Below are 1,153,433 nucleotides of genomic sequence, written 5' to 3'. Positions count from 1 at the left end.
ATGCAAGTCAATGAAAAATATGGGCAGAGAGCCTGCGGAGTTTCACATCCATACTCGAATTCAGCATGCCTCCCAGAGAAGCACATGCACTTCCCAGGCTCGACCTAAAAACAATGAAATAAAGAAAAGAGCAAACCAGAGTCCAGCAAACCCTGAACCAGGAGAATGCTAGGAAAAATAATTTACAACTGTGAAATAATAAAATGTAAATAACCGGGCCAAGTCGTGTGACTAGCATAGGAGCCAGGCACCTCCTGAAGGGGACACACAGATCTCAGTGGCGTAACGAAAGTTGAAGGAGCCCCCCCTGCAAGGTACACAGAGGGGCCCCGCTCCGGATTTAATCGGAGATATCAGGCCTCAGTATTGTGTGCCGCTCAGGGGCCCCCCCGCACCGCGGGGATTGCGGGGGCCTTTGTTACACCCCTGATGGGTCTCATACAAGGAATACAAACATTGCAAGTAGAGCAGGTAAGCTGACACACTGACACTCCTTTTATATAACTCTGGTCTGAAAGGCGCACATGTGCTTCAATTCCTGAAAATTATATGAAAGCGAACAGAAGAAGAAAACAGTGCCAGATAGGAAATGGCTGTGCTTACATGGGGGCTTGCATTTCTATAAATACCAGAACAGGTCTAGAAAAATGGTGCCACATTGCAACCTGCACTTATCTTCAGCTTTGTTGTGCTCGTAACTGCAAATGAATACTTTTCACATCATCTTCACATTCATTGAAAATGCACATGGGGATGTACGATTCTGTATAATTTCAGAAGGTCCCAGAAAGCTAACCAGGAAATATATGCAAGGGAACAGCGTGAAGTATTGCTCAAGTCAAACACGTTTTATTTCTAATAAGTAACATTTTACATCTGATAAAGGACAACGAAATCCCTTATACCCACTACTCCAGCAGAGGCCAACAGCGACCTCAAGGCTCACGTATCTTTATTTACACACAGCAGATCTGTGTAAATAAAGTTAGCTGGCGAAGGGCTCAGCTTTGTCACACACTCCCAGGCGCTGGAATGGCAGCAGTAAGGTGAGTCAAGTGCCCGGCCCAGTGTTACCTTCCAAGAGAAGTTTACTTGTTGTTTTAAGAGTCTCCAAATGCCTGGACATGAAACCAAACAGAACTGAAAATAAATCTTATTTATTAGTTTGTAACATGCCATTTCTGTACTTGTTTACTTTAATTTATCGTCATGTATCATCGCTAGAACACATTTAAAATTGCTTTCAATTTATATTTGTTTTTTGAAGTATTTGCAGATAAAAAGACAGCCGCGGTCGGTAGTAGGAGTAACTGCAGGGTGGTGACGTGGGGAGGGGGAGGGGCAGGGTGGGGGGTAGTAAACTATGGATTACGGAGGTTTACAGGTAAGTTAACATATAAATTATTAAAGCGAATTTCGTTGCGTGCACTGCATCGCATTTGGGGATGCATTGCACGCAACGAAATTCGTTTGATTAATTTATATGTTAACTTACCTGTAAATCTCAGTAATCCATAGTTAACTACCCCCCACCCTGCCCCTCCCCCTCCCCACGTCACTGCCCTGCAGTTACTCCTACTACCGACAGTGGCTGTAAAAAGATATGTTTACCAGCTTTAGGTGATTTTTTTTGTACCTGCTGTAACAACAAAATATCTACCCTCTGTACATTTCATCTTTTTAGCATTTGATTACCTGTTGGGGTGCAATAAAGTGCAATGGCATGGGATGTGAGACGTTTTATGCAGTGGCGGCCGGCGTGGGTAAGAGTGGTGGCACGGGGTTGGGGTCCGGTAAGACGACATACGAAGGGAGAAGTAAATTATTATTTTTTTTAAACCACTGACCTTGTACACACCACATCGGCGATAGCGGCGAGCACAAGGTAAGTGGTTTTATTTATTTTTAATTTAATTTTACTTTTCCCGACGTATGTCAACTTACCTGACCCCCAGCCTCACCGCTGTTACCTGTGCCGGCAGCTACTGGTTTTATGAAGATGTATTTACTTTTATATCTTCTGGGGAGAAAATAGTTTTGTATCAGTGTTTTAGCCTTCCATTTCAAGTGTTTTGAAGCAGTTTCAAGATAGTTTAGGGCTTCTCGTTGCTCAAATGGGTGTAATTTCTGATATATATGTGTTTCCCTCGTCTTCGTTGCTTGATTTTGCTCGCGAGAAGGTGTCACTCATAGTAGTTGAATGTCACTCATAATTACACTGAAATTATGAAAATGTCACACATAAGCAATCAGCATGCACTCTGCAGGGTGCGGGCCACTGTCCTGAGACCAGCATGCACTCTGCGGGTTGCACGCGCAGACTTGATATACTCGCACGCAGCACGCGCTCCGCAGGGTGTACGTCGCCTTTAAGAAGGGGATCCCAGCCTAGCAGCCAGCCTCGGCCAGGGCGCATCACATGACTGCAGTCTTGTGACTACCTCAGCAGCAAAGCACGGCCGTTTCTTCCGCTGCTGGGAGTTTACTGTGAGTTTGTGGCTGCCGTGGAGCCGGGCAGGGAGCAGCAGGTGAGGGCCGGGCGGTGCTTTGGGGGGAACAGACGGGAGGGAGATGGCTGTAAAGTTGTAGTTGGGTGGATGTGGTGAGTTGCCCCCCTGAGCTTCACGCCCTCTTTGTGTCTCCCTCCCCCGCAGGATCAGCAGGTAGTGCCCGGGGAGGCAGCAGGACGGAGCTGCTGAGAGGAGCATGGACAACAAGCCCCTGCTGGAGCAGCGACCACCCGCCTACAGCCCTGCGGTGCAGGAGGGCTACGGGCAGCACAGCTACGGGACCATTAACCCGCCGCCGCCTGGCTTCCAGCCAGCCCAGGCGGGCTTCCAGCCGCCGCCTCCGTACCCCTACCCCAACGCCGCCGCTTCAGGTGGGTATGTGGGCAGCCTCCAGTCTCGTCAGGGGGAAACTCCTTCCTCAGCACTGAACTCCCGCTCTGCCCCCACGCAGGGAATTGCGGGCAGCCTGCGAGGAACTCCTGCCTCAGTCCGCCCCCACAGAGGGACGCTGTCCACTATATCCTTGCTTACCTGTTACCCCTCCTCCCTCGTGAAAACAAGCCCCAGATCTCTGCTCGTTTGCAGCTGTCTCTGCCAGCAGTGCCCCTTTCTTTACAATATTCGGTCCCCCTCCTCTTCACTAGTTATAACCCTCCCACCCGCAAGAAAACCCTTCACTTATTTTTCGTTCCCTCTTTCTCTACTTTTCGACTTACAGAATTTTGACTTGCCTCACGTTATCGTCCAATAGGGAACGCCCTCTTTTCTGCTCCCAGGTTGGAACAACCTCGTTTCCACTCAGTGGGGAAACTCTTGTTCCTTATCTTCTACCTTGTCTGCAGCCCTGGACTGTGAATACGTGCATAAGAGACGCAGTACTGGCACAAGTTTGTTTGTCATGTGGGTTTGTGTGTGTGGTTGGCATGTAGTGTTTGCCCTGCTGTGTTTGTTGCCGTTTCCCAGGACAGATGGATGAGTTGGTCTTCCAGTTGATCCTGCCTCTTTTTAGTATTTGATTCATACACCACTAGTGTTGCTCTTACCTTACTGTATTTGAGGCGTGAACCTGAAGTTATGTTAGGATAAAGTGTTTGGTAAAGTGCCGCAGATACCCCTGAAGGCGTCCAGGCACTAGGGGAGGTCTGAAAGCAGGACAAGTCCAATTAAGTTTGTTTTCAAGACATTCAGAAATGCTTGCTGTCAGAAAATCCACAATCCGCATATGGCACTGTGTAACAAACGACGATCTATTTATGCTGCATGTAAAGTCAAATAATGTGCCACAGTCTGTGGCCGTAATATTTTATCATTTTAGTATCTATTACTGTAGTAGTAAAAGATATGCCTTATTTCTGCCAATTTAACACCTGAAAGCAACAACCGGTGATTATAGGTTCAATCAGGGGTTTGTAAAGCACACTACTCGCCCTCTTAGGATCTCATGGTGGTGGTGGTGGTGGTGGTGGTGGGGGGGGGGGGGGGCAGGGGTGGTTGGAGGAGCTCAGTTGGGAGTCATCTGAAGAGCCAGGTCTTCAGGTATTTTCTTAATTGGCGCAGAGTCAGGCTTTGCTGGAGGTGGAGGTCGTTCCAGGTCTTGGCTGTGAGGTAGGAGAAGGCCTTTCTACCCGCTATGTTCCTGTAGAATTGTGGGACAGTGGCTAGGGAGAGGTCGGCTGAACGGTGTCCCTCTTGGGAGGGTGACCGGCGAACCTTTGTGAATGCTCTGCAACTGTACAGCACCATGTGTGGTGATTTTTAAGTTACCTTTTATCCATTTGACTTAAATTGTATATAAAAAAAAAGTAAATCTGCAAATGGTTGATTGTGTGGAGAAAAATCTGTAACTATATAGACAATACCACTGGCGCAAAATCGCATGATTACAGTGGCCTTGTTTATAATTAAGTAACCTGCCTACTGTTCCTTGAAGAGAACACTAGGCGATGTTGCTGGTATCATGAGCAGTGACCTTTCTGGGTACGTCTGACTTTGATGTGATCAAGCCATAACTCAATTAGGAAGTTTTGAGACTTCATTTCACAACTGATTCAACAATAGGTTTGCTGATGAAGGAGAAGGCCACCTTATCGTTGCTTCTGTAGCAGGGAGTGAGCCAGAACTCTGAGATGGCGGACCTTGTGGCCCGGGTTGTGTGCGATAATGATAGACCCATGACAATGAAACTCAAGACCATGAGGATGACATTAATTCAAGGAATTTGTTAAATGTGAATTGCGGAGTTTGTTGTAATCAGCTTTTACTCTTAGCAGTGTCTCCTAATTGGGCATGAAATTGGTGTGTGAGCAGGAATTGGTGTTTTAAAAATCTAGTTCTCACATTCTGTTCCCAAGAGTTGCTGCATTTTGTGGGTATTTGTAAATGTTGACAATTTGAGGAATGGGTAAAACATCCGGTTGGAATTACAGAGGTTAAGTTTACTTATGCATTCGCTGCAGTGAACTGTGTAGACCTATGGTCACAGGTTTGAATCTTGGTTTAACTCTGCACTTCTTGGACTCTTAAAAGAGTACCATTGAGTTGGGTAACAGGAAATACCTGTTATGTACGAGTGGCTCTAAGACACCTTACTGGTTAATGCAGTTGACAAAAATGCCTGTTATGTTAAAATTAGTCGTTTCTGATGCTGTGATTAGTAGAAAATCCACACAAGAGAGCAAATGTATTTTTTCTAAATAGTTTGCAAATAACGAATTATTTTTATTTCTCCTGGCAATTTTTTATGAGTAGCTTGTAATCTAAACCAACTTTATGATTCAGTGGAGTATATTTTTTGAGGTGGGTGGGAGGAAGGAGAGTGATATTGATCCCTTAGCAGAGAATTGTTTATGAATATCAAGTGTTCACTATGTAGGTGTATATGTATGTATATGTATATGTATATATATATATATATATATATTTAACATAATTTGAACCTTCTATAAATGAAATGATATATTTCCGATCGTTGGATCACAGTAACATGCCCCGGGCCACAACTAAAGCCTAGACTGTAAGTTATAAAGGCGTCACCAGTGTGAGTATGAATAAACGGTTTTGAAAGTGAATACCCGAGCGTGCAGGAGCTTGTTTTTATTCTACAAACAGTTATTTGTGGGGTGTGTGTTTTTTTTCTTCTTTTTTATATATATAAATCTATTCAGTTCCCAAGATGCTGCTGTACAAGAAATAATCTCTACCGAATCCCAGCAGCAATGGTAGCATAAAACCAGGATATACAAGCTTCTCATGTTCAGCTTGTTGCCTATGTTGTTTTGGTATACTACATTGCAAAGTCATAATCTTTAAAGAAATTGTATAACACATGGGATTCTGTAATAATAATCAACTTGTGACGCATCCAGCCGCTGATTATCAAGAAATGACGTCGGAACTCCACTGTAATAACTTATTGCAGTTGAGTTCTTACCTCAGTGCTGCTGCCAGCAGCTTAGGGGAAATGCAGGTCGTCATAGAGCATAATTAAAGCAGCAGTTTAAAGAATGAAAAGGAAGCGTTGCTTTTTTTTTTTTCTCCTGCTCGGTTTTTCTTGCTGTGCATTGACAAGAAAGGAAATATTTGTGGCAACATGTTTATTTTTTTGCATTCCATAGGTTATTGTAGAAGAGTGAGAATCTTTATGCTTGTTTCTACACATTACGAGCTACAGCACTTTTTATTTTTTTTACCTGACTTGTATTAAGCTGCTTCTAATATCTTCTGGCAAAAAATTTCGAACAGCTTTTTTGATACATTTTACACTAGATTCTATTTTATTCTTCATGTTTACAAACATGCTCTCTTTCGTATGAAAGAGCTACCCACCAAGGTTTTAAGTGGTTTGTTGTAAAGGTGATGTGACCATGCATTATAAGGGATAAAGTACCCCCTGCCTTATATAACTATACTGCAAGTCACCTTGAAGTTACATAACCTTAGAAAGGAAATGTGCCTTTGGCCTCGTTCCTACTTTATGGTCATGGAACTCCTTATTGACTTGCAATAACCTTATAAATAGGCAGGGCGGCCATATTAGACCTTGAGCTGGGTATGGCGCACACACGACCATGCATCGGGGCATTAAAATGTAGCAATTCTAAATTGATTATAGACTAGCATACCAACAGAATACCCATCTATACATCGAGGTATAGATGCACATTACAGAAAAATAGCCTATAGTCTTTTGAATAGCTTCCCATAATAAGGGTGCCTGCTTATTTTAGAAGCATGCTCAATATTTGGTTTGAAACTCGTCCTTCCACTGTTGAAGTATACCTCGTTTTATAGAAGAAACATGCTTGACAGTTCCAAGGACCATCATCCTATTCACAATATTTTACTCTTTACATCAAGGATGATGAACCTATGAGTGTCTAAGTGAGACACCTGTAACTGAGTTTGAGCTGACTGCCTTTTTTGCATCTAGCCCATGGATTGTCTGTGGAGGGGCAGATCACCAGATGCTATTTCTCCTATGACATGCAAACCGCATATTAAATCGGATGACCGAGTCAGGATTGGAGACCCATTTTTATCGGTCTTTATAGTTGTGTTGCACTAGCCACTTTAGAGCTCCATGAGCTTTTAAGTGGACAAGCGTGCAATTGAAAACTAATTTTGAACGTGTGTTTACACTGTTACACTAGCTGCTTTAGAGCTGTAAGATAATTAACCTGCTAAATGTGTAAATGAAAATGGATTAGGATTTGAGTTGTCCTTTCGTCTGGCTTTATAGCCTTGTTGCACTGGCCACTTTAGAGCTATGATATTTTAATTGGGGAAATAAGCCAATGAAAATGAACTCCCCTTGGCACGGATGTTTAAACTATTGCACTAGTTTCTTTAGAGACTTTAAAACCTTTTAGCTGGGCTAAGGAGTAATAGAAAATGAATCTTTTTTTGGTGTGTGTGTGTGTGTGTATGTATATGTGTATATATATATATATATATATATATATATATATATATAGATCATAACTGCCATGATGTATTTACAACTACTATGTAGTGACAGTATTCTTTTTGTATTAGAGTTTTTAAAGTCGGCTGTTAAATATAGAAAATGCCTGGATTTATAAGTATGTACCGCCTAAAATTCCTTCTAACTCAGTACTGATGTATCCTAAGGATGAATTTATTCCCAATATTTACTCTTATTGTGTTGTACTTGTGTGTGCTTTTATGGTTTGTTTTAACAAAACCGAAAGTTTTTTTTATTGATTGATATATATATATATATAGATCAATCATCTCTACACACTGTAAAGATGCCCTCTCCTCCCTATCTGACATGTCTGAGGTTCAGGTACTCACCGACTTCTACAACTCTTCTATATCTAGCATCATGGATTCCATTGCACCACTCCAACAAAAAAATGCCTCGTCAAAAATATCAAAATTTTGGTTCATCGACCATTTTAACTCAGAACGCTGCAACCTTAGGGCAATTGAACGATCTTGGAGATCCAAACCCTCCCCGGATCAGCTTAAACTCCTTAGAGAGGTTAGAAATTCCTACAACCAACTAATCAAGAGCGCTAAGGCAGACTACTTCAGATCCCAACTTGATCAAGCCGCTAATCGCCCCAAGAAAACTTTTGAACTGGTTAAACAGCAATCAGTGGAAGCCCCAAACTGCTATGACTCTGGAGTCAGTCCACCCTCATGCGACTAACTGGCTGCCTTTTTTACTGAGAAAGCAAGACTCATCAATATTGAACTTGCTTCCAAGAAGGCTCTATTGCCATCCTATGTGTCCGTGCCACCTCCTGCCGTCCTAAAGAAGTTCAAACCAATCAGCCTGAACACCAAGAACAATGCCGCTTGGGGCAACTTAACCCATCTAATCACTTTAGTGACCTGTTACCACCTTCCATTTTCAAAGAAATAAAGGACGTTGTCATCCCCATCTGGACAAAGATCATCAACCGTTCACTGTCTCAAGGCTTGATCTCAGATTGCCTAATGCCTCGGGTATCACCTATACTAAAAAACCTAATGCAGCTAGTGCTGACCTTAACAACTTCCGCCCTAGCTCTAACATCCCCCACCTTAGCCAAACTCCTAGAAAAATGCATCCAATCACAACTCTGTGCTCACATCGATCACTTCAAACTCTTGGACCAGCATCAATCTGGCTTTCCGAGTGGGCACATCACTGAATCGGCTCTGATGCTTTTTATGGATGACATTTTAAAAATGCTTGACCAAAATCAATCTGGCCTACTAATCCTCCTTGACCTTTCCTCTGTGTTTGACACTGTAAATCATGATAACCTCCTATGCATTTTGAAGAACAGGATAGGCCTCTCTGGTCAGGTGTTGCAGTGGTTCTCGTCCTTCCTCCACCACAGATCACAAAGAATCAAGGCAAACCGCTCTCTCTCCCAGCCCTCTCCAGTATCCACGGGGGTCCCCCAAGGGTCCGCCCGATCTATACTCTTCAACTTGTTCTTGGTACCTTTAGCTAATGCACTAAATTCCACGAACATTCTTTTCCATATGTATGTGGATGATACCCCACTCTCTGAAAATATCCTCTCTGGATAACCTCATATCACTCAACACTACTCTAACCTCTACTCTGAACTGGTTAACCGAGAACCACCTCCTGCTCAACACCTCCAAAACAGAATTCCTTAATTCTCCTCCAAATCAGAGCCCCAATTTAGACCTTTGGATGTACCACTGCTGCAGTGTGGAGTACAAAATCCCTCCCTCTGTCAGACCAAAGATCTCACAAACGCACACAACCAATACATTCGCCGGTGGGGCCCATAACGCCAACATTCACTCACCATCAATCTGTGTTTCTCGGGTGATGATTACTCCAAACGCCGACATGAAAGGAAATACCTCTTTTACCCTAATGAGAAACAAATCTACGTAACCTTCTGAAACTCATTAGGTCCTGAATTTCACCTTTTAGTATTCCTCTCATATATTGGGATGAATCAGTTAGTTGCTGGTTTAAGTTAATTTCTAATTCTTTTGCGGTTGACTTTGGTTGTCACATCCCAATATGTTTCCAACTCCACCTCTGCCACGGGTTCCCATCATATTTCTAATTCTCTATTTACCTTTTGAATCAATACATTTTCGATAAATAAACAAACCAACTCATTTTGTAATTAATCAATTCAATCTTTATCTAATTAATGTAAATTAAATCATTTGTTTATTCAAGCCGCCAATCGTCCTATTTACCTAGTCTGGCTAATCGCCGTCCTCTAAATCAAATCCAGTAGTCTCACAAATCTATGCCTGTCAAATTTAGTAATTTCAGTTCATCAGGAGATTGGGCATTAGTTCAGTCCATCAAAGATTCAGGGAAACCGCTGTCCTGCAGCGTCACTGTCCTATCCGTCAGCATAACGTCAGGAAAATGAGAAAAGCCATACAACCTCTCTATTCTACCATAATTTATAGTAAAATAATTGTCAAAGTATCAAATATTGGTTTTCAGCTCTTCTGATTGGACAATCGGAGATCGTCCAATAGAGTTCACATGGAATAATGTCTCTTAGGTCATGAGTCTTGCTTGTTCCGGTTTTAAGAGGCATCTTATTGTTCTGAATAGCTGGCTTGCTTCCCAGGACGACCTTGGTGGGTACAGTCTGGTTAGGGTCACGACGAGGCCACTGTTGCTGGCGTTAGCGAAGGCGCACTTCACCCAAAACCTCGTGTAACGTCGTCAGTCAAGTCAGGTACCGGAGGCAGCCATTTTGTGGCAGGCCCAAATGGTCAACTTAAGCAAAAGAAACACAAAACGCAATTAATACATAGAAATGGCTAAATAAATGTTATTCCCTCACTAATACCCATATGTGTGTATTTATCTAGCAAAAAGCAACACTCAAGCGGTTTATACTTACTGAATAAAACACAAATCACAAATGCATCACAAAAACAACATATATCATGCAATATTCTAATTGTCTACCATTAGTATGCGTACATAATTTAGTTTACGTATTCAGTCATGCAAATGCAATCCCACGTGTATTTCAGTTATTAATAAGATTGGTCAATTTTCACTTCATTCCATTAGTTCGAAATTAATTAGTATAAACATGCAGAAATGGGGAGGTTATACAACATTTTTGCATTACCTGCTCCAGCAACCCCCCTTTGGTGATTTTATCACCATACCAACCAAAAATTTTGTTCTGTCTTTTATGGAATCTTAAAGGTTTTCTTGCTCTTAATCATAATTCAGTTTCACCCACATCTCCTCCTCTTTTTGCTGATTCATACATACACTCCTTCCAATTCTATCTCCTCAAATTCTCTTTCTTGTTTCTTGTCTTTTCTTCTCAACTTTTCTCTTTTTAATCTTTTCTTGTTCTTATTATTTTTACAACAGATACAACCTAATCTTATCACTAATTATGAAAATCACACCTGTTAATGGAAACAATATTTTACCTATAAATGTACTACCTAGCTTTACTAAGACCTTTTTAATAGCAGCTATTTTCTTTCCGATCTTTTGCCAAACACCTTCAACCTCCAGTGGTGCAATTTCATCATGCAATTCTGTAATATTCCTAATATAAATTTTCAGATCTTTACTTTCGTCAGGAATGTAAGTACAACAATGTTGAACCTTAAGCATTCCACAGACTCCACCTTCTTTTGCCAATAATATATCCAGGGCAAGTTGATTTTGCATTACCATAGCACGCATGGCAACCATTTCAGTGTCTACCAATAAAAATCCTCCAGTGGTGCTTGTTGACAAGCGATCCACTACTGTTGATAATTTTCTAATTTTATTTGCATTTAAAGATATTCCCACTGCTGGTATCAATGCTCCAAAAATATAACCTACAATTTCTGTCCAAGATTCTCTCTTACTACATACTAAATGATTACTTAAACTATGTACACCATCTTCTCCTCTATCCATATGAAAATTTTTCGGAAAAACCAGGCCTATGTAACATGTGCCATACCAATGGTCTGGCAAGCGATAATATGCCCTGTTCCCACAAATAAAATATAATCCAGGAAAGACTGGATCTTTTCCGCCTTTAAATCCCCATCCACCCAAGATTCGGTATGTATCATGGCACTCACTATTACCTAGAAAATAGTTATCATACAGTTTGATTCCTTCGAATGCAAAACTTCCCTTTCTGAGGCCAATCTAAAGCTATAGTTGGACTAGCTTCTCCTTTCAAATGTTTTTCCCTTTCTACATCCCAGACTGTTTTCTCCACTTTTCCTTCTGCTACCTTTCTTTGCATTTTCATTCTTCTTTCTTCAACCTTGTCTAAGAATGTCTTTTCATCTTTCTTCAAACTGCAAGTCAAATTGTTTCTAAAAATATATTCTAATGTTAGTTCTTTAGTTTCTAAGGAAAATTCACCTAATACATTAGCAGGTTTTACCTTGTTTAGTTTGTTAATGGCAGGCACTTGTGCAAAAATGTTATCTACATCTGAAAAATAATATTCTAATTTTCCTGTCTGATAAAATAAACTAGCTATTACACTACATGTTATTCCATACATTGCTGGAAGGTGATAAGTCACTCCTTCGGAAACAGAGCCAGGTAATTGCATGCATACGTAGCAGTCCCTTACATCCATTGTCTTTACATATTCGTACAATAATTTTAAAAAAAACACATTATTAGAAAAATCAGTTATAGACCTGTCTTTTTGTAAATAATTATCTATTCTAGTCGGAACTACCATTTGAATCTTCCCTATATTAGTTTTATTCTCACTATGTCCTTCTAATGTATCTATAATGACTTTAAAAGAGATCAGAAGAGCAAGTATGCTCCATAGAAGCATTAATAATCCTGTACGACAACACATTTTACACCATCTTTTCATGAATGTACATCTACCTTTGTTACTATCTATGTTAGCCATCTTCGTTAAAATGGACCGTGTCTTTTGACATAGCCTCTTTCACTTCACAACTCGTTTTCTAACCTATGGCTCTAATCACCTATTTGGTTCTACCAGTATCTATCTTTTGACTGGATTTCTTATTTTCTTCATCAACGGCTTTCTTGATCTATTCAATTTGGCATCTCATCGTTCTTCACTTTCGTCTCATCATCCAAATACAGAATTTCCTGAACTTCCGTTTCTTCTTCTCCAATGTTGGACAAGAAAACTCTCAGGATTTCCGATTCTTCCTCTTCTTCAACCACTTTCAGTACAGCCTCCTCTGGATTTCCTTGACTATCTGCCTCTTCTCCCTTTTCAGGCAGAGCCACGTACGTCCATTCCGGTGACTTGTACTTCTGGTTAGGTTTCCTTGTTCTTTTACTTTATTTATTCTCAATTGTTTTTTTCTTCTTTTGATTTTTCTTGACTTGTCACTTCATTCACCTGCTCGGCTCTTGGCGAATTCACTCGTGTCAGTCTATCTTAATTTCTTTATTTTATTGGGCCAAAATTCATCCTTTGCAACTCTCTTTACCTTACTTCCTTTGTCGTTCTTTTCATTCCTCCAAGCTCTTTCTTAGACCTCGACCTTCAGGTATTTCATTTTCAAAAATCCAGGTAAAGTTACAGCTACTGGATCAAGCATTGATGAAAAATATGCAATTGGTCTCAGTTTTCCATGCTTCTGTATCAACACAGAGAGTGCACATCCATTTCTCTCACTCCAATACAACTCAAACTCTTTCTCATAGTCAGGCATACCGAATGCAGGTGCTTCACACAAACCATCTCTCAATTTTCTAAATGCTGCCAATTCCTCCTTGTTCAACTCAATGGGATCTTTCACATCACTTCTCGTCAGTCGTACCAAAGGTTTTGCAATCAAAGAGAAATTGCTGATCCACTGACGACAGTATCCAACCATTCCCAAGAACATTCTCATCTCTCTGAGTCATGGGAGCTCTCATTCCTTTTATAATTCTGATTCTGTCTATTGTTATTTCTCTTAGTCCTTTCTCAATGTTGTATTCCTAAATACCGTACTTCCTTTTTACCAAATTGTAACTTTGATGGTGACACTTTAAGTCCTCCATTTGCCAAATGATTCAGCAAAGCTATCGTGTCTACCTCACAGGCTTCACGTGTTTTTGACGCCACCAAAAGGTGGTCAATTTATTGAACTAACACTGAATTCTCTACCATTCTGCATCATGGGGAATCTGATATAAGATCACTGATAGATTTGGTACAATGGGGCAACATGATACCACAATTTTGTTCACCTTTCTCAGATCTTGCACTATTCTGAATTTCCCATTAGGCTTCTTCAGTCCCATTATTGGTGAATTACATGGACTACTCATTATTTCTCTCAAGATCCCTTGCCTGATCATTTTCTCTATCACAGGAGTTACTCCTTCAATTATCTCAGGTGTCAATTTATATTGCGGGACATTTGGGTATGTTACTCCTTCCTTTACTGTTATTTTTATTGGATCTACATTTCTCATTAGTCCTAAATCTTCAGTGAAATCCCAAACTTCTGCTTTTACAGACTGTTTCAATTCTTTAGGTAATTCATCAGGGTTGAATACAGCATATGTTTCAGTAACCTCATTTTCTCTGGTAGCTATGGTCATCTTATACAGTACATCATCATCTGGTGTTTCAAAAGCTATTCCATCTGGAGTACAGAATATAGTGCAATTTATTTTGCACAACAGGTCCCTACCTAATAAATTCACAGGACTGGTGTCGCACACAACCAAGCGGTGCATTTCTGAAAATTTCCCTATGCTAACTTTCACTGGATCTGTAAGGTACGTTTTAATCTGTCTGTTGGATACACCAACTACTTGGATCGTGTCATCCGAGAGAGGAAGATTCTTAATGTCAGCTGATCTAACAGTTGATCGAGTAGCACCAGTATCCACTAGGAAAGTAATATTTTCATCATTAACCTTCCCTTCTACAAATGGTCCTGTCTGGTCTACTTCTAGAGTTGCGCCAAGTACGCACTCTCCTTCCTCCCTTCGGCACAGTCAATAGCTTTCTTCTGAGTCACTTTCATCGCGTTGCAGCCAATACTGCGAAACAGCGCTAGTGCGTGGCAGCTTATTTACCTGTTCTTCATTGTAGAATCCCGATTCACTACTATACTTCTGTGAGTTTCTGCTCTGTGGAAAAGGCGGTTTTGGCACCTGATTTTGTGGGGGTAATAACTTGCTGCGGTTGACCACTCACCTCATGCTGCACCTGTGGGTTCAATGATGGATTTTCATTGTTAGTACTTGGGGGAAATTTACACTCTGATTTCCAATGCCCTCTCCTACCGCAATTATGGCATGGGAACTTCTTTTTAGCTTCTTCTATATTGCCCTTTCCTTTCCCAGGACCAAATTCCTCTCTTGTTCCTGTGTTACTTGCTTGTTCCACTATCTGAGCTTCCTGTCTTTCCGCTACCTTTACCTGTGCCCACATAGCCTTTTCTTTCAGTTTTCGCTGTTTTGCCTCAATCTCACCACTAAAGTATTTAGCGTGCCTCAGTACTTCATCTATTTTCTTATTTTGCCAATCAACAGTATGCTGTTTAATCATTTCACCAATTTCTGGACGTAAACCATATACAAAATGACTCCAATCCTTTTCACTCAAATTCTCATCTCCACTAAACTGCTTAAAAGCTAGTATTAGTCTCATAATATGCATTTACTGACTCTTTACTTTCTTAGTGTGTTCGATCAATTTTTACCCAATCTGTCTCTTTAGGAGGCACTTTATTTTTCAAAAATACCATAACTTGTTCATATTTCTTCATTACCTTGGGGTCTGGAGCTCCTGTTTTAGGATCCCTAGGATATTCCCGAGTTGGCCAATTTATCATGAGCTTGCACTCTGTCCATAAATCTGCTGGTACTATTATGTCAAATAGACTATTCAAATCAATCCATAGTACTTTAGACAATTTTACAAATCTGTCTACCTGCCTGTACCACTCGACGGGCTTCTCACGCAGTCGAGGGAAATCATTCGTAAAAGACAAAATATCCTGTCTTGTCCATGGGACATGTACATATCCTCCTCCTGGAATCTCTCTCATAGGGCATTCTGTCACTACCTTTTCCTTTTCTCTTACAGGAAATGCTGAAAATGTCTTATCTGAGGCATCGTCACGTTTTCTATACCACCTGCTTTATCCACATCTCCCCATTTTCTCAATAAAATGATTGTCCTTAATCTGACCTATTCGTCCTGTGGTGTTCATGTTTTCAATATCTTTTTCGGTGAAATCTACTCGATATGGTTTCTGTAAGGCTTTTACCTTTTCAATATCAATACCCATCTCATTTGCCACTTCTTCTAACCTTTCATGTAGGTTTTTCGCTCTCCATGTCACACTTTTGCACAAAAATAGTAATTCTTCATCCTGACAAGTTTTCAATTTTTCATTTATTAATTCTTCCAATACAATTCGTAACTTAGCCACATCAATTGATTGGGATTCTTTGTCTTTTCTCTGCAAGCTTCTTAAGTGAATGGTTAACTAGTCTGTTGATGGTCCTACTGGCTTCTCTACCTTTCCTTGTCCAAAATCTTAGTGTTTCTGATATCGTCTCTATCATTGTCATACGTTTCTCTGCACAGTTCTGACCTACAAACGGGTTATTTGAAAAATTTGGTTCAATTATACTCATAGTCTGTCTCCATGGATTCTCACTCTGACTCACTCTTGGTTGTTCAACCGGTTTATTACTTTTATATGGAACTGTCAAACAAAGTTCACTGTCTTTCTGCTTGTCAAAAATAGGCGTTACTGCACCTATCGTTACTGGAACAGTTACCGCTTCTAGATTCTTAGTCAATTCTCTTATTTTCTCGGTTAATTTTAGGGTCGTTTTTGCTAATTCTGCAGAATTTTCTCCATCTTTTTTCCTTTCAGACTTCTTTTCTACCTCTCTAATGGCATTGTTTTTACCCAAACTTTGGAACTCTGGTTCCGATTTTATAATTCTTACTGTTTCTTTCATTGGGGCACATTATGCCTTTTTTCTATGCACTTTCGTCCTTCATTCTCTCCTGCAGTTCTTGCAGGGAACAAACCCTCAGTCATACTCTCATTCCGCCATCTTCTCATTCGATCATCGTGCATTTCATGTCCATATGATCTGCCAAACGGGTACCTATATCCTCTACCATTTCTTTGTCTCTCTCGTTCATGCATTTCGTCTTCCTATTCCGTCAAAGCCTCAAACTGCGTCGGTCTAGGTCTAGGTTCTAAATTCATCATTTTCTCTCTCAAATTTCTCAAAACAGCCAAATTAAATGAACCATGTTCTGGAAAAGCTAATACTCTGTCCTCCTTTGTGTATCTCACCCAATTGTCTAACCAAATAGAAGTATGATATCCATATTTCGCGATCATAAAGGATGCGGGGGTTTTCGGTGGAGGAAGTAACTGTCCTTCCCTAGTTTTGACCGGTTTGTCCTTCTTAAACCACTTCTTAATTTTTCCGAACCATGACTTTTTCTCTTTTTCTGGTGGATCGTAATACATTGTCCTGTCTTCCGTGTATCACTAGTCTCTTTACAATTGTACCGCTATTCTGTCCAATCGCAGCGCAACTCACACTAACGCACCAATTCGGAGCGTCTACGTCACCCTGTATTGCTCCACTCCTAGCGCGGCGTACACTAACGCACCAATCTGGAACGTTTTACAGTTCTGACCGACTGTCCAATCCCAGCGCGGTCGTTCTGACGTCAGCAGCCGCTGCGGCAGCTCCTGCTCCTGTCTACCCCTCCTTTACAAATATGCTCAGTAAGTTTTTGTTTCAATTTCTACGCTTCTGTTAGTAACAACATAGAAAACGTCTCCATTGTCCGCTTCGCTAACCAAAGAATAGCAAAAGACCTTTCTCACGAGAATTCCATCTTTCCCGAGAGCAGTGCTTACCTCTGCCCTACTAATGAATCGTTACTTCCGTTGATAAAGTAGCACATCCCTCTACCTTACCCTTCTAGCAAGCATCAACCAACCACTTCTCTAGAATTAAGACACCTAGTTGGAGACCCAATGCTCCTGAGAAATAAAACTAGATTTTCGCAATTAATCGAAATGCCTTTTCATACACACACTGTCATACAGAAAAATGTAGTGCATTAACACAGAATCCGGTCTTTCCCGAGAACAGCGAACAGTCTGTCCTACTACAGAATTATGACATACGTTAACAAAGCAGCGCTTCCCTCTACTTTGTCCTTCTAGCAAGCTCAGAGAATACCTATTACCTTTCCAGTGATAAGCGTTATCGGAATGCCATTTGGATCCCTGGTACCTAAGACCAGAACTTCACAGGTAACCTTCGCTATCATACACTCTTCTCTCACACTGTAAATGTCTCTAATGGCAACACACGACGATGCTACCGAATCGAACCCAGACAATGCGTCATGCAACTTCAATCGTTACACGTTTCCCCTGTGTACCTACAGGGCAACAACAATTCAGTCTTTCCCGAGAGCAGCGCTTACCTCTGCTACGGAACCGTTACAAACTTCTGACTTCCTACACCCCAGAAGCCGTGCTAACCACATAGAACTCGACGCATCTCAACATAAAGTGTTAGTACATAAATCCATACCAATCAATAAGCTATGTACAAGCAATAATCGGCAAACCAAAACAATAACAACCATCCTCTGCTACCAGGAAAAACTGCTGCGTGTGGAGTACAAAATCCCTCCCTCCGTCACAGACCAAAGATCTCACAAACACGCACAACCAATAAATTCGCTGGTGGGGCCCATAACATCAACATTCACTCACCATCCATCTGTGTTTCTCGGGTGATGATCACTCCAAACGCTGACATGAAAGGAAATACCTCTTTTACCCTAATGAGTAACAAATCTACGTAACCTTCTGAAACTCATTCGGTCCTGAGTTTCACCTTTTAGTATTCCTCTCATAAATTGGGATGAATCAGTTAGTTGCTGGTTTAAGTTTAAGTTAATTTCTAATTCTCTATTTACCTTTGAATCCATACATTTTCGATGAATAAACAACCCAACTCATTTTGTAATTAATCAATTCAATCTTTATCTAATTAATGTAAATTAAATCATTTGTTTATTCAAGCCGCCAATCGTCATATTTACCTATTCTGGCTAATCGCCGTCCTCTAAATAAAATCCAGTAGTCTCTCAAATCTATGCCTGTCAAATTTAGTAATTTCAGTTCATCAGGAGATTGGGCATTAGTTCAGTCCATCAAAGATTCAGGAAAACAGCTGTCCTGCATCGTCGCCGTCCTCTCCGTCAGCATAATGTCAGGAAAACAAGAAAAGCCATACAACCTCTCTATTCTACCATAATCTATAGTAAACTCATTGTCAAAAAGTATCAAATATTGGTTTTCAGCTCTTCTGATTGGACAATCCGAGATCGTCCGACAGAGTTCACATGGAATAATGTCTCTTAGGTCATGAGTCTTGCTTGTTCCGGTTTTAAGAGGCATCTTATTGTTCTTCTGAAAAGCTGGCTTGCTTCCCAGGGCGACCTTGGTGGGTACAGTCTGGTTAGGGTCACGACGAGGCCACTGTTGCTGGCGTTAGCGCAGGCGCACTTCACCCAAAACCTTGTGTAACGTCGTCAGTCAAGTCCGGTACCGGAGGCAGCCATTTTGTGGCAGGCCCAAATGGTCACCTTAAGCAAAAGAAACACAAAATGCAATTAATACATAGAAATATCTAAATAAATGTTATTCCCTCACTAATACCCATATGTGTGTATTTATCTAGCAGAAAGCAACACTCAAGCGGTTTATACTTACTGAATAAAGCGCAAATCGCAAATACATCACAAAAGCAACATATATCATGCAATATTCTAATTGTCTCATTAGTATGCGTACATAATTTAGTTTGCGTATTAAGTCATGCAATTGCAATCCCACGTGTATTTCAGTTATTAATACGATTGGTTAATAATTTTCACTTCATTCCATTAGTTCGATTATAATAAATTAATCTAATTAGTATAAACATACAGAAATGGGGAGGGTATACAAAATTTTTGCATTACCCACTCCAGCACCACCTCACTGTCTTCAATTGCTCCCATATCATTGACTCAGCCAAATCTCTCGGAATCACACTGGGCAAGCATCTGAACATGAAGAATCAGATCAGCAATGTGTGCAAGTGAGCTAATCACCTGATGAGGATACTCAGGAGCATCAAAGCTTTCCTTCCTCAAGTTTATTTCAAGCTGGTAGTCCAAGCGCTTGTTTTGCCGAGACTCGATTATGTCAGTGGCCTCCCCAAATATACCTTGGGCCCACTAAGGGCTTCACTAAACTGTGCTGTCAGATTGGTTACGAGTACCAAAAGAAATGAGCTCTCATCTTCAGTACTAAAATCCCTTAAGTGGTTGCCCAATGAAGCACAAATTCAGCTAAAGATTGCTTGCCTGGCTCACAAAGCCCTCCATTTCAAAGCCCCCGTTATCTAGTGCAAAAGCTAGAACTATCCGGAGGTGGCAGACACTCAAGAAGTGCTAACTATCTCCTCCTGAAACCTCAGATCCTTGGCAAAAAGAGAACATGCCATCAAGCATTCTCAGGTGCTGCCCCGAAGATCTGTAACTATCTTCCACCAGAAGTACACAGAATCCCCTCCATGGTTGCTTTCAAATTGGAAGCTTAAAGATTCTTTATGAACTAGTTCTTACCTTAAATAACTTTGGATCATCTGCTCTAAGCCTTTGGACTTTCAAACTGACAACTTGCACTGAGTGCTACTCTTCTTTTAACCTATCATTTGCTCCCCGCTTGGCTCGCCATGTACCATTTATTGTTTTACTCTTTATTGACCCAGTGTGTGTTGTATCTGTTTAGTTTGTTATTCATATTTGATGCCAGTACTGCAACTTATTTCCTTCCTTCCTATTGTAAAGCGCTCTGATATGCTTCGGTAACCTGTTTGTGCTATATAAAACTTTATAAACATATTCCCCTTTTTATAATATTTGCTTTCCTGCTGCATTGGTCTCTTTTGAGATGTTGTATGATCCCACAATTGGGAAAGTGTGCATTGCAAAATATTTTCTGACCGTTTACATTCGGTCATTGTTTTATAATTGTTGTATTTGATTTGACACATCTTTAGTCTTGAGATGTGAACCAGACTCTATGTATAATATTCCCTAGTGCTTTGACTTTTGTGCAAAAGCCATACTTGGCATTTAACAATTCTACAGTTTTTATCCATGTCTTTCACTTTTTGCGTTTTATGACGCTAGTCAATGGTGGCTGGTGACTAGTGGTTTTCCCCTATATTGGGTAATGTGTATTTGATTTTTCTTTTAAACTGCTGTTTTTACAATGCTTTTTGACTTGCATTATACTAGCACTTAAGATTTGGTCTTAATCCTAAGATTAAGACAAAAATAAAGTAATTTTGATGATTATCCAGTATTTTTACAGATGTTTTGACATTTTGATAATTTGACAGAATGTTGTCTAATGTTTCCATGAGGACATATTATTCCCAACATTTTCTTTAACAGACTATCACTGAAAGTTGCTAATTCCCGATACTTTATGAGGGGAACTGCCTCCTAAATTCTCCTAATCTATCCGAGTATTCTGCGTCTTACATCTAACCCAGATATAAGATTTCAACCTGAATCCACTGCTTATGTGGCATGTTGGTATGTTTCAGAGGTGGAGGGAGAGATCAGGTGTTGCCAAGTATCAGTGACTTTCCACCCAGAACAAGATTCATAAGATAGATCTATTTCCAAAGATCATTTCTGACTTTAAATTGCTCCAGGGATCTCCTCCAAATTAGTAAACACCTGTTGTGCATCCAAAATTGTTGCACCACTGCTTATAAACTTTTTTTTAAAATTTCATAGCCTTTCGTTATTAGTGATCCTCCACTTATCACACTCCACGAATCCCTCTCTTGCCATCTAGTTAGAGTGAAGGCTAGTAACCAGCAATACTGGTCTTCTCTTTCCCAGACTGATTGTTACAGCCCTAAAGAGTGAAAATTCTGCTCACGTTGAGGTGGAAATCCTATTTTTTTTTGTAATTTTTTTTTTAAAAATCCCAGCCTTCCCATAATTAGACATTTAAGAACCCAAAGAAGAACGTTTAGTTTCCAAAGAGTTTATTTGCCCCTTTGGTGTAGTGATTTCATCTTTATCTAGATTGTATTGTTATTGTTTAACTGTACATGCTACAAGCACCTCTTTGAGTTGAGTTTGTCACGGATTATCGTCCTCTGCAACACTACACTCCGTCTCCTTCAAAAAACGTTTTCACACCTTTATGCAGAGCCTGTCTAAAATATTTAAACACAAAGGGTTTTAATCTTTACTTCGACAATTTGGTAGGGTCCGTCTCCAGAGACCACCATAAAATGCATTAACATTAAAGAATATTTTCACAGAATGTAAATTGTTCCTAAATGGGCGTACATCCGTTTACTGTCTTCAATGCCAGGCTGCATCTGGGACCCAAACCCTCCTTTTTAGGTCTCGCCTGAGCCAGCGCATGCGCTGCTCTGGGAAGACATTTAGTGAGTGGGCTTCAAAAAGCCGACCACAGCTTTTTGTGTGGCCTAGAGCGTGCGGTTACGCGCACAATTATGAGCAGAGGCGCCATCTGGCTTTCCTCTCTCATCATGGCTCATTCAGTGCATCGCTCGCGGGCACCCTTGCAGCCCGCGATTGCGATCACTTTCATGGCCGCGCGGACAATGCTTGTTCCTCTTTCTGTTCTCAGTTCACATACTTTGCAATATCTCAAGTACAGTTTCATGCACTGTTGTATGAACTGCAGTGCAAACACATGCAAGTGCCTGTGCATCCTGGGCAGAGAGCTTTAAAATGGTGGTTGTGATTGTCGCTTACTCTAAGTTCATTAAGATCCCACCACACCTCAGTGTAAATCTTACAGCAGGTACTGAGTTTTTGGGGCATGAAGCTGCTCCATTTCCCAGCAGAATATATACTGAAAACAAGCCAGTGTGTATCTAAAAAGTTTATAATCATGGAGGCCTTCGATCTGTGCGTTTAAATGTTATTGCCATCTACTGGGTGAATGTAGTTGTGGCAGGGACAGTCTCCTGTACATTATCAAACCAAGTTCACAGTTGCGTATGTAGGTCAAACTAAGGCTTAAACATCGATAAATTGGCCAGTGTTCATTCAGTTGAGACCTGGCATGCGTTGCTGCTCACAACTTGCCGCCTTCAACCGCCGTCGCCAAGTTTATTTCTTGTGTATGTAGTTTAGCTTCTAAGCGTGGAACTCCTATTGGTGGCATTCTGTTCACACAATACATTTCAAGATGGCAGCAGTCTATAAATTGTCGCACGAAATATGTTCTATTGAATTTGGATACCATGGAACTAACGTGGATGGATTCATGATTTTCTTTATTTCATGCATGCTAGCAGACGCCCGGTTCTTCCTTCAGTGTATAGAGGCACGAATCTGTACTTTTCCCACAATACATTCTGTTCGTTATCATTAAAGCTGCTCAGCGGGAGTTGCTTCTGATGTGGTAAAATACATGCCTGGTCCCCTCACGCCTTTTGGCCAGTACACCTGTGACATTGTTCATTGATACGCTCCTGATTACTTTCGCGTACATAACCATATCATAGAGTCTCACGACCCAGAACAAAGGATGATTTAAGTGTTACACTTTGACTGATAATGCCTGCTTGGCAGATGCAGTATTTACAGGCATCCATGCCTTTCCACCTTGCTGCTTGGTAAAGTAAGATTCAAAACTATGCATCTCATCTGACTTGATGCCGGTTGTGCATCCAATGCCCTGGTTGGTCAGATCTTTTCTGCACTTTCCTGACACCGTTTGCTCCAGTGGCCACAACCTCTGAATAACTTTTCTTTGCAGTATAGGACTTGGTTCCCCTTCATTATAGCTTCGTAGATTGCGCTTAAGTGAATGACTGGGTAGTTATGTCCCCGTCATGGAGTTCTTATTGGGTTTCTTCTTGTGGCCAGTCAGGATGTTGGTGTAGACACACGTCATTGGAGTTACACAGTAAAGTGACTGAACAAAGAGACATAGCTTTCATTAGTGAAGCAGGTATGGTAGCACTGGGGGATAGAGTACATATATTGAAATCAAGGGAAGAGCTGTATCCACCCACAAGACTGAGTGGGTCCAGTATGTTTGAGGCTCCCACACATTATGGCATTTTAGGCAAATATTTACCAAGCCCCCATGGTTCACTACCATGCAACGTCACACTGTGTGCAGATATCAAGTATTTCTAGATAATGTACTCCACAGGTAAACTGTACTGGTAAACTGTACTTTTTCTATATATGTAAAGCCTATTATGTATGCATGGGATAACCAATTCTTTATATATTTGAATAAACCTCTCTTTGAAGACTTGCACAGCAGTGACCTCCCTACTTATGTTTTTTTTCTTTCTTACAGATTCAGACACCCAGCAAAATATCACTATTTTCCACAGCATTGCTGGACCAGGTGTAGACCAGTATCCTACTGGTATTTTGTTCATAGTGCCACAAACTGGAAGATCACAGCTACACCCACTCATACCCACTCATACACCCATTTAGCTACTCTCCCATTAACTCTCAGACCCACACAGCCACTCGCAAGCACAGTCACTCTCACACCCACTAAACCATGAACACACCCACTCACAGACCCATACACCCACTCACACACCCATGTAAGCACACACCCTCTCATAGACCTTCAGAGCCACTTACACACCCAATCATACACCCACAAAACCACTATCACCCACAGATCCATGTGGCCACTCACACACCCACTTGCAAACTCATACAGCCACTCGTACACTGACACTCTCTCACACCCACCCTGCTACTCTCATACCCACTCACAGACCCATACAGGCATTCATACATCCACTGACAGACCCACAAAATCACTCACACCCACTCAAAGACCCATACAGTGACCCATATACCCACTCACAGACCCATATACCCACTCACAGACCCATATACCCACTCACCGACCTATACAGCCACTCACACACCCATTCTCAAAGGTTACAGGTTACAGTTAGGAAATACAATTTAAAAAAAACCTTTGAAATTCACAAAAAAAAAAGGTTACCAGGACGTAATAGTTGGGAAATAACATTTAAAATAGTTTAGTTCAATCCTGGGCAGCTTATGCGCTGCTCTGCGAGGCATGCTGTATTTAGGTATAGACTTTAAGCTCTGCCCACTCTCAGTCCTATTTTCAATTGGCTGCTGTGACTGTCCTTTGTAAAGTTGGCTTTTAATTTGTTAATAGGCTTATTAAACCCACCTTTGTGCCTCCGTCTTTTGCTTTGTATCCTCACATCAAAACTGGACCTTTTACTGTGTCCTTACTGTATAGCTTGCATTAGCCCTTCGGGAGAACTCTTTGCTTAATTAATATAAAGTGTATTAGAAGACCAGGGCGCCCTAATATTAGTACCTGGGAAGTCAATAATATTAGGAAAGACAGTGATTCATAGGGGTGCAACTGGTCCTTAGCAAGATGAACAAAATTTTGAGGCAGTATTAATCTATTAGCCTATGGTATGAAGCATATTATTGAATGAATGCAGGAGGGGAGCAACAGTAGTTGGACTAAGAGTGTGCAATGGGACACAGGATGAGAATTGACATAATAGGGCATTTATTATTATATCAAAAAACTTTATAGCATATAGTTCACGTGTTCACAAAAAAGTGAAAGGTGCATGGTGTGAAGGTGACATTTAAAATATATACATCTCATTGACAACCAGATAAAAAACTCTTGGCATAAATTTTAACAATAGAGGAGTTTTTTGTTGTACATAGGGTCGACCGTGTTTCGATCTCAACTCAAGATCCTCATCCGTACGAGAAATAGTGAGCATGAGTAATTGAATTAATGAAAGAATGATGGTCAGTCAGAGCGAAGTAGCGGCCACTAATGTGTGGGGGCCGGGGGATCGATTCGTGGGTCGATAACACTGTTCATAGATCTCTTGGAGCCATGTATTCTGGTAGTACAGGGAAAGAGCTGGTGCTCAGGAGTAAAGGCAAGCAGCACCGCGAAGGCGGTCTTGGAGAAAGTACCGCGTTGGACCACACCGTCGGCGTGGTATGTGTTAATTAAAAAAAAAAAAAAGAAGAAACTTTCGTCGGTTCATGCAGGGAGATGGGCAGCCGCTCCGTCTTGTGGCACTTCTCCATTGCCACAAGACGGAGCGGCTGACTTTACTCCTCAGCACCCGCTCTCTTCCTGTACTACCAGAATCAGATCCTCATGCCTTCACACACCTGTTGGGGTGACATGCTTCATCCCATCATTGAGTGCTCCTCGTCTGGCTGACGCTGCAATGCCTGACGAGCCTGGGAGCTCTTTGCCAGAGATCGTTTGATCCGAATACGCTGTTTAGGTGAATGCATGAGAGGGGACAGTGCAGATGTGTTTCTGGTGAAAAGTGAAGTGTGTCTAAAATAGAATCCGGCACCCCAAAACAACTCTTTATGCGGTAGGGGTGCTATCCTTCAGTCAGAATGTACTTGGACAGCTATCAAAGTGAGGTCGACATGTTTCATGCTCTTTTAAAAACTCTCCAAAACATGGAGGCAACATGTGTTGATGCCTGAAGCTCTCAAGTCGGAATAAAGATTGGCGCAGGACAGCCATCGGACATATTCAGGTGGTGCATTTTATATAAATGCCCACAACTCTTTTTATAAACTTACCCCAAGGTGAGCAGGAAATAGCCTCTTAGGCAAGGCCGAGGGTCTAGGTGAAACTACAGGAAATCTTAACGGGAGAGAAAGGAGGCAAACACTGCCGTGTATTTGAGGATTCGTAGATAAACTCATAAACGTGTGCTTGGGGATTATGAAAACCCTCTGTTGCCAAGACTCGCAACCCAACAATGTACATTAGTGGAGCTTGCATGCACTCGCTTAGCGAGGTCCGGGACATTGTCGTACATTAACGCATCCAGACGTGTACTTGAGGATTTTAAATGTGCCCCACTGCTAGGAATCGCAGCCCAAGAATGCACATTAGTGAAGCTGGTGCGCACTTATTTAGCGGGGTCAGGGACATTGTCGTAAATAAACACAAACGTTTACTTGAGGATTAGGAACAACACCCGTTGCCGAGACGGACAGCCCAAGAATGCACATTAGTAAAGCCGGCACACACGTGGTAGAGTCCGGGACATTGCCACGCGACCTACCCTCCTCCGAACTGCCTGTAAACGCCAGGGCAGCGCGAGTCTGCATATAATGTAGAGCCGGTCTCAAAGTTCACATGACTTCATGTAGACGGGTACTCGTAAAGGTCAAAATGGTGCGAGCCGCGGAATGTCGCTACTGCTCAAAAGGCTCTGGACCATATTGGTGGCCATATTGAGTGGGTGTGATTAAGTAAACGGGCCCCGTTCAGACAAACCGATCAGTCTTGCTTTACACTCGCAATCTGTGTTGAATGTAATGGGCCACTAGTAAGACAAGTCGGAATAGACAAGTGTGAGAGGAAATTAGTTTTTTACAGAAAGTAGGGCGGTACTTCAAAAATGGGGAGAAGGGCAAGTCCTCATTGTTAAGTGTGTAATGGGGCACCAGAAATAGGTGTATCGCAAGTACTCCAAGATCTCATTTGGTGAGAGGGAGTAAAATGCTGAAATCTCATATGGTGTATGAGGTACATAGTCCTGCACTCGCTGTAAAGCTGGTTAAGCTGTGTCATTGCAGTCCACATACCAGACAAGTCCAGTGTTAATGTGTATGTCGTAATAGGGGACTTCCAGATGGTAAATGGAAGACCTCTGTGCAGAAAAATATTATCAGATGTTGTTTTGCTGTTCAGTTCATGCAATGGAGTTTCGTCGTTCAAGTCATTGGTCTGTGTAGAAAGACAAAAGAGCCAACATTGCTTCATTTCAAACAGTTTTCTTTTGTGCCATGAGGTGTTGGTTTCCAGGACTGTCCAACTCGTGTCATCTGGGATATGATGGTGTTCGATGAAGTGTGTGCTCATTTTGGTTGTATTTCTTTGGTGCCGAATGTTGCTACAGCGTCGATTTATCCATGTTTTGACCGGTCTCGTAGTCATGCTAATTTATCCAAGTTGGCACAGACATTCAATGAGATGTATGCGATTTCTTGTAATGCGGTTTGCATGGATTCTCAGAGTCCATATCTGGTGGTTGTTCAGGGTAACTTCTTTAGAAGGTTTCGCCAAGTGGCATGCGCTACACTGGCCACTAGGACAGGTGTCCTATTCCATAATGTTCTCTGGGATGGCCTGAGATTGGCTGCCAGATGTGTATGAATCAACATGTCATGGAGGTTGCTAGTACGCTGGCCGATGATGATTCTATCACTATTAAACCAGCCAATAAAGGGGTTGCCATTGTGATTCTCAAGACAACAGACTACAACAACGAATGCCTACGCCAACTGTCTGAATATAGATACTAAAGACTCCTTGCTATTGATCCAACTGACACACTTTCGACCAGGATAAAGTCCCTTGTGAATTCGGCTGACTCAGAGTTGGATATATTCAAACAAAGCGGAATTCCTGATCAACATGGATCTGAGGGTTCCGTACTTGTACATCTTACCCAAAATTTATAAGCGGATCCAACCGCCTCCTGGACGACCCATTGTTTCAGGCATAGGATCTCTCTTGGAACTCCTGAGCAAACAGTGTCCACTTCCTTCAACCACTCATGAAGAAAATTCCATCCTATCTACAGGACATGAGAGATGTTCTGAATTTGATCGCCGCCAGACAGGAACAACAAGATTACCCATCTGATCGCTTTACATGTGGAGGCTTTATACACCAACATCCCCTAGGAAGCAACTTTAACTGTAGTGGAGACATGCCTGTTGGCTGAAAACTGGCCCTCACAAACCCCTGTGAGTTTTATTATGGAATGTGCCACAATAGCAATGCCAGAACGTTTCTTCCGACTTCAGAATACCCGCTACTACCAGATCCAGGTGACTTTTAAGGGCAGTACCTTTGCCCTAAGCCTGGCATGTCTTTATATGGCTGAATTTGAACACCTCCACATCTATACCAACCCATATATGACCAACATCAAGACATGGCGTTGTTACATCGATGCAGAAAACATCAATGAGGATGCACTCCTTCCCTTTAAGTTAGTAAATGTCGAGTTACAATGTTCGAAATAAGTGCGTGCGATCAGTGACTGTGAAACGCCTCCAATCACAGTGAATACTGAAGTAAACATGAACAGGAGCGTTTTGATTGCGCTCCAAACTGTCGCACTGCTGATATGGGAAAAGCCCTCCGATGTAGAAGTTAATCCAGGTAATCCATACTTGACACGCTTTACCAAATTTTTACGCTTGTTTCTTCAAGACTTATGCACTCTTCTATAAATCACTGCGGAGACAGCATGATTTCGTTCAAACTCTTTATTCAAAATCTTCTCATGCGTTGTGCGCCCATCCAGGCTTCGTACAACTACACGTTACAGTTGAAGTCAATCATTTCATGGAAAAGACGTGTATATTAATATCCAATGCATTTCGAGCCTATGTGGCTCTTCGTCAGGGATCTATACAATAAAGTGAAAGAAACCATTGAGCCAACAAATCCATGAGACAATCTGCAAGCGTAACGAAAATTCGTTTTCTACTTTCCAACCCCTTCTTAACTTAGTTCACGAGGGGGTATTTAACCCCTTGCATGCCCGCCCCTTTCCCCGCCCAGTGCCGCGCCTTTCATTAGCGGGCGGAGTTCATGACGAGCTGGACTCGTCATGGGCACAGCGCCACCGCAGCCCATGACGAGTCCAGCTCGTCATGGGCACTGAAGGGGTTAATCAGCATAGCGCACGTTAGCGAAGGATGATCATATCAGCAGTGCGACAGTTTGGAGCGCAATCAAAACGCTCCTGTTCACGTTGTTACATCGATGACATCGTCCTCTTTTGGCATGGAGATGAGGTGACCTGTGACTCCTACGAATGGATTAATTCACTCAACACATTCCTGAAGTTTACACGCACTGTTTTGGACTAAGATCAATTTCCTAGACCTGACAATCTTACTGAGGAGCGGCCAACTTGGAACCACCATGTTTAAGAAACCTACAGATTGCAACAACTTTCTGCACTACGACAGCCCACATCCTAAGGCCCTTCGAGATAACCTACCCTTCGGCCAGTTTTTACGCCTACGCAGGAATTGCAGCTCACTATCTAACTTTGACAAAGAGGCCGAACTACTCAGCAGGAGCCTGGAGGCCCGAAACTATCCAACAGCTGTTATTAAAAAGTTGCGTAAGAGGGCCAGAAATAACAATAGAGGTTTTTCTCAAAATGAGAACCAAAGAAAAGGAAGACCTGATTACCTGCATCACGACATTCACTCCCAACTCCAATCGGATCTAGGAGGTGATGGGTAAACACTGGTGGATTGTGCAATCTGGAACCCTGAACATCCCTATGCCATGATTTGCTTTCAAGCGTACTAGCAACCTCCGTGACATTTTGGTTCATACATGCCCAGCAGCCAAACTCTGACCACCCCAGAGAACATTATGGAAAATGACACCCATCACAGAACACTTTCCTTGTGGCCAGCGTGACGTATGCCACTTGACTAAACCTTCTAAAGAAGTTACCCTGAACAACCACCAGATATGGATTCTGAGTCCATAAAAACTGCAATACAAGAAATCACATGTATCTCATTGAATGTCTGTGCCAACTTGGATACATTAGCATGACTACGAGACCGGTCACAACACGGATAGGCGACACTGTAGCAACATTCGGCACCAGAGAAATTCAACCAAAATGAGGGCACACTTCATCAAACACCATACCCCAGATGACAGTTGGACGTCGTGGAAACCAGCACCTTGGGGCACAAAAGATAACTGTTTGAAATGGAGCAACGTTTGATCTTTCATCTTTCTACACAGACCAATGGGTTGAACAACGAAATTCCGTGGCATGAACTGAACCAGTAAAATAACACATCTGATGATGACCTTTTTGCACAGGTGTCTTCCATTTACCATCTGGAAGTTTCCTTTTGTGACATTCCGTTTAAAACTGGACTTGTCTGGTATGTGGACTGCAGTGACACCGCTCAGCAAGTGCTTTTAGCGAGTGCCCGGCTAGAACTTGGAGTACTTACAATACAACTATTTCTGGTGCTCCATTACACACGGAGCAATGATGACTTTCTCTTCTTTTTTTTTTTTTACCTTATTTCCTCTCTGACACTTGCCTATTCCGACTTCACCAGTGTGCATTCTTGGGCAGCGATTCCTAGCAATGGTGCACGTTTGAAATCCTCAAGTACAAGTCTGTGTGTTTATCTACTGCAATGTCCTGGACCCCTCTGCGAGTGTGCGCCAGCTCCACTAGTGTGCACCTGTGGGCTGTGAGTCTTGGCAACAGGGGCTGTTTATTATCCCCATGTAAACATCTGTGTGTGTTTATCTACGACTCCATGTTTGCCTCTTTCTTTCTCTCCTGTTAAGATGTCCTGTAGTTTCTCCTAGACCCTCAGCCTTGCCTAAGAGGTTATTTCCTGCTCACCTTGGGGTGAGCATGAAGATCTCTGTCTACATGAACTGTAAAACCCACCAAACAGATATACGCATTTGCCAGTAGGATAAGAAAGAACCGGCTACACCTGTGATTGAATAATGCCATTGCCCATATGTCTTGTAGGGGACAATAGACATTGGAACGCCTAAAGAGGGAATGAGGTGCGGCACCTCGCATGTAACTGTAACATCATTCACCTATTGCCATATAATTTTGCTGTTTGATTAAAGTTCTTTATTTTTAACTAAAGTTAAGTGCTGGGCGAGACATTTCATTATTAGGTCTGTTGAATGACTGCTGAGCTCTCCTCTTCTCCCCCCCCCCCCCCCCCCCACTAATTTCCTGAGAAGCAAGTGACTGCTTGTCCTCACGACCCTGGGAGTCAAGTAACAAAGGGTGCACTTAGCCTAGTTTGCAAAGTCGTGCTTGGAAGCAAACCACTCCAACCCCCACAGTTGCGTCCAGTAACCTCTGTTCGCCCTGTGCCCACAGATTGGGCTACGGAAATCAGCCGTAATCTTTGTGCCCACCCACAACAGCTAAACTATCTGTATTTTGCTCAGCTGCTATAAGAATCTCTCATTAAAACACTGTGCGCAAATACATCTATTTAGTTCAATGCTTCTTCGACGTGTTAGGCTTTTATTCCGATTGACAGGAATTTGTTCGAAAAAGCTTTTTTTTTTTTTTTTTTTTTTTTTAATTTGTCTCGTCGACTGCTCTTTTTGCTTCATTTTCCTAAACTTTTTAGAAAGTTATTGAAAAATATATTTCTACACGTAAAATCATGTCTATTTGGGAGAATTTTAGAAAACTACAGTAAAGTCTTGACTGGGTAGCATCCTTGTTCTTTTGTCACATTTTTATACCCCTTTTCAAGGGTGACATTCTTTTTCTCAGGGCGGCTAGACCACCTGGCAGGAAGCTCAAGAAGACCCCATCCCCAAGCTTTGTGTGTCTTGCACTTGAAAATGTCATTTAAAGCATAAGCTAATAGTGGTTTGCTTTGCCCGTTGTCCAGAAGTATTTGTTGTCAACTAGTCCTCATTGTCCATCTTTAAGCCCTCCTGAAGCAGTCCTTGAACTGAACCTGCAGAGGGATAGAATAGCATGTTTCTCAAAATGCCTGAGTTGAGCCTCCACTCTGTGAAACTGTCCTCCAGAGTTTGCAGCGACCTTCTCGCCAAGTGCAGTTCACACATCCGATGGCTTTGAAGGCTAGAATTGTCTACTTGCCCCAGCTCCGTGGAACATCTTGTTTTACTCTGAAACCGTTTATTGTGCGGAGAGTGGTGCTCCCATGTATTGTAGTCCGTGTTCAATTGGCGGGCAGTTCTGGAATCCAACCAACTACTGTTTAGTTGAAAATGACTTAACTTCTTTATAAACGTTTGGAGAAGTGATTGTGCACGGAAACTTTTTTTTTTTTTTTTTACCCACTTCCTGTTTTTGGAGCAAAAAAGGGCGGATCTGCGAGTGAGTTAACGCTACTATTTGAGTTCAAAGCACACAATAAAAGGCAGTGCTCTGAGTTGTGCTCCTGTACTGGAGTTGGGAATGTTTTTAGGCTGGTCGGAGTTTAGATAAAGTAATCGACCAGCTTCTAGATTGACACAGAGGATAATTTTTCAACTATGCAAATTACCTTTTGAGCTGACATCCATTCAAATAGTAAGATAGTGTCACTTTGATTCGACATCCCAAACCATCTTTGTATATTAAATTCTAGTAGCATTTTTTTAAGCAAATATTTTAGGGAACAAAAGACATGCTTTCCTTTAAAGCTGCAGACTTCACTTTCATGGTTCTCTATAGCAGCAATACTGCTGTTGCTTGAAACTCAACTAGGATGGTGTCCCACTTGTACGCTACTGACAGAATTAACCACAGAGCACAGCCGGCTTTAGTCCCGTCCACACTATATTACAAAAACATGCACCATTCCCTGCATCCTACTGACAACCTTTCATTGCTAGACTCGCAGCATCAACATCTGTAAACCCTTGTTTAGCCTACAAACTCCGCCGATGTCCCACGATCTGCCTAAACCCTAAGAGCTAGTAGAAAGCTGTTTACAGATAGTAATGTTTAAACGTGTTTGGAAATGGTATGTTATTTTTTTTTTTTTTGTAAATGTTTTAAAATGGAATCTTAAACCAAATAAGTGGTGTAGTCAGTGTTTCATGGGCTATACTGTAAGTAAGGAAATGGGCTCCTTTTTGGTGCACGGTGCCACTTCACCATCTGCCCAAAAGAGGCTGAAACTCATTGAGTATCGCTGCATTTCCAAGGAGGTGAGGAAGGTTGAGAGGCATGTTTGGGGTTGGCTGGGCTAAGGAAAACTTACCTTGCTCGGTGGGTTTGTAGTAAATATCAGAAACATAGCATACTTTTTATTTTGGGCTGCGTTTGACGGGTAGGCAGCATGGAGTGTGATTGGTTTGGTTCAGGAGTTGACAAACGGTGAAAATAAAGTCCAGAAACCTAAACCGCACGTGAATGTTGATAATGGATGCAGTGGTGGCTAAAAGAACATGAATGGAGATTTGTGGGTGAGAATTTAGAGAAAAGCAATGGCCAGGATTAGGGGTTGTTTACAAATAACACAGATGACAAAAAGTGCCACATGCCTGGGTCTATCAGAAGCATGTGGGAGACCATAAAGCAGAGCACAGCGGTGGGGGGAGGAGGGGATGGGACGGGCATGTTTGGAAGCACGCAAGGGAGACATTTAAAAACATTTAATCGTACGACAAAGGCCGGGGGGGGGGGAGAAATTCAGTGAACTACAAAGGAGGGGGCTGCTTCAGGATGACCGTTTTGAAATAGCATAGCTTGTAGTGCTCCAGATCAGGGCATATAAATTCTCCCTACTTCCACGGATAGAGTAAATTCACAGTTACACGCACATACACTCACCATACACTTGGGCCCATTTTACTAACATACACTCAATTACTCTATTGTCACTGAACCTGTGGAGAGAAAACCTTCTAAACACCCTGCATCTGCACTAAGGTCGATAAGACCAAATTGACACTGTCTTGAGTCATGATTTAAACAACAATCTAAACAACAATAATCAAAATAAAGTACTCAATAACTGACAAGAAATAACCACCAACACGGTTTTAAAATAACGATAATTTATCTAAAAATTAGTCCAAATGGAAAATCAATTCAAAAGCAAAATCATTATTCTCATAGTTACCTATTCTAGCTAAATGTCATAAATGGGTCAGGACAGGTCTCTTGATAGAAGTCTCTCAAGTCGCCGTCCTCACAGCATCGATCCTCACCAACGCAAGTTTGGGAAGAAGTGGCCTCAAAATTCAAAACTCAAAGACACAGACCCTCTCTAGTCTAGTATATTTATAATAAATTTAACAAAAGAAAGCAACATAAAATGTTTTAGATATCCGCTGAGCAGAGCGAGCAGGAAAGGATATAGCATCGCTACATTTGGAAAAATCTCCGCTCAGAAAAATCACAAAAATAAAAAGACGGAAGAAGGAAACTCGAATTTGCAAATGTTTCTTTTTAGGTTCATATTTCCTCGGAACCAGCATTGTGATCACAAAGTTCATTGTGGCTCCCTTGTCCTCCAAGGACACTTGGACTTTCGCCCAGAACTGCTGTCCTCATGGAAACTTTTTAAACCAGGCGAAGACTGTGGTCAGATGACTCTCGACCAGGTTCAGCAAGGCCCTCTCATCAAAATTTCATCACTCGAATGTAGGCTTTAAACAGCAGCCATTTTTCGATAGGCCAAAACAGACCATCTTAATTAAAAGAGACAAAAACAACGTTACCACAGCATAGTGATTAGACAGTGTTAACCCCACTAATACCCTTATGTGTAAGTAATTATCTAGCCTTTGCAACACAGAAAAGCATTAGTACATGTTATTTCAAAAGCGTTTTTGTACTTTAAAACAAACAACACTTAGCAATATCCATTTAATAAAACCTGCACATTATTATTAAGCACATGAATGCATTCCCACGTGTAGTTTTCTCTTATTAGTTCGTATTGGTTAATTAGAATTTCACACAAAACAAATAATTAGAGATTATAATTAATAATTTTATTTCACAACATCTAGACAAACTGGAGCTTCAAAACCCGATAAATTTTCAACAGAAAACTCTGCTCCAGCAGTAGCTCAAACAGAGACTAGTATAAAAACCTATGAAAGTAAGCAGAGTGGTATATGGTGTGCTGTGGGCCCAAGTGCGAGAAAGGGAAGGGGCTCATTGGTTCCTGTCTAGTGTTAAATAAAAAAAATTATCTGAGTTTAATGGATCCCTAAGGCCTGTGTGTCCTGGAGCCACTGCACATGCTGCATGAACGGAAAGCAAAGGCTTTAAGAGTTGGCCGAAACTAAGAGTATTCCGTCTGACCTCCAATATGGGTTCCGTCCTGGGGTCGGTACAAGAGAGCAGGGACTCAATCTGAGTATGTTGCTGGTAAAATATACTAAGATTAAGGGAGGTAACTTCTATTTGGGATTTGTAGACCTGTCTTCTGCTTTCGACTGTGTCAGTCACACCAAGTTATGGACAATGATGTCCGATATGAGAGTGGAGACACAGATTACCTTTTTGAGAGACCTGTATACAGGCACAAAAGCGAGGGTCAGATACAAGATTTCGGGAGCATGTTCACAGCCTTTCAATGTGGAGAGAGGGGTGAGGCAGGGCTGTGTCCCAGCACCTTTTCTTTTTTCAGTATACATAAATAACTTTGGCTGAGCTCTGACTTTACACCCCAAAGATTTGGCCTTGGTGGCCACCGCCCCGCTGACTTTCTCTACTCTGACTTTGCGGTTTTATTGGCCCGCACCCCTCTTGCCCTACAGTCTGTACTCAATGACTTTTTGGACTTCAAGCAGGATCTTAATTTACTTGTAAATCAAGCGAACATTTATAATGAAGTGCGGTTGGAATACTGGCATCTGCCGTGATATTAAAATTTTGGACACCGCTATAGAATTTACAAGTACCTTTTCATATCTGGGAGTCCTATTTGATAAAGCAGGCACATGGAATCAAGCTATCTCGACCAGGGCACTATTTAGAAGTGCTTGTGTGGCCCTATGAAATGTTTCCATCTGGTTGGGTACAAATCCCTTCAATAGATCTCTTGTGATTTATAAGGGCAAATGTATTGGCATAAGCATTATACGGGGCAGGTATATGGGGGCAGGCAAAATGCACAGCGCTACAACTGGTGGAAAATGAGATCTTGAGGTATCTGCTTGCCACACCCAAAAGCACTTCTACTTTTGTTTGCCATGCAGAGTTGGGAGCCTTGTTTCTTATTGACCTAATTAGGATCCAACCTATTTGACTTTGGCACAAAGTCTGGACTTCAGACCACACTACCTTAAACCGTGCTATTATAGGGGACTGTTTAAAATCAACTTTGCATACACGTATGCCATGGCTGACATACATGCAACGTTTTTGTCGAGTTTTAGGTCATACAGACTATTTTAACCCAGAGTCTTTAGTAAAAATCAGCAGGAAAGATCTAAAAAAAAAAACGAATGCATCATGCATTTAGAGAATGCTGAATTATTAAAGCCCCCGGTTTTAAGAAATCAGCTTATTTTAATTAGTTATGACATACAGCCATATCTGAAAGTTGTATCCAACTCCAGGCACAGATTTGTCCGGACATGTTTTAAAATGGATATTTTTCACCGGATGGTTAGCTTCCCTGAACTGACTGGTCCTCAAACCTAGGTAATTGTCCATGTGATAATATAACGATACAGAGCACTATGCATGTCTTACTTTTTTGTAAATATCTATAAAAAAAATGGAGGAAACACTATCTCACGCCTCCTAAAGCCTTTAAAGCTCACTCAATGCCACCTGGCGTATATTTTTCTACAAACATTGGCCACCTATGATATCTGTTGTAGAATGTCTATGGGCCGCTTTTTATGCTAGAAAGAACATTTTGATAGATGATGGGATTAATTCTGAATGATAGTGGAAAAGTGATTTGTTTTATGACGTTTTAATGACTGGTTATCACTTTTATTTTGTGATATGTATCAAAATGTGTTAAACAAATTTAATTATGTTACTATGATTTTATAATAAGATTTGAATAGGAATTTATGGTAGACACTGATTTAAGGTTTTTACACTACTTAATTTCTTCTTTTTGTAGGTTTTAAACTGAATGTATAAAATGTTAATCAGGGCTGAGACAAATGGGGATCAATGTGATCGACAAATACTTACATTTTTAAAATAAATTCATTTAATTTATTGTAGTCAATGACGTGGAATTGTTTACTGTATTTTATGTAATTCTTCTGGTGTGATTTTTATGGTTCAAATTTTTTAGATTGAATAAAGCTGGTATTTTACGAGCGGCCAGCCATAGAAGAGCAGTGAGCTGTGGTTGGTGTTCAGAAGGATATGTTCGCATACTTTGTAGGTGACCGCACAAGTCACCACAAAATGTTTTTAAATACACAGTGGCCTAGTCAGTGTGTCATGGGCTGTTGTACAGGGAAGGAAATGGGCACCTGTCCCCCTGCTTGAATTATGAAATGAAGCAGTAATCTGGATTCAGTGGATTTTTGGTGCACAGGGCCACTGCTGCATATAAGGAAGGTACGGCCCAGGAAGTGTAGCTGAATAGGTTAATATTGGGAAAGGGAAACCCAGAATCATGTTTGGGGTGGGAAGGCTGAGAACAACATATATCTTGCATGCTGATGTAAGAAAAGGACACAGCTGTGAAAGAACATACTTGGTAATTTAGAACCGGTTGGAAGGGCATGCAGGATGGACTGTAATTGCTATAGTTAGTACATGATTCAACAAACTGTGAAAATAAAGCCCAGGAAGAAAAACAGCATGTGAATGTCCATTTAAAATGTAATTGCAGTTGTGGTCAAAGGATTAGAAAACGCGAAGGGAGATTGTGAAGCTTACAATTGGTGGTGTGTGGGGAGCAAGCGGGATAGAGATAGAAGAGATGGGGAGATATATATTTATTCTGTGACGACCCCCCCCCCCCCTGGATAAAGACAGCAGACTTTCCATTATTGAGTGAAGAGCCAAGTTTTAAGGGCTTTCCTAAGGGCTGCGTGGCTTTTCAGACTGGTAATCTGATGGGTTGGGAGTTCCATAGTTTGGCGATGGCCAACGAGAATGCTCTACCTCCCATCTCGCTTTCTGGAATTTGGGGACCACCACCAAATCCTGAGTCGCAGAGCGGTCTGGTTAGATACTAATAAAACATGGTTCTGATTGCTCTGGGACCTGAGCTATGTAAGGCCTTGTGTGCAGTGCACAAGGTCTTAAACATGATACGCTTTTTCACTAGCAGCCAGTGAAGCTTTTTTTATACCCGCCGAGATTGGTTTGAAGTTTGGGATATCTAATATCCATCTTACTGCTGCATTTTGACAGTTTGTAACTTGATCAGGCCTGACTTATTGATATAAGTATCAGGACTTGTTTGCGTCCTGATACTGGGATGTAGGGGAAGACTTTGCAAAGAATTCTTATAGAGCATTTTGAGACTGTGCGATTTAACCTGTAGGTCTAACGCAAGATTTTTTTGTCCACAGTCGCACCCAGATTGTTTGCTGAGTAGGTGGGGGTAGGCGTCATATCTGGCCACTTATTATACCATATGGAGGGTTGTCTTTCACAGATAACTCAGTCTTGTCTGCATTTAATTTCAGAAAATTAGTTTTCACCCAGTTAGCAACTGCTATCATACAATTGTTGAAGTTGGCAGTATGGACTCTGTCATCTGTGATTAACACAATTATAAGTGTCATCAGCGTATGTGAGCGCCTGTAGCCCAAATGACCGAATCTGTTTAGCTAGTGGGGATACGTATAGATTGAATAATGTTGGCTCTGGGAAGATCACTGAAGCACCTCACACGTCAGGGCAAAAGAGTCTGACTTGAAATGGTTATAGGTCACAATCTGAGATCTGAGAAGAGATTTTAAATGTTCCTGGTCCCAGTCTTTTATACCTAGTTAATATAATCGACATGTCAGAAGGGTCGTAGAGATGGTATCAAAGGCTGAGGACCAAGCCAATTGGATCAATGCCGCAGCCTGTCCCACATTGGCAAGCGATCTAATGTTGTCTACTGCTGACAACAAGGCAGCATGTGTGCCATGGTTGCCCCTGAATCCAAATTGAGAAGTGTTCAGCAATCCCTGTTCCTCAATATAGGACATAGGCTGCACATTAGATGTTTTTCCAGAATTTTTTGCGGGTATCTTGTAAGTTTCTGGAAGTCTAGGTTAGGTTTTTTCAACAAATGCCTAACTGCAGTTTCTTTCCAAGGGCATGGGTAGCATCCTGCACTAATAGCTGTGCTCATAATTGAGGTATGGGGCGCTTCAATTGTGCTGGCAACTAGTATTGTTTTGGGAGGGAATGGCTCAAACTGGGACCCCTACTTTACGTTAAATAGATAGGAATCTAAGTTATATGCGTTAAGGAAGACAGCTACTTCATGCTCCATAGTTCCTTCTCTGCTTTCTGAAGCATTTGGCTTGGACCTTGAGTCGAGCTGTGTAGGATTCTGCCTCTCATAAATAAATGAATCCAAACGCTGCACAGATAGTGGGATTTTTTGATTGAATGAAGTTGGCCAAATTATGACGGAATTTTTGGGATCCCTCTATGTTGGTATGGCCTTTAGGTAACAGAAGATTTACCACATTAAATGGCTCTGGTGGAATTAGTGGAGTTGATTTTATTAGTGTAAATGTTCGATTTCTCCTCTCTAATTTCTAATTTGTAGTCCCTAATATGGGCTTTGTGCAGTCTTTTTCTGGATATCATAGTTTTTTTTCTCCAGGCTCGTTCATTCCGACGACCAGATTGTCTAAGCTGTCTGAGCCGATCAGAAAACCATGGAGCTGTTGGCAGCTGCCTCTGCTTTTGGGTTTTGTTTAAGAGGGGCAACCAAATCCAAATCAGAACTGAGCCAGAATGAGAACTCCACTGTGGCCAGAGCAACATCCGCATGGTCCGTCCTATTACTGGCTCTAACAGCAGCAGAGACGATTTACCCAAATCCCTTCCAATTCCTCTTGCGTACTCCTCTATTAGCATAACTCGAGTCCTCTTGCTTAAGACTCCAAGAGAGTGTAAATCCCACTGCATAGTGGTCCGACCAGCTGAGTTGGAGCACTTCACTGAGTTGTAGCCGGGAGTCATTAGAAAACATTCCATCCATTGTGTGCCCTGCACTGTGTAGGGGCATCAACCAGCCTGGAGAGATCGAAGCAGGACCTAGTGTCCGGAAATGACATTGAGTCTTTACACGTGACATACTCTAAATAAAGATTAAAATCTCACTGAATTGTAAAATTATCTTTTTTCTAAGAAGGGTTCAATTACTTGGGCTAATTCTGGAATAAAGACCGATCTGGGTCCTGAAAGGAGGGGGGGGGGGTAGAGCTCTGTATAAGTTCCATATGGCAATGATACTTTGCCTTCTGTATAGTTGCTAGATCTCCACCTAGTCTGTTTTTCAGATCGTATGTAAGAAAGGTGTCCCCTGGGGGAATGGCTTACACCAAGTCTGGGCCTGACTAGTCATGAGCCCACGTTTCGATGACAAAACTCCAGTGAGGGTCGTGTGCCACTGTTAATTCAGCACATTCTATTTCCCTTTCAACTAGGGATCTGCCATTAATCAGGAAGCCTCTATTTCTCCTCTCTGGAGCTCGTTTCCTCCTTTAAGGAACCACTCTTTAATGTGTTATGGGATTTATTAGGCGTGCTGGGTAAGGTAGGAGAAGTGCCAGTCATGAGCCCGCATGATATGCAAGTTCGGCCTTCTCCCAGATAAAGCTCATTGAACCCAAATGGGGAGCAGCTCGGTGTCTTAACATAGTTTATTGACCTCCAGAGTTGTTCCTGGTAGTAAGATAATTGTGGGGCCTGATAGCATAAAAGAGACCGCTGCATGCTCGGATGCTGTACACCTACAGTGGCCCATTGGGTTGAGTGGAAAGAGATCCTCTGCGCACTCGTAAAAATGCTCATTCTTTAATAAAGCTCACTTAAATTCTTTTTATACTTATTGTAGTACTACATATAAGCACACTTTTGTGCAGTCAATCTCAGACCTCTGCCAAAAATACAGAAGGTGATCTGAAATAAAATAGCTGATCTGAGAGTCTACCTTTTTTTGAAATCGCATGACATTCTGATTTGAAGCAAATCTATTTCCTGCGAGAAATTTTCCTTCAAGCTCAAATGCTAAAAGTTATCTCCTTCAGACTTGTTACGGCTTGTTGTGGTTTAAAATTACCAGGCCTTCTCATTGTGCCAGACAGAAAAATGTAAGACAGGATGGATGTTGTGGCACATTCCTCCCATTATTGGCATGCCTGGAGAACCCATTTGTGCAGAACTACTCATTCTTTCAGGGTAAGTAAGGGTGTAGCAAAAATAAACTGAGGGCTTGACAAGAAGGGAGCCTAGAACCCATCGGGTCTCCAGAGATGTCCGCTCATTATTGATCAAATGTGTGAATTTGATCCGAAGGACTGTTCAGAAAACCGAAATTTGTAAAGCAGTAGTCAGACAAGATATCACTGAGTCAGGTCTTCCGTCACTGTAGGAGTGATTTATTTTTGTTTGTTTTTGTACTGGTTTTGTGAAATTGGGTTAGAAGTCCTACTTAACACTAGGTGCAGCTGAAGAAAAGTTTCTAGATTCTTGGATAAAGTGCAAGGAGCAGTGCCACAGACTCCGAGGTTGTAAGCAGCTTGGTAGTCTAATGTATGTTTTCGGTGCTTTCCTTAAGTGAAATACGAGGAGGTTCAAATATAAGGTTCTTTATCAGTTCAGGATGAGATCATTCCATGGCTGTCCCCTGGATGTGGATTTCGGTTTTTGACTGCCTGATTGGACTAGCAGCCCAAGTTCAGAGGAGAACACTCTGAATGGGGGTCAGTGAAGTGCAAAATTACAAACTTACTAAGCACATGAGTAGTAGTGAAGAATACATCAATGAATTGAGTCGTATATAAAGAACCTGATTATGGAAACAGTTGGCAATAAATCTATCTTTGTTGCGAATATTCACAATTGAAAGCTGATATAGAATCTTCACTCCTAGACCACCTTCAAGCACTCCACCCAAGCCCATCCACTCGCAATTACTAAGCTACTTGATTGTTCCATCATTCTATGTGTGTGATTGGATAGAAACACATTTTATATCTGGGTGCTAGAATCTTCTTCTACCCTGCCTTTATGCTCACTGCCCAGGCAACAAGCAGGGAGTACAGTGGCATCAAATGCATACGCTGTGCTCTTGGCATACAACACGCAACGTTGTACCCTGCGAGTCTGAGGAGCCTGTGGAACGTAAAAACAATTATACTTTTTTCATGCCGGAGAAAGCCAACCGGTTCCTCAAACAAAATGTCAAACAGAAAATCCTTTGCAGGGCCATGAAAAAAAAGACCATTTAATGGCTATAAACCCTCGACTTGCTCAAAGGAATAGTGCAAATGCTGCTAGGTAGGACTAAGAAGTTCGGTTCAGTTCTCAACTGAAGTCTGCTCCTCCTTTCTCCGTAACCTGCCACCAGCACTGGACCCCCTGGAGCATGTGGGACATCAGGAAAGTCCGTCAATATGGCCAGTCCATCAAACACTAACGATCCTACTTGGCATCCTTTCTTCAGGCAGACTTATTCATAATGTCCGCAGTGTCCGAACAGGAACACTGCTGGGCTTCAAGGGAGAAAGGTCCTCGACAGCCTTCTCTCCATGCAACAATGCTGCAGAGACTGGGGCAGGTAAGTCAATGTGCCGAAGCATCCCGAAGTCTTCACTGGTCCACCATAAGGAGCTTGACTTCAGCTAGTGCTGTAATAGTCTGGATGGCACTTTTGCGCGGGTGCTCGTCCAGGCTCAGTTGCCTGCACTTTAACAGGATCACACACACTTCCAGTGACCTGTCATTTTGTTTGAGTGTTTGTCCATGAAAGGCTGCAAAACCATACAAAGTTACCCATTTTATGGCAAGTTACCCCTAATGGCTGCTCTATAGTAGCTTAAACTTAGTGCGGAAATGAGATTCTGTAAATGAAGCCGGACTGATCACAGCTAAGTGTTTGAGATGACCGCCATATGAATATACCTAGTGGTTGTGATGCTGCAGTAGCACGGTACATTATACACCGAATGGCCACCTCCTATTCCCAAGAGAATCTGTGTACAGGCACACATAGTGGATTGTTGTAATTTATTTGAGCTAATTATCATTGACATTTCATTTGTTGTTTTCAGCAGAAGTCTTAACAATGCAAGCAATAAAATAATCTTAAAAGGCAATTTCAAAAAATGTACTTAATTATTGAAGTCCTTAACCATTGCAGTAAATAGTCAATCGACTTCACTAGATTGCAGACAAATAAACAATACTCCGCTCATCCTAGTAAAAAATTCAATAACTGATTATTTTTAAGGAGCTCTTGGATCGTACCCCGAGCTATAACTCTTTCAAGAAAATAGCCAAGGAGTCCATGCAGAGAATTTAATTAATGGAGACTGTAGTAGTTTTCAAAGTTGAAAACAAGATTTGTTGCCCCCCATTCATAATTTACTAAAGGCTAAGTTATGTAATGAATTTGGATATAGCGGCAAAAAAGCAATTAATGTAACTGAAATTCCATCTCTTGGTGCTGAGCAATAGGAGCGAATTAGAATTCACAATAGGGAAACTCCATGCAAATGCTGCAGAGGATGCAACTACAAGAGCGAGTCCCTATCTCACATTGTGCATATGCCCTTACTAATCCAGCCCAAGAGGAACTGGGGATCCGAACAGTCGGGGAGGCAAGCACTGCCTGCATCATGGGTCAGGATGGACAGCTCCTTTGCAGAGCAGTCCAATTCCTCGAGGTGGCACTGGGAACCCTTGAAGTCATCTGTTCATGATAAAGGCTGTAGGGAATGCAGTCAAATGGAATAAGGCAAACTGATGCCCACTAGGGCTCTTGAGTAGATCAATTGAACCAGTGAGTCATTGGACTGCACATCAGCTGTGATTTGCATTGAAAATGCTTTTAACTTTAATCTTGTATAGCAGCTTTGTTGCACACCTAGCATTGATTGAGTGGGTCGAAAGTTTATTTTTAATCACTATTTTACATGGTAGTGTGTGTGTATAATTCTTATTGAATTGGATGATTAAGCTCCTGAAATTTGTAGTCCCTATACATATTCTCGCCTTGTGAATTATTTTTTGTCCTATACAGGCTCACAATCCTATAATAAGCAATGTGGTTTTGTCATTCATAAGGATTTAAATGTTTGCCTTCAGAGTGTGTGTGTGTTAAAAAAATAATACTGCTTGGTTGCATTTTGGTACTATTCAGTTCGTCATCTTTTGTATTATTGATGATTTTATTTAATGAAGGCAGTAGCGGATTTAACTACTCTTGTACGGGAATAGGTATTGGGGTTAAGTGCAGATCTAGTACCAGTTCAGTGGTTATAGGTGATTTAGCTGAGGTGACCCCTTGAAGCAAGTGTGACTACAGGCTCTCTTAGCCACCGGTGGACCTTTTTGAAGCAAAAGTTTTGCTTCATTTTTGTTAAGCAGTAACCCCAAGTAGGTGTTAACTTTTTATTAGCATTCAGAGTGTGCAGTCACTTTATGTCAAATCTACTTATTTCGGAGTGGTATCGGGGAGGCGGATCCTTGGTTCTGAAGAAAAGCCATGGGGATTGGCTTGTAACATGTAGACCTATAGAAAGGAAGGGACATTGTAACCTATCTTTCTACTTCTCTCCCCATTTTTTTAAACCTACCAGCTGGAGGACGGATTAAAGCATTGCTCATATGCAGGTGTTTTTAACCTTTACATCCCCCTACTCCTGTTCATCACTAAGAGCATACCATTCAGTGCTCTTTTGAAACTCACAGGTTGCAGCACGCCCCGTTCGCAGCGGATCGGGAGGAGCCCTATGATGAAGCATGCCACCAAGTCTAAAGCTTTTTCTCCACTGTGCAGGGGGTTAGCACACATCAAACGGACAGGCTTTCTTTTTCTTGAGGTTCACATGTTACACCGTCCATACGCAGACTGTGGTGAGCACCAGTTATTATCTGTTGTAGTGATGGACTGGTGTTAAAGGAAGCAAATACCTTGACGTTTCCGGGTATGCTGGGATTCAGTCTGCCTCAAGTGTGAATCTTGCATATGAGGTTGAAGGTGGCCCTTGGAGTATGGTCTGCATGACTGATTGTTGTGTGTTATGAAAATGGTGGGGAAAAAAACCCAACTGCATCCAATCACTCCCATCTGTCTATTGTCCTATGACCTGGATATCATGCATCCTCATTGCAGAGAGGATCAGAACCTGTAAACTTCTCATTTTCCAAATCAAAGGAGAAAGTGGACTCGTGTAATTGTACAGAGGAAGGCATTAACTTCCCATTAACTTCCCGTACCAGACAAAAACGTATTTTTTTCTGAATAGGTTTTCTGGGTTGTTTCTTTTGCTTCTGATGCACTTTTAGTTTTTAAGTTTGGCAGTACTTTGTTTTTTTCCGTGAAATCATAATGTGTAAAAGTTGTTGCCCTGCTCCAGAAAGTTACAAATTCTCCTGATTCCTTGTTTGGCATTTTGTTAGGACTGTACATTTTGCATTTAGGTTAGTCAAAACGGCATTTAATTTGTAAAACTACCAGCGCCCATTTTCTCAAACCTCCACCACCAGCAGCACGGCAACATTATAAAAACCCCTTGCACAGGTTGGTTGCCTCTCCCAGTAAATCTGTGCAGAAATTAACAAGCACTTGCAATGCAATAGGTTTTGCATGTTTGAGCTATTGGCATTGTTAATGACTGCCTTTTATTTACCTGTTTTGAGAATTAACACCTAAATAAAAGGCATTGTCATTTATAATTCCAATAGCTCAAACTTTTAAATACGAGACCTATTGCATTTCAAGGCTCCCGGCTGCTTGGAAAGTGAAAGCGCACATGGCATGCTGAATGTTGCAGTAAAGCATGTCATGCCTTCAGTAGGAGAAACTAATTAAAGTAAATAGTGCTTACAGACTAAATAACACATACCATGTAACAACCGAAGTGAAAGGGCCAGTCCTCATGGGATGTTACAAATGAGTACCAGGCGGCACTAATGAGGGACTAACAAGCCTATTAACAATTCAGAAGTGAGCATTTACGAAGGACCATGACACAAGCCAAGACAAATGTGGGTAGAGGGTGGGCTGGGCTTCAAGTCCATACTCTAATACAGCATGCCTCGCAGAGCAGCACATGCACTGTCCAGGCTCCACCTAAAAAGGAATTACTCTATAAAACAGCAAATGATTTTTGCTTTTAGCGACCGTACCATGTGTGCTGTTTACTAGAGCCTATGTCATTAACGCACGCAAACTCATTGGGACAGCTCCCATCAGCTACTGCCTTGTTTGTGCCCACATCCTTATGCCGTGGTTTTTTTTTTTTTTCTTTCCCATATCAAATCTTGAATCCTCCAATAGGAGTATTATTCAGTGATACATTTTACAGGGATGTTTTTGCCTTCTTGATTGGCCAAAATCTTGTTTGACTCTACTGCCTTTAAGTTGACTACTGCATCAGCGTGATGATAGTGTCCATCTTGCATAACCATCCTGTGTTTGAACCTGTACCTTCCCAAAGCTACTGCTGTAATGGCACATACTGGTTGTTGAGGTGTTGTACTGTTTTATCCTGGTCAAAATCTTCTCCAAAGATACGTTTTTAGTTTCTACTTTTACCTAACCATAGCTTCTTAACTTTTGCACTGCTTAAATTAAAATCTGGCTTTTGGTATATTTTGTTATCCACCAAAAAAGGTTATTTTTAGGTCAGGCCGTCAAGAAGGCACATGTCTGGTTGCAAAATACATGTTGTGTGCTTACCAAGAACATACAGGAGCTTGGAGCCCACCCATTGCTTACCATTAGTTTCTTTAATTGTCATTTTTTTAGTCCTCTTTCTTTGGCTGGCTCCTGTGCCCCCTCTGCTTGTTTTTAAGGAGCTACTTTTTAGGTCTCGTGAGCCAAAGGCTCGAAGAGACATTTATATGTGGGTTTTTCAAAGTGCTACCCAGTCTTTTGGCTGGCCTAAACCTTGAGTGCACGAGATCACATGCACGTGCACAGCTGCTCCTCTGCTCATTGCATTCCCCCTCCCTTCTCACCCAGCCCTTTGAGGCTCTGCTCCATTACTTTCACTTTCGCTGCTTTGACCCTTGCATTCCCCCCTCCCTTCTCACCCAGCCCTTTGATGCTCTGCTCGCATCTCCCTCCTCCCTGGGCGTGAAGGGAGACAGAGCCATCCTGCTTGATTAATGGCTTTTTTTTTTTGTCTTCCAGTCAATGCGACAATCTTCACCGCTGAGTGCACTTTGGTGCTTGAGTCAATCAGACTTGGTGTGAATTGTGCCCTTTCATCCCTGCTGTCAATACAGCCCCGGGGGATCCGGACTCGCAGGCTCAATGTTAAATTCAATTATCACTCTTATGTTTTGCACAGGATGTGGTTTCATCCAGTCTCAATATCTCGCATTTTTTTTTTATTTCTACGTCGTCGGAGCGCGCGCTTTGAGGAGACCTCCCTGCTCTGGAGCAAGCCCAGCCTCCGGATGCATTCACTTTCCCGATGACGTTTTTTTGTGTTTTTTCCCCCCACGCGTGAATCACATGCACCGCTGCCCCAGTTACAACGTGAGCACCAACAGGTACTCCTGTGGGAGATGTGTAATGCGGGCTCTGGTGCTTTTTACAGAAAAAAACGACAAGCAATTCCGCCATAGTGATAATACAAAACTGGTCTTTATTCAGGAGAATTCACGTGGGGCAGCAGGTGTCTGCTTAATCAGAAAAAGGCTACAAATACGCATAAATAAACGTTGTGTACTATGCTGTTTGATTGGTGTCTGCAGGATACTTCTGTTCGGCTTAATGATTTCATGAGACTGAAAAAAACTTTAAAAACTGCGAACATTGTACAGAAGGATTTTTTTTTCCTTTTATTTTTCATTAACGACCTGATCGGACTACCAAAGAGTCAGATGTCCGTGCTCCAAGGGGTAAAACAGCAGATGCCGTTGGCATCCGGTGTCTTGCAAAGGCAAGCATGTCAGAAAGATTATGAATGAAAAGTGTATTTCCTGAACTCCAGAATTGGAGAGCTGATTCTCCACGCGGGATCTCCGTGGGACCTTGACATTGAGACATTCATGCGCTCCGGAGTGCCGCAGGACCCGAAAATATTAGAGGTGGGCAAGCCAGCAAGTTAACAGGCAGTGCTGAGCCACAGCAGAGCAAAGAGTCTCTTTGTTCTAAGAGCCTGAGAACGGGCTGTACCATCCAACTACCTGGCATGTGCATCGTGCGAGAACGGCAAGGCTAAAAATATGATAACTCTTTAAAAAAAAAATATATATCATTTTACTTTTAGTACATTAGAATATTACTAGTAAAGGACATATATTAGAAATAATAGTTTCTAGGAAAAAATGTAGACAAGGCATGGGCGAACTGGGCCCAGGGCCAGGCCTGTCTGCATTATATCCCCCGCATTAGGCCCACTCCAACCTGTACATGCATGTCATAACTTGCATAATTTTTTTAATAAAGTTAAATCAGATGTGTGTATGTTTTTCTTGAGATAAATCTTAGTCGGGGTTTGTATTTAACATGTATGATATACTTTGCGTCATGCCTTCATAACTCACAATGGCCAGTCATAAATCATTAGGACAGGCCCATAAATCATTTTGCAGGCCATAAATAACTTCGGACAATGTCAGACCATATGCATGACAGGTCATAAATCACCTTTGCCATATATCAATCCAGTCCTGTCATATTTATGACTCCTTTAGTTGTTGAGGCAATAATACATGCCGATTTTGGGGTCATAAAGTTTCTTGCGGATTTTTGTCTGATCGCGCTGGGGGTAGACTCATCACTGTTCGGCCCAACTCACTACCTTGTCAGTCCATTTTATGCCCTTCCGTCTGGAGAGTCTGGGCTGCGAGTGCCATGCTCTGCTTACTCCCCCTGTTGGTATATGCACCCTGCTGTAAGGAATCCCCAGGTAAGTGGCCAGTGGTGACATTTGAAAGTGGTGGCGTAAAATTGTCGTACTGCACCGCGGCGAGTGAGCAAAAAAGTAGCGCACAAATTGTGCATTTTCAAGCATTATTAAAGTTTGAGCTATTGGTGTTGCATTATTTAGCAATGCCAATAGCTCAAACTTCAATAATGCGAGACCTATTGCATTGCAAATGCTTGTTTCTTTTTGTTTAAGCACTCCATTAGAGAGCATGCGATTTTCAGAGGTCTTCCTTGCCAGCTTTTATCCCCGCCACTCAGTCCACTTGCTTCTCTCATACCACCCACACTTGTGTTGCTCTCTCGCCCTTGTGCTTCTGCAATCCCCCCACTCCATGCTGCTCTCCTCTGCCCATTTTCTCTCCCACTTGTTGCTTTCCCCCATCTGCCATGTTGGTTCAGCACCACCCATCCCAACCAGAAAGTCAGTTTTTTGTTTTTTAAAAGGAGCTTTGAGCTCCATTTTAAAACTACCCCTTTGCGCTAGTTTAAAAAAAAAAGAAAAATGTAAACCTACTTATCTATCTCAAATTGGTAAATAAAACGGTGCGTTTTGTAAGTGGGTGCATTTCTGTTGAATACATACGTGTGTGTGCCTACAAACTGATGCAACAGTCAGGTTGTGTATTTGGGGCGGTGGGGGGGGGGGGGGGGTCATATTGTGTGTGGCAGCCACAACGCTGTTCAACATGATTAAAAACATTAACAAAGCTAATAGGCTGTAGACCAGCTGGGTGTAACAATATGGGCACTAGGAATTGTGTGTGAAGCTGTGGAATTCAGTGTGGTGAGGGAAGCAACCATGCAAAGCCTGAGGAAGCTTGAAAAAGCATAAGCTGTGAATGGGTTTATCTCCCATGCTTTCAAAGCTTCTTGCTTCAGCCTACTTCAGCTCTTATCATTGAATTTGTGTGTGTTCTTTGTGTCCATGTTGTCTGCCCATTTCTATTGGCATTTTTGACCAGTGAGAAAATGAGTCCAATTCCCCGGGCTACCAAAAATAATCCTCATTCTGCCCATCACTTGGAGCCTCATTTCGCTTGCGGTCAGACAAGCGTCCGACTGCCATCTTATCTGGATGGAGACTAGCCGACAAGTAGTCGGTAGTTCCACCCTTCATATTAAGATGAGACCACCGTGTAGGCAGTCATAAACATGCCTTTTATTATTGCGGCTTGTGCTGCGGGCCAGAAGAGGGCCGTTGCACAAGCCGCAATGGTGCATGGATGTTTTTTTGGGGGGAGGGAGGGGGGGGGGAGGGGGGAGGGGGGTGCACCGTATGTGTTCACCCCCCCGCCTCATAGCAGAGGCCCACGGTGGGCTGGGTCCCTGCTAGGGGCCCTCATAGTCCCTTTTTTTGGGAAATGGACATTGTAATCCCTACCGCTGAGCCTGCACAGGCCCCGCCTTCGTTGTAGGGATTACTGTCCGAATGCCGCCCAACATGCTCCTTGAGCCTGTCTGAGGCGGCGGTCTTTTCGCCCCGCCCGCTGCACTCTGATCGCTGGTATCTTAATCCAGCAGTCGGACCGTTGCCCTGGATGTCAGGCAGACCACTGTCACGGACGCCCTGTTGGCGCTCTGCCTAACATCCAAATGATGCCCTTGGTGTCAGTTAATGAGCTTTACTCTTTTTGATCCGGTATTTAATTTTGTGTGAGGAAGTGATTCTTCATGATTAGGTTGATTAAAACAAACCTTAGAGTATGTACAATATTTTGATTCCTAAGGTAGATGTAAGTTGATTGGCATGCAACTGAGAGCTTTTTTACGCAATGTTGTGAAGAAGTGTCAAATTACCTGCAGTACTATATAAATCTGATAAGCTGGACTTATTCCGTGTATATATAGTAATTCTATAGCGCAAACCTAGCAAAAAGGCAGGCGAGCGCTTTACATGGTCAAAGACTAGAATAAAGTTGACAAGTAATATGAGGGGTTCTGGACATTTAATGCATTGTGGTGTACTTCAAAGAGGCAAGGCCTCAACTCTTTCCTGAATTAGAGCAGTGTCTGGGGCCTGATGGATACAGTGGTGTTCCCGATGTGTTTTTTTTTTTTTTTTTTTTGTGTGTGTCTCTCACATTAGGCAGATAAATATCTCTGACAAAGTTTCATCAATGTGTTATGTTTTTGTCAATCGAAATAATGTTTTTACCTTTATTTGGTGAAATGTGCGTAGTCTAACATTTGGTAACTGGCTTGATATATATTGTGGCCTGATTGAAAGTGAAATAAAATGCACATCGGCCTGCAAATTATTTTGACTATGTATAAGCATGGTTGTTCAGTGTTTGTATTTCAACATTTTTTATTGCGCTTACTAGCCCCAAGTGGTCATTGAAGCGCTTACCTACATGTGTAGCAAGCTGCACCATGCCAGCCGCGTGGTTGAAAGGGTTTTTGCTTTGTTATCCGATGTGTTAAAATGAAGATTGTCTCGTAGACAGGTCACATAGAACAAGTTGTAGGTTTATTTGTTAAGTTACAAAGTTCATATAATGCCCCACCAGGAGCAGCCTCCTTGCTGCTCAGCCCATCTCTTCCAACTGACATCTCCTCAAGTCCCACACACTCAACATTCCAAATGACATCATTAATGGCTGAGCAGCAAGGGACAGAACAGGAATAAGGAAGATGCACCAACTAGCAACAATTAGGTTATAGCAACGATGTAGGCAGTGTTTGTGTCGTGATCGAGGACCACGGAGGTGTGCTTATCTTGTTGTGGGACACAGTTCATAGCAGTGTGGTGGATGATTAGGTGTGTGGGACAAACATGCGGTATATGGTTTTTCAGTGTACTGGCAGCTTTGAACATCTCTGCAGGTCCCTTTGTGGTATTTATTATATAGTCTTTATCTGGTTACAGCACTGGGCTGTCCAATCTGAGTTACTAGAGTACTGTGATGGTAAATTAGAGTTTAAAACGTGATGGTGTAGGGTTTTTGTTCGTATGACTACACATATTTTGAAAATTAAAACTACACTGGGTTGCAGGCCATTTTGGATGTAAAATTATCCGTAGTACGGAACAACTAGACTTTCGTTGTCCACATCATTTGTGCTCGTTCAGAAAAATTGCCTAACCGGAGTTAAGATTCAGACTTGGGTTAGAATATTCCCACAATGTAGTGCTAGAGTTGCATTCCTTAACATTTAATTGGAATTTGCCTTTCTTGCTGGCAGTGTACTATACTATCCAGGTACTTACAAGTGTCTGTCTCTCCCTCCCTCTCTTTCAGGGTATGCTACTCCACTCCCACACCCGCCATATCCAAGCACATATACGATCATTCAGCAGCCGACTACTACCACCTCCGTTGTTGTAGTTGGCGGATGCCCTGCATGCAGGTACATACTTTTTCCTGTTAAGTATTTTATAAAATCTATTATGTTTGACATTCAAATTTCTCATGTATCTATGGCTAGTTGGGGTATTTTTTTGGGGGGGTATTTTTTTTTGCTAATTTTTTTTGCTTGTTTTTGTCAGATGACCGGCTTGAATGCACTGTTTCTGATTAGTTGCAGTTAACAGAAATGATTTTTGGTTGAATGTTGAATTCTCCAATAATAGGCCAGGAGTATTTCTGGGGCATTTTAATCCATTAGCCGTTGCTATACTGAGATGACTGCTAATGCAAAGTGAACTTGGTAACTGCATTTTGAAATGTTGCATCTAATCTAGATGATTCTCCCATGTAGTAGCTGCGTCTAGGACTATTGTTAGAAACCATGTTTTATTTTGGTTTTCACAATGGGGCAGAGTCCGTATAACTCCCCAGGAAGAATCCCACACCTCAGCAATATGTATTGGCCATTTCCATTAATTTTTGTACTTGTGAGTTAGATGCGAGACATTGCAATCTGGATTAATAGTCTAACTCGGTGCTTCCCAAACCTTTTAGAACCACAACCTATTTTTTTTGTAAAACATTTTGGACTCCGCTAGCTTTACTGGTCAGAAGACAGTATTTTTTTGTTTTTTTGTTTTTGTATAACTAAAGTATCGTGTGATAGTGCAATGTTATTTACAGACATGTTTTCCTTTTAAATGGCCATTAAATTTATACAGACGTATAGTTTCACTGACACAACTGTGTTGTACAGAATTAATGTGTAGATATTGGGTTTCAATGAATATTTGTCATTTGCACATCACCAAGTAAAGTGTCTTGATTTGTTTTGCTCCCATCAAAACCTTTGTTTCCATCACGATCAAGATTTATTTTTTTATATGTTCTTCATTTGTGCTTTCCTAACTGCTGATTGTGTACAGTTCAATTACAGCTATGTACATTTTGTTGTGTGTTACAAACAAATGACATCCTAGGGCCTTTCCTTTCAAACTCCTTGTACCCCCGCAAGATTGTCACATATGTCACTTTGCTTTTCTTTCTCTGACTGCAAAGTGAGAGCAGTTTGTATAACCCCAATTACCATGTTAAAAAAACATAAGCAGCAATTTGTCAGAACACATAGCCGGACCTTTGAAGCATGGCAAATATGACAAGGTAAAGCAGTATTTAAAGGCCCCTTAATTTATTGTTTGAACTTTTGTGACCCACCAAAAATCTGATCACAACCCACCAATGGATTGGGACCCACTGTTTGGGAAACACTGGAAATCAAACTCTAGACAGAAGTCTTCAGCCACAGGAGATTACTGTTTTGCGAATCCAAGTTTGGAGTAAGTTTTCTCAGAAGCCTTTTGCCACCATTTTGGGGTTATAGTTTATGGAGAGCCTGTCTTTAAATTGTATCCAAATTGTCCATAAATTATGCAGCTCCTAAGGAGCACTGGGGCTTGCAACTTAAGCCCATGACCATAAGTTTGAAGGTTGTGTAACATGCTGTTTTTTCTTCCCTCCCTTTGAAGAGCATGATTGAGGTGACATTGAAGGTACCAAAGAGGGAACCATTTCATGAATCCGATGTCTGGTTCACCCCATCAGATAATATAGTAGATCCCCCAACCAACGTAAAAAATAAATTTGGTAGACTTTGAAATTGACAGAAGCATGCAGTGCCTCTGAATAAAACAAAATGGAGGTTCATGATATAAAAATATCAATAATCGAGAAATGTACTGAAAAGTCAGTTAATTCAGAGTCAAAACAAACACACCAACATGGTTTAAAGAGCTATACTTGTTCTACTTTGAATGATTATTGAGATTAAAACTCAAGTCTCAACTCCTTCCTACACATAAGAATACGCTGATATCCTCCAAGTTTGAAAAGGCATTGAAATTGTCATTTTGTCTCCAATAGAGGAGCTTTGCTCAAAGTTTGCTTAAGCATTCAGTGTAGTCAAGATGCCTATTCAAACTGGTTATTTGAAACATGGGGAACAAACAAACCGGGTAGGGGTGAAAATACAGGTAGATAATCACACCTGCATGTGCATTACATTGAGGGCATGATGAAGCAAAGGGGCAAATGGTAGCAGCCAAACTCAGCACAGTGAAACTGAGCTGCTGGGCAAGATGAGGCCATCATATGGCAAAATATTAAAATTGATCGCCCACCTTAGGAGATGGAACCATGTCCATCCATTCCGTTGGCACCAGTTAATCTGGCAGTTTTATTGTGTTGTATTTTTACGGTTTAAATCTTTTATTGGCATTTCAAAAAAACATACAAAGAGGCTCCAACCGCTCTTGCGGCGAACTCCGTGCTTAGTCTCTGAGCGGTGGATGGACCCCACCTATCCCGGCCGCGGTCGGGATCAATCGTGGGTTGGATTGGGGAGTTCGACGTGATTCCTGGTAGCTTTCGTGGAGCAAACTTTATGTTGAAGGTAAAACACCCCCCTCCCCTACCCCACCCCTTCCCCCCCGTTCCACGTCCATCTATCCTCCCGCCTCCCGAAGCTCAGTCACTCTCCAGCCCTACCCCTCTGTCTGGTCCTCGGGTAGTCGCAGCAGCCGCAGATAGCGGGGACAAGTAACCTCCCTGAACTCGGAGGACAACGGTGCTAGAAAGGGCCTCCAATTCCCCAAACCTAGAACCCTCCCCGGCCAATGTCAAAGAGTTTCTCCATACCCAGGACATGCCACAACCGGTAGAGCCAGCCTGTAAACGTCGGTATGGTGGGAGTGCGCCAGTGAGTAACTATATTCTGCACCACTGACCCCAACGCTATCGCGATCTGTCGTCCCCTGCGCAATTTGAGCGGATATGCTAAAGGATTAGGGAGGCCTAAGAGTGTACGCTGGGAAGCGCGGGATCGCAGTGTCGAAATGTTTGTCCACCTCTTCAAGCACCTGGGTCCAGTAAGCCTGAACTCTCTCACACTCCCATAGCAGATGAGTTAGGGTTCCAATCTGTCCGCACCCCCTCCAGCAGTGTGCATCTCGCCGCCCACCCATTGCGTGTAAGCGCTCTGGGGTGTAGTACCAATAGGTCGTGATCTTCGTGAGGGTGTCTGTGGCCCATGTGATAAGCAGAATGTCTGGCTCTGTAAGCTATGCCCCCCCCCCCCCCACTCTTCCCGCGTCAAATTCCGGCCAAGCTCTCTTTCCCAGCGTGTCCGTCCTGCATTATACGTATGCACGAATTGCAGTTGAAGCATTCTGTACAGGTCAGAGATGAGTTGCTTATCGGACGATCGCGTTACTAGCCACCGCTCGTACTGGGAGCCGCCGGTCAGCAACCGGGTGGACCCACCCGTCAAGCGCCCAATGTCTGACCTGGAGATAGCGGATCCTCTCCTCCTCCGGCAGCCCGTACTCCTGGCGAAATTGCTGGAACGGGTACACCCCCTCCGCATCATACATATGACACAGGAAACGGCAGCCAGCTGGCTTCCACCCGCTGAAGGCCGCCGAGTCCATTCCAGGAGCGAATTCCGGGTTGTCAAACAGGGGCGTAAGCGGGGACGGAAAGGTAGTGAGTTCATTAGGAGCGTTAGTCCGGTCCCATATTTCGAGAGGGACCCGAGTGATGTGTGAGGCATAAAGGTTGGGGGGCCGGTGTTTACGCAAGAAGGGGATCTCTTGTAGGGGCCGGGCAGCCACCGCCTGATCCCGACTCCCAGCGGCTCCACTCCACCAGATAACGCAGCTGTGTGGCCCAGAAGTAGATCCGAAGATCAGGGATCCCGAGTCCCCCGTCTTCAGGTGCGAGAGTGGACAGTGACCCCTTCATGCGCGGTTTCCGGCCGTTCCTAATGAATCGGGACAGCTCTGCTTGAGTCTGTTGGAGCCACCCAGCTGGCGGGTAGAGCGGGATGGTGCGGAAGAGATGGAGGATCTGGGGTAGTACCGTCATCTTGACTGCCGCGACCCTGTCTAGCCATGAGAGGGGGTAATGCTTCCATCGCCCCAGCTCTCTGCGAATCTTCCGGCGCAAAGCGGCGTAGTTAAGGGCCACCACTCGTGGGAGCGTAGGCGGCAACTGAATCCCCAAATATGGGACAGATTCCTCTGCCCACTGAAACGGGAGGGAGCTCTGCAAGTGCTCTCGGGTGGAAGGAGTCAGAGAGGCTGAGGGCCACTGACTTGTCCGTGTTCACTTTGAACCCCGCTACCCGCGCAAAGGCGTCCTATTCTGCTACGCACACCGGCAACGCCTCCCGCGGATTCGACAGCGACCGCAACACGTCTTCCGCATAGAGGCTGATGGTATGGGTATACCCCCCCGAACTTAATGCCGGAGATTCCCGTATTTTGTCTGATCCTCTGGGCGAGGGGTTCCATATACGCCACAAAAAGCAGCGGCGACAGTGGGCACCCCTGTCGCGTGCCCCTCGTTATGGCGAAGCTAGTGGACGTGTGACCGTTTACCCAGACCACTGCCGACGGGAATTTGTAGCAATTAAAAATATGGGTGCGAAATTTCTCGCCCAGCCCCATCCGCTGCAACACCTGCTCCAGGTAGGGCCAGTGGACGCAGTCAAACGCCTTTTCGGCGTCGACCGTGAGCGACATATATTCACCCGTTGTACGAGAGGCTTTCTCGACCAAATGCAGGACGCGTTACGTGTTGTCAGTGGCCTGACGTTCTGGGATGAACCCCACCTGATCCGGGTCAATGAGGCCCGGCATACTAGATGCTGGCCAGGATGCCAGAGTAAAGCTTAAGATCGACGTTCAGCAACGAGAGAGGGCAGTAGGCCCCGCAGCGCGTCCGGTCTTTCCCTGGTTTGGGGATGACTACAATGTGGGCCCCCAACAGGCCCGGAGGGATGGCTCCCGCGACCAAGAAGGAATTGAAGAGACTGGTGAGGAGGGGCGCCAACTGGGTGCAGAACTTCTTATAAAAGATGGCGGTGAAGCCATCTGGCCCCAGAGCTTTCGCCAGTTTCAACCGGGAAATCGCCGCAATCACTACTTCCGGGCGGATGTCCCCATCGAGCCGATCAGCCTGGGCCTGTGTCAGGCCGAGAGCGTGACCGAATCCAGAAAGGCAGTCCCCTCGTCGGCGGCTAGCCGAGAGTCCGAATACAGGTCAGCATAATATGCCTGGAAGGCATCAGCTATGTCCCCGTCGTCAGTAACTCTCCTTCCGTCCTCCCGGCAGGTCTCTTGGACCCCTTGACGTTTCCGGACCTCCCGAAGCTTGTGCGCGAGAAGGCGTCCGCACCTATCCCCGCCCGTGTAATAAGCGTGCTTTAAACGAAGGGCCGCGTATTCCGCTCGGTCCTGGTCCAGCGCTGCTAGCTGCTGGCGTGTGGCCCTCAGCTGCCGCCACACCCTCGGGCCCCTGTCCTCTGGTGCATCTGCTCCAGCTCCCTGGTTTTTTGCGTTAGCTCTTCCTGCTTTTGCCGCCGCTCTAGGTTGTCGGCTGTCGAGATAGCAATGAACTCTCCCCTAAGGACTGCCTTCATCGCAGCCCATTGTGTCGCTAGGGTAGTGTCAGTATTGGCGTTATGCGCCAGAAAATCTGTGATCGATCCGCGAATCTGCCCCAGCACGTCTTCCCGGTGTAGCAGGGTGTCTCTAAGGTGCCAAATCCTATACGGGCGCACCACCGGCGGCAATGACAAACTCGCAAACACCGGGGCGTGATCCGAAAGCGAGGCTACCCCTATCTCAACAGCCGTTGTCATTGCTCTGACCGCCGATGAAACCAGAAGGTAGTCCAGCCACGCATTTTGTGTGCATGCGAGTAGTAAGAACTCCCGGCCCTGTGGGTGGAACGCGCGCCACTAATCATCAAGCCCCAGTTCTCGAAGACGGGCAAAGCCCGCCGCTGAAAGGGCGCCCGTCTGATGCGTGCATTGGCAAGACCTATCCTGTATGTTGTCAAATACGAGATTCAGATCTGCCCCCCCCCCCAGGATGACATGGCGGTCACTCGTCACCGTGACCTCCGTGAGGGCGGACTGCAAAAAGCGTTCCTGACCCTCATTGGGAGCGTAGAGCGAGCCGATGGTGAAGGTTATGCCTCCCAGTGCGAGCCTATAAATCGGCAGCCTCCCTCTGATTTCCGCCTCCTTCTGCAATACTTCCCCTTTGAACCGCTGGGCCACTAGGATCGCTACCCCCGCTGTCTTGGTGGGGCTAGAAGAGAAGAGCTGTATTGGGAATTTGAGCCGGTGACAGTCCTGTGCTAGTAGATGGGTCTCCAGGAGGAGGGTAATATCTGCCTGGGAGTTCTCCAGGCAGGACAGCACGGCCCTGTGTTTCACTGGGTTGTTGAGACCCCGAACATTAAGGGTCAATATTGTAAGTGCGTGAGGCGCCATTCACCCCGTCGGGTTCCCTCCTGAACATGCCATGTGGACTGCGCAGGCCGCGCGGGAGCCGTGCCACAGGGGTAAGTGGTGAGTGTGCCCTGTGTGCGTGCAACTGTCCTGACTCTTCCCCCTGATGGACGTGGAACCCCCTTCCCTGCCCCGCTCCCCCCAACCCCGACCCAAACCTCCCAACCAACCCCCCCCCTCTCCAACCCCCCCCAACATGGAACAACAAAAGTCCAGAACCATTGTCCTCCACGTTCCAGTGGATGGTGAAGTAGGGACGCCAGGTGCAACGATACAGTGAGAAGGCACCCCTCCCGCAGGCGACACATTCAATGAGCCAGAGGTACCATCAGCCAGTTCCATCACTCAGCTGCATCGGTCGAGGCACTCCGCAGAGATCTAGTGCCGCCTGCTGTCCTCGAAGGATCTCCGCTGCCGGAGCTTTCTTAGCACGTCTACGGCGGCCCTGGCGGCGCCAGCCAGGCCCGGTCGTCGCCGCACCCGTTGAGCCGTCCTCTGCCTCACTATCGTCCTGTGGGAGATCCACCCCCAACAGCTTAGCCGCCTCCGACAGGGACCGCAGCTGACAATGCGAAACACCAAGCGAAAAGGGTGGCCCCAGCTAAACTGAATGTTGCGTTGTCGGAGGTGCGTTGTGATCGGCTTTAAAAAGTCTGCGTTTGTGAAGCGTGAGCGCCGAGAGGTCTTGATACAGTACCGGCGCATGGTCTCAAAATTTCCCAGGGTGCTGCTGACTGGCTTTGAGTAGTATCTCCTCTTTGGTGCGGTAGTCCTGTATGCATACCAGGATATCGGGCAGATTGGCTGCCGCGGGGGCCCCACCCTGTGCGCTCTGTCGATTCGCGAGTCCGGCGGGCGCTCCAGGATATGATTGAAAAGTTCCCTCGTGAAAGCGAAGAGGTCCTTAGAATCGTCAGTACTCTGCACCCCTCGAATGCGTATGTTATGGTGCCGGGACCGGTTTTCCAGGTCCTCTACATGTGACTGTAGATCCACCTGTTGGTCGTGGAGCCGCAGGAGTTCCTGTTGCAGCGCCGCCAGCTCCGTGTCTCGGCCGTCCCCCTTATCCTCCAACGTGGCAACGCGCTCCCCAATGCTGTCCACATCCCTACGAACCTCCTTGAACTCCGCTGCGAAATCCTTCTGTAGATTCTGGATGTCGGTTCGCAGACCTGTGAACATGGATTCTAAGAAGGACTTCGTGATGGGTTCAGAACCCTCCGGCTGCACAGGCGGGAGGCCTGCCGCCCCCGTCGCCATACCACCGTCTGCAGGCCCCACCCGTGGTTTCGCGAATAACTCCTTCAATGTCTTGTCTCTGCGGCCTTTCGGAGGGACCATAACGTGCCGTAGGTTCCGCCATCGCACCCTTCAGAGGGCTTGGAGCCTCGCGCCAACCATCCAATGCCGGCCCGCTACCCGCCTCCTTCAACTCCGCCACATGCACTGCCGAGTCCACGCCGGGCAGCACCCTCCGTGACCCCCTCGTGGTCACTCCATATTGCTCAGGTGCCTACCGGGCTCTCCGCGCCACTCCTCCGCCTCACTGCTATGGCGTCTGCCAGAATCCGACCACTGCACGGTTGTAGGGGAGACTGGGCCCAAGTTTCACCCCCTCGCCGCGACTGTCTCCTTCAGGGCCCCTCGCCAGGCCACCGCGTCCCCGATTGCCTCGCACCACAGATCCAGCGGGCCTCCTCTGCTCCTCCTCGTGCGGCAGACACCCCTCTGCAGGCTCGCCTCCAGCCAATTGCCCCTGGACTCCTCCCGAGGCAGCGCGCTCCTAGCCAGAGGGCTACCCCTCCACCAGCACCAGCACCAGTATGCAGACTGCCGACTCCGGCCTATGCTCCAGTCCCATGGCCCCTCAGTCGGCACTCCGGGACGCCGCCCGCTGCTCCTCCGTGTGGCTGCCCCCACCAGAGTGGGCCCCTGGTCTCTACCACCAGTGTCTTTGCCTCACAGGCGCGCCGCCGAGCTCCGCGCCTCGAAGATGGCACCGATAGGCTCCCGCCAGGGGCCCCCACTTGCCTGCCCCAGGTCCCCGGCCGCCGGCGCTAGCAGCGCGATCACCTGCCTGGGCGTCGCTGTGATCTCGCCGGGTCCCCAAGGCTCCGCTCCGGTCCACGTCTCGCGACTCCTCCGGGCAGCCGACCGCCGTCCCTCCGCTCCGGGACCACCGTCCCCACTCCGCATGGGCCGGGAACGCCGCTCCGTGGCTCCTCACGCCGCTCGCAGGCCGATCTGCCCCTCCGCTCTCTGAGGCAAGGGCACCAATCTGGTTCACGCTGGGCCAGCCAGGATCCTCCACAGACGCGCTGGCGTCTCCTAGTGCCTCCCGGGCCCTCGTCCGACTGCCATCCGGCCTAGGATGCCGCCGCTGACTCGTCCAGGCCGCTCCTCCGTGCGCCAGGCCTCAACCACGCCACGCCCCTCTCTCACCCGATGTCGCGGGTCTCCGGGATCGCACCGGCGGGCGGCAACCACGCTCCTGGCTCTGCCGCTGCGGTCGGCACACCCTGGGCTATTTACACCGATGTCAGCCAGCTGGAAACAGCCGAACACTGGGCTTTCCGTGGGCCACCTGTGGGAGAGGCGAAACTGCACGTCCGCCTAAGCCGCCATCTTAACCACGCCCCCTTGTGTTGTATTTTTGAGAGCATCTAAAAGAGCAACAAGGGTTCTCCTGGAGAGGTGGAATCCTTTACAAAAGAGCAGTTTCTCTACTTTGCCTTCTGTGTTAAACCTCAAAACTGAAGCTACTTCCAAAGCACTGGTACCTGGAAGTGTAAAAAAAAAAAGAAAAAAGAAAAACCACAATCTGCACAAGATCCGTTACATAGTCGAAATTGATAAAGGGCAGACTCTATATTAAAAAAAAAAAAAAGGGGGGGGCTACAGCACTGAAGAGACCAAACTCCATCATCCGGGCCTCCTAGTGATGTCAAAATTTAGAATTAAAGTTGCAAGAGAAGCTGTCATCCTTTCAATTCTGAGCAAAAATAGTAAGCCAGACCTCCATAGCGAGTACGCAATCTAAAAAAATTATTTCGTTCGTCTGTTCCAAGTAGCTTAACATCAAATGGGTGGGTACACTGAAGAATTACATGAAGTAATGGCATGCATTCACCTCCAACAAGTGGATATTAAGCATTATTAGATTTAGCTGCCAAATAGAGTTGGTGAAGAAACCACCTGCTGTAAAACTAAGACATTAAACCTAACAGATCACATTCCTCTCCTACTGTAGGAGATACAAATACTATTGCTCAGAGGAGGCATAGAAAAAGTACAACACAAGGAAAAACACTGCGTTGTATACTTCTCAATCCAAAAGCATGACTCGTCATGACAACCTATTTGAGATTTGCATTTTTGAACAACTTAGTCAAGACAGTCTTTAAATGACAACTGTGCAACAAGCTATCCACCCTCCTGATCAGCCTACATAGGCGTCAAATATGCCTACATATGGATTCCGATGGATGGAAAACACCGAATACATTGCAGGTTTGTGATGGGGTTATTCATAAGATCACTTAGTGTTGTGGGGTAAAATCAGCTTTGGAAGTGTTTACAAATCACTTGGCACTGACGACTGTACGTCTAAGGTGAGAAACTACACACGTGTGTATCCACACGTGTCCATATCTGAATAACTGGCTGACGAAGGGAAACTTGTTCCTGCAATGTCAGAACAGTATCAGTCAGGTGATTAATCACTGGTACCAAGCCGGGTTAAGAGGAATCCTGAACAGTTTGACACCCACTTCATTAAAATGTTCTTATGCGTAGTTGAATAGGGCACAGCAATGGTCATACCATCAAGCATGAGGGTGCTTTGATTTCAGTAGCCGTTTTTCCACTACTGGACACCTCCACCTTGGACATTGAGATCTGTGATGAAGTTTGGAATGCTTGCAAGATTGCAAATGCAACCCACAAAAGAAAGGGTGACAAACCTTCGGTCAGACACTGGGTGGCTGGAAGGATATAGTGGTCGTCACAAGCAAGGTTTGGCAAAATCTAAAATGACAAAGTTTAAAGAAGCAGTGCCCACATTTAAAATGACAAATGATTCACACATGGTGTGGATGTGTTAGTCTCAAAAGCCTACAACTTGGGTGTCGGGCTAACCAGACAACATGATCAAACCTAGAACTGTTCTAGAACTTAACGTTTTATTTCTGCATCTAATAACTTTCCAATGCTCGATTCATGGCCCACTAGTCCAGAATGTATACAGACCACACCACAGCAATGTTTCATATAATCAAGAAATGAAAACTAAAGTCCTACACACGCGCAAGATTGACTCAAGACATTTAACACCAGATTTAATTTGTGCCAATACATGCCAGGCAAACCAAGAGTAAAGGCAGGAAGACTAAGCCAACGGATAGGCACTTCCTATGAATGACAACCATATTAGAAAGTTGGTAACGCCCCCCCCCCCCCCCCACCTTAATTGTTTGCTTCCAGAGACCAAATAAAATATTTTTTATCCAATTACAGACGTCCAGAATTTCAGTGGAATATACGGTCAGGGAAATGGTATAGAACATTTGATTACTTATTTTTACTGGTAGTACTAATACTCCTGGCCATCAACCGGTGCAGAGACACTTATTGTACTACATTGGGTATACCAGCCATGGTACTCGCACCTTATGAACAGGCGTCAACACAAGATTAAGCAGTTGCCATTCTTCCCAACCCTGCGGACACAGCCCTGCTGCTAAATTCAGGCCCTTGTATTAGGTCCTCCATGAATTCCCACACTTTGCATTACCACAATGGTGCAAATGTCATAGGGAAGCTGCAAGGTCCGCAGCAGTGTTTTGTGCCAAAATGGATGTTCTTTATAAGGTGGGGTTAGGAACGGTGTCTTCAAAACTTAAGGAGGATGAGTTAACATTCATTAAGTTTAAACAATCAATTTCTTTCTTCGATTTTACCAAAGAAAGACTAGTCAATTTGAAACAAAATACAAAAATTGACATCCACATAATTTACACTTGCTTTAGAACGCCAATGAGATAACGTAATAGAAAGAAAACATACTGTAGGTTTTTTAAAACTGTTAATACAGCAGGGCCGACCTAACTTGAGTAAACTTCAATGGTTTTAAAAGTGGTTGCAAAAACGTGTCGTAAGTTATTATGTTTTATACAGTTCATGACAATATGTAATGTATCATTGACTGAGACGTTGCCACAATCACATAGGAGCAACTTCGAATCCTTAAAGCAACCATGATTAGAAGAAACTAATCATGGGAACAAGTTTAACGTAAAATATATCAGTAGGCGTCGCTGATTGATTACGTTGTATACTTACTAAACGGCTAACCATATTTTGTATCACGTATGAGAACACCTACCTGCGATTGCCTGTACATAAAAGATGTCACAGGGAGTGACTGTAAGGCCCGTTATTCGAGATTTCTTGAAAGGAGCAAACTAATTGTTCCTCCTCTTCCCTTGTAGTTTCTACTTTAACTCCAAGTATTATTATTTTTGAGACCCTAGGTATTGCTATCTTGAGACCACTTTTAAATTGATGTATAAAGCAAGTCTAAAAAAAACAATTTAAAGACTGCATTTCTAATTGCCTTCACATGATTACAACGGGTTAGTGTAATTCATAAACTCTCAGCACAACATCCTTAAATTCACAAGTTCAATGGGGTTACCGAACAGAATGTGAAATTAATTTCTATGGTTGTATCCAATTTTCATATGAATCCAGCAATTCATTTACCTCTTTTCCAGCTTCCAAGTACTCCAGCTGTAAACGTAGTACTTAATATTAGTGTCACCAGGGCTGTCACCTGTTGCATGCAGAAAATGAGGAAAAATGCAGTGTTTTATTTTTTTTTGTATGTGCGCCTCTGGTTAGACGAAAACATGTTGCATGTTAGGTTAAGTGTTTATACAATCCATCTATGTTACAAAGGAAACAGTAGCTAGATGGATTGTACAAAATTAAGCTACTCTCTGGTCGGGCTGTAGAAATGAAAGCCCCATGACCTGGAAGATGGGGGTATTATTGACATATATTGGAAACTTCTCCATTAATGGTTTGTTTAGTACAAGGTTGGGCCTCTATAAGCCGGTTCACAAAGCACTGTCTGCTGTGCATACAATCTCAAAGGGGGGCTCAGTAAAGTAGTTCAGACGGTTTTAAAATATTTTTTTGGTACTGCTAGCAATTTTCTCCCATCACCATGGAGAAAATGCAGTGGTATTGTCTTTGCATAGCATATAAATCTAGACCAGGTTTGCCGCAAAAGAAACCAGCTAATTACCTCTGCTAGTAGTTTCGTAACTTGAAACTGCTAGATTCATGTGATCCATTTTGGTGAAAGAAGGAAGTCGGTGGACAAAAAAGGAAACCAGAGTTAAAATAAATAGTACAGAATCGGGACATACCCACACAAAACAAAAGAGAAGGCAGATGCCCACTGGATCACTGTGGACCTCTGGTCAGGGTCATAGCGGGTCATGCTGACTCCGCATATAGTCAATATAGTGTGTGTGTATAGATCTACAAAGGTTACAGGGATGTTATAGTTGGGCTCAGATTTCACTCCTACAAAACCAGTGAAATTCAGCAGTTCTAGTTACCTCAGCTAACTGTAACTTACGTCCCTGCAAAGCACTGCTTATGACCATATTACATCACTCATGACATGGGCAGTGACATCACTGTCACTGACCACGGACTGTTGCAGTGATATTATCAATGATGTCATAAAAGGTGTTGTGTGATGTAATGTGGGGTAATTAGCAGTGCATGGCAAGGGCAGGAGTAATAGTTTCTTTAGGGCACAAGTTAAAGTTACTTGAGATAACTATAACTGCTAAATTCCTTTGGTCTTGTGTGTAAAATCTGAACCCAACTATAATGTCCCTGAACCTTTGTGGGTTTTTATCACCGACGTTCTATGTTGTGTTTTTTTTTTTTTTTTTTAATGCTAGTTCCTAACTAGAACGTCCCTGTAACCTGGGGGTGTGAGCAGTTGTGTAAATGGGGGTGTTTTTTTTTTTTTATGGGTGTGTCACTGCATGCTATAGGCTGTGTGGGTCTGTGGGCATGCGAGTGGCTGTGAATGAGTGGGTATGAGAGTGGTTTTCTGGGTCTGAGAGGGTGTGTGAGTGGTTGTGAGTGAGTTACTGGGTCTATGAGTGGGTGTGTGAGTAGTCTGACACACTTGGTGTAATTCCGGTTTCTGCCGAAGTGGTGTTTAAAATCCCTATGGTAAATTGCATGGGGGAATACTGGTCACCCCCCCCCCCCCCCTTCCCTTTTTCTTGGCCCCCGCTTGATGAATAACCCTGAAACTTTCCAGGCAGCAGCTGAAGTGACTGGCAAACTTGTGTGTGTGTGTGTTTTTATTACCTACTGAAAGTTGCTATGTAGGTAGTTATAGTTAGGACCTAGCTTCCATAGGAAAAGGATTTTTTGAGTTGCATATAACTTTGTAGTCGTTTCACCAATCTTCATGACATTTTCCCAAAAAAGTGGGTGACAGAATCTGTGTGTGTGTGTGGGTGGATATGTCGGTGGCTGCATCAGTGAGTGGGTTGTATGGGTGTGTGTGTAGATCAATGGTGCAAATCTGTTCAGTATTTTTTTAGCAATTTAGGCGGAACAATATAGTAATATCTCTGGACGCAGATATTTCGCTGTGAATCGCAAATGCACGCACCAACAGGAATGCCGTCTGGCTGAACTGAACCTGAACAAAGTTGTGGCTGCCATTTTATCGATTAGGAATGGTATCCGGGGCTGAACATTTCTGTGAAAGCTAACCTAAGGGATCAGGGTGGAGATACTCTGACCCCATGTTTGAGAAATAGGGGTGTTAGTGGCACAAGTTATGTGTCTAAAATGGATTTTTTAAATCGCGCACAATATTCACGATGAAGTCCTGACCGCCAGCGGGGTCCTCTGTCTACTGTCGCGGGGAAGTCTCGAATATTGGTGGAAATGTAAAACAAAGTATCTATATACATGCTGCCGCTGGTCAGTCACACTCGTGTACCTACTCGCATATCCACTCACCCACCTACTCGCAGACCCAATCACTCATCCACCCATTCACTCATCCACCCATTCACAGATCCACGCTGACACTTGTGCGCTGACCCACAGACCCACTGAGATGCTCATGTTTACAATCGCACACCCATTTATAGCCAGACCCACTCAGTTATGTACCCACTCATAGAACCAGTCGCAGACTCTTATACCCATTCACATACCCACGCCGTTATGTACCTACTGAAGGACTCATTTAGCCAGTCACAGGCCCACTTGGAGACTAATGTACCCGCTCACATAACCCACATCAATACACACTGTTATAGAGTTATCGAGAGACAGATTATTTTTTTATTTTTTTTATAGGTTTTGGTAGTGATTGATCTAGTGTGATGGTTAGAATGAATTTTATATAGTTATTTTTGAAAGTGGTGGTGGCTATTGAATTCCTACTTTTGCTTTGAGTTTTCACAACCTCTTCGCGATCGTCACAGGTACCGATGTCGGAGTCCCGGTGTCACTGCAAAAATGATAAATAGGTTTGTATATGAAAATAGGTTTGTATATGAAAATAATGTAATGTGTTTTACACTTTATTAATAAGGCGTGATAGTCCCGTTTACCGACGTTATTGCGACGTCTGGTGTCGCCGCAAACCGGGAAAATGTTTTTGATGTAGTTTTTTGACCAATGAATACAAAGTGTAAAGTTCAATCAATACCTTACTAAACAGCTAGACTCAAACTTTAAGTAAAACATGTCTATCTATATATATATATAATATTTTACAGGGTTTTTTTTTTTTTTTTTTTAATGCACTGTAGTCACAACGACCGACATCACGCATTCCGGTATCGCCATGAACAAGTGAAAAATGCATTTTAGGTGTCAATTTTTCAGAAAATTGATACAAATGGGAAAGGTAAATTAATATCTTACTAAACAACTAGAGTGAAGCTTTATGTAAAATATGTCTCCTATATAATTTGTTTACACTTTCGTAAACATGCGGTATTTGCTGTATCCTCGGCGATCAAGACATCGCGAAAACTAAAAATATCTTGAAATAAGATGATTAAAGTAATTTTTAAATAAATAGATGACTAATACAACAAGTGATGCACCATGCAGGTGTAATGTTCAATATCTAATTATAAAAAAAATGGCATCCACAAAATCACTATCGCACTCCCATCCCCTTGGAACCTTTCCTACACCCCCTCAACCATTCACAAACATTACCAATACTTACACACCCACGGATACATAGATGTACACATACATATCTACTCCCTCACCCATACAGCCTCTCATACAACCCACGCACTAATACAGCTACTGACATCCACACACCCACTCACACACTGATTTCAGTCACCCATAGAGCTACTCACACACTCACCAATACAGTTAATCACATAGCCACTCACCCATACAGCTACACACATACTTACTCCTACAGATACTAACACATACTCACTCACCTAAACAGTCACTTACATAAGCAGACACCCATACAGCTACTCTCATTCACTCACTTAACCCATCACTCAAATCTACTGCCTTTCACATACCTAGTTACCCATACTCTTTCTCTTCTCAGCCACCACGTGACATATGTGAGGTCATAAGCATTGCATTGCCAAGGAATGAGTTCTAGTTAGCACAGCTAACTATAACTGCTGAGTTTCTCTAGGTTTGTATGAGAGAAATGTCAGCCTACCTATAATGTCCCTGTACGTTTTTTTTTTTTTCTTCCAGTGACAAAAGAATATATATATTTGTCCAAGACTTGTTCACTCACACCTCACTGTAAATATTGCTTTGCCGTATGGCTCGGTATGACCTTTGCCTCGGATTTAATAATCTACCGTCTGAGGGTAAGCGTCCTCTCTCAGTTGAACCTTCTCTCTGCCATTGACACCTGTGTACTTTGGGCCAGATCACTATGAGCTGCTTTATCTTCGTTAAGTCTTTTATCCACTGGACACTAATCTGGAGCAGAACTTATTCAACTGCACACACTCCCTGTCCTCTTGGACATGTCTATTATTCTCACTGTTTTTCAGTATAATCCTCTCTAACATTCTGCATCATTTCCTTCGGGGTGCTTTCTCACTCTGTGCAGCAGAGACTCAATCTAACTTTTACAGCTCCACTTTCCGCCCGCTCCATCTGTTGGATGTCATCCATATACAATGGTGTAGGGGACCGTATGTTTCAGGAGAAGGAAGGAAGGGAGGATGGATGGATGGATGATTGGGTGGGTAAGTAGGTAGGTGGGGTGAGTGTGGGTACTGTCAAACTTGGCGACTGCAGAGTCGGAGCCCTGATTTGGCTCTGACTGCCAAAGCTCGAGTTGAGCCATCAAAAGATGTAAATCGGGCAACAAATATCATACAAAATATGTTCACTTTAAAATCAAATTAAAATGTAGTTCAACATTTTTCGGTGTGTCAGTTATATAATTTTTTTTTTTAAATAACCTTCATGAATACCTATGCCGACAACTTTGCCACAAGTCACATAAAATGTTTTCCATTTTCTTCATTTATGTAGCCTATATTGTCGTCAAAGATGACAGATGGTTTTATTTTCACCGTATAAAAGTGAAGTCTTTGTAGAGCTCCAACCATGTACTGTATTTCAATGTGCTCTCAAACTGGATGGTTCAGGAAATAATACGTAGTTAAACTATAGGCTGCGGATTACACGTTTTGGTCAAGTGGCAAAGCAGAGATTGGAGTCCAGGATTGCAGAGGTCAGTGCTTTGTGCTCTATTATTCAATTAGTATTAGTTTATTAGTATATGGAGTTCAGTCAGAGGTGATGAGCCGCTCCTAAATCTGTATTTTCTCAAATCAACCGAGCCAGAAGTAACATTACTATAAAATAGTTACTTCTCTTACTCTGTTGGTTTGACAAACAGATCGAGTTTACGAGACGCTAAAAACCTGAATGGCTGCAACTAAATAATTGACAAAACAAAGCGGTCTTAGAGGCAACACAGAGTTTGTTCCTTTGGGTGCAGTGCTTCAAGGAGACTTAGTGCAGCATGGCTTCACTGAGAGGTCTGTCACTATTCAAAATCAGTTTCTACTTAAAAATCAGTGATAGGGGATAATGTTTCCAGCACCCTCCTCCAAATTATCGATATATATTGCCTGTCTCCCATGGTTCCTACACTCGTGTCCCAATAGTGGCTGCTTATTAATGCTGCTGTACAACTCCAATGGCTACAACACATTGATAAAACTAAATCTCTTCTAGGCGAGACATATTCTATTTGCCAATGCGCATGTACTATCGCCAGGCTGTACCTTTTTTCTCTTTGAAGGAAGTTTGCAGTGCAGTATTACAAAGTACTTGTCCTGTGTAAGGGAAGCTTGCACAGTGCGACTGAAGAGCTGCACCTGTTGTGTTGGCTTTACCGCATTTATATATATGTGTCTGTGTGTGTGTGTGTGTGTGTGTGTGTGTGTGTGTGTGTGTGTATATATTATAACCGCTCCAATTTCTCATACGACTCGGATACCCACACCAGGTGTGACACCACACTAAATGTCTTTATTACGCTTCGTTTTTATTCCTCTGTAAAGCATTTCGGCATAATGCCTTAATCGCACATCAAGCGTTTTTCACCAAAGTTACTTAAAAACCATCGGAAACTTCCGGTCACGTGCGTCGTATCACCCATAACAACTGAAGAAAGACTTTGCTTCACAACAGTGTCGACATAAACACATCTAATAGTGCTGTTATTTGTTATTAGATCCCAATGTGTTTCTAATAACAGGAATAATTCATTTTATTTGCCACAATTACGTTGATTAATCAGTCATTAATTCTTATGCAAATATTTTTTGGGTAAGTCATGTTTATTATTAGGATTCAATTCGAACGAAGATTAAATTCATTATCAGAATAAAGTGCACTGTGAATATATCTACCTTTTTAGACCTCTTACTTGCTCAATATCCAGCGATAAATAGAAATGCAATTGATCATCCTATTCAAGCCAGCGCCTAATTACATTATCAATTTAATTTTCCCTGGATCTTGGCCTTAGTATTGTTTCACCCTTCTACAATATTACTACTGATACTTGAATTCATCTATCACCAAACCTATACCAACACAGTGTCATCCCTGTGACCGTTAACTATACTTGTATATTATGAGCAATTGCAATATTGACTGCTATCAGCATTGGATTACTTGCTAATCGTAACAGCCCACCATCATATCTTACTTCGTGACCTCTGATTCCACTGGCAAGTTAAAAGCATCTAAACTAGGTGGCTATTCTCTGGACTGTCTAGATTCTTAAGTGCACAGCAAAGTCTTCATCTGAGTTCAGCCTAACCGGGATTTTGGTGTTAAAGAGTAAGATGTATTTTGATTCCAGTTGAGACAATCGTCGTTCCTGATTGCCACCTCTCCTACTCTTAGTAACCTGGTCCACCACATAATAAACCAAAGCATGAATGTTACCGCCATGTATCTCATTCACATGTCTTGCCACGGGGTAGCTCTTGTCCGTATTAATGACAGCCCTCCTATGCTGCAGTATTCGTATATATGCGCCATATCAATGGTACTGCCTACATATAACTTGGGGCATGAGCATTGCAACATAAACAACGTGCTCGCTTCTGCAAGTAAGGTGGGTTCTTATGATCCATGGGCTTTTCACAAGGGGAGATGTAATCTGCTTCATATTCTGCCCTATTGTACAAGCTTTACATTTGTGGAATCCTGTACCAGCCCACAACCACCCTTCTGCTCCCTTCAACTCAGGGCTACTGTTGACCAGGTTATATCGCATTGACCGTGCTCTTCTAAACGTGACTGTTTCCGAGAAACCAATTATCTCAGTATGGTGGTCCCTCCTTGCCAGATACCAATGCCTATTTAAGCAGACTTTCACCCTGCTGTGGTAAGCGTTGTAGGTGGTAATCATGCGTGTCTAATTGTTATTTTTACTTGTCTTGCTCTGTTTGTTTAATTCGGATGTAATAAACTTGGTCTACTCAGTGTATTAACTTTGGACAGTACCTAATCAAGTACTGACGGGTTGTAGCCGCTCTGCATAAATCGTTGTGTTAATTATTTTTGTGCAATCTCCAAAGCAGATGTTTCACTGCACTTCCTCTTTATTCTCACATGTTCACCATAAGGGATGCTGTTTTTTTTGTTTTTGGGGGTGATTACTTGTGGCGTATAGGATACTGTTGCCCTCGGTTGGCTTCCTGTAAACATGTGTGTAAAGTGCTATTTTCAACATAGACCTCCAGGTCCAGGAAGCAAACTTGTGTGTTACTGATGTTAGTAAAGGCAAGATTCAAGGAATTATTGTTTCGTTTTTTGACACATCTGCGGTATCCATTGTACCGTCCCACACCACAAAAAGATCTATGAACCTAGTCCATCGGGTTAAATTGGTATCCCATTCTTCAGCATATTGCACCCTGAGCACCTGCTCCTTCCACCAGCCCATATGCAAATTTGCATAGCTGGGGGCCAAGCAGGTGCCCATTGCTGGCCCTCGCATCTGCCTGTGTCAGTACCATACATGAAAAGATCATTTTCAAGACAGACTGCCCATTTTCACCAGCATGCCCGTGTGCTGGTAAAGTTTAATGGTTCTCTTACTGAGGTAATCTCAATCGCTCCTAAGCCATCTTCATGATGTATAATCGTGTATATTGATGACACATCGAATGTTAAAAGAAATGTGTCCTTCCATCTGATCTTTTCTATTCTTCTAAGGAAGTCCCTACTGTCCTGAATATAGGCTGGCAATTCCCTCCCAAATTCTTGCAAAAAGAAATCCGAGAATCTAGATGTTGGCTCAAGCAGACTGCCTATGGCTGATATTATCGGTCTGCCTTGGGACCTTCTTTTTTTTTTTTTATTGCATCTTCGGGATAAGATATAATCTTGGTGTCACTGGGTTGTCCACTTTTAGAAATGTGTATTCGTCTTGGGAAATCAAGCCCAGCCCTCTCCACCTGGCTAGGTCTTTGTGTAATTTAATCTTTATTTCTGACAAATCACTGTTTGGTACATTTTGATAACAATTGCTGTCCCTTAATTGAAGCCTAGCTTGTTCATTATCCTTGTCCAGTGGCCACAAAACAACATTGTGTCAGGTTGGAGCTCCTCAGGGTCCGGTTGATGTTAAATATGTCCACCTCCCGATATCCCCGGACTCCAACCAAAAGGTCACGGAGCTCAGAGGCGATCAGGCGAGGGAAGGAAAGGGGAAGGGTCAGCAGGGAAAGGGTTCTGAAATGACAAAGCAAATGAATACAAACCAAACACAATACAGTCTACTCTCAGTAGGTCTCACTAACGAGAGGTGTTTACTATGTCCCACACCTTCAAACATAAACAACCAAGAAATCAGCCTAACCAGGCCATAACAACCACAGTGCTTTTGAACGCCCTATCCATGTCTCAAACTAAAGCACACATCTGCTAGCGGATTATAGGCAATACCGGCTTCCACGGTGAAAGCACCGACGCCAAGGAGTCCGGCGTTGTAGCGCTCCTTCACACAGTGAATATCAACACGCTAGGGTTCTACTCGTCACACCTAGCCTTCATACCCACGTAAGTCCCAAAGTCTCGCTATTACTTATGGTAAAGCTCCTCCGAGATTATGATATAGTTGCGCCTCCTTGGGCGCTGACAAAACGCAAGTGAGCTCCTCCGAGCTCGTAGGTTTGGATACTATCCAAACTCTGACAGCACGACTAAGCCAAGCCGCTGTCTGGCTAGAAAGGTCAGAAACGCAGGAGTGCCGCGGTAACGATATGGGGGCGGAGGGTATGTGAGCTCAGCCGAGCTCGGCCCACCGCGCTCACCTGCTACCCCTGGCTTCGCTCTGACTCCTCCTCCAACTCCCGCCGGGACGCCTAGCTCCGAACGACGGGGGCTGGACAAGGTCGTCGCGTCTCTCTCCTCTTTCCTCGGAAGGCACCTCCCGCCTGGACGCCAAGCTCCGATGGACGGGGGATGCAGATTCGGATTCAAAATAACGCACGCCTTCTGCCGTGCGCGACGTCCTCTATATAGACGCCTACTTCCTGGTGCTAGGGCTGCTGGGATTCGTAGTTTTTAGACGCTAGGCAGGCACCAGGGTCCGCGATTCCTCACACATTGCCCCCCTTATCGGACTGGCGTACCACTATATCTTTCCAAATTATTTTTAATTTTTCACAATCATTCCATATTCTTTGCTCTTTGTCCATTTCCTCGCAAGAAACCTTCACTGAATTGAATAGGTAGTACTTGCAAATCTTTAACAACTGAGTCCGTAAATGCATCAATTGAGCCCTTTGGTGTTATGGAGACAAAGTTCGATTTAGGTTTAAATGGAGTTTTTTTGCTATTCAGAATGGCCAGGCCCATCCTCTCATCTGTTTCTTGCACAGACCCTGGTTGTGCCATCCCTTCACAGTCCATCTCTAGCGAGTGCAATTGATGTAGGAAATTCAGATCTTCGGCTTCAAGTGACACCTCCTGTCACCTCTGGTTGAAAGAATTTGTTTAATTTTAAGTTCCTCGCAAATTTATAGAAGTCTGCGTCTGAGCATAGTTAAAATTTGTCCTGTTACAAAATGATAGTCCCAATGAGAGTTTTTTTTCTTTCATCCTCCATGAGCATTAAATTGGACAAATTTATAACTGTTGTAGTGTTTTCCATTTCTTTTGGCACTTGTCCTTGATTCTGGCCCCTGAACGTAGCTCCATACCCTCCCCTTCCTTTCTTACGGTCCGTTGTTTTTATTTATTTTATTTTTTTAATTATAGTATTGTTCCCCCCCCCCCCCACCCCCCTCCCCATTGTGGTTATTGTTGTGTATTGTGAGTCTTGTCCAAGCGTAAAACACTCAATTCGTCTATAACTGATGGGGGATCTTGAGATTCCTTGTTCTTTCCTTTATTTGCTGTACTACTGTCTGATTCTGTATCCACTTCTGAGCTCACATTGGTACTCGCTTTTGAGCTCATATCTGTGATAGGTGGTTGCTCTCTTGGCTTTCTGCCCTGGCCCATGCTGCCGGATAATCTTTGACGACGCAGGTTATAGAAACTGCGGGCGAAAGTGGAAAATTATTATCCCTTATAAACTTTGTGGCCTTCCTCTCCCTGATAGTTTGTTCACCATCTCATTACTTTCCTTTTCAATTTCCATAAGTTCCTTCCGGTTTCACAACTTTTACCAATGTCTTTTTTTTTAATTTTTTTATACTAATTCCTCCTAGATTTTATCCCTGTCACGAATGGCGTTTTTGACAAATACCCTTATCATTTTATTAGATGACTCCGCATTGTTTGCTGCCCATTCCTGGAGCATATCAGGGTCAGGATTTTGGAACTTGGGGGGCTATCCAGATTCTCAAGCCCCTTCGCAATCTTCCCACTGCTAAATAACTCTCCAGTGATTTTACCTCCCACCACTTTGAGACTTCAGTTCGCTTTAATTTATCCAATTTCCTCAACTGTGTTTGTAGATTAAATTCTTGTGTAGGTGTATCGGACCTCTTGCTTCGCACACTTGTGTTTACAGCTTTTTCATTGAACACGGCATTCGCAGCCTCCTCCCTCTCTTTAATCCAGACGTCCATGTTGGCTCCCTTCAATAACAAAATTTCACCAATCGCTTGCCAGAAAATTCAGCTTTTGATAGCGCTATAGGTGTCTTCGCACCGGATTGTAATCTCCGGAACCTCTCCCAGCAGCGCGTTTTGAATAGGATATCAGCCTCACTCGGTGAAGCGCTTAACCGTTTACAGGCGTCCTCCGACACACTGCTCCTGGTCACTCTCCACCTCGCGGTCTCCTCCCAATTTCTCCTCAATCTTACGGGGGTCTTCTCGGTATGTTGCTCATAGATTTGGCCAGATTGCCGGACTCAAGAGGCTCCTGAACAAGGGCATGTAGGTTTGGCCGCTCTCCGACTTGCAGCTGCTTAACATACCATACCAGCTCCAATTTCTCATATGAATCGGATACCCACACCAGGTATTACACCACATCAAATGTCTTTATTGCGCTTTGATTTTATTCCGCTGTAATGCTTGTCGGCATCGCTGCCTTGATCACACCAAGCATTTGTTTCACCAAAGTTACTTAACCATCGGAAACTTCCGGTCACGTGGGTCCAATCAACCATAACAACTGAAGAAAGACTTTGCTTCACAACAGTGTCGACATAAACACATCTAATAATGCTGTTATTTAATATTAGATCCCAATGTGTTTCTAATAACAGGAATGATTCATTTTGGTATTTGCCACAAAATTACATTAATTAATCAGTCATTTATTCTTATGCAAAAAATAAATTTTGAAGTTATGCTTATTATGATTCAATTCAAATGAAGATTACATTTATTATCAGAATAAAGTGTGTGTGTATATATATATATATATGTGTATGTATGTATGTATATGTATATGTATATGTATATGTATATATATATATATATATATATATATATATATATGACCTACTGGCGGTCGCCAGTAGGTAGTTGTAGTTAGGACCGATTTTCCATAGGAAATCCGCAATATTCTATTCCCAATAAGTCTGGCGCCGGTTGACAAATGCTTGCAAAATTTTCCAAACTTTTGGCCAGCTCCGCTCCGCTCCTACCCTGAAAGTTTTGTGGTGATTCGTGAAGCGGGGGCCGAGAAAGGGGGGTCCCAAAACGTGTTTTCCCCATGCAATTTCCCATAGGATCTGTTGTCGCAGCTACAGCCCGAACCACTGAACGGAATGACACCAAATTTGGCAAAGAGGTTGTCCTCAGTTCAGACTCGTGCCTTTTGCATAAATGGTGTGAATCCGTTCAGTAGTTCCTGAGAAAATTAGAGTTAAAAGTACATAAATATCGATGGCCGGGCAGGATCCGCAGACCCTACCCGCACCGTAAGCGCACCCTCCCCGAACCGAGCACGCACCCTCCCGATCGCGCGCTGAATGCTAATTGGCTGTCGAGTGTCTGTCTACATTCGAAACCAGGAACTATTGGCGGCCATTTTCTGCCTCGGTAGAAGCGAGGCTGAAGAAGCAAGGGGAATAAGTGTGTAAAACATATAAAGGGGGCAGATTGGAAATACTCTGACCCTCTAGAGGTGATTAGGGGGTCCTAGAAGGCCCCCTTTTTTTTTTTTCAAACTGCGAAATGCGCGCATCCCACCGCGTTGGGTGCACGGCTTCTCTCGCGTTGGGTGCGCGGATCCACGGAAATGTTTTTTGAAAAAAGATAAATCCTTGGTTGTATGACTACTTTCTACACTGAAAGGTAGGGTGCATATTTCCTTTTTTTTTTTTTTTTTTTAAGTTATGATTCTTATTGGTTAACAAACAGATTGTAAGGAACATTATTGTTGAAAAGTCAAGCACACTTCCTGTCTTGTTTAGTAAGATTGTGTGCTGAACTTGTGACCTGTGAGCTCCGTGCAGTGTTCCATGACCTGTTTCTATGGTAACAGGCAGAAGGCAGATCGGGGGAAGTGTTGAAATGTATTTCAGTTGGAAAGGGTTGAAATGTTTAACCAATAGAAATGTGTGTTTGCTTTTAAGTTTGTGTGAAGGATTGTGATTTGATGTTTACATGTATATGTGTGGAAAATGAAAGGGAAACTTTTCCATTCTTTGTTTTTGCTGAGAGGTGCACAGTGCAGAGATTCTGTAAAAGAAAATATGGTGAGTGACTGATACTTCTTAATCTATAAAACAACTTGAAAGGTGAGTTATTTAATTGTGAGGGGATGTATGTAGACTATTTTGATTTTAATCAGACTAATGTATTTCTCCTGCTAAAGTGTAGGGAGTACCTTTTTTGTCTACAATCTTATGGACAGTGTGTGTGCATGTAGAAACAATTCTGTGATTTTTTTTGTGTTTTTCATGTGTTTACAGACCGATAACTGTGCTGTTTTTATATTTTGGTAGAATTAGAAACCAGTCATTGTTTATGAATTTGTGAAATGAGTTATGTTTCTATTCTAAAATGTAGTACTCCTAGATGAAGAATGTGTTTTGTTATAGTGCAAGGGATAGTGTTTGGCTAGAATCACACAGTGAGTCTGTGTGCATTTGGTAACCACTGTGAGAGAAGCATTTGGTAACATTGTGTATTTGCTGACAGATAACTGTTTTAAAACCTGTCTTAAGTTTTAGTAGCATTAGAAGGCAGTTTTTGCTTATGCTTTGATTAAATGAGTCCGGCTTTGACACTAAAGTGCAGTCGTGAAATATGTAGATTGTGTGTAGTCCCCTTACCACTTCCACTGTAGTGAATGAGTTTTGGTAAACTCCTAGGGACAGTGGTGCTTGTCTAGAATCGCACTGTGAGTCTGTGTACATTTGGGTAAGGATTGTGAGAAGCATTTGGTAACATCGTGTATTTTTTAGCAGATAACTCTTTTAAAAGGTGTCATGTTTTAGTAGCTTTAGAAGCTATTCTTTGCTTATGCATTGATAAAATGAGTCGGGGTTTGACACTAAAGTGCAGTACCATGTACTATTCTCTTCACTGTGCCAGAACTGAAAATGTAAAAGTTTTACCCAGGCACTAACGTAGCAGTAGTCTGATTTAGTCAGTTTGCAAGTACTCATGTTGTGAACCATACATTACCACATAGATTGTTTCAAATGTCTATGCAGTATTCATGCAGTCTTCTAACATACTATACACTTGTCTTTCACATTTTCAATTCGCTAGTCCATATCCATACACTTCCAGGAAACGCCCTTCAACTCCCTTTGCAGTCCTCTAGTGACCCATTCAGCACCATGTACTTATCCATTCACTGTGCCAAAACCCAAACACTTATAAATTCACCAAGATACTATCTTTGCAGTACTCTAATCATTCAGTCAGTGCCTAAGTATTCATACACTGAGCCAGGCCTTAGCACATGGACTGCTTCAAACCCCTATCCACTATGTAAGCAGTCTTCTAACCACCTAGACACTGGTCTTTCACACTTTCAATTCCCTAGTCAGTATCCATACAATCCAGCAAACATCCTGTCACTCCCTTTGCACTCCTCTAGTGACCCATTCAGTACCAAGTACTAATCCATTCCCTGTGCGAAAAGCCTAGCACTTATAAATTCACCTAGGCACTCTCCTTGCTGTACTCTAATCATTCAGTCAGTACCCAAGTAGTCATGCAGTGAGCCAGGCCTTAGCACATGGACTGCTTTAAATGCCTATGCAGTATGGATGCAGTCCTCTAATCACCTACACAGTTGTCTTTCACACCTTCAATTCCCTAGTTAATATTCATACACTTCTAGCAAACACCCTGTCACTCACCCAGTGTGTCTCCTTATAGTACTGTAATCATTTAGTCAGTTAGCATGTAGTGTTTAAGTGAGGTAGGCTTTAGGGCATGAACTGCTTCAAAGTAGTATGCACTATGCATGTAGTGTTTTAACGATCGTCACACTTGTGGTTCAGGGCTATAGTTTCTTAGTCAGTTTTTATATAAAATGTGTTTGTACAGTAAGGAATAGTATAAATTTGAAAGTTATTAATATACATTTATTTGTGATTCTTTTTTTACAGATACAGAACAGGAGTGTTTCTCATCTGTTTGCACTCTTCTCGTGCAAGATTGTTTGGATGAAGGGTCCTTAGGTGTTTCATCATACTTGCTGTGCTGCACGAGTATTTTTTGTTAGGATCCCCTCGTAACAGAACTCTTTGGCAAATCTTGCGCGTGACGAAGGTGGCATTGGTCTTTGCCCCTCGAGGAAAAGTTGAAATTTTCCACACCACTGAAGGAAAACGTTGTGGGCGTGGTGCATCCTCCAAAAATTAATCTTTAGATTTGGTGAATATTTTAAAGCGACATTTACAGTTTTTGTAAGTTAAACTTATAAAATGTTGTTAGCTGTGTGCATTTTATATATCTTTGATTTGTATCTTTTTTTTTTTTTTTTTTTTTTTGAAAATGACATGTATTTTTTTTTTTAACAATCTTTGAGATTGTTTTTTTTTTTTGCCCGCTGTGAAGTGATGAGTATGATTGAAATCACTATTTTTTGTGAAATTTAATATATTCGGAGAACAGCAAAAAAGGCAAAAAAATTACTTTATGTAAATTATGCTGTGTAAAAATGTATTGCATGTTATAATTTTTCCTTTTCTTTCACAGATCTACATTTTAAAATAAGCAATTTTTATGAATTTACATTGGAGTGAAAATATGTGTACCATTTTTTTTATTCCTATTACTGTGAAGGTAAGTTTAACTAAGTCTCAATATGCAGAATGAGGAGGTCTGCAAGAAGCTACAAAGTTGAAACATGTATCTGAAAACACTGTTTATACCTATGCAGTTTTGAAATCTGACCATAATCAGATATCCTGTGATTTGAGGGGTTCATAATATTTCCTATTTTAGCTATTGAAGGACCGCAATTATTTCAATCATTCTTCTTTGAACATCTTTGCAGACAAAACTCTGTGCTTAACTTTTATCATTCGCAAGGAATTTTAAATACCGAAACGGTATTTAAAGCGCTGACCACGAGCGCGGCAAATACACCTGACAGACCTCCTGAGGCGGAAGCCGGGAGCGCGAACTGCTGTTCATTTTAAAAATTGTTGAATATCTTGTGTGCTTTTAACCCACTTATCCTCTCCCCTTCCTTCACTATCTCTGGGCACTTGCCTGCTTGTGAAGACACCGCGCAGCCGACATTAACGCTGCCGCGGGCAAACACAGAAGTAAATATTGCCGCCATTCCCTGCTCACTCGCGGAGGCCACGCCCCCTTTTGAGGCCACGCCCACCCCCTGAACGCTGGCTACAGCTTTATAATAATGTGCTCCTCTAGGAAGCGCAGCGGACGAGCGCAGCGGGCGCGCCGAAGGCGCGCCTAAGGCAAGCCCGTCTGCGCCCGTCCGCGCCAAGACCGCGCCAGGTGCAGGAACCCCTGCCCAACATCCTCTAACCATCAGGTATGTTCCCAACGACCTTCTTAAACTTCGAGGCAGTTCTGACTGCCCCTGCAAGCTTGATCTTTCTAAAGTATTCGGCTCCACCAGTTGCAACAAATGTCGTTGGTCACTCAACTTCGTCTCCAAGCAGATAATATCCTTCAAACGACCTCACTTTTCAGGAGGTCTGATAAATGCCAGGTCGATGTGCAAACATAGTCAGGATATCCACGATCTCATTATCGAACATGATCTGGACTGTCTCATGATCACCGAGACATGGCTCACTGAAGACAGTAACCCTGACATAGCCATCGCCCTCCCCCCAGGCTACTCCTTTCACAGACAGGACAGACAGAAAGGTAGAGGAGGAGGCGTTGCCTTAATCTTGAGGAATTCTTTTACCTGTCACACCTTCTGCCTCGATCCCCTCACCGATGCAGAGGACTAGGTTTCTCTATCAAACTTAGTCAAACCCTCTCTTTCTCAGGCGGTCTGATCTACCGTCCACCCGGTAATGCCACGAAATTCCTTGGCGCCCTTAATGACGCACTCGGACACTTCCTACTCCGCTACCCTCATTTCACCCTTTTGGGCGACTTTAACTTGCATCTCGATACACCTATTGACCCCTTCACCAAAAACTTTCAGCAGACGCTGGATATCTTCAATCTACAACAAAGCGTCAAACTGCCTACTCACTCCATTGGCCACACCCTCGATGGTGTCTGTTCCAATTTCCCGTCCATCTCCACCTTGTCTCCCATTCCCCAAATCTGGACCGATCACAGTCTGATCCCTTTCCATATCCTTAACGATCCCCCTCTGAAATGCAAAAAACCTACTCGTCAACATATCCACCACATTAATTGGAAAACTGTCCAGAAAAATCTTACTACTCATCCTTTGTCCTTTACCAATGCCCCCTCTTCCTCTGGTAACATCGATCAAGATGCAATCTCTCTCGACAACTGGCTCTCTCTAGAAATCTCCAAACGATGCCCTCCAAATAAAAAAGCCAACACCCAAAAAAAAAAAAAACTAAAGCCCCTTGGTATACGCCTGACCTAACAGCCGCTCACCTACTCTGCAGGAAAGCAGAACGCATATGGCGTAGATCCTACGACAACTACGACCGTAACAACTACATCCTACAGAGAAAAAATTATCTCTCAACCATTAAATTAGCAAAAAGAACTTACTTCGTGAACGCCATCAAAGAGGCCAAGCAAAAACAACAAACCCTCTTTTCCATAGTAAAATCGTTCACCAAACCAAAAGCACTCCAACCAGAAATCCCCCCCTCCCTAGAACTATGTAGTAAGATCTCTGACTACTTCGAGGAAAAAATCAGCTCTATCCACCAAACCTTCCCCCCCCCCCCCCCCCCCCCCTCCGGTGTACTCAATCATGGAGCGAGACCAATCTCGTCCGACCGCTAACAGTCTCGAACACTTTACCCCGGTGACCCTGACCCAGACCAGAGAAGCGATTCTCTCATGCAAATCTGGCTCACCTTCTGACCCCTGTCCCCCCAAGATCCTCCACACTATCATTGATGAAATTAACCCCATCATCAATGAAATAGTCAACCTCTCCCTCAAAACTGGCTCTGTTCCTCTTTCTTGGAAAAAGGGTGTGGTGAAACCCCTTATGAAAAAGGCAAACAAACCCCCCTCTGATTTAACCAACCTTCGTCCCATCACCCTGTTACCTGCACTGGGCAAAATAACAGAACAACTAGTCCACAAGGAGCTCAAGTCCTTTCTTGATACCCACAACCTACTCCACCCCCAGCAATCCGGTTTCCGGTCTAAACATTCTACCGAGACCGCCCTGATCGAGCTGACCGATACCATCAAAGGTCTCCAAGATCAAAGGAAGAAGGCCATTTTGATCCTTCTTGACCTCACGGCGGCCTTCGATACTATTTCCCACTCCATTCTGCTTAACAGGCTTATGGACATCGGCGTAACCAACTCTGCCCTTGCCTGGATCAGTTCCTTCCTCAGTGACAGGTTCCAAACTGTTTCACTGGGCCCTTTCCAATCGAAAGTGAAAAAGATCTTCTGTGGAGTTCCCCTGGGCTCCATTCTTAGTCCCCTTCTTTTTAATATATATCTCATCCCCCTGCTTACTCTCATAGAATCGTTCGGCATAACTGTCACGTCTTATGCCGACGATACTCAGCTTGTCATCCCTCTCGACGACAATTCAAACACGGCCGAACTTAATCTCAAGCACTGCCTTACAGCGGTCTTTCAATGGATGGACGCCAACCACCTCCGCTGCAACTCCAATAAAACCGAAATCTTGCCCATTGGAAAGAATGCTTCTTTTATTCCAGCCCTGTGGTGGCCCGAAAACTCTGCCGCCCCACCGCAGACAGTATCATCGGCCAGAAACCTCGGAGTCATTTTCGACTCCGATCTCTCTTTTGACTCCCACGTCGCAACCGTAGCAGGTAAATGCTTCGGAATTATTAAGTCCATGCGAAAGTTCTTTGACTTTCTCCCGCTCGATTCTAGAAAGACCATTGCGGTAGCTCTCATACTCTCCCGAGTAGACTACTGTAATGGCCTCCTGGCAGGGACCAAAAAATCCACCCGACTGAAACTACAGAGTGTCCTGCACACTGCTGCTCGGCTCGTCCTCAAACTGCCACGCAAATCTTCTATTTCGGCTGCCCTCAAATCCTTACATTGGCTCCCCTTGCACAAGAGAATACTCTTCAAAATTCTCATTGTTGCCTTCCGAGCCTTCAACAAATCCGGCCCAGCCTACCTGTCGAGACGCTTCCCTCACTATTCCCCGGGTCGCACTCTCAGATCCTCGCAAGAAAATCTCATGACTCCCCCCAAATTCAACCTGAAGACTAAGGGTGGAAAAACACTCAGTTTCCTTGCCATCAGAGCCTGGAACAGTATGCCAAGGCATCTTAGACTTCAGACGCAGGAGAAGCCTTTCAGGAAGCTCCTCAAAACGTGGATTTTCAACCTCTCCGATGACTGGACTAAAGCAGCGATCTAGTCCTCCAACTCCCCCCCGGTGATCTGGTCCTAGGTTTTACAGCGCCAAGATGCTCCCTTGGGAGCGAACGTTAGCGCTCTATAAATACCTATCCAATATCCAATATCCAAAAACGTAAATATGTCACTTTTTGTAACATAGTTATTGTGTAAGATACTCTTTCATATTTACAAAGAGGAAAAGGCACTGTGCAGTTATTATACTCCATGTAAATACAAGCTCATCATGCAGACCACTTTGTGTTGAAAGGGTGTTCTATAAGTGTTGTTGTGCATGATTGCACTGAATACTCCTAGAACAAGACACATGTCTAGATTTATCATAAATCTCGATGTGTGTGAATGGTGCACCATTCTAAAATTGGTGTAGGAAAGCACAGCAAGGAGAATTGTCTTAATTTCTCCACATTTGTATATCTTCAATGCATGCTGAAATGTTCAGCATACATTGAAGGAGAAAAATGCATTTTCTCATTGTTTTTGTGCAGGAAGGTGTCTTCCTGTGGAAAAACAAACAGCACATGACACAGATATCCTTGCACTATGGTGCAAGGGTGCCTTTGTCACCACATGGCTGCAGTTTAAGCAGCCGTGCAGACAGAAGCATAGATTTTTAACATATTTATGTACATATGTTGCATCCCTGTGCTTCGGAAGTACTACAGCACACTGTAGTTTAAGAGGTTACTGTGTGATGCTGCAGCACTTCCTCATAGTTCTGCACTTATATATTCACCATACGCTACTAATGCATTCATTCAGTCAATTACGTACTACACATTCATTCATCTAAAGTAACACTAACAAATTTAGCTCCTTTTATTTATTTTTTTAAACCAGGAAAGTTAGTTCTTACAAGAAATTTTTTCTTCTTTCTTCTTTTATAATTTTTTGGGGGTTTTCTGAACAATTTAAATTTTTTGTTGGTATTTCTGCAAAAATAAAAAAACAGGAGAAAGCAAACCATGAACTTCAGGGAACAATAAAAAAAAAACTAGCAAATGTGACTTTCTTGCCGGCGGCAAATCAGATCGATCGACTGCTCACCATAGCACAAAGTCTTATTGCACTTAGTGCAGAGCACTTTTAAAAATTGAAATTGAGGACGGATGTCCAAGGTTTGGGCTGATGGATGCACTCTTGATGTGCTCGGCTGCGATGAGGTGGAAGGCGCAGGAGTGTTTCTCATACGTCGGCACTCTTCTCGTGCAAGATTATTTGGATGAAGGGTCCTCATGTGCTTCATCATACTTGCCGTACCGTACGTGTATTTCTTGTTAGGATCCCCTTGCCACAGGACTCTTTTGCAAATCTTGCACGTGACCAAGGTGGCATTGGTCTTATTCTGCCCCTCGGGAAAAGTAAAAAATTTCCACACCACTGAAGAAAAAGGTTCTTTGGGTGGTGCCTCCTCCAAAAATTCATCCTCAGAAATATGAGGAGATGCAGGTAATGCCTGCTGCCCTGAAGCCATTTTTAGTTGAAAAAGGTTAGAGCCAAGTGTAAACTTAGCCTAAAAAATCTTCTTCTCTCCAAAGAGATGGTTCTCCAAAGAAGGTCAAACAAGAATGATTGAAATGCGTGGGGTCTTTCAATAGTTAGAACAGGAAGTGTAATGAAACAGGAAGTGTAATGAACCAATCAAATCTTTTTTGTGCAGGTCACATGGGATCCGCGCACCCTGCGCTTATGCAGCACGCACCCAGCGCGCATCCGCGAAATTGAATTAAAGTTATAGGATTAGATGTAAAAATATATTACAAGACTAGTTTAGAGTTTGTCTTCAATTAATATTCACATGAAATACATAGATTTTTTTAAAATGTTAAATATTTTGCGGGATCATAGCCGCAATGACGCATCGCGCAAGCGCGTAAACGTCGCGTTACGTACAACGAACGTGTCGCGTATAGGCTGGGAGTTGCGTACTGGTCGCATTGCGCCGATGCTATCGCGTAGGGATCGGGAACTGTGCGCTTAGGGTGCGCGGATCCAAAAACATTGAGAAAAATATATAAAATTTAAGTTTTGCACATATAGTTATATAAAAAAAAGTTTAAAAAACCCAGTAAGTTCAAATAATAATTTTTCATTTTTAAGAGAATTAATTGAAAAAATAAGTTTAAACAATGGTGATAAAGTATTTTTTTTAAAATGTAAGTAATAAAATTGACACAATGAATTTGAAAAATATACAAATCTATAAACATATCTTCAGAGATGTTATAGATAGGAATTAGCATTTAAAAAACCTTTGAAATTCACTGAAAAAACCATAGGGTTTCATGCACGTTATAGTTGAGAATTGGCATTTAAAAAACCTTTGAAATTCACTGAAAAAACCATAGGTTTCAGGGGTGTTCTAGTTAGCTGGACATTTCCCTCGTACAAAACCCTAGAAATTCCCCCGTTATAGTTGGTTCAGCTAACTATAACTCGCGCCCCCGCAATGCACTGTTGATGACGTCACATAGTACATCACTCATGATCTGGTCAGTGACATCACTGATGACATCTCAGATGACCTCTCAAATGACATCACTGATGACATCATCCAGTGACTGTGTTTCTGTAAAGTTTAAATATGTTTTATATATTTAGAGTGAAAGGCCTGTAGAATAATGAGTGGGTGTGAGTCATTAAATGTATCTTACTGCAGACTAGTGACTAAACTGTGTGAATGTGTATGTCTGTTAGTGTATAAGTGGCTGCATGGTTTTGTGAATAGCTATATGAGTGTCTATATGGGTTATTGATTGGTTGTCTGAGTATCTGTATGGGTGCCTGAGTGTGTGGGTAGGCTGTGTGTGACTCTGTGCATAGATGTGAGTGGGTGATTCTATGGGTGCATGGTTTTAAGAGTGCAACTGTGATGGACTGTATGGTTGGGCCACTGTATGTAAGGGTGTGTTACTGATTGAATGTACATCTCAGTTGTACGTGTCAGTAACTACATATGTGAAACGCAGTGTATATGTGTGTAAGAGTATATAACTATGAGAGTGTGATTGCGGGAGTGGCTGTATGGATGAGCGTGTGCTTGTATCAGTAATTGTATAAGAGCGTCAGAATTTGTTAGTATTTTTATGAGTAAGTGAACTTGTGTGTTTAACTGTTTAGGTGAGTAAATTGGACTGTGATTAATTATTTGCATGACTGACTAGGTGTGTCAGTACCTCAATGGATGATTGGTGGTGTGTGTCTCTATATGTGTATAAATGCATATGATAGTCCTGTACGGAGTGACTGTGTATAAGTGACTGTACAGGTCCGTGAGTGGAGATGTATGTAGACCTAAGAGTCAATGAGTGGGTGTGTAGTTATTGGTATTGGAATATCTATGGTTTTCAAAATGGCCGTCTGAAATTTTGAGTCGGTGTATCAAAGGTTCTATTAGGGTGTGAGAAGATGCACTAATTTATCACATGCATGATGTCATCAGTGATGTCACTGACCATGTCATGAGTGATGTAATATGTGACGTCATCAGCAGTGCATTGCGGGGGCGCGAGTTATAGTTAGCAGAACTAACTATAACGGGGGAATTATACAAATAGGGTTTTGTACGAGGGAAATGTCCAGCCAACTATAACGCCCCTGAAACCTTTGTTCTTTTCAGTGAATATATAATATATATATATATATATATATATATATATACACAGGTTTCAGGAACATTAGTTATTTGGACATTTCACTCATACAAAACTAGAGCAATTTGGCCGTTCTAGTTAGTTGAGCTCCAACTATAACTCTCGCCCCCGCAATGCACTACTGATGACGTCACATATTACATCATTCATGACATGGTCAGTAACATCACTGACCTCTCAGTTGACATCAGTGATAACATCATCCAGTGACTGTGCTTCTGTACAGTTTAAATATGATATATATATACACACATGCATGCCAAGGTGTATTGAAGAATGAGTGGGTGTAGGAGTTTCTGAATGGCTGATTTAGTAGCTGCGTGAGTGAGTGACTAAACGTCTCACTGAATGTATGGGTCAGTGACTAAACTGTGTGAATGTATATCAGTCTGTTAGTTGGTGTGTAAGTGGCTGCATGGGTTGGTGAGTAGCTACATGAGTGTCTGTGTTATTGATTGGTTGTCTGAGTATCTGTATGGGTGCCTGAGTGTTTGTGTATGTGTGTGACTTTGTACATATATGCGTGTGGGAGATTCCCTGGGTGTATGGGTTCAAGCATGCTTGTGTGAAGGGCTGTATGGGTGGGTGGGTGAGTGTATGGTTGTGTTGGTGAGTGAATAGATGTCTCAGTGGTACATGCATGAGTAACTACATATGTGAAAGACATGTGAGTGTTGGAGTATATAAATTACAATATGTGAGTGTGTGAGTGGCTGTATAGATGTGTGTGCTTGTATACGTTATTGCATAAGAGCGTATGTGTTAGTATCTGTATGAATAAGTGAGGTGGTGTTTGTGTGTGTGTGTAACTGTATAGGTGAGTAAATGGCAGTGTGACTGATTCTTTGCATGGCTGTGTAGGTGTGTGAGTAACTCTATGGATGAGTGGCAGTGTGTGAGTGTCTGTATAGGTATAAGTGCATATGATAGTGCTGTATTGAGGAGTGACTGCATGTATGAGTCACTGTATTGGTGGATGTGTGTAGACCTAGGAATCAGTGAGTTGGTATGTGGTAACTGGTATTGGAGTGCCTATGGTTTCAAAAATGGTAGTCTCTATTTTAGAGTGGGTGTATCAAAGGTAATATTAGGGTGTGAGGAAGTGCATCAGATCATTACGAGGATGATGTCATCAGTGATGTCACTGACCATGTCATGAATGATGTACTATGTGACGTCATCAGCTTTGCATTACGGGGTGCGAGTTATAGTTGGAGCTCAACTAACTATCGGCCGAATTTCTCTGGTTTTGTTTGAGTGAAATGTCCAACTAACTAGAACGTTCCTGAAACCTGTTTTTTTTTTTAGGTTTTTATTTTTTCTGTTTTTTTTCTGTGAATTTCTAAGGTTTTTTTAAATGCTAATTTCTAACTATGCCTACATAGGTGGGACATGTGCAGAAAGAATAAAAGGTGCAGAAAGAAGCAAGAGAGATGCAGAAAGAGGCCTTTTTGCAAAGTCATCCTGTGCCCCCAACTTTTTCATAACTGGTACTGGTGGTAACTGTCTCTGACTAACCAGGCTCGGAGCCAGTGCGATGCTGAAAGACACATAGAATACAGTGAAACCCCTACATACACTAGGGTACACTATGGGTTGGGGTACCCCTGTGATTGGTATGACCTCCCCTGTAAGGCCCTAGTACATAATAGAGCAGGGGGGATTACAACTACCTCTAACTCGGAGGTGCAGAAAGAGGCAAGAGAAGTGCAGAAAAATGCTAGAAGTAAAGAAACAAGCAAGATAAGAGCAGAAAGAGGCAAGTGAGGTACAGAAAGAATCAACAGAGGTGCAAAAAGAGGCAAGAGGGGTGCAGAAAAGGGTAGGAGAGGTGCACAAAGAGGCAAGAGGTTCAGAAAGGGGCAGGAGGGGTGCAGAGAGAAGGAAGAGAAGTGCAGAAAGAAAGCAGCAGCAGAGGTGCTGGAAGAGGCGCAAAGGGTACAGAAAGAGGAAGAGAAGTGCATAAAGAAGCAACAGAGGTACAGAAAGAGGCAAGAGCGATGCAGAAAAGGTACAGAAGGAGGGAACAGGGGTGCAGAAAGAAGAAAATGAGGTGCAGAAAGAGGCAACGGAGTTGCTGAGAGAGGCTCCAAGGGTACAGAAAGAGGGAACCAGGGTGCAGAAAGACGTGAGAGGTGCAGAAAGAAGCAGAGGTGTAGAAAGGTGCAGAAAGAGGCAACAGAAGTGTGAGAGGGGAGGGTGCCTGTGTGTGAGAGGGGAGGGTGCCTGTGTGTGAGAGGGGAGGGTGCCTGTGTGTGAGAGGGGAGGGTGCCTGTGTGTGAGAGGGGAGGGTGCCTGTGTGTGAGAGGGGAGGGTGCCTGTGTGTGAGAGGGGAGGGTGCCAGTGTGTGAGAGGGGAGGGTGCCTGTGTGTGAGAGGGGAGGGTGCCTGTGTGTGAGAGGGGAGGGTGCCTGTGTGTGAGAGGGGAGGGTGCCTGTGTTTGAGAGGGGAGGGTGCCTGTGTGTGAGAGGGGAGGGTGCCTGTGTGTGAGAGGGGAGGGTGCCTGTGTGTGAGAGGGGAGGGTGCCTGTGTGTGAGAGGGGAGGGTGCCTGTGTGTGAGAGGGGAGGGTGCCTGTGTGTGAGAGGGGAGGGTGCCTGTGTGTGTGTGTGTGGGAGCCCATGTGTTTGTGAGGGGAGCGTGCCTGCATGAGAGTGGAGGTGTGCTGCTGTGAAACCTGAAGGTGGTCTCAAAGACACGTAGCTAGAGCTCTGAGGCCCTGTCTCTGTCCCGGTACCCACCCCGCGGTGTCATACCTGAGCATCACTGACGTGGGCTAACACCTACTGCTTGGAATGATCATAGAACTGATCTACCTGAACACTCTCCGCCACATCAACGGTTTATTTTCATTGATTAAAAAGATTTCCACCAGTGCTGAGAAGCATTACAGTGGCACATATGTGACCATCGGACAGATTTATGGATCGCCCACAAATATTCTATGCTTAGAAGAAATACCGGATGCCTAGCAGATCTTTTTTTCTGTCGCAGGAAAAAAACATTGTTAATCTCGAATTAAAAGAAAAATCACAAATTCTGTGCCCGCATACAAAACCCATGTGCTAGGGATGCATCCTGAGAGGTTTGTGCCAGAGAAAATGCAAGCATGGCTCCAGCACCAGCCAGTGTCCCGGCAGCTTCAAGAATGCATGGCCTTCAATTATGTGGCATGGTTCAAGCCCCTGATCACAGGGACAGCGGTGACCAAGGGGTAAAGCCGTAAAAGCCTTTGCCATAATTTGTGACATGGTTCAAGCCAGTAATTTGCCATCAATTTATGTGGCATAGTTCAAGCGGGTGACGAGGGGTACAGCCTTTGTTCGCCAATATTTGGCAGGGTATGCTCAGACGTGAGTCCCTTGCTCACTTTGCCACTGGATTCAAGCAAGCCTGGCTGAAGACTGCTGAAATGCCAGAAACCGGTCCTAGGAAGCTTGTTTCCGCTCCAGGGAAGGCATGGCTTGGCAGTTCGGGCTGGACTGTTCCCATGAGGCACAGGGTCAGACTGATTTGCATATGGCCATGTCTGAACTGGGGTGGCAGAGTGGGCTAAAGAACGGTGATGGATCAAACCCAGATCTGTTGACTGGGTGTGAGTGTTTGATTGGTTCTGATGCTCCGTCCATCACCACCCCCTTTTGTACCGAGGGGTACAGCCTTACCAGGCTCCCATTTATGTGGCATGGCTCAAGCTGGTAATCGGGGGTACAGCAGTTGAAGCTTTGTCTTCATTTGTGTGGCACGGTTCAAGCCCGTGACCAGGGATACAGCCTTTAAAAGGCTTTGCCATTGTTTATGCGGCCTGTTTCAAGCCTGTGATTAGGGGTACAGTCATTAAAAAGGCTTTGCCACCATTTATGTGGCAAGGTTCAAGTCTGTGATGTGGGGTACAGCCACTATCAGACTTTGAAGTCCTGTCTGTTGTATGATTCAAACCTGTGACCGCCGTTACCAGACTGTTCCATCATTTGTGGTTTGGTTCAAGCCAAGGGCGAGGGGTTCAGCCAGTATCAGACTTTGACATCATTTAAGTGGCATGGTTCAAACCCGTTACTATGGGTACACCAATACCAGGTTTCTCCATAATTTGAGGCATTCTAAAAGTCCATGAAGTGGCGTACAGCCAGTATTAGACTTTGCAGTACGAGGGTGTGTCCAAGTGCCCAAGATGGTGGATGGAGGATTCCAGTGCTCCCGGACTCGTAACACTCCTGAATCTGGCTGGCCTGGCTGGCATCCGCAAACCCCTGCGGTGCACAAGGACTCCCGAACACCCACCGACTGCCTCCATGGTCGGTGGCAGGATGAGACGAAGCTTAGTTGCAAGAACCCGGCTTGGGAGTGAGCCACAGCAGGGCTGCAGTTGCCTTGGGCCAGCACCTGTGGATTGGAGGCAGGCCCTGGGGGAATCTGGAGTCCCCTTTGCACAGTGCCTGCGTTGTCTGCCGTTGCAGCAATGATAATCCAGCTTCTGGTGCTGCTGCTGCGGCTCCGTCGACGCGGTTTCAGGCCTACCTGCCGGTCTGCTCGTCCATCTGCCATGTCCGACGGCTGCCAAAGCCCTCATACACCTGAGACGATAAGGGACGCCAGCCAGTAAATTTGCTGTGTCTTCCACCACCCCCCCCCCCCCCCCCCCATCTCCCCCTCCAGCACCTCAGCTGGAGGGGTGTCGTGCAAGTCTAGGTCCCCAGGGGGCCACATAGCCCCCCACATACAATAATAATATAAGTCCCGGGGAGGTGGCGGGCTGCGGGGTCCCAGCAGGCCCCCACTAATGAATTTGCGAGTGCCCCCGGGACCTGGCCCACCTGGGGGCTTTTTCAAAACGAAGCGCGGGAGTCTGCGCTTCGTGGTTTTTTTTTTGGGGGAGGGGGTTTTTTGGTTTTTTTTTTTTTCGCGACCCCATCTCGCTTTCTGCCGAAATTTTATTTAAAAAAAAAAAAAAAATGCTTTTAGTAGGCCTAGGGGGTCAGGGTGTTTCTACCCTGCCCCCTTCATGTTTTTTAACCTTATATTTTACTGTTTCCTTGTGACTATGTTCTACCGAGTCACAAGATGGCTGCCAACACTTCCTGGTTTGGAGTGTTGGCAGCCAATTAGAATGAAGCTCGTGGTAGGGAGAGGTCGCGAACCCACCGCGGCCATAGATATCGAAACTTTTATTTTTTTAAGTTCTCAGCAACTACTGAACGGATTTACACCATCAAAAAATAAAATGGTCTCTTTCTGAACCAAGCGCTACCCTTTTGCCAAATTTGGTGTAATTCTGTTCAGCAGTTCGGGTTGTAGCCTTGGCCAAAGTTTCCTCTTGACCTTAACATGGAGAAAACACTTTGTGGGACCCCCCTTTTTTCTCTGCCCCCGCTTGATGAATCACCCCCAAACTTTCACGATAGGAGATGACCTGGATAGACCTTATTTGGGAGAGTTTCGCGAAGATTTGTCAAACAACGCCAAAGTTATAAGCAAATCAAAAAACAAATTTCCCATGGAAACTAGGTCCTAACTATAACTACCTACTGGCGACCAGTTGTGTGTGTGTTAGTTATTCTTTGCCACTCCAAAGCGAGAGTTGCGTCGTCGATTTAGACTCCTCGGGGTGAGTCATATTAATATTCCAAAAAACTATGACGACGCCATGTGCGGTATAAACATTTATTTTTCTGCTGCCACAAAACGTGTTTCGACTGCCAAGCAGTCTTGCTCACTGGTACAAGTAATGTAAAAACGCGGCCATTTTTTAAAGTGCAACACGTGCCAAATGTTACTACAACTATAAATGACAAAAAACAGACTCGTAGTTTTTAACAACATAACCACAGAATGTTTTTTAAGACATAAGTCTTTGGTTGTGCAATTTTTTTGCTTAATTCCACATGTTCACACATAGGCAATTAAATTGCCTATCGCTACTGCGTGTGTTAAATTCAAACTCTGAGCTTTATTTATACAGCGTGCAGAACGACAAACGTTATCATTTAGACGAACGAGAGCCTGTGTTCATTACTTAAATTTGTATAATCTAGGATCAACAAATCACTACTCAGTACATTCCTAAATAAAGCTCAGAGCTTCGTTAGTACAGCATGTTATATCATCATTTAGCTCAAGTGAGCTTAAAGCTGCCACATAATTTGAAGAAACCTCGGCTCAACAAATTGACTTAAATACAAATAATTCATTGCCTAAAATTCATGCCCAAGTGGGCTTAAATCAAATAACTATTGACAACCATTCCGTACTGTTCATATCTGGTGATTACTTTGTCAAGTTTCTCTCTCTCTATCCTTGATTAAAACAACACTTCTCAAAGGCAACGCTTGACTGTTACAAATTATAAATGAGTGTGTAAATCTTCCTCCATGTTCAAGCCTTCTGGTTGTTTGGAATTCAACTCGGATATAGCGAGACTCAAGTCTCCGCAATTTCTTTACTCTATTGCCTCTCCTTACATCTGCTTTTACAGAGTCGATCACATAGTAAGTTAGCCCTTTGGTATCTTGATTATGGACTTGCTCAAAGTGCCGGGCTACTGGGTATGACCTGTCCCCATTCTTGATTGCCCTCAAATGCTGCAAGACCCGCTTGTGTACTTCAAGAATGGTGCTGCCCACGTAACGCAGGCCACAAGGGCACTGCAGTACGTAGATTGCATGATCTGTTTTGCAGGTATATCTGCCTTTGATCTTCCTCATCACATTTGTAAGGCCTACTTTATATTGTGACATGTTAATTCCATATGTACAAGCCTTGCATTTAGTGCACTTGATGAAACCTTGCTTGTTCTTTAACCAAGTTGTTTTGACTGGCTGCTTTCTCATTGTGCTACTTACTAGTGCCTGTTTGAAGGATTTTGCCTTTCGGAAAGTGATCTGCGGTCTCTTAGTAACTAGTTTGCCCAGCAGAGGATCATTTCTTATGTGCCAATGTTTGTTCAAAATTCTTCTCACATCATCATGCTGCCTGCTAAAAGTAGTGATGAACCTACCTTGATTTTCATTCTTTGTGCTAGTCTTATTATTGGCATCAAACAGGATTTCAATGATTTGTTCACACCATTATCTATCCAAACATCTGGATAACCTCTACTTTTAAATCTCTTAGTCAAAGTGTCTAATTCCTTGCTGCATATAATGCATTGGAGTCGGTTCATTGACGACCTATTTCTGGTGTGGAAGGGCACTGAAGAAGAAGTCAAATTGTTTATAGCCCAAATTCAAAGAAATGATCTAAATCTCAACTTTACAAGTGAAATTAGTAACGCAAGTGTAAATTTCCTTGATTTAACAGTTTATATCGAAAATGGGAAAGTTGAGACTAAACTGTTCAGGAAACCTACCTCCGGTAATACCCTGTTGCACGCTCATAGCTTCCATCCTGTTAATTTAAAAAGGAGTATTCCTTATGGAGAGAGCTTAAGAGTTAGGCACAACTGCAGTGCACCAGAAGAATGCAGGAAGGAATTAGACACTTTGACTAAGATTTAAAAGTAGAGGTTATCCAGATGTTTGGATAGATAATGGTGTGAACAAATCATTGAAGAGGAGAGAGGAAATCCTGTTTGATGCTAATAAGAAGACTAGCACAAAGACTGATAATCAATGTAGGTTCATCACTACTTTTAGCAGGCAGCATGATGATGTGAGAAGAATTTTGAACAAACATTGGCACATAATAAGAAATGATCCTCTGCTGGGCAAACTAGTTGCTAAGAGACCGCAGATCACTTTCCGAAAGGCAAAATCCTTCAAACCGGCACTAGTAAGTAGCACAATGAGAAAGCAGCCAGTCAAAACAACCTGGTTAAAGAACAAGCAAGGTTTCATCAAGTGCACTAAATGCAAGGCTTGTACATATGGAATTAACATGTCACAATATAAAGTAGGCCTTACAAATTTGATGAGGAAGATCAAAGGCAGATATACCTGCAAAACAGATCATGCAATCTACGTACTGCAGTGCCCTTGTGGCCTGCGTTACGTGGGCAGCACGATTCTTGAAGTTCACAAGCGGGTCTTTCAGCATTTGAGGGCGATCAAGAATGGGGACAGGTTATACCCAGTAGCCCGGCACTTTGAGCAAGTCCATAATCAAGATACCAAAGGGCTAACTTACTATGTGATCGATTCTGTAAAAGCAGATGTAAGGAGAGGCAATAGAGTAAAGAAATTGCGGAGACTTGAGTCTCGCTATATCATAGAGTTGAATTCCAAACAACCAGAAGACTTGAACATGGAGGAAGATTTACACACTCATTTATAATTTGTAACAGTCAAGCGTTGCCTTTGAGAAGTGTTGTTTTAATCAAGGAGAGAGAAACTTGACAGACTCAAAGTAACCACCAGATATGAACAGTACGGAATGGTTATCAATAGTTATTTGATTTAAGCCCACTTGGGCATGAATTTTAGGCAATGAATTATTTGTATTTAAGTCAATTTGTTGAGCCGAGGTTTCTTCAAACTATGTGGCAGCTTCAAGCTCACTTGAGCTAAATGATGATATAACATGCTGTACTAACGAAGCTCACTTGAGCTTTATTTAGGAATGTACTGAGTAGCGATTTGTTGATCCTAGATTATACAAATTTAAGTAATGAACACAGGCTCTCGTTAGTCTAAATGACGTTTGTCGTTCTGCACGCTGTATAAATAAAGCTCACCAGAGTTTGAATTTTTAACACCCGCAGTAGCGATGACATTGTGAATACGATAATTAAATTGCCTATGTGATAACATGTGGAATTAAGCAAAAAAATTGCTCATTACAAAAATTGTACAACCAAAGACTTGTCTTAGAAAACATTCTGTGGTTATGGTGTTAAAAACTATGAGTTTTTTATGTCATTTATAGTTGTAGTAACATTTGCCACAGGTTGCACTTTAAAAAATGGCTGCGCTTTTACATTACTTGTACCAGTGAGCAAGACTGCTTGGCAGTCGAAACGCGTTTGGTGGCGGCAGAAAAATAAATGTTTAAACCGCACATGGCGTCATCGTTTTTTTGAATATATATATATATATATATATACGTTGGCGGTCGAAACGCATTACTATTTGCCACATTAAACCACTGAACTCAACCCGGGCGTGTCCTGTTTGTGGAGGAGGAATGGGATGTTGAGGTAGGTAGGTGTATGTCATAATATCTTTTTTTTTTTCTTTATCTTGTCGGAATAACTCTCTCCAAACCACCTTGGGGAAGGTGAGTTCCCTTGTGTTGTGCTCTTGGTGCAATTCCTATATATGGATTTTAGCGTCCGTTTTAAAATCCACCAGACACCACTTCATTCCTGATGATTAGGTCTTGTGCTGTCCTGGGTATGAATGTGTCTGCCTCTTTGGCTCAGTTTAACAAGAACTCTGTGTGACCTTAGGCACACTACTCCCCTTAAACGGGTCTCAAATTAAACCTGTCTGAGGTTGCACCTCTGTGAGTTATTCTTGATGTGCTACACACCGTGTGATGCGAGAAGAGTAAATATTGGACAATACCTACGCCGGAGGGATTTGGAGAATGGTGTGTGGTATTCGATGCAGAGTTGTGCCTTGTAGGAAACTGGGTTACTGGTTTAAGGTGGTGAAACCCTACTCTAGCAGCAACCACAATTGAAGACACAAGAAACAACAAATTAACCTGTACTTAACCCTCTGGCAGCTTGGCACAAAAGCAGTCAGGCTTAACTTCGAAGCAATGTGTAAAGTATTTATGTAGCACTTCAAACAGTAATGGAGTGGGAACACAACACAAGATCCCACACCAATTAAATAAGTGTAGGAAAATATAACGATTTGACAACAAAACAATAATAATCAAATCAGTAGAGCCAGCGATGTATAATTTTAAAGATTTAAGTTAAAATGGTGTATAAAGACACAATGTGCCAATTATGGTTATCTGGCTGCACTAGACCGGGACAAAGTCACAAGTTCAAGCCGATCGTGATGGAGCATGGACCGGATACAAGAACCAATTTAGGTCTGCTGAACAAAGTTCCTTATATTCTGGTTTGTGGAGCATTGGGAGACCCCGCATAGAGGATGCGTTGCACAGAGGCGGTTCCAAGGAAACTTCAGGGCTGCGATGCAGAGTCTTGTCATTGGCGAGGGTGGCGTCGATGAGAGGTTTGTGATGTGAAGTCCTGCGTCAAAGATGCTTTCACCAGTCGTTCCGTAGAAATTGTGGTGCTACAATGCGACATCCTGCTTCATCGTAAATGAAGGCCTTGCAATATGAAGGCCTGCATCGAGGATGCATTGTTTAGTTGTGGTTTTAAGAAGATGGCAGGCTGCGCTGCAAGGTCCAGCATTGGGGATGCGTTGCGCTAAGTCTGTTCCAAAGTGGAGACTGTGAGGAGTGTGAGATGTGTTGCGCTGCATTGTTCTTACCACTGCTGGGCTGGCTTGAGCATCTTCATTCACTTCTAAGGGTCCAGGACTGGGGTGGCACCATATAGATGGTAGGACTTGCAGCAGACAAGAGTCCAGGTGCTGGGTTGAAGGTGGTTGGAGCCTTTTCTGTTCCCGAGGTTCTGATCAGGAGGGCAGCCAAATAGCCATTGAAGGCCTTTTCACTTAGGGAGCAGAGTAGCAGTCCTTGTAGATCAGCACAGTACTCCTTCTTGCAGAGTCACAAGAAAACAGTAAAATAAAAAACAAAGGTTAAACATGAAAAGGGGGCAGGGTAGAAACTTTTTAAAAGCGAAGCGTGGCCTCCCGTGCTTAGTTTTGAAAGCCCCCGGGTGGGCCAGGACACTGGGGCAATCGCAAATTCATTAGCGGGGGCCCACAGCCCCGGGGGCCGCCACCTCCCCGGGGCTGGTCAATAACCTAGACCTGCATGTCGTCCGGGCAATCGGCTGAGGTGCTGGTGGGGGATGGGGTGGCACAACAAATTTACAGGCAATGTCTCTGGCCGGCGTCCCTTACCGCCTCAGATGGGCTTCGGCAGCCGTCGGACATAGCAGACGGATGAGCCGGCAGGTGGGCATGAACCAGCATCGACGGGGCTGAAGCAGCGCCAGGAGCTGGATCATCATCGCCGCATTGGCAGACACCGCAGGCACTGTGCAAAGGGGACTCTCGATTCCCCCAGGGCCTGCCTCCAATCAATAGGTGCTGGCCCTAGGCAACTGCAGCCCTGCCGTGGCTCACACTCCCGAGCCGGGTTTTTGCAACTAAGCTTTGTCTCATCCTGCCACTGACCCCGAAGGCAGTCTGTGGGTGTTTGGGAGTCCTTCTGCACTGCAGGGGTTTGCGGATGCCAGCCATAAGTGCCAGATTCAAGAGTGTTACAAGTCTGGGAGCACTGGAATCCTGCATCCACCATCTTGGGCACACCCCCGTACTGCAAAGCCTAATACCGGCTGTACTCCACTTAATGGACTGTTAGTATGCCTCATAAATTATGGAGAAACCTGGTATTGGTGTACCCATGGTAACGGGCTTGAACCATGCCATATAAATGATGGTAAAAATCGGGAAATATCTGCAGGTCCAGTCATGGGCTTGAAACATGCCACATAAATGATGGAAAAGTCTGGTAACAGAGGCCGCCGGTCACAGGTTTGAATCATACAACAGACATGACTGCAAAGTCTGATGGTGGCTGTACCCCACATCACGGATTTAAACCATGCCACATAAACTATGGCAAAGCCTTTTAAAGGCTGTATCCCTGGTCACGGGCTTGAACCGTGCCACACAAATGAAGACAAAGCCTCTTAACTGCTGTACCCGTATTTACTAGCTTGAGCCATGCCAAATAAATGATGGGAGAGCCTGGTAAGGCTGTACCCCTCATCACACGCTTGAACTATGCCACATAAATTGATGGCAAATTACTGGCTTGAACCATGTCACATAAAGGATGGCAAAGGCTTTCACCGCTGTCCCCCTGATCACCGCTGTCCCCATGATCAGAGGCTTGAACCATGCCACATAATTGACAGCTGTGCATTCTGGAAGCTGCCGGGACACTGGCTGGTGCTGGAGCGAAGCTTGCATTTTCTCTTGCACAAACCTCTCAGGATGCATCCCCAGCACATGGGTTTTGTCTGCGGGCACAGGATCTGTGATTTTTCTTTTACTTCGAGATTAACGATGTTTTTTCCTGCGACAGAAAAAAGATCGGCTAGGCGTCCAGTATTTTTTCTAAGCATAGAATAGTTGTGGGCGATCCATAAATCTGTCCGATGGTAACATATGTGCCACTGTAATGCTTCTCAGCACTGGTGGAAATCCTTTTTAATCAATGAAAATAAACTGTTGATGTGGCGGAGAGTGTTCAGGTAGATCAGTTGCCTGTTCTATGATCATTCCAAGCAGCAGGTGTTAGCCCCACGTCAGTGATGCTCATGTATGACACCACGGGGTGGGTACCGGGACAGATACAGGGCCTCTGAGCTCTGGCCACGTGTCTTTGAGACGACCTTCTACACTCATGCAGGCACGCTCCCCTCTCACACACGGGCTCCCTCCCTCCCCCCCCCCCCCCCCACACACACACACACAGGCACCCCCTCTCACACAGGCACCCTTCTCTCTAAAACACAGGCTACTTCCCCTGTCACACAAAGGCACCCTCCCACTCACATACCCCCCCCACAGGCAGGCTACCTCTCTCTCCCCCCTAAACCCCCCCCCCCACACGCGGGCTACCCCCCCTCACACGCGGGCTACCCCCCCTCACACGCGGGCTACCTCCCCCCCTCACACGCGGGCTACCCCCCCTCACACGCGGGCTACCCCCCCCACACGCGGGGAGCCCCCTCACATGCGGGCTACCTCCCCCCCCTCCCCCCTTCACACATGGGCTACCTCCCCCCTTCACACGTGGGCTACCTCCCCCTCCCCCTTCATACGTGGGCTACCTCCCCCTCCCCCTTCATACGTGGGCTACCTCCCCCCTTCACACGCGGGCTACCTGCCCTCTCCCCCCCCCCCCTCTCACACGCGGGCTCCCTTCCCTCCCCCCCCCCCCCCTCACACGCGGGCTCCCTTCCCTCCCCTCCCCCCCCCCCCCTCACACGCGGGCTCCCTTCCCTCCCCTCCCCCCCCCCCCCTCACACGCGGGCTCCCTTCCCTCCCCCCCCCCCCTCTCTCACGCGGGCTCCCTTCCCTCCCCCCTCACATGCGGGCTCCCTTCCCTCCCCCCCTCACATGTGGGCTCCCTTCCCTCCCCCCCCTCTCACACGTGGGCTCCCTTCCCTCCCCCCCCTCTCACACGTGGGCTCCCCCCCCACACGTGGGCTCCCCCCCCCCACGTGGGCTCCCCCCCCCCCTTGCCTCTCTCAGCTATGTATTTTACTTACATTTTTTTTAATAGTTTTTATAGAGCGCGCGAACCAGACCCGTGAGGGTATCGGAGTGCTTTACAGGATTGAGGGTGGTATACAAAAGAATTAGGAGGGGAGGGAACCAATTGGGTAAACTAGGTAGATCCATTATAAAGAAAAAGCATGCAGTTTGAAGTCCCAGATACAATTGGGACAAAAAATAGGTAGATGCATTATAAAAGAAGGCACGCAGTCAACTCTTGGGTGGCAATGCCCAGGAGTGCAGGGTAGGTATCATCCGTAAAGCCATGGATAATGCGGAGGTGGTGGGTTGAACATGTCTGAGGTGATCGTAAAGTGATAGTTATGCGGGGAATTTGCCCACTAGGAAAGTTTTGGTCTCCTTTTTAAAGCATGCCAGGCACGGAAGTCTTCTGATGGCGGGAGAGTTCCAGATTCTTGGAGCGGCCCCAGAGAAGGCCAGATTGTAGGTTTTTATTTTCTTCCATAAGCGTGCTGGTTAGCGTGCTGGTTGAAGCAAAATGCCTCTGGTAGATCAGGAGTTTCTGGCTCCTCCGGATATCACTAGTTTCTGGGCGAGAAATGCAGGAGATTTGTAGTAAAGAGCTTTGTGAGTAATGCAGCCCAGTTTAAGTTGGATTCTGGCCTCTAGGGAAAGCCAGTTAAGAGCTTTGAGGTGAGGAGAGATGTGGTCGCATTTTTTTTGAGCCAGTTAGGAATGTGGCGGGTAGGCTTTCAATGGGGCCAGAAAGTCCTTGGGTAGCCCTGCGAGAGTAGAACATCCATATTCTAGTCTAGAAATGACTAGTGCCTGGATTGCTGTTTTTTAGGTCGAAAGCGTCGAGGAAGGCTTTCAGGTTTCTTGGGTAACTCGGGTGGAATCTGGCAGTTTTGGCCATTGAATTGATATGGCCCGCATGTTCAGGCTGCCGTCAAGGGTTATTCCAAGGGACTTCGCAGAGTCAGCAATGGTAGGAGGGCAGTTTAGTGCTGTGATAGCCTTTAACCATTCAAGGATGGTGCCATCCAAACCCATCCTGAGTTTGAGGTGTTTAAGGACCGTTTCGTGGTTAACTGTTTTGAATGCCGAAGATAGGTCTAAGTCGATTAGGAGACATGTTTTGCATTGGTCGAGGGCTTGGAGGGCATCCTCCACAATGTGGAGGGTGGCTTCAGTGCTGTGTCCAGGTCTGAACCCGGATTGGAAGTCATCTAGAAGGTGGCAGTTGGTGATGTGTAAGCTCAGCTGCTGTTGCACACATTTTTCCAGAACTTTGGCTAGGAGTGGAATGTTAAATATGGGTCTATAGTTGTCGGCGTAAGCAGGATCCAGCATAGGTGTTTTAAGGTGGGAACGACTTGGGCAGCCTTAAGAGAATCGGGTATTGAGCCCTGTAGGAGGGAAGCGTTTATTATTGCAGTCCATGAAATGATGATGGCCTGAGAGGCGGTAGCTTGGTAATTTGAGGGGAGAGGATCATTGAAGTGATTGTTCTGGTTTAAGGAGGCTAGGATTCTCGAGATAGTGTTCGTCATAGACTTTAAAGTTGGACCAGTGCGCTTGGTTTTTGAGTGAAGTTTGGGAGGACAGCGCGGAGAGAAGGGAAAGAGCTGACAGATTTTGGTGGCGAGTTACAGACTTAAGTTTCTTTCCTAGGGCAGAGATTTTGTCGCAAAAGGAGGATGAAAACTTCGCATGATATTAGGGGTTTAGGCGTTTCTATGGAGGTTTTTGCTCGTTTGTTGGATTGGTGTTTGACCAAATCAAATGGCTTGCGAGGTCTATTCTTGGCGTTCTCAAGTTCTGTTCTGAATTCTTTTTTAGAGTTGAGGATTTTCTTATTATAGGCATTTCTGGCCTGGTGAAGTTTTAGATGGGCTGCTGACAGGTGCTGTTTCCAGTTTCGTTCGGTCTGTCAAAGGGATCGCCTCTCCTTGTTTAGGGATCCATTGAACCAGGGATTCCTGTCTTTGATCTGGGTTCTTTTTAGTTTTAGTGGAGCAAGGTCATCAAGAATGTCGGATATAGTTGAGGAATAATAATCCGCGAGGTTGTTGACCGAAGTGCACTGGGGGGGTGGCGGGAGGTCGGTCTCACAGTGCGCAGCCAGTTTCCTGTGATTAAGGTTCTTGGTGTCTAACCCATGTTTTGGGAATCACGGGTTGCGGTGTCCATGTCTTGTGGGTGTTGAGCAGGAGGAAGGTGATAGCGTGGTGGTCAGACCAATCACATGGGTCCATAGAGAAGTTTGACCGCTGCTTTCTTAGCGATGATCCAGTCTAGGGAGGCGGCTTTCTCATGAGTAGGGAGAGCGCAGGCTTGGGGTAAGGGTTTGATCGGCCAAGAGGTCTCTGATGGCTTTGACCTGAGGGTCCTTGGGATCGTTCCAATGCAAGTTGAAGTCGCCATGGAAAATGTCATTAGAGTTAGGGGAAACCTTGGTTGTGATGATTTCCATGAGTTGGTCGGTGAAGGTGTCATTCTTGCCTGGGGGGTGGTAAAAGATGTGTAGTCTGCACAGTTGGGAGGTGTTGTTGCAAATGGAGAGTGCAAGGTATTCGCAGGAGTCTGTAGGGTCCGCCGGAAGTTCAGTAATCAGCAGGCAGTGTCCCCTTTTTTTCTTGTGAGTGCCTATCCAGTCTTACGATGTTGTAATTGGGCGGGACTAAGAGGTCTAGGTAGGGCGATTAGGATTCCTTGAGCCAAAATTCAGTGAAGACTAAGTCCAATTTTTGGTTCAGGATGAGATCGGTGACATCAGAGGCCCGCTTTTAATTGATTGACAGTGTTTTTACTTGCCCTATTTTGCACTAATTTAGGATATTTTGCACTAGTTAGGACTTTGCTGGCATCCTACTCTCACCTTCGCACTGGTGTTCAGGGTAATCCCGGGGGCCTGCAGCAGACGGGCGCGGCCGCCATCTTAGGTGTGGGCAGGGTTGTGGGCTAGTCTCCACCCACCACACCGGAAGAAGGGATTTAACGCTTGTTGGCGCGAGCGTGCCGATGGTGCGCGCAGCGGGCGTGCCTAAGGCAAGCCCGTCTGCGCCCGAACGGGTCCAGGGGCCAGGACCCATGTATCTTCCACGCAGGATCAAATTAAGTACACTAGTGCACAGCTCCACCAGCTCAATAAGGCACCTACAGCCAAATGCTGCCATCAGATGCGGGGTGACAAACTGGTTAAGAGCTGCTCATACTGTTCTTTTACATCTCCCCCCCCCCCCCCCCCCCCCCTACTCCTAGTCCCACCGCATGTACAGCCCACTACAAAATGTATCTACTTAATTGCAGATCTATGTCTAAACATTGCACTGAGATTTCTATGTTGCTCCAGGAACTCGCCCCAGATGTTACATTTCTAACTGAAACCTGCCTGAACTCCAGCTCAGATCCAGACATGGTGGAGGCACTCCCTCAGGGATATCTTAATACAGAGGGTGGACAGTTCTAGGCAAGGGCGGAGGTATCTCGATTCTCTATAAAGAGGGTCTCACCTGTCATCTACTCGGTAACCCTCTTATAGACTGTGAGAATACGCATTTCTCAATTGAATTCTCACCCCCCCCCCCCCCTCCCCCACTCTCAGTTTCTGGCATTTTGATTTATCGTCCTCCAGGAGCGGAAGGTTCCTTTTGTAAAGTTTTGGTAGAGACTCCTATCAACTTAGCCAGCATGTCTGCCAACTTTATCCTCCTAGGCGATTTTAATCTACACTTTGACGACCCAAAAGCGGTAACTGTTGTCGAATTGGTAGCAGATCTTGCGACCTTGCAGCTTCCGCAAAAGGTCTCAACGGCCACGCACATGAAAGGACACTGCCTTGACTCTGTGTTCTCCAACCTGGAGAACCTCACAGGAGATGATCCTATTACTGTCCCTTGGTCCGACCACTTCCTTATTCCCCTTTCTTGGTGTCCCAGGAGCCGTAACCCGCAAGTCCAACCTTCAATGACCATGAGTCGACCCTGGTCCAAGCTCAATCCCGATAATTGGATCCAGGTATTGGAGAAGACTAGACCTGTACCGGATCCCTGTCCAATTGTAGCGGATAGGGACTTCTGCATCTGGATTGAAGACTCATTAAATCAGGTCTTACCCAAAACTTTGATTTAAGAAAAAAAAACGGCTCCTATAAATCCCCTTGGTACTCCGCGGAACTGTGGGCTCTCAAACAATGTTGCAAAGTACATGAAAGAAGGTGGAGGAAAGATATCTCTGCCAGTAAGAAAAATGATTATATAATAGCCATCTTTAAATACAGAGCAGAAATAAAGAAGGCTCAAGCATCTTTTTATGAGGAAAAAATTCTCTTGGCATCTAATTCCCCTAGAGAAACCTTTCTGATCATTAAGAAACTTATTAAAACCCCTGTCCCCCCTATCGCCCCTGATATGTCAGGGAAACGATGTAATAAAAAGGTGTAATTTTTTAGCACAAAAAATTAATATATTGCAATTGATGCCCTATGCGAAGGACGTACGCGATGATCAAGGTGCCTATCCCACTAGTCATTTGTTGGATGCCTTCCCCCCCCCCCCCCCCCTCCCTCCCTCTAGAAACACTTTTGACCCTATTCTCTCAGGTGAAAGTGGCCCATGAACATCTTGGAAAAAGCGGTATCTACAGTCGCCCCTGTTGTTGTAGATGTGATCAATTCTTCACTTAACACCGGAGTAGTGACCCCGAAGTGGAAATGGGCAATGGTGAAGTAAAAAAAAAAGTTGTGGAATCTCAGTGTTTTGCATCCCTCTCAGACCGGATTTCATCCACGACAGAGCACGGAGACCGCTCTGGTAGCTGTAGTGGAGGAAGGTAGAAAGATTGTGGATGTTGGAGGGTCGGCAGCCATTATTCTTCTCGACCTCCGCGCCGCATTCGATACGGTAAACCATCGTACTCTTATCCACCACCTCAAAAAAATAGGACTAGCTGGTACGGCCCTGAAATGGCTTTGTTCCTTTTTAGAGGGTCGTTTCTTCCAGGTCTTTGAGGGAGACGTGAACTCTCTACCTCAACCTCTGCAATGTGGCGCCCCCCCCCCCCCCCCCCCCCCCCCCGCCCAGGGATCTTCATTAAGCCCGACTCTTTTTAATTTATATATACATATATATATATATATGGCCCCCTTGGCAGCAATCATAGCGCCATTTGGAATTCAAATGGTAACCTACGCTGATGACACTCAATTAGTCGTGGCTCCTAACCAAGCTACCCACCAGACCAAGGCCCTTTTCTTTTGTTTAACTGAGGTTTTTAAATGGATGACTGCCTCCCAGCTGAAGCTGAATGGGGATAAGACAGAGATTATGATCTTGGGCAACCCCCCCTGCTATACTGGAGTCCTTGTGGCCAGTATGCATGGGCCCTCTTCCAGTCCTTAGAACTGAAATAAAGAGCCTGGGCATTTGGCTCGACCAGGATCTGTTGTTCAAGGTGCAGGCAAGAAAGACAGTGGCCACCTGTTTCGGCCTGCTTAGAATAGCTAGGAAAGTGCTTCCTCTCCTTCCTCCTCTAGCCAAGAAAGTCCTGGTCCAGTCCTTGATAATTTCAAGGATTGACTATGGCAATACCCTTTTTTTTAGGTGCCCCAGCAGCGGTCATGACTAAACTACAAAAGATCCAAAACTGTGCAGCCAGACTGCTGCTGAGCGTATCCAATCGTACCTCAGCTAAACCATTTATTCGTTCACTGCATTGGCTGCCCGTGAAGGATAGGGTACATTTTAAAGCCCTTTGTATTGTGCATAAATCCCTTCAAGGAAATGGTCCTCCTTTGTTGGCACCTATGATTCGCCCACATAAAGCTAACGGGAATCTCCGATCCAATGACCTTCATTTGGTATCGGCCCCTAAAGTTAAGAGGGCCAGAAGTGGCAGCCGTCTCTTTTCTCTTAATGCGGCCAAACTATGGAATGCCCTGCCCCTCCAGTTACGGAGGGAACCCAACCACTTAGTTTTCCGAAGACAATTGAAAACCTTCCGGTTTCCCTAATCCTCCTCAGCCCTATCCGATCAGTCTCATTCAGCGCTGGGAGGCCTCCGGGTAGCCATGCGCTATACAAATGCCCATTCATTCATTCATGATTTACTGCTGAGCGGCAGCTAGAGAGGAGTCTGAGTGTCCAGGGTAGATACAGAGATGGGCACTCTCGCTAGGTTGCTATTGACCACTCCTCTGACGCGGAGGGTAACACATCTGTTTGGGTTGGTTGCAACCGTGCAGATTGGGTGTTCGTCCCTCAGAGCTGAGGGGCATGGGGTTGTCAAGACAGAATCGTAGCTGATGATGTCTGCCACTTCTCCCTCCATGAGGTCTAAAGGGGTAGGCGTGCCGGGGGAAGGTTTGTAGGTATGGAGGAGGGCAAGAACTTCCTCCTCCGAGAGGTGGCAGGGTTGCTTGCGTGGGCGCACCCCTCCTGCCTCTTTCTACACCCCTCCTGCCTCTTTCTGCGCCTCTTGCTCTTTCTGTACCCTTCGCTCCTCTTTCAGCACCTCTGTTGCTTTTCTTTCTGTACTTCTCTTTTCTCTCTGCACCCTTCCTGCCTCTTTCTGTACCTCTCTTGCCTCTTTGTGCACCTGTTGGTTCTTTCTGCATCGCTCTTTCCTCTTTCAGTACTTCTATTGCTTCTTCCTACACCTCTGTTGCTTCTTTCAGCAATTCTCTTGCATCTTTCTGCACCTCTGTTGCTTCTTTCAGCAATTCTCTTGCATATTTCTGCACCTCTGAGTTAGAGGTAGTTTTATTCCCCCTGCCCTATTATGTACTATGACCTTACCCATAGTGTACCCTAGTGTATGTAGGGGTTTTCACTGTATTCTAAGTGTCTTTCAGCATCGCATGGGCTCTGGGCCTGGTTAGTCCGTGTCAGTTACCACCAGTACCAGTCAGCAAAAAGTTGGGGGCACAGGATGACTTTGCAAAAAGGCCTCTTTCTGCCCCCTCTCCTTCTTTCTGCACCTTTCTGTCTTTCTGGACTTCTGTTTCTGCATTTCTCTTGCTTCTTTTTGCGCCTTCCTTACTCTTTCTGCACATGTCCCACCTATGTAGGCATAGTTAGAAATTAGCATTTAAAAAAACCTTTGAAATTCACTGAAAAGGGGGCGTGGCCGGGCAAGATGGCCAATCGGACGTAGCCCGTCTCGGCTCCCGGTCCACGCGCTGTCTCGGTGCGAAAAGGAGCGGCTGCGGAAACCTAGAAACGCCGCACACGGAGCCTACCAGCGTGGGACGATCTGAGGCATCAGAGGAGATCATTTGTACACCTCGGAGGGGGAAGACACTGCAGGCTAAAATGGTGGCATGAGTCCTGCGGCGACGGGAGCCTTTCCTGAATTTCTATTGGCCGTGCAGGCGCAGAAACCCCCATATGAGGAGCAGAACCCAGTTTAAGGTAGCTGTTGGCTCTGGGGCAGTAGCGGCGGCAAGCTTAGTTACCGAACTCTGCTGAACTTCACCTCCCCAGCGCGTGCCGGACTCCAACATGGCGGCCGCGCTGCCCTAAATGGCGGCGATCACCATCACTCTCCACTTGATGCCTAGAGCCGCCTGCAGTCTCCGCACCGGAGGGCTCGTCAAGTACTGCAATTAGTACCTACACCTCAACAGACACCGCAGAGCTGACGCCAAGATGCAAATGCCCTGATGGATTGAGATGCTGCTACTCTCCAATGCTTGATGTCTCCATGCTTGCACACCACCCCCTTACTGTGATACCCACCATTGTGAGCTAACCACTGCTAACGAACCCCGCATTGGCAACCTTGGACGCCAGCCTGGCACCTTGCTGCCCCCACTGCTGTTCCTCATAACTGGTTCCTTCCGATTGAGGGAGCGATACCTCAAGGCTCTCTTCATTACCAAGGGCATTAACGCGCACCTGATAGTCGTGCTCCCACATGGCGACATTGGCCTCCCCCATGCGCTGGATGACTGAATAGCTGAATCCCTGAGAAAGTCCTCCGTTCGTTTCAAGGTACGAGGTCTTACAGCACAGGGATCAGCACTCCAAGCACCACCTCATGACGCTCCCCAGTCGGAACCCTGCCGCCTAAGAAGACAACGAGCAAGACACCAAATAAGGTCTCGGACTTCTTCTCGACCTCAGAAAAACAATCCACGCTACAGGGAGACGCAAGCTCTGCAGCAATGGCTCTCACGAAGGTGGAACTCCTAACCATGTTCAAAGACTTCAAATCTGAACTACGCAGTGACATCAGCCAAGACATCAAATCTTCCATGGGCCAACTGCGATCAGACTTGACAGAACGTTTATCCTCCTTGTAACAAGATGTGAACTCTGTAGGCACTAGAGTCCTTGACCTCGAGACACACCACCAGGAACGAGCAACTCTCCACTGAGCTCCGGGATGATGTTCGATTACTCCAGGATCAGCTCCATCAGTCACAACTAAAGACGGAGGACCTCGAACAGAGTACAGAGGGAGAACATAGAAATCAGGGACCTGGAGGAGGGCGCCGAGGGGCCCAACTTGGAGGCCTTTATAGTAGGTCTCTTCTTGGAGATTCTGACCCCACAGACTCTTAAAATAAAATTGGACAGAGTTCACTGAGTGGGGACTCTACAGCACGGCGAGAAGAAACGGCCCGTCACATCCTGGCAAAATTCCACTCCTATAAAGTTAAGTAGGCGGTTCTCCAAGCAGCCAGGACGAAGGACTCCGTCGCATTTCAAGGCCACTCCTGCACCATCTATCAGGGTGTAGCACCGTCTACTCTGGCACGGAGACAACTGCTCAGACCCGTTACCACTAAGTTGCGGGACTACAAGATCAGGTACAGGTGGACCTACCCATTTGGCTCAGCTTTGAAATTCAGAACAAGCGACGCCATATCACCGATCTACAGGAAGGCTTGGATCTTCTGGGCCTTCCCTCTGGAGAGGCTGCCCCCTCCCAAGGCAAAACTGGAGAATCTACCCGAGGAGCTACGTCAACCTCAGCATCGTCTTTTGGGACACGCAGGGGGCGCCGATCACCTGTCTGCGCCGTGGGCTGAACCGCCGTCTCCTACATACCTGCCACGACAGCCAACGTCTCTAGAAGCATTTGGTGTTACACAACAGGGACTGGCTCATACCAGGAATGTTCCACTCTTGAGCCCCACTACTGCCCCTGTTCCTGAGGCTTCGGGCAGTTCAGGATGAGGAGAGATCATGGACATTGTGGACTTTATACATAAGAGCGATGTTGCTTCCTTTTTTCTATAGTACAGTGGGTCTAAAAGTCGAGGATATTATTTATTTTAGATACATGCTGTTATTCAAGATGTTGCTTAATTGTTTTATTTGCCAATGCAGATAACTTACCGATACGGTTATCTAGGCATGGACTTTTATTAAGGCTTGCCTTCTCTTTTTTTTTTTTCTTAGCCGCACAAATATGCTTTCGATTGAATTTTCCACTGGGATGGGTGTGGACGAGGTCCTTGGACCTGCTGTCCTCCCTGATCCCTGGGGGGGGGTCGTATCGGCCCCACGGGGGGGGTCCAACAGTAGTGTTTGTATTGTATGTTTGTTCTCATTTCTTTAAGGGTTACAGGGTGGGTCTGGGAGGGATGTGGGAGGGATGTGGTGGCAGCTTTTTAACAGTTGCTTTTGAGGGGATCTCTGATTTCTGGGAAGGCACAGTCGGTGTGATCTGGTACTACACTGCCCCAGGGGGACAGATTAGGATCGGGGACATGATGGGGCTCTTGGAGCTTTGGGAGAGCTGTAGGTTTTTCCCTGTAACATAATGCCGAACTTGGCATGTTAAAGGTCTTAATTCTCTCCCCCCCCCCCCCCCAAACAAAACACCACAAAGTATGGAAGTACATTATTGACCATCACCTCGACATAGTAGCTTTACAAGAGACTCACTTAGCTAGAGCCGAGGACACATGCCTCAGACACAAACATTTTACACTAATTTATAGGTCCTCTGCCCACACGAAACACAGGGGGTTGGCAATTATGTTTCGCTCTTCCATACAACTTCAACCACTGGGAGTTCAGAGTGATAGAGATGGTCGCTGGGTTATGATCAAAGGGCGCTTGAGAGGAAAAATATGCACTTTTGCAGCAGTATATGCCCCCAACACTGGTCAGACGGTTTTCCTACACACATTTGTGAGGATATTAACACGTTGTAGAGGATCCACTGATCCTCATGGGTGATTTTAATTTGATATGGCAGAAAGACTTGAACAGTACGCACACACAGCGTTCGGACATGGGCTCCTTTTCCGTGGAAACACAACGGCGCATACATGACTTGGGCCTTCTAGACGCCTGGCGCACTCTTTTCCCGCAGACCCGAGACTACACGTTCTATTCACATGTCCATCGTACATACTCTAGGCTCGATTACATTTTTATTAGTCCATCCCTGCAAGGTGCTTTACAGGGCGCCGAGATATTCTACCCCCCCGCCCCCCCCCCGCCCCCCCCCCGGTGGTACTTTCCCCCGTCGCTTATCCTAGAAAAGGAATCCTGTACCAAATTAAGAGAAAATCTTATTGAGTTCTTCGCAACTAACATACCACCTGGAATACACTTAAGGGTGTTATTGGGGGGTGGGGGGGGGGGGAGAAATGTATTGCCCTCAATGCGGCACTGAATAGGCAGCGCGCGCGAGAGCTACTGGAAACTGAGCTGACTTCTCTTGAACGCACCTATAAATTGAGCCCCACAAGGCAAACTCGACGCAATCTCACGGCGCTCCGAGGTAAACTCAGTGCCATTTATAATAACAGGGCAGAATTTACACTTTTCAAACTACGGCACCTATCATACACCCAGGGCAATACAATTGGTAAATATCTTGCCAGACTTTTAAAACATAAAAGGGAGAGAATACATAGGTGGTATTTGGGGTCCTTCGGGGGAACTTCTACATAAAGACGAGGACAAGGCTGAGCGCATTGACTCTTTCTATGAAAACCTATACTCTGGGGAATCCTTAGATTCGAACACCCAACGGGACTATCTGCAGTAATTGTCCCTACCCCAGGTGTCTGCTGCATGCTCACCGCTCATATTACCATAGACTATGTTACCGCGGCCATTAAAGGCCTGAAGCCCCACAAAGCGCCCGGGCCGGACAGCTATACCGCCCTTTTTTATAAGACATTTGCCTCCGACATTAGGTCCTACCTTGCACGTCTTTTTAACAAAATGGCAGAGGAAGACGCGACCTCCGGCACCATGTCCGAGGCCGTGATCTCGGTGATACCCAAACCGGGGAAAGATACCCAGTGCTGCGCCTTTTATATGCCGATTGCCCTATTAAATCTTGATGCAAAACTGTATTCCTCAATTATAGCCAAACGCCTCAATGACCTCATGCCAGACCTCATACACCCGGACCAGTCGGGATTCATCAAAGGACGTCAAACACACTATTACCCGGCGAATTATACACCTGATAGAAAAGGCCAACAGAAGCCACATCCCTGCGGTCTTAGTAGGATTGGACGCTGAGAAAGCCTTCGACAGGGTTGATTGGGTATTCCTATTCCACACACTTGCAGCATTCGGATGTTCGCCTAAAATTCTCAATATGATTAGAGCTAATTACCTCCACCCCCGCTCTAAGGTGGTGATTAACGGGGTACAATCATCCTCCTTCCGCCACTCTAGAGGCACCTGACGGGGTGTCCCCTTTCACCCTTACTTTTTGCTCTCAGCATAGAACCGTTCGCATTAGCGATCAGGGCTAACCCCGGTATCCAGGGGTTACCATTCGCAGGGGAGTCCCATTAAAATGTCCCTGTTCGCGGACGATGTCCTTGTCTGAGCCCGCTACGTCCCTCCCGCACTTAGTCAGAACTTGAACGTTTTGAAGTAGTGTCAGGGTTTAAAATAAATTTAGACAAATCGTATATACTCAACCTTACCCTCCCGGGGCGCCTCCTCCTTGGCCTTCCGGGGGGGATTCTGGTGGTGGGGGGGGATTTCAATGCGGTGGTTTCCGGGACTGTGGATCGTCACCCCCCTAGGGACCTCCCCCGGGCCCAAGCGTGGCTCTCTGGTCTATTGGACACTTTGGGATTGGTGGATTGCTGGCGTTTAAAGCATCCCACGCAGTTACAGTATACCTTCCATTCGGGGGCCCATGGTAGTCTCTCACGACTGGATTATGTCCTGGTCCCGGCGGCCTATGTTGGGAGGGTGGGAGAGGTGCGCCATTTGGCACGGGGTATCTCGGACCACTCCCCGCTCCTGTTACACCTGGACCTTTTTCCGAGGGGTGAGAGTAGGGTGGTCCCGATCAATCCCTGGTACTTGCGCGACCCCACTATTCGCGCTGAATTGATTAAATCCCTCCAGCGCTACTTTGACGAGAATGTGGGGTCCGTGCCTTCGGCTGCCTCACTGTGGGAGGCATTCAAGACAGTACTACGAGGAGAGGCCCTGTCCCTCATTTCCCACACCCGGAGGCGCGAGCGGGAGGAGGTGACCCGGGTGGAAGCTGAGATAGCCGAGTTGGAGGGTAATCTAGAAAGTGGGGTGACGGATGCCGTATTGCATGTCCTCCAACTCAAGCAAGCGGCCTATAGGGCCCTCGTCACGGAGGCAGCCAGGGGCCTCAGTAGAGAGCAACAGGGGAGATTGTATGATGTGGGTGATAAGGCTGCTAAATTGATTGCGTGGCTGGACAAAAAGGAGAGAGCGAGTCGTGTAGTCCCGCTGATTGAGAAAACAGGCTGTGTGTGTTACTGAGCCGGAAGAAATTGTCTCCTGCTTCGCCGACTATTTCCGTGGGGTGTATTCCCCGATGTCTTCCTGCTCTGAAGAGGATTCCCGTACCCTGCTCAGGGATATCGCGCTGCCTTCCCTTTCGGAGGAGGACAGAGTGTCGTTGGACGCCGCTCCAACCTCCGACGAAATCGCCCTCGCCATACGTTCGGTCGCTTCCGGCAAGGCCATGGGTCCTAATGGTCTCCCCATCGAGTTGTACAAATTGAGACCGGATACGCTGGCACCACATCTCCGATCGATGTTCCTGGAGGCCCATTCGGTGGGCTCCCTCCCGCTGGACCAGCGTCTGGCTACAATCGTGGTTATCCACAAGGAGGGGAGACCTCGGGACCGGGTTACATCCTATCGGCCCATTTCGCTACTGAACGCGGAGCCTAAAATTCTCGCCAAGGTCCTGGCCAATCGGCTGGTCGGCGTGGTGGGCGAACTGGTTCACCAGGATCAGTCCGGCTTTATTCCCCATCGTAACACAGCTCTTAACTTGCGGCGTTTGCATGGGGTGCTTGCACGTGTTCAGTACATACGGGAGCCGGACATTTTGGCATCCCTGGACGCCACCATGGCGTTTGATACGCTTGAATGGCCATACATCTGGGCGATGCTTGCGAAGTTTGGCTTTGGCGCAGGGTTCATCAGTTGGGTCAAATTGTTGTATTTGGGCCCATTGGCGCAGGTGGTGGTGGACGGTAGAGTATCGGCTCCGTTTGAGCTGGGCCGGGGCACGCGGCAGGGCTGCCCCTTATCGCCGCTCCTTTTTGCGCTTGCCTTGGAGCCCCTGGCGGAGTGGCTGCGGTGGGAGCCTTCCATCCGTGGTCTCCGTTGGACCCCCGAGCATGAGGACCGCGTATCCCTATACGCCGATGACATCCTCTTGTACCTAGCTTCCCCACGTAACTCACTTATAGTACTGGTTGATGTTTTGCATTCATTTGGTCGTAACTCCGGCCTTGTCATCAACTGGGCTAAATCGTGCGTGTATGTTCCCCCCTGGGGAGGCGCCCATTCTCCCGCGGGGCTGTCCGATCCAGATCGCCCCGCAGGGATTTCGGTACCTGGGTGTCTTCATTACTCTGGACCCGGAGGCCCGGTATGATCGGAACTTGCTTCCCCCCCCTCCAGCGCCTGAAGGAAGATGTCACGCGCTGGCGGCGCTTGCCGCTCTCGCCGCTCGGCCGGGCGGCATTGTTTAAGATGTCTCTGCCGCGCTTCCTCTACGCTTTGCAGAATACTATGGACCCCGTCCCAGCGCGCTACTTCCGTGAGGTGGAGAGTTTGCAGCGCCGCCTGTTCTGGGACGGGAGGCCGCGTATCGCCCTGGCGAAGCTGACGCTCCCATGGTATGACGGCGGGATTGCCCTCCCGGATATCAAACGATACTATTGGGCCTCCCAGCTGGCTGCGATTAATCACGGCCTGTATGGGCCCGCTTTAAACCCGGCATTCGAAATGGATAAGATGCTACTCCCGGGTGGGGACTATAATCGAGCGCTCTACTCCAGCACGCCCGACGCTCGGCTGACCGGCCCCACGCCTGTCATGGTGTGAGTGTGGCACGCGGCTAATGTGGCGATGGGGTGGAAGGATCGTCTGACCCGGGCGTCACCACTATACGCGTCCGAGCAGTTGGGCTCCCTGTGGACCTCAAAGGGCTTCGAGAAGTGGGACATGATAGGCATTAGCAAGGTGGGGGATCTCTGGACGAGGGGAGGATTTAAAACGTTCGAGATGCTGCAGACGGAGTTCCACTTGCTTGGCAGGGAGTACTTTCGGTATTTGCAGATTCGTCATGCACTGGGCTCCGTCTTCCCGGACGTTGCATCCATCCCGGAGTGTTCCCCCCCCTTGAGGATGGAGTGCTGGATGGACACGTTCCGGACAGCACGATCTCACTGATCTACAAAAAACTGATCAATGACCGCACGGGATTGCTGATTGCCCTTCGTGAGGCTTGGGTTGCCGATGGACTGGAGCTGGACGACGAGGACTGGACCCTTGCGGTGGCCTCCCCGAAAGAGGTGGCCATACCGGCCCGCCTTCGCTTCGTCCAGCTCAAGATACTCCACAGAGTCTACATGACGGGGCCGAGGCTTCTGCGTATGGGCTATGCTGTGGACGGGTTGTGTAAGCGTGGGTGTGGCGCTTTGGGGACCTTTCTGCATATATTGTGGGAATGCCCGGAGGTGGAGCGATTCTGGCGTGGTGTGCATGAGGTCCTGCGTGTGGTTACGCATGTGGTGCTGCTACCCGAAGCGAGGAGATGCCTGTTGAATGTGTGGGAACCTACTGACTACTCGGCGCCACAGACGTGGTGGGTGACTCTGGGATATATGGTGGCCAAGCGTGATATTGCTCAACTGTGGGGATCTTAGAGGTCCCCGACTGTCTCGGCCTGGAAGGAACATATGGATTGGTGCATGTTTCGGGAAAAGGTGGTGTATGTTGCGAGAGGTAAGCCTGGGACATGGGTGAAAGTCTGGGGCCCCTGGAACGCCTACCGCGGGGGAATCTGTACTCCACCGTTATTGCCCGATCCGTCGCCTGCCCCATCCCCGTAGCCGACCCATCTTCCCTGTTCCGGGCATTGAGTTTTACCCAGCCCCAATCCTGATCTCTTCCCCTTCTTGATACTCCTATGGATTGGTAGGGTCCCCCTCTCAGGGGAGCACATGCTGCTATTTCTGATTGTAGATTGCCTTGTGGTTTTTGTTTTTTCTGGTTGTTATTTCAGTTTAAAATGAAACCGTACAGTGGGGTCCGGATGGTGTGGCTATCGACGCTGCTAACTCCTGTGCATCTTCCTTAGCCGCAACGCGCGCTCTACAATGTGTATCATATGCTCCTTTTGTTTACTAGCGGCCGGCCGGAAGGTTGTAGGCCCATCTTTGTATATTTTTTGAGTTTTGTAATAAACGGTTTAAAAAAAAAACCAAAAAAAAAAAAAACCTTACCCTCCCGCCAGCAGAAGTCCTCAGACTTCAGTCCCTTACTCCACTACCATGGGCTACCTCTTCCAGTCAATATTTGGGGGTGCAACTAATGCCAAGAATTGAGGTGCTCTATGCTGCCAACCCCCCCCCCCCCCAATCCTTGCACGCATTCAAACAGAACTCACAAAATGGAACCCTCTTTTCCTGTCATGGTTAGGCCGAATACACACAGTGAAAATGACTCTTCTGCCTAAGCTCCTCGTATTTATTTCAGGCCCTACCCATTGAGTTGGAGAGTGACTTTTTCCGAAGAGCAAAGGCCTTGATCCTACGCTTTATTTGGCATGGGGGGGTGCTTGCTTCTCCTACTCTCTACTGCGCCGCTCTCGCAAAGACGGGGGAGTTGGACTCCCAGACTTTCTCTTGTACTACAAAGCAGCGCAGCTGAGAGTCTTGGTTGAATGGTCAAAACAGGAATCCGAGATACATTGGTTACATATGGACCGCAGCGTGACTGGGAGGACTATTTGGGATTCGGCTTGGTGCCCTAGAAAGGACAGACCTAAGAATACATACATTAGCACCCCCACACGCACCACCCTAAGAGTGTGGGTGATGATAGGTGGACTTCATTCCCCTCTCCATTTACACTGCTCCACTTCAACCCAGCATTCCCCCCAGGCCCTACATGAGGGACCCTTTGACGCCTGGAGAAAGGGAGGTTGCCTAGCCCTGACACACCTGTTCCATAACTTTGATCCTCTCACTTTTGAAGATTGTAAATGGGGCTATGGAATAGGGAACACAGAAAGATACCACTATACTCAAATTGATGCATTGGGCCCTTACTCCTCCGGTACGGGAGGCAGCCACCCGCCTCTCACAAAATTTGAAGCCTTCCTCACCAAGACTACTTCTATGAAAGGGGTGATTTTGTTTATCTATAGCTTCCTGCTTAAAACCGCCCTATCCCCACGGCCACGAGATATGTCCATGTGGGAAGACTTGATACACCATCCTATTTCTGATTAGGAATGGAAGCACCAGTGGTCCGATATCACACGATTCAATCACTCCACGGAGCTCAGGGAAGCGCACCTGAAGACCATGATGGACTGGTACCTGCATCCATCCAAGCTTAGGCAGATTTTCCCCACTACCTGTGATAGATGTTAGAGAGGGTGCTTATTACTTGTGGACTTTCAACACATATGGTGGGATTGCCAGACTATCTGTCCCTTCTGGGAAGAAATTCTGGCACATATAAAAGACATGCTGGGTTATCCCATCCCCACTACCATGGTAGGTGTCCTTTTTGGGCTTCGTGACTCTACCCTAGAAGCTGATAAAATGATTATGTGGCTTTGCATTGGAGCAGCTAAGATTACTTTGGCAGCCACCTGGAAGAGCAAGGAGGCTCCGGCTATCTCCCTTTTTGCACTCTCGCCTATGGAAATTGCATAGCCTAGAGCGTATGTCTTACATTTTCAGGGATAACTATAAGAACTTTGAATTTAAATGGGGCCCCCTAGTCTCCTTCCTTTCACGAGGCCTCCCGTCGGCTGTTTGCCCTTCCACCATAAGAACCCTTCATCTCTTTCAATTTTGATTGGAGCTCTAGTGTCATACGACTCCCTCACTGTATGATTGTTGCCACCACCACAGGAAGGGTGGGGGTGGGTACAAGGGGGGGTTATTTTGCCTTTTATTTACATTATTTCGCGTTTGGGATAAGTTTGTATATGATTTATGTTCATTCCATGTAGCACATTCCATTTGGAAGACATAAGGAAGTTACCGTTGCTGAAGGAAGATGAAATCTCTGTAGAACTGCTTGCTCGCATCTTGTCCCAGAAAGGACTCACTTCAAGCTCCATTATGTTTAGAAACTGTTTCCGCCAATCGGGCCACTCAACAAGGAAAGGAGCTGGATTTATATTGGGTAATGCACCTTGTTCAGCTATTATAATTTTGCTGAATTATTCTGCTCCCCTTCGTGGGATGATGTGATCGTACTCCGATTATATGCTGTAAAAAATATAATAAAATATCTTTGACTAAATTCACTGAAAAAAACACAGGCTTCAGGTACGTTATAGTTAGAAATTAGTATCTAAAAAAAAACTAAAAAATTCACTGCAAAAAACAGGTTTCACAAACGTTAGTTAGTTGGACATTTCACTCGTTCAAAACCAGAGAAATTCGGCCGTTATAGTTAATTGAGCTCGAACTATAACTCAAGCCCCTGTAATGCACTACTGATGCCATCATCCACTTGATAATCTGATATACCTCCTCACACCCTAATATAACCTTTGATACACCCACTCTAAAATACATACTACAATTTTTGAAACCATACACACCAATACCAGTTACCACATACCCACTCACTGATTCCTATGTCTACACACACATCCACTCATTCACCAATATAGTGACTTAAACATGCAGTCACTCATCAATACAGCACTATCCTATGCATTCATACACCTATACAGGCACTCGCACACTGTCACATATCCCGAGTTACTCACACACCTAGTCAGTCATGCAAAGAATCAGTCACACTCCCATATACTCACCTGTACAGTTATACACACACCACCTCACTTATTCATACAGATACTAACACATACTCTCATATAATCACTGATATAAGCAGACACACATCTGTACAGCCACACAATCGCTCGCTCATATTGTCATTTATATACTCCAACAATCACATATACTGCCTTTCACATATGTAGTTATTCACATATGTACCACTGAGACATCCATTTACACACCAACACCCACCCACAAGCATGCGTGAACCCATACACCCAGGGAATCACCCACTCACACATCTATGCAGTCACACACTCCCCACCTACCTACACAGATACTCAGGCGCCCAAACAGACACTCAACCAATCAATAACCCATATAGACACTCGTGTAGCTACTCACCAGCCCATGCAGCCGCTTACACACCAACTAACAGACTGATACAGACATTCACAGTTTAGTCACTAACCCATGCATTCAGTAAGACTTAAGTCACTCACGCACCTACGAAATCTTCCATTCAGACATTCATACACCCACTCATTCTTCAATACACCTTGGCATATATAAATATATATAAAACTTATTTAAACTTTACAGAAGCACACTCACTGAATGATGTCATCAGTTATGTCATTTGAGATTTCATCAGTGATGTCACTGACCATGTCATGAATGATGTAATATGTGACGTCGTCAGCAGTGCTTTACGGGGACGCGAGTTATAGTTAGAGCTCAACTAACTATAACGGACGAATTTCTCTAGTTTTGATATATATCTCGAAGAGTTGCCCTAAATGAGGAAGCCACACACACTCTGGATGATTATGGCAAAACTACAGTGACCAACATTCTCAGTGCACACGCCCACATGGGCGGTATATTTAAACAGTGCGCAGGTGGTTCCGCTTCGTTGCTGCTCCCTACTGCCAGTGAACAAGGGCTGGAGAATGCCCGAAATGCGTCTGGCGCTGTGACTTGTGTTTGGGGCACCAGGTGATATGCTCATACATTCTGCAAATATAAGGATTAGGCTTGTTTGCGTGTGACTTCCTCATTTGGGGCAACTCTTCGTTTTATATATATATATATATATATATATATATATATATATATATATATATCGCACTCAAACGTTTGGCAGTAATTGATTATAACAAACGGAGCCGACTTCACATGCGATTTTCATTTGATTTATTTTGCATGTTAGCCATTATGCGTTTTAGCCGACACGGCGGCCTTGATCACACACTGTGTGTATATATGTATGTATGTGTATATATAATATATACACATACACCCACGTCAGTGAGATTTATTCAATTTACATTAGATTATTGGTATAGGTTACAGGGACGTTCTAGTTAGATTGACATTTCACTCGTACAAAACCAGAGGAATTCAGCAGTTCTAATTAGCTGAGCTAACTATCACTTAAGCCCCCGAAATACACTGCTTATGACCGGACATATTACATCACTCATGACCTGGTCAGTGACATCTGTGAACAAATTATTTCAGGTATGTGTTGACTAGAAGTGGTGTGAAAGTAAATCCTTGTGGCATACCCATGACAGAAGTGAACTGAGAGAAGGCGGTTTGAGGGAGTTTAATTATCTGTCAAGCAAGATGAGATCCTCCATTAAGCAATACACAGGATTCCAAGATTACTCGATCTCATTAATAAGTTCAGTAAGTGAGCAGTATGAAAGACAGAGGAGGTCCAGTAGCAGAAGGGCAGTGGCTTAGTTCACGTCAGCAATGGGCTTGAGTTCATCCCCAATGGCTAATGAAAATTCCATGTCCTAGCAAGTTCAAAATCCAGTTTGGTGGTCTAAGAGTAGGTATTCTTCGGAGATAGAGAGCAGAATTGGAGGCTAAACTAGGAGCGGTCTGCTGGAGATCAGCCTGAAGTCAGCTGAGTCAATCCAGCCTTGATTCTTGAGGAGGGGTTTGATACCTTGATGTGACATGGAAAGGAGTCGCGTGTAAGGGGGAAGTTTGATGTTCTTTCTGTCCAGTTGGGCAATCTGTATTGAGAGATGGATTTCCTCAAAGATTTTTCTAGTAAAGGGTCCACCAAAGAGTCAGCTGTACCCTTTGCTTTCAGCTTGTTGAGGTTGTTCATAGTGAACAACTCAAAGAAGAGGAATTTGGCTGGTATACCAGTTTGGATGTTGGATCTAGTGTTTGTTTTTCAAGCTATGTGTCTGGTGTCAGCGGTCCAAGGCTTTGGGTGGTGAGGTAGGCTGCCAGAGAATTGCCAGAGGGTTCGAGACTAGATGTTACTTAGCTAGGGCATTCGGGAAGGTAATTTTTTTTTTTTTATGGATGGATTTGTGTCTGGACAGGTTGTGTTGGCGAGGTGTTTTATATACAGAAACGTCCTTGATTTTTGTGAAGGAGGCCATATAATGGCTGCTGTGGTGTTGGTGGCCCAGTGCGTCATTCCTTTTGTTGGTCTTCTTCCTGGTTCTTTCTAGAGCCCTCTTTCCAGTTTTTGCTGCTTTTTTGTCCTCAGAGAAGATGTTGCGCTGGTTTCTGTTTCCCGGGCAGTTGACCGTGTTCGAAGTGTCAGATAGCCTTGTGCTATACTGTTGTGTAAATTGGTGTTAGAAATTGGGTTATTGGTTCAGGGGGGAGTTAACCCTTGTCAAGCAATAACCACAATCCTAGTCTGGAAGAACCACAAAAGTCTCTAAAATCAGGCTGTGCTTAACCCTCTAGTAGCTTGGCACAAAAGTACTCTGGTCTAACTTACAGGCACTGTGTTTAGTATTTAGCAGCACACAAACAATAATGAAGTGAAAGCACAACACAAGAAAAATCCCACACCTATTTAAAATGTAATAAATGTGAGACCAAAACGACAAAATTCCAGTCAGTAGAGAACCGGAGAGATGACTTTTCAAAGCTTAACGTGAATAATGGCGCCAAAAAAATCCAAAGCTCCAACCGGAATTAAATGGTCACGCAAGACCAGGGCAAAATTGAGGCTGACAGTGATGGAGCACAGTTTGACTACATGGAGTGTGGTGGGCCCGTCTCTGCTTAATTTCAGACTTAGACTTTTTATCTCTTCAAACCTTTCTTGTGAGAAGGTAAAGTTCCACGAGGCAAGGCAGCTGCCGGTGTCTGAGAAGGAGGCATCAACATTTAGACTTTGGGGTGTTCGAAGTCTCCTGGGGGACGAAGCTGCAGATTGTTGCAAGATAGGGCTCCTCAAGGCTGGATACCATTCCAGAGAGGCGCTGTCGAACAGGAGTTGCTGGTGAGGAGAAAAACGTTTCTGAAGCTACAGCAAAATCAGGCTCACTGGTGATGCACCTCAGGCGGATCTGCGAGCAGGTAGGTAGCTGCCTTCTGTCAGTTCTCTGACTGCTTTTTAGTGTAAAAATCCCATGTTTTGGTATTTGGGCACCTGTAGCACCACCTCCAAGGATCCAGGACTGGGTGGTCACCACTTTGAGAGCGGGACTCACTTCAGGAGAGGTTCAGGGTTCAAGTGATTGGAGCTTTTTGTGTCCCTGTAGCTCAGAACAGAAGGCCAGCCAACAAGCCCTTGGAGTTCCTCTGATAATCCCGGGTTCAAGCAGCAAGGCAGGCTTCAAAGTACTACCCCGTTGCTGCCGGAGGACTGTCCTGCTTGCAGTATAAAGCATGCCTCAAGCAGGAGGTCAGTCCTCTGAAATACAAGGCAGTGCTTAGGCGTGTCCTCTGTAGTTCCAGTAGTGAAATGAAGAGGTGGTCTGAGGGTCCATTATTTATACCTGGTGCCAGCCTCCGAAGTGGGAGAAACTACTAGACTACTATTGTCTGGTTCTGGGAATTCAAATCCCCCCCCCCTCCCCCTACCCGGGCTCCAAGAGGTCTAGGGTGAGAAATTGATGGTGTCGCATGCTTTGTAAGTGTGCTGGAGGCTGCTCCTTTGAAGTGTAAGTGAGGCGGAGAGCAACTCCACCCCTTCCATCCTGCCGAAACCTTGTCTCCCTGTGCCTTGCTGTCGGAGGAATACACAAAGGCGAGCAAACAACTACACTTAGTCATGTGACCCAGGATACAGCCAGCAGGCATCAAATGGTCATGGCAAGAAAATAACTTTCTAAAAGGGCATTTGCAGAATTGTGACTTAAAATCTGACTCTGCCATTAAATTATTTTATATCATAATTTGAGACCAAATATGACTGTCCTACCTTTTCCAGATTAAAAATGAGCACTTAACATTGGGTTACCTTATTACATTTATTATCGTATGGGAGTGGTAGGTCGTGCAGTGGTGAAAAACGAATGAGTTTTTCACTACCAGGTCATGTAAAACTTGAAAATACATGTCCAATTTCTTAAATACAGTGCACACTGCCCTATGGGCTGTTTAGGCCCTACCTTAGGGGTGACTTTTCAATGGACTAAAAAGGAAGGGCTAGACTTGGAATCATTTATCCTGACAAATTGAATTGGCAGTTAAAAACTGTTCACCTGCTGCAATGGCAGGCCTGAGATGTGTTTTGAGGGGCTACCCAAGCGGCTGGCACAAGAAGTGCTGCAGGCCCACTAGTAGCTTTTAATTTGCGGGCCCTGGGTACCTGAAGAATACCACTCTACTAGGAACTTAAAAATAAATTAAATGTGCCAATTCGGTTTAAGCCAATTTTAACATGTTTTAAGTGAGCACCAGTACTGTAGCACTGGTTAGCAGTGGTAAAATGCAGAGTCTCAAGGCCAACAAAAAAATTATTTCAGCAAAGAGGATGGGAGAAGGCAAACCGTTTGGGGGAAGACCACCAAAGGCTGATGGGGAGAGTATGTGGCCTTACGGCTAGAGCGGTCGACCTCGAAGATGAGGAACCGGATTAGAGTCTCCGCAACTACGCTAAACATCCAGTGATTCTGGGCATATGACTTAATCTCCCCGCGCCTAACAAAAATGAATGTGTCCTTCTGTAACTAAACTGGTGCTCATGTAAAGTGCTCTGATACTCGATTCGGGTCTAGTTTGCGCTATATAGAAACTCTATTTAAAAAAATAAATTAAAAAAAACGGGTATTTTGAAATTCAAATAGAAAAATGCACATGCTAATTGCGGCTTGGGTTTTATTTTATTCAATTTCAATGCAAACGTTTCCCTGGAGCATAAAGATAGCTGTCAGAAAACACTATCTGGGTCTGTGGTCATCCTGCTGCTCGTGACAAGAAGCATGACTCCTCGTGATGCCTTACAGATCTTCACGCAGCGTTGAACTTGAGAAATCCTGGTCTCGGGGCTGTCGGTTCACTGTCCTTGTTATGCTAGAGGTGACTGCCTGTCAAAATGGCAGCGGTGACGTCAGTCTGTGCTTAATTCAGCTTTGGCTGTTTTGTGCGTCTGCCTGTTTTCGAGAAGAAGGTTGCTAAGGAAGTGTAAGGTCGTTGAGGAAGTTAATTACTTCTAGAACAAAACCCCCAGTCTTGGGCTTTGGTTTTGCTTAATCCACGTTTCTTTTAAAGTGCATGTCGATTTCCCTGCCAACAAAATTGTATCCTTGTTTGTGGGGAATTTTTCAGATTCAGCCTTACGCACACTTGATTTTTTCTTTTCTTTGTTTCTTTTCCACGCAAGCAATGACCATAATGTAACTTGTTAAACTTCCTAAAAGTTTAGGTTAAACTTCCCTAAAAGTTTAGCTAGCTGCACGTGCTTATTTTATTTTTTTAACTCTTATTGACCGGCTCTTTCTCTGTCTATCTTCCCTTTGTTACATAGGCTTTTATTTCAGCGTTTGATCTTTTTTTTTTTTTTTTGCTCTGTCCCTGCTCCTTTGAGAATATGAAATCAATATTTTGTTTAAGTCTCGGGCACAGAACTTCTAGTTATTAGTCCAGATCTTTCTTCTCAATATTATTCTCTTGAGTTCTCCACTGTCTTCTTACCACTTTATTCTTGCTGTCCCCATGACTTTTTTTTTAATTTATTTTTTAACGTTGCTTTTTTTTGGCATGCTTTCTCATTCTTAGGCGGCTTTTTTTTAATTTGGCGCTTTATCCATTGGTTTTAACATGGGGGTTCAGGAGTGTATCTATAAAAAAATATATATATATATTTTAATTATTTATTTTCTCTTTGCAAATGTGTTAAGTGCATTATATGAGAACAGTTGAAGTATGTTGCCCATGAGCACAGAGCTGACTACTCTTGCATTGTATATGCCGTAAACTCGCCTCCTATTTTTTCTTTGATCATAGTAAATCTAATGTCTATGCTCGGCTGTGTCACTGTCGGAGATAGTTTTCCTTTCTTAATCTGAAAGCTGGATTTTCTCCTCCATCTTTTTGGATGTAGGCCAGTCTACTCATCTGCATCTCTTTTAGGGGATCCGCTGTTAGATTTAGTAGCTCCATGTAGAGGCCAATGAGCTAACAGACTTACCGGGCAGCTGAGCAACCAGACTGAGCCAAGGGTCTCGCTTGGCTATTGAGGCCAGTGCCGGAGCCGAGCCCTGAAAATGTTTGCCACCTAAATTGTGCAAAAATGATGTAAAACCAGGGCCGGACTGGGAACCCAGAGCAGCCCTGGCAAATTTTGTCAGATCAGCCCCTGTAGGGTGCATAGCTAGTGAGCCGGTCCACTACGAAAGAGGGGTTTGGGGGTGTTCTACCCCCAAGAAAACTTGGGGAAGAATGGTGCATTCTACAATACATTTGTTATTATATATTCAATTGGCTTAGCGTTTGAAGCATAGTAAATAAGGACCTTGTAGTGAACCAGGATATGAAATTTGTTGCCGCTTTTCAATGATTTTTTTTTTTTTTCTTTCTCTTTTTGTTTTATATAGTGCAAACGAGACCCGAAGATATCGGGTATCAGAGCGCTTTACATGAGCACCAGTTTCGTTCTAGATGGACACCTTCATTTTTGTTAGGCACGGGGAGATTAAGTGATTTGCCCATTATCAGAACATAACAGTGGTTGGGGTTGATTTTAAATAAGAATTTATTTTTACCCACACAAAGCTTTTTTTTTAGCAGCATCAGGATAATGAGACGGGGGGGGGGGGGGGCAACTTTCTAACCTGTACTATTTAGCTCTCTAATGGCAGTTCATTGCTCAGTGTTTTAACAGTTGTAATTTATAAACTGCACAGTAACCAAATAATCTGATAAAAGCAGTAAACCTCGAAGCTATGCACATAATATACTGTTGTGATCTGCATAGTACACGTTCTTTGCAGCAGACCTATTAACCCTCTGTTCTACTTTAGATGAGTTAAAACTGACACTAAACAAAACTTCCATCTCTCTCCAGCAGGTACATTAATCCCGAGTCAATTTGACACTTATTGTTGCCCAAAAACTGCTGAATATTCAAGAAACTTTGCAGTGCTTTTAAAACTGCTGCACTGCTACAAAACTGGCCGCCACTATCAACAAGCATTTGCAATGCAATAGGTCTCGCATTTATAAGAGTTTGAGCTATTGGCATTGTAAAATTACAATGCCTTTTATTTATGTTTTGGTTTTAAAACAAATAAAAGGCATTGTCATTTACAATGTCAGTAGCATAAACTCGCATAAAAGCAGTGTGCGGCGTGCAGCAGTGTGCGGCGTGCAGCAGTGTGCGGCGTGCAGCAGTGTGCGGCGTGCAGCAGTGTGCGGCGTGCAGCAGTGTGCGGCGTGCAGCAGTGTGCGGCGTGCAGCAGTGTGCGGCGTGCAGCAGTGTACGGCGTGCAGCAGTGTGCGGCGTGCAGCACGCAGCGTCCTGCGTGCAGCAGTGTCGTGCAGCATGCAGCAGTGAGTAGTGCAGTAGTGTGTGGCATGCAGCAGTGTGTGGCATGCAGCAGTGTGCGGCGTGCAGCAGTGTGCGGCGTGCAGCAGTGTGTAGTGAGTGAATATAATCGCAGCGTGAAGCACAAGGAAGGGGAGTGAGGAGAAGAGCAGCGTGAGGCCCAAGGAAGGAAAGTGAGGATAATCGCAGCGCGAGGCAGAAGGAAGGAGAGTAAGGAGAAGAGCAGCATGTGGAAGAAGGACGGAGAGTGAGGAGAAGAGCAGCTCAAGGGCGGAGAGAGATTACAAGAGCAGTGTGAGGCACAAGGATGGAGAGTGAGGAGAAGAGCAGTGTGAGGCACAAGGAGAGTGAGAAGAGCAGCGTGAGGTAGAAGGACGGAGAGTGAGGAGAAGAGCATTGTGAGGCACAAGGATGGAGCGTGTGGAGGAGAAGAGCAACATGAGGCACAAGGGCGGAGAGTGATGAGAAGAGCAGCGTGAGGCACAAGGACGGAGAGTGAGGAGGAGAGAAGTGTGAGGCAGAAGGAAGAAGAGTGAGGGGAAAAGCAAGGCAGTGTATATATACTCCAGCAAAGGACCTCAGGTAAAAGAAGCTTCACATTGAAATGCATACAAATACAAAATAGCATAAAATGTATAAGTAAGTAAAGCAACTATCTCCAGACATATACAATAAAGAAAAAACTCCATATTTGTTCTCTTTAAAAAAGTAAGAAAAAGAAAACAATATTCAACAGTCATTGAAGAAGGCAGCCCTTCACGTTTCCCTGTTTGCTTGTTTTTTATTTAAATTACGACCCCCCTCTTTCTTTAAAAGACAAAGGTAGGACCGGAAAACGACTTTGTAACAAACTTTTAACAGCAGCATAAGAAGCAAGTACCAGACAGCTTTGAGTATTTCTGTTCAGTGTTCTGGCAGATCTGAAAGGAATGCTGTCAAACAGAAATCACGTTATCTCTTCAGTTACGGCAGCAATAAAGATGCTGACATCGAGCCAAAATGACAGCTCTGCTTGAGCTTGCAAAAAAAGAGTTTTACATAATGCTAGCAGTATAAGGTACTTGCAACATAAAGATGCCCATACAAAATGCACATGCACAGGATGGCTCCTCTCGGCATCTGAATGGCGATCACTCAACTCGCAAAAGCCATAGCTGACAGTTATTGAGTGGGACACTTGACAATTATGGAGTGGTTCACTTCTAGAAAACGCATTTATTGATACTAGTTGTACAGATTACAGTTGTACAGATTTAGTTGTACAGTGGGTTTTTTGTTTTAAATGATGTTGTGTCCTTTATTCACAGTCTGGTCTTTGCATTCGAGGGATACTAACATACCACACAGCACTGCGTTGAAGAAGAAAAAACAAGCAGGAAATGTGGGTAGCCCGTCCCCCAGTAAATGCGAGACCTATTGCATTGCAAATGCTTTTTTTTCTTTACTGATCCTACGTGATTAGGTGGAGGGAAGAAACCAGTTGTGGAAAGCAAAAGAGGGGTGGAATCTGAGAGAGCGGGTAAGCAACACAAAGGGCAGGCAGAAAGAAGCACCACTGGGGTGTGCAGGGGGAAGCAGCCTGGAAGGCACAGGTGGCGGACGCAAACTGACAGAGCAACATGGGGAGCTGGAAGTGAACGAACAAGAGTGCAACGTGGAGAGTAAGGGCACATTATGGAGGCTTAACGTGCAAATCTCCATCAAAGTGACCGCTTAAGACAAAGTGCTGGAAAATATTTTGTTTATAATTCTAGGGAGCGAAATGTGCTGTGAGAAGTGGGAAAACGCAAAGCATGGGGGAAACACATGCACTCTCATGGAGGGCTTTTAGAAAAAGAAGAAAGTCCCCGAAAATCCGACACTTGCAGAATATTTAAATGCGTCGGAGAGATAACTAGGCTAGGAGCAAGGACAGGCTAACACAAATAAAAACCATCGAAGATGGGGCCAAAAATAAGAGTGTCAAACAAAAAGCTAGTGGAAAGCAATGTGTTGCTATCGGCAAGGCGGGAGGGGGAGGGGAGGAGACAGGCAGTACAGAGAGCTAGAGGGTTACGGGCAGGCGGGTTTGGGTGGACAGGGAGGGCGAAGGAACGGGGCGGGCAGGGCTGGGATGAAAGCACAGCTGAAGGCAGGGCCGGGGACTATCAGGTCTATATGGACAGGCAGAGATGAAAGCACGTAACTGGGTGAAGGCAGAGGCAGGATGGCGAGGCACGCGGGGCAGGCAGGGCTGGGGACAAGCAGGTCGACTTAGACAGGCGGGACTGTTTGGACGGACAGGGATGTAGGCGCGGCCGAGCCCGGCGATGAAGGACTGGCTCTGAAATGGTTTTGCAGTGAGGGGTCTCTGCGGGTTAATGAGCTGACATCATGATTAAAGCTGACCATTTGTAATGTGTCTGGACCCCTGTGCACAGCCCGGAAAAGGTTAATGTGCTAAAGACGACTGCCCCTGACTCCCACCCCTGCACCTGCTCTCTCACGGGAGAAGGGAGAGCGAGGGAAGAGGGTGGAGAGGGAGAGACCGAGGGTGGAGAGGGAGTGGGCGAGGGGAGAATGAAGGGGCGAGAAATGACTGGGAAGAAGCGACGAGCAGAAGGAAGGGGAGGGAAAGGTTCGACAGAAAGGGAGCGAAGCGGCGACGGCAGAAGAGTGCAGGAGGGCAAAGCGTGGTGGAGCGGGGAAGGAAAGAAAACGACAAAACGAAAACAGAGGCGGATGGGAGGGGAGACGCCGGTGAGGCAGAGACCACAACGGAGAGTAAGTTCGAGACAGGGAGAATAAGAAGCAGAAGGTGTACAGACAGGAAGAGTAAAGAGATCGGACGACAGAGAGAATGGTAAAGAAAGAGGGGGCGAGAGGCTGTTAGATGGAGGGGTGCGTAACGACGGCGTGAGGGGGCAGAGGTTGATAAAATCACGACCCTCCGTCATTAAACTGGACACCATAATTAAAACCGAGATTAGTGCGTGGAGAGTCATGAAACTGTAGATAAAATCGGAACTGACTAATGATGAAACCAAACAAAGTTACGAGCTGTTCTTACAGAATCAGGAATTGCAGAGCTCAAGAGGTTGCCTTGGTATCGGTCTGGCCTCGACTGCATAGAACCTCCCTGGTGGGATGTTAATTGTTTACTCGAAGATCGTTCACGCTGTAAGAAATCCCTGAATGTGGCCTTAATACATACACAAGCTTTGGCAATGATGCGGCCGCGAAAGTGAAAGTAATCGAGATTACGATCACGTGCGACGGAGGAAAGACACATGGCGCTGCGCGCGTGCATGTTCACGTGCACTGAAGCTTTAGGCCACGGCAGCACTTTGAAAAGCCTGTATACAAAATGTCTCGGCCAGATCAGCGCAAGCGCTGAATCAGACGAGACCTAAAAACCAGCCCTTCCAGCCTCCCGGGGAAACTCCTAATGCCCCGTACAGCCAGTTCGGCATTGTATGAAGCAATGATGGTCTCCTCAAAATACAAAAAAGTGCATTTCACGAACATGTGGCATTATTTACATTAGTAAATAAAATTATAGCCCTGCACTGAAGTACTTATTGAACATGATAGATTTTAAACATGAACTTCGAACCATTCCTGCCCTGGCGATAGTGCCATTGGTGTATTTGGAGAGAAGACCTTTGTCATGTGAACCCAGGATGTGACCCAGATTCTTATAGCTAGAGCAACATCTATCAAACACAATAGTTTTTTTTTTTTTTACCCCTGGGGAGTCTGAACTTACCTAGTTTTCTTTATGATAATGAAGAAAAGAGGGTTGGTAAATTAAAGTAATTGCCTAAGATCACAAAATTATGCTAAGTGGGGAAGCTGCAATTAATCCAGGTTTTATGGTTTCACTTTGTACAAATCCGCCACTAAATGGTTATCAATTTGTATCTCATTTTGACCTCGAATGTTAATGCTTCGTTTTTACCTCTTAGTGGATGACGGTAGAGCGGGAGTGGCAGACAGAATCCACATGAAAGCATGGCTCGTTATGGTCTCCTGGTTCCAAGGGGACTTCAAGCTGTGCCAGGCTTCAGGTTGAAGCCGGGCCTGAGCTTCCAGTGTCTTACTCGCCTCTAGCTCCATATGACTGATCTCAACTACAGAGCCTGCCTAATGCGTGGATTACTAGACCAAGGTCGTCATCGGTTTACTCGACCTTCAGTAGATCTAGCCAGTGGATTGCCTAGCAGCCACAGATCAGCGGTCCAGTTCCAAATGTGATTTTCAGTTATTGGACACGCCGGCTGGGTAAGAATGTGATCGTGTACGCAGAACTTGAATGTGCAAAAGATAAGGACTTTGGATACAAAGTTGCCTTCAGAAATAGTTGGCTCTGACCATGCTTAACACCCAGAAGCAGAACGTGTCAAAACTTTAAAATTATTAAATTGCAAACCTGGAGGAATATGGGCCTCAGGTGTCCGTGGAGCCTTCTAAAATGGATCCTTCTCCTGTTTCGCAAGTCTCCTTGTTAAACCATGTTCTAATGCAGCAGGAATGACCAGATCGATTGCACAAACCATCACTAATTATTGGTAGCATTGTGACAGGGGTGGTTGGTATAGGTAGGGCTGATATGAAAATCCCAAAAACTCTTGAGGGTAGAAAAAAGTCTATTTAAAGAGCATGGATTTGGTTACATTTTGAGACGCTGGTTATAAACGCTAAAGGCACAAGAGCGAATGTATTCTATACAGTATCTAATGCCCCCAGACAATGTGTGTACCCGAGATGAAGATTGTTATTTCTAATTTTTTTTCTGGTTGGATCTGGCTCAAATAATTGGAGTGCCCTACATCTGACACAACGCAAATTCATCAAAAATAGCTTTGCTTTTCCTGTACTTAAGGAGCTATGTGTAGTAAGTATTCATTATTGGAAAGGGGATTATCTAGTTAACCCTGTTTGAGGAAAGTCGTTTTTAAGTTTCCTCTAGAACCAGGGTGGGGTGGCGATTCTGATACCAGCAGTGTTCCTGAGTGTTGGTGCTCGGAATGTGGGTGTCTGATTTCCGTTTTTGACTTTTTAAGCTTGGTTATATCTATCCTGGTGCTGTGGTACTATCTGCGATTACTCTTTATTGTGGCAATGAGTCAGCTGGTTACACCCTGTGCCTAGTAAAATGAACAAATACGGTGCATGGATAAACATGCATAGAATGCATCACCGTAGTTTAAAATATTGTGTGTAAACTTGGGATTTTAACAAGGCGTTTAAAGAAGTGGTGGTGTGCCCTTCTAACGGAGGGAGACGTGTATTACCCTTAAGCATCATTACTAACTGGTATAATTTTAGATAAACTGTCAACTTTTTGGTTATGGTTTCATCTAGTATGAATCCGGGCCTCAGCGCAGCGTACATGAGAGACTTGGCAGAATTAAGGAGTTTAGAGTAAAATGCGTGTAGACCAATTCACTTGCATGTAGATCAGAACTTGAAAGTTTGCTTCCAAGGAAATGGTTGGATGTATAGCGTAATCTGCATAAAAACTATGTAGTTGTAGAAAAGGAAGACATGAGAAATGTAGAGAAGAACCTTAATTTCTCTCCTGGGGAAATGTAATTTTGCATCTTTGAACTTTTGAAGTTTTTCCTAACTTTCCACAAACTTTTGGAAAGTAGAATGGGGCAGATTATTAAGTGTAGGTGTGGTTTGGATGATCTCCTAGGGCCAAGTTTACAGACCACCTTTTATTTTTTTTGTATTTTTTTTTAACCACATTGGTGTAAGCTCTTTCTAAATGTTAACCCGCATCTTGAGTCCTAGAAGCGGAGAGAACTCCTTTTCCATTCGTAGGGTGCACTTACGAATGCATGCATTATGGAAGTATAGTGGAATTGCTGTATTTGTTATTTTTTGGGCTAGTGGAGGGATTGTGCACTTCTGGTTGGGGAACTTTGAAGAAGTCGGTTAGTATGTGGGCATTCACATAGCTCTTACCAGTAGTTTCACACCATGGCAAAGGCAACGTATATGTTCTAGTACACTTTTAAACATGCTGAATTTTTCATGTGGTAGAAATTAGACATGCGTTCTATTTTTATTTTGGGGCATGAGTACAGCTGGAAATCCACAAGCGCAATATTCACTTTAAATGAGATTTATTGCCATTGTTGAGTTTGAGAGCGGCTAGGACTCGTGATTATGTCCCACCCCTCCTTCAACAATGGCAATAAATATCATATACACACTGTGCATGTGTATATGTGGTTTATGCTATGGCTTTTTTTCACATGTTTGCTTCAACCCTTTAACTACAGGGCTGTTCGCACACTTCTGTTCTGGAGTTTGTTTTTAGGAATTCAGCAGTAGCTTACTTGGACGCGTGTCTCGCTCAGTCTCTGGAAAATGGTGTACCAGATACATATGGGTTGTCTATGGGCTCAGGGTGCCCTAAATCAATAAACTGAATGCAATGCATTTGGGAAGCAACTGAAAGTGAAATGCTGCTTCAGCCTACTGGTCTTTGCTAAAATACAGTGTTGTTGGCTCTTTGCCGTGGCACTAACAGTTATTTGGCAAGCTAGTAATGTCTTGTATGCTGTTGTGCAAATTGCAGAGCTAACTATCTTGCAAATTGTGTACGTGTCTGTGTGTGTTGAAAGAAAATATATATATTTTTTTTCCTTCGTTCCAAAGAATAGACTGGCACTCCAGAGGTTTGTTCCACTCGAAGCTTTTTATTTAGGTGATGGCATATCTACGCGTTTCGGCTGCAGCCTTGGTCACAATATTACGCCATGTTTGTTTCATTATTTAAATGCATACACCTTTCCCCAAAAAAGGAGGAGGGGAAAGGGCAGGAATTTACCCTAAACCGAAGACATTCTCCTTTGTATATGTGAGGCATTTGGGTTAAAATATTTAGACGCCATCTTGCAACATATTTATATTGCTTACAATGCTTATATAAATCAATCAATCAGTGACACTTGTAGAGCGCGCTACATACCCGTAGGGTCTCAAGGCGCTGGGGGAGGGGGGGTGCCGCTACTGCTCGAACAGCCAGGTCTTCAACTTCTTCCTGAAGGAGAGGTGGTCTTGGGTCAGGCGCAGGTTGGCCGGGAGGGAGTTCCAGGTCTTGGCGGCCAGGTAGGAGAAGGACCTTCCTCCTGTAGTCGCTCTTCGGATGCGGGGGACGGCGGCGAGGGCGTGGTTGGCTGATCGGAGGTGGCGTTTGGGAGCGTAGAAGTTGATCCGGCTGTTGAGGTAGCTCGGGCCTTGGTCGTGTAGGGCTTTGTGTGCGTGTGTGAGGAGGCGGAAGGTGATTCTTTTGTTGACGGGGAGCCAGTGAAGGTCTCTCAGATGTCCGGAGATGTGGCTGGTTCGTGGGATGTCGAGGATGAGTCTGGCTGAGGCGTTCTGGATCCGCTGGAGTCTCTTCTGGAGCTTGGCGGTGGTACCGGCGTAGAGGGCGTTGCCGTAGTCCAGTCGGCTGGTGACGAGGGCCTGGGTGACGGTCTTCCTGGTCTCGGTGGGGATCCACCAGAAGATCTTCCGTAGCATGCGTAGGATGTTGAAGCACGCCGAGGAGACGTTGTTGACTTGCCTGGTCATGGAGAGGGAGGAGTCCAGGATGAAGCCCAGGTTGCGTGCATGGTCTGTCGGTTTGGGTGCGGTGCCCAGGGCGGGAGGCCACCAGGAGTCGTCCCAGGCGGAGGGTGAAGAGCCCAGGATGAGGACCTCCGTCTTGTCAGAGTTCAGTTTCAGGCGGCTGGTCGTCATCCACTCTGCTACCTCTTTCATCCCTTCGTGTAGGTTGGCTCTGGCGGTGGCGGGGTCGTTGGTCAGGGAGAGGATCAGCTGGGTGTCGTCGGCGTAGGAGATTATGCTGAGGTTGTGTTGGCGTGCGATGGCCGCGAGGGGGCTCATGTAGACGTTGAAGAGGGTGGGGCTCAGAGATGATCCTTGAGGGACGCCGCAGATGACTTCGGAGGCCTCTGACTTGTACGGTGGTAGGCGGACTCTCTGAGTTCTTCCGTCGAGGAAGGAGATGATCCATTCCAGCGCCTTGTCCTGGATTCCGATGTTGCTGAGGCGCTGTACTAGAGTGCGGTGGCAGACAGTGTCGAATGCCGCGGAGAGGTCTAGGAGGATGAGGGCCGCTGTTTCTCCGTTGTCCATCAGTGCTCGGATGTCATCGGTGGCGGCGATGAGGGCGGTCTCGGTGCTGTGATTGGCTCGGAAGCCGGACTGTGAGGGGTCGAGGGATCCACTCGTCTCGAGGAAGGCGGCCATCTGCTTGTGGACGGTCTTCTCGATGACTTTGGCTGGAAACGGGAGGAGCGAGATGGGGCGGTAGTTCTTGAGTTCGGTGGGGTCTGCTTTTGGTTTTTTGAGTAGAGCGCTGAGTTCGGCGTGCTTCCAGCTCTCAGGGAAGGTGGCGGTGTCGAAGGATGTGTTGATGATGTCTCGCAGGTGGGGTGCGATGACAGCGTCGGCCTTGTTGAAGACGTGGTGAGGGCAGGGGTCGGTTGGTGATCCGGAGTGGATGGAGTTCATCGTGCGGATGGTGTCTTCGGTGCTGATCGGGGTAAATGTAAATGTAAATGTAAATTGATACTTGTATAGCGCACTACTCACCCGCAAGGGTCTCAAGGCGCTTGTACGAATACCGCTGTGGAACCCATCCTGGCTTTCCCTGTGAGGCGTCCACTCCTGGGCACCCCCAAGGTGGAGGCCAGGCATCCTTAGCGTTGTGGGGGCCGTTGTGGAGATTAAGCAAGCTATTGCCCAGAGTTGCAGAGTGGGACTCCATGATTGGAATGGCACCGAGGCGAGAATTATCAGGTCCGTGGAATTTTTGAGCCCAAGACCCGCCGAGACGGGGAATTGAACCCTGGTCCCGGGCTAGAACTCTGCATCAGGGTCTGCCGCTCTAATCATTGAGCCACACTTCTCCACGCGGGGTCCAGGCGTGGAGGGTGGTGGTGGGGGGTGGTTGTTCGGTCATGGTGTGCGTTGGTTGGTTGTTGAAGCTGTTGTGTATGTCCGCGATCTTGTTGTGGAAGTATGAAGCGAGGGAGTTGCAGAGGTCTTGCGACGGGGTGATGTCGTTGTTTCCTGCGCTGGGGTTGGATAGCTCTTTCACGATGTTGAAGAGTTCCTTGCTGTTGTGTGCGTTGTTGTCCAGCCGGTCCTTGAATGCAGTTTTCTTGGCGGCGCGGATCAGCTGGTGGTGCTTCCGAGTGGCCCGCTTGAGGGTGGTCCTGTTGTCCGGTGTAGGTTCCCTTCTCCAGACTTTCTCGAGGGCTCGGCAGTTCTTCTTGGAGCTCTTGAGTTCGTCGGTGAACCACGGGGCTTTCTTGCTGCCGGGTCTGCTGGGCGGGGTCCTCAGCGGGGCGAGCTCGTCCGCGCAGTTGCTGATCCACTTCGTGAGGTTGTCGGCGGCCTGGCTGGGGTTCGCTGAGCTGGCAGGAGGGTGCTGGCTCAGGGAGGTGGCGAGCTGGTCTGCTGTGATCTTGTTCCAGCTTCTGCGGGCGGCCTGTTGCTGTTGCTGGTGGTGGTGGGTCGTCGTTCTCTTGAAGGTGAAGTGGACGCAGCTGTGGTCCGTCCATTGAAGCTCTGTGGCGTGGCTGAAGTTGATGTCTGTGCTGGAGGAGAAGACTGCGTCGAGTGTGTGTCCGGCGAGGTGGGTGGGGGTGGACACCAGCTGCTTGAGTCCAAGATTGGCGAGGTTGTCGAGCAGGGTGCTGGTGTTGCGGTCGTTGTTGTTCTCCAGATGGAAGTTGAGGTCTCCCAGGAGGATGTAGTCAGCGGAGGGGAGGGCATGCGGGCTGACGAAGTCGGCGATGTCCTCGCTGAATGGGGTGCGTGGTCCCGGGGGTCGGTAGATCAGGGTGCCTCTGAGGGTGGTGTTCGGGTTGGTGTGGATCTGGAAATGCAGGTGTTCGGCGCTGGTCAGGGTGTTGTCGGTGCTGGTCGTGAGACGGATGGTGTTCCTGTGGATGATGGCGATGCCTCCTCCCATCTGGTTGGCGTTGCGGTCCCTCCGGACGATCTTGTAGCCCTCTGGGATGGCGATGGCGATGTCGGGAGCTGAAGAGGCGTTCATCCAGGTCTCCGTGAGGAAGGCAACGTCAGGGGCTGTGGCGTCTAGGAGGTTCCAGAGTTCGATGGCGTGTCTGTGGACGGAGCGGGTGTTGAGCAGGATGCACTTGAGGTGGGTGCTGCTGGTGTTTGACTTGGCGGGTGCTGGTGCGAGGCAGGTCCGGATGCAGGTGAATTTGCAGGCGTGGCAGCTGAAAGGTCCGTGGGTGCGTCGTGGTGTGGCTTGGTGGCATTCTGGGAGTCGGCCGGTGTTGAGTGCGATGAGGTTGCGGCGGAGTACGTCAGGCGGGTAGGTCGGGGTCTTCGTGGGCCAGGGGTCCTGGCGCTGGGCGCGGTCCGGTCGCGGACGGGCGCAGACTGGCTTACCTTTGGCGCGCCTTCGGCGCACAATCGGCGCGCCCGCTGCGCGTGACCGCTGCACGGTCGCCATTTAAGGCGAAGTGCGCGGGTGGGCGGAGCAGCTGGGAGGCGGGAGCGGGGAGGGAACAGAAGAGAAAAGGGGCGGGGCAAATGGCGGTAGCGGGAAGCGGGGATGGAGAGCGGAGGGCGGCGAGGTAGGCGGGCAAACAGGAAGGAAACAAACACGGTACAGAGATTACATTAAATGAAACAGGTACAAATGGAGGGCAAAATAAATGGCAAAAACAGGAAGGAAAACGATGTCGCGGCACAAAAAATACAAGCACAAATGGAGGGCAAAACAATGGCGAAAACGGCAAGAGAAACGATCACACGGCACAAAAAATACAAGCACAAATGTAGGGCAAAACAAATGGCGAAAACCAATGGGGAGCGACCAAGGCGGCAGCGAGGCCGGCGGCGAGGCAGTAAGGCAGGCAATGGGGCACACGCAGCAGCTGGTGGCCGTGCGGCGCGGGGGTGTCCCACAAGTATAATATGGGATACTTTCACATTTCATTCCAATTCTTTTAAAACTATTTACAAAGAATTCCTTCTTCCCATGATTTGTAAAAAGATTTCAGTAAGACGTATACAAATTTCATTATTAATATATTATTATGCAAAACTAATTTAGAGCTCATAAATCAATAGTTTGCAATGGGAAAGTATCCCGATCTATAAAGTGCTTCAGGTTAGACGTAGGAAATGGCACATTTATTTAAAACGTTTATTCTATTTGCTCTCACCTCTGTCTAATACATTCACTCTTGTCTATTCCAGTGTATTAGAAAAAATCAGAAGTATCTACTTGTAATTCAAAGAAAGAAAACGTCTCAAATCCCATTATTAATAATAAAGTGCATTGTGCTAGATGTTCCTCGGGCTGCCGTTTTTTACACTTTATTTCTCCAAGTGTTAACCACAATTTCATACCTCTTGCATATAAGTGCTAGTGACTAAATAATTGTATTTACTTCATACACTTATCTTATTTCATTTTTTACTTTATTTAGTAATAAGCACTAGCACTTTAACAGAAATTAAAGTGCTAATATTAATAAAGTACTAGTGCAAATACCCTCCTCCACAATAAGAAAATTGCTTTGAAATCTAAAATATGGCTTTCTTGAATGTGAAGTTCTTACAGCTTATTTAATAAAGATGTGTGAACAAATCCTCATCCACATTTAATTCATTAGGATCCTTACTGTCTAGTTCCAAAATATTATAAGTTTCCATTTTACGTAGGTCTTTCTCTCTATTGCCCCCTCTTCTCCTTTTAGGTTCTTCTGCTATACAGCTGTAACGCATAAATGCTGGATCACTATCTTTTCATAGTGCCTCGCCACAGGGTAGCTTCAATCATTGTTGCTTATGGCACGCCTGTGTTGCAGGATCCTTTTGTGAGCTGGCAAGGTTGTGCTGCCTACATATAGGTTTTCACACTGGCACTTTCAAAATATAAACTACAAAACTTGACTTGCAGGTTAGAAATCCTTATTTTTACAGTTTTATTAAAACCGCCTGACAATTTGAAAGATTTTCCCCATGTTGGCAGGCTTTACATTTTGAAAACTTTTTTAAAACCTTCTCTCTATTGTAGCCAGGTTTGTCGTCCAGTATTTTCACTATATTAATTTGTCACCATATGGTATTTCAGGGACTTGATTTTTTTGTTGTTGTTTCTGGATACTTTTAATCTGTGATCCGATTACAGGGTCACACCTAATATAGTGCAAGTGCTTTTTTAAAATTAACCTCATCTCCATGTTTTGTATTGTACGTTGTTATGAACCTGTGTATGTTTTCTCCTTGTCTGTATTTATTATTATTCTCAGCTGTTTTTGATGGCTCAAATCATTTCTTTCTACTTAACATCCTTGCTTTTTAGAGGCATTTTCCAAGATTTTAATGGTATAACCTCTGTGAAAACAGATTCTTCATTTCTTGCTCCACAATTTCATACTCATCCACTGTGCTACATGTCCTTCTAGCCCTGTAGAATTCTCCAAACTGGATGTGTGAACTGGCCGCACAGAGTATTGTATTACCGGCAGTCTCTTTTCTAAAAACCGTAGTGTCCAACTTATCTCCCCTCACTCTTACATCTACGAAATCTATGGTACTTTTACTATAGGGGTGGGTGTGTGTGTGTGTGTGTGTGTGTGTGTGTGTGTGTGTGTGTGTGGTTTTTTTAATTAGAAAAATATAAAGGTTACAGGGACGTTCTAGTTGGGATCAGATTTCACTTGTACAAAACCAGTGAAATTCAGCAGTAATATTTACCTAAGCGAACTATAACTTGCGTGCCTTGCAGTGCACGGCTTATGAGCTCACATATGACATTCTTACGCATGCACGCGCCTTGTGGCGTTTGCCATCACAGCCTTTTACACATCTCATAAACGAGAAGAAGCCAGTAGCCCAGAAAGATGTGCAGCGGCAGCCAGGACTTCGCTGTTGCGATGGTCCGTGAGCCTGGAGCAGGATGCACCTCACTGAGCCAGAAGGTGGACAAAGGTGAAAGTACAGCCACAGATGAAACTGATCAGAATTGGATTTTTGGCCTACTAACATATGCCCCTTTAACTTAAAGTAACAAACTCCATGCCTGTGTGGGTATATATATATATATATATTCCACAAAGCAATAAAGACGCGCTCTCAGGACTCAAAGGAGGATATTTATTGCAGGTACAGGTTACGCGTAACCTGTACCTGCAATAAATATCCTCCTTGGAGTCCTGAGAGCGCGTCTTTATTGCTTTGTGGACCTCATCTGAAATTGCCAGCTGTGCCTTACTGGCTTCACGCGCCACCGATCCACGGGCGGAGCTTCCAGGAAAGGCGAAACTCATTATTTATATATATATATATATATATATATATATACACACACACTTTTGCTGAGATTCATGACTGCGTTGTGTGTGTGTGTGTGTGTGTGTGTATATATATATATATTCAGTGAAAAAACCATAGGTTTAACACATGTTATAGTTAGCTGGACATTTTACTCGTAAAAAACCAATGAAATTGCCCCGTTATAGTTAGTTCAGCTAACTATAACTCGCGCGCCCGCAATGCACTGCTGATGACGTCACATATTACATCACTCATGACATGGTCAGTGACATCACTCATGACATCACTGATGACATCTCAAATGACATCACTGATGACATCACTGATGACATCATCCAGTGAATGTGTGTTTTTCTGAAAATTAAAATGTTTTATATATGTATATCTCAAGGTCGATGGAAGAATAAATGGGTATATAAGTGTCTAAATGGATGATTTGTTTTTGAAAAATTGATTGTGTAACTGACTGATTAAGTGTATCTCTCACTTTGTGTATAAGTGGCTGCATGGGTTGGTGAGTAGCTACATGGGTGTCTATATAGGTTATTAGTTGTTTTTTTGAGTATCAGTCTGAGTGTCTGTATGGTTCGGTGGGGGGTATTACGTAGTGCATAGGTGCATGAATGAGTGACTCACTGTTTGTATGTGTTGAAGACAGCATGTGTGCAGGACTGTATGGGTGGATGAGTGTGTGTATGGGTGTGTTAGTGAGTGAATGACTTTCCCAATAGTGTCTTCAGGAGTAACTACATATGTTTTAAACTAGTATATGTGACTATTGGTGTATATATGTGAGAGGGAGAGATTGAAAGAGTTCCTGTATGAATAAGTATGTGTTTCTATAAGTGATTGTTTAAAAGACTAAGTATGTGTAAGTTTCCGTAGAAGTAAGTGTGGTGGTGTGTGTATAACTGTATATGCAGGTGAATGTATGTTTGATTCTTTATTAGCATGAGTGACTATGTGTGTGAGTAACTCTATGGATGAGTGGCATTATGTAACAGGATGTATAGGTGTATTAGTACATATGATGAGTGAGTACATGTATGAGTGACTGTATAGGACTGTTGGTGAATGAGTGGATGTGTATGTGGATCTTAGAATTACTGAAGAGGTTGTTGTAACTGGTATTGGTATGTCCATTGTTTTGAAATTTTTAGTCTCTATATTTGAATGTGTGTATCAAAGCTTATATTAAGGTGAGAGGAGGTCTGCCACTCTATCACAAGGATGATGTCATCAGTGATGTCATCAGTGATGTCATTTGAGATGTCATCAGTGATGTCATGAGTGATGTCACGGACCATGTCATGAGTGATGTAATATGTGACGTCATCAGCAGTGCATTGCGGGCGCGCGAGTTATAGTTAGCTGAACTAACTATAACGGGGCAATTTCATTGGTTTTTTACGAGTAAAATGTCCAGCTAACTATAACATGTGTGAAACCTATGGTTTTTTCACTGAATTTCTAAGGTTTTTTAAATGCTAATTCTTAACTATAACGTGTGTGAAACCCATGGTTTTTTCAGTGAATTTGCAAGGTTTTTTAAATGCTAATTCCTAACTATAACGTGTGTGAAACCCATGGTTTTTTCAGTGAATTTGCAAGGTTTTTTAAATGCTATTTTTTTTTTTTTATTCTTCATTTTTTTCAAACATATTTTTAATTTAATTTTCTTACCTTTTATAAAGACTATGCTTAAATTTTTAAAATCCTTAAATATTTTTTTTATATATATTTTTTAAAATAAACATGTAAAATTTATTTCCAGATTTTTTTTTTTTTTTTTTATAGTACGCGTACCGTAAGCTCACGGTAAGCGTACGGTTTACGCAACGTCCGTAATCTATCTACGCTGCTTGCGTATAGTTACGTACTTTGCGTAGCCGCGCGTACTGCGCGTGGGTCGCGTGCGCGCTTACGCCACACGCGCACGTTACGCGGAAGTGCCGGGGAGTGACTGTTATGCGCGTGCGCGCAAGCGCGTGTCTTTTTTACGCGCATGCGTACTTTTTGCCGTAAGCGTACCGTAAGCGTACCGTAAGCGTACGGTAGGTCATGTGATCTTGAAACACAACTTTTGATTGGTTGAAAGTACTTTCAGTTCTAGAACTCTCCTACACCACACCCATTCCCCTCATTTCTGCTTGTGATCCCTTGGGAGAAGGAGCTGGTTTGTCTTTGGGATACGATGGCAGAACAGCAGAGCTCTTCTGAGAGTGAGGCTAGCACCAGCAGCACTGTCTTGAGGCAGAGAGCGAGGAAAGTAAAGCCTTCTTATGTTTGGGATTATTTTACTTTTCCAGAAGGCCAGCAAAAGGTGAATGCACCCTTAGTTACTTGCAAGCTGTGTCAGCGTGTACTTTCTAGAGGTAATCCTAACAGGAAGTATTCCTTTGGGAATCACACCATGAAGAGACACCTCCAGGATGTACACAGAAGGACACATGGTCATCTTTTTGGAGGTAACTCTTCAGAAAGACGAGCCAGTACATCCACAGCAGCTCAGCCTGGACCATCACCTGCAGGGCTTACTCCTTCTTCTGCAGGTCAGGTTAGCCCTTCATCTGTGGGGGGAGAATCTCCTTTTGCTGGCCCTCTGGAAATGAACCCTCGATTTCGGAAGGTTGATATTCATTGCACATTTTGTAAAGGTCTAATTTGTCATAGGGAGACCAGTGTTTCCCTAGTGAACAACAAAATAGATCAGCACATTTGTAGCTTTGAATGATTTTCCCATGCTTCCTTTCCTTTGTCCCTGCATTAACACAACGGTTCTTTTAAGAGCCAACCTTATCTTTCATCTTTTTTTTACATATGTTTTTTAAAACCTTTTTTTTTTTTTTTTACCGTACGCGTACGGTGCGCGTACCTTTTTTTTATTTTTTAAAAAAAACACTAAAAATCAATTATCATATTACAAGGTCCTTGAGAGACTACAATTATTATTATTGACTTACCATACTCACTCAAAAAAATATTTATTCATTTGTTTTTTTAAAAAATAGTTTTAAAAATGGTTGTAGTTTTCGAAAATTTTCTATATCGATCTGAAAAAAAAGAAAAAAGTATTAATATTTTTTTAACAATTTATAATACAGTATACATATTTACATTTTTTTCAAGCTGTTTTTTTTTCAGACCACCACCATGTGCATTCTCTGTGACTGCCTACACTCCAGCAAGGGCAACCAGCCTTAGTGATGCTGAATGTATTTGCATTACAGACTTAAACCTGAAAACCCCACTGGCTTGTAAATACTGTGCATGACTATACACGGCAAGGACATGGGTGTGTGCTAAGCCTCTGCTTCTTCCCCCAATAATTCGCTCCCCCTTTCCATCTAATGCAACTGTGAAATCGCCAGAGCAAGACGCAATAAATCTGTCTATAATTCTTCTATGCACACAGAGTCATGTTTTCACATTAGTCCCAAAACGAAATTTCTTTGCCAATTTGAAAGCACACTTACTGCTCTTTTTTTTTCGGGCCAAGTGAAAATCTCTTTTTACAATTTGAAATCACTTTTACAGACTGACACATTATGAAACCACTATTTTTGATTTATTTAATTGCACGTGTCCAAGCTGTTTTTTTTTCAGACCACCACCATGTGCATTCTCTGTGACTGCCTACACTCCAGCAAGGGCAACCAGCCTTAGTGATGCTGAATGTATTTGCATTACAGACTTAAACCTGAAAACCCCACTGGCTTGTAAATACTGTGCATGACTATACACGGCAAGGACATGGGTGTGTGCTAAGTCTCTGCTTCTTCCCCCAATAATTTGCTCCCCCTTTCCATCTAATGCAACTGTGAAATCACCAGAGCAAGACGCAATAAATCTCTGCCTATAATTCTTCTATGCACACAGAGTCATGTTTTCACATTAGTCCCAAAACGAAATTTCTTTGCCAATTTGAAAGCACACTTACTGCTCTTTTTTTTTTTCGGGGCAAGTGTAAATCACTTTTACACACTGACACATTATGAAACCACCATGTGTAACTACAACAAAAACGATTCCCATTTCTATTATTCATTTCTTAAGTTACCACATACATCCCCTCTCAAACTGTAAACTCACCTTTAAAATTAGTTAGTTGTGAAAGAAATGTGACACTCAAACAGCAGATTATCAGAGCCAGGATCTCTGTTGTGTTCACCTCTCTCCTCTCAGCAGAACCAGATAATGGCAAACTTTCCCTCTATTTTTCCACACATATACATGTAAGTTTCAAATCTCAGTGCTTCCCCCTTTTTTTCACATGTATTCACACATTTCTATTGGTTGAAAACGAACCCTTTTCCAAAAGTACCCTTCCCCCAACTTGACTTCTGCCTAGTACCCTTCCCCCAACTTGACTTCTGCCTGCTACCATAGCAACAGCTCATGGAACACTGCTGTGTGCAGTTAGGTCAGAAGTTCGACACACAATGTTTCAATTCCACAGAGCAAGAGTGCTTGACTTTTCAAACCTAACAGCAAATCCATAGTACTGTTCTTTGGTTACACATTTTTTTGTACCAATACAAAACATGCTTCTATTAATTTTCACATACAGCCTAGTTTTTATTCTGGAATGGTATGAAACAGCCAATCAGTTCTTTTTGTTTTAAAAAAATATGTATGCCTCCATTTCCAAACTGTCTTTCTTTTCATATTGCCATTCTACTGAAAGACACCTCCTGAGTGCATCCAGTTCTCCTTTGAAGATGTTCACAGTGTGGATTGTAGGGCACAGCTATGTCTTCTGGAGTGAAAAGTTTGCAGAGAAAACAGATATGGTGAGAGACCTTGCTTTGCCAAATGTAGACATTAAATGGATTGGTCAGAGAGGGTTAAAGTGGCACCAATTGATGCCATTGGTGAAATCCTTCATTCAAATCCAACACCCTGACCTCATAATAGTGCACTGTGGTGGCAATGACCTAGGCACTTTGACTGGGGTAGGTCTGGAAATGCTTATGAAGGACACCTTTGCACAACTGTTTACACTTTTCCCTAAAACTGCCTTTGTGTTTTCCAACATATGCCAAAGGCAAAAATGGAACTGGTCCAATCATTTCTGTCCACAGATTGACAAAGCAAGAAAGCACGTCAACAAATCTGTTTCTGCTTTCCTCCGTGACTATGGTATGGGTGCCATTTACCACAACAACTTGCGTTATGACATGCAAGACATTTATAGAGGAGATGGTGTGCACTTCAATGATGAAGGGAACAGAGTCTTCCTCTTGAACCTTAGACTCTGCATCGGTACTTACTTGTAGGTACCACTAAAAAAATGACTTCATAAACACAACAGCTCTTTTTAGAGCTCCCTAATTTCTAAACTCTTAAATCTGCTTTTCATTTATTTTTTTTTATTTTTTTTACCGTACGCTTACCGTAAGCTTACCGTACGCGTACCCCGTGATTTTTTTTAAAATCAATAAATGTTTTTTTTGTACTTTTCTGTCCTTCTTTGACCCCCTTACAATTGTTAGGGGGTCTGTAACTCTCCTCATTGCCCCCTTTCCTTGTTTTCACTCTTTTTTTTCAGAGTGAAATACACAAAATGGCGGCCGCCGCTTCCTGGTTTCGGCCGATTCGAATGTTTACTAAGATCTAAGAGCCAATCAGAATCGCGCTCGCGCACGCCACCGTACGCTTGCGGTAAGCGTACGGTAAGCGTACCGTAAGGGGGCTCAGATATATATATATTGATTTAAAGGCTATTTTCTCAGAATCTACTGAACAGATTTACACCAAACCTACAAAAGGCACTTCCTTGACCTAGGGACTACCTCTCTGCCAAATTTCTAGTAATTCTGTTCAGCCGTTCGGGCTGTAGCTCGTTCTAAAGGTCCTATGGAAAAATGCATGGGAAAAACGCGTTTTGGGACCCCCCTTTTATCTCAGCCCCCGCTTGACGGATCCCCCCGAGACTTTCAGGGTAGGAGCGGAGCGTAGCGCCCCACCTATTTTGAGAAATTCGCGAGGATTCGTCGACCGGCGCCAAAGTTATTCAAAATAGAATGTTGAGGTTTTCCTATGGAAACGTGGTCCTAACTATAACTACCTACTGGCGACCGCCAGTAGGTAATATATATATATATATATATATATATATATATATATATATATATATATATATATACACACACACACAACGGAGTCATGAATCTCAGCAAAAGTGTGTGTGTGTATATATATATAATTACCTACTGGCGGTCGCCAGTATGTAGTTATAGTTAGGACCCTGTTTCCATAGGAAAACCGCAACATTCTATTTTGAATAACTTTGGCGCCGGTCGACGAATCCTCGCGAAATTTTCAAAATAGGTGGGGCGCTGCGCTCCGCTCCTACCCTGAAAGTCTCGGGGGGGATTCGTCAAGCGGGGGCTGAGATAAAAGGGGGGTCCCAAAACGCGTTTTTCCCATGCATTTTTCCATAGGACCTTTAGACACAGCTACAGCCCGAACGGCTGAACAGAGTTCCTTGAAATTTGGCAGAGAGGTAGTATACAGGTCAAGGAAGTGCCTTTTGTAGGTTTGGTGTAAATCTGTTCAGTAGATTCTGAGAAAATAGCCTTTAAATCAATATATATATCTGAGCCAGCTTACGGTGCGCTTACCGTACGCGTACGGTGACGTGCGCGAACGCGTTTCTGATTGGCTGTTCGATCTAAGTAAACATTCGAATCGGTCGAAACCAGGAAGCGGCGGCCGCCATTTTCTCTCTCGCACTCTGAGGGGGGCAGCATTAACAATGTAAAAAAACATCTAAAGGGGCAGTATATTCAGTTCTTAACCACCCAGCATCGATATAGGTGTCCCCCAACAACCCCCAAGGCCAAAAAAACAATTTTAATTTTTTTCGAAAAATCGCCGATTACGCTTACCGTACGCGTACGGTTAAAATTAATAAAAATAAAAAAATTATCCACACTTTCCCCACCCCGTGTGCAAATGGTGCCCGAAGTGCACCATTTGTGCATGGCAAATTTATAATTGAAAACTACAAAGGAATACCTTTCACAACGAAGCGCATAATATGTCCCCCATGTGCGCACGGTGCGTGAAGCGCATCGTGCGTACATGGCCCATCCCGCGTAACGTGGGCACGCGGTGCGCGCAGCGCACCGCGTGACCACCGTGCGTGCACGGCACTAACTGCGTAAAGTGGGCGCGCGGTGCGCGAAGCGCACCGCGCACGGAACAAACTGCGTTAACTGGGCGCGCACGCCACGAATGGCGTAAAGTAACTTAGCATTTAAAACGTACAAATTCACTGAAAAAAACATAGGTTTCACACACGTTATAGTTAGGAATTAGCATTTAAAAAACCTTGCAAATTCACTGAAAAAACCATAGGTTTCACACAAGTTATAGTTAGCTGTACATTTCACTCGTAAAAAACCAATGAAATTCACCCGTTATAGTTAGTGCAGGCAACTATAACTCACGCGACCGCAATCCTCTGCTGATGACATATGTGTCTTTATGAAAAAAAAATATTTGTAATATATGTATAGCTAAAATTTAATGGAAGAAGACCTGGGCAAATAAGTGTCTAAATACAGTATTAGCATCAGCAGAGGATTGCGGTCGCGTGAGTTATAGTTGCCTGCACTAACTATAACTGGTGAATTTCATTGGTTTTTTACGAGTGAAATGTACAGCTAACTATAACTTGTGTGAAACCTATGGTTTTTTCAGTGAAAATATATATATATATATACACACTTTTGCTGAGATTCGTGTCTCCGTTGTGATTTTGCGGCGACATTTAAAAAAAAAAATGCTTTTTGTCCTGGAAGGGTACCTGGGGCACACCAGCACGAGAGCTGCAGGGTTCAGGGTATTACCACCCTACCCTCCTTCCCCTTGTATTTAAAAAAAAAAAAAAAAAAAAAATGTTTTAATGTGGCAGAGTTCCAAGATGGCTGCCAAGACTTCCTGTTTAACGTTGAAGTGGTGGCAGCCAATCAGATCTCAGCACAATATCAGGAGGGTTTGCAAAGCCTTCACATCCCTAGATATACAAATTTTGTTTTTTCTGGGATATCTTCCAAACTATTGAACTGATTTACACCAAATTGCAAAGCACTCTTCGGGAGCAAGAGCTACCTTCTGCCAAATTTGGTGTCATTCCGTCCAGTGGTTCAGGTTGTAGTTGTGTTAAAAATCCCTATAGGAATTAACATTTGAAAAACACTTTATGAACCCACATCCCTTTTTTATTGGCCCCTGCTTGACCGAGATGTATATATTATTCTATCAAGCACAATCCTGATGCAACAACACCCTTTCTCCTCCCTTAGAGAAGCGCGACCAGGAACAGACCACCGAAAACAGCAAGTATTTTCAAATTTCGTGCTTTATTCCAGAATCAGCAGACATGACTCGTTTCGACCGGAAATCTGGTCTTGATCACATGATGTATATGATAGATATAGATATATATATATATATTCACTTAAAAAAACCATAGGTTTCACGCACGTTATAGTTAGGAATTAGCATTTAAAAAACCTTGCAAATTTACTTAAACCATAGGTTTCACACAGGTTATAGTTAGGTGGACATTTCACTCGTAAAAAACCAATGAAATTCCCCCGTTATAGTTAGTTCAGATAACTATAACGCGCACGCCCGCAATCCACTGCTCATGACGTCACACATTACATCACTCATGACATGGTCAATGGCATCACTGATGACATTATCCTTGTGATAGAGTGGCGGTCGCGCGAGTTATAGTTATCTGAACTAACTAGAACGGGGGAATTTCATTGGTTTTTTACGAGTGAAATGTCCACCTAACTATAACCTGTGTGAAATCTATGGTTTTTTAAGTGAATTTGCAAGGTTTTTTAAATGCTAATTCCTAATTATAACGTGTGTGAAACCTATGGTTTTTTTAAGTGAATTTGTACGGTTTTTTAAATGCTAAGTTATGTATTTATTTATTTATCAAGGTTTTTCACCGTGCGCGCACCCCGCGATTTTTTTCAAAAATAATAAAATGTTTTTTTCACGCTTGGGGTTCCTCCTGTGACCCCCTGACAAACGCTAGGGGGTCAGGAACTCTCTTCCCTGCCCCCTTTTCACGTTTTTCACCTTTTGTCCACCTTTCCTTTTCAGTGCGACATACAAAATGGCGGCCGACACTTCCTGATTTCGACCGATTCGAATGTTTACTGAAATCTATCAACCAATCAGAATTTCACTCTCGCACGGCACCGTGCGCGCACCGTGCGCGCGTATAGATATTTATATGCTTTTAAATGCTATTTTTTCAGGAAATACTGAACAGATTGACACCAGACCTGCAAAAGGCTCTTCCCTGACCTGAGGACTACCTCTCTGCCAAATTCCAAGTAATTCTGTTCAGCCGTTCGGGCTGTACCTTCGACTAAAGGTCCTATGGAAAAATGCATGGGGAAAACGCGTTTTGGGACCCCCCCTTTTTTCTCGGCCCCCCCTTGACGAATCACCCCGAGACTTAAAGGGTAGGAGCTGAGCGGAGCGCCCCATTAGTTTTGAAAATTTCGCGAGGATTCGTCAACCGGCGCCAAAGTTATTCAATATAGAATTTTCAGATTTCCTATGGAAACACGGTCCTAACTATAACTATCTACTGGCGACCGCCAGTAGATAATATATAAAATCTGGAGTCCCTTTGCATTCTTTTTACGGCGAAAGTCACGGCACCACAGCAAGGGTAATGATTTTAAGGAAGATTTATTTTACGCACCATAGTGCAAACTAACAAAACAGGACGGTCTATGTGTTTCGGCTTCTACTGGACCATAGAGTCCTTCGCGTCTAGACTGTATTTCTAAAGTGCTTAGTGCTTAACCCCTTGTTTTTGTTTACCATTTTTCAACCACTAGACTGCTGATCCTCTTTAACAAACATGGGTTGATTCATCCACCATTCTAACATTATTTGTAAAGTACATTGTGTCAAAGAAAAGTGCAAGTGCAGGATTAAAAGTTCAGAAATGTACATTTAAAACTCAGTCGACATTTCATTTCATATTAGAAACCCCTTAGTGGCTGGAAAATTTTTGTTCCATCGTTGTTCTAATCCATGTCCCCATGTTTGTTCAGTGCACTTGTGGTCACATTTTCACTTCTACAAATATGGCCTACATCAAGATTCACTATTGTATTGTATTTCATCAATTCATGTAGTGATTAATGATTCCATCAGAATTAAATAGGATCTATAAAATGTGAAGTACAAGTTAAGGTCAGTTATTTTAAAACTTCATTGATGTAGCCTTTTGTTTATAGTTAATTAGTAAGATCTATACAATGTAAAGTACAAATTAAGATCAAGATCAATTTAAAACTTCATTGATGTAGCCCTCTATGTAGATCTGATATTCATGAGTCCACCAGTTGCTGAAAGTAGGGGACTGTGGTACATCGTACCTCTCCTGATCTTATTCTGTGGACTTACGAGTCAACTCTGGTTAAAACCTATTGTATGGTCTGTAGCGAGCATATGAGTGATAATTGTGTATTCAAATATATTAAAGAGTGTAAAATGACGAAAATCTGGTGAAGATACAAAAATCTGTGAAAGCATATACATGGGAATCAAGGAAACATGATAAATTCTGCTTAGCAATTGTCCTTTTGGCAATGTCAATATTTACAAATGAACATGTAGTAAAGCATCCTGATTGTGTCCATATGGATATTCAGTGCCAATCGCAAGGATGAGTCTGGATTCTGTTCTATGTAACTTCAAAGTTCTGTCTCTGCCTCTTTCTGTACATCTTACAATTTTTATCCCAGAATATTTCAGTTGTTTGCAGTCACTTGAATGGAATTCATGAAAGTGTTTTGCTATGTGATAACTACAGTCCTTGTTCTTTGTCACGTAGATGTTGTAGGATTCTCAGTTTTAATTTGTTTATTGTGCTTTCTACATAATGTTTTTAGCAAGGACAAGTTAATCTGTAGACCACATATTTAGATTCACATGTAATGTGTTCAAGGATGCTTTCTGTGCTCCCGTTCTGAAGTTGGTAGATCGTAAGGTTCAAGCCATGTTCACAAGCTGGACATTTAGCACATTTCCAGAACCCCGGGGTATTAAGCCACAGTGACCTCTCTCAAGGTAAAAAAAAAAAAAAAAATATTGCTGTGAAATCACGGATGGATATCCAGATTCCTCGCGCTTCTTTTCAAGGAAGCCCCCAGGTGGCCCAAAATTCAGAGGCATGCTGGCATTAGAAACCCACAAGAGTGGGTGGATGGGGCCCACCTCCAAAGTTTCGTTAATCCCCGGGGCCGCCACCTCCCTGGGGAAATTGTTTTTAATCATGCAGTGTTCCTGCACGACATGCCTGCATGACATCCCCGCTCCCAGGTGACTGCCACCACCCCGGGGCTAGTAGTAATAAAATCAAGGGAAAATCAAGGGAAGGGAATCTCGCGGGCACCCCAAGGACCACCACCTCCCCAGGGCGGTTTAATATTCAAATATTGGGGGGGGGGGAAGGGGTCTCATGAGCCCCTGGGGCCACCCCTTCCCCGGGGCCAAAATCAGTTTGACCCCAGCATCCAAGGGGACTTCATCCCCCAACCAGTAGTGCGCCAGGAGGAGAGTGGTGGAGAAAGGGGGTGTGGCCTCTGAAGATCTCTCAGCAATTGAGCTGTATGGGACTTACTGGAGGTAACAGGAGGGCTTGTTGGCCACTAAGGGCCCTCAGCAGCCAAGGGGACTTTATACCCCAACTAGCAATGCACCAGGATGCGCATTTGCAGAGTGGTGGTGAAAGGGGAGGGGGCCTTCGTCAAATTGCTGAGGTCTGCTTTTCTTTGGTTTTTATTAGGGAAGGAAGGCCGAATTGCCCCCCTTTCCTGAGCTCATTTTGGCCCAGGGGACCTCCTTTCCCGTGGCCCAGCCTTTTTGGAACTGATTGTTGTGGCTTGGTCCTGAGACCCGCATCACCCCCTGCAAGGGTGTAACGCTACTCGACCTGCACGTTACTGATCGTCACTGGCGGTTTTTTGCCATTGACTGCAGTATTATCTTTTCCATGCATTTTATTGCACTGATTTTAATATTGCTTCAAGAAATCAATAACTCCGGTTTCATGTGCGATTATCCGTTCCTTTTCTTGTCTACATTAAGATAAAAATACTCCATTATAAACTGGTGTTAGATTTCTATCAAGTTGTCAATTACTTATAAACCATAATGGTACTGTAAAATGCTTAACAGTGACACCTGTTCCTCGCTTAAAGCCCAACAGCTCAATCCTGGTAGAGGGACAAAGAGCAAAGCATTTATTAATGTGACTCCAAAGACCATCTTTGGGGTGTTCTGATATTACGTGCTAAGGCTACTCAACCATGTCACATAACATTCCACATTGCCCCAGTAGCTCTGCTCCAAGAAACAACAACAATTTGTTTCAAATTATATTTGCTTTTTTTTTTCCTTTCCTGGCTCATGCAGAGTTTCTGCTATACTTGATGGGTGACTGCCCCTACACTCAGAGCAGAAATTTGAACAGCCAGTAATCTGCAAGGAAATGTTAAATGTATATATTTGTGTTTTTCCATGTGCAACCTGACTAAGATGCACAGCATATGTAGTGTGACCTGGTTGTTAGACGTCCGTGTGTGCTCTTTCCTGTTTAAAAAGAAATAGCCCTGTTTCTCTGTTCACCCGATTTCTTGGAAACGGCACTGTTGAATGTCATGTGATCTTTTAAAAAATATATATATTAAAGGTACAGTTGATTTGTTCCAAAAGACCTTTTCATCGGTCAAGTTATCGTTATATGGAATGATGAAAAACTAAGGTGTATCATATTTTAGATTCAAAATACACAAGTTAAGATTTTTTTTAATGTATAATCCGCATTTGTTTAACACTCCACTTAAGTAGTTGTCTGCTACGTTTACAGTTTTGCTTTACTTGAACATTCAGAAGTGTAATGTTGTCAATAGACCCGAAAATGTTATTTCATGGTAGCCATGCACCAAAGAGTATTCCTTTCCTGCCTGATGTGGTACAGATACAGAGAGAATCAGCCCTGTAAATGACATTCGCTCATAACATGCAACTATTTTTTTTTTACTGTTTTGCTGGCTTGTTAAAAAGTTCACCGTGCCAAAAGTACACGTGATAGATATTCTGTTCGTAGCTTAACAAGAGAACCGGAAGTAAAGTAAAGCCACACGAGGTCCGTCCTAGCAGAATTATGAAAGTGCGTTAAAAATGAGCTCAATTTTGTAAATATGTATTCTGTACTTGTATCACCTTAATATTGCCGCCTTACATCTTTATAATTGCGGTTGTATATGTAACTTGTTAATATGTAAATGTCATCACGAATACCTAAAGTAACTTACTTCGTTATATTGTATTTAATTGTAGTGGGTTCTGATCAGTGTGTGTTTCTGCCGAGGTAATCAACGTGAGCGGTGTACACAGTGCTTGAAATGGAAAAAGTGCAGGTACACTTTACCAGAGTAAACTGTTTGTTTCTGAGAAGTGCTGGTACTCTCCAATTAAATGTATTGCATTTCTCTTGAAGTGCCAGTACTCCCCCTCTCAAAATAAAGTGCTGGTACTCTGTACCGGCCCATTTAAAGCACTGGGTGTACAGGATATTGTTAGGAGTACAGTCAAATCGATCTATTCGGACATGTAATCTGTGCGCATGAGTAGAAAGAGTATGTCAGTGTGCTGGAGGTGGCTGTGGTACAGAGCAATGTCGGGAAGTAGCGGTCAAACTCCATATTGAGAACACTGTTAAAATCACTGCCCAGTAACCAGGGTATTCCACTCCAGTGCGCCAGGACGGTGGACCGTGCATTTAATGAATGGAGCCTGTTCTGTATTGAGCGCATAGACTACTCCGAGGAACCCTTGGTTGCTGTCTAGGCGGCATTCCACCAAAACGTAGCAGCCCTCTGGGTCTATGACCTTGTGTGCAGCAATGAAAACGGACCCCTACTTTGATCCATATTCACACACCCCTCCTGCCCCAGGCGTTGGCGGAATACACTTACCTCTAGCTCTGTAGTATTGGATTCGTGCAGATATGCTATGTACGACATAGGTATGAGCACACAACGTATCGCCGGGAGGGGGTGTGCATAGCCTGAACATTCATGTTAAAGTATTAGGTCGCAGTCATCACGCAAAGTTCTGAGGAGGAGGGTGGGGGGGGGGCAACCTGCCCCATCTGGACTGCACCAGTCCCACCCTTTACAATAGGTGAGCGAGTGCAGGTTCTAACAACAAGCAAACAAATTACTTTTAAAAAAAAAACACAAATCTCCAAACAGTCATTGCAAGTTACCAGAAACTCCAAGACATCTTCAGAGTAGCTCACAGCCTTGAGTTCATTTTTAAGTCTCGCCTAGCATTGCTGCGCACATGCGTAGCTCGCTCGGCGAGATTTATTGCAGATGAGTACTTTGTGAAAAGGGCTTGAAGCCCCCCCCCCCCCCTTATTCCCATTGGCTCGCGTCATCGTTTATGTCAAACGGTGGGCTGTCATTGGGAATAAGGTTTCTAGGGTGCCTCCTTTTTGCTTTTTTGCCTGGCCCATCCGGACTGGATCGCCTGCATTATGGCTGTCGTGGCGAAGTTTCTAATCGGACTCTTCGTCGCGTTGCCTTGCACGCGCCAGTCCGGCTCTCTGATTGGGACGGACAAAAAAGACATGGCGCCGCTTGTTTTGTTTTTGCAGCTAGCGCTTGTTTACATTGCGCCGTGCCGCCATTACTTAAGGTAATCGCCATCCAGCGCTTAATTGTTTTGCTATTGGGGTAAATGTTTAATTAAACAACGTGGCAAAATAACATTCTCCCAAAACAGTTGAGAAAGATCCTGACTACCGAAGGCATCAGATTCTGCCTCTGTTTCTAATTGACGTCACGTTGCTAAGGAATTTTCCTAAGTGACGCTTCCAAACTCAACTGTCTCTTTAGCGCACCCGTTCACGTCTGACCAATCATGTCAGATTCAATCCCTGCATGTTCAGCAGAGGACTACTATTGGTGAAAGTATATCTCATTAACGAATCCGATGCGAGCAAGCTGATTTCTTGCCAGGTCCTATGGTTTTGACCAATCACATAACTCGTCTTTTAGCATCCCGGCAGCTCAGAACTCTGTGAACAGCGTCCATCAGTGCGGTTCCCTGAACTTATTGGCAGCTTTATCGGTTTGTCATGCAAGAGGCGGGAGATAGGCAATATTTTCCCCCGGTGGTTGGCAGCACAGAACCTTACCTTCTAGCAAGTTCTTTTACTCTCGTTCGTAGATGAAGGCATGCTATTGGTGTATTTCTTGTTCTGTCTTAAAGCCTCTTGTATTTGATTTGTTGTAGTTCCTCGTCCGACCTAGCGGGAGGGTCTCCCAGGCCTGCTTCTACACAGGGTCGGTTGCACGGTGTGGAGTGTCAGCCCGGCCGCTGACTTGTGTTCAGCCGGAGGTGGGGAGCGTCCGTCTGTCGCGGAAGGGAGTCTTGGGCCCCCCCCCCCCCCCTGGTCCGCAGAACCAGGCCTTTCACCCTTGACATTGGGACCTCACGCCCCCAGTGCTGATAGGCAGCATCCCCAGCTCCTCTACACCCACTCTGCTGCTGTCTTTGCCACTGTCCATATAGAGAGGCTGCCTACTATTGCCTCCATACATCTCCTACTCGCTTCGCATTCTCTGCCGTAAACCAGCTTTCTCCTCCTGCAGACAGACATCTCTCTTCTCCTTAACTGCCTTACATATTGCCCCCCTCTAATACTCTCCACGTTGTAGGCAGCAGACCCTTTAAATTGAGGCCCCCACTGCCCGGGCACCTGCAGCCCCCTAACCGACCAGCAGCTTCATTGATCAGTACCTCCTAGACAGACCACTTTTTTTCAGCCCATCCCATGCTTCTTCCTATATTTACATTTTAGAGCCAGCCGCCCATTCGTCCCTAAAGTATCCTGACCACCTCCCACTGCACGGCCCTGAGCGCCCCACATGCTTGTGGTCGCCCTTCACCCTCTGCTGACTTAGTGCTTTGAGGTCAACCCTCTTCACCTCGCTTACAAGCAGCACGGTACAATACCAAAACCACTACCACCAACAGTACCATATCACCACTACAACCACCAGTCCGACTACCACTAACGCAACAAATACCAACACCAATACAACCAATTCTACCACCGCCAGTACCACCAACACCAGTACCATAACCACCACTACCACCAACAATAACACCACCACCAGTACAACCACCACTACCACCCACATCACTAACACAACCAGTATCACCACCACTACAAACAATACCACCACTACCACCACCACCACCACCACTACCACCACCACCACCACTACAACCACCACAAGTACAATAACCACCACTACAATTATTACTATTACTACTCTGTGGTGATAGTAATATTAGTGGTAGTTATGGTACTGTTGGAAAATTACTATTATAAGTTACAATACCTTTTTAATTTTTCAAAAGGCATTGCCATTTACAATACCAATAGCTCTAAAACTCGCAGTTGCGAGACCTATTGCATTGTAAATGCTTGTTTAAATAAGCACAAGGTCCTATTTTCCCTTTAAAGATTATTTAAAATAAACACAGCCTTCCCTTATCAGGCTGCAGTTAGCAAGGCCTGATAATGAGCAGTGTACTATTGGATTTATGACCCAGGCTTGGGTTGTGGCACAGAGGGAAACAACTAAAGCACTAAGGTATTTAACTCTTAAATAAAATTCCTTGTCCGCTCAATATTGGAGCTGTGAAAAATTGTTTCTTAAGCTTTTAAATGGGAGACAATGAAAAAATTACATTAAAGATGAAGTTAACTCTTCATTTTAATTTTTTCCCATTTCAAAGTGTCACATTTACAAACACCAGCCCTCTTGCTTCCAGTGGCCAGTAGACACTGTGCTATAAGTATAACTGAAAAATACAGCCATTTTCAGGGTCGAGCCTACAAGCGCGTGTGATAGCGAACCCCTCTTGAATCCAAAAAGGACTTGGAGCCTGCTTGTTGCTCGCCATTTGTTTTCTTGTGTGGCACTCTTCTTTACAGAATCGTAATTCCTCCAGGCAGCCTTATTTAATTTGTTCCTCTCTGTGGAGCAGGGACCACGTACTGATTCAATTTTTTTAAACTCCTTTTATTGCATTCCCAATAAGCATATATTGTGTTGCTTATTCATCATAATGGCATTTCATATTTATGAGATACAAATACTATCTATAAAATAGTGATAGATACCAGCCACTTGATGTGTGACCTACTGTACATATTCAAGAGATAAAATGGCATTAATAGGAGTAAAACAATCCCCCCCCCCCCCCCACCCAACTTCCCTTCCCTCTAATTAAGTAAACTTGAAAGGTCATGGAATATGTAAATTTACATTGGGGGTGGTGTGTGTGTTATATATAATCTCTCTCTACTGGCGGTCGCCAGTAGATAGTTATAGTTAGGACCGTGTTTCCATAGGAAATCCGCAACATCCTATTTGGAATAACTTTGGCGCCGGTTGACGAATCCTCGCGAAATTTTCAAAATAGGTGGGGCGCTCCGCTCGTACCCTAAAAGTCTCGGGGGGGGGGGGGGGGGGGATTCGTCAAGTGGGGGCCGAGAAAAACGGGGGGTCCCAAAACGCGTTTTTCCCATGCATTTTTCCTTAGGGACCTTTTAGTCCAAGGTACAGCCCGAACGGCTGAACAGAATTATTTGAAATTTGGCAGAGAGAAAGTTCTCAGGTCAGGGATGTGCCTTTTGCATATCTGGAGTCAATCTGTTCAGTAGTTCCTGAGAAAATTGCAGTTAAAAGTACATACATATCTATAGCCGCGCACCGTACGCATACCGTACGCGCACGCTGCCGTGCGCGAGCGTAATTCTGATTGGTGGTTACATGTTAGTCAACGTTCGAATCGGTCGAAATCAGGAAGTGTCGGCCGCCATTTTGTTTGTTTTCAGTGCGAGAGTGAAAAAGGAAGGTGGCGAACGTGAAAAGGGGGCAGGGTAGAGAGTTCCTGACCCCCTAGCCTTTGTCCCTGAAGGACCCCGAAGGCAGAAATGTTTTTTTAATAATTTTTTTTGTAAATTGCGGGGGTGCGCGCACCGTGAAACCAAAAAAATAATAATTTTTAATATGTAGTTTATTGTAAAATAAATATATTTAAAAAAATACATAAATAAATTGGCATTTAAAAAACCGTACAAATTCACTGAAAAAACCATAGGTTTCACACACGTTATAGTTAGGAATTTCGATTTAAAAAACCTTGCAAATTCACTTAAACCATAGGTTTCACACATGTTATAGTTAGGTGGATATTTCACTCGTAAAAAACCAATGAAATTTCCCGTTATAGTTAGTTCAGATAACTATAATTCGCGCGACCGCCACTCTATCACAAGGATGATGTCATCAGTGATGTCATGAGTGATGCCACTGGCCATGTCATGAGTGATGTAATATGTGACGTCATGAACAGTGGATTGCGGGCGCGCGAGTTAGTTATCTGAACTAACTATAACGGGGGAACTTCATTGGTTTTTTACGAGTGAAATATCCACCCAACTATAACGTGTGAAACCTATGGTTTTTTAAGTGAATAAATATATATATATATATATATATATATATATATATATATATATATATATATATATATACTGAAAAAACCATAGGTTTCACACATGTTATAGTTGGGTGGACATTTCACTCGTAAAAAAACAATGAAATTCCCGCGTTATAGTTAGTGCAGGCAACTATAACTCACGCGACCGCAATCCTCTGCTGATGCTAATACTGTATTTCGACACTTATTTGCCCATGTCTTCTTCCATTAAATTTTAGCTATACATATATTACAAATATTTTTTTTTCATAAAGACACATATGTCATCAGCAGAAGATTGCGGTCGCGTGAGTTATAGTTGCCTGCACTAACTATAACGCGGGAATTTCATTGGTTTTTTACGAGTGAAATGTACAGCTAACTATAACATGTGTGAAACCTATGGTTTTTTCAGTGAATTTGCAAGGTTTTTTTAATGCTAATTCCTAACTATAACGTGTGTGAAACCTATGGTGTTTTTTCAGTGAATTTGTACGGTTTTTTAAATGCTAAGTTACTTTACGCCATTCGTGGCGTGCGCGCCCAGTTAACGCAGTTCATTCCGTGCACGCACGGTGCGCTTCGCGCACCGTGCGCGCACAGTGAGCACGCGTTTGGCCTTGGGGTGGTTTGGGGACTCCTGTATCAATGCTGGGTGGTTAGGATCTAATGAAACTGCCTCTTTACATATTTTTGGGGTTCGTTTTTGTTGCCCAACTCAGGGAGCGAGAGAGAAAATGGCGGCCGCCGCTTCCTGGTTTCGGTCGATTCGAATGTTTACTAAGATCTAAGAGCCAATCAGAATCGCGCACGCCACCGTACGCGTACGGTAAGCGCACCGTAAGCGCACCGTAAGCTGGCTCAGATATATATATTGATTTAAAGGCTATTTTCTCAGAATCTACTGAACAGATTTACACCAAACCTACAAAAGGCACTTCCTTGATCTGGGGACTACCTCTCTGCCAAATTTCATTAAATTCTGTTCAGCCGTTCGGGCTGTAGCCCTGTCTAAAGGTCCTATGGAAAAATGCATGGGAAAAACGTGTTTTGGGACCCCCCTTTTATCTCAGCCCCCGCTTGACGAATCCCCCCGAGACTTTCAGGGTAGGAGCGGAGCGTAGCGCCCCACCTATTTTGAAAAATTCGCGCGGATTCGTCGACCGGCGCCAAAGTTATTCAAAATAGAATGTTGCGGATTTCCGAAGGAAACGTGGTCCTAACTATAACTACCTACTGGCGACCGCCAGCAGGTAATATATATATATATATATATATATATATATATATATATATATATATATATATATATATATATATATATATATATATATATACATACACAATCTCCCGGTGTATGATCCCAAATATGTGATTCCCTCACAGAGGGGTGATTAAAATAGAGAAAGAGTAACCTGGAAGTGAGGCTGGGGCAATATTTCTATACGGATATGCAGTACCAGCCGTGTTCCACACAGCCCAACTGACTCGCCAGTGTCTAACACTGCATTGGCTCATGAGTAGGGAAGCTGACAGCCCAGCAGAGGATGTTGCTCGGATGACTGGATCGCGGAGCTCTTTAAATCCGCATCCACCATCTTGATCTCCATGGCCACGAACCTTTTAGGTGCCGCATACATAATTTTTCACAAAACAGAATCTGCTCAACTGGGGAAACTGGGTTTTGACCTACTTTACGCAAGACTTAATATGACAGACTTTCTCTCCTCTGTTTGGAACCTAAACATTGTGTTCGTTGTGTATAATGTTTATTTACATTATTATTAAAGTTCTTACAAAGCCTAAATACAATAACAAGATGGCCTAGTATGAACCTACTGTTGCCAAACTGCCTTAATTGATCATTCAAATATTTTATCAATAATGTGTGTATATATATATATATATATATATATATATATATATATATATATATATTCCACCTTCAAAGTTAATGTTTCTTTGAATAGCATAACCATGCTCAAAGCTTTATAAGCATGTAATCCTCCCCTTCTCTTTTCCACCCATCTCACAGGGTTGGCGTTTTAGAGGATGACTTCACCTGCTGCGGGATCCTGTGTGCGATAATATTCTTCCCTATTGGGATTCTCTTTTGCCTGGCGTTAAGGCAGAGACGATGCCCCAACTGTGGTGCAACCTTTGGGTAGGGAGAGTGGACAGACCAGATCTCTGCGGCCATTACTGCTGATGTACTTTTGTTCCCCATCCGATATAAATGTCCAGTTCTGTGTTCACTATTAATTGATTAAAGAGATTTCTATTGGAAAGTGTGATTTGATAGTTAAAGCATGCGGATCCATTTGTTTCACCAGAGCAGGTGTGACACACACACACAAGCAACGCTGGTGCTACCACTCATAAATTGTGCCTTTCACTTGGCTTGTGAGGAAAGGAGGGTGGATAAAAAGCTGGATCTGCTGATTGCAGCTCAGCCCCCTGAATTTCCATAGGATGGTTTTTAGAATTAAATTGTGGCATTTCTCTTTGGGGTTTGCAAAATTGAAAGTTTGCCTGATTGAAGTCCCTTTACAACATGGATAAAATGTACAGTATGAATTTTTTTACGAAGTAAACCTTTTTCAGATGTTAATGATATTTCGATATTAACGTATGTTTATGTTCACTGTGATTTGACTAAAGTTGAGTAAAGAAATTGTTGATTGGTAACTGGTGTTACGGATTTCACGACCTGCCTATGAAATAGGACGTGTGTAATAGGAATATTTTATTTCTTTTTCTGCATTTTGAGACTGTTTCTTATGCCTGTGCACTTGGCCAACCTGGGGGCAGCGATCACTAAATGTGACTCTAGTAAGAACCAATAGCAGATGGCGCAAATAAATTTTGTAGCATCCAAAATGATTTTCTAATATTGACTGCAAACGAAATTTATGAGCAGTAATCATTTCATAAAACTATTCAATGAATGTGAGCTTGCACTTTTATTTTTTAAACACCACAAATGGTTTGCTTAGTTGCGTTATAAATGTCAAATTTTATAAGAATGTTTAATAAACATTTCAAACACTACATTTGCGTTTTATTTTCAGCCCAGAACGGTTCTTTGTATGGGTGTAAATACTCTGGTCGGTGGAAGACCAGTGTTCAGTTATTTGTAACGCAGCAGAATCGTTACAAACTAGTATCTCTTAAATGTATTTTTGAACAAAAATGTTTTTTTTAAAAAATGTTTACATTTTTTTACTTGCCTCTACAAATGTCTATAAAGAACATGCACTCTCAAAAGGCTGCTTTAATTTATCCAGCTGAACTACTATGAATCGGCATGTCTAGCCAATGGTCTGTGCAGTTGACACCATTCCTTTTAATGTGTTCTTCTTTCGGTTAAAAACTACAGCGACTGTTTCTCTCTTCGTGCCTGTCCTATACCTCATTTTCTTCATCACTAATTTTTTGGTCCTTTCCTTCTTACCTTTCTTTCGCTGTCAAAATATAGACCGAAGGGGCTAGCTATAAACACCAATGTATAAACGACTACTATTCATGCGATGCTAACCCTGTAACAGCGGTTGCGATTGTATTCTTTATAATAAAAAATAAAAAAATAAACTCTATACAGATTAGTCTCAAGTAGCTCAAACTACAGGACATTCTCTCATAACAGGTGAGTAAGAAGTGTACTACGCAAAACGGCAATCTTTTTGTAAGGTATATATGAATGGAAACACCACAGATATCCAATTTACAGTGCCTCAAAAAATGTCAAGATGTGTCCAACAGGCAATTCAAAAATGTGTAAGGAGTTCTCTTGTACACCTGCTTCATTCTTGAGCCTCCTTGTTTGCCAAGAATTATTATGGTGGATGGGCTTCCTGTGTGGGTAGATAGCACTTGGAAGAGGAAATAAGGGAGAGGGGATCCAACACAGTGAAGTAGAAATGGCCTAGGTGTCTCAAGTATCCCTATCGCTCTGGCGAGTTCCTCGGGGCGGGTAAAAAGTAAGATAGTCGTTGCATCAGAGGGTAATTACTCCTGCATCATTTTGTTCTATAGGTGCGTTTGTCAGGATCCCTTGTTTTTGAAACTTTGTCCTCCTATTCATTCAAACAGTCCTACTGTTTCACAAATATTTGCACATATAAATCACTCTTCTTTCCCAGGAATTACCTATTCTCCTCCAGTGTGTGTCCACTACATCTTGCAAACCTACATCTCTCTACATATATATATATATATATATATATATCAATCAATCAATCAATCCGTCGTCGTCGTCAAGAAAAGGGTGATTTAAGTGCGTGATTTATAGGTGCACACATTTGTGAAACCGTATGCCTTTTGTTTGAATGACTCATGGCAGCTGGGCAGGTGTGAGTGCTCTCCATACCAATTTTTAATGAAAATGCATCCATAAATTCGCTTTTTGAAAAATATAAATCATTTTACCTGTTAGACAGGTAAACACTTGTTGAAATAAGTCTGTAAATTCAAATTAGTGACACGTTTCTTTTTCATACAGTTTCAAGCCAAGGAATACAATCAGCTACTTTCTAAAAGTGCACTTTAAATTGAGTTTGTAGGAAATGTCTGAAAAGTCCATTGTACCAAATCTCCGTGACCTTGACCGAGCTAATTATCAAATTGAACACCTGGCCTATTTGATTTATTATGTGAACTGCCTATGTGAGGAAATCCTTCTTTGTACAGTGTGCCCCATTTCCACTCTGCCCCCAATGTTTCCCAGTTTACACCAATGTTATTTAATCTCTCTAATCTGAAGTCTGCTTATCCAGGTCATTGTTAAATGCTTCCTGTCCAAAAGGACAGTGGTTTAGTTCATGGGTGTACAACGTAGGCCTAAAAGGGACAGATCATGTTCGATTTTCAGGAAATTATTGGAATATACATGTACATAAAATAATTTTCAATTGAACCTACTTACATTGTCCATAGTTGTCTTAACCCTGGTATGGACCCGGTGTTTTGGAGATATCCACCATCACTGTTCCAGTCTAAATTTACAGACCTCTCACTTTTGCAAATCAACATAGGGTTCACAATGGAGTGAGTTAAGGAAAAATATTCTCACTTACATGGTAAAATGTGTTTTTAGAAGGGCATAGTTTCCACAAGGTTACATAAACACTTTTCAATGTACAACATTAATTAAAACTTTTTCTTCAACTTCTGATGCTAAAGTTTTATCAAAACTAAATTCACACCGCATGTGTAATCCAGCATGAAAATACCATTGAATGTGGCTGCTTTATGTTGAACATTTTAACAATCATTAAAGAGTTTGTTTAAGCATAGCTGCAATGTTGAGCACAAAGAAATTCGCATCCTTGGTTGGCACCGGTCATTCATGACCTTTTAGGTCTTGCCTAGGCATCGCATGCGCTAACCCCGAGACATGCTGTATTTACTCAGTGGTCTTCAAGCATGCCCATCACTTTTCATTCATTCCTGTTAGTGCCGTTCATAAATGCGTGCTTTTCTTCAGTGAATCTGTTTTATTAGTCCCTCCCTTTGGTGTTTGGGTCCCTCTCATGGAGCTTGCCCCTGTTACATGTGGTCCTACTCTTTTGGTTATTTGTTATTTTGTGCGCACCAATTTTTAGGTCTTGCGCCTAGCAGTGGACTGGGTGGCAGTGCTCGCGCAGCGCGAGGCATATTGTAGGAGAAAAACGGGGAATCTAAGGTGACCTAGGAATCGCACACGCTTGTGCGTTTCCTTTTCAGCTACCCCATTGGCCTTAGCGTGCGTCTTTTAATGAAAGACTGCACGCTATTGGCCAAAGGCGGGCGCATTGCTCCTCCCACGGCCTATTGGTGTCTATTACACGCACCAAGCGCGTAATAGACACCAATAGGCCGTGGGAGGAGCAATGATCATGCCCAGACACGGGCGTGATACTTAATCACATGCTTGGCTGTGGCGCGCGCACCACTCGCGGCCGTGTTTTGTACATTTCCCCTGCGGCTTCGAAACTAGGAGATTTCTTAGTGCCTCCTCATGTCTTTCAGGCTCTTGCATTCCCTGGTGGCTGTGAGTAGTAATTCATTTATCTCGGAAACAAACAATATAAAGTGCCTCAAGTCACTGTATGCTGCCTTTCTCGTGGTTACATCATGTTAACATAGTTCAGTTCGGAGATCACACTCACTTTTCAGATGATAAAAGTTGTCGGGTCAGTGGTGCCACAGTTCACCTGCGTGTCACTATATCAGTGCATTGTAGCAGTTCACCAGTAGCCTGTGTTTGAAATCATTTTGAGTTAAGCACTCAATCTTCCAGAGACCGGCTTCGGCAGCTTCTTGGTCTGGGGTGCAGCTAGGCGGGGTAATCCTGAGTGAAGGAGCGGTGCATCGATCAGAGCAGGCTCCAAGGGATGGTGCCACAGCAAGGGGTGAGGGGCAAAAGTCCACCCATGCCCACACAACAGGAGAGACTGGGCCGCGAGACCTCAAAAGGAAGCCTAATGGCGTGTCAGAGCAGGGGTGTGGGGGGTCCTGACTGTGTTCACCACATAGCAGGTAGAGGCGCACAGCAGCGCCATAAGCGCCATTTTAAAGGGCCATCCAGTGAAAAGAAAAAATCTTCCATGCTTCCCCAAAATACATCATTAACAATCACAAATGCAAGGTGCTTTAAGGGTTTTTAACAATCCATTGTTCAGCAGCCAATGAATAAACAGTCCGCAGTCACATCAGCAACTCAGTTTGAGATGAAGCCCCACACTAGGTTGTGCAGCGGGAGTCCAGGAACGACAGCAGAAGAATGCTGACGTGACAGAACAGGTTGTGCAAATGTGTGAGCGGCACGGGGAGAGAGCTCAGAGAACTAACTACCCTTTCAAAGGGCAGTCTGCGCTGACCAACGTTGGAAGCTGGAGAATGCTGTGTATTTATCGGTTAGGCATGGAGAAGGGCGCTGAGAGCGCGGGGAAGAAGGTGTGCAATATGGGTTTTTTTTTTCTAGCAAGCACTGGAATATTTAAAATATTTTCAAGCGCGAATAAGAGCGCAAGGCCTCGTGAGGGATTACGGTCTACGGCCGCAGAGAAATTTAGCTGGACGGTACGGACTTCAAGGGACTACATCCCTCTCTAAAAAGAACAGTGGTCGGTTCATGGCGTACTAGACATTCATAAGAGCACCGAGACTGCTCTTGAATGTGCATCGTGACCACCGCGGAGACTTGGATCAAGGGCATAAAGGCGCCCCCCTGAAATTAATGCACGCGTCATGGTGGAGGGGGCGCTTTCAGGCCAAAGACCTATGAGTATTTGTGCAATATGCGAGTCTCGGGGGAACTTTGTCACATTGGTTGGGAGGCCCCATCATTACGCGCTACGTCATTGGCTGTGTATCTATTTAAAAGTAACACGGACTGGGTGTTCATTTAAAAGTGCCAGTGCCATCTTACGAGCGTTCTGAAAAAGAAAGCCAGCGTTAGGGTCACCACAACAGAGACAAGAGGTCTTTAGGAAACACTGACTCATGTCTATTTAACCTGTTACTATGTGCACTTAGTTTACAAATGTTTTTTTTTTCTGGCAGGGGGTGTCTGGCAACACCCCTCCACGAGGATGAGGCCCCGTGCATGCATGAATCCTGTTGCATCTCCAACAGTGTTTCTACTGTTGCTTACATGTGCCATCTTGTGGTCAGTGAGCGCAAGCGTGTATCTTCTGCACCCTCTCTTTACTAGTATGTGCAGCTGAAGTTTTATTTATTTAATTTATTTTTTGGGCTTTACATGGCACAAACTGGACCAGCTGGGTGTCCGAGCACTACAATCCAAAAACTGTGTAGTTCTATTACATTAGATTTTGTTACCATAGATTACAAATTGGAAGTTCCAAACGGGAAGAATCATCATTTAAATAAGGCACTTGCTGTGCTAGGTGCCATATCTTCCCTTCCATTCTTGTGACTCATTGTTGGACCTGGCTCCGGGCCAGATTATCAAGGGGCCTAAGAATAATGGGACAAAAACTGGAGGAGATGTAAAAACAAAACACGGGCCTACTTAGCGTAAGGGACATTGAAACAAAATTCATCTAGCGATGAAACCTTCTCAGTTGTTCCAGAAGCCATCTTGGTGATGCCTTTCTTCTAGGTGTGTCTATGCACTTTCTCTGAGAGTCAGTCTGGTGATGACTTATCTTTTCTATCGCCCCGGAGTTATTTCCACTGTATTCCCAGAAACTAGAACCCAGAGTTGTTGAAGAGCAGCATATCAGCAATGTCACACGACTGGAGTCCATTATTGGCCACCTTGATTCAACTCTTGGGAGCACACATTTGAAGAAGTCTTTTCCTTCATGCCACAGCCTAAAGAGTCTTTCAGTGATGAAAGCATTATCCACATCCTAAGACTCTCCTGTAGTGGGTATGTCTAATGGACAGGCTATCTCTCCTCCTGTCTACATCCCATTGGTCCATACAAAACTTTGCCATGCACCATAAGTTTTTGGCTCAGTATACAATATATTCTGAAACCGTGAAGGGGAAGTTGTTGGGTAGACGATAGTTAAGGATGGGATTGTGGGAAGCGAATGATGGAAGTGTCTCATGAGGTCTCGCGCCTAGGGTTTCAGTCCTCAGGATTTTACCACACCGGGTTCACAATGTTATTACTTTTTTCACCTTAAAACAATCTGTTGTGTTAACCCCTTCTGCGTTTCATTAGTGGGCGGGTTTCATGACGAGAGTCTCGTCATGGGCACAGCGCGACCGTGCTCCATGACGAGACTATGGGCACAGAAGAGGTTAATGGGGCGCCTTACTAAAGGTGAAATGTTTCCAGTCGTCTACCTTTGATTTTCCTTTCTTTCTAAAGCTACTTTACCTCGAAAGTGTTTGTCGGAGAATTGGGGTGAGGGGAGGGGGGGAATGGGATAGTCTGGTGAAAAGGATGCCTAAGTTTACTCTACACTCCCCTTTGATGTCAATCCAGACTTGTGTGTTTTGGGTGCAGGCAGCAGTGGGTTGTCGTTAACTAGGAGGTGTGGGGTAGAGGGCCCTGCCTTCTATCGAGGCTGGGGCGGGTTCATCCTGCATGGAAGCATTGTCTTCCGGCACCAGGGTCGTGCTTGATTGGTCTCCTGCAGGTGTCGCTTGTGCGCGTTGGTGGTTAGCAGAGGTGAAATCTCTTCTGTCATATTGTGCTCTCACCAGGTCTCCCATCTCTGCATTGATGGCGGGGTCTGTAGCCCCTTGTCTTGCAAAAGATCACAAAACACAGCTATACTGGGTTTACCTGAGACAGAGACCCCCTCCCCCTGCTCATCTCCTCAATCTGTCTCTTAGTTGTTTCTGTAATTGGGAATCTTTGCAGATCTCTCCAATAAAAGCTCAATCGCGGATTTGCAAGTGGCGATGTGCAAAATTATCGACATGTGTTCTCTTGGTGATGTATTTCTTGAGGGTTAGTTTGTGTGAATTTGATGGCTTGTGGCGTTTGTAATCCCTTCTCACTCCTAGATTTCAAAGGTTACCTGCTGAGAAGCAGCGCATCGTGCAAAAATTACTTTGTACGGCTGGTGGTTCTAGTCTCTTCAAATAATGTCTGATTTTCAGGCTAGACGGATCGAACATTATATTCTCTTCTGCATTGTAGACATTAACATGGGGGACATCAACTGTGGAAGTACGCAACATCCTTGTTAATGTGCTCCATGAGTGTGCATGTTCTAGCACGCAGTCTCCCCTCCTCCCCGTCCTGACTTCCTCCTGCCTCCCACACCACTCCCACGTCGAGGCTGCTTCCACTCTCCCACTGCCCCGTCAGAACACTTCAAATGCTTCTTTGTATTGTTATAGAGCTTTAGCTTTTTTTTCTTTTTTTTTTGATCTTTGGCAATTAATTACCAGATGTGCACTGAGGTCATTTTATTGTATTTCAGGGCTGCGTCTAGCTCTAGAGTTACTTCCATGTGATATAATCTTACATTTCTGAATGCATCCTGCGTAGATTGCCAAGATTTATATCGCTTGCTTGACACTGTCCTCTTTATTGAATCTAATCTTTATATTTTTCTTGTTTAAATAAACATTGGCCAGGGCAATATATTCATCCATTCCACCCAATCCTTTCTATTTGCATGGAATCTAAAAGAATGAGCGTTTTGTGTAGCGCCGATAAATGTCAACCTTGAAGCATGGAAAGACAAGCATTTGCAATGCAATAGGTCTCGCATTATTAAACTTTGAGCTATTGGCATTGCTAAATCATGCTACACCAATAGCTCAAACTTTAATAATGCCAGACGTATTGCATTGCAAATGCTTGTTTTGTTTGCCTCTGTTCGTGTTGAGGTTTGTAGTTCTTTTGCCTGTCCGACTCAAACATGCTTATGTTGTGTGTTTTTCCTTTTGGGGGGGGGGGGGGGTCGTTTTGTCATGCTTGTTTTGTTGCCTTTTCCACGATTTTCGTTCTCCTTGGCTCGTATTTTGCCTTTGACTAAAATGGGCTTATCTGGTTTTCGTTTGCCTCTGCTTGTGTTTTAGGTTTGTAGCTGGCATGGCTAGCCATTTTGTTTTCCCTTAGAAGTGGCTTCTCCATGAGGCATTTCAGGCTGTCTGAGTTCAATTCTGTCAGCCCCATATCCCGTAATTAAATTGTCAGTGTATTCTGAATGGTAGATCATTTATGCAAAAACAATGTGCAGAAAAAAGTCAAGCTTACAATTCACAAACAGTCTCTAAAGTTCATCAACACACACATCTGTTGAACTTTCCCTTGTTCTTTCACTCTTCATTTATCAGTCGGAGGGTGTTTGACTTGTCATAGAGCGCCTTCATATTTAGAACCCCGTGACTTTTGACACTATTTGTGTTATTACAAGAACGAAGGTGAAATACTATTAGAAGATGAAGCTGCAGCATCCCCTAGTGTTATATAAGGCGTTTTGTTTAAATTCAGCCGAAAACCCTGCATGGTGGCTCTTCTCTGATGTGCAAGTTCTCTTTGTGTTATTTTTGTATGTGCATGTTGTGCTGCATTTCAACCTCCGTTTTCCTTTTCCTCCAGTTAATTATTATTTATATCAGTTTTTTAAAAGTCGTGTAAATAAGGAACCCATCAAATGCCCCCTCTATTTCTGAAGCTATTTAAATTAATTTACAAGCAGACGGACCTAATCAAATGGAGACAAAAAAAAATACACTTGTGACACGTGTCATTAATCCGCTCATTTGGTAATATCATGCAATACAAAAGCAAAATGTCAAAACATTTCAAAATTCATGATTTTACTTTTCTGAATGTGACCGTCCATAGGGACACAACCATTCCTGTATTAGAGCGTTTCTAAACTACTACCGGATGACACACATCCATAAATGTATCATTTGTTGATGCTTCCAAAAAGACATGCACTCTTTTAGGGACATCATAGTGATGCACCGTGCTCTGGCAGTACTTTGGCAGGATGACTTTCCTTTTAAAATATCATTATTTGGAGAAGCTGAAAAAAGTCAGTGTTTCATCACATTGCACATTAAGGGAGGTTTTCCACTAGATGTAGCATTTTTATTCCAGCAAATTGTTTCATTCACAAATTCATTTTTTTACACCATTTTCTTTCCTGAAAAATGTATTTGTTTTAATGAATTCGTGTTTTGTACGAGCGGATTCATAGTTCGCCAGTTTTTCATGATCACAATTTAAGATGGTATAAGGGTATTCGCAATTCACTGAAAAGTTATGGTGGGCCTAAATTCGCCCCAATTCATTTTTGCCATAAACTCACGCTGTTGTAGTTAGTTTCTCATTATGTACAGATTGCACCTTCCACTCATCCCATACAAAATATAACACGGAGGGAAGCACACGTGAGTCCCAAAACTCAAGAAAGGAATGCCAATTTTTCTTTTTTTTTTTTTACTGTACACGTAATATTCTCAAATTTCTTTCGGATGCTATGGTTGCTAAAAAGGGGAATATTAATCTAATTTATATCCTTAATGCCATATAATTGAATCATTCTTAGCACTGCTCATGTACCTAATTTTCTTTAAATAAATGATCGAATGTGTGTCTCTTCAAATGCAGCATGCCTTCTAAGTAAAATGGCTCCCCTTCTCAATCTCGGACTGATGTTCAAGGTAAAGCAAATGCATATAAAAATGTTATAACTTCTTATGTGCTCTGATAGGATTGGTCTTCTGGTGCCTGTTGCAAACAACTCCCTTATGTATGCATATATGCTTCTAAGTGTCAATATAAGGAGGCCAAACCCTCTACCGCATGGCGTGGCAAGCGTCTTCATTGGGTCTGATCGTACTACACCCTTCACCTCATTCAGCCTACACTGCCACAATCTGCCCCCCCCCCGCCACACACACACCCTCTACATTGACACCTTGCACCGCCTATGTGGCCTCCAAGCCAACAGCATAAATCCCTAGCTTACAGCATCATATGTACCCTACACCAATGTAACTACCAGCACCATTTTAGGACTATGGTACAACACATACACTCAAATGCGCAAAAGGTGATGGGAGGAATGCTTGCAAATAGTCGAATTACTGGCAATTGATCGGGTATCATTCGTACCCCATAATTTGTTGGTTTTTTTTGCCCACCATGCCACCTCAGCTTAAACCCAGCCATATAAAAATCAGTCTTGGTCTTGCTTCAATAAGAACTGTCCAACATGAATTGCCAAGCCAGGTCCTCTCTGATCCAGAATATAAGTAACCCAAGACTGGTGTCAGCCTATTTTGGTCTCTTCAGTTAGGTGCAGCATTTGTGCGTTTGGCCACATATACCCATAGAACTTGCACCGCCACAATAAGTCAACCCCTGTGCAACATTTTCCACCACAATCTGCATACAAAACTTATCAAATATCTATCAGAAAGAAGCTTAATAACTACCAAGAACAATCACAAAACATTACATTCCGAACAACTCGCACAAAACTTGAATCAAAAAATAATTTACACTACATACTAACAAAGATACATCAGATAAACAGCAATTATTGAATATTGTTGGATTAACACAAGCCATAAACACTTAATGTCCTCTTAACTACAGTTAAACAAAAAAGAATGCTGTGGCAAAGGCTTTGCCAATGCTTTTTAATACCTATGGCTGGAGAGCTAGTGGTCGAACGGAAAAGCAAAAATCACACAATAGGCCTAGGACCTGCGGGAAGCTTAGCCCCCAGGTCTTCAAGAGAAAATCGGCTTGGGTATAGTCCTCGAACACGCTATGCTTTTGAGGTGAGGGAACATCATCAGAATTTGCAATGCAAAAGCCATACAGCAACTGAAACCAATTGAAGCTTGGAGGTTGATATTCCCTTAGTTTACTAGGCGTAACCTTACTGGCATATTGTGGTGCTCTGTAATTTGTCAAGCCCAACGCAAGGAAAGGATAACCTCAACATTTTGGGTTTCTGTGGTGAAAGGATTTATAGGATACATATTACATAAAAGCATATCCACTGAACAGGCACTTTATACATTGATACAAGGTGTGTGAGTTGGAAATCTCTTGATTTTTATCACTATCTGTTTAGTGATCATCCGCAATCGCTGACCAGTTTTACCATATTAACATGCCTTGCTTAATCCACTGCCAGAAGAAAGCAGACCAGTAATGGCAAAGGAAAGAAGGCAACCCTAATTGCTGAACTCAAGAATTCCTGACTGCTTAACAGCGACTAGTGGACATTGTTCTAAAGTTAATGGTGCTATCCTCTTGATGGAGAAATTCAGGTAGCAGACACTTGCTCTTGTGGTACTTGTTCCCTGTGGTTGAAGAGTGCAGAATATGCAGAAATCGGGAATCTGTGGTCACCTGGAGGAAACAAAAATGACCCATTATTGCTGGGTATTTCATTGGTCTGCTTATGTGAAAGTTTGCTTCTTTGTCTGGAGGAGTGTAAAAGGTACAATAGACAAAAAAAGCTGGTACTGCTGCAGATACATTTCAGGACTTAGTGCTGCAGACCTGAACTTGATACTTCTAACCACAGAATCCTCACCTTTAGAATATATTGCACTGGCAATTGGTGGTGTGCAACTCCCTGTTGAATCCATGTTACTCTGGAATCGAGTCTGTGCTAATGCCAGGGCTTTTCTTTGAACACTTTCTAATGCTATTCAACAGCTCTGCTCCCAACTTTGTCAGTCTTCGGACTCCAAAACACTGTTCATATTAAGGCAAAGCTGTACATTGCCAAACATAAGTCATCGCAGTCTTCACAGTTCCTTCAAGTCCCGGGCCTGTTTAGTCACAAGGCCATTCCTGTGTCTACTCCACTTCTTGCTCAAAATCTTCAGGTAAGTTGAAGTATGATTCAAAACACAAGCTGGACTCTATCCTATCCCGCTACTCTGGTTCCAAAGAGAAGGCACAAGGGTGTCAATAAGTCACGCCTCTTTGAGGTCAGTGGCTGCAAAACTAATAACCTTGATCTGCAGCTGAACTTCTGGTGTGCCAGGAATTCAGTAGGTTGTCAAACAACCTAGCAGCAAATCTAGGCCTCCAACAAGACCATGCAAATCTCGTGTTTCTGGAATGCTTTGGGGCCCATGAACAGGGGACTGCAGGCACCCCGCCATTGACAATCTGTCTTCCAAGAAACCCTTTACAGGGCCTTAAGTGACTGGTACAGAATTCCCCCAGTGACCAGAAATCCACACCCATTCCCTGGCGCCAATACCAAACTCCAGTGGTGCTGTTAGATGGCTTTTCTCGGTACCCATGTTGAATGCAGCGCTTGACTGGCATTGGTCTACACGAAAGCGAAACTGGTTATTATGTAGCCAAACTCTAAGCCAGTGCTTCCATATAGTACACAGGCCAGAAGGGGCACCAGTCCTCCAGCTGCTCTTTTCCCTGCTACACCTCTTAATCTTCAGCAGCTCATATGTGACTTGTGGGAGGCAGGATTCCTCCCATGTTGGCAATCTATCATGACTCGCAGATGGTTCTTACAGATGATATCTAACAGAGCTACACCCTGCATTTCATTTCCTCTGCATCCCACTATTGTCATGCACCAGAACAAAATTTGGAAGGACATCTAACTATTCAGAGGTATTCATCGTACTCTGTAAGGGTGCTCTGTAACTGCTATAGGACTCTTAGAAAGGTGAGTGTTATTTGTTACTTCCACCTCACAAAAAGGACCAGAGACTCTGGCCTATACTGTCCCTTTAACCATTGACTTTCTTTCTGAAGAAAGACAAATTCAAATAGCTAGGGATGGCCCGGGGAGACTGGACGGTGTCCTTGGACTTGCAGAAAGCTTAATTTAGTATACTTTTCCTCCGGTTCCATGGGCGTTACTTGCTGTTTAAGTTGAGCGAGGACCATTCATTTTTTTGGGCCTCACTCTTACTCCTCTGGTGTTCACAAAAGAGATGGTAGTAGTCACGGCCTTTCTTCGAAGGTTGGGAGATTGTCTTCTCATACCTCGATAACTAACTGTTTAAAGGGGTCGCACTGCAGTTTGTGGTAGACTGCATAAACAAGCATAAGCTCAACCAGCTTCCCAAATAGAGACTTCCATTCATTGGGGATGATCCTGGGTATGGTGTGGTTTAGGGCTCTGCCTCCGCTGCAGTGAGACCAAGACAGTCATGCTATGATTCCGCTGTTTTGGGCCTGATCCTGTATATCAGTGAGGGGGCTCTGCGGCTTCTTGGCCTCATTCATCCTCTGTCAGCAATGCCATGTGGCTCATGTGAGCCCTGCAATGGAACCTGAAATCTCTCTGGGCCAGGATCCAGGTTGCCTTTCTGACCCCATCCATGTATTGAATGAGACAGCCCAATATCCACAGTGGTGGCTGAGCAATTACCGTTTGTCATGTGCCAGAAGCTCTCTATCCCCTACCCAGGAATCATTGCTTCTGGATTGGAAGTGTCGTCTGGGGAATGTGGAGGTGAGAGGCCTCCAGCTGTAAATCAACCTGCCAGAGCTATGGGCCATTTCTTTGTCCCAGAATGCTTACGTGCTGTCCACCAAAGGGAGGCTGTTGCAGGTTCCCAAGAAAAACACCCCGTCATGTGCTGCATAAATGAGTATGTAGTTTGGTCTTGGGGCCTTTGAAAACTGGGTTTGTGTCGCTGGAGGTGGATAGAGCAGCAGAACATCTTTTGAGTCGACAACCACTTGGCAAGGTCCGTGCAGCAGACTATTGGAGCAGGTTTTGTCTTTCATATCACGAGTAGCATTTGCATCCCAAAGAGGCTCAGGGTGTTTTTGAGCAGAGGGCAAAGCCAAGACTAAATCTTGTTGGCACTGTCTAGAATGCACAGTGACAAAGGTTTTGCATGTTGGAGTTTCTGGGAGTGCAATAGTCAGGGCACGCATTCCTTCTGGAATGGGAAAAAGGGACTCCTGTAAAACATTTTGCTGCTAATTTTCCAGGCACGAGTGCCGAAGTTTATGGAGAACAACTGACCCAAGTCAATCTAATTACCCTGGAGTGGGCCTGGCTAGTGTGGTACCCAGCACTCCTGAGTATGAATATCTGTCCTCCGATCAGTCTGCCACTTGGGGAGGTCCTCCTGACTCCACAACAGGAGGGTATCTTCATCCAAAACTCTACAACTCCCACTTCCATGCAATGACATTGAGCAGTGGCAATTGACTGATTGAGATGGTGGACGTTGTCCTTGCTGCCAGACACCCTTCCACAAAACCCATCTATGTTGGGCACTTGTTATCCTGGTTTGGTGTCTGGGTCACTGACCCTTTACTAGTGAAACTGATGTACTCCTGTTTGTTCTGTCTTTACGCCAGCAAGGCCATGCAGTGTAAAAGGGTACTTGTCAGCCCTTTTAGCCTTTCTACATTAGCTGGACAGACCATCCTTGTTTAAATCATCAGTTTTGAGGTGGTTTATTGAATGTTTGACGTACATTTTCCTTCCAAAACCATTTGTGCTGCCCCAGTGGGATCTTGATCTATCTTATGTGTACACTCTTTGAGCCTATGCTTACTTGTGGACTGTGTTTCTTGATTGTGAACACTGTCTTCCTCACTGTGAGTAAGTTGGCTAATTGTGTGAGCGAACTGGAGGGACTTTTCAGTGAAACTGCCCTACTCAATCTTCTGATCAGACAAACCAGTGCTGAGCACGATGGTGTCTTTTTCTTTTTTCTTTTAAGCCCAATGATGTGACTCGCTTCTATCAGTTTGAACTCCAAAGGGCTCTAAGTTTTTATACGGATCGTGCCAAGGTCCATCGAGTGGACAATCGGCTCTTTGTGAGATTTTGTGGAGTGAAGAAAGGGAAGGCTGTGCAGAAGAGAACCGTATCGAGGTGGATCGTCTTCTGCATTAAGATCCTCTCTGCACTGGCCATGAAGCAGCCCCTTCGGTCTGTCCTTGATATCTGCCAGGCTGCGATGTGGGCACTGATGCACACCTTCACGAAGCCCTACTGATATGACAGTCTGGTCTGGCGAGATGGACTATTAGGCCTGTTGGTTCTTAAGGACTTTTTGATTGAGTTTGGTATCCATTCTATAGGCAAGACATCCAGGGTTAGAAGTATTCATCAAAAGAACAATCTAGTTACTTTTGGTAACGGTCTTTGTTGACTAGTCTATCTAACCACAGAATCGTCACAGCCCTTACACATCAACGTTCTGTGGCGTGTCCTCAGTTTAATATCTGAAAGGGCCCAAGTTAAAGATCAGCACACTGTCTCCAGCAGTTCTTTTATGGTCCACAGATGGAGGGCATGGAAAGGCGAAATAAACTGACATCGATGTGCAGGGTTGGTGCTTTATATATGGCTGTAGTCCGTCACCTCTGAAGTGGTATGGAGCCAACGCAGAGCAGTATGACTTGTGGGAGCTTTGCTGAAAAAGTCTTCTGATGCCCCTGGGGATTTCTAAAGCTGATTAATCTGTGGCTGGATGGAGTATACACCAGACAGAGTGTAAGAAGGTAAGTAATTTCTTCATCTACAGCATCAAGAATACTTTGTCAATAGGTAAAACCTTTTTCTGTGATGAGCGACTAACTTTTACCCAGCCTCAATCTAAGCAGTGGCAGCTGTGAAAGGTACCTAGATCCCCACTTTACCATACCTCATAGAATAACATTTGATTTTCACTTTTATGTTTTTAAAGGGCTTTGATTTCTAGATATGTTTTTTTTGTGCCAACTAACTTTTGTTTTATGTACCTAAATTGGCATGTAAATTTGGAAAGTCTTTTTATTGGGTAACTGTATAGCTGTTTTTTTTTTTTGTCATGCATTTACTGCATATATTTTTTTATGATCCCCAGCAAGGAAAACTTTTCTGGGATAAATACTACCAAAGATGAGCAAGACATTCTTCAGTGAAGCAAGTTTCCCCCTTAGCAGGAAAAGTTTGGGGTACAGTGGCAATTCACATTGAGGCTGTGGCTTTTCCACCAAGGTTTAACAGTGTAATTTCCTATTCGGTGCAGAACTGCTGGTAGTCTAACACCCATCTTTATTTAACCAGTACTCAAATGTCATCATCCCATACAGTAACCATTGGTTCGTCAAATTAGATATCAATGCTTGTTAATCAATTGCAAATAAGAATGTGGATATATTGGGTAATATTACCAAAATCACTTTTGTTGATTAGTATCTTAAAGATTTCCCCCCCCCCCCCCCCCCCACCTTGGTTTTAAGATCTAGATGAACTTTATTGAACTAATATAATTCCAATCAAGCAATCCTAGTATCCATAAACCTTTGAGTCAGCTAACCATCTTAGTCCGCAAGCTGGTGATCTGGTGAAATAACTACAGTATTTGCATCCTTCAAGGTCACACTTAAAGTACCCTAAACCAAGCCTGGTACAGCTGCCCTAGTACTGGCCACGATCCTGTTAAAATATTTTGAAGATGTAGGATTGTCACCAAGTATTGCTTTCTTATAGGCAGCATAATTACCGAAGCCATCTTTCTCGATGGAAGAAGACTGCCAAACAAGTACACAAAAGTCAAGGTAGTGGTAATCCAAACTGTATAAATATTGCTCCCTAGAATAATTCCAAATATTAAATCAATACAGCTGTAGGAAACCTTTCACTGTGAAGGTTTTGGCAGCTGATTGTGAGCTAGCTGTACCTAGGATGCTGATTGGTCCCACAAATATCTAAACTGCCCTATTTCAAGTTATGATTATTTTCTAACATGGTAAGGAGATTGTTGCCATAAATTCTGTATTTTGTAAGCAGAAACTTTAAACTATGCCCATAGTGAAAGAAGAGTTGAATATACGGAATCATTTTGAATACTTCTTTTGTCAAAAGCATTTTTTTCCATTTAAAACTATTAATGAAAGTGAAAGGTCTTTTTTTCCAGGGTTTGTGGAAGCCAGCGATTACTAGAGGTAACCAAGAAGGGGTACTGTTGATTACCATTAAAGTCCTGAGAGTATTTCCCTGGGTACTGCCCTATGCATTCAATAATTAGTCCTTCTAAAGAAAACTATGTCAGTGCATCTTCTGAAGCTGTGATAGGGCCCTACAGGTTCTGCTGCATCCACCTTCCGTTGCTAACTACTAGTTTCGATGAAGGTAAGGGCAAAACTATGGGAAGGTATCACAAAGGCTTCAGCAGTGTTTGCATCCCCTCCTTTGCAGGTTTAGGTTCCTGTGCTATAGTGAAAGGAGTGGATCTGTCAGGTAAACTACCGCACATCGCAAAGGGCTGTGTTAAACGTTGTCATCAAAGCTTCAAGATGCCATAAAAAGAGGAAAAACCTACAGTTGTTACTGGATGAGCAGCAACAGCTAATGCTGTCAGACTTTTAAAGCCTTCTTCTGTTTACACTGATCAGCATGTCTGCCGAGTGATGGAAGTAGACATGCGGACAGAATTCAAAATGCTAAATGTGCAAATAAAGATTCCTATAAAGTTCTCACAGAATTTCGTTAACCAAACTGCCTGAAATTAGCTCAACAATTCGCAGACAGACTGGCAAATCATTACACAACCCATGCAGACACGTTGGAATCTATTTAAAACAAAGAAAAACCACCAGCTCTGACCCTTTTCCAAAAAAAAAAAAACCTTTAAAAGTAGGCTAACTTTGCCTCTGCATTCCTTCCAACAAATATTACACAATGAATTTATAGACCTCGTCTAAGCAAGCAGGCCTGCCAGTAGCCCTTCTGACACATGTCTGCCACAAACCTTCAAGACAGTTCTTCTAAATACCTCTGCTGCCACACCCAAAAGAAGAATTATCAACAGTTCCTTAGCTATGGGAATATTTCCAGAACAGCTAAAAAAAAAAAAAAAGCCATACATACCACCATTATTAAAGAAAACCAACCTGGACCCGCTTAACTCTGACAACTACAGACCAATTACAAATAAACCTTTCTTGGGCAAACTGATAGAGCAGCATTTGCCCAGATGTCACAATTCATAGAAGATAATGTATACTTTCAGACTTCCAAGCGGGACTCTGTCGAGGAAGAGGCACAGAATCTGCCCTCATTGCCATCTGGGAAGACCTTAAGAAGACAGTTAACCGGAACGGGGTTGCTGCACTACTCTTTGACCTCTCAGCTGCCTTAGACACAGTTGACTATGCCACTGTCATACAAAGACACGATGAAGCTGGCATACAAGGGACTGTTCTCTACTGGATCACATCCTGCCAAAAAAACAGAACTAATATCATCCATAGCCCCCCTTTCTCATCCAAACTGTACTTCACAAAAACAGGGGTCCCTCAAAGCTCTATCATCTCATCTAAGCTTTTCAACAACTACATGAAGTAGTTACCAGATTTGATCAATGAATTTCACCTCACATGATCGAACTATGCAGATGATGACACCATTTCTCCTTAAACTGGAAAACCCAAAGACATTGGAAACCCAAACATTTTCAGTTGCCTCAGAGCCGTTGATCAGTGGATGACGTGGAGCGATCTCCAGTTGAATGCTTCCAAAACAAATGCTCACATGTGGTGATTGGAAACATTATGACCTGCTTGGCTTGACTATCTGGGAACAACCGCCTAAAGTATCTAAGGAAGTAAGAAACCTCGGAATTACCATGGACTCCAAGCCATCAATGAATGCCCAAGTGGACACACTAGCAAGATAAGCTTCATTACTATAAAAACTCTGAGGCATCTTTCCCCACAAGGTCCAGGCAACTAGAGCTATTGTTCTGTGTAAACTCAATTACACCAATAGCCTCTACTATAGATCATCTTTAATAACTATGAAAAGACTACAATAGATACAGAACTCTGCTGCCAAGCTACTTTTACATGTAAAGCCCCAAGCCCACATTTCCCCCGCCTTGAAGGCCTTGCATTGGTTACTGGCTGTCAGAAGGTCCACATTCAAGCTGCTTTGTATCACCCACAAAGCAATACATATAGAATAGGGCCACTCTTCATCAGGAATAAAATTACCAAATACTTTTAACAAAGGAACTTCACTGTAGATTGGCACCGTGCCTCAAAATCCCACCATACATGACAAAAAAAATAGGTGGCACATCCTTCTTTGTTCAAGCAGCCAAACTATGGAACTCTTTACCCCAAACATAAGATCCACAGAAAAATATCTCAACTTCAGAAGACTACTAAAGAGTTGACTTTTCCCCACATAACCAACATACTCAAACATGCAGTTATTTGGATGATGTATGTTCCTACATGTGTATTCCTTTCACTCAAACAGTGCTTGTTGAGCGTCTTGAGATCCTTCCTGAATTGCATCAGACGGGGAGAGCCTGAGGTGGAGAGGCATGGCGTTCCAGGATTTAGCGGCGAGGTAGGAGAAGGATCTTGTGCCGGTCCTGCGGATCAGAGGGACCAGTTGGGTGAAGCGAAGGTGTCTGGTGGGTGTGTGGAATGAGAGGTGGCGGTTGAGGTATGCTAGTCTGGTGTTGTGGAGAGCTTTGTAGGTGTGTGTGAGGAGTTTGAAGGGGACCCTTTGTATTAATGTGTATAATAATCATAAATAATATATAGATATTTGTTAATTCTGCTATATTATTTTATGTTTAACATGTATATAGGTCATTGCATAAATAAGTACATTTTTATCATAACTATCATCTACAATTGCTTTATTATTGATTTTATATTTATAAAAACAGATAAATTAGCTTAAAGTACAGCAACACTTGAAAGTCTGAGTTTATTAAATACAACTTCAATCTAGATATATTACCTTACTTGCACTTATATACCTCCCATGTACTTATGTATCTTTATATTTCTTACTTTACTCCTAATTTAGGATCTCCAGTGCACCACCCTAGATCTCTCTCAATATATCATCTACCTCCACTCATCTCAAACCTCAATCTACTACTCTTCCCCAATCTACTACCCTATTTTTCACTCTGCACCTCTCTCAATATATCATTTTCCTCCACTCATTGTAAACCCCATTCTACTACTATGGTCCCCAAAATAACCCTTTCTAGACTCTTCCCTCCTCTACTTCTCTTTGCATCATCCTAAACCCCTTTTACTATTCAGATCTCCCAAACGAGTCTTTCTAAACCCTTCCCTCTGACTTTCTCCCCTCCATCCGCCTGCTGCTATGGTCTCCCAATTAGCACTTTCTAGACCCTTCCCTCTTCTATCCCTCCACTATCCTTTACAATTCAACTAATAGACTTGCATGCCCACTGTTCAAAATAATTTCATATTTCCCTATACTAATTCACCAATATGCCTTTTTGGGTTCCGGATTAGCGTGTTACTCACTGTAAAGCACTTCAATGCCTCGTATGGGGTAGTAAGCGCTATATAAATGCTAATTACTGCTATAAAATGCTAATCAAAAATCTAGGAGTGTAAATCTCCACCTCTTATCTTTTCTATAGGGAGATCCTCTCCTATGTTTACAACTTATTAATAACTGTAGGAGGGACCAGAGGGAATGGCAGGAGAAAGGGGGGCATAATTACTAGTAAATGGGAGGGGTTTAGGATAAGACATGCATATACCCACTCAAGAGTAAGTCAATTGCTAGCCGCAAATTGCACTTATAAAGGTAATAAAGCCAAAAAGGGACCCAAAACAGTAGTAAATTACTCCGGCTCAGAACTGAAGTCAGTGGACCAGCAGACATGGCCACCCAAAAAATATAAATATCATTTCATATTTGAAAAAGATCTAAAAATAAAACCTTTATTATTTATAAAATTTAGAACCTAGATCTTTTTAAATTTATAACATTCGGGGTGGAGATCTCCCTACGGAAAAAGCTGGTAAAATATTTTAATGGTACATATTAATGGACTTTCGCTTTACCTATTAAATGTAGAACAAAAGTAAAAAGGCTACAGCACTAACCCATTTTTTTAAATAAAATCTTTAAATATAGGAAATTTAAAATTACTTTCTAAAGTTTAAATTAAAAAATAAATTCTCATCTAAAGCACAATGTTTATGCATTAATAATTAATAAAACGTGCAAAATTGTTATTTAATTATATTTTAATAGGGTTACGTTAACTTTCAAATTAAATGGTAAAATATTTTAATTGTATTTATTTATATATGTTTAAACATTAAATTATATTAATTTTTAACTAATTTATATAATTTAACATTCGCATGGGGGTTTAATTTAAGTCCCTTCCTTGATTATTTTCTATGGGAGGGGGTTGCAGTTTCAGTGGTTGGTGATGTGTTGTGCTGGACTTACTATTGGGCTCGTACATGTTGTTGAGCCCTCATGGTTGGGTAGGCATTATTTAGGCCAGTAGTCTACTTTGTGTCAGTGTTCATATTGGTGATTTCTAGACCTATCTGCTTTAGCATGTAAGACACGACTGGAGATATCGGGAAAGTGATTTGCATATATGCTTAATGTTCACGTATCTTTGGAGCAGAAGTACAGTCCTAATTGAGAAACTCTGTATGGATGTAAGACCTGCCTTTTACTAAAAAGTCAATAAACTTTGTTGACAAAAAAAAAGGCAAAACAAGCATTGTATGTTGGTTGCCTAATATCGTTTGAAAAGGGCTCGACAGAAGTATGAATGTAGTGTATACATTGTCCTTACATGAAGTTTTACTCTTTTGAAGAGCTTGCTTCGGCAGAAATACCCGAGTTGTGAAACTCAGCTTGTAACGCAGGGATGCCATGCTTGGGTCGCTTCTGCCATCTAGTGGACACACTGTACGGTGTTTAATCCAGTTCTCAAATTAGCGCTCTGTAGTTGCTAGAGAATTGTAAAGTATTGCGCTGAAGCCAGTTTGAATACGATGATGATTTGTATGCATTTATATTTGCTTTCAAATTCCAGTAAAATGCATTAATTTATTATGCCTCAATTGTTTGCACAGACTATTTTGTAATCTGCAATTAGCACTGACTGAGGCCGTGGCTAGGACAAGAAGGTGACTCTATATTAAACAGGATAAAGAAACACTAATAACTGAAAGAAACACGAATAACTGGCAGATGAGGAGGGGGATAAAGTAAGACACACAAACAGTACCTAAATTAGAACGGGATTAGCACAGGGGCACTAATTAAAACGAATACATCTGCGGTTCGGCTATGCACCCCAGACGACACAGGAAGTGACTCCAAGCCACAACCTGGCCAAGTAGGAGACAGTGAGAAGAGAAAAAGCAAGCATTTGCAATGCAATAGGTTTCGAATTTATCAGAGTTTAAGCTATTGGCATTGTAAATGACTGCCTTTTATTTATGTTTTTTTTTTTTTTTAAATTAACACATAAATAAAAAGCATTTTCCAAACTCTTGTAAATGCGAGACCCATTTCCTTTCAATGAAGCGACCACCATTTTCCCAGGCTGATTGGAAAGTAAAAGCATGCATAGCACATTGAATGTCGCAGGAAAGCATGTCATGCAACGTGTTGACAACAGAGTTTTAATATAAGGAGTGAAATACGTGAAGTTCCTGCCCAAGGGTCATCATGTGTTTTGTGCCAGCGTCCCCTTGGGACCTTATAAGTGTTTAGCCAGAGCTATTGGCTCTGCGAATGCCCAATTGTGGTCACAGAAAGGTTATGTTCCAACAACAAAAAGGCATGTATTAGGAGACTGGCACTGCATTCCATTTTTGTTAGATTCAGTTAATCTAACTCTTTAGTGAATGCAGCATTTCCCCACCAACCCCTGTTCCCGTAAATGCTTTTAGGGCTCTTTCTAATTTTCACTACCAATTACCCCTGGTTTCAGTCATTTTCAAGAAATCATCCAGGTACTCCTAACACACATCAGAAATCTTGAACATTCACGAAAAGTACTGCAAGCCACATGCTCCCATAGAATTTTGAAATTATGAAAATGTCTCACGTAAGCAATCTGAAACCTTAGCAACTGACGTTCAGATGTACTAGAAAAAAAAATCCGCCCTGCACCTGTTATAATAAGCATAGTGGGCATTGGTTATAGAGCACTGTGCAGCATAAAACACGCTGCAGTGAAGAGTATTAGTCACACAAAGCAAGCATACTGCAGAGTAATTCATTAGGCGCAAAGCTTGCTCCAGTGAGTGCACAGAGCACTGCAGCGAAAAGCATAGGGACTGAATACACTGCAGTCAAGTACACCAGACGAACAAGTTACTTACCTTCGGTAACACTTTTTCTGGTGGATACAGTATCTGCCTGTGGATTTCTCACCTTGTGAATATCCCCTGCGCCAGCATTCCACGGAATTTTTCTTCCCCAGCACTCCACGTCGACGTGGGCGACGTCATAATACATTGGCTCCGCTCGCGACTCCGTATGACGTCACCGAAGCCATAAGAGGCCCACGTCAGCGTGATGACATCAGTTCCACCCATTTTTTTCCGTGCCTTCGAGGCGAACAGGTGAACCAACGACAAAAGTATACACAGTATACAGTATACCAACACATATACACCGTATACAAAGGAAAAGGATGCTAAATAAACAAGCATTTCCAACAAATGGACAAGCATTTCAAACCAGACCTATTTCACGGTATACAAAGGTGGACAACGGGGAGGCGGGTGGGCCAGTGAGGAATCCAAAGGCAGATACTGTATCCACCAGAAAAAGCGTTACCGAAGGGAAGTAACTTGTTCTTCTGATGGATACATCTGCCAGTGGATTCCTCACCTTGTGAATAGATTCCCACAGCAGTCCCCACTCCCGGAGGAGGGTGTCCACCTTCCTATACCAGAAAGTCTTGCAACACAGAATGCGCGAAGTGGCCCTCCCTCCTCATCTCGTAGTCAAGCAATAATGCTTTGCGAAAGTATGGAGGGAGGCCCAAGTCGCAGCTTTACAAATATCTGCCACAGGAACACCCCAGGCCAAAGCAGATGTAGATGATTTTGCTCTAGTTGAATGAGCTCTAATGCCCTCAGGAGGAGTCTTACCAGCCAGGGCGTAGCAGATCTTGATGGCAAGGATGATCCATCTCGACAGTGTGCGCTTGTGCACTGCTCTACCCTTCGAATGACCAATGTAGCCATTGAAGAGTTGATCATCTAGACAAAAGTCTTTAGTCCTGTCCAGATAAAAGCTCACAGCCCTCTTCGGGTCCAGGCGATGGAGCCTCTTTGGAAGGATGAGGAGGTGGATAAAAAACAGGGAGAGTAATAGACTGCCCCAAATGGAACGGAGTAAAAATTTTTGGCAGGAAGGCAGCCCTGGTCCTAAGAACCATCCTTTCAGCATGTAATGTAAGAAAAGGGGGTCTAGAACTAAGAGCTTGGAGCTCACTCACCCTCCTTGCCGAGGTTATGGCTACAAGAAAAACCACCTTAAAGGACAACAGCCTCAAAGGACAGCTATGTAGAGGCTCTAATGGGGACCCCATCAGAAAGGTTAAAACAAGATTAAGGTCCCACTGTGGCATTACAAAAGGAGTGGGAGGAAAGATGTTTGTAAGGCCCTTGATAAACCTCAGTACAACCGGAGATTTAAACAGTGACGGCTGATCCGGAAGGCATAGAAAAGCCGATAAGGCCGAAAGATAGCCCTTGACCGTGGCCACAGCACAGCCCTGCTGAGCCAAGGAAAGAGCAAACTGGAGCACATTAGAAAGATGGGCTTTTAAAGGGTCAATAGACCTCTCTCCACACCACTTTACAAATTTAGACCACCTGTAGGAGTAAATGGACTTGGTGGAGTGTCGCCTGGCCGATAAAATAACGTCCACCACATCAGGTGGGAGAGAGAAAGAACTCAGGTTGCCCCGTTCAATTTCCAGGCATGAAGGTGTAAGCTCTGGAGGTGGGGGTGTAGAACCTGCCCCTCCGACTGCGAGAGGAGGTCTGCCCTCAGAGGGAGACAGAGCGGAGGGCACGAGGAGAGGTGGAGGAAATCTGTATACCACACCCTTCTTGGCCAATCCGGGGCGACCAATATGACTTGGGCCCGGTCTTGGCGAATCTTCCTCAGAACCGGAGGAATCAAGGGTATGGGAGGAAACGCGTAAAGGAGTTGTGAGCCCCAATTCAACTGAAACGCGTCCCCCAACGCCCCCTGCATCGGAAACTGGAGACTGTAGAATGACGGGCAGTGCGCGTTCTCGCGGGTGGCAAACAGGTCCACCCGAGGTGTCCCCCACGTGCAAAAGACGTGACGAACCACCTCCGGATGGAGCCTCCACTCGTGGTCGGCGGAGAACTGCCGACTGAGACTGTCTGCAAGTACGTTCAACACCCCGGCCAGATGATTTGCCATCAGACAAATCTGATGGTCCTGAGCCCAGGACCATAGACGTAAGGCCTCTCTGCATAGACCAAGAGACCCCACTCCTCCCTGCTTGTTGACATACCACATCGCGGTAGTGTTGTCTGTCAGGACTTGAACCGACTGACCGCGAAGGGAAGGGAGGAAGGCCTTGAGCGCCAAACGAATCGCCCGCAACTCCAGAAGGTTGATGTGAAGCTGTCAGGCGCGGATCTAGGGCGCCTACCGCATGTACAGTCAAAGGAGGACTTCATCCACCAGAATCCCCGGCTGTAAGGAGGCGTGGCCAAGAAAGGGTAAATACGAGCGAAGCGAGCCAATCGAGGCGCGTAATACTGGAAGGTGGTTTTGATGCTGATCAGGAGGATCATTGGAGAGAAGGAAGACGCGGGTGTTCGCGTCTAATACCATTGGGGAAGCAAGTACCTGGCCGTGGCAGGGGTTAGCCGCGAGGTACGCGGCTTCGGGAAAACAGGCCCGACTTCACGCGGGACGCTGACGTAAGCGTCGCCGCGCTTCTCAGTCGCTGGAGAGCAACGAGGTTAGGAGCAGGAGTGTTCCTTCGAACGGCAAAGGAGACGCATTGGAAACCAAGAAGGAATCAGGTATCTCTGGAACCCGGGAAGGGAGTCTCCTAGCAGGACAGTATTGTTTGGCCAGAGGAGCCAGGAAGAAATATGGAATAGGATTAGGATTGCGAGACATTTGTTTCTCTGTTACTTACGATCAGTCGAGAGCAGGGGAAGCCCATCTACGACTCTACAGGAACTCAATAGTGGAGTAGTGACATTGGGATAGAGCTCAGGTGTATATCACATTGGCGCTTAGTAGCGTTACGGGGAAGCTGATAAGGGAACGAAGGGGAGAGAGAACGGTCCGACTGGGCTTGTTGGTATGTGAGAGGGCTGGTCCTCTCGAGTCTGAGGTTAAGGCTCCTGAAATACAGAGTGCGTGGTGTGCATGAAGAGACACTTGGTTCAAACACTTAGTGAGACTTAACTGAGAGTAGGTTACCTTGTGATGGTTGTATTTTCTCTCATGTATTACTTTGCAGGACTCCCACCAAATCAGCTGTACCCCTTATAGTCCTAGTCCCTCGCCTGATTGCCCTGGAACTCTGTGTGTGTTTCGAACCAGAGCCGGGGACGTCGGGGGGTGGAACCCTTGTGCTTCATTCGAGTCTGCCGGAGCCACAGTGGAACGTGACAGAATTACGCGCCCAAGAAAACACTCCGGTGGGTTCGAATAAGGCACAAGCATGGCGTCGTTAGACGACGTGTTGCAGGCTCTCTTGTTAGTGCAACAGGAATTGGCCGCCTCAAAAGCAGAAACGGCCGCCCTAAGAGACAGGGTGGATCGTCAGGGTAGAAATCCGTTTGACGCCACTCTGTCTTCATCACCTATACAGGTGAACGTGTCTCCTCCTATACCCCTGGCTAGCCCGGAGAGGTTCTCGGGGGATCCCCTCAAGATCCAAACCTTTCTGACGCAAATAGCCTTGCATTTCTCTTGCAAACCCGCTTCCTTTCCTTCTAACCATTCACGAGTGGCTTTTGCGATTTCGTATATGACGGGGGACGCCGCCAATTGGGCGGTGCCCTTGGTCAAATACGATGACCCTCTGTTATCGGATTGGAACGCATTCCGTAGCGAGTTCGAGCGGGTGTTTGATCGAAGGGCTACCACTTTCTCGGCGGACCGAGAATTGTTAACTCTCCGCCAGGGTAAACTAGAGTTGGTATCTTATCTGACCCAGTTTAATCGGCTCATAGCTGAAACCGCATGGCCCGAGGAAAAAAGGATGTCCCTCTATTACCAAGGCTTGTGCGATGACATGAAGGACGTGGTGGCTCAGATAGATCCGCAGCCCTCCACGTTCACGGATTTGATGAATCTCACGTTGCGTCTAGATCATAGACTGGCGGAACGAAGGGGAGAGAGAGTATATGCTCACGTAGAGAGACCAGAGAAGGGCAACAGACACGCTGGAACCCCTTCTGAGGTCCAGCCGGAACCCATGGAGGTGGGGGCTATCCGGGCCCCATTATCTAGGGCAGAAAGAGAATCACGCAGACTAGCAGGGTTATGCATGTACTGCGGCAAGAAGGGACACTATGTCAGGGACTGCCCCATAAAACCCAAGAAGAGCGGGTTCGCGGGTATGAAGAAAGTGGCGGTGACCACGATGCATACCTCCCTCTCAGACGCTCTGGCTCCAGAACAGAGCGTACAGGTATCCGAACCCAGGACGTTACAGTTGCCTTCTTTGGCGGTCATAGAATCAGTCGCTTCTGAATCCCACGTTCTGTTAGCCATGCGATTGTCGGTGGGAACGCAAGACCATGAGGTCAGAGTGATGGTTGACTCAGGGGCCACCGGGAATTTCGTGGATAGCGGGTTGGTGAAGAGGCTGGGGTTGAGGCGCATCCCGAGAATTAGTCCCGAAACGGTATGGGCGGTTGATGGGAAGCCTCTCATTTCTGGGCCTATCACGGAGGTTACAGAAGCACTGACACTGACCAAACCGGGACCTCTTTGGGATCATGTGGAAGAAGTAGCCCTGAATATCATCGAGGCTCCCCAGTATGAGGTGATTTTAGGGATGCCTTGGTTAACAACTCATAATCCCAAGATAGATTGGAAGAGAAAAACAGTGGACTTCGAAACAGAGTTTTGTAAAGGGGAATGCGCTAACGCGCACCGAACCCATCTCCTTGCCCTCACCCAGGGGTATCACGTTCTCACGGCAGCTGAGAAGGAGACAGAACTTCCCGCCGTATATTCCCAGTTTAGAGACGTATTCAGCGAGAGTAAGGCGGAAGACTTGCCACCACACCGCATTTACGACTGCCAAATAGAGCTAATCCCTGGGGCGCTCCTGCCCTCGTGTAGAGTGTATGCTTTATCAGAGCCAGAAACAGAACATCTGCGCAAGTACTTAGAACACTTTGTAGAAATAGGGTTTATTAGACCTTCCCGCTCCCCTGCAGCGTCGCCTCTTTTCTTTATCAAGAAGGCTAATGGCGACTTGAGGACGTGCATCGATTATCGCGTCTTGAATAAAAACACGGTTCGCAACCGTTACCCTCTTCCACTCATCCCGGTCTTGCTGGACCAGGTGAAGGAGGCAACCATTTATACAAGATTGGACTTGAGGGGGGCCTATCACCTGGTCCGGATACGGGAGGGGGATGAGTGGAAGACGGCGTTCAAGACGCGATACGGTCTCTTTGAGTATAGAGTAATGCCGTTTGGGCTGTGTAACGCCCCGGCGGCATTCCAATTCTTTCTCGATGACGTTCTCAAGGAGTATATCGACAAAACCGCAGTGGTATACATAGACGATATACTGATATATTCCACAGAACGAAGAACCCATAGCACACATGTTTCACAGATACTACAGAAGTTGAGAGAGAACAATCTGTTTTGCAAGTTGAGCAAATGCGAATTTCATGTTGAGAAAGTGGAGTTCCTGGGAGTGATCCTGAGTCCTGCAGGATTGAGTATGGCTGAGAGGAAGGTGTCCGCTGTACAGGAGTGGCCTATACCAAAGACAGTGAGAGATGTACAGTGTTTCCTGGGCTTTTCTAACTATTACCGGCGATTTATCTCTCACTTCTCACAGCTCGTCTCTCCTCTTACCCGGTTGCTCCGAAAAGGTCACCAGTTTTCATGGACTCAAGAGGCTATGCAGGCGTTCTGTGAGCTAAAACACGCATTCACCACCGCACCGATTCTACAGCATCCCAGATCCGATTCACCGTTCATAGTAGAAGCGGACGCTTCTGACATAGCAGTGGGGGCGGTTCTTTCGCAACGGGAAGTGCTGTCCGGCCAGCTGCACCCCATAGCATTTCTGTCTCGGAAGCTGTCCCCGGCTGAAACACACTACACGATCGCCGAGAAGGAGTTGCTAGCGGTGAGAAAGGCGTTTCAGGAATGGAGGCACTACCTGTGGGGAGCTAGGCACCCAGTAACGGTGTATACGGACCATCGCAATTTGCAATATCTGAAAACAGCCCGGCACCTCACGCAAAGGCAGATGCGGTGGATGCTGTTTTTTGCAGGGTTTGACTTTGTCATCACTTTCAGACCGGGTTCGGAGAACCGAAAAGCTGATTCGTTATCTCGACAAAATGGGGACCATCCGGCTTGTAGAGAAGTCCTAGAGGCCATCATTCCCCCAGAAAAGGTGATATGTGGGATCAGAGCGGACACGTTCTTGAACACCGTAAGAAAACAACGTACCCTGGTGCAATGGCTACATTGGGAGGAACAAGGTTCGGATCGGCGAATGAAGGGGGGATTGCCTTTTGTTCGAGACCGATTATTTATTCCGTCTGTGGCGCTACAGCACCAGGCTTTCGAATGGTGCCATGAGTCGCTGATAGCAGGTCATCCAGGGTGTACGAAGACTCTTCATCTCCTACAACGTTACTTCTGGTGGGAACACATGAACGAGGACGTCCGACGGTGGATACAACAGTGCGACGTGTGCGCCCGAGCCAAGGGCGACCGCTCGAAAGCCAAGGGCAAGTTGGTTCCCATGCCAACTCCAGCAGGGCCCTGGCAGCACATCAGTATCGACTTCGTCGTGGGGCTACCGATGGACCAGGGATGCAATGCGATTATGGTGGTGGTGGACAGCCTCACCAAGCTGGGTCATTTCGTGCCGTGCAAAAACCTACCCTCGGCCAGTCAAACAGCGCAGTTATTGCTGTCACAAGTGGTGAGACTGCATGGAGTCCCGGGGGTCATAGTTTCGGACAGAGGCCCGCAGTTCATTGCACGCTTCTGGAAAACATGGTGTACGGCCCTGCAGGTGGAGGTAGCCACGTCGACCAGCTTCCACCCACAGACGGATGGCCAGACCGAGCGTCTTAATCAAACACTCAAGACGTATCTCCGTTGCTTCTCCAAAGAAGCAAGCGCTTCATGGGTATCGCTCCTCTGGTTGGCTGAACTCTCCTACAATAATGCGTGGCATAGCTCCATCAAGGAATCGCCCTTTAGGGCTACCTACGGTTATCACGCCAGGGTTCTTCCGTTGTCTTTCCCAGCGGAGGTGCGGGACCGGCCCGCTCTGGCTGCCCAGCTGCGGGTTCTGGGGAACTTGCATAGACACCTCAAGAAGAATCTGGTGAGAGCGAAGGGCCTTTATAAGGCCTGGGCTGACCGCCGTCGACAGGACGGCCCGTCCTATCTACCGGGCGACAAAGTGTGGTTATCCACGAAATACCTCCGCTTCAAAATGCGCAGCGTCTTTCATCCTCGCTTCATAGGCCCATACCCTGTGGTTCGTCGTGTGGGTTTAGTGGCGTATCGATTGGCTTTACCTGTCTCTTTGCGCATCCACCCGGTGTTCCACTGCAGCTTGCTGAAGCCGGCGGTGGGGGCCAGGAGGGTGGCAGCCCCGCCGATATTTCGGGATGGCCAGTTGGAGTACGAGGTCCGGAAGGTGTTGGATTCCAAATTGAGGAGGGGTCGTCTGTGGTATCTTCTGTCCTGGAAGGGGTACTCGGCGGAGGAGGATTCCTGGGTCCCGGCCTCGGACATACACGCTCCGGAGGCGGTCCGTTCCTTTCACGCCCGCTGCCCGGGCAAGCCTGGTCATAGGAGGCGCCCGGCGAGGGGGGCATACTGTCAGGCGCGGATCTAGGGCGCCTACCGCATGTACAGTCAAAGGAGGACTTCATCCACCAGAATCCCCGGCTGTAAGGAGGCGTGGCCAAGAAAGGGTAAATACGAGCGAAGCGAGCCAATCGAGGCGCGTAATACTGGAAGGTGGTTTTGATGCTGATCAGGAGGATCATTGGAGAGAAGGAAGACGCGGGTGTTCGCGTCTAATACCATTGGGGAAGCAAGTACCTGGCCGTGGCAGGGGTTAGCCGCGAGGTACGCGGCTTCGGGAAAACAGGCCCGACTTCACGCGGGACGCTGACGTAAGCGTCGCCGCGCTTCTCAGTCGCTGGAGAGCAACGAGGTTAGGAGCAGGAGTGTTCCTTCGAACGGCAAAGGAGACGCATTGGAAACCAAGAAGGAATCCGGTATCTCTGGAACCCGGGAAGGGAGTCTCCTAGCAGGACAGTATTGTTTGGCCAGAGGAGCCAGGAAGAAATATGGAATAGGATTAGGATTGCGAGACATTTGTTTCTCTGTTACTTACGATCAGTCGAGAGCAGGGGAAGCCCATCTACGACTCTACAGGAACTCAATAGTGGAGTAGTGACATTGGGATAGAGCTCAGGTGTATATCACATTGGCGCTTAGTAGCGTTACGGGGAAGCTGATAAGGGAACGAAGGGGAGAGAGAACGGTCCGACTGGGCTTGTTGGTATGTGAGAGGGCTGGTCCTCTCGAGTCTGAGGTTAAGGCTCCTGAAATACAGAGTGCGTGGTGTGCATGAAGAGACACTTGGTTCAAACACTTAGTGAGACTTAACTGAGAGTAGGTTACCTTGTGATGGTTGTATTTTCTCTCATGTATTACTTTGCAGGACTCCCACCAAATCAGCTGTACCCCTTATAGTCCTAGTCCTAGTCCCTCGCCTGATTGCCCTGGAACTCTGTGTGTGTTTCGAACCAGAGCCGGGGACGTCGGGGGGTGGAACCCTTGTGCTTCATTCGAGTCTGCCGGAGCCACAGTGGAACGTGACCGAAGCAACCTTTCCTCTGGAGACCAAAGACCCTTGATCTCCAGATCCCCCAGATGAGCACCCCACCCTAAAGTGGAGGCATCCGTTATCACTGTGGCCACCGATGGAGGCAGATGGAAGGGCTTTCCTTGTGACAGATTGCCCTCCACGCTCCACCAAGATAGATCCGCTGCAGCTTCTCTGGAGATCTTGATCGACTCCCTGAGATACCCGTTCTGCTGATACCACTGCTTGCGGAGGCACCACTGGAGCGCCCTCATGTGCCAGCGTGCATGGTTGACCAACAGAATGCAGGAAGCGAACAGACCGAGCAGGCGAAGGACCTTCAGTACTGGAACAACCGCTCCATTGTGGAATAAAGGGACCATCTCCTGAATGTCGAATTCTTTGTGGAGGAGGAAATGCTCGACACACAGTAGTGTCCAGTACAGCCCCTATAAACAGGTTGCGTTGAGAGGGCACCAGGTGAGATTTGGGCACATTGATCGAAAAACCCAAGTCGAATAACAGCTGAGATGTTACCTGCAGATGATGCTGCACCATCTCTGGGGACTCTGCCTTCAGAAGTCGTCCAGGTAGGGGAAAACTGGAATCCCCGATCTCCTGAGATGAGCAGCCACCACTGCCATCACCTTTGTGAAGACTCTAGGTGCGGTAGTAAGACCAAACGGGAGGACCACAAACTGGTAATGTTGCGACCCAACCGTAAAACGGAGATACTTTCTGTGCGACTTCAGGATTGGGACATGGAAGTACGCGTCCTGTAAGTCGAGCGACACCATCCAGTCTCCTTGCTGCAACGCTTGAAGAACCTGTGCAAGGGTCAGCATCTTGAATTTCTCCTGTTTCAGGTAAAAGTTCAAGATTCTGAGGTCCAGGATTGGACGCAATCTGCCGTCCTTTTTGGGAATCAGGAAATACCGGGAGTAGTATCCCTGACCCCTTTCCTGCTCTGGAACCACCTCTATTGCACCCTTTAGAAGCAAGGCTAGAACCTCTTTCTGAAGGAGAAGCAGATGGTCCTCTGAGCAGTAACATTGGCAAGGAGGGTAAGGGGGAGGAAACTCCCGATAGGGAAGGGCGTACCCAGTCTCTACGAGGTTCTAAACCCAAAGGTCTGTCGTAACAGATTTCCAACCCCGTAGAAAGTAGGACACCCGACCCCCCACAGGTCTTACATGATCCGGGATGGGGGATCTAGGGCTGCTTCCCTGATGCCTCATTGGGAGCAGAGGAGGAGGAAGAAGAAGAGGGGTTGCGTCCAGAACCTCTCCGACCTCTTTGTCTCCCTCTATAGGATTTATAGAGGGGATTGTGCTGTTGCTGCTGCTGCTGAGGCTGTCGGTAGGAGCGAAAAGATGACCTTCCAAAGCCCCTAAATTTCCTAAAAACAGAACCCTTTGCAGGAGCTTGCAGACCCAAAGACTTTGCTGTTAATCTGCTGTCTTTAAATCTTTGTAGAGCAGAATCTGCCTTTTCACCAAACAACTTCTGCTCATCAAATGGCAAATCCACTAATGTGGCTTGAACATCCGCGGAGAATCCCGACGAACTGAGCCATGCCTGCCTTCTTGCAGCTATGGACGAGCCCATAATCCTTGCCACCGAATCCACCGTATCCAATCCCGACTGGATCACCTGTCTGGCAGCGGCCTGAGTGTCTGTAACCACCTCCAAGAAGGACGCCTTATCGCTCTCCGGCAGCTTAGGGGCCAAAGTCTTCATTGAGTCCATCAATGCGTGCACGTAACGCCCAAGCAAGCACGTGGCATTGGAAGACTTTAATGCCATAATCCTCGAAGAGAAAGTCTTTTTAGCAGCCTGGTCCACCTTTTTAGACTCCCTATCTGCGGGAGACTGAGGGAAAGCCCCCGAAGCATGCTTCGAGCAGGATGCCTGCACAACTAGGCTCTCTGGAGACGGGTGTATAGATAGAAAATCCGGATCCCCAGGCGCCACCCTATACCTTCACGCCACCTGTCTGGAAACCGCCGGAGAAGAAAGTGGTTTCCGCCATACCTCCAAAACAGGCTCCAAGATGGCCTCATTAAAGGGCAGTAAAGGCTCTGAAGTGGAAGTAGGAGAGTGCAGAACCTCTGTCAACAAGTTCGATTTATACTCTGCTGAGGGCAACTGTAAATCTAACGGCTCTGCAGCCTTTTTGATAACAGTATGGTAGGGAGCCAGTTCTTGTGGTGGAGAGGATCTTGCCGATGTGTGCTCCCATTCTGGGGTGGTGTCTAGGCCACTAGCCTCTTGTATGCCCTCAAAATCATCAGAGGATGTGTCTACCTCACCTTCTTCTACCTCTTCTCTGTACCTTCCTTCTTCTAATACCCTTTGGGCCTCCCTTCTCGATCGAATCCGGGGAGCCGGCGTCAACGACTTCGTACACGGCGTCGGTGGAGCCAGAGGTGTTGGCGTCGGCGGCACCATAGACGGAGTCGGCGGCGCCGGACGCGGCGCCGATGGAGTCGGCAGCGGCGTCGAGGAAGGCTCTGAAGCAGGTTGATCCATCCGAAGTCGTAACGGATCCCCAGATGGCGCCGGAAACTGCCACGAAGGCGCCATCGGCAGAAAGGGCATGAAGGGGGACTGAGCATAATGCTGCGGCACCCCCAACGTATAAGCCATGGGACCCACGGGACCAGTTGGTGCTCCGGATGGGAAGGCCGCCCTATTAAAAATACCATACATGGCATTTAAGAACTGAGTAGAATCAGTACCTGGAGCAGGAAACTGAGGATAAGGCACTGAACCTGCATCCCTCTGCGGAGTATTTGGCTGCGGCGCCGTAGTGTCCTCCACCGGAGCCATAGATTCTTCAAGTGCCGGAGTCGGTTCTTCCTCCCGTTCCTGATCCGAAACATGCGACTCCACCCGATCCGGAGACGACGCCGGGGACTGCGCCGGGGACCGCGCCGGTGAACGCTCTGGAGCCCGCTTCGTAGACGGAGAACCTCCCGGAGTCTTAGAGGGAGAAGGAGAAGGTGAAATGTCCTTACACCGATGACGCCGAGGTGAAGTCGACCTCGACTTCCTGCTCTTCGAGGACCGGCGTCGTGAAGAGTGTTTTCTTTTTTTATGATGTCTCCTTGACTTTGACGACGCCGCCCTCGATTTCTCTTTCTTTCTCCCTCTCTTCTCCTTACCGATCTTCGCCATAAACAGCTTGGCCTTTCTTTCCTTTAATACTTTAGGATTCATCCTCCTACAGCATGCACAGTCTTCGACATCGTGGTCCGACGAAAGGCACCACAAACAGTCCTCATGTGGGTCCGTCATGGACATATGTCCGCCACATTCTCTACAGGGCTTAAAGCCCGACTTCCTCGTCGCAGACATTACAGAATTTTGCAACAGAAACACCTTACAACTACAAAGTAGCAGGAGTACTGGAAAAAAAACGTTGCGCGTCGACGGCGCGGAAAAAACGGAACTGACGAGCGGAGCCGATGTATTATGACGTCGCCCACGTCGACGTGGAGTGCTGGGGAAGAAAAAGTCCGTGGAATGCTGGCGCAGGGGATATTCACAAGGTGAGGAATCCACTGGCAGATGTATCCATCAGAAACAATGAACACTGCAGTCAAGTAGATTAGACACCGCACACACTGCTGCGAAGTACAGAAGTCCTACTACAGTGGAGTACATTGGTAACCAGGCACACTGCAGTGAATTAAATCAGAGAATTCACTGTGAACAGATAACAGGGACAGAAACATTGCAGATAAACACCAATCACAGCACCAACAGAAGTCACGTTTTCCTCAATCTTCTACAAGTAAATCAAATGAATAGAATCTCCTATATTTCAATGCTTAAGACAAACAACTGCAAAATAGAAGTTAGCAGAGTGGCACATGAAAGAGAATGAAGCGCCGTACCTCTATTTTGATTTCCAGAAATGCAATTTGGGAAAATTATTTGTTGAAAGGATGTGGGATGCTGGGCTATAAGTGGGATAAGATTCTGTTCCTCTTTGACGCCAACTACCTACCATTTCCCAGTGTGTAGTAGAAGCACTAATGACTCGTTGTCTTTAAGGTTCATACCATATTTTCTGACATCAAGAGCATGCTAAAATAACCTTTCACAGCAGTGCTTAATTTGTAAAATAATAAGTGCCAGGGCCCTGACCAGGAGGCCACTGCAGCTTGCACCACCCATAACCCCTGTCATCGCTGACAAAACAACTACTAACCATCTCTCTCTTACTTCAGGTGCAACAGTTCAGATTATTCCAGGTCCCCAGAGATAAAGGATTGGCTGAGGAGGCAGATATTAGTCATTTTAATGAATATTGTATTCATAAACAGCCATTGTTCTACTCCGCTCTAAATTAGATGAGCAGCGCAGCCATATGGCAGACTGTCCTAAGTGTGGTGTTATCAATTAAGTGCTGGTGCCGAGCACCATATACCAATAAAGTGGCGGCGCTGAGCACCGGAAACCGCAGGCTCAAATTAAGCACTGCACAGCACCCGCTTGCTGTTTATTAAGGATTGGAGCCTTCCAAGGTTCACAAGTCATGGATGGGAAGAAGTGTGTTGCAAGAGCTGTAATCCTAGGTCCCTCAGCTGAAAGGGGCAACAGTGACAAAACCTCATTCCCCCATTTCTGCTCAGTGCAACATTTCCTAGAACGTGTCTGCACTTTACTGTTCAGGGGTTAGCAAGTGAGGCTTGTCAGCTTCTCCCAGCTAAGGCTTGATTCAAGACACTTCTGTCCTCTTGCGGCCTGTGTCTGGTTTGAACATTTTTGGTATTGACGATTTTGCTTTCAAGTTCGGCCCCGAACGTGCTATTCTAGTATGCAGAATTCTGCTATGAAAAGTGGTGCCTCCAGAATTTCTGTACCATAAACACATGTTAAACCCAAACCTGAAGACAGGTTTTAGAATGTAAGCGGGATGGCTGAATAAATGAGGCACCCCTTAAATTTGCAGTAAACATGTAAATGTAGGCTTGTTTTCCACCAAGTGCCTTCTTGCATAGGATTTGCACTATCTGTCGCACTCCAGAGGTAGAATGCACACTATTGAGCAGTGTTTCTGCGCCTGCACAAAAGCCTACATTGCTAATTGTTGGTGAGTTATATTGCGAATAAGCTCTTCTAGATGTGAATGGTTGTTGTAATAAACCGATGTGTCAGTCTGTGAAGAACTGAAAATAGTGTAACAATAATATGACATTATACATTGCGTAGTTTGCCCTTAATCACATAATATGCTGCACAGTTTGGTTTTCTTTCCTACTCAAATGCCTTTCTTGTCACATAACTTTGTCAACCTACAGAAGAGGTTGGGGCTTCCATTGGCCCAGTGGGCCCGTGTACAGGGCAGGTGATGGCTGAGAAGGCTACATTCTGGTGGAAGCTGTTTCAAGATTGTGTCCAAACAGCAGCAGCCAACCACAGACTTCTCCCAACCACCAATGCAGGTCACAGTCTCCCGCATAGGAGCAACATGCTATGCTACCTCTAGCACACATGTTCTAAAGCTGTTTGTGCTTCTTAGGTGCTAATATATACCAATACTTCTAACATAATCTGTAGCCAGCATTAGAAACTCATTTACCCTGCTTTAAATATCCTGCAACATGCTTTACTGCAACCACGTATTTATTTTTACGCCGCGCGGACGTGCTTTCACTTATGTTATGTTTTTTGATTAAAGAATGATGGCCGCGCTATTAACGCTGCTCATGCCATAATATATTCTCTTTAAAGCACCTTCATTTTAAGACACGCTTTGTGTTAATTTTTCAAGCACAAGGCATGTGTCAGGTTCCAGAATGGCGGCTGCGCATTTCTTTTGTTATGTGCAGCTCGCCCAAATCAATCAACAATGGAGCCCCCTGCTTGCAGCCCCTCATCCCTGTCTCGACCCGGGCACCACGCTTTACATATACTTCATGTACGTCGAGGGCAGACTGGGCGGAAAATCGCTGACTCATTCAGAGTCCACTGAACAGCCACCAAGGCAATGCTAGACTCAGGTATGCGCAATGACAGTGCTCTGTGACATGGCTACCTCAGGTACGGTGAAGTGAGTACCTGAGCGGGTCTGTCCAGGCTGCCCCATGTGTGCGTTATTTATCTGCGTGCACCTGAGAATGCGTGGAAGAGCGGCAAACAGGACCCTGGCGGCATGTCTGCACACTTGTGTTCTTCCCCTGTCTCTCCCATGTGTTAACTTCAGATGTCTGCTCAAGTGCATGAGTGCATGCATGTCTGTGTGAGTAACTGCACCTTCATGCGTGTACTCATTAGGAAAGCAATCAATGCATATATGGAATATGCCTTTGCTAATGCTCACATGGTATTTGGAGTCGTCCATAAAAGTATGTATGTCGCTACAGATCTCTGGTTACTTTGGTCTTAGCTAGTACATTGTCATGTCATCACATGTATTTGAGTTGGTGCTGTTGTGCACAGATGTCGGTGCCTCAGAACTAGTATCTGACAATCTAACTTGCTCTTTGTGCTTGTTCAAGAGGACTCTGAAAACTTACCTATCTGCATGTTCCGTCTTGCGCCGGGGAAGCAAGAAAAAATAATGCTTCATGCGCAGGAGCGTCTGTTTAGCGTCTGCTGGACGACACATGCGCTACCTAGCCAGATGGACAGGTCAGGCAAAATAAAGTGCGCGACCCAGCCAGCCAATCAGACGAGAAAACAAGCATTTCTAAATTCAATAGGACTCGTATTACGCGAGCCCTATTGCATTATAAACAAAAGTGTGTGACTCCAAGACGGCATGATCGGGGGGGGGGGGGGCAGAGAAGTTACAGACTGCAGGAGGGAAGTGGGGGGGCAGAGAAACAAAAGAGTTTGCAAAGTAAAAGGGCTGATAGCCATGTAAGGATTAAAATGACGACATGGCCATCAGGAGGAGGGACAAACAAGCCAGAAACAAATCAGAATGCAGCATTTCTGATTAAAGCCAATGAAAAACATGGGCGGAAAGGGGGCAGAGCTTCTCCCACTATACTGTATCCAGCATCTCACGACGAGACAGCGCATGCGCTGCCTAGTCCGAGACCTAAAAAGAGTGACAAAGGGGCCAACGAACGGGAATCAGTGGGCGGGATGCAAGCCCCTTACCGAATGAACACAACAGCCTCTCGAGCGCTGCTCATCCAGGCTCCACCCCAAAGACTACCGATAGTAGGCTTCTAGAAGAAAACGCAAGCGCTGCTCATCCAGGCTCCACCCCAAAGACTACCGATAGTAGGCTTCTAGAAGAAAACGCAAGCTTACTTGAAGAAAACATTCCACTACTTGACACCCTATCAGGAGCAGTATTGACACCATAGCAACACATCCTAAAAAGTTTATCAACTGTCACCAATCCAATCGAATCCATAACGCAACATCACAGAAGTCTACAGGCATCACACTTACCACTAAAATATTAACATTACCAAGAAGAATACAGACCAAAGGGTAGGGTATACAAACTGCTGCACTTTTACCTTTTCTCCCAAAAAACATACTCGTGGTGCACCCTATAAATGACGCTCAAACTCTGCAGCTCATCTCTACTAAATAAACTTCATTACTGTCTTAATTCCCATATTACCACAAAACATATTAATCGACCCAACCAGACCAACATTCTCCCACTACAGATAGATTCTACTGGTAGAAACCTCATGAAGGAGAACTGCGGGAACACGCCCATCTAGAATGAATGGATGGATGCTAGAATTCTGTACAATGCCACAGAGGGAAATCAAAAAACTCAAACCAACTCCACGGTAAAGCAAGATGCAAATGTAATTCAGCAAGAAGGCCATCCCACACTCATATTTAGTTGATCAGGACGAGCACCAGAGAGCCCTGAAAATAAAATAAGTATGCCATCCTAATACTGGACAGCCAACATATCTGAAAAGTGAAGAAAGCACGTGTCATTTGTGGAAATCATAATGTAAATCTAGAAGGGACGTTGTGGAAATACTATAGAAAAGAAATAAGTTACTTACCTGTAACTGTAGTTCTCCAGTACTGGAAGCTTTCATAGATTCACATGCTTGAATCATTCCCCGTCGTCATGATGGGAATCCCCGGTACTTAAAATAGTAGTATTAGGCTTAATAGAAGTCATAGTACACCCATAGGTTACAGACTAGCAAGGCCTAATCCTCTTAGTTTATTAATCTGCCACAGTCATTATTAAAAAAATAAACCAAAGTTTAAATTTATTATGCTGAGATAAACAAGGTGAGCTTCCCCAGGGGAGGAGGGTGGGTCCCATGTGAATCTGTGAAAGCTTCCCAGCATGTAGCTTCTGTCTCCTTCCGCGTTAGTTGCCTTGCTGACCGCGCCGGGACGCCCCTTTGCTGGGGAAGCTGTTGCGCTATACAAATGGCAGTAACATAACATACTGGAGAACTACAGTTACAGGTAAGTAACTTATTTCTTACTCCAGTATTGGAACTTTCATAGCTTCATATACTTGAATCAGACTAGGAAGCAGTTGGTAGCACATTTACCATAGCCTCGAAAGCTTAACAGTAATATACAACCTGCAAGCATTCACCAAACGCTATAATAGACAACCATAACAGTAAAGGAAATTCCTTTAAGCATTAAAGATAGTAAATTGTTTACCAGATGGAAAGAGGTAGGGGGGTAGACAGGGGTGGCTCACCCTAATGGAACAGATGCCGAAGTACTGCTTGACAAACTGCTGTGTTATTTAGGACTGCTGAGTACAGGCAGTAGTGTCTGGTAAACGTGTGTCTATTCTTGCACGCTGCTGCACGGCAAACTCCGGAAGTGACACCCCCGCAAATAAAGCTGCAGATGACAACACAGCCCTCGCGCAATGGGCTCGGACTCGTGTAGACAGGGGGCTGCTTACTTTGTGATAACACTGTATGGCACTTGCAATCCATCTAGAAATACTCTGGAGAGTGGGAAACCTTTCCTTGGTGCACTGTATGCAACAAATAATTGAGAAGTCTTGCGGAACGGTTGTGTCTTATGTAGATAAAACATTAGGCAACGCTTAACATCTAATAAGTGCAGAGCCCTCTCTGCCGATGTAGTTGGATTCGGCAAGAAAGTCTTTAGTACCACCGGTTCATTCAGGTGGAAATCGAATGGAACCTTGGGAATGAATTTTAGATTTGTGCGGAGTAGAATTCCATCCGTTTTGAATTGCAAGAAAGGTCCCACTATTCCAAAAGCCTGAATTTCACTGACCTTTCTGGCTGAGGCCAGGGCAAGAAGTAAAGCCAACTTCAATGACAGGAACTTGATCTAAGCTGTGTGAATTGGTTTGAAAGGGTGTTTCATTAATTGTGAAAACAGTGTTTAAATGCTAGGCTGGAGGTGGAGGCCTTACAGGCAGAAACACTCTAAACAGCCCTTTGAGGAACTCTTAATTACTCTAGAGGACCACAGAGGTGGAGAGGAAAGTGATCATCTGTAACGGGAGATGGCCGCTAAGTGACTCTTTATAGAACTATGCGTAAAGCCAGACTTCTTTAGCTGCAAGAGGTAAGGTAAGACCTGCTCTGAAGAGGACGATAGTGGATGTAAACCCTGTGGATGGCACCAGATGCAGAAACGCTTCCATTTGAGGTGGTATGTTTTGTTGGTTCTGTCCGCCCTAGCTCTTGCTAAGATATGTTGACATTTGTTGGAAATTTTCAGGTGCTGGAACTCATTGTACGCAAGAGCCATGCCAACAAATGCAGGTTCCTGAGATCCGGATGAAGTATCTGCCCCTGGTTCATGGACAGAAGATTGGTAAACACTGGAAGTCGGAAGTGTGGGACCTGCGATAGAAGAAGCAGTTCTGTGCAGTTCTGTGTTCCAGTGTTGACACAGCCACACCGGAGCAATGAAGATCAGTTTGCATGGTTCGGTCTTCAAACTTTCCCGGGACTCTTAGGAGAAGAGGAATGGGAGGAAAGGCATATGGCCCATTTCCACAACTTCTGTGCTTCCCCAGAGAGATGGCGAGATCTTGTGCTGCCCTGTTTGTTTATATAGTGCATCGTTTTGGTATTGTCCGTCCGGACTAGCACTGACGAATCTCGTATTCTGGGAAGAAAAGTCTGGGGGGCCAGATGCACCGCCTTCAGTTCCAGTAAATTTATGTGGGATTGAGTTTGAGCCTGATGCCACCTGCTACTTACCTGCAGCTCCTGGAGTTAAGTGCCCCATCCCTAATGGGGCGGCCTCTTGCTGCAAGAACAGCCCTACTGACAGATGGCGTTTCTCTATCCACCACCCAAGGGCTTTCACCAAGCGTGAAGTTAACTTGATGATGTCGTCGAAGGTGCCTGCTAATTGTGCCCACTGCTTGTCCAGCTCCTCCTGAATTGGGTGCATTTTGAGGCGACAGAAAGGGATCAGTGGTTTGCATGACAACCTCATTCCCAAATGGTATTTGTAAAGTCGAACCTAAAGAGACGTTAGTCTTTTAATAGAATTTTCCAGACTGAGGAGCTGCCACTGGCGTTCCTCTGCAGGATATGCTTTTTAGCAGACCGGGTCTAACTGAGCTCCTAGGAAGACAATCTTTTGTGCCGGATTCTGATTGGATTTTAGCTGGGTGATAGTAAGACCCAATCTCCTGAAGAGAGTTGTACAGGCCATTGTGGACTTTCTCGCTGCTGTCTCGGATGGAGCCTTGATCTGCCAGTTGTCCAGATATGGGAAGACTTGATGTTGCTGTTGTCTGAGAAATGCTGGGACCGGAGTCAGGCCAGCCAGGTCTGGGCGCAGACTTCAGACCTAAGGGAAGCACTCAATTGGTAGTGGTGTGCGGCTACCACAAATCTCAGGTATTTTCTGTGTCTTGGGTGAATAGGTATATGGAGATATGCATCTTGGAGGTCCAGGGTTGTCATGAAGTCACGCTGGTTTAGGAGCTTCAGTACCTCCTGCAATGTTATCATTTGGAATGATTGTTTCTTCACGTACAGATTGAGGTTCCGGAGGTATAAAATCGGTCGCAACTGCCTTAACGTATTTCTGATCAAGAAGATCCAGGAGTAGAAACCTGTGCCCCTGCTGGACAATGGGACCTTCTCTATAGCCCCTTTTTTGAAGCATGTTTCTGACCTCTTGCTGAAGAGCCTTGAGATGCCTTTGGGGGAAGGCTTGGGGAGGGGTTGTAGGCAGTTGTTGAGTACATATTCTAGTGTATGTCCAAATTGTAATAGGTGTAGGACCCCTTGGTCTGTAGTACTGGTTTGCCATTGGTGGAGGTAAAAGGAAATGTTGCCTCCCAGGCGGATGGGATGAGTTTGAAACGAACGAGCTGAACTCGGGGAAGGAAGAGCCTGAGCTATATCATTGTCGGTGGCTAGTATCCTTGCCACAGCGTGGTGTCTTTTTCCTCTATTTGCTGTGATGTAGGATGTCTGAGGTGGTTGTCTCTGCTGGAATTGAGGCAGATATCTTACTGGGATGTCAAAGAATATGCTGGGTATCGGTATTGTTGAACTCCTCCTCTGTATGACGGCTGTCCTCTTCCCTTAGAACCTCGAAAAGGAGCTTTTATGAACTGCAACGTCTCCAAAGACTTGGCAGTATCTGTGTCCACCTTGATGGTTTTGAGGGCTTCCTCTATATGGCTGCCAAAAAGAGCTTCTCCATCATATGGAAGGTCCAATATCTTATTCTGAACCTCTGGACAGAATGAAGTGGGTTTGAGCCATCCTTGTCTTCGCAAGACAGCTGCTCCGGCTAGTTGTCTAAACGCTATCAAAGCAACATCCATGGCTGAATCTATTATCTCATTGGATGCTCTCTTCCCTTCATTCCAGATCTTTTTTGCTTCTTCCTTAACATCTTCCAGCAGTTGGTCAATATATGAGGGAATGTCTGACCACATTTGGCGATCATAGCGCCCTAAGATCGCCAGGGAGTTCGCTACCTTTACTGTTAGTGCTGACATCGCAGAAAATCTTTTACCAATGTAATCTAGACGTCTGCCTTCTCTGTCCGGAGGCGCAGAAAGAGGTGCCGCAGGATTTTTTGAGCAGTCTGCATCACCACTCAGTTCGGTTTTGAGTGACCTGTGAGGCATGCTGGGGCGTCATCTGTGGTTTTATATTTTTTATCCAGACGTGGGAGCACCATTGGTATAGAGGCTAGATTTTTCATGATTCTAATACCTTCATCCCATATGTAATCAATTATGGGAATAGCTCTGACAGACTTATAAAATGGTTCTTTAAAATCATATAAAAAAAGTCAGCTTGCTTAGAAGGCATTGGTATAGCAAATCTTTTCACTGCACGCTCCAATAAACTGTGAAATCCCCCAATATCCTCTGGTGGGGAATCTACCTGAGGAGGTGTTGGCAAGGCGGGTGACGACATCCTGTAATCGTCTTATTCTGAGGCCATATCATGAAGTTCTCCCTCTTCATCCAAAAGAGACCGGTTCCAGGTGAGGAACAGACTGCGAAGTATTCGGTACAGAAAGTATGACAGGAGTATTCAGTCATTCTAGTGATGCCACCAAAGGTGGTGGAGCTCTACTAGCTGGCTCTGAAAGTGGGAAGCGTTGTCAGTAATCTTGTAGCATGAATTGCAGATCCGATAGTAATTCAGAGGGCATCGTTACCTTTTCTTCATGATACTGCTGATGCCCTTGTTCAGGCGGAACAAAATAGGCTTGACTATAGTATTGCTGGTCATCATCATCATCTAGTTGAAACTTAATGTGCAACTCTGACGGGCTATTAGCATCCCCAAAAGGGCCTTTCTCTTCTTCGGAATCTCCTTCCTCCAGAAGATGAGTGGGTAAGAGAGATGTAATCTTACTGGGTGAGGTATGCTCTGGTGTAATTTCCGTTGTCTTTGATGGTGAAATTAACGTCACTGATACCATCTTCGTCAAAGACGATGACTTTCCTTCAACTACCTTTAATTTAGTCATCAATGGTGATGTCGTCGACGAATGAGACTTCATTGACGGCAAAGATTTAGTAGACGCCGGTGACTGCACTCTCGTTGACGGTAGTGTCTTCGTCGACGGTGGCTTGTTCAACGACGTGACTTCCTCGTCAACTTCTGCAGCCTTTGTCTGCAGCCTTTGTCGTTGACGACAGCAACCTCGTCTACAGTACTTTCCTCAACAACGGTGTTGTCATCAACTTCAAGGGTGACGACGAGGGCTTCGTCGATGTTGGGTTCCCCTCCTTAGATGACGATGTTAGAGGAATGGTTGGCAAAATCAGACCTTGCGTCAACTATTTTTAGGACATCATCGACGATCCATAGAGCAAGTAGTCAACGTGTCTGAACTGCGGCCTCTAGTCAGAATTGAAACACTTATCTTCGCTGACTGAGAGGTCGCGGACTTTGTCATTTTTTTTAATGTTAACTTGAGCTCCGTAGATGGCGTTTTTGGCGCAGAAACAGTCTTAGATGGCTGTTTTTTTGTGTGAAAACCTTTAATGCGCTCAGAGGAAGATTCGTAAGAGGACTTCTTGGAGCATTTCCTGACAGGCTCTTTATCGCATTGTGGAGAATCCCTGACCCTCTTTGCAGAAATTTTAGAAACTTTTGAAGAGGTAGACTGCTCACTCTTAGAGTCTGATACAGGGTCAGGCCTGGTTTTCAATTTCTGAAGCCAGATAAGATGACGTCCTTCCCGGTCTCAAAGGGAGATGTTAGAAAAAGTATGACAAATCTTACATACTGATGCCTTATGAGATGGTACAAACAATAAATGCAGTCCTTATGAGGGTCCTCTATATACAGCCTCTTCTTCAAGCAAGTGGCACATTCCCTGAAGAGAGCCTTTTTAGCCTTGTCAGCCATAATCCAGTCAGATTTGGTAACCCACATACAGGAAGATTAGATATCTGTTCTGATGTTATAAGCATGTTCAGTATTATAGAGTTTTAAAATGGTTCCAATTCTAGTTTTGATGTTGCAGCTGTGTTTTGAGAGCAATAAAGGATTCTGCATAATATTGGCTTCTGGTCCTTGCCATAAAATCAAAAGGATGTTCTTTCCTGAAGGAAGAAATCGTAAATTGTTCTTTAGATGGAGACACCCTTAGCACAACGTGTAGTAGAAAAACTGAGCTGCTCACAAGAACGTTCTAGGGGGTGATTGATGCTGATTGGCTGGGGCATAACGTTGGTTCCTTTTTCAATAAGGTCTATGATAGGTTAATAAACTAAGAGGCCTAGGCCTTTCTAGTCTATACCTATCGGAGCACTATGACTACTATTAAGTTTAATCTACTATTTTAAGTACTGGGTACTCCCATCATCACAACGGTGAATGATTCAAGCATGTGAATCTATGAAAGTGCCAATACTGGATTAAACACAGTCTTGTTTCAGTGCAAAATAATTGTGAAAGAATGAAAAAACTATTGTTTAATTAACATTCACCAAGTCACAGTCATTCAAGAGTACAACAAAAAAAAGAAAGAAAATTGGTTGTCAGATCAAAGACACATTGGGGCATATTTACAATAAAATGTTGAAGCGAGGAGCCAAATTTGGCAGCACTGCGCTCCAACATTTTGAAAACGCAGGGATGCTCCGTACGGTAGATCCCTGTTTTTCCCCTAGCGCTGCTGCAAAAAAAAGCTGCCTAGCGCCAGCGCAGGCACCCTGCCACCATGTTGTCCAGCTGTCTGCACTGCAGGGCCGATTATTTATGTGCAGGAAGGGACACCTTCCTGCACATAAACAATCAATTATGGTGATTTGCACCTTCTATGAGTGCTGCAGAATGCAGCACACATAGAAAGAGCAGAAATTATTTCCCCTCGTATCGTCATTCTATTGGCTGGTATTCCATGGGGTTAGTTTTTGCCGCTGCCTCAGCTTTGTAAATTTGGGGCAGCATCTAAAAACAATGGCTGTTGAGATGGAACGCTCACAGCAACACCAACTGCACGGCCCTTTGGGGCAGAGGATTGTGGTGGAAAGGGACATATTTACAAGGTGGCGTTAAGCGACGCAAAATGGCTTAGCGCCACCTTGTAAATATGGAAAATGGCGCTGAGCCACTGGACGGTCAAAAAAAGTGACGTGGCGATGAGAGCTTGTAAATATACACCATGGTGCCCTGATAGAAAAAAAACGCTAAAGGGGTAAGTTCCGATAACAGTCTTCCCTGCAAATGTTAACGATTTTTTCCTATTTCCCATGGACCTTGTTTGGTCACTAAAAACCACACAAACTGCTTATATGTAATGAATTTGGGTGTTTTTCTGGTAGCCTTGTGTTTCTCTGTAGGCAAGTTTGAATAAGCAGTCGTGAAGCCAATAAATCTGGCCTTTATGAGTGTGCCATGGTTGCTTGTGAACCATTATTTAATACAAAAACCTCTAAATAAAATAAATAAATAAATATTCCAAATACTAGAAGAAAAGCAAACCTACCTTAAGGCATCCTGGAACTGTACACTGAATTCACTATTTTCAAGCTTTACAAAAAGCATAGTTTATAGTTCAAATACTTTTCACTCAGGAAACTCCGAATAGAATTTAAAAAGGATCGGACGTTTACACACTTACCAAGGGCTAATTTACTTTCCACAAGACTCAGAGCTGAAACATGCTCCAGCCATTTAGTTCTCTGTAGTGGTCTAGGGTGCATATTTATGGGCCTCCAGGAGAAGAGACATCCCCTTTTCAGTCATGCTAATTACACCTTTTGCCTCAATCACCAGCTTAGTGAGTGCAGCAGCTAGGCTGTCACCAGCACCGTAAAAACCTGTGTGCGCCAAGCCCTGGGCTTTGGTGGAGTAAGTGGAAAGCAGGAGATAAAACATAAACTACCTTAAAGTCTGCTCTTTAGTGATCCCCTGGAAAAGTAGACCTGTTGCTGGGTGTTTACAGACAAGCTGGCAGGGGTGGGGAGCAACACATAGTGCGAGAGGGCTAGTATTTTAGGGGGAGCGGGAAGCTTCACACTAGGAAGATATACAAGAAAACAAATGCACTCTCATGAAGTGTTCCATTGAAAAAGAACTTCACTAACTGTGAACAGTGGAAGGATACAAGTCTACAATCAAAATAATGGTAAAAAGGCTATGCTCTGGGGGAGGGACAAACACAAGAAAAGGAAGACAAGTCATGGAATGAGGAGCAAGCAAATGAGTGACAATAAATTTAACTCATGGTAAGTGATGGGCAGGCAATAAGCCCTCTCACCTTGTTTTTGTTATGGGCCACAAGAGGCTTTCGCTAATAGACCGCTAAACGGAGAGACCTAAAAAAAGAACAGGTTTCACCTATTTGCAAAATAGTTTTGTCTTGCATTAATCCCTGGTAGAGCAATTTAAGTGGGAAACACATTAATAGCTGATACCATAGAACATGTGGTCAGCAAACACTGATCAAGGTAAATTCCTTCTGCACATACTAGACATCACGCCAAAAACACTGCAGTCTGTGAAGTCATGCATGCCGTTCCCCAGAGCTTCAGGCAGGGCTTCTTTAGAGCTGGTGGCGGCCAGCGTGACAATATTTGTTGGTGTCCCCCCATATGACCTCCTCCTTGGATTCCCTTGCTAACACCCTGCAAAAGTGCCCCTCATCTCTCCATAGCCCCTCTACCAAATACATTTCACTTATTTTGAAGCGCTGGTAAAAGCTGGCTTTACTAATCCACTCAGTTATCCACATAAAGTACAGAGCTGTTCTCTGCAGCAGACATATTAACCCTCTGCGCTACTTTCTGGCAAGTCAACACTGCCACTAGACAAAACTCTGATCTCTTTCTCGCAGGAACATTAATCACAAGAATTATCTTGGCATTTTTATTGCTGCCGGAAAGCTGGACACACAAGGAACACTGCAGCAGGTGCTGTTAAGTCCTACACTATTGCTAAACACAAAGCCCCCCCGAAGTCTTGGTCCATTCGTTATTCTTTTGTCCTCATTACAAGTCCCTGGGGAACAAGTGCATAATCCCCCCTGTGTAAGCTAATTGGTCCTGGCATCAACCTCAATGTTTTGAGAATTGTATCCACTAATACTTGCAGGACAATAGTCTTTGACTTGGACAAATATTGGCATGCATTATTTATTTTTTTAAACAGATTTTATTGGCATTTAATATCAAGCCGAATCATTTTACATCATGAAACACAAATTCTGAACTGATTTAAAGGCCAAATACCGTATGGCCCAGCTCGTGGTCCCTTCCGTCAGTCCATTTTTCTGTCGTCTCCTCTCGGTGCCTAAATGTGGACCACTAGATATGCCCCTTTTACCCCTCCTCCTCACCCCACCCACCCAAACGATTAACTGTGTCCCCCCCCTCCCTAACCCGCACTGCTGTCTTCAGTATAGTTCTAGAACTCGGAAGGATCCCTCCTTGTGACAGACCGTGTGAGAAATTCTGCCGCAGGTATCCCCTGGTCAGTAGCTACCCGTATTGGCATGCATTATGGATGAAACGTTCTAAATATATTGTATGAATTCCTTTTATGGAAACTTTTAACGTGTATCTATGGAAGAATTGTCACCTTTTTACCTTGGAGTTTGTTTTATCCATCGTAATCTGTGCTTTCTTTTTTCTTAATGTACTTTTTAAGATCTCTGTGATCAAAAGAAAGATATAGGATGAAGATAACCCTTTCAGTTGGCTTTGTACTTGGATTGGTTTGCCCTTGATAGAAGCCAGAAAGGCCTTTTGTACCAACCGGATAGCTTGCAGCTACAGAATGTTTACATTACCCTGCGCCACCTGGGATCCAAGACCTCTGGTTTCTTCCTCTTCCTAGAGACCTTCCAAACTCAGAGATGATTCATCAGTCACTAGTGTTAGCTCCGAGGCAGCAAGGAAAATGGTCTGCTGTGCGTTGGATTGGGAAGGCCTTCAGGGCGGATGTGGGACAGAAGTCCTCAATAAAAGGAATCCTCTGCACTAGTCAGATTTGGGCATGTTGCTGGAGAACACCAGCGTTCACTCAGCAGCTAGTCGTTGACAAACAGAAATGAATGTAAGCCTGACCTTAAAGAACAAGTTACTTGCCTTTGGTAACCCTCTTTCTGGTAGAGACTATCTAGCTTCAGATTCCTCACCTCGTGAATATTCAACAGCAGTAAAACTTGATCCAGAAACTTTTCAGACGTACCTCTGCATGTGGCTCAGCAAAGACACCCTTCCTCTTTTGAAGTGATGTTCGGAGTTTATATAGGCACCACTCCTGCGCAGACTTGAGTTGCTTTCAAGACTGTCCATGCCTCAAGATGTGGAGCCCCAAAAGCAAATAGATAGACCAGTGTTCATATTCCTAGTCTTGCTAAAAATGGACGATGATGTTCCCTCCCCAGCAACATAGTGCTTCGCCTGTGCCTGGTTGAAATGCGGGAGGACCTTAAGTTTGGCCATGGGGGCGATTACTTTATCACTGCCGTGGCCAAACTTCTCAGGCAACCTAACAGAATAAGGGCAGTTGGAGAAATGGATATATGTCACTCCGCCCAATTATGATGGGAAGACATATAGCCGTTTTTCTACTGCCTGCCACCGCCAGGCAAACCCTGGTGGTAAGGGGCAGTAAAAACCTGCCTGGTGGTCATTTCATTTTGTAAATATGGCAGATGGTACATCCATCCGAGCACCAGAGTAATTTAGTCTGTTGCCGTGGTGGAAAAATGGGTCGTCCACCAGAATATAAATCTGGCCCATTGCCTCTACCATAAAGAGCATTATTGAAGGTAAGTAACTTGTTGTTTTCATAGAGACTTTTAGCCAAAGATTCCTCACCTTTTGAATAGATATAAAGCAGTACCTACTGGAGGAGGGTCTGTGAATTGACTAAAACCAGAAATTCCTGCAGGACCAAGTAGGCAAAGTGCCTAATTTGGCATACTTCGCTATCCAGACAATAGTGCTCTGTTAACGTATGGCGGGATGCCCACATAGTTGTGTGGCAGATGTCTAGGACAGGGACTCCAAGTGCCAACACACTTGGAGCAGCTTTTTCCTTGGTGGAATTTGCTCGAAGGCCTTCTGAGGGCCGCTTCTTTGCCAAAGTTTTGCAGAACTTAATGCAGAGCATGATCCAGCATGAGATGGTATGCCTTAGCACAGCCTTGCCCTTCTACTCTCTGGCGAACGCACCCAATGAGATTTGGTATGGTCGCCATTTTGCACTATTTTGGGGACCAAACTATGGAGTCTCTCCACTTCCTTTGACGGGTGAGATCATGCATTGAATGTCAACAGAGTGATGGTTTTGCTGACGTGGAATGGCGTCACAACATTTAGAAGAGAGAGGCTCTGGTATGCAGAACCAGCTTGTCTGGGAGGAATGTGTTATACCGAGGATGGACACATAGCGCCTGAAGTTCACTCACCTCTGTGATGAGGTGATAGCAACATGGAGCACAGTCTTTAGAGTGAGGAGCTGTAGGGAACAACTGCAAAGGCTTGAAAGAAGCACATCAGAAATGTCAATACTAAATTCAGGTTCCATTTTGAGCCTCTCAAAGGGTAAAGGGAAAAACAGATGCTGGAGCCCTATCAAAAACCGCTTCACAACTGGGAATTTAAAAAGGGAGGACTGAGCAAAGCCTTGTTGGGCGAGAGAAGAAGCAAAGAGCAGGAAATTAGACAATTTGGCAAGAATTGGGTCAACTTGGTGGTTGTTGCACCAAACCACAAATTTGTCCCAATGGCAGGCATATACGATCTTTGATGATGGATGGTTAGATGCCAAAATAACATCAACACCTCCGTGGGAAGGTCAACGTTCAATCGCTATGCATGAAGATGGAGAGTGCACAGGCCAGGGTGGAGTTCCTGACCTCAGCTCTATGCAGTCAAGGAGGAGGGGTCCAGCGCTGAACCAATGGCGGTGCAGCAACCACCACTGCAGATCTTTTGCAGTCTACTCTGAAATCTGCACCAGGTCAGAGAGGTCCCCTTAGTGTTGAGTGCACTGGGACTTCACATCCCACTGCAAAGTCTGCATATGCCACATCGCATGCTCGACCTGCAGGATGAAGGAAGCTATCAATCCAAGCAGCCTCAGAGTCAACCTCACTGAAATTCAGGACAGAGATTGAAAAATTAGGATCATAGAATGAATGTCCTGGACTCTCCTTTCTGGGGAAAAGGCATGAAAGCGAACCATGACAAGAATAGCTCATATGATGGGATGTAATATAAAAGGGAGTGTCTGAGGAATAAGGTGTGACTTTGGCACCTGTATAGTGAACCCCAAAGATGACAGGAGGTTCGCTGAGGTCTGGAGCTGGTTGGTGACTGCTTGGGGCATGCTCGCGTTCAACAGTCAGTTGTTAAGGTATAGGAAGACTGACCCCCTGAACTCTGAAGGTGTGCTGCCACCCCCACCATCACTTTCGTGGCCCAAGTGAGGGGCATTGGTGAGACCAAAGGTGAGCACAGCAAACTGGAAATGCTCCGCACCCACCATGAACCGCATGTAGCACCGATGGGCCTGCAGGACGGGTATAAGAAATATGCGTCCTGCAGGTCCAAAGCCCCCATCCAGTCTTCAGGGATGAGGGCAGACGAGACCTGGGGTAGGGTGCACATCTTCAATTTCTCCTTCCAGAGGAAAACACTGAGAGGGTGCAGGTCTAGAATCGGCCTGAAGGATCCATCCTTCTTGGGGACCAGAAACTAGCGAGAACAACACCCACGCCCCACTTCTGTCCCTGGCACCATCTTGATAGCTTCCTTGGCCAAAAGGGCTTGCACTTGCTGTTGTAAAATGGAGAGATGGTCCCTCATCAGATGTTGGGTGTATAGCAGAAGGAGCGACAGGGAAGTAATGAAAGGCAGTGCATAACCACGCCTGTCGATCTGCAGGACCCACCTGTTGGATATAATCTTTTGCCAACTCTGATATCAGTGGCTTCTGCCTCCCACTGAGTGGCTGTGGGGTAGGGGCATAGGACTGTGCGGCACGCTGACCTACCTTGGCTGTGGTGAGAACCTCTGCCTCTCCCACGGAATGGCTGGGTCCCTTGCTGGGGCTGGATCGGCCGATTGTAGGAATGCCTCAGCCAAAGCCTGGAAAGGAACGATGGATGTGTTCGGTCTGGCGAGGCTGGGAAGAAAGACCCCTTGAGCGAGTTTTAGACTGTTCAAGACATGAGTCAAGCTTGTCTCCAAACAGGTTAGTCCCATACAATGGCATGTCCATCTAGCAGGACTGGACTTCGCCCGAGTACTCAGTCGATCATAGCAACACATGGCGACGAATGGAAACACCGGTGCCTATGATGTGCCCAGTTGAGTCGGTGGCGACCAAGTCACAATAAAAAGTGAACTTGGTCATATCACGACCATCCTGGATCATCTGCGACGGAATCAAGAGAAGGTCCTCTGCAACACCAAGGAGGACTTGGGCCACCGAATCCCAAAGGGCAGGGGTGCATCAGTCCAATAATCAGAAGACATTAATGAAACTTAGGGCCAAAGTGGCAGAGGAAAAGAGATGCTTCCCAAAGGTCTCCACACATTTAGATTCCTTGCTAGGGGAGTGGTTGTGAAGTTATTTGGGATGGGCTGGCTAGTACAGGCTTACAGCGCAAGGCTCTCTGAAGAAGTCTGCTAAGACAAAAACGCTGGTCGCCAGGAATGGGGCGATGGCGCACAGCAATCAGCTGTTTGACTGGTGGCCCAAGACCGAATATGAATATTTGTGCAGGCCTCACTGAAGGCTCGCGTTTTTTCATGTGCTACTTTTTTTCTTTTTGTTTAAGCACTTCACAAAAGTGAGGGTTTTCCATCTGTCTTGCTTGTGTACTTCTTCCTGCCTAAGTGCTCCTTCCCATTTCCCTCCTGCGCATCCTGGGGAACAAGTTACTTACCTTCGGTAACGCTTTTTCTGGTGGATACAGTATCTGCCTGAGGATTCTTCACATTATGAATATCCCCTGCGCCAGCATTCTGCTGAATTTTTTTCCTTGCTCTCCACGCCGACAAGGGCGTCACAATGCCACGGCTCCGCTCGAGACTCCGCATGACGTCACCGGGGCCATAAGAGAGCCTCGTCGGCGTGATGACGTCAGTTCCACCCATTTTTTCCGTGCATCCAAGGTGAACAGGTGGACCGACAACAGATTCAAAGTATACACAGTACAAAATATTCAAACAAATACACACAGTGTAAAATCCAAAAGAAAGCCAAAGAATTTAGGCATTTCCTATAAATGTACCAGATAGATAGAATACAATGTTAAACAACATATCAAACAAAGTAACCTTTAGGGTATACAAGAGTGGACACCGAGGAGGAGGGTGGGACAGTGAGGAATCCACAGGCAGATACTGTATCCACCAGAAAAAGCGTTACCGAAGGTAAGTAACTTGTTCTTCAGATGGATACATCTGCCTGTGGATTCCTCACCTTAGGAATAGATTCCCACAGCAGTCCCACTCCCAGAGGAGGGTGTCCACCCTTCTATACCAGAAAGTCCTGCAGGACAGAGTGCGCAAAGTGGCCCTCCCTCCTCATTTCGGAATACAAGCAATAATGCTTTTCGAAAGTGTGGAGGGAGGCCCAAGTCGCTGCCTTACAAATGTCCACTACATGAACACCTCTGGCCAAAGCAGAGGTGGATGACTTGGCTCTAGTTGAATGAGCTCTAATACCCTCAGGTGGTTCCTTACCAGCAAGGGCGTAGCAGATCTTGATGCACAAGATGATCCATCTGGATAGAGTGCGCTTGTGCACAGCCTTGCCCTTCATGCGTCCAACGTAGCCCACAAAGAGCTGATTGTCCAATCGCAATTCCTTAGTCCTGTCCCAATAAAAGCTCACCGCTCTTTTAGGATCCAAGCGGTGAAGTCTCTCCTCCTCCTTGGAAGGGTGAGGGGGAGGATAGAACACAGGAAGAGTAATGGACTGCCCTAGATGGAAGGGAGTAACTACCTTAGACAGAAAAGCAGCCCTGGTCCTGAGGACCATCCTTTCAGCATGTATGGTCAAAAACGGGGGTTTTGAACAGAGCCTGAAGCTCGCTCACCCTCCTTGCTGATGTGATAGCCACAAGAAAGACCGTTTTAAAAGACAAGAGTCTCAAAGGACAACTATGTAAGGGTTCAAACTGGGAACCCATCAAGAAAGTCCAAACAAGATTTAAATCCCATTGAGGCATAACAAAGGGAGTAGGCGGAAACCTATTGGTAAGGCGCTTAATAAATCTCAAAACAACAGGAGATTTAAATAAAGACAGCTGATCCGGCAAACAAAGAAATGCAGATAAAGCCGACAAATAGCCCTTAACAGTGGCCACAGCACAACCCTGCTGGGCCAAGAAAAGTGAAAACTGAAGAACATCTGACAAGTGGGCCTTTAAAGGATCAATGGACCTCTCTCCACACCATTTAACAAACCTAGACCATCTAGAGGAGTAAATAGACTTAGTGGAGTGTCGCCTGGACAATAAGATAACATCCACCACATCCGGCAGGAGAGAGAAGGAACTCAAGTTGCCCCGTTCAATCACCAGGCATGAAGGTGCAGGCTCTGGACGTGGGGGTGTAAAACCTGCCCCTGTAACTGCGAGAGGAGGTCTGCCCTGAGAGGGAGACGGAACGGAGGGTGCGATGAGAGGTGAAGTAGATCTGTGTACCACACCCTTCTTCGCCAATCCGGGGCGATCATAATAACTTGGGCCCGGTCTTGGCGAATTTTCCTCAGAACCCAAGGAATGAAGGGTTTGGGAGGAAACGTGTAAAGGCGTTGTGAGCTCCAATCCATCTGAAACGCGTCTCCCAACACTCCCTGCATCGGATACTGGAGACTGCAGAACAACGGGCAGTGCGCGTTCTTGTGAGTGGCAAATAGGTCCAACCGGGGAGACCCCCCACATCTGGAAGATGTGATGGACCACCTCTGGATGAAGCCGCCACTCGTGATCGGCCGAGTAATGCAGACGGAGACTGTCCGCACGAACATTCAGCACACCGGCTACATGATTTGCAAACACACAAATCTGATGGTTCTGAGCCCAGGACCAGAGTCTCAGAGCCTCCCGACAGAGACGATACAACCCTGCACCTCCCCGTTTGTTGATGTACCACATCGCGGTAGTGTTGTCCGTAGGACTTGAACCAACTGACCGCGAAGGGAAGGAAGGAAAGCCTGTAGTGCCAAACGAATCGCCCGCAATTCCAGAAGGTTGATGTGAAGCAATCTTTCCTCTGGAGACCAAAGACCTTTGACCTCCAGAACCCCCAAGTGAGCATCAACGATCAACACCATCCAGTCCTCTTGCTGCAGCACCAGAAGAACGTGAGCAAGGGTCAGCATCTTGAATTTCTCCTGCTTCAGGTAAAAATTCAAGACCCTTGGGTCCAGAATTGGACATAACCTGCCATCCTTTTTGGGGATCAGGAAATACCGAGAGTAGCATCCCTGACCCCTTTCCTGCACCGGAACCACCTCTATCGCACCTTCTTGTAGCAAGGCAAGGACCTCCATCTGTAGAAGAAGCAAATGGTCCTATGAACAAAAACCTAGGCAAGGAGGGTAAGGAGGAGGAAATTACCGAAAGAGAAGGGCGTACCCAATCTCCACAAGGTTTAAAACCCAAAGGTCTGACGTGACAAATTTCCAACCCTGTAGAAAGCGAGACAACCAACCCCCTACAGGACCCACATGATCCAGGATGGGGGAGCAGGGGAGGAAGAAGAGGAGGAGGAGAGATTGCGGGCAGAACCACGTTGGTGACCTCTGGCTCTTCCTCTATAATACTTATAGAGCTGATTTTCCTCCTGCTGCTGCAGAGGTTGCCGCAAGCCACGAAAGGAAGACCTTCCAAAACCACGATACTTTTTTAAACCAAACCCCCTTGACTGGGTTTGCAATCCCAAGGATTTTGCCGTAGCGCTGCAATCTTTAAACCTTTGAAGTGCAGAATCAGCCTTCTCCCCGAAAAGCTTTGAACCATCAAAGGGCAAATCAAGAAGGGTAGCCTGAACATCCGGGGAAAATCCAGAGGATCTAAACCAAGCTTGTCTCCTGGTAACTATGGAGGACCCCATAAATCTGGCCACTGAATCAGCCGTATCCAGGCCGGATTGAATAACCTGTCTAGCTGCAGCCTGAGCATCTGACAGAGCCTCCATAAAATTTCCCCGCTCCTCATCAGGCAACTTTGGTGCCAATTGCTTCACCAAATCCATCGAAGCCTGTATATAACGGCCCAACCAACAGGTAGCATTGGTAGATTTTAGCCGATTGCTCCAGTTTCTTAGAGTCCCTGTTGGCTGGAGCCTGAGGAAAAGTGCCTGAAGATTGTTTATCCTCAAGGTTTATTTTTTTTGTGTTTACATATTACACCCAATACCTTGGGGTTGAGTGGGTTGCCCTATTGTTAAATCAGTGAAGATTGTTTAGAGCAGGACGCCTGTACCACCAAACTTTCTGGAGACGGATGAGAAGAAAGAAAAAGAGGATCTCCTGGAGCAGTTCTATATCTTCTTGCCACAGATTTAGACACAGCAGGAGAAGAGAGAGGTTTACGCCACACTTCCACGATAGGCTCAGTTAAAGCCTCATTAAAGGGCAATAAGGGCTCAACTATTGAAGAAGGCGAATGTAAAACTTCAGTGAGCAAATTCAGCCTATACTCAGCAGTAGGTAATTGCAAGTCTAAAAGCTCAGCAGCCTTTCTTCTGACAGTTTGCTAAGGAGCTACTTCTTGAGGTGGAGAAGCCCTTGACGAAGAAAGCTCCCACTCAGCAGAGGTGTCCAGTCCACTTGCCTCCTGAATTCCTTCGAATTCATCCACAGATTCATCTATCTCACCCTCTTCAACCTCCTCTCTCTGATACTGTTCCTCCTCCAACAGTCTCTGTGCCTCTTTCCTTGAACGAAACCTTGGTTGTGGAGTCGGCGGCGCCACATATGGCGCGACAGTTCCGGAGCCGGCGTCGAAGGAGGATCCGAAGGTGGAATCGGTGCCGTACGAGGCTGAGAGGAAGGCCCTCCAGACGGAGGCAATCCCTCCGAATCCGGCGAACCCCTCAGCGCCGGAGACTGCGCCGGAGTGCCTTTTGGAGAAGGAGATCTCTCGGAGTCACTTGAGGAGATGGCGAAGGTGAAGGCGACACAAAGTATTTTTGACGACGTCGAGGAGCCGGCGAAGGCAACCTCGAAGCCTTACCCTTCGACGAATGGCGCCGAGACCCAGGTCTCCTCTTCTACTTGCGTTTCCTCAAATTCGACTTGGCTCTTTTACGCTCTCTTCCTTTTTCCTTCTTTGCCATAAACAGCTTGGCCTCCCGTACCTTTTTCCTTCTTTGCCATAAACAGCTTGGCCTCCCGTTCTTTAAGAGCCGTTGGGTTCATCTTCCTGCAACTGGAACAGTCCTCCACGTCGTGATCCGACGAAAAACACCATAAGCATTCTTCATGGGGGTCAGTGATGGACATGTGACCCCCACACTCACTACAGGGCTTAAACCCTGACTTCCTCGAAGACGACATCTCAACAGCAACAGTTAAAGATGAAGGAACAACAAAGTATCTCAACAAAATATGGAGAGTGCTAGAAAACCATTACCCGTCGACGGCACGGAAAAAGGGTAACTGACGTCATCACGCCGACGAGGCTCTCTTATGGCTCTGGTAACGTCATGCAGAGTCACGAGCGGAGCTGTGGCATTGTGACATCCTCGTCTGCGTGGAGAGCCAGAAAAAAAATTCTGCAGAATGCTGGCGCAGGGGATATTCATAAGGTGAGGAATCCACAGGGAGATGTATCCATCAGAATTGCCCATACGCTGCTCAGCCCCTCTTAGCCACCCTCCATTGTCCATGTACTTACCTAGGCCCTATCGCCCACCCTCCTGAGCCCCTCCCACCCACACTCTAGTGCCCATGTGCTTGCCCATCCTCAATTTTCCATATGGTTGCAGCAGCTCATCCCCTTCAACCTCTGATGCCCCTGTGTTTGCTGAAGCCCCTCCCGCCCACGCTCTGTCTGTGTGTGTGCCAAAAGCCCACCTTCCCAACCTCTGTTGTCTGTGTACTTTTCACAGCCCTTCCTGCCCACCCACTGTTGTCCAAGTGCTTGGCCCAACCCCTTTCACCCACAACCATTCTTCATGTGCTTGCCACAGTCCTTCCCACCCCACCCATCCTCCGTTGTCCAGATGCTCTCCATGCCTCCTTGCCTATCCTCTTCCTCAATCTGCATCCTTCTCTCCCACCTTCTCTTCCCCCATTTTACTTCGTCCCCAAACTCACTACACAGTTGGTTTGTTTTGTAACAACAAACATGGAAGTGGGTTGGGGGACATGGGTGGGGTGGAGTGGAAAGGAAAGAAGAGATGGGGAGCACCCGGCTACAAATTAAAAAAAACACTGACACGGCCAGCACTGATGCATTTTTTAAAGAAAATGTATATTCCAGCTGGTCGAGTCACATCACTTTCTAAAATGTGTTTTAGCCATGCTGCACAGCAGTCACTCTGCTGTACAGCATGGCAACAAATCCTTGCCAAAGGCAAGGCCTATTAAAACTTTGGCAATGCTGGTTTAGGAAAGAATTCAAGAACCAGAATTGGTCTCAGCCCACCTCTGTCTTTATTAGGAATCAGATGGTACTGAAAGGAAGCAACCATCTCTACACCATGGAAATTAGTTTGATCAACTCATTGGCAAGCAACTTCAAGCACTTTTTTCCACAGAATATTATTGAAATCCTCTGACGTTTGTATATAAACTGGGGAACATGTGAAGGAATATCCAAAAGTGGAGGAGTTAGCCAAACTTGACAATATAGAGGGCTCTTATGTTGGCCGTGATGGAGTGCCAGTAACGCTGTACTGGATCCTGCTACCTACTGGCCTTAAGAGATTGCTGAAGTGCAAACTACAGAGGTTTGGAAGTGGTGCAGGAGAAGAGAAGGATAAGGAGTGCTACTACTATTGTTAAACTGGCCTGTTGGCAGCACTCCTACCCCGATGAAGTCTCTGTGAGTTGCTGCACAGGCTGAGAGGGTTGTTGCTGATATGAAAGACCCCTCTAGTATCCTCTTTATTGTTTGGCTGGAACTGGTGAAGGGGGAAAGAAACCCCAATAAACAAGCTGTTCTACTCGCTTTAAACCTAAGGCTGCATCAGCTTTCTGGCCAAAAAACAAAGATCCACTAAAGAGCAGGTCTACTGAAGAGGTCTTGACATCCCACAGAAACCAGTGGGGCGATCGAAGCATGTTTCCAATAAGGACACTGGTGCAAATTGCACAGGCATCAAATATTTAATGTCCAAGCCAGAATGCAGACTATACTAGCTGCATCCTGTCCATCTTGTGCTGTACTGTCTGAACAATGGTTTTTCTCAAATCCTCTGCCAAGGCCGGCAACACCTCATGATCCTTGTCCCTTGGGGGACAAAGATGTGGAACATATTGGAAACCTTGAATGGCATCCAAATCAGATCCCAAAAATGTTGCCATCTTCAGTAAGTTCTGCTGCCTAGGCAGAGAGAGTTGAGATCTGCCCAGCACTGGTGGAAGAATGAGCTAACTTCATCTTGGGTCACTCGTTGCTGGGGTAGGACCCGCAAGCGGAGGTTAGACTTTATGAGCAATGTGGCACTGGTGGCCAAAAGGCATGCTTGAAGGACGCAAGACCATTTTGAAGATCTGCAGCCTGGCCTCCTTCAAGGTCTATTTATTGCAGAGGCGACGATGGCCCAGGAATGCAGACTGTATTATCTCTCTCAGAATTAGGAGTGTCTATACACTGATGAGCTCTGGACACACTTTTTGTACTTCTATTTTGTGTCTTCTTTCAGCTTAATTTTTTGACGTACCTGATGAGGCAGACCTCAACTGATATTGTCCCATTTCCAAAGTCCCACAATGTAGAGCTTGGCCACCCATTCCATGATGACTTTCGGGTGAATGATGGAGCACTTCAAGCAGGACTTGGAGTCATATCTGGACCCAGCATCGTATGGGTCTGTTATCTGCTTCTGACACGTGTGGCATGGCTTGAATGCTGTTGCCTTTGGGGGTCGACATCCCTGTACACTGGCAAAACGAAATTCTAAGAATTTCAGTAAAAAAAAATATTGTTTGGAGAAGAGTTTTGGATATGACTCTTCAGGCACGGAAGCAGAGGAACGAATATCAGTGCACTATGCGGCACCATTATGTGGCTTTGTGAGATCATGTCTGAGATTCTGCTATTTTGAGGAAAATGGAACCAAAAACCATGTTTTTATAACCTCTAATAGAAACACGGGTAAATGGAAATACTCTTTCAGATTACCGATTATGATTTACTTATACATTGATTGAATACATAGGCGTTCCTATCTGTTAATCTTAGATCCTTTAATTAAAATTGTTTTGGCGTTATCGTATGCACCATGTGCCGGCCAATTTAGAACCCCAAAACGCCATAGAAAAGTTCAGAATTCTGGGTTTATATGTATTTATTTGCAATGTTTAAATATTAACTTATCAAAGTGATTTTAAACAATTTTCTTCCACCTGATCCCAAAAACACATGCAAATAATTGTGCATTTTCAACAGAATAAATATTTATTGCTGTTTTCATCATAATACATAATTTACTTCAACAAATGACACCAGCCACACAGTAACAGTTTAGGCATGAAACTCAAGACATTAATTTCTGAATATTTGGTATAATGAAGCATCATAACCATATGGCCTGACCCCTGATTTGCAAAATGGCATTTCAAAACGGAAATTGTGGAATAAATCCACGAATCTGCTTTACAATAGTTAAAGAAGGAGTTTAAAAATAGGACCGCTAATATTACAGAATTTTTAAGTTTTCTATACAGTATATCTGCTAATTTTCTAGAAAAACAGATCGTAAAATTATACAGAAGTATTAACTAAATCTAATGGCTTAGCTCAATTTGAAGACAGTAGATTAACTGAGAGAGAATACTCTCCTAACATTCTATTACTGTACAATCATGTAAACATAATTTAAAAAAAACAATCCTCTGTTGCATATCGAAGCAGCAAAAAAATCGCATTTAGACTAGCTTCTGAACTTGGGCAAAACATTTCAGTCAAATTAAACTGTATTGGCATATTAATGTGATACACCATTAAGCAAAGCAAAAATATATCTTTATTCCTGTACAGGTTCTTCTTTAAAAAAAATATATCCAATTCCTTAATGGATACTGACAGGATTTGGGGCAATAAGAACATGCGCTATGTTACATGATGTAAATGTTGTACTCCTGGAAGAGCTCACTCATGCATGCAAGCAGTGCATGCACCGTTTCCATTTGCAATCATTAACCCCTTCCCCGCTCATGACGGAGCCGCTCCGTCATAAGCCACGGTTGCCGTGTGCTCATGACGGAACGGTTCCGTCATGTCACGGCCGTTGGCGGCCGCTCCGCCTATGCGGCGCTGTTTCTGTGCGGGGGGACAACGCAAATGGGCGGAGTCATGACGGAACCGTTCCGTCATGAGCACAGCTCAACCGTGGCTCATGACGGAGCGGCTCCGTCATGAGCACAGCGCCACCGCGCTGCCCCCCGCACACCCCAGTGCTGCGGCGGAATTCCCGCCGCAGCGAAAGGGTTAATATGTATATGCATACACATTAGTAACTGGAAGGCTTGTATAAAACACCAATTTCCAAAACGCATACTAGATGTAACATCAAACAATCTGCAAACACGATTCTGGGAAACTGGAATGTAATAACTTACTGGGCTGCTCTTTAGAATGTTACCGACTGGCACGAACAGTTCAATTAATAAAAGTGCAAATTGACTATTTACAAATCAAAATCCAAACCTACTCCACGAGCACCCAGGCCATGATAGGGAATGGTATACCAGTTTTGTCTGAATTGGAATGAGGAAGAAGGTATGTCACTAAACAATACAACGGATAACATAGCTCCAAAGTCATACTAAGAGTAATTGGGATTTGCCAGCTCAGATTCCTTGCCCACATAAAGGCAAAGGGCAAACAATCCCATGTGTCTATGTGGGGGCTTTGGATATTTTTTTCCTATTTATATATGGATTAAAAAAACTTTAGGGTCAATTTTTTTCATCGGATGATTGGAGCTGATCTATCATTCGTCACTGTGGGTCGAAGCTTCACTGTAGCAAAAGGATTTTCTCCACTGTGAAAATAAAAATGAAATCTCAAATTAGTGACAAATATACTAACGAACAATATATCAAATAATAATCACAGTGCAAAAAACATGTATAAACTACAAAAAAAATCTTAATTGAGGTCTGTCCTGCTGCTATATTTTCTTTGCTTGCCTAATTTACATTAAGAAATATAAAAAAATAGACATTTTCACGTCATAAGACTATTCTTTACTATGGCGCTGGTCGATACCTCTTGGACCTTCTCAGCCAGAAACACTAGAACACAGAGACAATTAATAAAGAGCATCTGACCAACTGCAAAGTTAATTCAGATAGCTACCAGAACATTAACGTGTCACCTTTTTCCTTTTCAGCACCCGGTTTTCACTCTCTCTTGAATGCACTTCTTCAAATCTCCTTCACTTCACCACCCCCGAACACAAAATGCACACACAAATGTAAGATCTACATTTCTTTTAATTCTCCTTGTCAATATTTGTGACCACTGAATAACTCCTTCTCACACATTTGCACTGAATCAGTATTGCTACTGGAATGCTTGACAATTGGTCTTGTGTGCTCTGCAGACAGGCCAAGGATTGGATGACCATGTATTCTGAACATCTTTCTGACCCACTGCATTTTTCCTTCTTTTTCATACACTTTCACACCTTTCCTGTTCATCAGATGCTTGAATGCAGGCTTAAAAACTATTAATTAAGGTTCATCAGTATCTCCAGGAAAACATTTAACCCCTGATGGGCTATTGCAGGGTGTTGCTCATCATAAGGACAGATGGACCCAGACACTCTGTGCGACATTTCGATGGACAAAATACATCTATGAAAAGTGCTTCAGGGTTCACGCATGCAGTGGGAAATTATTCTAGCATTTATGACCATCAATGAAGATCCTTCGATGCAGAACCCACTGTTTCACCAGAGACACTGGACCGCTCCATCACCATACATGCTACACAACCAAGGCAACATGGCACAAGTTCACACTGGAGAAACTAAACCCAACATCTGTGAAGGCAGCTCCAGAATGTCAATCTAAGGTACGGTCCCACTGCACATGTATGGAGGGAGCAATCTTATCATCAATGCTCCTGCTTTTTCATTTGCACTACAGTAGGGGGCACCAGTGGCATAACAAAACCTGTAGGGGGCACACCACACTCCGGATCCTGCCAGAATGTCAATCTAAGGTACGATCCCACTGCACATGTATGGAGGGAGCAATCTTATCATCAATGCTCCTGCTTTTTCATTTGCACTACAGTAGGGGGCACCAGTGGCATAACAAAACCTGTAGGGGGCACACCACACTCCGGATCCAGCCTGAGACTCTCAGGCTGTGGACCTGCCAGAGGGGGGCATCCAGAGCTCGCCCTCTCCCCCTTATAGCGGGGGCCTTTATTGCGCCACTGAGGGGCACACCGCTAATTTTCTCAACGAAGAACTGAAAGAGCACTCCCTCATCACCCAAACATGAAAAATCTGCATTGAACACCCCTTCAAGCTATCATCTTCAAAACCTGCTGCACCATCTTCAAAGAGCGAAAGGGTGTGCAACATCCCAGCCATAAAACGTAACATCAGGCGACCAAGCAACACAAAAATACAAGATATCACTGGATTGGACATAAACAAGTAGAGAATGGACAAAGCAGAAGTCAAGCTGTGCACATAGGATATGGAACATCCAGCCCACATCTCACTGGCATTTTCACTTGTGCTGTTCAGAAAGAACTGATGACCCACCTCTTCTCGAAACACCATATAAATATTCAATATGGTGCATTCACTCTTACAAAACATTTTTTTAAAACACCCCTCCCTCCCTCCCTCTCAAACTATTGTACACAACTTGAATTGTCCGTCTGTCCCAGGACTCGGGCGCTTTTTCTATTGCCATTGCTCCCTAGTTCAGCTCAAGCAGCACATTAATACATTATGGTTTTCTTCGAGTGTACGCATATACCTCAAAAAAGGTGGTTTCATGAGTCCATTTGCGTTCGGTTGCTGAAAAAGAACAAATAATGACATGTATTAAATTACTGGAAGACACATCATCCAAACATTCTCACAAGAGCGCGCAGGGTTCCATGTGTATACACTTTGAGTGTACAGCAAGCCTCACCGGCACATAAGGGTGCTCAGTAATGACCACGGTGGCTTGGACTCTATACTTGCCTCCTGACTCTTCTTCCTAGCGATGAAATGTAAAGTCTCTTTCAGGATCTGTGCGCCCTACCTCTGCATGCCAGTCAGGCAGGTATAGGTTATCTCATTGAGATGACAGTACACAGAGTTCAAGAAAAGCCCTGATAACTACTCCCCAAGCACAAGATATAGAGGATCAGATGCTGAAATCAGTGGACAGCATGACACATATGTCTTAAACCGAGGGTACCAAAAAATAAGGTACTTAATCTAAAACAAGGAAGGAAGAAAGGAAAACGGAACATCAAGCAAAACACTCAATTAGGACACAGGAACAGGAGCTAGGCCTCTACAGGAATCCTCCTGCCCAAACTGAAAGCACCTTACAAGGGCAAGCAAAAGCAGTGGGCTAGGGTGTGGTACATGGATGCATGCACACATGTACGAGGTTTAAACAGCTGTAAAAGTAGTCTCAAGTCCTGCAAAAAGGCAGCAGGGACACAGACAGGCAGCGATTGGGAAAGAGCGAGGACTCGAGAGTGCACTGCCTTACTGTAGTGCATTACTGTTAATGCATTGGCAAACCGGTTCAGAGGGTAGGGTATTAGAGACCACATGAAGATAGGTTTGAAAGCATGCAACGCTTAAAGGTCATACAAGTAAAAGAGTCCGCCTCTTCACACCCTATGAACATTAACTATGTTCAGTTTCCTTTGTTAATAGTGTTCAGGTGTGAATGAGATGTCACCTTTACATTGGTTTATATGTGCTTTCTTTGTCCTTAATATTTACAGGTGCAAGGACACCCCTTGTGTCTTTCTTCGTCCTCATTCATCTTTCCTCAAACCCCCACCTGGAATGATCTCCTTGTGGCTACCCCTACCTAGAATGATCTCCTAGTGGACACCCCCAGCTGGAATGATCTCCTAGTGGCCATCCCCACCTGGAATGATCTCCTAGCAGCCACCCCCACCTAGAGTAATATCCTTGTGGCTACCCCACCTGGAATGATCTCCTAGCGGCCACCCACACTTGGGATAATCTCCTTGTGGCTACCCACACCTGGAATGATCTCCTAGTGGCCATCCCCACCTACAATGATCTCCTAGTCACCACCCCCACCTGGAATAATCTCCTTGGGGCTACACCCACCTGGAATGATCTCCTAGTGGCCATCCCTACCTACAATGATCTCCTAGTCGCCACCCCCACCTGGAATAATCTCCTTGGGGCTAACCCCTACCTGGAATGATCTCCTAGTGTGCCAACCTCACTAACTTGAACATTCCGAAAAAAGGGCAGCCTCAGATGCAGCGTTGGATCAGTGGATAGAGATTTGTTCAACCTGGAAGAAGTCTTTGGGCCGTGTGATAACATGTAATGAAGCAAGAAACTATCAACCTGGATATGGAATGGCCGCACTGGTAAGGAGGAGTCAAGCTAGGTGTATAAGCATTTGGCAAAACCAGATTCTCTAGGCCAGAGTGTCCTCGTTGCTACTCTCTGCCCAGCAAAACATAATTTGTGTTACTATAAATCTTGATTGAGTGTTAGAACATGCAGGAAGAGAATACCAGATCTATTAACTGCATTACGCCGGAGTCAACATCGAAGGTGTGCAATAATCTACAAAACAGTGTTCTTCTGAACATCGCAGGAGGTAAAGAGGATAATACATCAGCATTTTCCTTTAATCATATAGAAGACAGAGAAAAAGAATAACCATTGAGACAAACCTATTCCCATTATGTTGCGCAAGATGCACCTGAGTTCTAATTGCATGTAAGAGTATATTAGCAAGGCAGTGACTTGGCAAAAAAGTTACCAATTAGCAGAATAATTTTCCATAAAACCCATAACAGTAAAGCACCATTTCAAAGGAGGGAGTTGGGTGGGGGTGGGATTTGTTATCATTATTTCTTAGTTCAATAAAGGCTAATACTAGTTCAACTCACCGAAGTGCAACTGGTGTTTAAATAGACACCTGCTATGCAAGGTAGCACTTCAAACATCAGCCCAGTCGATCACATTATTCCTCTATCTTTGTAGGGTATTGGGGAAGAGAGGGTGCCTTGGAACCTTCCAATGAAGTGCCATTACGTTTTAGCAGCTGGTGACACAAGGTCAGCACATTTAGGACGCACTATATCTTTCTTAGGTCTTTCAAACAGTCCCATTATACAAGACTAGAAATGAGCCAAACCTGTTATACTGGAAGCATAAGTTAACATGTTTGGAATTACCCACAAGGAGGCTAACTTGGGGCGATCCCACAAGATATGCTTGAAGGCAGAACTATCATTGTGAGATCTGGGGGATACTGCGGGGGAATTAAGATACACCTCTGTTATTTTACTTAGGGATAATATGTAGAATGAAAAACTGAACAGGTGTAAAGTGAGTGTGCTAAATCTCAGAGGTTTTACTTTATTTTATTTTTTACTAAGAACCGTATGCATTTTAACCGAGTGTTCTGGGGGCATTGAAGTATTTTCTCCCACTCTATCACTGAACACTCTACATACATACAGTTCACATTTACAGGGACAACATTGAATGTTCAAGAAAAATTAAATGGAGCAAACCTATCTGTGTCCTTCACCCATAGTATATGGGGAATTTACTAAAATGAGCGCACACTCGTACTTTTACATATTTGCAATCAAAATGATGATGCATGCTTTGCGTTTTCGGCTTAAGTTTCCCTGCTGCATTTAATTTATTTATGTCTTTGACTGCACAGTACTCACTTATAAATGCCTTTAATTTAGTATCAATTGTAAAAATTCATCATATAATGTTTGCTTTATTATAGATTACATAGTGCACCAATTGCTCATATATCACTATGAATAATAGATAGCAGATTTTATTAACTATGCAACAGACGGGCACATTAATTATTGCATTTACAACATTAATCACAAGGTCTAGTCTTTTCATAATACCCAGAAGAACAACTTACTTACCTTTGTTAATGTTCTTCCAGGTGCATAATCAAACTGCACATTTGTCACCTTAGAATACCCCGAAGAGGCAGACTAGACAACATCGACACGGAGCAGAACGATGGCACGCAGGGATATTATTTCATAATTTAGTAATATCGATAGCAAAAATATCAATGTTACTAATATCGATATTTATAATAATGTTATGTATTTTATTATGCATTTTATATGTTTGTGTTTATATTTTTTGTTAATTATTGTATTAGTTTTAGAATATATGTATACATTTTTTAGAAGTTAGTCATTTTTAAAAAAAGTAAATTATGCGTTTTAGTACCGTAGCAGGTTGTGGGTTTATAGGGGAATAGGGTGGGAAGTAATTAAATTAAATTAAATTAATGTAAACATTTTTGTAATTAGTAATTATTAAATAATTTGTGCGCTTTAGTTCTGTAGCGGGTTGTGGGTTTTAGGGGAATAGGGTTGGAAGTAATTTAATTGTAATTAAGTTATTATTTTTATTTATTGGGATTGATAAATTATGTTAATTATTAATAGATAATTATTTAATTGGTAATTAATTTTATTAATTGGCAATTACTTTTATTAATTGATTAATTGCTAATTATATTAAGTGTATTAATGTATTACTGAAGTGTGTTGTGAGTTTATAGGGCTATAGGGTGGGAAGTATTTTAATTGTAATTAAGTAATTATTTATTTTATTGTTGAGCATTGATAATTTATTGTTTATTATTATTGTTAACTTTTTAATAATGAATATTTTTATGTTTTGGAAATTAAATTATTGTTCATTAATAGCTGATAATTAATTGTGATTAATTATTATTTATTGGTATTTATCAATAATGTATTGTTAATTATTAATTGCTAAATATTTCTAATAATTATTGTTTTTTGTATTAAAAATGAATGATTTATTTAATTATTTGGTAAATAATTGTTAATTATTATTTAATTGTGTTTATCATCAATTTAATTGTTAATTATTAAATGGTGATTATTTTAAGTATTTATTGATATTGTTAATTAATTTATTGTTATTTAATAATTAAATTATTATTTATTTAAAAGAAATTATTTTTATTATTAGTAAGTTATTTTTACCCCTACGCTATCCAACACTTTCCCTAATGTTGCACTCTCTGGAGTTGGAATAGTAATTTTTACCCCTACGCTATCCAACACTTTCCTACTGTTGCACACTCTGGAGTTGGAATGGTAATTTTAACCTCTATGCTATCCAACACTTTCCCTACTGTTGCACTCTCTGGAGTTGGAATAGTAATTTTTACCCCTAGGCTATCAAACACTTTCCCTATTTTTGCACTCTCTGGAGTGGGAATAGTAATTTTTGCCCCTACGCTATCCAATGTTTACTGTTTTAGTTAATATAGTGTATAATTTATTTAACAATTTTTTTTTTATTTGTTATATATATTTTTTATATTTTTATTTATATCATTGTTGTATGTATTTATAATTTATAAAATGTTTTTTTACAATTTATAAGTTATAATAATTAATTGTAAATATTAAGTATATATATTATATTTTAATATGTATATGTTTATTTATTTTTTACATTATATGTATTACTTATAATTTTAAACATATTTTTAACTATGGTTATATTAAATATATGTATTTACTTTATTTTACATTATTTTTTAACATTTAAAAAAAACAATATTTTTAATAATGCTATTTTTGGCAACAATATTTTTGTACTTACCATAATGTAGATAGGACTTCAATATTCTTGACATCGATATTTCGGCTCCGATATTTTTGATGTCGATATTTTTTACTTCTACTTCGAAATTCTGTCAGTGATTCTGTAGCGGTTTGCTTTCAGCCTATTCTCACTTCAGCAATTCTCCATGCCAGGCCGTTACGGCGGGGGTCGCCGTAGATTTCGAGCAGATTGTCATTCGCCCTTTTTGACAACAGCAATGGTAGGTGAAAATCTCTTGCGTATGGGAGAGCGTTGGAATATCCCCAGTATCCAATGTTCCCAGAAAGGTGCAATGTGTACAACGCTGCAGTGTGTCACAGTCTGGAAGACCAGAGTCCAGAACACCGTTTGGGAATACCCAGAGCGTGTGGTATCGGTCCGCCGCAGGAAAAGTATGATTGAGCCAGGCTGGAGAGTGGTATTCTCAGTGGAGCACATAGACATGGATTCATTGAAACTGCGCTTTGCAGAAGATGGTGAGTGGGTATTTAAGGGCGGCGGTCCATTCTTTATTGTTTGACCCAAGTTGGAATCCGGTTGCCCATGTCTCTCGGGCACGTTGGAGAGGGGGTTGTGAGCTGGACTTTTGTGATCTACAGAGTCAAGTTACATAGTGTCCAGTAATGTCTATGTATAGGATGTGAGTCGGTTGGTGTGTGGTTGGCTCTTCAGCATCAATCGCCCATATGAGTGTGAGTCGGAGGTTAGCATACATTAAGAATTGGCCTTCGGCAAGTAAGTAGTTTAGGGTAAGGTCTTGGAAAGATGGTAGTTGGCTCTTTTCAAATAATTCACCAACCGTGTTTATTCCTACTTCTGTCCAGCGCAGCAGATGTCTAAGTGTGTTTGTTGATGTGGGAGCCCCAGAAGTGGAATGTTGAGGGCATATAGGGTTTTAGATTTTGGAAGGGTACAGAGCAGCGTCGGAGAGTTGAAGACCACATCGACCGATCGGGAAAGACCCCCAGGGATATACAGAACCAGGAAAGTGAGGTTATATATTGTAGCCTGGGTCAACAACAGAAGAGGAGTTCCAGTTTCCTCCAGGCCCTGTCCCGTGAACAATCTGTAGAGCTACTGGAGTTGGGCTGCCACATAGCAGGCTTCACAGTGGGAGGGCTGGGACATCCCAGGCGTCGCTCTCGGTTCCTCCCACGCCTTTGAAAGGGCTTCATTCATCTGATGTCTAACAGTGGCGGCACTGCAGTGCAAGAGACGAGAGCCGGGCCCACTAGCGAGCAGAGGAGGCCGCCACTACTTGTCTGGGAGAGACCTCACACAGCCAAGCTGCAGGAATTCATGGATTCCACTGAAAGACACCATCCGTGCCCCCATCCCGCACACGCCCAGCCCACAACTGAACATTCCAGCCCCTAGCAACGCCCACCGAGACAACAAATGAACTCGTTTCGGTGCCCCTAGCCAAGGGCATGGCAAAATATGTCAAAGGCATCAAGAATAGGACCACTGGCGATGTTGTCTGGCAAGCCATAGCCACACCCCACGAATCGGCCCAGTCCCATGCCGCTGCTGGGTCCGTGAAGAAATATGATTTCTGGTTGCGAATAATTTTGAGGCAGGCGAGGAATAGCAAAGAGTACTGCAGGCCATGCTCTACGAGATGCTTCTTAACCCCCAAGAAAGAAACCATCTGGCTTTGGAGAGCTATTCTATAATCCAGGAATAGCATCAGCCGAGAGATTCTTTCCTCAGTGGAGCAGCCCGACACGCTGCCCGCAAGACCCTATCATGGTTTTGATAGTGACAGATACAGGCGCCCAAGGGGTGCGGTGGGCCCTAGGATACGGGGAGGCAAGGGTGTGTAAAGGCTGGCACCAGGTAGACACTCGATGGAGAAGAAAGTAGAGAGGGTCGTCTGTGGTATCAACTCCCAAAACCATCCCTCGAGGAATGCCACTGCATCCAAGCCCTCAGTTCCTTCAAGCATTCCTATAATTCAAACATGATTGTGGCAAGAGTGTCTGCCCCTCTGCATCTTCAGCCGTGTGTTCTAGGACCTAAACTTTCTCCTTATAGGAGTGGAGTTGACGGGTAATTTCCCTTGTTACGGGTTGGATTCGTGCAAACTCCTTTTTGGTCTGGGAGAGTCTGTCCGTCAACTTCCGGCGATCATCCCAAATAAGGTTAATGTCAGTGGTGATATCCTCTATTTACGATTCCCGGAGCATTTTTGATGTTTCAGTGACAAGCTTGATTTGGTTCAGTTTGTCATGCTCCGTTGGAGGGGTTATCAGAGAGTCCAAACTGGACGGGACATGGAGCTTCGGTCTAGTGAGACCTATTTTTCAAGGGTTGTTAAGTAAGTACTAGGTTGAAGTCCAGGAGAGAGGTCTCAGAGACTCTGGAGAACCACCTGCCCACCTGGGGTGGAGGGCCAGCACAAGCAAGTAGAGCCAACGATGATTATGGATGTTTGATTTGATATCTCGAGGAGGATGAAAGGGTAGGATCAGTCAGTCCAGTGATGGACATGTGTTGTAGTGATTCCGGTCCCACTTGCTCCCCCGCATGGTTAGCTGGGGGAAGCACAGGCAGTCCCCAGTGTTCCCAGGCACAGCGGTACAGGTGATTCGGTGGGAGCTCATTCAGTATCGTCAGTATGAGTAGTGTGGACCTGGAATACTGGTGTGGGCCTCTGGCTGCATGCCCTATGGTCATGAAGGAAATTAGGAAGTAACATATCAGGCTAGCGATGGGCCCAGCCAGTGCCAACCATAAACCCGCTTGCCGCCACCCCTCCAGCATTCAGTGAAAAGAGCAGTCTACAGTTCTTTTAGACTCAGAAAAAAGAGTTGTCTAGTTGCAGCTCTAATAGTGTCCGCAGGGAGTGAACCATGCATAGTAAGCTGCCCTTGGCCACGCATGGGGAACGAGAATTGCAAATGTGCATCCAGGGGTTTGTGGGGGCATTGGGGGGCCAATGAGGGACCTGGCCAGTGACAGACTCTGTTTGCCACACCAGGTGTTTTGCGTGAAAGGGCACGAGCAGTCCACAGTCCCTCCAACAGCAGCAATGTTGATCCCAACCCTACACCTGGGAAGGCACCAGGGGTGAAATGGGAGTAGGGAATTGTCCAGGGCACCAGTGAGCAGTAGGGGACAGACAATCCCGGGGCTTACTTGGCACCCAGTTGCCACAGTTCCCCCTCTCAGGGCACAGTTGGTGGCGGAGAGGTCTCCAGAGCCCCACCCCATGCCAGGAGATGGCTGGCTGGCCAACAATCACATACCCTCAGCACTCCAGGGGCAGAGAAGGGGTCCAAGCCCCACCCAGTTGGGGGGGGGGCAGTCATCAAGTGCACCCTGCAGCAAATGCAGACCATTGAGATTAAGAGGGTCCACAAAATGTATTCTTGCCTCCATAAATCAATGATGTCAAGAGCTAAAATCTCAATTGTTAGACTTGGCATCTTTGGTGTGGTTGCCCCTGACTTTTTGCCTCTACCCCCTGTATTTTTTATGCTGTGCTGGATTTTGTTTTTGCTGGCTTAGATGCTTTGGGCAATTTGCTACTGCTGATCAGTGTTTAAATTGTCATTACAATGGGTTCTCCCTGATTGGCATATTTGATTTTCTGGTAAGTCCCTAGTAAAGTGCACTGAGTGTGCTAGGGCCAGTAAATCAAATGCTACTAGTGGGCCTGAAGTCTCTGAGTCAGAATTAAATGGTCCACCGTGTCGAACGCCACCGATAAATCCAGGAGCACCAGCATCGCTGATGCTCCTGAATCCACTGACATTCTCACTGACTCTGCCACCTCTAATAGAGCCGTCTCAGTGCTAAAACCGGACCGGAAGCCGGATTGGGTATCATGCAAAATGTCATGACTCTCGATGAAGTTAGCCAGTTGTCGCTGCACCACTTTTTCCAGCATTTTTGCTGGAGCTGGTAACAATGAAATTGGTTGGTAATTATTTAATTCCCCTGGATCCACATTAGTTTTTTTTCTAAGGGGGAGGAGTGTGGCGTGTTTCCATGTGTCGGGAAAAATGCCAGATTTAAGAGATGTATTCCGTATGTGAGTCAGCCCATAGACCAGAGAGTGAGCCAGCTCTTTCCACAAGTTAGGGGGGCAGGGGTCCTCCAGGAAACCTGACTTACATCTCAGGATCTCTGCCAGTGCTTCCTGCTGAGGGATGGGGAAGAATTCCGTGAAGGAGAGCTCGGGCTTACTACTCCTGTTCTCATCTGTTTTATCAGTCCCTGCTACAGTTGTAAAAGAGTTATAGACTTTCTGAATTTTACTATTGAAGGGGTCTGAGATTTTTGCACACAGCGAAAGGGAGGGTTGCACTTCGATCTCTAATTCTCTCGGTTTCAAGAAGGAGTTAATAACCCTAAATATTTCTTTGCTTAAATTATCTGCATTATTGATACGCTTCGCAAAATAGTCCCTCCTTGCCTCTCTCATCAGTTTATGGAGGAGCTCTTTTAATGCTTTCTTATATGCCACCCTAGCAGGAACACTATAATCTACCCTCCATTGACGTTCCAGGCGTTTTGCACCTACTTTTATTTATCCTAAGAGTCTCTGAAAACCAAGGGGCCGAGGGGGATTTCCTCATAGCCTTGGTGACTCTGGCTGGGGCAGTGGACTCCACAGCGGCGGAAATCCACTTATTTAAAGCAAGTGTATCCGCATTTGGATCCTTCGATAGTAGTGGTTGACTATCCTCCATAACTGGACCTAAGACTTCGGCGGTCAGCTTCTTTCAATTTCTTTTTAAAAAAATGGCAGGTTCCCCTGTACTGACTGGGTTTTTCCAAACTGAAAGAAAATTGAATTAAACATCGGTCAGTCCAAACCAGTTGGCCTGGGGACTCAGTTAGCCAGGACAGGATATTAGAGAACAAAAGGTCTAGGATGTGCCCTGCCTTGTGAGTGGGTAGTTTCACATGCTGAGTCAAGTTGGCTCCGAAGAGAGACATGACAAACTGTGTTGCTTGCACACAGCTTGGGTCATTCACATGTAGGTTAAAATCCCTCAACACAGTAAAATTGGAATACATTAAAGATTTCTGGGCAATATAGTTGCAAAATTCAGGAATTATACTTGCCGTGCAGTCCGGGGGGCTATAAATCAAAAGACCTGCAAAAGAGGTTGTAGGGCAAGTCTTAATACAAAAGTTTAGCCCTTCTATCACATCTATATTATGCATCACTGAAGACGCGATTTACCAGGAATCCTTTAAGATGATGGCTAAAAAGTTGCCTTTAGCCTGACTAAAGCTTCTAGAAGCCCATTTGCCTTAGCTTCCAACTGTCACTCAAGAGTTGAATAACCCCTTGAGTAGGTGTAAATTGACTTTCAGAGCTGAGACAAAGGCCTTTGGTGTGGGAGAGAGTTTGACATTCCTTAGACAGTATGGTCATATAGGCTGTGCCCAGGAACGCAATTAATTTCAAAGGATGCCTACCCTGTCACTGGCATCCAGCCTTGCCTCGTTAGAGGAATTGAGCTCCAAAAAAGTGACTACGTCTAAAGTAGAAATCTATACACAGCAAAAGCGCTAAAAGTATCCGGCCCGCGAGGGGCCTTCCTTGGGCACAAATTCAGAATTTTCCCCACTTTGAGCTTTCCAACCGAAAGTCAATGGCTCCCCCAGGACTTGTCTGATGGCTCTCCAGCCTAGTGGAACCTATCTCGGCCACAGCCTCCTGTCTTGCCCTGCTAAGGATTTTTGACTTCCATTTCATAGACTAAGCAAGAAGGTAAAACTTCAAATTAATCCGAACCTGGTCTCTATATCTGACCCATGTTTCATTACGGTAGGTTTTAACTTGCACCTAGGTACTAGTCAGGCACAACTAGATGACCACTATCAGCTTAACGTTTTTTGGTGCAATTTTCATATAAAGCTTTAAAAATTAATTCTACTGGTTCCCCTTATTGATCTGTGTTTTGATGTCATTTTGTTCATTAAAATATTTGCTGTTTGTATAAATTGGGATTTTTAGAGTGTTGTGTGTCCAACATATTAACTATTCTGGTACTTTAAAATGCTTTACACAATTTCTTAAGTTAAGTCTGTCTACTCTATGATGTAGGTACCAGTGGTTGAGCTCAGGTTTAGGTTACTGAAGCCTTTACAGGAAAGAACAAGAATAGTGCAATTATTATTTGTGGTAGACTACCATCCACCCCAACTATTACTCCATTTTCTCACAAAATTGACTTCATATCTTTTGAAAGAAAGACTAAAGCACTGCCTGCTCACAGTATTTTAAGATTTCCTGTAGAGTTTTAAACAAAGGGTCAGAAGAATGATAGGTGAGCAGAGTTCAGATGATTCTTTTCTCCCTGATGCCAAGCAGTCTATGAATGTTTTTCCTTTTGTTTTCAGTGTCAATTGCGGTACTGAAATAGAGGTTTGTTAATGTGGACTAACTAGTGAGAGCTCCAAGCCTGATGTCAGAGAAGAGTTCAAGCATGTACATTTATTAAAGATCCAGTGTTAGACAAACAGGGCTAAAACGGTTATCCTCAAAATAAATTAATGGAATATGGCTGACCTACAAACGCATCAGAAACACTGATGTTGGGTTTAAATTTCTAGGGATGGCGGCAACTAGAAACAAGACAGCCTATCTTAAACATAAAAGAGGTAAAAAGGGCTGCCACAATGACACTAAATGCTGGCAAGCACCACTGTTAAGTGCAATTGGCAAGGCTGAAAAAGATAAGCTTCCTCAAATTGTTGTAGTTATAGAATTATCCAAAAGACTACAAGGGTATTTGCACTCCTTGCAGTGGTATGGGGGCCCTCACTAATTTCAGCAACAGTATTATATAAGATAGTACACCTGGGATGAATATCACTTTTAAACATACAACAACATTATTGGGACTCACAAACACTTTTCCTAAATGTCTGAGTGCACACCTAAAAAAAGAAATGCTCAATATACTGAAGCAGACTGGTATTTAAAGACGAAGCATACTCCCACGTTCTGTAAGGAGGAAAGGATATGAACGCACTGTTGCTGGTGACACAAGCTATTATTGAAGCTTGGTGCAAGACAACAACTGCTTGGGGCGGAACATGATGCAATATTATCAGCATCACCAAAATAGGGGAGAAAACAGTAATCAGGAGAGACATGAAGACACTGGGTTAATGCAGAGAGAAATACGATCTAGTCTCCAAACAAATGTATTTACTTAGAAATGCAGCAAAATGGTTACTGGACTGGTTAACCTTAACTGGTGTAGTCCGCCTAGAATGCATGGAAATTATAGAACTGCTAGCCAAAGCAGCCATTTTATGGGATTTAATAATAATTAAACACGCAACTGCTTACATCACCTCAGACGTTCGTGGAACAAGGATCTAGGGAAATTTGATTACTCTTCAGAAGCAGCTTTGATGCACCCACAGGGAATAGTAATACAGCAAGCTTGGGAATCTAGCTGAAGACACTGCACAAAGTCTACTATAATAGGAGTTGGCTATGTAAGATGGGCCTAGCAATGGATGGCAAGTGCTTGAAATGTGGAGCAGATGTAGGTATTTTCTTACATATACTTTGGACATGTAGGGTTATCCACACTTTCTAGAAGGAGGTTGTTTATAAGTTATCCGAAACAGTGGAGGCTATGGTTCCACTGATAAAAGAAACGCGTTACTTACCTGTAACAGCAGTTATCCAGTATTGGTGTCTTTCATAGATTCACATGCCTGAATCATTCCCCGTCGTCGAGACGGGAGCCTCCGGTACATAAAAAAGTAATGTCCTATAGACATACATAGAGAAAAAAATAGGCCTAAGGGCCTCCCCTTAGCAGCCTATCCTAGTCCTTATGTAAAAAGGACCAAACTCTTAGAGTCAGCCAATCAGCTGTCACCTCCCTCTAGAACCTTCCTGGCAGGAGCCTCAGTCCCTCAGATTTTCGTACGCACCAAGCTAGGTAGGCGTAATATAGTTAGAGAGAGGCGTGAGTCCTTCCAGGGGAGGCGGGAGGGTTGCATGTGAATCTATGAAAGACACCAATACTGGATAACTGCTGTTACAGGTAAGTAACGCGTTTCTTATCCAGTATTAGGGGTGTCTTTCATAGATTCACATGCCTGAATCAGAGTAGTTAGCAATACATTATGCACATTTCTGATGTAACATGCCATAAAGGTATTTGAGATAATACACTATTATCATAACAGTTCGAAACATTGGCATACATCAAAACAGTAAATCAGTAAAGAATGTGCATACCAGGATGGCGGGATGTTGGAAGGCTCACCTCACTGGAATAGATGGCGAAGCACTGCCTGGCCCACTGCCGCATCCTTCGTAAGTTCGGCATCCAGGCAGTAGTGTCTGGAGAAGGTATGCGGTGACTTCCACGTCGCCGCTCTACAGATGTCCAAAATCGGCACTCCAGCGAACAGCGCTGCTGATGTGGACATCGCTCTGGTGGAGTGTGCTTCCACCCTGTCTCGCAAAGGCCGTCCGGCCCCTTCATGGCAGAATGCTATTGCAGAAGAGATCCACCTTGAAATGCTCTGTTTTGTTAGAGGCATACCCAGCCTTGGCCTGCTGTAGGCCACAAATAACTGCGATGACTTTCTGAAGGTTTTTGTCTTGTCTATATAGAACTTAAGACACCGTTTGAGATCCAGAGAGTGTAGCGTCCTTTCTGCTGCCGTGGTAGGGTTAGCGAAGAAGGAACGTAGGACCACCGGCTCGTTGAGGTGAAAGTCTGAAGGCACTTTCGGGATGAACTTGGGATTTGTCCTCAGCACCACCCTGTCCTGTTTGAACTGCATGAAGGGCTCCTGAATGGAGAGAGCTTGCAACTCGCTGACTCTCCTGGCAGATGTTAGAGCGAGTAACAGAGCCGTTTTCCATGAGATGTACTTGATGGAAGCTCGGTGAATGGGCTCAAAGGGGTGCTTCATGAGTTGGTTAAGGACCAAGTTTAGGTGCCATGTCGGTGGGACCCGTCGAGGTCTTGGAAAGGACCTATAAAGACCCTTAAGGAACTGTTTAATAGGTCTACTGGACCAGAGGGACGGGCCTTTGAAAGTCCTGGTAAAACGTGAAATTGCCGCCAGATGCACCTTTATGGATGCATGCGCTAATCCGGACTGTGCCAAGAGCAGGAGATATGGCAATATCTGTTCAGGCGTGATATGAAGTGGTCTCAGGCCCTTCTCCGAACACCATACGCAGAAGCGTTTCCATTTGAGAGAGTAGGTTTTTTTGGTACTGTCCGCCCTTGCTCTTGCTAGCACGTCCCTGCATTCCTGCGGGATGTTCAAATGGCAGAACTCTCTGTGCTCAGGAGCCAGGCCGATAACCTGAGCGATTGCAGGTTCGGGAATTGCACCTGCCCATTGGACATTGTCAGCAGGTTCGGGTGCTGTGTTAGACGAATCGGTGTCCTGATGGAGAGGCGATGAAGGTCCGAGAACCAGTGCTGCCTCGGCCAGTACGGGGCAATCAGGATTAGGGTACAGGGCTCCGCCTTCATCTTCCTGAGGACCCTGGGAATCATCGGGAACGGTGGAAAAGCGTACGCAAATACGCTGAACCAGCCTATGGAAAAGGCATTTCCGAGCGACTCCGGTTGGGGATGCCAGCTTGCGTAGCTTGGGCATTTGGCGTTCTCCCTGGTGGCGAACAGGTCGATTCCTGGGACCCCCCATTCCGAGAATACGTGTGTTAGTGCACTCTCGTTGAGCTCCCATTCGTGGGAGAGGGATTTCTGCCTGCTTAGGGCGTCCGCAATGGTGTTGTCCTTTCCCGGGACGTAGTCCGCCCTGAGGGTGATCCCCTGGAGAACAAGCCAGTTCCAGATCTTCTGCGATTCGCGCGATAGAGTGAGCGAACGCGTTCCTCCCTGTTTGTTTAGATAGTGCATCGTCGTGGTGTTGTCCGTTCTGACGAGCACCTGGGAGTTCTGGATGCGTGGTAAAAAGGCTTGCAGCGCTAGGTACACAGCCCTCAACTCCAGCAGATTGATATGGAGGCGTTGCTCCTGATCTGACCATTTGCCACTTACTCTGAGGTCCTGAAGGACAGCTCCCCAGCCCGCTAGAGATGCATCGGTGGTGATCCCAAGTGGCGCTGCTGGAAGCAGGAACGGCAGTCCCCTCGACAGGTTTCTGCAATCCTTCCACCACTCGAGGCTCTTGGATATTCGCGGTGTTATGCTCATAATGTCCTCGAACGAACCTGTGCTCTGAGTCCACTGGTTCGTGAGAGCTTCCTGCAATGGACGCATCCGCAGCCTGCAGTGAGGGATGAGTAGTATACAAGAAGACATCATTCCCAGGAGTGATTTGAAGGTGCGAACTCTTAGGGACTTCCTTGATGCCACCGCCGTGGCCAGCGATATGATCCTGTTCTTTCTTTCGTCTGAAGGAAATGCCCTTGCGCATTCCGTATTCAAGGTCGCCCCGAGGAAGGTGATGCTTCTTGTTGGGGACATATGTGATTTCTGAAGATTGAGAGTCAATCCTAGATGTTGGAAAAGATTGGTACAAGCGTTGGAGGATTTGGTTGCGCCTACAGCCGTGGGCGCCTTGACCAGCCAGTCGTCTAGGTAGGGGAAAACTTGGTGACCCATTTGACGTAGGAAAGCTGCAACAGGAGAAAGGCACTTGGTGAAAATCCGCGGAGCGGATTTGAGGCCAAACAGAAGGACCTTGAATTGGTAGTGCTGTCCTGCCACCTCGAAACGTAGAAACTTTCTGTGCCCCCTGAGTATCGGGATGTGATAGTAGGCATCCTGAAGATCCAAGGATGTCATGAAATCTCCTTCCTCTAGAATGCCTAGGATTTCTTGGAGCGTCACCATCCTGAACGACTGACTCTTTAGGAAAGAGTTGAGTGCCCTGAGATCTAGAATGGGCCTCCACTTCTTTTCTTTTTTGCGTATCAGAAAGAAGCGGGAGTAGAATCCTTTCTCCCTCTGAGCCGATGGAACTCGCTCGATCGCTCCTTTCCTCAACATCTCCGATATTTCCCGGAGCAGCAGCCGCAGATGCCTGTGTGGAAACCTGCGGGGAGGGGTTGCAGGCGGGATGGTGGTAAATTCTAGGGAATGGCCGAATCTGAGGAGTTGGAGCACCCAACGATCTGAGGTGATGATGCGCCAATTTTTCAGGAAATGGGGTCAATTTTCCTCCAATTTGTGAAGAAGGAGATGGTAGCTGGACTGGCTGGAGTAAGTGGTCACTGGCGTCCGCCGGTGCCCCTCTTTTGGTTCTTACCCCTAAAGTTAGATCTTCCATAAGATGATTGTCGACCCTGTTGTTGCTTTTGCTGGTACTGGGTCTTATTGAAAGGAATACGAGGACCTATTCTGGAAGGATCCTCTGTAGAAGGACTGGCCTCTAGATTTGTTGCCCCGAAAGGACTGATTCCTTGCCTGCAAGGTTCCAAGCGCTCTAGCCGTGTCCGTGTCCTTCTTAATGGCTTGGAGCGCTTCGTCAATTTTATCTCCAAATAGATGCTGTCCGTCGAAGGGCATATCCAGCACCTTCGTCTGCACTTCCTGCCGGAACGATGTCACCTTCAGCCATCCTTGGCGGCGCAGGACCGCAGCACCAGCCAGTTGACGGAAGCCCGTCATGGCCACGTCTATGGCGCAGTCGATGATCTCGGCAGCAGAGGTCTGGCCCTCGGAAAGTAGTGCCTTCACCTCCTCCTGAACCGTGCTCGGAAGTTCTGCTAAATATGGGGCTATATCCTCCCAAAGTTGGCGGTTATAACGCCCTAAAAGGGCTATGGAATTGGCCACCTTGATGGTCATTGCCGAAGTGGTCGAAAACCTTTTGCCAATTGTGTCTAATTTTCTGCCCTCCTTGTCCGGTGGTGCTGACAGAGGCGAGGAGGGATTTCGAGAATTTTTCTGGGCCGCTTGGGTCACGACCGAATCCGGTTTCGGGTGGCCGGTCAGGCAAGCTGGTGCCGTGGACGGAGCCTTATACTTCTTATCCAGGCGTGGGACAACCGCAGGAACAGAAGCCGGCGTCAGCATTAGCTTCTTTCCCTGGTCCCAGAGAAAGTCGATGATAGGGATCGATTTGGTCGTCTTCTTCGTCTGCTCCTTAAAGTCATGCAGGAAGCACTCCGTCTCCGCCGACTCCATGACCATATGGAACCGCGCCGCGGCCCGTTCAACTACCTTATGAAAACCACCAATGTCCACTGGCGGTGAATCAGCTTGGCGCGGTTGCGGGGAAGGTGGTGAGGATGCTACATACTCCTCCTCCTCATCATGGTCCGCCTGGTCTCCCTGGACCTCTCCTTCCTCCATCTCCTCAGCCTCCTCATCCGATGACTATCACCTGAGGTGGCGGTTTCTCGTGGCAGACCTGCGTAACCGGCCGTGATTGCCTTGGGGCTGTCGTTGGTTGGTTTGTAGTTGGCACTGGGACCCCTGCATCCAGCCTCGGTGGTTCCGGGAAACGTTGTTTATAGTCCCTGATAAGGAACTTGAGGTCCTGAACTATTGCCAGAGGAAGGCATACCATCGGGGTGACCTCCGTGCGAACCTGTTCCTGGACGGGGCGCTCCTGCGCGCTTGTATCTTCCTGCTCCTCGTCCGTGCTTTGACATTTGACATACAGTTCAGAAGGGGAAGTAGCCTGCTCAAAGAGCTCCTCTTCAGACTCTTCACTCTGCAGAATCTCCATAGGCAGATTGGTTTGAACCTTGCTTGGAGATGTCGTTTCCGGTGTAATCTGTGGTTTGGACAGTTTGCCAGTGGCAGATCCTTGCACAGAAACCTCCGCGGTTTTCCGTCCCATGGACGACGACGACGCTCCCGTCGACGGCTCCGTCGTCGACGGTATGGCTGTCACCAACGGTGTCCCTATCGACGATATTTTCCTCGTCGACGATGTCTTCGTCGACGATGCGGTCGTAGACGATTCAGTCGTCGACGCCTTCGTCGTCGATGCCTTCGACGTCGATGCCTTCGTCGTCGACGCCTTCGACGTCGATGCCTTCGTCGTCGACGCCTTCGACGTCGATGCCTTCGTCGTCGACGCCTTCGCCGACGATGCCTTCGTCGTCGACGCGCTCGTCATCGACATCCTCGTCATCGACTCTTCCGTCGACGGTGGGCTCCTCATCGACGAGGTCGTCGTCGACGGGACCATCTTCATCGTCGACGATGACTTAGACGACGGTTTTAACAGTATAATAGACGAGATAGGGGTACCTGCTGACGACGATGAAGGGGTCGTCGTCGTCGACGAGAGGACCGACGCCGCTGTGGATGTGGACACGGTCGTCGTCGCTGTGGAGACATGTCCTGCTGGCCTTTTGTGCGCCGAGGATGGTGTCGCAATTTTTGTGGCCGACAGAGTAGGCTTCTTGAAAGTGAGAGAGACCTTGTCAGACACTGAAGATTTTGAAGATCTTGCCTCTGAAGACTTCTTGTGTGTCTTCATAGGAGGAGCGTCTGAGGGGCCAGGAGATGTCACTCTCGGCCTCTTCAGGGAGACTTCAGAGGTTCCTGAAAAGCTCGCCTCTGAGGACACCACACTCTCTCTGTCCTTGAGCCTGTCCAACCAGATAAGCAGGCGGCCCTCCCTGTCTCTCAAGGTCTTATGTGGGAAAGACCTACAGATTTTACAGTCCTTAGGGACGTGGTCCGGATAAAGGCAATACAAGCATAGTTCATGCTTGTCGTCCACATGAAGCCTCTTCTTCCCACATGAAGAGCAAGCCCTGAAAAGGGCTTTCTTCTGTGATTCAGACCTGCCAGGAGTTGTAGATTAATTAAACACTCACTGCAGCAATAAGAGGCCTGAAGTAGTCAGCGTTGAAATCCTTGAAGAAGAAAGTCACCAAAAACGTGAACAATCTGGCTTGAAAGAGATCCTGAGGAGAACTCAGGTTGGAGACTCCCTAGCACAACGTGCGGTAGAAAATCTGAGGGACTGAGGCTCCTGCCAGGAAGGTTCTAGAGGGAGGTGACAGCTGATTGGCTGACTCTAAGAGTTTGGTCCTTTTTACATAAGGACTAGGATAGGCTGCTAAGGGGAGGCCCTTAGGCCTATTTTTTTCTCTATGTATGTCTATAGGACATTACTTTTTTATGTACCGGAGGCTCCCGTCTCGACGACGGGGAATGATTCAGGCATGTGAATCTATGAAAGACACCCCTAATACTGGATAACAGCTCATGATCTTTGGGTTCTCTAACCATGTTTATGTGCCAATAAGTAAACTTGATCTCTCTTTCATTAGGGTCGTCAACTTCTAAAAGGGTTCTGAGGAGTGTTTAGCTCCTTTTTCTTTTTTTGAGCTCTGGGTGTCCTGGGAAGGTTTATGATGTTTCCTATCTTCTCCTGAGGAACGGTCTTTAGATCTGTCCCTATTATGAGATGTGGAGGATCTCTCACTCTCCTCCTTCGAAGAAGGTTTCTGGTGCTTCATGGTTTGAGGCCACAGCAACAACTTTCCCTCTCTATCCTTGAGGGTTTTAGATGAAAAGGTGCGGAAAATGTTTCATTTTCTCACCTCATTCCTTGGGTAAAGGCAGTAAATACACTCCTTATGTGGATCATCCACATGGACTCTTTTCTTGCCACAGGTCTTACATGGACAGAAAAGGCCTTTCTTGTCAGACATGATGCCAAGATTTGTAAAAGTTGTAGAGAAACTGAGTAGCACTCAGGGCGACTCACTTCCACACAACGTGCGGTGAAAATCTGAGAGAATCTGCCTCTGCGGAGAGTGCTCTAGAGGGTGCTGGCAGCTGATTGGCTGGGTTACAACATTAGGGCCTTTTTTAAAAAGGACATGGATAGGCTACTATTGACATGGCTTAGGGCCATTATAGCCTATGACATTTTTGAAGCACTGCTTGAATATTTTACCGTTGGACTCCCATTTCGACGAAGGGGATTGATTCAGGTTTGTGAATCTATGAAAGATACCCCAATGCTGGATAAATACAAAATACTTAAAAATAACAAAGGTAATTGCTTGCTTTGCATTGACACCACCACACAAACTTTTCTGGAGTGGGAAAAGAGTGTTCATAACAACCAATTGGTGGTGTTTTTCTTCAGAATTTATTTAGACGGGTGAGCTTATGTGTATGGGGTTGTGTGCATGAACTAGTCACTAAAAGCAGTGGTGATGTGAGTATTTGTGGATGGATAAATGGGTGAGTGACTGGGTGCAAGGCTGGATGAATGGGTGAGTAAGCAGCAGTGGTAGCAGAGTGGAGAATAGATCTTGCTATTAGCAGAACTATGAACGTCCATAAACTCCATCCATTCATCCACTCATTCCAGTTTATGTTTATTTACTCTCATACTCATCCATTCATATAGGCACACTTCCATCACTGATGAATACATCCATGCAGTTATTCTTTAACCCCTTTTTGCATTCACTCATTGAACATTCTGCAAAACGATAAAGCAAACTGGGACCATAGAAATACTTTAAAAAAAAAAAGAAAAAATTTTCCGGCTTTGCCAGTGCCTGTTTTTTAATTGAATTGGAGTCACAGCCTTTTCTTGCAATGGATATGTACTTCTTGCTCCATAGGGTCTAGGCAGAACTGATGCAGGAGGGGCCTTGACCTTGATGGCATTATGGTAAATACTCAGGACTCACTGACAGATTGAACTATTTACTCTGCTGAAGTATCAACCTCGGGAGGGGAAGAAAGAGGCATTGCTGACTATTGCCTACCTACGTTTCCCTCAAAGGCTGACTACTGTTGACACACCTGCCTTCTTTCAGATTGTTCTTTGAGCTTCTAAGGCTGACTCTGCTGCTATTGTAGCTTTAAAGAAAGGGATGAATCCTTGTGATGAGAATATCTATTCCAGACTACCAGTAGTTGTCCCTATAACACAACCCGGGAGCTCCCCTTAATTGACACTAATATTTTTACTTCACTCTTGGTTACTTCCATGTGTCACGTGAGCAAAGTTCTTCTTACATTAATTCACAATTCCCACAAGGGGGAGGGGTTCTATGTTTGCTAGTGCAGGGTGCATCATGGTTGCCTGCCTACTCTGTCACTGCTGTATGCAAGTCCACCAATGCTAGTTATTAAGTTGCTGCTTTCTAAGTTCACGCACCAGCATTATTATACTTGGAGTGTTTGAGAGCCTATAGGTTCACGGTAATTATTCCGCAGATGATGAATATGGCAAAGGTCGCTTGATGGGCAAACACTAAACACTCTTTTTCATATGAATCTCAATGCAGACTGAATTCTGCCTTAAAGTCACCTTTCTGTGCAATTTGACCTAAAGCCAAGCACCAAGTAACTCATTGCTTGGTAGGTCGTTCTCATTAAATCACAATGTGCACTTATGAATTCAAAATCTGTACAGGATACTTGAAGGGCATGTGGTCAAAAGAACCATCGGGTGACATTAGTTTAGATGATTTTGTCTGAAAAGTATTTTACTTTTTGGAGAACAACACATACCCGTGGCCGATATTTTGTTCAAGGAAGGCAGTCTTTGTGATAACATATATTTTGTGGTAATTCATGTTCTTTCACTTCCCATTCATATAATACAGATTTCTAAAGCATGCCTTTCATATACAAGATCTAATCCTATGAAAGAAAGTAACTGCAATAATGAACAAGAAGCACAGTCACAAACGTTTGCACTGTATAATAATGTCAGTAGTACTATGTGTTTCCTTTCCTGGTTTAACTCACTTGAGGCAAGCTGCTAGGTAGTGGTGGGGGTGTTGCTTTGTCAATCGTCCTGTCAATAGATGCTCTTGGACTGTCAGTAGAAGCTCTTGTTGACTGCTGATCCAGGTAATCGGGTGGAGGGAGCACAACATTGCTTTTATCGGTCAGGTTTATGGTACTGACGCTTCGGATTGCTGAAGGACTAGATAGGAAACCGATAAAGATACAAAATGTTAAAATCAATTAGGTTGGTTTAGCAGTAATGCGACACCTAAATGAAAAACAAAGTGCAAAAATATTAAATAAGAAAAGATTACCAAAGCGGTTTCTTGCCCTAAAATGGCTTTCTGCTAAACCAAGCCTTGAACGGATAGCCGGAACAATGGATTCCAACCACCCTTGGTTTAAGGGGTCCCGGACAGGTGTGGGAAGTTTGCTAAAACTGCAATCACACTCTGAAGGAGGCAATGACAACACTTGCTACTTGATGGTTACCAACCACCCTTGGTTTTTAGGAGTCCCGGACAGGTGTGGGAAGCTTGCTAAAACTACGATCAGCCTCTGAAGGAGGCAATGACATGTGCTGCTTGATAGATACCAACCACCCTTGGTTTGAGGAGTCCCAGACAGGTGTGGGAAGCTTGCTACAACTGCACTCACACTCTGAAGGAGGCAATAACAACACTTGCTGCTCAAACACTCTTTACCTACTGACCTGGCTCTCGCCATATACTCCTCCCTCCAGAGAGGTGCTGAGGGAAGGGGGGAGTAGAGTGGTGCAGCCAGGAGCTTCGGAATGGAATTTACAGACAAATCGCGTGCTAAGATGGGTGGCAAAAAGAAACATGCAGTATAGGAGCAGCACACATCCATAAATGTACTGCCAGTATACCATTATTCCACTCCTCCCGATGGTTTTAGTTTGTGGGCCGCCGAGCTGGCAGCTTGTCCATTGCAAGTGTCAGGAGGGAAACCACTCTTCTACAGACAGAAGGAGCAGGCATGCTGACTGGCTGCTACAGCAAGGCTAGGGATCCCAGCCACATGGGTAAGGTCTGTAATGCAGGACCCTCCAGCCTGCACTTTATGTAGCAAGGAAGCGCAGGCTAGAGGGCCTCAAGTGCCAGTACTACTTCCAACCTCGGTAATGCTAGGGATAATTTAATGTAGTTCTAGTAATACCAGTGCTTAAAATATAGTTGTTCAAACAAGATTCTGACAAACATTGGTGATTATGTATTGCCTATTACACCTCTTTTAGCTGTATGGTTGCCAAAGGCCTTTTGTTGGCTATACCATGAACCAACAGTGGGCTTAGTGCAAAACCATTGCTTCAATTGGTTGGCTTTATTGTCACCCTTATTCCTGTGCTTCTTATTCAATGGCTCTTCTACCTCTTCTAGTGTTTGCCGCTCCAGTGGAACACATCCTCTTTACCATCCTTTTGACTGGCAGACTTGTATCCGTGCAATGCTCACTTTGAGGGAACTACTTATTTCTTTTTGTTAAAGAACTCCATTAGAGAGCATATGTTTTCAGGATCTCTCCCTTATGTACTGCTTCCTCTCCCCCCAAATCCCTGCACTGCCTTCCCCGAGTGGTGTGTTACTCCCTCACACCCAGACTTACTTTGACTGGTATCCTGCTTTTTATGCCACCCAGACAACGCTCTACGTGTTTTGCAAGAGGAATATCGTTTCCTTGGGCGGGGTTCCAGCTTATGAAGAGATGCAGGGGGAGGTGACCCCATCCAATGTGCAAAAATAATTTAGCAATTTCCCCCAATGATAAGCTTATTAGAGAGATGACCGACAAGTAGGCGTTCCCTAGGTTTTCTCACTGTCACGTTTTCAAGAAAGAAATGCTAGAAAAGTGCACAATAGACCCATGAAAAAGAGGAATGCAAGTAAAGGCATTGAATCATATTATAGAATGGCACGGGATATTAACGGCCAATAGCAAAAAATTATTTTCGGGAGGGTAAAAGGAGAGCTAAGAAGGGGAGTTATGGACTAACAGAACAATTGCAAGAAGGCAAAAGTGGGTATGGGTTCTTTAATGAATCTGTAAATGATAATGATATTCTGCTAACACAAGATCATGCATTCAATACTGTGACAAAAAGGGAAGGGCGTTAAAACCTCTACTATTCAAACCAATTTCGTAAACCACAAAATCAAACACGATTTCAGCCCTGCATGGAAGTCCAAGTTGGTGAAAAAGGCTTATCACATTATATTTTAACTACACAGTGGGTTAATAATAATAACAACACATTGATTTGTATATGGCGCTTCTGCTGCCTCTAACCACTGTAAGTATGTTACAATAATCTAATTTAATGGACCTTAAATTACATACCTCTGAAGGGTGGCTGCATTACCAGGATTATAACACACGTCGTGCGGATCGCGACATATCTCAGTGCCAAGTTTATTTTGCACTGAGCCTCCCTTCAGATGTCTTGTGAAGTGTGATAGACTTTGAAGAATCAGTATAGATGTTACATTCCAACTCCAGCCAGAAAAACCATGTCTTTTTTAGAGCCAAGCCATTGCGCTCTCTACCACGATGAGCATTGCCACAGCTATTGCGCATATGTTGAATTGTTCTGGCACATGTGGTGGACGTGCTCATTGAGAGAGGTGACCAAGATTTATTTGATTTGCCAGATGAGTACTGGTGTATGTTACTATAACCAGAAAATCTAGTCCAAGGCTAGTAAATGAATGCACAATTTACGTAATTGGGTCATGACAGGGAGTAATGTGAGAGATGAATAGGTACACGATGGACAAGGAGGAGGCATACTGAACATAATAGATTTCCCTTCTGACAAATTTCCCCCCCGTGAAAAATAAACTGTCATAATACTAGTGCTCTTTTTTAATGACATGTATTTTAATGCTGTCTCACTAGATAACCTTGACCACCAGACTATCAACTTATCTTCCTTAAGTGTGGAAACTATCACAATTGATTTTAGAGGTAATAATATATCTGATACTGTAACCATTATGGTTATCCCATAACCTGTGAGAGGATATTTTTCAATGTTTGTTGTTTTACCATGCACTTAAACAATGCAGACATTTAAAAGATATTCCCTTGCAAAAAGCATGTATGCCCTTTACAAAACAAATATGCCATTTCGAAGGGGGTTGAATACAGAAGTTGTCGTTCTGCCAGCAGATTACAGTCTCCAGAGAAAGCGCACTCTATTTAGGAACTAGGTGAAACAGCATCTGTATGTGGTGTCGGACTGAATCATCCAAAGAGCACTGGCTATTTTAATGTTAACATATTTAATAATAGGTCTAGTCTGGAAAATAGTTCCACTGGTAAAGAGGAAATAGCTCAGGTACTGATTCTCATGTCAAAAGATTGCCCTGGTAGATTGTTTGATCTTGTCATTGATGGTCCGAGTGAGCCCAATTAATTAATGCTGGCATTCTGAGCAGATACTTTTTGAAAAAGGCTTACATTTTGTTAAAAACCTAAGCTTGGAATCCTTAAAAAATGAAGACCAGTGAAGAAGGCACTCAAACATTTAGTTAAAAACTATAGCTTTATGGTTATTTGGCCAAACCGGCACAGGACGGAATTATGTATTATTCAAAGCAATTTAAAAAAAGTCATCCCTTACATATTTTGTGGTTTCAAAAGGCTCATTATACTCAAGTCCGAATGTTTTTTCACTTAATTATCATAATTATCTATTGTTAGTAATTTTAGTGTGAACTAAAGAGGTCCAAAAACTAGAGTAACTACTTCGATTATTCTCAGGTTACCTCCAAAAAGTTAAATTGATATGAGACAGGCAACTGAAGAATTCTTTAAGTAGAATTTTGAAAAAACTCCTTGAAGAATCTTTAGTTATGATAGTAGGGAAATAGTTTTACTAAAAGTAATATAGGGAACTAAAGCAAATACAGTGTTGGAAGAAAAAGTGCACTGATGTAGTAAACCACACATAGTAACTGCAGGATCAAAATAGTCACAACTAGGTCTCATTATGGTTTAAAATGGATACATTCATTAAAGGAAACTATAATTTACATATATAAGAGCTCTGGGGAATAATGAATGGTGTGGAAAAAGACGAGACTGGCTCTGGTACTACTGGTATGAAAAAAGAGAAAATAGGATCAGCATCATAAAGTATCCCCAAACATAACAAATATTTAATGATTCGGAAAAGACTGCTAAATTATTCTTTTGGCATAATAATAAATTATACCCAGAAAACATGACCAAAAATAACTTGACAGGAGACTGATGCAAGTTAAGAATTCTTTTGCTAAATCACACTTGTGAAAAATACTTGGAGAGATAAAGCTAGGGTGGCAATGTATCAAATGCAAACAACATGTTGGGAGAAGAGCGCATTACAATCTTGGGGCCTGATTCCCAAAGAGCCTCTGCACTTATGGAAGAGGCCCCGCAGTCTCGCAGGAATCTCTGCACTCGGGCGATATCTCCGCAATGAGAATTGTCATTGTGGAGATTTAGCCCCAAGTATGGAGACTCCCCAATGACTGCGGGGCCTCAGCCATGAATGCAGAGGCCCTTTATGTATCAGGCCCAAAGTTTATACGAATCTGAAGGCAAAACGATACCTTAGTTATTGACAAGGACTAATCATAAAAAAGAAACGTGGAATTTCCTAAAACTCCAGGCATGGGGTGACAATAGTCTGAAGCCCAGGAAGCCAAAATCAATGTGGTTCATAAACACAGATTGTGAAACACTGGTCAAAATAATAGCTACTTGCTTGGTACAACTTATTTACTTGTCCTTACACGAAAGTCAAATTGGGTTCCTACCATTCAATCTATGTTAAACAACAGCAAATCTATCACTAAGACTATTCATTAGGCTCAAATGGAAAAAAGTTCAGGTGTAATACAGTAACTATCCAAACAACAGAAATGCAGGATTAGATTTAAAACTACGTAAAGTATGACATTTTCATCCCAGCTCAACAAGGGGATCACCTCGCTTTATTGTAAATCAGAGGATGAAACTTTGCCTGTTGTGGCGGGGGATATCAAGAGCACCCAAATTTCATGCAAAGAAGTTAAATGTCGTCTATCCTGCGAGTTATTTATCGAGTCTTCTTTGAATAAACTTACCTCTGCAACTGAAATTTAAAACATAGTCAAATAAGGAAAGGTTACTTACATGTGACATGAGTGCTTCTTATGGGAAATCTACATTGAAGTCAAGAGAATTGAAGAGCTCTGTTCGCACAAAGAAACCCTGACCATATTTCTTTTGAATATATATATATATATATATATATATATATATATTCACTGAAAAAACCATAGGTTTCACACATGTTATAGTTAGTGGAAATTTTACTGATAAAAAACCAATGAAATTGCCCCGTTATAGTTAGCGCAGGCAACTATAACTCACGCGACCACAATCCTCTGCTGATGCTAATACTGTATTTAGACACTTATTTGCCCATGTCTTCTTCCATACATTTTTAGCTATACATATATTACAAATATTTTTTTTTCATAAAGACACATATGTCATCAGCAGAGGATTGCGGTCGCGTGAGTTATAGTTGCCTGCGCTAACTATAACGGGGCAATTTCATTGGTTTTTTATCAGTAAAATTTCCACTAACTATAACATGTGTGAAACCTATGGTTTTTTCAGTGAATTTGCAAGGTTTTTTAAATGCTAATTCCTAACTATAACGTGTGTGAAACCTATGGTTTTTTCAGTGAATTAGTACGGTTTTTTAAATGCTAAGTTTTTTTCCCTTATAATAAGCCCTGTACATTTGGTGGCCTACGGCCACCAAAAGCACAGGGGGTGGGGTAAGTGTGGATAGTGTTTTTTTCCATTGTAATAAGCCCAGCACATTTGGTGGCCTTCGGCCACCAAAAGCACAGGGGGTGGGGTAAGTGTGGATAGTGTTTTTTTTATTTTTATTTTTTTACCGTACGCTTACCGTAAGCGTACGGTAAGCGTACCCCGCGAAATTGCCGAAAAAAAAATAAAACCGTTTTTGCACTTGGGGGATGTTTGGGGACTCCCTCAACATGACTATGTGGGAGGGAGTTGTCAAAACAGCCCCTTTACATGTTTTTGGGCTTCCGATTTTAAAAATCTCTCTCAGTGCGAGAGACAAAATGGCGGCCGCCGCTTCCTGGTTTCGGCCGATTCGAATGTTTACTAAGATCTAAGAGCCAATCAGAATCGCGCTCGCGCACGCCACCGTACGCTTACCGTAAGCGTACGGTAAGCGTACCGTAAGCTGGCTCAGATATATATATTGATTTAAAGGCTATTTTCTCAGAATCTACTGAACAGATTTACACCAAACCTACAAAAGGCACTTCCTTGACCTAGGGACTACCTCTCTGCCAAATTTTGAGTAATTCTGTTCAGCCATTCGGGCTGTAGCTCGTTCTAAAGGTCCTATGGAAAAATGCATGGGAAAAACGCGTTTTGGGACCCCCCTTTTATCTCAGCCCCCGCTTGACGAATCCCCCCGAGACTTTCAGGGTAGGAGCGGAGCGTAGCGCCCCACCTATTTTGAGAAATTCGCGAGGATTCGTCGACCGGCGCCAAAGTTATTCAAAATAGAATGTTGAGGTTTTCCTATGGAAACGTGGTCCTAACTATAACTACCTACTGGCTATCGCCAGTAGGTAATATATATATATATATATATATATATATATATATATATATATATATATATATATATATATATATATATATATATATATATTCACTTAAAAAACCATAGGTTTCACACATGTTATAGTTAGCTGGACATTTCACTCGTGAAAAACCATTGAAATTCCCCCGTTATAGTTAGTGCAGGCAAATATAACTCACGCGACCGCAATCCTCTGCTGATGACGTCAGATATTACATCACTGTATTTAGACACTTATTTACCCATGTCTTCTTCCATTAATTTTTAGCTATACATATATTACAAATATTTTTTTTTCAGAAAGACACATATGTCATCAGTGATGTAATATCTGACGTCATCAGCAGAGGATTGCGGTCGGTTTTTCACGAGTGAAATGTCCAGCTAACTATAACATGTGTGAAACCTATGGTTTTTTAAGTTAATTTGCAAGGTTTTTTAAATGCTAATTCCTAACTATAACGTGTGTGAAACCTATGGTTTTTTCAGTGAATTTGTACGGTTTTTTAAATGCTAAGTTATGGGGTTTTTTTTAAGGTTTTTCACCGTGCGCGTACCGTACGCGCACGTTACGCAGTTCGTGGAATTTTTCCGTTTCTACCGTACGCGCACGCTACGCGTACTCAGCGATTTTTCGCAAAAAAATTAAAGGAAATTTTGGCCCTTGGGGGTCCTTCTGGGACCCCCTGACAAAGGCTAGGGGGTCAGGAACTGTCCACCCTGCCCCCTTTTCACGTTCTCCACCTTTGTTTTTCACCCCCTCAGACTGCGAGAGACAAAATGGCGGCCGACACTTCCTGGTTTCGACCGATTTAAACGTTTACTAAGATCTAACAACCAATCAGAATCGCGCTCGCGCACGGCAGCGTGCGCGTACGGTAAGTTTTACCGTACGCGCACTGAGCGCGCCTATAGATATATATATGCTTTTAAATGTTATTTTCTCAGGAAATACTGAACAGATTTACACCAGACCTGCAAAAGGCACATCCCTGACCTGAGGACTACCTCTCTGCCAAATTTCAAGTAATTCTGTTCAGCCGTTCGGGCTGTAGCTTGGACTAAAGGTCCTATGGAAAAATGCATGGGGAAAGCGCGTTTTGGGACCCCTCTTTTTCTCAGCCCCCGCTTGACAAATCCCCCCAAGACTTTCAGGGAAGGAGCGGAGCGCCCCACCTATTTTGAAAATTTTGCGAGGATTCGTCAATCGGCGCCAAAGTTATTCCAAATAGAATGTTGCGGATTTCCTATGGAAACACGATCCTAACTATAACTATCTACTGGCGATCGCCAGTAGATAATATATATATATATAAAATATTTTAGACAGGCCATTATTAAAATAAAATATAGAGCTGGTCTTCTATCTGCATTCTATATTGTCCATGTTTCTATCAATGACTAAGAAAACTATTTCACAACACTTTTTAAAGTAAAACAATGGAGATTCCCCTAAGAGAGATCTGGGATTACAGGTAAGAAACCATGCCTTCTCTCTTAGGGAATCTCCATTGATAGTCATAAGCACTGAAGATAGTAGCAAGCCAATACCCACCAAGAGTGATGGAAAAGGCAGAGGAATGACTAAACAAACAAATTAAGCAAATCTATTTCTAAGGGAGGCCTATCCTACATGAGCAGCTGTTCTAGCATCCAAGTCCAAACAACAGTGTTTGGTGAACATGTAAACAGATCGCCTTGTAGCTGCTTTGCAAATTTCAGCTATAGGGACATTTCTCATCAAGGCAGTAGCAGCTTTGCTACTAGTAGAATGAGCTTTAGTTCTAGCTGATAAAGTCTTGGTGGCTTTTTGGTAGCATAAACGGATGCAAGACACTATCCAGCAGGAGATGGATAGCTTGGAAGTAGCTAGACCTGTAGGGACCAGACCGTTACTTACAAATAATTGGTCCTATCTGCGCAAGTTGCATGTTTTGTCTAGATAAAACTTTACGACTTACCTCACATCAAGGGAATGGAGAGTTCTTCCAGCCGTAGTGGAAGGATGCCTAAAAAGATTGATAAATAAATCGTCTAATTGACGTGAAAATCCAAAATGACCTTCGGAAGAAATTCCGGGTGTGTCCTCATCACTTCCTTATTCGAGTGGAAACCGGACCCAACGCCTGGATTTGCTAACCCTACGCACTGATGTGATCGCTACGAGGAAAGCAGTTTTCTATGAAAGATGTTGCAAGGACGATTTGGGAATGGGTTCAAAAGGATCCTGCATGAGATGTGAGAGAACTATGTTGAGCACCCAGGGAGGAGAAGGGCCGCAATGGGAGGGAAAACATTTTTCAACCCTTCTAAAAAGTCTTTGATAACAAGGATTTTGAAAGAAGGATATTTTCTGTAGGCAGCAAGAGCTACCAAATGAAACTTTATGGAAGAGAATTGAAGACCAGATTTGGCCAAATAGAGTAAGTGTGGAAGAATTACATCTTCCGGGCAGGTTGTTGGGTCCACGTTCTTGTTAGAACACCAAATGCAAAATCTCTTCCATTTGAAGGAATAGGCTGAATGAGTTGACAGCCGTTTAGCCTTCTTGAGAGTGTTCATACAGTTTTTCGGTCTGTTTCAAGTGTCCATACTGATCTAGCTCAGGAGCGATGCCGCCAAAGTCAAGGAGGAGCAACTGGGTTGAACCATCTGGCCTCCGAATTTTATTAGAAAATCCAGTCTGCATGGGAGCTTTAGATGAACAAGTTACTTACCTTCGGTAATGCTTTTTCTGGTGGATACAATATCTGCCTGTGTATTCCTCACTTTTTGAATACCCCCGGAGCCAGCATTCCATGGGAAAATTCTTTCCTAGCTCTCTCACGTTGACGAGGACACCACAATGGAACGGCTCCACTCGCGGCACCGAATGACGTCATCGAAGCCACAAAAGGACTTCCCCGGCGTGCTGACGTCAGTTCCATCCATTTTTTCCGTGCCACCGAGGAAAACGGGCGGACTGACACATTTTCAAATGCAAACATAGTATACCAAATATATACATGTATATAAATTCACAAATGCATAATCAATAAAGGTATAGAGATATAGCAATAGAATAAGCAATTCTAATTATCTAAATACAAATATGATTAAGAAATATTAAATAAAATAATTTTTTGGTAGAAACAGGTGGACAACGGAGAGGCGGGTGGGAGCGTGGGGAATCCACAGGCAGATATTGTATCCAGAAAAAGCGTTACCGAAGGTAAGTAACATGTTCTTCTGATGGATACTTCTGCCTGCGGATTCCTCACCTTTTGAATAGATTCCCAAAGCTGTATCTCTCCCGGAGGAGGCTGTCCACCTGACTAGACTAAAACATCCTGCAATACAGAGCGAGCAAAATGGCCATCCCTCCTAACCTCAGAGTCCAAGCAGTAATGCTTTGCAAAGGTGTGGAGGGAGGCCCTAGTGGAGAATCTAGAACTGCTTTCCTGATGTACCAACGGTGGCGGGAGGGGAGGTAGAGGAAGAGGAGGAGGTCTGTGGTCGATTTGCACCCTGAGGCCTCTCTTATTCTTCCCTCTGTATGATTTGTACAAGGGATTCTGCTGTTGTTGGCCCTGCTGAAATTGTTGGCGGCCACGAAAGGAAGCAGATCTCCCAAAGCCCCGATATCTTTTGTACCCATAACCTCAAGACTGCACCTGGAGGCCTAAAGATCTTGCGGTAGCTCTACTGTCCTTGAAACGTTCCAAAGCTGAATCTGCCTTTGAACCATAGAGCCTTGACCCATCAAAGGGCAAATCCAACAAAGTCGCCTGTACATCAGTCGAAAAACCAGAAGACTTGAGCCGTGCCTGTCTCCTTGAAGCCACAGAAGACCCCATAACACGAGCCAGAGTCACCAGTGTACATGCCTGACTGAATTACTTGACATGCTGCGGCCTGCGAATCCGAAAGGACTTCCAAGAAGTTGGCAGATCTTCCTCAGGCAACTTAGGAGCCAATTGAACAACAGAGTCCATCAATGCATGAATATATCGTCCAAGAAGGCAAGTTGCATTAGTTGATTTTAAAGCCATACTAGCAGAAGAAAACACCTTCACAGCTTGCTCCATCTTTGAGTCTCTATCACCCAAAATGGTAGGAAAAGCACTAGAAGATTGTTTTGAGCAAGAAGCTTGGACAACTAGACTCTTCGGTGTCGGATGCGATGACAAAAAAGAAGGATCACCAGGGGCAGGCTTGTACCTTCTCGAGATAGAACGAAATACAGCCGGAGCAGACAAAGGCTTCTGCCACACCTCCGGAATTGGATCTGTTAAGGCATCTGTGAAGGAAAGTAGAGGCTCAGAAGTTGACGAAGAAGTATTTAAAACTTCTGTCAGTATATTGGACTTTATATCCGCAGAGGGAAGTTTAAGGCCCAATAAATCAGCCGCCTTCTTTATGACAACATGGTAAGGTTGAACATCCTGCACAACACATCCACTTGCAGAAGGTAAGTAATACTCAGGGGAAGTATCTAGGTCACTAGCTTCCTGAAGGCCTTCAAACTCATCCACAGAGTCCACAATTTCTCCTTCCTCCTGATCTTGCAAATACTCCTCCTCCTCAAGCAATCTCTGAGCCTCTCTTCTGGAGCGTTGCTTAGGCAACGGCATCGGTGGAGCCACATGCGGCGCCAGAGAAGACACCAGCGGCGTCGATGGAGGAGCCTCGACATCGAACCTCGACATCGATCGAATTCGAGGTGGAGCCGACTCCGCAGCTGAAGGAGTCCGGGGAGCCGGAGTGGCCGATCTTGGCACCGGGAAATGCCAAACCGGAGTCGAGGGCATGAAAGGTGCCCGGGGATAGAACTGAGGCACACCCAGGTTGAAAGCCAAAGGATCCACGGGGCCTGAAGGCACGCCGGATGGAGTCGAGGCTCTTGTAAATAAACCAAACATCGCATTGAGAAAATGCGAAGAGTCTGCTCCAGGAGCAGGAAAAGGAGGATATGTATCTGTACCTTCCTGTAGGGGAGCCACCTGAGGTCGCACTGGAGCCTGCGGAGCCAGGGACGGTGCCCGCACAGGTGAAGCCACACAGCCTGGAGAGGACCCTCCCAGCGCCTGTGACGTCGCTGGAGCTGGTGATTCTTCATGAAGCGAAGAAGCCTCTGAAATCGGTGACGCCGCAGCCGGAGATGGTACTGGCGTCGCTTGAGGAGAAGGAGTTGGAGAGATTAAGTCCCTTCTCCGAGGTCTCTCAGCCGGAGTCGGCGACCTCGATCTCGACCTCGAGACCCTGGCCTTCGAAGAACGATGACGAGAGGTATGTCTTCACTTGGATTTTTTGTGCTTCTTCGACCTCGAAGTGTGAGAAGACGAAGACTACGCCCTCTTCCTACCTCTTTTTTCCTTCGTGGCTTTCGCCATAAACAACTTGGCTTCACGTTCTTGGATAGCCTTCAGATTGATTTTCCTGCAGCTCCTGCATACCTCAATGTCGTGGTCCGAGGATAAACACCGCAGGTAGTCATCATGTGGATCTGTGATAGACATGTGCCCGCCACACTCTCTGCAGGGTTTGAATCCGGTCTTCCTAGAAGTAGCCATTCTGACAAACTACGAGATATAATGTTTTCCCACTATGAAAATGGAGAGCCCTGAAATAAAACGTTAAGCGCCGACGGCGCGGAAAAAAGGGAACGGACGAGGTCCTTTTGTGGCTCCGATGACGTCATTCGGTGCCGTGAGCGGAGCTGTTCCATTGTGACGTCCTCGTCGACGTGGGAGAGCTAGGAAAGAATTTTCCCGTGGAATGCTGGCGCAGGGGGTATTCAAAAGGTGAGGAATCCACAGGCAGAAGTATCCATCAGAAATTAATGTTCTGACTGGGGAAGAAGTTCCATGAACCACCATTAACGTGGCCACTCCATAGCAATCAAGATCATTCTGGTCTCGAGTAGGCTAGCTTGATGAGGATCAACGGGATCAGGGAGATTGACGAAAAGGCGTAGAGAAACTGGCCGGACCACTCGATCCATAGGGCATTCCTCAGAGTCCCTGGTTGGAAGAGCCTCCAGGCTAAGCCTGGGTATTGTTTTGTTTTCTGCGTTGGCGAACAAGCTGACGATGTTTTGTACGACGTTGTTGTGAAGGGCTCATTCGTGGTTTTCTTGCAGAACTCTGATCAGGAAATCTACTTGAACATTTTACACACCTGGGAAATGTCTCGCCGTGATCTGTAGGTTTCTGGCTATCAGCCATTTCTGTCTGGGCTTCGTGGGATAAAGCTCTAGACCTCGTTCCCCCCTGCTTGTTGAGGTAGTACATGGTTGTTGTATTGTCTGCCTGAACAAGCCGGGATTGGGTCTTGAATGATGGGCGAAAAGCTTTCAGTGCCAGGTGAACTGCATGGAGCTTGAGGAGATTTATGTGAAAAGTCATCTCTCTTGGAGACCATGTTCCTTGGATTTGGAGATTAATACATGTTGCTCTCCATCCTAGTATAGAAGCATCTGTCGCTATGGTCCAGTAGGGAATAACTTGATGAAACGGCATCCATTGAAGCAGGTTAGTCGCAGACCACCACCATTTCAGACTCTGTGTTGCAATGGGGGGAAAGGAAGATCCTGTCCTCCCAATTGCCAGTAAGTTGGTCTCACTGATCCTCGAGACATTCCTGAAGAGGACGCATTTGGAGTTGGGCATTAGGAGTCAGAAAGATACAAGAGGCCATCATGTTGAGGAGAGTTAACACTGTTCTCACTGTGGGGTGAGAGAATTTCATGAAAGAGTGACACTTCAGATGGATTGTAATAGTCTCTCCTCCAAAGGGGACACTCTTGCCTGAATGGAGTGACTGAACAGGAGTAGACGTTGACTTGCTGTGATTGATATTTAGCCCTAGTTTTTGAAGGACATCGCAAGTCCACTGTTAATAAAGCTGGTCTTCTTGAAAAGCCAAGGCCTTGATGAACTAATCGTGTAGGTAGAGGTAGACAAAGACTCAATGTTTCCTGCCTACTACTGCCATGCACTTCGAGAAAGTTATAGGGGCTGACTTGAGGCCAAATGGAAGTACTCAGTACTGATAATGATCTTGTCCCACAATGAACCTCAAGAACTTCCGATGCTTCTTGGCTATTGGTACATGAAAATACACATGTTGAAGGTCTATACAGCATAGCCAGGCTCCCCGGTGCAACAGGGGATAGATCTGATGCGGTGCCAGCATCAAAAACTTTCCACATTGAATCCTATTGTAGGCCAACTTCAAGTCAAGAATTGGTTTGAACTACTTTCTGGGGCCTTTTTTCTTCACCGAAAAGTATCTGGAGTAAGTGACTGTTCCTTTTTGTTTGGGTGGAATGGTCTCCACCACATATTTCTGCAGAAGGATGTTGACTTCCGATCGTAGCATCTGCAGTTGGTGATTGGACGGTTTTGGTGGAATATTCGGTAGAGGACATGTGAACCTGAGACAATACATCTACATGCTCCCCAAAATTCATAAAAATGCCACTAAACCACCGTTCAGACCAATTGTTTCCACCATCAACTCATTCCATGAACCAGTTGGGAGATATTTGGACAAACACCTACAGGCATCAGTTCAAACCATGACTACATACATAAAGGACACCACCGATTTTCTTAACATCTTAGAATCGATCCGAAATTTGATTACACCAGACACCATTCTTTGTACGATAGATGTTAAATCTCTTTACACCTCAATACCGCATGACAAAGGCATTGAAGCTATTGAATCCTTTCTGATAAACACAGATAAACCCAATAACCTCAAATTGTTTTTGATGGAACTTATTCATTTCACACTTTACCACAGCTACTTTGAATGGTCAGGAACATTTTACATCCAATTCCCTGGTCCTTCTATGGGCAAATGTGCCGCTCCAATATATGCGAACCTTTACATGCACCGATTCGAATTGGACAACATTCTAACTAATCAAGATTGGGTTGAAAATTTGATCCTTTATAAAAGGTATATTGATGACATTTTCATTTTATGGAAAGGCTCAACAAATCTCCTTGAATCTCTTATCAGAACTCTCAATACAGTAGACCAACGTATTGAATTCACCCATTCCAAAGTAAGGAGTCTATAACATTTCTGGACACTCTCATAACAATCAACCAAGGAAACTTAATTACACAAGTATACACCAAACCCACTGATCGCAATAATCTATTACATTTCCACAGTTTCCATCAACCATCACTCAAGAATCATCTTCCATACTCTCAACTATTAAGATTGAAAAGGATTTCAAGCACCAAGGACCTTTATGAATCCAGCAAATTAACATGCATCTCAAAATTCCAACAACGGAAGTACCCCAGTGAGGTACTTGAGAACGTCATTTCCAAGGCAGATAAACCCACACGACAAATGTTGCTCCAACCCAAACCGTTGAAAACGCCAGAAGAAAGAACGGCATTTGTGTCCAAATTTTCTACACAAACCTTTTTCATTAAGAAAATCATCCTCAGATATTGGCCAATGCTAAGTACTGAAGCGGACTTCAAAAATATTTTTGAGTTACCACCTAGATTCGCTTACCAAAGATCACAGAATTTCAAGCAAATCTTATCTAAAACCAGAGACCTTTCTACATGCACCTACAAGGGGACTTTACTTTGTTTAAATTGTGGGAATTGCAATTCGATCATCAAGGGTACCATGATTCAACATCCATTACATGGTTATCCGATTAAACTAAAGGTAACAGCCACATGTAACACTCAGAATGTAATCTACATGTTAAAATGCCCATGTGGCTTGGTCTATGTGGGTAAAACAGAAAGGAAAATGCGCATAAGAATCAATGAACATAAAAGTAACATTCAAACACGACAGGCGAAGTCTCCAATTGCCAATCATTTTCACGACAATCACCATAACATCTGTCAATTACATTTTCTATTTCTAGAACAAATCCCCTTTCTTAGGGGACGGGACAACAACAAATATTTGTTGGAAAGAGAAATCTTTTGGATACACAAACTGAACTCTACCCATCCAAAAGGTCTGAATGAACGTTATGACCTGGGCTGTTTTTTGTAAATGAGTCTCCCACCAGTGAAATTATTTAATTCAGCAAGAACTTGCCCTTTTTGGGAACCTAATCTCCTTGAACCACCGATATTGCGAACTCATCATACAATTGTTTAATTGTTCAATCGTTTGTGCACATTCATTTTCATTTATTGATCCACGTTTCATCTTTATGTTTGCAAAATACCAGGACCCCCTGAATATTCATGACACTCCGCCTGAGTGTTCTTGTTCTTTTATCCCTTTTCACCTTTTATTACGATTTTCTAATTGAATGAACAATTTGATACGTCTATTACAGAGATACATTGATATGCACTTGAAATTATTGTCTCCATCGACATGGCACCCCTTTGCCGATGTTTATACATACACGATTGGGTTGGCTTTTTTACATTGAGTTCATGACTACACTTTGTTGACTTTCACTAGTCTGTTTTCTTTTCACCCCTTTAACTGCCTTGTGAACCACGAGTCTATCTTCTATGTAGTTCTCGTCTATCTACCTTCTAATACACTCGCGAGTTTCATTGTCACATGACCGCTACTCGTCGAACTTACACACTCGGAGTGTTTTGAAGCGTACCACGCACTGCGAAGTTATTTGAATCTTTATGCCTAACAGTAAGTTTATTTTTTTACAATCACAAGTGTATTTTTTCAATCACAAGTTTTTTGTTTGGTTTTCACGTCGTTAACCTCACGCATCTCTCACCAGCCTTGATTTTATTTTAACAACCATGGATAACTATTCACGACTCCTCAAGTCGGTAACACTCGGTTTTCCTTTCCTTTTTTTATAAAAAACATTCGGGTTAAGACTTCCATGCACGTTCTGTTCCTGGTTCTTTCATGGGATACACCGCGACTTTCACGAAATGCGCGACTTTCATGCTATGAGCAACGTATCAATCACTCACTATCGAGTTCACCGAGCAGAAGTTAAACCATCTTTTCCTTTTTTTCTCTTTACGTATTGATTCACCCTGGATTCACATCTCGAGACCTCTTTGCTCAGCTTTGTGCCACTTATATGCTTTAAATCAGTTGCATTGTTTTAGTTTAAAGATTTAAACTGACTCCTGGCTTTATCCTTACAGAGTGCCGCCCCTGATGAAGGGCTCAATAGCCCGAAATGCATTGGGCAATTGTTATATTGGGCAAATGTTACACTGAGCAAGTAGAATGCTTATAATTCTACAGCATCATTCGAAGAAAATGGTTTAATAAATTGAATGACCTCAGAATAAGCTGTGTTTAATCTACTTCATTGAAAAGGACAAACCATTTTTTATTCAGAGGGCAACACGAGTGACACTTTCCTACTCAGGAGCGTGCTGACTCACCCGAACCTGAGACAATACCCATTCTGAACAATATTTAGTACACAGGTAAAGAGGGGGAAGGAACGATTCATGGCTTGGAGACTGCTGAAGGCTTCCCTCCTTGAGCAGACTGTTGGGTGGTTCTCACTCTAGGCTGTCTTTGCTGTTGTTGCCATTGGGATTGCTGGCAACCTTAGTACCAGTGAGCGGTTGGAAGGGCACGAAACTGATGGATGTGGAAATTAATCCCAGCACTGATTTGCAGGTGCTGACTGGGACTGTTTCTTGGAAAATAAGTTCATCATCAATGGTTGAAGGTTTGCAACTCGCTCTGCTGAGGAAAATGCTTTTCTGAGGTGTATGTCTTGGATCGCTTCTAGAAACTGAAGCTTTGCTGCAGGACAGATGGAAAACATTTGTACATTCAGTGTTAGGCCCGACTGATGGAAGGAGTTGGGACAAGAGGCTGTGGAAGGATGGCATCTTCATCTGATGATGACTTGACAACCTAGTTGTAAAAGTATGTTTTTTTCTTTTGTCCTTGAGTGCCATAAAGAGGTGGCACCGGTGGCCACGCACTTCATGAATATGCAGGAAACTGACTTTAGTGTAAAAGAAGTGCTTTCAATCGGTAGTGCTGCCCTGCCAAATGGAAACGGAGATATTGCCTGTGATTTGGGTATTTTGGGACATGGAAATAAGCGTCCGGATGATCCAGGGAACAACTACCCTTCCTTGAAGCACCAGAAGGACTTCCTGCATAGTGACCTTCCAGAAGGATTGCTTCTTAATAAACCTGCTCAATTCTCAAATACCTAGGACTGGTCTTCTTTGCTCTGCAGCCCAGAAAAAACTAGGAATAGAAACCCAGTTTACTATTTTGATGATTTATCCTTTGAGAAAGAGGAGAAAAACTTTCTGTTACAGTTCTCGCAAATTTATCTGGTACTCCATCTTGGGTGTAAGACAGAGGGTTTTCTAGAAATTCCAGGGTGTGCTCAGATGGATTAGTTACTTACCTGTAATCCTAGTTCTCTTCCAGGGGTATCCTCATCAAAGTCATAAGCACTAGAATATTCCCTCCCATGCGCGGGACCCTGGAAACATACTCATATATGTGACAAACATATATGTCTCTGTGTGTCCGTGTGTGTCCGTCCGTGTCCGTCCGTGTCCGTCCGTGTGTGTCCATCCGTCCGTGTCCGTCCGTGTGTGTCCGTGTGTGTGTGTGTCCGTCCGTGTGTGTCCGTGTGTGTGTCTGTGTGTGTCTGTGTGTGTCCGTGTGTGTCTGTGTGTGTCCGTGTGTGTCCGTGTGTGTGTGTGTGTCCGTGTGTGTCCGTGTGTGTCCGTGTGTGTCCGTGTGTGTCTGTGTGTGTCTGTGTGTGTCTGTGTGTGTCTGTGTGTGTCTGTGTGTGTCCGTGTGTGTCAGTAGATAGTTATAGTTAGGACCGTGTTTCCATAGGAAATCCGCAACATTCTATTTGGAATAACTTTGGCGCCGATTGACGAATCCTCGCGAAATTTTCAAAATAGGTGGGGCGCTCCGCTCCGCTTCTTTCCTGAAAGTCTCGGGGGGATTCGTCAAGCGGGGCTGAGAAAAAGGGGGGGGTCCCAAAACGCGTTTTCCCTATGCATTTTTCCATAGGACCTTTAGTCCAAGCTACAGCCCAAACCGCTGAACAGAATTACTTGAAATTTGGCAGAGAGGTAGTCCTCAGGTCAGGGATGTGCCTTTTGCAGGTCTGGTGTAAATCTGTTCAGTATTTCCTGAGAAAATAGCATTTAAAAGCATATATATATCTATAAGCGCGCTCTGTGCGCGTACGGTACGCGCACGGTGAAAAACCTTAAAAAAAATTAAAAAATAAATACATAACTTAGCATTTAAAAAACCTTGCAAATTCACTTAAAAAACCATAGGTTTAACACATGTTATAGTTAGCTGGACATTTCACTCGTGAAAAACCATTGAAATTCCCCCGTTATAGTTAGTGCAGGCAACTATAACTCACGCGACCGCAATCCTCAGATATTACATCACTGATGATATATGTGTCTTTCTGAAAAAAAAATATTTGTAATATATGTATAGCTAAAAATTAATGGAAGAAGACATGGGTAAATAAGTGTCTAAATACAGTGATGTAATATCTGACGTCATCAGCAGAGGATTGCGGTCGCGTGAGTTATAGTTGCCTGCACTAACTATAACGGGGGAATTTCAATGGTTTTTCACGAGTGAAATGTCCAGCTAACTATAACATGTGTGAAACCTATGGTTTTTTAAGTGAATTTGCAAGGTTTTTTAAATGCTAATTTCTAACTATAACGTGTGTGAAACCTATGGTTTTTTCAGTGAAATATCTCTATATATATATCTATCTATATATATATATATATATATATATACATACACACATACAAACAAAATCCTCCGAACTGCAGAGCCCCGACCCTTCACGGCGGCCTCAAGACAATGGGCACGGAGCAGCCCATCAAATCACCACTGTGAACGAAGCAAAAACTGAGGCCCAATACTGGAAACAAACCTTTATTCAGCGTCCAGCAGCACAGCATGCTTCCATTTCCTAACGTTTCGGCACTATCGGCCTTGATCACAGGTGGAAGTGAAACACTCAAATTGCAAAGTGCGCTTGTGCGTGCTTTAAAAATAGTCAGTCACATGATTTTGCTGTTAAAAATACAACTCCCATAGTGCAATGTTCAATCTTTACAAATAAGTGAATTGGAAGTCCTCATTACTTTTTCATATTTAATGTAAATTCTTACTTGATAATTGCACTGATGTTGGTGTGGAATATTTCAAAGTCAATCAGGTGAGTTCATATTTCTGATTAGTGCTGTCGTTCTATGATTGGCCTGAATAAAGTTAGTTCACCAGCACAATCGATGCAGGACGTGCTCCTACTCTAATCCCTTCCACACGCACACATTTTTCGCTCCATTGGCATCTCCTTTTTAGGTTGTGCGCGTGAGTGGGTCACTATAATTTATATATATATATATATATATATATATATATATATATATATATATATATATATATATATATATATATATATATATATATCAAATGCAGCCTTTCATAACCAGAGCTGAATAATGCTGTAAGGACTCCCCTATATATATCATAAACAATACATTAAAAACCAGGAAAAACAACAGCAAAGCATGTTTGAAAACTGTGTTAATGCTTAGCACTTAGCACAATCTCTCAGATAGGACTGAAAGCATTGACAGCTCACAGACTGCACTGCAGAAAACAGCCTAGAAAAGCTGAAAAGTTAACTCATAGCAGAATAGACATAAACTGGCACCGTGCCTTTAAGGCAGCCATGACCCCTAGCTTCCCATCATGCCTCAGGGGTGACAGTTAGGTCAGCGGTGACTCAAAAGCCATGACACAAATAGTTGACAATTCCTTAAAAACAAGGTTCCTTTGCCCGGGGAGGCAGGAGGGTTACTTATGACTTTGATGAGGATACCCCTGGAAGAGAACTAGGATTACAGTTAAGTAACTAATCCTCCTCTTCCAGGGGATCCTTATCAATAGTCATGAGCACTAGAATAGAATAGCGAGCCTCACCTCTTCCACCTGCGGGCAAAGGAAAAAGTCATTAATAATCAAGCTCAGATAGCTAAACTTGAAAACCCAGATATCTTATTATTTGAATAGATTCCTCAAGGAGGCTTGGCCTACTTGAGTATCCGTTCTGGAGTCGGATTCAAGACAATAATGCCTTGTGAAAGTGTGTACCGATCTCCAGATTGCTGCCTTGCAAATCTCTGCCATTGGAACATCATGCAAGAAAGCTATTGTAGCCACTTTCCCCCTAGTGGAGTGTGCTTTAGGCGACAACAATAGGGTTTTATTTGCCAACTGGTAAGTCAATTTTATACAGGACAGTATCCATCTCGAAATGGACCTTTTGGAAGCTGGAAAGCCTGTCCTCATGGAACCATAATTTAAAACCAATTGATCTGATTTTCTTATGCATTTTGTTCCCTCCAAATAGAACCTGAGCACTCTCTTAAGGTCTAAGGAGTGGAGTGACCTCTCCGCAAGAGTTGCGGGATTGGGAAAAAAGGATGGTATGAAAATCAGATACCACTTTGGCAAAAAAGCAGGGCGAGTCCTTAACACTACCCTGTTGTGGTGAAAAATAGTATATGGCTCTTTGGCAGACAGCGCTTGGTTTTCACTTACTCTGCGCGCTGATGTTATCGCCACTAAGAAGGCGGTCTTCCATGTCAAATGCTGCAACGTGGCCTTATGGATGGGCTCAAAAGGAGGACCCATCAATCTAGAGAGGACTAGATTCAACTCCCAAGGAGGAGAAGGAGGCCGAACAGGGGGATGCACTTTCTTCAACCCCTGTAGGAAATCCTTGACCACCTGTAGTTGAAAAAAGGAAGGCTGGTTTGGAGACTTTCTGTAGGCCGTAATGGCTGATAAGTATACCCTGATCGAGGAATACTTTAAACCTGATTTGGCTAAAAACAGGAGGTAAGGAAGAATTACCTCCTCCTGCCCTGTAGTAGGATTAAAATGATTACGAGTGCACCACAAGTAGAATCTTTTCCACTTAAAGGAGTATGACGCCCTTGTGGAAGGTCTCTTTGCCTCTTTTAGGATGTGCATACAGTCCTGCGGTAAATTCAAGTGTCCATATTGGAGAACCTCAGGAGCCATGCTGCCAAGTTCAGTGAGGGAAGGTTGGGATGTAGAATCTTCCCGTCCATCTTGGTCAGCAGGTCCGATCTGTAAGGTAGTCTCCTGTGGGGGAGCACCGACAACTGTAACAGGTCTGGGTACCACCACTGACGAGGCCAGTCCGGAGCTATCAAGATCATCGTCATGCTGGATCGGATGAGTTTGGACCCCACCTTCGGGATTAGAGACAGGGGAGGAAAGGCGTATGCAAATTTTCCAGACCAATCCATCAAAAGAGCATTCCCCCTCGTCCCTGGACGGTGGAACCTGGATGCGAAGGCGTGGCATTTTTTGTTTTGGTCGTATGCAAACAAATCTATGGAAAGTTGCCCCCACTGGTGGAAAATATCTGCCACTACCTCGTCGTTTAGCACCCTGTCTGGCTGATCTTCGAAGTGCCGACTGAGTGCGTCCGCTCGCACGTTCCGCTCCCCTGGAAGATGCACCGCTGTGATGGAGAGGCCTTGGGCTAGAAGCCAGTGCCATATCGTTTGAGCTTCCAGGGAGTGCGGGCGAGAGCGCGTACCACCCTGTTTGTTGAGGTAATACATGGTGGTCGTGTTGTCTGTGAATCAGGATTGAGTTGGACGTGATTGAGGGCTGAAAAGCTTTCAGAGCTAGGTGGACTGCTCGCAGTTCCAACATGTGTATATGGTAGGATTGTTCCTTGATGGACCACCGTCCCTGCATCTGCAGGCAATCCATATGCGCTCCCCACCCTTGTAGAGATGCATCCGTTACCAAGGACTGTGTCGGAACTGGTTGATGGAAGGGGTCTCCCACTAAGAGGTTCTTTGGTCGACTCCACCATAGAATGGACGACTTTGCTGCTTGCGAAAGCACAATTTGGTCTTCCCAGTGACCCGATGCTTGGTCCCACTTGTCCTCTAAGTCCTGTTGCAAAGGTCTCATTCACAGCCTGGCGTTGGGAATGAGAAATATGCAAGAAGCCATCGATCCTAGCAGAGATGCCACTTGCCGGACCGTTGGACGAGCTGCCCGGAGAAGAGTTACACACTTCTGTTGCATTGAAGAAAGTCTTTCCTCCGAAGGAAACGCTCTTCCTAAGTTTGTATCCAGAGTGGAGCCCAAATAATGGATCGCCTGGGTAGGCCGGTGAACCGATTTCTCCATGTTCCCATGCAGACCACGCCTGCGGAGTAGATTTAGACAGACTTGAAAATCGCTCCTTACTTGCTGAGGGGATGGCCCTTTCAGGAGCCAATCGTCCAAGTACGGGTAAACAAACAGACCCCTTCTGTGTCGAGCCGCCGCCACCACCGCCATGCACTTGGTAAAGACCCGTGGGGCAGATTTCAGCCCGATGTGCAACACCTTGAACTGGTAGTGTTTGCAACCGATCACGAATCATAGGTATTTGCGATGACGGGGAATGATAGGTATGTGGAAGTACGCACCTTGGAGGTCCATCAAACACATCCAATCTCCTGTTTGCAGATGTGGACATATTTGATGAAGCGCCAACATGCGAAACCTCTCCTTCAAGATGACTTTGTTCAGCGATCGAAGGTCCAGGATAGGTCTGAATTTGTGCTCTTGATCTGTTTTTGGCACAAGAAAGTATCTGGAATAAACTCCCTTCCCCCGCTGAGAAGGAGGAACCTCTTCTATAGCCTTTTTCTGCAGAAGCGTTACCACTTCCTGTCACAGTAACTTTAGCTGGTGAGGACGAGATCTTTTCAGAGGAATGTCCTTTGGAGACACACGAAAACGTAGTGCGTATCCATTACGTAGTATACTGAGCACCCAATGATCTTTTGTTATGTTGCACCACTCAGATGATGTGAAACACTTCCTCCCACTGGAGTGGGTAACGGCGCCAGAGGACGCTCTTGCTCATTGCTTCCCTGCTGATCTAGCCGTGGTAGAGGACTGCTGCTGATGACCTCCTCTACCCTGGTTTGACTTACGGCTTTGGAACTGTTTCCGTTGATTTTTGTTTTGGGACCACTGAGGGGTTTGAACCCTCTGTTGGTAGCCCTTGCGCTGGTTGGGTCTGTATCTCCGCTTGAACTCTTTTTTCTTTACTAATCCCACCGCCTTCAGTGTCTAACTCGGCTTTCATCCTAGCCATCTCCTCCTCGGTATGAGTGCCAAATAGTGAGGAGCCAGAAAAAGGCAGGTTAAGGATTCTCTGTTGAGCATCTGGCTTGAGAGCTGTTAGCCTTAACCAAGAGGACCTCCTAGCGCAAATCCCATGCGCATAAGAATGCGCCGACAGCGTGGCACCATCCGCTGCCGTGCTAATCACATTGTTGGCTACAAGGGATCCTTCTTTGATAACCTCTTCAAAGACCCTTTGATCTTCCTTTGGCAGCTTTTCCTTGAAAAGGTCCAAGGAGTCCTATAAGGCTCTGTCGTAGCGGCCTAATAAGGCTGCTGCACTAGATACTTTTAGTGATGATGCTGCAGACCCGCAAACCTTCCACCCCCAAGAATCCTGGGACCTACTTTCTTTGTCAGGGGGGACCAACGAAGTTGCAGTCACTGCGTGCGTTTTTCTTGCCGCCGCGACGATAACAGAATACGCAGGCGGATCTGATTTCAAGAATACCGGGTCTGCATCAGCTGGCTTGCATTTTTTCTGAATCCTAGCCAGTGCGGCTTTAATTGTAGAGGGAGCTAGGAAAATGTCCATCACCGGTTCCAGATGCCCAGGAACCAGAGGCAGCAACGGACGAGACACAGATCTCTGATGTAGTGTCACAAAAATTACCGTTGTTGCCACTTGAGGAGTCGACATCTCGATGTTCAGCTTCTGAGCCCCTCTCTGAAGCACTTCATGATACGTATTTATATCATCTATCGGAGACACTCTCAATTGAGGACTATCCAATAGGGTGGGTGAATAGTCCCTTTTAGTGGATCAGGTGGAGGAAGAAGACCATGTAGGAGACCTTCCCCTTTTGTGATGGGAAGTAGAAGTTCTGCGCTCCCGCGATCTGCCAGTACGGACCGGACGTGTAGCTGAAGGCGATCTATCCACCTCTTGCACCAACCTTTGCAGAGGAGATCTGTGGATCGGACTGGCGTATTCCTCCTCTCTTCGTGATGCTCCTGTCAGATTCTTACTCCAGTGATGGATGGGAAGAAGCCACCTTGGAGATAAGCGAACAGAAGGAGAAGCCCTTCTGTGATGTGAAAGAGATCTTTGACGCGACATCCCCGAATGTCGCTCTGGGGACGCAGATGGCAAATGCGTTGAAGGGTGTCTCGAGGAATGGGAGGATGAGTGCTGTGACGCTGATTCTGTCACTAAAACTACTGAACCTTCTCCAGACCTCACTGATTTGGGTCTCGACATAGAGCGTATGACTTGCTCTGACGGAGCCCTTCTCGGCGTTGAATTTCGGCCAGATGTTGGAATCGATTTCGACGTCGACTCTCTGTTCTTCAACATCGAATGCCTCGCCGACGACGGAGTACTACTGCGCCTTGACGCCGATCGTCGTCGGGTCGACGGCGGCGAAGGACTTCTGCGCCTCAATGCCGATCGTCGCCAGGTTGACGACGGCGGAGGGCGTCCGATCCTAAACGCCGATCGTCGCCGGGTTGACGATGGCGGAGGGCTTCTGATCCTCGATGCCGATTGTCGCTGGGTTGACGACGGCAGAGGACTCTCGCCCCTCAACGCAGATCGTCGTTGGATTGACGACGGCGGAGGGCTCCCAGCCTTCGACGCCGAACGTAGAGTTGACGACGGCGGAGGACTTCTGATCCTTGACGCCGATCGTAGCCGAGTTGATGATGGCGGAGGACTTCTGCTCTTCGACGCCGTTCGTCGCCGGGTTGGCGATGGCAGAGGTTCACGATTCTTCGACGTCGACAGCGAATGAAGTGACGTACCTGTATGTCGGCGTTCTCTCGACGGCGAGCCCGCCTTCGAAGGTCTTTTCTTGGACGTATGTCCCACCGGTGGTAGTTTTCTCAGCGCCAAGCCTGACGCTGATGGAATCTTGCTTCTAGAAGAGGATCTGGCCCACTTAGAGCCCTTTCTCACCGGTGATCTGCCTCTGGAAGATGATGTATCCTTTTCTGCCAGCCCATAAACACGGATACGCTCCCTGTCTTTTAGAGTTCTATTAGATAAGGACTGGCAATGAGGACAAGCCTTGGGACATGGTCCTTAGGTAGACAGAGAATACAGACTTCATGAGAGTCTGACCTGGCCTTCTTTTTTCCACAAGAAGGGCAGGGGTCAAAAAGAGATGGCATTTTGAGTAGAAAAAATGCCAAAATCAGCCAGAAAAAGCTAGCACCTTACTTAACAAGTTGAAAAACGTTGAAGTAAGATACCTTTTTCCAGAAAACTGAAGATTATTTCTGACTAAAATCAGAAAGAAGTGGAGCTGTGTAACAGGGGCCTGCCTGAAGGAGCCGGAAAGAACAACTGTCACTAACTGTCACCCCTGAGGCATGATGGGAAGCTAGGGGTCATGGCTGCCTAAAAGGCACAGTGGCAGTTTATTTCTATGTTGCTATGAGTTGGCTTTTCAGCTTTTCTAGGCTATGTTTTCTGCAATGCAGCCTGTGAGCGGTCAATGCTTTCAGTCCTATCTGAGAGATTGTGCTAAGTGCTAAGCATTAAAACAGTTTTCAAACATGCTTTGCTGTTGTTTTTCCCTTTTAATTTATTGTTTATGATACAGACCCCCCAGGATATAGCGGCATGGATTCGCAAATTTAGCGGCACAAATATGGAAATTTAGCGGCACAAATATGGAAATTTAGCGGCATTTTTGCAGGACTTTATTTTACTCATAATCATTCATTTTCAGCCTTAAATCAATGGAAACTCTTTTAGCAGAGTATTCCACTTTGAATAGGCAACCTGGAATATGGAACAGAGGAAGCAGCTCACAGGTGAAGGCTGTTATCCTTTGGAAATGCAATTCTCCATTCCTGGTCCCATCAGCCCCTCGGACAGACTCCCATCTCATGTTATGAGAGCAGCGCGGAGATTAGCCTGAGCGGGCTGGAAAGACGCTCCGCTCAGACCAGGGAGTCTGTGGGATTTCTCCAGCCTGGCTGTTCAAGGCAACTGGGCTGGAGATACCCAAGAACGCATGTGTGTTTGGCCGGCCTGAGACTGCCAGCCAAACACATATGCTCACTTAGGGAGTGCACATAGCGCTCCTCCTCCCCCTCCCATGCCTCGGCCCTGCCCCTTCCTACAGCTCTGGCTCAGAGCCTGCAAATGAAAAATAAAACTATGCTAGAACATAGTTTTATTTTTCATTTGCAGGCTCTGAGCCAGACAGTGGGGCGACGCTCTTCTGCCATTTCGGAGGAGCCACCGCTGAAGTGCAATTATTGTGATAGGCTGCACTGTCCGTTCTGCACCTGGAGCACCCAGTTAAAAGTGTGCCAAACACAGATGAGGTCAGGGTGCCCGTTCAGCGATATGGGCACTGATTTACTGTACAAAGGGCAGAATGGGCTGCTCACTCTTCTGTTCACTTGCATTTTTTATGAATAAGTGTTTTGGTAAGAAGCGCTAATCACAGGATGTGCACATGCTCTTGAGTGATATGCTGGAAGTAGTCACATAGACCATACATTAAAACTGAACGAGGTGACTAGTGACTATTCCATCAATATGCCAATGAAACTCAGGTGTATCTTAAGCTGGATTTGCTTGAATCTATTGTCAAGCTGAAAACCACACTTCAGCACTTCCACAAATGGAGCAAAAGGATCTCATATGTAATGTGCTGAGAAATGAATTTCTCCTCCATCACGCCACAGTGCTGATTTGAATCTCTAAAATTATTGATATTCCTCACACAGCTGGCCACCTCTGCTAAGTGTTTGACTTTGTTTCTAGATTCCAACCTCAAACTTAAAAAAATCACATGCAGCCCATGGGTTGTACATTTCCGATTTTGCACGCACTTTTGTAAAAATGACGGCATTTTTACAAAAGTGCCGATTTCGCGGGCACTTTAGTAAAAATCGCGGCATTTTTACAAAAGTGCTGATTTCGCGGCAAACCGCGAAATCCTGGAGGGTCTGCATAGGGGAGCCCTTACAGCATTATTCAGCTCTGGTTATGAAAGGCTGCATTTGCTTTTTTATTATATATATATATATATATATATATATATATATATATATATATATATATATATATATATATATATATATATATATATATATATATATCTTATCTACTGGCGGTCGCCAGTAGATAGTTATAGTTAGGTCCGTGTTTCCATAGGAAATCTGAAAATTCTATTTTGAATAACTTTGGCGCCGGTTGACGAATCCTCGCGAAATTTTCAAAACTAATGGGGCGCTCCGTTCAGCTCCTACCCTTAAAGTCTGAGTGATTCGTCAAGCGGGGGACGAGATAAAAGGGGGGTCCCAAAACACGTTTTCCCCATGCATTTTCCCATAGGACGTTTAGTCGAAGGTACAGCCCGAACGGCTGAACAGAATTACTTGAAATTTGGCAGAGAGGTAGTGCTCAGGTCAGGGAAGTGCCTTTTGCATGTATGGAGTCAATCTGTTCAGTATTTCCTGAGAAAATTGCAGTTAAAAGCACATAAATATCTATAGCTGCGCACCATGCACGCACGGTGCGCGCACCCTAACGTGCGCGAGCGTAATTCTGATTGGTGGTTACATGTCAGTCAACGTTCGAATCGGTCGAAATCAGAAAGTGTCGGCCGCCATTTTGTTTGTTGTGGGTGCGAGAGTGAAAAAGAGAGGTGGCGAACGTGAAAAGGGGGCAGGGTAGAGAGTTGCTGACCCCCTAGCCTTTGTCAGGGGGTCCCTAAAGGACCCTGAAGGGTGAAAAAACATTTTATTTTTTTTTCAAAAAATCGCGGGGTGCGCGCACGTTGCGCGCACGTCGAAAAACATAAAAAAAAAAAATAATAATAATACATACATAACTTACCATTTAAAAAAACCGTACAAATTCACATAAAAAACCATAGGTTTCACACACGTTATAGTTAGGAATTAGCATTTAAAAAACCTTGCAAATTCACTTAAAAAACCATAGGTTTCACACATGTTATAGTTAGGTGGACATTTCACTCATAAAAAACCAATGATATTCCACCGTTATAGTTAGTTCAGATAACTATATCTCGCGTGACCGCCACTCTATCACAAGGAAGATGTCATCAGTGATGTCATGAGTGATGCCACTGAACATGGCATGAGTGATGTAATATGTGACGTCATGAGCACTGGATTGTGGGCGCGCGAGTTATAGTTATCTGAACTAACTATAACGGTGGAATTTCATTGGTTTTTTACGAGTGAAATGTCCACCTAACTATAACATGTGTGAAACCTATGGTTTTTTAAGTGAATATATATATGTATAAGTCTCTTTAAGTGGTAATATGATGCGGTTAGTTAAGCAAACGTATCTATTCATAGGGGACAGATTAATATCAGCTAAATCTATGCGATGATATTTTATCTCCTTTTGGTGTGCACAATCCATTAATGCCATGGCATTTAAGCTATTTAGTGTTTTATCATCATTTTGAATGTAAAATGCAAATATGGATTTTTAACTGACTTATTTATATATTTATATATGGTCTAGTATTTTAAACAGCGCATTTTGCACATATCTATGCACGACAACTATTTATATTGTTTTGACATATATGTTCGGTTTAAACCAACTTTTGCTTATGTTGCACAATCAGCATTGAGGCTACATTGAAGTGTTTTGTTTATGTCTATGGTCATTTTGATCACATGATCTCAGGCTGAACTTTGAACTCTTACCATCACTATTTATTGGGTCATTTAAACTACTCACGTTGTCATGTGAACAAGGCTCATGGGAGCCGAAACGTCAAGACGACACTGCAAATAAAATAAAAGCAGCACTTAACTGAAGGTCCGTGTCCGCTTGGTCTTTGGAGTCGAGGCATTTTACTGTCATCTTCAATCGTCTCAGCGGTATTTGGATATATATGTATATATATATATATATGGAGATACATATATGTTTGTCACATATATGATTGTGTTTCCGGGGTCCCGCGCATGGGCGGGAATATTCTAGTGCTTATGACTATTGATGAGGATCCCCTGGAAGAGAAGGATTAGTTACTTACCTGTAATCCTAGTTCTCATCCAGGGGTATACTCATCAAAATCATAATCTATGAATAATCCCCACCCATGTGCGGGATCCCGGAGCATATAGAAAAAAACATATATATATACGTATATATGCATATGTGAAAACATATACATGCAGCCTAAAATGTTTCAAACATGGTAATGCTGTAAACTACATAGGTTTGCATAGCAGTGCCCCCTAACCCATAAGGAAAAAAGGAAGCACCAAGCCAATTGTAACACAGCACTGCTTTATTGTCATAAAGCAAACTTGTAATTGTAGGCATTCGCCTGTAGCCTGCAGTAGAGTATAAAGAAACAAGAAAAACTGACACCTTGCCTTTAAGGCATTAGAGTAGGGGGACCGTGCCTTTAAGGCCTGCAGGAGACCCCCTGCTCCCATGATGCACTACAGGTGGCAGTTGGGCCAGTTCTTTTTGGCGGTGCATTTGCACCTGAACATATCTGGATTCCAGAAAACAATACCTTAAGGAGAACAATGCTCGTCCGGGGAGGTGGGTGGGTCGCTTATGACTTTGAGGAGTATACCCCTGGATGAGAACTAGGATTACAGGTAAGTAACTAATCCTTCTCATCCAGGGGATACTCATCAATAGTCATAATCTATGAATAGAGTAGCAAGCCCATACCCAAAGTCTCGCGGACGAGCATCATAGTATTTAAGACTTGCAGTCACATAACGTAACCGTCATGCAAACAAGTTCTAGGCAATAATGGCGCGTGAAAGTATGTACTGAGCGCCATGTAGCCGCTTTGCCAATCTCAGACATGGGAACGTTGCGAAGGAGAGCTACAGTCGAAGCCTTCCCTCGAGTAGAGTGTGCTCTAGGTCTACCCTGCAAAACCTTATGGGATAGTTGGTAAGCCAAGGCTATACAGGAGACAATCCATCGAGAAATGGACCTCTTGGAAGCAGCCAGCCCTGTGTTAGTGGGCCCGTAATTAACAAAAAGCCTGTCGGACTTTCTAAGTGAGAGAGTCTTAGCCAGATAAAATTTCAACACCCTCCGGAGATCAAAAGAATGTAAGGCTCTCTCCGGGGGAGTGGTTGGCTGCGGGAAAAAAGTGGGCAACGTGATCACCTGGTTAATGTGGAAGTCCGAGACCACCTTGGGCAGAAAACTCGGATGAGTACGGAGCACCACTCTATTAGCATGGAAAACCGTGTAAGGTTCCTGCAGCAGAGGGCCTGAATCTCGCTCACCCTGCGGGCAGAAGTGATGGCCACCAAGAAGGCAGCCTTCCAGGTCAGGTGTTGCAAGGATGCCTTATGGATAGGTTCGAAAGGAGACCCCATCAGCTTAGAGAGTACAATGTTGAGTTCCCAGGAGGGGGAAGGAGCCCTCACTGGTGGAAATACTTTCTTAAGCCCCTCTAAGAAATCCTTAACCACTGGCATCTGGAAGAATGAGGTCTGGGTAGGAGATTTCCTATAAGCTGTGATCGCAGCTAAATGGACTCTGATGGAAGAATATTTTAACCCAGACTTCGCCAAGTACAGTAAGTAGGGGAGGATAACCTGTTCTTGACCCCGGATCGGATCAAGGGCGTTATCCCTACACCAAATACAGAATCTCTTCCACTTGAAGCCATAAGACTTCCTGGTAGAGGGTCTTTTCGCTTCACGGAGGATGTTCATACAGTCCGGTGGCAGATCTAAATGTCCATACTGGACGAATTCAGGAGCCATGCTGTCAACCGGAGGGAGGGGAGGTTGGGATGGGACACTCTCCCCTTGACCTTGGTCAACAAGTCCGGAAGGCAAGGCAACCTCCGGTGTGGCACCTCCGACAGCTGGAGTAGGTCCGGGTACCACCATTGGCGGGGCCACTCCGGGGCTATTAGGATCATCCGAGTCCCGGCCCTGTAGAACTTCTGTATCACAGCTGGGATGAGGGGGAGAGGAGGAAAAGCGTATAGCAATGTCCTGGACCAGCTGATCAAAAGAGTGTTCCCCTGAGATCCCTGTTGGGGGAACCTGGAGGCGAAGACGGGGTATTTTGTGTTTGTCGTGTCTGCAAAGAGATCGATGTCCGGTACAACCCACAGCCGGAAGATCTCTTGAGCGACGCCTTCGTTGAGCACCCAGTCGTGCGCTTCGACGAAGTCTCTGCTGAGGCCGTCTGCCTGCACGTTCAGGGTCCCTGGCAGGTGGACGGCGACGATCGACAGGCCTCTCGCCAGAAGCCATCTCCAGATGGACTGAGCCTCCAGCGACAGCACTCGAGATCTGGTGCCTCCTTGCTTGTTCAGATAGAACATAGTCGTGGTGTTGTCTGTCTGAACCTGCACATGGTTGGTGTGGAGGGATGGGTACAGGGATTTGAACGCGAGATGAACCGCTCGGAGCTCCAAGAAGTTGATGTGATAACTCTGCTCGATCTCGGACCAGAGACCTTGTACTTGAAGCTGGCCCATATGAGCACCCCAGCCCTGCATGGAGGCATCCGTTACCACTGTCTGTGTCGGAGGAGCTTGATGGAAAGGAACGCCGTGAAGTAGATGGGAGCGTTTCATCCACCACCTGATGGAGTCTTTGGCTGCTTGGTGAAGGGAAAGAAGATCGTCCCATCGGCCAGACCTCTGTGACCACTGATCCTCTAGGTCTTGTTGCAGAGGTCGCATGTGAAGACGTGCATTGGGTACAATGTAAATGCACAAAGCCATCGACCCCAGAAGAGAAGACACTTGCCTGGCTGTGGGAAATGCGGTGTTGAGAAGCTTGCGGCATTTCTGAAGCATGGATGATAACCTCTCCTCCGAAGGACACACGCTTGCCTTTGCGGAGTCCAGAGAGGCGCCCAGGTAGTGAATCCGCTGAGTGGGATTGAGGACCGACTTCTTGTAATTGACCTGTAGACCCAGTGATCGTAGCAGCCGGAGGCAAAATGATAGATGACTCCAGAGACGAGCCGGCGTTGAACTTTTCAGGAGCCAGTCGTCCAGATAAGGGTAGACGAATATCTTCCGCTTGCGGAGGAAGGCAGCCACCACCGCCATACACTTTGAGAATGTTCGTGGAGCGGATTTGAGACCGAATGGCAGGACTCTGTACTGATAGTGCCGACGAGAGACCTGAAATCTGAGAAATTTTCGATGCTTAGCTGATACAGGGATATGAAAGTAAGCATCCTGAAGGTCGATGGCGCACATCTAGTCCCCCTGGTGGAGATGCGGGAAGATCTGGTGCAGGGCCAGCATTCGGAATTTCTCTTTTCTGACAAATCCGTTCAGGAGCCGGAGATCGAGAATGGGTCTGTACTCCGTGACCACTCCTCGTTTTGGAACTAGAAACACTCCTTGATTTCTCTGCCCGGGTGGAACTTCCTCTATGGCGTGCTTGGAAAGGAGTGTGGCCACTTCGTCCTGTAAAAGTTGTTTTTGGATTTGAGGGAGTGCCTGCCTCCGTGGTGGTATCTGCGGAGGGGGAGACTTGAACCGCAGCAAGTAGCCATGCTGCACAATATTCAGCACCAATCTGTCTTTTGTAATTGCTTCCCACTCTGCCAGGTGAACACTGATACTTCCTCCTACCGGAGTGGCGAACGAGCGCGGAGGAAGTAAGACCTCACTGCTTCGGAGGCTGCTTGGTGGAGGACTGCTGCTGTTTTGCATGTCCCCTTCCTCTGCCGCGGCCCCTTTTCTGGAACTGGGACCTCTGTTGATTTTGGGAGGACCATTGGGGTGTTTGAACGCGCTGATGGAATGCACGTTTGTCGCCCTGATGAAAGCGCTTACGAAACTCCTTCCGCTTTTCCAGCCCCACAGCCTTAACCGTATCCAACTCCGCCTTCATCTTGCTCATCTGGTCGTCTGCGTGCGCCCCAAACAAAGACGACCCGTTAAAGGGGAGATTGAGAATCCTCTTCTGCGCATCCGGTTTGAGGCCCGTTAGCCTCAGCCAGGCCGATCGCCGTGAACAGACGCCCTGCGAGTAGCCATGCGCGGCGAGATCTGAGGCATCGGCAGCCGCGCTGATGATTTGGTTGGCTACCAGCCCGCCTTCCTGGAGAATTTCTGTGAAATCCTGCTGGTCCTCTCTCAGCAATTTTTCAGCGAACCTTGTAAGGGAATCCCACAAAGAACGATCATATCGCCCTAGCAGGGCTGAAGCGCTCGTCACCTTAATGTGCGAGGCAGAGGTGCTGCACATTCTTCTGCCGTAAGAGTCCATCAGCTTGCTGTCTTTCTCAGGAGGGACAGAAGACACTGAGGCCGAGTGAGCTTTCATGGCCGCCGCCACGATCACCGAGTCCGCTGGCGGGTCCGCCCTCAAGAACAAGGGATCCTCCACAGGGGCCTTGTACTTCTTCGCTATTCGGGACGGCACCGCGCCCACCGTAGCCGGAGTAAGGAACGTGGCCATGGCAGGTTCCAACAATCCTGGCACCAAAGGTAGCAGAGGTCTCGGTGCTGACCGGTGGTGCAATGTATCAAAGATGACTGAAGTGGGTGCCAGAGGGGCGTGCAATGTGATGTTCAGTTTTTGCGCACCTCTACCCAGAACGTCGGAGAAAGTGGTGATGTCATCCACCGGGGAAACTCTAGAAGGAGGTGTAGAGAAGGTCGGAGAGTAGTCCCGGAACGAGGACCTTGTAGATGAAGAGCCAGTATACGATTTGCTGCGTCGCCTCTTGTGGGGGCGGTCGCTGTGGTGAGCCCTGGACCGTGACCTTTGCTTTGACGGAGATCTTGGCCGTTTGTGCGTGGATCGACGGTCCCTGGAACGAGACCGACGTGGGGGAGGAGGCCTCGGACTCCCTCGAGGAGACTTACTCCGACGCGGAGTGAAGCGGGATGGAGAATATGTGCGGGAGTATTCCGATCCCGGACTCCTACATGTGCCAGCGCCCACATCCTCCAGCCAGCGAGGTGACAGTCCGAACCTCTCTTGAGCCTTAGGCGAGTTCTCCGGAGAGATCTGCACGATGTGCAGTCCTGGAGACGATGACCGCTCCTCTGAAGTGACTCGTCTCTCCGCGGGCACTGCGCCTTTATCCTTCGACGTCGACCCCCTCGACATCGACGACGTTTGCGTCACCATAGGTGCCAAGTGTTGAGTCTGGTGTTCAGACCTCGACGGCGGTCTCGACGCTGAACGCCGACGGCGTTGCGGAGACATAGACGCTGATCGCCTTCGCCTCGGTACCGGACGTCTACCGTCCCTGACGTCGACCTGGTGACTTTGACGGCGACCTCCCTCGATGTCGACTGGGCGACTTCGACCTTCCATGATGCCGACCTGGGGACTTCGACGGCGACCTTCTACGACGTCGACCTGGTGACCTCGACGTCGACCTGCCATGGCGCCGAGTGGGGGTTTGTCTGGATGTAGAGCGACCCACTCGCGGCGAAACGTACGTCGCCGCCTCTCTCGACGCCGAACCCCTCGAGGGCGGCGGAGAGTGTCTCGACGTCGACGGAAGCCTCGACGTCGACGGAGACAGTCCAGATCTCACCGGACTAGCAGCCTTCGAGCCCGAAGGACTGCGCCTCGACGCCGACTTACTTTTACGCGGCGGAGAATCTCGACGGTGAGATGACCCTCTTGATGCCGAAGTCGTCCTCTCGTGTGTTGACGGTACCGTCGACGACGAATGACGTGCAACCTTGGTCTTCCTGGAGTCAGGAGAGGTGGTATGTCGCCGTTTTTGAGCCTGGGTAGCTGAAGAAGGTGGTCTAGAAGAAGAATGATCGTCCTCCCGACGGCTTCTTTCCTTCTCCAGCTGGGCATGTAACTTGATGCGCTCTCTATCCCTCAGAGTGCGCTTGGAGAACTTCTGGCAGTGGGGGCACCGGTCAGGAGTGTGTTTAGATGGCAAACACACGATACAGACCGAGTGTGGGTCTGCCAGCGCCATCTTATTTCCACAAGAAGGGCATTTCCTAAATAAAGGAGGCATACTGACTGGAAAAATTTCGAAATTTTACAGTACACCAGTAGAAAATGCCTTCAGGAACCAGAAGCTGTCGAAATTTTTGAGAAAAAATCAAATCTTCAAAACTTTCAGTCAAAGACTGAAGAGCTCAAGCTCCAGGATCCTCACAGAAGGAGCCGGAAAAAGGAGCCGGAAAAACTGACACCTTGCCTTAAAGGCAAGGTGTCAGTTTTTCTTGTTTCTTTATACTCTACTGCAGCCTACAGGCGAATGCCTACAATTACAAGTTTTCTTTATGGCAATAAAGCAGTGCTGTGTTACAATTGGCTTGGTGCTTCCTTTTTTCCTTATGGGTTAGGGGGCACTGCTATGCAAACCTATGTAATTTACAGCATTACCATGATTGAAACATTTTAGGCTGCATGTATATTGTGAGAAGTTGGCCTGATGTATGATGTCACTAGTTATAGTGTACACCTTATATCAGTCCAAATACCCTTATGGTGATTGGTTGTAAAGTCAACCTTATAGACCAGCTATCCTAGTGGTAGCATGGACAAGAGCAGTCTTAGGCTAAACTCTGAATGGCATGTGAAGCCAGCTGTGATACCATATATAATCCCTTGAATACCAAATGAAAGGACACCACAACAGATATATATATAAAATAAAGTGTATTTATTCTAAGCAAACCCTCAGCACTCTTTATGAGTTTAGAGGTAAGTACAACACAGTCTTATTAATGCATACAGTAAGTCACACAGGTAAGTAATACAGTTAGGCCCTAGGGGCCACGCAAACCATATACTAAATAAGTGGTATAAGAACCACTGTCACGGAAATAGAATAGGCCTAGGCCTAGGGAATCGCTGGGGCTACACTACACTAGCGTTAGTTAGGAAGTGGGAGGCCCACGGGATTCGTGTGCAGAGTGGAAACACTCACGCGTAATGCGTAAAAGTCAATAGCAATGTTACAGTTTAGAAATAGATAGATTTAGGACACTTCCGGAGTAGCTAGGAAGTTGAGACTTGAAAACTAGACACTAGGATAGTCACTATCCTGATGAGCACCGGAGTACCCAAGTTACCTAGCCCACAGGCTGCGGGTGCATAGGGGTGAAGATGCGTCGTTTTCGTCGTCGACTCCTATGGATGCCTGAAGAAAGATGCTGACAGGCAGTCAGTGAAGAGTGTCCGGTGGATCCCAAGGCTGGGATCAAGAAGAGAAGAAACCTGCAAGCAGAGGGGACAGAGTCAAGGTCACTAGCCAGTGACCACGTGGAACCAGGAAGGACCCAGGCGATGTCGTGAAGAGTTGCAGGTGAAGGTGAAGCTTGTCGCTGCAGCCAGGAGGACCAGGAAGCGTCGAGGACGACCAGGACCAGGAGGCGAGCTGTCCCACGAAGGCTCTTGCTGTCGGCGGCGTCGAAGTTGGACTAGGACTCACCAAGCCTTGGCAAGCGGAACCCACGAAGAACAAGGGACTTGCTTCTGGTGCAGACCAGGAAGGTCTGGGGTACTTCTTCTTTGCAGAGAAGCGGGAGCCAGTCTGGAGGAGCCAAACCAGCGCAGAAGATTTCAGGGAGCGTCGTCACAAAGGCCACTAGCCAGCGGGCAAGCAACCGGACAGACGCGGCAAGCAGGAAAATGCTGAAGGGCCCCACGCAGGACTCGTGGAGTGTGGGGGGCTGGTCTTCGGTGCAGATGGTGCTTGGGGTTGGGGCTTCTCAATCCCCGGTGCATAACTTCGAGGGTACCTCAGAAGCTGCGCTGTAAGTTACTAGCCACTTTTCCCAGGTAGCCGGTCCCACGTCGCTCGTCGCCTCCACGGATCTCAGCTCTGCTGCAGATGTGGATGAGGGTCGGAGAAGTCTGGAAATCAAGGCTCTGGTCGGGCTCTGCAGTCGGTTCCTCGTCGAACGTTTCACAAAGCAAAGGGTAGTCACTTGAGGGTGCCTGTTTGCACAGGGTAGCCACTCCTTGGCTACAAGGGAGATTCTTCAGTCTTCTTCTTTCGTCGAATGTCGAAGGTCCAGAGTTTCTGTTCAGTTTTGCAGGTTCAGGATAATCTAAAGTCTTGAGGCCCAACTCCCACTCTTATACTAATCTGGGGGGCTGGGATACCTGCTAGGTCACGCCTTATGGGTGGGACCTGGGAGGGGGTGGTTACACCCACTTCCCTTTGTCCAGTTTCGCGCCAGAGCTGGGGCTGGAGTGCCCCAGCGCCGGTTTGAACTGGACTATGCAAGGAACACCTTGTGTGCCCCAGGCATGTCTCATTCCTTTCAGCCCACCCTGCCCCAATACACTAAAGGCTGTCTGGGGAGGTGCTAGCACCTCCCCAAGCAGGAAACCTATTGTCCAGGCCTCCCTGGCTGGGATCACTCCCAGCAGCAGGAGGTCAGACTTGTGTCTGTGGCAGCAGCATCCATTTTGTGATGCTGAGGCTTTGGTCAGAGGCTAACAGTTGAAGTATGATTTTAACATGTCTTTCCCTCTAGAAGGGGGGAATAATATTCTCATGTCCAGAAATGGCATGGGGGTATTATTCCCGAGTGTTAGACACCTTACACGACATGTTTTGATAAAGCCAAACCATAGTTACCATAACCGTCTAAGATTATAAGGCACTTTAAGAGTATATGGTAGGCTATATCATAGAACAGCTATAAGGACATGGTTCCGAAAGCTGCAGACAGGCTCAGCTCATGCTAGAGCACCATCTCACATGTTACCAAGCACTCTGCCTCCAGGATTGTTAAGGCCTGCCATAGGAGTGACTGATAGGTACACATGTGTCTATATATAAGGTAGGTATAGGAATACTACACCTAAGCAAGGGGTGATTACACGACCTTGCCCCAGCTGAGTGATCAGCCAGTTGTGTCTGATTGGAAGGCCAGACCAGGGGTGGCATAATACATGCTGCAGCCCCTGGGAGGCCTAGGGTACACCTATGCCCTGGGTACCTAGGGTACACTATACAGGGTCCAATAAGGTGATCCTTACCAATTGGTTATGTACCTAGGGTACATGGAGTCCATTTTACAGAGAGAGCAGACAGCCTGAGACCCTGAATGGCAGGATCTCAGGCCAACTAAGTCGAAAAACCAGCTAGACACTAGGCAAAAAGTTGGGGGTAACCATAGTCAGATATCCACCTTCCTACATATATGTTTTCACATATGCATATATACGTATATATATATGGTTTTTTCTATATGCTCCGGGATCACGCACATGGGCGGGGATTATTCATAGATTATGACTATTGATGAGTATCCCCTGGATGAGAAGTTCAAGTTACTTATCTTTGCTAATGCTGCTTCTGCTAGAGACTATCTAACAGCAGATTCCTCACCTTTTGAATATCCTGCAGACATCAGATCGGATTTGGAAACTTTTGAGCAATACCTCTGTGCGCTGGTAGGTTCTGCTGTGCGGCTCTGCGTGGACTATGCTCAACTCTGGAAATGACATGAGAAGCCTATATAGACATCAATACCATGCAGTGATGCCAGTTGCTTTCAAAGATGTCCTTGCCCCCAGAGCCACTGGCTTTGACTTGGGATCTTATTAATGGATGGAGACCAAATCATAGAACATGGAGGATGGGCAGATAGGGATCTGCGGTTAGATAGTCTCTACCTGAAAGTGTTACTGAAGATAAGTAGTCTTTTCTTCTGATACAGACTTCTAACTGCAGATTATCCACCTTTAGAAAAGATTTCACAGCAGTACCTATTAGCAGGAAGATCTGTGAATTGGCTCAAACTGAAAATTCCTGTAGGACTGAGCAGGCAAAATACCCTTCTTAGCAAGCATTGCTATCCAGACAATAGTGCGTCAAGAATGTATGGAGGGTCACCAAGGTAGCCGTCTGGCAGATGTCAGAACAGGAACTCCCTTTGCCATCCCAATGGTAGCAGCTTTGGCCCTAGTGGAATTACCATAATCAAGCAGTGTTGGCCTTAGAAGAACCACACTGGTGTCCATTTCAGCAATATTAGACAATGGTGCTCAAACTCCTACAGTCCCACTGCTCGGAAACTGTCAGAATTTGTACAAAACCTTATTTGAAGATTGAACACTCAAATTCACACAGTTTCATCCTTCTATACAATTTCAAGAAAATACAGTGCAGCATTTCCAGCTTCTGTTCAAAATACGAGGACAACGCGAGTACTCGGTTGGACAGATCCCACAGGCCAGAGACTTCTTGTGTACGTGCACATAGATACATAGGCGCTCAGAATACGAGACCACTGCTAGGTACTCTATTTTTAGCCAGTCGAGCTGTGGAAAGAACCATTTGAGCTGCTGTTCCTGAATTGTGTTAGTTGTTGCCCTGCTTTTGAATCTTTAACTTGCTCGCTTGCACATGTTCATCTAACGCCATATTTGCACATCTTTTAAATCGTTTTTAACCTTTTAACTGTGGTTACCTTTGATTGCTATACTTCTGCTGACTGCTGCATCGCCTGTTCCACTGCCCCTGACCCCGTTCCGCCACGGCTTGTGCCGATTGAGCGGAGGGTCGGCGGGGCTAGTACTCACTTCCGGCTGCACCGGGCACTGCAGGTCAGCGCTCTAGCGTTGCACGCCTAGCACGCTCCCTTCACTACTTAATTGGCCTGAGGGCACGGACGCGCGCAGCGGCGCGCCAAAGGCAAGCCCGTCTGCGCCCGTCCGCGCCAAGTACGTTGCACGCTGCCAGTCTCCCTGTGCCTTCAGTTGCTACTATGCCAACATACACACGTGAAGGGCTTCTCTCCCTTTGGGACCACTCAATCTGCACCCCCCACCTCTTCTACCCTGGCTCACCTATGGTACAATGCCCTCATTGTGGCTACACCACTTCGGAGACCTTCTTACCCCCTGACAAGTTAACACACCTCAAGGTGTTCAGTTTGAACTGTAGGTCCCTGGTTAGTCACTATGAGGATATTTATGATCTTCTGGCCGACCAAACACCTGACATTTTGTTTCTTACGGAAACATGGCTAACTAACGATACTTTAGCCATTCCGACTTTGTCCCTTCCACCAGATTACTTAATACAAATTCAGAACAGACCTGTAAAGAGAGGGGGAGGTCTAGCAGTGATTTTTAAATCCTCCTTTTCCTGCTCGCTCTCCCCGGCTAATATTGCGGATTGTGAGAGCTCTCTTTTCAAAATCAAGATCCTGGACACCTTCACTCTAACCGGGCTTCTGATTTACCGCCCACCTGGCCCTGTTAGGTCATTTCAGGAATCCCTGGTGGCCACTATCTCCACTATGACTTTGAACTCCGCTAATTTTAACCTATTGGGAGACTTAAACCTTCATTTTGATTGCAGTGAGACCTCGACGGTGAAAGGTCTCCTAGATGATCTAGACGCATGTCAACTCACACAATTTATTAAAGGGCCCTCCCACGCAGCTGGCCACTTATTGGACCCAGTGTTCTCAAATATTCCGGGCATTATTGCCTTTCCTCCAAGCCCCCTCAGCTGGACAGACCATTATTTGATCCATATTTCCATCCGGATAGCTAATAACTTTCAAAGACAGCTTCCCCCTCCTATCCCAAGACGCCCATGGCACAAACTAGACAGTAGTCTGCTCATAGACAACCTGAAAACCACGTGCCCTGTTTGGCCGGTGAATCTGGAGGAAGCAGATGTCGCATATAGAGAGTGGATTAATAAATCGCTAGACCAGCTGATTCCCGCAACACTGTCCAAGTCCAAACGTGGGCAACCTCATCCCTGGTATTCAGAGACACTTGCTGAACAAAAAAAGCAATGTAAGCTGTTCGAACGCGCCTGGAGAAAATCCTATGACCCCCAGGTCAAAATTACATTCAGGTCTGCAACCAAAATGTACCATAAACTAATAAAAAAAGCTAAGGCCAGCTATTACACTGACAGGATTTTGTCAAGTGCTAATCAACCTAAAACAATATTCGCTATGGTGAAAGATATGACTAAGTTACCAGAAGGTCCCAACAATACGATCACTTCCAATGCTCATTGTGATGAGATTGCCACCTTCTTTATAAATAAAGTACAGGGTATTTATAAGTCCTTTCCCTCGAATGCTGTAAGCCCCGAGTCTACCAAAGCCGAGACTCTACAAGATCTTCCACATTCTCTTTGCACTCTTCCACCTATTTCGGCGGATCAGATGGACAGGCTGACTGCAAAAATTAAATCCGGATCCCCTGAGGACCCTGTAAAACCAGAAATGGCGCGACTTCATAAGGATCCCATTTTGTCAGAAGGTCATAATCTGATTAATAAAACCCTGGAATTAACTATTATACCTAGATCCTGGAAGCATGCCAAGGTCGTCCCTCTATTAAAAAAAACCTACCTTGGATCCCTCTAAGCCGGAAAATTTCCGACCGATATCCTTGTTGCCTTATTTATCCAAGATAGTGGAATCTCATGTAAATTCCACTCTGATCAACTATCTAGAGGTCAATAGAATTTTAGATGACTCCCAAAACGGTTTTCGGGCGAATCATAGTACTGAATCGGCCCTATTAGCCGTTACAGAGCAACTGAGGGAGACACAGGACCAAGGTGGTACAGCGGCACTGGTCCTGTTGGAACTAAGTGCAGCGTTCGACACGGTCTCCCATGAGATCCTCTTAAGAAGACTGTGGGAGATCGGAGTCCGAGACGGAGCACTAGAGTGGTTTGCTTCATTTCTGACAGACCGCTCTTTTCAGGTCCATGCTCCACCGTATAAATCAGGAAGGTTCCCGCTGTGCTGTGGCGTTCCCCAGGGATCCGCACTTAGCCCCACGTTATTTAATGTATACGTCCGCCCCCTGGCCGTATTGGCCAGAGCTCGTAACATCAAATTAACATCTTATGCGGACGATACACAGTTCATTTTTTCCTTCTCCAGTGATACAGAGGAAGATAAAACTAAATTTCAGGAAGATCTATCGGCTATTGCAAACTGGATGACTGAAAATCGCCTCCAGCTTAATTCATCTAAGACGGAAGTATTACTGGTCGGAAAGGAGCCTCAAAAATGGAACGATCAGTGGTGGCCGTCTGCATTGGGCCCTGCACCCACCCCTAAGAAGGAAGTCAAAAACTTGGGTATTATGGTCGATAACCGCCTAGACCTTGACTCCCACGCCAAAAAGGTGTCAGGCACGTGCTATGGCCGACTACGGTCTCTGAGACCCATATTGGGTTTTTTTGAACCCCAAGTCCGTCAGATGATCATCCAGGCCACGGTGCTGTCAAATATTGACTACTGCAATGTCCTCATGCTGGGCTCCAATCAATCCACAATTTACAGACTTCAAAGAGCGCAGAATGCGGCCGCACGCAGTCTGTTCGGTCTGCCTAAAAACTGTCATATCTCCCCCATCCTCTATCGTCTGCATTGGTTGCCTGCAAAGCAACGCATTCAATTTAAGGCACTTTGCCTTATCCATAAAATTCTCTACTCCTCGGGCCCTAAAATTCTGCAAAATCTAAGTTCTCTATATGTCCCTACTCGGGCTCTCCGTTCTGCAGATCTGCTTTTGGCCCACATTCCTAAGATCCGGAGGAGTAGAGCAGGAGGTCGATCCTTTAGATATCTGGCCCCGAAACTATGGAACACAATCCCGCTCGAAGCTCGTGCTATCACGAATCATTTGTTTTTCAGGAAGAGAATTAAGACCTGGCTATTTGCCACTCTATAGCCCGACTCTGCGGCTCTTCCTACCTTTGGCCTGGTTGCTGAGTATCTAGTCCGTCTGCAAAGCGCTGGGACGCCCCGTTGCTGGGGTAGCCATGCGCTATATAAGCTACCGTAACAGAACATAACATAACATACTGATTAGATTTGGACTGCCAAATACCTTTATATTAATTGCCACAAGGGTTTCCCAGTCATAGCAACTGGCCTGATATGGACCATTACACTCACTTTTGCTAACACTGATCAAGTTCTTGACACTATTTAATGTGTTGGCTTGTCTGTTTAAAGTTTACAGTATTGATGGAAATTAATAAATATGTTATTTTTTGAAAAATCCAATCTCTGCTACCTCCTCCTATGTGGAACAGAAGCTAGAAATGTTGCAGTGATTTTTTCTGAAATTTTATAGAAGGATAAAACTGTGTGACATTGAGTGTTCCTTCTTCAAATAAGGCTCCGGTTGCATGACCTTGCAGCCCTTTTTCAGAACCGGCAGGGTATAGCGGCAAAAAATAGGGAAATTTGCAGCAGCATTTAGAGACATTTTGTGGCACACTATGATGTTTTTAGGAGCGTAGTTCAGACACTTCATTTTAAGGACCTGTAATAACTATACATACCTCTGGTTTGATTTCAGTTTGAAGCATGAACCATTTTGATGGCTGATATCTGATTAGTCGCTAATCTATATAGCTGTCAAATCTCATGTGAGACACTTTCTGATAAACAGAGGTGGTTTAGCAACATGCACTTTATATGCTGTGATTTCGAGCCTGTATTTTCAATTTTAATAGTGAAAATATAGATCAAAATGCCCCGGCTAGGAGTGTCACATAACATGAGGCCACTTGGAAACTATTGTTTGCCTTTATGTGAATGGAGGTTTGCTGGCCACAACTGGATGCAACTGGATGAAATAATTCAAATGAGACTTCCCTGTGTAAATTAAAAGCAAAAGTTGTCAAACACCTTAACATAAGCGTACACATGTGGCCACTAAGGTGACAGTATTTCATTTTGGTTCTGGAACAGCTCCCTCTCGAAGGTCTGGCACTGGAGGGGGGATCTCAGAAGGGGGAATTGGATTCTCTACTTGTTGCACTGATGCTTGAATTGGTCCTGAATAATTGGAGAACTATCTTCCTGGTCTGCACAGAGGCTGTCTGCATGGTGGTGCTACGACTGTGGGCTAATGTGCGACAAACAGACATTTTTTAGTAAGAGGGGCTGAGGCATTACTATCCAGCATACAAACAGCATGGGTGATTCCTCAACACCAAACAGCGTGGCAATAAGGAGAGATAGGAGAACTGAACAGCCAATGGAGGGTACTATCACCAGTGACTGAGAACAGGCTGTGATACAGGGGCAGCAATCAGACAAGCTTTGGGCTCAGGATGGCCTTTCTCCTTTTCCATCCAGTGTTAAATCCCCCTGGTGCTGGATATGTTGCAGAAGGAAAATAAACCGCGGAATAGAAAAAAACAGGACTTATTTGCATATGATCCACATTAAAGGGGGCACATGAAAAGGTTCAAGAGGGATCCTGACCCTGCTGATTAGGTATTTCACAAGGTTGAAAAAATGAGGATGGTGGTACAGATGGACCTTCAGTCCCCCAGCTGATGGAGGTGGAAATAACATCTATGCAGGATATGATGAAGTTCAAAGGCTGCATGCTGAAGAACAAACAATATGTGGAACCACTGGACAAGTAAGTTTCTAAGTTTTGAGACAGAGAAGAGGGGAGTCAGGACACCGAAATGCTTTTGTATAATGTGACACTTTTAGAATGGTGCGGGTGTTAAGTTATATGAGGTAGTAATTAAACCTGAATGAACTGCCATATTTTTTTCTTCTTTATTCTTAATAAATGTGCGGGAACCCTACAAAACAAGTTACTTACCTTTGGTAACGCCTTATCTGGTAGAGACTATCTAGCTGCATATTCCTTACCTTAGAATTACCCCCAGGCATCAGACGGGATCCAGATTTTTTTTGTGAGCAGTACCCCTGCACACCAGTAGGTGACGTTGTTCGCTCTGCATATTACCAATACACAAGGGCCTCCCCAACCATAGATCAAGCATAAAATATTTGCCCTCAAGAAGTCCTTTTTATTGACTCTGAGTTTCATCAATAATTATTCTTTCTGTTTTTTATCTAGTTTTCCCATGTTTTTGAATTTTAAAACATGCACCTCGGTGTCATTTTTAATATTTACACAGAACAATGTGAACAAACAACACATTATTTACATGACATACTAAATACATTATATTGTTTACATAACGTACAAGGCCGGAGTCTGATATTTGAAAGCAAATGCGGCCACTATAGTATTAATCATAATACATGAACCAAACAAGAAAAGACTCTTCTGTCCTACAATATTTTAAATAATGCCGGGACCTACTCTATTTCAATCCTCATTGCTGTGTATTTTCTAGGTCCTACAGGGGTCAGAGTACTGGTCAAAAACTCTATGTCTGTGCTTATCTAATGAAGCCCAAACATTACAAACATATGTGTATTGATTCCTTTTAAAGCGTTTCAACCTTCAAACAGGGACCAAAGGAAACTTTTTAGGTGAAGGTCTTCATCAGGGTGAAGAAGAGTTCATGTAGGATGCTGCAAGGTTCCGGATGTCGCTGTCTTAATGGAGCAACAAAGGCATGAGCCATGAGGTGTGGTCAAACACCTTCAACAAATGAATATATTCTTTGCACTTTGAGTAGTCTCAAGGGTCGTGATGTCTTGATGCTGGCGGGAATGTCTTAATTTCGTTAGTCTCGATGTATCCTCCGGGGCGTGGAGTGGCTCCGTGTTCAGCTGCTCGCTCCGCATGGCAAGGTCTGTATAGGAAGTGATGTGCACGTTGATTATATAGGCTCCACCCCAAAGTGCTGACATCAGTTTCTTTTTGCAACTTTCCTCTCCAGAAGCGCAGAGCCACAAATAACACTGACCACTGGTGCATGAAATTAGGCTCTTAAAAGGGAAACATCCTTTCACCCTTAATTTGTTCGCAGAGGGAAGAGGATGGGTGGGTCAGTTAGGAATCTGTAGCTAGTTAGTCTCTACCAGATCAGGCGTTAACGAAGGTATGTAATGTCTTTATCTGAAAGAGACTTCTAGCCACAAATGACTTACCTTAGAATAGATACCAAAGCAATACCTCCCTGCAGGTGGGACTGCGACACGGATTATACTAGAAAGTCCTGTGTGACCAAATGGGCAAAATGCCCATCTCAACAGACCCGAATGTCAAAGCAGTAGTGCTTCGTAAACGTGTGCAAGGAAGCCCACACTGCTGCCTGCCAGATTCTCTGCGAGCTAACGCAGAGGTCTCAGCCTTGGCTCTGGTATAGCGATGTTTGCAAACCTTGAGGAGGTTTCTTTTTGCCCAATGCATAGCAGAGGTTGCTGCAGAGCACTATCCATCTTGAGATGGTCTGTTTCTGCACCATCTTTCATATTTTGGCTCCAACATACCCCACTAAGAGTTGATCGTCCACCCAGAACTCTTGTGTGGTCAGAATGACAACACTCTTTTTGGGTACAGATGAAGGAGTCTCTCCTCTTCTTTAAAGGGGTGAGGCAAAGTGTAAGAAGTAGGCAAGGTGATGGACTGGCCTACATTAAAGGGAGTGAACACCTTTGGTATAAAGGATTCCCTAGTCTGAAGTAGCAGCTTGTCTGGGTAGATGGTACGGTACAGAGGTTGAGATGAAAAAGCCTGTAGCTCACTGACCCTCCAGGCAGATGTTTTTGCCACTAGAAAGGTTGTTTATATAGTGAGGAACCCTGATAGGGCAGTTGTGTAACAGCTCCAAAGGAGTGGACATGAGAAATTTTAGGACTAAATAAAGGTCTCACTGAGGTATAATGAAGAGTGATCTACGTACAATAGGGGATTTCAACAGGGATGGCTGATCTTGTGCAGAAATACAGAGATGGCAGAAAGATAGCCTTTTGAGGTGCTCAGAGCAGAGCCCTACTGGGCTAGAGTAAGAATAAACAGAGGAACCTGGGAAAGGGGTGCAGACAGTGGGTCAACTTGCTTATCTGTACAGAATGTCGTAAACTTGCTCCAGGCCTATACAGTCTTGGTGGAGGGATGCCTGGCTGCTAAGATAACGTTGCGGATTTTGGGTGTAAGGTCGAAAGCTGTCAACTGTCACTTCTCAATCTCCATGCATCAAGGCAAAGCATTGTCAGGTTTGGGTGCAGAACCCTGACCTGTTGCTGCAACAGAAAATCCTCCAGAAGAGGCAGCTTGATTGGAGGACCCATGCACATGCTCTACAGCTCATGATACCAGACTCTCCCTGCCCAATCTGATGCCACCAGAATGACTTGGACCAGGTCATTCCTGATCTTCTTGAGAACTCTGGGCACGAGTGGTATTGGTGGAAAGGCGTACAGGAGGGCCCGAGTTCCACTTGAAATAAAAAGGATATCAGAGTTAGACCACCTTGACAACTCTAATACCAAAACTGCTGACATTGTGCATTCTTGATTGAGGTGAACAGATCCAACCAACACTCTACCCATTCTTGGAAGAGACCCTGCTCCACCTCTGGATGGAGATGCCACTTGGGATTGGCTGAGCATCGACAGCTGAGTTTGCCCACCCTGGCATTTAGAGAGCCTGCCGGGTGTAAAACCACCAGGGATTTGCCCTGATGTTCCAGCCATGTCCAGAGCTGTAGAGACTCTTGACAAAGGGTCCACGGTCCGACCCCACCCTGTTTGTTGCAGTACCACATGGCAGGGGTGTTGTCTGAGAAGCCTTCCCATGATGAAAGGATGGTTTTAAATGCCAATCCGATTGCTCAAAGGTTGATGTGGAGTCTGGGTCCCTTCGGAGACCAGGGTCCTCTGATCTCCACCTCTTTCTGATGGCCGCCCCAATCCAGAAGTGAGGCATCTGTTTCCATAGTCGGCTCTGGGTGGGGAAGGGACAGGGGTCTGCACTGACCCATCTGCGGTTCATTACCCACCACTGCAGGTCTTTAGCGGTTCCCTCTGAGATCTGGACCATGTTGGAGAGACTCTCCTGATGCTGTGCCCACTGAAACTTCTGGTCCCATTGCAGAGCCCTCACAACCCAGTGAGAATATGCCACAAGAAGGATACAGGAGGCCATAAGGCGCAACAGCCTCAAAGTCAATCTCACCGAAATACAGACTGAAACATTGATATCATAGCCTGAATATCCTGTACTCACCGCTTGAGAGGATAGGCCCAAAACTTCACTGTATCCAGAACAGATCAGATGAAAAGCAGCATTTGAGAGGGACTCTGGTGTGACTTTGGGACATTGATAGTGAACCCCAGCGAGTGCAGAAGGTTCACCATAGTCCGGAGGTGGGAGATGACTGCCTGGGGTGAACCTGCCTAGAGCAGCCAATTGTCAGGGCAGCCTCCGGATGTTTTGCAGAGGGATCTAACAAAGATTTTACAATGGAAATGATCTATCTGGCTGTATTGGAAGCACCATCGATTTTGGTGGCAAAGGAGGCAATACATGACTTCTAATAGTATTATGGTAAATCTTCATGGCCTCTATGCAATTCTTTCCACCCCTGGCATCATAGTTTTTACACCCTTCTCTTTCCAGAACTTTACATCCTTTTTATAGTCGCCAAGATGTGACTCAAACCAGGATGTAGGAAATGTATTGTTGTTGTTATTTTTTTTTTTGGTCTGCATAAAAAGGGGTACAGATAGAGATACACTGATGTACATATGTTAGTAGGAAATTTAACAGTGCATGTAGGACAGGCGGGGTGGGGCCAGCATGTTTAAGGAAGTCAAGATCCAATCTTTAATGTTGAAATCAAGTTCAGCTACTAACTGGCCAAGATCAAGTTTGGTAGATAATAACATCAAGCAAAGTTCTGAAGGATTACACCTAGGCCATACTTTTGAGGTGTTCGTCAGAATGGCCATGAATAAAGATGGACAGTGGAGAGTTACAATGATAGGCACAGCAGAATGATCGGTCCATATAAGGGGGCACAGGAAGATCAACTTTCAGCTAAGACAAATTTGAAAATACTGGATCTAACATATGCACAGACACATGTGTGGACGTCTTCACTAACTGCTTCAGCTGAATAGTTTCTAAGTCCTGAAATAGGTTAAATTACAAAGAGCAGTGTGTTAGCTTAGGATGAAGATTCAGATCACCAAGAACCATGAAATGAATTAAGAGTCTGTATTGCCAATAACCAAGGCAAAGCTTGTAAAAAAAACGCAGTGGAACTGGAGAGGCAGTATTATCAGAGCACCAGAAAATGATAAGATTGATGAAAATTTCAAGGAGAAAACTATTCCCTCACAGTTGATTGCTGAAAATTCTGCTGTGTCACATTTTATGGTTGATTTATAAATGATGGTACTACCGCAACCTTCCTTATCAATGCCTAACGGCTAGAGTGATCGACTTTGGAGCTGGGTTCAAGTCTCGGTAGGGACGCTCAACAGCCTGTGATTCTGGGTAAATCACTTAATTTTCCCGTGCCTTACAAAAATGAATGTGTCCGTCTGTAACGCAACTGGTACTCATGTAAAGCGCTCTGATACCTTCGGGTCTAGTTCACGCTATATAAAACTCAAAATAAAAAAAAACATTTATACAATACCCCTCCGGAATGCTACAACAACATCCGGCAATGATCTATCATTTACCCATGTTTCTATTAAAAATAGGGCATTAGGTCAATGGTCCTCAATAAATCTCAGAATGCCAAGCTAGTGTTTCACCACAGAGCGGCAAGTAATAGAAAGGAACCAGCTTTTTAACTTATGGGCTGGATTTTTGGGTATTTGCACATAGGGTAACTGAGAGGAAACAATATTTACAGGACGACCAGGAGTCTTTGACATTTAAAGAATGCATGCAGACGCTTTAACAGCTCACCCTAAGAGCCAGCTTGTCTATGATGAGTAAGATAAATCGTTCTTGGTTTGACCAGGCTTCATGACCTCCGGCACCGGTCAGCCTGAGCCAGGCAGTAATGGCAGCTGCCTGAGGTGCAGCCAGCGCCTCTGTCCAGTCCTCATTCTCGAGAGTCCCCACGTCTGTTTCCCATGTAGCCTGAAGAACTGAAAAGGTGTCCGGGTCGTTTGATGCAAGTGTTTGGTCAACCTTGGCAACTCTATGGTCTCCCAGGTCACCAATAAGGAGTTTGCCCTCTAACAGCTGCTTCAGGTTTAATGACAGATCATACAAACACCCACAATTACGACAATAAATATGTTCAATGTATGGTATTCAGCATAGCGGTTAAAATCTAAATAACCTCTAACTCTTGCTTTTAACCGAATAAAATCGAAATTATATAATGATGATAAAGTCAGAAGAGTGATTCAAAATCACAGGATAGAATAGTATTTTAAAGAAAGGAAAATAGGCTGCCAGTAGGATTTTGTTTAACATACACAACCTCATTTGAGCAATCCAAATATTTTACCTTGGCACATGCACTGGTTCTTGAGTTGGTTCGGTCAACATCCGTGTGTATGATGAAGGAAACCAACCTCTCCTGTGAAAGATAAAAAGCAAGTGAAATATTTCACGTGTTCAATTTCTTTAAAAGGTCTTCAGAAAATAATCACATTAATTGGTCAAACATACCAGTGCATGTTTTACTTTGTTATGTAGAATATTTTATATTGTGATTTGATCCTTTAATGTCTGTAAACTAGCAATGACTTATAGTACAAGTTACTTGCGCTCTGTAAAGTGCTTTCTTGTGGAAACTCTACCTAATGGCATATTCCTCACTTTTTCAATCTTCCCACGCATCAAACTTGATTCGTAACTATTTTATAACAGCTTCTGCACACCAGCAGGTTATGTGTTTGTTGGATTAGGCTTGGACCTCGCTCCAACTCTGGAAGTGACAGTGAGAGCTGTATATATTCTCCAACCCAGAGCATTTATGTCAGTATATATTGGAAGTCTTTCTCGCCCTCAGATAAGAACCACCCATGAGAAAATGTGAGACTGACAGTGTGAGAACTAAGAAATAAGTTACTTATCTGTAACTGCAGTTATCCAGTATTGGTATATTTCATAGATTCACATGCCTGAATCATTCCCCGTCGTAGTGGGAGTCACACGGTACAAATAACATAGCAGTAATCAGTGAAAAACCATAGGCCTAATGAATGCAAACATGCATTGCATAGCCTATTCGTCTCCTTTTGCAAAAGAGACCAGACTAAAAAAAACAACCAATCAGCTCCCAGCACCCTGTACAACCTTCCCAAGAGAGGCTGAGTCTATCAGATTTTCCAGCACAAGTGATGCAAGTACCATAGTCTAGAAACAGCCTCTCCGGGGAGGAGGGTGGGTGCATGTGAATCTATGAAAGATACCAATACTGGATAACTGCAGTTACAGGTAAGTAACTTATTTCTTATCCAATATTGGGGTATCTTTCACAGATTCACATGCCTGAATCAGAATAGCAAGCAGTGTGCATATGGATAATAACCACTTATCCATATATAAATACGCACGCATATTAGTTGGTAAGCACTATAGTGGATGGTGGGTAGTGCCAAAATATCGCTTATCAACCTTCTAAACATGAAAGAAGATAGAGTGCAAAGAAAACATATTCCATTACCAAGAGAAAAAACATTCAAAGATGCTTCATATACCATAGTAGAACTAGACATAGTCATATTAGTGCAAATAACATTCACCAGTACATAGTAAAACAAAAGCGGTCTCTACCTTAGTGAAACAGGTTTCGTAGTACTGCCTGTCTAACAGCTGCGTCCGCTCTGTGCGAAGACTCCAGGCAGTAATGCTGTGCGAACGTGTGTGTTGTCTTCCACGTTACCGCTCTACAGGATCGCCTCCAGTGGCACTCCTGCAAAGAGAGCAGCAGAGACTTGCTCTAGTGGAATGTGCTCGTACAATCTGTGATAAAGGCTTGCCAGCTTTGTCATGGCAAAATTGTATCGCATTTGCTACCCATCTAGCTATGGTAGCTCGGGTGACTGCAGTTCCTTGGCAGTTTTGGCCGTAAGCTACAAACAACTGATTTGATTTGCGTGTTTCTTTTGTCCGTTGCAAGTAGAACTTGAGAAATCTTTTTATGTCCAGAGTGTGTAAAGGTTTTTCAGCCGGAGTGGCAGGGTTAGGGAAAAAAGTCCTGAGGACCACTAGTTCATTCAAATGGAACTGAGAAGGTACCTTCGGGATGAACTTAGGGTTTGTTCCTAACATTACTGCATCATTGGTAAAACGCAGGAAAGGGTGAGATATAGTGAACGCTTGTATTTCACTAAATCTTCTTGCAGAGGTGAGAGCCATGAGAAGGGCGGCTTTCCAGGTTAAGAATTTTAATTCCGCCTTGTGAATAGGTTCAAATGGTCTCCTCATCAGTTGAGACAGTACTACGTTTAACTGCCACTCAGGAGGTAAAGCCTTGACCTTTGGAAAAGTTTGAAACAGGCCTTTCATGAATTCTTTCACCAATCTTGATGACCATAACGATGGACAGTTAGGCACTCGCCTGTATCTCAAAATAGCAGCCAGGTGAACCCTAACCGAAGAATGTGTGAGACCAGATTTCGCCAAGAAGAGTAAATAGGGTAGTATTTCCTCAGCAGCAGAATTAAAAGGATTTATGACCTTACGTCTGCACAAATACAGAAACGCTTCCACTTGAGTTTGTATGTCCTGATGGTGCTGTCAGCCATTGACCTAGCTATGACTTCTTTACAATCTTGTGCAATGTTCAGGTCTTTAAATTTAAAGAATTCAGGAGCCAAGCATGTAACTGCAGTGAAGCTGGTTCCGGGTGACACACTTGACCCTTGCTCTTGGTCAATAGAGTTGGCATCGCTTCTGACGACAGGAGAAGTTCTGAATACCAATGCTGCCTGGGCCATCTGGAGGCTATGAGCAGAATGTGACAGCCTTCATTTTCGTGAGGACTTTGGGAATCAGTGGTATGGGGGGAAAAGCGTACGCATAGATCCCTGACCAGTGCATTGAAAGCGCATTCCCCAGAGACCCAGGCAGAGGGAATCTGCTCGCGTAGAATCGGCATTTGGAATTGGCCTGGGTTGCAAAGAGATCCAGCTCTGGCTTTCCCCATATTGCAAATATCCTGTCCAGTTGTGATTGTTCCAGCTCCCACTCGTGACAGCCGTTGTTTACTCTGCTCAGGGCATCCGCTAGGCTATTTTTTAAACCTGGAACATGCTCCGCTGTTAAGGAGATCTTGTGGAACGTTAACCAATCCCAAAGGTGTTGGGCATCCTGAGACAGGGAAAGGGACTTGGTTCCTCCCTGCTTGTTGACATAGAATATGCTCGTGGTATTGTCCGTGCGAACTACAACCGAGGATCCCTGAATTCGTGGGTGGAAAGCCTGGAGTGAAAGAGATTTTGCCTTCAACTCCAATCTATTTATATGCATTTTGCGTTGAGCTGAGGACCACTTCCCTTGAACTTGAAGTTCCTGCAAGTGTCCTCCCCAACCTTCCATGCAAGCATCTGTTGTAACAACGCAGTCTGGAAACACTGGGAGGAAAGAGAGACCCTTGGATAGATTTGTGTGCTGAGCCCACCAAAGGAAAGATTGTTAGAGTGATATCTACCACGTCGTCGAACGAGCCTTTGGTCTGTATTTACTGGCATTGCAGTTCCTCCTGAAGAGGTCTCATATGTAGCCGAGTAATTGGCACCAGGTCTATTGCCGATGAAAGCATTCCCAGCAGAGACTTGAACACCCTTACAGAAATGCACTTTTTTCTGGAAAGTTTTAGTGCTAGTCTCTGTAATCGTTGCTGTCTTTCCTGAGAAAGGAAGGCCTTGTTCTGAATTGTGTCCTGAATTGCTCCCAGAAAAACCAATCTCTGGCTTGGAATGAGAGAGGGTTTGTGATAGTTTAACGATAGGCTTAATCGCTGGAATAGAGAAATGCAATCTCTCGTTGACGCTTCCACTAGACTGACTGATGGCGCTTTCAGAAGCCAATCGTCGAGGTATGGGAATACCTGATAACCACTGTCCCTTAATGCAGCTGCTACTGGAGCCATGAATTTTGTGAAAGTTCACGGAGCGGATTTTAGGCCAAAGGGAAGGACTCGGAATTGGTAGTGGGTACCAGCCAGTGTGAACCTGAGAAGTTTCCTGTGCTTTGGGTGAGTGGGGATATGGAAATATGCATCTTCGAGGACCAAAGAAGTCATGAAGTCGCCACTGTTGAGGCGGCGCAGGATGTCTGCTAGAGTGACCATCCTAAATGTTTGAGACGTCAAGAATTTGTTTAACTTTCTGAGGTCTAGGATAGGTCATCACTCTCCTGATATCTTGCGAATGAGGAAAAAACGTGAGTAGAAACCTTTCCTCCTCTGCGAAAAAGGGACCTTCTCTATTCCTCCTTTTTGAAGCACGATCTTCACTTCTTTTTTGAGAAGATGCAGACGAGGGGGGTTCGATCCCCTGGGGGGGTATTGGGTGGTATCTGGGTAAACTCCAAGGTGTGGCCGTGGGATACAAGATCTAGAACCCACTTGTCTGAGGTAATGTTGCGCCACTTGTGAAAAGGCTTGGAGAGTTTTGCACCTTTTAGGGGGGGGAAGGAGAATTCGCTGGTACCCAACTGAACTCATTGTTTGCGGCCAGAGTCACGGCCTTGGGATGCTGTTTTCCGTCTTGAGCCCTGACGAGAGAAACCAGTCGTAGATGGTTGACGGTTATATTGCTGTTGGTATTCCTGTCGATACTGTGGTTGGTAAGACTGATAGGTCTGTGAACGCTGGTAATTGACCCAGTGGCTTGAAAACCCTCGGCCTCGGGCGCCTCGGAATGGAACCTTGCGGTACTGTAGGGTACCCAAAGCTCTGGCAGTATCCATATCTTTTTTTATTGTAGTCAAAGCCTCATCAATGTGACTACCAAAAAGGCTATCTCCATCAAAGGCCATGTCAAGAATTTTTGACTGCACTTCAGGGCGAAAACTGGTTGCTTTCAGCCAACCTTGATGCCGCAGGACGGCAGCTCCCGCTAACTGCCTAAAACTGGTAATGGCAATGTCCATAGCAATGTCAATCAGCTCAGACGCTGCTCTTTCTCCTTCAGCGATGATCTTAGCAAACTCCTCTTTATTTTCTTCCGGGAGGAAGGATTTCATCTCCCCTACATCAGACTATAGCTGTCGATCATATCTGCTCAAGATTGCTAGAACGTTTGCCGCTCTTACAGAAATCGCTGCCATAGATGAAAATGTCTTCCCGATTGCATCCAGATGCCTACCATCTTTATCCTGAGGAGAGGTAACAGGAGCAGACGGATTTTTGGAGCGCCTTTGAGCCGCCTGAGAAATTACTGAGACCGCCTTGGGATGACCAGTTAGACAGGCAGGAGAATCCTCAGGGGCTCTATACTTTTTGTCAAGTCTCGGTAGCACAGGGACTACAGAGGCTGGCGCCTTCATCACTTTCACCCCCTCCTGCCAAATGAGATCAATAATAGATATGGACCTCACACTTTTCCCGGATTGCTCCTTAGAGTCATACAAAAAGCAGTCTTCTTGATGTACGACAGGTGGCAAGTGGAACCTACTAGGAGCCCTCTCCATAATATTATGGAAACCTCCTATGTCTTCAGGAGGTGAATTCGAAGGGCGGGGAGGTGGCGTCATGGTGTTGGTATCACGTAATCATCCCAGTCATCTGCGGGTGTCGTAGGATCAGGAATCTCACCCTCTTCCGGCTCTTCGTCGGAGGTAGCAGGGTCCTCTTGGAGGCATAGGGATGGTAGGATTTGGCATTACAGGAGGCGGCAGTGGTGGTAAAACTGCTGGTTATGGTGGTGGAGGCACTATAACTTCCTGTTCTTGAGGAGGAAATATTTTCCTATAATCCTGCAGCATACTTTGGAGGTCTAATAGTAATGCTGGTGGAAATTGGGAAGGTGGTTGCACAGGCTGCTCAAAGTATCTATATTGCCGGTAATGAGGAGGAGGGGCTTCATACTGTTGGTAAAATTGTTCCTCTTCAGCATAGTTGTCGTCCTCCTGACATTTAACATTTAGTTGTGAGGGGCTACAAGCTGCTCCAAATTGACCCTCCTCATCATCTGTATCTTCCACGTCCAGAAGATTACTGGGCGGTAAAGGTGAAATCTTTGGAGTTTTAAACTCCATGCGTGCCCTCTGCAAAACCGGCGTCGAAAAAAACCAGTATAAATCACTGCTGGTGAAATTCTGGTCGTCGACGGGTACATCGTCGACGCTGGTGTTCTTGTCGACGATGGTGTCGTCGTCGACGATGACGTCGACGATGGTGTCGTTGTCGACGCTGCCGTTGACGCAGTTGTTGTCGACGATGGTGTCGTCGCTGATAATGGTCCTGTCGTCGGCGATGGTTTTCTCGACGACGAATGGCTCGTCGACGGCGCAGTCGACGTCGAAGCCTTTGATTTTGAAGCTTTCGACAACGGAGGTGTCGTCAACGAGAAAGGCAATGTTGAAGTAATAGATCCCTTGAGACTCACCGTCGACGAGGTGATCGTTGCTGAAGGCTTAGAAGACGACATCGATTGTGACAGTTGACGAGGTAACAGGCAAGGTTAAGGTGGTTTTCTTCCCAGATTTCAAAGGAATTCCTGCTGGCTGAGGGGATGAAATCCCTGCGGGGACTTTTTATTTTTTCTCCTGATTAAGGGATTCTTTCGCCATGAGAGAGGTTTTAGGCGGTTTCCTTTTCTCCTCCTTTGCCTCTTATGAGACCTGGAGGAAGTATCACTCTCCGCATCTGAAGTTGCTTCATTCTTATTTTTAAGCCACAATAAAAGCCGCCCCTCTCAATCCTTTAGAGTTTTAGATGGGAAAGTACAGCAAATCTAACAGTGCCTTGCTTCATGCTTTGGATAAAGGTAATAAATACAGTCTTGGTGGGCATCATCAATGTGAACATTTTTCTTCCCACAGGACTGGCAAGGCCTGAATAGACCTTTAGAATCTGACATAATCCTGATAAAGTATAAGATATACACTTATCTGAAGCTGTAGAAACTGAGCCAGGCTCAGGGAGACTCCCTTACACAACGAAGTGCGGTGAAAATCTGACAGACTCAGCCTCTCTTGGGAAGGTTCTACAGGGTGCTGGTAGCTGATCTCTTTTACAAAAGGAGACTAATAGGCTATGCAATGCATGTTTGCATTCATTAGGCCTATGTTTTTTAACTATTTACTGCTATGTTATTTATACCGCGGGACTCCCACTACGACGACGGGGAATGATTCAGGCATCTGAATCTATGAAAGATACCCCAATACTGGATAACTGTTGTTCTCCAGTATTTTCGTAGATTCACATGCTTGAATCATTCCCTGTCGTCATCATGGGAGTCCCCGGTACTTTAAAATAGTATTAGTAGTAGTAGTAATAGTAATAGTATACTGATAGGTATAGACTAGAAAAGGCCTAGGCCTCTTAGCTTATCAACCTATCGGACAAGTTACTTACCTTCAGTAACTATATATCTGTAAGAAACATTAGTTAGTTATAGATTCCTTACCTTAGAATTATCCCCAGGCGTCAGACTGGATCCAGAAAGATTTTTCGTCAGCAGTACCTCTGCGCGTTGGAAGGTGGCATCGGTTGGCTCTGCGTTCGTCACCGGCGTGGTCGACGGGATGACGTCGTGGCAGCTACTTAGATGCCGCCCTCGCGCGCTGACGTCAGTTCTGTACACAAAACTATGGCCCTGAAAGGATGTCCTTAAACCTAGAAATCAGTTCGCAGAATGGGGAGGATAGGTGGGGCGGTAAGGAATCTATAACAAACTAATGTTTCTTACAGAAATATCGTTACCTCAGGTAAGTAACTTGTGCATCTGAAAGAAACACGTTAGTGATAGATTCGTACCAGCAATACCAACCCCGGTGGTGGGTCTGCGAACCAAGATCACACCAGGAAGTCCCAGAGTACAGAACGGCCAAAGAAGCCATCTCTCCGGACTTGGCTGTCCAGGCAATAGTGCTTAGTAAAAGTATGCAGCGCGGCCCACGTAGCTGCCTGGCAGATGTCTTGTAAGGGGACACCACGTCCCAATGCCGTAGTGGCAGCCGTCGCCCTGGAGGAATGGGTGCGCAGCCCCACCAGAGGCTCCTTTTTTGCCAGAGAATAACAGGCTTTAATACACAAGACGACCCATCGGGAGATAGTCCGCTTGTGTACGGCCCGACCTTTTTTGGTGCCTACGTAGCAAACAAAGAGCTGGTCATCCACACGGAACTGTTGTGTGCAAGTCAGGTAAAATGAGAGCGCACGTTTTGGGTCCAGACGGTGGAGCCTCTCTTCCTCCCTGGAAGGATGCGGAAAGAAGGTGGGCAAGGTGATGGTCTGACCGATGTTAAAGGCAGTGACAACCTTTGGTAGAAAGGATGGACGTGTTCTGAGCACAACCTTGTCCGGATGGACAGACAGAAAAGGATGTTTGCAAGAAAGAGCCTGGAGCTCACTCACTCTCCTAGCAGAGGTGATGGCAACCAGGAAAGCAGTCTTCAAAGTTAACAGACGAAGAGGACATTTGTGAAGAGGCTCAAAGGGAGCGCACATTAAATATGTGAGTACCCGGTTCAAGTCCCACTGTGGCATTACGAAAGGAGTAGGAGGGAAAAGATGAGTAATACCTTTGATGAATCTATTTACAACAAGGAACTTGAAAAGAGAGGGCTGATCAGGAAGCCTAAGAAAGGCTGAAATAGCAGAAAGGTAGCCCTTGATAGTGCCCAGAGCAGAACCCTGCTGGGCCAAAGAAAGAAGGAATAGAAGGACTTCTGAAAGAGGGGCAGAAAGGGGATCCACAGTCTTTGCTGTGCACCATTCCACAAACTTGTTCCCCCTGCAGGCGTATACCAACTTAGTGGAGGGACGCCTGGCTGCCAGAATGGCATCACAGACGTCAGGAGGCAAGTCGAAAGCAATCAACTGCCGCCGCTCAATCTCCACGCAAGGAGGTGGACACTGGACAGGTTCAGGCGGAAGACCGTCCCCTGCTGCTGCGACAGAAGATCCTCCCGAAGAGGCAGTCGGATCGATGGTCATACTGAGTAGCTCAGGATACCAAACTCTTCGAGCCCAGTCCGGAGCCACAAGACTGACTTGGGCCCGGTAGCGCCTGATCTTCTTCAGCACTCTGGGCAGAAGTGTTATAGGCGGAAAGGCGTACAACAGACCACAACTCCACTCGCGACAAAAAGCGTTGCCTAGCGAGTGCCGCCTTGGAAATTCCAATGCGCAGAACTACTGACATTGCACGTTCTCTATTCCGTGGCGAATAGATCTAACCAAGGCTCTCCCCGCTTTTGAATGAGACCTTGCACCACCTCAGAGTGAAGACGCCTTTCGTGATCCATCATGCACATGCGGTTGAGTTTACCCGCCCTGGCATTCAGTGAACCTGCCAGGTGTTGAACCACCAGGGAAATGCGCTGATGTTCCAGCCATGTCCAGAGGCGCAGAGCCTCCTGACATAGGGTCCACAACCCCACCCGCCCTGTTTCAGTACCACATGGCGGTGGTGTTGTCTGTGAACACCTGCACTACTCTTCCCTTGACAGAGGGAAGGAATGCCTTCAGTGCAAGTCGGATCGCCCGAAGCTCCAAAAGGTTGATATGGAGCCTGGACTCCACCGGAGACCAGAGGGCTCTGATCTCCGCCTCTCCCATGTGGGGAAGGGAGAGGGTTCTGCCATTGACCCAATGAGGGTTCGTGAGCCACCACTGCAATTGCTGTGCAGTGCTCTCCGAGATCTGAATGTAATCAGACAGGTTCCCCTGATGCTGCGCCCACTGGAACTTCAGGTCCCACTGCAGAGCCCGCATATGCCATCTGGCTTGATCGACAGGCAGGATGCAGGAGGCCATGAGGCCCAGCAGCTTCAGGGTCATCCTTACCGAAACCCAGGATAGAGCCTGAAAGATCGGAATCAGAGCCTGAATATCCTGGACACGCAGTTTGGGAGGATAGACCCAAAAGTGTGTCGTATCCAGAACCGCTCCGATGATGAGGAGCTTCTGAGAGAGAATCAGGATGCGACTTTGGCACATTGATGGAGAACCCCAGCAAATGCCGTAGGTCGGCCGTAGTCTAGAGGTGGGAGACGACTGTCCGGGGCGAGTCCAATTCAACAGCCAGTCGTCGAGATAGGGGAAGACTAGAACCCCTGACCTGCGCAGATGAGCAGCGACCACCACCATCACGTTCGTGAACACCCGAGGGGCGCTGGTAAGGCCAAAGGGGAGCACTGTAAACTGAAAGTGCTTGTGGCCTACCGTACACCGCAGGTAACGCTGGTGGGACGGCAGGACGGGAATGTGGAAATATGCGTCCTACAGGTCCAACGCTACCATCCAGTCTCCAGGGTCGAGGGCACACAAGACCTGAGCCAGAGTTAACATCTTGAACTTCTCCTTCTGGAGGAAGCGATTGACGTCCTTGAAGTCCAAGATAGGACGCAGGCCCTTGTCCTTCTTGGGCACCAGAATGTAGTAGGTGTAACAACCACGTCCTACTTCTGGCGCAGGAATGCACTCGATGACCCCCTTGGCCAAGAGGGCCGCGACTTCCTGTTGAAGAAGTGCCAAGTGATCCCCCGACATGCGGTGGTACTGGGGTGGCATGGCTGGAGGGGTAGTCTCGAAGAGGAGTAGCCCCTTCGGACTATTTGTAAAACCCATCCGTTCGAAGTGATAGAGTGCCAGTGCGGGAGGCGATGGCAAATCCTGCCGCCCACTGGCGTTTGATGGGCCTGAAAAACCGTACTAGGAAGGTTTGGAGGCAGGGGTGGAGTTGGACTGACCCACCCGCTGGCCCCCAGACCCGGCTCGGCGGGTCCCATGTCCGCGCTGAGACTGTTGCTGCACAGGCTTGTGGCTCTGAAACGAACGTGTTGGAGCGCCCCTTCCATGGCCACGAAAGGAGCGAAATGCAGAAGGACGGAGGAGGTCACGTGGCGGAAAGGCTCAGGGACTTAAAGCGCTCCAATGCACTATCTGCTTTGTTGCCGAAAAGGCGTTAGCCATCAAAGGGCATGTCCATCAAAGAGTTCAGGACATCCCCAGAAAATACAGTTGTCCTCAGCCAGGCGTGGCAACGGAGCACCACCGTCGTGGAAATTGCCCTGCCCAGCAAGTTTGCGGTGTCCAGGCCACAACAAATAGTTAACTTGGCTGCATCCCTCCCTTCAGCAATAGCTTGAGAGAGCACTGCCCGGGCCTCCTCCGGACATTGAGGCAGCACGCGCGCCACCGTATCCCACACAGAGTGGGAATAATGGCCCAAGAGGCATGCGGTGTTCACAGCCCGCAACCCTGAACTGGCGGAAGAAAAAATCTTCTTACCAAATTGCTCCAGTTTCTTGGATTCCCTGTCCGGTGGTGTGGTAGGGAATGAGCTCAGGGACGCAGAGCCTTGGACAACCAAGCTCTCGGGGGTGGGGTGGGGTGTTGGGAAAGGGGAAGGGGGGGTGCGCGGGGCTCGGCGATGGCATCGGGCCACGTTCCTAACCACAGGAGCCCTGGTGTTGGGCCTGGACCAGGTGCCCAAAAGAACGTAAGTGCATCGTTAAAAGGCAGCAGTGGCTCTGAAGAGGGAGCCGTCGGCTAAAGCACTTCTGTCAGGAGGTTTGTCCTGACGGCCACTGTAGGGAGCTCGAGGTGGAGGGCCTCGGCCGCCCTACTTAACACCACTGCGCAACTTGCACCCTCCTCCGTAGCCATGGTAGGAGGAGACAGCATGCCAAGGTCAGGACAGGCATCAAGATCACTGGCATCCCCCAACTCCTATGCCCAGTCCGGGTCAAACTCACATTGTGCTGTGAGAGGGTCCTCAGACCCTTCCTAGTTCTCCCCTTCCTCCGAAGGCTGATAAACAGGCCAAAAATAAGGAGGATGGACACAGGGATAGAAATCCACCATCGGCGTCAGAATCGGAATCGAGGTGGTGCCGATGGAGGTGTCACAGGGTCAACCGGCGACTACCGGGATCCATCGATTCCGATTCTGCTCAGAACAGAAGTGATGGTGCGCCAGTGGGGGAGGTGTTGGCAAATCCTGCTGCACACTGGCATTTGTTAGGCCTGAAAGGATGGACTAGGAGGGTTTGGAGGCTTCTGCAGGGGGGGGGGGGGGGGGGGGGGGTTGGTGGACTGGCCCGTCTGCTGGCCCCCTGAACCACGACGTTGGTTCCTACATCCCCAGCCGCACGCAGGTTGGGTAACTTGCTGCGGCCTGTGGCCCTGGGTGGGCCGTAGCGGGCACCCCTTCCGTAGCAACGAAAGGGGCCAAAAGCAGACTGCGCCGGACCGGAGGAGAGGCCCAAGGACTTGGCTGTAGCCTGTGAGTCCTTGAATCGCTCTAGGGCGCTGTCTGCTTTGTCGCTGAAGAGCCGACGGCCATCAAAGGGCATGTCCATCAAGGTGTTCTGGACATCCCATGAAAAGCCAGTGGATCTCATTCAGGCGTAGCGTCGGAGTGCTACCGATGTTGAAATGGTCCTGCCCAGAGAGTCGGCGGTGTCCAGTCCACAACGGATTGTAAACTTAGCTGCGTCTCTCACTGGCGCTAGACTGGGAGAGAACAACCTGGGCCGCCTCCGGACACTGAGGCAGCACTTGCGCAACCGTATCCCACACAGAGTGCGAATAACATCCTAAGAGACATGCGGTGTTTACGGACCACAGTCCTAAGCTGGTGGAAGAAAAACATATCTTGCCAAGATGGTCCAGCTTCTTGGATGCCCTTTCCGGGAGAGCGGTAGGGAAGGCGCTTTTGGAGGTTGAGGCTTGGACTACCAAGCTCTTCGGGGTAGGGTGTTGGGAGAGAAAAGTGGGGTCGCCCGGAATCAGGCGGTGGGCGATCATCCTATCCATGGGAGCCCCCGTGTTGGGCCTGGACCACGTGCCCAAAAGGACGTCAGTGAGGGCCTCATTAAACGGAAGCAGGGGCTCCGAAGAGCTCGCCGCCGGTTGAAGCACCTCAGTCAGGAGTTTAGTCCTGACAGCCACCGTAGGAAGCTCGAGGTTGAGAGCCTCGGCCGCCCTACGCAACACCACAGTGTATGACGCTCCCTACTCCGTAGCCATGGTAGGAGGAGACAACATGCCAAGGTCGGGTGAAGTGTCAGGACCACTGGCATCCCCCAGTTCCTCTCTCCAGTCCTGATCTTGCTCAAGCTGGTCAGCTAAAGGGTCCCCTGACAACTTCCAGTCCTCCTCAGGGTGCCACTGTGGGTCGAAAGAGGCCCCAGAAGTGAACAGGGGCGCGAAAACCCCAACCGGCGCAGGATTCGGCATCGGTCGACGTCGGTCCAGCTCCGTGTCCACGTCAGGAAGGAGGCTGAGGTTGACGCCGGCCGAGGGACCGACCGGCGTCGGGCACGGTAATGGGGCCGTCGGAAGCGTCGCCGGTGGAGGTGTAATGGGGTCAACCGGCACCGATCCGGATCCAGGCCTGGATCCAAGGGGGGGCTTTGGTGCTGGGGCCGGAGCCGCCGGCAGCGAAGACCTAGGCACCCCAACCGAGTCCCCGGGCCCCGAAGGCGCGCCGGCGAGGTCGGTCTGCCCAAAGATGGCGTGCATCACCTCGTAGAACGTACAAAGCTGGACGGGGGACGCTCTGGGTCCCGGAAAGGGAGGGAAGCTTGGAGTCGACCCTTCAGGCTCCGCGTGTGGAGCCGCGGGAGTGACACCACCCGCGCGCCTCGTCGAATCAGCCGATCGACGAGGAGAAGTGCTTCTTCGACTTCTTATGCTTTGACTTACCCGACCCCGAGTGTGAAGACTTGAATCACTTTGAGCCGGAATGACAATGGCTCCGCAACCGGTACCTCGACCTCCCTCTGGACCGGGACCTCGATCGGCGCGAAGCCGACTGCCGGTGTTCGAGCAGCTTTTGGGTCTGCTCCAGCAAAGCCTTCAGCGTCAACAACTGGCAGTCAGAGCACGACTTGGGGTCATGGTCACGCTCCAGGCAGAAATGACACATGCGGTGCGGATCTGTCACCAACATGCGATGGAAGGACCCGCTGGCGTTAAAACCGTGCATCCCTCGTGCACCATACGGAGTGGAAGACTCAAAAAGACGTCGACAAAAGTCGAGAAAGAGGTAGTCAAAAAATGACTGAGGTGCCGCTCTTCCCGCATCTGCGCTGGCTGGCACGGAAAAAGAAAGAACTGACATCACTGCACGAGGGCGGCGTCTAAGTAGCTGTTGCGACGTCATCCCAGTGACCACAACGCAGACGACTAATGCAGTGCTGACCGACGCCACCTTCCGACGCGCAGAGGTACTGCTGACGAAAAATCTTTCCAGATCCAGTCTGACACCTGGGGGTAATTCTAAGGTAAGGAATCCATAACTAACATGATTCTTTCAGATATAATCATTATTAAAAAAAGGGACCAACGTTTTGCCTTAACCAATCAGCATGAATCACCCTCTAGAACACTCAAAAAAGAAGCTCAGAAAGTCAGTTTTTTTAGCACTAGTGCTAAAGTTAATGTGCTGAGATAAATCATGTGAGCTTACCCCAGGGAGGAGGGTAGGTCGCATGTGAATCTATGAAAGCTTCCAATACTGGAGAACTACAGTTACAGGTAAGTAACTTATTTCTTACTCCAGTATTGGAACTTTCATAGATTTACTTGCTTGAATCAGATTAGCAAGCAGCTGAGTAGCACATTTACCTTAGCCTTGAAAAGCTTAACAGGAATATGCATCAGTACAACCTGTAAGCAGTCACTAAACAATTTAAAAACCATAACCATATCAATGACAATTAAGGAAAATTCCTTTAAGCATTAAACATAGCAAATGGCATACTGTATGGAAATGCGATACAACTAAAGCGGTAGGGGGCTAGACAGGGGTGGCTCACCTTAATGGAACAGGTGCGAAGTACTGCTTGACCCATTGCTGTGTCGTTTAGGACTGCTGAGTCCAGGCAGTAGTGTTGGGTAAATATGTGTCTATTCTCCCACATTGCTGCACGGCAAATCTCAGTGAATGACACTCCCGCAAATAAAGCTGCAGACGTAGACACAGCCCTCGTGGAATGGGCTTGGACTCGAGAAGTAAGAGGTCTGCCTGCTTTGTGATGGCAAAATTATATGGCACTTGTGATCCATCTAGAAAGACTCTGCTTGGAGAGCAGGAAACCTTTCCTGTGTGAACTGTATGCAACAAATAATTGAGAAGTCTTGCGAAAAGCTTGTGCTTTATGCAGATAAAACTTTAGGCAAAGCTTGACATCCAATGAGTGAAGAGCCCTCTCTGCAGATGTCGTTGGATTCAGGAAGAAAGTCTTTAGTACCACAGGCTCATAAAGGTGGAAATCAGATGGAACTTTGGGTATGAATTTTGGATTTGTGCGGAGTAGAATTCCGTCCGTTTTGAATTGTAAGAAAGGTTCCTCTATAACAGAATCCTGAATTTCACTGACCCGTCTGGCTGAGTTCAAGGCAAGAAGTAAGGCCAACTTCCATGACAGGAACTTGATCTCCGCTGTGTGAATTGGTTCGAAAGGCAGTTTCATCAATTGTGAAAGAGCAGTGTTCAACTGCTAGGCTAGAGGTGGAGGCCTATAGGAGGAGACACACTAAACATCCCTTTGAGGAGCTCTTTGATTATTCTAGAAGACCACAAAGGTGGAGAGCAAAGTGATCTTCTGTAACAGGAAATGGCCGTAAGTGAGCCTTTATTGAGCTATGCATCAAGCCTGATTTCGCTAGCTGCAAAAGGTAAGGTAAGACCTGCTCCGGAGAGGACAGTGGGTGTATACCCGCTTGATGGCACCAGATGCAAAAACGGTTCCATTTGAGGCAGCACGTCTTGTTGGTACTGTCCGCCCTAGCTCTGGCTAAAATATCTCGACATTCCCTGAATTCAGGAGCCATGCCGACAAGTGTAAGTTCCTGGGATCTGGGTGTAGGATCTGCCCCTGGTTCAAAGTCAGAAGATTGGGCAACACTGGAAGTTGGAAGTGTGGGACCTGTGATAGAAGAAGTAATTCTGTGTACCAGTGTTGACATGGCCACGCTGGAGCAATGAGGATCAGTTTGCATGGTTCGATCTTCATCTTTCTCAGGACTCTTGGAAGAAGAGGAATGGGAGGAAAAGCATAAGCACTGATGCTGGACCATGCAATTGAAAAGGCATTCCCCCATGACCCCTGTTGGGTGATGCCAACTTGCATAGTACTGGCATTTGAGGTTCTGGGGAGTTGCGAACAGGTCCAATTCTGGTGGGCCCCAGCGTAGGAATATAATGGGCAGGGTTTGCTGGAGCAGCTCCCATTCGTGGCATGATGTCGTGAGCCTGCTGAGTGTGCCTGCAATTGTGTTCTGACGTCCTGCAACGTGTTCTGCTCGGAGGCAGAATCTGTGACTTATGAACCATTCCCACAACTTCTGTGCTTCCCTAGACAGATTGAGAGATCTTGTGCCGCCCTGTTGGTTTATATAGTGCATCGTTGTAGTATTGTCCGTACGGACTAACACTGATGAATCTCAAATTCTGAGAAGAAAAGCCTGGAGGACCAGCTGCACTGCCTTCAGTTCCAGCAAATTTATGTGGGATTGAGTCTGAGCCTGATGCCACTTGCCGCTTACTTGGAGCTCATGGAGGTAAGTTCCCCATCCTTCTAAGGATGCATCCTTTGCAATTACTAGAAGTGCTGCGTCTTGCTGCAGGGTTAGCCCTACTGACAGATGGCTTTTGTCTATCCACCACTCCAGGGCTTTCACCATGTGTGGAGTTACTCTGATGATATTGTCTAAGGAGCCAATGGATTGTATCCACTGCTTGTCCAACTCCTCCTGAATTAGATGCACCTTGAGATGACAGAAAGGGATCAGCAGTATGCATGACGACATCATTCCCAAGAGGGACTTGTAAAGTCGGACAAAAAAATGCTTTTTTCTTTTGATGGAATTTGGCAGAGTGAGAAGCTGCTGCTGGCGTTCCTTTGTAGGATACGCTTTTAAGCAAACTGTGTCTAACTGGACTCCTAGGAAGACAATCCTTTGTGATGGATTCTGATTGGATTTTTGTCGATTGATAGTAAGACCCAACCTCCTGAAGAGCCCCCTGCAGGCCTTTGTGGACGTTCTCGCTGCTGACGCGGAGGGTGACTTATCAGCCAGTCGTCCAGATAGGGAAGACTTTGTGTTTCTGTTGTCTGAGAAATGCTGCAACTGGAGGCAGGCACTTTGTAAAAATCCTGGGTGCAGACTTAAGACCAAAGGGGAGCACTCTGAATTGGTAGTGGTGTCCGGCTACCACAAATCTCAGATATTGTTTGTGTCTTGGGTGAATAGGTATATGGAAATAGGCATCTTGGAGGTCTAGGGTTGTCATGAAGTGGTGTTGGATTAGAAGCTTCAGTACCTCTTGCAATGTGATCATCCAAAATGATTGCTTTTTCAAATACAGATTGAGGTTCCGGAGGCCCAAAATTGGTCGTCACTGCCTTAACTTCTTTCTGATCGAAAAGATACAGGAGTGGAAACCTGTGCCCCTGCTGGGCAATGGTACCTTCTCTATCACTCCTTTGTAAAGCATGTTTTTGACCTCTTGCTGAAGAGCCTTGAGATGCCTGTGAAGGGAGGCTTGAGGAGGGGTTGTAGGAGGTTTTCAGATCAATTCTAGTGTGTGTCCAAATTGTACTAGGCGTAGAACCCACTGGTCTGTAGTAATGGTTTGCCATTGGTGGAGGTAGTAGAAAATGTTGCCTCCCAGGCGAGCGGTACAAGTCTAAAACAAATGAGTTGAACGTGTGGAAAGAAGAGTTGGAGCCGGAGCTATATCATTGTCAGCGGCTAGTATGCCAGCCCGTGGTGTCTTTCCTCTATTTGCTCTGACATAGGATGTCCGAGGTGGTTGTCTCTGCTGAAATGGAGGTCGGTAAGACTGGGATGCCGAAGAATAGGCAGAGTATCGGTATTGTTCATACACTCCTCTACAAGATGGCTGCCCTCTTCCATTTGATCCTCAAAAAGGAGCTTTTCTGAACTGCAACGCTCCTAAAGATTTGGCATGATCTGTGTCTGCCTTGATGGTTTTGAGGTCCTCCTTCACATGGCTGCCAAAAAAAGCTTCCACAGTCATATGGAAGGTCAAAGATCTTATTTTGAACCTCTGGATGGAATGGGGTGGCCTTGAGCCATCTCTGCCTTTGCAAAACTGCTGCTCCAGAAAGCTGTGTAAACCCTGTAACAGTAACATCCATGGCTGAATCTATTATCTCATTGGATGCTCTCTCTCCTTCATTCAAGATCTTCTTTGCTTCTTCCTTAGCATCTTCCGGCAGTTGGTCAATATATGAAGCAATGCCTGACCACATTTGGCAATCATAGCACCCTAAGATCGCCAGGGAGTTTGCTACCTTTACTATCAATGTGGACATTGCCGAGAATCTCTTACCAATGGAATCGAGACGTCTGCCCTCTTTATACGGAGGTGCATAAAGAGGTGCTGCAGGATTCTTAGAGAGGCGTCGAGCGGCCTGCATGACCACTGAGTCCAGTTTTGGAAGGCCTGTGAGGGTGTCATCTGTGTTCTAATATTTTTTATCAGGACATAGGAGCACAGTTGGCACAGAGGCGAGGTTCTTCGTGATCCTAATACCTTCATCCCAGATGTAATCAATCCTGACAATAGCTCTGACAGACTTACGAAATGGCTCTTTAAAATTGTATAAAAAACGGTCAGCTTGCTTGGAAGGCATTGGTAGAGCAAATCTTTTCCCTGCACGCTCCAACAAATTGTGAAATCCCCTAATATCCTCTGGTGGAGAATCTACCAGTGGAGGTGTTGGTGAGGCAGGGAAAGACAGCCTGTAACTGTCCCATTCCGAAGCCGTACCATGAAGTTCTCCCACTCCATCCGAAGAGACCCGTTCCTATAGAGAAACAGATTGCAGAGTATTTGGTACCGAAAGTATGGTAGGAGTATTTACTCATACTGGTGATGCCACCTGAGGAGGTCGAGCTCTAGTAGTCCGCTCTGAAGGTGGGAAGCGCGGTCGGTAATCTTGTAACATGACCTGCACTGCTAGTAATGCAGAGGGCATCATGACCATATCCTTCTGATACTACTGGTGTCCTTGTTCAGGTTGAGAAAAATAGGACTTGATCACAGTACTGTTGATCATCATCGGGTTGACACTTAATCTGCAACTCGGACATGCTATACGCGTCCCCAAAAAGGCCTCTCTCTTCTAAGGATACCCCTCCTCCAGAAGAGTGGGCAAAAGATGTGTCATTTTAATGGGCGATGTGTGCTCTGGTGTAATTTCTGTTACCAGTGTCTTTGCCGGTGAAAGGACCTTCACCGACACAATTTTCGTCGAAGACGTCGATAGCTGTGGCTTCAAGGACGACAATGACTTTGTCGATGGCGGTGACTACACCATCGAGGGAGATGTCTTTGTAGATGGTGGCATGCTCGACGATGGTGACTCGTCGACCGCTGTAACCTTGTCAATGACTTCGCTGACGGCACTTTTTTCGACAACGGTGCCATCGTCAACTTCAATTTCAAAGGAGATTTCTAATGTTTCGTCGACGTTTGGATGACGATGTGAGAGGAATGGTTGACAAAATTAGACCTCGCGTGGACAATGATAAGGATGTTGTTGACGATGAGAGGGCCATATAGCAAGTCATTAATGTCGACGTAGCTGAAGTGCAGCTTCTGGTCGTCGACAGTGCTGAAACTCTTTTCTTCGCTGGCGGCTTGTTAGAAGAATGCTTTTTGAATGTTAATTTGAGCTCTGTAGGTGGTGTTTTTGGCTCAGAAAGTGTCTTGGATAGCTGTTCTATTTTGTGAGAACCTTTTTTGTGCTCAGAGGAAGATTCATGAGAGGACTTCTTGGCGCATTTCCTGACAGGCTCTTTATCCGATTGTGAGGATTCCCTTACCCTCTTTACAGAAATTTTTGAAATTTAGAAGACGTAGACTGCTCACTCTCAGAGTCTGATACAGGGTCGGACCTCGGACCTGGTTTTCAATTTCTGGAGCAAGATAAGATGACGTCCTTTCCGGTCTCTAAGGGTTTTGTTAGAAAAGGTGCGACATATCTTGCAGTCTGACACCTTATGAGATGGGTACAAACAATAAATGCTGTCTTTATGAGGGTCCTCTATATACAATCTTTTACAAGTAGCACTCTCCCCGAAGAGAGCCTTCTTAGCCTTATCAGCCATAGTCCAGTCAGATTTGGTAACCACCAACAGATATACAGGATAGAATAAATATCTGTCGATGAATATATAATCAAGTGAAAGTACTTTCCTGACGAAAGAAGTTCAGAAATGTTCTTTAGATGAGAAAGCTGAGCAGAGCTCAGAGGAGACTCCCTAGCACAATGTGCGGTGGAAAATCTGAGGTACTGAGCTTCTCTCTGGAGTGTTTTAGAGGGTGATTCATGCTCATTGGTTAAGGCAAAACTGTGGTCCCTTTTTAATAATGACTATGATAGGTTGATAAACTAAGAGGTCAAGGCCTTTTTCAGTCTATACCTATCAGTGTACTACTACTACTACTACTACTATTTTAAAGTACCGGGGACTCCCATCATGAGGAATGATTCAAGCATGTGAATCTATGAAAGTTACAATACTGGAGTAACTTGAGATTTCTTTCAAGCCCTAAAAGTTCATTTCACACAACATGAAGGAGGAAGCATGGTGGGTGATCCGTGCTCAGACAGAGTATCCATCAAAAAGAGCATTACCAAAGATAACTGTTCATGTAACCACAGATTCCTCAGCTTTAGAATAGATACCAAGCAGTAACTCCCAAAAGGCAGACCATCGGAGAAGTGGATTTGCACCAGGAAGTCTTGTAAGTTCAAGCAGACGAAAGGCCCTCTTTGCAGAGTTGACTAGATAGTAATGCCTGGTGAAGGATTGTACGAACGTCCATGAAGTCTCATGGTCGATCTCCAACACCAAAAACCTGACGCCAACTTCATCATGGAGATCTAGGCTTTAGTACAATGGGTCAGAGGGACTTCAGAAATGCTACTTTTTAGCCAGGGAACAGCATGTCTTAAGGCACACAACAAGCATGGTTTGCTTCTGGCCTGCCTTTGCTTTCTTAGCACCAGCAAATGCAATAAAAAGCTGGCCATCCACTGTCTTTTGTGCTCTTGATGTATAAGCTAAGAGTTCCTTAGAGGGGTAAGAAAAATCAAACAAGGTGAGGAGAACGATGTATTGTCCTACTAGAAAAGACAATACCTCTTTTGACAAAAAGGAAGCACAAACTCACACCACCAAATTATCTAGGAAAAAGGTAACGTGAAGGCAGTTGCACTGACAGTGCCTGTAGCTTGCTGACATGGGGCACAAAAGTAACTGAATTGAGAAATACAGTCTTGATCATCAGTAATGAGCTTGAATGCCCAGCACACTAAGAAAGAAAAGATGAATCTAAAGTCTGATTAATTAAGATTGAGGGGAGAACGCGTGCGAGAGCCTTAAATAATGCATCATAACTGGTGACGTGAATAATGAAGGGCGATCAGGCAAACGTAGAAAGCTCGAAAGGACAGAGCACACCGCAAAGTCTTGCTAGGCCAGAGTTCAAAAACAGACCATCCAACAGTTGGGTCTGCGAAGTGTCAAATTTACTGTATTGGCACCAGGTAACAAACTTCGCCCAACAACTGGATAAATGGATTTGGGAGATGGGCGTCTAGCCACAAGCGTAACATCCACTGCTTCAGCAGGTAAATCTAATCCACTGCTCAATCGCCACACAGGGGTTTAGGCTTTGGAGAATTAGATGCAGGACACTGCCTCTTGCTAAAACAGCAGTCCTTGAAGAAAAATGAGCCAGATTAGGATGGGGTGGGGTGCAAATGCTTTTGCACAGCAGGTCAGGATATCACTCTCCTGGTCCAGTCAAGAGCCATCAGGATGAGCTGAGACCAGTGTGCCCTAATCTTCTTCAGGACTCGAGGTAGGCGAGGCAGAGGTGGGAAAGCATACAGGAGGCCTGTCTCTCACTGCAGGCAGAACGCATCTTCCTGGGAACCTTCCAACAAAAACTCCAATGCGCAATAATCATGGCAGGTGTGAAAAGATCCAACAAAAACCTGTCTCACCATGCTTTCGGTCACCTCAGGTTGAAAATGCCATTCGTGGCTCACCAGCTGAGCTAATATACCCAGACGTTGGGACATCCCACAAAATGATTTGCCTATGCGAAGATCCCCTGAATGTCCAGCCATTTCCAGGGAAACAGTGTCTCCTGGCACAGGATGCACAAGTTCAGTTCACACTGCTCTGCTTGTTGCAGTACCACAAGGCGGTTGTATTCTTCATTCAGATCTGAACCGGCTTCCCCTTAATGGATGGGAAAAAGCATTCATGACCAACCAATTGGCACAAACGTCTCTGACTCTCTGGGGGAGTTGAAAGTCTTTGAAATCCACCATGTCCAGGCTCCTATGAAGTTACTCTTCTACATAGGCTGCAGGTGGGATTTCAGCTTGTTGATGAAAATCCCAGGAAAAACAGAAGTGTGACAATCTTCTGTAGGTGGTCCACTACTTATTGCAGACAGTTCACATTCAACAGCCAATCATTGAGATAAGAGAACCTGGGGCCTAACCATCGCCATCACCTCCATAAACAGACAAGTGTCAGAGATGAGGCCAAAGGGTAGACCAACAAACTGGAAGTGCTCAATCATGACCACGAACCCCAGGAAGTGTTTGTGGGACAGCAGAAAGGATACATGAAAGCATGCATCCGAAAAATCCAAGGACAACATACAGCCCCGATTCCAGGGTGCAAAGAACCTAGGCCAAAGTTAAGATCTTAGCTTGTCTTTCAAAAGAAAGGTGTTGAGAAGATGATGGTCTAGTACCAGGCCCGAATATGCTTGTCACCTCATGACAGGAATTGGCTAATATCAAACGCAGAGGTGACTCATCCCCCAAAAATGCACTTGTATCTGATCTCTCAGAATATCTCCAATTAGATGATGGCTTGGCACTAAGAATCCATCCCATTTCAGTCGATATTACAAAACATCAATGATTTACTTTTGCAGTTATCAAAGGACTAAATACATTGATTGATGTCTAACGCAAAACCTAATGACTACCAAAAATTTGAAAAAAAGCAGCTGCCATGAAAAGCCTATACCTCTAAATGTCGCTAGAAAAGAGGAGGTTTGTGAATTTGCCTATTTGGTAATGTTTTCACCAGGGAAAGGGAGATGAGGGCCACATGCAAGTCCCACTGTACGAAAGCATCGATCCTGTCACACCCAAATGTAAAGTGATATCATATTAATGGGAAAAATTATTTTGCACCAATGCTGAGTTTCTATATGGCAAGGACGCCCCTGTAGCTCTTCATGGAACGAAAGTCTGAAGGTGGGAACTGCCAAAAGGACCACTACTATTTAGGGGACGTTTTGGCACTTAGAGCATGAGTCTGGTATCACTGAAAAGCCTCAGGTTACTCTGGCTTATTCATTGTAAATTGTTGTATATTTATTGGGTTGCCCTCCCCAGAAGCAGGCGCTGGGTTGGTGTCTGGAAATGGTTAATGAAGGGCTATGTTAATTAAGATGCAAAATGTGATTTTAATCATATGGGCAAAATCTATAAAATGTTTTAATGTGTTATTGTTTTGTCCTTGGTTTCAATGTTTGCATTTTATTTGTAAGATTATAAGACAGCTTGTTTGCTAACAAACATGTTAAAAATAAATTAAAACATGAATGCCAAAGTGGAACCTAAAAAAAGGCATGTTCATTTTTTTTCCTCAGCCTGACTCGAGAGTTGTGAGGGGGAACCACCAGGTACATCTCGGAGACATTAGGACAAAAGTGTAGCACTGCCATGTCTTCTTAGATCTTAGCAACCCTTATGATCAAGCCAGATCAGTAAAGTGGTCTACAATATTTCAAAATCACCCTGGGTATAAATCCTCATGAGGATGTTGGAGAACCCTAGTCAGCAGCAGACTCGACTACGGAAATGCCCTTTACGCCGGAGCCTCGTCCAAGCTCATCAACAGACTACAAAGAATCCAGAATGCCTCTGCACGCCTGATCCTCGACGTCCCGCGCCGCGACCACATCATCCCCCCCACCTGAGGAACCAGCACTGGCTCCCCGTCAACAGAAGAATCTCCTTCAAGCTCCTGATCCACGCACACAAGGCACTCCACAAAACCGGCCCAGCCTATCTCAACAGTTGACTCTCCTTCTACGTACCCAACAGGAAACTCCGCTCCGCTGGCCCTGCCCTGGCCACGGTCCCGCGCATCCGTAGAACCACTTCCGGAGGCAGGTCCTTCTCCCACCGCGCCGCCAAGACCTGGAACACCCTTCCCCTCTACCTACAACAAACCGAAGACCTGCTGACTTTCAGGAGACAACTCAAGACCTGGCTTTTCGACCAGTAGCAGCAGCACCCCCCTCCCCCCAGCGCCTTGAAACCCTTACGGGTAAGTAGTGCGCTTTACAAATTAACTGATTGATTGAACTAGCGGTTGTCGCTGCAGTGGCAGATATTCCCACCAATAGAGGTCATCCTTCTGCTGCCTTTCTCCACAAGAGCCGATGAAGTGGAACACAGATTCCTATAGTGCTTCTTAGTTGCTGAGACAACTTAAAGAATAAGAGTTTCTTTAAGAAAGAAGGAGTCTGATCATGGAGCGCTACATTTGTTTGCCATGAGCCAGATTTATGGATGATAGTGTCACAAATGTGTGCATTGTAAGCTAAAACTAAGGTGACACTAGGCGATGCCCTGAAACCGGTCCCAGGATACTTATTTCTGGTCCAGGGAGGACCTGGCTTGGCAGTTCGGGCTGGACTGTTCCCATGATGCACAGGGTCAAGACTGATTTGCATATGGCTGGGTCTAAACTGGGGTGGCATGGTGAACAAAAGAACGATGGATTTAACCCAGATGTCTTGACTGAGGGTGAATGTTTGATTTTCTTTGCATTCCGTCCATCATCTGTGTGTCTTTTACTAGGCACACAGTCACTGCTTATCGGTTCTTTGAACATTACAATGATAGAGACCAAGGAGTACAATTAGATTCATGACATTTAGATGAAGACTCCAACTAATAATATTCGAAGGTTTGGCAGCGCTCTCACATGTGGGAAGCTCACAATTATTTATCAGGAGTTGATCATTGATGCACTGCCTTCATGTAAGAGAACAAACAAATAGGGAAAAGGTAGAGGGCACTTCCTCAAAAAGATGTCTTTGTTTTGGGTCTGTTTACAATTAAAACATATGACTCTTTTCGTTTGGCCTGTGGTAAATATAGAACTAACTCGAGAATACCCTAAACTTGAGAGATTTGGGAAAGTATGCCTTGATGATGCTCTGATTACAGTCTAGAGTACTTCAGCGAATGTGGAGCTCTACGTAGATGTTGGTCTAACCCATGAAAATTCCTTTTAAGGAGCTATTACGGCCTGGAACCCACTCTTAATTCCCATAACTGTTTTAACTGTTTAGTTTTATGCAGAGAGATATCTGCTACAGATACATAAGAGATGTGGTGCTGCATGTGGCTATCATCACTACTGTAGCCAACAATAACGAGAAGTAGGCTTTATTGGTTAGCTAATCGATTTTATTCCTGACCATTGATACATAGAAATGAGTCTTCTAACCATCACCTTCCACAATACTTTTTTATAAAATAAAGCTGGAAGCCCCTAAGGAACAACACCTTATCCTTCTCAGGAAATAGCAGGGCTGCTAGGGTCATCTATAGGAGAATTAAAGAAATGTAAAGAACTGGACCCCAGTTCTTCACATCCTTTCTCATCAAGGCGAAAGATCCTGAGGGGAACTCTCTCTCTCTATAGAAGCAGCCCAGCTGTAGAGTTTCCCAGGACATAAAAAACAACTCTCCAAATAAACTTCAGTTCCCGTAAGAGGCTAAACAATCTTATGCCACTATTTTCGGGTAAAGCGGTCATCAGAATAAATTCAAATCTTTAAGGAGAGTATACAAGCTTCCCTGATGATCCTTTAGCATACAAGGTGCAGAAAGAAACTGAAAAACTCTTGAACTGAGGGACAGACACTACAATCTCATTGGCCTTGTTGGCAGGCCCCAAAAAGCAAATCGGTTTCTTTTGTACGGCCAAGTTAAATGAAGCAAGAATACTCAGCCTTAAAATGACAAATATTTCAAGGCATATGAATGATCCCATGCTGTATAAAGTAATCCACCACCTGAAGGAGAGCTTACACATAGTGCCATATTCTTGACATTTACAATGGAGATCAGATGCTCGCACATGGATCTAAAAGAATACACCAGAGCAATGTTTCCACAGCTCCAATCCAATGATGCCTCTATCTGACTAGATCCTCTCAAGAGGACACAGTATGGAGCCATCCTTGGATTAGCATTATAGCTAGATTAGAAGTGCATGTGCTAGATTATGGCCAGATTTTACTTCTGTGCATTTGGAGATCTCCATTACTCAACTGTTGGTCAAATCAGTAGAGGATTCTTGATCTTTTTTGCTAAGCTATTGAACACCACCCTGGAAAGAAGAAAATATGATCTGGACTATACATTGAGTAACAAGAAATGGTATGCAATGCGAAGCATGGTCTCCCAAGGCTGCCATTTATTAGTTTCCACCAGCATTTCAAGTTAGTAACCTAGAGAATATCTTATTCATAATCGATTTCACCAATCGGTAATGGAGTAGTCATACAACTGAGGAGAAATAGACCTCATTTTGCATTTCCCTACAGTAGCTTCATTTTGGGATGTCAAATATTTTGCCTGCTCTGGTGAGGAAAATGACTAGACCAATGGTTTGGTCATTTGTCTTCAATTTGTTGCCCAAGGTGGCAATCTTCGTAAGGAGATTGTTGCTTTGACATTTCCCTTAGTAAAATATGAACAACACTTATTCATATAACACTTATGTGGTTACGTCAGGTGCCCCAACATCCTGAAACCATGTCATGGCACAAAAATCTAATGTATTGTGATTACACCCAAGAAAATGCACACAATGCACTCTGTAGCATATCACCATAACATCCCAAAAACCGAGTTTTATTTCTAACTATATGTGGTTGATACAAGAGGGAATCCCAATCAAGCGGCAAATAATTCTATCTAGCATCATCTCTCCATAACATGAGAATGCAGACAAACCACCGTCCTATTTTCCACTTTCTTTACATACAATATTATGAATCTGAAAAGAATGATAGCCGATGAACTGAAAAACACGCAAAGAGGTTTTAATTTCTTTAAACGTATGTTTGTTAGATATATTTTACACAACTTCAGGAACACCCAATAGATTCATAGGTTTACATGTAAACATAGTAGTGCAAGTGATGCTACATGCATAATTTTGACAATAAAGCAACTGAACTTACGTTTTTGTACTTTCGTGTTCTCCATACAGCCACCCATCCTTATCTTCGGAAATAAGAAGTGTGATAATATCTCCTTCTGCAAAACTGAGTAATGTCTTGTTGTTTCCAGGGTTATGTGGAAAAATTGTTTTAACTTTTGACCTCTTCATCATGTTCAATCCTGTTGCTACCGACATGGATCTTGGTAAACCGACTTCCTCCGAATTATCTATGAAAACGTTCAGAGGGATTAGTACATTGAATAAGACTACTTGACAAAAGAAAAGCTGGTTACCATTTGAATTTCAATTAAGGCCCTATGCCTTTTAGCTTTACAAACTGCTGGTAATTCTGTAATGAGCAGATGCTGTCAAAGCAAATGTCACAGGAATAACAGTTTGAACTCAGTGTTTCTATTTTGACCAGTGAAAAGACCAACCATCCGTTGGAGTTACCACACCTGCCTCTCAAAGCTATTATTGTTACTTCTGGAAGCTAACAAAGCACATAAGCATTCTTCCAGTAGTTTCCGACCCAGAAAATGGAGAGCTTGCTCCGCATGCCTCGGAATGAATTACTTATTAAAAACTGATTTTGCAGTTTGATATCAGTTACAGAGTCATATTCCTTGCATTACTGTGCACACTAAAGGATAGATCCAGAACCGACACAATTTTATGAAAAAACCTTAGCAGTTGACTGAGGGGGGTGTTTGTAATTACACTCTTTGTGGCTTGAATAGTAAACAACCGTATCATTCCAAAAGCCATCTTCAGTCTGTCTAACAGCGTTGTTTTTTTAGGTGAAAATGTAATTTACCGCTAACAATGGTTGCTCTCCAGCACGAGCAACCCTCAGCAGATTTAGATAGAAGATTTTAATTTCTTCTATGCAGAGAGGAAAAATGGGAAAATAGTTTTTGCCACACATTCTCTGTACAGCGTTCATCCACGTAAACACATTGCTAAATGCAAGATGTACACTTTCCCTCTAAGAGGCACCATCGAGTTAATGTAAAGGATAATTTTCAGGATGCAGTGCAACAATGCATTTTCTCTAGTTTTTTATTTACAAAGCACACTGTGCAGGGCAATCTTCAAAGCAGTGAATTTTGGCAACATGTTAATGAGTTGGACATACACTTCTGACCCATTTTACATGTTTCCGGCAGTTTTAGCTTTATTTGGCTAAGCTTTTTTTTCTCAACAGTATGCAACTACAAATTTTCCAAACTTTTTAACATAAATTCAATTATACGAGATCTGTAATACATATAAAAGTACGTGAGACAGAAATGTGCAAGGAAAACATTATCTGTAAGTACTTCTCCAGCATTGGTATCTTTTATAGAATCACACCCTATACTCGTTTAGTCCCAGATAGGTTGGGCATCCGGTACAATGTCATACATATAGCAGCACACAAAACTCAGAAAATTTGTTCAACAGTGTTTTACATCTTAGCCACCTCATCCCGTGAACTTGCACTGCAGCCACTGACGTAATAAAGGAAGAGGCTCCATTCTGTTTAGAGGCTATCATAACTTGTCTTTTTATTGGCCAAAGGGGACCTGGGTACAGTCTCATAAAAAGGGGAGGTTACTTGGTTGCATGCATATCCATGAGATACCTACAGTGGATAAAGGCAAGTAGTTTACCTATAACAATAGGTCTCTATCATGGATATAGAAATTGAGCATCACAACCAACGTGCAGGACGAGATTTAAAGCAGAAGAGAAACAAGCATTGGCATAGCCAATAGGTCTCGCCTTTGGGACCTTATAAGTGTTTAGCCATGCAACACTTGACGTTGTCGCACCAAGGATATTGTACTGGATAACTAAACACTTATGAGGTCCCAAAGGGGAGACCTATTGGCTATACGAGGTAGAGAGAGGTAGAGACGTAGAGAGAGAGGTAGAGAGTGAGGTAGAGAGAGAGAGGTAGAAAGAGAGAGGTAGAGTGGTAGAGAGAGGTAGGTAGAGAGGTAGCGAGGGGTAGAGAGAGAGGTAGCGAGAGAGAGAGAGGTAAAGAGAGAGAGAGGTAGAGAGAGAGAGAGAGAGAGAGAGAGAGAGAGGTAGAGGTAGAGAGAGAGAGGTAGAGGTAGAGAGAGAGAGGTAGAGGTAGAGAGAGGTAGAGAGAGAGGGAGAGCTAGAGAGAGGTAGAGAGAGAAATAGGTAGAGAGAGAGGTAGAGAGAGTTAGAGAGAGAGTTAGAGAGAGAGTTAGAGAGAGAGGTAGCGAGAGAGGGCAGAGAGAGAGGTAGAGAGAGAGAGGTAGAGAGAGAGAGGTAGAGAGAGAGAGGTAGAGAGAGAGGTAGAGAGAGAGGTAGAGGTAGAGAGGTAGAGGTAGAGAGGTAGCGAGAGAGGTAGCGAGAGAGGTAGCGAGAGAGGTAGCGAGAGAGGTAGCGAGAGAGGAAGCGAGAGAGGAAGCGAGAGAGGAAGCGAGAGAGGAAGCGAGAGAGGAAGCGAGAGAGGTAGAGAGAGGTAGAGAGAGGTAGAGGGGTAGAAAGAGGTAGAGAGAGGGGTAGACAGGTAGAGAGAGGTAGAGGTAGAGAGGTGTAGAGAGTGGTAGAGAGGTAGAGGTAGAGAGAGAGGTAGAGATGTAGAGAGGTAGAGGTAGTGATAGAGAGAGGTAGAGTGAGGTAGAGAGAGAGAGGTAGAAAGTGAGAGATGGAGAGAGAGGTAGAGAGAGAGGTAGAGAGGGAGAGAGGGAGAGGGAGAGGTAGAGAGGGAGAGGTAGAGATAGAGAGAGAGAGGGAGAGAGGTAGAGGGGAGAGAGAGGGAGAGAGGAAGAGAGGTAGAGAGGGGTAGAGAGGTGTAGAGAGGTAGGTAAAGAGAGGTAGAGAGAGAGGTAGATAGAGAGGTAGAGAGAGAGGGAGGTAGAGAAAGGAAGATAGAGAGATGGAGAGAGGTAGAGAGGTAGAGAGAGGTAGAGAGAGGCAAGCTGACCCTTTCTTTGTAAAAAAGGAGGCACTGCTCGCGCCTGCAGCCAAAACAGCGTGGGATGTGAGGTATGCAGCTGAGTGGGAGGGGTGGGGGAAGTCCGCTATTAACTGATTAATCTACAGACGACGCCGTCTGAAAGAAATCATGTGTTTTAAACAAAATCACCACGCAGGAAGAGATCCGCGTTCTTTGTTCTCCAACCCTCCTGAAAGTATTTGAGGCAAACCTTCAGTGAAGGTGCAAAAGCATTTTTCAATTCCGTAAAAAAAAAAAAAAAAAAAATAGAAATAAAAAAAAAATGACAAAAAGAAATATCAAAACTAGAAGCATTTCTATTGTGGAGCGGAATCCTTTTTCAGCAAGCTTGTGGAATTTACAAAAACCAAGATGGAGCGTGAAACTGAAGAGGGAAGGCGGCCTTGTGGACCGCAGGATAGACGAGAGACCTGGGAAAGCAGAGCTACGCAGGAAATAGAAATTGAATGAGAGGCGTCAAAGTAGGAATCTGCAAGCGGCAAAGCGGCTGTTATTCCAACATGCAGACAAGCCCGGGAGTTGTGCATGCGTGCGTGCGCGCACAGTCTGCTCTTTTTTAAAGCACTGCACTCGTGCTTATGGCGTGCCCCCTGCTCGCTCCTGCAAGCTGAATACCGCCAGAAGTACGAGTGTGTGCTTTCAAAAAGAGCAGAGCTACGGCTAAAGGTCCTCCTATGCAGCACATGCGCGCTGCGTAAGCGAGACCTAAACACTAACAGAAGAAAGCACAAATGAATGTTTATGTAAATGCATTTTTTTTTTTTTTTTTTTTTTTAGAGTTTGATATAACGCGAACTAGACCCGAGACATCGGGTACCGGAGCGCTTTAAATGGGAACGAGTTTCGTTACAGATTAACACATTCATTTTTGTTAGGCATGGGGAGATTACGTGATTTGCCCAGAATCACAGGATGTTGAGCGTCATTGCCGAGACTCGAACCTGGTTCCCCAGGTCCGCGTAAGGCTACATCCTCTCCCCATTGCTTGTGTTCCATTATTTACCTTTTATGTATACTTATTTATGTATTCATTTATGGAGCACACTTTTAATGAAAGGCATCTCTGTGCTAAAAACAAAAGTAAGAGAGCTAAAAGAGTGCAGATAACAAAAGGACAACTGGTAAAAAAGGTGTGCTTTAAGGGCAGGTCCGATGTGGCCAAGATTGGTGACCTATAGTACCTTAACGGAAGGCAATACAAAGCATACAAAGCTGGTGACCAGCACCCTTAAGGTTCTACATCCAATGCAAACATTCCTACATCGGGGCCCTTCGCAATATCAACACTAGCGCTTCAGATAGAAACATGAAATAACATAAGAGGTCAAGTTCTTCCACAAGAAGGCGGGATTAGTCTAAAGAAGGCTTTGTGTGAGAAAGTGCTTTAAAGTGATTCCTCCGTTTTATCAGAAGTCAATGAAGGAAGCGAGGTACCTGCTTGACATGGCTCAAGTTGTGCAGCTGCACACAAGCCTTCCTGTCATGTTCTGTAGCCACTAAAGGTTAGCATTAGGCATTCCTGAAGACCAATATGAAGGCAGTGCAATAATCTAAATGAGAGCTCGGGCAAGCATCCAAACGTGTAGCACAATTTTTGGAAGGGATGGAGGGAAAACCCTTCAGCATTTTAAGTTAATGAAACCAGTGGACCAGGCCTTTTAATTGTGTGGTAGAAAGGATACATTGATGTGCAAAAGAAAGGACACCCTCTTAAGATTCTGTGTTTGTATATGTTAAAAAAAATCTGACGTGCATCTACATCCTAACAGTAGATAAAGCGAAATTCAAGAGATAAATAACCCACACACCTTTCCATTTGTCATATTGTATTGAACAAAAGAATCAGCTCAAGCAACTAGGGATGGTATCTGATTTGGCTACCCTTTTAAAGAAAGGCAAACAAAGATTTACCCACCATTTCGGGTTCTGGTCTATTAAAAAGCAAGGAATGCGGTCTTGGGTTATCTCTTGACTTGCCTTCAAATCCATGATTACCTAATCATATTAATTGCAGATATTGAGTCTCAGGGTCTACTTCATTACACTCAACTGGCGCCTCATTGTAAAGCATGGAATAAAGTTCTAATCGATAATCCTTCCAAAACTCTCCTAAAATTTCAGAGAATATACTAGCACCAGTGTTCCTAGACCTTTATTCTCTATCAGAATCTTTTCCCATCACCCTTAATACCTATTCCGTTTATTCCAAGCAATGGGTGAAGTTTTAATTTTTATTTAATTGCCACAAGACACCAATACTATGTTCCTTTCTTCTTGTAAATGTTATTAGAAATAGTATGAATTCACTTGTTTGCTAAAAGTTATTCTAGGTTCCAATTTTCCAGGTTGGTAGGTAGCTCTTTTCATACTAATGATTTATGATCCTTACACTCCTGCCATACTGCAATGTAACAGGCTATCCGTAAGTTCTACTTAGATCTGAGCTTGATAGAGCTTAAGCTGTCGGTCAAGAATCATTGTAAATAATACGCAACATACATATTATGTAATATACATAAAGAGGGACTTTGTGTCAGCCACTGTTTGCTGGAAGTGTCATTCACATTTTTGATCACCGCCTACCATTGGCATCTGGAGTGTCCGACATTGCGAGTGACAGCATGCTGCCTCATAAGACAGCACTAAAATGCATGAGTCACCTTCTTTCACACTGCTGACCAAGAACACACCGTGGAGAGGAATGGGGAAGCGCGGATCTGGGTATCTCTTATTATAGTCAATGCATTTCCCACGAGAAGCCGCACAAGCAGGATGGAAAACAGAAGCCTCCTGGGAGGATTGAATGGAAAACGCTTTCCCAGATGGCTGTTGTGTTTAAATACTTCTGAAAAGATGACCACTTATTATTCTTACCGGCAGCTGTATTTTCTGCGGCTTCTCTACGTCACATTTGCTAACACGTAGTAGTACAGTTTCATAAGTCTTTTCTTATTCCAGACCTTCACTCTGTCTCCATATCAAACTAAACCAACCGGAATCTGCGTCAGCTGTCTAACTGAGGAGCAGCTTTCAATAGGAGGACCTACGCACAGAACGGAAACCGCACGTATGATCCGTGCCAACGTGTGCATATCGCGTCACTCCCCTCGTGCAAGGGAAAGCTGCGTTTGTGGGAATGGGATAGACGACCTGCAATGGCCAGTGCACGCTTACACATGTTCACTAGTAAACATTGGAAAGGCAAGGACCATACAGTGTTTGGCATTTCTCTAATCTAAAGGTCTCCAATAACTGATATTTTCTGGCACTGAATCACTTTAAAAGTTCTTTTATGGAGTTCTTTTTCCTAGAAGTTGTACTATTGTTCAAAGCAGTGATGTCATCGACGATGTCACGTGATCTCATAAGGGAGGTCATCAATGAAGTTACTTGATAGATCAGTAATGTCATTATAAAGTGTCATCAGTGAGGTAACAGCAGGGCGATGAGTTACGATTTGAATAAGCAGCCAATTACCATGGTTTTAAATTTTTATTTCATAAACATCAGACACTATTACCGTATTTCTTCAGGCAGTTACTAACTTGTGTTTCAAATACACTACTTTTTAGGAGCCATAAAAACCTTATATTTTCCAGTGATTTATTTTTTATCTGATATACTATTTTAAAACTCCCCTATTTCCAACGCTGTGCAGTTAATCCTCTGCTCGTTCAGTATTGGCCGCAGTGCCTCCACTGGGCAGCCACCTGTGCCGCACACAGCTTCTGGCCACACACATTGGGGCCTGGCTGTTGTCCAGACTCTCCGCTCATCCTCCTGGGCAGTTTACCGCTTCTGCCACAAGGCATCCCATCGTACTAAGCATAGGATGGTGACACTGGAGGTTAGACACTGGGTTTGGCCATCTGGGCATCACCCCCCTGATACACAAGTCTGAATGCTTTGCGATAGTGCCACAGGGCTTACATTTTGATCCTGGTATCATTAGAAATGGGTGCCGTTGTGCTCGTCCTTCAATTGTCACTCCTCTTCCCCTGCTTACTGCATGCAGCACAGAAACAGACCCTTAACACAAGGTCTAATTATCAATAGAATGGATTATGGCAATGCTCTTTTGCTATAAATTAATTCTGATCTTTTAAATAGACTCCAGGTTCTTCAGAACACGGCCGCTAGGCTGGTCCTTGACCGCCCATATAGAACCCCGTGAGATTAGTAGCAGTGCATTCTGAATCAGATCCCTTGGGAGGTCTACTAGGAGGAAGGGTGGTTGAATTACCAAGAACGTACACTAACATTGCAATATAAAGGTAAAATATTTTACTGATTATTTCCCTTGCCTGGTTTCAGCTCCCTTAGTTGGTGTCACCGATATCTGTTCCAGTACCCCTTGGGTTGGGGATAGGGCATGGGTTCCTCCTTGCGGTCCGATATACTGGTGAGCAAAAGACCATAAGGATGTAGAAAGGCACCTCTTCGGATCCAATAATGGGTTCATTTATCTCCAGTAGCTGGAACTGGACAAGGGCATGGGTTCCTCCTTGCTGTCCGATATACTGGTGAGCAAAAGACCACAAGGATGTCGAAAGGCGCCACTTCAGATCCAATAATGGGTACATTTATCTCCAGTAGCTGGAACTGGACAAGGGCATGGGTTCCTCCTTGCTGTCCGATATACTGGTGAGCAAAAGACCATAAGGATGTCGAAAGGCACCACTTCGGATCCAATAATGGGTCACTTCGGATTCAATAATGGGTACATTTATCTCCAGTAGCTGGAACTGGTCAAGTATACACCTAGTATCTATAATTCTTCACCAATTAGACATCAGCTTTTTTTTTTTTTTTTAACAAACTTCCTATCAGAATGCAACAGATTCTGTGACAATTTTAAAATGATGTTTCTAGAAAGTGAGAAGATCGAAGAAACAGTGGTATATTTTTACTAATATCGCCCGGTCATCAAATGAGATGTTTGTGTTTGTTTTGGGTTGTTTCTTTCAATTTCTTTATGGCGTTTCTTTATTAGACTTTAGTAGCAAATGGCTATTTCGAAACTACATCACAACAATTTTCACAATAAAATCGATGCTGCCTAATATCGCAATGCCCAGCCAGTAATTTTGCTTGATAAGAAAGAGTATGTACATATACCATTACTTAATATTACACAAATATATGGAACATTGGAACGCAAGGATATTACTAATATGCTATTATCTAAAGCTTAAGGAAATATGTGCTCCAGTGGAAAAAATGAGGACAAGTGCTGCTTTGTTAAGTGGGCAGCCTTCTGTAAGTTCAATGACTAGAGGGGCAGTCTCTGTGATAGATTGTTTGCCCACAAATCTAGTTTGTTGCGGTTCTTCAGCTGCTTGGATGGGAATATTTCATGCACAGTAAATATGCAGTTTCCCCTGCACTGAGTGCCTGAATGATGGTACTCTGACTTTTGATTTTTGGACCTAGAGCTACAATAATGTAGTGGGTGCACAAGGCCCTGGCCAATCCCCGACTATGAGTAAATCCAAGTGTGCACTCATCTGTTGATAATGGGATTCAATCTCTGTCATGAGCTTAGCATATAGAGCTGTGGTGCCAATATACTATGTTTTGAGAATCACCAGTGTGACCAGACCTTTTCAAGTGAGTCAATGGAGTGAATGCCTACTGGCCCATGTGTGTACAGTTCAGCTTCTATACGCTTACACAGTCCTTTGCACTAACATCCAGAGTGCAAGTTAAGCTTGTTGATGTGTGCAACCTGCATGGTTCATGCATGATATGTGAGAGGGAACCAGAGTAATGGAGGCTAGTGGGATCCATTCTGGATTACCTTTCTGGCCTTGTACAATGATAGAGCGGAGGACAGTGTTCCATGTCAGTGGAAGTGTACTGATCCCCTTCCTGTAGCTAGAGGGAGATGACCTAAAGAATGAAGTGAGGGCAGAGGAGACAGAGCTTCCTTCGATATATTATTTTATCTTTTCCTACAAACTGAACAGTCATGTGGTGGATGGCAGTGGTGAAGGGTGGATCTGCATATTCTATAGTGAATCATGGGGAAACCTTTAGATGAACCTTGCTCTCATTACTACTTCAGTTTGTCTGATGGAAACTGTTTGCGGAAGTCACAACCGGTTATGTCTCTGTTTGGGTGTTCCAGGGTGGAGATGACCTTTCTGTGAGGAGCATCACTCTACACTAGGGTAGAGCCTGGAGAACAGCCTGGAAAAGACATTTGAAATGTGAACCACCCAAAACGGATTCTACAGTTTTAGACAGTGGATTTGCATCTTCTGTCTGCCAGTTGGTGATGAAAGAGGGACACACAGCCTCATTTGGTTATTCCAGTTAAAGTATTTTATGGCCGAGGAAGGGAGTGCTCCACAGAGTACTTAGAGGGCTGCTGTGCAACCAGGGCTGGTGTCTGCCTGAAAACCAGTCTCTCAGATGTGACAGCACATTACCTGAAGTCTGGATCTCTTGTTGGACAAGCTGTGCAACAGTCCTGAAGCACCTAGAAGCCTGTCTGCCTTCCTGCTGAGAAAGAGAAGGAGCCTGCCAACCTTGGTGGAGGGGAGACTGCCCAGGAAGGAGTGAGGTGCAATAAGTCCCAGAAGGCTGTGTGCCACCCAGAAGAGCAGATTGCTGGACAGTGAACTCGGAGGACCCGAGCATCAGGTGGCCTCTCCAAATTCTGGTTCCAGGAGGGAACTGCGAATTCTGTGACTGCGTATTACTTTGGCTTGGTTAAGGTTGTGATTGTGTGTTGCCATTCAGTCCGAGTTAAGGCTGCATCTACCTAAACGTTTGAAGGGCTGAAACTGTTGAAGTTGTGATTGGCCCATGCTGGGTTGTAACTACTGATGTTGTGATGGGCCCGTGCCAAGCTACAACTACTAAAGTTGAGACAGGCCCGTGCGGGGCTTTATCTGTGGTACAGCCAGCCTGGCCCCGATTGGCATCTACAGAGGCCCAAGGGATGACACTCATGACCCTGTACAGGTCTGCTCAGGACAGCTGCTTTCTTGACCCATGCTGAAGAATCGTTGAGGGCATGAAGCTCAGCCCAGCACCTGAGGCTAGAGGTTCTCTAGAACAGATTGCTGGTGCGCTGCTGCTCCTCTGTGTAACCATGCATGTCCAAGTGTACCTAGTTGCCTGAGCAGTGCACTGAGACAATTCATCTGTAAACAGGTAAGAAACTAGGGCTTAGCACACATTCTGTTTAAAAGAGTGTGAAACGTAGGTGTGCTAGAGTCACAAAATTCCTGCTTTCCCGCAGATATTGAGGAAATATCCTGGGACACGACAGAGAGCCTATGGATTGGAGAATGGAGACAGAAAGGGGAGGAGTGAACAGGAGACATGGGTGCAGCACCTGTCAAAGTAGCAGCCAGGGGCACATACTTGATTTGCTACTAGTAGCATGTAGTATTGAGTACCATTGTGTCAATAAAGTACTGTCTTTGTTGAAAAATTAAGCCCGAGGCTGGGCTTTCACCTTATGGGGTTGTTGATTGTAGAACTTTGAGCTCAAGCACCCACACTCTACCTTTCTGTGACTACTCAACATCACTGTACCAAGAGTTATTCTAAACTGCTGAATGCAATTTGACTTTTTGCAGCACTCCACACAGAATTTCATGCACATAATTTTGGGCACAGTTGTAACTGAAGGATGTGATTTTAAGGGTGCAGCATGGGGGGGGAGGGGTGGATGCAGATAAGACCTGCTTTTGGGCCGCTCTCACTGTTCTTTATCCGGAAACTCCACAGATCACTCTCAAGCGGAGGGGATGGGGGGGGGGAGGGGGCAGAGTAAATGCTCGTCATTCGATAGGGGTAACCGCTAGCACATTAGGGTAGCAGAGAGTGCCACAGACTCAGGGCAGCCATGCTGTCACACTCTGCTCCTTCTGGGCAGCCCCATTCCAGGCCGTTACACCTGGCTTCGCCGTAAGGTAGACTCATTCCAGCAGAGATGCCTCCAACAGCCCTCTCTCAGCAGGCCAGAAGTAACCCTCTACCAAGTAGATCTACAGCTCCTCCAGTAGGCTGTTACAGATTTATTCAGGGAATGCTGCTTCACCTCTGGGAAGCTGGGAGCGTCAAGGACACCAGTCTTTGATCTCCGAATATTTCTCCAAAATTCTGTGCGAGTCACCTACACTGGTCAATGAGAACTCTTGGTACACTTTTTGGCCGCTTCTGTTTTTCCTGTATACTTTCTCAGACATGCTTTCAGTATTCCACATGTGCTGTCCTGGAACGAGATTGATGCAGTTCCTTCAATTGGTTTATCCTTTTTCTTTCACAGCAGACTACTCTTTGTCTCCAGGTGACGGGTGGCAATAGTGGGGTAAGCTCAGAGACTCATTAGGAGAAATCCGCATGAGAGCAAATAGGCAAACGCCTTTACCCTTAAAACCATCATTCTTCTGCAAGCAGCGCCTTTGGGAGAACAAGAGAGGCAGGCCCTGTCAAATGACCAATCATGCACTTCAAAGGAGGCCATTGTCTCCAGACTCCCCATGCTCTCCATCTATTCTAATGAGAATGCTCCAAGAGGGAAAAAAAGGCAAGACACAGAAAAGGTAATTCCTGCTCTTCTAACAGGTATCCTGTCTCCATCCTTTTCACACTTCTGAGTTTTAAGCCACACAAATGTTTTCAAAATGTTAGAAATACACAATGCTAGTTTGGCTGGTTATCTGCTTTTACAAGGTCCTTTCAGTGGTGTTGGACATGTCCCTCTCTGCAGGGTAACCCCAAAAAAGATTGCCTTCATCCCTTTTTTAGGTCTCGCCTGAACCAGCGCATGCGCTGCTCTGGCGAGATATTTAGTGAGTGGGCTTTAAAAAGCAGACCACAGCTTTTTGTGTGGCCTAGAGCGTGCGGTTACGCGCATAATTACGAGCAGAGGCGCCATCTGGCTTTCCTCTCTTGTCATGGTGCACGCACATCGCTCGCGATCACTTTCACTTTTGCCGCACACACCACTCGCAGGCTCACCTCCTGCTCCCCCTCTCAGTTAACAGTTAACTCTCGCGGCCGCGGGGTCGCGCTTGTGTTTGTTCGTCTTGGTTTAGTCATTCTTTTATGTCTTTGACTCTACACCCTTCATCAGTTAATCTTTAGACTAGAACTGTTCTTGAGAACCAGCACCTCAGAGGTTCCTGTTGAAAAGGTTTACAGTAGTCGTTCCGAGTCATAGATTAATAATCCCTACTCTAAGCAACCCTGACTTGGTTTACATCTTCAAGCACAAACAGAGGTGGCAGCCGTGTTTTGACATTGGCAAACGTAAGACCGCAGTTTACGAAACTTGTGACTCGACAAGTCAGAAATCCTTTAGAAATAAGGCGCTTACGCAATGGCCGTTCTCTGCTGCAGTAACGGAGGGTGGCTAATGGTGGCCACCAAATATATCTAGTGCTTGTTACGCCTGGCTTCCATATGTAGGCGCTTTGATGTTTAAAGGCATAACATACTGCGGACAACTTGAGCCGCGCATCAGGTCATCCTATGCACACGCGAGGAACACCGCGACACCAGCCGAGGGCTCTGTGGGCGACTGTCAAGAGAGCCATGGAGACTGTCCCGGCCAGCTTCCTCCTGCAGCCGCCTGTCTTCCATATGGTAGGTAGTGCGAGGTCTTACTTGGGCACCGGCACTGATAATCACAGTCTGTGCGGCGTGGCATGTTTCAGCACCTTTCACCATTGTAGCGACGTCCGGCATTTTCCGATATTAATTGAACGATAGGTTTTAAGTGGACTTTGGAACGAAGATACGTAAATATTCAGTAACCTACTTCGCTTTCTACAGAAATTGAGTGCCAAGCGGGCTCTTTAGCTCTTGATATTACGTCGTTGCCCGCCCATAACCTGCTCCACCCCCAAGAAACTGGTTTGGGAAGTCTCGCATGTGTAAATTGAACCCATTTTGTGAGTTAAACATATGTTTACGGACAAAAATGACTTAAGTCCTACTCTTAGTTTTGTATATGAAAAAGCATGGAACTACTTAGAGCAAAAACATTTCCCATCCAAGAAGTCATCTCCAGTAAACTTCCCAAGCTGGTGGAACTCACCTTGAAAAGTAATTCACTTTTAGGAACTCTGCACAACTTCTCCAAAAGAATCGTAATTCTGCTCACGCTTGGTGCACTGCACAGCCAGTTCCAATACTTTGAAGTCTTTATTCGCCAATGAGGTTTGAAGACCAGGCTTTCCCTTTCCTGCTGCAGGCACTTGTCAAACATCAACAGGCTGGCCGGTCTGTGGCTGTCACCACTGCCCAGTACTGGTGAAAGGCAGGCAGGTGTGGGGCAGAATGTGTTGCACGCTGGGCCGCTACTGTGCTGGGCTAAACACCCACTCACCTTTAAGGAAGCAGTATAGTTACACAAAATGCCCATATTTAGTTTCCAGCCAGTTTGCTTATGTTGCCACTACTTAACTTGAGGCTTTTGTGCCTGTTTGTTTGTTGTGCACTTTCATCACCTGCACTTTGCAGCAAGAGTTGGCACACAGACTTTGCTCTCTGTAGCTCGCTCTCTTTTCCTGGGGAAAGTCTGTGAAATCAACATCCGGTGTTGTCTCTGCCCTACAGTTTGGCTGTACCTTTTACTGCGTGACAGTCATCAGGCGACAAGCGTCCCTGTCCCAGTAGCCCCCACCAGAGCCTGGCTCCTGGCCCGGCTCATGACATGTTCTGTTCTGTGAACACTTCCTTCCCTAGCTCACAGCTCTGCCCTTCTTTAACTGCTGCTGTAAACGGTAATGTGCGGTTCGCTCACTTTGCTTTAATCTTAATCCCACAACTGAACGTCATGTTTTAGACACACTATAATTTTTAATAGTCTTTCACACCCTCATGCTTATTTTTGACAATTAAAAAAAATTTTTTGCCTTGGAGGAGTCTACAAACACTTAACAGACTCATTACGCACTCTACGAGCCAACATGATTACCCAATTTTCTGTGAGCAAACAAGTTCTAGGGAGGTAAGTTTCATGCGCATGAGAAGACGACGTGAAACAAGCATTGGCATAGCCAATAGGTCGCGCCTTTGGGACCTTATAAGTGTTTAGCCATGCAACAGTTAATGTTGTTGCACCAAGGATATTGTGCTGCATAACTAAATACTTATAAGGTCCCAAAAGCGAGACCTATTGGCTATGCCAATGCTAGTTTCTGTTTTGGTTGTCATTAGGACTCTGTGCACTTTACCACTGCTAACCAGTGCTTTCCCTTAAACATGGTAAAATAGGACCTACACTTGATAGACATTTAATTTATTTCAAGTCCCTAGTATACAGTAGGACATGTACCCAGGGACTGTAAATACATGCTCTAGTGGGCCTGCAGCACTCATTGTGTCACCCACTAGAGTAGCACTTTAACATCTTAGGCCTGCCACTGCAGCCTGTAGTGAGTCAAGAGGTATCGGGGACTTGCATTAGCTTATGGGTGAGTTAGTTATGGAGAAATCGACGAAGTTGACTTGGGAGTGTGCAGGATTGATGATGTGTTACCTGATGTCCAGGGCTTTGAGCACAGAGTATAGAGATTCTTTCATTATTACGGTGGTTGAATTTCTAGGAAGGTTGAAGTTTCTTAGAAATATGGGATTTGAATGCGGCATGAAGACAGATTAAAGGAGGGAGGTGATTTCTTCGGAGTTGTCCTTGTTGGTCAGAAGGTCTTTAGGACAGGTAGGAGGCAGTTGTCTTGGACGCTGACAGGGAGAATCGGTAGCTGAGGGGCTCAAATGCTGCTTTTTTTTTTTAGCTTGCATTGCCAAGTGGACTTGGAGATGGCTGTAAGTATTCCATCCATTTTATGTGCATGGTCAGTATGCTGAATGTTGTAGCCAGAGGGGCTGAGGACTACCAAACGTGTGCAGACGTGGGTATGAGCAAAGATTTCTGTGACAAGCCGTAAAAGGGCGTCCAGGTGATGTGTGAAGTATGCAATGTAACATTGTACAATGATGAGCATGAGCTGGATACTTTGTACTTTTGGTGGTGCATGTGTGCTCATGACCAGGAATTCCTTCAGGGATGATTGTTTGCCAAGGCAAGTGTGATGTGAGTTTGTTAGTGTCCAGGCCTCAGTGTTAGAATTAGCTGGGGTGTATGGTTTGTGATGCAAAAGATTTGGATGGATTGACTATGGGCATAAGCTCTGGCCCAATTACCTTCCTGGCACCAACAGGCCGAATTGAGAGATGCCCTTGAATGCCTGCCAGAAGTATGGAAGCAAACAAAAATGTGTTGGGTGGAATGCTTAAATTAATCTCAGCCACTGGGAAAAACTCAGGCTGCATACCAGTCCATTGTTTTTTTCCCCACCATGCAGCCTCAGATTACACCCAGCCATATGCACATCCGTCTTGGTTTTCCTCCTGCTCCAACAGAAACAGAGCAGGCAGAACTGCCAAGCCATGTGGTCTCTGAACCGTGCTGACTGTGCCACTGGGACCAACCTGCACCCTACTGAAGAGCCATAACTAGGGCGAAATCTATTGTGAGTTGCTTGTTCTGGTTTGGAGAGAAACTGGCTTGACTGTTCAGGCTGAACTGTTCCTAATAGGGCTGGATCATGGATAATTTGCATATGGCTGGAAGTAATCTGAGTGGTATGGTGGGCAAAAAAGTATGGACTGGGATGTGCCCCCAAAAGACCAGTGGTTGATATTAATTCAGGCATCCTACCAATCACTTTTTTTATTTACTTTTGTCTGAAGTAAGATCACCCTGAGGAGATGACTAAAGTAGTTAAGGAGGCAAGAAATATCAGATGCAAACCAGTGATGTCCCTTCCTTTTGAGATGGATGTGAGAAATATGGTGATGTTAAGTTATGTAGGGATGGATGCTGAGAAATACGGTTATATCACTTTCTGTTGAAAAATATGCTGGGAAATGGGGTCTGCTTGCCTGATTTATTCTATTTAACAGGAAGCCAGCAATGTCATTTCCTATTGAGATGGATGCATAAACATGTAGTGATGGCACTTACTTTTGGGATAGACCATGAGAAATAATATTTGTTTAACCTTTGTAGTAGGACTGGATGGTGATGGAACGAGTGCTCAACTTAGTCTCGGTTACTGGCGATCGTTCTTTGCTGCATTCCAGGTGATAATTTTTTGCCCACTATGCCACAGTAGACTGAAACCTACCATATGATGATGATGAAATAAGCTTTATTTCGATAAAACATATCTTAAAAGCACATACAAGAGTAACATACAAGACAAAATTTGAGAGACCAAAAGACAGGCCATGTTAGTGCAATGTCGTCATGTTTCCCAAGATAAGCAAAAGGTTAAAAAACATATAAACATTATAAATAGGACAATTTAAAAAGAGAGTACAAACAGACAATAAAAACAATCAGCCTACTTGACTAAGGGCTACAAGGGCTTTAGTTCTTATAAGCCAAGACCACCTCAAAAATTTCGATAAAGCGCAGACGTGCAGAGATCGCGTGTCTGATTTCAGAATGCGCAAAGCTGTGAGATGGTCGCGTGTACCCAGGACTCTACATAGGGGTTTAAGCCAATAAGATCTTGGGATTTTATATTTGGGGCATGAAAATAAGACATGTGCAATTGACTCAACTTTAGTCTCACAAAAAGGGCAAAATGGTGATGTCTGGGAAGGTGGTTTCCAGCGTGCGGTCAGCTCGCGAACCGGAAGAGTGCCAACCCTAAACTTGAAATAGAGGGCTCGGTCATACGACTTTTGGATAATGTCGAGATAGGGCTCATAACGCACTTCGTCTTTGACCATAAGAAACTCAGTAGTTCTACTGCCACCTTGGGAGCTAGAATTCCTTTTTGCAATAACCCAGCTCCAGTATAATTTCTTTAACTCTGCTTTCGGGGGTGAGGTTCTATTTACCCAAGCGTCTTTAAGGCCAAGGTCAAAAAGCAGGGCCTTTACGTCTTTCAGCCATTTGATTTTGTGCCAGCAAGGCATAGACAGTATTTCGGATAGGCCTTCCGCATACTTGGCTAGCTCAGGAGTCCGCCAAAGCCGGGCCCAGAGGAGTAAGGGGCGTACTTTTGCCAAGTCTTTCATCGCGTGGCACCCTAGATCCATTAGTAGGGGCACTATAGGGGTGCTCTGCGGAAGTGCCATCAATTCCTTATAAAAACTAGAATCAGACTTGGCAAGCTCATCAATATTATTTAAGCCCCATAATTCGGCACCATAAAGTGCCGCACTCAGACCTTTTGCTTTATATATATCCAGGGCTGGGGCTATTGGCCTAGACGTAGAAAGAACGATGTTTACTAAGGAGGGCACCAGTAACCCTCTTATGGGTTAGAAGCATCTTTTGTAAGTGAGATGGCCAGCGCATAGTATCTGTAATACGAATGCCCAAATAATCAAATTCTTTTACCCTTTCAAGGGTAACCGCGTTCAGGGCTGGGGGCCGTCCTAATTTTCTAGGTGGATTCAAGATTAGGTATTTTGTTTTAGTAGCGTTTATGATAAGGCCTCTAGCACTACAGAAGGTTTGGAAACTATCAAGAAGAATTTGTAGACCCATGGGTGATTTGGACAACAGAAGAGTGTCATCAGCAAACAGGAGAGTTGGAATGCGTTCGCCCACCAGGGATGGTGCATCAGAAGGGACTTTTTTCAGATGATCCACTACACCGTTCACATAAAGTGAAAAAAGGGTAGGGGCAAGAACACAACCCTGGCGGACGCCCCTGTTCACTGGGATTCTCTCTGTTTTCTGGCCCTGTGGGCCCCAGCGCACTTGGGCGTAATTTCCCTCATGAAGTTTTATTAATAGAGCCAGCAAATAAGAGGGAATATTCATATTGGCCAGGACAGACCACAGGGTATCACGGGGAACAAGGTCGAATGCTGTTTTAAGGTCTATAAAAGCAAGGTAAAGGCTGCCCTTTCCAAGAAGGACAACCTTCCAATAGATGAGAAATAGTCTAAAGACCTGTTCTATGGTACCTGTCCCTACCCTAAAGCCTGCTTGATAGTCTGAGAGGATATTGTTGTCATTCGCCCAAGATAAGATCCTCTCCAAAATCACTTTCCCGATCACCTTCTGGGATGAGTCGATCAGACTAACTGGGCGATAGTTAGCTGGATCGTCTCTAGCGCCCCTTTTAAAAATGGGGACGACCTCGGCCCCCTTCCAGGATTCGGGGACCGGGGCACCATTAGTGATGGCGTTAATTAAGGTAGAAAGGAGCTTCCCCCATCTAGATGGATCTAATTTGAGGATGTCACCAGGTATGCCATCCGGGCCAGCTGCCTTCAAGGGGACAATGGACTTAATGGCAAAGAGCACTTCCCTATCAGTAAAGGGGTCAATGCTCGGTGCGTCCATGGAAGAGAGCACCCCATCAGAAGGAAACACCCCCACATCTTCGGGCCGAGAAGAATAAAGTTTGAGAAAATGCTCAAACCAGGCCGTACTAGTAATATTACATGTCAAGAGTGCGTGGGCTGGTCTGTTTTTAGATCTAATTGTATCCCAGAAGGAACCAGGGTCACGTTTGAGGGAAGCCTCCCTTAGTGCCTGCCAATACTGTTCCTCCCAAGACTTTTTGGCAATAGAGATAGTGATCCTATAGTCCTTCCTAGCCATCTGGATCTTGGGTATAATCCGGGTTTTGAGAGCCGCAATTAGGGCAGATTTCTTCTTCCTGCAATTTTGCGTATACCAACCATCCATAGGAGTGCGCTTGTCCTCACCTCTCGGTGGGCCGCCTTTACTGTGTATTCGAAATAAGTTTCCCAGCTTATTAATAGTGTCTTGGAAAACAAATGGGGCCTTATCGCAAGCAGTCTCATGGGTGCTTGGTGAGGCCAGCTCATCTTGTGCTGCATGCAGTATTGACCTTATCAATTCGACTTTTTCATCATCCAACCTCACTTTATGCCATTTAAGGCGCCTCTCACAGTTAGCAGGACGTACCTCATGGGTTTGCATAAAGCTGGCTGCTGACGGGAGCAAAGACCCATGTGCTTCCTCCCATAGTGATTTAATACTGAGGGATAGTTGATTATGATCGCTATCGTAAGAGGGGATTATTACCATATCCACCTCATACGCCCAAAGATTAAGATCCAGAAGTATATAATCGATCCTTGAGGTGTGGTTTGTCCTATTGTAAGTATGTGTGCCTTGGAGATCAGAAGGTGTTCTACCGTTTGCCGCCCTTAATCCAAACTCTAGAGTCATAGTGTTCATAAATACGACTGATTTTGTCCATCTCTTGATGGGGGGCAATGATAGTATTGGGATGCCTCTTTTAGTGTCGTCCTCAAATAGATCAGGAAGATCTAATGAGGCAAGGGGCTCAAAGGAGCAATTAAAGTCTGCTGCTACCAAAACGTGGGATGCATGATGACACTTACGTAATTCCCCCTCAAGATGTATGAGTGCAGGTGGAAGGGCTCCACCAATAAGACCCCTAGCATAGACGTTGAATATATCGAGAGACTTCCTTCCCTGGGTTCCCTTAAGAGTGAGCCTTAAGATGTCAGGAGAAACAATATGGGCCTGCCTAGTAGTACACCCGAGGGAGATACTAACCCAAATCAGGAGACCACCCGAAGGGCGTCCTCTTCCTGTCGAGGGTAGAGTGACCGGTACGAAGAAGGTAGTGTAACCGACCATATGATAAGGCACTATGCTCCAGGTCTCCTGAAAGATGCAGATGCTATAGGGCGATATTAGGGAGTTCCAATATGGGAGATCTAATTTGCTGGCGAGGCCAGCTACATTCCAGCTTAGAACCCTAAAGGAGGAAATGTCAATGGCTGCATCTCGTGTTATGGAAGAAATAGGAGAATTGGAAATAGCCTGAGGCAAGCTATGTAAGGAAGGCGGCGAAGAGTAGTTACTATCCTGATAAGATGGGATAAGCTGTGGACTATGCTGCTGAGCATGGGGGCTCACATTGTTTTGGGGGGGATCCCCGGCTAAATCAGTAAGCACTTCAACATCTTCAATCTTTTGGACTCCTGCGAGAAGGTGAGTACCATCCCCAGCAAAAGTTCCATGTCAATAAGAATCATAGCGACCGTAAGGTTCACAGTATCTATTTGGAACGGATGGAAAATAGGCATTTTCGCTGGGGGTCCAATCTCCCTTAGAATACCCATCACGAGGCAAGTGGAGGAGAGAATGTGAATGATGAAAGTACACAGAGTCTGAATAGAATTGGCTTAAATCTAAACATCCTATGCCATTAGTATTGAAACCTGGTTGTCGATGATTACAGATTAGCTTGGTGACACGGGGATCCCTAAAGTTTACAATGACACAATCGCCGGACATTTTCTTTGGTCTGTTACCCACCCAAGAAACCCTTTTAACATGAAGAACATAACCATCCAGATGTCTAGGGAGCGGCCTATTGATATTCAGCCAGTGTGTTGTTTTGTTTTTTAACTCAGTAAAAGATTCTGGCTTGCCAGCTTTAAGATGTGGAACTCCTGTTAAAACGGCAACAAAGGGTAGGCACTCCGGTGGGAGATTAATATGGGGTAAATTTTGTTCAGGGTAGGTAACAACATCATTCAATTGGACTTGTACGGGGTCTTTACTAGGTGATTTAGAAGAGTTCTGTGCGGGTTTTACTCCACGTCCCGATGCTTCAAGAGTTATGGGTCTATCAATCGGACCAGAGACTGATTTTTTATTTGTGGATAGGCTGCCCAGGTTGGATGTAGATGCTGGGGGCTTAGTACCTAAGGAAATAGCTCCATTCTTTGGCCCTAGACATGAAGCAGCATTTGAATGCAATGGAACGGCTTGGGAGGTAGGGTCATTGTGGATAATTTGAAGGGAGTCAGCAATAGCAGGATTGTCCTGGCCCATCTTTGAATATAACTTGATCAGGGATTTAAGAGAAAAGAAGTTGTCCAGGGAGGCCTGCTCAAATTTCTCAAGCCTCTCGGACAATGTTCTTACTCTTTCCATCAAGGGGAGTATGAGAGATTTGATGAGTAACTCGAGTTGACCAACAAGGGAAGATTGGGATTCTAGATCTTCTTGTGATTCAGGATGTAAGGAAAGCTGCTCTACAGAACTTTGGGGGACCAGATTGGTGGAGTGTACAGAGGATAATCTAGTCCTCTGCTGATGAAGTTTAGGAGGGGCTATGCGACCCACTTTCTTGTCAAGATTATTGTGCAATTTACTTTTGCATTTCTTGGGTGCTTTTGTATGGTCCTCGTTATTGCCACTACCCACTCTTTTTCTTTTGCTTGGAGCGGATTTTGGACCTGCTATAGTAGATGGCTCGGGGGGAACAGAAATTACAAGAGGAGGAGTTATATTAATAATAGATTCAGGGGCAGCTAAAGGAGTGACCAACAGGGGAGAATATGATAAATCGAGCTGTGTCTGGGGACCGTGGTCTATAGAACTAGCAGGATTTATATCCGCGCTAGTCAGCATGTGTTGTGTGTTCCCCGTTATAATTCCATCTGGTTGGATATTGTCTAGGATAGGGGAGACAGCTGATGCAATTTTGCCCATTGAAGAGCGTTTATCTTTGAGCAGATCGAGAGAAAGTCGGCGTTCTGTGATGGCGATTTCTTTTTCAAGCACAGAGCAAGCACGTATTATAAAGTGATCTAAGGTGCCACTCACTGACGCCCCGCCTGACGCACCTCCCTTACCCGAACGCGTAGACATTGCCATAGGAGAAATATATACACGCAAATCACAACGTGTAATGTAACAGGCAGTATGCTACACGTATAATACAGCAAGCCAGTGGAAGTGAAAAAGTCAAAATGTCACGTTACCGGGAGTGGCAGTATCACAGGGCCAAGAGGGGTGGCCCGGACCGGCCTCCTTTGGCCTCTGACGGCCTTAGACGGCCCGCCCTTTGCCCGGGCTTAGCCCGCGTGCGGTCCCGCGACGCGGGGGATGCAGCCTGCTTATGTAGCGCCGCCAGGCGCGAGCAACCAGCTTCCCAACTTCCGGGATGGAGAGCGGAGGAGTCTGGGGGTCGTGGTCCCACCTCCACGCAGCGGCCGCAAAGGTGGCGGTAGCGGCGGCGGGAGGGAGACCAATCCAACGAGGCACACACCCAGGTAGGGACAACTTCTATTGCACAGTTCCAACGGCCAGCCCAGAATTCACAAGCGGTATCTCGCCCGCTCCACCGGGGATGCAGCCTGCTTATGTAGCGCCGCCAGGCGTGAGCAACCAGCTTCCCAACTTCCGGGATGGAGAGCGGAGGAGTCTGGGGGTTGTGGTCCCACCTCCACACAGCGGCCGCAAAGGTGGCGGTAGCGGCGGCGGGAGGGAGACCAATCCAACGAGGCACACACCCAGGTAGGGACAACTTCTATTGCACAGTTCCAACGGCCAGCCCAGAATTCACAAGCGGTATCTCGCCCGCTCCACCGGGGATGCAGCCTGCTTATGTAGCGCCGCCAGGCGCGAGCAACCAGCTTCCCAACTTCCGGGATGGAGAGCGGAGGAGTCTGGGGGTTGTGGTCCCACCTCCACACAGCGGCCGCAAAGGTGGCTGTAGCGGCGGCGGGAGGGAGACCAATCCAACGAGGCACACACCCAGGTAGGGACAACTTCTATTTCACAGTTCCAACGGCCAGCCCAGAATTCACAAGCGGTATCTCGCCCGCTCCACCGGGGATGCAGCCTGCTTATGTAGCGCCGCCAGGCGCGAGCAACCAGCTTCCCAACTTCCGGGATGGAGAGCGGAGGAGTCTGGGGGTTGTGGTCCCACCTCCACGCAGCGGCCGCAAAGGTGGCGGTAGCGGCGGCGGGAGGGAGACCAATCCAACGAGGCACACACCCAGGTAGGGACAACTTCTATTGCACAGTTCCAACGGCCAGCCCAGAATTCACAAGCGGTATCTCGCCCGCTCCACCGGGGATGCAGCCTGCTTATGTAGCGCTGCCAGGCACGAGCAACCAGCTTCCCAACTTCCGGGAAGGAGAGCGGAGGAGTCTGGGGGTTGTGGTCCCACATTCACGCAGCGGCCGCAAAGGTGGCGGTAGCGGCGGTGGGAGGGAGACCAATGCAACGAGGCACACACCCTGGTAGGGACAACTTCTATTGCACAGTTCCAACGGCCAGCCCAGAATTCACAAGCGGTATCGCGCCCGCGTAAACCTACCATATGCAAATCAGCCTTGGTGTAGTAGAAACCGTCCCGCACAAGCTGTCGGGCCAAGTCCCACCCAGAAAGGAACACAAGCAACTCCAGACCGTTTTCAAACGACTTAGGTCTCAGCACAAGGCACAGCTTGAGTCCTGTGGCACAGTGAGCATGAGACCCACGTCTGGGTATACTCATCATACTTAAAGTGTCTACTGCAACTGCCAATAATTTGATGGAAAGAATACTTGAACTGAACACAGCCACTGGTCATGGCTTGGGGCCACATTCCAGACCATCATTTTTCACCCACCATGAAAGTCTAGACGAAGACCTACCATATGCAAATCAGTCTGTGTCCTGCTCCCAAAGGAACAAGTCCAGCCCAAGCTGCCAGACCAGGTTCCCTCCAGATGACAACACAAGCTGCCCCATACTGGTTTTGACTTGCTTAGGTAGCATCAGTGAAATGCTGCTCTAGTCCTGAGGCTAGTCAGGTGTTGCTAGAGTTATTATTCAGAGTTGACCTGGCCTGGAAATTCAGCTCATGCTGTTCATATTGGAGCAGGACCTAGGCTGGTTTGCATATGGTTGGTTTCTGTCTGACATGGCTTGGTGAGCAAAAAAACAATGGACTTGATTCTAGCAGAGAGTAATTACCAGCAACTGAGATTAATTCATGCAATCCACCGATCACTTTTTGTTGTCTTCGGTGGACCACTTATTTACATCAGTACGAGTAGAACCCCTTGAGTTCTTCCGCCTTTAGGAAAAGTAAATCTATTTTCAACGGTCCAAAAAACAATAGAAAAAGAGTAAGACCCTTTTCATGAGAAAGGGTGTACTTTTAATAGGAGATGCAAACATTGAGAAAAGGTTGTGAAAGGAATAAAGTGATAAACAAAGCAAGAACAGCACTAACTTACCTACATTGCTTTCCTCTAATTGTTAAATGTAACCCAAGAGAGACCCCCGAAGGCTGCATCCCCAAAATCGTTCCAATACTCAAAGCTTCTAATTATCCTGTATACCATCTGACCCATTTAGCTCTCAAACCATTAAACACATTTGATTCCCTTACATGTAGCACATGCATTACATGCCCTAAGTGTGCAGTTGTTCTACCTTACCAAAAAGTACTACTACTGATTATTTTCTCTATGTACCTGCACCTAACACCTAACTCCCAGTACCCCCATCTTCTCCAAAATACTGAAATGAGTGGTCTGCAACCAGCTCTCATCAAATAACACACACAACACCCCTCAATAAACCTTCTATACATTCCACTCTACTGAAACAACACTCCCATGTACAAGACAGCATCACTAGTGCATTTCACAACCAACTCACCTTCTCCCTCATACTTTTGGATCTATCTGCTGCCTTATACATTGCTCGACCATCCTACTTTATTCTCTTCTCCAGACCAACTAGTCTACATTGGCCCAGCTCACAACTGATACACCTACTATCTTTCCAGGTGCTCTGTATTGGTACTTTATTGGTAAAGGTTTTCAGGCTTCAATCTTTTTTCTGTCTGATCTACTTCCCTGTTTAGCAATTCATTTTTTGGGTCATGTGCCTTAAATTCAAAGACTGTGCTCTAAGTGTGAAATATAATGTTCTTTCCTCCTAGGTTTTTCTCTGGTCATAGATGTCAATGCATTTCCAGATGTTTAAGCCATGACCCTGTTTTAACTTGATTTAATTAAATCAGCATGCACCCCAATTCTATGTCAGGACTGGAGGCTCAGATTATGCATTTCTCTTTCTTTATTTTTAGCCCAGCAGCCCAAACATCTTAACTATGCGACATTGAAACTAAAGACTACATTAACCAAGAGTCTTTGGTGCAGGAAAAAACAATCCACCAATGGCTTTCTCAGTCTCTCAAAGACCTCATCAAGAAAAAGCACTTTCTTTTTCTTCACTGCTCAGCAGCCAGATAAGTGCTTTTCTTGAGTGTTTCTGTGGGTTTTGATGGATTAAGTAATCTTATATGTATTGATAATGCTCACTAGCAACGCGCACCTTCATACCCCAACCGTCCTCCCCGGAGAACTGGCTTAACTGATTAGGGCATTCAGCTCTCTGCATGGGCAAAAACTGGTTTGTGGTCCCTCCTCACAGTGAGGGTTGTCTTTACACTACCACATGTCCCTCCCCTTAGCCCCGTCCCTCCCCTTAGCCCCATCCCTCCTCCTCAGTGAAAAGAGAGTCCTTTAATTCTTCCTATTGTCTCCGGCACCATTTGTACCGACTCTTAGCAGCCGCGGGCCATGCAGCATGTCATGCGTTGCAGCGGTGAAAAGTCAATGCCGCTGGAGGGCACACAAGTGTCCCGAGCAGGGTGCCCGTCCTGCTGGTCCTCTCTTCCGCTCAGTAGTGACGAACTTGCACTGCCTCGGGAGTCCTTTCATCTCTCAGGCTTTCGTTTGTGTTCTGCCAACTCCAGTTAGCAGTTGTTGACTGCGGGGTTTCCCTGTGCCTTCAGGCAATCTTGATCGGCAGTATCTCCCCATATGATACCAGCCTAAGGTGCAATAGCTCAGGGGTGCAGACTCTTGCTAGTGACCTTGCAGCCCCCTTCTGAACAAGAGCTTGAACCCTGCTCTGGGAGTCAACAGCAATAATTCTGCTCTATAAATCATTCTATTGTGGTAAAAACCATCAAGCATTGGCAATTGCAAACGTAATGGCATACTCACATGGGCAGCAACAGGAGGTGGTGGAGGAGGAGGAACAGGCATTCCTTCCACTCAATGAGGGACTCGTTGCTAGTGGCTAAAACCAACCATCTTCCGGCCGCAAAACCCAAGGGCTCATCCTCGGCGGGGTTGCTCAGGAATTCTGGAGTTCTGGTGGTAAACAAGGGGTCCCTAAAGGACATGCCAACCCTCCAACGCTTTTAAGAGGCTACACTTAGCCTTTTTGAAAAGAAGGGCAGGCGTAAACGAGGACAGCCGGCATGACAATTCTGGGACTTCCCCCGATGATAATCATTTCCTCCCATCAGGTGATGATGCCAGTGAGGATTCAGGTAATGCGGACTCTGGGGATGAACCAGGCACCAGCAAATCATGGAGACCGAATAGCGGCCCCAAATGTCCCAGAATAGAGTCCGTGGATGGTGACGAACCCACCATTTCCCCGGATATGTTCAACTCTGTTCCTCAGGCTGGACCTCAGCCTTTAAGGTGGAACAATATGTGGGCAGTCACATTAGAAAACCATTGGATAAAGAGTTCAGGGGAGTCTTAAAGTAGAATGCCAAGGCCGTCTCTAGCAGGGAAGGGGGTGTGTACCCCCGAGATTGAGCCCAAGATGGCCACGTTCATCACCAAATTCATCAAAGACCCAAAGAAGGGCCTTGACCGATCCTGGAAGACCTGCCAAGATAAAGTGTTAGTTTCGAGACCTCTGACGAAAATGCCAGATGTGGCACAGGAGGCTCCAGAATCCGGTAGAAGCATTGACCACAATATTTTACAGGTCGGTCCCAGCGAGCCCTGTGTTTCCTGGGCAACACCAATTGTACCCTCTCTGCAGAACAGAGAAGATCTCTCTTCATAAAGATAGACCCCAAGCTGGGAGAGTTGGCAACATCAGAGGCAGGCCAGGTGGCTGATGTAAGGCTGTTCGAAGACCCTTTTCTCAGGTAGCTTTAAAAATTCGTTACCATTTTTTCTTTCCTTGATAAGGCACAGCAATCAATAAGAAACGTTTTTCGCCAAAACATTTTTGGTGAGGCCAGGACAGGAAGGGGACACTCACATGGCCGATCCTTCAACTCCGCTCCCAATTAGCTCCAGCCCAAGAGATCCACGTAGTGAAAGGACCAGAAGAGATTTAGGGGATTCTTCCCCTCTTGCGGTTACGGACGCAGCACAGGAGGCCGAGGTGCCTTTAAAGGTACCTCCAACACTTCTAGAGTAAGCAATACCCTTGCTTCCCTTGTAAGAGAGGGGTTCATCCTCAGACACTTCCTTCACAATTGGAGAGCAATAACAGGCTATGTGCGGGTGCTTCAGGTGGAGCAAGGTTTTCATATGGAATTCTACTGAATACTCCGCCAACGGGTACGTCCCTTAACCAAGAGGTAAGAGCTCATAGGGAAAGGGGCAATATCCTCGACATCCTTTCATCCCAGGAACTTCATCAACACACTCTTTCTGTTGGAGATGAAGGACAAAAGCTTTTGACCAGTCAACAACCTCAGGCAGTTCGCAAATGGGTGGTCTATCGCCATTTCAAAATGGAGGGGAATTAACCTTCTCAGGGACATCCTTCAGCCTAATGACTGGTTGGTATGCCGAGATCTTCAATACGCATAACTAACCATTCCGATTTTTCCTTCCCACCGACGGTTTCTCCAATTCGCTTGGAAGAATCAGATTGAGGAGTTCACGCCCCTTCCATTCGACCTTTCCCCAGCACCTTTGTGTTTCACAAAGATTATTCGTCCAGCCATGGAATGGTTGCGTGCGAGAGGCGGAAACATTTATTGTCCACCTCAACAATATCCTACTCATGCATCAATATTTGGATTGTCTAAGAGGTCAATTGTGAATGACAATTTCCTTACTACATAGTCTAGGATTCCTCATTAATGAGCAGAAGTTGGTGGTCAATCCCGCTCAAAGGATGGTATTTCTGGTGTTCGTGATTGACAATCTCTGAAATTACCTCAGAAAAAGATGGCTCTGATTCACAAAGAATTACAGAGAACCTTGAGGAAAGAGAAGATCTCCTTGCGACATCTCACCAGAGTGGTGGGACTGCTGGCTTCTTCTATATAGGTCATTTTTCTGGGGCCCTTACATTACAGGGCCCTACAGAGATAAAACAAGTTATTTACTTGTACACAGTGGTTCCCCAGTATTGATATATTTCATAGATGCACATGCTTGAATCTTCCCTGTCGTCATGGTGGGAGTCCTATGGTAACAGCAAATGAAATGCACTGCTAGTAGACAGGCCTTAGAAAACCCACTGAAAACAACAGAAATTGTTAACCTATTGACTGTGTTTTAAAGCATCCAAACTTCAGCGAATCAGAGCAGAGACCCAGAAGTACTCTTCCCCTGCGGAGCCACCATACCTCAGATTTTGAGCACAAGTGTAATAGCTAGAGGATAAGAGGTGAAGTAATGGTGAGCCTGAACGGGGAGGAGGGAGGATCGCATGTGAATCTATGAACTATATCAATACTGGAGAATCACAGTGAACAGGTAAGTAACTTGTTTTTTCTCCAGTATTATATATCTTTCATAGATTCACATGTTTGAATCGGAAGAGCAACCAGTATCAAATGTGTTTAGGTGGTGAGTTAGGCGAACCTTCCCACCATGAAACCCATACAACTTTAAATATGATATACTGATGAAATCATGTTTTCCTGAAGTATCAAGTATTATCAGAAACACCAAGGCGAACCTTAAAATATAATATTTGTACATTTGCAGAACTTCTAATCATATATGATGTTTATGTTTAAGCAATTTTTATAGCTCGCAAATACCCAGGGGTGTCTCGGCGCTTAACTGATCAGATGATGGCTATAGCAGATCTTAATGTGGGAAAAGCAAGGTTTTTAATTTCTTCCTAAAACTAAGGAGAGTGGGGGCAGTTTTGATGGAAAAAGGGAGTGAATTCCATAGTCTAGCTGTGGAAATCACAAAGCATCTGTCACCCCAGTAGGCTTTCCTTGTGCATTGGACATTGAGCAGATGAGCTGAGGATGAGCGAAGAGTTCTGGGGTTTTCGAGAGGACGAAGGGCATCTTTAAGAAACTGCGGGCCTGAGTTGTTGATGGCTTTGTAGGCAATACACAGTGCCTTAAATTGTGTACGGCTCCTGACAGGAAGCCAATGAAGCTGTCGGATGTGAGGAGTGATGGAGGTGAACTTGGGAATGCCCAATAAGATTCTGGCTGAGGCATTCTGCACCAACTGAAGCCTATTAAGAACTTTTTCCTGTGCATTGAGAAGGAGGGCATTACAATAGTCCATTCTGGCAAAAACGAGGGTGCTGATCAGAGTTTTACCAGCTGAAGTGGGGAGGTAGGGAAGAAGCTTCTTGATTTTCTTCAGAGTGAAGAAGGAGGTGGAGACTACCGAGTTGACGTGGTGGTGGAAGAGCAGTCTGTCATCGAATATGACTCCGAGGTTGCGGACCTTAGTGACAGGTTCTGGTGGAGATCCCATCTCGTTGGGCCACCATAGGGGGGACCAGGCAGGTTCCAATTTCCCGAATGTCATAACCTCTGTCTTTTCAGAGTTCAATTTTAGACAGTTTGAAGACATCCAGGAGCTGATGGCGAGCATTCCCTCTTGAAAGTTTGCTGCAACTGTAAGTCCATCATTATGTACAGATAGAACCAGCTGGGTGTCATCGGCATAGGTTGTGAGACTAATGCCGTAGGACTTAATAACCCTCGCTAAGTCCGAAACATAGATATTAAACAGGGTCGGACTTAGCGAGGAGCCCTGTGGTACTCCGCATGGAAGGGAGAACGTGTGGGAGAAGAAAGGGCCCAGTTTTACAGCCTGTGAACGATTAGCCAGAAAGGAGGCGAGAAGTTCTTTGGCATTGTTCTGGATGCCGATTGCTGAGACACGGTCGATCAGAGTGGCATGATCTACCGTGTCGATGGCCTATATATTTTTGAAAAAAGAGATAGAGGGAAAAGAAATATGAAATTTGCATCTTGTTATGAACAACTTAATCATGCATACCTTATGAAAACAGGCGATGTAAAGTGGCTTGTCCAACTGCCACAGACTTGTACCATGAGTCCAGGCAGTAGTGGTTCATAAAGGTATAGGCATTAACCCATATGGCTGCCCTGCGGATGTTAGGGAGTGAAACCCCTGCAAACAGGGCCGAAGGAGCAGCCACTTTTCTTATGGAATGCGCCTTCTCTTTCCTGGACAGCGGTCTTCCTGCTTTTTCATGGCGGAATGTGACAAGTGCAGCAACCCAGTCTAATCTTGGCCCTAGAGAAGGCATAGGATACTAAGAGTTGATCAGATTTTCTCAACAATTTGTTCTGTCCAGGTAGAATTTGAGATATCTTTTAATGTCTAAAGAATAAAGAGCTTTTTTCACAGCCAAGGATGGATTAGGGAAAAGAGTTGGCGAGACAATAGGCTCATTGAGATGAAAAGTAGTTGGTACCTTTGGAATAAACTTGGGGTTAGTTCACAGGATTACTCTGTTCTCCCGAAATTGAAGTTATGGTTCACGGATTGTCAGAGCCTGAAGTTCACGTATTCTCCTTAGGGAGGTAATAGCCAGGAGAAAGGCAACCTTCCAGGAAAGAAATTTTAAGTCAACCTTGTGAATCGACTCGAAGGGAGGCTTCATTAAGTGTGATAAGAATGTGTTGAGTTGCCAGGACACCAGCGAGGCTTAACCGGCTGAAAGGTCTGGAGCAACCTTTTCATAAATTCTTTAGTGAGTCTGCTTGACCACAAGGAGAGCGTTCCTTTCTGTGATCTGAATCTGGAAATTGCCGCCAGGTGAACATTCACAGAAGCATGAGACAAGCCTGGCTTTGCTAGATGCAATAAGTAAGGAATAACTTGTTCTGGCGTTGAGCACAGCGTGAGAAGGGCACCAAACGCAAAACCTTTTCCACTTTGCGGAATAGCATTTATTTGTAGATTCTGCATGAGCTTTCACAGAATCATTCTGCATTCTTCAGACAGAATTACGGACTTGAACTCAATGTCCTTGAGACAGGAGGAAGGACAGCCTTCAGGGCAAGTTACACCACCCGAAGCTCAAGCATATTTATTTCTAGCTGCTTTTTTGACATGGACCAGAAGCCCCATGTTTAGGCGTCTGTGGCCATGATAGCTTGAGCTTGTGGTGGTCTGAAAGGACAACCTCCTTCAGAAGGATGGAAGAGTCCATCCATCAATGCAGATCTAAATGCATCAACTAGAAGATCTTTACCTGAGCTGAATGGATACCATAATATTGTAGTCACCAAATTGTCAGAGAACAATGCAAGGACATCACCCGCCTTCTGGCACATTGTAACAATAGGATAGACACATTGGAGTGATCTCTGGGACAGGCTGGTTTTGTAGGGAGGATAGGAAGAGAAGTGCATAGATCTTCATATCAGTTGGATGACCCATCAGTCTTTTATAACCACCTTCCAATTGATAACAAAACAAGACACCACCCCAAATAAAATCTTGTGGGAAGAAAATCAGAGAGGCTTAGAGGAAGCAGAGCCCATACAGGACACTGTGGACTGGGTCTACTGCTGCTGCCAAAGCCTTCCAGATCAAACCCTGGCTTAGGTGTGTTGCTGGGACAGCTCAGTCTTCGAGTAACCATTGGAGTTACAATATTGCTGTTAGAATTGCAGGTTTGCCCAAGGCTCGGGCTCAAGCTGTCACCTACTGTCCTTGAAGCACTGCGAGAACACTCTGCTTTCTCCCCAAATAGTCATTCTCCATTAAATTAAATGAAAAATAAATGTATATAGTGACCTAACCCACAGGTATCAAGGTGCTGCATCTGGGAATTCCAAACCACCCCCCAGGAGACAGCTGACATAAAAGAGAATAGGGAGAGAAAACAATGACCCGATTAAAAAAAAGAGATGGAAGAAGATGAGCCTGTAATCCATCGGGACCCGGGAAGTCTAACTAAGAGGAGAAGAGCCAGGTTTTCGAAAGGAGGTGTAGGAGTCAGTCTCTACAATGTAGCTTGGCAGGTTATTCCATAATTTGGCCGCTGCGGTGGAGAAGAAGCACGCACCCCATCTCGGCTTACAGAATTTTGGCACAGTAACTTTACAGCTTGAAGCTGATCTTAAGTCGCTGGTCAGCCTATAGAAACGAAAGGATGACCTAATGGCCAGTGCGCCCTTGCCGTGCAGAGCTAGGTGGACTGTGCAAAACGCCTTAAAGATAAAGATCACCCGCTTCTTGTTTGGGAGCCAGTCGAGATTTCAAAGGCCTTCTCTCACTGAAAGATATTTCGTAGTGTTGAGAATGAGATGTGCAGCCACATTTTGTACCATCTGAAGTTTGCTCAGGGAGTAGCTGTTTAGGTTGAGATACAGATCGTTACAGAAGTCTAATCACGAGGTGATTAACATGATAGCCACAGATTTACAAAGTTCCTCTGGAATAAAGGAAAAGTTCTTCCTGAGGGATCGAATAATGAAGAAACTGGTGCTTGGGGTTCAATTTACCTGCAGATTGAAGTTGAGGGAGGTATCAAGCAGAACCCCTTAGTTACTTATTGACTCAGCTGGAGTAGGGAGGGGCCACAAGATTCCAGCCACTGATGATGTTAACCCTGACTACTTCTGACACTGGGTCGGAGCCACCAAAGCCATAAAACCAGCAGAGGCATACCTCCCCTGGGGAATAGCCCAAAGAGTTAAGGGGCTATCCTAAAAAGATCCAACATAGCTACCCAGATGGCCTTGACCTGCACTGGGGAACCCTGGCTTCAACTTCTTAGATGCCAGGGGTTCTCCCAGAGTTGAGGAAGAGCCCACAATTAGCAAATGGTGTAGTTACTCTTAATGGTTCACTGAATGGGATCCTTTCATCGAGGAAGAAGAGGATTTAGCCAGTGGTGCTTTGAGTGGGAAGAGCTCCTAGGGGAACGTTCCCTGCACGGTGACTTACCTTTAGGAGATGAAGTCTGCTTGGGAGTGGGATTGGGTGGGGGCTCTTCCTTAGGGCCTAAGGAAAGAGTAACTTGACTGCATGCTCCCTGATTACCTTGAGTTGCAAGTGTCACAATCTGTGGTGTTGTGTCCCAGCCCCAGAGACCATATACAGTCATCATGAGGATCCATAAACGACTTCTTAAGCCACTGTCAAAAAGTATTCAAGTCTGAAGCCCTTTCAGGAGACATTTGACCTTGTTGGAGTCGAAAGCTGGGAATTTCTTTGTGGAGACACCAAGTGCCATGTTCTGCGGGAAAAAAAAAAAATGAAATGTTAGGGCACCCACTGGCATATGATCTACCCGTGTGGCATCACACACGGAAGCGGAGTCATTGCTGGAGTCAGATGGTGCCACATGGCGATGCTGGGGTGTTATTGCTGTGGATAAAAGGTTTCCAGATCAGGCTGAAGCCATGGATGAGTCTTCATAAGGTGAGAAAACTATGAGAGGATGTAGCCACCAGGGCCGCATCATGATGGGCTTTGCAGTCTCAGCACAGACATGAGCTCCTGTATTTTTATGTGTCTTAAGTGTGTAAAGTGAATTGATTTCACCCAATATTTCTCAATGTAAGTGCAATGTTTTCGACAACACAGCTTAGAAAAAGAAAGAGGCAAATACTGCTCACTATTTCCAAGCCGTACTGTCTGAATATGAAGCTCAAACTCTGAGAAATATCTGGTTAAACGTTTTATTGTAATAAAAGCACCATATACAGCTATTCCTTCTGACCAGAATTTCTAAACAGAAAAATCACACAGAAGGGGGCCCCCCGAACAAATAGATAGGCAGGGGTAGCAGGGGAAGAAACACGTAATACATCTAGCAAGAACCCCACTGCCTGAAAAGTATTAGGAAAAAGTGCTAATCGTCACTGATACAACACCAAAACAGCAATGTCACATCCCCCCAGGATAGACAGTACAGTGTGCTAGAGGCCAGGGAGGCCACACGTGTTGCAAGGAACTAACAAACTTTAACCATGTTTTTTTTAAAACAGTTATATCAAATTTATTGTAACAAATCTCAGAAAAGCCATACTAAAAATAGTTGATAAGTATTCAATAATATACAACACAATGCAAGAAAAACCCAGGCGCACCACTCTGACTAATTCATACTCATTCATTCGCACATACCTAAAAATCACACGTGTCCTACAATCTCCAAATCCCATCTGTTGGTCACCGCCCACAGAATGCTAATGACAATATGGTACTATGGTATAAATATTGACACAATTTGTTTAAACATTTCAATGAATGCCACAGATAGATAATCTTGGGGTAGACATCAAGAGGCGAGGACTCCAGCGCCGACGAGCATTTCGGTGTATGACCCCAATTGGTGGGTCTCACCTTCTTCAGGACGCAGAAAAATATGATGACAAGGTGAGAAACGAAGGAGCGCCTGAGTTTACACAAAGCCAATCCTACGCAATACAAATCCAGTGACATCCAGGTATAAAGCGAAGTGAAAAGATGTCCCAATATGCGATGAAAACAGAGAGCAGCCACGCGGTAGGATAAGAAAAATGGTCTGCCGCAAAGGACCACCAGCGTCAGTCCAAGCACCAGGGAGGTTAGAACACCATGTCCTGGCCAATAGCACCCGTCTCTTCATGGTGAGGAGAGAAATACTCCTATCCAGTGACGTCCTTAATAGATACCCCCAGATAAGGGACTCTATGTAGATTATGGATATGCAGATCAAACAGTCCTCGGAGACATGCAAGGACATAGACAGCACGGGCCGGATAGGCACCACTGTTTCTGATCGCATATAATTCAATCAGGCGACTTAACCACCTTTGCCAGGACTTGCACTCCAATGAGGCTAAAAACGAAAATAGCAATTCCCATACGGATACACGGGAAGAAACCACCGGGAGGCCGCGGGATCACATCCCCTCTTGTGTCAATTATTTTGTCTCATCCAATGAAATGTTGATTGATTTGACGGTATTACCATTATACCACATAGCACTTTGTGGATTATAATAGGTACCATATTGTCATTAGCTTTCTGTGGGGGGTGACCAACAGATGGGATTTGGAGATTGTAGGACATGTGTGATTTTTAGGTATGTGTGAATGAATGAGTATGAATTGGTCAGAGTGGTGCGCCTGGGTTTTTCTTGCATTGTATTGTATATTATTGCATACTTATCAACTATTTGTAGTATGGCTTTTCTGAGATTTGTTACAATAAATTTGATACAACTGTTTTCAAAGAACATGGTTGAAGTTTGTTAGTACCTTGCAACACGTGTGGCCTCCTTGGCCTCTAGCACACTGGACTGTCTATCCTGGGGGGATGTGACATTGCTGTTTTGGTGTTGTATCAGTGACGATTAGCACTTATTCCTAATACTTTTCAGGCAGTAGGGTTCTTGCTAGATGTATTACAGAATTTCTATGCACCAACAACATAGAAACTCTAGAGAGAATTCTACACCCTCACTCAGCTAGAACATTACATCCCAGCACAACGCTGCATAATTATTATTATTTTTTTTAAATGGGCTAGGATCTGAGGATGCACTTAGTAGGATTTCAAAGCTGCTGTGCTCATTTATTGTGTCAACCCTCATATGAGGGTGAATACCCCAAAGGGTTAAAGGTACAGTACTTTCCTGACCAATTACATAGGTCTTCAAAGCTAACAGTGGTAATGTGGAAGATAAGACTGCCTTTGTAGATCAGATCTAAAGAAAAAAGTGTTAGGACTATGGTGCATGCTGCATGCCATTGATAAAAAAGCGTGAGGATACTTGCCTTCTTTCTCTTTTAAGGTGAGGAGTATTTGTTTAAATGTTAGCTAGCCCAATGATACACTTCAGGTGGTCAAGGTTTTTCAGAATAAAGTATGCTTGGACTTGTAGATTCACTTTTATTTATACAAGTGGGCCTGAACGCCCCAGCATGGTTAGTGCTGCTGGCTGAAAAACAAGCCTCATTGAAAATCACCCTCATGACATGGATCAATTGACTGTCATGTATCAAAGTCTCAGATGCTACCCAAAAGCTACTGAGAAACACACATTTGCTCTCGTCCACCAAAAACCGCTATGATTTACCTAGAAGAAAGGCAAAATCAAATACTGTGCACGTTTAGGAACATGCAATTTTTTCTTGGTTGCATCCAGTTACTCGATTAGACAATGTAAACAGTCTGTGGTACAACAACAATCACATTTCCGAAACATTAAGAATACAGTTAACACGAAATACGTTTCACCGCCATTTGAAATATTTCATGCAAATGTTCAGTATTAATAAAATAAATCAGAAAAATAACCTGGTGTTTTTAGTCTTTCATGGGGATGATTCTTCTGAACGGGTGGTGGGTCGTTAAACATATCAACTAAAGGACTTGTATGTGCTTTGTTCAGTGGAGCGGGGGGCATTCTTGGAATGCTTTTTGAGTTGTAATCATAAACATTGTCAACCTGCGTAATAAACAAAAACACAATGTTATCATTGGGAGACACATTTAAAGACTTTGAAGCAATCAATTCTTGAGAAGAAAACTTAAGATTTTGCTAAATAAATACTTTTCCTGGATATGCTACCGTTTGTACTACGGTCACTTTTTGAAAATCTGATAGACTTCTGTTAGCTATCAGCCTCTGATTTCTTTGCTCCTGAGCTTGTGGCATATTTTTAAGCATCTGCATCACTGCTAATTTAAGCAATTTAATTTAATTTTAATGAATGCCAGCTTGGTCTGGAGGCTGTGCCTTCTCGGCATCAGTCGAGAAAATGGTGACGAAAAAACAATTCAGATATGGGCCAGAGAAAATCATGAGAGTAATAGTCATTTACGCACAACACCCCTGCTCCCCAAAGGAATATAGTAAAGCATTCACGAATCGCACAGAGAATACTGCACACTCCATATGGATTAAGAAAACAATTGTCACAATTCCTTATTTTGTTTCTGTTCCTGCTTTATTTGCTTGTGTTCACTTTGGTTCCCTCTTCTTGAAGGCTTATGAACATTAAGGCTGGCATGACCGGTAATGCACATTTTGTGCTGATTGTGCCAGTTGGAAGTGCTGGGCAGGCAAGAAGTGTGCAGATTCAGAGACTGGTGTGATAACAGCATCTACCAATCTTTACTGGAGTCTATTTTGCCTTGGCAGGAGGCTGACCACTGGCAAATATTTTGCTAGGATTATATCATGGCCCGTATTTGTAACTGCTGCAAGGCACTGCAAGACTTCGCTATTTCACACTGTGGTGGGCTGCAGATGGCGAGGAGATATGCATTCAGCTTTTCCCTGTCCTCAATGAGATTATCCAGTAGTTGGTACCACCTATCTTGATAAATGTGGGTGCTGGTGCGGACTACTCTACCGCTTGCTATCCATCAGGGTGGTGGACCTTTTCGTTGTCCTGTAGGTGGTGGGCCTCCTATATCTGAGAAGGAAGAAGGCCACTCGGAGGGTGAGTTGCAAGGGCCTTCTTATTGGGACTATTAGCTTTGTTTGGTTTCACCAACTGTCTCCTGTTCAGATGCAGCTCCAGAGTTCCCTACTGTCCAGGAGGGCACCCTATCCATAATCTACAGGGCGGGACTCATTGCTTTTATCTGCACAGTTGAAGCACGTCTCTTCCTGTCTACTAATGGGGTGTGCTGCCACACGATGTGCTAGATGGTTGGCTCCCTGTCAACATGCTGGGAAAGAAATACAATGTTGGGACATGCATGTTCAAGTGTGGCATCTGAACTTTGTGGGTGACGGGACAGCGGGATAACAAATAGTTCGATAAATAAAAGCTTGACTGTGCTGAAGTGATAGGACACATCAACAGCGAGTAGGGTCATTAAAGATTATGTTTTACACTTTCAATTCACCAGAGATGCAGGTGGTTCCACTATGAAGCTGAAGTGACAGGAATGAATCCTTGACTAGCTGGGTGTCTGTCTCGGTAGGCACAAAGGCCCACAAAGTTGACTCGTTCTAGATGGCAGCGATGAGTCCTAGTCAAGCGCCATGCTTCAAAGCATAGCCACCACCAGGTGGATCTGAATTTGAGCTAAAGTCCATTGCCACCATCACCAAGTACATATCCAAGCATGGAGGCAGGCAGGTCAATACAGAATCCGAACGGGCTGGATGTAATCAGACCATGAGAATGGGTGTAGATGGTCCAGCACCACAAGCAATTGGACAAAGCCTACCCGTACTTGGACAAGAAAGTTAGTGAGTTGTACTCATACTGGCTAAGCACAAGCCTGCAATGTAATCAGCCAATTAAAGGACCTGTTCTTCGCCCTGGGGAATCATCACCCCCTGCTACCAATGTATCTGACACTCACTCAGTGTCATCTTTTTTTAGAACCAGGCAGGCTGTCCACCAGAAGCCTCGTTTTGAATTCAGTGAGCCACCATAGGACTACACATCAGGGCAGTTTGGACTGTTGGTGCTCACACACTACACAGAAAGAGCAGGTCTTAAAAAGATCTCAATCCAAATAAAATCAGCTGCCATACAGTGTAGGTGATTTAATTTTGTAGGGCTTGACTCCTAAATGTCTCTTCTCCCACTTCATATCTGATACATGGCTTCAGCTTACAATGGAAATGAGGGGTCCCTACACAAAACATACAATTGTGATAGTTACCTCATTAACACTCCTAAATTAGCCTCCGCACAAGCCCTCAAAGAAGTGAGTGAGCCGCTCGGTGTCTTTCCCCCAACATTCAGGGACGTTACGTATCGACCATTGACTATATTTTCATCAGAGACTCACTGATCTCTAGATTCAGCACCTTTGAAGTGGATGACAGGACGGAAAGTGAGAATATACCTTTGCGATTATCTTTGGAGCTTGCCTCTAAGCAATCTGCCAAGTTACCGGAAGTAACTGGGCAGATTGCTTAGAGGCAAGCTCCAAAGATGTGCTAACTGCTTGAGCTGAGCTTTCTTTTTTACCTTGTTTGTTTGCCACTAGGAACCAACTGGTGAAGAACTCCTCAAAGTCCTATCAAGAATCAAATGGAACGACAACTCCGGTGCAAAGATGGATAACTGGATTGCATCAAAACAGACAGACGTCTTTGCGCTTAATGCCTTATCTCTACTACAACGCTGGGACAACAGCCTGGCTTATATTCATTTTACCCTTGGTGAAGGGTCTGGGGCCCCCCAAAACAAGTCAAATCTCATGACCCGCTCCACTCCAAATATTCTCCAAGGAATTATTCATCAGCAAGCGTAATGTCCGAAGAGCCCTAGTGGCCCACAAAAGAGGGAAAAAGACAACGCTCAGCTCAAGCAGTTAGCACATTCAGAGCACTACACAGACAGAATGTTTGGCACCTGAAACGTAAGAAGGCAAAGGAGGAATGGCACACTCCTGCAAAAGAGGAACCAATCCCGATTCAGGGGCACGGTAACAAACGGAACCATTATTCCCAGGAGAGCGGAGTGGCTGAATGGGACTGGATGATGCGCATAAAAAACTATACACCAACGACCAAGCAAACGGTCAAAATCTTAACCTGACAGAAATTGTCCCCAACTATTCTGATCAGCCAACCAACCCCATTACAAAAGCCACCATTTTAAGAGCAATAGGGAAAATGAGGAATGACAGTGCCCCCAGGTCCAACGGCATCCCAGCAGTAATATTTAAATCACCGCAAGACTTCTGGACAAGGTCACTGACCCCACTCTTTAATCTTTCGTTTACCATTGCCTCAACCCCAGATTCATGGAGGGGCTCTATCCTCTTCCCAATATACAACAAGCATTTGCAATGCAAATTGGTCTCGCATTTGAGAGAGTTAGAGGCATTGGCATTATTAATGACAAAGTATTTTACCCATGTGTTTTATATTGGAGTGAAGTGGATGTACGCAGCTGCAAATGTTTCTTTTACCAAGCTGGCACAAGGTAAATAAAACACGAAAACATCATTGCAATCCACAAGCAGAGGTAAACAAAAATAAGTGCCACAGTAACACATACTTCACAAAGAAAGTAGAAATAGTTTCTCAATTATAGCGCTTACAGTGGAGGGACACTATATAAATTTAAATAATCTAAATTGTAGCAGTACGTTATTTGGAACGCTCTTGTACTCTTTAATCCTGACCCTGTTCTTTTTCAGTCCTTCATCTGGCTCACGAAGCATTCCTGCTCTCAGTTTTATGCATCTGGGTCCCAAACTCTCCTAGTTACTTTGAATGTTTCCGCCCTTTTTACCTGTACTTATTTATCTTTATGGCAATGTGAAGCCCTGATGTCTGAGGGTTTACTTTGTGGATCGCATATTGTTTTTGGCGTTCATAGAGTGCATTATTGTGTGCATTCATATCAAATGGGAGACATTTATATTTTCTTTGTCCTGCACTTGTACACGGGGTTGTTGTAAAAAGGAGTCAACACATTTTATTTAGAGTGACACGTGCACCACAAAGGAAGGCTGCTGTAGAAAACAGAACAGATTTTAGTCTTTCTTGGTGGTTAGATTTTTTTCTGCCTTGCTATATTACCATGTCTCTTTTAATTCCAAAATTTACAATTAAACCTCCAGATTGTGGCCTAACAGTAGACACGAGCACACAGTGCTCACCCTGTGACCTGCGCTGTAAAAACAAGTTACTTACCTGTAACTTTGGTTCTCCAGTATTGGTAACTTTCGTGGATTGCCATAGCTTGTATCATCCCCCGTCGTCGGAATGGGAGTCTCGGTAAATATAAAAATAACATAGCAGTATATACAAAAGAGAAAGAAAGGTCTATGCCTCATCTCATTTTGTAGCATATCCACCTCTTTTTGTAAACAAGACCAAACTAAAGCAACAACCGATCAGATTAGCCTCACCCCATAGAACCTTACTGAGAGAGCCTCAGAGCCTCAGATTTTCATAGCCGTTGTGTAATAGAGTAACCAAATTTGCTGAAGGCTGAGCTTTCCCAGGGGAAGAGGGTGGGTGCACGGGAATCTATGAAAGTTACCAATACTGGAGAACCAAAGTTACAGGTAAGTAACTTGTTTTCTTACTCCAGTATTGGAACTTTCATAGATTCCCATAGCTTGTATCAGAGTAGTTAGCAACAATGCACATTTTGAGAAATAAACACTGGCATAACCTTGTATGTATAGTCACATAAGCAATAACCATATATGCAAAACATTAGTCAGAAAACATCATATGAAACAAAATGTGCAATAGCAATAACAGGAAGGGGGTTAGAATGGGACGCTCACCGCACACTGGAAGAGGTTCCGGAGGACTGCTGGTCCCACTGCCGTCTCACTTCGCGTGGAAGAGTCCAAGCAGTAATGCTTCGTGAATGTATGGGCACTGCTCCATGTAGCCACCCTGCAAATGTCCTTGATCGGCACTGCAACGAAAAGAGCAGTAGACGATGAAACTGATCTTGTGGAGTGCGCCCGGACCCGCCCTTCTAGGGGCTTACCAGCCGCTTGATGGCAGTAATGGATCACACTGGCAATCCAACGTGCAACGCCTTGCTTTGAAAGGGGAAGACCTTTGGAGGTGCACTAAAAGCGACAAAGAGCTGTGTAGATTTTCTGAAATCCTTGGTGTGTTGGAGATAGAATTTTAAACATCTTTGGACATCCAAGGAATGAAGAGACCTTTCTGCTGGAGTCGTAGGTCGAGGGAAAAAAGATTTTAGAATGACCAGCTCAATCCAATGAAAATCCGAAGGCACATTGGGAATGAATTTCGGATTTGTTCTCAGAATAAGAGTGTCCTTCTTAAACTGTAAAAACGGATCCTTTATAGTGAGAGCTTGAAGTTCCCCAACCCTCCTGGCAGATGTTAAAGCGAGAAGGAGGGCCACTTTCCATGAAAGGAATTTAAGATCCACTCTATGAATAGGTTCAAAAGGAGGTCTCATGAGTTGAGCAAGAACCAAATTGAGTTGCCACATGGGAGGCGGAGGTCTGACCGGAGGGAAAACTCTAAAGAGTCCTTTTAAAAATTGTTAGACAATTCTTGCCAACCAGAGAAAAGGACCAGAAGCCGTCCGTCTGAATCTAGAGATCGCAGCCAGGTGCACTTTGATAGAAGAATGAGCAAGACCTGACTTGGCCAGAGACAAAATGTAAGGTAAAATTTGATGAGGAGCAGAAGAAAAAGGATGGATGTTCTCTCGGCGGCACCACACACAGAAACGTTTCCATTTGGAACGATAAGTTTTATTCGTACTCGGTGCACGGGCCTGAGCTAGCACTTCCTTACATTCCTCAGGGATATCTAAGTTCTGAAATTCTTGGTGTTCAGGAGCCACGCAGCCAACTGAAGTGAGCACGGATCTGGATGCACCACTTGGCCCTGGGACATCGTCAATAGAGAGGGAATTGGCCGCAGATGAATTGGATGATCCTGAGAGAGCAGGAGGAGCTCCGTGAACCAAAACTGGCAGGGCCACGCTGGTGCTACTAGAATCATTGTGCATGGTTCTGCTTTGATCTTCCTGAGCAATCTTGGAATTAGGGGAATTGGCGGAAAAGCGTGGACAAATGCGCCTGACCAGGCCTTCGAAAACGCATTCCCCAACGACCCTTGATGGCGTTCCCTGCTTGCGTAAAAGTAGCATTTCCTGTTCTCTGGAGTGGCGAACAGGTCTATGGACGGAGCACCCCAACGGTTGAAAACCTTCTCGAGAGTGGCTTGATCCAACTCCCACTCGTGACAGACCGACTTCAGACGACTCAACGTATCTGCTGTCGTGTTGGGGGTACCTGGAAAATGTTCTGCCGAAAGAGCGATTTGGTGATGAATCGCCCACTCCCAAATCTCTTGGGCCTCTTTGAAGAGCACCTGAGATCGTGTTCCACCCTGTTAGTTCACATGGTGCATAGCCGTCGTGTTGTCTGTACGGACTAGGACGGTTGAATTCCATATTCGTGGAAGGAAAGCCTGTAATGCCAGCCGAATTGCCTTGAGCTCCAGAAGGTTGATGCGGAGAATGCGTTGTTCGGGCGTCCAGTGGCCGCTCACTTGAAGGTCTTGCAAGACCGCTCCCCAGCCTTCTAGAGAGGCGTCTGTTGTAAGTATCAAAGGAGCTGGAGCAACTGTGAAAGTGAGACCCTTTGAGATATTGTCCTTGATTATCCATCAGCTGACCGCCTCTTTCATAAGAGGAGTGACTTTTATCTTGTCGAACGATCCCTCTGCGTGGCACCAATGCATGTCTAGTTGCTCTTGGAGCGGACGCAGACGAAGTCTGCAATGCGGAATTAATGGAATGCAAGATGAGATCGATCCTAGAAGAGATTTGTATAGGCGAACAGACAGAGACCGTCTTGTTTGTAAACGACGGGCGGAGGAAATTCCTCTGATGGAAAAGCCTTGCAAGAAGCTGTGTCCAGAATGGCCCCCAGAAACTTGGCCGACCTGGAAGGATAGAGGACAGATTTGTCTTTGTTCAGCTGAAGTCCCAGATGTTGGAAAAGTTGAATGCAACTTTCGACTGCCTTTATAGTTGCCTGAGACGATGGTGCTTTCACCAACTAGTCGTCTAGGTAAGGGAAAACTTGTAGCGATTGTTTTCTGAGAAACGCTGCAACTGGTGCCAACAACTTTGTGAATATCCGCGGCGCAGATCTGAGTCCGAAAGGGAGGACCTTGAATTAAAAGTGTCTCTTGGCTACTGTAAAGCCTAGAAACCTCCTGTGGGCTGGGTGAATAGGAACATGGAAGTATGCGTCCTCAAGATCCAGAGCGGCCATGTAATTGCCTGTATTGAGAAGCTTCAAATGTCCAGTAGGGATACCATCTGAAACAATAATTTTATGAGATCGGTGTTGAGCTCCCTCAGGTCTAAAATTGCACGCCACTTTTCTACTGTCTTGCGAACGAGAAAGAACCGGGAATAGAATCCTTCGCCTCGTTGGGACAGAGGCACCGGTTCTATTGCGCTTTTGAGAAGCAGTTGGTGAGCTTCTAGACGTGGAAGGTGTAGATGTTTGGATTCGGTGGCACGAGGGGCTCTGGATGGTGGAAGGTGTTGAAACTCCAGCGTGTGGCCAAACCGGATGATATTGTGGACCCACCAATCCGATGTGATGATCTCCCAGTTGTGGAGGTATTGTGATATCCTGCCCCCCCCCACTGGTGTTACAGGGGGCGAAGGAACAGTAGACAGAGCCTGAACGCAGCTATTGGCATTTAGAAGAATCTCTTCCCGGACGTCCCTGTCGTCCTCTTGAAGGCTGGTGAGAGAAAGACGCCGATTGGCCCTGGCGCTGAGAATACTGGGGTCTGTAAGATTGTGATTGCTGTGAATAGGAGGAATAGCGCTGCTGTTGATCACCACCTTTGTACAAAGAAAAACCTCTCCCTCTTGCCCCACGGAAAGGTACTTTGCGGTAATGCAAGGTCCCAAGGGACCTTGCCGTATCTGTGTCCTTTTTCATTTGCTGCAGTGCATCGTCCACATGCTTACCAAAAAGCATTTCTCCATCAAACGGTAGGTCTAGGATTTTATTTTGAACCTCCGGGCGAAACCAGGTGGCCCGAAGCCAACCTTGTCTCCTAAGGACTGCCGCACCAGCCAAAGCGTGAAAAGCAGTGGTAGCAATGTCCATTGCGCAATCTATGATCTCTGAAGAAGAACGCTCTCCTTCCTCCAGAATCTTCCTTGCGTCAGCCTTAGATTCATCTGGTAGCTGGTCAATGTATGGAGATAAATCGCACCACATTTGTCGATCATATCGTCCCAGAATTGCTAAGGTGTTTGCTGCCCTGACAAGAAGGCTGGACATAGAAGAGACTCTCTTTCCCACATTGTCTAGTCGCCTACCCTCCTTATTCGGTGGTGTGGTAAAGGAGGCCGACGGATTCCTTGACTTTCTTTGGGCCGCTTGAGATATGACAGAATCTGGCTTCGGTTGGCAAACCAGACAAGCGGGACCATCAGCAGGAGCCTTATATTTCTTCTCCAGCCGAGGAAGAACACGGATGACGGTAGCTGGAGACTGCATTACCTTAATCCCCTCACTCCACACATGTTCCACAATCGGTATAGGACGGACAGACTTTTTGAAGGATTCTTTAAAATCATAAAGAAAGCATTACGATTGTACAGAAGGTATGGGAAGGTCAAACCGTTTGGAAGCCCTTTCCATGAGGTTATGGAAACCTCCAATGTCCGCTGGAGGAGAATCCACAGGATCCGGCGACGATGAAGCGGGATCCGGAATGACGTAGTCGTCCCATTCCCTATCTGGATCTGGGGTTTGTCCTACGCTCTGGTCATCGTCTGATGAATCGTCATGCACTGTGACGACATTCTGGTGACGTTCTGATGGTTCCTGGTCCGAAGGTTGAGGAAGCTGAGGAACTACCATAGTCAGGGGTGGCACCTGCACTGATTGTGGGTCAGAGGGATGTGATGGAAATCTCCTCTTATAATCCAACACCATGAGCTGAAGATCAGTAATAAGCGTAGACGGCATGGCTATCATGCCCTGTTCCTGTGGTCTTGTTTGTGGCAGGTATTGTGGTTGGTCCATAAAATAGTCTTCCGAGTCTGAGTCCTGGTATTTTACTCGTAATTGGCATGGACTATATGCATCCCCATAAGGACCATCCTCCTCATCTGAAAATTCCTCCTCTTCTAAAAGGAGTGCCGGAGGTAATGGTGTCACCCTCCGAGGAGCGGGGTTAGTCCTGCTTGCTAGGAGAATCAATCAGAAGGACCGCTTCTGATTGAGTCTCCTAGCAAGCAGGACTAACCCCACTGCATAATTTGTTGAATCTTGCAACATGTCTTCAAGTGGAACACAGTCCAGCCGTCCGCCTTAAAATACGTCGGATCTTGCAAATTACTCTCAAGGTCCTTTCATTTGGAACACCGTCCAGCCGGTTCCACCCCCGAGGCGCTCACTCAATTCAACGTGCTCACACTTAATGTCCTGATGATGATCTTAATGTCATAAAGATCGAAACGCCGTCGACCTTACAATCAAAGCTCCATTACTACATTTAACTAATTAGGAGTCTTTGAATATTGTTTTCAATGTGATGTAAAGTTTTACTGTCACTAAGCACTTTCACTTCACGCACCTTCACGTGTTTATGTGTGAGCACCAGAACTATTTGAAAAAATGGATGATATTCCTTTTAATGTTAATAAAATGTGATGTCATTCGAAGAAACATTGTGTCCACACATATATTGCTTAATGAGTGCGCTACAGATACCATAACCACTCCTGAGGCGGAAGCTGGGAGAGTTTGTTTCAAATTTTGTCCTGATTTTAGCCTTGCAATTGTTACTGCTTTTAATTTCACTGTATTCTTACCTGTGAGCACTTTACCCCCTGAAAGCTGCTTGAATCGCCCCTGCACAGCGGATCTTATCGCTGTGACGGGAAGGGAACAACATCGCCGCCATCGCGCGCCAAGCCTCCGGGCCACGCCCACTTCCTGAGGCCATGCCCACTCTAATTTCAAAACCTTCTTAATCGCGCTGAATCACGAGCGCGCTACAGATACCATAACCACTCCTGAGGCGGAAGCCGGGAGAGTTTGTTTCACATTTTGTCCTGATTTTAGCCTTGCAATTGTTACTGCTTTTAATTTCACTGTATTCTTACCTGTGAGCACTTTACCCCCTGAAAGCTGCTTGAATCGCCCCTGCACAGCGGATCTTATAGCTGTGACGGGAAGGGAACAACATCGCCGCCATCGCGTGCCAAACCTCCGGGCCACGCCCACTTCCTGAGGCCACGCCTCCCCTCTCCCTATATCAATGTGCCTTCCCCAGACGCGCAGCGGACGTGCGCAGCGGGCACGCCGTATGCGCGCCAAAGGTGCGCCAGAGGGAAGCCCGTCTGCGCCAGTCCGCGCCAGGCCGGGCCCAGGGCCCTCCACCCCAGGAGTCCACGCTTGTGGATCAAGGGTCTACTCGCCTCATCTACTAATGTCCATGCGACCCCCTGTTAAGCAAAACTGCAAGATCCTACCAAATGACAGGCACGATACCATCTCATGTTCTAACTGCAATTTCTAACTCGATGTCCCCCAGCTCTGTCGGCCCACCTCCCAAGGCCACAAGCCGACACATACTTGGCTCCTTGGAAGCCTAAACTGCAGATCCCTTGGTAAACATAAAAGAAATATATACGACCTCTTGTCCGACAATTTACTGGATGCCTTATTCCTCACAGAGACATGGCTACACGCCAGCTCAGGCCCAGACATAGCTGAAGCTCTTCCGCCCAATTATGCCATTGTCAGACAAGATCGTACCATTGGAGTAGGGGGCGGCATAGCAGTCATTTTCAAAAAATCGCTGCACTGTACCTTGGAACACGTCTCTTTAAATGCCTGTGAGATAGTCCTCTTTAAACTTTTACTCCATCTGAATTTCTCTTTCATGGGTCTCCTGATTTACCGACCACCTGGCCCGTTGCAATCCTGGGCCACGCAACTGGTGAACTGGATCGCCTCGGTCAGGTTAAACTATAGCAACCTATCCATTATTGGTGACCTGAACATACACTTAGATGACCATACGAATAAATCTGGCACAAATTTAATTCACGATCTGGCTGCCATGAATCTCACCTTGTGGAATTCGGGAGCTACACACAAAGGCGGTCATCTACTGGACCCAATTTTTTCCAGTTTTCCCCTGTCACTTAGCCATCCAGCCGTGCCCCTACAGTGGTCAGACCACTTTCTCATTTACTTTAGTGTGTCTAACCATCTGACTTTCAGATCCTCCGGCTTGACAGGGCAGTCCGGCAAAAGAAACTGGAAGAGACTGGACATAACTTATGTTCATGTCTGTATTAGACTCTGCCCCTCTGGATGAATTATTTAATACTGAAGATATAGAGATTGTAGCCTCTAATATAAACAATTGGCTATTAGGAGCTCTAAACATCTGTCTCTCGTTGGCGCGCAATAAATTTGCATCCCACAATGCTCCTGCGCCTTGGTACAACGAGGAATTGAAGGCAGCCAAATCCAAGTGCAAACGCTTGGAACGCCTTTGGAGGACGGACTACTCCCCTGCAGCCTGCCTGACTTACCAAAAAGAACTTAAGCTTTATCATAAAGCATGTTCCATGGCCAGAGCTACTTACATGGCGAAATCTATTTCAGATGCCACCAACAAATCCAAAATTCTGTTTAATCTTGTAAAAGATTTAGCGGGCTCAAACACTGCAGCCAAACCCCTTCCACTGAATAATGCTCAATGCGATGAATTGGCGCGCTTCTTCACAGATAAGATCGATACAATTCACCAGGACATAGAAAAACAACACCAGACACAAGCAGTGATAGATCGGGACCTTGTCCCGGAGATGGTCACCTTCTCCCCTGCGCCATACTTGTCCTACGAGCCACTTACAGTCTGGCCCGAGATAAATATTCAGGGTCTCCAAGACATCTTAGGGAAAGTTAAATCTGGTTCTCCCAGTGACCCCCTCCCAATCTCTGTACTTAGACTTCTCGACATCCCACAACTTTCCATCATCTGCCAAGCCTTAAATCTATCCCTCTCCACAGCTAAGGTCCCAGCCATGTGGAAACATGCCATGGTCTCACCTCTTCTTAAGAAACCATCGGCAGATCCGAAAATCCTGGCTAACTTCCGCCAAAATATCCCTCTTACCTGCTTTCTCCAAAGTTATGGAGAAACATGTCCATGGACACCTCGCTAGTTTTTCAGAGGCAAATAACATACTACATCCCTCCCAATCGGGCTTTCGCCCTGGCTTTTCAACAGAGACCACACTGCTTGGTGTGATGGAAAATCTTCGCCTCCTAGTTGATAGAGGTGAGACCGCTGCACTGATCCTACTCGACCTCAGTGCAGCGTTCGATACCATCTCCCATGACATTTTGTTAAATTCACTTTCCACTATAGGTATCAGGGGCAAAGCATTGGACTGGATATCATCTTTCCTAACTCTTAGGACGTTTCAAATTACCTACAGTAACGCGATCTCGAATGTCCACCCATCCCCCCACGGTGTCCCCCAAGGCTCGGTATTAAGCCCTCTGCTCTTCAACCTATACGTCACCCCGCTCGCCCAGATCGCCGAAGTAGCAGGTCTAAACAGGTTTACCTATGCCGATGATTCACAGATTATATTTTCACTCTCAAATGGAGACCATGACTCCTCCTCCCTTCTGAAGTCTGGCCTTAGGAACATCTCCACCTGGATGAGCAAAAACATGCTCAAACTTAATGGTAGCGAAACGGAGGTTGTGATTCTGGGCCCAAATCAAAACCTTTGGAACCCAAGACACTGGCCATCCGAAATGGGCTCCCTACCCACTCCCTCACAAAAAGTTTGCAATCTAGGCATAATCATTGACACCGGCCTAACCATGGAGCCCCAGGTTATTAACCTGACATCCACCTGTTTTACTATCCTGAGGTGGCTCAGGAAAATCATCTGGATGCTACCTGACGACACCCAAAAGTCTGTGGTCAATGCACTAATCACCTCCCGTTTAGACTACGGAAATGTTCTTTACCTGGGGTCTTCACAGGCAATCATGCGTCGCCTACAATTGGCGCAGAATGCTGCAAGATTGCTCTGCAAGTGCAACAGAAGGGAACATATGTCCGGTCATCTCAAGGCACTCCATTGGCTACCGATCGTAAATAGGGTCAAATTTAAAACACTCAGCCCTATGCACAGAATCAAATGGGGCAATGCCCCCAGTTATCTGCAAGTCCTAGTGCAAACTTACACTCCGGCTCGCTGTTGGAGATCTTCATATCAAGGTCTTTTCTGTGTACCTAAAGTTCGCTTAGCAAGGATGGGGGGCAGATCTTTTTCCCTACTGGGTCCTAAGCTCTGGAATTCCCTTCCTCAGCACTTACGTTTGGAAACCAGCTATACTCGCTTTCGCAAAGCCATCAAGACCTGGCTCTTCTGCCAGTAATTTGCTCCAGCCTCTCCTCTAAGTTTCTAGTTCTCCTAAGTGGTCAATATCTCTTAGCGCCGGGAAACCCTTTTGGGTAGCTGTCGCGCTTTAAAAACCTAATAATAAATAAATAAATGAGTCCAATCTGGATTCAGTTTACTAATTTGTGCTTGAGTGACACTCAGTCTAGTAAACAGTAGCCTTTGCTACCCGAGGACCCCTTTAGGCCTCACCAAGACCACTGTTTTCCTAAACCATATTACTACCCCTGGTCATAGTATTTTGGGGTTCCCTTGTCTTCCAAACATATCCACTGCTGATAACATCACAGTACTTGTCTACCTGACAAAACAAGCGTCAGGGAGAAACAGATGCAGTCTTTTTGCTTCTTCATCGACTACAGTGTCACTTTCAACAGGGTGGACAAAGCAACACTGGAAGAAACTACTGACATTGGGGTCTCCACCCCTACTCCTAAAAGCAATAACAGCCCTATAACAGGGGATCTGGGTTTGCATGAAAACTGGATCCACCACAGCCACTGCCAAACTTAACCCAATAGTGGCCTTAAACACGGATGTGTGCTGGCCCTCCTCCTCTCCAATCTTTATACTGCTGACCTAGGCAAAGCTCTTGAATGCGCCAACTTAATCACTCCCAGGCTAGGATCATCAAGACTAACCATGCTGCAGTATGCAGATGACGTTGTGATCCTCGATCACACACAGTCAGGCCTGCAGAGAGCACTAAATTAACTTCCTAGGTATAATGAGGACAATGAACACCAGTTGAAGCAAGGCAAAATGAAAGTCATCATTTTCAGCAAGTACCCACAAAAATAATATGATCACTGGCAGCTTGGGGAGCTACAAATAACCAGAGTAACAAAATATAATCATTTAGGCGTCTGGTTCTCAAAAGGGGCCAAACCAACGGCACACCTAAAGAATTTAATATCAAAGGGTGCTGGTGTCGTCCACTGCCTAAACCGCCTTAATAGCTTCCTGTGAGCCAGTCTGCGTAACCCATATTAAGAGTACAAAAGGCCAGATTGATTCAATCTTTAAACTACGGTCATCATGCTTTCCCCAGTGTGGAATCAACATTACAGCTTATACAAAAATCTTCCAGGTACCTCAGCAAGCGCAAGGGATGCGGCTCAGACTACAGCTAGGCCTCGTGAGACAAGATCTGGAATGCCAAGGTGCAGTACTGAAATATTATATTAGGATCTTGCAGGTTCCAAAGAACTCCCGCATGGTGTGATTCAAAGCAGTTTTTGACCTAGCCGGCAACCCGTGGCATAACTACCTAACCTAAGCGGTTGAAAACCTAAACATTTATGCTCGCAATATTAAGTGCTCGGACATCTCATTTTCAGCCTGCAAAAAGATAGCAAATGCTCAGGTTAGAAATATCTCGCTAGAAGAGGACTTGAGCAGTCTACATTGCTTCTTGAACATGGATGTACTTGACGCTTCTTACATGGTCGGAAAGCGCAACCCTCTTGGTACCAAGATTTGGCTGGCCATACTCTCTGTACAATTGTATACACGCTCCTTCTTGCCCTTCTAATTATGGACCCCTCTTGGGCAAGGGAAGGCGAAGAAATAGCCTGCAGGCTGTGCAACTACCGCAACAAATCTTGGCCTCATCTGCTGTCCCAAACTTGACCTTGACCACCATCGCCTGCTAGTTCCTCTACTATTGGCTCAAAGGACACACTCCTACAAGGTGGCCAATGTCCTGTGCTTTTCTCAAAACACTCCTGCGACCCTAGCAAGGTTTGGGAAATTTACCAATGCCATCTGTTCGTCACTTCATCTTTTGCAGGCTTGATCTAACTGTAAAGTCTTCATCGGACTCCTGTTCTGCACTGTTAGACCTGTCGTCCTTAGGGTGGTCCTCCCTCAAACGTTTTGCATCCTTACCTCCTCTTTTTGTTGGTCTTAGGACTCTGAGAATTTTACCACTGCTGATCAGTGCCTAAGTGCATATGCTTCCCCACTAAAAACATGGCTCCATTGGGTTATCCACAATTGGGATATTTTATTTATCTGCAAGTCCCTAGTAGAGTGCACTATCTTTGCCCAGGGCCTGTAAATTAAATGCTACTAGAGGGACTGCTGCACTTATAGTGCCACCCATACAAAATAGCTCTTTAAACATGTCTCAAGCCTGCCACTGCAGAGCCTTTATGCACAGTTTTACTGGCATGTCGACTTGGCATTTAAATCCCCTTATCAAGCTTTACACTTCCCTTTTATTGCACATACGTCACCCCTAAGATAGGCCCCTAGGTAGAACATAGGGTAGGGTGCTGTGCAAGTAAACTGTAGGACATGTACTTTGACGTTTTGCATGTGCTGATAGTGAAAAACACCTACATTCATTTTTCATTGCTGTGAGGTCTACTCCTCTCAAAGGTTAACATGGGGAATTCCTTATTACAATTTAAGCTATAATTCCTGATTGAGAAGGAGTAGCCCTCTCATGTTTCATATAATTGGAATAGTAATGATAAATCATCTTTGCTAGCAAAGTTAGATTTAACATTACTATTTTGGAAATGCCACTTTCAGAAAGTTGGTATTTCTCAGTTCTGAAATCTATGTGTGCCTGTAGCCAGTCTCCAATACATGTCTGGGGTGGGTGACAGCTTGACTTTGTGCTTTTCCTCTAGACAGCCACACACAAAGGAAGGGTAGGTGTGTCTGAGTGCCCATCTGTATTCTAATGGCTCATCATGGGCAGGATGGGAGAAAGGAGCTGACACACCTGAATGGGCAGTGTCCTGTGTCCACACAAAGGACTGATTTCGCCCCACGTAGTGAGTCTGGAGCTAGGGCTAGGAAGAAAGGTTCTCTGTGCAGTTCACAGACCCTTCTTTGAAGGCAACCCCACTTCAAAGGCACAACTGGGTATAGGTATTGGGCCTCTAACCCCACAAAGAACCTTTCTTAGAAGAACTGCTGTGCTGCTACAACGACTCACTCTGCTGGACTGCTGCTCCAGAAGAACTGCTTTTCTGCTGTGCTGCCCTGCTGTCTGACCCAGCTGAGTGAGAGCTGGACTGTGCCTTGAACCCAGAGTGATCTCCCAGGGCTTGTTGCCTTGCCTTATATTTTCTGAGACTCAGGGATATCAAGGTCTCAACACCCGTTTCTGTGGCTGCTCCACTGGAAGTGGACCCAGGCGCTAGCTCTAGTAAAATCGACACATCTGCTGTCTGCGTTCAGCAGAACCAGCACATCGACCCTGTAGCAGGAGCCGAATCAGCAAATCACACTTGAAACCAGTGCTTCACCTAAAGAACAGCTGCATCGCCGCCACTGCAGTGTGTGAAGATTGACCCATCTACTCGACTGCATAGAGAAACCCAACGCATCGTCTACTCTTGGCTCGGGGCATCTTCTTTGGAACTGGCCCATCGAAATCACAACATAAAGAAAATCAATGCATCTCCTCCACTGCGGGATCGACAGACGCATCACTCGTCTGCACCCCACATCTCGATGTTGCAACCACGATCAAGGTACTTTGTTCAGCTGGCCATACGTGGCTCCTTTATCCGGCCCGCACTCCATCGCGGTTGGCCTGAACTTTTTACTTTGCCATGGTCTAGCGTGACAAGATCACCCCTATAGGCGCATACTGAATCAAAGTGCTATTTTTACATTAAGGGACTTATGTAGGTGGGCTGGCATTTACCACTTCATAAATACCGAATCATACCGATTCGGTATTTATGAAGTGGTAAATGCAATGTAGGTAATGAGTCGGTAAATATTACCGATTCGGAAAAATTCGGTAATTACCGAATCGTTATTTACCGATTCGGTAATGAGGCATACCTTCCCATTAATGGGAAGGTATGCCTCATTACCGAATCGGTAAATACCGATTCGGTAATGGGGGAGCACATGCAAGGGTGGCAGGGTGTCACATTGACACCCTGTTGCACCCCTGATTCGGCCATGTGTGCACATGTGGCGCACATACATGCCCTAAGGGCATGTATGTCTGCCACATTGCACACTTAAACGTGCACAAAAATGCTTTTTTTCACCTATTCGTCATTTACCACCAACCTTTAGTTGGTGGTAAATAACGAATCCCCACACCCACCACACACTCCCCCTACATCTCATTTCATGATTCGGTATTTACCGAATCGGTAAATTTACCGAATCGGTAATATTACCGATTCGGTAATTTTACCGATTCGGTAAATACCGAATCATGACATTCTCCCCTTACATCTCAAAAGCCAAAATACCGGTCGGTAACGGTATAATTACCGAAAATCGGCCGTTACCGACCGGTATTTGGCTTCCTACATGAGGCCCTTAATCTTTAAAAATTCATATCTCAATTTCTACTAAATTGATTTTTATCATTTTGCTCTTGTTTTATTTATAAAATCATAATCTATTTTTCTAAACTGGAGTTGAGTATTTTGTGTTGTTTTCATTGTGGTACTATGTGTTGTGATGCACAAATACTTTACACATTGCCTGTTAAGTTAAGCCTGCCTGCTCTGTGTCAAGCTAGCAGAGGGTGAGCACAGGTTAATTTAAATTATGTATATGACTTACCCTGACTAGGATCGTGGTTCCTGCTTGGACAGAGTGCATACCTCTGCCAACCAGAAACCCAATTTCTAACATACACCCCGGCAGGCCAAGGATATGAACTTTAGTTACATTTGCAAACATGCCTCTCAAGGTAAATACCTGCACTTTCTCCAGGTAGATCTCAAATCCAGAGCACTTTCTATCTTTTTAAAGCCATCTTAGATACCCCTAGTTTATCTATGCATTCTATATCGCACTCAGTACTTATTGAAGTATTATATTAATGACTTTAAACTTTAAGTATCCGCTCTTTAAAGCGGGTCAATACTTTTACAAAATATACAAGTACGGTTGAAATCATTTTAAGTCTCTCCTCTATGCAGTCTTGAATGCACTCTTATTAGTTTCTTAAGAAACATTGATTTTATATTTCTTCTTTTGATTTAAGCAATATCTCGGAGTTTGTTTTTATCACGTAATGATTAAGATAATAAATGAACATGAATAAAATTCCTCGTCATCACTGTGATAGTTACCTTTCAATAACATTACGTTTTCCACCTTGAGGGCAATACAGATCATAAACCACTCAAGCTAGCATCGGGTAGTATGCACTATAGAACTGTGAAACACAATACATATTATATATATATATATATATATATATATATATATATATATACATAGATATAGAGAGAGATAGATAGATATGCAGATAGATATATACTTACACATTAAAATGGAATAGCTTGGAGTGGATAAAGTGGCGCACAGTGGAGTGTTGTACTTGAAACAGATGCAACGTGAAAGTGGGTGAATGGATGTAGATGTAATGAGGCAAGAATATAGATTATGAGGTGAAAATGTTAATTTTTGATAGTAGGTGTAAATAGTTTAAGTAGTGTTAAAGTTACAAGTGTTAAACTACTTAGTTCTATATTGTGCAGCGGTACACCGCCCTGTATTTTTCAGCACACCTTCGCTGTGATCTGGAAAAGGACCTTAGATATAGGTAAGTATTAGGGTTTATTGTTGTTCCCTACCTATTAAAACTTTATTAAAGTGGTAATGGGTAGAAAAATGTCTTTATATTTTTCCATATATTTTAACAGCACTTTATGGAAAACAGCGCTTTTTTAAAAAACATTTTAAATAGCACGATAATTGGTAGGTATTACCGCAGTACTCCGTAGACTTTTTTCTAAAGAATTACATATGCCCAAAAATATGAATACACTGTAGTACATTATATTCAAAAGATTTAGTGTGGTACAGTGCATTTCATTTTGGTTTTTTTAACCTTTTTTTATTGTGTTTTTTTTTAATCGCGCTACTTCCTGGGAAAACTGCAAATTCACTGTAGTACACTAGATTTCTTAAATATAGTGTAGTATAGTGCATTTAAAAAAAAATGTAAGTACCGCAGTACTCTGTACATTCTTCTTTTTTTGTTACATATCTGGAAACTTAGTGAGTTGTAATACATATACATAGATACATATATATACACACATACATACATATATATATATATATATATATATTGCCACACAACCCACTTTATGGATGCCTGGGCGCTCTATGGCGGTGCGTCCGAGGTACGGCAGGGTCAAGCCGTTACCAATTCTCATTCCTCTCCCCACAGGATTTCCTCGCGCACTCACGGAATGGAAGCAGCATAATCCCAAGATTACTGTGGTGCAATTTCTTTTATTTTCTTATAGCGTGCCAGTAACAAAAACTCTACGCGTTTCGGTCTCTACGGAGACCTTGCTCACAAGACTAGCAACAAACCACTTTTTTTTCCTGCTTTAAACTCACATCTATTGTGAAATGACATCATTTCTTGGATGGTCCAGCTAAGCATTCTGGTTAATGTAGTGCAAAGACCTTTTGTGTAATACAGTCATATATACAGTTTTTCAATCAAATCATTATTCATTAAATCAAAATTGTTCCCTTTTTGGGTATCATTTATGTAAATTATATGAACGAGTGTAATTTCTCATTAAATTATTGCCCATTGAATTATTAACAGTATTTTTCTTCAAAATGCCGCCCTCTGGTGGGCCTTCCATTATTTCGTATTTCTTGGTCTCGTAACTGAAATTCATTCCATCATTTGAATAACAAGGTATTTGTTGTGGTACGTAATTCTATTTTTGCCCTCCAGTGGGCCCATGTCCATCGTACTCGTCATAGGGCGACCAATCTGTTGGGGATTATTGTTTTTGATTAGGGAATTTTCTGATATCTGTAATTTCTTGGTGTTAAGACAGAAAAGGATTTTTAGCACACAATTTACGCTAACCCAATTCCACCCGTGATTATTCCAAAATTTTAATAAAAACCTTATGAAAAAGCTAATTATATATAGGAGGTCAATATTACAGTCCTTAATTGTCTTTGATATATGAAATCTACTTCAGTTTCTCAGCAGTTCACAGATGATAATGGAGTTCCTCATCCTGATTTAATCCATGTGGAATTAAAGTTCGAAAGTTCAGAATGTGTTTGGATTCTTTCTGCCTGAGAACTTTTTCCCGATCTCCTCCTCTGGGATGTATTCTTACAGCTTCTACAGCATAGAATTTCAAGTCCTTCCACTTTCCATTATGTTCTTTTTCCATATGTTTGGCCACAGCGTTGCTCCTATCTGTGTTAATTGTGGCTCTAACATGCTCCAATATGTATTTTTTTAATTCACACTTGGTACTCCCCACATATTTCAATGAGCAGGGACATTCAATTATGTAAATGACAAATTGACTTTTGCAGTTGATCAATTGCTGGATTTTCCATATACGTTTGTTAGCCATCATTACTTCCTTCACCTTTTGGGCAATTGTGCATACCTTACAGCAAGTACATTTAAAAAAAAAAACTTTAGTTTTAACCAAGTTTCTTGTTTCTTTTGATTTTGAAAGTGGCTATGAACCAATTGATCCCTTAGATTTTTCGATCGTCTTTATGTGATGTTAGGATGGTCTCCCACTATGTTGGGTCCATATGTAGGATATGCCAATTTTTACGCATTATATTCATCAATTGGAGATTTTCCGTAGAGTGTGTTGTTATGAACCTTATCTTGTTGTCCTTATCTGTTTCAATTTGTTTTTTTTTTCTTTCAACAGGTCAGTTCTATTGATGGAAAGTGTGCGTTGTAATGAGGCTTGAATAACTTTTGAGCTGTAATTTCTTTTCTTAAATCATTTCGAAGAAAATAACTGTTAATAATTCAATGGGCAATAATTTAATGAGAAATTACACTCGTTCATATAATTGACATAAATGATACCCAAAAAGGGAACAATTTTGATTTAATGAATAATGATTTGATTGAAAAACTGTATATATCACTGTATTATACGAAAAGTCTTTGCACTACATTAACCAGAATGATTAGCTGGACCAACCAGGAAATGATGTCATTTCACAATAGATGTGAGTTTAAAGCAAGAAAAAAAAGTGGTTTGTTGCTAGTCTCGTGAGCAAGGTCTCCGTAGAGACCGAAACGCGTAGAGTTTTTGTTACTGGCACGCTATACGAAAATAAAAGAAATTGAACCACAGTAATCTTGGGATTATGCTGCATCCTTTCCGTGAGTGCGCAAGGAAACCCTGTGGGGAGAGGAATAAGAATATATATACACATATATATATATATATATATATATATATATATATATATATATATATATATATATATCTCACGAACCTCGCTTTACTGCTTTTCCAAACAAACAAGCGTAGACCCAGGTTTGGTGCAATTTGGTTTATTTCAGCACACCATCAATCACCATGACGCATTTCGGCAGATCCCATTCTTGATCACATGACAGCATTGCATTATGTGAAACCTCTATTTAAAGTGACAGTGCAATTGATTAGTACTAGACAGAGAAAATACTGTGTAATTGTACGCCTAAATGCATACAGTTTCACATTGTTTAAATACATTGGTATATTGGAGTGGAAAGGTTTTCCAAATGTGAGAATACTTTTTTTTTATAGATTTTTTTTAGAAAATACGTCATTTTCAATAAAATGGTATCTTGCATTTCTTTCTAAAAGATAAGAACTGTTATCTTCCAGTTTTACACTCATTTTCAAGTAGTTGAATTTTTTTTGCTTAAATGCAGTATTCTCATTTCCTCTCCACCAAAGTCTATGTAAGTACTAATTTAAATGATAAGATAAAGAAAGAGAAAACGTGTGCGAAGCCCTAACTTATACTAGGATAATACCCCCCCAGTGCCTCCTGTGTAAAGTGCTAGTGCAAATTGAAGAAGTCATGTCTATTGCCTAGAATAGTACAGTATTCTTGCATTCTCTCTTAATTTACTATTCTGGCTTAAAGGACCTTGTGCAAATGACAGCATGTGCAAAAAAGTAGTTTTTTTGGGGAGATAGGCCTAAAAGTTTCTACAGTACTGAGACAAACGATTCCCACAATCATAAATAGGTCCTTAAATATGTAAATAGATAAATAATACATAAATACATTTAAAATCTATAATTACAGTTCATTTGTCCTAAAACCCCGAAAAAAGACTTTAGTGCTTAAAAGGATGTTATTCTATCTAAAAACTCATTATCAAATATTTCATTGAAGAAAATGTGAAAAATTTAGGACCACGCTTATATGTCATTTGTAATAAACCAATAAATGAGACAGAAATATATTCTAAAAGATTCCAGTAATACATGAAAATTAATATATACATACATACAGGCTCCTCTCCTCATGTTGCATCTAAGGGAAGCTAACATCACTATTTAAAGATATTTATAGAGGTCCTCACTCATGTTGAGCCCCCCCAGCTGTTTGGTGTCTAGCTCGAGGATGTAGTGAGTCTCTAGACGTCTTAGCTTCCCTTCTCTGTCTCCCCCTCTCCTTTGTGGTGGAACAGTGTCAATGACATAGTACCTGAGATGTTTTAAATTGCTCTTGTGGTGCTCTTTAAAATGTCTGGCCACCGGATAATTAGGGCCATTGTTTGTGATTGCCCTGATATGTTGGAGAACCCATTTATGTGCTGCCAACTTTGTGCTCCCAATGTATGCCAGCTTGCAGCTGCATTATAACACATACACCGTAAAGACGGTTCTGCATGTGAGGTGGTACTTGATTATCTGTGGCTTGCTACTGAAAGCAGGCAGATAAGATGTTCTATTGCTTCCTTATACACACACTTTACCATTGGAGAATTTGAAAAACCCCTTTCTTGCAGTCAACCAGACCTCCCCTTCCTTGTGTTCTGGGCTACTTTTTACTAGAACATTCGCCATGGACACTGATTTTCTGTATGTTATTTAAGGAATTCTCGGAACCGAGCTGCCTATGATAGGGTCTTCCCTGACTATGGGCCAATGGCGCGGGATAATTTCTGGCAATTGCTGTTCCTGTCTGGAGAAACTCAAGATGAGTCTTACTGGTTCTGTAGAAGCAGCTAGACTTGCATCTGGGGATTTCCGAGAGGTGTCTTTGTATTGTAACAGGTATTCCCTGGCTAGGGCCCTCGATTTGCAGATAGCTGCATCAATGATTTTAACGCTATATCCCCGCTGCAAAAAACGTATCTTGCTTTCAGACTGGTGTTTTTCCAAGTCTATGTTATTGCTGCAAATCTTGCGTAACCGCAGCATTTCCCCATAGGGGATACTGAGAATTAAATGAGGGGGATGCGCACTGGACGCGTGGAGCAGGGTGTTGCCAGCTGTCTCCTTACGGAATAGGGAAGTAGTTGTGATTTTGTTGGCTACAGTAACTTTTACATCCAAGAATGAAACACTGTTGTCACTTATACAAGATGTGAATGCAAGATTGACATTATTTACATTGATTTGGGCAATGAATTCCTTGGCTTCCGTCTCGGTTCCATTCCATACAATAATCAAGTCATCAATGTATTGTAGCCAGGACACCACCTTTCCCCTGTAGATTCGTTCATATTTCTTCCTTAGGACCAGCTCCTCCCACCAACCCATAAACATTCAGGCATAGCTAGGGGAGAAGCTGCCCCCCATAGCAACACCCTGCACTTGCTGGAACATTTCTTTTTTAAATAAAAAATAATTGTTTTCCAAGCAAAAAACCAACATGTCCATTAACATTCTGTTGTGCTGCATGTACTCAATGGTTCTTCTGGATAAAAAGTATTCCACTGCCTTCATACCATCACAGTTTCTAATGCAGGTATAAAGAGAAGAAACATCCAAAGTGATTAGCTGATACCCTTCTTGCCATACCACATTACGAATCTTACGTATGAAGTCACTGGTGTCTTGTATGTATGACTCCAAACTCTGAACGTGTTCTTGCAAGAAGAAATCTATATACCTTGACAGGTTCTCCAAAGGCCCATCACAGGCTGAAATGATGGGCCTGCCTGGTGGTCTCAATATTCTTTTGCACCTTAGGGATGAAGTAGATGACGGGGGTTTTTGGGTGATCTTTTTAAAAAAATTTAAATTCATCCAGAATAAGCAGACCCAATCTTTTCCATGCCAAAAGCTTGGTATACAGCTGGTCCTGCATTGTTTTGAATTTGAGGGGGGTACTATTACGGTAACAATCAATGTTGTTTAGTTGACTGTAGGCTTCCGTCATGTAATCGGTTAGGGGCCATAACACTATGTTCCCCCCTTTGTCTGAATTCCTGATTCCTGTGTTCCCTTCTGTTTTGAGTTTGGCCATCAACTGTCCATACTTTCTTTCGTGATTTGGGATTTTTCTTTTCTCTTTATTGGTTACCATGTTAAGTTTCTTTATTTGGGCCACAACCACTTCATTGAAAACGTCAACTGAGTCTCTCACTGTGACTGGTGTAAATTTGGACTTAATTTTGAAGGGGGTGTCCGGTTTCCTCCAGGTTGTCGCCCCAGATCCCTGGGGTAGCTGTCCTGAATACTGTTCCGTGCCCATCCCCTGCTGGCCATAATGTTGAGAAGTTCCAGCTCCGTTTTCAAATGCCTGTAGGTCTCTTAATAGTTCATAGTCTGCAACTACTAAATCTGATGTACTGGCAATAGTTGTGACTGGCCTCACTTTCATCTGGGTTTGTGGCTGAAGCTTATGGAACTTGCGGAGTTCTAACTTTCTAATGAATTGGTACACATCTGCCCGTGTTTGGGTGTAATTAAAGTTTGATTTGGGGCAATATGTTAACCCTAAGGAGAGCAGTTGTTTCTCAGCTGCAGTTAAATTTATTTGCGCCAGGTTGATGATTGTATTGGCATTACCGGGACTACAGGAGGGTGTCACAGTCAGTTTGTCCGTTTGTTCCTCCATGACCCCCGTCCCCGTCCCCGTCCTCCCCTCTTGCTGCCTGTGTTGCTTGGCTGCCCTCCTTCTTTCTCTCCTGCTCCTCGTGCGCAGTTTTGTTGCCGGTTGGCTCCTTGGACGTTGTGTTTCTCTCCTACTGCGTCTTAGGTACTAAAGTTCTTCCCCCATTGTGAGCCTGATTGCATTGTGTTTTTGTTGATCATCCATGCCATCTGCATCCGACTCACTCTCAACCGCGGAACTCCGGTCCAAGGTAGATGGAGCTTCCTGTTCTGGCAATGTGTATACTGGATGACTCCCCTCTTGTTGACGTTTGCTGGTGTTGGCAATCCGAAATGTGTCATACTTGCCGGCAAATGTAAATATTTGCCCATTATCGTAGTCCTGTTTGTCCCTCCTAAATTTGTGTGTTTTCCGTTGTTTAATCTTGTCTTCCTCCTTTTGGAGCCTAAGCTTAATTTCTTCACTGAATTTGGATTTTTGTTGTTGCGGGTCACTTACTGCTTTGATTTCATCATTAAGGGCCTCAATTTTTATTAGTAGATCCCCCCGGTCACTGTCCGCATATTTCGCAGAAGATTGCGGTCGCGTGAGTTATAGTTGCCAGCACTAACTATAACGGGGCAATTTCATTGGTTTTTTATCAGTAAAATTTCCGCTAACTATAACATGTGTGAAACCTATGGTTTTTTCAGTGAATTTGCAAGGTTTTTTAAATGCTAATTCCTAACTATAACGTGTGTGAAACCTATGGTTTTTTCAGTGAATTTGTACGGTTTTTTAAATGCTAAGTTACTTTACGCCATTCGTGGCGTGCGCGCCCACTTAACGCAGTTCGTTCCGTGCGCACCCACTTTACGCAGTTAGTGCCGTGCCCACGTTACGCTAGATGGGCCATGTACGCACGATGCGCTTCGCGCACCGTGCGCACATGGAGGACATATTATGCGCTTCCTTGTGATAGGTAATCTGTTGAAATTTTTTTGGGAAATGATGTGCTCAAATAAGCCATGCACAAATGGTGGCCTTCGGCCAACATTTGCACACGGGGTGGAGAAAGTGTGGATTTTTTTTTTTTTAATTTTTTACCGTACGCGTACGGTAAGCGTACGGTAAGCGTAATCGGCGAAATTGCCGAAAAAAAAATAAAACCGTTTTTGCTCTTGGGGGATGTTTGGGGACTCCCTCAACATGACTATGTGGGAGGGAGTTGTCAAAACAGCCCCGTAACATGTTTTTGGGCATCATGTTTGATAAATAACACTCAGTGCGAGAGACAAAATGGCGGACGCCGCTTCCAGGTTTCGGCCGATTCGAATGTTTACTAAGATCTAAGAGCCAATCAGAATCGCGCTCGCGCACGCCACCGTAAGCGTACGGTAAGCGTACCGTAAGCGGGCTCAGATATATATATTGATTTAAAGGCTATTTTCTCAGAATCTACTGAACAGATTTACACCAAACCTACAAAAGGCACTTCCTTGACCTAGGGACTACCTCTCTGCCAAATTTCTAGTAATTCTGTTCAGCCGTTCGAGCTGTAGCTCTGTCTAAAGGTCCTATGGAAAAATGCATGGGAAAAACGCGTTTTGGGACCCCCCTTTTATCTCAGCCCCCGCTTGACGAATCCCCCCGAGACTTTCAGGGTAGGAGCGGAGCGTAGCGCCCCACCTATTTTGAGAAATTCGCGAGGATTCATCGACCGGCGCCAAAGTTATTCAAAATAGAATGTTGCGGATTTCCTATGGAAAAGGGGTCCTAACTATAACTACCTACTGGCGACCGCCAGTAGGTAATATATATATATCACCTGCTACGCCTCTGAACAACCAGTTTCTCTGGAGAAATCTTCACTTGCGTTGAGCCCAACTGGGGATTTTGTGTCCAGTTCCAAAATATACCTCGTCTCCAGTAGACGAAGCTGGGCCTCACGGTTCCCTCCTCTCCTCAGTGGAAAAACTGTATCTATCACAAAGTATTTAAGGTTTTCCGGGCAGCCGCCATGAGTTTCCTCAAAATGTCTCGCCACTGGATAAGTTGGATCGCTATTAGTGATGCTCTTATGTGCTGCAGTATCCGCTTGTGTACCGGCAGTTTGGTATTGGTATTGGTATATATATATAAGGATTTTCCTGTATTGTACCCCCAAAGAGTTATCCACCGGATTTCAAAGGGTCACAGAAAGGCAGCACATCAACAAGCGAGTCCACGTCATTACTGAGGTTTGCTCAATTCATTTTATTTTCTTCTTTTTCTTTAATAGTAAAAAGCAAAGTGCATCGTGCATCAGGTGTGTGTGTATATATATATATATATATATACACACACACACACACACACACACACACACACACACACACACACACACACACACAAATACACACACACACCCCTGCAGTGAACGGCTAAGTGCAGCGGGGGTTAGTCCCCTCTGCGTGGGGTTGGATGCCGGGCCTGGCAGCAGGCATGTGGTTGGGTGCCTGCGAGTAGCTGGATGTATACCCAAATTGAAAAAAAATCAAAAAACCACAGAAATCAGCTGGGAAATAAAACAAAGGTTACAGTAACAATATAGTTAGTCATGGTAATAGGATTTTAACTTGCGTTAAAGAAAATGTCATAAGTGATATAACAGATTAGGTCATAAGCAGTGTATGACAGTGGTACAAGATATTAGTAGCTCAGTTAGTTTGGTGTTTAAGCGTTAGATCTTATCTAATTTCAACGCCCAACAATAATGTCACTGTTAGAATTCTGCATGCAGAGGTGGATGGTGGGGAACTGGAAGAATCTGCTTAATCTACCTCACAAATGTATTCTGATGCTGTGTTAAACTAATGTTTGAAAATAAACAAAAAAAATGTGAAACAGAGAAAAAAAATCAAGCTTGGCTACATGATGGCTGACAATGCGACAGACTCTCCTATTTCCTTTGGATGAGGACATACGACCCAGAAACTGGTCTTCAGTGTATCATATCCATCAAGCTAACTGTCTGACAGGAGTGTTTTTGTCTGTATTCATGGAGGCAATCAAGCTATTCCAAGACCCCTGGCAACAAACAGTTGCAAACGGGGAAATGAGAGATCGAGGACAGATCCAGCCTGAATGTAATTGTGTTGTCTAGATGGATTAGAAACCTACTTTATTTTATTAATCTAAAATACATTTATATTCAAACATAACTGTATTGGTATTATTTAAACCTCATTGTAATGAAAAGACACCCTGCCTGAATAATAATGTAAGTCGGCAAAAAAGGCCCTATATGGAGGGCAGTTGGAATAGGAAATATTCCCTAAAAGACGACATCCTGAGGAAAAACTGTTGCACGCAATGTTCTCTAATTTTTTTCCTGGGTAATAAAATGAACTGAGTGGCTCTGGTAATTGTTGGTGGTAAGGAGAGGACCTGCTATTTGCAATAAAAACACAGTGGTGAAATATGACATGAGGAGCAATTCAATGTACTAGGAGGCTTTGTAAGCAACACAATAGAGAGGCGGTCAGTTTTCCACAAACAAGATTACACAAATACAGGACAGTTGGAATTATGGGTACTCTGGCACAATTTAGCAACAGCAGTGGCAGTTTCAGTGGTTTGTTACTTATCCCTAGAACATTTAATAAAAACAGCATCAACCAGAATCTTCATTTTCAAACACTTGAAGTGAGATCTACAGATAAATGCGGAGGCAAACCATAGTACCAACTACACGCTTTTCCGTTTTAATCCATTATAACTATTCTGAGATTAATATTAAATGTGAACTTTAATCCACAGAAGAGAAACACATATACAATAGTAAAGCAGTAAATACCAGCTTGTTTCTTCCCACAATGGGGGAGGGCTGTGGAGTTCCCGAAATTGGAGTAGTACTTGGAGTCTTCAATTCATGTACCATACCAACAACTGTTTCTGGTACTTTTGTAGCATCACTACATGTGTCCTGCCACTGTGACAACTTGTCATTAAGCAATTCTGCAGCCTGAAAAACATTTCATTGTTTAATGTTGAAACCATATCAAACATGTCAAACTTGTCACACAGACGTTGAAAGAAAAAGGACTAAGTTCTATTATTGACATATTAGCTGAATTTAAAACGCGTACTTTGTGCTATTTTATAGAAGTTTCATTGCTTCTAGGGTCCTATTTCAACATGGCCTTAAGCAAATCTAAACTCTCAAACATGTGAACATGGCTATAGAGAGTGACATAACAATATCTGACTTAGCACAATTTATAAATATCAATTAATCATGCCATCCATCCCAGGCAAATGATTTGCAAGGAACATATAACTTCTATAACCTTGTAAGCACACTTTGGGCAATTTAATAGACACAGTGTTTAGCATTTGATAAACATAACTGTATGCCACAAGATCCATTAAGGAAGTGGCTCCATTAATGGCTACAGGAACTAAAGGGCCAGCTAGTGAATGTACAATAAGAGCCATGTGAAGAAAAGAATGAGGAAGAAAGCATCATTTCGAATAATTGCTGTAAACATTCAACCCAAAAGCAATCACCAATGGCAGGCAGGCTTTGTCAAGATAGAGTACAATCTTGTTAATAATATCAAATATATAAGCAACCTAAAGAACAAGTTACTTACCTTCGGTAACGCTTTTTCTGGTGGATACAGTATCTGCCTGTGGATTCCTCACCTTGTGAATATCCCCTGCGCCAGCAACATACGGAAACTTTTGTAGCAGTCCACGCCGATGGGGTCGAAGACGACGTGACAGAGACACGTCTCCGCTCGCGACTCCGCTGACGTCACCGGCTCCATAAGAAGATCTTGTCGGCGTGATGACGTCAGTTCCGCCCTTTTTTCCCGTGCCTTCGAGGCACACGGACGGACTGACAGCAATATATACACAGTATACACAGTACGTAATATACAAGCAACACACACAGTGTGGAGAATAAATAGAAAGGCAAAAGAAACAACACACTGCCTTTGACAGTAATAAATATAACTTGAAACACCATCATATACTAAAGGTATACAAGGGTGGACAACGGGGAGGCGGGTGGGTAAGTGAGGAATCCACAGGCAGATACTGTATCCACCAGAAAAAGTGTTACCGAAGGTAAGTAACTTGTTCTTCTGATGGATACATCTGCCAGTGGATTCCTCACCTTGTGAATAGATTCCCACAGTAGTCCCACTCCCGGAGGAGGGTGTCCACCCTTCTATACCAGAAAGTCCTGAAGGACGGAACGAGCAAAGTGTCCGTCCCTCCTCACCTCGGTTTCCAAGCAATAATGTTTTGCAAAGGTGTGAAGGGAGGCCCGAGTTGCCGCCCTACAAATGCCCTCCACAGGAACCCCCCTAGACAAAGCAGAAGTGGAAGACTTTGCTCTAGTGGAATGAGCCCTTAAACCCTCTGGAGGTTCCTTACCAGCCAGGGAGTAGCATATCTTGATGCACAAGACAATCCATCTGGAAAGGGTGCGCTTGTGCAACGCTCGACCTTTCCTGCAGCCAACAAAGCCCACGAAGAGCTGGTCATCAACTCTGAAGTCTTTTGTCCTGTCCAGGTAGAAGCTCACCGCCCTCTTATGGTCCAAGCGGTGAAGTCTCTCCTCCTCCTTGGAAGGGTGAGGGGGAGGATAGAAGGTAGGAAGGGTAATGGACTGCCCCAGATGGAAGGGAGTTACCACCTTAGGCAGAAATGCAGCCCTCGTCCTGAGTACCATTCTTTCAGCATGAATGGTCAAAAACGGGGGTTTTGAACTTGGAGCTTGAAGCTCACTTACCCTCCTTGCCGATGTGATTGCAATGAGAAAAACCGTCTTAAAAGACAACAGTCTCAAGGGATACTTGTGTAAGGGCTCGAAGGGAGAACCCATAAGATAAGTCAAGACAAGGTTTAAGTTCCATCGAGGCACAATAAAGGGAGCAGGAGGAAACCTGTTAGTGAGGCCCTTAAGAAAACGAAGAACAATAGGTGATTTGAATAATGACGGCTGATCCGGCAAGCAAAGGAAAGCCGACAAAGCCGATAAGTATCCTTTTACAGTAGCCACAGCAAAGCCTTGCTGAGCAAGAGAAAGGGCAAACTGTAGAATGTTAGATAGACGAGCCTTCAAAGGATCAATTGACTTCTCTCCACACCAAAGTACAAATTTAGACCACCTATAGGGGATGCTACCGAGGGGATTAGCGTGAAAGCAGCTGAAAAATACATGGGGCATAAACAAGATTCTTATGAATTAAGTGAGAGGATTGGGCACTTCTTGGCTGTCAGAACTAGGCAAAGAACTGCTATGACAGATATTAAGGAAATTCAGGATAGCCAGGGGAATTTGGTTTCAGATCCCGAGCTTATCCGGGAGGTTTTTCGGGAATTCTACACTAAATTGTATACTGGTGAGGAAGGGAATATTTTAGCAGAGGTTGAGGTGGATAACTATCTACGAGATGTCCTAGCTCCCTCTTTGTCGGTACAACACAAAGCTGGGCTTGATGCTCCTTTCCATCTGGATGAGTTTAAGAACGCAATCAAGTGTCTCCCCTCAGGGAAGGCGGCGGGGCCAGACCAAATTCCAGTAGAATTTTATAAAGTCTTCCAAGACAGCTTAGGGGTGGATATGTTTAATATTATGCTATTAACACAGCAAGGAGGCTCACCTCCTGAGTCTTGGGGAGCAGCGGATATTATAGTCATCCAAAAAAAAGGCAAGCCTCCGACACTCCCGGGCTCGTATAGACCCATTACTCTTATGAATGCCGATATTAAACTCTACTCAAAAATGCTGGCAACTAGGTTGGCAGGCGATATAGAGCAGTTAGTAAGCGCATCCCAGCACGGCTTCATACCAGGAAAGGGAACTACCCAGCACGTTAGGACACTTATAACGGTGTTTGACGCCGCGGAATCCCTGGGTGACCCGGCAGCAGCACTGCTGCTGGATGCCGAGAAGGCTTTTGACAGGGTTGCCTGGGGATTCCTGTGGGCAGTTTTGAGATGGAGTGGTATTGGGGAAGGTTTTATAACAGCCGTCCGAGCTCTATACCATTGCCCAACAGCTAAAATTAGGGTAAATAGAGGATTCTCAGAAGCAATTGCAATTTCTAGGGGGACGAGACAAGGCTGCCCTTCATCTCCATTGCTTTTCGCGTTGTTTTTGGAACCTTTTTTGCGGAAACTGGACAGAAATAGAGAGATTCTACCAATGGTTTTAAACGGTCGGTCAATTAAAATCTTGGCGTACGCAGACGACGTTGCGATACTTACTCCGAATCCAGGCTTAGCTATTACAGAGATCGAAAGGGAGGCTAATAAGTTTGGAAAAATATCAGGCTACAAGCTAAATAGATCTAAGACGCAGATAGTTCTGAACGCAGCCATTTTGTACACTGACTCCAGGGTGACCACCTCGGCGATATACCTAGGGATAGCAATATCTGCAAAATTAGACACTCTTGTAGAGAATAATATAGCTCCCCTCCTTGAGAATGTAAAATCAGATCTAAATAGGATTAATAATTTACACCTTTCTTTAGTAGGTCGTACCAACGTGTTAAAAATGAGTATATTGCCGAAATTCCTGTATTTATTTAGAACAATTCCGTTAATCTTTGAAACAAAATGGTTTAATATGTTGGAGGGTATCCTTAACAAGTTTATATGGGCACATGGGAAAACGCGTAGGGCATATAAATTTATGACATTGGCGAGAGACAGGGGGGGGTGGGGAGCCCCGGATTTTAGACTATACTATCTGGCAACTGCCCTTCAATATATGCAAGGATTAATTGGAGGAGGGGGGATGCTTCAAAGAGTAACGACCGAATCTACCGACATATACGCAATTTTGTTAGGACAAGATGCAGAAAATTGTTTGCTATGTTCCACTGAGTATGGGTATCTCAGAAGGAAGCAATTCAAGACGTTAAATGCGGCCCTATATGTATGGAATGCTTTTATGAGGAAGATGGGTCTTGGGCGGTATAATAGGTATCTTAAACTATATAAAAACAAATCGCTCCCCTCAGAAATTTTTTCTGATACAGTAATGGCAGAATGGAACAGAAAAGGTGTTAACCAAGCAGGGGATCTAATAGGGGATGGGGGATTGGTGCAGTTTGAGGTATTGGTAAACAAGTTTAAGTTGAGCAGGAGAGATTTTTTTAAGTACCTACAACTAAGAAGCTTTTTGGGACAGAAAAGTGGTGGCTCAGCAGGATATAATAGAAATGACTTTCTAGAGATTTTAACTACGGGCGGCCACCATGGTATCAGGTCAGCTTACGCAATACTAGCTCAAACTAAAGTGGACGACCTAGAAAAACATAAGCGTAAGTGGGCAGAGAAGTTGGGAGGAGAAATGGAGGAGTTTCAGGAGTCATTGGACTTGGGGTCTAATATTTTATGCTCTGGCCCCCTACAATCACAACATTATAAGACTCTGTTTTCCCTATATCATACGCCTGCTAGAATTGCTAAATGGGGGGGTACAACTGGGATACATTGCCCTCGATGCAGCACATTAGACGCTGACTTAATTCATATGCTGGCCACTTGCCCACAACTATATACTCTAATCAGGGATATCAAAGCTTTTTTTAACAATACTCTAGGCCTACAGATATCCATGTCACCATTATGTATTCTGCTAGGAATAGATTGTGATGGTAACAGAAATATAGAGAGGGAATTTATTTTTGTGGCAATGGCAGTGTATAGATTAATTCTAGCCAGGGCTTGGTTGGACAAATCCCCTCCGTCTATGCATGTATGGCTAGCAAATTTAATATCTATATTTAATTTAGAAAAACCTATCTATGCAAGGAAAGGGAGAGTGGGGAGAGCTCTAGGCATAAGAATTTGGGGGCCCTTAGCGCGGTGGAGAGTTGGAGTAGGGTAAACTGTTAACTAGGTAATCTGACAAACCTGGTTACTTGGAAAAATTTGACTTTGGGATTGACGAGAGCTATATTGGTATATTAGTCTGTTTACATGATACTTGGTCTTTCTATTTTTCTTAATTGTCTTCTTGTTTTTGAAATTTACTTGAAAGACTAGGTTGCGAAAATGAATAAACGAATGTATTATATGTATTAAATGTGCACTGTTGAAAGTACAAAATAAAAAAATATTTAAAATAAAAAAGGAATATATAAATTTGGTGGAATGACGTCTGGCAGACAAAATTACATCTACCACATCAGGTGGGAGAGAAAAAGAATTCAGGTTGCCCCGTTCCATCTCTAGGCATGAAGGTGTAAGCTCTGGAGGTGGGGGTGAAGAACCTGCCCCTCCGACTGCGAGAGCAGGTCTGCCCTCAGAGGGAGACGGAGCGGAGGGCACGAGGAGAGGTGGAGAAGATCTGAATACCACACCCTTCTTGGCCAATCCGGGGCGATCAATATGACTTAGGCCCGGTCTTGGCGAATCTTCCTCAGAACCCGAGGAATCAAGGGTATGGGAGCAAACGCGTAAAGGAGTCGAGAGCTCCAACTCAACTGAAACGCGTCCCCCAACGCTTCCTGCATCAGATACTGGAGAATGACGGGCAGTGAGCATCCTCGTGAGTGGCGAACAAGTCCACCCGAGGAGTTCCCCACATTCGAAAGATGTGACGAACCACCTCCGGATGGAGCCTCCACTCGTGGTCGGCGGAGAACTGCCGACTGAGACTGTCCGCACGTACATTTAGATCCCCGGCCAGATGATTTGCCATCAGACAAATCTGATGGTCCTGAGCCCAGGAACATAGACGCAGAGCCTCTCTGCAGAGACAAAGAGACCCCACTCCTCCCTGTTTGTTGACATACCACATCGCGGTAGTGTCCGTCAGGACTTGAACAGATTGACCGGGAAGGGAGGAAGGCCTTGAGGGCCAAACGAATCGCCCGCAATTCCAGAAGGTTGATGTGAAGCAACCTTTCCTCTGAAGACTAAAGACCCTTGATCTCCAGATCCCCCAGAGAAGCATCCCACCCTAACGTGGATGCATCCGTAATCACCGTGGCCACCGATGGAGGTAGATGAAAGGGCTTTCCTTGAGACAGATTGCCCTCCACGCTCCACAAAGACAGATCCGCCGCAGCTTCTCTGGAGATCCTCACAAACTCCCTGAGATCTCCCTTGTGCTGATACCACTGCCTGCGGAGGCACCACTGGAGCGCCCTCATGTGCCAGCGTGCATGGTTGACCAACAGAATGCAGGAAGCAAACAGGCCGAGCAGGCGAAGGACTTTAGGAACTGGAACGACCGCTCCATTGCAAAACAAAGGAATCATTTCCTGTATGTCGAGAATCCTTTGAGGAGGAGGGAATGCTCGACACACAGTAGTGTCCAGTACCGCACCTATGAACAGGTTGCGCTGAGAGGGCACCAGGTGAGATTTGGGCACGTTTATCGAGAAACCCAATTTGTACAACAGCTGAGTTGTATCCTGCAGATGATGTAGCACCTTCTCTGGCAACTCCGCTTTTATCAGCCAGTCGTCCAGATAGGGGAAAACCGAGATCCCTGACCTTCTGAGATGGGCTGCCACCACTGCCATCACCTTCGTGAAGACTCGGGGTGCAGTAGTAAGACCAAACGGAAGGACCGCAAACTGATAATGTTGCGATCCTACCGTAAACCGGAGATACTTCCTGTGCGACTTCAGGATGGGGATGTGGAAATACGCATCCTGCAAGTCGATCGACACCATCCAGTCCTCCTGATTCAGCGCTTGAAGAACCTGAGCAAGGGTGAGCATCTTGAACTTCTCTTGCTTTAGAAAAAGATTCAAGATTCTGAGGTCCAGTATCAGACGCAATCTGCCGTCCTTTTTCGGAATCAGGAAATACCGGGAGTAGCATCCCTGACCCCTCTCCTGCTCTGGAACCACCTCTATCGCACCTTTTTGAAACAACTCCAGGACTTCCTCCTGCAGGAGAAGACGGTGGTCCTCCGAGCAAGCCCCTTGACAAGGAGGGTAATTTGGAGGGAATTCCCGAAAGGGAAGGGCGTACCCATTTTCTACAAGATCCAGAACCCAGAGATCTGTAGTTACAGATTCCCAATCTTGTAGAAAATGGGTAAGCCGGCCCCCCAAAGGACCAGCATGATCCAGAATGGCGGATCTAGGGCTGCTTTGCGGTGGTGGGAGGGGCTGAGGAGGAGGAAGAGGAGGAGGAGAGTTGACGGCCACGTGAGCGATTCCTGATTCTACCTCTGTAACCTTTGGATACAGAGCTTTGCTGCTGTTGCTGCTGCTGCTGCTGCTGGGTCTGTCTGTAAGAACGAAAGGATGCCCTTCCGAAGCCTCTGTATCTTTTAAAAGACCCCCTTGACTGGGATCGAAGGCCCAAAGACCTAGCGGTAGCCTTGCTCTCCTTAAAGCGTTCAAGAGTAGCATCTGCCTTCTTACCAAACAAACCAGATCCATCAAATAGCAGGTCCAACAAAGTCGACTGTACATCCTGGGAGAACTCAGAAGACTTCAGCCACGCACTCCTCCTAGTGGCAACAGAAGACCCCATGACTCTCGCTACCGAGTCTGCCGTGTCCAGCCCACTTTGTATCACTTGGCGTGCTACCGCCTGGGCATCAGTCAAAACTTCATTGAAGCCGACTCTATCCTCCTCAGAAAGCTTTGGTGCCAATTTCTTCGCCAAGTCCATGAGCGCATGGATATAGCGTCCCAACAAGCAAGTTGCATTCGTCGACTTAAGGGCCATGCTGGCCGATGAAAAGACCTTCTTGGCCGACTGGTCTCTCTTTTTAGCTTCTCTGTCCCCTGGAACCTGAAGGAAAGCACCCTTGGATTTACCTGAGCAAGCCGCCTGAACCACCAGGTTCTCAGGCGATGGGTGCACGTTAAAAGCTCAGGATCCCCTGGAGCAGCCCTATACCTTCTTGCGACCGTCTTAGAGACTGCAGGAGCAGAAAAAGGCTTACGCCATACCTCCATTACAGGGTCAACAATGGCCTCATTAAAGGGCAACAAAGGCTCCGAAACTGTAGTGGGCGAATGCAGCACCTCAGAATATTTGATCTGAACTCCGTAGTTAGCAACTGAAGATCTAGCAGCTCCGCAGCCTTCCTGATGACCGCATGATACGGAGCCACATCTTTTGAGGGTTCATCTGAAGGTGGAGTGATTTCCCACTCAGGAGACAAATCCAGTCCACTAGCCTCCTTAAGCTCCTCATACACCTCATCAGACTCAACCAGCTCTCCATCTTCAGCTTCCTCCAAAAGGTACCTCCTTTCATCCACCACTCTCTGTGCTTCCCTTCTGGATCGAATCCGCACAAGCGGCGTCGGCGGCGCCATGTTCGAATCCGACGGCACCGACATCGAACGTGGATGCGCAGGAGCAGCCGGCGTCGAACGAGGTCGAGCCGGCGACGATGGAAGCGGCATCGACGTCCTCGGCACCGGTAGATGCCAAGACGGCGTCGCTGGAAAAAACGGCATGAAAGGGGCCTGCGGATAGACTTGCGGCAGCCCCAAATTAAACACCATTGGACCCATCGGACCCGCGGGTGCACCAGTGGTGTACATGGCTCTAGCGAATACCCCGTACATATCATTTAAATAATGCGAGGGGTCCTGACCTGGTCCAGGGAACGCAGGGTAATGGTCAGGCATCACCGGACTCGGGCCAACCGGCGCCGACGGTGGAATAAGCGGTGTCGCAGACTCACCCGGGACTTGAAGATCCTCAACCGGGGCCAGAGACGGAGCCGGAGATTAAACCGGAACCGGGGATGGAACCGGCGCCAGGGATGGCATCGGAACCAGAGATGTAGCCGGCGAAGTCACTAGAGAAGAAGGACCAGGAGAATCCGGGACAGGTGAAGGAGACACGGATTCCTTTCGGCGTCGAGCCGGCACTTTGACTTTGGAGCCGAACTCTTATCAGAGTGATGATGAGAAGAATGCCTCCTCTTCTTCTTATGCTTCTTGGTTCGCAAAGCATGCCCCGAAGTCGACTTCGACGCCGACCTCGATCGTGACCTCGATCCTGACTTCCTTCTTCCTCTCTTTTCCTTTTTCATGTTAGCGATGAAAAGCTTTGCCTCCCTTTCTTTTAGAGCTTTGGAGCTCATCTTGCGGCAGCAAGAGCAACCATCCACATCGTGGTCGGATGAGAGACACCAAACACAGTCGTCATGTGGATCTGTGATCGACATGTGTTTGCCACATTCCCGACAGGGCTTGAAACCCGACTTCTTCGTCGACATCTTTTTCGAAGAGAAACAGGGAAACCCAGAAGAAAAACAAAGTAACAGTAAAGCTACCAACAGCAATTCCCGAAATCCGTTGGCGTCGACGGCACGGAAAAAAAGGGCGGAACTGACGTCATCACGCCGATGTGGTCTTCTTATGGAGCCGGTGACGTCAGCGGAGTCGCGAGCGGAGCCGTGTCTCTGTGACGTCGTCTTCGACCCCATCGGCGTGGACTGCTACAAAAGTTTCCGAATGTTGCTGGCGCAGGGGATATTCACAAGGTGAGGAATCCACTGGCAGATGTATCCATCAGAATGTATCATACATTATCATAAAAACTAAGGAAATCTTTGATGAATAGTGCAATTCATGTTTGAATTCGTTGGCTACGATTGAGAAAATAAAATTATTGTACCACACTTATTATATTTGGTGTCCATATCACCATTTCAATTTACAGAATCATTTTTGGGAAAACCTCACTGCTTATCAACATTTATTTGGAATAACAATGTCTAAGAATAGCTATTGAAAAATTCAAAACTTTAAAGAACGATGTAGGTTTACCAGACTACATTTCCAGTTCCTACAAAACATATCTACCACTGGAAAAAATTATCCATCACCTACATTTTCCCAGCAACCATATGTACATTACTCCATTACCACCCTTCGCCCACTAACACCACAGCCATTTTGCTGTTCAGACTGGACTATTCAAACACCTCGTATAAAGGCCTCCTTTTACCCTCACATGCAAGCTTAAATGCATCCAAAATAAAAGCTGAATACTGAATCTAAAAAGAAAATTCACCATTTAAGCCTGACTTACATATACTCTGCTAGCTACTTGTCAAATCCAGGCTGACGTTCAAGAGTTAATTCTGCTAGCTGCCTGTCCAATCCAGGCTGACGTTCAAGAGTTAATTCATCGGGGGCGTGGCCAGCAGCATGGCTGAAGCCGCGTCTGCTCAGAGCTCCGGCAGCCCACATAATATCCTGCTCATAATCCTGCTCTTCAGTCGCCATCGAGCATATCTGAGCGATGCCCCAGCTAGAGGGAAACATACAGCAATAAAAAGGCTGCTGAGATCCAGATAAGGGCTCGGGAGATGCCCGAAAGCGAAAAAGCATCAGGGCGGATGCAGTACCAGCAGGCACGTGACGTCCCTGGGCCGAAAGAGAACAGAAGTGGAGGAGTGAACGCGGGGGGGGGGTGAGGGGGGGTCGATGTCTAGAGGGTCTCTCCCCCATCAGGTGAACCCCACAAATCGTGGGGGTACCAGGGTACCAGAGAGTCCCGCCAGTGGGCTGGGGGCTTGAGAAACACAAAGGTCCTGCTGATCCGAACACCGAAGAGAGTGGCGGAGTCTACAGTAGGCCACGCAGGTGACCGGTGCTGCGCGGCCGAACGAAATCCAGTCCTGCTGCGCTCTGAGGAAGACACCACTGTTGTGGGAGGCGGGCACGGTGGAGGAGACCGAAGAGGCGACCCATACCGCGCTGGGTGGAATCCAGTCCGAGGCCGGAGCTCCAACTTGTCTGGGGCCTGTCGAGAGAGGCTGGCCTGGTAGGAGCAGAGGTCCCGGTTGGCCTCTGAATACAGGAAACAGAGAAAGAGGCCAGACTGGACACCTGGGATCCAAGACATACGGAGCGGCAGACAAGGAAGACCTCTTCTACATCCTTAACTCCTTCGCTGCTAGGCCTTTTCCCCCCTGTGTTAAGCCTTTTGTGGGCTATTTGTGGTAGTTCTCGCTTAGGCCCCTGAAACTTTTTGACCACATAAGGTATCCACGCCAAATTTGCGTCCTTTTCTTCCAACATCCTGGGGATTCTAAAGGTACCCAGGGTTTGTGGATTCCCGTGGAGGGGACCCAGAAATTGGCCAAAATACAGCTACATTTTGGTTTTTGGGAGAAAAATGGCAAACAATGGCAAAAAAGTGCTGCAAATGAAAGCATCTGGTTTTTTTCCTACAAATGGTATGTGGGGCTGAAATCACCATTTTCCCAGCTTTTTGGGAATGACAGACTTCTGTCATAAAACCCAATTTTTTAACAGAGTTTTGGCATTTTTCTGGGACATAGCCTATTTTTGCTATTTTTTGTGCTTTTAACCTCCTTGGATCCTGGAAAGCTATACATTTCTTAAAAGTAGACAAAATTCTGAATTCAGCAAGGGGTCATTTGTGTAGATCCTTCAAGGTTTCTTTATAGAAACTAACAGTTAAATATAGGAAAAATTTAATATTAGTTGAGAAAAAACAGCCTTTTGTGTCAACGTTTTCACCTGTAACTTCCTATAATTATGACAGCTCTTTGAAAGCAATATACCGTTACATCCGCTGGACCTTACTGGTTGTGGGGATATATATGACTTGTAGGTTCACCAATAACCCGACGAACCCAGAGCCAAAAACTGAGCAGCGACTTGCAATGGTTTTTTATTATGTGCCGGGTATATAGCAATTATTCTGGGAAAATGTATACATGGAAAAATCGGTATGGAAGACACCTATGTATTTCTGAAATGGGAACAAAATATAGAGTTTAGAAACAGTAGATACTTGCACATTTCCGAAATTGGGAATACTCATACTAGCATGAGATTATCAATCATTTTTCAAAATTACTTCTTTTTTACACATTGTCTTTCATTTGGAAGGCAGAAATGCATCGAAAGTCAATAGGTAATAACAGTTGCTTTACAAATCTGAATTACCCTAAGTCTCCCGATAAAAATGGTACCTCACTTGTGTGGGTAGGCATAGTGCCCACCACAGGAAACGGCTCAAAGTGAACACACCACATTTTCACAATGAAAAATTACCCTTTTATTGCAAAGTGCCTAGCTGTAGTTTTTTAACCCTAGCTCTGACGGCACCTAAGGAAACCCAACAAACCTGTACATTTTTGAAAACTAGACACCCAGGGAAATCCAGGATGGGGTGACTTGACTGGCTCTCACCAGGTTCTGTTACCCAGAATCCCTTGCAAACCTAAAAAAATGTCCAAAAAAAACATTATCCTCACATTTCTGTGGTGTAAAGTTCTGGAAAATGCGTGGATCCACAAATTTTCACCCACCCCGCGGGATTCCAGGGATTCCTGACGCGGGTACTTGGGCCTCCCACACGAGTGAGGCACCATTTTTATCGGGAGACCTGGGGCAACGCTGGGTGGTAGGAAATTTGTGTCAGCCCGGTGATGCCACAACTTTCCCACACAAAAATGTGCGGAAAAAGTGATTTTTTTTCAGCTAAATTTGAGGTGTGCAGGGGATTCTGGGTAAGAAAATGTTGGGGGATCCACGCAAGCCATACCTCCCTCAAATTCCCCGGGTGTCTAGTGTAGGAGAGTAGGGTCTGCTTTCTATGTTAACCCCCACTTTTTGCTTTTGCTTCACTGGTTTTCGACTTAGATGTGGCTGTGGGCCTGCTAATCAGACCCACAGCCCAGCTGTTCTCTCTCTAAACTAATACTATGTACTTTAGGTGCAAAACCCAATTGGATAGGATCACCTTATTGGCCCCTGTACAGTGTACCTTAGGTACCCAGGGCATAGGTGTACCCTAGGCCTACCAGGGGCTGCAGCATGTATTATGCCACCCCTGGCCTGGCCTTCCAATCAGACACAACTGGCTGATCACTCAGCTGGGGCAATGTCGTGTAATCACCCCTTGCTTAGGTGTAGTATTCCTATACCTACCTTATATATAGACACATGTGTACCTATCAGCCACTCCTATGGCAGGCCTTAACAATCCTGGAGGCAGAGTGCTTGGTGACATGTGAGATGGTGCTCTAGCATGAGCTGAGCCTGTCTGCAGCTTTCGGAACCATGTCCTTATAGCTGTTCTATGATATAGCCTACCATATACTCTTAAAGTGCCTTATAATCTTAAACGGTTATGGTAACTATAGTTTGGCTTTATCGAAACATGTCGTGTAAGGTGTCTAACACTTTGGAATAATACCCCCATACCATTTCTGACAATGAGGATATTATTCCCCCCTTCTAGAGGGAGAAGACATGTTAAAACCTACTTACCCGGTTAAAGTTAACCAGAGCCCCAGCATCACAAAATGGATGCTGCTGCCACAGACACAAGTCTGACCTCCTGCTGCTGGGAGTCCTTCCAGCGAGGGAGGCTTGGACAATAGGTGTCCTGCCTTGGGAGGTGCGGGCACCACCCTAGACAGGATTTAGTGTATTGGGGCAGGGAGGGTTGAATGAAACGAGACACTGCCTGGGGCACGCAAGGTGTCCCATGCCTAGTCCAGTTCAAACCGGCGCTGGGGCACTCCAGCCCCAGCTCTGGCGCGAAACTGGACAAAGGAAAGGGGGTGTAGCCACTCCCCTTCCTGGTCCCACCCATAGGAGGGACCTTGCAGGTAGCCCAGCCCACTAGCCCAGTATATTAGTAGCTAGTTGGGCCCTGCTAAATTAGATTAACCTGAATCTGCAACTTGAACAGAAACTCTGGACCTTCGACATTCGACCTCAGGAAGAAGACTGAAGAAATCTCCCTTGTGGCCAAGGAGTGACCACCCTGGGCAACCAGGCACCATCCAGCGACCGCTGCTTGCTTTGCGACTGAATCCTACGAGGGACGACTGCAGAGACTGACCAGCGCCGAGACTTCCAGACACCTCTGACCCAGATCCACATCTCCAGCGAAGCTGAGACCCGTGGAGGCGACGAGGGACGTGGGACCAGCGACTTGGGAAAAGTGGCTAGTAACTGACTAGCACGACTTCCGAGGCTCCCTCGAGGCTGTGCTTGGGGAATTGAGAAGCCCCATTCCCGAGCACCATCTGCAAAGAAGACCAGCTCCCCACACTTCACGTGTTCTGCGTGGGGCCCTTCTGCACCTGTGTTGCTCGACGTGTTGTCCAGTTGCTGGCCCGTTGGCTAGTAACCTCTGCGACGACGAACCTTTAATTTCACCTTGCTGGTCCGGCTCCTCCAGACTGGCACCCGCTCCACTGTGAAAGAGAAGCACCCCAGACCTTCCTGGTCTGCACCAGAAGCAAGTCCTCCATCCTGCGTGGGTTCCGCTTGCCAAGGCTTGTTGGGTCCTGACTCGACTTCGACGCCGCTGACTGCAAGAGCCTTCGTGGGACAGCTCACCTCCTGGTCCTGGTCGTCCTAGACGTCTCCTGGTACCCGTGGCTGCTGCGACAAGCTTCACCTCTTCACCTGCATCTTCACGACATCGCCTGGTTCCTTCCCGGCTCCTGGCTGGTGACCTAGACTCTGTCCCTTCTGCTTGCAGGTTCCTTCCTTCTCGATCCCCACCTTGGGATCCACCGGACACTCTTCACTGACTGCCTGTCAGCAACTTTCCTTCAGGCATCCATAGAAGTCCACGACGAAACCCGACGCAAGTTCACACCTATGCACCCGCAGCCCGTGGGCTAGATAACTTGAGTACTCCGGTGCTCACAAGGGTAGTGACTATCCTAGGGTCTAGTTTCCGAGTCTCGACTTTCTAGCTATACCAGAAGTGTCCTAAAACTGTTAAATTCTAACTACTAGTAATTCTATCGAATTTTACGCATTACGCGTGAGTGTTTCCACTCTGCACCTGAATCCCGTGGGCCTCCCACTTCCTAACCTTTGGTAGTGTAGTGTAGCCCCAGCGATACCCTAGGCCCAGGCCTATCCTGTGTTCGTGACAGTGGTCCTTATACCACTTACTTAGTATATGGTTTGAGCGGCCCCTAGGGCTTAACTGTATTACTTACCTGTGTGATTTAATGTATGCATAAATAAGACTGTGTTGTACTTACCTCGAATCTCATAAAGAGTGCTGAGGGTTTGACTAGAATAAATACATTCTATTTTTATATATATCTGTTGTGGTGTCCTTTCATTTGGTATTCAAGGGGTTACATATGGTATAACAGCTGGCTTCACATGCCACTCTGAGTTTAGCCGAAGACTGCTCTTGTCCATGCTACCACTAGGATAGCTGGTCTATAAGGTTGACTTTACAACCAATCACCATAAGGGTTGTTTGGACTGATACAAGGTGTACACTAGAATTAGTGACATCATATATCAGGCCAACTTCTCACATCTAGTTTTCAGAAATGTGTGGGTTTGCTATGTTTGCCTAGATGGCCGCCGAGTACGGGGCCAAAAACTCATGGGACCCCCCTTGCAAAAACCAGGTTGGTTTGTGTTAGGTAATTTTGATGTTGCCTGACTAGGTTTTGGGCCCTTGCCTGTTGCGGGTACTTGAGCCACCCACGCGAGTGAGGTACCATTTTTATTGGGAGACCTGGGGGAATGCTGTGTAGAAGGAAATTTGTGGATCCACGCAGATTCCAGAACTTTCCTGCAACAGAAATGTGAGGAAAATGTGTTTTTTAAAACATTTTTTTAGGTTTGCAAGGGATTCTGGGTAGCAGAACCTGGTGAGAGCCAGACAAGTCACCCCATCCTGGATTCCCCTTGGTGTCTAGTTTAAAAAAATGTACAGGCTTGCTAGGTTTCCCTAAGTGCCAGCTGCGTTAGGGCACAAAATCCACAGGTAGGCATATTGCTAAAAAAAAAGTCGAAGCCTAGTGGGATTTCTGCCGCCCTGGGGGGGAATCAGGGGAGGGGGGTTCGCCCTGATATGCCACCAAGGGGGGCAGAAAGACTGTGGCTATTTTTTGTGGGGGTGGGGGCATTGGTTTGACCATTTTGGGCAGCCCCTACGCATAAAAAAAGCCTGCGTAATCGCTGGCGCCTAGTGGGCTTTCTGCCCCCCCCAGGGGGAAGATCAGGGGGTCACTGCCCCCATCTGCCATCCCAGGGGGCAGAAAGTCTGGAATTTCTCTGGGGGTGGGGGTATTGTCATGCCCATTTTGGGCAGCCCCTACCCCTACATGAATAAAACAAAAAAATACCCCGGTTCTAGTGGGTTTTCTGCCCGCCCCCCCTCCCCAGATTGGGGGTTTCAGCTCCCATCTGCCGGGGGGGAGGGAGGTGGGGGGGCAGAAAGACTGTCATTTTTGTGCGGGGGGGGTGATAGGGGCATTGGTGTGCCCATTTCGGGCAGCCCAACCCCTAAATACAATTGTGCAAAAACAAATCCCTGGCGTTTAGTGGGCTTTCTGCCCCCCCGGGGGGGGGGGCAGAAAGGCTGTAATGGTGACAGGGGTGAGGGGATTGGCATGCCCGTTTCAGGCAGCCCCCACCCTAAAAATAATTGCGCCAAAAAAAATCCCTGGCGTCAAGTGGGCTTTCTGCCCCCGAAGGGGCAGATTAGGGGCCAATGCCCCATCTGCAAAGGCTGTAATGGAGGCAGGGGTGTGGGGGCATTGGCGTGCCCGTTTCGGGCAGCCCGCACCCTAAAAACAATTGTGCAAAAAAAAATCCCTGGCGTTTAGTGGGCTGTAATGATTGCGGGTGGGGCATGGGCATGCCCGTTTTGGGCAGTCCCCACCCTTATTTTTATATCCTAAAATAAAAACCCTGGTGTCTAGTGGGCTTTTTGCCCCCCCCCCCCCGGGGGGGGCAGATTGGGGTCTACTGCCCCTATCTGCCCCCAAGGGGGGGCAAAAAGACTAAATTGGGCCAAATTTAAATGGGGAGGAGCAAAGGCCCTTGACCAAGGTGCCGCCCCCTCCTCCCTGGTGTCTAGTGGATGGCTCCCAGGCAGGGATCCACTTGGGAGGGGTACCATTGGAAAGGGGAGGTTCTCCCCTTTCCAACGATACCTCTCCCGTTTTTCTACGTGCTCAGGAGACTGAGATAGCCTCCTGAGCATGTAGAAAGGGAAACTGAAATGAGCCTCTTGGCTCATTTCAGTTTCACTGAAATGACATCAGCGCAACTAGAGCCAAATTTCAGGGGGGGCTAAGAAAAAATTTCGGGGGGACTGAATCTTTAAGCAATAGGCAGTGTGGAGCTGCAGGGGCTCTGAGAAGGGGTGAAACAACAGCGAGGCCTCATTAACATGCAAATGGTCTTTTTAAGACCTGTGAAGTGCTCGGGTGCGGCTGTATTTGTGCCCGGGAAGCGGTCTCATCCCGGGCAGCCACACACGACGGCAGGGCGGGGGGGCTGAAGCCCTTTGAGTCCAATGGGTGTTACGCGCCTGCATCAGCGCGACGCGCGCGCCGATCGTCATTTTAGGGAAACCAGGGGGGGGGGGCCTCGGCAGCTGGGGAAGCTCCTGAGGCTCTTAGGGTGTAGAGGGAATCCCTCTGGTGCCCGTACCAGAGGGATTTCCGGGGCCATGTGTTATGACGGCCAGGAGCCGTCATGAGCACAAGTCCACCGTGTCTCATGACGGCTCCCGGCCGTCATGAGCACAGGAGGGATTAAAAATGGCGGCGCGTGGGGTGCACTGAGAGGACCGCAGGTTCCCGGCATAGCTGCCAAGGTTTAAAATTGCTATGTGTGACATTTTCACAATTTCAGTATAATTATGAGTGACATTTTAACGACTATGAGTGACACTTTCTTGCGAACAAAATCAAGTCACAATCCAAGGTGAACAAGACCGGGCGAAGTTTAACTTTAATCCAAATAGGAAATCTGGTAGCCTGTAAGCGGTATGTACATACCTGCGGTTTGTGTACTTATGAATGACATTCTACTGCCCAATGAGAGACAAAAAGAATATGGTCCATTTTAACACCAGTAAAAGCAAATCAGAAGTAGCCTGACCCACTCAGTGCATATTAACTCCATCGACAGGATCAGAAACAGTGACAGGATCAGACACAGCCAGGGCTTCTCAATGTGTTGGAACTCTGCACACCTCCAGCAGATCTACCCCTGCTCAATGCACTCTAACCGCCATACTTCCATCAGAGCCACCCCAGCCAGCTGAATTCCATTCTAGCTCCATTTGTATCCATCATAACTCATGTGGCCCTGCCCAGTCTATTCCAGACCATTTAACCCTCAACAGAACCATCCTGGCCCTGCGTTGCTAGCTGGCAGTTCTTTTTTTGTGTGACTGACTAGTACTTTGTCGCAGCACAAAAATCACCCAGCTGGCACTTTCTCCTCTATTCAGTGCACATTTAAAACAGGAAACATATGAGTAAAGCACTTTGAATGTGTTGCAGCGCTGCTTCGGTGGTCTGTGACTAATAAAGTAAAGTAGTCAAAGGCAGAAAATCAGTGTTAAAAATTAATATGGACTATTTGTATAGAGTCCTGTTTATCATTGTAGGAACCTGGGGTCACCAGGCCCTATAGGCGGTAGCGTGGCGCGAGCCGGTCGGGCAACCAGAGGGCTATGTGTTAAGCAACCATACACCACACGCTTCTCATGGGCTAGAGTCACACACAATAAGGGACGCCACACCGTTTAAATTATGTAAACACTTCAAGTTTATCCAAGTATAGCTGGTCAGTTGCAGTTCAGGAAATAACAAGACAATACATGAATCACAATACCATCGTTCAGTACATGCGACACTCTTGGTGATATCTATGCAGTGCCTAACCTCGATTCTAGCGCTGTGCGCGCTTACGTAAAGTCTTTCCCTGAACCGGCCGTCTAACTAAGCGTAATACTTGTAAGGGGAAACATTGGGTTCACTAACATGGCGCCTGTCGAACTGAGCGCTCCTCGTGACCACTGGCCCCTAGTACTGTGAAGCAAGGCATATAAAACACAGAGCTACGCGCAATTAGTTGCATGTGGAAACGTTGGCGTAGAACAGTTATCACAACGCGTTACTCATAATCAGTTGCATATCATTACCTTCGAGCAGAGCATATAACACAATGCGCTACTCGCATTCCTGGGCATGTAATTACGTTCGAGCAGAGCATATAACACAATGCGCTACTCGCATTCCTGGGCATGTAATTACGTTCGAGCAGAGCATATAACACAGTGCGCTACTCGCATTCCTTGGCAGGTAATTACTTTCGAGCAGAGCATACAACACAGTGCGCTACTCGCATTCCTTGTCATGTAATCTACTTCGAGCAGAGCATGTAACACAGTGCGCTACTCGCATTCCTTGTCATGTAATCTACTTCGAGCAGAGCATATAACACAGTGCGCTACTCGCATTCCTTGTCTCTCCGGCTGGGGAAGCAGGGTCGGTGGCGTGAAGCGCCACACGAGGGTAATGTCAGTCAGTTCTTTGGGCGGCTTCCAGCGGGGAGGATGACCGGACTTGCGGAGCGGGTCCCTATGCTTCGGTGCAGTTCACAGAGCACCGCGCTCAGTATTACCGAAGGGGGGACACGGACAGGATCCCTCGGCGGGGTCTCTCCGTCGCGCAGGCAGGGGAGGGGACTCCCACGGAGGGGACAACCCGGGCCAAGTGCGGTGTGGTTTCCAGACCAGCAGGGGGCGCACCAGGGGGGATCTCGGCCTCCGGGCTTACCTCCGTCTCGGCGTCAGCAGGCGTCCGTCCTCACGACGTTGGGGGAACTCGGCCCCGACCTTGCGCACCTCCTCACACGGCTGCGACGGCAGCGACGGGGCCCCGGGCTTCTCCTGGGCCTCGCGACACAGCAGGGCACTCCTCCAGGGCCTCACGACACAGCAGGGCACTTCTCCAGGCCTCCAGGCCGCGGCGGTGAGTGTGCTGGCTTCGTCGTCGCAGGGGGGGGGGCTCAAATTAAGGATGGGGATATGGTGCTCAGCGGAGCACGCTGCCGGGGGTCCCAGACCAGGGCAGGGAGCGCGGGGGTCACAGCGCTAGTACCTGGTCGATCCCCGGTGACTTGGCAATCGGCTTAGCATTTAGTTTGATAGGTCAGCCTGGACACGCAGTCTCAGCTCTGGCATTCAAGGCTTGCAGCTCGCTCTTGTCATGCAGTCTCAGTTCTTAAAGTTAGGTTTCAGTTCTCAGTTGACAGATGAAGTCTTTTGGCGCAGATGTATCTGGCGCCCTTAAGGGGTTCTGTTACAGGGGTAGGGATGGAGAGGGCGACTAGGTCCTTCCTAGTCAGGTTGTCAGAGAGTCTCTGGGTCCTCCTACTACTGGGCAAGATCAGTGGGATTCACAGGGCACCTCACTCACTTAAGAGGCAGTACCTAAATCCTGTCACTCTCAGAGGCATAAGTCCCTGGCTAGGCCCTACCGCCTACACTCCTGGTGGATTCTTCCAGCTCTGCTTCACCCCAATGGCCAACTCACCACACAAGATTCCCTCCCACTCTTAAGTAGCCCTAGGTCAGGTGACCTCTAGCCAAGGCGGCAAAAGTAAAACCCCACCTCCCTTATAGAAGGTTCCAGCTTCTTCCAGGAGCTTCCCCACTCTAACTATGGGACAAAAAGGCGGGCTGGTATCGCAACATTGTTGTGGGTCCCAGCCAGCTCCTGGCAGCTAGGGTGCTACTATGAAAAACGACCACCCTGCAGTAGCAGGGGTCTGTGGCAGCCATCTTGGGAGAAGGGAGCACCTGCACCTTAACACTGCCTGGCAATGAAAAGGCGCCCGGAGACCTAGTCCAACATAAAAATGAGGGTGGAAAAAATGAGGCACGATACAAAAATAGAAGGGGAGACCACCCTAGGGCTGACAGGTCCAACAATCATGTCTAGGGTTTTACGGAATCTTCAAACATAAACAAAGTGCCGGTAAGAATCAAAGTAGTCAGTAAGCCTGCCAGGGGGAACTTCGCCGGTGGAGATGTAAAAAGTAGCATAAATCTAAGCATTGTCTGGGCGACATCTTCTGAAGAATAGCAAGATTCTCCTGCGGGGTCCAGTAGTTCTGTGATATACATTCAAACTCCCACTCCATTATTTATTGAGCGGGGCTGCAAGAGTCTTCCTGCCCGCTCTAAGACTATCTGCCTCTCCGAATTGTGTGCGGTAGCCTCCCTCTGCAGGAACCACTCTTGATGATTTGGAAGATTATCGCATTAGTGCGCTAGATGTTGCATGTTTGCTGTGTCAAAGTAGTGAGTTTCAAGCTTATAATACAGCTCACGCTCCAGTGTGTGGAGGTGCGTGCCCAAGTCATGGACTGTTTAGATATACATATTCCTCAAATATACACCTTAAAGGCCTCACAGAGCACTCCAGAAGACTCCACAGTGTTACCATTATGTGTGAAGTAATCAGCACTGGCCCTGCGTAGCTCGGTATTAAAGGGAGGATATCGGGATGCATTTTGGGGGAGTCTCTACATGAAGCTGTCCTGTGATCAGGTGCACCAACTGCAGAGTTAAGATAAATCGGCGTGTGAACCGACAACCTTCGGACTAAGTGCTCGACATTTGTAGTGCGCATGCAGACATCCCTGTAGTAAGCCAGTAGTCTGTTCATGCTCATGCTTCATGAGAAGATGTCACGCAGGTGCCCTCTCTGTTGCTTTGGGGTGGCTAATTCGCCAGATGTCGACTAAGTCATGGTGAGTTAGGAGGGAGTGCAGTGGCACTGCGGCGATGGGTGTGTGGTCTTCAGTTGGACTGTGATTTGTCAGCATGGAGATCTAAAATAACATAAGTCGCTCACCCATAACACTGTCGAGTGACCAACGGGGAGACTATTGTTTGCAATATTGTGACAAAAAAGTCAGGGGAGTTAACATTTGGGCCACATACACATACAATGGTGACCTACTGACATAGGAGAAAGTGGAACACGTACACAAGAATCACATACTTACCTGCCCTTCTTGTCAGACAGGATGAAGGAAAAGTGCTGCTGGGTCACTTGCCGTGCCTTGCCCCAATGCTTCCCCCAAAGCAAAAGCAGACCTCTCAGAAGGTCAAGTTCGTAGGTAGCCAGTGGCGCGGCTAGGCATCAATCACCAGGCCTGGCCTCGCGGCAGCAAAGTACAGGTGTTGGTGGTGGCCCCGCCTCACCACAGGTCACCGTGCTGCAGAGCGTCACCAGACCCCACACAACACTGTTCCCTCAAATAGTGTGCAGGGTGGTCAAACAGCAACAGCCAGGTAGGAGCAGGTTACACAGGCCTCGGCCCGCAGGCCTCGCTGCTGCCAGCAATTGTCAGCGGCGAAGAGGGAGCAGCTTTAAGGTGTCCGCTCCACTGAGGAGTATATCCGGGAAGAGGCCGCTGCTCCACTCCCCTGCAAATCGGGCTCCCGTGCACAGTGTCAGGTCCGCACACGGCTGCACCAAAATCGCGGAGCAGGTCACTGCCCATGCTGCCACTGAGGGCCACTCACCAGTACTCCTAGTCGATGGCGACACACAGCATGGCAGCCGCTACAGCCGGCCGGATCACTCGCAGTCTCCTCTCCAACTTACTCTGGCCCGCCCGGCAGTATTGAAATTGGGGTCAGGGGAGGGAAAAGAAAACAGCTAATAGCAGTGCACACAGCGGCCTCGGTTAGCCCAGTGCGACCTGCCAGTAGCAACCAGCGCAAAGCTCCAAGAGCCAATGTAATAATTGAATTTGCAAATCTGCGCACAAAACACTAGCCAGCTGCCACTGACTTTCCTCCACAAACTTCCCAGACCTGCTCTGGCAGCAGGATGTGACGTCCCCCTGCGGCGGCAGCCAGAAGCACACAACCTGATTGGGCCAGATGCTGCGCGGGCATTCACAGCCACACATTGTAGCAGTGTGAGTGTGAACCTTCACACTGCTAGTAGCCTTAATAGCTCAACTGCAAGCCTGCGAGAGCAGCAGGGCACGGCGCGCAACTACACAGTTTTAACAGCCAGGCAGCAATTCAGTGACAGCTGACATTGTGCGTGACAATGCATTCCAGTGCGGTAATGCGGAGTAAAACACTGAAATGTGTTAGTCTAATGCCTGATGCGTGATACTTGGCAAGACTGCTCAGGGGAGGCCTGCCTAGGCTGGAGGTGCTGAAACGAAACAACAAGAAGTGGTGAGAAAGGAAGGAGAGGTGCCCAGACTGAGAATTAACCGCCCTCCCCCTTATTTGCTGGACAAAAATGCAACGCCACAGGAAAAGCCAAAGGACACCCGGAGTACATAAACTGATCGATAAAGCAGTGGGTGAACCACATTTCGGACGGGGACTTATCAGTGAGGGGGGTTCCCCCCCGCCTGTCCACTGGGAATAGACTTGAAAAAGGAAAATACAGTGGTTGCGAGGGTCCCCCAACTTGAGTTGCTCCTCGTACACAGAGTGGGTCACGGAAATAGGTCATTACACCACAGGGTATAGCTAGGGGACAGACTAAATTCGCCCTGCTGAACACACTAAAAAAGACCAACCACCCCTAACGGACAGAACAAATACTAGTTGACAACACGCACATTAACTTGCAGAACTATTGTGCGAGACAGGCAGTAGGGGAGTCCTTGGCCCCAACGGCAAACGGGAGCCACTGTTCTCATGTGGAGGCGTAGAGCCTTAATAAACAATCATGGCCAGAGATAAGGAACCCAAACCAACAAAGCAAGGGAAGATGGATAGATAATGAAAGGCGATGCCCCCCCACCCCGGCGTGGAGGGAGAAACAACAGTTATACCAGAAAACGAAGCCCTTCTACAGGCAATCCATGCCTCTAGAGAGATACTGGAGGTGAAAATGGCGGAGATCCACTCGGAGGTGACTCTCCTGCGCCAAGACGTATGCAATGCTTCAGATAGAGTAACACAGGCTGAAAATCGTATATCTGAAGTGGAAGACACATCACACACACTACGCAAAGAAGTTTCTGGACTGACGGCCTCCCAGAGAAGTTGCGTGGAAGGTGAACGACGCAGTAAACCGAGTGCGCAGGAACAGCCTATGCTTCATAGGCTTTCCTGAAGGAACGGAGGGAACGGATGCAGGTGCTTCTGGTCCACATGGCTCAGAGACTCCCTCCCAACGGCTCAGTTCTCTTTCTGCTTAATCATTGAACGGGCATACAGAATACCCAATGTTAAACCGCCGCCTGGGGCACACCCGCAGCCCTTGATTTCCCGCTTCCTCAAATTTCAAAATCGCGACCTAATACTCCGAGAAATGAGACGAAAGGGGGAAACCAGACATGCCAATGCCTCAATATTGGTGTTCCTGAACTACTCCCGGGAGGTGCAAAAGCAACAACGCACCTTTGACTCTGTCAAGGAAAAGCTGAGAGGCCTTCAAATTCAATACATGTTGCTCTTCCCGGCAAAACTTAAAGTAATCTTCCTGAGGAAGATCCTGTTCTTCCAAACGCCACAAGAGGGGTGGACTTGTGTCAAAGAGCACCCTCCACCAAGAGGGGGGTGGGGGGCAGGGGACCGACTGAGACCTCTCACCCTGAAGCCCCAAAGAATACTAGACCCAGGCAGCAGAGAGTAAAAAGGACGCACCGTCACATCCAACTACACAGGAGGTTAAGGGTTAGTATAGGAACTAACTAGGGGGAGGAAGGGGACACAGACCTCTCAGACTAGACCTACGACACAGTAGTCATGTTTAGCAGTTAAGGAAAGTGTGTGGGTGGCGGGAGAAAGTGGAGGGGGGGGGGGACTTGTTTTGAGATTTAACACGTTGGGCTCATCAAAGAAGGGTATTTACATCACCAAAAAGAGGAAGGAGGGACATTGAAAACAGGAGCAGCGAGACAGGTCACTGGAATCTACACAAGGTAGAGTCAAGTCATCACAAAGATACTAGCCATAGCTACCAGATGAGGGGAAATATTCAGTATTGACATGGAATGAGGGTGCTGGTAGCCAGATACTTTAGAAGGCTCAAACTCGACATTACACGACAATTACAACATGCAACCCAGAGAACAATAGAATGGAAAGGCGTGGAAAGACAAATGCAATGGGACAAGAGATATACGTGGGAAACCCCATTATGAGAGGGAACAAAATTGCCAGAACTCAGCAAACTCTAGGGTTTTGGGCAATGGCACATAATTGGGATTTCTAGGCTGGGAGACCTAGAGAAGGATGACCCAATTTCATTTAGCTCACTCCAACGGGAATTTCAACTGAGTGACACTCAAAGACATAAATACTTGCAGTTAGAACATGCATGGAAGTCCAAGAAGTTAGACATCGCTGGCATTTCTGAATTCGCACCAATAGATAGAAGGTTACTACAAAGGGAAATACAGAAATAGGCTGTCGCATGGACATATAAAACCCTGATTAACAATATTCCAGATAGGTTGACAACACTTGGAGCCGAATGGGAAGTCACAACGGGAGTTTTAAAAGGCATTGACTGGGAGGTGGCGCTAATGCGCCCCAGAGAAGTAGCCATCAAGTTAAGATTGCGACTGATTCAATTTAAAATCCTACGTAGGGCATGCTTACACGCAATGGGGAGGGCAGAAACTCTGACCTGTCTAAGATGTAAGACGGAAAGAAGCACTTATTTACATATGCTGTGGGACTGTCACCTCACTAAACAATACTGGTCACAGATCATAGCAGAACTGAATAAAGTCCTAGAGACACAGCTGTCCATAGACCCCAAATACATCCTACTGGGAATCCCATCAAAAGTAGGCCTACCTCGCCCCAAACTCCTACTATGCAACCTGGGCCCGGTAGTCGCCAAAAGAGACATAGCCAAGAAGTGGGGAATACCGAAACTTCCCCGGTCACCGAGTGGAGGCCGAGCATGGACCTATACATGGTTGCAGAAAAGGCAACATATAAAGCAAGAGGGTGGCCTAAAAAATTCAAATCAATCTGGAGTGCCTGAATGTGACACTATGGGCTAGAAACGGGTGGGGAGACAGAGGAGTCACTCTCACGAACCACTAGATAGATGCCAAAATGGGTCGGAGAAACTTCCTCTCCCTGATGAATAATCAGTAAGTATACTTAACATGGAAACTGTATGATGATGGCCAAACCAGCTCTAATCTGTAATTGTATTAATACTGTTCTGACTCGCTGGCTCATGAAAATACAAAATTGCATCTCTCTCGTATTTTTTGTGTATCTCGCTGTGAAATAAATACCAATAAAAACATCAAAAATAGAGATATATTTCATTCATCACCTGCACAGCCTTTCATAATCACTGAAAATTCAACCTGCAAATCTTAGAGGTAGTTGAGTAGGTTAGAGATTGTCAGGAGCACCTTGCAGAAGAGGTTAGCTAGAAAGGCTCTCACCTCAAAGTGCCTTAAATCTGTCACTATCTCAATATCCTCTTCCTGACAAAAAATTGAATGTTACCCTATAACAAAGAACAATTTGCTCTCTAGTCTGTAGCCATTTCCAAAGTTGTTGCTGGAGTGAACCTCAGAAGCCTCACAACATCTTCAATAGGCAACAGATACTACAGAGAGATGATGTCGCTGGGGAGTGGGTGTTAACCATTCCCATTGCTGCACAAGGGAAACAATTTGAGCAGTGTAAAGGAAGCAAAGAAGCAGCAAATTATGTGGAGTCTTAATAAACAGAGCCAGGGTTCAACAATCATAAATGAACTTGAAGCGAGCCCAGGGACACTGATAAACTTTCTTGGAGAGAAACATATAGGCCTGTTTTTGGAAAGTGTAAAACAGTTGAGGAAAGAAGACAGTGAGTAGGCACAGAGCAAGGATAGGCATACATTTGATAAGCAAACATATCCTGCAGGGAGAATAAAAAAAAAAATGATTGTGACAGAATTGACCATATAGGACACTGCAGTAGCAACCAATATATCTGCCATTTTGATGGTCATAAACAGATCCAAATATCCTTGTATTGTAAGAGGGGGAAACAGCAGTGGATGTGGCTTTCATAAAGAAGGATTTGCAAAACAGAGTGACTTGAGCAATTACTAAATCTGAATTCTATGTCTGAAGCAGAGGGAGGCTGGGTTAAAATGGAACATCTGGCTGTTAACATTTGTCAGGAGACAAAGATCCACCTTGAAACGGAACAGTATGTCAACTGATTGGTATCACAGGTCTGTGTACCCAAACTGTCTGGCCCACACCAGAGCAACCAGGATGAGATGACTGGGCTCTCATTTGGATTTCTGCAGAATCTGGGACATCACTAGAATCAGTGGAAAGCGTAAGCAAACATCCCTAACCCCAGCACCAAAAGGGATTCCCCCCTTGAGTTCCTGGACACCACCACCTGCTTGCAAAGATGGGCAACTTTTGTTTGATATTGTTGCAACAGTTCGAAATTTGGAGTTTATCACGTCTGAAACACTAGCTGTAGTTGACTGAAGTCTATCTGCCACTTGTGTCAGACTGAATTCCTTCTGCTTATTCCTTCAGCTCACATGTTGGTCAGTCCTGGTACAAATTCCACAGTTGCCATGACACATGGTACAACACCCACTTGTACTTTTTGGGACTATTCCCATAAATACTTCACATGCTGGAATGTTCTAACGGCAGTTTTATTGCTCCTAGTTTTAACATATTTATGAAGAGACTGTTATTGTTGGTCCCAGAGTGCAGTTGTTAACAGCTCCTGAAGATGAGCACCCTACCTTGCCCCTACCCTAGCCACGCATCGGTCATTAAATGAAGCAGCAGGCTTTGAATGTGTAGATCATTCCCAGCAAAGAAATTGTCTTTCAATATCCACAATGAATGTGCTTTCTTTAAGAGTGGAGTTAATACTACAGGCCAGTCCCAATGATTGTTGACCCATTGCCACTGAATGGTTAACTCTTCTTAAAGGGTATATCTCACAATGATAGCGAGGCACCAGGGAATGCACAATATCATGCCCAGCAACAGTATGCAAGCATGTAGGAAATTGGGATATTGGTTGAGGTGCGAAACCTCTTCTTAAGCAACAACCACAATCCTTTTCAGGGTGAACCACAAACATCACTAAATTAACCTATGCTTAACCCTCTGGTAGCTTAGCACAAATACAGTCAGGCTTAACTTAGAGGTACTGTGTTAAGTATTTGTGTGGCACACAAACAATAATAAAGTTAAAACACACCACAAGAAAATCTCAAACCAATGTAGAAAAATAAGACATTTAAATAACTAAAATTACACTAAAATTAATTCAATCCAATCAGTAGAACCGAAGTTACACATGTAAAACATTTTAAGTGAAAAATTGCGCCTAAAAGATCAAAGTGCCAACCTCTGGCATCTACGCGAGACCGGGACAAAGTCAAAAGTTAAGGATGACCGCGATGGAGCGCGGTTTGGATACACGAGCTGGATTGGGCCCTGTCTTGGCTTACTTTTGGACTTAAAAGAAAATTTGAAGAAAAGTACATTAGAAGGTAGAGTTCAGAGGGGCAAGGAAGCAGGATGTGGCTGAGGAGTAGTGGCATGAAAAATCGGAGCGCAAGAAGCTGGATTTTCAGGCTGAGGATGTTGTCTATGGAGAGCCTATTGCCGTTGAAGACTTTTACGATATGACTTAGACAACTTTTTGAAATTTGAGAACCTCCAGTGGTACAAAGCTGCAAGTTGTTGCCAAAGAGGGCTCCCTGAGGCCAGATACCATCGCTATGAAGTCCCGCGGAACAGTATTTGCTTCTGCGGCGAAGAATGTAGCAAGAGCTGCCATAAAGTCAGGCCAACCGGCAATGCATCTTGGGCGGATGGGTTGGCATGTAGTTCCCTGTCTCCTGTCGGTTCTTCTGGCACTTTTTGGTGATACATTTAAAAAAAAGATTATTTTTTTTAATTAACTTTATTGAAATTCCGTCAATGACACAAAATCAGCACATCAGCAATTACATTAGACTGCGGTTACACCTTGTACAATATCAAGAAATATTCATCAAATAAAGGCTGCAGCATCCGGAGCAAATGGATGTCAGTGGGTACATAAGACCCTGCCAGCACGGAATAATAATGTGAAGAACCATGGCAGGGTAATCTGTATAAACGTTACAAGGACCACACGCATAGTTAAGGAAGTCAAGCGGGGGGTCCACCCATGGACATAGAAGACCAAAGTGTTAGAGGGCACATTCAGTGTAACACTCTTCTGAGGGGGATTGTGTCTTGCCGAAGAGTACAAGGCTTGCAGGCCTCACGGCACGGCAGTAGTAATGGTAGGGTGCGTTAGTATGTATGTCTGTAGTGGGCCCCAAATGTCACGGGGGCGTGAGGAATGGGGGAGTAGTTCAGCATATGTGCAGAGTTGATCTTGCCAAAGGATCATATCGCCTAGCCACTCCTTAAATTTGGGCGCTCGGCCACAGCCTCATATACAGGCCACACGGCGCTTTACCAACACTAGACAAAAGGACACAAACTTCCGATAAGTGACAGGGATATGTTCAGTATACCCTAGGAGTGTAATAAGTGGTGATCTGGAGATGGGTGAGGAGGTCATAGAATCGAGGGCCGTGAGGATCTGATGCCAATATTCAAGCACCTCAGGACATCCCCATGCCAAGTGTAAAAAGCCGGCTTGTTCTGCCTTACATCTGTCACATCTGTCAGAGTCGCGAAGACCAAAATTATGAAGTCTGACTGGGGTGTAGTAGCTGCAGTGGAGAAATCCATAATGAATAACTCGGAGCCTGCTATTTGAGGAGACTTGCTCCATCTGCTTGCAGCAGTACGCCCATTGTTCATCGGTTATGTCTTGACCTAGCTCTGCCACCCATTTGGTGCGAGATGCACATGGTGGGTAATCATGGTCTACGTACAAAGTGTGATACAGTGTGGACACCAAGTGGAAAGCGGATTGTGCGCGTAAGATCAGGTGCAATGGCTTCAGGGTATTCGGCTCCAAAGGATATGTGGAGTGGCAGGCCTGTATGCCATGACAAAGACGAGCATATAGAAATGTGTCCATGGTAGATGGTGGGGGGTCATGGCACAGTTGCTGGAGGGAGCGAAACTTGCCTCTAATATAGAGGTCACCCCAGCAGTGGCTATTTCGTGTGCAAGCCATCTTCCTGAATATGCCTTCCTGCAGTAGAGTCACATCTGGGTGATAGGTGAGAGGTAGAAGGGGGGAGTAGAGACAGGAGTCGGACACACGGTCCACGATGCGAGGCCAAGCTTTGTTCGTGCAGTCCACAGAAGTGGGACTACGCCCCTGAGGTTCAACATTGGAAAGCAAGACGCCATCTAACGGAATTGGGTCTGCAAGCCAATGTTCTGTGGCAACATGCAGGGTGTAATGAGGTGCGTGAAGCCAGTAGTGTGCGAAGTGTGCCTGCGCGCTTATATAGTATAATTCGAAATTCGGGACATCAAAGCCTCCCTGTGCATAAGGCCGTACCAGTGTGTCCCATTGAATGCGTGGTTGCTTACCACCCCATACCAGTCTGATCAGTTCGGATCGGAGAGTGCGGAAGAAGTGGCGGCCGGGGTCATAAGGGATGTTGAGGAATAAATATAAAAACTTGGGAAGAATAACCATTTTTATGAGGGATATGCGACCAGCCATGGTTAAGGGTAGCCCAATCCACTGGGTAATGCAGCCAGTGTCGTGTGTCGCACATCCATAGTTAAGACGCATTCGTTCATCCCGGTCAGCCGTAATGCGGATTCCCAAGTATTTAACGTCGTTCTCGCAATGGTATAGTCTATATTAAAGGGAGAGGCAGCGCCGGTCTATGGGAATATTTGTGATTTGGTCCAGTTAATAGTAATACCGGATTGACTGCCGAATGTAATAAATTGACGCATAAGTGGGTTTAAATTTTGGCGAGGGTTCTCGATGTACAGGGTTACATCGTCCGCATAGAGGGAGATTAGAATGGGACGGAGGAAGCAGCGTAGGCCTGCGTGATGGTAGTGTTGCCTAATCTTGGCTGCCAATGGTTCCATCACTAAGGCAAAAAGGATAGGGGAAAGGGGACACCCCTGACAGGTGCCCCGGGAGAGGGAAAAGGCGGGTGAGTTGTGCCCGTTGATCAAGACTTTGGGCGTAGGTGAGGTATACAACAATCGAATCCAAGAAAGGTAGCCGACCGGGAGACCCATGTTTCATAAGACAGTGAAGAGGTAATCCCACTCAACTGAATCAAAAGCCTTAGAGGCATCTAAAAAACTGCTACCAGCGCCAGTTGAGGGTCGACTGTAAGATGGAGAATAAGGTTCTAAGGTTGTGGGACGTCGCTCTCCCAGGAATGAACCCCGCCTGATCTGGAAGGACCAATTTGTCCAGCAGCAGGCACAGGCTATTCGCCAATAACTTAGCAAGTATCTTAGCATCTGTGTTTATGAGGGAGAGGGGTCTGTATGATTCACAGCGGTCCGACGGCTTGCCTGGTTTTAATAAGGATGTGATGAGGGCCTCTCTCATTGAGGCAGGGAGAATTTGTGTGTCATGGGCCTCAAGAAAGACTTCTTTCAATACTGGGCGTAGTGAGTCAATGTATGATTTATAAAAATCAATGGGTAAGCCACCGGAGCCCGGGGCCTTGCCTGATTTTATTTTGCATAATAGCTTCCCGCAGATCATCATCCTCAAATGGCGCGTCTAGGAATTCGTGTTGTGCATCGCCTAACCAGCCTAGAGTTAGGTCTCCAAAATAGGAGGCAGAGTCTGGGGGGGATGTACTTTGCGATTTATACAGTGTCGGTAGAAGGTGGTGAATGTGTTTAGTATGTCGCGGCTATCTCTATGTCGTACACCTTCGTCATCGACAACATCAAGCACATAAATCAGAAAAGCGAGGTTGTCTAATATCATTAGCTAAGGCGCGTCCCGGCCTCCCTAAAGCAGCGGGCAGTGAAGTACTTGCCCCGGAATTTCACTTCTCGGTCCGCAGTGGTTGTGTAGTCAGTAAGCTTTTCACAGAGTAAAGCCTGATGTGTGTCTGAAGTAGTAGTCCACATGTCAGCTTCCAATTGTTGAATCTTGCCCTCCAAACTATTCAGATGTCTTATAATGTCCCAGAGCACTCCGAAGCTCTTGGACATGCCTATTCCCCGGACAGTGACCTTTTGGTCTCCCATAGGGTGCCCATCTGTTCTAAGTAGCCTTTATTTCTAGCGAAGAAATCTGTGATCTCTTCTCATAATTCGGCCTGGAAAACCGTATCTAATAATGTCTCGGGCAGTAGTCTCCAGCAACGAGGAGTGGCAGCAGAGTTGGGGAGGGGGAGGAGTATCTCTAGACATACCGGAGTGTGGTCGGAGTATGTGTGGGCCAGGTGAGTAACCAAGCAAATCCAGGGGTCACTTCGCGCGAACAGAGCCAGTAGTCCAACCTGGACCAAGTTACATGACCTGCTGTATAGAACGTGCCCTCTCTGTCAGTGGGGTGGGTGTACCTCCATGCATCTACAAGTCCATACTCTTCAATTACCCCCGAGACAGCCTCCCGTGTGTTGGTATAATGGTGTGGTAAGGGATTAGACCGGTCGGCTGTTGGACATAGATTCGTGTTGAAATCCCCTCCCCATAGCACGAGTGAACCCCACTTGCAGTATGCGTCCCCAGAGGGAGGTGAAGTAATCGGGATCATCTTGATTAGGGCCATAGCTACAAGCTAGGGTGACCAATTGTGTGCCTACAGTACCCCACATCATGCAGCTGCGGCCGGTTGCGTCGCTGTAGGTGTCCCGCAGTATAAACGGTGTATTCTTTTTAACCAATATGAGCGTACCACGTGAGTATGTCGAATATGATGAAAAGGTGCGTGCGCAGGCCCATCTACTGCCGTAGCAGGAGGGGCGGCAGGGGTCCATATGCGTGTCCTGAAGTAGGGCAATTTGTACGTGATGGCGATCCAGATACGCTAGGATTTGCCTCCTCTTACGAGGATCACGAAGTCCTCTGACATTCCACATGAGTAGTTTGGTGCTTAAGTGATCAGGTTGTGCTGCCATAGTAAATTGGGAAGGTGTAAGTGAAACTGATGTAACGGCTTAAAAGTATTGCGGTTATACATGTAACATATGGCATGCTGAGCATCATTTATCCTGCAACTGACGGAACAATAAGAAACATTCCCACCCCTTCAATCCCTCCAACCATAAGAAACGTCTTGCGAGCTGACAGTGAAGCCCATGTCAAGTCCCGCCATCACCCCCTCCCACAACGGCACCCCAATCGTGCTGGCATATGACCACCCACCCAGCAATTCCCAACGTGTCAGCCATTGTCCCTGGCCCCGAAAGGACCAGGGCAGTAACCATACAGGCCAACACACAACAGCCCAAAAAACAGAAAAATAAGGGGGATCTCCCATTGGGGGGGGGGGGGCGCCAAGTGGGCATTAGTCCCTTCCCATGTCCCGAGATTACTGCATAGCAGTACCCTGGGCTACGACACCAGACAGGGGGACCGAAACAGCACGGGGGAGGGGTGCTCAGTGAAGCAACTAAGTCCTCTACCAGTTATAGAGAAACACAATGTCAGATATACATCGATAACAACTACAAGTTGCAAAGCCGCTAGGGCACTTATCTGTCCCGAATCAGTCAGCAGTGGCGATGGGCAGTCCAACAGCACATCAGCGAGGAACCCACCGCAGAAGAAACCAAGTCCAGCAGAGAGTTTGTATCGTCCTGTCTAGGGTGATGAAGGAGTCTGGTAAAAAAAAAATAAAAAAAAAATGGGGTGCAGCAGGCGATACGGCATGTATCTTCCTGGTGTCAACTAACTTCCGGGCGGCGAGGGAGATCTGGAAACGTGTTCTCGGCGTGATGAGCGTCTCAGAGCAGTCTTCAGGAAATCTTCTGCTTGTTGTGGATTCGTGCAAATTATGTGACTATCTTCATGACGGATCCGGAGCTTCGCAGGGTATATAAAAGCATATTCTATGTTGGCTTTGCGGAGTTTTTGATTCACAGGGAGGAATTTCCAGTGCACGTCGAGAACTGCAGGGGTAAAATCAGGGTAGATGGAAAACGTATTACCTTCGAATTGCAGCAGTTTTAATTCACAGGCTTTTTGTAACGCAACATCCCTGTCCCTGTAATTAAGAAGTCTGGCAATAATGGGCCTAGGGCCGGCTCCTGGCGGGGGACGGGGCCCCAGGGAGCGGTGCGCACGCTCCACAACAAGATGAGGCGAGAAGGAGGCCGCACCCAATGAACCCCTCAGGAGGCGCTCAACATAGTCCTCCATGCGGCCTGTATTGGTGCTCTCCGGTATGTCAATTAAGCGGACGTTATTACGATGGCTGCAGGCTTCAATGTCCTCATTCTTGGCCGCTATGACTTTAAACAGTTTATCCATTTGTGTTACCTGGCCCGGCAACTGAGAGGTGGTATCCTCGTTTTCAGAGATGCGGCGCTCCGCCTCCTTAAGTTGCCCATCGTGTTTGTCCATTTTGTGTACTAAGAAGTGGAGGCGGTTATTCATAGCATCCATCTTTCCAGACAGGTCAGTTAGACTATGCTGAACGGCCATAAGAAGAGTCTTAACGTCATCTCCTGGATGTGGCGAGGATGTTTGACTATGATCCATTTCAGCTGATACAGAGTCTGCTGAAGTTGAGCGCGTTGCAGCTTTTTTTGCCTCAAACGTCAGTTTGGGCTGTCGGTTATCAGGCTTCCCCATAGTGTCTCCGTGCACAGTTAGGCCCAATGTCTGCAAGCCTTCCAAGGAGTATGCAATATCGTCGAGTAGTCCGTACGACCAGACAGAGGGACCGGCACACCAGGCAGTGGAGAGATGCAGGGTCTGTACCAGCCTGCGTGACTGGGCAGAGTTTTGTGTTCTTTTTTCTTTCTTGTTTAGTGTTTCAACCCCTAAGGCAAAGTCGGAGCAATTAGCTCGTCGATGGAAGGTCCACAGGAGCCCGTGGTGTGGCGGTGGCAATGTCGCGTGGCAGCTCCGTGAGGGAGCCACGGGCCGCAGGTAATGAGCTGGCAAAGGCCCCACTATGGTAGGAGAGTCCTCTAAGGCGGTAGGCAGGAAACGGGGAATGGCAGTGGAATGCGCAATAGCACCGAAGAAATGGTGGCCTGCCATCAGACAAGACGGAGAACAACGCAGCTCACAGGTAAGTACGCGCTATGGGGGTCTACAGTGCAGCGACGGACCCCCGGTCCAGCAAGTACAATGCACATTGGCGATAGAGATGGAGCGGATTCGCACAGGGCCGCCGGTCCGCATGTGTCGAGTAAGCAAAATATCATACAAGGGACAATCAGGAACAGGGTCTGTCCTCAGCAGCAGGGCCACACAAACATAGATGATGTAGGCCAATCACCAGCACTAAAACGATCTCACCGAATGGGCCTCTTCAGTGTAGCGGTGCTCCGCACATGCAAGCGCCGGGTGCTCCGTGTGGACGGGTTGCAGGATTACTGAGCCAATCAGAGGTATGGCGCCCGCAGATGAGGCACTGGAAGGTACGAGGGGCCGCCGGCCCATGGACACCGCTCCCAGAGTTATGCGGACGCCGCCGGCCAGTCAGTCAGTCATGCAGGATGCATCATCAAGGGCGCAGGGCTCAAGGAAAGCGGTGCAGTCTCCGCCTCCCCGCCGATCCGTAGCACCCGCACCAGACCCACGGCTCACCTCAATGTCCGTGAATGCGGCGGTCCCAGGCACCGATGGTGCTTGTCATAGGCGCCAGTTATGGAAAGTAGTCACCAGCGGGGCGGGCAGGAGATCGGCACCCAGTAGTGAACTCCAGGCCAATCGCGGGAGGCCCCGGCCCAAGCCCACGTGGAGAGCCGGGGACTGGCTTAGATGAAGTAGCAGATCTGGCTTCCAGCCAGGACACCAGCCCACACGCACGTAGCAGATATCGTCTCGTAAGGATATAGCAGGCCGTCCAGGAGTCTCAGGTTTTCGCCCAGCGGTGCAGTGTAGTCTGGCGTGGAGGCAGGTTACATTAGGAGTCTGGAATCACTGGTAGAGACGAGGATATTTTACGGATTTATTCACCAAGCCTCCGGAGCCTCACAGGGTGTGGCCATCTTGGATGTGCGCCACCTAGCGCCCCCACCTTTTTGGTGATACATTTTCCTATTATCTTTTAAGGTTAGTCAGGAGCAGCACCTTCAACACCACCTCTAAGGGTCCAGCACATAAGAGGTCAGGACTCACTCCAGCACAGGCCAGGTGCAGGATTCTAGGTCTCTGGAGCTTGCTATGTCCCTGAAGCTTACACAGGAGGCCAGTCAACTAGCCATGGGAGTCACTCTGGTAGTCCCGGGTTCAAGCAGCAAGGCAGGCCTCAAGCAGCAGGGCAGTCCTCTGTGAAGCAAGGCAAGCCTCAAGCAGCAGGGCGGTCCTCTGGTAGCAGCAGGGCAGACCTTTGAGGTACAAGGCAGGCCCATGCAACAGGGAAGTCCTCTGGGGGTCCAGCAGTCCTTCTGAAGTCCGCCACAGGTCATGGATAGCATCATCATCCTCATCCCCCCTTCCTCTTCAAGCAATCTAACCAGATGCTCTGGCGTAATCTGAATCTGTGGAATAAAAGTATTGTAGGGGAATGGCAGGTACCAATGGACTAATTGATAAATAGAGTGGTAAAAGTAGTCATATACAACAGCATTATTGTTATGCTCACTGGTACACTTGTCAACCGGGATGCCGTCATCAATGGACGGCAAGTCACTGAAGCACTTCTGATTGTTAATGAGGCCTTTTATGTCGTCATCGCTGGAGGTTCTGATGCTTTCTTAATGGAGAGGGTGTTATCGACGGAATATGTGCCATCCTGCTCACCGACAGGGCATAGGAAATAGATATTGCCACCGAAGATTAGTGAGACTTATTTGGGGTTGTTATAGAAGATCTGTTGCTTTCATATGACAGAGGGCTTGTTGTCTGTGCCATAACTCTGGTCCTTGCTGACAGAACCAGGGGCCATCTCAATGTCAGATGATGAGGTTTTTTGGATTCTTGGTGGTATCCAGATCTAATGCAGGCTTCCTTGATTTAGGAATAGTATATGTGGGAGCGGTCATGACAGACTCACAACCAGGTGAAGCTTTTTAAGTGCCAAAGAAGGTGTTCCTCTCTATCCTACAAGTTTCTGGCACCAATGTTTTGACAAATGGTTAACTTTTTTGCTAAATGTCCATCTTTGAGGAGAAAAAAATTGCACTTGGTGTGAGGACCCTCCATGAAAACCTTTCTAGTCCACATGGCTCACAAAGGCTGAAAATACGTTTCTTCTTGGAAGATTCTGCCATGGTTGAATAACAAGAAGTATCTAGATCAGCCATGCCACCAAAAAAAAGCAGTACACCATTCTGCAAAATGGGGTGATGGATGTACAGAAAGAAAAGACTACCTGAAGATACTCCCTGACAACTAATTGTTTAGAAGTCACAGGGTGGAAGGAGCATTGTCCCAAACTGTCAAGAGTTGTCAAGTGCTACAATTATTTTGGAAATAAGTGGGGGTAATCCCAGGCTTTCTAGTACTGACAGTGACCAAATGGCACAGTTCAGGAGGAGAGTGGACCTCTGGAAGTAAGGAAGGTGCTGTAGAGCAAGGAAACTGTATTGTAAAGAAAGAGGCGTGTATGCATGTAAAGGATGACTAAACAGGTTTGTGAAAGTATAAGGTACTTAGCTGTAGAAAATCTATTAATGGCGGCGCTAGAGTGCACTCAGGGGAGTAGACTGGGGACCGGACAAGGGATTATTTATGTAAACGTTGTGTAATTTTCACATTTTGGGGTAGCAGGGTACAATTATTCAAAACATTGTGTTGAGTACATTACTGGATAGCATGTGCTTTTGTGCTGAGAAATGTGAAACTCTTGTCAAATACCAATATACAGATTTGTTAACTTAGGAAAGTATGCTATATATATATATATATATATATATATATATATATATATATATATATATATATATATATATATATATATATATATTAGATATAGATATATTATCTACTGGCGGTCGCCAGTAGATAGTTATAGTTAGGACCCTGTTTCCATAGGAAATCCGCAACATTCTATTTTGAATAACTTTGGCGCCGGTCGACGAATCCTCGCGAAATTTTCAAAATAGGTGGGGCGTTGAGCTCCGCTCCTACCCTGAAAGTCTCGGGGGGGATTCGTCAAGCGGGGGCTGAGATAAAAGGGGGGTCCCAAAACGCGTTTTTCCCATGCATTTTTCCATAGGACCTTTAGACAGAGCTACAGCCCGAACGGCTGAACAGAATTTAATGAAATTTGGCAGAGAGGTAGTCCTCAGGTCAAGGAAGTGCCTTTTGTAGGTTTGGTGTAAATCTGTTCAGTAGATTCTGAGAAAATAGCCTTTAAATCAATATATATATATCTGAGCCAGCTTACGGTGCGCTTACGGTGCGCTTACCGTACGCGTACGGTGACGTGCGCGAGCGCGATTCTGATTGGCCGTTAGATCTTAGTAAACATTCGAATCGGTCGAAACCAGGAAGCGGCGGCCGCCATTTTCTCTCTCGCACTCTGACAGGGGGTTGAAAAACAAAGTGCAAAAACATGTAAAGGGGCTGTTTAGACAGCTCCCAAGCACCTAGCCATGTCGAGGGAGTCCCCAACGATCCACCAAGTGAAAAAAGGCATTTTTAATTTTTTCGAAAATTTCGCCGATTACGCTTACCGTACGCGTACCGTAATAAATAATAATAAAAAAAAATATCCACATTCTCCCCACCCCATTTGTGCATGGCTTAATACAGCAAAACAAAACATATATTTTACCTGTCACAACGATGCTCATCATATGTCCTCCATGTGCGCACGGTGCGCACATGGAGGACATATGACGTCCGTTACGTAGCGTAACGTGGGCACGCGGTGCGCGAAGCGCACCGCGTGCTCACTGTGTGCGCACGGTGCGCGAAGCGCACCGTGCGCGCACGGAACGAACTGCGTTAAGTGGGCGCGCACGCCACAAATGGCGTAGAGTAACTTAGCATTTAAAAAACCGTACAAATTCACTGAAAAAACCATAGGTTTCACACACGTTATAGTTAGGAATTAGCATTTAAAAAACCTTGCAAATTCACTGAAAAAACCATAGGTTTCACACATGTTATAGTTAGCTGGACATTTTACTGATAAAAAACGCGACCGTAATCCTCTGCTGATGACATATGTGTCTTTATGAAAAAAAAATATTTGTAATATATGTATAGCTAAAATTTAATGGAAGAAGACATGGGCAAATAAGTGTCTAAATACAGTATTAGCATCAGCAGAGGATTGCGGTCGCGTGAGTTATAGTTGCCTATAGTAACTATAACGGGGGAATTTCATTGGTTTTTTATCAGTAAAATGTCCAGCTAACTATAACATGTGTGAAACCTATGTTTTTTTCAGTGAATATATATAGATATATATAGATATATCTCTATATATTCCTGAACTAGAACATACTTTCCTAAATTAAATATATATATATACACACACATATACACATATATATATAATATGCAATGGTGAAGGTCAGTTGATTTAGACAATTATGTGCCAGGAGCATTTACAGCATAATTATGTATTTATTGCATTTGCCACATAATTTGAAATTTTGGAGATCTCACAACATAATTCCATCCCAACTAGATGAAAAATACTACCTCCAAAGAACGTTGCGCATAATTATCATTTTATGATATTGCATTTTGTGTAATAAAAGCACTAAGACCTGAATAAAAACATTATAGGTACAAAAAGTTACTTGCCTGTATATCTAGATCTTGTTCAGGGGAATCCTCATCAAAATCATGAGCATTCCATTGTTCTACTCATGCATGGTATGCCGGAGCACTTTGCCAAATACATGATAAAAAAATACATCTGTGCAAAGCATTTTTGTAGAAAAGTGAGTCTAAATGGAAAAAAACTATTGTTTTTGCAGTCTATTACATAAATGTTACACATGGCCAAATTTCACTTATGTTTCATTTAAAAAAGACCCCCAATTAAAATACAGTTATTACATAGAGAATACTTATCAGAAAACACCTCTCACTCACAGGCCCTGTGGTCAACCCCCTGCCACACACAGTTGAGCAAGGTGACAGGTGTAAATAGAGTTCAGGTAAAAATAAAATAAATAAAAATATATGATTTGACCAAAAAAAAAATGGAATTCACTGAAGAAAACAAGGGTTAAAGTGATGCTATAGCTGGGTAATAAGTTCCTAATGTACATTAGAAACTAAACATATAAATGGTTCAGTGTCAAAATTAGACCAGAACTTATGATTAAAAACCTAAAAAACACTGAAATTCACCAGTTACAGTTCAGTGAACTAACTATAACTCGAGCCCTGTCATGCACTGCCTACGACCTCAGCTCTTACATCACTCATGACAAGTTAAATTACATCACTGAAAACAGCAGTGATGACATCAGTAATGACATCATTGACAACATCATCCAATGACTGTGACAGCATGCAATATGCTTTCTGGACTGGGATTAAGTCAACGATACATCTGAGCCCAATCTCCTAAAAACAATAAACTAATACTGGACATAACCTTCGGGCACTTGTTGGACATGCTGCATATCTCTCAGTTCACCCACATATGGTGGATATCTCCTCCTTTTAACTGGTTTTCACTTTGAACAAGCTACAACAAAGTATATGTTGCCCAATTACCTTAACTGGACCCCTTACATTCCTCACCTAACCCACAATTTGGAGTCAAGAGGTTCGCAGGTATTCATTAACCACTGATAATGCTCCTTCAGTTAGGCCACATGGACAACTCCTACTTAGTAAAATACACTACAAACACATGCCTGAGAATAGCAGAATGACGTACAACTTTAGAAGAAAACAAGTTACTTACCTGTAACTTTGGTTCCCCAGTATTGGTAACTTTCATAGATTCTCATGCTTTGTATCATTCCCCGTCGTCGGAATGGGAGCCTCGGTAAATAAAAAATATATCATAACCATAGAAACAAAAGAGAAAATAGGCTTAGGCCTCATCTCATTTTGTAGTATATCACCCTCTTTGTGTAAAAGAGCCCAAACTTTTGGCAGGACCAATCAGCACAGCCTCACCCTTTGGAACCTTCCTGAGAGAGCTCAGAGCCTCAGATTTTCGTAGCCGTTGTGCAAACAGCCACTACCTCAGTGAACCGGCAGAGCTTTCCCAGGGGAGGTGGGTGGCGCATGAGAATCTATGAAAGTTACCAATACTGGGGAACCAAAGTTACAGGTAAGTAACTTGTTTTCTTACCCCAATATTGGAACTTTTATAGATTCTCATGCTTTGTATCAGAATAGTTAGCAGTAAATCACAAAAGCACATTTTGGTAGACACTTGGCCTCACATAACCATCTCAGTTTACAGTAAAAACTAGTACATGGTAATCAAGAAAAACAATCATTACTGAACCAAATGTTCTTACCAGGATGGAGGGATTGTAGGGAAAGCTCACCTCTCAATGAAAAAGATTCCTGAGGACTGCTTGACCAACAGCAGCGTCATCTCGTCCCACCGACTCCAGGCAGTAGTGAAGGTGTGTACACTGCTCCACGTTGCTGCCCTGCAAATGTCTTTGATTGCAACTCCAGCATAAAGAGCCATTGAAGATGCCATCGCTCGTGTAGAATGAGCACGGGCCCTTCTGTCCAAAGGTTTGCCCGCAGCCTGATGACAGAATTGAATTGCACTGGAGATCCAGCGGGAAATGCCACTCTTAGCGAGAGGCAACCCCTTCCGTGGTGCACTGTAGAAAATAAATAACTGTGTAGACTTCCTGAAAGAGCGTGTGCGCTCGAGATAGAATTTCAGACATCTCTGGACATCCAAAGAATGCAATGTTCGTTCCGCCTGGGTCGAAGGACGTGGAAAAAAGGAATTCAAAATCAAGGGTTCATTCAGATGAAAATCCGAAGGCACCTTTGGGATGAATTTTGGGTTGGTTCTCAATATTAGCACATCCTTTTTGAACTGCAGAAATGGCTCCACTATGGACAGAGCCTGGAGTTCACTAACCTTCCTAGCCGATGTCAACGCTAAGAGGAGGGCTAGCTTCCAAGAGAGGAACTTCAAGTCCGCCCTGTGAAACGGCTCAAAGGGAGCTTTCATGAGCTGAGCCAGTACTAGGTTGAGCTGCCAGATTGGTGGAGGTGCTCGGACCGGAGGATACAAACGAAACAACCCTTTAAGGAACTCTTTTACAATCCTCGCGGACCATAGAGATGGCCCCGATGTCTTTCGTCGAAAACGGGATATGGCAGCCAGATGTACCTTGACAGAAGAGTGCGCCAAATCTGATTTAGCCAGCGACAGGATGTAAGGCAAAACCTGATGTGGCAGGGATTTATAAGGATGGAGTTTATTCCTCTGGCACCACAGACAAAACCTCTTCCATTTTGCTCTGTAAGTTTTATTAGTGCTTGGCGCCCGCGCCTGAGACAAAATATCCCTGCACTCCCTGGAGAGATTCAGATGATGGAATTCTCTGTATTCAGGAGCCACGCTGTCAAGTGTAGAGACTTCGGATCCGGACGGAGCACCTGTCCCTGATCCCGCGACAACAGAGATGGAATCAGCGGCAAGCGAATTGGGCGATCCTGGGAGAGAAGCAGGAGTTCCGTGAACCAGAACTGCCGGGCCCATGCTGGAGCAATGAGAATCATCTTGCACGGCTCCGCCCTGACCTTCCTTAGAACTCGAGGAATGAGAGGAATGGGAGGAAAAGCGTAGCAAAATGCGCCGAACCAAGCAATCGAAAGGGCATTCCCCAGAGATCCTCGATGGGGAACCTTGCTTGCGTAAAACCGACATTTGGCGTTCTCCGGGGACGCAAAGAGGTCTATGGTCGGAGTACCCCATATCTCGAACACTCCCTCCAGCGTGGCTTGGTCTAATTCCCACTCGTGAGTCACTTTCGTCTGACGACTCAGAGCATCCGCCGTGATGTTGAGGCAACCTGCTAGGTGCTCGGCTTGAAGGGTGATCTTGTGAGAAATCGCAAAATCCCAGATCGTCTGAGCTTCCTTGGACAGAGTTCGCGATCTTGTTCCCCCTTGCTTGTTGATATAGTGCATGGCCGTCGTGTTGTCCGTCCGGACCAGCACTGCACGATTCTGAAGTCTGGAAAGGAAGGAACGCCAGCAAGGCTAAGCGAATAGCCATCAGCTCCAAGAGGTTGATGTGGTTTAGGCTCTGTGCTGGACTCCAGTGACCGCTGATTTGAAGCTCCTGGAGTACCGCTCCCCAGCCTTCTAAGGAGGCATCTGTGGTCACCACCATAGGAGAAGGAGGAGTCCGGAATGTTAATCCTACTGCGATGTTCTCCTTTACCAGCCACCACTCGCAGGCCTTGCGCATACCTGGTGTTATCCACACCTTGTCGTTGAACGACCCTTCTGCCTGGCGCCATTGTTTGTCTAACTCCTCCTGCAGAGGACGCATATGAAGCCTGCAATGCGGTATTAAAGGTATGCAGGATGATATCGATCCGAGTAAGGACTTGTACCGGCGAACCGACACATTTTTCCTCTGCAGCACTTGACGAGCGGAGGCGATCAGCTTGCGTTGACGCTCCTCCGACTGACGAGCGGTGCATAGTGTCGTGTCCAGAATAGCTCCAAGGAACCTTTGTGACCTGGAGGGTATCAGCACCGACTTGGACCTGTTGAGCTGAAGACACAAGTGGGCGAACAATTGAATGCAAGTTGAAACGGCTTGAGAAGTTGCCGTCAGCGATGGAGCCTTGACGAGCCAGTCGTCCAAGTATGGGAACATTTCTAGGGATTGCTTTCTGAGAAAAGCAGCGACTGGTGCCAGCATCTTCGTGAATATCCGAGGTGCAGACCGAAGGCCAAACGGAAGCACCTTGAACTGGAAATGGCTCTTGCCTACTGTGAAGCGTAGATATTGCCTGTGAGCTGGGTGGATTGGAACGTGGAAGTACGCATCCTCTAAATCCAGGGACGCCAAAAAAATCGCCCGGATTCAGTAGACGGAGAATATCCTGGAGAGTGACCATCCTGAATGAGAGCTTGATGAGATAGGTGTTGAGCTCCCTTAGGTCTAGTATAGGACGCCACGTATCTTCCGTCTTCCGAACCAGGAAGAACCTGGAATAGAAACCCTTGCCCCTCTGCGAAAGAGGTACCGGTTTTATCGCCCCCTTGATGAATAGTTGGTGGGCTTCGAGATGTAACAGTCGGAGATGTTTTGAGGGACGGGCGTCCGGAGCTCTCGTTGGAGGAAGATCTAGGAATTCCAACGTATGGCCACTCTGAACAATATTCAAAACCCACCGGTCCGATGTTATAAGGACCCAGCTGTCCAGACAATAGGAGATCCTGCCCCCAACCGGTGTCCTTGGTAGGGGAGGAACAGTAGTCAGAGCCAGGAGGCCGCTATTGCCTCTTGGCATTGTCTCGTCCCTGACGATTCTGACGTCCTCTCTGGGACTGACGAGAGAAAGACGCCGATTGACCTTGGCGTTGGTTTGAGTACTGATTCTTATATGATTGTCCTGACTGCGTTGAATACTGACGCTGGTTGCCTCTATAAGAAGAGAACCCTCGTCCACGAGCTCCTTTGAATGGAATCTCGCGATAATTTAAGGATCCTAAGGACTTTGCTGTGTCCGTGTCCTTCTTTATGCTTTGCAGGGCCTCATCGACATGCTTGCCAAAAAGCATTTCCCCGTCAAATGGAAGGTCCAGGATCTTATTTTGGACCTCCTGACGGAACCAGGTTGCTTTTAACCAGCCTTGACGGTGCAAGACCGCTGACCCTGCCAAAGCCCTGAAAGCGGTAGAGGCTATGTCCATAGCACAGTCAATGACTTCAGAGGAACATCTCTCTCCTTCCATGAGAACCTGCTTGGCCTCCTCCTGACTAGAATCTGGTAATAGATCCATAAATGGCTCCATGTCGCATCACATTTGGCGGTCATATCTGCCTAGAATGGCTAATGAATTTGCCGCCCGAACCAACAAACTGGCCATGGTGGAAAATCTCTTCCCTACATTGTCCAGCCGCCTGCCATCCTTATCCGGAGGCGTAGTCAAAGGTGTTGACGGATTCTTGGACTTGCTTTGTGCGGCCTGAGATATCACAGAGTCAGGCTTTGGTTGTCCTAGAAGACATGCAGGACTGCCCTCAGGGGCCTTGTATTTCTTCTCCAGCCGGGGAAGAACCGGGATGACAGTAGCTGGGTTCTGCATAACCTTGATTCCCTCATCCCACACATGCTCAATGATGGGAATTGACCTGACCGACTTTTTATACTGTGCCTTAAAGTCATATAGAAAACAGTCCGACTGTTCCACTGTGAGAGGCAGACCAAACCTTTTGGATGCACGCTCCATAAGATTATGGAACCCCCCTATATCTGCCGGAGGCGACACGTTTGTCTCCCGCCCTGCAGCATCCGGATCTTGCATTCCAGTGTCATCAGGATCCACATCCGGATCCCCTGGATCAGTAAGTGGGACCACGTGCCCCTCATCGTCGTCATCCGTATCCACATCCTATGTATCCTCATTTGTAGGTTCCGGATACGAAGTCTGAGGAACCACTACTGGTACCACCACTGGTGAGGTACGCGGTATGTCTTTAGGAAGAGGTGGCAAGTCCATTGCCGGCCCACGCGGAACCACTGATGTAGATGGGTGCACTGGTGGAACGTCAGGGTGTGATGGAAAACGAGCTCTGTAGTCCTGCAACATCATCTGCAAGTCCGTAACCAGAGCAACTGGTAAAGCTATCATGTCCTGTCTCAAAGTGCGAGGATGTACTTCCTGTTGAACATATTGTTGTTCCTCCTGTTCATCCTGAGCATAATACTCCTCAGTATCAGTCTCTTGCTGCTTTACATGCAGATCTGAGGGACTGTAGGCATCCCCATACTGCTCAACCTCATCCTCGTCCTCCGACTCATCTAGTAGCATAGATGGTGGTAAAGGCGTAACCCGCCTAGGTGAAGTCATGTCCGGTGTAATTTTCAACCTCTGTATTGAAAATCCTGAATTTTTACCCGTCGACGGTCCCGTCGACGGAGTCGTCGTCGAAGGGATCCCAAGCGTCGACGAAATCAACGATGAAATAGTCGACGGCACGGTAGTCTTCGTCGACGGAGTGTGAATCGTCGTCGACAATGAGGTCGTTGACGATGCTTGAATCGTCGTCGACGGTAGGATCGTCGACGGAGCCTTTTTCTTAGTCGACGGCAAGCTCGTCGACGGAGCTTTCTTCATCGTCGACGGGACAACCGTCGATGGTCTCGTCGACGAACTCGTCGTCATCAGCATCGACGACGACGTCGCCGTCGTGGTCATCGTGGTCTTCGTCGTCGACAGGAGCTTCATGGAAACCGTCGTCGAAGACGAGAATTAAGCTATCGTCGGCGATGAAGCAGACACTGTCGACGGTCCCGTCGACGAAACCAAGGAAACAGCCTTTACTGTGGAAATCGTCGTCGACGTACCTGCTTTGGTCAGCGTCGACGGACGCTGTTTTTTCGCCAGAGCCATCTGCAGAGTGTTTCTTAGCAGGCTTTTCCTTTTGGGACGGAGGAGAAGATATAGAAACCTCCTTTTTGTCCCTAGAGGCTGTGTCCACACCAGCAGCCTGTCCCTGCCTCTCCTTTTCACTTCCGTGAGGAGATTTCATGGGACCAGCCTCCTCAGACCTTTCAGAGATCCCGTGAGGGGCTTTGACAGGGGGTTCCGCAGAGATGGAGGGAGATGACCTACCCCTCTTCTTTGATCTCCTGGAGGAGGTGCCAGAAATCGAATCCTCCTCATCTGAAGAGAGAACCTCCTTCCTGGTCTTCAGCTTTTGCAGCCATGTCAGCAACCGACCTTCTCTGTCCCGCAAAGTCTTGGTAGATAAGGTCCGACAAATCTTGCAGTCTGTGGCCTTGTGTTCCGGGTATAAGCAGTAAATACAACTCTCATGCTTATCCTCAATGAAAAGTCTCTTCTTTCCACAAGAAGCACAGGGTCTGAATAAGGCTTTCTTTTCCTTTTCTGACATAATGTCACTATAGAAGTTAAAATGTAGATTTCTGAAAGAAAAAATTTGAGAAAACTGAGCAGAGCTCAGTGGAGACTCCCTAGCACAACGCGCGGTAGAAAAATCTGAGGCTCTGAGCTCTCTCGGGAAGGTTCCAAAGGGTGAGGCTGTGCTGATTGGTCCTGGCAAAAGTTTGGGCTCTTTTACACAAAGAGGGTGATATACTACAAAATGAGATGAGGCCTAAGCCCATTTTCTCTTTTGTTTCTATGGTTATGATATATTTTTTATTTACCGAGGCTCCCATTCTGACGACGGGGAATGATACAAAGCATGAGAATCTATGAAAGTTCCAATACTGGGGTAACCATGCTTTCAAATTCACTGTAACATAAAACACCTAAAAGTGGATCACCCCTATACCCTCTGGGAACTTATGCAACTAATCTTCCACATCTTTTAAATCTCGACTTTATACATAACTTGCTTATAGAATGTATGAAAACTATTTTACATTGGCAATTTCCCAAATACCCACAGATGGATAATCTATTGTGAATAAGAGCTCTAGCTTTTCTCACATTTTTTGGCAAAAAGCTTTGTTTTTCAGATGAGAATCTACTTTGAAACGTGCCTCTGTAACCCACACCAGTTGCATTCAGCTTTAACCTTGTTTGACAAGCAGTACTGGTTGCACTAATAACTTTACTACTAGGCAAACACTTCGCTCCAGACTGTACTGTGCATGTTTATTATACACTAACACAGGTACACACAGTAATTGTATGCTTTACATCAATGTAGAACCTTTGCTTAAACTTTATATTTTTACAATGATGTCATGATTTATGAAGCAATGCAAACATCAGTTTCATGGATGAAATTTGAGATGTCATTAGTGATGTAATATCTGAGGGTATAAGCAGTGCATGACGGGGCACTAGTTATACCTAGTTCACTCAACTATAAATGGTTTATTTCAGGGATTTTTAAACATAGTTTCTGGTCACATTTTAACTACTAACTAGAACATCACTTACTTTTGGGTTTTTTCAGAGAAAATATGTATTAAACAGTGACAGTTGCTACTGTGTAGTTCTAGTTGGGTCAGAGTTCCCTTAGAACCACAACATTTTGTTTTGCTAATAACTGATGCACCTTCACAAATATTTTCAACAAAAACAGTTCATCCACCTCAGCTCCTTTCTAAAACGTTTTGGGATGATCTATCAAGCAGGGAGCCAAGAAAAACAGGGGGTCCCAAAACATTGATTTCCCATGTAATTACCAAAGGAAACTTCTGTTGCAGCCACAGAAAAGACGGCTAAACAGAATTACACCAAGTGTGGCAAAACAGTTAGAACTTTACTCCAAAAATGTTTTTTTTGTGATTTGGTGTCATTCCGTTCATCTGTTTGAGGAGATCAAGCTACTTACCTTTGGTAATGCTCTTTCTAGCAGAGTCTCTATCTAAATGCAGATACCTCACTTTTTGAATACTATCCCGGCATCAAACTGGCTTTGGAAACATTTCAGCTGTACCGCTGTAGGCCGGTAGGTGGCATTTTGAGGCTCTGCAATGATACCGATCCAACCTGGAAATGACATGCTGAGCCAATATAGGCACCAATCCAAGTGCTGACATCAGTTACTTGCAAGGGTGTCAGTGCCCAGATAGACAGAGGCACAACAGCTGCTTTGCGAACGTGTGAAGGGTCGCACACAACTGCCTGACAAATGTCCAGAACAGGAGCTCCACGTGCTAACACGGTGGTAGCAGCCTTGGCTCTGGTGGAATGAGACCTTGACCCTTACAGAGCCTGCTTTTTGGCTAATGCATAGCAGATTTTTTCCAGAGTACAATCCAGTGAACATTAGCCCTTTTTTACACAGTTTTGCCTTTCTTCGCTCTTGCGAACCCCACAAAGAGCTGATCTTCTACTCTATATTCTCTGGTACAATCAATATTTGGGGTCTAGGCAATGGAGTATCTCCTCCTTGTTGGAGGGGTGAGATGGAGCATAGAACACTGGCAAGGTGATGGTCATGAAAGAAGTGGAATGGAATCACTAATTTTACAAGAAAGGGTGCCCGAGTCCACACAACTAGTTGGTCTGGAAAGAAGGTGGTAGACAATGGGTTAACACAATGAGCGTGGAGCTTGCCTACCCACTGGGACAATGTTACAGCAACAAGGTACAGTCTTGAGAGGGAAGCTGCAAAAGACAGCTATGCAGCGGCTCAAATGGAGTGCAAATGAAATATGCGAGTACAGGATAAAATCCCACTGCAGCATAAAGGGAGAAGAAGGAAACAAATGTTGGATTCTTTAAGAAAACGCATCACAACAGGTGATTTAAAGAAAGAGAGCTGGTCTGGCAGCTGTAAAAAGGCCAAAAGATACCCTTTAACTGTGCCCAAAGGAAAGCCTTGCTGGGTGAGGGCAAATTACATAACATCAGACAACTTTGCCTGGGGTGGCCAGTCTCTCTGTTGTGTGCTGCACCAGACCACAAATTTTCCCAAAAGACATTTACAGTTCATGTCGAGGGACACCTGGCTGCCAAGGGGACATCAACCACCTCCAGAGGATGATCAAAGGTGTTTAGCTGTCGCTGCTCTATCTCCAGTCATGAAGCTGGAGATATCTGAGGCCGAGGTGTAAGACCCTGCCCAGTTGCTGCAACAGCAGATGTTCCTGGCGGGAAGGCCTGACTGGAGGACAGATGCTCATGCCCAGAAGCTCTGGATAACATACTATTCGTACCCAATCCGGGGCCACCAGGATGGCTTGGCCCCAGTCGTTCCTGATCTTCTTCAGAATTCATGGCAGGAGATCTATCAGAAGGAAGAGAGATGAAAAGAGAGAGAGTAGACAGAGAGAGACGAAGAGAGACGGAGAGAGACAGAGAGACACAGAGAGAGACGCCTTGGAAACCCAATGTGGAGAACTGCTGAGATTATGTGTTCCTCGGCAGGGGCAAAGAGATCAAACCAAGGTTATCCCCATGCATGGAAGAGGCCTTGTGCCACTGCCGGGTGTAACTGCCACTTGTGATCTGCAAGGGGTTGACAGCTAAGTTCATCAAAGAGCCTGCCATGTGGTTCACGACCAGGAAGATTTCTTGATGGTCCGGTCATTTCTGGGTGCCTCCTGGCACATGGTCCACGACCCCACCCTGCCCTCTTTGTTACAATACCACATGGAGGTGGTGTTGTCTTGCAGCACCTGCACCAGCCTTCCCTTGATGGTGGGGAGGAAGGCTTTGAAAACCAAACAGAAGGCTCTAAGCTCCAGGAGGTTGATGAGGAGCCAGCTTTGACCTGAGATCAAAGGTCTCTGATCTACACTCCTCCCAGATGGCCTCCCTAACCCAGAAGTGATGCATCAGTACCCATTTTCCGCTCTGGGTGGGGTAGGGAGAGGCGTCTGCCATTCACCCAATCGCAACCGAGCAACCACCACTGCTGGTCGTTTGCAGATTTCTTCGGGATCTGGACATGGTCGGAAATATTCCCTTGATGTTGGTCCCACAGACTTCAGAACCCACAGCAGAGCCAGCATTAACCACCTGAAATGGTTGACCAGCAGAATGCCATCAGTCATAGCAGCCTCAGAGTTGACCTCACTGAGACCCAAGACAGAGGCATAAAGATCATAGCCTGAATGTTCTGGACTCTTCTTGCAGGGAGAAAGGCATGAAACCAGACTATTTCAAGAAAGGCTCCAATGAAAAAGAGTGTCTGAAAAAGAGTCCGGCATGACTTCGGCATATTGAGAGGGAAGCTCAAGGATTTTAGGAGCTTCACCTTAGACTGGAGGTGGGTGACCACTGCCTGGGATAAACCGTCTTCAGCAGCCAGTCATCGAGGTAGGGGATGGCAGAGATTCCGGACCTCTGAAGATGTGCTGCGACAACCACCATCACTTTTGTGATCACCCGAGGAGCACTGGTGAGACTAAAGTGAAGCATAGCAAACTGAAAATGTTGCTGTTCCACCACAAACCGCAGGTAGCGCGTCGAAATATGCATCCTGCAGGTCCAGTACCACCTTCCAGCCTCTCGGTTCAAGGGTAGATGATACCTGGGCCAGGGCATGAATTTTAAGTCTGTCCTTTGGAAGAAGGCACTGAGAGGGTGCATATCTTAAATAGGATGAAGGCCTGTCCTTCTTTGACACCAAGAAGTAGCAGGACTTTGAACAATGACCCCCTTCTAATGCAGGCATCCTGTTGATGGCCCCTTTGGACAAAGGGGCTTGCACTTCTTACAGATGGTCTTTCATCAGTTACACCGTGGATAGTAGAAGGTGTGACAAAATGCCCAAGGAGGGAAGGGCATAAACCTTCTGTACAATTTGCATGACCCACTGGTGCGATGTTATGACCTGCCATCCACGTAAAAATCATTTGATACTGCCTCCAGCCGGATGGCTGAGCTCCACTAAGTAGACACTAAAGGAGTTTGGCAGGTGGAGCCACAAAGAAGAGCGGGTTGGGCTTAGTCAGAGGGTGGACTTGCATGCTGTTCCCGACCACAGGAACATGGATGCTATGGCTGCGTCTATAAAAATGGCTGGGAACCCTGCTGACGCTAAAGTGGTTGTCTGTATGGGACGCTCTTGCCCAACCCACCAAAGAATCAAAAAGGGTGGTGCGGTGGCGGACAAGGTAGACCAGCCCAAGGCGCCTGCTATGGCTGTGTTTTTTTTTTTAAAAGCACCCCAGAGAAAAAGTCTCCTGTACCTTCAAAAAGGAGCGTCCCATCAAAGGGATCACTGTACATCGCAGGAGAAACCAGCAGATCACTATCAGGTATGGTGACGGATAGTGAAGCTAGATCCAATGGCTCACCCAATGGAACCCATGGTATCCAAGCCACAACGGACTGTTAACTTGTCAGCAACATTGCCATCCTGTATGGTTTGGCTTAGTACAGGGTGAAGGTCTTTCGGGACACCTGTGAGGTCTTCAGCATCAGAGTTCCACAGAGCATGAGAATAGCTGCCTAAAAGAGAGCAGCCACTGACCGATCAAAAAGCCAGACTTGTGAAAGAAAGCACCTTCTTCCCAAAGGTGTCTACCTTCTTGGACTCCCCATCTGGAAGATTAGTCAGGTTTGTTCTGCTATTGGAAGCTAGCTCTCGGGAAGGGTGTTCGATCAGATAGGAAGGTCCCCTGGGGGACAGCAATGGCAGAGCACAGTCCGGCAATTCACTTGGGGACCAGAGCAAGGTTTGGCTCAGGCCCCAAAAGGGTGTCAGCAAGGTCTCATTAAAGGGCAACAGGGGCTCAGTATTAGATTTCCCAGGTTGGAGAACTTCAGTTAGAGGTGGGGAGCTGGAGGGCAAGAACAACCACTGCGAAGAAGGTACTTTCCTCAGTGGCAGAGCCTAGAGGTGAGACTAGGCCAGTATTATAGGAGGTATCAAAGTCCCGGGCATCCTGGAGCTCTTCATACTAATTTTCCTTATGGTAGGGTGCCCAAATTCATCACCAACATCATACTCGTTGACAGAGTCTGTTCCAAATATGGAATGGAGAGTGTGAGGCCTGTTTTGCGGAACTGGGACATTGAGATGCTGAAGTGCAAGGGCTGCGGCTCGATGGACACCAAGCACCAGCTCAGTTGAGGTTGAGGTGGTGCAGATCTGGTGCCAAAGAGCACAATGGGGAGCACCTTTTCCTCCAGTGTCAATGTACCCGGAATCGGCATGGGATGTGTAGCTGGAGGTGGAGTCAGCAAAGATTCAGGTAGGGGCTTGGTGGTGGGCTCCGACGATCCAACTGGTGAAGAGGACGAACATGCTGGTAGTATCCCAGATGGAGCAGCTCTTTGTTCCATAGGTGCACAATAAGGAGATGGAAGGGATCTAAAGAGTTGGAGCATGTCCTCGCAGAACTCTTTGATCTGCCTCGATGTCCCAGATGTCATGTGATTGGCTCCACATCGACTGACTTTGGGCATGAAATAGACAGGCATGACGACGACCTTGTCCTTCTAAGGTACATGAGAGAGGTGGAAAGGGAACAATTCTGCTTGGATTTCTTGTGCTTTTCCTTTAAACTATACGAGGATTTAGATCACGGCAACTAACGACCTAGGGGCCGACTTCTATATTGGCAATGGAATCGAGACCGACCCATGGTCTTCGACTGATCGGGTCATGGGGTCTTTCGATGTTTGTCGAGGAAGAGCTTTGCCTCACAGTCCTGGGTGGCCTTTGGATTCATAGACGCACAGTTGCTGTAGACCCCATAATCGTGAGCTGACCTCAGGTACCAGAGACAAACAATATGGGAAACTGTCACAGACATTTGCTTAAACAGTCCCTGCAAATTCTGTTGTCTTGGGTGGTGATGTTTTCCCTTACACACTAGATTTTAGGAGGTTCTCACATAAAAAACAAATAAGGGTCTCAAAGAGATGAGCGGTAGCTCTGGATGGGCGTCTGGTGGTGCGGAAAGAAAGGAACGGACGCAAACTCACTGGAGTTGCGTTGTTTTTGGCTCTGCATGTCATTTCCGGAGAAGAACCGTATCAGTGCAGGATCCCACAGCGCCAGCTATCAGCACGCAGAGGTACTACTCATAATTTCTGGATCCAGATGACCCCTGGGGAAGTATTCAAAAGGTGAAGGATCTGCAGTTAGAAGTCAACATCAAATATTTGCGTTTACAGAAGTGCTCAGGTGGAAATTAAAGGGTTAAAAGATAGGTATATTCTGTAGCTATCCCCTGGGATAGTTATTTTTTTTTAAATGGGACCTTCTGACTGGCTGAGGGAGCTTTTTCCTTTTGGGCCTTTTCAGCACCACAGGACTGGGACAGGTCTTGTGGGACCGAGTAATATGTCTGGCTGCCACACATAGAAACAAAATGCTGTGGCCGCCATTACAGGACTGAAGGACTTAGTCCCAAGTCGTTGTTTTATATTTAAAAAAAAAAAAAAAAAAAATCCCATAGAAGGGCCCATAAAGGGGCGGGGTGAGCACACCTTAACCACCAGGACGATGTAGGCGTGTTCCAAAGTGAACCCTCCACCCTTCTGTTAAAAAACAAAAAATACATATATTTTAATTGGCGGGTACATTGGTACTCACTGCAGACCCCATGTGGTAGCATGGTACTGACTTAGATACCACAGTCACAGAGGAACCCTTTTCTGTTCCACCAGGCTGCACAGCCCCAATCTATTTTGAATCCAATTTATCAATTTCATAAATTTTTCTCTTTTTCTTCATTGTTTCACATACAGTTTTATCCATTATTCTTAGCTTATGTTCAATTCATTTTATCCAAATATAGCTTGACGTTGGTGATCACAAAGACTCAGGAGTATTAAATGGGTTTCACATGCCATGATTTTATTCTAATAACCCAATGCATTTCGGGAAATATATTCCCTTCATCAGGGGCATCTGAAGCTGCTAGGATAATCGAACGTCACGAGCACTCGTTTCCCCTTCTAAAGGCTTTAGAACATAAGCTAAGAATAATGGATAAAACTGTATGTGAAACAATGAAGAAAAAGACAAAAATGTATGAAATTGATTCATTGGATTCAAAATAGATTGGGGCTGTGCAGCCTGGTGGTACAGAAAGGGGTTCCTCTGTGGATGTGTTACGTAGCAGCGCAAAGAGACGAAGCGCGTAGCAGGTATTGCACGCCGCTAAGAACCTAAATGAAAAGAAATATTGAAATAAGGACTGAAATAAGGATTACGAGTGGTGTATCTCATCCCATAAATCTCACGTGTTAGATACCACAGTACCACAAATCCTTAAAAAAATATATACTTGTCTAGCCCAGGCCAGGAAGAAGACAAAAGAAGGTTGGAAAGAAGGGACAATGGAGGACAGGTGGGAGGGGCAGAGGCTGCAAGCTGACCACTGAGGACTGGCAAGATAGGCTTGGGCAGCACATGGACAACAGAGAGTAGGCAGGAGTGGGATGGGCAGCACATGGACAATGGAAGGTATGCGGGAAAGGCAGAGGGACCAAGCTTAAGGGTAGGCGGGAAAGGCAGGGGCAAGCAGCTTATTTGATAATTTGGGATTTTTATTTTTAAAACATAGTGGAGATAGTCTACAGGGATTGATACAAGTAAGAACACCAGTTCCCCGTCCATTAGGAACTGTTTCCTCAGAAATTAGTCATTCAGCTCTTTGTAATGTTCCACTTCTCACGACAGAGAAAGTGGTCAAACTGATAAGTCAGGGGCTCCATTTGACTACTGTCCTGCTAATATTCTTAAAGAGATATCAGGAACCTTATCCACCTCTCTCACCACACTGTTGAATAACATCATCAAGGTGGGCAACTTTCCCTCAGACTGGAAAAAGCTTTGATCCTTCCGCTACTTAATAAACCCATCATTAAATCCAAATGAAGAAAAAAAATCGTACCTTTTTGGGAAGGACACGTCTTTTTGGAACAATTCTTGGAGTCCTTTAACTTGTGTCTCTCTTCATTCTCCAGTCTTGAAAGTGAAAAATTTGGGAGTCATTTTTGACTCGAAACTCACCTTCTCCAATCAGACCATATCTTCTTGTTTCTTTCTTTAAAAAAGTTTGGAAAAAAAATTGCCACACATTTCGTATGATCTGCAGAAAACAGTCATGGTCTTGCTGGTCCTGTCAAGGTTTGATTACTGCAATGCCCTATATCTGGGTATGCAGCAAGGACTTTTGAAAAAACTTCAGAGGCTACAGAATATGGCTGCATGCCTTCTTAAAAATATTAAGTAGTGAGTTTCAGCCTCAAAAGCGTTGGAGGTTTCAAGATCCCCTAGAACGACTGGTGGTAAATGACTTATCGATTTAATGTGAGGGGTTCGTATAATTGTGGATGGAATTTCGTGCAATGTGTATGTGCTCTGCAGTTGATAGGCTGTATGGCGCGTGGGTGGGGGTGGAGGCGGGGGGTGGTTGTCAGTCTGATGTTCGGCAGACCTTTCGGGAGAAAAATGTGCAGTGCCTAGAGTTTTTCCAATATGCCTTACGATTATATATTTCGTCTTGGGCTTGGCCCATTTGGTACTGCAGAAAATCAATAAAAAGCGTTGGAGGAGCGACATTGGCTCCGGATTAAAAAGAAAGGGGTTTTCAAAACATGCTGATGTGCATATAAAGTCCTTCACTATGCAGGTCGAGAATACCTTAGGAAAAAATGTTTATGGTGTTCTCCCAGAAGATGTCTTCGTTCATCTGGCTCCAAGTCAATGTTGGTTCCTAAAGTTAAAAAAGTATCGTGGGGTGGCAGAAGTTTGGTCTATGGTACTTCCCAGGTATGGAACCAAACGCCGAGGGATTTGAGAGGTCAATCCAATTTGCAGTTCTATAGAAATCATCTCAAAACTTGGCTCTTATCGTTTTCTTTATAGATACAGATGTTTTGGAGTTCATAGCAGAATAGCCTCATTGGACACCAGAGCCAGGTCTCCTCCGGGTATTCGTCGTGAGCTACAAATATAAAATCGAATCAAATCATAAATCAAATCAAACAACTGAGTGCGGGTAGGAGGGGTGGGGAAGCTGACTCTGAGGTCAACCTGCACTGTGCAAGACCTAGCCAGTGGCAGTGGGGTTTGGATGTTTGCAGTGGGTTAGGAGTAGGGCCGCACACTGTTGAAGGCATTGTCCAGCAGGGGGTTGTCCACTGGTGCTAGGAAGAGGTGAAGGTCCTGCATCCAACTTTTCCCATAGACAAAGCGTTTTTTGTTTTGCTAATAACTTTAGTCGCATTTTCCTGAAATTTTCAAAACCAGTACGCAAGTTAGTTGAGCTGCTGTCTGAAAGGTTTTGGGTAGGCCTGGGCGAAAATGTCGTTCCGTTCGCGGAAATTGCGATAATTTGACATTTTCGCGTTCCGCGGAGAGCGCGAAAATGTCAAAATTTCCGCTTTCCGCAGCTTGGCGATAATTTGTTTCTTGCTCGCGCTGTAAAATAATACATTCTCGCGCGCGATCGCCTTACCTGAATCCCTGCGTTCGCCGACAAGTTTTCTTGATCCGGTCGTGTTCTCCCTGAGATGTTGGATTGTTTTTAGCCATTTGCGCTGTCTCGCGACAGTTCGCGCCCGCAGTGACGTCATGCGTCGCGCGATCACGTCTTTCTTTTCGTGATCATGCACCGCGAGACAACTCAAAACAAGATGGCCGCGCCCGCGAGCAACCACATAGGTAAGTTGGCTTACCATCGCAACCATGCAGAAAATCTCGCGAACATGCGGGGAAAAAAATTCCGCATCTTCGCGATATTTCCGCTTGTTTGCGATAATTTTAAACATTTTCGCGATAATTTGCGAAAGTTGATTTCGCAAATTCCGCCCACCCCTTGTTTTGGGTTGATTCGTTAGGCAGGGGCTTAGAAAAAGCAGGGGCCCCAAAATGCTTTTTCCCACATGCCATATCTATGGGGACTTTGCAGTTTTTAAACACGGCGACAGCTTGAATAAGTGATGTCATTAATGATGTCACTGGCCATTTTAGGAGTGATGTAATATGTGAGATCATAAGCAATTCATTGTGGGGGCGTAAGTTATAGTTAGCTCAGGTAATTATAACTGCTGAATTTCTATGGTTTTGCTCATGTAAAATCTGAGCCCAACTATAAGGTCCCTGCAACCTTTGTTTTTTTCAGTGAATATGTATATATGTATATATGTATATATAGAACCTACTGGCCGTCGCCAGTAGATAGTTATAGTTAGGATGAAGTTTCGATAGGAAGAGCGTTTTTTTAACTTGCCAATAACTTTGCCGTTGTTTGATGAATCTTCGCGAAATTTTAAAAACTAGTTTGCCACTCAATTTACTGTCTTGAAACTTTCGAGTGATCTGTCAAGCAGGGGCCAAGAAAGGGGGCAAGGGGGTCCCAACACAGTTTACCATATTTCCATTTGAACTTTAGACACGGCTATAGTCCGAACTGCTGAAGTGAATTACACCAAATTTGGCAAGAAGGTAGATGTTGGTTCGGGGAAGTGCCTTTTTTGTGATTTGGTGTAAAACCATTCAGTAGTTGCAGAGTTATTTAAAGAAATGTCCAATTGTATATATAGGGACGCAGAGAATCCTCAACCCCTTCCGATCTCGTGATGAGACCTGATTGGTTGTTAAAACTTGAAACCAGAAAGTGTTTTGGTAGCCATTTCGGGACTTAAGCAGAGTCCCAGAAAAAACATAAAAAATAGAAAAAGAAAAGGGGGCATGGTTGAAATACCATGGCCCCTTAGGCCTCTTGGGGCCACAGGGTCAAAAAAGCATTTTTTTTCCGGCAGGCTCCCGTGCTTTGTTACTAATCAGCATCCGGGTAAGCCATGTCCCGGGGCATTTTTATAATTAAAAAAATAAATAAATAAAAAATAAAAGGAGGGTGGCGCACGTCACCCCATACCCGGGGCTTATTAATGCCTTGGGGACCACCCGGAGCTTGTCTATACATGAGGGCGGGAGAGGCTCGTATGTCCTTCCCCGATGCTCCGGGGACCAGCACCTCCCAAGAGCTTATTTACTTTTAAAATGGGGGGCCTCTCGGACCCCCCCAGCCCCAGGGACCGCCACCGCCCGGAGTATTCCTGATAAAATGCGGGGGGGCCGCCACCTTCCGGGGCTTTAATTTCAATAAATGCCTTTGGGTTTTGGTGAAATTGAATGCGGGCCCCCCCCCCCCCTGCAGCCCAGGGGACCACCTCTAGTCAGCTGAAATAGAAGAGTGTGGGATCAGAAACTGAACATATCAAATTGTCAGTGAAACATATTTAATAAAAAAAATTGCTACTGGAACAGAATCCCCTTTTAATAACGAGCTGTGATTCTTTGCCCCATTTAATATCTTTCTAGCTTTTGGATACAAGTGTGCAGCATCTGCAGACAAGCAGATGTTGCAGATGTTTACTCTTGTAAGTCTACCATTTTATATTTTTCAATTCCTTAAACTTTTAAACCTCTGATTCACAACATATTTTTGTTATTTTTAAAGTACGACTTTGGAGTGTGCACCATCACTTAAATTGCAATCAAAAGACACCCTGTGGTTTGTTTCGAGGTCCGTGATTTTAGCTTAATGTTGTGTCTTATTCGTTGTGGCCAACATATATCTTCCTTTACTCACCACCCATGGTCTTACCGCAGTTTCTTAAATTGTGACATCACTTTCGCATAACAATCATAGCATTTCCCAGCAGTACAGAATAACCAAATACTGAGGCTGGATAATGGAGAGAGTAATCCAAAGGGAACCGTTTCAGGTGATATGAATACATGTAAAAAGTTGCTATCAAAATATTTTACAAAAAGCAGCTGAAAATGAGAGGGTGCCTCATGGGCTCCTAGGAGCCTTGGTGGTGCGTAAGGTAAAGATATGACATTTAAATACATTTGATCCACGGAGATGGAAACGCACTCAATCCCACACACTCGTCCTAATAAATTCACCCCCCCACCCGGCCAAACCATTGGACAAAAAAAAGCAAGCACAGGAGACATCACGTGGTTCTTTTTTTATTCCAATATTGCTGCGGAATCGAGCACAATTGAGAGAAAAAAGTTTTGGGACCCCAAACCACTAGGCCTAGGGGGTCAGGGTATTCCTACCCTGCCCCCTTATTTTTTTTTAATCATTTTATCTTCGGACTCGGATGACTACGTGTCCCAAGACGGCTGCCAACACTTCCTGGTTGAACTGTTGGCAGCCAATCCGATCTCACCAATAGATCTATCAGATCCATGGAGGATTCGCATCAATAGGCATCTATAAATGTTTTTTCTTGAATAACTCCAAAACTATTGAACGAATTTACACCAAAAACCAAAAAGGGTTCTTTCTGGACCAAGCGCTAACGTTATGCCAAATTTGGTGTAATTCCTTTCAGCAGTTCGGGCTGTAGTTGGGTCTAAAATCCCTATTGGAAATTACATAGGGAAAGCGCATTTTGGGAGACCCCCTTTTTCTCGGAGAGGGATATATAACAGTTTAAGCGGTTTCACATGCCAAAAGCAAAATCTTATGAGACGCTAATAACAGGTTCTGGGGGAAAAAGAAGGAACCAAAAAGGTATTCTGGTATCCCTTCACAACTACCAGAAAATAGTAGAATTATGGATGTTCTGTTTACGGACATTCAGAGTGTTTCCTGGTCTTCAGACATAAAAAGGACAGAACAATATTTTGCTCGATACAGCCTTTTTTTTTAAATGAAAAATAAAATAAACAAATTTACGCAGATTTAAAAAAAGCAATCTTCAGGTATTTATGCGACCCATGGGAATAAAGCCAAAGTCAAGAACCCATGATAGATAACCTACCTTTATCACTCGCCCATGTTTCAAAGTACTGCCACCAACACAGTGGTTAGGAGGTAGCGCTATTGGTTGCAGGATTGCATCTTATACCTGCCTGGACACCCCCCTGGAGACTACCATCTCCATGGCAGGTGCAGGATGCGTACTATAGTGCAGTAGCTTAATTAATTTCATTTAGCTACTGTCTGGCCACCATGCTGAAAACCAAAGGCAACTATTTACAGGGTTAACTAGACGCCTCTTCCACCTCACCATCTTTGGTCCAGCATTTTTTGACATATTAGCTTTAATGATGCCTAATGATAGATATGCATACTTGGAGGGTTCCCATGTTTTGATGAATGCCCTGCCACCCTTTGAGAGCAATACCTTTTGGGCAGACACATGCAGACTGCCTTACAGGGTCAAATATTTCCCCAGCTCTTTTAATTTACACTACTAGGGACACAAATAAAGCCTATAGTGGACCAGTAGTAGGTAGTAGATAGTTTTAGCAATTTCCTTTTCTTCTATTCTCCCACTCTGTGATCCAACTATCACACCACACATGGACACATCCACCTACAACTAGTCCAAAGAAGTTCCCAATTTTTGGATAGTAGCCCACATTGGGATGTACGCTTAGCCAATGTGAGGAGGAGGGGGCAGAGTCAGGCACTTTATCTTTAAAAAGTAAAAAAAAAAAACTCGTCTCCCTTAATAGGTTAGAGAAATTATTCCTTTCCATGTGCCCCGAGTACTTGTGGTTGTGGTAGGAGATTGATTTTATAGAGTGCATTCTGGGGTTTTTCCTCCCATCTCTAGTTAGGTTTAAGGTTGTTGATTCTAGAACGTTGTGACAGAAATAAAAGTCTTCAGATGCAACTGTTGGAAATTATACTGATGTAAAATTCTTTCAAGTGGAAAGGTAATTGTTTTTTAAAGGTGTGAGGTGTTTCAATGGGATTAAATGTACCGCCATCAGTAGCCTACATGTAATACATTGTAGAATTTGAAGATTGAAAAAACTATTAATATTATATGACAGACATACTGAAGATTTCTTCTTAATGTGCTCAAAGATGCAAGATAAACTGGGACATAATGTACAAAAACCTAATACATTTTTATTAAGGATAAGAATGTTTCATGAACAATATTCAGCAATATATCATAACATTTTAGGATGTGAGAATAAGTGAAATTAAGGAACCTCAGGCCACACATATTTACACTAAACCCACGGATAAAAAACTATTTACTATTGGCATCGAGTTTACATTCTAAAAGAGTAAAAATAGTTTACCATTCTTTCAAATGATAATAACTAAAAAGATGATATCCCAAGAGGATTATTTTATAAAAACAAAAAAATGTTCTCAAAGAGAATTTTATGAAACAGGGATGGGACACCGGAATATCAGAAAAAAGTGGCACAGCAAGTCTAAAAGATAAGCACTGAGGAATTGTTAGCATATACGGAAAGAAACAATAACTGGTTATTCTAAGTAACAAAATTGTTTATATAATCCAAAAAGATAATGAGCATAATTTATATCAATTTAACACTAATCTGTATGATATAGAGTTATAATACCTGCTTAAAAACTGACATATTTTGTAATATGAAAATGGAAAGTTTCAAGGGTTTTAACTCCAATAAAACCCCAGCTGAGAAAATATCCAAAGTGCTCCCTGGAATATGGTTGAGCGATCCTGTTTTTTAGGGACCAGGATGAGACCCAATGACGAAGCATGCCACTAATAGAGTGGGTGAGCGTCTAATAAAAAACCTTAAGATTTCCCCATGCAGGGTTTACATTCTTTTCCATTTCTCGGTTCAAGCTACATTATGGTAGACAGTTCTAAGAGATATCACACTGATAATGTATCAATAATATTGGTGTCATGGATGCCCCTCCCGTGCCCCTGGCCTTAAATTAAATGTATACAGTAACTCTGTGGCTTCCTGACTACATAAAGAAAGCTGGAAAACTTTACCAAGGATAAAAAAGAAAAAAAGAAATAAGAAAGAAAGAGGCAAAAATGTTAAACACGCTGTGAGGACATTCAACAAAGCATATTCCACTAAAACAAGAACATAGAAGATACACTAAACAGATGCACAACATTTTTGACCATGCAAAGAGGTGGAATGAAACCGCTGAACACGGAAGAGACCTTGGCATTATGGTGAAGGAACAGGATGGGACACAAGACAGACACACAAATATTGTGTATTATGACTGGTTCCATTTTAAATATATGTGCTGGGGGCATACACAAGAAGAGGATTTGCTTAGGGGTTGTTTATGTATAATAGGATATTGATGAGACACTGTAATTTTCACACATACATTCATAAATGAGTAAACAGTCCCCTCACAAAATGCATTGGGGACAGCTGTACATGCATTGAAAGGAAATAAGTTACTTACCTGTAACTGTAGTTCTCCAGTATTGGAAATTTCATAGATTCACATGCTTGAATTATTCCCAGTCGTTGAGATAGGGCTGATTCAAGCATGTGAACCTATGAAAGTTCCATTACTGGAGTAAATACTAACATGAAAATATGAAATCAGTTAGATCATTAATAAGAGCTAGACACAATTACCTGTAAAACAAACATTTACTGAAACAATATGGTGAAAATACACACACTGATGAGCTTGATTAACATAAAAAGGAGGGACTAAACTGCTAAGGGAGTTATAATGAAAGGAAGGAGTTGTCTACCCATCATTGCACCTAGAAACCATACCAAACAGTCTGGAAATGCAGTTCAGTTTTACCAGGGCGCACATATCTAACTTATTATAAACCTTCTTTGCTCCACAAATTCACTGGCTCTTAAAAGGCACTAATACTTCGATGGTGTGTAACCATAAGAATCCAAAGAAAATCTCAGGGCTCCGCTAACCAGCTCTAGAATGAGCTGAAAGTCCCCAGGAGAGCTGACCAGAAACAAATAAATGTAAAAGGTTAGTGAGTGCGAGGTCTGGAGATTACCTTTGATCACCTGACATGCAGAAAATCATAGCACCTACGACTGTGAGGTGGAGTTGGAGATCTTTGTTTCTCCACCACTCTAGCTGGACTTCAGGTCACACAATGAAGTGGACAACAGGCAGCCCAAGGCTATTTTCAATGTTAAATGAGTAAAGATGTACACTGCTATGTGAAAAGTGACAGCACATGGATGGTTAGAATTTAAACAAGGGAATCTATGAAAGATTCAATGTAGGAGAACATACGGCTTTTTAATATATTTATGTGAATGCTGAGCTGCAAAATGATTCCTTTAGTCCCCTTATTCAAAGTATTGCCTGGTAAGAACCACTCTGACCCCCAAACTGCCACAGAGCTCTCTTGGTACAGTCCTTTGTTTTAATACAAAATTCCAGTACATAGTGTTATCAAGCACTACCAATTCACTAACTGCAATGTTAGAACTATTGCAGTATTTTAAAAAATTGAGAGGCAAAAATCCTTACAGCCATGCTCGCCATTCAAAAATGTGAGTACATATTTTGCAACCAAAATGAATCACTTATATAGTGTTTAACACTGACCTGTACATGATAATGGTTCAAATGAATGGAAAAACTGCAGTGTTTGTCAGCCAGGAAACAAAATCTCCTTTTCTCTTCCAGCAATGCCTCTTTGCAACCTTCTGCAATAAACTTTTGAATATCACTCTGCCGAGAAGTTATTGTTTGCAAATACTGAAAAAAAGGAACACAGCAGAAGGAAAATCAGTTGCTAAGACGATATGGAAAATATTACTTGCGTGGGAAGCACTATTGTCAATCATGCAGCACAATTTAGTTAGATTACACACTTTAGCTACATTAAAGATAAGCAAAAAAGGATCAAACTACAAACTCCATAATCAATGCTTGAAAATTGGTTGTTTCTAACTTTAAGTCAGCTATAGTGCAGTTCAGAGCTAGCGCTACCCAGGCAAGGTCATCCTAGAGTGACCACAAAACAAAAACGAAGCATAACCATGAATATATGTTGGCTTTGTTGCCCATGTTTCCTGTCGCAATACAATATGTGAAATTGATCCAGTGACTATTGCGTATCTTTGAGCATACAATTGCCACATTCCAAAATAAAAGTTTATCATTTAGATCCCTGCTAATAGTCAAAGATTACTGCAACTCAGTTGTAGCTGGAAAAAAACTTCAGAATGGTGTTGCTAGCTACAGTCCCTAATATTGACAATGTTGGTCAATAAACATCCTCCAACCCACCTAAAGCAGCAAATCTATTCGATGTCAATCATGGAGGTTAAGGTGCAGAATGAAACAAATCTTTTGGACCTCATCTTAAATGAAGTATATGTGATCTACTTATTAACAAATCTTCTGCTGGTGGTCTATAAAAGTAGCCCAGAGGAACTACGTTCATATAACAATGTACTCCGTCCTTAATGTTTGAGATACTGAAAAGGTAAGTTACTCGAGTACTGCACCAAGGACATGCGCCGAAACACGCGCCACGCTCCCGCCGCCGTGCAAGCCGCCAACGATCTGTTTCTGCCTGGGGAGAGCCGTGCTGTCCTGGGGAGACTCCAACTCCCTTCACCCCCTGTACCAAGGACCCACGCAGAAAAGCGTGCCACGCTCCCATGGCGTGAGACGTGCATGGGAATGCGCCCGGGCCAAGGGTGGGCCGGTCCACGTAGTCGTAGCCCAGAAGAGGCTGGGCTGGGCTGGGCCCCCACTCTAGCGTCTTGTGGAAGGGAGCCTGAAGACGAAGAAGAGGTCTCTGAAAGGATAGGGAGGAAGAAGACACCGCACCCTCTAGCGGAAGAGGTAACTCTTGCGCCTTCGGACACATTCATAGCAAAAGCATCATCAGCCATAGCTATAGAGAATGCCCGTGCGGAAAGGAGACTTTCAGTAGATATGGCCAACGATACATCTAGGGATACGACTCGAGAGACACTTAATGAGGTTGAGTCATTGAGCATACAAGCGGCCGTAACTAGCCCCCCCACTCCCATGCCGGAGGAAACAATACCTACAGTTGTAGTGTCGGCCCACAAAAGGAAGAGAGGACCCTCCATAGCTCCCTGCACCAGTAACTCCAGGAGACCCAGAAAGTGTAAATTACCTTTGATAAATCCGTCAGTTGGGTACTTGGCAATATCGCAACCTGAGCCTAATGACCGGTCATCAAAGGTCTTGAATTTGGACGATCTGTTTGATAAAATCTCTGGCCATATCAACACATCCAAGAGGTTGATAGTAATGGAGCAGTCAATAGTGGCCCAAGTGATTTACCTCTGGCTAATCGACAATTGCACACTACGGCCCCATCAACGAAGACTGCACCCCAGATCACTGACACTCACCCACCTCTGGGTTTAAGTACGAGCCGAGCCGCAGAGTCAGCGACGGCCACCTGATTCCAGCCTCAACCACGGGATGTAGATCAGGGTATTTCTGCCCCAAGGACACCCATGCCTTGCACAGAGGACTTATGATGGGCCGAGGTTAGACTTCCCATCAGCCGCATGTCCCTATGTGGTTATTTTGGCAAACACCCTTGAACTAAAAAGCGATCAAATAGAAACCACTGCCCAATTAATCCACAAAGACAGACATTGGATTCATAAATTTATCAACAATCAGACAGAGGGGCACTTTAAAAACTTAATGGAGAGCCATACCTGCCTGGTCTCCCTGGACGCAGAGAAAGCGTTCGATCGCGTGGACTGGGGTTTTCTTAGGGCGGTCCTCCAGAAGGTTGGCCTGGGACCTGGGTTTATTTCTAAACTAATGGCCCCCTATGCGAAACCCTCCACCCGCATCCGTTTTAATGGTTCCACCACGGCCGCTATTCCTATCCATCGCGGCACTCGCCACAGGTGCCAGCTCTCCCCCTTATTGTTCGCTCTTGTGGTCGAGCCTCTGGCCATTGCCATACGCGACAACCAAGACATACAGGGTATTCCCATGGAGGACACAGCACGAAGCCTCTCTCGTCGCTGATGATCTTCTCCTCTCCCTGTCCTCCCCATTGACTTCCCTTCCTGCGGTGGCTACACTTTTGGGGTCTTTTGAAGCTGCCTCTGGCTATCGAATTAATCTTGCAAAATCCCAGGCCCTCAATCTTACGCTCTCTGCCCTGGAGGTCCGGGACCTGCGGGACTTGCTTCCGGTGCTATGGACTGACAAGTCCATCTGCTACTTGGGACTGGAATTGACTCCCACACTTGCGTCTTGGACCTCGTCCAATTGGCACAGATATCGCAAGTCCATTCGGAAGGAGATGCGTCGATGGGAGGGCCTCCCCCTGGCGTGGTTAGGATGACTCAATACCATCAAAATGTCCCTTCTTCCCAAAATTCTAGATCTGTTCCAATCTCTTCCTACTCCTATACCACACGCAGATATTTTGGCCCTGCAGCGCGATTTCATTAAATTCATATAGGGGAAATCTCGCCCTCACTTCTCTCATAAAATTCTTTTGCTTCCCAAATCTCGGGGTGGCCTTGCCTGCCCCAACTTACTGCAGTATTATTGGGCCCATCATCTCCAGTTTATATCCGAATGGATTGTCCCTGAAAGCGAGAAGCACTGGTTCCACATGGACCGGGCGGTGTCCTGTAGACCCTTGTGGGACCTAGCCTGGCTCCCGTGAGGGGCCTGCTCTCGCAGTGCCTACATAGCCACTCTAACGAGAACGGTCCTGGAGATCTGGGACAGACTGGCAGTGCCTCGGGGCCTCACAACGTTTCCTTCTCCCAATACCCCCCTAACGCGTAACCCTACGTTTCCTCCCTGCTATACAACGTAGGGCTTTTGACGCCTGGACCATGGAGGGACGATGAGTCATCCAGGACTTCTTTCAGGGCACCACTCTCCGAACCTTCGATCAGTGCAAACACTTCTTTCATCTCTCAGAAAGTGTGCGTCTGCAATACTGCCAGTTACGAAATTGGCTTAGCTCCCCGACATATACCCAGAAAGCGACTAGGCTGTTCACCCCCTTTGAAACCTTGGTTCGCAGATTTAAGGGGTCAAGGGGTTTGATCTCCAAATCCTACGCTGTACTTCAGCTTTCTCAACAACTTGCACCTCATGGCTATCAGGCACGTTGGTCCTCTGACCTGGATGCTGATGTTTCCCCAGAGGAGTGGGCTCGCCTGTGGAAGGACGTCTCCATCGGATGTTCCCGAACTCTACTCCGCTGGAGATGCCAGAACGATAAAGGGGATTTCTTACACATCTGGTGGTCTTGCCCGGGCCTGGCGCTGTTTTGGAAGGAGGTACTCAGTCACATTAAAGAGGTGGTGGGTTTCCCGATCCCTTTTACCCCATCCGTAGTGATCTTGGGCATTCGACCCGTCACACTGAAGGCCATGACTGCTGCAGACTGGCACTTAATCCTTCACCTACTGGGAGCCGCAAGACAGTCCATTGCCTCCTACTGGAAAGGGCCCCATCTGCCTCCTATTGCTGCTTTGTTCCTCCGACTGTGGGATGTTTTGTCTCTAGAATTACTCATGGCACGCCTCAATCACACAGACACACGATTTGACCGCATCTGGCAGCCACTTATACGCTACTTCACTAAAACCCAGCACTCCCGCCTGATGCCCCCTAGGTTGCGTGCCCTGCAGTTGTTTGAGGACTCCTTGGAGCCCTTCTCCAGGGGTCAGATGTCGGAACCCCCGGAGGAGCCCATTTGAGCAGATCCCCTTACCCCTGAGAGCACTGCCCCCCCCCGTACCCTCCCATGGCGCATCCTTCTTTGATCCCCTCCCTCCATCCTCCCCCTCCTATGGGGGCGCACCCTTCACTGATCCATTTCCTTTCTTCCTGTACTTTCTTCCTTTCTGGCTCCTGTTTCCTTTCTCTCTTTTTCTTTTTCTGTTCTGTTGGTGCTTGCTCTTATAGTACCAATGGCAAAGACTTTTAGTATTGTCGCAGCGTAGGGTCTTTTCCTACCATGAGGTGGGGACTTCATATTTGTAAGGCCCATGCTTGCTTAGACCCTTTCGGCTATCCAGCCAGTTTGCTATGTTATTTCTCTACTTAACGATGCACCTTGACTTGGCGGATGTACTCGTGTCTCCCATGGTCTCTCCCTTGGCCTGGGTTCTATGGTGTCACTGCCTGTGACTTGAGAGGACTCCATGCCTTAAGCTACATTTGAATGCCAGGGCTTGTGGGGGAAAGGGCTGTTCGGATGGGTCGATCTTGAGACGATACCATATTGTGTAGGCTAGCCCACGATGTCATTTCGCCACTGTTTCCTCAAGCTGTGACATGTATCTTTTTTTTTTTGCCTGTATTTAATAAACATATGTTAAAGTAAAATCTTAATGGCACGAAGAGTTACCTGGCTGGGCAATCAAGATAAATCTATTTTGGGGGATTGTGTAGTTTTGACTCTTAAGACACCGGCTATGGAAGAAAAACTACTACACTTATTGCCTAATATGCCGACAGCAACAACACAAATATGTGCCCCACCACTTGGCTTTTTTTATGAACCGTTGTTGCATCAGCCATACAAAAATGGAAGAGGGGGCCACATTTCATTCCCACCCTCGTCGGAAATCCAAACGTGCACAAGATGTGGAGTTTCTACCGCACCACTTCTACCAACCTCCAACCGATTCATGGTTTTGTCAGATTGAATGCTTGTGACTGATGGAAAACCAAGGAGGGGACTCAAATTGCAGTAGTTAAGGGTACTCCTGAATGTCTGGTCTCCCAAATTCCATTCCCAAAAGATACAGATACATTTACAGACATTACATGGAATGTTGCAGGCCTGGGACTCAAACTGTTGGATCCGGATTGGCTAAAGCACATATCTAATCATATAAACAGAAGAGTATGCCTTGCAAACAATGAGAGTAGAGCATGACAGAAGAATCCGAGTTGGATCTTTATAAAGCCCTCACTCACCAACCTGGTTGGTGACATGCTTCATCATTGGGCCCCACCAGGAGAGATCGAGTGCCACCCTGGTGCACTACAACGCCAGAACTACTGCGGAGCTGGTTATTCGAGTGTGGTGAATAGTGAAGGAGTGAATGTTAAAAGTATCACGATTGTGTCAATTTTTTTTTATTAGTAGCCAATTGGACACACTAAAAACAAGGTGGAGGATGAAACGCTTAATAAATTGTTCAGCAGAGTCCACTTAAGAGGTGGTCAACATGTTTCTGCCTATGTGTTAAGGCCCACCCTGACCTGAGGTGCCAAGTGTGAAAAAAAGGTAAAAAGTGTAAAGAACAAGTTACTTACCTTCGGTTACGCTTTTTCTGGTGGATACAGTATCTGCCTGTGGATTCCTCACCTTGTGAATATCCCCTGCACCAGCAACATTCGGAAACTTTTGTAGCAGTCCACGCCGATGAGGTCGAAGACGACGTCACAGAGACACGGCTCCGCTCGCGACTCCGCTGACGTCACCAGCTCCATAAGAAGACCTCGTCGGCGTGATGACGTCAGTTCCGCCCCTTTTTTCCGTGCCTTCGAGGCACACGGACCGGCTGACAGCAATATATACAGAGTATACACAGTACATAATATACAAGCAACACACAAATTGTGGAGAATAAATAGAAAGGCAAAAGAAATAACACACTGCCTTTGATAATAACAAATACATTTTGAAACACCATCATATACTTAAGGTATACAAGGGTGGACAACGGGGAGGAGGGTGGGTCAGTGAGGAATTCACAGGCAGATACTGTATCCACCAGAAAAAGCGTTACCGAAGGTAAGTAACTTGTTCTTCTGATGGATACATCTGCCAGTGGATTCCTCACCTTGTGAATAGATTCCCACAGCAGTCCCCACTCCCGGAGGAGGGTGTCCACCCTTCTATACCAGAAAGTCCTGAAGGACGGAACTAGCAAAGTGTCCGTACCTCCTCACCTCAGCGTCTAAGCAATAATGTTTTGCGAAAGTGTGGAGGGAGGCCCAAGTTGCCGCCCTACAAATGCCCTCCACAGGAACACCCCTAGACAAAGCAGAAGTGGAAGACTTAGCTCTAGTAGAACGGGCCCTTAAACCCTCTGGAGGTTCTTTACCAGCCAAAGAGTAGCATATCTTGATGCACAAGACAATCCATCTGGAAAGAGTGTGCTTGTGCACCGCTCTGCCTTTCCTGCAGCCAACAAAGCCCACGAAGAGCTGGTCATCAACTCTGAAGTCTTTTGTCCTTTCCAGGTAGAAGCTCACCGCCCTCTTAGGGTCCAAGCGGTGAAGTCTCTCCTCCTCCTTGGAAGGGTGAGGGGGAGGATAGAAGGTAGGAAGGGTAATGGACTGCCCCAGATGGAAGGGAGTTACCACCTTAGGCAGAAATGCAGCCCTGGTCCTGAGAACCATTCTTTCAGCATGAATGGTCAAAAACGGGGGTTTTGAACTTGGAGCTTGAAGCTCACTTACCCTCCTTGCCGAGGTGATGGCAATGAGAAAAACCGTCTTAAAAGACAACAGCCTCAAAGGACACTTGTGTAAGGGCTCGAAGGGAGAACCCATGAGATAAGTCAAGACAAGGTTTAAGTTCCATTGAGGCACAATAAAGGGAGTAGGAGGAAACCTGTTTGTCAGGCCCTTTAGATATCGTAGAACAATAGGTGATTTGAACAATGACGGCTGATCTGACAAGCAAAGGAAAGCCGATAAATATCCCTTAACAGTAGCCACAGCAAATCCTTGCTGAGCAAGAGAAAGGGAAAACTGTAGAATGTCAGATAAACGAGCCCTCAAAGGATCAACTGACTTCTCTCCACACCAGATTACAAATTTAGACCACCTATAGGAATAGATAGATTTGGTGGAATGACGTCTGGCAGACAAAATTACATCTACCACATCAGGCGGGAGAGAAAAAGAATTCAGGTTGCCCCGTTCAATCTCCAGGCATGAAGGTGTAAGCTCTGGAGGTGGGGGTGTAGAACCTGCCCCTCCGATTGCGAGAGGAGGTCTGCCCTCAGAGGGAGACGGAGCAGAGGGCACGAGGAGAGGTGGAGAAGATCTGTGTACCACACCCTTCTTGGCCAATCCGGGGCGATCAATATAACTTGGGCCCGGTCTTGGCGAATCTTCCTCAGAACCCGAGGAATCAAGGGTATGGGAGGAAACCCGTAAAGGAGTCGTGAGCCCCAACTCAACTGAAACGCGTCCCCCAACGCTCCCTGCATCGGATACTGGAGCCTGCAGAATGACGGGCAGTGAGCGTTCTCGTGAGTGGCAAACAGGTCCACCCGAGGAGTTCCCCACGTCCGAAAGACGTAACGAACCACCTCCGGATGGAGCCTCCACTCGTGGTCGGCACGTACGTTCAGCACCCCGGCCAGAGGATTTGCCATCAGACAAATCTGATGGTCCTGAGCCCAGGACCATAGACGCAGAGCCTCTCTGCAGAGACAAAGAGACCCTACCCCTCCCCGCTTGTTGACATACCACATCGCGGTAGTGTTGTCCGTCAGGACTTGAACCGAGTGAACGCGAAGGGAAGGGAGGAAGGCCTTGAGTGCCGAACGAATCGCCCGCAATTCCAGAAGGTTGATGTGAAGCAACCTTTCCTGTGAAGACCAAAGACCTTTGATCTCCAGATCCCCCAGATGCACACCCCACCCTAAAGTGGATGCATCCGTTATCACTGTGGCCACCGATGGAGGTAGATGAAAGGGCTTTCCTTGGGACAGATTGCCCTCCACGCTCCACCAAGACAGATCTGCCGCAGCTTCTCTGGAGATTCTCACAGACTCCCCGAGATCTCCTTTGTGCTGATACCACTGCCTGCGGACGCACCACTGGAGCGCCCTCATGTGCCAGCGTGCATGGTTGACCAACAGAATGCAGGAAGCAAACAGACCGAGCAGGCGAAGGACCTTCAGGACTGGAACGACCACTCCATTGCAAAATAAAGGACATAATTTCCTGTATGTCGAGAATCCTTTGAGGAGGAGGGAATGCTTGACACACAGTAGTGTCCAGTATCACACCTATGAACAGGTTCCGCTGAGAGGGCACCAGGTGAGATTCGGGCACGTTTATCGAGAAACCCAATTTGAACAACAGCGGAGTTGTGTCCTGCAGATGATGTAGCACCTTCTCTGGCGACTCCGCTTTGATCAGCCAGTCGTCCAGATAGGGGAAGACTGAAATCCCCGACCTTCTGAGATGGGCTGCCACCACTGCCATCACCTTCGTGAAGACTCTGGGTGCAGTAGTAAGACCAAACGGAAGGACCGCAAACTGATAATGTTGCGATCCTACCGTAAACCAGAGATACTTCCTGTGCGACTTCAGGATGGGGATGTGGAAATACGCATCCTGCAAGTCGATCGACACCATCCAGTCCTCCTGATTCAGCGCCTGAAGACCCCTGCGCAAAGGTGAGCATCTTGAACTTCTCTTGCTTCAGATAAAGATTCAAGACCCTGAGGTCCAATATCGGACGCAATCTGTCGTCCTTTTTCGGAATCAGGAAATACCGGGAGTAGCATCCCTGACCCCTCTCCTGCTCTGGAACCACCTCTATCGCACCTTTCTGTAGTAACTTCAGGACTTCCTACTGTAGGAGAAGAGGGTGGTTCTCTGAGCAAGCCCCTTGACAAGGAGGGTAATCTGGAGGGAATTCCCGAAAGGGAAGGGCGTACCCATTTTCTACAAGATCTAGAACCCAAAGATCTGTAGTAACAGATTCCCAATCTTGTAGAAAATGGGTAAGCCAGCCCCCCACAGGACCAGCATGATCCAGAATGGCGGATCTAGGGCTGCATTGCGGTGGTGGGAGATGCTGAGGATGAGGAGGAGGAGAGCTGACGGCCACGTGTGCGACCTCTGATTCTGCCTCTGTATCCCTTATACAGAGAGCCCTGCTGTTGTTGCTGCTGGGTCTGCCTGTAGGAACGAAAGGTTGCCCTTCCGAAACCCTTATATCGTTTAAATGATCCCCTTGACTGGGATTGAAGGCCAAAAGACTTAGCCGTAACCTTGGTTTACTTAAAACGTTCAAGAGCAGCATCTGCCTTTTTACCAAATAGTCCAGAGCCATCAAATGGCAAGTCCAACAACGTTGATTGCACATCAGTGGAAAACTCAGAAGACTCAAGCCACGCACCCCTCCTAGTGGCAACAGAAGACCCCATGACTCTTGCCACTGAATCCGCCGTGTCCAAACACCGAAGGTGCACCAGTGGAGTACATGGCCCTTGAAAATACCCCGTACATCGCATTCAAATAATGCGTGGGGTCCTGACCTGGTCCAGGGAAGGCAGGGTACTGATCAGGCATCACCGTACTCGGGCCAACCGACGGTGGAATTTGCGGCGTCAAAGGCTCACCCGGTACTGGAAGCTCCTCAACCGGGGACGGAGCCGGAGACAAAGCCGGAGCCGGAGACTAAGCCGGAGCCGGGGATGGAACCGGTGAATTCACTGGAGAAGAAGTACCAGCAGGTGAATCCGGAACGGGTGAGGGAGAAACAGAGTCCTTACGGCGTCGAGTAGGTGACTTCGACTTCGGAGCCGTACTCTTGTCAGAGTGACGTCGAGAAGAATGTCCCCTCTTCTTTTTGTGCTTCTTGGATCTTGAAGCATGCCCCGAAGTCGACTTCGACGCCGACCTCGATCGTGACCTGGTTCTCGACTTCCTCCTTCCTCTCTTCTCTTTTTTCATCCTAGCGATAAAGAGTATCGCCTCTCTTTCCTTGAGAGCTTTGGAGCTCATCTTGCAAGAGCATCCATCCACATCATGGTCTGAAGATAAACACCATACACAGTCGTCATGTGGATCTGTGATCGACATATGATTTCCACATTCACGACAGGGCTTGAACCCTGATTTCTTTGTCGACATTCTCACAAAAAAGGACAGAGAAATCCAGAAGAAACACAAAGTAACAGTGAAGCTACAGATAGAGATTCCCGAAATCCGTTGGCGTCAACGGCGCGGAAAAAAGGGAATTGACGTCATCACGCCGACGAGATCTTCTTATGGAGCCGGTGACGTCAGCGGAGTCGCGAGCGGAGCCGTGTCTCTGTGACGTCGTCTTCGACCTCATCGGCGTAGAGTGCTACAAAAGTTTCCGAATGTTGCTGGCGCAGGGGACATTCACAAGGTGAGGAATCCACTGGCAGATGTATCCATCAGAAAATCTGAAAAAAACGTGTCACCTGGTATCCCTCATGCGTGGGAGGAACAGAGTTTATTCTGGTTGGACATAAACACAGACACACATAAAAAAGAAGACAAACATAGTCGTTAGCCGTAATTCAATCCGCAAATCACAGATGAAAATACAAATATTGATACTCTATGCAGTGCACATAAGCAGTAACACTTAACAGTACGTGCTGCTTATCAGGAACAATGTGCACTACAGGTGGTCAAACAAAAATCAGTTCAGTGGAAGAAACTCACAGAAAGAGTCAAGAAATATGCCCATCATGAGTAGTATCGATAAGCAAAATCTTATGTGAGAAACAATAAGCGTAAAGCTTTATAAGTATAGCGCATTTGGGCACTAAGTATTAATAAAAATAAGGAAGAAGAAATCTCACATTAGATGCAGTCACTAACTACATCATGAGTCTCGGGAGGGGGGTGGTAGCAACAATGGCACACCCTAAGGGTTTGAAAGAAAGAGAGAGAAAAGAGCGCGGTTATTAAAGGAAGAACCAAAATGCCACGTTACTTATCTGGTCAGGCGGAGGAGGAGGAGGACTCACGCCTTCAGTGCTTGACACCCGCTTAGTGCTTGCAAGTACCCTCTTGAACCAGTCCCCGATGACAGGGTAACGGGGAAAGCGGCTTCTGTTATAAGCAGAGTTACCGGAGGCTGCCAGATGGGCGGAGTCACGTCACGAGTGACGTGGTCACGTGGGTGTCAATGGTGACAGGGTACATTAACCAATCCCGAAATAGACTGCTCAAAATGTCATCCCTGGACCAATCGGAGGGTTAGTAGCAAAAGAGAGGTTGCCAGGGAATCAACACCCTCGATGTAAGCGCCGTCATGACTAAATAAATGTGGAAGGGGTAGATTGACATCAGAACAAGATACAACTTTATTCAATCATTACAGGGGGACAAAAGAGCAAGTGTGTACTGCTGAGTATCTTTGTAGATGATACTACAAAACGAGTAGATGATACTACAAAATGAGTGGAGTCCCCAATGGGGTCTACAGTTATGGCAACCTGGAGTGGGTAGACCACAATAAGAGAGATCACAGTAAGGTGAAAATAACATTCTGACTCCGGCCCAATACGGCTTTAAAAAGGGTAGAGGCATACAAGATCAATGTCTTCACCTAAATCTGCTTAAAGCAAAGTATACCCGTGCCAAACAAAGTAATTTATATATGGCCGCCATGGACCTAAGCGCAGCTTTCAACTGCGAAGCCCATTCCCATCTTTAGAGGATCATGAAGGAAATGGGGTTGACCAAGCAATAATCACTTTTATAGGGCAGTTGTATTCGAAGGCCAAAGCCTGCGTACGCATGGACAACAAGGGGAGTGCACCAGGTGGTTTCCAATTACTCAGGGGGGGTCCACCAAGGGTGCGTTCTTGCCCCCTTTTTCGTTCTCCTTATATACTAATGGAGTAGAGGCCCAATTGTTAGCGTCACCCCTAGACGTCCCTACAATAACCAAGAGGCGTATTCCAATCCTACTGTATGCAGACAATGCAGTTTTAATTGCATGCACAGGGAGGGCTCTACAGAAATTGCTAGATACTTATGTGAACTTCATGCAAAGCCTGGACTTACAAACAAAGTCCTTTATTTTAGTTGCAGGTCAAAACGTGAAAAATCCTCCTTTCTTTATTTCCGACCGTAAAGTGGTGCAGAAGGAGCTGTTTTCATACTTAGAGGTGACCTTTGACCATAGGTTATCATGGTCCAATATGGTGTCAAATCAAGGGATTATGTTAGAAAAGAGCATTAATGCTATTTACTCGTTTATCAAAAAGCTGGGCTCAAGACATTTAGATATGGTTAAAAAAAAGTGTATGGTGCAAAATCAAGTCCCGTAGCATCCTATGGTGCTGGGTATGAGGTTATGCTAATGTAAAGGTGATACAAACAATCGAAAACTCCTTTTGGAAAAAAATGATGAGCCTCCCAATTAGTTGTTCTAACTTTAATTTACATTATGGGCTGAATATCACCTACATTACTGATGAGATAAATGTTGCACCAATTCTCCTCTGGCACTCACTCAACAGATTATTGTGGACTGTTTGTCACTAGAGGATACCGTGGTTGACGTATGTCAAAACACACTTCATGCATTGGACCTAGGTACTTTATTCGAAATCCCAGAAATATGCTGGATTATATAGAAAAAGGCCTAAAAGCCCGCTTTTTAAAAATTCATCTCCGAAGCTAGACTCACTGCCCATATCAAAGCTAAGGTTCGAGAGTACCTGGAGGGCCCATTGCAGAGTGAGGGGGAATCATCCTATTTGGCATTGTTATGAACCCTCGCCACAGATTTATCTTAACTAGATTTCGCCTTAACCTCATCTCGTGTATGTTGGGCTTTCCGGTGAGCACTCACTCTTGCAATGATCTTTCGTGGTGTCCTTGCGATGGTTCCTCGATCCAATCTGACTTGCACATTTTCTTTTTCTTAAAATTTTATTGTGAACACCAGACGAGATTTTTACTTTCAATTATGAGCAAGCATAATTTCAGACAATGTCGCCTGGCCCTGTACTTTTTACGAATGTTGTCCGATCCTTTAACCTACTTCTGTGTTGCCTCCTTTCTATGTCTGTCACTGAAAACCAGGAAACTGTACATTTGCTGAGATGAATTATTTTTAAAATATTTTTTAAATATTTCTAACTGGCTTTTAACTGTTCTTATTGACATTTTTACTGTATACATTTGTGATGTATATATGAACTTTTATGATTAATTTGCATTGCGAATAATGTAAATTTGACTTGACTTGAAGCTACTTGAGTAGGCTGTCTACATGTGATAACTATCCAATTTCTATTTTCAGTCTGGTTTGTTCTCCTCAACCATCCAAATCTTCTCACCATATTAACATCTGCACAGGTAACCAAGGAATGTTCACAACACTTGAACTGAAGTGTAAGTGGATAGATTTCCTCTTTAACAGCGAGCAGTTTTCAATCGCAGGGACGGTCAAATGGGGAACATTCTTTAAAATTATTCAAAGCGGTTGCTTGTGGAGGTGGGGGGATTTATAGTATTTCCCAATCTTTCAGTTCTGGAAAAGGTGCACGAAAATGTTGCATACGTTTATCCACATCGTTCATCTTATCTGTCAACTCTTTTGATTTCTTCTCCATCAACCGTTTTTTTCGATCAAGAACCTAGGGATGTATACTTTAAACAGGATAGCTAAAGTTTTAAGATGAGCAGCTTACATTGATGCATGACTTTTTTCAATACTCTTCTCTGTGAGAGCTTAGCAGGTCAAGCATTGGCAACAGGGTGAGTTGAGCTTGAACGGAATGGGCAGAGTTTGAGGCCGGGCTCCTGCAGACTGGTGCTAAATTTTGTGTACTGTTCTTAATAGAAACTGAAAGCTCAGTGGAGTTATTGGAAGCTGGAGCCAAGTGCTCTGCCATATGATCCTATAGTACGGCTTCCTCCTCTTTATCACATGGGTTGTGGGCCTTGAAAATTGGAATAGATTCAGGATTATTCTTTTCCATAAGATCCTCCAACACGCAGCCCTGCATTTCATTTTTTTATTTTATTTTTTATTTAACAGAGTTTTATATAGCGCGACCTTGACCCGAATCGGGTATCTGAGCGATATAAATAGCACCAGTTGCATTACATGAGGACACATTCATCTTTGTTAGGCACGGGGAGATTAAGTGATTTGCCCAGAATCACAGGATGTTCAGCGTCATTGCAGAGACTCGAACCCAGTTCCCCAGATTCAAGGTCGACCGCCGTAGCCGTTAGGCCAACTCTTCTTCCCTACATAATCTGTTTAGTTTTCATTTTGCCAGTCTCATGGCTTTCATCCTCTGAACTCATAAAAGCTCTCAGTATCAGAGTCTGTATCAAACTCAGAACCCTGCTCCGAGATTTCCGACAGAGAAAGGAAAGCTTCCAGTGGTTCTGTTGACTCTTGAGTGTGTGAGTGACTGGCCTGTGAGTTAAACTAAGAGGGTGGTTGTACAATTTTAAGGTCTGAGGAATTCGGAATTGAAGAGGCTTGCAAGATGTTTACTGTGGATATCACTATAGAGAGTGCATAGCCATCAGCTTAACTCGGCGTGAGGATAGTGGAGGAGGATCTGAAGGGGTGTTACTAGGCCCACTGCAAAAGCTCTGTCCATTGTGCCTAGTCTAATCTAAATGAGTCAATTGTTTTATTAATTATATTTTCAGATCTAGGTAAACTACCCCACTCACAGCAATATTAGCAGTGCCTTTACTTGCTTGGAGCTCCGCACATTACCAGTAGGGACAAGTCTTTCTCACTGGCTTGTAGTGATGCAGAGACAGGGACTGTTAAGAATGCAGGTCTTGCTGATCCTGAGCTCTTGTGCAATCAGAGACAAGGCAAGTGTCAATCTCCCGGCCCTGGTGCAGCTGAAGTGCTGGATCAGAAGTCAGGAAGAAATCCTTCAGTGCCTGTCTCTAAGCAGCAGGGGCCGTTGAGGACTTATGGGCTGCAGTTTCCAATGGTCCCGATGCCTCAATCAATCAGGGGGTTTGTAAAGCGCGCTACTCACCCGGGCGGGTCTCATGGCTGGAAGTATGCATGTGAGGATGATGCGGTGCTACCTTCATTTTTATTACTCCTTCAACAGGTCAAGAAACCAGGTCCCTTAACGTTTCAGGCAGGCTGCCGCAGCTTTCCATGAGGAACGGTGTTCTCCTTCGGTGGGTGGAAGCTGCCCTGGAAGTTCAGAGGGAGCAGTGGGTGGCGGACAAGTCTAACAGAAGTGAAGCTGCAGGCCTATGTCAACATAGCCGAGTAAGTTGTGCTCTCAAAGGGAAGAAGTTTAATTTTTTGACTCATGGAAGGAAGCAAGGAGTGGGACAAGAAGGGGGGCATTACCTACTCAGCAGAGACACATCATTTCATGCTGCCATCTTGAGATGGCACTTGCAACAGTCGATTATTCTAGAGTTTTTAATAAATGCAAATTAATGCAGTTAACATGTAGAAATAATGTGTAGGCCTTAAATGAGAAGCCACATTTCTAAAATGGGAGCACTAGACTTTCATAATTCTTTTACTGATCTTAGGTCAACATTCTTGGTAGTATGAAGATGTGAAGAGTACAATGACAGAAGGGGCTGAACTAGCTTGATTAATATTAGGAAGGATAGTTTTTGCCCTTCCCATAGATAGATTACTCATAGATTACAATAGTGTACCGAATAATGTTGTTAACATTTATTTAGAGGTTTCTTTATAGACATGACTTGTGAGTTAGGATATTGAGAAAATGAGGATTTCATGTATGTAATGTCAGACCTAACCATGAACTGTTTTATTGAGAACTGAATAGTGCATACTAAACTTCAATTTGTACAATGTTTTAAAAGGTGTCTACATAATACCTAAGATCTGTAAGATATTTTTTTTTAAAGTAACTTAGATAGTGGAAGCTTTCCGTTCCGATGAAGACATCGTACCCTGATTGGATGAAGAGTCTCGACTTCTGCAACATTTGTATTAGTTGTAGATAGCAAAATATTATAATAGTGCATGTTCCTAGGCTGTGTGGCAGACTTTCCAAGGCGACTTCCCTGTGAGCTTACTTTTATACTGTCACCCATATTCTCTGCGCTCTGAGCAGACTTTTTCAAGCTCTTCCTTGAGCTATTTACTGAGACCCATTTATTTCCCCATTCACCAGAATCTGTGCTTTACCTTTGAAGACTCCACTGAATATTCTAAACTCTCTTCATGGGAAGTGTTATTTGAACTGCTTTAAGCTTTATGCTTACACCTGTCGATTTCGAACTCTTTATGGTTCGAAATACCTTTCTTGTCACAATACTTAGAATAGGGAATTACTTATGGAACACGCTTTATATGTTATATATTGTATTGTTAAACGGATATTTACTAAAAGTTTTGCATAAAACCCTTACAACTCACATCAAATCTCATCATTGACTCCTAAGCATTGATTATTATACTGTGCTAATTACAATGATTTTGATTTGTAGCTCTTATCTTTACTTGCCTGAGTTCAAGGTGTGGAGACCAAGGGCCCAGTAGACTACAGGGACTTTTCTTTTAGAAATGCAGTGACTGAAATTTGGATATCGTCAACCAAATATTTTTCAAGTCTCTGCAACACCAATCCCTTCCTTCCAATGCCACAGGAGCACAAATCTTTTTACAGGAACCAATTCATGCGAAAACTGTATATAAGACTCATCCTTTTTTCTTTGTTGCAATTCAGAGACTTAAGCCAAACCGCCACTTTTGGATCACTGCCCAGTTATCCAATGTCGACTGAAAACTCGGGCATTTAACTGCCGTTCTTCTTTTTTACTATCTTCTCCTCTTCTTTTTCTATATAGGAGGGTAAGATTTGTTTTCTTTCCACTCATGGAAGAGGTATATAATCTCCCTCTTTAAACACACCTTTTAGGGAAGAAGGGAGTTATGTTCAAATTTGGTGGTAGCTCAAATTAGGTAGGAGAACCTCCAGGGGTTTAGAAATCTTTGCTTGGGTGGGTACGAGTGGACTTGGGACAGAAATGGGTGGGAAGGCATTGGGTTACATCATAAAAAATGGAAGGGAAATTCTATGGCAAAACAAAAATGATCATACATATAGTTCAGTGTCAATCGTCTACAACTTCATTTTATTGCAAAAAATGTTATCTTGAAATGTTAATACTCTGCAATCTGTTGGTAAGCTATGGAATGTGCAGAAGGAGGTCAGATATATTGTCCCAGAGATTCAATGTCTTCAAGAAAAACATCTGATAGAATATGATAGACACAAACAAAGACCATTAGCTTTTACAATCCTGGGGGCAACTCAGCAAGATCTACCATTCAGGAGGTTGGCGTTTTTAAAGTCAAGAGTGGCAATGCACCAATGTCAGTGACAGATGGCTTTCTGAGAGAATTTCTATTAGCCATGTCTGCTTTATGCACCTAACACTTGTGACACATTTTTGTGAACAGCTCATGCTTGAAATGGCCATTTTGCAAAGACTCCTGATCATTTGTGGGCATGTAAATGTAGTTATTCATCCCAATCTTCACAGCACTAATCCTAGAGACTCCTCACATATGGGGGTTAAGGACTGCTGCCATAATTTTCACCCCAATTATCCAAGCTTTACATACAACTTATTCTGCTCCACACAAAATGTATGCATACAGTGATTTTTTTCTTAGTCGCACAGCATATGTGCCCCTTCTACTCAATTTAATAATAGCCCAAAATAATGTTGGATCATAACCCACAGGTATTGAATATATCTGAGAGATTCTTCGACATTTTGATCAAACTTTTCAAGTGGACATTTGACAGAAGCCTTCTCTCTAGCCCCAAGTATCAAGCATATATGTTCAAAACCATCACTGCTGGAACTAAACTGTAATTCAACCACCACATTCATGGAGTGTGATTTGCCTAAACGCACTCAGAGGTCCACCACTTACATTTACAATATTTAGGTTTAAACTGACAAAATGGGATGCACACAATTTAGAATATCTGTCCTTACTCCTGAAACTGAACACACATCCTCAATACAAAACAATTCACCTCCCTCTATGAGGGAAATGATATACAACAAAATGAACACAATTAAAATGCTGCTCAAAAAGAATCTATAGGACAAAGCTATTCGGACATCTACTCAGCTCTGTCTTAGTTTGCTTCAGAACAGGGAATATTTGCAAAATCTTAGACTTGAAGCTCAAGAAACAAGCTATTGGTAATAACATGGAGGTTATACAAGATTTAAAGGGGTCAGAAATCTGGGACAGAAATTACATGATTTCAGTCATTCATAAATATTATTCCACGTATGATTTATTTGGAAATCATACGAGTAGGAGAATGTTTGGGAAGAGTAAAGGAGAGATGGAGGGGAGAAAAGTCTCTAAGAGTGGATTAGGGAGAAAGATGAAGTATCGGATGAGTCTAGGAGGGATACATGAGGGAAGGGTTTAGAAAGGCTTGTTTGGGAGATCTGAATAGTTAAAGAGGTTTGAGATGATGCAAGGCGGTGTAGAGGAGGGAAGAGTTTACAAAGGGATATTTTGGGGATCACAGTAGTAGAATGGGGTTTGGGATGAGTCAGAGTGTGGAGGTAGAGCATATATTAAGAGAGGTATAGGGTAAGATATAGGGTAGTGCACTGGAGATGCTGATAAAATATAAAGATACAAAAGTACACTGAAGGTATATATGTAGAGGATATATTGAGAGAGGAATAGGGTGAGATATAGGTCAGTGCTTTGGAGAGACTGAATTAGGAGTTAAGTAATAAATAAAAAGATACACAAGTACATGGAAGGTATATATTCCAAAGGAGTGTTCAATCCCTCGATAACTGATTGACAGCCCATCTTGTCTGTTTGGGAACGGTGTCATATAAATTTTCAAGCCCATGTTTGCCAGATTTCTCACATCTTTCTGGAGGAACAGCCAGAAAACTTACAACACTTCGTCGATAGCTGGACTGATAGAATTACAGAGTATTACGGTAGATGAAATTATTCGAAGCACATATATGGGTGATAACCTTATCGCCTCCAGGTTCATCATTTTACATTTATTCAAGAGATCTATCATACCCCAAAAACGTATATGCCTTGAGCAATCTCCAAATCTCTCAAAGTTTCAGATGTTCCACGTTAGACTAATGGTCCACAGTCTTTCAGGAATTAAATAAGTAGCTCCGCACTCCTATGTAGTAGTCAGCCAAATTGATAGTGTTAGGCTTTTAACCTGGCATATCATCTAAATAGGATGATACCACATTTGTTGCAATACTGTTGTCTAGCTTGTGTGTATCTAGACATTGGCTAGGTAGTAATTCCCCAGCTATTGTTAAAAATATCTGGGTTAGAGATGACTATATTACAAAATACTTGAAGGTAACTGAAGCACAGGTAGGAGCCAATCAGCCCCTGGACACAGGCACTTCTTCACTGAACTGCTTCATATCTGGTGTATTTGTTCATACTCATTTATTTAACATTATTAACATTATATACATTCTATATTGCTACAGCTGAATTACGGCTAACCCTGTAGGTTGCATCCCTTCTAACAAATTTTAAAAAACCTGAAATAAAATAAACTACATTTTAAAGGAGCATAGGAAGCAGTCACGCACCAAGAAGTTACTTGACATAATTTATTGTAATCCTTTACTCTTTTCAAATCATTGCAGTTAATGCTTTCAGCTTGATCAAGGGAATCCATATTCGACTCTTAATGCCAGAGTACATGATTTTGACAGTGTAACAAGTTAAAGGCACTGCAGTTGTAATTTATTTTTCTCCGTTGGTGTTGATCCATCCAGCATTGCTTACAATGTCAGTCACTTAATAGTTACTATGGGAACTCTAAAGTGAAATATGACCATTGGGGTCACTCCAATCCCAAACCCATTCAACCTTTCCCTCCCTTTCTCAACCGGCAACTTAACATTCCTATATCAATATCAAGTATACTAGCTGCAGTTAAATAAAGAAAATACAAAGGCAATCATACCCTCACTTACACATCTCAAAGCTCTAGCTGAACATATAAAAAATACAGAACACAAACCTCAGCTTCTTTGTGATCATATTTTGTTGCATTCCTCGCACCTTGACTTTTCCGCCTGAGTTTTTTTAGATCTGCTTGGGACCGTTCCAAAGAGTCTACCTTGCTTCTGTGATCTGTTTGGTACTTTTTCAGAGTTGCCTATAATAAAAAATGAAATCATTTGCTTATCGATGCACATAGATTTAACATTTATTAATACTCCATGGCACTGATGTTAATGAGTCAAAAAACTTTAATTGCACAACTGACTGGAAGTCCTACATCAGTAAATCGTCAGGCTGTTCTATAAACAATGCTTTAAGCTTTGGACTCTTTGAAAAGTCCCATATGCTCTCATGTCTCTCATCACTGATTCTACCTTCTATGCCCTACAGGCATGGAAGGTAGGATTAAATACCAGTTCCCCTACTCTTTTTGTAGCCACAGAGGCAACAAAACTACATACACCTGTAGAAATGCTAGGGCCGAGGTCAAAGGATGGTAAAGGAAGGCTCTATTCTGGACTGTAGAGGGGAGGGGAGCATTCTCACTGTATCTGTACTGCTGGGGTTTCAGAACTGGTATTTTAGACCTATCAGTCCAACTGCAGCAGTGCTGTCTAGACTTGACCTAAACATGGGGGGCAACTGGCAGTGATGCTATTTTCAAGTTACAAAGAGGGATCAGCCTGGCTATGTGCTCTATTCAGGGCTGGTACTTCTGCTTTTTTACTTAGTTATAGAACATAAAAGCAGGCTTAGCCCACTTTTGTGATATAGTTTCAATAAGTCAGATAAGCTCAGTTACCGCAAGGTGTCACACAATTGGGTTCAGTGATCAGAGCCCCACAAAAGCTTCTGATAAGATTGTACATTGAAGCCCCCACGTCCCTCCCAGCAGTTAAATCTATTGGGGTGGATTTGTAGTGATGACTGCTTCAATTTATTTTTACATAAATGGCAGGCCAATAAAGCAGTCTTATGCTCCTATGAGTCTTGCATTAGGCACTAAAGAACAAGTTACTTACCTTCGGTAATGTCTTATCTGGTGGAACCTATCTAGCCACAGATTCCTTACCTTAGACTATTCCTCAGGTGTCAGACTGGACCTGGAAACTCCTGCGCGCCGATAGGTGGCGTTGTTCAGCTCCGCGTGTCATCGTCGGCGCCGAAGTGACGCGCACTGTGTCGATATAGGCTCCACCTCAGGAAAAGAGACAATACACAGCCACCACGGAAAAAGCAAGAAAGAACATGCCATCGATACGGACTTGAATTTCCACATGCCGGTGCCTGCCTGGCGATGGGCCACAAATGTCGAAAATGCAACAGAGAAAACCACTTCGCGAGCGCCCTGCATGAGTGGACAGTTCAAAAGTGAGCGATGGAGACCAGCAAGACCACGGACAGTTAAAAGCAGATACGCACGGCACATAGAAACACAGAATTGCATTCCCTAAGCTGAATCGGATGGAGTAAACACACCAGAGGCTGCGGAACGACTGCACCAACGGAAGACCGCATGCCAGAACACATTCACCCCGTAGAAAAACACCAGATAAAGAAAACAGTGGCGGGGAACATTGAGGTAGGAAGCTACAGCACAAGCTTCGTATTAGACAGTGGAGCTACATGCAACATCATGCGCATGTCAGAATATGAGAAGATGAGGGTGAAACCACCACTACCACCATCAACTGTTGATGTATTCACCTGGAGCTCGAGAAAACCAGTGGTGAACATAGGGAAGTTCACAGAGACACTTACTTACAAAGAAAGGTCGGTCAAAAAGGAAATGCATGTACTACGAGGAGACATTCAAGCACCCTGTCTGCTAAGCAACATCTCCGCACAGGTGATGGGTCTCCTGGCAATGACCAACATGTCAGAAAGACAGAACATTCTGAGGCAACATCCAGCCATACTACAAGGGCTGGACAAACTCAAGGAAAAGCAAATAACACTACATATCAATGAAGCTATCAGACTTGTGGCTCAGCATCACTGAAGAATTCCAATACATCTGCAACCACAAGTGGAAGAAGAAATACAAAGCCTGCTGGCGCAAGATATCATGGAGCCAGCTGAAGGACCGAACCCCTGGGTATCTCCAATAGTAGCAGTACCAAAGAAGAACACATCAAAGATTTGCATAAGCGTTGACATGAGAATACCAAATGTGAGAAATTGGCCTGGTATATGCTGTCCACTAATAATAGTGGGAACCTTGTACCAGTCCAAACAACCCCATATTGTGAATAGGTTAAAGACAATCTTTATTGAAAGCTATCCTAGTGGTAGCTATGGAGAGCAGCCTTCAGGCTAAGTCTTGAAGGAATGTAAAGCAGCTTGTTTTACCAGTCTATAATCTCTTGAATGATCAAATGAAAGGACAACCACACCAGGTATATATTTAAAATATATGTATTTAGGATAAAACACACCCCTCTAGTCTCCTTATGACACAGGAGTTCGAAGTACTTAGTTTACAAGTTAGCAATCAACAGTAATAGCACTAATACACGTTTGAGCTCTAGGGGTGTACCAAACCATATACCAATAAAGTGGTATAAGAACCACGACTGAACTAGACACAAGGCCTAGAGCCTGTGGAATCGCTGGGACCCCAAGGAACCACCCTAGGTAGTGACACAGGGGAGCCACGGGGACCGGGTGCAGTGTGTAAACACAACCGCGGGTTCCCGTTAGCTTCTATGGGCAATGTCGCGGTTGGAAATTTAAAGATTAGGGACACTTAGAATCGAGTCAGGACCAAACCCTTTTGGACTTAGGAGGTTCTAGGGCTAGCACCCACGGGAGCACAGGAGTACTCGTGTTACCTCACCCAGGAAAGCCGGGTGCATAGGTGTCTTTTGGTGTCGGGTCGCGTCATCGATGTCAATGGAAGCTGGCGAAGAAGTGCTACTGCCGTGAAGAGGAGAAGTGTCCGAAGCGATCCAAGTCTGGATCTAGGATGGAAGGAACCTGAAAGCAGAGGGGACAGAGTCTGGGTCACTTACCAGTGACCAAGGGCAGGATAGACCAATGCCCACAGATGTCGGGTGCTTAAAGTGAGTTGACGGGTGTCTTGACTCTTCAGCCACGAGGTCCAGGAGGCGCGATGACGACCAGGAGCTGGATTCGAGCTGTCCCACGAAGTCTGTTGAGTTTTGCGGTGTCGGTGACCAGATTGGATCCAACAAGCCTTGGCAACAGCAAGTTACTTGAAAGCAGAGAAAGGACGTCGGTGCAGACCAGCAAGGTCTGGGGGACTCACCCAGCGAGGTTAAGTGGGGGTACGTCTGGAGCAACTAGGAAAGCCCAATCAGAAGAGGAGTTGCCTTCGTGGGGACCTACTAGCCAACGGGATAGCGATCGCAAAGGAGCCTCGCGAGGTCACACTTGAAATTGGCCCACGGGTCACTCGTGGAGTGGAGACCAGCAATCTTCGGTGCAGGAGGTGCTCAAGGCTGGAGCTACTCGGAGCCCAAAGCACAACTTCGAAGAAGACCAGGAAGATGGTGTTGCCACAAAAGTTCACGGTGTCCAGTGGGCACGGTTCCACGTCACCCACGATAGCCACGGGCCTCAGCTTTGCTGTGGACTCAGGGTAGCCTTGGGGAAGTCTGGAAATCCACCTCTGGTGATGCAAAGACTTTGGCGTCCGGCGGGAGCTTCAGCGATGCAGACCGGTCAGTTGCTTCTTTGGTGCCAGCCAAGCAGGGGAGTCACTCCTTGACCCCAAGGGAGATTTCTTCAGTCTTCTAAGCAAAGTAGAACGTTGAAGGTCCAGGATATATATTGCACAGTTTCGTCCAGGGTAATCTAAAGTCGCAAGGACTGGGTTCCCATACTTATACGAAGTTTGGGGGTTGGACATACTCTAGGGACCCACCTATGGGAGGGTTTGGAAAGAGGGGTGGTTACACCCATTTCCTTTGTCCAGTTTTGCACCAGAGCAGGGGCAGGTAGCCCCTGCAACCGGTTTGAATTGGACTATGCACAGGGACACCAAGTGTGCCCCCAGTGCAGGACTTCAAAGCACTAGAGAGTGCTCCCGCCCAGCCCCAATACACATCTGCCTTGCCTGTCTGGGGAGGTGGTTACAATGCAAGCAGTCAAACTGACATCACAACAGCAAAGACGGAGACACGAAAACACCAACAGCAGCATGGGAGAAGGAGTGAACAGGGAAGAAATGCTGGCATTCAAAAACATACACAAGGAACTTCTAGAAACAGAAAAAGGAATCATACTAAGAGGAACAAGGATAGTAATGCCAAATGCACTACGGCGGCAGACTGTAGACTTGGCACATGAGTCCCACAGAGGCTTAGTAGCAACAAAGAAGATGCTACAGGAAAGAGTACGGTTCCCAGGCCTGGATCGACTGGTGGAGGACACTATCCTAAACTGTCACTTATGCCAAATAACAGGACAACCAGCAAAGCAAAAACAGCTACAGATGTCGGAGCTTCCAGGGGCAGTGTGGACAACATTGGCAGCTGACTTCTATGGGCCACTGGACATGGGCAACTACTTGCTAGTGGTCACTGAGGAGTACTCCAGATTTCCCATAGTAAGACACGTTTCGTCAACATCAGCGACTGCAACATTGCCGATACTTGATGACATTTTTGCAGCCTGGAGCTCCCCACAAACAGTAAAGACAGATAATGGTCCTCCCTTCTCAGGAGAGGAGTTTCTCAAGTTCATGGTCTACCTAGTCATTCACCACCGGAAAATGCCCCAATGCCCCAAGCAAACGGCATGGTAGAAAGGTTCTTGGGGAACATAAAGAAAGCAGTCCATAGAGCAAAACTTGTGCAGATCTCCATAGGACAGGCGCTCTGTCAAATATTAAGAGACTACCGAAACACACATCACAGCTCCACAGGACGATGTCCAGCAGAACTGGTGCTAGGAAGGACAAGCAGAACAAGGTTGCCCAAACTAGAGGCAAAAGCGCCACCAGAACACAACAACGAAGCGAAAAACAAGATGAAACTATACGCGGACGTCAGGAGACATGCCACATCCTCACACCTGAGGCAAGGGGACTCCGTTTTGGTGCGCCAACAGCAATCAAGAAAATCAGACTTCTCACGTGATCTGCTGACAATAATCAAATGTCAAAGGGCCAATGATAACAGCGGCAGTGAGCCCCTACCGGATCACTATAAATAGCTCTCACTTTAAGGGACTAAAGACATTAGATGAGGACGAAGAAAATGCAGCATCAAAGAACAATGGAACACATGAAAAAGAGAAAGTTATGAACAGCATGGGAAGAAAGGCACACAACAGCGGGAGACAAGAAGAGGTACCAAACAAAGAAACAAAAGGGTCATGTCCAAGGAAAGAAGGCCAAAGCGACTGATTGAGGAAATGTAATGGTGAAGATCTGAAACACTCTCTCTCTCTCTTTCTCTCAATACCTCTTCCGTCATTCTTTCTTTTCTTTCCACTAAGGGGGAGATCTAGTGACCTGGGGCAGAGGGCACTAGGACCCTGCACCCTAACATGGGGAAGGGGACAGCAACCGGACACCACTTCCGGTCAGGGAGTGGGGAGGGAATTCTGGGGAACGAGGGCACGGGAACAGATGTGCATGTGGGCACAGAAACCAAGAAGAGTAATAAAGAATTATCACCGACCTACCTGTCTCCGCGTGATTCCTGGGTACGACGCGACAAAGATGACACAGCCATCCATTTTTATTTTTTAAACAATGGAGGCTGCCACAAAAATGTCTCATAATTAAAGTACCCTCTCCATCACAGCTGAAGATATTTTGTCATATGTAACAATCCCTGACAGAATAAAAGGGCCACGAGTCTGAAAGACCCCCAGACAATGAGCTCTAAACAAGGTTATAGTGGAACGTGCATAAAGAAGCATCCATGGAAATGTCTGACTGACTAAAAATAAGAACAAAAACTGCTAAAATCAAGACCTATCCTTGAATAAAAAGAATGACCGCCAGAGTGAACTGCGAGGCTCACCTAGCATGTAACCCCACAGAGGTGGAAAAGATGAAAAACAGCACATATAAATACGCTGCAAGCTAGAAAAGACGTATCTAAAATCCAATATCAACTTCTCCCAACAGAATGGTAAAAATGGTGCCATAAACATGTGTATTCACATAAATACAAAACACCTATGCAAATCTGCACATTCATTGTGTAAATCAATATACGTACCCCATACATAAAAGGACCAGTGAAGAAGACACTCACTGTCTCCTAGCCAGAGACAGGCAAAAAATATTGCTACAAAATCTGTACCCTTACAAAGAGCAGAATTATTTCCAAAATGTACAACGAGAAACCTGCCTGTACATAACAACAGGACATAACAGAGCACTGAAGGGAGGGACCGAAAAGAGCTCGTCAAATTACTATATGGCTTTATCCAGTCTGCAAATCAGATGAGGATCATTCAAAGATGGAAGGGAAAAAAACCTGCTACCTCAAAAACCGGTAGTTGGCAGCACTTCTCAACTTAACATTTTAACTTAAGAGTGATAAGTGTAACATGCTCTGAAAGGAAGAACTCTAGAAAAGATGTTTCTTGTAATAGAAAACCACCAAAATGAAACACAAACAACCTAAGTGTAAGAGACACCAAAAATTCTCCATAGATGGATACACCATTTATCCTCCGGAGGAGCATGATAAACCTGCAGGAATAAAAATACCTTGATGCCATACAATGGAAGGTAACAAAATTAAATACGTCGCAATCTGCAATGATTGAAGAATACACCACCGAAACAAAAGGAGGAAAAAAAATCCAAAAGGAGGGAACTAGAAGCTGTGTGCCATTACATCTAAGGGATACAACTTGCAGGAATAAGGCAAGAAGTTACCGAGAGAAAACCATGATCCAAGAAATGGAAGTTCCAATGAAATAACAGGTCAGGTCCTGTACTAACAGAGACCCATGCTTAGTGAAAAGAAAAGGCAATAAGCCTATTGTAAATGCTTATACAAGCAGGTAACACAGGTAATCAATCTCACATGAGAAAGAAAACATTGAACCAAATCTCTTGAGAGAGGATCTCCTCAGCAGAAATAACCCAAAAACTTACCTTCGAGTAGGAAAAAGCCCATGTAGGACCTCAAAGAAAAACAACAACCTTTCATTGACAGCAAATATACCCAAAGAAATAAGACCTGCAAAGGCAGAACACCACATCGGGTGAGGTTACACTGCAAACAGCATACCATAAAGCAGTTTTGAGCCAAGTTACAAACCAAGAGGAGTTTCTGCACAGGAACATCCCCTTTAAAATACAGTAAAAGTTGAAAGAAGGCAACAGGGCTAAGAGTCTAAACCACTCCGACTGTCCATAAACCTATGCAAAGCGGCATCTGCGTGGGCACCAAACAAATGAACGCCATCAAACAGCATGCCAATTAAAACTGACTGGACTGCCTCTGAAAATCCAGTAGTACAAATCCAAGTTTGCCGGTGTAACGCCACAGATGACACCATGGCTTTCGACCAATCGAATCTGTGGTGTTCATTCCACAACTAATGATTAACCTAGCCGCCTGTTGCCCATCCGAAATCAAATGACAGTTCATTCCTATTAAACTCCGGAAACAATGGCAATAATTGCCACAACGAATCCCATAAGGCATGAGAAAAACATCCAAGGACGCAAGTTGTGGTAGTGGTATGTAATGCTGCACTGGTGGAAGAGAACATTCGTTTTCTACAAGAGTCTTGCTTTCAGGAATCTCTGTCAGTCAGAGTATGAGGAAGACTTCCACATCGTGGGAAACTGTTGCGGCCTGAACTATAAAACTGTGGTGTGTCGGTTGACAAGGAAGGCAAGCAGGATCCTTGGGGGCAGGTTGGTGCTTGTGGGCAATAGTACCGGCCACAGGCGCATCAGTATCAAGTCTAGCCCATGCCCCCAGTAAAATATCATATAATGTTTCACAAAAGGGTAGCACTGGCTCCATCCCTGACTGATCCGGATGAAGAAGCTCAATGAGGGAGTCTGTAGATTTCACCACTGCAGAGTCAAATGTAGAACATCAGTCACCCTTTTTAACATATCCACCAAGGAAGAGCTGGCTTCCGAGGCAAGGCCAGGAGGAGACAGAAGGCCTGAAGCCAGGAATAATTCTAACCCACTTGCTTCACCCAACTCAGAAATCTGGCTATCCATCATAGGAGGGTCTGAAGGCGCTGGTTGCACAAAAAGAACCCCTTCTTCATTTCCATCAACAAACTGTTCTTGTGAAGCCCTCACAGAACCATGAATTATCCGCTCTATAAACAGAGTTGATCGATGCCAACACTGCTTCGTATTGACCTGGGATGAGAAAGTGGAAGGGCGTCGGACAGCGACGATGCCAACAAAATGAGTCAAGGTGATGTCGACTCCTCAAGACTTTCAGCGGGGTCGTACATTGTCTCCCGATCGGAGCCTTCCAGCAGCATCCAAACATATTCCAGAGGAACAACCTATGTCACTCTGGAGTCAGTAGACGCCACAGGCATGAACCCCGAAGGGCTGTGCACCGGCATCACTGTTTCTAAGGGCCTTACTGCAGCTGAAGATGAACCCATCGGCAAGGACGCAGTCAGTGCACTCATCACCTCCTTGGGGCCCGGAGGCACTCCAGGGGACAGTGGGGACCCAAATATGATATGAAGAGCATCATAATACTCTTTCATCTAGGCCCGAGTCACCCTGGCTCCAGGAATGGCAGCGAAGCACGGAAGTGGCCCTTGCGCGGAGTCCTCAACATGAAGGTGTGAGGAGCTGCTTGAAACCATGTTGTGAGTCGAAGAAGCCCCGGATGGCTGCGACTTCGGTTGCTAAGGGCGCCGCTTACTGTGGGACGGGAATTTGGACCACTTACGCAGTGTACTGGATGGAGAGCGACCCCCACGAGAAAGAACTATGGAGTGGCTCCGTTGCTGAACCGCAGTCGACCGATGTTTAGGAGAACTGCAAGTCTTCGACTTCATTCGTCGCTCCTGCAGGGCCTTTGGTTTCGGCCGTTGGCAGGCGTCGCACTCTTTGCGTTGTGGTGCTCACCCAAGCACCACATGCATATGAAATGAGAATCTGTTCCCGACATCTGTCGAGCACAAGATCCACAGGATTTAAATCCAGAAGGCATAGAGAGCTGGCACACGGTTTCATCACAATTAGCCAAAAAATGGCCAGAGATGCGCTTCTCCGGATCCGCTTTACAGGGTGGAAAAGAAGAAAACCTACGCCCACGCACCAGAGGGGACTTATATGGCTCCACTGACATCACAACCGCAGTCAACGTCATTACGGAGCCGTGTGAGGTTGTCCCCTAGCACATAGAGGTACTGCTGAAAAATTTCAAGATCCAGTCTGACACCTGGGGAGAACTCAAAAGTTAGGGAATCTGCGGCTGGATGTCTCTATCAGATATCAATTAACTCTGGGAAACTCCAGGTCTCAGTCACGAGTAAAGTCCCGATACCGTTCATGAAGGTTTACTAGCGATTGTCGTCCCATTCCAAGCTGTCGGAGAAGTCAGGTATGTCCCACAAAAAGAAAAAAGTCAAACAGGTGTTCAATGTCACTGCACAAGTCTTCCGACGAATTGTGGAGCCTTCCGGCACTCGAGACCTAGCTCTGTGGTATAGCCTGCACCTGGTATCACTCCCCATACCGGAGCCAGTGCCTTATTTACATGACAAACTTGGATTGGGTGATGACTGGGAGAGGTCTGCGGAACCTTTATGGAAACCAGACGTTAGAAGATCCTGAGGACAACTGGTATGAGGACTCCCATACGACATAGACAAAACTTCTACACCTAGCCAAGTATTCCTCAATACACACAAATTCATTATTCCAGATGCAGAGCAGTAGTGGGGCGTTTGTGCTGGGAAGCATAAATGATTTGCCTAAAGTTACCTCCAAGGAGACTCCCTTTACTGTCATTCTGTACTACATACCCAGTTATCCTGTGGGTAATTCAGATCCATAGGGGGTGGACGTAGGGGTGCTGCAGCACCCACAGAAATAACCATGCTAAATAACCATGCCGGAGTTCAGAAAGTCAATTAGCAATACAGATGTCTTTATCTTGTCACATATGCTGCACGTTCAAAGACAGAGGTCATACGTCAGGCTGTGTCTTCTGACAAATTGCCGCTTATTACTTTAACATGGAGATTGGTCCCCTTTTCTTTATCTGACTGCATAGTGAGATGATTTTGTAAAGTGAACTATGTGATAATCTTGCAGGAGTATGTGTGTGAAAGGAAAGGCTGTATGATGCCCATGCTTCCTAACACAACCTTTTAATACATGTAAATGGACAGTGCACATATTTCAAAATATAAATATAACAAATATATAAATTAGCAGTTAAGAAAGCACAAATGAAACTTTCTGTAAATCTGAAGTGTGATAGAAACACAGATATGTCCTACCACACCATGCTTTAGTAATATATGTGCGACAGTGTGCTTCAACATGCACCACTGGCTAAATAACTCACGCTTCTGAATGGGTGTGGCTCATTTGCTACACTTGTTCTTTGTGTGACTGTTGGATTTTTCACAATCACTATGACTTCAGTGATCTAACATAGATAGCAACACCCTAACTCTGTAAATTGCTCCAGCACCACTGTTTACCGCATAGCTGGAAACGGATTTTTAACAAAAAAAAGAATCTAGGCATATTCATGGGTCGCAGTTCTGTCTCTCTGTCTGTCTGTCTCTCTCACACTCTCGCTCTCTCACACTCTCGCTCTCTCACACTCTCGCTCTCTCACACTCTCGCTCTCTCACACTCTCGCTCTCTCACACTCTCGCTCTCTCACACTCTCGCTCTCTCACACTCTCGCTCTCTCACACTCTCGCTCTCTCACACTCTCGCTCTCTCACACTCTCGCTCTCTCACACTCTCGCTCTCTCACACTCTCGCTCTCTCATACTCTCTCGCTCTCTCATACTCTCTCGCTCTCTCATACTCTCTCGCTCTCTCATACTCTCTCGCTCTCTCACACTCTCTCGCTCTCTCACACTCTCTCGCTCTCTCACACTCTCTTACTGTCTCTTCATCAAAGGAGGAGCCAATGGGGGGGAAAAGCCTATGGAATTACAGTATGTATCACAGATAACCCCAAAGGTATCTTTATCCTGCTCATAAGTCATGGTTCCTTCCCAGGTTCCAAATGTGTACAGATTTCACAGCAAGTAAAAATAATGGCTCTTAGGCCCAATGAGAAAAACTGTTTTGAAAGCCAACAGCCTTGAGGGACACTTGTGCAAGGGCTCAAAAGGAGAACCCATCAAGTAAGTTAAGACAAGATTTAAGTCCCATTGAGGAACAATAAATGGAGTGGGTGGAAATTTGTTGGTCAGGCCCTTAATGAACCGTAATACAATGGGTGATTTAAACAAGGACGGCTGATCCCGCAAACAAAGGAAAGCCGACAAAGCCGATAAATAACCCTTCACAGTAGCTACAGCAAAACTTTGCTGAGCAAGAGAGAGAGCAAACTGAAGGATGTTGGATAAACAAGCCCTCAAAGGGTCAATACACTTCTCTCTGCACCAAAGGACAAATTTAGACCACCTATAGGAATAGATAGACTTGGTGGAATGATGCCTGGCAGACAAAATTAGGTCGACCACGTCAGGCGGGAGAGAAAAAGAATTCAGGTTGCCCCGTTCAATCTCCAGGCATGAAGGTGTAAGCTCTGGAGGTGGGGGTGTAGAACCTGCCCCTGTGACTGCGAGAGGAGGTCTGCCCTGAGAGGGAGACGAAGCGGAGGGCACGAGGAGAGGTGGAGACGATCTGTGTACCACACCCTTCTTGGCCAGTCCGGGGCGATCAATATGACTTGGGCCCAGTCTTGGCGAATCTTCCTCAGAACCCGAGGAATCAAGGGTATGGGAGGAAACGCGTAAAGGAGATGCGAGTCCCATTTCAACTGAAACGTGTCCCCCAAAGCCCCCTGCATCGGATACTGGAGACTGCAGAATGACGGGCAGTGAGCATTCTCGTGAGTGGCAAACAGGTCCACCCGAGGAGTTCCCCACGTCCGAAAGACGAGCCGAACCACCTCCGAATGGAGCCTCCACTCGTGGTCAGCAGAGAACTGTCGACGGAGACTGTCTGCACGCACGTTCAGAACTCCGGCCAGATGATTTGCCATCAGACAAATCTGATGATCCTGAACCCAGGACCAGAGACATAGAGCCTCTCTGCAGAGACATTGCGATCCCACTCTTCCCTGCTTGTTGACATACCACATCGCGGTAGTGTTGTCCGTCAGGACCTGAACCGACTGACCGCGAAGGGAAGGGAGGAAGGCCTTGAGTGCCAAACGTATTGCCCGCAACTCCACAAGGTTGATGTGAAGCAACGTTTCCTCTGGAGACCAAAGACCTTTGATCTCCAGATCCCCCAGATGCGCACCCCACCCTAAAGTGGATGCATCCGTTATCACTGTGGCCACCGATGGAGGTAGATGGAAGGGCTTTTCTTGAGACAGATTCCCCTCCACGCTCCACCAAGACAGATCCGCCGCAGCTTCTCTAGAGATCCTCACAGACTCCCTGAGATCTCCGTTGTGCTGATAACACTGCCTGCGGAGGCACCACTGGAGTGCCCTCATGTGCCAGCGTGCATGGTTGACCAACAGAATGCAGGAAGCAAACAGACCGAGCAGACGAAGGACCTTCAGGACTGGAACGACCACCCCATTGTAAAACAAGGGAATCATTTCCTGTATGTCGAGAATCCTTTGAGGAGGAGGGAATGCTCGACACACAGTAGTGTCCAGTACCGCCCCTATAAACAGGTTGCGCTGAGAGGGCACCAGGTGAGATTTGGGCATGTTTATCGAGAAACCCAATTTGTACAAAAGCTGGGTTGTAACCTGCAGATGATTAAGCACCTTCTCTGGCGACTCCGCTTTGATCAGCCAGTCGTCCAGATAGGGGAAAACTGGAATCCCCGATCTTCTGAGATGGGCTGCCATCACTACCATCACCTTGGTGAAGACTCGAGGTGCAGTAGTAAGACCAAACGGAAGGACCGCAAACTGATAATGTTGCGACCCTACCGTAAAACGGAGATACTTCCTGTGCGACTTCAGGATTGGGATGTGGAAATACGCATCCTGCAAGTCGATCGACACCATCCAGTCCTCCTGTTGTAGCGCTTGAAGAACCTGCGCAAGGGTGAGCATCTTGAACTTCTCCTGCTTCAGATAAAGATTCAAGATCCTGAGGTCCAGGATTGGACACAGCCTGCCATCCTTCTTCGGAATCAGGAAATACCGGAGTAGCATCCCGACCCCTTTCCTGCTCTGAAACCACCTCTATCGCACCTTTTTTCAGTAACGTTAGGACTTCCTCCTGCAGGAGAAGAAGGTGGTCCTCCGAGCAAGCACCTTGGCAAGGAGGGCAATTCGGAGGGAATTCCCGAAAGGGAAGAGCATACCCAATCTCTACAAGATTTAGAACCCAAAGGTCTGTAGTGACCGATTCCCAATCTTGTAGAAAATGGGTAAGCGGACCCCCCACAGGACCAACAAGATCCAGGATGGTGGATCTAGGGCTGCTTTGCAGAGCTGGGAGGAGGAGGAGGAGGAGGAGGAGGAGGAGGAGGAGGAGGAGGAGGAGGAGGAGGAGGAGGAGGAGGAGAGCTGACAACCTCGAGCACGACCCCTGTTCCTGCCCCTGTAGCTCTTATACAGGGTATTTTGCTGCTGCTGTTGCTGCTGCTGCTGAGGCTGCCTGTAGGTCCGAAAGGACGACCACCCAAAGCCTCTGTATCTCCTAAAAGAGGAACCTCTAGGCTGTGCCTGCAGGCCCAGAAACTTGGCCATGGCTTTGCTGTCTGTGAACCTTTCCAAGGCCCCATCCGCCTTTTTCCCCCAAACAGCCCAGAACCATCAAAAGGCAGGTCCAGAAGCGTTGCCTGCACATCAGGGGAGAGCTCTGAAGATTTGAGCCAAGCACTCCTTGTGGCGACTGAGGAGCCCATAATCCTAGCAACAGAGTCCGCAGTGTCCAGGCCACTCTGGATAACCTGACGCGCAGCCGCCTGAGTGTCCGACAGGACTTCATTAAAATTCTGCCCGTCCTCCTCAGATAACTTAGGAGCCAGCTGTTTAGCAGAATCCATGAGAGTGTGGATATACCGGCCCAAAAGACAGGTGGCATTTGTTGACTTTAAGGCCATATTCGCCGAGGAGAACACTTTCTTGGCCGATTGGTCGAGCTTTTAAGAGTCCCTGTCACTAGGAACCTTTGGAAAGGCCCCAGAAGACTTCTTTGAGCAGGCCGCCTGAACCTCCAGACTTTCAGGAGAAGGATGGGAAGTAAGAAAGTCCGGATGTCCTAGAGCAGCCCTGTACCTCCTAGCGACAGACTTAGAAACCGCCGGAGCCGAAAAGGGCTTACGCTATACCTCCATGACTGGCTCAGTGATGGCATCATTAAATGGAAGTAAAGGCTCTATCACGGTGGAGGGAGAATGTAGAACCTCAGTAAGGATGTTAGGTTTAAATTCAGCAGTTGGTAGCTGTAAATTCAAAATCTCCGCTGATTTCCTAATGACCGTGTGGTAAGGAGCCACATCCTTAGAGGGAGCATCAGTAGGAGGAGTAAGCTCCCATTCCGGTGACAAATCAAGACCACTCGCCTCTTTCAATTCCTCAAATAAGTCATTCGACTCCATAGACTCACCCTCTTCCATTTCTTCCACGTGGTTCCTTTGTTCCTCCAAAACTCTCTGTGCTTCTCGCCTGGACCTAATCCTCAGGAGCCGGCGTCGAACACGGATCCGGAGGAGCAGCCAGAGTTGAACGAGGTCGAGCTGGAGCCGGAGAAGAAGGAAGCGGCGTCGACGTCCTCGGCGCCGGGAAGTGTCAAGACGGTGGCGCCGGGAAGAATGGCATAAATGGAGCCTGAGAACAGGCCTGAGAGACCCCCAGATTAAAGGCCATTGGACCCATGGGACCCGAAGGTGCTCCAGAGGGGTACATAGCTCTCGAACAGACGCCATACATAGCATTTAAATAATGCAATGGCTCTTGTCTCGGGCCTGGAAAAGGGGGGGTAAGGCTCTGATTGAGGCACTACCGGACAAGAGCCAATCGGTGCCGACGGTGGAGCCAGCGGAGTCGAAGACTCATCAGGAGCCGGAGTCTCTTCAACCGGAGCCGGAGAATGTGCCGGCGATGGAGCCAGAGCCCGCTCCGGAGAAGCCACAGGCGAAGTCGGCTAAACAGGAGAAGCAGGAATTGAGACAGAATGACAGGGAGAAACATAGTCCTTACGGCGTCGAGGTGTAGGTGAAGTCCATCTGGGAGCATCTCCTTATCCGAACGGTGTCGAGAGCCATACCTCTTCTTCTTTTTATGTTTCTTCGACTTAGAAGCATGACCCAAAGTCGACTTCGACCCCGACCTCGATCTTGAACGTCTTCGACCTCTCTTCTCTTTTCTCATCTTTGTTATAAATAACTTAGCTTCTCTTTCCTTTAGGGCCTTTGGATGCATCTTGCGGCAGCAAGAGCATCCCTCGACGTCGTGATCCGAGGACAGGCACCAGGCACAATCCTTGTGTGGATCCATAATGGACATGTCTTTACCACACTCTCTGCACGGCTTGAATCCTGACTTCTTCATTGACATCTTGAGAAAGAAGCAAGAAGAAAGCAGTAACACCAGCAGAAACACAAAGTAACTAGCAAAAGCTACGGAGAGTCCCAGAAAACCGTTAGCGTCGACGGCGCGGTAAAAAGGGAACTGACGTCATCACCCCGACCAGGTCCTCTTATGGATCCAGTGACGTCAGCGGAGCCGGGTGCAAAGCCGTGCTTCTGTGACGTCGTCCTCGTCAGCGTGGAGAGCTACAAAAGTTTACGAATGTTGCTAGCGCAGGGGATATTCACAAGGTGAGGAATCCACTGGCAGATGTATCCATCAGAAACATGTTGCAAGAGTAGAGAGTGCCACAGGCACCGCCTTAGTGGTGGAGTGGTGTGCCCCAACTCTCGATGGAGGTTTGACTCTACATAAAGTGTAGCAATGGCACATCACAGCCATCATCCAAATGTAACTGACTTCTTGTCAGTCCTCCTTCACACTCACAGAGGTAAAGGAAGTTGATTGGCTGAGTCCTCGTTTTAGTTTTCTTGAATGCGAAAGAGGAAGTGCATGTCTCCTATCTCAGCACGGTTGCAATACCACTTTTAATTATTTTATGAGTTTTATTTTTCATACTTTTCTTTTAAGTTGTGCCACGATTTCCTAGTAGATACAACCACTAAGCAAGCTTAGCAGCTCCAACATGACGGGCTAGGTTCTAGTTCAGCTTTTATTTCTCCGTACCTATTTTGGTTTTGCATGCTTCAAAGCCCTATTTCCAGGGTGGCCTAAATCAGAAAGGAGGTGCTTGTCTGTGTAGTAGCCCATGAGCCATCTCACATGTAGCGCCATTGCTATCCCCTTCAGAGACACCATTAAAGTCTCACTTATTGAATCCCTCATTAAAGACTGGGTAGAAATGTGTATTTTTTAAACAGAATTTTCACCGTATAATCACTGGAAAAGCACCTTGATCTATCGCCCCCCGGGGCCCAAAAAAGATTTTAGTCACAGGCTTATTGAGAATATTGCCACTCAAATCTTTTATTACTGGGCAATTTTAACAATCACTTAGGCAATCCTTCGGATACATCCCAGCTTCTAGCCAACTTAGAGACCTTGGGTGTGCATCAGAAAATCTCTGGGCCCACTCATTCAGCGTGCCATACTCTAGATCTGATTTATACTTATTCTAATAACTTGCAATGCGATCCACCTATTCCCCTCACGTGGACTGACCACGCTTTGATTGAGTTACAAACTATTAATTCAGATTAACCAGATTTGAGACAAGTCAGTAACAATACTAGAAGATGCTGGCATCGTGTCTCCCCCTGTTCCTTCTCTGAAGTCTTTGCTCTACCTATTATTAGGTCAGATTCAGAAGTCAACCAAATGTTGGCGAAATTTCAAGTTGCTCAAAATGTAGCCTTCAACAGTCTAGCATCCTCAAGAATTGGTCAAATATTTCACACAGATCACCCGCACTCTGGTATACTGCAGAATTGAAAAAAGGGAAAGCGCGTTGCGAGACATCAGAAAGACGTTGGCGTCGCAATTATGATCAGGAGGACAAAACTGCATATAAGGAGACCCTCTTAGTATATCGCAACATCAAAAAGCGTGTAAAATGTATATTTGCAAACAAATTGGTCAGGCAGACAACTTTTCCAAAGAATTGTTCAAAATTCTTAAAGACTTTACTCATCCTTCTGCCTGTTCGCAGTCACTTCTAGCCGGACAAGCATTATGCGATTATAATGCGGACTACTTAGAAGATAAGATCAAGTTGATCTATCAAAACTTTCAGAGTTTGTCACATCAAATGACTGTGGAGCAAATTGATTCCCCTTCCCTTAATTCCAGGTGCAACAGGCTGGATAATTTCCAGACTTTTACCCTGCAACAGGTGCAATATGTGCCTGAAAGAGCTAAATCTGGTCCTCCCATGGACCCTTGTCCGCCTAGGACGATAGCCCTACTGGCTAGCTAGATTGCTCTGGCAGTTAGATCTCTATTCAACCTGTCCATCGAGTCGGGAAAGATTCATTTAAGGTGGAAATCAGCTCAGATTATACCAATACAAAAGAAGAAGAATTTGGATCCCTCTATTCTTTCAAATTACAGACCCATCTCTTTACTCCCACTCTTGGGTAAGCCGCTGGAAGGTCTAATCGATAAACAACTGACTGAATATTTGGTACTGAATAAGATCTTAGATCAATCACAAGCAGGCTTTAGAGCCGAGCATAGCACCAAGTCTGCATTGATTGCCGTGACGGATACCATCAGATGCTCAATGGACATTAACACTTCGTGCTCGTAGACCTATCTGCAGAATTTGACATGGTGTCCCATATCAAGCTACTTCAAAGACTACGAGAGATAGGGATTAATGGGTCTGCCCTGGCCTGGTTCCAGGATTTTTAAAGACAGAAGACAGGGTGCCTCGCTGGTACCATCTAAAGCAAGGCCTAGGCTGGTCGATAAAGGTGTCCCTCAGGGCTCATGTCTAAGCCCTACATTGTTTAACGTATATGGGGCACCTTTGGCTAAAGTCATTAGAGCATATGGCTTCGAAATCCTATCATATGCTGATGACACTCAGTTGGTTATTTCCATTGATGAGGATTTTGACAAAATGAAGAACCGCTTTTCGGCTGGAATGAAGGTTATCACTGAGGGGATGGCGGATAGCTTTCTCCAGCTGATTCCAGGGAAAACTGAGATCATCTTATTTGGGAAAGCGCAAATCTTATTGACTCCGGGTTGGTGGCCACCGGAGTTAGGCAAGGCCCTGTCTCCTAGCAAGCTTGTAAAAATCTTGGAATCAAGGTAGATTCTGAACTTAATATGAAAGCACAAGTTCTATCCACAACCAGCACTTGTTTCCATAAGCTACAATTGTGGAAGAATGCTTTGACATTCCTCCCTATAGAAGCCAGAAAGACCCTGGTACAGGCTCTTGTTGCGAGTCGGCTGGACTATGGTAATTCTCTACTGGTCGCAGCCAATGAGTCAATATTGGCAAAACTGCAGGTCGTAGAAAACACAACAGGACAGTTAATTTGTAACTGAATGCCTGGTACAGCCACTGCTCCTCTCTTAAAATCACTACATTGGCTCCCAATAGAGAAAAGAGTGATGTTTAAACTGTGCAGTCTAACCTATTAAGCTTTGCAGGGTAAAGGTACCTTATACCTTAGCCATAGGCTGAAACAATATCACCCCACTAGGAATCTGCATTCCAGTGAGGAGTTATTGGTGGTCCCTCATATTCGACATGTTAGATCGGGTGGCAGATCCTTTTCTTACTTGGCCCCCACCCTTTGGAACAAACTACCATTTATAGTTCGAACCTGCCTCGTATACAGAAAATTCAGGAAAGCTTTAAATACGGCATTGCTTTAAGATTTAGGGCCAGATGTACAACCAGCAAAATTGCGCCTCGCATATTGGCGCAATTTGCCATGTACAACAGTGTGTTTAACACTGTTTGCGATTCCCAATGGGGTCGCAAATTGCGAGGCTCATTAATAATAATGAGCCTCTCGCAATTTGCAAGCCCATTGGGAATGACAGGCCCTCCCAGGTATGGTGGCCTCCTGGGCTCAGCAGACCACTATGTCTGGGACTGCTTTTAAATAAAGCAGTTATTATTTTTTTTTTTTTTAAAGCAGGCCATTTTCCTTAAAAGAAAACGGGATTTATTAAAAAAAAAAAAATACGTTTTTGTTTCATTTTTTAAGGGCAGGTAGTGGTCCCTTGGACACTGCCTGCCCTTAAAAAATATTTTTAGAGACAGTCACAAAGTGGAAGGGGTCCCCTGGGGACCCCTTCCAAATTGCAACTGCATTACCACCCTCTTGAAGAGGGTGATAATTTGCGAGTGTTTTGCGACCGCAATTGCGGTTGCAAAACATTCATACATGGGTTAGAGAGTCGCTATTTGGAAGGGAACGCCCCTTCCAAATAGTGAGTCTCTAAACACTTTTTTTACGAGTCGCAATTCATTTGCGACTCGCAAAATGGTGTTACCACATGGCAATACCAATGTTAGCATGCGCAAACGGGTCGCTAACCCATTTGCGCATGCTAAAATTGGTCGTACATCTGGCTCTATGCTCAACATTTTGTACTAACTGCGGCGCTGGGATACCCAGTTTGGGGTGATTCGAGCACGTTATCAAATTAAATAATTCATTCATTCATGGCCCAGTCCAGAAGAATAAGTGGCTTGAAGCCTGCAGAATTTCAGTATACAGCTTATGTCACTGCATACATGACACTTCAAGAAAATCCTATGTATACATGGACTGGGTGCACTTCTCCCACAATAAGAAGTAGAGGAATTTGATGAATATGGATGACATTTACTGCATCGGGCCATGCAGAATGGTGCAGGGCAAGGTTCACAAAGCTAGGCCTTATACGCCCACTATGGTTGATACACCACTGCATTGTTGAGGATTTCTCTAGAAGCCTTAAATAACAAAGTAAAGTTTAACATTTTTAATTTGAAATTCAATGTTAATGCGGTTATAATTATTGGGCTGTGATATGATTGGTGCACTATCACAGGGTACTCAATATAGGAAATCTCATGGCATCAACTGACTGTTGTTCAAAAAGATGCACCCTCTTATTTCTTATCTTAGTTCAGACTCACTGAAGTATTTAAAGTACTTAAAATACATCAAAGGGCGAGTTTCATTGTTTCATATTTAATGTAATATTAGGCTCAATTTTAATACTGACTCTACAGGGTGGGGTTGGAATTGAAATTCAACCTGCTAATGTCTATCCTAGGAATCTATCATTTGCATTTCCTTTCACTTGTACATATTATTGCCATGATACACCTAAGGAATGATGATGAGCTTCCCATTGCAAAAAATACTATATTTGTTTGTCTACATATCTCCTTTATTTTATTCTGCTGCAAGTCATATTTTTAAGTGTACACTTTAACAAGGTATTTTCACAGTGCATTGTACTTTATGTCAGTTTATTGAAAATGTAAGTATTATTTTATGTGGCATAAATCTGTCTGTAGGGATTTTTCAGGCTCCGATCGAGGAAATGAGGGCAAGAAGGAGCTATGGGGCCAGAGCTGTGAAGATGTGGTTATTTGCCTTTTTTGTCCTGGGCCTGTCCCACTATGGATGTGCCATCTGCACAAAGAACAATTCTTGCAGCATTTGACTCTCAGTGATAGCAATAGCGAAAAGCCACAGGCTTCTCAGAGAGGTTAATGTGGGGTAAAATAAGCTCAGAATTCACAGCTTAATAACTTGAGTTACCAGCCCAGGACTTATCTTTGTAAAAGAGAAGTACGTTAATATACAATAAAGCTCAGTCCTCCACATTGTCCTACGCACTTCACAAGATACCAGGTTCTCTAAAGGACCCTTCTCACTCTGACAACAGGAACTGCAGTTCCACCCTTCTCCTTTATCATCTACAAGTATGAAGTAAAAAAAAAAAAAACTCACTGAATTTCTAAAGGTAGACTGTTTCCTCTTTCACTACTTTCACACACCAGTGACTAGGTAATCTCCTTCCACTTCCAGGAATGTCCACAGTGATCTTTAATTCTCTGGGAAAGTAACCTCACCCCCTTCGTGTTCACATGAACAGGCCAGGGGTTTCCAAAATGGAAAGCAAAGGCCTTACTCACTCTGGTTTACTCTGCAATGTACAATGTGTGTAACACACAGACCACACACAAGCAAACATATACACATGCACTCTGGATAGAAATGCAAGGCAACGGGATCACCAGTAACAGTGAAATTTCAATTGGGTGGGTCAGTATGTCACCACTGCTTTGACACAGGTAAAAATGACTGGTCACACTAGGACTGCTAAAACACGGTATACTGTCACCAAAAAGCTAACTGCTTGCACATGTGACGAGGACAGTAGTCCTCTGTCACAACAGACAGCGCATTTGGTGCACCCCTCCATATCCAGGGCCATCTCACATCAAGGGAAAGCTCTAGGCCGTTGCACACACTCTAGATCAGTGTGAGGCTGGAGCCAAAAATAAGTTACTTACAGTTAGCAACTCAGGGCATGGGACAGACACACAAATGTATAACATGCAGGGTCATTCACATTCTGATAGGATTGTTTATATGTCAAATAGTTAGATGCATTTATTCATAAAGTTTCTATATTGATAAATCACTGACACGTCGGTCCTAGAATATGAAATGCCTTAATCACCTTCGTAAAAGGAAGAAAATGACAAATGTAATTTTTCTCCAATAAACACACCTTTTAATTGATAATGGAGAATATATTCTTAATAAACAATATCCTACCAATATATCAATTCATAATAATACCAAACAAGAGGCAAGACCATTATACTTAAGAAAGAAACAGTTGCTGCATTATTAAAAAAAATAAAAGTAATCTCCGATCTTGAAGGTAGAATTTTTACTAGCAAGTAGTAATTTAGAAGGCAAAGATATTTTATTGGGCAATATATATGCATCTAATGTTAACTTGGATGCATTTTATAAAGACCTTTAAAACATTTTTTTTCCAATTCATAAATAAGATTAGATTAGGAGGTTTTAACACAGTTAAAAGTTCCTCCATATGAACAAATAATGAGGATTCTTTGAATGACCAATCTGGAAAGGCAGCCTGTTTAGTTGCAATTTCTGCAGCCCATAGAGTGACCAAAATTTGGAAATTATGTTCCCAAGAACCATATATAATGCTTCATAGGAAATGAGCACCAAAGACATCTTTCAGGCTGTTTTCTTTTTTTTTTTTTATAATTAAAATAGCTCTCTTATTTTCATATTATTTAAAATGCAATCACACTTCCTTTTTTAACAAAATCCTTCTCCTCCAAGGGACAGATGTACAAAGAAAGGAATAGTGATTTCCAAATAGCAATTTTAGCCAAATCGTCATTTGGAAATCGCTATTCTTTCTGTATGAAATTTTGTTTCATACTTGCGATTCTTAGTGGGTCGCAAATCGACCTACCTAATGAATATTAATGCACTGGGTCACAGCTTGCGACCCATTATGAATGCTAGCCATCACAGGGATGGTGGGCTGTTGAGGTCAGCAGACCACCATGTCTGTGATTGTCTTTGGATAAAGATTTTTTTTGAATTTTTTTTTATATGTAACCTGCTTTCCTTAAAGGAAAATGGATTGAGTTTCAACAATAAAAAAAGAATTGTTTTATTTTCATTTTTTAAGAGTAGGCATTGGTCCGTGGAACCACTGCCTACTCGTACAAAACATTTCCCCGAAACTCACAAAGGGGAAGGGGTCCCATGGCGAACCCTTTCAATTTGCGAAAGCATTACCACCAACATTGGAGTTGGTGGTAAAATATCAAGGTTTTTCAGCCGAATTTCGGTTGCAAAACCTTGATACATAACACTGAAAATCGCTATTTGGAATGGACGTCCTACACGTGCCCCTTCCAAATAGCAATTTCTACACCCAAACTGCAATTCTGGAGAATCGCAGTTTGGGTGGTTGTACATTTGGAAAAGCATTTTTGCTGTAGCAAACAGCCCAATTTTGCGAATTGGACCATTTACGATGGCAAAAGTGCTTCGTACATATGGCCACAAATCTCTGTATAGTTGTATTTCAACAGGGCCTTTTGCTTTTACCTGGAGGATACGACAAAAAACCGAAGAAAGAACAAACACCAAATTTATGGGTCAAATCACACCAGTTTAGCAACATCTAAAAAGTGGTTTCTAAGGTAAATAGTTTTCTGTATAGTTCTATATTATCAAAAACATAAAAGGACTTTACATGGAGAGCCAGAAGGAGCAGTGTTGTGATTGGGTATTATGTAGCAGTGGCCTATCTAACTGTATAGCTCTCATATGGCTTTATTTCTTCCATTCAACAGGGCATCTGAAATGCGATGCCTATCATATAGCCTTACACTACAATTTATGGAATTAACCCCTTCGGTGCTCATGACGGAACGGTTCAGTCATGAGCCACGGTTGAGCTGTGCTCATGACGGAACCGTTCCGTCATGACCACGCCCGCGCAAGATTCCGTCAGCACAGCGGCGGAATTTGCGCAGCATGGAAGGGGTTAATTGGCTCCTTTTTCAATAATAAGCAAATTAAACTCACCCAACACTGAACAGACTTGAAATATTTAATTACCTCAAAATGGACGTCTTAACAACAACAAAAACAGATATGATACATTATAAATGTGTTCTGTGATCTTGTCCATGAAGAGGATTAAAATTACCTCCAAGGAGACTCCCTTTACTGTCATTCTGTACTACATACCCAGTTATCCTGTGTGTAATTTAGATCCATAGGGGGTGGACGTAGGGGTGCAGGGGGTGCTGCAGCACCCACAGAAATAATCATGCTAAATAACCATGCCAGAGTTCAGAAAGTCAATTAGCAATACAGATGTCTTTATCTTGTCACATATGCTGCACGTTCAAAGACAGAGGTCATACGTCAGGCTGTGTCTTCTGACAAATTGCTGCTTATTACTTTAACATGGAGATTGGTCCCCTTTTCTTTCTCTGACTGCATAGTGAGATGATTTTGTAAAGTGAACTATGTGATAATCTTGCAGGAGTATGTGTGTGAAGGGAAAGGCTGTATGATGCCCATGCTTCCTAACACAACCTTTTAATACATGTAAATGGACAGTACACATATTTCAAAATATAAATATAACAAATATATAAATTAGCAGTTAAGAAAGCACAAATGAAACTTTCTGTAAATCTGAAGTGTGATAGAAACACAGATATGTCCTACCACACCATGCTTTAGTAATATATGTGCGACAGTGTGCTTCAACATGCACCACTGGCTAAATACCTCACGCTTCTGAATGGGTGTGGCTCATTTGCTACACTTGTTCTTTGTGTGACTGTTGGATTTTTCACAATCACTATGACTTCAGTGATCTAACATAGATAGCAACACCCTAACTCTGTAAATTGCTCCAGCACCACTGTTTACCACATAGATGGAAACGGATTTTTTACAAAAAAAAGAATCTAGGCATATTCATGGGTCGCAGGTCTGTCTGTCTGTCTGTCTGTCTGTCTGTCTGTCTGTCTGTCTGTCTGTCTGGCACCCTCGCTCTCTCACACCCTCGCTCTCTCACACCCTCGCTCTCTCACACCCTCGCTCTCTCACACCCTCGCTCTCTCACACCCTCGCTCTCTCACACCCTCGCTCTCTCACACCCTCGCTCTCTCACACCCTCGCTCTCTCACACCCTCGCTCTCTCACACCCTCGCTCTCTCACACCCTCGCTCTCTCACACCCTCGCTCTCTCACACCCTCGCTCTCTCACACCCTCGCTCTCTCACACCCTCGCTCTCTCACACCCTCGCTCTCTCACACCCTCGCTCTCTCACACCCTCGCTCTCTCACACCCTCGCTCTCTCACACCCTCGCTCTCTCACACTCTCGCTCTCTCACACTCTCGCTCTCTCACACTCTCGCTCTCTCACACTCTCGCTCTCTCACACTCTCGCTCTCTCACACTCTCGCTCTCTCATACTCTCGCTCTCTCATACTCTCGCTCTCTCATACTCTCGCGCTCTCTCACACTCTCGCTCTCTCACACTCTCGCTCTCTCACACTCTCGCTCTCTCACACTCTCGCTCTCTCACACTCTCGCTCTCTCACACTCTCGCTCTCTCATACTCTCGCTCTCTCTCACACTCTCTTACTGTCTCTTCATCAAAGGAGGAGCCAATGGGGGGGAAAAGCCTATGGAATTACAGTATGTATCACAGATAACCACAAAGTTATCTTTATCCTGCTCATAAGTCATGGTTCCTTCCCAGGTTCCAAATGTGTACAGATTTCACAGCAAGTAAAAATAATGGCTCTTAGGCCCAATGAGAAAAACTGTTTTGAAAGCCAACAGCCTTGAGGGACACTTGTGCAAGGGCTCAAAAGGAGAACCCATCAAGTAAGTTAAGACAAGATTTAAGTCCCATTGAGGAACAATAAATGGAGTGGGCGGAAATTTGTTGGTCAGGCCCTTAATGAACCGTAATACAATGGGTGATTTAAACAAGGACGGCTGATCCGGCAAACAAAGGAAAGCCGACAAAGCCGATAAATAACCCTTCACAGTAGCTACAGCAAAACCTTGCTGAGCAAGAGAGAGAGCAAACTGAAGGATGTTGGATAAACAAGCCCTCAAAGGGTCAATACACTTCTCTCTGCACCAAAGGACAAATTTAGACCACCTATAGGAATAGATAGACTTGGTGGAATGATGCCTGGCAGACAAAATTAGGTCGACCACGTCAGGCGGGAGAGAAAAAGAATTCAGGTTGCCCCGTTCAATCTCCAGGCATGAAGGTGTCAGCTCTGGAGGTGGGGGTGTAGAACCTGCCCCTGCGACTGCGAGAGGAGGTCTGCCCTGAGAGGGAGACTAAGCGGAGGGCACGAGGAGAGGTGGAGAAGATCTGTGTACCACACTCTTCTTGGCCAGTCCGGGGCGATCAATATGACTTGGGCCCGGTCTTGGCGAATCTTCCTCAGAACCCGAGGAATTAAGGGAATGGGAGGAAACGCGTAAAGGAGATGCGAGTCCCATTTCAACTGAAACGCGTCCCCCAAAGCCCCCTGCATCGGATACTGGAGACTGCAGAATGACGGGCAGTGAGCATTCTCGTGAGTGGCAAACAGGTCCACCCGAGGAGTTCCCCACGTCCGAAAGACGAGCCGAACCACCTCCGAATGGAGCCTCCACTCATGGTCAGCAGAGAACTGTCGACGGAGACTGTCTGCACGCACGTTCAGAACTCCGGCCAGATGATTTGCCATCAGACAAATCTGATGATCCTGAACCCAGGACCAGAGACATAGAGCCTCTCTGCAGAGACATTGCGATCCCACTCTTCCCTGCTTGTTGACATACCACATCGCGGTAGTGTTGTCCGTCAGGACCTAAACCGACTGACCGCGAAGGGAAGGGAGGAAGGCCTTGAGTGCCAAACGTATTGCCCGCAACTCCACAAGGTTGATGTGAAGCAACGTTTCCTCTGGAGACCAAAGACCTTTGATCTCCAGATCCCCCAGATGCGCAACCCACCCTAAAGTGGATGCATCCGTTATCACTGTGGCCACCGATGGAGGTAGATGGAAGGGCTTTTCTTGAGACAGATTCCCCTCCACGCTCCACCAAGACAGATCCGCCGCAGCTTCTCTAGAGATCCTCACAGACTCCCTGAGATCTCCGTTGTGCTGATAACACTGCCTGCGGAGGCACCACTGGAGTGCCCTCATGTGCCAGCGTGCATGGTTGACCAACAGAATGCAGGAAGCAAACAGACCGAGCAGACGAAGGACCTTCAGGACTGGAACGACCACCCCATTGTAAAACAAGGGAATCATTTCCTGTATGTCGAGAATCCTTTGAGGAGGAGGGAATGCTCGACACACAGTAGTGTCCAGTACCGCCCCTATAAACAGGTTGCGCTGAGAGGGCACCAGGAGAGATTTGGGCATGTTTATCGAGAAACCCAATTTGTACAAAAGCTGGGTTGTAACCTGCAGAATTAGGCACCTTCTCTGGCGACTCCGTTTTGATCAGCCAGTCGTCCAGATAGGGGAAAACTGGAATCCCCGATCTCCTGAGATGGGCTGCCATCACTACCATCACCTTGGTGAAGACTCGAGGTGCAGTAGTAAGACCAAACGGAAGGACCGCAAACTGATAATGTTGCGACCCTACCGTAAAACGGAGATACTTCCTGTGCGACTTCAGGATTGGGATGTGGAAATACGCATCCTGCAAGTCGATCGACACCATCCAGTCCTCCTGTTGTAGCGCTTGAAGAACCTGCGCAAGGGTGAGCATCTTGAACTTCTCCTGCTTCAGATAAAGATTCAAGATCCTGAGGTCCAGGATTGGACACAGCCTGCCATCCTTCTTCGTTATCAGGAAATACCGGAGTAGCATCCCGACCCCTTTCCTGCTCTGGAACCACCTCTATCGCACCTTTTTTCAGTAACGTTAGGACTTCCTCCTGCAGGAGAAGAAGGTGGTCCTCCGAGCAAGCACCTTGGCAAGGAGGGCAATTCGGAGGGAATTCCCGAAAGGGAAGAGCATACCCATTCTCTACAAGATTTAGAACCCAAAGGTCTGTAGTGACAGATTCCCAATCTTGTAGAAAATGGGTAAGCGGACCCCCCACAGGACCAACATGATCCAGGATGGTGGATCTAGGGCTGCTTTGCAGAGCTGGGAGGGAGGGAGGGAGGGAGGGAGGGAGGAGGAGGAGGAGGGGGAGGAGGAGGAGGAGGAGGAGGAGGAGGAGGAGGAGGAGGAGGAGGAGGAGGAGGAGGAGGAGGAGGAGGAGGAGGAGGAGGAGGAGGAGGAGGAGGAGGAGGAGGAGGAGGAGGAGGAGGAGGAGGAGGAGAGCTGACAACCTCGAGCACGACCCCTGTTTCTGCCCCTGTAGCTCTTATACAGGGTATTTTGCTGCTGCTGTTGCTGCTGCTGCTGAGGCTGCCTGTAGGTCCGAAAGGACGACCTCCCAAAGCCTCTGTATCTCCTATAAGAGGAACCTCTAGGCTGTGCCTGCAGGCCCAGAAACTTGGCCATGGCTTTGCTGTCTGTGAACCTTTCCAACGCCGCATCCGCCTTTTTCCCCAAACAGCCCAGAACCATCAAAAGGCAGGTCCAGAAGCGTTGCCTGCACATCAGGGGAGAGCTCTGAAGATTTGAGCCAAGCACTCCTTGTGGCGACTGAGGAGCCCATAATCCTAGCAACAGAGTCCGCAGTGTCCAGGCCACTCTGGATAACCTGACGCGCAGCCGCCTGAGTGTCCGACAGGACTTCATTAAAATTCTGCCCGTCCTCCTCAGATAACTTAGGAGCCAGCTGTTTAGCAGAATCCATGAGAGTGTGGATATACCGGCCCAAAAGACAGGTGGCATTTGTTGACTTTAAGGCCATACTCGCCGAGGAGAACACTTTCTTGGCCGATTGGTCGAGCTTTTAAGAGTCCCTGTCACTAGGAACCTGTGGAAAGGCCCCAGAAGACTTCTTTGAGCAGGCCGCCTGAACCTCCAGACTTTCAGGAGAAGGATGGGAAGTAAGAAAGTCCGGATGTCCTGGAGCAGCCCTGTACCTCCTAGCGACAGACTTAGAAACCGCCGGAGCCGAAAAGGGCTTACGCCATACCTCCATGACTGGCTCAGTGATGGCATCATTAAATGGAAGTAAAGGCTCTATCACGGTGGAGGGAGAATGTAGAACCTCAGTAAGGATGTTAGGTTTAAATTCAGCAGTTGGTAGCTGTAAATTCAAAAGCTCCGCTGATTTCCTAATGACCGTGTGGTAAGGAGCCACATCCTTAGAGGGAGCATCAGTAGGAAGAGTAAGCTCCCATTCCGGTGACAAATCAAGACCACTCGCCTCTTTCAATTCCTCAAATAAGTCATTTGACTCCATAAACTCACCCTCTTCCATTTCTTCCACGTGGTTCCTTTGCTCCTCCGAAACTCTCTGTGCTTCTCGCCTGGACCTAATCCTCAGGAGCCGGCGTCGAACACGGATCCGGAGGAGCAGCCAGAGTTGAACGAGGTCGAGCTGGAGCCGGAGAAGAAGGAAGTGGCGTCGACGTCCTCGGCGCCGGGAAATGCCAAGACGGCGGCGCCGGGAAGAATGGCATAAATGGAGCCTGAGAACAGGCCTGAGGGACCCCCAGATTAAAGGCCATTGGACCCATGGGACCCGAAGGTGCTCCAGAGGGGTACATAGCTCTCGAACAGACGCCATACATAGCATTTAAGTAATGCAATGGCTCTTGTCTCGGGCCTGGAAAAGGGGGGGTAAGGCTCTGATTGAGGCATTACCGGACAAGAGCCAATCGGCGCCGACGGTGGAGCCAGCGGAGTCGAAGACTCATCAGGAGCCGGAGTCTCTTCAACCGGAGCCGGAGAATGCGCCGGCGATGGAGCCAGAGCCCACTCCGGAGAAGCCACAGGCGAAGTCGGCTAAACAGGAGAAGCAGGATTTGAGACAGAATGACAGGGAGAAACATAGTCCTTACGGCGTCGAGGAGTAGGTGAAGTCCATCTGGGAGCCATCTCCTTATCCGAACGGTGTCGAGAGCCATACCTCTTCTTCTTTTTATGTTTCTTCGACTTAGAAGCATGACCCAACGTCGACTTCGACCCCGACCTCGATCTTGAACGTCTTCGACCTCTCTTCTCTTTTCTCATCTTTGTTATAAATAACTTAGCTTCTCTTTCCTTTAGGGCCTTTGGATGCATCTTGCGGCAGCAAGAGCATCCCTCGACGTCGTGATCCGAGGACAGGCACCAGGCACAATCCTTGTGTGGATCCATAATGGACATGTCTTTACCACACTCTCTGCACGGCTTGAATCCTGACTTCTTCATCGACATCTTGAGAAAGAAGCAAGAAGAAAGCAGAAACACCAGCAGAAACACAAAGTAACTAGCAAAAGCTACGGAGAGTCCCAGAAAACCGTTAGCGTTGACGGCGCGGTAAAAAGGGAACTGACGTCATCACGCCGACCAGGTCCTCTTATGGATCCAGTGACGTCAGCGGAGCCGGGTGCGAAGCCGTGCTTCTGTGACGTCGTCCTCGTCAGCGTGGAGAGCTACAAAAGTTTACGAATGTTGCTAGCGCAGGGGATATTCACAAGGTGAGGAATCCACTGGCAGATGTATCCATCAGAAACATGTTGCAAGAGTAGAGAGTGCCACAGGCACCGCCTTAGTGGTGGAGTGGTGTGCCCCAACTCTCGATGGAGGTTTGACTCTACATAAAGTGTAGCAATGGCACATCACAGCCATCATCCAAATGTAACTGACTTCTTGTCAGTCCTCCTTCACACTCACAGAGGTAAAGGAAGTTGATTGGCTGAGTCCTCATTTTAGTTTTCTTGAATGCGAAAGAGGAAGTGCATGTCTCCTATCTCAGCACGGTTGCAATACCACTTTTAATTATTTTATGAGTTTTATTTTTCATACTTTTCTTTTAAGTTGTGCCACGATTTCCTAGTAGATACAACCACTAAGCAAGCTTAGCAGCTCCAACGTGACGGGCTAGGTTCTAGTTCAGCTTTTATTTCTCCGTACCTATTTTGGTTTTGCATGCTTCAAAGCCCTATTTCCAGGGTGGCCTAAATCAGAAAGGAGGTGCTCGTCTGTGTAGTAGCCCATGAGCCATCTCACATGTAGCGCCATTGCTATCCCCTTCAGAGACACCATTAAAGTCTCACTTATTGAATCCCTCATTAAACACTGGGTAGAAATGTGTATTTTTTAAACGGAATTTTCACCGTATAATCACTGGAAAAGCACCTTGATCTATCGCCCCCCCCGGGGCCCAAAAAAGATTTTAGTCACAGGCTTATTGAGAATATTGCCACTCAAATCTTTTATTACTGGGCAATTTTAACAATCACTTAGGCAATCCTTCGGATACATCCCAGCTTCTAGCCAATTTAGAGACCTTGGGTGTGCATCAGAAAATCTCTGGGCCCACTCATTCAGCGTGCCATACTCTAGATCAGATTTTTACTTATTCTAATAACTTGCAATGCGATCCACCTATTCCCCTCACGTGGACTGACCACGCTTTGATTGAGTTACAGATTATTAATTCAGATTAACCAGATTTGAGACAAGTCAGTAACAATACTAGAAGATGCTGGCATCGTGTCTCCCCCTGTTCCTTCTCTGAAGTCTTTGCTCTACCTATTATTAGGTCAGATTCAGAAGTCAACTAAATGTTGGCGAAATTTCAAGTTGCTCAAAATGTAGCCTTCAACAGTCTGGCATCCTCAAGAATAGGTCAAATATTTCACACAGATCACCCGCACTCTGGTATACTGCAGAATTGAAAGAAGGGAAAGCGCATTGCAAGACATCAGAAAGACGTTGGCGTCGCAATTATGATCAGGAGGACAAAACTGCATATAAGGAGACCCTCTTAGTATATCGCAACATCAAAAAGCGTGTAAAATGTATATTTGCAAACAAATTGGTCAGGCAGACAACTTTTCCAAAGAATTGTTCAAAATTCTTAAAGACTTTACTCATCCTTCTGCCTGTTCGCAGTCACTTCTAGCCTCACAAGAATTATGCGATTATAATGCGGACTACTTAGAAGATAAGATCAAGTTGATCTATCAAAACTTTCAGAGTTTGTCACATCAAATGACTGTGGAGCAAATTGATTCCCCTTCCCTTAATTCCAGGTGCAACAGGCTGGATAATTTCCAGACTTTTACCCTGCAACAGGTGCAATATGTGCCTGAAAGAGCTAAATCTGGTTCTCCCATGGACCCTTGTCCGCCTAGGACGATAGCCCTACTGGCTAGCTAGATTGCTCTGGCAGTTAGATCTCTATTCAACCTCTCCATCGAGTCGGGAAAGATTCATTTAAAGTGGAAATCAGCTCAGATTATACCAATACAAAAGAAGAAGAATTTGGATCCCTCTATTCTTTCAAATTACAGACCCATCTCTTTACTCCCACTCTTGGGTAAGCCGCTGGAAGGTCTAATCGATAAACAACTGACTGAATATTTGGTACTGAATAAGATCTTAGATCAATCACAAGCAGGCTTTAGAGCCGAGCATAGCACCAAGTCTGCATTGATTGCCGTGACGGATACCATCAGATGCTCAATGGACATTAACACTTCGTGCTCGTAGACCTATCTGCAGAATTTGACATGGTGTCCCATATCAAGCTACTTCAAAGACTACGAGAGATAGGGATTAATGGGTCTGCCCTGGCCTGGTTCCAGGATTTTTAAAGACAGAAGACAGGGTGCCTCGCAGGTACCATCTAAAGCAAGGCCTAGGCTGGTCGATAAAGGTGTCCCTCAGGGCTCATGTCTAAGCCCTACATTGTTTAACGTATATGGGGCACCTTTGGCTAAAGTCATTAGAGCATATGGTTTCGAAATCCTATCATATGCTGATGACACTCAGTTGGTTATTTCCATTGATGAGGATTTTGACAAAATGAAGAACCGCTTTTCGGCTGGAATGAAGGTTATCACTGAGGGGATGGCGGATAGCTTTCTCCAGCTGATTCCAGGGAAAACTGAGATCATCTTATTTGGGAAAGCGCAAATCTTATGGACTCCGGGTTGGTGGCCACCGGAGTTAGGCAAGGCCCTGTCTCCTAGCAAGCTTGTAAAAATCTTGGAATCAAGGTAGATTCTGAACTTAATATGAAAGCACAAGTTCTATCCACAACCAGCACTTGTTTGCATATGCTACAATTGTGGAAGAATGCTTTGACATTCCTCCCTATAGAAGCCAGAAAGACCCTGGTACAGGCTCTTGTTGCGAGTCGGCTGGACTAAGGTAATTCTCTACTGGTCGCAGCCAATGAGTCATTATTGGCAAAACTGCAGGTCGTAGAAAACACAACAGGACAGTTAATTTGTAACTGAATGCCTGGTACAGCCACTGCTCCTCTCTTAAAATCACTACATTGGCTTCCAATAGAGAAAAGAGTGGTGTTCAAACTGTGCGGTCTAACCTATAAAGCTTTGCAGGGTAAAGGTACCTTATACCTTAGCCATAGGCTGAAACAATATCACCCCACTAGGAATCTGCATTCCAGTGAGGAGTGGCAGATCCTTTTCTTACTTGGCCCCCACCCTTTGGAACAAACTACCATTCATAGTTCGAACCTGCCTGGTATACAGAAAATTCAGGAAAGCTTTAAATACGGCATTGCTTTAAGATTTAGGGCCAGATGTACAACCAGCAAAATTGCGCCTCGCATATTGGCGCAATTTGCCATGTACAACAGTGTGTTTAACACTGTTTGCGATTCCCAATGGGGTCGCAAATTGCGAGGCTCATTAATAATAATGAGCCTCTCGCAATTTGCAAGCCCATTGGGAATGACGGGCCCTCCCAGGTATGGTGGCCTCCTGGGCTCAGCAGACCACTATGTCTGGGACTGCTTTTAAATAAAGCAGTTATTTATTTTTATTTTTTTAAAGCAGGCCGTTTTCCTTAAAAGAAAACGGGATTCATTAAAAAACAAAATACGTTTTTGTTTCATTTTTTAAGGGCAGGTAGTGGTCCCTGGGACACTGCCTGCCCTTAAAAAATATTTTTAGAGACAGTCACAAAGTGGAAGGGGTCCCCTGGGGACCCCTTCCAAATTGCAACTGCATTACCACCCTCTTGAGGAGGGTGATAATTTGCGAGTGTTTTGCGACCGCAATTGCGGTTGCAAAACATTCATACATGGGTTAGAGAGTCGCTATTTGGAAGGGAACGCCCCTTCCAAATAGTGAGTCTCTAAACACTTTTTTTACGAGTCGCAATTCATTTGCGACTCGCAAAATGGTGTTACCACATGGCAATACCAATGTTAGCATGCGCAAACGGGTCGCTAACCCGTTTGCGCATGCTAAAATTGGTCGTACATCTGGCTCTATGCTCAACATTTTGTACTAACTGCGGCGCTGGGATACCCAGTTTGGGGTGATTCGAGCACGTTATCAAATTAAATAATTCATTCATTCATGGCCCAGTCCAGAAGAATAAGTGGCTTGAAGCTTGCAGAATTTCAGTATACAGCTTATGTCACTGCATACATGACACTTCAAGAAAATCCTATGTATACATGGACTGGGTGCACTTCTCCCACAATAAGAAGTAGAGGAATTTGATGAATATGGATGACATTTACCGCATCGGGCCATGCAGAATGGTGCAGTGCAAGGTTCACAAAGCTAGGCCTTATACGCCCACTATGGTTGATACACCACTGCATTGTTGAGGATTTCTCTAGAAGCCTTAAATAACAAAGTAAAGTTTAACATTTTTAATTTGAAATTCAATGTTAATGCGGTTATAATTATTGGGCTGTGATATGATTGGTGCACTATCACAGGTTACTCAATATAGGAAATCTCATGGCATCAACTGACTGTTGTTCAAAAAGATGCACCCTCTTATTTCTTATCTTAGTTCAGACTCACTGAAGTATTTAAAGTACTTAAAATACATCAAAGGGCGAGTTTCATTGTTTCATATTTAATGTAATATTAGGCTCAATTTTAATACTGACTCTACAGGGTGGGGTTGGAATTGAAATTCAACCTGCTAATGTCTATCCTAGGAATCTATCATTTGCATTTCCTTTCACTTGTACATATTATTGCCATGATACACCTAAGGAATGATGATGAGCTTCCCATTGCAAAAAATACTATATTTGTTTGTCTACATATCTCCTTTATTTTATTCTGCTGTAAGTCATATTTTTAAGTGTACACTTTAACAAGGTATTTTCACAGTGCATTGTACTTTATGTCAGTTTATTGAAAATGTAAGTATTATTTTATGTGGCATAAATCTGTCTGTAGGGATTTGTCAGGCTCCGATCGAGGAAATGAGGGCAAGAAGGAGCTATGGGGCCAGAGCTGTGAGGCTGTGGTTATTTGCCTTTTTTGTCCTGGGCCTGTCCCACTATGGATGTGCCATCTGCACAAAGAACAATTCTTGCAGCATTTGACTCTCAGTGATAGCAATAGCGAAAAGCCACAGGCTTCTCAGAGAGGTTAATGTGGGGTAAAATAAGCTCAGAATTCACAGCTTAATATCTTGAGTTACCAGCCCAGGACTTATCTTTGTAAAATAGAAGTACGTTAATATACAATAAAGCTCAGTCCTACACATTGTCCTATGCACTTCACAAGATACCAGGTTCTCTAAAGGACCCTTCTCACTCTGACAACAGGAACTGCAGTTCCACCCTTCTCCTTTATCATCCACAAGTATGAAGTAAAAAAAAAAAAAAAACTCACTGAATTTCTAAAGGTAGACTGTTTCCTCTTTCACTACTTCCACACACCAGTGACTAGGTAATCTCCTTCCACTTCCAGGAATGTCCACAGTGATCTTTAATTCTCTGGGAAAGTAACCTCACCCCCATCGTGTTCACATGAACAGGCCAGGGGTTTCCAAAATGGAAAGCAAAGGCCTTACTCACTCTGGTTTACTCTGCAATGTACAATGTGTGTAACACACAGACCACACACAAGCAAACATATACACATGCACTCTGGATAGAAATGCAAGGCAACGGGATCATCAGTAACAGTGAAATTTCAATTGGGTGGGTCAGTATGTCACCACTGCTTTGACACAGGTAAAAATGACTGGTCACACTAGGACTGCTAAAACATGGTATGCTGTCACCAAAAAGCTAACTGCCTGCACATGTGACGAGGACAGTAGTCCTCTGTCACAACAGACAGCGCATTTGGTGCACCCCTCCATATCCAGGGCCATCTCACATCAAGGAAAAGCTCTAGGCCTTTGCACACACTCTAGATCAGTGTGAGGCTGGTGACAAACATAAGTTACTTACAGTTAGCAACTCAGGGCATGGGACAGACACACAAATGTATAACATGCAGGGTCATTCACATTCTGATAGGATTGTTTATATGTCAAATAGTTAGATGCATTTATTCATAAAGTTTCTATATTGATAAATAACTGACACGTCGGTCCTAGAATATGAAATGCCTTAATCACCTTCTTAAAAGGAAGAAAATGACAAATGTAATTTTTCTCCAATAAACACACCTTTTAATTGATAATGGAGAATATATTCTTAATAAACAATATCCTACCAATATATCGATTCATAATAATACCAAACAAGAGGCAAGACCATTATACTTAAGAAAGAAACAGTTGCTGCATTATTAAAAAAAATAAAAGTAATCTCCGATCTTGAAGGTAGAATTTTTACTAGCAAGTAGTAATTTAGAAGGCAAAGATATTTTATTGGGCAATATATATGCATCTAATGTTAACTTGGATGCATTTTATAAAGACCTTTAAAACATTTTTTTTCCAATTCATAAATAAGATTAGATTAGGAGGTTTTAACACAGTTAAAAGTTCCTCCATATGAACAAATAATGAGGATTCTTTGAATGACCAATCTGGAAAGGCAGCCCGTTTAGTTGCAATTTCTGCAGCCCATAGAGTGACCAAAATTTGGAAATTATGTTCCCAAGAACCATATATAATGCTTCATAGGAAATGAGCACCAAAGACATCTTTCAGGCTGTTTTCTTTTTTTTTTTTTATAATTAAAATAGCTCTCTGATTTTCATATAATTTAAAATGCAATCACACTTCCTTTTTTAACAAAATCCTTCTCCTCCAAGGGACAGATGTACAAAGAAAGGAATAGTGATTTCCAAATAGCAATTTTAGCCAAATCGTCATTTGGAAATCGCTATTCTTTCTGTATGAAATTTTGTTTCATACTTGCGATTCTTAGTGGGTCGCAAATCGACCTACCTAATGAATATTAATGCACTGGGTCACAGCTTGCGACCCATTATGAATGCTAGCCATCACAGGGATGGTGGGCTGTTGAGGTCAGCAGACCACCATGTCTGTGATTGTCTTTGGATAAAGATTTTTTTTTAAAAAATTTTTTATATGTAACCTGCTTTCCTTAAAGGAAAATGGAATGAGTTTCAACAATAAAAAATGAATTGTTTTGTTTTCATTTTTTAAGAGTAGGCATTGGTCCGTGGAACCACTGCCTACTCGTTCAAAACATTTCCCCAAAACTCACAAAGGGGAAGGGGTCCCATGGCGAACCCTTTCAATTTGCGAAAGCATTACCACCAACATTGGAGTTGGTGGTAAAATATCAAGGTTTTTCAGCCGAATTTTGGTTGCAAAACCTTGATACATAACACTGAAAATCGCTATTTGGAATGGACGTCCTACACGTGCTCCTTCCAAATAGCAATTTCTACACCCAAACTGCGATTCCGGAGAATCGCAGTTTGGGAGGTTGTACATTTGGAAAAGGATTTTTGCTGTAGCAAACAGCCTAATTTTGCGAATTGGACCATTTACGACGGCAAAAGTGCTTCGTACATATGGCCACAAATCTCTGTATAGTTGTATTTCAACAGGGCCTTTTGCTTTTACCTGGAGGATACGACAAAAAACCGAAGAAAGAACAAACACCAAATTTATGGGTCAAATCACACCAGTTTAGCAACATCTAAAAAGTGGTTTCTAAGGTAAATAGTTTTCTGTATAGTTCTATATTATCAAAAACATAAAAGGACTTTACATGGAGAGCCAGAAGGAGCAGTGTTGTGATTGGGTATTATGTAGCAGTGACCTATCTAACTGTATAGCTCTCATATGGCTTTATTTCTTCCATTCAACAGGGCATCTGAAATGCGATGCCTATCATATAGCCTTACACTACAATTTATGGAATTAATTGGCTCCTTTTTCAATAATAAGCAAATTAAACTCACCCAACACTGAACAGACTTGAAATATTTAATTACCTCAAAATGGACGTCTTAACAACAAAAAAAACAGATATGATACATTATAAATGTGTTCTGTGATCTTGTCCATGAAGAGGATTATTTAACGTTCATTACTGTCAATGAACATCCCATGGTGGAGAACAGCGTGAAAGGTTCAGAGGTGGAAACAGTGTTCCCGGTCATCTAGCAGCATATTTGTTTTACTTGCTGTTCAGATTAGTTACAAAGGAATCTGTATGTTCACTATACCAGGTTTTGAAAATGAGGCCAAGGACCTCTTGCAGAATCTCCCGTGCATGGGACAGGTGGAGAAACCGGCTTCAGGTGTTTTTGTTTTGTTTTTAAATCTTTTTATTAATTGTTCATTGCAACAACAACATGCAAACTAAAAAGAAAACAATAAGACAACAAAATAAGCAGGCAATGCTCGTGGAGGCAATATCAATAACAAGTGGAAAAGCCAGCAGAACTGGAGCCATCCCCGCGGAGAAAGTACAATAGGCCCATGGTACGATCCCGCCCCTCCACAAAACCAATACACCAACCACCATCACAGTCACCTAGGTGCCCATCCACTCCCAGATGTGCCACGGCATACTCAAGCATTTCGTGCTACGACTGACCTTCGAGACTGACTGAGTCCAAGACAGTTAGACCCTCGACGACAGGCCTTCATTATGGCATCCCATGCAGGCAGCATGGGTACCTTCCACACTCCTCAAACGTCCTCCCTGCAAAGTGCCTTCCTTTCACATTCCGTCCATCTCACCAACTCCAACCCCCATCTAGAAATATCTGGCCCCAGAGACGATTTCTAGTTCATCGTTATCTGTCTATTAGCAAGTATCAGAGCCAGATCCAGAAATCTATCCATGGCCTACCAGGCCACGGCGTGGTCGTGAAGGCCCAGAACACACAGCTGAGGGCTAAGCTCAAACTCCAGATCGATAGCACCATGAACCACCCGGAGGACCAATGTCCAGTACGGCGACAATAAGGGACAGGACCACACCATATGCAAAACGCAGGCTTCCTCAGTAGCACATCAAGGAAACGTCAAAGCCGCCACAGGAAACATGGCGTGTATGACCCAATGGGGTAAGGAAGGCCTGATGTAGATAATATAATTGAATAAGTTTGAAGCATGCATTTCGGGATACCTTTGAGGTGTACTCCAGCACCCGCCTCCAAGCCTGATCAGTCAGTCATGTCCCACCGCGCACAGAGCTCCCTAAGATCCAATCAGCTCCCCTGCAGGAGAGTCCTATGCAGCAGGGTGACGGTCTTCGTTCTGCTACGGATGAGAAAAAGAGGGCGAAGGTAATCGTGCTCCAGAGGCTCCGCCAGCCCGGAAGCTCCACCAAGCAAATCATATGCATCAATGCACCATGCAACAAGAAATGTCCCGCTGGGGGGTAGCATGACTCTCGAAGGGTCAAGAAGGGACATGATTCACCACCTACAAAAAGATCACCCAACACTGCGACCCCAGCTGTCGTCCAGCAGTGGAGACCAGGCCAACCCGTTTGGTGCACCCAGCTGAGAGTCACCAAGCCCTGGCCCAGACATACAGTGTCACCCATTGTAACTGCCCCACTATATGTCGTGCATGTAATATCTTTTATTTAGCACAATTTTTTGTTACAGATTTTGCTTGCGCCAAGATTGCTCTACAGAAATGTTTAGGTTCTGGAATTCATTGTATACAAGAGCCAGGCATGTAACTTCACCAAGGCTTGATCTGGATGGAGATTCTGACCATTTGATTTAGTCCCCAGCTGTGCTATTGGTGTTAGGCATTTGACAGCCGCTTCCAAGAGCTGCAGGAGCTCCATGAAACAAAACTATCTGAGCCGCATTTGAGCTATCAAAATTAAATGGCATGCTGCCTTCTCATTTTGTTCAGTACTTACAGGAAGAGGGCATATGTAAAGATTTTTTAACATGCTGTCAAAAAGGCTGTCGCATCCCACCCCTCCACGGTCCTAGTAACATTTGCTTGCTAGCGAAGTACTGTCATTTGCAATTGCTATCCGTTGCCCCATGATTAAAAAAAAAAACCTTGTCGAGTTGGGTCTCCCACTCATGACAGTCTTTCACATTTCAAATGTGTGCATTCACCCATTTGTTTTCTTCTCCTGGCAAGTGTTCTGTCGTTAAAAAAATTTGGTGTTGGATTCTCCAATTTGATAAAGCCTGGGTCTCTTCCAACAAGATTCTTGGTTGTGTACCTTCCTGTTTGTTCATATAAAACAAGTTATCGTATTGTCGATATGCATTAGAACAGACAACGCATTTATTCTTGGGAAAAAGGATTGCAGACATAGTTGTTCTGCTTGAAGCTCCAATATATTTATGTGTAGTTGTTGTTCCTGATGAGACCACTTGTCATATAGCCAACTCTTGGCAGTGCACTCCAAAAACATTCATTGAAGCATCGGTCGTCCTGGTCATGTTTGCGGTTCCATGTGGAAATTTAGAGCTGCAACGGATGTGTTTTTGCATCCATCATTGCACCATTTGTTTCATTCTCCTTGTCACCTTGACTTGGTCCACAAACGGACCATTTACTTGCGCCCACTGATTGTCTAGCTCCTCTTGTAGAACCTCATGTGCAAACAACAGTTCAATATAAAGGGAATGCAAGAGGATATCATACCTAAAAGGCATTTAAACTGACGGACTGTGACCATTTGCTTGGTTTTTTGTACAGCTGGCTAGATCATGTAATCACATAAGTCTACATGGAGGAAAATGCATTTCCTAAACCTGTGTCTAGTATAGCGCTTAAGAATTTAATTCTTCTGCTAGGGATGAATGATGACCTTTGCACATTGTCAGTTTGCTCTATATCTTTGATGAGCCTCAAAAGATCAACACTGATGTTGTGGTTGAGCATTATGTGACTCCCTTTACCAACCAGTCATCCAGATAAGGAAACACCTAATGATCTTGCTTTCTTAAATGAGCTACTATTGGTGACATGTATTTCATAATTATCCTTGGAGCTGCCTTTAGACCAAAGGGTAAGACTTTGAACTGGTAGTGGCAACCATCCACCCTGAAGCATAACTATTTTCAATGTTCGGTGTTAATAGGGATACAGAAATAGTCGTCTTGCAGGCCCAGGGTGACCATAAACTCCCTTAACACCTGAAGGGTATATTGCAATAGCACCATTTTGAATTTTTGCTTCATGAAGTACATCTTCAAATGACGGACTTCAAAAATCAGTCTCCATTTTCCTGACATTGTCTTGATGACAAACTAGAAGAGAAAGCTGAATTGTAGTGGGATTTGGGAAGTCTTTCTGAAGATATTTGTTTTAAATAAATCATGGAGAGTATTTCCACTGTAGATGTTGATGATGCATCTTGAACAGTGGCGACTAATAACGATTCTCAAGAAACTCCAATGTGTGACCATTCTCTACTAAATATCGTGCCCAAATGTCTGTCAGAATTTCTTTTCAGTGCAGCAGGCAAGATGAAATTCTCCCTCCCACATCATCTCACTATTTGTAACAGGGAGCTATTGTGGCCAGTAGATTTGCATTGTCGGCGCATTCTGACCATATCTGGGATCTGAACTGACCAGTTGCTCATCTCATTGATACTGTTTTTGTTGTGGGAGTAGGGCTGTGTTTGTTTCTGACACAATTACCATACCTCTGATGGTGGGAATGGTATGACCTCTCTCTGTACCACTGATATCCTCCTTTAAATGCTGGTTGGCTGTTCTTCTGCATAGTCGAAAAAACTACTGCCTACACTGCCGAAAGACTTCCAGAGAGCCAGTGATCTCTGCGTCTGATTTTATACCCTGAAGGGCCTCATCTACATGTTTCACAAAAAACAATTCCCTTTGAAGGGCACACCCACATTTCTGCTTTGCACCTCGTTTCTGATACACATGTAGGGAAGCCACCCTCGCATCCTCATTAATGCTGCTTCAGCCAGTTATGTTAGGTTATTTGGATTTATAGCACGCACGGCTACTCATGAGTGTCCCGGCGCTATGTCTTAAGGGGAGCAAGGAGACTAGCAAACGAAAAGATACGTTTTAAGATTTTTCTTAAATTTAAATGCTGACAAGTCTTCAATATTGCGTAATGCCAGGGGAAGTGCATTCCACGCTGCCGCATCCCTCCGAGTCAGAGATCTGCCTCCCAGCCTCTGGAAATGAAATCGGGGAACCCGTGCGAGTCAGTGGGATGCTGATCGCAGCAGTCTTGAGGGCACGTAAAAGATAAAATGCTTTTGCAGATAGGATGGACCCATGCCATGTAGGGCGCAGTGGGCTAGGACCAGCGATTTGAACTTTACCCGTTCCGCTACGGGAAGCCAGTGAAGGGAGCGCAAGTGGTGACGCACGCTATGTCTGGTGGAAATGCCCAGCAGAAGTCTGGCTGCCGAGGTCTGGACTACCTGAAGCTTTTTAATCAGGTAGCCAGGGATGCCAATGTAAATTGCATTGGCATAATCCAGCCGTGACAGAATGAGAGCACATGTGACCGTTTCTCTAGCTGCTTGAGGGAGGAGAGGAATGAAGTCTTGAGAAGGCCAAAGCAGATACCAGCCAACTTTGTGATGTGGAAAGAGAAAGAAAGGTTCTCATCAAACCATACCCCCAGGTTCTTCGCCGGCTTCCCTTCAGAGGAGGGCAGGGGAAAATCAAGTGGCCACAGAGCTTCCCGGAACCTGGGAGGGAATTTTCCAAACAGGAGAATCTCTGACTTCTCCTCGCTGCATTTAAGTTGAGCAGCCGCAAGCCACCTGAAAATGGAAGAGAGACAATGATGGGCTGAAGCGACAGAATTGTCATCACTGTCCCAGGTAAAGAGCAGCTGTGTGTCATCGGCGTAGGCCTTCACCTTAGCTCCCAAACTCTCAGCCAGATAGACCAGGGGGGTCACATAAATGTTAAAAAGAAGGGGGCTGATGGAGGACCCCTGAGGAACTCCCATGTCACATCCTGAAGAAGAGAGGAAGATGGAGGCAACCAGATATGCTGGGCCCGACCCTCGTGAAAGGACCTGAGCCAATTCCAGGCCGTCCCCAACACACCTATCCTGGCCAGAAGTGAGAGGAGAAGAGAGTGAGGGACCGTGTCGAACGCCGCCGAGAAGTCAAGCAGAATCAATGTTGCCCTCCCGCCAGCATCCAAGCACTCCCGGATGGCCTCCACCAGTTACATGAAAGTTGCAATATTCCACTGATGTATTGATTATATATGCTGATGCTTGTACTTCCTGTAGAATGTTTTTTGCTTCCAGCTTTACGTCTTCAGGAAAATATTCTAGGAGAGGTGAGATGTCTGATCAGATTTGCCTTTCATATCGGCCACATATTACCAGCAAATTGTCTGCTCTGATGTAGGCTGCCACCATTGCAGACAGTCTCTGTCCAATGCTGTCCAGGTGTCTACCCACTCTTTCTGGTGGTGCAGTGCTAGGAGTAAAAGGATTTCTCGATCTCTGCTAAGCAGTCTGCATTACAACAGAATCAGTTTTAGGATGTCCAGTTAAGTATGTATGACAAGCTGAAAGATCCTCTAGGTGGAAATCAGAGGAGTTTGGAACAAAAGAATCAGGTGGTGGAGGTATACAATCATTCCATTCATGCATTTTTGGCGGTCATGAATGCCCTATGATTGACTTCTCCATCTTCCTGGTCGGAATCAGTCATGTACCCTGTCTGATCTAGTGATACAACAGCGATGTTGACTGTTGTGTTATTAGACTCACTGGAGGTGATACTTTCTGAGGTGTTTGTTGTCTTAATATTTTCAGCTGTTGATGTTTCTCGGGAAAACTTTAGCAATAGTCAGGCATCATCATTTATGAATCCTTTACTAGTGCAACAGGAATTTGTATCACTGACGGGTCAGAGTATTTTACTTCCATATAAGAAGGGTTGTAACTGTCCTGCGCATCTCCAGTGTTCAATCTCTTCACAAGAGCCTTCCATTGGTGATGGGATATTATTCTTCCTCATCCTATTCTTGAAATTGTATCCTCAGCTGTCAATTGTGTGGGGCCAAATAGTCCTTCGTATGCTGATTCCTGTGACCAACAGCCACGCTGGAGTTTGAGACTGCACTTTATTAGGCGATATAGGCCGAGGCAGTATAGAGAATGGGACTTCAGTCTCTGAGATCAATATTATGGGTGTCATAGAAGGTAACCTCGTCAGAAGTGTTGTGACAAAGTCAGCTTCTTGAACTGCTTTGTCGCGGATGGTGGCTTGGTGTCTGCTTGCTGTCTTGTCATTGGAAAATGCAATTGACGGTTTGATCAGTGGTGGCTTGCTCAGCAACAAGGGCTTGACGGAAAGATACTTACTTGTGGGTCTTTCTGCTTCAGTAGCTGTTGGATGTTTCTTGCTCATTGACGTTCCAGAGGTTATATGAAAATTTGTCAGCCAGAATTTTGCTTAATGGGTCACTGACCAGGAGCTTTAGTATTTATAGAGGCACTCGGCAGGGTTTCCCCTTGTCGCCTCTAATATTCAATATTTATATTGTGCCATTCGACCAGCTACCGAGAAGGGATGTTCAGGTTACTTCTATTTGCCCCTCCCGTTCTAGTAATAAGATTGCGCTATATACGGATGACCTGATCATCTATACATCAGATCCTGCCCAGACTGTCCCAATGGTGGAAAGCTTGGCAGAGGAATTTGGGGCTTTATTGTGATATCTAGTGAATAATTCCAAGTCGGAGGTGATGTGTTGGATTGTAGCAGATTGGAAGGGGGAAGCACTGGGGAGATTAAGTATGAAAACAAGTTACTTACCTGTAACTTTGGTTCCCCAGTATTGGTAACTTTCATAGATTCTCATGCTTTGTATCATTCCCCGTCGTCGGAATGGGAGCCTCGGTAAATAAAAAATATCATAACCATAGAAACAAAAGAGAAAATAGGCTTAGGCCTCATCTCATTTTGTAGCATATCACCCTCTTTGTGTAAAAGAACCCAAACTTTTGCCAGGACCAATCAGCACAGCCTCACCCTTTGGAACCTTCCTGAGAGAGCTCAGAGCCTCAGATTTTCGTAGCCGTTGTGCAAACAGCCACTACCTCAGTAAACAGGCAGAGCTTTCCCAGGGGAGGTGGGTGGGCGCATGAGAATCTATGAAAGTTACCAACACTGGGGAACCAAAGTTACAGGCAAGTAACTTGTTTTCTTACCCCAGTATTGGAACTTTCATAGATTCTCATGCTTTGTATCAGAATAGCTAGCAGTAAATCACAAAAGCACATTTTGGTAGACACTTGGCCTTACATAACCATCTCAATTTACAGTAAAAACTAGTACATGGTAATCAAGAAAAAACAATCATCACTGAACCAAATGTGCTTACCAGGATGGAGGGATTGTAGGGAAAGCTCACCTCTCAATGAAAAAGATTCCGGAGGACTGCTTGACCAACAGCAGCGTCATCTCGTCCCACCGACTCCAGGCAGTAGTGTTTCGTGAAGGTGTGTACACTGCTCCACGTTGCTGCCCTGAAAATGTCTTTGATAGCAACTCCAGCAAAAAGAGCCACTGAAGACACCATCGCTCTTGTAGAATGAGCACGGGACCTTCTGCCCAAAGGTTTGCCCGCAGCCTGATTACAGAATTGAATTGCACTGGAGATCCAGAGGGAAATGCCACTCTTAGTGAGAGGCAATCCCTTCCGTGGTGCACTGTAGGAAACAAATAACTGTGTAGACATCCTGAAAGATTGTGTGCGCTCGAGATAGAATTTCAGACATCTCTGGACATCCAAAGAATGCAATGTTCGTTCCGCCTGGGTAGAAGGACGTGGAAAAAAGGAATTCAAAATCAAGGGTTCATTCAGATGAAAATCCGAAGGCACCTTCGGGATGAATTTTGGGTTGGTTCTCAATATTAGCACATCCTTTTTGAACTGAAGAAATGGCTCCACTATGGACAGAGCCTGGAGTTCACTAACCCTCCAGGCCGATGTCAAAGCTAAGAGGAGGGCTAGCTTCCAAGAGAGGAACTTCAAGTCCGCCCTGTGAATTGGCTCAAAGGGAGCTTTCATGAGCTGAGCCAGTACTAGGTTGAGTTGCCAGATCGGTGGAGGTGCTCGGACCGGAGGATACATCCGAAACAACCCTTTAAGGAACTGTTTTACAATCCTCGCGGACCATAGAGATGGCCCCGATGCCTTTCGTCGAAAACGCGATATGGCAGCCAGATGTACCTTGACAGAAGAGTGCGCCAGACCTGATTTAGCCAGCGACAGGATGTAAGGTAAAACCTGATGTGGCAGGGATTTATAAGGATGGAGTTTATTCCTCTGGCACCACAGACAAAACCTCTTCCATTTTGCCCTGTATGTCTTATTAGTGCTTGGCGCCCGCGCCTGAGACAAAACATCCCTGCACTCCCTGGAGAGATTCAGATGACGGAATTCTCTGTATTCAGGAGCCACGTTGTCAAGTGTAGTGACTTCGGATCCGGATGGAGCACCTGTCCCTGATCCCGCGACAACAGAGATGGAATCAGCGGCAAGCGAATTGGGCGATCCTGGGAGAGAAGCAGGAGTTCTGTGAACCAGAACTGCCGGGCCCACGCTGGAGCAATGAGAATCATCTTGCACGGTTCCGCCTTGACCTTCCTGAGAACTCGAGGAATGAGGGGAATGGGAGGAAAAGCGTAGCAAAATGCGCCGAACCAAGAAATCGAAAAGGGCATTCCCCAGAGATCCTCGATGGGGAACCTTGCTTGCGTAAAACCGACATTTGGCGTTCTCCGGGGACGCAAAGAGGTCTATGGTCGGAGTACCCCATACCTTGAACACTCCCTCCAGCGTGGCTTGGTCTAATTCCCACTCGTGAGTCACTTCCGTCTGACGACTCAGAGCATCAGCCGTGATGTTGAGGCATCCTGCTAGGTGCTCGGCTTGTAGGTTGATCTTGTGAGAAATTGCAAAATCCCAGATCGTCTGAGCTTCCTTGGACAGAGTTCGCGATCTTGTTCCCCCTTGCTTGTTGATGTAGTGCATGGCCGTCGTATTGTCCGTCCGGACCAGCACTGTACGATTCTGAATTCTGGGAAGGAACGCCAGCAAGGCTAAGCGAATGGCCATCAGCTCCAAGAGGTTGATGTGGTTTAGGCTCTGTGCTGGACTCCAGTGACCGCTGATTTGAAGCTCCTGGAGTACCACTTCCCAGCCTTCTAAGGAGGCATCTGTGGTCACCACCATAGGAGACGGTGGAGTCCGGAATGTTAATCCTACTGCGATGTTCTCCTTTACCAGCCACCACTCGCAGGCCTTGCGCATACCTGGTGTTACCCACACCACACCTTATCGTTGAATGACCCTTCTGCCTGGCGCCATTGTTTGTCTAACTCCTCCTGCAGAGGACGCATATGAAGCCTGCAATGCGGTATTAATGGTATGCAGGATGATATCGATCCGAGTAAGGACTTGTACAGGCGAACCGACAAATATTTCCTCTGCAGCCCTTGACGAGCGGAGGTGATCAGCTTGCGTTGACGCTCCTCCGACGGACGAGCGGTGCATAGTGTTGTGTCCAGAATAGCTCCAAGGAACCTTTGCGACCTGGAGGGTATCAGCACCGACTTGGACCTGTTGAGCTGAAGACCCAAGTGGGCGAACAACTGAATGCAAGTTGAAACGGCTTGAGAAGTTGCCTTGAGCGATGGAGCCTTGACGAGCCAGTCGTCCAAGTATGGGAACACTTCTAGGGATTGCTTTCTGAGAAAAGCAGCGACTGGTGCCAGCATCTTCGTGAATATCCGAGGTGCAGACCGAAGGCCAAACGGAAGCACTTTGAACTGGAAATGGCTCTTGCCTACTGTGAAGCGTAGATATTGTCTGTGAGCTGGGTGGATTGGAACGTGGAAGTACGCATCCTCTAAATCCAGGGACGCCAAAAAAATCGCCCGGATTCAGTAGACGGAGAATATCCTGGAGAGTGACCATCCTGAAGGAGAGCTTGATGAGATAGGTGTTGAGCTCCCTTAGGTCTAGTATAGGACGCCACGTATCTGCCGTCTTCCGAACCAGGAAGAACCTGGAATAGAAACCCATGCCCCTCTATGAAACAGGCACCGGTTCTATTGCCCCCTTGATGAATAGTTGGTGGGCTTCGAGATGTAACAGTCGGAGATGTTTTGGGGGACGGGCGTCCGGAGCTCTCGTTGGAGGAAGATCTTGGAATTCCAACGTATGGCCACTCTGAACAATATTCAAAACCCACCGGTCCGATGTTATAAGGACCCAGCTGTCCAGACAATAGGAAATCCTGCCCCCAACCGGTGTCTTTGGTAGGGGAGGAACAGTAGTCAGAGCCAGGAGGCCGCTATTGCCTCTTGGCATTGCCTCGTCCCTGACGATTCTGACGTCCTCTCTGGGACTGACGAGAGAAAGACGCAGATTGACCTTGGCGTTGGTTCGAGTACTGCGCCTTGTATGATTGTCCTGACTGCGTTGAATACTGACGCTGGTTGCCTCTGTAAGAAGTGAACCCTCTTCCATGAGCTCCTCTGAATGGAACCTTCTGATAATTTAAGGATCCCAAGGACTTTGCTGTGTCCGTGTCCTTCTTGATGCTCTGCAGGGCCTCATCGACATGCTTGCCAAAAAGCATTTCCCCGTCAAATGGAAGGTCCAGGATCTTATTTTGGACCTCCTGACGGAACCAGGTTGCCCTTAACCAGCCTTGACGGCGCAAGACCGCTGACCCTGCCAAAGCCCTGAAAGCGGTAGAGGCTATGTCCATAGCACAGTCAATGATCTCAGAGGAACATCTCTCTCCTTCCATGAGGACTTGCTTGGCCTCCTCCTGATTAGAGTCTGGTAGTAGATCAATAAACGGCTCCATGTCGCACCACATTTGGCGGTCGTACCTGCCTAGAATGGCTAATGAATTTGCTGCCCGAACCAACAAACTGGCCATGGTGGAAAATCTCTTCCCTACATTGTCCAGCCGCTTGCCATCCTTATCCGGAGGCGTAGTCAAAGGTGTTGAAGGATTCTTTGGACTTGCTCTGTGCGGCCTGAGATATCACAGAGTCAGGCTTTGGTTGTCCAAGAAGACATGCAGGACTGCCCTCAGGGGCCTTGTATTTCTTCTCCAGCCGGGGAAGAACCGGGATGACAGTGGCCGGGTTCTGCATAATCTTGATTCCCTCATCCCACACATGCTCAATGATGGGAATCGACCTGACGGACTTTTTGTATTGTGCCTTAAAATCATATAGAAAACAGTCCGACTGTTCCACTGTGAGAGGCAGACCAAATCTTTTGGATGCACGCTCCATAAGATTATGGAACCCCCCAATATCTGCCGGAGGCGACACGTTCGTGTCCCGCCCTGTAGCATCCGGATCTTGCATTCCAGTATCATCAAGATCCACATCCGGATCCCCTGGATCAGTTAGTGGGACCACGTGCACCTCATCCTCTTCATCTGTATCAACATCCTGTGTATCTTCATTGGTAGGTTCCGGATACGAAGTCTGAGGAACCACTACTGGTACCACCACTGGTGAGGTACGTGGTATATTTTTAGGGGGAGGTGGCAAGTCCACCGACGGCCCTCGCGGAACCACTGATGTAGATGGATGCACTGGTTGAACGTCAGGGTGTGATGGAAATCGAGCTCTGTAGTCCTGCAACATCATCTGCAAGTCCGTAACTAGAGCAACTGGCATAGCTATCATGTCCTGTCTCAAAGTGCGAGGACGTACTTCCTGCTGAACATATTGTTGTTCCTCCTGCTCATCTTGTTCATAATAATCCTCAGTATTAGTCTCTTGCTGCTTTACATGCAGATCTGAGGGACCGTAGGCATCCCCATACTGCTCAACCTCATCCTCCTCCTCATCTAGCAGCCTAGATGGTGGTAAAGGCGTAACCCGCCTAGGTGATGTCATCTCAGGTGTAATTTTCAACCTCTGTATTGAAAAACCAGAATTTTGACCCGTCGACGGTCCCGTCGACGGAGTCGTCGTCGAAGGAATCCCAAGCGTCGACGAAATCGACGATGAAATCATCGACGGCACAGTAGTCTTCGTCGACGGAGTGTGAATCGTCTTCGTCAATAAGGTCGTCGACGATGCTTGAATCGTCGTCGACGGAGCCTTTTTCTTCGTCGACAACAAGCTCGTCGATGGAGCTTTCTTCATCGTCGACGGGACAACTGTCGATGGTCTCGTCGACGAGCTCGTCGTCATCAGCATAGACAACGACGACGCCGTCGTTGTCATCGTCATCGGGGTCTTCGTCGTCGAAACTGCCGTCGACAGGAGCTTCATGGAAACCGTCGTTGACGACGAGAATGAAGCTATCGTAGACGATGAAACAGGAGCAGACATCGTCGACGGTCCCGTCGACGAAACCAAGGAAACAGTTTTTACAGTGGAAATCGTCGTCGACGTACCTGCTTTAATCACCGTCGACGGACGCTGTTTCTTCACAGGAGCCATCTGTGGAGTTCCTGCAGAGTGTTTCTTAGCAGGCTTTTCCTTCTGGGACGGAGGAGAAGATATAGAAACCTCCTTTTTGTCCCTAGAGGCTGTGTCCACACCAGCAGCCTGTCGCTGCCTCTCTTTTTCACTTTCGTGAGGAGATTTCATGGGACCAGCCTCCTCAGACCTTTCAGAGATCCCGTGAGGGGCTTTGACAGGGGGTTCTGCAGAGATGGAGGGAGATGACCTACCCCTCTTCTTTGATCTCCTGGAGGAAGTGCCAGAAATCGAATCTTCCTCATCTGAAGAGAGAACCTCCTTCCTGGTCTTCAGCTTTTGCAGCCATGTCAGCAGTCGACCCTCTGTGTCCCGCAAAGTCTTAGTAGATAGAGTCCGACAAATCTTGCAGTCTGTGGCCTTGTGTTCAGGGTATAAGCAGTAAATACAACTCTCATGCTTATCCTCAATGAAAAGTCTCTTCTTTCCACAAGAAGCACAGGGCCTAAATAAGGCTTTCTTTTCCTTTTCTGACATAATGTCACTATAGATGTTAAAATGTAAATATCTGAAAGAAAAGTTGAGAAAACTGAGCAGAGCTCAGTGGCGACTCCCTAGCACAACGTGCGGTAGAAAAATCTGAGGCTCTGAGCTCTCTCAGGAAGGTTCCAAAGGGGGAGGCTGTGCTGATTGGTCCTGTCAAAAGTTTGGGCTCTTTTACACAAAGAGGGTGATATGCTACAAAATGAGATGAGGCCTAAGCCTATTTTCTCTTTTGTTTCTATGGTTATGATATTTTTTATTTACCGAGGCTCCCATTCCGACGACGGGGAATGATACAAAGCATGAGAATCTATGAAAGTTCCAATACTGGGCTAACTGGGCATTATCATTGTCAATGTTCTGGAGGTGATACCGCAGTATAATCTGGGAAGGGTGGCGAAGGAGGTGGATGTTTTATTCGCTAGATGGAATAACTTGCCTTTGACAATTTATGGGTGGATGAACTTGATTAAGATGGCGATTCCCCCCAAATTGACATATCCTTTTAACTGTATCCCTTTTACATTTCCAAAATCGGTTATCAACAAGATCCAGGGGAAAATACCAAGTTTTATATGGGCCTCAGTTGGAGATAGGCTAATGTGGAAAACGTTGAGGCGTAGGCTTGAGAAGGGTGGTCTAGCTCTGCCGAAATTGAATTTGTATAGTATGGTTTTTCAGTTCAAAAACTGTAGGATACTTTTGGGTAAGCCCGATAGCTCAACTTGGGGGGTATTACTGGCAGAGATGATTAGGGAACTGGGATCTAGTGGGTTCTTATACAAGCTCGGTGCGCTGAAATCTTTCAAAAAAGTTCAGCTAAAGGTTCGAAAGGCCGCACTGAGCTCATGGCTTAGAGTCAGGAGGATCTTGTAATTTGGTTACTACTCCAATTTTGCACCCATCTGGGGTTCCCCGGGTACCCCAGAGTGTCTGAGTGATGGGTTAAGCATTCAACTAAGGAGGAACTGTCAGCAGTGCAGGGGGTATTATCCCGCGAGGTTTTTAGTGCTAAGACTGGTGGCTCCCTATTAGGTTTAAATACCTGCAGCTGTCTTCTTGGCTTGCAAGCGCTACTCAGGAGTTGGGAAGCGCCTGGGAAAATGAGTCGACACTACAGGATGTGAGTCCTAAAATGAGGGAGGTCGCTATTTGGTACTGGAAGTTTTTTGGAAGCCTTGGTTAGGCAAATTAAGTCGCCATACTTTGTTTGGGAAGGAACTATCCAGGAGACCCAACTCCAACCTATATGGCAAACCTCCTTGAAGTTATTGTACTCTGTGGTCAAACCAGCGAACCTCAAGTGAAATAGTTTCTTTACCATTAACAGACTATATTGGATTCCTCAAAAGATTGCCAACTTTGCTCAGGAGCTGACCCCCAGATGTAGAAGGTGTGGCCTTTTAAGCGCTAATGACCAACATGTTTTTTAACCTGTTCTGGGATCAAGAGTTTTTGTCAGGACATTGAGAACGTTGTTAAGGATATCTTGGGCGTCGATTTCACATTAAGTCTCATGTTTGTCTTAACGGGGGTGGATATGACCTCACGTAGTTGGTTGAGCATTGCGCAGAGGGACCTTTCGTTCTATCTCATGCTCTTAACCTGGAGAGAGATCTGTAAGCATTGAACTGATCCATCTCCACCTGGCGCCACAGACTAGCTTAAAGCAGTAAATTGGAATTGCCATATGGATACGGAGGGTAAACCTGAGGGGGCGAATGCAAATAACATATGGGCTGATTTTTTCAGGTGGAGCAGTACGATGGTTTTGGAATAGATAGAACGAATGGTCCTATGATTACACCAAGGCGCCGCTCAGGTGACGGGCCTGGAGGCTCGGCTTGTGCAGTGAAGGCCAGAGTAAACGCAGCAGGCTAAGGGCCGGATAGTTATCATCAAAAGGTCTCAGTTTGCAGAAGCCATGGTGCTATGAGAGATATTGTTGTCGACGACTGAGGGAGAGACCTTGTCAAGGATGATGTCAAGTTCAATTAATGTGAAAAACAAACAGACGGCGAAAATAGAAGCTTCTGCACCTCAGGACATGTAGAAGTAGTCAGAGATCACAATTCGACTTTTTTGGTGGGAATGGTATCAGCTGTTGCTTCAGGAGATGGAAAGCACTGCCACTTTTCCTTTTTTCTTTGATTTTATGAGGCTGGTCTTTATAAGTAAATGTTTCTTCCTCTTCTGAAACAGGCTAAAAGAGGTTTTTCTGGTGAGCACTGCCTTTTATGGGCCTTTTTGGTCAATTATGAAGAAGAATCAGAATTTTTATCTTTGGCCTAAGTACCACTAAAGGAGAAGAATTGCTTCCACAACCTTAAGGGTTTTAGAAGAAGATCTCATGCCAAATTTACATCATTTAAGTTTGTGTTCTGGATACAATTAATAAATGCAGTCCTTATGTGGATCATCTGAGAAAAGTTGAGGGCCTTTTAGTTGATTCTGCCACATTAGAAAATCAAGTCAGATTCATTCTTCACAAGGAAAGTCTGCTGACGCTGAAACAAGATGTAAGTATCAAAGACAAAAAGGAAAAGACTTCTAAAGTATTCTGAGCAAAGCCTTGTAATTTTTCATGTGGATGGGAATAATGCCCTGCTCCATTGCCTCCCAGACTCTGCCATACTGACCACCCTTAGGGGCATCCTACACACCACAGCACATCTCATCCACGGCCTTAAGAAATATGATCACATTATCCTATCCTGACAGAACTTCATTGGCTCCCCTTGCCAGTCCACACAATCCTCAAAATCAGCAGCACCATTTACAAAGTCCTCTCAACCAGCACCACCACTTACCTTGCAAACAAGCTCACCATTTTTGGTGGTTCTCAGCACAACTGCAGGAAGGACACCCCCCGGCTGCAGACTAAGAAGTGTTAAAAAGAAAACCAAAACAGCAAGCATTTTCAATCAATGCACCCAGGATCTGGAACAACATCCCTGTATCCACCAGGACCTACCCCCAACACTGCTCTAATTCAGCAGAGTTGAAGACTCACCTCTTTAAAAACACTACATCACAATGCACTTAGAGAAATGTTATATTGTTTTGACAACTGTACTTTTGAAAATATTTCTAATTTTACTACATTAAACCTAATGATTGCCTTGTGCAGGTCTGAGTTGGTTACGGTGAGAAGTCAATGATAAAAGTTAAAGGCTTGATGAGCTCTTAGGGAAGAATTATTTAAGATGCCATACACCAGATCTATGTATAATGAAAAGTTATGACAATGGTATAAGGCCTTTTTTGTTATGAAGTGCACAGGCTTAATCGAATAAGCATTTAAAAGAGTGGTGTTAGTATGCTATGGCATGTTAAAGCCTCCATTTTTACTTTGTTGTTGCATGAAATCTCACAGATTAGATTAGTAGGTATGGATTTTGGTGTTGACTATCCCCTTTGGCAGACCCTATGGAATGAAGATTTGTACTGCAACAATTCTTGCTGGTATCTCTTCGGAACGTCCTACAAGCTTAGTTGTCTGCCAGGTTATTACAATTTAGGAAACACACACACACACACACACCCTTACTGGGTCTTTGGGCCAGCTCTCTTCTGCCATTTGTTGGTATGAATGTAATTTACACTCTGCTCCTATCCATGACTATATACAGCATGGGGTAATGGTTTAGCCAATTTCAGCCACCAGCTCTCTTGCCCTGTGTGTCACAGGATTTGTCTGATCACATGCACACATCCACCTGAAATGCATCTGCTTCCAGGACTGATGGGCCATCCCTTTTGTTTTTCATTGTTGTCTTTTAAAGGTACCTTTTTTCTTTCTTTCTTTATTTTCATTTTTAGTTAACACTACAGTTCCTCAAATAGTGTTAACGGTCTGCTTGCTTGCAGCTCATTTCATTGTAGTGCTCTACATCCTAGGCAGCCACTTCCTTTAAGCAAATCCACAATCACGCCATGATACTGGCCATAGTGTCATTGTTTTACCATTCCAAGATATTGGTTCTGAAGATGGGGGCCCTCGCCAGAACTTTAACAACCAATACACTATGTATAATTCAATTTCTAGACAGCCACCAGCTTCTATGTGTATTTTTAATTGCAAGCATATGCCCATCATGTTTAGGAGGTAGCATGTTTTCTTTTTTTAAGTTATCTTGCATATGTTGTGTTTGTGTGCTTTTTAGGTTTCGCCTGCACATCGCTTGCGCTGTGCTTGAGAAATCAATTGTTTTTAATATAAACTTAAAAGGGACTTACTCTCTTTCCTGGCTTCTCAATGGTTCCTGCATGCCAGTTACCTTTCCTCCATTTCTATTGGCTGTAGCACATTTTCCTGCATTTACCAACGCTTGTTCCTCGTCTGCTTCTCTTATCAGTTTCCCACTGCCAAAATACTGCTAACATCCGCTTTGGTGGAACTATATTTTCATAAAGTTTTGCCTTTTAATATTACAGCATATTTATTTAACAATTTATCACCCAGAGAGCTTAGGTGATATGCATAGAATCACAGGATGGTGCGCGACACAGCCGAGACTCGAACTGGGATCCCTAGCTTTCGAGTCAGCAGCTCTGGTTGCTGCACCACATCCTATCCACTCCCATGTTATCTGTCAGGAAGCTCTTTCCTTCTTCCAGACAATGATTGATAAAAACAACTCTATATTCATTACATAAGTGAAACCGATGCAGTACCAATGCTTGTTATTAAGGTTGTGTAAGTAAGTAGATCTATGAATAAGTTGGTGGGTGGATGAATGGATGCAGAGGTGACCGAGAGCAAGTATGTTGACTTTTGAGGGCCTAAACCTATCAATGACTTATTTGGCACTCATTCGTAAGCCAGACGCTGCATTACCAATATTTTTTCAGCAATTCTTTTTATTTGTCTATAACGCATATGTATAGCACATGTATAAATGTTTACCCAGTCATACAGCTAGCAAAGTAAATATTTCCAGAGCATTTAAACTAACCCTACAAGGTCAAACAGCACCTGTTGAAAACCGTCTTCCTATCATTACATAGCGGGCGACTGGATATTCTTAAACTTGACCAAAAGGGCCTATGCGAACTAACATGTGTGTAGTGCATCACCATCCCAGATGTCGGGAAGAGAAGAGGGGATAGTCGAAAGGGCACATTAGGTATGGACAATGGCACCAGTCAAGTCCAATGTAAAGGTTGTGTAAGAAACTGCAGCACACATTTAAAATCTGTATATCTGTATCGAAGAACCAACAGCGATGTAGTGTTGGGTTGTTGATAATTAGTTAACATAAACAGAGTATAAGAAGAAAAGGGAGGGTCAGCGGTAGGGTCACAGACAGGCTCAGGTTTTGTCGACTCAACAGGGGACTTGAAAGGTTTTCTAGCGGTTTCTAGAACATCAGATTAACTGGCACATGCATCAACAAAGACTTTTGCGATTCCTTAATAGCGATTTTTAAGGAATCGCAATTAAGGAATTGCAAAAGCCTATGCATGTAGGAATCGCTATAAAAATAGCGATTCCTTAAAATTCCTTAATTGCTAGTCGCAAATAGCGAGTAGCAATTAAGGAATGCCGTCCCATTCATTCCTATGGGCCTCCAGGCCCATAGGAATGAACTGGAGATTGTATGAGCAATTTGCGAGTACCAGTAGGTACTCGCAAATTGCTCATGCAATTTCAAGGGTGCAAGGGTGTCAAAATGACACCCTATTGCACCCCTGAAATTGATCTGTGCACATATGTTGCACACACACATGCTCTAAGGGCATGTGTGTGCGCAACATGAAACTTTGAAAAATGCACAAAAGTGCATTTTTCAAAGTTTTTGCAAGTAATTTGCTCCCCCTATTAGCGAAATCGCTAATTTTTTAACTTGAATGCATTGCATTTAAGGAATCTCAATTTGGGATTCCTTAAATGCAATCGCAATTTAAGGAATCGCTATTTACAGATTCCTTAAATTCCGATTTTTGCATTTGGGATGATGCATCCCAAATGCAAAAATACCGGTCGCAAAGGGGCAGATTCTGCTAATCTGCCCGTTTGCGACCAGTTTTCTCGTTGATGCATCTGGCCCTTAGTTTTTTAAACCCCGAGCACCAAGGTCTCGGTCGATATGCCACCCTCGAATCAGAAAACCAGTCAGACTTTAACCATTACACAAACCAATGAGGAACGTCTGTATAAGATGTATTTCTGCTGGTGATCAGTCCCACGAAACATGAAGAAGGATTTAGTGCTTCGCTAAGTATCCTTGCCTTCAGTGAATCACACGCTCAATGAGCACTAGAAAGCAGTATGTGTATTTAAAAAATATATTGTAGAAAGATAATCTAAAGCATATGATAAAAATTTTAACTACACAGAAGGTTAACATTATGTCAGCACAGAGGTTTACAAATAGCAAGAACTGCTAAAAATATTCTAACATTATTATTATATAGATAGAACTAACACCCCCATTTGCTACTCCTAGGCACTATGCTAGCTCTAGCAGTCTGGTAAATAAAAAGTCTGCCTTGAGCTTCAAAGGCGTTGCGCTCCAGCATATCTGATTCAGAACAATGGGCCAGATGCATCAACGAGAAAACTGGTCGCAAACGGGCAGATTAGCAGAATCTGCCCCTTTGCGACCGGTATTTTTGCATTTGGGATGCATCATCCCAAATGCAAAAATCGGAATTTAAGGGATCTGTAAATAGCGATTCCTTAAATTGCGATTGCATTTAAGGAATCCCAAATTGAGATTCCTTAAATGCAATGCATTAAAGTTAAAAAATTAGCGATTTCGCTAATAGGGGGAGCAAATTACCATGAAGTTGAACTTCATGGTAATTTGCAAAAACTTTGAAAAATGCACTTTTGTGCATTTTTCAAAGTTTCATGTTGCGCACACACATGCCCTTAGAGCATGTGTGTGTGCAACATATGTGCACAGATCAATTTCAGGGGTGCAATAGGGTGTCATTTTGACACCCTTGAAATTGCATGAGCAATTTGCGAGTACCTACTGGTACTCGCAAATTGCTCATGCAATCTCCAGTTCATTCCTATGGGCCTGGAGGCCCATAGGAATGAATGGGACGGCATTCCTTAATTGCTACTCGCTATTTGCGACTAGCAATTAGGGATTTTAAGGAATCGCTATTTTTATAGCGATTCCTACATGCATAGGCTTTTGCAATTCCTTAATTGCGATTCCTTAAAAATCGCTATTAAGGAATCGCAAAAGTCTTTGTTGATGCATGTGCCAGAATATGGCTTACAGCTCTGTCTGAATACCAAGCCTGCTATTTCAGTCACCAGGGCAGTTGTGTATGTCGAGGGATGAACACAGCCACTGGAGCACCCTAGAGAAGCCCGCTCGCGTCACAGGTGCCTTCGGTTAAGGTGGGCACTGAAATTGTGCCCGGTGAGTCCTGATATTCCTGGCATGAAGGTCTTCTCTAACCTTCTAGCACCCTTGTCACAGTCTTTATGAGATAATAAATAGTTTTTGAAAACTGTAAACATAAAAAAAACAACTACAATAAGAAGTTGAGGCATGACCTTTAAGTTATTTTCATTTTGCTGGACGGTATTCTTTTGGAACGACAACTAAATGAAATGTGTATTTATTAAATTTCTAGAAAATCTATTATTTCATAACGTTATAAAAATGAAATGATCAGCTTCAATGATTAGGTACTGCGAATTTATTCATGTAAGCTTGATTATCAAATGTACAGAACAAAAATACAAGGAAAGAATTTGCACTGGATATTAACATATGCATTCACTTTCTGATCGGATTAAAAATCTTTATTCGGGTTTAAAACCATAAAAGTACACATAACAAACTCATAGTGTATAAAACGTACCTCTTCATAAAATTACATCTGGCAATTAACTAACAATAAACGCAGAGAATAGCACAATTCACTACATCATTTCAAATCTCACCATAGAAAAGATATACAAAGGTAGCAAAATATAAGAATAAAAAACTAAAAAAACACCATCAGAGGCAATAAATGCAGAATATCACATGATTCATTGGACGTTTCATAATTCATCAATAGGGAACAGAAAATAGCAACATAAACACTACAGTAGCAGGCTATAGGACCAACCAACTCATTGAAAGTGCTAGTGCAGTTTAGTGCATTTAAATCAGTCCCTTAGGGTCATAAAGTGCTAATGCAGAATTATACACTTAAGTGGGCCTAAGACTTTGCATTGATTAATTTAATGAACACACAATATTCACAGAAAGCACGATGGGAAAGTCCTGGAAAAAAAGGGAGGTCATTTCTACCAACTCAATTAGCCATTCATCTACTGTCATCTGTCTTTAGAATCATATTATACAAGCTTAATGTGCCACTAGCGACTTTGCCAACCATGTGTGTATGTGATGATATACTAATGGTATATATATAGCATGGTGATGCACGAACTGGGCCACCGGGGTAATGCAAAAAGATCCTATCCGCGAGAGCACTGCCCGCACATTTGTCCAGTACACCTTTAGACTACTGGAATTCCACAGGATGTGCAGTAAACCACAGCTCTCATGACTACTCCTCCAGCATCCAGAATGCTGCCTGGGGCTTACCCTCTATGACCTCCAGGGAGACCGTGCAAAAATTTGAACTAAATAAACTTGAGTCTGGCGTCCCTCATGTGTCTGTACTGCAGTAATGATGGCACCGACCAGTCATGCACAGGCTATTTGTTCTTCCGTGATTTGTCAAGATATGGTTTTCTACCGGTTTGGAGTATAATTCCCTTATAAGGACTCCATAAAGGCTAGAGACCACCCCCATGATGGTCCTACATCCTGAGGAATTGTAAAACAGGCAACATTGGTAGATAAATAGGTAGGGGGGCAAAACAGTTCCTAAAGTGCTCATCGATTGATTGTAATGCCGGAAATGCCCGGGGCATAGGTAAAATTTGAGTTAGAGATTGAAAGCGTTCTGAAGCTCTGCTTGCAACTAGGTAATTTCAAAGGGATAGGTCCCTCTCAGACTAATCCCATCAGGTCAAAGGTTTCCCATCAATAAACAGGCCTACATTCCACATACATGGGCTAAGCAATCAAAGAAGTGGTAGACTTTGAGCAACTAGTGGGGTACTTTCTGTTCTGCCACCATGCACTGGATTACAGGGTTGGGTTGTCTAGGGCAGAATGTAGTAGATTTACCAGCAGTCTGTCCCTCTGGCAGGTTATTGTCAACCCACATTGGGGTTTAGACTGCTTCTAACAGAAAACAACCCACTTGGGATAAAAGATGGGTATGATAATATCACAATTATAAACACTAAGAACCCTGAGGTCTAAAAATTACAAAAAAGGGGAAAGAAGAAAGGTGAAAAGGTGGTGTTTGAATGAGAAACAAAAGCCCAATTTACCTAGTAAAAGGGCAATCCCTTTAAGGACGTAATCCCTCACTCACCCTGGGTGACATGCTTCATCATATGGGATTCTCCTCCCAGAGAAAAATCCTAGTTTCTCTGGGGGCTACAACCCCCTCTGTGAGAGGGAGGAGCTCAGGGATGTTTTGGTTTTGCACTAAAGGATAGACTAAATCCACATATGAAGAGCTAGGTGTGAGTGAGGGGTGCAGTGCTAATGAAATGATAGTGCAGTGAGAGTGTGTTAAAACTAGTCACGGGACGGCAAGGAAGATTCTCTTGACACCACCGTACCGATGCTAGATTAAAAATGTGAGCACCACTAGTTCAATATAACCAATGGTGCAATGCAAAAGACAACGGTCGACATGTTTCAGCCAAGGCGCCTAAATAGGCTCGGCTTTCATCAGGACCTTGATAGCTACTGCAAGAAGGAAAGAATTGTGTGAGAACTACACAACAAAGGATACCGTGAACACCCCAGAGTTGCTTGTCGGGTGTACGTCACCTTTGTAATTCAAACATCACCTAGACAAAAGAGAATCAGTGTAAGAAAAAGTTGGTTCCAAATGCTAAGTAATGAAAATATAAGAATGTAATAACTTTTAGCATTGGCCACTCACCCGTAAAAACTGGGTGGGAAAATGACCTCCACCTGGCAACCGCTCAGGAAGGAACACCGCTCTGAAAGAAGATGTAAGACTACTGAGGAATGGGGTACTTACATCTCATGAGCGAATGTGATAAACATGTGAACTAAACGTCTTAAAGCGAGGGAAACTGACAGAATCACTGAATGCACAAAGTGCTAGTTAATACAAGAAACAGGTTCACCAACATGTTCTTATTGTGAAAAAACCAAAACAAGACCACCACATGTCATGTAAGACTAAGTATGGTGAGTCTGTATGTTTAAACAAAGAGCGAAAGAGCTCAAAATAACTGTGCCTCGTTTACATCAAAATCGTAACGAGTGGCCAGACGTACCTATAATAGATTGTAAAACTACCGCTTTTGAAAAATCATAATATGAACTAAAAAGAAAAGAAAAAGGGCGGTGTGCACACAGCATCAGAGCTTATTGAGACGCCTACCTCTCCGTCGGGGAACCGGGCCGGAATGAGCCTGCAGCCGGAGGTCCCGCGGGACTGGACAGTGTCTCGTAAAGAAAGATTGTGTCATCAGGATTGGGCCAATAGGAGGACACGTTTAAAAAACACTGAATGGGGAGAACCAATCAATGGTGCTCTGCCGCCCGTGTGCAGGTTGCCACGGTAACGGGTATGCAGCCGACGATTGAGTTTAAGCTGTCAAAAAATGTAGGAATGCGCGCCAAGGGTAATTAAGTGAATGAATGACAGCGCTCATTGCCATTGTGTGAGAGTTGAGCTATGGAGTGAGGGAAGCGAAATGCGTGTCACTCACTCTGTAAAAAATAGTAGTATTCCCAAATCGCAGAATCAACGTGAGCTCATGCTATTGAGCTGAAGCTTCGTTTTTAAATCCAACACGGAGGAGCACTAGTTAATACGACACTAGCTCCAGGAGGAGAGTCGCTCCGTGAAATAATGCCCACATCGAGAAATAAATGTAAGCTCATGCTATTAGGCTTGGGCAACAATTCATTTAAATACAACACGGAGGAAACCTAGTTAGAACAGCACTAGCTCCGCAGGGAAAATTTTTGCAAAATATAAACTTAAAGGTGGGTGGAAAGGAAAAGAAAACAAAGCGTGCTCTGATGCCATGAACTATGAATGTCTAGGGAAAGCAAGACAGCAATAGACTGTCGAGGGAGAATAGAGAAAGTCAATGTTGACTGGCAGTCTAAGTATGTAAGACATAGGGGCAAATGTTAGGTGGCCCAACAAGAAAGCCGCAGAATGCGAAAAGCAGCAACGAATCATGAAGTGTACCCTATAGGTTATTCCCATATGCAGAGTGTGAAAGAAGTATGGGACCAAAGAGTAGACTTGTAATGCGAAATTCATAGGGACAACCATGGAATATCGTCATTTAGTCCTTGAACGTGCGTGTTAAGTTTGTACACCCACCTTTGCTCACGTTTAAACAGAAAGGAAGAGCAATCTGTCAGATGGGGAGGTATGAAAGGTTTGTCAAGGACTGTCCAGTGCAGGTCATTGGGAACATGATTGACCGCTAGAAAGTGGTTGGTAAGTTTAGTAGAGGAACGACCACACCGTATTGTACTTTTGTGTTCCAATATACGGGTTTTTATCCGACGGGTGGTCATTCCAACGTATCTTAACCCACACGGACAAGTTATAAGGTAGATCAAATTTGAGCTGTTGCAGTTACTGTGGCTTCTAAGAGTCCACGGTCTGCCTGTGCCAATGTCGATCTCTTTAGACACAGAAGTGTGGCTGCATGCCGCACAAGACCCACATGGGTAGTGGCCCACAACCGGTGGAAGACCCCACAGAGTGTGTTGAGTGCCTGTTTGATTAGTGCGTGGGCGGGTATGGACCAATTGATCCCTAATGTTACTGCTGCGTTTAAACGCAAAAAGAGGTCTAGGCAACCCCACATCACCTATGTTCAGAATTTTCCAATTTGACAAGATGATTTTTTTGATTTGATTGGAGAATTGACAATAGGTGTGTACACAGGTTAGCCTGCTGTCAGATGTATTGGGGACCTTAGGTTCTAAAAGAGTCTCCCGATTATTATTCGCAGCACGTTTGGACGCTCTGCGGATCAAATGTTTAGGATAATGTCTGGCCAGTAGTTGTTTGGATAGATTGCTCGCATGTTCCTTATACTTATCATTTGAGGAGCAATTCCTTTTGAGGCGCAGAAACTGGCCAAAAGGCAGATTGTCCCGCAATGCCCGTGGGTGAAAGCTGTCATATTTCAAAAGGGCATTCACCGCCATGGGTTTCCTGTATAGTTCCGTGCTCAAGCCACCATCAAAAGGGGTTATCAATATGTCAAGAAAGGGTAGCTGAGTCTTAGAGTACTCACAGGTAAATTTCAAAAAAGGATCACAATTGTTGAGCCAATTTTTGAAAGCCAATAATGAGGATGGTGGTCCATGCCATAGTACGAATACGTCGTCTATGTACCTCTTCCATGTCCTTATTTGATCTTTGTATGGATTGTTGGTACTAAACACATGCTGTTCCTCAAAGACATGAACATACAGATTCGCCAGGCTGGGAGCAAAAATGCTCCCCATTGAAGTGCCTGACACCTGCAGGAACAGCTGTTCCTCAAATTGAAAAAAGTTCTCTTTCATGGCTAGCTTCGCACACGACATAATGAATGAAACTGGAGTGATGGAGTCTGGTGGATTGGCCAACAGCCTGGCGAATCTGTATGTTCATGTCTTTGAGGAACAGCATGTGTTTAGTACCAACAATCCATACAAAGATCAAATAAGGACATGGAAGAGGTACATAGACGACGTGTTCGTACTATGGCATGGACCACCATCCTCATTATTGGCTTTCAAAAATTGGCTCAACAATTGTGATCCTTTTTTGAAATTTACCTGTGAGTACTCTAAGACTCAGCTACCCTTTCTTGACATATTGATAACCCCTTTTGATGGTGGCTTGAGCACGGAACTATACAGGAAACCCATGGCGGTGAATGCCCTTTTGAAATATGACAGCTTTCACCCACGGGCATTGCGGGACAATCTGCCTTTTGGCCAGTTTCTGCGCCTCAAAAGGAATTGCTCCTCAAATGATAAGTATAAGGAACATGCGAGCAATCTATCCAAACAACTACTGGCCAGACATTATCCTAAACATTTGATCCGCAGAGCGTCCAAACGTGCTGCGAATAATAATCGGGAGACTCTTTTAGAACCTAAGGTCCCCAATACATCTGACAGCAGGCTAACCTGTGTACACACCTATTGTCAATTCTCCAATCAAATCAAAAAAATCATCTTGTCAAATTGGAAAATTCTGAACATAGGTGATGTGGGGTTGCCTAGACCTCTTTTTGCGTTTAAACGCAGCAGTAACATTAGGGATCAATTGGTCCATACCCGCCCACGCACTAATCAAACAGGCACTCAACACACTCTGTGGGGTCTTCCACCGGTTGTGGGCCACTACCCATGTGGGTCTTGTGCGGCATGCAGCCACACTTCTGTGACTAAAGAGATCGACATTGGCACAGGCAGACCGTGGACTCTTAGAAGCCACAGTAACTGCAACAGCTCAAATTTGATCTACCTTATAACTTGTCCGTGTGGGTTAAGATACGTTGGAATGACCACCCGTCGGATAGAAACCCGTATATTGGAACACAAAAGTACAATACGGTGTGGTCGTTCCTCTACTAAACTTACCAACCACTTTCTAGCGGTCAATCATGTTCCCAATGACCTGCACTGGACAGTCCTTGACAAACCTTTCATACCTCCCCATCTGACAGATTGCTCTTCCTTTCTGTTTAAACGTGAGCAAAGGTGGGTGTACAAACTTAACACGCACGTTCAAGGACTAAATGACGATATTCCATGGTTGTCCCTATGAATTTCGCATTACAAGTCTACTCTTTGGTCCCATACTTCTTTGACACTCTGCATATGGGAATAACCTATAGGGTACACTTCATGATTCGTTGCTGCTTTTCGCATTCTGTGGCTTTCTTGTTGGGCCACCTAACATTTGCCCCTATGTCTTACATACTTAGACTGCCAGTCAACATTGACTTTTTCTATTCTCCCTCGACAGTCTATTGCTGTCTTGCTTTCCCTAGACATTCATAGTTCATGGCATCAGAGCACGCTTTGTTTTCTTTTCCTTTCCACCCACCTTTAAGTTTATATTTTGCAAAAATTTTCCCTGCGGAGCTAGTGCTCTTCTAACTAGGTTTCCTCCGTGTTGTATTTAAATGAATTGTTGCCCAAGCCTAATAGCATGAGCTTACATTTATTTCTCGATGTGGGCATTATTTCACGGAGCGCCTCTCCTCCTGGAGCTAGTGTCGTATTAACTAGTGCTCCTCCGTGTTGGATTTAAAAACGAAGCTTCAGCTCAATAGCATGAGCTCACGTTGATTCTGCGATTTGGGAATACTACTATTTTTTACAGAGTGAGTGACACGCATTTCGCTTCCCTCACTCCATAGCTCAACTCTCACACAATGGCAATGAGCGCTGTCATTCATTCACTTAATTACCCTTGGCGCGCATTCCTTCATTTTTTGACAGCTTAAACTCAATCGTCGGCTGCATACCCGTTACCGTGGCAACCTGCACACGGGCGGCAGAGCACCATTGATTGGTTCTCCCCATTCAGTGTTTTTTAAACGTGTCCTCCTATTGGCCCAATCCTGATGACACAATCTTTCTTTACGAGACACTGTCCAGTCCCGCGGGACCTCCGGCTGCAGGCTCATTCCGGCCCGGTTCCCCGACGGAGAGGTAGGCGTCTCAATAAGCTCTGATGCTGTGTGCACACCGCCCTTTTTCTTTCCTTTTTAGTTCATATTATGATTTTTCAAAGGCGGTAGTTTTACAATCTATTATAGGTACGTCTGGCCACTCGTTACGATTTTGATGTAAACGAGGCACAGTTATTTTGAGCTATTTCGCTCTTTGTTTAAACATACAGACTCACCATACTTAGTCTTACATGACATGTGGTGGTCTTGTTTTGGTTTTTTCACAATAAGAACATGTTGGTGAACCTGTTTCTTGTATTAACTAGCACTTTGTGCATTCAGTGATTCTGTCAGTTTCCCTCGCTTTAAGATGTTTAGTTCACATGTTTATCACATTCGCTCATGAGATGTAAGTACCCCATTCCTCAGTAGTCTTACATCTTCTTTCAGAGCGGTGTTCCTTCCTGAGCGGTTGCCAGGTGGAGGTCATTTTCCCACCCAGTTTTTACGGGTGAGTGGCCAATGCTAAAAGTTATTACATTCTTATATTTTCATTACTTAGCATTTGGAACCAACTTTTTCTTACACTGATTCTCTTTTGTCTAGGTGATGTTTGAATTACAAAGGTGACGTACACCCGACAAGCAACTCTGGGGTGTTCACGGTATCCTTTATTGTGTAGTTCTCACACAATTCTTTCCTTCTTGCAGTAGCTATCAAGGTCCTGATGAAAGCCGAGCCTATTTAGGCGCCTTGGCTGAAACATGTCGACCGTTGTCTTTTGCATTGCACCATTGGTTATATTGAACTAGTGGTGCTCACATTTTTAATCTAGCATCGGTACGGTGGTGTCAAGAGAATCTTCCTTGCCGTCCCGTGACTAGTTTTAACACACTCTCACTGCACTATAATTTCATTAGCACTGCACCCCTCACTCACACCTAGCTCTTCATATGTGGATTTAGTCTATCCTTTAGTGCAAAACCAAAACATCCCTGAGCTCCTCCCTCTCACAGAGGGGGTTGTAGCCCCCAGAGAAACTAGGATTTTTCTCTGGGAGGAGAATCCCATATGATGAAGCATGTCACCCAGGGTGAGTGAGGGATTACGTCCTTAAAGGGATTGCCCTTTTACTAGGTAAATTGGGCTTTTGTTTCTCATTCAAACACCACCTTTTCACCTTTCTTCTTTCCCCTTTTTTGTAATTTTTAGACCTCAGGGTTCTTAGTGTTTATAATACTTTATCTGGGGATATAATCCTGTGCGGTCTTAAAACTGTTCCCTTTGACCCTCCGGTATCTAACCGTTTTGTATATGATAATATCACTCCAAGTAAGGCAATTTCAGACCCCCAAAGTAGTAAGCATCAATATTTTAATGGGTTCCAGTCTTTCCTCCCCCACATCTATCGGTTGATATGGATATCAATTTACTTCAGTGTGTCCTTGTGGACTTTCGAAGGGAAGGGAATCATCAATACGTCACACTAGTACTTAGGTTGTACATTCACTTTGACCGTCTGAATGATACCCAACATTCATCAGTCTAGTTGTGAGCATCTGGTAAAGCTGTTTTTTGTACGAGCTATGAAAGGAGTCTGGGTATCATCTCCTGTTCTCTCAAGGATCTGGATCTTGGGATTTTAACTCTACAGTGACCTATTTTATCGTGACGAGCACAAAGGCAGACTTTTGTGGTGAGGAGTGATAAGGGAAGAGATATGCACTTCCCTCGGCTATCTTGTAGCCTGAAAACTGGGACAGGAGTCTATGAAGGCCATCAGCACAGGTTCTGAGGTACTCGGCCAAGTGAGTGTAAAAAATAAAATTACCAGCATACATGGACCATGTTTAGGGCGCTAACTGCTGAGGTCACCCCATGGACGTTTTTGGCTTGTCTAACTAAAGCAGAGAGGAGCTTAAGAGCTAGTAGAAATGAAAGAGGGACTTTGGACATCACTGTCCAGTACCACACTTGATCTTAATCAGTCTGGACAGAAACCCATCACAGTTAATACTCTCAATCAGAGATTCATATAGCCATCGGAACTTGGATATGAAGTCCTGTCCAAGGCCAACTCTCTCAAGTGCCCTAAAAAGATAACCCTACTATATGTAGTCAATGGCCTTCTCTGCATTAAGTAAGAGGGTCAACGTCTCAGACTGTAGGTTCTGTGTTTAAGACACTGGGTTTCTGTCTGACAGGGGTGTGAGCTCTGGTAAAGGAGCAACCACAATCATTGACAGTTTAGGCCACAAGCTACCCCCAAATTAACCTGTGCTAAACCACCTGGAAGCTTGGCACAGAGCACTCAGGCTTAACTTAGAGGCAATGAATAAAGTATCTGTGCAACACTTCAAACAGTAAGACAGTGAAATAACACACAAAAGGATCCCACACTAGGTTAGAAAAATAGAGATTAATTTAATAAATTAACCAAGACCAAAATTACAAAAATCCAATCAGTAGAATTGGAGTTATGGATTTTTAGAGAATAAAGTGTAAAACAGTGCCTAAAAGCACAAAGCACCAACTGCGGCTATCTCGTCAGGCAGGACCAGGTCAAAGTCAAAGGTTCAGGCTGACCACAGTGGAGCACAGGTTGGATACAGTCCCAGATTAGCCCGGCTAAAGTTTTACTTTCTCAAGTTTTGTGCCAAGAGTCCCGTTCTCATTGAAGGTGGTTGCGGAGAGCAAGGAGACAGCGCTGCAGAGGGTGTGGTGCAAAGAGCAGGAAGGGGGTTGCGTACGGGTGGGGACTTCATGATGGCGGTCCCCCAAGGGCTGTTGAAGCTGCTGTGCAAAGGGATGGGCTGGCTACGGCTCGTGCTGGATTTAGGTATGAGCAGAGCAGTTTTGGTGCGAACGGGCCCATTTGTGGTCGCAAAGAGCCCGAACTCTTGATTTAATGGGCCCGTGAGCTACACCAAGCGTCCAAGACCTGAAGGGCACTACTTGGAGGTCAGGAATTTGCGGCAGCTGGGTCCAGGAGCTAGTTGGGGGGACTTTTAAGTCCCCGAGGCTCAGATTCGGAGGTCAGCAGACTAGCCCTTAGAGTCACAAGGGTTCTGGGTTCAAGATGAAGTTGCAGGTCCAGTTCTCATTCACCAGGCCAGAGGGCAGCAGATCGGCACAGCAGGGTAGCAGTTCCTTTAGAGCAGCAGTCCAGCAGAGTGGCAGTTCTTGTATCAGCACAGCAGTCCTTCTTCCCGGCAGAGTATCCCTAGGTCTAGAAGTGTACTGAAGTGGTGGTGTCCGAGGTCCAGTATTTATACCCAGTTGTGCCTTTGAAATGGTGGAGAAGCTTCTAGAGGTTTCCCTTTGAAGTCCCCAGGCATCCTGTCTTCCCTGTCCTGGTTCTAGACTAACTACAGGGGGTATGCAGTCCTTTGTGTGGAGGCAGGAACAGTCTATTCAGGTGAAAGTGGGGCTGTGCCCAGCTCCTCTCTCCCATCTTGCCAGTGATAGCCCATCCAGGCACACCTAAGCTCCCTATTGTGTGTGGCTGTCTAGGAGGAATGTACAAAGAGAGGAGAGCACACAAGCACTTTAGCACTGGTTAGCAGTGGTAAAGTGCACAGAGTCCTAGGGCAAGCAAAAACCGAATCAGCACAAAAATGGAGGAGGAAGGAAAAAGGTTGGATGGGAGACCACCCTAAGACTGACAGCACTAACACGGTTTGCCACAGAATGTGTGATAAGGTTCAAAAGTAGTTTCTAAATATTGATCTGGTACTCAGAGGAGTGAATCAGGGATGGTATCACTGTGAAGCCTACAGGCAGGATTATGGACAAGATCTTTACGTCAACAATCAAGGTGATGGTGAGTTGGATTGAACACTCCAAAGGGTCTTTCATTTCTTTTGGGATAAGTGAGATGAAAACAAGTTACTTACCTGTAACTTTGGTTCCCCAGTATTGGTAACTTTCATAGATTCTCATGCTTTGTATCATTCCCCGTCGTCGGAATGGGATCCTCGGTAAATAAAAAATATATCATAACCATAGAAACAAAAGAGAAAATAGGCTTAGGCCTCTTCTCATTTAGTAGCATATCACCCTCTTTGTGTAAAAGAGCCCAAACTTTTGCCAGGACCAATCAGCACAGCCTCACCCTTTGGAACCTTCCTGAGAGAGCTCAGAGCCTCAGATTTACGTAGCGCATGAGAATCTATGAAAGTTACCAATACTGGGGAACGAAAGTTACAGGTAAGTAACTTGTTTTCTTACCCCAGTATTGGAACTTTCATAGATTCTCATGCTTTGTATCAGAATAGCTAGCAGAAAAGCACATCTTGGTAGACACTTGGCCTTACATAACCATCTCAGTTTACAGTTACGACTAGTACATGGTAACCAAGAAAAAACAACATTACTGAACCAAATGTGCTTACCAGGACGGAGGGATTGTAGGGAAAGCTCACCTCTCAATGAAAAAGATTCCTGAGGACTGCTTGACCAACAGCAGCGTCATCTCGTCCCACCGACTCCAGGCAGTAGTGCTTCGTGAAGGTGTGTACACTGCTCCACGTTGCTGCCCTGCAAATGTCCTTGATAGCAACTCCAGCAAAAAGAGCCACTGAAGATGCCATCGCTCGTGTAGAATGAGCACGGGCCCTTCTGTCCAAAGGTTTGCCCGCAGCCTGATGACAGAATTGAATTGCACTGGAGATCCAGCGGGAAATGCCACTCTTAGCGAGAGGCAACCCCTTCCGTGGTGCACTGTAGGCAATAAATAGCTGTGTAGACTTCCTGAAAGATCGTGTGCGCTCGAGATAGAATTTCAGACATCTCTGGACATCCAAAGAATGCAATGTTCGTTCCGCCTGGGTCGAAGGACGTGGAAAAAAGGAATTCAATATCAAGGGTTCATTCAGATGAAAATCCGAAGGCACCTTCGGGATGAATTTTGGGTTGGTTCTCAAAATTAGCACATCCTTTTTGAACTGCAGAAAAGGCTCCACTATGGACAGAGCCTGGAGTTCACTAACCCTCCTAGCCGAAGTCAATGCTAAGAGGAGGGCTAGTTTCCAAGAGAGGAACTTCAAGTCCGCCCTGTGAAACGGCTCAAAGGGAACTTTCATGAGCTGAGCCAGTACTAGGTTGAGCTGCCAGATCGGCGGAGGTGCTCGGACCGGAGGATACATCCGAAACAACCCTTTAAGGAACTGTTTTACAATCCTTGCGGACCATAGAGATGGCCCCGATGTCTTCCGTCGAAAACGGGATATGGCAGCCAGATGTACCTTGACAGAAGAGTGCGCCAAACCTGATTTAGCCAGCGACAGGATGTAAGGTAAAACCTGATGTGGCAGGGATTTATAAGGATGGAGCTTATTCCTCTGGCACCACAGACAAAATCTCTTCCATTTTGCCCTGTATGTCTTATTAGTGCTTGGCGCCCGCGCCTGAGACAAAACATCCCTGCACTCCCTGGAGAGATTCAGATGACGGAATTATCTGTATTCAGGAGCCACGCTGTCAAGTGTAGGGACTTCGGATCCGGATGGAGCACCTGTCCCTGATCCCGCGACAACAGAGATGGAATCAGCGGCAAGAGAATTGGGCGATCCTGGGAGAGAAGCAGGAGTTACGTGAACCAGAACTGCCGGGCCCATGCTGGAGCAATGAGAATCATCTTGCACGGTTCCGTCCTGACCTTCCTGAGAACTGGAGGAATGAGAGGAATGGGAGGAAAAGCGTAGCAAAATGCGCCGAACCAACCAATCGAAAGGGCATTCCCCAGAGATCCTCTATGGGGAACCTTACTTGCGTAAAACCGACATTTGGCGTTCTCCGGGGACGCAAAGAGGTCTATGGTCGGAGTACCCCAGCTCTCGAACACTCCCTCCAGCGTGGCTTGGTCTAATTCCCACTCGTGAGTCACTTCCGTCTGACGACTCAGAGCATCCGCCGTGATGTTGAGGCAACCTGCTAGGTGCTCGGCTTGTAGGGTGATCTTGTGAGAAATCGCAAAATCCCAGATCGTCTGAGCTTCCTTGGACAGAGTCCGCGATCTTGTTCCCCCTTGCTTGTTGATATAGTGCATGGCCGTCGTGATGTCTGTCCGAACCAGCACTGCACGATTCTAAAGTCTGGGAAGGAACGCCAGCAAGGCCAAGCGAATAGCCATCAGCTCCAAGAGGTTGATGTGGTGTAGGCTCTGCGCTGGACTCCAGTGACCGCTGATTTGAAGCTCCTGGAGTACCGCTCCCCAGCCTTCTAAGGAGGCATCTGTGGTCACCACCATAGGAGAAGGAGGAGTGGGGAATGTTAATCCTACTGCGATGTTCTCCTTTACCAGCCACCACTCGCAGGCCTTGCGCATACCTGGTGTTATCCACACCTTGTCGTTGAACGACCCTTCTGCCTGGCGCCATTGCTTGTCTAACTCCTCCTGCAGAGGACGCATATGAAGCCTGCAATGCGGTATTAATGGTATGCAGGATGATATCGATCCGAGTAAGGACTTGTACCGGCGAACCGACACATTTTTCCTCTGCAGCACTTGACGAGCGGAGGTGATCAGCTTGCGTTGACGCTCCTCCGACGGACGAGCGGTGCATAGTGTCGTGTCCAGAATAGCTCCAAGGAACCTTTGGGACCTGGAGGGTATCAGCACCGACTTGGATCTGTTGTGCTGAACACCCAAGTGGGCGAACAATTGAATGCAAGTTGACACGGCTTGAGAAGTTGCCTTGAGCGATGGAGCCTTGACGAGCCAGTCGTCCAAGTATGGGAACACTTCTAAGGATTGCTTTCTGAGAAAAGCAGCGACTGGTGCCAGCATCTTCGTGAATATCCGAGGTGCAGACCGAAGGCCAAACGGAAGCACCTTGAACTGGAAATGGCTCTTGCCTACTGTGAAGCGTAGATATTGCCTGTGAGCTGGGTGGATTGGAACGTGGAAGTACGCATCCTCTAAATCCAGGGACGCCAAAAAATCGCCCGGATTCAGTAGACGGAGAATATCCTGGAGAGTGACCATCCTGAAGGAGAGCTTGAGGAGATAGGTGTTGAGCTCCCTTAGGTCTCGTATATCTTCCGTCTTCCGAACCAGGAAGAACCTGGAATAGAAACCCTTGCCCCTCTGCGAAAGAGGTACCGGTTCTATCGCCCCCTTGATGAATAGTTGGTGAGCTTCGAGATGTAACAGTCGGAGATGTTTTGAGGGACGGGCGTCCGGAGCTCTCGTTGGAGAAAGATCTTGGAATTCCAACGTATGGCCACTCTGAACAATATTCAAAACCCACCGGTCCGATGTTATAAGGACCCAGCTGTCCAGACAATAGGAGATCCTGCCCCAAACCGGTGTCCTTGGTAGGGGAGGAACAGTAGTCAGAGCCAGGAGGCCGCTATCGCCTCTTGGCATTGTCTCGTCCCTGACGATTCTCACGTCCTCTCTGGGACGGACGAGAGAAAGACGCCGATTGACCTTGGCGTTGGTTTGAGTACTGATTCTTATATGACTGTCCTGAATGTGTGGAATACTGACGTTGGTTTCCTCTATAAGTAGAGAATCCTCGTCCACGTGCTCCTCTGAATGGAACCTTGCGATAATTTAAGGATCCTAAGGACTTTGCTGTGTCCATGTCCTTCTTTATGCTTTGGAGGGCCTCATCGACATGCTTCCCAAAAAGCATTTCTCCGTCAAAAGGAAGGTCCAGGATCTTGTTTTGGACCTCCTGACGGAACCAGGTTGCTTTTAACCAGCATTGACGGCGCAAGACCGCTGATCCTGCCAAAGCCCTGAAAGCAGTAGAAGCTATGTTCATAGCACAGTCAATGACTTCCGAAGAACATCTCTCTCCTTCCATGAGAACCTGCTTGGCCTCCTCCTGACTCGAATCTGGTAGCAGATCCATAAACGGCTGCAAGTCGCACCACATCTGGCGGTCGTACCTGCCTAGAATGGCTAATGAATTTGCCGCTCGAACCAACAAACTGGCCATGGTGGAAAATCTCTTCCCTACATTGTCCAGCCGCCTGCCATCCTTATCCGGAGGCGTAGTCAAAGGTGTTGACGGGTTCTTGACTTGCCTTGTGCGGCCTGAGATATTACAGAGTCAGGCTTTGGCTGTCCTAGAAGACATGCAGGACTGCCCTCAGGGGCCTTGTATCTCTTCTCCAGCCGGGGAAGAATCGGGATGACCGTAGCTGGGTTCTGCATAATCTTAATTCCCTCATCCCACACATGCTCAATGATGGGAATTGATCTGACAGACTTTTTATACTGCGCCTTAAAGTCATACAGAAAACAGTCCAACTGTTCCACTGTAAGAGGCAGACCAAACCTCTTGCATGCACGCTCCATAAGATTATGGAACCCCCCAATATCTGCCGGAGGCGACACGTTCGTCTCCCGCCCTGCAGCATCCGGATCTTGCATTCCAGTGTCATCAGGGTCCACATCCGGATCCCCTGGATCAGTCAGTGGGACCACGTGCCCCTCATCGTCGTCATCCGTATCCACATCCTGTGTATCCTCATTGGTAGATTCCGGATACGAAGTCTGAGGAACCACTACCGGTACCACCAATGGTGAGGTACGGGGTATGTCTTTAGGAAGAGGTGGCAAGTCCACTGCCGGCCCTCGCGGAACCACTGATGTAGATGGGTGCACTGGTGGAACGTCCGGGTGTGATGGAAATTGAGCCCTGTAGTCCTGCAACATCATTTGAAAATCCGTAACCAGAGCAACTGGTAAAGCTATCATGTCCTGCCTCAAAGTGCGAGGATGTACTTCCTGTTGAACATATTGTTGCTCCTCCTGACCATAATACTCCTCAGTATCAGTCTCTTGCTGCTTTACATGCAGATCTGAGGGACTGTAGGCATCCCCATACTGCTCACTCTCATCCTCGTCCTCCGACTCATCTAGAAGCATAGATGGTGGTAAAGGCGTAACCCGCCTAGGTGAAGTAATGTCCGGTGTAATTTTCAACCTCTGTATTGAAAATCCTGAATTTTTTGCCGTCGACGGTTCCGTCGACGGTCCCATCGACGGAGTCGTCATCGAAGGAATCCCAAGCGTCGACGAAATAGACGATGAAATAGTCGACGGCACGGTAGTCTTCGTCGACGGAGTGTGAATCGTCGTCGAGAATGAGGTCGTCGACGATGTCTGAATCGTCGTCGACGGTAGGATCGTCGACGGAGCCTTCTTCTTAGTCGACGGCAAGCTCGTCGACGGAGCTTTCTTCATCGTCGACGGGACAACCGTCGATGGTCTCGTCGACGAACTCGTCGTCATCAGCATCGACGACGACGTCGCGGTGGTCTTCGTCGTCGACACCGCCGTCGAAGACGAGAATGAAGCTGTCGTAGACTATGAAGCAGACATCGTCGACGGTCCCGTCGACGACACCAAGGAAACAGTCTTTACTATGGAAATCGTTGTCGACGTACCTGCTTTAGTCAGCGTCGACAGACGCTGCTTCTTCACCGGAGCCATCTGTGGAGTTCCTGCAGAGTGTTTCTTCGCAGGCTTTTCCTTTAGGGACGGAGGAGAAGATATGGAAACCTCCTTTTTGTCCCTAGAGGCTGTGTCCACACCAGCAGCCTGTCCCTGCCTCTCCTTTTCACTTCCGTGAGGAGATTTCATGGGACCAGCCTCCTCAGGCCTTTCAGAGATCCCGTGAGGGGCTTTGACAGGGGGTTCAGCAGAGATGGAGGGAGATGACCTACCCCTCTTCTTTGATCTCCTGGAGGAGGTGCCAGAAATCGAATCCTCCTCATCTGAAGAGAGAACCTCCTTCCTGGTCTTCAGCTTTTGTAACCGACCTTCCCTGTCCCGCAAAGTCTTGGTAGATAAGGTCCGACAAATCTTGCAGTCTGTGGCCTTGTGTTCCAGGTATAAGCAGTAAATACAACTCTCATGCTTATCCTCAATGAAAAGTCTCTTCTTTCCACAAGAAGCACAGGGTCTGAATAAGGCTTTGTTTTCCTTTTCTGACATAATGTCACTATAGATGGTAAAATGTAGATTTCTAAAAGAAAAATTTGTGAAAACTGAGCAGAGCTCAGTGGAGACTCCCTAGCACGACGTGCGGTAGAAAAATCTGAGGCTCTGAGCTCTCTCAGGAAGGTTCCAAAGGGTGAGGCTGTGCTGATTGGTCCTGGCAAAAGTTTGGGCTCTGTTACACAAAGAGGGTGATATGCTACAAAATGAGATGATGCCTAAGCCTATTTTCTCTTTTGTTTCTATGGTTATGATATATTTTTTATTTACCGAGGCTCCCATTCCGACGACGGGGAATGATACAAAGCATGAGAATCTATGAATGTTCCAATACTGGGGTAAGATGGCAGTGTTCTAGATAAGCACCTGGGTTACAGAGTACCTCATTAAATGCTGCCATAGTAGATGGTCCAAAAGAGTTTTCCCTGTTTTGTAAAATTATTATTGAAAACCAACTGTACTCAGAGATTTACCAGGGGTAAACCGGAAATTGCTGCTTCAATCTCATCCAAAATGATTTACCCATCTAGCAATTTTCAGACTTTTTCATTCCGCCTGGGTAAGCTTAGGAGTCTTCCTCATTTCCTGGCATGCCAGAGGCTTCGGAGACCTCGGTCGGGTGCGCTTGAGCATCCCTTTGTCTCAACTGAGCAATTAGTAACCTACTTGCATTCTCTCCCATTCCACAGTTTCCATTGCAGTTTTGATTAGAGCCTTCTCTTCTGCCTGTATTAGGAATGAGTTGACAGAATGTTTCGCAATTTCAAGTTTGCGTCTTATGATAGGGGAGGAATCTGTATTATACTGTTGTATCAGGTCTCTGACATTCACTTCTAATGTAGAACCTTTCATTTGACTACGGTCAAGTCACCATGCCAGACCCACCATGATGACCTGCCTGTGGCCATTGTGCCTACTGGCTATCTGACCCACTCGTCTCTTTTCAGTTTTAATCCCTAAAAAAAGGTTTGTCTTCTGGTGTAATGCAATGTCGCCCATTTTTGTTTTAAGGTAATGTTTTAATGTATTGTAGTACATTTTTTCTGGAGAATTGGTGGTCCAGGAAATATGATGTTCTAGGGTAGTCTCCCAACACAGTTTCAGGATCTGATGCAGTGCGCTCTTAAAAGTTCCAGTGGTTCCTCTAACTCTGTGCCAAGAAGCTGTGGGTGCAGGTTCAGTCTTTTTCTCTTTTCGTTGGGATCTCGCAGAAGCAGACGTTGCCCTACCTAGTGTCATATTCCAGTTCAGCAGGTTTGCTTTGAAGGTGCCAAATGTGCAGCTCGCAATCTGATTATTTGTCAAGCCTATCCTCCGCATTGTCCAGCCACATTTCTAAGGGGTCTACGTGTATGTCAGAGGCCAGATCAGGCATTGTAGTATCCAGTTTCATTGTCATTGTTCTGATGGTGGAGAGTTGTATCATTATCAATTCCAGAATTACTTCAGGCATTGTTGCATTATAAACTTGACACAGTGACTGCTTCCTGAAGAGAAGTTGTGTAGCCAGGCCTAAGACAGCTATGCCACATAGGAGTTTCCTTCTTATGGCTCAGGGGAGAGTCCCACATCTTCAGCACTGAGGATTTACCTTATTACAGAATGTCCTAGGGTACAGGGACATTACCTGGCTCTCCTGCGGACCAGGAACAATAAGCAGCTGACCACCATGACAAAGTATGGAAGCGTGCCAACAGCTCATTACGTCCCTTAGAAGTAGATACGGTGGATCTAGTACCACAGATGCAATGTACTATGCACTCTAGTTACCCTGCTTTTCAGGCGCTCATCCAGGCACCAAATGGCGGATCTGCATTTGGACTGACCAATTTCAGAATACAGCGATTATCTCAGCAATGAAGAATTTTTCGTTCCACGCGGTTGTAAAAATTTTACCAGTGCTCATGTTCCATACCATGCAGTCCTCTCACCAATCACTGCAGTCACTGGGTGTGTACTGAAATCATGGTTTCTGCAGCACGCAGGAGGTGCGAGTACCACTCCAATGGCCTGGAGGCCATGTATGCCGAATCCGGCATAAGTCCAAAGCCGGGCTTGGACCACCTATGTGTGCAGCGGCCCGCTTCCCCTCCACAAACACAAGCGACATTACACTTCAAACCTAAAATGGCAGAAGCGCTATTACACATCGCAACCAAAAAGGAACAATCACTGGCGCTAGTCAGGATCAAATCTTTAAACTTGAGAAATGCTTATAAAGTGCCAGCTCGTATTTAGTTACTACTGTTCCCAATCACGTCAAGGTTTAGCCTCCTTTTAAAAACTATTAAACATTATTTTCTATTCATTTCAAATTAACACAGTTCTGTATTTTGCGAAAAGCCCTATACAGGAAAGATCAACTCTATGTCCTGCTTCTGTAAATTCACTACTTAACAGTTAGCTTAGTCTCGTCAATGGTTCAATAATATTTTGAAAACTAAATTGTATTGCTATGCTAAATTTAAATGAGCACTCACGTTCATATATTTAACATCTTGCTCGGTCTTCTTTTCAAGCTCCGCTATAATTTCTTTATGAAATTTTCTAAACTTAAAAAGAAAATGACATATTTAGTAAGAAGGGCGCAGCAGAGCGAACGTACTGGTTCATTTTATAGGCAAAACAATAGTGAAAAAATGACTATACATACACTCTCTTCTAGGTAGTCATTCAACTTCCTTTGTGCATTTGAAATGTCTATGAGGACACGGCCTGGAAAAAAACAAGAAAAATACAGTGTGAATGAAGTGTAAATAACTGTCCTGCATTAGCCAGGTCATACAAAAGACACAACGGAAATCAGGGGTACGCTTGTGGGTTTTAAAGGACGGACGCCCGGGTGGGTCATCTCTCACGAATTTGCCTTCGCACCACTACCTTCTGAGGAGTTTTAGGGTTTCAGAAAGATTGTCATTGGAGCATTTTACTTCCAGGTGGCACAATAAAACGAGTAACCAGCATGCTTTTGAATTAGGTGGATAGACACCAAAAATAAACTACTGGTCATAGTAGGGGTTGTTCTCTTTTTACCATGCAAACTTTTAAAGGCGAGCTTATGGGCTGTCCGCTTCACGTGTGTATGCTGAACCATTACCTAACATCTTTTACCCTGAGCAATAAACGAAACCATTTTTCTGCAGTACAGTTTTATGAGCCATGCACGAAAACAGTTCTGTAATACAAGCCATCTTTCATGCTGTTACCGGTCTTAACAAAAATAAATTGGACCTTCACGCTTAAGTAGATCTAAGGTAATAGTAACTCATTAGAGGTCAAGAACATAGCACGGAAATGAGGAACAAAGAAAGGTTCACTGAATTTAATAAACTGACTTCCCGATTCTCACTTAGCAACGTTACCAAAAATGTAATATTGACTTAAAAGTTCCATTCATGGTTTATAGTGACCTTGACTATTCAAACATGTACATCTTAGAATATCACGGAGCTGAAACCCACCGTGGATAACCTGAAGTACCACTTTGAGACGCATGTTTTGCGTCATGAAAAAAAGTCTTACTGGAGGACACAATTCACAACAGCAAAAAAAAATAAGAGGATACAAAACTCAACAAAAATGTGATTCCTCTTAATAGGTAATGTATACATTTTGCGAAAAACATGTAGTATAAATATGAAATAATGTACCCAGAATCACGTGTTGCAAGGCTACTTCAAGTCACTGAGCAATACCTTCTGGAAAACCTCATTTGTAACAGGCCCTAAAGGTAGGCAGTTTTTCCTTTATAGAATGTACACTTTTTTCTATTTTTAGTTGTAAAGGAGACACTCTGGCCTGATCGATCAAGTATCAGTTGTGACAAAGGCACACACAGAATCGCAAAATTACCTTGACCTATATAAAACACGTGTTAAAAAGTGTCACTACAGCTCCAGATGACAAAGTATGTGGGGAGTGAAAGTGAAGACGCCACACACACACAGGCCAAGGGATTAGGGATGAAAAACAACGTAAATACTGCACATTTAAATAAAAACCAGATAAGGTGCCCACAAAGAATGCCTACAAAACCTTACCACGTACACATACCAACAAATACAACCTGTCAGGACAGCAGTTATACGATGCACCTCACACAATGAAATGAAGGTCGTTGATTGCACTAAGCCAGTGCAGCAACCACAGTGTCCCAAGCACTTGTACAACCAGGATAAACAGTAGAGGAGTGCATGACCAGGGTGCACCTAGTAGGTTAAAAGCGATCACAAAGGCACGGGGCACAACCAAAGCAAAATGTAACAAGAGCAGCTTGCACTGACAGGCTAACGTGTAAGCAGGTACCCGATCAAACAGAACATTAAACCCAATATCCAGGCCAGCAATCTGTAATAAAGAACAAAAGTTACTAACCTGTAATCTGTGGTTCTCCAGTATTGGTATCTTCATAGATTCACATGCCTGAATCATTCCCCGTTGTCGGAGTGGGAGTCCCACGGTACATAAAAAAGCAATAAATATGCACATAATAACCATACCATAGGTAACATAGAACCAGGAAGTAAAGTAGCTAGAAACTAAAAGGAAACACTTCCACCTCTATGACTGGTCCAAGTCATTATATATAGTCCAAACTACAGCCAATCAGGGGACAGCACCCTCCAGAATGTTCTCCTCAGAGGCTCAGGCTCTCAGATTTTCTCCACAAGCGTGATCCATAGTAAAAAAGAGCATAAAAGAGCCTCTGAGGGGAGGTGGGTGGGTTGCATGTGAATCTATGAAAGATACCAATACTGGAGAACCACAGATTACAGGTAAGTAACTTTTGTTCTTCTCCAGTATTGGGGTATCTTTCCTAGATTCACATGCCTGAATCAGAGTAGAAAGCAGTACATCCATAATAATGCTCATATACATAATAAAGCATATGTACATAGAGACATTATGCAATAACATATATGGACATATATATATATATATATATATATATATATATATATATATATATATATATATATATATATATATATATATATATATATATATATATATATATATATATATTCTGTACACAAGAAGGTTGCCCTTGTAGAGACGCCAACACTGATGGTAAGTAACTCCGTTGCTTTATTCATGGTTGCAGGCACATAGTACTCTCCCCCAAGGCTGCCATATGCATTTCGGGCTCCATGCCCTTGTTCACTGGCGTTTTCACAGCATTCACAGCGGCCATGTGGACTAAAAACCATACGCCCCGCCCATGTGGGACTACGTAATTTGCAATGATTTCTGGGTATGGAAGTCCATTCATATTTCACAGTGATTGCCGCTCAGAGTGCTTGAAAATAAAGTCTGAACTCCCCAAGTGGGTTACGAGGAGAAATGTCCAAAGTACCTGCATATTTAACACAAGAATAGCCGGATTTACCATCACCTTGCCGGCACCCCAAGTCCGAGTGCCGAAGGTCCGCTAGGATACAGCAGCGGGGCATCTCCGCGACGAGGCGCGCCGCTAATTAATTCTGTACACAAGAAGGTTGCCCTTGTAGAGACGCCAACACTGATGGTAAGTAACTCCGTTGCTTTATTCATGGTTGCAGGCACATAGTACTCTCCCCCAAGGCTGCCATATGCATTTCGGGCTCCATGCCCTTGTTCACTGGCGTTTTCACAGCATTCACAGCGGCCATGTGGACTAAAAACCATACGTCACTTAAAAAACCATAGGTTTCACACACGTTATAGTTAGGTATTAGCATTTAAAAAACCTTGAAAATTCACTTAAAAAACCATAGGTTTCACACATGTTATAGTTAGCTGGACATTTCCCTCGTAAAAAACCAATGAAATTCCCCCGTTATAGTTAGTGCAGGCAACTATAACTCACGCGACCGCAATCCTCTGCTGATGACGTCAGATATTACATCACTGTATTTAGACACCTATTTACCCATGTCTTCTTCCATTAATCTTTAGCTATACATATGTTACAAATATTTATTTTTCAGAAAGACACATATGTAATCAGTGATGTAATATCTGACGTCATCAGCAGAGGATTGCGGTCGCGTGAGTTATAGTTGCCTGCACTAACTATAACGGGGAATTTCATTGGTTTTTACAAGTAATTCTGTTCAGCCGTTCGGGCTGTACCTTGGACTAAAGGTCCCTATGGAAAAATGCATGGGGAAAACGCATTTTGGGACCCCCCTTTTTTCTCGGCCCCCGCTTGACTAATCACCCTAGAGACTTTCAGGGTAGGAGCGGAGCGGAGCGCCCCACCTATTTTGAAAAATTCGCGAGGATTCGTCAACCGGCGCCAAAGTTATTCAAAATAGAATTTTCAGATTTCCTATGGAAACACGGTCCTAACTATAACTATCTACTGGCGACTGCCAGTAGATAATATAAAACACGCACATATATATATATATATATATATATATATATATATACACATACATATAACGGTATATAAAAATACACAATCATAGATGATATGTATCTGAGAAATACTAAAGAGGAGGAGGGAAGAACAGAGGCTCACCTTATTTAAAAAGATTACGGAGAACCGCTTGTCCCACAGACTTATCTGCATTACTGGCAGCTTTCAAACAGTAGTGCTTAGTAACGGTGTGCCTGCTGGACCACGTTGCAGCTCTGCAGATTTGATGAAGAGGCACACCAGCAAAGAGAGCAGTATAAGAGAAAATTGCTCTAGTAGAATGCGCTCTCAGAGTCATCTGTAATGGTCTTCCTGCTTGCTGATGACAGAAACAAATTGCAGCAGAAATCCAACAAGCTATGGTCTGTTTGGATATTGGGTGTCCCTGGCGCATCTTATCATAGGCCAAAAACAGCTGATCAGATTTTCGGATTGAAGAAGTCCCTTGTAAATAGAATTTCAGACATCTCTTGACGTCAAGGGTATGCAAAGTTCTTTCCGCAGGTGCTTGAGGATTAGGAAAGAAAGTCTTTAAAATGATCGGTTAGTTTAGATGGAAGTCCGAAGGTACTTTAGGCATAAAACTGGGGTTAGTGCGTAGCACTACCGAGTTCGAGGTAAACTGAAGGAAAGGCGGTTTAATAGTGAAGGCTTGAATGCCACTGACCCGGCTACCTGATGTTAAAGCCAACAGCAGAGCCACCTTCCCAGACAGAAACTTCTAGTCTACCCTATGAATAGGTTCAAAGGGGTGGCACATAAGCTGTGCAAGCACCACGTTAAGATGCCAGGATGGAGGTGGACGGCGGATGGGAGGAAACATTCGTAACAATCCTTTGAAGAACTGCTGAATGATCCTAGCAGAATAAAGAGAGTTGGAACCATCGTGTCGAAATCTTGAAATAGCCACTAAAAATACTTTAAGAGTAGAATGGGAAAGGCCTGATCTTGCCAAATGCAAAAAGAAGGGCAGAATCTGCTTGGTTTTGAATGGATTGGATGAATGTTGGCGGCTTGACACCACAGACAAAATCGCTTCCATTTAAGCCTGTACGTCTTAATAGTGGAAGGCGCTCTAGCATTGGCTAAGACTTCCTTACAGTCCGCAGGAATGTCTAAATGAGCGAATTCAAGGTGTTCAGGCGCCAGGCCGTTAATCTCAGAGATGCAGGGTCCGGGTGGCAGATCTGTCCGTTCTGAATGGATAGAAGGTTCGGTATTGGTTGAAACTGAATGGGAGTGCATTCGGAGAGAAGGAGGAGTTCGGTAAACCAGAATTGGCGAGGCCACCTGGCAGCAACGAGTATTAGGCGACAAGGCTCCTTCTTCATTTTCCGGAGAACCCTGGGAACCAACGGTATCGCTGGAAAGGCTCAAGCATAGATATGCGACCAATTCATCAAAAACGCATTCCCACACGATCCTTTGTGGGGAAGCCAGCTTGCAAAGAATAGGCATTTGCGGTTCTGACTGGTCGCAAACAGGTCCAGATCCAGTCGACCCCACTCCTGAAAAATTCGATCCAACGTTGGCTGATGTAGCTCCCACTTGTGATTGGAAACTGTTGACCTGCTGAGGGAATCCGCGAGGACATTGGAAACTCCCGGAACATGGATCGCTGATAGGCTGGTCCTGTGTCGGATTCCCCAATTCCAAATTTGCTGGGCTTGTTGAGACAGCAGGAAGGACCTCGTTCCTCCTGGTTTGTTCAAGTAGTGCATACTTGTTGTGTTGTCCGTCCGGATCAATACTGATGCCCCGAGAATGATGGTGCGAAAAGATTTTAGGGCCAGGAAGATAGCTAGCAATTCTAGAAGGTTGATATGCCACTTCCGCTCCTGAACGTTCCATTTGCCGCTGACCGTCAGCCCTTGAAGGTGTGCTTCCCACCCTTCGAGGGAGGCATCCGTGGTGATGACAAAACTTGGAGCTTCCGTTAGGAATGCGCAGCCAGCTGCCACGTTCCTCTTGCAAGTCCACTAGAGTAAGGTTTCCCGAATCCGGGGAGTGATGCGGATGAGATCGTAGAAGGACCCCGAAATCTGTAACCATTGGTTGTTGAGCTCCTCTTGCAGGGGTCTCATTCTGAGACGGCAGTTGGGGACTAAAGGAATGCAGGAAGAAAGCATCCCCAGAAATTATTTGAACTGCCGGACTGAAACGCACCTTTTTGATCGCAAAAGCTGGGCAAGTTTGCAAATCTTTTGTTGCCGTTTGTCTGAGACAAAGGCTTGTGTCAGCCGAGTGTCTATGATGGCTCCCAAGAACGTTCTTCTTCGTGATGGAATGAGATGAGACTTGTCGAAATTGATGGAGACCCAGAGATTGGAAAAGGGACAAACATCTCTGAATGTGGGCGTTCGCAACTGTGAAAGAATTCGCTTTGATAAGGCAGTCATCTAGATATGGAAACATTTGAATTCCTTCCAGACGATGGTGTGCGGCCACCGGTGCTAGAACCTTGGTAAAAACACGGGGTGCGGAACGTAGTCCGAAAGAAAGGACTTTGAACTGGAAGTCCCTGCCAGCCACTCTGAACCGCAAGAACTTTCTGTATCTGGGTAAAATTGGTACATGGAAATACGCGTCTTGGAGGTAGAGGGTGGCCATGTGATCCCCGCAGTGAGGAGTTGAAGGATTTCTTGAAGTGACAACATCCGGATAATAACTTTTTTAGATATTTCTTGAGGGAGCGAAGATCTAGAATGGGGCGCCAGTCTCCCGATTTCTTCTTTATCAGGAAAAATCGTGAATAAAAACCGGTTCCTCTTTGTAATTGAGGGACCACTTCGATCGCTCCTTTTCGTAACATCAAAATTATTTGGGAAAAAAGTTCTGTGAGATGAGCTGGAGGTGGGCCCTTGGGAGAAGAATTTGGAGGAATCTTTACGAACTCTAGAACATGGCCTCTGGCCACAATGTCCAAGACCCACTTCTTGGATGTTATGGCGGACCAATTGGAGTGAAATTGGGAGATTCTTCCTCCAACTTTTAAAGGAGGAGGCGGTAGAACAGGTGGCAGTAGTCACTGTTTTTGAGACGCATCACGTCCGCGGTAAGTAGACTTCCTCCTGTTTTGTGAATAAGAGGTATTTGGTTGTCTGTAGGATGGTTGGCGTTGAGAAGAGTAGCGTTGGTTACTTTGATAGGATTGGTACTGTCTTTGTTGACTAGACTAGAGAAGGATCCACGGCCCTTAGCGCCACGAAAAGACGGGTACCGAAACTGGAGAGTTCCGAGAGATCTTGCTGTCTCGGTATCCTTTAGGGCCTCGTCCACATGCTGACCAAACAAAGATTCGCCATCAAACGGCATATCAAGTATTTTTGCCTGAACCTCCTGGCGAAATGAAGTGGATTTCAACCAGCCTTGCTGCCGTAGGACTGCGGCCCCTGCTAGTTGCTGAAAACCTGTAGACACAACATCCACAGCCGAATCTATAATCTCAGCAAAGATACGTTCTCCCTCCTGCAGGATCTTTAGTGCTTCTGCCTTAGATGGTTCAGGGACCATGTCGATGTAGGGAGAAATGCCCGACCACATCTGTCTGTCGTATCGTCCTAAGATGGCCAGAGAGTTAGCAGCACGGACGGTCGTCGCTGCCATGGTGGAAACCTTTTTACCAATAGCGTCCAAGGGTCTGCCATCCCGATCCGGAGGAGCTGCAATCGGAGAGGAGGGATTTCTTGCTCGTCGTTGCGCTGCTTAGGCGATAACAGGATCCGCCTTTGGCTGACCTATGAGGCATGCCGGCGAATTGTCTGGTGCCTTGTATTTCTTGTCGAGGCGGGTCAGGACCGCAGGAATAGAAGCAGGAGCTTTCATGAGCTTTAGTCCTTCCTGCCAAATGAAGTCAATGATTGGAATAGTCCGTACTTGTTTCCTCGGTTGATCTTTAAAGTCGTATAGGAAACAATCATCCTACTTTGTCTCTATAGGAAGGAGGAACCTTTGTGTTGCCCCTTCCATCAGAAGATGAAAACCTCCGATGTCAACTGGAGGAAAATCGATGGGAGACGGAGTAGAAGGAGACGGAGTTTGTATCTGGTAATCATCCTACTCCGTAAGAAGCGATCTGTCATCCAATTCTCCTTCCTCCCTATCATCGTCCGTTGTGTAAGCATCATGAGAATGATGAGAAGGTACCGGAGAAGTTGGTCTGGGTGACCTCAATGCAGAAGAGGAAGACTGAGGTACAGGTGTAGGTGGTACAGAAGAAGCCGATTCAGATGGAGGGAAACGGGTATAATAATCATCCAACAGAAATTGTAGATTATTTAGTAGAGCCAAAGGCATTTGGGCCGTAGGAATAGTATCTGGAGCTGGACAAACAGTCTCTGGGGAAGGATTATCATTGTGATCTTCCTCCTGATATTTAATGAATAACTCAGAAGGGCTCCTGGCAGTGCGAAACCTATCATCCTCATCGGATTCCTCACCATCCTCTCCATAATCAAGCAACTGTTCAGGTAACTCCAGAGGAACCTTAGTAGGGAAAATATCAAGTGGAGAGAGGGCCTCCACCGAAGATCCACGTCTTTGCAGCAAGGAAGGGGCTGTTGTCAATGGAGGCAACTGTGCAGACGTCGTAGACGATGTACAAGATGTCTTGGCCATAGACGCTGACCAAACCTGCAACGCTGTGCATGAAGATAACTGTAGTGTCGACGAGGGAGCCGTCGTCGACGAAACTGGTGTCAATGAAGTAATAGTCGACGAGGCGGCTGTCAATGACGAGGCGGCCGTCGACGAGGCAATCGTCGACGAGATCCTTCTAATCTTTGAAGGGGCATCGACGGTAGGTTTCACTTCCTTCGCCGACGAGATTGGTTTCACGGCGACGGATACCAGCGTCGACGGCGAGGATGCCGACGACATGATCATATGAGGTCTCGGCGACGAGAAGGTAACAGTCGACGTCGTTGTAGCTTCGACGGTAGGCTTCGTCGACGAAGATGTCGTAGTCGAGATCGTTGACGAGGGAACCCGTTTCTGAGGTAAATCCTTTTCAGAAACTTGTTTTGAAGGCAGAGACTTCGCAGTTTTTCTCGGGGGCGTAGTAGGCAGAGGTTTACTCTTTGAAGGTGGAGGAGCCTTTTTTGAAGTGGAAGGCAGTTCAGCACTCTTAGAGGTGTACTGTTTTTTCAACACCTTAGCCCCAGGAGAAGATTAATCCTCCTCAGCAACCCTCTTCCTAGAGGACGAAGTCTTGCTTGAGGCAATACTCCCCACTTCAGATAAGGGGTTGTCTTGATCTTAAATCTTCTGTAGCCACAGAAGTGGACGTTCCTCCGTCCCTCAGAGTTTTTTGAGGGAAGGTTCTGCAGATCTTGCAGTCTATCACCTGGTGGTCAGGATACAAGCAGTTGATGCACTTCTTGTGGGGGTCCTCAGAAAACAGCCAGAGCTTCCCACAAGATTCACAAGGTCGAAAGAGAGATTTCTTTGAAGAAGACATGATGAACTGAAGAATTCCTGAAGAAATTTGAAAGAACTGAGCAGAGCTCAGGGAGACTCCCTTAACATGACGTGCGGTAGAAAATCTGAGAGCCTGAGCCTCTGAGGAGAACATTCTGGAGGGTGCTGTCGCCTGATTGGCTGTAGTTTGGACTATATATAATGACTTGGATGAGTCATAGAGGTGGAAGATTTTTCTTTTTAGTTTCTAGCTACTTTACTTCCTGGTTCTATGTTAAATATGGTATGGTTATTATGTGCATATGTATTGCTTTTTTTATGTACTGTGGGACTCCCACTCCGACGACGGGGAATGATTCAGGCATGTGAATCTATGAAAGATACCCTAATACTGGAGAAAGGCCTTTCTGCTTGCATAACTAAAACGTGTCTGGCTACAGATAAACCTAAAAACTGGTGTGTATTTTCAGAAATACTAAACGAATTAAGATACCAACGAAAAAAGTACAAGGCTTCATTTGTTCCGGCAAGTAGGAATTCCTGAACTAATAAAGCTGTTTGGAAAGAATAAGAAATGCATACTTACCCAGTTCCTTCGAAACTGGTGATACACGAGTCATTTCCCCAATATTTGCAACACAATCGTAATAGGCTCGTCCTGCCTGTATCATTGCTAAAATAAATAAATATTATACATGAATAGTTTACTCGTTGACCCATGCTGTAAAATAAACAACTTCTGCAAAACCTGATGTGACATTGTAGGTTATTTTTAACAAAGGTTATGAGCCTCCAATCTTCAAACTGAGGTTAATTAAGGAGGATACAACTCCCTTTATGGGGACCCTGCTACCAATCCATAGTCACAATCCTTAGTTTTTGCTCCTACTACCAAGGGCAAAAAGAACTATTGATGGACAGAATGCAGAACAATGTCATACATTCACCCCAGTACAGAGATCTGGGCCTAAATCCATCGTTTTGTTGCTCACCATGCCATTCCAGCTTGGACCCAGCCATATGCAAATCAGTCTTGACCCTGTGCCCAAAGGGAACAGTCCAGCCCGAACTGCCAGGCCAGGTCCTCCCTGGACTGGAAACAAGCATCCTCGGACTGGTTTCGGGGTTTCACCCCACTTCAGCCAGGATAGCTTGATTCCAGTGGCATGGAGAGCACGGGACTCACGTCTGAGCATACCCGTCCCACTCGGGGTGACAATTGCAAAAAGAACTTTTGATGGACAGAATGCAGAACAATGTCATACATTCACCCCAGTACAGAGATCTGGGCCTAAATCCATCGTTCTTTTGCTCACCATGCCATTCCATCTTGGACCCAGCCATATGCAAATCAGTCTTGACCCTGTGCCCAATAGGAACAGTCCAGCCTGAACTGCCAGGCCAGGTCCTCCCTGGACTGGAAACCCCGAAACCGGCCCTAGGATGCTTGTTTCCGGTCCAGGGAGGACCTGGCTTGGCAGTTCGGGCTGGACAGGGTCAAGACTGATTGCATATGGCCAGGTCTAAACTGGGGTGGCATGGTGAGCAAAAGAATGATGGATTTAACCCAGATCTCTTGACTGGGGGTGAATGTTTTGATTTGTTCTGTATTCCGTCCATCAATTGTGTGTCTTTTGCTTTCTTGCCCTAAGTGCGCCAGGTATGCTCAGACGTGAGTCCTGGGCTCACTGTGCCACTGGAATCAAGCTATCCTGGCTGAAGAGGGGTGAAACCCCGAATCCGGTCCTAGGATGCTGGTTTCCGGTCCAGGGAGGACCTGGCTTGGCAGTTCAGGCTGGACTGTTCCCATGAGGCACAGGGTCAAGACTGATTTGCATATAGCCAGGTCTAAACTGGGGTGGCATGGTGAGCAAAAGAATTATGGATTTAACTCAGATCTCTTGACTGGGGGTGAATGTTTTGATTTGTTCTGCATTCCGTCCATCAATTGTGTGTCTTTTGCCTTCTACCAAGGGGACAAGATGTAGCCTAGCGGTAAGAGATGCCGACCTTGGAACTGGGGAACCAACGGCCTGATTACGATGATGGTGGGACTGCCACAGACAGCCCGGGTGACGATCCCACTGCCATTGTAACACTGCTTACCGCCCGCCACATTATAATGGCGACCCTTACAGACTAATGGGGAAACCCAATCAATGTCCAAGGTCCTGGGTATAATATAAAAAGAACAACAAATGGTCCTAGACTTTTTTGAAAACACCAAGGAAAAGATTTTAAAAAAAAATACTCTTTGTAGCTTGAATAATCAGCACGTGGTAATTAATACATAACAAAAACACTTAAGTATGCACCAGGGAAAATGAAGAGACAGCCACTGTTTTTTCAGTAGACAACTAAGTTCTATTTATTCTCAAATAGACAAGGGAGGTAAAAACATCACCGAGTATATGCAAAATAGGAGGTTTCTTGAGGAAAGGGGTGCAAAGAAAACGTGTGGTAGGACGAGGTGATATAGTGTAGTGCAGGCCCATAGTTGGGGTATGTGTCGACATTTTGACCTGACTTTTTGCATGGAGGGCAGCTTTAAACCTCTGCTAGCGAGTCTTCTTCAGGACAGGGGGAAGTGTGAAAGGCAACCTATTTCTGGTGCTTAGTGTTGGCAAACCAGATCACAGCTCCCATCAAAGGGTAGCCCGCATGGGAATGCTGAGTGTAACAATCCACAGAGCATCCAATTCAATAAGGTGCCTTTAAGGGTATTCAAAATCCAACTCGAATACATCCATAGTGTGGATGAACATTCAATTAAGGAGGAAGGGGTCAAGCATCCTTTGGAAAAGGAATCAATTACCCAATTAACTCTTCAAACTGCGGTCGGATCACAGAGAAGAAGAATGCTCCTAACCCGTCAATGGCTGGCAGGGTTAGGACCACACTAGGGATGTATTCAAGTTGGACTCGATTCGGGTTTGGAATACCCTTACGGGGTATTTTCTGGATTTAATGCAACGACTTGAAGTTGTGGCTGTTACAATAAATAACATTCTGACTGTGTTCAGAATACATTTATTATAGGTGAAAAGAGCTAAGTGACAGAAACACAGACCTGTACGCCTTTCATGGATTTATACTCCTCATGAAAAAGATCTTTATGTGGACACTCTTACCCCAAGACGTATTTGAGGGAACATGGGGGTGTGATGAGGATGTGAGGGTGGACTTGGAGAGTTATGAAATGTACACCTTTGAGAGGGTTTGTTGGCTAACATGTGGTAACTTGGCCAACTCTCAAACCTATTAAATTCTTACAATTTAAAGGTCTATACAATGGAGTATGCAGTTCCTTCAAGTTACCAAGAAAATAAGCAGGTAAAGCAGTAAGATGCAAAAAGGTCTTAACAAGCAGATTGGAGGATCTGATTGCTCAGAAGCAAGAGCACTCACACACCCAGATAGGTGTCATGCTTCATCTTCGGGCAGCTCCTCGCTGGAGGACCTGCAATGCCCAATGGGTGCCCCTCGAGAGGGCTCTTTGCCATAGGTCTTTTAAAATAAGCCACTATAATGAAGTGTAAGTGGAGATGCTGTGTGTGTATATTGGAGTAAGAGTGGTGTAAATATAATTAAGAGAGACCCTGTAAGGTTTATATGTGGGATCTCTTGTTATAAATAAAAACAAAGGGTGGCTGTGTTGGAGACTATTATCTTGTACAGTTTGCGGGAAAGTGAGAATATTGGTCAACATGTTCTCCAGTAAAATAAGACGCAGTGATGAAGTGTGAGTGGAGGTGTAGTTTGTGTAGATTGGTGTGAGAATTAATATAAAAATAACTAAGACAGACCTTAAAAAGTTTTAATACATCGGATCTCTTGTTATAAGTAAAAACAAAGGGGGGCTGTGTTGTAGACTATGATCCGGTACAGCTCACAGAGAAGTGAAAACGCCGGACAACATGTTTCTTGCCATAGATAGCCCCTTCAGATCTGGCCAATTCATCAGGACACTGTAGTTTAATCTACAGATGACTGGTGTTATAGTTGGGGAAATTACCAACCAAGTCCAATCACAATAAGTCACCCTAAAAGTGTAGGGCATACTTTAAGTTACCTAAAATCTGACCTGCAAGGTGAAAGAAACAGAGTGAGAGATAAAATCATGCTGGGTATTCAGATGGTCATACCCCATAATAACATAGCAATACATTAGGCAATTGCAGAAATTTCATTCTGTAGTCAGAATCACACCTGTCAGGGAGTAAGCACAAAACTATAAAAGCAAACAAACAGACAAATAAACAGGCAGGTGATACACCAGTGATGTTAACAAACACAAATTCCATATTCCAAACAGGAGTGTGGGTAACCACTGTTTAGGCTAATCGAAGATGAAAAAAATGCAGTCAAAGCCAGCACGAGCGATAAATCTTACACTATTTGAGTAAGCAAATTGCCCCTTAGGAGATGGCAGAGACAATGTTAGCTGTGGAATAAAGCTAACAAAGAAAAGGCAACAGTCAGCACTGGAGTGATGAAAATAGCTAAGTAAAGCAAGGATTTTTCAAGGTACTAAATGCATCCAGCACGCTAGGAGAGCCGTGAACTACCACGCTCTGCCACCCAATGCTGGAATGCATGGTAAATATCACTCGCAGGTGTAGCTAAGAAAAGCAGATGTATGTAATCAACCCACGAAGCGCTGGTTCATAAACCTAGTGCCATCAGTGTCAATTACGACGCCATCTTGGGTCGGAATGAAGTAAACTTCCAAGCTGTTTCAATATAAAAAGTTTGCAGCTAGTAAATATTATCCAACGCTAGGGGGTTGCCAGCGCCACGTGTATTGCAAAGCCAAGCTCCTGGATGACTGTCCACAGGGCGTGCCGGGCGGGGTACGTCGGAAAGCCCCGTGGTAGCCGAGGTTGGGTGCAGCTTCCTCCTTAGGTAATTTTTTTATCCTTTTGACTCTTAACTCTTTGGAACTCCTTTACTTTAAGCATGAGTTCTGTAAAAACAACTGCTTTGGAATATTGTGATGGTATATACTATGTACATTAGGCATTATGGTTTCTCACATTTATTAAAGTGTTTCATTTATACCAGCACCAATTGTGGGGGAGATTTACCCCGGGGTGTCAGCCCAGGGGAGTGGGACTTACTTACTGACCTGGTCAATACTAGTGTGGACATGAAAATGTGATTACATGGCTGTGGCATCCTATGTTGGATAACATTAATTCATTTTATTATGTGTTGCACTATTTGTTGTACAATGTGCATTTGCAATTTGTGCCTTAGTTATGAATCCTATGGTCTGAACCTGATCAGTGAAAGCACAGACGTTTCAAATTGCCACGGATATGATTTGTGTAACATCCGGGGTCCTGGTTGCATGAACAGTAACCTGCATCTTATTTACCGCTAATCTTCCCTCAGCTGCCCACTTGGGCAGGATGGTCTGTTATCACTTACCCCATTGTGGTCTGTAATGAGCAGACAATTGTCCCTGGCATGTGTGCTTGGGGCTCCTTTGCATACATATTTCCAATTGACGCAGTATAGATGCAGAACATATACATTTGTATCTTGCAGATTTCTGTGCTTTAATTATCCATGTATTCTGAGTTCATATTTTAAGCCTCAACAGTACGCACTTTTCAAGATGGCACGGATGTGTTTTTTTAACATCCTTGGCCCTGATTGCATGACGAGTACTGGTATTTCATTTTTGGCTACTGTTCGCTCAGTTCCTTAAACATGCACATCACTGTTGTCTGCAGTGCTAGCCCACTTGGGCGGGATGGATGGATAATATTATTATTAATATGGTGGTGGTCATTATTTGAGCAATGGTATGTCTCTGGTGAATGAGCTTGGGATTATTTCTTATATACGTGTTTTTTCAATACTTCATGGGATGCTTAACAATTACAAGGGTATCTTGACTATTATACAAATTAATTGTCTTATACGTTCTGCTCTTATGCGATGGTAGAAATAGACCTTTTTAAGATGGCATTGATTTGTAATGATTAACATCCATGGTCCTTTATGTTTATGACACTCTATGTGTTTAAATGTCAGTTTTCACTGACGAGTGTTCCTCGTGATCAAGAGAACACTGGTTCTCGAAACGCGTTGAGCGTGTCTCTGTCAATGCATTACATTTAACTGGAAATCATTCCCTGGAGTGTGTATGTTTCTCTTTGGTATCAAAAAGTTTATGCATTGGATAGATTGGGTTCCCACACCTGCCCATACGTCACAATACTTGGGGACGGAGGAACAGCTGGGACATGTTTGGCCATAAAAGTTACTTACCTTCGGTAACGTAATATCTGGTAGAGACACAGTCTAGCCGCAGATTCCTTAACTTTTGAATTCTCCCCAGGTGATAGTCAGGATCAGTTTATTTTTCAGCAGTACCTCTGCGCGCCGGGGGATGGCGTCGTAAGACTCTGTAATCACGTAGACTCTGGTCATGACGTCAGTGGAGCTATACAAGTCCCCTCCAGCACGCAGACGTGAATTTCTTCTGTGAAACCTTCCACGCCAGAACACAGAGCCACTATAGAAACTGGCTGCAGAAACTGTTAGCCAAAAAGATCAAAAATCTTTGAAACATTAATAAGGAAGAAACATCAAAAGGTATGTTAATACCAAACATGGATTTTGAAGCAAAACGCAAAAGAATCAACAAATCATAGGGCTACATGAAATCCTGCGCACTGGTGAAAAACCATCATGTAAAGGAAGAAAACCTTACACTCTATAGACCATTCATCAATGGTAATGAATGGCATGGTAATACAAACCTAAACCTATAAAAACACCACCAAGCAGTTTATTGAATCACACCATTGCCTGATATAGTGATAGTGCCAATACAAGGTGCAATGATACCAAACAAAGACTTTCAAAGAAAGAACAAATTAATCAACACTGCTCACTGGTGTGATCCAGTATGAAGGAGAAAACACCCCCCAACCTATCGACTACACACATTTGGAATTGGATGGAACAAAATCTATGTGACCATGCCAAGCGTACTGTTGAGTCTCAACATATGTTGAGACAGGGATCACCGGTATATAAAACCAGTACTGAAAAAGGGTTTAACCCTTACCTTATAGGTCGTTTGCACAGTGGGGAGGAACCACCCTGTCATAAATAACAACCAACTAAACGTATGTAGGAATAGCAGAACAAGAGTTTGGCTCTATATAGAATCCATGATCACTGTCACATATAAATAATAAACAACCCTACATGCCCGAAAGAATCGTCCCTTGAGGGAAAAAGGGAAAGAACCCTAGAGAACCATCTGTCAGTTACCAGACATTATCCTCTATCCCCCAAGTGGGAAGAGAACGTGTTGATCTAAAGGGCCAAGTGAAAGACCAAAGTCATGCAATCCGCATTGTTCACGACAATAAAGAGATATCAGAGAAAGAACTGTCCTAATAAAATCCAAAAGAAGGACTCTCAGAACTCATTCCCATTATACCAAGATAATTGAACACCAAAAGAAAGATAAACAATAATACTTCCATGGTATGAATAATTTTGTTTGAACAAAATGACCACTCAAAGGTCACATAAGGCTCTGTAAAGAAGTTCAAATAACACCAAACAGTTTTGAATTTCATATAGACATTCCTCAATTATGGCAGTTGTATAAACTGTTACCACAAAGATGTATATATGGACATATATATATAATATATATTTATGTTTAGGATCTGTAAAGCGCATGGCTGCCCGAAGGCTTCCCAGCGCTAGAGAAATTCTGTTTTTACAGCAGTGAGCCTACAAGTACTTAGCGGGGAAACAGCCAGGTTTTTAAGTTTTTCCTAGAGGAGGTTTCATTCCGTAGGGCTCTAATTTCAAGTGGGAGGGCTTCCACAGCTTTGGTACCAGATGGGCAAATGATCTGCCACCCCTTCTAGCCCTTTTGACTCTGGTTTTCTTGAGGAGCTGTTTTTGGGAGGATCTTAGGTGTCTGGTCTGGGTGTACCTAGATATCAATTTTATACGCTTCAGAGGACCTTTATTATTGATGGCCCTATGTGCCATACAGAGGGTTTTGAACTTGATTCTGGCTCCAATAGGCAACCAGTGTAGCTATTTGAGTAGTTCTTTAGTAGATACGCGGTTGGGAATTTTTAATAAGAGTCTAGCTGCCGCGTTGTGTACCACTTGGAGTCTCTTTGTTACATACTTGGGCGAGCCCAGATACAGTGAATTGCTGTAATCCAAGCGTAAGATTGAATGACAGTTCTCTTCAGATGCACAGGGATAATTTCAATAATTTTCCTTAGCATTTTGAGAAGCGAGAGGCAAATTCCTGATACTTCCTAGATTGACAGTCCATTGCGAGCGTATCCTCCAGCCAGACTCCCAGTTTTTTATGGCTGGTTCAGGGGCAGGTGGATCTCCCATACAGTTGGGCCACTGTGTCAGGGGTGCATGAATGGCCAGATTTCCCAGTATCATGAGCTCTGTTTTCCCACCATTCAGCTTCAGACAGCTGTTTGACATCCAGTGTACCACTTTCTCAAGACATTGGATCAGATGATGGTTGCTTGGATTGGAGCCATTTGTCAGACACACTACCAGCTGGGTGTCATCAGCATATGACACCACTGATATGCAAAATTCCTGTACTACATTGGCAAGCTGTCATACATAGATATTTAATAGAGTAGGGCTAAGGGATGAGTCCTGGGGGACACCACATCTATTTGGGAGGTGATCTGAGAAACAGTCCCTTTCCATTGCTTGTAAGGTTCTATTCTCCAAGAAAGAGGTAAGTCAGCCAATGGCTTTGCCCTGAATTCCTACTTCCCTTAGTCTCTTTTTTAAGATAGTGTGATCTTCAGTGTCAAATGCTGTGCTGACATCCAGTAGGAGGACAGTAGCTGACCCACCCTCATCTAGTATCTCCATTAGCTCCTCTGTGACCGCCAGTAATGCTGACTCTGTACTATGAGAGGCTTGAAAGCCCATTTGAGTGGAATGAAGGATGTCCTTGGTCTCTAAACAAATTATCCAGTATGTGATTTACATGCTTCTCCAAAAGTTTGCCAAGATAAGGTAAGAGGGAGATAGGACCCAGATTGTTGTATATATTGGGGTCAAGATTGGTTTTTTTTCTGTAATGGCCCGATGACCACGTGCTTCCAAGGTTTGGGGACCAGAGCCGTATCTAAAGATAAGTTTAGTAGTTTCGTTACAGATGGTAGAATGATCTCCAGTGCCTCAGCTAGGATATGTGGGGGTGCTGGATCAATGGGTGAACCGGATTTGGTTGCTTTAATTAAGTTTCGGCCATTCTCTTCTTTCAGTATAGGAAACTGAGCTAATTTTGGGGAGGATATTGCACCTCTCATCTAGAGTCCTTTATCTGAATCAGATTCCCTGTTCCTCGGGATTTGATCATATATTCCTGTCACTTGTTTATGAAAAAATGCTACTATGTCGATGTGGGGGGAGTGTTGGTGTTTTCATGGGGACTAGTCAGGGTTTTGACCCCTTTAAATAACTAAGTGAGTTGGCTGACAGGGAGATTTTATCCTCATAATATTTAGCATTGGCTCTCTTCATTTAGTTATGATAAGTCTTGATTAACAGTTTGTATTCAGAGTTGATGGCAGGGTCATACTTTTTTCTTCAGAGTCTCTCCAATTTCTTGCATTGCTTATTCAGTGCGGAGAGCTGTTCATTGTACCATGGAGTTGTTCTGGGATGAGATTTACTGTTTGTAGTTCTCTTTGGAGCACATATGTCAGCTGACTGGGTGATCCAATTTTCCCATTGCTGGTATTTCTCTTCTAAGTTACCAGCAAAAATGGGAGTGTTGGCCCTCAGGACCGTCTGCCACGTTTTAGGCGCCAGTTTGGCCAAACTTATAGTTGTGATCGTTTCGGCTTTAGCTTTCGTCTATTGCATACATTTTGGTAGGCTTAAAGTGACCAGAGAGTGGTCTGACCAAGGGACTGGGATCGTTTAGAATACTGTGATCTGTGGATCGTTGGAAAAACGAAGGTCCAATATATGCCCTTTCTCGTGAGTAGGTTATGTTACATGTTGAATTAATTGTAGTGCTTCCATATCACCCTGCAGCAGATTGATATGGGGGTGTCTTGTGCATCAAAATGCAAATTAAAGTCGCTGAGAATTGTCATATGGGCTTTTCCATCGCAAGACTGATTGTGGAGGCAGGTAATGCCTCCATAAATCTACTACTTGTGCCTGGGGGCCTATAAATAAGTACCTCTGAGAAGGTGCAGGTAGGGGAGAGCGCAATGTGGAACTGGGCGCTTTCACATTCCGGGAGAGGGAACAGAGTTATAGTGCTTGAAAACTTATCCTTTAAGATAATAGCTACCCCGTCCCCAATTCTATCTAGCCAATCGAGACTATGTATCTGGTAACCCACGGGGAGGGCGTGGTGGATGTCTTGACCTAAACTATAGTTGAGTCATGTTTCCTTCACAAACAATATGTCTAGGGGGATCTTCCTCTAACAAGGCTGTTATATCCGATATGTGTCTTGGGATTGAGCGGGCGTTAATCAATCCCAGATTCCATGTGGGCCCTTGAGAGTTGTTTGTCATGGCTTGCCTAATCGGGTTTGTGTGTGGCTCATAACCACATTGGTGGTAGGTTTTCCTAGGAATGGGCAGGTTATCAGCTCCTGGCTGTGGGGCACAGGCAGGGTGTGTCGGGGGTCTGATAGATAGAAGCTGCTTCCTGGAATATCCATGTTTATCTGGGTTGTGGAGAACAGAGTTCCTGGCCCTGGGGCCCCTTTGGATGCAGACAGAATTGCCTTTGGCGCGCCAGTGGCGCGCCCGCTGAGCGCATCTGCTGCACGCCCGGCCCGTAGTGGTCATTTTAGAGGTGGAGTCGGCAACTAGACCACCAACCTCCCTCCTCTCCTATTACTCTATGGTTTAGGTGGCAATGTCGCTCTCTATGATCCCTACGTGTCGTTCCAGAACAGAGACACAGTAGGGAGGTACTTAGTTCCCCATTTACATCTGCCAATTTAAAAACTTGCAAATTCATGTACAATTCTCACAGCAAAATAATCAGTGCATTTAGGCTTAAAATGCATAGTGTATGCAAGGCAGAGCTTAACAAACAGCGCTCTCACCTTCTAGCCCGGCCCACAGTGGTCATTTAAGGTAGAGGTGGAGTCTGCAACTAGACCGCCAACCTCCCTCCTCTCCTAGTGCTCTATGGTTTAGGTGGCAAAGTCGCTCTCTATGATCCCTACGTGTCGTTCCAGAACAGAGACACGGTAGGGAAGTTCTTAGTTCCCCAATTACATTTGCCAATTTAAAAACTTATGCAAATTCATGTACAATTCTCAAAGTAAAATAATCAGTACAATTTTGTTAAAATAAAGCTAAAAATGCAGTGTGTACGCGAGGCAGAGCATAACAAACAGCGCTCTCATCTTCGCGCCCGGCCCGCAGTGATCATTTAAGGTAGAGGTGGAGTCGGCAACTAGACCACCAACCTCCCTCCTCTCCTAGTGCTCTATGGTTTAGGTGGCAAAGTCACTCTCTATGATCCCCACGTGTTGTTCCAGAACAGACACACTCGATAGTGAGGTTCTTAGTCCCCCAATTCATCTGCCAATTTAAAAACATGTGCAAATTCATGTACAATTTCCACAGTGAAATATTCAGTAAAATTTTGTTAAAATAAAGCTAAAAATGCAGCTTGTACGCGAGGCAGAGCTGAACAAACAAAACTGATAAAGCGCCACCAGAGACTCCGAGCAACCCGACAACTCACAGAATTTCACTCGCCAATATGAACTACCGATCCGCAAGAATCTACAAATCTTGGACCCGCAATGCCTTCAGTGCCATGGTTCAACAGTCTGAATATGACTGAGCCGTGAATATGCTTGAAGCACCAAGGTAAGCAATAAAAGAGAAGCAACCACATCTCACACTAAAACCTCTTTCTGTTGTCTCTTTTCTTTCCTTTTCAAATCGAAGACCAAATATGTGTAACATATATGCACACAGCCATGTATACTCTGTATAACTAATCGCCAACTAGAACTGAGAAATCAGTCCAAAAGAGCTTTACAATATTATTGAAAAAAGAAACACACCTAATAGTGCAGTACCAAAATATATCATAAAGAACAATCAAAATATTTAAAAGAAATCATACCTAAAATGAAACCTTGTCAGCAACAAGCACATAGACCACACTTGTGATACAAAATAAATTTTGATCGTAAGTCAGACAAGGATATATATAGAATGTATATACATGTACGTACACACACGTACACATACACACGCGTACACACACACACACACACACACACGAACTCTAGGTAGTTCCCCAGTTTAGGTAGAAGGCAGCTCCTGTATAAAGCACCCTCAACACCAGAAACACTCTACATTTGCTCACCTCAAATGCCTGCTTTTCTGTTAAAATCTTTAAGCATTGGATTAGCACAGTGCCATCCACGCCGAGATAAAAAGGGACAAAGTCTTTTGCCATTTCAACCGCAAAGTTTTTAAGCATAGGATAAGCACAGTGCTATCCATGCTGAGCTGTAAAATGACAAAGACCGTTGCTTCTTGAAGTGTAAATTTTATATATATAGGGACAGTGGCAATTTAATTTTGCAAAGTTTGCACATCTTGCCATACTTTGCACAACAGTTTGTTTACATATTTATTGATTATGTTTACAAGTAGCAAAGCCCCATGATGTAATTTGAAGTGGTTTTATAAAAATTATTTATACAAATATTTTATATATATCTTTTAAAGTATTTATATAACCTGCTAAGATATGCTTCATAATAATGCATTTATGCAGTTTAGAAATGTTAAAAAGCAACCACAACAAATCAATTGATTCATCAAATGAATGTGACATCTGCCTGGTAAAAATGAATGCTCCATTTAGCGAAGTATTTCTACTATGTCTGTTGGTGATGGTCATGTGATTCACGATGTAACATTTAAAAATAATGGCGGACGCAACGCTCTTTGTGTGATCAAGGGCACTCAGTGCTCGAAACGCGTCGCAGAGGGGAGTTCATTGAATAAAATATCTTCCTGCCTGAGCCGTGAGGGTCCGTTTCTCCTTTTTTCCGCTGGAAGCAAAAGCAAGGTGGAAGCATGGAGAGTGTACTATTGAGATATATATATATATATATATATATATATATATATATATATATATATATATATATATATATATATATATATATATATATATATATATTCCAAAACGCAGGGTTGCCCTTGTGAGGATGCCACATACACCAGGGTTACTGCACTCGACGTCGCAGGCAGCAGTGTAGTACGAGGCTGCCTCCCCCCTTCTGCGGCCAAACGCGTTTCGGGCTCCCATGAGCCCTTGATCACTGGCTGGAAGGAAACAGGATGCGGAAAGGAGGAACAATTGATTTATTAGCATTCAGAGTCCCGCCCATGTGGGCCAAGGGCATGCTGGACAAGGTAGTTCAAAGTGCTTCCCCTGGACTCGCAATTCCTCTCACCAAGTGGAATCCGCTCCTGCGCCTCAATCGAATAAATGTACCTCGTTAGGAGAATGGTTTTCGCAGCAACGCTTCACACTGCCACTGTAATCCTGCGGTTCAGGCCCCCGATGTCCCAACAGCACCTGTGGTTATAAGTGCCCAGGATCCGCCAAACAGCGTCAGGGCATCCTCGCGACCGGACGGGGCCGCATATTATTCCAAAACGCAGGGTTGCCCTTGTGAGGATGCCACATACACCAGGGTTACTGCACTCGACGCCGCAGGCAGCAGTGTAGTACGAGGCTGCCTCCCCCCTTCTGCGGCCAAACGCGTTTCGGGCTCCCATGAGCCCTTGATCACTGGCTGGAAGGAAACAGGATGCGGAAAGGAGGAACAATTGATTTATTAGCATTCAGAGTCCCGCCCATGTGGGCCAAGGGCATGCTGGACAAGGTAGTTCAAAGTGCTTCCCCTGGACTCGCAATTCCTCTCACCAAGTGGAATCCGCTCCTGCGCCTCAATCGAATAAATGTACCTCGTTAGGAGAATGGTTTTGGCAGCAACGCTTCACACTGCCACTGTAATCCTGCGGTTCAGGCCCCCGATGTCCCAACAGCACCTGTGGTTATAAGTGCCCAGGATCCGCCAAACAGCGTCAGGGCATCCTCGCGACCGGACGGGGCCGCATATTATTCCAAAACGCAGGGTTGCCCTTGTGAGGATGCCACATACACCAGGGTTACTGCACTCGACGCCGCAGGCAGCAGTGTAGTACGAGGCTGCCTCCCCCCTTCTGCGGCCAAACGCGTTTCGGGCTCCCATGAGCCCTTGATCACTGGCTGGAAGGAAACAGGATGCGGAAAGGAGGAACAATTGATTTATTAGCATTCAGAGTCCCGCCCATGTGGGCCAAGGGCATGCTGGACAAGGTAGTTCAAAGTGCTTCCCCTGGACTCGCAATTCCTCTCACCAAGTGGAATCCGCTCCTGCGCCTCAATCGAATAAATGTACCTCGTTAGGAGAATGGTTTTGGCAGCAACGCTTCACACTGCCACTGTAATCCTGCGGTTCAGGCCCCCGATGTCCCAACAGCACCTGTGGTTATAAGTGCCCAGGATCCGCCAAACAGCGTCAGGGCATCCTCGCGACCGGACGGGGCCGCATATTATTCCAAAACGCAGGGTTGCCCTTGTGAGGATGCCACATACACCAGGGTTACTGCACTCGACGCCGCAGGCAGCAGTGTAGTACGAGGCTGCCTCCCCCCTTCTGCGGCCAAACGCGTTTCGGGCTCCCATGAGCCCTTGATCACTGGCTGGAAGGAAACAGGATGCGGAAAGGAGGAACAATTGATTTATTAGCATTCAGAGTCCCGCCCATGTGGGCCAAGGGCATGCTGGACAAGGTAGTTCAAAGTGCTTCCCCTGGACTCGCAATTCCTCTCACCAAGTGGAATCCGCTCCTGCGCCTCAATCGAATAAATGTACCTCGTTAGGAGAATGGTTTTGGCAGCAACGCTTCACACTGCCACTGTAATCCTGCGGTTCAGGCCCCCGATGTCCCAACAGCACCTGTGGTTATAAGTGCCCAGGATCCGCCAAACAGCGTCAGGGCATCCTCGCGACCGGACGGGGCCGCATATTATTCCAAAACGCAGGGTTGCCCTTGTGAGGATGCCACATACACCAGGGTTACTGCACTCGACGCCGCAGGCAGCAGTGTAGTACGAGGCTGCCTCCCCCCTTCTGCGGCCAAACGCGTTTCGGGCTCCCATGAGCCCTTGATCACTGGCTGGAAGGAAACAGGATGCGGAAAGGAGGAACAATTGATTTATTAGCATTCAGAGTCCCGCCCATGTGGGCCAAGGGCATGCTGGACAAGGTAGTTCAAAGTGCTTCCCCTGGACTCGCAATTCCTCTCACCAAGTGGAATCCGCTCCTGCGCCTCAATCGAATAAATGTACCTCGTTAGGAGAATGGTTTTGGCAGCAACGCTTCACACTGCCACTGTAATCCTGCGGTTCAGGCCCCCGATGTCCCAACAGCACCTGTGGTTATAAGTGCCCAGGATCCGCCAAACAGCGTCAGGGCATCCTCGCGACCGGACGGGGCCGCATATTATTCCAAAACGCAGGGTTGCCCTTGTGAGGATGCCACATACACCAGGGTTACTGCACTCGACGCCGCAGGCAGCAGTGTAGTACGAGGCTGCCTCCCCCCTTCTGCGGCCAAACGCGTTTCGGGCTCCCATGAGCCCTTGATCACTGGCTGGAAGGAAACAGGATGCGGAAAGGAGGAACAATTGATTTATTAGCATTCAGAGTCCCGCCCATGTGGGCCAAGGGCATGCTGGACAAGGTAGTTCAAAGTGCTTCCCCTGGACTCGCAATTCCTCTCACCAAGTGGAATCCGCTCCTGCGCCTCAATCGAATAAATGTACCTCGTTAGGAGAATGGTTTTGGCAGCAACGCTTCACACTGCCACTGTAATCCTGCGGTTCAGGCCCCCGATGTCCCAACAGCACCTGTGGTTATAAGTGCCCAGGATCCGCCAAACAGCGTCAGGGCATCCTCGCGACCGGTCGGGGCCGCATATTATTCCAAAACGCAGGGTTGCCCTTGTGAGGATGCCACATACACCAGGGTTACTGCACTCGACGCCGCAGGCAGCAGTGTAGTACGAGGCTGCCTCCCCCCTTCTGCGGCCAAACGCGTTTCGGGCTCCCATGAGCCCTTGATCACTGGCTGGAAGGAAACAGGATGCGGAAAGGAGGAACAATTGATTTATTAGCATTCAGAGTCCCGCCCATGTGGGCCAAGGGCATGCTGGACAAGGTAGTTCAAAGTGCTTCCCCTGGACTCGCAATTCCTCTCACCAAGTGGAATCCGCTCCTGCGCCTCAATCGAATAAATGTACCTCGTTAGGAGAATGGTTTTGGCAGCAACGCTTCACACTGCCACTGTAATCCTGCGGTTCAGGCCCCCGATGTCCCAACAGCACCTGTGGTTATAAGTGCCCAGGATCCGCCAAACAGCGTCAGGGCATCCTCGCGACCGGACGGGGCCGCATATTATTCCAAAACGCAGGGTTGCCCTTGTGAGGATGCCACATACACCAGGGTTACTGCACTCGACGCCGCAGGCAGCAGTGTAGTACGAGGCTGCCTCCCCCCTTCTGCGGCCAAACGCGTTTCGGGCTCCCATGAGCCCTTGATCACTGGCTGGAAGGAAACAGGATGCGGAAAGGAGGAACAATTGATTTATTAGCATTCAGAGTCCCGCCCATGTGGGCCAAGGGCATGCTGGACAAGGTAGTTCAAAGTGCTTCCCCTGGACTCGCAATTCCTCTCACCAAGTGGAATCCGCTCCTGCGCCTCAATCGAATAAATGTACCTCGTTAGGAGAATGGTTTTGGCAGCAACGCTTCACACTGCCACTGTAATCCTGCGGTTCAGGCCCCCGATGTCCCAACAGCACCTGTGGTTATAAGTGCCCAGGATCCGCCAAACAGCGTCAGGGCATCCTCGCGACCGGACGGGGCCGCATATTATTCCAAAACGCAGGGTTGCCCTTGTGAGGATGCCACATACACCAGGGTTACTGCACTCGACGCCGCAGGCAGCAGTGTAGTACGAGGCTGCCTCCCCCCTTCTGCGGCCAAACGCGTTTCGGGCTCCCATGAGCCCTTGATCACTGGCTGGAAGGAAACAGGATGCGGAAAGGAGGAACAATTGATTTATTAGCATTCAGAGTCCCGCCCATGTGGGCCAAGGGCATGCTGGACAAGGTAGTTCAAAGTGCTTCCCCTGGACTCGCAATTCCTCTCACCAAGTGGAATCCGCTCCTGCGCCTCAATCGAATAAATGTACCTCGTTAGGAGAATGGTTTTGGCAGCAACGCTTCACACTGCCACTGTAATCCTGCGGTTCAGGCCCCCGATGTCCCAACAGCACCTGTGGTTATAAGTGCCCAGGATCCGCCAAACAGCGTCAGGGCATCCTCGCGACCGGACGGGGCCGCATATTATTCCAAAACGCAGGGTTGCCCTTGTGAGGATGCCACATACACCAGGGTTACTGCACTCGACGCCGCAGGCAGCAGTGTAGTACGAGGCTGCCTCCCCCCTTCTGCGGCCAAACGCGTTTCGGGCTCCCATGAGCCCTTGATCACTGGCTGGAAGGAAACAGGATGCGGAAAGGAGGAACAATTGATTTATTAGCATTCAGAGTCCCGCCCATGTGGGCCAAGGGCATGCTGGACAAGGTAGTTCAAAGTGCTTCCCCTGGACTCGCAATTCCTCTCACCAAGTGGAATCCGCTCCTGCGCCTCAATCGAATAAATGTACCTCGTTAGGAGAATGGTTTTGGCAGCAACGCTTCACACTGCCACTGTAATCCTGCGGTTCAGGCCCCCGATGTCCCAACAGCACCTGTGGTTATAAGTGCCCAGGATCCGCCAAACAGCGTCAGGGCATCCTCGCGACCGGACGGGGCCGCATATTATTCCAAAACGCAGGGTTGCCCTTGTGAGGATGCCACATACACCAGGGTTACTGCACTCGACGCCGCAGGCAGCAGTGTAGTACGAGGCTGCCTCCCCCCTTCTGCGGCCAAACGCGTTTCGGGCTCCCATGAGCCCTTGATCACTGGCTGGAAGGAAACAGGATGCGGAAAGGAGGAACAATTGATTTATTAGCATTCAGAGTCCCGCCCATGTGGGCCAAGGGCATGCTGGACAAGGTAGTTCAAAGTGCTTCCCCTGGACTCGCAATTCCTCTCACCAAGTGGAATCCGCTCCTGCGCCTCAATCGAATAAATGTACCTCGTTAGGAGAATGGTTTTGGCAGCAACGCTTCACACTGCCACTGTAATCCTGCGGTTCAGGCCCCCGATGTCCCAACAGCACCTGTGGTTATAAGTGCCCAGGATCCGCCAAACAGCGTCAGGGCATCCTCGCGACCGGTCGGGGCCGCATATTATTCCAAAACGCAGGGTTGCCCTTGTGAGGATGCCACATACACCAGGGTTACTGCACTCGACGCCGCAGGCAGCAGTGTAGTACGAGGCTGCCTCCCCCCTTCTGCGGCCAAACGCGTTTCGGGCTCCCATGAGCCCTTGATCACTGGCTGGAAGGAAACAGGATGCGGAAAGGAGGAACAATTGATTTATTAGCATTCAGAGTCCCGCCCATGTGGGCCAAGGGCATGCTGGACAAGGTAGTTCAAAGTGCTTCCCCTGGACTCGCAATTCCTCTCACCAAGTGGAATCCGCTCCTGCGCCTCAATCGAATAAATGTACCTCGTTAGGAGAATGGTTTTGGCAGCAACGCTTCACACTGCCACTGTAATCCTGCGGTTCAGGCCCCCGATGTCCCAACAGCACCTGTGGTTATAAGTGCCCAGGATCCGCCAAACAGCGTCAGGGCATCCTCGCGACCGGACGGGGCCGCATATTATTCCAAAACGCAGGGTTGCCCTTGTGAGGATGCCACATACACCAGGGTTACTGCACTCGACGCCGCAGGCAGCAGTGTAGTACGAGGCTGCCTCCCCCCTTCTGCGGCCAAACGCGTTTCGGGCTCCCATGAGCCCTTGATCACTGGCTGGAAGGAAACAGGATGCGGAAAGGAGGAACAATTGATTTATTAGCATTCAGAGTCCCGCCCATGTGGGCCAAGGGCATGCTGGACAAGGTAGTTCAAAGTGCTTCCCCTGGACTCGCAATTCCTCTCACCAAGTGGAATCCGCTCCTGCGCCTCAATCGAATAAATGTACCTCGTTAGGAGAATGGTTTTGGCAGCAACGCTTCACACTGCCACTGTAATCCTGCGGTTCAGGCCCCCGATGTCCCAACAGCACCTGTGGTTATAAGTGCCCAGGATCCGCCAAACAGCGTCAGGGCATCCTCGCGACCGGACGGGGCCGCATATTATTCCAAAATGCAGGGTTGCCCTTGTGAGGATGCCACATACACCAGGGTTACTGCACTCGACGCAGCAGGCAGCAGTGTAGTACGAGGCTGCCTCCCCCCTTCTGCGGCCAAACGCGTTTCGGGCTCCCATGAGCCCTTGATCACTGGCTGGAAGGAAACAGGATGCGGAAAGGAGGAACAATTGATTTATTAGCATTCAGAGTCCCGCCCATGTGGGCCAAGGGCATGCTGGACAAGGTAGTTCAAAGTGCTTCCCCTGGACTCGCAATTCCTCTCACCAAGTGGAATCCGCTCCTGCGCCTCAATCGAATAAATGTACCTCGTTAGGAGAATGGTTTTGGCAGCAACGCTTCACACTGCCACTGTAATCCTGCGGTTCAGGCCCCGATGTCCCAACAGCACCTGTGGTTATAAGTGCCCAGGATCCGCCAAACAGCGTCAGGGCATCCTCGCGACCGGACGGGGCCGCATATTATTCCAAAACGCAGGGTTGCCCTTGTGAGGATGCCACATACACCAGGGTTACTGCACTCGACGCCGCAGGCAGCAGTGTAGTACGAGGCTGCCTCCCCCCTTCTGCGGCCAAACGCGTTTCGGGCTCCCATGAGCCCTTGATCACTGGCTGGAAGGAAACAGGATGCGGAAAGGAGGAACAATTGATTTATTAGCATTCAGAGTCCCGCCCATGTGGGCCAAGGGCATGCTGGACAAGGTAGTTCAAAGTGCTTCCCCTGGACTCGCAATTCCTCTCACCAAGTGGAATCCGCTCCTGCGCCTCAATCGAATAAATGTACCTCGTTAGGAGAATGGTTTTGGCAGCAACGCTTCACACTGCCACTGTAATCCTGCGGTTCAGGCCCCCGATGTCCCAACAGCACCTGTGGTTATAAGTGCCCAGGATCCGCCAAACAGCGTCAGGGCATCCTCGCGACCGGACGGGGCCGCATATTATTCCAAAACGCAGGGTTGCCCTTGTGAGGATGCCACATACACCAGGGTTACTGCACTCGACGCCGCAGGCAGCAGTGTAGTACGAGGCTGCCTCCCCCCTTCTGCGGCCAAACGCGTTTCGGGCTCCCATGAGCCCTTGATCACTGGCTGGAAGGAAACAGGATGCGGAAAGGAGGAACAATTGATTTATTAGCATTCAGAGTCCCGCCCATGTGGGCCAAGGGCATGCTGGACAAGGTAGTTCAAAGTGCTTCCCCTGGACTCGCAATTCCTCTCACCAAGTGGAATCCGCTCCTGCGCCTCAATTGAATAAATGTACCTCGTTAGGAGAATGGTTTTGGCAGCAACGCTTCACACTGCCACTGTAATCCTGCGGTTCAGGCCCCCGATGTCCCAACAGCACCTGTGGTTATAAGTGCCCAGGATCCGCCAAACAGCGTCAGGGCATCCTCGCGACCGGACGGGGCCGCATATTATTCCAAAACGCAGGGTTGCCCTTGTGAGGATGCCACATACACCAGGGTTACTGCACTCGACGCCGCAGGCAGCAGTGTAGTACGAGGCTGCCTCCCCCCTTCTGCGGCCAAACGCGTTTCGGGCTCCCATGAGCCCTTGATCACTGGCTGGAAGGAAACAGGATGCGGAAAGGAGGAACAATTGATTTATTAGCATTCAGAGTCCCGCCCATGTGGGCCAAGGGCATGCTGGACAAGGTAGTTCAAAGTGCTTCCCCTGGACTCGCAATTCCTCTCACCAAGTGGAATCCGCTCCTGCGCCTCAATCGAATAAATGTACCTCGTTAGGAGAATGGTTTTGGCAGCAACGCTTCACACTGCCACTGTAATCCTGCGGTTCAGGCCCCCGATGTCCCAACAGCACCTGTGGTTAGAAGTGCCCAGGATCCGCCAAACAGCGTCAGGGCATCCTCGCAACCGGACGGGGCCGCATATTATTCCAAAACGCAGGGTTGCCCTTGTGAGGATGCCACATACACCAGGGTTACTGCACTCGACGCCGCAGGCAGCAGTGTAGTACGAGGCTGCCTCCCCCCTTCTGCGGCCAAACGCGTTTCGGGCTCCCATGAGCCCTTGATCACTGGCTGGAAGGAAACAGGATGCGGAAAGGAGGAACAATTGATTTATTAGCATTCAGAGTCCCGCCCATGTGGGCCAAGGGCATGCTGGACAAGGTAGTTCAAAGTGCTTCCCCTGGACTCGCAATTCCTCTCACCAAGTGGAATCCGCTCCTGCGCCTCAATCGAATAAATGTACCTCGTTAGGAGAATGGTTTTGGCAGCAACGCTTCACACTGCCACTGTAATCCTGCGGTTCAGGCCCCCGATGTCCCAACAGCACCTGTGGTTATAAGTGCCCAGGATCCGCCAAACAGCGTCAGGGCATCCTCGCGACCGGACGGGGCCGCATATTATTCCAAAACGCAGGGTTGCCCTTGTGAGGATGCCACATACACCAGGGTTACTGCACTCGACGCCGCAGGCAGCAGTGTAGTACGAGGCTGCCTCCCCCCTTCTGTGGCCAAACGCGTTTCGGGCTCCCATGAGCCCTTGATCACTGGCTGGAAGGAAACAGGATGCGGAAAGGAGGAACAATTGATTTATTAGCATTCAGAGTCCCGCCCATGTGGGCCAAGGGCATGCTGGACAAGGTAGTTCAAATTGCTTCCCCTGGACTCGCAATTCCTCTCACCAAGTGGAATCCGCTCCTGCGCCTCAATCGAATAAATGTACCTCGTTAGGAGAATGGTTTTGGCAGCAACGCTTCACACTGCCACTGTAATCCTGCGGTTCAGGCCCCCGATGTCCCAACAGCACCTGTGGTTATAAGTGCCCAGGATCCGCCAAACAGCGTCAGGGCATCCTCGCGACCGGACGGGGCCGCATATTATTCCAAAACGCAGGGTTGCCCTTGTGAGGATGCCACATACACCAGGGTTACTGCACTCGACGCCGCAGGCAGCAGTGTAGTACGAGGCTGCCTCCCCCCTTCTGCGGCCAAACGCGTTTCGGGCTCCCATGAGCCCTTGATCACTGGCTGGAAGGAAACAGGATGCGGAAAGGAGGAACAATTGATTTATTAGCATTCAGAGTCCCGCCCATGTGGGCCAAGGGCATGCTGGACAAGGTAGTTCAAAGTGCTTCCCCTGGACTCGCAATTCCTCTCACCAAGTGGAATCCGCTCCTGCGCCTCAATCGAATAAATGTACCTCGTTAGGAGAATGGTTTTGGCAGCAACGCTTCACACTGCCACTGTAATCCTGCGGTTCAGGCCCCCGATGTCCCAACAGCACCTGTGGTTATAAGTGCCCAGGATCCGCCAAACAGCGTCAGGGCATCCTCGCGACCGGACGGGGCCGCATATTATTCCAAAACGCAGGGTTGCCCTTGTGAGGATGCCACATACACCAGGGTTACTGCACTCGACGCCGCAGGCAGCAGTGTAGTACGAGGCTGCCTCCCCCCTTCTGCGGCCAAACGCGTTTCGGGCTCCCATGAGCCCTTGATCACTGGCTGGAAGGAAACAGGATGCGGAAAGGAGGAACAATTGATTTATTAGCATTCAGAGTCCCGCCCATGTGGGCCAAGGGCATGCTGGACAAGGTAGTTCAAAGTGCTTCCCCTGGACTCGCAATTCCTCTCACCAAGTGGAATCCGCTCCTGCGCCTCAATCGAATAAATGTACCTCGTTAGGAGAATGGTTTTGGCAGCAAAGCTTCACACTGCCACTGTAATCCTGCGGTTCAGGCCCCCGATGTCCCAACAGCACCTGTGGTTATAAGTGCCCAGGATCCGCCAAACAGCGTCAGGGCATCCTCGCGACCGGACGGGGCCGCATATTATTCCAAAACGCAGGGTTGCCCTTGTGAGGATGCCACATACACCAGGGTTACTGCACTCGACGCCGCAGGCAGCAGTGTAGTACGAGGCTGCCTCCCCCCTTCTGCGGCCAAACGCGTTTCGGGCTCCCATGAGCCCTTGATCACTGGCTGGAAGGAAACAGGATGCGGAAAGGAGGAACAATTGATTTATTAGCATTCAGAGTCCCGCCCATGTGGGCCAAGGGCATGCTTACAAGGTAGTTCAAAGTGCTTCCCCTGGACTCGCAATTCCTCTCACCAAGTGGAATCCGCTCCTGCGCCTCAATCGAATAAATGTACCTCGTTAGGAGAATGGTTTTGGCAGCAACGCTTCACACTGCCACTGTAATCCTGCGGTTCAGGCCCCCGATGTCCCAACAGCACCTGTGGTTATAAGTGCCCAGGATCCGCCAAACAGCGTCAGGGCATCCTCGCGACCGGACGGGGCCGCATATTATTCCAAAACGCAGGGTTGCCCTTGTGAGGATGCCACATACACCAGGGTTACTGCACTCGACGCCGCAGGCAGCAGTGTAGTACGAGGCTGCCTCCCCCCTTCTGCGGCCAAACACGTTTCGGGCTCCCATGAGCCCTTGATCACTGGCTGGAAGGAAACAGGATGCGGAAAGGAGGAACAATTGATTTATTAGCATTCAGAGTCCCGCCCATGTGGGCCAAGGGCATGCTGGACAAGGTAGTTCAAAGTGCTTCCCCTGGACTCGCAATTCCTCTCACCAAGTGGAATCCGCTCCTGCGCCTCAATCGAATAAATGTACCTCGTTAGGAGAATGGTTTTGGCAGCAACGCTTCACACTGCCACTGTAATCCTGCGGTTCAGGCCCCCGATGTCCCAACAGCACCTGTGGTTATAAGTGCCCAGGATCCGCCAAACAGCGTCAGGGCATCCTCGCGACCGGACGGGGCCGCATATTATTCCAAAACGCAGGGTTGCCCTTGTGAGGATGCCACATACACCAGGGTTACTGCACTCGACGCCGCAGGCAGCAGTGTAGTACGAGGCTGCCTCCCCCCTTCTGCGGCCAAACGCGTTTCGGGCTCCCATGAGCCCTTGATCACTGGCTGGAAGGAAACAGGATGCGGAAAGGAGGAACAATTGATTTATTAGCATTCAGAGTCCCGCCCATGTGGGCCAAGGGCATGCTGGACAAGGTAGTTCAAAGTGCTTCCCCTGGACTCGCAATTCCTCTCACCAAGTGGAATCCGCTCCTGCGCCTCAATCGAATAAATGTACCTCGTTAGGAGAATGGTTTTGGCAGCAACGCTTCACACTGCCACTGTAATCCTGCGGTTCAGGCCCCCGATGTCCCAACAGCACCTGTGGTTATAAGTGCCCAGGATCCGCCAAACAGCGTCAGGGCATCCTCGCGACCGGACGGGGCCGCATATTATTCCAAAACGCAGGGTTGCCCTTGTGAGGATGCCACATACACCAGGGTTACTGCACTCGACGCCGCAGGCAGCAGTGTAGTACGAGGCTGCCTCCCCCCTTCTGCGGCCAAACGTGTTTCGGGCTCCCATGAGCCCTTGATCACTGGCTGGAAGGAAACAGGATGCGGAAAGGAGGAACAATTGATTTATTAGCATTCAGAGTCCCGCCCATGTGGGCCAAGGGCATGCTGGACAAGGTAGTTCAAAGTGCTTCCCCTGGACTCGCAATTCCTCTCACCAAGTGGAATCCGCTCCTGCGCCTCAATCGAATAAATGTACCTCGTTAGGAGAATGGTTTTGGCAGCAACGCTTCACACTGCCACTGTAATCCTGCGGTTCAGGCCCCCGATGTCCCAACAGCACCTGTGGTTATAAGTGCCCAGGATCCGCCAAACAGCGTCAGGGCATCCTCGCGACCGGACGGGGCCGCATATTATTCCAAAACGCAGGGTTGCCCTTGTGAGGATGCCACATACACCAGGGTTACTGCACTCGACGCCGCAGGCAGCAGTGTAGTACGAGGCTGCCTCCCCCCTTCTGCGGCCAAACGCGTTTCGGGCTCCCATGAGCCCTTGATCACTGGCTGGAAGGAAACAGGATGCGGAAAGGAGGAACAATTGATTTATTAGCATTCAGAGTCCCGCCCATGTGGGCCAAGGGCATGCTGGACAAGGTAGTTCAAAGTGCTTCCCCTGGACTCGCAATTCCTCTCACCAAGTGGAATCCGCTCCTGCGCCTCAATCGAATAAATGTACCTCGTTAGGAGAATGGTTTTGGCAGCAACGCTTCACACTGCCACTGTAATCCTGCGGTTCAGGCCCCCGATGTCCCAACAGCACCTGTGGTTATAAGTGCCCAGGATCCGCCAAACAGCGTCAGGGCATCCTCGCGACCGGACGGGGCCGCATATTATTCCAAAACGCAGGGTTGCCCTTGTGAGGATGCCACATACACCAGGGTTACTGCACTCGACGCCGCAGGCAGCAGTGTAGTACGAGGCTGCCTCCCCCCTTCTGCGGCCAAACGCGTTTCGGGCTCCCATGAGCCCTTGATCACTGGCTGGAAGGAAACAGGATGCGGAAAGGAGGAACAATTGATTTATTAGCATTCAGAGTCCCGCCCATGTGGGCCAAGGGCATGCTGGACAAGGTAGTTCAAAGTGCTTCCCCTGGACTCGCAATTCCTCTCACCAAGTGGAATCCGCTCCTGCGCCTCAATCGAATAAATGTACCTCGTTAGGAGAATGGTTTTGGCAGCAACGCTTCACACTGCCACTGTAATCCTGCGGTTCAGGCCCCCGATGTCCCAACAGCACCTGTGGTTATAAGTGCCCAGGATCCGCCAAACAGCGTCAGGGCATCCTCGCGACCGGACGGGGCCGCATATTATTCCAAAACGCAGGGTTGCCCTTGTGAGGATGCCACATACACCAGGGTTACTGCACTCGACGCCGCAGGCAGCAGTGTAGTACGAGGCTGCCTCCCCCCTTCTGCGGCCAAACGCGTTTCGGGCTCCCATGAGCCCTTGATCACTGGCTGGAAGGAAACAGGATGCGGAAAGGAGGAACAATTGATTTATTAGCATTCAGAGTCCCGCCCATGTGGGCCAAGGGCATGCTGGACAAGGTAGTTCAAAGTGCTTCCCCTGGACTCGCAATTCCTCTCACCAAGTGGAATCCGCTCCTGCGCCTCAATCGAATAAATGTACCTCGTTAGGAGAATGGTTTTGGCAGCAACGCTTCACACTGCCACTGTAATCCTGCGGTTCAGGCCCCCGATGTCCCAACAGCACCTGTGGTTATAAGTGCCCAGGATCCGCCAAACAGCGTCAGGGCATCCTCGCGACCGGACGGGGCCGCATATTATTCCAAAACGCAGGGTTGCCCTTGTGAGGATGCCACATACACCAGGGTTACTGCACTCGACGCCGCAGGCAGCAGTGTAGTACGAGGCTGCCTCCCCCCTTCTGCGGCCAAACGCGTTTCGGGCTCCCATGAGCCCTTGATCACTGGCTGGAAGGAAACAGGATGCGGAAAGGAGGAACAATTGATTTATTAGCATTCAGAGTCCCGCCCATGTGGGCCAAGGGCATGCTGGACAAGGTAGTTCAAAGTGCTTCCCCTGGACTCGCAATTCCTCTCACCAAGTGGAATCCGCTCCTGCGCCTCAATCGAATAAATGTACCTCGTTAGGAGAATGGTTTTGGCAGCAACGCTTCACACTGCCACTGTAATCCTGCGGTTCAGGCCCCCGATGTCCCAACAGCACCTGTGGTTATAAGTGCCCAGGATCCGCCAAACAGCGTCAGGGCATCCTCGCGACCGGACGGGGCCGCATATTATTCCAAAACGCAGGGTTGCCCTTGTGAGGATGCCACATACACCAGGGTTACTGCACTCGACGCCGCAGGCAGCAGTGTAGTACGAGGCTGCCTCCCCCCTTCTGCGGCCAAACGCGTTTCGGGCTCCCATGAGCCCTTGATCACTGCCTGGAAGGAAACAGGATGCGGAAAGGAGGAACAATTGATTTATTAGCATTCAGAGTCCCGCCCATGTGGGCCAAGGGCATGCTGGACAAGGTAGTTCAAAGTGCTTCCCCTGGACTCGCAATTCCTCTCACCAAGTGGAATCCGCTCCTGCGCCTCAATCGAATAAATGTACCTCGTTAGGAGAATGGTTTTGGCAGCAACGCTTCACACTGCCACTGTAATCCTGCGGTTCAGGCCCCCGATGTCCCAACAGCACCTGTGGTTATAAGTGCCCAGGATCCGCCAAACAGCGTCAGGGCATCCTCGCGACCGGATGGGGCCGCATATTATTCCAAAACGCAGGGTTGCCCTTGTGAGGATGCCACATACACCAGTGTTACTGCACTCGACGCCGCAGGCAGCAGTGTAGTACGAGGCTGCCTCCCCCCTTCTGCGGCCAAACGCGTTTCGGGCTCCCATGAGCCCTTGATCACTGGCTGGAAGGAAACAGGATGCGGAAAGGAGGAACAATTGATTTATTAGCATTCAGAGTCCCGCCCATGTGGGCCAAGGGCATGCTGGACAAGGTAGTTCAAAGTGCTTCCCCTGGACTCGCAATTCCTCTCACCAAGTGGAATCCGCTCCTGCGCCTCAATCGAATAAATGTACCTCGTTAGGAGAATGGTTTTGGCAGCAACGCTTCACACTGCCACTGTAATCCTGCGGTTCAGGCCCCCGATGTCCCAACAGCACCTGTGGTTATAAGTGCCCAGGATCCGCCAAACAGCGTCAGGGCATCCTCGCGACCGGACGGGGCCGCATATTATTCCAAAACGCAGGGTTGCCCTTGTGAGGATGCCACATACACCAGGGTTACTGCACTCGACGCCGCAGGCAGCAGTGTAGTACGAGGCTGCCTCCCCCCTTCTGCGGCCAAACGCGTTTCGGGCTCCCATGAGCCCTTGATCACTGGCTGGAAGGAAACAGGATGCGGAAAGGAGGAACAATTGATTTATTAGCATTCAGAGTCCCGCCCATGTGGGCCAAGGGCATGCTGGACAAGGTAGTTCAAAGTGCTTCCCCTGGACTCGCAATTCCTCTCACCAAGTGGAATCCGCTCCTGCGCCTCAATCGAATAAATGTACCTCGTTAGGAGAATGGTTTTGGCAGCAACGCTTCACACTGCCACTGTAATCCTGCGGTTCAGGCCCCCGATGTCCCAACAGCACCTGTGGTTATAAGTGCCCAGGATCCGCCAAACAGCGTCAGGGCATCCTCGCGACCGGACGGGGCCGCATATTATTCCAAAACGCAGGGTTGCCCTTGTGAGGATGCCACATACACCAGGGTTACTGCACTCGACGCCGCAGGCAGCAGTGTAGTACGAGGCTGCCTCCCCCCTTCTGCGGCCAAACGCGTTTCGGGCTCCCATGAGCCCTTGATCACTGGCTGGAAGGAAACAGGATGCGGAAAGGAGGAACAATTGATTTATTAGCATTCAGAGTCCCGCCCATGTGGGCCAAGGGCATGCTGGACAAGGTAGTTCAAAGTGCTTCCCCTGGACTCGCAATTCCTCTCACCAAGTGGAATCCGCTCCTGCGCCTCAATCGAATAAATGTACCTCGTTAGGAGAATGGTTTTGGCAGCAACGCTTCACACTGCCACTGTAATCCTGCGGTTCAGGCCCCCGATGTCCCAACAGCACCTGTGGTTATAAGTGCCCAGGATCCGCCAAACAGCGTCAGGGCATCCTCGCGACCGGACGGGGCCGCATATTATTCCAAAACGCAGGGTTGCCCTTGTGAGGATGCCACATACACCAGGGTTACTGCACTCGACGCCGCAGGCAGCAGTGTAGTACGAGGCTGCCTCCCCCCTTCTGCGGCCAAACGCGTTTCGGGCTCCCATGAGCCCTTGATCACTGGCTGGAAGGAAACAGGATGCGGAAAGGAGGAACAATTGATTTATTAGCATTCAGAGTCCCGCCCATGTGGGCCAAGGGCATGCTGGACAAGGTAGTTCAAAGTGCTTCCCCTGGACTCGCAATTCCTCTCACCAAGTGGAATCCGCTCCTGCGCCTCAATCGAATAAATGTACCTCGTTAGGAGAATGGTTTTGGCAGCAACGCTTCACACTGCCACTGTAATCCTGCGGTTCAGGCCCCCGATGTCCCAACAGCACCTGTGGTTATAAGTGCCCAGGATCCGCCAAACAGCGTCAGGGCATCCTCGCGACCGGACGGGGCCGCATATTATTCCAAAACGCAGGGTTGCCCTTGTGAGGATGCCACATACACCAGGGTTACTGCACTCGACGCCGCAGGCAGCAGTGTAGTACGAGGCTGCCTCCCCCCTTCTGCGGCCAAACGCGTTTCGGGCTCCCATGAGCCCTTGATCACTGCCTGGAAGGAAACAGGATGCGGAAAGGAGGAACAATTGATTTATTAGCATTCAGAGTCCCGCCCATGTGGGCCAAGGGCATGCTGGACAAGGTAGTTCAAAGTGCTTCCCCTGGACTCGCAATTCCTCTCACCAAGTGGAATCCGCTCCTGCGCCTCAATCGAATAAATGTACCTCGTTAGGAGAATGGTTTTGGCAGCAACGCTTCACACTGCCACTGTAATCCTGCGGTTCAGGCCCCCGATGTCCCAACAGCACCTGTGGTTATAAGTGCCCAGGATCCGCCAAACAGCGTCAGGGCATCCTCGCGACCGGATGGGGCCGCATATTATTCCAAAACGCAGGGTTGCCCTTGTGAGGATGCCACATACACCAGTGTTACTGCACTCGACGCCGCAGGCAGCAGTGTAGTACGAGGCTGCCTCCCCCCTTCTGCGGCCAAACGCGTTTCGGGCTCCCATGAGCCCTTGATCACTGGCTGGAAGGAAACAGGATGCGGAAAGGAGGAACAATTGATTTATTAGCATTCAGAGTCCCGCCCATGTGGGCCAAGGGCATGCTGGACAAGGTAGTTCAAAGTGCTTCCCCTGGACTCGCAATTCCTCTCACCAAGTGGAATCCGCTCCTGCGCCTCAATCGAATAAATGTACCTCGTTAGGAGAATGGTTTTGGCAGCAACGCTTCACACTGCCACTGTAATCCTGCGGTTCAGGCCCCCGATGTCCCAACAGCACCTGTGGTTATAAGTGCCCAGGATCCGCCAAACAGCGTCAGGGCATCCTCGCGACCGGACGGGGCCGCATATTATTCCAAAACGCAGGGTTGCCCTTGTGAGGATGCCACATACACCAGGGTTACTGCACTCGACGCCGCAGGCAGCAGTGTAGTACGAGGCTGCCTCCCCCCTTCTGCGGCCAAACGCGTTTCGGGCTCCCATGAGCCCTTGATCACTGGCTGGAAGGAAACAGGATGCGGAAAGGAGGAACAATTGATTTATTAGCATTCAGAGTCCCGCCCATGTGGGCCAAGGGCATGCTGGACAAGGTAGTTCAAAGTGCTTCCCCTGGACTCGCAATTCCTCTCACCAAGTGGAATCCGCTCCTGCGCCTCAATCGAATAAATGTACCTCGTTAGGAGAATGGTTTTGGCAGCAACGCTTCACACTGCCACTGTAATCCTGCGGTTCAGGCCCCCGATGTCCCAACAGCACCTGTGGTTATAAGTGCCCAGGATCCGCCAAACAGCGTCAGGGCATCCTCGCGACCGGACGGGGCCGCATATTATTCCAAAACGCAGGGTTGCCCTTGTGAGGATGCCACATACACCAGGGTTACTGCACTCGACGCCGCAGGCAGCAGTGTAGTACGAGGCTGCCTCCCCCCTTCTGCGGCCAAACGCGTTTCGGGCTCCCATGAGCCCTTGATCACTGGCTGGAAGGAAACAGGATGCGGAAAGGAGGAACAATTGATTTATTAGCATTCAGAGTCCCGCCCATGTGGGCCAAGGGCATGCTGGACAAGGTAGTTCAAAGTGCTTCCCCTGGACTCGCAATTCCTCTCACCAAGTGGAATCCGCTCCTGCGCCTCAATCGAATAAATGTACCTCGTTAGGAGAATGGTTTTGGCAGCAACGCTTCACACTGCCACTGTAATCCTGCGGTTCAGGCCCCCGATGTCCCAACAGCACCTGTGGTTATAAGTGCCCAGGATCCGCCAAACAGCGTCAGGGCATCCTCGCGACCGGACGGGGCCGCATATTATTCCAAAACGCAGGGTTGCCCTTGTGAGGATGCCACATACACCAGGGTTACTGCACTCGACGCCGCAGGCAGCAGTGTAGTACGAGGCTGCCTCCCCCCTTCTGCGGCCAAACGCGTTTCGGGCTCCCATGAGCCCTTGATCACTGCCTGGAAGGAAACAGGATGCGGAAAGGAGGAACAATTGATTTATTAGCATTCAGAGTCCCGCCCATGTGGGCCAAGGGCATGCTGGACAAGGTAGTTCAAAGTGCTTCCCCTGGACTCGCAATTCCTCTCACCAAGTGGAATCCGCTCCTGCGCCTCAATCGAATAAATGTACCTCGTTAGGAGAATGGTTTTGGCAGCAACGCTTCACACTGCCACTGTAATCCTGCGGTTCAGGCCCCCGATGTCCCAACAGCACCTGTGGTTATAAGTGCCCAGGATCCGCCAAACAGCGTCAGGGCATCCTCGCGACCGGACGGGGCCGCATATTATTCCAAAACGCAGGGTTGCCCTTGTGAGGATGCCACATACACCAGGGTTACTGCACTCGACGCCGCAGGCAGCAGTGTAGTACGAGGCTGCCTCCCCCCTTCTGCGGCCAAACGCGTTTCGGGCTCCCATGAGCCCTTGATCACTGGCTGGAAGGAAACAGGATGCGGAAAGGAGGAACAATTGATTTATTAGCATTCAGAGTCCCGCCCATGTGGGCCAAGGGCATGCTGGACAAGGTAGTTCAAAGTGCTTCCCCTGGACTCGCAATTCCTCTCACCAAGTGGAATCCGCTCCTGCGCCTCAATCGAATAAATGTACCTCGTTAGGAGAATGGTTTTGGCAGCAACGCTTCACACTGCCACTGTAATCCTGCGGTTCAGGCCCCCGATGTCCCAACAGCACCTGTGGTTATAAGTGCCCAGGATCCGCCAAACAGCGTCAGGGCATCCTCGCGACCGGACGGGGCCGCATATTATTCCAAAACGCAGGGTTGCCCTTGTGAGGATGCCACATACACCAGGGTTACTGCACTCGACGCCGCAGGCAGCAGTGTAGTACGAGGCTGCCTCCCCCCTTCTGCGGCCAAACGCGTTTCGGGCTCCCATGAGCCCTTGATCACTGGCTGGAAGGAAACAGGATGCGGAAAGGAGGAACAATTGATTTATTAGCATTCAGAGTCCCGCCCATGTGGGCCAAGGGCATGCTGGACAAGGTAGTTCAAAGTGCTTCCCCTGGACTCGCAATTCCTCTCACCAAGTGGAATCCGCTCCTGCGCCTCAATCGAATAAATGTACCTCGTTAGGAGAATGGTTTTGGCAGCAACGCTTCACACTGCCACTGTAATCCTGCGGTTCAGGCCCCCGATGTCCCAACAGCACCTGTGGTTATAAGTGCCCAGGATCCGCCAAACAGCGTCAGGGCATCCTCGCGACCGGACGGGGCCGCATATTATTCCAAAACGCAGGGTTGCCCTTGTGAGGATGCCACATACACCAGGGTTACTGCACTCGACGCCGCAGGCAGCAGTGTAGTACGAGGCTGCCTCCCCCCTTCTGCGGCCAAACGCGTTTCGGGCTCCCATGAGCCCTTGATCACTGCCTGGAAGGAAACAGGATGCGGAAAGGAGGAACAATTGATTTATTAGCATTCAGAGTCCCGCCCATGTGGGCCAAGGGCATGCTGGACAAGGTAGTTCAAAGTGCTTCCCCTGGACTCGCAATTCCTCTCACCAAGTGGAATCCGCTCCTGCGCCTCAATCGAATAAATGTACCTCGTTAGGAGAATGGTTTTGGCAGCAACGCTTCACACTGCCACTGTAATCCTGCGGTTCAGGCCCCCGATGTCCCAACAGCACCTGTGGTTATAAGTGCCCAGGATCCGCCAAACAGCGTCAGGGCATCCTCGCGACCGGATGGGGCCGCATATTATTCCAAAACGCAGGGTTGCCCTTGTGAGGATGCCACATACACCAGTGTTACTGCACTCGACGCCGCAGGCAGCAGTGTAGTACGAGGCTGCCTCCCCCCTTCTGCGGCCAAACGCGTTTCGGGCTCCCATGAGCCCTTGATCACTGGCTGGAAGGAAACAGGATGCGGAAAGGAGGAACAATTGATTTATTAGCATTCAGAGTCCCGCCCATGTGGGCCAAGGGCATGCTGGACAAGGTAGTTCAAAGTGCTTCCCCTGGACTCGCAATTCCTCTCACCAAGTGGAATCCGCTCCTGCGCCTCAATCGAATAAATGTACCTCGTTAGGAGAATGGTTTTGGCAGCAACGCTTCACACTGCCACTGTAATCCTGCGGTTCAGGCCCCCGATGTCCCAACAGCACCTGTGGTTATAAGTGCCCAGGATCCGCCAAACAGCGTCAGGGCATCCTCGCGACCGGACGGGGCCGCATATTATTCCAAAACGCAGGGTTGCCCTTGTGAGGATGCCACATACACCAGGGTTACTGCACTCGACGCCGCAGGCAGCAGTGTAGTACGAGGCTGCCTCCCCCCTTCTGCGGCCAAACGCGTTTCGGGCTCCCATGAGCCCTTGATCACTGGCTGGAAGGAAACAGGATGCGGAAAGGAGGAACAATTGATTTATTAGCATTCAGAGTCCCGCCCATGTGGGCCAAGGGCATGCTGGACAAGGTAGTTCAAAGTGCTTCCCCTGGACTCGCAATTCCTCTCACCAAGTGGAATCCGCTCCTGCGCCTCAATCGAATAAATGTACCTCGTTAGGAGAATGGTTTTGGCAGCAACGCTTCACACTGCCACTGTAATCCTGCGGTTCAGGCCCCCGATGTCCCAACAGCACCTGTGGTTATAAGTGCCCAGGATCCGCCAAACAGCGTCAGGGCATCCTCGCGACCGGACGGGGCCGCATATTATTCCAAAACGCAGGGTTGCCCTTGTAAGGATGCCACATACACCAGGGTTACTGCACTCGACGCCGCAGGCAGCAGTGTAGTACGAGGCTGCCTCCCCCCTTCTGCGGCCAAACGCGTTTCGGGCTCCCATGAGCCCTTGATCACTGGCTGGAAGGAAACAGGATGCGGAAAGGAGGAACAATTGATTTATTAGCATTCAGAGTCCCGCCCATGTGGGCCAAGGGCATGCTGGACAAGGTAGTTCAAAGTGCTTCCCCTGGACTCGCAATTCCTCTCACCAAGTGGAATCCGCTCCTGCGCCTCAATCGAATAAATGTACCTCGTTAGGAGAATGGTTTTGGCAGCAACGCTTCACACTGCCACTGTAATCCTGCGGTTCAGGCCCCCGATGTCCCAACAGCACCTGTGGTTATAAGTGCCCAGGATCCGCCAAACAGCGTCAGGGCATCCTCGCGACCGGACGGGGCCGCATATTATTCCAAAACGCAGGGTTGCCCTTGTGAGGATGCCACATACACCAGGGTTACTGCACTCGACGCCGCAGGCAGCAGTGTAGTACGAGGCTGCCTCCCCCCTTCTGCGGCCAAACGCGTTTCGGGCTCCCATGAGCCCTTGATCACTGGCTGGAAGGAAACAGGATGCGGAAAGGAGGAACAATTGATTTATTAGCATTCAGAGTCCCGCCCATGTGGGCCAAGGGCATGCTGGACAAGGTAGTTCAAAGTGCTTCCCCTGGACTCGCAATTCCTCTCACCAAGTGGAATCCGCTCCTGCGCCTCAATCGAATAAATGTACCTCGTTAGGAGAATGGTTTTGGCAGCAACGCTTCACACTGCCACTGTAATCCTGCGGTTCAGGCCCCCGATGTCCCAACAGCACCTGTGGTTATAAGTGCCCAGGATCCGCCAAACAGCGTCAGGGCATCCTCGCGACCGGACGGGGCCGCATATTATTCCAAAACGCAGGGTTGCCCTTGTGAGGATGCCACATACACCAGGGTTACTGCACTCGACGCCGCAGGCAGCAGTGTAGTACGAGGCTGCCTCCCCCCTTCTGCGGCCAAACGCGTTTCGGGCTCCCATGAGCCCTTGATCACTGCCTGGAAGGAAACAGGATGCGGAAAGGAGGAACAATTGATTTATTAGCATTCAGAGTCCCGCCCATGTGGGCCAAGGGCATGCTGGACAAGGTAGTTCAAAGTGCTTCCCCTGGACTCGCAATTCCTCTCACCAAGTGGAATCCGCTCCTGCGCCTCAATCGAATAAATGTACCTCGTTAGGAGAATGGTTTTGGCAGCAACGCTTCACACTGCCACTGTAATCCTGCGGTTCAGGCCCCCGATGTCCCAACAGCACCTGTGGTTATAAGTGCCCAGGATCCGCCAAACAGCGTCAGGGCATCCTCGCGACCGGATGGGGCCGCATATTATTCCAAAACGCAGGGTTGCCCTTGTGAGGATGCCACATACACCAGTGTTACTGCACTCGACGCCGCAGGCAGCAGTGTAGTACGAGGCTGCCTCCCCCCTTCTGCGGCCAAACGCGTTTCGGGCTCCCATGAGCCCTTGATCACTGGCTGGAAGGAAACAGGATGCGGAAAGGAGGAACAATTGATTTATTAGCATTCAGAGTCCCGCCCATGTGGGCCAAGGGCATGCTGGACAAGGTAGTTCAAAGTGCTTCCCCTGGACTCGCAATTCCTCTCACCAAGTGGAATCCGCTCCTGCGCCTCAATCGAATAAATGTACCTCGTTAGGAGAATGGTTTTGGCAGCAACGCTTCACACTGCCACTGTAATCCTGCGGTTCAGGCCCCCGATGTCCCAACAGCACCTGTGGTTATAAGTGCCCAGGATCCGCCAAACAGCGTCAGGGCATCCTCGCGACCGGACGGGGCCGCATATTATTCCAAAACGCAGGGTTGCCCTTGTGAGGATGCCACATACACCAGGGTTACTGCACTCGACGCCGCAGGCAGCAGTGTAGTACGAGGCTGCCTCCCCCCTTCTGCGGCCAAACGCGTTTCGGGCTCCCATGAGCCCTTGATCACTGGCTGGAAGGAAACAGGATGCGGAAAGGAGGAACAATTGATTTATTAGCATTCAGAGTCCCGCCCATGTGGGCCAAGGGCATGCTGGACAAGGTAGTTCAAAGTGCTTCCCCTGGACTCGCAATTCCTCTCACCAAGTGGAATCCGCTCCTGCGCCTCAATCGAATAAATGTACCTCGTTAGGAGAATGGTTTTGGCAGCAACGCTTCACACTGCCACTGTAATCCTGCGGTTCAGGCCCCCGATGTCCCAACAGCACCTGTGGTTATAAGTGCCCAGGATCCGCCAAACAGCGTCAGGGCATCCTCGCGACCGGACGGGGCCGCATATTATTCCAAAACGCAGGGTTGCCCTTGTGAGGATGCCACATACACCAGGGTTACTGCACTCGACGCCGCAGGCAGCAGTGTAGTACGAGGCTGCCTCCCCCCTTCTGCGGCCAAACGCATATATATATATATATATATATATATATATATATATATATATATATATATATATATATATATATATATATATATATATATATATATATAATGCTAAACGGGGTATATGTGGCAAACATGCAAATTTTGCGGTTTTTAAATGTATTAACTTTTGAAGTTTGGCAGGCTGGTGTCACGCAGATAAATCCCAGGGATATATGTGATATTTTTGTGATTGTCGTTTTACGGATGACAGTCACTATCCTTGAAATAATATGGAGTGATTAGGGCACCTGCGTGTCTCGATGCCCCTGAGGAAGCATGTTATGAAATTGTCATGAAGTTGTATAATTTTGCATTAATCGATCAATATTATATTGTGGATGTTTGCCCAGGCTCTAGTAAGCGAAGAGTTTTTGTACCGTTGGACTACGAGTCTGTTTTCTAATGCACTGAAGTTGTAGTCATATCATGTGACGTATCACGAGCACAAGAAACTATGTAAATAAGGCACTCGAGCTCAGTTGAATTGTTGGTGATCAAGCCTGCTTGGCAGGCGAAACGCGTACAAATCGGCTGATTGAATAAAACTTTATCGAGCCCAGACACGGCGTCGTCATCCTTTGGCTGCGGGCAGAGGTTTGGTGGATAATTGGCGAACTTTGCTGGAGTAGTTCGCGTAAGACGACGCACCCTCTGGTTTGGCGTGCGGCGGCAGTTACTCGAGTGAGGAGGAGCAATATATATATATATATATATATATATATATATATATATATATATATATATATATATATTTTTTTTTTTAACAATGATCCTCGATTCGAAGGCTCACTCCAACCAGTTCGTTTTTAAGCAATGTGGCACTTCATCGCACTGAGGAAATATGAATTTTGTGATCAGTTATGTCCCCTATCGTAGACCCCAACGGCTCCATGTACATGCTATACGTACATGTATGTTCCCTCCTGCTCCAGTTTTGAAGACGCAAATATATGTGCATCCACCGTCAACATGTCCTCTTTCAGACCCACTATGAATGGGTCAGATATTCCTTTCCTAAGTATGAAAGGCCACCGACTTTATGTGGTTCACTTTCCACATTTTACAGATTCAGGCGAGTAGGCCCGAATTCTGTCATCAAGCCTTTTCCTGCCTTCTGCCTCTGAAAGCTCCAGTCTGAGCCTGCATCTGTGACTATGAACTTTGTCTTACTCCCTGCGCGGCTAACGGTGCCTGATCCAGCCCGTCGCCTGCCAAAAAACTGTAGTTCACCTTCAAGATTATCTCCTCCGCCCCTCATCCGATGCATTCCTGTCTAGCAGTTTAGGTAAACATTCCTCCAGCTATCGTGCAAAGGGCCAGGCCTCGCTGTCCTCATGCAAGTAATTCATAGCCTGTTACTATGGAATATTCCTACCCCCTCGCATCTAGTGTAGACACTTAGACGCTTGTACACGCACTAACAGTCAGTATAGTCAGTATAGAATAAGATTCTATCCTAAGAGACCTCTCTTTCTGGATAACACAGTTCTTTAAACATAGGATATTAGATATGATTTGGGATTAGGTTGACATAACCCCAGACTTCTGTCTCCACACGTAGAGCTAAATGTCAAGTCCCTTTCTCCCTCTAGTTGCACGTCAATCACACGTCATGCGGCTGCGCACGCATCTCTGCCAAACATTTCTGCTGACATTGCAGGATTCCCTTATGGATCCACCCACTTGTAACATCATGTATAATGACGTTGTCTAGTTACGCCTATTCTAGTTACGCATGCATAGTTTATTTTTCTTATCAGTTGATACGCCTACTACATCTGTTTTACTGTAATGCCTTTTCTATAAAAATGATTACCTGTCAATAATATATGCCCTTCCTTCCTGAACTTTCGTGGTGATGGAATAGAACGCCAACAATTCGAATTGTATTCCTTTGTATAGGAATAAAGCCTTTTTAAACCTCTAATACCACGGATTCTGCCTCTCATTTTACTGAGTTATTCTTAATAGACTTTACCGCATAAAAAATAGTACCGGTAACGAAATATTTACCACATAAATTGGCGCCCGAACAGGGACACTTTCTCATCTCACGCGCCGGCGGTGCGTTGCAGGCCCGGTCTCCTGCCACAGCTGAACGGACAAAAACGCGTATCTGCAGGATTTCCTGTATCTCTCTCCGGCCAAGCGGGGACGACTGAGGCTGCGATCAACACCCAGACGAGGCGGTGAGAAGTGCGAAGTATCCCGACCAGAGCCTAGCTGAGAGAGCAAGATCCGAGGTATACAGAGACCCGCCAGGTTCCGAAGTTCCGAGTCCAGTCCGGTCCAGTCCAGTCTCAGTTCCGTTCCGAGGCCTTCCGTTCCGAGCTACCCGGTGAGTACCATTACCGTGGAGGCATTTAACGTGCACATAGTCTGTGCCGGTCAAGACGGGTTTGGGTACACAAATCCGGTCTGCACTGTTTTAGCAGTGTATCTGTACTGTTTAGCTGTATATATAGTATGTTTTGCACATAAATAAATATAAATAAGTATTATCTAGTGTCAGTATTATGTCAGTAACTAGTTTTCTATTAGTTATCATTGTTCGTAAAACTGTTAAGTGTTAAATGTTTTAAATACGTTCTATATATTGTGGTGTGAATGACTGTTCATTATTGTGTTTTCTTGTATAAAGTGTGTTCTAGTAATAAGGTTTAAAAATGCCACTCTTCTCGAAACTAAGACAGATCAAAACTAGGAAAGGTGTACTCGAAGAAGCTGTTCCCATCCCACCTAGGGACACTCCAGGGTACTTTATGTATCATAAGCATGGCCTAGATGTCGTATTATTTCTTGATTTATGGGTAGACTACACCAAAGAATTACCAGAGAGTCAGAGATGGCCCGCAGCGGGGACCTGGGATGCAGATTGCATCATGAGAGTAGAAGAAGAATTATGGAAAAAGAAAGCCAGACAGTCACAGAAAGATGCCATTGAATTATGGCGTCAAGAATCATATAGACGCACGGAAAAAGCACTCAGACAGGAAGAGAAAGGTAGAGAGAATTCAAATAAAACCCGAGAAAATCTATTACTTGAGGAAGGTACCCGAGTAAAATCAGAACAAGTAGACAGACAAAGAAACGCCCTTATGAATGGTATGTATCCACTTCTGGCCGAAGGGTTACCTAAGGCTACTCCGGAAATACCAAAAGACTTGCCACCTCCATTGTTTCCAATAAAAGCACATCCCAAGGGGCATCCTAGAACCGCAGATGTTTTCCTTTCCTCTTATTTAGATGACGCAGCTCCCGAGTATGCTAATACCGAACCACATAGACCGCTTGCCGATGATGTGCATCGCAAAGATTCTCCGTCTGTACCTCCACAACAACAAGCTCTGACACACATTCCGACAAGCACATCTGTTTCTACCGCTTTTCCCGCAACGACGGTTGCTGTCTCACCTTCAACAAATCCTTTCACGTCCAGCACCCCAGATGGTGCTACAGGAGGTACAACAGACATTTTTTCTACGCCACCCAGAGGAAATAAATTTTCCCTTAGAGAATTAGCACACCAACGTACGCCCAAATTAGCCACCCCCGACATGCTCAAGGAACTTCTAGTAGATTGTAGATATGATCCAGTACCCGGTAAACGGGACGAAATGCTGCTGTCATCATTACGTATTCGACGAGCTGCAATATATTTAACGAAGCTACCAGGAATGGCTACACATTTAGAAAATATATATCACTTTGTCCAGTCAGGACGAGGTCCTGAAAGTATTAGCAGAGCCATGGAGTACCAGAAAGCGGAGGTACAGGGACAACTGTTACGTTTCCTCATAAACTGTGTAATCAGAAATCAAGACCGGCCTGGGGTAAATCCGGAAGAAATGCAAAAACTTGTCACTTGGGGCCAGAATATATCAGACGGAAGACATGATAAAACAGTTATGTATAGTAGCTATGTACCGAAGGATCCGCAAAGAAGTAGAACGAATATACGAAGAAAGATTAGAGATAGACGCCGCTGACCTAAACAGAGAGGAGGAGGAGCAAGAATCAGACCAAGTAGATACAATAGCTTATGTAGGTAGAGGAAGATCCCATAATATTACCAGAGGTTTTAACGACCCAATACGCCCAATACGTCCAGAATGTCATAGACATCTTCCAAACCCTATGCTAAATACAAAATCCCCTGAACACTTATTCCAAGCCGCTGATAAATTACTCCGAGATCGAAGGGGGTACCACGTGCTTGATTCCATGGACGAACAAGAATTAGCCAGGTCAGCAGTACAATGGGCTGACAGTCCCGGCGAATACAATGACGATGTACTTGCACACACGTTTCTGAATCTAGACCCATATGAACAGCGTTTAGCTAGTATATACATGATTCCACTCCTCCTTATATTATATAAAGGCCAACACTCCGATCCAGGACCCTTACCGGACATATTGACAGAACTACTCACGAATATATGGAGAGGGTCAGGTACTGATTTGATTAAGGAAATTCTAGAATCCCGAAACCAATATTTAAATTTCGTATGCCCAGAACACGTTTCAGTTCCCATTATGGGAAGAAAGATGTATCACATAGATAGACAGAATCCGTTACGCGAAGTACACCCAATCAGAGGTGTCGGTGATAATTGTACACGCGTGTTTGTGTACACGCCTATAACTAAACTGGAATTATTAGAAATGAAGAAAGTAGTACCTAGCCATGACAAGGACCCAGCAGGTTTCCACCGTGAGATAAAAGACATGTTACTAATGGGAGAGTATACCTACCCCGACATTATGAAAATATTGAAAGTCCTATTACCAGCCGGTGTTTATGAGAAACTCAAAGAAAAGGAATGGGAAGTGGGAGACCAAAAGATAGATTGGACAGCATTAGAAAACGAAGAAAAGGCCCGAGCTGCAGGAGCAGGGCTTGGGGAAAAGACTACAGCACTAGCAGGATTACTAATACAGGTACTGCCACGTTTATTAACTACGAAAAAGGAAGACTGGGGTGCAATCTCAGCCTGTAAACAAAAACCAGATGAAGACACTAGTGATTTCTATTCCCGATTTGAAAAATGTTTTAGTATAAATAGTGGCATAAAAGCCAGTAGTGAGTCATATCCACATCTGTTTGTGACAAAATTAGTTGAAAATTCTCTGCTACAGGTCAAGAATAGAGTATTGAAATTCGAAAGTACCTGGCAAGGTAATACCCCATCACAGATGCTACAGATGTTACAATATCACCACAATAGAATTAGAGAAGAACAAGAACACGAACAAAGACGTATGAAAGATACAAAAATGAAAATGCTTGTTGCACAGTCAGTTCCAGCGGATAGTCATCAAAAGGGTGATTCCGCAGGTCCTGCGAAAGGGACATGCAACTATTGTAAACAACCAGGTCATTATATACACGATTGTCCAGTCCTGAAACATAATATTGCCACAGGTAGAACACATGAGAGACCACGTCCACCTAGACAGGATCAGAATCAACAGCAACTGCCTCAGCAGGCACAACCTAGGTTAGCTCCGCAACAATTAGCTCCGCAACAGGCAGCTCCACAACAGATCGTAGCACCACCACAAGCGCAGCCTGTCGCTGCAACACAAGCAACAACACAACAAATGTATCAGTATGCACAAACAGATTATCCCGATTATCAGCGATACTCATGAGATAGCCTAGAGAGGGAAGTTGGCTTACCCCTTATAGAGGTTCCTGTAGACCAAGAGGGACCTTATGTACATAGTGAACTATTAGGGGAAGACAGAAAGTTTTTACTTGATACAGGGGCAAGCAGAACAACTATAAGACGCAGTGAAGTTCCAGGGGCACCCCTCTCAGGCTCACAAAATATTTCCCTTGGATTCTCAGGAAAACCTATAATAAATGATGTAACACAACCTCTTCCACTTACAGTCGGTCCATTAACACGTACTACAGATTTATTGCTTACTAAATCATGTCCAGAAAACTTGTTAGGTATAAAAACATTGAAAGCTCTAGGAGCCATAATATGTTGCTCTCCGGAAGGAGTACGACTATTTTTACGTGACTTTAAAGGTCACTACGTATCCAGAGACATGGATCACCGACTGCAGAATTTACCTACACATTTATGGGCACAAGGCCCCACTGATGTTGGTTGCATGAACATTACACCATATCGAGTCACACTAAAGACAGGAGTGGTACTACCACGAATGCGACAATACAAGTTACCACCAGATGCTGTAGTGGCTTTACTGCAAATCATTGACGAGCTCATTGCACAAGGAGTGGTTGTCGAAACCGACTCCAATGTATGTAATTCCCCGATAATTCCGATTCTTAAAAGAACGGATCCAAAAGCTCCGCCAGTATACCGATTAGTTATTGATCTGCGCGAATTAAATAAATGCATTGTACCACAATACCCCGTGGTCCCAGACATCTCTTCATTACTCACAGCCATTGACTCAGAAGCAACATTTTTCACTGTAATTGATCTCAAGAATGCTTTCTTTAGTGTCCCAATTGATCCAGAAAGTCAATATTTATTCGGTTTTAGTTTAAATGGACGAAGTTTTAAATTCACACGCGCACCTCAAGGATTTACAGAAAGCCCCAGCATCTATAGCCAAGCACTGAAACGAGAACTTGACAGTATCCACATGCCAGTTAACACTGCCTTGCTTCAATATGTCGATGATCTGCTGATCACCGCCCGAAGCGAACCTGAATGTGAAAAAGCGTCACTGACGGTTTTAAAATTTCTGGCCGACAAGGGGCACAAGGTGTCCCCTTCCAAGCTGCAATTCTGTGTCCAGCGAGTTGTTTACCTTGGGCACTCGCTGTCCAAGGAGGGAAGGCAGCTTACACCCGATCGCATCCAGTTAATTGCTAACATGCCACCACCCAAGACACAAAAGGAGGTGCGGGCTTTTATAGGCCTCACTTCATACTGTAGGCAGTGGATCCCTCAATATGCATTTCTAGCAAAACCACTCATCCAGTTGACAACACAGGAGGCAGCCACATCGACTGTCCTCCCTTGGACTCCAGAACATACACATGCCTTTGAAAGCTTAAAGAAAGCTTTATGTCAAGCACCTGTCCTAGCAACACCATGTTACAGTAAACAGTTTACACTCTTTGTTACAGAACGCGAAGGTACTGCTTTGTCAGTACTCACTCAGGAACAAGCAGGATCACACAAACCATGTGCTTATTTCTCTAGTACATTAGATCCAGTAGCGCAGGCACTTCCAGCGTGCCTGAAATCAGTGGCAGCAACAGCTTTAGCAATCAGACAAAGCGATGCCATAGTGTTAGGACATCAATTGACAGTACAAGTACCACACGCAGTAGAGGTTCTCTTGAACCGCACACAAACACAACACTTGACTATAGCGAGACTCACCGGTTACGAATTGACATTGTTTCAGCCACACATAGAAATCAGACGTTGTAATACGTTAAATCCTGCCACACTGTTACCAGTAGGCGGAACAGATCCATTGGCACATGATTGTGTCGAAGTCATTACTATCACGACGAAACGCAGACAAGACTTGACAGATATCCCTTTGACAGATCCAGACTTGACATTATATGTAGATGGGTCATGTATGAGAACAAGTACAGGAGAGTTAGTGGCCGCTTACGCAGTCACAACAGACACTAAAGTCATTGAAACAAATTGTATTAACACTTTGTCAGCTCAAGCAGCAGAGCTCATCGCTCTGACACAAGCCTGTATTCAAGCCACAAATAAAAAAGTCAACATATACACAGATTCACGTTATGCATTCGGAGTCGTCCATGACTTCGGCGTACTGTGGCGAGAGAGAGGTTATTTAACTTCTCACGGTGCCCACATCCAACACGGACCCCTCATTCAAGCCCTATTAGACGCGATTCATCTACCTACTGCAATATCGATTATGAAATGCAAAGCCCACACAAAGGTTACCGATATCATTTCTCAGGGTAATGACCTAGCTGACAGAACAGCTAAACAGACTGCTCAGAATCAGACTCTCACAACTGACGTGACAAAGACAATAGTCCTGACACCAACACATTGCATGACAATTAAGGATCCCGCCCTTGATGTAATTGACATACAGACACATGCTACACCAGAAGAAATAAAGAAATGGACTGAATTAGGAGGGATCCAAACAGATCAAGGATGGATGACGAAGGAAAAATCTATATGGTTTCTTCCCGACTCAATGGTCCAAGTCATCATTAATACAATACATAGTCCAGCGCACCTAGGAGAAAAAGCTATGCTAGACAGCATTCAACACATTTGGTTCAACAAACACTTGCGAGCCGCAGCGAAACAAAAAGTTCGTACCTGTATGATATGTTGTCAGTTTAATCCAGGTAAAAGCATCCCCGTAGAACAGGGTGGATTTCAAACTCCCGATCATGCTTTTGAAGTCCTCCAGATGGATTATATCCAGATGGAACGATGTCGAGGATTCAAATATGTTCTCGTAGTTGTCTGTGCTCTTTCCCGTTGGACAGAAGCATACCCGGTTTCAGATTACACTGCCCCGACTACTGCCAAACAGTTAGTTCGAGAATTCTTCCCACGGTACGGTTTACCACGTGTTGTCTACTCAGATAACGGCCAGCCGTTCTCATCCGAACTAATGAAACACGTTTCCCTTCTATTAGGATACCAATGGAAATTCCACTGTGTCCGACATCCCGAGGCGGCAGGTCTCGTGGAACGCCATAATCAAACTCTGAAAATTAGATTGTCCAAAATATGTAGAGAGAAAGGAGTCGATTGGATAGTAGCCTTACCAGTTGCGCTCTTTTACATGAGAATGGTAGCACATTCTCGAACAGGGCTATCCCCGTATGAGGTGATCTTCGGTAGACCACCAAATATGTGGGGGACGCCTATACCTCGTAAAATAACTGACGTTGACTGTAATATGCTGACAGATTACCTGGCTTCCTTGATGTCTGCACTACAATCTTGTCGTTCACAGGTATCCGCAGCTTTTCCCGACAATACTGAGGTGAAGCCCCATGACGTGGTTCCTGGTGACCTGGTTTTGGTCAGGAATTTCGACCGGAAGACCCAACTGGATCCGAGGTGGAAGTCACCGAAGTTGGTTCTACTTACCACAAGGACAGCTGTGAAAATTGAGGGAAGGAAAGGGTGGTTGCACTCGAGTCATATCAAGACATTTTATGGACTACCATCCAGCGTAGAGACTCAACCCTGTATTCCCTCACAAACAGACTCAAAGCTCCCTTTGGCTGAATTAACGAAACCAGAACTGTATAAACTAAAATTGAGGTCCAGTAAGTCAGACAATTTGATTGTTTAAGTCCTCTCCAAGGTGAATCGGTTGAATTTGTCTCTGACATGTATCCTCTGGACCGGAATAGAGAAAGAAATAATCAAATGCTGCTCAAAAAGCATGCGTATTGTAAATCATTTCGTAGTCATTGTACAGTAACATTATTAATTTTGTTTTTTCTAAGTCTTCTGATCATCATTGTCAGCATCCTATTGCACATGTATTACCCTATTCCTAAACGTGCTTATAATATAACTGCAGAACATTCTTTTAGTGAATTACCTCCACATGAATTGTCTTATAGATTTGCGCTGCGCAATAACACATTCATTAGTATGCTACATCATTCTCATCAAACCAGCAATGCCACAAATTGTTGGATATGTGGCCGACTCCCTCCCTATCAGAACTATAAGGGAGTTTTGCCCCTCTTTCCCTATCCGTTCACACACAATGGCTCCTGTGGAGCATGGTTTAGTTTGATTAATTCCCTAGATTCGAATTCCGCAGTTTATCAAGACAACTGGGTATGGGGAAACCTGAACTTAGTTTTGCTTAAAGTCTGCTACCCTAACAAGGAGGGACTTCCCAAAAGAACAGGAACTGATCTAGAAAATGAAGTATATGGATTAGGTAATTTTACGCTTAACCTCATGATCCTGAACGTTGAATCTGAAGCTACACCAATCTTGCCCGCCATGTCCGTATTCCCAGTAAAAGGGGAACTATGTATAAGAAAGAATGGCTCCATACACATGGGCCATAGTAAATGCACCACTGTAATAAAATTCAGTAATCAAGGCAAGTCTACATTTAGAGCTTCTCGTCATTCCTACTTTATATGTGGCCAGACCGCATATATACGCCTACCTTTAGATTGGGATGGTACCTGTTACATAGCATTCCTTCTACCACCTGTTTTCCTAGCTCCTCCTGATTATTATAGAAATACCCATTTAGTACACAATAGACAGCAGAGAGATCTCCCAATTGTTGATTACACTGAAACAGCATGGGAAAAATACACAGATTTCAATAAAGGTTTCTTTCCCTATATAGGTACAGTCACTAATAGTAAGCTGATACGTAGATTAACCAGAACCCTTGAAGCAGTAGTGAACGAAACTATTTCCGCCTTCGGCAATTTAACAGAAGAGCAGTCTGCTATGCGGATTGTTGTGCTTCAAAATCGTCTTGTCCTTGACGTCATCTTGGCCGATAGGGGCGGAGCTTGTAGGGTCATCGGATCAAGTTGTTGTATTTTCATACCAGAAAATTCGCCGTCAGTATATAAAGCCATAACCCGCCTTCATAAGATTGTAAGCCAGATACACCAGAGTCCAGGCACCTGGACTTGGTCCGGTTGGTTCTGGGGCGTGTTGTCAGCCTGGGGATGGAGAATGCTCTCCTTCCTAGGTATTGGCTTTCTCATACTATTCAGTTGCTGCTTATGTCTACAATGTGGGCCAGCGATTTGTGGTCTGTGTGCCACCTCGTGTATCCCACATCCAAGTTTTCGTTCGAGATCCCGGAAGAAGAAAGAAGAGCAAATGATGCTATATGAACAGATCGATGGATTGATGAAGATCGATATCTCCTAAGGGTCCGAAGGGGACAAGGAGGGAATGAGGAAATATGAATTTTGTGATCAGTTATGTCCCCTATCGTAGACCCCAACGGCTCCATGTACATGCTATACGTACATGTATGTTCCCTCCTGCTCCAGTTTTGAAGACGCAAATATATGTGCGTCCACCGTCAACATGTCCTCTTTCAGACCCACTATGAATGGGTCAGATATTCCTTTCCTAAGTATGAAAGGCCACCGACTTTATGTGGTTCACTTTCCACATTTTACAGATTCAGGCGAGTAGGCCCGAATTCTGTCATCAAGCCTTTTCCTGCCTTCTGCCTCTGAAAGCTCCAGTCTGAGCCTGCATCTGTGACTATGAACTTTGTCTTACTCCCTGCGCGGCTAACGGTGCCTGATCCAGCCCGTCGCCTGCCAAAAAACTGTATTTCACCTTCAAGATTATCTCCTCCGCCCCTCATCCGATGCATTCCTGTCTAGCAGTTTAGGTAAACATTCCTCCAGCTATCGTGCAAAGGGCCAGGCCTCGCTGTCCTCATGCAAGTAATTCATAGCCTGTTACTATGGAATATTCCTACCCCCTCGCATCTAGTGTAGACACTTAGACGCTTGTACACGCACTAACAGTCAGTATAGTCAGTATAGAATAAGATTCTATCCTAAGAGACCTCTCTTTCTGGATAACACAGTTCTTTAAATATAGGATATTAGATATGATTTGGGATTAGGTTGACATAACCCCAGACTTCTGTCTCCACACGTAGAGCTAAATGTCAAGTCCCTTTCTCCCTCTAGTTGCACGTCAATCACACGTCATGCGGCTGCGCACGCATCTCTGCCAAACATTTCTGCTGACATTGCAGGATTCCCTTATGGATCCACCCACTTGTAACATCATGTATAATGACGTTGTCTAGTTACGCCTATTCTAGTTACGCATGCATAGTTTATTTTTCTTATCAGTTGATACGCCTACTACATCTGTTTTACTGTAATGCCTTTTCTATAAAAATGATTACCTGTCAATAATATATGCCCTTCCTTCCTGAACTTTCGTGGTGATGGAATAGAACGCCAACAATTCGAATTGTATTCCTTTGTATAGGAATAAAGCCTTTTTAAACCTCTAATACCACAGATTCTGCCTCTCATTTTACTGAGTTATTCTTAATAGACTTTACCGCATAAAAAATAGTACCGGTAACAAAATATTTACCACAGCACGGAGTTTGTCTTCCGCCTTACGCGTTTCGGGACATTTGCATCCCTTGATCACAGGCATTGACATGCAACGATACAGATTGATTCGAAAAAGCACACTCCTCAGCACGTGACTTTTATAGCCCTCCAATGGGCAACAGGTAAGTTCAAGATGTATTGCATGCTGGGACATGAAGTTTGATGTTATTGTCCTTTGAGTGAAATTACTCGGTGCTTTTACAACAATATTTATTTATTACCTTGGTAGGCTCTGATCGCTGCATGAAAGTAGTTCAATTATAAACCCCAGTGGGCCTCCAAAGAGAGAAGTGTCACCTTCAATGCGAACTTGATTCCCACATGGAGACTTCGATTAGTTCTGTGTCTCCGTGGCCCCCGTCGAGTCAGGGGTGGTGCGCCTTCACGGCTGGAATGCCGCCAAACATTTTTTGAACAATGATCCTCGATTCGAAGGCTCACTCCAACCAGTTCGTTTTTAAGCAATGTGGCACTTCATCGCACGGAGTTTGTCTTCCGCCTTACGCGTTTCGGGACATTTGGGGGCCACGGAGACACAGAACTAATCGAAGTCTCCATGTGGGAATCAAGTTCGCATTGAAGGTGACACTTCTCTCTTTGGAGGCCCACTGGGGTTTATAATTGAACTACTTTCATGCAGCGATCAGAGCCTACCAAGGTAATAAATAAATATTGTTGTAAAAGCACCGAGTAATTTCACTCAAAGCACAATAACATCAAACTTCATGTCCCAGCATGCAATACATCTTGAACTTACCTGTTGCCCATTGGAGGGCTATAAAAGTCACGTGCTGAGGAGTGTGCTTTTTCGAATCAATCTGTATCGTTGCATGTCAATGCCTGTGATCAAGGGATGCAAATGTCCCGAAACGCGTAAGGCGGAAGACAAACTCCGTGCGATGAAGTGCCACATTGCTTAAAAACGAACTGGTTGGAGTGAGCCTTCGAATCGAGGATCATTGTTCAAAAAATGTTTGGCGGCATTCCAGCCGTGAAGGCGCACCACCCCTGACTCGACGGGGGCCACGGAGACACAGAACTAATCGAAGTCTCCATGTGGGAATCAAGTTCGCATTGAAGGTGACACTTCTCTCTTTGGAGGCCCACTGGGGTTTATAATTGAACTACTTTCATGCAGCGATCAGAGCCTACCAAGGTAATAAATAAATATTGTTGTAAAAGCACCGAGTAATTTCACTCAAAGGACAATAACATCAAACTTCATGTCCCAGCATGCAATACATCTTGAACTTACCTGTTGCCCATTGGAGGGCTATAAAAGTCACGTGCTGAGGAGTGTGCTTTTTCGAATCAATCTGTATCGTTGCATGTCAATGCCTGTGATCAAGGGATGCAAATGTCCCGAAACGCGTAAGGCGGAAGACAAACTCCGTGCGATGAAGTGCCACATTGCTTAAAAACGAACTGGTTGGAGTGAGCCTTCGAATCGAGGATCATTGTTCAAAAAAAAAAAAATATATATATATATATATATATATATATATATATAGATATTACCTACTGGCGATAGCCAGTAGGTAGTTATAGTTAGGACCACGTTTCCATAGGAAAACCTCAACATTCTATTTTGAATAACTTTGGCGCCGGTCGACGAATCCTCGCGAATTTCTCAAAATAGGTGGGGCGCTACGCTCCGCTCCTACCCTGAAAGTCTCGGGGGGATTCGTCAAGCGGGGGCTGAGATAAAAGGGGGGTCCCAAAACGCGTTTTTCCCATGCATTTTTCCATAGGACCTTTAGAACGAGCTACAGCCCGAATGGCTGAACAGAATTACTCAAAATTTGGCAGAGAGGTAGTCCCTAGGTCAAGGAAGTGCCTTTTGTAGGTTTGGTGTAAATCTGTTCAGTAGATTCTGAGAAAATAGCCTTTAAATCAATATATATATCTGAGCCAGCTTACGGTACGCTTACCGTACGCTTACGGTAAGCGTACGGTGGCGTGCGCGAGCGCGATTCTGATTGGCTCTTAGATCTTAGTAAACATTCGAATCGGCCGAAACCAGGAAGCGGCGGCCGCCATTTTGTCTCTCGCACTGAGAGAGATTTTTAAAATCGGAAGCCCAAAAACATGTAAAGGGGCTGTTTTGACAACTCCCTCCCACATAGTCATGTGGAGGGAGTCCCCAAACATCCCCCAAGTGCAAAAACGGTTTTATTTTTTTTTCGGCAATTTCGCGGGGTACGCTTACCGTACGCTTACGGTAAGCGTACGGTAAAAAAATAAAAATAAAAAAAACACTATCCACACTTACCCCACCCCCTGTGCTTTTGGTGGCCGAAGGCCACCAAATGTGCTGGGCTTATTACAATGGAAAAAAACACTATCCACACTTACCCCACCCCCTGTGCTTTTGGTGGCCGTAGGCCACCAAATGTACAGGGCTTATTATAAGGGAAAAAAACATAGCATTTAAAAAACCGTACTAATTCACTGAAAAAACCATAGGTTTCACACACGTTATAGTTAGGAATTAGCATTTAAAAAACCTTGCAAATTCACTGAAAAAACCATAGGTTTCACACATGTTATAGTTAGTGGAAATTTTACTGATAAAAAACCAATGAAATTGCCCCGTTATAGTTAGCGCAGGCAACTATAACTCACGCGACCGCAATCCTCTGCTGATGACATATGTGTCTTTATGAAAAAAAAATATTTGTAATATATGTATAGCTAAAAATGTATGGAAGAAGACATGGGCAAATAAGTGTCTAAATATAGTATTAGCATCAGCAGAGGATTGCGGTCGCGTGAGTTATAGTTGCCTGCGCTAACTATAACGGGGCAATTTCATTGGTTTTTTATCAGTAAAATTTCCACTAACTATAACATGTGTGAAACCTATGGTTTTTTCAGTGAATTATATATATATATATAGATATATATATATAGATATATATATATATATCCTACTGGCGAATCTTCGCGCCACGGAGCTGCGTTGCAGAGTGTTGTAAAAAGGGGCGTGGCCTCTGAATACCTCTCTGCAATGCAGCTCCCTGGCGCATACCGGAGGTACCTGGTGGGCTAGTTGGCCCCCAGGGGACCTCAGGATTGAAGAGGAATTAATTTCCCAACTTAAAACGCGCCACAGGGCGTGTTTGCACACGTCACCTTAGGCCCCTCCCCCTTCCTTCACCATTGTACAAATATTCCTCTAAAATCAGCCGAACTACGAATTACATTTTACTCACCTGTTATCAGGAGAGAACCCAGTGCTGCATCTTTTAGCCCAGCACTGACCCTGAAAAGTAATTCTAAGCGTACTTACCAGTAACTTGTATTTCCTTCCATAGGAATCCATTGTGTGGTTTTCAGCAGAAAATTTTCTAAGTGTCTATTTTCACAAACTAAAAATATTCCTAAAAAAATCGTCTGTATGACTTAAACACATCCTTTCAACTGTTTACAGGAGGTTGGCTAGTGCTGGATCCAGTATCCACCACTGAGTAAGAAAAAGTAACGATAACACTACTTACCTGCTAAGTGAATTTTCTGCCATGGGATAACATTGGTGATTCTATGTGAAAAATGCTCTAAGTGTCAACTTTTAAAATACAATAATATTCCTTAAAAATAACTTCTGTAACCAAAACGCTTTTACTCAACTGTTTACAGGAGATGTCCAAGGACTGAATCTAGGATCCCGTCCTGTGGTTAGAAAAGTAATCCATAAAGTAACTAATTGCATTTAACTAGACATTCACATTGAGCTCAATGTTGCTTTGTGTTTGAAATTGTGTTGCCCATTGTAACAACTGTAAATACTGTATTTAAAATTCTGTTGCCTATTTGCCAAGTATTTAAACTAAAGTAATTAATTCTGAGAAAGTATATTTTGTATTGTAATTATAATGTAATTAAAAAAAACACACCTAAAAATAAATCGTTTAAAAAATGTAGTAAATCAGTATCAAAAAAATCAGTATAACAATTAATACATTAAAAATTGTCATTTACAAAACCTTTGAAATTCACTGAAAAAACCATAGATTTCAGGCCTGATATAGTTAGGAATTAGCATTTAAAAAACCTTTGAAATTCACTGAAAAAAACCATAGGTTTCAGGCCTGATATAGTTAGGAATTAGCATTTAAAAAAACCTTTGAAATTCACTGAAAAAAACATAGATTTCAGGCCGGATATAGTTAGGAATTAGCATTTAAAAAACCTTAGAAATTCACTGAAAAAACGATAGGTTTTAGGGGTGTTATAGTTAGCTGGACATTTCACTCTAACAAAACCATTGAAATTCCTCAGATATAGTTAGTTGTATTAACTACATCTCGCGCGCCCGCAATCCACTGCTGATGATGTCACATTACATCATTCATGACATGGTCAGTGACATCACTGATGACATACACACACACATATATACATACATCATTTACACTTCAAGAAGCAACAGTCATGATTTCTGAAGGACTGTTAACCCCTTCAGTGCCACGCCCTTTCCCCCTCCTGTGCCGGGCGTTGTACTAGTGGGTGGGGTTCATGACGAGATAGTCTCGTCATGGGCACAGCGCAACCGTGCTCCATGACGAGACTATTTCGTCATGGGCACTTAAGAGGTTAAACACAGTAGATAAATACCCAAGAGGATAGGCAATATCTAACTTTCAGACAGACGCAAAGACTCATTATAGGAGATTAACAAGAAGAGCTTTCTATCAAGCCTAAAAACTCCTACCATGAAATGTAGAACCAAAACAGCCATACCTGTTTCAGACACTGCCCATCAAACAGCTTCAGATACAGAGTTAACATCACCATGTTCCCAAAATTCAACATATGAATTACCTTCACCGTCCCACAAAGGAGGAGGCCACTAACTTGTGTATTCCAAAGGACATACCATAAACTCTGAATTTACCAGTACAACTGTTAAAAACTTGAAGCACTCATAATAGTTATGCAGTCCGCTTAAGAAGAGAAAACGAACTGCACTGAGTACCCTGGCTAAGAAAAACCAGAGGGTCGTGTAAATGAAACAGAAACCCAAAAAGGGCACCACAAGAGGAAAAGATCGGCAAATAGCTCACAACAACAGCCCATAATTGTTAGCTCACTACAATAGCCCTTGAAAGAGCATATAGCGAAGTCCAAGAAGGACTAAGCTGTATAACAGAGTGATGCCCACACAAGACAGCGTACTCGGAGAAAACTATTTATTAGTAAACAGACTACCAAAGGAGCACACTTAAAGAGCTATAAAATAGCAAACCAATACTCCATGTAGAGTAAGACATAAACCCATAAAAGGGTATGAACTCGAGACTAAGCTCCTCATCAGAGTAAAATAAAAGAACAAACCAGCTACACAGCTTCAAAGACAATCTGGAGATTATAATAGTCAAATTCAGAATCATACACTCTTGCATTACGAAAGAAGTAGAGCTTAATACTTCAACACCACAAAGTGCAACAGCAGAGGCAGGATTTAAATCCTTAAACCTAAAGATCCACGACTGTGGCTATATAAAAGATAAGCAAAAGACCTGATAAGGTCAAATTACAAGTGACCAGCAATGAGGCGTTGTATTGCTGAATCTGCATGGCTGGCACATTAAACAACGCCATCAAAGGACTTATCTTCCAAGCTCTGCCGAACATTATGGGGGGATTTCGACTCACGCAACCAAGCGTGTCTACGGAGAGCAACATATCAAGCCATAGCTCCTCCAATTGAATCGGTGGTGTCCATTGCCGACTTATTATGAAACTTTGCCATCGCACAGCCATCTTGCGCTTGCTGAAAGAGTTAAACCCTGACCCCTCAGGAGGGAAAGAAAGCAGATGGGTGACGGAGTCCCACAAAGCATATGAAGCCCTCCATGAGACATAAGATGTGTTTAATGACCTCATGGCCAAACTAGCCGACACAAAGATATTCTGGCCACACAGATCTAACCACCTAGATTCTTTTCCTGGTGGAAGTAAAGGAGACACATCGAGATTTAGTGAAGTCGTAGCAGCTTGCACGACAAATCCCTTTGCAGTAGGGTGTCGAGAAAGACAAGCCGGGTCGTCCGGAGCAGGACGATGGCAATTAGGAAATGGCATGATCGACAGAGACACCTGACACCGCCCAAGTTCCAAGGAGTATATCATACAGAGATGCTCCAATAAGGTAGTAAGGGTTCAACACCTGTGACAACTTGGTGAAGCAGATCCAATAAGGGATCAGATGACAAAGTCACTGAAAGGAAGCTGCAATTTCAAGACCTCAACAGTTCTCTTTATAGCCTCAGCAAAATCTGCACAAGTCGCCATCGCAATTTGTGGCAGAGAAAGCAGATCATAAATAGGAGAGGTTTGCAGACTACTATCCTCACCCAATGCAGCCCAAAACCCTCCTACAAGAGGCTGAACAAGACCAACCAAGTGGTAGACGTCTCTGGTGTCAGCTGAGCCACCTTGCAATGTTTGGGGAGTAGCAAGGAGCCAGCTTCGTCCTCAGACTGCAGAGGAGAAGAAACTGGAACTGAAGTGGCTAGGAGCGGCGTCTCAGGCGCCGATCGAAATCGGAATGCCGTTGAATCGTCATACACCATGAGCTGGGCCTCTGGTGTCGACAAGACGCTGGGACAGTGCCATATCCACTTCCAGTACCACCTCATCCTACGCCGCCGGACTCCCAACTGGAATCTGCACCGGGCTTTGTACCGGCACTGTAATTACTCCAGGCACGGAGTCAAGGTCTTCGACCGGCGCCATGGGCGAATACACCAGCGTGTTTCCAGTCAGAGTACCCCCTACCTCCTTGGGACCCGAAGGCGCTCCAGGGATGAGGCAAGGACCCAAAAAGGCCTGCAGAGAATCAAAGTATGCCTGCACCTGGGTCATAGTCGCCCCAGCTCCAGGATAAGGAGGGAGGCTCAGGTCAACTCTTGTGCTATGTCCTCTGGTAATGAACGGGAGGAACCAGCAACCCCATCACGACGTAGTGAAGCCTCAGGCCTCCGTGACCTCGATCTCTTATGACAGGAGTTTTGTGACTTGAATGAGCAGAGCCCACAGGAACAGCTCCTTGAATTCTCCCGGGCAGGAACCTCAGAGTGGGAGGGAGACCAATGTCACCTGGACTCCGACCGGGAGAGCTGTGCCATCAGCACTTCATTTGCCTTTCTCACAAGGTCTTTGGGCTTCAGCTGCTTAAGGGTGTCGCACTCTTCTGAGTCGTGGTGCTCTTCCAGGCACCACATGCATATGGAATGTGGATCTGTAGCTGACATATGTCGAGTACAGGTCTCAAGCAACTTAAAACCCAAAGGCATAGGCACACTGTTACCTGATGCAAATGGGCGGTGAAGTAGGCCAAAACACAAAAGACACTAGGAACCGTTTCTCCAGTTCAGCATTGCAGCATGGAAAGGAAGAAACTGACGTCCACGCACCGGAGGGGCCTTAATGGCTCCACTGACTTCATGACTGGAGGCGACATCATCACGGAGCCATACAACGCCGTCCTCTGGCGCACTGAGTTACTGCTGAAAAATTTCCAGAAGCAGACAGGCGCCCGGCGAAAATTCAAAAGCTAAGGCAATCTGAGGGTGGATGAGAGACAGACACACGCACACACCCACACACACACACACACACACCAGAAACTGTACCGTCTATGTACCCCAAAAGGTAAAGAAGTGGATAGCAGAGTTAAAGGGTCAAAATAGGGAAGCCTATAAACAAATGTCCCATACATGCCAAAAGAGCAGATTCCTAATGGAGAAACATATTTTTAGGAGTATTATTAAACATGTGAGGTAGATGAAGCCCTGGCCAAAATCATACAGGCATCATTATATGAGCTGCCTAGTCTTGGTTGATCCCATGGGAAGGGATCGATCGGGTCTATTATGGAGGTACAGAATAAGGAGTGCATCAATTGTCCAGTTCACACCAGAGAATATCATGGTTGACGCCTGTCGTGTGTGTGTGGGTAAACAAGAAAATCCACTTTTGTTCCCTCCGAAAAAGCCTATGTTTGTTCATGTTAGGATGTGATTCTAGAACAGTCCAGCGTACATCACCTGGCGTATGCTTCTAAGTAAGAAAGCGAGTATCCATTTTGTGGTAGTTTATGTGCATCCGTTACCACTCCGATATTCTGTAACCCTCACCTTGACAGGTCTAGTTGTCATGCCAATATATCTTGTGGTGGAAGGGCAAGTGACCATGTACACACAGTCCTTGGTATTAAAGTTAGTGTGAGTCTTTTGTGCCCATTTATCGGCATGGTCAAGAACAATTTCCTCAGTAGGTTCAGTTAGGTCACAAACCCCACAAGAATTGCGTGGGTAGTGTCCCGTGAAGGGGGTTAAATCCCAGAGGGTACGTTGTTCTGATCTAGGTGTCCTCCGTGGTGTGGTGTTGACAATCATGACTCTAATGTTATACGTTCATTTGAATGCAAAACGTGGTGTGTGCAACTCAAGTGAGACTGTCTGCAAGGTGGCACAGTGTTTGGGTATGATATTCTGTATCCAGTTTGAATTTAGGGTAAAAGTAGTAACACAGGTGATGATGATGTCCTGTGTTCTAGTGCAGGGTTCCAATGGTGCCACCAATTTGTTGTTCCTGGGCCATTTCCGTGCTATATTGACGGAGTGGAGTGGGTAGTGGTGTGCTGTCAGGCTAGGGGTCAGTTGACGTGCTTGTAGGTCAAAGTCAGCAGTCTTGTTGCAATTGCGACATAGTCACAAGAACTGACCATAGGGCAGATTTTCCCCTCCGTGCTTTGGGGTGGTGGCTGTCCTAAAGTAGCAGATTGTTAGTAAATTTTTTGTACGTGGTGGTCGCGAGTTTTCCATTAGTAATGGTGATGAATAAATCAAGAAAAGGGAGACCTTTGTCCGAGACTTTTTTTGTGAGCCATAGGAATGGATTAAAGGTATGAATCCATGTATAGAAACTGTTACATTTGTCAATATCTCCCTGACAAAATATCAAAGGGTCATCGATATAACGACGCCGTAGGAGTATATTGTTTGTGTATGGATTGTCATTCCCAAAATTGTTTTCCATATGGAGACATGCCAGACTCGACGCAAAGGTACTTCACAAAGAAGTACCTTACGCTTTGTGATAGAGTTGGTCTCCAAATTGGAAGAAGTTTTCTTTAAGTGTTATGGCAGCACATTTGGTAATGAAACCGATCAGCACTGATGAGGACCAGAATTCAGAAAGGAGTGTGTTCTCTACCACTTCAAGTGTAACATCTTGGAGGACGCTCATGTAAAGAGCCTTCACCTCAAGGGTCACAAGGAGGTCAATATTACTGATGTTGTTTGCCTCATCAATAAGGTTAAGGACATCTCTTGTATCCTTAAGAAAATATGGTGTTTTTGTACCCAGAGGTTGTAGGAAGTGATCGCAGAACTTAAGACAGCAGTTCCAGAAGGGAACCTATGCCTGATACAATGAGGCTACCCACAAGTGGGGGTAACTCCCTTGTGTATTTTAGGCAAGATATAAAAGTACGGAAGCTTAGGTGGGTGTTAACCAAGAGTTCTGGATTGGGTTTCAGCTGTCAGGACTGTGGACCCGATTTGAGTACTAAACCTTGTGGTGGGTCCTGGCTAATAGGGCTATAATATTTCCGGTAAGCCAGGTGGCGGAGGCACTCTTTATTGTAGTCTGGGGTGAAAATAATGACAATCGCACCACCTTTGTTAGCTGGTTTGATTGTAATAGAAGAATCATTAGCCAAAGAATTGCTGCCAGTTCCTGATTAGACATGTTGTGGAAAAGGTGTCTAAATTCGATACTCCTATGTCATTCAGGTCTCTTCAAAGACCTGGGCCTTACCGTCAACAAGCCAAAATCTTCTCTCAAACCTTCAACAAAGTTGACTGTCTTGGAAGCAATTCTGGATACGAATCAAGACCAGGCATTTTCCTCACAAGAAAGGCAAATACGGATTCAGCAGTTAGCGCAAAAGTTACTCAGGAAAAAGTCTGTTTCAGTTTGCCTCTAAAAATCACTCCTCGGAGTGATATCCTGTTGTATTCCACTAATTCAAAACTCCCGCCTTCACATGAGACCTCTGCAAGGGTAGTTTGACAGGCAATTGTTAAAAATTCAAGGATCATTCAACAAGTTGACTCAGATTACTCCGACCACAATGACGTCCTTGCAATGGAGGATACAGTCAAAATATATTGAAAAGGTTAACATTCTTAACTCAGGTCCCCAAATTTGTAATCACCACAGACACGTCCCAGGAGGGATGTGGCACTCATCTCCAGGATTTAACCATCTGCGGAAAGTGGAACCACCTCCAAGAGAAAATGCACATGAACTTGCTAGATCTCGAAGCCATAGCATCGGCCCCACTCTCATGTCTCTACCACAATTGCCTAATGTATTGCTAAGTTACTATGGGGTATGACTAACTGAATACCAATCATGTTTTTATCTCTCACTCTCTGCATGTTTCTTTCTCTCTTGCATGTCAGATTTTACGTATCTTAAAGGTATACCCCACAATTTTAGGATGACTTATTGTGATTAGGTATTGTTGTTAATTTCCACTATTAAAACACCAATCATCTGTAGATTAGGTTACATGGTCCTGTTGAATTTTCCAAATCTGCAGGGACTCTCTATGGCAGGAAACATGTTGACCCACGTTTTCACTTCTCTGTGAGCTGTAGGGGATCATTTTCTCCAACACAGCCACCATTTGTTTTTTTATTTATAACAAGAGATCCCACGTATTAAAACTCCTTAGGGTCCCTCTTAGTTATTTTTTTTATGGCACTCACACTAATCTACACACACTACACCTCCACTCACACTTCATCAAGGCGTCTTATTTTAAAAGACATACTGCAAAGAGCCCTCTTAAGGGGGCTGTTGGTCAATGCAGCAGAATATGGTGGTAGTATAACCTGACCACTGTAAATATATAAATATAAAAATAACTGTATCCCGTGGTTACAGATCTCTAGGTGTAGTAATCAACCTATTATCACTGTCTAAGAACCTAGCAGGGTCAGGCATACACTTACTTACACTTATATACACTCGGACGGGGGCCTGTTTAAAATGTAGGATTTCACCACTATCATTACCGCCCCTTTAAACAGCCCGGCGAAGAGTAGTTATGAACAGATTGGGCTAGATGCATAAACACACCGACCGCTTATATTGAACACCACTTAAGCAGGGAGGAGGTTGGTACATCGCATCCTGCCCGTTGAGTTAAGAGCTGACACTAATATGTTAAAGAATCAGGCATACAACCACCACAGTGCACTCGGTAGTAGCGGTTTAACCAAGATGGCCGCACACCCCTTCAAGAACTCTTTTGCACATGCGCAGTACCTTTAACCACCCAACGTGCAAGCGCGGCTCCCGCGCGATTTTCACATTTAAGCAGGAAGCGGGCCACCTCCCAGTGATCGAGAGTGAGGCCAGCACCGATGCTCAGACTGACAAGGTAAGACCCGGTTTCCCGGGCTAAGCAAGGCGGTGCGCTCTTTTCCATGTTGGATAACGAGGGCAGGACGCGTTCTCCACGAGGAGGGGGCACGGCAGGATGTTTACACAGGCTTAACAAGCACACGTTGTACTGTCCGCGTAATAGTATGCCTACATGGTTTTTTTAAAAAAGCAGGCAACCATGTTAAACAAGCTAGACAGCGCAAGTTGGTACTTATGTGTAACCGCTTAGGAAACATACTCCAGTGTCAAGGCATTTAATGGTGAATGTCGAATTTTAATCGAGTTATCATGGCAATACCTGGATACAGCTAAAGAACTCTGACATGACATTCAAATAGAGGAGCCTAAACAGTTCTTATACCAATTCTTAAAGCATGCTATTCCATCGATTATGATACATGTATTTCTTTGATGTGTGCACTTTTCAGAAACGAAGTTCCGCAGTTCTGATTGAAACAGCCAAAGGGTTGGTGCAAAATACCCCAGACACTTACACAATGGAGGTGCAGGTATGCTGCCACACAGCATTTTGAGGGTAAATATCCCTGCCAATCGTGAAACCATTATTTTGGATGATGAGCATTCGCTCGGTAAGACCAGGTGTGACCTGGTGGGTGAGATACTGAGTATATGTGTTTTTATTGTGTTTTCCCCAGGTGCTGACTGAAAGTTATCGCTGGTACACACTAGCGTTGCAGAGAGACCAGTCGACCCCAACCCTGATGAAGTTGCCGGTAAAGTAAATATGGCAACGAAACATGTCGGTTTTTAATGAGCAGCGACACAGCTGAGAATAAAGCACCGTATAGCCAGTGTAGTGCTGCTCGGTTTTATTTCTGAGTGACTTGAGTCCTGATCAGGCTCAACTCACCAAATTTGGGTCGACATTTCCTGTTTTTGTAGATTAGTATACACCATTTCAACACATAGGTTGCCCTGTAGACATTAGTCATTAGGACTATCACGAGGGTTTTAGTGACGCACATTATAAATTTCTTTTCCACCTTTACTGTTTCTGTTTGGGCGGCAGCGACCGATGATGACAACAGGAGGTAGTAGGCGAGTACCTGTCTACACACACCTCGTTGGGGCTGCTTCCGTGAGGCGCTGTCGTCCTATCACACCCTTTTTTATCTTTTTATCTCTTTCACCTTCCTTGAACTTGATCTGAGCACCAGCAGGTTTTTACAGCACCACTGGACAGGGAAACACTTCAACACTAAATATCACGGGGTTGTTGCCACTACCAATTGATAGTACTTGGGACCAGTGGGCAACAACTTTTTTATACACATGCGGTAAATATACCAGTGAATGAGAGTAAGGCAGGCACTACAGACATTGAGTACCTGTACACTACATAAGAATTTTTATAAATTTGTGTACGGGGTAGGTCTTGTTGTATTCAATGCAGCTTTGGCCCAACGAGGAGCTACCCGATGATGAAGCATGACACCCATCTGGGTGTGTAATTGCTGTTGCTTCTGAGCAATCAGATTCCCCTTTGATCGGCTTGCTCAGACCTTTCCCGACTTACTACTTTACATGCGTCTTTTCTTGGTAACTTGAAGGAACTGCATACACCATTTGTATAGATGTCAATTCAGGGAGCATGTATGCTGGACTTAGTCGCGCTCCCAGACCAGAAAAGAAGTACAAATGTTATGAAAAGATTTTGTTTATAAATAGTTCAAACTCACCAAAAACACTAAAGGCATCTGAATTCCAGAAGAACTGTAAACCTCCAAATCTTAAGAAGGCCTTCAAATAAGGTATTGCAGGGAACCATTCCCCCAAACGTGAAAAAACGCAAAACAGTGTTTTAGCCAAATTTGGTACCAAAATCTTGCAGAATTTGATTGAACTACACAAGAAACAATTACACATCAACATTTTTCAACTAATAGTTAACTCAAAAACCTACCAGTTGCAGATTTTTCGTAGACTTTTCCTAGAACCACTAAATTCCGCAATCCTGGATTAAACTGCTCCATGACATTCTGGTGGAAGACAAACATAATAATAAATATTTTATTGAATTGAGAACGTATAATTTAAACATTATTTATCAGTTTCCCAGGTTCCATAAAATGTTTAAAACTTGTGCATAGCAAATATATTAAAATGCATACTGGAATTGAGACAAAGCCTCACAAAGCCAATAAATAGCTTTATCTAATTTAGCTAAGGCACTTGAATATATCACTTGTATCTAGTATGGGTGATTTAAAAAAATGAAATTTCTGTGTGTTTGCCAAGTTTTAGAACGTCTAGCAACTTGCAGCAATTTCGTTCTATTGCTGAAAAACGCTCAGCAACGCATTACTGTTGGTACCATTTCAGTTAAAAATATAGTGCACAAAATAACAAGCACTGGCAAAATCAACATAGCTGGCTTTTCTGTGGTAAAGCTGAGCTTAGATCTTGAGCCAGACACAAAATAAAAATATGTGAGCAGGAGAAGAGGAACCTATCCACTCGTACACTTTTAGTGCACCTAGCACTGCCACCAAGGCTGGCACATTCCCATCGCTTTGATGCTAGTGCACGTCACCCAGGCTTAAGAGGAAGCGGCACAGTATAAAGGAGGCCAGGGTATAGCTAGAGCCAGGATCTAGCGAGACTGGATAGCTGTTTTAAGGACAGGTCAATCTCCTGAGTAAATTTGAAAAAATAATTACAGTCCTGTTCTGAGAAATTGGGTTGTTGGCTGAGGGGGGTGGGAGCCCTTCTCAAGCAACAGCCACAATCATTTCTAGGGTGAACCACAAAAGTCACTAAATTAACCTGCGCTTAACCCTCTGGTACCTTGGCACAAAAGCAGTCAGGTTTAACTATAAAGCGTGTAAAGTATTAATGCAACACTCAAACACTGATAAAGTGGAAACACAACACAAGAAAAATCTCACAACCAATTTAGAAAAATAGAGTAAGATAAACTATTAGACACCAAAACAACAAAACTCCAATCAGCAGAACCGAAAATATGCTATTTCAAAGATTTAAGGTAAGTATAGAACCTAAAAGCACCACTTGCAGGTATCTGGTCATCTGAGAACAGGTGAAAGTCACGATATCAGGCTGAGCCTGAGGGAGCGCGGGCCAAAGTTCCGCAGGCAAAGTTACTTTCTAAAGTCCGGTGCAAACAGTACCATTTGTGGTGGAGGAGTCCACGAGGAGCCTGGGGAGCGGTGTGGATAGTCAATGCTGTAGCGCAAAGATCTCGTCGTGGATGGTCGTTGATGGAAATTTGTGTTGGCAGCCACCAAGGGCTGTCAAGGCTGTAGCATAAAGTGCAGATCTCGAGTTGTTGGGTGTCAAAGATGGTTGATGTAGCACAAAGAATCTGGTTCACCGGAACTTCGAGCTGCAAGATCTTGGCACAAATGAGCCAGTTCACGAAGAGCCCAAAACATCAGTATTTCTACTGTGCTTTTTAGGAGCTCCACTGAAGCCACACCAAGGGTCCGGGACCTGCGGGTGCTGGAGCAGAATTTTCTGATGAAAATCTATTGGGTTTTTAAGCTCTGGTTTGTCTATTTGTCATAATTAAAATTATTAATTATTAAATTACTAATCATTTGTTTTGTGTAAGTGTTTTTACTTATCAACATGTACTAATGAGAAGAAAAACGACACGTGGGAATGCTTTTGTTTGCCTATTGACAATGTGCATGTTTTATTAAATAAACGTTGCTGAGTGCTGTTTATTTTAAAGCACAAAACGCTTTTGAATTAATGCTTTTCTGTGTTGCGAAGGCTAGATAATTACATACACATAAGGGTATTAGTGGGGTTAACACTGTTTAATCACTATGCTGTGGTAACGTTGTTTTTGTCTCTTTTAATTAAGATGGTCTATTTTGGCCTAGAATAAAATGGCCGCCGTTTGCAGCCTGGCCTCGAGTGAGTGATTTGTGATGAGAAGGCCTTGCTGAATATGGTCGCGAGTCATCTGACCACAGTCTTCGCCTGGTCAAAATTTTCCGTGAGGACAGCAGCAGTTCTGGGCAAGCCTCCAGATGCATCTGAATAGCCTTGGAGGACAAAGGAGCCATAATGAATGAACTCTGAGCTCATCATGTTAGTTCCGAGGAAATGTGGTTGTTGAAAGTTACTTTTTAATTTTTGGTTCCTGTTCTGTCTTTTTATTTTTGTGATTTTCCAGAGCGGAGATTTTCCAAATGTAGCGATGCTACATCCTTTCCTTCTCGCTCTGCTCAGCGGTTCAGCGGACGTAAAGAACACTTTTTGTTGCTTTCTTTTGTTTCAAATACTATAAATATTGTTAGCCTAGAGAGGGTTTTTGCCACTTTGCCATTTTCTTCCCAAACCTGCGTTGGTGAGGATCTATGCTGTGAGGACGGCGACTCGGGAGACTTCTACTGAGAGACCAGACCTGTCCTGACCCATTCTGACATTTAGCTAGAATAGGTAATTATGAGAAAAATGATTTATTCTGATTGATTTTCTTTGACTAATTTTAGATAAAGCATCATAATTTTGAATACGGTGTTGGTGATTATTTCTTGTCAATTATTGAGTACTCTATTTTGATTATTGTTGTATAGATTGTTTAGATCATGATTCAGGACAGTTACAATAACCAGGTCTTATCGACCTCAGTGTAGATGCAGGGTGTTTAGGAGTTTTCTTTCCACAGGTTCAGTGCTGGTAGAGTATTTGAGCGTATGTTAGTGAAATGGGCCCTAGTGTATGATGAGTGTATGTGCGTGTAACTGTGAAATTACTCTATCCGTGGAAGTAGGGAGATTTTGTACACCCTGATCTGCATCAATTTCCTGATAGCAGAGGATGGTTATTGATGATTGTCTTGATCTGATTAGATTGCTTGTACATTAGCTTATTGATTATTGATTGATGTTGGTATATGTACTAATACTATATGTTGGAGTCGTCATGTTGAGTTATATGTAGTGCTTCTGGAATTTGGGAGCTAGTAGCAGTTCCGTAGTAGGGCAGAGGGAAGTATATGCTGCTCTCGGGAAAGACGGGATTGTAGGAAAAAAAACGTGTGACAATTGAAGTTGCACGTCACATTGTCTGGGTTCAGAATCAGTGACATTGTCGTATGTTACTATTAGAAATATTTCTGGTATATAAGGAGTGCGTATGGTAGCGAAGGTTATCTGTGAAACTCTGGTCTTAAGTCCCAGGGATCCGTAAGGTTCACCGTTAAAGCTTATCGCGGGAGAAGTAATAGGTATTCTCTGAGCTTGTTTGAGGAACTTGGCAGAGGTAAGCTGCTTGGTTGACGTGTGTTATAATTCTGTAGTGGGACAGATTGTTCGCTGTTCTCGGGAAGCAGGATTCTGTGTGTATGTACTATATTTTTCTTGTATGAATGTGCGTGAATGTATGTATGGGCATTTAGTTGATTGTAAGACTCTTTGGATAAGTCTTAGAGGAAACAGTTAATGAATGCATGTTAGAAGGGCAGAGTAGAGTAGATGTGCTACTGTGTGAACGGGATTCTTATGAAATAGATTTTCTTTACTATTCTGTGGTTAGCGAAGCAGACAATGGAGATGTTTATATGTTGTAACTAATAGATTTTGTAGAAATTTGACACGAAGTCTACTGAAGAGTTTTGTAAAGGAGGGGTAGATGAGTGACAGGAGACAGGAGACAGGCGACTGCAGCGACTGCTGACGTCAAACAGACCGCGCTCTGATTGGATATTGGATCAGAATAGTGTACGCGCAAGGATTGGAAGAGCTAGTCTAGTGACGTAGACGCTCCAGGATTGGTGCGTTAGTGTGAGTCGCGCTGTTATTGGTTGAAAAATCGTATTATATATTTGTAATACGGAAGGGATTAGAAAGTTTTGGTAAACGCTAAAATGTATTACCAAGAAGAGAAAAAGAAAAAAACATTGTTCGGAAAAATCAAAAAGTGGTTCGACAAGGATAAAGATGTTAAAACAAGAGAGGGTGAATTGTTACCTCCAGGGAAAACACCTGCATCCTTCATGGCTGCGAGATATGGGTACCATACCTGTATATGGTTGGAGAATTGGGTTAGGTATACCAAGGAGGATGGTGTTCTAGCATTTCCAGAACATGGTTCATTTAATCTGGCCGTGTTGAGAAATTTACGGGAAAAGATGTTATGTCTTGACCCAAAACCAAGGCCGACACAGTTTGAGGCTTTAGTGGAATGGGAAGAGGAAGTACATGAGCGAGAAAAGCAGAGGTCTGGAGGACATTACAGGTACATGTTTGGGAGGAGACATGATCGTGAAACTCATCATGATCGAATGAAAAGATGGCGAGATGCTAGCATGTCAGAGGGATTATATCCTATGAGAACAGTTGAAGAGGGAGCAGAGAGGGTTCCTGAGGCAGAAGTGAGAAGATATGGAGTTAATGAGTATGAGGATGAGGTCTTGAATGACATGATTTACAAGAGACCACCTCCATATAGACCAGAACCAGACGAGAGTACACCAGTTGTTTCCCCGATAAGAGATACAGTGAGTATCATTGAAACAGAAAATGTGACACCTGAGTTAAGAAGTGGTAATCCTTTCAGAGAGAGAGAGAATCGATGTGGTGACGAAAATACAAGAGAATTAGCCAGAACTACAACAGAGCTGACTGAAAAGATTAGGGAGTTAACAAAGAATCTGGAAGCTGTTACGGTGCCTGTAACCATAGGTCCGGTTATGCCTGTGTTTGACAAGCAGAGGACAGGTGAAAATGGTTTGGTGATTCCATATGTTGGGAATAAGATAACAAATTTAGCTGGTCCCTCAGGAGATTCAGGAAGAAGGACAGAAAGTAGTGATCTGAGACAAAGCAGACATGACACATGTAGTGAAGGATTAGAGGTACAGTCTAATTCAAGACTGGATGCTAGTGAAGCTAGTTGTTCAGGGATGCCGATTTTAGAACCGCAAAAGAAAGTGGTTCCAGTGAGAAAAACTACTGAAATAACAGCTGAAGATTTGAATGATTGGATGAAAGTTCTTCAAAAGAGGGATAAAGATTCACAAGCAATTGATGTGGCTAGGTTACGTGTAGAACTAGAAGAGCTTGTTGCAGGGACAGTTCCAACAGAAATTATTAAAAACCATCATGATGGTGAGCTGTTGTTTATGTGTAAAAATATCACCTGGAGAGCGAGAAATACACATGACAGGTTAAGAGCAATAGCGAATGAACAGGGAGTTGACATTGATAAGGTGAAAGCTTTGCAGAAGTCTTATAGGATGGATTTCACAGATAAGGACATTGAGAATTTGAATGGTGCTGGTAGAACAGGACAGATTAAAGAAATGGTCGCATTATTGCGAAGATGGGGTGATGTAGAGAAGTGGAAGGATAGGTGGTACAAGAAAAGAGAAGAATCAGGAGATAGGACTTATTCAGCATTTCCTGTGAGAGAAAAGGAGAAACCAGTGGATAATTATCCTATGAGAGAAATACCTGGAGGAGGATATGTACATGTTCCATGGACCAGACAGGATATTTTATCATTTACGAATGATTTCCTTCGATTGAGAGAAAAGCCCGTCGAGTGGTATAGGCAGGTAGATAGGTTTGTGAAATTGTCAAAAGTGCTGTGGATTGACCTGAATAGTCTGTTTGATATAATTGTTCCAGCAGACTTGTGGACTGAGTGTAAAATAGTTGTGAGTTGGCCTACTGAGGAATATCCAAGAGATCAGAGAACAGGAGCACCAGATCCAGAGGTAATGAGAAAGTATGATCAGGTGATGGTATACCTGAAAAGTAAAGTACCTGCAAAAGAGACAGACTGGGTTAAAATAGATCGAACACAACAGGAAGCAAAAGAATCAGTTCATGCTTTTTACGAGAGGCTGATACTGGCTTTTAAACAATTCAGTGGGGATGAACACCTGCGTGACAAGGATTTGAGTAATTTTGTATACAGATTTGTATATGGCCTGAGACCTGAGATTAGTGAGAGAATTCGTGAGCACACAGTGGACTGGCAGAGTAAGAAAATAGATGAGATTCTGAGACATGCAAAATACTTCAGTGATGAAATTGAAGCAAAACAGAGAAAGCTGAAAGAAAAAGCAATGTGGGCACAAGTGAAGGTTGCGGAAAGACAGGAAGCACAGTTAATGGAGCAGGCGAATAATGCAGGAAATAATGCAGGGAATAGACCTAGGTATGCAGGGAAAGGAAAGGGGAATCTTGAGGAAGCTAAAAAGAAGTTCCCATGTCACAACTGTGGCCAACTGGGACATTGGAGATCTGAGTGTACCAATCCACCATTAGTGAATAATGAAGGAAAACCCTTAAATCAACAGGTGCAGAACGAGGGAAATAATCAACAGCAGCAACAACAGAAAGTTGTGAGAGAGCAGAGTCAAGAGCCAAAACCGCCCTTGCCGCAGAATAGAGGGTCACAAAAGTATAATCAGGATTCAGGATTCTACAATGATGAACAGGTAAACAAACCAAGGCGTTCTAACCAGGTACAACAGTACTTGTTAAAGAATGAAGGGAGTGAGTCTGAGGGTGATTATTGACGGTGCCGAAGGGAGGAAGAAGAGTGCATACTTGGTGCAACTCTAGAAATAGACCAGGCAGGACCATTTGTAGATGGGAAAATAAATGAAGAAAGTGTTACTTTTTTAGTAGACACAGGAGCGACAAGATCAACTGTCAGGTCAACAGATATTAGAAATCTTCCTCTCTCGGATGAAGCAATCCAAGTAGTTGGTGTAGCCAATACACAAATCAGGACACGTCTTACTGAACCGGTAAGAGTACAAATAGGGAAATTTTCAGACATGCACAGAATTATTGTCTGTGACACTAGTCCAGTGAACCTGTTAGGTAGGGATTTGTTATGTAAAATGAATTGTACAATTTTCTGTACACCAGATGGAATAGCTTTTGAGACACCAGATGAGGATGTTTTGTACCGAATGACTCTAGGAAATAGAGAGAGTGAAATGGTTGGTGCATTTGCTGTGTTTGATCCGGAGGATTTGCCTCGAGAGCTGAGAGACACAGTGAAAAGGACAGTTTGGGATTTTACTGGAGAGGATGTGGGATTGATGAATAATGTAGATCCTGTGAAAATTTCAGTGAAAGAGGGAATTACGTATCCTAACATTCCTCAGTACAAAATGACACCAGAAAAAATTGAAGGAATAACTCCTATAATTGAGAAAATGATTCAGCAGGGAGTTCTGAGAGAACTACTGAGTAGCCCGTGTAATTCACCGATAATGGGGCTAAAGAAGCCTAGTGGGAAGTTCAGGATTGTACAAGATTTGAGAAAAGTTAACCAAATTGTGGTGGCATGTTGTCCTATTGTGCCAAATCCGTTAGTGATTTTGTATCAGATTCCACATGATGCTGAGTGGTATACAGTGATTGATTTGTGTCATGCTTTCTTTTCAATTCCATTGCATCATGACAGCCAGCCGATTTTTGCATTTAGGTTTGGCCAGCGTATTTTAGCATGGTGTCGTATCCCACAGGGGTATACAGAGAGTCCTTCGATATTCAATCAGTTATTGAAAAATCATTGGAGAGCTTAATCATGCCCGAAAACTCAGTACTAGTGCAGTATATTGATGACATCAAAGACACGTGAAGCTTGTGAAGTAGATACTATAGCTTTACTGAATCATCTGGCAGATGGAGGGTTAAAAGTATCTCCAGCCAAATTGCAATTCTGCAAGAAAGAGGTGCATTATCTTGGACACAATATTGAAAAAGGTCTGAGAAAGGTGACTGATGACAGGATCAGAATAATCAGAGAAATGAAAGCTCCAAAAACCCAGAGAGAAGTGAGAATGTTCCTGGGTATGGTGGGTTATTGTCGTCAGTGGATAATTAATTTTTCTCTGATAGCAAAGCCACTGATTAAGCTGACAAAAAGTGAGATGACAGACCCATTGGAACTAGATGGAGAACAAATGGCAGCATTTGAAGAGCTGAAAAGCAGAATGTGTGAAGCCCCTGCTTTGGGTATGCCAGACTATGAAAAGGAGTTGGAGTTGTACTGTAGTGAGAGAAATGGATGTGCACTTTCAGTGTTAATTCAGAAGCACGGACAGCTGAGGAGGCCTATTGCGTACTTCTCATCGACACTTGACCCTGTAGCTGTAGGTTTACCAGGTTGTTTGAAATCTGTGGCTGCAACATGCAGAAGTCTGGAACAGAGTGAGGGAATCATAATGGGATATCCTGTAAGGGTATTCGTACCTCATAATGTGGCAATTCTTTTGACAAGAAGCAGAACCCAGTACATGTCACATAGTCGGCTGACTAAATATGAGAAAGTCATTCTGGGAGCATCAAATGTGACTCTTGAGAGATGTGTGAATGTGAATCCAGCGACATTGTTGCCGGATATTGAAAATGTGGGTGTGAAAACAGAAGATGATCACAATTGTTTGGATGTGCTTGATTACTGTACAAAACCGAGACCAGACATAAGGGATCTTCCCTTGCATGAGAGTGATCATGTGTTGTTTGTGGATGGATCATGCCTGAGGAATGATGAGGGTGTGCTATGTGCAGCATATGCAGTGTGCAAGGTTTCAGAGGTTATGGAAGCATCACCATTGAAAGGAGTGAAATCTGCGCAAGTTGCTGAATTAGTGGCATTGACAAAAGCTTGTGAAATTGGGAAAGATTTGAGAACGACTGTGATGACTGATAGTCAGTATGGATTTGGAGTTGTGCATGATTTTGGCCAGCTTTGGCTGCAAAGAGGTTTCTTGACGTCGAGTGGGACTCCAATAAAGAATGCTGAAGTGATTGGAAAATTACTTGAGGCGATACAGTTGCCTAAAGAGTTAGCAGTTGTGAAGTGTGCTGCTCATGGACAAGGAGATGATTTTGTGACAGTTGGCAATCGATACGCAAATGACATTGCTCAATATTGCGCTAAAAACAACCAGTCAATTAATCGGGAACGAGAGGGTGAAATGTCTTTTTGTTCTGTGATGTTTACTAATGTCTTAGAGACATGGGATGAAGTGAAACAGTTGCAGGATGAGGCAGGAAAGGAAGAAAAGAAAGACTGGATTAAGGCAGGTTGTGCCCCAAGAGAAACAGACCATGTTTGGGTCTATAGAGATGGCAGACCAGTAATGCCGAACTCCATACTGTCGACAATGGCAAGGATGTATCATGGCCAGGGACATTTGGGAAGGGATGCGATGATAAGGTCGTTTAAGCAAACCTGGTACAATGCAAAGTTCAGGACAATTGCAGAAAGCATCTGTCAGAGATGTTTGATTTGCCAGCAGTTTAACACTGGGAAAAAGACAGTGGTGAGTCTGGGAACAATAGGCAGAGAAGGAGGTCCTTTTACAAGAATGCAGATTGATTTCATTGAAATGCCCCAAGTGAACAGACTGAGGTATGTTCTAGTGGTAGTCTGTTTGTTTTCAAGATGGGTGGAGGCCTATCCGACTAGGAGAAATGATGGAATAACAGTGGCAAAGTTACTGTTAAGAGAGTTGATTCCTAGGTACGGGTTTCCAGTAACGATTGAGTCTGATAGAGGTGGACACTTCTATAATGAACTCATGAGTTTGATTTGTGAAGCATTGAGCATACAGCAGAAGCTACATTGTGCATACAGACCAGAGGCTTCTGGTGTTGTTGAGCAGATAAACGGCACAATCAAGAACAGGATTGGTAAGATGTGTTTAGCCACTGGTATGAAATGGCCAGATGTCTTGCCTCTAGTGCTAATGACTATTAGATCTACTCCAGATAGAACTACTGGTTTAAGTCCGCACGAAATCATAATGGGACGTGCAATGCGACATGCATATGTACCTGTCAATAAGTTGATGACAATAACTGATGACATGATTTTGGATTACTGTCAAGGCCTGGCTGACGCAGTTCATTCTGTGTTTCACCAGGTTGGAGAAGAAGCTACCACACTTGAGAAGAAGCAAGCTCATGATCTGAGTCCAGGGGACTGGGTGAGGATTAAGGTGCACAGAAGAAGAAATTGCTTGGTTCCAAGGTGGGGAAGGCCGAGACAAGTCATTCTAACTACGACAACTGCAGTAAAGTGTGCTGGTGTGAAAAACTGGGTACATGCGAGTCATACTCTGAGAGTTCCAAACCCAAAGGATGGGACTGGTAAGGAGTATTTTGAAGAGTCAGATTCCAGTGATGATGAAGATACAGAACCAGTGAGAAAAGAAGCAGAAAAGGCTTCAAGAGAACCATTGAGAGTCTCAGAAAGGAGATCAGATTCTGTAAGAGAGCCTGAAGTTCCGAAAAGCAGTGAAGGAAGGAGGAGAGAGAAGAGCAATTCCACAGAGACTACTCCTGAATCAGAAGAGGAGGAGATCGAAGAACCACTTGAGATTGTACCTGAAGAAGCAGGGTCAGAAGAAGATAGAGAGGGACAGATTGCGGAAGACCCCCGAGGAGGTGTAGGGAACATTCTTGACAAGCTAGGTGAAGGGACAAGTAGACAGCAAGAAGATTGCGTGTCGGAGACCCGAGGAGGGACAGAAGTAGGGAAGTCTCAAACAGTGGTGAAAAAGACTGTGGAGCAAAAGAAAACTGTTGAAGAACCAGAGGCATTTGAAACAGAATCGGATGAAAGTGAAAATGAGAAATCAGAGGGTCGAGTTCTGAGAAAGAGAACTTGGATTGGAGAGAGAAATAATACAGAAACAAAACCGAAAAAGGTTATAAGAGGAGATCTTTGGCCTAACAACAGAATAAAGAGGCTGAGATATAGACTGATAAGAGCAAATACCTCGAAAGCTGAACAAGTGAATGAGGTGTCGAGTCAAAATCCAGCAAGAGGTGAAAAGAGGAAAGTGTCAAAAGAACCAGAGGAGATCAAGAGGATAAGAAAACCTAACCAGAAGTATAGGTCGCCGGAATGGAGGTACGTGGCACTGTCTGAAGGTGAAGAGGCAGAAAGTCAAGGAAATCCAGAGGAGACCGTACGAGAAGTGGTTGAGGAAGATACTGGTGAAATCCTGAAAGTAATCTTGACTGACATTAATGAAAAGTCGGATACTGAGGATATCGTTGAAGATCTAATACAGTTTGATGTTGAAGAAAATGAAGTAAAGAGTGATGAATATCCAAATTGAGTGAACAGAAGAAATCACTTGGAGAAAGTGAAAAGAAGAAGAAACTGAAATTGATTGTTTGAAGTAATCCAGAATTTTAGAGTCTCAAGTAGTGGAGTAGTAGAGGCGAAGTCAAAAGACACGGTCAAAGTAGTGAAATGGCTAACATAGAGAATAACCAATGTAGATGTGCCTTCTTAAGAAGATGGTGTAAAATGTGCTGCTGCTGTACTGGATTATTAATGCTACTATGGGGTGTTTTAGCTTTATTAGTTACTTTTAGAGTTACAATAGGTACATTTGAGATGCATACAGAGAATGTGACAAATACAGAGAAGAGTTCACAAAAAGTAGTTCTGACTAGAATTAGTAATACTTACATACATAAAGATAGGTCAATTAATGATTTTTCTAGTAATGTTTTTTCAAAGCTGTTGTACGAATATGTGAAAACAATGGAAGTTAGGGATTGCTACGTTTGTATGCAATTACCTGCATCCGTTTCAGAGGGTGTTACTTATCATCATTTACCAGCTACGTATGGAATTTCTTGTAGTGTGTTAAGTAGTGTTTTTTATTTGTTAGGGAAAATAGATTATGAGATGTCTAACAAAGATAGTATTTTTGGGCACTTGCCAATGAACAAAGAGCTGAATCCAGCTAAAGAAGCTAACATTTTTGGTGAGATTTTTATTGAGAAAGAAGAATTAACATTAGATTACATTTTTAAGAATAATTTAACTTGCAGTCTGAAAGAAGAGGAGAAAGCCTTCCTAAATATGGTGGAGGAAAGGAGATTGAGCATGCATGAGAAAGCAGGGAAATATAAAGTAAGTGAGACAATTTGGGACATTGAGATGGGAAAAGAATTGAGAAATGGGGCTAGTCCAACTTTAGCTCTAGATGCACCACAGAAGGGTAAGCTGTGCATTACAAGAAGGAAATCCCAATATGATACATATTTTGTTGGGACTAGTGAATGTCATGATACATACTTCATTGCAACAGGATGGGGTTTCAGAGGTGGAGAAGATACAATTTTCCCAGGAGTGTATTATGTTTGTGGGAACAAGGCTTATTACAGGTTGCCTGACCATTGGTATGGCACGTGTTATGTGGGCCTGGTCTTTCCAAAGATCTTTCATATGGATAGAATAGAAGATGTAGAACATATTAATTTACTAATGCGTTTCAAGAGAGAAACTTGGTCTGAAATAGTAGGTGACATTTTTGGAGCTTTAATTCCAGCAGTGGGAATTTCTTTGAATGCTTATGGAATTCGGAAACTGTCAACAGTGGTGGATCGCTTATCGACAAATACCGCTGGAGGGTTTCTTTTGGTGAATACGGAATTGATTGCCGTACGTGCCATGTCTATGCAAAATCGACTTGCCCTTGATATTCTATTAGCCAAGGAGGGTGGAGTCTGTGGAATGCTGAAAGTTCAACATTGTTGCACTTACATTCCGGACGAAAGCAAAGACCTGAAGGTCTATATCAAAAATATTACTTATTTGCATGAAGAATTAGTACCACTTGAAGCTGAAAGTATCTGGACTAAATTAGCTAATAAGGTGATAGCTGTTAAGAGTTTTATTTCAAAAATAGGTAGTACTATTATAGGTAAGATATTGTTTCCTTTAACTTGTATAATTGTTGCTTTATTGATACTTAGATTGGTGTGTTTGTGTTGTAAAAACAGGGGAGGGAAAACAAAATTAATTAAAAGAAATAATGAAAAGAGAAATAAAAGGTTGAAAAGAGAATCACAAGAAATTGAATTAGAAGAATTGAGGGAGAGTGTCTACTTAGAAACAAAGAGGGATGATGAAAGAGTGTCTGGTGTGTAGTGTTGTGTAAGGAGAAAAAGACATTTCCAATTTCTCCTAAAATGGGACTAAATTTCACAAAAAATTTTTTTTTGGGTTATTTGGTGATAAAATCACCAAAGGGGGGATTGCTGGAGCAGAATTTTCTGATGAAAATCTATTGGGTTTTTAAGCTCTGGTTTGTCTATTTGTCATAATTAAAATTATTAATTATTAAATTACTAATCATTTGTTTTGTGTAAGTGTTTTTACTTATCAACATGTACTAATGAGAAGAAAAACGACACGTGGGAATGCTTTTGTTTGCCTATTGACAATGTGCATGTTTTATTAAATAAACGTTGCTGAGTGCTGTTTATTTTAAAGCACAAAACGCTTTTGAATTAATGCTTTTCTGTGTTGCGAAGGCTAGATAATTACATACACATAAGGGTATTAGTGGGGTTAACACTGTTTAATCACTATGCTGTGGTAACGTTGTTTTTGTCTCTTTTAATTAAGATGGTCTATTTTGGCCTAGAATAAAATGGCCGCCGTTTGCAGCCTGGCCTCGAGTGAGTGATTTGTGATGAGAAGGCCTTGCTGAATATGGTCGCGAGTCATCTGACCACAGTCTTCGCCTGGTTAAAATTTTCCGTGAGGACAGCAGCAGTTCTGGGCAAGCCTCCAGATGCATCTGAATAGCCTTGGAGGACAAAGGAGCCATAATGAATGAACTCTGAGCTCATCATGTTAGTTCCGAGGAAATGTGGTTGTTGAAAGTTACTTTTTAATTTTTGGTTCCTGTTCTGTCTTTTTATTTTTGTGATTTTCCAGAGCGGAGATTTTCCAAATGTAGCGATGCTACATCCTTTCCTTCTCGCTCTGCTCAGCGGTTCAGCGGACGTAAAGAACACTTTTTGTTGCTTTCTTTTGTTTAAAATACTATAAATATTGTTAGCCTAGAGAGGGTTTTTGCCACTTTGCCATTTTCTTCCCAAACCTGCGTTGGTGAGGATCTATGCTGTGAGGACGGCGACTCGGGAGACTTCTACTGAGAGACCAAACCTGTCCTGACCCATTCTGACATTTAGCTAGAATAGGTAATTATGAGAAAAATGATTTATTCTGATTGATTTTCTTTGACTAATTTTAGATAAAGCATCATAATTTTGAATACGGTGTTGGTAATTATTTCTTGTCAATTATTGAGTACTCTATTTTGATTATTGTTGTATAGATTGTTTAGATCATGATTCAGGACAGTTACAATAACCAGGTCTTATCGACCTCAGTGTAGATGCAGGGTGTTTAGGAGTTTTCTTTCCACAGGTTCAGTGCTGGTAGAGTATTTGAGCGTATGTTAGTGAAATGGGCCCTAGTGTATGATGAGTGTATGTGTGTGTAACTGTGAAATTACTCTATCCGTGGAAGTAGGGAGATTTTGTACACCCTGATCTGCATCACGGGCACCTCTTGGTGATAAGAAACTCAATCCAACAGGGCATAGGCAGGTCTGCTGGGGCACCGCAGAGAGGCCTCTGGAGCTTGTTATCCCACTGTCACTCAGAACACTGACCCCTGGAGGCACGTCAGCTTGGGATGAAGGGAGCAGGTCAAGTCTTCCTTCTCAGCAAGAAGGCAGGCATCAAGCAGCCTGGCATCCTTCTATAGTATCCTCAGGTCCAGGAGTGTACTGAAGAGTGGCTCTGAGGGTCTTCTTTTTATAAATGGTGCCCACTATGAAGTGGAAGAAGATTCTTAGGTGCTGGGAGACATCTCTGCCCCCCCACACATTAAGCTAAGATGGCCCATCCTGCCAACACCCACACCCTACATTGTGATGCTGTTTGAGAGGAATACACAAAGGCCAACTGCCACCTGCATCTTGTCATGTGACCCAGGAACAGGCTACAGGCATCAAATGTTTATAACTAGAACGTACCAACTTTCTAAAAGTGGCATTTTCAGAATTGATACTTAAAATGCAACTTTACCATTAAAGCGGGTTTTAAATTACAATTTCTCAGACACCAAACAAGTAATTCTACCTGTTCGCCACACAAACGTTATCACTTATTAAATGCAATACGGAAACCAAGGTTATCCTATGAGAAGGGTAGGCCTTGCAAAAGTGAAAAACTAATTCAACAGTTTTTCACTGCCAGGACATGTAAACTGTCACTACTAGTACATGTCAAACAATGAACTCTGCGCTATGGGAGATGGGCTCCCGGGGCCGATATCTGCTTTTAAACGGCTGTGCCCTGGAGGATGGGGTTCCCGGGCCATTATCGTCCTGGGGAGGGGGCCGTGCATCCATCTTCCCTATAGTCAAAAGGCTGGGTTCTCTGGGGCAAGAATGGGCCGGGGCGGCTAATATATATTGTTTTAAAGGCCAGCCCCAGGTCACCGGAGGTCCCTCCCCTTTTCTAAACCATTCTGCAAAGGTGCATCCTGCCGCACAACGTTTTGGGGGATGAAGTCCCCATGGCTCCTGATGGTTCTTAGGGGCCAACAATCCCTTCTGTTACCTCCAGTAAGTCCCACAAAGCAGGATTGCTAAGTGATCATCTAAGGCCCCACCCACTTTATCCACATCTCTGCAAACGCACCTCCTGGCGTACAACTGATTTGGGAAGGAAGTCACTGTGAGTGGGCATACAAGAGGTTGTATGGGGTGTGAGTGTTCTGTGGATGATGTCATCAGAGATGTCACTGACCATGTCATGAGTGATGTAACATGTGAGGTCTTAAGAAGTGCTTAAGTTATAGTTATCTCAGGTAACTTTTGTGCGTGTGAAGTCTGAGCCCAACTACAACGTCCCTGTAACCTTTGTTTTTTCAGTGAAGTGTGTGCGTGAGTGTGTATATATATATATATATACACACACACACACACACACACACACACATATACATATGTATACATACACACAACAATAACTCATCAAACATGAAATTCAATCTCACCTCAATGTAAAAGAGGACGTAGAAGGAGGAGTTACTTACCTGTAATCCTGGTTCTCTTCCTGGGGTATACTCATAAAAGTCATAAGCACTGGAAAATTCCCGCCCATGTGCGGGACACCGGAGCATATACAAAAATACATATATATGTGCATGTTTAGAACCACAGGTACATAGTACTTCCAAAAAACTTACATGTATACACATATTGATAGGCAGCTTATAATAGATCCGATAGACTGAAATGCCAAAATTACATGGATTTCTACTACAAGAAAATAATATCACATGTAAATAATGCAATATAGAACATATACTGCAGAAGTGTTCAACAACAATCCTTTATTTTCATAAAGAAAAACAGGTAATTGCAGGCAATTTGTTCCTAGGCTGCAGAGATGAATAATCATCACCGAATAACAAAAAACTGGCACCTTGCCTTTAAGGCTTCAGAGAACCTGGATACCGTGCCTTTAAGACCTCTAGGAGCCCCCTGCTCCCATCATTCACCACAGGTGACAGTTAGGTCAGTTCTTTTTGTACGGCGTACTAACGCAGTAAACCAGGATATCAGATGCAAATAACACATCATCATACTGTTAATGCTCATCCAGGGATGCGGGAGGGATGCTTATGACTTTGATGAGTATACCCCTGGAAGAGAACCAGGATTACAGGTAAGTAACTTATCCTTCTCTTCCAGGGGATACTCATCAATAGTCATAAGCACTGAATAGAGTAGCAAGCCCATACCCACTCCTCGCGTATGAGCAAACAGTCACAAGAATTTTTAACATAGCATCTAACAAGTAATTATCCAAACAGATTTCTGAGCGAGGCTTGCCCGACTTGGGCATCCGCCTGTGTATCAGAGTCCAGACAGTAGTGGCGCGTGAAAGTATGTACTGAGCGCCATGAGGCTGCTTTACAAATCTCTGCCACAGGAATGTTTCTAAGAAGAGCTGTGGTAGAAGCCTTTCCCCTGGTGGAATGGGCCTTAGGCCTGCCAGGAAGGACTCTATTAGCCAATTGATAGGACACGGATATACAAGACACTATCCACCTAGAGATAGACCTTTTCGAAGCAGCAGAACCAGTATTTATGGACCCATAGTTTATAAACAGTCGGTCCGTTTTCCTCAAGCTTTTTGTTTTGTCTAAGTAAAACTTCAGAACCCTCTTAAGATCCAAAGAGTGGAGGGACCTTTCCGGAGGATTTGAAGGATTCGGAAAGAAAGTGGGAGAGTGATTGTCTGGTTAATATGGAAATCCGAGACTACTTTGGGTAAAACAACTCGGATGCGTTCTTAAAGCCACTCTGTTTGCATGAAAAACAGTATAGGGCTCTTTACAGCATAGTGCCTGGATCTCACTTACTCTGCGAGCAGAGGTGATGACCACGAGAAACGCAGCTTTCCATGTCAAATGTTGTAAAGAAGCTCTATGAATAGGCTTGAAAGGATCACCCATCAATTTCGTTAATACAATGTTGAGCTCCCAAGGTGGCAAAGGGGCTCGACCTGGAGGGTAAACCTTTCGTAATCCCTCGAGAAAATCTTTGACCACAGGGATTTTGAAGAAGGAAATATTAGATGATTTTCTAAATGCTGTTATAGCCGCAAGATGCACCTTAATAGAAGAACATTTCAAACCAGCTTTGGCCAAATGCAATAAATATGGTAAAAGCACCTGTTCCTGACCTCGGTTCGGATCATGTCCATTGTTTGTGCACCATAAGTAAAACCCCTTCCACTTAAAAGCATAGGACTGCCTAGTGGAAGGCCTCTTTAAGAATGTTCATACATTCTGGAAGTCTAGATGTCCGTATTGAAGGACTTAAGGAGCCATGCCGTCAACCGTAGGGATGATAGATTGGAGTGGAATACCTTCCCTTCATTCTTGGATAGTATATCTGGGCGGCAGGATAACCTCCTGCACGGGACATCTGATAGCTGCAGGAGATCCGGATACCACCATGGACGCGGCCATTCAGGAGCTATCAAAATCATTCTGGAGTTGGTCCTGTAAAATTTGTTGATCACTGTGGGAATCAACGGAATTGTCGGAAACGCGTACAGTAATGTCTGAGAGCAATTTATCAAAAGGGCATTGCCCCGAGATCCTGGTTGGGGAAACCTGGATGCTAAGACGGGGCATTTTGCATTTACCACGTCTGCAAACAGGTCGATGTCTGGTGTTCCCCAGTCTCTGAAGACGCTTTGAATGTCTTCGTCATTGAGCGACCAGTCATGAGCTTCGATGCATTCTCTGCTCAAGGCGTCCGCCTAGACATTGAGAGACCCCGGGACATGCATTGCCAGAATGTTCAAGTCTCTTGCAAGAAGCCACTTCCAGATGGTTTGCGACTCTAGAGAAAGAGGCCTCGATCGGGTACCCCCCTGTTTGTTTAAGTAATGCATGGTGGTCGTGTTGTCCATTTGAATCAGAAGGTACTGAGATTGAAGTGAAGGTTACAATGATTTGAGAGCCAAGTGCACTGCCCTCAACTCTAAGAGATTGATATGGTAAGATTGTTCTGTCTCCGACCACAGGCCTTGAACTTGAAGAACCCCCATGTGAGCACCCTATCCCTGGAGTGAAGCATCCGTGACTATTGTTTGTGTAGGAGGGTCCAGGTGAAAAGGAACTCCTTTCATCAGATTGGATCTCTTCATCCACCATATGATGATTTCCTTGGCCGATTAGGAGAGAAGTAGCTGATCCTCCCAGTGCCCTGACACTTGCATCCATTGGTCTTCCAGAGATTGCTGCAACGGACGCATGTTTAGCCTGGCATTTGGTACAATGAAGAGGCACGATGCCATTGATCCCAGCAGTGATGACACCTGCCCGACTGTGGGATATTGTGTGAGAAGAAGGTTACGGCATTTCTCGTGATTTGAGGATAACCTCTCTTCCGAAGGACACACGCTTGCTTCTGCGGTATCCAGTAAGGCACCCAGATAGTGGATTTTCTGAGATGGGTTGAAGATTGATTTCTTGTAGTTTACATGAAGGACCAACCTGTTTAGTAGCTGCAGACAGTACGAGAGATGACTCTGAAGCAGAGCAGGTGACGAACTCTTCAGCAGCCAGTCGTCCAGATAGGGATATATGAATATCCTTTGCTTGCGAAGAAAAGCTGCCACTTGGAAAACGTTCGGGGGCTGATTTGAGCCAGAACGGGAGAACCTTGAACTGAAAGTGTTGAGCAGACACTTGGAATAGTAGAAATTTGCGATGTTTTACGGACACTGGAATATGAAAGTAAGCGTCCTGCAAGTCTATTGCACACATCCAATCTCCCGGATGAACCTGAGGGAATATTTGATGTAAAGCTAACATTCGAAACTTCTCTTTGCAAATGTACTTGTTCAGCAGTCTTAAATCGAGTATTAGTCTGCATTCTCTGGTAGGGCCTCTTTTCTGTACCAGAAAATAGCGAGAATAAATCCCCAGCCTTTGTGAATAGGGACCTTTTCTATGGCATGTTTTTGTAGGAGAATATTTACTTCTGCTTGTAACAAGTGGCGTCTTTGAAGAGGCCTTTGCTGTGGAGGAACTGATGTTGGTGGAGATTTGAACCTGAGGAGATAGCCAATCTGCACAATATTCAAAACCCACTTGTCCTTTGTTAATTTCTCCCACTCCTCCAGGTGTAACGTAACACTTCCTCCCACCGGAGTGGTCAACGGGCATGGAGGAAGCCATCCCTCATTGTTTTGCTGTTTAGGGGCGTTAGGTTGCTGTTTTGTAGATCCTCTCCCTCGTCCAGGTCTTCTTTGTTGGTAATGGGACCTGGATTGACCTTGACCCTGGTTTTGCGTGTACCAATGAAGGGTTTGAACCCTCTGTTGAGAAGAGCGTCGATCACAGGGTCGGAATCTACGCCTAAACTCTTTCAGATTTTCTAAGCCAACAGCTTTCAAAGTGCCCAAGTCATTCTTCATCTTGGACATTTCGTCGTCCACATGGGAGCCAAACAGAGAGGATCCGTTGAATGGAAGGTTTGTGATCCTTCTTTGTACATCAGGTTTTAGCCCTGTAAGGCGAAGCCATGCCGATCTCCTTGAGCAGATGCCATGCGAGTATCCATGGGCTGTCAAGTAAGATGCATCTGCGGCCGCACTGGTAATCGGATTAGCTACCAGTCCGCCTTCTTGTAATATCTCCTGGAAGTCCTGCTGCTCTTCCTTCGGCAGCTTCTCTGTAAATCTCGCCAAAGAATCCCAGAGATCTATCGTACCGACGCAGCAGAGCGGAAGCACTAGCCACCTTCATCACAGAAGCCGATGTATTGCACATTCGTTTGCCTAGAGAATCCATATTTTTGCTGTCCTTCTCTGGTGGAGCAGTAGAAGAGGATGTAGCCGAATGTGCTTTCCTGGCTGCAGCCACTATCACGGAGTCTGGAGGTGAGACTGCGTAAAGAAAAACAGGTCCTGCTCTGGGGCCTTATACTTCTTGGATATCCGTGTGGGAACGAAACCCACCGCGGCCAGGGTAAGGAAGGTCTGATTGCTGGTTGTAGCAAACCTGGCACCAAAGGTAGCAGAAGCTTTTCAGAAGACTTATGATGTAAAGTTTCAAAGATGACGGACGTTGAAACTGGAGGTGTAAACATAGTGATATTTAGTTTGTTGGCACCCCTGCAAAGGACTTCATTAAAAGTTCAGAGATCGTCTACCGGGGACACCCTGGACAGGGGTGTCGTGGATGGAGTAGGCGAGTAATCTCTCATGGAAGACCTTGTTGACTTAGTTGAAGATGGAGATCTACGTCTTCTTTCAGGAGTAGGAGAACAGCGAGATCTTGAGCGCCCTCTTGATCTGGAACGCCTTTCCACAGGTGATCGAGACCTTCTTGGGGATCTGCATGGAGGGGGTCCCCCAGAGACTCTGGGTGACGATAGAGACTTGGAGAATTCCGCGCCCGGACCTCTAGGTGGCACTTTCCAATACTGTATACTTTCAAGCCATCTTGGAGATAAGGTAGTAGGAGACTTTTCTCTTGGAGCCGGAGATCCCTCCGGTGTGACTTGTATAATGTTGATTCCAGGAGAAGATGACACTTCTCGCGACGTCGACCACTGTGTTCGACGTTGATCTTGGTTTTTCTGGTGCGTCTCCTGAAGTGGCAACAATCCTCTCCCTCGATGTTGAACGTTGCCTCGACGTCGGCCCAGATAAGGCCACCACCGACGTCGACCACTGTGGAGACATACTTGAAGATTGGTGTCTCTGCGATTATGTCCTCGACGTCGGTCTCCTCGATGGCAACCGTGACCGACTTCTTGACGTTGAACGTCGGCAGGTATGTGGTGCCTTTGACGTAGACTTCCTCGTCGCCGATTGTGCCCGGGATTGTTCGTCGACGTTACTCTCAACGTCGACCATCGAGAAGGAGACAGAGATCTCGACGTCTACCAGTGTCTCGTCGTCGACGGATATTATGTCGACTTTGATCTGTCTTCACCCACATACTTCGAGCCTGAAGTATGCCTTGACGTCGACTTACTTTTTGTCAATGGCGGATCTCGTCTCTTCGATGGCGATCTGTCCTTCGACGTCGTAGAATGACTTACTTGTTTTCCTGACGCCGATTTTGACGTGGATGGCGAGCACTCTGGAATCTGCTTTCTTCTGGAAGCTGGTGAAGCAGATCTACCCCTCTTGTGTTGTCCATGAGAGGAGGGCTTCTTGAGATGAGACTCAAGGCCACGAGGGCGTGGCTTGGCGGCCGACGGGCATGGACGCGTGAGCGACGAGCTCCGCATCCAGCCCAGCTAAAATCCTGAGAAGCGTGGTGCCCCGGCGCTCCGGAGCTCCTGGAGGGCTTCCCCCGCCTGGTCTGTGCCCCTGGAGCGGACCGATAGCCAGGATCGCGGCGCCGAGGGCTGGCGCCGCGACTACAAACGCGGCAGAAGCGGGTGGCTGCCGGCCATCTTGAGCGGCCTGTGAGTGGATGGGCAGCCGCGGCCCACAGTGCGCTGGAGGCCGCCCGGAAGTGCGGTGAATCCGACTGGCGATTCCGGAAGTGCCGGTCGTGCACTGTTGGACAACGGAGTGAGGCTGAGACTACCCGCAGCGGGAAGATCGGCGCTGAGGGTCCCTAGCCGGAACTAGCAGCGGAGGCTGCACAGCGGTGGAGCGGCGCTCTGGAGGAAGGAGCTGGGCTTGCGGTGGGGGCGACGGCCCTGGCACCGGAGCGGAGACAGCGGACCCGGCGTACCTGGTAGGTGGACGGGGCCACGAGGGAGACGGCTGGTCCTGCGGGAGATATTGCGGTGCAGAGCTGACTGACCCGGAGCGGCAGGCCTGAGGGGCCGATTTCAGGACAGATCCCCGACCCGGCAGAGACGACGGCCGCTGGTGTGCGGTGGGGGCCTGGCACTTCGAGGTGCCCCACGGAGGGCGGCGGGGACACCACGGCGACGAAATTGACCAGAGACCGTGCGGAGAGGGTCCCTGCGGCAGACGAGGGGCACGTTGGGCCCGGGTGCTGGCCGCTGCTCCGGGGAGTAGGCCTTGAGGCGGACTGTGAGCATCAGGCTCCGAAGTATGGGCAAACCGCGTCCCAAGCTGGGAGGGAACCCAGCGGATCCGGCAGGGGACACTGTCGCTGGCCGAGATGGCGGAACGAGTGCGGACACCGCGGTGGGCCTCCAGCAGCGGCAGCTGGATCAAATCCTGCAGGCCATAGCGGACACGAAATCGGCGTTGCAGGCTGACATTGCCCAAGTATCCACGGATCTGGGGCTGCTTCGTGCGGACCACAGGAAGCTGGTGGATAGGGTCAAGCACACGGAGGACAGGTTGGACTTGGTAGCCCCGGCCCAGAAGGTGACGGAGGGCCAGACGGCGGATCTCCTGCGGAGGGTCTTGGTTCTGGAAAAGAGGGCCGAGGACGCTGAAGGGCGTAACCGCCGCAATAACATTCGAGTGGTGGGGCTGCCTGAAAAGATTGAAGGGGGAGACATGCTGTCCTTTCTGGAGACCTGGCTGCAGGAGGTGGTGGCGCCCGAGGGGCTCACGCGGTTTTACACCTTGGAGAGGGCGCATAGGGTGCCTGCTCGTCCCCCGGATCCGGGCCGTCCGCCCCGGCCGGTGGTGGCCCGACTGCTGCACTACAGGGACAGAGACATCATTCTTCAGAAGGCTCGGACGCTGGGCCCTTACCAGGTGCAGAACGTTCCGGTTTCCATTTACCCGGATTACCCCATGGAGGTCCAATGCAGGCGCTCCTCCTTCCAGGCGGTGAAGAAGGCACTGCGGGACGAGGGGCTGCAGTACTCCTTGTTGTTACCGGCCCGCCTCCGAGTGGTACTGGACGGTGCGACATCCTTCTTTACTGACCCCGCAGCGGCCTGGAGTTGGCTGGAATGGGCCCGGACCCGCGCGGCGGCGCATACGGATGGAGAGAGACCACCGGGAGTGCTGGCAAAGCCCTGTCGCAGCAGACGTACTAAAGCACGGCAGGCGGGGGTCCGATCGCCTGGTGCATCCCAGACGGTGTTGGAGCGGCGGGCTGCTCTGCGAGCGGTCTCTGAGATCTCGGGGGCGGTGGCCTCCCAGCCCAGCGAAGATTCGGGCTCCCGGAAAGGCACTGAGGACTCCCACTCTGATGGCGCTGAAGGGGAGGCGGAGTTGCTACCTGATGTTACCCCTGGGACTGCTGATGAGTTGCTGGACGCTTTAAGGTTTGGGGCGCTCTCGGGCCATGGTCCGGAGGACACGGGCAGTGTGGAACTGGTGTGTTTTGAAAGTGAGGCCGGGCTGGGCTTTGCGGGGGCCGGGGAGGGACTGTTACAGGATGGGGCTCTGCGGCTGGTCGTGAGGGGCCTGGAGGGGAGAGTGGGGGGGCCTGAAAGGAGCGGAGCGCTGGGGGTGGATTGGTTGAGACTGGGCATGGATGCTTTGATGAGGACTATCGTCAAGCCCGTCTGGCGGAGAGCCACCACCTCAACCTCACGGACATAGTGAGACTCTGGTGGCTACCAGAGCGTTTGGTTGCTGTTTGGGGTAGTATTTGGATGGGTAACTGTGGTTTAGCACCTGTTCTGGGGAGGGGAGGGAGATCGGGGAGTTGGGTAGTTGCGGGGTTTATGGGGCTTGTCAGTGTGCCTCGGAGGGCCCGAAAAGGGTGGTTGGTTCAAAGATGGGATGGGGACCCCACCTGAATTGCGATTTATGACTTGGAATGTGAGGGGGCTCACCTCTATGGTGAAGAGATATAAAGTCCATGCGTACTTAGTGCGGAGAGGGGTCCAGGTAGCCTTCCTCCAAGAAACCCACTTAGACAAAGAAGAGGGGAAGGCGTTGCATAGGCGCTGGCGGGGTCAATTGTACTACACAACTTTCTCGAAGTTTGCCCGAGGTGCCCTGATTTGGGTAAGGGCGGGGGTCCCTTTCCAGCCTTTGATGACGTTAGTAGACCCGGAGGGCAGGTTTGTAGCAGTGCAGGGGCGGTTGGATGGGAGGGATATGGCTTTGTGTAGTGTGTATGCCCCTAATGTAGACCAGGCCGCGTTCTTTTCCAGACTGTCGGGTCAGCTGGCGGCGTATTTGACGGGGGCGGTGGTGTTGGGTGGGGATTTTAATTCAGTGATGGATGTTGAGCTGGACAGGTCCCACACGCCCCTTGCACAGTCGGTGGTTTGTCGGGTGGCCAAAAGTAGACGGGCCTGGCAGGATACTTGGGGCTTGGTGGACACATGGCGTACCCATCACCCGCTAGACAGGGATTATTCATTCTACTCGGCCCCTCACGAGTTGCACGTCCGATTGGATAGCATATTATGTTCACCGGATGTTCAGCCCTTGATGCGGCATAGTGAATATTTAGCCAAGACCATCTCGGACCATAACCCCTGCGTGGGGATGCTGCAATGGTCCAGGCAGAGGCAGGTGATTCCTACTTGGCGCCTTAACCCCTTGCTGCTGGAGGACCCGGTGTTCCGGACTGAGATTAGTGACTGCATAGAACAGTTCTTTGGGCATAATTCGGGGACAGCGGCGAGCCGGGCGACGGAATGGGACGCGTTTAAGGTGGTTGTCCGGGGGGTTTGCATATCGTCCACGGCCGGGGTGCGGAAGACCTTGTTAAAGGAGGTGGACGGTGCGGAGGCTCAGTTGCGGATGGTGGAGCGTACACATCAGGAAGGGGACGGCGAGGTGGCTGTGGTTGTAGAGGCGCGGGAGAGCGTGGCGGTCCGAATGGAGCAGCTTCGTTGTTACGACCATAAAAGTTATCTTGTGCGAGCGCACGCGGAAAGGGATAAGGTGGGATCCCTCCTGGCGTGGTTGGCGAACCCGGCGGCGCGCGGTGACCCAATACTCTCCCTGGTAGAAGAAGGGGGGGTGCCGGTCTATTCCCAGGTGGGGATCAATAAGCGGTTCGCCAGTTATTATGCTGGGTTGTATGATAGTACTATGGAACGGGAACCTGAAGGCCTTGCTGACTCTTTGTTGGAGGCCCGACTGCCTCGACTGGACCCGGAGACCGGGAAAGACCTGGGGGGCGCTATATCGCTGAGTGAGATTCGAGTGGCAATTAGGCACATGGCCCGTCGAAAGACCCCGGGGGCGGATGGTTTGCCCGTCGAGTTTTATGCGGCCTACCCGGATCTGCTGGCACAACAGCTGCAGGTCCTGTATAGCGAGGCATGGAGATTGGGGCAGTTGCCCGCCTCCGCTCGGGAGGCGATCGGGATACCCTTGCTGAAACCCGGTGGGGAGGCAGGTGCGCGTACAGCATACCGCCCGCTCTCTATGCTGACGGTGGACTACAAAATTCTGAGCAGAATATTGGCGTTGCGCATCCTGACCCATATGACCGCCTTAGTTCACCCGGATCAGGCGGGCTTTATTCCTCGGCGTAGCACGGCCGCCTCTATTCGGCGGCTGCTGCGGGTGATGGAGCTGGACCGGGATGCATACCCAGAGGCCTGCACGCTGTCGGTCGACATAGAAAAGGCCTTTGATAGTGTGGAATGGCCATATTTGTACCAAGTGCTGCGGGAGTTTGGCTTGGGGGAGGACTTTGTACGTTGGACCACCTTGCTATATAGCGGTGCCTCGGCCCGGGTGAAGATGGGGGCTACTATATCGGCCCCCTACCGCGTGCGGAGGGGGACGAGGCAGGGCTGCTCCCTTTCCCCCTTGTTGTTCGCTCTGGCTGTTGAGCCACTGGCGGCTCACGCCCGACGGGGATGTGCCTTTACCGGAGTCTCCCTGAGGGGGGACGCCCACTATATATCCCTGTAGGCAGACGACCTGCTGATGTTTTTGAGGGGCGCGACGGACGCGTTAGGCGGAGCGGTCGCCCTGTTGGAGGAGTTCGGTCGCCTGTCCGGGCTGAAGGTCAATTGGGGTAAGACATGTTTATTCCCGTTGTCACAGGGCGGCAGGACACCGCAGGCGGGGGGTCGGATCCAGTGGGAAGGAAGCTGTTTGCGTTACCTGGGGGTTAACATTTATCATACCCAGGCCGATTTGTTGGAGGGGAATGTTGGCATGGCCCTTCGTGGTTTGCGGGGTAGTATGGGGTTTTGGAGCACACTCCCACTCTCGTGTGCCGGGAGGGTGGCGTTGCTGAAAATGGTGGCGTTGCCACGCCTCCTTTATTTTTTCCGCACACTTCCTATATGGATCCCGGCGTCGTATTTCGCGCGGCTACGAGCACTTTCGACGGGCTTCATTTGGGGTCCGGGAAGGCGGCGGGTGGCGCTGACCACGTTGCGGCGGCCAAGAGCGGAGGGGGGCCTGGCAGCCCCCGATTTTGAATGGTACTATTTGGCGGCCCAGCTTCAGTGGCTCACGCAGGCGGTGGCCCGGGAGTACAGAGGCCCGGAGGGCCCGCAGGACAGGGTGATCCCACGGCATGTGCTGGCCTTTATAGTCCTCCAGCAACGACTAGACCTGACTCAGCTGACCCTGGAGGAGCGTACCCTCCGGCAGTGCTGGAATAGGTGTCAGAGGAGGGCAGCCATAGTCCGCCAGTACGCCCCGGAGATCCCCCTAGGGATGTGTACGGCGCTCCCACATGGGGGTGATTGGTCCGGGCTAGCGAATTGGGAGGAGCTGGGAGTGCAGATGGTAGGGGACCTATTCCGTGAAGGTGTGCTGTTGCCCTTCCAGGACTTGCAGGACGCCTACGGGCTCCCGCGGGGGGACTTCCTGCTTCATGCGGCCCTGGTGGTGAGCCTCCAGAAACATTGGAATATGGGGCTGTCGGAACCGCCGACCGCAGCGGGTTGTCAATATGTAGTGATGGCGGCGGGGACGACCAAGGCCCTTACTTGCCTATATCGGCGATTGTCGACGGAGGGCTTGCACCCTCTGGCCGCCCTGAGGGAAAAGTAGGAAGCGGACCTCGGGAAAGCGATCCCTGAGACCACGTGGTCCACGCTGGTGTGGAGGGCCTGGAAGGGAACGAGGAACGCACGGTTTCAGTTAGTCCAGTTTTTCACGTTACATAGGGCGTATCTGACGCCGGCCAAGGTCTTGCAATATTTCGGAGGGGCACACTCTCCGTGTCCGCGGTGTGGGGGAGAGGGGGCGGATTTTCGCCACATGTTTTGGGCCTGTTCACAGTTGGGTGACTATTGGGCTGAGGTAGTGGACTGCTTGAATCAGGTGACGGACCGCTCTATTGCCCCGGAGATGGGGGCTTGCTTGTTGCTTTGGTTTCCCCACACCCGTCGCACGAAGGTCACTAGCAAGTTCTATGATTTGGGGTTGATAATGGCCAAGAGAGAATGGACCATGCACTGGAAGTCCCGGGGGGGCCTAGCTTTTTGCGGTGGAGTGCAGCGTTAGTGAGATGGGCGGGGGCGGAGGGTACGCTCCGGGTGCAGTTGGCTTTTCGGAGAGACGATGAGAAAGCACTAGCGACGGCCAGAGCATGGGAAGCGTTGGTGGTGGAACTCCAGGGGCTGATATCTGAGGTAGGGGAAGGAGGGAGCACGTCGGATAGGCAAGAGGCGGGGGGGACTGGGGAGTGAGATGGGAATGGAGGCGGTCCCTGGACACATACAAGAGGCCTGGACAAGAGGGAAGGTCTGCTTGCTCATGGAGGGGTTGAGCACCCGTACATAATTTACTTGGAAGGGGGGGCACATCGGGGGAGAGGTAGGAGATGGGGGCGCACTGACATGGGGGTGGGGAGGGGAGGGAACGAGTTGGGGGTGGGAGGGACGGTACTTCTCTTGGACACGGGGAATCGCTGAGTAATGAACAGTACTCCTGGGGGGGGGGGATGGGGGAAGTTGGACAGAACGTTGGATTGTTGATTTGGAAAACAATAAAAATGTTTCAACAAAAAAAAAAATGAGACTCAAGGCCACTTTTGGTTTTTCCTCTCTCCATCGAAGCATGAAGTCTGATCTTTTCTCTGTCACGCAGAGTTCTTTTTGAAAATTGTAGACCGTAGTAACACTTCTGTGGATTTGTGTGAGGATGACAAACACACAACACACACAGAGTGAGAGTCAGATTTCGCCATTTTCTTCCCACAGGAAGGACATTTGTTAAACAAAGCTGCCATTTCTGGCATAAAAAGATAGTAAAAATGTCAGAAAATAGTTAGAAACTTATACCAGCCAAGATAAATATCGAATAAAGTAGAAGAAAATAAATTTCTGACTGAAAAAAAGTTAAAAAAAGACCGAGATCAAGCTCCAGGATCCTCACAGAAGGGGACTGAAAAAAGAACTGACCTAACTGTCACCTGTGGTGCATGATGGCAGCAGGGGGCTCCTGGAGGTCTTAGTGGCACAGTGTCCAGGTTCTCTGAAGCCTTAAAGGCAAGGTGCCAGTTTTTTGTTATACGGTGATGATTATTCATCTATGCAGCCTAGGAACAAATTGCCTGCAATTACCTGTTGTTGAACACTACTGCAGTATATGTTCTATGTTGCATTACTTACATGTGATATTATTTGCTTGTAGTAGAAATCCATGTAATTTTGGCATTTCAGTCTATTGGATCTATTATAGGCTGCATATCTATATGTGTATACATGTATGTTTTTTGGAAGTACTATGTACATGTGGTTCTAAACATACACATATATATGTATTTTTGAATATGCTCCGAGGTCCCGCATATGGGCGGGGATTATTCAGTGCTTATGACTATTGATGAGTTGCCCCTGGAAGAGAACTGCCTGACCCAGTTTTGTGTCAGCTTTTGAAGACTAGTCCAAACGGTAATGCTTGGTTTAGATATGCACATTAGATTAAGTTGCTGCTCTGCAAATATCGGGTAAAAGTACTCCTGTAAACAATGCTGTAGAAGCAGCTACATATTTTGTGGAGTGTGCCTTGAGACGGTCAGTCAATGGTCATCCCACCTTGCTGTGACGTAGGAAATGGCCGCTGAAACCCATCAAGCAATACTTCCAACTCGAAATGGCGTAACCCTTCCTAGGGTGAGCAAAGCCTATGATAAGCTGGTATGCCTTTCTGCAAGTCTTTGTTCTTTCTATATAGAATTTTAGACATGTGATATTCAAAGTATGTAAAGCTTTCTCAGCCATGGTACATGGATCTTTGTAAAAAAAAAGTCCTCGAGATTATTTGCTCATTCAAATGAAAAGCTGTTACTTCGGAGTAAAGCAAGGGTTGGTCCTCAATATTACTCTGTTATCTTTGAATTGCAAGTAGGCATCCTTGCTAGAAAAGGCTTGAGGTTCACCAATTCTTCTGGCTGAAGTAAGAGTTAGTAAAAGGTCCAATTTCCATGAAAGCTTTTTTTAACTCCGCTTTATTAATAGGTTTGAACGGACTTTATTATTTGAGATTTGAGATAAAACTATGTTCAACTGCCATTTGATCGCTGGTTACTTAATCAGAGGAAAAATTCTAAAGAGGCCTGTCTGAAATCCTTTATCAGTCGGTTAGACCAAAAGGAATCCAATTTCCTCCCTCTGCAGAACCTTGATATTGCTGCCAAATTGTCTTTAATGAAACTATACGCCAAGCCTGATTGTGCAGCAAATAAGGTAGAATTTCTTTTGGGATAGACTGAATAAGGGTGTAGATTGTTAAATAAACACCAAAGACAAAATCGAGTCCTTTTTGCTTTATACCACTTGTTTGTAGAGATGGCCTTAGCATGTTTCAGAATCTCTGCACATTCTTTAGCAATATTCAGAAAGGCCAATGCATGTTTGAAGGAGCCATGCTGATAAGTTGAGTGACTATCATTGGATGAGCCACTTGCCCCTTGTTCATTGTTAAGAGATATGATGTTGGTCTGAACGGAATGGGTGCCCGTTTGGAGAGGAGAATAAGCTCTATGAACCAATATTGTCCTGGCCATGCTGAAGCTATCTAATCTTCCAGTTCCTGTCTCCTCTTGTGCAGGAACCTGGGAACAAGAGAGACCAGTAGAAAAAATTCCTGTCCAAGCAATTTGGAATGTGTTCCCCCAAGAGTGTTTCTGTGGGAACCTGCGTGCGAACAAACAAAATTTCTTGTTTTGCGCTGTGGCACATAGATCCAAATTTGGATAATCCCATTAGCACAAGATTTCCAATAATTGAGACTGGCTCAATTCCCATTCATGGCAATCTTTTTATGTTCTGCTTATGGAATCTGCCCAAATGTTTTCTAAACCCTGGAACATGTTCCACTGTAAAGGAAAATTTGTGAAGAGCCCATTTCCAAAATCGCTGTGCATGTGTTGATAGCATTTTCGACTTTGTTCCACCACACTTGTTGAGGTAAAACATAGTGATGGTATTGTCTGTGCGAACCAGCACCTCCGAATATTTCATTCTGGATAGCAAAGAATGAAGTCATAGAAACCCCACCTTCAACTCCAAAAGGTTGATATGCATGTGGGCTTCCTGAGGAGACCATTTGCCTTGAACTTGTAGAGATTGCACATGTGCTCCCCACGAATGAAAGACAGGCCTGGGGAAATGTTTTCTTCTATCTTCCACCATGTCATTGCTATCGCATGGCTGATCAAATGTGAACTATGTCCTCAAAAGACTCTTGCGAATGAACCCACTGAGAATCCAGTCGCTTCTGTAGCGGTCTCATTTGTAGCTGGCATTTTGGTATTAGTGGAATAGACAAAGACCTAATTCCCAGCATGGACCTTTTTGCAGATCTTGAAAGACAGGCCCTTGATGAGCCAGTTGTCTAAGTATAGGAATATCTGATGACCAGTTTCTCTTGGGAATGCTACTACAGGAGCCATACATTTGGTGAAATTTCTGGAAGCAGATCAAAGTCTGAAAGGAGGAACTTTGAACTGATAATGGCATACTACCACCTCGGACCTCAAATATTTTCTGTTTCACATGGATGTTAAAATAAGCATCCAGAAGATCTAGGGAAGTCAAAAAATCTCCCAAGTTTAAAAGTTGTAAAATCTCCTGAAACGAAAGCATCTTCAACAGTTGCTTCTTTATGAATGTGTTCAAAAGTCTTCGATCCATAACCTTTCTCCATTTCTCTGACTTTTTCTTTATGAGCAAGAAATTTGAATAGAATCCTTTGTTTCAGTGGACATGTGAAACCTCTTCTAAAGCTCCTTTGCGAATAAGAAGAGCTATCTCCGGACACAGTAGAGCAAGATGTTGATGGGATCTCTTTTGTAGGGGATTCTTGGGAGGTTTTTGAAAACATTTCAGCATGTGACCATGACAGATAATATCTAGAACCACTTTGTCCAATGAGATATTCTTCCATCGGTCATAGTAAACAGTCAAGTCTGTAAAAGAATGTGTTAGTAGACGAGAAGAGGTGATTGGTGCTTGAGAAATGTCACTGGCATTTAGATGCTTTGTGACCCTTTCCACCCACTGAAGGTCTCATGCAAGATGTCTGTCTCATATATGATGCAGCTGGAGGTGCCCTATATTGCTGCTGCGAGGCATACTGCTGTCAAAATCCCTGCTGCAATGAAGGGTAAGATTGATACCTGTATGACTGGAATAGACCTTTAGAGGAGAACTCACCTCTTCCGCTATTGCCTCGAAAGCTCTAAAAACAGCGTTGCTGTAGCAATCCCAAAGAACATGCAGTGTCTGTCTTAATGAATTGTAGGGCGTCTTCAACATGCTTTTCAAAAGGATTTTCCCCACCAAAAGGCATGCCCAGATTTTTTGCCTGGACCTCTGGAAGAAACAAAGTAACTTTCATCCAACCTTGGCAGCGTGACAACGCAGCAACGGCCATTTGCCAAAAGCCTGTAGAGGCAGCATCCATCGCAGTATCGATCTGTGAGGAGGTCCTTTCTCCTTCTTGTAGTATTTCCATAGCCTCGTTCCATTTGTCCTCAGGTAAGAGCTCAAGGAAGGGAGCTATATCGGACCACATTTGCCTGTCATATCTCCCCAATATGGCCAGTGCATTCAATGCCCTTATTGTTGTGGCTCCCATAGTTTCAAATCTCTTCCTCACATTGTCTAAAAGTCTCCCTTCTTTATCCAGGTGAGCCGAACTGAAAGTCAAAGTGTTTCTAGATCTCCTCTGGGCAGCCTGCCTTATTAAAGAGTCAGGAAGAGGATGCCCAATTAGACATGAAGGTGAATTCTCTGGCGCTTTGTATCTTTTTATTAAGCTGTGGAATAACAGCTGCTACTCAAGCTGGAGTTCTCATCATCTTCAGACCTTCTTTCCAAATGTGATTGACTATGAAAATGGACTTTACTGATTTACTGGCAAAGTCCTTAAAGTCCTGGAAAAAACAATCAGTTTATTTAACTGGTATTAGCAGGTCAAAACGTTTCGAGGCTCTCTCGAATAGTTCATGAAATCCTCCCATAGCCTCAGGAAGAGTAGTAGTAGATGGTGGATTGGGAGAGGCTGAACGAGGGCCTATATAATTATTCCATTCATGCCCAGAGACTGAATGATCTTGAGGGATCTCACCTACTTGGTCGTTCTTCACCATCACTTTCTATATAACCATCATGAATCGCGATCAGTGGCAAGACTCAAGTAACTTTGCAAGGCTGATCCCTTTTTTTTTTTCCTACTGCTGTAACCTGGAGGCACCAGGGTAATCTGTTTGTGCTGGAGTAACCAGAGGATTCGATATTGCAGGACTCTTGCTTATGGAAATCTATTTTAAAAATCGTCAAGTTAGGCCTCGGTGGACCAGCGCTTCGACACCCTAGCGCAAAAGATAGACTCGGTCCTGGTGGATGTTAGCCTTGTGAGGGCTGACTTGTCCAAAACCAACGACCGGGTCGATTCCCTGGCCCACACCACAACGAGCCTCACGACGGACGTGGTGGCCCTCCAAAAGGAGGTGCGCCGGCTTGGCCAGGCGAGCGCCCTGATGGACCGGCGACTGGAGGATTCCGAGGGTCGGGCCCGGAGGAATAACGTTCGCATTGTGGGGGTGCCGGAGGGACGAGAGGCGGAGGCGGCAGATCTTTTTGTGGAAGAATTGATCCTTACCCATCTCCAGCCCCGGGGGCTGAGTAAGCTTTTTGCGGTGGAACGTGCTCACCGGGTCCCTGGGGGCAGACCTAAGGCCGGTGCCCCGCCGCGGCCTCTTATTGCCCGGATTTTTAATTATCGGGACAGAGACGCTATCCTGCAGACCTCCAGGCAACAGGGACCGGTCAAGCTTGATAACATGGATGTGCATTTCTACCCAGACTTTACTCCGGCGGTCCAAAAACAGAGATTGAGTTTTCTCGGAGTTAAACGTCGCCTACGGGACCTGAACCTTAAGTACTCAATGCTTTTTCCAGCTAAGCTAAGGGTGGAGGTGGATGGGCGCACGCACTTTTTTGACCGACCCGAGGCCACTGGGGACTGGTTGGACACTCTGCCTGGAGATCGGGGCCGAGGGGGTGGGGGGGGTGCGGTTGGCGGGGAGGGCCCGCCGGATCAGAACTGAGGGGTTACGAATAGGCCTGGCTCTGGACAACATTCCTTTACCATTTACGGATCGTTTATGTTCCCCTCCTATGGAGGTCGTGTGGGGTCTGCTGGGGGCTTCCCTCCTCCTCTGGGGGACTAGTTAGTTTTTCATCTATGGGGCGACAGGCACACTGCACTTTGGGGGGGCTGTCTGGGCTCATGCAGGGGTGCAGGGAGGGGGGAGTTCTGTTGGGATGGGTGGGTGGGGGGGATGTGTTGTTTGTTTGCACCGCAAGGCAAGCCCTTTACTGTATTGTTGCTCTCGAGATGCTCTGTGGGGGACGACTGATTGCTTCTACGTATGATGGGGGGTAGGGATTTGACTGTGTTGTCATGGAATGTTAACGGCCTGGGGGACAGGATTAAGCGTGGTGTGGTCCTGCAGTACCTGAAACGTATCTCACCAGATGTTATCTTCCTGCAGGAGACACACCTTATAGGTAACTCCTTTCATGCCATGAATCGGCGAGGCTATCGATTGGTGGCCCACTCGGGCTTCACCTCGGGCTCGCGGGGGGTGGGTATCATGATTAAGAACTCGCTCCCGTTGGAGATTGATGAGGTGCGCCATGATGAGAGGGGCCGCTACACTGCTCTGGTGGGTAGAATGGAGGGTAGAGTGTTTGTTTTTATATCAGTGTACGTCCCGCCTGGGTTACAATCTACTACATTTGCGGACTTGGGGCGCCTCCTCCTGGACCTCCCGGGTGGCCTGCTGGTGGTTGGGGGGGACTTTAATGCGGTAGTTTCTGGGTCTATGGATCGCCATCCCCCTAGGGACCTCCCCCGGGCACAGGCTTGGCTGCCCGGCCTTTTAGATACACTGGGCCTGGTGGATTGCTGGCGACTAAAGCATCCCGCACAGCGGCAATACACCTTCCACTCGGGTGCCCATGGTAGTCTCTCGCGGCTTGATTACATCCTTGTCCCGGCGGCCTATGCTGGGAGGGTGGGAGAGGTGTGCCATCTGGCGCGGGGCATTTCAGATCACTCCCCATTGCTGTTCCATTTCGATGTCTTCCCTAGGGGGGAGGGCAGGGTGGCTCCAATCAATGCTTGGTACTTGCGTGACCCCACTATTCGTGCCGACTTGATCAAATCCTTACAGCGATACTTTGATGAGAATGTGGGGTCTGTCCCTTCGGCCATCTCCCTGTGGGAGGCTTTTAAGGTAGTTCTCAGAGGGGAGGCCCTCTCCTTTATCTCCCATGCCCGGAGGCGCGAGCGGGAGGAGGTAACCCGGGTGGAGGCCGAAATTGTGGAACTGGAGGGGGACCTGGGGAGCGGGGTCACAGATGCCAAGTTGCATGTTCTGCACCTCAAGCAGGCGGCCTATAGGGCCCTCGTCACGGAGGCGGCCAGGGGCCTCAGTAGAGAGCAACAGGGGCGACTGTATGATGTGGGTGATAAGGCTGGTAAATTGATTGCGTGGTTGGACAAGAGGGAGAGAGCGAGTCGTGTGGTTCCTTTGATTGAGGGGATGGATGGTGTGCCTGTCACCGAGCCGGAAGCCATTGTCTCCTGCTTCGCGGATTACTTCCGCGAGGTGTACTCCCCGGTCTCTCCCTGCTCGGAGGAAGATTCCCATGCCCTGCTTCGGGATATCGCGCTGCCCTCCCTTACGGTGGAGGACAGGGACTTGCTGGACGCTCCTCCCACCTCGGACGAAATTGCCCTGGCTATCCGCTCGGTCGCATCCGGCAAGGCCATGGGCCCCAATGGTATCCCCATCGAGCTTTACAAGCTGCGACCGGATGTACTGGCGCCCCACCTGCGCGCGATGTTCCTGGCGGCCCACTCGCAGGGTTCCCTCCCGCCGGACCAGCGTCTGGCCACAATCGTGGTGATCCACAAGGAGGGGAGACCCCGTGAGCGGGTTACATCCTATAGGCCTATCTCGCTCTTGAACGCGGAGCCCAAAATCCTCGCCAAGGTATTGGCCAACCGGCTGGTTGGCGTGGTGGGCGATTTGGTCCACCAAGACCAATCTGGCTTTATACCCCATCGCAACACGGCTCTTAATCTGCGACGCTTGCACGGGGTGCTCGCGCGTGTCCCGTTTGTGCGGGAGCCGGCCATCTTGGCGTCCTTAGACGCCACCATGGCGTTTGACACGCTTGAATGGCCATACATCTGGGCGATGCTGGCGAAATTTGGATTTGGACCGGGATTCATTAGCTGGGTCAAATTGTTGTATTCGGGCCCATTGGCGCAGGTGGTGGTGAATGGGCGAGTCTCGGCCCCCTTCGCGCTGGGGCGGGGCACGCGTCAGGGTTGCCCCTTGTCACCGCTCCTGTTTGCATTGGCCTTGGAGCCCTTGGCGGAGTGGCTGCGGTGGCACCCCTCTATCCGTGGCCTCCGCTGGACCCCTGAGCATGAGGACCGCGTGTCCCTCTACGCCGATGATATCCTTTTGTATCTCGCCTCCCCGCGTAACTCGCTGATTGTCCTGGTTGATGTTTTGCGCTCCTTCGGTCGTAACTCAGGCCTTGTCATCAACTGGGCGAAATCCTGCGTGTATGTGCTTTCCGGGGGGGCTCCGGCCCTACCACGGGACTGCCCGATCCAGATTGCTTCCCAGGGGTTCCGGTACCTGGGTATATATATTACTCTAGACCCGGAGGCCCGCTACGAGCGGAACTTGCTACCCCCCCTCCAGCGCTTGCGGGAGGACGTTGCGCGTTGGCGGCGTCTTCCGCTTTCGCCGCTGGGCCGAGCGGCCTTGTTTAAGATTATGTCCTTGCCGCGCTTTCTGTATGCGCTTCAGAACACTATGGACTTGGTTCCGGCGCGCTACTTTCGTGAGGTGGAGAGCCTGCAGCGGCGCCTGTTCTGGGACGGGAGGCCGCGTATTGCCCTGGCTAAATTGACGCTCCCGTGGTACGATGGGGGAGTCGCCCTCCCGGACATTAAACGGTATTACTGGGCCTCCCAGCTAGCTGCGATTAATCACGGCCTTTACGGGCCCGCCCTGAACCCGGCATTTGAAATGGACAAGATGCTCCTGCCCGGTGGCGACTACAATCGAGCGCTCTACTCTGGCGCGCCCGACTCCCGTCTGACGGGACCGACGCGTGTCATGGTGCGTGTCTGGCACGCGGCTAATGCAGCTATGGGGTGGAAGGACCGTTTGACCCGGGCGACGCCGCTATATGCGTCTGAGAGGTTGGGCTCCCTGTGGACATCGAAGGGCTTCGAGAAGTGGGACACGATCGGAATCAGTACAGTGGGAGACCTCTGGACGAGGGGTGGATTCAAAACTTTTGAGACGCTGCAGACGGAATTTCAGCTGCAAGGCAGTGAGTACTTTCGGTACTTACAAGTCCGCCACGCGCTGGGCTCCGTCTTCACTGATGTCGCGTCCATTCCGGAGTCTTCCCCCCTGGAGGACAGAGTGCTGGATGGCCATGTCCCAGACAGCACGATCTCCCTTATATATAAAAAACTGATCAACGATAGATCGTGCCTGCTGACCAGTCTCCGCGAGGCCTGGGTGGCCGACGGGCTGGAACTGGACGACGAGGACTGGATTTCCGCGGTGGCCTCTCCGAAGGAGGTGGCCATCCCGGCTCGCCTTCGTTTCGTCCAGCTTAAGATCCTCCACCGGGTTTACGTGACGGGGCCAAGGCTTCTACGTATGGGCTTTGTTGGTGACGGATTGTGTAAGCGTGGCTGTGGTGCCTTGGCAACTTTCATGCATATTCTGTGGGAATGCCCACAGGTGGAGCGATTCTGGCGTGGTGTGCATGAGGTCCTGCGTGTGGTGACGCGTGTTGCGCTGTTGCCTGAAGCGAGGAGATGCTTGCTGAATGTGTGGGAACCAAATGACTATTCGGTCCCGCAGACGCGGTGGGTGACTCTGGGATATATGATAGCTAAGCGTGACATTGCTCAATTGTGGGGATCCCAGAGGCCCCCAGCGGTGTTGGCCTGGAAAGAACATATGGATTGGTGTATGTTTCGTGAAAGGGTAGTGTATGTGGCGAGGGGTAAGCCTGGGGCGTGGGTGAAAATCTGGGGCCCCTGGAACGCCTATCGCGGGGGTATTTGTGAGCCGCCACTGCTGCCGGCCGCCTCACCAGCTCCGTCCCCCTAGCCGACCCCCTCCCTCAGCCACGGGCATGTGGTTCCCCAGTCCCTGATCTATTCCCATTCCCCTCTTCAGAGTTTAGCTGCTGGCTGGGATCCCCCACTTAAGGAGCACGTGCCGTCACTTTGGATGGCGGGTTGCCTTGCGGGTGTGGTTTTTTGTGTTGTTTTGTTTTGAAGAAAGGAAACCGTATTGTGGGCTTGGAGTTATGTGGCCTGCGCTATTGATGTCTCCTGATTTACCGATCTGCACCGCCAAAAGACTCTTACTGTATGTATATCATATGCTTCTGCCACTCTAGCGGCCGGCCGGATGGTTGTAGGCCCATACTTGTAACCTTTTTAAAATGTAATAAACGGTTTCAAAAAAAAAAAAAAAAATCGTCAAGCATGTGACGAAGATCAGTCACCAAAGAGATTGGTATTGCGATGGTATCCCCAACATATTGAGTTTGTTCCTCAAATGCTTTCTCAAAGGAATGATGCCCCTAAACTTGCCAGGTCCAAAGTGCTGTGTCTGCACTTTGCAGACAATACACTCCTCCCATCAAAAACAGTCCAGTGCCTAAATACTCTCTTGGGGGGGATCCGCATATTTTGACAAGATCATGGTTTAGAAATTAACAAATCTAAAACTAAATATATGGTATTGAGCCCCAACAAAAAAAACCAAAGGGAATGTGGTTTTTAAAGGAAAAAACTAGAAAGGGTCTCAGAATTCGATTTTCTAGGGGTGAGACTAAATGACTAACAGCTGGTACGCCCAGATAGAGAAGAGTACACTAATACTAAAACACAACGCTGGGTCTATTTTTAGATTCGCAAATAGAGCTCCCTCTTATCCCATTTCAGCGGCGATAGAATTTTATAAAGCCCTAGTAGGTGGAGCCTCCTTATATGGGTCTGAATTGTGGCAATATTTATGTCTTGATCCACTATATAGAGGTGAAAATTCTTTCCTTAGATCCTTGTTGAGACTTCCCAAAACTACCCCATTACTCCCCTTGAGGTTTGATCTCAACTACAGACAAATCATAGACACAGCCCGCATAAAGCCTATCCTATATTGGGTCACACTCTGGACAACGGAACCACTAGCCCCATACAGACAGTGTCTCAGAGAATTAATTGCCCACCATTTGACACTCGAGATACCCTGGGTATCCAATGCTAAAACTTGGCAGGTAAAACTTGGACTGACCGACTTTTGGTTTCATCCTACTGCAATCCAAAGTAACACCTGTGAATATGTGAAACACTGCTACTGGAATGCTGTTCTAGGTTTTAAATTTTCTACTACTTCTTCAGGTAGCCTTACACACCTCTTCCTCTCCTTCAAAGGTAGTCCCCTACTCAAAGATTTCATGAATTATGTTAACGTGCCATCACAAAGGTCACTTTTTATCATACTCAGGCTATGCTTCAGCCATGATGGGAGCCCGGAATTGAAGCTCAGTGATGAACCCGCTCACTGGTATCCGGTATTCGCCGCGTCCTAATCCTGCCAATTTTGTCAATCTCCGCACTGGCGGAGCATTCAGAACGCTGAACTGCCTCCCTACGATCCCGCCTCGGCGAGATATGATCCGTGTCTTCCCCGCACGGAAACTAACTAAGATGGCACCCGGGGAACTATGAAAAAACAGCAGAGAGAAGTTGACTGCAATGCCGCCGGTTGCCGCTTTAATTATGAGATAGCGGCCTCATCCACACCCACACCCCCCCCCCCCCAGCCGCCCGCTTCTCGATGCAAGGTTTGACCATCCTGCTGGCACTGAGCGGAGAAGAGGAGTAGAGACACGGGAGGAGCGGCGCAACAGACGGAGGTTTCGAGTGCCGGGACATGCAGCGCCCTACTGGAGAAGGTAGTGTGTGGCGGCGACTTGGGGACCCAGAGGCGCGAGAATGTAGTGGAATCCACCGAGAACCAAGTAAGGGGGAATAAGCACTCACCCAGTGACATGAACACGCGAGGGAGGCCCCTGATGATCGTTACTGCCTGGGAGTACTGTAGCCTGGCAGAGAATGTTTTGACTTATGCGTGCCGGAGGGGCAGGCCCCCTAATGACTGCCCGTGCGTTGATACCAGGCGTGCGGCTGGTAGCACGCTCCGGAGGGGAGAGAGGCAATAAAAGCTCAATGCCTGACCCTAAGATAGCGGCTGCGGTCGAAGGCGGCGCCATCAAAGTATAACGCTGGAACCACCAAAAGGTACTAACCTTAATCCAACCGGACGCACACCCAATGAGGTATTTGCCGCATTTTTTTACTTTATTTGGGGCTCTGCGGCTGTTCGTTTAAAGCATGTTGCCTGTTCTTAAAATGGCAACTGTACGAGCAACACGGAGCTCCTCCTTCCAGCCTGGCAATTTGGTGCTTAGTCATCGTGGCGCTAGCCAAGTGGGAAAAGGCAATGCCATTAGACCCTTTTACAGGGAGTGCCTTTCTCTACCAGGTTGACTCCCTAAAATGGCCCCCATAACTATGCCCTTGTCCAAAGCACTCCTACTCCCCTTGTTGGGGATGGATCCAACATCTTTGCCCTGGAGTCTCAGAGACCCCTCTGAGAGAGTCCACAGTGACAAGGGTGTCACACATAGTGGAGGACTGGGACTGATCCCCTTACCACTGGGACCCGTATCCTACCCTGCCGGACGTCAGACGCTGTGTTCCTGTTGGGTTTCCTACTCCCTCTCCAACCTCTTCCCCTCCTTCATTCCTCAGAGTGTGCCCGTGACCAAAGCACTCCTCTCCCCTTGTTGGGGAGGGATCCAGCATCTTATGCCCTGGAGTCTCAGGGACCCCGCTGAGAGTGTCCACAGTGAAAATGGGAATCGCACATAACTGAGGACTGAGAATGATCCCTATCCCACCCAGCCGGACGTCAGACACAGTTACTTCCCCCGTCTCCACGCTGTGTCCCCTACCCCCTCCGCCTACGCTTCCCTCCTTCATTCTTTGGCTACCTCCCCTTTTCTCTTCCTCTCTCCCCTGCCTAATTGTCTATCCTTATGCCTATGCTGCGCTTAATTCTCCCTCCCCTCACTCTTTTACATTACCCCCTTACCCCTCTACACGCCATTAACCTAAGAATGGAACTTGTAACTGTTGTCCCTTCTGTAACAATGTGTAATTTGTAACCTATGTAACTATCCTCATTTAAAGCGCTGCGATACCTACAGGTCTAGCCAGCGCTATATAAAACTCAAGTAAATAAATAAATAAAATATGTATATTACCTACAGCCACTTTCACTTCCTTGTGGAGCTGAAACACCAACTCCACTAACCTGTGTCCATGGGGTACCAGTCTCTGGAGAATGAAGAACACTTGTTCTTTTTCTGTGACGCTTATGCTTATCGAAAACAGCGTGCCAGTTGGATTATTCCTGTGTTACCTTCTCTGGCTTGATGAAAAGGGCAATGCCCTGAGAGTACGCAAGACAGTTACTAGGAGCAGCATTATCTATTCAATGTAAAGTTACTTAACCTTCATATGGTATATTAGAGCAAGAAAAGTAGGGACAAATTAATATGCAATGGCTGTATCGCTGTTGTTTCAAAATTGGTTAACAACATCACTTCATTTTGGTGTTCCTTTCAATGCAACTCAATCACTACTAGTCTTTATTACTGCGGGCCTCTCACCACGACGATGGGGAAGATTCAAGCATGTGAATCTATGAAAGATTCAATACTGGAGAAGTAAATTAAATGTGGCAATTGGATGTAAGCCAATTTCAGCATATTTAAAGGAGAGGGCACGAGCACTTCAGCACTGGTTAGCAGTGGTAAAGTTCACAGAGTCTTCAAGCCAACAAAAACGAATTCAGGCAAACAGGAGTGAAGGCAAAAGGTTTGGGGTTCAGTCTGCAGAGAGGGTCAAGTCCAACACCTTTCTTAAGGTCAGGCTCACATTTGAGTTCTGACAAAAACATGAATGAAAACCTACTGCACTAAAATTCCTTAAAGGATTAATTTCTGTTCACAATGAAGGTAAGAGATAAAGAATTAAATGCATGAGGGTTAAGTGCGTTTTTCTGATATAATCGTCCTACATGCGCTGCAATTGAAGTACGACAACAGAAAACTAAATGATACAATAAACAGTCAATAGTCTGAGGATGCAGAGTAATACTATTCTAAGACCACAGTATACCTATTTTAGAATTAGTAACAAAAAGTAATTGTGACAAACCACCAAAGCCATCTGAAGCAAGATCTAAAAATGACCCCTCCCATTACATAAAAATAGTAATAATCTGCAACTGCAAAACTTGTACATCCATACATCTTTCCTGCACTTCACAGACGAGTTAGGTACAGGCTAGAGGATCAATAGGGTCCCCATCTAATTGCATCCGTAACCAATGTCAATCCATCACATTTTTTCAATCAGTTTCACATCCTCTGGGCTGCTGTACCTTTCACTATATTTCAAGATATTGTTGAAACACACTCACCATCATGAAGCCTCATTTACACATCTGCATTTCAGATTCTGAGCAGCACAGACATACAACCAAAGTCGCACAATAGGCAATTCTCTCACAGTGTGTTGCATGAGGGCTGAGTGGGTAACCCAGGTGCAGTGCAGCAAAGCACTTGTTGCATATGAGCTGGTACCGTTAGTCTTTACCTTACTTTCTTCGCAACTAAGTGGGTATTGTATGAGGCAAGACCGGTCCGAATAAAGCTTTCCTAATGAAAAGCTGTCTGCTTGAGACGTGATCCAGATTGTTGCCTGACAAATATGTGTACTTGGGAGGGGTCTTAGAAAGGAAATCCATGCTGCCTTCACTGGACGGTTTGAGTCTGAGGTTTGTTGAAACAGACCAGTTTTGTACTGAGGAAATTGCTGGTGGCTCCAAAAGCATTTTTTTCCCTCCAGACAGTAAGGGAACATCAAAGTTTTGCATCCACATTCGAGAAAGCATTAGTTAAACGACTAGTTTGTGGTATAAATTAAAACTTTCCTGGAAGAATGAAATAAGGAACCAACCTCTGAGCTACATCTGTAAAGACAATCTAAGACTTGTTAGAGGACAGAACCTGATGCTCGCCATTTTTTCTGCTAGAGGTCATTGCAACTACCTTTAAACTATATTTTACTGTATATATACAAAGGCCTTCTATGTGGGACCTCAGTAAGAGATAATTATTTGAAATGAGTAAATTAGGCTAAGCATAGATACAAAAGTATCAGTACAGAAAAGGTGACCGAAAAGTGCAACAATTATCAAGTTGGAACATGGTACAAACAACTAAATTAGTATTTTAAAAAATGGGGATAACTAGAGGGGCTATTGGGGTGGACTGTGTGTGCATTGTTTAATCTACTTGTTTGGATGTGCAGAAAAACAATTTAAAAAAATGTGTTTTTAAAGATGGGGTATTGATCATTAAATCATAGGACCTTCTGAACGTTTTACACAGGAATAATGTTCATGACCATTTATTAAACTCAAGAAATATCAAATTTTATGAGGGAATATTGGTTGTAAGATGATTTAATATAACAACATTTAACTATCTCACCCAATGTAATAATTTACTGCAGTTCTGAAAGTGTGGCAGCTTTGGTGGATGATATTCTTACTTCATTATCTACTAATGTGTCTAAAACATTTACATTACCAACAGAAAGTCCATTGTATTTACACGTTATTAAAGGACCTCAATTTGCATTAGCTGTTGTTTTAGGCTTTTGTTAATTCCATAGAGCAATGCTGTTCTAAAGGGGGTACTTTGCCCACTTGATATACTGGGCAACAAAATCGAATTGAATCCCCACATTTTAGTCTGGAGTTTGGAAATCTACCTCTACAGTGAACAATGAGGAGGTTTGGGCTTTCAAAGCAGGAATTTACTTTGGTGCCAGCATTGTCACTCACAGTATGCCACTCACTGTATGCTTTTCTATTTTAATAGTGTGAGTACTTGATAAGATAAACATAGTCACAATTTGGGTGGTGATACAAAGCCAGAATATAGCTAATAGGCTTTTAGGACCGGTTGAGCCATAACAAAGACAGAGACGGGTTTGAATGGTTATGTTGGAGTAAATCAGGGGTGCAAATCATAATACTTCTTAATTTATACATACTTGATTTAGACTATGGTTGGCTGTGGAAATAATTTCTCATTTTGTCTAGGCAGGGAGCACAGCCCTGCTCTCTAGTGTGCTGATGACACTGTCTTACGCCTTTAGACAGCAGAAGCTGCTGCACAACCCTGAGACAACTGGATTAAAGATTATATGATTTAAGGTGAAAGTGGCAGTAGTAATAAGAAGCAGGGTTGTGCCTAACTGCCAGGCACTGAAATGTAGTCTAAAGACTGTTAACTGGCACACTTATTATAATATGGATAATGATGAACAGATAACTTCAGAACCTTTCTGGGAAGAAAGGAGAAGTTGTGTTGCTTGTGTTAAGGTTACTCTTAATCATATCAACTTCTAGTAGTGTCGGAACAATTTAGTACCCAAGACAAAACCTTCGGTTTTTAATTTCACCAATGCTAATTTTTGGTATCAAAGTCTAAATCAATTGAGAACAAGCAATTAGAAAAAAAAGAGAGAGGTCTGGGAACAGACAACTTAAACTGAGAAAGTTAACCTGTTAGAAAGTAGAAGTCAACTGGCTTTTGGAAGGATTCAGGATCAAGTTGTAGATGTGGTCATTAGTTGGTTTTCCGAGGTTGCCCATAGCCCTAAGGGAACCTTGGAAATGTTGCTTTAAATGGGCTTCAGTAAAGCACCAAACAACCAATTTCGTGCACAACGGAGATTTCAGCCAATAACAACTACGATCGAATATCTGGTGTGGGAAAACCACACACATGCTTAAAATGCACAGAACATTGAGTGAACTCAATGAGTTAGAGCAGCACAAAAAAATGTTGAGGTTGAAATGTATGCAATTACTGCTCCATGATGGAGTAGGAAAAAAGATTTGTAACTGAAAGTGTAAATTCTGAATAATTCTATTGATATATAATGTGTTTTCTCAATGCCATGTTGCTCAACATAAGGCCATTTTACAAGTCCACCTTCCACAAAGCAGCTTGGGCTTTCTTGCTTCCGAAGTACACAGCTTCACTTCAATATCCGGCATAGAAAAGCAAAAATCATCAATCGAGTTATCTCAGCACCTGGAAGCTCCTTTGTTATCTTTTCAAAGGTCTTTTTGCACTCCTCTTGAGAAACCCTGTGCCTGCCAACACCACTAAACTTCGATTGCTGTCACATGTATCCTCCTTTGATTTTCCTACTCCCCTTGCCCTTCTTCTTGGCAGCTTCCAGGGCCATTTTCCAGGCTCCAGGCCTCCTTGACTCCAACTTGTGGTCAGGCACACCCACTCTGGCTACACTAACATTTCCAGTTGTGACCTAAAGTCAACTTTTTTCCAGTGTGTGTGCTCTAGATCATTGTCAACAAACCATCTACAGGCATGGCATGGTTCACAGCTACTTTTAGGGATCCTCAGACTCCCTGGCACACAAAGGGATTCTGAGTCATTGGTAAGTGACTCTCCCAGTTGTCTGCTACTACAACCCAGTGGAATTTATTTGGGATTACCTGCTCTGAAAACACCAGATGACACCTTACAGTAGTCGTGCTGGCTTCTGTGTCCTGCAGAGGCTACACCCTCTGCTCAATGGTGATGACCTATTGACTGTATTCAGAAGTATTGGAAGGCATGCAGACTTTGGGCAGCACCTCCTATTCAAAAGAGGCACTGCAGTACCCTCTGCTCCCCAATACTATTTGGGGCAACCCCTTCCCCAGGGCTACTCTGGCCAACCCTGGGGTCTGCCCTCTAGTGTAGGGGCGGTGTCCTATTGCAGCACTTGGCGTCCCTCTTCATGTGCCCTTACTTGTAGCACTCCAGGCACTTGGGGATTACCTTACATGTCTTGTTATCAAATGAGCCATTTTCCTTGTGGTCAAACTACCATTTTGGGAGTGCCCAAACCTAGAGATCTTGGGATGGCAAGCTGAGACCCAGGCAGCTGGTGACACCTTTGGAGATCACTTGATTTATTAGGAAAATAACCTACTATATAGTGAACCATACCTCTGAGGTCCGTGACTGCACCTGCCGTGACTAGGGTCCTGGTAGGGACTTTTGCCAGAGTGGGGTTCCCCAAGGAAGGTATGTGAGACAGGGGCACCAACTTCTTGTCTGCGTACATGACATCAATGCGGGATGAGTGAGGGATAACCTACAGATTCTCCACACCCTATCACCCTGAGACAAATTTGCTTGTTGTGAGATTCAATGAGACCCGCAAAGGCATGATAATGGGCCTCCCTAAGCCCATGAGGCGTAAGTGAGATGTGCTCATACCATGCCTGCTGTTTGCCAATAGGGAGGTGCCACAGAAGGGAGTTGAGTTTTGCCCATTTGAGCTCCTCCATGTCCACTCGGCTAAATTAGCAAACCTCTCAGTCTGGTGAAGGATGGATGAAGCAAGCTCCCCAAAAGCCCATCCTTCCAAGATGTTGTTAGCTACATGCTAGCTCTCAGAAAACAGATGCAAATGTTTTGGAAGAAGGCTTCTGAGAACCACAAAGGGCAGCCAGGACGTAAAGAAACTCTGGTATGACCAGAAGGCCACTGTGGTAGAGATTCAGCCTAGACTGAAAGTGTGGGAAATTAAGCCAGTTAAACTCATGGACCTCCAACACCTTTGGTGAGGGGCTTATGAGGTGAAAGGGGGAGGTTACCTACTTGATGGACTTCAAGACCCCCAGGAATCCATTAAGGGTACTCCAAGTGAATCAAATCCAGCCACACTATGAGAGGTCTGAAGTTACTATGCTCCTGGTGGTGGATGATGGGGCAGAAGAGGAGAGTGAACATCTCCCCGGGCCATCTATATTTTAAGGAGCAAGATGGGTCAGTGGAGAGTGTCAACCTCTCCCCTTACTCTGACCCAAGAGCAGCAGAGAGATTGTCGCCAGTTGCTGGGGCCGTTTGCCTCTCTGTTACTGTTATCCCTCACTCCAGGACTTACACACTTGCGTACCAATGACATTGCTACTGGAGACTGTATGCCTGTGAAAAATAAAATGTACAGGTTGCCAGACAAAGTGAGAGCTAGCATTAAGGAGTAAGTCTCCAAAATGCTAGTCCTTGGGGTGATTGAGCACTACATAAACAGCTTGGGGGACCATCTATTTCACCTCCAGAGGGTACTTCAGGTCCTGCAACAGGCAGGCCGGACTTTCAAGGCCAGCAAGTGCAACATGCAGCAGGGTACTGAGGTGTATCAGGAACATCTCCAGGGTGGAAGCAAGGTGTAAACCCACCAAGCCAAGATTGAGACAGAAGTGAGAGCCTTCTTGGGCTTTACTGGTTATTATAGGAGATTTGTTAGGGGCTATGGCACCATTGTTGCCCCTTAACTGAACTAACTTCTAAGACGCAGCGCAAGACATTTATATGGACAGAGACCTGCCAGAAAACCTTTGCCACTCTCACGAATGCCAGGTGCATGGTACCTGTGCTCCAGGGCCTGGATTTCTCCCAGGAATTCAGTGAGAGAGATGCTTCAGAACATGTCACTGGGCTGCACCATCACAGTTAAATGTGGAGGCCTAGACCACCGTGCAGCCTTCATTAGCAGAAGGTTACTACCCAGAGAACAGAGGTGCAGTGCTATTGATTGAGAAGTTTTTGCTGTGGTCTGGGTACTGAAGAAGCTGAAACCATGCCTCTTTGGGACTCACTTCTGGTCTCAGAGAAACCACAGACTGATCAGTGGGTCATGCAGAAGAGGGGTGAAAATCCAGATCCCAAATTGTTGAGGTGGTCCATCACCCAACAGGGAATGGACTTTACAGTGGAACAGCGCCTTGGAACTAACCTCGCCAATGCCAATGTTTATTCCAGGTTCTTTCACCTTAGTGATGAGAACTCATGTTGGTGTGTAGTTCTCCCGACTTTCAGATGGAGGGGAGACATGTCTTTGACCTGATATACCAATGGTGTGGTTCTCCCCCAAATGTTTGGCCTTCGCTCCTCCTGTTTTGTGGAATTTGTTTTTGTTGGCCTCACACTTTACCAAAGCTAACCAGTGCTAAAGGGCTCTCTCTTTTAAACCTGGTTCAACTGGCTTAAACCAAATTGGCACATTTAGTTTACTTATAAGTCCCTAGTAAAGTGCTGCTACATGTAACCAGGGCCTGTAAATTAAATGCTGCTGGTGTGCCTACATCACCTACTCTACCACCCAATTAAGTAGCCTTTCTAAAAATGTCTCAAGACTGCCACTGAGGCCTATATGTAGTTTTAAACTGCCATTTTGACCTGGGAAAATAAACCTTTGCCAGGCCTAAACCTACCTTTTTAATACATATTAGTCACCCCTAGGTAAAGCCCTACACAGCCAACAGTGCAGCATGCAGTGTATTTAAAAAGTGAGACATGCGTTTTTAAGTTTTGTGTGTCCTAGAAGTAAAATTTGTTTGTAACTACTGCAATGCCTACCTCTGGGTTACCTTATTACATTTAATAAGTGCTAACTTTTGTTTGATAACAGGTAGAAATGTCCTAACCATGTGGTGCCTGCAGCCTGTACCCTGGGTGCAGTTGGCCTCTGTGTATTCTCCCAGACAGTGTCACAAAGGGAGACTGGGTGTTGGCAGGACGGGCCATCCGGACAAGTTCATAGGAACCACCACAGCACATACACAAAGAGCTTCACACTAGCCCGACTCCAGACATCCAGGGACGAGAGCAGGTAGGAAGGAATACCAGAAGTATCAGTCATCTGTGTATTGGGGTGGGGGAAATGGGGGGATATAAATATAAGACCCTCACATCCATTCTTCAGTACACACCTGGACCTGTGGATGCTACATAGGAAGGAATGCCCTGCTGCCAGAGGACTGCCCTGTTGATGGAGGCCTGTCTTGCTGTCTGAGAAGGAAGACTTGACCTGCCCCTTCATACCAGGCTACAAGAGTGACTCCAAAGGTCAGCTGACTGACCTCCTGTTCATAGCTACAGGGACACAACAAGCTCCAGAGGCCAACCTGCAATCTGCCAAGCTGACCTGCTACACTGGACCTGCAACTGGGCCTGCCTGAGCCCGGCTGGTCTCTGCAAGAGTGAGTCCCTGATTGCTAAGAGGCACCTCCCCTGGTCCTGAGCCATTGGTTAGCATCAGAGTGCATTCCTCTGAAGAAAGAAGAAAATCCTAAAGTTCTGAATTCTCTGCGACCACAAACTGGCCCGTTCATGCAAAGATCTTGCCACACGCTACCGCAAAGTTACAGTGAACAAGACTCTTCACACTTCAGCGAAAGCAAGCAACATGAGACATGCCCAACAGGATCTTTGTGCTACAGTGATGAGCATACGTGTAGCCCGGCCTGCTCTTAGCGCTACAACGAGGACCATCAGCGAAGCTCTCCCAGATCTTCGCAGCCTCCTCCAACACAAACTTGGCTTTTCGTGCCTTACATTGAGAAGGTAACCTTTTCATTGGGATTTACATGGTCTCTGTCTCCGGTCCACGAGCCGTCGCAGTTGGCCTGAACTTTGGTATAGCATGACCGGATGACAGCTAGTGGAGCTTTGTGCTTTTAGGCACTTTACTTACCTAAAGCTTAGAAACTGCACATCTCTGGTTCTACAGATTGGAGTTTTGTCATTTTGGTGTCAAATAATGTATTACATTTTACTTTGTTTTTCTACATGGTGTGGGATTTTTCTGGTGTTGTCTTTTCACTTTATTACTGTTTGAGTGCTGCATAAATACTTGACACTTTGCCTCTAAGTTGAGCCTGACTGCTTTTGTGCCATTCTACTAGAGGGTTAAGCACAAGTTAATTTAGTGACCTTTTTGTGTTTTACCCTGACAAGGATCGTGGTTGATACTTGAGATAGGGTTTCACCCCATCAACCAATTACCCAATTTTAACACCAGCCTAAACATAGAGGGACAGATGGATGCTGTATGATCGTACATCACAATGTGGGTGGGAGGGCTATCAGAGTAGGCTCAGTGCGCTATAAAGCAAAATGTGCCAGGCAGAGATGCTTTCGAATGAGCAAAAGCATTTTATTTATTTTACACTGTCGACTGATGAACAAATACACTCCATGAAGGAAGAGCAATAGGGAAGAGCAATCAGGGCTGGCAACCTAAGCAGATATCACACAAACTTTAAAAGGACTTGATTCTATCTACTCCTGCAAGGCCAAAGGAAGCCCAGGTTTGAACAGGGTTTTATACTCCAAGTCACTCTTAGGCTCCTGAAGGCTGTCAAAAGTGGATAAGCACAAGTCGGGTGGGCCCTAGTCAGGTCGTAATTGAGACCCCAAGAAAAAGGGGAACCTTATCAGTCGAGTTTGAGAGATGAAGTGCTTGGTAGATTGCAATGCCTGCATTGTTTTTGCCTGGGGCCAGACTCCAAGTTCCAGGCTCCTTGATCGCCAGGAGGTGGAGAGAACTGGCTGCCATGCCGTGTGGGCAGATATAGTATGCCGCGGGACGCACTGCCTGTATTGTTTTTACCTGGGACCGGACTCTAAGTCTCAGGCTGCTTGAGTGCCAGGAAGCGGGGGGAGGGGGACGGGTTGTCGTGCCAGTCAGGCACATATAGGACACTGCGGGTACCTGCTGTGCGAGATGTGCCCGGGCAAAGGCCAGGCCAAGAGCAGGTCCATCTGCACCCATCCATGACTGAACGAGACTGGATGAGGACCACCTCCAACACTGCTTATACAAGCACAAGAAAATGGAGAAACGTAATCGAACTGTTCCTACTGGGCCGCTGTTAATGAAATCTATTGACATGGCTAAGCCCAATCAGGGTAAGTCCAGCATTCTATTTTGTCATCAGCGGTAGGGGCTATTAATGAAGAGTTCCCAATGTTGAAGAGGAGTTGGCTCTTTAGGCCTCCGCTGATCATGACAATCCTATGCCTGATCCCCATAGCCCTGGTGTGCTCTCCAAGTATGGTCTTGTTTCACCAAATGTGTCAAAGTGATGAGAGGAGGGTCCTTTTTGTGGAGGAAACCCTGTGTGTGCGCAAGTCAATCAGGCCAGTTTGGAGGTAGACCCAGCCTGGAAGAGGAAAAAAGGAGTGGGAAGCTTATAAGGTTAAACTATCATAAAACATACCTAACAGTGAGAAATGTATGCAATGATCAATAAATGACCTAGACAACAATATGGTCCACAATCTATTGGAAAAGTTGTATTCTAAGTTTGAGCTGCTTATTTATGGTTTATTAGAGCCTCATGGCAACCGTCTTGGAAACATTAAGCAATCGCTCCCAGAACTAAGGCAGTGGTAAAATTGCTCATCTAAACCCGGACTGTCAATGAAGGTCGAGGAGCTACTGGCACCATCAAGGAGGTTAGGAATTGAGCTAACCACCAAGGAATGCATTCAGGTGCCTGTGCAGGATCATGGTGACATTTGCCATTTTAAAGTGGTGACCGTGACAAAACCAGGAACTAAACAAGGTGGCAGGCTGAATCAGGTTCTATATGAGGCCATTTTAGAAACGCAAACTAACTGAGAATCTCCCCCAGCTGTCTCAACCGATGCATTTGAGAGATGCATACCACTTCTAGTCCAAACAACCCCTCTACCATAAGGTCGGGAGTCACCATCAATCTAACCTGCGGCCACTCCTTATGTGGTAGTATTAGGAAATATTCCCCAGTTGAAGCCAAATGCAGGTGAAAGTTATCTGCATCTTAAATAAAAGGTTACACATACATAGGAAAGCACTCCGCTTTGAGATCTAACATATATGATTAAAATAATATGGTCTGAAGGGTAGGTAGGATTGGGAAAGGTAGCAAAAAATGTGTTGGTGATTGTGTTTGGGTAAATCTGAACGGGCCTGGAGTGGAGGTTCATGTGCTGGCTTCCACAGATCTGTCTAAAGCCAGCAGACCTACATGTATTTCGCTCATCCCCTGGGGTTTTTCCCCAGTCTGATGGTGGTGTAAGGATTAGTTACTTACCTGTAATCCTAGTTCTCTTTCAGGGGTATCCTCATAAAAGTCATAAGCACTAGAATATTCCCGCCTTTGCGCCGGACCCCGGAAACACAATCATATATGTGATATCATATATGATTGTGTTTCCGGGGTCCTCCAGATCTTGTTGTAGAGGCCTCATTCTCAGCCTGGCATTGGGAATGAGGAATATGCAAGATGCCATTGATCCCAATAAGGACGCTACTTGCCGGATCATCGGGCGAGCGGTCTGGAGAAGAACTTCGCACTTCTGCCGGATTGATAAAAGTCTCTGCTCCAAAGGAAACGCTTTTCCTAGGTTTGTGTCTAGGACGGGGCCCAGGTAATGGTTCACTTGTGTCGGCTGGCAAACTGATTTTTCAATATTTACATGCAGGCCTAGCTTGCGAAGCAGAGCCAGGCATACTTGGAAGTTGCTCTTTACCTGTTGAGGAGATGGCCCTTTCAAGAGCCAATCATCCAAGTATGGGTATACGAACAGCCCTCGTCTGTATAGAGCTGCCGCTACCACCGTCATGCACTTGGTAAAGACTCGTGGGGCAGATTTTAGCCCGAAGGGCAACACTCTGAATTGGTAGTGATCGTTGCCGACCATGAATCGCAGGAATTTGCGATGACGAGGAGTCACAGGAATGTGGAAGTACGCATCCTGGGAGGTCCACCGAGCACATCCAGTCCCCTGCTTGCAGATGTGGACATATTTGATGTAGCGCCAGCATGCAAAATTTTTCTTTTAAAATGAGCTTGTTTAGAGACCGCAGATCCAGGATTGGTCTGGACTTGTGCTCCTGATCTCTTTTTGGCACAAGGAAGTACCTGGATTAATCTCCTTTCCCTCGCTGTGAGATGGGAACTTTTTCTATGGCCTTTTTTCGTAGAAGTGCCACCACTTCCTGACGTAGTAATTTTAGCTGGTTTGGTCGAGATTTTTTCGGAGGAATGTCCTCTGGAGACACACGAAAACGTAGTGCGTATCCATTGCGCAGTATATTGCACACCCAACGATCCTTCGTTATGTTGCACCACTCTCTCTGATGTTGCGAAACACTTCCTCCCACTGGAGTGGGCAACGGCGTCAGAGGAAGCTGTGGCTCACTGTTTTCCTGTTGGTCGAGTGGTAGAGGAGGATTGTTGTTGGCTACCCCCTCTACCCCTGGTAGATTTTCGACCCTGAAAGTGATCGCCCTTGGTTCTTGCCTTGGGACCACTGAGGGGTTTGAACCCTCTGTTAGAATCCCTTGCATTGACTGGGCATGTACCTTCTTCGGAACTCCTTTTTCTTTTCTAGCCCCACCGCCTTCAAAGCGTCCAGCTCAGCCTTCATCCGAGCCATTTCTTTATCCATGTGGGAGCCAAATAATGAAGAACCCGAAAAAGGCAGGTTAAGGATCCTCTGTTGAGCATCCGGTTTAAGGGCTGTAAGCCTGAGCCAGGACGACCTTCTCACACAAATTCCATGTGCATATGAATGTGCTGATAGCGTGGCACCATCCGCTGCAGTGCTAATCATCTGATTAGCTACCAAGGAACCCTCCGTAACGATCTCTTCAAAGTCTTTCTGGTCTTCCTTTGGCAGCTTCTCTTTGAAACGATCCAAAGAGTCACATAAGGAACGGTCGTATCGACCTAACAAGGCAGCTGCACTCGAGACTTTGAGAGAAGAGGCTGCCGAGCCACAAACTTTTCGCCCCCAAGAGTCCTGCGACTTGGCATGGGCAGACACCGCGTGTGTTTTGCGTGCTGCTGCAACTATGACAGAATCTGCAGGTGGATCCGTCTTTAAGAACACAGGGTCTGTATCCGCCGGCTTGTATTTCTTGAGGATTCTGGCCGGTGCGGCCTTAATCGTTGAAGGGGTCAGAAAAATGGCCATTACTGGTTCCATAAGGCCAGGAACAAGAGGAAGCAACGGACGCGAAGCAGATCTTTGGTGCAGCGTCTCGAAGATCACTGTCGTTGCGACCTGGGGAGTGGACATTGCAATGTTCAGCTTCTGAGCCCCTCTCTGCAGCACATCCTGATAGGTGTTAATATCATCTATCGGGGATACTCGCGACTGAGGGCTGTCCGATAGAGTAGGCGAGTAGTCCCTCTTAGATGAATGGGTGGAGGAAGATGGCCATGAGGGAGACCTCCTTCTGTGGTGATGTGACGAAGGAGGCCTACGCTCCTTAGATCTACCTGCACGGTGATGGCGTACCGGCGAAGGCGATCTATCCACTTCCTGGACTAATCTTTGCAGAGGGGACCTGTGAACAGAACTTGTGTACTCCTCCTGCCTTCCTGCTGCTCCCGCCAGAGTCTTACTCCAGTGGTGCACTGGTAAAAGCCATCTGGGAGACAGATGTATCGAAGGAGAGGTGTGATGCGACAGGGATCTCTGCCGTGACCTCCTCTGATGTTCGGGAGACGCAGATGGAGAGTGAGGGCGAATGCCTTGACGCCGATTCCGTCACCAAGACTATCGAACCTTCCTTAGATCTATGTGAAGGTGCTCTCGTCGTCGAGCGTATATTCCGCTGCGACGGAGGCCTCCTCGACGTCGAACGAGATCTTGCAGCCGTGGATGTTCGACCAGGCTCAGGAAGTGGTCTTGGCGTCGGCTGTGACCTCCTCGGCGTCGAATGCGTCGACGGCGAATGGTGCCTTGACGGCGGGTGAATACTTCCTCGTCTCGACGTCCGAACGATGTGGCCTCGACGGCGATGAAGGACTGACTCTCCTCGACGCCGATCGTCGATGGGATGACGACGGCGGAGGGCTGGTAGCTCTCGACGTCAGCGGAGGGCTTCTTGACTTCGAACGTCGTCGGGATGACGTCGGAGGGCTCGATCTCGGCGCCGATCGCCTCCTGGATTGCGATGGCAGAGAACTCTCTCTCCTCGACGTCGAACGTCGTCTATGTGACGGCGACGGAGGGTTATCAGCTCTCGACGCTGAACGTCTGACCGACGTCGGTCTGCTGGCTCTCGATGCCGATCGTCGCCTGGTTGACGTCGGCGGAGGGCTTTGGCTCTTGGAAGCCAATCGACGTCGTGCAGTCGGCGGTGAACTGGAACTCCTTGACGCCGATCGTCGCCGGGTTGACGACGGCGGAGGTTGACGGACTCTTGACGTCGATGACATACCTTCATGCCTGCGCTCTCTTGACGGCGAGCCCGCCGTCGACGGTCTTTTCTTCGCTGCATGCCCCTCCGGTAGCTGTTTTCTCAGCGCAGAGGCCGACGCTGAGGGTCTAGAAGAGGATCTGGGTCTCTTGGAGCCTCTTCTTACCGGAGATCTGCCTCTGGAAGCCCTCTCAGCAAATACATAGAGACAAATCCTCTCTCTATCTTTTAAAGTTCTTTTTGAGAGGGTCTGGCAATGAGGACAAGCCTTTGGGACATGATCCTTAGGTAGGCAAAGAATACAGACCGAATGAGAGTCTGACCTGGCCTTCTTTTTACCACAAGAAGGGCAGGGATCAAAAAGGGATGGCATTTTGTGTGGTAAAAAATGCCAAAAATAATCAGAAAAAATACAACACCTTACTTGACTGGCTGAAAGACGTCTAAGTAAGTTAACATTTTTCTGAAAAAGGTGGAAAATTTCTGAATAAAACCAGAAAAGAGTGGAGCTGTGTAACCAGGGAGCCAGAAACAACAACTGACCTAACTGTCACCCCTGAGGCATGATGGGAAGCTAGGGGGCATGGCTGTCTTAAAGGCACGGTGCCAGTTTTTCTATGTTGCTATGAGTTAGCTTTCTAGCCTTTCTAGGCTGTGGTTTTCTGCAATACAGCCTGTGAGCTGACAATGCTTTCAGTCCTATCTCAGGTGTTTGTGCTAATGCAAAGCATTAAAACAGTGTTCAAACATAATTTGCTTTTGTTTCTTCCCTGTTTTTTGATGGTATATTATTTATATTGGTTACATTATTTATTATATACAGGGGAGTCCTTACAGCATTATTCAGCTCTACTTATGAAAGGCTGCATTTAATGTGTTATTATTTATAATACCTACTGGCGGTCGCCAGTAGGTAGTTATAGTTAGGACCCTGTTTCCATAGGAAAACCGCAACATTCTATTTGGAATAACTTTGGCGCCGGTCGACGAATCCTCGCGAAATTTTCAAAACTAATGGGGCGCTACGCTCCGCTCCTACCCTGAAAGTCTCGGGGGGATAGGTCAAGCAGGGGCTGAGAAAAAAGGGGGGTCCCAAAACGCGTTTTTCCCATGCATTTTTCCATAGGACCTTTAGACACAGCTACAGCCCGAACGGCTGAACAGAGTTACTTGAAATTTGGCAGAGAGGTAGTCTACAGGTCAAGGAAGTGCCTTTTGTAGGTCTGGTGTAAATCTGTTCAGTAGTTCCTGAGAAAATAGCATTTAAATCAATATATATATATATCTGTGGCAGCTTACGGTGCGCTTACCGTGCGCTTACGGTAAGCTTACCGTACGCGTACGGTGCCGTGCGATTGGCTGTTACAGCTTAGTAAACATTCGAATCGGTCGAAACCAGGAAGCGGCGGCCGCCATTTTCTCTCTCGCACTCTTAGGGGGGGAAGAAAAACAAAGGTTGAAAACATGTAAAGGGGCATGTTAGACAGCTCCTAACCACCTAGCCTTGATTAAGGTGTCCTAATAGAACCCCCAAGGCAAAAAATTAAATTTAATTTTTTTTTTAAAAAACGCCGATTACGCTTACCGTACGCGTACGGTAAAAAATTAATATAAAAAAAAAACTATCCACACTTTCCCAACCACGTGTGCAAACCGTGCCTGCAGGGCACCTTTTGTGCATGGCATATTATATATTAAAGAACAATTAATAGATTAACTTTCACAACGAAGCGCATAATATGTCCTCCGTGTGCAGACGGTGCGCGAAGCGCATCGTGCGTACATGGCCCATCCAGCGTAACGTGGGCACGCGGTGCGCATAGCGCACCGCGTGCCCACCGTGCGTGCACGGCACTAACTGCGTAAAGTGGGCGCGCGGTGCGCGAAGCGCACCGTGCGCGCACGGAACGAACTGCGTTAAGTGGGCGCGCACGCCACGAACGGCGTAAAGTAACTTAGCATTTAAAAAACCGTACAAATTCACTGAAAAAACCATAGGTTTCACACACGTTATAGTTAGGAATTAGCATTTAAAAAACCTTGCAAATTCACTGAAAAAACCATAGGTTTTACACATGTTATAGTTAGCTGGACATTTTACTGATAAAAAACCATTGAAATTCCCCCGTTATAGTTAGTGCAGGCAACTATAACTCACGCGACCGCAATCCTCTGCTGATGCTAATACTGTATTTAGACACTTATTTGCCCATGTCTTCTTCCATTAAATTTTAGCTATACATATATTGCAAATATTTTTTTTTCATAAAGACACATATGTCATCAGCAGAGGATTGCGGTCGCGTGAGTTATAGTTGCCTGCACTAACTATAACGGGGGAATTTCAATGGTTTTTTATCAGTAAAATGTCCAGCTAACTATAACATGTGTAAAACCTATGGTTTTTTCAGTGAATATATATATATATATATATATATATATATTTATATTTATATTTATATATGTGGAGATGCATATATATTTTATCACATATAGGATTGTGTTTCCGGGGTCCCGCGCAAAGGCGGGAATATTCTAGTGCTTATGACTATTGATGAGGAGCCCCTGGCAGAGAATCTGAAAAGTTACAGTTACAAGTCACTTTGGAAATCATGCAATAGTAGCTCCTCTCAAGCTTTTCTATTTAAAGACATCCAACAGTCCTCTGAGGATTCTGGATCTTTGCAATTGACTTAAAACGCAGAAGCCAACATTTGAAATCAAACAGATACCCACCACACATAGTTAAGGTATACCTTTCAGAACTAGCTCTCACGGACTGGGACTTACAAGCTGGAACATTGCAGGTCTTGTGGGCAAGACAAAGGAAGTGAACTGGCTTAATTTTATTACAAACTTTACAATGATCTGCTTACAGGAGACATGGGTCACATCAAACAGCACCTCCACTATCAGGAAGTAGTAATAATCTTTATTTAGATATAACACAGATATCTTTAAAAGAACTTACAAAATTCACATAAAAAACCAACTGTTTTAAAATACAAAAAAAAGCAAGCAGCAGTTCAGTAACCATAATAAAAGTAGAGGTCTTCTATGGGGCGTGGCTAAGCACGCGATGGAAGCGGACGTGCCCGGGTAGAGCTCCCGCTTGAGCCCTCCTGCCCCGGGTCGTTTCTCCGCCACAACGCTCCCGAGTGCTGCTCGTTCTGGCCGGCGGGCCCTCTACGGAGCCTTCTCCGTCACCTGGCCGACTTTGAGGAGAATCGGCGGTGGAGAACCGCGCCGACCCTACAGGCGGGACTGCGGCCGCTCAGCTGGGCGCGCGGCCGCGGCTCGCGGCTACGCAAGCCCGAGGCGCTGCCTTATCTCCTGGGCCCAACGCTGTGACCTGAGAGGGAGCTGCTGCGACGCTGGGCGGCGGCCTGCGGCCGCGGTGGCCTGGTGAAGCGAACGCTGCGACTGCACTCGTCTGGGGACCCCCCTGCGGAGCCGAGGGGGGGGTGGCGACGAACTGGGGACACCCCCGAGAACGCGAGACCGCACTACTGGCGACGCCCGGACTCGGGGTGAGTCGTGTGCCTGGACCCCAGAGACAACCGGCTACGCATCAAAGGCAGCCGTCGCCACGTGGACTGGGGGTGCACTGGAGGAGCAGTGGAGGAGGCCCCTGGACCTGAGAGGGCACGCACGGACCTAGCTTCTCCCCCCCCCCCCCGCACTCTGCCAGGGCAGTGGATGTACTGAGGCGGCTTTAACCTTTGGGGTCGGCAAATCTACAGCACGACGCGCCGCCGCACGTTGCCGCCACCCGTGAGCCCTGGAGCCGCTGTAGGAGCGCCGACTTGGGCCTTCTGGACGCACACATGGCGTGACCCCTGCGCTGCGGGCTGAAGTGAGAGGCGACGCGGGAGAAAGAGGCGCAGGAGTGCCCTGCAGACTGGAGGGAGACACTGGGCATTGCTCCGGCCGAGACCGGACCCCTCACTAGTTGGGACCCCTGGATACGTGGCGATGGCGGCACGGCCTGGCTGGCCGAGGCGGTGAGGCCGGGCGAAGTGCGCCGCTCCCCTCCATTGGAGTGGGGCATCGACGGAGCGGAGCCGCCCCGCTGCGTGGCAGCGGCCCCCCTGCCCCTCGACGACGGGGGGGGGGACACCTTGCACACGCCGCCGGCTCCATGCCTAGAGGGGCGCGAACCCGCTCCGGACCGGGAGCTGCGGCGGAGAGGGGACGGCACGAGAAAGCGACACCCGCGATGGACGCTGACCACGTAACGGCGAAATTGGACAGCGTCCTGGCGGCCATGGAGAGGATGGAGGAATCGCTGCAGCAGACACGCACCTCCCTGGAGACCCGAATAGACAGTGTGGCAATCGACCTAACGCACCTCAGAGCCGACCATAAAAAGTTGCAAGCGCGCACCACTTCGCTGGAAGGCGCCATGGCAGAGGTCGAGCCGGCGACGAAACGGACAGAAACGAGGATGCAAGACCTTCTGCATCGGGTGGAACTGTTAGAAGGAAGGGCTGAGGACGCGGAAGGCCGGGCACGGAGGAACAATATTCGCCTGGTAGGCATCCCGGAGAGATGGGAAGGGGCGAATCCTGTCCGCAAGGTTGAGGACTGGCTACGAGGCCTACTACCGGACAACACACTTTCCCCGCACTTCGTGGTGGAAAGGGCCCACCGCGTGCCCGCGAGACCACCTCCTCCGGGCTCTAATCCTAGGCCATTTCTCCTCAGAGTACTCAACTATAGAGACCGCGATGCCATACTGCGAGGAGCCAGAACCTTAGGGGAAATTACCATTGACAACGCAACAGTGATGTTCTTCCCAGACTACACGGCGCGAGTACAGAGGCAGAGACACTCTTTCCTAACGATCAAGCGAAGATTGCGCGAAGCGGCCCTCCAGTATTCGCTACTCTTCCCGGCCAAACTACGGGTGGTAGCGCACGACAAAACCCACTTCTTCACGAACCCCGAGGAAGCGGAGGCCTGGCTTGATGGCGGAATGCCGGACACGCCGCGGCGGACGACGGGAGCAGGCGCGGTGGAGAGGACGAGGGGACCAAGACGAAGGCGCCGCCACAGGACGCCCACACCGCCGCCGGCCGGAGGGACGGCAAGCCGCTCCCCGCCGGTAGACCTCGTTCAACAGGAGCAGCGGGATGCCCTGCGCAGGGTGGCAGAGATCAGCAACTCCCCGGCGTCGTCGGCTCGGCCGGACGCCAGCCCGACAGTGCACTCAACAGACGATGAGGCGATCTGTGGCATCCCGGACACACAGGACTCTGGGGGGCCCCCGGAGGTCACACCGCAAACGGCGGACCTCTTCGGCTGAGGCGCCCTGGTGATGGGCTGCCGCTTGACGCGAGCCATTGACTTGCCGAAGGCCCTGTTGGGCGGCCCCCTTGTGAGACTGAACCTGCTGGAGGGCCCCGGCGCCTCCGTCGCTGGCACTACGAGGGATCCACCCACGGAGCTGGACACTGTGAGTACATTTTCTACTTATGACCACTCGGCCTGCACACCCGATTTACAGACATTTAGAGACGCCTCTTGGTGCCGCATAGTCGGCTTGTTGCTACTGGCGTGATTTGAGGGGGGACGTACCTGCGCCCCCCCCCCGCGGGCGCCCCAGCCCCCGCTGGCCTGATGGCCGGGCGCACAGCTGCTACGGCCTTGAACTATAGACCTCAGATGCCTGCCGGCCGACAACAGCAGCATATACGCAACACCTGGGAAGCATGCGGGGCGCTTCCAAAACTGCACTGTTTCCATTACTGCTCAGAAGATACATCACCCACCCCCCGAGACTGTATAGTTCATAAGCTCGCTTGAGTGTTTGGACGGCGACCTGTTGTACAGCCGACCTTTTGGTATTCTACAATTTTTCTTTTAGTTGCCATGTTCAGGCTTTCTATGCACCCTTTCTTCCCTCTCCCCTTACCCTGCTGGAGATCACGACACTGCACGCACATCACCCGTTTTAGCTGCGCGGTGGGAGCGGACTGCTGGCCCTGGGGGACCCTTGAGCTGGGGGATGCGCTCTTGGGGGCTGGGGGAGACCCCCACACACAGGACTACTATGGCTAGCACACAAATATGCACCTGGAATGTCAGGGGGATGCATACACCGGCTAGGCGCTATCATATCTATTCGTACCTAAAGCGGCACAAGGTTAACGTAGCGCTGCTCCAGGAAACCCATCTGAACGGGGCCGAGGTGAGGGCGCTCCATCGTAGATGGCGAGGGCAGCTGTACGCTACGGAATACTCCTCATTTGCTCGCGGAACACTGATATGGATTCGCCCAGGGACCCCGTGGGAGGCCACAGACACTGCGATAGATAGTGAGGGTAGATACACGGCTGCGCAAGGCAGACTAGATGGCCAATTTATCACACTGATGTCCCTCTACTCCCCAAATGTTGATCAGGCCGGCTTCCTGGCGCGGCTATCGTCGACTATGGCAACTTGGCACGACACTTCATGGATCATAGGGGGTGACTATAACTGCACCTTAGACACCACACTGGATCGCTCCTTCCCGCCCCCAGCCAACGCCCCTACCAGGGGAGCCACGAAGGCGCTGCTGGAATGGGCCGCGCAATGGGACTTACAAGACGTCTGGCGGCAGCGCAACCCAGGGACGCGGACGTACTCCTATTACTCTGGCGCTCACGACTTACATGTCCGCCTCGACCGCTTCATGACATCCACAGACCTCCTACCTCATGTGACGGACGCACAATACATGGGCCGCACACACTCGGACCACAATCCGCACTTCATGTCCATAGCCTGGGCCCGCCCACACCCCCCTGTCCCCACATGGCGCCTGCAGCCAGCGCTGCTGCTAGATGCGGCTTTCCGCGCTGCCCTACTCGAGCGCACCGCGCAATACTTCGAAGATAACACCGGTACAGCAACTGACTCGAGGGTGGAGTGGGACGCCTTCAAGGCAGTGATACGAGGCCACTGTCTGCACACTCAGGGGCAGATAAGACATCAGCTGGAGAGAGACCTTACCAGGCTGGAGTCGAACTTGCTTGCGCGGGAGGGGGAGGCTGCGGAGGGAGACGGGGACCCACTGCATGACGCCCACACGGAACACGCGCGCCTTTTGGAGCGGCTTCGTAGTGTCAACTATGCTGCGCACTCGGCGAGAACCCACCGCCTTGGTGACAGACCAGGCAAGCTTTTAGCGTGGCTGATTTCGCGGGACGCCCGCTCCGCACCAGTGACGGCTATACAGGGCGAGGAGGGGGAACTGGTGTACACGCAAACTGGCATCCATGACACTTTCACTGTCCACTATAACACATTGTACCGCTCCCGACTCGCGGTCCCTTACTCTGATATCACGGACTATCTCTCCCCCCTGCCGATGCCGCAATTGACTATTGCACAGCAAGACGAACTCGGCGCTCCGCTGGAGGCGGACGAGCTCAGAGAGGCCATTTTTCAGCTCTCCAACGGGAAAACCCCAGGCCCGGACGGGCTACCGGCTGAATTCTACAAGGCTGGCTCGGACATCCTAATCCCGGAGCTCCTGCGAGTGTATGCGGCGGCGGCGGAGGGAGCTGCTTTGCCCCCGACGCTGAATGAGGCCACACTCGTTTCTATACTTAAGCCAGGCAGGGACGGCACGCGAGTGGGCTCTTACCGCCCATTGGCTCTGCTAAACACAGACTACAAAATCCTTGCTTCTGCGTTGGCTAGGAGGCTGGCCCCTCATGTACCCGCTCTTGTGCACCGGGACCAAAATGGATTTGTCCCCACATGCCACACCTCCTACAACATCCGCAGGCTCTTCCGGGTACAGGAATACGCCACGCAACAGTGGCCAAGGGCGGGATGCCTGATACTGGACTTGGAGAAAGCCTTCGACTCCGTTGAGTGGCCGTACCTGAGAGCGGTAACAGAGAAATACCGGCTGGGGGGGGGCTATAACGCCATGATCGCCCTGCTTTACAACGAGCCGACCATCCGGGTCCGCACGGGCCGCATCCTCTCGGACGCCATCTGGGTCCGCAGGGGCACCCGCCAGGGCTGCCCGCTGTCGCCGCTGCTGTTCGCATTGGCAATGGAGCCCCTGGCTGCGACACTTAGGACACACGGACTAGAATGGGGAATCCCATTGACGGATGGCTTGCACACGGTATCTCTATACGCAGACGACCTGCTGCTGTACGTCAGGGACATGGCCGCCATCCCTGCCTCCCTCGCTGACGTATTCCGCACCTTCGAGGCAGTATCGGGCCTGAGGGTTAACTGGGCCAAGTCGGGAGCCTACCCCTTTGGCCCGGAGACACCTGAATGCGACGTCCGACTGGGAGGGGACAGACTGCAGTGGCATTCCACCACTTTCCGCTACCTGGGGATTAGAATCTACAGAGCCCCGGCGGACGTCTTAGACGGGAATCTCCTCAGAGCAATCACATCTGTGCGTACGCAGGTTGGCTACTGGAACACCCTGCCCCTCAACGTGCCTAGTCGGGTGGCACTGACTAAAATGATAGTGCTGCCCCGCCTATTGTACTATTTTGCAAACCTGCCCTTGTATGTACCCGCCAAATTATTCCGCGACCTGGAGGCACTGCTGCGCAACCTCATCTGGAACAAGGGGAGGCCGCGTGTAGCGCTGACCAAATTGTACATGCCCACAGACTCTGGGGGCTTAGCGGTCCCCAACATGGAGTTATATTATCTAGCGGCGCAGATGCAATGGGTGGCGGGGTGGCTGAGTGGCAAGCAGCTAGAGGACACTGCCTCGCATGCGCCTGCCTGGACGCGGACGCAAGTCCACACACTGTTCCATCCGCTGACTCGTGCGCCCTGCCCCTCCCAGGTTTACCTGGCAGTGGCACGCGGGTGTTTCCAGCGGTGCCTTCGCCTCACGCGCGCGACCATACCGTACGCCCCAGAGTTACCACTATTGGGCATGCCTGGCCCGACGGGACCGCTCACGGAGGCCCACTTGGCAGGATGGGAGCGGGCAGGAGTAGACACGCTAGGTGACCTGTATGAGGATGGCGACTTGCTGACGTTCGCCGCCCTGGCTGAGGGCACGGCGCTCCCGGCAGGACAGTTCCTCCTGCACGCCTCCCTCATGCAGACGCTCTCGGCTTCTTGGGGTGACATGGCGGTGGAGCCGCCGGCACATACCTTCATCCAGTATCTGCATATCATGGGAAATGGCGCACATATCATACACTGGCTGGCACAGGCGCTACTGGCGCATTCGCGACCGTCCACTTTGGTGCTGAGGGAGCGCAGGGCGACAGACAGGGGCAGAGACTGGACAGACAAAGAATGGGCAATGATACTGGCCAGCCCGACCAATGTTCCACGCAACCCCCGCTTCAAACTCATACAATATTACATACTACAGCGAGCGTATCTCACTCCTGAGAAGATCAATAGATATTTCTCGCGGACGGACGCCGTCTGCCCACGGTGCTCGTCACCGGGAGCGGACCTTTTGCATATGCTCTGGCATTGCACTGGCGTACAGGCATACTGGAGCGACGTGCTGTCACTGATAGAGCGTGGTGCGGATGGACGGCTGCCGCGCACGTGGGAGGCATGCATCTTGGGCCTATACAAGCGCACAAAAGCGAAAAAGGTGCAGGCGCGCTTCTGGGACATGGGGCTTGTAACGGCCAAACGCCTACTCACCAAGCATTGGAAGGCGACGACCCCCCCGCACATCAGACACTGGAGGGCCTCCTTCGTAAACTGGGCGCAAGCGGAGAGTGCAGTGCTCCTACGTGAGGAAACTGCGGGGCTCAGGAAGTTCCCCATCGCCCAACTTTGGGATGACCTCCTTGCCACCTTTCAGACGGCCTGCCGAACCCGAGGGATAACCTGAACCTTGGGTGGGCATTGATACACTACTGGCTAGATGGCGACATCCCTGAGACCATGGCGGAGATAGCTCCCGGCCCCCTCTGCCTGCTTATTCCCCTGGCGCGTCTCACATACTGTGCTGCAGGCTACTACTGTTAGATATCCCCTGTAGTGTGTTATGGCGCGCGCGCGGGGCTTGCTGCCGCTGCTGCTTGAGAGGGCGCGCGCACTACTGGGACATGGACACACCTGGGGAGCCACGATCATTCCGCCCCGCGCAGATGCCCCTTACTGGCTGTGGAGGTAAACCTCCCTCACATGAGCGGACAATCCCAGACTGCGAACACAAGCGCTGCGGACTCTTAGCCCCCCCCTCCGATGGCCCTCTGGCCCCCTCCCCCCCTTCTTCTTCCCCCCCCTCGCGACCAGCCACTCGACGCGCCTCCCACATGGCCCGGCTCCGCCCCGCTGGGCAACTCCTATCTCCTTTCACACTTCTGCAGAACGATCTCCACTTCCCCCCCCCCCCCACCCCTCTTACTCTAGTCCCCACCCGAGTTTTCGACCCTGGCCCTGACCCCTACGTTCATGTTGCACGCACGGGGAGCAGTTCGGCGACTGGTTACGCTCCCTGGCAGAACCCGTGTTCCACCACAGCAACGGTTGCTATGAGCGTCCTTGCGAGCTATGCTGCAACCTCCTTGTCGCGCTCCAGCTTACGCCACGAGCGGGCCACCGGGACTCCGATGCCCGGAGACCAGGGCATTTGGCGGAGAACCCGGCGCCTAGCGCACTTCCTCCTATGAGCCTAGGGGCTAGTTGACGGCGCTGCGCTACGAGCTGGCACACAGCGCCCCCCTCACTTGCAGGCAATGCGCTTTAGATGAGACGCGACGAAAAACAGAAAAGCACCATCGACTCGCTTATACGCAATGTACGTACCTAATTCCTCTGCATATGTTCAACTGAACTCCGCCGCCGGACCTCCGGGTTGTCGGCTAAATGGCTGTGTCTAACCATCTGAACGTGTGTATTCTAGTATTGCCGAACTGATGCTTTGGCGCAGGACTGTACATTGCCAATTGATGCAACTACGGTTAATAAAGGTTTTCAAAAAAAATAAAATAAAAAATAAATAAATAAAAAAAAAAAAAAAAAGTAGAGGTCTTCTACATCCTGAACCACCTGATTCAATGACATTTGGATAATAGCAGACGTTTAAAAAATAATGTACAAAACTGTTCAGACATTTTTTTTGTTACGCTGACTATAAAAATACAACATACATATTAAAGACAAGGCAGTGTTCTTTGGAATACAATTTGATGAGTTGACCCATCAGGTTGCAGAGCATGATAATCATTTCATTTCATCTTCCCTAAAATTTTATTAGCAAGGCCTCTTTTGCATAAAATTACGATATGCTTGCTGAATAAAAGTTATTAAACCCAGGTTTAAATCTGTATTTTCGGGGTTCAGGGCCGCGATAATGGCTTGCCTACATGTCCGAACACCCAGCCTATTCCACTCTAATTTGAGTTTGCACCTGCGTTGCGAATTAAAGGCTGGGCAAAGACAAACCACATGTAACAGAGTTTCGGCTGTCTTGCCACACCCTCTACAGATTATATTTTCCGACGTGCGTCGCCAAGGGGGCAAATCTTGCAAGAAACGCCAGTCACCCATTCTAATTGCCATAAAACTACGTTTTAGATACAATGAATATGTGCAAGACAGGTAGGTGGCAGGGGCTAGCCGTCTGTATGAATTTACAAGGGCCCAAGCATGACTACGTTTTGTAAGGAGTGCCTTATCCATTATGAGAGAACTCCTTCTCACACATTTTTTGATGCCAGTTTTAAATGCTGCCCGACTGGGGTTGAGGGCCCATAGCTCACTCGCCGACATTTGATGGATATGGTCCTTGAAAAGACAACCAAACGTACCTCCAGGGTTTTTCTGGGTGATTTCTAACCAGACTAAGGATTCTAATGTGCGTAAATCCACTTGCCTCAATTTATGACAGAGGTTTAAATATGTACCGATGTTAGAAACATCATAATTCAGTATCCCTAGCTCTAATCTTACCTGGGTTGTGGATGCGGAGTTTGGCAAATGGAGTACCTTTTTATAAATGTTGGTCGTATGTTGATTTAAGGCAGTATTCAGCTTGCCCCTGAATATCTCTATGCCATATGATAAAGTAGGGCCACTTTTTGTTCTCAGAACTTCTAAGAGTGGTAAGAGAGTTGGGCCGGAGATATTTTTCGAGAGCTTAGCTAATGACACCGCATGGGTCATAGCTTTAACTGCGATCTCGTTACGATGTTTAATAAGATTACCCCTAGAGTCCAAATGGACACCTAGGTACTTGTACGAGTGTCCTACGACAAGGCTTATGTTGTTATATGACCATCCTCCAACAGTGTGCCGTTTCCGACCAAATGGGACAACTTGTGTTTTCTTTAAGTTAACCTGGTGGTTCATGGTCGTATAGGTGTACAGTTTATCGAGGAGCCTTTGCAGCCCGACCCTAGTGAGGCTAAAGGGAACCAGGTCGTCGGCATATAAAAGATTACTTCGTGCCGTACCTCCTACCTTTGGGTGACTGTTAGTATCATCCAGTGAAGTTGACAAGTCCGCTATGAACAGGTTTAAAAGCATGGGGGCCAGCACGCATCCCTGCTTCATGCCTCTTGATGTCGAGATTTTCCGGGAGAGATGCATGCCGGACCCCAACCTCACCCTGACCCAAGTTCTGGAATGGAGTTGTATGATTGCCTCCAAAAGTTTATCAGGGATCCCCCATTTCCTCAGCTTTTCCCATAAGGCAGCCCTCGGAACCCTGTCAAACGCTGCTTTAAAGTCGACAAAACAGCAGAACACTGATCTGGATGTGGAGAGTGCTTTGTCGACGATAGTTGACAGCGCTAATAGATTGGTCATCGTCCCGGAGTTGGCAATAAAACCTGTTTGATTAATTGGTATCAGTTTGTGGTCCTTTGCCCATAGGCTCAACTCCTCCAACAGGAGGCCCGCATAATGCTTCGCCTCAATGTCCAGCAGTGCGATGAGTCTGTAATTATTGGGAGAGGCACGGGAACCTGATTTATAAATAGGTTGGATTATTGCACCCCGCCATGAATCTGGGATTGTTGCAGTTCTCAGAGCAAAATTAAAGAGATTTGTCAGTAGGCCTGACCAGAGAGTCACATCAGATTTAAACAAATTCTGTGGCAGGCCGTTTGGGCCCGGAGCTCCATCTGATCTAGCTCTTGACACAGCAGTGGCGACCCTTTCTTGTGGCATCTGAAGATCCTTAATGTCGGTGTGTAAGCGCTCTGTAGAATTGCTCTGCTTATTGTTATAATCTATTACTTTCTCACTTGCGGGGCTGCCTCCTGTAGCTCCTAAGCATTCTGGAGGTCTAAAATGGTCGGTGAGGAAGGTAACCCAATCTGATTCTTGGATGTTGGCAGATCCAAAACTCAATGTGCTCGAATTGGACTGGTTGATTAGGGCCCAGAATTTTCGTGAATTTCGGCTCTTACTCTCCCACACTAGCTTGCACCAGAATTGATTATCATGGGTGCGTTTGTCTTTAGTGATCGCCAGCCTAAATGACTTTTGGGCTACTTGATACTGTTTTAAACATTCACTGTTCCCTGGAGCTTTTACCAGTAGCCGTAAGGCATTGTTTCTAGCTTTCTTAAGTAGCTTCGACTGTTGTGAAAGTGCGAACTGGTGCGGGAGGGGTCTCCTTGGGGAATGCTGTTTTTTGGGGAAAAGATTTATCGGATGTAAGCAGAGCAACGTCCATGTCGCTATTGGGGAGGCTTCCTGGTCGATTCCACCTCTTATGAGCTCAATGCTTGCATGTAGGATCTTCGGGCTGATGTCTTCGCTCCATCTGAGGCGCTTTAGGTTTTCGGAGTATATTCCCCTGCTGGTTGAGGGTGCAGATTTATGCTTCACGGGGTTTGTTTTGAAAGCTATGACCTGGGGCCGATAATCACTTTCAGATCGTGGGTGAATGCAAAAGCTAACCAGACAGTGGAGCAAAGCTGAGATGGAATAATCCAGGTAGGATCGTTTCTTTCCATTTGTCCAGGACGAATTGGGGGGGGGTATCGCCCTCCGACCTTCCATTTATAACCAGGTAGCCTGCGCTATAGAAACGCATCACACAGAGATATCCCAGGCCACAATAGGCTTGATTTGCCGGTTTGGTTTGTGACACTGCCTCATTCAAGGAGAATAAAAAGGGCCCCTCGGTTTCTGTTGGTTGCCCCTGGAATAGGTTGGCATTAAAATCCCCAGTAACAATACAGTCTGAATCAGGGTGCTCCACGGCTAAGTCGCTCATAATTTCCGTTAGTCGTACCAGATGTACTTTTTTTGTACGTGTATTTGGATTGATATACACGTTTAGGAAAATAAGTGAACGTTGTTCCCGCCATGAATTGATTTTGACCCCAAGTAGCCAGTCTTCATTCAGTTTTAATTGTGTTATTGGGCCTTTTAGATTAATTGATATATATATTGACAGGCCACCTTTTGAGTGACCGTGCCGGCTGTCCCTCAGTGCTGGTTTCCATAGATCGATATAGCCAATGACAGGGCAGCCTTGTGAAGCCCAAGTTTCCTGCAGGGCTATTACAGCGTGCTTACAAATAAAGGAGTATGTATCTGAGTTCCTAATTTTCTGTTGAAGTCCGCTGATGTTCCAGGAGCAAATTAAGAAGGTGGAATCTGCTTGCGGGTTGTGCCCCATTGCCGATAGAGATGTTTGAGGGCTTATATTTTCCAGAGATTTGAGTGTTTGACCAGTTGACTCTGTACCTTGTGGTCATTCTGATCTTTTTGTTGATAAGATAGCTGGGAGCCAACTCCAGCCTTGGTGTAAATTGTCGTTAGAGACCACATTTGAAGTCAGTTTGGTGCGTACTTCAGGTCCTGACGCGTTTTTTAGATTCGAGTATGGTCTAGAGTGGGACACAGGTCGAAGGGTTCCGGCTTTTTTAAGTGGCGTTTGCTGGTTTAATAATGCTGGGGGGTACCCTGGGATGGAATATGGATAAACTCGAATGCCCCAGTCCCGCAGGGTGGCCTTGTGATCCAAAAATACCCCTGCCCAATGGGCCGACTTGAATGCTACCAGTGTTACCTCAGACGGTTGTGTGTCTCTTGGTGGAAGGAATACGATAGATTCTATGTCGTCCGTTACCAGGCCTGCATACCCCAGGGTGCCATCCACTAGTTTAATTATATTGGATCTATTGAGGATATATTGCCAGCCTTTTGATTTGTAGTCGGGAGCTAGTATAATGTAAAAATGTTTTAAATCGCTTTTGTCCTCTTTAATGCGTGGGTTTTGGATTGACTTGTTGATTTTATTGAATGACGGGCCTGCATCGAGATCCTGCTCCTGTTGAGGCTGGTGTTGGGGGGCCTTCCTCAAAGACTGACTATTAGTTGGCAGAAGTGTTTTATGGCTGTAGATTGTTTTTGTAAAATTTGGTTTAGTCGTTAGATTGTCTGACCGAGGTGAAATTAAAGCAGGCGCTGGATTGGGATTAATTGCGATCGCTGTAGACTCTAACAAGCTTGGTTCGTTGCTTATCACCCTTTGCTTTTCTTTAGCTGTACTAGGATCTTCTATTGCTATTCCCACAGATGTGGACTCTGATAAGCTTGGTTCGTTGATTTTCACCCTTAGCTTTTCTTTAACAGTGCTAAAGTCGTCAATCACTGTTCCCGTGGCTGGCTTGGTTGGATCTTGATTACTACCCAGAGTCAGTTGGGTGACGGTTTCGGATGGATCCCCTTTCTGTTCAATTGCACTTGGGTTTACTAAGGGTGATGATGCGTCAGTTTCACTTAAGGCTTTTTTGTTAGGAGCTATTGCAAAGAGAGGAAAGAAGTTTGTCGAGGCAGCTGTTGTTTTAGACCTTGTTTTATTTCTGTGTTTACGCTGGCGTGTGCGCTCTCTCTTGCTACAAGGTGGTAAGGGAACTGGCTGCACTTCCGAGATCGAGGGTATCTGGGCTGCTGAACTGGCCACTAGCTCTTGCTCAATATGGACTGCGCAAATTGTACGCCCGCTTGGAGACCAAGCATTTTTGATTGTTGCTTCAGTCAAGTCGGGGCCCGTTATTCCGGTTTGAGGTCGGTCGGATGATGACTGCTCATTTAGCTGTTTTGGAGGGGGAACTATTCCCTCCCTCAGCTGGGTGCCTTGTTTTGTTGTAATCCAGGGGTTAGCTTGTTTTTGAGACATATTTGGCAATATTTGCGATTGTGGACAAAGAGTGGTTAGTGAGTTGCCTCCCTTCAGAAGCTTGACTTCATCTATAACATTTGATAGAAAGGCTGGAAGCAACGAAAGTGAGTCTATGATTGGGGAACAGCAACAAACTGCCTGAACGAGCTTTGCGGAGGATTGCGCTCCTATTATTAAGTTGTTCAATTTGTCCAATTTATTGTCGATACCTGCTGTGAAAAGTGCTAGGGTGTTCAAAAGGTCTATCTGCACATCCAGTTTATCAGAATGGTAATTTAAGGCATTAACTGTTTGTTGAAGTTGGGGCCAGACACCAACTGCTGTAGGGTCCTCTAAGTTGGACTTTACATTTGGTATATGTTTAGTCCGCTAAAAACTGGTCATCTGGAACTGATTTTTTGGGCGATTGTGGTAATGGTATCGTTATTGCTGTTGTTGGTGTGAATACAATATGCTGGAGACTTGACGCATCCAGATGGTCCTTTGGTGTACTTATAGTTTGGGGCAATTCAGCTGATCGTAAGTTTTTATTACAGGGGTGGGTATTTTGCGCATGGATTTGAGGGGAAATTAAATGACTGTGGGGAGCCGTTGAGGGTTCCTTTAATACGGCGAGGTCTTGGCATGACAGTGCAGCTAATAATTCTATATTCTGAGCTTGGTCTATGGGGGGGCCTGAGTTTTGTAAAGGGGTCAACGGAGGAGTGTGCAGCAAACGTGCTTCTTGCTTACGCATAGCCGTTGGTGGGGGAGTTTACCTGATTGCGATCGTAAAGGGTGATCATGTTGAAGATTTTGTTTTAAAATTACCCCCTCTGACTGGGCTGAGGTTACATGGTTTTGTGCGGTTCCAAAAATAAAGACTTCCGGAAGTTGAGCCAAGTTTTTACTGGTCGTATTCTTCAACAACTGTTGTGGGGGGTGGGGGTTGTGAAGAGGGCATAATTGTTTCGGCCATTTGGTCCGGTACTCCGAGGCTGGTTACCTCCAGTGATTGCGAATATGAAAGAGTATTCGCCATAGGTGGAATTTTTTTAAAATAGTCCAGCAACTCCAAGGATTTCGAAGTATTTGATGAGTCCTTACTCTTGCCATTATGACCAAGACTGTTATTGTCATCGCTATGTGGCCTCGGTTTTACCACGTTCGCTGTATCATTGCAAGCCCCTGTTTAGGTTTCCTCCTTTTAGGAGCCGCTGCAGTTTTCCTAACTTTCCCAGATCTCATGGCTTATATAAGTTGAAATACTTGTTAAAGGTCAGCTAGAACAGATGCCCTTGCCAGGGGTCCACCGAGGATCCACCAGAATTGCTCTTCCAAACTGTTGGAGAGCTAGGGGTCTGGTGGTCTAATGATTCCAACAATGCTGTCTCCGGCGAGTGAATCTTGTAGATATTGTCCTGTGTTTATGTTCTGTACTGTCTTGCAGGTTTGATTTGTATTACAGAAGCTGCAGAGTCTATTGATAGATGGCGTTTTTAGCTTTGCTTTTGACACTTCGATGGAATTGCGCCAGCTTTTATTGAAACCTTAATCGTGGCACCCCCCCCGCTCATTTATATAACCCTACCCCTGTCCACCGGCCCGCGACCGCCCGCTCACCGCACCGCTCAGGCAAAAGACCGGGAGACCAGGCCAAACCTCACCTCTGTGTTTTTCCCCTCAAGAGGGGTCGCACTGGTAATGAGGCGGACAGTAGGGCTCAACCAGTCAGTGGCCGCAATAGGCAGCGAGAGCGTCGGACGCTAGGCGGCTTCGTGGGGGGAGGGGAGAAAGCGGGGGGAGCAGCCCCAGGGCTGGACAGAGCTGCCCAATGCCCCCGCACGCCCACAACCAGGCAAGTAGGTAGGTACAGCAGGGGAGAATGGACGGGCCACAAGCGCAGAGAATAGCAGAAAGCAAGGAAAGCAATGAGAGCAGAGGGGCAGAGGGAAGCAGGCTTGTGGAAGCGGACACTGGGAATACAGGGAGATCTAGGCGAGCAGCATCAAGCAGCACCCCATGACGTGCGGCTCCGGGGGGGCTTGGCAGAAAAAGCCGGAGGCAAATCTGTCCTTCTTTCACCGCGCCAGCCAGCCGAGCTCCCACAACACCCCCACATTCGGTAGCGACGGCCCTCAAGCCTCCTCATTTACACTCCCGGTCCCGCCGACTTACCGAAGCTCCTCGGTGCACCGCTGCTGCTGCCACCAAGATACCTCCAAGATCCCAGCTACCCGCACCACCGGCGCCCTAAGGGAGGAAGGAGCTCTCTTGCTCGCGGCTCAACGCGTCACGGTAACCGCAGCCGCGACCACAGCCTTGCTCAGCCCAGCCCGGCCGTGCGGCCAGCGTCCAGCACCACCTACCTCCCCAGCAACACCTCGCCTCAGCTGACGGCACGTCCGACTGCACAGCAACTCCTCCGTTAGTGGGGCGCGGCCTTACACCAAGACGCATGCATTACTTGTCGGGGGATGAAAACAGTTTTTTCTTTGAGCGGGTATAAGCCATTTTTTGTTCCTGAAACAGAGTATACCTAGGACAGGACCGGAGCTGGCTTGGGTATATTTGTTTCTTTGGACCTAAAAAGCAAGATTGAGGAGGTATTCACTGGTGTACCCGCACTTCAGGCCCAAAGAATTTCCTTCCCCGGTGCTCCTAAATTAATACGGATGAACTTTAATAATGCTAACAAGTCCTCATATGACTTGGATAATTTACATGCTTTGGGTTCTTTTATAAGACAGCTAGAGGAGGGGGAAGCAACTGTTGTTAATTTAATTTGTGCAGGATATTTTAATATTTATTTGTGTGGGAGCCAGCAGACATCTTTGAGCACGGTATTAAGTTGCATGTCCTGCGTGGGTCTATGTATGGGACTTGCTAAACTCTTATAAGTGAGTTTAATTTAGCTTATTCTCTTGATAAATTGGTTTCTTTTTTGTCACCTTCGGTACCAAGAACTTTTACTCGTCGGAGTTGTACCTCAATGTAATTGATTTAGCATTTGTCTTTGTACCTTTATTTGTTAATATATAAAGACATTAAGATCCTGCTGAGCCCATTTAGTGACCACAACCCAGTATCTCGGTCTCAGAAGTGGACACATTCTGTTAAGAAGGAAACACAAGGGGATAACAGCGAGCGGGCAGCATTAAATCAGAAGAGTAGACTAAAATGGACACCAGTGGCTCCCAAGGTCTTTAGAAGGGAATTGTTCTGTAGATGTGCATTAGAGTTTACCATTTGTTTAAATTACGAGCCCTCCCATAGTGAGGTTTTAGGGGCTTTTTCTAGAATGTCCTTGGATGTGTTCGATCTTCTTACCCTCCCACCCTTAAACAAGATCAAGTCGGCTTTTGAATGGTTTGACAGAGTGTTCTCAAGCACTAAGAAGATTAGCGAGCCCTGAAGTATAAGCCTAGAGACACCGCACTAGTAGTAGCATGCCGAACTAACTAAGCTAGAACATAGAGGGCATTAATTCTATTAAGAACGATGCTCCAGAAAACTTGCTTCAAGCTAGTTGCCTGAGGAATAGCTCCCTGTTCAGAGTAATATTAACCACCCTTGTTTTATTTCAGCTGATAACTGGTCTCTATGTCATCATATTACCCCGGACAGGTGCGTCTCGCATTTTGTAGGGATTTAGAATTGTGGGTTCTGAAACGTACCCCAACCTAAATCACCTGTGGGTTTCTCATTTAGTACTTACTCTAGAGGAAGTTAAAATGAGTGTGTTAGAATATGGGTCTCTAGTTATTAGAGGTATGCACCCTGTCCAAGTAGGGACCACAATCATGGTCAGGGTGAGCTAGTAAGATAACCTGTGCTCACCCTCTGGTACCTTGGCACAGAGCAGCCAGGCAATGTGTAAAGAATTTGTGCAACACGCACGCCCAGTAACACAATGAAAACACCACAAAAAGACTCCACACAGGTTTAGAAAAATATAGAATATTTACCTGAGTAAAACAAGACCAAAGTTACAAAAATCTAAATAGTAGAAACTGAATTATGAAATTTTTTAAAGAATAAACCAAACATCCAAAGTTCAGGCTGACCACAATGGGGGGCAGGCTGGCTACAGGACTCAAACAGGTCTTGCGGACAAATTACCTTGGATGGAGCAAAGCATCGTCATTGAGAGTACGATGCATTGATTCTGATTCACGCAGTCGGGGTGCTGCGTTGAAGTCGAGCATCGCAGATGGGACCTCCGCATTGTTGTCGAACCGTGCAGGGATGTCTTCGGAACGGCACTGCGGCCGTTTTGATCGGCGTGGTGGTGACTATGTGTCAATTTTTTAGCCAAACATCTGCGGAACCTTTGAGTTCCAGGACTAGAGGGGGCACCTCAGCCAAGGGTAGGACTCACAGACAGCAGAGTCCAGCAGCACCAGCAGAATTGCATGAATTATTTTATGACCCCGAGACTTCAGAAAACAGAAGCCCTTGGAGTCACTCTGGGTTAAAGTGAGATGGGTACTTGTCCTCAGCAAGGCAGAGATCAGCAGGGCAGCTCGGCTCAGCAGTGATTCAGTTTGTTAAAACAGTCAGTCGAGTAGCAATCTTTGTAGCACAGTAGTCCTTACTCCTGGCACAGTTCTTCACAGGTCTGGTAGAGTACTGTCTTGGTAGGGTCAGAGACTTAGTACTTATACCTAAATGTGAAGTGGGGGTGACTTCAAAGCAGCTCCTTGAAGTGCACAGGTCCCCTTTCATCTCAGCCCTGTTTGCGGATCTATCGGTTTGGGGTAATCAGTCCTTTGTGTGGAGACAGGACATTGCCCTCTTCAGCGGTGTCAGCTCCCTCTCCCCCTTTCTGCCCAGGAAGGCTATCAGAATGCAGATAATGCAGATGAGTCCTCTGTAATACCCACCCTTCCTGTGTTTGTGTACTTCCTCTAGAAACGCACAAAGTGTAGCTGCCACCAAGCCCAAACTTGTATTGGAGACAGGCTGTCGGCACACAAAGCTAAGTTAAGAGCAGAGAAACATCCACTTTCTAAAAGTTGCATTTCTAAAACAGTAATTCTAAATCCAACTTTACCACTAAAGAGGATTTCGCATTACTATTAGAAAGAAAAGAAACATGATGCAGCTTCTCCTTTCTAATCAGGAATTACATCTTAAAAGTGTTGTTAGGAATTCACAATGCTAGCCTGTGAGAGGAGTAGGCCTCACAGCAGTGAAAAACAAATGTAGCTGTTTGTCACTACCAGGACCTATTAAACTTCAAAGTACATGTTCTATGATTTAGTTACACAGGACCCTGCCCTTAAGGCTACCTAGGGCCTATCTTAGGGTTGACCTATGTGTCATAAAAGGAGATTTTAAGGCTGGGAAAGGGATTTTAAATGGCAAGTTGAAGTGGCAGTAAACTGCACATACAGGCCTTGCAATGGCAGGCCTTAGCCAGGTTTGAAAGTCTACTTGTGTGGGTAGCACACCCAGGGCTGTAGGCCCACTAGTAGCATTTAGATTATAGGCCCTGGGTTTATAGTACACCATTTTAAAAGGGACTTGTAAGTAAATTAAATATGCCAAATCAGGTAAATAACAATGTCACTATGTTTGGGGGAGAAGAGCACTTTACAACGGTTTAGCAGGGGTAAAATGCTCAGAGTCTTAAGGCCAACAAAAACGCAGTCAGAAAAAGAGGAAGGCAAAAAGTAGGGGGTTACCTTCCAGAGAGGGCCATTTTCCAACAGAGTGCATTAGAAGAGTAAGGCCCTCAGCCCAGACGGGATCTCTCCTGATCTGTACATAAATGATCCAGAGGTATGGGCCACAGTATTAAACCAGACTTTAAAACGCTGCTATTAAGGAAGGACCTCCTCACTTCTGGTCTACATCCATCATTGTGCCAGTTTTTTAAAAAGGTGATTAGGACAACCCACAGTGCTACCAATCGATTTCATTCATTGATTCCATTGTGAAGGTTTTGGGGTGGGTTATTCTAGATAGACTGACTACCTGGGCAAATGAAAATAATATACTATCCAATCTGCAGTACAGGTTTAGGCCTGGCAGCTCACTATCAACCAGTGTTTGAATTTCTACATGATCATAAACAGATGCACAGTGGAAAGACCTGGTTCTATACATATGGCATTTATAGACCTTAGCATTGCCTTCAATAGAGTTAATTAGTCAAAGAGTCAAACTCTGAATCATTCTTTTGACTATGGGGGTTGATCCTGATATCTATTTCTTGAGGGATCTCCCTGCTAGCACAGATGATTCCTTTGGTACTCGGTTCTTTAATACTTGTAGAGGGGTTTGGAAAGGGTGCACCCCTCCTCATAGCTTGGTCGGACCTCTGTTTGCTAAGCTTTAGAGTGTGCAGGGAGTTGGGCAGCGCCCAAACACATGGCAAACCTCGGGCGAGCAGTTTTAAGCCTTTTCATCTGATCACCCCAGAGGCTTTGCAGAGTGCACTCAGTCTTCACCCTATACCCCATAGTGGGAGCCTGGAAAGGGATGCACTCTCCTTAGAGAATAGACTTTAACTCCGTTCCTTAGAACTGACCTCTCCCACCACTCGGGCTGCGAAAACCAATACAGCCTCAGCCCCTTGGTTCACTGAGGCCCTCAGGAAAAGGAAAAGTGCGTGCAAACGCCTGGAAAGAGTGTGGTGAATTAATTATAAACCCATGGATAAAGCTGTTTATAAACGGACCTTGAAAGATCACTACAGGAAAGTTTGTGATGGGAAGAAACTCTTCTTGTCCACTAAAATCGAGCAGGCGGGGAATAAAAGCAGAGAACTCTTCAACATTGTAAAAGATTTCTCATCCCCTAGGGTCATCAGTGGCCATTTTGTCCCCAGTAATGATGGGACAAATCAGATGGCCTGTTTCTTTCATGACAAGATTAAAATCATCAAAGAGTCTTTTTTAGCCCAATCACCAGTATTAGTAGGAGACATGTGTCTGCCCTCTACTGGCAGCAGTAATTCTGGTCCTTCCCTCACGCAGTTCCCTCCCATTACTTTGGAGAAATCCCTTGCATTAATGAAAGCCCTCAAATCTGGCTCACCTACTCACCCTTGTCCTGCCAAAGTACTGGCATCCATTTCAGAGGTGAATAATCCAGCGGTTAATTTGGTCTTAAATACCGCCCTGCATGTGGGGCAAATGCCGATAATCTGAAAAAAATGCAAAAATTCTCCCACTCTTAAAAAAAACCTACGGCTGACCCTTTGGTTGCCAGTAACTATAGGCCGATATCTTTACGGCCCTTTTTCTCCAAGATTTTAGAGAGATATGTCAAAACAGTTACCACTGACTATGTGGAGGCTAACCATCTTCAGCATTCAAGCCAGTCAGGCTTTAGAGGTAATTTCAGCACGGAAACAGCCCTATTAGAAGTAGCTGAAATCATTAAAACCACACTTGACAAAGGGGGCAACGCGGTTTTGGTGCTGTTGGACCTCTCCACTGCCTTTGATACCGTGCCCCACATTCGACTACTAAGAAGGCCCGAAGAGGGTGGTATTGGAGGCGCGGTGTTTACATGGTTCGACTCTTCTTAAATAACCGGCAGCAAACTATTTGGTCCTCGCCTTTCTTGGCTCTCATCCCCCCCATGAATGTCGGGGTCCCACAGTGCTCAACTCTCAGCCCAACGTTGTTTAACTTGTATATGGCTCCTCTGGTGCTTCTCGCCGAGAAACACAGGGCAAAAATAGTGTCATAAATTGATGACACACAATTGCTGTTTACTTGTGATTAGGGCGCTGAGTTCAATGGTAATGGGATTAACATCTGTCTGTCAGAGGTGTTCTCTTGGCTTTGGCAAAATCAATTGAAGTGCAACTCTGAAAAATTCGAGATTATGTTCTTCGGCTCCCAATCCTGTGCAATATGGCACAACTAGTGGCCGCAAGACATGTCTGTCAACATCGTGAAAAATCTTGGGGTCAAATTTGACGACTTTCTTTCAATGAAGGCGCAGATTCAATCAGTGGCTGGGACCTGCTTTGGATTACTGCGAATGCTAAGGAACTTTCTCCCCCTGCTTCCAGTCTCTCACAGGAAAGACGGTAGTCCAGGCCTTGGTGGTATCGAGACTGGACTACGTAAACGGCTTGTACTTATGCCTTCCTGATTATTTACTTGTCCGCCTACAGGTGATCCAGAATGTGGCAGCCAGAGCCATTCTTTTAGCTGGGCTGAGAACACGTACGACCCCTCTTCTGTCTTCCTTACACTGACTTCCAGTGCGGAAGAGGATACATTTTAAAGCATTAGTGCTGGTTTTTAAAGCCAGGGGTCTGATCGTTTCAAGTGGTGGCTTCACGCCTTTGGAACAGCCTGCCCCTCTTTCTCAGACAGGTCCAGGATCTCTTCGCTTTCAGGAGACAATTAAAAACTTGGCTTTTTAAACAGTAGCTCCCATGTTGGTGTACTTTGTTGCCGTTTTTTTTTCATAACGCCGGGACACTCCCAGGAGTAGCCGTGCGCTCTATAAATACCTGCTAACATAACATTCTTGCTCCTTTCTTATTTACATAGTATGCCCATAGATTACAACAGGCATTAGTGGCAACAAGAGTGGATTGCCCCTTAATAGAGACATGCCCTTTGCCAGAACTGCTTTATGCAGACAATGCCGTTCTGATAGCCAGAACCACGAGGGGTTTGCAAATCTTTGTGAAGCATTAGTGGTTTTCATGGATGAGTGAGATCTGCCAACTAATTTTATTAAATCATTCGAAATGGTGGCGGGCCGTGACTAACCAACTCCAAAATCTTCCGGGTGAGAGGTCAAACTTTATCAAAGGTTGGGCATTTTCCTATTTGGGAATTTTGTTTGACTCCGAAGTGAGCTGGTAACTCTTGACACAAGTTAAACACAGTGACTTTACAAGGGTCAATGCTGCAGCCTCTAGTTTTGCCACCACACTAGGTAGGAAGTCACTGAAGGCATTGCTGAAGGTTTACCAGGCAAAATGTCTTCCTAAAGTTTTCTAGGGCAGCAACATATGGAGGTATACTAAAATTCCTCAGCTACAGATTACTGAAACCAAATTCCTTAGGTGTCTGCTATTTTGTTCTCAAAGCATTTCATTGTTTATTGTTCATGAGGAACTGGGCACGTCATTTTACCAACACAGTGGCCCTTCGTCTCCAACCATACTGGGGTAAATATATGAACAAGAGCAGAAACTAAACTTAACACGAAAATCTTGCAGGATTTTAGCTCCCTTGACAACACTAACCACATACAGCGTCTCAAGTACATCGAGGATTCTTTCCAGAACATGGGCGGATAGATCTATTTACCAATCCTGGGAGCTGGTTAAGTCTGACTTCACATGGGTTAAAAATAAAAATGTTAACGCAAAGGTCAACGAAAATCAGGAATTACAGAAATCTACGGTTCGCGGGTTTATCTTGCTGAAAACTGTCCAGTTGATGGAACCTTATCTTACTTTTGTGAGCAATACTACCTAGCGCTTTTTACTTACCAGATTGAGGCTTAACCAGATCCACCTATTGCTAGTGGTCCCGAACGGCTGAAATGATCCAAAATTGTTGGGACCTTGAGGCTGTGATCATGCGTCTCTGCAAGATACCTTACATTTTACAATGTTCTGCACATTTTATGAGAAACCCAGGAAAGTCTACATTACTCCTCTGTTGAAGGATCGGAATTTTACTAAAGTGTGTCCTGCCTTATTGTTTTTACAATTACAGTCTGATTAATGTATTACTTACAATACTGCTAGCTTTTTAAGTGCTGCTGTTAAATTGAGGCTCACCAGGGGAGACTGAAATTATGTGTGTACTTTCAACTATGTATGTCTCATTTATCTGTGTCTTTTATGGTTAACATTTTTTTAACCAAATAAAGAAATGTTGATGATGGCTGGGTAGATTAGTGTCTCAAAGGCGCAAGACTAATCCGCCTGCCTTGTGTTACCTGGCTGTCGTCATCCTTTCAGGAGTGCCCAATACTTGTTGAGGATCTCACAGACCCTTGAACTTTGTAGTTTACATAATGAGGTATTCTCCTTACCTCCTACAATTGCTCTTACTACTAAACATTGTAAAATTGGCCAACTCATAATTGGCATACCTAATTTTCCAGTAAGTCCGTAGTATATAGTGTAGGGCAATACACCAAATGGCATGGAAAAGTTAAATGTCACCAGTGGACTGCGGCACATTTTGTGCTATCCACTAGGCTGACAAAGAAAACATGGCTTCGGGCTTAGCTGTGTTGGCGGATTCCTGTAACTTTTAAACCTGCATGCAGACCTGTTAAAATAATCCTTTCTGATAAGAAAGAACACTATTTTTAATTATTACATAAGTCATCCCTAAAAGGGCACTGTGGCCCACAAGGCAGGTTGCCTAGAATTTAAAAGTTGCCAATGCACGAGTTTAGTATGGACATGTCCCTACAGGCACTATGAAAGCTACTTTCACTCTTTCACTATAAAAGGGAGGAGCTGTTCTGTTAAGAAAAATAAAAGTTCAGTTTAAAATTAAAACTCTGTTACTGGATTCATTCACACCACACACTATTTTTTTTACTGCTTATTAAACTCCAATTTGGTGATAAAGTTTGATTTCTAATAAATATTTATGAAAAGTGAATCTTAAAAAGCTAGAATTTGTCTTCCTGAACCTATGCTATGGTCATAAGCATTCACCTACCAGAAGTTGGCCCCTGAAAGGTTCACTCCCTAGGTGTGAAAACTGCTACTAGAACAGAAACAATAGCTTTTGCCGTTTGGCAATAAGACATGGGTTTGAAGTATGTGACTCTTATTGGCTCAAGAAGGGCAACTGGGAGTGTTCAGGAACCTTATTAACTTGCAAGGGAACAGGGTGAGGCTTTCCTTTTGATTGTGAACAGAAGCGTTTTGTTTCCTTGTCTTTCAGTGGCCAGTTGGCGTCAGCCCAGTCCCAGAAGCAGTTTGCTGTAGTTGAAGAGCAGGGAATGCTCATTTTCATAAACAAGAAGCAGCAGTCAATGGAGGCCTGTCTTGGATTTGCCTTAGAATAGTGCAATGCCTTAGAATAGTGCAACGTGGTATAGTTTGCAGTATGGAAAACAGGCTGTGCTGCAAACGAAGTAAGAGTTGCCAATGAGAACTTTTTTCTCACTGGTTCAGAAGTGTCCAGGAGTCACCTCCATTGTGTATCTTACAAAAGAGTCACCTTACCCACAGCTCATCAAAACTCCCACTATGGACTTGTGGATGAACAGAAGAAGCCTGGACAAGATCTTTGAAATCTATGTGGAGACATGAAGAGTCGGGCCTGCTCCCAATTGTACCCAGGACTTAGGAGAGGAATTCAAGGGTCAGTTGGGTGACTCTCTGTGTTGCTAAATGGACACCACCAGCTGCAAGAGGCCTTTTTTCTGAAGTGTCTAGCTGACAAGTAAAAACTGGTGCTGTCCTGGAACCTGCTGGTGGTCCCTGCTGGAGTGAGTCTGGGCTCAAATGTTCTGTCCCCGAGGTCCTGGAAGCCTGAGAAGGGACCGGGAGTAGCTGCTCCGGAAAGTATGAAAAGTTGAGACTTCGAAAAAGTTTGTTTTCCCAAAACCTCTGGAGTGTCAGTGGGACCTCGTGGCAAAGGTGTCCAATTTTGAGTGGACTTCATCAGATACAGCTTTAGGCTTGCTCTGCTTTGAGCTCCATAACAAAGACTATGATTGAAAGTAGAAATTTTGACCAGGCGAAGACAAGGAACGTAGCCGCCCAACACGAGGACTTCGGGTGCAGAAAAATATTAATTTCTCACGCTAGAAGCTTTTCCCACCGAAGCTAATGGCTTCAGTCTGACGTCATCTATTGGCTCTCTGACTTTGAGAGGACTTAATCAGATATAGTCTGCACCTTACCCTGCTACAGGATTTCAACTTCAATTTCAGAGACTAAGTCAGAAGGTGAAATCTGACCCGCTTGGTGTTTCTGGCCTGCCCTCTATTGAAGTTGGCCTCATATCGCACCTAGGTCCTGGTTAACTGCAGATAGTAACTTCTAATTGCTGCTTCACTTTTATTTAGCACTTTCTGCTTTAAATCTTTAAATATTCATATGTCCGGTTCGCCATGATATTTGTTTTTTGTTTGTTTTACTGTTCTTTTGCTCATAAGATTGTTCTCTAGTTTTAGACATTGGTTGTTTGATTTTTCTTATTTTGTGTTTGGCCTTTTTAACTAATATGTTGCCATTAAGTACTTTACAAATGTTTCTAAGTTAGGCATGTCTACTCTGTTTCATAGTTACAGGGGGCTAAGCCCAAGTATAAATTATTGAAACCGTGTTTTACCTTGATTAGTTTATGGCCTTATTCCTTGTGGTGGACTCACATCCCATCTTCTAACAAAACTAATGGGTGTGCGTTTGTGAGGGGTTGTGAGAGTCTGCCTTTTCTTTCTCACTTGACTAAATCAAGGCATAAACAACACTACATCAATCAGCAGGCACTGCACTGCTGTTTTGCCTCCCCTCTTTAAGGAGTAGTGCATTAAACACCAAGACCCCAGACCACCAAATCAACCCATACAGGCATAACAAAACAGTCACATTGATCAATTCAGACAGCACTTCTGTAACTGACCTACTGCGAAACTGATCACTTCAAGCCTGCATAGATCTAACGAGAGCCAATGGACCGCATTCACTACTTGTTTTATGCGATTCAGTCTGAAGTTTAGGGATAATAAGCCCCTACGGCTTTGAGCCTTTGTAGCTTGTTCATGAATGTCTTAAATATGTTACAACAGTCTAAGAGTCTAGTCACAAAGTCTCTCACCAACCCAACCAATTGGCTGGTTCAGCAGAGTGTGAGTTTGTTAAGAAACTAGGGGCCACTCAAAGGGCAGAGAATAGAAATATGAATCTTCCCAAAACTGGTCTCAACCTGTGCTTCATTCATAGGAAGCTTTCTTTCACATTAAAATACAAAGAAATTCAGCACCTTTTTTAGTTCTGTGTATAATATGACCAAAATCTATGGAGTGCGACTGAAGATTTATTGGTAATCTATTTGGATAGCACCATCCCGCTTATCATCTCAAATTACTTAACTGTACCAGACCGTTCGTTAAGCTTAATTTGAGCTGATTATTTTTGGACTTCAGGACTTATTCCTCACCAGACATTTCCAGAAAGCAAAAGAGGGAAAACACAGAAAGAAGATTAATTAAGCACTGCATAGGCAGTTCTCAAAGAGAGCCCAGAGACTGAGAACCAGGTTTATATGGTTTCTAATAGGTGAGGACTAGGAGTCTAGACAGTCCGGGGTGGAAAATTATTTTGGGAGGCGCAGTGGGTAGGTAACAGAGCACGGTGAAAAGGGCAGTCAGAAATTGAAGTATCATTCCACTTTGGCACAGGTCCGATAAGATGCAATAAAGTCAGAGGCAGGGTCTTAGTCAAAGACAGGTGTTCGTCACCATTGAATACCGATATGAAAACTGGAGTACAAATATCTCAAAAGACTTTTTAATTGGGTGCAGATGCACATCATGAGTAATGACAAGGCAATAGGTAAAGACAGTAGGTGCCCAAAATAAGGAGGAATGGCAAAGCTTGGCTAGCTGTTCGTTCTTGATACAGTTCATACACGTTTTTATAATCCCAGACTGTAACCTGTTTGGAAGAATGCTCTTCTTTCTTAAGCCTACCATTTCAAATGCATTTTGCACTAAAGAGTGGGTAACTGCACCCACAATGCAGCTATAGAATTATTAAAACTGAAAGAAATCATGCCCACCTTAGATTCTACACAAACTATTACAGCTCTTTAAAGGTGAAAGGTGTCATGCAATTTTTGGGATACTAGGTGGAGGTATAGCTATTAGGATACTGATGCAAGATTCCCTTGCCATTCCTTTCGAAGTGAATATAGGATTTTTTTAATTAACTGCTTTCAGATAGGACTCTGTCAATTGAAAATTATAGTCTAGACAGGCTCTTCTACACTGTGTCCATGTGAAACGGTTCGTGTTAAGTGAACTAAGACTTGATAACTCATTGTCACACCAGCAGCTAAGGACACTGCAATTGTCCTTCAGGTTAATACTGATTTGTGCTACAGAAGTCAAGTATCCACGCTCTGTTACTAATTTATGAAGCTATATTTTGAAGATTAAGTAGTTAAGATGCCCGTTACATATATGCAAAAAATGATGTATTTTTCTTTAGGTTCGGCAAGCTTTTCTCTTGGTCCTTGATGCGGCAAGCAGTCAGAAATACGGAATTATTATCAGTGTGTCCTACCAACCAGGACAGTAAGTAGCCGGTCTGTCGTAGATAAGTGGAATTCCAAGCTTCCATGACACTGTAGAGAAGTTTGGTTGACAAATTTAGACTTAGAACTGGGGGGGGGTGGCCTCAAAGTTGAAACCAGAACAGAATAGACAGCTTTCACGTGCAGAGTAAAGGCATACAATCCAGTCTGGGTGTTACTTGGTATAGACAGATAACATTAATTTATTTAGCCAATCGATTTATTAAGGTGAAGTAAAATTAGAAAAATAATCAATAGGAATCACACAAACCTATACTGAAGCGAGAATTTCACAAAAAAGGATTAGAACAGTGACACTTTGCTCATACATAACAAATACATGTATGCAATCCTTATCCCACAAACAAAGTGTTGTTTGTAATTATTTGCGTAGACAAAGGATTACGTTGCTCCCGCGGGAAAAGTAGTTCCTAATTCCCTGGTCGTTATCGCTAATTGATCATATAGGAAAATAGCATAAATGCACAGTAAAATAATATAACCAGGGAGAGGGAAGAAAACACGATTTAAAAGCAATAAAACCAAGAGTATTAATGTACGTGAAAAAGATATTTTTGATTCAGAAATCTGTTTTGCCTCTTTGTTTAGGTTTAAGGTTCCTAGGAACGTTAAAATCTTGAGGTCTTAGGAGCCAACGGTACTAACAAAAGTGGGTCAGCAACCACATTTCTGGAAGGTACAGACCCTGGTACAGAGGTGTGGCAGATGGGGTTTGACACTAAGAGGTAGCAGAACTGTGGGTCCATCCACAAAAATGCAAACACTGATGATGCTAGATCCCTTATAACTGCTAAAGCAGGCAAATGTGCAATCCAGACATACTTCAAGTAGCTGAGAGGCGATAAAACTCTTCTCATGGTGGATGTAAGGTAGTGAATAATGGCAAGACCGGATAGGGGTCGGATTAACAACAAAGCAAATGTCAGCAGATAAAGGAGTCTGCTTGCCAGGCAGAGCCACCACTTAGCTCACATGACAAGCATACAGATGTACGTGCTTTGTGTCCTCATCACACACTTCTTGGGGCTTCCATGTAGGCAAGTTCATATATTGTAGAACAGGACAGCATAACATCAGGCTGTGAAGGAGTGGAGGGGAAGAACGAGTGGAGGGGAAGAACAAGTGGGGTGTTGGGTTTTACCGGATATTTCTCTGCAGAAAGCACCTAGCCTCCATCTTTCATAGAAAGGAATGTTCATGGCCCTACTTTAATAACAGATATCACCAAAAGGGACCACCGCATTAATTCTTCCGTCCTTGCTCACTCCAATGTGCACAATATTTATTGCCAAAGCATTTCAGATAATGTTCTCCAACTTTAAAACATAATCAACACAGAGGAGCCCTTTTACAATAGGTCACTGGGAATAATTTATAAGGGGGGGGGGGGGGGGGTAAATGATCTGCATCCCTGGGTGCAGCTACTGCCTGCCCTAAACTGCAAATAGACAGCCAACGGCCAGGACTTGGGGTGTGGTTTACTCCCTTGAGACTAACGCACGGGGTGGCCAATTTGGGGTCTTCTGTGGTCTAGGGTACAACAATATTGTTTGTAGGCACTGTTTGGAGCAGAAGGGAGCTGAGTGGAGTGGTAAAGAGGTGAGGCGCGTAGATTGGAGTAGAGAAGCGTAGAGTGGAGCGGCGCATAGTGGAGTGGCGCAGAGTGGAGTAGACTGACGTGGAGTGGAGTGAAGTGGTGTGGCGTGAAGTCAAGATGCGGGGTGTCATAGTCAATCAATCATGCAATCAAATGGTATTTGTATAGCACGGTTTATCACTCCTAGGGCTATCCAGGAGCGGAGGGCCTTAGTCGAGGAGCCAGGTCTTGAGCCCCTTCTTGAAGTGGGCAAGTGAAGGCGAGGTTTGACGGTGGAGGGAAAGGTCTTTCCAGGACTTCGTGGTGAGGTAAGAGGAGGAGCGACCTTCACTGTGGCACCAACGGTTGTGGGGGGGGGGGCACGTAGGAAGTGGAGCAGAGTTGTCTGGCGGGTTGGAGGTAGGTAAGGCGGTAGTTGATGTAGGTGGGTTCAATGTTGTGGAGGGCTTTGAGGAGTGGGTTAGCAGCTTGAACTGCCAACTCTCCTGGATGGGGCTGATGCTGGTCTATTTGGGAAGGTTGAGGATGAGTCTGGCTACAGTGTTACGTATAGTCTGGAATTGTTTGAGGAGTTGGGTGGTGGTTCCGGTGTAGAGTGCATTTCCATAATTGAATCAGCTGGTGAGGAGGGCTTGAGTGACTATCGTCCTGGTGATTGACGGGGATCCATCTGAAGAACTTTAGGAGCATGAGGAGGATATTGCATTGACCTGCCGCTTCATGTTAAATTGGCTGTCCAAATTGATGCAGAGGTTGCAGGCGTTGTCAAGGTAGGTGTGGGTCAGAGTTGGGTGGGCCACCATTCATTGTCCCAAGATGAGGTGTTCTTCCCGAAGATGAGCACTTCCATCTTATCCATGTTCAGCTTCAGGCAGTTGGAACTTATCCAGTCGGCAACGTTGGTCATGGTGTTACGGAAGTTGGAACTGGTGGTGGAGCGGTCTTCCGTGAGGGAGGAGTTAAGTTGAGTGTCATCGGCGTATGAGATAATGTGGAGTCCATGGGTGCAGACGATATCGTCCAGCGGAGTCATGCAAGTGTTGAAGAGGGTGGGCCTGAGGGAGGAGCCTGGGGGGTACGCCACAGATGACGTTCTTGGGCTCGGAGGTAAAGGGCGATAGGCAGATTCTCTGCATGCGTCCTGTGAGGAAGGAGGTGATCCACTTGAGGGCATTACCCCAGATGCCAATGAGGTGGAGTCTGGTGATGACAGTGTGGTGGGATACGGTGTCAAAGGCTGCTGAGAGGTCGAGGAGGATCAGGGCTTCTGTTTCACCTCGGTCAAAGAGCGATCTGATGTTGTTGGTTAAGGCAAACAGGGTGGTCTCAGTGCTATGGTTGGAGCAGAAGCAGGATTGGGAAGTGTTAAGCAGTATTTTTCTTCCAGGTGTTCGGTGAGCTGGCGATTGATGGCTTTCTCCAAGACCTTTGAGGGGATGGGGAGCAGCAAGATGGGGCAGTAATTCTTGAGCTCCCTGGGGGTCGGCAGAGGGTTTTACCTCTGCTTACTTCCAGGCGTTGGGAATGGTGGCCATGGTGATGGATGAATTGAGGAGGTTGGTGAAAGCACTGCTGATTTCTTTCCATCCTAGGTTGAAGATGTGGTGGAGGCAGGTGCCAGTCAGTGCTCTGGAGGGAATCGACTTTGTAATTGCTGTGGTGGTCATAGCTGTCAGCGGTTTCCAATCAGTGAGCAGGTGGCTGTAGGTCAGTGGGTGTCAGGAGGTGACTGAAGTCAATTAGTTGTGGGTCGAAGTTGCTGTAAATGTCGGAAATGTGGTTGTGGAAGTAGTCTGCAAAGGAGTCACAGAGTGCCTGAGCAGGGCAAATCGTATTGCTGGTGGCAGACGGGCAGGAGAACTCCCTGATGATGCTGAAGAGTTCCTTTGTGTGATTGGCACTTGCCTTGATGCAGTTGGTTAGGGCGCCCCACTTAGCCTCCCTGAAGCGATGGTGGTTATCGCAGAGAGCAGACTTGAAGGTGGCAAGGTCTGTGGGGCTCCTGCTGGAGAGCCATCATCTCTCCAGTTGCTGACATTCGCACCAGAGGGGCCGGAGTTTGGCGTGAATCAGCTAGCTGGAGTAGAGTGGCAGTTTCACATAAAGTTAAGTAGTGTTGTAGTGTGGAGCAGCATAGTATGGAATAGAGTGACGCAGAGTGAAGTAGAGTGAGTAGAGTAGCACAGTGCGGAGTAGAGTGGCACAATGCGGAATAGAGTGGCACAGTGTGGAGTAGAGCGGCACAGTGTGGAGTAGAGCGGCACAGTGAGTAAAGTGGAAGAGTGAGTAGAGTAGAATCGAGTAGAATGGCATCAAGCAGACTGGCATTGAGTGGTGTGGAGTGACAGTGTTGTAGAATGGCAGAGTGGCATAGAGTGGAGGAGAGGAGTAAAGTGGCCTATTGTGTCATAATGTGGAGTAAAGTGGCAGGGAGTGGAAACGAAGGAGTTGAGAGGGCGTTGTAGAGTGTCACAGAGGAGTAGAATGCCAGAGTGTTGTGTCGTAGGAGAGTGGAGTAGAGTTTTGTTGAGTGTGGGGGGGCGGAGACCGTAGAGTGGCATATCGTAGAGTGCTGTGTCACAGAGTAGAGTGGAGTTTTGCTGAGTGGGGGGCGGAGAGGGTAGAGTGGCATAGCGTAGAGTGTTGTGTCACAGAGTTTTGCTGAGTGAGGGGATGGTGAGTGTAGAGTGGCGTAGCATAGTGTTGTGTCATATAGAAGAGCTTTGTTGAGTGGAGGGGCCTAAAGTGTTGTGTTGTAAAGTGGAGGGGCCTAAAGTGTTGTGTCTTAGGGTGCAAGGGGCCTAAAGTGTTGTGTCTTAGGGTGCAAGGGGCCTACAGTGTTGTGTCCTGAAGTGCATGGGGCCTAGAGTGTTGTGCCCTAGAGTGCAAGGGGTCTGGAGTGTTGTGCCCTAGAGTGCAAGGGGTCTAGAGTGTTGTGCCCTAGAGTGCAAGGGGTCTAGAGTGTTGTGCCCTAGAGTGCAAGGGGTCTAGAGTGTTGTGCCCTAGAGTGCAAGGGGTCTAGAGTGTTGTGCCCTAGAGTGCAAGGGGTCTAGAGTGTTGTGCCCTAGAGTGCAAGGGGTCTAGAGTGTTGTGCCCTAGAGTGCAAGGGGTCTAGAGTGTTGTGCCCTAGAGTGCAAGGGGTCTAGAGTGTTGTGCCCTAGAGTGCAAGGGGTCTAGAGTGTTGTGCCCTAGAGTGCAAGGGGTCTAGAGTGTTGTGCCCTAGAGTGCAAGGGGTCTAGAGTGTTGTGCCCTAGAGTGCAAGGGGTCTAGAGTGTTGTGCCCTAGAGTGCAAGGGGTCTAGAGTGTTGTGCCCTAGAGTGCAAGGGGTCTAGAGTGTTGTGCCCTAGAGTGCAAGGGGTCTAGAGTGTTGTGCCCTAGAGTGCAAGGGGTCTAGAGTGTTGTGCCCTAGAGTGCAAGGGGTCTAGAGTGTTGTGCCCTAGAGTGCAAGGGGTCTAGAGTACATTGGGCCTAAAGGGCAAGGGGCCTAGAAAGGGCAAGGGGCCTAGAGAGGGCAAGGGGCCTGGAGAGGGCAAGGGGCCTGGAGAGGGCAAGGGGCCTGGAGAGGGCAAGGGGCCTGGAGAGGGCAAGGGGCCTGGAGAGGGCAAGGGGCCTGGAGAGGGCAAGGGGCCTGGAGAGGGCAAGGGGCCTGGAGAGGGCAAGGGGCCTGGAGAGGGCAAGGGGCCTGGAGAGGGCAAGGGGCCTGGAGAGGGCAAGGGGCCTGGAGAGGGCAAGGGGCCTGGAGAGGGCAAGGGGCCTGGAGAGGGCAAGGGGCCTAGAGAGCGCAAGGGGCCTAGAGAGCGCAAGGGGCCTAGAGAGCGCAAGGGGCCTTGAGAGCGCAAAGGGCCTAGAGAGTGCAAGGGGCCTAGAGAGTGCAAGGGGCCTAGAGCATTGTGACCTAAAGTGTAAGGGGCCTAGATTGCAGGGGGCCGAGCGGTAGAGTGCCAGGGGCAGGAGTAGAGAGGTCTGTCACAGAGTGGCGTGGCGTGTCAGAGTGGCGTGGCGTGTCAGAGTGGAGTGGCATGTCAGAGTGGAGTGGCATGTCAGAGTGGAGTGGCATGTCAGAGTGGAGTGTCAGTGGCGTGATGTAGAGTGGATTGGAGAGGAATGGAGGTCCGTGGAGTGATGTAGAGTGGGGCAGAGTGGAGTAGCGTGGAGTAGCATGTCGAGGGCTTAGGGGAGACTGGAGGTGCGTGGAGTGGAATTTCATTGAGTGGAGTGTCATCAAGTGGAGCAAAGTGGCGTGTCGTGGCGTATCATAGAGTGAGCTGGCTTCAACCTAGAAAGTGTTTAACCCCTAAAGTGGGTTAGTGTAATCTGCACATTGTTTCACTTCTACACCGTTGCCGAAAAACAAACTAAGTCAAAGCAGATTACACTGTGATATAGATTAATGTATTCCGGATTACTCATGAGTTGATCAAATTATGAAAAGATGCAATATGGTTGGATGTGTGAAGTGAATATGCATAATGCAACATTTCCAACGTCTGTTTATTGCTTATTGCACATTTGAACAATTGTAAATCAGTACGTAACTAGCAATATATATTTATATAATTACATTGTCCTTCACATATGTAATTAAGGTTTACAATATAGTGACTGAGGCTCTCTCAAATTGCCGCATCTATCAATATTGCCTATAATTGTCAAGTTTTGGGAAGTTACACGCAGACAATGGAGGAAAATCACGCCAGAAACATTTGGTACAGTATTTTCTCCTTCGCTATTTAGTGACTGTAATGACATCAATGAAGATCTAAGCAAATTGGAGTCAGAGATGATAAGGGCTTTTGATACGATCGCCCCGAACAAAACAACGATAATCCATGACAGAACCACTCCGGCTCCTTGGTACTCTGACAGTTTAAAGGTGGAGAACGCTTCTTGCAGAGTTAGAGAACGCAAATGGAGTAAATCAAAACTAGGGGAAGAGAGACTTGCCTATAACATAGCACATAGGATGTACCTTACGAATTGGAATATAGCAAGACGAACATTTCTAGCCCCCCGAATAGAGGAGTCAAAGTGCTCTTCCAAAGAACTCTTTAGGATTCTCAAAGAGTTCACCACTCCAAGAGCCAGCAATCTCACCTGCCCCCTACGCAGGAATTCTGCGATGAGCTTGCCAAGCATTTCAAAAGTAAGATAGACAATATCTATGACTCCTTTGATCAGGAATTAGAGAATAGGGAAGATATCCTAATCCCAGATAATCCCCTCCCACCGAGACTGGAGACCTTTGAAACTATTACTATGGAGCAAGTCCTACCACTGTTGAAACATATTAAGTCAGGCTCCCCGTCTGATGTGGCTCCCCCCCACATCATTTCCGACCTAACAATGGAGTTGGTAAATCCAATTGGGGAAAAATACAATCTGTCTTTAGTAACCTCCTCCTTCCCATCGAAATGGAAGAAGGCATTTATTAAACCTCTACCCAAGAAACCATTCCAACAAAACTGAGATCTTATTGTTTGGGAAAGCTGAGGACTTGTGGACAGAGTAGTGGTGGCCTGGGGAACTTGGAGAAGCTCCTACCCCAAAAAAATGGGCAAAAAACCTGGGCATTTTAATGGATAATAACCTATCTCTGAAGGAGCATGTTAAGACTATCAGGCAAGTGTTTTGGACTGATGCGCACGCTAAAAAAGATTTTCCCTTGGATTCCTCTCTCCACCAGAAGGGTCCTGATACAGGCACTTCTAGTCAGTAGACTAGATTACAGAAACGCTCTGCTGATGGGGATGAGGGAGGACCTGCTCTCAAGGCTACAAGTCGTTCAAAATACGGCGGCACGCCTAGCATTGAACAAGCCAGCACGTACTCCATCTTTACCGCTATTGAGAGAGTTACATTGGCTTCCTATTAGGAAAAGAGCAGTTTTCAAACTTTTATGCCTAGTTTTCAAAGCACTTTACGGACGGGGACCTACATACTCAACTAAGAAATTAGAATAGTATACCCCGGCCCGGCAGCTAAGATCTAGTGGCCAAAAGCTCCTTCAAACGCGGAGAATTAAAAAAGTTAAGATGGGTGGCCGCGCCTTTTCCTACCTGGCCCCCAAATATTGGAATGCGTTGCCAGAAGACCTGTGGGCATGTCCCTCCTTGATTATCTTTAAGAAACACCTAAAAATCTGGCTATTTTAATTGAATAATTCTGCATTAAGATGCCTGCTTCATGGGCGCCGAGAGATCCCCAGGGGGATGATTCGTGCGCCATATAAATAATAATAATAATAATAATAATAATACTACCCATTTTGGTATAAATGTAAATATAAAGAGTGGTAAGTTGATCTATAGTTTTCATAGGTGATTAAGGTTATTTTGTCAAGAACCACACGCTTTTCAGTCAAATACAGGAAAGGATTAAATCGCAGGTGCCAATAATTAGCATTTTAGCCACTGAACCATATCTACTGCCCACACCAATCACTCTACACAGTAATTCCACTGCGGAAAACTAAACCATATGCGAAAATGTTTAGATAAAACTGTGCCCCCACAATTTCAATTTATGCTGCAAAAAGATGGACATGTTACATGTTCTCTGTAAACTTCAAAGATGCACAGACACAACAAGGTAAGTGGGGTTAATCCAAATAATGTGCATCTATACTCACCCCAAAAATATTTTATTAAGGATGAGAACCCTCACCCACCCTTAGGTGGCATGCTTCATCATTGGGCCCCTCATCATACCAGGACTAATGGTGCCTAGTGTGGGCTACAACTCTACAATAGAGAGGAGCTCTTGATGTGTTTTCAGATAACGTGGGCCCTTGTGAAAACGATGGTATTGGTGAGGAGTGCTAAATGTGTGAATCAAGTGAATTCCATCTATCTCTTGTTAGGCGGTATCTAAACTTTATTCTGGTGCCCCCAAGGGATAGATTAAAATGATGAAGGGGAGGGAAAACTTCCCCCCCAGTGCAATAGTAGTCAACCTGTTTCTGCCCGACTAAGCACCTTGCTACAAGGTTCTTGGGTATTCTGAAGGACCATAGATGTATGTCACTGCATATGTACAGATAAACATTATCCAAAATAAGCACGTGTACCTCGTTGTGTTTGTGCGTATCTGAGAAGAGGTATGTGGTTGGTTTGGTCATTTGCTCCCATTAGGCCCCTTGTGGTTTGTGATACTTCAAAGACGAGCACTACCTTCAGTACCACAAAACACAGGAAGCAACACTGTTGCAGCATCACATTATACCCATGTTTTACCACATTTCTTAGCACTGCACCAATGGAAAACTGTGAATATGGTGGTTCTCCTCGACCTCCCAAATGCGAGATTGGGACTTCTACGTGGCCTTTTTCCCTGGATTTAGCATCCTGACGTGAACAAGCGTATCTGCCTTTTATCAGTAACTTATGTGTGCTTGTGTTGGGCAATTGTCAACAACTGTACTTTCGTAAAGGGACGAAGACACTTCCTGGTTTGTCATGTTGGTGGAGATTACGATAAAGTAAATCACAGATAGTCTGTCTCACCTTGTCAAGGATGGTGGTAGGGAATGGATAAATTATGTTGGAGATACCCATTTATCAAGCAAAAGGATGTCCACAAAATCATACCAGGAATAGTGATGCGTGGATAGATCAGTTTAAGATTTTTATGTTATGCTATATCCTACCAGGAATAGTGATGCGTGGATAGATCAGTTTAAGATTTTTATGTTATGCTTTCTTAAATCCTGTATAATTCTGCGATGTATGTGATACTCACCTGCCTAATTGTGTACATCTGACCATGTAATCACAATTATAAGCATTTGTCTTTGTGCCGAATAACACTAAATGAGCCTTGTTAAGTACAAAAATGGCAATAAAAAAAAAAATATATATATATATGTTTTTTGTTTTTTTTAAATCGCATAGATCATGGCCACCTGCAATTACCATCCAGGCCCAAGATCACCCATTTGCATCAAATTCCAATTCATGTGACGTCAGTGACACATACGTTTAGCAGCATGACCCATGGACTCTGCTGGCAATGATTGAATTAGTCTTAGCTGCGTGACGTCATTGCACCTCGGCCTCTCTTAGACAACGAAATATACTTGGGCTGGACTGCAGCAGCCCGGAACACGTGCAGCTTGTGGCTATATTATGTGTTATGATTTGTAATGCATTCGTACCTCCTAAAAGATAATGGATTGTCTTGGTCAGTCCCACACAACAGGCTAGCAGTGCATGTTCGACCTGAACACGTCTTTGGCCACACCACGCTGTTCTGCCTGCACATGCCCACTAGCCCCTCAGACCAGAAGCCCAGAGTTAGGAATGATAGACGTGGCCTGTGCGTGTGTTCATGTGTATTTGTAAGTGGTATATTGGTGGTAAATCTTGGCATATAGTGGAATCTATGGCATCATGGCGGGGCCTACAAAATGCCGGCCCTAACATACTGGTGGTATCTAGAGCTTCATTTTGCTCAGAAGCTCACCAAGGTAAAAACGTGGACAGGCTGATGATATTGCTTGTAAATCTCATCATGTTGGAAGAATTCATGATTTTTGATATTGCCGATCCCTTACAAAATGCTTGTTCTGATACTGGTGATAATTCTTAACATAAGGATGGCAGCTATGTTGTTATGATTTCCAACTCTCATTTAACGTGGATACTGGCATAATAGTGGTCATTTGCGGTATACGGTGAACATCATGGCATACAAAAGCCCATTCTAGTTGGTACAAAGCTCAGCCTCAGTTGACATGAACATGTTGTAGGCATCCATGGCACGAAATTATGATACACTGGTATGCAAGGTAGCAGTACTTGTGAACGTTTGATAGAAATGATACATTGAAATTTGTGCAGCAAACATACTTGCAAAAAAAAAGAAGAGCTGAATATTTAAATAATAACGATACGTATTTGTTTGGGGGAACTGAATTGATTCAATGGATAACGGAAAGCATATAATTTAAAGCTAAATGTGCACAATTTTATAAACTGGCCAGCTAAAGCTGGAGGACAAAGTTACATTCTTTCAAAATATATATTTTAAGCAGATATCTAACTGACTATCACTACTGCTGTCAGGGAAATTGGGCTGTAAGATTAGTCTATAAGACACAGCCTTAGTGTGCGTAAGTAAGAGCACAGAAGGCATCTTGATGCTCCAACCAAAAGAAAACGGTTGTACTACAGTAGTTAAGACCTGCCATCACACATTGTCCCTGCTGACAAGAGATATAGGGATCCGGACAGAACTGCCTTTAACCGAAAGAAGAACGGCTTCAAGAGACAAACGAAATTACTTGACATGATTGGTGCTCACATGTGTGCATAAAGCTAACAACCTCAGCAAAGTTTACAAGAAACATAGATTCTCTATTTGCCAAAGGTCACCGGTGCTACAAAGAGCGTCCCAAAACAACAACACAACATATAATAAATAATACAACAGGATCCTTCTGAGAAGTAGTCCATTCCAGTGAAGTACCTCGAGTATTTTATGTTAAACAAAGATTTCTCCTTTCAGTCGACAGGTACTTCCCAAAATTGACATGAATGTCCGATTAGGCCAGCTAAGGTGACGTAGGATAATTGAGCTCCAGCATGCTTGATCATTAGAAGGTACCATCATGAGATAATAGTTTCACAAGTAGTAGGACCCCTGCTAATCCAGCCTCCTGAGATTACACCCAAAAAAAGTCACATATTTCATTAACATACTTTTATCTTAGCTTGGGTGCAAAGATAGTGCTTTAGCAAATAGCCAGGAGAAGAAATTGCATGGCATGCATGATTACCAGGACGTTTTCTATAACTACAAGAAAAACATTGGAAAGTTGACTCTCGAAATACTATTAAGGTAAAATACTTAATCTCATTTGAGGTACATATCTGCTAGCCTTGCAATTAAACAACATAAAATGTGATGGGAGCTTGTCTACCAACGTCAATGGGTCTGGTTTGTCTGCTTTTAGACTTGAGTACAGAGGTATTAAAAAAGGGGGAACAAGGAATATACTGAAAGATGCATGTAGATTTTTTTTTTATAACAGATGTACATCATGTGTTGTCAATCAAGCAGTAATTCTTGGTGCATTTACGATTTGAACTGCCACTCCATAGGTCTTAGAGAAAGATCAGATCAGCTCTATTACTAACTAATCCTTAGTGCATGTTCAGATATAACCCAGCTCTCAGTAACCATGTGCAAGCTCAAATTTAACCAATTACTCTCTAATTTTTAGTGTAAATTCTGATTATGCACCTCCACTCCTTCAGCCTGAATGAATTTTTTGATATGCACCACTCAGAAATCTGGACTTCATGTGCTCATATTGGCAACGTTTCTCATTAATGCTTAGTACATGTTGGGTTTTCACCATCACATGGACTATGCTTTTCTCTATGGGGTGGACCCTGAAATGTTTATTTCTTGAGAGATTTACACGCAAATCCTACTTCATATGTCCGTTACACAAAGGAGTCTGCCTGTACCCATTTATTTAGAACAAGTAAGTGGGTTCGGCAAGGGTGTATCCTTGCCCCCTTTTTGTTGACCCTATAAATAATTGAGCTAGAGCGAGCTCCATTTACTGCTAAGGCTGACTGTACTAAGATAGGCATGCGCTAACTTCCAGTTCTGCTATACACAAAAGATTTGGTCCTGATGGCCAGGACAGCAGTGGGTCTACAGTTGCTGTTGAACAAATTTGTAGCTTTTATGGATCGCCTGGATCTTTCTGTCATTTATAGTACATCTTTTGTTATGGTGGTGGGCCTTCGTTCAACCAGAACAAAACCTTTAGGATGTGTAATCACACCCTGTCTAAAGTTACGTCTTCCTCCTATCTGGGATTTTATTTGACTCCAGCAGGAACTGGAGATTCCCGATTGCTAACAAGAAAGAGGAGTTTATTAAGGTGAATGCAGCCGTATCGAAGTTTCCCATAAACTGGGGAGTAGACAGTCCCAAGCTTTAGCAAAGATTTACCAGGCAAACTGCATTTCTACGGTCACATAGAGCAGTGAAAAATGGGGATACCCAAGAACAGAACATTTGCAGACCGTTGAAAACATGTTTTTAAGGTGCTTGTTGAGCATATCTCAAAGTTCCCCATCAGTTTGCATGCAGGAAGTACTAGGTGCAAAGTACCTTAGAGACAAGATAGCCCTGAGTCCTTATGCTATATTAAGGTCCTGATGAGGACTGAATCTCACTTGAACAGATTGATTCTTAAGGACGGGTTATTACTTGACCACGCATCTAAGATTGCTTGGATTGTGTACATCAAGGAGACATGTAAAAGTATGAGAAGAAGGAATTAGTTTTCAATCCCCAAACCATGGATAACACAGAGTTGAAATGGGTTAGGGATCATTTTCTGGAACTAAAAATGTTACATAGAGGGCAGACAGAAATGTTGAAACCGTCTGTACGAGTTTATACGTTGTTAAAAATTATCGAGTCTATGGAACCCTACCTATTAATTGTAAAAAAATGATTGGGCTAAATTCTTGTTCACCAGATTTAAATTCAACATGTTGCTTCACTGACTCGCCTCCACTAGTGGCTGGGGAGCATCTGGGTCCTTGGGGCAGGCGACATTGTGTCTCCACATGATACTTTACATTTCACTATATTTTGTAGTTATTTCAGATTACCCAGGAGAATGTTAATTATCACATCGTTGAAATCCTTGAACTTCTCACAAGTGCGACCTGCTCTCATGTTTTTACAGCTTTTATCTGACGAGCATATTATTTTACAAGTTGTATGTTTTTTAAAAGCCGCAATGAGATCGAGGTATACCAGGATTGTCGATTAACTTTGCTGTATTTGATGGTTGCATATTTTGAAAAGCTCGACTTGCTGTTCTGTTTTAACAGGTTTTTATCTTATGAATATGTAATTTTAACGTTAATATGCATTTTTTGTAAGATAATTAGGTATTTTAGGAATTACTAATTTTGTTATATATGGTTTTAGAATATTATTGATGCTTTATATATGTGATATGTAAATGTGTTTTTTCTTTTACTTTTATGGTTATAATTGTAACTGAATAACGTTTTTATGATGATAAATTCTTAGTACATGTTGGGTGTTCACCATCACTCACTACTCTTCAGTACATACCCAGAGTGTTACACAGTAACACTGTGCACAACGATAGTTGTACCATCATTCAGAAATCTTGAATAAATAGCCCGAGTTACACTATCACTCATTAATCCATAGTGCATTCTGTGGTGTGCGTCATCTCTCAATAATCCTTAGTGCTTGTTGAAATTCTGACCCTCCCCCTCCCATAATTGCCACAACACAGTACACCACACGTTCCCCTTTTTTTTCGTCGCCACAAACATGATGGGATGCTGAGAAGATTCTTTTTTTCCGAGTGAAACACGTTTTGGACCTTAATAGGAGTGCTTTTTGGGCAGATTTTTTCCTCAAACTGATTGGGGCAGTAAAAACGTTGCTTTTGTAGTGTATATACCTGCCCCTCATGGCCAAAAAAACTGCAGCAAAGTGAAGTTTAGCTGAAGCAGAACGAAAAGCCGTCCTTGGCTCATACATCTCTCGCCAGAGCACACAGCAAAGTAGCGCCTCACAACACAGGGCGCCGGGCGGAGACAGCTTTGGCTGTCACTAAAGTCATTTTCTTTCTGATCTCCAACTTTTCTGTAATGGCTGCAGCTCCGTATTACATTAGCATTGGCAAAACCAAATATCTGGATAGGGAAGCTGGTGTGATGGTTATTTTTTATTGCAAGCAAATGCTACACAAATTAAAAGAAAAAACATATCACCCACTAAAGAAATAGTGGCCATATGTTTGCAATAAAATGTGATTATAAATCCCTCACATTTTCAACAGGCTAGGGCGGTCAACTTCAAATTTGGGGAACCGGGTTCGAGACTCGGTAAGGACGCGTGACATCCTGCGATTCTGGGCAAATCACTTAATCTCCCTGTGCCTAACAAAAAAAAATGAACGTGTCCTCATGTAATGCTACTGGTGCTATGTAAAGCGCTCTGATACCCGATACTTTCGGGTCAGGTTCGCGCTATATAAAACTCCGTAAATAAAAAAAAACAAAGATGTATCAGGCTTCTAGCAGGCAAGTGTATTACTAACTAAACAGTTTCAACACAGGACTGGAAAAAAAAAGAACAAACAGTGGTAAGAAAAAAAGTATTGGCAAAGTAAAGGGTAAGCCCACTAGCCTTAAAACTGAAGTGTACTGCTTTTAAGGCGGTTGTTTACATGTGATCAGTCATAATGGTGTCGCGACAAGTGCAAGAGACCCAACAGCTGATGGGCTGACCTGTTACTCCATGAAGTATACTGTGGTGTGGTGGGCCAAAGCGAAATCTGAATGAAAGCTGAAGAGACCAATGGAGGAAGAGGGCTTCCCAAAGCTCCTCTATGAATGTGTATATGTATTTTAAAGCATTGTTAATACAGGAGGCTGGTGAAATAGCTATTTGTGTCTCTAGGCTAGAACTAATGACAATGCTTTGAAGTGATAGGGGCAGGCCTTGGGAAAGAAGCAAAAGGTGGGCCTTAGGGAGACAAAGGGCACAATGCTGAGTTTCTACCAAAGCACAAACATTCAACAATGGCTAAATAAGCTTGCTTGGCTGTGAAGCTTGCAGCCCGGCTATTTAGTCGAAATAACTCCTACACAATAGGCAGCTTAACACCTCCCTCCAGACTCCTAGTGGTCAACATAGCCCAAGGTATCTCTCAGGCAACGGCAGAAGCTATTCCTCATGAGCTCCCACCTGCTCTTTCTTTTCTAGTGCACAATAAACGGGACTGTTAAAGTCTTTAACTTGTGCTCTTGACATTTTAGGCAAACATGTATATAGGGTCAACAAAGACCGCCCCCCCCCCCCCGTTTATGTCCACAGGCCACCTGAACTGACCATCAAAGACTCTCCCCCCTACGTCCCACTGATTTCCAATTCACCTCTCCTGTTTCCCTAATCCAATTCCAAATAACCCCTTCATGGTTAGGCATCTAGGAGTTCAGTTCATTTGTCTAATATCAAACTGTAAATTCGGGTGAAACAAGTCTGAAAACAAAGCATTATAAGATTACTAAACTGGGGCATCCCTCAAATGTCACTAATGGTGATCATACATTAAAGGCGCAAATAAGGCGTTAGTTCGTTTCAGCTATGACAGTCATAAGGTCTTTCGAAATTGACCTTACTCATTAAGCACTGGTAACCTCCTCCCTGCACCAGCCCCTTCCTGCCCCCTACACATGCACACCCGCTGTTGACTGCAGTCAGTGTCACGCAGGCTGCAATTGTGAGAAACATTGCTAAAGGTAGAGGAATGGTGTACCAAGCATGAGTAAAGTCTGCTGTGGGGAGTCACAAGCCACCCTCCCAAATCAGCGTCTCCACCCTACACCAAATTCCATAACAGAAAGAGTAGCATCCTTCATGCAATTTCAGCAGTGACATAAATTGAATTGTCCTATCTCCTTCTTCTCCGACGAGTAAAAGTGCAAGAAGTAGTGCTCTGAAGTGGCCTGTGTGATGTGTAGCGCTGTTATGTTGCGCAGATCTGCAGAGCACATTATCACTCTGGGGGGTATCCTGGACCTGTGCAAGTGTGTGTCTAGCCATACATAGTGCCTCTTTGGATTTTCAAAAGCCAGTTTCCCATCAGGAAAAATGACAATGCTGTTTTTTTTGCTCTCTCCTTCCCTTCCATTTGTTCTGCTCAACGTGTACACTACGACGATTACTGTAAGCAGGGTTATCAGCTGAATGTCTAGGTGTATGAATGGTCAAAGCAGGTGGAGCGAACCCTTCATCTGGGATATTCTAAGGCTGTGATGCGAAAGAGGTGGTGGAAAAAGTTCAATTCGCAAATCTACATTAGTTTTAACCTGAACCAGCTTTAATTGCGCGGATTTGAATGGGCCGATACAAGTGTTTACTAAATACCTGTTCATTGGTGATCTTTGGTATATGCCGCTGGGTGCTTATGTGCATCCCTAGTGGCCCAGTCCTCCTCCAGAGAGATGCCTTCTATGTGATCAAGGCTCGCCTCTGTTCACCCTCTGTGACCTAAACCCCACCCCATGTACTCGTGAACCCTGGTCAGCCCCGTCCTCTCCTCCCTGGTGTGGTCACTAGCCATCTACTTCCTGATGTTGCCACTCTTCACCCTCGCTTTCCTGGTCTGGTGACTCCTTTCCCGGATCTCTTGCTATGGAGGCCTCAATCCGGCTACCCTCTTCCTCTATCCCTAGGTGTAGTACCCTCCCATTGCCTCCCGCCATTGATCTAGCAATTTTCCTACAAGTCAACTCGCTATGGGAGCAGGGGTTGTACCTCCGTTATGGCGGAGGAGCACCGCACTGCTGAGAGGTAGCAGAGGCAAACTTGAAGAATAAAATGATAATAAAACCATTTTATTATCATTTTATTTTTCTTAGGGAGCCAGGACCAGTCGAGTCTTAGGGTGGGGCAATCCTGGTAGCATAACTGCGTATGTTGGTTTGGCCGTCTGTCGTAGGACCGCCAAACCGACATGCGCAATTACATTTCTCCATCCCAGCTGTGTTGCACAGCTGTGTTGCACAGATGGGTGGAAAAATCTCACAGGCTCCCTGTGCCTGAGGAAGCGTCAAATCAGCCCACTCAGGCCAATCACGGCACAGCTCTCATGCTGGTAATTTTACCAGCATGAGATCAGCGTCTGGATTGAAGTCTGGGATCCTGTGTAGGAAATCGCGAGTCTGGATCGGGGCACTGAGGCGGCGGATGCAGCGGCAGGTAATGCTCTTTTATTAAATTTTTTGTTATTCTTCCCTTTCTCCCCCTGCATGGCCTCACCATCTCAAATTACGAGCAGACGCCACTGTTTGGGAGAGAGCATCAGGGAGCCCACACCATTACAGATTCAACTAATTCAGCCACAGAGCACCGAGCACAATGCCTCTGGTGTGCGCTACAAACCACCCAGGAAAACAAGTGTTATAACGAACAAACAACACACCCACCCAGAGTGCTGGCTCAGCATAACAGCATAACAGCCCGAGGCACTACACAGTGTGGGAAATGTGGGAAAACTTGCTGGAGCCCCACAGCCAAGTGCACCGTTCTGCGACCTTCACAGTCCAAAGCCTGGGGCCTCAGCCAACTATAGAACATAATTGTCTGGCAACAGTTCCGCTGTTAAGCCAGATTAAAACTAGTGTTACCCATCCTCACGTTTTAACGCAGCGGCCATGTTAGGTGAAGGACAACCCTCCAACGACCAAAAGGAGTGCAATAAAAGCACTTCTTCCCAAGAAGCACACAACTTCTGCACAATCAAATCCTGTACTTGTCGATCCCAACATGTGGGTGGAGCCAAAGACCCTATGTCCTGGTGACTTTCACATAACTGTCTAGCAGCAGCTGCACTATCAAGCCAGACCATAATACAACCAAATTAAACTGCTCATGCTTGTTAAATTGAAGATCAATCATAACTGAATTGGTAGATTTAGTTTCAATGTTTACACATTGCAAAGTTGCTCATTGTATAGGAGAAGGGAGGACACTAAATTGTTTGGAATATGTTACGCAAACAGCTGATTGGGACGACACCTGCAGTAGCCACAGCCATCTTTCTTGAAACGCCACCCCAGTTCTGTACTGATTACAAGAGTATATGCCACAGCACAGGTGCAGAAAGAGCATGTAACAGCACAAGGGAAAAAAACAGAAGAACTCAAGTTAGCAAATGTAACAGCTAAATAATACACTCCATAGATGATAGTATCAATTAATCAATGGCAAATCAATGTGAATAACTCTGCAACCAATGGAAGGTGGGCTTAACTTTGACCCTCTCTATGTTCATGCTGTCGGATCTGCAACACTTGTAAAGCGGTTTCCAGTCAGAACTAGACTGAGAGGGTGGTTTCAAATTTTTTATAGTAAAATAGGCGAAGGTGATCAAAAAAGAGAGCCAGAGAGACAATGTGTGTGCACACGCAAACTCAATAGTGGATGAGAGACACTGTCGATTAAAACCTGGGGGCCTAGACCAATCCTCATAATGTTGGTAAGGTCAAACTAAAGCCCCCAAAAACCCATCTTTGTGACTACCACAGTGCTATGAGGAGCAATTCCTGAGGTGTAAACAGGTATTTTACTGTAAGGCTGTTTAAAATGAGTTAGATGAGAAACATTTAATTTTCTCTCCGCGAGTAAAATTCTCCATTGTTCAAATGGATGCGCTGTCAGAATAGTGAAAACAAACGTCAGTGAGGTCAACAGTCTGTCCAATACTTACCACAATCACGGTGTACTATCTTGCTGTTTATTTCATCATTCTGGTCAACAGGTGTTTTTGGTTGTGCAGAAGACTTGCGTCGCAAACCTGCTAACTTCATTATACAGGTTTCTGGTGGTTACTCACTAAACAGGTTCTAGGGCACGTTGGGTGGTCTGGGTACACCTAAACAGTACTCCTTTTCACGGGTTAACACCATCTGCATGGCCAGGCCATGATGCGATTAGCAGTTGGTGGCAGCACATTATAGTCACGGGGAACAGACTTTATATTGTGCATTCAGTTATGTAAGGGGCCCTAAATTCCCTGCATGTTAAGAGATATGCGAGGTAGAATTTCAACAACTGATGGGTACCCCAGTCTGTAGGTCCACCTGTAAGCATGGATGTGTCATATGGTTAGTGGTAGTAAGCGATCTAGTGTGTCCTGTTACCCCGCATGCCACCTTCACTGTTCTCCTTCTCCCTATTTGCTGCACCTAATGCAGACCAAGTTTGTGTGTCTGGTTATGGATTCCCACCCTCTTCAGGAAGCTTGTATGCCCAAGTTCCTCGGATCAAGTCAGTTTCTGCAGGACAGCTCAAGGAGTGAAAGAGAAGACACCGGAACAGAGGCTTTGGCTGAGGGCATGGCCTCTGAAACACACATAGAGGATATAGGATATAGTCCTAATTAACAAAAAAGGCAGCAATCGCTTGATTGGGTGGAAGCTTCCCGATTCAAATATGCACAATAATTGGCCAATACGGAATGCCTGCTATCCCAAGGAAACCAGAGTGACAACACATTTGGGAGCTGTTTGCTGAAAGGAATGATGCAAGTTTAGGGACAGCTCTGAATTTGAGTGGCCATCTGGCACGGACATGCATGCCGTTATTTGGATCTATAAGCTAGCTCTGTGAGCCAGAAAGGAGTTCACATTGTTACCTGAAAAAGCAATGCATACTTGAACACAGAAAAAATTACACTAGTGACAAGAAGCCTTAGATGTGTTTCTTTTAGCAGTAAAGAATATACATCAGGACTGAGAAGATGCCTACCAATGCTCTTGATCTGACAGAAGAACGAGATAGACTGCTACTGGTGTTGGGAGTACATACCATCAAGTTTGCGTTCAGGTGTGCCACATTTATCATAAATACAGAATGCTCGCACTCTAGTTGTTCATTAGAACAATTGTGAAGCTGCAGTAGAACACTGGGAAATCAGCTGAGCTGGCTACTTGTGCGGTTTGAGGTACATGTTTTATTCCTCACACAGGTGAGAAAGATAGTGTAGTGAAGGACCACCAAATCACAGGAATAAACTTGTTTTATTCTTAGGATAGGTCATACATGACAAAGCACATGTAATGCATTACAACAGTGAACTTGCAGAAAATGTGTTTTCAATTTAGCTTCTGGCTGTGTGCAGAGGGGGTTAGCTACTAATCAGTGAAGAATCCTCCAAAGGTGTCCTTCTGCAGACGCCGAACCACTGCTGCGTACAAAGTTTGTGTGCCAAAACGTGCAAAATACCAACATACTAAGTACCTGCCAAATTCAATGCACCAAACGGTGCTTAGGTGAAAACCGAATCAAATGACGTAAGTTACAGTCGACTACTATGAATAAAAGATCTAACTAGAGAAAAAAGGGCTGTTGACTGTGAGTTAGGTCGTGTACTGAATGCGTTTTTACACATAAGTGGCGAATATCAGTGGTTTTAACACGTTTGAGCCTCAAACATAACTCGTATTTATCCGTGTTTTTTTCAGTAAATTTAATTGGCTTTTTAATGATCAAAGCCCTGCTCCAAATCTGTGCTGCACATTTGCCCCTGGCTGTGTCCTCTGGGGCTGGCTGCAGGGCCAGACCCTATGCCAATTCCATCCTTGTCACGCAACCCTTACTGTGAATGGCCTGCCCTGGACCAATTTTACATTGTGCAGGCCTTTGGCCAGGCCTTGTGTCCAACCACCTTCAGCTATGTGGCGCACAGGTTCTTAACAAGGATTTTTTGATCTTGCACCAGCCTTAATTTGATAGCTGCCAAATTTCATGCAGATGGATTGAACAGCGCCAAAGGCATTAGCGAATGAAACACGAATTACCCTTCTATTTATCCTTCCCCTCACAACAGTTCTGCTCAGAACCAGACTACCAACGGAACGCTAAACTGACTAAACATCTGTAAAGTATTGTGTGCATTCATCAGACAGTGGCAAATTTATTAGAAGATGAACATTTATTTTACTCCCCACTCCCCACCTTCCAAGTCCCACCCCCCGATGGGCCTGCGTGAAATGGAGTAAAGAGTAGGCTAAGCATGTTAAGTCCATACCAAATTTTCATGCAGATCCATCAGACGATGCTGAATTTATTAGTAAATCAAAAATATTTTGACACCCACGTTAAATTCCTACGCCAATGCATGTGCAGAAAAGCCTGAAATGTTTGCACTGGGAGTAACCCCACTCACCAATAATTATAAAAAAATAAAATAAAATAAAACATTGTTGGCTCCCTCTAACACCCATAATGGGTGCTGGCAATAGAACCGGCGGGCCACGGGGGCACTGGGGCTTCCCCTGCAGTCCCCAACACAAAACAAGGATATTTGGGTGTCCCTGGTGGTCACCTGGACACCCAAAAGAAAAAGAAAAAAACATGAATAATAAATAAGAGCAGGAGTCGCTCACTTATAATTCATTGCTCCTTGAAAGGAGCGCCCCATAATGCTCTGCAAGGGCTTTGAAATTAATATTTTTTTCAGCTTGGTGGTGCTCCTAGAAGGGGTACGAGCACCGCCAAGCATTCTGTTTGATGTTGTGGGGGTTGCAGGAAGTGCAGTGGACTTTCCACAACATTAAAAACAAAAAACAGTAAATCTCCTGGGTCAGAGCTCTAAACTCTTCAGCTGGAGTGCATAACCCAACTGTGGTTGGTTTTATGGCTGCCCTTTGTAACCGGAAAAATGTAGAAAAACAAGGCTCAGACACTTTTTTTTAAGAAAGCTTTATTATATTTTTAACGACAATCACTTTAGTTCATCTGCGCAAATTAATGAAATATAAATGTATTATAATTATTGGCAATTTTTTAAGAAAGAAAATACATTTGCTTTATATATATATATGTTGATATTCCGACCTCTTCATAAAGCCAATTAGGTCCTCTTCCCCACTTTTTATATTTTGATGTTATAAACCCTCAACAAAGGCAGTAGTTCTGCCTTACTTAAAGTGATACACCTCATATTGAGCAATGTGTGCTCGCAGGAGTTTGGGTGCCAGGCCATGCACACATCTCCTTGCGCTGCGCATGGCTTGTACATGGGGGGGGGGGGGGGAGGAGGGGGGGGGGAGAGTTTGGTGATAGGGTACCAGCTGGGGTTGGGCACAGGGTCTGGCCCCTGGTCAACCCTAGGCTGCACATGGCCAAAGGCCATGCACAGTGTGGGACTGGCTTACTTTACATTACTAAAAACCTTACAAATTCACTAGAAAAACACAAAGGTTGAAGGGACGATCTAGTTAGGGGATAATATCAGTTAAAACATATAGCTTTAAATGAACAAAACAACTGAAATTCACCAGTTACAGATAATCCATGTAACTGTAACTCGAGTTGAAACTTTAAATTGCGCCCTCGCCATGCACTGCTTATGACCTCACATATTACATCATCCAAGATATGTTCTATTACATCATTGATAACATGACTAACAACCAAAATTACATTATTTAGAAACCCATGCATGGCAGTGGCACGAGTTATAGTTACTTGAGGCCTCGAGTTTAAGTTACTTGAAAGAACTAGATCTAGTGAATGTCAGTGGTTTTGTTAGTTAAAGCAGCAAGTTTTAACTGACATTTTCACCTAACTATGAACTTCTTTTAACCTTTTTTCAGTGAATTTTTAAGGTTTTCTTTTAATGTAAAGATACATAATTACAATTCCCAACTAGAACTTCACTTTAACTTTTGTTTTTTACACACACACACACACACACACACACACACACACACACACACACACACACACACACACACACACACACACACAGATGCAAGTGTACCATGCCAATTAACGCCATTGTTAAATGTGGGGCAGAGGCCATGACTCAAAAGAGGTGAAGCACTGAGTTGGTCACGATGTCCCTTCACATCGTATTTAGTTGCTCTAAATAACTTATGTTATTGGGCCACATTTATTTTCAGGAGCATGGCATATACATGTATCATTCATCCAAACAAAGTAAAGAACCGATACCTTAATTGAACTAATGATGTAAGTTACTTGCAAATAAAAGAGGTGGTCTAACCTCCATTCTATTTTCACTAACTTAGTTTTAATTATGCAAACTGGTGAATTACCTAGAGGGCGGCCCTGATATTACGAAGGTCAGCTTTCAAAAATAGAACAATATCATATGTTTCATATAGTGTCATCTGATATAAAGGGCACATTAAAGGTTACTGTCGACTATAGGCTGCTAGAGGCGCATTGAACATACCAAAAAGTAGCATGGTTTGGTACAATCCTGACAGGGGCCCAGAGTGCTATGTAAGACCTTGATCAATAGACAATTAACAATCACTGTAGTCTATCAGTGGTAACAAATACAGGTATTTAACCTCATGATATGGAAGTCACAAGGTTAAATGCATTTTCCACATCCAGGAAAATAACACTTGTCCGTGTCACAGTTTCAACATTAAAATTGGATACCAGAAAATACATACTGGTTGTCAATAAGGGACCAGGGATAGAAGCATTCTTGTTCCTATGAACCAGTTCCTACACCACCTATGGTATTCTATTGGTTACAATTTTAACCAAGATTCAGTAATCACTAGTCAGCAAGGTGATAGGACAATATAGCCCTTGTTCTCTAACTGGAAGACACGAACAATCTTTGCCTTAAGGATAAAGAGAGGTATTGGCTTACCTGGAAGAATACAAGTAAATAGGGTTCCCTCAAGGTAAAAAAAGGTCTTGCAAAATTTGGGTGTGAAAGTAATCTTTCCAGAGTTTAGGGTTAAGTATGGTTATAACCTCACAAACATCTATCACAGTGAAGGGCAAACTGTAACCTCTTCTGCAGACGTCTCGACCTCAGGTAGTTTTAGCACTGTTAGAACTTGCCGAATATCGTACTTTACCTGTGCAAAAGAGCTGCATTAAATAGTTTAATAATGCTGAACAAAAAGACCTTTACAATATGTGCAGGATCTTGTACATTCTCTACTGTCATGGGATCTTCAGGTAACCAAATTACCATTTGACTGCTCTTTGGCGGATGAAGCCAGAACCGTTCCACTGCATTTCCATCCTTTATAGACTTGCTGACCATATTTGCGATTTGTTTATTTTTTATTTAAAACAGTGGTCTCTATAGCCTCTAAAGTCCTATTTCCATGACTAAGATCGTCATAATATTTTCAGTAGACATTCAATTCAGTTTCCAGATAAGGATTCATTGTTGCAATTTAAACAGATACAATGAAGACCCTACCATCTGGCCCCTGGTGGAATTAACTGTTTCCCAGGCACTCTCTAAACTGGTTTTACTTGTATTCTCAAAAAACAGAAATGGCTATGTTGATCTGCCTCCGGCCTACAAATGCCCTATTAATAAACAAAGACTTGAAAAATCTGTGTTTTTTAAATCTGATGTTGCAGGGCATTCGGGGTAAGATCAGGTAGCGGGCTCCAAACGACCCTGGAATTTCCCTGGTGCCTAGTTTGCAGAAATATCAGAAATTGGGTTGGTAGGTTACCCTGGGTGCCAGCTGACCCTGTACCAAAATACTGCAGTTACACACCTGCATAAAGATTAAAATTCAATGGACAAGTCTTGAAGTCTCAATGTTGCATTTTGGTGGCTTTCTTGTCACAGGTGATAGGCTCATCCACACACATGGGATATTTTATCAGAAGTGTAGTAAGACAGAAAGGTAGAACATTTGTTATTATCAATTCAATTCCTCTCTATTTTTGGCTCCAAATGTAAGCCAGTGTACAAGAAAGACCAAATGCCCTCTGAATGACGTGATATTATGCGTAACGCCAAATTTCAAGTTTTACAAATAATCACTATTCCTAAATTTAGTATTTTTCCACATAGCACAAATGCATAGCTTTCCTTCATTATCATTTTCCATTCATTAGATTTTACCACATGAAATGATGCATGGCTGGTACACAATGAAAAATCTTTAGAAGTGGCAGCTCTGTTGATGGTTCTGGGAGTTTTAACACAACCAGCAAAACCAGCAAACACAATTTATTGCAGCAACTGTAAACGTCTGACAGACATAATGGTTTATCACTTTTGAACATTATCCATCACAGAAAAAAATGACAACTGAAAACATTGTCACCTATTTCTATTTTCTCCTACATTCATTAGGATGTGTGATCCACACAAATGACTAATTGATGAATTCTGAATGTTGCCTACTTTTCAGAAATGTATAGCTTCAAAGTTCACCAACAGATTTTACACCTCTTTCCACCAAAAATCTGCATGGAGGGTGAAACCACAAACATAGGAAACATTATCGACCAACTAGAAAAATGCAAAAACTGTGGTTAAAAAAAAAAGGACTTTTGTTTTACAACTTAGTCTATTCCTGTCTCAGTACCTTTTAGGGGACACCACACATCTTGTATACCTTTAGAATCCCCAACCTATGGGGAAAAAGATGTAGAAAGTTTAGAAGGCTTAAGATGGAAACGCCCTACATATTAAAAAAGGGCTCAGCACTGAGAGTAAAAGGCTTCCGCACTAGAGAGATTAAAGTAGAGAAAACAACAAAATACCATTTTCAAACCAATTTAAAAAACTAGAGAAAATTTTAATAAGCAAAATGAAACAAAACAAATTTAAAATACAATTTGGGGAGCCAAACATGAATTTTAAAAGTTGTAAGGCAAAATGTTCAGATGAAAAAAAAAGTGCCAACAGTTCATGTTTGATCAGGACAATGAAGATATATATTGCCGACTCCAATGTGCAGTGGGTGGAAGGCTGATGCATAATGCAGGTCACTCCTCTCAAGTGTTTACCTTCTGACGTAATCTTTTTTCTGGAAGTCATATTCCTTCAGCGGGGCAAGGTCCAAGGCTGAAGCCAACAAGGGTTTCTAGAAGCTGGATATGTTGCAGTTGAACACCCATGAAAGCCACTGGGTTTTGCACAAAATGCTCCAAGTGAGACAAAGCTGGAGTTCGTAGCTGCCGAAGTTCTTTACTGCTCAGATAATTTACTGCCTTGCCCCAACACCGGGTGTTACCCTTGGACTTAGTTTGTTGGTTCTCAAAATCCTGGGGCAAGACTGGAAGCTCTAGCTTTACAGTCTTCCGTGAGGCCAGATACCTTTACCTCAAGGTCCTGCTGAACCCATTTTCAATGCGGCAAGAAGCTCTGAGCAGGACAAACCTGGTTTTACTTCATGCCATGGGATCCCGGGACAAGAAACAACATCTTGTCCCACGTACTCCAGAGGTTAAAAAAAGATGTTAAGCACCACTTTTTTACAAATGCTTGGAAAGTTCTTTCTGACCACTCCTGCAGCCCCCAGGCACTTACCATGCATGTTCTAGTCCACTGTGGTCAGCTGTGCATCCTGGAGTCAGGTCCCCTTTTGCTTTTTAACGTCCACGGAGGAGGTAAAACCGGAGGTCAGCCACCTGACACTTGGACAGCAGTTTCTGCCAGGCAGAAGTCTTCTTTCTTCTGGCAAGGCCATCTTCTTCAGGTGTAGTCAAGAATGTTCTGAGGAGGTGATGGTGAAGTGCAGTTCAATCCTATGCACTAGCCAGTGAGGGGTGAATTTTCGCCATCCAATTCGGTCTTTTTCTCGCACTATAGTCACTTTTTTTTCAGCACTTCGTTTTAGCTTTACAGTAAATATTCCAAAAAGCCCTAAATCCAAATTGGCCAGTCCCTTCTTCCCCTGAGAGGGTATTAGACTCTCTAAAGCACACCCCTATTTAGATGTGGTATCGGTCAGAATCAAATTGGTTTCCCTCATGCTGGGGTTGGTGTCTGGAGGTCTAGGGAGCATATCCCGTTAACCCCATTTGGTATATCCAAATTCTAAACCGGCAGTGTTTAGATTGTCCTTTGTTCTGCCAACTCTTCCTATCCCCTCTCAGTTGGCTAATCCCTGCTAAGTGGCCAATGTTTTACAAAACCCCTGCCTCCTGCGGCCCAAAAGCCAAGACATTCTCCTCTGGAGAGCAGAGTCATTAGCTTGAGCCAGGAATGTGTAAAGAGCGTCTGGAGCCCAGATGGGTGGCTCAACTGGCTCTGAGCCAATTTTGGCTCCAGTAGTACAAACAATGTCCACTAAAGTTATAAAAAAAAAAAAGAAATCTGATTTCACTATTAAATCAGGATCATGAAAACTGAATGGAAATCAACTGATCCGCTTTGCTTGTATTTGGTGGTTTTAATTTAAGGATTTTAATTTTACCTAGGATACTTCAGGGATAAAGTAGCCTAAACCTCCACAATGAAAACAGGTTTTTGGGCCTTTGGTCAAGATTTTGGGACGAAGCACTTTTGCTTTCCATGCCTCACTATGGTGCTTTTATACTCGAGCCCTGCCAAAGCATAGCGGTGCTCCTACCACACATAACTTTTTGTCATACATGTGGGCAGTGTAAATATACAGTGCAATACACGTGACATTTAACTTGCATGCCATTAATGCACTTTTGCGCCATTTACTATGGACTTACAGTACTATTTTGGAACCAGAGCGCACACTCTGAAGAGCAATGTCCCAGTGCACAACGTCCTCATACCAGTAAAAACAGGATCCAAAAAGTTGCAAAATCTACAATGACCATACAGAAAAGGTGGATTTGCTAAACTGGCTGACACAGATTTATAAACATCCGATAGGACTTCCACGATCTTCATTGAATTTTCCAGGTGCTGGCATCTGATCAGAGGTCCACATTTAACAGTATGCTACCATTTTTATCTGGCAGCGATTGGACTGGAAACAAGCCTGCTGCAGTTATGGGATTTACTGCACTGAATCAGTTATTATAACTTCACCTGGTCTCCACCGGCCCAGAGAATATAAATTCCAGTGGTATCATATAGGTGACAATCGGTCATACATATTCTCACAGTATTGACATAAGCTTTTCTGAGGTCACATTATTTCATAACCACAGTACTACTAGTAAGCACACCTCAAACATATGAATGGAATACAATAAGTCTCATAGCCTTTCTAAAAATCAGTGCAGTACCACTTAGGAGTGGCCTCAAGAGGTATATCTTCAAAGTTTTAAGTTGCAGAAATGGTGTTTCCCAAGCTACCGCTAGACCCCTACCCCAAGTCTCGTTTTTTAAAACAGGAACTGTGGAACATAACTGTACACTCTAAACACTTCAAGAAAAATAAAGATATAAATCTAAATTACCCTAATGCTTTAGCAACACACAAAGATAGACTAAGAGATTGACGTGAAATACCACCTACAACCTGTTAGGAGGGCAACTTTACAAATGACTATTGCAGAAATAAAAAAACTTCTCGAATTATACACCAAGATTTTAATTAAGGCTATGAAAACCTATATTTCTGCTGACTGCATTTATTTTATTTTACTATTGAAAATAATGGAAAACCGCTACTGCTTATTTCCCAAGCCCCTAAAGAACTGACAATTTAAAATCTTACTAATCAAATAACTGTTATAAAGGCTGTAAGTGGTCAGAGACATGTAAAGTTTCACGTACTTCTTTGCTGACACAATTATCAGTGTGTAAAATGATGTCACCTGAAGAAGAATCTGTAACAGATGACAAACGGTGTTTGTTAAAACGAAATACAGTTTAGTCAGAAATATAAAGGGAGGGTGAAAAGAAAACATAAATCCCTTTAAGTTGAATACCTTTATCCCTTTATTCTACCACAAAAGAAGAAACTTTAGTAACGATTTCAAGATGTATCGGATTTCAGAGTGGAGAGAGTCTTCGATTTACCATTCTTATTGTGGAACTTGCATGTTACAGCATTCAGCCACAGGTAAAGAAGGCTGTGCATTCTCCCTTTTTCTTTTATTATGAGAGACATAGAATTCAGAGACCTTCTTCTACAAGTGTGCACATTAAAGATAATCACACGAAAATCCATACAGATCTCCAGAAACATCTCCTTTTAACTTCAGATCTCTTAATGCGATTGTTGAATGATTCATATTTAAATGCTTCCTAAACAGAACAGTTAATCCTCCTTATGTAAAAGAAATGTAGACATAAGTCAAATATATACTTTTCATTCAACCATTTATGCGATAGATGGGCTGATAAGGTGAAATCAAATAACCACTTTTGATACCTGTACTACAGAAGCTTTATGGATAGAATTCAGTGATCAAGTAGTACTTGTGCAACAATAAAACCATACAATGTAATCAGAAACTTCACCTACATAGGTTGGTGACAGAGAAGAATCAATATTGTCAGCAATGAGTTAATCAATGAACTACTGTAGTTTTTTTGGGCTACCAAATGTTCTTGTTGTCTCGGAGGTATTTTAAAAAGTTGCAAACCTGATTAAACCATAAACCATAACTAAGCCTCTCAGAACTGGAAGGTTAATTTTGTCTATAGGATAGTGCCATGGAATGGTTGTGAATCAGCTCCTTCTAAGTCAAGATATGCATCCCTATACACAAATGGTCATCATGATATGTATGGCTCATTAAAGAGGAGTCTTCATTGTTCGAGCAAGCGTTCTCGGGAAATACAGTAATATGTACACTCAGTTTACAGTAGTGACAGTTTCAGTATAAAAATATGTGCACATCTTTGCAATATGTAACTTTTTGGGTATTTATAACACACACAAAATGATCCTTTATCACATACAAAAACCTCAGAAGAACTGAGGCAAGATTGGTAATGTTATCTGGAAAGCAAATAACGTACCGAAACACATTTGCAACTCCAACAAGCATTGGCATAGCCAATAGGTCTCGCCTTTGGGACCTTATAAGTCTTTAGCCAAGAAACAGTTGCATAACTAAATACTTATAAAGGTCCCAAAAGCGAGTCCTATTGGCTATGCGAAAGTGATCGCTATCAAACATCAAAGCGGCTGTGCGGCCGCGAAAGTGAAAGTAATCGCGGTAAAGCGCGGCGCGCGTGCCCGCGCACATGCACTGTAGCTCTAGGCTGGCCTGGTAGCACTTTTTGGAGCCCTCTCAATAAGTCTCGCCAGACCAGCGCATGCGCTGGGTCAGGCGAGACCTAAAAAGCAGGTGAAGATTGTAGAAGTTTTGGCTAAATTACAATATAATTTAAAACCTTTTAATAGGTTTCTTCAAAAGCATCATTATGTAAAACAAATATTAATAGCGAATCCATGCAAAATGACATAGGTAATAAAAGAAAGTCTGATTGAATACCAATTTAATTTATGCTATGGAAAATGTATTTGGATTGATAATTTCACTTCGGGAAGTATTGTTACAATTAATCAAATATACAACAACACCATAATCATCTACTACATACATTATTCTAAAAAAAATCACCACATCCTATATTCTAGAACCTTCTCTAATAAAGATGGTAAAACTGCATGGGATTTGTTAAATGCAAAAGTACCCTTGTGTTTTTTCAGCCTTAATTTTACAAGTGTGGCATATGGAAACCTTATTAATTTTACAAGACCTTAAATAAGCATGATGGTAAGAAATATTACTGTCTCAGACACCATATATACATTATGTCTAGGAGGCAGCTTTTAAATAATTAGTACTGATCTTCAACTTTCTTCAGAATATACTTGACACTGCTTAAATGGAATAATGCCATCACACTAATACTAATTCAACCATCTATTGGTTTATTCAAATAATGTCACTGAATACTGGAAAGAAATGAAATACGGTGCTGATTAAATTGCAAGAATAAAAACTTTGTTAAGTACTTTGATTATTCTATGTGATGCCATCCTTTACAAATACAGATTTTGAAGTGATTTGTGACTCTAATGCGGACACTTCTACTAAGCAGAAAAAATATCTGCAAACTAAAAACAGATCGCTGGGAAAACAATTTCACTAAAATAGCACTTGTAGAATATGCTTTCTACATAACAGGGAATTAAGCAGCAATGTTGACACAATATGAATCAATAAATCCAATGCCTGGAACAAATTACAGTGATTATACTATGTATATAAACACTTCTGGATGAAGGGGGTCTACCTACCGTTATCCGTGCCAAAACAAAAATGATGATAGAGAATGCTGCCAATGGAATACATCTCAATATCCTCCTTAATCAAGCAATTGAGCGCTTATCCTCAAACAAGGCGAGTGGAGCGGATAATCTTGGTAAACACACGACTGGAGTACTGCAACTTAATTTCCTTTGCCTTCTCCAAAAGTCTATTAGGCTTCAGCTAAGGTTTTTATTTCCAGCAATTTTAAAATAAAATTGAAAATCTTATGCCAGCTACACAATAGTTGCATTAGCAACAAAAAAGACTTTTCACTACAGACCAATTGTGGATAACTCCCACAACATGCAGCAGTTTGCATTCAAGTTGCAGATGCAAAATAAGTGTGGGTCTTTTGGAGTCCAAAGGATGAACTCCTTCAGTTCTATGCAAGTAGCAAGGTATATGTGTCAGAAAACTGAAATGATTCACGCAACACTCACTTAAGTGGAGTTGAGTTGGCATACAAGCAGACACCCAAATGCTCACAAAGCAGGGACAATATCAGTGTCAGCAGTCAATGATGCAGAGCAACATTCAGAAGGTTGGGAGGTATATCCAGTTGGACACAGAGGACGCCCGATGCCCAAGACATATTGTTTAGGGCCAATGGCAACAGGTATTCATATTCATTTTGTCCTTAGGACAACCAGGACCACCCCGAAGCTGCACAAACACTTTAGCTGTTAGTTCACAGTATCACATTATGGATCTTTGCAAGAGCATTGTCTGCAGTTAAGGTAAAATTCATATTGATATGTCCATTCTGTTCCAACCTGTATTTATGGTTCATTAATGGAGAGCTTTTATTTCTATTGTGAGAGCTATAAGGGAGTGCTGCGAGCTCAGCATGCACTACCGACAGTGGCTCCAGTATAAAAATGTTTTCACATGTTTACAAAGTTTAACATTATGAGTAAGCCTGGGCGTTGAAATACGCTCCGTTCGCGGAGCTTGCGAAGTTTAGGCAACTTCGCAATTCGCGTAGAGCGCGAAGTTGCAGATTGGTACGCAATCTAGCGCGTAGCGTAATAGTTTTGCTTCCTCGCGCACTCAATATTCATTCGCGCACTGTAACGTTTTACTGTGATTCTGCGTTCGCCAACTTGCTTTTCTGTCCGTTCGCGTGCGCCACGAGATTTATAATATGGCTGCCCAAGCCCGCGAGAGTGTGCGAACACGTCTTTCAGGCGCGTGAGCTGACTTCCGGCGGCTGTCTTGGTAAGATCGCGATCCCGAACATGCAAAAACTACAATCTGGCGAAGAATATCTCTCGAGCTTCATAAAACCTTCTCTAAAATGATCATTTTGCTCAGAAAAACTCCTCAGATTGTGATTTTGCTGTAGTCTTTTGTGTAAGGAGTCCTTTGATTTTTTTTAACTCTTTTTTTCAAGAGGAAGGAAGTGCCCCTGAGCCTCAAACTTCCTGTTCCTGTCCAGCAGGCTCCTCCCAGTGCTTTGTCCATGTGCTGTTCACTTCATTTGGATATGGAGCTGGAAGGATCACTATTTGTGTCGGTCTGCTGCATCATACCATTGGATTGGATTTATTTGAGGACTTTTTGATTTGAGATTTAATTTACTACAAGTTGGAGAATTGAAATGCTAAATGTGGCTGTGGTGTATTTCACTGTTTGTGTGTGTGAAATACCTTTGTTGGATGTGTGTGCTTGATGTGAAACCTCTTTCCAATCCTTTCGTAGCCCTGTTGATTTTCATTTTTTTATTAAAGCCGTGTTGTTCAGCAGGCCTCCTTTGTCCGGTCATATATAGGCCTGCTTCAGTTCATTGTTTTCCATGGCCTGTTGTGACTGAGTGGCCATGTGGCTTGTGGCAATTTTGTGGTGGTAGTTTAGTAGTGTGTGCTTCTTTCTCCATAAAGGCCTGCATTTCTTTTCTTTGTTCCCCTTGGATTATGCTTGTTGTTGTTGTGTCCTGGCCATGTGTGTGGCAGCCATTTTGTGAAGGCAGGCATTGTGCTTTTGCCATAGGCTTACATTGTCTGTCTTCCATTTCTTGTTGTTGTGGGTGTATAGCGGCCATTTTGTGGAGCCATCCAAGCAGTGTGCTTGCTTTTGCCATTCTGTTCCAAGCTTGTGGCCTAGTCTGCCAGTAGGTCCAGAGGTAGTCATCCTCAAATCTTTGGTGCATTATTTAAATTTCAGTTTGTGTTGGTAACTCTGCACAGTGCGACAACGCGGACTTACAGTTTGTCATTTTCGCGCTCTCAATATGCGTGTTCGCGCACGCGATAAAGCCTTGTACAGTTCGCGATCCCGAACACGCAGCATTTGCAATCTGGCAAACAATATCTCGCGAGCAACATAAATCCTTCTCGAAAACGCTGATTTTGTGCATTTTGCTAAAAAAACTCCTCAGGTTGTCATTCTGCTGTAGTTTTGGCGCACGGAGTCACTTTTGTTTTTTTTTTAATATTTAGGAGAGGAAGTAAGTTCCACAGAGACTACAACTTCCTGTTTCTGTCCTTTGTAATCACTTTTTTTGTTATTATTGTGGTGGGTGGTCTGAGCATGTGTGGCGGCCATTTTGTGGAGGCAGGCATTGTGCTTTTGCAATAGGCCTGCATTTTCTGTCTTGTATTCCTGACCTTTTCTTTTTTTTGTGAGTGGCCTGGCCATGTGGTGGTGGCCATTTTGTGGTACCAGCCACTGTGCTTTTTCCATAGGCCTCCAAGCTTGTGGCCTAGTCGTACAGTAGGCACAGGGGTACTACTCATCAATCATCACGGGTGCATGGAAGTTAAACAACTGTTTTTGTGTTGAGCGTTAAATTTCAACATCCTGTATGGCTTTGGATTGAATTGTAAAATGCGGGCTTTACGTTTTTTTCGGGGGTATATTTCACTTTTTGGGTGTTGTAAATAAATGCCTTTAGTTTTTATGTGTATATGTTCGTTGTTGTTGCTCCCTGATGATGCATCCATCCCATAAGATGCACACATTTTTATTTAGGGCAAACAGGCTACACTACATTTATGTTTTTGTTCTTTGCTATTCTTCTTCCTGAATGTTCACAGTACAAGTACACCAGGAGCCCTGGCCTTGTCAGTCTCATAAATGGCTATTCTGTTGTTGTTCACTGACTTTATAAAATTTAATAATTGTGACCACCCACCAGACACTAAGAAGTTATATATTATATTATTGATCTTTTGACTGATGTTCTTCTGGCTTTTTTGCTTTTAGGTGCACAAAAGACGGAGGAGGTGTGTCATCATCATCGACCGTTGTTTTGCCAGACCGACGTCCTGCTGCTGTACACGACGTGACGTGTGAGTGACCTGACCAGGCATCTCTGCAACTTGTGCAACTGAGTGCTGTTTTGACATCTGAAGAAGATGCCCCCAAAGAAAGCAGGTAGCAGGTCCTCCGGTACCAAGAAAGTTGCCATGGAGAAGAAGGAACAGAAGAAGAACGAAGTGTCACTTAAGTCTGGTGTGCCTCCCAAAACCTTTTTTGGTACACCAAAAATGACGCCTGCAGCAGCGGTGTCGGGGGACAAGCTGGGGGCAGCACCTCCGCATCAGTGGGCCCAACCCACCAACCCAGACCCAAGCAGATGAGTGTGGAAGAGGTAGCCAGCCTTATGGTGGAAAGCAGTGATGCTGAGCCTGAACTAAACTTATCGCTATCTCAAAGTAGTACACAATCAACGCAGGAGGGAACACAGCAGATAAGTGGCGAACAGCCGCAACCACTGCCCGCAATAGTAGCTGTAGTTCATCCCGAAGTAGGGGCAGTTCAGGAAATTGAGCCTCATGCAGAGGAAGAAGAGGAAGCCACTCCTTCCGAAGTTCCATTGTCTTCCAAATCCCCAGCAAGGAAAAGGAGGGTTAGTACATCAAGTTCTTCACCAAGCCCCCCTTCTGATGATCTAGATGCCACTTGGAAGCCACACACTGAGTCTGAGAGGGAAACACGTCACAAGAGCAGGCATGGGAAAAGGAAGGTTCCAGAAAGCCTAACACTTATGGAGGTTGATGTAGAAGAGCAGCAGGATGATGATGATGATGATGAGCCAGTCATCACGGACATACTGGTAAAAAGATGCCTTCAAGGGATTAATTTAGATACTTAATTGTATAGTTATCAATTGTTCGATCTAGGATAGTTATATACCTATAGAACTGAATTCATTGAGCATTCATGTATTATATCTTATGCATCAGTCATAAAAATGCGAATCAAATCAGCATAAATGAGGAAAACAAAATACATAAAGAATCAATCAAGAGGAAAAACAAAAGAAGCAACGGGTGTGTAAAAAAGCAACAAGTTTATATCAGTCAATAATGTCAAGGGTACTGAAAATAGACAGTTATACAAATATTGGAAGGAAATAGTATAATTGATTGTTCCTTCACGTAAACTAAATCAAACACTTTTTCATAATAATAGTCAATAGTTATGTAGAAAAAAGTGTGACAGTCGACGTTTCAGTCTTTTAAATATCCATTCACAAGACCATCTTCAGGACAAGTCGATTAAAAGTTGACCCCTAGAGATAAAAATATAAATTAAATGTAGCACACACCCGTGCAAAATAGTATCTATTATCTATTAAAGAAAATAAAGAAATCAATTCAAATCGTGTAACATCTAAAAAATAATGCATAGAACATACATTCAATTAAATTGATGCATTGGGTCCATGTTGGACCATATCATTACTGAATCATTTCATAAAACATATAGGTGGTGGTAGACCATATTATACATCCCAGATTACAACAAATATTAACAGTATACTAAATATTTAACTGTTTATAAATTGGGAAAACTAAGATTGTCAAATAGTAGAAAGATTGAACCATTGCCAATGTAATTTATCTGAGATAAAGCAGACGTGTATATTGTTCATGGCAACTGAGAATCCAGTCTTCCTACGATTCACTGTAGATGTTTTTAATCTCCATTTCTGAATTTGAGGGTAAATCATACTTTGTCATTAGCCTAATCTCAAAGAATGTAGCTACCAACGTAGTTAGTTATCACTGATCCAAATGTCAGTTAAATGCATATTACCTTATATAAAGGAACTTTGGTGAGTTGAAAAATCACCAATTGTGTAGTACAGGAAACGAAGTGGTGTGTAAATCACGCTTTCAGCTGTATATATCTTCAATCAGTGCTTACTCTGAGAAATATATTATAGAGAGGATATTAAAGCGTTTTGAAAATGTGTGTGAACATAATCATGCAACAGCATATAGGGCTCATATTACCTTATTATTTAAAGAATTTTCATCCAAATCAAAAGGTCGGATGGAATTTGATTGTATGGAAGTCGAGTGATATGTAAATCTCACTTGTACAACGCGCGTATTCTCGTTCGAATAATGCTAGGAAAAAGAATATTGGAGCGTTTAAAGTGTATACGCACACATTATCAAGCAGTTAAAAAAACCGCGCGTAGTTATCAAGAGCATACCTGGCAATTTTCAGTAGTTATTTTGAAGCTGCAGCCAAATTCAGACAATCGGGTGGCTTTAATCACATGGAAGGAGTACTCTTTAGATTTCACTTCAAGAGGTACGTATCCTCACTTGGATAATACTAGGAGAGAGGATATTTAAGCATTTTTAAAGAGTGCCTAACAATTGTCAAGTCGAGTGATTTAGCGCACCTACATAGTTTAAACGTACCTGGCGGTTCACCAGCGATTACTCGGGCAGCATGCAGTCAGGTAACAGAGACCGTTAATGACTGGACTCCATTTAAACTATTCGTAGTAACGGAAGACGGACTAACCAATGCCTCGAAGTATACCGTCACTGTATTAAGCGGCCATCTTAATGTGACCAAGTATAATGTATTTTTAGATGTCGAGAGGACGCTGACCATTACCGCTATTATCGAAACATCATGAGTAGATGTCGTTTTTAAATACGGACTTATGAATAATGGAACACAAGCCTTTTCCAATTGCAATACACGAAATGTGATATATTGCATACCTAAACTATGTAGGTGCGCTAAATCACTCGACTTGACAATTGTTAGGCACTCTTTAAAAATGCTTAAATATCCTCTCTGCTAGTATTATCCAAGTGAGGATACGTACCTCTTGAAGTGAAATCTAAAAAGTACTCCTTCCATGTGATTAAAGCCACCCGATTGTCTGAATTTGGCTGCAGCTTCAAAAAACCTACTGAAAATTGCCAGGTATGCTCTTGATAACTACGCGCGGTTTTTTAACTGCTTGATAATGTGTGCGTATACACTTTAAACGCTCCAATATTCTTTTTCCTAGCATTATTCGAACGAGAATACGCGCGTTGTACAAGTGAGATTTACATATCACTCGACTTCCATACAATCAAATTCCATCCGACCTTTTGATTTGGATGAAAATTCTTTAAATAATAAGGTAATATGAGCCCTATATGCTGTTGCATGATTATGTTCACACACATTTTCAAAACGCTTTAATATCCTCTCTATAATATATTTCTCAGAGTAAGCACTGATTGAAGATATATACAGCTGAAAGCGTGATTTACACACCACTTTGTTTCCTGTACTACACAATTGGTGATTTTTCAAATCACCAAAGTTCCTTAATATAAGGTAATATGCATTTAACTGACATTTGGATCAGTGATAACTAACTACGTTGGTAGCTACATTCTATGAGATTAGGCTAATTACAAAGTATGATTTACCCTCAAATTCAGAAATGGAGATTAAAAACATCTACAGTGAATCGTAGGAAGACAGGATTCTCAGTTGCCATGAACAATATACACGTCTGCTTTATCTCAGATAAATTACATTGGCAATGGTTCAATCTTGCTACTATTTGACAATCTTAGTTTTCCCAATTTATAAACAGTTAAATATTTAGTATACTGTTAATATTTGTTGTAATCTGGGATGTATAATATGGTCTACCACCACCTATATGTTTTATGGAAATGATTCAGTAATGATATGGTCCAACATGGACCCAATGCATCAATTTAATTGAATGTATGTTCTATGCATTATTTTTTAGATGTTACACGATTTGAATTGATTTCTTTATTTTCTTTAATAGATAATAGATACTATTTTGCACGGGTGTGTGCTACATTTAATTTATATTTTGATCTCTAGGGGTCAACTTTTAATCGACTTGTCCTGAAGATGGTCTTGTGAATGGATATTTAAAAGACCGAAACGTCGACTGTCACACTTTTTTCTACATAACTATTGACTATTATTATGAAAAAGTGTTTGATTTAGTTTACGTGAAGGAACAATCAATTATACTATTTCCTTCCAATATTTGTATAACTGTCTATTTTCAGTACCCTTGACATTATTGACTGATATAAACTTGTTGCTTTTTTACACACCCGTTGCTTCTTTTGTTTTTCCTCTTGATTGATTCTTTATGTATTTTGTTTTCCTCATTTATGCTGATTTTATTCGCATTTTTAGGACTGATGCATAAGATATAATACATGAATGCTCAATGAATTCAGTTCTATAGGTATATAACTATCCTAGATCGAACAATTGATAACTATACAATTAAGTATCTAAATTAATCCCTTGAAGGCATCTTTTTACCAGTATATCTAATTTTACCCAAGCCCTCAAGGGTACATTGGGTTGTCCATTTTCTGTATCAGTCATCACGGACATCACTCCCGGGCCTGAGGAGATGGAGACCAACATTTTTACACTATCCAAAATGGCTGCGAGGGATGTAGCACGCATACCTCCAACACAGGTAACACCAACACGACCTCCAGCTTCCATATTTACATTAGCAAAGGGCCGGCAGCGTCCTACATCCAGCACAAGCACCACCTCAGCAGAAGTAGGTAGTGGTATTGCACAGAGTCAAATTCAACACACCCTCCAGTTCATCCGGCATTGGAAGTGGCACCTCCAGCAGGAGACAAAAGTTAAGCTCCCCAGTGTGGGACTTCTTTACGGTTAGCGGAAAGGAGGAGAACATTGCTATATGCTCCGTTTGTCATACCTCCGTTAGTCGTGGTAATCTTGGTACAAACTATGGTACCGGAGGCCAAATGACCCATCTAAAAAAAAACACGCAATCCAGTGGGAGGAGCACCATAGTCGCATAAAAACTGGAACCATTGCTGTTGGGGATAAACGAGTAGAAAGTCCGCTCACGGTGGAACAGGAAGAAGAGGGAGACATTCTCTGTGGTAGTGGTACACAAAGTAGCCCTGTCCCCAGCACTGCAGTGGTAACGCCCACATCCTCAGCCACATCTCAGTGGCGTAAGAGTCAGCCTGAGACACCAAGGAGTACTGCTTTCAAAAAAAGTGCGACGTTGAGCACAGGAAGGAATACCACACAGCCTACCATTCTTAGCAGGTTTACTAGGCCGGAGGGGCAGTACGAACGCAACCACCCAATAGCACGTTTGTACAATGCAAAGCTGGCAAAAATGTTAGCACTGGACCTTCTCCCTTTTTCTTTTGCTGAAGGGGTGGGTTTTCTTGAATTTGTGACCACCATCTGCCCAAAATGGAAAGTTCCCAGCCGCTACTATTTCGCAAGAGTTGCTGTTCCAGCACATCACGACGTGCTGGAATTGCTTGGAAAAGCCTTAAAACAGAGTGCTGTTCAGAGTATCCACCTGACAACAGACATGTGGACCAGTTGCCAAGCCACTGATTACATGTGTATCACTGCACACTGGGTCTCTTTTTCGGGTGTTAAAGATAAGATATCTGACGGTGTTGTTGACACCGCTGAGATTTTTAAAGACACTCGCAAACATGCAACTGTAGCCATGTTTGCTATGGAGAAATCTCATACTGCTGCAAACATTTTAGATGAGTTTAACAGCAAGGTGTTTGAGTGGCTGCGACCAAGAGGGCTTACTATTGGTTTTGTTGCCACGGACAATGGCAGTAATGTAGTTAGGGCCATGAAAGATGGTGTCTATTTCAGGGTCCCGTGTTTGGCACACTGCATTAACATTGTTGTTCAAGACTTTCTGAAAAATGAAAGCAAAGTCAGCAGCTTACTGACCACCTGCAGAGGAATATGCACACATTTCAACCATTCTTTTAAAGCCCGGAAGCAGCTGAGGGTCATTCAACGTGAGCATAAAATGCCAGTCAAAGCACTCATCCAGGAGGTGCCAACACGTTGGAACTCAACTTATTACATGCTTGAGCGTCTGTTTGAGCAGTACATACCACTCAATGCTTATGTCATGAAAAGGTCAGGAGATCCTACTGTGAAAGGCATGAGCGTTGAGATGGCCCAATGGGACCTCGTTAAATGTCTGACAGAGATGCTACTTTCTTTTGATGTCTTCACACGTGAAGTCAGCAGGGAGGACTGTACTATGGGCCAAGCTATCCCATTGTTGTACATGCTAGAGCAAGAGCTGAAGGAGGTGTCAGAAATGTACGCAGGTGTGGATCATCAAGTAGAAGCATATTATTTGGCGGACACCTTAGCCGCTCGCTTATCTGACAATACAAGGATTCAAAATAACATTGTGTCACATCGACATTACATTACTGCCTCAATTTTGGATCCACGTTACAAATTATTGCTGAGCAGTAATGAAGTAATTCAAGGATTCAAAATAACATTGTGTCACATCGACATTACATTACTGCCTCAATTTTGGATCCACGTTACAAATTATTGCTGAGCAGTAATGAAGTAATTCCTTTTTCAGAAGTGGATGTTGCCAAGTACAAAACTTTGATAGCTGAGGAAGCCACTGACTTTGAAAACGGATCTTAATTAGAGGCCCATCACCCCAGGGCAGAAAAAGTACTGCAGGGCACCCAGAGTCAAGTTCTATTTCAGAGGCCGAGAGCAGTGTGTTTGACTCCCAGCAGTCAACAACACTGCCAGCAATAACATCAACAGCACCAATAGGATCATCAGCCACATTTAAAAAAACGGCAGGTGATTGGTTTCTACGGAGAGGGTTTTGTACGTCCATGACTGATGCAAAGGTAAAAGAGGCCAAGCAAATCGGAGCACCCCTGAACATTGAGCGGATGGTTCAGGCCTATCTAGATGACACAATAGAGGTCTTCATGGAGCAAAGCCCATTGGTGTATTGGTATGGGAAAAGAAGCCAATGGCCAGTGCTCAGTAGGCTGGTGATAAAGTATGTGGCTTGCCCTGTTGCAAGTGTCTCTTCAGAGCGTGTTTTCTGTGCTGCTGGTGCCATTGTTACTGTGAAAAGGACCAGTCTCTCGCCCAAAAGCGTGGAGTGGTTAACCATGATCAAAATGTATCAGCACTTTATACCACCGGAGTACAAAATACGTGAATCACAGCAGGAAGAGGAGAGCGACTTCGATGACATAAGTAGTGGGTTCTTACATGACATACTTCTGTCCGAACCACCAGAGTTTGAGGATGAGCTCCTCTTCCCTGACAACTAGGCTTTCAAATTGTTCTCCCTTCCTTTATTTGTGTGTGACTGTGTATCTGTTTTTCTGGTTCAAAATCTAATCACAACAATTCCATCAACAGTCTCCTCTTTTTATTTCCCTACTGGAGTTGCACGTCTGTGCATAACTGTCTACTCCACTCCTCAGGGTCCTGCTCCATCTTCCTTACTCTCCCTAAATACATTTCAAGCAAGCCAGACATTGGATGGAGAAGGAGAATAGTACAATACATGTTGCCTCTAACAGTCCCTCCATAAGAAGTGAAACGTGACTCCTGCTATATTCCGTTTTGTTTCCAAGCTGAAAGAAACTCATGACTGACTGTCAGAAGGCTAGGCAGGCATCAGATCTGACAGCCAAAGAGAACAGCAAGACAGGTAATGAGTGATTATTGTGAATGATGGCATGCATTGCACTGGATGCTTGCTGACTACGAATTAATGTGCATGAAGTCGAACTATACTAGTTTAATCGACAAAGTAAAAGTGACTCAGGTCAGCTGACAGTCAAAGTTTCCTTGTTGTTTAATAACCACATTGTACTCCTACCACTGCAGGTGCCGCCCAATATCCGTTGCAATTTTGTAATATGGAATATATTAAAAACTTAATCAGTCACTACAGACTGAGTTGGTGGTGGAGAACACGTACCGCACAGTCATCATGATGCTGCTGAGCATACTATCTTTGCACACAGTCAGTCAGTTGGATCGGAGATATTTGAAGGAATAACTGCATTTCATGGACTGCCTTAAAAGGTAAACAGTTTCAACAAGAACCACAGCAGACATAGGCTACATGTCCGTGTAGTGGTGTGGACTGGAGCAGAGTGTAGTGGTATGAGGGACAGTGGCACATTGATTTAGTCACTTCATTTGGAAAATGCTAGGTTGCTGCAGTGCATATACCATTTGTCTGGCTCGGTCAAAATGTAAGGTAAGGGGTAGGGTGCCTGGCCTGTGCCGCGGTTGTCCTGTTCGGTGGCTGTGCTGGCTTCTGTCCCGTTGTTGTTGTAGCTTAATGCTGTAGAGTAGACACTATGTATCCTATCCAAGCTGCCTCAGTCTGAAAGTGTTCTCTCAAGAGTCTTGTCTTCTTTTCTTGCATTCCACTGTAATTGAGTTTATTTTTTTTTAATTCAGTTATTTTTCAATACCCCTTTTGTTTTTCCATCTACACTTACAGGCCGGCCTTTAACCTGTGCTATAGTGGGAGAAACAACTCACACTTACCTTACCAATCCGCATCAGGCAGGCAGTGGTACCCAAGATTGATGTGCAGAGTGTCCATGGAAGGGAGGACCAAGAGGAATGACGAGAATGATGCAACTCCACATTTGGACCAGGATCATACAGTAACTTTAGTATCATTCATCATTCGTCTTTGAATTTATTTGATTCCTTTTTTCTCTTCAATCATTATGACTATGTGTTGTGGTTTGTTTGGTAATTGATCCCTACAACTATTTTTTCATTTCCTTTGCTAGCTTGAAAAATAAAAGTAAGCCCGGTACAGCATATAATTTGGTTTGGTTTGAGCTCTGAGGGCGGCAGACAGGCAAGGCAAATTTCATATTAATAATTTCTGCCCTGTACTGTCTTATTGTGTAGTAGTAGTTAGTAAGTACAACTCGGTATCATTAACCATCAAGTTCTCTTCCTCAGCATGCATGCATTTCCCTTTTCTCACTTTATACTTTGATTTCTTTGATAATGGATCATGGTCGTCTTACAAGATTGTGTTTTACTTTTGTTGTGTCCATGCATACTGTCTGTTTTTCTTTCTCAAACCTTTCCCAAAACCCCACTTCCCATCCATTCAACAATCCCTAACCCTCTTTCCCCGGGCTGTGTGATTTATATTGAGGTGTGATGTGACTACATTAAATGTACACCAACAATTGATCACACGCTTGCTGGGGCAGATGTGGTGAAAGCAACACTAATTGAATTTCAACTAAGGCAGGGCAAGGATCTTCTTCTGCTTGCCAACCCATGCTGTAGTTTACTTTGTTCTACTACTCCTCCCACAGTCTCTCAGTCAAGTGACTTTCTCTTTCTTTTTTCAAATGCTATTGTCAGCGTCTACTACTACCACCAGAATAATGGCATCTTCTCCGTTCATTTGGGAAACCAACCATGCAGCCATCAGTGTGCCGAACTTCATCATCATCAATCACAGGTAAGATACGTTTGGTGGGAGGTATAATGGACTAGGAGGAGAGACTGACAGTACTATTATGACAATTAAAAATAACTCAGTGAGGGGTACTGCATCTATCGGTTTGTGTGTTACAAAATCGGCAGATCTTTTAAATCAAACACTGGCTGCGGGCATGCAGCAGCAAGGAAACAAAGTAACAAACCATGTAACTTAGATTGAATTCGGATAACAGTAACCCACCACAAAACATTAACATCGTATGTTTAAGTAAATAATATAAAATTTAATAGACCCTAACAAAAATAAACTATCCCACTTGGACCTTAACCCAGCCCCCTCCCTAACCCCAACCAATGTCCACAACGAAAGTCCAAGTCCCAATGTCCAAAAGTGAATCCCCAATGCCCAAAAACCCACCCACCAACAAAAGGAATTAAAAAAGGGGCAAATGACAAGGTCCTCTATAGTCGGCGGGCCTTCAGGTGTTTATCCACCAGGATTTTTACCCGCTCCTCTAGGTTCTCCTCCAAGCGGGCCATCCGGCAGAGCAGCTGGCGGCGAAATGCCCTGCAGTTACATGCAGGGTGGGGGGCAGCAGTGGTTGAGATGGAGGCGCGGCGGCGGGCGGCTGCCGGACCACGGCGCCGTAAAACTGGAGGCAGGGCCTGACTAGGGCCCGGGGCATTGGAGGAGGCTGCAGCTGCAGCCGCGTCCTCCTCCAACTGAGCCACCAGCTGGCGATATTCTTCGCAAATGTCCTCCAGTTTACGGCGCTGGGCCCTGGCGGCCAACTCCTTCCAAAATGGTTTTGGTGTGGATGTGGAAGGAGTATCTATATCAGGAAAGAAAAAGAACATGTTGTAGCCAATACTCTTAGCAAAACAGAAACCCTAAAATCATTCAACACATAGTGTCACAGTATCCCTAGCAAGCACAGTACATAACATTTGTGATTTGGTGGGAAGTATCTATACTCCTACTTCCTTGGACTCTAACATTTGTGGGAGTTTCCGACATTATACTCGTACTATGTACTCCGGTACACCAGTTGTGTTGTTCTTATCTCTAGTTTAGCGCAATTACATAACCTTGCTGTAGCCGGCATGCCAGCTCAGTCAGCTAAGCTTGCACCCAAGAGAAACAGATATGAGTCACATGATGCAGACTCACGTTAGTTTTATTTACTACTACTGTCTGCAGGTGGGGAAGCTCATATTTTTGTATTACGCCTTACGGCCGGTGGCACTGGCCATACTCTGTCTGTTACATGAGGGCAAATGATCAATTTCACTTACACTCTGCCCTGGGTACTACAAAAAGGCCGGTTATATATCTGATCCAATGATCATTGCTTATATTTATAATATAGATGGTAATACGAGCGACATCAGGTCAGTAGGGGTCGGTGGTGGGAGTGCTGCCAGGCGGTGACGTGGGAAGGTGCAGGGTGGGGGTAGTAAACTATTGATTACACACAATCACAGGTAATTAAACAATACATACAAAAAAATAATAAAATTCGTTGTACGCACTGCATCGCATTCGGCTGTGCAGTGCGCACAATGAAAATCATTTTATTTATTTTTATGTTGATTACCTGTATTTGGCCGTAATACATAGTTTACTCGCCAGTGCCACCCACCCTGCCCATGTCACCGCCTGCCAGCACTCCCACCACCAACCGCTACTGCATAGGGTACTTTGCTTTCATTGATTGTGTAACCAAAACCAACAGATAGGCCACCCTTTGCAGGCTGGCTGACCCAATTGAAAATACATTAATAGGTAGGGAGTGGACCCCGGAGTCGGAGGAAGGATATATATATATAAGCGACCTGCTTGCTGACCAAACACAACGACCAACGCCTTCTTTCAGGTAAAATAAAGTCTTGGCACACTCCGGGGTAATTCAAAAAGGCTTTATTTAAAAATATCACTTGCGTGCTTCTGGCAGTCCCTGAAACGCTTAGGCAGACGCGTTTCAGCCATTCTTGGCTTTCCTCAGTGCCGGTCTCACGGACTCCATCGTCTCCCTGGGGTTGAGGCGAAGTGCAATTGACCACTCCCAATCAGGTGGTGATCGACCCCTCCTCCAGTTAAAGGTGTACCTACATCACGCGAGCATCCTCCCAGGCAGATGCATGCTGGGTAACGTAGTCCAGATGGATGTCTGCACAGTGGCAGGGTCACTCCAAACACCGTGTGGTGTCCTAAACTCGTTCGACCTGAGCTACAGTCCAGCTTGAGTGCCCAGTGAGATGCAGCAAAGCCTCCTGCCATCCCCTTATTCAGGCAATGGATACTGCCTCCTCTTAGAGCACAGCATTTCCCATTTCGTCAATATATATATATGAGACGTGGTTGCAAACTACTGCGAGTCAACTGTATTCTGATAATACTATCTATATTCCCCTACGCTTTGCTACTGTGGCGCAGTTTCTTGAACATTTTCTTCAAACTAAGACTCTCCAATGACACTTTCCACCTACGCTGTCTATTGATGATAGTACATCCAGGCATACATCCATTAAAGTAAACGTTTATCTTTCTTTTTTATACATCTCATAACAAACCTTACTTGGTTTCACCAACAACCACCCATGCTTCCGCTCCTTCCTTGCTTGCCTTGGCTTTGAGTTTGAACCAAACACCGCTGATTCTTGCTATCTAGTACTATCCACCCATACTGTGTTGCCCACCCAGGCAGGCATTCTCTTTCACCTTCCACCCATCCTTCAACAACCCATGCAGCTGATCTGATTACTATCAGCCACCTATGCATGCTTCCAACATATCCTTCTCTGCCAGTCAGTCATATTATTTATCTCGCCCGTCCTTCCACCCTTCTTTCCCTCTTTGTTCAACACATCCATCAAGGTCATCTGATCTGAGTTTGTCTTCTCCATAAAACCTTCACGGCTGATTTTGGAGTCAAATAGAAGAGGCCATTGGTTACTCAACTCACGCTGCTAATGCTAAGTAAAGGGTGTCTTCTTTAAACGTTGTATAATGTTCACTACAACTTAATAAGTCGCACAGTACAGTGAGGAAGTGAACACACTTCCATCTAGTAGTAATGTCAAGAAGTAATGTATAGAACTTACCACCTCCGGCCACTGCTGCTGGCTCCCCCCCTATCGCTCCTGCAGGTGCCGCCAATTCTTCTGCCCCCTCCGGAATGGTCGCATCGCCGCTGGCCCCGCCGGCACTGGTGGTTGGTAGTGTGCCTAGAAAAAAAAATCACACATTTTTAGATGCCTGGAAACCTCTCCCTATTTTATTAGTGTTCACTTGGAACATTGAAAAGAAAGTTAATACAACATACATCAGCACTAGAGTAGTAAGTACAGTCAGTAGACAGACACTAGTAGTGATATGGTTCCTAGGGTCATCTAGTCCTACTCTACTCTTTTGAAAGTTAGCCTGAGCCACGTGTAACCCTTTTAGATTCATCATGTCGACTACTACTCTTTTGGCGCATATTTAATTATACCTGGCAGCTTATTGACATGTACAGTAGACGCCTTTGAGGCCACCTGACTGTTGCGTACAAGTGAAGATGTAGATAAACAAGCCACTCTGTTATTGAGTTTGGTTAGTCCGTATTGCTTAGCTATCACATACATGTATGTTACACTTTTTGCCATGACTGCAAAATGCTTGCATTCACCAGTATACTATCTAACGGCTAACGCGCAGCATTTTTCTCATATAATAGGCGGAAGATTCCCTTCTACAAACCAGAGATTTACAGAGCTTATGATGCATGATGTAACCAGTATTTCTACGTTCTACGGTGAGGGGTCTTCCAGAATTCAAAAGATCTTGTATCTTGTCTCTTGTTCTTGTTGTCATGCACTTGTAAATGTTTACTGTTTTAATCTTATGCTTTTTGCTGGCATATTGACGATGGCTGTAGTAAATTAAATTTCATATAACGACGTACAGAGCTTGTTACTTGTTTCAAATAAACCTTTTGAACTTACACATAGACTCTGTGGTATTTGGTGTGGTGGGGTAGACTTACACAAGTGAGGGAGCAAAATGGTGTTATGTTCTGGGTTGTCTGTCTCAGTCATCATCAACATTGTATATCTTCTTCGGGGGGGGGGGGTTCAGGAGTGGGACCCTAATGTGAGACACTATAGCTAGTCGGTCAGGGGATCGTGGGTTCTTCGGACTGAGGTGTGATCAGTAAGGTCCAACCTCCCATCACCAACATCCTATTTTGTTGCGCATAGTTCTGTATGTGGCTCTGCAGAATCCCTACAACAATAGTAGTATTATGTACTATCCGATCCAAAATACTAGTCAAATATCTGGGTGGCCATTTTGTTTGTGGTAATGGTCAAAGCCTCACCATTGAGAAGACTAGAAGAGGACAGGACACAGTGGCTAGAGCTATTGGTCAATCAGAGTTTGATTATTCCAAAGAAAACCTTCAATAAAGAGTGGGCAACTGTGCAAGCTTCGCTACAGACAGAATAATAGTAGTAGTAGTACAGAGAGTCATAGCAGAGGCAGTTAGTAGGAACTTAGTTAGAGGCAGGGATAAACAGAATTTGGAAACAGATAGTCAAGGTCAAAGAAGCTTTTGTAAAAAATAGAATTAGAAAGTGGAACCATAATTTATAGTTCAGAAAAAAAAGATGCAGTAAAAGTTAGGGAAATATAACTGTCAATATAACCACTGGAGGACTTACTGGGGCCAGCAGCAGGAGCCTCGGTAGAGGAGCGGTCCTGTGGTTCCCCCGCCGACTCCGACCCAGTCTTCTTGCCCCTGGGTGGTGCTGATGATCATGTAAAATATAATAAAGAAAGAGATAAACATTAAGGAGTGCTGTGAAACAAAAAATAATAAATCATTTGGAAAAATAAGTCAAACAACATTTTAGGAAACAACAATCACAATAAAATTGACCTATCTAATCAGATGGATCAACTACTGGCTTCTTCCTGCATTCACGGATCGTCTACTTATTTATGAACACTCCAGTCTTCCATAATCATTCTGATTACAAATACTAACGAAGCCTAGTAAGTACCCCTGACCTACACCACCTATTCCAGACGGGCCAATTGTTCACTAAGTCTGCATTTCCATTTTTTTCAGCCATCAAATGCATAGATGAGATGGAGGACACATGCATAAATTTGTGCATACATACAACAAAGTGTGGGTTGGTTGCATGATTCTGATCTAGTTCTGCTGACTGACCATGCTAAGCCTACCACTCACTAAACAAAGTACAAAAGGTTCTACGGAGTACTGGGGTAAGCAGCAGTCAGTGACAGAGGAGGCGTCACGCAGACCGCATAAAACAATTAATAACTAATACTAACAAACTAAACCTAGTATCCAATATCCATCCACCACTATTTCACAGTAGGACAATGGAAGGACTAGAGTCGCTCTAGCAAATCGCATTACCCAACTTTAGTTCTCTAAAATAAACTCTTACATAATCAGCACAAGCTAGCGCAAACTAAGTTGCAAACAAGTAAGTGTACCACCGAGCACCTGGGTCCTACAATTACAGAAGATTTTGCTTTTTGGAACGTAGTTTAGCAGCAACGCGTAGCACGCAGCAGTAATCTTGTTATTCGTCAAATTTAATTTATACACAATAAGTTACTCACCAAGCCCGACAACCTCGACACCTAGCAGGTCCAACAGGTCCTACTCCCGGTCCAGGATGTCGGACCACCGGTAGGCCAGCTGATTATGGGTGCGCCGGACCCCAGAGCACCGGAACACTGCCCGGCGCACCTTCGCCCACCGAGGGTGACGCTCCTCGGTAGCGTACCCAGAGCCGGGCCTGCCGCCTGCTGCCAAGGTCAAGGGGAGGTGGCGCTGAATGAAAAAAACAAGGGCGGCCACCTCCGCCTCCCCAAAAAGTTGCCGGGCCTGCACCCCTGCAGGACGCATTCTGCCACAAGGCAGGCGGCCCTTGTCTGCTCCTGCAGGTCCCTTGCCCTTGGCACTAGGTGTGCCCTTGGCCATGATTCTGGGGTGGGTGGGAGGTGGAAAAGAAAAGTTAGAAGGGGAAAAAAAAGTTAGGGGGAAGAAGAAAGAACTTTATAAAAGTAAAAAAAACACAGTAAAAGTAGAAATAAAATGCAAAATATAAACTTAGGGAAAGAGAGATAGATGATAACTAAAACAAAAGTCAGAAAAAATGTTTTAAATACAAAGGATTACAAAGATTAAGGGAGGATAGAAAAGTAGGCCCAGAACCATAGCATAGAGTAAAAAACAAGATGGCCGCGCCCATTCGCGACCGCGTGTGTAAGTTCGCGTGATATTTCTCGTGAACATGCACTATTCGTCACGAACAAGTAAAATGCGCTCCCGAACACAACAATGCGCATCGCGAACACGCTATCTGCGACCCGGAACAGGAAATAAGGCATCGCGAGCGGGACAATTGAAAAACAAGATGGCCACGCCCATTGGCGACCGCATGGGTAAGATCGCAAGATATTATCCCCCCGAGCATGCAAACAGCTCCCCTAACACGCTCACCGTGCTCCCGAACAAGAAAAAGCCATCGCGCACGGGCGCCCCAAGCAACTACGCAAGCTTGCGTAGTGCAAGTACATCTTCGCGTAGCTTCGCGAAGCGCGACTACGTGAACTTCGCCCAGGGTTAATTATGAGTGAAGTTACAATGCTTTCAGCTTCCGGAATGCTCTCTGTTTTGATGCAAATACTTGCATTAGGTTCAAAGTAAGAATGATGATTCTTTGTTCTCAAAACTAAATATACACATAAAAATATGTAACTAGATAAAAAAGTGTGTTATACTACTGTGTAATTTTAGGAACCATCTCACTGAAGCGTCATTTAGTAAAACATGTTTGCTCCATGCTAGTATTTCCAAAAAAATAGTAATAATGGAAAGTCAGTGTAAAGCCAGCCTCTGCAAGATTATAGCAAACATAAAAATAAACAAGCATTTGCAAAATCAATAATATGGCGTTGGCTGACAGCTTTTTGGATTGGTCAATGCCCGTTATTTTTTGACACGCTTTTTGTAAAATGTTATTGTTGTGAGAGCTGCAAAGCTGCCATTACAAAGCACATGGTTCCATAGTAGTCCCTGGCACTGAAGGAAACTACGTTGTGTGCTAATGTGCCCATTGTTAAAGAGAAGCACACGGTCACTCACAGTGAGGTGAACCATACATGAAGATAAATTGTAATTTTAATAATAATAAATAAAAGGTCTTGGCTAACACTAGACCTAATTAAGGGCCCACTTTTTAAAGAAAGTCACAAAAGTGAATGTATAGTATATATGTCAGTGCATTAGTGTAGATTTAACACTTTCATGAATTCTGTTTATTTATTTAATTTATTTATTGAGTTTTGTATAGCGCAAACTTGACCAAAGGCATCAGAGCACTTTACAGAGTTGGCACAGGAGACACCCGTAGTGCCAGTGGAGACCTAGGTAAATGTGGGAACATAAAACAATGTCTCGACGGGAATCAATAAAGGGATAAATATGAAGCAATAACTTAAATATAATACAAATTAAACGATAACCAAAATAGTCCCAAGAATATAATTTTATACAGTAATATTATCAAAAAGGACAATCAAATCAGGTTTGCATAAATCAAGTTGCAGCCTCAACCATGCTTTTACGGTTGTGTATTAAGGTGAAATAGCGAACACTTTGTGCTCATGAAAACATATAAACAGCGCAAGCGAAACAAGTGAAGAAATATAAAGAAAAATGCTACAGCACACTGGACCATAATTTAAACTTGAGTTATGCCTGAATCTGTACAGTTAAGAAATTAGAGCATGTGCTTTCTTCCCTCCATTATCAGGCACCACATCTCAGTTTGACACGGTGTGCCCAATGAGAATGTCTGCATAGGCAAAACAAACCATTCACTGCATTGCATACTATGCCCCTAGGCTGCCATGTTCTAGCAAGGATTCAAAAAGATTGATCAAAAGGCTGGGACCAGTAAAAGACACATCTGTCATCAATATTTGGCCAGAGGGGGTACCACTTGATATGGGCCTATTGTGATGTGAGAGAGGGAGGTTTCAGCAAAGACTCCAATAGAATTACAATAGAGTCTGAAAGCACACAGCACTCAGGACGTTGCCAAGTATACATGTGCTGCAGAGATATCAGAGCTGTTGAGGGGGCCCATGAATCTAAATGCTCAAAAGCTTACCAGATGATGTTGCAAGAACAGGTTTGTTAGCTGCTGTCTGACAAAACAGAGTGTTTAAGAGAGCGTAGAATGATTGCAGTTTATTTACTAATAAGGGAGAATCCCCTGAAAAGTATAATGTTTGAAGCATCCTCAAAACTTTGAGAGGACACTGCAAGCAAGAAAAAATCCTTCACATTACTGTCAATCACAATAAAAGCAGACAGCACCTTATCTTTCAACATTCATTTTCTGCTAGACTGAAGTTTCCTGTGTTATTTCTGTGGTACTTATTCAGTGTCTGTTGATAAAGGAGGAGGGTCATCTGGAAGGAGCGTTTGCTGTTAACAAGACCAAAAAATATATATTTTCGATACAGTGATTAGTGAACAGGCTTTAGTGAACTGATGGTGTGAAGTCTTCAATTTCACTTACATGCCACCGTTCTAGGTCAAAGGTTGTTTCATGCTGCATTACAGGTACTCTATCATGAGGGTTTTGCAATATCTGTGACATTTGGTATTTTAGGCCAAGTGATTGTCTTTTAGCATTTTGCAGGAGCAGCTCAAATGCCGAAGGGCAGTATCACTCCAGACAGAATATGTATTTGTTGAAAGCACTACCCAGTCAGTGAGATGGCTTAACAGCTTCTTTATTTCCATAATTTACTAGTGCAAGTATGTTGCGGCTGAATTGTTTATGAGGTAGAGACTTGCATCAGAGAGGTGAAATATGTTAAATAATATAGTACATGTGTTAAAATGTACCATGCGGAACTTAGTGGACTGTAGTGCAAAGGTTTGACGAAAGGGTTCTTTTATGCTGAGATATTTAATCGTTCAACATTCAATCTATGGAAGAATGCTTATTTTGTAACATTGCTTCTGAGACCCCACGCTCCATCTGTCTACTGTTATGTTCCAGAGGCTCATGGCAAGATGGCTGTTGCCCAGAGCTCCACCTTGCCTACATCTTTAAAAAAAGTGCACAAGTTAGGGCTTCTGCTGCTGAAGACTCATTCTCCTTGAGTATTCTCACAAGTAAGACAGTTACTTATTTTAGGCAATCCAGAGACTTGTCCATCCAGGACTCATCCACACACCTTAATACTGCAACACTATGTCAACGTACTCTTGCAATACCTGCCAACGTATCCTTGCCACTTTATGGCTACACAAAAACAAACATCAAGACTGAAGAATAAGTTCAGGTTCAAAAGGATATCCTAGACCAAGCATATAATGGACCTACCACTGTTTTGTGTTCATAAAAAGGCATATTTCTTAAAAGATGTTAGTTAAATAAGATTTTCAAGGCATAGGAGAAGGATTCTAACCACTGAGACAGACGGGATGGCTTTGGAATAGTTGACGAATTGAGACAAAAAGCATAAGCGATTGCAGATGGTAAAAAAGGGGGGGGGAAGATGCCAGATTATTTGCTGTATATCCAAGGACAACATGAGCATTTTATCTTAGGTGTATGTGTTTTCCGGTATGGAACAAATCCAGCATAAACTATATGGATCTTTCGGTAAGGAAATGGATTTTATCTTAAAGGTGCAAAGTTTAAAAAAAGAAATAGGGAAGAACTGGGAAAAACAAATCAGTTTGCAAGAAGGTTTTGTTGTTCAGTTTTAAGTTTCATACCTGGAGTGTACCTAGCCCGGTAGTTTAAACTCAACTGTTCGTATACGAGGAAGATCGAGTTACACATTGCTGGTCTCTGTCTAGAGTGGCACAGCGGGTGAGAAACAAAGGACTGGATCACAACCAGCGTGATCGAGTGGCTGAGATTAAATCAAGCATTGCTCATCTCTTTGTTGCATTTTAAAGTTGGACCAATGAGGATCAATGAGTCCAGGATCAAACTGTTAAGCACACTATCATCAAAGTGTTGCAGGAGGGACTATGCGTAAAAGGGAGGCACCCCTTCAAAGACATCACTGCTATGATGAACTGTGGAAATGATAAATAAGAGCGCCAAGGCAGCAAAGCAAAAGGAGAATAGGACATTTAATGGGGAGAATTAAGTAAATTGGAAGATGATAAGAAGAACCAAGAAGAAAATATTAAGGTGAAATACGACAGCTGCACTAAGAGAAAAGAGATTAAACTTAAAAGGCCATAATGCGATTACCGTTGTAGTAGTGACCACACTGGTTGCAATAAAAAGTGTCCTCAATCATTATATTGGTAAGCGTTCAAATATTCCTGCAGATTACACAAGATCCTAGAACATGTTTTTAAAAACCGTACTTGAAAATTATCTCAACATGAGAGGGTTCACAGGAAACTGTCACACTGTCATTAAAGGCATGGTGGAAGACTCAGTTAAGAGTATGACAAAGGAACCCCTGATGTTTTACTACTATTACGGGTAGATACCTTTTCTCTTTCTAGATCAATAGCTCATCACCACTCACATATTCGGAGGGATTAGGTGGGTCATTTATAGCCCCACAGTTACAGTTTAAATATATGGCAATTGCTGGAATGTCTGTAAATTTGATAACGAATTTTGTGGGATCACAGACCAACTTTAAAATCTCCCTGCCAGAAAAATGCTGGCGGAAAGAAGTTCTACAAAAGTGCCTTCTATAGCAGTCTGCAGTGCCTCAAACCGTTACTAAACACACCGCACACATAACGTGTCCCTTTCGTCACAAAACAATCAAATAAAGGCAGACATATGGTATGATACATATACTGCAGAGGGAGATTTAGTTAGGGTAGGTTATGTGTTAGTATGTCAGGTATGCTCATAAGGTATATTGTACATATGTCGACATAGTAGGTTAGCAAGTAGGTATTAGCGATGGGAAGTATGTTAGGTATAATAGCTCAGTAGTAGTAAGCAGGTATGGTAGGTTACTTATGGCTGGTAAATAAGGTTAACAAGCATTGGCATAGCCAATAGGTCTCGCCTTTGGGACCTTATAAGTGTTTAGTCAGCGCTATTGACTTTACCAGTGTCTTTAAGCTACGCTGTAGAGAAGTGTGGCTACTGGCTGCTGTGCAGAATGCTGAAAACCTATAATAAAAAAGTGTAAGAAGCATTTTGTTACCTTATATATGACCAAGGAATGGTCTTGACCTGAGTATTTTTAAGCAGCTAATAATGAATATTTTATACCTAAATATGAATATAACCACGGGCATTTATTTCATGTAATCCCTCTTTCGATTGTAGCTGGAAATGTCTGTAAATGAAAAGATTCTGCTCACCCTAATGCTGTCTCTGGATCAGAAAGAAAGAGTAGAACAAGAGACAGCATTAGGGTGCAGAAAGAGCAGAACAAGTCACATGCCAGGCGCCCCCTGTCTGAAACAGAAGGATGGGGTCGATTTTATGAGTCACACATGGGAGGGCCCGCTGATCGGGCAGTGGGGCTGCGGCACGGTTAGTAGCACGCCAGTGGTATATCTGACAGGCCTGTGGGCTTCTTTATAATGTATTGCCGTCGTACGGAGAATTTCTGTTCCGTTTTCATTCAGAGGAGTGGTGCCAAAATGAACAAGCATTGGCAAAGACAATAGGTTTTGCCATATTTACCTGTTGACTTCACCATTGCTTTTTGCCAATGTTGTAGGGTATCAGCAAGAGGAAAAGTAGTATTAAAAAAAAAAAAAGATGTGATGACACAACCGGGGCACAGGCCAATATGCGTCATGTGGTGGCGTCATTCACTTGAAAATACTTCCTTTGAGGCAGTGCGAGTAAGATGTTGGATCCAACAATTACAAAACAGCCCCTGTGCTCAGGTAATAACAGAGCGGGCGCCATGGTGCACAGTGAGCCCCTGTGAGGCAGGGACACTGGATTCATTACTACTGCAAAGGACTGTTTTCCCTCACCGGGATGGTGTACCTGTTTAACACGTGATTCAGAAATATGAGCGGCTTCAGAGCAACAGACATCAACGTAATAAACGCTTGTGCGTGTGACGTCAATTTATTGTTATTCACATATAATCCCTTGTATTAATTACACATGACGAACACTGTTCATTCAAACGTTTGTGATTCATAGAAATTACAATCCTTTTCTCTACAGGCTCTTTCTCAAGTCTTGTGCAGGGAATTTGCTAACTGTTGTACAATACAGCTCTTTCCTATTACAGAAGCCGTCCTTTATAAGAGCACGCAATATAAAATTGTTCTCAATTTTTCCTGGCTGTAAAGGAAGAAAGGGCATGTTTTCAATGACCCCACAAAAAGGGACTTTGAAAATTATGACTGATACACGGTCCGTGCACCACACTTTTAAATTACGCATGCATATATTGCAGCCTCCAGAGTGCAATTCTGGCAGGTCCGTGTCACACAGTGCTGCTCTTTGTGTCGCTCGAAGTCCAAAAGCAGGGGGCGCTGCTGTTCACGTAACACAAAACCAGCTCGAGCCAAGAATGTGCTTGGAAGGTTGGCTTTATAACCTGGCGGTTTTGTTTCTGAAAGACAGCAGCCGATGATCAATACCGTCATGAGAGCTCGAGCCTCACTTCGAGGGTTCTTTAATGCATTTTCAATACAACGTCACGTGCATTAATGAGGTTTGAAAGCATAGAGCGCCATTAGGGCAATGCTCACTGCCTGTTGAATGTTTTGTTTTATAATGCGCTTCACGCTGAAACCCACGGGAACATCATCGACGTTTTAATGGACGTTCCCCAACTTAATTTTTTCTTCCAATTAATGATAGGAGCCGAAACAAATAACAAGCGTTGGCCGCACGGCAGTAAAAGTAACGCCGCGCAGCCATAAAAGCGAAAGTGATCGCGATTGCTCTGAAAGCGAAAGCGATCGCGATGACGCGCTAAAGCACGAGTTTTCAAAGTGCCGCTGAAGGCTAGCGGTTCGCGCGTGAACGCAAGCGCTAGGCCAGCCAGCAGCACTTTGAAAACTCACCTCCATAATGTCTATCCGAGCCAGTGCATGCACTGAGCTCAGCGAGACCTAAAAATGGTAAGTATGGTATCAAACGTAGGTATTGAATAGTTATATTAGGTGTGGTGTGCTAGGTATAGTAGGCATATAGTTTAGTTAGGTATGGCAATAGATAAGTTAGGTATGGTAAGTATAATAGGTTGGGCATGAAGGTAGTTGTAGGTAGCTTTGGTATGCATAGATAGATGGTTATGGTATGCTATGTATAGTAGGTTGCATATGGTGGGTTAAATTTGGGACACAGTTAGAAATCATAGGCTAAGTATGGTAGTTAGGTATAGAAGATATGGTAGGCCATTTATAGTTAGGAAGAGTAGGTAACGCAAGATTTGTAGGAATGACAGGTAGGTTTGGATCATGTGGTAGTAAGAGAGGTATTCTAGTTTGAGTATGCTGGGGAGGTATGTAGATTTGAATATCGAACTAAATATGGTAGATTAGGTATGATAAGTTAGGTATGATCTGTAGATTACATATGTTAAAATAGGTATGGCAGATAGGTTAGTATGTATGGTTGTTATGATAAGCTGGTATCATAGGTAAGTAGCTCAAGTAAGTAGGTATGCTATGAAGATAGGTAAGCATGATAGGTTCAGAGGTGTCGAGTTTAAACCTAAATGACGGACTGGGGCACTGTGTTGATATATCCCCATCAACTGAATGTGATCTGTAATGGAAATAAAACTATGGACTGTGTGGGCCCACAGGCTGAATGCGAAAACACTGACCTGCAACGTTTTGTGTGTGGGGGGCTGGAATGGGAATGTGCGTAGGACCTCCACTGGTTGAGCAAATGATATGAGATATCCCACATAAAGCATGTACCCTTACAAAAGCTGGCCTTTCTATGGTAACTTGGAACTTGGCGGGTATAAAATCTAGATTACGCAATAAACTGAATGGGGCTCTTACATAGGTGATTTTGATATTTATGCATTCCAGGAAATCTGGGCAGTAAACAAGGTGTTTATTAATGGCCTTACTTCTTACACAGTGGATGCCAGAACACCTGGGAAATTTGGGATGGCTGCAGGAGGTTTGTGAATCCTTCATGCACACATTATTGAAGGTTGATTCAGCAGATTTAATGTGGGGGGAAATCAAGCCTTACGTTTCCCTCCGAGATGAATATAGCGTTATTCAGTGCTTATGTGGGATCAGCGACTATTAATACTAACTCACGGGTCTTGGAACTCCTCTATGAGCTTAAAGATTTGTGCCAAAAACGGGCTACGGTCATAGTTACTGGAGATTTCAATGTATGTTTTGAACCTTTGCCTTCTAATAATGCTTTGACTGAGCACGAACAGTGGAACATACCAATCTTAACTGGTAAATCATGGAGCCATTTCTCAGATATAGTCCTCCAGCTAGCTCAAATTGTAGTCGGACAGAACCTAAGAGCATGCAACTGCAGCACTCACTCCAACCAAGAAGTGGCACCCACCTCTAAAATGGAATCATACAAGAGCATTATTGGTTATGTGCTTGTTGACATAAGACTATGGCCACTTATTGAAGACATCAAAATTGTCCACAGTGTAGATAGTAACCACAATTCTCTGGCTACATTTTTACACGGGGATGCTCTTAGAGTAGTTTCAGTCTCTTGTTATATGGAGGTACCAGCACCTACGCGAATAGCCACAGGCGGGTATAACATGGCCCCAAGTATGGCTGACTAAGTTGTATTCTGAGATCTGCCACTGGTATGTTGTCCACATGTCTGACTTAGTAGGTTTCACAAAGGAGGAAAATCCTATTTTAGCAATTCTCTAAAGTTTCTTCAACAAACTACAAGACCCTTTTTTACAAAAAGGTCGCATATAAGCAGATATTTGTGTGCAATGGTGTAACTGTAGATTAATTCTGGTTCCAAGTTAGCCAAATGCTTGCTAATAATACCCATCAAAAGATGTTCACAACAGGAGAATGTAAGGCTTATAAAATGGCACTTGTGAAAGCCAAGAACGATTGGCATGAAAAGAATTGGCAAGATCTACTATGTGCTCTTGAGTCAAACAATAATAAAGCCTTTTGGCACATAATCTCACATGGAAGCATAAATAGTATGAATTCTCATCATCACCATATTCAGCTTGAAAAATGGGGTACACATTTCTCATTTTTGTATGCCCAGCCGAGTCTGATGATCTGTCCTTGTGTTCAAGTTCTGGAATTTCCTTCACACCTTACTTAGGTTAGTGAAATCTCATTTAGTATATCTGACACCCTTGACAATATAAACTGCCTTAAATCAGCAAAGGCACCTGGTCCCGACAAGAAACCCGGAGATTTGTATAGATTTGAGCCCAAAGTCTGGTACAGTTATATTAATCTTTAATTGAACGCTATTGTGGCTGGTAAAGAAATCTTTGAATCCTGGGGAGGACCCAAAATCATCCTCATTTACAAGAAGGGAGATGCTGGTAATCCATCAAACTACAGGCCCATCAGTCTTATAGACAACCTGCAGAAGGTTTTTGCCAGGCAGGTCCTTGATACGTTGTTAAATATAGCAGATGAGCATCACAAGTTGTCTCCATTTCAAGCTGGCTTTCATGTGAAAACCAGCACCATTGATCAGGTGTTTAGATTCGCAATCTAGTAGTGGCAATACGTGTTGATCAACAAACAAAATTTGTATGAAGCCTTTGTAGATTTACAAGCTGCATTTGATCTCATGTCACAGAAAAAATTATGGAGTGTCCAAGGTGAAATGGGTGTCCCTGTGAATTTGATTAACTATGCACAGGTCTGTTGGGGAGATAAGGGAGAACTCACTAGGCACATACCTATACTACGTGGAGTTCACCAGGGGTGTGTTTTAGCACCTACTTTATTCACTCTGTACAGAAATGATGTGGCCAAACATCAACTGGCATGCCTCAACAATTCACCAACCCTCAACGGCAATAAGATTCCAATCTAACGTTTTGCCGAAGGCTTGCTACTTATCTCTAAAATACCAGTAGGTCTTTGTTAGACCCGGCCTTGTGGCATGGCCATCCCTGACCCCTAGCCACATCCCCTGACCCGTACACCTCATTCAGTCCCTCAGTACACGGCCTAGCCGGTCCTGCCCGCCAGGACCCACACACACCCGACCCGGACTTCCCTGTCCGTGCCCTCCATCTTCCCAGCACCACAGGGCCCGCGTGCCCACTTCATGCACCTACGATGGCCGCCCGGCCCCAGCACAACCCAGGCCTAGAGGAGTCGCCCCGGCTGGGGAACATCGCGCTCCCATGGAGTGAGAGAGGGAGGAGCAGTTTCCATCGCACCTCTGGCCTCCCCTCGGGAGATGGGTTTCGATCGGCCCTCCAGCCTCCCTGAGGGCTGGCTCCACGCCTGCTGGGTGTCTGGGACTCCTCCAGACCCGGCCCTGAAAGGATCAAAGGACAACATGGCAGGAAACTCCAACGAGCGGCCCCCAGGCGCTAAGACCCCTGCCTACACGGACCCCGGACATCAAAGAGGGGTTGACCTATAACAAGGGGTGCTCTGGGACTATCAGGCAGATTCGACTCTGGAACGACGAGAGCCCTGCTGACGTGGTCGCGGCTCCCTTGCAACCTTGGAACACCTGAGCCCTGCTGAGTGACTCGCGGCTCCCCTGAAGATCGTAAGGCCTCCGAACTTGTGCTTGAACCCTGCTGAGTGACTCGCGGCTCCCCTGAAGATCGTAAGACCTCCGAACTTGTGCTTGAGCCCTGCTGAGTGACTCGCGGCTCCCCTGAAGATCGTAAGACCTCCGAACTTGTGCTTGAGCCCTGCTGAGTGACTCGCGGCTTCCCTGAAGATCGTAAGACCTCCGAACTTGTGCTGAGCCCTGCTGAGTGACTCGCGGCTCCCCTGAAGATCGTAAGACCTCTGAACTTGTGCTTGAGCCCTGCTGAGTGTCTCGCGGCTCCAAATGACTCCCTCGGTCCGGCTGGACCGCAGCGTATCCCCCCGACTCGAGGATTGTGAGCTGTGCGTTGGGTACGCCCCTGCATTTGATTCGGATCCTCAAAGACTGTCCCGCTACCCCCTTTTCCCTACCGAGACTCTTTGAGCCCGTGCTCTATTTGTACATATCCATCTTGGTGATCCTAAAGATCCGACGTAGCTGAGTAGATAAAGGATCTGTTCCCAAGAACCTACTGTGTGGTGTCTCTTTGTCGTTTGGTGCCGTGTGTACGATCCTAGATACGAGACTCTTCCTCTGAGGAGTCTCCCGCCAGTGCCCGGCTACATTACCCCAAGGGTAGGTCTCAAGGTGGTCAGGTGACCTCCCCGTCTCTCCTGGGATCGCCTTCTAACAGTCTTTAAAACTTAATTGATTAATTTGATAAGTTCTGTGATCTAAGAGGCCTTGAGCAGAATGTATCAAAAACAAAATTCATGGTGTTTGGGGCTAGACCAATCAGAAACTGTTTTGTGAGGGTGGGTGCCAAGGTGCTGGAACGGATCCAAAGCTTTGACTATCTGGGGGATAACATTGTCTGAGAAGTTCAAGTAGGGCCCTAACTCAATAAGAGCTCCCTACTCATTCAACACAGGTCTAAAGCTATTATAGAAATGCACAGTAGAACTTGCCCTTATTCTATTTTTCCTGACCTTGAAGTTTATCATGCTAAAGCACAAAATACTGCTCTCTAAGGAGCTGAATTGTGGGTCTATGAAGACATGCATCAGTCAACTATAGCTGAAAAACATTTCATAAGAACCCTTATTTCAGTACTTCCCTTGTTCCTTTATTTTTTGATAATGGTGTTAAAAGAATCCCTGAGGTGTTGAAGCTGAAGCCATTGATTTATTGGGTATGCCTATAATCCTCCCAGAGCTAACTGATTCTAGGGACTCCCAAAACTAAAGGAACTACTGAGCATTACGACTGCACTGAAACTTCCTAAGCTAAAGTTTGTATCAAGTTGGTTTTCAAAGCTAGGCCTAACCAAGTTGCGGTAAAACCTGGAAGTATCTGTATGGCCGAAGCTGCAGCCCTAAATTCTCGCTACTGGGCATTTGTACATGAACACTATATCCTGAATAGGAACGATTGGCATTTAATTAACTAGTTTTTTTTAGTTCAGATTAACCCACAATTTAACCCCTTGTGTGCCCCGCCCTTTCCCCGCCCTGTGCCGGGCGTTGAATTAGCGGGCGGGGTTCATGACGAGATAGTCTCGTCATGGGCACAGCGCAACCGCGGCCCATGACGAGACTATCTCGTCATGGGCACTCAAGGGGTTAAACAAGTTCAAGTCATTATTTCACCTCCCCTTGCCAAAAGCTTGTTCTGTTCACTTTAGATTGGGTACTTTACCACTCAAAGCGCTTACTAACAGGTGGAGTAAAGGACAGTATTGTAATGTGGGCTTTCCAGCTTTTCATGTACAGTAGAGAATGTTATGCATGTTATCTAGTGAGGTAATGAGGTTCTGGAAGTGAGGTCATCAAGTTAGAATGTTCATTATTAAAGGTGCCTGGCTTGATAGGCACAGTCTAGATAAACAAACAGTCATTAAACTTAAGAAGAATCTCGACCAGTGTTGTGTGGCAAGTGCAACACTTTTACTGGTGACGAGGATGGAATGCCGCCAGGCACATTAAGGACCTTATGGTGAAATTGTCACTCCAGTGAAGAGTAAGCAAGAGATTTGGATCAGTGCGTCTTTCTATTTTGACACTGAAGCAAGTGTAGCTGCGCACTAGAGAGGATTAAACTTAAATGGAGTTAACTGCTTGTCGTACATGAGTGTAACGTTAACTCATGTCACAGAAGTAGGACGCAGTCTTTTCTCGATGTCCATCAAGCCTCCTGACTTCGTGGCCAATCAGGGATCATCGGCGGCCGTGACGTCTGGGGGCAGGGAGAAGAGCGCGGAGATTGTAGCGGGCGGTTGGTTTCCTCGCCTGCTCCTCGTGGGCCTTTATAATTGTGTGTATCGCAATAAAGTTATTCTATCCAGCACCTGGCTTTGCCCCCCTCATTGCTGCCATTACAAATTGCGACGAGGGTTAAAATTTGATTGCTGGCCCACAAGCGAGTTCCGACGTCCCGTTACTTCGCGTGACCGCTGGATGCGAGCGGCGCGTGTGTGTCCACGCTATTGAAACAGCGGGGATTTCTGCACGGACGTCGTCCTGTCTCCGCGAGTGCCTGCTGTTGTGATGCCAATCTTCATCGGATGCCTTTCGGCGCCGCTCCTTGCTGTCTTCGGTTCTCCGGTGGTGTGACTCCTGCCTGCCTGACCACGTGCTATCTCCTGGTGTGCTGCCGATGGTGTGCTGATGTCTCCTGCGTCGCTCCTCTGATCCTGTCGACGCGTGGAGCCCGGTTTGCATCACCTCGAGGCCCAGGTACCTCCTGCTACACCGGTGTCTCTCCGGTGAGTGTGGGACTTTGACTGTTTCCTTCGTCGGCGTGGGGCGGTCCAGTTCTTCGTTGCTGGGGTTGATCCACTGCCCAGCCCGTGGCACGACCAGGGTGCAGCTGAGTCCGGTCTCGTAGTCCCGCCGCTCCTACTTGTGGTGCCTGTTCCTCCTGGGATGGCGCAGCCTAGCAATATCTGCGTGCCTCCTCTCTTCCTCGAGTCTCCTGGCAAGCCGTGCATGAAGTGGAAAGGATGGTTGCGCGCTTTTGAGAACTATATAGTTTCCATTGACGGCAAGAGGTATGACGCCGAGCGCAAAAAGGCGCTCTTATTCGGATTGCTGGGGAAGGCTGGTCAAGAGGTCTTTGACAGTTTACCTGAGTATGTGAACCCCCCGGGGGTTCTCACTCCCCTGAATGAGTACCAGGAGGCAGTTAAGCGGCTCGAGCTGCAGTTTTCCGAGGAGAGTAACATCATGGTGGGGCGCCACAAATTTGCGTTGCGGAAGCAGGAGGAGGGAGAGACTATCGAAGAGAACATTGCATGTTTACGCGTATTGGCCCAAGACTGTGAATTTGCGGATATGACTGATACCTACATCAGGGACCAGGTGGTGTTCTACTGCCATTCTAAGAAGGTGCAGGAACGGTTACTGGCATGTAGGAACCCCTCGCTTAAGGACGTGGTGGCCATTGCGAAGGCCATCGAGAGATCTTTGGTGTCCACAAGGGAGCTTGCGAACACTAGCCATGCTTCGAATGTGTTCTTCGTGCAGGACAAACAGAAGACTGCTTCTAAACCTCCAGACAGGGCAGCGAGCGATAGAGGGGGAAGTAGGAGACCGCTCGCTTGCGTTAGGTGTGGGGCACGGGATCATTTGGCGGACAGCAAGACCTGCCCTGCTCTGACCAAAACCTGCACCAAATGCAAAAAAGTGGGCCATTACGCTGCTGTGTGTAAAACCAGGAAGCCTGGGGGCAGTGTGAGAGTGAGCTCGTTGAGCGATAGTGATTTTGATACGAATGCGGACATTGTGCTGTCCATTGATGCGGAGGATGGTAGAGTGAAGGGGCCAATTGGCTCCGTCATGATTGGTGCCGTGGAGTTGCCGTTTACGGCTGATTCCGGTTCCCCTATTACCTTGATTTCCGACACGACTTTTGATGTGAAGTGGCAGGGTGTGCGATTGCATGGGGCGGATGTTAATCCGAAGGCCTTTGGGGAACAGGACATAGTGATGAAAGGCTATTTCTGTGATACTCTCACCTTTAGAGGGCGGACTGTTGGAACTAAAATGTATGTGGCTGAGAGAGGGAGGAGCCTTGTGGGGTGGAAGGATCTAGCGAAGTTGGGTGTGATCCTGGTCCCTGGGGCTGCAGATCCCATAGTCCTGCGCGATGGCTGGGTCAACTACATTCAGCCAGTCGATGTTAATGGTGGTTTGTCTGAGGTCATTGACAAACTCAGCGCTGTTTTAAAAAACGAAGTAGGTTGTGTGAGAGGGTTTGTACACGACATACAGCTGAAGGAGAGTGCGATGCCGATAAAACTTAAGGTTAGAACAGTTCCTCTCTCTGTCAGGGGGGAGCTGAAGGCTGTCCTAGATAGACTGAAACAGGAAGGGGTGATAGAGGAGGCAGGCGCATCGGAATGGCAGGCGCATCGGAATGGGTGTCCGCTATTGTAGTGTCCAAAAAGAAGAAGACAGGGGACATCCAGCTGTGTGTTGATCTGCGGTCCTTGAATAAGAATATCCTGGTGAATTGTCATCCGCTACCTAACATTCAAGAGATTTTGTCATCTACATCGGGGTCAAGGTACTTCACTCTGATAGATTTGAAGTCAGCGTAACACCAGGTGTGTCTCACTGAAGATTCCAAGAAACTGACCACTTTCATCACCCCGTTCGGTGCATACAGGTACATACGTCTGCCGTTTGGCCTTGCATCGGCGTCGGGGGTCTTTCAGAAGCTGATGGATCTGCTTTTCTGCGACATGGAGGGTGTCGAGGCGTTTCAGGACAACATCCTGGTCCACACGAAGGATGTACAAGGGCACCTGGAGTTGCTGGACAAGGTATTGGAGATCTTGCGTGAGAAAGGGATGACGGTCTCCAAAGACAAGTGCAAGTTCATGGAGAGCAAGATCGAATACTTGGGGCATGTTCTGACCCCGGATGGCATAGCGCCCAAGGATGACCTGGTGAAAGCCATCCGAGAAGCTCCGTGTCCTGGTGATAAGGACGCCTTACGGTCGTTTCTGGGGCTCAGCGAGTACTATTCGAAGTTCCTGCAGGGGTACGCAACCACGGTGGAACCTCTGAGGAAACTGCTGCGGAAGAACGAGAAGTACGTCTGGTCAACAGAACAAGATGCAGCCTTCGAGTCCATCAAGCGTGCCATTGCTGTAGCCCCAGTGTTGCAGCCGTACGACAAGGACCTCCGGAATGTGATCACGGTCGACGCTAGCGCTAAGGGTATCGGCGCTGTGTTCTGCCAATTCCAAGGGAAGAAGGAGAATACCATTGCGTTTATATCACGGTGTTTGAGCGCAGCCGAGAAACACTACAGCACCATCGAGCGCGAGACGCTCGCATGCATCTGGGCCGTGGAAAAACGAAAGAATTATCTGTGGGGCAAGGTATTCGAAATTGTCACGGACCACAAACCCCTGATATACATGATGGATGGAGAAGGCCGCGGTAATGGGAAGGCCAGCTCGAGGCTACTGCGATTACTGTCCAAGCTGCAAGAGTATCACTTTACCATCAGACACATCAAAGGCGGCCTCAACAGCAGGGCGGATTGCCTGTCGCGCATGCCTGTGAACGGGGATGAGGACTGTTCCCTGGACGATCGGAATGTGTGGTGGCGATGGTGGATGCAACAGTCATTTGCGAAGGATCCATTATTGAAGAAGAATGGCTGGCAACTCAGGAAAAGGACACGATCATTCGCAGAGTGATAGATCATATGACGTCTCACTGGCCTCCGGTCCGGAACTTGCACGGAGCGCTTAGGTGCTTCCAGCAGGTAAGTGCTGAACTTACCCTTGAAAACGGATTCTTGAAGAGGCATGAGTTGTTTGTGCCCCCGGAGGGCCTGCGGGGCAAGTTGATAAAGATTGCCCACAAGGGTCACCCTGGAAGCACCGCTACCAAGAATCTACTGAAGCAATACTATTGGTGGCCAGGGATGAGCAGCGACGTCTGCAACTTCATAGACCGGTGCGAGCAGTGCTTGAGAGCTGACAAACATTGGAAGACCGGCAAGGGGGAGCTGCAGATGGTGGACATAACGGTTGGCCCCTGGAGCAAGATTGCTATTGATTTCGCGGGTCCGTTTGCCTTGCTACCGGACGACTGCAGACACCTCATAGTACTCACCGATTACTACTCCAAGTGGATACATTACAAGTTTGTTCGAGAGGTTACCATGGAGCGGGTGATCAAGATGCTACAGAGAGTTTTTGCGTTGGAGGGGCAGCCGAAGATCATGGTTTCTGACAATGGCACGTAGCTGGTGTCCAGGCAGATGACGGAGTTCCTGGCCAAGTTGGGGATCAAGCAGGAAAAGACTCCACTGTACAGCCCGAAGAGTAATGGACAGGATGAACAGGTTCCTCAAAGAGGGTGTCCAGCTGGCTGTCGCATCTAACATGGACGTGAGGGCGTTCATAGCGGATAAGGTGCACACCTATCACAATACCCCTAATGAAATCACCGGGCACACACCATTCTATTTGATGAGAGGGAGGAGGTGCACGAGTGAGCTTACTCCCAAATACAACAAATGGTATGACATGAGGGGTGGAACTGAGGCCATACAGGATGAGATGTTAAGAGTCAGGGAGCGAATTGTGGCAAAGCAAGAGAGCAACAAGCGGTACGCTGATGTGGTGAATAGAGCCAAGGCAAAAGAAATAGTGCAGGGAGATTGGGTACTGGTGAAGAAGCCACACAAGGTGATGAAAGGTGAATCAGTGTTTCAAACCCCTGTACGTGTGCAAGAAGCGACAAAAGGGGCAGTATGTCTGGAAGGTGGAGGATGGCGTAGCAAGGACGACATAGTCAAGCTCAAGGCTGGTCAGGAAGAGATTATCCTGAATGGTGGCCATGCGCGTGAGGCCATGGGCGATGACAGTGTGCTTGAGTGGCAGGAGAATGAGGTCGCTTACAGAAGTATGTGCGACAATGAAGATGGGGCAAATTCCTCTGTCCACGGATGGACCGGCCATTGCAGTGGGGCTAAGAGTGGAAGTATGTTGTATGATACGGATGATGCAGATAGGCGGAATGGGGTGAGCCCCAAACATGAGCGGGATAACAGTCAGAATATCCGAAGCTCCAGCCAAGGCGATACCAGCACGGGCTTGGTGGGACGCCCTCAGTATATTACCCCAAGTAGGCCGGCAAGACATATCAGAGTGCCCAAGAGATTCGACGATTTTGTTAGGAGATGAAAATGTGTTATTTTTTGTATTGTTGAGGGGGGAGATGTCGTACATGAGTGTAACGGTAACTCATGTCACAGAAGTAGGACGCAGTCTTTTCTCGATGTCCATCAAGCCTCCTGACGTCGTGGCCAATCAGGGATCATCGGCGGCCGTGACGTCAGGGGGCAGGGAGAAGAGCGCGGAGATTGTAGCGGGCGGTTGGTTTCCTCGCCTGCTCCTCGTGGCCCTTTATAATTGTGTGTATCGCAATAAAGTTATTCTATCCAGCACCTGGCTTTGCCCCCCTCATTGCTGCCACTACACTGCTTCACTTTAAATTCCTGCTTGTAAAGAAAAATCGAGCACGATTTCCTCAGCGCTGTCATTAGACTTTGGCAGTTTGGTGCCTTCGTCATTCCTGCGGCCCAGTCACGCAACTTAAAGATACGTCACGCTATTAATTGAGCTGAGCACATGCACCCCGCATTCTCAACTGTCAGCGTGAGTCCAAAGAGAACAGCTGAGCATGCGTGCCGTCAACGATCCTGCTGGTGCTTGTTTATTTATCACGGCTGAAGCAGTGGCAGGCTTGCGTCACAGTGACAGCCGGTGCAAATGCACTTTTGAGGTGAAAGTGTAAGGAGGCGATCGTGCATTTCCTGTGCTACAAGGCATCAGGAAGGCACCTGGTGCGGCATCGCCAATGTTATTGAGAGCGCGCTGAACAGACCGTTGGATGAAACCAGGATTTAGAGTACAGCCGGCTAGTTGCACACCTGAGAATATAGTGGAGCAAGTACCAGATCACCGGGGACAATCAATGGAGATTTATATCTAGATCGGGGTGTCTTCCAATGCTTAGTGTTTTCAATAAAGAAAGGTTTATTAAAGGTACACAAATTATGGCAAAAAAGATATGAGTGCAGTCTCAGTATAAAACAGCCATTTCTCAGCGTTTCTCTGTAGTTACAGCCATATCTCGGCATTCCATAGCTGTCACAAGCAGCTTTGCTTCTTCCTTTCAGTTCTCATGTGAATTTGCGTTCAGAGGGAGAGCAGTTTCAAGAGTTTTTGGTGGCAATTCTCTTTGTTATTATAGATGCAGTGTCAGTTGCCACAGTGCCATCTAGAGGTTTCACTAAATTTTCAATGCAGGTTGGACCCCAAAATGTAAGAACATATTTTGTTTCTGTGCCCAGCGTACCTTGGCATTCCCTGCAAGTGGATACGCCCAGTGAGTCTGAATCTGGTGGCTATTTAGTAGTGTTACAGCATAAAAGCTGATTATTCTTTACGTGACACAAAAACTGATTATGACAAAGAAACTAATTTGCACTTTCCACAAGTTTAGAAAAACAACACTAAAATAGAGGTAAAGTTGAAGTACCAGCATTGTAAAAGTGTGCTTGGATATGTAGAAATAGCAGAATTAATAAAGTAATACATTGGATGTTTATTAACTGATTAACTTATATTTTTAACAAAGTTGTTATGAACAATTCTGATGAAACTTTATTGTAATGCACCATAACAAAATGAAAAGTGATGCAAAAGATTTGTGCAGTGTGTTAAATGACTGAACCTTTCTGAATTATGAGTTTATTTAACTAAATAACTAATGCTAACTTTAGAATGCATTAAATTGCCTTTTTCCTTAGGCTACGTTATTTCATGGCCTAGTGTAATGGACTTTTGTTATGTTTCCTCAAATGTTGCTTCATCTGCTGTGTTGATGAACATGCTTTAATCAATAAGACACTTTTCCAAATACTTCTTTGTTTGTGAAATGGTGGGGATTTGACCTCTCGACTTAATGGACAGTTGTTTCCCATGAGCAACATGGGAATATATGTTGGGAGTATCAATTCTGTACCTGGTGAACGGAAGAATGGTCACATGACAATCAGACTACAGTATGGTGACCACTGATGTCACAAATGGACAATTTGGAATATAAAAAGTGACTCTCCTAGGAGGAAAGAGGCCACCTTCTCTTCCCTTGCCTCCAGCGTTCCTATAGACCTATCTTTATAAGCCCCTTGCCTTTTTCCCTTGGCTGATGAACTTGCCTGCTGGACTATTTGCAGCTGTCTGGTAAGAGACCAGACCTGAAGTTTCCCGATTGTTGCTCCACTCCCCTTGCCCATCCCCATGGACTTTTCCCCAGTGGACTCCAACTTAATCCCTTTGCCCAAGCTAAGAGAACTCTTTTGAACTATTCTCCTGCCTTTGTTGGTGGAAGGAATTCTAAACTTAACCATCCTTTTCATGATTAATTTATTTAGCAATAGGTTTACTTTGATTAAATGTACGGTTTTATACTTCAAGCTGTAAGACTCATGACAGAGCTGGTTAAATGTTACTTATATGCATGGACTTTGGATCTTTAGTACAATAATCAAGTTATCTACATTTTTCTGAGTCTTTTATTGTGTCTTAATGTTCTTTCCGCAGAACCTGTGCTTACAACTATCCGATTTCTAAATGCATAATAGAGAGTCATTGATTATTGTCAGAACATCAGGTTCTTTTGCTCTTATTCTGTGTAGCCACAGCAGAGCTTTTCATTTGTATAAATCTTGTTAAACTGATCTTCTTTAGAAGTCTGGGTCTTCCAATTGCAACAATCTATTTCTGTAGAATGGTTCTGAGAGTAATGTACTAATTCGTATACCTAATTTGTTAGTTAGCCACCAATTAATGGTTCTAATTGGGGGTACAACAGTTCGACACTAGGATTTCTGACCCCTCACTATGACGAAGAAAGGTTCATCAGAGCGCCAATGCCTCTGTGGGCGAAGCATAGAATCTGAGTGAGGTGACTAAGTTATCAAAATAATTGTATGGGTCCAGTGACAGAAAACCATAAAGAGCTATTGATGCAACAATGGCATATACAATACTAAAAACAGATACCTCAGGCTGCATTGTATTCGCAGTGAGCCAATTCTTTATAAACATCTGGTATAAGCGGAATGAACAATAGTTACTTACCTGTAATCTGTGGTTCTCCAGTATTGGTGTCTTTCATAGATTCACATGCCTGAATCCTTCCCCGTCGTCGGAGTGGGAGTCCCACGGTACATAGAAAAGCAATAATTATGCATATAACAACCAAAAAACCCTGGTAACCTGAACCTGGAATTAAAGTAGCCTAAGCTACAAGGGAAAAAACATCCACAGCTATGACTATCACAGTCATTATATCCAGTCCAAACTGCAGCCAATCAGGCGACAGCACCCACCAGAATGTTCTCCTCAGAGGCTCAGGCTCTCAGAATTTTCTCGCACAGGAGTGAAGCAATACATAATAGCCTAAAAAGCCTCTGAGGGGAGGTGGGCGGGTTGCATGTGAATCTATGACACCAATACTGGAGAACCACAGATTACAGGTAAGTAACTATTGTTCTTCTCCAGTATTTGGGGTGTCTTTCATAGATTCACATGCCTGAATCAGAGTAGATAGCAGTACATAACCTTATGCTCATAAGACGCCACTTTGTATCATAGACATATACATTATGAAACAGTATAACCATAGAGAAATACATGTGTGCTTCAACATATGCAAAACAATTTCAAGACAGAAATAGTATGGAAAAGAGCGTCTTATAAAAGCATAGTGGAGGAGGGAGAACAGAGGCTCACCTTATTTGAAAAGATTGTGTAGAACAGCTTGTCCCACTGATCCATCCACATCACTTGCAGCTTCCAAACAGTAGTGTCTGGTAAACGTATGGCAGCTGGACCATGTTGCCGCTTTACAGATCTGGTGAAGAGGCACACCGGCGAAAAGAGCTGTAGATGAAGAGATTGCTCTCGTAGAGTGTGCTCTTGGGGTCGCTTGCAATGGTCTTCCAGCTTGATCATGGCATAAACAAATTGCAGCCGAGATCCAACGAGCTATGGTTGGCTTTGATACTGAATGGCCTTGGCGTGGTTTACCATATGCTACCAAGAGTTGGTCCGATTTGCGCAGTGATGCTGTTTGCTGTAAGTAAAACTTCAGAAATCTTTTGATGTCTAGGGAGTGCAAGGCCCTTTCTGCAGCTGTTATCGGATTTGGGAAGAATGTTTTCAAAACTATGGGTTCATTAAGATAGAAAGCCGTCGGAACCTTCGGCATAAACTTTGGATTAGTGCGCAGCACCACAGACTCAGATTTGAATTGCAGAAAGGGTGGATGAACAATGAACGCTTGGAGATCACTAACCCTTCTTGTTGGAAGTTAGAGCCAATAATAAAGCAACCTTCCAAGAAAGGAACTTTAGATCCGCCTTGTGGATGGGCTCGAAAGGATGCCGCATTAGTGGTGAAAGTACTATATTAAGGTGCCAAGAAGGAGGTGGACGCCGAATAGGCGGGAACATTCTAAATAACCCCTTAAAAAATTGTTGGATGACTAATGGAATAGAGCGAGTTAACACCATCCTGCCGAAACCTTGAAATTGCAGCCAAGAACACCTTCAGAGTAGAGTGGGAAAGACCTGACCTCACCAACTGAAGAAAGAAAGGCAGAATTTGCTCTGGTCTTGCGTGGATCGGATGGAGATTAACAGATTGACACCACATGCAAAACCTCTTCCACTTTAGTTTGTAAGTTTTAACAGTTGCGGGTGCTCGAGCATTGGCCAAAACCTCTTGACAGTCTGGAGGGATATCTAGGGGTGCAAATTCAAGCTGTTGAGGAGCCATGCCGCTAATCTCAGCGATGTTGGGTCCGGATGACAAATTTGACCGTTCTGAAGGGTCAGAAGATGTGGAATTGGTCTAAACTGTATGGGTTCGGCCTCCGAGAGGAGGAGAAGTTCTGTGAACCAGTACTGGCGGGGCCACCTGGGAGCAATTAAAATCATGCGGCAAGGCTGTTGTTTGATCTTGCGCAGAACTCGTGGAACCAACGGAATAGGTGGAAAAGCGTAGGCATATATTTGCGACCAATTCATCGAAAAGGCATTTCCCAGCGAGTCCTTATGGGGAGCCCAACTTGCAAAGAATGGGCATTTGCGGTTCTGGCTGGTTGCAAAGAGGTCTAGATCGGGATGCCCCCATTCGTGAAATACCCGTCTAGGAATGGTTGGTGTAGCTCCCATTCGTGATTCGACGTTGTGGTTCTGCTGAGGGAATCCTCCAGAACATTCGTGATTCCTGGGACGTGAATGGCTTTGAAGTTGATCTTGTGGCGAATCGCCAAATCCCAAATCTCTTGCGCTTGCTGAGATAGGAGGGCTGACCTCGTCCCGCCTTGTTTGTTCAAGTAATGCATACTTGTTGTATTGTCTGTTCTTATAAGTATGCATGCTCCTCGGATGATGGCTTGGAAGGATTTTAGAGCCAAGAATATGGCTCGCAGCTCTAGCAGGTTGATATGCCACTTTCTTTGTTCTAGAGTCCACCTGCCATTGACTGTCATTCCTTGAAGGTGCGCTCCCCAACCCTCGAGGGATGCATCTGTGGTGACTGTGAAATTCGGCATTTCGACCAGAAATGGACAACCCTCTTTCAAGTGGTTCATCTGACCCCACCATTGAAAGGCGTCTCGCATTCGTGAGGTGATGTGAATGATATCCTCGAATGACCCTTTGATCTGAAGCCATTGCAGATTGAGCTCCTCTTGCAACGGTCTCATTCTGTACCGACAGTTGGGAATGAGATGAATGCAAGAAGAAATCATCCCTAGGAAGGATTTGTACACACGGACTGAAACGCACTCTTTTGATAGTAGTGAGCGCGCAAGGTTGCATATCTTGATTTGCCTTCCTTTTGACACAAAGGCCTTGGACAGATCCGTGTCCAATGTCGCTCCTAGGAACGTTCTTCTTTGCGAAGGAGCTAAATGTGATTTCTCCAGATTTGTTGACAGACCCAGGGACTGGAAGAGTAAGAGGCATTTTTGAACATGCTCGGATGCTACCTTGGCGGAACGTACAGGTACGGGAATATTTGAACTCCTTGCAGACGGAGATGCGCAGTCACTGGCGCTATGACCTTTGTGAAGACTCTGGGTGCAGAACGGAGTCTAAATTGGAGGACTCTGAATTGAAAATCCCTGCCAGCCACTCTGAACCGTAGAAATTTTCTGTGACTGGATAGGATTGGTACATGAAAATAAGCGTCTTGCAGGTCGAGGGTGGCCATGTAATCTCCCATCTAAAGCAACTGCAGAATTTCTTGGAGCGTTAACATCCGGAAAGACATTTTCTTTAAAAATTTGTTGAGAGCGCGAAGGTCGAGAATTGGACGCCACCCTCCTGACTTTTTACGGATGAGGAAAAACCTTGAATAAAAGCCCGTTCCTTTCTTTAGGAGAGGGACTTTTTCGATTGCTCCTTTTTGAATCATCAAATTTATTTGGGAAAAAAGCTCCTTGAGATGAGCAGGGGGTGGGCCCTTGGGAGGAGAATTTGGCGGAATTTTTGTGAATTCCAGAGCATGGCCTCTGGATACTATATCTAATACCCACTTGTCTGTGGTAATCTTGGACCAATTTGAATAGAAGTGGGATATTTGACCTCCAATCTTTGTACGTAGTAATGGTAGAGATGGTGGCAGGTGGCAGAACTCATTGCTTCTTACTGGACTCTCATCCACGAAAGGACCGTTTCCTTCGAGACTGCGAATATGGTTGATATCGCTGTCCGTAATATTGCTGGCAATAATTCTGAGATCTTTGGCCAGTTTGGGAGGTTTGGAAGGAACGCTGCGGATTATAACCTCCCCTGCTAGAGAAGGATCCACGTCCTCTGGCTCCACGGAAGGAAGACTTTCGAAATTGCAAACTACCCAGGGACCTTGCCGTCTCCGTATCCTTCTTAATCGCCTGTAGTGCTTCATCCACATGTGCACCGAACAAGGACTCACCATCAAATGGCATGTCTATGATTTTAGACTGCACCTCCTGGCGAAAAGATGTTGACTTTAGCCAACCCTGCCTCCTCAGCAATGCAGCTCCTGCCAACTGCCTGAACCCAGTTGATGCCACATCCACTGCTGCATCAATGATCTCCGCTGATGCATACTCCCCTTCCTGCAAGATCTTTATGGCCTCGGATTTTGAAGGCTCCGATAACATGTCGAGGAAAGGAGAGATGTTGGACCACATCTGGCGGTCGTATCTCCCTAAAATCGCCAGGGAGTTTGCAGCCCGAACTGTGGTTGCTGCCATCGTGGAAACCTTCTTTCCTATTGCGTCCAATCTTCTACCATCTCTATCAGGTGGAGCTGATATGGGCGTTGATGGATTTCTAGCCCGTCTCGGAGCCGCTTGTGCTATAACAGAGTCCGCCCTAGGTTGACCAATAAGGCATGTTGGCGAGTTACTTGGGGCTTTATATTTCTTGTCTAGCCGTGGTAACACTGCTGGAAGAGAATTTGGGGTAGCCATCAGTCTCAATCCCTCCTTCCAAATAAAGTCAATGATTGGTATTGCCCGAACCTGCTTCCTTGGTTGGTCCTTAAAATCATACAGGAAGCAGTCGTCCTCCTTTGTTTCCATGGGGATCAGGAATCTCTTGGTCGCTCTTTCCATAAGTGAATGGAAATTCCCAATGTCCACCGGGGGAGAGTCCACCGGAGCCGGAGCACTTGGAGAAGGAGTTTGTACCTGATAATTATCCCACTCCGACATGCTAGATTGATCATCTACCTCTCCTTCCTCCCTTTCATCGTCAGTAACCTGCAATTGACGAGATGGCAATGGAGAAGGTGGTCTTGGAGACTGAAAAGACGACAACTGCACTCTTGGCCTAGGTGTCGACGGAAGAGATTCCGCCATTTCCGAAGGAGGGAAACGTCTATAATAATCTTGCAACATATACTGCAGATTATCAAGCAGTTCCAATGGCATTTGACCAGACGGCACTGGTGCAGGAGGTGTCGGCTGTGGTTCCGTATTGGGATCTTCGTCCTGGTCATCATCATCATCTTGATATTTGATGAGAAGCTCCGATGGACTCCTTGCAGTCCGAAACCTCTCATCCTCTCCGGAGTCATTATCCTCATCCTCCTCCGATTGTAAAAGTTGCGCCGGCAATTTCAGAGGCGAAATAGCTCCTAAAGACGATCCTCGGCGCTGAAGAAGCGTAGTCGCTGTTGCCCTTTGATCAGATACGGCAGACGCCGGAGTCGCAGTCCATACCTGCATATCCATGCAGGTAGATAAAGGAGGTGGTGACAGTCGCGTCGACGGAACCGACGACGGTGGTAATCCTGACGTAGAAGCCATTTTCGACGACGAGGCTGGTTTCGTTGACGAGATGGTAGCCGTCGACGAGGCAATCTTCGTCGACGGGGGCGTCGACGACGAGGCAATCTTCGTCGACGAGGACGTCGCCGACGAGGCAATCTTCGTCGACGAGTCCATCTTCGTCGACGCATGAATCTTAGTCGACGAGCCACTCTTCAATCGACGGGGCAACTGTCGACGGTACCACAATCGTCGTCGACTGAGCAATCGTCGACGAGGAAGTCTTTGTAGACGGAGTAACTTTCTTGCTTCTTACCGTCGACGGAGCGGAGACGAGCGATGAGACCTCCTTCGTCGACGAGATGGGTTTAACACTCACCGAGACCAGCGTCGACGGCGACGAAGCTGATGACATTATCATTGCAGGTCTCGCCGACGAGAATGTAATAGTCGACGTTGAAACCGCGTCGACGATAATAACCGTCGACGCCACTGCCGTCGTCGACGGCAATCTCACCTGAGGTAAATTCCTGTCAGGAAAACTTTTAGCTGGTAGAGTTTTTCCTGATTTCCTCGGGGGCGTAGAGGGCTTGGTTCCTGAAGGTGGAGACGTCTTCTTAGATGAAGACGAAGACTGACCCGAGCCCTTAACAGACTGGGCTCTCCTCAACACCTTCGCCCCAGTAGAAGAAAACTCTTCTTCAGCCACCCTCTTTCTGGAAGAGATAGAGGAGGCACTTTCTATCTCTGACAAAGGAGCATCTTTATCCTTGAGCTTCTGTAGCCACAGAAGAAGGCGTCCTTCCCTATCCCTTAGGGTTTTCTGAGGGAAAGTCCAGCAAATCTTACACTCCTTCACCTCATGATCAGGATAGAGGCAATAGATGCATTTTTGTGAGGGTCTTCAGAAAAAAGCCGAAGCTTCCCGCAAGACTCACAAGGTCTGAAGAGGGATCTCTTTGTAGTTGACATCCTAGAAGTTGAAGAAACAGCAGAAAAAACTTGAAGTACTGAGCAGAACTCAGGGAGACTCCCTTCACACGACGTGCGGAAGAAAATCTGAGAGCCTGAGCCTCTGAGGAGAACATTCTGGTGGGTGCTGTCGCCTGATTGGCTGCAATTTGGACTAGATATAATGACTGTGATAGTCATAGCTGTGGAAGTTTTTTCCCTTGTAGCTTAGGCTACTTTACTTCCTGGTTCAGGTTACCAGGGTTTTTTGGTTGTTATATGCATAATTATTGCTTTTCTATGTACCGTGGGACTCCCACTCCGACGACGGGGAATGATTCAGGCATGTGAATCTATGAAAGACACCCCGAATACTGGAGAAGAGGCTTTGTCCTAGACATTTTAATAACTGACTGAAGTGAACAGAGTCATCTTGGTACCTTTGAAAGTGCTATGCTTTGCTAATTAGGTATCCATGCACTATACTGCGCTTTGACAGGTTTACACACTTCACAAAATTTTCTTCTGGATTTTTTAAAGTGCTTTGTTCGGCTATTTAGGCATCCTTGCACTTTATCACACTTTAACACGTCTTTTCAAAATATTCTAGTGTTTTATGATGTTTGACAGCAATCTTTAGATAGTGATATTAGCCATTATGAATGTGTTCTTAGGTTTAGGATTATGGTGGTTACTGTTTTTTTGGAACCGGAGAGCGATACATGTTTATTTCTTCGAATTATTAAATGCACCAGTTTGTATTAGTTTTCATGTCGTTTAACCTTTGTTTTTGTATAATAGGACAATGGTCAAATCAACAGTTTTACTTATAAAAATTATGTATTCTTGCTATTGTGCTTCTTAACTGTTGCTTTTATGTTTACTTTGATGGTTATGACAACCGAATAAAGAATTGAATCATTGATAGGTACCGTAGGTTAGGTTAATTAGAATAGGTATATTAGGTTTGATTGAGTAGGTATGGTAGGTTATTTATAATTAGGGCAAGTATAGTACATTGGTAGATATAGTACGCACGTATGGTAGGTATGACAGGCAGATATGATGAATTAGTTATGGTGATTTGTATACTTAAAGCATTTCTTTTTACACCTTACAAATCATGGTGTCGTTACCAAAAAGTAGAAAAACACACTAGGATTTCGACAAAGAGACTGATTTCGTTGAAACTTTAAGAAAGTCTGCATGTGCACATCTTTACTTTGAAAACCAAAAACAAGAGTATATCCAACCACATGTTATCATGACAGCAAGGTAAAACAAATGAATGCTCAAGGGCAACCAGTGGATAGCACTGTGCCCTCATTTTATGACAGAAGTAGGCATCCAAACAGCAAGCAGGAAAGCTATAATTCAGCAATTAAATGTCATTGAGCCAGTAAAATGAATAAATCAAATAATACACATTAGGATACAGTTCCACCCTACACATCATGTGGCATCTGCAGTTTAATAGAAGAAGCACTTGTTGTAACCATCTTCAACTCAAAACACCATGGTTTTCGCAGAAAGCACATCCAAACAATTTTCAAACCATGAAAAACACAGGCAAGCCAATAGCTAAAGAGTGCTAATCCAAAGACCACTTCTTGGCTACACGTTTTTTATACTTATTGTTGATGTACCGATGACAAGAGCTCTCAAAACAGACAACTAAAGCGGTTTGTAGCGAGATCTAAAAAGGTATTATGTCTAGACATTAAAAGGTTTAAATGTCACAGCACCTCAAGAAAGAATTCACAAAAGCCATGCAAATCTTAAAATATTGCTATTTAGTATTCACCTCCACTTACAACATTCCCCTCTCACCTTTTTTTATCTTGCTCCATAACATTCCATATGAAATACTTCCAAAACAGTGCAATAAACAAAGCCAGCATTTACCACTGTATACAGACGTGTTACTATCCCCTCCTTGTTCCATGGGTTTTTTTTTTCCTTGTTTTCCGATTTAATGGCTTACTACTTGTAAAGCGCACTGATGCCATCTGTGGGTAAAACCTACCAACATAAAGAAAGACTTCGGCAAATACATAGGCAAATATATACACCCTACCAAATGTTGCAAAATCAGTGCAATGGCACTGCTCGTTCTGAAAGTTTGCTGCAGATTGATCGGAGGGGTAACTTTAACTAAAGAAGAACGGATGCTGCCTTTAAATCTATAAACGTATATTTCCAGAAGAGCTACTTCTTACAAATAAGATAAACCTCACTCAGGATAAGTCATGTAACACCTTTACTGTAATAGGAAAAAGTGCAGATAAATATGCCCTTTCTCAATACAACGTGATATATCCCAAAAAGGGCAGGCATTCATTTTTAACTAATGCTACACAATAAAGATGCATGTGCGTTTTTGCTTCCATGGAAATTCAGGACATTATTCTGGGTAGCTTCAGTACCTTTCGAGTAGGGTATGTAGTTTAGCTTTTAAACTGCCAACAAGAGTTCCCTGAAACTATGGCTGTTCCGCTGGTTTCCTCACCTGACCAGTGTGCAGCATACTCAACCATATTTAATCTTTCTATGCTTCAATTACCATAACTGTCCACAATAGGAGTACTCAGCAATGGGTTAAATACCATAGGACTATGCCAACAATAGTACTGGACAATATGGGATAAAATAACACCAGCAGTATATTATAACGTTTTTGCAAGTCACTGATGAGCTATGTGACTCTCTGGAGGCATGAGGCCGTAGACTGAATTGTTTTAAAGGTCATGGAATTCCAAGGTGACTTGCCATAATCTTATAGCGGACAGCAGGGGGTACTTTATTCATCACTATTCCCAGAAACTGCTTAAATCCTTGGGATGTATGTGTATGTATGTATGTTTGTATGTATGTGATATTTCTCTAGCATTGCCAAAAGGCAGCAGAGTGCCATACAGAGCCAAAGGCAAACATAAAGTCAACAAGTAATCGGAGTGTTAACTGGTTTGTGAACTACTTTTGCACTGTCATGAAGTGTTCTTAAATGAAGTGCATCTTCAACTTTTTCCTAAATTTGAGCAGTACTGATTGACACAGGGATAGTGTGTCTGATCCTGGGTGCATAAATGGAAAAGGCCTGCTGCCTTGTTTTTCTTTTTTTTTTACACTTACAGTTTGCAGTCTGATGGTGTTCTGGCTACAGGTGTGACAAGAACCAACAGATATGGTGAGCTTGCCTGCAAGATAGGCAGGGCTGCTGTCTCTGATGACTTTGTAAATGATTCAGCTGGTTTTGAAGATGTTGCAGGACTACAGAGGGAGCCATTGGAGTTCCATCAGAAAGGGGGTGATCAAATCATGATTCTTGAGGTCCTCGATGAGACATGCTCGATGAGACAAGCAACAGTGTGCAGGATGACCTGAAGGGGTGCCAGTGTGAGCTCTGGGAGGCCACGGAGCAGGGCGTTACAACTATCCAGATATGAGAGTACAAGGTGTACAAGGTGTTCTAAGCAGTTCTGAAGTCATATTCAGTACTAAATGGTTTCATTTTCTTTAGAAGAGAGAGCTGGTGCCAAGCAGTCTGGTTTTTTTTTTGTTTGGCAATGCGTTCCCTGAGATTGAGGTGACTTGGCATTTGTTGAAAAGTGGGGTTCAAGGATATCAAGGTTTGTGTCATTGAGTCAAGTTTGAACAGTTTGTTATTCTTTGAAAATAAAAGAAGTTTTGTCTTGGTTGGGTTGAGCTTCAGGTATGGGCTGCACATCCAGGTCTAGATGATGAGCAGGCACTGTTTGAGTTGTGGGATGTCTCAATCAGTGGGCATCTTCAAGTAGAGTTGATATCATAATCCAACTGGTAAATCTTGATGCTGTTATCTCTGTGTAGAGATACAAGAGGGTCCCTGTAGAGGTTGAAGGGGACAGTATGGAAACCCTTGGGGACTCCGCCAGCAATAGGGATATTTTGGGACCTAGTAAAGCCCATGTGAACAAATTGTTGGTTGGAAAGTTAGGAGGAGAACTAGTAAAGGACATTTTCAGGTAAATCCTATTTGAGACTCTAAGGAGTGAGTGCACCCAAATCAACCATATGCATGCAGCATAAAGAAAATTCTTACAAGAAGTTGATTAGATGGCATTTCATCACATGTGACTGAAAGAAATGTTTACAGGCTTCAACTTGTGCTGGAAGGGCTGTGGAGAACAAGGCACTGTGGTTCACATGTGGTTGTCCTATGACTATGTACAAATGTATTGGGGAGAAATAGTGGCAGGTATCAGCAACATTACATAAGTACACCTTCCTCTGGAGTCTACTTTTTTGGTGCTAGGAGACCTAGGTGATAGCTATATTTACCCGCCAACAACTTCATTGGCAAATTAATTACACATTTACTTAGGGCTGCTAGACCATCCATTGCATAGTTCTGAGAGCAACAGATGGCCCCACAGATACATGTCTAGTGGGCAAAGATATGGTACATATACGCAACGAAAAGGTTGTTTACCATAATTAATGATAACCCCATTTAAAACCTATTTATAGAGGGAAGGGTTACAAATGTGGTGGGGGTAACTCATATGTTGGATGTTATAAAAAGCTCAGACATTTGCAATAGACCTTCACGTGAAAGAAGACAGAAAATAGATATTACATGAATACGGACTGTAATTGAATATGTAAGCCACTGTAATGTATTATATGATAGGTTAATGTCAAGAATATAAAAACAGCGACTGAGGGGTTAGGAAAACTCACCAATGATGTATTATGGTAATGGTGAAAGGTTTGATTAAAAGTTAAATAAAGTTGATTAAAAAAGGTAAGAACTTGGTTGAGGGAGCTGCATTAGAGATAGCTATGTCCCACTTTTTTGCATAACGTAAAACACAGAATTAAATGACTCTTCGCCACTAGGTAGATGGAAGGGGTGAAGGGTGGGTCTGCAGTTCCTTTTCCATAAAGTGAGGACATCTCTAGATCAGACCTGCCCTTTTGTGTGTTACTACTTCAGAAAGTCTGCTGCTGACAGCCAGCTGTAGAACCCTCACAATTCTTTGGAGCCCTTAGCAACAATGCTCCAGCTTGAAGACGGCCACATGCTACCTGCTGTGAGAAGCACCACTTCACATAAACATTGTGTCTGGAAGACAGCCTGGTAAGGACACTCGAACAAAAGTCACCATCAACGGGTATGAAGTTTGAGTCAGTGGATCCATATATCTTGACTAAAAAAATGTGTATAAAGATGAGCTTCAAACCACTGCGCGTTGTTCAAGTCTTTCAAGACCAAGGAAAGGACTGTTATAAAACGTATTCAAAAGACTGTTGTATGACTAAAGCTGGTGTCTTCCCAGCAGGCAGTCTCTCAAAGGTGTGGGGAAATCACATGAAGTCTGAACTCTGTTTAAGGGTGCAAGGGTCTAGAACAGGTGTCTCAAATCAGTCAATCTAAGGCTACCAGTAGCTCGCTGAAACCTTCAGAGTATCTCCCAGCCTGGAGTTCATTTTTAACTAAGAACTGCAATAAATACGTTTTGCGTTTTCCTTTTAAAGTTAATGAAAGGCTATGTTTGTTTTACATTATCAGGATGCAGATAGCAGTGCCTGATAATGAGCAGTGCTCCACTCAGATAAATGATGCAGGTGGGTCAGAGGTTCAACTGAAGTACTGAGATATTTAACTCTTAAATAAAAGTTGTTGTCTACTCAATATTGGAGTATGAGAACAAAATGATGTTTCTGAAATGAGAGAAAATTAAAATGAAGAGTTAACTTAATGATTAAGTTAGCTCTTCATTTTAATTTTCTCCCTTTTTTAAATGTTGCATTGACAGAAGTCATCTTGCTCCCAGTGGCTGGTAGATACAGTGCCATATTTATAACTGAAAAATACAGTCATTTTCTTTTCAATGGGAGAAATTTAAAGTGAAGAAAAATGTTTCTATGAAACATTATCTAAATGTTTAACTCTAAATTAAGCCGATTAAGTCTGAATAGTTTATGAAGCATATTTCTTAACTTTAGATTCCTCACATTCAAACAAGTGACTGTAGTTTCCGGTTATAAATATTGCACCATATCTTCAGGTCACTGGGAGTAAAATGCCTGCTGTCTGTAAAGACACTTTGACATGGGAGACAATTAAACTGATGAGTGTTACGTAATACATATTAACATAAAGTTAACTCCTCAGTAACATTTTCTCCCATGTCAAAGTGTCGCATTTACACACAGCAGCCATCACCCTGTGGCAGGTAGACACTGCCATATTTGTAATTGAAAAATACAGCAATCTTTTTAAATGGGAGGAATTTAAAGTGCAGAAAAATGTTCTATCAAGTGAAGAAAAGGTTTCGTATTCAGCACATTTTTTCAGAACATTTTTCAGCACTTTGAATTTCTCCCATTAAAAAATTAAAGTTGTATGTTTGTGTTGTACATGTAATGGTGCCACATATGGTGAAAGGTATGTCCTGTGCCACAAGTACATATGACACAGGCTCTCAGTCACCCATACACATAATCCCATTTATTCATACACATGTTCATACATCTCCACAGACCATGCGTTCACTGACACACATGGCAGCCCTATTGTAGTACCCCTAGTCACAGTATTTTGTTCAAACCATAGTGTCAAGTTCCATGGACATTAGGATTAAAGTCAATAAAATGGAGTGTGAGGGTGTCTGGTAACAATGCGTGAGTTACTTGGCCTTTAGTAGCTCACAACGATTTTCACTGTTCAGAAGTAGCTCTTATTACAGAAACGGTTGGAGACCCCTGGTCTACAAGCTTACCTGATGAGAGAGGGAAGGAGTCTGCCTGGCTCTGCAGAAGGAGAGGATGTTTAAAAGGAGAAGCCGAGCATGCTCCTGGCCTGAGGATCTTCCAGACAAAGCAGACTGTTTGAGAGATGAAAGAGCGAAGATAGGAGACCTCACAAAGGGAAGATAGATAAGATGGCTTAGGTGTAGATCTTGAATAAGAAAGCAGAGTAGATGGACCACTGGGTATCCAGGGTGGGAGCCAACCTGGATGCACTAAACCAAAAATAGAATTCTTGAGAGAACCTCCAGAAGGCGTGAGAAAAAAGGTATCTATTGGATGGACAGTTGAGAAAATTTTAGAGAATCCCAATAGTGTGCACAGCTTCTAAATAACATTTTGAGAAAATGGTAAAAAGCCTTGATAGTTCTGCTAGATCACCTACTACTAGAGTGGAAGGCATGCTTGTAGTGGGATCAGAAGATGACCTACTGTAAATCAGTAAGACTTCATAAGGTACAGGTTGTGGGCTAAGGTAGAAATCTAGGCAACAAACTGTAGAAACAAAACCTTTAAATGTTCATCAAGTAAGATTTATGTGGCTGGCTTTAGGGACAAATGCCACTGAACAAAAGGTGCAGCAGATGCTCATGTACATGATTAAATACTCTATTTACATCATGGGTGTGGTGTTTGAGGCAATGTCACAGCTTGATTGGCATGGGAAGAGACAAAGCCCTCCGTCTAAAGTCCATGAATACTTCTACTGGGGACTAAGCATATAACAACACAACATAAATAAATAATTGAAAATAAAATGAATGGAAAGTAAAGTTTTTTACTCACATTGCCAAATAATGTACTTTTTAACAAAAGCTAAATAAATTAGCTGGAAAACAAATAGCAGAGACATTATTTATAGTTACGATCCAAACCTTGATTCTTCAGTCATCAGTTGTGATTTACCATGCAACCATAATGCCTACACCCCCAAGTCAATGCTCAAGACATTACATATATTGTCCCGTACAGTTACCACTAATAACATCATTAAATGACATTGCATTATGACTGCCATCTACAATTAAATCAATAAAACTACAAATTGTTGTTCTTTTATATTTGTTGACTTGCATCTATATACAGCCTATACAAGGACAGACACTGAAAAGTCAAAGACCATGCTAAGCAGGCTATAGAGCTGGTGGTACTGTGGTTGGACCCTGCATGCAGAGGCTGTTGTACCGATGAATGCCCCCAGACCATCTCTGCAGCTATTTCATCCCAAAATGTTTGTCCGGAGTCTTTGTGTTGCCCAGCACACCTTCCCATTGAGCTCTTAACCCAGAGGAACCAATCAGGCTCCAGTTCTGGTTGTCCAAAAAGAAACCTGTGCATTTTTTCCTGAGGTTAAAAAGTCCCTCCTTGATCTCCCCACAACTTATTCTCAAAGGGGTAGCTCTCTAGTTCCCTTTGTCCAGGTTCTAGTTGGTGGCAGAATTGAAGAGTCAAGCAGTTGGATCCCGGAGTGTTATCTATTTTCCTCTCCTTTAAAATGTATTACAGTGAGCTGATGCATATAGGCCTTCTTAATATGTATTATTTTCATAATAAGAATTAATGTTTGAAAACACTACGTGTATGGGTTTTGCAATATAACAAACATCAAACATGATTACCCGCAATAGAAGTGTGTGATCCACTTCAGTGAACTGGTTGATAGAGTTACCCTCAAATTTTCATGAACATCTTTGGGTATCAAATGTGAAGCGTACGATTGTGAATGGCCGTTATCCCCTTTATATTCTTCCTCCTTGCTATCGCCAAGACCCATCTTAGGGGAATTTACAGGGTTTCTTATTGTAACATGGCAAAGGAGATTGTTCATGAACTGTAGTTATGGTAAGTATGTGTCCCACATTTGCCGGACAGTACAGTTGTTTTACTACTTCTCCTGGCAAATTACAGTAAATTTTAGGATGTATACGTTTTCAGAGGGTCGACTGACGCGAGTTTTCATTTGTTTCAGTGCAAAATTAGTTAGCAGTCCCTGACAAAAAAAGAGTTTAGTTAAAGCAGATGATACTGTGAGTACAAGAGGGATGTCACTCAAGTCCTTCGGTGCCCCTGGGCCGATGCAAATATATATTCCCATTTCGATGTTTGCAAAATGTCTTGGCTTTTATTTTACAAAATCTTGTCACCCTACCTAGTGCACTGAGGCACTGGTTCCCACCATGCACTTTTGGATAAGTGAAAGGGATGCCCGTTTCCAGAATCCACTCAGAAGAGGAGGGTTGGATTTATGAACAGGGGAGATGCACTGGAAATAATAGAAAGATTTGCTGTCCGAGGGCCAAGAACTGGCCACAAGCAAGAGCTACACCCCAGAAAGAGGAAAAACAGACATACAACAGGACCATGGTGACCCTGCTGTGGTTCCTCCTGAACATGTATCAGAATGCTACCATTTTCTTACATCAGGAAGAAGCCTAATTCTATTATGCAAATTGCCTACAAACCATCAATCAGCCTAATGAGTCCAAAGAGACAGAAATAGAGCCTTGCTTCCCCTCACCAGAGAAGAGGGAGGCTGCATGAAGAAGCTACATATACAAATGAAGGTGAGCTGAGGGATTACTCTGCATAGTAAGCATGCACTCCTCACCCAGCATAAACCTTTATTTTTTTCTGTTTTCCCTGTGACTCTGTCTCTGCAAGCAGCAGACAAACTAGAAATCCGTGAATATCAAAAAGGTCACATTTTTGGGCTAATTGAGTTCACACAACATTCACTTACATGATTCAGACAGCACTCTGCCACCCTTTAATAATGAGGATGGTGCTTTCCTCTTCTATCCGCCCCATCCATGTATGGATCCACATACGTAAAGTCAGTAGGACCCTCAGTTTATAAGATATTCACATTTTAAGGGTTTAACCACCCCAAACATACATCTGAAAATAGGTCCTACCACCTTTGTTTCCAACTCAGACATCAAGACACTTTGCTTTCATTATTTAGATTTAATGTAACACTATTTTACAATTTTTATCTGAGTTTTCTCATGCCATACACAATCACTAGCATCATAATTGGTAAAGATTTGCCAACCTATTTCACGATAACCATTCAATGGTGGATGAACTGCGACTATCCATGTTACAGCATGGTGTTTTTAGTCCAGTTAAAATCGTAATAGCATGCATTACAAAACATTGTATGGTTGGATGGAACCATCGAACTATTTTTATAGCGACTGCATCAGGTCGCGTTTGAGTTTATTTTGGAAATGTTACTTGTTCGTGAACCTTTAGTGGGTTCTTCGGGGTACCCATATTTACCACTGTATTAATCTACTAAATCTTTACTGAGTATTTGAAGTGTGTGTTACATCTGTACATAGATTATACAGCCATGCCCGGCATGGTTAGGCAAACAGGAGGACGGGCGCACAGCCTGACTGAAGGCCAGGCCCTCCATCCAACCTCTGCTGTGCACGGCTAAAGGACAAGCTCATTGGGGATTGGGTATGCAAGAGGCTGGATGCCGGGTATCGCCACAGCAAGGTCGTGGCCAACTCTTACAGACAGAATTGGATGCATAGAAGGCTGGGCATATTGCTAGGCAGACAGCCATTAACATGTGAAGCTAGGTGCATTGAAGATTGGTTGAAGCACCTGTCTGGAGGCCAGACCCTACTGCCACTCCTTACTGTATGATGGAGGGATTAACCTACAGCAAAGTGATATGAAGGATCTCAAAAACTAATCACTGAAAATCTTTGTTGATGGTAGATTGTGATTTCTTCTGCTCATAATACATTGAAATAGATTTAGAAACCTCACAAATTCAGTAAAAATTCAAATTAAAAATAAAAAGATTAACCTCCTGAAATGGCCAGGCATAGTTAGCTGAGCAAACTAACTCACACCCCCAACAGGCGAAGCATAACTCACACCCTAAATACAAAGCTTGGGACCGGACACAGTTCACACCAAAAAATAACAGGACCGAACAACACAAAATCATTAAATAACACTATCTACCCAAAGAGATGATACTGTAGCCAGAGTGATGTCACCAATATTTTCAATGCTAAGGTAATATGTAAGGTCACCAGTTGTATCATTGTCATGTGAGACGTCATCACTCACATCATCAGTGTGGTCATGAGCACTGCACTGGAGGTGCGAGTTATGGTTGGCATAGCAGGGAGCAAGTAATGGTTTACTCAAATGTCAGGCAAAACGATATTACACTAGTTCCCTTAAAATTCGTTGTAGTGGGTTTTCCCACAACTAGTACAGGTGTTCCCAGAAGTAACCTAATGAAATCAGCTTCCTGTCAGATGGAGAATCCTTGATCCTGAGAAAGATAAGGCACGATGTGGCTGGCTGGCTGAAAAACAGCATTCCCTTTGTTTCAGTCTTGAAACTCAAGCTGGGTATTCAGACCAACTTTGCCATTTTAATTGTGGAAGTTCAAAACACATCTACCATGATATGTGTACTGCAATTCAAAATAAATCAAATGCTTTCCCATCAATATACATCAAAACTGCATGCTACCCATTCTTCATTGCACATAAATACAATGAATTAAAAACATTCTAAAACAATTAGTCTCATTAACACTCAAAGTTATAAACTACCTGAACAATTATTTACCCAAAGATATCGAAATTATCAACATTCCCGTCAATAATACCACTTTTAAAGGCAGTACATGTTCTACCATTCCACTATTTTTTATCACTGCACACACAACATGTGTGTTTTTCTCATCAGTACATGGCACGATTTCCAATAACAATGCAGATCTTGAGTTTCAAGGCTTTAGTTGCAGTGCCAATCACGGGATGCCAGCTACTAAAGCCTGCATCCTGAAAAAACAGGGACAGAGGGAATATACGGAGGCAAGGGGAGCAACTATGACCACAGGGATCGGTGGCTCCAGAGGGTCGGACCCTGCCTACAAAAGTAAGACAAACGTCCTTGCTTTTCTCGCAGATCTAATTTCATGTCAACAGATCCACAATTGTTTTAGAAATCGTGTGTATTTTATCTGTAAATTCCTGAATTGGCATTAAAGCAACAAAAACACAGCACGGCTGTACACGGCAAAGATCATGCACAGTGAGCACTCTGGATGCAAAGGCTGGCTCAGGGCCAGGTCATATGGCAGATCCTGTGCTCAGAGCCTGCAGTGCATGGCCGAAGGCCATGCATGCACTGCAGGTCTATTATGCAAGGCAGGCCCTGGGCCACTACTGTGTAGCACATAGAACAAGGTCATATATAGCTGGTTCAGCGTAGCTGGGGCAGGTTTTAGGACTAAGCATTGATTCTGCTGTGAATGCCAGAATGCATCCATGTCTATTGCATAGAGCAGGAATGGTAGTGACCGCAGGACGTTCAGTGTACAGCCCGTGTCCAACCACACCCATGCATGTCAAGGTTGGGAGTGCAGGAGATTGGATACAGGACATGGCCAGAGACCAGGCCCACCGGCCAAGACTACTACACACAGCCTAATACCATGGGCAGTGGAAAGTTATGTGCACTTGGCCTGGCCTCATATCTGGCCTTGTGCCAAATAATCCTCCAGAAGCCATGTTTGGCTCAGCCAGAGTTGGGTGCTCAAAAGGTTGGATACAGGGCCTGACCAAGAACATATGCTGTGTGAGTTAGGTACACAGAAGGTTAGGCAAAGGACCATCCCTATAGCCAACCCCACTTCAAAAAACCAAAAGCTATGCTCTATGTTGGCAGGATTCAATTTAGTGGTATCATCCTCACACAAAGTAATGGGATGCTGGTTCAAACGCAACCAAAATAGATCCTTGAATCAAGGGAAAAGAGGAGGGAAAGGGGGAGTCTTTTCTCTTAAAGACGAGAACCCTCACTCACCCAAGGGTGACATGCTTCGTCATTGGGTCCCCTCTTGCACACTGCAACCCCAAGGTATACAGTGTGGGCTCGACTCTCAAAATGGAGAGGAGCGTGAGGTGTTTTGTAAGGTTACCAATTTAGGCAATTTAGTGGTATCAAACAGATCATTAAAAAACACTCCAAAAAACGTTGTTGATGGCAACTTTTTATTTTTTCAGCTCAGAAGACATTCATATTGGGTTTTTTTAACTCAAAAATTCCATTAAAATAATAATCCACATTTGTAAAGCGCGAACAATCACCCGTAAGGGTCTCTAGGCGCTGGGGGCCGTCGGGAAGATTAAGCAAGCTACTGCCCAGAGTCAGATGGTGCTGGGCTAATCTGCCGCCGGGGATCGACCCATGATCCCCAGATTCCGGAGTCAGTCTCCCACTACACTGCGCAAGGTCACTAGACTTAGATTACAATGTCCGTTTAGCATCACATATTCGGTAAAAGAAGTAGGACTCCTCTGCTGCTACATGCAGACATTCACTGAAACACACAAGATGTTCCAAGTTGCATATACGGTTCATTACGGGAACGTTTTTACTATAGGGCAAGTGCTATAAGGTAATGCAGCATGCGCTACTTGAACTGCAAATTAGAACTTGAAAATAGAAACGTGCACAATCGAAAAATCTAACGTTTTCGGGTATTGCCAAGTTTCCCTGAATGCTCCTGCATATATATCCAAATACCTACCGCTTGATAAAATAAAGGAGCAATACCCACATTTTTTGCACACTGGGAAAATACTTTTGTCTGAGGAGAAACCCCATTCCCTACAGTGCAGTCATGTTTGGAGATGTTCCATTTTCCCTTCCACTATGAAAATAAATTTACTCCAGTACTTTCTGGATTAAATACCTGACCATTTACAGGGTGGGAATTGGTTGTGGGGACCTCATGAATGACCACAAATTGATGCATCTGAGGCTGCTCACAAACTTTCAAGGCTGACATGTCTTGTACTGCCCACCCCCCACTCCTTGGCTGAGATTTACTTCCCCTGTAATATTACAAACACATGAGGGATAACATGGGGAACCACATCAACTCGATGGCCAAATCAGCCAGGTTCCACCTGAGCTACCTAGGGAAGCTGAAACCCTTCATTGATGCTCCCGACCTAAAAATGGTGGTCCAGGCATTGGTCATCTCTAGACTGGAATATGGCTGTTCCACCCTCTCGGGTCTACCCAAGATCTCCCTGGCACCTTTGAAAGCCTGCCTCAACGCGGCCGCCAGACTTCTTACCGGCTCAAGGAAATTCGACCACATCTCTCCACATCTGAAAGCTTTGAACTGGCTGCTCCTCGAGGCCAGAATACAGTTGTAACTGGCATGCATCACACACAAGGCTTTATACGCAAACTCCCCTGCTTATCTGGAACAGAAACCATGTGATATCTGGAGGAATCAGAAACTCCCGGTCCGCCAGAGACTTCTTGCTCCAACCTGCCCGTTTTCGGGGGGGAAAAAAAACTTACAATCGGGCTTTCTCCGGAGCCGCACGAAGAATATGGAACTCACTCCCACCCGCCATCAGAAGAATCCCTTCTCTGGCACGCTTCAAAAAGGATGCCAAAACTTTCCTCATGGGTAAATTCCTCGCCTAATCTCTGCCTTCAACCACCACAGAGACCCTGATTAACTTACGACTATTACCTTTCCCTCAGACTACCTATTCACTCTACCAAGAAATTGGGGGGCCTTGTCTTGAGTATCTGCAAATGTAAATTGTACATACGTGTCCCCCTATCCCCTATGTACCCTGCACCCCTGCCCCTCTCCAACCGTTTGTATACTCTGTGCCTCTAAGCCTATTTGTACAACTCTATGAACCTTGTAAAGCGCTCTGATACCCTAACGGGTCAAGTTCGCGCTCTATAAAACACTTAATAAATAATAAATAAATATATTGATTTAAGATTGTTATGTTACATGTTGTGAAAAGCCTAGCCTTTGTTCAACCATGGGCAACTGTTGTAATGTGTGGTCTCCATGAGATTTTCAGACTGTAACTTGTGTAGTACAGTGATCTGCGTCAACTTGATTGGGGCACTTTGCTTCCTTTCTGATAGTTTGTATATTTACAGATCCCATAGATTCTCAGACTGCACATTCACGTAAATGGCCAGTTTGTATTTTTGTGTTCGGTTTGGAATCCATGCTAACACCACCCATGGATGGTAATACGACGTGACAGATGATCCTCGACTCTCAATCTCCAGCACAGTCTTTGCTCTCTTACTATATCTCCAATGAAATGAGTCTCATGTTGTGTCGTTTCAGAAATGCCCGGGCTCTCCGTCCCAAGGCTATTACTTGGTGCTAAAAACAGAGACTACGCTCTATTCAGTCCTCCATTTTGTCTTGCCCTGCTGCTGCAAATACTCCCTGTGATGAGTTTCTTGTAGGCTCAGTGATATCCCAGTTCTCTGGGAAACTAGTGATGGTCTCCGAGAGCTTATCACAGCTTTATTTAATCCCCATCTCCGTCTTTGCCTTCATGCTTTGATTCCTCCCTTGTGAAGAGCGGCGTTATGTGCTCTTGGGGATCCACCATTACAAATTCTGCTACTTTTGTTAGGCTATGGCAGCTTACAATGTACTCTGTTTAGTGTCCAGATCGGTCTCTGTTGTCATTGCTCACCGGTGAAAAGTTTCATGTTCTATGCTTTAGCAAGATCTCCAAGCCTCAGTCTGTGTGGGCGTAGTTGGGCTCTGGCAACTGTGTTGCTCCTGTGTGATCTTTCCATGATGATGTAGCTCACGGGCCTCTTTTCCTAGATGTGAGGTGCCTGCTTCTAGAGTGCTGAGGCTTCAATTAGCTGGTCATCTTCGGTCTTGCCTTGCAGCTGGCTATCATGAAGACAAAGTGCTAGTCCACTGCCAACTAAGCAATGAACACCGCACTGCATTCAGGTGTAGACTATCACCAGCTACGCAACTGTGAAAATAAATTCTAAAATTAAAAAAACAAAGTGTGTACCCATGGTACTTTAAAAGTATTTCTGCCTGCTGCTGTGGGTTGATGCACACTCCTTACAGGATGCGGGAACACAGTCTTTACTGGGGCATTTGCAGGGAGGAGTGAGGGGAGATACAGGGGTATGCATGGTCCATACAGTAGGATGAGGTGGCATGCGGTGAGCACCTATGAGAGCAGAGGAGACAGTGGAGACATGGAAAAGAGGAGCACATGCTTAGTGTAGTAAAGCCCTTGGCTTGAGGATGAAAATAAACAGCCAGCGGTGTAATGCTGCTTTCTCTAGCTCTCACCTCAGCTCAGACACCATTGCCACTCTGCTGTAAGGCCTGAATAGAGAACTGCAAAATATGAACCAGATGTACAAATGCATTCAGCAATTGCAATAGATTCACAAAAATCGCGGAATTTGTGACTGCAAAAAGCCAATTTCTTAAGTACAAAACCGATTCTATGAGTCGCAAACGTTTTTCCACACAGTAGAACTGGGTTTTGCAACCAGTGCTTAATCAATCTGGAGGGAATAGGGGTTATTCCTTGCAAACTGCAATTCAGTATGGAATGTATCATTTGTGTGAAACCAAAATTGAAGTTGCAAACCTTTGAAACGTGGTAACTAATTCACAAAGGGGAAGCGGCCTTTGGGAACGCCTTCCACTTTGGGAATCGTGCTGGCAGCCTTTGAAGATTATACAGTGGCCCCATGGATCACTGCCTGCTCCTCGGATATGTACCCCAAGCTGAAAAACTATATATATATATATTTTATTTTTTGAAGCAGCACCGGTTACTTTAAGGAACAGGTGCTACTTTTAAAAACACACGCACACATTTGGGAATGCAAACACAGGGATGCAGATCTGCAGGACCTTGCCTTCAGGCCACCATCCCGTTGTTTGTACCCAATCACGGAAGGGGGGGAGAGGGGGGCACAAACTACGACCTATTTTAATGACATTCAATTACGAAACATGTTCTGCCACCCTTGTTGAATGTTGATTTTGCCTCATTAGTACATTGGTCGCTTTTCTAATTTAAAGTCCGTTTGCAAACAGTCTGTGCCCAATCTGCAACCTCTTTTTGTGAATATATTCTAAATGCATTGGGCAGTGTCTAGCGCCTGATAAATTCTTAAGGTGCAACAATAGAGACGGCTCCAGTAGACAGCCCAAACATTAACTTTTTTACAAGTCAGTTTAACACAGAAAGCGTTTATCATCATGTAAAAATACCTGTTCCTAAAAAAACAAAAGATAGGTAGAAATCCGAACTAAAAATTCAAAACGAATAAAGTACTATGTTAAATTAGTCCAATAAAAAGGTTTCTCTCACCGACCTCAAGTTGAAGAATATACTGTTTGTAGATAGCATGAAAAGTAAATAGCAGAAAATAATAAAAATCTCTACCTAAAAAATATTAATCAACACAGTACAGGCAGAATGTAAATAAAAGTCTATTAAAAAAAGACAACAGAAATAATATTATGCAGATAACCACAAGACCAGAATGAGACAACATGCAAAGTAGTTACAGAGGAAACAACTTTGACATTAAAGTTACACCACCAAATCCACTGAATTTCAAAAGTAATTAGTCAAGTTTGTTGATCCCAAAAAAAAACAACAAAAAAAAACACAAGATTCAGTACCAGGCTGCCACAGGCTGTGGTAAATGCTTCCTTTCCCAGACCACACCCGTCTAGAACAATAGGCAAATAGATACAGGAGAAGTGCCAAACCGAGAAGCACACGTTTAACCTTGCAATAACAGCATTAATCTAGCACAAGAAAACTCTGCGTTTCACCTTTGTTTTCCGAATCTGTAGATAGACCACAAGATTAATTAGAAAGACGTTTAAGAACAATGCTTATCACACCACTGGACCACAAATTGCCTCACCTATTCCGAAAGGCAATCTGTTATTCGTTTATATTGGACAAGATCGGACTATTTTCTTTAGACTTAACATCTGTACAAAAAAATACCGCACTCGGAAATATTACTGCAAGCACCGTATTACTGACTGGTTCCTGAGTTGAAACCCTACCATGCAGTGCGTGTTACCACAATAAACATACTTTCTACACTAACTAATTATTAAGCAGCTGCCTGGAACTTTCCATTGAATAAAGATGTTTGCTGCCATTTGTTAGGATAACGCTTACACAAACTGTCGTAATATTGACGTTAAGGATTCCAAATATTACATACAGTTCGACAAAAAAAATACGTCTGTCGACGATTCTGCATATTATTGAGCAGAGCAAGTCCATAAGTGAAGTAAACACGATGTACGCACATATCGGATCTAAAGCTCAGAGTAGTTATGCAATGCTCTAAAGGTAAAGAGATTCGTGGCAGGTCTGATAGTGACGATAGAAAACATGAACCCTTACTAACAATTACATAAGGAGCCCCATGTTCGCAATGCATGCAGCTACGGAAGGTCAAAGTGATGAACCCACCGACTCAAACCTTGAGAAACTCAAACTTGAGAATTCTTTACAGAAAAACAAACATAACAGAACAGCTGGTGTATCGGAAACTGAAGTTGACAATCGCTTTCACACACAGCCTGCAGGGCTAACGTTTCTGCATGCCCCCGCTTAGCACCCTTCAGGCCCTGGTTATCCACACACACATGGTGCAGTGCATTGATGTCCAAATTTCAGCGATACAAGTGCTATATAACCAGAGAACCCTGATTTACACACTCTGAGCCGGAGTAGTAGCGTAGCAAGGGAGGCAGAGGGTACGGGGCAAGCAAGAAAAAATGGGTCCTCCAGCTGCCCAGTTTTGCAATAAAATTCTGTCATAATTATGGTGTGCTCTGCCCTTCGCATCTCCGTGCCCCGGTGCCACTGCACATACTCCACAATTGATAGCTGCTTCCTGAGCCGGGGCCAGACTCAGACATGCAGCCCCAAGGTCCGGTGATTGAAACCGATGGAAAACAAACACTACCTAGTTATGACTACTCAATCACCCCTATGCTGCATACTGCAGAGTTCACCCTGAACATACACATAAACCGCAGTACCAGACTATCCAGTCACCCATGTGCTCCAGTGGCTGGATAGGAACATGTATGGCAATTACTTGAGGGCAAGACATCACCCACATGCATGCCTGTTCATGCATAAGAACACTTAAACACCCGAGGTACCAGAAGTATCCATAATCACCCACATAATCACCCACATACTGCTGAGCCAGTGCGTGGGTGTACAGGCTCGTGGCTTGAAGTGTCTGGCTATTCACAGTCACCCACATGCAACAGTCCGTTTCTTACTAAGCTTACAGTACGAGTCACACTCACTCGCAACCATCATGCAGGCCCAGGTTATCCACACTGGCTCACAACATTAGGTTTCCTGTCCACTCAGACACCCACATGCTACAAACTCAATATATCTAGTTATACACAAAGTGGAGTGCCGGTCAGTTCAGTTCAGTAAATCTTTATTTCGATGATTAAAAATCATCATAAAAATACATTTGGTATAAAATTCATATAAATTTACATTTCTGAACTCCATTCGAATAAAAGCAACACCAGACCAGATTGATACAATTCGTACAAAGGGGTAAAAATATTATATACATCATTGCTTAATCCCTTGTGTTCCTTAACCTTACTGCTACTTTCAAAAAGCTTATCACTGAACATAAAGTGCGCATATCATTTGCTCTTTGAAGAAACAGTAATGCGGATTTAGCATGACGGAATTTTCCCTCTCTTAAGATATCAACCAAGAACGTGTGCCGGGGGATACGATAAAAAGGACACAATAAAACAAAATGAAGGGTGTCCTGCGGAGACATACTGTCGCAGCCGCAGGCACCCTTCTGCTCAATAGTCACAGTAAAACCAGATGGATAAGATAAAATATTGGGTAACAAATTGAGCCTAAAACGACACATTAGAAACCTGCCCTGTTGATTATACATCAGAAATAAATATGGTTCCATCCCCTCCCCATTTTTGAGCAAACAATGAGCCGCTACTGAGCGCTTTAGTAATGAGGGGGCTGCTCTGTCAGTTCCCAGTTTTTCCAACAGAAGTTTTTTAATTTGTGGATTCCGAGTCGTAGACATTGTACACGGATTGCTAAAGAGAATATGCTGGTCTATAGACTCTAGTGTTGTTTTGACATATTTCAGCCAGGGGATTTGCATCCCCTTATCCCTTTGCAAACAATCTGTGACAATTTCCCTACTCAGTTCCGCCTCAGGGTTGGCCCAAATTCTGAGCCATGCCATAACCGGCCTAATCTTCACCTGGTCTGTAATGTATGGAATCCCAAATTCTGAATGTGCAATTTCCGTGCCGGTCTATTCTCAATCTGTCGTGTGCTGCGGTCTTCGACATACCAGTGACAAATACAAAGTATGGTCCTGATTTTGTGTTGATGTATATATTGTCTGTTGCTTTGTGTAAGATTGATAATTATGCAGATAACCATATCTAAAATAAAAGAATAGATATGTTAAAAGAATTGAGGACGCCCTCGTAAGTTGTTCTAGTAGTTGACAAGTGTTATGGTGGAGACTTGGATCCCATGCATGAGACCAATTTGTTTGTCTCTGTGCAATAGTTGTCTGTGTATACTTATCCCTGGACATCCCCTCTTGTTCTTTGTACAGTGACAAATATATGGCACGGTTAGTGGTGGATGCACATTCATATCCTGTAGTGCCCAGTGCCCATGTCTCCCACGCACGCTGACGAGTATCCTGAAGGCCATGGCTACCTACACAAAACACTTTCAGCACCTGCCAATCCTGTTACCCACATAGTGGGTGGTTAGTACCGAGATATACACACTCACTGAAATGCTCCAGGGCTAACAACACGACTGCAGTGCCGCTGGAATTATTGTGCGGCTAATGAGGTGCAACCAATGTCCAGACAGTGTCGCCAAGTTTAAAAATGACAAAATAATACCGTAATACTGTTACAAAATGTGCCGCATTATTTGCCTTTTCATACCGCATAATTCACTTAACCAGGACACATAATTTGTCCCTCTCCTGCCGCATAATTCCAGTGGGCCTGACTTTAGGTTCAATGGCAGCGGTGACAGTGCCACACACACACAAGAAACTGTATGACAAGGGTGTAATTTCCCACTCACACCGGCCGGATATAGGTGCTCACTTTCACTCACCTGCACAAGTGCACTTACAACCTGCAATGCGAGAGTCATCCTACCAGCCCACATTCACGTTTAAGCACCTGCATAGCCAAACTCACAGCATGGCCATCCAGGCTCAGACCCCGGTCAGAGTGATCCCTCCCATCCCCGCAAACGTTGGCTCACTACGTGCTTACTTTGTAGGTGTTCTCGGTCATCTTGTTCACCTCCTCGGGATCCCGAGACATGACTGCAGTTAGGGGTGTAGTCCTGTGGCGAGTCTCTCCGTGGGGCGCACCAGGACGGGAAGCTCAATCTTCGGGTGCTGTCGCCTTGCGGGCTAGTATTCGATCCGCACATAAGCTCCTTGGTGACGGGAGCAGGGCTCTGTATTTCCGGAGTGCAGGAGGTAGAGGCAGCACTCGGTGTCGCTTCCCTGTCCCTGGCCGAGCTCACGCGCCGCCTCTGCTGGCCGGCCCCTCCCGTGGCCTCCCGGCTCCGCACCCACACCGACTCTCACCGGCTCCCACCAACTGTCAAAACTTGCCGAACCAGCAGCACTGGCGGGTAGGGGCGGGGCCTGCAGACGTCAGCGCAGCGCCGCCCCGCACGCGCACCTGTGCGAGGGAGCCGTGTTCCCCTGGAAAGATGAGGAACGCGTGACGTCAGAGGTCGCCGGTGTTCCGAGGAACAAGTGCCGCTTCTTCGTCTCCGAGCAGTGGTCTTTTCTGCCCCCGATCTACCGCCCAGTTCTGCCGTGGGCGTCAGGTGTCTCGCCAGCACCTGCTGCTGTCGGCGACATTCACAGAGATAGACACGGGCGTCGCCCGCGGGACGGGAGCTGACACACGTGGCAACACGTAGAGTTGGTGACAGAATACCAGCTTGGGAGGATGCCAGCCAGTGATTTGTTCTCCTTGCCTTAACTCAGTAGTTTCCCATGACATCATGAAATAGTTCTTTTGAACTAGATTTTGGCAGAAATATATGATTCTCTAGTGGTAATCTGATCACTGTAAATTTATCGCTCTAGTATCATTTTGGAAGTTTCCATAATATTTCTCGAGGTGAGAGAAATGTTAAGTGGCAGAGCAGATCAAAGCCAGGGATTTGGTTTTAAGTGCCAAATTTAGTGAGTTCTTCAGATAAGAAAAAGTCTATTTTGGAAGCTTTTATTTCACTTTTAACACATTAAAAATACGATTAAGCAAGTTTTAACGTTAGGCTTGGGCAGTGTTTTTTATAAGTGCAGGTACTCGCTACTTAGAGTGCCTATTTGCTCCTGAGAAGTGCTGCTACTCTCCTATTAAATTTATAGCAGCAGTGCTTGCTGAAAAGTGCTGGTACGCCCTCTCAAATCAAAGAAGTGCAGGTACTGAGTACAGGACAGTATCGGCTCATTTAAAGCACTCTGCTTGGGAGAAAGTTTACGCCAAAGTAATTACGCATTACTCTTGTGATGCGAAATTACATCAATTACGCTATTGCTTCAGTTTCAGTAAATAAGATATATTTTGGGGTAAAATCCTACCGCTGTAGCACAGGAACAACGATCTAAGAGAGAGTGAGCAACTGCTAGCTACTGTTGTTCTTGACCTAAACCATTTAGTCTTATTTTCTTAACTCAAATTGGCCCATTTTAGACGCGAGGGTGCATTTTGTACTAAGGAAATAGCGTTAAATGCTGGATTACGATTCTCATGAGATTACGCATCATTACAAGTCAATTTGCTGTAATTACAAGTAATTACACTAGAGAGAACTACGCCAGTTACACCCACCCCTAATTAACATCTGTTAAAAGTTAGTGTTTTTAAACCTTAACCTTTCCCACCCCAATGCTCTGCCTACGCTTATTTAAGTAAAACACAAGCTTCTAGTTTGTCATGTGCACTGTCTGTATATATAGCCAGTGTCATTGTTTGGGGAGCCTATTATTGTCTGTTAAGCCGTAAGCAAGTGAGTTGTCCACACAGTGTGCTGAACTGAATTACTTCAAAGTGGTCTCATATCTGCCATTCAATCAACATGATCCGAAGAGAAGTAAAGTGATGGGTATAGGATCACACAAGTTGGAAAAGTAGGAAAGCCAGGATTTGAACCCTGGTTCCTGGCAACACATTTTGCAAGTACAGCTACTGGGGAATGCCACATGTACTTACCGGTAATCTTCATTACCCTTGGTCCATCTCGTCCTTATAACAGTCATTACCAAATGAGGTGATGTCACTTCATTATAACAAAGAACAAGATGCTCCTTGACGGCTAGCTTCACCCACCCAACCCAGGTGGCAAAAAGGTGGCTGGCCTTCCTGGCTACTCCTGTATATATCCAACCCCTTGTCAAAGGACTGACAGGAGGGTGGCTGGGTGGGATGTAATGACTGTGATGAGGGCGAGATGGACAGAGAAGACAAATCCCCAGAAGTCTCGGACAGTTTAAATGACATGATCAAGTCAAATTTGGCACCTTCTTCCCTTCCCGAAGGGGTGGAAGAAGGGTGCCTGGAGCCTTCAAAGCTTCAGCCAACATGTCCGGAGGGGTTTCTGGCAAGAGTTATCCCTCCTTCTTATCTAAGAGTAGGGGTAAGACTCAAAGAGCTGTTGCCCACCTGGCAGAAGTTAACAAGCAATACATGGGTTTTTTAGACCATGATGCTTTCATGTATGGAATTGTATGATACTTTAAGGCAGACATAGCTGCGGAGGCCCTAAAGATTTTCACAGGATCACTGTGCAGTGATGGATCCAGAGGTTGCAGATTTGAAGCCAGTCAGGTGATAGTGAGGTCGACCTTTCATCCCAGATATTTTGTGAGCTATCAGTTTTTGGTCCAGAAGAATGAGAAAGGGCTTCAGCCCATGGATAACTTAAAGAAGTTCAACAATTGGTTGGTTTCGCACCATTTCACGATGGAGGGGATCCACCTTCTGAGGGAAATCTTTAAGCAGAATGACTGGATGTTCAGGTTTGACTCAAAGAACAAGCCCTTGACTGTCCTGTTGCACAAACTGTATCAACATTTTCTCGAGTTCTGCTGGTGCATCCAAATCTTCAAGTTCATGGTCCTGCTCTTTGGCCTGTTGTCACTCCGTGGTGCTTTATCATGCTCCTGTGGCTGGTTGCAGAATTTCACAGAGTCAGGTGTCCCAGGATGATCGTTTAGCTGGACCAGTCAAGGGCCAACTTCGTTCCCACTTGCGTTGAGGGTCAGCCTCCTGCAGGGACTGGGATTCGTAATAAAAGAGAACACATTTTTTTTTTTTTTTTTTTTTTTGAAAACCTTTATTTCCAAATTCAGGACACAGCTATTCAGCCGACAGCCCGAAGGTTCGGCAGCATTACAAGTTAGATACAGTGATGTGTCCCCAATGCAGTTCAAGAATAATACAAAAGGTTCAATTTTAAATAAACACAGAAAAAACTAACAACAAACCCCAGCAAGGCAAGAACATTGTGTGCCCATGGCGGAGGCCCCCAGGGGGGACCGGACCCCACTCGTCTACTAAGTACAAGACTGTGTACGGAGGAAGAAGGGGAACAGCAGAGGCCCAGAACAGTTACTAAAACCAGGCTGTGCTGGAAAGTAGGTCAGGGGGAAAGCTGTTCCTCAGGAGGTTCCAGGTCCGGGGCAAGACATATTCCCCCCCTGTATTGGTTCCACCGCCCCCAGATGGCATGCCACTTCCGGGGGCGACCTCTAGAGCAGTAGACCGTCTTCTCCCTAAACATGCTCCAATCCATGTTTTCCTTCCACGCGGTCAGTGTAGGGGGTCCCGAGGAGCCCCATAGCCGCGCGATATCCCTTTTTGCTACCATGTTACCCAGAGTCACCCATTGGGTCTGCGCCTCATCGAGGTCAGTGGGCCCCCAGACGTTCAGGAGGCAGCACCGCGCCTCCGGCTGTACCACAATGCCCGTCACCTCCCCCATAACTGCATGGACTCTCCTCCAGAACTCCACAATGACACCACATTCCCAAATGATGTGCAGGAAAGTGCCCACCATACCGCATCCCCTTCTGCACAGGCCGTCCTCCGAGAATCCCATGCGGACCAGCCTTGGCCCCGTCACATACACCCGGTGCAGTATTTTAAGCTGAACCAGCCGCAAACGTGACGGGATCGCAACCTCCTTAGGCGAAGAAACCGCTGACTGCCAGTCCTCATTATCCAACTCCAGACCATCCCTGGTCCACTGTTCTCTCAGCCCCAATAGCAAGTCTGCCCGGACGTTTATCAACTTCTTATATATGAGCGAGATCGTGCTCTCGGGCATATGACCATCAAGGACTCGGTCCTCAAGGGGAGAGGACTCCGGCACCTTCTCACCCTCAACAAGAACTGATCGGAGGGCGTGACGCAGCTGGATATACCTGAAATACTCTGAGGGCCCTAGCTCAAACTCAGTCTGCAACTCCTCGAAAGACTTCACCCTCCCCTTATGCAGTACATCTCCCACCTTGGATATACCTATCAGATCCCACTTATCAAAGCCCTTCGTGTGCCAGAGTCTTCCCAATCTTTCCGATTCAAACAATGGGGTAGCGAGGGTTAGTCTATCCTTCCAGCCCAACGAGTCAGTTGCCATCTTCCATACGCGCACCGCCACACCTGTGGGCCCCGTGAGGGACGAGTCTAGGGACCGCGAATACAACGCCCTGTAGTAGTTGCCGCCGCGCAGCAACCACCTATCCATGGCATACCCAGGGCTGAGGGCAGGGCCATAAAACCCATGGTTGATCGCGCTCAGCTGCGTGGCCCAATAGTACCGTCGGATGTCTGGGAGCGCGATGCCCCCATCGTACCATGGGAGCGTCAACTTTGAAATAGCTATTCGCGGCCGCCCATCCCACAGCAACGTCCTTTGGAGGCCTTCGACCTCCCGAAAGTATTTGGCTGGTACCCAGTCCAGGGTGTTCTGGAGAGCGTAGAGGAAGCGGGGAAGAGACATCATTTTAAACAGGGCCGCACGCCCAACGAGGGAGAGCGGCAGCCTCCGCCAACCTTCCACATCTCGCCTCAAGCGTGCCAAGGGGGGGAGCAGATTCCTCTCATAGCGCACAACCGGATCCATGGATATAAAAATCCCCAGATACACGAAACCCTGCTGGGCAACCTGTATCGGACATGTTCTAGGGATCGGTGGGACCTCGCCACTAAGAACGTACAAGTACGATTTGCCCCAATTAATCACAAGCCCCGAGTTCCTACCGAACGATGCGAGTACGTCACAGACCACTATAAGTGACTTCTTAGGTGAGGCAAGATACAGCAGGATATCATCGGCATAGAGCGAAATACGGTCCTCATGATCAGACGACCACCGAAGGCCCCGTATATCCGGGTGCCAACGTATCCAAGCCGCCAACGGTTCAAGGGCGAGGGCGAACAACAGAGGCGACAGGGGGCAGCCCTGCCGGGTACCCCTACCAAGCTGAAACGGAGTAGATGCCCGTCCATTCACCACCACATTCGCTAGTGGCCCCTCGTACAGCAACCGAACCCAACTCACAAAACCGCGACCGAAACCAAACTTGGCCAGCACGGCCCATAAATATGCCCACTCCACCGTGTCAAAGGCCATCGTGGCATCAAGAGATGCCACAACAGCCGGTTCACGCAGCATGCCCGCCCTGGCGATGACGCCATGAAGACGCCTAAGGTTCAATGCTGTATTTCGGTGCGGGATAAAGCCAGATTGATCCGGGTGGACTAAATCGCCAAGTACCCTAATCAAACGGGTAGCCAGGAGTTTGGCCAGAATTTTCGGCTCAGCGTTGAGGAGTGAAATGGGTCGATAGGAGGAGCATCTATCTCGGGGCTTACCCTCTTTATGTATGACCACGATCGACGCCAGCCGCTGGTCCAACGGAAGGATCCCATCCCCCCGCGCCTCCAAAAACATGGCGCGCAGATGAGGGGCGACCCTATCCGGGAACAGTTTGTACAGGTCGATCGGCAGTCCATTCGGTCCAGAGGCCTTACCCGAGTTCAACGCGCGAATCGCCCCCGCCACCTCGTCAACCGTGATGTCACCATCCAAATCGTCCCTATCTACGTCAGAGAGGCAGGGCAACTCGATATCTCGGAGGAGATCAGACGAGTCCTCGGGCGGCCTGTCCGACACAGAGGAATAAACCCTATGAAAATATTCCGCGAAACACTTCACAATCCCCTCAGGTTCCACGATCGCCTCTCCCCCCTCTCCAATCAACTCTGGCACCACTCTATTGACCCGTTCTTTCCTGTCCAGCCACGCCAGGAGTTTCCCTGCCTTATCCCCAACGTCATACAGGCGGCCCTGTTGTTCCCTGCTGAGGGTCCTAGCGGCGTTCGTCACCAGGTCCCTATACTCCGCCTGCTTCAGGCAAAGCTCATGCAATGAGGACTCTGTCACCTCCTCCTCCATATCCCCCTCAAGGGCCGCAATCTCCTCCTCCACCTGCCGCACCTCGCCATCCCTCCGATTCTTGGCAGCCACCACAAGGGAAAGGGCTTCCCCCCGAAGCACGGTCTTAAAAGCTTCCCACAGCGATACCGCCGAGTCCACGGTTCCCCGATTGTCCTTAAAGTAATTATCTACCTTCTTTACCAGGGCGCTGCGCATCTTGGGGTCTCGGAAATACCATGGGTTGATGGGGGCCACCCTCCCTCCTCCCTCCCGACCTAGATCCAGCCGGATCCACACTGGCGAGTGATCAGAGATACCGCGTGCCATGTGCCTCGCCTCGGATATCAACGAGGCATGTGCGGCCAGAGTGAGCAGGTAGTCAATCCTGGAGAGGCTACCATGCGCCCCGGAGTGAAACGTGTATTGATTCTGTGTGGGGTGCCGGAGCCTCCAAAAGAGAACAAATTTGAGTTGGAGCCCAGCCTGAGCATTATCTTTCTAGGGTTTATGATCTGATCAGATTCTTTGCATCTTCTGAGGAGAAAAATAGTGGCCATGAAAAGGGAATCAAGGAGGTTACTTCTCTTGAACAAGGTTTCACTTCTCAAGGTGGGCCGATTGGTAGGTCTCCTGCCTTCATCCATTCACACATTGCTACTGGGACTATTACACTCAGTCCCTACTGAGACTCAATGCGACTTCTTCAGAAGGCTCTTGAGTACTCTGATCTAGTTTCCCTCTCCCAGGTAGCCAGGTCGGAACTCCAATGGTGACTCGACAATATGAAATCCTGGAAAAGGAGGGCAATATTTGGAAACATCCCGAATCTCGTTCTAGGGTCAGATGGCAGCCTATCTGGTTGGGACGCTCATTTCACAGATGTGTGCGCGGATGGAAGATGGTATGAGGAAAAATGGAAACGACATATCATTTTGCCTCAAATTGCTAATGGGATTATTCAAAGTGAAGTGTCTGTCAAAAGACCGAGTTACGTATCATGTAATGTTAAAAAATGGACAATGTATCAGCTGTACATTACATCAACTGACCTGGGAGGGAACGAGGTTCAGGAAGTTGGCTGAACTGGACAAGGATTATTGGTATAGACTAGCACAATGGCAGCAGTGGAAATAAGATTCCCGCACATCCCCACATGAATGTGGTCAGTCTTGGAGTATGATCAAGGAAGGACAGGCGCTACATTAGATAACGCGCCTGCTACCACAAAGTTTATAAAGAGAGATTGCATGCACAACTCCCAATATAAAGAAAAAGCAACAAGTTTGGAGAACACAACAACATAATGTAATCAGTGTAACTCGTATAGTTCATAAGTTACAAAAATGTTTTCACAAAATGTTAAGACATGTAGTAGACCATGGAGATGTGTGGATCCGCCACATATAAAATTACAACTCAATATATGATACAATTAGAACAATAACAGAAGAACAGTGTGTCAATATACGACAACAAAAAACAGATGTAAGGATCCTTTTAAATCTTTGGTGCAAATTCAACTTTATTCTTCATCGGTATCTTAGACATGGTTGATACCAGAATAAGCCAACACATATTTCATCAAACATGACTAATTGTGAAATCAGTTTGTAACCTAAACAAATGCCAATAACCCCAAAACTGAGAAATTCAATTTCATTGAAGGATCGACAGACACTTTCATAGAAGTCTCAAAATGTGTAGAAAGAGATCCCAGTTCTGATTAAATGCATCAATTGGAGGCCGTCCTCTCAAAAGTATCAGAAAATTCAGACTGTACATTCCATCTGATGCCGGTATCCCCAACTATGGCTCACTGGTGATAAAATCTCAAACGTAGTTAGCCCTTATGAAGTCCATTTGGCGAAACACGTGTTGGCTGTTTCTGTTATTACTAGCATTTAAAACTATATCAATTATGTCTAAAATACTGATGTAGAATCAAGTTGGATTCGCACCAAAGTCTTCGAAGGATTGTTACACCCACTATGCTTTGTTGTTGAATATAAAAACACAGGGCCTGATTCAAAACATTTTTCGATATTCACAAACAAACAATTTAATAGTAACTTTACAACTGCAGAGACTCTGCAGTCAGGGCGGAGAACTCAGCACATAAAAAAATAGGCCTATCCTATCTCCAGACTTGAATGACTTTTGGCATATTTGTCTAAATAGAGTTTGGTAGTGGCAGAGCATCTGCCCTGTATGGACAAACTGACATTCCAGATACGTGGAGGATCTCAGCAATTGGAAGTTGAATCCAGTTGCCTTCAAGAGACTGATGGCGACATGTGGGCTTTTTAAGGTAGACCTTTTTTGTCTCCCACCTTCCTCAGCAACTGGAGAGATATTTCAGTTGTAACTCTGGGGCCTGGCAATTGATGCTTTTCTCCAGGACAGGGGGAGAAACTGCAATTATGTGGTTCCTTTGTGAACATTGATTGCAAGGTTTGCAGCCCAAATTGAAAGGCGGGTGGCAGAGGTGGTCAGGGTGACGTGCCTTAGTTTCTGATGGGACTTTCTACAGATTTTCCCATCTTTCCCCATGATGCCAACATTCTGATGGATTGGAGGGGTCATCTGCACCAGTTAGTTCTAGAGGTCTCTCTCCATCTGTTGGTGTGGCAGATTTCAAAGGTCACTTGCGATCACTAGGCCTTTCAGGATGGTTTGAGAACTTCATACAGAAAGCTGGGGCAGACAGTGCCAATAAGTGTTATAAATCCACTTGTAGAAAGTGTTTGGTGTTTGCAACAGAGTCTGTATCCCGATTGGATTGGACTGGCTCACATAGCTCACTAACTTATAGTATTGGCAGAGATGGTGCTGACCTCCAAATCGGTAAATGCTACACACTCTGCTATTTCAGCAGGGCATTTGCCCCAATAAGGTCTGGCAACAGGGGAGCATCCTCTGATTTACAAGCTATTGAGGGAAATCCAGTTGTTCAGACCCACAGAGCCCAAGTAATTGGTACTCTGGGATGTCAAGTTAGTGCTCAAGCTTATTTTGTCTTGACCAGATAATGTTGCCCTTAGGAGGAAGGAATTCTCGCCTACTCTGGTAATACTTCTTTATTTTATTTCTTTCAAGCAGTTATCTGATTTTAGGGCCCTAGATTTGGCTGTTAGGGTCTTTACCCTGGATGGTTTTAACTTTCACGATTGCCAGGTGAACCAAGTCAAACACCAGATCAGTCTCTAAACCATCTTTCCCTGAAGCTCTGCATGAATTCCTGTCTTAGAACATACATGGCATGTGTTGGCAGAGTAATGACAGGCCAATGTCCAGTAACTACTGATTTCCATTTTGAAGCCACTTAGCGTGATTTCCTCTTCGACTATTACCAGGTAGGATCAATGGGTCATGTTGGAAGCCGTTATTGATACAAAGAGATTTGGGGCACTTTTAGCCTGTTGCACCATTGCCTCTGAGATGTTTTCTCTAGGAGGTTGCCTTGAGGACATCTTGAACTCGGTTGATTGGTCAGCAGAGTCACTAATTATAAAAACTATTTTAAGCTAGAGGGAAATGCTGCCTTACAGTTGGTGAGTAAGCTTTGAACCAGCATAATCTTACCTCCGGTCCTAAACTTGAATGTAAAAGTTGCTATCTTTCATGACAGAAAGTTTCAATTCTATCAAGGGCAAGAAGGCAAAGATTATCCCCACCTGGCAGTGGACTATACCAACTTTCACCAGTCCAGAGTCGTAAAGTATTTCTATTTGAGGAAATGTATTGCAAGACTCTGTTCGACTGTTGTAAAGGGTAGATTTTTCTGTACATTAAATGGTGTTTGGTTAGGTGCGGGTTTTTTCTGTTTTTCTAATGTGGGTCCTTGTTTGATTTAGGTCGAAAGCTAAATAAGAGTGGCAAGGCTGTCAAGACAGTTACAGGACTGTAGCATGAAGATAAGAGGATGAGTAAGGAAAGAGAGTCCTGATTGTGGAGAGGACGTGGCTCCTGACTGATGGATTCAATGGAGTCTGACAGGGCTCTTAGGATACGTTGTCAGTTTAGACTTGTTTGAACTATGTTTATGATGCGATAAAAAAATATATAAATTTTGATTGAACTTTGTTTTGGCTTTAGTTTGCAATGATTAAAGAAATTAAGCATAATCATTGCCTCTGTGCCCTTAATGGAATTGAAATTTCCCATCACAAAAGCTAGGAAATTTTACATTCAGTCACTTGAGGGGCACCATTGGAAAGGGGAGAGGCTCCCCTTTTCATGATGTCCGTCAGTAAAGGATTCCTGGTTCTAGGTCGCAATCCTCAAAGCAGAGTCTTTCCTTTGGCTACCAGGGAATGTTTATTTTTGATGATCCCCTCCTCCTCAGCACAAGGGTCTTGGGGGTCCAATCTGCCATATTTACGTTATTTTAATTGCATTTCAGCTTGCCTTTTGAATATATGTTTTAATGTGATGTCATTTTTTCACTTTCCTTATTGGTTCAGCAAATTTGAGTTTCCACAGAATGGTTTGACCTGCCTTTTCACCAATGAGACTGCATCTGAGGTTGGGGATCATGAATCTTAATCTGGGAGTGATTTTTGAATTGGAGGAGTTCCATCAAATAATGGCTTCTTCTCTTAACATGAATGTGAAGTGCATGGCCGTGCAGCACAGCAAGTCAGTTGTTCTGTCTTTTTACAAGTGCAACCTGTGCCTTTGACAGACAGTGAGAGTCAATCCAGAGCCCATAATGGTGCATCTCAGAGTACAGCAAGGTTGCTCATTTTTCTGCTTCCTAATGGACTCCAGCCTATAATTCCTCCTTCCACTTGAGATGATAAATATAAAGTTTTTGCTGCAATGTTTGTGCCCATTAGCTACTTCCAATTATTTGTGGATGATGTGTTCCTTTTGGCAATTGTTAAGCAAACAAATTTGTGTACCAAATAGTTTTTAAGGTAGCTGAAGCTACTCTGTCACCTCATTCTAGGCCACAAGAGTGGACTCCCACCTCACTTGGGGATTTAAAAAATGTTTGAGGCTTTTATTTTACTCATGGGAATATTGCACGAACTGTCACTATAGTCTTACGGGTTTACTTGGGCCGCACCCAGCTTCCCGTCTATCATGAGCAGAGATTGTTTTTTGATTCAGCATCATTTGCTCCATTACAATAACTCTGCATCATTGTAAAAGAGCTAGCTAGACCATGACAGATTATTCCAAACTAAGCATTTCTCTGCTGAGTTTTCTAAGATGTATACTCCAAGGTAGAATAAAGGAGGCCGACGAGTCTTGGATTCTTTACAAAGAGCAACTGTTGTTCAGGCAGTTTATACCAAGTACAAGAGCTCAGTACGGTATCAATATTTATTTGTTGTACAGCAGTTCCACTGCTTACAAACACAACTTATGAATGTATTCTGGATAATACAGTCTAAGTCTTGCTAGCTGCCCTTTCTTATTAGGAATTAGTGAAATGATTGTGTGGGATCTTGCTTAGACTGTCATAAAGGCTATAACCGTTATGTGGACAATTTCTGTACAGCTGTTGAACAGCGTGGTCAACATTGGTACAATTCAGATACTGCAAAGGAATTCCTCAGGCACCGTGCCTTGCATTGTAACAAACCTGGCATTTTCAGACAGATGGTAAGTACATGTGCTCAGTAAAATTAATGATGAGATCACTTCTCTGGTCACAGTTTGGGGATAGTTGGCAGAAGTGCAGATGCCTAACTTTATAAATGATTACAACAAGTATGAATTAATGTGTTTTATGTTGGAATATATTATTATAACTAATGCCATGCCGTTTAGCTTGCAACCATTTTCCATGGCCATGCTATATTGATGAGTTTGAATTGATCTTGCCTCTGATGAGCACAGGCCACATTTTCATGCTTTGGCACTGCATAGCAAGAATTCTCAATCAATCTAGCTCAGCATCTAAGATCTTCTATGTTGTGTCTTTTTTCAACGTCTTTTGTGTTCTTCTTATTTGAAGGCCAGGCACCTGTTAGTATCATTATTTAAGTATTGCTTTTGTCATATGTATCCTCCTATGGCTGCCTATATGAATGCAATACATAGAGAATGGGGACATTTGAGGAAGGGCTAACACTAGATAGTTGCTTGGGGAGGCGAAGCTCCGTCCCTGTGTGCTGTAATATGAAAATATTGTTGGTTTTTGCATAATAAACATTTTAAAATTTAAGTAGACTAAGAGCTACTGTTTTCTTTCACACAGGTACATGGAAAGGGGTTGATAAAAGTCAACAGCTTCTTCTGCCCTGTGATTCAACTCATAAAACATACACATGGTGCAAGAAGTCGGCTATCCGCCTGATCAGTTTTGGCAACATATGTTGTCTATCATCATACCAGTTGACCATTATCGGTAATGACACTGCTGTAGAAGGAATAGCCTCTACTTCATCTGTTGTGGAGGACGTTGGAAAGCTAAAGTATCAACATTTTACAGAAGGCATTCCGGCAACAGAGAAGAAAAGTCAACCATATTGAAGTTTTTACCCATCAAGGAATGAGAAAATCATTATTTCTGCTCCCAATACCCATCTAAGCCTGGCCTGTGCTTTCCAAGTTGCTTCATTTTGTACCACAGAAAGGTGAAGTTCAGAGAAACGGACTGAAGCAGAGCAGTAATTTCATTTTGAGAGTTAGTGTGTGACTTTAAATGGCTGTGAATGCATACATTCCTGCCACTGCCCATTACTTGATTTACCTATTCATCCTTTCAAATTTTTCAGCTAATATGGAAAATATTTCTAATAGTTCCCTCCAAAAGAATTACCATCACCCATACCAGCTTTTCTTCACAAATCAGAATTGAGCCACCACCTTAATTGAATAGACACACACTGTCATACTTGTGGTCTACAGGCTACCTGCATGCATTATCGGCTATGTGCCTTATTTGGAGTTTGGTGGACTGGGTCTTCTGTCAATATGTAGTGGCTGTACCATCCTCAGTAATAACAAGTGCATTATAGTTAACTGCACAATATATATAGAGGACAAGACATCCGTCATGTTTTGAGGAAATGCTCTGTCCACCAAACTACGAATAAGGTTCCAATTCTTTCTAGAAATGCTTTTTCGAGAATTTAGGAGAGTCTTCCCCAGGGTGTTTACCATAATTTCCAAATGTAAATATGTTACGCTATCTGAGGAGAGGGTCAGATGTTCTCAGATACTGGCCTTTCAATGGCATGTAGTAGAAGAAACTGGATTTTGGCAAATGGCGATTGGATTTCTGGCATGTTTTGACAGGTTGCCAGTGGGAAACCTAAATCAACCCTGACAAGAGATCCTAGTAAACACAGTGTGCAAGTTAAAGACACAAGAAAGTATTCCTAATCCTAACCAGGGTGCGGAGGAGGCGTTAGTAAAGGTTCACCTGCCCTTCCTCACAATATTAGTCAAGTCTCAGAACAAGACAGAGGCCTAAAGAGACACCTAAAGCTTAGAGTAAGCTTGCACAGGGATCTCATATGTCGGTAGAAGTCAAGAAGAAGGTCATGGTAGGAGTGACACATTGACCACTAAACACACCAGTACTCATGGGTCATACTAGAACCTCACATCAGCATTCACATAGAGGTCTCCCTGTAGTCACTCCACACTAATGGCCCTTGTGTGGTATACAAATGCCAGACATTACAATAAAAGAAAGCTTCCCGTGATTTTTGGGAGGATCAGATGATAAAGCATGCTACCCTGTGTGGGTGAGGGTCTATTTTCCTATGTAACTTCTCATACATAGGCTAGAGAATAAAGGAATATGCAATAATACATTTGGGAAAAACATTTCTATACCATTGGTGGAATTACTGCATCTCTGCTCTAAGTCACTTGTTCTTGTCAATGAGGATTGATACAAACACTCATTCTTCTCAACTTATCCTGACTAAAAGTATATCCAACATATATTGATATGCCTTTTGTTTGGGTGAAGAAAGGGCTGACACTACACCAATGTGGAGTCAAGGTTGACTTATTGTACGCTTGAGTGTTTGGGCCCCAGAACAGCCAGCACCTATGGAAATCTACAATATCCAGACATTTATATACAGGATGGTGTACTTTTCATTGGTACAGTCCTGCATTTCCATCTCCTGTGGGTACCCCACATGTGTGTGGGCCTTTGCTTGAGACAAGAATGCAGCACATTGACTTCATATGGTAATTGTTTTCTTCTTTTCCTGAGCAATAAGCAAACCCACAAAATGGGATTTCATTATTATTTGGAGGAGTGTGGGAGCACTGGGCAGTAGGACTTATGTCGATCCTTGCAGATTATGGAACGTTCCTCTCTGAGAAGTGCATAAAATCTGGAATTTTTCGTAAGGTTTGATGGTTGCAGGGCATTCTGAGCCGAGAAAAAAAAGCGATGGGATCCATGTAAGCTTCACTACCCTGGATTCCCCCAGGTAACTAGGTTTTAGAAATGTGTAGAATTGTTGGGTTTCCCTGGGTGCCGGCCGATCCCGGGCCCAAATACTGAAGGTATACGCATGCCCCATAGAATGAAATTCCAAGGAAAAACCTGTCTCCACATTTTTATTATGAGGCCTTTGCTGAAATGGGTGATATGCACACCAACATAAGTGGGGTACGGTTTGCATTGGGAGAAGTGTGGAATTGTTTTGATCCCCACACATTCTGGAAGATCCCCTCTCAGAAATCTGTCGAAAATCTATTCTTAAACTCAGAATCTTTTGCACATTTCAGAAATAAAAATTGACACATTTCAGAAATAAAAATATGCAAAGACTTTGCTCATAGGGGGTTTAAAATTAGGTAAATCCTAATGAAAAGTTAACTTTACCTAAAAAACACAGTTAAAAACCGAGTTATGCTTCTGGCTTAAGCATATGAAATCTCTGAAATTCACCAGTTATGTTTCTGAACACGCACATTACATAACTCATGGTCGTCCGCCATACACATACTGCATATTTGCCAACAGCACAGATCCACAAGAAACAGCCATCAACTGACTGAGTGCATGCTTGCTGGTTTCGAAAGAATATTTATATATAATTATTTTTTTAAAGCCATTTTTAGGCCAACCCTTACATCCAAGTGCCAGGGGTGCACTGAACAATACTATAAAGCAAATACAATTACAACAAAATATAACCAAGATATTGGGACAACATACTTCTAGATGTCATCAAAATATACTTATATATTTTGTGAGTATGATACTAGCTATTTCTTTTTACATCTTCCCTACCGTGCATGAAATGATGTAAAAACAGGAGAACAACCTGGGGGAGGACCATGAGTTATGCCGCATGTTCAGTGCATACATAAACACAGCTGGAGGCTGGAGAATTTCTGTGGTTTAGCGCTTTTCCAATAAAAACATAATTCCGTTTTTAACTATATATTATTCAGTGAATTTCTCTCTCTCTCTCTCTCTCTCTCTCTCTCTATATATATATATATATATATATATAAATATGTATATAAAAATCTCTCTATATATAGACACTTACACACACGTATATTCACTTAAAAAAGTACAGTAAAAGTAGAAATATAGCTATGAATTAAAATAAAAAACACAGACATTCGCACGTTATGGTTAGCTCTGCAACCCATAAGTCTCACGATAGCCATGCAAGCCATAACTTGCACACCAAATGTATTGCTCGTGACCTCACCCTTCACGTGACTCATGCAATTATGGAGGATATAAACAATGATACAGGTAAGATTACCTATCCCGTTAGCATTAACACTACCAGTGAGACAACAAAGAATATATTATTATCTTTTTTTGTGTGTTTCTATTTTTTAAGTATATCAAGTCAAGTCAAAATAGCTTTATTGTGGTTGCAAGAACCATAAAAAGATTAACAGCCTTACAGGATAAAATACAATAAATCAAAAAACTACAATGAAATTTAAAACTAATCATAAAATACCAGCTATATCATATCATTCTTATCATAATAAGTCGGTTTAGGAGCAAATTGTTATCCCAATGATCTTCATACAATTTTACTCATAGTGCTTCCTAATCGCAATAGAACCCCTTATCTAGTTAATTACTGCAGAGCATATTTCAGCGGCTGCTAATGACTAATAAATTAAAACCATCAATATACTAACAAGGGTCAATGTTCCTTAATAATGGCAATAAAAATCTAATTCTCGTCGATGTATACAATGTGCAAAATAATACAAAGTTAATTGACTTTGACTTGAGGAATTATCACATGGACAGGACTTAAGCCTGTCTGACCACCCTCCTTGGCGTGGAAATGCCAGCAGAAAGTGCACAGTGCCTAAATGAAACTTGTTAAACAAAATTGGAACTGAGAGTTGATAGAAAAAGTTAAATTAAATTGTAGAGGAGCAGGTAACAGGTCAGGCTCTCCCATATTGCCATGATGCTGACAGTTATGCATGGTACCCCTAGTGCGATACGCCTCTTTAATAATGATCGTGGCAATTTGAGAAATACTTTCAGGGTTTTTAAAAAAGTGTTCAAGACCTATCTCCTGATATTTTCTCCTCAGATAATGGAACCAGGGAATCTTTAAAACATTATCTGATTTTAAGCCATCTTTGATGACATCCCTTGAAAACATGAAATCATCTGAGAGCCAAATCATAACCCATAAAAGCAAAGGGGCACTGCCTATACGGTCTTCAATGAACTCTAAGTCCAATTCTGTATATGTTGTCATGTATTGATGTTGTGCTTTTATGGGCTGTTACATATTGGCTTTATTTTTGTGACATAAGCATATCTTGTAGAAACACAGTGCGGGTCTTGGAAATATTTTCTAAAAGTATACACAGTCGTCCAACCCGACCCTACAACTGAGGATTACACTAATGCCAAGAGCAATATTTGGCATAACTTATCGACATCAGTTACATTCAGACCTTCGTTGAAATTTTTTTTGTATAATGAACGATTTTTATATTTGTGGGTTTATGCATAGGTTTTCTTTTTCACGTGCGCAACATAGTTGCTTTCATTATTTTGGTTAACTTCTTGCAGATTTTCTTTGTTTCTACAGACACACAGAGTGGGGAAACACATGGTTGGAGAGGGATGGTTCTATTTAAATTCAAACATAAGTCACAGTGGGAGCATGGGTAATATTTGTGCACAAATAACTCACAAAATGGCCGTGCTGCTCGATCAACCAGAACGTTGAAATTAAGGTAGAGAATTGATATAATTGATTGCATTTCAGCGCACGATTTTGCAGTTTGCTAACGTATCTGTAAATGTGTATAAACATAGGTCATGCTAACAGATGCATTATTTTTGGTAATTTCATGGATTTGATTTGTTATTAGTATGTTTTAGCAAAACTAGGTTTTTTAGGGGGGATAAACGAAATGAGCACTGGGATCATGAGTTAACATTTAAAAAATATATATAGGTTATTACGTAGTGAGTCATTGAAAATCGTTTCTGATACATTGTTTTTTCTTGCACTGTAGTTACCCCTGACAAAGAGCGACATGCTCGAAATGCATTGGGTCAAGTTATTCGTATCAATTATGGAACTGGGGATTTTGACATGCTGTATCAAAGGCTAATGAGCATTATACACGCACTTAAAAATTGGAATCACCATGTTTTACAATTCAACAAAACGTGAAATAAAATTAAGATTAAGGAATAAATATGGCTGAAATTGATTAACTTTGGAATTGATAAGGTGGAAGCATTCTGGGACTGATATAATTTATATCAGCTTGTTCAGTGAATAAGCATATCTTGGGAATTTTGTCCATGTGCCACAGGGTTTGGCTCCTGGACCTGGACTGCAGACAGGTCTTGTGCCCAACCCGTTGGCGGTGGCCATATCATGCTGCACACAGCCAAGGGTTATATACAATAGAGGAGCCAGCAGGGCCTGGCCAACCCATTGTGGGTGGCCAACCTATGGTGCACGTGGCCTTTGTCCAATGAAGCAGAACCTGGCCCGTACTTTTTAAAATATGTTTTCCTTTAATTGTATTTTAATAGCTTTTATTATTTTGATTATTATTATGATAATTTTCAAGGAGATTTTGGATCCTGTTGTGGGATTCACAACTTTTTGGAGACTCATGGATTCCTGTGGACCTCATATGGGGTTCGCAGACCAAGTACCAGATCCGCTAAGTCTACAGGCTGACGTACAAAGGTGCAAGAGCCCATGCTGTGGGATTGCCAATGCAGAGGCAGTGTTTGTGGACCATGGAAGCTCACTGAAGTCTGTACCCCTGCTTCTAGGCCTGTGAACTCCATCGCTAAAATACTTTAAAAAGACAAATCTAAAATGGGAGTCCATTGGAACCTCCACCACACTTGGGCTATGAGGTTGGTGCAGTGCAAAATTGGCTACACCTTTACACGTCACAATTTCATAATGTAAACTTGTTCTTAACACATGTTTGTTGTGTGGTCTAACAACATTAAAATAGGTGTTGCTCTTGACATTTCTTTATGGAGAGCATTTACTGTAGGTCTAGTCAATTTACTAAAACTATCTGCTTTAACCATATTAAAGGAGATATTAATAAACCATCCTTAGTAGATATGTACTCACTAGAAGAACAAATTTGATTTACATAATGTGTGCCGTAATACATTAAATGACATTTACTGTTTAGATCAGTGTTTCCCAAACTGGGGTCCGAGGACCCCCAGGGGTCCGTGGCACATTCCCAGGGGGTCCTCAGCCTGCAATTTTAAAAGCACTGCAAAGTTCTTTGTGAAATTAGCAGTTTGAGCAACTATAAAAGTGTCAAGAAAATGCCAGTGATTAATGTACCTGCTGGAGAGAGATGAGAGTTTTGTCCAGTGGCAGCTTATGACTCATATTAACACAGAGAGTTAATATGCCTACTGCAAAGAACGTGTACAATGCATTTTAAAAAACAGTATTTTATGTGCCTAGGTCAATGGATTACTGATTTCGTCACCGAGATTCTTTCATCACTGTGCAATTCATAAGGGAGAATCGTAATCTAGCAGTGTCCTATAAACTGTCATCAAAGAGCTGCTTGCAAACTGCATGGTAAAAGTTAGCAACATTTGTTTATTCCCAGTCTATCATTATCCTGATGCTGCTATGTTCCCACTTCCTGCACATGAACAATTTTGTAATGCTGTTTTGTCACTTCTATGTGTGCTGCCTAATGCAGTACACATGGAAGTTACAAAACGTCATTTTTATTAAAGATTGTTTATGTGCAGGAAGGGTCATCTTTCTGAACATAAACAATCAAAGGTGTTTTGCTTTTTCCGTTGGAAAAAGCAAAAACAAGGAGAAATAAGGCATTTCTCCTCATTTCGCAAAGTTAAAAGCAGGTTTTTCATGCTCTTAATTTGGGTGCTGTCTCCTATTTAAGCTGACCTTGTAAATAGAGGGCAGCGTCAAAATCAATGGGTGTTGGAGTGAAACGCCCACTGTAACTCCCACTGCCCACCTTTTTCACGCTAAGCATTGCGTGAAAGGGGGCCTTATTTACAAGGCAGCGTTAAGCCACAATAAGTGGCTTAACGCTGCCTTGTAAATAAGGCGAAGCCCCTATTGCCACAGGAACATCGCTAAAAGTGACGTTCCCATGGCGATAGGGACTTGTAAATATGCCCCTGAAATCCTTAGTAATTCGAGTATTTGTTTTGTGTGCACACGTGTTTTTATTTTATTTTAATTACTGTTTTAATGTTTGAAATTTAAATCCTACAAATTGCGTGGGGGTCCCCAGCTTTCAGTGGTGACTCGATGGGGGTCCTCTGGAGTCAAAAGTTTGGGAACCACTGGTTTAGATGATTGAATAGAGACCATCCTCACTTATGTCGAATGTGATTACTCTAGAAACGTCCTAAGTTTATGTAATAAGTAAATAAATTGCCATAACATGTAGTTCCTAGGCACACTTACATGTATACATTTAAGATTTTACTGTATGCCATGTGTAATATGAACCTAATGTACTGACATTTTCCAGTTACTTGTGTTTACATGTGCACAGAAATTTTAATTGTGCACCATTGCGTTAATACTTTAAGTTGACATTTTAGACCTACATTTCCATGCTGCATAAATACTGTTTTTCATTTTCTGCTAACATGACTTTTCTTGCAGATATTCACAAAGATTGCTAGTTGAAGAATGTGTACGTTACAGTTCTAGTGATGAAGGAGAGAGCCTGAGAAGACCTTGACGAAAGAACATGGAGAGCCAGAGCGTTAACTGACAGGTCTATTCAGCAATGTTACCACCTAGCTTGAGTGAGAAAGGACAATGTCGTTCCCATTTCCAGTGGGGTGTACTTTGCAAATGTTGCAGTCTGTAACGTAATGATGGAGAAAGGCAATGGACCTCTGATGATGCCAACAGAGGGGTGTTACCTGAATGATTTTAGAATGAATAATTGAAGTCTAGACTGTCTGAGTTTACCACACTTTTCCCTGGACTTTGAGAGATTTAGACCTCTACACTTCCATTGATACTTTCCTGAGTGTGGCCTAGATTGCAGTATTTTGCAGTGGCTGTGTGGTGATCTGCAGTGATGATTTAAGTTGATGTGTGAATGTTGCGCTTAATGCAGAGAAGCTGAAGAGGTATTGGGTCCGTCGTTGCCTAGGATCCTGGGATACATAACTACATGGTAGGAGTTCTCAGTGAAGGAGACACTGGGAGTAGTTGTCTGCTTTGTTGTGGTGCTGATCGTGAGATGTCAATAGCATTATTGAGATAGGGACTTTATCTGTGTGTGGGTGTGTGTGGTTGTGAGGTATGGTTGATTTCAGTGCACAGGGAAGAACTGTATCAATCCGAGTGAGATATCGTGGTCGTGGTGTCATTTGAAGTGAATGTTAGAGTGGGTCGGAAAGTGTTGCTCTGAACTGTTTCTTTTGTGTAGGAATAATCTTTAATTTCTTTAGAGGAGCATGTAAAAGTTGTTGAAATTGCTTCCATTTGTTTTGTGCGTAAAGTGCTGAGTTAAGCTGCTCGTAAAAATTGTGAAGTATGGTGAGCTGCTGCAAGGAGTGAGATTGACGTCACAGAGTGCCGCACTTGCATAGGTCAGTTGGTGTAAAGCTGCACTGGTATTATTTGGCTAAGTCATAGAGAGTCGTGCTGGTATTGGTTGTCATCATTGAACAGATTATTGTGGGTGAAAATCATATCCGGGTTTCAACGAAAAGTCTTTTGTGAATATTTCATAGTTTTGATCGAATCTGAAATTCCGTAAAGCATTATAAAGCCTAGTGAAGGGAGATGTGACTTTGCCTGTTAGAAAGGGGGAAAAGGCACCACTCGAAGGTACGCCAGGTCATACTATGGCAATAGACATGGGTCTTCACACATGTTTTGCTCCCACAATGGCTTAAGACCACTGCGAAAGAAGGTCCTTTGGCATTTCTCCGATATGGGGCATTTAACTTGAGAATTATTGAACAGTTAAGGAAGACGTTGTATGACATGAAACCACCTCTTAGACCTACACAATACAAATTACTGAGTGTTTGGGACCATACAGCTCCTATTAGGCAGAGAGAGAGAGAGTTCAGGGAAGAGCCAAGAACGCCATAGGCACTTGTGCAGATGCAAGATGGGATGTAGAACAGAAAACATGCAGAAGTGACATGATGCGTCCGCGCCCCCTTTTTATTTACCTTATACATAAACGACCTGGGAAGGTCGATTGTGGAAGAGTGTCAGGATCTACCCCTAATAGTTAACCACCCAATCCCCGCATTGATGTATGCAGATGATGCGGTGCTAATGGCCCGCACTCTGATAACTTTACAGAGGGTCATTTGTAGCTTCGCCAAATACATGTCTAACTTAGGCCTGAACGTTAACATCCCAAAGACCTATGTGATGAAGTACGGAACCGGTAGTAGCAAAACCCGGCCTTTTGTTTTAAATTCTAATGAAATTAAAAGTTCAGACACATTCTCCTATCTTGGAATATTATTTGACAGAAGGGGGACGTGGTCTTAGGTGGTTAAAGCGAGGAAGTTATTATTTTTTAAAGCCGTAGCCGCTCTAACAAATTTTAGTAGGAAAATTGGCAAAAGGGCCCCAATAGAATTACTACAAATATATAATGCTAAGTGCGTCGCAACTGCTATTTATGGTGCAGGTATATGGGATTATGAGGACTTGACAGCCCTGCAGATCATAGAGAACAGGTTCTTGAGGTATGTATTGACCCTTCCAGTTAGCACCTCCTCTTTTATTTCTCATATGGAACTAGGCATTTCTTATCTTACGGATATTATAAAAATTCAACCAGCATTATTGTGGTATAGGATTTGGACCACAGACCAGACAATGTTAAATCGACAAATTCTAACGGACTGTCTCAAGCTAAGAATATAAAATGGCTGGAATATATTAGAAAGTTTATGTTTAATATAGGTCATCCTGAGTATTTTATTGACCCGACTACAATAGGCTCCATACCAAGGAAGGATTTTAAAAATAAATGTTTGTCTTTTGTGGAAGATCTCAGAAGAGGGGTACAATTAAAAAAGGTCACAGTTCAAGCTCATAACTCCATTTTAACAACCTTTAAAATCCAGCCCTACTTAGCGATGTTGATAGGAGATTATAGTGGATTCCTGTTAAAACGTTTTCATTTGGGAACTATCTGTAGATCAATTTCATTCCCAGAACTGAATGATTGGTCCAGGGATCTATGCAAATGTCCATGTGACGACCTATCGAACCAGTCGACCATCCATGTATTATTTTTTTGTAAATTTTATCTGTTGGAAAGAAAGAGATGGATTATGCCTCTTCTAAGGAAAATTGGTCTAAGGCAATGTCATCCCGCTTTCCTGGTTTTACAATTACTGGAAGATGAATATATAATCACATCTGTTTTATTGTTCCTAAAAAATGTTTTTAAATGTAGGAAATCAATTTTACTGCATCTACGATACAAATCACTGAAACAATCTCCTCTTAAGAGTGACCGATAACAAGCATGCTATGATTCTTTTATGAGTTTTTTTATTGTGCTTTTATGATTATTATGTGATATAATCGAATAAAGCGTGTTTGATTTGATTTGACATGATGGGGGGGGGGGGGGGGTAGACTATATCCTGCACTTACAAGTGAGAAAGAAGGGAAAGGTAAATGCAAGATAAGAATAAGAAGAAAGTGACAGAAGATGCAGAGAATTTAGCTGAGGACAGTGATAGCGATTCAAATGAGGAATTTACAACTGAATTATTGTTGAACACTTTACCTCCACACATTGTAACTCAGACTGGAGGATCGAGTAATGGACATCTTGGTGAAACCTTTGATGTGCCTACGGCACCAGTAAATCCAAACGCTAATCCAATGGGAGAAAATTCTTGAATGACAGCCCCTTCAAATTCACTTACTCTAAATGCTCTGGGTGCATTGGCAGTTTGTGTTACAATTGGTCCTGTAGTTCCTTTATATAAACCTGGTTTGGCAGGAAATGCTACACATACTTTGGCTATCGCTACTGGAATTAATGCTGTAGCCAGCAACTCAGTGGGCTCGACAATGAGGCCAATTTCCCAATTTTCTATGGTTCAGACACAAGGGAATACACCATGGGCAGCAAGTGCAGGCCCTACATTAAATCAGACAGGGTTTGACCCAACTAGGACATTTTCTCAGAGATCATCACCCTTTTTCATGCCCAGAACAAATAATCATCCAAAGGTGAACTAGTGTACTCCTAGGACAGTGATGTCTATGGAAACACCAATTTCTGACATGTCTCTTTTGAACTTGTCACAATGGGGTCTTTTGAGGAGAGTAACCGATTTGTAGTGTGCGATTCGAGTCCTGAAAATCTACTTGGACTAGACCTATTATGTACACTAAATTGTTCCATTTACTCTACCCCAAATGGTATTAAGCTTTGAACTTATTATTCTAGAACTTGCCTTTAAACATGTCAGACAGAGATCAGAAATCGGATTGTACTCCATGTTGACAAAAGTTGATTTGCCACCATAGTTAAGAGAAACAGTGTTACCTGAGTCTGGGACTTTTCGGGGAAAGATATAGTTCGCGTAGCAGTGAAGCCTAAGGCTGAGTACCTGAGAATGCCACAGTGCAATCTGATCCCTGAAACTATAGCTGGGATTACTCTGGTGAATGGCTCAGTGATTGAGAAAGTTATTCTGAAGGAGATTATGTGGGGTCCATGTAACTCACCCATCATGGGTTTGCAAAAACCCAATGGCAAGTAAAGCATAGTGCTGGATTCGAGAAAGGTTAACTCCATAGTTGTTCCTTCTTGTCCTGTGGTACCAAATCCAGCTGTGATTTTGTTTCAGATTCCATATGAGGACAAGTGGTTCTCTGTCATTGATTTGTACACCATCCTTCAAATGTAGAGGAGCTTAGATCTACAAGTGCCCCTCAACCCCCACTTCCTACTGATAATAGTTGACCTGCAGTAGATGAGAAATATTTACATGTAGATGCCTGTAAAGGAGATTATTCATTGAATATTTATTCAAAATTGCTTTATGAATATGTTGACACAATGGATGCTAGGAAGTGCTATGTCTGCATGCAACTGCCTGCAATAGTTGCAGAAAGGATAACATATCGTCTCCTCTCCTTGACAAATGGAGTTACCTGTAGCTTATTGCTGAGCTTATTCTATGGAAAGGGTAATTTCCAATATTATTGCTTGAATCATGACTTGGTTTTTTCAAAAGTTCCTGTGCTGAAGCACTTGAATCATCAGCCTGATGTTAAAAACACTGAGATAGTGGGACATCTCTTTAGACTCACCATGACTTTAGTCATAGCTTATGCGCACTGACACAATTTAACTTGTTCCTTAACAGGTGTAGAAACAAAAATCATAGATTCGGTGGAAGACAGACGAAGGGACGTATTGGCTAAAGCAGCAAATCATTCAAAAGTACCCCAATGGGTAGAATACGAAAGTGAGCATAGGTTAGTGGGAAACATGGCACCATTAACGTTAAATTGTGAAGAAGATGTAGCTCAATGGCTAGGGCGGTCAAATCCAAATCTGGGGAACCGGGTTCGAGTCTCAGCAATGACACTCAACATCCTGTGATTGTGGGAAAATCACTTAATCTCCCCGTGCCTAACAAAAATGAAAGTGTCATTGTGTAACGCAACTGGTGCTTGTGTAAAGCGCAAGTTTGCGCTATATTAAACTACGGAAGAAAAAGAAATTGCCAAATTAAAGGGAAATTACGCATTCTTGTTTGAAAATCCACAACTAACACACATTTTGTTGGGAATAGTGAATTTGATCATACTTTTGAGTTTCGAAGATATTGGGAACTATACTTGAATGGAGCAGATCCTATTTTTCCCGGAGTTTATTATATGTGTGGGAAAATGCATTTTACAGGTTACCCAAGACAAGGTATGGAACATGTTACATGGGGATAGTTTTTTGAAAGATTTATCATGTGGGCAACTTGATGATCTATGAGGTGAACAACATGTGAGAACAAAAAGGTACTGGTGAAATTGTAGGATACATTTTTGGTGCTTTAATACCATCTGTAGGAGTGATTCTCAACTCACACAAGATTAGAAAGCTTTCTGCTGTAGTTGATAAGTTATCCACTAGTACAGCCTGAGGATTTTTAGTTATAGATACTGAAATTGTTGCTATCATATCAATGGTTTTGCAGAATCGACTTGCATTAGACATCCTTCTTGCAAAGGAAGGCGGAGTCTGCTGGATGTTAAAAGTTGAACAATGTTGCACTTAATTCCAGATGAAAGTAAGGACTTGAAGAAATACATAAAGAACATTACTGCCTTAAAGAAAGATTTGAAAGGGTTATAAACAATAGGTGCTTGGGAAGCAAAAGGGAATAGATTTTCTGCTATAGGCAGATGGTTTGGAAACCTAGGAAGTGAAATTGTTGGAAGCATTTTGAAACCCTTAGTGATACTTGCTCTTTGCGTATTATTCATGTTTGTAATCTATAGGGGATACAATCATGACCAAGTGGAAAAAGGAGTTAAAAGAAGATGAGCAGATGTATAGAATTCGATGATAGAAAAAATACTATAATGATGTGAAGTTTCTGAAGTATTCCAGGAGAAAGATGATGAAAACAATTAGATTGTGATTCGTTCATCTGATAAAACATTGAGGTGATGGCCTGATTCGCCATCAGAGAGGGGATTGTTACCGCACAAAATTGGCTACACCTTTATACGTCACAATTTCATACCCTGAACTTGCACTTAGCACATGTTTCACGTGTGGTCTAACAACATTAAAACAAGTGTTGCACTTGACATTTATTTCTGGAGTGCATTTACCGTAGGACTAGTGAATTTACTCAAACTATGTGCTTCAATCGTATTAAAGAAGATATTAATAAACCATCATTAGTAGTTATGTACTTACTAGAAGAACGAATTTGATTTACATAGTGTGTGCCTTAATACATTAAATGACATTTACTGTTTGGATGATTGAATAGAAACCATCCTGACTTATGTAGAATGTGATTAATCTAGAAATGACAAATGTTTATGTAATATGCGCACTTATGTCTCATATATTACCTTAAAATGTAGTTCCTAGAGATACTTACATGTATACCTTTAAGATTTTACTGTATTCCACATGTAATATGAGTCTAATGTACTGACATTTTACATTTACTTGTGTTTGTTTGTGCACATGCAAATTCATTGTGTTAATACTTTAAGTTGACATTTTAGGCCTACATTTTCATTCTGCATGAATACTGTTTTCCATTTTCTGCTAACTTGACTTTTCTTGACGGTATTCACACATATTGTTGGTTGAAGAATAGATACATTTGCTGTACTAGTGATAAAAGGAGAGAGCCTTAGAAGAAGACTTTGATGAAAGAACACGGAGAGCCAGAGCTTTAAATGAAAGGTCTATTCAGCAATGTTACCACTTAGCTTGAGTGAGAAAGGACGATGTCGTTCCCATTTCAGTGTGGGATGCTATTTTGCAGTCTGCAACATGAGAATGGAGAAAGGCAATGGACCCCCGATCATGCGTTCAGAGGGGTGTTACCTGATTTACGTTTGTGTGAATAATTGGAGTCTACACTGTCTAAGGTTACAGCACTTTTCCCTGGACTTTGAAAGGTTTAGACCTCTATGCTTCCATTGATACTTTCCAGAGTGTGGCTTAGGCTAACACTTACTTCCCTGACCCAAGAAGACTCTTGAACAAACTTCTGCAATGCTGACACCTTCCTGCTTAATGCCCCTGGCCCTTTCTATTTTCCTTTAAGGAGTCCCCTGATTTTTGAGATCCTTTAGGCTATTGAACCATCCTCTTACCTTGTACTTTGTTTTAGGTGATTTAGATATACGTATGTGTAGATGAGAAATCTGAGACTCTTCTCTGTGCATCAGATACTTTTGCTAATCTTTTGTATTGCTGTGACTGACTCCATGTTTGTTTGATACTAGTCTGCCTAAACTTCTTTAGGGGGTTAGGCTTCCCAGTGATTATTATGTATCTTTATAGCATGCTGCTAAGAGTTGTGTACCTTAGCTTAATTGCTAATTTGTAATAAATCTTCTTAACCATAGCTACTGATTCCTGGTCCTTATTGTGTAGCCAAATGGGTTACACCAGTGTTTCCCAAACTGGGGTCCGAGGACCCCCAGGGGTCCGTGGCACATTCCCAGGGGGTCCTCAGCCTGCAATTTTAAAAGCACTGCAAAGTTCTTTGTGAAATTAGCAGTTTGAGCAACTATAAAAGTGTCAAGAAAATGCCAGTGATTAATGTACCTGCTGGAGAGAGATGAGAGTTTTGTCCAGTGGCAGCTTATGACTCATATTAACACAGAGAGTTAATATGCCTACTGCAAAGAACGTGTACAATGCATTTTAAAAAACAGTATTTTATGTGCCTAGGTCAATGGATTACTGATTTTGTCACCGAGATTCTTTCATCACTGTGCAATTCATAAGGGAGAATCGTAATCTAGCAGTGTCCTATAAACTGTCATCAAAGAGCTGCTTGCAAACTGCATGGTAAAAGTTAGCAACATTTGTTTATTCCCAGTCTATCATTATCCTGATGCTGCTATGTTCCCACTTCCTGCACATGAACAATTTTGTAATGCTGTTTTGTCACTTCTATGTGTGCTGCCTAATGCAGTACACATGGAAGTTACAAAACGTCATTTTTATTAAAGATTGTTTATGTGCAGGAAGGGTCATCTTTCTGAACATAAACAATCAAAGGTGTTTTGCTTTTTCCGTTGGAAAAAGCAAAAACAAGGAGAAATAAGGCATTTCTCCTCATTTCGCAAAGTTAAAAGCAGGTTTTTCATGCTCTTAATTTGGGTGCTGTCTCCTATTTAAGCTGACCTTGTAAATAGAGGGCAGCGTCAAAATCAATGGGTGTTGGAGTGAAACGCCCACTGTAACTCCCACTGCCCACCTTTTTCACGCTAAGCATTGCGTGAAAGGGGGCCTTATTTACAAGGCAGCGTTAAGCCACAATAAGTGGCTTAACGCTGCCTTGTAAATAAGGCGAAGCCCCTATTGCCACAGGAACATCGCTAAAAGTGACGTTCCCATGGCGATAGGGACTTGTAAATATGCCCCTGAAATCCTTAGTAATTCGAGTATTTGTTTTGTGTGCACACGTGTTTTTATTTTATTTTAATTACTGTTTTAATGTTTGAAATTTAAATCCTACAAATTGCGTGGGGGTCCCCAGCTTTCAGTGGTGACTCGATGGGGGTCCTCTGGAGTCAAAAGTTTGGGAACCACTGGGTTACACTGTTAATTGAAGTTTGATTATTGTAATGTTAACTTCCATCACTTCTGACTTGGGGCAAAAAGGTCCATAGGAGGACCAATGGTAAGAAAGTGGGCCCAGAGCGGCGAATCGGGGCCCAGGGATGCTACTCTGCCCCCTAATGGTTTCTTTACATTTATGTGTTTTAGGATGCAGGGACAGAGACCTGTGCTTCGAAATGGCAGCTGAACAGATTGTTCTCTTTTAAGAGCACCCAATTAGAGGCTTTGGATCTGCCAACCCACTCTTCGGTGCATGGACCTGATATGTATGACGAGAAAGAAAGCTCACCCATCCAATCAAATTTGATCCATTTTTTAATCATAATCCATGGATAGGCAGCAAAAATATATTTCAGACCATATATGATCTAGCGTCCAGATATCTCTAACCGTTCTACCCTTTGAAGTGCACCATGAAAGTTTTTAAACACTAATTTCTCAAAAAGTACTGAATGGAATCACACCAGCTCAAGCAAAGACATTTCCTTGAGTGAAGTTCTGATTTTATGCCAAGTTTAGTGTAACATCACAATTTGAGGATGATAGTGTAGCTCCCCACTAGGACTATGGGCGGCTAACCCAAAAGTTCACTTGTTGCAACCAAGATACTGAATAATAATGCGTCTGTTTGGAATATGTGAAAAGCTTTCAGGATTGTGCCGCTGTCTTCTTAGAAGAAGATTTGAATTGTTTGCTTTGACTATACTTCTGCGATCCTTCTTGTGCTCTGTAGAGCCACAAACTCCACTCATGTTTCAAAATCTTTAGGTTCAAATGTGTATAATGTATGCTAGAGATCAGGAGTCAGAGCATACAAATATATAAATGACATCAAAAATAGACAAAAAATTCGAGTCTTCCATGAATACTTACAAATCTTCTGAGATGAGTTCTGTAGGTACATAATACTAACAGATGTAACTAGTGCAGGGATGATTAAACAAAATGCACACTTTAGCATGATGACTCTGTCCTCGAACGCAATAATCTATTTAGTGTTGGAAAAACAGTATTGCATTGTGTTTCATACAAGAGAAACAGGTCTGGAGATTCGCAAAATACACATGGAAGGAGGATTTGGTATTGTATATTATTCAATTGTAATTGTGAGTGTACTGTTAATCTGAGCAGATAACCTGGAAGACATTTTTTGGAAGGTGCTGAAATTAATTGAAGCACATCGGGACACACTATATGGTCATGCTGAAGTACACATTGCATGGATTTGTTGTAATCTGATGTTATTGTTAATGGAAATAGGTAGCCTGAAGAAGGTTTTTAAAAGTAACCACATGCATAGGGGTATATCATAATATAATTTATGGTCAAGATGAAGTACATTACATTTTAGCTGATGGAAAGTTGATGAAGGACTGTGTATTGGTAGGGAAAGTGAAATGTTAAAGATTTGGACATTGTAGTGTGCGGAAACCTATTTATTTTTTTACTTACAGCCCAACAGATGTCACTTTTGTGGGCGCACCTCTTGCCAGTAGCTAAAGAGGATGATGCTTTGGCAGTGTGTTTTTCGGCTACAAACCAAGTTGTTCTTTTTCCCAGTTTTCTGTGATGATCTGTGGGGACAACGGCACACTGTCATCATCACTGTCATTGATCGATCACAGGCTGTGTGCCATTTTGTTTTGTACTGATTCTTCCGGAGGGGAATAGTTGATTCTTATTGCTAGTACCACTCTCTCGTTTTGGACAAATTTCGCTTTTGTTTGCACTTAATGTCACCCCATCTTTTTATTTTTTATACAGGCTTTTTAGTAAGTGCCGGTGCATTCAAGTTTGGAAGTGCTGCTTTACAACTTGCAAAGGGTGTTTGTTCCCTATGCTATGATGATTTCAACCTACTGTAAGGCACGGTTTCCTTTTTCTCCCATTGCTCCCTTCTGGCACCTGTTGTGTTGCACCCCTGTCGGGTTGGTGGACACAGCTGCACCGGGCCACGAGGTAGACCCTTCTTTAAATAATGAGGCACACGCTAGTTGCGGTTCACGTGTCCCCGGCTGGAGTCCTCTGAATGCTCCACCCTAGGCTAGGGAACTCCTTATTCATTCAGCCCACGTGGCCCAGGGGCAACACTATCATTATCCAGCACCAGGGGACCACACACGCAGACTCTAGAAGACATCGATTGATTCCTCTGTGTGAACATGAAGCTCTCATAGTCCTGATTTACCATCGGTTTGAAATGTGCTGTGAGGGCAGCTATCAGGGTGAGGTGTGTCGTCGGTTCATTTAGGGTTTTGTATGTTTTGTAAATGTCTCTTCCGCTTGGTGTAATATCAGCGCTCGCTTCTGTGCGTTGTCAACTTTCTTTCTTCAAAGAGAAGCAATACTCTGTCCTCTCATTCCTATCATTTGGGGGTCTGCCCTAACGGGGCACCTTCAATGATGAATGGCTCAATTGCAGGAATGTTTGCCATGGCTTCGCAGTGTCTCTGTATGCAGCTCTAGGGGCACCTTCCACCACACTCCTGGCTTTGCTACTGTTCCCCCCACTCCTTACAGCACAGGGAACGCAGCACGCCCTCTTCTTGCACCTGGTGGTGATTTTGGCAGTACATACTCCTGTGCGGGGACTGTGGTATTTGGAGTCTCCTTCACCTGGGCCCGGGGATTGGTACAGTGCCCGTTCCATTTGTGTGGCCCTCCTCCCTCTCATTTCTGGGTTTTATGTGCTTTGTCTTGTGGTGGCCAGATACTTCTTCCTCTTTAAATAAAAAAATATTTGTAGAGCAGCCCGGCTCCTAGTTCATCCAACCATTGGCTTGATCCCTTTCAGTACTGCAATCCAGGCTTTTCCTGGAGGATTGGCCACTGAGGGAGTCCTTGGTGAGGTAGGACCCCTCCCTACAGCACATCAGCCGGCGTGAGACGCACCAAAAACATGCCGATCAGGCCGTGCAGACACTGTACATGAGCACCCCTTCGATGCGCATGACGGAGCGGTTCCGTCATGCACAGAACCTTCAGCACAGCGCGGAAATCCGCGCCGCGCTGAAGGGGTTAAGCATGAGGGACGCGGCTGCCACGCAACGTTAGGCACAGGAGGGAACACGAGACACCCACTCGTCGCCAATGTTGTGTCACAGCCCCGTCAGGGTGGTGGACACAGCTGCACCGGGCCACGGGGTAGGTCTTTCTTTAAATAATGAGGCACACGCTAGTTGCTGTTCATGTGTCCCCGGCCAGAGTCCTTTGAATGCATCACCCTCAGCTCGGGGACTCTTTATTCAATCAGCCCACGTGACCTTGGGGCAATACCATCATTATCCAGCACCAGAGGGCATCACACGCAGACCCCTTTGCTGGAGGTGAACAATAATAGTCTAGGTCACTCCAGTTACGACACTGGAGCGACACAACAGCACCCACCTCCCTACTTCTCCAGGCTCACACACTCTTCCTGGCTCCCACACTAGCAAATTCGGTCCTTAACAGTTCACTGGGTGTGGCTCCCATGGCAGGCACACATCAAAAATGTGGTGCGGGATTCTGATGCCGTTTTTCTGGTCAATGCTGAGATGCTGAGATGCTTTTTCTATTAAACTATTAGCGAGCCCAAACCAAAGGGCATTTTGGAGTACGTAAGGTAGTATGTTTGTAGGGCTCTTTCACATACTCTTACATGCCACTGAGATTTGCCCCAAAACATCTAAAATTGGAAAAAATGGGAATATGTAGGGGATATTCCTGTACAATTAATACAAATAGATAGGAGTGTGCCACTTTGCACTTTTCTTAACAGAGTTGGATGTTTTGGTCTGTAAAAGTGCCCTTCCCATACCACTACTTACCATACACTCAAATGATTTTGTGAATTGTCCTCTGTGTCTTTGTTTTCCTCATGGGCGCTGCAGAATGTCGTTTTAGCTCTAGGTAGGAAGCAGTTACCCAAGCTGATTTGCTTATTTTTCACATTTTCCCAACATGGGCAAAAACGCCCTAAAATTTCATACTAATACATTACTGGCTGGATTTTAAGAGAGTGATGCAACCAGGCCGGACAGAGGGGCATAACAAGGGCATCAGCTCTTTAAGAACCTGATCAATTAAATTAGGAGCGCTGTTAATCTAAGCAAGGAAACTATCCACAGTGAAGCCCAGAGTACAACATGAACACATCAAAAATATAAAATCTGGAAACATAAACATTGGGGGGAGAAAGACCAGGAAGTAAAAAAAAAATTGGGTACAAAAAGTAGAAAGGTGTAAACAGATAAGTGTAAAGGGTAAAGGACTTGTTAAGGGAAGGATAAAACATAAAGGAAGGATAATGGTAAAATAATACGGCGCGGTTAAGAGAAAGGAGAAATGAGGAACCTTCGGTAGTTAAGAATAAAAATATTTTTCAAAATGATAATAAGATGAACATAAAATGTAAAAATGCACAAATACAAAGCAGGAGGGTGCAGGAGTCTCCCTCCGCGAATCGAAGGTTTTGCAAAACAATACCGCTACTACATTGCAAAAATAATAAAACACTCGGCACAAACTATAATAGCAGACAGTGGCGGCCGCTCCATTGGGGCATTGGAGCGCTGCCCCACTGCGTTCTCGCGCTGCGAGAAAGCAGATGGCAGGGGTATGCCTGGTTGGGGGCAGGCGGGAGCATATACCTGGTTTGGGCGGGTGGGTGGGTGTGACGGGGAGGAGTGGCTTGCACCACTCTGAGTGCCCTGACCAAAGCAGTCATGCGCACTCTACATTTTCTCTATGTAGGCTGTATGCAGCCTACATGGAGAAAATGGCCTCCCTACTGGTACCCGGCTGGGCGCCGTCCAGGACTCCTCACCAATCACAATGCTGCCATTGCAGGAGCGGCGGGACCTCAGCCCAGGAGCAGAAGCGGCGAGGTAAATGTTATTTTAATTTTAACCCCTCCTCCCTGCTCATCCCCCCACGCGTGAACCCCCCGTGACCCCTCGACCCCCGCATGCGTATTGCGAGCCGCGACATGAGTACATTTCTCTTAAGTAATAGGCATATGGACCAGTATGCCTGTATAGAGCATATATGAAAATAGGCGTTGTGTTATTTCTGCCAATGTCATCTTCCATTTGGGCGCAAGAAGTGATAACCGTTACCGGAAAACGTTACTTATTACTTCCGATGACCTCTGCCGGATGTAACATTAGAGTGAAGTTGCCATTTAAAATCATTGGAGTTTTCGTCCATCAGGGCTACGTGAACCGCTGATCTGAATCTCATCTTATTTTCATGTATTTTCTTTGACAATAAATTAAGCTTTCAATCTTGTAAATTCGATTTTAATTTAGCTAAAACCTTAAACGGCTAGCAAGGGTATCACTGGGTTAAAACAGGCGGATTGTGAATGCACGGGGCAGAGAGAACGTGTGGGTCCCTTGGGCAGGATTCAAGCACCTGCAAAGGAAGGTAGTTGTATAGATTCAGAATCTTCAGTGCATAACCCTAATGTTTGTTTATATAATTTAGCTTACGTTAAAAGATGTGCCGCAGTGTTTAGTCTGTAGTGATCAAGTTGATCTTGCGTCCACATTTTAAATCCGTTTTGTTTAAGCAATGACGTCTACCGAGTGATCGGTTTTTAAAATGCAAGCTTTGTGGTTCAAGGGACTCTAAGTCAATGCCCAGAAGCAGGACAGAAGACGCCGCTGCCTGCCTGCCTGCCTGCTGTAAATACTTAAAAGAGCTATGTTGTTTTATGCTAAAAAAAAGTTTTAATAAAAACCTCTTTTGACCCTAGCGAACACAATAGAACAGTTTTCATAGGCTTTCTGAGATGCATTTACTTGTGACTTGTCAACTGCAAAGATTCCTTCTTGTGAACAATGACTATGATTGGTACCAAAATATGCCACATTTCGAGTTTCACAAATATTGCTATCGCGATGACTGTATTTTGCCACAGGCACGCATTTACCTTCTTTTTATGAAACACAGGAAAATTTGCTGCAGTGTACTGTTCACATTTTGCACTTGCTGTGATCTTTCTGTGTGAAACTGCCTGGAGTTTTGCTCTCGAAAGCTACTAAGCGGGACAGTTTTGGATGCGACTTCTGAAAGATTTTCTTCCGAATGCTTTCATTCTTATTTCTTACGTGAACGACCTCACGCAGCAACAATAACTTTTTGTTATAAATTGATTCATTGGTTACAAGTGGAGGGTGCCCACCAACTTTTCTAGTCGACCAGCTCCTGACAGATGTTTTGTTTTAGATTGCCAGGCTATCTGACACAAACACATCTACCATTGGAGAATGCAAGATTCTACTTCTGTGCAGCAAGTAGTTCAGTGTTCTTCTCTCAACACGTGCCTGATCCTTGTACCAGCAAGCATGGTTTCACAAGACCCCATTACCACAGTCTCCCTTTGCATTCTGCACAGGAGCTATATTTTCATAAAGCCGAAAGTTAAGCAAATAAACAGATGGTGTAAGGCATAGGCCTACATTATAAATGTGAAAAGCCGAAAAATAAATAGTTCTGTCAGCGATAGAGCTTCTCATTATCCACACAATGCACACACAAAACATTTACTCGCATCACCCCAGTGCTACAAACCCACCTCCAGCCTACCTTTCCCATGCACACAGCACTAACTCACCTATCCCATTTGCCCACCCCATCCTGACTGTCTTACTCAACCACCTACAGCTCACAGTCGCATTCCTCTCATTCTCCCAATAGCATGTCAGTTTTCACTCCCACCTAAATCTGGTCTATCCAGCTGTACATCTGCTATCCATTCATCTCCGCAGCCTGCCCACAGCCACAAACCCAACACTTTCACTCACAGTCCACCTATTCTGTCCATCCAACCAAGAAGCAGCACGCCAGTTGGCTTTCTCAAATGTATATCACTGCTGGTTTAGGAGCTTTTTTACATAAACCCCCCTGAATCCCCCATACGTTGTTCGGGCTCGCTCGCTACGTCCGCTCGCCGCAGTGCAGTACCACAATTATTTTACGCCGCACCAATTTCAAATGTCACCAGCCGCCACTGACAGCAAAATAAATGATAATATGAACACGAAATTCATTTTAAAACAATTAAAACTATGGAAACCTGGCATTAATCACCCCAAAAGTAATGTCCAGAGATTAGTTTGACAATGATTAATGCAACTGAAAAAACAAGTGGAACTGTCTGGAAAAGGAGAACATTTTCATGGAGCTCGAGTAAGGGAATCAACTTCATACAGAGCCTTTGGAAGGGAAGCTAGATGCACAGGAGTGTGTTTAAGAGGGCAGGCCACAGTCAGAAAATGGAGAAATAAGCCAGCCAGTTCAGAGCCCATAGAATGGGACTAGCCACACAGAACGTCTGCTTAAAAAAGCTGGAATCAAATTATGTCTTTTGGAGCAGTACCAGAAACCCTTGGAAACCAGTCAACAGAAACAGCCTCATGAAAGCTTTGGGAACAGATCTAGGTAACTTAGTCTAGAGAATAGCCACTAACACCTGAAGACTCCTGTGAAAGGAAGGAGCCACAAGGATAGCCTTCGTAAGAGAACCAGTAGCACAGAAGCTTAGTGAAAAGAACCAAGGTTTTGAAGTAAACTTTTAACCCCTTGTTAAACCTTTGATCTTTTTGATTAGATATGTCACACACATCTTAATGTGCTACAGAGTTGTCAACATATTTTTAGCTTGTGCTTTTTCAATCTGAATTGTTTTAATGGGGTCTACTCAGTACATAATATGACACTTGGTGTGCCTAACCTGTACTATTTGTCCTTATTCTCTAAGTCCTGAGCTTCCTGGTCCTTTTTGTTATTTCCTGGACTTCTTGGACTTGGTGATTCTGACTTTGGTAACTTCACCAGGTCCTGATCCTGTTTGCTGTCCTTCTGGTCCTGCTCCTGGTCCTCCTCCTCTTGGCCCTCATTTACCTGGTCTTCTTTGTTCTGGTCATTCTGACCCCTGGTCTTTCTCCTCCTCTTTGTGGTCCTAGTCCTTTTGGTCTTCATGGTCTTAATACATCTGGTCATCATCCTTGTGGTCCTGTTCCTCCTGGACTGGTAACTGTTAATCCTACTAGTCTTTCTTGTTATCCTGGTAATAGTCCGATTTTTATTGGTCCTCCTGGTCCTCCTAGTCGTGTCCCTTCTCCAGGTTCTGGTCAGATTCTTGGTCCTTCCAAAATGAGTCCTGTTCCTAGTCCTCCTACGACTGGTCGAGGCCCTTGTCCTCCTGATCCTGTCAATCCGAATCGTCCCGACGCTATCGTCATATTGATCTCATGGTCCTGTTTTTTCTGGCACTGTTCCGTCTGAATCTGGTTCATGGACTTCCTTGCTTTACTTCCCTGATCCTAGGCCTCCTGGTGTTGGTCATCTTGGGCCTGTGCCTCATGATCCTCTGGTCTTATTTGTCTTACTGTACCTGGTCCTCTTGGTCCTAGTACTGTGGTCCATGTCCTGCTGATGATCTTAGTCCTTCTGCAGATCCTCATTCCTTCTCCTTATTTCCCCTAGTTAGAAATGTCAGCACCTTTCAAACATTGTAAAGTATACAAAATAAATAATGGACGGAATGCTTGAATTAATCTCAGAAACTAGTAATTATTCGAGCCGCATCCCAGTCCATTGTTTTTTTGCACACCATGCCACCTCAGATTTGATCCAGCTATATGCAAATCAGTTTTGACTCTGCTCCAATGGGAGCAGTTCAACCGAACTGCCAGATCAGGTACTCCTTGAACCAAAATACAAGCAACCCAGGACCGGTTTTGCACTAGTTCGAGCTCATCAGCCAAATATAGCTTTTTTACAGTGACACACTGTGCAGGACCCACGGTTGAGCATACCCATCCCACTTAGGGCGACACACTAAAGTATACACAAAAGTGATGGATGGAATTCTTGAATTATTCCCAGCCACTTGTAATTCTTAGGCCGCATCTCAGTCAATTATTATTTTGCACACCATGTCACCTCATTTTGGACCTAGCCACATGCAAATCAGTCTTTACCCTGCTCCAATGGGAACAGTCCAGTCCGAACTGCCATGTCAGGTCCTCCCTAAACTGGAATAGAAGCAACCCATGACCGGTTTTGCCCTTTTCTATTGACCTCTTCTGTTATTGGTCTGTTCAACTGTCAATCAGTGTCAGTGCATTTCAGCCACTGTCTCTCTTGCACTGTAAGTGATAGCATTTTGCCTGATCACATGTGCACATCTGAATAAAAAAAGAGATGCATCTTGGTGCCTGGGTAGGTGGGACAATGCTTAATTTGCAAATGCTTGGCTTCCTTCTCTTTTTATGTTTTAGCTATTCCTGTCAGTGTAAACCATTACAGTGATTTAAAGACAATGTTATCTTTTATCTGTGCCTATAAAAATCATATTTTCCTGTGATGTCCATTATACAGAAAAAGGGCTGCAGTACCTGTTATTAGTGCACCTCTGTGCTTGGAAGCACTCATGCTGAAAAAATAGATGTTATTTATTTTATTTCAAGCATGTGGCTGCCAGATGTAGGCAGTGGCATGGCATATGGTTGCTATTAATACAAAAAAAAAATCGTACCAGCTTCCACGGTCTGGCTTTGTTAATGCTTCTTTTCTTTGCTGGCATTCAGTAATGTGCCCACTTCAGAAAATAGGGTGTAAAGTGTAGGTCACAGACTTGTGTTTTATGCAAAATAGCTCAGTAGGGTAATTACCTTTTTGTAGGGGTCCTGGTGTTACCTGCAGCTCTTAAGTTACAATCCTGGCAAGATAGAGAATGAGTAAATCAACCATCCAAGAGGTTGGTTTGATAAAAAGTGTAGACAGGTCCAAGACAATCTTCGTATTACCTTAAAGCCGAGTCCTAAATAAATAGGTCTAATATGAGAAGTGGGATTATTTTATAAGAAAGTATTAAAAGATAGAAATGCGGCCTTAAGGCAAAAAGCATGGGATAACCTCATAAAAGCTAGTAAAACCAATGATAACATTTTTTTCTTGCAAGAAATGAATTCTCCTACACTACACGAGCTAACGGAAGTCCAATAGATAACTCAATTTTCTACAATTTCTAATGAGGAAAATCCCTAAGAAGGAACTTTAACGCAAGGGGTGCAGGAGATGAGCTAGCCTATATGTAGTATGAAGTATATAGAGCTAGCACTGAGGTAAAGTCCCATAGCAAAGGTGGCAGGGTTAGACGGGGTACCCTTAGATATTTACAAAGACAACCTAGATATTAGTGGCACCACTGTTAACCAACATTTTAAATTCAGCAAGCACAGGCCTGGTTAAAAACCCAGTCAGACTCTATTATAGTGGCAGTCTTTAAAAAGGGAATAGGTCTGATTCCCATTGTTACTGTCCAATCTCCTCACTTGACTCAGTCAAGATACTTACTTCTTACTACAGAAACTGGAAGATTGGGCAGACCAAAATTAGGCTTTTCGGATATCCAATACGGTTTTATGAAACGTTTAGGCACAATGCCTAAACCTAGAGTTGATAATTGGCAAATACACCAAGGTTAAGAAGGGATTTCTCTATTTGGTTAACTCTGGAACATTATGAGATCTATGGGAGTGGACATTTCTATAAACACTGTGTAAAGCCAGTTATTATAACAGGCTTCTGCCAGAGGTGTTTTGGCACTAACGGAGAATGTTCAAAGCCTTTTAAGATCAGAAGGGGGGGTCAGACAGGGATGTTTTCTGGCTTCTTTTTTATTTAACGTATACATCAATGGTTTGGAAAGTGCCCTTCTTCAAACTAACATCGACATGCCCAAGATAGGTCTGTGTGAAATACCAGCTTTACTCTACGTGGACAATGCCGTTCTTCTGGTAGGAACTTCACTGGGCCTTCAGAAGTTGCTGGACGCTTTTGTACATTTTATGGAGGACCCGCACCTGAAAGTCCATACATCTAAATCTTTTATTATGGTGTGTGGGAAGGGGAACTCCCAAATCATTTATATTTGCAATTAATGGTAGTATAATACGTAAGGTTGACTCGTTTTCTTATTAGAGTATGTTGTTTGATCGTTTGGGTAACAGGAAACGTCTTATTACTCGTAAAGAACAAATTATGTAAAAGAACAATGCAGGAAATTTGGGTTTTGCTACTAAACTCGGCACTAAACTAATTAAAGGAATGTTTACATAGAAGCAAATGTGTCTAGTCTGCAACTTTCAGGGCTGGTATTTGTGGCTATATAGTTCCTCAAACTCTCCAGACAACCAAAACCTGCATTGCTGCGAGGTTGATAGCGGTCCCAATGAGTATCTCCACCACTACTGTACACAACGAATAAACTTTGCCATATCTGGAGGATATGATTAAAATACACACTCTTTTCCTATGGCATAAAATATTGAATACACCTGAACTAAAGTTAAATAGGGCCTTAATTGTAGATTGCCTATCCCTTGATGATGCCATGAAGATTCATTGGCTGGCAAATATTAGTGAAATGCCCAAGAGCATTAAATATAATGACCATTGAAGATTCATCTAAGATTCCCAAAATGATTATGAAAAAATAAGATAAGATCAATTTTAAAATGGGAAAGAGACTGTACTGAGTAGGGAAAAATCACTGTAGTTTACCATGAACCGTTGATTATAACTTGGGGGCGTGGCCAAGCCGCGGGCTAAGATGGCCGCACGGCGTTGAAGCTCCGCCATCGACCCGGCGCAAACCCTGCTTTCCTCGCCCTCCTGATGCGGGCGCGGGACGCCAGACGCTGCCGCTGACCCTACTAAGACCCCGGAGTGCGCTGGGATGCAGAGCGGACCTCCCGGGCCACGGGGGCGCCCGGAGATGAGCACACCATCCTGAGGCCCAAGATGGCGGGCTGATCCGGGAACGGGGGACTCGAGTGCGAGGAGGGCGGCCGGCCGAGAGACAGGTACCCGGGGGGCTCGGAGGGGGGGGCATTGAGCACCGGGGTGCTGGCTGGCGGGGGCCCGCTTCTTTCTCCCTACGCCGTTGCGGACCGGAGGACGACCGGGCGCACGGCTCTGGCCCTGCGCTCCGGCCGCGGCCTCGCTCGTTATCTCCTCCCTGGGGCCCCGGACTAATCCGGTCGGGGAGCCTGGGAGGGGTGGCGGGACGGCCTGCTGGCGGTGGGGGGGGGGCGGTTGGGGCCCTGCGCTGGGCCCGACGCCCGGGTTGTCTCTGCCTCGTTACTTGGGCCCTCTCGGGTTTTGCCATGTGCTCCGCGGCTGGTTGTTGCGTTCCTCCCTTGCCCCTCCCGGCGGCGCCGAGTCGTGGCTGCTGAACACATCGCGATGGCGCACTTGATGTTCCATTGGGGCCCTGCTGGCTACACGGAGTCGTGGCTCTTGCCTGCTGCGCAGTGAGGATGTGATCTGTCCGGTGCCCGGTGGGCCCACCATCATCAGTGCTCCAGACCAGATTGGCTAAGGATTAGCCGGACGCTCCATCGCACCATCGCCTCCCTTGCTCTCCACACGTCTGGCGGTTGTGAGAATGGGTCGCAAGGACCCCATACAGAAAACGCTACAGTTCGAGAAACTGTCTGAGCAGCCCACGGATAACCCCCCTGACATGCCGGACCCGGCTGGTGGGGCGACCGGCGGCTCGACGACCCAGGCTCCGGCCCCGGACTGGCTACAGGAGATGCGTGCCGGCTTCAGGGCCCTGGATGGTCGCTTTGACGCCCTAAATAAGACGCTGGAAACTATGGGGGCCAAAATCCAGGCCCATGACAAGCGTTTGGGAGAGGCTGAGGCCCGGATCTCGGCAGTGGAGGATAAATCAGTACAGGAGATCAAAAGGGTGGACAGATTGGAGCGCATACTGAAGGAAGTGGCTAGCAAAAACGAAGATTTGGAATCGTGCAGTCGGCGCAACAATGTACGGATTATTGGGGTTCCGGAGTCCACGGCCACGGGCAGGCTGGATGTTTTTGTGGAACAACTGTTGGCTGATATCTTTGGGAGAGACTCCTTCACTCCTGGCTTCGTGGTGGAGCGTGCCCACCGCTCCCTGGGGCCGAGGCCTAACCCGGGGCTCCCGCCTCGCCCCCTGATTGCCCGCATTATGTACTTCCGAGACCGTGACACGGCCTTGCGGCTTGCCAGAGAGAAGGGCGAGATTACTTGGCAAGGTGCAAGACTCTCATTCTACCCTGACTTCACCGCCATGGTCCAGGAGGCCAGGCGTAAGTATGCGGGGGTGAAGGCGGCGCTCCGGAACCTGGGCCTTAAATATGGCATGCTCTATCCGGCCCGGCTCCGGGTCGAGGTTGATGGCCGAGCTCGGCTATTTGACAATCCCGCTGCGGTGCAGGAGTTTTGCCGTACCTACAAGCCGCGCAGGGGCCCGCCGGGGGGAGATGAGGGTGGACGGTCTCCCCCTGGTAGTGGGTCTGCGGGCAGCCAGGACCTGTTCTTATCCTCCGGTGTCGGCTGAGACTGCGCCCGTTACTGAACTTTGCACTGTTTTGACTTTGGTTATTTGAGGACGTATTAACATTTGGAGTATATTGGTGCTGCTGCGCTGGGTTGATTGCGGATCGTTGTCACCCCCCTTTGGTTGAAACCGCTGGGATCGTTTTCTGTTACGATGCTCTACTTTTTTTTTTTTTTTTAAATCTTTTTATTGGTTTATTCAACAAAACAGAAAGTAAAAACCACTCTTTCAGTGTAAGGCTTAGGACAAAGCAGATTTGAATACATCTTGGCAAGTCAGCACTAGCAGTACAAATATAAATAGGCAAGCAAAGGGCCAAACACATTAGTCTCCATCCCCACTCAATGTGCGAGACAGGGCAGCTAGTCATGGTCGCTGAGGTCAGATTCTGGTGCATCGGGTGGGGGCTCGCAAATGTTCCCCCTATAAACATTCCAGCCACCCCACACCTGGGACCATTTCTTTGGGCACCCTCTGTGTACATATACCGCTTTTTCCGTCACCATTACAAGGTCCATGTCTCGGATCCAGTGTGCCAGGGTCGGTGCCTGTCCGGAACCCCATCGCTGGGCTATGTTACGTTTTGCGAGCATGAGCCCCAATGTCACCCAGAGCTGGGGCACTCTTACGTGGTCGGTCTGCTCCCAGACGTTAAGAAGGCAGAGCCGAGGTTCAGGCAGGGTGGGGATTTTGGTCACTTGGGAGAGAGTACGGAACACCCCCTTCCAGTAAAGCGCTATGACGGGGCAGTCCCATAAGGTGTGGAGGAAGGTTCCCTCGTGACCACAGTTCCTGAGGCATAGTGGGGATTCCGTCCGCTGTAATTTGAATAGAAGTGTACGGGTATAGTATGTGCGGTGCAGAATTTTGAGCTGGACTAGCCTTAATTTGGACGATATGCCCACCTCCCTGGGGGATGATAGCGCGGCCTGCCAGTCAGTATCGTCAAAGTCTCCAAGTTCTGCCTCCCATTTCCCCTTAAGGACCAAAAAGGGGTCAGGGCGATTATTGATTATTTTCCGGTATGTTAGGGACGTCGCTTTTTGAATCAGATGTTCAGTGAGGAGCCGGTCCTCCAAGGGCGATGACTCAGGGAGTCGAGTCCCGAGTGGAATCGCCGTCCGAAGTGCATGGTGAATTTGCAAATAGCGGAAATGTTCGGTGTTGGCCAAATCGTATTCTGCCTGGAGTTGGGAAAAGGTGATCACCTCTCCCCGTCGCCAAAGGTCCCCTACCCTCGAAATGCCAATTAGATCCCACTGATGGAATCCCTTGGTGGTACGCAGCAGCCCAAGCAGTTTAGCGTCCCATAGTGGCGTTGCCTGGGTGATCCTACCCGCCCAACCCATCGCACGCTGTGCCGCAAACCATATCTGTAGGGTGTGTGCTGCGGGCCCTGCCTGGACACGACCTCTTCTAGGGTTATAGAGGGCTCCTAGCACCCCCCCCGGAGCCAGCAGTTGCCTATCCATACGGTAGGCAGGGTCGTCGCTTGGTACATGGAGCCACTGATTTATGATCATGAGGTGCGAGGCCCAGTAGTAGGTTTTAATATCTGGGAGGGCTATTCCCCCGTCGTACCAGCCACTGGTGAGCTTATGGAGCGCAATCCGAGGTGCCCTGTCCTCCCAAAGGAGACGGGTGATCTCCGCATTCACAGCCGTGAAATAAGAGGGCGCCACCGGGAAGGGGGTATTCTGTAGCGCATAGAGGAATCTAGGGAGAGCGAGCATCTTAAAGAGCGAGGCCCTTCCAAGCAAGGTCAGGGGCAGGGCTCGCCAGTGCTTGACATCAGTACGAAGCCGTTGGAGGGGCTTCATTAGGTTTTCGGCCACAAATTTATCCCGTTCTGTAGTAACATATATCCCTAGATATTTGAATCCTTCCCGGGCCACGAGAATATTGCATCCCCTCGGGGGCCGAGGCGGGGGGCCTCGGAGCATATATAAGATGGATTTCTCCCAGTTGATTTCGTAGCCCGACCGTCGCCCGTATGACTCACATATGTCGAGGAGACAGGCGATAGAGCGCGCAGGCGAGGCCAGATAGAGTAGTACATCGTCTGCATAAAGGGAGATCCGATCCTCCCAGTCTGGCCTCCATTTGAGGCCACGGATCACCGGATCCTGGCGCACCCATGCCGCCAAGGGCTCGAGAGCCATGGCAAAGAGGAGAGGGGAAAGGGGGCACCCCTGCCTTGTCCCCCGCCCCAGAGGGAAGGGGTCAGAGACACGGCCGTTTACCACCACCAGCGCAAGCGGCTGGGTGTACAGAAGCTGAATCCACGCGCAGATCTTGGGGCCAAGCCCCATGTGGCGGAGAACGGCGAACAGGAAAGGCCACTCCACCCTGTCAAACGCCATCCGAGCATCTAACGAGAGTATGGCCGCATCCTCCTCTATCGTGGAGCGGCAAGCAAGAATGCTATGCAGACGCCGTAGGTTTAGAGCGGTGTTCCGGTGCGGCATAAAGCCTGACTGGTCAGGGTGGATTAGGGTGGAGAGGTAGGGCTGCAGTCGTGTTGCCAGCAACTTTGCCAGGATCTTAGCCTCGGCGTTGAGCAGCGAAATTGGGCGATAAGAGGAGCACTCGTGCGCCGGTTTGTTGGGTTTCGGGATCGCCACTATCGATGCTCTACTTTTTGTTGTTTGGTTACACTGGGTATTCCTGCCTAGAGCTATGTTCTTCTTTTTTTCCAGAATTGGGATTGCCTCACGTTTGCGTGGTTTGGCTGGGCGGGGGGAGGGGGGTTGGGGTAAGCAATTTTGATTCTACTACTACGGCTATGTGTGAACGATCTTTATTGATACACAGTGACATTCCGATTTTGCTGCTCCCATCACTTGCTGACTGGCATCAATGGCCCACATAGGTTTGAATGAAGCTCCTCTCAATCTATCGTTAATGACTTGGAATGTCCGGGGCCTGAACAACCGGAGTAAATGCAAACAAGTACTACATTACTTAAATCGGCATCAGGTGGACATTGCTTTTCTCCAAGAGACTCATCTGCATGGCCCCATGCCCTCCCGCTTTGCGGCTTCCTGGGGCGCTCACCGATACTTCGCTAATTACAGTAATTACGCCAGAGGCACTGCGGTGCTGATCCATAAGAGAGTCCCGTTTCAGTGCCAGACGTTTCTAGGGGACAGGGAGGGGCGCTACTGTATTGTACAGGGGGTCTTGATGGGCCATGTTGTTACTCTTGTCTGTGTGTATGCCCCCAACACTGATTCCCCGGATTTTTTCAATGCGCTTGCGGCCCAACTGGTAACCCTAGCGCCGGCTGGCGTTTTGCTGGGCGGCGATCTAAACATGTTGCTGGATGTGGGGCTGGATAGCACCTCTGGGGCCACAGACTCTAAGCCTAGGGCAAGGCGCGCATTCCAGGACCTTTGCCGTCGATTCTCGTTGACGGATATATGGCGCAGGCGACACCCAAACACTACTGACTACACACACTTTTCAGGGCAGCACAACACTTGGACCAGAATTGACTACTGGCTCCTCTCCCCGGGCCTGTCCCCTTGGTTCCGCGCGTTGAGGACGTTCCCGAGAACGTACTCGGACCACTCTCCAGTCCTGCTTGGCTTAGACGTTCCTCGACCTGAGGGGTTTGAGCGGCAGTGGCGCTTCCCTGGGAGGGCGCTGCTGGATGACCTTTTTGTGCACGAGGTTTCCGAGGCGATAGAGGACTACTTCACCATAAATACGGGCTCAGTGGACTCGTGGGCAGTGCTCTGGGATGGGTTCAAGGCATACATCAGAGGGGTCTGCATTGCTAAGCACGCGGGGGTCCTGAAAGTATTGCGCGCCACAATAACACAACTGGAGACACAGCTAGACGCGCTAGACACTGTGGCGCAGCAGGCACCCGCGGACGAGGTATTTACCAGGCGCTTACGACTGTTATCTGACTTCCGGGAGGCCGCGGACAGGGAGATCCTGTATCTGGGGAAATACCAGGTTGCGCGTAGGTATGGAGAGGGGGACAGACCAGGGCGCACGCTAGCGCAGGCCTTGCGACCACCATACAGCAAGTCTCTGATCGCCGAGGTGCGGGGCACGGACGGGGAGCTCCGCACAACGCCCGCTGAGATCCGGGACGAGTTCCTGGCCTACTACACAGATCTATACACCACCAAGTTGGGTGACTCCGCGGCCGCGCGTGGGGCCTATTTATCGGAAATCGTTCTTGTGTTCCTGGATAGGGGCATGCAGGAGTTCATGGCGGAACCTATAACGGTGGCGGAGGTGCGGGGGGCGATCAAAGTGCTCCGGGGCTCTTCTGCCCCGGGCCTTGATGGCTTCTCCGCTGACTTCTACAAGGCCTTTTCGGATCTGCTGGTGCCCAAGCTAATAGAGGTGTATGCGGAGGCCTTGGAACGTGGCTCCCTCCCGTCAACTCTTAGTGAGGCGGTCATTGTGCTGCTCCCGAAGCCGAATAAGGACCCTACATTGTGTGGGTCGTACAGGCCCCTCTCCCTCTTAAACACTGACTATAAGATCTTGGCCAAAATAGTGGCCAACAGGCTTTCCCAGCTGATGGAATTCATTATATCGCCCGCACAGTCCGGCTTTGTCCCCCGCCGCTCGACGTCGCTTAATTTGCGTACGCTCTTCACGGTTCTTCACAGAATTAACCCGACCACTCCGGCTGCTGCGATCCTCCTAGACACCGAAAAAGCGTTCGATTCTTTGGAGTGGCCTTTCTTTCTTTCCGTCATGGAGCGCATGGGCATGCCCACGAACTTCCTGGCGACCGTCAGACTCCTTTATAGTCGCCCTACTGCCCGTTTGCGTCTCAACGGCACGCTATCTCGCCCATTCTCACTCACGCGCGGTACGCGGCAGGGTTGCCCGCTTTCACCGCTCTTGTTCATTTTGGCTATGGACCCCCTGATTCGGCATTTCCAAGAGCGGCACCTCCACAGGGGTCTCCAGTTTCGGACGGGCCCATTGCTGGCCTCTCTTTATGCCGATGACACAATCCTGTATGTCAGGGAGCCGCAGGCCAACCTGGCCCCCTTGATACATGAGATCCTTCGTTTCGGTAGCCATTCGGGCCTGGGCATAAACTGGCATAAGTCCATCATCTTCCCACTGACTATCGGCACCTCCCCATGGCAATGTGAGTTCCCTCTTGAGTGGTGCTCAGACTCGGTGCGATACTTGGGCATACAAATACATTTGAACACGGACGAAATCATCCGCCTCAACTATGGCGCGGCTGGAGACTCAGGTGGATAGGATAGCTATTCTTAAAATGATAGTGCTCCCCAAATTCTTGTATCTTTTCAATAACATCCCTATCCCTCTGATCCGGGCCTTCTTCTCCACACTGCGGTCCCTCCTGATTAGGCTGGTCTGGGGCGGGAAACACCCCCGGATCCGCTGGGCGACCCTCACACTCCCACAAGATCGTGGCGGCCTTGGAGTGCCGGATTTATATTTATACTATCTAGTCGCTCAGTGTGCACATGCCTATGCCTGGTATCACCCTGATGCTCGGATCCCATTCCTTCGCCCAGAGGCGGACTTTGTCCTCCCGGGTCGCCTGTCGACGGTGTTGCCCAAAGGTGTCCCCAGGGACCCAAAGGACATTCAAACTGTGTCTACCACCAGCTGGGCATGGAACAGGCTCTCGCGCTATTTGGCTCAGCCTCTGCTGTATTCGTCTTCCCTCCCGATACCCAACCCTGGGCTGTTACCTGGCACGGATGAAGCACTAGTGCGACGAACGTTGACGAAATTTGACCTCACCAGGATCGGGGACTTGTACCCGGGTGGGCACATTTTCTCGGCGTCAGAGGACGCGCGATTAAGTGACGCTACATTCATGGACCGGTTCGTTCTTCGCCGGCTCTATTGCGCCGCCCGGGCGGAGATTCAGGGATTCCCCCTCGAGCCGGCCTCCCTTGAACCTCTCACCATCCTGATTGACGCCGATACGGGGGCACTTATTGTTTCCAAGCTGTACAGGGCGTGCGCGGCGCGGGTCCCCTGTGCGGATGATCGTGCACGGGAGGAGTGGGGGACAGACCTTGGTAGGCCTATCACGGACGAACAATGGACGGCATGTTGCAAGGTCACCGACACAGTGTCATTGAATAGCCGTCACAAACTCCTACATTATAAATTCCTACGCCGTTGGTATATGACCCCGGTTAGACTCCACGCCATTGATCCCGCGCGGCCGCACGCCTGCTGGAAATGCGCTGCACCACATGCCGATTTTGCACACATGGCCTGGACGTGTCCGAGACTGCAGACATTCTGGGCTCAGGTTCACAAGATCCTAGAAGAGATGCTAGGGCTTACACTCATTCCCACTCCTGAGGTCGCGCTGTTGGGTTATACGGTCAATTTCTCAAAGAATGTCCGTAAACTGGCCTCTCTAGGGCTTCTTCTGGCCAAGCGGGAGATAGCAAAGCACTGGGGGAGGAAGACAGCTCCCACGTCCAAGACATGGCTTGCAGCCATGGCTTTCTGCAGCATGAATAGCGAGATCTACTCTAGTCTCCTCCCAACGATAGCGCGTCCTAGGGACATCTGGGGCCCTTATAAAACATACATTGCAGGCTTGCCTGGCTCGACCCCGCCATCCCCGAATCCCGGAATAGCTCCCACTGGAGTGGGGTAGGTCGTACCAACCCACTATTACGAAGATGTAGGGGTCCTGCTGGGGTGTCGACGCGGGGATATTAAGCTCCGGGGGTCAGGTACTGTACACCGCGTGGCGTTTTCCCATGTTAGAAATGAGGGCAGGGGAGGGGGACGTCTTTAGTACCCTGGAGACAGCTCACGGGTCAGGGATCCCCCTGGTTCAGGTTCGGGCAGGTGTTGATGATGGATTGGTAGATGGGGTCTTGTTGTCGGTTGCATTCATGATGTGGTATTGTTTATCTCAGGACCGGAAATGTCACAATGCTGCTACTGATTGGTTATTTGTGTATCGCACAGCCGCAAAATCTGTATTATTTGATTTGTCTAATTTCAATAAAAACTTTAAAAAAAAAAAAAAAAAAAAAAAAAACGTTGATTATAACTTCAGATATACAACCTTACCTCATAGCAGTGACCAATTTGTAGGATTGTTTCCTATTGACTAGTTTTTGTCTGAATATGTTTCTCCATTTAGCAGCTTTTCTGATAATGGGTCCCTGGTCTAAAGACCCTGGAGTCTGTCCTGTGACAATATTTCTTTACAATGCACTATGCACAAACAACCATGATCAATATGTGTGAACCTTTGGTCCATAAGTTCAGGCATTCAAGACCTACTTTAGTTTTCTTAGAAAAAAAATAATTTTTAGCCCTATGTGTGGCCCTAATTGCTTTTTTTTTAAAAAAAATCCCTTTAATAAGGAAGCTTATGAGTTTGGGATTTAAAGATGCTTTTTGATAAGATAATTTTATCATTTTAAAAATGATAAATCCCATGCAACATATATAAATGCAGATGTTGATGAAGATAAGTTCATGTTCTTTTTTAGATGATTTTATGTATTCTTTTATTGTTGTTCAGTCTGAAAACCAAATAAAGATTTGAACGAATAAACAAATAATACAGCCACTTCTAACAGCTCCATGTAACTTGCAAGGCATACGTTTGAAACCTTGCAGTAAGTTAATAAATGGGTTCCCATAGAAGTACTAGACAATTATTTTTATGTGCCAACATGCATTCAGTTGTATTGTTATTATTAACAGTGTACTTACACAATATAGACCTATTCTCCTACAGAATGCAGCTTGACAAAGTCTCATGAATAGCTTTCAGATCTCAGCTTAACTCTTACCAACTTGCTAAATGCTGAGTGAAATCTACTTTCCTCTGATGGGCAGGTGTTAGGATCCAGCTGTGCTAAGTATGAGCTTCAGTTGCTCCAAGCCAGGAACAGATGTAAAGAAGGTGATCTACAAGTAACGGATCCATTTGTATTGATCCTCAGGTGACGCAAACTGTGACTCTTCACTGACTTCCCTTCCCACTGTCTGCACTGGAACACAAATGGGGAGATTCCTTGGCTGTATCCCTCTCAATTTCAGCAGTGGATAGTAACGAACAATATATGCAGTGACATGTATGAGACTCATCAACGCGGGCAAATACTTCACCGTGTAAGTAGAGGGTGGGCCTCGAAGGGGGTGGCACCAAATGCCCCTCCTCCAAAAAAGAAAATAGCTTGCTGAGGCTGGTGCTGATGCCCTGGGGTATTTTCATAATGTCCATAATAGACATCTGCTGTTCAAAGTCTCCAAAGACCCAGCTAGAAGACCACTCTTAGTGTGGTTTCCAGATATTTTCCCTGCCACCGTGTGATAACGGCTCCTCGCCATGTGACTATGTGAAGGGAGCTCCTATCACCCGAGTTGGCAGGCCTGGTGGTGTGGGAATCAGCATTGGAGCCTCAGTAGATCCTCTGAGGAAATGCATAACAGAGCGGTGGGTACACACTCACTGCAGAGAGGGCCCGGCCAAAAATGCAGATGACCGTCTGCCACTTCGCAAGCCCTCACCGTGATTTGGGACCTATGATTTGGAAATCTAAACTTGCACATTTGCGGGGCCAGGTTTGATCCTAGAAAAATACAAGGTCATTTATTTAAATTCAACCTGCGGTAGTAAGACATTTAATTGATTTCAGGCAGGTTACATTGGGTGCTTGCAGGAGTTTTTAGCACCCAGAATGTCAACCTTGAATCCTCTGTACACTGCATGCCACTTTCATAAAGATTTTATACCCAGTTGCATGGTTTCCTATTTATATGAACTAAATATGATACAATGTGCACCAACCTTCCTATTTAGTATTTATAAATCCGTTTTGTAGTTCTCTTTGTTTGTAGGGTGTTCTGTCTTTTCAAGCTATGTAATCAGCAAATTCTGTGACCACGTTATAGTTCCTCACTTTAAGTGGAGTATAAATAGTGTATGTGTCTTTTAGATTGAGGAGGGGTTTTATCTAAGAAGATTGGCTTTTATCTTAGAGGATTGATCAAAACAAGGTGTCGGTAGATAGAGGAAAAGGGTGAAAAGGGAATACCTCTCAGAAGCTATTGAGGTATACTACAATGAATAGGTAGGCGTGGGGAAAAGGGAAAGAGGTGATATCCTACACCTGCGGAGAGGAGAGTGAGCAAGATGTGGGTGGGTTCTCTTCAGATGCAGTAAGTAATGCCATTTCACTTTCTGATTCGGTGGTACTCTGCAGGTGTGGTACCAGAATATCATGGTTAGAATATTATCTGACATAAATATTGTGTCCTAAATATTATCTATAAAAATGTTGATCCTTTGGAGTCAATCATAGAAAATATTCACCTGGTAGGACATTTTTTTGCAAATGAGATTTAGGACACAATATTTATGTCAGATGATACTTTGTATGCGATATTCTGACATACAACCTACTCAACACATATGCCTGCATCAACACATTTTTCATTTACCTTTGACCACAATGTGCTCATCTACACTACAATATCCTTTGCCAATATTTTTAATGCTTCAGAAATGTGTTAACATTCATAACAATAATGATATTTTAGTAAAGTCAGCACAGATCAGATCAATACAATACTGTTTTTATATTTCATCTGCATTCTTATAATTGTCTCAAACCTTTTGAAGAATGCTAGTACTAGTAAAATCCATAACCTTTAAAATGTGACACAAACTAAATACAGTTAATTATATGCTTATTTTTAACTAGGATGACCGAACTAGCAACATTTGCAAAACCCAAAAGTATGTCTTTAATGAGCTCACATAAGCGAAGAGGGCAGGCACAAATATGAACTAGATGTGCTGTGTTTCTGGCCGACCTGCCTCTTTCTCTGACCCCTATCCTACTTCTGCGCATTTTATATCCCTCAGGCTTGCAGTGCTGCAATTGCTGGTATCAAAAACAGGGTAAGGACACAGAAGGAGACCGTTTGTGTAGACATACAGTACACATGGGGGCGTATTCTTAAGCCCCTATCGCCACCACAATGTCACTTTCAGTGACGTTGTTGTGGCGATAGGGGCTTAGCCCTATTCACAAGGCAGCGTTAAGCCACGTTAAATGGCTTAACGCGGCTTAACGCTGCCTTGTGAATAGGGCCCCCTTCACGCCATTTTTAGCATTAAAGGGGCGTGCAGTGGGTGTTGCTGTGGGCGTTCCACAGCAACACCCATTGAGTTTGACGCTACCGCCTATTCTCAAGGGCAGCGTAAATAGGAGGTAGCGCCAAACTTAAGACCAGGAAAAATCTGGTCTTAAGGTGGCGAAACGTGGAGAAATGCTTTATTTCTCCTCGTTTTTGCTTTTTCCATGTGTGCTGCCTTGTGCAGCACACATGGAAAAAGCAAAATGCCATGGTTGGCATTATGTACAGGAAGGTGCCCCTTCCTATACATAAACAAACCTTTTTTTAAAATGCCGTTTTGTAACTTACATGTGTGCTGCATGAAGCAGCACACATGTAAGTTATAAACTGGCATTTTCGGTTTGTTTATGTGCAGAAAGGGACACCTTCCTGTACATAAACAAACCTCCCTGCTTGCAGACACCCTTGCACTCTGGTGCAAGGGTGCCTGCGTTGGCGATAAGCTCTGGAACTTAGCGCCATCGCAGGGGAAATGTGAGGCTGCACCATATCCTTGAGAATAGGGTACAGCCTGGCGTTTCCGAAGTGGCGGAGAGAGGCGTTAAGCCAGGAAGCCTAACGTCTTTCTCCGCCACCTCATTGAGAATAGGGCCCATAGTCTGTGCACATTTATGCATGCCTGTAATTGCATGTCTTAGAACATTGAAGCCATATGTTTTGGCTTTGTCAGTACTCAGCAGCGGTCCGTGGAGGGAGTTCCGCGGGGCGGAAAGGCGGGGCGGGGGAGGGGCAGGGTGGGGGGTACTAAACACCGGAACATGGATAATTGGAGGTAAGTAAACAATTAAATAAATAAAACAAATTTCGTAGCGCGCCCTGCATCACAAAATGCGGTGCAGTGCGCGCTACGAAATTCGTTTTATTAATTTAATTGTTTACTTACCTCCAATTATCCATGTTCCGGTGTTTAGTACCCCCCGCCCCGCCTTTCCGCCCCACGGAACTCCCTCCACGGACCGCTGCTGTCAGTACTTGTCAATGTGTTGGAGGTTTCTAAACTGTAAAATTTAAATTTTGGAGAGTATGTTAACATTAGGTTTTTAAAAGGAATGAAGCAGTGGTCTGACCAAAGCAGTAACAAAGTGTTAGACAGTTAGTTGTGCTTTACAATAACCAGATCCAGAGTAGGGCCTTCTTTGAGGCTAGAAAAGGTGCAGTATTGTAGAAGGTTTTTATTCGATGGAAATGATTTCACAAAGGATGTATGGGTATCTTTGTCTTTTTCCAGTGAAAGTTAAAATCTTTCAAGGAAAATTGACCACAAGAGGAGTGCTATAATAAAGGAAACCAGTAATAACACTCTTTTTAGTAGCAAGTTGGGTGCATAAGAAGTTCAGATTCAGTGACATAGGTGTTTTATTTGTAATCCGCCCAATGAAGTATTGGAACAAGAAGTGGTTTATTGAGTTCATCAGTCTGCAATTAAATGACTCCTCCTATATATATGCTATCAGCACGCAGGCTGCTTTATTATTATTGCATGCAGGGTGAACATAATCAGATAGCCATGTGTACAATAGTATCACAGTTCAATCCTTGGATGAAGGCAGATAGGGAATTTGTATTACAGACCGTAGATCTACACTTAAGGAGGGCAGGTTTTATCTGATGTACAGTACATGGGTCACTTGGTTGGGAAGAGGTGATTCTTCAGATGTTGCTTAGGGAGAGTCACCTTTCATTGCATTTAGGACATCTAGAGCTGGGGATTGTGGTTACAGGATTGGTAGTATTTGGGAACATGGGGCGCATTAGAGGGAATGTGCATGGAGGATTGATCTGACGTGTTGGTGTCAGTGTGTGTGCGTTGGGCGCTTTAGGACAAGGTGTGCCAGGTGAGGTGTAACAGGGGGATTGGGGGTTCCCTGGAAGTAGAGTGCTTGTGGGAGGAGATAGAGATGGAGACTGTGATCTGCAGGCAGTGTATCAGGTCATGGAGATGAACCAGCTTAATTCTGATTTCAATCAGTTTAAAATGGATAGTGGAGGTGCAGACGATGCCATGATGCTGTCAAAGCAAACAGCCTCCAACCTTTGATAGATAATTTGGTGTCCTACATGGAGGGTAGAGAACTTAAAGCTGAACCTAAACAAAATATATACAATAGTTTGCGGAGGGGGAGGGGAAGAAGAGTAGAAGTCATTTTGAGGCGGGTCAGAAGCTAGAACAAGTGAGCACTTTTAGCTATCTGGGAATATTATTTTTAGAGAAGGGCTCTTGGGGCCAGCATGTTAAGTCAACACATTTTAAATTTATAAAAAAAAATCTGATGCAGTCTTTAGATTTGCCTACAAACGTGCCACAAACCCATTAGAGAAATGGTGAACATATTTTAAATTAAATGACTCCCTGTTGCATTGTATGGGGCCCCTGTATGGGGTATGGCTAGTAGTAAATTGATTCAGTTACAGAAGAACTCCTTCCTATGCAGGTTTTTGGCAGTCCCGCGCTCAACCCCAACCTACAGTACCCAGAAAGAATTAGACGTTGAGCATATTGAAGACTCAATCCACCTCAGTATAATAGTGGATTGGTATAGTATTTGGGTCAAGAAGGGCACAAAGTTTACCCGAGAGATCATTATGGACTGTCTAGAAAGATATCATTAAAAGAAAATTCTGTGGCTGCTGCATACAAGCAGCCTATTTCAGGACCTTGACAATCATCTAAGCATTCAATCCCGTGCAAGTATACAGCAATACTGCAAAAAAAGAAATAAGGTTTCATAATAAAGAAGGAGGCCATGTGAGAGCTACGTGATAGATCTAGGACAACAGTGGATGGATACTGCCGGGGACCATGGAAACAAGGGATACAAGTCTATTTGATAAATATAACTAAGATGCAGAATAGATTCTTTTTGACTGGGTTATTATTATTATTATTAGGAGTTTTATATCGCGCACGGTTACCCTTGGGCATCCCAGCGCTTGCATTGGGAACCCGTCCTGGTTTTTCCCTGTGAGATAATCCATACTGGGCATCCCCAAGGTGAAAGCCAGGCATCCCGCCGCGGGGGGGCCGTTGTGGAGATTAAGCAAGCTAGTTGCCCAGAGCTGCCTAGTGTGAACTCATGCTTAGAGTAGGCACCGAAGCGAGAATTATCAAGTCCGTGGACAATTGGGCTCCAGACCCTGCCGCGTCGGGAATCGAACCCTGGTCCCGGGTCTGACCTCTGCTTCAGGGTATGCCTGCTCTAACCAGTGAGCTACACTTCTCCACCTTTCAGGTACTACACTACATGGTTTAATTTACTAAATCAGAGATTTGGTCAGGGCACGTGCCTAAGTGCGCATGTGATGGAAAGGCCAAGCAATCTAACATTCACCTTATGCTGTTTTGTACACTATGTAAAGAGATTAGAATACGGGTACTGCGGCCACTATTCCTATCACAAAGTCTGGTCCATTATCAGGAGGCATTTAAATTTGTATGTAAATTGGAAGACGTCCATTCTTGCTGTATAATTCTCACTTTTATTAAGTCTGTAATTAGAAGGCGAAAGGCACTCAGTCACTTAGAAAGGTTGTGCTAGGAAACAAGAGTAGGCCTGGGGGAAAAATGATGGAATGAATTTATTGAGTACATATGTTAGGAATATGATCTCACTTCTGTTCTGCAGAACTTTTTATTGGTTTTAGATGAATTTCTAAGACTGATTTTGATTGCGTTTATTGGTTTATCTTAATGGTATTTGAATTGATATGAAATAGCTTAATCTTGAGCATTTTCTTTTGCACATTTTTATTATTTTAAGGTGTTGCATGTTTAACATATATTGTTAAATTGCACTAAATGTTCAGGTGTTTGTTTGTTTAAGCGCGACTACTCACCCGTAACGGTCTCAAGGCGCTGGGGGGTGGGGGGGGGGGGGTTGCAGGTTGCAGTCCATCAAGGAGAGGGTCTGTCGAAGAGCCAGGTTTTGAGGTTTCTTGCAAAGATGGGGAGCGATGTTGTCTGTTTGAGGTGGAGCGGAAGGTCGTTTTAGGCTCTGCCCGCGTGGAAGGAGAAGGAGCGGCCTCCCGATCTGGTCTTACTGGTGCGCTGGACCATGGCGTAGGAGAGCTGGGCTGATCGTAGGGTCCTTTGGGGTGCGTGGAATTTGAGTCGGCTGTTCAGGTATGCTGGTCCGGTGTCGTGGAGGGCCTTGTGAGCGTGGGTTAGCATCTTGAAGGTGACTCTAGCTTCGATGGGGAGCCAGTGGAGTGTGCGCTGGTGCTGGGAGATGTGGCAGTGTCTTTGCAGGTTGAGGACCAGTCTTGCGGCGGCGTTTTGGATGTTCTGTAGCTTGCGGGTGAGGTTTTTGTTTATTCCGGCATAGAGTGCGTTACCGTAGTCAAGCCTGCTGGTGACCAGGGCGTGAGTGACCGTCTTTCTGTGTTTGAGGGAGATCCATTTGAAGGTCTTACGTAGGAGGCAGAGGGTGTGGAAGCAGAAGGACGAGATGGAGTTGATCTGGCGGTCCATTTTGAGTTCTGAGTCCAGGATGAATCCCAGGTTGCGTGCCTGGTCCATGGGGGTGGGCGGACTTCCGAGGGCGGGGGGCCACCAGATGTTGTTCCAGGCATCGGGGTTTGGGCCCATGATGAGTACTTCCGTTTTGTTGGTGTTTAGTTGTAGGAAGCTGTTTTTCATCCATTTGGCGATGGCTTCCATGCCTTCTCGAAAGTTGTGACTGGCGGTGTTGGGTTAGTTGGATAGGGAGAGGATGAGTTGGATGTCGTCTGCGGATGACACAATGTTGAGTCCGTAGGTTCTGACGATGGGGGCGAGCGGAGCCATGTAGACGTTGAAGAGCATAGGGCTGAGGGAGGACCCCTGGGGGACTCCGCAGGTGGTAAGTGTAGGGTCCGAGAGGAAAGGGGGGAGTCTGATCCGCTGCGTTCTGCCAGAGAGGAAGGAGCGGATCCAGTCGAGGACCTTGTCTTGGAACCCTGCGTCGTGGAGTCTGCATATTAGGGTGCGGTGAGAGACTGTGTTAAACGCCACTGAGAGGTCGAAGAGGATGAGGGCTGCTGTTTCTCCTTTGTCCAGTAAGGTGCGAATGTCGTCTGTGGCGGTGAGGAGGGCGGTTTCCATACTGTGGTTTTTTTCTGAAGCCGGATTAAGAGGAGTCGAGGATGTTGTGCTCTTCGATGAATGTGACGAGTTGGCTGTTGATGGCTTTCTCAATGACTTTAGCTGGGAACGGGAGCAGGGAGATGGGTCTGTAGTTTTTGAGGTCAGTGGGGTCTGCCGAGGGTTTCTTCAGGAGGGGGTTGATCTCAGCGTGTTTCCAGTCATCGGGGAACGAGGTGGTTGCCAGGGAGCAGTTGAAGGTGTGGCAGAGCATGGGTGCGATGGTGTCGGCGGCTCTGTTGAAAATGTGGTGGGGACAGGGGTCCGTGGGGGCCCCGGAGTGGATTGACTTCATCGTCTTCAGTGTGTCTTCGGTGGTGAGGGCTGTTCAGTTGTCGATCGCTGGCTTCAGGGTGTCGGGGGTGGTTGGTGAGGGTTCAGTGTGTTGGTTGTCTTCGTCGAAGTTGTCCTAGATGCTCTTGATTTTGTGGTGGAAAAAGGTGATGAGTTTGTCCCAGATTTCACATTTGCACTTTAAGGCAATTTTACGCCATTGCTTTTCTTTTATGAATAGTGATGTTTGTTTGTAAGCTTTTATGGATTTTTGAATAATCCGAATAAAGATTAATTGATTGATTGATAAAACATTTATGCTCTGGGAGGCAGTAATGAAGTATGAGTTGAGTAATAACACCTCTCATGTGAATCAATCAATCAGGAGCTTGTATAGTGTGACTACTCACCCGTGAGGGTCTGAAGACACTGGGGGAGGGGGGGCTGCTGATCCATCTGGGATTGAAGGTTCAGTTGAAGAGCTAGGTCTTGAACTCCTTCCTATATTGCGTCCTGCGACAGGGATTGCCTGAGGTGGAGAGGCAGGGTGTTCCAGGTCTTGGTGGCGAGGTCAGAGAAGGATCTTCCTCTGGTTCTGGTCTTGTGAATCCATGGCCCGGTGGCCAACGCGAGTTGGGCGGAGCGAAGTTGTCTGGCCGGTGCGTGGAATGAGACGCTGTGGTTAAGATATGCTGGTCCTGAGTCATGGAGAGCCTTGTAGGCATGGGTTAGGAGTTTGAAGATGATTCTCTTGTTGACTGGGAGCCAGTGGAGTTGACAGAGGTGTTGTGTTATGTGGCTGTGGTGAGGGATGTTGAGGACCAGTCTGGCTGTGTCGTTTTGAACGTTCTGTAGTTTCCTGACATGTTTCTGGGTGACATCGGCATAGAGTGCGTTGCCGTAGTCACGTCTGCTGGTGATAAGTGCTTGGGTGACCGTCTTTCTGGATTCGGTGGGGATCCATCTGAATCATGCCTATGAACAACCAAGTCCTTCTGTGGGTTGTCAGTGTGTGTGCTATATTTATTTGTACAGCTAGACTTGGATATTAGTTGAGGGATGGATTTTGGGTCAATATTTTATTGTCTGTCTCTGTAGGAGTAGTCTTGTTCCATTCCATTTGTCTAGATTATCTAGATTTATTCTGAAATTATGGTGTCTCGTTTTATTCCACTTTGGACTGTGTGTACTAAAGAAAATATGGGAGAATGGATGAGGACGAGCTAGTGGTGTCATAGGCACTGGAGATGGTAGGCATGATGTCAATATTATTATCCTTAGCCATCTAAACCCGAGGATAATGCTATTCTTTGTGGCCTTTATTGTACCGCCACAGAGTGATAGTTGGTGAAACCGAAACTTGATTGACCAGGAGTGGGGAGAGGGCGGGCTAGGGACGGAGGGGATGGTTTAATGAAGTTCGCTTGCTGCTTGGAATGTAATTGTCTCCTATTGTCGATTCATATTGTCAGATCGCTTACTTTGATGTCAACGATGTTATTGGAGATCATTGTCTTCGCTTTTATCGTTTATGAAATGCCGCACATAGCCATTATAAGCCATATGTGTAATGTTCTCCATACAAAAGGGAAAGACTGTCTCTGTAGAATGACTGATACATTTCAAATTTGCTAAAGTTATAAATAAAGTTTGTTAAAAAAATTTTTTTATTATCCTTAGCCATGGACTACGCTTTTAAGGCCTTCCTAGTCTCAAATAATGAATTGACTGGAGCATGACCTTCCCGTTTTCATACAGAGGATGCTTGGCTCACACTTACGGGGTTGGTGTATCAAGTTTTTCCCCAGAAGGGATTTATGAGTTCTTTTAGACTAGGAAAAAATCATAGTCTATTGGTCCAAGAGGGTATGTTCTTAGCAGATCACTTTTTAAGGTACCCAGTCTAAAACATTTATTTTTTATCACTGATGAAGGTTTTCAGGTAGGCAGTCAGTGCTCTATGTTTGCAGTGTTTTACAGTAGTTTAGGGTAGGCAAGAGAGGAACAGGATATCTGAGACATTGTAACATACATGAATGATATTAAGCTCACTTTGCTTTAGGTTTGGTGGCCAAAATAGGAGCACACAAAAAAATAAAGGCCAGTTATCTTGAAAAGCAGATTCACTAAAGGACAGCCACAAAATGAAGGGCCGGTTATTACAGAGTACAGAGAGAAAATGTATTGTCGAAAAGCATCAAATTAGGTGTAAAAGGAGTGCATTAGTAAAGTGACTGCACATGAGGTGTAAAAACGACCCTTGGTGGATCATCAGCATGAGTGTAGAGAACATAAGAGCACACTTCACATTTAGGAGCAAACTCACATTTAGGAGCAACATTCACTGTTAGGTCCAAACTCTACCTTGGAGGAAAACAAGGAGGATTGTATTATACTTATAGAACAAAACCATACTTTGGTGCAAAATCTGATGCCAACCAATCCCGGTTGCATCAACAATAGGCTCCACTGTATGCTACTATCTCCACTGTATGTAAGAAAAATCACTGGTTTGAGGAAATCACTGGTGTGCCAAAACACAGTTATGTGCAAGATCAGATTTCGGTATGACATCAATCTTAATGCACCATCATCAGGAGTGTGTAAACACTTTTAGTTGCAAAAACACAACTATGTGTACAACACATTTGGGTACAAAATCACCCCTTTGCAAAAACGGTATCAATGTAATGTCACATTAAGGGGTAAAATCACCCAGGACAGAGAGTGCAGAAGTAAGGTGTCAGAATAAGTGTAAAGCGTGCATCAGTATAACATCCCTTTTGGTTGACAGCACATTGAGGTGCAGAATCTGTATGATTGTGGAAAACCGTTTGAAGCACAAATCGCATCTGGGAGCCACATGACAGTTGGTGCTAAGTAAGCAGGAATGTGACACCACATTTAGGTGAAAAACACCCTAGAGAAATAAACCATTGGTACAACATCAGCAAGAGTGTGAAAATACTTTGTGGAGCACAAATCACATTCAGGAGAAAAACACAATAATATACATCACTTCTAGGTGCATAATCACTTTCAATGCAACATAAGAAGGAGTATGGAAACACCTTTAGGTGCAAAATCAGATATAGGTGCAAAATCACTTCCAGCTGCAAATCACATCTGCAGGAGAGTGGAAACACTTAGGCGCAAAATGATTTTAATAATCTCTAGTAACATGCTTATATTATCTTTCTGCATCTTTTCAATACAACCACAGATTATTAAAAAATCATTTTCCATTTTGAGAGGTTTTTCCACTTGGAACACAGATCAATTCAAGACTTTACTTTCCTACATCGGAAGTGAACATATAATGGCTTTTATAGTCTAACAGTCCTTAAACAATTTTCCCAAAGTAATATTTGCAGCCCTCCAGGTTGAGCAACATTTTCTTTCTGGTATTTTATTCATTATCTTTGTGGCTTTTAAACTGCACTGAACAGTCTAAACAAAATAATAGAACCAGCACTAGAGAAGGGGAAAGTAAGTCAGATGCTGCCTGTCACTGAGTGTAGACCCTGCCATTTTTGAGAAGTTTAGTTAATGTACAATACTGAAAGGGGTTCACACGCTCTCTTTGAAATAAAAGAAGAGTGTAGACTGCGAGCTTGATGGCGCCTGCCTATTTAAAGCACTGTATACAATGAATAATGCAATAAGCATGCCAAGTGACCATAGAAAAGGGAGCACGCTGAGCCAGGGAGGGTGGTGCATGAGGACCATACACACAGACAGCAAACATTTCCCAAGGCAGAGATCCCAGGTCACACATGAAGGCCCACAGCTACCAGAACATAGTGAGAGACCATATCCTGCACCAATAACACCGACTAGGCTGACCGGTATCGAGCAAAAGTGGCATCTTCGGGACAGTTTCTATTGCCATAAACCTTGGCTCCAGTCGGAATAAAGGTGCCCTTATAGTGAAATGTAAATCAAGAGCAAACAAAATAACATGGAGCCCTTCCTTGAAAAATAAATAATGTAATACACATGTATTGGAAAAACAAATTAAAAGCAATACGTTTGGTGGGAAATAATTGAAAAACTCACTGCAGTTATTAATGAAAATACTTTTAGAAGAAAATATATCATAGAATATTAACCCATTGCAAGACGTAGGGAACACTGGGCCGGATTTAGATTTTGGTGGATGGGTTACGAGGGCAAAAATGTAACGTATATCTTGTCCACCAAATTACACGTGCCATAGGATATCATGGACTTGTAGTACAGCGGACGGGATATCAGACACATTTGTGACAGATTAACATGTCCGCCAAACTTCTATTCAGACCACAGCCTTATAATGAAAGTAGAAAAAAAGAAATAAGGAGGCATAGGTAAAAGGAGGAAAGGTAGGGAGAGTGTTACGAGGAGCAAGTAACGTATGGAAGCCACTTCCCAAATAATATGGGAGGGAAAAGAAAGCAGGAGGCATCAGAAAGTGAGCTTTGAGTGTGGGGGTAATCCTGTAGAATGGCAGTTTAAAAAAAGGTATATGTCACTAAGGGGGTCATTACGATGGCGGACGGACCTAAGTCCGTCCGCCATAGTCACCGGGTTTGGGACCGGCCACGTATATGGAGGCGGTCCCGCAAGTGCAATTACAAAGCGACCGCCACTGCCAGTTTTGCAGGCGGTGCCTGCCACATGGTGCAAGGAAGTGTGCCCCAAAGTGCAAACCCAAAGTGCCCCTGGTTAAGGGGGGCTCGCAACGGACCCCCAAATTACATCTCCACCAGCCTGTGAATGGCGGTTGAACCGCCATACACAGGCTGGTGGGGATGCAGGATCCTAATCTGGCGGACAGGGCCCGCTAGGCACCGGCACCATTTTGTGGATGCGGGGTGGGTCCGACAGGCCATCGTAACGATTGCCTGTGTCGGACCCGTGGTGGACAGACTTCCCGTCCATCCACAATCCACCCGCCATACTTATCTGGCGGGCGGAGAATGGCCGCACGATGGAGGTGAATCCGCCACCTGCATGCTGCTGGTGGCGAATTCACCACTATCGTAATGACCCCTTAAGTCACATGACTTGATAAGCGATGGGGTGAAGAGAGAAAGGTCTACATAACTCTTGTGAATGCACCACTCACAGGGAACCTAAATTGAAGATAAATGGCATTTACACCTTGAAAAACATATATAAGGTGATTTAAAAAAAAGGTATGCTATGAATTGGTTTTCACCAAATGGAAATGGAATGGTTTCTCAGTATTTAAATTCCATGAATGTGCTTTTCATGCCACCATGTTCAACCTTTGTAAATACATGAACAGCTTCCCTATTCATCAGTGTTGGAAGGTGGATTATTAGTAGGCCAGCAACATAATATAAGGTCCAGACAAGATCTCAATAACTTATTCCCTTGCTCAACCCTTGGTAGCTGGCAATGAGCAGACAGGCTTAACTTAGGAGACAGGAGTGTGAAGCATTTAAAAACACCAATACTTAAATAAGTAAGACCCAACACAGAATAAAAACCTGCAACCAATTTATAAACATAGGAGATATTTTTATGACTAAAATGACACCAAAACAACAAAAATCCAATATAGGGACCAGAGCTATGAATTTTTAAAGAATAAACACTTTCTAGTTCTTAAAAACACATAGCACCAGCTTGGGACATTTGGTCATGCTTGACTGGGATGAAGTCAAAGTTTGAGGCTGACCGCGATGGAGCATTGGTCAGATACACTAAACAGGAGGCCCCAGTCAAAATTTTGCCTTCGCACTTAAAAACTTTACTGGAGGATTTTCTCTTGTCGTCGAGCGAGACTCCTCTTCAGCCTGGGATTCAGATCGATAACGGCAGCTTGGCTCATCTTGAGGGCTCAGTGAAATCCTGAAAGTCTTGAGCTCCATAGCTTTTAGCAGGATGAATCTGAAATTCAGGCCGGGTCGCAGTTCGACATAAGCGGCCTGACTTTCATTGACGGGTCAGTCACCTTATAGGGCTTTTTCCAAAAGGTGCTTCAAACTTCTGGAACTTCTTCCTGAAGTTCCTCTTGAGATTTCAAAGTGTTCAAAACACAAATCCAAGGGTCTAGAAGCTCTGAGGTGGTCCTTGGAGGTTCGGACTACAGTTCCCGCAATGCGGTGCGTGGCTACGCTGTGCAGCGAAATGGCCGCACTCTAAGTCGGCTCCGCCGGCCGAGCCCATCACATCCAACATAATCCGGCAAATTTACACTGAAACTTGGCACTGACCCCTGGATTGCAACCCTCTGGGACGTGTAGTACCAAATATCAGCAAATGAAAGGGCTCAAAGCCATATCGTGCGCACAGAGCAGGAGAATGGATCGCAGCCTGCAGACGCCTAAGCATAAGGCCGGACAGCGGACTGGGAGCGGGAGTTTAACAGCAATCGGGTGCAAGGCAGGTGGATGCCGGCCCTGGTACATCGAGACGCCGGAGCAACATACTGGTGCAAGTAGCCAGCCCACCTGACGCCAGGCCACGAGAAAACGCTACCTCTGCATGTATTGAGCAGCCGCGATGAGTGCCAAAACCGGGGGCCACACGGGGCACAACAGAGGCGGTGCAGACACGGGAATGCGGCAGACGGGGGACCGGGACTCGGGCGCTTCAGCACGCGCAGACGCCTCGGGGTCAAGACACCAACCTGAGCCTCGGTGGTGCTCCGACTGCACGCCTGGGTGTCTTCGCACTGCCATAAGACGATCCCGCTGCCAAAATGAAGTCACTCCCACATAGCAGAGCGGAGGCATAATTACCCCGGAGAGCAGGTACGCTGGAGGGAAAAGCAAACTGGGAGCAGACATATGCGTGGGGACCCTGGGGGGGTCTAAATAGACTGAGTTCCCGGCCACGGTCTGATCGGTGGGGTGCATTTACCATGCTGCCTAATAACGGACCTTGCCGCTATTTTGGAGGCACAAGCTCATTCCTGGATTGTAAACGCACAGTAGTGTCCCGGTAAACAATCTGATATTACTGCCCAGACACAAGGCAACCCAAGCCACTACGTGAAATTGAAACTAACACTAAGGGACATAAGGGCTGTGAAGCAGAAACATAGGCTGCGCATAGCACATAGTGATAAGCCTGCACCGGTAGCTGAAGCCAGCGCAGAGCACACACGGATGCGGGAGCAGCGCACCAATAGTGCAGAGTGACTGGGGCCTTACGTGGCATGCATAGGCCTGCTGGAGTACACGACAAGGAAGGAGGTCATTGACGGCAAGTGCAACATCCCGCTCACTGGGGACTAGAGAGTCGGTAACCAAGTGCATAGCATACGGCAGAGAGATAAAATCCCGTCTGGGTGGAGTCGAAATGCACAGACATCATGGAAGCCGCAGGTGGTACAAGGGAAGGCAGCAGACGGCGTACAGGGAGACTGGGAGAGGCCCCCTCCAAGATCCTGCCACCAACCTCAAAGACAATGGGGAAACCAGACACCAGGCAACCCAGGCTGACATTCGACAAAAAGTCAACCAAGCAACTAGAGGGAGACCCGAACACTTTAGAAACTACAGACGAAATGGCGACGGGCACAGTACCTGATGAGGACATTCGTTCAATATTCAAAGATTTAAAAAACAGTCTCCAAGCGATTGACACAAAAATGGACAACCTAGCAGAGCGCAAGGACAGAATCACACAAAGTGCCGACAAACACGAAAATCGTATAGATGCACTAGAGACCAGAGTTTCAGATGTGGACGATACGCAAGCTGCGGCTTGAGAAAAATTACTACAAATGGACTCTGTGCTTACTCTAATATTTGGAGGCCTGGTCGAGGAGGAACAATATCCGTATCACTGGTATTCCCGAATCAATAAACATCCAGAATATTTAACAATACGTAGAACACATGCTGAAAGACCTATTTGGAGCTGACCTATCTACCATGTTCCTAATAGAAAAGGCGTACTGCTCCCTGGGCCCCAGATCACCGCCGGGAGCGCAATCACGCCCCATCCTTGAAAGGGTCTTAATTTATAGAGACTGCAACACGATATTACGGCTGGCCAGAGAAAGGGGATCCCTCCAATATCACGGAAATAACATATCTATGTATCCTGACTTCACATTACAAGTGCAAGTAGCGCGTAGAGAATTCCTCCCAGCAAAGAAACTTCTACAACAGTCGGGTACCAAATACGCGCTAATTTACCCAGCCAAACTGAAAATACACGGACCTGGAAAGCCCACGATCTTCATGGACGCTAAGGCCGCTCTACACTACGCAAAGCAAGTAGCCAAAGACCACAGACAGCAGAAATCACCTGAATCGGCGCCATCAGACAACAATCTGAGTGATAATGACTGAGCAGTTCATGAAGGACTCGGAGGTCCCTATACGAACAGATAAGTGCGCTATTCCATGGGTACCATCAGCATGCAAAACCCAGCTAAGATGAACGCATTAATGGGACAGTAGCTATACATGTATAGAAGTTAATGAGTGGGAGAAGGGTGGTGCACATTATGCTATAGCTTGGGCCACTTATGTCATTGAGTTCTGTGTAGTTTTCATGTGGGCTTAGCCACCCTGCAGTATATGGCAGGGGTGTTCGCCGGTGACCCCACGTACCCCAGGGGATGACTCCCGTATACCCTAGGGAACTAGGAGTATTATTGTTTTGGGGGGGATTTAGGGGGATGTTTACACAACCTGATTTGGGGGGTTGGTGTGGGAGGAGGGAGGGAGTGGGTTGTTAAATGTTGTTAACTGTTACGTGTTACCGCCGCAAAATGTCATAGGGATACACCTGGTAAAGAGCAGATCATAACTAGATATGCGAGCACACATATGGGCCGATACGACTGGCACAGGACTTGCGCTCCTGATGCACCTGCTTAGCGCAGATGACGCTAAGAGCCATTAAGGATGGCTCAGCCTCGATACTCTATCCACACCACCTAAATAAAACTGCCCTAACATGTCTCACCTGGAATGTACGCGGTCTTAATGACCACAGAAAAGCCAGACTGGTGCACTCTTACCTAGCAAGACATGGTGCAGACATCTGCTTACTACAAGAAACGCATTTAGTTGTTGTAGTTACTTTATTCGATATAAAAAAGAATATCATTAAAGTATAATTCATTACATATCAAACAATTAAAAAATCCGCTACAACAATGATTTTGGTCTTTATACAGTTAAAAAAGATAAAAAAACAATATATATATACATACAGTATTTACACACGCCCCCGTTACATGATATAATGAAGAGTAAGGTACATACAGGGTCAGGGGGATGGGTGGTTAGCTTGTGATTGGTGCGCCTTGAGGAGCTTGCGTCTTATCCTCCAGGCCCAGCCCAGGTATTTAGCAGTCCCACAGATAACACTAGGGACTGATGTTTCGTAGGTCAGGATGCGCAGCGCCACCCTAGAAGACCTAGTGCCCAGGTTATTACAAGCCGGTTTCAGCCATCTTAGTCTTGGTTGCCTGTACGCCTGACAGGCAAACATAAAGTGGCCAATGGTCTCTATGGGCGAGGCAGAGCCTGGGTAGCCTTTTGGGCTCACGATTGGCTTACTCCAGCTAGACTAAAACTTGTGGAGTGAAAGGGTACCATATCTCATTTTTAGATATAGTGACCTATCTCCGGGGGATTCAATCAGGTCCATAAAGGATTCCAAACTGGGTGCAGGTTTCACATCCAAAAAATTCACAGTTAGTGCACCCCTCTGGTTGCTTAGAGTGTCAGTCGTGACCCATTCCCAGTAGATCCTTTTTATCATTGATTTGGGTGGAGGGAGCTGACTCTCCCAAGCCTCTTCCAGGCCTATCTTCTGCAGCTGCTTCTTTAAATTTGATACCCAGGGGATCTTGTGCTCTGCTCCAAGTTTTAGTAACTCGTCCAGAGCAGAAGCGTAGTGGTGGAGTTCGGGGGACCTTCTGAGCCTTGACCAATATAATATAGGGCGCAGCCTAGCCACATTGCTGATGTTATGTCTACCGAGATCACTGCGGAGTGGAACTGGCGGAGTAGACAGAGGAAGCGAGACTAAGTCTCTAAAGAACTTATTCTCAGATTTAAGCAGCTCTGTTAGATTTTCAAAGCCCCACAGTTCCGCCCCGTAGAGGGCCGCTGACATGGCCTTCCCCTCGTAGACCTTGACTGCCGCAGCTATTGGCCTACTATATGAGAGCTTCTGATGTTTCGCTATTGCCCCTGATGCTCTTTTGTGGACAAGGAGCATTTCCGACAGATGGGGGCCCCATTTGAGCTTATTGTTGACCCTCACTCCAAGGTAATCAAAAGCCTCCACTAACTCCAGTGTGGTGTCATTTAGCTTAATGTTGTTCCTAAAGCTTTTTGATGGTGATAGCGTCATCAGCTTGGTTTTTGTTTTATTTATTTTCAGACCCCTGATGTCGCAAAACTGGGAGAAACGGGACAGCAATCTTTGTAAACCCATAGGGCTTTTTGTTATTAGGAGGGTGTCATCAGCGAAGAGCAGGGTGGGTGTTTTTCCCCGCACAGGGTTGGGGCATCGTCCATGTCGTCTCTCAAATGGTCTGACACCCCATTTATAAAGAGAGAGAACAGGGTCGGGGCTAGGACACAACCCTGGCGCACCCCTTTCTCAACAGCTATCCTCTCTGTAAGCTGGCCCTGGTGTCCCCACCTGACTTTGGCAAAATTTCCTTCATGAAGGCGTTTGAGGAGGCCCAGGATTAGGGGAGGGATGCCCAGATCACACAGTACCTGCCACAGCAGTGATCGTGGGACCAGGTCAAAGGCTGTTTTTAAATCGATAAACGCCAAATACAGGCTGCCTTTTTCAATAATAACAGATTTCCAGTGTATAGTGCAGAATCTGAAAACCTGGTCAATGGTACCAACTCCCTCCCTAAATCCTGCTTGAAAGTGACTCAGAATGCCCTCCTCATCTATCCAGGCCTTGATCCTAGTCAGGAGGACTCTGCCAACCACTTTTTGTACTACATCGATTAAACTAATCGGTCTGTAGTTGGCAGGGTCCTCCCTGTCCCCTTTCTTGTAGACAGCCACCACCTCCGCCCCCTTCCATGAATCCGGAACTGGATAACCTAAAGCTAAGTTGTTTAAAATCCGGAGAATGAATTCTGCCCAAAGATCTTTTTCATGGAGCAAGAGGTCGCCGGGGAGACCGTCAGGTCCAGCTGCCTTTCCCGGAGTGATCATATTGATCGCAGAGAGGACCTCTGTTAGCCCAAACTGGTCCTCAGTCTTCATGGGTGCCAAGTGCTCTATTACCAGGGTCTGCTCCTCTAGAGCCTCACTTTCCCTGAGTGAGTAAAGATCAGAGAAGTGTTGATGCCATTGACTCCCCGTGATGTGATTCGGGATTGGATCGTCCCCCCACTAGCACTGATGTTAATAAGACTCCATAAAGAGGTTGAGTCTTTCAGTAGGGCTGCGGCCTTTAAATCCTGCCAATGAGTTTCGTCCCACATTCGCTTTGCCTTCCTTATGGCTTTATAATAGGCTTTCCGGGCATTGATGATGGATGACTGTTCCTTAGATTTTAAGGCTCGGGATAGAATCTGTCTCTTTTCCCAAAAGTCCTGTGAAAACCAAGGGTTTTCTGTCTTTGGGGGGGGGGGGGGTGCTTTTGATCCCCCTTTTCATGCAACTCAAAAAAGTTCCCCACCCTTGCCACAGTCTGTTGGTAGACTTCTACGAAGTCATTGGGAGAGAGAGCCTGAGACAGACAGCCCATGGGCATGTCCAAGGCTACAGTACCTTCTTCTACTAGCCGTTTGATTTTGCTCAGATCCATCTCACGCTTAACTACCCTTGGCCACTTGAGGCGCCTATTACAGTTAGTCGGGACAACCTCTCTTGCCCCAGACCTCTGCTTAATTAGGGGCTCAATAGAAGTGGTGGCCGACTCGCGCCTCAGTTGCATGGACAGCGGGCTGTGGTCACTCTCGGACCGATAGACAACTTCCATGTCAATAAGATCCGGCCAGAGCTCAGTGCCCAGCAAGATGTAGTCGATACGCGAGGGGGCACCCGTTCTCGTGAAAGTAGAGGCTCCTAGGCCATCTGAGCGAGTTCGTCCATTTGTCGCCCTCAGGTTAAACTCCAAAGTTAGAGCATGGAGTTGCAGAGCTCTCTTGGACCATTTCTTTAAAGAAACACATTTAACAAACACATCATGGTCCACCTTGAAAGCTAGGCGCTGGGGTGAGGTGTTTGAATCGTGCTACTCAAACTACTCCCGTGGGATGGCATTTCTCATACGGAGAGGCCTCCAATGGAGGACACATCAGACGATAATAGACACAGAGGGGCGCTACATATTGATCCGTGGCGAATTATACCACCAATCGATTATTATTGCAAACACATATGGCCCAAGTACTGATAGCCCTGACTTTTTCCATCAAGTGTGGCAGGGGTCCAGTCTTTAGAAGATGCAGCAGTGCTATGGGGCGGTGATTTTAATGTGGTCCTCTCAACGGTGGCAGACAGGGTAGGAACATCTCGAACACATCACCCCCAGGCGGCAGCTGCACTAACGGCCATTGTTGACGACTATCAGCTAATATATTCTTGGCGTTCACTGCACCCATACGCTCGGGAAGGAACTTGCATAACACAGCAACACAATGCATGATCCAGGCTGGACTTCTGGCTCACCACCAAAGATTTACACTCATAGGTCACGGACGCTTTACACCACCCAAGAACACTCTTGGATCATGCACCCATACAATTACAGCTTCGCGTCCCAAAACCATATATCCAGCCTTTCACCTGGAGGTTTCCGCCCAATGCTTTACTAGACTTGGTATTCCGGGAAGAAATACGCACCAAAATTACCGACTACTTCACCCTAAATGATGGCATAGTCGACTCCCGGGAACCCTTTGGGAGGCCTTCAAGGTGGTTATACGGGGAGACTGCATAGCACTACAGGCGGGAGTTCTTAAAGATATACGCTCTACTCTAGCTAAAATAGAAGAGGAACTCCGTACATTGGAACACCAGTATTACACCTCACCATCCCCTAAAACCCTAGCCAAAATTAGAGTTGAATTGACTGCATTTCAGGAAGAAGCAGAAAGGGAAAATAAATACCTTTATAAGCACGCACAAGCACGTAGATGTGGAGAGGGGGACAGGCCGGGTAAAACACTGGCCAACCTTCTGAGACCACCCAGGGGTTCGGCATACATAACCGAACTTCACAACCATTAATGCCCCACCATCACGCACACCACCAGACATATTAAAGTCCATGACGACTTTCTATCAGGACCTGTACACTACCCAGACAGACCCATCGCCATCAGAAATCACTACTTATCTAAACACACTGGAGTTGCTGTGGCTTGGCAGGGTGCATCGGGAGTACCTAGAGGTGCCATGCACAGCAGATGTTATACAGCAAGTCAATAATGGCCTACCGTCAGATAAAGCCCCGGGTGCTGATGGGCTGACTGCTGCATTCTATAAGGAATATGCAGATCTATTAGCGCCACGCCTGTTGTAGGTCTAACAGGAGGCACAGGAAGTGGGTATATTACCACACACTATGCGAGAAGCGACAATCATAACTATTATAAAACCCGATAAGGATCCCACAAAATGCAATTCATATCGCCCACTCTCGCTAATAAACTTAGATGCAAAGATCTACGCCAAGCTTTTAGCGAATAGACTACAGCCCCTGCTCCCATTGATAGCACGCCCAGACCAATCAGGGTTTATCCAGGGCCGATCCACTGCACACAACTTGCGCACGCTGTTTGCTATTCTGCATTACCTGGCCCCTCATGTCTCCGCTGTTGCAGCCCTGTTAGATGCCACAAAGGCATTCGACTCCCTGGAATGGAATTTTCTATTCACACTACTAACCTGTCTAGGACTAAGTCCCATCTTCATTAAATCAGACTAATATACACTAAGCCAACTGCGAGAGTCAAAGTAAATGGACAGATATCTGAACCCATAAACATCACACGTGGTACACGACAAGGTTGCCCACTCTTGCCATTACTCTTTGTGATTGCCACAGAACCATTAGCAGCCCGACTTAGACAACTCCACACACAGCGTAGTATCGGATTTACATCTCGGGGATTGCTTGTATCCATGTACGCGGATGACATGACTATTTTCTTGATAGACCCTGAAATGAACTTCGCACCCTTGACTAGAGAACTGATAAAATATGTTGGCCTGACAGGGATACAGATTAACTGGTCCAAATCCGTCATAATACCGATAACTGACAGCACTACCCCATTTGAGACTGAATATCCAATTCAATGGGCAAACGGACCGACTAGATATTTGGGGATCGGGATCAGTAGGGATATGCAGGAGATATGGTCTGCGAACTACGGCAAGGTCATTGACTGGCTGGATGAGAAAATAAGACGCTGGAAGCACCTCCCACTCTCACTAGCAGGTTGCATCGCAATCACAAAAATGATCATCCTCCCCAAACTATTGTATATGTTTGTCAATATACCGATGCCCCTAACAGCACATTTTTTTAGGCGACTCTGGTCCAGTGTCCATGAGCTGGTTTGGGCCAGGTAAACAGCCCGAGTCTCTTGGGATGTCCTCACACTGCCATTTGCGCAGGGTGGACTTGGGGCGCCAGACTTTGAATTATATGCATACTGCGCACAAGCCCAATTCCTACACTTCTGGAAGCACCCAACACCATTCCAGCCACATGTGGCAATAGATCTAGACAAGGTAGCTTCCCAGCCACTGCACACAGCAATTTATAAAAAATTCAAACGCCCCAATCAGGAAATAGATACAGTTGAGGCACTGCGTTGTGCCTGGCAGGGTCTTGCTAAGAGAGCACATCAAGAGGTGTTATTTGCACCGTCCATGCCGGTAGGTGGGAACCCATTAATTCCGCCATTGCTTGACAAGGCTGCAAACCTCAGAGTGACATCCCATAATATATTGACCGGTGGAGACCTGTTCCCAGATGGCACATTCCTCACCTTACAACAAATGTGCAGCACACCACAACCCACTGCGCTAGACATGCTTTTGTATTATCAGATAAGGGCGGCATGTAGGGCGAGCTACGACACATTCCCAGCGGCACCTCCGGCGCTGCCGGCATTGGACCACATTATCAAGGTCCCTTCCGCCCGAAAACTGATCACACACCTTTATGCCACTACACAAAGAGAGCCCCCGATTACTGTGCCGCAGTCCCGTGCGGTGTGGGAAGCAGACATATGCACCAGCATCACGGATAAGCAGTGGTCCTTTTGCTGTAATCAGTTGGAACAATTATCGCCAAACTACCGCTTATGACTCATACATTTTAACTATCTGTATTGATTATATCGTACACCTCTGCAGCTCCATCGTATGGGCCTTCACCCTGACGCACGCTGTTGGAGATGCGGATCCCTGCAGGCCACCTTGTGAATCTTGCCTGGGAGTGCTGACCAATTGCTACATTTTGGTACACAGCACTCACTTATATAGAGAAAATGACAGACCAATCACTACCGAGGTCCCCGCTTGTGGCCTTATTAGGGCACGGACATGCCTCGACGAAAGCGGTAAGGAAACTCACGACACTATTGCTGATCCTGGCAAAGAGGCAAGTTGCAGTGCACTGGAAGAAGCCCACTCCTCCAATGATCAGAGCATGGGTGAACGATATTGTTAATTGTAAAAACCAATTGTCACAATATTGGGAACTAATACCATGTAGATCCCACCCCAAGGACATATGGGAACCCTTCACTAGTTGGCTTGGAGCGGGAGGTGGTGAAGAGTGCTGAGGTGTTGGCTGGACCACACTGTATCTAGAGACTCACAAAAAATGTATTATGTGGATATAAGAGGCTATCATGTTCTGTGAGAATAATAGTGGTACTAGCGGTGTGTCACAATTCACAACAGCCACTATTCAAACTGTTGTAGTACATCTGTTCATAAACGATGATTGTGATGTTTTATACTGTGACACATACTGTCCTGGGCAAAAAAAGTAAAAAGGCGTTTTTTAAATTTGTTTAATTTTTCTTTTGTTTCCCCCACATACATTCCCTTCTTATTTTTTATCCCTTGTTTCAGTAATAAGTAAAGTATTGCCTGACTATTGCAAAACTTCAATCAAAAAAAAAAAACTGTTCCCGCAATGCACCTGGCCAAATCCTTAAAAGTCCACTAAATGCACTCCAGGTGGGGGGACGTCTTGGGGAAGATGGTGCAGGGAAGCTCTGTTAACCTGTTGCTTTCAGGGAGTCCATTCCATAATCCTTTTTGAAGCAAGGCAAAGTCCTCAGGGCTGTAGTTCTAAGCGTGCAGCAGGTGCAGTCCTTCAGAGTGCAAGTCTTTGGGGTGCAGACCAGAGTTCCAGCAGAGCAGTCCTTTCTCTCCTTGTAGAGTCAGGCAGCAGGTCTGAGTTCCTATGCAGCTCTCACATATATATTCAAAGTTCTGGGATGACAAGTAGGGGGCACCCCTGACCAAAGGGGTGGAGGGTGCCACCCAAAAGCATGACAGTTTCCTCCAAAGTGTGGCATATTCTTGTCCCACAAAGCACTGCACTTTAAAATTCAAGATGGAGAATGTCTCTCCTTGGGAGTAAGACCTGGCTAAGCCAACCCACTGGTGTGGCTTATTACCCCATAACACTCCCTTTCCGGACCTCCGGCAAATTCCATTCCTGGAGCTGCCATCTGGCTAGGGGTTACAGGAAGAGGGGGTATGCCTGGTTGGTATTCTTTACTGTCCTGCTCTCTCTGAAACCCAGTTTGATTGACCCAGCCCCCATCCTGGCCTGTTCTCTATACAGCTCCACCCACCAGATAACGTCTATCTCTGTACAGGCCACTTATCACCTCATCAAAGCAGTTTGGCTAAGCCTGTTAAGGCTAATCGATCAAGAGAGGCTGCTAGAAGGCTGGACTTTGGCTCACAGAAAAGAAAGCTAAATTCAACAGTGGCAAGTTGTTGTACTTATAATTACCAATATTTCAAGCCCTTGAAATATTATTTTAGCTCACTCCAATTAATAGCTACACTGTATTACAGTATTCCCCTGTTAGCCTATGGAGCTAAAAGTGATACAATGGGGGAAAACGACTTATATGTAAAGATAAGGTAGTTTAATACTTTGGAAGTACCTTTAAATCCGAAGTCGAATGTGCATGTACTTTCAATTTAAAAGCAGGGTGGAAAGCTTGACTGACTTTTAAAATGACAGCAGGCAGCACGGCAGTGTGCACGTAAGTGCCTCAAATCTGCTGGGCCTCTAAATCTACATGCCCTACAATATACTAGGGACTTACAGGTAGGTTGTCAGTGGCAATTGTAATTACAACTAATTACCAGTTGCATTTTTAATCAGAGCACTGGCTCTGGACCTGGCTAGCAGAGCCCAGGGCGCAGTCAGTGTAAGTTACCATCAGTTTCAGTCGAAAAATTGGATTGATTAGGGCAAAAATGATGACTTTCTCACAATCAGCTACTTGAATGTTTGAACTTCAATTGATTTTGGGAAAAAATTAAAGGAAACAAAGATCTGAAGGTGACATTAGGGCCAAGCAGAAAAAAAACTAATGGTGCCGCTCAGCTAAGTTGTGCTTTTTACCAAACTTCCTATATTCAGGTAGCTCATTACTAGGGAAGACATACATGTATCTAAAGCACCAGGACTTTAGGAGCTCAAGCTGTATGTAAATAAACATGGGGATTATTCTTCTTGTATTTGCTTTGTTCGCCCTAAGTTGGCCGGGTATGCCCAGATGTGGGTCACTTTGTCACTGGATTCAAGCTAGCCTGGCTGATGAGGGGTGTTACCCCAAAACCGGTCCCAGGACGCTTGTTTACGGTCCAGGGTTGACCTTGCCTGGCAGTTTGAGTTGGACTATTGCCATACGGCACAGGGCCAAGACTGATTTGCTTATAACTGGGTCTGAACTGGGTTGGTGTAATGAGCTAAAGAACGATTATGGATTCAACCCAGATCTGTGACTGGTTGTGAGTGTCTGAAAAGTTTCAGCACTCCGTCCATCATCTCTTTGTGTTTGCTTTGTTTGTCCTAAGTTGGCAGGGTATGCCCAGACGTGGGTCCCATGCTCACTTTGCCACTGGATTCAAGCTAGCCTGGCTGAGGAGAGGTGTTACCCAGAAACCAGTCCAAGGATTCTTGTTTCCGTTCCAGGGAGGACCTGGTCTGGCAGTTCGGGCTGGACTGTTCCGATGAGGCACAGGGTCAAGACTGATTTGCATATGGGTGGGTCTAAACTGGCGTGGCAAATTGAGCTAAAGAACAAAGATGGATTCAACCCAGATCTGTGACTGGGGGTGAGTGTCTGATAAGTTTCAGCACTCTATCCATCATCTCTTTGTATATATTATGTGGTTGGAGGTAATTTATGCGCGATAGTCTATGGCAACCTATGCATCTTCAGCAAATTCGATTTGAAATAGTATTCCTCAAGAATGAACTATTTTGTCTTGCATGGAAGCAAGGGAGCACCATTTGATTAACACTGTCCTCCCTACTTCTCCGAATTAAATAGTTTGTAAAATATACACTATCTTGCACATGGAAGAAAGCCAGCCTAATTGTGCACACTTTTTGTGATAAAATGTGTGCTTCCTTTATTATGCGCATACCACTTATGACCTAAAGCTTGTCTTTGTGTGTATTTTGTATTTACAATGTAGGACCTCAAGGAAACTTCCCTTTCCATTAAGAAACAGCCCTACAGAACACAACACTTATTTATTATTTACGTGTCTAATTAGGAGGCTCTAAAATAGATGGAAGATGTTTGGAATTCTACCTAGCTTGAGTGACTTCACGAAGTAACTGTTGTTAAAAACTATATATGTAATATAAACATGCATTCACATGCATAGTAAAGCATTACTTTTTCATAAGAAGGAATGAGTCTTTTGAATTACACTTCAGTATGTGAGGTTTTAGTTTTCTGCAGCAGGTAAATCCTTTTCTTCAGGCAGTTGGTTACGTTATTACCATCTAGGCAAAACTGTCATACCTTAAATACCTGACATGTTAGTCAAGAGCTTAAAGCCGACCAGTTAACGTTTGGAAAGTGCCTTATGCAACGTTTTACCTCATTTGCAGAATTGTAATAGTCTTTGTTTTAGCTGAAGTTTTTTGTTCAAATTTACACAATATGCAGCAGATAATGAATCGTTTGACAAATTTATATTTACACAGAAAATGGACCTTGCTACGGCATGGATTCATTCCTATAGAGTTACAAGTGCTACAAGTTGTGGAGATCTACATATAATGTGAGGAATTTATGAATGGTGTAGTTTGGTGGATCTGTGAAGCATTGCTTACAACTTCAGACTCCCAGAGAGCTGACACCGTTGTGTCCCGGTTGTATGACAGAGGCACGCATGGCTGAATCACCTGTGCCCCTACAACGCTGCCCCAACAATGAAGGCGTTTGAACAACGCATTCCTTTACCACGCATGCCTTTGCATGCCTTTACCATGCAATTTCGTGGTAAAGACATGACTGGTAAAGGGATGATTGTTAAGGATCACACCCCAGCCCCCCGCCCTGAGCATTAAAAACGACCCGACCCCCTCCTGAGCCCTAAACACCACCTCAACCCCCCCGAGCCCTAAAAGCTACCCCAACCCAAGCCCTAAACACGAACCCAACCCTCAAGCCCTAAACACTGACAGACCCACCTGAGCCCTAAGCACTACTTGGCCTGACCCCGAGTCCTAAACACTAACCCAACCCTCCCGGACCCTAAACACTTTGCTGGCCCCCCGAGTCCCAAACACGACCCTATCCCAAGCCCTAAAAACTACCCTGACCCCCCAAGCCCTAAAAACTACCCCGACCACCCTTGAGCCCTAAACACTACCCTGACCCCCAAGCCCTAAATATTACCACGACTCCCCCTGAACCCTAAACACTAACCGACATCACCTGAGCCTTAAAAACTACCCCAACCCTTAAAAACCACCCCCAAGCCCCCAAAATCCAGCCCCAGACCCACTTACCAAACTGCGCCCTCACCCAATCCTTCCTCTTTCTGTGCCCGCCAATCCCAGCATCTAGACCTTGCACTGCCTTAACCACACATATGCGCGGTTAAGGCAAACGAGGTACCGCTTGTGGGGAAACAGCATGCTTGGCTCAGCCCGCATTATAAAGGCCATTTCCCATGTGTCCCATCTACGCGATTAAGGGTGTAGAACACGAGCCATGAGCATGTTTAGTCTCTGAGTTTAACTAGGTACTTTATTTATTGTTGCATGATCAAATGATGGGGGTTGGGTCATGAGCCGATGCACTAGCAGTTGTGAAGGAAAGGCATGACCTTGTCCAGCTGTGCTTCCCATTTGCCTCAGAGACTTACAAACATCAAAGAAAGAAATTAGACAGAGAGCTTTCATACAGTGCCTAGGATCACCTCTCCCCTTCTCAAGCAGCACAACCACAGCCATCTTGGTGTTTCTTCTATTATGTCCTTGGGATGCTAAAAAACGAGTTACGTCAGAGCAACGCCTCCAAGGCGAGGTTGCAAACGTACGCTGTGAAGAGTTTCCAACTGGGAATGTCTACTATGTGAAGAATGACAATTCCGTGTGAAACATGAGGTTACTACCATGATCAGAAGTAGGAAGCCACTCATAATGAGGACTAAATGATGTACACCATACAGTTCTTAATTTCTGAAATAAAAAGTGCTGGTGCCCAAAGCTAAGATCAGAAGACTGTAAGTGGTGCTACTAAATTTCAGTGTGCCACATACCAAGTCTTCAATCCACCTCCAGCCCTTCCAATCCACTGCCAGACGCTCTCTGCTCCTTCATCTCACTCTTGCATGATCCTGCCTTCTTCCTTTGTGATGGATTTTCCGCCTTTCTCTTCCTCCTTCTTTCCCTTTTATGTGTTTTTCCCTATAACGCTGGTGGGAAATATCTGATGTAGAAAAATAAGTTCCGTTACCAAAAATGAGTGCTGTTTGCCCACACCAACAACCACCCGCGGTTTATATAAGTCACTTTTTTATAGCACTTACCTTCGTAAATGTGTATTTTTACATTTACTATTACCCAAATTAGCAGTACTTATTTAAATCATCTCAGATGATACAGGACTGAGCCAGCCTTTTGGTATTCAAATCTATGATCAAGGGACACAGACATCTTTGCAGCAGCCACATTAATACCTTGAGGGCAGGGTCGGAATGGGAGAGAAAATAGGCCAGGTACCCAAAATAAAAGTGGCCCAATTAGTGAATTAGGAAGCTAAACAAGCATTGGCAAAGTCAATAGGTCTCGCCCGGGGGCAGCTCCTCCATTTATGGCGGAGGAGCGTCAAAGAGTCATGGGCAGCCAACAAATTGTAAAGCAATGGGCAGAGTCCAAGCCCTTTTTGTGTACAACAGTGTCTCTCAAACGAGATGCATGCACTAGCACATGCTCTCACAGGCTCAACCTTAAAAAGTGGCCCATGTTTGCAAATTGTGACAGTTTTGAACTTGTGAAGACAGGCTGTATAAGTATATTGCAAGGTAAAGGAGACTGCATGAATATGGGATGGGATAGTAATATCAGGGAAATCAACAGTAGAAAACTGGCCTAGCAGTCCATAAAACAGGCCCACAAACAGCCAAAAAACACAGCCCACACACTGACCTGTCAGACCAGTCCATCAGCAACTGCCTGATTGCCCTATAGGCCATTCCAACCCTGATTGTGGCACCCAAACCATATGCCGAGGTTCAAGTGGAGAGCAGTCACAGCGCTGAGTTACATATAACCTCATCATTTGCTTAGCAGCTGCCATTCCCACATGGTGAGCCTCATCAATACGCGTGAGGTGAGTACAGACGTAAACGCAAGGACGAAGTACTGCGTCAGCTCTGAGCCTGACTGTGGGGGTGGGGAGTGGCCCGCAACCAATAACGTGGCAACTTAAAAAGAGAGAATTATCCTTATACCTGGTATTTTGGCACACTGACATGGGGGAGGGGGGAGGGTGTATATGCATATGGGAGTGCTGACGGACAACGAATTGCTAGTTGGTAGTGGTTTAGCTTAGGTTATGCATTGGTTCATAGCAGCTGGATATGACTGTCGGCACGATGATAATTGATGACGGTAATTGTAACGGTGTAAAGCAATAAAAATTGTTTTTGCAAAAAAAAAAAAAAAAGGACGAAGTACTGCGTGGAGAGTAGACCTTTGGCCTTGCTTTCACTTTCACATTGACTAGTATTGGGACTGTGGTCTCTTAAAAGACAGCCTTCACAATGATACTAACCATTGTAAGTGGGCCAGGCGGAGAACAGCAACTAGCCCGGGCAGACTGCGTTCGACCGGCCTTGGGAGGGGGTTGGGTGCTAGTATAAAGCACGGCTCCTGCTTTTGTTATTTGGGCCGATATTGAAGCACTGTTGCAAAACCGGCCCCCAGTGACAAAACCGCCCCCCACGGGCAGAAAACCGGCTCTCACCCCTCTGGCCCACCGAGGAAAAGGTTCCCTGGTGCCCGCTACGGCCAATCCGACCCTGATTGTAAGGAGCTCCTTGGTAAACCTGAGGGAATGTTATCTGCTCCCATAATGCTGCAGCCAAAGGTCATGTTGTCAGTCTTGCGCCATATCTTCTTGTGAATGGTTAACGCCTGCTCAGGGCTAGCAGTATCCATTCCCACGCTTGTGGCTTTATGAGTTATTATAAACATTTGCAGCATGCCATTCATCCGTTTAGTACATTGATATCCTCCAATTAGTGAGTGGAGTGCAAAAAATGTCAAGGCATGTTTGGAATGCACTGTTTACCGCAGCTTTGCTATGGCGCAGATTTACTATGCATCTGCGCGGGAGCTTGCCTGGCCTTATCAGCACTACGCAACTGTGGCATAACAAAACTTGAGGGGGCCCTCCTGCATAGTACATGGAGGGGCCCCCATCCAGACTCACTCGGGAGCTCTCAGGCCAGGATACTGACCTGAGAGCTCGGGGGCCCACTTGAATTGCGGGGCCTGCGGAGGTCTTTGTTACGCCACTGCTTCGTAGTGCAGAACAGTGCATGCAATGGAGAATGGTGCACGCAATGCAGAACGGTGCACGCAATGCAGAATAGTGCTCGTAATGCAGATTGGTGCACGCAATGCAGAATGGTGCAAATGGCAGTGCCAGCCAACTTTCTACCACAAAATGTAGACAAACAGTTGACGCAAACGTAAATCCAAATGACATTTGGTCACATAGCACCTAACCTCTTATAAGGAGTGGAAAGGGGGTGTAGTGGGGTGGGAACAGTGGAAGCACCACCAGGATTCTATGTATTGTCTGATCTACTTGGCGCGTACTAACTTCAAGTAAAATGCATGCACAAGTAAATCGTGGCACAAATAATGGGCAAATGGAATGTTGATTCCCATGAATAACATGTCATTTCTTAAAAATAGTGGATTTATCAAGGTTTACAGTTGTCATCGCATAAAAATTTGTACTACAGGGTGTACCTCAATTACGAGTGTCACATAAGACGCCGCTGGCTCGACCTTGCACTAAGGCACAGCACTTAGGGGCTGATTTACTAACATTTTACGCTGGGTTGGGTCATAAAAATGAAGCAAACGAGCACAAATTTTTTTTTTTGACATTTACTTTCAGCGCAAAACTTATTTTGCACTGGAAATTTAATAAAAGTAACGCACAGTAGCAAAAAGTGCTGCTTTGCGTTATTTATCATCAAGGGAGCGTTCCATGGGCTTTCCTATGCAACCACCCACATTTTTTGACTCAAAACCCTATGCACCCAAAATATGAGACAGGCTTTTGAGTTAAAAAAAAATGCCTTTTGAAACCAGGCGTTAATAGGAGTAATGTTTTAATTTCTCCTTTCTTTTCCGACTTTGCATGGGTGCTGCACTGTACATCACACATACGAAGTAGGAAAAGTTTTAAAAGTTGTCTAGGCATAGTATTTTGCACCGGAAGGTAATCCTTCCAGTACAAAACCTATTCTAGGCTATCACACATACCCTTGCACTATGGCACAAAGGTGTGTGCGTGGTGTATGACAGCAAAATTCTGCCCTGATGCTGGGGAGAGGGGAGGAGAGAGTCATATCACCGTAGATATGGTGCTGTCCTGCTCCCTCCCTGTCACACAACGCAGCGCAGCATTTTTAGCTTCAGCGCTGCGTTGGGTGACACTCTAGTAAATCTGCCCCATAGTGTCCCGCTCAGCCAGCATTGTTTTTACACAAGCAGAGCCAGAGACATCATCAGCATGCAGCTCTTTATAATTTAGGATCTATGCTGTTGTTTAGCATTTGTTGCAGGGCAGTGCTGCAGATTGCCATGCAGGCTGCAGCGCTCCGTTGTGCTGACCGACCTTTAGTAAATCTGGCCAGTAAATGTTGTGATCGATCAACTAAACAGTACTTGTTGTACCTACAGCAGGAACAGGAATATCTGAGAGTTTCCTGAAGTGATTTGAGCACATTATCTGCAGGAAGCACAAGAGATTCCTGCAGCCAGTTATTAAGAGTAGCTTGCACGAATATCGCACAAATATCCCTGCAAGTCAATGAAATTAAAATGGTGATTAGCTAATAAATATAACCGTGTACTTTGCAACTTTTTGGCAACTTATTCAATCGTTTATAAAAGTTTTTCAAAATGTTACCCACAACATATACAATCTATCCCAATCCCAGCTTTTGAAGATCTTAAATACATTTAGTAATTTATGAAAACCTTTACCCTTGGTGCTAGAACAGTTCCAGATATCTATACTGCTATCTGAAAAAAGCATCATGTTATAAAAAATGTGTCAAGATGGAAAAAAGAGAATCCACTGGTTACAAATCACATGCAGAACCAAAGCAACCAGTTCAATTGTCATATATGTTTCATATGTAATGTAGAATTGGAAGGAGCCCTATGCTTTTTTAATGTCACTAGTTGCCATATAGGTTTCATATGTGATGTAGAATTGGAAGGGGGCCCATGCTTTATTAAATTTCTTTACTTGAAGTCTTCTCCATGTCATGTATGTTTCAGATCAAAAGCAGGGGTGTTTCAGGAGAGCTCCAAGCCTAAGTCATTCAGTGTGCCAGTAGAAGGAAGTAAGAGATGAGTTTGACTGTTATTGAAACCAGTCAATATGTGCTAATACCTCCAAATTTAACCAAACGTCTATACACAGGCAACCGAGCTCCGCCACACCATCAGCTGTTCCACAATGGCATAGCAAAGGGGGGTGGGGGGAGTTTTAGGGGCGGCAGTCTCCCTTCGCTGGCTCTTACCTGCGACATCCCCAGCACCCCCCTCTGCTCTTACATATGGGCGGCAACCAGACTAGCTACACCACTGCTGCTCCATCGAGGCCGCCACCTTCCCCGACGACTGGAAACACGCCGAGATCAACCCTCTGCTAATGAAACCATCAGCCGACCCGACGACCTCAAGAACTTCAGACCCATCTCCCTGCTCCCCTTCCCAGCCAAGGTAATTGAGAAGGCCATCAACGCCCAACTCTCTGAGTCCATTGAAGCAAACCAGGTCCTGAACGTCTTCCAATCAGGCTTCAGGAGCAACCACAGCATTGAGGCCGCACTTCTCGCCGCCACCACCGACATCCAGTCCTGCCTCTACTGAGGCGAAACCACAGCCCTCTTCCTCCTGGACCTCTCGGTCACCTTCGACACCGTCTCCCACCTCACACTAATTAACAGACTCCACAAGGCCGGCATCCACGACAAGGCCCTGGACTGGATCCACTCCTTCCCCACTGCGCAAACACAGCGAGTCAGACTACCTCTGTTCCTCCCCGAACTCACAGAGATCAGCTGTGGAGTTCCCCAAGGCTCCTGCCTGAGCCCCACCATCTTCAACGTCTACATGACCCCTCTCATGACCATCGTCAGGAACTACGGACTCAACATCGTCTCCAACTACCGACAACACTCAACTGATCCTCTCCCTCACCAATGAACCAACAACCACCAGAAACAACTTCCACAGCAGAATGATGGCTGCCACCACCTGGATGAAGAGCAGCTGCCTCAAACTGAATTCAGACAAGACTGAAGCCCTCATCCTAGGATCCCCACTGTGGAATGACTCCTGATGTCCCTCCACACTGGGAAGTCCACCTACCACCACAGACCACGCACGTAACCTTGACATCATACGGGACTCCTCGCTTACAATGAAACATCAGATCAACGCTGTCGCCTCACAGTGCTTCCACACGCTCCGCCTGCTTCGAAAGACATTCAGATGGATCCCCACCAAATCCAGAAAAACACATTAATCAGCAGCAGACTCGACTACGGCAACCCACTCTACACTGGCCTCACCCAGAAACTCCTCAGAAAACTTCAGAATGTTCAAACTGTTGCAGCCAGACTGGTCCATGACATCTCTCGCCGCAGCCACATCTCCAAACACCTCAGAGAACTCCACTGGCTCCCAGTCAACGAATGAATCACCTTCAAGCTCCTCACACAAGCCTAGAAAGCCCTCCACGATGCAGGACCAGCATACCAGAACTACTGCCTCTCATTCGATGTCCCCACCAGACACTTCTGCTCCACCCAGCTGGCTCTGGCCACCGTCCCTCGGATCCACAAGACTAGAACCGGAAGATGATCATTCCACTACCTCACCTCCAAGACCTGGAACACCCTTCCTACACACCACAGACATTCCCTGTCACTGACCCAATTCAGGAAGGACCTCAGGACCTGGCTCTTCGACTGAACACCTAATCACAGACAGGCCATCAGCCCTCGGCTCCCCCCCTCCCCAGTGCTCAAGGGTGAGTAGCCGCGCTTTACAAACCCGGCTTGATTGATTGATTGACTGTTACCCTTCTGTCTCTTGAATCGGGTGGAAGCCTCCATCGTAAAGGGTTTAACCGTGTCCCATGTTAGCCAAATATGAGGCATGATTCGGGGCTACTGATGTCCTCTAAAACATAGTGTAGATTTGTCATATAAAAATAAACAACAGAGCGAGGGTCAGCTACCAATGAAAGCATAGCTTGAATGTGTGTATTGCGTACAAATACATATCTTTATAGCTCTAGCCGTGATGTTTGAACAGGAATCATTAGAGATTTCTATATAATCCATCCATCTATTCCTGCATAAATTTATATCCGTAAGGGGTAGACTGATTATCAATAGCTGTACTTGCCTTTTTGGATAGGCTCTGAGTGAACACTTGATGTCCCTCTATGAAGGGAATCAGAGAGTACCAGGCACTAATAAACATACAATGACGGCTCACATAACCACATGATTGCACAATAAATACTCGTCAAGTTAGAGCAAAAGCACATTCCTATTCCCCCTAAAAGTTGGAATTAGGTCAGCTTCATATAAACAGAGAATATATATAACTGAAAAAATAGGCTCCAGTGCAGTTACAAAGATATTGGATAGTCCAGGCAGAGATACAGGTTATTGACACTTTTTTGGACCACGTGACCTTAACTAGTCTATTTTGAATATATGGGCAATATGTGTCACAACCAGCAAGATTTGAATTTCCTGGAGAAATCTGGGCAGGGAGTTCTTCTTAATGTAATTTATCCTAAAGAACTAGGAATTTCCAGAGCTCCCTACCTGTTAAGGTCCTGGAACAAAACTCTCAATAATTCTGAGTTGGTCCACTTATAAAGTAAAGCTGCCAATCTAGGCATATAGATTTCCAAATATTTAATTAATAACCATCTTTTTGTACAATCATAAATCACTGCTAGGTGAAGAATAGCATTTTTTCTTCTTTTACGTTCAGTTCTTTTGACACCTCAGTTTATTTTGAAGACGGACACCGGTAGGAATTGCATACACTCATCAGGCAGGCCTGGAAAGGAGCCTTCTGTAGTAGCCACGGTCCACATATGTTGTTAGTACGCAAGGCTGTTTATAATTCAGACTCTTTATGCGTGTTGATTGACGGACGCACTGGTAACTCCTTTAATCTTGTGGCCTCCCTAAGGTATGGGCAACGTCTTTCAGCTGCCCTTGTGCTCTTACATGATTTGAGTTAGACGTGTTAAGAGCATGTACCTACAGAAGGGCCACTGAACTGGAGGAAAAAGCCAAAGTGGCGGAAAAAACCTCGAGGGCAAAGTGTTGGTGGTCCAGGAAGGTGACCAGAAGCCTCTTCCCTCTGAAAGTCTGGAGCATGAAACTAAAGTTAGACACGTTGCGGGCAGTGATTGTCAGAGGTATTTACTACAGAAAAGGATATAAAAATTGTGGAAAATTGGAAACCAGACAGACACCTTGCTTGCTTACGCCAGGTGCTCTTTGCACAAATATTTCGGCAAAGTAAAAGTGTCATGTGCACTACATTCTAATCTGAATGTCCTGCTAATGTCCCCATGGTTACCAGTAGTACTTCTTACACCATATGAAGACATTGCCTCTTAACTCTGCATCCATTAACAGTCTTGTAAAGAGGAGATGGAAAGAAACTTTGTGGGGATCACTGCAGTGGTTTCTCTGAGAACTATCTAATTATAATGTTTCTTCAATCTTGTCCCCTTTTCTGTTGCCACCTGTCTGCAGCCCTTTCTTTGTAGGTATGATGGCATGTTCCCTTCTCCACGCGAGGCCCACCCAGGAATGGCCTAATACCAATCCTCCTTTCATATTAAGGTTTTGACCTCCTCCTTCATAGGGGTGACCAAGATTTGTTTGATCTGAACTAGAAAAAAGAGTGCATTTTTGTGAAGCCACATTCTTTTCCATATTTGTGATATTTCCTTGAAGATGGGTAAGGTGAAACTTTTCAGGTTTAGGCTAAAATGCAAAGGATTCGTGTCTTCGTCAGCACCGAAGCCCACACTCCAGCTGGGTCAATGGTGTTCCCACTCATAGCTGTGCCGGTAGCCCAGTTACATTATCATCTTCAGTGACAGCTCCATAGGAGACCTCTCACAGGTCTGACTACAAGTACTTCTTTAGTCAAAATCCATATGCTAGTCCTTGTATGTTAGTGGCTTCTTGGTGTTGGGGGACCCGGTAAAATAGTGTAATCTGACACCAACAACACAACACCTAATCCAATTTTCATAAACTTCTGCCTGCCCTTTGAATAATATCCAATGTGGCCAGGGCTAAAATTGATAGCCCCAACCTCATGTTTGTATACTTCTTCATGTGTCTTTTGTTGTATCCCTCTTCTCACTATATCACCCTCTATTGTGATGGGTTTATCCTGAGGAATACGAGTGCGGACCTCCCTCCCAACGGGCAGTTGAGCAGGGGATTTTTGAGTGATGACTTTTAGAGTGTTTTAACAGTCTCTCCGAACCTAACACATCACCTTAGAAACTGGATCCTTGGTCAGCTTTGCACTAGTTCTAGCCACTATGTTTTTATAAGTCTTTGTGTCTGCATGGCTACATGTCTATGTGACTGCATATGTACATGACTGCAAGTCTGAATGCGATCTCTAAATGCGGTTTGACTGCCTGTCGACACTTCAAAACTCACTTACATACCATGATTATCCATGTTATTTCCTGTGCTCTGCAATGCAGGCCTTTCTATGAGTTCAGAGGTGCAAAGAACACTGATACAAGCCCTGATACTCTCACATGTGGACTATGGAAATATTCTCTACCTGGAAATTGATAAGGGCAAGTGTTCGTCGACTGCAGGTTGTGCAGAATTCAGCTGCTAGGCTTCTTTTTCGGCTTCCGCAGCATGACTCGACCTCTCAGCTTCTTCGCAAACTACACTGGCTTCCAGTTGAAAGAAGAGACAAGTTCAAAGCCCTGTGCTTTATTTTTAAGGCTAGGGCTGGACTTGGCCCACGTTACATTCAGGATCTGATCGTTTTGTACCAGCCCTGCCGGAGACTGAGATCAGGGACTCAGGCTTTATGCCGTGTGCCCAGAGTCCGTCTGACACGCACAGGAGGTCGCTCCTCTCCATATCTAGGCCCAAAACTGCCCTCCTAGATTCCTTAAGACACTGACCGTCTCTGTTGCTATTTCGTAAGAATCTTAAAACCTGGCTTTTTAAATTTTGAGTCAGTCCCTCCTTTCTTTGCTTAGTGCTGGGAAACCTGAAGAGTAGCCAAGCTCTCTACAAGTGATAATGACAACAAGGCGGAGTGTCCCAACCGATGATGGAATGGGGCACCTTGAATACAAATGCAAACAGCAGTTCATCCTCCATGCAGACTGCCTGGTTGTACGATGATACAACGCAGGCAATTACTCTGCATGCCTTTGCCACGCATATTTTAGCGTGCATGTTTTTACTGCGAATATGCATTTAAAATGCCAATACCACGCATTGTTTTTAGATTGAATCCCTACCCTGCATTGTGCGCTCCTTGAGAGGCGGGAGCCTACCCCGCATTATGGTACCTTCCTCGGTACAGCGGGAGCTCACCCCGCATTTCTCCGTGTGCTAGAAGCCGCCGCTCAGAGCGTGACCTGGAAAACAGTGGTTGTAGTAGTAGTAGTAAATATCTTTATTCGATTTTGCATTAAAACCATAAAAGCACATCGTATGCAATTCATTGAAAGAAGGAAAAAACATTTTGAGAAGAATAATTGGTTGAGGAAACCGAGACTATCTGTCTCATAGGTCTGGTTGTAGGCGGGGCCTAAAGGAGGGCGGGAGCCTACCCCGCCTCCGTGGCTGTAAGTGAAGACCCAGGCAGGAGTCTACCCCGCTCTGGGACGTGACCAGAAAAGAAACAGAGACTTCGCTCCGTGGGGGCCTGAGGCCAGCGGAAGCCCACTCCGCCTTCGTGGCCTAGTCCGCCGTGAGAGCCCTGCATGTGGCCGGGTTTGACAGTGGGTGAGAACGGCCATTACTGCAAAAGCGCAAGCCAGGCAAGCCTTCTGCCTGACGATGGGCGGGACTCCTCAGGCAGAGGAGGAGAGCCCCCAGTGCCTGCACCGGTGAACAGAGCCTGGCAGGCTCGCCAGATCCCGAGGGAGAGGACCGGAGCCTCGAGGGCTCCCGGCTGGGTTCATGTGCTGTCCCCGGTGCCCAAGAGAGTGGTGATGGAAGAAGGGGAGGAGCCCCGAGAGGAGGGGCCCGACCAGAGCCTTGAGGGCTCCCAGTGGCAGACTTCCCCTGCGTTGGAGGACACGGAGCAGCAGAGAAGAGCTCCAGTGGGGCTCAAGTTGGGCACGGTTGGTGCCAGTGCAGGAGTTCTTTTTGGGCCGAATGTGAGGCCCAGCGCAAAAGCCCCGATGCGAGGGGGCTAAGCAGGAGCATTTGTTGGTGCTCCCCGAGCACAGTGGAATCAGTGCTTGTTTTCAACAGCGCTCTGTTGGTGCCATTCTTCTGCTGTCCCCAGTTGCACCACGAGAGCGTGGGCAGCTGCACCAAGGGGGCACGTTTATTTTGATTTGGAGGAGGAGAGGGTGGGACGCACCCCCGTGCCCCAGTGCACTTCGTACATTGCTTTACTGCCAAGCCAGCCAAAGGGCCAGTGAGCGGCCCTACATTTACGCCCTGACATTTCGGGACAAAGGGCATTTGAAGCCACAGAGAAGGCCAGTTGGCCAGGGGGTCAGTTGTAGGGTGGTGGGGTGCAAGGCCCTAATGTGCAGTGGTGGTGCGTCCATTGGGGCGCTGGGGCGTTGCCCCACTAATGCCACATGGCCCCATTCATCGTTACAGTAAACAACTTCACTTATACTGATGCGAATTCCGGGCCGGCCGGTCACCGCGCATGTTTGGTTTTGGGCTGGTCATTTTTCCGACCAGCCCGAACATGCGCACTAGCATGCACATTAGGAGAGCAAGGGTTGCTTCATGCCGCAGCCACCGGTCTCCTAATGGGCAGGGGAGTATCCCTGCTCTAGCCTATCCTGGCGCTGCTGGAGCAGCGTCTGGATTGGCTTAGAGGCACGCATTCACCGCACAGTCTGAGGCATAATAGGCATTGGGTGCCGCGCATGGGTGGCACTTGGTGAAAAAGTATGACCAATCACTGTGGCTTATCTGAAGCCATGCAGACAGTGATTGGCCATTTTGTTGATGATGATGACTGTGACGTGGTCACAGCAGACCGCACCACACACACGACACACCTCGTGTTCAGTGCCTACTACTGCTCGTGGCTCGTGCTTGGGTCACCTCTCAGCCTTGGTTGGTTGGATTGATTTAATTTCTTTCATCACCAAAAGATCCTGATCATCGATCTGATAGACGTAAGTCAGTGATTCTAGGCACAGTAGTAAGCAGTCTAAAATGAAAGTACGGTCTAATGTTGCACCACATTTTATCATTTATTTTATTGTTAAATTTGTGTATCCACTGGATGTTAGCACCATGCAGAGCCATTATTTGTTACATAAAATACATCCAACGCTGTGTGAATATGATAGTCTGGGCGGCTGTTTTACAGCAGCAGCGTCTTGAATAACTATAAGTCTGAGGGAACACAGGTAGAGTCATCAATCTCTGACACACACCTCAACTACTCCTCCGGAGCGACTGAAGAGGAACTGACAGTGAGCGGGATGCGCAGGTCTTAGTCGAGACAAGAAAACCTAATCTTTCTATGTCTTGCAATATTTCGAAGATGAAACAAAAAGCAGCATTTCTAACGAGTTTCTTGCGTGAGTCCCTCTTCAGGACTGCAGAGTACGCGTGTGGTGTCTGTGAGCAGCAGTTGACTTGTCCCTCGGCTCGTCACGGTGTGTGATCGTCTGGCAGATTAGGACGCTCGTCTACAGCAAATCCAGAACTAATTTATTTACATATTGTTTTACATGTGTGCGAGGCCGGACTGGAAACCAAAATGAGAGTCAAGTCAAGTCAAGTCAAGTCAAAAACCACTTTATTCGATTAATTAAAATCATAAAAGTATGCTATACAAATACAATATTTAAAATCTTAATAATAGCAAATATACAAGTAAGAATATTCCAATTAAAATTTCATAAAAGATCATAAACAACTTAAGTAGCTCATACAGATTCAATTTCTTAGTGATAGATGGAATCAACGTCTCATAATATTTTTAGTCTGACCCTCCTTTCTCTAACAGCTGCTACTAAAAAGCTAGCAACACAGAACATAATTAATGGACACTCAAGCAGGTAAAAAAACAATAGAGCTGGCATACACTGTGTAAAATTCATGCTTTTTAACAGAGGAATGATAAACCTTTTCCTGGCATATTTAAAAAAGGGACAAAAGAGCATAAAGTCCATAGTGTCTTGTGGAGAAAAGTCATCACACTTACAAGGGGCAACATCTTCTAGTCTATTCCAGCCCACCACATCCCATAAAACCATATGTAATTGGTTGAACCGCAGCTTGGTCAACAACCATCTGTGGAAAGGGTTGGAAACTATTGTCAGGTATAATGACAGCCCTGGGGACTGGGATACCAAGACGTGAGCCCTAACAGAGGGTTTGCAAAGTTCAACTCCCTCACGCTCGGCCTCCCTTATTTTCATGAAATTGGATTTAACCCACTCAAGATCTGCCTTACATAAAGTTTCTGGGTTAGAGAAAATATCAGGTCTCCCAATGTATGCAGATAACGACTCTATGTTAGACAACCACTGGATTTTATTCATGTTGTCGAGTCGAATACAGTCCTTTAAGATTTTGTGATTTAAAGTAAGGTTCGGGTTTAACCATATTTTAATCCATAGCAGCAAAGGAGCTAATTTAATCATGTCTGCTATGTAACCAATCCCAAGTTCCAAATGGACTGAGTAAGAAGCAGTTGAATGGGGAAGGCCGAGGAGAGAACGCAAAAATGTATTTTCCTCCGTTTGAATCACGTCATGTTTAACATAACCCCAGATTGATGCCCCGTACCTTACAATAGAAATAGTTTTAGCCTTATAGATTGTTAATATTGCCTCTATCGGCTTTCCTCCCAGCCTTTTTGCAAAACCGAGTACTGCCACAGAGGAGTTTCTCGCAGAATTTGCCTTTATTGAGAGCTGGGGGGTCCAAGAACCTTTGTCATCAAAAACTACTCCCAAGTAAGTGAATACCTTCACTCTTGAGATTTCGACTCCCCCACAGAAAAAAGGCTTTACATTGTTTTTTACTTGTCCCAACGACATAACATGTGATTTGCCGTTGTTAACCACCAGGTCCAGGCTATGCATAAAGTCCCCAAACGAATCCAACAATCTCTGCAGGGCCAGGGGGGTTCTGGCCAGCAGGACAGCATCATCCGCGTATAGAAGGACCGGAATCGGGGTACCTCCCATGCGCGGAATGTCCTGCGTTGCTGCCAACAGATTTTGCTCCAAGGCATTTATGTATAAAGTGAACAACATGGGTGCTAGTATGCATCCCTGCCGAACCCCTCTGCTAGACTTAAAACTAGACGTGCACTTCCCCTCGGTCGTCATCCTTATCGAGGCATTCAGGTCTTTATGGAGCTCTGCAAGGAAATACACGAGGGAGCGGTCAAGTCTCATTTCCAGGAGCATTGTCCACAGCCTTGACCTATTTACGAGGTCAAAAGCTGTGGACAAATCCATAAATCCCAGATAAATGGAACCCCTAGCCGCCCTAGTGTATTTAGCTGTTATTAAAAGGAGGTTCAAACATTGATCCTCCGTACTCCGCCCGGCTCTAAAGCCGTATTGGGCATCTGACAGGATGTTATTGTCAGTAGCCCACCCCGATATCCTAGCAAGTATAACCTTCCCCAAGATTTTTATGGAGGAGTCTATCAGGGATATGGGCCTATAGCATCTAGGGTCAGCCCTTTGACCTTTCTTGAACACCGGTATTATAATGGAACGGGACCAAGATTTAGGGAAACCCACACTAACCGAGGTGTTAAATACATTTGTCAGTATGTTGGCCCAAAACAATGGGTTGGCCTTGTACAAATCGGTAGGAACTCCGTCAGGTCCGGGAGCCTTCTTTCCTGCAGAATCTTCAATCGCTTTGGTGACCTCTCCTATGCAAAACCTAACTGAAGTGGAGGAGGGATCCAAAGCTTGTCCAGCAAAGGTTTCTAAGTCAAGATGACTGCCATAGGTATTTTTAAAATGGCACAGCCAATCCTCCTCTGCTATATTAGTTTCCAACACACTATTTTTAACATTGGAAAAAAGAGGAGTGTTAATGATTGACCAAAATTTCGCACTGTCTTTTAGGGTTGCTTTGTCCATAAGTTCGGTCCAAGCATTGTGTTTAATTTCTTTTTTCCGGACCAGCAGCGCTTTTTTGTAATCGCTTCTTAACTGCGACACCAAGGTTTTATTCCTCGGGCAGGCCTGGAGCGTTTTTTTGCGATTATTATAAGATTTAGTACAATTGTGGTCAAACCAACCAGTGACTAAGCTTTTAGTGGCTGGTCTACTTTTGCTAGTTAAGTCTTTTGCCACTATGGAGCAGATAGCTTCAAACGAGGATATAACTTGATTCCCCGTGGAATGTTGATCTCCACAGATTTCCAAATCCAAGGCCGCCTCTAGGCTAATGGATTTGAAAAACTCCTCTGGAATTACCTTACTCCAGTTTAGCCTCCTCCCTTGGTCCTTTGCCTTAACTTCGACATCCACCATATGGGGGTTTGAGGTATTTAAAAAGGAGAGACCATCTAACAGTTCGATTGCCACTGGGTTGTGATCACTAAAAATTGATTGTATAGCATTATAGGAAAGTACATATTTTAAAAGACCAGGAGAAAGAAATATGTAGTCAATTATTGTATTACTATCCCTACCAGTAAATGTGGGAACCCGTGATTTTTGATCATAGAAGCCTGGATCATACAGCTGATTTTCAGATAAAAGTTTTTCCAATGCTTCCCCCTTACTTGAATGCTCAAAGTGTTGCGGGGATGTCAAATCTGGCCCATCAATGTCAGTTAGACAACAATTATGACTACATAAATGCACATTAAAATCGCCTAGTAGAATATAATGACAAAAAGTGGTTTGCTTCAAAGTATAAGTATTTAAAAAATCCGCCAACCATATCAAATAAGCATTCGGCGAATCCCCGTGCTGAGAGTTATAACCATTTACTAATAGTAATTTCGTGTTGTTGGTAAATTTAAATTCCAGGATAAGAAAATTATTACAAGAACAAGTTATCCTGCTAACTGACCCTTTTAGTTTCACCGAAAGCAAAACCACTAATCCCCCTATAGCCCTCCCAGATACCGGTTTTAATGCTGGAACAAAATAGGACGTGAAACCGTCCAACCAGAAATCACATACAGTCTCCCAGGTCTCTTGAAATGCCAAAATATCGTAATATTTCAAAAAGCTTAACCAAGATGTATTGTCTCTCTTAGAGCGTAAGCCCGCAACATTCCACGTTAACATTTTAATTGTTTCCCCCTTACGATTACCCTCGGTCAAGTGACTAGGGTTAATACCTACGGGGGGCGCGGGCAATTGGTTTTCTTCCTGGGACACCAGACCGGGGGAGGACTCAACCCCCACTCGAATGCTAACCTCTTGTCAATCGCACATATCCAGTGAAGAGAATACCTCAAAACGATTGCACGTGGGGATATTTGGCCCGTGCAAAGACTGATTATCAGCTCCTAAACCCTGATTGGAGAACGGCATCAATGCCGTCGCTGGTATGTGATTTCTCAAGTTTGTGGGGTGAAGGAGTTCTCTAGGGGGGTGGTGATTATAAAAGAAACCGAGGGGACGCGCCTGAATACTATTAACATCTTGTACCAAGGAGGCGGCCCTCAATAGAACAGTAGCCACATGTTGTGTGTATCTAAAATTAACTATAACACATTCACCTGTGCAGGATTTTTTGGAAGGCCCAATCCAGTTTACTCTTCTAGTGCTTAAAATATCATCAGCAAGATTAAATGGGAACCCACACTTCCTATGCAACCATGAAACAGTTTTGTGCTTAAGGGAGTCATGCGTTTCCTTATGCGTTAAAACTGAGTGACTGTCCTGTGGCGGTACGTTAGTCAAAATCACAACGTAAGGGGAGCATGCCGGGGGTAAATTTATAAATCTACTTTTCATTTCCACTCCGCCTTTATAAGCCGGGACCGACTCCTTTATTACTGGAGTAACTATACTTGGGGTTGAAGTGGACGCTGGGAGGGTTGGTATGACTAAAGCATTAATATTAGAGAGCTGAGATGGTGGCTGTTGATGTTCTGCTCTAACTACGCTCTCTTGCCCAGGTAGACACAGCCCCTTCTTTTTATTACTGTCTACCCAGTTTAAGTGTTTTGTTAGCAAACCACCTAGCCTCTTAACCTCATCTGCAACCATGTCAAGTTTCCGGACTAGAGGTTGCATAAGTAGTTCTAATTTAGCTTCAAGTAAAACCTCTACGGAGCTAAGTAATTGTGAAAATTGATCAGGGTGTAATGGGCTGTTTACGACATTCCGGCCGATACGAGCATGTAATGACTCATCTAGATCGGCCTGTACTTGTTCCGTATTATCAGCCCTTTTTTTTCCCTTTATATACCCCCCCCCCTTTTACTTGGCTGCTTTCTACAGTTCCTAACGGGTCTGGCGACAGGGGGGACCTCGTCAGTAACTTCACTCTCTATATATAAGTCTAGGACTGGAGGATCCATGTGAACCTGAGCTGTAGCTGTAGCAGCGACTGTGGGGGGTGGCTCGCAAGTACCATTTTCCAACGGACTCACTACAGAAGTTGGAGGATCATGAGTACTGACTTGGGGGCTATCCATTCCCAAAGAAGCCCTTCGGTCGCTATTTATTTTATTAACCTTTTTCACTAGGTAATTGTCGAGAGGGCCTGTCCCCGATATAAGTAAGTCCCTTTGACCTATAGGCATTGTGACAGTGGGAACAGGTAATAATTATCAACAGCAGTGGAATACGCACAGGCCTAGTAACACTACTGGACAATATAACAGGGGAACAGTTTACCAGAGGAGGTATCTTCTCAGTCCTGATCTTCCAACGCAAAATACAAAGAGTATAGCTCAGCCCAGCCTCAGACAGTCCCGGACTGTCACAGACTGTCCGCCCTTAGTCCGGGCTTCGTCCTGGGCGTCCCGCGTCGCGTCCCGCGAGATGGAGACGGGTGATGTTAACAAGAGCGGGAACCAATAGACAGAGGATCTCCACTCAGGTGGGCGGTCCGCTCCCCAGCTGCGGAGCTCACTGGCTCCTGGGACCTGCAGTCCCGTCTGCGTCTCCCCTCCGGTCAGCAAGGCAATAGCAGATCAAGGGCACGGCTCCTCCAGCGGCGACAGGCTCAAAGGAATTACTAGCCCCCACTGGCGATGCGGGACCCGCGCCAGCGGGTTCTGCGAGGTTATTTATGGCCTCTTCACTCAGGTGGGCGGTCCGCTCCCCAGCTGCGGAGCTCACGGGCTCCTGGGACCTGCAGTCCCGTCTGCGTCTCCCCTCCGGTCAGCAAGGCAATAGCGGATCAAGGGCACGGCTCCTCCAGCGGCGACAGGCTCAAAGGAATTACTAGCCCCCACTGGCGATGCGGGACCCGCGCCAGCGGGTTCCGCGAGGTTATTTATGGCCTCTTCACTCAGGTGGGCGGTCCGCTCCCCAGCTGCGGAGCTCACGGGCTCCTGGGACCTGCAGTCCCGTCTGCGTCTCCCCTCCGGTCAGCAAGGCAATAGCGGATCAAGGGCACGGCTCCTCCAGCGGCGACAGGCTCAAAGGAATTACTAGCCCCCACTGGCGATGCGGGACATAGGATCCAGGAGGTTGGATGACAGTGGAGGAGCCAGAACTGCTGGTGCTGCCTTGAACCCAATAGCCGCAGTCTCACATATACTCTGTTGATTTGTGCCTTGGTAGCAAAAGGGTGATAGAAGGGTTCAATAGCAGTCCAAGATGACGAGTCCAGACCACTGCCTGGACACCATCTTGTATAGCACTGAAGAGGGCGAAGATATGGCCTTTGCTGTGGGAACAAGGAGGTCATTAGCTGGGGTTATATGTGGCACTTCAGAAGTATTCCAATTGGAAGATATCGTTTACCCGGTATGAACGTTTCTTAACAGGGTGGTGTCAGTGGGAAGTAATAATTTTATTTTAGTTGTGATTAGTTTAAAGAGCTCATTTATGAAAGAGAGCTGTTTCTACAATGCTGTTATATAGCAACAGGCCTCAGCCTCCTTGTGGTAGTTAGGCAAAGGGGGAGGTCAACTAGGAAGAGTTCAAAGGACGACGAGGAGCGGGTGAATGCACGTTTCTATCTCGGACAGCAATGTGTGCGAAATTAATGGATCAAAAAACAGAAAAAAACACTTTTGTCGTCTTTCTTGACATTTTTGTTTTCACAGTGCGCTTTGGGAATAAAAGGTTCAAACTATGAAAAATAAATAAAAAACGAAATAAAGCAAGTCAGAGTGTTCGCAAAGTGGCTAGAATGATTTTATTCACACCCAAACATATTAGCGCTACTTTAGAGAGTTTGCCAGTGAAGCAGTACTTTTTTTTTCTTGACTTTTTTTGAACAGCATTGTTTTCCGGGTGGGGAAGTGCACCAATCCTGCGGTACTGCAATGACTGATTGATGTGTGGATTGGTAACCATGTTCTTCCTGCTTACATTTCACATGCTTTATTTTGCTTTTTCCAGGATGTTGGTACCTTTTATTTAGGCAGCATATTGCTCTCTTGTCTAGTGCGTAACTTGAATGGAGTTGCAAGTATATTATGGTTCTAAAAGCACTCGCTACCACCTTCCTGGCCTCTATCAATATTAAGAAACAATAAAAATGTCATGATAACACTGATGGTTAATGTTTTTCCTGGAGAGAGATCAGAGTTGTGTCTAGTGGAAGTTTTGACTCATGGAAAGGTAGTGCAGAAGGTTAATGTGCCTGTTGCAAAGAACATGTACCAGATGCAGATCACAAAATGCACGTGATGTAAATGGGTCAGTGAGTCACTGCTTTTGTCAGAGAGATCCTTTTGTTACTTGCAGTTTGTAAGTTAAAATCCTAACATAGAACAGTGAGCTATTAACTGTCATCTAAGAGCTGCATGCAAACTGCAAGGTAAAAATTAGAGCATTATGTTTTTCCCCCAATCTTTGTTTTTTTATCCTAATGTTTCAAAAATAAATTGTTATATTTTTATTTTCAGCTGCTGGTAAAGCCTGACAAGCATTACCTAATTGTTGGGCATTTTTTGGGCGAAGAACAAGAGGCCCTAACCTCCTTTGCTGCTCTTTCACCCCAGCTACAACCCAGCAAACACCAGTGTTAAAAGTAAGGAAACTGATGCTATATTTGTTTACATTGGAGTTAGGGTAATGTATGTGGTCACTCTACATGGTGGTTGGGGTGGGTGCACATTTTGAACATTGTACCCTCAGTGGGTGGAATTTACTAATAGCCTTAGCCCTGTGCTTTGGGCAATAACGGTTGTTAAAGGCACTATCTATCCCTTGCCTTGTAAAAGGCCCTCAAGCAGTGTCTGTTTCAGTGCCTTCAGTAACTAGTATGGCACACAGAGGCAGCAGGCATTAAGGCTGTATTTTTAGCAGTCAAGTTGTGCAAAGGGGAGCTGTTGGAGATATATTGTGATAATGCACAAGATATATGTATTTATTCTGAAATGTGATATTATTGCACCAAACCTTATACGTTGAACTTTGATTATTGACAGGTTTCTTTAATATTGGTAAGGCCAGCATCAGCATGAATACAGTAGAACAGCTACTTGCAAGGTCATTCTTTGGATGGACACTTGAAGAGAAACTAAATATAAAGCAATTAGGACCTGATCGGCCTGACCTAACACTACAACAAATTTCCCAGGACAGAGGAAATACTTACAAACGTACATTCTTAAGGTAGCAAGCCGGAGCCGACCCTGTGGAACCACGTGAGGAGAGACTTGGGCGCCTGGCCTGCATGAGAGCTACCTGCCTGGGGTCCAGGGAGCGGCGGGGCAGCGCCTGGGTGAAGACAGTGCCTATCCGCTACCATACTGCAGGTGATGCCCTTCAGGCGCCGCTGGGGCAGACTCGCTTCCTGAAGGAGTGGACTACTCCTGCGGACACTGGAATCTTGGGGCGCATGAGGGGAAGCTGTGGCTCCCCCTCCCCCCCGCTCCAACACGGCTTCTCATGAGCTAAGGCTCCTCCCCCCCCTTCCTGGAGAACACTGCAACCTGGGGACGGACTTCAACAGGACAGGGGCAACGCCACTCATTGGATGTGGCTACCACTATCACCGCTACCCGCCGGCGCCATGGGGACTGACGACGTGACTGGCTGGACCCCATAGACCTTTGTAGCGCAGAACCTGCGCCTCCAAACACCGCGGGGGTGAACAAATCCACAGAGAGGGCCAGAGACACGGATGTGACCACACACCCTGGTGGGGGACACCTGGCATCCGCCCACCCGACATCAGGCCCTTCATTGCCTGGCACCTCTGGAGCGGCGACGACCAGGACACACTACACGGGACCCGGTGGCCTGCAGCTGCAGAACCCTGAAACGCACTGGGATGTGTGTGGGACACTCCTCTCCCTGAAGGCGACCTACGGCCCACGACGACAGCCTCGGCGTCGCAGAGGTGATTCGCCACGCGGGACGGACCTCCACCCCCCGCGGCAGGAGGGAATACCTCGCACGCACCGCCAGCCCCATGTCTGGAGGGGTGCGAACACGCACCGGATCAGGGAGCGCGTCAACAAAGGGAAAGCAAACAAAAACGACGCCCAAGATGGATGCCGACCATGTCGCGTCGAAGCTGGACAGCATCCTAGCAGCGATGGAAAGGATGGAAGAATCCCTCCAACAGACACGCACCTCCCTGGAGACCAGAATCGACGGCGTGGCAATAGACCTAACCCACCTCAGAGCCGACCACAGGAAGCTACAAGATCGCACCAAGGCGCTGGAAGATACAATGGCAGTCATTGAACCAAAGGCGACGCAGACAGACAAACAAGTACAAGACCTCCTGAACAGGGTGGAATTTTTGGAAGACCGAGCCGAGGACGCGGAGGGACGGGCGCGACGGAACAACATCCGCCTAGTAGGCATTCCGGAGAAATGGGAAGGGACAGATCCGGCTCGCCGTGTGGAGGACTGGCTAAGGGTACTGCTGCCAGAAGACGTGCTCTCCCCCTACTTCGTGGTGGAGAGAGCCCACCGAGTGCCCACGAGACCGCTCCCCCCTGGCTCTAACCCCAGACCGTTCATCCTTCGTGTCCTCAACTACAGGGATCGCGATGCCATACTACACGAAGCCAGGAAACTAGGGGAAATCAGCATAGATAATGCCCCGGCGATGTTCTTTCCGGACTATACTGTGCAAGTACAGAGACAGAGGCAATCCTTCTTGGCAGTGAAAAGGCGACTGCGCGAAGCGGACCTCAAGTACTCGCTACTTTTCCCTGCCAAACTGCGAGTGATAGCACGGGACAAGACACACTTCTTTACGAGCCCTGAGGAAGCGGAGGCCTGGCTAGATGGAGGAATGCCCGAGGCGCCGAGAAGAGTGCTGGGAACTACCACCGCAGGGCGGACCCGAGGGCCAAGACGACGACGCCGCCGCAAGTCGCCCACGCCTCCACTGGCCAGAGATGCGATGATTCACTCCCCATCGGTGGACCTAATTCAACACGAACAGCGAGATGCCCTACGCAGAGTAGCAGAAATCAGTATATCCCCAACGCAATCACTCCATCCGGGCGCTAGCCCTGCCGTGTCCTTGACGGATGATGAGGCGATCTACGGTATCCCGGATACCCAGCGCTCTGAGGACCCCCCGGACGTCAAGCCGCAAACAGTGGATCTCTTTGGCTGACTGGAACCCGGCTGCGGCCCGCCCTCTGCAGCACGGTACAGACCTGCCTAAGATCCTGCCTGGTTACCTCGCCCCCCTTTGGGTGAACCATGGGCCTACCTGCGTCCAGACCATCTCCGCTCCAAGAACTCGAGAACGGAGCCAGACAATGTGAGTACATTTTTTGTTTGTAGACACGAGACTCAGTCACCCGCAACACAGACACGAACACCTGACCTATGATGCTCTCCCAACGATCTGATGTCACAAGAGACGCTCGGAAAGGGGTATGTCCCCCTGAGGCCCTTGCCCACGCCTGATTGACACCCGGGTAGGCCGCTGATGTGGCACTGAGCGGCAGACACTGAGCGTCCGCCGGACAGCAGCGGCCTCCACACCTCACCCGGGAGGGATGCCGAGCTCTCCAAAGACTACACCGTTTAGTTTCCTGTTAAAATATAAGCCACAAGATACCCCCTAAGACTGTATAGTTTACGAGCTCACTCGAGCGTTTGGACGGCGACATGTTGTACAGCCGACCTTTTGGCATTTTTGACTTTGTTGCCATGTTGAGGCTATATGTTTTCCCTCTCTTCCCTATCCCCATGTACTCCTGGAGATCATGGCACTGCACGTGCGACACCAACAATGACTTTGCGGGGGGAGTGAAGTGCTGGACTTGGGGGAACACTGTGCTGGACGTTCCACCTTGGGAGGGAGTGGGGGATGCTCACACACACGACTGCTATGGCTAGTATACAAATATGTACCTGGAACGTCAGGGGAATGCACACACCGGCTAGACACTACCACATTTACTCATATTTACAGCGACATAAAATCAACATAGCGCTACTCCAAGAAACGCACTTAAACAGGGCTGAGGTACGGGCACTGCACCGCAGATGGCGAGGGCAACTGTATGCCACGGACTATTCCTCATACGCTCGCGGAGCATTGATATGGATTCGCCCTTGGACCCCCTGGGAGGTCACAGATGTTGCAATAGACCGGGAGGGCAGATTTACCGCTGCACAAGGTAGGCTAGATGGACAGCAAATTGCACTAGTGTCCCTCTATTCCCCCAACGTCGATCAGGGCGGCTTCCTGGCGCGTCTCTCAGCGACCATGGCGCCTTGGCATGCAACCTCGTGGATACTGGGGGGCGACTATAATTGCACACTGGATATAACGCTAGATCGCTCCTCCCCACCCCCAGCTAACGTCTCCACACGGGGAGCTACGAAAGCACTACTGGAGTGGGCCACGCAGTGGGACCTGCATGATGTTTGGAGAATACGCAACCCGGGGACACGGGCATATTCCTACTACTCAGGCGCTCATGGCTTGCACGTCCGCCTGGACAGGTTCATGGCATCCACTGGCCTTCTACCCCACGTAACAGATACACATTACATGGGCCGCACGCACTCGGACCACAACCCACACTTTTTGTCCATAACCTGGGAACAACCGCACCCCCCTGTGCCCACATGGCGCCTGCAACCAGCACTGTTACTGGACGCGACTTTCCGCGATTCCCTACTCATGCGTACTGTACAGTACTTTGAAGACAATGCAGGCACGGCGTCCTCCCCTCAGGCAGAATGGGACGCCTTCAAGGTAGTGCTCCGAGGGCACTGTCTGAGCACACAGGCCCACATGAGACACCAACTGGAGAGGGACCTAACTAGGTTGGAGTCTGACTTGCTCGCCAGGGAGGAGGGGGCTATTGACGGTGATGAGGACCCGTTACACGAAGCCCACACGGAACATACGCGCCTATTAGAGCGACTCCGAAACATCAACTATGCTGCACACTCAGCGAGAACACACCACCTAAGCGACAGGCCCGGCAAACTTTTAGCCTGGCTGATTTCCCAAAAAGCCCGTTCAGCCCCAGTGGCAGCCATACAGACAGATGGAGGGGAACTAGTATACACACAACGTCGCATACATGACACCTTCATCGCCCACTATGAGGCATTGTATCGCTCCCGCCTACCAGTCCCCCACCCTGATATTGCTGGCTACCTCTCCCCCCTGCAAATGCCGCAACTGACTATCGCGCAGCAGGATGAACTGAGAGCCCCACTCGCACCGGACGAGCTCCGAGAAGCAATCTTTAACCTATCTAATGGCAAATCCCCGGGCCCGGACGGGCTACCAGCTGAGCTTTACAAGGCTGGCTCGGATATTCTCGTCCCAGAACTTCTGAGAATGTACAACGCGGCGGCGGAAGACGCCGCTTTACCCCCAACGTTAAACGAGGCCACTCTGGTCTCTATCCTCAAACCTGACAAGGATAGCACGCAGGTGGGCTCTTACCGCCCCCTGGCGCTGCTAAACACGGATTACAAGATACTGGCCTCTACATTAGCCCGGAGGCTGGCCCCCCATGTGCCCCACCTGGTACACCAGGACCAAAATGGCTTTGTCCCCACACGCCACACTTCCCACAATATTCGACGCCTCTTTCGGGTGCAGGAGTACGCTACTCAGCAATGGCCCAGAGCGGGATGCCTGATACTGGACCTGGAGAAGGCCTTTGACTCGGTCGAGTGGCCGTACCTGAGAGCAGTTACGGAGAAGTACCAACTAGGGGGAGGGTACGGAGCCATGGTCGGCCTGCTATATGACAGACCGACAGTGCGAGTCCGCACGGGCCAGCTCCTTTCCGATGCCATCCGGGTCCGCAGAGGCACTAGACAAGGCTGCCCACTGTCGCCATTGTTGTTTTCCCTGGCCATGGAACCCCTGGCCGTGACTCTCAGGACACATGGACCGGACTGGGGAATCCCATTAGCGGACGGCCTGCATGCGGTGTCACTGTACGCGGACGACCTACTGCTATACGTCAGAGATATAACTGACATCCCCGCATCCCTTCCTGACATTTTCCGCATCTTTGAGGAAGTGTCGGGCCTGAGAGTCAATTGGTCCAAATCGGGGGCCTACCCCTTTAGTCCTGACACGCCTGAATCTGACATACGTCTGGGCGGGGACAAGCTGCAGTGGTACCCCACCACCTTTCGCTACTTGGGGATACGAATATACAGAAACCCAACAGACATCTTGGAGGGAAACCTCCTCCGAACGATAGCTTCCATCCGAGCGCAAATCGGCTTCTGGAACACCCTACCCCTCAATGTGCCTAGCCGCATTGCGCTGACTAAGATGATTGTGCTGCCTCGACTACTCTATTACTTTGCAAACATGCCCACGTATGTTCCCACCAAGCTATTCCGCGATCTAGAGGTGCTGCTGCGCAGCCTCATCTGGAACAAGGGGAGACCACGAGTGGCGCTGACCAAACTATACATGCCCACAGACTCGGGGGGGCTTGGCAGTCCCTAACATGGAGCTGTACTACCTCTCGGCGCAGATGCAATGGGTGGCGGGATGGCTGAGCGGCAATCACCTCGAGGATACCGCCTCAAACACAGCTGCCTGGACACAAACACAAATTAACACGCTGTTCCATCCGACCACCCGCACTCAATGCCCCTCCCAGATATACCTGGCGGTGGCGCGCAGGTGTTTCCTGCGGTGCCTCTGTCTCACACGAGCAACTACGCCATATGCCCCGATCTTACCACTTTTAGGCACACCTGGCCCGACGGGACCGCTTACTGAAGCCCACTTGACTAGCTGGGAGCGTGCAGGGGTAGGCACGCTGAGTGACCTATACGCAGATGTTGAATTGCTCACCTTCACAAACCTGGCTGATGGCACAGCTCTCCCGGCGGGGCAGTTCCTACTGCACGCGTCCCTCTTGCGCACGCTTACTACTTCCTGGGGGGACATCACAGCAGAGCTCCCGATGCACGGCTTCACACAATACTTGCACGTCATGGGCAATGGCTCGCACATCATACACTGGCTAGCGCAAGCTCTGCAGGCACACTCGCAACCATCCACACTACTGCTGAGAGAACGCTGGGCGACAGACAGGGGAAGGGATTGGACAGATAAAGAATGGGCATTGATCCTGGCTGGCCCGACCAACATCCCACGTAATCCCCGCTTTAAAATTATACAATACTACATATTGCAACGTGCATACCTCACGCCCGACAAGATAAATAGATACTTCTCCCTAATGGACGCAGCTTGCCAGCGCTGCTCGCTACCGGGAGCAGACCTCCTACATATGCTGTGGCACTGCCCTGATATACGGGCATATTGGGACAAAATATTGACATTACTCGCGCGCGACACTGACGAGCAACTGCCACACACATGGGAGGCATGCATATTAGGACTGTACAAGCGCACAAAAAACAACAAAGTGCAGGCACGCTTCTGGGACATGGGCCTTATAACAGCCAAGTGCTTGCTCACTAAACACTGGAAGGCCACGACCCCCCCGCACACTAGACACTGGAAAGCCTCCTTCACCAACTGGGCACAAGCGGAGAGTACGGTGCTCCTTCGGGAGGAAACCGCGGGACTCCGGAAATTCCCCATCGCCCAGCTTTGGGATGACCTCCTTAAAGCATTCCAGATGGCCTGCCAGGAACGAGGAATAACCTGAGACTATAGATCTAACTGATCTCTTGATGTCAGTCAGAGACGGCCCTAATGCTGCGGCGGAGCCAACTCCCTCCCCCCCACTCGCCTCTGGTAGCCTCTGCTCCCGCCCTAAATGAGACCGTCACCAGGGATACATCACCATGCGGATATCACACACCACACGAACGCTGCTGCCATGATTTGACACTACACACACATTACCTGGCTGGGAACACAGGCGAGAAGGCATAACCACCTCGCCCCACCTTGCCCTTCTCCCCCCAACGCAGCAGAGCACCCTGCGCACCAAGAAAATAAGTGAGGGTATCGACGCTTTGGGCTCACAACCTGCCTGGGGGTTCCTACCCCCCCCCTCCCGTCCGCTGCTCCCCGCACACAGTGCACACCCCGCTGTGCCCCACTGGACAGCTGCTGACCCCCCCGCTACAGCGCATGATGATCTCCCCCCCTCTCCCCCTTGACCCCACCTGAATTCACAACCCTAACCCCTACTCCCCCTATCGCCACACAAGCGTAGGGAACAGTTTGTTTACTGGTCACGTTCCCTGACCGGACTCCTATCTTATCTCGGATAACAGGTGATGGACGCGTCGTCTGGACTCCCTGAAGCGATACCCTATTAAACATACACCGCTCTCTGGCAGCAGAGATGCGCTGACATACGCGCCCTACCAGGGATGGGTACATCCAGAGCTTTCAATGAGATTTTGACAAGGGTACATTGAGTTGAATACTGGACATAACCCCGACAACCAGCGGCTTCAGGGGCGTCGCGATGGGGGGACGGATGCGCGCCACGCAGCCCGCACATAGGCCCTAATTATGAAGCTGTAGACTGGACTTGCCGAACTTTAGCGTTAGCTTTCATGCCTCAGTGAGCTATACCGAAACACAGCTGCCACGCTCCGGCCAGCATTGCGAACACGACGCTGCCACTGTGCCGCCCGGGGACCCCCACGTTCATGATTCCCCACGAAGACTTGTGCAACTCTCAATAAGGGCCTGGGTGACGACCGCACTAGCCACAATGCGGGCTGGAACACTGCGTTATCTTTGTTACCGACACTAAGAATAAGGAAAAACATAGACCTGTCATTTATCGAGGTAATTACCTAATGTTTGTAACAACACCACCATGTACAACGCCGCCGGACCCCCGGGTTACCGGCTGAATGGCTGTGTCATATTATCTGGAAGCGTTTGCTTAATGTCTACTTGATTAGCCACCATGGATGGTGAATGTATACTGTATGATGACACAGCTGTGGAAAATAAAGGTCTTAAAAAAAAAAAAAACGTACATTCTCAAACACCTGGTACACAAAAGTTGATTGGCTTAAAGGGTGCGCGTCAAGAAATTCTCTGTTCTACTTCCCCTGCTTGCTGTTTGGTGGTGACATTCCTTGGACAAAACAAGGAGTAATAGACTTAAAGCATTTGTCTGACAAAATAAAGAAGCATGCACACACAAGAAACCATATGGAAAACCTGACGAGACTGGGAATGTTGGTAGACACACCGATTGAACACCACATAAACGACGCATAACGGAAAAAAATATAGAAATGCAATGATGCAGTTGATAGGAATAGACACATACTATCAAAAATAATTGATTGCATTTGGTTCTGTGGTGCTTTCAAACTGGCATTGAGAGGCCAGGATGAATCTGAAAGTTCCTCAAATCCTGGATTATTCAGAGGCCTAGTGGATTTAATAGCAAGCATAGACAATGAAACGGAAGCACATTTAGCAAGTGCTACAGTCTTTAAGGGCACCTCTAAAATGATACAAAATGAACTCCTTGAGTGTATGCTAGAAATTATGAAAAGCCATATCGTCCAAGATGTGCAAAACTTTGTGGCTATTCAGGCTGATGACACCACTGATGTGGCCACAAAAACACAGTCCGTATTAGCCTTTAGGTACCTTAACAATGATAGTAAAGTTGTGGAGATGTTCTATGGTTTCACACATTTAAGAGACTCTAGTGCAGAAACCATTACTTCAGCTATACTGGGTGAACTTGTCTTGATTTTTCCAAAGCTGCCTCAAAAAAAAAACGTAACACACAAAGCTATGATAGTGCGTCCGTAATGAGTGAACCATGAATCAACCCATGCTCTGTCAACCAGCGCATGGGAGAGCTCCTGTGCTCTGGTTTGGGCTTTGGGGAGCACCGTACTAGAAACTGGAGCATTACTGATGTTCCTATTATGTCAACACTACAAGTCAGAAATTTGTGTCCTAGCTCCACGATTTATGGTCTCAAATGAGATCCTCCATTGTGGGCTGTTGCTTACAGATATATCTTCATTAACCTCAAAGAGCTCTGGCGACTCCTCCTACACCTTGCACTCAATAACCCTGCTTGTCATCTACTTCTTGGTAAAATCCCACAGTCTTCGTGCATGCCATGCACTAATATTGATGGGGACTTGTCACCCACCACCATCTCATATTCCAGCACCAGACACTCCACAACTCTGCCACTACCAAACAATGCTGTCATTGTGCACTCTGGTTGGTGTAGTGTCTAGTATGACACATCACGGTTTAGCGCCCCTTTAAGAGGGCTTCCCCATACACATCTCCACACAAACCCTTCACTAGTCAGGTGACCCTACCAATAAAAGGGAGTTCCGCACAAGTGCCTTTACTCAAGTTCCGCTACTTAACAAATGTCTGTGTAGTCCTTTAGCGGAGAATGGCCCTTCAGTGTGGGAGAGGGGTCCCTTTGTCACATATGGAACTCTTTCCCCAACTCTACCCCAGTCCCGCTTAAGCTACTCATACTGCATCTTTCAATGCATCATATTTTTGTTTTTGCACTCCTGGATGAGAGCGATAGTGACTTGTGGACCGATAAATGGCATCTCTGCTAGGAACTCAGACTCAGTACATCCTCTGTGGTCCGGTTTACGCCTTCAGGGCCAGACTGGCCGTACTGGGCATCAGGCATTTTCCTGGGAGGCTGTAAATGTGCAGGCCGGCTTTGTAACTGCAGGGCTTGTTTTTGTGGCAGTGCCGCAATATCGACCCCGGGAACAAAATCACCAGGCTAGAATTCACTTTCATATTCAGCGTCCCTGTTTTTAAAAATATTTTATCAGTTTCCAGCAACAATAAAAGTGTCAAGAGGTCTTTGGTGATTAGTATTCCTGCTGGAGAGGGATCAGAATTTTGTCTAGTGACAGTTTTGACTCATTTAAGATAGCGCAGAGGGTTAATATGCCTGCTACAAAACATGCATCACCCTGATCACGGAACTACATTTTATGTGCATAGCTCAGTGGGTTACTGCTTTTATCACAGAGATCCATTTGTTATTGTGAAGTTCATAAATTGCAATGGTAATCTAGCTTAGTGAGCAATGAACGGCCATCAAAGAGCTTCATGCTAACTGTATGGTACAGGTTAGAAAGTTATGTTTTTCGCAGTCTTTCGTTATCCTAGTGTTGCTTAAAGAGGATTTGTTTAGGTAGAAATACATTCTTATTAGTAAAGCCAACACTGACCACTGTGTTATATTTTGAATCATGAGTTGGTGCTTCTCTAGATCAGGCCCTCTGAAAAATGCCTAAACCTCATAGTCCCCTATGTCTCATGCAACATTTTCTCTACATGTGTGATGTAAAGTGCTACGACGCCCTACAGTGGTATGAGAGGCGCTACCATGTGAGAGAGGGTCAATGGAGAGATGAGAGGCACTGTTGGAGGGTGACAGTGAAGGAATCATTGAAGAGCCCCAACAAACCTATCTAATGGCAAATCCCCGGGCCCGGACGGGCTACCAGCTGAGCTTTACAAGGCTGGCTCAGATATTCTCGTCCCAGAACTTCTGAGAATGTACAACGCGGCGGCGGAAGACGCCGCTTTACCCCCAACGTTAAACGAGGCCACTCTGGTCTCTATCCTCAAACCTGACAAGGATAGCACGCAGGTGGGCTCTTACCGCCCCCTGGCGCTGCTAAACACGGATTACAAGATACTGGCCTCTACATTAGCCCGGAGGCTGGCCCCCCATGTGCCCCACCTGGTACACCAGGACCAAAATGGCTTTGTCCCCACACGCCACACTTCCCACAATATTCGACGCCTCTTTCGGGTGCAGGAGTACGCTACTCAGCAATGGCCCAGAGCGGGATGCCTGATACTGGACCTGGAGAAGGCCTTTGACTCGGTCAAGTGGCCGTACCTGAGAGCAGTTACGGAGAAGTACCAACTAGGGGGAGGATACGGAGCCATGGTCGGCCTGCTATATGACAGACCGACAGTCCGAGTCCGCACGGGCCAGCTCCTTTCCGATGCCATCCGGGTCCGCAGAGGCACTAGACAAGGCTGCCCACTGTCGCCATTGTTGTTTTCCCTGGCCATGGAACCCCTGGCCGCGACTCTCAGGACACATGGACCGGACTGGGGAATCCCATTAGCGGACGGCCTGCATGCGGTGTCACTGTACGCGGACGACCTACTGCTATACGTCAGAGATATAACTGACATCCCCGCCTCCCTTCCTGACATTTTCCGCATCTTTGAGGAAGTGTCGGGCCTGAGAGTCAATTGGTCCAAATCGGGGGCCTACCCCTTTAGTCCGGACACGCCTGAATCTGACATACGTCTGGGCGGGGACAAGCTGCAGTGGTACCCCACCACCTTTCGCTACTTGGGGATACGAATATACAGAAACCCAACAGACATCTTGGAGGGAAACCTCCTCCGAACGATAGCTTCCATCCGAGCGCAAATCGGCTTCTGGAACACCCTACCCCTCAATGTGCCTAGCCGCATTGCGCTGACTAAGATGATTGTGCTGCCTCGACTACTCTATTACTTTGCAAACATGCCCACGTATGTTCCCACCAAGCTATTCCGCGATCTAGAGGTTCTGCTGCGCAGCCTCATCTGGAACAAGGGGAGACCACGAGTGGCGCTGACCAAACTATACATGCCCACAGACTCGGGGGGGCTTGGCAGTCCCTAACATGGAGCTGTACTACCTCTCGGCGCAGATGCAATGGGTGGCGGGATGGCTGAGCGGCAATCACCTCGAGGATACCGCCTCAAACACAGCTGCCTGGACACAAACACAAATTAACACGCTGTTCCATCCGACCACCCGCACTCAATGCCCCTCCCAGATATACCTGGCGGTGGCGCGCAGGTGTTTCCTGCGGTGCCTCTGTCTCACACGAGCAACTACGCCATATGCCCCGATCTTACCACTTTTAGGCACACCTGGCCCGACGGGACCGCTTACTGAAGCCCACTTGACTAGCTGGGAGCGTGCAGGGGTAGGCACGCTGAGTGACCTATACGCAGATGTTGAATTGCTCACCTTCACAAACCTGGCTGATGGCACAGCTCTCCCGGCGGGGCAGTTCCTACTGCACGCGTCCCTCTTGCGCACGCTTACTACTTCCTGGGGGGACATCACAGCAGAGCTCCCGATGCACGGCTTCACACAATACTTGCACGTCATGAGCAATGGCTCGCACATCATACACTGGCTAGCGCAAGCTCTGCAGGCACACTCGCAACCATCCACACTACTGCTGAGAGAACGCTGGGCGACAGACAGGGGAAGGGATTGGACAGATAAAGAATGGGCATTGATCCTGGCTGGCCCGACCAACATCCCACGTAATCCCCGCTTTAAAATTATACAATACTACATATTGCAACGTGCATACCTCACGCCCGACAAGATAAATAGATACTTCTCCCTAATGGACGCAGCTTGCCAGCGCTGCTCGCTACCGGGAGCAGACCTCCTACATATGCTGTGGCACTGCCCTGATATACGGGCATATTGGGACAAAATATTGACATTACTCGCGCGCGACACTGACGAGCAACTGCCACACACATGGGAGGCATGCATATTAGGACTGTACAAGCGCACAAAAAACAACAAAGTGCAGGCACGCTTCTGGGACATGGGCCTTATAACAGCCAAGTGCTTGCTCACTAAACACTGGAAGGCCACGACCCCCCCGCACACTAGACACTGGAAAGCCTCCTTCACCAACTGGGCACAAGCGGAGAGTACGGTGCTCCTTCGGGAGGAAACCGCGGGACTCCGGAAATTCCCCATCGCCCAGCTTTGGGATGACCTCCTTAAAGCATTCCAGATGGCCTGCCAGGAACGAGGAATAACCTGAGACTATAGATCTAACTGATCTCTTGATGTCAGTCAGAGACGGCCCTAATGCTGCGGCGGAGCCAACTCCCTCCCCCCCACTCGCCTCTGGTAGCCTCTGCTCCCGCCCTAAATGAGACCGTCACCAGGGATACATCACCATGCGGATATCACACACCACACGAACGCTGCTGCCATGATTTGACGCTACACACACATTACCTGGCTGGGAACACAGGCGAGAAGGCATAACCACCTCGCCCCACCTTGCCCTTCTCCCCCCAACGCAGCAGAGCACCCTGCGCACCAAGAAAATAAGTGAGGGTATCGACGCTTTGGGCTCACAACCTGCCTGGGGGTTCCTACCCCCCCCTCCCGTCCGCTACTCCCCGCACACAGTGCACAGCCCCGCTGTGCCCCACTGGACAGCTGCTGACCCCCCCGCTACAGCGCATGATGATCTCCCCCCCTCTCCCCCTTGACCCCACCTGAATTCACAACCCTAACCCCTACTCCCCCTATCGCCACACAAGCGTAGGGAACAGTTTGTTTACTGGTCACGTTCCCTGACCGGACTCCTATCTTATCTCGGATAACAGGTGATGGACGCGTCGTCTGGACTCCCTGAAGCGATACCCTATTAAACATACACTGCTCTCTGGCAGCAGAGATGCGCTGACATACGCGCCCTACCAGGGATGGGTACATCCAGAGCTTTCAATGAGATTTTGACAAGGGTACATTGAGTTGAATACTGGACATAACCCCGACAACCAGCGGCTTCAGGGGCGTCGCGATGGGGGGACGGATGCGCGCCACGCAGCCCGCACATAGGCCCTAATTATGAAGCTGTAGACTGGACTTGCCGAACTTAAGCGTTAGCTTTCATGCCTCAGTGAGCTATACCGAAACACAGCTGCCACGCTCCGGCCAGCATTGCGAACACGACGCTGCCACTGTGCCGCCCGGGGACCCCCACGTTCATGATTACCCACGAAGACTTGTGCAACTCTCAATAAGGGCCTGGGTGACGACCGCACTAGCCACAATGCGGGCTGGAACACTGCGTTATCTTTGTTACCGACACTAAGAATAAGGAAAAACATAGACCTGTCATTTATCGAGGTAATTACCTAATGTTTGTAACAACGCCACCATGTACAACGCCGCCGGACCCCCGGGTTACCGGCTGAATGGCTGTGTCATATTATCTAGAAGCGTTTGCTTAATGTCTACTTGATTAGCCACCATGGATGGTGAATGTATACTGTATGATGACACAGCTGTGGAAAATAAAGGTCTTAAAAAAAAAAAAAACCTACATTCTCAAACACCTGGTACACAAACGTTGATTGGCTTAAAGGGTGCGCGTCAAGAAATTCTCTGTTCTACTTCCCCTGCTTGCTGTTTGGTGGTGACATTCCTTGGACAAAACAAGGAGTAATAGACTTAAAGCATTTGTCTGACAAAATAAAGAAGCATGCACACACAAGAAACCATATGGAAAACCTGACGAGACTGGGAATGTTGGTAGACACACCGATTGAACACCACATAAACGACGCATAACGGAAAAAAATATAGAAATGCAATGATGCAGTTGATAGGAATAGACACATACTATCAAAAATAATTGATTGCATTTGGTTCTGTGGTGCTTTCAAACTGGCATTGAGAGGCCAGGATGAATCTGAAAGTTCCTCAAATCCTGGATTATTCAGAGGCCTAGTGGATTTAATAGCAAGCATAGACAATGAAACGGAAGCACATTTAGCAAGTGCTACAGTCGTTAAGGGCACCTCTAAAATGATACAAAATGAACTCCTTGAGTGTATGCTAGAAATTATGAAAAGCCATATCGTCCAAGATGTGCAAAACTTTGTGGCTATTCAGGCTGATGACACCACTGATGTGGCCACAAAAACACAGTCCGTATTAGCCTTTAGGTACCTTAACAATGATAGTAAAGTTGTGGAGATGTTCTATGGTTTCACACATTTAAGAGACTCTAGTGCAGAAACCATTACTTCAGCTATACTGGGTGAACTTGTCTTGATTTTTCCAAAGCTGCCTCAAAAAAAAAACGTAACACACAAAGCTATGATAGTGCGTCCGTAATGAGTGAACCATGAATCAACCCATGCTCTGTCAACCAGCGCATGGGAGAGCTCCTGTGCTCTGGTTTGGGCTTTGGGGAGCACCGTACTAGAAACTGGAGCATTACTGATGTTCCTATTATGTCAACACTACAAGTCAGAAATTTGTGTCCTAGCTCCACGATTTATGGTCTCAAATGAGATCCTCCATTGTGGGCTGTTGCTTACAGATATATCTTCATTAACCTCAAAGAGCTCTGGCGACTCCTCCTACACCTTGCACTCAATAACCCTGCTTGTCATCTACTTCTTGGTAAAATCCCACAGTCTTCGTGCATGCCATGCACTAATATTGATGGGGACTTGTCACCCACCACCATCTCATATTCCAGCACCAGACACTCCACAACTCTGCCACTACCAAACAATGCTGTCATTGTGCACTCTGGTTGGTGTAGTGTCTAGTATGACACATCACGGTTTAGCGCCCCTTTAAGAGGGCTTCCCCATACACATCTCCACACAAACCCTTCACTAGTCAGGTGACCCTACCAATAAAAGGGAGTTCCGCACAAGTGCCTTTACTCAAGTTCCGCTACTTAACAAATGTCTGTGTAGTCCTTTAGCGGAGAATGGCCCTTCAGTGTGGGAGAGGGGTCCCTTTGTCACATATGGAACTCTTTCCCCAACTCTACCCCAGTCCCGCTTAAGCTACTCATACTGCATCTTTCAATGCATCATATTTTTGTTTTTGCACTCCTGGATGAGAGCGATAGTGACTTGTGGACCGATAAATGGCATCTCTGCTAGGAACTCAGACTCAGTACATCCTCTGTGGTCCGGTTTACGCCTTCAGGGCCAGACTGGCCGTACTGGGCATCAGGCATTTTCCTGGGAGGCTGTAAATGTGCAGGCCGGCTTTGTAACTGCAGGGCTTGTTTTTGTGGCAGTGCCGCAATATCGACCCCGGGAACAAAATCACCAGGCTAGAATTCACTTTCATATTCAGCGTCCCTGTTTTTAAAAATATTTTATCAGTTTCCAGCAACAATAAAAGTGTCAAGAGGTCTTTGGTGATTAGTATTCCTGCTGGAGAGGGATCAGAATTTTGTCTAGTGACAGTTTTGACTCATTTAAGATAGCGCAGAGGGTTAATATGCCTGCTACAAAACATGCATCACCCTGATCACGGAACTACATTTTATGTGCATAGCTCAGTGGGTTACTGCTTTTATCACAGAGATCCATTTGTTATTGTGAAGTTCATAAATTGCAATGGTAATCTAGCTTAGTGAGCAAGGAACGGCCATCAAAGAGCTTCATGCTAACTGTATGGTACAGGTTAGAAAGTTATGTTTTTCGCAGTCTTTCGTTATCCTAGTGTTGCTTAAAGAGGATTTGTTTAGGTAGAAATACATTCTTATTAGTAAAGCCAACACTGACCACTGTGTTATATTTTGAATCATGAGTTGGTGCTTCTCTAGATCAGGCCCTCTGAAAAATGCCTAAACCTCATAGTCCCCTTTGTCTCATGCAACATTTTCTCTACATGTGTGATGTAAAGTGCTACGACGCCCTACAGTGGTATGAGAGGCGCTACCATGTGAGAGAGGGTCAATGGAGAGATGAGAGGCACTGTTGGAGGGTGACAGTGAAGGAATCATTGAAGAGCCCCAACAAACATTGTCATATCCTGGTGCACTCCAAGGTCATTATTCGCTATGCTTTAAAAGCAAATACAATCGAACAAGCATTGGTAATGCATCGGTGTTGCCTATGTAATGAATAAAGAGCTGTTCTCATCAATCATCATGCAGAAGGAAAGAGCTTCCTGACAGATAACACAGGAGTGGAGAGAATGTGGCGCAGTGGCCAGAGCTGCAGACTTGAGAGCTGAGGACCCCGGTTTAAGTCTCTGTGGTGCGCGCAACATCATGTGATTCTATGCAAATCACTTAATCCGTCTGCAATAGTGAAAGCCAAAACTTTATGAAAATGTAATTCCACCAAAGGGGATGTTAACAGTATTTCGGCTACAGGAAACTGATAAGAGTAGCAGACGAGGAACAAGCATTGGTAAATACAGGAAAATATAGTACAGCCGATAGAAATGGAGGAACGGTAAGTGGCACGCACAGGAAACAATTGGAAGCCAGGAAAGACAGTAAGTCCCTTTTAAGTTTATGTTAAAAACAATAGATTTCTCTAGGCAAAACGTAAAAATGTGTTGTAGAATGCACCATTATTGCCACTTGTTTCCATATTTTCTTGGAGGGAGAACCAACAAACCCCTCCTTAGCCTGTAGGCAGGCTTCCTCACTCTGCTCCCTTGCTAAAAAACACACAGGCTGGTCTGACAAAATTTGCCAGGGATACTTTGAGTTCCCAGTATGGCCCTGTATACCTTCTCCCACATTTTATTTGAAATGTATACATGTTTACCATAGCAATATTTTTCTGACCTTTCACAAGGAAAATGTGGCCCGGAAGAAAATTGTTTGAAAAAAATCCTGCTTTTTCATTGGAGTGAAAAGGGCGACATTTGTCCAAGCTTGCTTTTAGATGCTAAGTTAGCCGACCTTATCTGATGCCTGCTTCCCTAGAATCAACAGACTGACAGCAATACACGTGCTTTGGAATTTGATAAAACATCTCTGGCAGTCCTGGCTGTTCCATTTCGTTTTGAATACGTGGCCTAGCCAGATATTGTGCTTTTCAGTGGGGTTTGGCAGTGCTTAGCTCGGCTTGGCAGGTTTCAGTTTGCAGAGTCGCGTGGCATGGTCAGGTGGTGTTTACACTGGACGGAAAGCCCGGAATCTACCGTCAGCGTAGTCTCCTTTGCTTGCACCTTTGCTCACAGTGCAGAAGGAGAAAAAACACCTTTAAAACTCTGCCAAATCTTAAATATTCATGCTTGGGTGCCCCTATTACAAAGTTCACAAAAGCCGCGTAGGTGGCAGAAACAAGAAACATGCACCAACTCCTCACTAGCACGCAAGGGACTAAATTAATGTTTTCAAAGCTAAGAGACAAGTAAACCATTTACAATGAGGAACAAGTGTTTCTTTTATTTGATTAATAATTTTACAGATGAAGGGCCACATGTATCAATCTATTTTTCATTTGCAAACGGTGCGAATCGCTAAATCCAACCGTTTGCGGATTTAAAATAACCTTTCGAGGTGTATAAAAGGCTTCGGCGTGCATCTTGGGTGATCACAATTTTTTGAGATTTCCTAAAATTGCGACTCCAAAGAGGGAATTGCAATTTGTGATTCCCTAAGCACATGTACAAAGCATTTCCTGAATGCAAACTGGGCATTTAGGAAATGCTATTACCATCAACTCCAAGTCGATGATAACCATGTGCAAATTTTTTACCCTTGGTTTTGCATTTCCTAAATTGTGATTACCAATTAGGTAATCGCAAATTAGGTAATGCAAAACCATTCGCACCTATGGGCATTTAGGCCCATAGGAACAAATGGAGTAGCATTTCCTAATAGCGATTCCCTAATTGCAATTGCGACTCTGTAGGAATTCGTACATACCATTTTGCATTCCCTAAATAGTGATGACTTAATATTCGCTATTGAGGTAATGCAAAATGGAACTTTGATACATGTGGCCCATAATGTTTGACACAAAAACCCAGCATGCAAGTCATTAATCAGTGCTTGTAGAGGGGTGAATAGGGTTTGATTTAGCTGAAAACTCAGCTCACTGAATTGATGCACTTTCTATTAACATCTGACCCCAATATATTATAAGTACCTTTGTGCTGTTTACTATCAAATTATTTTGATTTCTATTGTTTTAACAATAAAAATACTGCAGCCTACTGCAGAAGGTTGATATGCTTCTTATATTTCTATGGTTCTATCCAGAAAATACTGTTATATTTCTATAATGTCTGTAGCTGTGTTATCCTACACTCAAGGTGCTCATATGGAGCTTATCATGCTAGCCCTGTTCCTACAAAAGATGTGGTTGGTTGGATAAGGGAGGAAGTCTTCCTTATTGGAAGCTAGTGTCCTCACACACCCGTGTGAGTGTCATGCTTTATCATCAGGCTTAGCTTCTCATTGGGCCAGCGCTGCAATGCCCCACGGGGAGGAGACCTTTTGTATATAGCCGTGATGATGAATGCAAATATGTGGGGTGAGTGGGATGGTAAGAAGAGGTAAGTTAAAACTACCTAAGGGGTACAGTGAGATAGAGTTAATCAAGGGTCCCCTTGGTAGGGTTATAAAATTAATGTGTGGATTGTCAACTCTAATTATGAAGAATGGCAATCCCTCAATATGTGCAGACCGTCATGTTTCACGCCTCAGAGATCTAGGAGGGATCGGCAGCGTTTCTTCAGAACCAAGAATATAATAATAAGTATCCCTACCCTTAGTCACGGCTAGGTGCAAGAGGTTGAAATATCAAATGATTCCAAAAAGCGACTAAATAGGTAAGTACGTCAAAAAGTACCTAGAGTGAATAACCCTTGTAAGGTCTCCCAATTCAACCAACACCTCCAGGCAAGCAGAGCGAAGGGTGGGTGAAAATGCTCTTCACTGCATTTAGTTATAATTTCTACCACAGTCTTTACGCAGTACTCTGCTACAGGGATATCTTAATGATTTTGGGGGCCCTGGGCTAAACGTATTTTGGGGGCCCCTGTTAAGATCAGCTTTGAATTTATTATCCTGTTTCAGTTCTTTTAGGTCTATTTCGCCAGGTCACTGACAGTGCCCAAGCACACTGGTCCAAATTCTAAATGTGTTTACATCCAATATTCAGGGATAGTGATGTGTTTTCAATATTGTAACACAGCAGCAGCCCACTAATATTACTGCAAATAATCTATCTGATACCCTCCCATTTCTCATATGTGAGGTCCTGTTTTGATCTTATCTAAACTTTGTTTATGGATGTTGCATGAAACATACGAAATCAAAAAGATTGAGGGAGGTAGAGGGAAAAGAGGCTAGGTCCACCCTCCTGTCTCATTTGTAGTAAAAAAATCTGAACTCTCAGATAGAGAACCTAGCAAAAAAATTATCACTCAAATGGTGGTGAAAAACGATGAGATAGAAGAAGGAAAAATGTCCTTTCTTGAGTCTCCTCACTCACCAGGGTTACCCCACGGTGTCATGCTTCATCATAGGGGCCATCCCAACCCGCTGCGGGTTGAGGCGTGCTACGACTTGCGGAAAATACGTAGGAGCACTTTAATGAGACTATGTGTGGTGTGGTGTTGTGTGTGGAGTGGAGTGAAATTATTAAAAATATCTAACTAGTGCGCTAAATGACTTTTATTCTTGCTCCCAGTTGATATATTAAAAAGGGGTGAGTCCCTAGGGGGTCTGGCTGTGATGCGTCAGATGTCCCTAGTGGGTGTCAACATGTTTCGAGCTTCCCCTCAGCTCTTCTTCAGGACAGGTACAGGGGCCAGCCTTGTACCTTCCACTCCTAAAAGTGACCTAAATTGGAACTCAAGACACGTGCTGCAAACAATAAGCATGCGCGTTAATACATACGGAATCTTAACCTTGTATACCTGTAGAGGAAAAACACAGTTAATTTTGTTGGACAACCTACTTCTGATTGTGTAGGTTAATACCATATACAGTCCGTGAAATTGGAACAATAGCGTGCACGCTATAAATGACATGCATAATCAAGGCACACCCACAAAGAACTTTGCAAAGGTGCTTTTAAAATCTGTTCCTTACTGACCAAAGACATGACTGACAGAACTAATACGAGTGAGCTAGTAAGGCAAGGTCTGTGCCTGTGGTGCTCTACCCCGTTGTACCCAATGTAAAAAGCATGTATGCGACAATAATTATAATGTGTAGTTGCATATACTATTCGGTTATCGTGCACCTTGAGGGAAACAGATCATGAGCCATGTAAGTATAACGCTCTAAAATGTGATCTCTTAGTAAAGCGTCACTGCATTTAAATATCCTGAAAAAAACTGAGCGCGTGCTAGTCAAAGTTAGCGCAAAAAAAGGCATGCTGGTAAAGTGCCAGAGCTCGTGAAAGATTTCACAAGTATCAACAAACTGTCAACACATAATCACGCACAACATATGATCAACATTACGACACACAAGACATTTAAACATACTATTTAGCGGGCAACAATGCGCCTCATGGTGCTGGAGGGATCGTGAGGATCTCGAGTGCTAGAAAAAGGAAAAAAGGAAACGAGGGAAAGATAATGTCAATCGCCTCGATGTTATGGAAGGAAACTCGAGGATCAAAGGGGTTACCGTCAGACTGCCCGGTTCCTGTGGGGAGAAATAAGCTTACTTGTCGGAGAAAGTCCTCTCTGGCTTGTCTGCCTAGTGAGTCCCTCGAGACCTCATATTGACGAGTCTCAGGGCGGGTTCTGTTTTTAAGGAAGTCTTCCCGCCTAGTCATACTTAGAAGACTAGAGCGGGAACCTTTCAAAATGGCCGCCGCCTGGTGGCTCATTGAGGCGCTCTGTTGGGGGGGGGGGGTTGAATTACCGCCTAGATACAAGGAAAGGTGTTAAGACGCATGAATTGGACTTAGTGGTAGATTTTAGAAAGGTATTTATCCTGAACTTGGATAAGTGGGATAAAGAGGCAACAACCTAAAAAATAGTAATTATAAAGTAATAACATATAAATATAAAATAATAACGGGACGTAACTTAAAAAATGAAAATGAAGGAAATAATCTAAAAAATAATAATGAAAATAATAATAATAACACAAAACAGAAGAGGACAGACATTAATTATACGTATAGACAAACACTGTTGTTGATTGGGACTGGGCCCAAAAGGTCCATTTAAGTAAACAGGCTGAATCCTGTAGATACCATATGCAGGTATTGGCGCGTAAGCTTGGTGGACAGCTGATAGGTTGGAAAGTTCTTATCTGCGGAGCTGGCCCCAAGGAATGTTATCGTTCAGGCCTTGACTGTCGCTGCGTAATTTAAAAACCCAGCGTTGCTCCTTCTCGAGGAGTATGTTTTCCAGGTTATCACATCCCTTAATGTGTTCCAGTACCACCCATTTGATGTCGTTGGGGGTGTGTTGTTGCTCGATAAGGTGCGTTGTCATTTTCGTTGTGGCTCGCTTACACCTGCTATTACTCCTGTGTTCTACGATCCTTGTGCTCACTTTCCTGGTCGCCATTTCTACATAGTGTAGATTGCATGTGCAGGTAATCATGTACACAACTCCCGATGTGTTGCAGTTGGTGAAATTGGGAATTTCCCAGGTCATACCATTGTTGAAGGAAACCTTTTTGTTGACTGTGGTCAAGTGGCAGACACTGCAATTACTGCACGGGTAATGTCCGCTGGGTAGTGTGTGTAGGGTTGTTTGACCATCACTTGTGGTGGTGTTCTTAGGCCGGTTGTGGGCCAGATAGTTACGGAGATTCTTCCCTTTTCTGTGGCTAAACATAGGCCATGGGATATCCAAATTTCCACTGTTCAGTGTGCGCCAGTATTTCTTGATGATCTTAGTCATTTGGCCTGATGCAATATTATAAGTGGTTATGCAAATGGGTCTGTTCTCCTCTGTCACATTTGTAGGTCTATGTTCCAAAAGAGCTTCTCTGTGGTTGTTGGCTGCCCTCTTTTTCGATTTTGAGATCAGGTGTATTGGATAGTGTCGTGCTAATAGATTTTTCGATAGGTCTTTGGCTTGGGTATTGTAGTCTTCCTTTTCAGTACAGTTTCTTCTTAGTCTCAAAAACTGACCGAAAGGAAGGTTATCTTTGAGTTGCCGGGGATGGAAACTGTCATAGACCAATAAACAGTTTCTCGCTGTTGGTTTGAAATGTGTAGTTGTGGACAATTTGCCTTGATTTGATGTGATGTTGAGGTCCAGGAAGATCAACTCCGACCTACTCATGGTGTGAGTAAACTTCAGGAAGGGGTCTTGAAGGTTGAGACAATTCATGAATTCTGTAGCTTCTATTTCATTCCCCTCCCAGATTACCAAAACATGATCAATGTAACGTTTCCATAGTTTTAGATGGTTGATATGAGGATTGATGGTATTCAGTATTTTCTCTCTCTTAAGATGGTGAACGTACAATCCCGCTACACTCGGCGCGAAAGTGCTTCCCATGCTAGTACCGTGTGCCTGACGGTATAGCGTGTTTTCGAACCTGAAATAATTTTCTGTTAATGCCAGCCTGCAACATTTGAGAACTACGTGCCGGGGTGTATGGTAAATCCATGGGTTTTCAAAGAGGACCTCTTCGAGGATTTGTAAGGTTTCTTTGTGTGGTAGGCTGGTGTAGAGGCTTTCTACGTCAAGACCAATTAGAATATTAGTTGCCGGGTTGAAACTCAAGTCTTGGAGAAGGCATAGCACCACTTTGGTGTCCTGTAAGTACGTGCTTGTACTCTGGATGATAGGATGAAGAAAAGCGTCAGCACATTTTGACAAGGGTTCTAAGATGGAACCGATGCCTGACACTATAGGTCTCCCTAGTGGTCTTTCCATAGATTTGTGAATTTTTGGTATGGTGTAAAAGTAAGGAATGGTGGGGTTATTGTTTTCAAAAAAATCCGCTTCCTTTTTGGTAATCCAATTGTTAGCTGTGGACTCTTCTGACAGATGAGCAATTTCTATGCGTAGGCGTTCTGTTGGGTCCTTCTTGATTTTTATGTAGTTTCTTTCATCTGCCAAAAGGGATAGGCACACTTCCCGGTATGAAGTGGTGTTCTGTAGTACTATGGCACCTCCTTTCTCCGCCGGTTTTATGGTTACCTTTTCATTGTTACCCAGTTCTTGTATCTCCTCATGTTCTTTTTTACTGGTGTTGTGAAAGATTTTGATGGTTTTTGGGTCTATTTCTGATACTTCTTTTAGGACTGCTTTTTCAAAGGCTAGTAATTCTACTGGGAGACATGCCGCTGCTGGTGTGAAATTAGACTTTCTGTGGAGGCCTGTGTCACTAGTAGTAGATGATGTCGTAGGTGGTTTCTCCTTGAAGTAGACTTGGAGTTTGATTTTGCGAATGAACTCATTGAGTTCACAGCAGAGTCTGAATTTGTCCAGACTTGGCGTAGGTACAAAACCAAGTCCCTTTTCCAGGACTGATTTTTGTATTGCAGTAAGGGTGATGTCAGATAGATTAACCACTAGACTGGGGGGTTGTGGCTGGTTGATGGGTTGTCTGGTGGGCCCATGCTCCTGGTGTGGCTCCTTGACGTCTCCAGAGGTTGTGCCCATTGTACTTGTTGATTTCTTCTTGATTTTCCCCTCTGTGGTCCCTTGCCCCGTCCTAAAAAAGGATTGGTCTGTGGTGTATGTGACTGTTCGTGCTCCCAGAATACATGTGGTTGTTGTTGGTAGGCTTGCTGGTGAAAAAGTGGAGTACCATAAAAGAAAGGCGGTGGGCCTCCATAAGGGGATGGTCCCTGATATCCTGGCCAACCAAAATTATATCCACCTCTGTTCCTATAGCGGCCACCTCGAGGGCGTCTGCTTCTGTTTCTGTAGTTACTATTGTAGCTGCCTTCAGAGTGGTCTGAGCCGGTGTCTGAACCATCGCTGTCGGTGTTATATCCTGGGTTTCTCCCGGATGGAATGTAATCTTCCTTGGTATATGGATAGACCTTTTCATGTGTGAAATTCCTCTGATCTTTTTTGAGTTTAGTATACTTGGTGTCTTTTAGACTTATTTCGAAGTCCGTCATTGTTTTGTTGAGTTCTTCCAATCTTTTCTTTAACTCAGCCACGCTCTGATAGGATAAACACAACAAGTCTCTGCAAAATGTCTGTAATAGACCCTCACACATCAATCACATTAAAAATAAATGAAAGGAAAATTGTATTTCAAATAATCTGTTTAAGAATTATTCAGGGGCATGAGTGTAACACTCTGCAGAAGAGAGCTGTCTATGTCTATGTCAAGGGCCCCCCTGAAAAGTCTAGTGCCCTAGGCCAGAGCCCACTTTGCCCATGCCTTAAAACGTCCCTGCTCTGCTACCGGCCCAAGGCACATTATCTCCTTGTCTGTAGGGTTGGATTGGCAGAATAGCCACTCAGCGACCCTGCCTTAAATCTGTGACTCAACCAAATTGGATTATTGTTAGAAATGCCAATTGCACCCTATAAAAAGGCCTTCTCTGCATCAATGGACAGCAGCAAGACCACACTTTGGGTCCATTTTATTTTGTCCAGGACGTATAGAACTAATTTAGTTCATATGGGAGTTGGAATGCAGGATTACCTGGTGATCCTCAGGGGAGCCCTGGATTATGCTCCTCCACAGAGCACTGGATGATAAACCCCGAAAGATAACTAGGCAATGTGCCTTACATGAACATTAGGTGACAAGCCTCATTTGATCTCTGGGGGCTGTGCATTTGATGCATGATGTCAGAACAAGGTATGTTGAGTCAGATGAGTACTGGGCAATACATGGTTCAGAGGCACAGGGTAATGTGCAGCACAGGCACTTGTAATCCTGCATTTACAAAGGGGAAAGCAGGGCCAGACTGCCTACTGGGCGTTTTGGCATGCTGCCGAGCTGGGGGCTGATTTCGTTGATAGGGACCTGCGTGTGATGAACAAAATGCGTTTTTTTTTTTGCAGAGTTTTATATAGTGCGAACTTGACCCGTATCCCATCAGGTATCAGAGTGCTTTGCATAGCACCAGTTACGTTACATGAGGACACACATTCATTTTTTGTTAGGCACAGGGAGATTAAGTGATTTGCCCAGAATCACAGGAAGTTCAGCGTCATTACCGAGACTCGAACCCAGTTCCCCAGGTCCGAGGCCGAGTGCCCTAGCTGTTAGGCCAACTCCTCTCCCCCGTTTTGCTTTGTTTATTTCGAAGCACACGCAGGTCTCCATCAGCAGTGACATCAGCCCCCAGCTCAGCAGCATGCCAAAACGCCCGGTAGGCAGTCCGACCCTGGGGGAAAGGACTGCTAATCCATTGTGCTTTGCACGCGTGGGTTCGGATCCTATCCTCGTCGCCATATTGTAAAGCTCACGGGCTCACCGAGAGGTTTATTTAAGTTTTATCCCGTTAAGGAGGGGGGAGGAATGGAGCGCAGCTTACAACGCACAGGGAGTTCGCAGCAACTGCCGTTCCCCCTGAACATTCTAACCAACCATAACCTTCACAAGCACAGAATCAACTTCAATCAAATTCTATATTCCACCGACGTGGAAGCGTCACTTACCAAGATCACAAGGAACAGGGTGATATTCATTGGAGGCATTTGCTCATGTACAATAGTGGGCACACATCAGTGTGTTATAGGTGTGCCAAGGAAGTGTCCAGGTGCCCCTTTGCAAGTGAGAGCAGTTCATACAGACCTTTCCCCTTTGTAAATGCAGGATTACAAGTGCCAGAATGCAAACAAAATATGGAGAACAAATATGCCACTCTTAGCTGAAATGTTGGAAGACAAAGAGTAACCTTTTCTGCCTTTCTTCGTAATGTATTTGGATGGTTGGTTTAGAGGAGCTGAAAAGTATTTGTTGCTCCTTTTTACAGGCGTCCTTGCTCCCATTTAACCCACAGAGTCATATGCAAGACACGGCCAACTCACAAATATGCACATTGATTGGTAAAGCAGCATTGGGCTTCCATTTTGTGTCACCGTACCATTATCATTTGCCATCCTGCAATTTTTACGTCCTCTCTAACAGGGCAGCTTACCTTTTAACCTACACCCTTATTATTCTACAGCACTTTGCTTCCACCCAAATACATATGCTGTATACTTGTAATGCTTCGCATTACCTTACACATTCCTTAAAATCCAGACCTACTGTAATTGTACATGGTTGTTATGCATATAGTGGTAAAATATACACTTCAAGTCCCAGAATGCAACGTAATGTTAATAAAATGGCAGCAATGGCTGAAAGGGGTTACATGTGGCACGGTCTAATCTGCAACTACACATATGTACATGTGCATGAACAAAGTAAAACAATATGTACATTACCCTCTTTTTGATGACGATTTGATGTGTGTTTTGGTTGATGCTATAAAGTGTTCTTCGAGTTTTTTCGGTCCACATATTTTAACAATAAAAGGCTTAAGAAATACTTTTATGTATTTCTATTCACGTTGTTGAAATGATTCCAAAGCCATTGTTTACATTTTAGTACTGGCACAAATCTTTCCAATCGATGTAATAAATTGAAGTAATGAACTCTGCGTTAGATAAGAAACTCAGTAAGCCTTGGGGATGCAGTCTGGTTCGAATGATCGCTTTAAAGACTGGACATTATGAGTGCACTATACAGGGTTGAACTGAGACAGAAAACAGGCCCAGGCGCCTAATTCAAAGTGGCCCCATTAGCGAATGAGATAGTTAAAAAAGTGGCCTACATCTGCAAATCAGTTCGATCTTAAACTTTTAAAAACTATTTGTTTTGCAAGATATGGGAGACTATGCTAATTTGTGTTTGCTGCAGGCAATGCTTGTGCTAATATCACATGTCCCACAAACAGTCAAAGATCCATCCCATGCTTTGATCTCTAAGACCAGTCCGTCGGGCACTGACTGGTTGCCAACTAGTTACACAAACCTAAGGTAGGGTGGTTCCCTAGTTAGGCAAGGGGCAGAGAGGAATTCAATGAGGGAGTACGCCCTCCCGTGAATAACACTAAATCACTATAAGTACTCCCACGATGGTTCAACCAACAATAGCAGTACACTGCTAGTTCAGACGGTGGTATGCCCTATCCGAAGTGTAAGACACCACCTAAGTGTGGGGAAGGAAGCAAGTCCTTTTGTTTTTATTTTCCCTCACACACCCTAGTGGTGTCATGCTTCATCATCGGGACACCCTGACGCCTAGAAGTCAGGGTGGGCTCAACCAGTATTTCAGGGAGCACTTGATGAGATGTTGTTTGGCCAGGGGGTTTTAAAGATTAAAAATCGGTGTCAAACCCCAGTTTCCCTTTATTCTTGGGTTTGGCACTGATAATAAAAATAGATAAGTAGGTGTCCAGGGATATTATGGTCCTAGGACCCTATTGCCAACATGTTTCTGTCCTGTTAGCCCCATAAAGGGTGCACGGACTTTCTTCAGGGCGTGTGCCCCCTGTTTGGAATAGAAGGGAACTTCTCTATACTACCACGCAAAGTAAGGGCAGGTAGCTGCTCCTTATTATAAATGTGTCGTTCTGTTAAAAAAATCACTCCATCCCAATTTAGGAGAGGATAAACATCCTGTGGGCCCTCTATACGTGGGGTAGCCCTGTAGTCACACAGCCACCAAGGGTCCTGCCCCGTTTGTACACCTAGTCGGTATGGGTTCCCACGATCCTCTCCTAAATTGGGATGGAGTGATTTTTTAACAGAACAACACATTTATAATAAGGAGCAGCTACCTTCTGCCTTCTGCCTTCTGACTTTACCTTGCTTCAAACTTTTCTGTGTGCACAGTGGTGCTTGTAAGTTGTGTGTATGAGAATTATAGGTGCGGACTATTGCCTTTGACAGGGCCTCATGTCTGACTCTGCCTTGCTGCTGCGTGCACAGCCGTGCTTGCAAGTTGTTTGGGTTATTCACATTCAAGGTCTTGGTGTTTTCCTGAGCGATTGTTTTTGTTTAGTGTACTGTGGAAGGCCTTGTGAGAGCTTCGTCAAGACAGAGGCTGGAAGAAGTGCGAATGGACGAAGAGACTTGAGAGCTCCTTACTGCCATGGAGATGCTTGCTTGGAACTTGGCCAGTTCTGGTAAAATTCCTCTGGCGGTAGGAGGAGGTCTTTCACGAATCTTCTACTGTGTTTATAGCTGAGGGTTGCAGGCTGAGAAACTGGGAGTTTGGATTCCGAGCGAGGGCAGACGTGTCTATCTCGGATTGAACCCTGGCTTGCTGAGCTCTGATCCCCGGCTGTAATTCCCCCAGTCAGAAGTGGGCAGTGTATGCACCAGGTGATGTATTGAGTTGTGTGGTTCTTTGATCATTGGAGGTGTTTTCTTTGTGGTGTGGGAGGTGCACATCCAGAGTGATCCTCTACTGTATATATATATATATATATATATATATATATATATATATATCTTTCTGATCTCTTGCAGGACGTCTAGTGTACCTTATTTTATATCAGTTATTGCTTGTTTATTGATCAGTATTATAGTTTGCTCAGTTATTGATTCATGCCTGTAGATTATAGGTTTGCTACATATATTTGAATCTTATGCATTTGGTATCCGAGATAGCCTTTGTTTAGAGAGTATTATGTAATAAACCCCAAGCCTTAGTCTAAAAGTGATAGAGTCTTTGCATTTTGTTAAATAAAACCCATTTTCAAAAGGTGCTGTTTGTTTTGTGTTGCAGTCTTGCTGTGCCAGGGGTGGTAAGACATGCTCAAAAGTGTATATTATTCAAAGGTGTAGTAGTATATTTGCCTCCCAGGTGGGAGTGCAGGGATGGGGTGTGGCTTATTGGTAAGAAGCCACTTTCAAAACACCATCAGAAGCTAAGACCCATATCAGAAGCATGAATCTGGAAGCTTAACCAATTGGAAACCAGAGATTCCACTTCTCGTATCAGAGACAATGCTCTCTTAAGATTTGCGCGTGAATGCCATAGGTGACACTAATAATGCTAAATCTAAAAACAAGCTATTATTACGATGGAGCCAAGCTCCCCCTGCATGCATAATCAGGTTCTTCGTTTTTATATTTGTTTATAAAATATATAAAGCGCTGTCTAGACACAGGGCAGCAAGCGTTGTATCACAACTGAAGAAGTGGTCATATGGATTAACACAAGACAATACAATAAAAATACAATAAAAAATACACAGACGCAAGACAACATCTGTGGTTGATGGGATGTGGGGCAAAGGAAGAAAGAAAATACTAAGCCAAACAGATATAACCGTGCAGAAGTACTTGTGGAAGATCTTCGAAGAAAGCAACATCATCCTATCCGATCTACATAACAAAGGAGTGTGAGCCATACATAAGAAACTATAGAAAGCAGATCAACCTTAGCATGAGTGGTGTGTGTAGAAATTGGAAAAACTTAAAAGAAACATTAATAAGGGATGTGATTTGAGGATGGGAAATGGTTTTAAGAAATTTAGTGGTCAAGTCATTCACCGACTCAAGATCTCTTTAGCAAACAATGGCTTGATAGGTAAAGATTAAGGGGTATCCCACTTCCCAAGTTCAACATACATACAAGTCCCACAGAACTGAAGTTAAATTGTTTCAAGTGCCCTCCAGTCTCGCCTTCCTATCTGGATAAGTTGCAAATTAACAGCCAGTGGCGTAATGCCAAAATACGGGCCCCCTTGAGAACGTTATCAGGGGCCTCCAGTCTCCTACATCTTAAAGATATTCATTAGCCTTTGGCTGAATAGGGGCCCCCTGTAGGCCTAAGGGACCCACAGAGCCACAGGGGCTGCCATGGCCTGTGTTACTTACGCTCCTATGAACAGCCAGAATTGCCACTTATATGTGTCCCACATCCGATCACATGATGTTTTCCATCTGGATTCTTTGGTTTCCCCCCAACACCCTACCCGTTGCCATCTGCCCAAGCTACGTGTGTTTTCTAGTATAAAGGTTCTACTTCCCCTCTGCATTACAATGCTGAGCTGACCATAAAGCAATAATAGAACTTTATTTTCTTCCATTTCACTACAACAGAGATTCCATCCTAGTGAGCTTTTGCTTGACACGAAGACGGTGTATAATACTTTCATAATACTTTAAAACCATTACCATAGATAACCACTACTTTTGAGGTCAGAAATGTGATGATTCCTATTCCCTCAGTGGACCTTAATAGTGCAGCTGACATACTCCCCCTTAGGTACCTGATAATCTGTAAGGGGCAGAAAGCCTTGTGACAAAAAGGAGAAATGGAGCCTTCATTGGCCATTGAGCGTGCTGTTAGGTAGGAGTGTAATTGTCTTTATCTTAGAAATGTAGGGTAGAGATACCACAAGTCATCGCTCACTTTCTGTGAGCCTATGTCCTAGATAAACAGCTCTTAGTAGATGTCTTCCCTTCACAAAAGCAACTATTCATGGTTATCCCAGACGATGTCTCTGATTTGTAGATGTGCTGAAGGCTGCTAGTTGTGGTCTTTAGTCGTTTGGAATTTAAGCTTTTTAAAAAACATTTTTTACAGAGTTTTATATAGCGCAAACTTGACCCGGTATCAGGTATCAGAGTGCTTTACATAGCACCAGTTGCATTACATGAGGACACATTCATTTTTGTTAGGCATGGGGGGATTAAGTGACTTGCCCAGAATCACAGGATGTTCAGCGTCATTGCCTAGACTCGAACCCGGTCTCCCAGATTTGAGGTCCACCGCCTTAGCCGTTAGGCCAACTCCTCTCCCCAGTGGTGCTGCTAGACCTTTTGCCGCCCACAGCAGTAACTGCTTTTTCCGCCCAGCAACAGATCGTGGGGGTTGCTGGTGACTTCCCTGCGTTCGATGCCCCGCGATCTGCAAAGGTAAGAGCGGCGGGAGGTGCCGCCCCCAAATCTCGCGCCACCAGGGTGACCGGCCCCTCTTGCTATGCCACTGTTTAAACGTTCTAATTTTGGAGATAATATAGACAAATGACCCAATAGATCCCAGCTGGATATTCATCTCCTTCCATGGTGAGACATATTTTACTTGCCTATGAAAGGATATGCAGAGTGTGGTAATTCAGTTTTAACTCCATTCTGTATTCTGTCGCCATTTTGTTGCCCTCACTCAGGCAGCTTGGTAAACCGAGTGTTTTTCCCCTTTGTACTGCCACGTGTCAAATAACCTTCCCTTCCTTGTTGTGAAGCCAATTCCAGGAACTAGCCAGACTGACTAAATCCCTGCGTATACTGACTAATCCTTGTCCCAACTATTTGTTGGTCTTCAGTATTCTTTCTCCGCATTATCCTATTTTGCAAGTTGTCCTTTGAAGCACACAAACATGTCCTGCCGTTACTGATTGACCTATAGGTGCTGTCACTGATTGACTTATGGGGTTGGGCAAAAACACGACTCAAGGGGGACGTTCTGGTTACATGATGCCTTGCTTTGAATGTTTTCCTATTGGCTAATATTTGGCAGATCTTGTATGTCCATATTGGCATTTTGCATGCTTGCATGAGCCAGGACTGCCCCTTTCTTTTATGCTGAGTATGTAACCCTCACATATATAAGGCCCCAGTGTCCTGCTCTCTTTGGACTGCCTCATTCAGTTGCTGCGGCTTCTGGGTGACGTAGTCACACTCATTTTGAGTTTAATAAAGATGTTCTTTTATATTTCAGTTTCTGTGCCAACTTCTTTTTTTTGTTAGTTTAACCCTGAGAAGGAGTTTTGAATTTCTTCAATTGGTGCCCTCTGTGAGGCTCATCAGGAGTGGCTATCTGAGGGAGCGATCTTGTCAGGAGACTGAAATCTACTGAGGAGGACAGGACAGGACTCTACTAAGGAGGTACTCTGTGCACGGAGATTCTGGGGATTCTTTGTCTCTGCAGCCCAGTATATTTCTGATCTTCCTGATTTTGATCCTCCACATGATATCACTCCTGACTGAGAACTTTTTTTTTGGCATGAGTATTCCAAAAAAAGACCGTTAGGTCATTCAGAACTTGGCAGTTAGAATTTGGACAACCTTTTTATTGGTAAGAGTCGTTATGAATTTGTGTTGGCCAACTTTGGATTTGTATTGGATTGATATGCAAATTTCAATTTGTGCAGGCAGGTCATGAGGAGATTTTTCTCTACTTTGTATAAAATTTGAACGGTGCAACGTACGGAGAGTACCTTAAGCACTACTTTGATTATAAATACTTGCATATTCTGCAGTATTTTTTTGGCATGCCTGTTTCAAGCTCACATCGAAGAATGTGTTGCTTTTTTGTTTTTGAAGGTACCATAGTGAGATGTGAATTAAATTAGCCGGCTCCCATGAGGGAATACCTAAATAGCTTTAGGTATAAAAACATATTTCTTCCTTGGTGATTCTGTATCCCCAGGGAATTAAAATATGGACATACATACAAGGATCCTTTGTTCTGCGCAATTTTATGAATGGAGTGTATTTTGGCTTCTTGGACATATAGCAGTCTGTTGGGCTGGTTTTTTTGCAGTCTTTTGGAACACTATTAAGAAGCGTTTCTTGTAAATATGACTTGCAACTAGTATTTACAAATGGTTTGGTTTAAGTACAGTCTGTGGGCTGTCCTTTGTTTCTGTCCTAAGTGTTGATCTGTGGGTTAAATGTGTGTTTCTGTGGGTTAAATATGTGTGTCCTGAGTGTTTGACCCCTTTCTGTTTATGTCTGAAATGAGCTCAATGTGTGTTTGTGGTTTTTCTTGATGTTTTCAGTCTGTTAAGCAAAATGTCAGTTAATTAATATTAAGTAGAAATTAAATAAAAATCCAGAAATGAACCATGTGATATGCTAAATAGCTATATGTTGATATATAATTTATAGAGTAAGCAATTAAACAAATAAAATTAAAATTTACATTCACTAGGAATACAATGGCCTTAAAAACGAAATTGTGTGTTTTGTAGAAAAATAAACTTATAGTATTTTTTACTTACATACATTGTATTAGATATTAACAGGCAAACACTTCAGCTGAAGTAAATTTTTGCAGAACTCAAATGCAACACGCATTGATATGTCTTAGTTTGAAAAAGACTGCCACCGTGCTCATGTTACAACACTGAGAGACAAGCTTTTATTGTCGCTAAGCAAGCAGCTCTAATAGACAGGAATGTTTACTCAGCCAGGACTTCACCCTCAGTTGAACACGGGTGAAACTTTGCATTTCAAAATGTTGTTTTAAAAAGATTCCAAAACTAAGGTTCATTATTTTGTATTACAGGAAGACATTTCAATTAAGGGTTTCATCTCTTTAAGCATTTTTATAAGAATATTTTTGGTTCTAATGTTAAAATAATTGTTCTGTTAAAAAAAAAAAAAAAGTGGCGAAGAAAAAAACATTTTTTTGTCATGTTTTAAGTTAGGCTTCTGTGCTTAGGCTTATAAATGAATGCATCCAAAATGATAGGCAAGGGATGCATCTTGCTTTTATATGTGAAATTATAAAAAATTATTGGGTTTATCAAAAATAATTATTAATTATGAAAAATAATTATTAAAAATAAGTGCTTGTAAATTCATTTTTTACTATTTATAAAGCTTAATACTCATACTGTGACCTCCTAGCATTATAATTTAATTTAAGTTGTGTTGTACTGCATAATGAGGACATTTGTATATGGAATTTCACTTGGCGCAGGCTTAAAAAACTCTTTTTTCTAAAGGATTTGCAAGAGATATGTCTAATGTCCAATATCTGCAATCTGTAAATAACATTCTGAGGATGATTAATATGTAGCACAATTATAGGATATTTATTTTTAAGTGCCCCAAATATCAAAGTCGAAATTGGGTAAAATAGACTATTTAACAGCATTCTTGCCCTTTACAATAGGTTTAAAGTGCCTTAGGCTTCAGTAAATGCATATATTTAGGTATAATACAAATTTGCAGGTTGTTCCCATTTGGGATTGCTTTTAATGTCTCAGTGAGCCAATGTGCCCAGTGCAGAGGTTTGGGTTTAATATCAAGTTTGAAGGTTCTAACTCTAGCTAGACCTACTGAGACGTTCATCCTTTTAAGGTTGATGAACTAAGTACCGTTGCATAGGGTAGTAACAAACATTTGTTCTAAAGCTAGTATGTTATGTTATTATGTTCTGTGAGTTATTCACAGTAAATGTTTTAATAATTTAAGAATAGAAATAAATTGTAGCCCCTAAAAGAAGTAATATATATAACATGTGTTTTTAAAAAGGGTTAATTATTGCAGGATAGGAAGAGTTAGGAAGGTTTTTTTTGTCTGTGACAAGCTTCAGGGTGAGGAGAGAGACAGGGCTGAGGAGCGCAGAACGCGAGGCACATTTTGACCTTGAGGTCAGTAAGGTGGGAGTTAGGAGTGAGTGTAAACAGATGGAAAAACCATTGCTTGGAAAAGCTTCTCTGACAAGAAGACATTAATGCTTGCACACTGTAGGAACATTGAAAAGTGGTGGGGAGCAGGAATGCTGGCAGAGGCTGGATAGCAGCCCAGAAATTTCTGCTGAGGTGTTATTCTTAGCTCTTGGAGGACTGTGCAAGGTCGAGAAGTGCATTCCTGCACGGCCTCGCTCAAAGCAGGGCCTCAAAGGGGGTGATACATTCATATTTTTGCTTTTGAAAATACTGTCCATGTAGTTGCCTTAATTTAAGATGGTTGGTTACAATTGATTTTTGTGTGTTATGTGAAGTATCAGCAGTAGGTTGAAACAAGATGATTTTTTTTTGTATGACTTCTTTGAAAACAAAACAAAATGTTTGTGTGTTTTCCATGTTTTTGCATGTTGTCCTTCAATGAATTGTTCCTGCTGGTCCTGTGTGTCAGAAGCGACACAGTAAGTTATATTTGACAGCCGGTCACCACTAACTGGTGACCAGCTGTCAAACGGAGGGTTAGGAAAGTGAAAAAAGTGTAATTTTCATTTTAAGCCTGACAAATTAAGCAGGCCCGAATATTGGGTTTTGGGCTGCAGGTTCATAGTGCATAAAGTACATGACATGGTGTTGTGAGGAACTGGGATATTAGCTGAGATTACTGTATATGGTGTAGGGGCCAGCGGTAGAGTCAAAATTTGTGTACTATTTTGACTTTTGTGTATCACCTATACTCTTGGTATTGTGTCACAAACTTGACTATCACCCGAGTAATTTTTCGTTCTTCCTATAGATTTTTCTTTTGCCGCTTCTCTCCTGATTGATGTTGCATTGTGCCTAGTTATTGGGGATTTTAGCTATGTCCTAGTCCCATTTCTCTTTTTCGAATTCCTTTCACCAGTCAGCCCTTTTATTACTATTGGTGTATTGTTCAGGTTCACATTTCCAGACTGTAGTAATGTACCAGGGACCCCCATATTATGTATAATTACCTTTTTGTATGACCAGACTGGTTTTTAAGAATTTTCTTAAGGCCTACTTCAATGTTTTCCAGTCTGACTGTGAGGGTAGTGATGGATTGGTTAACTGACTCAATACTATAGTAAGACAAGTTTTCCACCTCAATAGGAGATACCTTACATTTATTTTTTTGAACATGACAAATTTTCAATGACTATTTTAATTTGGTTTTTTACCCTTTTGTTCCTGTTTCTTTAATTTTCGGTGGGATCAGATGTGTTCTAAATCATGGAAATACCAGGACTCTCTAGTTCTTGTCTTTTGTTTCCACATTTGATTATTAGCCTGTGTATTGCATAGTGCACCTGATGCACAGTTATTAAAGGGAGGTATCTACATGTCCCTGATAATCTGTATCATGTGATTTCTCTTTTGAGGTGTTCTAGATAAGGAATTTAGGAACACCTAGACGTAATCATTGGAAAAAAAAAAGAAGAGAAAAAAAAAATGTTTACCCCATTAGGCAATGCCACCATGTGATAGAATTCCCATGTAATTATCTACCCTCAGATGGCAGAGGATAATGAAGGGTACCCAAATTGAAGAGACTAGAAGTACTGCCTTTGAGAATGACAGTGTATTCTAGACCAGAGTTGTCCTAAGGCGTATGGTCACTCCCTTGCAGATTGTAGGCCACCTGCTTGCAGTCCCATTGTTAAATACAATGAACTGTTTTTTATACTAAACTGAGGGAAACTAACAACTGTGTCACATTTCCTACGTCACTAGATTCTGCGGGAATTAAGTCATAATAACCTGCAGAACACTGATTTAAGCCTAATTCCCATCAGTGACAGCTACAGATGAAAGACGGACGTCTTGGCCCTACAGTCCCAGCACCCAGAAAGTAGCAAGGCTGGACAGCGATCGCCAGCGCGCCATCAATGGTATCTCCAAAGCATCGTACTTGCTCCATCAGACGGCGTTGGGCATCACAAAACCAGAGTTTCAGTGTGAAAGAGCGAAAGAGAAGGATCCCTGTTGTTGATGGCAGAGCTGGTTTGAGGCTTCAGTTTTCTACCTGTCATGTGCTGGTAACCTCTGACAGTGTGCTGTCCCTTGAGCCCCTTGGCCTGAGTTTTGGCCACCCCCCCCCCTCTTTTCTTTGCTCCAACGGAATGGCAGTGCACCGGAGGATCTAAGGCACTACATGATGAAAGGAAAATTAAATGAAAGAGCAGCCTCTGACACTGAATAGCGAGTGTTGGAGCCTGAAAGTGTTGCTGAGCGTGAAAGTCTGTTGCTCTTTCCGATTAATAGTACTTGGGTCTGCACGAGATGATCTGTGCCCATGACCAACGAAGAGCACAATATCTGTAGTGCCTGCCGCAGAGGAAATATATTGGTGCACTGCCTTGAGACATTGAGACTTTCGAGTAAGCTGTGAGTGTTTGCCAGGAGGGCACTCCAACGGATACTGAGAAGCACTATTTTCATGGAAGGCCTGAATGAAGAGGCCCAATGCGGAAGAAAACAACAGAAGCAGATTTGATGGATGATAGAAGCCTACCAGAGAGGCTTAGAACGGACTTTGGCATAGTTATGGTTGCACAAGTGTTTAGGAGACTGATTCTTATTGTTTTGCTGGCATTGTTTTAGAGTAGTATTCTGTTTAGTAAAAGCAGAATGAGGTCTATCCTCTGTTGAAGAGTATCCCCATTTCACCTGAGAGCATTGATAAGGACCGCCACTGTTTCACCTGAGTATACAATAGTCACTGAAATGCATAAGAGCCCTGAAAAGGTTCGCTAAATAATTTTATGATTTGCTTTTGCCTAGGGTTGTGAAAAAATGATAATCCTGTTTGTAATAATGGTCATTACTTTCTTCTGCTATCTGAATGTTAATTATGACTTGATGCTTTGTTCTCTTTGTATCCCTGTTGATAGCTTACATATACCTGCTTAAATGAAAAGTGTAGAATGGAAAATGCTCACCTAGCAATGAATTAGGATTTGCCTGAGTAATGGCAAAAGGAGGGTCTGAGGTAATTCAGTTTTAACTCCATTCTGTATTCTGTCGCCATTTTGTTGCCCTCACTCAGGCAGCTTGGTAAACCGAGTGTTTTCCCCCTTTGTACTGCCACGTGTCAAATAACCTTCCCTTCCTTGTTGTGAAGCCAATTCCAGGAACTAGCCAGACTGACTAAATCCCTGCGTATACTGACTAATCCTTGTCCCAACTATTTGTTGGTCTTCAGTATTCTTTCTCCGCATTATCCTATTTTGCAAGTTGTCCTTTGAAGCACACAAACATGTCCTGCCGTTACTGATTGACCTATAGGTGCTGTCACTGATTGACTTATGGGGTTGGGCAAAAACACGACTCAAGGGGGACGTTCTGGTTACATGATGCCTTGCTTTGAATGTTTTCCTATTGGCTAATATTTGGCAGATCTTGTATGTCCATATTGGCATTTTGCATGCTTGCATGAGCCAGGACTGCCCCTTTCTTTTATGCTGAGTATGTAACCCTCACATATATAAGGCCCCAGTGTCCTGCTCTCTTTGGACTGCCTCATTCAGTTGCTGCGGCTTCTGGGTGACGTAGTCACACTCATTTTGAGTTTAATAAAGATGTTCTTTTATATTTCAGTTTCTGTGCCAACTTCTTTTTTTGTTAGTTTAACCCTGAGAAGGAGTTTAGAATTTCTCCAAGAGTACATCTGTATAAACAGATGTGTTTACCTTGCATTCTTTTAGGGGTACATTTGTACTAAATTTGTGACACTCCTCAACCTTCTGGTGCCCAGTGCTGGATTAAACCTTATGGAGGCGAAATTTTGCCCCCTCCCTTGCAAATTATCTCCTTATACGTTTTTGATTTTACCAACCAACAATTTTAATAAACCAATTTTATTACACAAAAATGAACACTAAAAATAATTAATGTTATTAAACTGAAATGTAATTTTATTAATTTTAATAAACCAACAAACCTTTAAATGTTCACTTTCCTAAATATGTTTGTGGCTAAATCTTTCAGGATATCTTTGAATTTTACCTTTTGCAAGATGTCGTATTCAGTGGAGTCCATAATATAAGGTTTGTGTTTCTTTGAGTTGATTCAATTTTTCTATCTTTTGGAAACAGTATTAGAAAGCTTGATTGTAATTTTCTTTCACGATCAAATCAACATTATTGTGATCTGTAGTGGCGGGCCCCTATAAGGAGTGTGGCCCATAAGCCTGTGCCTACTTTGCCTATTTGGTGATCCAGAACTGCTGGTACCACTTTAAGCAGCACCAACTACAATCATGAAATCAAATGTTTAATGGCAACAGTTCATCTACCAGTTCATCTATCAGGTCTAAGCAGTAATTTGAAAAAACGGACACTGCCCCTCAGGCACCTTCGGTCATTTGTAGGTAGATGGAAATCCTGCAAGCGAGAAGCACTGAACATTCAAAATACCTATGCATAGAAATATAATATCAACATTATATTAATGAGAAAAAAGGAAACCTTTGTATTTCACTTCATACGAAAAAAGCTTCTACTTCAAGGCAGGACTGCAGATATAACCATGGGCATTGGTGTAAACCTGGACTTTCAAAACACCTATGAACTTTGACGGTCAATAATGTCTTTCAAACAGGCAGTCTGAAAGACCTGAAATTATTTCCAACCTCATTGGATAGACAAATTAAAAACTCTACACAGAAATATTAAAGACAGGGTGCTCTGAGTTCGGTATATTGTGTAAATTATTACAAGTGCATTGAATTTCTCTTAGCAAGCAAGCTGTCATATAATGTGAATTTTCCAAGTGTTAATGATGGATACTCTTAATTTTATTTATGACACTGGGACTGATTTAAAGTTTGTCAGACAGGGTTCTCTCTCTCAAACAGAAGAAATTACCCTGTCTGTCATACTCTCAGTCCACCTGCTTCATTAAGAGACAGATGGACCTTAATTTTTCTTTCGACAGAGCTCTTGTTGGCTCCATTGACTAAAAACTTCCTCCAATGGCCTGAAACGGTAGGGACCATCAGAGCAAGGACATTACACCATGTCCCCTATTAAAGGTAACCGTAGTAATGTATTTTTTTCCTGTCTGTCATTGCAAGAAAAAACCTGGCAAAGAATGATAGAAAAACTCGTAATGATCCCCACTCTCTGGGAGAAAATTCCCCAAGTGTGTGAGTCATTCGATTTTTGTCTTTCTGAAACAAACTCACAGTTTTGGAGTTTTTTTTTTAAAAAACAAAAGAAATATTAAAAGTTTGGTAAATGGCCATCAAAACCAATAGCAGCTGTCAACAAGGCTCTCAGCTATCTTTAGGTTCGAATCAAATGTATTAAATCCAACTAGCCTGAGAGGCCTACACATCAGTACACCAATTACAAAAATAATTACCTCTGAACAGTCCGGGAACCCCCATCCAGCACATGAAAACACTCAAAATGACAACACATGTAGAAATTGATCCTCTGTTTATCAGTTCATGGCTGACTTCCATGAGCACTTTTTTCCAGGACAAAGTTTCAGGGCTGAGGTCTGGGAACAGGAGCAATCAAGAGGATCCCCACTTTATCACTCTCTGCTGTGCCACTGCTCTAAAGAGTTGATATTTTACATCCCTTGTCCAGAACATCACCAAACAGAGGCACCAGTGCCTTTTTAGAGTACTTCTTAATGATGGGTCCTATGAATACCTTCATCACAATGTCCCTATTTTCCTCTTGCCATCTCCCCAATAGTTCAACATGCGAGGGCTGTAGTTTAGTCTTGAAGGACTCCCCAGAAACATCTGCTGGGACCCGAGCACACCAATAAAAGTGCCTCTCCTCCAGTTATCCAATGTCTCAATCCTGCCCGCCGGTTAACTTGGGATCCCACAGCCTTAACCTCAAGTGCTTTTGCCTCTTCGTGGTTTGCAATAATGACCCTCACGTGCCCCTCTAGGGTCTGTATCTTGCAGTATGCTACCTCCATTTGTTGCTCCACAGACAGCACTCTAGACGATAGTCTCTCCATCTTCTTTTCCTTTTCCTTCAGGGTCCCTTTAATGATGCCCAGTTCCTCTTCCATATCATTCTGACGAGCTTTTATGGAGTTAAGCAGGGCCCTTTCCCCGGGGTTAAGGTTTTGCCTTCACCAGGTACTTCACTTACACTTCCCTTGCCACCCTTTGCTGTTACTTTTCCGGGTTTAAAGAAATCCTCCTTGCTCCTCAATTTTGCTGTTGTGATCACAGGCAAGATTAACCCTTAATGGGCTACAATCTGCTCATGCAGTTTGCTTCAGTCTCTGGCTTTCTCCCAAAATGCAGAGTTATGGGAGTCCTAAGCAGTCAGCACTTCTACATCTTTTCAGTGGGTGCCGCCTGCAAGGAGGCCGTCCTAGAGTGCAATTTCATTCCAGCCCTGGCCAAGAGGTCATGGGGCCCCTGGCTGCCGCAGGAGCAACGCTGCACTCCTCTGGCTCGCTTCCTGACACCAGGTCTCTATCCATCGCCACAGCCATGGAGCTTGCATATAATGTATCACAAGGACAACCCTTACTATGCCCATGGGGACCAGGGTCTATGAACGTTATTTGAACAACAAAGTCCACTCGTGAAAAACCATTGAAATTCCCCCGTTATAGTTAGTGCAGCAACTATAACTCACGCGACCGCAATCCTCTGCTGATGACGTCAGATATTACATCACTGATGACATATGTGTCTTTCTGAAAAAAAAATATTTGTAATATATGTATAGCTAAAGATTAATGGAAGAAGACATGGGTAAATAAGTGTCTAAATACAGTGATGTAATATCTGACGTCATCAGCAGAGGATTGCGGTCGCGTGAATTATAGTTGCCTGCACTAACTATAACGGGGGAATTTCAATGGTTTTTCACGAGTGAAATGTCCAGCTAACTATAACATGTGTGAAACCTATGGTTTTTTAAGTGAATTTGCAAGGTTTTTTAAATGCTAATTCCTAACTATAACGTGTGTGAAACCTATGGTTTTTTCAGTGAATATATATATATATATATATATATATATATATATATATATATATATATATATATATATATATATATATATATATATATATATATATATATATATTGTAATGATCAACACTGTTGTGCCTCAAACATCAAACTTTGTACAGAAAAGGAGCACATCGGGGTTACAGAAATTATTTATATATATGTATATATATATGTATGCATGGAAGTCTACTTGTAGTTACATGCAGATATTATAACAACATTAAACATGTGAGTGAATATAAAAAAATATACAAAGGACACACAACGAATAATCACTAGTTACAAATATTTCCAGACACGGGACACATGTGCATGTAGCATTGCACCATGTCCTATCATCAATAAACAGTCACTAAGTGAGACAATGTCATTGTTTCGACCCGTACTTCTTCTCAGGGTCTCTTCAGGACAAAAAGTCTTCTGACTTAATACCAAATCATAGTATTTAGCTGAAAAGGATAAAACCATTCACAGGGGGCCAGTGAGTCTCAGTGCATAATGCTCCATGAGAACCTCACTATGGAAAGTGACTCCAATGTCACCACCACATCCACATAGCATAAGTCACTCAGCCTGAGCGTGCATGTTTCTGAATCAAAAGTTGCACACAACCCTCCATCAGTAACCCATGTAAACACGGCCCATGCAGTGCGTAATGGATTACGAAATGTCCTGTTGGCGTAGGAAACGTCCTCAAAGTTGATCCTTTGTGTTGAAGAGGGCGGTCTCTTTTGATTCAGCACCACTCTCTGCACTTCCAGAATCAAATGTCGGAAACATACATGCACGGGCTGAGTGCCATATGCTATGTGGATGTGGTGGTGACACGGGAGACACTTAAGCTATGCGCTCAGGGTACTGTTTGAGGGTATTGCGATTGACGTGCACTAATATTTTCCAGACACTGGAGAGTGTTTGTCTGCCCTACACACCACCCTTGCTGCTTTTGGCGGCCTGTCTGGGCTCAGAATTAATCATACCAAATCCCTGCCATTACCCTTTGAGGAATCCTTTAGGGTTCAGACGATCCAACGTGGTGATGCAACATTCCCTTGGACCTTCCGATATCTGGGTATACAAATCTTTGACACGCAGAGTGAACTTTTGGAGTAAAATTTGGGTAAGGAAGTATGGGCTTTCAGGTCGCATTCTGCATCATTTTGCCATTATCCTTGTTGGGACGTACAGCGGTTGGTAAGATAGGAATGTTGCAGCCACTCCTTTACTTCTTTCTTAACATCCCACTCCATTGACCCTCTAAGAAGTTGAGGGAGCTTGATGGCCTTGCTGGCCTCCTCTCCACTCTGCTCTGCGGCACAGAACGCTGGTAGGTTGCTCTCTCTAAGATTTGACTTCCAACAGTGGAGAGTGGACTGGGAGCCCCTGATTTTCTGTCTTACTACCTGTCTGCACAACTCCAGTGGTTGGCCAATTCGCTGGCAGGTCGTCACTTATATGAAACAGGCTTCTCTCAAGCTCAGTTTCGGGAGGGTGCTCTTAACAAACTTTCTTTCCTTATCCTCGGGCCCGTGTAGTGGCCCTCTGCTTCTCTCCTTGGACCTGAGCTATTACAATCATAGTATTTCCCTCCTGAAGGTTTTGCACCCCTTAGCTCTGGCCATAACCCTCATGAGCTTGCCCAGCCTGAGAGGTGCCCTTGTGCCCTGAGACTTGGATGTAGGACTATGGGTGGAGGTGAGTATGGAGACTTTTGGAGACCTGTTTTTGGACAGATCCTTACGCTCCTTTCAGGAGCTGATAACCCTGTACTCGCTGACAGATGGTACCTTCCTTCCATATGGGGCTGTGCAGGGGCACTTCAGAGGCATTAGGAGGTCCAGCAAACCAAACCTGAAACAAATGCGCTTCTTTAAAACATTATTCATTATTGGACACAGCAGGAGGCTAATCACACAGCTCTAAAAAGCCATTCACCAGGGGTGACGCATTGCCTCGGCTGCGCAACGCATCTTTGATGCTGATCCATGCAATGCTCTCCATTGTGAATTAGGGTACTTTGCTCAGAAGGCTTAACTAAGTCCCTGTAGCTGGTTCGTGCTCCACTGTGGTCGGCCTAAACTTATGACTTTGTCCTTCTCCGGTGCGGCCAGATATCCCCAATAGTACTTTTTACTTCTCGGCGCTATTTTGCTTAAAAACTTTGAAATTCAATATCGCCTGTTCTACTAATTGGATTTTTGTCATTTTGTTCTTGTTTTATTTGTGTGAGATCTTTTTGTGTGGTCATTTCACCGTTTTACTGTTTGAAGTGTTGCACAAATACTTTACACATTGCCTCAAAGTTTAGCCGGACTGGTCTGTCCCAAGCTACGAGAGAGTGAGCACAGGTTAATTTAGAGTTTTCTGCCTCGTACCCTTTTTAGGATTGTGGTTGCTGCTTGACCAGGGCTCATACCCCAGTCAACCAACAACCCAATTTTCTAACACTTCACAAAAGTCTACTTGTCTGCAGCCTCTTTTACTTTAGTGTCTCACCACTTTCGACACCCTCTCCTTGTCCCTGCGTTGGTAGTACCTATAGTATTCACATGATGTGTGCAACACATAGTAGTTCCTTTTCACATCAATGCATGTTTTCAAATGTCTTGTTCACTAGCCTATGATTTGTCCCTTAAATTTGAGTGGTATTATTTCTATCAGTGGGGTGCGGGATGTTGAGGTGGTGGCACCACAATATTTAAGTTCAAATGGAATTGGGGGAAAGCCTTTAATCACAATATCTATGTTCAAATATATACAATTACATAGCCTATGTAGGGCATACATCAATCCACACAGCTCACACCTTATTTACCCCGTAGAACTGGATGTTTGCCCTAGATGATGTGCCTTTCTGGCTGAGCTGATCCACATGGACATTGATGGTCCCCAGGCCTTTGCCATCTGGCTTTTCCTCAGTCCAAACGACATTTGCTGAGCTAGCCCAGGTAATAGCTAAACATGCAATAACTATGACATGGAAATCCTCTTTACCGCCCCTACTTGCCACCTAAAAGAGAGAACTCCAGCGTTGGACGCTCTCTGAGGGTACTGCCCGCCGCAGCGAGGAATGGAGGGGCCTTCGGAAGTGACCTATGGTGGGTACTTAGGACATTCTCCTGCAGAAACATTTAGAGCCAATCAAGGACAACAATAGACCCCCTTGATCATCTCTGCTACAAAGCTGAGGACGGTGCCTTCACTTATCTGGACTCCTGAGCCTCCCCACCCCCCAACGCTTGAGACTCCAAGGTCACCCCAGAAGTGGCATCAGCACAATGTTATCTGTCAGCTGGGTAAATGGTACCCATGGTGTCCTAGCAGAGTGAACCCATTCAAGAGACCTGCAATATTCACTCGACAAATATTATCTGTACCCAAAGCCAAGTCATCCTTGTGCGCTCGTTCCTTCCCCAGAAGATAAGGTGGCTTCAACATTAAGTTTTGGCATTCCTCCTAGGTGGGTGGGGGGGGGGATATTACTTCCTCCTCTTGTTTTTTTGCTTTATTTTCTCTTCACCTGATTAACACCAGCCCTATGCCATTGTTAGAAGTGATTGCCGTGCTAACCCATAACGCTCAATCTCCTCGCTGACGCCCTATGTTTACCTCGTAGTTGAACTATATGCTGTTTATATTTTATGAAGATCCTCCCAATGTGTCTGGGCGGAGTGGATGATCAATGTGCATTATACTATTATTAATGCAACACTATGACGTGCAATCATTTCAAGCCGGTTAGTTCAGTGCGATTACTGTTTATGTTTGTATTAAAAAAACAATAAAATAATTGAAAAAGCCGTTACTTAAGACTGATGACATCTTGAGTGTTGAAGGCCAAGCAGTGTTGTAGGATAATTCATCAAAGTCCAGGTATTTTAACTACCTTCTGGTGAATCAGGAAAGCAGAGAGCATAGGTACTGTTCTGTCACCTGATTGAACCTCTCTGCTTACTTATCACTCTGAGGATGATGCGCTGATGATGACTAGAAGGGATGGACTCCAGTCTGTGGAGGGGGAGCTGGATACTTGAGTTGAGTGAAGAGAGTCGCACCTGCTGTGCCTTTGATGTATAAAGCCTTCAAAACAAAGGTACTCAATATCAACCACCATTTGATGGGGCCAGCTGGCTAAATATTGCCTCTAGACAGTAAAGCCATCTTTAATGGGCAGGACCTCTTTCTACTCAAGTGTGTAATCAGTGTTAGTAAGTGAAACGCTCCTTGAGCAGTAAACCACTAGGTGAAAAACAGGATTGTCATAAGAAAAAGTCCAAGGACGGACCCCAACCCCCCCCCCCCCCCCACCCCCCCCCCCCCCGCCTTAGAATTTCTTTTCAGGTGTCGCATTTTTTTCTGGCGCTTTTCCCGCCGATTTCAGCGGAACTCTAAAATCTGTGTAACCTCACCTCAAGAGACGAGCGTAGATATCGGCAGTGCGGTAGGCGCAGTGACACCGGGGCCCGCAGATGTGAGGGGCCCAAGCCCTTTTTCTGTAGGGCTCCTATGACCCTTGCTACCCCACCGCGTCACCTTGTAATGCGGTTGCGTCTATTAGGGCGCGTCCCCATTAGGGTGTGTGGCACCCATTAGGGTGTGTGGCAGACGGACCCCAGCCCCGTAGTAAATGAAGGGCTGTATTACTGGCGATCAGCGTCCGTATCTTGTCGAACCTCTCCAACTTTGGGAATAAAAGGGTAAAAAAGAAAACAACCAGGCATTGTGCAGTCTTTCTCGCTGAAACAAAAACCGGTAGCCTTTTTCGAGGGCCCTTCCTGTCTGTGGGTTGTGGAAAGTTCACTTTCGAAAGAGAACACACTTTTATTCAGTTTCACTTTTACGAAATCTGGGCGGTTTCTCTAGTCTAGAGAATATACAACAAGGTTTCTATTATGATAATAAACCGATTTAACCTTCACTATTCAGGCTTTTTAAATGTATTTTATAACAACACTTTCTATTAATGCACAACTTTCCACGCAACTTTCTCCTGTTTTTACGGTCCGAAATGCACATCTTGTTGAGTCTTGTAAGAACGCTACCCGAGTGACAGTGACCGTCTACCTCTCCCAGTTTCCTGCTAAACTGGAATAGGCGTCAGTCATATGGGTGAGGCTGAGGGAAACATATCAACAGCAACAGCAGCTTGATGTGAGCAATCCGCAGGGTTGCAGGGAGGTTGTGCACACACTGTGTTCAGGGTGTGGCAGCTGTTGCAGACTCATGACTTCACATGCATTTATTTCATTGTTTAATAAAGAAAAACCCCAGTTATTAGCCAAGAAAGCTGCCCCACCCCCACTTCAGGCGAAGTTAACATCCTGGCCTGGCCATGAGAAGCCCTTTTTAAAAGGAAACTCTCAGAGCTCCACAAACAGAAACCAAAGGAAAACAGCAAACAAAGTGACACACAGACCAAATGCAAAGCATGACATGCAAACATCTAGCAAAGGCAAAGCAAACAGTGCTCCGTAAGCTGTATACAAAGGTGTGTACAATGTATGGTGAAATATGAATCCTTTATTTTCCTATTGCGGAAGGGGTTGGGACCAGAGAACTTAGGAGTCCAAATCTGAGCAGCAATATTCAGCTTAGATATGATAAAAGGCCGTGAGGGGGATAAAAGGGTGTGAGGGGTGAAGTAGACAAAGCAGGTGAGCTGGGAGAAATGTAGTTGTAAGGGGTGCATTTGTATGCACACTAGGGGCCTGTTTCATAAAGGTAAACTTACAATTCAGTGGAAGGTTTTTTTTTATTGACAAACTGCACGTTTAATTTCACTAATAGTAATTTTGTGACTGCGGAGACTCCACACATCCAAAGATAAGAGAGGCCTATCCTACGACTGCTGAGACTCAGCACATACAAAGATAAGAGAGGTGTATCTTAGGACTGCAGAGACTCCGCACATACAAAGATAAAAGAGGCTTATCTTACGACTGCGGAGACCCCACACATACAAAGATAAGAGAGGCCTATCCTACGACTGCTGAGACTCCGCACATACAAAGATAAGAAAGGCTTATCTTACGACTGCAGAGACTCCGCACATACAAAGATAAGAGAGGCTTATCTTACGACTGCTGAGACTCCGCACATACAAAGATAAGAGAGGCTTATCTTACGACTGCTGAGACTCCGCACATACAAAGATAAGAGAGGCTTATCTTACGACTGCTGAGACTCCGCACATACAAAGATAAGAGAGGCTTATCTTACGACTGCGGAGACTCCACACATACAAAGATAAGAGAGGCCTATTGTACGACTGCGGAGACTCCGCACATACAAAGATAAGAGAGGCCTATCCTACGACTGCTGAGACTCCGCACATACAAAGATAAGAGAGGCTTATCTTACGACTGCAGAGACTCCGCACATACAAAGATAAGAGAGGCTTATCTTACGACTGCGGAGACTCCACACATACAAAGATAAGAGAGGCTTATCTTACGACTACAGAGACTCCGCACATACAAAGATAAGAGAGGCTTATCTTACGACTGCACAGACTCCGCACATACAAAGATAAGAGAGGCCTATCAGGCAAATACGTGGACTCCGCACATAATAAGATAGGAGAGACATATCCTACAACTACAGAGTTTCTGCACATAAAAACATTACGAGATGCCTATTTATGACTGTGGAGACTGCATGTAAAAAGATAGGAGAAAGTCCTAAAAATAAGTGAACTTGCACTAAAGACTAAATTTACTTTTGTGAATCAGGCCCAGCGGCCTCAAAATTGACCAAAACTTTGGAGTATTTAAAGGTTATAATTTTATGAGCAACCTTTTAGTATTTTCGCTCAGAGATGGTTTTCTGAAAGTTAGTAGTCAATAGTTCAGTGCATTTATAAGGGCATCATATCAGTAGATGTAATACAAACTTTGCAAGAAATGAATGATTCTTTACCTCTTCATTTCCTTCCGCATCCCATTCTTAACTCATCATGCACCCATTTTAAAGTTCCCTAAATCCTAAAAACAACAACGTTTTCCCACACTTCCTGAACATGACCCCATAAAGGACGGACCTGCCCAATCCACCTCCTGTGTTGTTCCTGTGCATTCATCCATGGATGGGCACGATGGACACCCTGGGCTCTGGCTGGTTTTATAGCTCCTGCGATTATATTCACATAAGCTCGCTGCAGCCACCCTTTCCCACTTCTTCTAGGTTCAGACGTTTCTACTTTTAGGCTCACTTCAGCTTTGTTCTTGTGAGCAGTGTGGTAGGCCTGATTCTGACTGGGTCTTTACAGGGGGTGCACCCCCGGTTCTTTTTGCTGCTTCCTCCTTGTGGTGGTTCCCTATTCAGGCTCCTCCCATTGGGATTGGCTGGGCCGCCCTGGGTTTGCAGTGGGTTTGTATATGGAGGCTACATGGGCTGCACGTTGGGCAGCCCGGGCTGATTTAAAGGGTGGTGTACCCGGATCCCCCATGCATCTCTCCCCTTTGCTTCCAATATGGGGAGCTGTTTGATGTCCCTTTCGCAGCCAGGTTACTTTCCTAATAGAAGTTTGAATGAATGGTATGAGTCAGTGAATGTGGTTCAAGGAAAGAGAGTTTTGACATTAGTGAATTCACTTTGAAACCCTGTCCCTTTCTGAATAACAGGGCACCTCTCCCATTTCTGTGGAGCCTTTCACATCCAGACCAGTTAGTTTGACTTAAAGGTCATGACAAAGCAGACATGAGAGTAGCCGGACAGTAATGGATTTGGGTGCCACTGTCATATAAAACAGGGCCATGTACATGCTAGAGTAACACTAGAGGTTTAGTGACTAAAATCTTAGACTCTCAGCTGGAAGGGTAAGGTTCTAGTCCCACTAGCACAATTATCATATTCCTGATTTAAGGTTTATTCAATCTCAAGGTGTTTTCAATTTTCTCTCCAGTAGTCAATAGCTTTGCTATTGGAACAGGTGAGTTAAGAGTCAATTGGATTTTCGTACCCCATAGCTGGGTTAGCTCATAATGCAATACCATGGACCTGCTAGGAGCTGGATGGTCCATTGATAGAGATGCATTCAGCCCCAGGGTGACTTGTGTAGGCCTTACCACTGATACTTTTCTAGCTTGCCTATTAGCAGCTCTACCCTCAACTTTGACCTCTAAGATGTGTGCATAGCCTCCTCAGATAGCCGCCTGTGAAGAACATTGTTTTTATTCATCTGTTTATTGTTTTTATTTAACTGCTTTTCAGAGTTATTCTCATTCCATAGTGGTAAGGAGTATCAAAGCCAAAATACCGGCGGCTCACAATATAGTGGTTAGAATTTTAGGGGTAAAAATATCAAAGACGTAAGTGCTCTAATGAAGGTATGTGTAGTGAAGAAACGTAGCGCTTCTGAAGTTTATACGTTCCTTATTCGATGATTACAGGCCCCAACCGCAGAGAGTACAGGAACAACCTACTCCCTTCAATCTCTTCTCCTCCAACTGTCCGCCCCACTCACAACATTCTAAACTACATCACAGTGCTAAACCGATGACATAGCAAGGCTATGAATACCTATAAGGGACAATCCTGACTTGACATTGCATCACAACAGTATGGGTTTAGTACTCTTACCTCCACATCTACATAACTTGAAGATATATCTTCAAGGTTCGCATATATGGAGTTAGGTACAGACAATCTATAGAAACTTCCTTTTCGATATTGTGTCCCTCGATATTCTGTCCCAAAGATATTCTGGTTGAGATATTCCCAGCCCACTCCTTTTTCGGATTCCTCATCTGTAGTTTTAGGATGGCATGCTTGACTGCCTCAGGGTTGGCTGAGCCATCTAGTGACTGCAGAAGTAACATTTTAGAGGCGTTCATAAGTGACAGGCTTTTCCATCATCTCTATATTGTGACCTTGTGTAACCCTTTTAGGGCAATGATCACAGGTACAGTAGGGTTGGGCACTGTTTCAGTATTTATGAATGTTAGTCTGAAATTATATCACTCATTGCCATTCACGCTCTGCCCTCTCCTGTTTTTTTTCTGTTTTCATGAGAGGGATCTTCTTATTGGACCACAGTACCATGGGAGGTCAGGTATCCTCACTCAATTTTCTACACTTTCCCATGTAAAGTTCTGGGTACCCGGGGTGGATTATTGTATACGGGCCTTTATTGTACTCTATAAAAAATAGTGACATGATAGGGTTTGGCTACTGGGGCAGAGACATTGTACACACTGGCTGCTTCAGCCCACATTGATAACTACAAAAACAACACTTGATGGACAGAATGCAGAACAATGTCATACATTCACCCCAGTACAGAGATCTGGGCCTAAATCCATCGTTTTTTTGCTCACCATGCCGTTCCAGTTTGACACTGATGGCCTGCTTTCATTCGACTATCATGGACAAGCTTCTGTTAGATTCTCTGCCCCAGTATGTTTACAGTCTTGGTCTGAAGGCGATCACGATGAGCCCCAGATCCTTTTACTTCATTGCAATGTTTGATCGGGATCCTTAACTTGACAGCCATATCCTTTTGCATGGTAGATGCTGTCAACCAGGCTCCTGTTGAGGTTTTGTTGCAGACGGGTTTCTTTAATGGCTAATTTCTATGGCTGTTGGGCATGCCAGAGTTGCTTAATTATGAACATGCTTTCTGAAATTAGTTGCTATTCTCGCCAGCTGGTGCTGGAGATTGATTTTATGTTTTATGCTGAACTTCTTCTTCCCGTCCTTGAAATTTTTGTTAACAGTTGCTCTTTCTCTTTTCATGGATATCTGGGTCCTACCAAAGTTCTCTTTTGGGGATCCTTGAGGTTAGGGTTTCTGATGTTCGGTATGAACTTTAAAGGTTTAACTTCCATGGTTACTCGGGTGTTACTTCTTCATAAAGTCTGCTCTATCACTAAGTGGTTCAGGAACTCTTGGTGATGTTATATTGTTTTATTTCTTACGTGTCTTCATGTAGTTGTCTGGATTGGTGTTGGTTGGCGAGGATGGTTTAGCTCTCACAGTGATCCTAACGATTATAACGTCCTTTGCTTAGAGTCTATACTCTTCCATCTTGTTTACCATTATTAGGATAGCAGAAGCTACTGGAATTTCACCTCTGCTGTCTTCTTTTTCACGAGATTAATGATTACCTGTTTAAGTCTCTCCCGTTATATTTCTTCTGGTAGGAAGTCCTGGCGGAATGAGAATGAAAATAATGTCGTTTACATACAGGCTTTTGGAGTTATCGATTTAGATCTGAAATTCGACCTGTAGCCCTCAAATGGTTCCTTTGGTCTCTGAACCGCCAGTTACACTTGAGTTTCTGTTTCAACAATGCCTCAACCCTTTTTTCCCTCTCCCTTGGGGAGCAAAGTCTAAAACAGAGTTGATATACCCACTTTTAGAATAATCTTAATGTTGCTGGACCATCTAGACTGTTCTACATCTGGGGCCTGACCACTGTTCTTGTGTTGAAGGCTAACCTGGTGATGGTAACTGCGCTTTTATCACAGTTTATCCTATACAGTAGCTTAGTTTGGATAACCAGACGTTGGTTATCTCGTTTCTGTTTCCATGAGTCAATTTGTGTGTTTGAAGTCCTGGTCTGTTTTTGCTGCATGAGTGTTTGTTTCTGCAAATCATTGAAGCCTGGAACTTATTAAGGAAAGCTCTTGCTCCTCTCTCTAGATGCTCTCTTCCTGGTGCATACATTTGAAAAATTGGACCTGTATAGGAAGGATTAAGGGCCATATGTATCAAACCCCCCTTTAGCGATTCTCAATTTGCGATTTATAGTGAATCGCAAGTTGAGAATCGCAAAATGGGATGTAAAAAAAAAATCGCAATGAAATAGCGATTCCGTAAAAATCGCTATTTCATTGCGACTTTTCAAATAGCGATTCCTTATCCGAAAAAATCGCAATTTAGCGAAATTCGCAAATTAGAGAATCGGAAACTCAGGTGCAGCATGATGACATCACAACCAGGAAGTGTGACTACCCATGCTGCACCTGAGTTTCTGAAGCATAGTGAGAGAGAAGGAGTGGAGGTGAGGGAACTCTGCAGTGCAAGAACCAATGGCAGACACTGGAGACATGGCCAGCCAGGACCAACAGCAGCAGGGGGAAACACCCAGGAAGAGAAAACATAAGTTTTCAGAAACTGAACTGGAGGTCCTGATACAGGAAATGGTGATAAGCCATGAACTTCTCTTTGGCAAGAAGTCCCTGCGGGTGCCGGAGACACGCAAGCGTAGGATCTGGTCGGACATCCAGCGCAAAGTCAATGCAGTTGGCGTCACCCACAGGAGCGTGGAAGATCTAAGAAAGCGCTGGTATGATATGCGCCAGCGCTCCAAGGAGAAGATGGCTGCCAGGTTGGAGCAAGCAAAGAAGACTGGTGCTGGGACCTCCACCGCCACTGACTCCACACCACTTGAGGAACTGGTTGAGGGGACCATGCTACCAGAGAGTGTTATGGGCGTTTCTGACCTGGACAGCTCCGACCCCCCGGCACCAAGACAAGGTAAGAAGGATGCCATCACCTCCCTGATACCCCCCAACTACCCCCACACACCCAGTGGCGAGCCATGGGCAGAACAAAACAAAAAATCCAGTGCAGGTACCCAAGCACACACAGCAATGCATTATGGGAGATGTAGTCACATGCACATTACAGTGGTGCATTCACACCCAGCCAGTCCCTAACAGCATTTGCACCCCAGGAAAGGCAAAATACAGACAGACAGGACCCATGTAATTCCAAACAGTGAAATTTAATGCATGACAAGTGCAAGCCTGGACAGAAAATTAATGTGTGTCTTTGCGTCCACAGCACCATCAGAAACACAGGGATTAGTCAGAGGAGGAGAGGACGGATCACCTAACCTAGAGGCACCAGGGCAAGAGGATGAAATGGAGGAGGAGGACAGCCCAGTAATCCCTCCAAAACGCTGCAGGCGTATTGTAGTGCCACCACTGCCCCCATTGGAGGATGAAGGCCAGGACACCGATGGTGATGTCCAACCAGTCCCAGCACAGCCAGAGCCACAACACCGTGCTGATCCGATCCCGCCAGTTCCATCAAGGCGCAGGGCACAGACATCCACCAGTGGAGCAGCACCAAGAGAGGACACAGTCTTCGGCGGGCTGGAGGGACAAATGTTGGAGGTACAGCGCCTGCAGGCGAAAAACATACGGTCATTACAGAGGGAGATCAGGGCAGGCTTCATGGGCATGACGGGTCCCTGGAGGCACTCTGTGCGGAACTGAGGGCAGATGGTGCTGCTAGGCACAGGGTGATGCAGCACCTAGACCTTTACACACGAGCAGTTAACCGGCTGTCCTCAGCAACAAATGTGCTGTCAAGGCGTAGCATATGTATGCAGCGTGAGGTGGCACACAACAGCCAGGACGTGGCAAGGGCCCTGGTACAGATCACATCTGCTGTGGATGAGCTGCGGGCAGCTCGCACTACTGGACCAGGAGTCCTCACTCCAACAGATGAGGACGCACAATCAGTCAGGAGCAGCATCACCCCCCCAGATAGGCACCGTAGTGGAAGTCACAGTAGGGCTACTGGGACATGTGAGGAGGGCACTGTGCACCCCCTGCCAGGCATGGCAGCGCCGCACTTGAGGTGCACTAAGTTGGACAAGGAGATGGGTGCCCCAACCCAGTTTACATGGACACTTGCTCCTGATTGTGCAATCGCACTGTGTCAATAACATGGGCTGTGCATTTGACTATACATTGTGTGGTACACAGGCTGTGTGCCATCATTTATCCTGAAGTTAAGGAAATAAAACACAGCCTCACAAGTGATATTTAGCATTGTGTCATATATTCTTACCTAGAAATAGTTGCATGTAATCTCATCTCGCCTCTGGCGCCAAGCAGCTGCACCAACTACACCGGCTGGCATGCGTCCTGGCACTGGCCCCTGATCATCGGATGAATCCGATTCACTTAGCTCCACTGGGGTGCCATTCCTGGTGGCGATGTTGTGCAGCATGGCACATGCTACCACTATCTTGCAACAGGTCTGGGGGCTGTATTGTAGTGCCCCTCCACTCTTATGTAGGCATCAGAATCTGCTCTTGAGTATCCCGAAGGTCCGCTCAATGGTACATCTGGTTGCTATGTGGGCACTGTTGTACCTCCGCTCCACCGCGTTGGCAGGATTCAGGTAGGGAGTCAGAATGAAATCACGGACCGCATACGCACTGTCACCTGTGGGGTGGGAGGAATATGGTTAGACACTGTCCTGCCAATGCTATCCTTTACTAGTGTGTCCTTTGTACAAATGCATTTACCTAGTAGGTATCCCTCATCAAACTCCCCACTTGTGAGTCGACGGTGAATCCCACTGTGGCGGAAGATGAAGGCGTCGTGCGTGCTGCCTGGGTATTTTGCGACAATGTCGGTGATGATGTGCTTGGCATTACACACCACCTGTATGTTCAGGGAATGGTAGGATTTGCGATTCCTGAACACATACTCGTTCTGTGAAGGGGGGGATATGGCGACATGTGTCCCATCTATGCATCCAATGACGTGGGGAAATTGTGCTATTTGATAGAACTCCTGCTTGGTCTGGTCTAGTGCCTGTGGTGTGCTGGGGAAGTGGATGTGGTGATGCAGCCTCTGGAGCATGGCATCAAGGAACGCGTGGAAAAAGAGCGACAATGCTCTCTGTGAGACCCCTCCTGCTGAGGCTATCACCCCCTGGAAGCTACCTGATGCCAAGAGGTGCAGTGAGCACAGGACCTGGATGTGGGTGGGGATGGTGTGTGTCCTGTGTGTGCAGTGTTCAAGGATAGGTTTGAGCTCCTCAATTAAATCAAGGATGCTCTCTTCATCCAGCCTGTAGTTTGTGTGGGTCTCCTCCTCAGTCCGCTGGAACAGGGTTATGCGCGCACAAAAGATCCTCTCCTGGTGTCTCCTCCTCTGTGCAGCAGCTCTGATTCGCAGCCTCCTGGCTATCACATACAGCCCAGCCATTGTGGAAAAATCTGTTGCATTGTGGGCCTCCTTAAATAGTTTGCACCTGGTTACCACCTGCTCAGACTTGGTGGTAATTGCGATTCTCAAATTTGTGAATATGATATAATCGCAATTTGTGATTTTTTCATACATTTCATTGCGATTTCCAAAAATGCGAATTTTCAAATTGCGATTTTCGCAAGGTGCAAATCGCAATTTTGGAATTCGCACTAATATTCGCAGAATTATTGGTTCGCAGTATGAATAATCGATATTTTGGCGATTCCTTATATTTGCGATGCGAGAATGTCTCATACATCGCGTTTAGCAAAATTTTAGACACAAACGCTGTTTTTTGCGATTCGCAGCGTTTGCAAGTAAAATTTTGTCTCATACATATGGCCCAAATGTTGCGCTTATGCAAGTCTAAAATGCAGGTACGTGAAACATCTTGTGTTATGATACTCTTGATGTATTCCTGCTTGTTGGATTTGCTTTGATGTTCCCAGCTCAAAACCGTGGTCAGGTGTACTTTCTTGGCCTAGTTTTGCTACTGATATTTAAGTTACTCTGCCTTTGTCATTTTTGAGTAATTCGTTTGTCATTGTTGGTAGTTCCTGAGAAAGAGGTGTACAAAATGGTGCAACCTTGCGACCTGCTGTTTTTGAACTTATGTTTGTTGAGATAAGCTGACATTCTTATCTTGGAGGTTTCTTTCACAGTCTTGGATCAGAAGGTAAAGCATGTGTGATGGTCACCCTTATGCGAGCAGGCTGAGTCTCCATTGCCCGTACAGTGGTCCTATCCACTCAGACCTGGTAGAAGTAGGTGTCTATCCACTCTTGGAGTGTGAAGGCTAGTCCATGCAGAGCACCCGACTTCTTCTACAGCAGATGCAAGCCAAAACTCCTGTTATTATTTATATCACGGAATATACAATGAAACCCTTGCTTTTTGCAGTTCCTCTCATGTTCAGGAGAATGTCCCCATGTCTTTCTTATAGATGAGGGCTATCAGTGTTACACTCTGTTATGTTTCCTTTTCTTCTTGTTGAACAAGTATGTGAAGAGATTCTTGTGACACCTTTCTGGAGTGTCACTCCTGGTGTAAATCCTCTAGTGAACTTGTTTGACATTAACCTTCATGTAGCTGATAGCTTGACTGGGCAGTTTTTCTCTAGATTTTCCCCTTACAAGCTTCAGCAGTGCTTTCTTTTACTGGTATCATGTTGGTTATTAATTTTTGTTGGCCATTTTTTGTTTTGTTTTTCTCCCTATTTGCCTTTACACTGTTGTTTTTCAGTGTCATTTTCAGTGTCATATAACTGCAATGTTTCAGTCACTTCATTTGTTACTCTTGACTGGTTTAGATCTCAACAAAACTATGTCGCTAACTTATTTCCTTGTTGAGTAAGGAATAGGATGAGGAAACAGATGAGGATGTAATGGTTGGATTACTTAGTGGTAACCTTTTTTATTCCAATTTTCCCTTTGTCATTCTATTGCATGAAATGAAATAAAATTTATAAGACGCTCTCCTAGCAGAAACATGTTGACCACATCCATCACGGTAAAGAGATAATTAGTTCCCAAATCACCGCTCACGTCTTTTAATACCATACAGTTGCCCAATTAATTCAAAGTTAGTCTTTATGACAACTGTAATGGTTTTTAAATCACTTTCACTACTCACTGGCCCCCACTTAGTTTCGAAGTGCCTCCCTGTCGTCAGGTGTATGTCCGCCCTCTATCAAACCGAGTTTTTAAAGGGCGAGGACGGCCTATGATGAAGCATGACACCAGGTGGTGTGTGAGGCCAGTCCTTCACTTTTTTGTGGGATGCCCCCACCTCACATGCATCTCTAAAAGTCCTGTAGAAATCCAAACTAGGGGCAGCCCCATTTGTGTTTACATTTCGTGTTGGAGGCTGGCTAGCCCCTAGGCCCTGTGCTTCTAGTTCCCATCCCTGGCTAAATACCAGGGCTAGTGTGTTAGACAGAATTTTCTAAGACTAAGAATGAGACAGGAAGCTGTGTTGTGGAACAGCTGAAGTCAGTTAAGAAGAGATTTAAAGAGAGTGATGAGACGGGCGTTTCATTTATCCAATCTTACCAAATTCAAGGCATGGAACATTGTTTTTCTGTGATCTGTTGGTAAGTAAGGAAAGACCTTTTTCAAGGTCTGTAGCCGGAGGAAATAAGAGGATACCCGATTCCAAATGAGATGCTGGAAATAAGATTGGAGTCATGGACTACTTCAAGTTTTTTGGCTGAGGAGGAGGGGAGGATGGTGGCCCAAGTTCTGAAGACCACCAATTGTTGTTCCATGGAGAGGAAGACCCAAAGATTAGAACCTCAGTTGTGGCAGAACTCTGCCTGAGCTGCAATTCGCTTATATGGGGATGGGCGTGGGCGATGCAACTCAAAAGAATGGTTAGCGCTATAAGCAGGTCATGTCGTCCTTTTCTTAGCAGATTTGCAAACCTCCTGCCTGCGTTCTCTGGAAATCCTCAACTTCTATGAATGGGCCTCAAGCCTCTGAATGAATTAGGCAAAATCCCTGCTGGTGCCAGTACAGGGAGACCTAGCTCATGTGGCTGGTGGTTGGCAAACCCTGCGTATCACTGGTCACTCCAGATTCTAGGCATCAGTATATCCCTTCTCCCAGCATTGACAAGGAGTCTTAACCTGACTCCCCTAGTGGCTACTATGAGAAGGGATCTACAGAGATGGAGATAACTTCCACTGCATGTGATGAGACAGGTGGCCCTCTTTAAAATGATAATGCTGACATGCTTCCTATATGTCTTTCAGAATGTTCCCCTTCCAAACTCTAGGCAGTGACCAGCAACTCAACTTCATTCTCAGGAATTTTCTGTGGGCTGGTGGACACCTCTGTATAGCAACAGTTCACTGTAGGAAGTCCAACGATAATGTACTGGGAATGGCGGAACTCCAGTTGTATTATATGGCAGTGCAACTTGTCGTACTCAATGATTGGTTTAATGGAGGCGGGGAGGTCCAGCATATCGAGTGGAACTTACCTTGCTGGGCTTGGATACAATAATGGCCCTACTGTGCAGAGCTCGATCTCGCAAGACCTACCAGTAATGACGTGGGTGGTATTCCTCAGCAGAGGAGCGGTGGGTCCTTCTCAAGGGCTGGGATGGTAGACTGACAGGGATGAATCCCCTCTGGTGGGGGTACTAGTTACCCATACCGCAGGCTTCGAGGGGTTTTCAAGATGAGACGCCATAGGTATCATGCATCTCTGAGATGTATGTCTGGGTGGCCATATGCAGACTTTCCAAGAAATCCAAAAGAACTTTAAACCTTAACACACTCAGTTTCACAAATACCTACAGATGCAATATGCCCTCTCCTCCAACATCTCTCCAGATACAGACATCCCAGAGTTCAGCCCTCTTTGCTTTGCTTTTGCTTTACAGAGTTTTATATAGCGCGAACTTGACCCGAATCCAATCAGGTATCAGAGCGCTTTACATAGCACCAGTTACGCTACATGAGGACGCACATTCATTTTTTGTTAGGCACGGGGAGATTACGTGATTTGCCCAGAATCACAGGAAGTTCAGCGTCATTACCGAGACTCGAACCCAGTTCCCCAGGTCCGAGGTCGAGCGCCCTAGCCGTTAGGCCAACTCCTCTCCCCTGGAGGCTAAATTGCTAACAGGGAAGCTACATAGAGGTGGTATCTCCCAAATTTACCACACCCTAGTGTTCAATGCACCGGATCATTTTGACAGGCTGGGACGAAGGTGAGCCGCATGGGTGGGCGAGTTCGATGACGCAGAGTGGCAAGAGGCCAAGATGGCCCCCTGAGAACTGGCCATTTCAACCATGCTCAACCTGGTCCACCTCAATTACATGCATCTCAAATACACGAACGCCGTGTAAATATACTTTCCCAGGAGGCATGCTTCTGCTGCCACTCGCCAGACAAGGATTTCTTTCATGTGGTGTAAGATTGCCCTGTTATAGCCGATTACTGGGGAGGATAGAGCAAGAACACTCCCAAATCCTGAAATGACAACTGGAATTTCAGCCAAAATGGCTCTGCTGGGCCTGATGGAGGACTTGGGTGTTCCAAAGGTGGATCGTCTGTTCCTCTGGAACAGTCTCCTTGGTCACAAAGAGGGGGTATTGCATTGAAATGCAAATCCATGAGACCCCCTACAATGGCTGAATGATCGGCAGGAATGGACTGGTGTGCCCAGCAGAAAAGACCGGTTTATGAAGTGAGGGAGACCCACAAAAGAACAGGAAAGAGTGTGGCAAATGGTGGAAGTACCATGGTTTGGGTGTTGTGACTGGATAGTTGATAATAAACAGATTCTGTACTGATTATGATATCTGGGGGGTGAGAGATGACTGTAGAAGCGATACCTGTACATGTCTGTTGTTCTGTTACTGTTGAAAATGCCATAATGTTGGTTTATCAAAAAAACCTTGGTAGTGGTGATGGGGAATATTTTTTTTAAAACACAAACAACTACTTTTGATGCAGTCTTTCAAAATGTCACCAGCAACCTCCCACAGTCCACTTGCAGGATTACCGGAAGTTTTGCTGAGTTTTCACTTGCTCCTTTCAGACTGTGTCTGTACTGGCACACCGACTCACTCAGTGATGCTTCCGCCCTTCGGAGTTTTGCTTCTCCGTACAAGGCGATCTTCTGATTATGGCAGGGGCGCGCTAAAAACTATCTCCTGTTGGCATCTTCCTCATACTAGGCGATCATCTCAATGCCACATAAATGTGCATTAATTTGCAATATCAGGAATACTCAAATATATTCCAATCAAGTACATCAGGTATGGCTTATGCCCCTTAAATCAAGTATCTTGACAATGATCCTTCTAACCATTGTGGGTCACAACACTTGCTGCAATTGGACCTTTCTTTAAACAATTTATTTTGCTGCTTAGATATTTATGACTCAAGCTTTGCACACAGCTAATAAGATGTATTGTTTTATTGGCAGTATGTAATATACACACCTTCATATTCCTTTTAATTCTCATTTCCTAGGAGTCAACAACTTCTGCTTTTGACTCACTCGTCCCCTCTTCTTCTCAGGCAGGTTAGTTTCCAGGCACTTTAGGACCAGGAGACCACTCTTCTTTTGAGGTCACTTTTCAGGTGCTGTCACCCCCACTTCTGGGAAGCTGGTTGTTAGGAAGACACCAGCTCTGGATGCAAAGCAGTCCTCTGGGTACTCTGTGGAGAACCCCTTTTCTTGTTGAAAGAAAACTTGTAATTGGAACAAGTGGGCCAGAAGCTCCCACATTTACATGGATAAAGCCAGGGCGGGACTGGCCGTAGAAGGCACCGGGTGTTTCCCCGCTGGATCGCCGGGGTGGGGAGCAGTTTTGGGCTGTTTTTGTTACCGGGGGCTGCAATATTGGCCCCCTGTAACAAAATTGGTAGAAACTGGCCCTAGCAAACAGCTCGGCTGCACCCCCGTGCCTCAAAGGGGGGCCGGCCAAACAGTTTGCCAGGGCCGGTTCCGGTTCCCAGTCTGGCCCTGGATAAAGCAGCCATAGATGTGTAGTCTCTGTCTGCACTTCCAGAACCAGTTTATCGCTGTTCTCTTTTCATGTGTCCCTCTCAGGCTGTCTTCCAGACTCAGCCTTTGTGTAGAGTGATACTCCTTGCAGCAGGGTTGTCTCCAGGTTAGCGCATCCACAATAGAGACACAAAGAAGTGTGATCATTCTGCACCTTGCATTCAACAGCCAAACATACTGGTGATTAGCAAGAGTGATAAAAGGCTTATCTCACCTAAATGACCCTTCGCACAAAACAGAGACTGCCCTTTCACCTTTTACCCCTCATGTACAAAAGGGCAGTGTTCAGGAAGACATCAGAAAAAAGACCTACTCAAATTTTGAAATGGGAAGCCGTTCTCTTTCCCACCTCAGTGTCTATGTCTTCTCCAGACAACTTTGGGAATGACAGCAATACACTTCCACCATCTGGGAAAAAATTGCATCTCCATCATTTGCACATGAATGGTCCAGAGGCTTCCAAAATAGCCTCCATTGCTCTGATTCATTCATATTTGTGATGTATGTACTGTGAAGGTTACATAGACATACACGGAAACACGCACATGGATATAAGTGCTAGGACCATGGTTAGCATGTAGCAGTGGAATTTTACGCAAGTGGGCAAGTAGCCGTCCATGGCCATTAAACATATAAAAAAGTCTGGTAACATCTACATATTCACAAAACAGGGTACGTTGCCACATCTACGCTTCATACTAAACCCATGACAGGAAGAATAGTCCACTCTCTAACCAATTATACCATTCCTTGTGATGGAGCAAGGTTTCATATAAAAGAGACTTGCTCGTATGCAATACTCTCAAATAACATGTAATCACGTAACCAATCTGTTTTGTAAATACTAATGTTGCATTACACACGACATACTGTATCTAGGGGAAGCTTTTATATGTGTATTACTAACATGTAACCCGAGTGTCTTAAACTGGCCGCCAAAAATGTGGGAACTTCACTGCGCATGCGTCTACTGCATCTACGTAGTATGACGTCTTCTATGCTTGGGGGGAAACTTTGCAGCTGCGCAATAGCTCTTAATATGGCCGCTTGAAACTCACATGATAAGGCGCATGCTATTGCTTAAACTAAACCTTATAAGTTCTACTAAACACTAATGCGAAAGTTTAAAATAAGTAAGTGGGGATAGAGTAGAGATAAGTGGTATACAGTGAATTAATTTATTTTCGTATTCTAACATGTCTTTTCTGACTTTATTATTAGTTCGTATTTGGGCCTCGGAGGGTGACTGAAATCCCTACCCCACCTGACTTGCGCGCAGGCGCACAGAAACCTGCCGGAAACCATGATGACACAGTTGAAACACAGCCAAGGCCACACTGGACAGAGACGCCTGAGAACTCAACCTATTGACCCGGCCAAAGGAAGAAACTTAAAATAATGTTTCAAAATGTATTGATCATAATTTGAAATGCGGGTGGGAATAAAGCTTTGGGAAAGTAAATTAAGGGGTGGAAATATAGAACAATGGTCTTAAGAAAAATATTACTTTTAGTATGAACTCACCTCCTTGCCCTGTCCAATCAGAATAGGGGAAAACACAATATTGAAACATTTGGGGGGTGGTACACGAACACAGAATAGTATAATTGAGGTAAGTTAGTTAGTTCTGAGTCTGACTCTGAATCCGACCCGACACGTATGCTGCCACAGACGCTGTCCGAGACGCTGTCTCAGACTTTGCAGATGCCAGTGACCCTGCTCGAGAGACCGAAATACTGATCGATAAACCAATCCTCCAGAAAGGGGACTGCGGAAGAAAAGATCGAGGAGAGTAGTGCCACAGAGGGGTGCGACGCTGGCGTTGCACTTAGAAGAGGTCACCTTCCTAGTTCTGAACCTGTCCTGATCCTCTGTTTTCCACCTGTCCGGTGGACTCTGTCTGGCCCATCTTCAAGGAGTTGGGTTCATCTATCAACCTAGGTAAATATAAATCTGTGAAATCTGCCTTTTTCCTCCCTTTATAGGCACTGTCATCACAATACTTTATTGAGATTTATTATTGAACTAAACTTGATTTCTTTCCTGAATGTAACTCGATATTAGCATTGTATTTGATCTTTGACTCACAACATTGATTAGATAAAGATTTTAAAACTTTTCGAGTTTGTGGTTATTTCAAAGGTAAAGTAAATTTCATTTCTACTTTAAACTAACTCAGCAACCTGATTCATTGAGGAAAGGAAATTTATTGACAAAGAGATCGAGTTGGTAAGATTTGGTAAAGGTGAATATCAAATTACAGTTAAATCAGAAAATTGATGACAGCGGGTTTTTACTAGCTTACTTGTATGAATGTTATGGGCCCAAGTGAGTATATGGTATGTGTGAGTAACCCAAGCTGGTAACCCGCTCCATCATACACGGGACAACTCCCACGCAGCGGGCATAAACAGGAATGTGTAGTAATAGTGGTGTAGCTAATTAAGTGCGTTACACACGTCTCCTACGACTAGGAGTTTCCTCATGAAGTCCACCCTCCATCTGAAGAGCAAGATAGGTGATCAAGGGGCCTAAATATCTTTGGTTTGTGAAACTTCTGGCATCATCTCCCATTATGCCTCAAGAGGCTTTTAACAGTATTCCGTGTGATGCAGCCAGCACTTGAATTGGGGAGTGGGGTGTCTGTCCCAATGAACGTCTACTCTGCAGGAGAAGCAGCATTGCAGTCAGTTGTCGTAACCCCTAATGGAACATCTTTCATATACCCCAAGAGAGCCACCAGGGGAATCGCTGAGGGCAATGGCCCATGATCGATGCAATGGCATTGTAGACGTCACTCAAAATTCAATGAATTCAGGACAATGCCAAGCAAGGTGCAGAAAAGTAGCTGTCAGCGGCGCATCTCAGACGCATCCTCGGAAAGCCCCATCTTATATAGTTGGGCAGGTGTAGGATACATTCTGTGTAGGAGGGTAAAGTGTATTAGTCTGTGTTTGGTGAGAAGGCACCGCATTGAGCACAGCAATAGTGCCACTGTTCTACAGTTAAAGGAGGTTCTAAATCCACCTAGCAGGCAGATTGAGCTCCGGGAACGCACACAGGAGTGCAGATAGGCAGGTGATGTATGAGGGGACAGGTTTGAGCTCAGTGCTTCTAATACATGGCTTGCTGCTGTGAGAAGGGCACCGCGGAGCCTGATGATGCATAAGGATGTCTAGGGATGGGTCATCGAAAATACGTTGTGAAAGGAAAAATTGACCCTCTGGATAGAAGTCACTGGAAGTGTGGAGCTGCAGTCGTTGTTATTGATGGCAGGCACCGTCATCATTCATTACCGGGAGAATGGGGTTCCTGGCCATGGTTATGCTCAGCAGGTAGAGGCAATCCAGTTGGGCACACAAGCACAGGCGCAGCCTATCCCATGCCCAACTGTGCAGGCCACAATGTCATTCTCTGCTCGAGGCCGTTGGGCAGAGAAGTACAAAGCAGCACTCAGAGGGCATGGAGCTACGTTGTCAGCCTCTGCAGCAGTGTGTGGCTGGAACAAAGATGGGTGCACAGTGAAAGTATATGTCCATATCAGGGGCACATAGACCACCCTGACCAAAGGAAAGGTTCCTTGTTTCCTGTGCCACTCTTGGCTGTTTGCAGACCGAGGCCAAAGCTAAAAGATTGGACCAGAGTCATTTGAGAAAATGTACTGTGAGAGGAATAGGCATGTTAATAAACAGGTAGAGGAACTTGGGGAACAACTACGATTTTGACAACTGCAATTCTTCCCGCCATAGATAGTGGCAGGGACCAGAACGGTAGCATTCTTCCAGCTAAATCCTTAACTTGCCACAATTCGCCCTCTATAGTGAGCCATATTCTGAGATAACATACTGGTTCCATCACCCATTAAAGTGAATATTCGGATTCAAAAGAATCCAGTGTAGTGGTAAGCAGGAATATAATAGATTTAGACCAGTTGATGAATATCCCTTCATGCCACCAAATCAGATGATTTGTCAGATTATAGGAGAGATGTTGGCCAGAGGGCGTATAATGTAACATTGTCTGCATACATGCAAACTAATATCCTCCTGGCAGCAAAGGTAACTGGCTGCAAGGGGTTTTACTGCGCTAGCAAATAGAATGGGTGACAATGGACAACCCTGTCTGGTGCCCCTAAAGATAGGGAAAGGGGGACTGATCTAGCCATTGGTGCACAAACGCACGGTAGGTAGCGTGACCTTTTGTGTAAAATTAACTGTATGATTTGCTATACTCCAAATGGTGTCAAGCTTCAAACACATGATGAAGATGATGATTTTAAATTAAGTACTCAGAAGCCTGCTGTTAGGGTTTTCCCTGTTTTGACTAAAGAGGACTTTCCTTCAGACGCCCGCTGCCTGCTACGGCCAGTATGTGAGGATGTGCACCTATCACACCGCGCCAGGAATAAAGATTTCTTCAGAAAAGCACTAACATCAGTTTCGGGTAGAGAAATATGCGATCCAGCAGACTGTCCAGAAGCAATAGTGACTGACAGCAGTTGTTTCCCTTAGATACAGTAAACACAACCACCAATTCCACTTTTTGAAGTCCTGCAGTGACAGTGAGCCAGAAGCATATTTTATCACGTAGTCACTAGTGAGATAAATCTAAGCTGGTGACATGTGCCTCTCCTTCCCTCCCGCAGGCTCCTACTCCATGACACAGGGTGACTGATCCCTTTAAGCTTCTTCGGTTCAGCCGCGCCCACAACACAGATCTAAATATAACACCTGTCCGGCTGTGCTATGTGTAAAGACAGTGACGTGAGAATCATTCATGTTTTTAGTACAGGGTAGCTGGCTTTTATTTTGGAAAGCTTGAGGTGGACACACACTACACATATTTGTTTTCTTATTTATAAGTGAGGCATGCACCTATTAGGGTATCATCACAGAGGAAGGGCCAGATGTAAGAACCGCAAAATAGCACCTCGCAAAGTGCGACTCATTTGCGACTTGCAATTTGCGAGGTGCTATTTGGCATGTACAACAGTATGTTTAACACGGTTTGCGATTCCCAATGGGGTCGCAAATTGCGAGCCTCATGAATATTACTGAGCCTCTCGCATTTTGCGAGCCCATTGGGAATGACAGGCCCGACCAGGGATGGTGGCCTGCTGGGCTCAGCAGACCACCATTTCTGAGACTGCTTTTAAATAAAACTGTTTTTTTTTTTTAAATGCAGCCCTTTTTCCTTAAAGGAAAACGTGGTGCATTTAAGAAAAAAAAAAACGTTTTTGTTCATTTTTTAAGGGCAACTAGTGGTCCCTGGGACCAGTGCCTGCCCTTAAAAAATATTTTTAGAGACAGTCACAAAGCGGAAGAGGTCCCCTGGTGACCCGTTCCAAATAACGACTGCATTACCACCCTCTTGAAGAGGGTGGTAATTTGCGAGCGTTTTGCGACCGCAATTGCGGTCACAAAACATTTGTATATTGCTTTGCGGACGCTATTAGGAAGGGAACGCCCCTTCCTAATAGCGAGTCACAATTCCTAAATAGTGAGTCGCAAATAAATTGCGACTCGCTTTTAGGAATTGTACATGGCCGTGGGCCATTTTGCATGTGCTAACGGGTCGCAAACCCGTTTGTGCATGCAATTCAGGGTCGTACATCTGGCCCATAGATTTTATGTGCCCCGTTTCTAGACAATTTTAAACACTTTAAAAATCGTTTTTGTATTATTTTGGGTTGTGTAATCTTTGTGAACAGGGCACAGGACACACTACCAAGCATTTTACTGTTGGCTAAGGCTGCTTTATTTGCGCCAAGGTGAAGTTCCCAGGGTTGCATATTTCGTTCAGTGGGCCGTACACACAAATATGCCCTGATCACATCCTAAAACGTCCCAATCCCTGTAACTCCCACTTCGTCTAATGAATCAACCCTGCCCTGTAGACTCTAGCGCCCCCTCCAGATTTCTCAACCTATTCATGCTCCTGCTTTTAGCATTCCTGGGCCTGCCGTTCTAGTATGTTCAGGGACATCTTAAGGATTTCAGGGGCAGCAGGTCAAATGTATTTTGGGGGCCCCTGTTCAGAACAGTTTTGAATTTATGATACCATTTTAGCTCTTTCATGCCCTTTTTTGGCTACTTTACTGACAGTGCACACGTTCAAATTTTAAGTGTGTTTACATCTATTATTCAGGGAAAGTGGTACGTGTTTCAATATTGTAACACACCAGCAGCGCACTAACATTACTGCAAATACTCTCAGTGACACCCCCCATTTCTCAAATGTGAGGTCCTGTTTTGATCAGAAAGAAACTTTTATATGGATGTTGCACGAAACATAAACAGAACATTTCTCTTTAAAATGTCTATAATAGACTCTCACACATCATCCACATTAAAAATAAATTAAAGAAAAAGGGTATTTAAAACAATCTGTTTAGGAATTACTTAAGGCCATCAGGGCAAGACTCTGCAGAACAGACTGGCTCTGTCAAGGGCCCCCCAGAAAGGCTGGGGCCCTGGGCAAAGATCCCACTTTGCCCATGCCTTAACCCCTTCAGTGCCACGCCCTTTCCCCGCCCTGTGCCGGGCGTTACATTAGCGGGCGGGGTTCATGACGAGATAGTCTCGTCATGGGCACAGCGCAACCGTGCTCCATGACGAGACCATCTCGTCACGGGCACTGAAGAGGTTAAAACGTCTCTGAGTATGTTAACTATACTATTTTGTTTTATCTTAAAAATCCACCATTTTCCTGGTGACCTTTATCTCCTACACCCGCTCTATCACTTCTACCACCTTTAATAACGTAACTGAACATACTATTCTACTAAAATCTTTGTTCTCTTATCACTTTAACCACTATCAGACAGAAATTCCCCATTTATGGAGTACTTAGTTTTGTCACTCCGGTTCCGTCACACAATCGTCAACTACACAGTCCCAGACTGTCCGAACCACCAAATGTGAACCCCATCCTGCCACACAGCCCTAGATAACTGTACCTAGATGTTCATGTTTCACCAAATTCCATTTGCTCAACTTTCAGAAACCCAACACCTCTCTACTAACCATCTACCAGGCCCAATTAATGAGCAGCAACTCACAAGTCTTTCCCGATAAGACTGCATGCTAGAAAAATAACACAATAGTTCATCACCTACACACATCTTTGGTATCACCCACCACAAACTCAATTTTTCCCTGTAAAGAGCCAGTCAATCACGCAGAGCGTATTAATCTCATTCAGCTGGACACTCAAGCAACCACTGATTTTCAGGGCGTACATTACAAGTCAAATACAAAGGAATAAGCAGAATATAAGCACTAAACATGATTAAGTGGAGAAAAGTACTTTGGGGCATTCAACCATGACTGGCCTCGATTTAAAGAAAGAGGAGGAAGACATTCGCCGAAAAAATGCTTCAACACCCCATCAGGGGTAGCAAGCGCTATATAAATGCAAACCTTTTTCCCTCTTCTATCCCTCCACTATCCTTCTCAAACTAAATAACTAACATATCTACCACTGAAATTACTTTCATATTTCACTGTACTAATTCACCACTAATCCTTTATAGGTTCAGGAGAAGCTTGTTACTCGCCGAAAAGGCGCTTCGACGCCTCGTCAGGAGTTGTAAGCGCTTTATAAATCCAATTACAATACAATACAATGCAATATATTGCCTAAAATCTATAACATAGGAAACCAAACAAGCCAGTGCTGTCCCAGTGATCTTAAGCTCCTTTTCGCAAGGATTAAGATGTTATAACCAACGACATAATATTCAGCAGGGATGTCAAGGGAGGGCAGTCACCATCCAGTCGCCATTCAGGTATCAACCAACATTGAAACCAATATTGTCCTAATTCTTATGTTGCGGAGAACATCAGAAATGTGATTGTCCACTCAACCAGAAGTCTCTATGTAGGCCTACAACTGTGATCCTCCATTCAAAAAGCTTGGCTTGGGCTCGTAATGGAGAAATACATCCAAAGATGAATGTCACAGAAGTACATGACATTCTGTTTTCAAAGAATTGAGTTGGAATGCCCCATTTAAACCCAACAGACAGAATATCTGAAGTCAAGAATGAATTCATTACAGTGAGAAGCAGTTATATGGTAACAGAATATAATCCTGCCACAAAGGAACTGGACAAGGTGCATGTGTCAAGCAGAATTTCAGGAAAGATGATGGAGGCAACTGCTTCATTTAAATTAAAACAGGCAGAAGGAGCTCACATTCAGCACTTTGAGGATGTTTGTGGACTAGGTCAAGAAGGATCCTTAAAAGATGTATGCATTCTTGTACGCTGTTTAGAACAGACAAGCAATGTGCCTTGAAGATTCCTATGAAGGAATACTTTATTTAGTTCTTTAAAGCGTTTATTCGTTTTAAAAAAAAAATATGCCACAATGAATACCATTTCTTATGTATAGTGGTTGATAACTTATCTGGTCAATACATGTGTCAGTGAGCAGGTTGGCTTTGGTGGTATTGTACCAATCGAAAGCTGTAATCCCGTGCCTGGAATGGTAAAATGCTTTGTCATTTTTCATCTCGGGATGGATGACAGGAGCTAATCCTGTGCCTGTAGACTCCCTGCAAAAATGGCAAAAGATTATGGGGCTTATTACGACTTTGCAAACGCCACAAAACCACAATGCCGGCGGTCTTAAGATCAGTGCATTAAGACTGGACCGCCGGGCCGGCGGTAAGCCGGCTGCGGTCTCACACTGTCTGCATTTTTAGGCTCACTGAGTGAGCCTAAACCCAATGCAGCCACCCAGCAGCGGCTGCATTGTTGTGCGTGCACTGCTGGCATGCACCATACTGTGCATGCCACACAGTGCATACACAACAGTTTGGGTGTAAGGGAGTACAACATGTGCCCCCAGTCACATACCAGAATGGACAATACCTGTTTGGGCCCCCTCCTTGCCATTCCTCCAGCTTTTTCATGGCATTTTCACCTCTATGAAAAGGCTTGCGGAAGGGCAAGTCATAATATGGAGGGTGGTGCCGGGCTCGGCACCGCCTCCATTCCTCCTCACTATAAACACAGCCAGTACCGTAGGATTCAGGATCCTGGTGGTGCCGGCGGTTTTGCAGCGGACTGGTGGCAGTCTAACCACCAGACTTGTAATCAGGTGGTCGGACTACCTAGGTTACGGTGGTCTCAAGACCACCGTACTCGTAATGAGCCCCTATGTAAATTTTCTAGCTCTATGTGAATAGCACTATGCTTATCCTATACTTAAAAACGCTGCTAGATAAAACAGACATTTGAGGTGAGCAGTTTTAGAGTGTTGATGGAGCTGTAGAGTGCTCCATATAAAGGAGCTGCTCTCCACCTACAACTTGGGAACTAACCTGGGTTTCATATTTCTTTTTTTCACAAGTGGATAGCACTATGCTAATCCTATGCTTAAAACTCTGAAAAACAGACATTTTAAGGGTGAGTAGTTTTAGAATGTTGGTGGTGTTGTAGAGTGTTCCATTCAAAAGAGCTGCTTTCCACCTAAAACTTAAGAACTACTCAGGATTTCCTACTTCTGTTTTTTGCATACTTTATGCAACACTCTAAGCCTCAATGACTATTGCTTTGACATATACTAGGTACTCTGTTACGACAGGACGAAGCTGTTTCCCTCTAATAAGCTGTAATGAGATTGAAACACATGTCAGGGACTACTTTTATTAATCCAGGTTGGTTTGGTGATATTTTACAAATCTAAAGCTGTAATACTGTGCCTTGAGTGGTAAAAGTTTTGTGTCATTTTTCAACAGGAAGTAAATGGCACTAGCTAATCCTATGCTTAAAGACTCAGCTGCAAAAATGGCAAAAGACTTTGCCATTTTATAGCTTGACATGGATGGCACTTGGCTAATCCTACGCTTAAAAACTCTACTAGAAAAACAGGCACTTGAGGTGAGCAGGTTTAGAGTGTCTGTGATGTTGTACACATACAAAGCAGCTGTCCCTCCAACTAAAACTTGGGAACTACCCATGTTTCCCTATTTGTGTTCTTTGCATCTGGACTCTAAGCCGGAAAGGGTATTGTTTGGAAATATTTATAGGACTGGGTTTCCAAAGGCAATTAATTATTTTGGTTTGCTAATAAATTTGGCACCATATGACAAATCTTCACAAAACTTTTTTTTAAATATGGTTCATACACGTCAGCACCATCCAGGAAAGCTTTGAGGTGATATGTAACGTGGGGGGTCAACTAAAAGGGGGGTGTCCAGAAATGAATTTTCCTCAGGTAATTTCCAATAGGAACTTTAGACAATGCTACAGCAAAAATGGCTGAACAGAATTACAACAAATTTGGCAGAAAGCTAGACCTTGATGCAAGTGTGTTTTGTGATTTGATGTAAATTCGTTCAATAGTTTTTGTAAAATGTAGGTTCAAAATGTATAGATGCTTTAGGCCGCAGTAGCTATGTGGTACCACCCCAGCTTAGAGGTATTACCCAGCATATCACGGTATCGTGAGTTTAAAGCATGCAATCTGATTGGCTGGCTGAAAATTAAGAGGAATGTTCTAGCTGCCATTTTAGGACTTGGGGACTGGGTCCCTGTTTACTAAAAAACTACTGAAAATAAAGCATAAGAGGGAAGGGTATCCTGAACCCCTGGACCTTGTGGGGATCAAAGTGCAAAAAATTGTTTTTATATGTCGGACCAGACTTGCGGTACTCTCACGGGACCGTGGGGTGTTATCCAGCAATGAGGGGTAAACGGTCTGCACGGTTGGGCACTGGGCCTGGCCGTAGGGCAGGCCATACGCCTAACACCCCACAGTGCATGACCGAAAGGTGTGAGCTGCGGCGGAGGGAGGGGGGTTGGGGTAATTAGGTATGGTAATAAAATCTTACTTCATGTCCAAAAAAACCTAGAAAAAACGGTGTTTAAAGTTACTTTATAGTTAGGTATAGCAATAATATCTTACTTTATATTAAAAAAAAACCTTAGAAATTCACTGAAATAAACAAAAGTTATAGCAATGTTATAGTTATTAGTAAATATCACATTTAACATTTTAAACTGAAAAAATCCAGCATTGCTTTTGACCCCGCGTGTTACATCAGGGAATTTGAGTCAGTGAATGCACATATACATGTATATTCACAGAACAGAGGTCTTCACTCTGAATGAGTTCCCGTAAATCACAGAGTGGAATTATATTTTCGTATTTATAATTCCACAACAAATAAAAAAGATAAATAGATATCTAACACGAGCATTTTTCCTTTCTTTCAGGGCTGGGAAAAAACACACTTTCCCAACGACAGTGCTGTTCTCAGAGCATTAACCACCACACCTCACGAACTCACCCTTACAAGCATCTAGCAATGCATCATCCCCCAGTGTGTGAAAACAAATATTGTAAACACTGAACTATGCCAGTAAAAAGTTATACTGTCCCACATTGCACTTTATTTTCCTTTTTGATATATGCCTCGTTAAACCTACTATATAGTGTCAATGTACAACAAAAGAAAGCACACCTTAGAATACATGTTTCAATTTCCTTACTATGCATTTGCATTTCAATTTGTAAGAAGCAGTAGGGCATTCAATACTTTTTGCCATTTTTACAGGATTCGAATCTCTATGCTAAAGATGAGATATAATATACCTAGGACCATGTACTGATGGTTAGGACTGACTTTCCATTATCAAGGATTTGTTTTTGCTAATATATTTGGTGTTGTTCAGCAACTCTGCACAAAATTCCCATAGGATCATTTGCTTGTTATGCAGAAAAAACACAGAGTACAGTTTGACACCAAACGTCACATGCAAGTACAACCTTACACAATAAAGTGTGTTGGATTAGTTTGGTGTAAATCCATGATGTAGTTTCAGAGAAATTAGTATCTGTAATGTGTTCTGGTCTGGGAATAAAGAGGATACATTTTAGAGATATCTGCACCATTAGACTGCTGATATTTGAGGCACCACAGAGGGGTCACGGAACCTTTACAAAATCTAAAGGCATACCATTATGCTATGGAGATTTATTACTATTGCCATAGGCATTGCCTGTGATTGGCTGGCTGTCATAGACATCCTTCTTCAACAGGCACCACTATACTGCAAGGTGCTCTAAACACCATTGTGGGATGCCAACTGTCTAACTGCTGAATTTCTATGGAGTGAAATCTGAGCCTAACTATAATGCCCCAGTAACCTTTGGTATATATTTCAGTTATATATACCATAAACACTGCCCAAGGGCATTGGAACACTTTACATAAGCATCATATTACATAAGCCAGATTTGTTTTAAGCACAGGAGGTTAAGTGATTTGCCCAGAACCAACATCGGGACTCAAACCTTGCTCCCCAAATACAAAGTCCACAGCTCTGGCCATTAGGTCACATCCATATTTCGCAATTTATGTGTGAAAGGCATGCACCAGTGGGATGATTATGTATAGTGAGCACATTCTCTGTTAAAAGGGCTTTGTGAGAATTTAATGGGATCTGGGCTAGCCTCCAATGGGTTTAATGATGCACTGTCACTTTATCATATACGTTCTTGTTATGGCTCCACTTTTGTCATTATAGATATTAGGTTTTTGTTTTATTTAAATCTTAAATGTGGACATTTTTGTCATTTCTTACATCTTTGTTTTTGATGGTCTTTCTCCTATACCTGGTTTATTTCTCCAGCTATAACAGAGTCAGTTACGGATTGGAATTATATGATGTTATCATTTCCAACGTTAGTGTGCAATCTATGTCTTACCTACTTTATTCTCCCCTGTTTTCTTCTCTGTTGCTTGTACTGTATTGTGATATACTTATGGCTAAATAATAATAAAAAAGGGCTTTGTGAAGTATAAAACAGAGCAGCAAAAAATACTGGAAGGTTTACCCTGAGTCTTACTTGGGAATTTTGCAAAGGTTTGTTTTAAAACTGGACTTAGGGATATAGTTCAGCATCTTTGCACGTGTGATGCTGGAACCATTTTCAGAATGGAGATATTGATATCAATGTTACGTCACTGAAGTTATAAGGTTTGGGAAAAATCCAAGCTTCACACAAAGTGTAGCAAATGTAATGATGAGGATAGTGGTAAAGGTGTGTATTGTGACTTTTAGTGCATTTTTTACCAAACTGTCGCAAGAATATTATTAAAGCATTGTGTGATAGTGCACTGTCATTTACAGACTGCACATTTCCATTGAAATGGCCACTAAATTTGCAAGTCATGCAGTTTTACTGTTAAAACTATACAGCATGAAAGTGATAATGTTTGGAAATCGAGTTTTAGTGTATATTTATCATTTTCAAATCAATAAGTAAAAGTGTCTTGATTTGTTTTCTAAAATTCTTTGTTTCCCTCACACTTCAGATTTATTTTTAAAAGTGTCCTTCTTGCTTTCCAAACTACTGATATATTCTGAAATATGTGAACAGTTCATTTACAGGTATTTCAGTTATTTTAGTGTTACAGAAACATGACAAACTATAGTCTTTCCTTTCATACTTCATGTACCCCAGCAATATTTTCTCATAAATTCACTGTAAAACTTCCTCTCACTTTGCAGTCAGTGAAAGAAAAGTGAATATCAATTCCTATGTTAAACAAATAACCAGCAATTTCTCATAAGACATAGCTGACATTTGACCTCTGTCTTTAAAGAGCAGTAAATGTGACAAGATAAATACAAAATGTAAATGAATCTATATTTATTGCTCCTTCACGACCTTCCAGAAATTGTCCGGCAACAGTGGATCGCGAAGCATAGTCTAGGAAACTCTGTTCTAGCTCATTTATTAATCCCATCAACCATCTGCATGAACTCACATACCCCTTACTAATGATTACACTGAACTCTTATTAAAAAATCTATCATAAAGAAACTTAGGAAAATGTGTTGAATGGCTCCCTTGAGAGCATAGGACTAATCCCACACTGCCCAGATTGGTTAGATACTTTTATGTTAGTAAGCTTTTAGTGCGAAAAAGTTTTGCAAGCTTTGGAAAATTTTGGCAAAATTGATATTCTCTTGCAGCTAACAATTCAAGGATTGGCTTAGAACTCTTGTCAATTCACATCTGGTTTGAATTGGTACCAAATCTAGAATCCTTTGCACATGGACTGAATTACTGAATTAATCCTATATACAGCACAATAAATAATTTGTTGGATGGATTTTTAAAAAAAAGTTGTATTTAATTCTTAGCTTTATAGTTACAATTGTAATGTTTTAATTAACTGTACAATAAACAAACCACTTACTGATAATCCACAACAACCAATAAGCACTGGACTAACTCTAAACTTGGGTTCACAGAGCATCGTGCTGCCCAGTGTAAAATGCTCAATGCTTCGTCAGGGGTAAAAAGAGCTATATTAATGCAATTACAATTGAACAGAATACTTTTTACTTCTTCTGGAACATGCCTCTAAACCTCTGTAAAGGGGAAGGGGTAAATAAATGTTATCCAATACCCTAGCATTGTGTGGTAGGTGATGCCAGCCGTGTGTTTATTCTCATGATGAACAGGTCCTACATGTCGTAGTCACCCATATTCCTGCAGATTTCGATGCAGTTGAATTTGGGATAAATTCAACAGGCCCTGTTTGACAGGTTGGTAACACTGTTAATTGGACCATGTTGAAACTCCATCACATAGCTCCAGGGCGAAAATAGAAGCACTGGCCCAGAACAAAAAATAAATGCTCTCACTCAATGTCCCACCAAATTGTTCTTCATCACTCCTCTGTCTCTACAGTCCTACTTTCCTTCCCCCATTCTATTGCCATATCTGGGACACTTGACATTGCGTAGACCCTCACCCTTACCCTTCCTACCCTGTCCCTGCCAACTCCACTTCAGGGTTTCTGGCAAACACTCCCCAATCACGCCTATGTTCCTGCAAAAGTATCCCTCTAGGACATAATATACATCCCTAGTGCTTCTGTGGTGTAACATTTTAGGCCATGTCACCAAATTAAACAATGGCAATTAGATATGTGAGGATGTGGGTGTAAAATATGGTATGGCTGTTGTGCCTTGCTGTGCAACACACTCGCTAAAACTGTCTTAGGTTCAGTCAGGCTTGTATGTAAAATCTTTAGTTCAACCTTGGGTGGCTATGGCTATGAACAGCAAGGCTTAAACAAAGGAACTAGTGTAAAGCATTTAACAGTACCAAACAGCGAAATAAGAAAGCCACACAACATGAAAGAAATCTGAAACCAATTTAAAACAAGAACTGGCAAAACCAATAGGTCTCACCTATGCAAGAGCTACTGGATTTGTCAATGTGTACTAGCCATGCTGTACACCAGTGTGGTTGCTGTTCTGCATGGCTAAAAGTTAATGGCATAATGGAGAGTTTCATGGCGGTGATTGTTGTATGGTGGCGTGGTGTAGAGTGCAATTGAGTGTTGTGGAGTGGCGTGGCATAGAGTGGTGTGGAGTGTCATGGAGGAAGTTCAGTGTTCAGAGAGGAAGGGCGTAAAGGAGAGTAGAGTGTCATAGAGTGTCGTGACATAGTGTCATTGAGTGGAGAGGCGTAAATCAGAGTGGAGTGGCGTAGAGTGGAGTAAAGTAACATGGAGTGGCACAGAGGTAGTTGCATAGAGTGTTGCATAGTGGCATAGAGTGAAGTAGATTGTTGTGGAGTGGCATAGAGTGGATTAGGGTAGTAGAATCGAATGGAACCTAAGTCAGATTGTGGGACCGGCATGCACACGAGTCCAACTGTGGACATGTGTAAATGCTACTATAAACACTTATTGCCGGACATGCGGGGAGGGAAGGGTGGGTAAAGTTTTCTTTTTGTTTTTAGTTGGGTTGTTGACAATGTATTGAGCACTGATAGATTTGATTACTCATAGTATGTTGTTATTAGACTCCGGATGAGAGAACAAAAGCTGGAAATCATCCGCACTGGTTTGCAATCGGAGCTCCTTGGTCTGCCACGGGTTTCCCGTTTGTGCAGAGGGAGCTGGGACGCATCCTTCCCCTTACTCAGCAGCACCCTGGTGGGCCGCCATTTTGGATGGCTTGTGGTGCAGCTGATCTGCATTTCGACGCTCAGCCTGCACTACTAAGCCGACGTGCAGCAAACGCGTGAAGCCGGCGTGCCGCTCGTGCGCTGAAGGCACGCCAAAGACAAGCCCGTCTGCGCCCGTACCTGTCCAACTGGGGCCAGGGGCCAGGACCCCTGCCCCTCCTAAGGCTCATCTGTAGACAGGATTGCAAAGACAAGTTAGGAGGTGGTATCGCCATTACACCTGTAGATGTAAAACTGAGGAACTTTCATCCCCCACTTGGGAAGCCCTCCTCTTCTCACTTTACCTTTCACCTAAACTTGTGGCCTCCAACGCCCTAATCTATCTACCTCCAGGCTTCGCTGGGAACTGGTGTACAACCTTCTCTAACCTAATCTCTCCATACATTTAAAGAAATGCAAATTTCACACTCCTAGGTGATCTCAACATGCATTTTGAAGATCCCACCTGTAAATTAAGTTCAGAGAAGATCTGCAAGGTCTCAACCTTAATTTAATCAGCTCTACCCCCAAGCGCAAGGGCGGCCACTTGTTGGATCCAATTTTCTCTAATGTTATTGGTCACACCACCAAGCTTCCCATGCCAATATTGTGGACAGACTATTATGCAGTCCCTTTCTTCATCCCTTCCCACTCCTCTATCTGCCCCGGCACAACGCCATTCGCTAACATAATGGTCCAGAATTGGGCCGCACTTGACTTTCCTGCTCTTCATTCCCACTTATCCAGCACCTGTCCCCAACTGGCCCATCTGGTTAACATTGACCAGTCCATGGTCGATAGCTGGCTTAGAAACTCCCTTGACACACTCCTGCCTGCCAAATCTAAAACCTTGTCCTGGCAATATCCTCCTGCCCCCTAGTTTAATGTTTCTCTTTTGGAAGAAAGAAAACTCTGCAAGTAATTTGAAAGGGAGTGGAGAAACCTCTATGATGATCACAACTCCAAATCTAAATATAAATCGGCTCTGAGCCAATATCACAGGAAGTACAGAAAGGCTTATGCTTCTTTTTTTTTAACGAAAAATCCTCAAAGCACAAAACCACTCAAAAAACGCTTTTCAAAGTAATTCAAGCCCTGGCCAGGCCCAGTAAAACAGTACCATTGCAAGAACTGTCACAAGCCCAAAGCGAAGAGCTGGCAGCCTATTTTATCAACAAAGTCACAAATATTCAATTCGCTCTGGCCCTGGCAAACATTGCCGAGTCCCAGTCTGTAATCAATAACATATCTCTCACTCCTGACTTATCTTCCATTACAGGAAACACTCATCTGGCGCTTAGCCAGCCTGCAACTTCACTTCACTCTCTACCCCCTTAGAGCCTGGGCAATTTATGAGTCTGTTCCAATCGATCAAGTCAGGTTCCCTTCTTGATCCTCCGCCCCTCTCCAAACTGAGTATCCTGAGTTCCCCCCTGGTCGAACTATTGAACTCTTCCCTAAAGGAGTGTGGTAAATAATTTAATTACCGGGACTTAATTTGATACAGAACATAATAAAAATAGCTCAATAAATAAGAGGCAGAATCCGTGGTATTAGAGGTTAGGAACGGGCTTTATTCCAATAAACGATTTCGAAATCATGGACTCCAGGTTCCATCACCACGGAGGCTCAGGAAGTGAAGTACATACATTATTGATAATTAATTACTTTTATACAATAGGCATTACAGTGGAGCAAATGCGAGAGGCGTAACAATTGATAGCAAAGATAACATTTCACATGCGTAGCTGAAGGAGGCGTAATTGGGAGTAACAAGGAAACGTCATTGGTTGTGATGTTACATATGGGTGGACCTATGAAATAATTTCGCAATGTCAGCAGAAATACTTTGCAGAGATGTGCGCGCAGCAGCATGACGTGTGATTGACGTGCAGCTAGGGGGTGAAGGGGACTTGACATTTAGCTCTACATGTGGCGACAGATGTCTGGAGGGTCAAGTCAACCTAATCCCAAATCATATCTAACGTCCTATGTTTAAGGAACTATGTTATCCAAAAGAGAGGCCTTCTTGGAGTAGAATCTTATTCTATACTGACTATACTGACTGTTAGTGCGTGTACAAGCGTCTAAGTGTCTACACTAGATGCGAGGGCAGGAATCTTCCATAGTAACAGGGCTATGAATTACTTGCATAAAGACAGAGAAGCCGGGCCTTTGCTCGGTAGCTGGCAGAATGTTTACTTAAGCTACTAGACAGGAATGCATTGGGCAGGGAGCGGAGCAGATAATTTCCGAAGGTGAAATACAGTTCTTGGCAGGCAGCAAGCTGATGTCAGGCATCGTGAGCCGCGCAGAGGATGAGACAAAGTTCATGGTCACAGATGCAGGCTCGGACTGGAGCTTCAGAAACATAAAGCAAGAAAAGCTTGATGACAGAATCAGGGCCTACTTGCCTGGACTGTAAAATGGCATAAGTGAACCATATAAAGGCGGTGGCCTTTCGTACTGAGGAATGGAATATCCGGCCCATTCATGGCGGATCTGAAAGAGGACATGTTAACGGTGGACGCACATGTATTTGCGTCTTCATAACTGGAACTGGAGGGATCATACATGTACTTGTAACATGCACATAGAACCGTTGGGGTCCAAGATAGGGGACATAACTGACCAGAAAAATCCATATTTCCACATTCCCTCCTTGTCCCCTACTTGCCCGTCAAGAGATATCAATCTTCATTAATCCATTGATCTGTTCATATAGCATCATTTGTTCTTCTTTCTTCTTCCGGGATCTTGAACGAAAATCTTGATGTGGAATACACGATGTGGCACACAGACCGCAAATCGCTGGTCCACATTGCAGGCATAGACAGCAACTGAATAGTATGAGAAGGCCAATACCTAGGAAGGATAGAACTCTCCATCCCCAGGCTGATAACACGCTCCAAAACCAACCGGACCAAGTCCAGGTGCCTGGATTCTGGTGTATCTGGCTTACAATCTTATGAAGGCGCGTTATAGCTTTATATACAGATGGCGAATTTTCTGGTATGAAAATGCAACAGCTTGATCCGATGACCCTACAAGCTCCGCCCCTATCGGCCAGGATGACGTCAAGGACAAGACGATTTTGAAGCACAACAATCCGCATAGCAGACTGCTCTTCTGTTAAATTGCCTAAGGCGGAAATAGTTTCGTTCACTACTGCTTCAAGGGTTCTAGTCAATCTACGTATCAGCTTACTATTAGTAACGGTACCTATATAGGGAAAGAGACCTTTATTGAAATCTGTGTATTTTTCCCATGCTGTTTCAGTATAATCGACTATTGGGAGATCTCTCCTTTCTCTATTGTGTACTAAATGAGTATTTCTGTGATAATCAGGAGGAGCTAGAAAAACAGGTGGCAAAAGGAATCCAATGTAGCAGGTACCATCCCAGTCTAGAGGCAAACGTACATATGCCGTCTGACCACATATAAAATAGGAATGGCGAGAAGCTCTAAATGTCGACTTGCCTTGATCACTGAATTCTATTACAGTGGTGCATCTACTATGGCCCATATGTATGGAACCATTCTTTCTCACACATAATTCACCTTTTACTGGAAATACTGACATGGCGGGCAAACTTGGATTAGCTTCGGATTCGACATTCAAGATCAGGAGATTAAGCGTAAAATTACCTAATCCATATACTTCATTTTCTAGATCAGTTCCTGTTCTTTTGGGAAGTCCCTCCTTGTTGGGGTGGCAGACTTTAAGTAAAACTAAGTTCAGATTTCCCCATACCCAGTTGTCTTGATAAACTGCGGAATTTGAATCTAAGGAATTAATTAAGCTAAACCATGCTCCACAGGAGCCGTTGTGTGTGAACGGGTATGGAAAAAGAGGTAGAATTCCTTTATAGTTCTGATAGGGAGGGAGTCGGCCACATATCCAACAATTTGTAGCATTGCTAACCTGATGGGAATGATGTAACATACTAATAAAAGTGTTATTGCGCAGCGCAAATCTGTATGACAATTCATGCGGAGGTAATTCGCTAAAAGAATGTTCAGCAGTAACATTATAAACATGTCTAGAAATAGGATAATATATGTGCAACAATATACTTGCAGTAATTATTAAAAGACTTAGGAAAAACAAAATCAATAACGTCACTGTGCAATGACTACGCAGTGATTTACAGTATGTATGTCGTTTCAACATTTTTCGGGTTCTTTCTCTATTCAGATCTAAGGGATACATGTCAGAGACAAATTCAACCGCTTCACCTTGGAGAGGACTTAAACAATCAAATTTCCTGACTGATTAGATCTAAGTTTTAGTTTATAACGTCCGTGACTACCTGAGTCAACCAAAGAAAGTTTTGAGTCAATGGGTGAAGACACACGAGGTGTAGTTTTTATATCTGATGGTAGTCCATAAAATTTCTTGATATGACTTGAATGTACCCAGCCTTTTCTGCCTTCGATCTTCACGGCTGTCCTTGTGGTGAGTAAGACCAGTTGAGGCGACTTCCACCTAGGATCCAGCTGAGTCTTTCGATCAAAGTTCCTCACTAAAACGAGATCCCCCGGAATTATGTCATGGGGTTTCACCTCAGTGTTGTCAGGAAAAGCTGCAGCTACCTGTGAACGACAAGATTGTAGTGCAGACATCAAGGAAGCCAAATAATCTGTCAGCATATTACAGTCAATATCAGTTATTTTACGTGGTATAGGCGTCCCCCACATATTTGGTGGTCTGCCAAAGATCACCTCATACGGGGATAGCCCTGTTCGAGAGTGTGCTACCATTCTCATGTAAAAGAGTGCAACTGGTAATGCTACTACCCAGTCGACACCTTTCTCCCTGCATATTTTGGACAATCTAATTTTCAGGGTCTGATTATGTCTTTCCACGAGACCTGCTGCCTCGGGGTGTCGGACACAATGGAACTTCCACTGATAGCCTAACAAAAGTGAAACGTGTTTCATTAGTTCGGATGAGAACGGCTGGCCGTTATCTGAGTAGACAGCACGTGGTAAACCGTATCGTGGGAAGAATTCTCGAACTAACTGTTTGGCAGTAGTCGGGGCAGTGTAATCTGAAACCGGGTATGCCTCTGTCCACCGGGAAAGAGCACAGACAACTACGAGAACATATTTGAATCCTCGACATCGTTCCATCTGGATATAATCCATCTGGAGGATTTCAAAAGGGTGATCAGGAGGCTGAAATCCACCCTGCTCTACGGGAATGCTTTTTCCTGGGTTAAACTGACAACAGATCATACAGGTACGGACTTTTTGTTTCGCTGCTGCTCGTAAATGTTTGTTGAACCAAATGTTTTGAATGCTGTCTAGCATAGCTTTCTCTCCTAGATGCGCTGGACTATGGATAGTGTTAATAATGACTTGGACCATTGAATCAGGAAGGAACCACACAGATTTTTCCTTCGTCATCCATCCTTGATCCGTTTGGATCCCTCCTAATTCAGTCCATTTCCTTATTTCGTCTGGAGTGGCATGTGTCTGTATGTCAATTACATCAAGAGCGGGATCCTTAACCATCATGCAATGTGTTGGTGTCTGGACTATTGTCTTTGTCATGTCGGATGTTTGAGTTTGAGCAGTCTGTTTAGCTGTTCTGTCAGCTAGATCATTGCCTTGAGAAATGGTATCAGTAACTTTCGTATGAGCTTTGCATTTCATAATCGATATTGCAGTGGGTAAATGTATTGCATCTAATAAGGCATGAATGAGGGGTCCGTGCTGAATGTGGGCACCGTGAGAAGTTAAATAACCTCTCTCTCGCCACAGCACGCCGAAGTCATGTACAACTCCGAATGCATAACGTGAATCAGTGTATATGTTGACTCTTTTATTTGTGGCTTGAATACAGGCTTGTGTCAGAGCGACGAGCTCTGCTGCTTGAGCGGACAAGGTATTTATACACTTGGTTTCAATAATTTCAGTGTCTGTTGTGACTGCGTAAGCGGCCACTAACTCTCCTGTACTTGTTCTCATACATGAACCATCTACATACAACGTCAGGTCTGGATCTGATAACGGGACATCTGTCAAGTCTTGTCTGGGTTTCGTCGTTATTGTAATAACTTCAATACAATCATGAGCTAGTGGGTCTGTTCCATTTACAGGTAAAAGTGTGGCAGGATTCAATGTGTTACAACGTCTGATTTCTATATGTGGCTGAAACAATGTTAATTCGTAACCTGTAAGTCGTGCTATAGTCAAGTGTTGTGTTTGCGTTCGATTCACAAGAACCTCTACTGCATGTGGTACTTGTACTGTCAATGGATGTCCTAACACTATGGCATCGCTTTGTCTGATTGCTAAAGCTGTCGCTGCCACTGATTTCAGGCACGCAGGCAGAGCCTGAGCTACGGGATCTAATGTACTAGAAAAATAAGCACACGGTTTGTGTGATCCTGCTTGTTCCTGTGTGAGTACTGACAAGGCAGTACCTTCTCGTTCTGTAACAAAGAGTGTAAAATGTTTTCTGTAACATGGTGTTGCTAAAACAGGTGCTTGGCATAGAGCTTTCTTTAAGCTTTCAAAAGCTAGTGTGTGTTCCTGAGTCCAAGGGAGGACAGTCGATGTGGCTGCCTCCTGTGTTGTTAATTGAATGAGTGGTTTTGCTAGAAATGCATACTGAGGGATCCACTGCCTACAATATGAAGTGAGGCCTATGAAAGCCCGCACCTCCTTTTGTGTCTTGGGTATTGGCATATTTGCAATTAGCTGGATACGATCTGGTGTAAGCTGCCTTCCCTCCTTGGACAGCGAGTGACCAAGGTAAATAACTCGCTGGACACAGAATTGCAGCTTAGAAGGGGACACCTTGTGCCCCTTTTTGGCTAGAAATTGTAAAACCGTCAGTGATGCTTTTTCACAATCAGGTTCACTTCGGGCGGTGATCAGCAGATCATCGACATATTGAAGCAGAGCAGTGTTGACTGGCATGTGTATACTGTCAAGTTCTCGTTTCAGTGCTTGGCTATAGATGCTGGGGCTTTCTGTAAATCCTTGAGGTGCGCGTGTGAATTTAAAGCTACGTCCATTTAAACTAAATCCGAACAAGTATTGGCTTTCCGGATCTATTGGGACGCTAAAAAAGGCATTCTTGAGATCAATTACAGTAAAGAACGTTGCTTCGGAATCAATAGCTGTCAGTAATGAAGAGATGTCTGGAACTACGGGGTATTGTGTTACAATACATTTATTTAATTTGCGCAGATCAATAACCAATCGATATACTGGGGGAGCCTTTGGATCAGTTCGTTTGAGAATCGGAATTATCGGTGAATTACATACATTGGAGTCGGTCTCCACAACCACTCCTTGGCCGATAAGTTCGTCAATGATTTGCAGTAAAGCCATTACAGCATCTGGGGGTATCTTGTATTGTCGCATTCGTGGTAGTACCACTCCTGCCTTTAGTGTGACTCGATAGGGTGTAATGTTCATGCAACCAACATCTGTAGGGCCTTGTGCCCATAAATGTGTCGGTAAAGTCTGCAGTCGGGAATCCATATCTCGAGACACATAATGACCTTTGAAATCTCGTAAAAACAATCTTACTCCTTCCGGAGAACAACATATTATAGCTCCTAGAGCTTTCAGTGTTTTTATACCTAACAAGTTTTCTGGACATGATTTAGTAAGCAATAAATCTGTAGTTCTGGTCAAGGGTCCTATCGTAAGTGGAAGAGGCTGTGATACTTCATTAACAATAGGTTTTCCTGAAAAACCAAGGGAAATATTCTGTGAGCCTGAGAGGGGTGCCCCTGGAACTTCACTACGTTTTATAGTTGTTCGACTTGCCCCTGTATCAAGTAAAAATTTTCTATCTTGGCCTAATAATTCACTATGTACATAAGGTCCTTCTTGGTCTACTGGGACCTCGATAAGGGGTAAGTCAACTTCCCTCTCTAGGCTGGTTCATGCATATCGTTGATAATCAGGATAGTCATACTGTGCGGTCTGGTACAGCTGTCGTGTCGTGGTTTGTGTGGCAGCAGCAGGCAACGCTGGTGCGGCTGGCACGAACTGTATAGACTGTTGTGGGGCCGGCATGGCCTGTGCATGCTGCGGTGCTCCTTGTTCATTCTGATCCTGTCTAGGTGGCCGTGGTCTTTCTTTTGTAATGCCTGTGGCGATATTACGCTTCAGGACTGGGCAGTCATGTATGTAATGTCCTGGCTGTTTACAATAGTTGCATGTCCCTTTTATAGGTCCTGCTGAGTCACCAGAATGTGTCGTACCCTTTTTATGTCCTTCAGCTGGAACTGTCTGGGAGACTAGCATTTTCATTTTCGTGTCTTTCATGCGTCTTTGTTCATGTTCTTGTTCTTCTCTAATTCTATTGTAATGGTACTGTAACATTTGTAGCATTTGTGATGGCGTATTACCTTGCCAGGTACTCTCGAATTTTAATACTCTATTCTTCACTTGGGGCAAGGAATTTTCAACTAATTTTGTCACAAACAGATGTGGGTATGACTCGCTACTTGCTTTTATACCACTATTTATACCAAAACATTTTTCGAATCGGGCATAGAAATCACTAGTGTCTTCATCTTGCTTTTGTTTACAGGCTGAGATTGCACCCCAGTCTTCCTTTTTCGTGGTTAATAAACGTGGCAGTACCTGTACTAGTAAACCTGGCAGTGCTTTAGTTTTGTCCCCAAGCCCCGAACCTGGACCTCGGGCCTTTTCTTCATTTTCTAATGCTGTCCAATCTATCTTTTGGTCTCCTACCTCCCACTCTTTTTCCTTGAGTTTTTCATAAATGCCAGCAGGCATTAATACCTTTAATATTGTCATAATGTCGGGATAGGTATACTCTCCCATGAGTAACATGTCCTTAATTTCTCGGTGGAAACTCGCTGGGTCTTTGTCATGACTGGGTACCACTTTCTTCATTTCTAACAATTCTATTTTAGATATGGGCGTATATACATATACACGTTTAAACTGATTGTCCTCGCCCTTTATTGGGTGTACTTCTCGTAAGGGATTTTGTCTGTCCATGTAATACATCGGTCTTTCCTTGATGGGCAATGAAACATGTTCTGGACATATAAAAAGAATGTACTGTTTTCTAGATTCTAGTATTTCCTTAATTAACTTAGTACCTGAACCTTTCCATCTATTCGTGAGTAATTCGGTCAATATATCAGGTAAGGGACCAGGATCTGAATGTTGGCTTTTATATAGTATAAGAAGTTGTTGAATCATATAAATCCCAGCTAAACGCTGTTCATCTGGGGTGAGGTTCAAAAATGTGTGTGCTACTGTATCATCATCATACTTTCCGGGACTGTCAACCCAGTGAACGGCTGACCTGGCTAATTCTTGTTCATCCATAGAATCGAGAAAATGATAACCCCTTCGTTCTTGCAGTAATTTGTCAGCGGCTTGGAACGAATGCTCGGGGGACCTCATATTTATAATAGGTGTTTGGAAATTCCTGTTATTATCTGGACATATCGGACGTATCGGGTCAGTAAAATATCTAGTACTATTACAAGATCTTCCTCTACCTACATAGGCTATGGTTTCTGACTGTCCTGTGGACGGTCCTGATCCTTCCTCCTCCTCGTTTTGTTCAAACTGGTCTACCGCTAATCTTTCTTCGTGTAGGCGTTCTAATTCTTTACGGATCTTTCTGCACATGGCTATTATACATTTTTGCCTATCATGTCTCCCTTCTGATATATTCTGGCTCCATCTGGTAAGAGTTTGCATTATTTCCGGATCTACCCCCGGTCGGTCTTGATTTCTGATTACGCAATTTATGAGGAAACGTAACAGTTCCCCCTGTATCTCCACTTTCTGGTATTCCATAGCTCTGTTAATACTTTCAGAATCTCGCCCTGTTTGGACATAATGATATATATTATCTAGATGCATAGTCATTCCTGGTAACTTCCCTAAATACACCGCGGCTCGTCTGATACGTAATGATGCCATGATCATTTCGTCCTCTTTGCCGGGCACAGGGTCATATCTACAATCTACTAGAAGTTCCTTAAGCGTGCGGGCATTTATGAGTTTGGGGGTACGTGGATGTGCTGACTCTTGAAAGGTAAGTTTATTTACTCTGGGTGGCGTAGAGAAAATATTGGTAGCACCTCCAGTAGCCCCGTCTGGAGTATCAGGCGTGAAAGGATTCGTAGAACGCGATACAGCAACTATAGGTGTGGACGACACAGCTATAGAAGTAGCTGTAGGAACAGATGTGGAAACGGACGTGCTTGCCGGAACTTGTGTCAGGATTTGATGCTGTAAGGATACAGGTACAGGATCTTGGCGTTGAACCTCCCCGGCCAACGGTCTATGTGGGGCGGGGTTAGCATACTCGGGAGCTGCGTCATCTAAATATGAGGAAAGAAAAACATCTTCTGCGGTTCTAGGATGCCCCTTAGGATGTACTTTTATTGGAAATAATGGGGGTGGCAAGTCTTTTGGTATCCCCGGAGTAGCCTTAGGTAATCCTTCGGCCAGAAGGGGATACATACCCTTCATAAGGGCATGTCTTTGTCTGTCTACTTGTTCTGATTTTACTCGTGTACCTTCTTCAATTAATAGATTTTCTCGAACTTTATTTGAATTCTCTTTACTCTTCTCTTCCTGTCTACGTGCTTTTTCTGTACGTCTATACGATTCTTTACGCCATAATTCAATGGCGTCTTTCTGTGATTGTCTAGCTTTCTTTTTCCATAATTCTTCCTCTACTTTCACGATGCACTCTGCATCCCAGGTCCCAGCTGCGGGCCACCTCTGACTTTCTGGTAATTCCTTAGTGTAGTCTACCCATAGATCGAGAAATAATATAGCGTCTAGGCCGTGTTTATGATACATGAAGTACCCTGGAGTGTCCCTAGGAGGAATGGGAACAGCTTCTTCGAGTACCCCTTTTCTAGTTGTGATCTGTCTTAGTTTCGAAAAGAGCGGCATATTGAGAACTGGTCTGCTACTTGATCTTGAACAAACTTAATATAATAAAATACAATAATAAACAGTCATTCATACCACAATATGCAGGACGTATTAACACATTTAACATTTAACGTTTTTAAATGAGCAACAATGATAATGACGATCTAAGAAAACTTAATCATAAAACATATTTCTCGACATTTAACGGAAATTTTCTGAACTTATATACTTGATATACTAGATATACTGCTAAACAGTACAGATACACTGCTGAAACAGTGCAGACCGGATTTGTGTACCCAAACCCGTCTGGACCGACACAACTTATGTGCACGCCAGAACGCCTCCCCAGTAATGGTACTCACCGGGTAGCTCGGAACGGAAGGCCTCGGAACGGAACTGAACTGAACTGGACCGGACTGGACTGGACTGGACTCGAAAACTTCAGACACGTCGGGACATCGGAAACCTGGTGGGCCTCTGTATACCTCGGATCTTGCTCTCTCAGCTAGGCTCTGGTCGGGATACTTCGCACTTCTCACCGCCTCGTCTGGGTGTTGATCGCAGCCTCAGTCGCCCCCGCTTGACCGGAGGGAGATACAGGAAATCCTGCTGGTACGCGTTGTTGTCCGTCCAGCTGTGGCAGGAGACCGGGCCTGCAACGCACCGCCGGCGCGTGAGATGAGAAAGTGTCCCTGTTCGGGCGCCATTTATGTGGTAAATAATTTAATTACCGGGACTTAATTTGATACAGAACATAATAAAAATAGCTCAATAAATAAGAGGCAGAATCCGTGGTATTAGAGGTTAGGAACGGGCTTTATTCCAATAAACGATTTCGAAATCATGGACTCCAGGTTCCATCACCACGGAGGCTCAGGAAGTGAAGTACATACATTATTGATAATTAATTACTTTTATACAATAGGCATTACAGTGGAGCAAATGCGAGAGGCGTAACAATTGATAGCAAAGATAACATTTCACATGCGTAGCTGAAGGAGGCGTAATTGGGAGTAACAAGGAAACGTCATTGGTTGTGATGTTACATATGGGTGGACCTATGAAATAATTTCGCAATGTCAGCAGAAATACTTTGCAGAGATGTGCGCGCAGCAGCATGACGTGTGATTGACGTGCAGCTAGGGGGTGAAGGGGACTTGACATTTAGCTCTACATGTGGCGACAGATGTCTGGAGGGTCAAGTCAACCTAATCCCAAATCATATCTAACGTCCTATGTTTAAGGAACTATGTTATCCAAAAGAGAGGCCTTCTTGGAGTAGAATCTTATTCTATACTGACTATACTGACTGTTAGTGCGTGTACAAGCGTCTAAGTGTCTACACTAGATGCGAGGGCAGGAATCTTCCATAGTAACAGGGCTATGAATTACTTGCATAAAGACAGAGAAGCCGGGCCTTTGCTCGGTAGCTGGCAGAATGTTTACTTAAGCTACTAGACAGGAATGCATTGGGCAGGGAGCGGAGCAGATAATTTCCGAAGGTGAAATACAGTTCTTGGCAGGCAGCAAGCTGATGTCAGGCATCGTGAGCCGCGCAGAGGATGAGACAAAGTTCATGGTCACAGATGCAGGCTCGGACTGGAGCTTCAGAAACATAAAGCAAGAAAAGCTTGATGACAGAATCAGGGCCTACTTGCCTGGACTGTAAAATGGCATAAGTGAACCATATAAAGGCGGTGGCCTTTCGTACTGAGGAATGGAATATCCGGCCCATTCATGGCGGATCTGAAAGAGGACATGTTAACGGTGGACGCACATGTATTTGCGTCTTCATAACTGGAACTGGAGGGATCATACATGTACTTGTAACATGCACATAGAACCGTTGGGGTCCAAGATAGGGGACATAACTGACCAGAAAAATCCATATTTCCACAGGAGGGATGCCTCCCTCAATCTTGGAAGCATGCTATGGTGCTCTCACTTTTGAAAAAGCCCCGCCTGGACACATCAGTCTGGTCCACCTACAGGACCATCTCTCTGCTTCCCACTCTTTCTAAAAAACTGGAGAAGCATGTCAACTCCCAGCTCACTTTGTTAGACTCTAATCTCTCCATGAAGCCACAATTGACCGAGGTCGCCTCCTCATGCTGTGCCACTATGAGATAGCTTAAAAAGACCCTGTGGATACTTCCCACCTCAGCCCTGAGAACTATCATACAGGCCACGATTGTGTCCAGGTTGGACAACAGAAACATCCTATATCTGGAAGCAGATAAGAACGTGATAAGACGCCTTCAGGTGTTTCAGCACTCTGCCGACAGACTTCTGTTCCGGCTCCCTAAACATTCCTCCATGTACCACCTTCTTCATGATCTCCACTGGCTTAAGGTGGATAAGTGAAGTGAATTTAAGGCACTGTGCTTCATGTATAAAATAAACTTGTGCTCAGGGTCTCAGTACCTGCAAAACCTTGTCACTCCCTATATTCCTTCAAGCACTCTATGCTCTAGCAATCACTTGTTTTTCACAGTCCCTAGAGTCAACCAAGCCCGGATGGGTGGCCGCTCCTTCACAGTATGTGGTCCCAAATTGTGAAACTCCCTCCCACAATCTATTCAATGCTGCTCTTCTCTACTTGCCTTTGGCAGAAAGCTAAAAACGTGGCTATTTCAATCCTCTTCTCCATGCTGACATGCTTCAAACTTGGACTACCCTTTTACCGCTTTTGAAGTTGTTTATTCTTCCGCCAAGCGCTGGCAAACCCTGTGGGCAGCTATGCGATATAAAAAACAGTAATAATATTAATAATAATAGATTGTTTCAGAGTAGACTGAAGCAGAGTGGTGTAGATTAGAGTGGAATGGTGCAGTGCAGAGTTCAGGGGCATACAGTGAAGTAGCACAGAGTGCAGTGCCAGAGTGCGGTGGTGCAGAGTAGATTAGAGTGGATTGACATAGAGTGTAGTGGCATACAGTGGAGTGATGCAGAGTAGAGTGGTGTAGAATGTAGTGGCATACAGTACATTGGCAAACAGTGCCATAGAGGGGTGCAAAGCAGAGTTCAGTGGCATAGAGTGCAGTAATGCAGAGAAAAGTGGAGTACAGTTCAGTGGCAGAGAGTGCAGTGTGTAGAGTGTTGTAGAGTACAGTGCTATATAGTAGATTGACATAAAGTGCAGTGGCACAGAGTAGAGTGGTGTAGAGTATAGTCGAGTAGAGGGCAGTGGTGTAGAGTACAGTGGTGCAGACTACAATAGATTGGCATACAGTGCAGTGGTGTAGAGTAGATTGGCGTACAGTGCATTGGTTTTGAGTATAGTGGTGTAGAGTCCATTGCTGCAGAGTGTAGTAATGTAGGGTGCAGTTGTTAGAGACAGTAGTATAGTGTAGAAGGATTTAAAATTGAGTGGTGCAGTGCAGATTGCAGTGGTGTAGAGTAGAGTGGTGTAGAGTGGAGTGGTGCGAAGTGGAGTAGAGTGCAGTGGCATAGACTAGATTGTTCCAGACTAGAGTGAAGTGGCATTGAGTGGAGTGGTGCAGGGTAGGGCGCAGTGGCGTAGGGTAGAGTGACATAGAGTGCAGTTACACAGAGTATATTACAGTGCCATTGAGTGGTTTGATGTAGAGTGCACTGGTGTAGAGTAGAGTGGTACAGAGTAGAGTGCATTGGCATAAAGTGTAGTGGTATACATGCAGTGTTGCAGAGTGGAGTGGCATAGAGTGGAGTAGTGTAGAGTGGAGTGACCTAGATTTGAGTGGTGTAGAGTGCAGTTACGAGGAGTGCAGTGGTGTAGAGTAGAGTGGCATGAGGTGCATTGGCATTAGAGTGGTGCAGAGTTGCATAGAGTGGAGTGGTGTAGAGAGGAGTGGCACAAAGGATAGTGCAGTGGTGTGGAGTGGTGCAGAGTAGAGTGGAGTGGTGTAAAGTGGAGACTGCATGGTGTGGTAGCACACTGTCATTAGAGACAACACATGTTCAATTGAAAGGACCATTACATTTGCACAGACATACAGTTTTACTGTTAAAAGTATACAGTGCACAAATGATAATGTTTGGACGTGTCATCACCTAGCGTATTTATTTGTCTTGATTGTATTAAAATATTTGTTTCCAGCACACTTCAGAATTACCCCAAAATGTACTTCATTTGAGCTTTCCTAATTCTGATATATTCTTAAATATCTGCACACTCAATTTACAGACATTTGAACTTTGTTGTTTGCTAAAAGAAATATAACATTCTACAGCCTTCCACCAGCACACCCCAGTGTCCAGCCTGACTGTCACATAAATCTTCTCACTCTGTAGTCAGAGGAAGAAAGGTATCAGAAGACAGAGCCTGACATTTGACCTCTGTCTTTGAATGCACAGCAAATGTGACAAGATAAGAACAAGATTTAATGGCCTGTTTACAGAAATCAAACATTGGTGGAAGGATACAGTAAACAGGGTATGGTCTACTGGATGGCCGAACTGAAGCTGGACAGCCTAACACAAATAAAGCCAGTAAATATAAACCAAGAAAATGTGAGTTACAAAGTCAATGATAAGCAATGGGCGGAATGCAGTCCAAGAGAAGCTTTCCGAATGTCCCCAAAGGTGGCTTTAACAAACCAGATAGCTGCACTGTCTGGTAGGTTTCGACCTCAAAAGGGCGTATAGCTTTTTTTTATTGCTGGCAGAAGTAAAGGTGGGATAGGAGGCAATGTTCAGGTCTCTGTTTGCTGTGTTTAAGTTTGTTTTTTTCGAGTTTGTCTCTGCCTGTATGTGTATCTATGTGTAAAATGGTCTTGTTGTACAAGCTTTTCCACATTTCCCCTTTCCTTGCAGCTTTTTGCGTTATCCATCATTTTGTTACTAGTTTTTGTAAAAAAATTAAGGAAACTAGAGCATGTGATTTCGTGAAAACGATTATTTTCGTTAGCCTAGCGTATATTTAGGTGCTAGCTCAGTCTTGAAAAACATGCATTAGACTATAAAATGATAGGAAAGACAATAGCTTGCAAAAATGTTTGGTATTGAAAAATACTATGCTTTTTGTCTGGCAGATTTGGCATATGCCAGTGTTGGTTTGGAGAGATACCTCCTTGTGAATTCTTTCCTGCAGTGCCACATGCTTGGTGTCTATATTATGATTTAATATTTCTCGTGCAGTTTGGCCTCTCACAAGGAAACCGATCTCGGAATATATTTTTGAAGTAGTAGCAACTTGAAAGCATTCATCGTTAAAATATCAACACTACCACTGATTTGGGCTGGCCATACTGTTGCTGGTGGTTATGGGGATCTCTAATAGTGATGGTGATTGTGATGGGCCTATGTATTTAAAGTGACTGGGGGGCTCTGGGGCTAATGGTGACTGGAAGTAGGGCTACTAATGGTGACTCTAGGGCACTGGCACCCATTGTGATTGAGAGCACTGATAGTGATGGTGAGAAAGCGCTGGTAGTGATGGTGACTGGAAGACACAGAGAGTGAAGGTGACTGGAAGCACTAGATGTCATGGTGACTGGAGACTGTGCAGCTGATGGTGACTGGGAGGAACAGAGAGTCATGGTGACTGGGGCTCTGGATCTGATGGTGACTGGAGGCAGTTCATCTGATGGTGACTGGGATTACTGGAACTGATGATGACTAGAGGCTGTGCTACCGATGGTGACTGACTGGGAGGAACAGAGAATATTGGTGACTGGGAGCACTAGATGTCATGGTGACTGGAGCTAGTGCAGCTGATGGTGACTGGGAGGAACAGAGAGTGATGGTGACTGGGCTCTGGATTTGAGGGTAACTGGAGGTAGTGCAGCTGATGGTGACTGAGATCACTGGAACTGATGATGACTAGAGGCTGTGCTACTGATGGTGACTGACTGGGAGGAACAGAGAGTGACGGTGACTGAGGGCACAGGAAATGAAGGTGACTGTAGGCAGTGCTACTGATGTTGACGGGAAACACTGGAACTGATGGTGAATGGGACTGTGCTACTGATGATGGGTGTGGACCCTAGTAGTGATAGTGATTCCAGGTAGTGTTGTTGATGGTAACTGGGATACTGCAATGGATGAGTCCTGGGAATAGTGGTACTGTTGTAACTGGCGTCACTTATGAGTATTAGTGGTATGGAATGTAATTAGATGCAGCGGTGGCTGGCACGTATCGGGGTGGCAGGTGGGAGTACTAGGGGGAGAAAGGAAACAAAATGCACTTATCTTTAACCGTGACGCTCCTCCGTTGTCACATGGCAGCAATGCAGCGTTGTGATTGGTCTGAGCACCGTAGTTCAGCGCTCTGACAGGCAGTGAGTGGGAGCCTGGGCATGTTCTCCACCCAGGCTATAATGCAGCGTGGGTGGAGAACATGCAAACATGCAAAGTGCACATTACTGTTTAGCCGGCTCGAGATGGCTGGCCAAATATTCATGTACACCTACAGTGTGCCCACCACTCCTTCCCTGCTCCTGTGTGAGCAGGCCAGCCTGCCCGCGGGCAAAGCTGCTGCAGCAGGAAAAAATTAAATGATAATAACATCGTGGTCATTATTATTTAATTTTTCCTTTTTCAACCCGCACAAAAGCAGTAGGATGACGCTCCTTCGACTTAGCAGAAGAGCCGCCACTGACTAGATACACTGTCCACGATAGTGGCTGGGAGGAAGGGTACTAATAATGACGGTAGGTATTACTACTGTGGATGATTAGGGACACTGGCAGTGAAGTCACTAGAGGCACCGATAAGAGTGACATGGCACTGATAGTGACTGGGGTTACTGGTGATGGTGTTGGAGCACTAGCACTAGCACTGATGTTGTCCAGTGTCCCTGGTAGTGATGGTGAGTCGGGGTACAGGTTCTGATAGTGACACCGGTTGCAATGGTGTCTGGGGACTGTTGTGTTTATGATGACAGGTGACAGTGGTACTAATAGCAACTGAGGCAGACACTGGCATTAATGGTGACTGGGGATAGTGGTACTGATGAACACTGTGGACTGTGGTACTGATGAAGACTATGGGCCGTGGCACTGATGGAGCCTGGAGGCATTGGTACTGATGATAAGTGTGGGTAGTCATATAATAACGATACTGGTACCGATCATTAATGGGGACTCAGGTGCAGCAGGTTGCTGGAGGTACTGGTAATGATAGTGACTGGGGCGCTTGCACTAAGGGCAGTGGCATCACTAGTACTGATAGTGATAATGACAGTGGCACTGGCAGTCTTAGTGGGTTGTGGCACTAGGAATGGTGACTGGGGCACTGGCACTGACAGTGACTTGGGGGTTGTGGTGATGGTGGTACCTTGGGGCACAGATAAGGCTGGTGACGGGACCGGGCACAGCGGTACAGACGATGAATGGGGCACTTGTAAGAATGATGAATTTGAGTGACTGTTACTCATGGTGATTAGGGATTCTAGCTGGTACTGATGGTGAGCAGGGTTGCTGGTACTGATTGTAAATGGTGGCAATCATACTGAAGTTCAGTGAGGATTTAGGTACTGATAGCGGCACAGGTAGTGTGTGTAACTGAGACCACCAGGGCCGGCTTTAGCACTTGTAGTGCCCAGTGCGACAATGTTTGTTGGTATCCCCCATCCATGGTGAAGGTAGTGACCACCTCCACTACGGATCCCCTCACTACCACCCTTTTAACAGTGCCCCTCAAGCCTCCATAACCACTCTCTTTCAGATGTATTTAATTGGTTATATAGCGCCACTCATACCAGTTGTGGGTGTCAGATTATTTTGCAATACATACACATTACACAGAGACAAACAATCATATGTTTGTAAATCATCATATAGGAAATGTTACATAAGCCAGAGGACTACAAGGTGTAGGAGTGACATATAATATGTACTGGTAGGCAGTAGAGTTTAAGAGTGCTTGATCTGGAGAAGCCCACACTCAGAATTAAGAATAGAACACCATAGTTGGGAGATCTCTTTAATCATAAGAATCTATTTCTACCCAAATGAACCCTTTCTGCAACATTAATCTATGCTCTAATTCATACTTTGCAGTGTGCATGCAGTTCTTTAATGACAGTTAATAACTCACTGTTCTACATTAGGATTTTAACTTATAAACTTCAAGTAACAAAAGATGTTTCTTAAAAAAGCAGTAACACACTGACCTATTTACATTATATGTACTTTGTGATCTGCAAGGTACACATTCTTTGCAGCAGTGCTATTTTATGATCAGTCAGAACTTCAGCTAGACAAAACTCCAATCTCTTTCCAGGATAAACATTAATCACCGTAGTTTTCTTTGACATCTTTATTGTTGCCTGGAAATTGCTGGAGGCAAGGAATGCAGCAGCAACAGGTGCTTTTAAAAACAAAATAAATTTGCAAACACGGTTCCCCCTGAAGTCACCACCCGGTGTGGGGGCACGAGTCGCACTGTCCTAGAGCCAGCCCTGGGGACCACTGGTAGTGATTGCGACAAGTGAATGGTGGTGACTGGAGCACTGATGATTTTTGATGTATCTACATTGATATTGGCCTATTAACATGAAATCTACTCTGCTTTGGGCCGTACCTTTACCAGGTTTGGTGCTTGACTTTGTTTTTGCACTTCAGGCCAACTAGTGCTTTCGGAGTATGTTGACTTTCTTTCAGGTCGCTAGAGAAGTTACTGCTCTGAGTGATATACCTGAGTGTTGCTCTTACCACCTTACCACAGCACATTCAGCCACTTTGAACACCAGAAATTATTGGGTTCTTAACAGCTCACCAATCATATCTGAAAACCTGGAACTGCCATAGGAATACCTTTCCACTCCACAGCACAGATTTGAAACCATGCTTACAGTGTAGGACTGAGTCGTGCTCTAAGATCAACTTGATGGCGAATGTCATATATCTGTGCCTGCTATGTAAAGTACTGGAGAGGACACTAAGTCTCCCTTCTAAAAATTATGAAAAAAAGAAAAAAATCTAATATACTTCTGTCAAACCTCTCCTAGGGCCTCTTCATGGTTATTTGCAGTTTTGTGCAAAAGGGAAAGAACACGTGCTATCTTGATTATTGCACAGTTTCATACTTGCGTGTATTGAACGTTTAGTGCTATAACAGCTTTCATAATACAGTTTTAACACATCAGGGACATGGTTAAAACACCTGGCATAACCTCTAGAAACAAGCATTTGCAATGTAATAGGTCTCCCCTTTGGGACCGAATAAGGATTTAGTAATGCAGCATATTGTGCGGCCCGAAGCTTTCAGGGTGCCGAGTCGCTGATGAGCATTAAGTGGTGTGCTGTGATTTTGGGCAAATTACTTAAAATACAAGCTGCGATCGCAGAAGGATGGTGGAGGCGGGGTAAAGGGATAGGGAGATACTGCATAGGGCGAGCAGGCTGCCACAAGCAGGAAACAAGACTCGATGGTGAAAATGAAAGCGGTGTCCTGTAATTTTGGTCAAATCACTTAAAATACAAGCAGTGATCTCGGAGGGGTGGTGGGTGCGGGGTGAAGGAGTAGGGAGAGACGACACAGGGCGAGCAGGAAACAAGATGCAATGGTGAAAATGAAAGCGGTGAAGGGGTGGGGGAAGACGAAACGCAATGTGACTGGAACGGCATTTGAGCTTATAAATGACTCCATCTGGCAACATTTAAAAACAATAGTTCCCCACATGTGATGATCAGCTGTTAAAAAGAAAAGAAATGTCCCTAACCAGAAAGTAAAAAAGACGGAAGCAGACAAGTCCTGTGGCGATGATCCAAAGCCCATGATCAAAATTGACCTAGGGAGTGGATGAAAGCAATGGAGCAGGGGTCTGGGCAGGAGAAAAATAGCAGCAGAGTGCAGGAGAGACGGTCAGAAGGGTGGCAGCAAAACAGCAGGGAGCAGAAGACGCACAAGGGTGAGTTTAAAAAAATGGACTTCTGCAACTACATAATTAAGAAGAATAAATGGCCCCTCGTCTTGAGAAGAGGAAATTCTTCTCATTTTTCGTGGTACTAACCCCAACGTGTGTTCGTTTGTGCAATGTGAGGTCGTTGCATGTGAATGCTAGAGAGGAGAGGATGTGGTCCGTCGGCTAGATTGCCAACTTTGGTGCTGGAAACCAGGGTTTGAGCCTCGGGGTCGCATCCACATCCTGTGATCCTGGGCAAATCACTTAATCTCCCCGTGCCTGAATGTGTAAGGTAACCGGCGCTCATGTAAAGTGCTCCAATACATTTGGGTCGAGTTCGCGCTATATAAATCAGCAAAAAAAAGAAAATGCTGTTCAACTGCTTGGAAATGTTTCTGCCATTTGTTTTTGTTCTGGCGGACTGTGCCACAGCCATAACGAGGCAGAGACAAGGGCATGGAGACAGGCAGCCGAAGAGAGAGAAAGATGGGCAAATCAGAAAAAAAGATCAGAGGCAGAGATCGGCACAGTGAAAAAGACAGACACTGCAAGCACACTACGTGAAACAGAAGTGGAGACTTGTAAAGGAAATGCAAAAACAAAACACATGTAAAACAGAGAGGGGACATGCAAATATGCACACCAATGACAAAAGGCTGGGAGGGGTGAGAGGAAGAGGTCCAACAACACAGAGACGGTGATGCAGGGTGATAAAAGCAGACATAAGAAGCATCTACTGTAAGTGAAATAGAAGAGGAGGCAGAAAAATCGTGAAAAGAGGGTAAGAGCCATGGAGGGATCAGCAGGCAGGGGTAGAAGGTGGAGGAAAGAAATAGTACCTCAATCACGTCGAGAGCAGCAGATGGGCACAGATTAACTTGAATAAATCTGTGCTTGGTCCCTACTCCACAGCAATGATCGGAACTGATGTTTGGCCTGCATAGACTAATTAAAGAGGCTTTAAAGAAGAGTGACATGAAGCCAACAAATGGTGAGCAATGGGCAGGCTCCAAGCCATTTGTTTTTGTGTATAATAGTGTCTCACAAGCGAGACGCAAGCGCATGCTCTTGCAGGCTCTACCCTAAAAATATTTTATATTTTATGAAGTCTAAGATGAGCAACATCCACCAGAGAGTTCTAGAGATACATATTTTTAAAGAAAACTTAACCCTCAGTTTAACGGCAAACAAGCATTGAGAACTGTATAAACTTTTGAAAAGTTGAGTCCAACTACCCTGGCCTGGCTTGGGTGACCATATCCAACAGGGAGGTCTGTTGGGGGGGGGCAATAAAGAGCATTTGGACAGTTACTTGGCCACCAAAGGGTTTTCCAGTCCAGTTCCAAGCTTCACAGCATGACCCCCATAGACTTCAATGGAGTGGTCCTGATGCTGCGAATGCAGGAGGTGGAAAATGCTCAGGGATGCTGTGAATACCGTGTGGTCGACGGGAGTGCCATTTGTAGTTATTCGTCGGTCCATGGGTCAGGTAACTTTGGCCACAGAGGTCGGGATCCCTCAAAGTCCTCTTTAAGATAGCGGAGGCCAGCTGGGACTGGGCTACCTATCTCTGTACACAGCGGTTCCAGCTATATCATTTGGTGGAGGTTGGTGTCCCTCTTGTGAGACCAATCTGGACTCAGGTGATACTCCCGGGTCCAGCTGATTCGGGTACAACTTTTGGCCATCAAGGATTGGTCTATTGGGGCATCCAGCGGCAGTCAGTGGTGATTCTCCAAGTGGTTACTGACTTGCTGAGTTGGGCTTTGATGGTCCTGGTGCTGGTTCCAGGGGGTAAGCTGACTGACACATGGAGTTACTTCTTTTGTCTGAGGCTTTGTAGTGGCTTTTCCCCAAGACAGGATCCATAGGCAAAGTCCTGTCTTCACTAGCCCAAGGTGTGGCAAGTGCAGTTAACAGATGATGCAGCCTCTCTTTGCCAAGACCAGGGGTCAGCAGGGCAGACCCTCATTGGCCCTTTCTCCAGTTCCGAGATTATTTGAGGTTCAGGGTGCAGTATTTATCCCTAGAAAGGGCACTGGGGGAGATGTGACCACTTGCTAATGGGCTACCAAATCCCTTCCTTCTTGGTGACGACTTTCCAGCTATGTATGGCATCTAGTAATACCAGAGTGCCCTATTCTGCCTGCTCTCATGATTTCTGAATACAATTTTCCCAGATGCTAGGAGTTTAGAAGCCTGCCCTAGAGGTGTGACTACATGTGGTATACACGGCCACAGGAAAACCGGTTTGGGCACTGACCTCCCCTTTGTTCCCACCACCAGCCTGTCTACCTGAACAAAGGGCAGCCCTCGAGAGTGTCATCGCCGTTTGCCCACCAACGACGGCTTCGTCTTTGAAGCTTGCCTTTTGTGCTAACATTCTGAGTGGCTACCTGCAAGGGTGAGGTAACACCTCACCCTGTTGCAGGCTGCTATTGTTGCTCAGCCTGGGAGTCGTTCACACTACTCCCCATGAGGGCAGAAAGCTGTCAGTTGACCAGTGACTGTGTGAGGCCCCTGGACAAACTGGGTCACAGAGTAACAACTCTCTAACTGTTGCATTTCTTTAATAATGACATTAAATTTGACTTGAGTATCAACATTAAATTTGACTTGAGTATCAAGGCGGGGTTAATGGCACAATTAATTTGATCCCTTACAGTACCCATCTGAGTAGCACCTTGAGAAGTTAGCTGAGAAGTTAGATGGGTTTTAGCCAGTAACTGCGTTAGCCAATGGGGCTACTCTCCCACGGCAAAATGACAATTTGGAGTGTTGCTGTCAGGACATATAGCTACAATACATGTCCCACTTGATAAGATCCAGCTCCCTTACTTAGGGCTCAATAGGCCTTCCTTAGAGGAGACATAGATAATATCAAGGGAAGCGGGGGCTTTGCCATTGGTTTAAATGTCAAAGTCAAACTAGCAGTGTTTCCACTGCCCTTTTGGTCTGCAGGAGTAGGCTAGGATCCATTTTGTACTTTGACATAATACAGCGTGGCACAATCAGTGACAATCAGTGCTGCAGCCCTGGGTGAACACTCTGTGTTACTTGCCCTTAGTAGCCTGGGTACCATATACTAGGGGCTTATAAGTATGTCAGTCCCTTCCTATTGGGGGTAGCCAATTTAACATACCTTTTGTTAGGAGTTAGAACACTGGAACCGTGATCTGGTTAGCAGGCCTCGGTGCACTCTCAGGGTCAATAAACCAGCAGCTAGTAGTCCAAATGTTGAAAAAGTGGGGGGAAACTTTCAAAGAGCCAGTTTCCTTACAAGTTCATTTTGTATTATGCCGTTGGTGTCCTTCAAAGTTTAGTGATCCTCCTAACACTAAAGTGCCTCCCTCTTTCCTACTCAAACACAGTTTGTCCCTACTGTTTTCCTGCCCGTTCTCATATTCAAATAATGAGTTATTGCAGTGACTTGATGCATCATTTCTTGAAACTCTGGACAGAGACTGGGCTGTCCTATTCTGCAAAGTCCAATTTACCTGCTAACCTTTTTATTATCAGATTAGTGAATCTGTCTGCTTTTCTGTTGCTTATTCTACTGTTTAGTGCCTTATTGTGTAGACAGGAAGTGGTATAACTCCCGGGTCCCTGACTTGTATTTAAAAGGGGCCCTCCAATGTTGGGAAAAAGAAACAGTCCTTGGTTTTCCCAGCAACGTCAAACCCTGCGATCGCAGTGTTGATATATGCCATAGTATTTCTGCCTGGAATAAAGCCATGCTGCTTTTCTAGAACTAGTTTGCGCATGAGTGGGGCAAGACGTGTTGCGAAAACTTTGTAGAAAACCCCTGCATTTATCAAGGAGATGGGATGGTAAGAGCTCCTCTCCTCCATTGGTTTGTCTTTTTTAGTGAATAACACGATATTAGTCATCCCCCATGTTGCTAGAGCAGCTCCTCCATCGCAAATTGATGTGATCAAATCAAAAAGTTCTGGTGTGAGAATATCCATGAATATGTTATAGAATTCAAGATGGATTGTATCCTCCCCTGCAGCTTTCCTGGAAAGTAGAGCACTGATTGCTGCCTTAACTTCTCCTAACCCAATATTCCCTTGAAGCAGAAGCTGCTGCTGGGACTCTATTTGGGGCAGATCGCTATCCTGGAGATAGTTTATAACCATCAGTTGATAATTACTATCAGGTTTGTTATACACCGTTTGATAGAAGAGAGTAAATTGCTCAGCTATTGCCTGCGAATGGGTATATACAGCCACATCCTCCCCCAATATACGCTTTATTGTGCAGCTTGCACTTTTGTCAGAGATCTGATGTGTCAAGAGGCAGCCCACTTTCTTCCCATACTCATATTGGTACGCCTTCTTCTTCTGATAACTAGCAGCTACTTTCTCATTTAGTTCCCTGTTGAGCATACGCTGCCTCTCGATTAACCTTAGATATATGACCAGTTCATGTGGATCTTTGGAGAGGATCACTTGCGCATGTGCAATTCTAATGCCAGGCAGTCCAGCTAACATTCTGCCGCTTCCTGCTGCGTATGTTTGTTGTGGTTTAAAATAAACTGGGGTGTTACCCCCCTGATGTATGCCTTCAAATAGTCCCACAAGGTTGCAGCTGAAGCTGAGCTTTTATTGATTTGTAAGTATTCTATAAGTAAGTAAGATACTCCATGTTAGCGAGAAGGTTACGAGGAAATTAAAATAGCCATTGGCTTTCTACCCCTACTTGTATTGTCTGCATAGTAAATATAACAGGATTGTTATATGAAGTAATCTTAGGGCATATCTCAATAAATGCCCCTTCAAGCATATGCCCTTGTACCAGTATCATATCAATTTGTGAGTACTGCCTACGAGGAGAGGAATAGTAAGTATATCCTGGTAACAAAGGGAATAGTGTTCTCCACACATGGATTAACCTGGCAAGCTGCATGAGTTCGAGGATAGGGGCACAGTTTCTACTTATCCTAACGCTTGCTTGACGATTAGTGGAGTCCATGCTATAGTCAATTATGCAGTTGAAGTCACCCATAAAGATCAGATCACCGGATATGTCCCGCAATTCCATATTTTATATAATCAAAGACCACCAGATTGTCCAAATTGGCCAAACACAACACAAATAGTATATTTTTGCCCATTGATCAGAAGTTGTGCAATAACCCACCTCCTCCTACTATCTTTGAATGTTTTGAGAATACTGGCTGCCAAGTTCTTAAATTTCATTATAGCGACTCCCCGTATGGATACTGTCTGGGATGTGCAAGTAACACTGTCATACCGCAGTTGTTTTAAGACTTGCCGGTCTTTGTAGGCCAAGTGGGTTTTGGTTATTCCCAATATATGTAGTCTGTAAGCTACTAATTCTTCCCGAATTAATTGCTGCTTTCTATTTTGATTTAGCCCAGCCACATTCCAAAACATACATTTTAATCTAGACATTATGTTAATCTCTGTTTGGCCCTTCCTTCCCAATCCGCAAAATCACATTGACTCCCTACCACTCAGCCTTTAAAGCGCTCTAAATGCAATTTCCAGTAGCTCTGACTCTTGAAGCTGCCCCAAACCCCCACCCCTTGAAATATAATATAGACAGCAAAAACTAAATTCCAAACTTCTTGTGACCTCTCCTAACCCCAATAGCCCCCCACCCTCCCTGTGCCTGGAAAAGGAATCATCTACCCCCTTTTCTGTCGCTGGGTTGACAGTCCCCTTGGGGCACCCCCCGCGACCGACCCCCCCCTCTGCCCACACCCACACCGCGAAAGAAATTGATGAACAGCTCCCTTGTTCTAGTATGCCTAAGGTTTACATCCTTTTGTCCGTAGTTCTCTCCCATAGTAATAGTTCATAAAAGGAAACTGAGTAGCAGCCAACCAAGATTGACCCATATCCTCGAAACAGGAGTTCTTATCGCCACTAGTTGGGCCTGAGATGCCTCTAGCTCAGAATGAAAAAACAGACACTGTCCATCCTTAATAACCTTCAGTCGTGCTGGTTCTTGTAGGAACACCTGTGCCCCTACGACCTTTAGCAGATCTATTAGCTGCCTCATCTTCCAGCGCTTGTCCATTGTAGCCTTGCATAGATCCGATCGAACAAAGATGAACATGGAGTTGACTGTTAATGTTGCTGCCGGTCGAGCTTTAAGATAAATCGCCTGCCTCAGCAGAAAATTGGCAACACAGATGAGGATTGCACGAGGATGCATGTATTGGGACTGAGCTGCTTGCTGAGTGAATATAGGAAGTCTGTGAGCAAGCTGGATTTCAGAGTCCATGTCCGAGTCTCCTAATTCCGGAAATGCTTTCTGGAGGAAGTTAACAACATATGATCTGGGATCACTGCCTTCCTTCCCCTCCGGTATACCAAAAAACCTTAGATTATTTTGGCGCTGCCTATTTTCCAAGTCTTCGACTTTACTTTGAAAAAGCACAAGTTGGCTACCCTGCTTATTGATTGTTTTTACCATTGCTGATCCAACTTCTTCTGTGCCGGCCACTTAGTGTTGGAGCTCAGCTACTTCAGATGAAAGCACTGCCATCTCGCATCATGCAAGTAACATCCAACAGCAACTCATGTATTGCCAAATGATCTGCTTTGACTTGGGCATAGTGTTCCTGCGCCTCTGCTCGTTGGATCTGTAGGCACTGGAGGATTGTAGATGAGAAGGGCTCTGTAACACCAGATAAGTCCCCTATTCAGTCTGATTGACGGTACCACTTCCAGGTGATGCAGGAGGAATTCCCCATAGAGGTGACCTGCCTGGGGACTCTAGAACTCCGCTTATACTATTATCAAGCTCAGGGCTGAGGGTGGCCCTGGAGTTGGTGCTAATATCTGGTAGTCTCTGTATTTCCGCGCCTGGCTTAGGCAAATGAGATTGGCTGGCAGAGCCTCTGTTAGATAGCTGTGATATTAGACCTTAACCACTCCTTTGGAGGTGACCCACTTGCGCAGGGGGCTAGTCTTGGACCCACCTTAGTAGTACATCATGACGGAGTTGGCAAGATCGCTAGCATAGTTACCATGAGATTTTTTAAGGCCATCGCAGCTCTTCGTGCTTTTAGTTTTGACTTGCCTCTTCCCAGGAGGCTCCTCTGTCCTGGCGCCTATGTCCACTAAACAAGCAGTAACCTGATGTGGCAGATTGTTTGGCGCTCATTCTTCTCTTAGGCCAAATGAATCAGCTGTGGCTGGTGCCACAATATGATCAAGTTCCTCAAAGTGACTCCTTGTTCTATCGACCTCTTTCGGAGGCCTACTAATGCTACTAATATTGAGAGGAGTGATAATTTTATTGGTCCCCAAACCCTCTGCGTCTGCTACAGCCTGTTGTACTGTATCTGTCCTTTTTGAACTATCTACTTCCCCTGGACCCTGTGACCCCCTCTGCTCACTGCAATCTCCTTGATAATGAGGGCCTGATCCCGAACCAGTCCCTATAGACTTAAGGACAGGGGCCTTACAATCCTACGGCATTAGGGTGGACTCACCCCCCCCCCAGGGAAGGAGCAGAGGCATTGTCAATATTTATAAATGTAGCATGGTTGATATCGGTACCTTTTAGTTGAGCCCGGTCAGCTGAATTAATCGACTGCGGAGAAGAAAGGAATTCTGCCCAGGTTGCGCCATTAATGATCTGTACCGCGCTCAACAAAACATCTACCACTGATGCTTCCGTGTTCTTCTCATTACAGGTGTGCGGCAGGCCGTTTGTGCTGCCTGACTGCAGAAGCTTAGGAGCAAGGAGCTCTGTCTGGAGCAGGAAGGTGGGCATCAGTTTGACCTGCCGTTGCCGGAGGATCGCTGCTTGCAGCTGCTGTCCCTGCTGCTGTGGTGCAGCCCCCATGGCCTCCATGCTGAGTGCTTGAGCACGGTGGAGCCATTGTAGCGGTTGGACTTTACCATTCAGAGTTAGTGTGGCAGTGAAGGTTAAGACTCTGCCATCTCGCTGCCTGTACCTGCTGTATGTGGCCTCGTATGATCCTGAAGAATTGCCAGTGCATCTGAAGACTCCAGCCGGGAGATGCTCGTTGTATTAAAAAGTTCACCGGTATGGACAGAACTTTATAGTAACTGTATGTAAAGTTTTGGACCGTATCGAGCCCAAGACTGTGTCGATGAGGTGGCATTACAGGAGCGGTCCCAAGCTTGTTCTCACAGGATCAGCCCGCCATCTTCCTCCTCCTACTTCCTAAATTAGCGTACCCTTACTGCTTTAAGAGAGGCAGATTTCAGGTAATTAGTGATTTAGCCAGGAACTGGCTTGAAATCTGTACTAAATTTTCTATACCAGCAGTTCATCCCTATACTCCATTATGGGGTAATCCATCACTGCCTGATATATTTCATGATAAAATCGGGCAGGCCTGGGGTCAATTGGGCGTATACAATTTTGGGCAATTGATATGATATACAGGAGTTCCGGACTTTTGCTTCATTTCAGGATTCATATAGGCTCTCGCAACGCTATTTGTTTTAGGTATTTGCAGGTGAGGGATTATTTCTTACATCGGTGTGAGTTTAATAACAATCAAGAAGCACCTGAAATCCTCACGTGTTTCTATCTGCCTCCTGGGGGGACTACTTTAATAAATATAAGCACGATGTATCAGAAATAAATGTCTTTATGCCCAGGATGACAGTACATAACTAGCGTCAGGATAGAGTCAGTGTCTTGCAAACTCAGTAACGGCAACTGAAATACAGGATGCACTTGAAATAGTAGACCATTCATCAATTTCAGTTAGTCTTAAACTACAGCAATTTAGAACAATCTGTATGCTCTATCATACACCAAATCGTATCTCTAAATGGGCAACGTCCGGAGCCTCAGGGCGGTCATACTTTCCCAAGTGTCCTCTTTATGCAGTCAATATAGTTCACATGTTTGTTGAATGTCCCGGGCTTAAGGAATTCTGGAATAGGTTACACCAATTGATCTCAGTTCATCTGGGGTATGAATTCCACTTGAGCAAAAGGAAATCACGTTGGGTTATAAGCCTGAGACTGAAGCCAGCCTTAGCTCACTGATTACAAATATAATCATTCATGCTCGCTTATGTATTGCTTGAGTATGGATCGACTTTGTACCACTAAATGTTACTGAATTCTGGGCAATGCTGCATCAAATTTATGAATGCGAAATTGAATTTGCTAAGGCCAGGGGGTCTCGGTCGACTAAAAGAGCAGAGAGGATTTGGCCTCATTTGCAATGAGCCTAGTCTGGGGCCTTCATTATGCTTTACTGTCATAACCCTGAATATCAGAGATCGATTCTCATCTTTACGTTTTTTATTCTCCCGATGACCTTTTTTATTGGTTGTTTTTCTCTAACTCTTCCGCTTTATCCCTCTCCCTTTCTTCTTTCTTTTCTCGCTTTGTTTTCTTTTTTTATATGCTTATGTATTAGCATTGTGATTATGTAAAAAAGTCATGATTTAATAACAATCTAATGTATCAAAAGTTCTGACTCTTGGTAAAATCAAGAAAATATTATAAAATAAAATTTAAAACAATGAAAATTCAGAGGAAATATTTTCCTATTGAGCGCATAAATGCCCTCACCAAAGAAGATGACACTTCCCAGACCACAGGAAAAAGATCTGATATAATTTCTAAATTGCTGGCCTGGCTCTAAATCCCAGCCTCGCACTTGACCAAATATCATGTGATTCTGGGCAAATCACTTTACTTTCTGGTGTTTCAAATTGAAAATACTTGCATTAGAATGTAATTTCAGTAATACCTGTTTAACATGTACCAGCTGCGCTAAAAAATAAAATAAAATCTGTGTGAAACGCACCTTGGTGCATAGAACATAAATTCCTTCCACCTTTAGGGGTTTTTAGTCAATGGGCCAGCACCTGGATTGAACAGCTTCCAGGCATCTGGAATTCTCTTCCTCTCTCGACCTCCGTGCAGTTGGGAGTAGAGACATAGGTGGAGATTCAAGGGCGTTGCGAGGCACCCACATACCATCTTCAGCTGGGGTTGCCAGTGGACACATTAAATAGTTCTTATTGACACTTCTTAACCTCTATCTGTAACTCGCAGGCCACAAGCCAGAATTAGAAGCTAGTAAATAATACTGCAAGTGTGGGGTGCGGATAAAGGGAGGCATTGGAATCGAAAATGATTAAAGAAGACACACAATAAAAGAATGGAATGAGAGTCCGAAGGAAGGAAAGAATAATGCAAAGAATGAAAGAAAGATGGAAAGAAAAAAAGAGAACATAGAAAGAACAAATCCAATGGGACATCCTTAAAAGATTCGGGACTGTGGGTTTCAAGTCGGGACTGTGGGTTTCGGAGACTGATGTAGATGTGTTGCGAGATGGTTCAAAGTAGAGGTATTTTATTTTTCTGACTGCTTCCTTCTGGAGAATCACTGGTGGAAACAACACCTAAGCTACGTAGGCCCTTCAATCCACTTCTCCGTCTCGACCTGGCTTTCTTCCTGTATCCGCCTCAGCTGAATCATTAACTCAACGCAAATATTCCAATAAAAGAACAAAGCCGCTGCAGGTCAAACCTTTTGTGGTGTATCAGTGCACATACAATTGGCATTTTCCAAGAACGCACTCTGCAGTTTGGAGAGGCTCCGCCGTGACCTTCAGCCCAACCCGCCCGTGTCTCCGCGTCCCTTGATTTTCAAGCTGCGTCACTGTTTTCCTTACAACCTGTTCTGGCAAATACGTATTCGAGGCTCCGGATTTGTCAGGACATGAAGCGCTCGCGCACGCCAGCAGGCCTTCTCGTGCCTGGTGCTGGCTGTCACGTGCGCTTGGGTGTAGGTGCCGCGCACGCTTGCAGGGTTGGATTGGGATGAAAAATAGGCCCGGGTGGCCCAAAAAATAAGCCTACATCTGCGGATTCAATTGCGCCTTTCCGCAAAACACGGCAGGAGAGGGTGGGGGTTCTCTAAAAGAGGCATGTTCTCTTAACTTCACTGAGGTAAAAAAAAAATCCAAATGTTGCCCGGACTCTTTGTGCATAGATTAGTTCACAATGGCCCATATGCCTCTAGAAAGGCTGCTCAGGCCCCCGATGGCAGGATCTGAACAGCACAGACAGATCATAAATCAGCCAGCACGCTGCCAAAAAAACAAAGCAGCCCACAGCTGCAACTCGGATACCGGCCCACTGCCTGAGTGGCCGCCCTTACCAATTTGACCATGCGCTTAGCTCACAGCAAGGGGCATCCAGCCCTTGTAGCACAGTGCACACTCGTAGGCTGTTGTTTTCGGTATGGCAGACACTGTTTAATGGGTACATAGTGTAACCCAAGAAACAAAAGCATGGTGAACCTTCAGTGTTATATGAGGTATTCTACCCAAGGGGGCCTATTCACAAAATAATTTGGAGTACGTAAAGTAGTACTCCTGTAGTACCCCTTTATGTTCCCCTACCTTCTAACTTGAAGACCATTCCCACCGTGTGAGGAGGGAGCGGGGCCTTGAAGGGGGAGGGGCCTCGTGCCGAGATGTACCTATGAGGCACTTTTGAACCCCACTCTGCCCAAAGCCCACTCCTATCAAAAAAGAAGAAAAAAAGCTTGATGAGGCGGGTGCCCAGGGCCAGACTGGGATCGCAAACTAGGGCTGGCATTTACTTCTAACTGGTCCCGGGGGAGGAAGGGGATGGGGGGGGCATGAAAACACTGCTGCTGAGCTTTTGTTACAAGGGGCCGATATTGCAGCACTGCTGCAAAACAGGCCCCCAGTAACAAAAACGGCCCCCGCCGCTCCAAAACTGGCCACCGCCCTTCCAGCCTTCCAGCCCACCGGGGAAACGCTCAGTGCCTGCTAAGGCCAGTCCTACCCTGCTTGTGCCCATGTCCTGGGATGTTTTCACATCCCATAACGGACGTCGGCAATTCAAAGCCTCAGAAAATGAGCTGAAAAACCACTATTTGTAGTTGTTTTCTGATCGTTTTCCCTGCCACCGTATGATATCGGCTCCTCACCGGAAGGCCGTGTGATGGGATCCTATATCAGGTGTCACACGGTGGCACTGTGTGAGTTGGCAGGTGTGCATTCCCTTGCATGTACATTGGCTCCAAAATAACTACAACAGGAATACAATATGAATATACATATTTAGTTAGTACAAATAGAAATGACCATGCCCTCTTTGCACTTTTACAAATAGGGAATTCACAAAGGCAATGCAAGTAAAAGAGTACTCCTGAAGTACTACATCCCATATGTATATATGATTTTATGAATCAGCCCCATTATCATTGACAGAACACCTCGGATCAGTGACTCAGCATTTGGGGACTCCATTGGCAGTGTCGGCAGCTGATATCAGAAAAGGCTTGAGAGTGGATAAGACGAAAAAGAAATTGCTGGCAATTTGTAGCAAGTGCATTTGCTAGTCCATCAACTATAGGTACACCCATTGAATTTTGACAAGGTGAATGTACATCAATTTATTCTAGCAGCACTGTACTCTATAAAAGGCAAGGCCATTTTGATCGAGGTGTATTTATTTGCACCTTGTACTGTCATCTTGCCAAGGTGGACTGAACTGTTTTTTTATTCTGTCACAGGCATGTATGAAGTGAATTTCATCATCAATGTACATCTTTCACTTTTATCACTCCTTAAATATCTCGCATGTGTATGCAAGTTGTTCTTAAAGGTTTGACAGGGCAGGAAGATGTCCATGAGGGACCTGTGCTCACTGCTTGTTTGGCACCTTCACAAAGCCATTTGCACAGCAAGGTGAAATTGATTGCACTGATAATATCTGATAATCCGAGATTTGGTGTGATAAATTGCATCTATTGCCAGTTTTCCTCTACATGTCTATTAAACACTTGGATTTTCCTGCTTTCTATACCAAAATCCGCCTGTCCTGGGACGTACCGGGCCTTACTTCCTGTTAAAGTTTGACAGATTGGCCAGGAGCATAGACCTTATCACACTATTTGCAGTTGCTTTACAGGGATCGTAAAAAACAGGGCACTTGTAATGGAAAGATGCAAATAGCTGTGTAAAGGGCATGTTTAAAGAGGGTAAATTCAGATTTTATATTCACATATTGTGGACTTGCACTCATTACAAATGCACCCAAATAATGCTAATTGCAGGGCTTTAAGTGGGCTGGGTCCTGCCAGTTCTCAGCACCGGCAGTTCTAGCAAGCAGAACCCATTTTTACCCTCACTCTCGGTGCAAGAAATAATCTTAGCTCTGCAGCAGTCCCACCCTTCACTGCTTTTATGTAACTTCAAAGATACTCGTTATAGTTCTTTCAGTGTCTCATCATTTCAGAACTGAAGCATTTTCAATATTAAATACGAAAAAGCCATACTTGTTGCTAATTTATCGTATGCAACTAACAACCATTGGCAAAGCCAATAGTCCTGGCTTGTTGTATGTGTAATGTTACTTGTAATATATATCTAGATGCAATGATAGAAACAACAAAATACCACTCAGACGTTGCACTATGCTAAGCACAGATGTTTAGCTTAGGTGTTTTAAGCCACGCCCTTAATTACATCGGCCACGCCCCTTTGAGAGACCTCCCAGTTTTATCATCCTACTTAAAGCCCTGGCTAATTGTATTATTACGCATGAGCCATTCTGCTCTTTGGGGTCGGGGCCCTGGGGAGGATTGTACTATGGCAGAAAGCTTTGGAAATTAGGTGAATAGAAAACGAATATTGATGGTATTCACAAACATTTGAAGGAATCATTACCAACAGTCCCACTCAGAAAGGTAGTCTTGTCAAGGCCAGCAATAAACCTGTACTCATGGTGGAAATAGAGAGCAAATGTCCCAAAAAACTGATGAAAGCAAAGTGGAATAGGATCTCCACTAGAAAAATATGACACCTTTGAAAAAAAAAAATTTTGTAACGCAATTGTGCTTTTGCTTTCAATTTATGCATTAGTAAATGTTGGACTTGGCCCTTTTTCCAGGGTCATCCCTGAACATTTTGCCTTCCTCCTGTATTTTTTCTGACCTGTTGTTGGCTGTTTTATGACTCTGGGCACTTTACCACTGCTGATCAGTGCTAAAGTGCATATGCTCTCCCTAATGTAAATTGATGTATGGATTAGTGATTCCATGATTGGCTGGTTTGGTTTACCTGTCAGACCCTAGTACAGTGCACCAGGAGTGCCCAGGGCTGGTAATCCAAATACTGCTGGTGGGCTTGCAGCACTGGTTGTGCCACCCACAGAAGCAGCCTGTAAAAGTGTGTCTAAGGCCTGCCATTGCAGAGCCTGCATGCAGTCTGGTACTGTCATGCTGACTGGGCAAGTGCACCCACTTGCCAGTCCCTAAACCTTCCCTTTTCTAAATATCAGACACCCCTATGGTAGGCCCGAGGGCAGGGTGCATTGTAAGTATAAGGTAGAACATGCCCTGGTGTGTGTGGCATGTTCTAATAGTGAATTACAGCCATTTTCGTTTTTCACTATTGCAAGGCTACATGTTCTCCATAGGCCAGAATGGGCAGTTTGATTATTACATCTGATAATCCTAACTGACTCAGGGAACATGGTAGAAATTCAAATTTAGTATGCCTGAACTCAGAATGATAAAATGCATCTTTTAGTGAAGTTGGTTTTAATATTCTGTGTTTGAAAATACCACTTTTAGAAAGTAGGCATTTTCTTGCCTAACCATCCAAACCTGCCTCTGCTAGGCTGTGTATTCCTTGTCTGGAGTTTGAGTGACTGGGGCTGGGGGATTCCAGGAGACAGGGTGAGTCAACACAGGGCTGAATAGAGAGATCTGCATCTAGATGGGTGGGAGGAGTTGCACCTGGGACCTGAATAGGGCTGTGCCTTCCCTCCACAATGCTAGCTCCACCTCCTGTGGTGCGTCTGATGTCTCTGCCCTGCACTCTGAAAGGAAAGAAGGAGTCATGTAAACAAAGTGCTCCAGGACTGACCGGAACTGGTTAGGACTAGGCAAAGGCCTCTCTGCCTTCAGAGAACAAAGAGAAATTTTGTATAAATATTGGGACCCAAACCCAAGAACTTTAGATCACTTTGGGAAACAAGAAGAAACCTTTGCTGAGGAGTGGAACCAGAAGAAACTGAGGAGAGACTATCCCTAAGCTGAAGTGCTGCTTGGGGGAATTGGCCTGCAGTGGTTGCCTGACTGCCAAAGAAAGGAGAAAGGACTTTGTGTGCATTTTCATTCAACTTGTGAAGGATCTCCAAGGGCTTGGAAAAGAGCTTGCCTCCTGCTGAAGTCTCAGGGACAACAGACTTCACCCACCAGCTCCCCAAGAGTTCTTTTAAAGTGCCTGCAGTTGTGCTGGACTTTTTGAGGACTTGCGTATTGCAACGGGCTGGAAGGGCGACTCAAGAACAAGAAGCGTGTCGCCGAACTGCCGCTGCTGCTTCTCAACATGAAGCGCCTCGCATCGCCGGAGAAGAGGATCGACATCGCCACAGATGCCACCGCATCTCCGGGAAGCGGGGCGCAGAAGAATCATTGAGTCAACGCAGGTCCACCGAAGTGCCTTGCATCGCCAGGAGAAGAGGATCGACGTCGCCGCAGACGCCGCCGCATCACTGGGTAGCGTGTCGCAGGGCCTATCGCGGCTCATCGCAGGAGACGAGGATCGACATCGCCGCAGACTCCGCCGCATTACCGGGAAGAGTGTCACAGGGCCTGTCGCGGCTTGCGTCGTTGTGGAAGCAACTCGCATCGCCAGGGGAGAGGATAGACGTCGCCACAGACGCCGTCGCATCACTGGGACGCGTGTCGCAGGGCCTGTCACGGCTCGCATCGTGAGGAAATATCTCGCATTACCGGAGAAGGGGATCAACGTCGGATCAGGCGCCGCCGCATCACCGGGAAGCGTGTTGCATCAAGAAGAAAGCGCCATCTTTGTTTATTTGCACTGGATCTTCAACGTATCACCGTCCTTGCAACACTTTCGTTGCCCTGCGTGTCACATCTTAAGGTACATTGAACTCTGAGTGTCGCATTTACCATCTTAAGAGAACTAAGCTAAATTCTACCATTTTAAAGTAACCATATTGTGGATTTTTGTTGTTTATGGTCTTGTGATAAATCTATATAAAGAATACTTATTTTTGATATAAAACTGGTGTGGTGTCCATCTGTAGTGCTGTCACTTGACTACTGTATGTGTTCACAAAAGCTTTACACACTGCCTCTGAGATAAGCCTGTCTGCTCATGCCAAGCTACCAAGGGGGTGAGCAGGGGGTATTTTAGGAGTGTACCCCCTTACCCTGACTAGACACAAGTGCCCCTACTTGGACAAAGTACCTACCTCCGCCAACTAGAGACCCCCAAATCTAACAGTAAATACACATTGTGAGGATTTATACATATCTAAAAGTTAACACACCACACGAGTAGCATCGATTAAAAAAAAAAAATCACAGATATTGGTGTGAATCATTGACTGTCTTAGAATCCTCAGTTGAGTTCTAGAATTCTTTGGGAATGCAATTGTATTAGGAAAGTTACCTGCAAAAAGGATTAAACCTGTAGGTGTAAATTCAGGATACATAAATGTAATCATTTGGGAAAACAATGGAATGCTGTTGTTATGAACCATGTGGGCAACTCTTCCCCACCTTCCAAACTGCACAAATACCTGACAAAGAACTTTGGTATTTCAAAAACATCTTGCATTGTAGCATTTCTTATGAACTTGGTTTCCTTTATATACCTTCTATAAGTTCCTGATATATTTCAGGATACCGATTTCTCTGATTCCGTGGACTATTTCATTGACAGTTACCACCCGTTCTGTGGCTGTACTGACCTTGCTAGTAAATATTAAAACCTTGGTTTTCTTTAGGTTTATAATTCGTTTGTGATATATTATATAGTTATAAGTACCAAATAACTGAGGTTGCAGATCTACCCAGTGGTTAATTTGTACGAGTGCTGGTGGCCAAAGCACTGCTCACAAGACATCGTCCGCTGCTATTAAAAGTCCCTACGCCAAATACTAAGGCTGCCTAGTCCTGAATCCACCTCAGGCCTCTTTAATCCACTGCCAGATGCTGCTTGTCCCTTTATCACACTCTTGCAGGCTTCTATGTTCTCCCATGTTGGCTTTTATTTCCATCTTCTCTTACTTCTTCTTTCCAGTTTGTGTGTTTTGTTTTCAGGGAATGTCTGTTAAGGAAAAATAGGTGCCGTTGGGTTCCATCAGCCCCACAAATGTGTGCCAATGTGCCCCACCAGCAACCACTGGCTCAAATTAAGCACTGGCCCTATTGGTGCCTTATACAGTAATACAATATTGCCTGTATACATATCCACTGGTAACATGCTGCCCCCAAGGACTGCAGGGAAACATCAACTATAAGTACTGCATCTCAAAAACCTGTCATACAGAGTGAAAAAAAACTTGGGGTAATGGACACACCCTTGCTTAAGCCCATTTTAATAGTAATTTACTTGGTATATTCCTTATGGAAGCCCATTAAAAACGACGACCCAAGCGTTGCTGCAGAGAGCAATAATAGGTTTTAAGAGAACAATGTAAGATACCAGGCTTGTACTCCGGACCATATATATTTCAATAAACGTTATCAAATACACTAGTGAGATCAATAAGGGATGCAGATATTTTGCGTATGCAAATACTATGGGCCATATTTACAATGGTATTGCGCCACTGGAATGTCACTTTTATCAACATTCCTGCACCATGTTTACAAAGCGGCGTTAAGCCACTTTGCATGGCTTAATGGTGCTTTGTAAATATGGTACCCTTTCACGCAGGTATCTGCGTAAAAATGGCATGCAATGGGTGTTGCTGTGGGCGTTTCACTGCAACACTCATTGCTTTTTGACGCTGCCCCAGATTTACAAGGATGTGTAAATCTGAGGCAGCACCAAAAACTAACGCACTGCAAAAGCAGGCATTAGGTTTGCGCAACAAAGAGAAATGCTTTTATTTCTCCTTGTTTTTGATTTTTCTATGTGTTTTTTTCTAAGTTTCAAGGTGATCTGTCAAGCAGGGGCAGAGAAAAATGCGCGGTCTCAAGACATAAAACCCCCATGCATTTTCCATAGACTTCTTTACAACAGGTTATAGCACACAACTGCTGAAGGAAATTGCACCAAATTCGGCAGGAAGCTAGATCTTGTTTCACAGATTGATCTTTTTGTAATTTGGTGTAAATCCGTTGAGTCATTTTTGAGATATTAAGAGTCAATGATAACTGTACGTTTTTGGCAGTTGGGCTCCCGAAAGACTTTGAAACCATTGCGGGAGCACTAGTTTAAAAATAGAGCATTTTGATTGGCCTACAGAGCTTTATTTTCCCTTGACCATCTCGCTCCTGTGTGAGTCAGACTCATACGAGAGCGAGCCCTCGTGGCTGCCATCAACATGAGATAAATGTTGCTGGCAGCCATTACAGACTTGATGACTTAGTCCCCTGTCCTGAAGTTCTTAAAAAAAAGATATATTGGGGCAGGGTAGGATACTCTGACCCCTTAGACCCTATAGGGGGGATCCATAGGTACCCCAGGGCCCCCTCCCCAAAAAACAGCAAGAAATGCTATGATCCTGCGAGACTCTCACAGGATCGAAAAAACTAAACAAAATCAAAATGGTGGCTGGGTCGCATTTATTCAGTATAAGCTCCACTGGGAGCCCACCCGAGGCACTTTTTAGAAAGAGGAGATGGGGTCCCAGGGAGGAGGGTTGCGTGACCCCCTCCTCCTTTAATATGTTGCCGGGCCCCTGGGGATGGGGTCCCTGGGGTTGATATCAGCCCGGGAAGGAGGGCCGCCTGCCCCCTCCCCATAAAAAATTACAACTACCCCCCCTGGGGATTGGGTCCCCGGTACCAAAATTGGCCCAGGGATGGGGGCCATGTGCCCCCCTCCCTGCACAAATATTGTGTACAACCGAGTGCCGTGTGCGGTTGCATTTATGTGTGCTAATTAAAATTTTACTTTACGTTACAAAAAAAATCTAGAAATTCACTAAAAAAACAAAGGTTTATGAAATGTTATTGTTAGGTGTGATAAAATGATTTTTTTTTTAAATCCTTAGAAATTTACTGAAAAAAAGGTTAAAGTGACGTTATAGTTAGCTGAATTGGTCAGTGACAACAAAAATGTTTTACAGTAAAAAAACAAAACAGATATTCACCAGGAATAGTTAGCAGCACTAACTATAAATTGCACTGCTTATACCTCACATTTGACATCACTCATGACATGTTCTATGACATAATTTATGACATCTCAAATGACATCATTCATGACATCACAGATGACATCTCAAATTGCATCATACAATAAGTGTGTACGCTTGATTACAGTTTACATATTGGCGGTAACTACCATAGTACTGCTTAACCTAATTTTGTACAGCCTTTGTCCAGCTAATGAGTTTACAAAATGCATGTGCTCTGCTCGTAATGCACCACAGTTGTGTAGAGGTATTAAATATGTTAAAAATGTTTGCATTTAAGAGTAACTGTGTATGCAGGTGACAGCTGACTTATATTCATTATGCTCCACACGTTTTGGTTGTGCAAAAATAGTTTCCAAAAGAAGAAAGATTCTACAAAGTAGATACTACGTTTTGTAAGCAGTCTTGAGTTTTAAGATATAATTGTGCCAGCATGATACTTTATACTTAACCCAGAAGAGTGTGTGCACCAGGTACTAATCTAGGTACGCGTGCTTGTTTTGCTTTAGAAGATCGACTATCTGTAAAGTTTTTGCCACAGTATGAAGGGTGGTATGATCTTTAGCATCTTAAGATCTTGGTTACTTTTAGCACAAAATGTCTTTTTGACAACTATTGCATAGAATACACACTGTTCTTAGCTGGTCTTAGTAGATTCTATTGAATACTCTGTAGTGGATTTCTTATGAGAGTTTCACTGTCTGCAAACACTGTGGTTTTTCTCCATAGACTGAATACTGTTTACAGTACCCACTTCTCTACTCATATCAGCTTCACTTCTTCATGTAGGTTTGGTGTATGTCAGGGTTTTGATACAGATAAAAGCAGTCTGTGGTAGGGCTTTTGTTTTTGAATTGACAGTCACTATTTTGGCTTTCTCCAAACAGATGTATACAGATGGAACACCATACTCAATGAGTGTTTCCTATATGTCTGTGGTTGATTGTTAATCCAAACTATTCTATGTGTATTCCCATAGTAATTTATACTGCAGTATGCGGGAAAACAAAGCTTGGATGATGTCATCAGTGATGTATTCAGTGCAGACGAGCATTAGCCGAGCTAGGGGTAGGTCGCACACTGTCCGCGGCGATCTTTAACTGCAGGACAATGCTCTTCTAGCGCGACTCTGCAATTGCCCATGGAGCTTTAATTTCCCTTCTTTAGCGGTCAGTTGACTTATCGATTGCACTAAGGTATATGACATACCTCATGCATTGGAAATGACACGCCACTAGGTGACACATATACCTCTGACCGTCCTCCCTTTGAGTAGTTTAGTTGTTTTACATTTCACGGTCCTGGCGAATTTCTCTGATCCTTCATGACATTCCCGGCAAGAAACATGTTGACCAACACTTGTGCTTAGAGCTAATGTGGACCATTATATCCACTCTGGCCTATATTTGTTTTTAATATAACCTAGGGTTTCACACATTAAAGTTTGACTTGAATTCTCTTTAAGTTATTTTTAACCCACCATCGACTCACTCACTACACTCTCACTCTACACCTCATGCTTCACTATGGCAGTTTAAAAGAACTCCAGCAAAGAGTCCCCTTGCAGGGCCCATTGGCATTGCAGCGCCGGCCCAACGAGGAGCTGCTCTATGATGAAGCATGACACCCCTTGGTGTGTGTGAGGGCTCTTGCTCCCGAAGGATCAGATCCCCTGACGTGATCCATCAGGTCCTCCCGATCTTCCTTTCGATAGGAACTGCACATCTCAATGCATACATGTATTCAGTGGTGTCATCAATGATGTCTTTTGAGATGTCATCAGTCGTATCATGAATGATGACATAGAACATATCATGAGTGATGTCATGTGAGGTCATAAGCAGTGCATGGCAGGGGCGCAAATTATAGTTAGTGCTTAATTTACTGTAAAATGATAATGTTGACACTGACAAATTCACCTAACTATAACGTCACCGTAGCCTTTGTTTTTATATATATATATATATACATTAGAACAGTTCCACTAATCACATGCGTTGAGAGATACCAATACCACTGAATAATTTGTATGATTAACAAATAGAAGAACTTTTCTTCTTTCTCATAAATCTCTCTAAAAATCTCTCTAGAAACCATTATGACATTGGGCACTCAGCCCCACACACGCATTTTAGTGGACCTGTTCAATATACATGAAGTTGTTATAATTAACCACGGTGCACTGACTATCTGTGTCTAATCGTACTTAACTGTGACTCAGAGATATATAAGTATGACAAGCGGAATCAGTATGATTTTGTTGTTAAAGTTTTTTCAATTCACTAAGACTTAATACTACCACTCCCAGAATGCTTCATTATCGGCAGGGCGGATTAGTTGGTATAAATATGTAAAAACAAAAGATGGACTCTTGTAAATACCGTGATCAGGATCAGGAACCGTTGGAGTTCGAAACGCGTGGAGGTCATTAAAATTTACCTTTTTCACATCCAGGAAGAGTGCGACTTCGTTTTTGCTCTTTGATATATATATATATATATATATATATATATATATATATATATATATATATATATATATATATATATATATATATATATATATATATATATATAAAACCTACTGGCAGTCGCCAGTAGGTAGTTATACTTAGGACCTTGTTTCTATTCAAAAAGCATTTTTTCTTTTCAAAATAACTTTGGTGCCGGTTGATGAATCTTCGCGAAATTTTCAAAACTAGTGGGGCGCTCCGGTCAGCTCCTATTTTGAAAATTTCAGGGTGATTTGGCAAGTGGGGGCCGAGAAAAAAGGGGGTCTCAAATCATGTTTTCGCCATGTTAGTTTCCATAGGAAATTTTAGACACGGCTACAGCCCGAACTGCTGAACGGAATTACACCAAATTTGGCAAAAAGGTAGCCCTCGGTTCGGAAAGAGACCTTTTTTTTAAATTGTATAAATCCGTTCAATAGTTCCTGAGAAATTCAAAAAATAGAGGTCGGAAAATCATTTTCCCATAGGAAACTTTAGACACAGTTATAGCTGAAACTGCTGAACGGAATTACACCAAATTTGGCAAAAAGGTAGCCCTTGGTTCAGAAAGAGACCTTTTTTTTAAATGGTTTAAATCTGTTCAGTAGTTGCTGAGAAAACCAAAAAATAAAAGTTCCGATATTTAGAGGCGCGGTGGATCCGCACACCCTCCCGATCACGAGCTTAATTCTAATTGGCTGTCAACACACCAAACCAGGAAGTGTTGGCAGTCATCTTCTCAGAAACTGAGGCACAAGAAAACAGGGAAAACAAACGCAAAAAACAAGAAAAGGGGGCAGGGTAGAAACACCCTGACCCCCTAGGCCTGCTCAGGGGGTCCCACAAGGACACCCAGGGCCACAAAAAAGCATTTAAAAAAAAAATCAGCGGGAATTTCGGCCAAAAACCCCCCCAAAAAACGAAGCGCGGGCTCCTGCGCTTCGTTATTATTTAGCCCCCGGGTGGGCCAAGTCCCGGGGGCATTCAATAATGTAATTGCAGGGGCCCAGGGAGGCCCCCGCAGCCCCGGGGACCGCCACCCCTGGGGCTTTCCATAAATATTTGCGGGGGACACACAGCCCCCACGCAGCCCCGAGGACCGCCAACCCCCGGGGCTTCTTATTTTTAATGTGTGGGGGCCTCTAAGGCCCCCCCATACCCCGGGGACCACCACCCCTGGGGCTTTTATTAATTATAATCGCGGGGGGCCCATGGCCCCCCGCTGCCCCAGTGACCGTCACCCCCCGGGGCTTCTATTTTTAAAAACATACACCTGTTTGGGGGGCTTGAGCCCCCCCACACGCCCCGGGGACCGCCACCTCCCCAGGGAACTCATATTGAAATTAGGGGACACCCAAGCCCTGGGGACCACCAATTCCCTGGGGCTGTGCAATAGGTGGGAGGGGGGCCGTGCGGCTCCCCTCCTGGAGCCTTTGATGGCCCTGGGGACCGCCACCCCCCAGGGCCAGCTCCTGCAGTGTCCCAGGGTGCCCACCCCCGGGACACTGCAGTGTGCAATGACAGGGCAGGAGCCGCACGGCTCCCGCCCTGTCATTGCAAGCTGTTTTGCTTCATTGAAGCGAGAGCAGGGAAACCTGCTCTTGCTTCAATGAAGCAAAGCAGATTGCTTTTCCACAAGGGGAGCTGCATGTTAGCAGCTCCCCATGTGGAAAAGCAATGCCTGCTCCTGCAAGACGCGGGGAGCCGGCGGTACCGTGGAGGCACTGGGGCTCCCCCCGCGGTCCCCAACGGAGAGGGCCAGCCCCCGCGGGATGGGGTCCCCGGGGCTGGAAGTGGCCCTGTAGGGGGGCCATGCGGCCTCCCTCCCCCAAAATTAAAAATAAATAAATAAAGGCCGGCCCCGGGGGATGGGGTCCCCGGGGCCAACAGAGGCCTCAGGAGGGGGGCCACGTAGCCCCCCTCCATAAAAAAAATAATATATTTATGTGGCCATGCCCCGGGGATGGGGTCCCCGGGGCTGGAATTGGTCACGGGAGGGGGGCCCACGCAGCCCCCTTCCCGGTCAAATTAATTTTTTTTTTTTAAATGGGGTTAAGGCCCTGGGCGATGGGTCCATAGGGCCCAAAAAAAGTAAAAAGAAGGGGGGCAACACAGCCCCCCTTCTAAAAAAATAAAATAATAAAAAACACGGAGCTCATGCCGCAGGCCCTGCCCCCTCCAACACACTGCAAATGCGCCCTGTGGCGCGTTTTACAATGGGAAATTAATTCCCCTTCAATACTGGGGGTCTCTGGGGGCCAACTAGCCCACCAGGTACCTCCAGTAAGCGCCACAGGCCTGCATTGCAGAGAGGTGTTTCAGACCACGCCCCTTTTTACACCTCTGCAACGCAGCTCTGTGGTGCTTACTGGAGGTACCTCGTGGACTAGTTGGACCCCATGGACCCTCAGAATTCAAGGCGGCTTTATCCCCCAACTTAAAACGCGCCACGGGGTGCGTTTGCACAGTGGTGAAGGAAGGGGGCGGGGCCTGAGGTGAAATGTGTGCAAACACGCCCTGTGGCACGTTTTAAGTTGGGGAATTAATTCCCCTTCAATCCTGAGGGCCCCTGGGGGCCAACTAGCCCACCAGGTGCTTCCAGTAAGCGCTACTGCGCTGCGTTGTGGAGAGGTGGTCCAGGCCATGCCCCTTTTTACACCTTTCTGCAACACAGCTCTGGTGCGCTTACTGGAGGTGCCTGGTGGGCTAGTTGGACCCCAGGGACCCTCAGGATTCAAGGGGACTTAATCCCCCAATTTCCAGCGCGCCAGGGGGGCGCGTTTGCAGAGTGGTGGAGAAAGGGGGCATGGCCTTTGTCTACCTCTCACCAATCCCACTGCGTGTGGCTTACTGGAGGTAAAAGGTAGGCTAGTTGGCTCCTAAAGGACCCCCAGCAGTGAAGGGTACTTCAATCCCCATCTAAGAGCGTGCCAGGAAGCGCGTTTGTAGAGTGGTGGGTAAAGTGGGCGTGGCCTGGTACGAGTACTTACCATTGATGCTGTGTGGGACTGACTGGAGGAAATAGTTTGGGAAGTTGGCCCCCAAGGATGTCCTTGGGGGCCAACTACCCCTCTTGTTACCTCCAGGAGGTCCCACACAGTGGGATTGCTAAGACGTCTTCAGAGGCCATGGCTCCCTTTTTCTACCACTCTGCAAACGTGCCTTGTGGCAGGCTACGGGATGGGGATGAAGTACAATTTAGTCCTGAGGGAGTTTGGGGGCCAAGAATCCCTCGGTGTACCTCCTAAGTAAGTCCTACGCAGCGGAATTCCTGAGCGTTGGTTGGAGGCCCAGCACCCTTTCTCCACCACTCTGCAAACGCGACTACTAGTTAAAGTAGCATATTTCTGCACCTCTGACTTAGAGGTAGTTTTAATCCCCCTGCCCTATTATGTACTAGTGCAAAAAGAACTGTTGATGGACAGAATGCAGAACAATGTCATACATTCACCCCAGTACAGAGATCTGGGCCTAAATCCATCGTTTTCTTTTCCGTCCATCATCCCCTTTGGTATCGCTTTGTTCGCCCTAAGTTGGCAGGGTATGCCCAGACGTGGGTCCCTTGCTCACTTTGCCACTGGATTCAAGACAGCCTGGCTGATGAGGGTTATGAACCCGAAACCGGTCCCAGGATGCTTGTTTCCGGTCCAGGGAAGATATGGCTTGGCAGTTCGGGCTGGACTGCTCCCATGAGGCACAGCATCAGACTGATTTGCATATGGCCATGTCTGAACTGGGGTGGTGGAGTGAGCTAAAGAATGATGATGGATTAAACCCAGATCAGTTGACTGGGAGTGAGTGTTTGATTTGCTCAAACGCTCCGTCCATCATTCCCTTTGGTATTGCTCTATTATGTACTAGGGCCTTACAGAGTTTACAGAGGAGATCATACTAATCACAGGGGTACCCCAACGCATAGTGTTCCGTAGTGTATGTAGGTGTTTTCACTGTATTCTAAGTGTCTTTTAGCATAGCACTGGCTCTAGGCCAGGTTAGTCAGAGTCAGTTACCACCAGTCCCGTCCGAAAAAGTTGTGGGCACAGGATGATTTTGCAACAAGGCCTCTTTTTGCTCCTCTGTTGGTTCTTTCTGCACATGTCTTGCTTCTTCCTGCACTTTTCTTCGTCTTTATGGACTTCTATTGCTTCTTTCGGCATTTCTTTTGCTTCTTTCTGTTCGTTTTTTCTTCTTTCTTCGCATGTCCTACCTCGGTAGGCATAGTTAGAAACTAGCATTTAAAAAACCTTAGAAATTCACTTAAAAAACCATAGGTTTCAGGCACGTTATAGTTAGAAATTAGCATTAAAAAAAACGTTGAAATTCACAAAAAAAACATAGGTTTCAGGCACGTTATAGTTAGAAATTAGAATTTCAAAAACCTTAGAAATTCACTGGAAAAAACCATAGGTTTCAGGGGCGTTATAGTTAGCTGGACATTTCCCTCGTACAACACCCGTGAAATTCCCCCGTTATAGTTAGTTCAGCTAACTATAACTCGCGCCCCAGCAATGCTCTGCTGATGACATCACATATTACATCACTCATAACATGGTCAGTGACATCACTGATGACATCACTGATGACATCTCAAATGACATCACTGATGACATCACTGATGACATCATCCATGTGATAATTTGATGCATCGTCTCACACACTAATATAACCTTTGATACACCCACTCTAAATTACAGACTACCATTCTCAAAACCATAGACACTCCAACACCAATAACTACATACCCACTCACTGATTCTTAGGTTTACACACACATCCACTCACTCTTCCGTACAGTCACTCATACTTATGGTCACTCAGTACAGGACTATCATATGCACTCATAGACCTATATAGACACTCACACACCGCCACTCATCCATAGAGGTACTCACACACCTAGTCAGTCATGCAAATAATTAATCACACTGCCATTTACTCACCTATACAGTTATACACACACCAGCTCAATTTCTCATACAAATACTAGTACATTCTTACGCTCATATACAATTACTGATACAAGCACACTCATCCATACAGCCACTCTCACAATCAGACACTCTCACTTATAGCCATTTATATACTCCAACACACATATATACTGCTTTCCACATATGTAGTTACCCACACATGTACCACTGAGATATACATTTACTCACAAACACACCCATACACACACTCACCCACCCATACAGTCCATCACAGATGCACTCTTGAAACCATGCACCCAGTGAATCACCCACTCACACATCAATGCACAGAGTCACACACACCCCACCCACACAAACTCTCAGGCACCCATACAGGTACTCAGACAACCAATCAATAACCCATATAGACACTCATGCAGCTATTCACAAACCCATGCAGACACTTACACACCAACAGACAGACGGATACAGACATTCACACAGTTTAGTCACTAACCCATGCATTCAGTAAGATACCTTTAATCACTCACTTATTAGAGTCAGTCACGCACCTACTAAATCATCCATTCAGCCACTGATACATCCACTCAATCTTCAATACGCCTTTCCCTATATATATTATACATATTTAAACATTACTGAAACACAAAGTCACTGGATGATGTCATCAGTGATGTCATGTGAGGTGTCATCAGTGATGTCATCAGTGATGTCACTGACCATGTCAGGAGTGATGTAATATGTGACATCATCAGCAGTGCATTGCGGGGACGTGAGTTATAGTTAGCTGACCTAACTATAACGGTGGAATTTCACGGGTTTTGTATGAGTGAAATGTCCAGCTAACTAGAACACTCCTGAAACCTATGTTTTTGTCAGTGAATTTCTAAGGTTTTTTAAATGCTATTTTCTAACTATAACGTGCCTGAAACCTATGTTTTTCGTAGTGAATATATTATATATTACCTACTGGCGGTCGCCAGTAGGTAGTTATAGTTAGGACCACGTTTCCATAGGAAATCCGCAACATTCTATTTTGAATAACTTTGGCGCCGGTCGACGAATCCTCGCGAATTTTTCAAAATAGGTGGGGCGCTACGCTCCGCTCCTACCCTGAAAGTCTCGGGGGGATTCATCAAGCGGGGGCTGAGATAAAAGGGGGGTCCCAAAACGCGTTTTTCCCATGCATTTTTCCATAGGACCTTTAGACACAGCTACAGCCCGAACGGCTGAACAGAATTACTAGAAATTTGGCAGAGAGGTAGTCCTCAGGTCAAGGAAGTGCCTTTTGTAGGTTTGGTGTAAATCTGTTCAGTAGATTCTGAGAAAATAGCCTTTAAATCAATATATATATCTGAGCCAGCTTACGGTGCGCTTACGGTACGCTTACCGTACGCGTACGGTAGCGTGCGCGAGCGCGATTCTGATTGGCTTTTAGATCTTAGTAAACATTCGAATCGGCCGAAACCAGGAAGCGGCGGCCGCCATTTTCTCTCTCGCACTGAGAGTGATGATTAAAATACAAAGACCAAAAACATGTAAAGGGGCTGTTTGGACAGCTCCAAAACACCTAGCCATGTTGAGGGAGTCCCCAAAGATCCCCCAAGGCCAAAAACGGAATTTTTATTTTTTCGCTAATTTCGCCGATTACGCTTACCGTACGCGTACGGTAAAAAAATATAAAAAAAAAAAAAATATCCACACTCACCCCACCCCGTGTGCAAATGGTGCCCGAAGGGCACCATTTGTGCATGGCTTATATGATTTGCGAAAAATTAAAATATTAACTTTCAAAACGAAGTGCATCATATGTCCTCCATGTGCACACGGTGCGCGAAGCGCATCGTGCGTACATGGCCCATCTAGCGTAACGTGGGCACGCGGTGCGCATAGCGCGCCGCGTGCCCACCGTGCGTGCACGGCACTAACTGCGTAAAGTGGGCGCGCGGTGCGCGAAGCGCACCGCGTGCTCACTGTGCGCGCACGGTGCGCGCACGGAACTAACTGCGTTAAGTGGGCGCGCACGCCACGAATGGCGTAAAGTAACTTAGCATTTAAAAAACCGTACAAATTCACTGAAAAAACCATAGGTTTCACACACGTTATAGTTAGGAATTAGCATTTAAAAAACCTTGCAAATTCACTGAAAAAACCATAGGTTTCACACATGTTATAGTTAGCGGAAATTTTACTGATAAAAAACCAATGAAATTCCCCCGTTATAGTTAGTGCAGGCAACTATAACTCACGCGACCGCAATCTTCTGCTGATGACATATGTGTCTTTATGAAAAAAAAATATTTGTAATATAAGTATAGCTAAAAATGTATGGAAGAAGACATGGGCAAATAAGTGTCTAAATACAGTATTAGCATCAGCAGAGGATTGCGGTCGCGTGAGTTATAGTTGCCTGCACTAACTATAACGGGGGAATTTCATTGGTTTTTTATCAGTAAAATTTCCGCTAACTATAACATGTGTGAAACCTATGTTTTTTTCAGTGAATATATATATATACACACACACATATATATATATTACATGTGAAGAAGTGCAGAATGTAATATAGTATTTCTTATCATTGTTGAGTGTGGGGAGGAGCCGTGACTCACAAACAACGATGCCTCAAGTATTGCATGATGTCCTTCCCAATGGTAATGGTAATAAATACCATATTATACTTTGCACATCTTTATTTATGGTTTATTCCATTGCATTGTCGTGCTCTTTTGTCTCAGAAACAGTATTTAACCAAACTCAGAATTCAAAGGTTTACATCTGCGCAGTAAGGTAACATCACAGTGAAGAGGCCTTTTGAATGTTACCAGTCATTTCCCTATGCAAAGCCAATGTAGCATGCACTGTGTGAGACTGTAAACACTGCTTTTCTCAAGTCAACTTCACTGTAATGCGGTAGTAACATAGAATCTAATATGTGCATTACAGCAATAAATGTCTGAATCTGTGTTTGTATTGCCGTTGCTCTAAATAAGGTGTGTCATTGAGCGGAATTCTTTAATTTCTGATTTTAGTGCCATTTGTAGGGAAGTGGGTTATTAGTAGGTGGGGGTATAATACCACAATCACTAATAGGTTCAGTTAAGCCTCAGTAAATTAATTCTTGCTCAACGCTTGGTAGCAAATGAGCAGTCAGGCTTAACTAAGAAGACAGGAATGTGTAAAGCATTTAACCACCAATACAGTAGATAAGTAAAAGACACAAAAAAATAAAAATCTAACACCAATTTAAAAAATAGAGAATATTTTCTATCTTCAAAATAACACACAAATCCAATGGGGGGAACCAGAGAAATAAATTTGTAAAGATTAAATGAAAAAAATTGTGCATTCTAGTGCCAGAAAGCTTAAAGCATCACTCGCTATCCTGTCGCGCTGGACTGGGACAAAGCTAAAGTTTTAGGCTGACTGCGATGGATAGGCTGAGAGCTAGGTCCCAGTCAAAAGCTTACCTCCGGACTTAGTCTTTTTTCTTGGAACATGGGGCATTTCTATTGATTTATGCCTTTTGGCATTTTTGGTTACTCATGTTTCCGTTTTTTTACGTGCAGAGTCGAAATTGCGTTCTTTCTAAAAAGACGCGGTAAGATACGAGCATGTTAAAGTATTGCACCTTCCAGTCGTTTTAAATTTGTGTGCATATGAGGTGGGGCACCTGTTTTTTTTTGGCACGATACACATTCAGGTTAATAGTGGCACCTATAGATTTGTGTATTCGTCACGTTTTACATCTTTTCACCTTTCGTCACAGGTTTGGTTTCACTTCCGTACATGAGCATGTTTTCCTATGAGTTAATGCATGAAGTGTGCAAATCCTACTTATAATATGTATTCCTTCAGGAAGCATACAGAGAATTGACAATGCTTTAATTTTGTTTTTGTAGTTCCAAACAGAGGCAGCTTTAAGTCGCTTATCTAATCTTCATATCGTCGTTACTGTATCATATGTACCCCTGAAGAAGGGTTTTACAAACCCAAAATGCATTGGGTCACATTTGTATTTTTGTGTTAGCAATACATAGCACAAAGTAATTGTACTTATTGTTTGTTATCCTTATTGACTTATGTTTCCAACATAAATTGGAATATTGAGACGAAATAAGAAATATATGATTTCAAAATAAGTTGGTGTAAATATTTTATTATATCTTCGAGAAATGTATGAAACAAGATAAAAACACCTGAAACCAAAGGGACTTTAGCTGTGCACTGCGCAGGTTTGGATGTTTCCGGGTCCTCGCATATGCAAGTCTTACACTGGGGTTACTGCTATACCCCAATACGCAGCAGCATGCAAAAATGGATCACAATTTACCCCGATCCACCAATACGATTTGGAGCTTTAAAATGGACTAATTAGGTGTGCAGGTCTAACCCACATACAAGGAAGTGTATTGCTGTCATTACAGAAGTTGGCTGGAGAAGACATAGACACTGAGGTGGGAAAGAGAACGGCTTCCCATTTCAAAATTTGATTAGGTCTTTTTTCTGATGTCTTCCTGAACGCTGTCCTTTTGTAGATGAGGGTTAAAAGGTGAGAGGGCAGTCTCTGCCTGGTATACAAAACATGTGCTCTTCCTTTTGGACAAAGACAACCGCGATCGTTAAAATACTTCAGCTGAAGTAAATTGAGTTTCATGTGCTGTAAAACAAAGAGGCCCAGCAGACAGTTAAAACAATTCTTCAAACAAGCCTTCTTTCCAGGGTGCCTGCTTGCCTGAATGAAATGCAAATGTTTGCTAGGAGTTAATCTGCAAATGTAAAGCATGCTTGGGAGGGGTTCTGGACTCAATTGCTCGAATCACTCCAAGCATTGTGATGTCACAGATGTGTTATTTTGTTTTCTTGCATGGTGTTTAGCAACTGGGATGTAAAGTGGGTGCTTTTAATCATAACTGTATTCACACAGCGCTTAGTACCCTTGAGGAGAGGTTGAGGGACAGTTATGCAAAATAAAATGTATTACTTATGGTCTGATATTACTCAACTCTACATTTTGGAAGCTCCATTCTATTCTAAAACTATTTGCAAAGTTTGTAGCAGTCTATCTTATACCGTGTGTAATGCAAGTACACAATAATGACTTCCACAATAGCACTAACAATACACAAGTCACTATTTCCCACTGCACCAAGCAAATTTAATTCTGTGGCTCTGTGGTTACACACAAACCTCTGCAGTGCATTAAATAAAAGAGGTTTCATAATGTACTATATAGTGCGTTTACCACAGAGTAACAACTTTTTAAAGTTATTTTTCATTTAGGCTACCCATTATTTTATATGTAGCTACCTGATGGTGAAAGACCTAAAAAACAAACAAAATATTTTGGGGCTGATTTATGAGAGGCTTGCGCTGCCAGAGCATCACATTTTTTTAAGCTTCGGAGGCACAAGCGTCTCAATCATATCTATGAGGCGAGGCAAAGTTACCCTGCGTGGCTTTGAGTGGTCTTATAGATATGGAGTAAGACAAAGCAGCGCAAGTCGCTATGTGGCCTTAATCTATGTCAAGCAGGCATTCCATGGGCATTGCAGAGGGTGTTCCCACGCAACACCCATGGATTTTGACGCTGCCCCAGATTTGAAAAAAATTATACCTGGGGCAGCGCAAAACCTTATGCCTCCCCACAGTAGGCGTAACAAGGAAAAATGTTTTCATTTCTCCTCGTTTTTTTCTCCTTCCATGTGTGCTGTATTCTGCAAGACACATAGAAAGAGGAAACCTCCTCTCAGGATTGTTTTTGTGCAGGCAGGTTCTCCTGCCACATCACCCCCCAACAATGGAGAGTTTCTCATGATGGTTTGTTAACCAGTCATGAATTCTAGATTTTCTGGGGCTGCAGATTTTCCCTTGTCCCTAAGGTGCTAGCTTTTGCCATTCCACAAGAGGAACAGAGGTTTACAACTACAGCCACAGGACTGAAATATGTGAAAAACTGTCCCAAGAGAGTAACTGGTGCCAATGGAAAGGCAGTACACATGCACCCATAAAAAAGGAACACAATCTACCAATAAGGGCCCTTTTCACTGCTGAGCCCCATCTCTTATTTGGTGTCTCATTATAACAGCATAAAATCTGAACAACAAAAACTAACAAAGTGCACCAAGATTACCCCTCCCCAATCCCATCAGTTATTCGGTGTGCTCATCACAATGTCTCCTGTAGATGATTGTTTTCAGTTCTCGCGTCTTCGAGATCCGTGACTCCATCTCTGTATAATGATACACAGGGGAGAGCAGGTAGAACCAACAAGGGGAATCATGATCACCAGCACTGACATGACCTTGCCTGGCTAGGTGGCAAAGCATTGCCATCTCCAGAAAAACAATGAAAATCAGGGTTTGGAATTAAGGAATGGAGCCTGTATGCTCAAGTGAAGGGTGGAACTTCTTTAGTCTATTGTCTAAAATACATAAAATGTAAAGAACATCTATATATTTGTAAATATTTTTCAATGTAACAAAGATCTTAAGGCTGGTGCAAGTATGGTTGTCTCCGAGGTGAGGCATCCATTCAATTAGCAACATCTGTGGCGAAAAAGGTGTATCAGGTGGTAGTGGGAAACACTGCTCTACAAAATACTGTGGTTACCTTCCTCTAATACATATTGCTTTCCAGCTCAAATCGAGGCATGCTACTGTAAAATGCAGTACTGTGTATCTGTGTTGTGGTGTAGTTGAAAATAGTGAGCCTTTAACTTTGTACATTTCATCAAATTGTGTGAAAACTTTGGAAACCTCATAAATTTATGTTTTTAAGCTCTTGCCAGCCTCATATTTTCCAAAATTTATCATACAGAAATACATACACATGAGAAATTGGTTAACCTTGCTCAAGCAACAGCCACAAACCCTGTCAGGGTGAACTGTCCTGAATCCCCTTCCTCTATGTTTTACTTTTCCACCAAGGTCCTGACGAAGCGCTAAGGATCCACTAGGGACCGCGGGCAGCGCGAAACATGTTGACCATCCCTTTTACACCCTCTCTCTCACTTTAACCCTCACACTTACGGGTCGAGAGCAATGGGACTTGTTTACATCTAGCCTTCCCCTACTCAGAGTGTCATTTATACACTATCCCCCGTTAGATTTTACCAGACCCTACGGACCCACTAATAAATTGTTGGGGTACCACACGGTCTTTTTAGCCTCACCACTACACTTTTTTCCCCTACCCCACACACCCGCACGCACAACTACGGCGACTCCACCAAAAGATCTCCGACAAAGAGCCCTCCTGTAGGGCCCGTGAGGGACTGCAGCGCCACCCCCACGAGGAGCACCGCCCGATGATGATGCTTTGCACCCGCAAGGGTGTGTGAGGGCACTTCTAGCACCACCCAGGAGTATCTGGTCTTCACTACACCTTTATCCTCGAACCTAATCTTCAGCCCACCCCTTGCTCTGTCCATCTCTCGCCTCACAGTAGACCATAGTGGCACTCTTTTTCTTAGGAACTGTTACCTCATTTGTACGTGTACTTACTCTAGGAGCATCGGTACAGGACCTACCCCTCTCTCTTCCTCTATGCTCCTTGTCCCTCCCTCTCAAGTGTGTATACATATTAGTACGGCAGCGAGCCGTGGGACATCCCTTCTAATATTTTTTTTCTCTCTTGGCCACTACCCTACCGTTACCCCTACACGAGATACAACAAGCTCACGAGTTCCCTCATCTTCACCCAGACCCCATATCCATCATGGATGACCCAGGTCTCTGCTTTGATGATGAGACAGTAGCAGAAATCCTAAGAGCTCCCTCCTTACTATCAGAGGATGGTAACCTTCCATCAGGCAGCAGGGACGACGATTGGAAAGCTTTACAAGCCTTGAGGAATTTACAAATTAAAACCGCTCTACATGGCACAGTCATGACTGAGTACCTCAGAGCCAATATTGCCCCTAACGGTCTTCTTGTCACCCTGGCACCCAGAATATTCCTTGAGGATATCACCTTTCGGCGGGAATGGTCCTGTATCTCATGGAAATGTACTAGGGATTGGTTGGTACTGATTATCAACACAGCTAAAAGGCTATCGGACGAACTCCTGATTCGAATCACACTCTCCGAGAACAGACTTAAGGCAGGCATTTCCATCATTGCATTTAAGTCACGTCTCTCCGAGATTAATCAGGAGATGAACGACCATAAAGAGTATCTTACCAAACAAAAAATTCATCAACTTCAGAAGGATGTGAAACGGTTCGACAAGGAGAAGGTTTACCCTTACACCAAAGAAGATTATGTCTTCCAGACCACTGAAACATCGGATGATGCCAGTAGTAACCATTCATCTGGCTCTACCAATAGCAATTCGAGCTATGAGAACAGGCAACCGAGGTACCGGGGAGGGTATAGACATCCCCACCCACCCCCTCCTCTGTTTCAAGGCTTTCCAGGCCTTCCTTACCAACCACCCATTTATCAGGGACCTTGGATGGGCCCCCAACCTCTGTGGAACCCTCCCATGGGACCTAATCAAACCATGCCTCAGTATAACCAATTCCAGAACCCCCCTTTTCTAAACAGAGGGAGGGGCAGAGGAAGAGGCAGAAGAAGAACGGGACCAAAAAACATCCAATGGCAAGATCAGGACCAGATGATTCTCAGGAGCAAGTCAACGAGACCCTTGTAGTGAACCTGTCAACCAGACCCCTGACTCTGGATGAACAGAGACTTCTGGAAAAAGGCCTCGGTTTTGTCCCTACTCCCAGAGAAGACGATTTTAGACTGCACCAAGAACTTCACCTATTCTTCAGGAAAGTACGCCTCAAGGCATTCTTCGATGGGACACCTGAAACCCCGGTAGTAGGGACTGGCCTGAAGAACAAATCCAAGTTCACCCCTACCTCGGCTATGACACCCAATGAAGTCCTCACTTTTGAACAGGCGGTCCTTAAAGATGTCTTCGATACAAAAGCCACCGGTCATCATTTTGATAACCTTTCCAAGGAAGAACGGGGCATCCTTACCAAGATCGCTAACGACCAGACCATCATCCTCAAACCTGCTGACAAGGGCGGCGCCATCGTTATCCTCGATAGAGGGACCTACGAAGCAGAATGCGAATGACAACTCTCAGACACTAGGTATTACCAACCTACTGACATTGACCCCACCCTACGCCTTACGAACAAGATACAGAGCCTGACTCTGGAAGCTGAAGCTGAAGATTGGATATCACATGACGAGGAGCTGTTTCTGAACCAAACCAACCCTCGGACACCGTATTTCTACTGCCTTCCGAAAATTCATAAAGGCATTAACCCCCCCCCCTGGACGCCCCATCGTCTCTGGCATCAACTCCTTACTCGAACCATTGAGTAAGTTTTGTGATTTTTTCCTACGACCTCTGGTAATCAATACTCCTACCTACTTGAGAGACACCATGGAGGTTCTCAATTTGATACAGCAATTTGATTCCCCTGAGACGATTGATCTTCTTGTCACCCTGGATGTCGAGGCTTTGTACACGAACATACCTCAGGACGCCACCCTCACTGTCCTTGAACGTGCGCTTCACAGTGTGGATCCCTGGCCCTATGTCACTCCAATACCTTTCATCTGTGACTGTGCCCACCTCGCACTCAAAGAAAATTTCTTTGCGTTCAATAACAAACTATACCACCAAACCCAAGGTACGTGCATGGGCAGCACCTTTGCGCCGAGCCTGGCATGCTTCTACATGGCCGATCTGGAGGAAGAGAAAATCAGAACACCCTCCAACCCCTTCCATGACAACATCCTCCTTTGGCGCTGATACATCGACGACATCCTTATCTTTTGGAGAGGAAGTGCAGAGGAATGCGCTGCATTCTTCATCTGGATGAACACAATCGACCCCTTCCTTAGATTCACTGGGACCCAATCTCCTGAGTCTATACCGTTTTTAGACCTTTTTATATCACTCAAAGATGGTGGTATTCTGACTACGAACTACAAAAAACCCACTGATAAAAACAGCCTCTTACTCTATCATAGCCACCACCCTAAAGCATTAAGGGACAACCTCCCTGTGGGTCAATTTCTCCGTCTTAGAAGGAATTGTAACACCCTCACCGAGTTTGAAGTCCAAGCGGCCATCATTAAAAAGAACCTTATTGCCAGGGACTATCCCATCAGCATCATAAAAACAGCCCATAAGAGGGCCAGGAACAACCATCGTGACTCTCTTTTGGAAACTAAAACGAGATCTGAGAGTACTGCTCTCACGTGCGTTACCTCTTTCACTCCCCTTTCCAACACTATCCAGAGAATAGTGAAAAGACATTGGCGGATACTTAAAACTGGATCATTTGACCTGGGCCCCCTCCCCTTGTTTGCGTTCAAACGCACTCAGAACTTGAGAGTCATTCTGGTACATCCCCGTCCCAGAACCATTTAGAAACCGCCCCAAACCCTTTGGACCTTACCTCCAGTCACTGGCCATTTTCCCTGTGGGTCATGTTCTTGTTGTCCACAAACTAAACCTATGAAAGAGGTGGATCTAGGAATGCCCAGACCATGGCAATTAAGACGTCACACCAACTGCAATTCCAAAAATTGCATATATCTACTCACCTGCCCCTGCTGACTCCGCTACATAGGGATGACAGCCAGACCTGTAAAAACCCGGATCGGGGAACACAAGAGCACGATACGGTGCAAAAGAACTCAGACCAGGTTGCAGAACCATTTCTTGGAACTCAACCACTCCCCTGATAGTCTAAGCTGGACTGTGATTGACCACAACCCTGCATGGACACCGACGACCCTATTCAAGACTGAGCAACGCTGGGTTTTCAGACTCAGGTCTAATGTCACCGGCCTCAACGACGACATTCCATGGAGTGCTCTTCTTCCATGATACTCTGCAGAGTACCTTCTACCCTGACTGCCTGAGTTAACTACAACACACCGGGCCTCGCACAGCTGTGACTATACTCTCCCTCAATGCCCAGCTGTACCCTAGGTACAACTGCTGTATGCCTGTCACGTTAACGCACAGTGACCACATTTATGACTTCTGTCAACAAACACACACCCACAATGTAGCGGTCATTTATATGCACCCACTACCCGCAGTTAGGGTATCCTACTATACTACCATATAATCTTTGTGCACATGCACCAACCTAATGATGCCAACTTGGGTGGTGCTGGCACACTGTTCTTTTCTCGCAGCACTCTTTATTATACATACCGTATAGACAGCTGGGTACCATACACAGAGCATATACCACTGACTCGTAATCTGAACTCTGTTAGGTGCGCATTACCACTCTAATATACAGCGCACTAGTTTCGCCATCAACCATTATCTCTCAGAATCGCGAGATAAGTTTTTCTAATAACAAGAGATGGTTCTCCATATCTACAAGCTCCACACTGTTACCCGTTCCAACATGGCCGCCACCATTCCGGCCCCTAGGCTAGTCCCTCCTTAGTTTCAGTTTTGGTCCCGGCACTGCAACTCCCTATCAACCTCAGTATATAATGTCCCGCCCCACCATTGACTGTTACCGGCGACTCTGGAGGCACCCTAGGTTATCGACTTGGAACTACCGGGGCAGATGTAAGTACTTTATACGTATATTCGCTACCGCCTTCAGCGGTGATCACGAGCCCCCCCCCTTTTTCCCTTTCATATATCGCTCGTTTACAAACCAGTCAGTTTTTCTGTTTACCTGGCTCCCCCTGTGTACGTAGCCTTTCATTCCCCATAACTTGGTTTTTCGTAGCTGTAGCCCCCGCCCCAGACGGTCCACACCCGGTACAGCCTGGACCCTGACTTTTGCGGGTAGGATATCGAGTTTTAGCACTCCTGGCATGTGTTTACTTACGTATCATTTCCAGTCCACCATTATGCTTAAAGTATCCACCCTTTCATTTATGTAGCCTACACTAGTTGCGGGCACTGATAGATTTATGGTGAGCTACGTACTTAGTCCACCCCTTCGCCATCTGTTTACTAGACCGGGCAGCTCACGTTTACCATCGATTTTACTGTTATTGCCTGGCACTACGGCTTTTTATACTTTCACGGTACATCCAGCATCGTGTGGCCACGCACCCATGAACAATTATCGTGCCGCATGTTTCACTAGGATGGATATTCGTCACTCCTATACTGCGAATTGAGCTTGCATGTATCTTGTTCTGGCCCACATAAGGGCACGGTTGTACACTTACTCTGGCCCCTCTTTGACACCTGGTACAACCACTTACCCCAGCATGATTTCAGCTGGCACGCTCTCTACACTGGTGTACAGTACCTTAGTCCCAGTCCGAGAGGAGTTTCTCATGTTTTTTTCTCTGTTCTCTCCCTCTCCCTGTAGGTTCGACGCCAAGGACACGAATAACACGTGTTCCTTTTTTCTATGTTGGGATTATAGGTTATTCTCCTTTTTGTCCTGAATCCCCTTCCTCTATGTTTTACTTTTCCACCAAGGTCCTGACGAAGCGCTAAGGATCCACTAGGGACCGCGGGCAGCGCGAAACATGTTGACCACCCCTTTTACACCCTCTCTCTCACTTTAACCCTCACACTTACAGGTCGAGAGCAATGGGACTTGTTTACATCTAGCCTTCCCCTACTCAGAGTGTCATTTATACACTATCCCCCGTTAGATTTTACCAGACCCTACGGACCCACTAATAAATTGTTGGGGTACCACACGGTCTTTTTAGCCTCACCACTACACTTTTTTCTCCTACCCCACACACCCGCACGCACAACTACGGCGACTCCACCAAAAGATCTCCGACAAAGAGCCCTCCTGTAGGGCCCGTGAGGGACTGCAGCGCCACCCCCACGAGGAGCACCGCCCGATGATGATGCTTTGCACCCGCAAGGGTGTGTGAGGGCACCTCTAGCACCACCCAGGAGTATCTGGTCTTCACTACACCTTTATCCTCGAACCTAATTTTCAGCCCACCCCTTGCTCTGTCCATCTCTCGCCTCACAGTAGACCATAGTGGCACTGTTTTTCTTAGGAACTGTTACCTCATTTGTACGTGAACTACAAAAGTCACTAAATTAACCTGGCTTAACCCTCTGGAAATTTGGCACAAAAGAAATCAGGCTTAACTTAGAGGCACTGTGTAAAGTATTTTTGAAGCATACAAATAGTAACAAAGTGAAAACCCAACACAAGACAAATCCCATACCAATTTAGAAAAATAGAATAACTGTTAAAAAATTATTTGACACCAAAATTACAAAAATCCATTCCGCAGAACCAGAGTTATGAATTTTAAGAGAATAATGTGCAAACTAGAGCCTTAAATATCAAAGCACCAATCGCAAACATCTAGTCAGGTGAGAATGGATCAAAGTAAATAAATATGTCTGACCACAATGGAGTGCGAGTCAGATACAAGAAGTGGATTGGGCCCGGTTGGCGCCTACCTTCATACATAGAAGAAATCTCGACAACAATGTTCTGGGAAGGTAGAAGTTTAGTGGGGCAAGGCTGCAGTCACTATCCGAGGAGGAGGCATTATTGTTGGGGAACCACTGGACGAAGTCGTAGTGAAGATTTCCAAGTTTGGACAGTGGAACGAGGCTGGAGGGTGTAGCCGACGAGTGCTTCACGAGGCCGGATACCCCTTCTGAAAAGGATCACTAAACAGGATTTGCTTCTGTGGAAAAGAATGTTGCAGGAGCTGCTTTGAAATCTGGATGACCGGTAATGCACATTCGGTGGATATATGAGCATGCAGATCCCGGTCTCCTGTCAGTTCTAAGAGCAGTTTTCAGCCCAAACTTTTCTAAGTCACAGGTTTTGGTATTCGGCTATCTGGGCACCTTTAATGAAGAAGGGGAAGTTTCTAGAGAATTCCCTTTGAAGTACTTGGAGTTTCCTATCTTCCCTGCCCTTGGTCCAGTCTGGTTGCCTGAACAATGAAGTGGTGAAAAGTCCTTTGTGTTAAGGCAGTTCACAACCTATTGATTTGCATGAGAGGCTGTGCCCAGCTCCTCCCCATCAGCCTGCCAGACCTAATCCCTCTATTGGGTGGCTGTCTGAGTGGAAAAAAACAAAGTTTAGCTGACAACTACACCCATTTGTGACCCAGGAGCAGGCTACAGGCACAAAATGTCTAGGGAAAGAAAATGGCATTTTCAAAATTGTAGCTTAAAATCTGACTTTACAAATAAAGAGGATATTAAATTAAACATTTTTAGACACCAAACAAAAAATCTCTAAATGTTTCCAATCAACAGTTAGCACTTATTAATTGGATAAGGCAATTAAATGTTATCCTACAGGAGAGGTAGTCCTCACAGCAGTGAAAGATTAACTTAGGAGTTTTTCAATACCAGGACATGTAAAACCTAAAAGTAAATGCCCAACCTTTTAGTAACAAAGTACTCTACACTATGGGCTGTTTAGGACATATCGTAGGGGTGACTTATATTCAATAAAATGGGTATTTAAAACGTGGTAAGGAGGTTATTTTACCACGTAGAATTGGCAGTTTAAAACTGCATTCAGACTGCTGTGGCAGACCTGTGACATGTTTTAAGACATTACTTAAGTGGGTGGTACAATACGTTCTGCAGGTCTCCTAGTAGCATTCAATTTACAGGCCCTAGGTATTTGGTATACCACTTCACATGTTTATATACCCCAAAAAATTAGTTCCTTGAGACTTGAATTTTTTAGACAATTGTGCTTCCCAGTGACTGCTAGTCCCTATGTGAAGCACAGTGCCATCAGCTATTTCCATAACACTCAAGAAATGTATTGTAAGTTGCAATATTGACTCATCACTATCAACCAACTTTTGGATATGTATTATTCCTTAAAAAAAAAAAGCATAAGGCATTAGAATCGCAAGAGAGTGTGCAAATATCTAGGTTGAATTCACGTGCCCTTGACTTTGTGACTGTCATCTCAAACAATTGTCTCTGTCTTGAGAGGTACCTTAAGTATCTATTTGCGGAACTGTTGCAGCTTTTCAGACCTTGCACTTCATTCCCATACACTGGTGTTGCAGTGACATGCAATCATTGTGTGCATAGTTTTCAGGATGATGTAGTCATCTTGGAATAGTTGTGCAGTTGCCGTTCTCCATTGGTGTCCCCATCCTAACTCTTAAAAGAGAAACAAAAATGTATTGGAAATCAGTCACTGGAAAATGTGATCTTGAAGAACGTAATATGTTTGTTTATTGCACTTGTATGATGAAAACTTGGACCTAAGAGCAAAGCATGGCTGTATGTATTTTCTCTCAATGTCAGTGTTGCATGCCTTTTACATAACTTACTCTTCTAAAGGTGAAGCATACTTCGAGGGAGGGTTATGACACCATTGCACTCTTCTGTGAGGACCTCTGCTGTTTAATCTCTTCATGGCAGACCTGGCACATAAGCTCAACAAGATCAACTCCCATTCCCCCCAATTAGGCACTCTGTCACGATTCCACCTATTATACGTGGATTACGTAGTCCTGATGAGCTTAACCAAGATCGGCCTCCGAAGGTCGCTTGCAGGAATGCTGGCATACTTAGCTGACAATAAGTTATAAATAAATACAGCAAAAAGCAAAACAATGATGATCAGCAGACACCAGACAGCTAAACAGCACTTTCAACTAGAGGGCAAAAACTAGAGGCAGTCTCCAATTACAAGTACCTGGCCTTTTACATCGACAACAGGCACAATCATCGGGAACAAAAAGCACATATGATTCAGAGGACAAACGCCCTATCATTTGCCTTCAGGAGCTTAGCAAAAAAATTGAAGGGGCCATCATTTAAACCCTTATTAGCAGTAATACCAGCTAAAATGCTGCCAACTTTATCATACGGGAGTACTGCATTACATGGGAAAGACGCCGAAATGCTAAATAAATTACACATTTTCAACATATAAAAGGGTCTTTCAAATTCATCAGTCTGCATCTCCTGCTCAGGTGAGATTAGAATTTGGGGTAACCAACAAAACGTTGGGGAGAATGTGCACAATCATTAAGCAATGGTACAGATTGAAGCAAAATGCAGCAGAATCGGAACTGAATAAGGCTCTGTGGGAGGAACTAGCGAAGGATGGAAAAAGTCTACCTACAAACAATATCATCAACAAGTACAGGTGAGCTTTGGAAAACCAGCTTGTCCTACTCATCCTTCAAACAAGCCATAAATAAATCAGCAAAATTTCACTCTTTACTGGCAGATAAAAACATTTTCAGTAAGAGAAAATATGCCTGGATGGTAATCACCAGCTATAAGACTCTTACCCCAGCACCATATTTAAACATCACATTCTCGTTTTACCGAAAGTTACAACTAATGGCCCTGCGTTTCGGCAAACTGACGTCAATCGCGGATCAGCTAACATGGGTCAACAAAGGGCCGAAAGAATGTAGATTATGTGGAAACAGTAAAGAGGACTTCATTCATCTAGTCTGCACATGTCCTAAACTGTTAAAAGCACGAGTCACTTTACTAAAAAACGCTATGAACATCAGAAGAATAAGGACGTGCAGATCTGCCATCATAGCTGGCTTGGACCCAACTGATACCCCACTGAACACTCAACTGATAAAGTTCCTCACTGTACATGAACAAGTTTTAAAAACTGAACCTCGAGCCATTGCCTAGCAATGTTGAACAAGACTGATTGGTCTGTGAGAGTGACTACTGTCCAATCTAGAATACTGAAAAGTATGTCGAAAATGTCAGAAAAGTTTTCTCTTATTCCTACGGCGGACTATGGGCTAATTAACGCTTTTGATCCACTAATTGTTAATCACGTATTTTTGTAAACATCTGAATATCATCAATTGATTTACTAATGGTTTAACAGACATTTTTGCATATACTTTAGTATTAATATTTGATAGCAATAGACTTTTATGATTTTAAGGAATTAACAAAAAAACTTTTACTGTCTTTTCTGTTTTTAGAATCCATATTGTTATGGTTTTAACTAACTGAAACAATAAACATTCAAACTTGAACTCTGTTGGTAGTATAGTGCAACAAGCTTTCCATTTCCATTGCATTTGTTTGTGAGTTTCTCTGGTGGTAGTAAAGCACATCTACTTCTTTCCATCTCCATCTATATTATGCTCAGCTATGGGGATCTCTGTTGGTTGTAGAGTGCAAGATGTTTTCCATCTACATTGTACTCTTCTCTGAAGACCACTGTTAGTAGTATGGCTTAAATGCATCTTTCCATCTCTATTGCATTCTTCTGTGAGGACCCCTGCTGGTAGTCCAGTGCAAATGCAGCTTAACCTTGCCACTACACTCTTCCATAAGGACCTCTATTGGTAGTATAGAGCCACTGCAGCTTTCCAACTCCATTGCATTCTTCTGTGAGGATCTCCGTTAGTAATTTAGCACAACTGCAGCTTTCGCTCTCCATCTCCATTGTGCTCTTCTGAGAGGACCTCTGGTGGGGTAGAGTGCACCTGCAGCTTTCTGTCTACAATGCATTCTTCTATGAGGACCTCTGTAGGCAGCATAGTGCAACTTTAGCTTTCAAGCACCCTTGTATTCATCTCTGAGGACAACCGTTTGCAGGACAGTTCTACAAGCTTTCCATTTCCATTGTACTCTACTGTGGGGATATCTGTTGGCTGCATAATGACACTTAAGCTCTCCAGCACTTGTCTGGGACTTTGGAAAAGTTGGACCTAGATACAGGGCAGTGTTGTATGAATTGTAAACTTAGTCAGTGTGCAGTCATATCTTTGTTTTCTATTATGATTTTATATGAGCATACCTATCTTCTCTTTTGTACAACTACAGTCTTCCATGAGGACATCTGTTGGTAGTATTGAGCAACTGCATCTTTCCATCTCCATGATATTATTCTGGGACGACAGCTTTTAGCTATATAGTGCAGCTTCAACTTTCAAGCAATTGTATTCTCCTTTGAAGACATCTGTCGGCTGTATAGTAAAATTGCAGCTTTCCCTGGTTGCCAGAAACAACCTTGTGAAGCTCAGGGTAAAAGGAGGACTGGTCTTTTATGTCATTAAATTGTTCAGAGACTCATATCTCCTAGTCCACCAAGGATAAAAATAAATAAAAAATACCTGCTGCAGTGCAAAACAAAACAAAAATGCTTCAAAATTAAATCCATGACTGAAATTAGGAATTAAATGTGTGATACCAGAGTCTACTTTTCAGACATAAAATAGTTCCTAGTGCACTCCACAAAAGGACACATCTAAGCTGATAGAAAGACCTGAGAATAAAACTCTACTGTAAGAAGATCCAAGATGTGTTTAAAAATGATCTCAAGCGAATAGTGGAAGAATGCTGACCTGAAGCAACTTTCTATATTTATGGAGTATGTACTGAATACATTATGTTTGCCAAAATGGTGAAAGCACCATTACAAGCCAAACCTAATACTGTTGCAAGCACCATTACATGTGAAACCTGAAAACATAAATGTATTCTCATTCTTTTATTACATTTATAATGTTTTCAATATTCCCATACATATTACCAGGTCTAGGACTGACCTGTTGACTTTGCCAATGCTTGTTTAACTACGCTGTGGGATAAGATGTCCACATCGTTACAAAATCAACGCTTTTTTTAAACTACAATAAGTTCAAGAGCTTTAAAAACTGTTACATGGCTAGTAAAAGTAATCTATTTTCATCAAGCAATCCTAACTTGCTATAAAAATTAAAAGCATTAACAATGTTGGAGTTGGCTGCTAAAATTTATGAAAGCCAGTTACACATTTTTCCCACCATTTCACCTTATTAGGTCTGGCTACACAGCACAACAACATCTATTATCACCAAATCTTTAAAATATCCATAGAATGGGCTTTGACTCCTCCAAGAAAAGCATTACACTCTCACTCTGTATAATTGGCTATTTGGTGTATCATTGCACCTTTGAGAAAGTGCATTCCATTGGAATCCATGCAGAACTTTGGTATATCTGAAAACTACATTCATTAATTGTGCTGCTTCAATTCTTTAACTCTTATATGCAGTCTAATATAAAAGAAATCATTTCCAACTATTTTTCCCAGCATTGGCAAAGCAAACAGGACAGACTTTAAAGTGATGGACAGCATTCAGCGCATTTGATCATGTGTTGACATGTTAAATACAGGCATATTGGCTTTGCTAATGCTTTTTCAACTTGCCTAGTGTAGGTAAAATACTAATACAAAACTTATTTTCAAACTCTTCAAACTTTAATTATGACTTCTGTAAGTGGTCTTGTGTACTGTATCACACATTTTATATCCATTTTATCATCCGTTTATTTTAACTACATAAAAACATGTTATGATTTTTATTTTTATACAGTTATTGCACATTAAAGACATTTAATTTTTATTACATTCACCTAGTTCTCAATTTTAGTTGTATCTTTTTAAGTTGAAAAGTTATGATGTTAATATTTCGTTGTCATATACATTGCTGTTTTACATGAAATAATATGCCATTAAAGCAAGTCTATTCATTATACGACCTCTAGCATGAATTTAATATTTATTCAATAGTTACATTATGGGTTATTTTCAATAATTAGTATGCTTGTTGAACACAAGTACACTGCTGAAATGTGAGATATCGAAATACCAAGGTGTCAGCATTTTTATAGCACACTTGTATCTCAATACTAGTAATATTCAACGCAATATTGTGGCTTTTTTGTTTTGAAGCCTACTAATTTTTTCGTATGGGTCCTCTGCAGAATTCCACTTTTAACTTCAACATAATTTTTTGACGATGCATGGCTTGCAATCACTGCTTAATAGAGTGACTGGAGCTAATACACAATCATTATTCCCCCCTAACGCCTCTCACCGACACTTCGGAAACGTGAGGCTGCACCCTATTCTCAAGAATGTGATGCAGCCTGGCATTTCCCTCTTGCAATGGCGCTAAGTTTCACGACTTAGGGCCCCATTAGGATGGCGGGCGGACTTTTGTCTGCCTGCCACCCTAGCGGTGCTGGGACAGGCTGCCAGACGTGCTGTGGTCCTGCACCACTGATTAGGATGCAACCGCCACGCTGGCGGTCACATTCCGCTATCTTGACATTGTGGCGGGTGCTGCTGTAAGCAGCACCCGCTGCAATGCCAAAATGGCATGTTGTGCATTGCCATGCACAACGTGGCAGGCACCACGATTTGCCTGCTACCTTGTGCATGGCAATGTAGGGGGGTACCATAGGTATCACGCTTTTCAATACTAAAAAGAGAATTAAATATTGCGGATCAACAAAAGCACACACATACATATGTCACATGCGGGAAAAACGAACCAATAAAAGTTTATGACACTTTATGCGAGATTTCTAAAGTTCTGACCCAGATTTGTTTTGCATGTAGACTTAGGGGCCAGTACACACTCTAGCAGAGGGCATCAGTAAGAGCCACTCCAGGTCCAGTGGTGGTTTGTCAAATGTTTTCTCCACAAAATGTACTCTTGCAGCCTTTTTCTACACAGGAGGTTAGCTAACTGACCCTTGGATTGCACTTCTTTATCCCCGTACACGTGGGAGCAGGTCCTATCCTTCACGTCTCCACACAGGTTACAAACAGCTGGTTCATTCCTCTTCTGTTCCACCAGAGGTTCAGAAAGTTTTTGTGAGGAGCCAAGGATGAGGTCCAATTCACTAGCCAGTGTGGGGGGGGGGGATGCCATGGAATCTCCCTGACCAAAGGGGGAAAAAGTCCCAAAGACAAATTTCCCAGAGCACATCATGTTCTCCTCACCTCAAACTACCAACAGTGCCCTATTCTCAGTAAGAACCAACATGGCCCATGGAGGTAGCTTGTGGTAGACCTATGGATGTGTTTAAGAAAATGAGCTGTCCCTTCCCGCTCATTCACACCAAACTGGAGCTGGGTCCAGCTCGTTGCTTCTCTGAGACTAAGGCCAGGCGGTTAAAGTATGTTTTGGAATCAAAAGACCGTTTCTCTTATTATGAAACTATAAAACTATGGATCTCCATCTGGTCCCTTTTAAGTAGTGTAGTTCCTAGACACTCCTAAATTGTTTTGCTTGGGGAAAGTGGATCACATTTTGCCACTAAGCCATCCTGCCAAGCCCAAGGCATTGTCTCTGCTTTGACAACAATATTTCACACCTCATCAAAGCCACACTGGCTGGCCAGCGGCAAGCAGGTCAATGCTAATTAGCCAGCAGGGGCATCAGACAGGGGAAAGTTACTTTTTCCATATATTTATCAACAATCCATTGAACTGGCTATTTAATAAATAAATATTAAAAACAGTGGTTGAACCTTCTTTGCAGCTTGCTTAGTCCAAACCAAAGACACAGGATTAACAAATTATTATTACTTTAGCTTTTTCTTCATAGAACTAGCTAAAGCACACACAGTGAAAATAGACTTGGAAGCTAATCACTGTAGGAACTTGCAACCTTTACATTCTTACATGTTCCATTTTTAAATGGCAGGCACCCTAACTTATGTGGGCTACAAGGCCTACTTAGGGGTGACATTTAATATTGAAAAGTAGGGTTTATCTGTGGTCAAAAGGTTTATTTTGAAAGGTCTGCCTGCCAGTTTAAAAGCTGCAGGAGTCAGGCTACACATGTAGGCCTGAAGCCATTTTCTTCTTGTTAGACTAATGAACAACATAATAGAGACTTCAGTCTGCAGGTGATATTTAACTTTCTATGCCATTGGTTTATTTTCTTGCATCATATACTACGGCCTTATTGGAAAGTTAGATATGCAAATTGCGGATTAGCCAATTTTATTATGTTTTTGTGGTCAGAACACATTAGCTGAGGACTGCTCAGCAGTACTCCAGAGGGCAGAGGAAAAAAAACAGCAACATCACCCCACAATTGCATGGTTCCCAGACTACTCCCCCTCTCTCAACCCATTAACGGCAGGCATGTGAAGGAGCAAACCTAGAACCCTTTGCTGATTCCGGTTTCTGATGGAAATATTCATCTTGATAAAAGAAAAAAAGTGTTAGTTAGCACAAAGCCTGCCATTTCCGATTTGACTTTTGAATGACTAAGGCAATAATTTGTTGAGTGCATTCTGATATAAATCTCCAGTGCTTTAAGATATTTATGAGTATACAGACGTTTGTCATCCAAAGTGGCCTTTGTATAGCTTCCATTTCATTGTTTAGCATGCATACTTCACAAGAAATCATTAGAGTCTCTTGGAAAATACAGTATTGTACAAATAGTGTCTACTCTGCACCATATTCAAGAAGGAAACCTGTACTGGCACTAGAACGGGAATTGGTAAGAAAATGCCACTCCTTAAGGGACTTTCAGAAGAAAGTAGATCTCTGTGATAAGATGCTGCAAAATAAAATACCTTAGTTCTTCATTGTGCAATGAAGCCATTTAGATACTCGTATAATTGTCTAATTTTGTGATCCCTATTTCATAAACAATTTCTTTTTTATAGCAAATCAAAAAACTGATTATTTGCTTTTCGATTATAAATGCGGAAGTACAGCTCTGCCACATTTTCGCCTCTGTGAACATTAGAAAAGATTATTTCCTTGACTTTGAGAATCCTTTATTGGTATTAATTCTTCTTTATTTAAATTGTTTCTTACTTCCATGTGTATCATTCGCTTTCAAAGTCCTCCATCACCACATTGTAAAACATATTAGTTGCATTATTTATTTGAAATGTGGGATACAAATGTAGATGTGGGCTGCATTCCTCTGTTGGGATAGAAAAGTCCCTTGCATAGTAATAGGTGTGTACCCCTGCCCTGAGTGCCCCAGCTGCAGTGATAACTGTATCCTTGGTAACAATTTAGGTCAAGGGTGAACATGACATAGATCAGGTTCATGGATTACGATCTTGGTAAGACTTGGCGGGGCACCCGCCGGCTGTTAAGTATTATGAGAGCGGTGGTGGCAGCATACCATGTTTTTATTATTAGTGACCAGTAGAGTGAATAGGACTTTTCAACCTGTGTTACTGACTTGAGTGGAGCCTTCTCACCCACTTGTGTAAAGTTCTGCTGCAATGTGCTTAATTCACCCTTGGCTTGCAATGGTTTGTTTGTAGTGCCAGCCAGCACAGGTACAGTTTGGTGTGCATGCTGGGATGTATTTGTACCTGTGAAGTGGTACATTCCATAAGAGCCTGTGCGCCTATAGTTGCATGTGCATGCTGGGATGTATAACATGCCTAATGATTTTAATCTTAAAGTTGAATTACATCACTTCTTTCGTAAAATCCGTTTCAAACATTATTTTCTTAAAACACCCTTTAATCCGGTGTTCTCAGGCAGTGGACTTAGACCACCCTCTAAATTTAACCCTCCAGTTCATCTCATGCCACACAAAATCCTGGCGTATGAGCAAGTTGTTATGAGAGACATTGACAACATCTTGTCCAAACGACAATATGTCAAGTACAATGTCACCAAACAAGAACGTGCTGCTCTAGAATCTTTAAAAGGTAACCCTAATATTGTGATCAAACCCGCGGACAAGGGGGGCGCAATTGTTATACAAAATTTAGAGGATTACAAGAAAGAGATACTGTCACAGCTCGCCGTGGAAGGCAACTACTCTAAATTAAGTAAAGATCCCACACAAGATATAAGTCATCTCATAAGCGCAGTCACAGGTAGGGCCCTAAATGATGGTTACTTGAGCAAACTGGAACATGATTACTTGAACAATAAGAATCCCAGACTGCCTACGATCTACACCCTCCCCAAGATACACAAACGCATGCAGGATCCTCCAGGGAGACCAATAGTATCGGGGTGTGGTTCTATCCTGGAACCATTGTGCAAATACATTGACGTATTTCTCAAACCTATCGCTGAGGATACCATAAATTACCTTAGGGACACGATGCAAACTATACAACTTATTGATGAATACCCCTTTGATCCTGAAACTCATGTACTTGCGACCATGGATATAACTGCCCTTTATACTAACATCCCCCAACAGCCAGCACTCAGATGTATGGAAGTAGCACTTAACACTAGATCTGCACCGCACCTAGTCCCGACTGAGTTCATTATTGCACTACTTGAAATTGCTATGACCAAAAATGTTTTCACCTTTCTGGGTCAGTTTTATATACAAACCAAAGGTGTAGCGATGGGGGCAAGCTTTGCCCCAAATCTGGCTATTATCTATATGACCGAGTTTGAACATCGCTTTGTCCTGGGTGAATTGAACCCTTATTGGGATCATATAGAATTGTGGCGTCGATACATCGACGATGTGGTCTTGATCTGGCGAGGCAGAGAGGAGGACCTTCAGAATTTCCATTTATGGTTGAATACATGTTCTACAGATATTCAATTCACCATTGAACACAATAGAGCAACCATCAATTTCCTGGACATTACTATAAAATCTGAGTCTGGCAAATTATATTCTAGCCTTTACAGGAAGAGCAGTGAACGCAATACCTTATTGCGTTACTCTAGCCATCATCCCCGCAACCTCAGGGATAATCTACCCTTTGGACAATTCCTGAGGTTGCGTAGGAATTGTTCAAAAAAGGAAGATTTTTTCACTGAATCAGCGGGCCTCCTCGCTAGACTCGTCGAACGTGGCTACCCTGTGCGCCTTTTGAAAAAGGCACGGAAACGTGCCTGGCATAACCACAGAGAATTGCTTCTGACCCCCAAAACAAATGCTAAACCTAAAGAAGAAAGGCTGGTATGTGTAACCACATTTAACACAAAAAGCAACATCATTAAAAAGGCCATTAATCAGCACTGGCACCTTGTGTCTGATGAACTGGGTAGTATACCAACCCCCCTTCATGCCTTTAAGAAAGGTAAGAACATAAGGGATCACTTGGTGAAATCCCTTTTACCCTTTTCCAAGACCCCCACTCAAACCACCTTATGGGGTTTTCCGTTAGTAAGGGAACACTACAAATGTGGCTCATGTAAAGCCTGTCTTCTGACTAGTAATATTCAAGAATTTACTCATGATAATCACACATATGTCCTTAATGAGCACAGCAACTGCAATACATCAGGAGTGATCTATGCGATTGTGTGCCCGTGTGAGTTGATGCATGTGGGACAGACAATCCAGAGGGTGAAATGCCGGATTCTGCAACATTGCAGCCGTATCCGTTGCAAGACACCGGGGGCCCCCTTGGTAGAACATTTTTTGAACGCTGAACACAATGCGGACAGTCTGAGGTGGTGGATTATTGAAAAAGTCAAGCCCAACCCCAGAGGCGGTGACTTCGCTGCTATCCTCAACAAACGTGAATGTAGGTGGATACATTCTTTGGACACAATTGCTAAAGGTTTGAACTCATTTGAGGAGATTACCAAACAAGTGGCCATTATCAACAGTAGATAATACATCTTCCTTCTTACTGTACAAAGCCAGGTTTTCCTACTTCTGCATATCCACATATGATTATTGGAGTTACCAGTATGACTGCATGTATACACACTTACTTTTTCTCCTGGATATGAGACTATGTAACTGGATGAAATGCTTTCAAAATGTCGTTTTTGTTATTAATATATTTTGTCCATCAAAAGTTTTTTGTATGTATTGTCATGTGACATACGTGCTCTGTTTACTGTTGCAGATGTCCATTGTATAAAGAATATTTTAATTGTAATTATACGTGCTACACTTGGCACGCTGAATTTAATTATATATATTGAGCCAACACACTATTCCTTAGGTTACCTTGATGTACAGCTATGGTACTATCCACGGAGCACCAAGCCGTTGCCTGCCAAACCACAATATAGTCTTTTTACCCTTTCCCCCGCGCATCTAAATATCACGTTGCCGGTTGCTCCGGTAACCGACGTCCTCGCGGTCCAGCGCGGAGTCAGTTACCTGCGCGTTGAGTGGTTCTACACACCGATTCATTCGGCGTTCGGTAAATGGCTTAATTATTTTACCCGAATTCCGTCAACTCTTTTAGTCGGTCACCTTGCATGTCAGTTTTCTGAAAAGCTAATGCTTCCTCTTGTTCACTGACAGTTCATCCCTGAACCTGATCAACTAAAGAGGTTCATACCCTGTTGAGAGAAGAACCCAGGTAATTATTGCTCCTCCTTACCGACAATCTGATATTGAATGAGACGTAATTGGTAAGTGACATTATATATTTTTGCAGACAACCCACCTCTAAATCACGAGGGACGTCTGGAATTGTTATCTCGCATGCCCCTAACTATAACGGGCCCCTGATAATTCAGGTAAGCGGCCTTCAGGTCCCCCTTTTTAATAACTCATCCTAACTCTGCCCAACATCCTGATCACCCCTTTTGTTTTTAATTCCCTAGGCACATTCTTGCTTCTAGGAGTCACTCAGGTTGCCCTTCTGGTCCTGATGAAGACCCGCATGGGCGAGGTTCAAATCTCCCTCCAGGCCCCCTAGTCGGGTCGAAACGTCGACGCCCCCCTCCATTATAAACCGTTCACCTCTGTGAATCCAAAGAATATCTTTTACAACTATGCTCTATTATTCCTTTCCTCTTACACTCACTCTTCAGCACTTGCACCTATTGCACGTTCTCTCTGGAGCAACCTTGAGTCCAACACTGTATTAAAAATTGTAATTGAATTGTCCAAATGAAGTAAAGATTTGGTGATTTATATTTTGGATGTTGTGGTTTATATTCAAATGTTAGATTGAACATTGTGAGCTTTCTATAATTGTTTTCTTCCCCAGCTCATGACTTAGCAGATTAATTAACTAATGTAAGTGCCTTTGCCACTTTGTATGAATCATTAATTTAGGACCATTGTCGTTTGTACCGGGATGTATATATGCCTGTGCATGTCATAATAATATATGGAAGTCTCTGGGTTACATTTTGGGTGACCCAGGGCTTGCTGGAGGAGCGTGCGGAGGTATAGGACCTCTGCAGACAAATGTGTTAATTGCTACATTCCTGAGAGCAGGGTGTGACACATATTAAAGGAAGGAAGGGCCAGTGCTCTTCATACACTTCAAAAAGGAGTCTTTGATTCTAAGAAAGGTCACTGGTCAAAGTGGCCTGGACACATCTGAAAAGGGAATCATGAACAGTAGGACTGCAGCGCCTTTGGTAACCTTTTGATGCACATATTGCTGAGGCTGACATTCTGGTGTGAATGTCTAGCCACTAGAATTGCCTTTGTTTGGAGCTATCAGTTTTGGAGACACCTCTGTTTTGATAGACTGCTCTCTAGAGGAAGATCACAACAGAGTAATGGGAACTTTAAAGGGGGCCACCACCAGAACATGAACCTCAAATACATAGACCCTGAATCAAATTTATGTCCGGAAATGGATTATGCAAAGGGGAGCTTGAGACTCCAACATTGTCAAACTAAATCTGTACATCCGCGTGGAAAAGCTCAGTAAAAGTTCTGTCTGTTTGAGCAAGAACTGGGGGCTAGGGGTTTGCCAGTCTCCCCGCTGGGTAAGGACACAACACCCAGGAAAATCAAGACCACTCGCCCTGAAAGCGGGAGCACCAGCTTCTGCTTGACCCAAGACTATGTGAGAAGCAGGAAATTGCCTGCAGCTTGTGAGGTCCACTGGTGATCCTGTCAAGTGAATCTGTCAAGTGAATCTCTAAAGTAGAAGTGTGCAATTTGTGTCTACATCAGGACCGTCCCACTGATTGGGCCGTCTACCCTAAACAGCACGTTTAGTTCCGGCTGACCACGATGGTGTGGGCCGGTTGTGACAACCATCGACATGGGAAGGGGCGGAGCATCGTATGACTTACGAGCGGTGCCCCAATCCAAGGTGCAGTCACGGGTGTCGAGGTTAGCGTGCAGTGATGTCATCGGTGCGACCAGGGTGGCAGAGTGAATCGAGGCGGTGCGGAGTGCAGTGCCCACAGGTTGCGGCACAAGCAGCGTCTCGGTGGCAGCAGCAGTTATTGTCGTTGAGATCAGGGTTGAGGTGCGAAGTGCGGCTGTGACTTTTGCGGTGCCTTCAGGACACTGAGCCAGCAGCGGTGTCAGTGATGGATTTGGCTGCTTTCTCCTTCTATGGCAACTGAAACCCATGGTTCCAGAGGCGGTACCCATAGGTAAGTGAAGTCTTTGCTGTCCCTGAAACTTCGAGACCAACAGGCAACCTTTATTACAAGCCCTTGGAGCTACTCAGCGACAAGTGAAGAAAGTTCAGTCAAGTCCTTTCACTGCCCAAGGCAGAAGCAGCAACTGTAGGCCAACCCAGCAAAGGAACAACATATCAAAGGGACAGTACTCCTCCGGGTGGTTTTTCCAGCTCTTCTATAACACAATCCAATGGTCCAGCACTCAAAATGCAACAAGTATTAAACATTTGTTGTGACATAAGTAATTGTCGACAGATTATCTTTCAAGAAAACATGGACTTTCAGCAGAGTTGGTTTTTTTCTTTTTTGATCCTTTATTCAGAAATTTTCTTTCAACATGTTAAAACAGACCATAGCCAACGCGTTTCATCCTCGCGGACTTCTTCAGGGCATTAATTAGTAACTTTGTTTTTCTGTGGTCTGTGCTCTACCGTTAAAATTGCAGTATTCTTTTCTTTGCGATCTATCTTTTGTGTGTACTCTTACGATATCTGACGGATATACTTGTTGCATTTTGAGTGCTGGACCATTGGATTGTGTTATGGTTATTTGAAGCGTGGAGCTTTAGGAGATTTAGAGGTTTTGGATCTCCGGTCATTATCACCATACCTTTATATAATTCTACTAGGGATAGGTGCGGTTGTGCTTTGCCCCAAATCCTCTCTTTTTGCTCAAATAAATTTTCCAGCTCTTCTTGGCAGGTTCCTTGATCCAAGTGAGTTCTAACGTTCAGGGGTCTGGGCCCCAATATTTATACTCAGTTTCTCTTTGTTCTCTTGGGCAAAGAGTGTCTGTGCTCAGTCTAAACCAGTTTGGTCCTTTTTGGCCCCGCTTCCCGGCAGGAGGTGGAGACAGCATTGCCCAAGGCAGACCAGGCCCATTCAGGTGCAAGGAAATCTTCTTCCACTACCCTAAATGCAGCCTAGGTCTATTCAGGCCAGCCCTGACTCACCCAGGAAAGGCAGGACACACCTCGGCCCCACCAGTGGCTGTCTGAAGACAATGCACATCCCCAGCCCTTGTCACTCCAAAGCCAGACAGTCAATCCACAACCGAGCAGAGGCAAACAGGTTGGCTAAGCAAGAAAATACCTACTTGCCAAAAGTGGTATTTTCAAACACAGAACATAAAAATCATCTTTACTAAAAGATGCATTTCTACATTTTGAGTTCAGGCATACTAAACTCCATTTCTCCATCTTGTCCCAATGGGAAGATAAACTCGTAAAATGTTTACAAAGTATTCCCCATTCTATCCTATGGGACAGATAGCCTTTGAACAGTGAAAAACTAAACATACTGTATTTCGCTATCAGGACATGTCAGACACACCAGTACATCTCCTACCTTTGAAATACACTGCACCCTGCCCATGGGGGTACCTTGGGCCTATTTTAGGGGTGACTCACATGTAATAAATGGGAATGTTAGGGATTGAAAAGGGGGTCCAAAGTCGACATGGCAGTAAAAACTGTGTGCAGGCACTGCAGTGGCAGATCTGAGAGCTCTTTGAGAGGCTGATCGTGTGGGTGGCACAATCAGTGCTGCAAGCCCACTAGCAGCATTCAGGGCCGGCTCTAAGGCAGTGCGATCGGTGCCACCGCACTGGGCACTGACTTGAGGTGGGGGCGTCATTTTTGCAAGGATATAAATATTTTAAAAGCACCTGCTGCTGTGTTTTTGGCCTCCAGCAATCTTCAGGCATCAATTAAAATGTCATGATAACTCCAGTGATTAATCGTCTTCCTGGAAAGAGACCGGAGGATTGTCGAGTAGAAGTTTTGACTCATCCAAAGGTAGTGCACAGCGTTAATATACCTGCTGCTAAGAATGTGTACCACGCATATCACAAAGTGCATATAATGTAAATAGGTCAGTGGGTTACTGCTTCTGTAAAAGAGCTTTTTGTTACTTGTAGTTTATAAGTCAAAATCCTAATATGGAACATTAAGCTATTAACTGTCATCAAAAAGCTGCATTCAAACTGCAAAGTATATGTTAGAGCTATATTTTTTTTGCACAGTCTTTCATTAATCTAATCTTTGGTAGAAAACAATTCTCATTATTAAACAGAATCCCCCACAATGGTTTTACATTTTAAAATTGTGCTTTTCCAGAATATTGACTCTTGAACTATATTGCCTACCAGTATCGATGACATGTCACTCCTACACTACACCTTTTAATCCTGTCTGATGTAACATTTCCTATTCACTGATTTACAAGCATGTTTGTCTCTGTGCAATGTGTGTGATGTAAAGTGCTCTGACACCTTACACTGGTATGAATGGTGCTATAAAACTAAATGAATTTGAGAGACGGTGGTTATTAAGACTTTTGGGGCACTGTTAAAGGGTGCTAGTGAGGGAATCCGTGGCCACTGAGGGGGGCGCCAACAAACATTGTCACACGGTGCCACCAGTGCTAAAACACGTCCCTGGCAGCATTTGAATTGAAGGCCCTGGGACACTCACTGCACTTAACCAGGGACTTACCAGTAAATCAAATATGCCAATCATGGAAACACCAATCCATAACACAATTTACAATAGGAGCACTTGCACTTTAACACTGGACAGCAGTGAGAAAGTGCGCAGAGACACTAAAACAGCAAAAACAGAGTCAAAAGCAGGTCAGAAAGCAAAAAGATCAGGGAAACAAGTCAAAAGTTGGCAGGTCTAATACATCTCATCAGCTTTTAATGCTCAGACACAAATATTATTCTTTTTTTCGTTGCCAAGTTGCCTGAATACCCAGCATGCCTCTGTGCATGCCGCAGCTTTTTTGGTATCGTTCAAAAAATACACGGACTTGTCCACTGTCTCAGTCGAAATGTCTCGTATTCACGCAGGTTCAATTTCCGCATATTAGAAGACGCAGGTGCAAATCAAAGACCCCTTTGTTTGTTTTTCCAACCTCTACGTGCTAGTATTTTATGGTTTAAAGTTTTTCTTTCCACCTTTTTAAATCGTTTTCTCTTTTCTTTTGAAAATATTTTCCCTAATTTGATCCTACACCGTTTTGTAAAAACTGGCATAATTGGTGCAGTGTCCAACAATTTAGCAGCGTTTTTCAAAGACTTTTCAGGCGAGATGAAAGTGCTGTAAAATGTGTGAAATGTATTTAGACTTGTTTGTGAATACTCACTGCATAACACTTATTTAGGAGCTGCGTAGGATTTCCCTCGCTAAAGAGGGGTAATTTACAAATGTAAGGGGCAGTCGTAAGTATACGTCGTTTCATGATGCTAGGTTTACGCATTTCGCCATTGAGTAAAATATACCATGTTAGGTTCATAACAACTCAAATTTATATGCTAAAATAGTCATTCATGCCATCCACGTTTTTTACCTCAATTCAGAAGTGGCAGGCGTAGTTTAAAAATCTGGGATGCCTACCCTGGAATAGTGCAACACATTCTGACCTAATAACGCACAGTGAAGCCCATTTCCACAGGCTACACCTTCTTCATAAACACGTTGGCTTAATATTGCCAAAGGTCAAAGTGAGTAATCTTTTTATCTGTGGTCTGGAATGCGTGCATCATTGCTTTTCGAATTCTACACCATTTACTAAAATACAACGCAGTTGTGAAAGGGAGTGTCCGAGAATCCGCGATTAGATTGTTGTACACACAGATAAATACATCACCTTTTACAACCTCAAGGTGGAAAGACCAGCTTTATGGCCCCTGCGCTCTATGTTTGGAATGTTATTGTAGGCCTCAGAGACAAGACCACTCAAAATGAGATAAGAGTGTGATAAGACGTGCGTTCTGAATGCACAAGACCTCTGGAGCCATATTGTAATTGTCAGTGCTTTAAATGGGAAACAATAAGTGCAGGTACTCATTAGAATAGAGGCGTGGCAAGTGGGCGGGACTAGGGGAGGGGCAAAGAGCAATATATGATCGTACCTAATGACTTCTGTACCAGTTGCAGCACATGTCAAAACACACGAGAAATGCGTTTATGGCAAATAAAACAGATTAACCCATTACACAATTAGATGCTCCTCTGAAGCAGAGCGGAATCTGCCCTGGAGGAGAAACCTAACCTGCGCCTGCCGTGCTGTGGATCAGGGTACCGGTACTCTCCCTGGCTACAGAGAAGTGCCGGTACTGAGGGCAAAAAAAATCGGAAGTGCCGGTACTCAGTACCGGTGAGTGCTGGCCCATTTAAAACACTGGTAATTGTACGTATATAGTGCTTCCTACCCCTGACGAGGCGTTCGAGCGCTTATGGCGAGTAGCACGCTACTCCGGAACCCAAGCTTAGTGGCTAATCCGGTGGTTATTGTTTGTTATTGTGAATAGTCATGTACTCCCCAGAAAAAAAGCATTTATTCTAGTTACTTTGTGATAGATTATATAATAACAGTTAGTTTTGATCATTAGTGGGGGCTGTGTGGTTTCAGGTGAATGGTTGGTGAGATCAATCAATCAATCAATCAATCAGTGACATTTATAGAGCGCACTACATACCCGTAGGGTCTCAAGGCGCTGGGGGTGGGGGGGTGCCGCTACTGCTCGAACAGCCATGTCTTCAGCTTCTTCCTGAAGGAGAGGTGGTCTTGGGTCAGGCGCAGGTCGGTCGGGAGGGAGTTCCAGGTCTTGGCGGCCAGGTAGGAGAAGGACCTTCCTCCTGTGGTCGCTCTTCGGATGCGGGGGACGGCGGCGAGGGCGAGGTTGGCTGATCGGAGGTGGCGTTTGGGAGCGTAGAAGTTCACTCGGCTGTTGAGGTAGCTCGGGCCTTGGTCGTGTAGCGCTTTGTGTGCGTGGGTGAGGAGGCGGAAGGTGATTCTTTTGTTGACGGGGAGCCAGTGAAGGTCTCTCAGATGTCCGGAGATGTGGCTGGTTCGTGGGATGTCGAGGATGAGTCTGGCTGAGGCGTTCTGGATCCGCTGGAGTCTCTTCTGGAGCTTGGCGGTGGTACCGGCGTAGAGGGCGTTGCCGTAGTCCAGTCGGCTGGTGACGAGGGCCTGGGTGACGGTCCTCCTGGTCTCGGTGGGGATCCACCAGAAGATCTTCCGTAGCATGCGTAGGATGTTGAAGCACGCCGAGGAGACGGCGTTGACTTGCCTGGTCATGGAAAGGGAGGAGTCCAGGATGAAGCCCAGGTTGCGTGCATGGTCTGTCGGTTTGAGTGCGGTGCCCAGGGCGGGAGGCCACCAGGAGTCGTCCCAGGCGGAGGGTGAGGTGCCCAGGATGAGGACCTCCGTCTTGTCCGAGTTCAGCTTCAGGCGGCTGGTCGTCATCCACTCGGCTACGTCCTTCATCCCTTCGTGTAGGTTGGCTCTGGCGGCGGCGGGGTCGTTGGTCAGGGAGAGGATCAGCTGGGTGTCGTCGGCGTAGGAGATTATGTTGAGGTGGTGTTGCCGTGCGATGGCCGCGAGGGGGCTCATGTAGACGTTGAAGAGGGTGGGGCTCAGCGAGGATCCTTGAGGGACGCCGCAGATGACATCGGTGGCCTCTGACTTGTACGAGATGGGGAGATATGAGGGGTTGCTACTCAAAGCCCAGTGTTTTTATGTGCCTTTTATTTATAAAGTGAATTCCTTTTACCTGATAATTCTGTGAGTTAGTGTATTATTTTAGACTGCACAGCTCACAAAAGAGACAAACTCTACTCTGTTTCTGAGCTGTACTGACTGAAAATCAAACCCTAATTCAAGCTTAAAATTACAGAGGAATGCATAGCTATAGTTATGCATGTAACCTTTACTTCATTCTCTATACCAATCCCTGCAGATGTGTACTTACAATCAATGAGAATGACTCTAGATCGCACTTCGCTTTTCCTAGGTTCCACAGATGAGCATATGACGTTACAACACAAATAATTACAACACATGCTTTCATAACTCGGATTTTACATCGCAACTACCATTACATCGCATGATTTTACAACACATGCCATTACAACACATTTTTAAAAACTACCATTACAAGGCATTCCATTACAACGCATACCTCTACAACGTGTACCATTACAACGTATAATACTTTTAGGGCAACAGTAGGGTAAGTGTTGGATAGTGTAAGGGTACAAATTAATATTCCCACTCCAGTGAGTGCAAAAGTAGGGTAAGTGTTGGATAGTGTTGGGGTAAAAATTACTATTCCCACTCCACGGAGTGCAACAGTAGGGAAAGTGTTGGATAGCGGAGGAGATAAAATTACTATTCCCACTCCAGCGAGTGCAACAGTAGGGAAAGTGTTGGATAGCGGAGGAGATAAAATTACTATTCCCACTCCACGGAGTGCAACAGTAGGGAAAGTGTTGGATAGCGGAGGAGATAAAATTACTATTCCCACTCCAGCGAGTGCAACAGTAGGGAAAGTGTTGGATAGTGAAGGGGTAAAATTACTATTCCCATCTACCCCAAAACCCATACCCACCTTAAAATAAAAAAAAGTCTCCATTACTTACCTTATAATGCTTTGCAATGGCATGCGTTGTAATGGCATGTGTTGTAGTGACATGCGTTGTAATGGCATGCGATGTAAAGGCAGTGTGATGCAATGACTGTGTTTTAATGGATGTTTTCCTCCACAGATAAGCACTAAAACAGAGCCAGTATCATAGTGCATGTACAATATGTTCATTGAGAAAAGCATGCAGAATTAGCAAAATAATGAATGTAACCATATAATCCCCCCCAAAAAGCATCTCACATTTTCTTGCTACAGGCTATTTGTGGATAGGTTAATATAGTTGACATCTGACTTCACAATGCTGGACCAAGCAATCAGAGTGGAAGGTAGGCCACAAAACATAATTACAGCTGTTAAAAAAGGGAAAAATGAGCTGTTTTTCTTCTTCTGATATCCTTTTCTAACAAGAAAAAGTAATCAGCAGAGAGAGATATTTATGGCACCAAGTTTGTGTTTTGCATGTTTTAGGCAATTACAGGAAAGATATGTTCTTTCTGCATGTTTTTACAACTTCTAAGCTACATACTTCTAACAAAAATCTGACTTACAGTTAACTGATTTTAATATATTTTTAAAACAATAAACTAAATGCTTTTTGAGGTGTTACATTTTGCACTGCCTATTCTGGTTTTTTTCTTCATGTCTGCAAAATCCCTTCTCTTTCCTATAAAAAAAGCAATACTCCACATACCTAAGCAGTTTGCAAGAAGGGTGATGGTGTGTCTATTTATTATAAGAAACATCTGACACATTAGAATACATTCTAAGGATATTGCAAGCCTCCTCAGAGTTCCATGACCTTACAAGGGATCTTCAGCTTCCTCCATCCATATGCTCACGAAACCTCTCGGTGACTTGCAATATCCTAATAATATACAGCAGGAGGTACCTTACCCCATGTATATATTTTATTTTAACACATTAACAAAAAATGGGAAGTACAGTAATATCACTCTTATATTGTAATTTCCCTGACCCTTTTTTCCATTTGGCTGCTTTGGGGCGAGGTTAAAAGAGACAGCACCATAAATCTACAGCATATGGAGAAAGCCCACTCAAATTTATTATGCTTTTTTTAAATGACCAGGGGTCTTCCATCCTTAGCTGAATAATAAACATAATGCATGCCGGGTTCCATATGGCCTATATCTAGGATAGCTCGGGATGAGCATTCTTCAGCAAGAGTGAAAAATGTACTTCTATATCAGGGGCATATATCATTGGTACAGCAGGTACAGTGGCACCGGGGTCCAAAGGTCCGAAAGACCCACTGCACCCTGATTATTGCTGCATTTTATTACCAAGCCTGACAATTTTCCTTGCTTACACTAGGGCTCCTGGCACCTTTGATACTCTGCTGTTCTATTTTTAGCTGTTTAGCTAGGGCAGGTTAAAGGCAGTATATTTTTATTATCCTTGCAGTTTAGTGCCGGCTCCTCTGTAGTTCCTAGTTCCAGTAAGTCAAGGGAGCAGCAAGTGTGTGGATCATAAACAGTCCTGTAATGGCCACACTGCTGTCAGAGTCACTGCTACATGCTAACCCAGAGTCGGAGTATGCAGACTTGAAGCTAAAATATCTGTTTGAAAGTGTGAGTTGAAGTTACAATTTTGTATTTTCACTTTTGTTTGATTTTTACTTCCATGTATGAGACTCTTACTTTTCCTACACTTTTCCTGAAGTAGAAATGAGCAGATGCGATTGATTTTCAGTTTCACCAGTCTGAACGAATGATATTCTTTTAAATAGGAGGACCAAAGTGCTCAAATGGTTTGACCATCAAATTAGAGACTATGGAAACATACTGCTGGGTTAGGTTTCCCATAAGGTGCTTCTGTCTCCAGTGTTCGAAACACAATTCTAGAACGTAATCTTAGCTGCCATTTTATGGTTGTCAATGGGCCTGATTACCACTTTGGCGGTACAGCGTCAGGTCTGCCCCGCATCAGCACTTCTGAAGCTGTGGTCAGACTGCCCGCCAGATTAGGAGTTTCCTCCTGTCAGGGGGGCTTTGTTTTTGACGTTCCCACAGTGCTGCCCTGAAAATGGGCACCGCAATGGGAACGCAAAAAACAGTTCCCGCACGGCATGGACTTTAAAATCCATGCCATGCACTTTTAAAGTCCATGCCATGCAGAAACTGGTGTGTATGCAGATGTTCCCTCCTGTGTGGATCCATAGGGTGCGAGTCACCAGAGGGTCCTGTAGGTCCCCCTTTATTTCCTCTCTGCCGCGGTTTTCATGGTGGTAGAACTGCCATGAAAATTGTGGCGGAGAGGAAACTTATAATATGCTTGACGGGACCATGGTGGTTCACTGGCGGCTGTGGCAGGGCAATGGCGGTCCGACCGCCCTTGTTGTAAATTGGGCGGTCAGGAGACCGCCACCAGCGCACCCCCATTAGTCTAGAGGTATGTAGACTGCCAGACTAATAATCAAGACCTTCAGATAACCATACCAATGTGTACCAGGCAAATATGGATCAAACCACACACATAAAAGATCAAGTTTAATTTGCATTGAGCCATTTAAGCCAATACTTAAAACCGGATCCAACCACAACACAGGGTAGATCCAGACTAGTGACAAAAACTCTAGTGAAACACGAGTAGAAGAGGGTACACATAATAGAAATGTTGTTGGCTTGGTTAGTCTTCAGCATTGCGTTACTGAACTCTGAGTACTACGATGCTTGTGCAATAGTATGAAAGATGAAGTAAAAAGTGATAAAACAAGGACACCACATCCTACAAATTCCAGACTTTCTTACAAATCACGAAGAATTCCAGGAGTATTTATAATGGAAACGTTCAGACATTCAGAAACATAAAAGGGGGCACCTTTCAGATTGGGTAAGTGTAATATAGGAATACATTTGCTTACTTAAAAAAAATATTTTTTCCCTAATGAGAACCCCGATCTCTCATAAACCCATACATTTCAGGCGTGTCTTTTTCCCTTTCCGACCCTGACTATCCATGGATTTATTCCTACCCGTAACAGGAGTAAATCTCCAACACTTTTTATTATGGGAAAATATCTCCAAATATTTTTAGAACACCTACAACCTTTCATGTTTGTAGGTGTTCAGCATTCTGTGCTTCCCCCACGAACGCCCACAACCACCTCTGTGAGGAAAGTTTTCCTCGGAGTCCTAAATCATAGCATTAATTGATAGGGAAAAAAATTGATTTGAGCAAAAAAGGTACACTTGCTTTCAATTAGTATATGTTTATTCACCAAGCTGCTTTCCATACTTTCTTCTGGCTCTGCCAGAGGCATTGTGCTGTCACAACTCAACTGTATCATATATTTACAATAGAGTAGCGCTATCACTTTCATAGGGGAGCAGTGATGTCACAACAAAAATGTTATGAGCACGTTAGAAGCAGCTTTTTTTTTTAAAACCAGATTTTATTGATTTTCCAAATATTCATATCTCACATTGTGCATATTTAGCGTTGGACATGTATTCTTGTCACTTGCAAGTTGGTTCCCTCAACAGTAACATGAACTATTCCCTTCCCTCCCTTCTCCCCTCTTGAGTTGCACTCACTTTTGGATAGCCCTCCAGTCAGGTAGTATCCACGTCTAGGGCCTCTTCAATAAGAAGCAGCTTTTTATAGTGGAGTTGCAAATATATCCTATATGTATATGAACTTTGCAAATCCAAAATCAAGCAACGCTAATAGAATTTAGATTCTTTCTGTGTAATTATATTTGTTTTAGCTCACATATGAGTCCCTAGTGAAAGGTACCCGTGGTACCAACGGCCTTGTGGTTAAAGATGGCCCCTAAGGGCTGCACCATGAATTGTGCCACCCTAAGGGACCCCTCACCAAGCACTGCCATTGCTGCCTGTGTGCCATGCCCATAGACGCTGCATGGGATATAGATAAGACACCTCTCTAGCAGGCCTTAGCCCTAAGGCAGGGTGCACTATATCTTCTGTGAGGGCATATCTGCATGAATAGAAATGCCCCTGCAATATCCTTGCTGATTCCTGAATATTGTAAGTGACCAGGAAAGCCATTGTAAGTACAAGGGCTGGACACTCGTCATTGTGTGTTCCCCAGCTCCATGATAGCTTCACTGAAATATGAGAAGTTTGGTACCAAACATCTCAGCATAATAAACCTCCACTGATTCCAATGTCAGATTTGTTAAAAGGTGCACACAAAGGACCCATTAGAGGGGTCCCCTGAAACCTACCAATCCTTAGTGTGGTCACTGACTGGCCTGAGTCAGCCTGCTAGCACCAGACAGTGTTCTGACCTCATGGGGAGAGCGCCTGCGCATTCTGAGGCTGAGAACAATGCCTTTTCTGGGGGTAGGTGTTCACACCTCACCCTGGTCAGGAAGAGCCATCTATAGCAGAGATCTTCAAAGGCCTTGCCGCCTTTGTAATGCTACCCCAGCCTCTCCTGTTAAAGGGAGCAGGCCCCCTGCCTGTCCTCACTTCTTTTTTGGTGGGAGGACAGGCGGGAAAACGTAGTAAGAATAGGACGCGTGCTCGCCTCTGCAAAGTCCACCCCTCAGGTGGTGGAGGTGAGGAGAAGTACAATTTTCAGTGCCCATCCTCTTGAAGATGGTTGGACTCCTGCAATCAGGGATAACCCCACCCCCCATGTGGGCTGAGCATTTACAGGGTGTAGTTACCCTTAAGGTAAGTGGCCCATTGGCTACTACCTGGCACTCCCTTTAACCACCCCTAAATGTAGAATTTATGTGGCTCCCCTGAGCCCTTAACTTCAGTTCCTGATGCCCTATGAAGAGCCAGACACTACAGAGCGGCGCCAACAGAGAAGACTGTAGAGACCAACTGACTTGGCCCCAGTCCTACCGGCCTGTATGCAGCTCTTGACAATGCTGCACCAAAAGATGACTCATCCTGCAGTCCAGCGATCTCCAGAACCCTGGGAGGACTGATTGCCTTCAATAAAGACCAATACACCTGAGAACAGTAGACCTGTTCACCAAATAACCATCTTCAAAGAAAGGACTCTGTGACCAGAAGAACCACGAAACCTACCCCTGGTTTTACCTCTGCAGCCGACGCCTCTGGCCTGAGTCCAAGTGGCCCACCAGTTCCAGCAAGTTTTCCCAGTGCTCTGGAGCCTGGGTCCACCAAGACCTGACCTTACCCAGACTCCTCGACGTCCTCTGCAGCCTTTGCATGGAGAGCCCCCCAACCGTGACCTGCTCCGGTATGCTGTTTCTGACACCAAAAGGCACCCGTACACCCTTTCAACCTGGGCCTTGCTGAAGAGGACCAAAGGTGTCGCTATGTCACCGAGTATCGCAACTCACCTCTGCAGCTGCAGGTTTCCTGTGACCAGCCTCTTGGCCTGAGCCGGCAGCACTTGTTCGATTCGGCCATTCTCCATTGCCTTGCATTGGGCAACGGTGTTGTGTTGGCACTCTGTACCTGGTTACCCCTGTGCTACTGGTAGTGTAGTGATGGTGCTGCTTTAAGCACCGTCCAATCCTTACTTCAACCCCCGTAGACTATTCCCCCCCAAGCTCCTGCTACTTACCTTTAGGCAGCATCTGAGAGATTGCCCCCAGTCTCCAATGATTTGCATCGGGCACCCGACCACCCCATGCCGCTGGTGGTGTACTGCTGGTGCCGAACTGAACTTTGCCCAATATTAACCTTGACTTAAGAGACTGGTCTTGTAAGTCAATGTTACCCTATGTACGCTGAATGTTTTCTGCCTCCCATAGGTTAACAAATCAACATAAAATTTTACCAAACTTCTATTTGTCTGTATTTGTTCCCTAGAAGGTTCTATTAGCCAGATGCAGGTTTAGCTAAAAATGCAATCCTTAGATTTTGCTATTAGAGATTCCACCACGCCTGCTTTGGCCACCATGTCTAAATGAAGGCGCTATTATAGCAGAATCCCTGTTTATTTGATTTTTCAGTTCTTTCAAGTCATTTCCAATTGAAATTAGGGAAGAGCTACTGTTCACATCATTGTATGCTATTTCCTCAGAAATCTTCAACAACAATATTTCTACCCAGATCATTGAGGATATTGTCAACAAGCTGTGAAACTGAATTAAATTCCCTGGTTGTTTATCAGTTCACACAGGGTATTGTCTTATTTAATGGCAGATTCATTTTCACCTGACCTCTTACATTCCCTTTTACTATCTCATCTGTAGTTCTTGCTGAGACTTCATTTGCATATGATTTGCCTAGCATTGAAGTATGCTTGTTCTCATGGAGACCACAGAGATCCTAGCCACTTGGGACGGTAGGGCTCCCTTGATACTTTTCTTATTGCAAGAGGAACTATACTCTTCTTGAATCCTTGTGAAATCGGTAATTCTTTATTTAATTTCATAAATCTCCCTGTCATTAGTCCTTCTTGAATTTCAGCCATTTCCCAAGGTTTCGTCCCCTTATTTATTTCCCATTGATCACACCCCTTGCCAGTGACTTATTATTTTTGGCTTTTATCTTGATATATGAGAGGCTTTTTGAAGGCTCAGTGGTAGTGGATTTGTGAACAGATTGATTGTTTTAATTGATTAGTATGGGTGGGATAACTTCTTTCATTAGGGGATTTACATTTTTTTTCTTTGCTCAATATCAGTGCAACAAACCCCCTGCCCTGGTGTAGTCATTTCTCGTGTTTTTCCTCCTACAAAATACCTTACCGGTTTATGTTCATTTTTAAAGTCTTTCTAAATGTTTCTACTTGTGGCTGGTTTCCCGAGTCCCCACTTTTTTAATCTTGTGTTTCTAGGTAAACAAATAATGCAATCAGTTCTCAAATAACACATTTGCATTTTCTTTTGAAAAATTTAAATTTTCCTGTGTTAAACCCAGAGGTTCGAGACATAAAAGGGATGAACATTTGCATTATAGAAGGGTCCCTATCTTTTCAAAGCTGAGACAACTTTATTCCACACTGGGTACCATGGATACTCCATGTTAAAAAAGCACCTAGGCCTTCCTGGTGTTTTTCTTCAAGAAAAACATAAAATAAGCAACACATTCGGTCTACGTTTTAGGTGATAGACTGAACAACAACAGGTTTGCCTTTCACAGGAACTCTTCCCAGGAAGCAGCATGTTCAATGGGATCAGCAAAACAATTTGATCCCCAAGGAAGGTCTAACCACCACCAGGTATAATACTATATCAGGAGTGACAGTGTATCTCTATGTCACAGACTTTTGTGTGTTTGACAATGGCTTTCTGTCTGTTTGTAGCCCAATGAAGAACTGGTATGATTCAGGGACGAGGCCCATTAAACCCTTATATTGCTGAGTATTATTTCCCCAGGAGCAGCCTGAGGGCCATTTTCCTTTTTTTGCACAATGGCCCCTGGCCTTGCTACACTACTGGTTTGATCATTATTGGCCCTGTGATTCCCACACAGAGCTGGTCGGGGCAGGTGCTCAGCTGTGTTCTTGTTATATCATAGGTCACAGCCATACAATAATTTGTGAATTAACTAATACTATGGAAGTGTTACCTTCTCCTCTTACTCTTTATTGTGTTTCAATACACCTGATTCCAGAACTTAAAATGCTGGGTAAATTTATGAATTGATTTTAGTGGGTTCGATTTGCAGAGGTTTCTTCCACTAGTATTTGATATTGACTCCTGAAAATTCAGGAGTAAGTCAAAACTGAGTCACACTTAATGAAATGAAGAAACTCGGCAAATCAGGCCGCACATTCATATGGTGTTTACATATGTTTGCTGTTATTTGCTTCATTTAATTGATTTGTTTGTTTAAGTTATATTCATTTTTTTTTACTTTTATGAATAATTGTAAAGGTTTGCTTGGGATTCCAATTATTTTACCGGTCCTTGATTTACGATGACCGAATCTCTCTCTACCTCAGTTGCAATTTCTTTGTCATTTCCTTTTCTTAGATCACGCTTTGATTTTTAGATAATGTGATTCGGTTGGTAACCGCTAATTAAGAATTGCCATGTCATCATTCATGTTAGATTCTCTTCCCAGCATCCTCTGTCTCTTTCAATAATGCCTTTGTATTTCCTTTGTACTTTGATCCCACAAAGTGTACGAGGCCTGATTGTGTTTTACAGCTGATTAGTTTGAGCTATAGAAAGCATTAGCTGGTCGAAACGACCTCACATCACATGTCCTTAAAAAGCACTTGAAAAAGAATAGAGAGAGTGAGCTATGGACAATACCTCCAACTTTTGGCTTCCATGTGTCCCTGCATCTCCTCACTCCATACAAACTCTTGTTTAATTTTAAGAAGTTGTCACAGTTCATGAGTTTTCATGGCAAATTTTATTGCGAATTTTGAATTAAATTCGGCAAGTCCAAGGAAGGACCTGACTTCGTCCTTGGATGCGGGAGCTGGGGCATTGCTGATAGCTTCTATAATGTTTTTTTAGGAGAAATATCACCCCCACCTACCTCATGACCTAAATATGTTACGGATCCTAGGGCTCATCTGCATTTTTTAAGTTCTGCAGTAAGTCCTTTGTCAGCCAACGGGCACCCAATGAGGGGCTCTTTAACGGAGATCTTTTGTTCCTGCCATTTGGTGAGGTGTGAGTAAAGGGCCTAGGAAAGTGTAGATGTGGTGTGATGAAAGTGTGGGCTAAAACAAATTGGGTAGTCCAGAAGCAATTTTAAAAAGATGGCTCCCACCTGATTAAAAGAAGGGAGAGTGAATGTAATGTTTCCAGATCCTAGCGCTCTACTCTAAAAGGGTCAACATGTTTCTTGCCTTTATCGTCCTATGGATCTAGCGGCAATTCATCAGGACCATGTGTAAACTATCTACAACCAGTGGTAGTGGTGTAGCACCTACCTACCACGTATAACGGTAAAGTAACTAAGAAATTTCAACAAGCTATAAATAGCCAGGCTTCAACAGTGTCCGGCGGAGCTGTGAAACTTCTAGGTGTGCTGCCCTGTAATCAGCGTCACTGAGCCGTACGACCTACCCCTGCCACTGGAACCTGTCTGTCTTGGCCCATCAGCTAACCAGTAAGCCATCCTGGAAATATGTCACTCCCTCTGTGTTTTTGAACAGTTTGTGCATAAGTAGGTAAATTATATTTACCGATTCTTAAATACCGAATTTTACCGATTCGTATTTATGAATCGGTAAATGTAATGTAGGTAAACAATCGGTAATTATTACCGAATCGGTAAATATCGGTATTTAAGAGTCGGTATTTACCGAATCGGTAATAATACATCCCTTCCCATTCATTCCTATGGGCCTGGAGGCCCATAGGAATGAATGGGAAGCCAGTTGCCATTACCGATTCAGTAAATACCGAATCGGTAATAGGGGAGGCATTATCATGGGTGGCAGGGTGTCACATTGACACCCTGTTGCAGCCCTGATTCGTGCATGTGTGCACATGTGGTGCACATACATGCCCTAAGGGCATGTATGTCTGCCACATTGCACTTTTCAAATAGCACAAAAATGCTTTTTTAAAGGTATTCGTCATTTACCATCAACTTGTAGTCGGTGGTAAATAACGAATCCACACACCGATGATGCACTCCCCCTACATAGCATTTCTGGATTCGGTATTTACCGAATCGGTATTTTACTGATTTCTTAATTTCCGATTCGGTAAATACCGAATCCAGAAATCAGCCCCCTACATCTCAAATAGCTAAATACCGGTCGGTAACGGGATATTTACCGAATTTCGGCCGTTACCGACCGGTATTTAGCTACCTACATATGGCCCAAGATGTTAAAAGAAAAGAGCCGCCGACGCTAAGCTGAATGACATATGCACAAACCTATAGCAACTGAAAGGAGTGACAAAGGAAGTCAAATCAAATCAAATCAAAATCATCTTTATTCGATGTGAAAAATCTCACCATAAAAGGATACACTCACAAAATATTTCTACATATGCATATACATCATTAATTCATGTGAATACATAAAAAGAGTTTTGGAGTACATAAAAAGATAAAATAGGGAGGTCGTAGTATCCCGTATTGTCACTAGATACAGGAACGTATAAATTTATCCAAGAAGCATTACGCTCATCTTTGGGGGGAAGGTGCTAGTGCTTATATGTGCAAAATTATAACAAAAAAGTGCAAAGCATCACATCTCTAAAAATGCAAATCGAAATTATTAAATTCATATATTTACATTATTAATTAAAACAATTTGCCAATTAAAAAGACATTGTGTCATTACATCTTACATCTGGATCGATTTCCTACACGTAAGAGCATTTTTTAAAAAGGTTGTTATAGAAGCTATCACAAATGCTGTCTCTGACTGTTGTAAGACAATAAAGGCTGGGCGGCATTGCCTCAAACCAAGTAATTTTAGCAAAGGGATGATCCATAGATTCCTCTGCACTGAATAGAATTTACAAAAGAATACCACATGAATGGTCGATTGTCCTGACATGTCATCACATGGACGTTTACACAGTTCTTTTGACCAATCATTGGCAATAGGGAAGCTTATTAGTCTATGTAAAATACCTAGGCGAAATCGCATTAGGAGAAATTTATCATAGTCACATACTGTCAGGTCTAGGTATGTTTGCAATTTTAAGGATGTTAAAATGAGGTTATGCGCCTGGACCGTTTTTTTTATTCATTTCTATACATAACCTCTGTTCGCTCAGAAAACTTAAGGACTCTTTCTTGATGTCCTTCCTTGTTATCCTGAGCATAGTAAAAGGTTCATCATAAAATTCTTGGTGGCCCAAGTTATATAAAAATGTTTTGACGTAAAGCAACCATTTAACTTGTTTCACTCCATCTAAACCCATACAGTCTGTGATAATCAGGCGGTTAAGTTTCATCTCCTCTGTTTTGTCCAGACCCTATGCCACAACAGAATCGGTTGAATCTTTATGATGTCTTCCAAATATGTCAACCCTAATTCTGTGTGGCAAATAAAAGAGGAAGTGCTATTTGGGACCATCAGTAAAAACCTTAAAAAAATATTCTCAGCTACCTGGATGGGGTTTACATCCATGTATCCCCATACGCCCGCTCCGTATGTGGCTACAGTAACACATTTTGCTTTGTATATATCTAGTAGTTCCACCGTAGGGCATCTGCCCATTTTTCTACTAAAGTTAGATAGGGCAGTCAGGGTTCTTGTAAACAGTAGCCTTCTGGTTTTAACCGCCTCCACCCAGGAACCCGTACATTCAAATAAAATGCCAAGGTAGGAAAAAGTTTTAGTGCTTTCAATCCGTTTTTTATCAATAAAAATAGTCTGGGGCTTTGTGCATCTTGTCCCACAATTCATTATAAGTGTCTTAGATGAATTTATGGTTAAGCCCCTCTCAGACATAAAATTTGCAAAAGTATCTACGACCCTTTGTAATCCCTGTGAGGTGCGTGCCATCAAGACCGCGTCATCCGCATATAGTAAGGCAGGGATAGGTCGTTTAGCAACTACTGGTAAATCCCTGCATTCCTGTATTAAAACCCTTTCCAAACTATTTATATATAATGTAAAAAGAAATGGAGCAAGGACGCAGCCCTGTCTCACACCACGCCTCACTTTAAAGTGTCTAGTGCATTCCCCCCTTACCCCGAGGCGAACCTGCGCCTTAGCCCCTTGATATAGCTGCCTTAGATAAGAGATCAAAACCGCTTCCACACCCATCTCCTCGAGTATGAGCCATAATTTGTTGTGGATTACACAGTCAAACGTTGACGATAAATCAACGAATGCCATGTATAGTGGACCTTTTTTGGCTTTGATATATTTATTCATTAAGATGTTAAGATTAAGGCCCTGCTCTATTGTACCTAGCTTTTTGCGGAACCCGTATTGCAAGTCACTTATCACTGCCTGTTCCTCCGCCCAATCCTGTAATCTATTCAGGATCACTCGACCCACGATTTTCACGGTAGAATCCAGCAAGGATATTGGCCGATAACAAGCCGGGTCAGACCTGTCGCCTTTTTTAAAAATAGGTACCAAGATGGATTCATACCATGTAGAAGGAAAACCTGCGGGCCACAGGCATTAAAAACTTGTGTCAGTAATGGGGCCCATACTTCCAAACTAAATTTAAAAATATCAACTGGGACGCCATCTGGGCCGGCGGCTTTTCCCCCCAGGCTTTTATCAATTGCAAGGATTACCTCATTGAGCTCAAAGTGCAATTGTAAACCCTGACCCACTATGTTCACTTGATCTCTCTCGTGTTCGAGAATGGTCTGGGGTCCTACATTGGGGTCATTATACAGAGCAGAAAAATGCTCGATCCACGCCTGCTCAGGTATCGCCGCCTCTATTGTAGCTGTATCTTTTGAGATCAAAAAAGGGGCATTAACTGCCTTCCAGAAGGCACTAGTGTCTCTACTTTGAGAGGCTTCACGTAAAGCCGTCCAAGCTTCCAGTTTTAGGGCCTTTCTTCTTTCTTTAAGGGCACAATCGTACTCTTTACGCGCCTCTCTGATCCTAACCTTATATTTATTTTCCATGTGAAGGACCTTTTTAAGATTCCTATGAGCCCTTGTACAATTCGAATCAAACCAGCCTTCTTTATTCCGAATACCATTCTTACTATTGATTTTAGCAGTGAGCTCCTCCTTAATTTGATTTGTGATAACAGTCAAACCTTTAATGATTTCATTACTTGTGGAATACTCATCCAGACAGACCAGTATCTTATCGTTACATTTCGATAGAACCTTGTTCATTACCTCATTTGGATCTATTTTATTCCATCTCAAAGCAAATCCATTTTGCCTTGAGATATGAATATCCCTTAATATGGGATTAGGGCTTTTAGATCTCAAACCTTTATTTCTGAACAGTAAGATACCAACACTCTGGGGGAAATGGTCACTTATAGCAATCTTATGTATGTGAAAACTAGTGATTCTCGAACAGTGCCTATTAGTGACCATAATAAAATCATTTGTGGAAAAAATTCCACGGCCATTAAAAGTTGGACCAAATGCAACAGGAGGAGAGCACAGGGTATTCGCAAAGCCCAAATCAAAATCAGACGCTATATCATTTAGACTCTCGCCATACTTTGAGTGAGGGAAATGAGGAAATGTTGTTTCCAAATCATAAACCATGCCACAATTCCCAGAATCTGAATGTAGACACAGCCCAGAATTAAAATCCCCGCCCCAAATAATCAATAAGTCCCTAGATGCAAATTCCTGTATCTTGTAAATATGGCCAGATATAGCTTTAAGAATCCTTTCTATTTGGTCATGAGGCGCATTATTGTAGAAGTTCACTATTACTATTCGGGATTTTTCCAGAGAAAGACTAATAATATGGTAATATAAGTCCTCCGCTACCGTATAGATATTACCTAAGTTCAGCAAGTTCGAAACATAGGTATATAGGCCCCCTTTAGCTCTACCATGGTTTGAGGTTATTGCTGGCGTGTGTATGGTTTTATAGCCATTTATATGTATCGGCTCCACTAACCAGGTTTCCTGTAGGCAGATAAATTCGAACCTATGTACGAAATTATTCCATTCTACATTCCTTATCTTTGATTTTAGACCAGCTACATTCCAAAACAAAAAGTTACAGCTGTTATTGTCTGGATCATTTACACAATCATCAAAGTTCTCCACCGTATTGGGTACTAGCTGACTATCCCCCCGTGTTAAACATGGTGTTATGGCATCTTCACCTAATAATAACGATGAGGTTGATATTTTTACACAGGCTGCTAAAGGGACAATTTCATACGGATTATGTGTCGGGACAGGATTCAATACGTCCCTTTGCCCCATATAATCATGTGAAGCCAGTGTGTCCCTTCCCCCTGTAATATTCTCATCACTATAATTCCTAGATTTATTATTCCCAGTGGTGGAATCAGGGGCTGATCTATCCACACCTAGTTCTTCCTTACTATTACTGGGGTTGCGCCTAGTTATATTAGTACCAGGTTCCTTCAATCAGTCCACTTCTTCCAAATTTGTTAGCGCCTGAAAGCGGTTATGTGTACTTACACCCGCCATAAAATTCTGTGTCACCAATGGAACATCCACACCTTGTCCAGTGTGGCCATGGTAGCTGGGTTTGTAGAAAAAACCTAAAGGAACAATATTAATATGATGTACAGAAATCTGATTACTTCCAGCCCTATTTAAAATTAAATCGATTAGTTGGGGGGTTTTGAAATTTAATATGACGCAGTCACCTGCCAAATCTTTAGTCCCCCTACCTATCCACGTCACCCTTCTTGCCATTTTGAACTCTTGGAAGAGTCTCTCGGTTAACCCGGTCCTGCTGCCCAGCCAAGATATCGATTTATTTCTTAGACTCTCACAGGTTTCACTCATTCCCTGTTGCTGTCTGGGGACATTAGCTAGTATTATTGTATATCGTGTTGATGCTGGAGGTAGGTCTATATGCATATTCCAATTCTCAGAAACCGCATCAGTCATGGGTCCCCTTATACCCCCTGCCGTGGGCCCTTCCTTAATATCGGTTCTAAACCTACTTTGGATTCAATATGTCCCTTTGCCCCATATAATCATGTGAAGCCAGTGTGTCCCTCCCCCTGTAATATTCTCATCACTATAATTACCTAGATTTATTATTCCCAGTGGTGGAATCAGGGGCTGATCTATCCACACCTAGTTCTTCCTTACTATTACTGGGGTTGCGCCTAGTTATATTAGTACCAGGTTCCTTCAGTCAGTCCACTTCTTCCAAATTTGTTAGCGCCTGAAAGCGGTTATGTGTACTTACACCCGCCATAAAATTCTGTGTCACCAATGGAACATCCATACCTTGTCCAGTGTGGCCATGGTAGCTGGGTTTGTAGAAAAAAACCTAAAGGAACAATATTAATATGATGTACAGAAATCTGATTACTTCCAGCCCTATTTAAAATTAAATCGATTAGTTGGGGGGTTTTGAAATTTAATATGACGCAGTCACCTGCCAAATCTTTAGTCCCCCTACCTATCCACCTCACCCTTCTTGCCATTTTGAACTCTTGGAAGAGTCTCTCGGTTAACCCGGTCCTGCTCCCCAGCCAAGATATCGATTTATTTCTTAGACTCTCACAGGTTTCACTCATTCCCTGTTGCTGTCTGGGGACATTAGCTAGCATTATTGTATATCGTGTTGATGCTGGAGGTAGGTCTATATGCATATTCCAATTCTCAGAAACCGCATCCGTCATGGGTCCCCTTATACCCCCTGCCGTGGGCCCTTCCTTAATATCGGTTCTAAACCTACTTTGGTCAGTTGGATTATAATGCGACCTAATAACGTCCTCACCAACTGGCAGGTGTTCTCGCCGGGTAGGGTTATTTGACTGAGTAACAGGGTTAGTATTTATTTTCCTGTTGTTCAAAGTATCCTTAGGTTCAAGGGGCTCACGTTTATAACATTTTGACAATACTTTTTCCACTTCCCCCACCCTACTTATTAAGTCAGTTATAGAATCCCTTAAGAAGCTGTCTAGGGCATTAAACTTATTTTTCAAGTCCAGTACTTCACTCTGCATTGACTCACCATAGCTGATAGTCGCTATCTCCCCTCTAGTTTGTTTATTCGCAGCGGATGCCTTAACCTTTTTAGGCAATCTTTTTTGTATTAAACCCACATTTGTCTTGTTCTTTATTCCTATTTCCTTACTCTTTTTACATGTAGGATCAGGATTTCTGGGACGCTTCGAGGGTGGTCGAGGGTCACTCTCTGGATCGCTATCACTAATATGGTCAGATATATTCACCACACAGCCATTACTACTGCCTGTCCCACTGAGCTTGTCCGCTAGAGGGTCCACCGGAGGGTCAGTTACTCCTTTATCACTAACCGATAAAATCGGGCCCGCACCCTCGGCAAGAACAGTTTTATCAGGTTTCTTTGCTTCTTCTACCGTTAGAATTTGTTTTTCTATGGCGCCCATAGCACCTGTCAAATAGGTCAATAATGACAGGCAAGGCCCACCCCCATCCTTGCTCAATGTTTTCTTGTTTGCAGTAGAGGAAGCAATAGAAGAAGTTTTCCTCTTCCCCATAATGTGTCCGGTTTACAGTCCCTTCCCCACTTCCTGAGAATCAGTGTAAATCAGTACAGAACCCTTGCTTACAGATATCTATAACACAGCGCAGGCTGTTATCGGCCGCGCCAAAACACTGTCTCTACAGTAACCGTGTATAGTTTTACAACTCCTGAGTCAGGGAAAACACCTCCTGCAACAACAAGAGTCGTTGGGGTCCTTATAGCTTACAAGGCTGTTTCGTGACACAATACCTTCTAACGGGTAGAACGGCAAGGAAGTCATTTTTCCTACTGAAGGGATGCAACGACACCTGGTGATAAGCCGAGGTCAAAGTGATTTAGGAAAACCACTTACAGCCCTTAGATTTAGAAAGAAGTTTATCAACTCTGAGGAGGGGAACTATCCACAACAATATTCTTATTCAGATCTCCCGAATCAATGCAGAGTCTGACATAGGCATTTGGTTTGTGCACTGCCACCACTGGAGACAACCACTCAGCACTCTCTACTGGTTCTATTATCCCTTTTTTCCCAAAATATTCAAATGTTCCATCACACTGGTCCTGACACCCAATGGTATATTCCAATCCTTCTGACTTACAGGTATGGCCCCTTCCTTTAACACAATTCTGTGAGTGAATCCGCTCAATTCTCCTATCCCACTTGATATTACCTTGGAGCTTTCTTCCATAGTTACTACCAGCTCACCCAACAACATTACTTGGTCTCTACTATTTGGTTCAAGTGTGATACCTAATGCTTCCTGGTCAATCCATCCCAATACAAAAGGTCATTTTTTCATTACATATAACTTCTCTGGTGCCTCCCTTCCTTTGAATTTGAATGTTACCACTTTATAACCTACCATAGGGATTTCCTCCCCAGTGAACGTGACTGGATGCACATCTGTGGTTTCCAATCATTCCTCCAACACCTTGGTAAACTTGTCCTCCCACACAGATCTTTGAATAATTGTATAGGGCGAGCCCGTGCCAGCTACTATTAGCAGATCAACACCTCCTATGGACACATTGCATACTTGTTTTGTCTCAGCAATTCTCCCTACATCTGGGAAAGCATCCTCAATACTTAAAATTCCATCATCGCTCTGTGATCCACTTTGGATCAACTGTTTCTCATCCTCATCACTCTCCATTACACACTTGACTGAATATTTCCTGCCTTTCTGCATACTTTGGCAAAGTGCCCAATAGTTCCACAGAATGAACACTGAAATTTAATAGCCGGACAGTACGTGTCACTGGCCATGTGACCTCTGTTACCACACCTAAAACACTCAGGTTGGCTTGTCCATTCTCTATAGCATCCTTGGACAAATATGCGCTCCCTTCAGCTCTCGTCTTCTTTTCTATTTGATTGTACACTCTTTGGCCTTCTGGTCCTAGATTGTGCAACAGTATCCTTTTTTTCCTTCTAGCTGAGAATTGCGATTCTCCTATTACCATGACTAGAGAATCTGGATTTCATTAAAGACACGGAGGCTAACATTATGCATATTTCTTTTAATGCAGTCTCCAAGCCGCATACATCATGAAGCAAAAGTTCCAGAACGTTAACAATAATAAAAGGCATGAGCCCATAGCAATCTGCCTCTTTTAAATGAAGTGTAGAGCAGGATAAGTTCCAGGAAAGGAGGAGACAACTTCGATAATCATCAGTGAAAGTAGTGGATCAGTAGCGATGAACATCCGAGTGTCATTAACTTGAAGATTAAGAAAGATTATCTGTAAAAAAGAGAGAGATGCAAGTAATTCTGGAATAAAGAAGGATGAAGTGAGGAAATAAACAATTTGGTTAGGCATAGGTAAAACAAAGGACAGTCATCAATAGAATTCACAATACATTTGATTGTAAAATATCAGAAATGTATGAACTTAAAATATATATTTAATGTTAAAGACTCAAAGGGAAGCGGAGGGGGGGATAATGTTAGCCTCCGTGTCTTTAATGAAATCCAGATTCTCTAGTCATGGTAATAGGAGAATCGCAATTTCATTACAAGACCGGAGGCTACCATTATGCATGTTGGTAGCTTTGTAAGACTACGTGAGACATATGAGAAATTGGTTTGCAATAATGGTGAGCGAAGGTACTAGCATTGGACCAGTCGGCGGCTTTGAGAATATCGTCCAACTTACCTCCGGACCAGAAGGACTTACTGGCCATGGCACCTCGGATGGAATGGGGTTTGAATAAATTTAGATCTATACCTGCTAAGCTCATAGCAATTTTAACCCATCTGGCGATAGAAGCAGAGGAGATAGCTTTGTGAGGTTTAATGAAGGAGATAAGAAGCTGATTTACATCAGGGGGGCGAAGAGGGTTCATTCTGCGGTCGTACTCTTTCAAACAATCTACGACACAAAGTTTTGGGCACGAGTCAAAGCGCGGATAAAAAATAGAGTCAGACATCGTCTTGGTTCTTCTAAATATATCAAAATTGACTCCAAACATGTTGTAGGATCTATTGGAGATTTCAAGAGCTTTAACATCCGAGACCCTACGGCAGGAAACTAGGCAAAGTAGGGTTGCGAGTTTAATAGAAAGATTCTTATTATTCAAGAGTGTATTATCAGGCCAGTTGGAGAAGAGATTGAGGATCAAATTCACATCCCATAGAGATTGATATCTAGGTTTAGGAGGTCTCCTAAGTCTAATACTTTTGAGAACTCTACAAATGATGGTATTTTTACCAACGGTTTTACCATTAACGAGAGCGTGTCCAGCGGAGATAGCAGATCTATAACAATTGATAGATCTATAACTAAGCCCTCTTTCGAATTGTTCCACGAGGAAGTTAACTATGTCAACAATAGGTGCTTCCACGGAATCCAGGTTCCTCTCCAGGCACCAACGAACCCATAATTTCCAGATGTTATTATACCGGTAATGAGTACCGGGGGCCCAGGATTCTCCGAGGAGAGTAGAAGCTGTTGACGAAAGTCCTGTGAGATGGTTGGATCGCCTGACACTCTCCAGGCAAGAAGGTTCAGGTTCCCGGAATGAACCAGGGGATGAATTCGACCGTCTACGTCTGTAAGGAGGTCCCCGAGGGAAGGAATTAGGAAGGGAAGGTCGTAGGCAAGTTCCAGAGTTGTGGGAAACCAGGCCTGGGAGGGCCAGAAGGGAGTAATTAGGACGATGGAACAGCGTTCGTGTCTGATTTTCTGGAGTACTCTCTGAATCATGGAGAAAGGAGGGAAGGCATAATCGTTGGTTCCTTTCCAGGGTTGAAGAAAGGCATTTACTGCTAGAGCACCCGGGTCTGGCATCCAGCTGTAGTAGTTCTTTAGTTGGAAAGTTAGTCTGCTTGCAAAGAGATCTAATCCTAGGGGGCCCCAGGTATTGTTGAGGGAATTGAAGACAGAGGGATTGAGTTTCCAATCGGTGTGGTCCAGGAGGAACCTTGAGTTCCAATCCGCCGAGGTGCTTGTCTTCCCTGGGAGGTATTCGGCTCTTAGTGATATCTTGTGTTCTAGACAAAACATCCAAAGTTTCTTGGCTAGGTTTGAAAGATCTACAGATTTTGTTCCGCCTAGGCGATTTATATATGCAACTGCGGACATATTGCCCATCTTTAGAATGACAGATCTCCCTTGAAGGGAATGTTTGAAGCTCATTAAGGCATAGAGTCCCGCGGTCAATTCTAGGAAATTTATATGATGGGAAGATTCTTCCAGAGACCAGACTCCACCCGTGTTCTGATCTAAGAAACAGGCTCCCCAGCCATGGAGACTCGCATCGGATTCTAAGACAAATTCCGGAGTTGAGCCAAAAATTGCTTTCCCATTCCAAGCATCCAGGTTTTCTAACCACCAATTCAGTTCTAAAATTGCCTCTTGATCTAGGGAGACGCGATCTCCGTACCAGAGGCCCGAACGAAGGGCTTTCAACTTTATTCTCTGAAGAGCACGATAGTTTAGTGGACCCGGAAAGATAGCTTGGATAGAAGAGGAGAGGAGACCGAGTAACCTGGCTAATTCTCTTAGGGATAAGAACTGTTGATTCAGAACATGTCTTATCTCTTTCTTGATTTTTGATATTTTCTTCTCAGGAAGAATTAGGAGACATTTCGTGTTGTCTACCGTGAAACCCAGGAATTCCAAGGATCTTGAGGGGGAGAGTATAGACTTTTCTTTGTTTATAATGAAACCCAGGTTTTCTAGTAGGTCTATTACAGTCTTCAGGTCCTGAATGATTTGAGAATGGTCTTGTGAAAGAATAAGAATATCGTCGAGGTAAATGATCATCCGAATACCCTTTTCCCTCAGTGAAGAGGCGACTGATCTCATCACTTTGGTGAAGCACCATGGTGCTGAAGAGAGACCGAAGGGGAGAGCTTGGAATTGAAAGAGATGGTTTTTCCACAGGAATTGTAGGAAGGGTTGATGACACCTGGCCATAGGGATGGTAAAGTAAGCGTCTTTTAGATCTAATTTGACTAACCAATCTCCCTCTAGTAGTAGATCCCTGAGAAGGTGAATTCCTTCCATTTTGAAATGTCTGTAGACAAGGTATTTGTTGAGTTCCCTTAAGTTTATGACAGGTCTCCAACCCTTGTCTTTTTTCTTGACGAGAAAGAGTGTGCTTATGAATCTTAACATTTCTAAGGGTACTTCTCTGATGGCGCCTTTCTGAAGCATTGCGGAAATCTCCTCTTCTATTATTTTTTCCTGATCTACGGTGAGAGGGATATCTCTCGGGAAATAAGTTTGAGAAGGAATTTGTGTAAAGTCTATCATAAATCCCTTCACAGTATTTAAGACCCATGGGTCTTGGGCTATTAATTTCCAATTCTGAAGGAAGAATCTGAGTCTCCCTCCCACTTTGGTTGGAAGGGGAGCGGAAGGGGAAGAGTGAAAAATTATACTTACTTTGAGGGGTGCTGTCGTTGGAAGGACCGCGTGATCTGAAGCTTCTGGATCGAAATCCTCTTCCTCTTTGTGGAAAGAACTGAGGGATGTTGGAGGGTTGGTACCCTCTTCCTCCATATCCTCTGGATCTAGGGTAGGGTCTTCGGTTGAACCGGCCGGAAGGAAGGCCCCTTCTTCCGGCCCTTCCAAAAAGGTTGTTGGTGTTAAAGACCCTTTTCATGTTTTGATGGGCCTTGTCTAAGGCAGTGAAGGTAGACACGTATTTGCCTAGAGTCTTTATGAGGTCTTCACCAAAAAGAAGCCCTCTAGGGTTGAGGGAGGGTTCCTTATCAGCTAGGTTGCTTAGTTTAGGAGAGATCTTATTAAGGACTACTCTCCTCCTTTCTGAGTTAAGGCTGGCATTGGCGTTACCCAATAAAATCAAGGCTCTCTGGCTTAAGCCTCTAATTAACTCAGTATTAAGGGGGGTCCCATTAATGTGGCTGTCTTCTGCTGTATCGATAATCCTAGCTAGAGGGCCAAGGATATCGAGGACCCGGTCTTGGCATCCCTTTAGGGATCTCTCCATCCCTTTCCTTGGGTCCCTTCCGAGTTTGAATAGATATTTGATAAGTTCAGGGTCCAAATTTGGAGTTTGGCAGGTTTTGTCATTTATTGCAGGTCTTGAGCATTCAGCTCTCAATAAGTTACGGGTATTTCTTTCTAAAGGGAATCTTAGCCATTTTTTAATGAATTTACTAACGTGTTCTTGGGGAAACTATTCAGAACTTCTAGGGTGTTTTAAGTTGAGGGGCGAGAACATTTCTTCGCCAAGAGGGTCAATAATATTGTCATTTGAAGTAGAAGGTGTCTCTTCGTCAAATGGTTGTGAATTAAACTCTTGGTCATCTTCGTTGAGGTCCAGGATATATTCATCTGGGGGGTCAGATGAATCGTCGTCAGTATCCTGAAATTCCTCATCTCCAAATTGGAGATCATTTTTTTGAGCACTTCGATAATTTGTGCCGCGAGGGACACCTTGATAATTTGTGCCGCTGAGGACACCTTTAAGATTTGTGCCGCTAAGGACACCCATTGAGTTCGAGGTGCGGTGACCTCCCGTAAAAGTAGAGGTGCTGAGACCTTCCATAGTGCTCTTGGGGGTTGCATGATCAATATTTTTATTTTTCTTAAGTCTTTTCCCCCTTATTTCACTGAGATCTTCGGTAGGTAAGGTTAGATCGATCTCAGTAGTATCGTATTCATGAGATCTTTTAGAGGTTATGGCTTTAGAAAGGGTTTGAAACATACAGGATCTCATTTCTTTGTGGATCATGCTCTTGATTCTGTCGTTGTCTATGATAGGTATGGAGTTACCTTCGTCAGATTCAACATCAGACATTATGTAGATGACCAGGAGTATTGATAATGTTAAACCCCCTTTTTTTTATATATTTTATATGGTATTGCTTTTGTTAAAACCCCTTTTTTTATATTTTATATATTTATTTTTTATTCTTACTATTTTATTTATTCTTAATATTATTTATTTTGAATTTGGGTAATTAAGAGGTTTCTTCAAGTGAAAGAACTCATGCTATAATTATATGTAATGAGGGTTTAGTCAAAGGTTAGGTGATAAATAGTATTTTTTGGATAATCTCCGTCTAGGAATGGGCTGAAAAATCCCAAAAATGAGTGGAGAGACCTGAGTTAATAGCGCGGGGCGACAGTTGAAGGACTTGTCCGATTTGCGACGGCTCAACTGACAGAAGCTCGTCGGGTCGGGTTTTCGATAAAGAGTGGAAGAGGAATGCACCTTAGCGGAGCGACTACGCAGCGCGAGTGTTGCTAAGGTGCATTCCTCTAACCGGCATTGTCCGTGTTGAGGAATGGGTTCTTGGTTCACCGGTTAGCGGGGGATTTCCTCGGAATGCATTAGAAGCGAGGAAAAAGATGCGGAAAAGGCGGGTGAGAAAACGAGGGGGAGAGCCACCGTTGGTGCGAGGCTCTCCCCCGGGAAATGACGGTAAAAGGAGCAGATTTATATTATTTATTTTGCGAAGAAAAGAAGGAAAGAATTAAGGGGGAATTGATCATTAGCCGATCTCCATAAATTTGAGATCGGTTGAGGGAATAAGATAGAGATAGGGAGGTTGTGGCCCGAGAGGAGAGAAATGAGTGTAAACGAGGGGTAGATGGCAAACAATATACAATATACAATATAAGGCAGTAAGAAAAACACAATTATATTTAGAGTAAAAAATGTAAGTAGAATTAAATAGTGATAAACAGTATTAAACAGTATCAACTAAATGGTAATAGAGAGATAATGAAAAGGACTTATCTGCTTGGAGCCGCATTTAAAAGAGGCAGATTGCTATGGGCTCATGCCTTTTATTATTGTTAACGTTCTGGAACTTTTGCTTTATGATGTATGCGGCTTGGAGACTGCATTAAAAGAAATATGCATAATGGTAGCCTCCGGTCTTGTAATGAAATTCCTCATCATTCTCTTCTTTAATGGCTAACATATAATTAAGAAGGTAGTCTTTCAAATATTACCACTTCATCTGAGGTTATCCTGCCTTGGGAAGAAATTGTACTGGAGGGGTCAATCCGTTGTTCTGCAAACTTATATTGGAACTAGTTTATATTTATTTCTCCTTTTAGTGAAAAAATAAAAAATTTACTTACATACATTGCAAAGGGACCTTGCTGTTACAAAAACAATTCACCCTATATATGTTGTAATAGTAGAAACTCTGTAAAATTGTCACAAGTCAATTTAGGACCTAACTCCAATTTGAGGATTACTAATATTGTGTACTGTCCAGGTGTGTGCATCACCGACACACTCAATGTATATTGACATATGGTGTGCACTTCACTGGTGCCTCAATAAAAATATCGAGTTGACTTTTCTTATATTGGATGAGGTGTGTGCATCACCAATACACACAGTGAAATTTGACTGACTTATTTTTTTTTGATTGACCATGCAGGTGTGAAATGTCCCCTTTATTTTCCCTGGTAAAAGACTAACATGGCGTGCACATCATAGATGCACGTGAAGCTCAAATGTGCACAAGGATGAATCAAGTTACTACTATCGGCTACTCCTGCTATCTCCGTGTAACGCCAATGAATACACTATTGTATTGTATCGGTTATGTGCACAAAGACCAAAAAGAAAGTCCTCCAAAGATGGCGGCACTCATGTTGCGCAACTACCTGGAGTTGTGCTGAAAGCTGGTGTGCACATTACAGATGCAAATAAAGGCCAGAAAGGGCCTTTAAGATGGCGGCCTCACTTCACGTATTGACGTCGCTAACTTGTCACACGATGACTCTTCTTGCGCAGCTCGCCTCTCTCGCACCTGGACATGCCAACACCGCGCGCTCACCTCACCTGCCACAAAAGTCGGCAAAAAAGACCTGTGTACTTCACCACACCAAGGCCCCAACACGTGTCCGCTGTCTACCATCCTTTCCTCCTCTTGCAGCACTGCCAACTTCTTCTGCCGCATTTTGTCTGCCTGCTCCCCAACCACGTCCCAAACACGCATGGGCTGCTCGAAACCTGGATCGTCGCCAAATTGTAGTAAATCACCACTCAACAGGTAAGGAGAGATACTTGGTTTAATGGGTAACAGTTAGATAGCGACTATGCAGTACTAAGGTCACCACCAACTGACCAACAATCTGCCCTGGGTTCCATGGTGGAACCCCCAGGTATCTTAGATACCACACATACCCTCTCCTCTCTCCTTTTCACAGACAGCCACTTTTTTACTTTTGTGCCTGTCGTCAGGTGGGGTTGAATGAAGGGTTAGGGTAGGTTTTTCTGGCAGGTGTGACCATTGTATTTTTCTGGCTGGCTTTACAGGCTGGAAAAATGAGTCAGGTTCTCCCACACCCTGGTGTAGATACACCTAACTTCTTTGAATCAGGCAAAGTGGAAATCCATGAGGTAATTCTGCCCCACCTGACTCGTATTCGTACTCATAATCTCTATGTTGAAACTCATCTCTCTTGCCACTTTCAATATTCATTGCGCTGCCTTTTTCTGATCAAACGATTCGGTTTCCAGGGAGACATCACATAGCACCACTTTACCCCATCAAGTATCACAAACATTGACTCATATTTTGATCCCCAAGGAAGATGGACCCTCATGCCTTGCGGTCTTTTCAGAACCTGCAGCCCAATTTTAGTCTGTGACATTTTGTCAATTCAAAAACACTGGTATTTACATGACTGACATTTAACCCTGAAAATGTACACACACAGAGGAAGAGAATGGCATGCTGGTTGTTTGTCAGAATATCAGGAGCAAAGAAAGCAAATATATATATATATTTATACCACCACAAACGCTCTAATCCAGACCAGAGACCCTTGAAAGGTAGTGCATGCGCCGAAAGAGCACCCGGCTGTAAATGCCAAAAAGTTCCTTCGCGTTGCGAAATGATGCACTCTCAGGACACGCGTCAAGGTATGCAGTTCAGAAATATTTAACCCGCTCCTACGTAACGCGTTTCGGCAGTGAAGGCTTGCTCACATGTAAGGAGCCATTGAACAGCCCATACGATATACACATAGAATCCACAACATAAACAAAGGACACAAAGGTCAATGAAAATAACATGAAATATGTAAGTCATCTTGCAATGTTCAGAAGTCCATACATATTGGAGAATACACCATGTATATTGATGTGTATAATAGGAAAACAATATATATATATATATATATACATAAAAAGTTTACAACCAAGTGTATACATAGGTTGTACTGTACATGAGAGATTCAAATTGGAAACGCAATTCATAAACGTGTTTTTTACATGGGATGGGAGGTTACTCACAAAATCACGTAGGAAATGATCGACATACTTAGTGATATTTTCATTGGCACTACCCTTCGCGTATATAATGGGTCTCCCAGGGGGATTGATCTTGTCTGTATGAACCTTTGGTAAAAGGTAAAGAACAGGAATAATGGGAAAAACCCATTTCAGATAGCAAAATTCTTCCCATTCTAATATCCCCATGTCTTTCCAGTTTTTTAGTTTGTCCCAAATTTCTTACACACTTTGGGAATAGATCTCCCTGTTGATGACTGTTTAGAAACTATCGTTCATCAATTGGCGTAGAGCCTCTGCAACATATTTCTCTCTGCTAAGGATCACTACATTCCCTCCCTTATCCGCTGGTCGGATCACTATACTATTATCTTCTGCCAGGGACATGAGTGCTTCTCTTTGTGGGAAAGTGAGATTCTGAGCCTGTTCTCTAAACCATTTCTTGTGTCTGAATTTGATCAGAGAAGTATTGACGACATCATGAAAGGTGTCTATATTGTCATGACCAAGTGATGGGATGAATGTGGATCATGGTCTGAGTTGTGTTCTTGCTATGTGGTTATAAGTAATAGTCAAGTCATCAAGTATATTTTCAATGGTAGTGTCATTGGCATCCCCTTCTGTGTCGGTCTCAGGTTGATGATGAGTGACTAGGGTATCAATATCACTGATATTTAAGTCAAGGTCCCTGTCTCTATTGCCACCATCCGGTTGGTCTCGGATCCCTCTGGGCCTGACTAAATGCCATTTTTTCAATTTGAGCTTTCGACCAAATTTAAAAAGGTCAATGCGGGTTTCTGGATAGTTAAAGGGTAGGGAAGGGCAGAATGAGAGGCCTAAGCAAAGTGTTTTTTTCTCTACTTAATTGATATGTCTCATTGAAAATTAATTATCGTTTTGTTCACCATTTCAGTGTCCATCATACTGTTGCTGTGGAGGTTTTCGCCTCTGGTCCCAAGCGCCCCCTTCCTCTGCCTCTTTTCCACCTCTGTCTGACTCTTTTTCTTCTTTCCTTGTTCCGCCTCTTCCTCGACCTCTTTGTCCTTTGGGCTTTGTCGTTGGTGTCCCTCTTGGCGTTTGGTGGCCCTGTCGTAGGAGCCTGTTGTAGTATTCCGCTTTAGGTGTCCGTATATAGGTTTTCCTGATACATGTCCTTATATAGGCACCATTCGCATTGCCCTTATATAGGCATAAGGTCCCAATCCTCATTTAGGCATTATCCATGCTATCCAAATACAGGCATGGTCACCTACATCCGTCCATCCCAGCGTCACAACGAGTTCTCAGAAACCAGACCCTTAAGCTCTTGGAAGTTCCCCTAGCACAGGATTATTGATTTCTCCAAGAACTCATTTATTATGCATGAACCGCTATTCCTTAAGGGCTCATTCCGGACGTCTTCCTCTGCCCAACCTTACGTCAATGCTAACATTCCAAGGCACCTACTGGGTATAAATATACCTTTCCTTGCCCAAGCAAGTAGGAGGAGACCTCGACTTTAGAGGAGCCCTTGTCCCGGCCTTACGCACTGACAAGAGACGCTGTCATCCCTGCTCGCAGAGAACCCAGCTTCCAGTGTACTGACTCCCCTTGCGGGGTGTTAGAGTTCGAGACCCGGAAAGAGAATCCCACCTCACTCATTCTCAAGGTATGGAGCTGACTAGAACCTGAGGGACTCTTGGCATACTAAATTTAGCATTCCAGATTATAGCATACATCACCTACTTCTTACCTTGTACTACACTTAGGTTAGGTATACTGGGGTAGAACTAGTTTGAGAAGCATCTTATGAGTACTCGCATTTTTAGCTTATTTTATGTATGTATATGAATATTTGTGTCATAGCTAAAAGATAATGCTAGCGCAGTATTATTTCTTTCTACTGCTTACGTTGCACATAATATATCTCGCATACTGTCTTGTGATTGTGACAGCTCATATCTCTTACACGAGAAACAAGACTGTTCAATAAATCCTTTTATTGAAACGCCCGTCTATTCTTTATGTGTAACTCTGAAGAAACTAAGCATGCATGATTAGCTGAGTAAAACTGTTATCTGTTGTTTCCACGATTCTGAGAATGTTCTGATCGAAAGGGGAACTAAGTTGTCATGTTTATGCGGTTGCCAGAAACTACTCCCTTCTTGTTCACAAGGAGTTTATAGTGGCCTCTGAGTTAGCTGGTACAAATTAATTAAGTTTAATATACTCGATTGGGCATACTGACCTCACTCCTATGCCAAACCTATAGGGTATATTATTCCAATGCGCAGAGCCTATTAGGGAAATAGGAACTACACTACACTATACTCGTCTAAAAAAGTCACAGGTTTATTGCCTTGTTCTTTTTCAGACTAAATATTACTTGATGTGGCCGAGTTGTCAGTTTCGTTGCCACTGATCAATGCATCTTCTGATATCAAACTCTCGGAGGTTCTTGGAGAGACTCCCGTGCCCGGCATTTGATTTGTATTTATATAGTCATATTTCCTGCTGAATGTTAGTATACGGCCATGTTCATATTCTTCACAGTCCCTGTGAAGCTTCCATTGTTTGTGCTCTTTGATCTCGTCCTCATGTTTCATTATTTTTTATGTTTTCCATCCCCTTATTAAACACTGCTTGGTCCAAAGATTTTTCCAGGTCATCTCTGGTTTTCTTAATGTCTTGCAGGAGTGACTCTCTGTCAAGCCAAGAGTATTTCACTAGAATTTCTAACATCCTTCTAGAAGTTGTCACCAAATTTTCCGCCCACTCCTCGAGCATTTTCGGGTTGGTTTTTTCATAAGATGGAATAGTGTATATACGTAGGCCTCTGGTAACCATACCCTTGTTAATTTAGTCTTGCAGGAATATGGCTTCCCACCACTTAAGGGCTTCAGATGTCCGTAGTTTATTTTTTTATTTTTTCCTTCATTACTCTTGTCTTTACTGATGACAACTGGGGATTTAACATTGATCCCTGGTGCTCTCGCAAACAGCGACTGTGCTGCTACCCTTCTCTCCGTGTCCTCCTCCATGTTGGCGTGAAAAAAATCACAATAAATGTTTTGTGCTCAGAACTTGATTGTCAATAAAGCATCTGAACGTGTGTCTACCCAATAAGATATTGGGTTCCTTTTGCCACTGTAAGTTATGAAAAAGTGTTGCCCCTTTAAACAGTTGTATTGAGGTTCACTCAGAGTGCTCTCGCACCCAGAGACATGAGCTTGGACAGTGCCCCGATCCCCAAAAATCGGAAAAAGCACGCGGTATCACCGCGCGTCTAAGCCCTCTTCCCAAATGGCAGGACCCCGCCTTCTCACGTCTGGGACGCGCAGTATTGTTGATAGCCAGTCGATCCAATTCCTCGGAGACCTCCGTTGTCCAGCACCTGGTCCTGTGAAGGTCTGATAAAATGAATACCACCATAAACGCTCTAATCCAGACCAGAGACCCTTTAAAGATGGTGCATGCACCAGAAGAACACCCGGCTGTAAATTCTCAAAAGTTCCTTCGCATTGCGAAATGATGCATTCTCAGGACACGCGTCAAGTTATGCATTCAGAAATAATTAATCCGCTCCTACGTTACACATTTTGGCAGTGAAGCCTTGCTCACACGTAAGGAGACATTGAACAGCTCCTACCAAATACACATAGTCGCGACGGTCGCCAACCTCCTGAAATCCGATGTCCGTTGGCGTCCGTTGGCGACCCCAGAATCTGGGGGCCATTTGCAGGGCTTCCCCCACTCCCCCACTGTGGACTGTGGCTGCCTTGACAACTCCCTAGTGGTCGCACTTGGGGTGAAAGGCGTCCTCTTGCCTCAAATTGGAGGCGCTCTCTGCATGCTCCGCGGATGAAGGACGCTCCCTTGTTTCGAGTCAAAGGCGCTCACGACTTGTGCTGATAATTAAAGGTGAACTCCGCTCAGAGCTCAACCGGAAGCACGCAAAGCCGCCCCGGGCCCTGCTAAATTCACCGCACTACCCCTGGGAGATCACACGCGGCTCTCGCAAACACTTACCAGCATACAAGAGGCTCTCGGCGACCGCACTCCGCCACGGGCTCTTGCCGCCCCTTCGACATGTCCTGATGTGCTCTGGCTGAGGTCCCCAGCTTGCCATTGCTGCCTGGGCTCTGAGCCTCCTATACTGCTTTTCGCCGCAATTCCTGCCCGGCGTCAGCTTGCCATGGTGCCGAGCCCTTGTTGTTGCCGCCCCAGTCCCCTCCACACAGGAGACAGTATTCAAACGGGGATACCACCTACACCTGCACGTTTTAAAATGCGCGCCAGGTACGTCAATCCTCGCCAAGACATTTTTAACCCCTTTGACATTTTAACCCTTTAGAGGATCCTCACCGCTCCTGCCCCTGATTCCAAACCGCTAGTGAGGCAGCTCTGCAATCACCCTAAATTAAAGTGCATTACTGCCATCTAAGTATGTGTTGGTCCAATAAACACCTGTACAGCTCATAAACTCTGTCCGAACCTCATGCCTGACTCCAAAATGGCGACCGTTCAAGACATCCTCGCCTCGCCTCACAGTGCCTGACCTTAAGATGGCGCTGCCTCAAAACTATGCTGTTTTACAGCAATGTTCCATTGCCGTGCCTGAAGTCTCGTCTACTTGTTAACTTGCAAGCAACAACTTCATATTGTTCTTAACTACACTAGTGTCTTCTATAGTCTACTGTAGTTACTGTCAACTACACTAGTGTCCTTCCTGACTCTTGCTTGCTCACCTTAATATCTGGTTCTTGGATGACTACACTTCTTGCCCAGTTGAATAGCTAATGCGCGCCCAAGAAGCCGCCTCGCCCTGGTGACCTATGAGAAACACTCCTGTGAGACTTGCCTCCCTCACGCCTGTTTACCGGAAGACCCATCCCCTCCGCTGCCTTATTACCCTTTTGCTTACATTAGTGCCCTACCCTAACCAACATGTCTTGACCTGTCCTGACGGGGATTGGGGAAAACTCCTATACTCTGGTCTACCCCCCCAACCTCTCCAAAACCGCTGCTAAATCATTCAAGCACGCCACCCTAAAAAGCCATCCTGAGATGCTGATATCCGACCTGCGCTTCAACGCGGACAGTGGCACTTGCATAAATTACCTTATCTTCTATTCCAAAAGAACCGCCGCCTGGCGTAAAACCTTGGCACACCTTCTTAACATTCGCTCAACCAGAAACATTCCATATGGCACCAAACTCACAATTGCCCCCTCCTTTACCCTCAGAGCAGACCTCACCATCACCCTCTACAAAAGTGGCATAGTTCTGATCCAAGCCTCAACCAATAACCTTAATAAATTCGCAGACCGTTTCACCCTCCTCAGAAACCATGCGCACGACAAGGATAGGGTAACTAACTCCCGCACCAATGGCCCTTCGTCCTGCCAGCCTACTGTGCCTAGCCACCCGCATACCTCCCCTCATCACAGTTCATCCTACCCCCCCAGCATATCTACTGACCCTGGGCATGGACTCTGCCCTACACCTTTGATCCCCTCCCACCTAGCGCCCCCCAACAAATGGGAGTCTGGTACACTCCCAAAGACCCCGGACTTAGTTCGAACTAGTCCTTCACCGGACCCCAACACTGATCACCCTAACCATTATAGCTTGCCCCCCGGCACCTCCAACAGAGTCGCCCCCAGACCTCTGCTCACCTCCCCGCCAGCCATCTTCCATAACCGCGAGCCTGTTACGCCTCCAAAGACACTAGAGTCGGCTCAAGCTAATCTCTCTCCCCTTCTACATTTATATGCCACCTGCACTGCTCCGGAACCTTCGCCCCCCTCTCCTCTAGCACCCCCAGCCTATATTGATCTCGAAACTCTGCACTCCAGAACGGCAAATCTAACCCAGAGCATCCATAGCTCTATTCTGGACCTTATGAACCTCCTTCACCTTGCCGAACTCTCCCTTTCTAACCTCAAGCCACCTCAATCCTCCCCCCACCATTCGCCGAGCCTCCCAAGCACCCACTTCCGCTACCTCTGAGATATCTTCGCCCACGCAAGTAACCCTGCCACCTTACAGAGGAGGAATCCCGAGCTCTTGCACTCAATTACAATCCCACCACTGCCACCCCTACTCCACTGGACCTCACGGGAGACGAAATCCTAGCCATCCTCCATGACCACAACTCTGTCCAAGTCATCCCTCGCCCACTAGATACGAGTCCTGAACACCCCATCAGCACAGTCACCATCAACCCCAACAGGCCAGCTACCCTCCATAACAGAAGTGTGGTTAAAAGCAACCTCACGCCTGTATTCCTATCCGTCCAGACCCCTGACACTCGCCTAGACCCCCCCATCTGGTCTCTTAATCAATTGCCGATCGGCAGTTAAGCATGCCGCTGAAATTGCTGACCTCATCCTGAACAAAAATTTAGACCTAGCTATACTAACCGAATCTTGGCTCAATGAATACTCTTCCCCTTGCTTGGACTTATTAGTCCCTCCGAACTACAACATTGCTAGACTAGACAAGCATTCCAGCAGGAAAGGTGGAGGCATCGCCTGCATCTACCGATCCTCCCTCCTGGTCACGGAACTCAGGACACCACTGATTCCTGCGAATACCTCAACCGCTCCATTTCCAGCAACTCATTACATCTTTGCAACTTGCACATCTTTTACCACCCTCCAGGTTCAAACGACTCTTTCACCGATCACCTCTTGGAAGTCATCACAACTAAGATTTCCTCGAATTCCAAAGAGATTTTCCTTGGCGATTTCAACCTGCATTGGAATGACCCCAAAGATCCCTACATCAACGCCATCAAAGACCTCTTAACTGATCAAGCCCTGACTCGAGCCTGCTCTCTGCCAACTCACTCAAAAGGAGCCACTCTTGACTGGATCATCTCTAAGAAATCCTCAGTCAAGCTTATCTCCTTAGACCCATGTGACTGGTCCGACCACCACGCCATCTCCTTCATTTTACCTGGGACCCTCAAGACAAAGACACCGCAACCGGTGATTCCCAAACACTGGATCAGAGACTAAAAATCTTGACCTTATGAAACTGGAGGCTCGCTGCAAATCTGAACTCCCCCCCGCACATAACTACAGTCAGTGACCTCAATGAAAATTACTCGCCGTCTATATCGAACATTCTGGATGACCTTGCCCCTCTAAAACTAAAAAGATCACAAACCAAAGACAGAAACCCCTGGTTCTCTGCTTCCCTCAACTCAGCGAGGAGATCCTTACAGCAATCGGAAAGAATCTGAAGACAGCATCCTTCTACTGCGCACCTTAAACTTCTCCATCAGGCGAGAAACTCCTACAACAAGCACATCCTCAACTCAAAAAAATAATACTTCAGATCAGAATTGGGGAATGCCAAGAATAGACCCCGCAAGCTCTTTGAACTGGTCAAACACCAATCAAATAAACTGGCTAAAACCCCGAAAGAATCCCCTAAGTCTCTAATATCTTCGGAGGACTTCTCCTCTTTCTCCGCTGATAAAATCACTTCACTAGGAATCAAACTCAGTACCGCCACTTGCTCTCAACCCCTTCCTGACCTGCCCTCCTTTCCGCACTACCCTCACTGGCCTCACCTAAAAACCAAGCTCGCTGGACCAACTTCGAATACTAGGACGAAGACTCCCTCTCTAAAATCCTCTCTACCTTAAACCCAAATAACCACTTCAATGACCCGCTACCATCCAACTGCCTCGCTGCTGCTTCCCAAGCCATTGTTCCTTGCTGGACTGCAATAATCAACGCCTCTCTCCAGCAGGGATCGATTCCAGACCCCTTGAAAGCCGGCCAAGTCCTCCCTATTTTAAAAAAGACATCGCTGGATCCTGCCTTCCCTGACAATTTCAGACCTATCTCCATTATCCCTCTGTTAGCCAAAGTTTTAGAGAAGTGTGTACAACAGCAACTAAGTCAGCACATCAACAACTTCCACCTAGTTGATGACTTTCAATCTGGATTCAGACCAGGACACAGTACGAGAACTACTATGCTCCACATCGTGGATAACGCCCTCCAAGCCCTTGACCACGGCAAAACCTGCCTTCTAATCCTCTAAGATCTATCCTCTGCCTTCGATACGGTCAACCATGAAAAATTACTCGAATGCCTGAAACTCAGGATGGGTTTGGATGGCGTTGTCCTAGAATGGTTCAGGTCCTTCCTCCATAACCGATCTCAGTGATTCCTCATAAACGGCAACCTATCAGCTCCCACCCCGGTCACGGTTGGAGTGTCCCAAGGTTCAACCCCGTCACCCACCCTCTTTAATCTTTACTTAGAGCCACTCACTGAAGTTCTTCGTACCGCCAAATTCGCCTACCATATGTACGCGGACGACACCCAAATATACATCAATATTGCATAACTCGAGGAGATCCTCACCCTGAAACTAACTGTCCAATGGCTAGCCGCTAACCAACTAAAACTCAATGCAAAGAAAACTGAATTTCTCCTGATCTCCCCCTCTAAAGTCAACCCGGAGATTCAGATGTGGATCAAGGCCATCACACCCTTAAACTGCCCGCCGACCATTGTGGACTCTGCCAAATCATTGGGCATATTCCTCGACTGTAACCTGAACATGCGAGACCACATTAACTCAATGGCTAAATCAGCCAGATTCCACCTGAGCTACCTTTGGAAGCTGAAACCCTTCATCGATGCTCCTGACTTAAAAATAGCAGTCCAAGCACTAGTCATCTCTAGACTGGAATATGGATGCTCCACCCTCACAGGATTACCCAATATCTCCTTGGCACCACTAAAAGCCTGCCTCAACGCGGCCGCCAGACTACTCACCAGCACTAGGAAATTCGACCACATCTCTCCACACATGAAAGCACTGAACTGGCTCCCTCTAGAGGCCAGATTACAGCTGAAACTGGCATGCATTACACACAAGGCCCTATACGCAAACTCCCCTGTTTACCTGGCACAGAAACTTGTGATATCTGGAGGAAGCAGGAACTCCCGGTCCGCTAGAAATCTCCTGCTCCAACCTGCCCATTTCGACAAAAAAAGAACCTACAATAGGGCATTCTCCGGGGCAGCACCAAGAATCTGGAACTCTTTCCCACCCGACACCAGAAAAATCCCTTCTCTAGCACGTTTCAAGAAGGAGGCCAAAACCTTCCTCTTCGCTAAATTCCTGGTCTAAGGCCTGCTCTCAACCACCACAATGTACCTGTTGAATCTAAGACTATTGCTTCTTCCTCAGATCACCAACTCACCCCGCCGAGAAAATGTGGGGCTTCTGTTTTTACTGATTCTAACTATAACTGTAACCACACATTTGTGTCCCCTTTTGTCCCTATGCTCCCAGCAACCCTACCCCGCCCCAACATTTGTATATTTCTGTACTTGAGACTTTTCTGTTTTTCTGTTTGTTTACCTCTGTAAACCGTGTAAAGCGCTCTGATACCCTCACGGGTCAAGTTCGCACTCTATAAAACATTAAAATAAATAAATAAATAAATCATAAACATAAAATCCACAGCATAAACAAAGGACACAAAGGTCAAGGAAAATAACATGAAATATGTCGGCCATCTTACAATGTTCAGAAGTCCATACATATTGGAGAAATACTTTGTGCATATTGATGTGTATAATACAAAATAATATATATATATATATAAAGTTTACAACCAAGTGTATACACAGGTTGTACTCTACATGAGAGATTCAAATTGGAAACGCAATTCAGACATGTGTCAAAAACTCGTGAATCTACATACACGGACTAATGGCAGGGGAAAAATGCGGCCATCTTGGAAGAAGACCTGTCATAGGCAATGTAACATGCAACTGTCTACAGGACAGGGAGACCCAGGCTCTATCAGTATGATGTGTAAATAAAACCCAAAGGTTGTCTAGCTGGGTGTGCCAAGAAGTAGACCTAGTGTGTGTAGATAAGTGGTGCACGGTTATGTGTATATAGAAAACCTTGTGAAAAAAGTGACAAGCAAGTGTAACCCAAATAAAGATAGATAACATAAGATACGGAACCTTCTAAATCCCAGTCCCATGTACACGTCACGGGGTATCAGTTGTAAGAGAAGTAATCACACCTCTTGACAACCGCCTATCAAATGTGCTGATAATCAGCCGTAGAGATGGGTAGTGACAGTAGTGACAGAGGATCTCCCCCACCCTGATCTATAATGAAGCTGTCCAAATGCGCTGGTGCCTGATATCTGTTGGTAATGTCTACTGGAAATGTTAGTCAGAAGCCATATGGAACAGCATAAGCCTAATTGGCTGGAGAAAACAGGAGGGTTCCACAAATGTGGAAAATGTAATGTCTGCAGCCACAGTGAATATGTAAGGGAGGTCAGGTTACAGAGAAACAATAGGCAGTGGAAAATCAAGAAGAATATCAACTGTGGAACCGATTTTGCAATTTACGTTATCACTTGTCCATGTGGCAAATGGTAAATTGGATCCACAACCTTCCCAGTGAAGAAAAGAATTTTAGAGCACTGGCGAGCTATTACGAATAAAGATTTGAGTTATAGCACCGCAAGACATTTTCACAAGGCACACATTGTGTGCCTGGACCATCGCTAAATATTTTGCCTTAGACACCATCCCAAAAAATCTAAGAGGTGGTAACCGAATTCAAGCCTTACGCCGATCAGAGTCCAGGTTTATCCTACAGGCTGGGCGTGTCTTTCCCACAGGAATGAATAATGATGAAGAGTTACATATTCATTTATAACATGAGAATCTCCTGAGCATATTTCAAGAACGAGAGTTTTCAAAAGAAATGTAATATTAAGTGACCTTGTTATTTTCGTTATGTATATATGTAACACGTATTACCCATCCCCAGTTGTTTTTCTTCTGTATCCCTTCACTATTGAGTTGTGTGATTTTGGTCTATGGGTGTGAGTTCACAATTAGCTTACAGCTTACCAAAATGAGGCAGCTCATCTCTTATTGTTATTTTCTTATAGAACATGGATGATACTTGACCTTATAAGTCTCAACAGTTATTAACTCAGAATGTATATTTTTGTTTCCTTGTTTCATTGCAGGGTGTCATTGGTTGAAAGAGGGGTTCCATTACAACAATTACACTTTAAGAGCACGGAGATCCGAATGTATCATATGCAATAAACGTTCTCTCCTAACTAGTAATCATCAAATATTGATATATAAGGAATTGCTGTGAGCATAGCATAAGTTGTGTACTATTAGCAAGTGGGCCCTTGTAGGAATTTTTGGGTCTAAGCAATAAGACACGGGTACTATACCCAAATGTATATCCAAATATCAGATATATTGGGTTCCCTTTTCTCAATAATGTTGTGAAGGTCTATAGAGTGCATGATATGTATTCTGTTTTCACGGAAGTGATGGGTACTATACCCATGACACATGATGTAAAGGCTTTTGTATAAATGTGCAAGTAATGAGCTGTATCATTCCCTTTGCTATATAAACCCAGTGTGCAAGAACACGAGATTTATTTAAAACAAATGCCAAAACATGTGACTTGTATGTTCGATTGTTAGTATTATGTTTTACAAATATTGTTTTTTGAAATTGTGTGTTTATGACAAGGGGATTGCAGTAATACACACACAGTCTTTTCTTTATGTTGTTGCGTCGTGTGTGACGCAAAAAGTATAACAAAATGGAAGCTCGCAGTAATGGTCATGTGATCAAGTTCTTTGTAGGTTGAAAGGTTGAAATGCGTTGCTTTTTGCCCAAATAAAGTCTTGAATTTCAACTTCTTGAACCGGAGTGGCTCGTGCTTACTTGATGAGTGTAAGCTTTGTGGTGGATATACATTTATATATATATAAATATATGTGTATATATATAAATATATGTGTATATATATATATATATATATATATATATATATATATATATGTATATATATATATATATATATATATATATATGAGTTCCAACAAACGCCACTCGTTCCACCGAACACTTTGCTTGATGGGTGCCTCCCTCGTGCAAGTGGCATGCACGCTTTAAAATAATTCAACAATATGTCCCTCCTTCAGGAACAAACATGGAGCACTCTTTGGGTTCTTAGAAATCCTTTATTACATCCAGCATGACGCGTTTCGTCTTCTTTGACTTCCTCAGATGCTGTCAAGTGAGTAAGGAGATCTGTAGCTTCAGAATTTTGTTAAGAAAGCCTCATTAGGCTCCTCCTGCCCAGTGTTCAGCGAGGAAGGACTACGCTGGAAATGCAGTCCCTCCCGATTTTTAGCCGCCATCTTTGAGTGTATGTTCTTTCGTTTGATATTCCATGGTGGTATATATTTTACAATGTTTGTTCTTTTTAGTAAACTTCCATTATTTGATGGGAAACAGGACATACCTCTTTTGTCACACTGTATCGCTGAGCAGTTGGTTGAGGAGCTTCAGTATTTGTTTTTAAACCCTTTCATCAGCCGCTTTTGTTCAAACACGATATCCTGAGTCTGAGAGTGCCGGTTATAGTAATCCGCACTAAAACAGGTATGTCCTGTTTCCCATCAAATAATGGAAGTTTACTAAAAAGAACAAACATTGTAAAATATATACCACCATGGAATATCAAACGAAAGAACATACACTCAAAGATGGCGGCTAAAAATCGGGAGGGACTGCATTTCCAGCGTAGTCCTTCCTCGCTGAACACTGGGCAGGAGGAGCCTAATGAGGCTTTCTTAACAAAATTCTGAAGCTACAGATCTCCTTACTCACTTGACAGCATCTGAGGAAGTCAAAGAAGACGAAACGCGTCATGCTGGATGTAATAAAGGATTTCTAAGAACCCAAAGAGTGCTCCATGCTTGTTCCTGAAGGAGGGACATATTGTTGAATTATTTTAAAGCGTGCATGCCACTTGCACGAGGGAGGCACCCATCAAGCAAAGTGTTCGGTGGAACGAGTGGCGTTTGTTGGAACTCTTAAATGTGCTCTGCCAGAACCGCCGCAGCAAAGGATACAATGTTTCTGCCAACAAGAAGTTGGAACATGACCTCATGTTTTAGTGCGGATTACTATAACCGGCACTCTCAGACTCAGGATATCGTGTTTGAACAAAAGCGGCTGATGAAAGGGTTTAAAAACAAATACTGAAGCTCCTCAACCAACTGCTCAGCGATACAGTGTGACAAAAGAGGTATGTCCTGTTTCCCATCAAATAATGGAAGTTTACTAAAAAGAACAAACATTGTAAAATATATACCACCATGGAATATCAAACGAAAGAACATACACTCAAAGATGGCGGCTAAAAATCGGGAGGGACTGCATTTCCAGCGTAGTCCTTCCTCGCTGAACACTGGGCAGGAGGAGCCTAATGAGGCTTTCTTAACAAAATTCTGAAGCTACAGATCTCCTTACTCACTTGACAGCATCTGAGGAAGTCAAAGAAGACGAAACGCGTCATGCTGAATGTAATAAAGGATTTCTAAGAACCCAAAGAGTGCTCCATGTTTGTTCCTGAAGGAGGGACATATTGTTGAATTATTTTAAAGCGTGCATGCCACTTGCACGAGGGAGGCACCCATCAAGCAAAGTGTTCGGTGGAACGAGTGGTGTTTGTTAGAACTCTTAAATGTGCTCTGCCAGAACCGCCGCAGCAAAGGATACAATGTTTCTGCCAACAAGAAGTTGGAACATGACCTCATGTTTTAGTGCGGATTACTATAACCGGCACTCTCAGACTCAGGATATCGTGTTTGAACAAAAGCGGCTGATGAAAGGGTTTAAAAACAAATACTGAAGCTCCTCAACCAACTGCTCAGCGATACAGTGTGACAAAAGAGGTATGTCCTGTTTCCCATCAAATAATGGAAGTTTACTAAAAAGAACAAACATTGTAAAATATATACCACCATGGAATATCAAACGAAAGAACATACACTCAAAGATGGCGGCTAAAAATCGGGAGGGACTGCATTTCCAGCGTAGTCCTTCCTCGCTGAACACTGGGCAGGAGGAGCCTAATGAGGCTTTCTTAACAAAATTCTGAAGCTACAGATCTCCTTACTCACTTGACAGCATCTGAGGAAGTCAAAGAAGACGAAACGCGTCATGCTGGATGTAATAAAGGATTTCTAAGAACCCAAAGAGTGCTCCATGTTTGTTCCTGAAGGAGGGACATATTGTTGAATTATTTTAAAGCGTGCATGCCACTTGCACGAGGGAGGCACCCATCAAGCAAAGTGTTCGGTGGAACGAGTGGCGTTTGTTGGAACTCTTAAATGTGCTCTGCCAGAACCGCCGCAGCAAAGGATACAATGTTTCTGCCAACAAGAAGTTGGAACATGACCTCATGTTTTAGTGCGGATTACTATAACCGGCACTCTCAGACTCAGGATATCGTGTTTGAACAAAAGCGGCTGATGAAAGGGTTTAAAAACAAATACTGAAGCTCCTCAACCAACTGCTCAGCGATACAGTGTGACAAAAGAGGTATGTCCTGTTTCCCATCAAATAATGGAAGTTTACTAAAAAGAACAAACATTGTAAAATATATACCACCATGGAATATCAAACGAAAGAACATACACTCAAAGATGGCGGCTAAAAATCGGGAGGGACTGCATTTCCAGCGTAGTCCTTCCTCGCTGAACACTGGGCAGGAGGAGCCTAATGAGGCTTTCTTAACAAAATTCTGAAGCTACAGATCTCCTTACTCACTTGACAGCATCTGAGGAAGTCAAAGAAGACGAAACGTGTCATGCTGGATGTAATAAAGGATTTCTAAGAACCCAAAGAGTGCTCCATGTTTGTTCCTGAAGGAGGGACATATTGTTGAATTATTTTAAAGCGTGCATGCCACTTGCACGAGGGAGGCACCCATCAAGCAAAGTGTTCGGTGGAACGAGTGGCGTTTGTTGGAACTCTTAAATGTGCTCTGCCAGAACCGCCGCAGCAAAGGATACAATGTTTCTGCCAACAAGAAGTTGGAACATGACTTCATGTTTTAGTGCGGATTACTATAACCGGCACTCTCAGACTCAGGATATCGTGTTTGAACAAAAGCGGCTGATGAAAGGGTTTAAAAACAAATACTGAAGCTCCTCAACCAACTGCTCAGCGATACATTGTGACAAAAGAGGTATGTCCTGTTTCCCATCAAATAATGGAAGTTTACTAAAAAGAACAAACATTGTAAAATATATACCACCATGGAATATCAAACGAAAGAACATACACTCAAAGATGGCGGCTAAAAATCGGGAGGGACTGCATTTCCAGCGTAGTCCTTCCTCGCTGAACACTGGGCAGGAGGAGCCTAATGAGGCTTTCTTAACAAAATTCTGAAGCTACAGATCTCCTTACTCACTTGACAGCATCTGAGGAAGTCAAAGAAGACGAAACGCGTCATGCTGGATGTAATAAAGGATTTCTAAGAACCCAAAGAGTGCTCCATGTTTGTTCCTGAAGGAGGGACATATTGTTGAATTATTTTAAAGCGTGCATGCCACTTGCACGAGGGAGGCACCCATCAAGCAAAGTGTTCGGTGGAATGAGTGGCGTTTGTTGGAACTCTTAAATGTGCTCTGCCAGAACCGCCGCAGCAAAGGATACAATGTTTCTGCCAACAAGAAGTTGGAACATGACCTCATGTTTTAGTGCGGATTACTATAACCGGCACTCTCAGACTCAGGATATCGTGTTTGAACAAAAGCGGCTGATGAAAGGGTTTAAAAACAAATACTGAAGCTCCTCAACCAACTGCTCAGCGATACAGTGTGACAAAAGAGGTATGTCCTGTTTCCCATCAAATAATGGAAGTTTACTAAAAAGAACAAACATTGTAAAATATATACCACCATGGAATATCAAACGAAAGAACATACACTCAAAGATGGCGGCTAAAAATCGGGAGGGACTGCATTTCCAGCGTAGTCCTTCCACGCTGAACACTGGGCAGGAGGAGCCTAATGAGGCTTTCTTAACAAAATTCTGAAGCTACAGATCTCCTTACTCACTTGACAGCATCTGAGGAAGTCAAAGAAGACGAAACGCGTCATGCTGGATGTAATAAAGGATTTCTAAGAACCCAAAGAGTGCTCCATGTTTGTTCCTGAAGGAGGGACATATTGTTGAATTATTTTAAAGCGTGCATGCCACTTGCACGAGGGAGGCACCCATCAAGCAAAGTGTTCGGTGGAACGAGTGGCGTTTGTTGGAACTCTTAAATGTGCTCTGCCAGAACCGCCGCAGCAAAGGATACAATGTTTCTGCCAACAAGAAGTTGGAACATGACTTCATGTTTTAGTGCGGATTACTATAACCGGCACTCTCAGACTCAGGATATCGTGTTTGAACAAAAGCGGCTGATGAAAGGGTTTAAAAACAAATACTGAAGCTCCTCAACCAACTGCTCAGCGATACAGTGTGACAAAAGAGGTATGTCCTGTTTCCCATCAAATAATGGAAGTTTACTAAAAAGAACAAACATTGTAAAATATATACCACCATGGAATATCAAACGAAAGAACATACACTCAAAGATGGCGGCTAAAAATCGGGAGGGACTGCATTTCCAGCGTAGTCCTTCCTCGCTGAACACTGGGCAGGAGGAGCCTAATGAGGCTTTCTTAACAAAATTCTGAAGCTACAGATCTCCTTACTCACTTGACAGCATCTGAGGAAGTCAAAGAAGACGAAACGCGTCATGCTGGATGGAATAAAGGATTTCTAAGAACCCAAAGAGTGCTCCATGTTTGTTCCTGAAGGAGGGACATATTGTTGAATTATATATATATATATATATATATATATATATATATATATATATATATATATATATGATTACGATCCTGTCCTCAAAGTATGAATCCAGAGAGAAAAGGGACAGCACACCAGGAAACAGCACAAATTAACTTTATTTGTGCACTAGCTTAATTCAGGACGACGCGTTTCGGCGTTAGCCTTTGTCAAGTAACTTCCTGTGTTCCCACAAGCCATAGAAATACACGGACATGGTTGATAGACATAAAGGAAATACTGCTATTGATTTAAGCATAGCGTAAAAAATGCATTAATTTAACCAGAAAGTCATCCTCTATAATTCAGTTCACATCCATCAATGACAGTCGAAATCTATTTACAAATTCATAGACTGAAACTGAAAATATTCTAATGATACCAAAATATTGTCGTAATTCAATGCGGTCATGTGCTATAAAAATAGACAAAGTATTGAGTCCCTCATGGTCATGACATGGCCTAATATAAAATTACATTAGTGACTCATGCAAGTGTATTCGATAGGCAATAGCAATATAATTGCAAGCTATGCCTCATCTGACAAATGTTCTTAACAATTTCATGTACAATAAAGTTATACAAATTCAATCAAACTCGATTTCAACATGAATACATATGCTACTTTTGTCATGTTTCAGTCATTTTTTGGATTATTTTGCATTTATTTACTTTTTTAACACGAGGTACCATGGTAAAAGATATTAACGTAGCAAAGTACATCACCAGTGAAAATAAATAGAGCATAAATCTCAATAACGGGGTAAGGGCGCAATTGCGCAATTATCTTAACCCCATTCATGTATGATAGTTCATGTGGGTGAGTGCCCTGCAATAGTATCTGCTGCGGGGAAAGCAGGAAGAAGCCTTTATTAAGTGCTAGATAGGGGAAGTGATGGGGAAGTGTGGGAGTGAAGTACATGATTACAAGTGAAACAGGAAAGGGTATCAGGACATGCCATGGACAGACTACATCTACCACAATTGTGGTTAGTAATACATGTTACTACCTATTGGGGTATATAACACAATCCATCGGTATCCTATTACCCTAACTGAATAAAATGTGTAAAATAAGAAATAGAATACCATTACCATTAAAATCCCAGCCCACATAGGTTGGGAAAAGACACACTCCTAATTACGAGATTGCAGAATACGGCGAAAGTGGCAAGCTATAGCCCTATGTGGGTCGCGAGTTCTTCCCCACTGTTGAGTCCCTTGGGTGCCTTGCAGTCCAGATCGATAATAAATTTGGACTCAAGTATTCTTAAATTTTTTTCTCGGTCACCTCCCCGTGTGTGTTTCAAAATTCTCTCAACTCCATAGAACCTTAAACTACTGTTGTCACTGTTGTGAAGTTCTGAATAGTGACGTGCCACAGGATAATTGTGATCACAATTAGTGATGGCACGTAGATGCTGTAGAATTCTTAGTTTTAAGGGCAGCTTCGTACTGCCCACATACTGGAGGCCACAGGGGCATTCCAGGACGTAGACAGTGAAATCGCTGGTACAGTTAATGATATGTTTGATTGGACGTATTTGTCCAGAGCCCGTAATGTATTCTTTGCAATTTTTGCCATTTCGGTCAGCTTTACACATACCACACGTGGTGAAGCCATTAGGCATTTTCAACCACTGTGATCTCATGTCCTCATTCTGAAAGCTGTGGACTAGTCTGTCTCTCAGTGATCTTGCCTTTTTGTAGGTTATCTGTGGTCTTGATCCTATACGATCACCAATAATTGGATCTGCATTTAATAAATTCCAATGCCTGCTCATGATCCTCTCCAATGTCCATGCACCCCTACTGTACTGTGTTATCATTCTAGGTGCATTGGACTTGGTCTCCTCATCCTCTTTCTTCCTAGTACTAGTTCTCGATGGTTTGAATAATAGGTCAATGCTTTAGCAGTGAACCAATGAAATCTGAAATATATATATATATATATATATATATATATATATATATATATATATATATATATATATATATATATATTACCTACTGGCGGTCGCCAGTAGGTAGTTATAGTTAGGACCCTGTTTCCATAGGAAAACCGCAACATTCTATTTGGAATAACTTTGGCCCCGGTCGACGAATCCTCGCGAAATTTTCAAAACTAATGGGGCGCTACGCTCCGCTCCTACCCTGAAAGTCTCGGGGGGATTCGTCAAGCGGGGGCTGAGAAAAAAGGGGGGTCCCAAAACGCGTTTTTCCCATGCATTTTTCCATAGGACCTTTAGACACAGCTACAGCCCGAACGGCTGAACAGAGTTACTTGAAATTTGGCAGAGAGGTAGTGTACAGGTCAAGGAAGTGCCTTTTGTAGGTCTGGTGTCAATCTGTTCAGTAGTTCCTGAGAAAATAGCATTTAAATCAATATATATATCTGTGGCAGCTTACGGTGCGCTTACCGTGCGCTTACGGTAAGCTTACCGTACGCGTACGGTGCCGTGCGCGAGCGCGATTCTGATTGGCTGTTAGATCTTAGTAAACATTTGAATCGGTCGAAACCAGGAAGTGGCAGCCGCCATTTTCTCTCTCGCACTCTGAGGGGGGGAGGAAAAACAAAGGGTGAAAACATGCAAAGGGGCAGGTTAAACAGCTCCCAACCACCTAGACTTGATCAAGGTGTCCCAAAAGAACCCCCCAAGCAAAAAATTCAATTTAATTTTTTTTCGAAAAAACGCCGATTACGCTTACCGTACGCGTACGGTAAAAATTAATTAAAAAAAAAACAGTATCCACACTTTCCCACCCCCGTGCGCAAATGGTGCCCGCAGGGCACCATTTCTGCATGGCATATATTGTAATTGAACATTTAATAGACTACCTTTCATAACGAAGGGCATAATATGTTCTCCGTGAGCGGACGGTGCGCGAAGCGCATAGTGCGTACATTGCCCATCCAGCGTAACATGAGCACGCGGTGCGCGTAGCGCACCGCGTGCCCACCGTGCGTGCACGGCACTAACTGCGTAAAGTGGGCGCGCAGTGCGTGAAGCGCACCGCGTGCTCACCGTGCGCGCACGGAACGAACTGCGTTAAGTGGGCGCGCACGCCACGAAAGGCGTAAAGTACCTTAGCATTTAAAAAACCGTACAAATTCACTGAAAAAACCATAGGTTTCACACACGTTATAGTTAGGAATTAGCATTTAAAAAACCTTGCAAATTCACTGAAAAAACCATAGGTTTCACACATGTTATACTTAGCTGGAGATTTTACTCATAAAAAACCAATGAAATTCCCCCGTTATAGTTAGTGCAGGCAACTATAACTCACCCGACCGCAATCCTCTGCTGATGACATATGTGTCTTTATGAAAAAAAAATATTTGTAATATATGTATAGCTAAAATTTAATGGAAGAAGACATGGGCAAATAAGTGTCTAAATACAGTATTAGCATCAGCAGAGGATTGCGGTCGCGTGAGTTATAGTTGCCTGCACTAACTATAACGGGGGAATTTCATTGGTTTTTTATGAGTAAAATCTCCAGCTAAGTATAACATGTGTGAAACCTATGGTTTTTTCAGTGAATTTGCAAGGTTTTTTAAATGCTAATTCCTAACTATAACGTGTGTGAAACCTATGGCTTTTTCAGTGAATATATATATATATATGAGAACAAAGTCCTGACCCTCCAGTGCCACGGAGGGAATGCAGAGCAGGTACAGACCACAATCACGTTGTTTCCCAGAAATTAGACAAAGACGGTTTTAAAGTGCCATGTTGCTTGTTTAATCACCATGTTAATCCAGACAAGTGTCCGCCTCAGACGCGTTTCGATCGCCTCCACGATCTTGATCACAAGATATACATATATATATTCCAAAGTTCTTCCAACAACAACAAAGGCCCCCTCGATCCGAGGGCGTGGAAGAGAAGCAGCACAGCCAGGCAACAGCAGGTTGTAAGTAGTCCTTTTTATTTCTTTAAACCACCATCAGTGCAACAGAGAGACCTACGCCTTTCGGCCAGAGCCTTCAACTATATATATATAAATAAAGATTATCGGAAATGTACTATTCTTAAATCACAACTATGGATTTGAACATGCACATATTAAGATATATGTGGAGTTACCATTATTAAATCACCCTTCGTGATATTGTGGTAGTTGACATTTTGGCCACAATAGTATTAAAATCTCAACATTTTGTTAGAAAACTGCACTGATATTACAGTGGCCTTCAAACTTTTTAATGCTGCCCTCAGTGGGAAAAAAAACCCATCCCCCCCCCCCCGACTTTTTCACAATTAATCTATTAAATTGGCACGGGTAGCTATATCTAAACTTATTTAAACATTGCAGTGGAGTTTTCGTACCATTTTAAAAACATGCAAACACATGATTGCCAAACATATTATTCTGGTGGGGCAGGCCTTACAAACGTGTAAAAGTCTCCACAGTGTGATCATTAGAAATGGGGAGGGGGGTTTGAAGAATATTTGGAGTCCCTTCCCCTTTGACACAAACTCCCGATTAGGATATAAATGACAAAAGATGTTAGTGATGGCCATTACAGAGCGGTTTACTACCGCTGGCTTAAAGCAAACTACTGTTATCAGCATAATGCTTCTTTTGGCAACCACTTGAGGCGCCCCTTAGGGCGGCCCGCCCACCAGTTTGAAGACTTGTGCAATATAGGGAGCAAACAGTCCAGCCACATGCACCACCCATGCTGCATCCAACGAACAAGCCTGCACAGGACACAGAGCAGCGTGATTCGTGAGGCAGCTGTGCCTTGGGAAAGCAAAGAACACTTCGCAAAATCAATGGTGTTATGGCACAAAATGAACTATGAACTGAAAAGCAGATCACCAAGGCTGCATGCACGTTGAGTGACAGGTATGAGGATGTTGTGCTGTACAACTACATAACAACGAACCAGGAACGAGGAAATAGACTTAGAAAATAAAATTCGGCCCTCCTAGCTCGAGAGCAGCACCGACAACTGAAAGTGAACTGCGCAACAACTCAAACAGAACTGTTTCTAACATGTAACCTAACAAAACGCATGCGGCCGAAAGAATCGGGGCAAAAAATGAAGCGCAAAATGGTAGCCAGCAAAATCAAATACTCCCCCCCCACACTTTGAACCAAACAGTGCTACGTGAGTGAGTGAAATATGCAATTCCGACTGCTTTAAGGATATTCCACCGGTATAGCTGCCTCAGTTTTTTCAATTCTTCTCTTTTCTTCTTTCCATTCCTCTTTCCTTCCTTCTTTCAGACTCTCATTCAGTGTGCTTCCGAGCTATTTTTTTTCTTTCCACTTTGTATCTTTCTTAAACCTTGTATGGTTACCTTGCCGCCCTTTGGCCCTCACACTTGCAGCGTTTTTCTTTAGCTTCTATCTGTCTTGAGGCCGTCCGAAAAGCTCAAAGTTAAGAAGGGTGAATAAAAACTATTTAGCCTGTCCACTGCCCATCCCCCGCCGAAGCTGCCATAGCGGGTGCCTCGATCCGCCCTTGCTGAAGTATGACCAGTTCTGAGAGGTCTTGGAAATAAGGAAATAATGAGAGAGCGTGGACTGCGCTATGCTCCATGTGGTTACTGTGTCAATAGGTTTTCTGAAAGCAAAAAAGGACCAAATGCACTGTACGGGTATACCAGGGGCACAATTACTGGTACCGAACAGTATTGTCTGTGCTATTCCGAGTTTGAGACTAAAAATGGGGAATAACAAAAGGCCCCACGTGTTTCACCTGGATTCTGGGCCCGTTTCCTACCACAAATCCCACCATCTTTGAATCGGTGGAATTTTTGAGCGGGAACACAAGGTGCAATTTCGCATCCAGTCAGCATGAACGTCAATTTACCAAAATGCCAGGGGTAGCGGAAGTGACGTCACAAACCTTTTGACACCAATGACATTACAGGACATGACATGACAGGAAGTAACATCATAGGACCTGATGACTACCCCCACAGGTGATGTTACATGACATTTTACCCTGATAACATTACCTGAAATACTCCTCTAAAGTAAAGAAGCCGACAGTAGTTGCAAGATTAATACAATCCCACAAGAGTTGCGAAAGCAGATAAAAAGCTAGTTTAGCTAGCAAAAATGTTTTAACTAATTTACAGTCACAATATGTCAGGAATCCACCAACTACCAATCCCATGTGCACATAGTAAATGCAAATTCAGTCGTATGCAATGACAACCTAAAACACCCGGGATCAATGAGTGAATGACTATGTGTTCAGACACAATAAAAATAAAAAAAAGAATTCAGAACTAATAAATTGTGTGACAACTTTCAACCATCTTGTATGATAATCTGAATGTAAATTTAGAAATATAAACCCTTTGCTATGTAGAGAACTTCCTTTAGTTAGAGCTTCTTCTTTCTCTGACAGAATGATGAAGGCTAATGATGGACAGGACAGAACTCTGTAATGCACACACCCTGCATCCAATACCCGGATCAAGATCCTCAGACACAGTCCCAGACTCTGTCTGCCAGCACACCAGGGGCGTAGGAGACACTAAAATTCTGGGGGGGACGGGGACAACCTTGTGCACTTTCCAGTGACCCTATACAAATCACCGCCCGTTAAACAAATACAATCGCATACTTTCGAAGTGAAATATTGAGAAAAGCAGGCATGTAGTCACAGTTAGCATGTATGCTTTATTGTTATTTACATTCATATAGTAATGAGACCAAATGTTTAAAAAAACATATATATGAATCTTGCATCTTAATGCACAAAGCAAACAAAGGCCGCTGACTTAGGGTGGGGGCGTCGTGTTTTCAAGTGCAGTATGGTTTGAAAAGTACCTGCTGCTGCATTTCTGGTCTCCAGCAATTTTCAGGCAACAATAAAAATGTGAAGATAACTTTGGTGATTAATGTTCTTTTTTTGAGAGAGATCGAAGGCTTGTCTAGTGAAAGTTTTAATTTAAAAGGTCAGTGAGTTACTGCTTTTGTCTGAGATATTCTTTTGGTATTTGAAGTTTATAAGTTAAAATCCTAACATTGAACAGTGAGCTATTAACCGTCATCAAAGAGCTGCATAAAAACTTCAATGTATAGATTAGAACGTTATGATTTTTCCCCCGGTCTTTCCCTATCCTAATGTTGGAAAATGGGTTCATTAGGATAGAAATCAATTCTGATTATTGAAGAGAACCCCCCAACCATGGTGTTATGTTTTACATTCTGATTTTGTGTTTCTCTAGTGTTGCAATGCCGCCCTGGGCACTCCCAACTTTTTGCTGACTGGTACTGGTGGTACCTGACTGACTGACCCTGGCCTCTGCCTAACCAGCCAGTGCTATTCTGAAAGAGGCACTTAAAAATACAGTGAAAACACCTACATACACTAGGGTGCACTATGGGTTAGGGTACCCCTATGATTGGCATGACCTCTCCTATAAGGCCCTAGTACATAATAGGGCAGGGGGATTAGAACTACTTTTAAGTCCCTAGAATATAATAAGGCATGGCAGTTTAGAGGCCAGCAGCCCTTTCTGCGCTTGCATGTGTGCACTGCTGAAGCCTGAGGTCAGTTTAAAAGTAGCCCTGTGTTATAGGGCTGCTTTTAAAATGCAAATTGTGCCCAAACTCGACTTTTGGGTTTGGGGAACTTACAAATTGATCAACTACAATGTTGGGGCAAAATTAAGTGGAAAAATGTTTTCCACTTAATTATGGCTGTATCATATTTGCCACATAATACATCATCTGCTGCATAATCTAACGATTTCCTCCAAAACAATTTTGTAGCTCAAACGGATCACAAATTACTAAAAGAAATGTGACTTGTGTTTCTGTGACGTGTAGGGCCCTTTGCAAAGGTTAGTAAAGAAAACAATTCCTAAGAAAACAATTGGTCCCAGACACTCCTAATGACACTCAAATTAATACCTGTAGGAGAGTGTAGTATGCAATCAATTCATACAACCGAAAATGTATAATGTAAAGGCACATTCAACAGGGAAATCTCATTGATAAGAGGCCAACCAAAGTCAATTAAATTGCAAACATCAATTTATTTCTCGCTGAATCATATTCATAAAATGCAAATTTAGGGGCTGACTACGATGGCAGGCGGACTTCAGTACCACCGCCATCGAATCGGGGAATGGGACCGCTGGCCTTCAAGGTGGAGGCCCCACGATAGGCATTACAATGCGACTGCCACTACGGTGTTCGCAGTGCCTATCTTTTACATTGCAGCAGGTGTTGCTGGCTGCATCATCCGCCGCAAAGTAAAAAAAAAAGGAACATGTTAAATATATCGGTGCCTGCCACATGGTGCAGTGATATGTTGTGGGGCATCATAGATGCCCCCCAGGACCCATGTCTGGGGGCCAGGGGTAAAGGGGCCTGCTACGGGCCCCCAATGTCCCTTTCGCCAGCATTTCCATGGCAGGTGAACCGCCATTGATAAGCTGGCGGGTAAGGGACTTCGTAATCCCTGCTGCGGTGCATGGTAGGCACCACCAGCATTGTAGCAACCACGAGCCCCTCCACCACACCGGCGGGCTCAAGAAGCCCATAGGGAGCGTGGTGGTTGGTCTTTCCGACCGCCAGGTAACCACCCGCCATTGTAATATGGCGGGCTGTGATGCAGTCACCAATGGCGGTGGGACCGCCACCGACGGGGTGACGTGGCGGTCCCACTGCCATTATAATCACCCCCTAAGTTTGGTGTGCATGCAAATCCTACATTGCCAACCCCTGGCAAGTTGCACTGCTAGTGCTGGAAAAAGGCCAAGGGAGGTACCAATGGGTGAGGTGGACTGGCCTCAAGGGTCTTGTGACCTCAGTGACAGATTCACTGTCGATCTAGGATGTGCTTCTTCATATGCCTGCCCGTAAGACTGGAAGTGAACTGCAGTATGGATTGTGGTGGACAGGTCCACCTGCGGGTGCTAAGACACCTGGGCTTCTAAGGTCTATCGGGCCTTCTAAGGTGTAGCATCGGAATAAGCTCTGTCAGGAGTGTGGTATGGTGAACTGGTCATGAAGGTCTGAACATGGTTCTCCAGTTCCAAATCCAGCAGCTCTGGCCAGAGTGCCACATTCTCTCCCACACTGAACACCATACTGCCCCACTGAGAGAAACTCGCACTGCCTTCAGCACAACTCAATTGTGCTGCAACGAAATTCAAATTATGCACTAGACAACAGTAAAATGCTGCCTGTAAAAAATGAATAACACCCTGGAAAAAGCAGACACTCATAGGGAATGCAAGAATAAGCAAAGCATGTGAACTGTAATCAGAAAAAAACATGGTTACCGTAACGGTTTTAAACTCATTACTCAGAAATCAGTAAGTGATTTTGCCTGAAAAGTTCAAGACATGGGTACAGGACCAGGAAGGGACCCCTTTCAATGTCCATTGCTTATATCCTTTCAAAATGTATGCAGTTTGGTTTAAAAAAGACCACATCCCCAAACACAGAGCCGCATTTTATAAGCTAAAATAATTAAAAAGTTGAAAACGATCATATTAAACGTTTCCACTCTACCCATCAACCAGGTATTGCAGTCCCTTTAGGAATGGCGCACTTACCCACCCTGGGAAAACAATGTTGTTCAAAGAAAGAAGATAAAAAGAAAGTAGCGCTTTCACTGGCAAACTCTGTAAAGTGGAGCTAATGTGTGTGGGTGTAAATAACAGTCTGGCCTGTCTGCTGTCCACTCTGTATTGCTTTATTTAGGTATTTAACTATTTTTTCTCTCCATTCCGAGGTTTTTCTTTTCAATAGAAAACGGTCAGAAAATGAGGACATTTACAGCCAAAGTGTTGAGCCTTTTTTGGATCCATTTCACAGGGGAACAAATAAAGAAAAGGAGAGGCGAGAGAGAGTACCTTAAGAGCTGCCTCTTGAAATCAGCACGTAAGCAGGAGCGAGACAGAGACAGAAAGAGATGGAGGAATAAAGAGAGGAGGGCAGCCGCCAGAGGCAGGTCAGGAGGAGTGGACACGGTCCTTGCCATGAAGGAAAAGAGACAGCGTTTATTTTTTCTCCGTTCTCTGCCCTTCCCAGAACGGCTGAGCCTTCCTGCAGCAGAACAAAAGGCAGAGGGTGGGTGGCCTCTGACTCCAGGCAGGTCAAGTGCAGGGCCATTAGGGAGCGCTTTCGCGCGCTAATGGCCCTGCGATAACAGAAGGGAGAGGGGAAATTCCTTTGTCCCCTCGTCCCCCCCACCCTTGTCCCCCGTGTCCCCCCCACTCCAAAATCTGGGGGGGATATATCCCCCGCGTCCCCCACACTTCCTACGCCCATGCAGCACACAACAAATGGATGGTGCTCTCCAAGAGAATGTATCTTTGATAATTGAATCATATGTGGAACACTGCCTCTTGGAGTAGCGGGGTCTCTCTTGATGTTTACGTGTCAGCGACAACACACAACCGCACTGCCACAGCACCTGACGTCCCCAGATACAGCCTCCAGCGCTTTCAAAGTCTATTTATCGATGAGCGTGCTGCACTTTGATGCTCTACTTGAGGTGATTCAACAGCATTTATATTATTCACATTGAAAGGGTGAAAGGCTGAGAGGGTTTGCTGGGATTCAAGTCTATGTGCATGGGGATGAAACACAGATCCCTGTAGGGGATGCCCTACTCTTTGTTACCACTAGTCCTGGTTTATAGTAATGCACAGTGACAGCACTTCTTAGCAGGGTTATTATTCTAGGAATGGACAGTTCCAACAGCACCCAACACTGGAACTTCTGGGCAAAGCTGTTATACTAGTGATAGACAAAGCCAGATCTTCTCAGTACAAATCCTGTACTTTTAAAGACACATTACTAGCACCTTCCAGCAGAGCTGCCATATGTATAATGTGAAATAAAACAGAAACATGACCTACACTTCTCTGATGGAACTAATGTTAGTTCATTGTATCCCTCTTCCATTTATAGCATCTGGTGGACTGTTTACACCATGACACAGTAACTAGTCCACACGCCCCTCCGGAGAACCCAGTCTAGAATCAATCTCTGTATCTCTGCCTTTGACACTGCATGCCACTACTCTGCCTTTCAAGTAAAACACATTCATATACATACTAAGAAGGGCAAAAATGTACACATTTTTAAAACCTTTATATATTACATGTTCCACGTTAAGCTTTGAGACAACAAAACATGTATTGTCAACACTCCTTTTCTCTAAAAACATACTGTATGTGTTCATAATGTTGTCTTCCATATCATATCAGCATATAGGTACCCCTTCCTGCCCGCATTCCACAGTAACTCAGAGGCCACACGTTGGTGCTTAGAAACCAACAGCTGGAGTGCATCATTGTGCCTATCCTTCCATCAGCCAGCATAGCTGTCAAAACAGTTATGAGGTGTTTGTAATAGCAACACTCAATGAATGGATGACATCAAAAGTGCCTTCTAAATGCAGGTACTAATTTTGTCAGGGTATTTTTGTCTGGCTGTTCCCTGCACATCACATGTCCTCGTCAGGGAAGTCGGGGATGTCAAGCCCAAGCTGGGTAAATCTAGTGTGGAGACTTAGGAATACAATTCAGCCACAGAAGGCAAGTGGAGGTGCAAAGATTTTCTTGCACTGTTTTCTAGCTTGAGTATCAGCCATTGAGGTATCCATCATGTCTTTCCCTGAGCCCAGCACACATGCAGATTTCTTAGCTTCTCATTACAGATAGCACAATAGCAATGTCAAAATGAGTCCTTGAAGGCTCCCTACAAGTACCATGAGATGGGGTTCTCATTTCCTAACATTGCCACCCACCTATACGATATCAAGAGGAGTTTAAGAGATATTAGAACATTGGAATGTTGGGGGCTCCATTGAAGACAATGGAGTGCTCCCTACTTCTACAAGCCGGTAAAGGCCCGCAGAGCAACATTCCAATGTTTTACAAAGGGCTCTCGGAGCTCGAGGGGATTTAAATCCCCCTCGAGCTTCGAGAAGCCTTTGTTTTATTTGTTAAAACATTCTGCCCTCTAGTGGCAGAATGTTCTAATAGCCTTATAGCCCTTTGTAGGAGGGCTATACTGGCTATTAAAGTCCCGCTCCCTTGTTAAAGTCCCTCGCCTTAGGCTCGGGCCTTCAACGCGGGAGTGGGCCTTTAATAGCATAGCCAGTATAGCCCGCTACGGCGGGCTATACGGCTATATTGTTAGGTTCAAATAGAAAACTGATAACTATGCAAGATTGGCATGCTGTACACTGAGTGACAGCAGGATGGAATTAAAAGTGTTTCAATTCCATTGATTTATGAATTAGGCACTGCCGAGGCAAGATGGCGGCTGACCTCGTAGCCGAGTGAGCTGGACGGCACTCCCTGCGGTGATCTCCCCTTATCGTCATGCTACGAGCAGCGTCTGGATAAGCATTTGGATATTGTACAGAAGATGTAAAAAGATTGTTAATGCGCCTAATCACTGCCTCCTTTGGCAATGAAAATACTTTCAGTCGCGTTTACATCTACCTGGCTTCGTGGGGGATCTTGGCGTTTCCTTCCCTTATACCGGGACTGGTTCTTTTACGGACTCGCACCCTGCAACTTCTTTCAGAACGGCGCTGTATTGCACGGTTTCCCAATGCCTCCGAAAGCCGCCCCGAAGGCTCCTGCGAAGAACCTGAAGTCCCGCGGAGCTAACAGGCAGGCTGGGATTGTTGAATCTATCTCTGGCGGACGGACGCCGGCAGTGGGCGCAGGGTTGAATGGCCCCCCCCCCGGCCCCCTCGGCCCCGGTCTGTCACCTCGTGTGGGGGCTTCTGCCCCTAGGGGCTCTCTGCCTGCTACCACGCCATCCAGTGCTGGGAAAACAGCCCCGCTATTCGTAAAAGTTCCAACGAAGGCGGTGACACAGTCTCTGAATAGAGCGGGTGACAGTGGGGATCAACAGACTTCGGATCCCATCTTTCACCCCAAGGAAGCGGTTGGCTTGCTGAATACATCGGAGGCTGATCACAGTAAGTGTGTTGGAAATGGATCAGAAGCTGGGGGTGAGACTGTAAGCGTTTTGGATGGTTTAGCAGGATGCATTCTGGGTCCAGTAGTTCCTTCTCTCAAATCTAATGAAGCCTCGCAGTCTTTGGCTTCTCAAGATGGGCCAAGCATGGCGCAGACTGCTCATAACATGGATAATGAACTATTTGATAATTTTTTTTCACTATCAGACGGATCCACCACTTCGGATGAAGAAGGGATCGGTAGAGAGTGGGCAGAGTCTGTAATTAGAGGAGAAGACGTGGTTCGGTCCATTCATAAGACTCCTGGGACTATTCGCAGAAATAATAAAAGTGGGGTCGGGTGGCATAATGGCGATACTCCATCAGATAATAAAATTGAAACGCCGGGAGAGAATTTGGAGCTGGATGAAAATCTCGCATGGGATTATTCTTTCTCCGCAGCGAACCCCACCTCCAATAGTCAAGGAGCAGACTCTGTGAGTACAATTATTTCTAAACCATCGGACCCCTCTAAACCTATAACTTTAGAAATGATTTATGAGACAATGATTTCACACAGAGCGGAGACCCGTCTGGAGAACGCCAGAACCCAAAATGCTTGTCGCAAACTCCAAAATGCTATCCGACGTATTAATAAATCAACTGCGGAGATGGGTATCCGAGTTAATGAGACTGAGAACCGTATCTCTGCTCTGGAAGATGCATTAACTATGCAGACAGATATGGTGACTGCTCTCAAAAAACAAAAAGACGATGTTACCTGGAAACTGTCTGAGCTCGAAAACCAAATGCGACGCAATAATCTACGCGTGCTGGGTGTTCCGGAGGGGGTGGAGCAAGATGATACTAGACAATTCATAATTCAACTGTTCACCGAGGCTTTTCCGGAGCTCTCTCAATGGGACTGGGGGACTCAGATCCAGCGAGCCCATCGATTCCCTTTCCATCAAAAACAACAAACTACCCCGGCAGGTTCAGATCCTAAATACCCCCGTGCCATTTTGATCTCTATGAATAACTTCTTAGCAAGAGATGCTGTTTTTGACCTAGCTCGCCCCAACAGTAAGCGACTGGCTAAGGGGATCCACTTTTTTGTCAGACCCGATTTCTCCCATGAAACAGTTTCCCGTCGATGGCATTTGCGTCAACTAATCCCTAGATTTCAGGCAAAGGGGGCACAGGCGTTCTTAATGAACCCGGCTAAATTAAGGGTGGTGGCGCAGGGTCGAAACCAATTATTTCTGTCTGAAGTAGTTGCTGAGGAATTTTTGCAACAGTTAGCACCTCTGGGCTGAAGAAAGCACTATGATTAAGATTAAGATTGTAATCTATACTATGTAGCCACGTTGCCACTCTTGTCTTTACTTTAGTGTATGGGGGCACCGCGGGTGAGTCCTTCCAACTCTCCATCACCAGGACCACGGTCCCAACGCCTCACTATTGGGTGGGTAGGTTGGGAGGGGGGGGGGTTGAGATTGGGGTGGGGGGGGAGGATTGGGTTGAGGGTGAAGGGAGATATTGGGGGAAAAATAATATGTTCTGCAACCGTTCTTCTTATTTCTATGTTTTGTTATTTAGGCAAGTTTTGATTTACTTTATTAAAGGGCTCATAGGTTGTCAACTTAATGGCTAGTTTGAATTTAAAAATTGTTACGTATAACGTGTGTGGTCTTAACCGATATGAAAAACGCAGGAAGATGCAAAGGGAGTTGAATCTTATTAATCCTGACATAGTATGTATTCAGGAAACACATATTTCATGGTCGGTACGACAGAAGCTAGATGATTTGGGGTATCTTTTGTTAGTTACTTCTAAACAATCGGATACAACACGGGGAGTGGCTATCCTCGCTCGCCCCTCTATAATTAAAACTGAACGGATTTCAGCTGATACACAAGGTAGATGGGCAATTCTTGAATGTTTAATTGGCAACAAGCGCTTTACCCTCTGCACAATATATGGCCCTAATGTGGATGATGCTAATGTCTTTAATTTTTTAAATGGTGAGCTCGCTCTATGGCCTTCACCAGTTGTGTGCTGTGGGGACTTCAATATCCATTTAGATAGTAATTGGGCAGGCCCTCCTTCATCCCCATATCGGGGTCGTAAACCCAAGGTTTTCCAGGCTTTAAAGAATTTGATGGCGGACCATGGCCTCGTAGATGGATGGAATTTCTTACATCCTCAGACACCCGGCTACACTTTTTTTTCTTCTCCACACACCAAGTTTTTCCGGTTGGATTATTTTCTTATCCCCGTTGCCTGGGCTTCCCATTGCCAAATTCAAATTTACCCTAGATTGCTATCCGACCACGCCCCGGTAACCATCTCTTTTTCTAATGTTACCACCATACGACACAATAAAACTTTCACTTTCGATAGGAAGCTTTTGCTAGACACTTCTTTTGTGTCATATATGAAAAAGTGGATCTTAGATTTCTTTCAGCGTAACCGTGGCTCAGCAGAACCCGCTGTAGTTTGGGACTCCTTTAAGGCTTGCTTTAGAGGCGAAGTCCTTAGCTTTGCGTCTCATTTACAAAAACTGCGCAAACAAAATCTGCTGCAGTTATACACTCATCTACAGAAAGCGGAATTGGATCTTATAACTAACTTACAGGCCGCTACAGATCCTAAGGATAGCCTTGATATATTAGCTCGTTGCAAGGCTGAGATTAATCTCGTTTGGGCCCAGGAAATAGCGCTTAAATATCAACTTTACAGGAAACAGATGTATGAATATGGTGAAACAGTTGGGAGATGTTTAGCTCAAAGGATCCGGGCGAAAAAACAGATATCCAATATCAAGGCTATCCATAATGACCAACAGGTACTAATCCAAGATCCTCTGGCTATCATGAAAGTTTTTCATCAATTCTACTCTGAACTGTATAGCCAGCCGGACTTTGATGATATTCCATCTGATCTGGGACTTCCTACTTTAGGATGGAACAGACTTCACCCTGCCGCCGCAGAAAGATTGGATCTTCCATTCTCTGATGATGAAATTGAGCGTGCAGTTTTTAACCTACCTTCTGGTAAAGCTGCGGGCCCCGATTCCCTGCCATCAGAGATTTATAAGATTTTTTTTCAGGAACTTCGTCTAGACCTCCTGATCACCTTTCAGGCAGCTAGGTTGGGCACTCCACCTGATTCTTGGGCCGCAGCTCATATAGTCATATTCCCGAAGAAGGGGAAGCCCCCTGACCAACCCGGGTCATACCGTCCGATTTCGCTGCTAAACTGTGATGGCAAATTATATGCGAAATTATTAGCAAACCGCATGGCCCCTATCGTTGCAGGATTGGTTTCATTACAGCAACACGGTTTCGTGCCGGGGCGTGGTACGGTAGATCATATCAATCGGGTCATCGCACTTCTCGACGTCGCGCAGGCTGAGTCCAGACCCTTGGGTCTTGCCCTGCTCGACGCCGAGAAGGCGTTTGACCGTGTATCCTGGAGGTTCTTATGGGAGGTCATGACTCGCTTGGGATTTAGCTCTAATTTTCTCCGGGCTCTCCAGATATTTTATCAGTTTCCTACTGCAAGGATTTGTGCTATGGGCTTTAAATCTGAGGAGGTACAGATCAGTAGAGGGACCCGACAAGGCTGTCCGTGTTCTCCAATTCTTTTTGCTTTTTATATTAATCCCTTTGTTAAGATGCTCGAGATTAACCTTCAGATTCCCCCTTTTATAGCTCATGACGTAAAGTATAAGGTTCTCGCGTACGCGGACGACATAGCCGTTATTACATCTGATCTGAATATGGCTTTACCCTCCATCGAATTGTTAGCCGAATCTTTTGGGAAATACTCTGGGTATCTACTCAACAAATCTAAAACACAATGTCTGTGCACAGATCAAACTCTTGCATTCGACAATAGGATTACGGAAGAAGTGGTTTATTTGGGCATTAAGATTAGGCCCAATTTGGAGGAACTCCTTAATACCAACTGGACTGATATATTGGACAAATCAAAACATGCACTGGAATCTTGGCAGAGTTTACATCTTACTTTGGTTGGCAGAGTTAATTTACTTAAAATGATTATATTACCCAGAGTACTTTATTTTTTTCGTGCTGTTCCGTTATTAATCCCTAGGCTCCAAATTCGCCAGCTACAATCAATTTGTGAAAAATATTTATGGGCCCCAGGAAAAATTCGTAGAGCTTCACGCTATATGACCCTCCCTCTTGTTCGGGGGGGTTGGGGAGTACCGGACTTTGCCCTTTACCAGATGTCCTGTTTACTTTTAAGAATGCGCATCCTCCTGACTGGAGATGAAATATCTAATATGGCAGAAAATCCCTCGATCTACCATATCACTCTTGGTTCACTTGCAAAAAGCTGTCTGATCTCTAACTTTGATAGCAGTTATTACAAACACACACGGTTCAAAACCATTATATCTGCCTTCAATACATGGAAAAGTGTCAGGAAAATGTGTAATATACCTAAATTTACAATATATACTCCATTCAGGGCTTCACACTTATTGCCGCCAATTTTTGGTGACGTAGTAGCACGATACTGGTACTCCAAAGGTATCACATGTCTTGGCGACTTCGTCTCTACTGATGGTTCACTTCTCTCTTTCGATATACTTAGAACACAATTTGATCTAGATAATAATCAATTCTTCAAATTTCTACAGATTCGGGATTTCTTACATAAACACACCACACCGCTGTTCTCAAATGATGTTATTGATGCTATTAGGGTACAACCGCCGATTGGAACTATTTATAAACATTTATTAACATATCGTACTGATGACATTGATAAAACTAATCAGAAATGGTCAAGCAGGTTAACATCTTCCCCCATTAATGTTCAAGAGTCTATTAAATTGGCCCATATTATCTTCTTTTCCGCATCATTAAAAACGCAATTATATAAAACCATTTTTAATTTATATCACACTCCGGCTGTGATGATGAAATGGGGTAACTCACCTTTATATGCTAACTCTGGTGAATGTTTTCGCTGTAAAGCTAGTGAAGCCGACTTAGTGCATGTCTTTTATTCATGCCCATTATTAACATCTTTTTTTAATCAAATTTCAAACTTTCTTGGTTATATTCTTAGGAAACCTGTAGTTTTTTCACCAAAGTTAATTCTATTGGGCATAGAGGATGAAATTACTGTGGGGCATCCTCTATTTGAGTTTCGTTTTTTTCTTTTCATTATTGCTGCTACAATTCGTCTATCCATCGCAACTGCTTGGCTACAACCTCAAGCCCCGAGTTTTGATATATGGCGATCTAAGTTATTTAATTTGTATAACATTGAAACTAGTATATATCTGTTAAAAAAACCTCGCAAAAGACTTTTAGGCCTCAGAATTTGGCGCCCTTTAAAAGATTATCTTGATCTTTAACGTGTACAAGCTGATATGATTGTACGAGATATATGTGACTTAATTTGTTTTATGTTTGTGATTTATTGTAATGGCCGGTTTGTGGAACATTAATAAAAAAACTTAATAAAAAAAAAAAAAAAAGATTTATGAATTAGAATTCCACTTAACTGGTTTGTAAATATGGTTTGAGAGGCCTACTGAGTGTGTTCCTAGCCTCGAAGAAAGATAACCTAAAATAGACCTTTCAAAAACAGATATAGTATGGGCAGCTGCTGGTTAAGTCTCCCTCACACAAAAGTTATAGTGACACCAATGTTAAGTGCATTTCCTTTTCATAAAACAGGCACATCAGCGAAAACAAGCAACCATGCACCTTCTCTCGCTGCTGTGCAGGCCTCATTCACACAAAACTGTAGGAGACTCATTTTAACTGGCCCACAATTTACAAACCAGGCTTTAGAGGGTCTGTAACTCTAGTGAGGTCCAGCCTTTTGTTTTTTCATGATTGCTGCTTCAGTTTGGCTGATGAGAGCCAGTGCAGAAAGCTCACACCTCTTGGTGCTTCTGTTGTGGTTGTTTCAGGCAGGAGACAACCCTGATAGGAGAAACATTACTCTAGATAAAGACTGTGTCTGGAGAGTAGCTGATAAGGATACTTGAAACGAGTACCACTGAAACTGCTTCTGAAACTGCAGACAGTGTTGCTTTTGGTGTATGAAACTGGGGTCTCCAAATACCTACTTGTTGTTCAACTTTCAAGTCATCTATTACTAAGAAAGGGAGTGTTCTGCAGAGCACCAAGAGGGCTGCTGTTCAATCAGAGCAGTGGTTGCATGTCAGCCAAGTTCCCAGAGTTGAGGGAACATCTCATAAGAGAGAAGTGGGCTTGCGGCAACAAGGCAGGTCCGCTGCCCAAAAGGACTCATCCACAGCGCATGGGAAGAACTGAGCATATTGAACTGATGGAGACTGAGCATAAAATACAATGGAGGGGATGCCATACTCATGCTATTGCCTTAATATTTGGGAAGAACAGCCATGACCAGAAGGTGGTGAACCAGAGAGAGATAGTAGATAGATGCACAGCCCTACCTCAACCCTAAGCATATTCCCCATCTTGAAATCTGTATAATTATACTACTGAATGCACTTCGCTCTTGCACCACACCAGCGGATCACTGAGAGAAAAGACTTCAAATGGACATGATTTTGTGGGTGAAACCAAAGTGATACTCATTGCAATAACACAATATGTGAACACCAGAGCTCCCTTTTCATTGTTTCTTGACATTGTCATTGATATATTGTAGGCCAGGGGTCGCAAGGGTGGTGCCGGAGTTAGCAAGGGGCAAGTCAGAGGTCGCAACTGCGACCCCTGGTGACCCCCTAAATGATGTCCATGGGAAAGGGAGGAAAATTCTGTAGGGAATAGGATCTTCATTGTAACATTCATAAAAGACTCTAAGCCCAAGTAACTTGGCTACTGATATTTAGAATCTACCAATAAAATGTCCTGGAGGTGTATGTGCTATTACAGTACAAGTAAACGTGAACAGAGCTGGATATACAATAGCTTCTTAAGTACAGCATGCTATTTATTTGCTAACACCATGCCATTAAAAACACCCATAGAGAAATGGTTGTTCACTGAAAACTCTTAAATGTGTGTGATCACATTTAGTAAAATCCCACTTGTTTTGGGTTTAAAGGGGAATTTAGTGAATGCTGCGTCTTTCATTCTAAAAACCCAAGCAGACATCCCACATACGGGGGCATTCTGGGATCCCTATTGTGAGAGATTATGGTTGATCCTGCCACCACCCAGACACTCTATTGTGATGCTGCCTGGGAGAAATACATAGAGGCCAACTGCCAACTACATCTAGCCATGGACCCAAGAACAGGCTTCAGGCCACAAATGGTTAGGAGAAAAAATTCCAGCTTTCTAAAAGAGGCATTTTCAGCATGAGACTTAAAATCCAACTTTACCAGTAAAGAGGGTTTTACATTACAATTCCTCAGAACATGACATTCCTACCTACTACAAATCAAATGTTATCACTTATTAAATGTAATAATGTACCCCAATGTTATCCTATTGGTGAGGTAGGCCTTGCAGTAGTGAAAAACAGAAGTAGGAGTTTTTCCCTACAGAGACATTTAAAACGTAAAAATTCCTGTCCAACTTTTTGAATAGTAAATGCTCCTTGTCCTATGGGCTGTATAGGGCCACACTAGGAAGGAAGATTTAGGCCTTGCAAAGGTTTTTTTTGCCAGGTCAAAATGATAGTTTAAAACTGCACACACAAGTTGCAATGGTAGGCCTGAGACAGGTTTAAAAAGGTTAGTTAATTGTGTGACACAATAAGGGCTGCAGGCGCTTTAGTAGCATTTTATTTACAGGCCCTGGGTAGAGGTTGCACCACTTTACTAGGAACATACAAGTACATTTAATGTACCAATTGGGTGTTAGCCAATTTCACACAACAGAGAAAGACTTCACGATACAAATAGAAATCCTATACAGTAGAGACGGGAAAATCAAAAAAATTCTTAATACTGCCCTCACACACTTGGTAGTGTCATGCTTCATCATTGGGCCGCATCATACACCAAGTGTGTGAGGGCAGTATTAAGAATTTTTTTGATTTTCCCGTCTCTACTGTATAGGATTTCTATTTGTATCGTGAAGTCTTTCTCTGTTGTGTGAGATTTACATATTGCTAAGGGAGTCAGAGAAGACTCAATCCCTTGTCTCTTCTTTGTTGTGATATTTAGTGTTAGCCAATTTCACCATGTTTAAAGGAGAGAGGACATTCACTTTAGCACTATTTAGCAGTGGTAAAGTGCACAGAGTTCTAATAAACAACAACAACTGGGTCAGTAAACAGGAGGGTTAAGGCAAAAACCTTGGGGATGACCCTGCAGACAGGTTCAAGTCCATCAATTGCCATTCCTAATCTTTCTTTTAACAAATTGGTGCATTCTGGGAGATGTAGTCATTATCAATTGGTCTATCGCAACCGATAACAATGATTTGTAAAAGAAAAAAGCCAAGTACTTGGAAAGCTGTGTCCTAATGATATGCTACCTTATGATGTTCAGAATGCTGTGGCACATATTTTGTCAGTGGTAGGCCTGTTATGTGGCGGAGCAGTGGGGCGGGCCACACGTGTACACACATACTCTCCCATCCACATGCACACCCACTTCCACTCAACCATTCTCAAGCGCACTCCCATTCACCCACCATTCACAAACACAAATACACACTCCCATTCACAGCACGCACTTGCAAATATGCATACGCATACCATTTATTTTAAAAAGGTACATACCTGACTGCGGCTGTGATGGAAGTACCAGCATGAGGAGAAGCAGAAGGCACTGGAAGAAGCTAGATGCTTCGTGCAAGGAAAACAAGAAGATCCCACTGATTCCTCTCATAGACTGACTTTGTTCTGAGTCAGCCAATGAAACAAGGGCCTTCTCTCACTCTACACAGAGTGGGAAGGGGTTAGTGAAAGTTGCTGACTATACCCTACTTTGTGACGAGGCGTCACTGATTGACAGTCATCACCTTTGCATTTCAGAGTTTTAAAATGAAGTGGAAATGTCTGAGACTTTTGGTGACGTGCTCCCTCGACATGAGGGTCAGGATCTCTTAGGGCTTTGCTGGGATGAGGAGGTCACATCATTAGGGCTGTGAAATCCTCACCCCGGTAAAGTTTGTCTAAGGCTGATAGGCATTGGCTCAATTAGGGCATATGCAGCACTTGGCTGCCTGCCTAAACATGATGAGTGTCTTTTCAGGCTCACCTTTGTTTAGCCTGCTATACCAAAAAGGGTGTGGAAGCAGGGCCTCCACCCTTAATGATGCACCAGGCCTGGTAAGGCTCCACAGCACATGGATCTATCTGATCATTCTACTTTTACTTTTTACTTACTAGGTTTGTAGCAAGACACAACTTCTTTAATTCCTGGAGTCTATTGACATAAAAGAGCCAAGAATTCAGTTGACAAGTTGATTGCTATGCCTGGCAAGGAAATTCATGAAGTTTTGCAATACTCTGTGAACAGAATGTGATCTGCTGTGCAACTTCAAACACAAGTAACTATGACTGGAATGTATGAGCTGTAGAGAACATTTTTAAAAAAAAGCAACACAAAAAACCTGAAGAACATCACCTAAGTAACACTTGCTCACTGTGGGGAATGGAGGTGGGAGTTCAGGGAAGTGCTGATTCTGATTCACTGCATGTGCAATGTGGCGAGTAAGAATGAGGGCATTAGTTGGAATAATATACTTATATTCACCACATAACATTTACTAACAGAAGAAAGTTATTGGTAGATTGAACTTTTGTATATGTCTTTGTATGTTTAAAACTTTTGCAGAAAATTAAACAGTGATTTCAGACGAACCACGTTTCCCCTATTCTGGCCCCTTTCCTTCTCCTTTTCTGCTATAATGCAAAATTCAGCCCAGAGACAAGAAGAGTACTGGTGAACATACAACTCATCAGAAAAGCAATGTCTGGAAGTCTTTTTTCATTTTCTGTTGTCACAACCCACTGTACATATCACTGCACACTCCTAAACTATCAGTTAAGTAGGTTGCTTCACAGATATACATAGGTACTGGTTCCAGTGGCCCCCTAGGGGTGCCATAGGGTTGGGGGTGTCGGGGTTAGCCCTTACTATCCTAATGCCTCCTACCCACTCCTCTCCATTTGGGCTACGGCCTGGACTTGGAACCAAAACACGACCTGGCAAAAATGTTCATGTGAGGCTCCACATTGGACCTTGCAAGGGAGTGTATCAAGCGAGCTTGACTCTGTCTAGTGGGTTTGGTAGCTGCTACCTCACAGACATTTTTTGACAAAAAAGGCCCAAACACTGGTGTTAGATCTGGGGGTCTCTAGTTGGCAGAGGTAAGCACCTTAAACCAAATAGGGACCCTTGCTTGTAGTCAGGGTACAGGGATACACACGGTAGATAACCCCTGCTCACCCTCTAGGTAGCTTGGCTCGAGCAGACAGGCTTATCCCCAAGGCAATGTGTAAAGTATTCGCACTTAACATCAGCCACTCGCAGCGCGGCTCCTCCGGCCAAGCCTCCTACCAGCAGCCAATCATGTCGCGGCCTCCCCGTTCTCTTCTCCGCGGCTTCGCAGAGCGGGGAAGTGCAGCTTTCGATCAGTTTCAGGCCCCCGGGCCGCGGCGGTGTATCGCGGGCAGGGTATTCCACGGCGCCCAGTGTCAGCGGGTCGATCGTGACGCCGCCAAGCCTCGCAGCGGCTTAGTTAGCACGGGGGTCGGCCTCAATCCTGCAGCCACAGCAATACACGTGCCGATGAGCACGTCGGTCTTCTCAGGGCGGCAGCCGGAGTCAGGCCAGAATCAGCGCGGCACTCTCCAGCAAAACAGAGAGCAGCCAGCGCACTTCCCGGGGCAGATGTTTAGACGCTTGGTAGAACAGTTCACGGTCCTTGCAGCACACAGCAGCACAGAGGGGACACAGCAGAGTCTTAAAGTCTTGGCAACCTTTCTATCCCTGGGTTGCAAAACAGGAGGCCAGCTCTTCTCAGGCCCTTGGAGATTCAGAGTTGAAGACACAGCACACAGCAAAGTCTTGTCAGGTCAAGCAGGCAGGGTCACAGCACACAGCAAGGCCCCTTCTCCTCCTCAGCTTCAGTTGCACAGCAGAACAGGTCAGCCCTTAGAGCACACAGCAAGGCAATCTTCCTTTAGTCCTTCAGCAGTCCGTCTTTCAGAAGAGGTTCCTCTTGATTGTATAATCTAAAAATATGTTGTCAGGGGTCTTGTACATATACCCCTAAAAGTCTTTGAAGTCTTTGTGCAAGTGGGTCCTGAGCCCGGTCTGATCCAGTTCTGGGTGTTGCTGGAGCACTTTGTTTTCCTGGCTTCTGCTTTCTTTTCAGAGTGAGGGGCAGAGTCGTCAGCTGCCCAGCAGGAGGTGGAGCCAGCAGTGTGGCAGGCAGGCACATCCCTATTCACTCCCAGGTGCTATCTCCTCCCTCCACTCTACTTGCAAATGTCGCCATTCAGCAAAGGGCTGACTCAGCCAACCTCCTGGGGGGATCCCCAGCCCCTGTCACTCTCAAACCAGACAGTCAATCCACAAGCATGCCCAAGCACACAGAAGGGTCAGACAAGAGAACAGCTACTCTCTAAAAAGTACTGCTCTCCAACTCAGGATTTAAAAACAACCTCTCCTAAAAGATGTGTTATTAAATGCTGAGCTCAGGGATATCAAACACTCATGTCTTATCTTGTTCCTATGAGAAGATAGACTGATAGCCATTGGCACCAGCCTCCCCCATGTTAGCCTATGGAGCAAGATAACCTTGCAGCAGTGAACACACAAAATGGCCGCTGTTCACTACCAGAGCATGATACCTGCACTAGTACATGCTCTACCTTTTACATACACTGCACCCTGCCCAGGGGGGTACCTTGGGCCTTCCATAGGGATGACTGACGTGTATAAAAAGGGAAGGGTTAGGCCCGGCCAGTGTGGACACTGGCCAGGAGGACATGGCAGTCCGGGGACTGCAGGCAGGCCTGCGGTGGCAGGCCTGAGACACCATTTTAGGGCTACACAGGTGGGTGGCGCAATCAGCGCTGCAGACCCACTAGTAGCATCTGTCATCACCAGCCCTGGCACACACAGTGCACTTTACTAGGGACTTCATGGTGATACAGATATGCCAATCAGGTATATCCAATCAATATGATATTTTACACAGGGAGCACTTACACTCTGGCACTGATTAGCAGTGGCAGAGTGTCCAAAGCATCTAAACCAGCAAAAGCGAAATCCAGCACAGCGTCAAAAATCCAGGTAGCAGAGGCAAAAGATAGGGGAAAAACCCACGCCAAGGATGTCAGGTCTAACACGTGTCCCCTCCAGCTGAAAGTGGGGAGAACTACCCACCCTCTTGGGAGTTCTCATCACTAAGGCGGAAAAACCTGGACAGACCATCAGCATTGGCGTGTTCTGTACCGGGACGGTGTTCCACCGTGAAGTCCATTCCCTGTAGGGAGATGGACCACCTCAACAGTTTTGGATTTTCACCCCTCATCTGCATTAACCATCTGAGGGGCCTGTGGTCGGTCTGAACATGGAAGTGAGTCACAAACAGGTAGGGCCTCAGCTTCTTCAGGGCCCAGCCCACAGCAAATGCTTCCCTTTCAATAGCACTCCACCTCTGTTCCCTGGGGAGTAGCCTCCTACTAATGAAAGCTACAGGTTGGTCCCCACCCTCGTCGTCCATCTGTGAGAGTACTGCTCCCACACCTTGCTCTGAAGCGTCTGTTTGCACTATGAACTCACTGGAAAAGACAGGTGCCTTAAGCACTGGTGCTGTGCACATTGCAGTTTTCAGGGCATCAAAAGCAGTTTGACAGGCCTCGGTCCAATTCACTTTCCTGGGCTGATTTCTAGAGGTTAGTTCTGTCAAGGGGGCAACAATGGTGCCGTATCCCTTAATGAACCATCTGTAATACCCGGTGAGTCCTAGAAAGGCTCTCACCTCTGTCTGGGTCTTGGGGGGTTCCCAAGCCAGAATGGTATCAATCTTCACCTGTAGGGGCGCCACCTGGCCGCTCCCCACCTGGTGTCCCAAATACACCACTGATCCCTGCCCTATCTGGCACTTGCTGGCCTTGATAGTGAGGCCTGCCTTCTGCAGGGCCTTCAACGCTTCACGGAGGTGTTGCAAGTGTTCCTCCCAAGTGGAGCTGAACACAGCAATGTCATCCAAGTACGCGGCGCTGAATTGCTCCAGCCCGGTCAGTACCCGGTTGACCAGTCTCTGGAAGGTGGCAGGGGCATTTTTCAATCCAAAGGGCATGACTCAAAACTGGAAGTGCCCCTCTGGTGTTGAAAATGCCGACCTCTCCTTGGCCCCCTCAGTTAAGGCAATCTGCCAGTACCCTGAAGTCAAATCAAAGGTGCTGAGATACCTGGCAGCTCCTAATCGATCCACAAGCTTATCAACTCTGGGGATGGGGTGCGCGTCAGTTTTGGTGACCGCATTGAGCCCACGGTAGTCCACGCAGAACCGAAGCTCTGGCGGGCCACCGGGTGTAGCAGCTTTCTTGGGAACTAGGACCACTGGGCTAGCCCAGGGACTGCTGGAGGGCTCAATTACCCCTAGCGCCAACATCTTGGAAACTTCTTCCTTGATGCTGGCCCTGACCTTGTCAGCCACTCTGTAAAACTTCTGTTTCACCGGTAGACTATCTCCAGTGTCCACATCATGGACGCACCAGTTGGTGACACCTGGGGTCAGGGAGAACAGGGATGCAAACTGACCCAACACCTGGCGACAGTCTCTCTGTTGCTCTGGGGTCAGGGTGGGGGAGAGGACCACACCCTCCACTGACCCATCTTGCTCCTTGGCTGCCAGGAGGTCAGGGAGAGGATCACTATCCTCTTCCCCTCCATCATCTGTAGCCATGAGCATTGTCACTTCAGACCTCTCAAAGTGGGGCTTGAGGCGGTTCACATGCAAGACTCTCAGGGGCTGCCTAGGAGTCTTCATGTTGATCAGGTAGGTCACCTCACTCTTGCGCTCTACCACCTCATATGGCCCGGTCCACTTGTCACGGAGCGCTTAAGGGTCCACCGGCGCCATCACCCACAGTTTCTGACCAGGATGAAATTCAACCAGAGTGGTATTCTGGTCGTACCATCTTTTCATCTCTTCCTGGCTGGCTTCCAGGTTCTCCTGAGCGAGCTTCCTGAAGCGCTGTGTCTGGTTGCGGATGGCCAGCACATAGCTGAACACATCCTGGGGGGTTTTCCCACGGGATTTCTCCCACCCCTCCTTCACCAGTGTGAGAGGTCCTCTAACAGGGTGGCCATACAGCAGTTCAAAGGGGTTGAACCCTAAGGACTTCTGAGGCACCTCCCTGTAGGCAAACAACAGGCATGGTAACAAGACGTCCCACTTCCGTCTCATGGGCTCCGCTAGGCCCATAATCATACCTTTCAGGGTGCGGTTGAACCTTTCAACCAACCCATTTCCTTGAGGGTGGTAAGGAGTGGTGAACTTATAAGTTACCCCACACTCCTCCCACAGAGACTTCATGTACCTAGAGATGAAGTTAGTATCGCGGTCGGAGACCACCTCTCTGGGGAACCCCACGCGGGAAAAGATCCCCATCAATGCACGGCCCACCACGGGGGCTGTGATTGTGCTGAGAGGGACTGCTTCCGGGTACCGGGTGGCGTGGTCCACCAAGACCAGGATGAACCTGTTGCCTAAGGCAGTCTTGGGGTCCAGGGGCCCTACGATATCAATGCCCACACGCTCAAAAGGGGTGCTCACCACAGGGAAAGGTTGGAGGGGTGCCATGCACTTTCCTCCGCTCTTACCACTGGCTTGGCATGTTTGGCAAGACTTACAAAAGGTACTGACGTGCTTCTTCATCTGGGGCCAGTAAAAGTGGGTGACAAGCCTGTGATAGGTCTTGTCTTGCCCCAGATGTCCTGCGAGAGGCACGTCATGAGCCAGACCCAGTAAGAATTTCCTGAAGCGCTCGGGTACCACCAGCACACGGGCTGCACCGGGCTCAGCAAACTTAGGCTCACTATAAAGTAAGTCGTCCTCCCAGTAAATCAAATGTTCCTTGGACCCTAGGCCCGCTGCCTGGTCTGCAGCCTGCTGCCGCACACCAATGAGAGAAGGGCACTCCTTCTGAGCCTGGCAGAATTCCTCCCTGGAGGGACCACCCTCTTGCTGCCAATGGGTCGGCTCAGGCAATTCCCCCAGTTCGGCCACCTGTTCCCCTGTAGGTTCCAGGGCATCCCCCTCAGGTTCTGCTTCCTCCTGGACCGTGGGAACAGTGGGGGCCGGTTTCCCGTGCCCTCTGCCCCTTCCTCTCCTGGCAGGTTCCTGGGCCATTGTTCCAGGCTCCAGTTCTACTAATCCACCCTTACTGGCTGTCATGGCACGTGTGGATACACAGATCCATGCTGGCAGTCCTAACATTTCCAAGTGAGTTCTGTGCTCTACGTCCTTCCATGGAGAACTCTCCAGGTCGTTACCCAACAGACAATCTACCGGCAAGGCATCACTGACACAGACTTCCAAGGTGCCAGAGACTCCCCCCCATGTAAAGGGAACACGCGCCATCATGCAGAGGCGCACTGAGGTGTCAGCTGCCACTACTGGGCGGAGTACATTGGGAATGACTTGCTCTTCAGACACCCACTGGCACCGGACAAACGTCACACTGGCCCCGGTGTCTCTCAGAGCCTCTATCTCCCTCCCATTGATGGTCACCTTCTGCCCGTATTTTTTAGTGTTAGCGGGTATCAAGGTATCCTGGACCATCTCTTGGTCTCCTAAAGAGACAAGGGTCATCACAGCTAATCCCTCCTCCCCACTGGAAATCAAATCCCCTCCCAAAGCTACACTAGCTAACCCTGGGACTGGAGCAGCAGCTGGTGCTGGGGGTTTCTTGGGACATTTAGGGGCGATGTGCCCCACTTCCCTACAAGCATAGCAAGTAGGCGGTGGTCTGTTATCCTGTCTGCCCTTATGGGGCCAAGACTTCTTCGGCTTGGGGGCTTGGGACTCCTTTTCCTGGGAACTGTTTTGGGGCACTTTAGAGAACTCCTTATTATTACCCTTGTCCTCCCCACCTTTCTGCTGCGGACCCTGTCCACCCTTGGCTGGGATACTTACCACCCCTTTGTTGACCCTGGTGCTAGTCCAGCGGTCTGCCTCTTTAGCAAGCTCACTGGGATCAGTTAACTTGCTGTCTAAAAGATGCTGGCGCAGCTCTGGAACACATAGACTACTCAAGTGCTCCCAACTAATCAAGTGACACAACCCCACATAATCAGTAACTTTGCTGCCCTTTATCCAACCTTCCAGTGCACGCGTGTACATACTCACACACTCCACCCAAGTACTTGAATCAAGTTTCTTGAAGTTCCTAAACTTCTGGCGGTATTGTTCTGGTGTAAGCCCATACCTGAGACATAAGGCCTCCTTCTTAGTGGGGTAGGTTAAGGTCCCTGCTGCTTCTAAGGGTGCTAACACATCCCTCCCAGAGGCCTCAAAATGCTTCCACAAACCTGCCCCCCAACTCTTTTCAGGCACTTCATTCATCTTCAAGGCAAGCTCATAGGATCTAAAACATGCATAGATATCCTCACCCCTCTAATAATTCTGCACCAAATCTTTTGGTATGTATACTTTACCCGCCTGTACTGGTTGTGCGCTGCCACCATTCGGACTGGACTCCACCTGCTTGGCTTTAATGTCCAGCTCCCTCATGCTCAACTCATGAGCCAACTGGAGTTTCCTCTCCTCACAAGCGAGAGCATTCCTCCTCTCCTCCGCCTTCTTTTCACTGTCAAGGCGCAGTTTCCTCTCTTCTGCTTGAGCTTTGAGCTTAAAAAGTTCAATCTCATGGGCCCTAATCCTCTGATTCTCCTCCAACTCCTATGGAGAAAGGCCCCTACTGAAATGGGTGCTGCCCGCCCTAGAAGGCGGCGCAGTTACTGGCAAATCATGGGATCCAAATCCATGCTCCTGTGTACCATCCTCTCCAGTAGTATCTTCTGTTACAACATTTTTGGCCTCCCACCAGGCCCTCAGAGCTTTCTGTAGCTCTTCCTTGTTAGCGCTGCCCTTCACTGGGCATCCAAGCTGCTTGCAGAATTGCTTTAGTTGCTCCTTCTTATATGTGAGCAACTCCTTTACTTCGAATTGCAATTCTTCCTCCTCGCCTACTCCATTCAGAGACATGATGCTTCCTAGGTCTTCCAAAGATAGGTTTCAAAAACTTTGTGCAATGCAACTGCTAACTAGACTAGTGATGTACAAAGAATCACTGCCGGTCAAGTGCAAATACTGGTTCTAATCCGCACCGCTGACCACCAATGTTAGATTTGGGGGTCTCTAGTTGGCAGAGGTAAGCACCTTAGACCAAATAGGGACCCTTGCTTCTAGTCAGGGTACAGGGATACACACGGTAGATAACCCCTGCTCACCCTCTAGGTAGCTTGGCTCGAGCAGACAGGCTTATCCCCAAGGCAATGTGTAAAGTATTCGCACTTAACATCTACAATGACCCCCCTAGTACACCACAAACGTAGACCACACAGGTGAGTATATCAAAAATATATCTTTATCTAGTTTCAGCAGTGTAAATCAAGTATCAACGGGTTGCACATTACTCGCTTTCTTGGGTTGTCAGGATCGTAAGAAGATAGTCTCTAGTCTCTTGCGTGATTCAGTATTCAACAAAACAGAATCAGTTCGTAGGCTCTCGGTGTTTAGTTAGCCTCGCTCCTCTGGCGGTGCCTCTACGCTTATTATTAAAGCGCTCCTCTCCGGCTGCTCGGTGCAGGGCTTCCAACGCTCCAGAGCGGTGGACCTATCCGGTCGCGGCTCCCTCGTCGAGCCCCCAGTGACGATGTCTATGTCACCGGAGTCAGCCACTCGCAGTGCGGCTCCTACGGCCAAGCCTCCTACCAGCAGCCAATCAGGTCGCGGCCTCCCCGTTCTCTTCTCCGCGGCTTCGCAGAGCGGGGAAGTGCAGCTTTCGATCAGTTTCAGGCCCCCGGGCCGCGGCGGTGTATCGCGGGCAGGGTATTCCACGGCGCCCAGTGTCAGCGAGTCGATCGTGACGCCGCCAAGCCTCGCAGCGGCTTAGTTAGCACGGGGGTCGCCCTCAATCCTGCAGCCACAGCAATACACGTGCCGATGAGCACGTCGGTCTTCTCAGGGCGGCAGCCGGAGTCAGGCCAGAATCAGCGCGGCACTCTCCAGCAAAACAGAGAGCAGCCAGCGCACTTCCCGGGGCAGATGTTTAGACGCTTGGTAGAACAGTTCATGGTCCTTGCAGCACACAGCAGCACAGAGGGGACACAGCAGAGTCTTAAAGTCTTGGCAACCTTTCTATCCCTGGGTTGCAAAACAGGAGGCCAGCTCTTCTCAGGCCCTTGGAGATTCAGAGTTGAAGACACAGCACACAGCAAAGTCTTGTCAGGTCAAGCAGGCAGGGTCACAGCACACAGCAAGGCCCCTTCTCCTCCTCAGCTTCAGTTGCACAGCAGAACAGGTCAGCCCTTAGAGCACACAGCAAGGCAATCTTCCTTTAGTCCTTCAGCAGTCCGTCTTTCAGCAGAGGTTCCTCTTGATTGTGGAATCTAAAAATCTGTTGTCAGGGGTCTTGTACTTATACCCCTAAAAGTCTTTGAAGTCTTTGTGCAAGTGGGTCCTGAGCCCGGTCTGATCCAGTTCTGGGTGTTGCTGGAGCGCTTTGTTTTCCTAGCTTCTGCTTTCTTTTCAGAGTTAGGGGCAGAGTCGTCAGCAAATGCTCTCTAAAAAGTACTGCTCTCCAACTCAGGATTTAAAAACAATCTCTCCTAAAAGATGTGTTATTAAATGCTGAGCTCAGGGATATCAAACACTCATGTCTTATCTTGTTCCTATGAGAAGATAGGCTGATAGCCATTGGTACCAGCCTCCCCCATGTTAGCCTATGGAGCAAGATAACCTTGCAGCAGTGTGCGAGGTGGGTCGCACACCGCTCGTCATACTAGCAAATAGCCCCATAGGATTCTGGAGGATGTAGTGACAGCGGCGGGTACACCTATGCCACGAGTATATAGTTAAAATGCCATCCCTGGACACGTGTTTCGAGGTAATTGCCTCTCGTCAGCAGGGAGCAGGTAAGTATGCGGGGTGCCAAGTAGACTGCCAAAAAATTATCAGGTATAGTACCTCTCACGGCGCGCGGGTGCGGGATCCGGGCTCGTCAACCCATGGCTCAGGGAGCTTTAAATACAAAATGCGAGGTGGGTCGCACACCGCTCGTCATACTAGCAAATAGCCCCATAGGATTCTGGAGGATGTAGTGACAGCGGCGGGTACACCTCTGCCACGAGTATATAGTTAAAATGCCATCCCTGGACACGTGTTTCGAGGTAATTGCCTCTCGTCAGCAGGGAGCAGGTAAGTATGCGGGGTGCCAAGTAGACTGCCAAAAAATTATCAGGTATAGTACCTCTCACGGCGCGTGGGTGCGGGATCCGGGCTCGTCAACCCATGGCTCAGGGAGCTTTAAATACAAAATGCGAGGTGGGTCGCACACCGCTCGTCATACTAGCAAATAGCCCCATAGGATTCTGGAGGATGTAGTGACAGCGGCGGGTACACCTATGCCACGAGTATATAGTTAAAATGCCATCCCTGGACACGTGTTTCGAGGTAATTGCCTCTCGTCAGCAGGGAGCAGGTAAGTATGTGGGGTGCCAAGTAGACTGCCAAAAAATTATCAGGTATAGTACCTCTCACGGCGCGCGGGTGCGGGATCCGGGCTCGTCAACCCATGGCTCAGGGAGCTTTAAATACAAAATGCGAGGTGGGTCGCACGCCGCTCGTCATACTAGCAAATAGCCCCATAGGATTCTGGAGGATGTAGTGACAGCGGCGGGTACACCTATGCCACGAGTATATAGTTAAAATGCCATCCCTGGACACGTGTTTCGAGGTAATTGCCTCTCGTCAGCAGGGAGCAGGTAAGTATGCGGGGTGCCAAGTAGACTGCCAAAAAATTATCAGGTATAGTACCTCTCACGGCGCGCGGGTGCGGGATCCGGGCTCGTCAACCCATGGCTCAGGGAGCTTTAAATACAAAATGCGAGGTGAGTCGCACACCGCTCGTCATACTAGCAAATAGCCCCATAGGATTCTGGAGGATGTAGTGACAGCGGCGGGTACACCTATGCCACGAGTATATAGTTAAAATGCCATCCCTGGACACGTGTTTCGAGGTAATTGCCTCTCGTCAGCAGGGAGCAGGTAAGTATGCGGGGTGCCAAGTAGACTGCCAAAAAATTATCAGGTATAGTACCTCTCACGGCGCGCGGGTGCGGGATCTGGGCTCGTCAACCCATGGCTCAGGGAGCTTTAAATACAAAATGCGAGGTGGGTCGCACACCGCTCGTCATACTAGCAAATAGCCCGATAGGATTCTGGAGGATGTAGTGACAGCGGCGGGTACACCTATGCCACGAGTATATAGTTAAAATGCCATCCCTGGACACGTGTTTCGAGTGCAGCAGTGAACACACAAAATGGCCGCTGTTCACTACCAGAGCATGATACCTGCACTAGTACATGCTCTACCTTTTACATACACTGCACCCTGCCCAGGGGGGTACCTTGGGCCTTCCATAGGGATGACTGACGTGTATAAAAAGGGAAGGGTTAGGCCCGGCCAGTGTGGATACTGGCCAGGAGGACATGACAGTCCGGGGACTGCAGGCAGGCCTGCGGTGGCAGGCCTGAGACAACATTTTAGGGCTACACAGGTGGGTGGCGCAATCAGCGCTGCAGACCCACTAGTAGCATCTGTCATCACCAGCCCTGGCACACACAGTGCACTTTACTAGGGACTTCATGGTGATACAGATATGCCAATCAGGTATATCCAATCAATATGATATTTTACACAGGGAGCACTTACACTCTGGCACTGATTAGCAGTGGCAGAGTGTCCAAAGCATCTAAACCAGCAAAAGCGAAATCCAGCACAGCGTCAAAAATCCAGGTAGCAGAGGCAAAAGATAGGGGAAAAACCCACGCCAAGGATGTCAGGTCTAACAACTGGAGTTGGACATGGCCCTGTCTACAGGGTCATCCCTAAACTTTTTGCCTTCGTCCCTCCTGTTTTCTGAACCCGTTTTGGTTGGCCTTCGGACTCAGCATCTATTTCAGATCTATTTCAAGGCTCTCTCTGTTGCACACAAGTCTCTAGAAGGGAACGGGCCACCCATCATCAAAGCCTTGATTAGACCTTACAAGGCCACTAGAAGACTTCGCTCAGATGAGCTTCACTTGGCAGAAGTGTCCAGAATTAAGTGGGCCAGAACTGGCGGCTGTCTTTTCTCACATAACGCCGCTAAACTCTGGAATTCCCTTACGCTGTCCCTCCGTAGGGAATCTAGGAATCTTATATTCCGAAAACAGCTAAAGACCTGGCTGTTCCCATAATGGGTCTGCCCACTCTAGTTTCCGCTGCAGCGCTGGGATGCCTCCGGGTAGCCATTTTCATTTCATTTCATTTTATTTCAGCAAACGTTACCACTGCTAACCAGTGCTAACATGTGTGTGCTCTCTCCTTTAAACATGGTACAACTGGCTTATACTAAATTCACATACTTAATTTACTTATAAGTCCCTAGTAAAGTGCATCCACATGTACCAAGGACCTGTAAATTAAATGCTACTAGTTGACCTTCAGAACTGATTGTACCACCCACTTAAGAAACCTTTTAAAAACATGTTTCAGGCCTGCCATTGCAGCCTATGCTCGCAGTTTTAAACTGCAATTTCAATATGGCAAAATAAACCTTTTGCCAGGCCAAAACTTCTTTTTTAATTTATATGTCACCCCCAGGGTAGGCCCTAAATAGCCACTAGGACTGGGTGCGTTGTATTTAAAAATGTTGACATGTACTTTTAAGTTTTACATGTCTTGGTAGTATAAAACTCTTAAATATATTTTTCACAACTGCAAGGCCTGCCTCTCCAATGGGATAACATTGGATTACCTTATTACATTTAATAAGTGATAACTTTCGATTGGGAGCAGGGTGGAAAGTCATGTTTGGTGTCTGAAGCATTGTAGTTTATAATCATCTTTACTGTCTGTAGGAAAGTAAGATCTGCTTCTTATGGTTACCCACACGTTTTGCTTGATGTGATGCTGTTTTTGACTAGACTGACTGGGATCCTGCTAATCAGGACCCCAGTCTATCTGCTTTCTCCCTAAATAGTTGTGTTCACTACTTAGGTACATCCCAGATTGGATACTGGGGTACCCTTGTCAGTACCTAGTATATGGTACCCATGTACCCAGGGCATAGGTACCCCAGAGGTCTCCCATGGGCTGCAGCATGTATCATGCCACCCATGAGAGACCATTCAAAATGGAACTAAAGGCCTGTCATTGCAGCCTGTGTAAGTTGGTGCATGCACCACTTGCTAAAGATATTAGTTTACTTCATCTGAGGGTAACTGCATTTAAAAACTATGTCACCCCTACAGCAGGCCTTTACAATCCTGATGGCAGGGTGCTTGGTTCTAAGTGAGAGGGTGCCACTGCATGAGCAGGGCACCCCTGCAGCCCACGGAGTCCATTCTCCTGGGTTGTCAGTGAAGCAGCCATTTACTATATAGATGGGCACTGCATAATCACGCGATGACCATCTCGTAAACGGCTGCAACAAATCCTATCATGTTTGGTATCAAACATGTTGGATTCATACAACCAACAGGTATGATTCCAAGTACTGAAGAGCCCTCCGATAGGCTCTCATTGTTCCCGGTACCAGCCTTCAAGTCCTGGACAGCACAAAATGGTTGCTGCTGACCAGAGACACATTTCAGCCCTCCTGCTGCTGAGCCTAGCTCAAGCAGAGGAAGGTGGAACAATAGGCATCCTGTCACAGGGAGGTGTGACCACCTCCCAGACAGGATTTAATGTGTTAGGGCTGGGTGGTTATGCTTGCCAGCGCCTGAAAGTCTGCATGAGGGGCACATTTGGTGTCCCTGTGCATAGTCCAGTTCAAACCAGTCCTGGGAGCCGTAGGCTCCTGTTGTGGTGCGGAACTGGACAAAGGACATGGGAGTAACCTCCCCCTGTCCAGACCCTCCCCTGGGAGGGTCCCCTGAATTTCTCCAACCCTTTCCTTAGGGAATTTAAGGGCTGATCTGGGAGTAGTGGTTAGGTTCATCGTGGGGTAAGATTCAGAATTGAAACCACTGCACTTCTACCGTCGGGGCACTATGGACATAGCTGGACTTTGTTTGGGTCTGACTTCGTCTCCCTTCCAGTCTGCTGCATCGTCTGTGCCTGTGCATCATACAGGAACCTACCAAGGTCTGTGAAGCATCAAAGACAACAGAAGTAATCTCCCTTGCAGGGAAGGAGTCACTCCCCTGCATTCGCAGGCATCACAACTAGGTCGACCAGACTCCATGGGCTCTGCAACACAGGTGGTGGTTTTTCTCAGCTCCTGAGGCCTGCTCTACCCTCTTACCAAGTTTGAGGCGAGTAGTCCTTTTGGGGGTTGCAATAACCGAACCCCTGGGAACCGCTTCCCCTTTGCAGTTGCAAAGGCTTGTTGACATAATTGCAAGAAGATCTCTGGGCTCCAAGTAGCCCCAACCGCGAGCATCTCCAGTGACAAGAATCTTTGGCCACACCGCATCATGTGCATCGTGGCTTGCATGTTTTGGTGAGCTGCTTGAAGTGTGCTACAGACTGCAGCACACTTAGAAAGAGGAAACCACAAGGAGAAATAGAGATATTTCTCTTTGTTTTGCCTCTCGTGGGGAGGGATACAATTCTGATGCATTCCAAAGTGTACCAATGTTGGTAAATCTGAGAATATATCAGAATCCATGGGTGGATGCGAGGGAACACCCACTCTCCACCCATGGCACGCCTTCCTGCCGCAGAGTGATGCAAGACAGCGATTTGGGCTCCTTGCTTTACTTTGGATTTATCAAGCAACTCAGGGCCATGCAAGGTGCCTTCCGTGGCTTGATAAATCTCATTTCAGTTTTGCGTCGCCCTTGTGTCCCTTGGCATGGCACAACGATGATGCAAAACCTTGATAATGATGCCCCCAAGTCTCTTCAGACAAGCTATAGCCTCTTTGTCAACACTTGATTGTTCAAGGAAAATATAACACCTAATTCCTGGATTCCAATTCTAAAGCTATGGAGATGCATAGCAGAGAAACTCATGACATTTGGCAATACTTCAGGTGAAATCACTCATGCCCATAATTTATTACTGATTTGAAAAAAAGAAGAAAATAATATTTAAAAGTAGACAGAACATGGGTAAATCAATGCTGTGTGAGGAGAAAACGCTCACTATGCTTGTATGCAAAATTGCACAAAACACAATTCAAACAAATCATCTGCACACATAGAAAGCCTAGGGGATGGTGTGAAAGAAGTTTATAATAAACTCTTCCTCCAGGACAGGGCTATCCCATCACATGTGTACACACCTAATATGGCTGACTCGATTCATGTTTGGGTGTCTGCATTGCTGACAATGTCCAGAACATATGCACCAGTGTTGAAAATGTGCCTCTACTGCAGGGTCATTTAGAATTTATTTTGTATTTTATTGAACCCTATTTTTGTTGGCCTTAGATATCTGTGCATTTTATTGCTGCTAACCGGAGGTAACGTGCTTGTGTTCTCCCTGTTAAACATGGTAAATTTGGTATACCCCTGATTGGCACATACAATTTACTCCAAGTTGCTAATATATGGTCCCACATGTGCCCTGGGCCTTTAAATATAAGGCTACTAATGCGCAGCAGGAGCCACTGTGCCACTCACTAACATGGGTGCTGTAAAGAATGTCTCCAGGCCTGCCACTGCAGCCCGAGTGTGCAGTTTTAAACTGCCATTTTGCCTGGATAATTAGGCCGTTTGTCAGGCTAAACCTTCCTTCTTAATACGTATAAGTCATACCCATAGTAAGTCCTAAATTCTTATAGGGCAGAGTGTGTGGTATTTAAAAACATAGGCCATTTGGTTCAATGACCACAATATCCATAATCCATTGCACATAGGTACCCATTGATAGTGCCCACTGTGTCCTTAACTCCAACATTAACCCTTCGCTCAATCTTTTCTGCCTCATCATTATGAACAAACATCACCTTCTTGCGTCCAGGAGTAAATTTCATGTAATATCTTGCGCAACAAATGAGGCCTAAACCATGATTCTGCCATTCCATAGTTCCAGTTGTTTTAAAAGGCTTCCCGCCTTACAGGAAAGACCTCTGCCGTTATCCAATGTTACTGCCATGAGACTCAACATTGTGCTGGGGTACACCCAGCAACCCATGGCTGACATTCGGTGAATCAAGCAGAAACCGGGCACTGCCTTCGTCTACAGACGGTGGCCAAATATTGGTTTTATTGCTTCATTTATGTTGCAAGACGAACTTCAAAGTGTAGCCAGAGTGCGTTCTGATATACATCCCTTCTCTAACTGTGTGATGCACAGAATATTCATATTGTCAAGCTACATGTATGTGAAGTTAAGTATAGTAAAACTTTACATACCTATAGAAACTTTCCTTCACCACAATCTTCTTGTGCTCAATATTCTTGATATAATATTTTGGACTCGATATTTTGTCCAAACACCACAGCAGCGATATGGGATGCTCCCCTGTATCACACACCAATGAACAATGCTTGGCTGTCGTTTGCCAACACAAACATTAATGATATTGTGTCAACTAACGTCAGAGGTGAGTCCCTGTGGCACAGATCTCATGGACCATTATCATCATCATCAATAATCTTTATTCGGATACGAAATCTCCATAAAAGCACAAAGCAATATATCACAGGGTTAAACGCTTAAAACATTACATATAAAAACATCAACTGAATTAAAACATGCAAAGGGAATTTTTGCGATATAAGAGCAGTGCGATGGATCATCGTAAATTTATAAATATCTTGGACCATTATGAACACACTGTCCCATTCGTGGTTTACAATATTATACTCAGTCAAACCCCTAATGAGCCTGCACTCTAAGGAGCCATTAATATGTCCATAAATGTAAAAAGCTGCTACTTTATGTGATACAGATCAAGGGTGTATGTTGGACCTTCCACACACATAGGCTTGTGAATTTCACTCAAAGGCACTGATGAATCTCCCAAATGGCTTGTTGATAGAATGCCTGATATATTGGATGTGCAAAGCACAGGCTCATTTATTTCCCCCCCCAAAATATGGCATTCACTTTATCACCCTTGGAAGGATGAAAGGCTGAGTGGACCCCCTGGATCTGAACTTGTGGCCGGAGAGTTAAATACATGCTCCTGGAGAGAATGCATTACACCACCGAGCCGCCAGGCGAGGCTAATGGCTCAATTTAGATTCAAAACCTTAATGCACATATCTATCCCTGCTAGAATGGTTTTATTGATTTCTAATACCTATGTTTCTAGTCCGGGCACTTATGTTGGGCCTGTTGCTGGTGCATCTGTCTCTGTAACTTGGTGTTTCTTATCCTTTGAAGGGCAAATCTTAATTTCAGTGGGAAGATAATTAACGCATACAACTTGGACCAGTCTGCATGAAAACATATGCCTTGTGCATGTGCATTTGTATGCCAGGGCCTATTTACCTATATTGTAATTTTACTTAATATTTTATGTTTTAAGTCAAACTAAAATCACAACCTCTAACTTGGAGTGACAGCCTAAACCCCAGTCATGGCTCTCCTTGTCTGGCTACCGTAGAACCGCTGCATCTAAAGAAGCAGTAGGGTTTTGTGTTTAGGGAGGGGTTGCATGCATAAGATATTAGCTACACTGTGCTCTCAGCTGAAAAGTGAGCACTTGTTTTGTAGAGTATTGATTCCTAATTGAAGCGTTGAATGTGTGAGATATTATACTGGTCAGCTTAGAAAATACCAGATAGACCTTTAGACAGCGCCACTGACCTTTCACCATCCTACACTCACCAACATGCTTTCACCATACTTTCACCCTACTTGGCATTCTTTTTTTATTTTATTTTTTATTATTTTTATATATTGTATACAATCACAAATACTGTTGCAGGGTTAGCCACAACTGGCATATAACGTTCGTACAGTGCTGTATATGTGGTTACCCTCTTGCTGGTTAGATTTTGATAGCGAATGAGATGTAAGGAGGAAAGGACAGAAAAGTTAGAGATGAAAGAAAAAGGGGGAGCTATAGCTTGACTAAACTTTCTTTCAGTGTTTAAAAACCCATATACATTGTAGAAAAGCATGTAAATCTGACCTTAAAATACTAGCTGCAATTTACTTGAACTTACGAAAATTACTTAAGTTGATTCCCAATCGAAATTCCAAACCTCGAGAACATAATGGTGCTCCCGCAGAAACCGTGGCCTCCATCAGCCTGAGTCTCAAATGTCGAGCCAACCATTTTCTTTCGCCTCACTATTGCTGCATTCAACATAGCATGACAGGCAGCGATGTCCCGCTTTGTTGACACTGTTACGTGTGCATGAGAGGGGTGCCTGTCTGGCCACTATATGTCAGCCTACACTTTTGGGGATCATGACTCCAATGCCCATGTAGACTAGCCTCAATTCTCAATTTACAACCATAAGTAAACAGGGCTCACCAGAGCTCCCTTTTCATTCTTTCATGGCATTGTCATTGAAATATTGTAGGCCAGGGGTCGCAAGGGTGGTGCCGGAGGTAGCAAGGGGCAAGTCAGAGGTCACAACTGCGACCCCTGGTGACCCCCTAAATGATGTCCATGGGAAAGGGATGAAGATTCTGTAGGGAATAGGATCTTCATTGTTACATTCATAAAACACTCTTGGCCCATGGACATGTAATTTGGCTACTGATATTTAGAATCTACCAATAAAATGTCCTGGAGGTGTATGTGCTTTTGCAGTACAAGTAAACGTGAACAGGGCTGGATATACAATACCTTCTTAAGTACAGCATGCTATTTATTTGCTGACACCATGCCATTAAAAACACCCGTAGAGAAATGGTTGTTCACTGAAAACTCTTAAATGTGTGTTATCACATTTAGTAAAATCCCACTTGTTTCGGGTTGAAAGGGGAATCTAGTGAATGCCACGTCTTTCATTCTAAAAACCCAAGCAGACATCCCACATACGGGGGCATTCTGGAATCCCTATTGTGAGAGATTATGGTTGATCCTGCCACCATCCAGACGCTCTATTGTGATACTGCCTGGGAGAAATACATAGAGGCCAACTGCCAACTACATCTAGTCATGGACCCAAGAACAGGCTTCAGGCCACAAATGGTTAGGAGAAAAAATTCCAACTTTCTAAAAGTGCCATTTTCAGCATGAGACTTAAAATCCAACTTTACCAGTAAAGAGGGTTTTAAATTAAAATTCCTCAGAACATGATATTCCTACCTACTACAAATCAAATGTTATCACTTATTAAATGTAATAATGTACCCCAATGTTATCCTATTGGTGAGGTAGGCCTTGCAGTAGTGAAAAACTGAAATAGGAGTTTTTCCCTACAGAGACATTTAAAACTTAAAAATTCATGTCCAACTTTTTGAATAGTAAATGCACCTTGTCCTATGGGCTGTATAGGGCCACACTAGGAAGGAAGATTTAGGCCTTGCAAAGGGTTTTTTTGCCAGGTCAAAATGGTAGTTTAAAACTGCACACACAAGTTGCAATGGTAGGCCTGAGACAGGTTTAAAAAGGCTAGTTAATTGTGTGACACAATAAGGGCTGCAGGCGCTTTAGTAGCATTTTATTTACAGGCCCTCGGTAGAGGTCGCACCACTTTACTAGGAACGTACAAGTACATTTAATGTACCAATTGGGTGTAAGCCAATTTCACCATGTTTAAAGGAGAGAGGACATTCACTTTAACACTGTTTAGCAGTGGTAAAGTGCACAGAGTCCTAATAAACAACAAAAACTGGTTCAGTAAACAGGAGGGTTAAAGCGAAAACCTTGGGGATGACCCTGCAGACAGGGCCAAGTCCATTAATTGCCATTCCTAAGCTTTCTTTTAACAAATTGGTGCATTCTGGGAGATGTAGTCAGTATCAATTGGTCTATCGAAACCGATAACAATGATTTGTAAAAGAAAAAAGCCAAGTACTGGGAAAGCGATGTCCTAGTGATGTTCATAATGTTGTGGCACATATTTTGCCAGTGGTAGGCCTGTTATGTGGCGGAGCAGTGGGGCGGGCCACACGTGTACACACATACTCACCCATCCACATGCACACCCACTCACACTCAACCATTGTCAAGTGCACTCCCATTCACACACCATTCACAAACACAAATACACACTCCCATTCACAGCACGCACTTGCAAATATGCATACCATTTTTAAAAAAAGGTACATACATGACTGCGGCTGTGATGGCAGTACCAGCATGAGGAGAAGCAGAAGGCACTGGAAGAAGCTAGATGCTTTGTGCTAGGAAAACAAGAAGATCCCACTGATTCCTCTCATAGGCTGACTTTGTTCTGAGTCAGCCAATGAAACAAGGGCCTTCTCTCACTCGACACAGAGTGGGAAGGGGTTACTGAAAGTTGCTGACCATACCCTACTTTGTGACGAGGCGTCACTGATTGACAGTCATCACCTTTGCATTTAAGAGTTTTAAAATGAAGTGGAAATGTCTGAGACTTTTGGTGACGTGCTCCCTCGGCATGAGGGTCAGGATCTCTTAGGGCTTTGCTGGGATGAGGAGGTTGCATCATTAGGGCTGTGAAATCCTCCTCACCCCGGTAAAGTTTGTCGAAGGCTGAAAGGCATTGGCTCAATTAGGGCATATGCAGCACTTGGCTGCCTGCCTAAACATGATGAGTGTCTTTTCAGGCTCACCTTTGTTTAGCCTGCCATACCAAAAAGGGTGTGGAAGCAGGGCCTCCCCCCTTGATGATGCACCAGGCCTGGTAAGGCTCCACAGCACACAGATCTATCTGATCATTCTACTTCTACTTTTTACTTACAAGGTTTGTAGCAAGACACAACTTCTGTAATTCCTGGAGTCTATTGACATAAAAGAGCCAAGAATGTAGTTGACAAGTTGATTGCTATGCCTGGCAAGGAAATTCATGAAGTTTTGCAATACTCTGTGAACAGAATGTGATCTGCTGTGCAACTTCAAACACAAGTAACTATGACTGGAATGTATGAGCTGTAGAGAACATTTAAAAAAAAAAGCAACACAAAAAAACCTGAAGAACATCACCTAAGTAACACTTGCTCACTGTGGGCAATGGAGGTGGGAGTTCAGGGAAGTGCTGATTCTGATTCACTGCATGTGCAATGTGGCGAGTAAGAATGAGGGCAGTGGTTGGAATAATATACTTATATTCACCACATAACATTTACTAACAGAAGAAAGTTATTGGTAGATTGAACTTTTGTATATGTCTTTGTATGTTTAAAACTTTTGCAGACAATTAAACAGTGATTTCAGACGAACCACGTTTCCCCTTTTGAGTGGATGTTAGGCAGACAATATTCTGGCTCCTTTCCTTCTCCTCCTCTGCTATAATGCAACATTCAGCCAGTGACAAGAAGAGTACTGGTGAACATACAACTCATCAGAAAAGCAATGTCTGGAAGTCTTTTTTCATTTTCTGTTGTCACAACCCACTGTACATATCACTGCACACCCCTAAACTATCAGTTAACTAGACTGCTTCACAGATATACATAGGTACTGGTTCCAGTGCCCCCCCCCCCCGGGGTGCCATAGGGTTGGGGGTGTCAGGGTTAGCCCTAACTATCCTAATGCCTCCTACCCACTCCTCTCCATTTGGGCTACGGCCTGGACTTGGAGCCAAAACCAGACCTGGCAAAAATGTTCATGTGAGCTCCACATTGGACCTTGCAAGGGAGTATATCAAGCGAGCTTGACTGTGTCTAGTGGGTTTGGTAGCTGCTACCCCACAGACATTTTTTGACAAAAAAGGCCCAAACACTGGAGTTGGACATGGCCCTGTCTACAGGGTCATCCCTAAACTTTTTGCCTTCGCCCCCCCTGTTTTCTGAACCCGTTTTTGTTGGCCTTCGGACTCAGCATCTATTTCAGATCTATTTCAAGGCTCTCTGTGTTGCACACAAGTCTCTAGAAGGGAACGGGCGACCCATCATCAAAGCCTTGATTAGACCTTACAAGGCCACTAGAAGACTTTGCTCAGATGAGCTCCACTTGGCAGAAGTGTCCAGAATTAAGAGGGCCAGAACTGGCGTCCATCTTTTCTCACATAACGCCGCTAAACTCTGGAATTCCCTCACGCTGTCCCTCCGTAGGGAATCTAAGAATCTTATATTCCGAAAACAGCTAAAGACCTGGCTCTTCCCATAATGGGTCTGCCCACTCTAGTTTCCGCTGCAGCGCTGGGATGCTTCCGGGTAGCCATTTTCATTTCATTTAATTTCATTTCATTTCAGCATACTTTACCACTGCTAACCAGTGCTAACATGTGTGTGCTCTCTCCTTTAAACATGGTACAATTGGCTTATACTAAATTCACATACTTAATTTACTTATAAGTCCCTAGTAAAGTGCATCCACATGTACCAAGGACCTGCAAATTAAATGCTACTAGTGGGCCTTCAGAACTGATTGTACCACCCATTTAAGTAACCTTTTGAAAACATGTTTCAGCCCTGCCATTGCAGCATCTGCTCGCAGTTTTAAACTGGAATTTCAATATGGCAAAATAAACCTTTTGCCAGGCCAAAACTTCTTTTTTAATTTATATGTCACCCCCAGGGTAGGCCCTAAATAGCCACTAGGACTGGGTGCGTTGTATTTAAAAATGTTGACATGTACTTTTAAGTTTTACATGTCTTGGTAGTATAAAACTCTTAAATATATTTTTCACAACTGCAAGGCCTGCCTCTCCAATGGGATAACATTGGATTACCTTATTACATTTAATAAGTGATAACTTTCGATTGGGAGCAGGGTGGAAAGTAATGTTTGGTGTCTGAAGCATTGTAGTTTATAATCCTCTTTACTGTCTGTAGGAAAGTAAGAACTGCTTCTTATGGTTACCCACACGTTTTGATTGATGTGATGGTGTTTTTAACTAGACTGACTGGGATCCTGCTAATCAGGACCCCAGTCTATCTGCTTTTTTCCTAAATAGTTGTGTTCACTACTTAGGTACATCCCAGATTGGATACTGGGGTACTCTTGTCAGTGCCTAGTATATGGTACCCATGTACCCAGGGCATAGGT

At 45.2% G+C, this 1,153,433-nt stretch overlaps 3 protein-coding genes across 3 annotated transcripts; 2 read left to right on the top strand and 1 right to left on the bottom strand.

The window, feature by feature from the left end:
• The first annotated feature begins 2,369 nt into the window (after positions 1–2,369).
• Positions 2,370–161,976, top strand: BRI3 (brain protein I3). Its single transcript, XM_085629006.1, has 4 exons — positions 2,370–2,528; positions 2,655–2,881; positions 52,477–52,585; positions 160,961–161,976. The coding sequence occupies exons 2-4, from the start codon at positions 2,707–2,709 to the stop codon at positions 161,091–161,093; spliced, it is 417 nt and encodes a 138-aa protein (XP_085485132.1). The 5' UTR covers positions 2,370–2,528; positions 2,655–2,706; the 3' UTR covers positions 161,094–161,976.
• A 60,745-nt stretch (positions 161,977–222,721) lies between these two features.
• Positions 222,722–808,773, bottom strand: BAIAP2L1 (BAR/IMD domain containing adaptor protein 2 like 1). The gene is made up of 14 exons (XM_085629004.1): positions 808,155–808,773; positions 624,961–625,036; positions 563,329–563,415; positions 553,572–553,633; positions 553,399–553,470; positions 475,243–475,380; positions 455,042–455,194; positions 391,170–391,337; positions 361,893–362,043; positions 325,809–326,016; positions 298,827–298,898; positions 247,870–248,050; positions 226,296–226,336; positions 222,722–224,332 (listed from the first exon to the last, which is right to left on the bottom strand). The coding sequence occupies exons 1-14, from the start codon at positions 808,203–808,205 to the stop codon at positions 224,257–224,259; spliced, it is 1,536 nt and encodes a 511-aa protein (XP_085485130.1). The 5' UTR covers positions 808,206–808,773; the 3' UTR covers positions 222,722–224,256.
• Positions 744,014–754,221, top strand: LOC146796428 (zinc finger BED domain-containing protein 6-like). Its single transcript, XM_085629005.1, has 3 exons — positions 744,014–745,557; positions 749,156–751,078; positions 751,178–754,221. The coding sequence occupies exons 2-3, from the start codon at positions 749,947–749,949 to the stop codon at positions 751,186–751,188; spliced, it is 1,143 nt and encodes a 380-aa protein (XP_085485131.1). The 5' UTR covers positions 744,014–745,557; positions 749,156–749,946; the 3' UTR covers positions 751,189–754,221.
• Positions 808,774–1,153,433: the final 344,660 nt, after the last annotated feature.

Source organism: Triturus cristatus, chromosome 10, assembly GCF_964204655.1.
Source record: "Triturus cristatus chromosome 10, aTriCri1.1, whole genome shotgun sequence".
NCBI classification, from domain to species: Eukaryota; Metazoa; Chordata; class Amphibia; order Caudata; family Salamandridae; genus Triturus; species Triturus cristatus.
The sequence above is the reverse complement of the archived record's forward strand: the minus strand, read 5'-3'. Positions and strand labels throughout refer to the sequence as shown.

Excerpts from the sequence above, each read along its gene's own strand:
- BRI3 (XM_085629006.1), top strand. The coding sequence starts at position 2,707 with ATGGACAACAAGCCCCTGCTGGAGCAGCGACCACCCGCCTACAGCCCT. Across the intron at positions 2,882-52,476 it reads CCCCAACGCCGCCGCTTCAG|GGTATGCTACTCCACTCCCA; the intron begins GTGGGTATGTGG and ends CCTCTCTTTCAG. Across the intron at positions 52,586-160,960 it reads GGCGGATGCCCTGCATGCAG|GGTTGGCGTTTTAGAGGATG; the intron begins GTACATACTTTT and ends CCCATCTCACAG.
- LOC146796428 (XM_085629005.1), top strand. The coding sequence starts at position 749,947 with ATGTTAGCACTGGACCTTCTCCCTTTTTCTTTTGCTGAAGGGGTGGGT.
- BAIAP2L1 (XM_085629004.1), bottom strand. The coding sequence starts at position 808,205 with ATGTCTCGGGATCCCGAGGAGGTGAACAAGATGACCGAGAACACCTAC. Across the intron at positions 625,037-808,154 it reads TGACCGAGAACACCTACAAA|AATGTCATGGAGCAGTTTAA; the intron begins GTAAGCACGTAG and ends GTCTTCCACCAG. Across the intron at positions 563,416-624,960 it reads CTACGAAAAATCTGCAACTG|CAATGATACAGGCAGGACGA; the intron begins GTAGGTTTTTGA and ends TATTTATTTTAG.